Here is a 952,121-nt window from a genome sequence, read left to right on the forward strand (position 1 = left end):
TCAGATAGCAGAATGGAATTTTCTGGGCAATAAATTCTTCCATGTCTCAATTTCATCTCGCACTCTCTCTCTCCTGCCTGCCTCTGCCCCTCTCTCTCTCCCTCACTCTCTCTCTCTCCCTCACTCTCTCCCTCTCTCTGTCTCTCATCTTTTCCTAAAATACTGAAGCAACATAGAAAGCTTTAGAATTTGAAGCCTACATAAACTTTGAGAAAAGCAGAGTGACAAAGGCCATCTGTGTATGACAGTGGGGACCTGTGTGTTTGTGCACACGTATATCTGTGGGTCCTGGCTGCCTCACAAGAATGGAGGCAACTCCCTCCATCACCTCACCCAAGTGCTTCTGGACACACGCAAGGCAGGAGGGACACCCTCCGTCTTTCTACTGCCAACCGAACTGGCAGATCTCACCCTCTATGCCAAAATCACAGGGCACCCCATGCCAATGACCCTTCCTAGGACCCCCACCCCGACTCAGGGCCTCGACACACACCAATGCCAGGTGTCAGCCGGTAAGAGATCACAGCCCACCCCAAGCTTCACGGTGACGGGAGGGGGCGCTGAGCTGGCCTTGAGAAGGGTCAGAGCTGCCCCGTTTTGCACACGTGTGCACATCAACACATGCTAGCACTCTTCACGAGGCACACCCAGATGCCCTAGCCAGCCAGGCTGCCGGCAGAGGCCTGAGCCCCGGCCCCAGCACTGGCCGAAGGTTTTCGGGGGCTGGATACTGCCTCGGAGAGAGGTGGCTGGCGAGGTAATGGCATTTTGCTCTCTTTAAACTTTAATCTTTCCTATTAATTCCCTGCAACTGGAGAATGTGTGAGAGTTAATGTTCCGTGAACGTGTTTCGCACTCGGCAGTCTCTTCGAGCTAATTACCTTCAGGTGCTAAATGGAGGGAAATTGCAATCCATTTGGATGTGAAAAAATTTCGCCTTCCCGTCCCCTGTGAGACATCCTTTTTCCTGAGTGCTGCAGAAAGAATGCTCTCTGGGTGGGAGTTTTTTCCTAATGTTTTTTTTCTTCGGCCCTCTCCCCCGCCCCCTTTCTCCAAGAGTCTGAGATCTGCAGGATGACGGTGGTTGGAGACAGGAGGAGGCCTGAGCCTCGGCACAAGGTCCAAGTCTGGGGTGGAGGCCAGGTGGGAAAGGACTTACATGCAGGGGAGACACCCGGGCTGAGGATCCGGCCCCCGCCCCTTGGAGGCCCTGGAGTGGAAGTGTATTTACACGCTTAATAACATGCTTATTACCAGTGTTTCTCAGCTGCTAGGTTTTGAATACAGATATAATAGAATTTTACAAGCCACATAAAAGCTGTCCTTCTCTTGGACCCTGAACTGGGGTATCTGGCAGGGCAGAGGACAGAGAATGGAGATGAGGAGGGGACTCAAGGAGGGAGGGGATGAAAATGGGCCACAGAATTAGATGGGGAGGAAAGAAGAATGGGGTGGGAAAGAGATGGGCTTCCGGATGGGGCTACATGAGGGTGACAGTGGGGAGAGATGGGTCAGGACCTCTGGCTCCATCCCAGAGGGTAACTGGAGCGCTGAGGATGAAGGTATGAAGGCCAGGAGAGCCTGTTCTTGAAGCCCGTTAGGTCTCAGTGGAGCACACCCACCTTAGTGAAGCACCCATCCCTCCAGCCCCATCCTTGATCTCTGATCTTGAACCTGAACCTCAACAAAGCCTCACAAAAAGAGACATCTAATTCCACCACCTCCCTCTGCACTGGGTCCAACCCACTAGCCTTTTCAAACCCTATTTCTTAACCTGGGTTGAATCGGGGAGCTGCCCAGATATACTATTTTCTTCTCCCATCCAACAGGGAACAGTCTGGTTTGTTTGTTTATTTATTTATTTAGGCTGCATTGGGTCTTCGTTGCTGCGCACGGGCTTCTCATTGTGGTGGCTTCTCTTGTTGCAGACCACGGGCTCTAGGAGCCCAGGCTTCAGTAATTGCAGCATGTGGGCTCAGTAGTTGCGGCACGTGCGCCCTAGAGCATGCAGGCTTCAGTAGTTGTGGCACGTGGGCTCAGTAGTTGTGGCTTGCGGGCTCCAGAGTGCAGGCTCAGTAGTTGTGGTGCACGGGCTTAGTTGCTCCGTGGCATGTGGGATCTTCCTGGACCAGGGCTCGAACCCGTGTCTCCTGCATTGGCAGGTGGATTCTTAACCACTGCGCCACCAGGGAAGTCCCGGGAACAGTCTGGTTTAAAAACACAAGACAGAGGCTCCCACAGTAAGCAGCATCCGTTTGAAAGAGGACTAGGGTCCCCATGATGGCCCTGGGTTTCACCCTCCCCTCTGAGTTCTTTCTCTGACCTCATCTGTGCCCTACTTGTGAGGGGACATTCATTCTTTCTGACACTGAAGAGCCTCCTTTGGGAGAATATATTAGGAAAATATTGAAGTGGCTTGGGTTTACTTATTTGGTAAAACTTTAAAACTATATTTCAAATATATTTTTAAAAAATCCATGTACCTATCACATAGTTCTAACAACTATCAGTGCATAGCTGGTCTTATTTCTTCTCTAACCACTACCCTTCCCCCAGGATTATTTGAAAACAAATCACAGACATCAAATCAGTTCACCCATAAATATTTCAATATGCATTTCTAAAAGTTAAGGACTCTTTTAATATAACCACAATACTATTATCTCACCCAAATAAAAATTAACTATAATCCCTTAGTGTCATCAAGTATCCATTCAGTGTTCAAATTTACCTGAATCGGGTTTTAATCAAGGTCCATGCACTGTGTGTGGTTGATATGGGTCTTAAGTTTCTTTTATTCCATAAGTTGCACTTTCTTTCCTTTTTTTTGGTTTTGTTTTATTTATTTATTTATTTATTTATTTATTTATTTATTTATTTATTTATTTATGGCTGTGTTGGGTCTTCGTTTCTGTGCAAGGGCTTTTTCTAGTTGTGGCAAGCGGGGGCCACTCTTCATTGCGGTGCACGGACGGGCCTCTCACTACCGCGGCCTCTCTTGTTGCGGAGCACAGGCTCCAAACGCGCAGGCTCAGTAGTTGTGGCACACGGGCTTAGTTGCTCCGCGGCATGTGGGATCTTCCCAGACCAGGGCTCGAACCCGTGTCCCCTGCATTGGCAGGCAGATTCCCAACCACTGAGCCACCAGGGAAGCCCCCAGGTTTGATTTTTTGGCAAAAATATTTTACAGGTGGTGTGAACTTCCTATCACATCACATCAGGACCACATAATTTCTCATCATTTTTCCTTTTATGACATTAAGATTAATCAACGGGGGGCTTCCCTGGTGGCACAGTGGTTGAGAGTCTACCTGCCAATTCAGGGGACACGGGTTCGAGCCCTGGTCTGGGAAGATCCCGCATGCCGCAGAGCGACTGGGCCCGTGAGCCACAATTACTGAGCCTGTGCGTCTGGAGCCTGTGCTCCGCAACAAGAGAGGCCACGATAGTGAGAGGCCCGCGCGCCGCGATTAAGAGTGGCCCCCGCTCTCCGCAACTAGAGAAAGCCCTCGCACAGAAACGAAGACCCAACACAGCCATAAATAAATAAGTAAATAACTTTAAAAAAATAAGATTAATCAATGGGTTCAGGAACTGTCAGCCAGATCTATCCATTATAAAGTTCCCCTTCAGCTTTTTCCCTTCTATCAGTTTTTCACTTAATGGTTTTAACAGCCATCTATCCATTATAAAGTTCCCTTTCAGCTTTTTCCCTTCTATCAGTTTTTCACTTAATGATTTTAACAGCCATTTACTATCATTGACTAGATCCATTATTTCATTAGAAATTGTATTTGTTTTAAAATTGTTTCTTTTCTTCAGCTTTTTATCTTGAAAAATTTTAAACCTACAGAGAAGTTCACTGTTGCAATGAACACTCATATATCCTGACATAGATTAACAATTTGTACCTATTTCCCAGATTTGGTTTATCTCTCCCTTTCTCTTTCTGAAACACTTGTGTGTTCCTTGCTGACGTAAATGACACTTCACCCCTAAATACTTCAGCATCCATCTCTTAAGAACAAGAACATTCATCTGTACTGCACAGTGGAATGATCACTTTCAGGAAATTGAATATTTGCTTAAAATACGAGTCCATATTCAAAACTCCTTGATTGCCCCAATAATGTCCCTCATAGTTGCCCTTCTCTCCAACCCAATCCAAGATCTTCTACTGCATTTAGTTATTTTGTCTTTTTAATCTCCTTTATACTGGAATAATTCTCCAACTTTTTTTTTTTTTAAAGCTTTTATTATTTATTTATTTTTTTTTTTTTTTGGCTGTGTTGGGTCTTCGTTTCTGTGCGAGGGCTTTCTCTCTAGTTGTGGCAAGCGGGGGCCACTCTTCATCGCGGTGCGTGGGCCTCTCACTATCGTGGCCTCTCTTGTTGCGGAGCACAGGCTCCAGTCGCGCAGGCTCAGTAGTTGTGGCTCACAGGCCTAGTTGCTCTGCGGCATGTGGGATCTTCCCAGACCAGGGCTCGAACCCGTGTCCCCTGCATTGGCAGGCTGATTCTCAACCACTGCGCCACCAGGGAAGCCCTCTCCAACTTTTTTTGTCCTTCATGCATTTGGTAGTTTTGGGAAGTCTGGGCAGCAGAATGTACCTCAATTTGAATCTGATTGTTTCCTTATGATTAAATTCAGGCTAAACATTTTGGGGCAGGAATACCACACAGGTGGTGTATCTTTCTCAGTGCATCATATCAGGAGGCACATAATATCAGTTTCTCCCATTATTGGTGATGATAAGTTTGATCATTTTTAAGGTTGCATTATCCAAATTTCTCCATTTTAAACATACCCTTTGCCCTTCATGAATAATACATTATGGGGGAGCAGGATTTGAGATTGTGTGAATATCCTGTTCTTTAAGCATCTTTTATCCAGTGGCTTTAGCATACATTGATGATCTTCCCTGAATCAGTTATGACTACAGTGGTTACAAAATGGTGAATTTTGTAATTCTATTATTCCTTCTACCTTTATTTGTTGGCACCTTTCTGTAGTGGCATTTATTTTTAATGAGGGAGGCTATAGGAAGTCTTGGTAAGAATGGGAATGCTATGCTGGATGGGACCAGGCATGAGTATAGTCTCTGGAGATGCCACACCCACAGAAGCAGTGCCACTAACCAAGCAACCTGAGTATACCTGTGGCCCCAGGGACACCTTCCCACAGGGCCAGGTATCCCTATGGTCTATAGGGACCTCACCCCATACAACTAGATACAGCAAGGTTTCCTGGAAAATTGCCTGCAAGATCAGATATACCTATGATCTCTGAGAATATCACCCTCAGAAACAGGTAAACCCATAGTACATGGAGAATACAGGTAGAATGCAGGATATGTACACCAAAAGTCTACAAGTAACATCACTCCGCAGGCTCAAGTATAGCCAGTATCTTCAGAGAACCCCACCCTCTAGATGCAGCTCCAGAACACACAATAACTCATTATGGCTTCTTGCCCTAATTCCCTGCTAGTTCTTTCAACACAGTTTAAATCCTGGAGCAGTTTAGTTGCCTGGCCCAATGTTATACACTTTGGTGTACCTATTGCCTCTGGTGTAATGGAAGACCAGGCTACCTGCTGGGCAGGGAAAACCCAGGTCAGAACCTTCCAGATACTGCCCCTGGAATGAGATAAGACAGTCCTACTCAGTGGATGACAGGCAGACTCATTACTTGTTCTGGAGTGGGCTGACCTGCCACCATATTGGAGCTCTTAGGCCCATCCTCCTTCTGCTTCCCGCTGCCATCAATGTGACTTTGTTTGTAAGCATCCCAGTCTCTGGCCCCATCGGTTCAAATTCCCAACTCCCAAGAACAGAAATCTGATTGGCTCACTTTGAGTAAGGTATCTGACCTCGCCTCAATCAAACGTGGCCAAATGTGGCTCCTGGAAATCCACTCCCATGGGTGGGAAGAGTGGTTCCCAAAGATGCTGAGCAGACACTCTAAGAGATACATGTCACAGAAACAAACTCAAAATCTCTCCAAAGGATGGGCAGATTAAAAACTCTTCAGAAGAACAACTCCATCATAAAGGTCAAGACCTTTGCCCTAGGGTGTATTGATTAGAGTTGAAAGATGGGACCAAAAAGGCCACATTGCCAAGTCCCATGGACCAATCATACTGTAAAAGGTCTGGAGGGACATGATACCCAAGGAGAAGTATGTCCAGAAAGTGCAGTTCTGTGTGTCTGTAGATGTCTGGTCAGGATGAGGTTGGAGTATCAGATACTGATCCAGTTTCAGGATTCTAGGTCTTCCAGATGGTAAGTCTCACTCACTTTCCTGACTCCTTGCTTTCCTGTTACCAGCTCCACAAAAGGACCTATATCAAACCCTCCACTTTGGCCTCAAATCCTAGAGCCCCTTAGGTCCTTTCCACTCACAGAAGTGCGTCTGAGAGAAACATCAAGAGCACTTCAGTGGTATTTGATATTTTTGAGCCCCATGAAAGATTCAGTTCTTCCCCAGCCTGGGTTGTTACCCTTGCCCACTTAAAAAAAATTTTTTTTTAATATTTTATTTATTTATTTATTTGGCTGCCTTGGGTCTTAGTTGCGGCATGCAGGGTCTTTCATTGCGGCGTGCGGTCTCTTCATTGCAGTGCACAGGGTTTTCTCTAGTTGTGGCGTGCAGGTTTTCTCTTTCTAGTGGTGGCGTGTGGGCTCCCAGGCGCGTGGGCTCTGTGGTTTGTGGCACGCGGGCTCTCTCATTGAGATGCGCGAGCCCAGTAGTTGCGGTGTGCGGACTTAGTTGCCCTGCGGCATGTGGGATCTTAGTTCCCTGACCAGGGATAGAACCCGTGTCCCCTGCATTGGAAGGCAGATTCTTTTTTTTTTTTTTTTCTGATCCTTAGAACTTCTTTTTTAAACATCTTTATTAGAGTATAATTGCTTTACAATGGTGTGTTAGTTTCTGCTTTATAACAAAGTGTATCAGCTATATATGTACATATATCCCCATATCCCCTCCCTCTTGTGCCTCCCTCCGACCCTCCCTATCTCACACCTCTAGGTGGTCACAAAGCACTGAGCTGATCTCCCTGTGCTACGCAGCTGCTTCCCACTAGCTACTTATTTTACATTTGGTAGTGTATATGTCAGTGCTACTCTCTCACTTTGTCCCAGCTTACACTTCCCCTTACCCATCTCCTCAAGTCCATTCTCTACGTCTGCATCTTTATTCCTGTCCTGCCCCTAGGTTCATCAGAACCATTTTTTCTTTAAGATTCCATATATATGTGTTAGCATACGGTATTTGTTTTTCTCTTTCTGACTTACTTCACTCTGTATGACAGACTCTAGGTTCATCTGCCTCACTACAAATAACTCAATTTTGTTTCTTTTTATGGCTGAGTAATATTCCGTTGTATATATGTTGGAAGACAGATTCTTTACCACTGGACCACCAGGGAAGTCCCACCCCTGCCCACTCTTGGGGAATTTTGGTTAGTGTTTTTTCCTCTCACCCCTAGACTTTGCAAAATCCAAATATTAAAAGTTTACAATAAACATATAACTACACCATGCAACAATTATAAGCTGTACCCAGGAAACATAGCATGTTTTTTCCCCGCAGTACCCTGTCACGGTGTACCTTCCCCAGCCCAGGCAGGTGCAAGCCAACGCAAATGCAGTCAGAGCTGGAAGCTCCCCACGGACAACAGAGAAGCCTGCCTAGGCTGGACTCAAGCTGCCCAGCCTGCTGATAAGTAAATCTCTTTGTTGAATTGTTCCTTCTCTCAGTAAGTAATGTCCCATTTTATCCCCATTAATGCTTTTGTTCTTAATTTTTTGTCTGTTATCAATATTGCTAGCCCAGCTTCCTTTTGGTTAGTATTTGCCTAGCATATCTTGTTCTATATCTCCATTTTCAATCTTTCTGTAACTTTATGTTTTAGGCAAGTCTTTTGTGAAAACCCTATACCTGAATTTTTTTAAAAATCCACATTGAAAGTCTTTTTTAATGGGCAAATTTGATATGTCTACCTTTATTGTGATTAATGCATTTGGACTTACTTCTATCATCTTACTTTGTGTTTTCTATTCTCTCTGCTTTTTCTTTGCTTTTCCTCTTTTGCCTCTTTGCTTTTCCCTCTTTCGTGCCTCCTATAGCATGATAAAGTTTTCTTCATTCTGTTTTTAATTTTCTTTTCTACTGGTTTGGAAGTTAATGGAAAGGAAATACAATTACTCTTAATTTTTAAACATTTTTATATTTTAACATTTTTTACTTAACAAAAGCTAATTTATTTTTCTGTTCTTTTAAACAATAGAAGGATCTTAGAATGCAAACCAACCTCTTCCATTTTTTCATGTTATATACTGATTAGTATTTTAGTTCCATCATATTTTAAAAATATATTTCAAAATAGTTATTATTTAGATTTACCTACATATTTACCAATTTCTTTGCTCACTACTGCTTCTATTAGCCCAATTCTTCCTTTTGGGTTCAATTTCCTTCTCAATGAAGTCTTTTAAAAATTTCTTCAGTAAGGTCTGTAAATAGTAAACTCTCTTTCATTTGTATCTGAAATTGTCTTTATTTCACCCTTTCTGTGTTGAATGATAATTATCTAGGTTATAGTATTCTAAGTTGACAGTTATTTTCCTTCAACTGTAATTATTTATCTTCTGGTTTCTGTTGCTCCTAATGAGAAGCCTGAAGCCTGTCTAATTGTCATTATTCTGTTAGCTTTTAAGACTTTTGTCTTTGATATTCTGCAGTATCACAACAATGTGTTTTGGTGTAGTTTTTATTTATTCTTCTCAGAAACTCAGTTGTGTTCCTACTCACTGGGAATTTTTGCATTAAATACTGGTCAATTCTCCACCATTGTATCTTCATATATTGCTTCTCTCTCTTTTCTCTTCTTCTGGAATTTCTAATATCTCTATTAGACCTTCTCATTTTATTCCTCACGTCTCAACTCCTTCATATTTTCCGTGACTTTAAATGCAGCTCTGTGAGCTGCATTTTGGGTACTTTTGAATTTGTCTTCCAATTCACTAACTCTCTCTTGAGCAGTGTTATCAACTGTTTAAACCCTCCACTGAATTGATTTTATGTAAATGTTATTTTATTTCTAGAAGCTCTGTTTGGTTCTTTTCCAACTCGACTTTTCTTTTCCGTTATGTCTCATTGTTGCTTTTTGGATTTTGCTCTTACCTTTTTTGAGGGAACATTTTAAAGTATTTTTCATATTGTTTTGTTACCTATACAGTTATTTAAATTCTTCAATGTATTGTGTTTGTTGATTCTCTTTCTTGCAGTGGTTTATTTCTTCTTGTGGTTTGTAGTTTTTGACTGTGATCTCATCTCCAGCAAAACTTGGGTTCTGTAGGAGGCTTACCTGCCCTTGGCCATGGAGGAGGAATCATGTCATGTCAAAGTTTTGTCTCTACTGAGATTCTATGGGTTTCACCATTTATGGACCAGTTTGCTATTTTCTTGAACTGAGTTTCCCACATCTTGTGAGTAGTACAAAATTTGCACTGCAGATCCATGTTTGGCACAGGCTTGGAATTATAATATCTCACAGATGACTCTTATTCTACCCTCAGCCCCAGAAAGATGACAAGCTTCTCTACTGAATCCTTATCAGTAAGTGGAGTTTTCTGGGTCCTGTTGCATAGATAAGTAACTCTTCATGGCTCCTAACTTTATGAAGGGAGCTCAGTTTCAGCTCCCCAGATGCAGAGGCTTTGGGCTTGCTCTTCTATCCTCATCACTGTTAAACTCTAGCTCTTATGACATATTACTGGCTCTAAGGACTCTGAAATCCCCCTGGCCACTTTGGCTCTGAGTTTTCTTTCCATTTAGGCTCTTCCATTTATTGCTTTACAATGTGGTTATATACTTTTCAATTGTTTTATTTTATATTTTTAAAGTTTATCATATATATAATTATAAAGTTTCTATTTCTAGTGGGGGACATTTTCCTATATCAGTTCAGTCTGCCACATTGACCTGAAATCCACTTACATTCTTGTGTTTATGATCCAGTCCATCTCTTCCACTAGGTTATAATAGTATATAATATAATAGTATTTACTATTTATATTTTTATACTATTCAAGTAAGTAGCCCAATTCTCTTCACTGAGTAGGTCCTCAGCAAATGTTATTTTTCCTATTGTTATTATTTTTACTATCTCCAACCTCACTGTTCAGGGGTGACAGAAAACCAGGTTCTGCATATGTTATGAGCATTTAAAGTATATAGCCAGTCTGTTCAGCCTTTGGCATTGCTCATCTGAATTTCATTATTCATGAACAACATCTTTCTCAATCACCTTCAAGGACAATTCATCATCTATTAGACCAGTGTTTCTCAAAGTGCAGGCTGTGATCCATTAGTAGGTCATGAAATCAATTTAATGAAATAGAATAAAATAGAAAAAAAACCCAAGGTGCATCACGTATGTAAGCGTAGGAACTGCTTACTGAAACTTTATTTCAGGGGTGTGTGTGTGTGTGTGTGTGTGTGTGTGTGTGTGTTCACACACACACACACCATGCAAAATGGGTATTTTGCGTGGGTAACCATGCAAAGTGTATTTCAGGCTGTAAGTCGGGGTAAAAATGTTTGAGAGTCACTGATTAGACTTTCTTCTGAGCCTCCACTCAACCTACTACCCATTTCTAGCAGGCCCATCTTCAAGAGAAAAGGTTAACTGCAAAGCCAAGAAACTCAAGACCTATCTTTTCCATATGAAGTTCTTATGCCCCAGGGAGGAGGGCAGGTCCCACAAAGGTCCACACTGCTCTGAATTGGAAGGCCCACAAGTGGTCAAGAATACCCAGTGTGGGGCTTCCCTGGTGGCGCAGTGGTTGAGAGTCTGCCTGCTAATGCAGGGGACACGGGTTCGCGCCCTGGTCTGGGAAGATCCCACATGCCGCGGAGCAACTAGGCCCGTGAGCCAAAACTGCTGAGCCTGCGCGTCTGGAGCCTGTGCTCCTCAACAAGAGAGGCCACGAGAGTGAGAGGCCCGCGCACCGCGATGAAGAGTGGCCCCCGCTTGCCGCAACTACAGAAAGCCCTAGCACAGAAACGAAGACCCAACATAGCAATCAATCAATCAATCAATAAATAAATCTTTAAAAAAAAAAAAAAAAAAAAAAAAAAAAAAGAATACCCAGTGTGTCCTATGAATCACAGATATTCTCTGTGCTCCAGGACCCCGTACTTCACCCTAATACCCCTATCAAAAGTCTGGACAGGCCTTTCAGCTGATGTTTAGCAGGGCTTTGAGACCCTTAAATGCAGCTTCACTAGGGTCTTGACCCTAGACAGCTCCTTGAATGTAGCTCTCAAGGCCACCATATAATATCCACCTGGGAGGACAAGTGGGCAATTACTCCCCTGCACTCAGCTCCCAGGGAAATTATCAATTGCAGAACTCCCCTACACAGTCTAGAAGGTAGAAGTGTCAGCTGTAAAGACTTTGTTTTGAGCATCAGCATTATTGAGAGAGGCCTCAGCACTTGTTCCTCCTCTGTACCATCTTGAACATCTGCAAATCACAGAAGGATTCAACCCATTTCATATACAATGATCCCTGGCATGAAGGGATTTGAGCCTCATTTAACTTCCACATTCAGCATATCCCAAGGTTCCAAAATAAAAGAGCCAGTTATTGCTCTAAAAATCAGACTGGTATTTGTTGAGCTCCTACTATGTGTCAGACACTTTTATTATCTCATTTAATCTTTACATCATCCCTATGAGGTTAGTGTGATTATCCTCATTTTATAAATGAGTGTAAGAGTTAGAGAGGTTAAGTAACTTGCTAGAGGTCACCTAGCTAGTAAGTGGTTGGTGAGCTGGGATTTGAACTTCAGTTTGGCAGGCTGTTGGCCTGAGCACTTAACCACTACTCAATACAGTCCTCAAATAAAGGGGCCTCCCTGCCAGTAAAGACATAGACTCCAGGACTGACTCATGCAGAGTCAGTGCTTTCTCTGCATGACTGGCCTAAGAAGTAAAATGATCAGAATGTGGATGCCTGCTCCTTGGCTAAGTCACTGTGTGTCCTTAGGTAAGCTACTTACCTCTCTGAGCCTCAGATTCCCCATCTATACTAATAGTTGGACTATCTCCTTCAGAGGGCTGATGCAAGGAAGACATAAGATAATGACATGAAAGTATTTTGTAAAGCATAAAGTGCTATGCCAGTGAAATATCTTATTATAAAAAGCCATATAATTAATTAGCTGCATTTCTCCTGTTGGAGTGGGAGCCCCTTCATTGGCTCCAACTGCACTTCAAATAAAATTCAAAATGCCAACTTGACGTGTGAGGCCTGCATGATATGGCCCTTTGTTCACTGCTCCTTTCTCAATGTGTTCCAACTTTACTAGCTCCTCTGTTCCCACCTCAGGGCCTTTGCACATGCTGTATTCTCTGTCTAGTACATTTCCCACCTCTAGGTGTAACCTCTACTCTCTACTCCCACTTTGCCTGACTAACTGCTCATCTTGTAAATATCAGATTAATTTCCTTGCGACAGTCTTAACATGACTAGGTAAGGTCACTCTGGAATATATTTACTTTGTATGCATAGTGAGGATGGCTGTTGTGTTTTAATATGTGTCTTCTCCATTGGAAGAGATGCTTGATGAGAGCAAGGACCATATATATTTCAGCAAGTCCTGTATCCCCAGCATCTGGCAGAGCACTTGGCACAAAGTAAGGGCTTCACAGACATTTGTTGAACACATCTGAAAAATCAACAAATGTGAGCAGAGACTGCTTTACTTATATTTTATCACATATTAGACGTGCCACAAAGGTTTGTTATGCTCCAACCCCTTTAGACTGGCATTTCTGAGCATGAGGCCCATAGAATATAAATAGTTGTTGTGTAAGAAAAAGGGGTCTATGGTCAAATAATTTGGGAAGTAGAAGGTTAAACAAATATAAATAGGATTTTAACTGTTTTTTTTTTTAACCACAAGACTTCTTAGAGATATGCTTGGGTTCCTCAGAGGCAACAGTGCAAAGCAGAGCCCCAGCCCAACCAAGATGCACACATGGTGTGAGTGAGAAATAAACTTTCCTTGCCTTACACCACTGAGACTGGGGGTTGTTATAGCCACACACCCCAGTCTATACTGACTAATACACCTTCCATATACAGTATTTTTTATATTGGAAAATCCTCAGAAATAGAAACCAGAAGGTTTCTGAGAACCTAGGAAGATGAGTCCACTGAGGAGGTGAGTGGCTAGGTGACCTGCACTTGCTCATTCACTAGGGTCAGGACGTGAGAGTCATTCTGCCCCACAAATGATCAGGGAGGCAGAAACATCCTTATACAGCAGATGAAAGTTGACGTGTAGTAGGTTAGACTTTCAAAGTATGCGTTAAATAAACAATATTCATTGAGCACCTACTACATGACAAACACTATTAGGTGCTGGTACCACACCAGTGAACAAGACATAGGTTCTCAGGGCTCAGAGCCTAGAGCAAGAGACATATAAATAACAAGTCAATTTCAGTATGGTGTGTTAAGAGCTAAAAAGGCACCCAACAGAGAGCAAAGGCACCCAACACAGGTTGGGATTGGAGAAGTTTCTTGGAAGAGGTGACATATGAGCTGTGATCCATAGGATAATTAAAAGGTATCTAGGTAAGAAAGGAGGGAAGGGCATTCCAGGCAGAAAGAACAACTTTCAGGAGGTGAATAATCTGCTCCAGACCATGGGAGGATCCAGCAGGAGACAGTGAGCCACCAGGGAGCACACTGCCTTCAAGGCAGTTGAAGACACCAGACCCAAATATCAGCCAGGAACCTGAGCGAGGAAGAAAACTAGCTTAAACCTCAGCCAGTAGGTGTGCTTTAGGTAACGGGATTTAAGAAGGCAGGGAGAAATGGGCCTGAGGGTGAGAGCAGGGACTCTTCTAAGGAAAAGTCACCCAAGAAATGAGAATGGTTGGGGAGGAGAAAGGCAGAAGGGACTGAAATACAAAGATGAGCCAAACCTTGACTGTTCTTCCTCACTAGGAGACTAGGACCCTGTGGGCCCAGTGGCTTTGAGGTGCAGAGGTATGCAGCTGGCCAGGGGGCAGATGCTCAGAGAGAGCAGCTAAGAAGGAGGCCTGGGGAAGAACTGAGCACCCCCTCCCTACAGCCCAGGTCAGATCATGGTGCCAGCCTGAATCCCTCATGCTTGATCCACCCAGGGCTGAGGTGAGAAAATGAAATAAGAAGGTGTTTGGGGGACTTCCCTGGTGGCTCAGTGGCTAAGACCCTGTGCTCCCAATGCAGGAGTCCCAGGTTCAATCCCTGGTCAGGGAACTAGATCCCACGTGCATGCTGCAACTAAGAGTTCGCATGCCACAACTAAGGAGCCCACGAGCCGCAACTAAGGACCCCCCTGCTGCAACTGAGGAGCCACCTGCTGCAACTAAGGAGCCCACATGCGACAACGAAGGAGTCCTGGAGCCACAACTAAGGAGCCCTGGAGCTGCAATTAAGCAGCCGGCCTACTGCAACTAAGACCTGGTGCAACCAAATAAATAAATAAATAAATAAATAAATAAATAAATAAATAAATACTAAAAAAAAAAGAAGGTGTTTAGCCCATAAGCCAAGTTCAGCTTCTAGTACGTTGGGATCATGAGTCCAGGCACTGAGAGTGTAGCTTTGCTGTTTTCCCTTTGTTTTGTAATTAAGATTTAAAAATTCTAGCCAGATTCAATTGAAATAAAAGAAGGCAGAATTGAACTAAAGGGAGGCCAATGGTGATGATGGTCAGAAGTCTAGACTAGATAAAAGAGAGGGGCCCCACATGTCCCAGCACCAGGTGTAGGCTTCCTCCAGCACTCTCAGTGGGCCTCCCCCAACTCCCAACTCCTCTAGGAACAGCCAACCCTCTCCTTGGGAACCCCTCTCACCTCAAGAAACTGCCAAGAATGAGCCAGTTGGTCTTTAAGGGACACTTTCCTGACTGTAGGAAAATGTCTCCCAACTTCCAGCCTTTCCCTGTCCTCTGTATACTTGCCTGCATTCATTCATTCATCCATAAGACAAATACTGGGAATAGTATAAGTGTAGTGCATGTAGTGCATAAAAGCACAGATTTTGGTATTGGACAGAAACTCAGCTCTACCATCTAATAGCTATGAGAACTTGTGAGAGTTACTGGACTTCTCTGAGCTTCAGTTTCCTTATCTATAAAATGGGGATAATACTTTCTTCAGGTAGTGATTAATTGAGATATGTATAGAAGCATTTAGCGTGATACCTGGCACAAAGTAAGCACTTGATAAGTGTTAGTTACTATTACTGATATTATTAAAATGGAGCTTTAAACAACCTGCACTTACCTGGCTCACTGGCTTAAGTGACACCATCAATTCTTTTTGTAAAACATACTGACTTACACTCATGGCTCATCAAACCTTCATGGCTAGGATGCTGTACACTTGTGCTCCCCTATTTGGTTGAATTGCATACTTACCAAGAGTCATTTGTTTTTAACTCAGTCTGTTTATGCCAGCTGTGCATATTATTCTTATTATATAATTTAACTAGATATTACATAAACCAATAAAATATGAGTGCAAAACTAATGTTGCTGTTTGGAAAGATTCCATAACAGCAAGTTGCTAAAAAATTTTGTTATCAAATTTTGTATTGGTGACACAACTGAAAAAGAGAGGAAAAATCATTTAAAATCTAAGGCGTTGAATTCAGATTATTTCTCAAATTCTTTTAAAGTTTCCAATCCATGTTAAAGAAATCAAAACTGAAAATGGCAGTCAATGCATTCTGGGTGTAGCTCATGCAAGAAAGATGACGGTGGAATGCCGGCTGGCACACCCATACGCAAAGAAAAGTCTTGGCCATATATCTAAAAACTAGAGAGTAAATAGTCTTTTGTTTTAACCTAAAAATAAAACATTTAAGGTATGTAGAGGCAAAGTAAGAAATGATCTCGGTCTTTAAGAAATGTACAGTCTAGAGTGGGAGACAGAAAAGAAAGTTATTAATCATAGTAGATTGTGATGCAGGTTAATGGAGCAGATGGAAGGGGATACCTAACTTGGGCAACTGTGCAGAGGATTCCTGGAGGGGGTGGCTCCTGAGCTGGCTCTGTCCTCCTTCACATCTGTCCCTCAACTCCTTTCATATTTTCCTCCAACATAAAAAGCAGAGACTTGCCCTCCAGCTTTGCCCTATGGTTCCTTTAATTTCAGGTCTCACTATTGACAAAATCTCACAGAGTGTTACAGGGGACATGGCTGCCCTCCCTGGTATTAAGGAAGAGCCCCAAGGATCGTAGAATGCCTCAGGGACCTATTATACATGCATTTATTTAGACTTTCTTTGATTCTGTATATGTTTTCAGCTGTGTCCCATATCCCAGGGTAAGGTTTATGAAGGGCTTGTGTAAAGCAGTTGCTGATTTTCTTTGATGATTTTTTAAAATTAAACTTTTTATTTTGAGATAATTCACATGCAGTTTTAAGAAACAATACAATACTCTTTACCCGGTTTCACTCAAAGGTAATATCTTACAAAACTATAGCACAATATACCACAATCAGGATATTGACATTGATAAAGGCAAGGTACAGAACACTTTCATAACCACAAAGATCTCTCATGTTGCTCTGTTTAGCCACACCCACTTTCCTCCAGCCCTCATTCCCTTCTTAACCCCTTGCAACCACTACTCTGTTCTCCTATTTTGTAATTTTGTTATTTCAAAAATATTATATAGGGCTACCCTGGTGGCGCAGTGGCTGAGAATCTGCCTGCCAATGCAGGGGACAAGGGTTCCCCTGGTCCAGGAAGATCCCACATGCCGCGAAGCAACTAAGCCTGTGCGCCACAGCTACTGAGCCCGCGTACTGCAACTACTGAAGCCCGCACGCCTAGAGCCCGTGCTCCACAGCAAGAGAAGCCACTGCAATGAGAAGCCCGTGCACCGCAACGAAGAGTAGCCCCCGCTCGCCGCAACTAGAGAAAGCCTGCGCGCAGCAACGAAGACCCAACACAGCCAAAAATAAATAAATAAAATAAATAAATTTATATAAAAAAAGAATATTATATGAATGAAATCACACAGTATATAACCTTTGGAGATTGGCTTTTATTTTTTTAACTCAGCAAAATTCTCTGGAGAGTCATCCAGATTGTGTTATGTATCAATAGTTCATTCCTTTTTATATTGCTGAGTAGTATTCTATAGTGTGACTGTACCACGATTTATTTCCCCACAGAAGAACATTTATCTATTGAAGGACATTTGGGTTGTTTTTGATTACTATAAATAAAGCTGCTATGGACAATTGTGTACAGGTTTTATGTAGACATAAATTATCGTTTCTCTAGGATAAATGCCTAGGATTACAACTGCTGGGTCATATGATAGATAGATAGATAGATAGATAGATAGATAGATAGATAGATAGATAGATAATTTTAAGAAACTGCCAAACTATTTTCCAGAGTGACTATACCATACATTCTCACCAGCAATGTATGAGTGACCATTTCTCTGCATCCTTGCCAGCATTTGGTAGTGTCATGCTTTTGTTTTTGTTTTTTTTAAGCCATTTTGAAAGATGTATAATCTCTCACCATGGTTTTGTTTTGCTTTTGTTTTTGCATTACTCTGAATATTTTTCCATGTAATTATTTGCCACATATATATCCTCTTTGGTGAAATGTCTCTCTTCATGTCTTAAGCCCATTTCTATTGGATTGCTTGACTTTTTTTTTTTTTTTTCCTGTTGAGATTTTAAGAGTTTCTTATATAGTCTATATACTAATCATTTGTTGGATATATGATTTGCAAATATTTTATCCCCGTCCGTAGTTTGTCCTTTTATTCTCTTAACTAAGCTAAAGTTCTAAGTTTTCATAAAGCCCAGTTTATCAATTTTTCCTTACATGGATCATACTTTTGGTGTCCAGTCTAAAAACTCTTTGCCTAGTTCTAGATCCTGACAGTTTTCTCTTATGTTTTTTTCTAAATATTTTTTTAACATCTTTATTGAAGTATAATTGCTTTATATTTTACATTTGAATATGTGATTCACTTTGAGTTCACCTTTGTATAAGGTGTAAGACTTAGGTCAAGGTTCTTCTTCTTTTAACCTATGGATATCCACTTGCTCTAGCACCACTTGTTAAAAAGACTATCTTTCCTCCATTGGATTGCTTTTGCACCCTTGTCAAAAATCAGTTGGACATATTTGTGTGCTTTATTTCTGGATTCTTTACTCAGTTTCATTGATCTGTGTCTATACCTCTAAAATACCTCATAATCTTTGTTACTATAGCTATATAATAGGACTTGAAATTGTTTAGACAGATTCCTCCCACCTTATTCTTCTTTTTCAAAATGTAACTATTCTAGCTCCTCTGCCTTTACATACAAATTTTAGAATAATTTTGTTTATATTTACCAAAAAAATCTTGCTGGGATTTCCATTTATTTATTTATTGGCTGCATTGGGTCTTTGTTGCCACGTGCAGGCTTTCTCTAGTTGTGGTGAGTGGGAGCTACTCTTCGTTGCAGTGCACGGGCTTCTCATTGAGGTGGCTTCTCTTGTTACAGAGCATGGGCTCTAGGTGCGTGGGCTTCAGTAGTTGCAGCATGTGGGCTCCGTAGTTGCAGCATGCGGGCCCTAGAGCACATGGGTTTCAGTAGTTGCAGTGCATGGGCTCAGTAGTTGTGGCTTGTGGGTTCTAGAGCACAGGCTCAGTAGTTGTGGTGCACAGGCTTAGTTGCTCTGCGGTATGTGGGATCTTCCTGGACCAGGGCTCGAACCCATGTCCCCTGCATTGGCAGGCGGATTCCTGGCTTCTCTTGTTGTGGAACACGGGCTCTAGGCATGCAGGCTTCAGTAGTTGTGGCACATGGGCTCAGTAGTTGTGGCTTGCAGGCTCTAGAGCGTAGGCTCAGTAGTTGTGGCGCATGGGCTTAGTTGCTCTGCGGCATGTGGGATCTTCCTGGACCAGGGCTCGAACCCGTGTCCCCTACATTGGCAGGCGGATTCTTGCCACCAGGGAAGCCCCTGACAGGAGGATTCTTAACCACTGCACCACCAGGGAAGTCCTGGGATTTTCATAATAATTGTGTTAAACTTTATATCAATTTGAGGAGAATTGACACCTTTAGTATATTAAGTCTTAGTCTTCCAACTTGTGACTATGCCATGCCTCTCCATTTTTCAAAAAGATCTTCTTTGATTTCTTTCATTAGCATTTTGTAGTTTTCAGGATACAAGTTCTCCCCATGTTTTGTTAGATTTACACTTGAGTATTTCACTTTATTTCTGAGCAACTATGAATGATATTTTAAATTTGTGTCCATATGTTCATTGCTAGTATATAAAAATACAATTGAGTTTTGTATATTTATCTTGTATCCTGCAACCTTGCTAAATTCACTCATTAATTCTAGGAGATTAAAAAAATTTTTTATATTCCTACTTAGGGATTTCCTAAGTAGACATAATGTCTTCCTTTGTCATCTATATAGCTTTTCTTTTCTTCTCTTGCCTTATCATCCTGGCTAGAACTTTAAGCACTATGTTGAATTGGAGTGGGGAGAGTGGACATCCTTGCTTTGTTCCTGGTCTTAGGGGGAAAACATTCAGTCTTTCACCATTAAGTATAATGTTAGCTCTAGGACTTCTATGGATGCTCTTTATCAAATTGAGGACGTTCCCCTCTATTCCTATTTTTCAGAGAGTTTTTATCATAAACAGGTATTGAATTTTGTCAAATGATTTTTCTGCATCAACTAATATGTCCATGTGATTGTTCTTCTTTAGCCTGTAAATAGGGTAGAATACATTGACTGATTTTTAAATACTGAACCAGCCTTTCATGCCTGGAATAAACTCCAATTGGTTATGGCATATAATTCTTTTTATATATTGCTGGATTTGCTTTGCTAGTATTTTGTTGAGGATTTTTGCATATATTCATGAGGGATATTGGTTTGTAGTTTTCTCTTTTTTGGATACTGTCTTTGTCTAGTGATATCCAGGTAATATTAGCTTCATAAAATTAATTGGGAAGTCTTCCTTCCTCTTCTATTTTCTAGAAGAGATTGTGCGGCACTACCCTTCTTCTTTAAACATTTGGTAGAATTCTACAGTAAGACAGTCTGGGCCTGGAGATTTCCTTTATAGAAGTTTTAAAATTATTAATTCAATTTCCTTAACAGTTAGAATGCTATTAAAATGATCTATTTCATATTGGATGAGTTGTGGTAGTTTGTGGTTTTCAATGTGTGTAGAATTGTTCATACTATTCCCTTATCCATTTGATGTCTGCAGGGTCTGTACTGATATCTCCTGTTCATTCCTGATACTGGTAATTTGTGTCTTCTCTTGTTTTCTTTGTTGGTCTTGCTAAAGGCTTGTCAATTTTATTGATCTTTTCCAAGAACCAGATCTTTGTTTCACTGATTTCCTCAATTTTACTGTTTTCAATTTCATTGATTTCTGCTCTTGTCTTTATTATTTCCTTCTCCTGCTTGTCTTATGTTTATTTTGCTTTTCTTTCTCTAGATTCTTGAAGTGGGAGCTTGTAATATTGATTTGAGACTTTTACTCTTTTCTAATGCATGACTTTAGTGTATAAGTTTTCCTGTCAGCACTGCTTTAGCTGTGGCCCATAAATTTTTTTATATTGTATTTTCATGTTCACTCAGTTCAATGTATTTTTAAAGTTTCCTTTGAGACTTCCTCTTTGACCAATGGATTATATACAATGTGTTGCTTTGTTTCTAAGTGTTTGAAGAGCTTCTTGTTATCTTTATGTTATCATTCCATTATTTAAAAATTTCACTTGTGGTCAGTGAACACATCATAAATGATTTCAATTCTTCTAAGTCTGTTGAGGTTTGTTTTATGGCCCAGGATATGGTTTATCTTCGTGTAAGTCCCACATACACTTGAAAATAATGTGTATTCTGCTGTTGTTGGATAGAGCGTTCTATAAGTGTCAATCAGATTCTGTTGGTTGATGCTGGTGTTGAGTTCTGATTTTCTTCCTAGTTGTTCTATCAGTTATTGAGAGGGGATGTTTATGTTTTCAACTATAATTTTGTATTTGTCTGTTTCTCCTTTCAGTTCTATCAGTTTTTGCCTTAACACATCTTGCAGCTCTGTTGCTTGGTGCATACACACTTAGGATTGTACATCTTCTTGATGGATTGACCCTTTTATCACTATATTACATTCCTGTCTCTGGTAATTTTATTTGCTCTGTAGTCTACTTTATCTGATATTAATATGGCATATGGACTGATATACATATGAACTCATGCTTTTTTTGATTAATGTTTTTATGATATATCTTTTCCATCCTTCTGCTTTCAATCTGCCTCTATATGTAGGAGATACATTTGAAGAGTGGTCCTTGTAGACAGCATATAATTAGGTCATATTTTTAACCATTCTGCCAATCTGCCTTTTAATTTGTATATTATACCATTTACATCTAATGCAATTATTGATATAGTAGAGCCCAAGTCTGCCTTTTTATTTTCTGTTTTTTTTGTTCGTTCTCTCTGTTTTTCTTCTTTGTTTTCATTTCCCTGTCTTTCTGTGGTTCACTTGAACATTTTTTAGAATTCTGCTTTTATTTTTCCATGATGTTTTTGAGGGTATCTCTTTCTATAGCTTTTTTAAAAAAAAGTTGTTTCTTTAGGTATTATGTTATAAATGCATAACTTATCACAGTCTATTGGTGTCATCATTTTACCAGTTCAAATGAACTGTAGAAACTTTATCTCATTTTACATCCATTTATCCTCTCATTTATAATATCATTGGCTTAAATATTTCCTTTACATACATCAAACAGTGTTGTAATTTTTGCTTCAACAAACATAATTTAGACAACTCAAGTGGAGAAGGAAAGTCTACTATATTTACCCATATTTTTGCTTAGTATGTTCTTTCTTCCTTCCTGATGTTCCAAAGTTCCTTCTTTTATCAATTCCTTTCTATTTTGAGAATTTTCTTTAGCCATTCTTTTAGGATAAGTCTGCTAGTGACACATTCTCTTCGTTTTCCTTCATCTGAGAATATCTTGATTTCCCTTTCATTTCTAAAGGATATTTTCACTGGATATTCTAGGTTGACAGTTCTTTTCTTTCCGCACTTGAAAAAAATGTGCCACTGCTTTCTCACCTGTATGGTTTCTGATGAGAAATCCACTGCATTTGAATTGGTTTTCCTCTATAGGTAAAGTGTCATTTCTCTCTCCTTTCAAGAGTTTTGTCTTCAGTGTTTAAAAGTTTGACTATGATGTGTCTTGGTGTGGGTTTCTTTAGGTTTATCCTGTTTGGAATTCACTCAGCTTCTTGAATCTGTGGGTTTATATCTTTTGCCAAATTTCAGGGAGTTTCTACCATTTTTGAGTACTTTTCCAGCCCTGCTCTCTTCCTTTTCTCCTTCTGAGACTCCAATGACAAATATGTTAGACCTTTTGTTATAGTCCTGTAGTCTGTTTTCAGTGTTTTTCTCTTTATTGTTCAGATTGGGTAATTTCTACTGTTCTATCTTTCAGTTCACTGATTATTTCCTCTGTTCTCTCCATTCTGCTTTTGAGCCCATCCACTGAGGTCTTTGGTTCTGTTACTGTATTTTTGAATTCTAAAATTTCCATTTAGTTCTTAATATTTTCTATTTCTTTGCTAAGACTTTCTATACTTTTGCCAGAATTTTCTATTTTTTCATTTGTTTCAAGTGTGTTCATAATTGTTCATTGAGGCATTTTTGTGATGGTTGCTTTAAAATTTTTGTCAAATAATTCAGACATTTTTGTCATCTCAGTGTTGGCATCTAACGTCTTTTTTTAATTCAGTTTGGGATCTTCCTTGTTCTTGGTATTATGAGTGATTTTTTTAAATTGAAACTTGAACATTTTGGGTATTATAAGACTTGATTTTATTTAAATCTTCTGTTTTTGCTGGCTTCCTCTGACGGTCCTCTGGCTGAAGAAGGGGGAGAGCACTGCTTTGTAACTGCAAGGTGGAATAGAAGTTCAGGTTCCCCACTTGGCTTCTCTTCTTGTTACTACTGGATGGAGGTGAAAGTTCCAGCTCTCCACTAGGCCTCCTCTGATACCTCCCTGGCTGCAAGGGGGTAGGAGTACTTTGTTACTGTTACCCACATGGCTTTCATTGACACCATGGAGGCATGAAAGTCCTAACTCTCTACTAAGCCTCCTCTGATACCACCCCAATGTGGAGGGGAAGGGTTGCTTCATTGCTGCTGGGTGTGGATAAAAGTCCAGGCTCCTCATGTGGTCTCCACTGACACTGTGCAATGGGGGTGTGTTACCACTGGCAGGTATGAACATCCAGGCTCCCTTCTTAGCCTTCTCTGACACCATCCTACAGAGGGCTGGGATGCCTCCTTACAGACTGGTGAGGGTAGAAGTCTAGGCTTAGCACTTGCCCTTGCTGGCATGGGTGGGAGTGGGGTCACAGGTTTTTCTGTGGCATTTGGCTGGAGTTGAGCAGTTGTCTAAAAGCTGTCTTGCTAGGCTGCCCCTTTCCCAGTTCTTTGACTAGAGAGCAGGCTTTCACTGGAACTTTTTTTTGATCTGTACTTATTGGTGTTTCTGGGTTGCTAGCCTCTTTAGCTCTAGGTCTGAGATACATGAGGTGAGACAAAAAGAAAACTTAGGCAACTCACCACTATGTTGTTCCTTGGGTTTCAAGTTCCCTAGCTGCCTTCTTCTCTCCACTTTTCAGTTTTCTGATGTTTGCTTTATGTATTATGTCCAGGAGTTTTAGTTGTAATTAATGGAAGAAATTGGGAAAAGTATGTCTACTCTACCTTTCTAGGATAGGAATCTCTTTTTGATCATTTTGATACCCATCAGTTGGCTGAGCCTTCTGACATATCAGGCACTGTGTAGTCACTGCAGTGTGGTAAAGATATATAAATTATGGCTCCTATATACCAGGACCTCACCACTTAGTAGAATAGACAGCCATGTCTTGTTTAGTTTGGCACATAGTTAGGAGCATGGTTTGGACTCAGATAGGACTGGGTCTCAATTCCAGCTCTGCCACTTGCAAGTTCTATGACCCTGGATAGGTGAGTTAACCTCTCTGAACCTCAGTCTCCTCACTTGTAAAATATGGGATAGATTAGGACCAATCTCATAGGCTGTTGGTGGCTTAAAGTAAATGAAATAGTGCATGTAAATCACTTTGCATGGTGTCAGCACATAGCAAGTACTTAGTAAATATTAGTTGGTGTTGTTTTCATTGTTACAAGGCAGGCTGGGCCAAGTGTAATTATTCTCCCTCAGTCTGTCCTCTCCAGACAGAGGAGGTCTTTTGGCTTACTTTGTGCCCACTGCCTCTCTCTCCTCCTTGATCAACTGTGGGAACCTTTTCAACCTTGTGAAGGGATTGAGATGGATGTTGCACAGGATGAGGAGGGAACATAATGTTTACTGTCTGTTTTCACTCACTCATTCCTTTATTTATTTCTTTTTTTAAAATTTTGACTCAGCCTCAGTTTCTTAAATATTTATTTATTTATTTATTTGGCTGCACCGGGTCTTAGTTGCGGCATGCGGGCTCTTAGCTGCGGCATGTGGGCTCTTAGCTGCAGCATGCGGGCTCTTAGTTGTGGCATGTGGGATCTAGTTCCCTGACCAGGGATTGAACCCGGGCCCCCTGCATTGGGAATGTGGAGTCTTAACCACTGGACCACCAGGGAAGTCCCACTCATTCCTTTACTTATTCATGAATTCCTTCAGCAAATCTTTGTTGAACAATAACCCTGTGCTTGGCACCATGCGGGGAGCTTATAATCTAGCAGGATAGGCATCTAAGTAATGATGATATGGGGCAAACTCTAAGTGCCAAGAAGGATACAGTTACAATACTCTTGAGAGTTCAGAAGAGAGAGAAATCACATTTGGATAGAAGAATCAGGGAGGGATTCATGGAGGAGGGCACATCTGAGCTAGACTTCAATAGGTAGACATGGAGGAAGAGCATGAGATGAGCAAGGAAACAGAGAAAGTAAGGCATAAATTATCCTTAGGAAAAAGAAAATAGTATGGTTTGGCTAGAACATGGTGTATTTGTAGGGGGGTAGAATGAGAGGTGACTGGATAGTATGTTGGGGTTAATATTTGGAGAGCTTTGAATATCAGGTGTATCAGTCAGGGTGAGGGTTGACTGCAAGCAGCCAAAATACAGTAGTTTAAACACAGAAGGGTTTATTTTTCTCTAAGTTAAATATAACCTCAGAGTTTGGTGATCTGAGATTGATATGGCAGCTCTACTGCCACCAGGGACCCAGGCTCCTTATATCCTAAACAAGTGCTTCCATCTTTAAAGTTGCCTCATGGTCCAAGACGGCTGCTGGAGCTCCAGCATTCCAGAAATGGAGGAAAAAGTAAGGGAAGACAGGGAATCTGTTCAGCTATCTGCCCTCTTTATGGAACCTTCCAGGAAGTGGCACCCAACAATTTGCATTCACATCTTATTGGTCAGAACTTAGTCACATGACCATTTATTTGCAAGGATACCAAGAAATATAATTTTTAAAACTCTGGGCATATTGCTATCCTGGATAAGATATGATTTCTATTGCTAAAGGTAAAACGAGAATGAATACCAAGTAGGCAACTGGAAGTCTCTGCAACATCAGAGTAAGGGAGGTTAGACTTAATTCACTTAGAATAGCCAGAACAACTATGAAAAAGAACAAAGTTGGAAGGCTTACATTACCTGATTTCAAGACTTATAAAGATACAGCAATACAGAGTGGTACTAGTATAAAGACAGACAAACAGATCAATGGAGCTGAAGAGTCCAGAAATAAATCCACGCATAAATGCCTAATTGATTTTTGACAAAAGTACCAAGGCAATTCAATGGGGAAAAGAGAATCTTTTCAACAAATGATGCTGGAATAATTGGATAGCCATATGCCCCCCAAAAAAAAACATTAACCTTGACCCTTACTTCACACCACATACAAAAATTAACCTGAAAAGGATCTTAGACCTAATAAAAGAGCTAAAACCGTAAACTTCTATAAGAAAATGTAGGAGAAAACCTTAGTGACTCTCGGTTTGGCAAAGATTTCTTAAATATGTCCAAAAAAGGGCAAATAATTTAAAAAAATCAATAAATCAGACTTCATCAAATTAAAAATGTTTGCTCTTCTAAAGATATTGTTTAAAGAATTAAAATGTAAGACATATACTGAGAGAAATTATTTGCAAAATACATATCTAACAAAGCCTGTGTGTTCTAGAATATATAAAGAACACTTATGGCTCAATGGTAAGAAGACAACAATTCAATTTTTTAAATAAGCAAAAGATTTGAACAGACATTTAACCCAAGAAGACAAATGGATAGAAAATAAGCACCTTAAAAGCTGCTCAACATCATTAGTTATTAAGGAAATGAACATTAAAACCACAATGAGATACCACTACATACCTACTGGAATGATTACGATTAAAAAGACTGATCACACTAGACAATGGTAAAGATGTGGAGCAATCGGAATTCTCATACCCTGCTGATGTCTGTGTAATATTGTGCAACCAACTTGAAAAACAGTCTGGCAGTTCCTTAAAAAGTTAAACATACTCTTACCATCATGACCCAGCCATTTCACTTCCAAGAGAAATAAAAGTACAAAGTTTTTACACAAATGTTCTCAGCAGCTTTATTTGTAATTGCCCCATACTGGAAAACCAAATGTCCATAAACTAGTGAATGGAGAAACAAACTGCTATATATTCATACAATGGACTACTACTCAGTGATAAAAAGGAATGAGCTGTTGATACATGCAGCAAAATAATTATGCTGAATGAAATAAGCCAGAAACAAGAAAGAGGTACATATTTTATGATTCCATTTACACAAAACTCTAGAAAATGCAAACTCATCTATAGTGACACAAACAGGTTAATGGTTACCTGGGGATGGGAGTGGAGGTTGAGGAGAGGAAAAAGAGGGATTATAACGAGAAAATAGGAGGTTTTTGGGGATACGGATATGTTCATTATCTTGATCGCGGTGCTGGTTTCATGAGTGTATTCATATGTCAAAACTTATCCAATTGTTCACTTTAGATATGTGCAGTTTATTGCATGTCAAGTATACCTTGTATAATGCTGTAAAAAATATTTTCAGGCCCTCCCTAGGCCTACTGAATCAGAAACTGTGGGACTAAGCCCAGCAATTTGTGTTTTAACAAATACTCCAGGCGATTCAGATGCACAGCTAAGTCTGAGACCAGTGATTTAGGTGACAAACTTCCAGCAGGTGGTTGAAATAAGGCTCTGGACTGGAGTACAGATTTGAGAGTCACCTGCTTGGAGGTCATAGCTGAAGTTATAGGATGACAGGATTTAGAAAGTAAAGAACAGAAAGCAAGAGGTGGGGACTAAAGAAAACCTACCCTCAGGAAATGGGAGGAACAGGTGACAGAAGCAAGGAGGAAGCCGCCTGAGGTTGGGGGAAGAACTAACAGATGCCAAGGAAGCGATGTTAAGATAAGGGATGATCAATAATGAGGATACCAATGTGGTATCTTATATTTGCATAAGTGCTATCCAGTTTCCAAATTGTTTTCATGTATGTTAGTGCATTAACCATGCCAGGGATGGGCAGACAGACATCCATAATATTATACCCAGTAGGCAGCACAGTTTAGATTCTACCGAGGTCTGTCCAACTCCAAATCCTGGGCTCTTCCCAGGATTTGGAGTTGGACAGACCTCGGTAGAATCTAGCTCCTTCACTCACTCGTGTGACAAGTTTCTTGAATTGAGTCTCCATTGCCCTGTTTTCAAAATGGAGATAATTCTACCCACTAACAGGGTAGAATATTTGTGCTCTGTAAAATACCTGCACCAAATGACTTGCAAAGTTGTTAGTTTCTTTATGGTCTCCACCTACACCTCATGGTTCCTCATCTTACAGATAAAGAAACTGAAGCCCAGAGTGGGTGAGTGATATACCCCAGGTCATAGGACTCCACATTCTTGGCTTGAGACCCATGGGACCACTGGACAGGTCCATAGATGGGTCTCAGTGGGTATGGAACTCTTAAAATCATATGCAGATTGGATATGAGTGTGTGATACGTGTTTTTCCTGGAGCAAGTGTTCATTATTTACATTGGCATCTCCAAGGGATCTAGGATCTATAAAGGTTAAGAACTTCTGCTCAAAGGTCAGTTGTACTTATTTTTCCCGAAGTGCCTTGATTCATGCCTCCCCATATTCTTAGCCATCCGTCTTCCCATCACACATCTTCTTCCAGGACATAGTTTCACTATTTTTCTGCTGACTAACCAGTCTGAAAACCAGGAAACTTGCTTCATGGTCTCATCTCATATCATTCATTCACTCCACAAGCAACTGCTTATTACCTGCAGGTCCGGTCCGCACCATATATCTGGTACAGGGAAGGACCAAACATGGACGAGGATCCCAGCCTGAAGGAGCTTATGGTCAGGGAAAGGAGTAGGCAGGAACAGAGATAACTACGATCGATACAGTCTATGATGGGAAACATGAGAGAAGGGGCACAAGCAAAGGTCCTCTGGAAAGACTGCACTTGGACTGCCTCAGCATGGACCTTGGTGAAATCTCTCCATCCATATGTCTGTTCATTCAGAGAAGTACAACCCTCAGCTTCATCTTTATTCTTCAAACCACCACAACTTGCCTTCCACCCACCACTTTGATGAAATGCTTTCCTCCAGGTAAACCACCAGGAACCCCTCGCCCTCTTTTACAGACTCTGCCATTTTTATCTTTGATGCTCTCTCTGTGACACTGAGCTGTGTTGGCTGGTACTCTGTGGGTCTCCTTCCTCCCTTGGCTTTCCTGACAGCAGCATCTCCTTCTTTCTCCTGCTTCTCTGGGATCTCTTCTTTCTCACTCCCAAGCTCCCGTTAATGATGGTATTTGCCACAGTTCCATCCACAGCCCACAACTCTTCCCTTTCCACATACTCACCCCTATGACCTCATCCAGGCCCATGGCTCCCCTGACCAAATTCACACAGACAATCCCCACACCGTTTTTTTTCCATCCAGCCTTTCTCAGAGCTTAGCTCTGAAAAACTGACCAGCATCTCCAGCTGGATTCCTTAAGAATCTCAATTTCAACTCATCTACAGCGAACTTACCACCCTCCCCCTGAATCCATTTGTGTTCCCAGAATCAGTCACCCAACCAGAAACCTGGGAGCCACTGTGAATGCCATTTTTCTATCACATCTTTCATCTAAGCAATCACTAAGTCCTGTGAATTTTACCTTTCAGAAGCTTTTAAACTGGCTTCTCCTTTTCCATCTCTGCTGCCGCTGTCTTAGTTGTGCCCTTACCACATCTTTCTTGAATACCTGCAGTAGCCATCTCACTGCTCTTTCTACTGTTCTCCGCCCATACCAATCCAGCCTATAATAGCTATAACAACAGTTAATCTTCACCAAGGATTGCTACATGCCAGTTCTACCCATACTATCTCACTGCATTCTTACAACAACTCCAAGAGGCAGGCACTATCATTAACCCCATTCTACAGATGAGGGAATTGAGGCACAGAGAGGTTAGGTCACTTTTTAGTAACACAGCTAGTAAGAGGCATGCCAAGATTATTCTAAAATGCAAATTTTAATTATGCTACACACTGTCCTAAAATCCTTAAAGGCTCCCCATCCCCTTGATACAAAAACTCAAATTCTTTAGCACAGCAGTGCAGACCTTCAGATCTGAGCCCTGCCTACCTCTCCTGTGTCAACTTTGCCTCTGGGTTTTAGTACATGCTGTTCCTTCTTTTTTTAAAAAATTTATTTATTTTTTAATTTTTTTGATGTGGACCATTTCTAAAGTCTTTATTGAATTTGTTACAATATTGCTTCTGTTTTATGTTTTGTTTTTTTGGCTGCGAGGCATGTGGGATCATAGCTCCCCGACCAGGTATTAAACCCACACCTCCTGCATTGAAAGGTGAAGTCTTAACCACTGGACTTCCAGGGAAGTCCCCATGCTGTTCTTTCAACCAGAAACTCCCCTTTCCCTATATGTTCCCCTTCCTGACTTTTTTTTTTTTTTTGCCTTGTAACCCCTACTCATTCTTCTCAAAACTCAGGCATTGTCTCATATACAGAAGCCTTACTTCACTGTGAGTGCCCCGCCCTCCCCAGCTCAGGCAGGTGCCTTGGTGGACACTATAATATGCTGTCCGATTCCCTTCAATGAAGGACTTACCCCAGTTGCTGGGAGTGCTAGCAGACAGTCTTCAGCTTTCAGCTCCCATGGGGAAAGGGCCTCAGTTGAAGACAGCTGCCCAGCCTAAGGTCACACCCACTTCTGGGGCTACTTGCATTCTATGACCCACCAACACAGGGGTATGAAACCTCTGGCCCCAACTTGGGGAAAAATTGAAGGGCCATTCTAGCCTCAGAGTGACTCAAAGGGCTAGGCTCTGCCCAATCCTGATTCCTTCCTCTCCTTCCACAGGTTTTGATCCCAAGAGCTTCCTGATAACACTCTGAGCATTTATCTCTATCTCAGAATCTGCTTCCTGGGGAAGCCCTCAGTACTTACGTCTCCCCAGCTAGGCTCCCTGAGGACTCAGTGATCCAGGGCTAGGGAACTACTGGAGAAAGGCAACAGTCCTCATGAGTCCCAGCCTGAGGGGTGCAGCTCTTTAAATGCAGGGCAATAAGTGACAAAACCCTCTCTCTCCATTGATCCACCTGGTCATGGCTTCTTAACCAGATAATTCATCTCCAGGTGGCCCTGGACTTCCTGACCCCAGGCAAGTCATTAATTTGGTGACTCTTACTGTCCTCCAGTACTCACCTGACCCTCAACCCCCGGAAACCCCCAAACCATAGTGTGAGGCCAGAGCATTGATTTCAGAAGGCAGAGGATGGGGATGTGTGGCAGTGAGGTTGCAATCCCCTGTCACACACTACAACCACTCTGAAAACAAGTTACTCATACTCCAACTGCTCTCAGTCAAGGTAATGTGGACCCCCAAAGTACCAGCACCCTGAGACCTCATATCCTTGAACTGCTAATTCCAAATCCTAAACTCTTGATCCTCAAATTAAAGAAACAGCTCAATGTCTTGGAAAAGGCACAGCTTTGGAATCAACTAAATCTGAGTTCAACTCCTGAATCTTCCCTGTCTTGGTTGTGAGGCCTCTCGCGAGTCACTTCAGCTACCTAAACCTTCATTTCCTTGTTAGTGAAACAGATGTGGTGACAATCCCATCTCACAAGGTTTTTTTGTTTGTTTTAATTGAGACACCGCATGTAAGACACTCAGCACACAGGGGCTGCTCAGTAGTTTACAGCTCTCTTCCTCTATACTTGAGAATTCTGAATCCCTAGAGTCAGAAGCAGAATAAAGTGAGAAGCAGAACTCTCACTGTTATAGTACTGGCTATGTGTCAGGGACTGTTCTAAGTACCCTACTCACACCAAATCAATCCCGTGAGGCAGGTACCATTATTAATCTCATCTTGCAGATGAGGAAGTGTAGCACAGAGAAGTTAAGTAATTTGCCTGAGGTCACACAGCTAGGAAGAGGTGGAGGCAGAATTACAACCCAGGCAGTCTGGCTCCAGATCTAAACCCTGCGGGTGTGGAATGAGCTCACACAGTAGGCTCTCAAGGAAGCTTGTTGAGAAGGAAGAGGAGGAGGAAGGGCAGTGGAGGGGAGGAGGAAGGAAAGGTCACTGTCTAGGCAGATAATGAGGAAGGCTGAGGGAACAGGTCAAGGGCCATAACCCAAAAAACATATCAGGGCCTGTCTGGCAAGAGTGGGACCAAGAATATGAAAGGTCTTGGGGATGGGCCATCCATGGGCCTGGAGGAGCCTGGACTTTGACCAGAGCAGGGTAGAAAGCACAAGACATGGTGGTGAAACGTCTTGATGATGTTGTCAACATTTGTAGTTGGAGGTCAGTGTGCGTGTATACAAGGGTGTATTTGGTGCCTGTGGTCTGAGCTGGAGCCTCTTGCAGGGGTCGATCAGGGAAGGTTTCCTCGAATAGGTGACACCTGAGTGTGGCTTTAAAAGATGTGAAATGTGGTTGGTGGAGAAGCAGGAAACTGCGGGCCTGTCAAGGAAGGTGGCCAGTCCTGAAGGGCTTATGGGGGGTGGGAGTGAGGGTGTTGGAAGGGGTAGGTTGGGGCCCATTGTGGAGAGCTCTGAATGCCATGCTGAATCGTCTTGGTCAATGGAGCACTTGCTCAGAGTAATGCTTCAGAAAAAATAATTAGTCAGCAGGAGATGAAGGGCAAAGATGAGGAGAATTCCTTCTCCTACCCTGGGGGCCACCCACCCCCTGCATCCCTGTGAAGTCATCTCCCCCCTCCCCTGGTCCTCTGACAGACTGGTTATCCTGGGAGAAAGGAGAAGCGGGTCACCACAGAGTCATCAATTCCCTGTGTCTTTTGTTCTTGGAAAGTGCCTGCTCCACTTGCTGCAGCCAAAGTGGGCACTGGACCCCGAGAGTGCAGGTGGGTGTGGTGTGGAAAGAGGGCAGAGCTAGAGGACAGAGAGATGGAATGCATGGCAGATAGTGGCTCCTTTATGATTATTTCTTGATCCACTGACTAAGAGAAAGACAGAGACACCCAAAGAGAGATACACATAAAGGGAAGAAGAAAAACAGAGCATGCCTCCAGGAGAAGGACTTACCTTCTTTCCCATTTGTCTCCCACAGCACCAGGCAGCACCTTGTACACCACAGGAGCTCAAGAATTATTTGTTGAAATATGAGACTCAAAGGATATTCAGAAAGTGGCCAATGACTGAGATGGACACAAAAGGTGGAGAGACCTGAGGTTTGGATTGAGGAGCTTGGTGGACCTACCTTCTCTTGTTGTGTCTATATTTGCCACCGTTTCCTTGCCCCTTAACAAAAAAGCAAGTCCTGAGTCTGCTCCCTTCCCTCGAGCCTGCAAAGTGAACAGATCTCAGAGGAAGACTTCAAAGGCCTAACCCCAGGTTCTTGGAATCTCTGGCAGGGAGCAGGGAGGAAGAGGGGAGTGGCGGTCAGGAAAAGAACCCTAGGCCAGGACTTAGTTGCTGCCTGGGGCTGCCAAGGGTAGGGTGGAAGTAAAAGGAGGTTCTCTGCCTTCCATGGTTCCCATGCTCTTTCACCGTCCCCAATCCAAGCCTTGCTCAGAGGCAGCCTCTGTCACACAGGTAACATGCTTTCTCATGAGAGGCAGAGAGTTAGCTGTGAGTATGGGGACACTTAAAGACAGAAGCAGGTAAGGCACAGGAAGAAAGCAGAGGGGGAGGACATGGGAAAAAGGGAAGGAGAAGAGAGGAAAAGAGGGAGAGAGGGAGAAAAAGAGAGACAGAGGGGAGAGGGAAGAGATTGGAGAGAAGGTCGGGGGAGAGGGAGGGAGGGAGGGGACGGAGAGACAGAGAGAATTTTTCCCAAAAATGAATATTACATAGTTAATAGAAGCAAGTAGGCATCTAACAGGTGATAAACATAAACACTGGGGTCAGAGTCTGATTGTCTTTACAACTGTCTGCTGCCCAGTTTGTCTGTTTATCTCTTTGTCCATCTCTATCTCTCCATCCATTCATGTACCCATTTCTTTTTGCTTTTAAATTTGTCTAACTAGCCAGATATCTACATGTCCTAGGTTTGACTACCTGTCTGTCTTTGTCCATCTGTCTATTTGTTTTTCTACCTGTTTTTGACCTGTCTGTCTGCCAATTTGTCAGTTGATTTGGGTAGCATTAGGATGCTTTTGGCTGCAAGTGACAGATGATCCTACCAAAAGTGGCTTAGGTACAGAACTGGAACAAAAAATTTCACAATTTGTATGGAAACACAAAAGACCCCGAATAGTCAAAGCAACCTTGAGAAAGAAAAACGGAGCTGGAGGAATCAGGCTCCCTGACTTCAGACTATACTACAAAGCAACAGTAATCAAGACAGTATGGTACTGGCACAAAAACAGAAACAAAGATCATTGGAACAAGACAGAAAGCACAGAGATAAACCCACGCACATATGATCACCTTATCTTTGATAAAGGAGGCAAGAATATACAATGGAGAAAAGACAGGCTCTTCAATAAATGGTGCTGGGAAAACTGGACAGCTACATGTAAAAGAATGAAATTAGAACACTCCCTAACACCATACACAAAAATAAACTCAAAATGGATTAAAGACCTAAATGTAAGGCCAGACACTATAAAACTCTTAGAGGAAAACATAGGCAGAATACTCTATGACATAAATCACAGCAAGATCCTTTTGGACCCACCTCCTAGAGAAATGGAAATAAAAACAAAAATAAACAAATGGGACCTAATGAAACTTAAAAGCTTTTGCACAGCAAAGGAAACTATAAACAAGACGAAAAGACAACCTTCAGAATGGGAGAAAATATTTGCAGATGAAGCAACTGACAAAGGTTTAATCTCCAAAATTTACAAGCAGCTCATGCAGCTCAATATCAAAAAAGCAAACAACCCAATCCAAAAATGGGCAGAAGACCTAAGCAGACATTTCTCCAAAGAAGATATACAGATTGCCAACAAACGCATGAAAGGATGCTCAGCATCATTAATCATTAGAGAAATGCAAGTCAAAACTACAATGAGGTATCACCTCACACCAGTCAGAATGGCCATCATCAAAAAATCTACAGACAATAAATGCTGGAGAGGGTGTAGAGAAAAGGGAACCCTCTTGCACTGTTGGTGGGAATGTAAATTGATACAGCCACTATGGAGAACAGTATGGAGGTTCCTTAAAAAACTAAAAATAGAACTACCATACAACCCAGCAATCCCACTACTGGGCATATACCCTGAGAAAACCATAATTCAAAAAGAGTCATGTACCACAATGTTCACTGCAGCTCTATTTACAATAGCCAGGACATGGAAGAAACCTAAGTGTCCATCAACAGATGAATGGATAAAGAAGATATGGTACATATATACAATGGAATATTACTCAGCCATAAAAAGAAACGAAATTGAGTTATTTGTAGTGAGGTGGATGGACCTAGAGACTGTCATACAGAGTGAAGTCAGAAAGAGAAAAACAAATACTGTATGCTAACACATATATATGGAATCTAAGAAAAAAAAAAAGGTTCTGGGCTTCCGTGGTGGCGCAGTGGTTGGGAGTCTGCCTGCCGATGCAGGGGACACGGGTTCAAGCCCTGGTCCGGGAGGATCCCACGTGCCGCGGAGCAACTGGGCCCGTGCACCACAATTGCTGAGCCTGCGCATCTGGAGCTTGTTCTCCGCAACAAGAGAGGCCACGAGAGTGAGAGGCCCCACGCACGGCGATGAAGAGTGGCGCCCGCTTGCCGCAACTAGAGAAAGCCCTCGCACAGAAGCGAAGACCCAACACGGCCAAAAATAAATGAATAAATAATTAAAAACAAAATATGGGAAAATACCAAGGTATAAAAAATTAAAAAAAAAAAAAGGTTCTGAAGAACCTAGGGGCAGGACAGGAATAAAGACGCAGACGTAGAGAATGGACTTGAGGACACAGGGAGGGGGAAGGGTAAGCTGGGACAAACTGAGAGAGTGGCATGGACATATATACACTACCAAATGTAAAACAGATAGCTAGTGGGAGGCAGCCACATAACACAGGGAGATCAGCTCGCTTGGTGCTTTATGTCTACCTAGAGGGGTGGGATAGGGAAGGTGGGAGGGAGACGCAAGAGGGAGGAGATATGGGGATATATGTATACGTATAGCTGATTCACTTTGTTATATAGCAGAAACTAACACACCATTGTAAAGCAATTATACTCCAATAAAGATGTTAAAAAAAAAAAGAATACTGGGACAAATCAAGGTCATGTGCCTCTTGATATAATGCACTGAGAAGAACACAGCATCATTCCTGCCAAAAAATGCATAACATGAGGAAACATCAGATAAACCCCAATTGAGAGATACTCCTAAAAAAAAATCTATTCTGTATTCTTGAAGATTATCCAGGACATGATAGACAAAGAAAGACTGAAGACCTGCTCCAGATGGAAGGCAACTACAGAAACATGACAATTAAATGCAATTGTGACTCTGGAGGGGATCCTGAACCAGAAGGGGAAAAAAGGTATCAAGGATATTATAGGACCAATGGGCGAGGGTTGAATGGATCTGTGGATTACGTGCTAGAATTACATCTATGTTAATTTCCTGATCTAGATGATTGCATATGACTATGTAAGACAGCATCCTTATTTTTTTTAGGAAATACACATTGAAGTATTTAAGCTGGAAAAAAAAAGTGGCTTAGGTGATAAGAAAAATATTATCTCACATAACAAGAAGTTTGGGGACAGAGAGATTCCTAAATTGGTCAATGTGGCCCAGGGGCATCATTTGGCACCCAGATTTTCACAGCTATCCTCTACCATCCCTGGCACGTCAGCTTTTGACTCAGGAGGAACCTCAGGGTTTCAAAAAGGCTGCAGCAACTCAGCACATTACATCTTCACATAGGAAAGTCCGAAATCCAGAAGGAGAGAAGAGGGCACATCTCTTCCATCGGTCCTTTTATAAGTTTGAGGTAAAATTTCCCCAAAGTCTCCTTAAGAGACTTCCTCCCACATTTCAGTGGTCAGAATTGTACCATATATCCATTTGTAAATCAACCTCCAGCAAGGGGAATGGAATTACCATGATTTTCCTGGACCAACTAAGATTCACCTCTGGGGCAAGGGAGAGGTTCAACCTTCCCCAAAGCACCTGGTCTCCAAACACCAAACAAAAGAATGGGTTCCGCTAGCAAGAAGGGAGGACAGAATGTGGGGCATGGCTACTGGGTAGGCCTATTGTACATGCTGAGCTATACATCCATCTTCTCTGTGCAATCAGCTGTCCATCTAGCTGTCTATCAATTGGTCTGCCTGTCTGTTGGTCTGTCAGTCACTCCTGGAGACTGTCTGCCTACCTGACTACCCATGTCAGTCTGTGTGTCTATCTGTACACCTATTTATCTGTGTCTCTATTTGTCTTTTGGTCTGTCTATAAATAAATCTATTAATGAGTTTGTGTGTTTACTCAATATGTCTGTCTCTGTCCATCATCCATCTTGAATTTCTGTCTACTTCTGCCCGTCTCTTCCTCACCTGTCCCATATTTTTTAAATGGATAGCTCATTTCTTTTTTTTACCACAGAATAGTCTGAAATAACTCTTGAAACTCATCACTGTGGACAAAGCACTGACCACAGGGCCCACATCTCCTAACAAGAGAGACAGCAGCAGGGAGAGACTGCCAGAGTTCCCACCCCACCATCTCATGGTGCACCATCTCCCCTCTTCCCAGGTCCTGCCCAGAGGCTGGGTTGCTCATGGTCTCTTACCTGTGACAATCAGGCCCTTCCTAAGCTATCTGAGCTCCCAGAGTGACTTTGTTCATTCATTCGTTCTTGAACGAATATTTACTGAGTACCTACTATGTGCCAGGCCCTTTCTTAGGTGATGGAGATACAGAGAGGATACATGGTTCCTGCCCCTATGGGATTTACAGTCTATGCATAGACACGGCCACACATAGCCACACTTATACAGGCTTATACACCACAATGGATGCTCTCATGTGTGTGCACACACAGGTTCTCAAATATACATTTAAAGACCCACACAGCCACACCCGGGCCCTGCCAGCCTCTGCAAACATTTGTTGAGCCTAATATGTATGTGGCACTTAAGTTAGTCCTGTACAAAAGCTCATCTTACACACACACACACACACACACACACACACACACACACACACACACGTACACACAGTTATACATTTTACTGCCCTGGGACCCTGATAGTAGGGCACAGGGAAGTGGCACAGGATTCTTATTTCTGTCCCCACATCTAGGCTTGACTCCCTTCATGACCTTGAGTAATCACTTCTTGACCATACAATATTTCCTTGTACAAAAGGGGCAATGCCTGGCCCAGGGATGATCAACCCCCTCTCATTCCCTTGAACTACTCTACTCATGTTCCTTTATGGGATAAAAGTTGCTTCTGACCTGTCACTGGGAACATGTCTCTTTCTTTCCTCCCCTCTCTGCCTGTCTGGTTCTCGTCATGTCTCCACAGGGTCTCCCCCAACAGTGCTCCTGCTTTTGTGTTTCCCTTCAGAGTGTGACTGTGTCTGGGTCTCTGTCTTTGTGTGGTGTTTGAGTATTAGGATAGAGTGTTTGAATTCATGTCTGAGTATGTGTTTGAGCTGCTGTGTATTCCTATGTGTGTCTGCCATGGGTCTCTGTGTGTTTTTATCCAAGAGTGTGTGTATGCATACACACACACAGGCGCGCGCACGCAAGCACGCGCTTGACTCCCCTAATATGCTGAATGGGCCATTACGCCTCTTGTATGTGGGGCTGGGGGTGGATGGGGAGGGGGAACAGAGGGAGGCAGCAGGATTCTGTAAAAACATTAAATCCCAAATAAAGTAGAAAATATTTTTTAAAATCACCGACTTCCCGTTTTCTCCGAAATGGAGTGAAACGAGGCTGGTCCCAAGGCAGGGGCTCCGCGGGGCCAGCCACTGGAAAGGGGCAGCGCTTTACTTTTTATTTTTGTAATAAGAGGAACTGAATTAGAAAAAACGGGGAAGGAAGAGCAGAGTCAGATTGTTAAAGGATTCAATGAGCTGTGGCCAATGTATTCGAAAGGTGCTTAAGGCAGCAGAGCCGCTCACCAAACACACACTCACACACACGCACGCACGCACACACACTGTCATACACAGCCACACCAAGGCACCACATACCGCCATCACACTCACACGACCGAGACAAAGGCACATTCAACCACACTGGCATTGGGACACACACCCAGAGAAACACAGACACACAAACCCATCCCCACACATCCCCCACACGGCCAGTATACGCTCCAAGATGCACGCGTCCATCTCAGGTGCCAGGGCAACTAACTCAGATACACCCTGAGACACAAAATCATCTACCGCAAACAGATACACGCAATGATGCAGACGCCCAAAGACAAGAACACACATTCACAGTCACACACAGATACTCACACTCCCCACACTTGGATCCACACAGATATTTTGGTATATTTTACGACAACTACCAAATTCACTTCCAACACCTATATACTCACTCCCACAACAAACTCATCGCAAATAAAGTTCACACTTACCATCACGCTTGTTCTCTCACCCATGCACCCACTATGGCTGATACACAAAGACACTCAGGCCTCCGAACACACCCACACCTTCACACACAGTCACCCAACACACCCCATGTGTAGTTATTAACGATACCAAACGTTTATAGGGAGATTTACAGTTGAACATGCATTTTGGTCTATTTAAGCCCCGTAATCATCCTGTGAAACAGATACCCTTATCCTTATTTTAGAGATGAAGCAACAGAGCTCAGGGAGGTTAAATGACCCGCCCAACACCACACACCAGCAACAGGCCAAGCCAGGACGAGAGCCCCCTGTTTAAAAATTTAAATTGCCAACTGCAGAGAGCTGAACAAACACAAACACACAGGGTCTTGGTCTTGCTCACACGTTCTCATGAACTCAGCCTCACGCTCATTTACGTAGGCAGGTTCAATTTCACACACACACCCGACCTTTGCCTGGCCCAACAGTAACCTGCATGTGCTGTGCCCACATTCCCACACACAGTCACCCCCTTCTACCTCCCTTTCTCGTTTTCTGTTTCCCCAGCTGCTTCCTAATCCTGCCACCCCTGGATAGCCTGAGCTAAGGTAAGTTTTCAGGGGACAGGGATGGGACATGAGCCAGGCTCTTCCTCTCAGCTACACCTATGACCGCATTCCTCCCACCCCACCAAAAGCAACCCCACCTCGTGGCTGCCCCAGCCCCCTCCCCCAGGGCCTGGGAAAGGTGAGCTCCAGCTTCCCTCGCCCTACTCCTCCCACACACTCTAACCAAGAGCACATTAAAAAGTGCTGACAGGGCAGGGGAGAGGCCACCTGCCTGCTCGCCAGTCGGGCCACTTTCATCTCAGCTGCCTCCTGCTGCAGCCGCTGCGGCCCTGGCCTTCCCTCCCCCGGGTCCCTCTTTATTAATCTGGTCCCGTCTGGCCAGCCCAGACCCGCCTAGTTGCCCCCATCACCCCTTTCCCCTCCAGCACCAGCGGGGGGGCTCCAGCTCCCCAACATCCCAGGGCCGCGCCAGGTGGAGGCTCCATTCCCTGCATCGATCATCCCAGGGGCCACGGAGAGTGCCTCCAACAGTCCGGGGAAGCTCCTTCTCCTCCAGATTTACAGCAGGAGATGGGGGTCTCCCGTGCCCCCCACTGACACACAGACACATCACACACCGAGTCTCACCTGCACAGGACATGCATGCCACACACTGACAGTCCTACATTCACACTGCACAGCAACACACCCACACCCACAACCTCAGCCACACCCATTGTTGTTACACTGAGTTACACATAACACCCACAATGACAGTCACACAGAAGGACCCCAAGGGGAGACATACACCAAGAGCCATACGATAACAGCCACCCGTAGTAACCATCATTTAGAGCACACGGTTAACAAAATCACACACAAGCACCCACACATGACACAACATCACACACTAGGACACGCTATCACCCAGCTCGTTGTTGCCCATAATGATAATCAAATGGTACCTGGCTCATAGTGGCACTCAATAACTTAACATTTATTGAATGAATAAATGATACAGTCGCAATACATTCACACACTACACTGCACACATATACCTTAGAGCCAAAATGCATATGCCATAAAGAGTGGAAACCAGCCCTGCTAAGAACACCCCAAGCAGCATGTGACTGATGTCAGAAAAGCAGTCAGAAGAAGGTGATGGAATGAAAGCAACCCAGCTGGGAAAGGGTTGGGGACAAGGCATTCAGTTACCTTTTGCAACTGGAGACATCTTTCTGAAACACAAATCTAATTCCAGAATAAAGCTGCAGCACTCCTCAACAGCCTGCACAGCCCCGTCTTGTACACAACCCCTGCGTGCCTGCCCGGCCACGGTCCTACTTCCTGTGCTCCAGCCATACTGGCCTCCTCTCATTCCTTAACCCACTCTGCTCCCTCCTGCCGCAGGGCTTTGCATATGCCACTCCCTCTGCCTGCAAGACTTTTCGCTCCTCTGTTCTCCCAGTTTACCTTTAGCTCTTGGCTCCAGGTCACTTCCTAACTAGGTTAAATCCCTCATGCTATAGACTGAATGTTTGTGCCCCCCCCATTCATATGCTGAAACCTAATCCCCAACGTGATGGTATTTGGAGATGGGGCCTTTGGGAGGCGATTAGTGCCCTTACGAGAGGGACTCCAGCGAGCTCCCTTGTCTCTTCTGCCATGTGAGGACCCAGTGAGAAGACGGTGATCTATAAACAAGGAAGCAGGCCCTCACCAGATACTAAATCTGCTGGTGCCTTGATCTTGGACTCCCCAGCCTCTGAAACTATGAGAAATAAATTTCTGTTGTTTATAAGCTACTCAGTCTATGTGTTTTGTTCTAACAGCCCAAAAGGACTGACATCTCACTTATAAGCCCACCTTATCAAACCGTTGCTCTCTCCTTTACGGCACTTTTCACAGATGCAGTTTTTCTGTCCCCACCACTAGACTGAAGGCCCTATGAGGGCAGACAGTGTCTGCTTTTGCTTCCACCAACTCACAGGACTGCTACCTAATAGTCCTGAGGGCTTACTCTGTATACATCACATAGTAGGTGCTCAATAAACATCTAAATGAATGAATGACAAACACGAGGTACATAAAAGAACACTAGAGGGACAGCTTGGCTAGAAGTTAACAAGTCCTAGAATGCTAGAACTGGGAGGGATATGGGGAAACCCTGAGTTTTTGCCCTTGCTGTGTGACTCTGGGCAAGTCTCTTCATCTCTCTGGGCCTCATTTTCCTCACCTGTAAATGAAGGCATCAGAATGTGCTCTGTGGAGCTCTAGGGGTTCAGGAGCATCCAAGTTGCTGTGGGCAAGGATGGGAGCAAAGGAGAGCAAGCTTCAGCCACAGCACTTCTGCTTTTATCTGTGTGTGTGTGTGTGTGTGTGTGTGTTTGTGTGTTCAGAATTGAAGGTTCTAAAGTTTAAAATATTCTTTGAAATCCCTGAACTAGGTGAGCCCTAGTTGTCTTCTGGAATAGTACAATGCAACAGAAGCAGAATAGTTCCAAAACAGTAAGATGCAAGAGCACGTGCTACTTTTTATCTGCAAAGTTATCTAAGTGGACCCTCAAAATCGACAGAGGAAAGGAGCAATAAGACTTGAATGAGCCCAATTGGAGGAGGATTCCTCGAGGAGAGGAGTTTTCAACATCCTCTGCTGATTCCTAACTCTGGTGACAGACTCAAAGAGACCAGGGAGCTGGTGGGGGAGGGATAAGGGAACCACTTCCCAGAAGGGACTGTGATCAAAGCAACAGACTAAGAAAGGTAAGTCCTGCCTGAATAGGAGCAGGAGAAGACACTGGGTGGGTGGGGTGAGGGGGGAGAAGGGCACAGGGTGGTCCACACACTTTCTGAAAAGCCCACATGCACTGAGGATGGCAAACAGGAAAAGTCTCTACAGTCAAGTCACCTTACAGGAACTGAACTTTATCCTGGGAAAGGGAAGGCTGAGGGCACAGGAGTTGAGAATCACTGAGTACGGAGGGCAGGGTAGGAAAGCCAGATAAATCAGGATAGTTACAGGACACGGGCTATCTGTTTTTCTCTGTGTTCCTTGAGGGGGGCAGAGGAAATAATAGCCTAAACTGGGGGTTAAGAAGCGGGGTGGGGCAGAGAAAGGCGAGAGAATGGAGCCTGGAGAAATCCACTACTTTGTACCTAAGGTGGGGATGGTTCCTTGGGAACCCCTTAGCTAAGAGAAGAACTTCTTCTCCTACTCCATCCCCTCCATCAGCCTCAATGTTTCCTCTCTCTCATATATACCCTTTTCAACCTGCCTTGGGAACCTCAGTTGTCTCCCTCGTTCCTTGAACTCCCAAGTTTCTCCAACCCACAAGCCATCTTCACCCACTGCCTCCTTCCTGCAGTGGCTCCCCTGCCTGTCTCTGGCCTCCACCCTGCTGCTGTCCTTAAGTCACTTGTTCTGGAAGCAGCCAACCCCTAGGCCTATTCTCTGGGGTACCTGGCGCTGGTGATGCCCTTCCGGAAGCCCTCTGCCCTCTCCTAGTTCTCCAACCTCTCTGATTCTCTCCCAGCAACTCTTCTTATCTGCAGAAGGAGCCCAGGCTCAGTCTGAAGGTTTTCAGTGCTTTCCCCTCCACACTCTCTCCCATGACCAACTTATCTACAAGCAGGACTTCAAATTCAACTAGCAACCCCATAGGAATGACCCTCAAAGGGGCCCTCTTTTATAAGTGTATTGAGTGTACTCAGTAGATGTGGATTAATGACTCCCAAATCGGTACTTCAGTCCAACTTCCAACTGGCATCCCCAATTCCTCACCAGATTATCTCCTCCCAGATTCCCCATCACTACATCAAATTCACTGTGATCACCTTGAGTCCCAAACCAGCCCATGTCTCCCAGAATTTCCTCTCAGGTCATGTGCCTGCTAGATCAGGCCCAGCCCACTCTCCATTCATGAATCTTCACACTGGGAGTTTCCCTTCAAATGTCCCTTAGTATTGCCACTTATCTGCAATTTTAACCCCAAACCCAGTCCAACTCATGTGCCTTTCCTCCAGGGTTTGGTCCAGATTCTCCCCCCAGCAACCCAATGTCTTCCCTGACTGCACGAATGGTCTTCCTAAATATGCCATGCCCTCATCCAGAACCCCACAGGTCTCCATTTCTCTGCTCAGTGTTCAGAGCCCTCAGTCTGATCTTCTGGGATGGGCTCCCAGCCTCCTCTGCAGCCCTAAGCCTGCCCTTAGTATCCTCCAGGAACACTTGCTTCCAACAGAGTATAATTCTTCCCAGCCAGACAGGTGTTCAAGCTCCTCCCGACACTTGCTCAACCTGCTCCAATCTCTGGGATTGCTACTCTTCTGAGGAGTTAAATCCCAAGCATCCTTTCTAGCTGAGTTTCTCCTGCATATTCTCAACTGGGACATGACTGACCACTGTTACCACTCCTGGCTCCTGCCCACCAAAAACCAGTAGCTCCTGCCGGCCACATCAACAAAAATGTCCCTGGTTGAGAACCACTGGTTGTATACTGTTCTCTCACCTTCCTCTCAACTACTTGATCGTCTCTAAATTACCAGTATGTTCCAAGACCTTCTTTCAACTTCCTCAAAGTCCTTAGCTTCTGGCTGGAGGCTATGAGGATCAATGAGAAATAATAATAATAATAATAATAATAATAATAATGGCAGCATCCCCTAAGTAGAACTTTCTATGTACTAGACACTGTTTTAAGTCCTTTACATATATTTATTTAATCCTCACAAAAATCTATGAGCTAGCATTACTATTATCCCCACTTTTCAGATGAGGAAAGTGAGGAAGAAATTAAGTAATTTTTTCAAGGTCACTTACCTAGTAAGTATTGATAAAAAGGCAGAGCAGAAAGCATACGCTTTGGAAACAGAAAAAACATTCAAATACTAAACTCTGACACCAACTGGCTGTGTGACCTCAGCTAAGTTACTTCCCCTCTCTGAACCTTGATCTCATATGTAAAATAATAATAATAGCACCTACCTAATTCATGGACGGTCCTGTGAGGATCAAACCAGTTAATCTAGAACAGTGTTTGGCACAAAGCAATGCTCCCTTTCTGCATCTCCTTATGTTCTTCTCTCCACTCAAATCTTACCTCAGATACTTAAAAAGAGTAACAGTGATAATCCCTCACAGTTGAACTCAGGCTCTTGGCCCCCCTACCCTGCATGGCCCTGCACTGTTCAATCAAGCCTTCCCAGGCCTGCTCTGGCAGCTGTTCCTCTCTTCCCCAGCAAGGCCCCTCCCTGCCTTCGTAGTGTTCTGGCCTCTAGGCTCCTGAGACTGTTGTAATCTGGTCGCACCATGGCTTGCTTGCTCCATCCTGCTCCCAGAAGCAGAGCGTCAGACCTGACCCAAGAGAAAACCAAGCCCGGATCTTCTGCCTCCCAGGCCTGCTGGGCAATATGTCAGATGTCCAGACCACTCCTTTGATTCCACCCCTTCCTCTGTATCCCTCCAGCCCAGCCCCACCCTGGCCACCCTTACTTGAAGGAGCCTACTTTAGGAGGTCAAAGTCTGGGTCCAACCAGAGCTCTACGACTTCACCCCTTTCTTCTCATCTGCGGCTTTGACCTCTTCTAGGCCCTGGCTCCCTTCCCCTCCTTTCCCGTCTATAACTTGGCTCTTCCCAGTGTCTGCTCAATCTCTTCCTCTCCAGCAGCTCCTTCTCCCCTGTCCTCTGTCCACAGATTTGCTCCTCTCCCCCAGGCTAACAAAGCTTTGCTAAGGCTTCTTTTTCAAACTACAACCCATCTCCAGCCCTCTGTGTTTCTCAAAGGATAACCTACAATGGTCTACACTTGCTGCCTCATTTCTTCTCCACCAGCTCACTCTTTAACCCCTACCATGCTGCTGACCTCTTAATCACCAACGCTAATGACCTTCACTGGGTCCTCACCCCCGCCTCCTATACCAAACAGCTCTTCAGAGTTCGAGCTTGTGACTGCCCCTCCTGTGTTCTCTCCATCTCAATGACCTCCACTCTCTGGGTTCCACTCCTGCTTACTTGGGAAGTGCTTCTCTGGACGTATGTTCACACCTGTCCCTGGAACCCTCTTCTCTCCTGTCTCCTGGGTGCTCTCATCTGCTCAAGCCTCAACCCTCACCGTCCCTACTGTGAGCCCAACCCTGAGCTTCTTTCCTCTGTCTTCCACCTCGCCCCTCCCGCCACAGCCACACCCCTCTGTCCTTCTCACTTACTCTACCCCGACAGTGGTCCCAGCCCTCTAACCAAGCTGGTCTCTCTACTGTCCTCCAAACCTCAGATGGATTCAGGCCTCTATAGCTTTGCTCCCCTGCAGACAGACGAAGACGCCTCACCCTCTCATTCCAGTGTTTTTTGTTTCCTTCATTTTCATAAAATCATAGTCAGAACAAAAGTAACTAAAAATAAATTCTACCCATTTTAAGGTGCAGCTCCAGCTGCCCTGCTCTAGGGAGCCTTCTGTAGGTGCTCACCTACCTCTGACCTCCTAGGTGTTTACTGGCAGAACCCATAAACCCCTACCTGACTCTACTGAGTCTCCCTTTTCCCTAGGTAATGTATGAGTCTTGTCTCCCACACCAGGGTCTGGGATCCCCAAAGGCTTAGAAAGCAGAGTGTCCTCACAAGGTCCTCCCCAGAACCAAACTGAGGTAGACTGCATCAGATGGCACCTAAGTTCTCTTCCAATTCCAGCGTTCAAGGATTTGAAATTTGAGGATTCTTTCTAGAATGTTCCTCCGGGAAGATCTTCAGAGTTTCTGGAAGGTATTTTCAGTTAGCAGACATCCACATGCTCATGCTCATGAGCTGATGACAAGAGCTCCTCATTCACACACTCTCTCTCTCTCTCTCTCTCTCACACACACACACACACACACTCTTCACCTATACCCTCTGGGACCAGGAAAGTTCCCCCAGAAGCTTAAGGAGCATCCCCCCTCCCCTCTTACACCAAAAAAGAGAATAGTCAGAAGCATGGGCTCAATGTCTCGCCACAAAACACAAAGCATGGCTGCCCCCGTGGGGCTTCACTGAGCATCGCAGTCTCCACCACTTCATCTTCACGGCCCCATCATGATATAACAAACCTTCACCTCCGGCCCCTCAAGAAAACGCCAGTGTACTCCAACCCATCCTCTCAGCTCCTTCCCCTCCCAGTACACTCTGCCCCTATTCCCTTCAACAACACATTACACTCAGCACTCCAATACACCAACATACCCCCATCACCCCACCAGTATCCCCATCCCTGGTGTCAGCACCCCGATTCCTTTATGGCCCTCAGTACATCCAACCTCCCCAAGTCTCAAAACATCCATCTTGGGCTTAAATATTGTGTCCGCATCTCCAGACCCACCCTCCTCCTCCGAACATCCTGGCTACAGTTACCTGGAGAGCACGCCTGTGTACTCTTGATCGCCACACTGTCCTTCTTGTGTGCTCTGAGAAACAGAACTGACGCATACTAGGTAGTCTTGTATGTCCTAGGTCAGTTTCTCAAAATGTGGTCAGAAGGCCATGGACATCAGAATCACCTGGGGAGCTGGTTAAAAAAGATTCCTGAGCTCCATCCAGAACTACTAAATGACTGGTGGTGGAGCCACAAATCTGCACTTTCTACAAGCTTCTCTGGTATTCGGGTTGGTCCATGACCCCACAGAAATGGAGCTCTCGGTGCCAGGGAACCCTCCTGCCATAGGAGCAGCCCTCTGCACCCTGGGCTCCGTGCCAGGGCAGACGAGGCCACGTGCACAGCAGCTCAGGCAGGAATGCTTGGCTGTAATAGGAGACACACCTGAATTCCATGTGTGTTTGTGCTGCGAGTCTTCTTGCCACCCAGGAGTCCCAGGCCAGCCGCACCTAAGCCGAGTGGCCCCGTGGGCTCCCTGCAGTGGGGAGTGTGAGAAGTGCAGCCGCGGCCTGGCCGTCCACTGGGCTCCTGCTGTTGACTCAGGATCCCCACATGGAGTGAGAGCGCCACGCTGTGACCGAAGTGGGGACTACGTGTCCTGGGGGAGGGTGCTGGGGAGGTGGTGCTTGAGGTCCAAATTTGCAGATTCCTTCCTACCACACTGCCCCATTTTTCTACCCACTCCCACACTGATCCCCATCCTAGACCCCTTCTCAGTAACCCCTAATCGCCCAACTTCAGGAAATCCTGGGATGAAATTCACAGGCCAATGCCTCTGGGTACCCACAGGAAGTGAGGAGAAGTAGGTCCCCCTATTTTCTCCCAAGTACCAGAAGAGTGCTCCAGATACAACAACAGGTCTTTGCCTGGGGTCACTCCTGCCCTTCATCCCAGAACCTCAGCACCATAGAACTTCTGGAAAGTTTCTGGCAGTATTCCGGCCTAATGCCATGCTGGCTGCTTGTCCAAAATATTTTCTCATTTGTCACTAACCTCCTTAAAAAAATGGACCTCAGAATGGACCCAGTATTCCAGAGGTGGCCTGACAATCTCAGAAAGCAGTGGGAGTGGGGTAAGTACCTCCCTTGATCTGGCTGCTCCTTTTCGGTTAATGCAATTTGTGATTGTATTAGAGGTTTTAGCAGTCGCATCACACAGTTGACTCATATTGAGCTTGCAGTCAACTAAACCCCCAGGTCTTTTCTTCATGAACCGCTGTCAAGCTTGGCCCGTCCCCCAACCCAGTATTTATGTCATTGATTTTGTTTTAACCTAAGTGCAGGACTCTACATTTATCCCTGTTAAATTTAATCTTGTTGGTTCCAGCCCAGTGTTCCAGCCTGTTGAAATCGTTCTGAATCCTGACTCTTTCATGCAAAGTATTAGCTGCCCCTCCCACCTCTATCACCTGCAAACTTGATGAGCCTGCTGCCTCAGTCAGTTGTCAATAAAAATGTCAGACAAGACACAGGCCCAGACTGAGCCCTAAAACATACTACTGGAGACTTTCCTCTAGTATAGGCTGACGTGGATCCATTAATCAACTCTCACTGGGTCTGGTTTTCACCAAGCTTCATGACCATTTGGTTCAGATGTTTCTACTGTGTCTACAGATACTGTGAGAGGCTGTTGGCTGCACTGCTGGAAATTTCTCCTGCCCCAGGCTGTGGCCCCAACATCATGGCCATACCCTCTTTCTACTCTCCAAACCTCCAGAATCATTTACTTAACCCCCACTCTAGGGGATTACAGACTTCCAACAGTGCCCACTCCTACATCTCTTGAGGTGTTAAGATGTTTCTGAGCTTCAGAATCTCCCTGGGAGTCACCAACTATTGCTATTTCCTATCCTATCACCCTGTGCCTCCTCTGAGACCTTATTCTCACACTTGAATTCTCTCTCCTGCTGCCTTCTCCTCTGCCTACAACTATGCTCAGTTGCCTCCCTCACCTAAAAAGCCTTCTACTGGTTGCCTCCTTAAACTGTGATTGGCTTCTGCCTCCATGCTTCTCTTGAAAATGCAAACACTTCCAACCTCACCTCCCATGTCTCCTGAACCTTCAACAATCTTCCATCCCTCAGCTGAGTAACCACACTGCCCAGAGAGTGAGCAGTGATGGTGGAGATGCGGCTGGGATTTGGGAGTCTGAGTCAGAAGATTCAAAACCAAGCCTGACAGACCAGGTATAATCAGGTACGGGAGCTTCATAAAGCAGAGCCTGGGGGCCCTCACACACCAGAGTGAGGCTGTGGTCAAATTACAAAGGGAAGCAGGAAGTTCACAGGAACTGAGACATGAGGTCAGAGCCCAGGCAAAGTGTCTGGGCAAGAGAATCTCTGGAACCAGTGTGGTTATAGACAACAAACACAGAGAAGTCTGAGCCTGGGAACATCTTGCATATTTCCTCTAAGGGCTGAAACCGGCCCTGGGGCCAGGTGGCTGGGAAAAGACAGCCTGGACAGAGGGGATGATGAGAATAGAGAGGAGGGCAGGGACTGCACTTTTCCTGAGCCCTTCCCCCAGCTATCAATCTGCTGTTAGGAACCTCAGAAAACCTCTAGTTCAGGGGTCACGTGCAAAACGTGGGCCAGACAGGTCACAGAGGTGAGATAAACCAGGTATTAGGTACCAAAATGAAGAGTGGTGACTGTGGCAAATGGGAAGGACATGCCCAAAGTGGTGGCAGCTACTCAGCTCTGGCCAACTGCTGCCCTATGGGAAATGGGATCTTACTGTTGCCAGATCTTCTAATTTTCCAGAGAAGCCAAAAGCTTTTGTTTTTATTTGATTTTTTTTGGCTGCGTTGGGTCTTCGTTGCTGCGTGAGGGCTTTCTCTAGTTGCGGCGAGCGGGGGCTACTCTTCGTTTCGGTGCGCGGGCTTCTCATTGCGGTGACTTCTCTTGTTACGGAGCACGGGCTCTAGGCGCGCGGGCTTCAGTAGTTGTGGCACGCGGGCTCAGGAGTTGTGGCTCGCGGGCTCTAGAGCGCAGGCTCAGTAGTTGTGGCACACGGGCTTAGTTGCTCTGCGACATGTGGGATCTTCCCGGGCCAGGGCTTGAACCCGTGTCCCCTGCACTGGCAGGCCGATTCTTAACCACTGCACCACCAAGGAAGCCCCAAGCTTTTGTTTTTAAATTAAAGTTTATCATAAATGTTGCCAACCAATTTAAAAAAGTTTTAAAAACCATGTCTGTAGCTATGATTTGACCCACGGTGGCCATCTTAACTGCTGCCAGTGCCGGGAGAGCGACTGGTACTTAGAGAGGCTGAGTGACTGGGTCTGTGGTAATACTATGTGCAGAGTTTCCCTGGGACGTGTTTGATATCCATGAGGGATACTTTTGTGTGTAGAAATAACTATCCAGAAATTACTTTGGTTTTAAGAATTATATTCAGTTTTCGAAGTTACATATTCAAAATCCTAGTTCTTGTCTAAGCTGTTAAGTTCAGCTTACAAACCTTATTATTCTGTTTATAAAACAAAGGAGTAATGTGAGGTTAATATATTTTATTTCTTAAGTACTTCATTTATCTGACTAAAACAAACTTTCCCAAGTACTTAATTATTATATCGCCAATAGATTACGTTCATAAATACAGCAAATCTCAAATCATTTTAAATGTTCCAAAACAATATAGAGACTTGGTGAGATTTCGACTTAAAATTCAAGTCTAAATAAATTATTCAACACTCTTTAGTTGGTATTACAAGGTAAACCTATCAAACTAAAAGGCAAATTCTCCTCCATATGTTAAGGATTTAAAAACAAACTGCATAGATTCCCTTCGAGCAAATATAGTAGTGCTGCAGGTTCCATGTTCTTAAACATGCCTATCCTTCATTCTAAGTTCTCCAGAGTTAAAAGATGCTTACCTATCAAGGAAACAATTGATGCTGCACATACATTTTGGAGGTTGCCTTCTCAGATGGTTGAGATGGTAAAACAACCAGAAACACTGATTGGGCTACTGACTGGATTCTAAGAAGGGACTCATAAATTCCTATTTGTTGTCTCTGAAATCTCTATCATGGGGTCTCCATTACCTAAGAAGGTGGTCACCCAGCTCACATCCCTGAGTTTGATGCGCTTCAATACCCAACTGCATTTTCTCAGACATCTTGAACCCCACCTAGGCTGTCAGATACCTTGATTAGGTTGTGCATTTCCTTGACTCTGAAAACACTTAAAAAGTCTTTCCATCTTGAAGATTTCTGCTTTCTTTTTATATTCTTCCTTTCTGGGAGGACCACAACTCTGAGGTATTAAGATGACAGCTGGCTGAATGCAGGACTTCTCTCACAACTTTGATTTGTAGTCACAATTCCTAAGGTTCCCCTGGCAGGACTCTGATCTCATCCATAGCTCACTGTCCTGTCCTCCACTCCACACAACCCCTTGACTGGCTTTTCCCTCTAGCACTCGGCGCCCACCTTCTTTCTTCAAACTCACCTCTCGATATCACGCGTTCTTCACTCACTCCCACACCAACTAGATGACCAAAGGACCCCTACTCCAGCTCCAACATAGTAGAGTCCTGCCACCTTCTCCCATGATTCTTCCTCACTCACACTCACACTCCTTAGGACAACCGATCTCACCCTAGACAAGAAGGGAATTCCAATATTACTTGTTCACACCAAGGCGTGGACAACTGAGTCCCTTTTAAGCTGGGTAAACTAGCTGCTTCCTAAAGGGAAAAGAAATGAAAGAAAGGGAACTAATATTTATTGGGCACTTACTAGGGAGGCACTAGGCACTGAGATGTTTCACTTGAGCTGTCTCATTCATTCCCAATAGCCACTCGAAGGGGCCTGTTAAGAAAGCAAAGTTCAGAGACTGTAAGTAATCTGACCATCTCAGCATTGGGAATGGTGAAAACAAGATTCAAACCTAATCCATGGGACTCCAAAACTTATGCCCTTTCTCAGCACACTGCTTTTCCTTCTTAAACCAAAACAAAATCCTGACCAAATATTGGCACAGTGAAAGACAGTGTTTTGGTGGGAAATGCTGCTTTACTGTTTCCTGCTGGAAATGTGGGAGGCTCTTATCTGTGAACTCCTGCAATTCTATGACCCATCCACTCTGGGAAAGCTCTCCTAAACCACCACCCAACAAGTATTATATAGCGCTCAATTTAGACAGCATTTTCACGTATGTTGTCCCATCAGCCCTGTAAGGGAGGCGGTGATAGTACTGACCACTTTTAAAGATGAGGGGACTGAAGCATGGAGACAAATGTGCCCAAAGTCACCCAGCCTGAAAAACGGACATCTAAGATTCACATAGGGGTTCATGGCCCCTGAACCTTGTGTCCTTTCCACTTAGACACACCATGTCCCCCCCAGACACCCTCCTGCCCTATTTCCTTCATTCTGGGGATCAGATGGTAACCCAGAGCCTAGGTCTCTGTTTCTGCTCCTTAAGACCCCATCCTAGCAAGACCACCTTTTTCCCCATATCTGCCTTTCAGACTTTCAGTCTCTTCCACAACCTGGTGATCTCTTCCATTTTGCTTCCCCACCCCAAGTCATCTCTTCTGTGATTCCACTTCAAGTGTCATTATCTTGAGAGTCAGAGTAGGATCAAAAAAGCCCAGCTCTCCAAGCACTAACTAGACACTGGGTCTTCATAATAAACCGTTTCCTGAGTGCCCATACTGAATTGAGTGTTTTAAAAACATCATCACAAACGCTCATAACAATATTGCAAGCCATGCGCTATTTTCCACCCCTCATAGCTGAAGTGGCGGAGGCACAGACTTAACCTAGGTTAACAGGTTAGTTAGGAAGCAGCCAATAGGGATTCAAACCCAGGAGTCACATCCGATTCTCCATTCTTGTCAAATCATCACATAAACCCTTGTAAGAACAATGACTATACTGACTGTAAAATGGGTGGGGTTTTGCTCACAGTCAAAAGCTCACTATTCAAAAACTTGGAGGGAAACTTCACAAGCCTGTGGCCCTGCTGCCTCTAGACTAGCGTGGTGGCCTCTGTGCCCATCTCCTTGTCTCCTGTGTCCCTGCCTGCTGTGCCTCCTTCACACCTGTTGTGCCACCAACTCACACTTCCAGTGCTTCTTATTCCCTTGGTGACAGCAGGTCTGAGGTCTTCTATTTTCACTGACAGTGTTTCAGGTATTTTTAATATTATAAAAAATAAATTTTAGATCATTCCTCAGCGATGGCAGCATAGTAGATTAGAGTCCTTGTGAGTTGGAGGTCACTGAGAAGGGGTAGGGAATGGTAACAGGAGCAAGAAATTTATGCTCCTATCTCTGCTCTGCTCACGACCTGACAACTAGACTTGCTCTGGGAGTAGACGCAGGACCTTTGTCAGAAAGCTACATGGAAGAGAAGTAAAGGCTTTAAAAGAGACAAGGCTGGGGCCATTAGAAGCCAATGACAATCGAGCCTCTGCTATGGAACAGTCACCCTGCTGAGTCTTTCTTTATATACCTTATTTCACGTAACCCTGACAAGGTAGATAATGTTATCCTCATACATATGAAGTTGAATTTCAGGTAGTTTGTCATTTGCCCAAGGTCACATAGGATGACAGATCTAGGATTCAAAGCCAAATATGCAAAGTCCTCATTTTCAACCACTACCCTATATTGCACCATACACTATACATTCAAGAGCTTGGATACAGAGATAAGAAGCAGAGCTTCCCTGAAGGGCAGGATTGACCTCAATGACCAAGTAACTTTTAAGCAAACTGAATAAAACACAGCAACATTTTCTGGGGCCAGAAGGCTTCCAAGGCACAGAGCGAAAGAAACCAGAAGTGGAGAGGTGACTGCAAAGTGACTACAGAATGGCCTGAAGCCCAGAGACGGCTTGGCACCAGCTAGAGAGAGGTCTTCTTCATCCATGGGGCTGGAGACCACGGTCAGACCCAAGAGGATATGAGTGGCTAGAGGGGCGCTGCAGAGAGGCGTGGCTCATAGTGGGGAGGAGGGGAGTGGCTGGGAGTGGGGGAAGAACCTAAGAGATCAGCGGGATATCAGTGTGGAAGAGGCTGAGAATTCCAGGCAGCCAGAGTACATGTCGGGCTAATGTCTAAGTAACTGGATCCAGCATCTCTTCCAAGTAGGGTGGCAGGGTGAAATTCCAGAGGCCAGAATGAAGTCTTTTGCGGAAGCAGTCAGGAAAAGGGTTACAACTGAGCAAGTCCAATCCATCTGCACTCCAGGACAAACCTGGGGTGACAATCAAAATGATTTTCAAATGTTTCTGTAGCTAACCAAAGGGTTTTCTTCTTTTGGGGGTCCACTGTCTGGCTCTTTCCTACGAGTGATTCTTAAAACCCTTAAACATGGAGGAACAGAGTGTTTGCTTTGGGACTGGAAGAGAGAAGCCAGAGAAGAAACATGCCTTTTACTCCTCCCCAACCCCTGGTTATCTTGCAGATATCACCTTAGACTACGTGACTTCTTGCAAGAAGCCTACTGTGAACACCGGAGCTTGTCAGGTGCTTCTCCTCTGCAGACCTGTAACACTGCCTGCTTGATGCCCCCGATGAACTGAGAGCACATGGGTAGAGACTAGCACTGGGCCTGAAACAAATGCTCCAGGGGCTCCACAGATGGTAGCTGTTGAGACTCCAGTCTTATATTTTTCTGAATTCTCTTCGGAATGCCCCTCTGTCCTAAAATAATCTTAACACATATGAAACTTAAATACATGGAAGGGCATGCAATAAAACGGAAACAAGCGGGCCTGATTTGACTGCTGTGGTGTTTCATGGTATGAGGTTGGCAACAGCTTCTCCAGGTGTAACGGGAACTCACCCAGCTGCCCTCACCCCTCACACAGCGTAAGGAGACCTCACACCTGACAGCTTCTCACGCCGGCCCTGGGCCGATGAGAGCGGTAAAGTCTGGCTGACCAAGTAGAAGGCATCAGACTCTTCCCTGTTTCCCTCCCTCTAGGGTGGATTTAGATACCAAGGGTCTTCTGTCTGTCCCCATCTCAATATGAGTTTCTCCAGCATAATTTCCTTATTCTTCCTTATGCTCTTGAGAGGAAAGGAATCACTGAAATCAAGTTTCTGAATAAGTCACAAAATAAATATAACCACTACCACAGCCATTTATTAAGTGTTTGCCAGGCACTGTGGTAAAGCTTTACAAACATTGTTTTGATCAGTCCATCAGCCCTGAGGTAGATATTTTCAACACCCACCTTCCCCTATACACATATCATTATAGTTGAGGAAACTTGAGGCTCAGAAAGGTCAAGTCAATCAACAAGGTCAAGCCCAGCTGATAAGTAGCAAAGCTACAAATCTGAACCAAATACATCTGACTCCCAAATCCATGTTTTTATACACTATACTAGATTGTTAGGTTGTTTCTCATTGGAAGTTAAAGGACACATGCTCCTTCCCAAAATATCACCTGAAGACTAGATTTCAGGTGGGGAAGAAGGCAAGGCCCAATTTTTAAAAAAATGTCTTTAATCAGCTACTGTACTAAACATCTGGAGTGAAGTGACAGTCTGGGTATATAAGCTGACCACTGGGCCCCTGTCTCCTGCTACCCCAGCTTCCAGGGCCTTTCTCATCGAAGACCTCCACTCCTGACACATGACTACTCAATATGCTATTTCCCTTCCAGCAAACACTGAAACAAAGAAGTCAGCCAAATTTGGTGACTCAGAGCATCACCAAAGACACCTGAGAGAAATTAGCAGACATTCCCAAAACACCCACCATCCCTGAACTGCTGGACCCTAAGGCACACACATGCATGTATGTGGAAACACAAACTTCAGTTTTTCCCTCCAGGCTTGCCAGGCCCAGCTCCACTCCTGGGGAGTCTCCTGTTCAATCTCCCCTCACTGGTTCTCCACTGCCCATGATTCTCTAGGTTCCCTCCTCTCACCCATCTCCGGAGGCCTCACAAACCACAGACCCCTGGTCCTCAAGGTTGCCAGTGTCTGAGGCTTTGTCCCCCAGAAATGCACCAAAAGTGCTCAGCAGGGCTCCGCTGAAGATTCTAAGTCCTATGAAGATTAAACAGAACTGGCTGAAGACTAGCAGAAAGGGCTCCCAGAGTTGAGAAAAGCTAAACCAGGACGTACAGAAGTGACAAAGGAATGGCAAGAGAACAGAGCAGACACAGAACAAATGGACTAACCGTGGGTAAACGAATTATTGCAGATCAGAAAAGGAACATGAAGGGATCCTAGAGAAAGTCAATCCAAACACCTGCAGCCAGAGAGCTTCTGAGAAAGCAACTGTTTAAGAAAAAGGACCTTGTTGAAGAGGCTGCTGAAGAGCCTAGGCAGGGAGAGTATAAGTAAGAGAAACTGAGGGCACTCTGGAAAAGGAAGCTGGAACATCTCTTTAGAACAGGCAGTTTGAGAGGATACCAGAGAAGTAGGCAGGGACCGGGGGGCAAGAACTGGAGGTTCCGGAAAAAGGGAAGATGACATGGGCAGAAAGGCCAGGGCCTCTGGAAGCCCATGAGCACTTCTTAGGAGCATCCCAGTATCCACCCTGTTTGGGTAAAACTGGTCCCCGAGGGCCACTCTCTGCAGCCCTACTAAACCCTGCAATGGACTTTGAAGGGTAGACAAACCAGAGGTAGGAAAGTTACCAAGGGGAGAGACACAGCCCTATCCATGGGAAGTTCACATTCTGACGAGACAACCAACCACCACCATCACCCCTGCCTCCAATCCTTGAGGGAGCCACTGATCTAAGGAACCCACCAACATATAAGCCACAAAACTGAGAAATAACAACTGGTGCAAATCCTGTCCACGATGTTTGAAGAGACAGAGAGATGAGAGATGAGGGGACACAGAGACCTGAGAAGATCCAAGTTGGGACTCTCCACACGTTAACACTCAGCCTGTTAGTTCATCTCATCACCTGCTCACACATCTGGGCAGGGGTCTCCATGCCTTCCACATAACTACAGCTGCAATGACGTGTGAGAGGGGAGGGACAGAATCATCCTTGCTGGGAGCCTAGGATGAAGAGTCCTCCCTGGGGAGCCCAGGGCCTGGGAGGAGCCTGGAGGCTGAGGTTTGCTATCTACTGATCTTCCTCCTCTCTCAACAGTCTCTAACCTTGTCCTCATAGGGGGCACCACACATGGCTTCATAACCTCTGGGTGTTTCATGTGGTTTCCTCTCCAACTAAGCAGAGGCTCCTGGAGGATAAAAGAGCAGGTTTTCTCCACACCCTGCAGTGCAGGAATGTAACAAATACATGTCACAGGTGGGGTATCTGGAGTGTTGATTACAAAAACATTTTCCACAAACAGCATACACATGTCAAAACCATTCTATTTGCTATTCTTTGCCCTATCACTTGCATTTGACACCCTTTGTTGGCTCATGCCTCTAGATGTCTGTTCCTGTATCCACCTCAGCCTGGGGACTGGGCCCACCTAGACTTTGCTAAGAAAATACCAGCTCAGCTTATGGTGGGAACAGTGATAAAGTGTATATGGCCCAAGAGTCTCTGTGGGGGCAGAAGGAGGGTCTCCTCATGTTGGGTTGGCCCACTGATAAGGATCCTTCCCGTCTCCTAACAGATTCAGATTAATGATCGCTCATTCCTAACTGTCAAATTTCTTTTCCTTCATCCTGTGTCTAATCACCAGTGACAGAAACCATTACGCAAATGAGAGCAGACGACTTCCCCCAACTGTTCGCGTTGGTAAAAACCTTGTAATTTAGAGCTGATTTGTAGGGGAAGCTGGTCTCCCCCAGGCATCCTGGGCATCTGCTCAACTGATGCCCAGAACAGCCCCTCCTCCACCCCCCAAACTTCAATCCCCCAACAAATATTTGACTTCACAAAAGAGTAGTTTCCTCTGTACCTGCTGGTGTAAAAATAGGATCTGGCAACATGGCTGACCCTCATACAGGCCCAAACACCCATCTTCCCCTCATGTGTCTGCCCTCACACTGCCAGCTAGGAGAGAGTAAGCAACAGAGCAGAAACGTGCTACTCTGCTACGAGTAGAATTTGAGCCTGAACAGCCCTAACCTAGGTACGTGAAGGGAAGAGCCTCAATCTCTTCATTGGGGGAAACGGAAGCAGCAGAACATGAATCAAAGTTCTTAGTGAATATCTAGATCTAGATCTTCAATTCTACAGATGCAGAAGCATGCTGGGAAAAGTTATGGGACCTATTCAAGGACACACAAGTAACCAGTGGGATCTAGAACTGTTTCCCTGTAACTTCTTCCAGAACTCTTAACTCATAATATGGCTTCCTGGCAGTTTTCCCAAGAAGTCTTTAGCTGGAGCCCAGAAGAGCTTTCACCCTGAGCTGTATCTTCTGTATCCTTTTGGGCTAAGCCTGTCTGTACTAAACACTGCCTGCTGCCGGTAGTCCAAAGGAGGTACAGTAGGAGAATCAATGTAGTTTGGTGGAAAAGAACAGCAGGGGGTTTGCAGCCAAACAGTACTAGGTTTGAATCCTGATTGCCACTAACTGCTTATTCTTGAACTGTAAAATGAGAATACCTACCTTGCACTAAAAGCACTAGGCACACATTAGTTGTCTAATAATCAGGGATCACTATTGGACATGAACCCAGAGACATTACCCAAGGATCAGGACCCAACCTGTGAAGGTCCCTCCCCCTCATGCAGACCTGGGTCGTCACAGCACCCAGAGAGGAGCAGCTGAGAGACCACGCCTCCCTGCTGCACATCACCCACACCTTTGAGGAATGAGCAAGGGATGCAGCAGAGCTGCTGAGAAGGAAAATAATGTGCTATATTTCAAAGTGTCTTTGTGGTCAATTTATCTTCTGTCTGCCTTGTTTTCTTTGCTGTGTTCCTCTTTCCCAAAAGAGATGGAGGGATGGAGATCACTGCAATCACATTTTCCAGCATTGGCTATATTTGAAAGAACTACACTTGAGAAGGTACCATGTTTGAACACCCACACTGCATCAGAGAACCCCACAATGGGGTACTAAAAATAAACACCCCTCCCCAAAATACACACAAGTGCGCTCATGCACACACACACATATGCATCCTCTCAGTCCATCAGTGCACTGTAACTGTGAACTGAGCTCTGGGGGTGAGAGCCATAGCTCAGACACTGGAAGTAAACCTTTGGCAAAAAAAAAAAAAAAAAAGGAAAAAATGAACCCAGAGACTTCCAACTCCTTTTTCCTTCCAGAGAGAAGGGGCGTGGAGATGGGAGTGGAGGTGAGCAGACGCAGGGCCACCACACTGCCCAATCTCAGGGGCCCCACTTCCATTATACAGGTGTGAATGACGGCCCTTCGAGTTGTGCAGTGCACAGCTGCCCAGCTGTAAGCTGCAGCCCTGAGAGGGGTTCCAATGAAAAGCTATGAACAGAAAAGGAAATTCCTCTCCATGCTCCACCAGTTGCCCTGACTTCTGAGGGTGTTTGTGGAACATTACAGTGGGGTCTGGCAGAGGCGCTGGCTTTAAGAGGCAAGGCTACATTTTTGCCCTTGCCATGAGGTGGATGACATGTGGTGAGTTAACTGCCTAGGCTTGACCCCATTTTGTCTCCTGAGCCAAGAAGCTCCGCAGACACAGAGGACGTGGCCTGGGCAGGGAGGGTCATCAGACCTGGAGGCTCTAGCCAGTCAGCCTCAGGCAGGCTGCAGCGAGGCCTGACCAACATCCAATGGCTAAAAATGAGTTTAAAAGCTTTAGACCAGGTCAGGCAGCACTGCCTTGGGGCTCCCGCTGTATGTCCCACTGGACAAGGTTAAGCAGTAGAAACTTGGTAAGCAGAGAGGCAGGCCAGTGTGGACACACATGCACGCACACAGGCACAAACATCCACACACACATCCACACAGAGGCTTGCACCCCTAGAACCTAGAGAAGCCATTGCTAGGATGACTCCCCTGGCACCCAGGACAGAGAACAAGAGCTGGTGCTGAAAGAAAGAAGCTGTATGTGTCTGTAATTTGGAAGTTATGCACAATCCTTGGTTCCTGTGTCCCAAGGCTCTTTTCTGTGTATGGCTTGAGCTTGAAGGTTCAAGTTGGAACCCTGTCTAATTTGCTCTCCTAGGAAGCTATTTAGGCTCTCAAAGGCAACCCTCCCCACTCTCCCTCTCCCCACTGGAGTCTCAGTAGCCATTCCCAACAGCCTAGAGCCTCACTCTGTGAAAACTGGGAGGGGGCAGACTGACCTCATGGTTAGGATAGCTGTGGCCCTGTAGCCCAGATGCAGTGGGCGTCCAAGAACATCTCCCCTCTCTCAGGCTGAGGCACTGAGGTTGCAGGAGACAGAGCTGAGAGCCAGAGGTGGCATCCTGACCCAGAAGGAGGGAGCAAGGAACAAATACATACACGCGTGTGCAGGCATACACACGCACACACATCCCAAGGTTGACAGACTAACACACAGACATGATGACAACCAGAAGCTGGGGACTCCACACACTGAATGCAGGACTTTAGGGGGCAGAGAGGGAAGGTGCTGGGGCACAGAGGCAAGGGTAAGAAGTCCCTCCGAATGGGAGTGGAGTGCCAACCACCCAGCCTTGCCCCGAACACCTGCCTCCAGGGCCATGGCAAGAGTCCAGTCCATTAAGTGCAGCGTGCAATACTAGCGTTTGGAGTCTCCTGTCCTCATCAATGAAGCGGTGTGGACGGGCTAGCAGTCACCTGGCAGGAGGCCTCGACTCCTGGCAGGCTAGTTGTATCGGCCCTTGATCATTGTGTTCAACAAGGGCCCCACCTGTGAAAAAACATGAGGAGCCAGTCAGAACTGCCTGTCCCCTAGCCCCAGAGCCAGATGAGGTATGTCTGGAGACATCGATGTCCAGCCAAGGGCAAGGACAAGGCTTCCATTCAATCTTGTAAACCCTCTAACCAACTCTCTTCCTAGCGGTCAACCCAGTATTCTGGAGCACGGCCCTCTCCTCTGGGTCCATCTTGTATTACCTTCCCTCTCACAATACCCTACATTTGTAAGCAGAACCAAACTGACAGACAGAAGGTCAGAGGAGCTAATAATCCCAGACACCCCGAGTGTTTACGTGCATGTTTTGTAAATGTGACTTAAGAATCTTAAGTGACTCTATATCCTGAAAAGATCATTTGTAATCAGGCTGGTGCGATCTCCCAAGCCCACAGGTGCTCTGAATGCTGAGGCTATTCACAGGACAGAGGTAAGAGCATTACAGATACAAACCTCCCCCATTTACCCAATGGGCCACTGGCACACCTGCGTGGGAAGCAGGTCTCAACATTACCTAGAGCAGTCTTGGCACAGCTGGGAGCGTGTGAGTAGATGCTTTACTGCTCGCTTCCCATTCCAAAAGAATCCCCTCGGGGGTCCCCAGCTGGCACACAAGCCCCATGCGGAACATTACTACTAGCATGGAACAGATTATAATTGATCCGCCAGTCAAGCCCAGCTCTCATCAGAAAACAAGGATTTTCTGAACATACCCATAACCTCTATGAAGAAACAGGACAACAGATACTGAAACAGAAGAGCTACACAGACTGTGACACCAATCCTGACTTTCCCTGGTCACTCTGCCCACTGAGTCACAGGAGTGCCACCTTGGGGCAGCCACATACCTCTTGTGGGTTCCCCAAGGCCTCTCCAAGCATCTTCTCAATGTTTCTCATTATGGCCACTTTCTGATGGGCTTTGAGAGGATATTCAATTCTCTTAGGGGTGGGGGCCCCCTGCAAAGGAAGCAGCAGCTCAGGAAATGTCTTTAGCAGGCTTCAGTGTCACCCATTGTTCCTAGCACCATCCTCCCTTAAGAAACCCAGTTCAACCCCACCCTCTCCAGCTCCCCCAAAGACCTGGGAATCACTTCCAGAGATAGCCAACCTCCCCACCCTGCCCCTAAATAATTTATTACACCTACCTCACCCCACTGCCATCTACGAAAAAAACCATATTCACCTTATACCAGAAGTTCACAGTGATGGTAATCCCCCCATTTAGTAATGACTCTATGTGATGCCACCTGCAAGAAAATAAACAGGCTCCTGTTTGCCACCAATACTTCTCAGAGGGAGGGATCCTCTGAAACTAGGTAGAATCCTGCTAAGGGATATAATGAAGACAGTACCTTCACACTCATCCTATCAAACACACTCTGGGGCTAGAGGCAGTGGTGTTCAGCCTTCAAATACCAAAGAGTCAAGAACAGTTTCTCTAGCCTCAAGCCTCTGGGATCTCTTTGGACTTGAGGAACTGTCATCTTGTCTAGAAACAGTACTGTCATTTCCCCCATGTTCAGTATGCTCATCATCTGGATATGCCAACCTTCCTGTATATCACATAAGTCCAATCCTGCCACAACTCAAAAGAAGAGACATGGATAAGGTTTTCCAGGGAATGGGAAAGAACGCTCCCTAAAAGCCCCCAGTCCTAGCCCCATCCTCACCAGTACATTGGGATGTAAAGAACATCACCAGGGCCAACCACTGTTTCGTAACCAACCACGTTCTGGAAATTGGGGAACCTCTCGTAGTCAGGATTGTCAAAGTCCACCTGAGAGGTTCAAGAGAAAAAAAAAAAATCAGTCAATCACCAAATTTTTATCAGTAACTTTGGTAGTCAAGAAAGATGCCTTAAAAAAGTCTTTAGAATTTATATCCAGCAGAAGACACAACACACATTAAACATACACAAACTCTCTCAGAGAACGACCTAAGAAGATGGGCATTGCTGAATGTTAAATGATAAAGAATACTAAGCCTCAGTGCTCCTGAGGTCAGAAGCCAATCATCACAGCTTAAAGGTCAGAAAACATACTCATGGCCTGCAGATCTGAGGAATTAGGACTCATTCTTCACCCAAACCTTCAGAAACTTTTCCCCCAATACATATTCTAACCAGCAAAGATTTCTACATGAGGTAGCTAAGCGGTTTTCTCCTCAAGAAAGGAGAGGCGCTCTCTGGTTGGCCACAAAGTCAACCACACACCTCACTGAGATCCAGAAAAGACATTAAGTGACATATCTCAATTCTATTCACCCTTCTCTTTATCAAAAAGAAGTAGCATCCATGACAAAAGTAAACAATTATTAAATCCAATGGAGACATACACATTTTGTTCCAAGAACTTATAATTCAATCAAACAGAATAACCAGAGTCCACCAGCATCAGTGATGGGGTCTGCCTTAAACATCTGGGGACCACCACAGGGACCTGGAATATATAAACTACATTGTGAAATTGTCCTTTGAGTTTGTCCAAACCTGGCATACCTCCACAGAGAAGGGGAAAGACATGCCAGCCTTGGATCTCAAAGGAGTTCTACACCCTCCTCAGACCACACGAGCTCACCTGGCTCTGTCTGTCACATGGATGATGAACAGGATATGGGTAGAGGCACTCAAACTGATCCGGAGGGAACAAAATGCATCGCTTGTAGCCTTTTATCTGAGCAAAGAAGTTCTGCTGCTCATCATAGTGAGCAGGTGTCACATTTCCTGTAGGAAGACAGACATTTTCTTATTCAGAGCAGTAACGCTATTGCACAGGATGGAACATAGGCCCCAGTGCTGGAGAGAAACCCAGCTTGCCCTCTCAGCAAAGGGTTCCAAATCAAAATTTCAGGCAAAATCAGGGAGACTGTAATTACAACTCTCAGCCAAATAGGTGCTACACTTTTAATGGGTGATAAGTCTAGTAGCAAACATCACTGGCTAAGAGTTCACCATCAATTAGCAAAGTAGACTTTCTTAAATGATGACTGCTGCCCTTACTGGAAGCAACTGCACATCAAAGTGATACAAGTATGGCAAAATAACATACTCTGTACAGGTACGCCCCGCTTTTCAAAAGTTCGCTTTACGTCACTTTGCGTTTACAAAAGACCTACATTTGTACCTGTTTTTGCTAACCAAAAGAAATCCAAAGAATTTGGATTGGAAATTGGAAATTTGGAAACCAAAGAATCCTTTTCATTTTTATGAAAAAAAAAAAAAAAAAAAGCAAAAATATCATTCAGTGTTTGTTTGGCAGCGAGCCATCATAGAGGCAGCAAGCGCAAGCAGTGAGAGTGGCACTGCCAATCTCCTCCCCTGGAAACTACACTCAGCATCTCAGCATCAAGCCAGCATCTCAGTATCAAGCCACCACAGCTCTGAACTGTGTCTGTGAGCATCTGTGCTTTATCTCGATTTACTTTGTGCATCCATTAGCAAGATGTGTCCTAAAGTAAATGCTTCTTTGTTTTACATCATCTTGGCTTACAGAAGGTTTCACAGGAATGCTCTTTTAGACAGCTGAGGGGAACCTGTACTTGTACTCTTCTTGACTATGGCACGAATTCAAGGGCAGCAAAAACACGAGAGTTAGAAACAACTGAAATGACTGGTATCAGCAATGCATGCATGATCTTCTTTGATGGAGTTAATCAGTCATTTTAAGTTGTACGAATATGTACTTGCTTTGGGTAGCTCTTTTGGAGCTCAAAGATTCTCAACCTCTGCTCCCACTTCATCACACCTGTGGGATTGCAACACTTCTTTAGATCAACACTGGAGCTGCTGACTCTCATCAAGGGAAGCATATCAGATTCCTGAAGAGAGTTGTATACTTTGAATAAGGCAAATTATTTAAAATGCCATCCTGAATTAGTTCTGCCCTAGCGTATGTATGCTCCATCTACTCTTTGTAAGTGGGGCTGCATCTGATGTTTATCCTTTGCACAATCTTTGAGAGATCAAGGGACTTCTGCAGGGAATGGAGTTTAGAAAACATTCCCCAGGTCTGCCTGGGTGGGCCAAGACAGCTGCTTTCCTAAGTGCAGAGATCCATATGCATCCTCAAAGGAGACCTGCTCTTTCATCTCTACCTGAGGGATCTCTTTCCCTGCTCTCTACACCACAGGATAGGAAGGCAACATAAAAATTCAGAGTCAAGTAAACAAGAACTGGCTCCTGGCAGGTCAACCAAGAGTTGGTTTCAAAGGGTCAGGTTAAGGGTCAATTCATAAGTTGCACTGCTGGAAACTTTTATTAACACTGGCAGCAAAGGACCCAAATCTGAAGAAAGGACAATCAAAGGGGAAGAAGAGACTTCAGAGCCTAGTGGTGAATGACAATAGGTAATTACTCTGCTTCCTTGTTCAACCCAATTTACTCACCATTTACTAAGTACCTACTATGGGCCTGGCACTGAGCAAGTGACAGAAAATAAAAATAAGAATAAGACAATGAACCTGGCTGGTAAGTAGCTCTCTTTCTCCTGATTGGAGTTTAAAGGTTCCTCTTTTTATTTAAAAAAAAAAAAAAGTATTCATGTATTTGCTTATGTACGTGTAAAATCCACTAGCAGGATACACAAGCAACTAATAACATATGGTGCCTCCAGGGAGGGAAGGAAACTGAGAGGCTGGGAAATAGAAATGGAAGAGAGATTTATCACTACATACCTATTTACACCTTTTGAATTTAACCCCATTAATGTATTATCTGTTCAAACGATAAGGTTCAATTTACATTGGAAAAATGTTTCCCTCTTCTACTGGGATAAAAATCTTCTGAATATAGACAGATCCAATAGAGAACAACAGAATTTTAGAGATCCCTAATATCTGAATATATATACTCACACAGCAGCTGAGGAAGGGAACAGGGAACTTTCTTTTTAGAGTACCTCACATAACATATGTTACCTCGTTTAATCTTCATAGTTAATTATAAGATATTACTGTGTTCATTTTACAAATTAGGAGACTGAGACAAGAAAGTTACGTGACTTGTTGACAGTCATGGAGCGAATAAGTGGTGGGGAAAGGTTCAGAAATCACTTCATATGACCCCAAGCCATGCTGCTTTCTGAAAGATTTCTTACCTTCCATGCCAATAAGCAGCAGGTTAGAGGTCAGCTGCCCCCAGCCACGCTTTCCCTGTTGCTTATTAATCCAGTTCCAGTTAAAACCCAAGAAGTCCATGACAATCTTCCTGCCCACAGTGTCATTGAGTGTTTGCTGCAGATACAACCTATGTTCCCCAAGAAGAAAATCCCATTAGTGCATGTACACACTGTCCCTGGCATGGCCTCTCATACCTGGAAATCCAAACCCAAGCCCATACCAACATCTCCCACAAAGAACAGCTGCAGTCATGGGACTCTCACAGACCTGAATCCTTACCTATCCTTCTCTGAGCTCTGTTCAACACCAAATTTTATATTTTAGAGAAGTGATTCTTAACTTTTTCTGGGTCACAGTATGAATCCTTTAAGAATCCAAGGAAGAAAAAAAAAGAATCCAAGCAAGGTTCCCCATAAAAATGTACACATTGAACTTTAATATAATTTCATAGATTTCCTCGAAGCCTACCCACAGACCCTAGAATGATGACTCAGCCTTGTTCCAGAAACTCTCGGGGCGCGAGACATCCCCTTTGGCCCTTGATGGCCATTTTGGCAGCTCGTATTATTGTTCACCAAGAACGAGTTCCCTCCCTGTGAGAGTTATTCTTCCTCACCTCCTTGAAGCAAGGCTTGCTTATATAACTTGCTTTGGCCAATGAGATGTCCACAAAAATGACTGGTGCTGCTTCCAAACTGTAATTTTAAGAACCAGTACACACTACCACATCACTCTCCCTCTGCCACAGCAACTGCAAAGTATCCAATGGCAACTGCTAGAGCAATCTGTGTCCCAAAGAGCAAAAGATGATGTAAGTAGAGTCTCCAGGTGACCTGAGATGGACATGTAGCATGAGTGAAAAATAAACCTTTGTTGCTTCAAGTCGCTGAGCCCTGGACTGAAGCCTAGTTTATCTTAACTGATTCAGCCACCTATCTGTAGCAGCCATCTATAGCTGAAGAAAAATACCTCACTAAGGTTTCCGCAGACCCAGGGCCCCTAACATGCCTGAGGAAGGTAAGAAGTTACTTAATAGATATGAAAAGCCAAACACACTTGATCAAGCCCCAAAAGAAACATTATTTAGGGGGCAAATGTGAAGAAAAAGAAGTAATGGTCCTGAGAGCATTACTTCAAAAGCTCAAAGGTATCCCAGTGCCTGGAATCACAATGTTTGAGGCAACATTAATTAAAAATCTTGATAAGTTGGAAACAGCTACCTATATGGGGACATGGAACCCTCAAGACTCGAATGCAACCTTGGAACGTTCCCCACAGATTATGATGTACGTATGTTCATACAAATATTTCTCAAGTAACTCTGAAAGAGTCAGGAACACTCCCCAAACAGGAATCTAAGCAATTCCTGTGAAACCTTAACAGTAAATCCTCAAAATAGCTCAAAGAGGATCCTAACACCCTTCACCCCAGAATCATAACAAGCTGTACAATTATACAACAGAGGTGGTTGGTGCTAAAGTCAGCTGATAGGGCAAATCTTGCAAATAGTAAAAAATTTTCCTTAAATCACCCATAAAGTACAGACTACACTCATGGTTCAGACTTAGGCAAAATGCTCTCGCTACAGGAAGCAAGAAACTTAAAGTGACTGAGGAACCAGAGAACTCATGTGTCTTATCTCATGCTCATTCCAGTGCATATGTCCAATCAATAGCTTTACACTCCACCAGCATCATTTAAATCAATCTCTCTTCTCAACACTGGGTGTATGTGTGTGTGTGCGCATGCACTGTGGTAAATTTGAGGACATTAATGCATGAGGTGATTCAACTGAACCAGTCTCTATAAGACATAAAGAACAAATCAACCATAGTTCAGATTGTGAAAACTCTTCCGGTCAAAGTTCCATCATTATGACAACAGCTAAGAATCAGGAAGCCAAAAAAAAATAAAAATGTTTCAAATCCTTTCACTCTACCACATACTGCTAACAGAGTCAGGAAGAGAACTGAGGCTGGAGAGTGAAGAAAAACCCAGGATTGGGCACCAAATGTGAGACGGAGATAGTCATTCACCATCAAGTACTCAGTGACAGCAATTCCCCAGAGGCAACGTTATTTTGTGGGACTGAATGTTGTCTGGGACCTACATAAGAGGCTGCCCTCATAAAGAGAGATAAAGGTAGAGAGAAAGAGTCACTCCCGTGTGTGTATATGTCTTGTGCTTGCTATCATCAATACAACGCAACACATCCATATTCTCCCCACCCTCACCTATACAACTTTTCAGCCTGCATTGCCCCCATTCAAATATTTTAGGACAAAGATTGCAAACCCGTAATCTCAGGAAATCTACTGACAGATATTTTAAATTGCCCTCTTGCAGCATTTTAAAAAATATGAATTAGCTGCCCACATTTAAAAGTCAAAAAGATTTTAAATAAAAATACTGATTTATGGTTTCTCTTGAAAAAAATCAGACTATCTGGCAACCCTGGGACTGCACTCCAAAATGGAAACAAGAGTCAAGTAATGACTTCGCACTTTGAATAAGGCATATGCCTTCAGCTTCATCATAGCTTTCACCCAAACAACTTCACTCACTTCATTCACCTACCTGACTCTGCTAGGCAAGTGTGACTCTCACTTTATGAAGACAACAAACTTGAGAATCACAGTTCAAGTCTAGTCATTCCATCATCCCTCACGCTAGAAAACTCATCCTCAGATAAGTAAAGGAAAAGAAAATAGATGCCCTAGATCCAATGGAAAACCACGACCTGGGAATTTACCTCTCTTCACCTCCTCGCTCCTGTATATCCTGCAGTTTCTCAACAAACTCATGAAATTTCATTTCTTCCCTATTGGACCTCGGCTTAAAGTTCTGGAAATTAGCCATCTTTTTCTCATCATAGTACAAGAACTTGTGGGTGCTGGCACTGTACACAGAGAAGTCTCCGTTGCCAATATTTTCTTGCAGGTATTCAAGGTCCCATTTTAGGGCAGGATACACAAGATTTGTGTCGGTCAGCACCACAGGCTCCTAAGTGGAAAAAACAAATGAAGTCGTCCCAAGGAGCTAGTGGGTTCTTGTCCCCAAATTCCGATACTTCCAAACTTCAAAATTACTTCTCCTGTTAACCAGCACGAACCCCGCAAGTCCCATTTTTCCTCTCTTCCCTCTCCATCTCCCCTTAGGCCCTAGTCCACAACCCGGCCTAGTCCACAACCCCTCCCTTCCATCACCACTCGCCTTTGACCTCTCCTCCCAACCTAGTCCCTTCCCCCATCCCCCACCCCCCCACCCCCTCTTCGACGCGGCCCCGCCCCCTACCTCATTCTCGATAAGCTCCTCCGCCCGGGGGTCGCTCTGACTCAGACGCGGGATGGGCCGGGTCGGGAAGGCATAACTGCGCAGTTGGGACTCATCCCAGGCGGGGCCGGGGGCTTCAGCCTCTTCCCGGGGTTCTCCAGAGCCCGAGGCCGCAGCCTCCGCCGCAGTCGCCGCCATCTCCGCCGCTAGGGACGGCCCCACCGGAAGCGGAAGCTCCGCCTATTCCGGGGAAAACACAACGGAAACCATAGAGCTAGGCTGCGAGAGAGAGCGTTCCAGACACTAAGAACGCGGGGCCGAGCCCTGGGCGCCTCCTAATGGTAACCTATAGCTCTACACCCTACGCTCCGCCCCCGAAGACCCGGGACTAGACGTTAGTCCCACTGAATAGGGGTGATCATCGGGTTAACCAATTCACAAATTATTGCTGCCTCAGTGTGCCCAGGCCTACACAACAGGCAAAGAAGGAGGCAAGTTTAGTGGGGCATTAAATTTTACACTGACGGATGGGGAGAGACGCAAACTTGACCCACCTAAGGAAGTCAGAAGGAAAAGCAACTGTCCGATAGATAGATGTTGGGTAAAGGTTGCTCCGAAAGCCTCGGCAAAAGATATATGGCAACTTGAATTCTTTCGAAATCAAAGATGGTTTTCTTTTGCTTGGCACCATTTGATTTTTCTGCCTGTGTCACCATCTCACCTACTTAAAGGCATTTTTGTCTATCTTGACCGAATTAGATCAGTGTTTGCTATTGAGTGAATGCAGATGTCGTCCAACCATTCTGAACATCCATTCGATTCTCATTTACAAGAGGGCAAGTTGCTGTAAAGTAGTTCTCCCCCAAATTCATATACTGAATAGTATATATCAGTTTTTATTGCTCTTATATATATTTGGGAATGTCTATAATAATGGATTCTACTCCAAAACAGTGATCACCCTAAAACTTCCTGTAAATATGTGCATATTTGTACTGTAAATTATGCAAATCATACTTGTGTAGATAAAATGAACACATATTCATATGCGAACAATAATGCCCCCCCCCCCAAATTATTTTGTTAGGTTAGTGTTCGCTAATTGTGGTTCGGCTTGAAATGTATTTATCCAAGTCCTAGTAAATCTGAGCGAATTCTAGCAAATCTGAGGTGGGTTCAGATGATAGGATTGGTTTTACATTTGTTGGGTTGAGGTGACTGGGACATTCGGATGTAAACACGAGACTGAAACTGAAGAACCAGTTTGGGGGAATTCCCTGGTGGTCCAGTGGTTGGGACTCAGCGCTTTCACCGCCAAGGGCGAGGATTCAGTCCCTGGTCGAGGAACTGGGATCCCGCAAGCCGCGCAGCCAAAATAAAACAACAAAAAAAGAACCAGTTCGGGGCCAATTTGTGTGTTGCACCGTGCATCTAACTGAAAGAGATAACTAATTTGGAAAACAAAACAAGAACAAACAAGACCAAGGGCTGAATTTGAAGAATGATCACGTTTGGGGATGGAAGGAGGAACTGCCAGTGAAGGAGAGGAAAAAGGCAAGCAGTCAGAAAACAGATTGACAGGCTCCTTTTACTTGTACCGGTCCTGGGGTAGGTGGGTCAGCTGTCCACCTGAGATGCTCAGGTTCTGAGTGCCCGTTATCCCTGGATGCGTCTAAGTCAGCTGAGGTAGAAAAGGGACATAACAATCCGAAATGTCAAAGCAGTGACCTGCTTGTTTTTCTCTCCTTCCCGCTTTCCCTCTCTGCCTCTATCCAACCGCTCATCTTCCCTCTGGCTTCCTAGCACCGTTTAAGCCCCGCCCTTATTGAACCTTTAAGACTTTTCTCCCTTGTCGCGTTTGGCCCGGCTCAGCCGCCGTGACAAGGTCTTTGCGCATGTGCGGGGTGAAATAAGAAGAAGGTGAAGATGGCGGCGGCCAGGGCGGGGGTTCTGGGAGTCCGATGGCTGCAAAGGGCATCCCGAAACGTGGTGCCCATGGGTGCACGGACAGGTCCGCGAGAACGGGCGAGGCCTCAGTGTGGGAGGGGGGTGCCTGAGGTTTGGTGCGTCGGACGGAGGGTGGGTATTGTGGATACCGCGGCGGCCGAGTCCGGGCAAGGGCGGAGGTGGAGTTGGTGTATTCAGAAAAACAGGTGGAGGGTCTGCTGGTCCCTCGAAGCCTCGGGCTCCGGTCTCTGCAGCCACCGCAGCTTGAAGCCTTCAGAGTGGCAGGAGGAATGGGGTCGCTTCTGACGTGCCCTCATCTGCTCTCCAGCCTCCCACATTACCAAGGACATGCTCCCGGGACCCTATCCCAGGACCCCAGAAGAACGGGCTGCCGCCGCCAAGAAGTATAATATGCGGGTGGAAGACTACGAGCCGTACCCAGATGATGGCATGGGGTGAGATAGGGTCTGCTCGCACCTGGGTAGTGATGGGAGAAGTTCGGCTGGGTTGGGTAGCTCTACTCTGACCCTTTTCCCCGAACCTTTTAGTGACCCCTCAGAGTCAACGGTGTGGGCGCTTTTCTCCGTGGAGGGAGGTGGGAGGGGATGGGTGAGCAGCTGCAGCCGAGGGGACTTCAATTTTCTCCTTGGCTCAGGCTGTTTCCTCAAATGAGGAAGCTGAGGTTTTAATAGCTCCCTTGAGGACCCCTGAATAGCAGGAACCTTCTTTGGCTCCATCCAGAGCGCAAGGTTTCATTTAGATTGAGCATCTGCTGGGCTCAGGTGCTGTCATCCAGGCACGTGACCAGGCTAGAGCTGGATTCCTGTCATGAGAACCTTATTTGTAGATGGAGTACTCTATATTTACATGTATATCTCTCTTTTAAGAAATATTTTGCAGTTAGCGCTGTGGAAGTCGTAGCAACTTTAAAGCAGATTAAATAGCCAACTCCCTTACCCCACTTGATGGTTTTGCCCCCGCACCCCCGTAACATCCCTGTGGTTAATTGTCTGAGTTGATTACCATCACCCTCATTTTCTGTCCTAGCATCACTCTTTCAGCCGTGGTTTCAGCAGCTCCTATTCGTCTTGTTGTTTTCCAATCACTTTCTGTGACACATGTCTAGTTGTCATCATTTCCTATGTCTTTTATTGTGTTGTGGACAAGAGCAGCCTCGGTAGCAGTCTGTATAAGTTGAACCTGGTTTTGTTGGGGAAAAATCCAGCTTATCAAGAAGACCCATGAGGTGTTTGAGACTTGGAGATGTATGTCAACTCTGTGGTTGAGAAACACAGTTGCTGTGAAAAGTGCTTTTCTAATATGTACCCTTTTGTTTTTATTCCAATTAACTGGGCGATCTTAGGTTCAGACTCTGAACTTCAGTTTCTTTTTCTGTCTAATGGGGGAAACAGAGTGATTGTTAAATTCCCTTCCAGCACTAACATTATAACATTGCATGACTTTCCTTCTTTCTGTTGAAAGAAGATAAGAAAAGCTTACATATGTTAAAATGTTTCAGTGTTTGACATAAATTTTTAATGACAATTTGGACTTCTTTGGTTATTCTGTGCTTAGTGAGTAAAAATTGAGATTTTTTTTCACTTATCAAATAACATTTTTAAATTTGGTATTGGAAGGCATTCAGGGAAATGGATCTCTTTTATACCGTTTGCAGGAATGTAAACTGGCACAGTCTTTTTGGGGGGAAATTTGGGATATTTACCAGTGGCCATTTAACTCAGCATTTCTCAATATGTACACCTCAGGGAAAAAATTGAGATCTTGATTTGAAGGTCAGTTCCTCTGTCCTTAGGGGAGGCAGTTATCTCTGTCACTTGGTTTCTCATCTCTGAGATGAGGAGACTGTGAATTGTCTGAGTGAGGCTACTCAGAGCCCTGTCCAGAAGTTCTTGCTGTCTCTCAGGTATGGTGACTACCCGAAGCTCCCTGACCGCTCACAGCAGGAGAGGGATCCATGGTATGACTGGGACCACCCAGACCTGCGGTTGAACTGGGGTGAACCGGTGAGAGAACCATATCCCATTTGACCTTCCTTCCTTTTCCCTATGTCTTCTGTAGCTCAAATGGCACTTTTCTGCCCAAGTAACACTAAAGTTTTTCTGCCCAAGGAAGCGAGGTCCAGCAATCTGAGATCTGATGTTCCCTGTGTGTTGTGTGGAACGGGATGTCTGGGAGTAATCAAAGCTCTGTATTGTAAGAGTCAAAGCTCTGTATTGTAAGAGTTGTGAACTTCTATGACTGAGCTGTCTCTGGTCAGCAGAACCTAGACATAAGCCAGCATCCAGTCCTGTGGGCTACAATATCTCAGATGTGGCTCTCAGAATATTGCCCAGGGCAGTAGAATGCCTTTCAAGCCTTCTATGAGGCTCTAATCACTCTGGACTGCATGCCTTTTGCAGGAACAGCAGTATGTGACAGTGATCTGCCTTTTTGTCTCAGATGCACTGGGACCTAGACATGTATATCAGGAACCGTGTGGACACGTCCCCCACTCCTGTTTCTTGGAATCTCATGTGTAAGCACCTCTTCGGTTTCGTGGCCTTCATGCTGTTCATGTTTTGGGTGGGAGAGACTTACCCCACCTACCAGCCTGTGGTGAGTATCTGAGAAGTGCTCCCTCAGCCACACTTACTTAGCCTTGTTTCCTGAGGGAATGAAGTCTCTGGAGTAGGGATCCAGCCAATACCAAGCTTGACTTCCTGGTAAGGCCTATAGAGGGTCTTACCCACTGGCCTGGTACAAGTACCAGAGCATTGCTCCTGCCTGCATCTTGGATCAGTCTGAGTGAGAAGAAACTGTAGGACTAGGTGAGGAATGAGAATGGAGAAGCCAGCTAGTCTTTAGAGTTGCCATTTGGGGAACTGTACTTACCAATAATATTTCAGCAAGTGATCTTTTAAGGTAGAGTCAAGGAATCTCGAGTTGAAAGCTTATCCTTTGTTGGTGTGAAGGGCACTTCCTATAGGGTACTGGAAGCAATTAAATGTTTACTGCAAGCATGGACAGTTAGATTTTAGAGAATGTAAAGGACATAGAAAATATACTGTCTGTAGAGAACAGACTTGCGGTTGCTAAGGGGTGTAGGGGAGGGATGGATTGGGAGTTTGGGATTAGCAGATGCAAACTAGTATAAATAGAATGGATAAACAACAAGGTCCTACTGTATAGCACAGGAAACTATATTCAATATCCTGTGATAAACTATAATTGAAAAGAATATGAAAAAGAATGTATATATATGTATAACTGAATCACTTTGCTGTACAGCAGAAATTAACAAACAATGTAAATCAACTATATGTAAATAAATTTTAAAAAAGAAAGAAAATATACTGTCTAGCTTTAAGGACGTTTAATTTGGATAAGAAGAAATTTTAGATACATGACATGAGCAACATTGGAACATATATATAGGAATTTGGCACAGTTTTTGTGTATATATGTGAGTAGTGAATGTGTATGCTGGGGGTATCAGGTGCTGTTAAGGAGAAGGATTATGCTAGATGCTAAAATACATATATTTTAGATGGTGGGGAGAAGTTGAAGAGAACATTTGGGGCGAGAGAAAATAGAATGAAGGAAGAGGACAGTGAGTTAGCTGGAGTGGAATAGGCTTATAAATAGTTCCTAGATAACCAGCTGCATTGGTTACCTGGAGAGCTACTAAAAATTCAGATTCCTGAGCCCCACTTCCTGGAGAGCCTAATTCAGTAATTTCAGAATGGGGTTCTAGAATCAATATTTAACAAGTTCCCAGGTAATTCTGATGTCCTGGGAAATCAGGTGTCAAAACTGCTGTGTTAAAAAAAATACTGTGAAGTGAGTTTGATCAGTTAGGTTGGGCACCTTTTACTGCATGGCTAAGGGATCTGGACTTGATGGTATAGTGATGCACTAATTCAGTAAATATTTATGAAGCCCCTATCACGCACCAGGTACAGAAGGTGCTAAGGGTTGGGGATACAGGGATGACTTGGTCTGCCTCTAGGCAGCAGGGAGCCATGTTGGGTTTCTGAACAGAAGAATGCCATAATGAAGCCTAGGTTTTTAGGAAGATTAATTTGGGAGTAGTCTACAGGGTAGATTGTGAGGAAAGGAACTGAAAGCAGGAGGCTGCTGTGTGCAGTTGGCTGCACAGTGCTACCTGTGCTGAGATAATCAATGTCCTAACAGTAGCGTGTGTGTCTGTGTGCACTGACACAAGCCTTCCTACCGAGCCCCAGGGGCCCCAGGCTGGAGAGTGCACATAGGGCTGGTGTGAGCGCTAACTTCACTTCAGGAGAGCAAGAAACATAGTGTGGCTCTTCCATTTTTCAGTTCTGTAAGCACATCACCCTTTTCTCCTCCCCTTGAGCTGTGTTCTCTGACAGCTCTTTGTTGGTAAAGCCAGCAGCCCCTAAAGCACGTCCGAGCCGTGTCTCCTCTGTGCTTTCCCCCACTGCTGCTCCTGCACGCCTCATTTGCTAGGCCACTTTAGTGGTGGAACCATTAGAGGCTGAGTGACTTAAAAGGAGATTGAGTCTGTCTCGACCCTGAGAGAGAGTGGGATGGATGGATGCATCGTCTCATTTAGAAAGCTCTCCCTCACACTCTCCCTTTCTCCCTCTCTCTTTCTCCTTTCTCCCTCTCCCTCCCTCCCTCTCTCTCTCACTCTCACTCACACACACACAGTGTAGGCACCACTTCTCTTACAATCTAGGCTTTCTCTCTGCCTTGGGCTGAGCGGGGAAGAGGAGTGCTGTCCCTGCTGTTCTAGCCCAGCTGGGTCTGACCAAAGCCTACCATGTACCCATTTACTGTGTGTGATTCTTCACTCAGAGCGGGGTGTAGCCAGGTGCTGGGTCTGACCAAAGCCTACCATGTACCCATTTACTGTGTGTGATTCTTCACTCAGAGCGGGGTGTAGCCAGGTATTGGCTACATAGATATATGTTGTTCTTGCTGACCTGTGTTTTTTTCTTAGGGACCAAAGCAGTATCCTTACAATAATCTGTACCTGGAACGAGGTGGCGATCCCAACAAAGAACCTGAGCCGGTGGTTCACTATGAGATCTGAGGAGGCTTCGTGGGCTTTGTGCCCCCTAACTGACTCCCTCAATCCTAGAGATTTTACCTTAATGAAATCGCTAATAAAACTTAGTACTGTGGTATCTGTGCCTCATTTCCCCAGGAATAGCCACTGCTTAAGCACAAGAAGATGTTGATTTGCTAATTTCACTGGGAAAAGTAGTTGAGGGTTCCAGTTGTACAGCAGGTGGTAAGGGTAGCTCCTTTCCCCATCTACAGGGTTGCGGAAGAAGGAAGATACGTTCCTGACTTCTCAAGTTGGAGCAAGATTTATTTCCCATAAAAAAACTTTTTAATAATAAGTGGTTAGCTAAAAAACAATATTCTAACATGTTTCAAGTATATTATAGGATAAATAGGTGTTTTGGGACTGGCCTAGGGCTGTGATTGCCTCTAATCTTATATCTCTTATAAGAATATGTATTTGGGACTTCCTTGGTGGCGCAGTGGTTAAGAATCCGCCTGCCAATGCATGGGACATGGGTTTGAGCCCTGGTCCGAGAAGATCCCACATACCACGGAGCAACTAAGCCTGTGCGCCACAACTACTGAGACCGTGTGCCACAACTACGGAAGCCCATGCACCTAGAGCCCATGCTCTGCAACAAGAGAAGCCACCGTGATGAGAAGCCCGCACACCGCGACAAAGAGTAGCCCCCGCTCGCCGCAACTAGAGAAAGCCCATGCGCAGCAACAAAGACCCAGCGCAGCCAAAACTAATTAATTTTTTTAAAAGTATGTATTTATTAAAAACACATTGTAAATCAATTATACTTCAATTAAAAAAAAGAAAATATGTATTTATTCCAAAGCAACTTCTGAATCCTAGACTCTTATAAATTGATAAATTGGCATTACCTATGTTTATTAATTAGATAGTCATTGACTTATTACTGAACCTATACATGGCTTTCACTACCTTAATGATTCATCCAAGCTCCTATAATAGCCTTAGAAAGAGAAAAACCATGTTTCTGAGGGTCTGTTTCTTTTTTTTTTAAATTTATTTATTTATTTATTTTTGGCTGTGTCGGGTCTTCGTTGCTGTGTGCGGGCTTTCTCTGGTTCTGGTGAGTGGGGGCTACTCTTTGTTGTGGTGCGTGGGCTTCTCATTGTGGTGGCTTCTGTTGCGGAGCACGGGCTCTAGGCGGGCAGGCTTCAGTAGTTGTGGCACGCGGGCGCAGTAGTTGTGGCTCGCGGGCTCTAGAGCGCAGGCTCAGTAGTTGTGGCGCATGGGCTTAGTTGCTCTGCAGCATGTGGGATCTTCCCAGACCAGGGCTGAAACCCGTGTCCCCTGCATTGGCAGGCTGATTCTTAACCACTGGGCCACCAGGGAAGCCCTGAGGGTCTATTTCAATGCATCTGTTTTAAAGAGAACCAATTTATGTTCTTTTCTTTCCTTTAGGGACATTTTCTTAAATTACAATGATATTGCCTGAAAACCTGTCTCATAAGAAAGCATACATTCAACATGATCTGTAGAAGCAAGTCCATTCATGCTAAATAAGGGGTCCTTTAGTGGTATTCAGGCAGTGAAAGACCTTTATGAGATCAGGGAGTGGGTACTTCTTCTGAAATGCCTCTCTTTGAAGGTCTCCACTGCTTTTTATATGTTTTCATTCTCTGTCCTTTAGAGCATTTGATAATCATTTAACAAACGTCTGTCTGCCTAATATATATCAGACACTGATAGGTCCTGGGGATATAAAGTTGAACAAGAAAATAATTGCCTTCAAGAAGTTACCTAGAAGAGGAGACTGGCATTTGTAAAACGAGGTGAAAAGAATTTCTAAGGTGTCTGGGTTGAGAGAAGGGTGCACTTATTTAACTTTTTTTTTTTTTAAATCATGTCCTACTTGAAACTGTGACCTTATGCCTTTGGTTCAGATTTCTTTCAGAGCACTCCAGTGACACCTTGGCCTCATTCCCTACTTCGAAGTGTTGCCTGAGGTTCAGTTTTCAACCCTGTTTCTCATCCACTGTTGTGCTAAGAAGTTCAAGAAATACTTAGTACATAGAGTGGGCAGGCACCACCAATGCCCTAAATTCTTTTCTGTCCTGAGTTCAAAACTCCCATGTCCACGTGAAAAGGAAATCTAGAGCTGTGTCACAATGACTTGGGACCATGTCATAAGTCATAAGATTAACCAGCTCACCATCTTTGGGGGTATATCAGGCTGGAATATGGTGGTAGAATTCATGCATTAAATTAAAAATTTAAATCAAATAACTTAGGTCTAAGATCTTCAGCTGCCTACAGAACATTTTATTTGGAAATGCCATAATTCCCTCAATCAATATAAAAAATATATATGATCACCCCCCCCCCTCCAACTTTTTATCAGTCACAAGAGCCTGTCCAGCTTTCTTTTACAATCATTGCCACTATGTTAATCCAGGCTTTCATCACCTGGTACCTGGATTGTTCTATTAGTCTCCTAATTTGATTCCCTGCCTCCAGCTCTGTTCTCTGCATGGTGATCCATATTGCTAGTCTGATATAATCTTATTGCATATCTGCCCATAATTTTCAGTAACTCCCAATTACCTGCATTGTTGAATTGGTATTCCACAATCTGAATCCAGCCCACTCCCCCAACTGTAGTCCCTTTCATTCTTGGTATGGGAAACACCAGGGCGCTATTAGCCGGTTGGGCCCCTTCTTCCTAGCTGGGAGTTCACCTATCTTCTTGAAGCCCCAACGTATGACACCTGTCTCGTCCCTGAAACCTTCCAGGAAGCCCCTGGTACCTCGCCCCCCGCCCATCTATAGCTTTTAATTAGTTCAACCAACGGTTGGGGGCACCAGTTGTTGCTGGGCTGCATGAAAGTCACTCACCGCCATTTATGGCCTAGATTGCTTTTTACCTTTTCAACTAAGTGGATTCCACTGAGAGCTCCTGGAGCTAGGGCCGGGTCTTCTCCGTTTCAATAAGTAAATAATGAGTTATTTTCCCTTTTCAGAGGCTGCCCGCGGAGCCTGACTCAAATTGAATAGACCAGAACTTACTGGTCGCGGGATCTGACCCACTGCGCAATCACAGGACAGGTGAGGGAGGCCCGATTAAAAGCTATAATCCTATTAGGGAACGTTCTCCGTGGGTCAGCCGGGTGCTGGGCCCGGCGCCTGGCGGCGCGTGTGGGAGGTGGGACCTGCGGGCCGGGACTACTTTTGGCCCTCCGCAGCCGCCGTCCACAGCGCCCCCCTGAGCTCCAAAGCCCTGAGAGAAGACCGGCTCCGGCTCCAGTTACGCCGCGCCAGACCCCTGGCTTGGGCTCTCCGCGCAGGTTGGTTTTTACCGCCTGTACGGGGCCGCTGAGAGGGGAGGCCGTGCCGGGGGCCCCGAGCGCCGCCCCTCTCTCGGGAGGGTGCCGGGGCGCGCTCGCCCTCCGCTGGGACTCCGGCCCGCCCCGCTCCCGGGGCTCCTGCCGGTGTGCCTCTCAGGGGACCCCACGACACCTGCCCTGCTCTCGGCCTGCACTCGGCTCGCTCTCCCTGCCGCGCCCGGGTGCCTCAGCCCGAAGACGGCCTCTCTCCAGCGCTGCCCTGGCGCCTCCCCCATCAGCACTGGGCCCTGACCTGGCTTGGGCCCAATGTCGGCAACGGGTCTCTGCGTCTGGCCTGGGCGGGAAGGCCTGTCAGTGCTAACGCCGGCGCGCCGCGGGGGAGGCCGACCATCCTCCGGAGCGAGTGGACAGCCAAGGGTAGCTGGCATCCTCTTTCACTGCACGAGCGTGTCCAGCTCTTGGTTGAGTGGTCATAGCTCTCCCACTTTTAACGCCTCCGGCCCCCGGCATTCTGACCGCAGCGGGGACCTTTTTTGTGAACAGATGTCTTTGAACAAAGTGGATTAAAAGCCCATCTTCCCAATTTGTAGGCTGGGGTTTAAACACTTCATGGAGTTTAGTTTAGACTGGTATAATAGTTAAAAGCACTGGGCTCTGGAGGCTGTTGGGGTGCACAGCCTGGCCTAGCCAGTTTTTTCTCTGTAAAATGCGGATAGTATCAGTACTGGCCGCCCAGAACCATTGTGAGAATTAAATGAGATATGGACGTCAAGTGCACACGGCTAATTGCAGCTCCCGCTTAAGAGACCTTTCTCCAGAAACGTAAAAATGGTGTTGACCAGCAGGTGGCACTGGTGACCGTGTAGTATGATGTACGATCTTGTCCGAATATTCCTGAAGTGTTTAGAGGTCCCCGGGAAATCTTGGCTGAGTTGGCAGCCTTAAACTTTCTTCAAGCTGGAGAGTACATTTGAGATTATTAAGTAATAAAACTTTTGTTTTGGTAGGTCAAGACTAACCTGGCTGTGGCTTGCTCAAGCAGGTCACAGTGGGTCCCAAGTTTACTCCATCAAGTTCAGTGTTAACTTTTTTTTTTAACTTTGGGTTTTATTTATTTATGGCTGTGTTGGGTCTTCGTTTCTGTGCGAGGGCTTTCTCTAGTTGCGGCAAGTGGGGGCCACTCTTCATCGCGATGCGTGGGCCTCTCATTATCGCGGCCTCTCTTGTTGCGGAGCACAGGCTCCAGACGCGCAGGCTCAGTAGTTGTGGCCCACGGGCCTAGCCGCTCCGCGGCATGTGGGATCTTCCCAGACCAGGGCTCGAACCCGTGTTCCCTGCATTAGCAGGCAGATTCTCAACCACTGCGCCACCAGGGAAGGCCCAAAATCCAATTTTTGACTTTAAAAGTTTACTCCTGCTGCTATGCAGAGAATGAATTGGGTGACAGGGATGAGTAGCAGGGAGAAGACCAGTAATCTAGGTGATAGATGATAGTATCTTCAAATAGAGCAGTGGTGAAGATGGAGAAAAATAGACTGATTAAGATATATTTTGGAGGCAAAATTTGGAAGACTTAATGATGGATTAGAAGGGAATAAGGGAGAAGGAGGGATCTAGGGTGATTTTCAGGTTTAGGGGTTAATCAGTTGGCTGGGTGGTGGTACCATTTGCTGAAATGAAGAAAACTGAAGGAAGAACAGATGGGTGGGCGAGATGGTGGAATAGAGAATTCTATTTTAGACAGACTAACTTTTAGGTATCTTTACTATATCCAAATGGAAATATTTGATTAGCAGTTGTGTATAAGAACTTGTAGCTCAGAGGAGAGATTTGTGTTGCCAATATAAATTTGGGAGTCATCGACATATGGATGATGTTTAAAACCAAGGGATTGGATAGGGTCACTGAGAGATTATTTGGTTTGATGGTTATCATCACCCTTGGGCCTGTGGCAACCAGTGTGTTTGAATATCTTTTAGGGTTTAAAGCATTAGATTTCAGTAACTGGGAAAATGAACTGTCATTACAGATCTGCAGACGGTCATGTATTTGTTACCCTGTGTTGCCCCCAAATGCCCCATTCTATGGTGGAGAGAGAGAAACAAGCTCTCATGTCCACAGGTGTTCCCTTGATCTGGCCCTTAAGCTTGCTGGTTTCTATTTTCAGTAGGCTGAGGGCCATGTCACTTTTCTGCCACCTACAGGACAGACCATGAAGCTGAAGGAACTTGAGCGGCCAGCCGTACAAGTGTGGAGCCCAGCTAGCCAGTACCCTGTGTATCTGGCCACAGGTATGGTGATACTGTGGATGAGGATCCACTGGAGTACATAGGTTGAAGGGAAACTTAGTATCCAGGGTTCTTTATTGTGCTTCAGAGAAAGTTTTAGAGTCATGGAAATCTGGGGTTGGCTAGCAGCATATGCAAAGGGATGTTAGGAGTTTTGGGTACCTGGGGGCAACCTTGGACTCTGGCTTAAGGCTAAGCACCTCATGCTTTCTTGCTTTCTTTGGAGCTACCATTTGAAAAAGGGTATATCCAGTCCTCTCCTGTTCTCCTCTTCTCTACTGCTTAACCATTTATACCCCAAATCCATGCATGTATTGTTGCTCATATGCTGCCTCTTCCTGACTTTTCTTGTGCCTAGGAACATCTGCCCAGCAGCTAGATGCCTCCTTTAGTACAGATGGCACATTGGAAATCTTTGAGGTTGATTTCAGGGACCCCTCTCTGGACTTGAAACGCAAGGGAGTCCTGTCTGCCTCCAGCAGGTACTATGTCTGAACTTTTGATGGGTATGCAGGGCAGATCCTGATGTAGACCCTGATGGGGAATCCCGGGAGTAGTATGTGCTTCTCAGGGCTCATGAGGAGACAAGTGAGGGGAGAATGATCTTTAAGTAGGAGAGAAGTTAACTCTGGGTTTATTTTGCAAGAGGATTTTGGAAACACCCACTCCAACCTTTGTGGTCAGCAGCAGCAGCGTCATGCAGAATCATGTGATAGAGACGCCTCACAGAAGCCTGGACCCACGAGTACCTGATCAGTCTCTGAACGCAGAGGAATTGGCTCCTTCCTCCCTTGGCTCTTGTGAAGATAACAGCCTTACACAATATTTCCTTGTCTGCCAGTGGGAGGCGAAAGAATGATCCTGTCCTCATTGCTGTCAGGCACCAATTGGGCACTCATGGATTTCATGGCTCTGGCAGGCTTACAGGGCTGGGTACTAGCACTCACCAAGCACATGTATACATGCCAGGCATTATGCTAGGGGCTCTGTATAATATCTTATTCATTCCTCAAAATGAGCCTAACCAATAAATACCATTATTCCCATTTTACATAGGAGAGAACCAAAACTCTGAGAAGCTAGGATTTAAGTCTAGGCCTGTCTTACTCCAAAACCTACCTTCTTTCTATTATTCAACTGTTCTTTTACAGGTTGTGTAAAGATAAGGCTTACAGTCTGAATCAATGATCTCTAAATTTTTGTACAATCAGGAAAAATGTGAATATTCACTGTACTCAAGTATATATTCAGTATAGATAATATACATGTATTACTGTACTACTTTTTAATACTAAATATATCAATCTTTTTCTTACAAGCCAGAGGATTATCTTGCCCATCCCACTTTAGAGATTGCTGGTCTAGAATGCAACTCTCCATCTTCTTGTGCATTTTTTGGTCCATCTGAGTGATTAGATTAAGATATTTAGACAGAAGTACCCTCTTCTTTCTTTTCATGGTTTAACCTAATAATGAAAGTTAGTTTTTGTTCTCCTTTTCTTGAGCTCCTATATCACTTTGTTACAGTATCCCTTATTTTGCAGTTTTTAACATTTCTTTGTATTTCCAGTACCTTTACCTTTTGAAGAGCAGGCCTTGGCGGGTTTACCAGTAATGATGAGATATTCTTAACCTCTAAGCAAGCATTTCGGAAAGGGCTGCTGAAAGGGGTGAGCTAATTTAATAATGTTTATACTCCTGAAGATAAGAAAAGGGGCAGTGAGCGCAAGAACTCTTTTCTTTGACCAGCTAAGCAGCAGCTTCAGCACAGTAGTGGCTCCTTAGGGCTAGGAGTTCCTAAGAAAGAGGCAATGTAATTGCTTAAGAAACCTTGAAACTGAATCCTGAGATCCATGTAGGCAAAGATTTTTGTCTGTTTTATTCACTGCTATATCTTTAGCATCTAGAACAGTGCCTGTCATTAGGTGGTTAAAAAATATCTGTGGAATAAATGAGTGATATTAGAAACTTCTGGATTACCAAACGGAGCATTCATGTCCACCAGTTCAGTTAGTTATAGTTAGTCTTCAGTTAGTCTTAGTGCCTTAAGAGCTTTTCAAGCGTAACAATCTGTTTGTTTGGCAGCCAGCTAGGTTGAAGGGACGCTTTTTGAAATGTTGGTACTTTATTCAGGAATCATGAAGCATCACCTCACACCCTGCTCTACCCTGCAGGAATTTGGGGACTACAACCAAAACAAATGGTACAGTTAGCTTCCTTTTTCCACCTCTATAATTGTGTCTAAAGATTGATTCTCATTCTCAAAGACCTAAGGGATTACCTTTGACACAGTTCGGTTGGGGCCTTTCTGAAGAAATCATCTTAGACCCTCTAGGGTTTAAGACACCCACTTCTTTCTGTTCCAGCCTGGGTTAGGTCACTTACTCAAAAGTCAGCATCACAGACAATTGACCAAGATGATCAGGGTAGACAAAGGGCAACCCATCCTTTGCTTTATGCTTTCCTCTTTTCTGTATCATCTTCTGCTTAGTTTAATGGAAAGTACAGTTGTGTTGGGTTGCTACCTTGGCTAAAACTATGTGACTTTGGGCACATTGAATTCCATCAGTGATCTTAGGTTTCCTCACTTATATGTAAAGAAGAGGTTGTACAAGATGACTTCTAAGAACCTACTGAACTCCAAATTTAAGTCTTATCTTCAATCTCTCCTTCCCTTTTTCTAGCTTAGTCTCCTTCCTTTTTCCTTTTTTTTTAACAAACGCCTCTCTGTATCTCTTTATTATTAACTAAACAAACTCTTCAAAGTCTTCCCCCTTCCATTGCCTGCCCTTTTTACCAGACCCATGCCTCAACCACATTTGAATCCTGAAGATCCTCTTATCCTCAACCCGTGATGTATCAGAGAAATATTATCTATTTAGAAATACCTGACTGAAAGAGAAATGTTCTGAAACACTGGTATGGGTGTAGATAAGGGACAGCCTTAAGCTATAAATAGAGTGAAGAGAGTGTGTGGATAAATGCCACTGGATGCAATCAGAATCAATATATGGATTAGCATGTGCACTGAAGCAAGTGATGTTTGGTTTGTTAGATGAATCTCACTCAAGAAGAAAGCTTTCTGGGAGAATAATACATTGTTTATGTATTGACTTTTGAGTCGAGGACATAGCTGCTATGGCTGAATGAGTTCAGGGGTCAGTGGGTGATTTGCTGCACTCTACCTCTGTCTACACTGAGGTTCTAGATCTCTGAGTGGCCTTTGTAACCTATGTCTGACCCATCCTCTAGTAACATGGAGAAAGTAGGTGATCTATCTTCCAATACCTTTATCTCAGTTCTAGCTACTTGGGGAGCACTGTGACCCCTCTTTCGGTGCCTTTGTAAGGGACAACACTAAGTAGTAAAAGATCGTTTTGGTACTACTCCTAGTTTTCTTGTTTCTAAGATTTGCCTCCTCTCTAGAGACATCAAGATCACAGAGGAGAGAGAGCATGGGCTTTGTTGTTGGACAGACTTGGGTTCAAATCCCAGCTTTGCCATCTACTGTCCTATCAGACACATTATTTAACTTCTCTGACCCTGTTTTCTCTACTGTAAATTTGAGTAACATAGTTGGCACATAGTAGCCTGGTGCATACTAGGCATTCAGAAAAGTAGTTCTCCTCTCAGACAGCCATCGCTCCACCCCAGTGTCTTTATTTTCCAGCTTGGAGCACTGCCCTCATCTCTCTGACTTTTAAGGAAACTTGGATTTCCTCAGTTATTTTGGCCAGGATGTGGACAAACTCATTTTCACTGTAATCCACTAACATGAGGTTGGGATTTTTCATGAGGAACTTCACTAAGCAAATAAAATCAAAATCCAAAACAAAGAAGTACAGAAATCATGGGAGCAAGAATTTATACAGCACATATTCCTAATCCTAAGGTAGCTGAAGCTTGGCCTCAGATGAGCTTAGCTGGTGTGATGTTCTGATCTCACAGGTCTCAGTTTATTCTCTCCAGCCTTGTCTTTCTCTTTTTGCCAGGAGCATAGCCATGAGTTGATTGTTGGGGCTGGTTCTATCTTTATGCATTCAACTTCTTCCCATTGTTCTAAGCTGGTGTGCAGTCTGATGTATCTAGTACAGAGGTTCTCAACCTTGGCAGCTTATTAGAATCACCTGGGGGGCTCTTATTAGAAATGTAGATTCTGAGGGCCGGTCTCTGGAAATTCTGCTTCACAAGGTCTGGGTGGGAATCAAGGAACCTGTATTTTCTTTAGGCGCCACCCCTCATTCTGTGATGCCACATGGTCTCCATCATTGCCATCATTATCCTGAGAAGCTCTTTAGCAGAGAATTCCACCTGTATTCTCATGTTTTCAAAGTTCCCACCTTCCTATACAAACTCGTCTCCCTATACCTTCTACTTAAATCTCTTAGTTCCTATTTGCAGGCCAAAGGCCATCTTTTTTGTTTTATAACTTTTTATTTTTAAAATATTCAAACACAGAAAAGTTGCACAATAGTACAATGAACAATCATATACCTTCATTTAGACTCATCAGTTGTTAATGTTTTGTCACATTTGCTCACATGCTTATGTGCTCTTTGTCTACACACACACACACACACACACACACACACACGGCTGTCCATTTGCAGGGCAGAGATGATTGATCAAGTCTCCTTCCTTGCCTGACTCGTCCCAGGTGTTCCCCCTCTCCCAGGTGTTGTCTATCACAGCTATTCGGGCTCCAGTTTCACCCTTACTAGTGAAGTGTTAACAATAGGAATGTACTTTCTGCATGATTACACAAAGAAAAATCATTTTGTCACACCCCGTATTCTGCATTTCAGCCACTCTAAAGTAACTGGGCTCTCTTCTCCAACCCTTTGGTGACTCCCATGTGGTCTCAGGTACTTTTTACTCTGATTTTGTATGTCATGTGCTCGGACCATACCGAGGTCACTGCATTCCCATGTGAGTTTCCATGGCCATACCTACCTCTGCTTCCTGTGTGACCTATTAGAGGCTTCTCTGGCTATCCTATTGACTTGCCTCTGTCCATGCTGAGCTCTAGCCCCTGGATGACATGGCAGCCTCTGGAGCCAGCATGGAACACATTCTTCTGCCCTGTTAAGGTCAGCTCAACCTTAGAAAATATAGCCTTTCTGACAGTAGCTTGAGACCCACCGTTTGTTCAGCTCTGCTGTTTTTGTTCAGATGCTGACCTGGTCTGAACTAGTGCTCAGCTCTTCACTTTTGACACATTGGCTCTGCTCTAATGACTAGCCAAACAGGTTCCTGCCTGGTCGCCCCATTCAATTTCTTTGCTGATTGTTCCCAGGGTGTGGGAACATGTAATTTCAGTTAGAGATCTTATGACATCATTCAGTGTGAAATCTGGCTTCTCGGAAGGCTGTGGAAATATCCTTGTCTAGTAGGATAGCCAAGTGAAATGGAGGACAGACCACCTGTGAGGCTTTGGGGATTTCACATGCCTTCCGTAGGGGCTTTGCAGGGGACCCATACTTGTGTGCAGGGAGTCCAGGGTCCATCTCTTTCTTGTGTGAAAGATGCTCAGAAAGCCAGAAAAGTGTTTCCCAAACGGTGCATTTATTCTTTGTGCCACTGTGTCTCTAGGGCTGGCCCACTGAATCCACATGGTAGTTCCAGTGGACTAGACACGTGGGAGAGGCATGGGATGGGAAAGTCCTTAGATCTTTTCTCACTTCCAGTTTAAGAGGGAAGAGGGGACAGCAACTGTTGGCCTAAGGAACCTGCTTCTATTCAGGTGTAGAAGAGTTTGGACCTTGCTCTAAATAGAAGACAGTATTTTATGATGGTTAAGAGCTCAGGCTTTGGCATAAGATGGGCCTAACTTTGAACCTTGACTCTGTCACTTCCTAGATGTCAAATGGGAATAAAATTACTAACTGTATATACAGAAGTTTCGCAACTTCTCTGTGCCTCGTTTCCTCAATTGAAAATGGAGTTAATACCTCATGGGGTTGTTGATCAGCTAATACATGTAAAGCACTTAAAACAGTGCCTAGTACGTAGGAAGTTATCAAAATAAGTGTTAGTTGTTATTTGAGTTGGGAGGATTAAGAAGTAATTTATTTGAAGTGTTTATCACTGGGTTTATATTAAACCCAGTAATGTTAACAAAAACAAAAAAAGCACCCCTCCCCCAGCTCCATGGCAGTGGCCTCCCGGCTTCTAGTGTAACATAGATGGAACATTTTTTCAGCCAGAAGGCAGGACCAGGCAGAGGAGACCTCTGTTCTGTGTCTGGGAAATGAGGGAGACAGGCGGGCCCTGACTAAGGGTGGGGATGCCTGCGTAATGGCGGAGGCTGACAGAGATGCCCATGCTTACTGACGTGGACCTGAGTTGGTGCTGATGCCAGTTCCTCCTCTTTGTAGGTTTCACAAGCTGATCTGGGGGAGCTTTGGCAACGGGGTTCTGGAAGGCTCCGGGGTTATTGCAGGCGGCGGGGACGATGGCATGCTTACTCTATACAATGTGACCCACATCCTGTCTTCGGGAAAGGAGCCTGTGATTACCCAGATACAGAAGCACACAGGGGCTGTCAGAGCCCTTGACTTTAATCCTTTCCAGGTACTACATTTCAGTTAATCAGACACGGCTGACAGATCTGAAGGGAAGCGTTTGCTTGTGACCTGTGGTCTCTAACTCTGAGCCCTTCCCGGGTTGTTGTGGGGGTGGCTGTGGAAGCCCCACATGTGGGTCTCCTTCCCCCTTTTCTGCTCTCATCTCTTCCTGGGGAGGCGTGTCTCCAAAGGCCTGTTCCTTCATACAGGGCAACCTCCTGGCCTCGGGGGCCAATGATTCTGAAATCTTCATTTGGGATTTGAATAACCTGAGTGTGCCAATGACCCCAGGATCCAAGTCACAGGTGAGGAGCCTTCTGGTGCTGCTGCTTAAGAGCGTGCAGCTGATTTTCCCGGGGAGCGTTGAATTCTGGAGGCAGCCAGAGCACAGGAGATTTCCGTCTTCACCACTGGAGGGCACTAAAGCTCCACAGACTAACGTGCTGCCTACCAGCCAGATAATAGAGTTGGAGTCGGGTGGGGACGGGTTGGGGGTGGCTTGTGGTCATTAACTGACCTAGGGGTTTCTGGAAGGCAAATGAAGAAGGGTGAGGGGAGTAGAAGACATTGAGAGAAGGCGTGAGCGTACTGTTTGTTGTAGTATAGCTTAGGCAAGCTTGGGCCCTGAGCTTAGCTGACCAGGGGCAAGAGTAGGACACCCAGATCCACCCTTGTCCTTTTTGTGGGAGGATCAGTGTTGTCTTTGTATCTGGTTCCCCCATGCGGTTGGGGGACTCGTGTGTCTCTGTCTCTGAGTGTACCTATCTTGTCAGTCTGTAACTGGGCCCATCTTTTTCTTCCTCGCTTTTGTTTCTTATGCTTACAGTATCGTGAGGTAAGTTCAGTATGAATTTGATAACACCTTGTGCCCTAAAAGTATCAATGGCTTTTCTCTCTGCCTCATTCTCTCGGGGGGTCTTGGGTGTCTATATTTCCCTCCCTCCCTCACCTCTTTCCTCTCCTTCTCTCTCTTGTCAGAGACGAGAGGGCTGTTTTAAAATCTTGACTCTATCCTCTCAGGAGCACTTTGGGATAGGAGTAAAACCCAAGTGCATCTGTCCTTCTCTCAGCTTCTACACCAGTTTCCTAAAGCATCCTCTCTGGAAAACTCCCCTCCCAGCTTCCCGAGACTGACTTGGTTTGGATAGCCCCATGTCTACTCTTGGCCTTTCTGTGGGTGGTTGGGAGCAGTGGAAGAGCAGCTGTCTCTTGGTCCAGGGGTGACAGGTTGTCCTCAACCTGCCCCCCACACATCCTGCCTCAGCAGCCCCCAGAAGACATCAAGGCACTCTCTTGGAACCGTCAAGTTCAACACATTCTGTCTTCTGCTCACCCCAGCGGCAAGGCAGTCGTGTGGGATCTCAGGAAGAATGAACCTATCATCAAAGTCAGTGATCACAGCAACAGGGTGAGTTGAATACAGGCAGAATATAGGCTCGGGCTCTGCTGTCTCTCTCAGGCCTCGTGTTGGAGCTGCTCTCCCCCAGGCCAGGGTTCTGCTTTCTCCTGTTACACCTGTGGATTCAGCTTCATAACAGATTTCCATTTGAGAGTGAAAGCTTAGGGAAGCTAAACTGAGCTGATCTGTAGGCTTCTGGTGCTCCTTGCTTATGGTCATCACTTATTCCCCAATGGCTGTGGTGTTCCCAGTCACATAGGAGAGACACAAAACCTGCCCTCAGAGAGGTCCCATTTCAGCTGGACAAAAAAGGTTCATAACCAGAAGAGTCAGGTTACATTGCCCATTGGGGTCTGCTTTGTTCACAGATGCACTGCTCAGGCCTGGCCTGGCACCCAGACGTAGCCACCCAGTTGGTGCTATGTTCAGAAGATGATCGTCTTCCAGTAATTCATCTGTGGGACTTGCGCTTTGCCTCCTCACCCCTGAAGGTGCTGGAGAGTCACAGCAGGTAGCATCTCAAACCCCATCCACATCCTTGTTGGAGGGCGGGGGCGTAAATGACCTGGGTAGAAGGCAATGCGTGCCTCACTTTGGCTACCAGACATTCTCCCTGGCTTCAAAGCTATCCCAGTGAACACATAGTTACCCAGGTCTAGTTCCAGCTCCAATCAAGAGGAGTTCCTTTAGACCCAGAGGTTATGGAAAAGAGCCTGAGTTTCCATCTAACTTCCAGAGATGGGAGTGGGGATAGGGTCATGAGAAATACTGGAGCCAATGTTTAGTCCCCCTAGGAGAGTCCTCAGGCTCTGATCTGAGGACAGTACTCATTTCTTTAGGTGATTAGGTTGCCTCCTTCAAGAGTTCTTAATAAGAAAACCTTGGCTCCTGTCTTTTCTGTGAACAGGCCTGCCTCTGAAGCTGTAGCTCTGGGGCCTACAGCAGAGAAAGCAGCCCCATAGTCTGTTCTTTCTAACTCAAGGGCCATGCCCCTTGGGGACTTCTGAGCGTTAGGTCCTCACTACCCTCCTGGGCTAAAGGCACCCATAGGGATGGGTGCTTGCCTGATTCATGTTGATTCATAATTCCTACCCTACAATCAGGGAAGAGAAGCAGGCCATCCTTCAGTGACCTGTAGGAGGCAGAGTGGTATAGTGCACAGTGCACAGGCTCTGGGATTTGACTTGGGTTCTGGCTGCTTGACTGCTGAAAGTTCCTTGATTTCCTCCAAAGCCTCATTTTCCTCATTTGTAAAATGAAGTCAGACTGCTCATTTTGGGGGGATGAGATTATCCAAGATACATAAGGCACCCTACTCACAATAGGCATTCAGCAAATGTTAGTTCCTCTTTCCTTTCCTTTTTAGGGGGATCCTGTCAGTGTCATGGAGTCAGGCTGACGCTGAGCTACTGCTCAGTAGTGCCAAGGACAACCAGATCTTGTGCTGGAACCTGGGGAGCAGTGAGGTAGGCTGGCCCTTCTGTGGGCATGCTGGGATGGTAGGGGAGTCCCGGCTGCACCTATGTGTTCTGGGTTTCCTTACCTAAGTCAAGGTTTCCTTAATGGTTGTGTTCCCTCATATTAGGTGGTGTATAAGCTACCCACACTGAGCAGCTGGTGCTTTGACGTGCAGTGGTGCCCTCGGGACCCTCCAGTGTTCTCTGCTGCCTCCTTCGACGGCTGGATCAGTTTATACTCTGTGATGGGTAGGAGCTGGGAAGTCCAGCAGATGAGACAGGCTGACAAGGTTTGAAGGGCTTGGTGGAGAATGCTGGTGGGAAGGGACTCTGTTTGGCGGGAGAGGGAAGGACATAAGCCTGGAAAGAAGTGGAGACTGTTAGAGACTTGGGAGGCCAGAGCCCTGGGTTTGGGAAGGCTGAACCTTTGCTCCAGTGCCCATCTTCCCGGAAGGATGTCAGTTCCTGCCCAATACAAAGGAGGCCTTTACCTTGACTCTTGCTCTTGGATGTTCCCAGCGATATTTTGGGGAAATTGGACCTCCATGCTAGGACCCTTCACTATTTTGGAAGTATGAACCGTCTTTCCTCCCTGCCTCCTATAGATCCATTTTGTGCCACACTCCACTGTAGACATCGGATGCAGTAGGCTTTCCAAGAGCCTTATTGCATGGGAGTCCCATCCTCACTACCAGTCCCCTGGAATATGAGAGTCCTGCCTTTGTGGGCCAAATTGGGTATCTCAAGGATCCCTCCCAAAATGGAGTTTGTAGGTAGAGTTCCTGGCTAAGCCACCACTCCACACTGGTGATGCAGGTGTCCTTTTGCCCTCAGATCTCTTCTTCCTTTAGCAAAGTCCAGCGTCTCCCACCGTTGCAGGTGCCAGAGCAAGTGGCCCAAGCATCATTGATACCTCCCCTGAAAAAACCCCCCAAATGGATGAGAAAGCCAGCAGGTGTTTCATTTGCTGTAAGTGTAGTGTGTGTGTGTGAAGCCTACTGTGTGCCCAGCATGGAGCTGTGTTCTGTAAGAGGTTTATTCTCACTGCCTGTGTCTCAGATCAGGTCCCACTTTACTGCTCAAGCAGAGAGTTGCTGTAGCTTCCCTCTCTACCCCTTCACCCTGCTTGCTGTGCCAGTCCTGTCTAAAAGGAATTGATTGCTTTAGAACTCTCATTTATGGAGAACTGCCTGAGATTCCATCTGATTTTTCTCCACATCTACATACCTGGACTGGTAGTGAGTCCAGGCATGGTTAGAACACAAAAAGAACAGGATGAATACAAAGCAAGAAAGAAGAAAAAATGTAGATTTCATCCTCTCACTCCTCTGCTCGAAACCTTTGACCCCCCCCCCCGCCATTGCCTTATAGACTCAAGGCCAAATGTACACAGAGCCCCATTTACCTCCAGTTTTTTGGCGGGGTGGGAGCACTGCCCTAAACATCAAGTTTATTGTGCCATTCTCACATTCCAAACCCAACCCCCCCCAGTGGGGGACAGCAGAGGGAAGGATTTTCACAGTACCTGCAGGCCTCCCCATCAACGTTCCCCTCTTAACCCTCAGTCCATCTATCCGTGGTCCACTGAGACACAGCTAGGACAAGGGCCGAGGAGAAATGGGAATCTCTCCTTGGGACAACAGGAGGAAGAGGCTAGAGAACTTGATACCCACCACCTCCCATGCCCTAGGAGAACAGAGGTTAGCAAACCGTCCATGCCATCCAGCCCAGTGGAGTGGGGGAGAGGAAGACGATGGTGACTCCAGCACAGCCGGGCTTGCTGCTTAGGTGCTAGCAGTGTACGGAAGAGGCTGGGGCAGCAACACAGGAAAGGCTTTTTCTGCAGATCCAAGGGAGGAGACTATCTTTGGAGCCAGAAAGAAAAGACCTTGGGATACTTTCCTCTTCCCCCAGGTCCTTTGGAGCCAGAAAGAAAAGACCTTGGGATACTTTCCTCTTCCCCCAGGTCCTTTGGAGCAGCGGGCAGCTTCTTCACACTGTCTGTTCAGGAAGCCACTTAGTGGCTGGGGGGATGGGCCTTGTGGAACAGTTACACGGGACACGGAAGTCTTTGAAGGTGTTGTGGGGTGTGGCCACAAGCTTCTAGCTGGAGGAGCCCACCTCTGGGGATGTCAGGTAGGAAGTGAACTGCTCTGGCTTCAGCTGAATTCGATGATAGTTCTTGTAGATTGCTTCCATGAGAGTCTTTCTCTTGCTGTAGGATGACCAAGGCTGGGGCTCCAGGACCAGGATGCCCCTAGGACGTAGGTGCCAGTAGATCTGGCAAAACACGCACTTCAGCCCCTCGTCTCTCCAGTTGAGACGCACCCACCTGTTGAGGCTGAGGCAGAGCACCACATCTTATGTGAGTGTTTGGGCCTGCACCAGCTCATCTCGATCCAGCACAAAGTTGCCTGCCCTGGAAAATTCTCTGCTGAACTAAAAAAAAAAAGGCACTAAAACAGGCGATGTTGTCCAACTTCCACTTCCCCCAAAATGGCCAAGTCCTACTCCAGTTGTTATTCCCACCTTATTCTCATGTGTTCGCTCTGCTCCAGTTACATATGTCTACTTTCTGTTCTATGAATAACTCAACTCTGCTGCCTCCACCTGTACCTTACCCTTCAGCTTCTCTCCTGAACATTGAATCCTACTGCAGCCTTTCAAGGTCGCTTGCTTAAATACCACCCGCCTCCATGATGCCCGTCTTTAACCCCATGAGAGGTGAAGAACTCTGAGGTCAAGGGGCCTGAATTCTTATCATAGCTCTGTCTCTTACCAGCTGGGTAACCTTGGGCAAGTCACTTAACTCAGGACTTCAGTGTTCTTATCTGTAAAACAGGGATAGTAGTACCTGCTGAGCTTGAATTTATGAATTGACATGAAACTCAAATAAGAATATATGTAAGCACTTTGTAAAACTATCGAGTATTATACAAATCAAAAGTTAAGATTGTTCTGTTTAGCACAATCTGTAATGTAGATTTTGTGCTGTAAGAGTGGAGAAGAATTCTGGCTGGGAACATTCATTAAGGAGGGGGTAGTAGTGAATGGTTGGGGACTAGAGCAGTAGTTGTCAAGCATGGCTGCAGTTGGAATAACCTGAAGAACTTAAAAAAAATACTGATGCCCAGTACCACCCCCAGAGCTTCTGATTTTTTTGTCTGGGGTACAGCCTGTGACTTTGGACAGCTCCCCAGGTGGTTTTAATGTGCAGCCCAGGTGAAGAACTGCTGGAGTAAAGGAACTTTCCTGGGCTCTGCTTTTGTGCCAGGTGCTTTATATAAAGTGCCTCATTTGGTGAGAAGGATGCTCAGGTGGGGTTGTGGTGGGTGAAGGCACAGAAGCAGGAATGAACTGGGCACTTTGGAGATGCGGAGTGATCACATGAATGAACGGAGAGAGAGGTGCTGGAGAGGCAGGTCTGGCCCTGATTTTGAAAGATTTTGTGCACTCTAGGCAGAGGAGCTTAAGCTCTCTCCAGGGCCTTGTGAAACCAGTACAGGCTCCTGAATGGCAGCAGGGATAGGGTTGTAGTCTAAGGCTTGGAATGGAGGAGGAAAAGACCCGTGCTAGCACTGGGCATGGGAGACATTGAACAAGAAGAGGGAAGACTTTGTTGTTGCTCAGCTATTGTGGGTAAAAAGACTGTGATAATGCCAAGGAGGTTAGTCCAGGTGACTGGGAGAAAGGTGGTACCAGGACAAGTGAGGAAAAGATGAGTACCACGTACTGAGGTTTTAAGTTGATGGTGCTGAAAGTGCAGGAGTGGTTTTGGGATGGGGGCACATTCACTGCTGAATTCCTGATCCTATTCTACCCCCAGGAGTTCTCTTATTATTGCTTTCCTATCCTAGGGTTGACCAATGGATAGCCTTCCCTGTGATCCTGACTTGGTGTTAATTTTTGCCTTAACCTTTCTTGTTTTTCCTCACCAGTTTGGGGGGAAGCTGGTTACCTTTGGCCTCCCCAGCACCCCTGCCCATCAGGTGCCACAGCCTTGCCTCCGCCTAGTCTTCATCAGTCAGGTCACCACAGAACCTGAATTCCTCATGCGGTCAGCTGAGCTGCAGGAGGGCCTGGGATCAGGAAATCTCCTGAATTACTGTCAGAACAAGATCCAGCAAGCATCACCGCAAAGCGAAAAGATGCTCTGGCAGTTCCTGAAGGTAGGAAGCCTGAAGGCTGGCTGCCCAGAAGTGTTTCTCCAAAGCTGGCCACCCCAGCCTCTGTCAACAACCACCACGTGGCCCAGATTACAGAGGCCCTAACCCCGCTAGGATTTTTCCTACATGGCACCCACCCCGGGCACAAAATCTTCACCCTTTACCCGAGGCTCAGAGACCATTTATGGCTAGGGAAACTGAGGAGTACAAGTAGCATTTGCCTTTTTTCTGCTGTTGCTGATGTCCTGCATACTTTACCAGAGCCAAGGTGAAGGCTTTCACAGTGCCATGCCACAGGGCAGTTAAGGTGATGGGAATGGAGAAGAAAGAAAGGGAAAGGAAGGGAAGAAGATCAGCTGGAAGGCTTTGAGTTGTTTCAGGTAACCCAAGGCAAGTCATTGTGGTGGGACTCAGGGCTCAAGTCCCACTCTACTCTGGAGGCATGGCTTCAGTTGCAGCGTCAGTTTAATTTCAGGTTGCTTATGACACCACGCTGAGTGCTTTACGTGTCAAAGGAAGTGAGCATGTGAGAGGAGAGAGCTGAAGAAAGAAATAACTGGACAGGCAGTGAGAGGATTAGTCATATCTTTGGGATTATAGAGTAGAGTGCAAAAAGAAGGACAGGGCCTGTCCTGGAGGGTCTGAGAAGGACTTGGAGTCTGTGCTTCAGATATACTAGAACTTTATGAAGGTCGATACCAGGAATCTGAGAAGGAGAAAAGGATCTGAGGAAGATCATCAACCGTAGAATGAAGCTAGAAAAAGATGTGGGAAGAGAATAGTAAGAAATAATGCTATTGTTATAAGCAGGATACAGGTAGTAGCTCCAGGAATGGTGGGGTGAGAAAGAGTAGAGGGAATAATTGGGAGTTCAGCCTTTACTCTGCTGAACAAAGGAGACATTGGTGCCCACAGGACAGAGGGGAGTCTGATTTAAAAGCTACGCAAGAGCTGTCCATGATGGTCCTGAAGCTGAGTATGGATGAACATTTCCAGGAGAAGAGGATAGAAGAAGAAGGGGGCCCTGAGAGACTATGAGAAAGATCATAGTAAGAATTCATGGTTCAGTGTGGGATAAATGAAGAGCCCAGGCCAGCTAACCCATTAGGATAGGGCTTCAGGAAGCCTTGGCCCTTAGTATCTGGAACACTGAGTGGGTAAGCTGACTTCGTTTACTATATCCATGCAACTTCCACTTAGGAGTCTTCTCACCTAGCCGTTTAGACTCATAAGACTACTGAAGGCTAACTTGGCATCAGTCTCCTCAGAAGGACAGGGGACGGGAACCACAGCTTGTCAGCAGGGCAGCATCAGGGAGCATCAGGTGGTTCTCTTCTGTGGGAGTCCTTGTTACAGTCCATGAGGCAGCTTAGAGTTCTCTTCTTTAGCTCCCCAGGTGCAAGAAGATGGATATACATCAGGCTGGTGTGCTAGCTGCCCTGGCTTGGAAGCCCCAGGCCCACAAGAGCCAATATCTCTTGTACAAACTCCAAAAGCATAGCTTCTAGGGTCCCTGCAAGGGATCTGTTTAGTACAAGGGTCCTTGCTATCAGGAAAGCCCATGGCATGGTGTCCACATCAATTATTTATAGTTTACATAGTTCCAGTCCAGATGCAATTTACCAGTCACAAGCTGTGTTGCCTAGAAACATAGCTGACATTTTACTTTTATCAGGTTACCAGGGCAATAGATCTAGGAAGTCAACTGAAGGTCCGGTTCTCATTGCAGAAGGGGGAAAGGGTTTGTTAACACATCTGCCCACACCCCAACAGAAATCAAGTCTGGGGAGAAATAGGGACAGATGGTGTTGGCCTCAGTGGGCACTTCTGGTAGTACAAAGAACTACATTTGAGGGTACACTGGCACAGATGTCCGGCTGGTGCAGGAGAGCGTCTTTCACATTCATTTAATGGAGACTTCTATGTTCTGTTGTTCCTTAGGTGACCTTAGAGAAGGACTCCAGAATGAAATTCCTAAAACTATTAGGATACAATAAAGATGAACTTCAGAAGAAGGTAAGCTGCTTTCACATCAGAAACATGCTTGATGCAGAAAAGAGAATCCTGCCAGTGGAAACCATGTCAGAATACCTCTTCCTGGGCTCCATTAATACATATACGAGCATTTTACCTCCTGAAGGTAGTCTCTTTCCCAGGAAAATACGTCAAGGATCCTAGCGAGTCCAGTTGGTGGGGTATGGAGGTGGGAAGAAAGCATAATGCTTATTTGACCTCGTGCTGGGAAGAGTGGTGCTCATAAGTCTCTCCCTGCAGGTGGCCACATGGTTGAAGAGTGATTTGGGGCTGGTTGAGAGCCCTCAGCCCAAGGGAGTTGACCTCAACAGTAACAGACAACAGGCCTTTTGCATCCAGGTGCGGTAGGAGCCCAGCCAGCCTAACCTAGGGTAGCATAGAAGATCTGCCTTTAGGGTATCTTCCCCTTCCTAGCCCTAAGCTTTGCTCTCAGTAAGTGCTCAGCTTCTATGGAAGTCTTCAAACTCCTCACTCATTTAAAACCAGATTGAGACACAGAGACCTAAGCTTTTAGGCTAGGAGTAGAGTTGTGTTTTAACCATGAAGTAGAGCACTTCCCAAACCATACCTGGTTATTTTTTTTTTTTTTTTTTTTTTGTGGAATTTTCACATTTTATTTATTTATTTATTTATTTTTAAATTTATTTTATTTATGGCTGTGTTGGGTCTTCGTTTCTGTGCGAGGGCTTTCTCCAGTTGTGGCAAGCGGGGGCCACTCTTCATCGCGGTGCGCGGGCCTCTCGCTATCGCGGCCTCTCTTGTTGCGGAGCACAGGCTCCAGATGCGCAGGCTCAGCAATTGTGGCTCACGGGCCCAGCCGCTCCGCGGCATGTGGGATCTTCCCAGACCAGGGCTCGAACCCGTGTCCCCTGCATTGGCAGGCGGATTCTCAACCACTGCGCCACCAGGGAAGCCCCCTGGTTATTCTTTTAGCTTTACCCATTAAGAGCCAACTCTTCTTTTTTTTTTAATTGAAATATAGTTGATTTACAATGTTGTGTTAATTTCTGCTGTATAGCAAAGTGATTCAGATATACATACATTCTTTTTTATATTCTTTCCCATTATGGTTTATTACAGGATATTGAATATAGTTCCCTGTGCTATACAGTAGGACCTTGTTGTTTATCCATTCTATATGTACCAGTTTGCATCAGCTAATCCCAAACTCCCACTCCATCCCTCCCCCAACCCCTCCTCCTTGGCAACCACAAGTCTGTTCTCTATGTCTGTGAGTCTGTTTCTGTTTTGTATTGATAGATAAGTTCATTTGAGTCATAGTTTAGATTCCACATATAAATGATATCATATGGTATTTGTCTTTCTCTTTTGACTTACTTCACTTAGTGTGATCATCTCTGGGTCCATCCATGTTGCTGCAAATGGCATTATTTCATTTTTTTTTATGGCTGAGTAGTATTCCACTGTATTTATGTACCACAGCTTCTTTATCCATTCATCTGTGGGTGGACATTTAGGTTGTTTCCATATCTTGGCTATTGTGAGTAGTGCTGCTGTGAACATAGGGGTGCATGTATCTTTTTGAATTATAGTTTTGTCTGGATATATGCCCAGGAGTGGGATTGCTGGATCATATGGCAACTCTATTTTTAGTTTTTTGAGGAACCTCCATACTGTTTTCCACAGTGGCTGCACCAGCTTACATTCCCACCAACAGTGTAGGAGGGTTCCCTTTTCTCCACACCCTCTCCAGCATTTGTTATTTGTAGACTTTTTTTTTTTAATAAATTTATTTATTTTATTTATTTATCTGTGGCTGCGTTGGGTCTTTGTTGTGGCGTGCGGGCTTTCTCTAGTTGCAGTGAGTGGGGGCTACTCTTCGTTGCGGTGCGCGGGCTTCTCATTGCGGTGGCTTCTCGTTGTGGAGCACGGGCTCTAGGCGTGCAGGCTTCAGTAGTTGTGGCATGTGGGCTCAGTAGTTGTGGCTTGTAGGCTCTAGAGCGCAGGCTCAGTAGTTGTGGCACACGGGATTAGTTGCTGCTCAGCATGTGGGATCTTCCCGGACCAGGGCTTGAACCTGTGTCCCCTGCATTGGCAGGCAGATTCTTAACCATGCGCCACCAGAGAAGTCCCTGTAGACTTTTTAATGATGGCCATTCTGACCGGTGTGAGGTGGTATCTCATTGTAATTTTGATTTGCATTTCTCTAATAATTAACAACGTTGAGCATCTTTTCATGTGCGTGTTGGCCATTTGTATGTCGTCTTTGGAGAAATATCTGTTCAGGTCTTCTGCCCATTTTTCGATTGGGTTGTTTTTTTGTTGTTGAGTTGTATGAGCTGTTTATATATTTTGGAAATTAAGCCCTTTCCAGTCGCATCGTTTGCAAATATTTTCTCCCGTTCCATGCATTGTCGTTTTGTTTTGTTTATGTTTTTTCCTTTGCTATGCAAAAGCTTGCAAGTTTAATTAGGTCCCACTTGTTTATTTTTGCTTTTATTTCTATTGAAGGGCCAACTCTTAATAGCACTCCCAGAGAGAGCTACTAAGCCAGCTCTCTGTTCCTGGGCTCATTTCCCAAGAAGCCACCTCTGTCCTTCTTTGTACAGACCTCCAAACATACCACCAAGGAAGCCTCTGCCTGCTCAACCTTCTTTGATGAGCTGGTCCCTCAGGACATGACTCCGTGGGAGATCCCCATCACAGAAGGTACCCTGACCCTGAGGGAGAGGAACCCTCTGTGTGGGAGTGGGTGGGCTTAGAGTTCTCGGGATTTGAGGACATTCCCTTCTTGTCCCCGGCCTCCTGCTTCCCCCCGTGATCACAAATGCTGGGTGGTTCTGTACCAGTTAGAGCTCTCTTTGGCTGGAGATTTTCATGGATGGGTCCTTTGTATGGAAGGCCTTCTACCAAGGTATTTTTTTCTATCCTTCTGTCTTTTTGCTTAAAGAACTGTGACCCTCTTCTTGTTGAGCAAGCACACATCACACCTATGATGCTGCCACCTGAGTCCCTGCCTTGTCTTGGGTCCTGTCCTTAGAGAGTTACCATTGGACCTGGGCACCCCAGTACACCCCACTACACTTTGTTGTGAGGGAATGAATTTTGAGAGTTTGGGGCAAGGCAGACTGAGGGATGCAGAGTATAGGAGGTGGGCTGTGGGCCCTGCTGGGGACAGGAAGCTCGGGTCTGAGGGCAGGCTGATGCAGAGGGGATGCCTCTACCTACAGACACAGACGGACTCCTGAGCCAGGCTCTCCTGCTTGGAGAACTGGGCCCCGCTGTGGAGCTGTGTCTGAAGGAAGAGTGCTTTGCTGATGCCATCATCCTGGCCCAGGCTGGGGGCGCAGATCTGCTGAAGCAAACACAGGAGCACTACTTGGCCAAGAAGAAGACCAGAATTGCCCCGGTAACTGCCCACCATGCAGGAGAGGAGGGGAGGGGATTACTTGGGCCTTGTCAAGTGGATGTCCACACTTTGGGACTGGTGTTTAGACGATCTGCCTATCTCTCTCTCTCCCTACTCTTAACCATTCCTACCTTACCACTAGCCCCTAGTCAGTGGTCTAACAGGAAGGCTGCTTATGAGGGGCTTTTCTCAGCACATCTGTGTGTGTGACTCCTGCTGCCTATGCTGGATGGACGGCTGATGGCCTCCTTCCCTCTCTGCCCATTACAGCTGCTAGCCTGTGTTATACAGAAGAATTGGAAAGATATGGTGTGTGCCTGTAGCCTGAAGAACTGGAGAGAGGCTCTGGCCTTGCTACTGACATACTCAGGGCCAGAGAAATTCCCCGAGCTCTGTGGTAGGTCGCCCTCAGCTCCAGGATGAAGTGGTATGACTCTAGCATGGAGTCAGTGGACACACTGAGGGAGGAGACAGAGGGGTGGCCTGAACTCTGGGAGGTCAAGCCATGTTGTCAGGGACTAGAGTGCATCCCTCTACGTTTAGTAGAGGGCATTTATGGTCCTCTTTTACTTTTTCTTGTCACATCTCAGTGCAAGAGCTTTGCCCTTCACTGCAGAGCAGGATTAGCCTCACTGTTGTCTTAAAGCCACTGAGGCTACTTGTCCCATAACTCATGGTCCCCCACCTGTTTTCAAACAGGAGGAGGAGGAGCACAGGGAAACTGTGCCATTTAAGAAGTTTCTGTCTCTCTGCAGACATGTTGGGAACTCGCATGGAGCAGGAGGGTGGCAGGGCACTAACCTCTGAAGCCAGACTCTGTTACGTGTGCTCAGGAAGTGTGGAGCGGCTGGTGGAGTGCTGGGAAAAATGCCCCCGGGCTTCATCCCCCATGGCTCTACAGGTACCCCGTCTCTGCAGGGCCCTGGTCCCCCACCCCAGGCCTTTAGGAGGGGCTAGCAGTGGAGATTGCAGGGACATCAGAGGTGAGTCTTCTGAGTAACCAGGCTGGAATCAGGGTGTTAGGGAAGAGATTAGGGCCCCTAAAGTCTGGGACCTTTTCCATGGATAAGCTATCATCTTCCTTCTTTCTCAGTCAAGGGAGACTGAGCAGCAGCTGCTTAGATATTAACCTTCGTAATTTTTTCCCACTTCAGGTTTGGGTATATAAGTTTACTCTATATTTGAGTAATTGTGAGCTTGGGCCTTCTATTAGCTTCTGTGAAATGTCCTGTATCTAAATTGTACCAGATACTCTGTGGGTACCCAGAGAAGGTGGGGGTCACAGACTCATGCGGAGACAAAGTCACACATGAAATAAGAGTATAACAGAATCTGAAGGTGATGATGTATTAGCATAAAAGATAAAAAATCCAAAAAGAAGAGGCAGAAATGTACAAGAGTGTAAGACCCAAACGGCTTGGGAAGTGAAGCCAAGTGGCCCTTCTCTGACTGTCATGTCTCTTATATATCATATATCATCACCTGCTACCTGCACCTGGCTATGGCCAGGTGCCCTCATACCCATAGCAGGGAAGTCCTTGGTTGAGCTGCCTGGGCTTGGAGAGCAGGATGTGCTTTGAAGAGGGCTGACTGCCCTTATCCTTGTCCCTGTAGGACCTGATGGAGAAGGTGATGGTCCTTAACAAGAGCTTGAAGCTACTGCGGGGTCCTGATGGGGTGAGCCCAGGCCCTGCCACAACCTACAGAATCGCTCAGTATGCCAACCTCCTGGCAGCCCAGGGCAGCCTGGTCACTGCCATGAGCTACCTACCCAGTGACTGTACTCAGGTGAGTGGGAGCATGTGGAGAGAGCAAACCATTTCATTCAGTCATCTAACACTGGCTGAGCACTTCCATGTTCCAGGCACTATGCTAAATGCTGAAGCTCCCAGGATAAATAAGATCTAGTCCCTCAGGAGGTTCACAGTCTCTTGGGGGAAAATCAGATGTCAATAATTTATCCTGCCGTAACAGAAGATTATACTAAGCGCTGTGGGACTTCACAGGCATGGGGCTGGCTTTGTCTGGAGAAGTCAAAGAAGGCTTCCCAGTGGTTAAAACATTTGAGCTGGACCTTCAAAGAGAAAGAGCTTACCAGAAGAGGTCAGGCATTCTAGGCAGAAAGCACAGCGAGAAGGAAGGTTTGGCAGGAATCAGAGACCTTTTGAGTCCTCTAAGGTGGCTGAAATGTAGAGGGTCGGCTGAAGTTTGAATGCTATGTGGGGCCAGGCTTGTAAGAGAGGATGTTTGCTTGTTTTAACTTTACTTAACACAGTTCTTCATGATTATAACTTTTATAGCCACCAATTCAGCAGCTGAGAGATCGGCTTTTTCATGCCCAGGGTTCTGGTGTCTTGGGCCAGCAGTCTCCCCCTTTCCCCTTTCCCCGGGTTATTGTGGGAGCTGCTCCCCACTCTCAAGAGACATCATCTCCCAGACTGGGATTCCAGTCTTCTCACCAGGTAAGATCTTGCTTGTTCATTCATTCAAAAATACCTGTTAAGTGTCTACCAAGTGCCAGGCATGATTCTAGGCACTTGGAATATATTAGTGAAAAAAATGATGAAAATTCCTGTCTTCATAAAGTATAGATTCAGTTATTTTTCTAATAACTGTTTATTGAACAACTACTGGGCACTTAGAATAGAAAGGTACACAAACCATGATCCTTGCCCTTAATTATCTCATAGTCTAGTCTAGGAAAGATAGGTAAAAATTAACTGCAGTAAAATTCATAAATGCCATGATTGGGATATGATTAAAGAGCCATGAGATCACACAGAAGAAAGCAATTTACTGGGGGACGGGGGAAGTTCAGGGAATGTTTCAGAACGAGTATGATGTTTGATCTGAGTCTTGAAGGTTGAAAGTTATTTAGGCAAAGGAAGAGGTAAGGAAGGCTATTTCAGGCAGAGGGAATGGCATCTACAAAGGCAGTGAAAGGAAAGTAAGCAGAGCCCATTTGAGGAATGACTAACATTTTAATGGGGCTACAAAACAGGTGTTTGTGGCAGTGGAGTGAGTTAGATGAAGCTGGGGTAACAAGTGGTAGTTAGATCAGGAGAGACCTGGCATTCTGTGTTCAAGAGTTTAGACTTGAGGGACTTCCCTGGTGGCGCAGTGGTTAAGAATCCTCCTGCCAATGCAGGCGACACGGGTTCGAGCCCTGGTCCGGGAAGATCCTACGTGCCACAGAGCAACTAAGCCCATGTGCCACAACTACTGAGCCCACGTGCCACAACTGCTGAAGCCCACGCACCTAGAGCGCGTGCTCTGCAACAAGAGAAGCCACTGCAGTGAGAAGCCCATGCACTGCAATGAAGAGTAGCCCCCTGCTCTCCGCAACTAGAGAAAGCCGGCGTGCAGCAACGAAGACCTGACACAGCCATAAATTAATTAATTAATTAATTAATTAATTAATTTTAAAAAGAGTTTAGATTTGACCCTGAAGGCAGGCAGGAGCTATTGAATGGTCTTATGCAGGGGAAGGACTAGCTATGTGTCTAGGAAGGGCAAGGCTAGAGGTGGTTAGGAAGCTATAGCAAGAGATGATGAGGAAATGAAAGACCTAAAACGAGAGAGTGAGGTTGGATTTGAGATATTTAGTAGGTAGAATTGACAGAAATTAACTGGTGATGGTTAAGAGGAGTGTGCTAAATGGGGGGACTGACCACAGTGCCCAGATGGATAGGATGCTGTTAATTTATGAAACCAGGAGCCTACTAGAGGGGAATAAAATCCAGGGAGATTGTAGATAAAGGTATCAGGTAGAAAAGTTCTGATGATTCATCCTGTCCCACCTTTAATTCCCACCCTAATTTTCTTCCCTCCCTCCTCCTCCTTCCCTACTTGCTGGCTCTCTTTCCCTCCCTCCCCTCCCCCTTTCCTCTCACTTTCTCTTTTCTATCTTGAAATAATTACAGATTCACAGGAAGATACAATGAAATGTATTGGGAAGTCTCATGCATCCCAAGCCCACCACATCCCATGCCAGTGTCCCACACAACCACAGTACAATATCAAGGCTGAGATATTGACATTAGTATAATCCACAGATTCAGATTTCACTGGTTTTACATGTACTCATTTGTGTGTGTGTATGTGTGGTGTGTGTGACCATGTAAGAATTTTACTTTTCATCTTTTTAACAGAGTCCTTCACAGAGCAAAAAAAATTAATTTTATAAGTGCCAGTTTATGAAGTTTTCCTTCTATGGCTCATGCTTTTCATGTCAAGTCTAAGAGCTCTTAGCCTAGTCCAAGGTCCCCCAAATTTACTACTGTGTTTTTTCTAGAAGTTTCATAGTTTTATGTTTTACATTTAAGTCCATGTTCCACTTTGAGTTAATTTTTGTGCAAGTGTGAAGTTTGGGTCAGGTTTCATTTTTTTTTTGCCAATGGATGTCCAGAATCATTTATTGAAAAGGCTGTTCCTCTTCCATTGAATTGATTTTGCTCCTTTGTCAAAAATTAGACATATTCATATGGGCTTATTTCTCAGTCCCCTGTTCTGTTCCACTGATCTATGTGTCTCTCCTTCTGCCAGTACCACTCTGTCTTGATTACTACCTCTATATCAGTAAGTCTTGACATGGGGAATAGTAATTCCTCCTACTTTATTTTTCTGTTTCAAAATTGCTTTGGATATTCTAGGACCATGTTCTTTTCACATAAATTTTAGAGTAAGTTTGCCTATATCTAAAAAGAAACTTGCAGAAATGGACAGGAATTGCATTAAAACTATAGATTAATGTAGGGATAGTTGACATCTTTACTATATTGAGTCTTCCCATACATGAACATGGTATGTCTCTCCAGTACTGTCTCCATCAGCACTTCATAATTTTCATCATACAGCTCCTGACATGTTTTGTTCATTTCAAACATAAGTATTTAATTTTCTCTTGAGCAATTTGAAATCAAATGGTATTGCATTTTCAATTTTGGTTTCCACTTGTTTATTATCAGTGTATAGAAATGTAATTGGTTTTTATGTGTTAATCTTGTATCACGTGACTTTTCAATGCTCATAAATGAGATTCCTGAACTCATTTATTTGCTTTAGGAGTGTTTTGTGGATTCCTTGGGAATTTCTATGTAGATAGTTATGTCATCTGCGAATAGAGACAGTTTTATTTCTTTTTTTCCAAATTGTATGCCTTTAATTTCTCTTGCCTTATTGTAGTACTAAAATAAGAATGGTGAGTGTGAACACCCTAACCTTGTTTCCAGTCTTAGAGGGAAAACATTCAGTTTTTCACCACTAAGTATGATGGTAGCTCTAGGTTTTTTGTAGCTGCTCTTTATGAGGCTAAGGAAGTTTTTCCATCTATTCCTGGGGTACTGAATCATGAATCAGTGTTGAACTTTGTCAGATGTTTTTTTCTGCATCATTTTATATGATCAAATGATTTTCCTTCTTTAACCTGTTGATGTGGTGGATTACGTTGATTGATTTTTAAATATATCATGATATACATTGCATGACCTGGAGTAAATCTCATTTGGTTGTGGTATATTATTTTTATACACATTGTTGGATTTGATTTGCTAAAATTTTGCTGAGTATTTTTGTGTCTAAGTTTATGAGAAATTTTGGTCTGTAGTTTCATTTTGTAGTGTTGGTATCAGGGTAGTACTGACCTCATGAAGTGAGCTAGGAAATGTTCCTTCTTCTATATTCTGAAAGAGATTATGTAAACTTTGTGTTAATTCTCTGAATGTTTGGTGAAATTCTCCAGTGAAACTACCTAGGCCTAGAGATTTTTTTTTGGGGGGGGGAGCTTTTTAATTACAAATTTAATTCCTTTAATTACAAATTTAATTAATTTAATTTAATAATCCAAGAAATATTCAGGTTTTCTATTTAATTTTGGCTGAGTTTTGGTAGTTTGTGGTTCTTGAGGAATTGGTCTGTTTTTTCTAAGTTGTCAAGTTTATGAATGTAAAGTTATTTGTAGTATTCCTTGTTATCTCTTTAATGGCTGCAGGGTCTGTTGTAATGTTCCCTGCTTCATCCTTGATCTTGATGAATTGTGTCTTCTCTCTTTGTCTTTGTCAGTCTTTATAAAGGTTTATCAATTTTGTTGGTTTTTTTTAAGAATTAGTATTTTGTTTCATTTTCTTTGTTGTTTTTCTGTTTTCGGTTACTTACCTTTCTTTTCCTTTCCAAGTGCTGACCCTTTTTTCTCTTCCATCAGGTTCCAGCTCCATCTCCAAGGCCAAGGATTTTTACACCTCCGTCATCACTTGTGATGCCCTTGACACCTTCCCGTCCTAGTCCTTATCAGGGCTCCAGAATGCAGAATACAAGTGACTACAGGCCATCTGGGTTCCAGGAAGCCCAGTCTTTGCCTGTGGTCCCTGGGGTAAGGCCTGGTGAGTGACTGAGTGGAGACCTGTCTAGGCGGAGCACAGAGGAAAACATCTGGCATGGCCAGAATGGATTTGGGAGGCAGTATGTCTATCTAGTGAGAGGAGCTTAGAGTTTGAAGTCTGAATTCTCAGTACTGTCAGTTACTGGCTTTGTACCTGTGGGCAATATACCTAGCCACTTTGTTTCTTTTGAAAATTGAGAGTGGTTGTTATTGGTCATTTCAACCCCACAGGATTGTTCTGAGGGTCAAGTAAAGAATATAGTTAAAAGTACTTTGTAAATGGTAGATCTCTATACACATGTATTAGTTATTTATTATTATTATCGTTTTTTTTTTATTGCTGCCTTATTCCTCCCTGATGTGCTCTGAGTCTCTCCCAAATTGAAATTTGGTGGCAAATGACCTGTTTCTACCCCATTTCAGCTTTATCTCAGCCGCAGCTATCAGGAGGGCAAAGGGTGCAAGCTCCTAACCCCGTGGGATTCCCTGGAACATGGCCTCTTCCTGGTCCACCCACGGCACCCCCAGACATTATGCAGGCTGGTTCTGCCTCCCTGCCTGAGACTCCTCGACGGCTCCCTCTGCTTCCTGTGAGAGCACCAGGCTTCAACCCTATGAGCTCCCAGCCGCCAGCCCCTCCTGTCACCTTCTCTGCAGCACACCCTCCAGGAGGGCCAGGTGCTCCATGCGCCGATGCCTTCCCGACCACTGGCATCTTGACTCCTCAACCAGGTCACTCTTCTCCCATGGCCTCCCTCTCCTCCCCTCCCCACTACCACGTTGGGAGTCTCTTTCCTCAAGCCAATGAACTGGGGTTGGAGAATGTCAACTCAGAGTGTGGCTGATCTGTGGAGGGAGGTGTGGCAGACTCCAACTAAAATAATTTTCCTGGTCTTCAGACCAAAAATTCCAGTGTTTTTGATCATGCCCCTAAAATACCTCTATATTTATACTATTCAGGACCTCAAGATTCCTTGGAAAATGCTCCAGTGCCCAGGGGAAACCTCCAGAGGAAAGAGGTCAACACATCTCCCGCAACTCAACCCCTTATACATTCACCGACGACCCACACTCTAGTTCCGTACAGAAAGCAGCCTGGTCCTTCCCATTCTGCTTTCCCCACTCACTCTTCTCCCCTCAGCTCCCTCCTCTTTCCTTCTTATACACATTCACCATCTTCTCACTTCCAGGTTCCCCACAAATTATTCTGTGCCCTCGTTCATTCATAATTTCTGCCACTCCCTCAAAGCAGGGCCGAAGGAGTCTTTCAGCTTAGACTCACGTGCCTTTCTTTTCTCTCTCTTTAGTTGCCAGAGACATTTATGCCCCCAGCACCAATTACTGCTCCAGTTATGTGCCTCACCCCTGAGCCACGAGGGGTCCTTTCCTCACAGCCTGCTGTCCCCAGTGTGAGTCATGCTCCCCCTGGAGCCCCAGGAGAACTTAGCCTGTAGGTGACAGGAATGATGTGTTTCCCTCCTCTTGGAAACCTTCTTTTCTTGGGTATAGAAAAGCAGGGAGCACGGTAGATGGCTTTATTCCTCAAGTTGGAGGCAGAAGGAGATGGGGTGGGGGGCAGATACCAAGTGTCCCTACTGCAGACAAGGGAGGTTGCCCCTCCTCAGCTCTGCTCTGCTCTAGTGGGAGCAGTGTGACCCCCAAGTCACTGAGGCCTAGTTCTGAGGGGAGCCGTGAGCAGGACAGCTTGCCTCTCTCTCCTGTGTCCCTGCTCCCTCCTCAGCAACTGCAGCGGCCACCTGAGAAGATGGACAGGAAGGAGCTGCCCCCTGAACATCAGTCCTTGAAGATCAGCCTTGAGGCGCTTCTGCAGCGCTGCTCCCTGTCTGCCACTGATGTAGTGAGTCTGAACCTTCCCCATGATGCTCCCCTCCTACCCTAGCTGGTCCCAGGATCCCTTAGCTGTAGACCAGTTCCTTGTGTGACTCTTCTTACTGTCCCTGGACATGCTTCCTGTATCTTATACTTATTTGATGTCCATGTGGAGTTGGGGAGGACTTGTCTGGTCTGGAGGTTATCTCCTTGGTAGCAAGACCAAACAGTACTGAGACTTAGCTCTTGGAAAGGCAGCAGGGAGGACTGCAAGGAGGGTGAGACCAGGAGTGAGGAGACCTGCCATTCATTCCTGGCTGCGTCAGCTTGAGCGAGTCACTTAGCCTCTTCAGGTCTCCTTTTTGTCCTCCGTGAAATGAAAGAGCATTAAGCCATTCTAGCTCTAAGGTACCGTGATTCTTTATGGTTCTGTGTAGTGTTAGGCATAGTAGCTGGAATCAGAATCCATTTCCCTCCCTGCAGAAGACAAAACGGAAGCTGGATGAAGCAGCCCAACGTCTAGAGTGTCTATATGAGAAGCTCTGCGAAGGGACAGTAAGTACAGTCAGTGGTGCTCCTCTGCCTCCTGCTCTTCCACCTTCACCCATGGCCAAAGGGTGCCCAGTGTCCCTTCCTATAGGACTCACTGACCCTGGGTTCCTTACAGAATATAGACATCTTGCCTGGACTGGGCTCTAGAACTTAAGTCCTCTCTTCTCCCTTCCATGCCTCCAGGGTAGGGGCGGGGTTGGGCTTACTAACTGCGGGCTAATCCTTCCACAGCTCTCGCCTCCTGTTCTGGCTGGGCTCCACGAGGTTGCCCGATGTGTGGACGCAGGAAGCTTTGAGCGGGGCCTCGCCGTGCATGCTCAGGTGGTGAGCTGCAGCAGCTTCAGCGAGGTCTCCAGCTTCATGCCTGTCCTGAAGTCCGTCCTCACCATCGCTCATAAGCTACACATCTAGACCAGGCAGCTCCTCTTGCCAGGAGGCCACTTCTACTGTTACTTAACTCCTTCTTGCAGGAAAGGGGAATTTCGGAACAGATTCCGTTTGTTTTTCCTAGCCCTCTTCCCTTGCTGCCAGGTATATGATGCTGTAGGCTTGGCTCCAAACCAGCAGAGTGCCTGCTCTCCACCCCTTTATGCGTGGCTCTCTGGGATCTGCTCAGGGCTCTCTCAGCCTGTTCTTCTTCACTTTCCCTAAAACTGTACTCCACCAGGGTCTGGCGCAGTGTGTCTTCTCCCCCAGGGATATTCTAAGTGGCTTCTGAGAGGGTGAGCAGGATCGTTACTTCCAAGTCTACCTCGACTGTACCCATCTTGTGGGTCTTTTGTCTTTCCCCTTCTGTGGGTTATGAGCCTGACTTTACCTTTTCCTTGCCTCTGACTTCATATTTCCAGGTTCATACTTCTCTGAGCCGCAGAGGCTGGGGTAGAGTTGACTGCTGTTCACCCTTTGAACAAGTCATACACATGAGGGATGGGTGCTGAGCACAATGAAGAGAAGGAACTCAGACCCTTTTAAGAAGGGACCTCTCAACTGCCAGCATTGTTAAGGGTGAGCCAGGTGAAGTGGAGGGTGGATGGGATGCCTCTTGCTGAGAGCTGTCTTAGGCTATGGGATAGGAGCAGAGGGACCACTACCTGTGGGGAGTGGCCCCGGACTCAGCCTGCCTGATCCCTGGCCCAAGGCCTAGACCACTCATTCTGTGATTAGAAGCCAGGTTCTGGAATAGGAGCCATATTAATGAAAGAGTCTTCTAGCACTGTTCTTCAAGGCTTGGAGGCCCTCTTCCCCCAGCCCCACACATCTCAGGGCTGTCTTCTCTGGCTGCGCTTTCATGGTTGGACTCTGCATTTGAAGCACTGATGTACTTTAAGTACAATAAAGCTGCTTTAGTTTGGTTTCCTCTGTCATCTCCCAATTATTATCTCCTCTAGGTCCTAGTTTGCTCTTATCTGTCTTCCCGGTCCTCTTTGTTCTTGTTCCCTATACCCTAATAAGGCAGGGGAGAGGCTTGGGGACAGATTGGAAGTCAGGAGAGTTGAAGAAAGGAGGTGGCACTGAATTAGGCTCTCCTTGCAGCGTTTATGGTCACTCTGCTGTGTGTGTGTGTGTGTGTGTGTGTGTGTGTGTCTCTATCCGTGCCTGACATTCAGCTCCAGGGTTTTCCCCACACCACTTCAGGGCTGAGCTCAGCTACACAAAAGGGGCTGGGTGTGAAGCCAGGGGTACGATCTCTAATCCTGTTGTAGATCGCATCATGTCTGCAGGCTAGATGTGTGTGTTTGGGAGGAAGGGATTGTTAGGCAGTATTTGTTTGTAAAGCCACTTGCTCTTCAGATAATACTTGCACTAACTTCTATTGATGAAGCAGTGTGAGCCCCAGCAAAGTCCTTTCCCAAAGTGTCTTTGAAGCCAAGAGCCCATTGAAGGGAAGAAAGGCCGGGAGAGGGGATTAGTTTGTTCAGCAGCTGTGAATTTCAGTGGGAGGTTGATGAACTCCGAAGTCTTTGTTTAAATTAAAGGTGGGGAGAAAAAAGCCGCTGCTGGAGCGAGAGCCTCACTTGGGGCCCTGAACTAACACAAGGAGAAGTCTGAGCTGCGGGGAGCTGTGTACTGACTGCGAAGACTTTTCCCAAACACTTTTCGGGAAAGGTGTTATGAGAAGAGAAGGGGGCGGAGTGGGGGATTAGCATGTGAAATGAAGTTTTCATTGACTCCGGTGGGGGTAGAAGGCTATTTTAATGGCATTTTGTTCTCTTATTTTCTCTTCTTGAGCTCTTTAGAGATATTGTTTTGCTAAGGCAGGCTTTCTTCCCCCTTCTTTCCAGTCTGCGGATTGCCTCTATGGGAGCCAACATAAATATTTCTCCTCCAGGAATGCGGGTTAATTAAAAGGAAATGAATGAGTGGAAGCATCCAATCCAGACCCACAATAGGCGAGTGCCCTGGCCTGCCCTTCCCTCCCACCACCACCAGCAACGCCAGCGCTGAGCACGACCCTGTCTCTGTCTTTGCCCTAACCTGCTGCTAAGGCCAGTTGAGGCTGCGATTCTTTTCAAGAAAAGAAAGCCCTGCCTGTGTGTAGGCTCACAGGCTAGGGACAGGAAGGAGACAGTGTTTTGTCCCCTCCACCCAGCGTCCTTGTCACTTCTCAGGACCTCCCTCTGCTTCTGTCCCCTGGCTGAGACAGATGGACTCCTAAAGAGCACACAAGAGGAGGGAAGGGGCCTGGGTTCCAGGACTCACCCCACGGTACCTTACTAGTTGGTGGAGCAAGCCAGACATCTTTCTCAGCATCAGTTTAAATCTGTAAAACAGAAGGTTTCACTAGCTGACCTCGAAGGTGTCTTCCCATGCAACCGGTCTGGTTGTCCACATTTATAAAGGGGAACACAGCACTGGTGATTGATTATAAAAGAGAACCTACACTCCATGAATGCAGGAGGTCAGTGTGTTGTTCACCACTGTATTTCCACTCTGGTGTTCATTGAATGAATAAATGAATGAATAGATAATGCAAGAGGGGGAAAAAAAGCAATCCAGATCTAAGGTAGCTCAGTATTGTTTTCTTTATAGATGCAAATGAATGTGGTATCAATCATATCCATTTGGGAATACAAAACAATAACGTATGAAAGAACTTTCTGGCAGCATGACATGTTTCAAGTACTGACCTGGAGTTATCAGATGTGGAGCACAATAGTTCTCCTACTTGTATGCTGAGAGACCTCCTGGAGAATGTAGCTTTCCTTTACAACATTGTACTTTTATATTTTCTAGCTGCCTTGCCAGATTTTCTTACTGTACACTATCAAGTAATTCTGCCAAGTGAGACAGCCAAGTTAGTACATGCTGCTGCTTGATTAGGGACGAAGGGCAAGTTGGGAGATTCAAGAGGCCCAGATCAAAGCTGAGGGAAGGAGCAAAAGGCCTTTTGCTGATGGAACTGGAAATGAAGCACTAGGAGACCCTGAAAGGAAGCATGTTCCCTGTAAGGAGGTAAGGGGAACCTCTCTCCTCAGTAAGTGTTAGTGGGACCAGACGATGTGTAGGGATGAGGCCAGGGATTTGAGGTCTGACCTGGGCATTGTGTCAATTTGGAATATGAGAGCCTTTCCACTGTCACTGGTCAGCCTTTAGAGCCTCCACCCATTTTACCCACTTGGAGCCACTCCTCTGTGCTTTCTCCTCCTCTACAAGAGATGGGATGAAGTTGTCTAGCATTTGACCAGTTCTGCTCCGGAAGGGCTGCGGGGCTACCTGGTGCCTATGACCCAGGACCAGCCTAGGGGAAGGGAGATGACCGGCAAGCTCCTTGGGCTGCAGAGGGTCTGTCAGGGATTAGTTCTTCCCTTCCCAGAGCCCTATTTCACCAAGTCCCTGCTGTACTGCTGCTTTCTGAGAAGAGAACCAGAAGACTCAAGCACAACCAGCAGCAAGGTCTTAGCTACTGAGTGAATGTATTGGTGGAAGATTTATGGGGATGATTTACTAATCCTTGGCAGATTAACCTCTGTCAGGCCAGGATAACTACTTAGGCCATCAGGGAAGTGAGGCTCACAGGAGGATAGTATCCTGGCAAGGTGGGAGGGAGGAGAGGACCTAGAGGTTATATCTTACACACGCTCTTCCCCATATCCCCAAGAATAAGTTCAATACCTGAAAAAAAGGCACATGTCACAGTGACTGCAATAAATTAAGGTTCAAGGTGCTGAACTTCCTATTATTAACAGTTTCATTGTAGGAAGTTTATGTATTGAAGGAAAGTATCCAATGCCTGAATCCTGCCTGTTTGAGAACCAGGTTAGTGAAAAGGAAGGGTCCCAGCTTCTCCTTCCTCATGACCTGTCTTCAGAGGTGCAAACCAGGGTCTGAATGGGAAATTAGCTTTATTTATCTCAGTCTTGGCTCAGGGGAATAAGATCCTTTGGGGAAAGAGAAGAAGTAAAGTTGGTTGCTAGGAGGCTATAGGTTAGGAGCAGGGAGGAGGTTACTTTAAAGAGTAGGAAATGACTGGCAGTCTGCCCTTACATCATTCTTAGATGTTGTGGGTATGTGTCTGGAGCACCTTGGGTGATTGTCTAGGAAGGTCATTGCCCCACTGGCAAAGTCCATTAGAGACATGGTATCACAAGGATGAGTGGCACCCTTGGTTTTCAGCAAGTCAGCATTCTAGGGTTCCCATTTCCTCCATCTTCAACCCCTGCCTCTAGGAACCAACCTCCAAAGACATGCTTTTTCCTGGGTCAGTTTCCTCAGTATCCGTTCAGGGAAGGAAGGAAGGAAAGGGGGGAGAGAAAGCAGAGATTCCTGGGAGTCTATGCCAGCAGTTAGGGAATCAGAAGCACAGGAGGGCCTCTGCAGAAGGAAGGTGTGGCAATGGCAGAGAGCTGGCAGCAGAAAAATGAGGGGGAGGGGATGGGGGGAGCGGGGAAGACGGGTAAAAGAAAAAAGCCGTGTTTTCCCTGGGCCCTGCATATCTCTCGGAAGGGTTCTTCCAGTTCCTAAGCTCTCCACAGGCTAGGCCAGGCGTTAGGGCAGCTGGGACCGGGAGGAGGAACACCTATTCTCTTCCTACTCCAAGGAAGATCAATAGCTCAGCATCTCAGAACAGAGGGTTCTCAGACCTAAGTGTGGTGAGCAGATGATGCAGACAGCGCGAGGAGAGAGCAGAGGAATTGTGGAAACAGGTTGGAAAGTGGCAAGCACAGGAGAGATTGCAGCGTCTCTCTCCCTCTCGGGATCCCTGGCCTTGGTAGTGTGGGGTCCCTATTCCCTAGATTCCTCTACTACTGGGGTCTCTAAAAGAAGCCAAGGACAAATTGGGAAAGGAGAGTGCGGAAGGGGACACTTAGGGTTTTGTCCCGGGTTTGTGCGCCGCGCCCCCCCGCGGCCGGTCCGCGCGACTGCAGAAGTACTTGGTGACCCGGCGGCGGCACTGCTCGCAGCGGACCGCGCAGCACCAGTGGAACTTGCAGTTGCAGCTGGACACGGTCTCGGCGCGGCGCTCCTCCACCGCCAGCCCACAGTCCCCGCAGAGCCGACGGCAGCTACGGCGCTCCCAGCGGCCCAGGGCCCGGCCGCGCCGCAGGCACTCTCTGCCTTCGGTGCCCAGCAGTCCTAGCGTTTTGTTCTCCAGGCAGTAGTCTGGGGAGTCCTCCAGGTGCACCAGCTCCCTCGTGGAGATGGAGCGAAAGGTGTCTGCGATGGCGCCGCGGCCCGCCGCGCTGTTGCCAGCACCCTGCAGCAGGTCCACCTTGAGAGCTGCGTGGTACTTCTCTTTCAGGTGCGCGCCCACCTCTCGGAACTCAGGCAGCTGCAGCCAGCAGGTCTGCGTGGTGCAGCTGCCAGACACGCCGTGGCACTTACACGTGCGTTTCATGGTGCCCTTCACCGCCTGGGAAGAGAGCTAGGAGTGAGCGGGCCAGGGATTAAGCGCCTGGGGAGTGTCACCCTCTGGCGGGTTGCGAGGATTCTAGCTAGTCTACGTGGCCAGCCGCCTCGATGCCGCATTTCCCCAATCTGATGAATGAATTGAAGAGCCGTCCGCACCTAGGGCTGACAGTGGATGGAGCCAGCTGCCTGACCCCAGGGGCTGCAGGACTCACCTTGCGGCCAGCCTCGTTGTTGTGCAGGTTCATGGCTGCCCGAGCATCCTGTCCTGTCTCCAGGGCATCGACGAACTGCTTGGATATTGCCTCTCCGAAGCCCACGTTGTCGCTGCAGCCTCCCCACAGCCAGCCTTGGCCCCCTGGAAAAAATGCGGTGGGAAGAAAGGTCGGCCCGGAGCCTCCTGGGCTGCTGGTTCTAAGTGGGTTTGGGGGATCTGAGGTGGGGAAGGGTTCAGGTGGGGCGAGTGCCCTGTCTCCAAATTAGTTTCACCCTAGATTTGTTTTTGCCACCTTTGTGCTCCTACTTCCAGCTTCAGCCAATCCCGTGCCCAGGACTCCAGGACTTAAGTAGCTGCCAAGTGAGGCAGGTGCCTGCTCACCCCGTTACTATGTTTCTGGCCTTTGGTCAGAGTGTGCAGACCTCCGCCAGCGACTGACCTCTGGAAGGGACATGATGGTGCAAAAAAGGTGAGGAAAACACAGCGTTGAGGGGGAGAGAGAAGGGCAATTGAGATAATATGGAACAGCAGTTGGCAGTTGAGCTGCAGGGCAGAGGGTTGGAAAGGATAGTGGAGGTAAACAGTGGAAAGGAGACAGGGATAGGCAGCATGGAAGGCCGTTCTCCCTATGTTTGAGACAGTAATAGGAGTGATTCTGAAGGGAGGGTTCTTCCTTTATCGTTATTGTGTTTAAATTAAGGAAACCACCCAGTCAGAGAAGGGTCCCCAGCTACATTTAGCCTGGTTTGTCACTGTAGGGTTTGGGCTCAAACTGGTTCGCCCTGATTTTCCTCAGATTTAGAAGAATACAACTCTTCTTCACCCCACCAAGTACCCACCAAGCTTTTCATTACTTAAGTGAACTTTATTGGGCTGTCCTGCCCACTCCCAAGATCACTACTCACCCAGCTGCCCATTGCGGGAGTCATCACAGCCACAGTTGTCAAAATCCCCAAGGCTGCAGTTTCTAGTCAGAGTGTACATAACCCCGGCAGAACTGATGGCATGTACAAATGCTGTCTCCCGATTAGCTGACAGGAACCAAAAATTGAGTGAGTTAGAGGGAGGAGTTACAGCCCAAAGACATACCTTTAATACCATCATTATACCCTCCTCTCCCTGCTCCATTCTATTTCCCCACCTTTATAATGTACCTTACTCTCTTCCAGGGTCTGCTCCAGCCCTGGTCTCAGCCCTGCTCTTCTTCCTTCCCATCTTTTCGGGTCACACATTTTATGACTGAGTGGCTAGATTATTGTTGATATGGGTGAGATTTAGGTGGGAAAGAGCCCAAGAAAGAAATGGGGGAGAATCTGAAGGTCAGGTTGTAAAGAAACCATCCCCACTTCCTCCTGGAACATTGAAGTCTGAGAGGCAGGTGCTAGCTAGTCTTGAAAAGAACCACTGATTGGCAGCTCTTTCATTTCCTTCCATGGCCGCTTTTTATCTTCTCCATGGGAATCCGGGCTCCAAGTCAGTTCCCACTTGCCCTGTACCTCTCTGCTAAGCCTGCTGAAGGAAGGCGCTAAGAGGCATGAAGATTTACAACCCCTACCTACCTTATTTATATTTTGAGGAAGCCTTTAGCCAGCCAGGAGATTGAGGGTGGTATAGGATTGGGGGTGAGGCAAGGTCCATTTGTTGAGCAGTGAGGGTGTTGGGGAAGAAAGAAAAAAGCTCTATAGGTAGGAAAGAGGAGCTGGAGAAGGAACAGAGAAGATCCTGGAGAGGGAGATGACCTGAGAGCAGAGACCAGCTGAGGAACAAGGGTGTAGAGGAGGCAGGGGGCCATCCCTGGAGAGTGGGGCTCTAACCTGTGGCCAGGGGGTCCAGGGAGCTGTGGCCGAGGCTTTCCTTACCACTGCGAAGGCCACCATGGCTGGACAGCTGCAGGGCTCTCTCAGGGCAGTTCCAGCGGTCCCAGGCAAACTGGTATTTGCATTCTTCAATACCACTCTGGGCACCAGCTGCCACGCTGCTGGAGTAGATCAAGTAAGCCTGCAGGGACACAGGGGTCAAATTTCAGACTCACAGCAACTGAACTTGGGAGGCATTTGCCCTAAAGTGGCCAAGCACCTCTTTTCCTGTGCACTCCTGTCCCTCCAAAATAATGACAGAGTAAGCACTTTAAATATGCTTTTAACATCACAAATAACATCACAAATAAACTTAGGTAGAAACCTAAGGCTCAGAGAGGTGATGTAAAACAGTTGGCCCAAAGTCCCACCACTAGCAAATGTTTGAAGTAGGAATGAAAATCAGTTTCATTAGACTCTAGACCTCACTGCCTCTATTCATTATACTATTCTGTCACTCCAAAATGAGCCTCAATTACATAATTCATGATTTTTCAGCTGTTTTCATCCTACTACTAGCTTAGAAGAGAACATTTTGTAAGCTGAAAATGTCCTTAGAGATCATGTAGTACAATGCCAGCACTTTAAAGATGGAAGACAGCCTCCCACCCTGCACTGAGAAGGATGGGTGACTGTAGCCTGACACTGTGAAAGAAAACTTTTCTGGCTCTGGAAATTCTGGCCATAAATTCAGAGTCAATATTCCTGAGTTCTTGTCCTGGCTCTGACACTAGTTTGCTGTGGGGTTTCGGGTGTGTCCCTAACCCTTTCTGTGCCACAGTTTTTCTGCCTATAATATATACAGCATAATAAAAGATATAATAAAAGATATTGACATGTGTAGTCTTCAGTCAAGAAGCTGAGTGAAATCCAAATAAATCAAAGGAATTTTTTTTCTTACCTTTGGACCAGTCATCAGGAAATTGTTCACTGACCTGGAAGAGAGAAAAACCACAGAACATAATAGAGATACACCAATTCATTTCTGCTGCCAAGAGTTGTGAGAATTACTTCAGCAAATGTGCAGGCACACCTCAGAGATATTACTGGTTTGGTTTCAGACCACTGCAGTAAAGTGAATATCACAATAAAGCCAGTCACGTGAATTTTTTGGTTTCCCAGTGCATATAAAAGTTATGTTTACACTATACTGTAGTCTGTTAAGTATGCAATAGCATCATGTCTAAAAAAATACAATGTGAGTGCCTTAATTAAAAAATACTTTATTATTAAAAGTGCTAACCATCACCTGAGCCTTCAGCGAGTCGTAATCTTTTTGCTGGCAGAGGGTTTTGCATCGATGTTATGCTGCTGACTGATCAGGGAGGTGGTTGCTGAAGGTTGGGGTGGCTGTGGCGATTTCTTAAACTAAGAGTAAATTTTGCCGAATTGATTGGCTCTTCCTTTCATGAATGATTCCTCTGTAGTATGCAATGCTGTTTGATAGCATTTTGCCCACAGTAGAACTTCCTTCAAAACTGGAGCCGATCCTCTCAAACAGTGCCATTGCTTTATCAACTAATTTATGTAATAGTCTTAAGTCCTTTGTTGTCATATCAACAATATTTACAGCCTCTTTACTATGGGTAGATTTCATCTCAAGAAACCACTTTCTTTGCTCATCCATAAGAAGCAACTTCTCATCCGTTCAAGTTTTATCATGAGATTGCAGCAATTCAGTCACATCTTCAGGCTCCACTTCTAATGCTAGTTCTCTTGCTCTTTCCACCACATCTGCAGTTACTTCCTCCACTGAAGTCTTGAACTCTACAAAGTCATCCATGAAGATTGGAATCAACTTCTTCCAAACCACTGTTAATGTTGATATTTTGACCTCTTCCCATGAATCATGAATGTTCTTAATTATCTAGAATGGTGAGTCCTTTTCCGAAGGTTCTCAATTAACTTTGCACAGATCCATCAGAGGAATCTATCTATGGCAACTATAGCCTTATAAGATGTATTTCTTAAGTAAGACTTGAAAGTGAAAATTACTCCTTGATTTATGGGCTGCAGAATGGATGTTGTGTTAGCAGACATGAAAACAACATTAATCTCACTGTACATCTCCATCGGAGCTCTCAGGTAACCAGGTGCATTGTCAATGAGCAGTCATATTTTGAAAGGAATCTTTTTTTTTTCTGAGCAGTAGGTCTCAACAGTGGGCTTAAAATATTCAGTAAACCATGTTGTAAACAGATGTGCTGTCATCCGGGCTTTGTTATTCCATTTATAGAACACAGGCAGAGGAGATTTAGCATAATTCTTAAGGACCCTAGGATTTTCAAAATGGTAAATGAACATTTGCTCCAATCTAAAGTCACTAGCTGACTTTGTCCCTAAAAGAGAGTCAGCCTGTCCTTTGAAGCTTTGAAGCCAGGCATTGACTTCTCCTCTCTAGGTATGAAAGTCCTAGATGTCATCTTCTTCCAGTAGAAGGCTGTTTCATCTACATTGAAAATCTGTTGTTTAGTTTCGCCTCCTTCATTAATTATCTTGGCTAGATCTGGAATCTGGATAACTTGCTGCAGCTTTTATATCAGCATTTGCTGTTTCCCCTTGCATTTTTATGTTATGGAGATGGCTTCTTTCCTTAAGCCTCATGAACCAACCTCTGCTAGCTTCAAACTTTTCTTCTGCAGCTTTCTCACCTCTCTCAGGCTTCATAGAATTAAAGAGAGTTAGGGCCTTGCTCTGGGTTAGGCTTTGGCTTAAGGGAACGTTGTGGTTGGTTTGATCTTCTATCCAGACCACTAAAACTTTCTCCGTATCAGCAATAAGGCTGTTTCACTTATCATTCTTGTGTTCGCTGGAGTAGCACTTTAAATTTCCTCCAAGAACTTTTCCTTTGCATTCACAATGCAGCTAACTGTTTGGGGAAGAAGCCTAGCTTCCGGCCTATCTTGGTTTTCGACATGCTTTCCTCACTAAGCTTAAAAATTTCTTGCTTTTGATTGAAAGTAGGTGACTCTTGTTTTCATTTGAACACTTAGAGATCATGGTGGGGTTATTAATTGGCCTAATTCCAATATTGTTGTGTCTCAGAGAATAGGGAGGCCCAAGGAGAGGGAGAGAGATGGGAATGGCTGGTAGGTGGAGCAGTCAGAACCCACACATTTATTAAGTTTGCCATCTTATATGGGCATTGTTTGTGGTGCCCCCAAATAATTACAATAGTAACATCAATTTTTTTTTTTTTTGGCCACGCTGAGCAGCTTGCAAGATCTTAGGTCCCCGACCAGGGATTGAACCCAGGCCCATGGCATTGAAAGCGATGAGTCCTAATCACTGGACCGCTAGGGAATTCCCACATCAAAGATCACCATGACAAATATAAAAGTAATGAAAAAGTTTGAAATATTGCAAGAATTACCAAAATGTGACACAGAAACACTAAGTGAGCAACTGCAGTTGGAAAAATGGCACAAATAGATTTGCTCAATCCAGGGTTGTCATAAACCTTCAATTTGTAAAAAATACGAGATCTGTGAAGCACAATAAAGCAAGTCTATAATTGAGAGGAAGAAAGGGAAAATGGTTTTTCCAAGGAAAAATTTTGCATAAGGAATCTACTTAATTTAGTTAAAAAAAAAAAAGAACATGTACAAAAGGAGCTAGTATTATGCTTTGCTTGGATTTTTAAAATTTCAAATACCAAAGATGTTGGGAGTAATGTTTGATCGTTATTTTGCTGTGGAGTGGGAAGAGAGCTAGCATTAACTTGCTACTGTCTACCAGACACTCTACTCTCAGTATTTTACATGTTGATGTTGTTAAATCCTTACTATCTTGGGCATTGTTATCCCTAGTTTTCAAATAGGGAATCTGAGACTCAAAAAAGTTAAATATATTGTTCAAGCTCACCCAGTTAATTAGTGATTGAAGCAAGATCTGAATCCAGGTCCATCTGACTCCACAGGACTCTGAGAAGGATAGTTCTCTAATCAGAAAGAGGTAAACAGTGGAATAACTTTCTAGGGATTGAGTCATAATTAAATTCCAAAAATAAATAATCTGACTCTGGAAAATAGTTTGGCTGTTCCTTTCAAAACTAAAAATGGACTTGCCACACTACTTAGCAGTTCCACTCTTGGGCATTTATCCCAGAGAAATGAAGACTTATTTTTACTCAGGAACTTGTATTCAGATGCTCATAGCAACTTTATTCAGAATAACCAAAAATTGGAAACTACCCAGATGTCCTTCAAAGGGTGACTGGTTAAAAAAATTGTGGTACATCCATACCATGGAGTGCTACTCAGCAACAAAAAGGTATGAACTGTTGATACACACAAAAACTTGGATGAACCTCAAGGAAATTATACTGAGTGATCAAAGCCAATCTCAAAAGGATACATACTGCATGATTTCATTTATGTAGCAATGGTTAAATATATAATTATGGAGCTAAAGACTAGATTAATGGTTACCAGGGGTTAGGGATAGGGGATGGATACCACTATAAAGTGATAACACCAGACAGTCTTGCGGTTATGGTAAAGTGTCTTGATTGTGGTATGGTTTTGCAAAGCTATACATGTGGCAAAATTGCATCGAGCTATACACATACATACATATATACATACACACACACAAAGAAATGTATGTAAAACTGGTTGAAGTCTGAATAAGCTTCATGGATATTGTACTATAGCTGTAAGATGTTAACACTGGGGGAGGCTGGGGAAAGGGTGTCTGGGACTTCCCTGCATGTTTCTTTGCAACCTTCTGCAAATCTATAATTATACAAAAATTAAAAATATATATACATAATCTAGAGTGCCAGAGATTTGGCAAATGGACTTCAGTATAGGCATTTGAAAATTAATCCAAACATATTACCTATTATCTTTCTTTTTCCATTATAATGGGAGAAAGTAACATGGGAATCGTCATGTATTATTCCATGAAAGTTGGTGTAACCTGCATTTCCAAAGGCCAGTAAGATGCTGGCCATCACAGAAAGTGGGTTGGAAATGAAAAAGGCTAAGAAAGTTCAGTTTCTCATCAGAGGCCAAAATAGCTTGACTGGCATCATACAGAACACACACAACACCTAAAATACGGGTAGTTTTTGACAAACAGTATCAATAAACTGAGATGCTGCCATATGAGGGAAGATGGAAAAGGTTCAGAAAGAAATGTAACAGAATTTTAGAAAATCATAAAAGACTACAGAGTCTAGCAAAACCAAGGCCTACTTTTAATGCTTGGCAAGCAAAATTAAAGAAGCAGTAAATAAAAAGAAGCAGTACTCTCTTGGGGGCAGTAGTACCAGCAAAGCATAAAAATAAATTCAAAATGATGTGAATGAACTCATAATTGCCAAAGCCATTATGGGTTTGGAGATAAATTTCTGATCCTTAAAGATTAGTGTCAGATAAGCCAGCCAGTTCCTGTGCCTCAGATAAAGAAGCCTGAGCTTGCTGTGTCTCAGAAGGGCAATCTTTATGTGAGGGATAACTTTTGAAGACTTTTGTACATTACCAGGCCAGACAGAGGCTAGTTCCCATTCCACAAGACATACAGACAGTATCAGGAAAGAAAACAAAGCAACAAAATGAAAACTGGGTGGCAGCCAAAGGAGAAAGCTTAGCGGTGAGCCTGGGTCAAGAGACTTCCTTTGAGAGGACACTGAGTTGAAGTCACAGAGAGTGATGAGCAGAGATGCTAGAAGATTCTTCTTTCCACGAAGATCCTACAGTATGTAAAGATTTGTATGATATGCTGGTATAGCCTAGTTGATTAATCAATGAGATGTAATTGAGCACTTGCCATATGACACAACTGTAGGCCTTATTGGGACAATATTCCCGTAAGTTGACTTGGGTTGTTAACCCCCGAGGTATTTGCAGATATATTTGAACCACATGGCAGAGGTTACTTGTATCCAGTATGAAGAAAAGACTCCAGTATGTCCTTGCGCTGAGCACCAAAGGAGGAGGGTGCTTGTTCTTGTTCTTGATTAATGAGATGATGGCAAGGTGTCCTTTTGAGGAGTAAAATAGAATATGGATTACAGAAAGCATAGTGAGTGTGTAATGTGAGGAGAGCAAAAGAGGAAAGAATTTATGTGTTTGTATGGGTGCCACCTAGGGACAGTAATATGATTAAAGGAAAGATGCTAACAAACAGGAAGATGGAGACAGCTCTACAGAACGTGGTCCAAGCAGCATACTACTAGACGAAGGTGCAAGCTTCCCATTCCCTATACGTACAATTGCTGATGACACTACCCAGGTTGGGTGTCAGTCAAAGGGTTTATGTCTTTCTGGACCCTCCCAACTCTTCTCAGACCTTTTGTTAAACTCCAGACTTGCATATCCAACTATATTCTTTTTTTTTAAAGAACTAGGGTTTGAGTCCTAATTTTTTTTTTTTTTTTTTTTTGGCCATGCTGCACCACACAGCTTGCAGGATCTCAGTTCCCTGAGCAGGGACTGAACCAGGGCCCCCTGCAGTGGAAGCATGGAGTCCTAACCACTGGACCACGAGGGAATTCCCCCAACTATATTCTTCACATCTCCACTTCAACCTTTAATAGGCAGCTCAAACTTAACACGTGCAAAACTGATCTCTTGATCTTCGCTGCCACCATTTCAAACCTGCTCCTCCCATTGTCTTCCCTATCTAAGGAATGGACAGTTCTTTCTTCCATTGGCCGGACAAAAATCTTGGAGTCATCTTTGACCTTTCTTTCTCTCACATCCTGTATTCAGTCTGTCATCACCTCCGGCCAGCTCCAGCCAGCTCCAGCTCAAATTATATCCAGACTCTAACCAGTTCCCAATACCTTCACTGCTGTCACCCTGGTCCAAGCTGTCATTATCTCATGCCTAGATTATCATTAAGGCCTGCAAACTGATCCCCTTGCTTCCACCCTTTTTCTCCCATAATCTATGCTCAAAATGATTGACCCCTTTAAAAACTGATCCATTTAAAATATAAATCAAATTTTGCCACTCTCTGCTCAAAATCCTCTAGTGGTTTTTTATCTCACATAGAATGATAGCCAAATTCTTATTGTGGTTTATAAGAGCCTATACAATCTGACACCCAGTTAGGCCTCTGGCCTAATCTCCTACTACTCTCCCCTCACTTACTCTGCTCCAGCCACACTGGTCCCCTTGTTGTTCCTCCAACACACCAGGCACTCTCCAGCCTCTGGGCCATTGCACTTGCTGTCTTTTCTGCCTGGAATGCTTTTTACTCAGATAGCCACACAGCTTGTTGCTTCACCTGCACTGGCCTTTTAATCAAATGTGTCATTCTTCCTGAGGTTTTCCTGGATCATCTATTTAAAAATTGAAACTTCCCCCACCCTTCTCTGCTCCATTTTTCTCCACAGCACTTTTCATCATCTGAACACTAGGTTTTACATCTTTATTTGTATATTCTCCTTCCACTAGACTGTAAGCTTCATTAGGCAGGTTTTTTTTTTGGTCTGTTTTGTTCACCAAGTATTATCAGTGCCTTGAACAGTGCCTGAGGATAGTAAGCATTTAATAAGTATTTGTTGAATGAAAGAACAAAGGAACTCACATTTAGGGGTGGGAGCAGGAAGAAGTATCATCTGAGGAAACTCAGAAGGAACAGCAATCTAGAGAGATGGGGGAAAGGAGAGAATCCTTCATTCATGCCCAAGGTCTTACCACCATGATTATGCAATATCTCCCAAATCTTTACCTCCAACCCTGACTTCCATCTTGAGATTCTGAGCTGCATTTCCAAATGAATGCTAGACTTCTCTCCTGGGAATGTATCAAATTGTGAGGACAGTATGTTTATTTTTTTTTAATTTTAACTATTTAATATTAAAACACACACTTTTCAAATAACTCCAATGCCTATTCCAAAATATTAACAATGAGAATGTCATACGAACTCTTATGGGAGATGGTTAAAACTTGAGTTTTTTCTTACAAGGGAAGCACACAGCTATTAGAAAGCACTCTCAATAACAGTATAATCCTCAAAGGTTGGGGTGGGGTGGTCAGTTGGTGCAAGAGACAAGAAAATAGTAGATTATCTGTGAAAAAGTCTTCCTGGAGATTATAATTAGCCTCCATCCCCACTCTCATGCTGGTTGAAAATCACTGTTATATTGAGAGAAAAACTCTCCTTTTAAGAATTAAAAAAAATTTACTATGTGTTCTTTTGAAATCAGCAAAGTGAACCTAAGAAAAATAGGTAATGTAATCAAAAAGATAAAAGCAAAAGTTAAAGAATTAGAAGACAGAAAAACAGTAGTTTTATAGAGCTGTCTTTGAAAGATAGTAAAACAGCAAATCTCTAGCTAGAGTCACCAAGAAAAAGAGAAACACAAATACATACAATTAAGTTGATTCATGTAAAGAAAATACTATAAAAGGTTTCAAGGGACTTCCCTGGTGGTGCAGTGGTTAAGAATCTGCCTGCCAGTGCAGGGGACACAGGTTCGAGCCCTGGTCTGGGAAGATCCCACATGCCACAGAGCAACTAAGCCCATGCGCCACAACTACTGAGCCTGTGCTCTAGACCCCGCAAGCCACAACTACTGAGCCTGCATGCCACAACTACTGAAGCCTGCATGCCTAGAGCCCATACTCCACAACAAGAGAAGCCACCGCAATGAGAAGCCCGTGCACTGTAACGAAGAGTAGCTCCCGCTCGCCGCAACTAGAGAAAGCCTGCATGCAGCAATGAAGACCCAATGCAGCCAAAAATAAATAAATAAATTTATTTTTAAAAAAAAAGATTTCAATATATCCTTCTATTTTCTTTAAAAATTTTTAAAACTACAGATGCTTTTCTAGGAAACTATTACTAAATTTGCCTTATTATGAGGCAGAAAACCTGAGAGAGGAAGTTCTAGAGCCAGCGAGTCGGTGTCCCAGTTCTGCCACTACTAGCTATTTGACCCTGGGAAGAGACTAGTCTGTGCTCAGTTACCTCAACCATAACTAATGTGGGGATGGTGTGGCAATCTCAGAGGGTTGTTGAGAGGGTCAGATGAGATAATACTTGTATAGGACAAATGACAAACTGGGGGAAATTCTTACAATATATGACACATGAAGAGCTCTTACATATTAATAAGAACAAAACAAACACAGAACTTAAAAAAAAAATAAAGGACACAAACAACAAATCCCAAAAGAAATAAAAATGGCCAGTAAACAATGGAGGAGAGTATGTTTAAAAGTTAACTCATCTTCCCTGCCAAATTAGCCACTTCTCCTGACTTTACTAGTTTTTTTTCCCCAGTCTCTCTCAATCCATTCTCAGCATACAATCAGTTATTACGACCTGTGCGTATTTTACCTTTATAATATTTTTTACATACCAGTTCCCTCTTTTCTTTCTTGCTACCTCGGTGACTCTCATTGTCACAGCCTTAGTTGTGGCCTCTGACCTAGACCACTGTAGAAGCTCCACTAATAGACTTCTCTACATAACATTTTTTATCCCATTCAATTCAGTGTAGAGTCTGCAGCTAGATCAGTCTTCTGAAAGCCTGATTCCGATGTCATCCTACTCAAGAATCTTTTGTAGTTCTCCAACTCTGGGCACTCAAGGCCCTCCATAATCTGACCCTACATACCTTTCCAACCTCATTTCCCATTAAATATTCCTACTTGTCCAATCCTCTAGTCAAGCTGAACCAGTTGCTATTCGTGGAAGTCCATGCATTCATGCCTCTATACCTTTGCTCATGCTGTTCTGTTAAATCTTACCTATTCTTAGTATTTTCAACCAATAGTGCTGAGACAACTGGATATCCACATACAAAAGAATGAGATTGGATCTCTACCTCACACCATATAAAAATTAACTAAAAATGGATCATAGACCTAAATGTAAGAGCTAAAACTATAAAACTCTTAGAAGAAAATACAGGTGTAATTTTTCATGACCTGGAGTCAGGCAATGGTTTTTTAGATATACCAAAAGCACACATAACCAAAGAAAACAGATAAATTGGACTGAATCAAAATTAAAAACTTTTATGCTTCAAAAGACACAGTCAAGAAAGTAAAATGACAACCCACAGAATGGGAGAAAATGTTTACAAGTCATATATCTGGTTAGACACTTGTATCCAGAACATATAAAGAGCACTTACAACTAAAGAGTAAAAAGGCAAATAACCCAATTTGAAAACAGACAAAGGATCTGGATAGACATTTCTCCAAAGAAGATATACAAATGGCCACTAAGTACATGATAAGATGCTCAACATTGTTAGTCATCACGGAAATACAAATAAAAAACACAACAAGAATTCTCACCCACTAAACTAAAATTAAAAAGACTATAACAAGTGTTGTCAAGGATGTGGAGAAATCAGAACCTTCATACATTGCTGGTGGGATTAAAAAATGGTGCAGCTACTTGGAGAATAGTCTGGCAATTCCTCAAACGGTTAAACAAGGAGTTACTATATGACCCAGCAATTCCACTCCTAGGTATTTACTCAAGAGAATTAAAAACATGTGTCCAACAAAAACTTGTACATGAGTGTTCATAGCAGCATTATTCATGATAGCCAAAAAGTAAAAACAACCCAAATGTCTATCAAGTGATGAATGGATGAATAAATTGTGGTCTATTCATACAATGGAATATTATTCAGCTGTAAAAAGTAATGAAGTACTGACAAATGCTACAACATGGATGAACCTTGAAAATATCATTCTAAGTGAAAGAAGCCAGACACAAAATGCCATAAATTATATGATTCCATTTATACAAAGTGTCCAGAACAAGCAATTCCATAGAAACTGCAAGTAGATTAGCAGTTACCAGGGACTGAGGGATGGAAGAATGGGACATGACTGCTAATGGATAAGGGGTTTCTTTTTAGGGTGATGAAAATGTTCTAAAATTGATTGTGGTGAGGGTTGCACAAATTTGTGAATATACTAAAACCCATTGATTTGTACACTTTAAGAGGGTAAATTTTATAATATATGAATTATATCTCAATAAATATGTTATTTAAACATCTTACTTATTCTTAAATTAGTAACTAGCTCCAAAGCCACAGCCAGAATTTTTGAAGACTCACAGCATCTTTTTTCTGCCTCATGTAAAGGTTTTCCTTTATTCCCTTATAATCAACTATAAGTGGAGCCTGCCTTAATTATCATTGTATCCCTTCCAGCTCCTAATATAGTTCCTTGAACATAGCAAGTACTCTATAAAAGCAAATTAAAAGGTTTTGAAAAAATAATCGGAGGGTCATCAGAATCAACAGAAAATTCTAGGATTAAAGGGACTGAAAAAGGATTTGGGGGACTATGAGAAGGAAGTTTGTGGCAAGCCTGTGTTCCCACTAATTCTCTAGCATTGTGAGTAGATGAGCGTACTACATTAGCAGAAGATTATTCCACAAGAGCAACAGACAATGAACACTGAGCAGATGTATACAGAGGTTGATGTTATAATCAAAACTTTTAGCAAAGTCAATCTGACACACTTAATGCTATATATAATTGTTATTGTGCTTCATAGTAATTAGGCATAAGTAGTAAGCAATTTACATAAATAACTGTAGTTAGTTTTGCTTTTACACTGCCAAATAAAAATTTTATAATTGTTTCCTCTCCTTTGGTTAGTTTTCCAGTGTATATACTGATAACATATAAAATTTAATTTCTATCACACAAATAATAGTTAACGTTTATCGAGTATGTAAGTAACTCTCTGAGTGCTTTACCTATAACATCATTTTCAATTTTTATAACAACCCCATGAGGTAGGTACTGGACTACTTACTGAGTGTTTATTCTGTGAACACAAAATACTATTTTTATTGCTTTACATGTTTTAAGCTCACATAATTATTACAACAATTATACAAGGTAGAAACTAGTATGTCTTCCATTTTACAGACACAGAAACTGAAACATAGAGTGGTTAGCCAGCGTCACACAGCTAGTTAAATGGTAAAGACAGGGTTGGAACCTAGTCAGTCTGGTTCTGGAGCATGTACTCCCTTACTGCTGTGCTTTTCTGTAACCCATATTTCTCTTGCTCTTATTCTCACATACTAAGCCAGGACTCCTGATCCCAAAAAGTTCTTGATAAGTATTTCCTGGAGGTCTCAGGGATGTTTTGCACACAGTCATAAAAAGCTCAGTTAACTATCACATTGTCTCTGCTGCTTTTCTATTATTCCATTGCTCCAGCTCTTCCTTCTGCTTCATGCCTACCAGGCACCCATATCTGCCAGGCTCTGCTTTATCTACCACCACATCCCCTGGGCACATTTTGGGGGTACTGTTGCTGCTTACATTGGGTTCAATGCATAAAAAGTAGGGACAAACAAATGTACCACACTAATGCAAGATGTTAATAATGGGGGGAATCTGTGCAGGGGAGAAGTGGAGGAGATATATGGGAACTCTGTACTTTCTGCTCTAGTTTTCTATAAACCTAAAACTTCTCCTTTAAAAAGTCTATTTTTTTTTAATGTAGGGGCAAATGTCTTTTAACCCCTTTTAGTTTAACTTTTCCACTTGGGTATCAAAACTGCCATTTGTGTACAAGTTCTTACAGGGTTTTAGCAAAATAATTCTTTTATTTTTGCTTATAACAACCCCTGGGAAAGAGACTCCTAGTCACCCTCCAACCTCCTTCACTGAACTGAAACTGAGAGGCTTGCTAACAAATTCCAGTGACAAGCTTTATAGCTGGATCTTCTCAATTCCCTTCCTTTAGAGAGAATCCTCTCCTGGGAAGACTCCATAGTCACTCATTTAGATAAACTTCTGGGGCCTGAGCCTTACCAGTTTTCCTGATCTGCCTATATATGCTGAATCCAAGTGGTGGACCCAGCCTGGAGCCCCTTCAAAAGGTGGCCCTTTCAAAGGGTGCCATCCTTGCAAGGAAATGAGCAATTTTAAAAAGTATTAACTAGAGACTCTGTAGTGTTCTGTTCATACCTTTCTTGGGATCGGCTTTCAGGGACCTCATGCAAAAAGTGCCTTTGCCCACCCAAGAGCAGTGTGCTTAGTCTTGACACCCTGGCCATTATTGATTCACCCACCCTGGACCTCTTCCACTCCTATAATGACTCTGAAGAATAAGCACCAGTGAACTTTCTGATTTTACGGAAGACTCTTTATTACCTTGGAAGCTGACAGTTTCCAATGGCTCAAAAGCAAACACATGGAGACTAGGGTCTGGCCAGATAAGCAGGATAATTTCTCAGTAAGACTCTGACTGAAGCTCTAGCCCTGCCCCTGTCCCCAGATGCCTGAAGAGGGTTACTTTGGTGTCAGCATCTCCCCAGTGGAGGAGGGTGTAAGCAACAACCACACTCCACCAATCCCCTTTAACTGTCAGGTGGCCATAGTGCCTGGCCTGGACAGGACTGGATTCTTTCTCTACCTCCTGTCTCCTACCATCTGTCTTGCTTTGGCATTCTTTTAGAGGTGCTCCATTAGTCTAGGACAGTGAAGTGCAGACTTGGAGTATGTAAAACTGGTGAAGTCTGAATGAGTTTTATGGATATTGTACTACAGTTGTAAGATGTTTACACGGTGAGGCTGGGGAAAGGGTGCATAGGACTTCCCTGTATGTTTCTTCGCAACCTTCTGCAAATCTATAATTATGTAAAAATAAGAATGTAACGTACATATGTGTATACATAATCTGGAGTGCCAGAGATTTGGAGAATGGACTTCATTACAGTCATGTGAAAAACAATCCAGATGTATTATTTGTAGAGTGCATGAGAATCTTCTGGGGTTTATTAAACATGAAGGCCCCCAGCTCCAGAGACTCTTGTTGGGCAGTGGTGATGGGAGAGTGGGTCGGAATCTGCATGTACACGTTCCCGAGACGGTTGTATTGCAGATGATCCTGAGAGTCCGCTTTGAGAAGCACTGGTCGGCGGGAGAACAGGGAGGTGCCTACAAGCATCTGATACCTAGGTATAATTTGAGGGCCTGGGAGACTCAAATTTTTGCCTCAGTCTTCTGGAAAATGGCTGCTCCAACTGCAACAGTAACAGATAGGTGGACATTCTCTTCTGTTGTGTCTGGATGGAGCACCTTCTGGTTTCGGTAGTTCCCAAAGCTCTCACTGGTCACTGCCTTGAGGCGCTGAGTCTCTGATTGCACTGAGTGTTAAAACCGTGGATCTCATTCCTTCCCTGCAATTTTTTCTTGGTATTGGTGTTTTCCTGGTGATTACAGCTGCCCTGTTTATGCCCACCTTCCTCATTCCAAGGCTAAAATATCTGGGGGTAATGGAATATGCCCACAAGGATTCTGAATCTTTATCTAGGGGCCCTCTGTCCTCTAGGAAACAAGCTAACTACTTTTACTCACGGAAGTCTTTAATGCCATGACTATGATTTTATATTCTTAGACGACCTCCACACTCTTGTCATAAACCTTGAAGTGAGTCTTTAACTCATTTTTTGGCCTATGCTTTTTCCTACAAGCTTCTAATGCTATTTCATTCTTCTCCCAAGTTAATTTACCAACAGTAAGAATTTGAGAGAGCAATCAGATCTCTCTCTCTCTCTTTCTCTTTTTCCATCAGTCATCCTGAGCTCTCACAGTAATGTTTCACTCAAAGTAACCTCTGCTGATACTCACTCCCATCTGGGCTGGTTGGCCAAATTGTGTCCTTTTGCCTGTCTTTACTACCTTTTGCCACGACTTCTCTAACATCAACATTAACAAGTTCCTTCCCCTTCCTTTTAACGTGAGTTTAAGTCCTTGCTATTCTCTTCATTACTAAGTATCTTTTCAACACTTGTTAAGCAGCCATCCACAGATGCAGATGCATTAGTAGTTTTGAGGTTGTGGGTAACTGCTAAAGCAGAGCCCTGTGGATTTTCTATCATTTCCCCATTGCTTCTCTGCTCTAGGGACCTTCTAAACTTGCAGCACCTCAGTGGCTGTAATCTGGCCATAATCTAACCACAATTCAAAATTCTTTGATCTAGGGCACAAACACCCACACCTTTCAACATTACATATCTTTTCTTGTGGCCTATATGGCCTCCTGAATTGCCTATTCCATAATCAACCTGATCACCAGCAAAAAATTTTCCCAGGGATCTGGGACAGGAGGGGAGGGACTTTAGATCAACCCAAATACAAATGCCACAGCTTCTCTTTTAGCTCTTGGAAAGTCTCCAAGTTTCTTTTGTTTGTCTTTTCTTACCTAACATTTGTCATCCATAGATCCATACACTCAAATTTTTAAAGCCCTCTTCACCTGATACCATTTGAAGAAATTTTACTTTATTTTACCCCCTTGGGAAGTTCTAGAAAATTACAAGTTCCCATTCTCTGTTAGCTATGTCTCATTATGGACAAGCGGTTGCAACCATTATCCAATTAGCTGTACCCATTTCTCCCTATTTGCGGGCTTTCTCCAAACTAGGGTAGCCCATGAGGCAGTCTGTAGCACATCACCTTGTACCGTGAGGGGTGCAGCCGCCCTGGTGAGGACACATGCCTGCTTCTGTGTGGCTCCATGGCACAGGACCAGGAGCACCCAGCACTATGCTATCTGCAGACTTGCTTCTCCCTTTGCCTGACCAGGACCTTGTTACTGGGCTAAGTTTGTGCACATGATTCCCTCTCCCCTCAGTATGAGAGTTCCCTCCCAGGAAAGAACTCAATCTCATGCAGAAAGCCTTGCAGGCCAGCCTCACTAGCTTCCCAAGTGTGCCCAGATACATTTGAATCCCAGTGGTTGATATGGTTTTGATTTAAGTTAGGAGTCCCTTTTTCCCTTCTGCACACATGTTTTTAAAAAGCAAAGGTTCTAAATATAATTCTCCAGAATTTGGTGTTTTCCTCTCAATGCCAAGGACTTTCATCTCAATGCCCTCTCATCCCCTCCTTTCTTCTGCCTCCTTTCACTTTCCCCACAAGTCCTTGAATAACAGGTTTGGTTTCTCCCTGCCCTTTGAGGTCCATAGAAAGTCTTTGGGTCATGAAGCTCTAGTTGGCCTACTTCAGGAGAGACCATCGGTTTATAATAACTTTGGGTGATGGCCCAGGGAAAAGAAGAAGTGGTTGTAAACGAATGTAGATACAGATCTCCATCTGGTGATTTGGCACAGAGAGAGTACAGGGGAAAGGTTAAGGGGAGGGTCCAGTGTAGGGGAGCTGCTAGAAGATGCCCCAGTGAAACAACTTTCTCTTAGAATGAATGTCTGAAGGCCAGGTTTTTCACCTCATAGAGCTCATGAGATGCACTGGGCCGGGGAAAGCCCAGGGACAGCTCTTTCTGAGCAAACTTCATCGTGACTCCAGCCTCTACAACATCAGTCCCACAGAGCACACACGCACCAGCACACACACAGAAACGTACATACACAATTACGTACATAGAAGGTGAGCCTTACTAGTGACTGCGACATAATATCTCATTGGTCCAAACACTTTCACTACCTTTGCTGACAATACCTGAGGATATTTAAGCTAGAAATAATTCACTGTACAATTAGAGTTAAGTTTAAAACGCAGCTTTTTCTAAGAGTGACCAGCATGACTAATTCTTATCCACTGTAAAGTAGAAATAATTGAAATCAGGCTCTTTCCTATTTAGTTATGGGGAGGGATTAGGAAGTAGAAGGCACAAGATAGCTGAAGTCTTGAAGGGAAGAGAAGGATTCAGAATTTCAAAGGCAAGTTTCCTCCTACTTAAACATTTGTATTTCAGTAGATTAAATAGAACAGAGGCCAGATTACAGTGAGTAAACAGTTATGAAATGAAAGTAGCTAGTATAGATTCATTGAAGGAGTACAGATATGAAAGGAAAGAGAGAAAGAAATGATTGCAGTGAAGATTGGGGCCAAGTGAAGGTTTTTTTCAAGATATGTATAAAAGGAAAAATTAACAAATGTGTAGTTTTGGTGATATCCCCATATCTATTTCATGGATTTAAACTCCCTCTCTTTCTTCAAAGGGAATTCAGCCCTATAAATAATTCTCAAACTGTTTTATATAAATGTGAATTTTCTATATTATAATGCAGTGCCCTAAAATATTAGGGGAAAAAATCTTGTAAGCCACTTGGCAAGGAGGAAAGAAAGAAAGAAAGAAAGGAAGGAAGGAAGGAAGGAAGGAAGGAAGGAAGGAAGGAAGGAAGGAAGAAAGAAGAAAGAAAGAAAGAAAGAAAGAAAGAAAGAAAGAAAGGAAGGAAGGAAGAAAGGAAGAAAGGAAGAAGGAAGGAAGGAAGGAAAGGAAGGAAGGAAGGAAGGAAAGAAGGAAGGAAGGAAAGAAGGAAGGAAGGAAGAAAGAAAGAAAAAGAAAGAAAGGAAGAAAGGAAGGAAGGGAGGAAGGAAAAGGAAGGAAGACAGGAAGAAAGAAAAGTTAAACAGATGCCTCAGTTTTAGCAGTTGTCCTTAATATTTATATTAAAATCCCACATTATCTCAGATCTAGGCCTTGCCAAGTAAGTACTGACAAAGATAATATAATAGCCTACAGACAACTGTGTATCATGGGTCTCTGCAAAACAATCTCAGGTTCCTTCCCAAGCAAATCACAGATTTTCAAGGGATAATCTTTTCCCTTGAAACTGAAAAGTCATTTGTATTTCAGGATATTTTATAGAGTGATAGGTTCTCTTTCCTTGTCCTCATTTCCTTCCTTCTTTATGTATTGTAGCAAACTCTGCTGAGAAACACTGAGCTACAGAAAAGCACTTCAGCATTCAGCATGTAAATGAGGACTGTAGCTGGGAATAAGCTGTACTCATTCTCCATTCTGTGGTCTCTAAGCGAAAGCTGCTAAGGTACAGCTCAAACCACTGTTCCCAGAAAGCCTGGGATTGCAGGAACCTCTTCCAGGATTGTTATGAAGGCAAAGAATTTTGTTTTGTTTTATGATCTTGTAACGTTGGTCCCTGTAGTGCAGACTTTAGAAAATATTCATGTTCTCAGTTGCATTGATGAATCAGTCAGTTTATATCAGGATCAAGAAGGGAGGTATGCATGGTAACCATAAAAATTATCCTACAACACAACTAGGTGACCAGTTCAAGGCAGGAAAATTGACAGGCATTGGCACTTTGGTACCATTTTCATTACTTAATGGAACAAAATCCAAATGGATGGTAAAATTTTCTTTCCTCAATCTGACCCAGTTATCAATTTCTGTTGCTTTTGCTAACCAGCCACAGCTCAAATAGAAATAAATTCAAATATTTTTTTGAATAAATTTTCTCTTTTTACTCATTTGTATTCTTGATTTTTCCCCCAAGGGCAGTCATATCTGTATGATGTTCCCCAAGATTCACTCTAATTACTGGCTCAAGATCTCTCAGACACAAGATTCCTTTTCCTATCATTCTTTTTCCTATTTTGAACCATGGTAGTATTTGCAAGATTTAAACAAAGAGAAATATATGCAGTTGACAATGTTACAAGAAAGTATAGATGAAGCAAGAGGAGCTTGCAGTTGATAACTGTTGAAACTGAGCTAAGGGGGTTCATTATATATGCTGTTCTCGCTATCTTTGTAAGAAAATGAAAATGTTCACAACATAAAATTAAACAACAGAGTGAATAATCCAAACAGAACCAATCATCTATGCAGTCTAGGCTCTACCAGATGCCTTGGATTAACAAGAAGAAATGCCAGACACGATAAAATGGTTCACTATCACTATTTATTATCTTGGGTAGTATGGAAAGGAACCTTCAAAGTCTTATATGGAGAGCCTGAGTAAAGCAAAAGGACTGTGATTTATGGTAGCAAAAGAGAATTACAGTTTTGAATGAAGGGGAATTTTTCCTCATGCAGGATGGTTTAAGCTTGACCTAGTAAACATAAGAATTTCATCTATGGAGTTGCATAGAAAGATTGAACTATTGGCTCACTTACAGGGTCTTATTGAGACTACTGGCACATAGCCTCGTACTGTGCTGGTACTGCAGGAGGCTGAATTTGGGAAAACATCCTATTAAGAAGAGTGAGTTTGAACTGGTCAGATAATGGTAAGTTTAAATGATACCCCTATGTTCTGATTTCTCTTGGCCTGGAGAAAACTCTGACCTTAGAAGCATACAGTGAAATGATATGATCAATAACAAGAGCCGACAGTAAAGATTGAGAAAAACAAACCATAAAAGTTTGGCTTATAATGAGGCTAGAGAGTCTGTCCAAAGTGGATGGTAGTTTCTTTCAAGAGGCCCTCCGAGTGTAGGTATATTTCAAATGGGAGGCAGTGGGAAATGTTATTTATGTGAACCAAGCTCAGAGTTCCCCCAACTGTTAACCCAGCATGATCTTTTACCTAGGAAGAAAAATCTGCTTTCTGAAAAATGAGGGTTTATCCTAAGAAAAATTGTACTGACCTCTCTCTCTAAGCCCTATGAATTCTCCTCTGCCTTTCCGATGGAAATAGGAAAGAGGTTTTTTTTCTGTTTGGGGTTTTTATTTTTATTTTTATTTTTTTTTAATTTTATTTATTTTTATTGATTTTAGTTTTGGCTGGGGTTTTTATTTTTGAAGATCAACACTATACATTTATTCTACACATCTCCCCATCATGTGCTTGAATTAGGGATGTTGGGAAATTTGTTTTTACCATTGGCTAGTTACTTTGATAATCAAAAGACGAAAGAGCTCTAAAGATTCCAAGTGTTTATTTAAAAGCTGTTATGAAATGAAATGAAATGAAAAATGAAGAAATGAAGGACACCCACAATAATTCTTGAACTCCTGGAAATCCTAACAGATGCTGCAAATATAGGTCTTTATTCTTAGGAAAATATAGTCAGAGCTAGCTTCCTTATGCTATACATAAACTTTTAACATCAGAGGCAGTACAGATAGTACAGAAGTTTTTGAACTGATCTCCAAACAAACACAAACCCACTGTGTTGAAAAGAACAAGTAATTTGAGGTTTAGGGCAAAATCCAATACTTCACACATCTAATCCAAATCAAAGAGACTGCAGATAGTTTTTGGTGGGATGAAAGGAGTGAAATAAAAATAAATTCTATGGGTAAATAAATGTAAGAGACAATTTAAATAAGCTAACAGAAGAAATACATTAAAAAATAAAAATACTAACCAGGTACAAGCTTTTGTTTCTCAATGCCAGCCTTCTGCATCTTTGTCAGACTAAACTGTTAATATCATTAAAAATTCCCAGAAGAATTGGAGTGCCAGACAGAGAAAGAAGTCCGGCCACAGAATGAAGGAGCATGGTCCAGTATTCTGGCTACTGAGCTACAAATCATGGGCAGAGGAAACAAACCAGAGTCTTGTCTGACACAGGATAGTTTAGTGGCTCAGAATAGCAAGTGGTGTAGAGTCAAATTCCTGTCTCACTACTGACAAGCTGTGTGTCTTTGGCCAAGTTACATAGTGAACGCTCACTAAATGTTGGTTCACAATATTATTATTCCTGAGTATAGATTGTGTCCCAGGATATGGGGCGGAGCCAAAGCTAATCATAAGTTACCCTTTCTCAGGAGTCTATAGCTATATAGCAGTAAGAACTTCAGCAAACCAGGCAACTTTCTACTTTTAAACTACAAAATGTGAAAAAGGGGAGCAGAGAACAGAGGTAGCTAATTTAACCTGGGAAGACTTCCTGGAGGAGGGACTACCTGAACTAAGTCTTTAAGGATGAGTAGATGGCAAAGTTCTGGTGGAATCTTTGGACTCTTTTAGCCAAAAAAACCATTTCACCAAAATGTGAGCAAATAAAATCCTTTGCAAATGTCCTGACTTATAATAATAATAATAATAAAATCAGCCAGCAGATTAAGAGAATTTGATCATATCAGTTGCATAAAAAAAGAAAAGAATAAATGGAGCCCAGGAAAAAGGGATTTTATTAATAGTCCCAGAGAGAATTAGCATTACCCAAAATGGAGCAGCATTAAACCAATTGTCCCAGCTGGGAAAAAGAAAAAAAAAAAAAGTAAATTCTTTCCATGGAAGAGAGAGGGTTTGGAATGAAACTCCTTTTCTTCTAGCCTTTTTAAAAATACCCCCATTTTTCTCTATATAATATCACAGCAAGGAGATCTTTCTTTGTGTCATATTATCATCTACGCACACAAAACTGAAGCTGCACCACGGAGCATCCTCCCCATCGTTTATACAAACTGGCTTTGTAAGAAAAGCTGTAATGAAGTGTCTCCTCCCAGACCTCACAGCCTTTGTAAATGATAATAATTATTATTATATTAATATTATTATCTATGGCAAGAGATATAGAGACACTGAAAGGAAAAATGCAGGGCTCCACTATTGAGAAATCAATGACAAAATGGGAATTAAATTTCAGTGATCATGTCTCAAGCCCTTAGAAGGACTTCCTACAGTGCAGCTGCCAACCTAATCCACCTCCGAGTTACTCCACGAATACCAAGCCTTTTTTTATGGACTATAAACTTTTTTGTATTGAGAAGGGAAGCTATTAGGTATGTGAATCTTTTATATTGGCATATTATTTTCCTAATTTCAAAGCAATTTCACACACCTTACTTTTTATTTGCCCAACTTTGCAGATTCCCAACCTCTGTGAGGATGAGAATCCCTTTTTAATCTGACAAAGTTTAGTGGATTCTCACCTGTTCTTTTTTTATCTGTCAGTGGGAAGAACTCAACAAAAACTTAATATAACAACAAATTACCATGAATTCAATAATTTTTAAATAAGTGTGTATTTTATTGTTCATAATATATATGAAAAATAGTTTCACATATATGTGGACAATAATAAACTATAGATGATGCTTGGTGAGAACATGGACTCAACCCCCCCCCCACACACACACATGGTAATTGAAGCGCTTGCTAATCAGGGGTTCTGCATGTCATTATCAGATGAAATTTCAAGAGCCATAGAAAGGTTACCCTAAAAATGTACCTGGAGAGAACCAAGGAATTATGTATGTCAAAAGCTGCCTTAAAACCCAGAGATTTCAGATAAATTCTTGCTCTACTGCAGTAAAGAGAATGACCCTATTTAACTCCTTTGGAAAGAAGGAGAGGCAGTGATCTCTGTTAAAGAATGAGGGCAGAGCCAGCGTTAACCTCTATGTCCCAGTGCATCTTTCTGATTTGGTTATTGAGTGGAGCAGAGAGAGAGAGCGAGAGAGAGAGAAATGGATAGAACTGAGCAAGACCCAGTATCATTATGAGACATCATTGGGAGTAAAATGAAGGTAAGAGTTAAAGAAAAACATGTTCTAGGCCTGTTCATGCCAGATAAGTAAGTATATTGGAAGTGAAAAGTCAAATTGGTTTATCTCTGGCCACCATTACAACTGTCTCCATCTGCTTGGCTGTATCATGCATTCATGTGTTCCCATTCTCTCTCTCTGTTTTTTTTGTTGTTGTTGTTTTTTGTTTTGTTTGTTTGTTGGAGCCATTAGGATTAAGAAAAACAAATTCAAAGTAAAGATTTTTCTCAAGTTACTAAAGGAAATTATCCTCAGAAGTGTCCCAACAAGAAGAAACTGTGGAGAATGCTTCCCCCCCACCAACTCCCACCCAATTATCTTGCACTGAGATACCTAGTAAAACTGCATGTTGTAGGTGAATGTCATCTTTATTCTCTCCTTTTAAAGCCCAGGAATTTCTGCTGATGGACTCTTTTAGACAGTAATTTCAGGAAAGCCTACAATTGAACAGCCAAGCAGAAATTGTGGTTCTATATTTGTTAAATGCTTTTGAGGTCCTCACATAAAAGGTTGATAATGAAGTATTAAGAGAAACTCTGAAAGGCTGCGGTTGGTCAAATTTCTCTGCATGGCACAAAGGGGCGGATGACCTTATGCAAAACCCTGATAGTTCCATTATAAGAATAACCAAGATTTAATGTGAAGTTTAAAAATCACTTTCAAATGCTACCCAAACCAGACTCTTGGCAAAGTAGAAATGTTTCATTCAAATTGGGGCTTATAGGGGAAAAGCAATTAAAATCTAATTGCATTATACAGGAGATTTGTACATTTTCTCCTCAAAGTCAGGCAAGGAGAGAAGGGGTTCTTAAACCCTGTTTTTAAATTAGAACTTTCTTTCACATCTCTTTTTTTCTTGTCTCCTTTTGAATCCAGACACTTGAATTTGGACAGACAAGCAACCCAGCCACCTTTCAGTGTGGCTGTGTCAGTATCGGAATGAAATGAACATGACCCCCTCCAGCAGGGAAGGAACACACAGTAAAGGTATTTTTTATAGAACAATTCTTCACACTGCCCTGGTGACTGGGGAAAGGAATCTCGTGTTTCTCTTTTGCTGATACTGAATCAGCTGAAGAATACCATGAACGTCAGTAGAAATGCTCTGAAATAGTCTGCTCTCCCTTTTGTCTTTTTGTTCTCATGAAGGAGAGAGAAGACAGATTTTTTTTTAACATGAAATATTTAATTAAAATGCCAATTAAAAATCGACCAGTTATTCGGTGGTTCAGTTTATAATCGGTGATGTTGCAAATTATTGCGTTAACTTGCAAACTGTATTAATTTGGCATACTTCTGATCGACTCTCTAATAAAGATGGCTATACTCACTAAAGATAAGAATACACTCTCAACTAGCATAGGAAGCTGATTTCAGCAAAGAAATTCCTATTCTTGTTTTCTCAATAGTTAATGTAGCAATTGGATTTATATCTTGGTTACACAGATGGGCAAAATTAGAACTGATAGAGAAACTGAGTTTATATCTTAATTGGAGAGAAATTCGAAACACCTTAGCAACATGCATCTCCCAGGTCTTACTTCTGTATGTTATTGCATACTCGCTTATTAACATTTCCATATATAGATCCTTATATGGTTTCCAAGAGCTAAATGAAAATGATGACAATATCATCTATCATTTGTGCAATGGTTTATAGCTTACAAAGCACTTTCACACACATTTTCTCAGCAATTTAGAAATTTGTGTAAATGGAATAAATTAAATACATTTGTAGAGAAGTTTAGATTTCTAAAGCAGTTTATTTCAAACACGTTTATTAACCCACTAGCAACTCGGTAGCTCGAGCTAATTTTTAGTCTCTAGGAAGTGTCAATATGGGCAGTTACTTAGAATATTCTGAAAAAAATTAAGTCAGAAAACGCAAAATAAGATCCCATTGAATTTTGTCTCCAGCCTTCACCTCAAAGATCAGATTCAGCTGACGGTAGAACCTGCTTTGAACCACCTTCTTCTTCTCCACAATGCGGACATCAGGATTTGGTAAAAAGGGGTACTGTCCATTTCCCCCCAAAAGACTTAGAATATTTGTGGTCCAGAAACTTATAAAAGTAAGAACCCCTCTGCCCATCTGATCATCCATTCCTTTATTACCTGGGGTCCTAAAGATTTACTAAAACCAGCCATAAATTTAGGAAGAGCCCTACTCCACGGAACAATTTTTTTCCTAGGAGAGATCCCAAGGCTTCCAACAGTTCTGGAAATGAAAATAAGCTCTCTCCAATAGATTACATACATTTACCTATTCCCAGTTCCAGGTAAGAGTCCAGGTTACTTACCAGGTGTGGCTGAGTTGGAGGACACAGGTGAAAACAAAGATGCACACAGAAGGCTTCATAAGCAACATAATCCTCTGGAGTGACAAGGATAGAAAATTCTAAAAACTTGGGAGACAGAGAGGTAAGATGGGAAAGTATTCTCCTCAGTGGTAGTGGGGTGGAATTCTCCTCAAACCCCAACTTCCTTGGTGTGTAAGCGATCCCAAACAGAGTTAAGGGGAGGTGAAATGGAGCTGCCAAACTTCCAAAGAAGAGATTATCTACTTAATTAAAGTTTTTTTCCCCCCTCTAAGTCCTTCAGCCAATCAGAACTCAAGTGCCAGAGAAAGATTGAGTCGATCAAAAGAACACTCCAGGATCCTCCCAGACAAATGCAGAAGAAGGGGACGAGGAAAAGGGGACAAAGAGAGGAACACGGAGAAAGAGGACAAAGAAAGAAGGTGGGGGGAGGAAGAAAGGGACATAGCAAATCCCCTCCACATAATCACTGCATGGAGTCTCTCTCCTCCCTCCCGCCTCTGCCCTCCCACCCCACCCCCCCAGCCTCCCTCACCCATGCACACTCACCACAGACACAGACACACCGAGAGGGAAGCCTGGTCCCCAAGGGGATTTAGAAGGGACTGTGCTTTCCCGGTTGTCCTTTGTAGGGCTTTGAGGCTTAATTTGCATTCAGGGTAGCTTTCTTCAGAGAAAAATATACCATGTACTGGGTGGACCTCAGCCCTCTAATTTGAGAATGCAGGGATATGACCCAACCGTCTCCGGTATTCTTTAAGTTAGAAAGAAGCTTAGGAAACTTTAGGGAGCCTGATGGTTTCTTCCTTTCAACTTTTCCATTGAACGCTTACTTGTTGAACACCTATTACATTCTCAACCCTACACTAGACATTGTGGACGTTTTTTAAAACCAAAACAGGATTTCTGCCCTAGAGACATTTACAACCTAGTAAGGTGATAATACAAGAATGAAATTTAGTAAGGTATTAAGTCGCTACAAACTGACTATAAATCATATAGGCTTATTTGGGGAAGGTTTTCTGAAGAAGGTAGAATTTGAGCTTCGAAGAAGGGATGAAATTTCAATAGGCAGCCACCTCCCTACGGTGAAGCCAGGAGGGTGCCCAAGTTTCTTGCTCTCACATCTCGGAGCTGCTGTCCCTTCTGTTCTACTAAAAAGGAAGGGTCACCGGAGTCACAATGCAGGAACCCAAAGGGCCCCCAACATATTTCCACATGGTCACATCTGCTTTAGCATCTGCATCACCTTTCCTCAGGGCTCCCCAGAGACAATGGTCTGTCTTCGTTTCCATCCATTTATTTCTCTTGCTTCAGAACCCTCTCTGGCCAGATCTACACTGGCAAAGGGAACTGGAAAACAAAGAATTATTAGATTAATTCATTACTGGATTATTCAGGCCAGAAGATTTAGGGCTCTTGACTTGAATTTTGACCGTTAACCTTATGTCCATTTTGAATCTTCCAGATCTTTATTTGAGATTCCTTAGTGTGAGATGAGCTCAGTCAGTTTTGACCCCCATACAAACAACTTTAGGTCCTTTACTCACTCTTTGTTTCTCCTCAGCTTTGAGGTGTAATTAACAAATGAAAATTGTATATATTTAAGGTGTCCAATGTGACGGTTTGATATGTCTCTATTGTGAAATGATTACCACAATCAAGTTAATTCATACATTCATCACCTCACATGGTAACGGGGTGTGTGTGTGTGTGTGTGTGTGTGTGTGTGTGTGTGTGTGTATGGTGAGAACACCTGAGATCTACTCTCTTAGCAAATTTCAAGTGTCCAATACAGTATTGTTAATTACAGTCAACATGCTGTACATTAGAATTTGTTCATCTTATAACTGAAACTTTGTACCCTTTGCAGGTCCTTCTCTCTTTTGTCATTCAGAAAGAGAGCTGCAGAGTCTATTTAAGACCCAGAGTCAAGTCCTAGGAAAGCAAGGCATGATGACTCATGAATTTCAATCTTGACTTCTTCCCTGAGATGAGGACAGGGTTCTCTCCATTTACTTGACTAGGGAATTCTGAGGGGATGGAAAACTTGTAGGAGGTAGAACGGACTTCGGTGATCTTTCTGTGAAAAGGGAGAGCTAATTTAAAACAAGTTTCTTGATGCACTTTCCCATGCCCTCAGAATTTTTTCCCACAAAGGAAAGATTTAATACCCTCATTGTTTTGTATAAGGTTAATGCCTTCTCATTGTGAAAACTTAAACATGACAGAAATATATGAAGTAGAGAGCTCACATCCCCTTGATGACCCACCTCCTTCTCCCCACTCCAGGATAACAACTAAATTTTGGATGGTCTTTTGGGTTTTTAACTCTACCTATATGAATACAAATATGTATATTAACATTTTTCACAAAAATGAGATTATATAGATTATATTTTGAAAGTAGCTTTTCTCATTTAATAATATGTTATACTGCTTCCTATGTTAGGGCCTAAAGATCTCTCTCTTCTTTTAAGAGCGTGATAGTATAAATTGTCGGGTGTATAAATTGTCAGCACTTTGCTGAATATTTGGGTTGTTTTCAGTCTAGCAAAGGAATTGGAAACTTTTAAATTTATTTCAATTTGGAGTTAAGTATTGCTGTTTTAATCACTTTGTTACTGGAGAATAGAGTTATCTCAATGTCTGAGGTACAAAGGATTATACATAAAGTTATGAGTTCCACAGTACTTTTGTGTTTGTTCTTAAATTATTGATAATCTTTTTTTAATTGAAATATTATTGCCATACAACATTGTGTAAGTATAAGGTATACAATGTGTTGATTTGATACATTGCAATATGGTTGCCATTGTAGTGTTAGTTAACAGTTTTATCATGTCACATAATTATCATTTATTTTTTATTGTGAGAACAGATCTTGGTCTTTTAGCAACTTTGAAGTTTATATAACCTTCTTAATCTCCTCCCATCTTCTCCAAATCCTAGGTCGGGAGTTTCCTCTTAGTGTCCTCAAATCAAGGGTCCCATGTAAAAATGAACTACATTTACATTATTCCTCTAAAAATGAACTATATTACATTATTCAACAACTTTCAATATTATAGATATTTGAAAATAAGATGCTCTTAGGTTTCCTGGAATTTTATACCAGCATCTAATATATCAAAGCATTTTATAACCAGATTTCTTAATCTTCTTCTATCCTAGTTTATCTTCTGAAGATGTTTGCTTGATAGTATTCTTTTAGACCTACAAATGTGGAAATTAAGGCACAGGGCAGAAAAGCAATGTACTGAATATTCTAAATGATACCACCTTTAAAAATGATTGCTATTAATGTCCTGACATTCTGCTATATTGTTTAATCCCTGTTTAAGACTTTAACAGTGGCACGTTTGCTTTGGGTAAGACCCTGCATTATGGTGAGAGAGGAGGCTGTCACCACATTTATAGTCTTCCGGGAGAAACAGACTAGCAAACGCTCAAAAGTGCTTAAGGGAGACATAGGCATGGAATGCTGTGGAAGCATAGAGGCCGTCTACCTAAAGGAACAGGGGAGAGAGGCAGGAAGGCTTCCTAGAGTATGCAAAGACTTGGTTGAGTCTTAAAACAGTGAATAAGAGTTAATCAATAGTGACCGAGAGGAAGGGGGTTCCATGTAGACGGAATAACAGAAGGTATTACAGATCTGTGAAGCAAGAGGGTACATTTGGAGAACTGTAATTAGTCCATTGTGGCTGGATTGAATGTGACATGAAGACAGAAGGAAGGCCAGAGAAATTCGGTAGGACGCAGGTGAAGAAGGACCTTGTACTAAGAGTTTGGATTTTATCATGAAGGCAATTGGAATGAATCAAAGGGGGTTAAGCGGATGTGTGATATAAAATGTGTATATCAGAGGGATTATTTTGGGGCAGTGATGACAGATGGCTTTAATGAGACTAGAGGCAGAGACAATTTAGGGCCAGTTACAGAAATCCAGGTGAGAAGAGACAAGGGCTGAACTATTGTAGTGAATAAAAGAAGATGGAATTATATCGCTATTAATATAACAGAGGCTGCTATGATTGCATATTTGCTTGGCACTTCATACTCATTAAGTATTCAAGATTCATTTGTTAATATTTAACCTATTGTTCTCCATAGTATTTTAAAAAAATCTATTATTAAAGTTGATCTGTAGACAATTCATATTTAGGTAAAAGCATCTTTTTAGACTTAACCAGACATCCAAAAAAAAAAAAAAAACCACTCTGTAAGCAAAATAAAAATACTAATAGAAATATAAATATTTTCAACATAGATCTTAAAAAGTAAGTTTCTTACATATATAAAGAGCTATGATGAGCCATTAGGATGAAAAAAAATAGCCCTATTTAAAATTGGCTAATTCATATGATTAGACTCTTCAAAAACACAGAAGTAAAAATATCAAAAAGCAGATTAAAATATTGAGCTTTCTTGATTATAAGAGAAAAGACAGATAAAAACGAGACATCAACTTCATTTATCACATTGTCAAAGGTTAAAAAAAACGAGACCTAGTATTGACAAAGGAATTGTGTTTTATCAGATGGTCATTTATATACTGCTGGTAGGAGTGTGAATTAATCCAATGCTTTGGAAAGCAATTTGATAGCATGAATTTAAAACTTTAATCATATTAATACACTTGACCCAATAATTCCATCTTTAGGAATTTATCACAAGGGAGTAATCAGATAATGTTTATCAGGATATATCTACAAGGATATTTATTGAATTATCATAAATAATAGTTTTAGTAGAAAACTGTTGGACTGTCTACCTAGCTCATAGTGACTGATTTCATGGATTGTCTTACTTCCAACGGAGGGGCCTCCAGCAGTGATTTTGTACCACGTGGCAGCCTTCCTCCACCCTCACCACAGTGGTCATAACTAAGTTGGTACTCACCCCAGCTGAGTCAGTCAGGTTTCCTTCCCTGGGAATTTAGACGACAGAGAGAATGACAGAGAGGAAATAGTACCTCTGTCAAGCTGAACTTCTCAGTGTCTCCTGAATAGTCCATGTATTCTTTTTACAAAAGGAGAAGAATGCTGAGAACAGAAAGGAGAAGCATGGGATAGCAAAATGCTTTCTAAAGTAGATGACTTAGGGAATCTATACAGTAATAGCTTGTAGACGCATCACTCCAATCTCTGCCTCTGTCCTCCTACGGTGCCCTCCCTGTGTGTCTGTGTGTCTGTGTCTCTTTTCCTCTCCTTATAAGGACACCAGCCATTAGATTAAGAGCCCACTCTACCCCAGTATGACCTCATCTTAACGAACTACATCGGCAATGACCTTATTTCCAAATAAGGTCACATTCTGAGGTACTGGGGGTTATGACTTCAAAATATCTTTTAGGGATCACAGTTGAGCCTATAACACATGACTCCAACAAACCTTGAACTCTGGGGCTTCCCTGGTGGCGCAGTGGGTGAGAATCTGCCTGCTAATGCAGGGGACACGGGTTCGAGCCCTGGTCTGGGAAGATCCTACGTGCCGCGGAGCAACTAGGCCCGTGAGCCACAACTACTGAGCCTGCGCGTCTGGAGCCTGTGCTCCGCAAGGAGAGGCTGCGATAGTGAAAGGCCCGCGCACCGCGATGAAGAGTGGCCCCCGCTTGCCACAACTAGAGAAAGCCCTCGCACAGAAACAAAGACCCAACAAAGCCATAAATAAATAAATAAATAAAAATTTAAAAAAATATATGATTTTTGTTGTAGATTAGTATCCTTCATGAGACTGAGAAATTTTCTTAATATTTCTGCTGAGTTTTAAAAAATCTGTGATGGGTTTTGATCTTATTCAGTTATCTTGGTGGTATCTGTTGAGCTGATGGAGCTTCTTCCTTCAATATGTTAATGTAGTGAATTATATTAACATAGTTCCTAATTCAAAATCATTCATGGGTTCCTGGGATGAACGTTTCTTGCTCAAGATGTATTACTATTTTACTGCATTGCTGGATTAATTTGCTAACATGTCATTTCAGATATTTCATCTGTGAGCATAAGTAAATTTGGCCTACCCTCCCCCCTTTCTTTAGATACCAAATGCCATCCTAGTTTGGTGTTGGTAGCAGGATTATGCTAGATTTTTGGAACAAACTGGAGGACTTTCGTCCTTTTCTAAGCCCTGATACAAATTATATAGCATAAAAATGATCATTTCTTTAAGATTTGTTAGGACTCAGATAAAATCATCTGAATCAGATGCTGTTGTTTTGAGGAGTAGAACTTTTCCATTTCTTCTGTAAATATCAGTCTCTTCAGGTTTTCTACATATTCTTGAGTCATTTAAAATATTATAAAATATATCATTCAGAACTAAAACATAACAAATATATGTATCCATCCTACCTCCATCAAATCCAAACCTTTGTTTTACTTGCTTAATTTTTTAAAAAGAAATAAAGGGGGCTTCCCTGGTGGCACAGTGGTTGAGAATCTGCCTGCTAATGCAGGGGACACGGGTTTGAGCCCTGGTCTGGGAAGATCCCACATGCCGTGGAGCAACTAGGCCCGTGAGCCACAGCTACTGAGCCTGCGCATCTGGAGCCTGTGCTCCACAACAAGAGAGGCCACGATAGTGAGAGGCCCGCGCACCACGATGAAGAGTGGCACCCGCTTGCCGCAACTAGAGAAAGCCCTCACACAGAAACGAAGACCCAACACAGCCAAAAATAAATAAATAAAAATAAATTTAAAAAAAAAAAAAAAAAAAAAAAAAAAAAAAAGAAATAAAGGATTAGAGATGTACTTGAAATCCCTAACATTCTTCTTCCCAATTCTATTCCTTTCATTCTCTCCCCACACATATCGTTATTCTGAATTTGGTGCTTATAATTCCCATGCATGTTTTATACTTTACATACATATGTATTCTTAAATAACATATAGCATTGTTTTGAAAGTTTTCAAATTTATACAAATACAATTATATGCTATGTATTGTTCTGTATCTTCCTTGTTTTCCTCTTCTTTAGTTTTAACCTAGTTTCTTCATTTAAACCACCGTGTAACATATCTTTCATGAATGTACTAAATTTTTTTTATCCATTCTTTCTTGGTGAATATGTAGGAATTTTTTACACAGATATTCATGTCTCCTGGAACTCCTGGCACAGATATTCATGTCTCCTGGAACTCCTGTATCAGAGTTTCTATAAAATATGTAACTATAAATGTAATTGTTGGTCCCCCAAAAAGTGCTCTTCAGCTTCGCCAGATTCTGCCAAAAATATTTCCACAGTATTTATACAAGTTTATATTCCCTTAAGCAATATGAAGTTTCTTGTTTCTTCACATCTTTATCCACATTTGGTATTTTCACATTTTTTTCTTCTTTTTATTGAATGGAAGATTCTTTAGATTCTATAAAGGTTATTTTCACACTTTTAATTTTTTCAATCTAGTGAATGTGAAATGGTATCTCATTTTAATTTGCATTTTATTGATCACCAGTTATTCAGATTGTTATTCAGATTGTTATTCTATGAGTTGCTTCTTCCCATCATTTATTTTCTGTTTCATTTCGGCTTTTATCTTTACTGATTTCATCTACTTTAATTGGATTTAATTAATTAATTTTTAATTAATTAATTTTTAATTAATTAATTATTTTAATTAATTAATTGTTTTTGGCAGTGTTGGGTCTTGTTGCTGCGCATAGGCTTTCTCTAGTTGCGGCAAGTGGGGGTTGTTCTTCGGTGCGGTGCGTGGGCTTCTCATTGCAGTGGCTTCTCTTGTTGTGGAGCACGGACTCTAGGCACGCGGGCTTCAGTAGTTGTGGCACACGGGCTCAGTAGTTGTGGCTTGCGGGCTCTAGAGTGCAGGCTCAGTAGTTGCGGCGCACGGGCTTAGCTGCTCCACGGCATGTAGGATCTTCCTGGACAAGAGCTCGAACCCATGTGCCCTGCATTGGCAGATGGATTCTTAACCACTGTGCCACCAGGGAAGCTCCTATTTTATTTTTTAGAGTTTCTTTTTTTTTTAAAGGAAGAAAGTTTTATTATTTATTTATTTATTTATTTATGGCTGTGTTGGGTCTTCGTTTCTGTGCGAGGGCTTTCTCCAGTTGCGGCAAGCGGGGGCCACTCCTCATCGCGGTGCGCGGGCCTCTCACTATCGCGGCCTCTCTTGTTGCGGAGCATAGGCTCCAGACGCGCAGGCTCAGCAATTGTGGCTCACGGGCCCAGCTGCTCCACGGCATGTGGGATCCTCCCAGACGAGGGCTCGAACCCGTGTCCCCTGCATTGGCAGGCAGACTCTCAACCACTGCGCCACCAGGGAAGCCCCTAGAGTTTCTTGCATTATACACTTTATTTATTTTCAATCATTGTTAACTTCTAATATATACATTTAAATATTTTCCTGAGAACTGTTTTAGCCCCATCCCACATTTTAAATTTTCCGTTTTGATTTCAGCTCTAATCTGAGATATTTATCCAGGCATTTAAAATTTTGTAAACGGATAAATATTTTAAAAATTATTAGTCTCTGGACTTCCCTGGTGGCGCAGTGGTTAAGAATCTGCCTGCCAATGTAGGGGACACAAGTTCGAGCTCTGGTCTGGGAAGATCACACATGCCGCGGAGCAACTAAGCCCGTGCGCCACAACTACTGATCCTGTGCTCTAGAGCCCCCGAGCCACAACTACTGAAGCCTGTGCTCTAGAGTCCGTGCTCTGCAACAGAGAAGCCACCGCAATGAGAAGCCCGCGCGCCACAACGAATAGTAGCTTCCGCTCTCTGCAACTAGAGAAAGCCCCCGCGCAGCAATGAAGACCCAACGCAGCCAAAAATAAATAAATAAAGTTATTTAAAAAAAATTGTTAGTCTTTAATTTTATTGCATTGTGATTAGGAAAAATCATTACTTTTTGAAACTCCTTGGGATTTTCTTTCAATATATATGACTGTTTCATTTGTGTTTGAAAAGTAGGTATAAGTCTTACATGTACTATTATATCTAGCTTTTAAAAATTGCTTTTAGATATTAATTAATTTGAAAATAAATTTTATAAATATAAATTAAAAACAAAGAAACAAGATACACTGAACACCTATGTAGCTTAATACAAGTAATAGAATAATTCTATTATGTTTGAAATACACTTTATACCTCATACCAATCTCATCTCCTTTACTCCCCCTTCAGAAATAAATAATATCTTGAATTTTTTTCTTTAGCATTCCTTTGCCGTTCACATGTTTTATTCCTAAACAATGTTGGTTTTGTGTTTTTGAACTTATACTAGTGAAATCATACAGTATATATTCTTCTGCAGTTTGCTTTCTTTTCACTTAACATTGCATTCCTGAGATTATCCATGCAGCTATGCATAGCTGTAATGAATTTATTTTCACTGTGATAGAGTATTTAATTGTATAAATAGTTTACAATTTATCCATGTTACTGTTGATAGTATTTGGATTGTGTCAGGTATTTTGCTAGCCCATAACAGTGGTGCTGTGAATGTTCTTATACATGTCTTTTGGTACACGTGCACAGCGGTTTCTTTAGAATATATAACTAAAGTGGAATTCCATGATCATAGGGTTAGTGCATCTTTCACTTTCCAAGGTGATGTTAAATTGTTTTCCAAAACAATTATAATAATTTACACTCCAACTAGCATTTTATACTCTCCTGGGCACTTTATGATGTGTACTTTCAAGCCTTCACCTATTTTTTCTGTTGGATTATTTGTCTTTCCTCTTTTAATGAAATATATAAATTCTTTATATATATTGGACTTTAAACTTTTTTCAGTTATATGCATAGCAATACCTTCTCCAAGTTTGTGGTATGTTTATTTCTCTTTCTTTATAGTATCTTTTGATTAATAGAAATTCTTAATTATAATATAATTAATAAAATATAACAGTATTATTACTGATAGTAATTTATTCATATTACTATTATCATCATCACTAATGGTTTGTGCCTTTTATATCTTATTTAAGAATTTCTTCCCTAACCCTAGGTGGTAAAGATAGTCTTTTATATGTGTTGAATTTAACAAATAAGTAAATATATGTGAAGCTCATAGAACAGTACCTGTCATATTAAAGTGTTCCATAAATTAGCTATATTAATATTATCAATTTTATCTTATTTTGTCAATTCTTAGATGCACATTTTTCACATTTTCGCATCTGTGGTAGGCTGAATAGTGCTCCCCCCACACCCCCGCAAAAATACACAGGTCCTAACCTGGAACTAAGGTTACTTTGCAAATGTGATTAAATTAAGGATTTTGAGATGGTGAGATTACCCTGGGTTATTTGGGTGGGCCCTAAATTAGCAAGTGTCTTTATAAGAGAGAGGCAGAGGGAGGTTTGACTGCAGTGACAGAAGGGAGAAGGCAATGTGACAATGGAAGTAGAGAGAAATTTGAAAATGCTATGCTGCTGGCTTTGAAGATGAAGGAAAAGGCCACGAGCTAAGGAATACAGCTCTAGAAGATGGAAAAGGCAAGGAAATGTGTTCTCCCCTAGAACCTCTGGAGGGAACATGGACCTGACCACGCTTTGGTTTTGGCCCACTGAAACTGATTTCAGACTTCTAGCGTCCAGAAATGTAAGAGGATAAGTGCGTGTTGTTTTAAGCACCATGTTTGTGGTAATTTGTTACAGCAGCCATAGGAAATTAATACAGCCTTGTAATTGACAGATTTTATAATCCCTGCCAGCCAGGCCACAAGTCATGATATAGTTATTACCTTTGAATACAGGGTCTTGGTTGTTATTCCTGATCTCATTACTGGACAGCTGCAATCCTTTGACATTTCGAACAACAGACTATTTAAGAACTATATGGAAAATGACTATAAATCCTGGTTATTGTCTGAAATATTCTGTTGACCCTTTCTTATAAATCAAGGAAATGTTAACATCAAAATTTGCAAAATGGATGCCAGTGGCTTGGGAGATGTACTGATAACATGGAGTACCCTTTAAGAAATGCTTTGATCACCAATGTTCCTGATGGCAGAGGGTGCTACTGTGCAGACAATAGGGATGGATGTCAAGGATGAAGCCAAAAACTCTTTGTAAGATTCAGGCTCTGAATATGAAAACATTTTAGGAATATTTTAATCAGCTTATTTCTCTCAAATTTTCTTTCTTATGCATGAACATGAAATCTATGTTTAAGTAAGTTTATAATAGTATAAGATTAAAAACCCTAATTAGTAAGAAAACATTGTCCTATAGTTTAATTGACGTGTTTTTCCTGTCTTAAGGTAGTGGTGCATCATAGAATTGTTGGCATCTGAGATTCTCTGAAATTTAGTGTTGTTGTTGTTATTATTATTAATAACTTGTACCTTTTATGTCTTGTTTAAGGAATCTTTCCTACCCATAGGTTATAAAGATAATCTCTGGGACTTCCCTGGTGGCACAGTGGTTAAGAATCTGCCTGCCGATGCAGGGGATGCGGGTTCAATCCCTGATCCGGGAAGATCCCACATGCCGCGGAGCAACTAAGCCTGTGAGCCACAACTACTGAGCCCACGTCCCGCATCTACTGAAGCCCACATGCTCTAGAGCCCATGCTCCACAACAAAAGAAGCCACCACAGTGAGAAGCCCGCGCACAGCAACAAAGGTTAGCCCCTGTTCGCCACAACTAGAGAAAGCCTGCGCACCGCAACGAAGACCCAACACAGCCAAAAAAAAATTAAAAAAAAATTTTTTTTAATCATTAAAAAAAGATAATCTCTGATATTGTGTTCTAAAAATATTATAGTTTGCCCTTTATATTTAGATTCTGAATTCACTAAGAACTGATTTTTGTAAGGTAGGGGTCCAATTTAGTTACTTTTCATGTGGATAATGAAGTACCATTTATCAGAAAAAGCTATCTATCCTTTTTTCACTGCTCCTTTTTACCAGCTCTATCGTAAGTCAACTTTTCATTTATTCATGGGTCTGTTTCTGGGCTATTTTATTTCATTGGCTACATTTTTTATCTCTGTGTTAGTAAGATACATTTTAATTATTAGGGATTTATAATAATTATTTATATTTTGTATGGCAAGTCCTCCCATCTAGTTCTTCAGAATCACCTTGTCAATTTCCCCCTCCTTCCAAAACACTTTTAGGATTTTGATTGGAATTTATCAGATCTACAGATTAATTTGGGGAGAACTGGCATCTTCACAGCACTGAGTCTTCCATCCATGACTATGATACAGCCCTCCATTTATTCAGTTATTCTATAATGTTACTCAGTGAAGTTTAATAATATTCTCCTCCAAGGTCTTAGATGTATTTTGCTAAATTTATTCCTAAGTACTTCATATTTTTCATGCTACTGTGAGATCATTTTTTAAATTGCATTTTTTAACATTGTTGCTGATGTGTAAAAATTCAACTGATTTTTGTACATTGGCTTTGTATCCAGAAATATAATATTATTCATCTTAATTCTAATATGTTGTGGTATATTCTTTTGCCTTTTCTATGTTAACACATCATATGATCTGAAAATAGTGACTGTTTCTTCCTTCCGTTTCTTTTTCTTGTTTTTCTGTGTCAGCTAAGACCTCTAGTTCCATATCGAATAGAAGTGATGATCGTGGCAACCTTAGTCTTGTTCATAAAATTGGAGGGAATCCTTTGAATGCTTCACCATAAAATAAGATTTTTAAAAATTATTTATTTTTGGCTCCGTTGGGTCTTCATTGCTTCTTAAGTTTTTTTTTAACATCTTTATTGGAGTATAATTGCTTTACAATGGTGTGTTAGTTTCTGCTTTATAACAAAGTGAATCAGCTATACATATACATATATCCCCATATCTCCTCCCTCTTGCGTCTCCCTCCCACCCTCCCTATCCCACCACTCTACGTGGTCACAAAGCACCGAGCTGATCTCCCTGTGCTATGCGGCTGCTTCCCACTAGCTATCTATTTTACATTTGGTAGTATTTATAAGTCCATGCCACACTCTCACTTCGTCCCAGCTTACCCTTCCCCCTCCCCATGTCCTCAAGTCCATTCTCTATGTCTGCGTCTTTATTCCTGTCCTGCCCCTAGGTTCTTCACAACCATTTTTTCTTTTTTTTTTTTTAGATTCCACATATATGTGTTAGCATATGGTATTTGTTTTTCTCTTTCTGACTTACTTCACTCTGTATGACAGACTCTAGGTCCATCCACCTCACTACAAATAACTCAATTTCGTTTCTTTTTATGGCTGAATAATATTCCATTGTATATATGTGCCACAACTTCTTTATCCATTCATCTGTTGATGGACACTTAGGTTGCTTCCATGTCCTGGCTATTGTAAATAGAGCTGCAATGAACATTGTGGTACATGACTCTTTTTGAATAACGGTGTTCTCAGGGTATATGTCGAGTAGTGGGATTGCTGGGTCGTATGGTAGTTCTATTTTTAGTTTTTTAAGGAACCCCCATACTGTTCTCCATGGTGGCTGTATCAATTTACATTCCCACCAACAATGCAAGAGGGTTCCCTTTTCTCCACACCCTCTCCAGCATTTATTGTTTGTAGATTTTTTGATGATGGCCATTCTGACCGGTGTGAGGTGATATCTCATTGTAGTTTTGATTTGCATTTCTCTAATGATTAGTGATGTTGAGCATTCTTTTGTGTGTTTGTTGGCAATCTGTATATCTTCTTTGGAGAAATGTCCACTTAGATCTTCTGCCCACTTTTGGATTGGGTTGTTTGTTTTTTGATATTGAACTGCATGGGCTGCTTGTAAATTTTGGAAATTAATCCTTTGTCAGTTGCTTCATTTGCAAATATTCTCTCCCATTCTGAGGGTTGTCTTTTGGTCTTGTTTATGGTTTCCTTTGCTGTGCAAAAGCTTTTAAGTTTCATTAGGTCCCACTTGTTTATTTTTGTTTTTATTTCCATTTCTCTAGGAGGTGAGTCAAAAAGGATCTTGCTGTGATTTATGTCATAGAGTGTTCTGCCTATGTTTTCCTTTAAGAGTTTTATAGTGTCTGGCCTTACATTTAGGTCTTTAATCCATTTTGAGTTTATTTTTGTATATGGTGTTAGGGAGTGTTCTAATTTCATTCTTTTACATGTAGCTGTCCAGTTTTCCCAGCACCGTTTATTGAAGAGGCTGTCTTTTCTCCATTGTATATTCTTGCCTCCTTTATCAAAAATAAAGTGACCATATGTGCATTGGTTTATCTCTGGGCTTTCTATCTTGTTCCATTGATCAATGTTTCTGTTTTTGTGCCAGTACCATACTGCCTTGATTACTGTAGCTTTGTAGTATAGTCTGAAGTCCAGGAGCCTGATTCCTCCAGCTCTGTATTTCTTTCTCAAGATTGCTTTGGCTATTCGGGGTCTTTTGTGTTTCCATACAAATTGTGAAATATTTTGTTCTAGTTCTGTGAAAAATGCCATTGGTAGTTTGATAGGGATTGCATTGAATCTGTAGTTTAATTTGGGTAGTATAGTCATTTTCACAATGTTGATTCTTCCAATCCAAGACATGGTATATCTCTCCATCTGTTTGTATCATCTTTAATTTCTTTCATCAGTGTCTTATAGTTTTCTGCATACAGGGCTTTTGTCTCCTTAGGTAGGTTTATTCCTAGTATTTTATTATTTTTGTTGCAATGGTAAATGGGAGTGTTTCCTTAATTTCACTTTCAGATTTTTCATCATTAGTTTATAGGAATGCAAGAGATTTCTGTGCATTAATTTTGTATCCTGCAACTTTACCAAATTCGTTGATTAGCTCTAGTAGTTTTCTGGTAGCATCTTTAGGGTTCTCTATGTATAGTATCATGTCATCTGCAAACAGTGACAGCTTTACTTCTTCTTTTCCGATTTGGATTCCTTTTATTTGTTTTTCTTCTCTGATTGCTGTGGCTAAAACTTCCAAAACTATGTTGAGTAATAGTGGTGACAGTGGACAACCTTGTCTTGTTCCTGATCTTAGAGGAAATGGTTTCAGTTTTTCACCACTGAGAACGATGTTGGCTGTGGGTTTGTCATATATTGCCTTTATTATGTTGAGGTAGGTTCCCTCTATGCCTACTTTCTGGAGGGTTTTTATCATAAATGGGTGTTGAATTTTGTTGAACGCTTTTTCTGCATCTATTGAGATGATCATATGGTTTTTCTCCTTCAATTTGTTAATATGGTTTATCACATTGATTTATTTGCATATATTGAAGAATCCTTGCATTCCTGGGATAAACCTCACTTGATCATGTTGTATGATCCTTTTAATGTGTGTGGATCATGTTGTATGATCCTTTCCTTGTTGGATTCTCTTTGCTAGTATTTTGTTGAGGATTTTTGCATCTATGTTCATCAGTGTTATTGGCCTGTAGTTTTCTTTCTTTGTGACATCTTTGTCTGGTTTTGGTATCAGAGTGATAGTGCCCTCATAGAATGAGTTTGGGAGTGTTCCTCCTGCTATATTTTGGAAGAGTTTGAGAAGTATAGGTGTTAGCTCTTCTCTAAATGTTTGATAGAATTCTCCTGTGAAGCCATCTGGTCCTGGGCTTTTGTTTGTTGGAAGATTTTTAATCCCAGTCTCAATTTCAGTGCTTGTGATTAGTCTGTTTATATATTCTATTTCTTCCTGGTTCAGTCTCAGAACATTGTGCTTTTTAAGAATTTGTCCATTTCTTCCAGGTTGTCCATTTTATTGGCATATAGTTGCTTGTAGTAATCTCTCCTGATCCTTTGTATTTCTGAACTGTCAATTGTTACTTCTCCTTTTTCATTTCTAATTCTATTGATTTGAGTCTTCTCCCTTTTTTTCTTGATGAGTCTTGCTAATAGTTTATCAATTTTGTTTATCTTCTCAAAGAACCAGCTTTTAGTTTTATTGATCTTTGCTATTGTTTACTTCATTTCTTTTTCATTTATTTCTGATGTGATCTTTATGATTTCTTTCCTTCTGCTAACTTTGGGGTTTTTTTGTTCTTCTTTCTCTAATTGCTTTAGGTGTAAGGTTAGGTTGTTTATTTGAGGTGGCTCTTGTTTCTTGAGGTAGGATTGTATTGCTATAAACTTCCCTCTTAGAAGTGCTTTTGCTGCATCTCACAGGTTTTGGGTCATCGTGTTTTCATTGTCATTTGTTTCTGGGGATTTTTTAATTTCCTCTTTGATTTCTTCAGTGATCTCTTGGTTATTAAGTAGTGTATTGTTTAGTCTCCATGTGTTTGTATTTTTTACAGATTTTTTCCCTGTAATTGATATCTAGTCTCATACCATTGTGGTCGGAAAAGATACTTGATATGATTTCAATTTTCTTAAATTTACCAAGGGTTGATTTGTGACCCAAGATATGATCTATCCTGGAGAATGTTCCATGAGCACTTGAGAAGAAAGTGTATTCTGTTGTTTTTGGATGGAATGTCCTATAAATATCAATTAAGTCCATCTTGTTTAATGTATCATTTAAAGCTTGTGTTTCCTTATTTATTTTCATTTTGGATGATCTGTCCATTGGTGAAAGTGGGGTGTTAAAGTCCCCTACTATGAATGTGTTACTGTCAATTTCTCCTTTTATGGCTGTTAGCATTTGCCTTATGTATTGAGGTGCTCCTATGTTGGGTGCATAAATATTTACAATTGTTATATCTTCTTCTTGGATTGATCCCTTGATCATTATGTAGTGTCCTTCTTTGTCTCTTGTAATAGTCTTTATTTTAAAGTCTACTTCGTCTGATATGAGAATTGCTAGTCCAGCTTTCTTTTGATTTCCATTTGCATGGAGTATCTTTTTCCATCCCCTCACTTTCAGTCTGTATGTGTCCCTAGGTCTGAAGTGGGTCTCTTGTAGACAGCATATATACGGGTCTTGTTTTTGTATCCATTCAACCAGTCTATGTCTTTTGGTTGGAGCATTTAATCCATTTACATTTAAAGTAGTTATCGATATGTATGTTCCTATTACCATTTTCTTGATTGTTTTGGGTTTGTTATTGTAGGTCTTTTCCTTCTCTTGTGTTTCCTGCCTAGAGAAGTTCCTTTAGCATTTGTTGTAAAGCTGGTTTGGTGGTGCTGAATTCTGTTAGCTTTTGCTTGTCTGCAAAGGTTTTAATTTCTCTGTCGAGTCTGAATGAGATCCTTTCTGGGTAGAGTAATCTTGGTTGTAGGTTTTTCCCTTTCATCACTTTAAATATGTCCTGCCACTCCCTTCTGGCTTGCAGAGTTTCTGCTGAAGGATCAGCTGTTAACCTTGTGGTGATTCCCTTGTATGTTATTTGTTGTGTTTCCCTTGCTGCTTTTAAAATTTCTTCTTTGTATTTAATTTTTGATAGTTTGATTAATATGTGTCTTGGCATGTTTCTCCTTGAATTTATCCTATATGGGACACTCTGTGCTTCCTGGACTTGATTGACTACTTCCTTTCCCATATTAGGGAAGTTTTCAACTATAATCTCTTCAAATATTTTCTCAGTCCCTTTCTTTTTCTCTTCTTCTTCTGGGACCCCTATAATTCGAATGTTGATACATTTAATGTTGTCCCATAGGTCTCTAAGACTGTCCTCAATTCTCTTCATTCTTTTTTCTTTATTCTGCTCTGAAGTAGTTATTTCCACTATTTTATCTTCCTGGTCACTTATCCATTCTTCTGCCTCAGTTATTCTGCTATTGATTCCTTCTAGAGAATTTTTAATTTCATTTATTGTGTTGTTCATCATTGTTTGTTTGCTCTTTAGTTCTTCTAGGTCCTTGTTAAACGTTTCATGTATTTTCTCCATTCTATTTCCAAGATTTTGGATCATCTTTACTATCATTATTCTAAATTCTTTTTCAGGTAGACTGCCTATTTCCTCTTCATTTGTTTGGTCTCGTGGGTTTCTACCTTGCTCCTTCATCTGTTGTGTGTTTTTCTGTCTTCTCATTTTGCTTCACTTACTGTGTTTGGGGTCTCCTTTTTGCAGGCTGCAGGTTTGTAGTTCCCATTGTTTATAGTGTCTGCCCCCAGTGGCTAAGGTTGGTTCAGTGGGTTGTGTAGGCTTCCTGGTGGAGGGGACTGGTGCCTGTGTTCTGGTGGATGAGGCTGGATCTTGTCTTTCTGGTGGGCAGGACCACGTCTAGTGGTGTGTTTTGGGGTGTCTGTGAGCTTATTATGATTTTAGGCAGCCTCTCTGCTAGTGGGTGGGGTTGTGTTCCTATCTTTCCAGTTGTTTGGCATAGGGTGTCCAGCACTGTAGCTTGCTGGTCTTTGAGTGAAGCTGGGTCTTAGCGTTGAGATGGAGATCTCTGGGAGAGCTTTCGCCATTTGGTATTATGTGGAGCTGGGAGGTCTCTCGTGGACCAATGTCCTGAACTCAGCTCTCCCACCTCAGAGGCACAGGCCTGACACCTGGCTGGAGCACCAAGACCCTGTCAGCCACATGGCTCAGAAGAAAAGGGAGAAAGAAAGAAAGAGAGAAAGAGAGAGAGAAAGAAAGAAAGGAAGGAAGGAAGGAAGGAAGAAAGAAAATAAAGTTACTAAAATAAAAAATAATTATTAGAAATAGAAAAATTAAAAAGTAATAAAAAAAGACAAAGGAAGAAATAAAGAAAGAAGAGAGCAACAAAACCAAAAAACAAATCCACCAAAGATAACAAGTGCTAAAAAGTATACTAAAAAAAAAACCAAAAAAAAACCCGACAGACAGAACCCTAGGACAAATGGTAAAAGCAAAGCTATACAGACAAAATCACACAAAGAAGCATACACATACACACTCACAAAAGGAGAAAAAGGAAAAAAATATATATGTATACATATATTAAAAACAAGGAGGAAGAGAGCAACCAAATCAATAAACAAATCTACCAATGATAATAAACTCTAAATACTAAACGAAGATAAACCTAAAGCCAGGAACAAATTAGATGCAGAAAGCAAACCCCAAATCTACAGTTGCTCCCAAAGTCCACCATCTCAATTTTGGGAAGATTCACTGTCTATTCAGGTATTCCAGAGATGCAGGGTACATCAAGTTGATTGCGGAGATTTAATCCACTGCCCCTGAGGCTGCTGGGAGAAATTTCCCTTTCTCTTCTTTGTTCGCACAGCTCCTGGGGTTCAGCTTTGGATTTGGCCCTGCCTCTGCGTGTAGGTCACCTGAGGGCGTCTCTTCTTCGCTCAGACAGGACGAGGTTAAAGGAGCAGCTGATTAGGGGGCTCTGGCTCACTCGGGCCGCGGGAGGGAGGGGTACGGAATGCGGGGCGAGCCTCCGGCAGCCGAGGCTGCCATGACGTTGCAACAGCCTGAGGCGCGCCTTGTGTTCTCCCGGGGAAGTTGTCCCTGGATCACGGGACCCTGGCAGTGGCGGGCTGCACAGGCTCCCGGGAGGGGAGGTGTGGAGAGTGACCTGTGCTTTCACACAGGCTTCTTGGTGGCGGCAGCAGCAGCCTTAGCGTCTCATGCCCGTCTCTGGGGTCCGCGCTGATAGCTGCGGCTTGTGCACATCTCTGGAGCTCGTTTAGGCGGCGCTCTGAATCCCCTCTCCTCACGCACCCGGAAACAGTGGTCTCTTGCCTCTTCGGCAGCTCCAGACTTTTTCCCGGACTCCCTCCCGGCTAGCTGTGGCGCACTAGCCCCCTTCAGGCTGTGTTCACGCCGCCAACCCTAGTCCTCTCCCTGGGATCCGACCTCCGAAGCCCGAGCCTCAGCTCCCAGCCCCCGCCCGCCCCGGCGGGTGAGCAGACAAGCCTCTCGGGCTGGTGAGTGCTGGTCGGCACCGATCCTCTGTGAGGGAATCTCTCCACTTGCCCTCTGCACCCCTGTTGCTGCACTCTCCTCCCTGGCTCCGAAGCTTCCCCCCTCCGCCACCCACAGTCTCCGCCCACGAAGGGGCTTCCTAGTGTGTGGAAACTTTTCCTCCTTCACAGCTCCCTCCCAGAGGTGCAGGTCCTGTCCCTAATCTTTTGTCTCTGTTTTTCCTTTTTTCTTTTGCCCTACCCAGGTACGTGGGGAGTTTCTTGCCTTTTGGGAGGTCTGAGGTCTTCTGCCAGTGTTCAGTAGGCGTTCTGTAGGAGTTGTTCCACATGTAGATGTATTTCTGATGCATTTGTGGGGAGGAAGGTAATCTCCACGTCTTACTCCTCTGCCATCATGAAGGTCTCTAACTTCTTAAGTTGTATGACATTTTGTTCTCATTCTTGGATCACTTGCTCTGGGGGAAGCCAACTGCCCTGCTGGGGGCACACTCAACAGCCCTATTGTGATATCTTCTTTTCAAAATCATTTAATGTTATAAATTTCCTTTCAGGTACTGCTTTAGCTGTGTCACATGTGTGGTGTATTTATGTCATTCAGTTCTACATATTTCTGAATTCTAGAGAATATATACTTTGTAATGTTGGGTATCTTCTAAGTATGTGCATTAGATTAAATTGTGAATTATGTTGTTCAGAATTGTTAAAACTTCTTGATGAATTGATCTTCTTTATCTCAAGTAATGCTTTTTTGCTTTAAAGTTTATTTGTCAGATATTAATATAGTTGTTGTTAGTGTTGGCCTGGTATTTTTTTTTCCATCTTTTTACTTCAAAACTTTCTGTGTCCTTATGATTTATGTCTCTCATGTAAAACCTCATATAGATAAATTTACCTTTAATCAATCTATTTTTGCTTTAAATGGGACTGTTTAATCCGTTTACTGTGATTACCGATATATTTGAATTTCCTTCTATGTGATTTTTATCTGTTCCACCTTCCCCACATGTATCTTTTTGTATCTTTTCTTGCCTCTTTTAAAGGGATTGAATATTTTTTCATTCCTTATTTCCCTGTAGTAACTTAGAAATCATACACTTTCTCTATTCTTTTAGTGTTTACCCTTGAAATTTTATTATCCATATTCAACTTTTCAAAGTCCCAAGGTAATCAGTGTAAACCACACCTGACACTAAAAGACTGTAGAAAACTTTGACTCCAATTATCTTCCTTCCAATTTATATGCTATTATTTTCATGCACTTTAATTCTATCTTGTTTTATTTAAACCCCATAAGACATTGTCATTATTATTTAATCTAGTTATTGCTTTTTTAGAGTCACCCACGTATTTACCACTTTCTTTGCTAATTATTTTATCTGTGGTCTTAAAAAACAGATCATTTTCCTTCTACTTGCATTACAACCTTTAGAATTCCTGTAGTGTGTTGGAAAACTCAGTTTTTGTTTGAAATATTTTAATTTCATTCTTGTTTTTGAAAGATAGCTTTACTAAATATACATTCTAGGTTTATAATTATTTTATTTGAGCATATAAATATATTATTGTTTTCTGGCTTCCATTGTTCCTTCTGAAATGTCAGCTGTAAATCTAATAATCTTTCTTTTGAAAGTAGTGACTTTCTGTCTGCTTTTAAGACAGTCTTTTTGTCTTGGGTGTTCTGCAGCTACACTATGCTGTTTCTAAAGGTGGGTTTCTTTTCTTTTTTTTTTTTGGCCACGCTACTTGCAGAATCTTAGTTCCACGACCAGGGATCAACAGTGAAAGTGCAGAGTCCTGACCACTGGACCACCAGGGAATTCCCAAAGGTGGGTTTCTTTTGTAAAAAATTTATTTTATTGACATATACAGCAAAGTGATTTAGTTATACATATTTATGCATTATTTTTCATATGCTTTTATATTATGGTTTATCACAGGATATTGAATATAGTTCCCTGTGCTATAGAGTAGGACCTTGTCATTTATCCATTCTCTATATAATAGTTTGCATCTGCTAATCCCAGACTCTCAATCCATCACTCTCCTCCCCCTCCCTTGGCAACCACACATCTGTTCTCTATGTCTGTGAGTCTGTTTCTGTTTCGCAGATAAGTTCATTTGTGTCATATTTTAGATTCCACAAATGGCATTATTTCATTCTTTTTTATGGCTGAGTAGTGCTCTATTGTGTGTGTGTGTGTGTGTGTGTGTGTGTGTGTATATACACTACATCTTCTTTATCCATTTATCTGTCGATGGACATTTAGCTTGCTTCCATGTCTTGGCTACTGTAAATAATTATGCCACATTCTTGAATATCATCTAGTGTAAAGGTTCCTCAGTTCTGTTTACTTTTTCCCCAACTCAGCTTTGAAGAGCTTTACCCCCAAAGCTCACTTTTAGTCTTAATAACTTCTCACTAAAGTGTGCTTTCACTGTTATCCATTCAACCTTCTTCTGGGTTGTTGGAATCCTAGACCTTGTGCCTATAACATGCTTTGTGTAGAGTTTAAGCTAAACCACAGATGGACCAGTCACGTTTAGGAGCTTTTCTAGGATCTGTGTCCTTTAGCTATTTCACTTCTCATTTGAACTTACAGATTCTTGAAAAGTCCAAGGATTTTCACAAAAGTCTCTTATAAAAGCACATGTAGAACCTATCAAAAAAGAGATTAAGAAAGAGGTGGGGGTGACATGAGGACTGCTCCTTTTAACGTAGGTACTTATAAGTTGAGGTTTTCTTATGTAGGCATTATTTCAAGCAGTAGTGTTTGTGTCCAATATTGGGCTCACAGATGAAGCTTGAGACAGAGAATTTGACAAGGACAAAAGAGAACAACAATGTTAGAAAATGTGAAGAGTAAAACTAGTGTTAAGAGGGCCTAATAACAAATTTATTCCTGACTATAAAAAGACAATTTAATGATTCCATTGAGGACCAAATGGGAAAAGACAGCAATTGCTTTAGAAAAGATTTAGTCTGGATATTAGGAAGACCTTTCTGACAACTAAAAGTTATTGGATGCTGGAATTCATTTTCAGAAAAATGGTGAGATCTTCTCTGGAGATATTTAAAGAGAGTACAATCTGCTCTCCTTTCAAACTGCTTGAAGGTGGTTCATTCATTCATTCAACACATATAATGAGTGGCTGTGTTGTTCTAGATGCTATTCTATGCACAAGGGATACAGCTCTCAAAAAGTAGGAATGAACTCTTTGTCATAGAACTTACATTACAGAGGTGGTGATGGTGGGGGAGATGGATAATGAATAAATGACAAAGCAATTTCATATGATACATGCTATAAAGCAAGATAATTAATAAGAAATGACTAGAGACCTACTTTAGATCAGGTGGTGATGGAAGGCATTTCTGAAGAGGGGATGTATGAAATGAGACATGAAAGACAGGAAAGAGGCATCTCGCATGGATCCACGGAGGAGCAGTCCAGTGAATGGAATAGTAGATGCAAAGGTCCAGAGGTAGGAACAACTTGGGCAGGTTTATGGAATGAAAAGAAGACCTGTAAGGCTGAAGCATAGTAAGCAAAGATGGGGAGAATAGTTGGCGATAAGGTCAAAGAGGTAGAATAAACTAAATCAGGAAGAACCTTCAAGATATTTGGATTTGATTCTAAGAGAAGTGGGAAGCCATAGGAAGGTTTTAAGCAGGGGAGTATTGTGATATGGTTTATATTATTGAAAAATGTATTCTGGTTGTTGTGTGAAGAATGCATTAAAAGAATGATAGAATAGAAGCAGGGAAAACCATTTAGGAGACTGCTGTGGAGGTCTCCTAAATGGAGACCAGGTGGAAGATGATGGTGGGCTGGCCAATGATGGTAGCAGCAGATGTAAAGAAAAGTAGACAGATCCAAAGATTTTTTCCAATACATTGGTTCTATGATTTTCATAGGAAATTAATTTTTTATTTCAAAATGAAAAATAATGTAGGCATGCAAGAAACACGAACATTTAACTTTTAGTGCCTATGATTTCACAATGGCTTGTACACTTAACATTGCGGATGGGAAAGGCATTCTTTAAAACAAAAGCACTGATGAAATCAGTGTCATACTGGTGTTATGGAATGGTCTCGATGGAGATGCATTCTCTGCTTTGTACATTGACAAAGACTCTTTTCTTCTTCTCAGTCCTCTGAAGTCATAGCATGCTTATTAATGATAAGGCTAGTAAGATAATTTATGGCACATCCTGCAGAACCTTGTATGATAGGCTAAGGACACCATATTTTATTTTGTAGGGGGAGTCATGGAAGATTTTTCTGAACAGAGGAATACTTATGATTAAAAACTTTTATTAAAAATGTTAATTTGGTAAATAATGGATCAAAGGGGAGAGATCCTGGAGATAAGAGAATCACTTATAAAACTCTTGCAGTTATCCAGGAAAGAAGTAATAAGGCTTGGGCTTCCCTGGTGGCACGGTGCTTAAGAATCTGCCTGCCAATGCAGGGGACACGGGTTCGAGCCCTGGTCCAGGAAGATCCCACATGCTGCGGAGCAACTAAGCCCGAGCGCCACAGCTACTGAGCCTGCGCTCTAGAGCCTGTGAGCCACAACTACTGAGCTCACGAGCCACAGCTACTGAGCCCGTGTGCGACAGCTACTGAGCCCGTGTGCCACAACTACTGAAGCCCACGCGCCTAGAGCCCATGCTCCGCAGCAAGAGAAGCCACCGCAATGAGAAGCCCGCGCACTGCAATGAAGAGTAGCCCCCGCTCACCGCAACTAGAGAAAGCCCGCGCGCAGCTACCAAAACCCAACGCAGCCATAAATAAATAAATAAATAAGTCAAAAAAAAGAAAAAGAAGTAATAAGGCTTTACTTTAGACTAAGATAGAGATAGAGGTGGGAGAGGAAGGAACTGATGAGATGAGAAACATTTTGGTGGCTGACTTACAGCCTTCAACACAACTTACAGATGGAACTGATTGGAATTAGTAAGTGGAGGAGAAGTAGGCAAAGGTTGTTTCTGAGATTTTGAATCGGATGACTAGGACGCTGTTAAGAGAAAGTGGAGTACAGAAAAAGAGATGGTTTGGGGCAAGAAGAAATAATAATTCACAATGATGAGAATTATACTTAACATTTCTGAACTGTACACTTAAAATGGTTAAGATGATAAATTTTATGTTATGTATTTTTTACCACAATTTTTATGAAAAAAGAGGAAACAGAATAAAGGAAAGAGTAATAAAGGCAAGCTATTCTGTATCAGCAACAGCAATCTGCCAAAGGACAGGCTGGAGAGAGAGAAAAGAATGCCTTAACTTGGTGCATTACAGGGCAAGTCAAGGCGACCGATGGTGATTATTCAGCTTAAGTCCTGCAAGAGTGAAACATGGTATCTAATGACAATATCAGCCTGTCCAAAAGCCAGCCCTCCAAGAAACCCTCTGGGGTTTTATTTGGCTCTGGACTTCTGAAGAAATATGTTTCATATTTTTAAAAAATAAGCACCAAGCAATACACAAAGCTGTCCTCACCCAAGTGATCATACCTCTGCCAATGTGCTAGAGGAAGAGTGATGAAATGACACCTCACCTATGGCTTTAAATGGCTTCTTGCCTAGCTATTGCCTGTATTGTTTAGCTCCCCAGGTTTTTTGAGCACCAGCCTGGATGGCTCCCTGTGAGGGTATTTTTTTGGTGTGTTTCGCACTAGTCATGGTTATCCCTTCCTTATCTGTCATTCCCTAGTCTCTCTCTCTCTCTCTTTTTTTTTTTTTTTTTTTTTGTAATTCAGCCATATTGAGATATAATTGACAAATAAAATTGTAAGATATTTAAAATGTACATCTTGATGATTTGACATACATATGAAAGGCTTCCTCGAATTAGTTAATTAACACATCCATCACCTCACACAGTCATCTTTTTTGTGTGTGGGAGTACACTTAAGTTCTACTCTCTTAGCAAATTTCAATTATACAATGCAGTGTTATCGACTTCTACCCCTCCCCAGCTTCCTATCACATTTTATAAGCAACCACTGATCTTTCTATCACTATAGATTAGTTTTCATTTTCTAGAATTTTATATAGATGGAATCATATACAGGACGTGCTCTTTCTGTCTGTGTTATTTTATTCAGTATAATGTTTTTGAGGTTCTTCCAAGTTGTTCATTAGTCAACAGTTCATTTCTTTTTTTTTTTTTGCTGAGTAGTATTCCATTGTATGAATATACCACATTTTGTTTACCCATTTACCTGTAGATGGTCATAAGGATTGTTTCCAGTTCTTAGTTTTTACAAAGAAAGCTGCTATTAACATTTAATACAAGTCTTTGTGTGCACATGTACTTTCATTTATTTGGGGTAAATACTTAGAAATGGAATGACTGGTTCACATGGTAGGTGCAGCTTAACATTTTAAGAAACTGACAAACTTTTCCAAAGTGGTTATATCATCTTACATTTCTACCAGCAGTGACCATTTTACATTTCTTCCAGCTACCTGGGGACACTGACAACACCAAATGCTGGTGAAGGTGTAGAGCAGCAGGAACTCTCATTCATTACTAGTAGGGATGCAAAATGGTACAGTTACATTGAAAGACAAATTGGCAGTTTCTTACAAAACTAAGCATACTCTTACCATATGATCCAGCAACCCAAAGGAACTGAAAACTATGTCCACACAAAAACCTGCATACAGATGTTTATAGCAGCTTTATTCATAACTGCCAAAACTTGGAAGCAACCAAGATGTCCTTCAATAGGTGAATGGATAAATAACTGTGTTACATCCAGACCATGGAATATTATTCAGCTTTAAAAAGAAATGCACAATCAAGCCATAAAAAGGCATGGAGGAACCTTAAATGCATATTACTAAGTAAAAGAAGCCAATCTGAAAAGGTTACATGCTGTATGCTTCCAGCTATATGACATTCTGGAAAAGGCAAAACTATGGAGACTAAACTCAGTGGTTGCCAGGGATTGGAAGGGAGAGATGAATAGGTGGAACACAGAGGATTTTTAGGGCAGTGAAATTACTCTGTATGATACTATAATGATGGATACATATCATTATACATTTATCCAAACCCATAGAAACCCTGGAGTGAACCCTAATGTAAACTATGGACTTTGGGTGATTATGATGTGTCACTGTAGATTCATTTATGTAGATTCATCTCCGATCTGATGGGAGATGTTGATAATAGGAGAGGCTATGCATATGTGGGGACAGGGGTGTATGGGAAATCTCTGTACTTTCCTTGTAATTTTGTTGTGAACATAAACCTGCTCTTAAAAAATATTTTAAAAAATCATTTACAAAAAGTTAGAAGACAGCCTATTCTTGTATTAGGAGTAGATATGGGCAGAGGTGGATTTCCCATAAGACTAAATTAGAGCCCCTTGAACTGCCAAATGTTTTTGTAAAATTTATAAAAATAAGACATTTTTGTATTCTTTTTCTTAGATGGCTCCCCAAATTGTATAAGCTATAGGACACAGAAAATCTAGATCAGTCCAAGATATAGGGGATGGGATCCTTTATCCTGAGTGTTCTTTTTTGAAACTAGCTAAACCATACCTTTTCTGGGAAAGGGGGACTTAGGTTCTAATCAGTGAAAAACTTCAAGATCATTGAATGAACTTGTAATCCTTTTTAGTTTAAGATAAACTAAAAAAGTTTAAAATTTTTAAACATTTATATTCCCAGTATAGTTGGGATCTCTCCCAACTATGACAATATAAAGCTATCATCTGTATGTTGGATGTTCTTAGTTTGTCTTTAATATTTGTCACTTTCTGGGAATTCCATGGCGGTCTAGTGGTTAAGACTCTGCATTCTCACTGCCAAGTGGCCGGGTTCGATCCCTGGTTGGGGAACTAAAGTCCCACAAGCTGCGCCAGGTGGCCAAAAATATATATATTTGTCACTTTCTCTTTGATATTTTAAATTTCTTTTTGGTTTTTAAAATTTCCCTCTTTTACACCTTCTATTTCTCTTAAGGTGTTATCTGTTGTGTTTGTTCACTCTGGTGTTCCTGGTTGTTCAGTCTTTGTTTCTGAATTTTTTTCTTTTATTTCTAATTCTTTCATGAGTTCTGTCACTTTATTTCTGAGTATTTCTATTTCTGATTTCTACTATTCTTTTATGTCTTGTATCATTTAAAAATGTTTTTTGGTTTGTTTTGAAGCAGAATATAATAGCTTTAATGTGTTCTGGTATGCTTTCATTTTCATTGTCTGTAAAAATGTTATCTCATTCTCCTTTTCCTTATAATAACTTTTATTGGATTTAATCTTTTAAAAAAATTTTTTTATAATAATAACTCACCTTTATTGAGTGCTTTCCATTCAATATATGCCAGACATTGCCCTAAACGCTTTATCTTTTTTTAAAATTTATTTATTTATTTATTTATTTTTGTCTGTGTTGGGTCTTTGTTGCAGTGCCTGGGCTTTTTCTAGTTGCAGTGAGTGGGAGCTACTCTTCATTGCGGTGCGTGGGCTTCTCATTGCGGTGGCTTCTCTCGTTGTGGAGCACGGGCTCTAGGCATGGGGGCTTCAGTAGTTGTGGCACTCAGGCTCAGTAGCTGTGGCACGTGGGCTCTAGAGCGCAGGCTCAGTAGTTGTGGCACACAGGCTTAGTTGCTCCACAGCATGTGGTATCTTCCCGCACCAGGGCTTGAACCTGTGTCCCCTGCATTGGCAGGTGGATTCTTAACCACTGCACCACCAGGGAAGCCCTACTGGATTTAATCTTGATACTTTTCTGTTACTTATTTTTATGGGATGTTGGTTTTCCTGAATTTTTACAAGATAGGTGTGTAGTGTTTAAAAATATGGTGTCTTGCTTTCTGCAACTTCCTGACATTGTTCCCTTCCCCCACTTGATCTGACCTTCTCTTTCCCTGGCTCTGTTGATCACCATTACCAGGTGGATAGTTCTCTCAGGAAGGAGACAAACTGCTTCTGGTTGCTTTGAAAATAAACATTTAAGTAGTGTTAAGGTCCATCAAAAAATAACTGATGGCAGGTATTTGTCTGCAGTTTGAGAGGTCTTGGCACTCAGGACCACTGGGTGAAGACCTCCTCCGTTAACTCTAGGCCGTTTTGCTCTAAGAAAATTCTCTTCGGGGGAATAGTCTAGGCTAGAGTCACCCTCTGAGCTGGGCTCTCTCAATACTGTCTTTCCTTTTCTCCAACTGGGTATGAGATTTAGTCTCAGGCAAAGAAGAAGGAGACTGCTGAGTTCCACTCATGAGACTGTAACATGGCACAGTAAAAAGGATGTTCAAAAAAAAAAAAAAAAAAAAAAAAAAAAAAGGATGTTCACAAAGTGAGGCTCTGGGCCCAGCTCCACCACTACTCGAGCAATAATGAGCAAGTCATTTCACCTTTCTGTGCTCAGAGAATTCTCAGACAAATTTCATTTGCCTAACAAATTGGTTCCAAATGCTTTGGAACTTAATTATAAAAAAGAAAAGAAGATAGGTAGGGCATGCACTTTCCAGTTCCATTTTGTAAGCATCACACCATTTTTATCCGACACCCTGTCCCTTCTTATATGTGCATGATCTGCTTGGCTTCTGAAAGCTTTTGAGTTTGATACCCTGGGATTGGGTAATTGTTCCCCCAGTTTTATTGAGTTATAATTGACATATAACATTGTATAAGTTTAAGGTGTACAACATGATGATTTGATACACGTATATATCGCAAAAGGATTACCACAGTAAGTTTAGTTAATATTCATCACCTGGGACTAAGTTATTTCTAAGGCCATGTTTTTCAAAGTGTGATCTAAGGGTTTGTTAAAGTGAAGATTCCTGGGCTCCACACCAGGTTTATTTAATCAGAATCGTGAGAAGTAGCCTAGGAAACTGTGCTTTTAATATGTGTTCCAGAGGAGTCACTCGCTTACCAAACTTGAAAACTCCTGCTAAGGTAAGTTCCAACTGTATCATTCTAACATTAATGATGGGGGGGATTAAGGACTGCTAAATATATTTATTTTATCTACCTGCTATGATTCAGAGGCAGGAAGGACGCTTTCCTTATTTACTTTTTTAACTGGTTATTGGAGGCAAGGATGAGCAGTTTTCCTCAAAACAGGGCATTAGGACATGAAAAAAATCATGTAAAGAGTCCTTAGATTACGCAGGTGCTCTAGAGATCAAGGTAGTGGGCTACTACTACTACTATTAATAAATACCATTTATTAATCATCATGTGCCAGGCAGGGTGTAAGGACATTAAATCACCTCATTTGAGTCTTCTATAGCCTTCAGAGGCAGGTATGACTATCTCCTGTTATAAATAAAGGTTCAGAAAGGTTAGGTAATTTTTTTAATGTCCCATAGTTGATGAGTTGTTGCTTAGATTCGAACTCAGTTCTGAATGATACCAAAGTTAGCCAGATCACCCCTGTTCCCTAACTGGGGTGATCAGTAAGTACATGGAAGGGAGACAATGCAGTTTCTTACTACGGAATTATAAATCTGTTGGGTCATCAAGTCTTTGCCCATAATGGGCAGGAGGAAACGCCGAATAGAGGTCTGTTTAGTAAACTCCTCAAGGAGATAGATGGGCTTAGTCAGTCAGTTGTGCTCTTATTTCCTAGAGAACTCACTGCCACAGAATAGATTCTCACTACATTCATTGTTTTTTGTGTTTGTTTGTTTGTTTTTGGCTGCATTGGGTCTTCATTGCTCCATGCCAGCTTTCTCTGTCTGCGTCCAAGGGGGCTACTCTTCGTTGTGGTGCGCCGGCTTCTCATTGCGGTGGCTTCTCTTGTGGAGCACGGGCTCTAGGCACGCGGGCTTCAGTAGTTGTGGCGTGTGGGCTCAGTAGTTGTGGCGCACAGGCTTAGTTGCTCCGCGGCATGTAGGATCTTCCTGGACCAGGGCTTGAACCCGTGTCCCCTGCATTGGCAGGCAGATTCTTAGCCACTGTGCCACCAGGGAAGTCCCCACGTTCATTGTTATTGAACTGAGAAATGAAAGCTGTGCTTGCTGCAAGGACTAATTCCTCTAAAAATATTGTTTTCCTTTCCAAATCTTGCATAAATGATCTTTGGGAGAGCTTTTTAAAAAGGCAGGTGGGGACTTCCCTCGTGGCGAGGTGGTTAAGAATCCGCCTGCCAATGCAGTGCACACAGGTTCGAGCCCTGGTCTGGGAAGATCCCACATGCTGCGGAGCAACTAAATCCGTGCACCACAACTGCTGAGCCTGTGCTCTAGAGCCCATGAAGCACAACTGCTGAAGCCCACGTGGCCTAGAGCCCTGCTGTGCAACAAGAGAAGCCACTGCAATGAGAAGCCTGCACACAAGACCCAATGCAGCCAAAAATGAATAAATAAATAAATTTATTAAAAAAAAAAAAAGACAGGTTACTGGTCCCCTCCCCAAAGTTATGAATCAGAGTTTCTTGGACTAGAATGTGGGGATCTACACCTTTAAAAAAGCTTCCCTGGTGATTCTGTTGGTCAGGCAGGTTTGGGAACTATTGGATTAAATTATCCAAAATGAATTACTTGGGCTAGGGGATACGTTTCCTAATTGAAATGGGTCTGATTTGAGTTGCCAGGCAAGCCCTCTCTGGCAGAAAGAGCCAGCTTTCTTCCTTAGCCTCTAACTCCTCGTAATTCCCTTGTACTTCCCACCCTATACCTTCTCCCCGCTGTCACCCTGTCTTTCCCACCCAAAGCTGGCTGAAAAACGAGTTTAGAACAGCAGTGCCGCATTGTGGAGAGAAACAGTATAGTGCTACAAAAAGCACAGGACGCCGTCCTCATGGATTACTGGGGCTGCAGTTGCCATTTTGTCCTGCAGAGGGCACAACTTCCTTACGTTTTCTTAGCTGAGGAAATTTCCTTACCCACGTGGGTTATCTCAGTAAACATCCCCTATAACAAGGCACGGGGTGGAACATCGCGCTAGATCAGAAACCAAAAACCTCCCCGCTGTGAAACTAGAATAAACTGGGATGACTAAGTACGTAGGCATGCACAAGCCTTCTGCTAAGTTAAATGCCAGTCTCTGTGACAGTCTTGGTCAGGGTGAGGCTATGCGTGGTCCCCATTCCCCAGTCAATATGTGACTTTATTTTAAAAATGTCTATCTCGGGTAGTACCTGGTGTAAGATATGTCTTGGAAAGATTTATTTTTTATATGGTACACATAAGTCAGGCATTAATTAATAGATCAGGCCCCTTATACAGTGATATTTCTCCCCAAGGACACATTGGTTTATTTTGGTGGAGCAGGTTGGGGTACCACAGTGTTGTTCGAATTATGCATCTTTTGATCGAATCCTACCTGGCGAAGTCTCTCTCTGTCTCTCTCTCACACATGCACTCCCATTTTTCTGATATTTGTCCCTGGACACCTTTTTCAATGGCCTAATCATCTTTAGTGATCCAGCTAACTTAATACAGCTGGAAAGAAGATGTATGAAAGTTTACATAAATCCATAGTCTACCTGGTTACATTCTCTTCTGACAGCTGCATGTAGGCTCCAAAGTTGGGAGGTAGAACTGGGCAGGACCCACGTTTCTGCAGATTTATGTAAGATTTCCTGGCAGGTGATGGCATGGCTTTGTTTCTCTGCTTTGAGACTTCGAACTGCTTGGTTTTCTGAACTTTAGAGTTACACTGTTAGCGGGATCACAAGGTTTAGTGTCCTGGTTTCCTCGCGGTTTTACTTGCTCTGATATGTTTGCTGTCTCCCTAACTAGACTGTAAGCCCTTTGGCTGCAGGCTCCAAGCCTAGATCTCTTTTATCCCTCAGACACTCACACTGTTGGATGTGCACTACCTGCTCAATACAAATGTTTGGGCTGACTGAATAATGAGGAAAGGTGTTTTAAAAGAGTGAAGTGTAAAGGAGAGCCAGGAAAGAGAAAGAGATAAAAAATAATGTTTCTAAAAGACTGATTTAACTGACCAGTGGAAGGAAGTACAGTTAAGAAGAGGAAAAACACGGCAGAGAAGGTCTAATCAAAGGCAACATGAAGGGAGGAAATTAGAGAATCTAGTTTTTTCAAAAAGTGGAAATGCTATTGTGGACAATAATAACTTCTGAGGAGATATTCATGGTCCATACAGGAAGAAATAAGATTTCTTCACTGACTGAAGACCAAAATGAATGGTACAAAAGGTATCCTGTGAAAGAAAGGTATATTTTTGGAATGAGTCCCAATTGGTGAATGAGTCTACAGATTTAAAACAATCGGCCAGGCTTCAAATTCTTCCTGAATGTTACAATCAAATATTGAAGAACAAAACCATTATTTATTATTTATTTATTTATTTATTTATTTGATGTGGACCATTTTTAAAGTCTTTATTGAATTTGTTACAATATTGCTTCTGTTTCATGTTTTGGTTTTTTGGCCATGAGGCATGTGGGCTCTTAGCTCCCCGACCAAACCCTCATCCCCTGCACTGGAAGGCAAAGTCGTAACCACTGGACCACCAGGGAAGTCCCCAAAACCATTTTAAAATCTGGCTTTATTCTTCTGTAGAATTGAGCAGTTTAAGTATCCACTAAGATTTCAGAGAGTTCTGGTTTTGCTTTAGCTCCTTAGATACAGTGAATTGAGGAGGACAGCCTAGCCTTTCTGACACTCAGTCTCATCAGTGAGGTGCGTGTTCCAGAGACCCTTATTTAGCATATTTTAATGCTTAGAGAAATTTAGAATTTAGAAAGGATTAAGATTTATTGAAATAAAAACATACTTGGAAAATAGATTTTTTTTTCTTATTTTTACTTGCTTTATAGTTGCACATATACCTGATAGAATACATCTGGAGTGTTGTAAAGCAAAATTTGGAATTTTATCACTTCACTCATATCTATTTCTCTCTCTCTCTCACACGCACACTCTTTTTTTTTTTTTTTTTTTTTTACAATGGAGGAGAGCAGGAGTGCATGTTCTTTCCTCCTACCCAGGCCATTGACAAGAGACTCCCTTATTCCTGCCTCTTTAATAAATATGTTCTCAAACCCCAGCTTCTGCCTCTTTAAATGTCTTCCAGGCTTGCCTCTAGTCTCCTTAAAATGCCCTGCTCTCAAATATATGGACACCAAGGGGGGAAAGTGGCGGGGCGGGGGGGTGGTGGGATGAACTGGGAGATTGGGATTGACATGTATATACTAATATGTATAAAATAGATAACTAATAAGAACCTGCTGTATAAAATAAATAAATAAAATAAAATTTAAAAATGCCCTGCTCTCCTGAGCACCTACCACTTTAAATGGTCTGCTGAGCTGTCTGCTCTATCTTGGGCACCTGTACTTTAAGTGTCTAACCTATCCTGGGCCTTGGCCCCTTAATTTAAAAAAACAAACAAACAAAAAACCCCAGAATTTTATCACTTCACTCTTGTCTATTTCTTTTTTTCTTTTTTTTTTTTTTTAATATTTTTACTAATTTTTGGCCATGGTATTCTATTTATTTATTTATTTTTGGCTGTGTTGGATCTTCGTTTCTGTGCGAGGGCTTTCTCTAGTTGCGGCGAGCGGGGGCCACTCTTCATCGCGGTGCGTGGGCCTCTCACTATCGCGGCCTCTCTTGTTGCGGAGCACAGGCTCCAGACGCGCAGGCTCAGTAGTTGTGGCTCACGGGCCTAGTTGCTCTGTGGCATGTGGGATCTTCCCAGACCAGGGTTCGAACCCATGTCCCCTGCATTAGCAGGCAGATTCTCAACCACAGCGCCGCCAGGGAAGCCCTCTTGCCTATTTCTTATTTAAATAATTGTTTTTTCTGTCTCTGAAGTGATTGTTTCAGTGGTAGCATCTCATATTGTTTGAAGGAGAAATAATCCATTGATTTTAGTGGTATAAATGTGAAATGGTTGGGATCTGGATCAGTGATTTGGTCATGGTTGTAAAGAAGAATAAATAAGTCTGCAAACTGTAAACTGTTGGAATAGAGCATACTGGTTAATTGGGTTTCTGATTAACCATGGATTAATGAGAAGACACTTTTGTTTGAAATCTCTCTAAATTGACTTGGTGCCTTTTCCTGCTTTAATAAGTAGTCTAATGAACATAATTAAATCTTCTCTTTCTGATTCAGCCTCCTGCAATGCCTCAGGATCATTACTCTGAACATAATATATAATTCTATACCATACTGTAGCGACAGAAGGTTTAGGAGTTTAAAATGGCCCTGGACATTTCTGCGCTTTTGAAAAATAAGTCTCTGTGATCTGTGCATTTCACTGTATGTAAATTTACCTTAATTAAGTAAAGGCCTGTTACATATCATAGAATAATAGACTATTCGCTCCAGAAGAGACTTTTGAGATTATGAAATTCAATGCCATTATTTAATAGATGAGAAAACTAAGACCCAGAAAATAACAAGGAGGATTAGTATAGCGAGACTACGATCGATACCTCCTGATTGCAAAGCCAGAGGCCCTTTGACTCTACCATGCTGCAACTTTCAAATGGCTTGGGATTTTTGTCGTTTGTCTCCCTTCCCCCATAAAAAGTGGAGTCCATTCTCAAAACTGGCTATTTGGGGGTTTTGGTCAAATGAATATAAGCTCCACTAAAATGTAAGGTCCCTAGGGGAGCCTGTTTTGTTAACTGACGTCTCTTCAACACCGAGAACAGTGCCTGCCCCTTGGAAGGCCCTATATAAATGTTTGTTGAATGAAAGAACAAAATGAAAGTGGAATATGTGTTCTATAGAAGATAACGTGATCTCAAGCTCATAGGCTACCTCTAGCTCTGTGTTAATCTACTCAGCATTTATTACGACTGACAGTATACAGATTACAGGTTAGAATCATTAGAGTTCATAGGAACTTTGGGTTCATAATTAGAAAATGAAAGCAAATGGATAAATATGAAATAACTGTGGTGAAACATCATGAACTTTTGTCTCACTTTGACTGGATATCTCAGTTTCAAACCCCACGTATTTGAAGTGAGGAGCCCAGATGTTAAACTGTAAAAACCCTTTTCAGATGGTCAAATGGATCAACAAAAGAGAAGATGTCACAACTCAGCTTTGCCAAGCTGTTTGTTAAATATGAATTCTAATTCTGTTTAATATTTAAACATCTCTTCAAACAAGGCAAACAGAGCCATCAAAACTAGGGAGAACACAAAATTCTTGGACACTGTACCCTGTGCTTATTATCAGATATGCCCTTTGACTCTCAAAATTTGTGGGTATGTTTAAATCATCCGATAAGTGCTTCAGTATTAAGAAATACCTCAGAAACAAACTCAAGAATGAATGAATTGCAAAACCCCTCTATTTAAGGACTAGTTTAAAATTTAACAGTGTAAACATTTAAGGTTACATGCATTCACAGGTAGATTTAGACTTGGAGTCATGGTTTCAATAATACAAAATCAGAAGATGGTACTTATCTACAAAACTAGATCCAGACTTCATCACTTTATATTCCTGAATATGCTTTTAGGTCTCCAGAATTTTTTGAATTTCTTTTTTCTTGAATCACCACTAAACCATAAGTTCCTCGAAGTGGACGATCATGTCTAATTCCCATTTGTATCTGCAGTGCTTGACACAGTGGTGGAAAATAAAAGGAAATTAAGTATTTGTCGAATGAATGAATTTTAGGGACAGACTTAAGGGGCCTCTTTTAAATTATAAGGATATATGGAAATGTTAATAGGAAAATGTTTATGGTGTCCAGGAACATTTAACCAGAGTAAAGAGATGGGTAAAGATTAAAGGAAATGCAGACTTGTCTTTTCAGACTCCAATCTCGAGTATTTGTGAGCTTGCCTCTAAGCCCCTTAATCCTCATTATCACGAATATCCATTTCGAGAGCTTTGTGAGAAACACATACACACAAAAACATCTTTGCTGCTACCAAAGTACATTGAAAGGACAGCTTTTCTATAACTTCCTTATTTCTAATTTTGCCTAATTTCTGAACTACCATGCCTATTAATAAAGAATCTTACACGTGCCATAGAGGTACTGCTTTCTGGGTAGAAATTTGACTTTCTGTACTCTCTGCACTCGGATTTCTTTTCAAATCAACTTTAACCTCTCTGGAACAAGAAGTTATATGGTAGAAGAGATTACGAGGTGGTGAAAATGATTGGGCATAGGGAATGCAGGGAAGAGGAGACTCTTTCTGACCCTTAAACTAGGAATGTGCAGCCTTTTGGAAGCAAAAAAACTGAGAACTGGCTACCCAGGCAAAGTCGATGGAATGTGCTTCCTCCTCAGTGAAGTGCTATTAGGACCCAGCATCATGTGGGGGTCAGCCTGAGACCTCAGGGGTCAGGGCTGTTGTGAGGGTCTGGTTTTCTGTACTTAAGGCTTGGAAAGTCATTGTTCATGCCAACTTTTCCTAATCTTATAATTCTAGAAATGTCAAGATCAGGGATGGAATCTGTACTTTATCTTTCCATTCTTCTAGTCAGCAATTGGGCTGAATGTGTAAACCTCCAGTAGTAAATGGCACTTTAGGTTAATGCTTAATTTATTAACCTTAGAAAAGGAAGTGTCCCCTTGTATTTTTATCATTGACTTTAAGGGTTTAAGCATTTCACACAAATGTTTTTATTAGTTCTTCCCAACATCCTTATAACTAGATGAGGGGCACAAATGATGATACACAACAAATCAAATTCCTGAACCACAAAAAGAGGTTAGCTGACTCTTAATCCCAACTTCTCAGCAAAGGGAGGTTTTGTTGTTGTTGTTGTTGTTGTTGTTTTAAAGATTTTTATTTATTATTTATTTTATTGATTGATTGATTGCTATGTTGGGTCTTCGTTTCTGTGCGAGGGCTTTCTCTAGTTGCGGCAAGTGGGAGCCACTCTTCATCGCGATGCGCGGGCCTCTCACTATCGCGGCCTCTCACGTTGCGGAGCACAGGTTCCAGACGCGCAGGCTCAGTAATTGTGGCTCACGGGCCTAGTTGCTCCGCGGCATGTGGGATCCTCCCAGACCAGGGCTCGAACCCGTATCCCCTGCATTAGCAGGCAGAGTCTCAACCACTGCGCCACCAGGGAAGCCCCTTGTTGTTTTTAAACATTCTTTGCTCTCTTCACTGGTGAGCTTCTTTGCAGAGGAGAAGCTAAGAAGCTTAGAGAAATGTCCTAAAATATCTCAACAGAGCTTTATCTTCTTGCTATTTGAATGAGGACCTTAACAAAATCTCTCTATGAGAGGTGGAGTTCCATCGGTTAAATCCTGACAGTAAATCCTTTGACCTTTTTGAAGGTGAGGATTAGGGCTGACCTAAGGCAAAATGATGAAATAATCAAAGTTATCTACCTTTCTCTCCTCCCACTTACAGGCATGTACCCTAGAGCCTCCTTCTCAGCCCCACCCTCCCTGTTATCTCTTCATCGAGGACCTGATGACAGTCAGACTCTATTGCCCCTCTCTTTTTTTTGAAATTCAAGTTCTTCATTTTATCCTCTCTGAAATTTAAACTGATTTTAAAGATGACAATGAATTAATCTGATAAATGAATGAATGAGCTGCTTACATTTGCTAAATCCATTTTCTCTTTCCACTTTCACCTTAATTCACTCTGCCTCTTTTGCCCACCACTGAATTGAAACTGGTTATCAGTTACCTTCATTGTTTGAGTTCCTAGATGCATTGGACATGTTGACCCCTCCTTCTTTCTTAAAATTCTTCTCTTAAACTTCAGACTCCAATTTCTGCTGGTTTTCCTCCTACGTAGAACAGTCTGGCCATTCCTCAGTCTCCTTTGTCGATTGCTACTCCTCTGCACGATCCTTAAATATTACTTCTTCAGAGTGCTCTCCTAGGGTCTCTTTTCTTATTCTAAGCTTCTAGTTTGGCTGTCTCAAATACTCCATGACTTTGACCATCTTTTCTATGCTCATGAATCCCACGTCTGTCCAGCCCCTCTCTCTCTCCTGAGCTTTAGATGTGTATTTCCAATTGCTTCCAGAACACTTCCCCTGGGATGTTTCACAGGGACCTGCAACTCAACATGGTCAAAATTCAGCCTCCACATTTCTTCTTCCTCCTCCGTGTCCCTAACTCAGTGAATGATGCCACCATAAACCCATTTGCTTATAACCCAAAATATAATTTAACAAACATATAGTTTTTAAACACCGTTATGTGTCACATACTCTGCTAGAACATGTGCACAGGGATAAGGTGTTGGATAAGATTGGTCCCTGTCCTTGAGTTGCTTATAATCCAGTAGGGAAGGCAAACATTAAATAAATAATTGCACAGATACCTAATTCATCATAATTGTTACAAGCACTACCAAGGAAAAGATAAGGAATCATCTTTGACTCTTTCTCCTTCCTACACCTATCAATCTTTCTATCCTATCAGTTCTAACTCCTAAGTATCTCTTCAGTTTGTCCCCTTTTCTCTAGTCTGCTGCCACCAATAGCTCTCCCTTGAACTGAAATAGCTTCCTAACAGATTTCCTGTGTCTACCCTTGTACCTGTGGTCTATTCACCACTCTATATCCATAGTGATCTTGTACAAATGCACATCGGCATGTCACTTCCCTGTTTAAAACCCTTCAGTGGAATAAGATTGTTTAAAAAAGATAATAAAGTTGATAAGTTAATAGAGGTGAAAACATAATCTGGGGTTATTGAGCAAAATGCTGGAAGTGGTTCAGAGAGGGAGGGAGATTTGACTTTCCATTATAAACTTGTCTGTACCATTTCATCTGCTTTATGTACATGTATTACTTTAATAAAAATAAATAAGTGGTGACCATTTGTAATGTATAGAAATATCAAATCACTATGTTGTGCACTAGGAACTAATATAGTGTTATAGGTCAGTTATACTTCAAAAACAAACAAACTCATAGGAAAAGAGATCAGATTTGTAGTTACCAGAGGTGGGGGGGAGGAGAAGGGGAACTGGATGAAGGTGGTCAAAAGGTACAAACTTCCAGTAATAAGATAAAGTACTAGGGATATAGTATACAACATGATTGATATAATTAACATTGCTGTTTGTTACATATGAAAGTCATTAAGAGTAAATCCTAAGAATTCTAATCACAAGGAAAAAATTTTTTCTTTTTCTTTAATTTTATATCTATATGAGATGGTGGACGTTCACCAGACTTATTGTGGTCATCATTTCGTGACGTATTTAAGTCAAATCATTATGCTGTGCACCTTAAACGTACACGGTGCTGTATGTCAGTTACATCTCAATATAACTGGAAGGAAAAAAATAAAGGCAGTACTTCTCTGTAAAAAAAAAAAGAAAAAAGAAAAAGAAAAAATATTGAAAGTTAGTATACTTGGACCAAGGCGAGAGGAGCCTGTGTCCTAAGCCCCAGGTTTTAGGGGCCCCTTTGATCTTCTTTCAATAGGTGGAGGCATCCATGGGATCAAAGGGCTGTGTCCACCCTGAATCTGTGTTCACCTCCTTCTAAACTAGGCTCTGGGGACTTGGAACCCCAGTACTTCTTGCCCATGTGGCCTCAAGTCCACTTCCCGAGCCCATGTGGGCCTCTTGCCTGGGTCTGCTCTCCAAGGGTGGACTGCACCACCTGTGCACACGTCGCCAGACCCCAGGGGTGGCTGTTTGAAGGGTATGTGACTGGAACTGAAATGTGGGAGTTAGAGAGTTAGCCTGGAGGAGCGTGAGGACCCTCCCAGAGCGGGGGAGGTGTGGGGAAGTGTGTAGAGGCTGGGGGCTGGGAGCTGGCTCTTCTTGGTGTGGAACTCTGTGGCATTTGGGAATTCTAAATCCAAATCTAGCCTTCTAGAACATGAAGGCATATGTGTCAAGGCAAAAGGAAAGACAACCTCTTTATCCTCTTTTAGTTAACAGTTTGTTGGCTTCATTTATAAATTCTAAATATTTGAGCACTGTATGTGGGCCTTTGTTCTCTTGCCGTAGCTCTGCAAGTGTTAGGGGCAAACCTGTTGAAAATCCTCCTGATAACCTTTGTTTCTCCCTTACTATTACAAAGAAAAGAAAAGAAAAGAAAGAAATTAGGAAAGTGTTGGGCTTCCCTGGTGGCGCAATGGTTAAGAATCCGCCTTCCAGTGCAGGGGACACAGGTTCGAGCCCTGATCCGGGAAGATCCCACATGCCGCGGAGCAACTGGGCCCGTGCGCCACAACTACTGAGCCTGCTCTCTGGAGTCCGTGAGCCACAACTATTGAGCCAACATACCACAACTACTGAGGCCCATGTGCCTAGAGCCCCTGCTCCACAACAAGAGAAGCCACCACAATGAGAAACCCGCACACCGCAGCAAAGAGTAGCCCCTGATCTCCACAACTAGAGAAAGGCCGTGCGCAGCAACGAAGACCCAACGCAGCCATAAATAAATAAATACATCTATTTTAAAAAAAAGAAATTAGGAAATGTGGTTCTAAAGCCCTCCGGACATGCCTGTGCCTTTCCACATAATATTTAAAACTGCTTGTAAACGTTTCATAAGCCACGTTGGCACAGACGTAACTCAGCTATGGGAAAGCCAGCATGTGCCAGGCAGCCACTTTAGAGATCCCGAAGGTCAGTGACAGGAGATGACACGACCCTGTCGGCCAGCCCCAGCTCCCTCCAGCATCTCAGGGTGAGCGTGTTGCTGTCTTAACTCCGTTCAGATTGAACCCAGCTGCGCTTTATGTATGTGAACTTCCGCATGGTTTACCTCGTTCTTGTTACCCAAGCAAAGACATCGTGTTCACTTTGCTGAACGTTCATATTTTCAAACTGGCCCAAGTTTGTAGTTTCGTAAAAAATTTGAATTTGAAACTACTCTGATTCTCTCTCTCTCTGCTTTCCTTCCTTCCTTCTTGAAGACACAGCACATAGACATTTGTTCCCCAAAAAAGAAAGTTATTGTGAATTTCTTTTGTCCCGAAAATAAATAAGCTTTTCATTGGGAAGAAAGCAGACCAGCTTATGGACCCAGAGTCCAGGACTTCTTATCCCATTTCTAAGAGGGTCCCATCATGTGCTCTTCAGCAAATGTTGTAGCTTCTTCATGAGTCTTTTTCTTCATCTCTAGCTACACAGAGCTGAGGCTTCTGTCCTACTGCCCGAAGGAAGTGGCTATCTGCATAAACTGAATAAGGACAGAAAAGTACAAAATGTCATGTGAATATGTTTTATTCATGAGAAACAGTATGAAAGCAGGGTACAGTGATGAAAGAACTATTGGTCACAGAGGGTATTTTTTTTCCAGCCACACCCACGTACTGACAACAATCTCAGCCAGTTGTGTTTTCTCTGATTACAAAGAGGTAACAGAAGAAAATTCTGGCTGCACCAGAGTCCCACTTCACATAAAAGGGACATTTTTGGAGGCAAGACTCATGGATAGCAAGACTAAGGGGTAGTCACAAGGACAAAGGTTCCTTCCAGTTCTAAAATTCTAGAATTTTAAATTTTTTGAGAGTTTGAGAGTAGGAATGTTCAGCTGAATAGGAGAACTACTCCACTTTTCAGTGTTAGTGTCAAAATTCTGGCATCGCCTGGTCTGTCTGAGGTTGAATTTATCTTAATCTGGGATTAAGTCAGTTGACCTCACAGGATTAGAAATACAGGATTTCAAAAATTTTATTAGCTTTGCTGGATGAATCCAAAAGATAGAAATGTATACCTTTTACTGGCATCCAAAAAAGCTTGACCAACACCTTTTCCTTTTATTGAATCACTCACTAAATTACCAGACTGAGGGGAAAGGAGTATAGATTTCCAAAGCCAAGGATAATTGAAGGTAAGCCCTTCAGTGGTAGACCAAGAACAGGGCTGTGAAGGGTCTGGAGTCTATTTCTTCCCAGACAGAGGGTGGAGTGGGATGAATATATTAGACAGGGACAGAGAAGTTCATGTCTCACAAAATGGAAAGGAAGAACTACTGACAGAAGAAGCAGGGGCAGCTCCTGTTCATTCCTGCCCTAAGCCATCATTCTGCCCTCTGGCCGGCATCACTGAATGTTAGAGCCTACAACTGGCTGGAGAGACTCACCATCCTTATAAAGCCCGTTATTGAATAAAATGTTGTGAAGAGGTCCACTTTCTTCATACAAGGCTAGTAACTGATGGAAGTTTCATACTCACTTTGAAGTTTGGAAACATACAGTAAGTCCCCTACATATGAACAAGTTCCTTCCGAGAGCGCATTCGTTAAGTCCCATTTGTTCGTACGTCCAACAAATTTAGCCTAGCTACCCAACTAACACAATCGGCTATATAGTACTGTACTGTAATAGGTTTATAATACTTTTCACACAAATAATACATAAAAAACAAACACAAAAAATAAACATTTTAAATCTTACAGTACAGTACCTTGAAAAGTACAGTAGTACAGTACAACAGCTGGCATACAGGGGCACCACGTTCACATCTTTGAAAGTTTGCAACTTGAAGGTTTGTATGTAGGGGACTTACTGTATTGTAGATCTTGTGTACTGGTCCTCCATCACCAGAGTGAGATGAGTGAATTCCTGTGTGTTTCCTCCTGATTCTTGTGATAACTAAATCACTGCCAAAATAGCTTTTTCTGTGAAATGTTTAAAGAAGGTAAAAATATTATAGTTGTTATTGCAAGTGTCTTCATGAAAAGAATCTTTTTTTCTTAGAATCTCCCATGTTGGTCCTAAGGCTAGATGCAAATGGAATTTCCTTCATGAAGGAAAGCTAAGGATTCTCACTATGATATACAAGTACTTACTTACCTCTTGTCTTCCTTAATGAAAGATCATCATTTCCCATTGCAGTTCTTTGTAAGGGCCCCTAAGGTAACCTGTTAGTAGATTTTGACTCCAAATCCAGCTTCCATTGATATGTCCAAGTGACCAATGTAGCTGAGATGGCAGCAAAGAATCTATGGGATATCTTTGGTATCTGCTCTATCTCTTTGCCAACCTAAAATCTGGGAAGGTTGCAGGTTAGTTTTTAACACAGAGGATTTACAAGCCAATATGGAAATATTCTCACCTAAGTTTATGAAACTTTCTGATTTCATCTATATAGATAGTGTCATTAAGTAGGTATGTACAAAAAGCTATGAAAATTTTTTCAAATAGGTCTGTTAGTTAATAGCTAGTATGTGTTTCTCACAAAATCCTGGAACAGAATCAAACTCCCACTTTCAATATGAGGTGGGAGCTCAGATTGGAAAAGAAAGAGGAAGACATTATACAGAGAGTATAAAAGCCACTAGCTTCCAAGTCCTGAATTGCTTCGACCTCATTTCCCCATTGCTATATCAAAGAAATGTGCAAATATTTTTCATTCTGCTGATGGGCACAGTGATAATGAACTAATGTTGGCAAGATCTTTTGAAACGAGAATATAAAGTTTATTAAAGAAGCAAGAAACAAGACTAGAGAAAGCTCTTTTGATTGGCCAGATTTTATAATGTTACATAACATGTTTTTTGCACCAAAGGAATAGGGCAGCTGACTTTAAAAAGCATTTTTTTAAGTCTTCCTTTTACTTTGATAATAGCAAAAACCAGTTTGATTTAGCAATTACTTAAAATGTTTGAAAAGTCAGGCATCTGAGAGCCAAATGATGTAGTCCCTACTCCTTTGTTTTAATCTTTCATTCAGCAACATTTACTGAATTTACAGTGTATGTCAGCAGTCTTCCAGACTGGGTGGGAGATAGAAAGATGTCTAAGAGGGGAACACCTTCCACAAATGAATTTATAATTTAGTAGAGGAGGTAAGGTATACACATACAAATATCCAACATAAGACAATGCAATGCAGGCTGTAAGAAAAGTGCAAAGTACTTTCCTGGGGTGATTGGGACATTTTGTGGTGAGTTGGCCTTGGAGCTGGTCATGAATACGGCAAGATCTTCCAGAGTGAAAACACGGTCAAAGTACCTCCTGTGTGAAGGTTTTGCTGACCCTCTCCCCACTCTCCTTCCCTTCCCTGCCCCAAATGGAGGTAGATTTGTGTGCTACTTCTGCCTTATTGAATACTGTAATTTATATAGACTTTCATTGTAACAATTATATTCTAATTGCTGTTTGCAAGTGTTGTCCCTCCAGGAAATTATAAAGTCCTTTAGGACAGGAACCATGTCTTTTCATGTTTGTTTTCCTAACATATAGCTGGGTTTCTGACAGTGTATCTATTCAATAAATATTGAGGGAGAAAGGAAATACATTACACAATACATTCAGGGATCAGCGTGTACTGGAATTTGGCTGGAATCAAAGATTCATGAAGGAGAACAGTGAGAATTAAAGCTCCAAGAGTAGATTGGAAAGTAGGTCTGAAACTATCAAGTGTTGGTGGTAAATGGAACAGTGGAAACTCTTCTATGCCGCTGGTGAGACTGTAAATTGGTACAATCATTTGGGGGAACAATTTATTAACATCTAATAAAGTCAAAGATGCTCATATCTTGTGACCCAGAAATTCCAATTCTAGAGTAAGTCTTGCTCATGTTTACAAGGAGACAGATGTAGAATATTCATAGCAAAAAGTTGGAAACAAACTCAGTGTCTATCAGCAGGAGAATGGATGAATATCTACAGATTTATCAATAATGAGTAATGAATAGCTATAATATTAGTTATATCTATGTTATATATATTCATATTAGTCATACCTAATGTATAATAATAAATAACTACAGATATATCAACATGGGTGAATATCATGCTGGTGTTTCACCTGTTGATACTCATAACAGCCTGAGGAGACAACCTCCTGGAGTTACAGTTAAGAATGTTTTATGAAACACTGGAGCTCTAACACCCGCACTTCTGGGTGTCTAGCATGCATACATACCGACTTCTGCAGATTTTGGCTTCTCAGCCTCCATCATCATGTGAGGCAATTCCTTATATTAAATCTACCCATCTGTTGATCAGTCAATAGGTCAGTAGATGGGTAGATAAAGATCCTGTTGGTTCTTTCTCTGGAGAACACATACTAGTATACCTACTAAATAAAATGGGGTTTTTATTTTCTTCTTAATTTGCTCACATTTCAAAAACTCTTCAATTCAGGTTCCTTATTTGAAATTAGGGCTAGAAACTTATGTCTCATCAGGCTGTTGTGAGTATCAACAGGTGAAGCACCAGCATAGTGCTGGGCACATAAGCCCTCACTTAAAGTTAGTTCTTTTGATTGTGACCCTTGCTAAAAGAATATTGCTTGGTCAACTGATCATGAATCCAGCCTGCAAAAATGTGGGTTGGGCCTTGAGGGGTGGGTGAGTGAGAATGGTAGGGTCAAACCAGCTTACCTCATTATACTCCAGAGTAAATCTAAAGTCCAACATAAGTTCAATATTTTCTCCCTGCCAAGAAAATGTGGGCTGTGTCATTCTTTTATCATCAAAGATATCATGATCATCACATGATTTTTACTGTACTTTTATTTTACTAACCTTAGAAGCTTATGGGTACTAACTTCCAGGAAGAAAATGAGGTCCAGCTATTTACCATTATTCCCACATACAAATGGAGAAATTGAAATTCAGGAATTGTGTCTTACCCAAAAAAATATGACAAGTCAGCCCCTAAGTTCAAATATCTCTCCAGGCATATAGGCAGCTAGTGAGGTCAGGTTCTCTGTAGAGTTAAATGCCAGGTGAAGTGAGGGTGCAAAATAAAGAGAAGACATTGGTCTCCCTTCAAGCTAAGGATAAATAGAAGCTACAACTTGTGGAAAATATGGAGAAACCCATCCTATGAGGAATATATATATTTATGATTCCAATTCCTTCAAGTCTTTGCTCAAATTTTACTTTCTCAATAACACCTACCTTGGTCATTCTATTAAATACTGCAGTCTACCCCCCTGCCCATTACTTCTGATTCTCCATTTCCTGCTGCACTTTCTTTTAAATTGAAGTATAGTTGATTTACAATATTGTGTTAGTTCAGGTGTACAGCGAAGTGATTCAGAGATATATATATATATATATATTTGAGATATATATATATATATATTTGAAAAAGAGGATATATTTTATATATAGCCTCTTTTTCAAATTTTTTTCCATTATAGGTTATTACAAGATATTGAATATAGTTCCCTGTGTGATACAATAGGTCCTGGTTTTTTAATCTATTTTATATATAGTAGTGTATATCTGTTAATCCCATTCTCCTAATTTATCCCTCTCCCCCTTTCCCCTTTGGTAACCATAAGTTTGTTTTCTATGTCTGTGAGTCTGCTTTTGCTTTGTAAATAATTTCATTTGTATCATTTTTTTGGATTCCTATATATGTTATATCATATATTTGTCTTTCTCTGCCTGACTTACTTCACTTAAGCATGCTAATCTCTAGGGCCATCCATGTTGCTGCAAATGGCAATATTTCATTCTTTTTTATGGCTGAGTAATATTCCATTGTATGTATATACCATATCTTCTTTATCCATTCATCTGTCAATGGACACTTAGGTTGCTTCCATGTCTTGGCTACTGTAAATAGTGCTGTTATGAACATTTGGGAGCATGTATCTTTTTGAATTAGAGTTTTTGTCTTTTCCGGATATATACCCAGGGATTGCTGGATCATATAGTAACTCTATTTTTAGTTTCTTAAGGACCCTCCATACTGTTTTCCATAGTGGCTGTACCAGTTTACATTCCCACCAACAGTGTAGGAGGGTTCCCTTTTCCGCATACCCTCCCCTCCTGCCATACTGTCTACCTTACCTATATAATACCTATTATATAATCTATGTATTTAGGTTTATTTTTTATTATCTCTCCCTACACACACACACGAACACACACACACACGAATGTAAATTCCATAAGTGCAAGGATATTCTGTTTTGTTCACTGATGTATCCCAAGTGCTTAAACGGTACCTAACACATATGAGGCACTCCATGAATATGTGTGGGATAAATAGGTTCTGAGAGACTACAGGAAAGTTTCAAGATAAGGAAGACATTTTGAACACATGCATTTGCTCTCTCCCTAAACCCTAGTAAACAAATGGTAAAGGGATTTTTTTAAAGAGGCATAATCCCACAAGGACAAAAAGAATGGGAGACGAGACCACAATAAGACTTTGGAATCTGGAAAACAGATGAATGAATGATGATAGTCTTAGTAGAACCTGGAAAGCTAAAGCTTAAGCCGGCAGTGGGGATAGCCAAGAAGCAATGTGATTTACACTGAAGGGAAGCCACAAAGCTTCCAGATTTGCTGGTACCAGCTTCCTCTGCAAGTGTGTCTGTGGTGGAGGGGTGAAATTATGGCTGAGAACAGGATAATTGTTCTGTTGTGAGGAGATCCCCCCAACTCGAGGCATAACACTGGAGGTTCATTCATTGGACAGGGTAAAATCAAGGGTCTCTTGACTGGGAAACACCAGATTCAGTTAAAGGCAGAGTTACTGTGTCAGTCTGGGTCCATTCAGGAGACAGAAACTACACAATATTATACCAAAAACTGGGAGGTCAGTAGAATATTTACATACTGAAGGTCAGACTCCTCAGTCCCTTTCCTCTTTCAGCTTCTAAACGCTGGCAGCCAGGCTGAACTATTCAGGTAGGAAGTTGAAGGAAGCCTCCTTGTAGACTCTAACAGCCTAAAAGGAAAAACCTATGATATTGAGAATGACTCAAAGAAATAATCCATTCGGGAACACAGAGATCTGCTTGCATCATTGAATGTGCTCAACGCATGCTTAGAGACTCTGATTGGGTTTTTGGTGCCCTACTACCATACATGAACAGATAGCTAAGGATCATCAGGTATCTGTGGAAACATATCTGCCCTAACAAATAACAGGAAAAAGAAAAAACTTGGAGGACAAGAGACTATTCAAGGAGAAGGAAAATATTTCCTCAAACTATCAATATTCTCAAAGGAATAAGAGAAAATATTGCATCCATGGAACAAGACAAGAGGCAATAAAAAGGAAAATTCCAAAAGAACTTTTGGAAATTAAAGTATGATAGCAGATCTTAAAAACAAGAGGAGGTTGTAGGGTGCAGTTGAAGAAAACTCCTAGAAAATCAAGCAAAAGAAAAAGACATGTAAAATAAAAGAGAAAGTTTTATTTTAATAGAGCATCAATTCTGGAGATTCTATAGTGAGAGAAAGAATAAAGAAAATGGATGGGGAGGAATAATTAATCCAAAAAAGTTTGTCAGAATGGAATGACATTTCTAGATTGAAAGAGTCCACCAAATGTCCTTAATGCTGGATGAAAACAGATCCATACCAATTTCATATCATGAAATTTTGGAAAACTGAGGACAAAGAGACTATCTTTTTTTTTTTGAATTTTTGAATTTTATTTTTTTATACAGCAGGTTCTTATTAATTATCTATTTTATGCATATTAGTGTATATATGTCAATCCCAATCTCCCAATTCATCACACCACCACCACCACCCCCGGCCACTTCCCCCCTTGGTGAGGACAAAGAGACTATCTTAAGAACACTCTTTTTCATGAGACTGACAGAGAATGGAGTTCTTCAGAACAAGGAGAAACTAAGAAAAAGGGACACAGAGGATCCAGGATCAGGGAATCAAACCTAGGAGAGAAGAAAAGGGAATTTCTAGAACGATGCTGAAGAGAATTCCCAGGACAAGAGCTCTGCAGCAACTTAGAGAGCAGCCAGTCCGTGTTGGAGCAAGTGAGATGGCTCCAGGGGAGATTTCTTCAAGATGAAACTGATAGAATACCTAATATGACCAAATGCATTGAGAAGAGATATAGACAATTGGTGGAGAGGTTGGGTTGAATTAATGATTAAATACATAGAAAACTAAATGAAAAAAAAAGATAATCATTAGGTCCAGAAAAACAAAAAGTTGTGTAAGAAAGAAATCATGGATATATGACATGGCTAATGTGTGAGCAATATTTACATAGTCATAGCAATATAAACTCTGAATATTGAAATAACCAAAAATAACAACACAGCTGTTTGGGGAGGACGGGGAAAGTGAAGCCTACTCACACCTATGTGAATAAGTCAGAACGTGGTGGTGGTGGTGATGATCAAGAAGGTGAGATTCTCATCTTCCATGGCGGGAAGTCAATAAATAACGAATATGAAATCTAAAAATCAACAGGTAGCCACATAAGCATGTCATTTAGAGATACAGAGGAAAATGCCAAAAGAGTCTCTATAAAGAGTTGAAAATGGTTGCCTCTGAGGAGCAGAAAATGGTGAGGAGAGGTGGATGGCCTACTGCTATTTTCAAAACAGGCCTTATAAAACTATTTGACTCTTTAAACTATGTACATGTATAACTTAGGTATAAAATAAAAACAAAATTCAAAGAAACTACACGAGACTTTTCAAGTGAAAAGAGCCCATTGGGGCATTCCCCACCCCTCCAATCTATTACCACAGCACTGTCTTATCTCATATCTCGCCAGCCTCTCCCCAACACCACCACCGCCTCAACAAACCAGGATACTAAGAGAGGAAAGGCAGACACTGGTTGAGTCTGGGATCTGCCCTGCCAGGATCTTGTCAGGAGCCCTGGGTCATCTTTAGTCCATTATCAGATAACTTCTCCCTAGACAGTTTAAAGGCTTTCTACCGAAGTTACAAATATCAAAACTCAGATGGCCTCTCCTAATATTTTCCTCTCCCTTACGTTTCACTGAATATCTTGATTCCAAAACCCTTGATTCTAAATGCACCTTCTACTCCTTCTTTCTTTAGATTCTCCTTCTTTAGAGACAGGGATGGCCTCAGGGTCCATCTGCTTTTGGCAGATACTCACACTTGCCCAGTCATTAACACTTGTGTAACAGACTACTTCTGCTACCCTTTCACCTCATTGTGTTGTCTTCACCAGTGATAAAGGGCAGAGGTATACTATTAGCTATGGTTACTTTTTGTAGAGAACATTACCCTTAACTTACCAAATTCTAGAATATTTTTTCTTTCTCTTTCACTGGCTGTGTTCTACTGGCTCTGATTCTAAGGCTGGTCTGTGACATAAATAAGAGATCTGTTTGGAGGACACAGTTAAGTGACCCTTGTAGATCAGGTGAGCTAATCTGTTCATTGCATGGTACTCTGGGGAGATGAATGTCTCATTTTAGATTAGTTCAAAACAAAACAAAACATTTCGTGCTGTCCTTGGCTCTGACCTAGACAACCCTTTTATCCGTGATAGAGAAGGCATACTTATCCTGTTTTCAATTAAACAAAGCTAGAAGAGATGAAGAATGAATTGGGGATTCAAAAAACTCTCAATAGGTTGCAAAGTTAAGATTAACAAATAAATGAAATTTACCATGCTTATGTTCAAAATATTAACTTCACAAACAGCATGTGCAAGATTTAGCTTAACAGTTTATGTGAAAAATGCTATGAGTCTTGACTAATAACAAGTTTAGCGAGTTGACAGCAGAAAGTGGCTGGGGGTGACTGCCAAAAAAGTAACTGTTTCTCTTTCTACCTCCCTGAGAGCATAGGCAGGATTGTTTATGTTATATTAATCAATTCACCAATAAATATTTATTGAGGATCTGCTAGGTGTCTAGTATGAGGAAAGTGCTGTGACAGAACGAGAGGAAGAAAGTAACAATCTTTCAGCAGGTTGACAGACAACATATACTTAGGAAATTATAGCAGTAATGATAACTTGCATTTGAATAATGCTTTAATTTATCATGTCCAATCATTTTTTGACTTACGGTTGCCCTATGAGGTGGTAAGTCAAATACAGTTACCATTTTAAAGATAAGAAATTGAGGCTCAATGAAGTAAATCGCTGATGCTCAAACATTTTGCTCTCAGGACCCCTTTACACTTTTAAAATTATCAAGGTATTGGGTTGGCCAAAAAGTTCGTTTGGGTTTTGCTGTGAGATGTTAATGAAAAACCCGAATGACCTTTTTCGCCAACCCAATACTTCAGAGCATATTCAGAGATTAAACCAAAATCGATCAAAGACTTAAATGTAAGAGAACTGTAAAACTCTTAAAAGAAAACAGTGTAAATCTTTGTGACCTTGGATCAGGCAATGATTTCTTAGATATGACATCAAAAGCAGAAACAACAAAAGAAAAAAATTAATTGGACTTCATTAAAATTTTAAAGATACTCTCAAGATACTCTCAAGAAAGTGAAAAGACAACCCACAGAATGAGAGAAATACAGCTGACCCCTGAAAAACATAGGTTTGAATTGCATGGGTCCACTTTTACACGGATTTTTTTTTTCTCAATAAATATATAGTTGGCCAACCACAGTCAGTTGGTTGAATCCACAGATGCGGAACCTGCAGATATGAAACCTGCAGTTACTGAGGGATGACTATATTTGCAAATTATGTATCTGATGAGGGACTACTATCCAGAGTATATAAAGAACTGTTATAATTCAACAATTAAAAGTAATAACAATCCAATTTTTAAATGGGCAAAGGATTTGAATAGACATTTCTCTGAAGAAGATATGCAAATGGCCAATAAGCACATGAAAAGATATTCAGCATCATTAGATTAGGAAAATGCTAATCAAAATCATACTGAGATACTTCACGCTCACTAGAATTGCTATAATGAAAGGCAGATAACAAGTGTTGGATGCAGAGAAATCGGAACCCTCATACACTGCTGCTGGGACTGTAGAACGGTGCTGCTGCTTTGCAAAACTGTTTGGCAGTTTCTCGAAGATTAAACGTAGATTTACCATGTGACCCGACAATTCTCCTAGATATATATCCAAGAGAATTGAAACATATGTGCACATAGAAACTTATACATGAATGTTCATAGCAGTGTTATTCACGATAACTGAAAAAGGAGAAACAACCGAAATATCCATCAACTGATGAATGGATAAACAAAAATGTGATATATCTATCTAATAGAATATTATTCAGCAATAAAAAATTGAAGTACTGATATATGCTACAACATGAATGAACCTTGAAAACATTATGTCAAATGAAAGAAGCCTGTCACAAAGGACTGCATATTGTATGATTCTGTTTATATGAAATATCCAAAATAGGAAAATCTATAGAGACAGAAAGTAAAATAGAGAGTGGTTGCCTAGGACTAGTGTTGGGTGGGGGGAGGGGTGCTGGTCACGGGGGGATATGAGGAATGACTACTAGTGAGTAGTCATTTTTTTTTTTTTGAGGTATAGTTGATTTTCAATATTATGTTAGCACAACATAGTGCTTCAAAATTTTTGTAGATTTCACTCCATTTGTTGTTAATATGAAATATTGTCTATATTCCCTGTGTTGTACAATATATTCTTGTAGCTTATTCTTTTTATAAATAATAGTTTGTACCTCTTAACAGATAGGGGGTTCTTTTTGGGGCAATGCAAATTTTCGAAAATTGATTGTGATGATGGTTGCACAACTATGTGAATATACTAAAAACCATTGAACTATGTACTTTAAATGGGTGAATTTTATATGTGAATTATATCTCAATAAAGCTTTTATTAAAAAAATTGAGAACCCAGAAGAGTATTTGTTTATTTGGATTTTACATAATAAACCCACATAACCTGTTAATAACCTATAATATAGTAACCTATTACATGTTAACATAAACAAATAACATAACAAATTTTTATGAAAAAAATAACAATTTTCCAGACTTCCCTCGTGGCGCAGTGGTTAAGAATCCGCCTGCCGGGCTTCCCTGGTGGCGCAGGGGTTGAGAATCTGCCTGCTAATGCAGGAGACACGGGTTCGAGCCCTGGTCTGGGAAGATCCCACATGCCGCGGAGCAACTAGGCCCGTGAGCCACAACTACTGAGCCTGCGCATCTGGAGCCTGTGCTCCGCAATAAGAGAGGCCACGACAGTGAAAGGCCTGCGCACCGCGATGAAGAGTGGCCCCCACTTGCCACAACTAGAGAAAGCCCTCGCACAGAAATGAAGACCCAACACAGCCATAAATAAATAAATTAAAAAAAAAAAAAAAATTTAAAAAAAAAAAAAAAAAAAAAAAAGAATCCGCCTGCCAATGCAGGGGACACAGGTTCAAGCCCGGGTCCGGGGAGATCCCACATGTCACGGAGCAACTAAGCCCGTGCGTCGCAGCCACTGAGCCTGCGCTCTAGAGCCCATGTGCCACAACTACTGAAGCCCGCGCACCTAGAGCCCGTGCTCCGCAACAACACAAGCCACCGCAACGAGAAGCCAGCGCACCGCAACGAAGAGTAGCCCCTGCTCGCCGCAAGGAGAGGTAGCCCACAGGCAGCAACGAAGACACAACGCAGCCAAAAAAAAAGTTTTTTTTCCAAAACAGAGAAAGTATCTAGTGAGTGTAGAGTTATTGTTTTACATTTTTATCAATCTCTTTAATGTCTGACTTAATAGACGATAGCTGGATGCTCATATTGGTTGTTTGGTTGAGGTATATGAAAAAAGTTCTAATCTCATACAGATAAAGTTGGAAAAAAGGAAAGTATTTTAATAGCCTTTTTTTAAATTTAATTTTATTTTTTTTATACAGCAGGTTCTTATTAGTTATCTATTTTATACATTTTAGTGTATATATGTCAATCCCAATCTCCCAATTCATCACACCACCACCACCACTCCCCACTCCTTTCCCCCTAAGTGTCCATACGTTTGTTCTCTACATCTGTGTCTCTATTTCTACCTTGCAAGCCAGTTCATCTGTACCATTTTTCTAGATTCCACATATATGTGTTTATATACATTTCTTTTTCTCTTTCTGACTTACTTCACTCTGTATGACAGTCTCTAGGTCCATCCACATCTCTACAAATGACCCAATTTTGTTACTTTTTATGGCTGAGTAATATTCCATTGTATATATGTATCACCTCTTCTTTATCCATTCGTCTGTCGATGGCATTTAGGTTGCTTCCATGACCTGGCTATTGTAAATAGTGCTGCAATGAACATTGGGGTGCATGTGTCTTTTTTTTGTTTTTTTTTTAGGATTTTTCATATGTTAACATTCATTTTTTTTTTAAACTGTGTTTTTAACTTCAAATTTTATTTGTTCATTGTTAATACAGAGGAAAGCAATTGACTTTTTATTTTTTAATTATTTATTTATTTATTTATTTATTTATGGCTGTGTTGGGTCTTCATTTCTGTGCGAGGGCTTTCTCTAGTTGTGGCAAGCGGGGGCCACTCTTCATCGTGGTGCGCGGGCCTCTCACTGTCGCGGCCTCTCTTGTTGCGGAGCACAGGCTCCAGACGTGCAGGCTCAGTAATTGTGGCTCACGGGCCCAGCCGCTCCGCGGCATGTGGGATCTTCCCAGACCAGGGCTCGAACCCGTGTCCCCTGCATTGGCAGGCAGATTCTCAACCACTGCGCCACCAGGGAAGCCCAACATTCATTTTTTTAAATATCTTTATTGGAGTATAATTACTTTACAATGTTGTGTTAGTTTCTGCTGTATAACAAAGTGAATCAGCTTAGGCTTCCATGGTGGCACAGTGGTTATGAATCCGCCTGCCAATGCAGGGGACACAGGTTTGAGCCCTGGTCCGGGAAGATCCTACATGCCACAGAGCAACTAAGCCCATGTGCCACAACTACTGAGCCTGCGCTCTAGAGCTCGTGAGCCACAACTACTGAGCCCACGTGCCACAACTACTGAGCCCACGTGCCACAACTACTGAAGCCCACACACCAAGAGCTCGTGCTCTGCAACAAGAGAAGCCACTGCAATGAGGAGCCTGTGCACCACAAGGAAGAGTAGCCCCCACTCGTCACAACTAGAGAAAGCCTGCACGCAGCAATGAAGACCCAACGCAACCAAAAAGAAATAAATAAAATAAATAAATTTATTTTTTAAATATTTTTTTAAAAAAGTGAATCAGCTATATGTATACATACATCCCCACACCCCCTCCCTCTTGTGCCTCCCTCCCACCCTCCCTATCCCACCCCTCTAGGTGGTCACAAAGCACTGAGCTGATCTCCCTGTGCTATGCAGCTGCTTCCCACTAGCTATCTATTTTACATTTGTTAGTGTATATATGTCAATGATACTCTCTCACTTTGTCCCAGCTTACCCTTCCCCCTCTCCGTGTCCTCAGGTCCACTCTCTACGTCTGCATCTTTATTCCTGTCCTGCCTCTAGTTCATGAGAACCATTTTTTTTTTAAGACTCCATATATATGTGTTAGCATACGGTATTTGTTTTTCTCTTTCTGACTTACTTCACTCTGTATGACAGACTCTAGGTCCATCCACCTCACTGCAAATAACTCAATTTCATTTCATTTTATGGCTGAGTAATATTCCATTGTATATAGGTGCCACATCTTCTTTATCCATTCATCTGTTGATAGACACTTAGGTTGTTTTCATGTCCTGGCTATTGTAAGTAGTGCTGCAGTGAACACTGTGGTACATGACTCTTTTTGAATTATGGTTTTCTTGGGGTATATGCCCAGTAGTGGGATTGCTGGGTCATATGGTAATTCTATTTTTAGTTTTTTAAGGAACCTCCATACTGTTCTCCATACTGGCTATATCAATTTACATTCCCACCAACAGTGCAAGAGGGTTCCCTTTTCTCCACACCCTCTCCAGCATTTGTTGTTTGTAGATTTTCTGATGATGCCCATTCTAACCGGTGTGAGGTGATACCTCATTGTAGTTTTGATTTGCATTTCTCTAATAATTAGTGATGTTGAGCAGCTTTTCATGTGACTCTTGGCCATCTGTATGTCTTCTTTGGAGAAATGTCTATTTAGGTCTTCTGCCCATTTTTTGATTGGGGTTTTTTTTTTAAATATTGAGCTGCATGAGCTGTTTATATATTTTGGAGATTAATCCTTTGTCCTTTGATCCGATTGCAAGTATTTTCTCCCATTCTGAGGGTTGCCTTTTCATCTTGTTTATAGTGTCCTTTGCTGTGCAAAAGCTTTTAAGTTTCATTAGGTCCCATTTGTTTATTTTTGTTTTTATTTCCATTACTCTAGGAGGTGGGTCAAAAAAGATCTTGCTATGATTTATGTCAAAGAGTGTTCTTCCTATGTTTTCCTTTAAGAGTTTTATAGTGTCTGGCCTTACATTTAGGTCTTTAATCCATTTTGAGTTTATTTTTGTGTATGGTGGTAGGGAGTGTTGTAAGTTCATTCTTTTACATGTAGCTGTCCAGTTTTCCCAGCACCACTTATTGAAGAGACTGTCTCTTCTCCAGTGTATATCCTTGCCTCCTTTGTCATAGATTAGTTGACCATAGGTGCATGGGTTTATCTCTGGACTTTCTATCCTCTTCCATTGATCTGTATTTCTGTTTTTGTGCCAGTACCATATTGTCTTGATTACTGTAGCTTTTTATTATAGTCTGAAGTCAGGGAGTCTGATTCCTCCAGCTCCATTTTTTTCCCTCAAGATTGCTTTGGCTATTCGGGGTCCTTTGTACTTCCATACAAATTTTAAGATTATTTGTTCTAGTTCTGTAAAAAATGCCATTGGTAATTTGATAGGGATTACATTGAATCTGTAGATTGCTTTGGGTAGTATAGTCATTTCCACAATATTGATTCTTCCAATCCAAGACATGGTATATCTCTCCATCTGTTTGTATCATCTTTAATTTCTTTCATCAGTGTCTTATAGTTTTCTGCATACAGGGCTTTTGTCTCCTTAGGTAGGTTTATTCCTAGGTATTTTATTCTTTTTGTTGCAATGGTAAATGGGAGTGTTTCCTTAATTTCTCTTTCAGATTTCTCATTATTAATGTATAGGAATGCAAGAGATTTCTGTGCATTAATTTTGTATCCTGCAACTTTACCAGATTCATTGATTAGCTCTAGTAGTTTTCTGGTGGCATCTTTAGGATTCTCTATGTATAGTATCATGTCATCTGCAAACAGTGACAGTTTTACTTCTTCTTTTCCTATTTGTATTCCTTTTATTTCTTTTTCTTCTCTGATTGCCAAGGCTAGGACTTCCAAAACTATGTTGAATAATAGTGGTGAGAGTGGACATCCTTGTCTTGTTCCTGATCTTAGAGGAAATGCTTTCAGTTTTTCACCATGGAGAATGATGTTTGCTGTGGGTTTGTTGTATATGGCCTTTTTAAGTTGAGGTAGGTTCTCTCTATGCCCACTTTCTGGAGAGTTTTTATCATAAATGCGTGTTGAATTTTGTCAAAAGCTTTTTCTGCATCTATTGAGATGATCATATGGTTTTTATTCTTCAATTTGTTAATATGGTGTATCACATTGATTGACTTGCGTATATTGAAGAATCCTTGCATCTCTGGGATAAATCCCACTTGATCTTGGTGTATGATCCTTTTAATGTGTTGTTGGATTCTGTTTGCTAGTATTTTGTTGAGGATTTTTGCATCTATATTCATCAGTGATATTGGTCTGTAATTTTCTTTTTTTGGAGTGTCTTTGTCTGGTTTTGGTATCAGGGTGATGGTGGCCTCATAGAATGAGTTTGGGAGTGTTCCTTCCTCCACAATTTTTTGGAAGAGTTTGAGAAGGATGGGCGTTAGCTCTTCTCTAAATGTTTGATAGAATTCACCTGAGAAACCATCTGGTCCTGGACTTTTGTTTGTTGGAAGATTTTTAATCACAGTTTCAATTTTGTTACTTGTGATTGATCTGTTCATATTTTCTATTTCTTCCTGGTTCAATCTTGGAAGCTTATAGCTAAGAATTTGTCCCTTTCTTCCAGGTTGTCCATTTTATTGGCATAGAGTTGCTTGTAGTAGTCTCTTAGGATGCTTTGTATTTCTGCAGTGTCTGTTGTAACTTCTCCTTTTTCATTTCTAGTTTTATTGATTTGAGTTCTCTCCCTCTTTTTCTTGATGAGTCTGGCTAAAGTTTTATCAATTTTGTTTTTCTTCTTTGAGAATCAGCTTTTAGTTTTATTGATCTTTGCTATTGTTTCCTTTGTTTCTATTTCATTTATTTCTGCTCTCATCTTTATGATTTCTTTCCTTCTACTAACTTTGAGTTTTGTTTGTTTTTCTTTCTCTAGTTCCTTTAGGTGTAAGTTTAGATTGTTTATTTGAGATGTTTCTTGTTTCTTGAGGTAGGATGCTATTGCTATAAACTTCCTTCTTAGAACTGCTTTTGCTGCATCCTATAGGTTTTGGATCACCGTGTTTTCATTGTCATTTGTCTCTAGGTATTTTTTGATTTCCTCTTTGATTTCTCCAGTGATCTCTTGGTTATTTAGTAATGTATTGTTTAGCCTCCATGTGTTTGCATTTTTTACGTTTTTTTCCCTGTAATTTATTTCTAATCTCATAGCGTTGTTGTCAGAAAATATGCTTGATATGATTTCAATTTTGTTAAATTTTCCGAGGCTTGATTTGTGACCCAAGATGTTTTCTATCCTGGAGAATATTCCATGTGCACTTGAGAAGAAAGTGTAATCTGCTGTTTTTGGATGGAATGTCCTATAAATATCAATTAAATCTATCTGGTTTATTGTGTCATTTAAAGCTTGTGTTTCCTTATTAATTTTCTGACTGGATGATCTGTCCATTGGTGTAAGTGAGGTGTTAAAGTCCCACACTATTACTGTGTTACTGTTGATTTCCTCCTTTTTGTTGTTTGTTATTTTTCGTATTTTGTTTTTTTGAAGATGCAAAAATTTTTTTAATGTAATAATAGTAATAATTAAATTACGTACCTGTGACTTCTTGTAAGAATTCCAAACATGGTTGATTACTTCCAGAAATGCTTATTGAAACAGCCAGTGGGGTCCATCCTTCATAGTTCCTTGTGTTTGTGTCTGCTCCATGATTATATAATATCCATGCACAAAGCACATCATCCCTAAGGGCAGACAAATGTAAAGGAGTCTGTCCGTCTTCTAAGCGACCCAAGTTTATGTCTGCTCCTCTCTGAAGGAACATTCAGCAATAAGAGTGATTGCTTTTGATCACAACGTATCGCAACAGGAAACCCTTCTGAATGTTGATGTTGGCATTGTGGTCCAGGAGTATTTTCACACAGCTTGACGTCTCTTGGATAATGGTGAGCTGAAGTGGCGTTGTACCTTTATCATTGAGCTGGTCGACCTCAGCCTTGAACTCCAGTAGGAGTGTCCAGATTCTGGTGTCAGTGAACTGTTTCTTAACCGTTAGTGCATTTTCAGAAGCAGCAACAAAATACAGCGGCAGAAATGTGATCACATGAATTAAATGCTTAAATTTCAATCTAACAGATTCTCTTTATGGAGGATAGTGGTCAGAGGCTCTCTGCTGCTTCTCTGGTGGGTGGGTAGCCCCATTCCTGCTCTCTCGCCTCCCCTAGCCACCTCAAACCTGTCTTCTCAGCTGCTGCTTCTCTTACTTCTTTCAGCCTCCTCCTCCACACTCACCAACTTCTCCATTGAAGAAACAGCCCAGGCAAGGCCAGACACAGGTGTCCTTGATCCTCCATGATGCCTCATGGCCCCAGCCCTGTGAGCATCCAGACTGCTGAGCAGACTGGAGGTGGCAGTCCTGGCCTACAGGCAGCCTCAGGGCAGGGGTGCAGGGAGGAAGTCCTGGCTCGGGTTGGGGGGGCAGTCCCGTCTGAGGGCTCGGGAGCAGGGGGCTGCTGCGTTCTGGGCTGGAGTCTCCCTGCTACAGGGGGACATGGGAGGTCTTGGGGCAGCGAGGTCCTGGGTCATTCGGGGTCCGATGTGCCAGCCGTGGGGGCTTCAGGCAGGGGGCTTTTGGGATGAACTTTGCACTGGACCACCCCTGCACCCTCCCTCCAGCACTTTGGGGTCACTGGGATGGGAACAAGCCTTCAGCAGCCAATCAGCAGCCACACTGGAGCCTGAGCCTGGAGCCATAAACCAGGTCAGGGGTGGGTGGGGGTGGGGGTTGGAGGCGACTTGGTTGGTTGGTTGGTTACTTCCTTCCCTCCTCCTTACCCCAGCAGCCCCTACCCCTTGCCTGCAGTCCAGTTTCCTCTTTTATAGCTGTTAGCGTTTGCCTTATGTATTGAGGTGCACCTATGTTGGATGCATATATATTTATAATTGTTATATCTTTTTCTTGGATTGATCCCTTAATCATTATGTAGTGTCTTTCCTTGTCTCTTGTAACATTCTTTATTTTTAAAGTCTATTTTATCTGATATGAGTATTGCTACTCCAGCTTTCTTTTGATTTCCATTTGCATGGAATATCTTTTTCCATCCCCTCACTTTCAGTCTGTATGTGTCCTAGGTCTGAAGTGGGTCTCTTGTAGACAGCATATATATGGATCTTGTTTTTGTATCCATTCAGCAAGCCTGTGTCTTTTGGTTAGAGCATTTAATCCATTCACATTTAAGGTAATTATTGATATGTATGCTCCTATTACCATTTTCTTAATTGTTATGGGTTTGTTTTTGTAGGTCCTTTTCTTCTCTTGAGTTTCCCACTTAGAGAAGTTCCTTTAGCATTTGTTGTAGAGCTGGTTTGGTGGTGCTGAATTCTTTTAGCTTTTGTTTGTCTGTAAAGCTTTTGATTTCTCCATTGAATCTGAATGAGATCCTTGCCGAGTAGAGTAATTTTGGTTGTAGGTTCTTCCCTTTCATCACTTTAAATATATCATGCCACTCCCTTCTGGCTTGTAGAGTTTCTGTTGAGAAATCAGCTGTTAACCTTATGGGAGTTCCCTTGTATGTTATTTGTCATTTTTCCCTTGTTGCTTTTAATAATTTTTCTTTGTCTTTAAATTTTGCAATTTGATTACTGTGTTTTGGCCTGTTTCTCCCTGGGTTTATCCTGGCTGGAACTCTTTGTGCTTCCTGGACTTGGGTGGCTATTTCCTTTCCCATGTTAGGGAAGTTTTCAACTATAATCTCTTCAAATATTTTCTCGGGTCCTTTCTCTCTCTCTTCTCCTTCTGGGACCCCTATAATACGAATGTTGTTGTGTTTAATGTTGTCCCAGAGGTCTCTTAGGCTATCTTCATTTCTTTTCATTCTTTTTTCTTTATTCTGTTCTGTGGCAGTGAGTTCCACCATTCTGTCTTCCAGGTCACTTATCCATTCTTCTGCCTCAGTTATTCTGCTATTGATTCCTTCTAGTGTATTTTTCATTTCAGTTATTCTGTTGTTCATCTCTGTTTGTTTGTTCTTTAATTCTTCTAGGTGTTTGTTCTTTAATTCTTCTAGGTCTTTGTTAAACACTTCTTGCATCTTCTCAATCTTTGCTTCCATTCTTTTTCCAAGGTCCTGGATAATCTTCACTATCATTATTCTGAATTGTCTTTCTGGAAGGTTGCCTATCTCCACTTCATTTAGTTGTTTTTCTGGGGTTTTATCTTGTTCCTTTGTCTGGAACATGTTTCTCTGCCATCTCATTTTGTCTAACTTTCTGTTTTTAAGACATTCATCATTTTATGATATGCAGCAGAAGTGCTTTATGCATACTTCCTATTTTTGACACAGCATTTTATTTATTTATTTATTTATTTATTTATTTTGGCTGTGCTGGGTCTTCGTTTCTGTGAGAGGGCTTTCTCTAGTTGCGGAGAGCGGGGGCCACTCTTCATTGCGGTGCGCGGGCCTCTCACTATCGTGGCCTCTCTTGTTGCGGAGCACAGGCTCCAGATGCACAGGCTCAGTAGTTGTGGCTCACGGGCCTAGCCGCTCCGCGGCATGTGGGATCTTCCCAGACCAGGGCTCGAACCCCTGTCCCCTGCATCGGCAGGCAGATTCTCAACCACTGCGCCACCAGGGAAGCCCCTTGACACAGCATTTTTAAAAGATATGTTCTCAATGGTCAAGCTTTAATATAATTAATAATTTTTATTTCCTAATCAAGAACACTTTTAAGTGAAACTGAACTCCCTCCAAGTGTATGGCAGTGAGAAATACAAATACAAATGATCACTAGTACCGTTTGGTAATACTGCCTTGATTCCTGTCAAGGTGCAAAGAGTTTACCCACAATTACTTCAGTACAAATGTAAACATGATGGTGAAAAAAGGCAAACAAAGGCTTAATATTATTATGAAACTCATTTTGGTCTCAAAGTTACCTTGAAAGCTTCTTGGGGGATCTTCAAGGGTTTATGGATCACATGTTGAAAACCTCTCATTTAATGCCTCTCCCAAAGTCATGCATCTAGTAAGGAGTGGACCACTTCTTGAAACTAGGGCCTATTGACTCCCCATCTAATAGTTTCTCCATTATATCACAGAATACCAAAATGAGTGATACAGATATGAAGTATAATGTGCACTCATATTAAAACCAAATAATTAAATACAGGCACTGAATGTTTATAGCAGCACTATTTACAGTAGCCAAGATATGGAAGCAATCAAAATGCCCATCAACAGATAATGGACAAAGAAGACATAGCATATATATATACACAAAGGAATATTACTTAGACATAAAAAAGAATGAAATTCTGCCATTTGCAGTAACATGGATGGACCCAGAGAATATTATGCTTAGTGAAATAAGTCAGACAGAGAAATACAAACATTGTATGATATCACTTATGTGTAATCTAAAAAATAATACTAATGAATTATTAGAAACAGACTCACAGATATAGAAAACAAACTAATGGTTAGCAAAGGGGAAAGGGAAGGGGAGAGTGGAAAATTAGGGGTATGGGGTTAAGAGACACCAACTACTATGTATAAAATAGATAAACAACAAGGATATATTGTGTAGCACAGGGAATTACAGCCATTATCTTATAATAATTTTTTAAATAAATTGATTTATTTTATTTTTATTTATTTTTGGCTGCATTGGGACTTTGCTCCACGCGGGCTTTTTCTAGTTGCAGCGAGCGGGGGCTACTCTTCATTGTGGTGCACAAGCTTCTCATTGCGGTGTCTTCTTTTGTTGTGGAGCATGGGCTGTAGGTGCGCGGGCTTCAGCAGTTGTGGCATGCGGGCTTAGTTGCTCCACGGCATGAGGGAATCTTCCCAGACCAGGGCTTGAACCTGTGTCCCCTGCATTGGCAGGTGGACTCTCAACCACTGCACCACGAGGAAGCCCTATAATAACTTTTAATGGAGTATAATCTGTAAAAATACTGAATCACTATGCTGTACCCCTGAAACTAATGTAATATTGTAAATCAACCATACTTCAATAAAACATCATCATCATCATAAATTTCTACCAGACCCCTAGTTAGAAATGCAATTAGTGGTTAACAGCCAGATATGATCATTTTAAGCTCATCTAGTCCAGGTCATAAAAATAGCTTAAATAGATGTTCTTAAAACCATGAAGAGATGGGATATAGCTAGACAATCATCAAAGAGACAAGGTGGACATCCATTCCACAGACTGAAAATAACAAAATTTAACCTCTGTCACCTTTGGAAAGGGCTTTCATGTACTCGAAATCGTAGAGTCTTAAAACTAGGTGGAACCTAAGAGGTAATCTCATCCATTACCGCGCCCCATACAGGACCCTCCTCACAGCATCTCCAGAGGTTGGACAAATCTGATGAGAAGTGGCTTACCCCTCTCAAGACCTTGTAACAGCTGTCCTTGGGTCTCATTTTTCTTATGGGTCCCCATACATATGCAATTAAATTTGATTTTCTCCTGTTAATCTGTCTCACGTCAATTTAATTCTTAGACAAACAGAAGAACCTAGAAAGGGAAAAGGAAAAAGTTTTTCCTTCCTCAGCGTTACCCTTTCTTTCTCCACTGATGGAGCCCTTCTTGTGTTCCAGGCAATATGCCATTTAATTCCCAGAATAACCCTATGAAGTAGATACCATCAACAGCCACTCCTCCTTTTTTAAGGCATTATGGGTTGAGGATTTTTGGTAATCGTATACAGCTGTGTAACTACCACCCCAATAGTAATATAGAACAGTTCCCTCACACTAAATTTTCCCTCGTGCCCTTTTGCAGTCACATATATAATTTTTAAAAATAATTTTGTACATACTATTTTTTAATCTGAATGTTTCTCTTAACAAGATGTATTAAACATCTTTTGATGGTAATTAATATAGTTTTACAAGATAATCTTAATGTCTGCACAGCAGTCCATTAAATGAATGTTTAATAATTTATTTAACCAATGTCCTTTTTTCAGATATCTATTTTTTACAACGTCCTGCTCCCTCTTTCTGGAAACAACTTGTTACTTGTCTTATATTAGTCTAGTTTGCTTGTTTTTTTCATATCTCATACTTAGTCTAGGTTTTGCTAGTTTTGCTAACTCTGTGTCCTCTTTAAGGAGGACACAGTTAAGTGTTGGTACGTCCCAAGATTCTGTTGCTGAAACTTCTTACTCTGTAATCTTTTCCTAGGTGATCAATTTTCTCCCTAATTTTGAAACCGTGCACCTCATATTGGGACTTGAACCCATGTTCCGGGACTCAAACTCAGCCAAAACCCACAGTCTTCCAACTGAGATCACACATCTGGTTTCAGGACTTAAGGAAGATCAGGTTCTTGATATCTCATCACAGAAAGAATTCAGTGAGAGACAAAGTGATAGGTAAGAAGTGGATTTATTTAGAGAGAAACACACTCCACTGAGTGTGGGCCATCTCAGAAGGTGAGAAAGGCACCAGGGTACCGGGGTTGTCAGTTTTTATAGGGGTGGGTAATTTCATAGCCTAATGAGTGGGAGGAATGTTCCAACTACTTGAGGGGGGGAAGGGGCGGGGATTTCCAGAAATTGGGCCACTGCCCACTTTTTGATCCTTATGGATCTTTGGAACTGTCAGGGCCCCTGTGGCTGTGTCATTTAGCTTGCTGATGTGTTACAGTGAGTGTATACTGAGGCTTAAGGTCTAGTGGAAGTCGACTTGTCCTCCATCTTGGACCCATTTGGTTTTAATCAGTTTATGTTACGTCCTCGGGCTATGTTATTCTTTCAAAGGTTGTGCCCTGCCCCCTTCCCTCCTGTTTCAGTTTCACTATAAACCCTTTGGATCTCATCTTTATTTCTCTTCTAAACACCAAGATTCTTATTCCCTACCATCTACTAGGTATTTTTTCCACATGGGTATTCTTCTTGTAACTTAAACTCCACATGTTAAAAATTGAACTCCTATTCCCTTTCCAAAATCTGCTTCTCTCTCTTTTTAAAAAAACTATTTCAGTTAGTGCAGGTGCTTCCCTTCTAGTCACAGAGTAGGGAAACCTCAAAGTCATTTCTGACTCCTCTCCCCGCTCATCTCACATATCCAATCAATTAAGTGCTACTGATTTGACTCCAAAATACCTCTCAGCCCGTGCCCTTCCTTTCCATTTGACGGTTACTACCCTAGTTTTCAGGTCTCATGACCTCCTAACTGATCTTCCAGCCATAACCTCGTCCTTCTTTGATCTGCTCCTTATGTTAACTTTCTGAAACATCAGAGTTTACTTTCTGAAAGACGGAGATTATTTTCCTCTCCCGCTTCAAAATAACTGACGGCTCCCTATCGCTCACAAAAGCAAGTCTGAACTCTCCAGGCAGGCTTTCAAGGCTTCTCTCCACGTTGCGCTCCCACTCACCCACTCCTCCTGCAGGCTCCTGTTACCTCAGCCCTGACCGCTCTGAACACATTCCTGCTTCTGCTCTACCCTGTGACTATCCAGTCTTTAGTCTGTTTTGCTGATTCTTTGCTCGCTGTCTCTTACATGACAGGTGTTTGCACTATTGCAGATGAGAATAAAAATTAGCTCTGCCTACTGGCCTGTCGTGGTCAGCAAGGTCTCGTACTGCCTCAAAGAGTCATGGTTTAAGAGCCCATATTGATAATCCTGAGTTAGGGAGGGGCTGGCAGTGAGGGAGGAGAAAATCTCTCTACATTTTTTCCGCAGCAGAGAAGCACTGGATTCTGTGCTGGGAAAGAAAGCACGGTGTTCTCCATTCCTATGTAAAACTCTCCTAGAATTCTATAGTGCAGATGTCTTCCCAGGTGAATGGTATTTCAGTATTTTCCCCATTCCAGTGAATGGCAAACTGAGGTCTAGGAGAGGCTGAGCTCTGAGTCAGGCTCCCCTCCCCAAAAAGGGCGGCAGCCGTCCTGTGATTCAAAGAGAGAGAGACTATAAGGATAGCACCTCCTGATTGGCGCAGACTGAGTCAGACAAGCTTGGGGGCTGTTGATTGGCTCCGGGTTGATCAGGCGCTGTTGGGCTGTTGTAAATGTAAATAGCTCTGTGACCGGCAGTAACCCCGGTGAGAGCGGGTGGAGAGGGAGGCTCTTCCTCTCCATTCACGTCTGCGCCCTGACAGGCCCAGACAGGCAGGCCCTTTAGCAGGGGGGCTGGGCAGGACAAGGCTAGGGCTTGTATCTTCGGAGATCTTAAGCTTGAGCTGAGAGTTAGAACACTCGCCTGCAGGTCTGAGCCAGGGCTGGCAGCTTCCACACAGAGCTGCTTCCTTTCTGCTCTCAGCTTTGACTGTTTAAGACAGGTTAATGGAATGTTCTGTGTGGGGACGGAGGTGTTGGAGGGCGCTAGGAGGGTTGTTTTATGGGGTAACATAAATGGCTGTGGTGGGTGTGCCACAGGGAGATGGAAGCCTGCCCTCCTCTGTTTCCTGGTCACAGAATCCTGTTTCTTGAAAAGGCAAGAGCAGAGGCAGAGCATAAGGCCAGAGGGGTTCCTGCTGCCCAGGTTTGTGCGTTGACCGTCTTTCTACTAGAGGTGCAGCTTCTCCCACCCTCTACGCCGGGGGAAAGGGAAGTCTTTTGGGACTAGCTTTCTTGGAAGTAGGGAGCAGGAAAGGAACAAATGTGTACATGTTAAGAATAAAGGGTGAGGACTGCCCTGGTGGCGTCGTGGTTAAGAATCCGCCTGCCAATTCAGGGGACACGGGTTCGAGCCCTGGTCCGGGAAGATCCTACACGCCGCGGAGCAACTAAGCCCGTGTGCCACAACTACTGAGCCTGCGCTCTAGAGCCTGTGAGCCACAACTACTGAGCCCTCGTGCCACAACTACTGAAGCCCGCGAGCCTAGAGCCCGTGCTCCACAACAAGAGAAGCCACCACCATGAAAAGCCCACGCACCGCAACGAAGAGAGTAGCCCCCACTCAAGGCAACTAGAGAAAGCCCACGCGCGGCAACGAAGACCCAACGCGGCCAAAATAAAATAAATAAGTTTATTTAAAAAAAAAATTTTTTTTAAAGAATAAAGGATGACCCTCACACATTGCTGGTGGGGAATGCTGCAGCCACTGTGGAAAACAGTTTGGTGGTTCCACAAAGAGTTAAACGTGGAATTGCCATATAACCTAGCAACTCCACTCTTAGGTATAAACCCAAATGAATTGAAAACAGGTACTCAATTACTTATACACAAGTGTTCATAGCAACACTATTCACAATAGTCAAAAGGTGGAAGAAACTCAAATATTCATCAACGATGAATAGAGAAACCAATTGTGATATATTTATGCAATGGTATATATATATATATTTTTTTTAATACAAATTGACCCTTTTTTTTTTTTTTAATTTTATTTATTTATTTATTCTTGGCTGCGTTGGGTCCTCGTCTCTGCGTGAGGGCTTTCTCCAGTTGCGGCAAGCGGGGGGCCACTCTTCATGGCGGTGCGCGGGCCTTCCACTATCGCGGCCTCTCCTGTTGCGGAGCACAGGCTCCAGACGCGCAGGCTCATCAATCGCGGCCCACGGGCCCAGTTGCTCCGCGGCATGTGGGATCCTCCCAGGCCAGGGCTCGAACCCGTGTCCCCCGCACCGGCAGGCAGACCCCCAACCACCGCGCCACCAAGGAAGCCCGCAATGGTATATTATTTGGCAATAAAAAGAAATGAAGTAGTGATACATGCTACAGGGTGGATGACCCTCGAAAGCATTATGCTGAGAGGAGGAAGCCAGACACAGAAGGTCACATGTTGCAGGATTCTATTTATATGAAATATCCTGAATAGGTAGATCCATAAAGACAAAAAGCAGACTGGTGGTTGCCAGGGCCTGGCGGGAGCGGGGAGTTGGCCGAGTGGCTGTGGAACAAGTACAAAGTCTTCTTTTGGGGTGATAGAAAGTTTTCGGAACTGGATAGAGGTGGCGGTTGCACAACGTTGTAAATGGACTAAAATGTCACCGGATTGTTCACTTTAAAATGGCTAATTTTATGGTATGTGAATTTTACTTAAAACATATGTATATGAAACAAATACAGAGACCGAAGGGTGAGTCCTTACTGCTGTTCAGAATTCTCTGAGGATCCCGACTGTGTGTGGTGAGGAGCAATCTGCCCTTTCACTTTCCCTTTCCTCCGGTTGGTCACAGAGTTCTAAAGCCTGGCCTGACCCTGGCTGCTCCCTGCTCCTACGGGAGAGGGCCAGCAGGAGAGGGCCCCTCGGGCCCCTCGAGACAATCCTAGCTTGGACGCAGAAGCGCCGCGTGAGTCAGCACAGCAGACACTTGGGCTTTGTGAGCTCTCTGTGGCCTGGGTGCAGCAGGCAGGGCAGGCCTGGGCGGGGGAGGAGCAGGCCCGGGTCCCGAAAAGGGGAAGGCTGTGCCTCTAGCCACCCCAGTATAGAATCTCAGCTGCTTGGAACCTGCAATTAAGGCCTGTGGCATTTGCCCCAGAGTCAGTATGCAAGAATCAGCACTGTGCCCGCGGCTTAGTAAGTTACTATAGGTCACAGAATGCAACCCCACTCCCTGTGACACTTCACACAGTTTGTCGCAGAGACAGAATTCACAAGACATGAGATCTTTCAATAATTTTATCAAGCACTGATTGTTCAGGTGCAGGAGACATTTCTAAGAGAAGATGCCCTTAAGGATCTCAAAACGTGACAGCAGGGTGGAGTACGGTTTGCATAAGTATAGAGGAAATGTCAGCTATGCTTCTATGGTCCGAGAGCTTAAAACTCTGGGGTGGTTGAATGTTAAAACAGGTCACGATGTGGAGTGAGTGGGTTCTTCTGGACCAGAGGACGTGTCTGCAATTTGACTGAATAAATTAAGCTCCCTGCCATTGCAGCCAGGCTTTGCCTCTGAGTATAAGTGAATATCACTGGGCATCTACTTGCATATATGAGATTTATGCACTCTGGGTTTATCTAATTTGTCATCTACTTCACACCCGCACGGAGAGCAGTTAATGAGCAAAGTTCTGGAGCTGGATCACAGCATCGTTGCTCACTCCCTCACAGTGTATTTTCTCTCCCAGTGAACTCAGTTCCCTCATCAGTAAAACTGGGGTAATAATAGCACCTGCTTTCCATACCGTGAGATAATGCACTGTCCAGCACTCACTACAGTGCCTGGCTATCGTGAATGTTATCACTGCGTCCACGGGTCTGGTGGACTCAGAAGTTGGATTTCCTGCATCAGAAGGTTGTGGGGTTTCTGTTGATGCCTGGCCTCAATCCCTCTATCTAATGTAGAACACGGTACATATATGGATTTTTCCAAGCAATCTGGTATCGCAAGTGTTTCATCTAGACTTGCTATGGTTTACAGCAGCTGTCCTTTCTCATGTGGCTGGTGTCTTTGTCTCCAAAGACAAAGGAGAGACTTGGAAGGAACAGTGCAATTATAGAACAACAGAAAAAATGGTCCAACCTGAACATTTTAAACAAAATAGAGGGAAAGGGGTGGAAAGCCAGATATTAAGCAAGTGCCACTGTCAACTTATTAAGGTCTGGCAAGGCCTCAATGAATATAGACTTGATGTTGGATGCTCAGAATCACTCTGAATCTTGCTTCTTGTCCAAGGTGAGGGTGACCTTACATTAGAAAGTGAGGGGGGCTGGTTCTGTGGAATGCTTAGAAGCCCAGGAATTGTCCAGGTGGCTTCTGTTGGAAAATGGAGCTTCTTCAAACTGTAAAAAGTCCTTCTCTTTTCCACATGAAGATTCTCAGATAAGGTAGTAAAAGCTAAAGCCTTTTCCACCTAATGATCATGAAGGCCTCTCTACCCCAAGAATTTACAAGCCTTCCCTGGGATTGTTTTTCCTGTCTTCCTGCTGTTGTTAATCAGCATTTTCAGGAAGCTACTCTATTAGCGGGAGGGACTACATTTCAGAGGAATGATTTGGATGGCCCAGCCTGGGTTGCCAGGTACAGGACTGCTTTCCAGAGTGTCTCCTGCTGCTCCCTTCCTCTCTTAGTATCTCTGTTTTGGGTCCATGTGACCATGGGACACACAGGAGTCCTGACATTTCCCCAGGCCCAAAGTGCCAGCTGGTGTTAATGTGTTTGATCTAATGGCAGCAGACTACTGGCTTCCTGTTGCCAAGGCTGAGTTTAACCTAAAGTTACCCCTAGGAAGGGCAGGAGAGCAGGGCGGGTTACTGGGGTATGAGTCAACCATTGTGGCTTCTTGTACTTCTTTTTCACTCTTAAAGATATAGGAACAGGACATAAATAGGGTGGTGAATAAGTCCCAAGAGACTGAATCACAGCCAAAAAAACTCTCAAACACAGGGCAATCAGATTCACTTCACTTTTATTAAGAACAAACACAATCTCAGATCAGTACAACTAGCTTCAGAGTTGATATTAATAGAAATTATTCCAAAATTATTCTTAGGTCACAAATAACTACTATCCCACATAAAAAGGGAAAAATCCCACCCAATCAAGGAAAAGGTATCCTGTGTATGTTTCCATGGCAATGAGTTTATGCATTCTCAGATTTTGTCTGGCTAGTTATCCACCACTTATCTAATGGGTTTATTCAATCTCTCAGAGAGAACCGTATAGATCCATGATAGCATCCAGGACACATGGTTCATGGTGGACACAGTTCACGGTGGATACTGCTACTATAAAAATACTCAGGACTTAAGAGAATTCCTCTGCTGAAGGATCCCAAAATGCTTTATAAAAAGCATTAGTCACGCCTCAAAACTGCCCTTTGAGGTAGGTCAGTATTATTATCTCATTTTAACAGAAGGAAAACCGAGGCACATTATAGTTAAATGACTTGCCCAGGGTCACACAGCAAGTCCGTGGCACAGTGGTAGGAGAGGCCCTGGCCTTAACCACCCGTGTAACCTTGACATCGTGCTTTCTTTAACTTTTCACGCTGACCCATTTGAGCTACACTTACAGAGAATACACTCAGGATACTAGCTAACTAGGAGAAAAAGTTTCCATTTTAAATGCTACAACCATCTTTTAATATTAAAAAAAAAATTATAAGTCAAATACATTCAAATTCCTTCCACCCTCCATCATATGTGGGCAATTAATAAAAACAGCCCTAAGAAAAGTTTCCAAAACAAAGCCCAGAAGGGAATCCTGCAAACAGCTATACTGATAATTCTCCAGCCAGGCCCCCTTTTCTACTAGCCACTTCTGCAGGCTCTCAGGTGCAAAAGAACTCCACAGAGGGAGCAGGGAGGAAGCAGAGCAGGCTCAGATGCAACACTGATTAAAAAAGATGTAAGGCACCCAGATAAGTTGTCAGCACGCCCACAAAGCAAGGACTGTTAGAAACTGGACCCCATCCAGCCTTGTGTAGGGTCATGGTATAGATCAGATCCATTGAACACAATTAGAATAGAAAGATAAAAGTTGGTTTTGATCATCAGGTGTAAAGCAGGCCTCTGATGACCTGTGGAATTAAAACTACCCCACAGGCATTTCCAAGGGGTAGGTACTTGGGTCAGTGGATCTAAACTACAGTGATCTTCCATTAGATTTTTTTCTACTGAGAGGAACAGCTCAAAAGACAAGGATGCCTTTAGTCCAGCCCAACCCCTGTGGCCTCCATCTATTCAATTAATACAGAAAGAAATGCTCTCCTCCTTTCCATCCTTGGGGCTCAACAGTGGACAGAGCATTTGATACCGTACATTTCTAATCTTAATAGAGTAAAGCCAGGCTTCTGCATTGACGACTGAGGTTACAGGGACAGGAGTGGCCCAAGGTTCTCAGACACTGATGTTTCTTCAGAACTCCTCTATACTATTGTCTGCCCTAGCCTGTGTTGTGGGGAATGCTGGTTAGTTTGCTGAACAGAGATGCTGTTCAACAAAGTTCATGGCATCTCACATCCCAAGTCTCAGCCAAAGCTTTGCTGTATACCCTGGCTCCAGGGGCCGGGACCTCCTTTTGAGTGAGGCACTTTGGAACTCGCCTTTGCTTCTTGTGCTTCCCAGTGAAGACTTGGCTCCTCCCACTTCTGCAAGCATTGCACTGTCAGCTGGGAGCACTGACTCAGGCTGGGCAGGCTTACTGAGTAAGCAGGAGGCATCCAGCATCCTCTCTGGTTCTGACCGAGACACTGGAGACTAAAAACAAACCCTCTTTTGCTCCATGGCTGGCTCACTGGCACAACATGAGCATTTGGCTTGGCTGTGCCTCATGAGAGAGAATGCCTGTGCCCAGGATGTCTCCAGCGGGATTTGCTAGCCTTGTCTTGAGTCATCAGTGTGGTGGGGAAGCACAAGGGTGTAGGTGGAGACTCTGGAGGCCAAGTGAAAGTGGCAGCTTGCTCAACTTTATAAAGAGAAACAGTGGTTCAGCTACCCAGCTGCCTGGACCACAGTAGCCATCACTGCCTCTGAATACACACAAAGGAGGCTTGCCTATCCGGAGAAAGAAGAAAACATTGGGGAGGAGATAGAACTGGCAGGAGAAAATGGACAGACAGGGCAGAGCCAGGAATCCAGTCAGGGTAGTTAAGAGATTCCTACCCCTCCCCCCAGGCAGTCCTATACTTTAGGCTAGAAGTTAACAGAGAAGGAATGAGTGAAAGGGTTCAACACTGTGGGGAGAAGCCTTCTAGTTCTTTCTCAGTCCAAGGAGAAATTGAAATTAATGAAATGAACCCAACATCTAACTTGTTTGTATAACCAGCTTCCATATTAGGACACCCAATAACTTACTCAGTAACCTTCCAAATCCCACAGCCATGTGTTCTCAGAGCCCTTCTTTTGTAATGTTCCCTCTTAGGAACTGCCTACAGACCCTGCCCCTCAACCTCTCCATCTCCTGTCCAGCAGTGAGAGGAAAGGAGACAACCCGCCTAATTCTTCCTCTTCTTCAAGCCCCACTCTCCTTTAGAGGGAAATACTCTAAAAGGATTATTTTAATATTCCAAGCAAAGTACCCATGGACATATAGCTCTATGTTTGACCCAACTCCACCTCCTAAAATCCTTTCTTTTTTGGGAGGCAGCTATGCTCACCACTGTACCACCAACACATCTTTTTTGGATGTCTCAAAATGCTGAAGCCACCTTATTGCTATGAGGGGAGCTGACCAATATACCAAAGATGGCACAGCAGAGAGATGAAAGAATTTTGATGATTCCATGAGCTACTGGAGTCACCAATTCTGGAAACAACCAACCTCAAGATTTCTTGTTATCTGGAATAAGAAATCTTCCTGTTATAAAAGAAAGAAAAAAAATCCTTCCCCAGCAGAGACCACTTTTACCGTAAACTAAATGCTTCTTCTTTATCCTCAGCCTAAAGTATATTGGGACATTGAGATTTGCTTTTGAGTTCTAGCATTGCCAAGCTCCACGGCCATTCCCCAATCAGAGTCAGGAGAGAAAGGAAGCATGCTGGGTGGTGGGCAGGCAGCTGGGTGTCCGATCACAGCAGGAGCTTCCTGCCTTGTTTCCCACTTCAACTCATCCTTATTTATCAATCATATCATGCATGCTAACTCTCTCCCCTGACAATTTACCTGCTTTCAAAGCTTTGTGCCAATAAAGTTATTTTTCCATTTCATATAGCAAAAGCCTAAGCTGAAGCTAACTGGGGGCCTTCCCAGAAGATTTTGTCATATCTCTAGCTTGAGCCACCCATCTTAAAGCTCAGGACAGCTCAAGGAAAGGGTTATCTGGGGCAAAGACCACTAGTTTTGGACTCTAGAAAGGTTGTCTAGGCTTTGGAAGCTGGAAACCCACCAATGACTGACCAGCTGCTTGCCTGGGGGGCATTGAGGGGGAAGAGAAAGGAAGGTGATAGGAACAAAACAAAGGGAAGGATAATGGGAGTAGAAGAGAAAGAAGAAAAGAAAAGAAATAAGAACATGAGCTTAGCATCATAAAGGCAGAGTTGTTGGCTTTCAATTTTAAAAGAAAATTTAAAAGAATACTGTACTGGAATGGGTTAACGTCATCATCTTTAGCATCCTGGTAGCATTATTCAGTAGTTAATAAACAGAACATTAAACCTCTGCCCAGCTGGCTTTTGGAAAAGGAAACCGAGGGACCCCAAATTCAGCCACTCTTGTAGCTTTCATCTCCAGTTCTTTTAATCCTGGCCAAGACGGCAGCCTTGGATACTTTCTTTCGGTCATAAGCCAGACCGATGGCAGCCATGCAATCGATGAAGAATGTGGTAAAGTTGATGTGCCAGCGGTATTCACTGGCAGAGTAGTCATAGGGAAAGGAGTGGTGGTAGTTGTGGAAGCCCTCACCTGGAACAAAGCAGAGAAAAGTTATGGAGCTACACTGGATTGCTGGCTTCTTGATCTTGGCACTCTGGTTACCTAGCGGAGTACCTCAAACCTAGTAGAAACCTGCCGCTGTTGAATGAATGAATGAATGAATGAATCCAGTCTTTTAAACTCTGAACCAAACAGATTCCCTCAGAGGCATCTTAAGAAATGACTGGGGAGACCCTGGTCACCATGGCTCTCTGGGAGCCTTTGTGGGAGGAGGACGGGCAGTTTCTGAGAGGATAAGATGATTTGAGAGAAACTTCTATCACTGGGAGTGGATTTTAGACTGGAAAATTCCAGAGCTTCACAAAATATTGGTATGAGACCCTAAAGGCTCTGTGTATACATGCATGTGTTAGGGTGGGGAGAGGAGAGAGTCCACAGTGAAGAACCTTTGCTGTGTTTCTTACAAAGGTGAGCAAAGGAGTACACCTTTCCCCACTGCATGGGTACTCTCTCCAAGGGTGGAAGGTACCAACAGAATTGGGCAGCAACAGTCAAGTCAGAAGAAAGAAGGCCCAGCCCATGGGCCCAAGTTTCCTCAGCCTCTGCTGGTTCAGAGTAGACTGCTCTGGCTTCTAATTCTTTGAGCTTTGACCCTAGGGTGGGGGGTGAAGCTGATAAACAGAAGCTCTCTGAGGGAATAAGAATCAAAAGGCTTAGGTAGTCCCTCTAAGCTCTAAGATTCTGAGATGAGCAGTTCACTTTGCTGGATAGAGGAAAATCAAAGAGATTCTGGATTCAGGATAATTTCTGTAATGCATCAAGCTGTGGAAACTCCAGACAGGGAGTTCTCTAATCTGCGGCAGGATCTTCTTTCTGAACCTCATTCAACAATAACAACACCGACCCTTATGAGGCTGGGGTAAAGCTGGGTAAAGAAGAGCTAATAGGGACTTCCCTGGTGGCGCAGTGGTTAAGAATCTGCCTGCCAATGCAGGGGACACGGGTTCGAGCCCTGGTCCGGGAAGATCCCACATGCCACGGAGCAACTAAGCCCATGCGCCACAACTACTGAGCCTGCGCTCTAGAGCCTGTGAGCCACAACCACTGAAGCCCGCGTGCCGCAACTACTGAAGTCTGCGAGCCACAATTACTGAAGCCCAGGCGCCTGAGCCCTCGCTCCTCCGCAACGAGAAGCCACCACAATGAGAAGCCCGCGCACCGCAATGAAGAGTAGCCCCCGCTCGCCGCAACTAGAGAAAGCCCGCGTGCAGCGATGAAGACCCAACACAGCCAAAAATAAATTAAAAAAAAAAAAAAAGAATAGCTAGTAAAAGAGCGTGCTGAGCCCTTTGAAGATGAAAGAGCCCCAGTAGAGTAATAATGGCATTAATAACCAAAAAGGAAGGAAGTCCTGCGATGGGAAAGACACCATCCAGGGCATCATCTCAAGGTACGTCCTTTCTCTGACTATCCACAGTGCGGATCATCAGTTTATCCAGTGTGAACTGCGTAGGAGGGTAGGAAAACCCCAAGGCTAAAGGTACTGATGGAGGATTACTAATTTCCATAAACGGCTTTGCAGCTAGGCTCTGTATAAGCACTAGCCAGGCCCACACTTATCAGATTTAAACTGAATCAGACACACACACACACACACACACACACACACACACACACACACACACACACGTTGCCAAGGGAGGAAAAAAAGCGGAGGAAGGTCAGTGGGCGAAAGAAGGATGAGACTTTGCAACTGGGGCAGCAAGATACAGCCCAAGAGAGGCTCAAGGGGTGAGGCCAGCTTTAGCAGAGAGAAGAAGAGCATGTGACTGCGGGGGAGGTAATTCAAGAAGAAAAAGATTAGAATGGCAGGGCAGCAGGCTACTGGAGAACAAAGGGTGAGGTGATAAGCGGGGAGAGCAGGTATGGAGAAATGATAACCGAGACAAAGTAAGCTACTGGCAGCCACTTTGAATGGATGTTCATAAAGAGGCTGGGGCTGGGGAAGACAGATCTGTTTGCAGGACAGGACCGATCTCATTCCAGAAACTTCCATAATGTTCATGAATTTTCTATGAAAATAGCCTGTATGATTGATTTCAAACATGGTTCACAGTAAGAACATGGACAACAGTACAAGGTGTCTGAAAGGAGGGGGAAGGTGCATGAAAGTTAAAAAGAGATGAAAAGGGCTTCCCTGGTGGCGCAGTGGTTAAGAGTCTGCCTGCCAATGCAGGGGACACGGGTTCGAGCCCTGGTCTGGGAGGATCCCACATGCCGCGGAGCGACTGGGCCCGTGAGCCACAATTGCTGGGCCTGCGCGTCTGGAGCCTGTGCTCCGCAGCAGGGGAGGCCGCGGCAGTGAGAGGCCCGCGCACCGCGATGAGGAGCGGCCCCCGCTTGCCGCGGCTGGAGAGAGCCCTCGCACAGAAACGAAGACCCAACACAGCCATAAATAAAATAAATAAATAAATAAATAAAAAAAAATGGAGACAGATTGTAGAACCTGTTGCCTTAGACTCTGGCTATTGGAACTGGAATGGTATAAATAAATTCTTGAATAGTCAGCATTAGATCAGTGAGCAGGTACTTGTGATCAAACTAACTGCTTTACTGGGAGTTCCCTAAGCCACGTTGAGGGGAGGGAGTGTTCCCAGCACAGAAGAGGAGCAGAAGAGAGAAAAATAAAGGACAAGAGATGAGAATGGTAGGTGGTGATAAAGGGCCACCAACAGTTGCTTTGATGTCCTTCATACTGGCATCACCAAGCAATAAGGCATGAAATACACTTCAAGTATGGCCTCTCTGAAAATAGCAAGGTGACAAAAGAGAAGCTTATTGAATTAAATGACAGCTATTTGTTCTACATGTTGTATAGCACGTCTAAATGTAAAACACTAGGCTTACCAGCCACCCAGATCGGAGATGACTGGAAAAAGGGCAACCCAAAGGGGCTCATCATACATAGCATTTGGGGATTGTGCTGGAACCTGGAATCAAAGGCATTGTTATTTTTCACCCTTTTCTCATTTATTTATTTATTTTTGGCTGCATTGGGTCTTCGTTGCTGTGTGCGGGCTTTCTCTAGTTGCGGCGAGCGGGGGCTACTCTTTGTTGCAGTGCACAGGCTTCTCATTGCAGTGGCTTCTCTTGCTGCGGAGCATGGCCTCTAGGCGCGTGGGCTCAGTAGTTGTGGCTCATGGGCTTAGTTGCTCCGCGGCATGTGGGATCTTCCCCGACCATGGCTCTAACCCATGTCCTCTGCATTGGCAGGCGGGTTCTTAACCACTGCGCCACCAGGGAAGTCCCTCACCCTGTTCTCTTTACATAGGACTTGCTGCTTAATTCTCAAGGATTTTTAATATTGCCCCTTAGTTTTATAGTGTAAAGACAGAGAGGGGTCATAAAATAGGTGAATCTGGTTTTTCTGGCTCCTAGCCTAATACCCTAAGCTGCAGACCACTAGATGTGACTTACCTACAGCTCCCAGTGAAACCAGGAGATTCTCTCGGGGGTTAATGGTCTTGTCATAAGGGCGATATCCATACAGGTGGGCAGCACTGTTCACCAGCCAGGTGGCATTGAGCACAACGGCATAACGCAAGAAGGTGGCGACTAACAGGCTGTGTGGAAAAGTTTCACCCCAGCAGTAGCAGGGCACGACTGTGGGCAGGATGAAGCACATCAACAGGACAGCGGGTTTGTAGTACCTACATTGAGAGATCACACGCCCGGTCAGTGGAGAAAGGACTCTGAGACCTACTTGATTTTCTATTCTCACACGGTTGGGCTGTCTCTTTCTTTCTACATTGTGAGCACAATGTGGCAGGAAACAGAGCAAGAGGGAATGGGGTGGGAAATCTTCTGAGAATGTAGTGTTATTATCATACTTCTTAGATGAGGTAATGAGGGGTTAAATGACTTTTCTAGGGTCACACCACCAGACACCGGTGGAGCAAGGATTGGAATGCTTTGTCTCCTGACTCTAAATCCATTGCTCTTTTACTACAGCATAATACCACTTTGGTAAAACAGGTGGGGTCCAAATTACAGACTGAGTTCTCCTTCCTGGGTTTTTCCATCCTGCCTTTGGGCTTCCTTTCTCTTTATCAGTGCTCTTGGCAGAATCTATGTTTAGTATCTTGCCTCCATCTCCTGCTAGCCAGGAATCCTTCTCATCCTTCCTCTTCTTTTCCCTCAGAGAGGCACTCCGAATGTCCTAGATGCCTGCAGGTCTGTCCCTCTGGAGGCCCTGTCCCATTCTTCATTCTCCCAAATGTACAGCAGGCCACTGACATTCCAAGGGAGCTGATTTCCTACATCCCTTCAGCAGTCAAGTCTGATCCTCTTGTATCATTAGTAACCCCTGCTTCCAGCTCCTCTCCACTCCTACCACCACTTCCCTGCACGGATCCCCACTACCTCCCCACCTGTGGCCCTGCTTCCCACCTCTTTAGCTCAAGGCCTTCTTTCACGTATCCCCAGAGTGACCTTTCTAAAGCACACCTCCAACCATGCCACATTCTGGCTCAAAAGCCTTTTCAGGGTTTCCTATTGCCTGGGTTAAATTAAACCTCATCTGCTTTTAAGAATCCAGAAGAATGGCATCGGTTTCCCTTTCTAGCCTTATTTCCTACCACACCCTGTACTTCAAAGGACTCTGTTGCTGGAACACACTTCAGCTCATTCTTTCTGTTTGCGCTGTCCCCACCTCCCCACCTGTGAAAATCTCTATCCATCAGTGGATTCCAAAGCTACTTTCTTCATAAGCCCTTCCCTGATGTCCCCACTCTGCAACCTCCCTCCCCTTTGTGCCTCTCCTGGGTATGGAAAATATTTTGCCACGTATCATAGGTATTTGGACACTTGGCTTATCCCTCCACTCCCCAATAAGCTATGAACTCCTTGAAGGTAAGGACCATGACACACTCAGCTTTGTATCCATGACCGTCCTAGGTCAACAAACATTTGTTGAATTTAATTGGTTTAGATAGCTCAGAGAGAAAGAAACAACAACAGTCTATGGCTATGGGCCTGTGGGCTATTAAAAATTAGGGTTTTAAATTATAATTTGGGATATGGAAACCCAGTAAATTTCTCAGCTCATGTTGACAAGTCCCAGGAGAAAAAAGTGGGTCACCAAATGCCAGGTCCCCAGCTCCATCATCATGTCACTCACCTCCTCTGGAACACCAACAGCTTCTCAGCTTTTAGGTCAGATAAGTTTAGCAAACCACCCTTCTCTTTGACGTCTGGGTGTTTGCGCACAAGCAGCCAACCCACGTGAGAGAAGAAAAAGCCACGTCGGGAATTGTGGGGATCAGCATGTGTTTCCGAAAACTTGTGGTGGGCACGGTGATCTCGGGCCCATTCGTAAACGTCATTCTGGAGGAACAGAGAAGAGGAATGAAGGCCTGAGGAGAGACACCCTCTCAGGCGAGTTCCAATGGCTGGGGAGTCTACACAATCTCTTCCTTCTTTTGCCCCACAGGGACAACGTGGGGAGCCTTCAAGGCATTAAGTGCTATGGCAGAGATGATTATGTAACCGTGGGATATTGCCATGGAGAAGGGGATTAATTTGGTTTCCTTGTTTTTTCCTCTTGCTCCAAGCTAAGCCTTGCACTACATGCTATCCTTTACCCTCTGCTACTGCTTGATAACTATGAGTTCCCTTTCTCCAATTCCCTTCATTCTATCTCTGCTATAAACTTCCTGCTTCAACAAACCTCAACACTTGACTTAGGCAGCCTGGTAGCCCAACATAGGACCATAGCGTTGGTCTACCTAAACCCTCAGTGACACAATTTCCCCATCTGTGAAATGGGGATAACAATAGCAGCTACCTCCTAAGATCGTTGTGAGGGTTTAATGAGGTAATCTATGACAAGTGCTTAGAATAGTGCCAGGCATATAGTTAGCACTATAAAAGTGTTTGATCTTCTTACCTGAAAACAATAGAGTTCATGAATCTGTGAAACATTAACTTCAGCCCCATTGTGGTGGAGTCCTAAGACATTAAAGTAGTGAATGTCTTGTTCAATGTCTGCCAGGGAAACCAGGGTCAGTTCCTGCCTTCAGTTCCTGCCTTAGGCACTTACGAAGGACCACAATGGCCAGACTTTGTGATAACAGAGGATCAAAAATGACCCTATACACTGAGAGTATTTCCTCTTTATCTCCTACCTCCCTTTTCCAGTCACTCAGAAGTAAACTTATGTTTTATGGACTTCAGGACTGAACTTGAACTTGACTATAAGGAGAAAGTGAAGTGGCTGTCCAGGTGCTGCTCCTCTCCAGGCACTGATCGCCTCCATTCTGCCCCCAGATCGTCAATAAAGAGTGAGGAAAAAAGAGCTGAGCACAGTTGGCTTCTCACCTGGAATGCCATCGTGTTGGCGATGATCAGGAAGAGCCGCAGGGGCAGCCGAGCTTTGTAACTTCGGTGACTCCACAGGCGATGGGCTCCTGCTGTGACGCCCAGGGCACTAATCAGATAGTAGAAAAACGCTGCCAGGAGAAGACAGGGCAGGGAGTCATTAATCTGGGAAAGCATTCACATGATGTTCTCCTCAGGTCAGAGTCTGTGTGTTCTTTAGCCTCCGAGTGAGGATCTGCTTTTTCCTGAACTCCAGGGATACCTTGATCTCTTAGGCTCCTTTGATTTTATCACTTGAAAAATACCATCACCTCTCATCCTCTCAACCTAGGAGCTGGAATAAGCTTAGGAGTCCCAGGAACTTCAGAAAGGCAGGACAGAGAAGAGGGCTCTCACCCCCCAGCCACTTGGCATTCTCATTCGTGAAGGACACTCTCCCAGATCGCATCTCCTCTGACCTTCTGCTAACCTTCTCCAAGGTTTGAAGGACCACAGACTACTCCTGCAGTGCTTAAGACACATAAGCAAGGATGGTATTAAAATATTTAACAGACAGTATGGTCCGGGCACTGACCAATTCAAGGGTCCCTGGGTTCTAGGGGACATTAAGGGGGCTCAGAACTAGGGCTATTTACCAGCTGGTACAAAAGCATTTCAATCTTTTAGCAGGTGGTGTGGCCATAGGAGGGGAAAATTTGCCCTGTATGTAAGTCATAGCTGCACAGCGTCTTAAGCTTCGCCAAGGATTTTATATTCTCCGATTCACTGGATACCTTGAATGGGGCTTAATATCCTCACTTTGCAGTTGAAGAAATAGAAGCTCAGAGAAGTTAAGTGTTTATCTGTCGTCACATGGCAAGTAAGAAATGGAGCCAAGATTTGAAACTAGATTTTCTGTCAATAAGCAGTTTATGTTCGAAAGTCTGGCACAAGGATGTGTACCATCCACCTCCCCAAGATAGGCACAAGGTTCCTGTGTCTCACCTTTGCCATGTCCCTCTGCCAGCCCACACTCCCTCTGCCAAGGCTAATTCTAGATAATAGCGGCACGGACTCAAAGCTGTGGGTGGAGTACCCCAATGCTGTCCTGCCTCACCTTCCTGGAGGCCTGCAGGCTCCGGGGGCGCCAGACAGAGTCTCTAACTGGGAGGCGGGTTGCTTGGCATACCTACCTTCCTCTGTTCAGTAACTCTAGGAGGCAGGGGCTGAGGCCTTGGTAGAGCAGTGACTGTTGACAATGTTTCATTCCTAGGGAAGCAGCTAGAAACAATGGATCCTCAGTGGCCACTGAACTTAGTTGCAGTTGGAGACACCACACATTGTAACAAATCGTCCTGTGTTCTTCAGCCATAGATACCAGTTTCCTAAACAAGCTCCCACCCCACCCATCTTCCTCTACCCTATCCTATTCCTCCTACAGGATGGGGAGGAGAGCCATGGAGCTAGAGTCTGTCCTAGTGAGAGCTCTACCCACAGTCCCTCTGGGCTGAATTAGGGCCCCCTATGATTTGCTGGTCTCCGGCCACGTGGTAATATCCTCCCACATGCAGTATCTTGCCTGCACCTGCACCTGGATAAATGACAGTTGAGCTACAGCCCGCCAATCACTAAGGGTGAAGAAAAATGTCTTTGGGCACAAAAGAAGAAGCACTCAGCTCAGAAGCAAGGAAGTTATTGGGGTTGTTTCATGCCACCGAAGACCCTGGCAAGTTGACTCAGAAAGCACATAAGATCCTTGCATTAACAAAGGAATTGGGAAAAGCACCCAAGCCCTCTGGTGCCTTTTTCTCTAAGGCTTATCTAATAGAAGGCCTTGTGTCAGCTGGAAATTCATTCTCTATTAAAGTCCAAATTGATGGTTAAGCAAAACCTCATAGCTTTAGTCCTAAGAAAGAGACTGGAGAAGTTTTGCCCCATGGCATCTCAGTGTAGCCAGAGATATCTCTTCAGCCCTTCCCTCAGGGCTCTTCTGAGACAAAATTGCTCAAAATTGCTCAGTCATGAGAAATGCTGGAATCACAACCATTTGCTAATTTAACACTGTCCTTAGGGATAAAACAAGAAAAGGTAAAGCCAAGCTCCTGAACTCCGAAGGACCCTCTGACCCTCCCCCCAACCCCCTTTTGTTCCTTAAGAGTTCTGATATCCCTATACCAAATCGGTCATTCCGTCAGCTAAGCCATCCACCACAGGGCCCAGGGACAGGAGTAAAATAGTCACAACTCATCCAGTCTTTGTGTGACACATTTCTCTGTCCAAAGGCACAGCACACACCCATGGGCAGGGCACCAAAAAGGTAGCGGGCACAGCCCTGGTTCGGGGATAGCATTCTGCCCCCTGCGCTAGCAGCCGAGGAAGAGGAGTGAGCAGCAGCGGTCTGGCCAAACTCTGGACTTTACGAGAGGCATACAGGGAGACCTGAGGCTGGAAGGGGCTTGCAGGTGACTAAACACCTGGTGAAGACTCCTCTACTGGGGAGAAGGGGTAGAAAGAGGGGTCCACAGTCTCCCTGGGGAATCCTTGTCCCTGCTCTTGATTCCTCATGCTGAACTAAAGTTCTGCTGGGTCCTCAGAAGGGCTAGAGAACAGATGTCCCCCTCCCCTCACAAATATAAGAGCCCTTCCTGGTCTGCAGATGAACAGATTTCATCTGCATGTGGCCGGCCCCAGCAATGACACACGTGTAACTTAAGGAGCACTACCTTTCTAATCTCAAAAAAAGTACTGTCGTCCCCAGTGTGTATCTGGAAAAATTGAGAGAGGGGATCTACCCAGCTGCATTTCTCTGTCTGTGGCACCAAGAGGATTCCCCAAGACAAAGCTCCGTGGACCTCTTTAGTCTAAAAGCAACTTTAGACTAAAGAGGTCCTGGAGGACTCGGCTGAGACCTGCCTGCTGGCCCTACTACATAACTCCCTTCCAAGAGTGCAGCTGTCTGCAAGTGCCCCGCACCCCGGACTGCTCTGGAAATCCTACAGTTGCTTCCTGGAGAGGGAGTTCTGGCCCACCCACCTCAGACAGTGGCGATGTGGGTCCCCTGGGTCTTTAGGCTTCCCTGCTCTCCCCTTCCGAAGTCAGACTTACGGTGGCAGAGGTGGAAATGCCCTCAGCGCATGTGTGTGTGCAGGGGGCAGGGCCCTGCTCTCCGCCCAAGCCCATGGATTCCTGAAAGAGCTGAGCTAAGGGCAGGGCAGGGATGCACTGGGGACTGTCTCCCTCACTGCAGCAGCCTGAAGGCCAGGGCTACCCAGGCTCAGGAGAGAGGGGCTGGAGCAGGATGAGTGGGGAATGGGACATGAAACACTTCTTTAACCTTATCTCATTCTAAGAACATTTTGTTGAGTGGCATGTGCAGTCCCCTGGAGACCTACATGGAGTCACAGAGCAGCGAATCTGTGTAACTTGGGTTACGCAGGAGACTTCTTCACCTGTCTATGTAACTAAGGAGCCTGACAGGGCCAAGGGTCAGGGCAAAATAATTTTGTGGATGACCACAGCTCTGTTCCTCCCTCTTCTACTAACTCTTCCTGAGTAGCTTCTCTCGCTATCCCATGACTGTGCTCAGCATATACCCTCTAAAGCCACTAGTCTAGTCCCATGTCCCCATGCCTCCCAGGTAGGGACCTTGATTCTTTCGTGGCTGGCAGGGCTGGGACAAGCAGTCAAGCAAAAGACTTGAAACAGAAAACCTCTTTCCGGGAAAGCTGACTCTCTGGCACAGTTCTGCTCACTTCAAAACCTGCGGCCCATGGTCTCAGGGGTCCCTCCCCAACACCCAAATTAAAGGGCCCCCAGAACTGACACTCCTGCATCCCAACCCCCCTAGGCTCTGTTCCCAGCCCACCCAGCCTCTCAGGACACCAAAGAGAAATGGCTGGGAAAACCTCAGCCTGGAAGGGCTGGTGTTTCTGCTCTATGTAAGATCCTACTTTATCAAGAGTGGAGAGAACCTGGGGTACTGGGTCAGGAGGACGGGGGAAACTCTTACCCCAGAGCAAGGTGTACATTTTGCAGGTGGGGATCCATGTGATCCCATACAGGGCTCCCAAGTGTAGCAGAGACATGAGGATGATGTTTCTCCAAACATACTCAAGCTTGGGATTTGGGCCCTCCTTATCCTGGTAGCTTGGGTCATAGATGTCATCTCTTATTTCAGGTCGGATGTCTTCTTCCAAGTATAGGGGAGTCTTCTCCAGCTTGCCCCCTCCATTCTGCAGGAGCCTGGCGGGAGGCGCTGTGATAGTGGTGGTGGTTGTGTAGGAGCTAGAGATCTGGAAGGGAGAGGAAGTGGAGGGTCAGGAGAGAGGAGAGGACACGTGGACATAGTAGGGGCCACTTCACTCGCTAATCAAGCTGGGGGAAGGGCGGGGTATAGGCACAGACCTGGCCCCAATACCCACGTTACCTGAGAGCAAGGTCTATCCCAGATGGAAGAGAGGGAAGTCCCTAGGAACGGTGCAGAGAGATTGGGGAGGGGGGTGAAACCTCAAGGTGAAAGGGAAATGGGAAAGAGGAGTAAAACACTCGCACCCCAACGAACACACAAAGACAAGCCCGCACGCCTACATACGTAAGAGTACCGGCACGACCAGATTTTTCTTTAAAGCTTAAGAAACAAAAGTTGGGGACCTAAGTTCCCAAATTACAATCCCCATTCCCAACAAATTGAAGGCAGTACAACTCGCAAAAGATGGCTGTGTGCAGAGATCTCAACTCTCTTCCCCCACCGAGTCACTTAGAAGCCCGACCAGCGCCGGCGAGCCCGCGGTCTGGGGGCCATTACTTGGAAGCTCACCTCCTCCTGCAGCAAGTGGGCCGGCATCTGGGCTCTCGGACGCTGGGATCACTTTCCCAGGGCTGAGACTGCGGAGCGGAGTTCGGGGCAGCCCGAACTGAGGGTAGATTAGTTCCCGAGGCCGCTTTTGCGCGGCGATCCGCGGCGCTGCGCTCGGAACCCTTTGCTGCACGGTGCGCGCTGGATCGGTGTCCGGACCCGACCTGCTGTGCGTGGATCTCCCCAAGCTGGTGATTTAAAGGCTAAAGCTGGCAGTGGGTGACCGGGTCCCGTATTTCCTCAGACCCTTTTATTCGTTGCCAACAAGGGGCAAAGTAAGCAGAGTTGGCTCACCGTGGGAGATCCGCATGGGCGGGAGAGGGGAGGAGACGCAAAAATTGGATGCTGCAGACACACCGCGGCTTGGCCGCCGCAGCCCCTGCCTCTGGCCCTGCCCCTGGGGAAATTCTAATGGGCTTCTGTAGACTCTGGCGCGTCATTGGCCGAAGGGAATTTGGTGCCACCTCGTCCTGCCGTTGCCATTGGCTCGGCGCAATCTGCTGTTTCCTCTGCCGCGAGCTCCTCACTCCCCCTCCCCTCCCTTTCTCCTTCTAGGCTTCTCTTCCACCGGCCGCTGGGCCTATGCCCGGCACCCCGCCGCTTCGGAGGCGCTCGGAAGGGTCCTCTCTGGAAGAGGGAGAAGACCTGATCGGGGAACTGGGGAACGGGGTGTGGGTGCCAGCCCAGGACTGGCCCCGGGCACTTCGCGAATGGATGGGCACTGGGGAAGTTTCCCGGGGAGGAGTGGGGAAGCCACACGGGCGACCACTACACACAACTGCACCCCCGCCTTCCCGCTCGCCGAGACGCGTAGGAGGGGAGACTTGCTTTCAAGCCCGGGGTCGCGGGCTGCGGGCCCAGCGAAGCCCCGCCTCTCTCCGTGGCGAGCGCTCAGGGGGTGGGGGGAGCGGTCGGTCCGCGGCGGAACAATGGCTCTGCCCCGCCTACCAGCGGCGCAGCGCTAACCCCGGACTGCTGAACTCGCGGGTCTCCAGCCTCGCGCACGCATAGATGCACTGATGTGTAAACCTGCACGTGCGCAGGTTCAGCCACTGGGCACGCCCAGCAGGGGACGTTCACCGCCAGGCACCAGTGAGCTGTCCCATCCCTGTGCCCACGCCTCCAGAACGTGTGCGGGATGTTTTGGAGATTCTTCAGATTGTCGGGTTGTAGTTCTGGAATTGCCTTCATGGGGAAAGGCAGGAAGCACCAGACATATGCTTTCACTCAGAAGCAAGAGAAAGTACTTGTAAGTGGAACAAGAATAGCTAACGTGCAGTGAATTGTTACTGCAAGACAATCCACAAGAATCATTTCATTTAATCCTTACTTGTGACCCTGTGAGGTGGGTAGTCCTTTATTCCCTTTTAAAGATGAGAAAACTGAGCTATGGAGAGATTAAATAACTTGTCTATGGTCACAGCAGCCAGTAAATGATGGAGCTAGGAGCTGAGCCCAGAAATGTGATGATGGAGCCCAAGGTCGTAATCCCTGCTCAGAATCTTTGGTCCCTGACATGTTCTGACTTCATTTGTCCCTCATGGCCCTGTCTTTTCTGGGCCTGTGGGAGCCTTACCATGGGAGTAAGCTGGGAACCAGGCAGGCTGTGCATTCTCCCAGCCTCTGCCACACCCCTGCCTCCCCAAATACTATCCCAGGATCCTTCCTCTGGGAAGAGGAGAAAGTGAGGAGTTTTGTGCCAACCACTAGCTTCTCAGGAAGAGAGGCACCCGGGTGCCTGGGAGGAGGACTAAGGAGCTCCCTAGTGGGCCACTGGTCTTGGGGTCAGGCCAGCTCCCTGGCGCATCACCATCCACCTCTGTTCCAGTCCTGGCTCCCTGTCTAGTACAAAAGTTTTGAATGAGATTAGATGTCTTCAGATATGGACAGCTATCTCGTCACGGCTCAGAAGCCCTCAGCAGGTGTGTGGGAGAGAAGTCTAAGCACATGCTGCTCCTCTCCAGGCTCTCCCTGCAATGTCTAGTTTGCTTAATTCCTCTGCCATCTACGGGGTTATCCTTCAAGGGAGAAGATTCAGGGTTTCTTCGGGGGTGTACCCTCAATTGTGGCCAAAGGTGGCTCTACCGTTGAGACCAGCTTTCTTTCTCTTTAACTGCCTGTTTCCTCCAGACCCTGGACTTCAGCAGAGAACAAGATGAAAAATCAGAGTTCCCTGGAAACTGCCCTCCTCCTCACTTAGACTCAGGTAGGTATTACTACTGTTATCACTTAATGCTGGCATTATTATGTAAGCCAAGTGGTAGGTCATTCATTTTTCTGCCAGAGAAAGGAATGGGAGGCCTGCCAAGACAAAAATGGAGAACAGGAATATTTTATTCCTCTCTGAAGACAAGATGCTACCCTTGTCCCAAAGAGGGAACCTTTGGGAGTCTAAGGAAGGTCCGGATAAGGAGAGAGTTTGGGGGAGCCCATCTCACTGTTGATAACTATGATAGAAAGGTGAATGGTTCCCTAGCTTGGGCTTCCTCCCTGAAGTTCATCTGGGGCATATCACATGGCTATGAGTGTGTCACCCATTACTTTAAAACCCTCAGTAGCTTGCCGCAGCCCATAAAACATGGCTGTGTGGTAGGAGTAATATTATGGGAAAAGCATGAGCTTTAACTTTTTTTTTTTTTTTAATTTTTTGGCCGTGCCGCTTGGCATGTGGGATCTTAGTTCCCTGACCAGGGATTGAACCCGCACCCCCTGCACTGGAAACTCAGAGTCTTAACCACTGGACCACCAGGGAAGTCCCAGCATGAGCTTTGATATCAAGAAGTATTAGGTCAATGGCAAATTAGAAGTTATAAATAAGTATGTGATCAATATCTGTATCCAATTGCATTTATACATTGATTAAGATGATAGATATTTTAGCATATAATAGGAAAGTATAAAGTATGCTTGGGAGATGGAAATTGGACCTATAAATCTTGCTCTGCGAAAAGGGGCACAGGGTATCATGGCAGTTTCTGAACTTTGTTTTGATTCTTCAACTCAAGAGATGAAGAAGAAACAGACCCTGTTTAGCTCTCTTAGGTAAATAAGATGTCATTAGCAAGAAGTCACAGATAACAGTCTCTCTCTTCTTCAGCCCTTCTCAAGTGTTCCTGGATCTGGTCTTATAGGCCAAGAACATCTACAAAAAGGCTGCAGCTAATATTATACTTAATGGTGAAATATTCAAAAATTATTCCCCTAAAATAGGGGAACAGGCAAGCATGTAATCTCTTACCACTTCTATTCAACATTGTACTAGAAATCCTAGCTAGCATAATGGGCAAGAAAAAGAAATAAAAAGCATAAAGATAGGGGAAAAAAAAGTAAAACTGTTATTATTTGCAGAAGATGTAACTTGTGTATGAAAAATGTATGGAATACACACACACAAAAAGCCCAAATCGGTAAGTGACTTTAGAAAGGTCAAGGATAGAAAGTCAATATAAAAAATTATTCCATCCTATATACTATTTAAAAACAATTGGAGAATGAAAATTGAAATATACTGTGTACAATAGCATCAAAAATATCACATACAAAGGATAAATCTAACTAAATATTTGTGGGATAGCTACACTGAAAATGACAAAACGTTGCTGAGAGAAACTTAAAAATTCTTAAAGAAATGGAGACAAAATAGAAATTGAGACATACTGTGTTCATAGATGGTTAGACTCAATGTTGATCTATAGATTAATTTAATCCCTATAAAAATCCAACAGATTTCTTTGAGGAAATAGACAAGCTGATTCTAAAATTTAAGTGGAAATGCAAAAAGGGTCTAGAGTAGCCAAAAACAATCTTGGAGGAATTAAGTTGGAGGAATTAAACTATCTTAATTAGGACTTACTATAAGGCTAGAGTATTCAAGGGAGTGTGGAGTTAGAAAAAGTAGAGACAAATAGATCAATGAAATAAATTAGAAATTTTGAAATCCACCAACACATATATGGTTAACTGACTTTTTACAACGGTCCCAGGTCAATACAGTGTGGAGGGGAAAGTCTCTTTAACAAGTATTGCTGGGGCAACTGGATATCCATATAAAATAAATGAACCTCAACCTCTAGCTCACTCCACACACAAAAATTAATTTGAGAGGGGTCATAGAGCTAAATGTAAAACCCACAACCATAAAGTTTCTATTGGGTTGGCCAGAGAGTTCCTTCGGCTTTTAAGTAAAAATAAAAGGCACATTTTTCATTTTCACCGAGAACTTTATCAAACAACATATTCACCGTTTTGTTCCACTACCTTCTGCCATTTTCCAGGCAACTTCATAATTCCATCTTCCTAAAACTTTTTGTCTTTTTGAGCAAAGAACTGTTCCAGGTGCCTTTTACAGTCTTGAAGGGAATTGAAATTTTTTCCATTAAGAGAATTTTGTGAAGACTGAAATAAATGGAAATCCAAAGGTGCAAAGTCTGGTGAATACGGCAGATGAATCAGAACTTCCCACCCAAGCTGTAACAGTTTTTGCCTGGTCATCAAAGAAACATGCGGTCTTGCGTTATCCTGATGGAAGATTATGTGTTTTCTCTTGACTAACTCTGGACGCTTTTCATCGAGGGCCACTTTCAGTTGGTCTAATTGGGAGCAGTACTTGTTGGAATTAATCATTTGGTTTTCCGGAAGGAGCTCATAATAGAGGACTTCCTTCCAATCTCACCATATACACAACATCAACTTCTTTGGATGAAGACTGGCCTTTGGTGTGGTTGGTGGTGGTTCATTTCGCTTGCCCCACGATCTCTTCCTTTCCACATTATTGTACAGTATCCACTTTTCATCGCCCGTCACAATTTGTTTTAAAAACGGAATGTTTTCATTATGTTTCAGTAGAGAATCGCATGCAGAAATACGGTCAAGAAGGTTTTTTTCTGCTTAACTTATGTGGAACCTAAACATCAAAGCCATTAACATAACCAAGCTGGTGCAAATGATTTTCAACGCTTGATTTGGATATTTTGAGTTTGTCGGCTATCTCCTGCGTGGTATAACGTTGATTGTTCTCAATTAATGTCTCAATTTGATCGCTATCAACTGGTCTACCTGACCGTGGAGCATCGTCCAGAGAGAAGTCTCCAGCACGAAACTTCACAAACCACTTTGACATGTTCGATCAGTCACAGCACCTTCTCCATACACTGCACAAATCTTTTTCTTCTGCGTTTCAGTTGCGTTTTTACCTTTCTTGAAGTAAGAAAGCATAATATGCCAAAAATGTTGCTTTTTTTCTTCCATCTTCAATATTAAAGTGGCTACACAAAAATTCACCAATTTTGATAAGTTTTTTTTTAAATGCACGCTGATATGACAGCTGTCACAATACAATCTAACAAAATTGTTTCAAATGACGTTAAAGGCAACTAAGTGCTACTAGAGCCATCTTACAGAAAAAACCAAACAAACTCTTTGGCCAACCCAATATATAAAATAGAGGAAAATATCTTTGTGACCTTGAGGTAGGCAGAGGTTGTTTGGACAGGACACAAAAAGCAGTAAACATAGAGGGGGAAATGGATAAATTAGACTCATGAAATTTAACATTTTCATGCAACTAAGAGTTTGCATGCCGCAACTAAGACCCGGCACAGCCAAAATAAATAAATAATTTTTAAAAAGGAAAGTTAACATTTTCTGATACCAAAGGGAACTATTAAGAAAACAAATAGAGGGCTCCCCTCCCCTGGTGGCACAATGGTTAACAATCCGCCTGCCAATGCAGGGGACACGGGTTCGAGCCCTGGTCCGGGAAGATCCCACAGGCTGCGGAGCAACTAAGCCCGTGCGCCACAACTACTGAGCCTGCGCTCTCCGGCCCGCGAGCCACAACTACTGAAGCCCACGCACCTAGAGCCTGTGCTCCACAACAAGAGAAGCCACTGCAATGAGAAGCCCCCGCACCGCAACGAAGACCCAACGCAGACAAAAATAAATAAATAAATTTATTTAAAAAAAAAAAGAAAGAAAACAAATAGACAGGACAGGGAATGGGAACATATACTACAGTACATAAAAAGATAAACAACTCAAAAATGGCAAAAGATTTAAGCATAACGTTTCACAAAAGAAGGCATAAAAATGGCCAATAAGCACATGAAAAATTACTGAAAAGCACTAGTCTTAGATATGACACCCAAAGCATAGGCAACAAAGGAAAAAATAGATAAGTGGGACTTCATCAAAATTAAACCTTTTGTGCTTCAGAGGATATTATCAAGAAAGTGAAAAGACAACTCACAGAATGGGAGAAAATGTTTGCGTATCATATGTTGGATAAGGAACTCATATCTAGAACATACAAATAACTCTAACAACTCGATAATAAAAAGACAACTAACCCAATTAAAAATTGAATAGATATTTCTTCAAAGAAGATTCACAAAGGACCTATCAGCACATGAAAAGATGCTCAACATTGTTAACCATCAGGGAAATGCAAGTCAAAACCAAAATGAGATACTTCATACCCATTAGGATGGCTATATTCAATACCACAAATAAAAAGTATTGGTGAGGATATGGAGAAATTGAAATCCTGCTGCTGGGAATGGAAAATGGTGCAGCCTCTTTTGAAAACAGTTTGGCAGCTCCTCAGAAGGTTAAACATGGAGCTGCCATCTGATCCAGCAATTTCACTCCCAGGTATATCCCCAAGAGAAATGAAAACATATGTCCGCACAAAAACTGGTACACAAATATTCATAGCAGCTTTATTCATAATAGCCCCAAAGTGGAAGCAACCTAAAATGTCCATGAACTGACTAATGGATAAATTAGATGTAGAATATTTTTACAGAGGAATGTTATTCAGCAGTAAAAAAAGAATGCAGTACTGGTACATACCACGACGTGAATGAACCTTGACAATATCATGCTAAGTGAAAGAAACCACTCAACAAAGAACCGTATATGTATGACCCCACTTACATTAACTGTCCAGAATAGCGAAATCTATAGAAACAGAAAGTAGGTTAGTGGTTGCCTAAGGCTTGGAGGGGGCAATGGGGAGGTTGTGTGTGTTGGGGTGGGGGTGATGGCTAAGGAGTGCAGGGTTTCTTTTCGGGGTAACAAACATGTTCTGAAATTGATTGTGGTATTGGACGTACAACTTTGTGAATATATTAAAAACCACTGAGTTGTACAATTTAAATGGATAAATCGTATGGCATGTAAACTGTTTCTCAGTAAAGCTATTTTTTAAAACTATAATGAGATACCACTAACACTAGAATGGCTAAGTGATAAGGACTGAGAACACTAAATGTTGGTGACCATGGGGAATCACTGAAACCCTCAAACATTGTTGGTGGAGGCATGAAACAGTACAACTACTTTGGAAACAGTTTGGCAGTTTCCTAAAATGTTGAACATTCATCCATCCTAAGATCCAGTAATTCCACTCCTAGGACTGTCCTCAAGTGAAATGAAAACATATGTCCACCAAAAGACTTGTACAAGGAAATTCATTATAGCTTCATTCATTATAGCCTCAAATGGGAAACAACCCCAAAGTTTGGCAAGAGGAGAATGGATAAACAATTTGTGGAAAGAATGAACTACAAACACGTGCAACCACGTGGATGATTCTAAAAAACATGCTAACCAAAAGCTAGACACCGAAAGTATATACTGACTGATTTCCTTTATATGAAATCTGGTAACAGGAAAAACTAATGTGTAGTATGAGAAGTTAGAGTGTGGTTGCCCAGGATAGGGGGATTTGACTTGGAAAGTGGCCCAAGGGAAGATTTTGGTGATTGAAATGTTCTATATCTTGTTTGTGGAGCTGGTTACTTGATTATATACAATCGTCAGTATTCATCAAACAGAGTACTTATGATCTGCATAGTTTATTATATGGTAATTTTATCTCAACTGAAGTAGGAAGGGTTGGGAACAAGCGTAGAACCCAGGAAAGGGAGTCCGAAAATTTGCTTCATTCATTTTTTTATTCATTCATTTAAAGTGCAATAAATATTCATTGAGCCTCTACTCTAGAGCAGGCACTGTTCTGGGAGATAGGGACACTGGTGAAAAAGCTCCATGTTCTTGTCTTCATGGAGTTTATATTCTGGTGGGAGAGTTAATTAAAAAAATAAACAGATATATAATGTTGAATGCAGGAAAAAAAAAGAATAAAGGAATTTAGAGTAAATGGTTCTATGAAATGCAGGAACTTTGGAGATTCTGGGCATGGTCTGTGCTCAAGAGGAACCCAAAGCTCACATCTTTTTTCTTTTTTTTGTAATTGCTGTCCGCTGGCCCTAATAGTCCCCTGCTTCAACATTTGTGCCTATTTCTGGGCTGAATTCCCACTTAGCTATGACTTTTCTGGCTCCTCTTTGGGACACAAATATGTACTCAGACTTGCTGTCCTGTATGTTCCTGGGCTGGACCCAGAGTAGACAGAATCTCCATTGGTGAGGCTGATTTCTAGGCTGCAGGTAGTTGCAGGGAACAGCCTGCAGGCAGAGCTTGCCAGAGGGACTGAGTCTCTTCACCTGGCCTCTCATCCCTTCCTGACCTCTGCTAGGGGTGAGGTGGTTTCTGAGGATTTCTGTGCCCTAGCTCTTATTTCATTTTTTTTCCCATCAGAGTCCGGCAGCTGAAATATCCCCAGTACTTGTGCTGTTGCATATACCTGACCTCTGGCTCACAGGGACACCTGAGAAAAGGGAGGTCAATTCAGAGGACTTTTCTACCTCTTCCCACTGCTGGAAGGGCAAAGATGTTGATTGTCCTGTCAAAATTTCCTCCCACCCACAAAGAAAGGACATGACCCCAAGCAGGCAAGCAGGTCACTGTCAAGAGAGAGGAAAAAGAGAGAGAGAGAGAGCTGCCTCTGGGATATAGAGGCGCTTATCAGCATGGCATCAGCCCCTCCCCTCGTGTGAAGGCCTCTCTTTAATGACCTTGCTGCTCCAAGCATGGCTTTGGGCGTCCCACTCTAAGCAGCCCAGCGAAAGTGCGGTAGGCTTCCCTGGGAAGCCATGATCTGCCGGGAAGAGGAGTCCTCCAGGTGTGTGGGTAGGGAGGGTGGCCCACTCCCGGAGCTTTCCCGGGCTTTCAGGAAGAAGCAGACTTTTGAGGCAAAGTTGCTTCTCCCTTTTTCACCTCCCGTGGTTGAGTCACTCTTGGCTGCAACATCAGCTGCCATGTCTGTCAAGACAGTCCCTCTGTTGACTCTGACGTGGCCGGGGCAAGGGTTTTGAAATGTAGGGGCACACTCTGCATGCTGGTCATTCTGACAGTTTACTAGTGTCTGTCTGCTTCCTGGACTCAGGTTGAAGCCTCCAGAGTCCCTGTTCTGAAGACTCTGGCAGCCCAGGCATTATGATACTGGCTCTGCATTGCTTTGTGGCCAACCACATCCTACCCTTGTAGGTTTCAGTTTCTTTCCCTGTGCGCAGTAGGCAAGGGGGTGACACAGTAGACGACTCTGCTGGGCAAATAAGCTGACACTTAGGAGTATGGAAAATAGCAAGATTCCAGAGCCTGTTCCTTTCTCGTCCAACTCTAGTCCCAGCTTCATCTCTGACTTGCTCTTTTAATGCTGTCCCTCAGTTTCTTGTCTGTGAAATGCGGACAAGCAGACTTAAATTATCATATACTTCCCTCGTAGGTGGGAGGTCAATAAATATCTAGCTCTGGTCTCCCAGGGGTTTGGGGAAAGGATGAGGGCCCTGTGATAGGCTTTCTGCACGTGTGTGACCTTTATCCCAAGAAATCTCGTGATTCTCGTGAACACCTGCTTATGACATGGATAGGCCCCAGCACTGGACACAGTTTGGGCCTCCCTTTTCCCTCTCCTTGTTCAGGGAGAGGGAGCTTGGGGACACATGCCTGGGATCATGGCACATTAGGCTGCAGAAGGAAAGAGGAAGATGGAATTGCAGCTTAGTGGTGGGGCCGGGTGCTTGGGTAACACCTCCCTTGAGGATCTGTGACTGTCCCCAGTCAGATGTCAAACGGGGCTGGAGGAGAAATATGTTCACAGATCTTCATGCAACCTGGACAGTCCAGCCCACTTGACAGTCCCTTCCTTTTGCCCTCCACGATCTCTGTAAGGAGAGGCCAGCAACATCTATAAGGTCTGAGCCTGGGGAGGTCAGGCTTACAGAAGGACCAGCTGTGAGCCTCATAGGTGCTCAGGGACATCAGGCCTGTCTCCTGCCCCAACTCCCCCCGGTCTGTCCTTCCTTACCCCCTCCTTCCTCGCTCTTTTACGCAGATCTAAGCCAAACCTTGGATGTACATAAGTAAAGATAATACATTCCCTTCACCTAAGGTCCTACTCAGTGATGCCAGAAACTTGGCCCATCTCTTCCCCCATGACTAACGAGTACCCAAGCTTTCTCCCAGCCACTGTCGCTTCAGCCCCTCAGATCCTGAGGGGATCTCAGGACAAACAAGCACACTGAGACAGGGTATGCCCGAACTTGCCCCACAATGCCATCCACACTGCCCATGGCATTGTGACATCAGGGCAAGAGGCCAGAGCTGTATAAACTGTCCTCACAACCGTGACCTCAGGCTTTCCCATGGGATCTGTCAATGTGGAGGAGGGATGGAAGCCAATGCCCACATCTGGCCCGGGGTTTGCCCCAACCTGTCCTCTGTGCAGAGAGAAGGGGCAGGAGCCTCCTGGGCTGTGGGCTCTTCCCTGTCTCATGGTCCAAGCTGAGTCACAGGCAGCAGACAGCCAGGAGAGCTAGCATCAGTGGACTCCCTTCCTCCTGCCCGGAGGAGTGGGGACCAGGCTGCTCTGCCTTCTGGGTACCCACTGGCTTCTGGGGGAGATCAAGTGAAACAAGGGATGGGGCCCCCACACCCCCATAAATATATTGGTTCCCTCATTCAGTGAATGTGGAGTGCCACGTGGTCCCAGGCACAGTGGTAAGTGCTGAGGTCATAAGGAGGTCCTGCCCTTGGGCAGTTCACCATAGTGGAGGAGATCCTTGTAACTGGCTGATGGAGTTTAGCACAGGGTGCTATGGACTCCAGAGGAGAGGCACACGCCAGACCAGCATGGGAGAATCAGGGAAGACTTCCTAGAGGAGATGGCAGTGCTAAGCCTCAAGGGGCCACTGGGATGGATGATGTGGAGAAGGGCAGTTCTAGGACAAGTTTAGAGGCTTAGAAGAGGGAGAGAGACTCAGAACTGACCCTCTGCTGACTAGGACCTGGAACATGCTCCTCCAGGGCCCCAGGCCAGAGAGATGGTGCGAGGTCTTGTGCTGTGTGACCCTGGTTGAGGAAAGGCCGGTGCACTAGTCCAGCCAGCTCCCTGTATGACCACACGTCTGTGTATCTGTACCATCCCTGGAGCTGTGACCTACCTCTCTGCAGCCCTTCTCCCCCAGATTCTGCCCGTCAGGCACAGAACAGCAGTGTGTGTGTGTGTGTGTGTGTGTGTGTGTGTGTGTGGGCACGCGCACGTGTGCGTGGGCGCGCATGCCTTTGTGTACGCACATACTTGCATATGCAGCTGTGAGTGCCGGGGGAGGGGCCTCTACCAAGTAATTACTACCTGTCTCTGGGAGCTGGGGCTATGTCTGCAGATCAGAGTGAGTGCTACTGGGAACAGTTCATGTCTCTGGGCAGAGTGTGTGAGCCAGGGACTGACAATCTGGGCAGGCGAGACCTGGGGACCAAGGTCTTAGGACCAGGGTCCAGGACCAGAGATTTCACTGACACCCCGGGTAGGTGAGACCTGGGGACAGAGATCACGGGACCAGGGCCAGGCCTGGCGATTTCTGTGGTGACCTGACCTTCCGCAGGGGATCTTCCCCCAGCCCGGGAAGGCATCCCACACCTGAGCATTTCATCTATGGTGGGCAGCAGAGAGGACAGGCACATACAGGCCCAGGGCCTCCAATAACAAATACATGAGCTGAAATGAAAGTCTTTCTTGCCCTGACTCTGTTCTGAGCTGAATGGGGAGGAGAGGGGTTTGCCCCAGCCTTGCTTTTGTGGTCAGAGAGAGGTGTGCCCCCATTTGCTTCGTACAGTGGCTAAGTGCCCTAAAGGAGTCTCACTGTCTTCCACAATTCCAAACCAGTGTTCCCTCTGTCCTATAGGTGGAAGGTTCGGGGCCTTAGCCATTCCATGCCCTTCGCCCCCTCTCTTTGGCTTCTCTCCTCCCTCTCCCTCCCCCCTTGCTGCTCCCTGCAGGCCCCTGTCCGTACCCACCCCACACAAGGTACCCTTTCCCCAGCTGATCCAGCCTGTAGCCTCATGCACCCAGGGAGCACAGACAGCCTGCTCTCCCCTGCCCTTCCCTTTGCCTGACAGTAACCTCTTCCACAGCTGATGTCACCCTGCTTTGCACTGACACAGCAGCTGAGCTGGGCACAGCAGGGCTGCAAGGTCCAGAGGGCAGCTGGCTGTATTCGGAGCCAAGCTTCCCTCTGTGCCCCCCTACCCCCAGCCTCTCCCAGCCAAGAGTCTGCTGCTCTCCCTCTGGGCCAATTCCATCCTCGGAGCCAGTGTATCCACCTGGGGATTGAGTGTTGACTGAGGCTTCGCAGTGCCCAGTGGAAGGTCAATTCTCTGTTCTGAAGGGGACAGGGGTGGAGAATGGAGCCAGCGTTCTGGTCCTGCCCCTGGGGAGCTCGCAGCTTTCCAAGAGAAACAGGACAAAGCACAAGAGCTAACCAGGCAGGATCGTATCTGTTGATGGCAGACTGTAAACATACCGTACATATTAAGTGGGGTATGGGTTCAGGAAAGTGAGAGGGGCCCTTCCTAACAGAAGTGCCCCTAGAATTGATTAGAAGAAGAGGGTGGGCCTGAGACAAACACATTTAGCATTTTTTTAAGTGTCGACTCCTGCGCACTGGGCTAGGTGCTCTGACAAACTACTAATATTTATTGACATATTTAACCTTCTTTTACAAGGCTCAGAAAAGCTGTGCCAGTCTGGGGCTATTGGGGTGGAGGATGATGTGGTGGTAATATATCTCCTACATCTGCTGGGTGTGTGGTAGATACTTCATAGATTTGTCTAGTAAGTGGTGCTTTGCCAAGCACAGAACGATCGTGCTAAGCAGAGAGTGGGAGTGAGTTGTGCTGGTCCTGCATCTCCCAACCCCTACCTGAAAAGGGAAAATCCCACGCTTGCCCCCAGCTTTGCCTTTGATGTCTAGGTGTAAATAATGTAATCAGGGTGGATTTCCAGGCTATTTCTCTGCTGCTCCCATGCCAGGGGTTGGATGGATGCCCTTTTAAAGCCCAGAGTTATTTCCTTCTATTTCCCTAGGGGACTCTGGGTTTGCAATGTCATCTGGCCCAGACATGCTCTTGCAGAATCCTTGGTTTCCCCATGTGCTCCTTTCAGGCAGCAGCCCAGAGAGCCAGCTGTATTCATCCCATCCCTGCCAGGCTTGTCCTTCAACTGAGGACCAGCCAGGGGGAGGGAGGCGCCAAACCCAGAGTTCCGTGCACAGCGGTCCCCTCAGCCCCAAGAGCGCTCAGGGCACCCTCAGAGGCTATTGACTCAGTCAGTCCCTGTCATGCCAAGCACCCAGCAGTCTTCTTTCCTAACACCCTTCTTACCAAACTTCTGCTTTCCATGGGCAAATGCCAACTTCTTCCTCCTGACCCCCAAGAGCTACCTGGGCCTCTTGACCATGTGACAAAGCTATGTCTGCCCTGTTATATACTTGGCCTTGGCTGAGGCCAGAACCATACTGCCAACTCTGGGGCCAGAGGAGGGTCACCCGAGACAGCAGGACTCCAGGAAAGGGATGGGGCCTGGTGCTGGCCAACCGCTTCCTGCCAGGGCAGGCTGGTACCTGGGCCTGTGAGTCAGGGCTGAAGCCAACACCCAGCTAATCCCATTACCTCCTTCACTTTTCAGGGCTTATAAGCAAGAAGGCGCCAAAGGCAGGGCCTGGAAAAAGTAGGGCTTTCTTGGGAGGGTGCATGTGCCTTCATCCATCCAGGAGAGTAGAGAGTCAGATGCAGGGAATGGGAGTCTGTTCTCGGGTCTCTGGGGTGGGGTTGGAAAGTGGGGAGTAAAGTCAGCACAAGAGGTGTGAGGTGGGGATTGGATTGCCCCTCTCAGAGGTGGGGAACACAGATGGCCCTTGGTGGAGACTCCTGAGGGCTGAGGCTACTCCTTCTCCAAAGGAAGGTGTGGAGGCCATGAGAACAGGCCTTACAGACCTCCAACTACTGGTGGAGTAGTTGACCAAGAGCCTCCACCTGGGCCGCTTCTAGGTGTGCAGCCTGGGAACTTGCAATTCCTAGGAGCAGCCCAGCCAATAATTGAGCTTAGCAGGGATATTAAGGCAGCCCCTTTCCTGGGAGACACAGAATTCTCCTGGTGGTTTCTTTTGGCTCCCTGTAGGTCCTGGCAAACCTTTCTTAGACTACCTATACTGCAGGAATCCACCCAACTTTCCTACCCTTTCTCCTTCATTCGGGGTCAGACTTACATTCTGGTCTGACAACTCTCCCAGCCTTTCTAGGCTCACTCCCTGTTTTCACTTGCAGGTGTTTCCCCCACTAAAAACCTTTGCACCTTTATCCAGTCGTGGCTACTGCTTCTCAAAAGACCCAGATTAACTCAGAAAGCTACTGTGTCTCCAGAATGATAAATCCCTGTGGGTTAGGACCGGTTAGCAGGGCCAGAACCTTTAGAGTTACCCAGAAGAAAAGAATAAGTAACAGAAAGGAGCAGGGGAGAGAAACAGTCCCTAGGTTGGAGACCCTCTGAGCACATAGCCTTCCAAACTGGTTTTGTCTGCACTTAAACTAACAAGAGACAGGGTGAGGGGCCTGCTGCCACCTGGTGGACATTTTAGGCAAAGCACCATTGCACCTTTTCACTCTGTTCTGTGATTCTGCTCAAGAGGGTGGGAGTGGAGAATTTATTCTGGGGTTTGGGGTCCTCTCTCCCTCATTTACAGCATAAATTAGAGGAACTGAATTCCAAACTTTGCACTCAAACGTTTATCCTTTAAAATCAGCACCATAGTTGTACATGTCTGTGTAGATGCTAAAAATCATTGGCTGTACACTTTAAATGGGTGAACTGTATGGTCTGTGAATTATATCTCAATAAAGCTGTTTTTAAAATTCAGCACCATAAGAAGAGTTGGAATGAACTGAAACTTTTATTTTTTTTAATTTTATTTTATATTGGAGTATAGTTGATCTGCAGTGTTGTATTAGTTGCAGGTGTATGAACTGAAGCTTTTCGAACATGAAGATGAGGATGGTGGGTTTCGGTTTCTTGGGACATCCCCAAACAGATATGCAAGAAGGTCACACAGCAGGTACTCAGTAAATACTTAGTAAATTACGTGTGCAGTTAAATGGAGCCGCTTCTTTCATTGCCTCACCACCCACCCTTTAACCTCTACACCCCGACTCCTCCAAATCAGGTACCTCTAGCCTCCTCACTTTGCAAGGTCCCCTGAGAGATTCTAGTCTAAACATCCAAAAGCTTTTATCGGACCCCATGACCTTGTAGCACCATTTGATACTGTCCATCAGCACCCCCTTCTTAAAACACTGCTCCTCTGGCTTTTGTGTCTTGAAAATCCCTGTTCCTCCTCCTGTCTCTAATGACTCTCTCTCCCTTTTGGCTCCTCTTCCTTCCTCCAGCTCCTTAAGCCCTTTTCTCTCTTTGTTCAATCCAATCCTTTGGCAATCTTGACTGTTCCTGTGGCTCCAATAAACACTTCTAGCCACATGATTCCCACATCGCTCTCCCCAGTCTTTATTACCCTCTCAAACTCTAACCCAAATTGTTCAATGGCCTCTCAGATTTCATCATCTTAACACTTTAGACTCAAATATACCTAAAGCTGAATTCATCACCTTCCTACTGAAATCCGCTCCTTTTGATCCTTCTCCTCACCCCCCTTTTAATAGCATCACCACCCTTCCAGTTGTCCAGGTTTGAGACCTTAGATGTACTTTTGATTTCTCTCCCTTGCACCCCACATCCAACCAGGTGCATTATAATCCCAGCAGGTTCTGCCTATGAGATTTCTCATATATCTTTCCATTCCTTTCTATTCTTATTTCACCGAAGGAAATTCAGGGTTTCGTTATCTGTCCCTGAACTAGCACAGCAACCTTCCAACTGATTTTCTTGCTTCCAATTTCTCCCCAAACCAACCCATCCTGTTGTCACACTATTTTTCATAAAATATAGCTTTAATTTCATTACTCTGTTCAGATGCTTTCTTTGTCTTTCTGTTGCCTAATGAATTAAATGTCTGGCATCTGGGGCCTTCCATATTTGCTCCCAACTCTCTTTCCAGGCTTCCTATTCTCCAGCCAAAGTGGGATTGTTCTTCCAAAAGAGGCTTACTTCCAAGTTCCCACCTGCCTCCCTTTGTACACTCTGCTGCCCCTGCATGATGACACACAGGAAGTCATTATCACTGTAGTCAGACCCAATTCGGAAGCCTAATGCCACCGTAAGTTCTCTCTCTGATCCTCAATTTCTTCCACCCATAAAATGGAGATAATGCAAAGCTATCCCATAGGATTGTGTGAGAATTAACTGAGATAATACACAGTAAAGTGTCTGGCATGTGGGTGGTTAATAAATGGTAACTATACTTTATTACTGTCTCTTAAAATATTATCCATCCTTCAAAATCCATCTCAATGCCATTTCGTTCAAAATTCCTTTCTTGACCTTCCCACTTCCAAACCCAATCACCTCCCTTCCTCTGTTATATGCTGTACTTCTCATTACATTACTTATCATTGTAGCTATTTTCATACTTGTCACACATTTCGCTCATATTCTTCCCCAACTGTAATCTCCAAGGGAGTAGCAATTAGGCTTAGAGCAAGCAGGTGATAAGCAAATCTATTGCATGATGACTCCCATGTCAAGAAATGAACTGTACTGATATTTCGCTGACAGGGAGAGCTAGTGTGGTGAAGGCAACCAGCCAAGAGGTTCTCTGAGTCTCAAATGAAAATGAACCTCAGGTCTCTATGAACATAACTACTGACAACTGGCTTTTTAAAAATTATTATTTTTTCCAAATATAAAAGTACTCATAATCATTGTAGAAAAAAATCAGCAAAATTAAAAGCATCTATAATCACACCATCCAGAGCTACTGCTACTAAATTTTTTATTCTTCAGTATTACTCCTTTTTTTTCTGATGCATCAATCTAAGTATATACACAGGAAATTTGGATTCTGTAGATGTATATGCCAGAATTTTCATATAACATATATTGAGCATTTTCTTATGACATTAACTATTATTCAAAAATGTCATTAATTTCTGCACAAAAATCCATTATGTGAATGTGTCTTAATTTATTTAATCTTTTCTTTTTTTCTATTGTTGGATATTTGGGCTTCCTCTTTTTCAGCTTTTTCTTTTTTTTTTTAACTGTTATCAATCATGCTGATAGAAATACCAAGATAGAGTTCTAGATTTGGGATTACAGGGCCAGTGGAATAAAAGAGAAGAAAGCTCTTGGTTCTGAATTCCTGTTCAGGAAATTTTTAAAAAATTTTGAAATACAATTGACCTTTATTGAGTTATGATTGCCATACAAAAAGCTGTACTTAATGTGTACAACTTGGTGAGTTTGGCAATAAGTATACACCTTTAAAACCATCACCTCAGGAAATTTTTAATCAATTTGTAGTTTCACCAACTACTCTAGCTCTTTTATTCATTTGTCTGCTTTTCAGATTTTGAAGAGATAACCAATTTCAGGAGTGAAAAAGTGGTTGGATCTGTGTCTTTGGAAAGAACCTGAGCCTTGAGTAATTCAAGCTTAGCTCAACTCACATTCCAGTGACCATGCAGGGATAAAGATCACTGTACGTTTTAACATTTCTTGCAGTGTTGTAACTTTCTCCTTGTTTGGTCTTTTAACTCAGTCTGTTTCCTTGTGCATACTTTGCTGCGGGGACAAGAAGGGGGAAGAGAGATAGAAATCATCATTCCATTCCTCACTGGCCTCAGAAAGTTGGGTATAGCCACACAGCACTTTTGCTTCTCCCTTGCAGCACTTTTTATGATTATAAATCATGAATTATTTGTGTATTTGTTTAATGTTTATCTTCTTCACCAGAATGTAAGTTTCATGAGACAGGGGCCCTGATGGTCTCATTTACTGCTTCATCCCCAAAGTGTAGCATAATCCCTACCTATATTCGGCACTCAATAAACATCTATAGAATGAATTACCATTGCAAGGACTCAGGATGGAATAATATGTGTCTTCCGTAATGGGGCTCTCAGAGGCGGAGACAAGGAGGTGTCTTGGGTGCTTGCCCTGAAACCCTGAGGTGCTGCTGGAAGAGTGAGCCCTGGGGAATCTGCCCTGGCGCTCCAGTCTCCCCTCCTCACAGGCTTGGGACTTGCAGTCAACGGTGCCTCATCGTGAGATTTGGTGAGTGGCTCCTAGGGGAAGAAGAATTGCGTTCTCTCACGTCCTCTTCCCTGAGCCTCTCTACCCTCCATCCCTTTTCCTTCTCAGGCCTTTCTTTCTCCTGGTATCTCCTCCCCTTTCTTTCTAGGCTGGTATCTCCAACTCACGTGGAGCTCTTTCCTTCCCCACTCCACCCCCTCCAGCAGGTGGCCTAACACTCCACACCAGCTACAGAACCCTGCCTGCCACAGCGGGAGCTCTGCCTAGAAGGGATAATGCTGACGGATTATGTCAGGACACGTGAGCTCTCCGGATGACCGGACTACACTCAGCAAGAGGACATGATCGTGGCCTCAGACCCATTTCCCAGGGCTTAGTCAACTGACAAATAACTTTCTTATTTTGTTGATGATATCATCTATCTCCTACCACTTGGGTTTGATTGCTTCCCTCCATCTGTCCAATCTTCTGTAGAAGGTATGGACAGATGGACATTGATGTCCAGGAGGGTCCTCTAGAAATGGGAGGAAAGCTGAGGGTCTCATTCAAAAGGGTTCTTTTTGGAGAGATGGAAGATGCAAAATGTATTCCAGAAGGACTTTGATATCAGAGAGGTGGAAGGAAGGGAGAAAAAAGTTAAAGTGGGTCCTTTTGATGAGGAGATGGGTCACCTCCAGCCTCTCTGTGAGGTCCCTGGTGAAATAGAACAAAGGCTATTTTCTTGCTGTCTTGGGCTGGGACAGCTGCAACAGGACTTCATATACCTGGACCTTCCAACAGATCTGGCTTGTTCATTCTGGTGTATGGAGAAGTTGGGGCTTGTGGTGGCCCCTGGTGCAGTGCTGTGGTGTTTGTTACATGAAAACAGGCAGGGGAGGAGTCCCTTCTGCTTAGCCTACTCAGGTTGGTTTGCTTGGTCCACGATGTTTGTTGTTGAAGTCTTGTGCTACTCGAATTTCAGTATTTTTTTAAAAAATAAATTTATTTATTTATTTGTTTGTTTTTGGCTGCATTGGGTCTTTGTTGCCGCTCGTGGGCTTTCTCTAGTTGCGGCGAGCGGGCGCTACTCTTTGTTGCAGTGCATGGGTTTCTCATTGCAGTGGCTTCTCTTGTTGTGGAGCATGGGCTCTAGGCGCGCGGGCTTCAGTAGCTGTGGCTCGTGGGCTCTAGAGCACAGGCTCAGTAGTTGTGGCACACGGGCTTAGTTGCTCCGCGGCATGTGGGATCTTCCAGGACCAGGGCTCGAACCCATGTCTCCTGCATTGGCAGGTGGATTCTTAACCACTGCACCACCAGGGAAGCCCCAAATTTTAGTATTTTTACCATGCAGATGACTCTGTTGGTGAAGGTTAAGCTCTTATACCCAGGGTTCTTTCTTATGGATAAGTGATCTCTAGTGTCTTCCACTGAGAATCATTGCCATAGTGAGCCCTTGTTACTTATAAAGTGTTTCCTACTGTTTATGTCTATTGGGGTGAAAAAGGTTGAGTCACTATGTAAAATACAGAAGGTGGTTTGCAGCTTGCTTCTCCCTGTAGAACCTGGACTGTGAATCTCCCCAGAGTTCCTTTCTCTAAAGTATGGAAAGTGTCTTATCCCAGAGGAAGTTCTATGGAAAACTTATAAGGAGATGGACCACAAGTTTCCATCTCATAGACTTTGATGTCTCTGGACTCTGGTGGTGGGAATAGGATAACTCTCTTCCTGGTGTCTTCATGAGGAGAGCATGTGACCAAAAAATTTATCCCACTGAAGCAATGGGACCAATTCACCAAGTGGTTAAGAGGCTTCATGATGAAGAGGTACTTTTGGTTTAGATGACTCACAAGGCTTGTCATGTGGTTATAAAACTCTTCTAAGAGGTGCTTTCATTGAAAGGCTACTTGTATAATACTCTCCACCTGAAATGCTATCATTCCATTCTGTTGGTATCATCTGAAATGAAATGGGTGTAGACACAGAGAGTGCTGGGACCCTTGTCCTTCAGGGACAATGATAACAGAGTCCTGGCTGAAGGTGTCTACCTTAACCATGAACTGCTGTGTGTGAGTGGAATGCACCAGGATGGATGCAATGGTATGATCATTAAATTTGTTGTGTGCTTTATAGTGTACAGAGTTTATAAGGACGTCTGTATTCTATTTTAGTTTTAAAATAGTCCTTAAGGTCAACAGGGCTGGCCTTATTATCAACAATTTGCAGATAGGTAAAGAAAGTCTCAAAAGGGACTTGCCCAGAACCATCTGGTTAGTGTGTTGCTGAACAAAGAGTTAAACCCAGGAGTTCTGGTTTCAAGTTCAAGCCTCTTGGGTTTTGCTACAGGACTCCCCTGAAATCAGCTGCCCTTTTTAACAGAGTGAAGTCAAGTGCCAATAGAAGCTGGAGGGCATGGAGAACTGCTGGCCATTAAATCATTAGGAGATCCCACTTTATTACCACATTTACAACTTCTTGAGTAAGACTAAACCTCCTAGGAACACAGAACATCTTTCGAGAACATTTCTCAAGCTCTGTTGCATAACCTGTGCCCCCTGGGGGCATTATAGGTTGATCCTTACTTGGGGAGTGCTCAAGACTGAGCAGGGAAGAGCAGTGTTGGCCAGGTAGGTGACCGTGACAGGACACACACTGCTGGCCTTAAGCTCCCAGTGATACCGAGCAGTGCCCTGTGGGGCTCCTGGGCACAAAGCCTTTCTGTGTCCCCCATTTCTTTGATTATAGGATATAGTCTTCATTCAGCCTCCTTGACCTTCCCCGAGTTCCAATGGGCAGATTCAAGCAGTTACTAATTAGGGAAGGGAGGGGATGAGAGACCAGGGAGAAACAAACAGTCAAGAGAAACAGTAGTGCAGCCTTGGGGCAAGGTCCTGGTTCCCTGACAACGATACACACAATATCTTTGAGCTGCTTTGCAGATACTGAAACCCCCTCCAGGGGGGAGAAGTTAATGATTAATGATGGTATGCTGCCCACAGGCATGTAGACCCCAGACCAGTTGGAACCTGGAGGTTGATGATGCTGACTCCTACTTACCTCACCACCAACCCATCAGAAGAATGTCCACAAGCTGAGCACGGCCTCTTTGAACCATTACTGTAAAACTTCTCACTCTCCTCTTCAAGAGGGACACATAGTTTTCAAGGGCAGGAGCACACTGTGTCCCCCTTTGCCTGGCAAAGCAATAAAGCTGTCCTTTTCTACTTCACCCAGAACTCTAAGATTTGATTCGGCACCAGTGTACAGAGAAGCTGAGCTTTCAGCATCATCAGGGGTCTGGGACCTGTCACGTGATGAACCTCCTTGGGTCCATCCAAACACCTGCTATTCACAAGCCTCCCTTAGGATACAAAATTACCACAAAGGAATCAGAAACCATCTCCAGTTCCTTTCCCCACTTCTCTGGACTATACTGCTAGCTTCCTGTTCATCACCTCTGTCCCAGAGTTCAGTTTTGCAAGCCAGGGATCCTTTTGCAATTGTTTGAAAAGCATGTGGGTGAGAGGTAGCAGCTCCCTTTCCTTCACTATCAGATGATTTCAGACAAAATGAGCAGTACAGGCCCAGTTCCTGATCCTTTGTCTTCCCAAAGAAAACAAACACCTTGGAATGTATGTCCCACTAACCAAAAAAACGGAAAGATGGGAACTCCTCCATCTAGGAAAGCTCACAGAGTGGCCTTAACTCCAGCCCAGACAGAGAGTTAATTCCCTTCATAATATCTGGGCCTGGGGCAGGAGCTCCAGGCAGCAGACCCAGGGGTAGGACAGCCGCTATCTCAGATGCTGAGGTACATTTATTTATCAAGGAGCTGAGCCCAGCCCTGGGTTGTCTGGGATCAGGATCTCTTTATGGGGACACTTAAGACTGGTGGCTTCCACCAGGCTGATGTTTTACTGAGCACAAAGGTGGGCTTCAGGCCACCGCATCAGTAGAGTAGCCCAGATGGGGAGCCAGGAGCTGGAGAGAGGGCAGCCCCCACTCCAGCCATCAGGGAGGAGGTAACCACCTGCACTTGTGGGACCAGCCCCATACTGAACCTGTAGACGAACGAGCCAGGGCATGTGATCAGAGGCTGGATCTGGGCACAGGCAAGGATGTGCTCAAGGGTCCTTGCCAGGGTTTTGATTCAGAAACCAAGACTGGATAAAAAGCGGATCAGCCTGGATACCTCTTCTATGAGCATTTTGTGCTCCTGCTTTGAGTTCTAGGTCCAGTACTAAGCAGAGCCACAAGATAAGATTCTCAGCTGAGCTGGGTCCAGATATACCTTCCCCTTAAGGAGTCCCAGGTCACACAGTCCTTGCCCTTTGCTCTCTGATCCATCTTCCCAGTCAGTGCTTAGCCTTTTCCCTAGGCTGAGCCCTACACCTTCAAAGAAGACCTTTCTAGCAGCATAGCTCACCCATAAGCTACAAGAGGGCAGACCTCGGAAAAAAGGATACAGATAATCTGGAACTCTGCAGGCTTTTCCCCTCCTCATCAGTGGCCAGAGAGCCTGTCCCTTAAGTATCTGAAGCAGGGGGTCCTCCTGCCACTATCCTTCTCCCCCAGCTGCGGGGGTGGAATGAGGTAGGAGAGGGGACAGCTCCAGGTGAGACAGTAAAAGAGCCTCAGACACCGTTGGCTGAGCCTGGGAGGGAGGCAACACTTTTCAGTCTCCTGTGCCTGCCCTTGGTCCCCACCCCGATCCATGGCGGCCCTTTCAGGAGCTTTTAGTGGACATGAACTCAGACCTGCTGTGGAGTCCGCCAGCCTCCCTCTCCTCCCAGCCCCACCCATTGCTCTTTCATCACCTCTTCTGTCTGACTCAGGACCATCCCTCCCAGGCCCCATCTGCAAGCAGCCCTCCTCTCCCCACAGCATTCACCTCTCTCACCCCTCCTTCCTTCCAGCCCCAGTCTCCACACCCTCCTATTCCCCATCAAGCCCCTGGCTCCCAGTTCCCTCCCACTCCCTTTCTTCTTGGCCCCGGCACTTGCAACAAGACAGGGGCAGAGCCCCTGATAGGATTGATGGTCATTCCCCACCCTTCTTCTCCTCTGCTCCCTCCCCTGAATAGGCACCGCTTTCCCCCTACAAAAGGCAGGAGACAGAGGCTGTGTGAGACCAGCTGCTCTCACGCTCCCTTTCCTTTGCCCTCTGCTGGCTAGGCTTGGCTGTGTCTTTGTTCTCTCTTTCTCCAGGTGAGAGTGGGTACCTGAGGTGCCAGGTCTCCTGCCTCATTCCCCATGAATGCTGTGCAATGTCCCAAGGGGCAAGAGCTACAAAAGCTGGGGAGCGGAGCCTGGGACAACCCCGCCTACAGTGGCGCCCCCTCCCCGCGTGGGACACTGAGGATCTGTACCATCTCCAGTGTGGTGCCTCCTCAACCCCAACCCAAGAAGCCTGAAGATGGACCCCAGGAGAAGGCACACAAGACCTTGGTGTCCAGTTGCTGCCTTCAGATCTGTTGTGGCATCTGAGGTACCTGGTGGGGGAGAGTTCTCCTGAGATACTGGAGTCAGGAGAAGGGGTCCACAGAAGCTGTTGGAAGGGAATACAGTCTGAAGAAGAGGTGGAATCTCAGTGTGTCTTTGAGGTTTGTGAATGGTCTGTGTTAGAGCTGAATGCCCCAGAGTACAGAGGCTAGTCTAGTGGTCTCCCAGAGGGAAAGCCTGGCATAGTCATCTCTTGGGGACCCAGAAGGGTATGAGGGAGCTAGTTTGAGGGAAGACATGGATGTGATGATGCCTTAGACTGCCCCACCTGGGATAAGGTGACAGGTAAAAGGGCTGGCGTGAAAATGAGAATAAAGTCCAGGGACTGAAAGGTAGGGTAACTGGAAGCAACCCTGCTGCTGGGAATCCTGGGCATCTTTCCAATGTCCCTCCCTTAGGACTTTGGGGAACAACCTTGACTGAGAACACAGCTGAGAACCGGGAACTTTATGTCAAGACCACCCTGCGGGAGCTTTTGGTGTATGTCGTGTTCCTGGTGGACATCTGTTTCTGTGAGTAACATCTGTCTCTGTGTACATCTGTGTGTGAGAACATCTATGTGTACAACAACTGGGCACACACCTCTGTGGGCAACATCTGTGGGTACAGCCTCCATCTGTATGAGCAGGCTGTGCCCTGGGATCTTTATATCAATAATAACATTCTATTTTATACCTTTTCAGCTTAAGATTTTTTAATTAAAAAGAACTTGTCACTGAGTTCAGGAGAAAAAGGCAGACTATTGGAAAACTTTTAATACAGGTTACTTCGTCAAGTGTTACAAGGGGAATCCACTTTTTAAGTTCAAGTTCCTGATATCTACTTAACAGCCACTGTTTTCTATTAGCAGGTGGAAGTTTTTACCCTTCTGTAAAGAGTGGAAGACACTCCTTTCTTTTATTTATTTATTTATTCATTTATTTGGTTGCACCAGGTTTTAGTTGTGGCACGCAGGCTCCTTAGTTGCATCTCCCGGGCTCCTCAGTTGTGGCATGTGAACTCTTAGCCATGGCATGCATGTGGGATCTAGTTCCCTGACCAGGGATCGAACCCGGACCCCCTGCACTGGGAATGTGGACTCTTATCCACTGTGCCACCAGGGAAGTCCCAAGACACTCCTTTCTGTTCAGAAAAAATAGTTTGGTGGGTTTCACAGAGTTATTATACTAGGTCTGATCCACATTTCTTTGGAGGCAGAAGGAAAAAGATTCAGCAGGCCTTAGAGCTCAGATCCCTAATAAAAGGATTAAAGATGCAAATGGTGTGGTAGTCAGTGCAGCTAAGGTTCTCCCATGTGAAAGAGCACCATGCCACAGGCTTTGAGGGAAGCTTTTCTGAAGATCTATCTATAGATATAAGCTGGGAAGGTTTGGTCTCTAAGTTGAGAGAAGCAAGTGAATAGATCGGTGAACCATGGAAGAATAGAGTCAAAGAATTGGAGATAATAATAAAGGTGGACCAAATAGATGCTATAAGGCCTACAGATAAACATGCTTTGCTTATCTATTAATTGCTTCTTTAAATTTTTGCACAAGTGAATTTTGGCTAGTTTCATAGAGTTGTGTGTGTATGCGTGTGTTGATTGAAGTTGCAGCTTGGACCTTACAACTAAGGTGCCTCCATTACTAGGTGGCTTTATACCCCACAGAAGCCTCTGTTCTTTTTAGGATGCATGAATCGTTTGCAAGTAGAATCTGAAGGTCTGATTATATAAGTTTTGGTTAAAAATTTCATCATCTTTTTGAGCTATCCACATGTGTATGAGCCCTCTAGGAAAGCTGAACACTTGTTTTGGTTGTACTCTGTTGGGACTCACTCTGTGGGGATAGACAGGACAGTTCTGCATGTTTACCACAGGCCATCAGCATGGAGTGAAAGGAGGCAGAGCACGTGGGGAACAACAGTCAAACCAGTGTACATTTTGTGGGGCCCATTTGACTCCTTTCAGCAATGACTCTCAGAAATTCATTTGTTGACATATTGACTTTTTGTCTCAACCATCTGCTAGGAAGGAGTGTTTCTCTCCTTTTTCAGATCCTGTGACAGTAGCTGTAACCTGCAGGCAGAGCCTTTCTCTATAAATGACTCGAATATCTCCATTTCCAGGTTAGCCTTTGGAGCAAGATTGGGAGGTTTCTAGCTCCCCAGAGTTAGAGTGAACCATTCTGGCTTCAGGGTGGGAAGCTTAAGTTCTGGGAGCCCAGAAGTCCTATCCACTTGTGTTCTCTACTTTTTGAGATCTCAATGCACTGAAAAATACTAGATGGTCTGTAGCTTGCCAAAGTCTGAGTCGTGGACTCAGTCCAATAATTACAGAATCCTTGAGTGGCCAGGAGCTTTAGAGGTCATCTAGTTCAAGGATGCAGAAATCCTTTCTCCAATATCCCTCCTGCGGTGCTCTGTCAGGTGACCAAGCAGCCCCATCGTGGGAACATCCATGGGAGTTTCACTCTTTCATGGGGCAGCTCTTCTACTGTTGGGAAGCCCTATTTCCTTTCATCCACTGAGCTCCCCTTTCTGTGCCAGACATTGGACTGAGATATACAGAGATGACTGATCCTTGAGCCTTTCAGGGGCTCATCTTCTCCTTTTGAGAACTTCCTTCTATTGAGCCATCTACTTCCCTGTTACTCTCCGAAGTGACAACCCTTCAACTGTGACTGAATATGGCTATCATGTTTCTCCTTGGTAATATGTTCCCTGGATTAGTTACCTTCTAGTTTCTCACTAAACCAGTCATTATAATATGGTTTCCAGAAGTGGTATTATGCAGAGATTGAAGGCATGGGCTCTGAATTTACACAGACTTGGGTTCAAACATGAGGTTCTACCATTTACCAGGTGAGGGACCTTGAGTAAGTTGCTTAACTTCTCTGAGTTTCAGTTTTCTCATCTGTACCTACCCAATCCAATAGGATTATTACATAAGGTACATGAGGCGATATCCATGAAGTCATTACCTCAGTGCCTAGCATATAGTAAAAAATATTCCATAATGCTCACCATCCTGCTTGCCTATCTCTAGGCCTGATCTATATGATGCCCAGTAATGGACAAAATACTCCATAGTCAGTCTGACCAGTTCAGAGTTCTGTGATGCTGTTACTTCAGTTGTATCCAGATTTGGGGAATATATGAGGACATGCAGAGGAAATAATTTCTAAACTAAAATCTGAAAAATGAGGAGAATTTAGCTCCCTGAAAGAGAGGTAAAGACAAGGGAAGTTTCTGGGGAGACAGAACAGCATGTGCCAAGCCCCAGAAGTGACAGAGGGCATGGTTTAGTGAGAGTGCATCAGTGTGGCTGGAGCAGAGAGTTTGAAGAACAAAGTAGTAAAAGATGACAAGGCTGGCCATTTAAGCAGGGGCGGGTCATGAAGGGTCTTATAAGGTACGATAAGGAATTGGGATGCTATCCTGAGGACCCTGTGGGGAGCCATTGAAGAGTTATAAGCACAAACTGCCAGCCCCCTCAAGAACATTCTTATGAAAGAAAATTTGGAGGCCTTCACATTCTGATGGTTCCTACAACACATAATAAAATACTACTAAAACTAGTTTCCTAGGCCCCATGCTCTCCCAGCCCCTTCCTTCCTTCAGGCTAATCTTCAGGCAACATTGAGCCTTGGACATGGTCTCAGGAGGGCTTCTTTGGTGCTCTCCAGGGTCCTGACCTCACCTGTCTGGCATCTCAGCTTCCTTAGCCTCCCTGAGCTCTGGCCACCTGCAACTAGACTATATATTCTCAGTGGGGATGATATAGCCCCCAAAGGGGTGGAAGTAGTTTCCTTCAGGGCAAAAAAAAATCCCACTTAGATATTTCTATAGCTTTTTGGCTCTCCAAAGGGCTATAGTACATAAGCAAATGTAGAGAATATATGTGGTATTAACATACTTTTGCCTAGTTGTATCATATTGTACACTTCCACTTACAATTATATCATAGTTCCTCATGTTTGTAAGTTGTTTTTATATTTTCATTTTAATGACTACAGTCACACCACAATTAACTAAAGCATTTCTCTTGTTATTTCAATATTTGCCTAGAGTAGGTAAATATATCTATGCTTGCTGCTTTTTTTCACCACTTTTGTTGAATTATCTCCTTGGAATTTCCAGGGAGAGAAAATTACTACAAAGACAGGAATGTATTCTTGGTACTTGCTATGTGTTGTCATTTTGCCTCTGTAAGCAATCATATAAATTTATTATGTTGCTAGCACTGTAAGATCATACCAATTTTTGTCACAACTTCACTAACATTGGATATTCTTATTTATATTTTTTATTACTGAATAGGCATAACATAGTACAATTTACCTTAATTTATTGGTCTTTGGTTACTAGTGAGGATGGACAATTTTCTCATGTTTTAATATACTGTGTGTATTTACTTTTGTGTAAATTGCATAAGAAGTATATTTGAAGACAGGCAAAGAAGAAGATTGGGGGTGAAGTTTGGCACATTAGACCTTAGGTGAGGGACCAACCATCAAAGGGCTTATTTCCAGGATGTGGGTTCCTGGGGCTGGAAAGAACAGTCAACTAAGACAGGCATCACCTGCACAGCAGTTTGGCCTGGGATGGGCCCTAGTAAACTATAGTGGTCAGCCATACTGACCACATTTCTTCTCCCTTATGCTTTACTCTAGGAACTGGGTGGGTCTAGACACCAGGGCTATTTGGAGTCTCATCTGGCTAAAATAGATCTATCTTTTTAATGCAGGCATTGTGGGTGAACCATCGATCTTTTCATAATAACCATATCAGTCGTGCAGCCCTTTAAACCTTACAAAGAGCTTCCATACCTATTATCTCATTTGATCCTGACAGCGATCCTGTAAGGGATAGATATTATTATTTCCATTCGACAGATTAGGAAGCTGTTATTATTGTCATTATGAATAGTCCAGGAGTGATCAGTAATTCAGAACGGTCCCTGATGGGTGGAGTCAGTCCTATTACTGGGCAGAGAAAGTGCTCTGGAGAATGATCTTCCTGCCTCCACCCCTTCCCTCCCACTGTCATGCTGTTTCTTTAAGGGCTTCCAGCCTTTTGTCTTCTTGGCTTGATGGCTGTAGCCTTTTGTTGATGGAGGAAACATTGAAGGTCTTTGTGTGGAAACAATGGCTGTTTGTTTTAGGAGACAGTATTGTTATCTCAAAGGTGCACCTGGGACTGCCCCCACTCCCCACCACAGGAGCGGCTCTGAGCCAAGACAAGGCTGGGTCTGGTCACCATGGAGCTGGGGAGGAGGGCAGAGACCCTTGGCCTTTGGTGACTTGTATCTACACACCAACTAACGTCAGTTGGATGTTCTTTATCCGCTACTGGTTGTAAGGAAATGCCTGCCTCTGTTCACTCTGCTTTCTTGTAGAGAATTTTAAGGTTCTGTCCATAGATTGGTGGAATCTTGCATTAACAGGAGGGGCTGAAGTAAGCTTGGAGATCAGGAAGAATATGTCTTTTTTTAAATTGAGGTACAATTGACATGTAACATTGTATTAGTTTTAGGTGTACAACATGATGATCTGATAGATTTACATATTGTGAAAGGATTACCACAATAAGTTTAGTTAACAATCATCACCACACATAGTTACAGTTTTTTTTCTTGTAATGAGAACTTTTAAGATCTACTCTCTTAGCAACTTTTCAAATATAGAATACAGTATTACAGTAACTGTATATTACAGTATACAGTATACAGTATACAGTAACTATAGTCACCAGTCCTGTACCCCAGGATTTATTGATCTTATAACTGGAAATTTTTATGTTTTGACCACCTTCACCCATTTTGCCCATCTCCTGCATCTGGTAACCACCAATCTGTTCTCTGTATCTATCAGTTCAGGGGGGTTTTTTGTTCTTGTTTTGTTTTTGTTTTTTGTTTTTTGGTGTTTGTTTGGTTTTCTTTGTTTTTTAAGATTCCACAGATAAGTGAGATCATACAATATCTCTCTCTCTTTCTCCACACACACACACACACACACACACACACACATATACACACATCACCTTCTCCTTATCCCCTCATCCATCAGTGGACACTCAGGTGGTTTCCATGTCTTGGCTATTGTAAATAATACTGCAATAAACTTAGGGGTGCAGATATCTTTTTTTGTGTGTGTGATAACAGATCAATTTTAATTCTAGCACCTGAAGCTATTCAAGGGTATGCTTTAAAAACTTCATGGAACTGTTGTACACATTCAATAAAGTGACAACTGTGCAATACCACTTAGTATCTCAAAATCAGGAACATACTTTTGAATTGTTTAAACACAATCCACAGAATTAAAAACAAAATCAGACGTTATCCACAGTTATACTAATTGTCAATTAAAAGTTTTACCACTTACTACTTTATATAACAGTCAATATCTAGTAGGGGATATAGGAAGTGATTTCAGACTCTCATCCCATTGTACTCTATTGGGAAGGTTTCTTGAGTAGCTATGTGACTGGCCAAAGGTGGGTACAACCAGGACCAGAACAGCATGTAAGGCTCTACCACAGTTTCTGTAGTTTTGACTTTTTTTCCTTTGTCAGCTAAAAGTGCACAGTGAGAATTAAATACTTATCTTTACACATACACAAGGTATGCTGTGAAAGCATATTTGCTTACAAACATATAAAAATACTTGTTAACTGGTTTGATAAGAAAATAATGTATAAAAGTATATAGCAAATTAAATAAATAAAAATTAAAAGTATATAGCAAAACATTAATCATCTCTGACCCTGGAAAGATCAATTCCATATTTTATATTACAAACAAAAACAGTTTTAGTTTTTTTGAAACCCATATCCAGAAATACTTGAAAAGGAAGACAGACAGGAATTATTTATTTTTACTCTCAACATGGCTGTGAAAAGGGTTAAATTAAAAAACCAAGAACACTAAAATGACTAAGTCCAGAATGAGTCCAAATATTTGCCACATAGAATATTATCTTTAGGAATAATATTAAAGGCTTTACACGCAGTTTTTTTTTTTTTTTTTTTTTTTTTTTTTAATTATTTATTTATTTATTTATTTATTTATTTATGGCTGTGTTGGGTCTTCGTTTCTGTGCGAGGGCTTTCTTCAGTTGCGGCAAGTGGGGGCCACTCTTCATCACGGTGCGCGGGCCTCTCATTATCGCGGCCTCTCTCGTTGCGGAGCACGGGCTCCAGACGCGCAGGCTCAGTAGTTGTGGCTCACGGGCCTAGCTGCTCCGCGGCATGTGGGATCCTCCCAGACCAGGGCTCGAACCCGTGTCCCCTGCATTAGCAGGCAGATTCTCAACCACTGCGCCACCAGGGAAGCCCAACACGCAGTTTTTAACCTATAAATACAATAGGCATTTTGGTATTTTGGCCACTGGAAAACAAAGGCTAAAGCATCAGTAAAGGTCGGAGATGTCTCACTTTTGTGGATTCAATTCAGTGTATTTAAGGTTAACTAAAGTTGACATCAAAATTTTTAGAGATAGGCAAAAATTCACATTTAAAAAAAACTCCCTATGTTTCTATTTAGAGTAACAGTAGGCAATATGATTCCAGAAGTTAAAAGTTATTTCACAATCTGACTTCAGCTTGGCAAACAGCTTAGGTTCCAAAACTGGTTCATCCCTATTAAAAGTAAGTCCTTAAAAAAAGAATGTGTCTGTGTATATAGATATCCATTTTAAAGGAATCAGATAATCCTTGAAGCAGCCTTAGTGTTTCCTTTAAATCTGTCTTGAATGACCATTGGATTAGCTTCATGGAAAGGATTAGCCAGCTTCTTGGTCTAAGGTTACCACGGTGATCATTTATCTAAGGCTAGAAAGGTACCAACGTGATGTAAACTGTAAGGAGAGAGGGAGAAGATGAGGGCTTTTCCTGGAAATTGGTAGCTAAAATTCAAGGGATTCTTAGAAAATGACACAGTGGCAGCCTTTCTTATCTTTTTCTTTCGTTGGTTCTGGTGAAGGAGGACATTCCTGCTCTTGAAATTTCCTTATAACCTGGACAAGTTCATGGAAAGTTTTATCTATATTCATCCTAATCTTTGCTGACGCCTCCATGTATGTTACCTTAAGCTACGGTGCTAACTGCTGTCCTTCTTCCTGCATTACCTGTCCCTGATGATCCAGATCTGCTTTATTATCAGCTAAAATCATTGGAAACTCATCACGATCCTTTACTCTGAGAATCTGTCTTTGAAACTTATAGAGTTCTTCAAAACTGCCTCTATCTGTGACTGAAAAGACCAACAGGAAACCCTCGCCAGTTCTCACATACTGTTCTTTCATAGCTCCAAACTCCTCTTGTCCCGCTTTATCCAGAATATCTAGCCGGGCTGCCCGGTCACCCATCACACACTGCTTTGGGTAGGAATCCTCGACGGTTGGATCATAATCCGTTACAAAATAAGACTGGATGAACTGGTTGGTGAGCGCCGACTTGCCCACGCCGCCCCCGCCGCCCCCGCCGACCACCACGAGCCGGTACTTCTTTTGGCCGGAGCCGTCCCGCCACCCGGCGGAGGCCATGGGGATGCCGCCCGCCCTCGGCCCGGCTCCGGGGACCTGTGCGGCCGGCGTGCTGCGGGCGAGCGGCCGGGCGGGGCTCCCGGGGGCCGGGAGCTGCTGGAGGGCCGGTCCGGGCGGCAGCGCGGCGCCCGGGCTGACCGGGTCCCGACCGAGACGCGGAGAAGCGAGGTGACCGCAGCGGCGAGGGGCTGCAGCGGTCGGGGGCCTCACTCCTGCGCACGTCTTCGCAGTGCCTGCCGAACGCAGCCTCCAGCGCCCGCTGCAAATGGCCCTCTCAGCAGATATCTTTTTGAAATAGTGATTTCATTTCCTTTGAATAAATACCTAGGAGTAGAATTACTGGATCATATGGTAGTCCTATTTTTAATTTTTTGAGAAACCATCATAGAATATGTCTTTCTTGACTGAGCATACCTAGAATTAACAAAGAAAGGAACAGAAAGATGTTGGATGTTCAGGAAATGTCTGTGGGTGAGCCCCTAACCCCCATGTGGCTGTAATGATGGCAGAAGATAATTGGTCACATAATATCATAACATTAGTGAAGGCACAGTGGTGACGGAGAGAGCATGGGACCTGGAATAAGGTGACTTGCTTCAAATGATGGTACAACCAGTTACTAGACACGTGCCTTTGACAAGATGTAGGTCAAGATACTTAAATCTCTGGAGGCCTTGATTTCCTTGTATTTCTTTTCTTTTCTTTGTTTTTTGCACGGCTTGTGGGATCTTAGTTCCCTGACCAGGGATCGAACCCGTGACCCCTGCAGTGGAAGCATGGAGTCTTAACCACTGGGCCGCCAGGGAAGTCCCCCTTTTTAAAAAAAATTTTATTGGGGTATAGTTAATTTGCAATGTTGTGTTATCCTTGTATTTCAAATGAGGATAATGTCTGCCTTTGTGAGACTGATGGAAAACAAATAAGGTACTTATTATTACAGTGCCTGGCATATAGTGGGCTTTCAATAAATATCAGTTGTCATTCCACATCATTTCCATAAATTTGGAAAATATTGAAATGTAAAGTTTAACCCACCGGAAGCCCAAGGTCTGTTTGAAAACACCAGGATAATGCTTCAGAAAGATTAGCCCTCTAGAAGGGGTTGCCAAGGATTAAGAATGGCCATGGGATGATGATTTCATGCCTCAGCACACTCAGTTACCCTTGGCCTATCCAGACCCAGAGAATTACGAAGTCCTTCTAGTACTAGGGTGAGGTGATCTGAGTCAGTTCAACTTAAACGATAGGGATTTAGGCCCTACCAGCAGGCTTTGACCTATATTTGCTATAGCAGAATTCCCTGGTGTCCCAGAATTTCCAGGGCATGGATCACTATTACAAGACCGGTGGGCCTGGACATATCCTGTTGTCCAATGCTGAGTGACAACTTGTCATTTAGTTTCCCCCATGTGGGACTGTCATTGGTCACTAGAAGTACAGTAGTACATTTAAGTGCTAGATCTTAGGATCAGGGAAAGGGTTTTTAAGAAGAACCCTCAAGAAGCAAAACAAAAACCATAAAGGAACAAAAGTAGCAATAGCATGAATAGAGGAAGTCAGACATCACTAAACTCAGATTTTTAAAATTCAAATTTATTTATTTATTCCATTTTTACAACTCTCTTCCTTTGCCACTAACCCTCTGGGTTCTTTCGCACCATGCTTCAGTCAAGCACAGAAGTGCAGGCAGCACTAGCTGATGAAATCTGGGCCACCACCAGTGTAAGTGGCCAGAGAAAGGACACGTAGCACATACTCATAAGGCACGAGTCTGAGTGCTGACTCTGCCTCTCGCCAGCTGAATGATCCTGAGCTAATCATATAAACTCTGAACTTCATGATTCATAGGAAACCGCTCATGGGTAAGGTGGAACAATCAGGCCATGGCTGACCGGCTATAGCAAGATATTGCATGGAAAAGCTCTTTGAAAACTATGCAATGTGGTACACAGGTAAGGGATTATAATAATATTGATAATGATCTCTTTACACTATGGAGTGGTGGCAGCAGGAAGTCTAGGGTTTTAAGTTCAGGCAGATTCTCAGGTCTGGGTGGAGGTGCTAGTCACAGAAATGAGGCATAGGGCAGTGGTTCTCAAAGGTGAGCAGATTATTTCACAGCATGAAGGAAAAGGACAGGTGAGAAAATGAGAGCTTGGGTATTCATACATTCATACGTTCAAACATTTATGAAGTCCTACTATGTGTCAGGCCCTAGGCCAACTGTTAAAGGGTTTGAAATAGAGAGACTCATCCTCTGCCTTCAAGGAGCAAAGGAGGTGGACATGTAAACCAACAGTGACATGTGGTGTGATGAATGTAATGGTGAAGGAGTGCTCTGGACCATGGCAAGATGTGAGGGGCAAAATGGTCAGAGAGACCTGGGAACTGTTGCAGGTCCCAGAGGCAGGCAACCATTCACATCCGAGGAGGCCCAGAGTCAATGCCAGGGAAGCCTAAAGTCATTGCCGTTTGCTTGCTTGTTTGTTTTAACAACTCTGGCTTTCAGCCTGGAGGAGGCAGGAGTCAAAGGAGGCAGCAAGAGCCAGCTAAGACCTCAGACTATGGAAATGCAAGAGCTTTGCTGAGTCTGGAAGGGCAAGTATGAGAGGAAAATGTAATTTTAACTAATGCATAGTCCTTGTTTTAAAAAGTCCAATAGGGCCACTGTTATTAACCACTATTAATAGCTTGATGTATATCATTTCAGCCATTTTCTAGGCACATGTAAATATACATAAATTTTAGATAAGAGGCTTTGGTTGGTTTACACTAGAAGGCGGTCTGTGTAAACAGAGATGAAATGTCCACCGAAGGTGGGAAGTGTAGGAGGCTTTCCCAAGGTGTTGATGGCTGATGGCAATAATCTCAGTGTAGGAGGATCTCTTGATGTACTTCGTAGAAACTAACACACTTCAAAATATCTTCCAGGAACTGCCAGCTTGCAGTGAAGGCAGGAATCAGGGGCAGTGCTTCTTGCTGGGTACTTCTGTATCCTGGCCTGACTCTCCCAGCATCTCTTTTTTTCTCTCTCATCTCTTTCCCCAGCTCTGGTCCACTTTGCTTTCTTCTCACCTACCTCTGCCCACAGTATTTGACTCTTCTTTCCTTTTGACTTTTTTCTCTGGTCCACTGTCCGTAGCCTTTTCCCTGTCCTCCTGTCCCTGACACAGCTTCTTGAGATTTCTTTGAAAGGCTCTCTCTGATGGGAACTCCAGGGAAACATTGTTCACTTTTGGTTCTTGAGCCCCAGGGAAGGTGTGTTTTGTTTTGTTTTTTAACTGAAGTTGATTTACAATGTTGTGTTAATTTCTGCTATACAGCAAAGTATTTCAGTTATGCATATATATATATATATATATATATATATATATATATATATACATTCTTTTTTAAAATTCTTTTTCATTATGGTTTATCATAGGATACTGAATATAGTTGTCTGTGCTATACAGTAGGACCTTGTTGTTTATCCATTCCATATATAATAGCTTACATCTGCTAACCCCAATCTCCCACTCCATCCTTCCCAAACCTTCTCCCCCTTGGCAACCACCAGTCTGTTCTCTATGTCTGTGAGTCTGTTTCTGTTTCCTAGATAGGTTCATTTGTGTCATATTTTAGATTCCACATATAAGTGATATCATATGGTATTTGTCTTTCTCTTTCTGACTTACTTCACTTAGCAATAATCTCTAGGTCCATCCATATTGCTGCAAATGGCATTATTTCATTCTTTTTTATAGCTGAGTAATATTCTATTGTATATATATACCACATCTTTATCCATTCATCTGTTGGTGAATGTTGAGGTTGCTTCCATGTCTTGGCTATTGTGAATAATGCTGCTATGAACATAGGGGTGCGTGTATCTTTTTGGATTAGAGTTTTGTCTGGATATATGCCCAGGAGTGGGACTGCTGTATCATATGACAATTCTATTTTTAGTTTTCTGAGGAACCTCCATACTGTTTTCCATAGTGGTTGTGATCTTGGCGAGGCAGCAATGAGTGGTGGTGTGAAGCGAGATTTTAATTCCCTGCCCAGGAATTGAACCTGGGTAGCCTGGATGAAAACTAGGAAACCTAGCCACCACACCCCCTGGCTCTTGCCCCCAGTGAAAAATGCATTTCTCACAGAGGCAAAACTGTAAAAACAGGTACAAAGTTTATTATTAGAGACATAGCACAACAACAAGTGGGAGAGCACACAGAGAAACAGTTTGTTTAGTTAAGATAGAAGCAAGGCAGAGATGCACACCTGGAGAGAAAGGGGGGGACATCCTCCCTAATGAGGAGGAGTGCAGTAAAGAGGCGGTTAAGTCATTTATATAGGTCAGTTCTTCTGGGTCTTTGTTTACCTTTGGCCAATTATCTGGTTGCTTTTTCCACACCTGACCTGCCTTAGGAGCCTCCCCAGCATGCGTGCACAACTTTCTTCCAAGATGGATTACAGCCAGAGGCCTATGGGATGGCCTTAGCATCACGTATTACGGGGTGGTGCCCCCTCCTTTTTGACCCCCAAGGAGCCTTTCTGCACATGTGCAATGTTTCCCTTGCCCCAAGGATGGGAAATATATGACCTATTGATCTTTTAACAGGGTGTAGTTCCACTCTGTCCCTGCCATAAAAATGTCCAATGTCCGGTTATTTACCCTATTTCTGTTGCTGGTTTTTATGAGGTGCAGATCTCGAAATATAGACAGGAGTCCAGTCATAAGTATGTAGTCCTGGAGCCCATTTGTCTCTTGCTTCAGGAAATGTAAACAGGGAGCTAGTGATGAATGTCTGGCCTGGAGCCCATCTTCTTCTTACCCCAGGAAGTGTGAACAGGAGGCCAGTTGTAAATGTCTAGCCTGGAGCCCATCTATCTCCTGCCTCAGTTGTACCAACTTACATAGGAAAAGTTTGATAATGTGTTTCAAGGAGTTCACACCTTTCAAAGTGATAATGACATGGTCTCTATTTAAATGATTTAAAAATCAATCCATATGTTAATTACTTAAATATGTCTTCCCTTTCTATAGAGCAATTTGAGAGCCTCCTTTTGTGTACTGAGTGCGCATGCCCTGTAGTAAAGGAGGTGATGCATTTATGTGCGTGTCTGAAGCTGTCTTCATACATTTTTCCTGGACTGCTTTTATTTTGCAATATCACATGAGCCAATCAATGATGGGCTACCCTTAACAGACCCTGTAACTCCAGAGAGAATCAATTCTTGGCATTGGATGAACATATGGTTTGGTCATGGTATTGATTATCCTACAATCTTCACGGAATCATTGATGCATGCAGCTTGGATTGCAAAATTACAGGTGAAATCCATGGCTTCTCTGCAGTGAAATCACTCATTACCAATTCTACTACCTTAGTCACCTTTCTGTAATCTTTTATAAGGACAGTGTGTGAAATGGTGGCATCATAATTGGGGTAACCCCTATATATGTGGTTTAGGTATGTCTTGCCTGGTTTCCCAAGTTTCCTGGGTCCACATTTTCAAGGACTCTAGCCATGGCACCCTTTAACATCAAGGGTTCTTCTCTTAATGCTTCCTCAGTTTTAGTATTAAGTATCTCTTTGGTGTAGTTAGATATAGGCAGCAAAGTCTTTATTTTTTTTTTAATTTATTTAATTTATTTATTTTTGGCTGGGTGGGGTCTTCGTTGCTGCACGTGGGCTTTCTCTAGTTGTGGTGAGTGGGGGCTACTCTTTGTTGCAGTGCACGTGCTCCTCATTGCAGTGGCTTCTCTTGTTGCAGAGCATGGGCTCTAGGCTCGTGGGCTTCAGTGGTTGTGGCACATGGGGTCAGTAGTTGTGGCTCACGGGCTCTAGAGCGTAGGCTCAGTAGTTGTGGCGCACGGGCTTAGTTGCTCTGAGGCATGTGGGATCTTCCTGGACCAGGGATGGAAGCTGTGTCCCCTGCATTGGCAGGCGGATTCTTAACCACTGCGCCACCAGGGAAGTCCTAGGCAGCAAAGTCTTTAAACCTCAGGTCTATAGTACTCTCCATGGACTTGGCGTTTTTCAAGATGATCAGTCTCTGGGAGAACTCAGGCAAAATCTTTCAAGGAAACACAGATAAGAGCAAGCACAGTCTTCCTCTGTAACCTTCTAGGAGAATATGTGTAGGACCACTTCTGACTCATCAGCCAGTAAAAAAAACCCATACTAAGGCAGGTCTCTTATGTTATACCCCAGTTGGCATGTTCTCTTGAAACAGTGTGCCCTTCTTCTTAGAGACCAAAGCTATATATGTCTTATATGTCTCTCCTGATATTGCTGAAGTTCATTCTATGTCTTGAGGTTTTTGGACAAGAACTATGCTATTTGGGGGGCAGTATTTTTCTTTCCAGGATGGCCCTGAAGAAGACCATCCATCTTCCTCCGGGCCTTTGACCTCCTGGTTTAACTGCTGTCTTAATAAACGTTTCAAGTGGTTCTGAAACCATGTAACAGTTTACAATCCATCAGCTAAGGTTATATTAAATCTATAAGAATCAATTGCTTTTGCTCGCTCTTGCATCTGCACTAAGAAATTGAAAAGAACAGAGAAATTCCAGCAGCTAATCACAAGTGTATTCTTGTGGCCTGTTCCCTAGTCCCATCTCCAGTCATGTAGTATCTTATTTCAGTATTTCATCCCCTGAGATGATCTGTTACAAAATTGATTCAGCATGGACACATTTTTATAGGTCTTTCTTACCCCTGTCATAAGATCTCAGAGCTGTCAGAAATTTTAGGGGGATCACTAGTCAGTTCTTGGATTCGTTTTCCACTTCTCAGAATGATCACCTTCAGCCTGATTGAATTCCTTCAAAAGCAACTCATAACCCTGTGGCTGGGAATCTGATATCCTACGAAAAAATGGGCCATGTGTAGTCATAGGTTCTCTAGAACTTTAATCCTCTCAACGTTAAGTCCTAAAAGGCTTGATAATGCTTAGTTACCAAGGCAGCTGTGAGTGATATAGTTCTCTCAGCTATATTCTCTTAGATACACTGATGTGAAATCCTTCAGTGAACACTCTGAGGACTTAACCCTTCCCTCATTTCCAGGTCCCAACTTTCTTCTGCCTACTCTCCATCTTAAGAACCATAAGGTATTTGGAATCCAACTTTGGATGATCCAATAGCATTAATCAGAATGTGTGGGTGGAATGGCAAGCAAAGAAGAGCGTGAAGGGAGGAATTGCCCAAGAAGAAGAACAACAAAAGAATTTCTTTTTTTAAAAAACTTTTTCATTTTGTATTTATTTGTTTATTTATTTACTTATTTATTATTTATTTATTTATTTATTTATTTATTTATTTATTTATTTTGGCTGCACTGGGTCTTAGTTGCGGGATCTTCACTGTGGCATGCAGGATCTTAGTTGCGGCATGCATGCGGGATCTAATTCTCTGATCAGGGATCAAACCCGGCCCCCCTGCATCGGGAGTGCGGAGTCTTACCCACTGGACCACCAGGGAAGTCCTGACAACAAAAGAATTTCTTAATAGGCGACATCGTACCAAGAAAAGGAAAAATGTTCTGTGTATCCAGTAAATGGTTTTAACCAAGAGGCCTGAGATTAGACTTGGCTTTTCTTAGGATAGGAATTTTGCGCTAACAGCTTGTTGACTTCAACTCTTCTTCCCTCTATGCTTATCCTAATTTTCTTAGAAAAGTTCCTTTTGCAAAGTACCCTTCTGATATGGATGTATTCATATGAATTACTTCAGTTGGGATGTTGGTTTAGCTGCAATAACAGTGGCTTAACTAAGATAGAAGCTTGTTTCTCTGCCATGTAACAATCTGAGGTATAAGGAGCCCTGGACTAATGTGGGGCTCCACAGTCATGTGGGGCCCAGGCTCATTCTACCTTATTGCTTTGCCATCCTCAACATATGGCATCTGTCTCATGTTCCAGCTCCTGTTCTTACGTCCATGCTCTAGCCAACAGGAAGCAGGAAAATAGAAAGGGAAAGCATTTTCCTTCCTTTTAAGGACATAAGTCAGAGATGTACATGGGAACATATCACTCCACTTGTATTCCATTGTCCAAAATTTATTCAGATGGTCACTATACCTAGCTGCAAGGGAAGCTAGATAATGTGGTGTTCAGTTGGGCAGCCATGTGCCCCTAGATAAAATTATATTATTATGCAAGAAGGAGAGGAAAGCTACTGGGGAATAACTAGCTGTCTGTGCCAGGTAGGGGGAGAATAAATCGTGTCCATAGTTTGGCATGGGAGCAGCAACAGCTAATGGAACCTGGAGAAATCAAGGAACTCATAACCTCCCTGACGTAAATCATAATGGAAGCTGATGAGATCTGGTTCTTTTCCATCAGGAGTGAGTATTAAAGTGTTTAGCTAAGCTATTGTGAAACTATCATCAGAAGCTGTTGGGGAGGCATTAAGAAGGGTGAGTTTCAGGGCATTGTATTTTATTTCACAAGATAGTAGACTCACCCTGTAGGGATAATCATACACCTTATTTCCCTCCAAATTATTTACATGACCAAAGCCAAATGGGATCCAGTGTCCTAATAAATAGGTAAAGATATTTCAGAGAGCTTCTCAGCAAGCCAGGTGATAAGAGAGGCTCAGGAAAAGGCCATTAGAGGACCTGTTGGTTAAATATATAGAATTGGTAAAGCCCAAGGTACTTCCAACTCTTCAACAGTTGGAGGACTGATATCACAGTGGAAGTTCTATCCACATAATGACTGCCAGGGCTGGGATTGGGGTGAAAGAGACCTCCGTTTTTCTAGAGAAGCATCCTCAATGCTTTTCCTCAGAGCTAGCCAGCTTAGGAAAGAGCAGTTGGCTTTTGCGTGTCAAACACTTGAAGGCACAGAGTTTCCAACAGAGGAGTAGTGTAGACACACAAAGGAATTATACACTTGCTGGCAGAAGCACCCCAGCTCTTCAAGGTTCTTTGTCAATTAGTTGAGAGAAGGCATCTCGTTCCTGCTCAGAAAGAGTGCTGTTAGAAAAGGATGGCTATGTTCCCTTAAATAGTAATTAGGGACAGGGAAGGAGCTCAGTAACTTGATGATAACCTGTATGGCAATCACCTGGGAAAGGAGAGGCACAAAGCAACTGCTGACTTCTTATTGCTCTGAGCTGGGAAGGTCTTCCAGCAATTCAAAAAAGAGGACAAGAATATTTGGTCTCTACTATAAACATTGGAATGGATAAAATCAAGTTATTATTCAAGCTCACGATGATGATGATTAATAATAATTATTACACTCACACTTATTTAATTACAATATACTTATGCCCCACCTATGTCCAAAAGGAATCTGAGCCACTTACATTAAAAAGCACAGATACAGGGACCCAGTGGTTAAGACTCTGCGCTCCCAATTCAGGGCCTGGTCAGGGAACTAGATCCCGCATGCCATGACTGAAAAGAAAAAAAGATCCCGCATGCCGCAGCTAAGACCCGGCGCAGCCAAATAAATATATATATATATATATGTTTTTAAAACACAGATACAATAAAATATAACCCTTTAGAATTGTAATAAAAAGACTTAACAAAAGACGTGGGAAGAGATAGGGGAGGAAGATAACTTAAGATAAACAAATGCACTGCAAGTGAGAACAAAGCCTGAGGTTCCTGGAAACCAAAGCAAAGAAGAAAACGCAAATAGATTGAATAGTTCTCATTGTGAGTAAGAAAGAGCACACCAGTTAATAAGAAGATGCTAACTCTGGGAAGAATTGGCTTTGTTGGGTTTTATGTAAGAAACAGGGAATATCATAATGGATAAAAGCAATGTTAAAGATTGGAGCTACTTTTCTTTTGACTGTTTTTTATATCTGCCTCCCTTAAAATCTGTATAATATCCTTACTCTATAAAGGCAATTTTTAGGAGTAGGGATATATATTTACATACATATATATATTTATGTATCTCTATACATACATATATGTGTGCATATATGTACATTATAGATATTTATAAACACACATATGAATGTTTGTGTGTATAAATTTCATGATATTCTAGAAACGTGACTTTACCCAAAAATATAGTTCAGAAAGCTTTGAGAAATAAATGGTAGGCATGTTCCTAGAATATCATCATCAGTTGACCTAGTCAGCAAGCCCTCTTCTATATAGGGTAATAATGTATTTTAATTAATGTAGACTTTGTCACAGATGTGCTAAAGTCATCCACAGCCCTCTAGAGACGTTCAGACAGTAGCAGAAGCTTTTCTAGCTCCATTTTCCTCAGAAATAATGCAATCTTTTTGAAAATGTCATGGTTTTCCTATAAGTAAGGAATATGTCACAATAAAATAAAATCCAGTGAAAACAGGCTTAAACCTGAATGGAATTTTTTGTCTAGGTAATGAAAGTCCAAAGGAGGGCAGGGTTCAGGGCTGATCAATCCAGTGGCTTAAGGACATCATCAAAGACACCTATTTCTGTTATTCAGTTCTGTCAGCTGCACAATCAGTTTCATGCTAAGTCTGGATCATCTGGGGCTTTCTTATTCGTATCTAGTAAGAGACAGTAGGTCCCAAAATGTTCCAGAAATCTCTCTTCATGAGTCCTTGATCTCAAATGGATTACATGCCCATCGCTGAACTGATAATGGTACCAAGGGAAGGGTATTTGTGGATTAGCTTAGCCCTGAGCTCCCTGTCCAAGTCCTAGAGCCAGCTGTGGATTCAGCACCCGGCAACATATGTGAGATGATTAGTAGAGGTGTGATACCTCAAATAAAATCATGGTATGAACCAAGAGAGGGTCTTAGGAAGTAGTCACAAAGCCCAGTATAGCATCCAGCACCTGGAAATTTCATCCTGTGACTTGAAAACAAATAGGTGGAAAGATTTTTAAAATGATTTTATTATTTTTATGTTCTATTATTATAGCATTAATTGAACTCCATGGGAATGAAGAGAAATAAAATCTGCCTATTATACTGTTCATTAAAAAGTCCAATTTTCCTTTAAGGTTTTATATATTTAATATTTTAAAAATATTTAAATGTAATGATAGCAGTGAAACAATTTTGCATTCTGCTTTTATTACCATTTCAATGGCTGTATCATACTCCATTAAGTGGCTCAGTGATATAATTTATTTATAATTATTTATAATTTATTGCCTCTCTGTAGGCCATTTAGGTTGCTTGTAGTTTTTTGATATTGTAAATAACCCAGGTAACATTTTTACGCCTGTGATTTTTTTCCTTCTTTGAGACTCATCTGTCAGAGTATGATTCTTCATACAGATTTATATACATTTATTCATTTATACCAGAATGAAGAAATTTGAAGCTTCTTTTTGTTTTTTAATTAATTTATTATTATATTTTTGGCTGCGTTGGGTCTTTGCTGTGCGCGGGCTTTCTCTAGTTGCGGTGAGCGGTGTGCGGACTTCTCATTGCAGTGGCTTCTCTTGTTGCGGAGCACGGGCTCTAGCTGCACAGGCTTCAGTAGTTGTGGCATGCGGGCTCAGTAGTTGTGGCACACGGGCTTAGTTGCTCCGTGGCATGTGGGATCTTTGCTCTGCGTCATGTGGGATCTTCCTGGACCAGTGATCGAACCTGTGTCCCCTGCATTGGCAGACGGATTCCTAACCACAGCGCCACCAGGGAAGTCCCTGAAGCTTCTTTTAAGATGCTGATCTTTTGAGTTTACCAACTGCTTTCATAATTTGCCTCCTGACTCAGATATTGAACTCTTCAAATAGTTTTCTTATAAGGACACCTTATAAACGTGCACAATCCTAACCATTTGGATTGACCTTTGGAAGGAGAGTCAGGTCCCTAACCAGAAGGATTTTGAGTAGTAGAGTGATATGTTAGTATAATGTAGAGCAGTGGCTAAATTCAGGCTCTTTGGAGAGAATCAGACCTGAGTTTGAATTCAAGCCTACCTGCTTGCTATCTGATCTTTGGACAAGTTATTTAATAACATTTCGGATTTCAGTTATCTGCATAAAATACAGATAGTTCCTACTTTATGAGGGTTTTTTCCAGGATTATCGGAGTCAATGTATTCAAAGCCTGGTGAATAATAAGTGTCAGTAGTGGTGATTATCGTTATTATTCAGCAACTGTGAATTTGATCTGAAGCCAAGGTTAAAAGGCATGATATAGTGTATAGGAGAATTTAGTTTCTGTCTAAGAGAAAAAAAATCAGATTCTCTGTAGTGGATGGCCACCTGGTCTCTGAATCCCTTTCATAGCATTCTCATGCAGTCATTGTGCAGTGTCTGAAAATTTCCTGGAATGAGGCCCTCACTACACCTAAAAGGTGTTAAAGTACTGACATACTGACATTTGATATACTGACACAAATTCTGATTCCTCCCTGTTCCTTCCCTTTCTCTGGCCTCGTGTTACCTTTTGAAACACACAGAGCAATTCCACTCCTTCACTGGATCTTAAAGGAAGGATCCAGGAAGGCCAGCCACTGCCCATTGCAGGAACCCCTTCCACGTGATCCTCAGCAGATGGTCCTTTGCTGACACTCTCAGGGGCAAAATGATGTTCGTGAAGTGTGGTCCTTTTCTTAATAGGAAGCACTAATGGTTAGGAATCTCTGCCTTTTATGAAACTTAAGTTTTCCCTCCTGTAACTTCTACCTTTTGGATATAGTGCTGTCCTTAAAACAGAACAGAATTAGTTTACTATGGAGGCAAACAGATTTGCATTTGAATCCTGGCTCCCTTAGTTGTTTACCTTGAGAAAGTGACTTCAGCCCTCTGAGACTGGGAAATAATAGCACCTAATACATAGGGTTGTTGTAGGATTAAATGAAATAAGCATGTCAAGCACTTAACATAGGGCATATATTAGGTGTTCTGAGTATCAGTGGGCATTTGACTAGGTGAAACCATTTTTCTCAGAATACATAGTCTTTACTGTCTTGGATAATAATCAGTGATTTTATGCCTCCGTAAAGGGTTGACAATCTTTTCAGAGCAATACTGATTTTGAGTGGTAACTTATAATTGGAGAATTGGAGAGGAGAAAAAGATATAGCCGTGACTACCACCTAGTGGCCATCTAGAGGTATAACAATTTAATCAGCAATGTCTTTAGGAAAAGTTCAGCTCACTGACCATCAGTTCTAACTGCTGCGGACCCTCAGCAGACAGAAGTTTGATTTCCAACCCATTTTCCAGATCCAGAAGAGTTGAGTCTGAGTCCTACAGATACTAAGGATGGGAATCACAGATTTGATTTAGAGAGAAGTCAAGTCATTTCTTGGAATTAATAGAGTGGAATGCGGAAATATGAAATAATAATGCTTTCTTTTTGCTGATTTCCTCCTGGAAACGTATGATGTTGCTTGTGCCTAATCTGGGACCACTCACCGGCCTCTCTTTCCCCCAAGACTGTGGATGAAATTCAGTCCACACCAAAGCATTCCCTTTCCAGAAAGGGAATAAAATATGTTCCAAGATTTGAAAATAAAATTCTTAAAGGGAATTGCTCACAAGAAGCTGACAAATCCCACTTTAAATTTTTTGATTTAAAGTTTAATTAGTGAACTGAAAAGTTACAAGAGTAATACAAAGAGCTCTTACATATATTTCACCTAGATTTCCCAAATACGAATATTTTACCATGCTTGCTTTTCCTTTATCATTCTCTCTCTCTGCCCGCCTCTTTCTCTGCACACATACACACACACAACTGTTTGAGGGTAAACTGCAGACATAATGTCCTGTTATTCCTAAATACTTTAATGTGTATTTTGTAAAAACAAGGAAATGATCAAAGTCAGGAAATTATCGATGATCCAGTACTATCATCTAATGAACAGACCTTATTACAGTTTCACCAATTATTCCACTAATAGCCTTTACAGCAAAAGAAAAAAATTATGGTCCAGGATATAATCCAAACTAGATGCACATATTGCATTTAGTTTTCATGGTTCTTTAGTATTTTAGGACAATTTCTTTGTTTTTCATGACCTGGCTAAAAAAACTGAGTAACAATTCAAAATATTAACAAATTATAAAAATTTTTATAGAATTATAGAAATTTTAAAGAAAAGACAAGAATCCATGAGTTCATACTGATATACATACATGAATAAATTAATGAGGAAGAAGGAAAAGCTCTTCCTGAAGAGAATGCCAACTAATAAATGCAGAAGGAATGATGGAATGAGAAAATCACAGCTTGACAACCTTAATAGTAATAATTAGGCAAAAGTCGTCAAAGGATGCTAAAACTAGTAAGTGAAAGACTGATGAATAACAGGATATTTGCATAGTTTCCAAGTATTTCCCCACAAAATATGTATTCATTACAAAGAGAAAAATAATAATTGTATATTGAAGAAAGCTGGATGATACCGCCTTAACAAGGGATCAAAGTTAATATCACCAGTAATAATACAGTTAGACAATTCGTGCCTCCTGATATCATGCACTGAAAAGGACACAGTCTACTTCTTTGATATTCCTTGCCAAAAATGTATAATGTGAATTTAAACACAAGGAAATATCAAACAAATCTAAATTGAGGGGCAATCTATGAAGTAAATGGCTTATACTCTTCAAATTGTGCCTTTTAACCAGAAAACTTATAGCATCCCTTGACAGCCCTACTTCAGACTGGATGTGTATATTAGGGTGGTCAAGGGAGATCTAGTTCTTCAGGGCAAAGGCCAGGTTTTATTTTGATCTGGGGATGCTCTGAGTCCCTCTCTCAGGAGACAACTGTGCCCATCAGGATGCACCAGGGCCAGAGGTGCCATGCCTACCTCCTACTCCCGTGACTGCAGAGTTGCTGACTCCAAGGTCCAGGATCCCACATCTCCATTGTACGATATTTGACCAGGGCCTTGGCATACTCTAGAATTTGGAGGCATTTTCCCAAGGGCATTAATAGAGGACAAATAAAAGGAAGCACTACCTGATGCAGAAGGTAGAAATTTCTTGGCTCTGGGGAGTAAGAACTAGGAAGTTAAGCTGGTTCAGGAAGAGAAAAGTGAATATTCAGAATGACAATGTCAAGAGATAATTACTGAGTGGAGTTCAGTCTTTCTGAGGTGAGTTGGGAGGAGAGATAGAGAGCTTATAACCACAACTCTTCCCTATTGTATTCCCTGGTTTCCCCAGTGCAACCGTCAGCCTCCTTAGCCAACTCTAGGGGATAGGTCCCATCCGGGTAGCATCTTTGGCCTCAGGGCAGAGGCTTTCCTGTCCCCTCTGGATAATAGAGAAGGGAACAGTGTTCAAGACACAGCCTCTTGGGTTGGTTTATAGTGACCTATGGAATGACAAACTCCAGCGCCTATTACTACACCAAAGTGATGTCTGAGCTCTTCTTACATACCCCATCAGACACTGGAGTCTCCTTGCAGGCCATCAGCAGCATGGCGGACTTCTGGGATGTGAGTATGAGATCTCTTCTATCCCTCCCCTCTTCTTCTCAATGGCCTAAAGCCTGAGGCCACAGGCCAGGGTTCAGGGATGTCAGACAGTGGATAAGGCCATATCTAGAGACCAGGTCATTCCAGAATCAGGCTGGGTCAAAGGATGAATTAAAGGCATGAATTAAAGCATCAGACTAGACAGAGTTCAGGTAGTGATAGGTTGGAAATCAGGATGATAATCAGAGATTTAAGTCAGTACTTAAACTAGTATTGAGAATCAGAGGTAAGGCAGAACTTCAAAATGTATTTTAAATAAAGAATAAGGCCATATCAGGCTAAGATCTGGCCAAGGTTCATGGGTCAGATCTGGCCAAGGTTCAAGGTTCATGGCCAAGGTTCATGGGTCAAGGTTCATGGGTCAAGAGTCCAACAGAAGCATACTGGAGACAAGCTGGAGGGGTCAGGGAATGTGGGAAAAGGTCATTCTAAGGGTAAGGGTCAGGATGAGGCTGGGTCAGGTTCAACCCAGTTTGTGGTCTAGTTTGCCCAGGGCCCACTACTGGACAGTTTGTATTGGACCAAATGGTACAACAACCAGAGCCTGGGCCACGGCTCCCACTCCTTCATCTACTATGAGAACCTGCTGCTGGGGGCTCCAAGGCTGCAGCAGCTGAGGGTCCACAATGACTTCTGAGTGGTGCACGAGGACTTCCGCGAGGACATTCTGAGCTGCTACGACGTCTACTCCCCAGACAAGGAAGAGCAACTCCCCTTTGGGCTCCTCAATGGCACAGCGTGAGTGAGTGCCCCCAACAGTGTCGCAGGGCTTGCCCCTCTGAGCCCGACACCACCCCAGGTTTGGGAACCACTTCCATTGAGTCTTAAGGAGCCTTGGGGGTACTTGGGGGAGCTGGGGGGCATCTCTCTGAGACCCATCTGTGACTGTTTGGAGACCTTGGTCTGGGGTCACTGAGGAACAGAGAGGGTATGTTAGCAGACAGAGCCATAGCCTCTGGACTTGTTTCCACACACAGGTCACAGTCACAGTTGCCCTACTCTGGAGGCAGTCCTGCCAGAGAAAGCATCCTTTCTTGCCCAGAATTCCCTCAGGGGTACGGAGAATGGATGAAATATTGATGCTGCCACACGAGTCATGTTTGGAAGAGTTTGACCCTTGGAACTAATAGGGGAAGGCAGCAAGGGGCCAAGGATGGATGAGGAATTAGGGAAGAAAGGGGAGATGTGTGGATAGGACAGGAAAGAGGGGGAAGGAAATAAGGGTCTAGGGAGGAAAGTTTGTGGACAGAGCAGAAAATCATAGGGTTAAGTAGACAGGTGCAAAACTACAAGAGCAGAAGGGGTCTTTTCTGGCTTGTGTGGGCCGGGTGCTTGCCTTATGGGGACAACTCAGGCTGGAGTCAAAAGTGGGCTTGGGTTTGTCATCCGTAGGCTTGGAGACAACGTGAAAATCAGGAGATTTACATTTGAGTTTCAGTTCTGCCACTAACTAGCTGGATTATCTCAGATATCTGAGTCTTAGTTTTCTCATTTGTAAAATGTAGATAATATTTACCCTCCCCTCCTCAAATAGTTATATTAAACAAGGTAATATATGTGAAATATATATTATATGTGTGATATATATATATATATATATATGAAATTGTAAAGCCCAGACAATTATAAAGTATTGCCATTGCCTTGGGAGACCAGCTTCTGGGGCTGGTTCAGACCTCTCTGTTCAGATGGCTTCTTCTGTGACAGATGGACCTACCACTCGCAGGATGAGCTGGGGGGCTCCTCTCACAAGCTACAGCAGAGGTGGCTACTACCTGGACCTTCCAGGATCTCGACAGGCCAGTGCAGAGGCACTCAGGGACCTTCAGGAGGGCCTGTGGCTGGACAGGGGCAGTTGGGTGGTCTTCATTGACTTCTCAGTCTACAATGCCAACATTAATCTTTTCTGTGTTCTGAGGTGGGTCCCCTTTCCCTGCCTTCCCTCCATCCATGGCTCCTGATTCCCTTCTCCTCTGCTGGAGACCCTTCCCTAAACTTGTACCCTATGGTGGGGGTGGAGAGGGGAGGGGATGGGTAGAACTGTCCCAGCCCAGGCCCCACCAGACATCTCCCCCTCCTCCCACAGACTGGTGGTGGAGTTTCCAGCTACAGGAGGTGCCATCCCATCCTGGCAAATCCGCACAGTTAAGCTGATCCGCTATGTCAGCAACTGGGATTCTTTATCATTGGCTGTGAGATCATCTTCTGCATCTTCATCTTCTACTACGTAGTGGAGAAGATCCTGGAGCTCCACATCCACCAGCTTCGTTACCTCAGCAGCATCTGGAACATTCTGGACCTGGTGGTCATCTTGGTGAGGGACAGATATCTTAGACTTGGGACATATGGGGTGGTGGAAGGGATCTACCCTGATAGGGGCTCCAAGTTCTTCTTTTTGGAGTCCCAAGTCCTCCTTGTGACTTCTGGTCAAATCACTGAGTAACAGCTCCCTAAACCAAAGGCTGATGTTCCCCTAGCTCAGCCCTGGAAAAATCCTGTCTCCATATCCCCTCTCCCTCTGGCTTATGATCCAGGCCCTGCTCTTTTATTTTTGTACTTGATATTAAGTTCCTCTTCTGTCTCTTGCCTTCATGACCTGTCCCCTTGACAACCCCCCCCCCACCTTTTCTCTTCTCTTCTATTAAAATTTTCTGCCTCTTCATCTTCATCTCCTTCCTATTAACAGGACACATTAATTTCTGACCAAGGCTGGGAAGTGGTGGGGGAAATAAAATTGCTTGGCTCCATTTCTCCATGGTCCTTTACAACCTACATATTTACCACTGGCCCTAAAGCCTTCTCTTGGGCTTTAAGACGTTCCCCAATCATCCTATCCAGTTCCATTTGAACCTGAGATAGTCAACAACTCAGCAGGGAAGGATGTGGTTTTTTCCCCCACCTGTCTTACCCACCGCAGCTCTCCCCTGGGACCTCACTGTTGAACTTCCCTTGAGATCCTCTTGACTCTCTGACACCCCCCGGGCCCTGTTGTAACAGCTCTCCATTGTGGATGTAGGCTTCCACATATTCCGAACCCTCGAGGTGAATCGGCTGATGGGGAAGCTTCTGCAGCAGCCAAACATGTATGCTGACTTTGAGTTCCTCACCTTCTGGCAGACACAGTACAACAACATGAACGCCGTCAACCTCTTCTTTGCCTGGATCAAGGTACCCTGGGATTCCTCACCCCCGGCAACACCTCAGGGCATGCATTCTCCCTTCCTCAGGACTTGTCTCATTTTCCTTGTCTGGTGTGGCAACTCCTGTGGCCCCCTTAGGCCCCTGGGATGGACCGTTCCAAGCTTTTCTGTTTTCTTCCCTAATCACTTGGTTCAACATGGCCCTTCCAGATATTCAAGTACATCAGCTTCAATAAGACCATGACCCAGCTCTCCTCCAGGCTGGCCCGCTGTGCCAAGGACATCCTGAGCTTCGCCGTCATGTTCTTCATTGAGTTTTTCGCCTACGCTCAGCTGGGCTACCTGCTTTTTGGGACCCAAGTGGAAAGCTTCAACACTTTCATCAAGTCCATGTGTGTGTTCTGCCCCTTCACCCTCCAGCTCTGTGGATGTGTGTATCCTTGGGGCAGCTGAGTATGTGGATGTGGGCCTGTCTGTGCTTAAGCATCTGTGTGAGTTCCTGGAAGCCCTGGTGTGTGTGCTCAGTGTCTCTGCACCCTGTTCTGTCTCCATCAGATTGGGTGGAGGTGCAGGGAGGGGTCTGAGTTCACTGAAGAGCAGTAGGGAGGAAAGTGGGATGGGGTCAGCGTTGTGGTCGGGTTCTGGGTGAATCCCAGACCCTGGTCTCTCAGTTTCACTCAGTTCCAGATCATCCTTGGGGAGTTTGACTACAATGCTATCGACAATGCCAACCGCATCCTGGGACCAGCCTACTTTGTCACCTATGTCTTCTTCGTCTTCTTTGTGCTCCTGGTGAGGGTCCCTCTGAGGGGTGGGGATTTGGGAACCTGAGGGGTGGAGACGTGGATGGCCTGCAGGGTGGGGTTTTGACCCCTCTCCATGTTCTTCACTAATGATTATGATGGGTTTCTCAAATCAAGGGTGGAGAGGTGGGGGAGGGAAGAGCTTCTGGATCTTCTGAGAGCTGGCTAATGTGTGGTCAGCACAGTTAGGCAGTTTGCAGAGTATAAGGGAATCTGCAGGCTCCCTCACTAAAATCAAACCCCTATCCTCCAAGGATGGAAAGAGAAGGAAAAGTGCCTCATGAGGAGAAGAGACTGCCCCTAGAAGCTTCTCCGCCTATTCTCTAAGACTCCCCTTCCTCTGGGGATCTCTGGCTTTTTCTACTACCACTGCTTTGTATTTGCTCTCTCTCCCTGCCAACCATGAAAGATCTGGGTTTGATTTTTATCAGAAAAGCCAGTGTGTTTCTTTATTTGATCAGTAGATGGGGATACAGACATGGACTGGGGATGGATGGTAAAGAGAGCACAATTTTACTCTCACCTTGGAAAGTTTCTGGCTTCAGTGACTGGTGGACTCTTACATGGAGGGGGTCTGTGGCATATGTTGGGGTATCTTTGTGGTCAGGTTACTGCAGCAGTTGAGTGAGGACACCCGGTTGATGAGGGAGCGTGACCCATCTGTAACAGAATTGTGCTGAAAGGCTGGGCTCTGGGGACCCAGAGATGTGGGGATTAGTGGGCTGCAGAGCTGGGGCTGAAAGCATTGGCCCTTTTAGAACATGTGTCTGGGACATTAATAGGGTCAATGGGCTCGATGCTGTTAATGGGTCTGGGAGTGAGGACCCCGCTCCCTGTTTTATCCTCCAGAATATGTTTCTGGCCATCATCAATGACACATACTCAGAGGTCAACGAGGAGTTGGCTGGACAGAAGGATGAGCTACAGCTTTCGGACCTCCTGAAACAGGTGACTACTTAGTCTCCTTGAGCCACACATCTGCATCAGGGCCCAGGTTCAAGGCTCTGTGTCCTGGTCTGTGCCTGACTGGTTAGGGGCCTGTGCCCTTGTGTGCCTTCAGCTTACCCCTGGGATCCTGTCACCCTGTGGGTGGGGGTGGGAGCAAGAGATGAAGAGGAGGCTGTGGGAACTGGTGCCTGTTTCCTTTCCCCTTCCAGGGCTACAACAAGACCCTACTGAGGCTGCATCTGAGGAAGGAGCAGGTTTCGGACGTGCAGAAGGTCCTGCAGGGTGGGGAGCAGGAGATCCAGTTCGTGGATTTCACCAACACCTTGAAGGAGTGAGCACCCAGAGATCCAACCTTCCCTGACATTGGTCTATAAGCCCTTGACCCTCAAGCATACACCCTTTGCCTATAAGCCTCTGATCTTGGCCAGTGGGCCTTTGACCTTGGTTTACAGGCCTTTGACCTTGGCTTATAGGGCTCTGATCCTGACCTTCAGAACTGTGCCCTTGGTTTAAAGGACTCTGACAATGTTCTATGATATTCTGGACCTTGGTGAACAACTCTTAGGACTAGTGTAATAATAATACCCTAATCATCGTATACATCCCTCATTCCCACAAAACTCTGATCTTAGTTCTATGCTCCCCCACAAACACAGGTCTATTTCCTTAGCCATCCTCTCCCTGCTTCCCAGTTAAACATATTAACAAGCATTGAACAAATATATTGTGAGCACCAGCTGTGGGCCAGGCACACAGTTGAATGAGACAAAGTCTTTGTCCTCCAGGAGTTCCTAGACATGTAAGCAAATAAACAGAATCACAGAACAAGTTCCACAACAGAAGTAACTAGAAGAGAGGGAGCATGGGGTAATACAAGCACATACAAAGGCAAAGAGGTATGAAATTGAGCAACATATACAGGAGTAATAAGTAGCTAGGCATGTAAGGTATCAAATGAAAGGTCGGGCAGAGCAGGAGATGAGGCCAGAGAAATGGGCTAAGGTCACATTGGGAAAAGCCTTGAACACCACTACTCTATTCAAAGAACAGGGTGCCCAGGAGGGATTTTAAGCAGGGAAGGGGTATATTTAGTCTTGTACTTTAGAAAGGTTAATTACTCTAATTGCATTGTGAAGGATGGATTTCAGGGGAAGGGAAGGCCATAGGGCAAGGGGGGTGGGGGAGAGGGCAGGTTATTTGGAGGCAAAGAGATTTCACAATAATTCCTTTAGGAGATCATGAGGGCCTGAACCTAGTCAGCAGGAGTCAGGGAAGGATGAAATAGATTCAAGTGACTTCTTGGGGGGTCAAATCGCTACATCTTGGATATCCTGGCTTTCTCATGTGGCCCCCTTCTTCCCTAGAGAGCAAGACTCTTGCCAGAGTCTAGCAAAAAAGAGTGGGGAGTCCATAACGGAAAGCTCACAGCCACGGCAGGTCAGAAGTCATTTCATCACCCTGTTCTCCTCAGGCTGGGGCACACAGAGCATGAGATCACTGAGCTCACGGCTGCCTTCACCAGGTTTGGCCAAGATGGGACTCACATCCTGGATGAGAAGGAGCAGGAACAAATGCGACAGGACCTGGAGGAGGAAAGGGGGAGCCTGGCTGGTGGAGAGACTACAAGGAAACTGCTCACCCTCCCCTCCCTGCCAGCACACCTGGAACACAAACCCAAACTGAAAATCCTCCAACAGATGGGCAGGAAAGGGCTCTCTAGAATAGTGGTTCTCAAACTGCTGCATATTAGAACGCCCTGGAGAGCTTTAAAAAAGACCTCATGCTCAGGCCACACACTCTAGACCAGAATCTCTGGGGGAGTTGGGAGGCCCAGCCATCAGTCCTTTTTACAACCCCCCAGGTGACTCCAGTGCATAGCCAAGGTTGATCACCATTGCTCTAAAACATCATCTTAGGGAGAAAAGGACCAATTGTCTGAGAATCCCTGACAATTCCTTCTGAGCACCTGCCTTCTCCTTGGGGTTCTCCAACTCTGATCCTTAGCTGCCCCTGCTATGTCTGCTTCATCCCTATCCAGTATAGACCAAAAAGCCAAGGGTAAAAGGAATAGTGCCAGGACACTGTCCCTGCTCTCCCAAACGGAGTTGGCTTCTAGTGAGCGCCTCATTCATCAATGCTTCAAGGAGCTTGTGTTTTGTTTCTTGTGGAGGTGATTCTCTCCCAGAGGTTAGGCCAGCTTTGTGTTCAGCACGACCATTCTGATTCTATTATCTCCAGAGTCTGAGAGGGAAGGGGAATAGCAAGCACTGGAGCCCAAGGCCTGGTCCTGCGATCCCATTAGAGCAGGTGATGGGGCAGGAGCTGATGGCTTCCCAGTCGTCTTCTCTCTGCTCTCTGACTTCCTGATCAGGTGGCCCTCAACACTGAGACTGAGAACCTGCGCCGGTCCACTGTGAGTACCCCACCAGGCGAGTCGAGTCCAGAGGCTGCCGAAGCAGGTGGCTGGGTTTCAGAAGAATTCTACTTGTACGTGCAGCCAGGGGGCGCAGGGCTGACTGTGTTTATGTCATCCTACCTTGAGCTTCTTTCCACAACCTTCCAATTCCCTGTACTACCCCAGGGAAAACCCCTCTCCCCCTTTAATTCTCCTGACAAGGCTGGGCCTTACCTTCCTTGCTCCCATCCAGACACATACTCTTCTGTACCCACTACCCCTGGAATCACCCAGCCCTCCACACACATATTTCTCCTCCCTTGGTCTCTCTCAAATCTTGCACAGGCTCACAAGGAGAGTTTTGCAGCTGGAGACTGTCCTGGAAGGAGTCATGACCCAGGTTGATGCCGTGGGCTCAAAGCTGATGATGCTGGAGAAGAAAGGGCAGCTGGCTCCCTCCCCAGGCATGGTGAGTGGTCTCTCACCTGGCTCCTCTCGGCTCCCACAGCTGAACTCTACCATCTTTTCCACTCAGTGGGGAGAGGCAAAACATTTTTTTTGTTTGTTTGTTTTTGTTTTTGGCTGCGTTGGGTCTTCGTTGCTGCGCGCGGGCTTTCTCTAGTTGCGGCTAGTGGGGGCTACTCTTCGTTGCGGTGCGCGGGCCTCTCATTGCAGTGGCTTCTCTTGTTGCGGAGCACGGGCTCTAGACGCGCAGGCTTCAGTAGTTGTGGCGCACGGGCTCAGTAGTTGTGGCTTGCGGGGTCTAGGTGCGCGGGCTTCAGTAGTTGCGGCACACGGGCTTAGTTGCTCCGCGGCATGTGGGATCTTCCCGGACCAGGGCTCGAACTCGTGTCCCCTGCGTTAGCAGGCGGATTCTTAACCACTGCGCCACCAGGGAAGCCCGAGGCAAAACATTTTTGAAAGACCAGTGTTTCAGGCTCCTGGGGCAACATGTTCCCAGTAGTCAGTGAATCGTGGAGGTGGGGGTTGGAGGGAAGACCTCAAGTTGGTTGCTCTGGCCTTGAGGGCAGCCTTAGCCTCTAGGAGAGGGTCTGGGGTTGGAGAAACAGATCCAGGTAAAAGGAAAAGTGGGACACAAGGTCCTCCTCCAAATGACCTGTCCCTTTTTCTTCCAACAGAGGAAACAAGGCATTTGGGAGCACCTGCAGGCAGCCCCAGCTGTGACTCCAGCCCCCTGGGGACTCCAGGGTGGGCAGGAGAGTGGTGGGGGAGGGGTCCTAAAGCATCAGACAGCAGGCTCCTCTGTCACCACCTCCCCAGAAGCCCCCTCAGCACACGCCCTCCACTTCTAGGGCAGCGGGTCCCACCACTGCTGCTGCTGAGTCCCGCCCTGTGCCCGGCCTTCTGAGCCAATGTTTCTGTGCGTAACTCTGTGAAATACCTCCCACTGGGTCTTTCACGCCCTGTGCTCTGAACTCTGCTGTGATGATTTTTTCAAAAGTCAATAAAAAATAATAAAGGAAAGGAGGGTAATAACTTTCCTAAGCATCTGGATAGCCATGATTTGTGAAAAAAGTAGAAGCTGAGAGAACAGCAATATCTAGATGTCTTCCTACTTGCCAGTGAACCTTTTCCTCTGTGCATCTAGAGATCCACTGCCAGTACCCATGGGGTTCATGTCTTCCCTATAGGGTTTCCCTGTGAAAGAGAAGGGGAAGCCAGAGAGGACACTTTCTCTCGTGGGGAGAGTACAATGTTGCAGAGGAGTTGGAGTGGTGACCTCCCCCAGCCTTCCCCAGCAAAGCCCAGGAAGACTCAGTGGAAGAGCCTGCCTCCAGACATGCCGCTGAACACTGAGGGGGCTGTAAACCAGGACAGAGATGGAGCCTGAGGAGAAGCTGGCAAAGAAGTGACCTCAGGATTCCGAGATATTTGGTTAAAATGTGGGGGACTCTGACTCTGTCCTTCCATAGGACAATGTGGGTTTGCCTGGTGATTATCAATAAAAATCCTTAGGAAAACCAGGACTTTGCACTTGCTTCGGGGACTGCAGGGGAAAGAAGAGAGTCTGGAACTGTGAACCATCCTTGTACCTGGGCTGGAGAAAGCTCATCCCTGCTGGGAGGTGTAGAGTTGAGGCAGTGACAATGTGAAGAAGCTGGCTGTCCCAGGAGTCCTGAAAGAAAAACTTCTGAGTCATAGGAATGGTTTGAAATAGTGGACACTACCATTGGAGGGAGTGGAGACAGTGACCTAGGGAGGCCTGGTCCTTAGAGTGAAGAGATTATGGTGTGTGTGTTTGTGTGTGCATGTGTGCGCTGTTGGGTGTGGGCGGTGAGAGTGCAGATGGAGGATAAGCAGGGATAAGACAAAGAACTCCTACACCAAGATTCTGGATGTATAGGCCTGCATCCTGAGACCTGACATTTATCCCCTCTCTCTGCCCCTGTGACCTTTATCCCTCCCTCATTCTGCACCTTCCATTGCTCCCCAGTTTCTTTTTTCATCCATTCCCTTCACCCACCCGCATTCTCCCATCCCATCAAATACATTCTATACACCCAGAAGTCTTGTGAAACAGCTGAATGCAATTAAGATAACCAGAGTGTATCCTCAGTCCTAAAAAATTATGATCTAAGCTTTCTTCAAGAAAGTCTGTTTCGGGACTTCCCTGGTGGTGCAGTGGTTAAGAATCCGCCTGCCAATGCAGGGAACACGGGTTCGAGCCCTGGTCTGGAGGATCCCACATGCCACGGAGTAACTAAGCCCGTGCGCCACAACTACCGAGCCTGTGCTCTAGAGCCTGCGAGCCACAACTACTGAGCCCGCGTGCCACAACTACTGAAGCCCGCAAGCCTAGAGCTCATGCTCCGCAAGAAGAGAAGCCACAGCAATGAGAAGCCGGTGCACCATAATGATGAGTAGCCCCCGCTCGCCGCAACTAGAGAAGGCCCATGCGCAGCAACAAGAACCCAACACAGCCAAAAATAAAGAAAGAAAGAAAGGCTGTATCAACCCAAGAGACGTAGGTGCCAGCCTGAAGTTTGGGGGAAAAGGTCCAATGAGCTGATATTAATCTAGGACACAGGAAGGGAGAGTATTTCGGCTCAGGGATAATGCCCGAAGGTTTCCCAGAACCTAGACGAGACTATCTTCAAAAGCAAGGATTCCTTGAGCAGTCTTTCAGTGACTAATAGCAGCCGGGCTGAGGATTCTCTGGGGAGGGGCTAACTTGTCTCCGGTCATTTTAGTCAGCAGGCTGCACTGGGCTCGACCCATCCCAGGGAGGTCTTACTAGGCTAGTGATCCCGCCAGGGAGTGGCCGCAGAATTGAGCGCATCCTTGTTCCAGACGTCGGACTCTTGGCAGCTGATCGACTCACGAAGCCTATTTTAGCTTCAAATTCGTCTTGGTGCCTACGCTAGGCTATCACTCATTCCTTGCGGTATGCCTTAGCCCAGAAGCGCAGAATCACAGGGCAATGAACCCTGGGCGGGGAGGGCGGGGCACGCCCGGCGCGCATGCGCAGGCATCCCAGACCCAGAAGCAGCGCGGGGCCGGGCATGGCGGCGGCGGCCGAGGGTGTCCCAGAGAGCCACCGCGAGGAGCCCGTTCGGGGTATGTGGAGTGGATGGGGATGAAGTGTCCAGTGGGAGGCCTGGGGCTCTGGGTTACGGGTCCGAAATGCCAGGGCTCACCTGGCGGGAGCGGGCAGGTCGGAGGGGCGCGCCTGTGTGTACGCGTGTTTGTCCTGTCAGGGCGACTGAGAAGGTTTGGCCGCGGGGTCGAGTGTGAGCTGAGGCCGGTGCAAGGGAGCAGAGTTGGCGTGTCAGGTGGGGCAGGGACGAAGTGAGGGACTCGAAATTACGGCACATGGAGAATGGAGCCGATTTGATGCAATGAGGACAGGTGGAGGGATGTAGGGAGTGGCTTCTGTGGCAGGATTAGGACCAGGGCAGGGTGGGGCACTTACTCATTCTCCTTTGATCCAGATGATGCCGCCGTGGAGACCGCTGAGGAAGCAAAGGAGCCCGCTGAGGCTGACATCTCTGAGCTCTGCCGGGACATGTTCTCCAAGATGGCAACTTACCTGACTGGGGAACTGACGGGTGAGGCGGGGCCCGGGTTGATTCCGGTAGTTCCGGGCACCCCTCGCTGGAGGTGGGGTTTGGCCCTGGTAGGCCTGTGAGGTGCTTTAGCAGCGTCAGTCTGCGGCTCCCTCCCTAACCCCACACACCTCGAAACATGCCTGGTGGAAGTTTGGGGAGGTCAGGAATGTGTAGGAAAGAAGTCCATCCGTCCCCTGGAGAAATTCACGAACTACTTTCAGCAACACAGGATAAACAACGAGGTCCTACTGCATAGCACAGAGAACTATATTCAATAGCCTATGATAAACCATAATGGAAAAGAATGTAAAGAAAAAAGAATGTATATATACGTATAGCTGAATCACTTTGCTGTACAGCAGTAATTAACACAACATTGTAAATCAACTATACTTGAATAAAAAAAAAATTCGGTACAGAAGCACATAAGAATACTTAATACAGCCCTGCAGGCCTCCGTAGTGTAGACTGAGGCTGAGAAAACAAAAAAGAATCCATCAAGAAGTGCTTCTTTGGGAGAGGTGTATTTTGAACAGGGTTGTAAAGCGATTGGCCAAAAAGTGGGAAATGACTGGTGAGTGAAGTGGTATAAGCAAGCAGTTTGTTTGGCTAAGCAGATGTATTTATTAGGTTAAAGGGAAATGGGGAGTGACCTGCAGATTTAGGGATCTATTAGGTTCGTTTCTCCCACCCTTTGGGACATGAGTAATTTTTTGGTCCAGTGTGTATTTCCAGGTGAACACATGACCCATGTGTGGAGGAGGATCTAAAAAATGAATTCTGGTCCAGTGTGGCTTTTCATAAAGGCTGTTATGTTGTTTCACTTCCCCAGGAAGTTGCTGTGAGATAAATTTATGAACCAGAATGTATGGGAAAATGCTTGGTGCAGAATAGGAGGGGTTGTGAGTCTCCAACAGCCTATTTATTTATTTGTTTGTTTATTTCTGAGCAAAAGAAACCAACAAAATCTAGATTTTTTTTTTTTTTGGCTTTTCTTTAAAAATTCCAAAGATTTGGCAGTAGTAGTCCCCCATTCTTGCAAGGCTCTAATTGGCTAGAATTGGGCATTGTCTCCTTTAAATGGACCAGCGCTGTGCAGTTTGTCCCCACTACTCCCTGTTTTCTTCCTTTTACTGAGAGAGATCTGGTGTCAGTTGCCATTTATTACTGTTCTTATATTGTTGTTTTTTGAGTAGTGGTACAGAAATGGTTTTCTGTACCAATCAATGCCTATCAAAATAGGTAAAGTAAATGATAGACTAAGACTAAGAGGATCATAGGTTCCAAGAAGTGGGAGAGTATATTTCTTTGTAGAAGTGAGTAATCTTGCGTTTAATATGCAAACAGCTGGCTTGCTTCACTCATTTACATAATATTGTTGGCTCCTGGGTATTTGAGTGTGTGACCCTTGTTTGAGAGAGACTAATTTGATAGCAGTGAGAGTATGGATATGGAGGAGACACAGAAGAGCAATATTTCAGATGAAAAGTAACGGTCTGTGACAGAGTGATGGTAAAAGGAATGGGGAGGGGAGCATGGATGCAAGAACATTATAGAAGTGGAATTTATAGGTCTTGTTGAAGTGGGTGTTAAGGGATGGGAGCAGCTTAAGATGTGTCTGCAGTTTTAAGCCTGGGTGGTGTCATCAGCCAAAATAGGCAGGTTGGAAAGAGGAACCATGTTTAGTGTGAAAATAATATTTTCAGTTTTGACTTGGCTGATTTTAGTTATTACTGGGACACTCAGGTGACTGTTATCAAGACATCCAGGTGACTTCAACCTGTGAGTCTAGAGCTCAGAGAGTGATCAGAGCAGGAGAAACAGATTTGGAAGTCACCTGCATAGCAGAGTGAGTTGAGGCTGTGCAGGGTGAGACTGCCAGGGAAGACCATAGAGGTCGATAAGAGGACCTGGACTAAAATCTCAGGGAATGCCTGTATTGGGCAATTAATTTGTTTTTATTAACAGTACTTAAAGTACCTAGGTTTCCAAATGATTTATTACAAAATGAATTTTAAGTGGATTGTAATTTCCCTATGATTGTCATTCTTACCTATACAGATACTTTTTTGAGTTTGAAAGGAAGCTAGCATAACCCTGGGAATGCCCATGGAAATGTGCCACCCATGTAAACCTCAGCCATGTGTCACAGCTGAGGGAAAGTTGAGAACTGATAGTGAAGGGGGTTAGATGAGAAGAGATCTAGTATAGAAACTCAAAAAGAGCAGTTAGAAAATGCTATAGCAGCTGAGGGAAATGAGTGTTTCATGAAGAGAGAGAGATCAGTAGTGTCAGATATTATGGAGAGGCCCAGGAGGATAATGACTGAGAAAAGGCCATGGATTCGGTGGTTAGGAGAGCACTGATGACCTTGGCGCTTGTAATTTTTCTGGGTGGTGGGGACAGAGACCAGACTGGAAGGGTTTACATGAGTGAATGGTGAGGAGGAGGAAGCAGTGAGTGTAAGCTACTCTTTCAGAAGGGTTAGCAGTGAAGCTCCTTTGCTTTACTGAGCAAATGATGTAGGTGTACATAGAGGGAGTGCTTTTGGGCTGGAGGAAACTGGAATATATTTCTAGATAGAGAGGAAGGTGCCAGGATGGAGAGAGAGTTTGGAAGGGCAAGGGAAAGGAGATGACTGAAGAGAGGCCCTGAAGAGGTAGAGGGATTGGGATCTGTCATGGCAAGAACAGGAACGCTTCTGCCTCTTGAGAAGATACTAAGGTACAGAGAAGTGTGGAAGTGAGGCAGAAAGATTGAGGCAGTTTATGTCAGTGGGCTTGGCTTTTGGGAAAGTTGGAGTAAAGGCCATTTGCTTTGAGTAGGGATGGGGAAGGGAATTGAGGATGTGAGAAGCAGGCAAATGGTTTGGAAGTCAGTGTATAAAATGGAGTACAGAATCACAAGTAATAAATGAGTTACTAAGAAGTGTTGAGCTCCTAGTTGACTTTATATATATTTTGATATACATATGTATTTATGCTGCAGTCTGCCAAATTATATGTTTTCATGTTGTAGAGGTACCAAGACTGTTTCACCTCCCTTTTCTTGGTACATGAGTTTATCATTTTCCTTTCTAACTAAGATCCTGAAGCTTCTGGAGTTTATTTGGTTTAAATAGTTTGCTGATTGTTGCCTGAATTTCTGCTTAGACATTTAGAGTACATAGGATGAGTATAAATGTCATAGATCAAAAGTGGCCTGCTTCTTTGACATTCCCTAGGTCCTGCCTTGAACCACCATTTGGTAGTTAATTCCACATTCCAGTTATCTAAACAAATCTTAAAGGCATCACATCTTCTGTTTGTTTTAAAGCCACCAGTGAAGACTATAAGCTTCTGGAAAATATGAATAAACTAACCAGCCTGAAGTATCTTGAAATGAAAGATATTGCTGTAAACATCAGTAGAAACTTAAAGGACTTAAACCAGAAGTGTAAGTAATAATTTTTTACAATTAAACGTGTTTGTATTTAATGTTCTTTTGTGCTTGGGGCAGTGGAGAAGGGAAGGGAACATGGCCCCTGTCCTCAGGGAGCTCATTTTCTAAAAGTGAATTAGAAAGTTAAGGTGAATTTCTTCCATTGTGAGGATTAGCATGCTTTGGTGGTATGGTTATTTCTGCTTCTGAATCTTGATTTGATCCGTTTATTCCTGGAAAAACAGTGAATTAATTTAACAGTGAAATCTATAGAGGGCTACTTTATAAACAGAAAACCAGAACGTCTATAATTGGAGAATGCTACTTTAGACTGGTAGAATGTATTTTCCCATTGACTTATATTTGTGTTCCCTGTTTATACTTGTGTTCCCTGTCTTATATTTGTGTTCCCTTCTTGGTCTGGGATTACCCAAGAAACCGAATCAGTAACGGGAAGATTGCTTGAGGAGCAAGGAATTTAAGAGAGGAAAACCAGTAGATGAGAGAGACTTAACTTTGTTTAGGTCACCGTCATACCTGATCAGCTAGCTACCGTCTTCTAAGGCGTCTGCCTGCTAGTGATCAGAATCATGTCACTCCGCCCACTCTGTCTTAGGCAGAGCTGGAGAGACACTAGCATGCTTACTTTCCACTTTTTTCTGCACTCCTTGTTGATGCTGTATAAACCTGTGGCCTGTCTTTGTTTTTAAAGATGCTGGACTACAGCCTTATCTGGATCAGATCAACGTAATTGAGGAGCAGGTAGCAGCTCTTGAGCAGGCAGCCTACAAGTTGGATGCGTATTCAAAAAAACTGGGTAACCATTTTTATTTCTGTTCTGATTTCATGAGTACCCTCCTGCCAGTATGACCTTATATGATGGTTAACATTTATGATGTGCCTACAGTGATCTATTTTAATCTTCACAAAACCTCTTGAAAGTAACTTTTTATTAGTGACAATAATAAAATAACATTTCCTGAGTACTTAATGATATATCAGGCACTGTTCTTAATATTTTGCGTCTATTATGTTTTTTATCCTTCAGTCTCTGAGGTAAGTACATGATTTTTATCCCCATTCTATTGAAGAGGAAACTGTGGTTGAAGGGGTTATAACTTGTTTAAGGACACAAAGCTAGTATATAGAAGAGCTGTATTTCAAACTAGGTCTGATTGATTACAAAGCTCAAGCTCTTCATTGTGGTTCAGCAGGCTGAAGCATCTTTAATAATGTAGATACGTGTCTTAAAAAACAGAGTAGTCAATCAAGGCTTTCTTGAAGGGTTACTTTTCCTTTAAGGAGGAAACTGGTACTAGTATTGATGCCTTGCTAATTGACTCTGGCTCTTACATCCATGATTAAAAATAATGCAGTTGTTTTTAGCCTAGATATAATTTACAGATTATTTTATTTTTATCATTGACAGTTGTTGACTACTTCAAGAGATTGGTTTGTAGCAGACTGAGATTTGACATGCGTGGTAGTTAGCAGTTTCATTGTCCATAATTAAATTTACTAAACGGTGACTGTGAACTTTAGAAGGCATTGTGCCAGATGCTTTCAAGGTTTTAAAGAAAAAGGGAATCCATAACATTGAGGTTTATTTGATGGTCTTTTAAATTTCTGTATCTTTCAAAATTGTTTTCCTAGAGTGAGGGGTAGGGATAAGAAAATAAAAGGTGAAACATACTTCTTGAAAGTCCCAGTCTGGCTCTCAGAAGGTGCCTGGGACAGAGCCTGGAGAGGCAATTTCCTGTGCTTTGTAAGGCTCCTGGTGGCTCAAGTGCCAGTAGGTCTGCTTAACCCTGGTGGAGCATCTGAGCAGGTACTGTTGATAGGGTTAGAATTTAGGGAACTCATGTTAGGTTCTCAGTTCTGTGTGTGTATATTTGACTCCTTAAGTTGTGCACATTGATTATATTTGGACAGATATCCAAATATCTGTCCTTAGCTAATATGATAGTTGCCATTTATGGTATGCCTATAATTTGGATACAGTTTGGACAGCTAAGAAGACTGAAGTTAATAGATATTTTTTAATGTAATAGACGTTTTTGAATTTGCCTAGAAATGCTAACTGAAAAGTATCTTTTTAAGAGCCAATTTTAAAAGATATAACTTCTTCTCCCTCTCCCCCCTGCAGAAGCCAAATACAAGAAGCTGGAGAAGCGATGAAAAACTTATTCCTATGGGACAAAGTCTTTTTTAATGTGGGAAGAATGTTTTATAAGACCTGAATCTTGAGGCTGATGAATTGTCAAAACTCCTCAAAAGGCAACTATGCTGGTCGTCCCAGAAACTTTGCAACATTGGAGTAAACTGGAGGACTCTGGCTACTCCTGGAAGAACTTCTTCTGAGGCAGAATCCCTCAAAAACTCACGCTTATAACTCCTTACCTTCTACTTGAATGCTTCATCATCCATTCAGGACAGAGACTCTCTCAAAGTTTGCATAAACCTGGACTTGCCAGTAGAATCAAACGAGCGGGCCTGTTTTCCCTGGTAGCAGTTGATTACTACGTTATTTTCTTAAATGGTTGGTTTTTGAGTTACTGTGTAAATGGTTGTTTTTTTCTATTAAGGATGTAATGTATTGCTAACAAGATTCTAAATTTAAAAAGGAAAACAAAACAGTCTTGTTCTTGACAGTTTGTCACCTTGTGAATGTCAGTAATTTTCCATAACATTGCAAATAACAGAAAATCTTAAAACAATTTCAGGCCAAGTCTTCTAGACTGAACAGAAACAGTGAAAGGAGTGTTGTTGCGATAGTTTGGTGTATGTGATGGGCCCCTCCTGTCTCTTCTCTGTATGAGTCAGATGGCTGGGGATGGATATCATCTTGGCACGTGCTCCCTTTTGGAAATATAAGGACAGGATGTGTACGTGTGTGTACGTGTTAGGTGGGGAGGTGGGGCTGCCATTTGGGCTGCTACTCATTAAATAAAGCATTTTTATAAAATATCTTCCTACCTGTGTCTGCAGGGTCAGGGGGGCTCCCAGGGACCTGTTTTCTTTTCAGACTAAAGACATCAGTGGATGGAGGATACTGACTGACCAGTCTAGTTTGGAAGACAGTCAACCATATCCAGAGTTGGGTGTTAGTGCTTAGAAAGGTGTCTGAGGTCCCCAATTCCATCTCCAAAAGAGTTCTTAACTCTGTTTTTGTCATTTCCCACCATTTAAGTTCTAGTCCACCATCATTTATCCCCTTCTTCTCTGGACTACGGCTGTGGTCTCTTCTTATCTTAAATATCCCTCCAACCTGCAGTCCACGCTGCTGGCAGACCAATCTTTCTAAAATGTAAACTGGCCACATTACTCCTGCTTAGATTTCTTTCATGACTTCTCCTGGCCTCTTTGAAAAAGCCAGACTTTTTTTTAACTTAGAAACCAAACTTTTAATAAATATTTCGTATTACTTTTGTGTTTCTGAGGGTGAACTAGTCTAATGTAATTCTCTTTGGCTCTTTATTAAACTTTCTATAACTTTTTCATACAAGATTTGAAGCATTTAGCCAGATACACATCCTGACACAAATTTTGAAATTTTGAAATTGATATACATAAATAGAGTGGACAACATCCCCAATTATATTTAGGGTATAGGGTTCTCCCAAGATAGAGCTGAAAATACCATAGTTTTACTCTTTCATTCTATTAATGTAGTGTATTACATTTATTGATTTGTGTTTGTTGAATCATCTTTGCATCCCAGGGATAAATCCCAATTGATCATGGCATTTAAGTCTTTTAATGTGCTGTTGAATTTGGTTTGCTAGTATCTTGTTGAGAATTTTTACATCTATATTCATCAGGGATATTGGCCTGTAGTTTTCTTTTCATGTAGTATCCTTATCTGGCTTTGGTATCAGGATAATGCTCACCTCATCAGATGAGTTTGGGAGTGTTCCCTCTTCAATTTTTTTGGAAGAGTTTGAGAAAGATGAGCATTAATTCTTTTTTTTTTTTTTTTTGGCACTAATTCTTTATGTGTTTGTTAGAATTCACCAGTGAAACCATTTGATCCTGGGCTTTTCTTTGTTGGGAGGTTTTGATTACTGATTCAAAATCGTTACATATTATTGACTTGTTCAGATTTTTTCTTCATGACTCAATCTTGGTAGGTTATATGTTTCTAGGAATGTATCCATTTCTTCTAGGTTGTCCAATTTGTTGGCAGATAATTGCTTACATAGTCTTTGTATTTCTGTAGTCTTCTCTTTCATTCATAACTTTGAGTCCTAATTTGTTTTTGTCATGGTTAGTCCAGCTAAAGTTTTGTCAACTTTGTTTATCTTTTCCAAACCAACTCTTAGTTTCATTATTCTCCATTTCTCTATTCCATTTATTTCTGCTCTAATTTTTATTATTTCCTGGCTTCTGCTAACCTTGGGCTTAGTTTGTTCTTTTTCTAGTTCCTTGAGGTGTAATGTTAGTTCCTTGAGGTTTATTTGAGATCTTTTTTCTTCATATAGGCATTTTTGTTTGTTCTTTTTCTAGTTCCTTGAGGTGTAATGTTAGTTCCTTGAGATTTATTTGAGATCTTTTTTCTTCATATAGGCATTTACAGCTGTAAACTTCCCTCTTAGAACTGCTTTTGCTATATCCATAAGTTTTGGTACGTTGTGTTTCCATTTTCATTTGTTTCATTTGATTTTCCTTTTGATCTCTTTTTGTCCATCTGTTGTTCAAGAGTGTGTTATTTAATTTCCATGTTTTTGTGAATTTCCAATTTTTCTCCTATTACTGGATTCTAGTTTCATGCCATTGTGCTTAGAAAAGATACTTGATATAATTTCTATCCTCTTGAATTTATTTAGACTTGTAGCCTAATACATGATCTATCTTGGAGAATGTTCCATGTGCACTTGGGAAGAATGTGTTTTCTAAAGCCAGATTTCCTAGCATGCATACAAGGCCCCTATTTTATTCCTTTTTTCAATTTTATTCCCTGTTACTCTGACACTTAACACTGTATTGAGCTATCTTGAGCTACCTTAAATTCGAATGGATGAGATTTTTCCCATAAACTTTCTACTTTACAACAGACTTAGATTTGCTGGAAAGTTGCAAAGATAACACTGAATTCCATATACCTCAATTTAGAAAAAAGATAACACAGAACTCTATGGATGAGTTTTCATATCTTAACTGAGGTTTCCTCTTCCTGAAATTATCACCTGCCCATGCTTGATAAACTTCTACTCTTCTTCAAGATTCCGTCTTGACCTCCACTGCTGGGCTGTGCTGTGTTACCCCCAGAGCAGAAAAAATATCAATGTGAGAGCAGTACAGAGGCATCAATAGTTTGAGGCAGTTAACTTGATTTTTCCCAAAAAAGCATTGTAGAAGTTGTGAGGAAAATCAGAACTTTGTTGTTCTTCCTTAAACTTATTTTAAGTTTTAGTTAATTTTGAATTGCTTGGCTGCCTTTGGTGAGTCTCCCATGCCCCTCAGTTGTCAGGAACACTTCCATTTCCTTAAACACTGTTGTCTCCAACCAATAAGGCCTTAATTCTCCAAAAAACTCAATGTCATGAAAAACAAAACTAAAAGGTAGGTGGGCTATTGTAGATTAAAAGAGACTAGAGGGACTTCCCTGGTTGTGCAGTGATTAAGATTCTGTGCTTCCACTTGCAGGGGGCGCGGGTTCCATACCTGGTAGGGGAACTAAGATCCCAGGTGCCCTTGGTGTGGCCAAAAAAATGAAATAAAATAAAATCGTGTATTACAAATTTCCCAAGTACTCTCTTTTTATTTATTTTTTTAATTTACTTATTTGGTCTGTCTTGCCCACGAGAGTTACCTCATTAGGTTGGGGCCAACATCGTGCAGGGAGCTTTCTAGCAATTCAATAATTTCAACTGCCCCCAAATAAAAAATTACAATCGGAATGTTTGTCGTCCTTTGTCCCTTCTTCTCCACGCTCCCGGTTTCTTGATTCCTGCTCGAGGCAAAACCACCTGAGAGAGGCATCTGTCCCTCGGCGCTCTCCGTAGGTAACTGAGCTTTCATTGGCTGGGAGCGCTTACGTCTTATCGTAGTGCGGCCGCCTTTTCCGGAAGAGCGTGGGTTCGCTGTCCCTATTTTCGGTGGTCGTCCCAATCCAGGCGATAAAGGCAGATGGCTCAGAAACCGCTGCGCCTGTGAGTGACCCTGAGTCTGAAGCGCGCGCGCGCGTGTGTGTGTGTGAGAGAGAGTGACCCTGAGTCTGAAGCGTGTGTGTGTGTGACCCTGAGCCTGAAGCGTGTGTGTGTGTGTGTGTGTGTGCGCGCGCGCGCGCGCGCGCGCGCTGCAGGGGTTTTTCTAAAGACAGAAAAGCAGGGGCGGAAGCCCGGCGGCTGCTGGTGAGCTTCGATCGCGTCTTTGCCTGGGCACTGCCGGCCTCTTTTCCTGTCCGTTTTTGCTTCTGAAGAGGGGGACTCTTGGCGACACTCGCTGAGAGAGGAGGAAGCTCCTAGCGTCAGGCCTCCTCCATATTAGGCCGTCTTGGTCTCTGACATCATTTCCCCTTCGTTTCTCCCCGCAGTATATTTACTAGGCAAAAATTGTTGGCATGGGACCCATTGATGGGCTCTGGGCAGTGGTCGACAGGAGAGAGAGACAGGGCCTTTGCCCTGGCGCGCTTTTTGAGGGGATGATGAAGAGAGGACTTCCATTTATGCATTCATTCAACAATATTGATTGAACAGTTGCAGTGCGCCGGGCACTGTGCTAGGCGTTGCACAGATGGAGTTCCTGCCCTAATGGATCTTACAGTTTAGGGAAACGTATATTAATTAAAGAATCCAGATAAATGTTGAATTACGGTCCTGATAAATGTCAGGAGGAAAAGGTTCACGGTTCTGGGAGGGTGTATAGGGTACTTGGATTAATGTGAGGAATCAAGGTAGTGAGGATTGAACCTTGATTAATAGTTTTGTCTTTATCCTAAAAAAGTCACTGGATCACTGGAATGTTTAAGAACGCCTTGGCATGGTCAAATTTTCATTTTGGAAAGCGATTCTGGTTGCAATGTGAAGAAAAAATTATTGCCAAAGTAGAAAACAGCTAGGATTAGATAGCGTAAAGGCAGAGGAGAAGTGCGGGGATTCAAGGTTTATTAAGGAGAGGACAGCAACAGGGTTTGGAGGTGGTTTGGTTATGAGTGAGGAGGTGTCAGCATTGTCCCGGTCCTAGATTTCTTTCTTCAGTGGGATAGGAAACACTGGTAGAGCGCCCAGATGAGGAGATGATGAACTTCGAGGTGTCTTATGATGTACAAACTGGACAATGGCTCTCCCCAAAACAGAGATAATTCCATGTGACAACTGCTATGAGAGAGGAAGTGCAGGATCCTGTGGGAGCACCAGGAATTGGTGACTGATAGGGGCTGGAGGGCTTCCTAGAAGAGGTGGTGCTCAGAAGATAAGTGAAAGTGGTAATAATTTATTACAGAGATTGCTCTGAAAAGCTATATGGGTTTCTGAAGTTTTGAGAAGAGGACTTTCTGAGCTGGTCAGGAAGGCTTTAGAGATGTGATAGGCCTTGAAGGATGGGAAAATTTTAGACTCAAGATGGGTAGTGTGGGACTGTTAGGAGAAATAACTACCCCAAGGGAATGGCAGAGACAGAGAGTGATCAGATCGACAATATGGAAGGTTTCTGTTATGGAAACTTGGAGAAAGCATTGGGAAGAGAGATCAGGGACTTGTGGAAAGCTGTGGTTCCTGAGGCAGTGGAGTTGTCTTAATGTTTTTGAGGAAAGAACATTAAACTGCTGGCTTTATGTAGGGTGGACAGGAAGAAGGGAGGGTATTAGAGGAAATGTAAGTATATTCTCTGCGTTGTATCCAATAGCAGATTCACTGTATTTCTCTTCGATTCTGCCTTTGCATAAACTACAGGACTCTCAGTTGCTCGACCCTGTAATTATCCTCCATTCCTACTTCTCCACTCCAGTTTGTGTTCAAGTCTTCAGAATTCTAAATTTCTCGTCTGTTTCTCTCCTCCCCATCTTCATTTGACATTGCCCTCTTTGCTGGTATTTTTGCTTATATAGTCACTTGTTCCTCCAGACCATCTTTCACTCTGTTACTAAAATGATCTTTCTAAAACATACATGATCGTGTCACTACCCACATTTTCACTACCTTGAAAATGTTCAGTGGTATGGACAGTAAAGCACACCAGAAAGACATACTGACAAAACAACAAGAACTATAATATTTCAAGATGAGTTAAAAGACATTAAGAAAATGATATGAGAAGTGGAAAAACCATGTAAATCAAAAGTATAAAAACTCAGAAACGAGATTATAGAACAAGTTACCTCACAACTTAGGGTTAGTCTGGCTTACAAACCTCAGGTCTTGCCAGTTTCTATCTCCCTACGCCATAACACTTTACACATACCTCCTATTATTGCCCTTTTTCATATAAATTTATAACTATCAGCATATCGCCCCTTCCCTGATTGTGTACTCTTTGAGGCTTGAACTGAGTCTCCTTCTTCTTTATACTCCTAACGTGTCCTTAGCATAGTACTTGGCATACTGCACTTAGCAAGCATGTTGTAGATGTCCTGAGTGTGTTTGTTGAATGGATGAATGAAGCCCTGTGCTAAGATAGTGGTAGTGGAAACAAAAAGGACAGGATGACTGTGAAAGGTATTTGTAAAAAGGAATTGAGGAGACGATGACTGGATGGGGGATTTTTGAGTCTTGGTAACCAAGTTGGCAGTAGACTCAGCCACAAAACTTGGCAAGTGAGAATAAACTGGTTCAATTTTGGAGGAAATGATAAGCTAAATTTTAGATATGGTGAAGTTATTGGTGAGACCTTTAGGTGGAGCTGCCCAGTGGTCATTAATAGTTCACATGCAGTGAACCTCTCAGGTAACCTCAGAGAGACTGGATCACATATCTCCCTAATCCAGGAAGACTAGTATATACCAAACCTGGCAGGCCTATTTGTGTGTCCTGCATTGCCTTAACATTTATGTCTTGTTTGCAGCTTGGCATGTGGAGATGTTGAAGGAAAGTTTGATGTTTTATTCAATAGAGTTCGAGCTATTCAGAAGAAAAGTGGAAACTTTGATGTAAGATGTTTCTTTTTACTGCATTTAATTTGACTGTTGTAATCAAACATAGTAAAATAAAGTTTGGGCTCCTTTATACATTTCTCAGTCAAACACATACTCTCCTTTTTTGTTAGATTGAGTTCCTTCTTTTTTTATGTATACAAATTTATTTATTTATTTTTGGCTACACTGGGTCTTCGTTGCTGCACACAGGCTTTCTCTAGTTGCGGTGAGCGGGGGCTACTCTTTTTTGCGGTGCGCGGGCTTCTCATTGCCATGGCCTCTGTTGTTGCAGAGCATGGGCTCTAGGTGCGCGGGCTTTAGTAGTTGTGGCATGTGGGCTCAGTAGTTGTGGCGCATGGGCTTAGTTGCTCCGCGGTATGTGGGATCTTCCTGGACCAGGGCTCGAACCCATGTCCCCTGCATTGGCAGGCAGATTCTTAACCACTGTGCCACCGGGGAAGTCCGAATTCCTTTTCTGAGCATGGGAGTTTAGTAGCTGAAAAGTGTTGTGGGAAAGGAGATGTGTTTACTGTAGACCTTTTTATACTTTTTGAATTTGAATTTTGTTACTTTATTACTGTACGCAAAACTGAAAACAGACTAGCAGAACCTCCCTAAGTGATTCTGACCCTGGGTTTGGGAAGCACAGATCTATTTCATAGGTATATGGTATGAGTGAAGTCAGCTGGCATATGTGCAAATGCTTCACAAACTAAAGAGCCCTATGTAATTGTTATGTGGTGTTGCCAGCTAGACTGTAAATTTTTAGAGTACAGAAGAGTATTCTAGATATGGGGATAATTTGTTCATTGGGATAAAGGTTGAGTAAAGACAACAAGCAGGAAATGTGTCCTTTATGCCCTGTATCTCTCAGGGTATCTAATATAGTTTTGTATTTTGCAGAGAGATTTTTCAAGGTTGATTTCTCCATTTTTCCCTGACCCTCTTGTCTCCTTCCCCAGCTTGTATTTGACATCCAGGGAGCCAAAATTTAGTAATTTATAGAATCAGTAACTACTACAATTGTTGTAAAAGAATTATGTTTAGAAATTCTGTAAATTGATTAAGGAAATTCTGTAAATCGATTAAGGAAAGAACTGAGATCATTAAATAGGATAATTAGCTCAATAACGTTATGATCAATTAATTATGTACTATTTGATATTTTTAAAAAATCTCATATATCTGTTTAAAAAACTCATTTTAGCTGCTGTTGTGTGTAGGAAATTTCTTTGGCTCCACTCCAGATGCTGAATGGGAGGAATATAAAACTGGCATCAAGAAAGGTACAGAACTTATTTTTAACATATGATTTCTAATAAAGTTTCAAGGCTACATGGTTCTTGCCTAGTTGTTTTTCAAAAGTTAGTGATTTAAGAGTTTGCCTTTGAGTTCTGCATTGACCTGGGAAGAATGCCTATGTATCTAAATGTTCACATTTTGAATTTGGTTGGACTTAGTTCCAGAAAAAGAATTCTCTTCTCAGTAGGAAGGAATTGAATAATGCAACCATATGTGTTCTTTTTTTTTTTTTCTTTTTCCCAGTTTCAGTGTTTTTTATTAAGCTCTTTGGGGTCTGTGTTTTCCTAACTATACATTGACCATCCTCTCTAGGATGTTACTTCATCAGCCTAGTGATACCATTTAATAGTCAAGCCACAAGGTTGGTTGTAGGATATCCTATGTGGTGACCATGTTCCATATATAGGACTGCAGAATCTTTTTGGCCGTGCCATGTGGCTTGTGGGATCTTAGTTCCCGGACCAGGGATCAAACCCGTGCCAGGGAATTCCCTAGGATTGCTGACTCTTTACTTTTGCTACAAGTGTTTTTCCTATGGGGAAACAGTTCTCAGGTTCCAAAACAGAACTGGTAACTAGCTGGTGTCGTGTCTGTTTCTCTCACTAGCTCCTATTCAGACATACGTGCTGGGTGCCAATAACCAGGAAACAGTAAAATATTTCCAAGATGTTGATGGGTGTGAATTAGCTGAAAACATTACTTATCTGGGTAAGTTGATATCTTTTGTGTTTGTAATGAACATAATGTGTCCCAGGAATGAGCCTCCCAGGAAATTTGTGGCTGGATTCATCTGCCATTACTGCCTGAGAGAATGGGGATCAGGGTTTTTTCCCTGAAGTCAGTGTCTATACCTTTAAGACTATGTCATTTTTCCTCTGTTGTCTCCCACCTCTCCCCAATCTCCTTGTACTTTCACAACCCAATATATACTCTTTCAGCCAACTAGAGGAGTAAACTATTTGACTACAGTGTTTGGAGTACTTCAGGTATAAATTGTGTTTAAAAAAAAAAATTCTATGTATGTGGTCTCACCATATAACATTGCTAGATGTATACAGCTTATTTGTTAATTGGACTTCTAATTTGCTATAGCTCTAGGTTTCACTGAGGTTTTGAAAAACTCAAGTTTTTAGTGTTGATTCTTGGGTTTTTCACTGCTTTTGTCCTTTTTCTGATTCCAGGTCCACTCTTCAATTCCAGGTTAAAATTGTTCCTCCACAGCCCCCTGAAACTCTTAGTGGTTCTTTCCGTGTCTGGCTGTTGTAAAAAGCACTGTCAAATTTTGCTTTTCTTCTCCACCTGCTCCCCTCCCCCCACCACTACTGCTTCTTGGATCATTCAACTCATTTTTTTCTAAAATGGCTCAAATGGTCTTCACATTTCCTCTCTCTTGGTCTCTCATTTCTTTAGAAAGCTTCTACATTTCCTTTGCTATAAATGCTCTTTTTATAGTTTTTTTATTAGTATGTGTGTTCCTTTTTTACTTTATTATTCTTTGTTAGTCAGTATGTGTGTTCCTTTATTAGTTAGTATGTGTGTTCCTTTATGAGTTAGTATGTGGAAAGAGCCATTTGAGAAGAAGAGACTCAGTAGATGAAAGGGAAGTGAAAATTGATGGAACAAGGTTCTGGAGGCAGCAAGAAGGAAACGGAATCAAGGGCACAAGCTATGAATAAATTTAGAAGATGGCAGAGTCTCTTACTTTTTCACAAGTAATTGCTTTTTCCAAATGTTTTCCTTCATTTGGAAGCTTCTGCCTTCATGAAGAGTACATTTATTCTAGACTATAGCTTACTCACAGCTGCAATTATGTTTTTTTCTTCTCAGTGCCTCTCCCTGTATCCAGGTGTCTAGATTTCTTTTAGTCCCTTTGGAGTCTCTGGAAGGCAGAAAGCCTTTTTCTTAATCAGTGCTTCCCAAGATTTTCATTTGCAAGGCACCTGGGGCAATCAGACTGTGGGCTCCAGCAGCCTTCACATAAGGACTGCTCTTACTTACTGAACAGGAATACTGTTGTAGCCATCCAACATTGAGACCTAGGAGCTGGAAGTGGGGCATGGGGAAAGAGATTCATCACCAGAGTGACATTTCATTCAGCAGTTTGACTAAAACTTGTCCATTTTTCTTTGAACCCAGGTCGTAAAGGTGTCTTCACTGGAAGCTCGGGGCTGCAGATTGTGTACCTCAGTGGGACAGAGTCCTTAAATGAACCTGTCCCAGGTTACTGTTTTAGTCCCAAGGATGTGTTTTCCCTGAGAACAATGCTGTGGTCAACATCCCAGTTTAAGGGTGTTGATATCTTGCTCACATCCCCGTGGCCCAAGTATGTGGGGAACTTTGGGAATTCTTCTGTGAGTAGTGTTTGTTCAGTTGGAATTTCTAAAAGCAAATTGCAGTGGCTTAATTTGATCTTTTTTGTTCTTTATGTGACTATTTCAGCTCTTAGTTCCTTTCAGTAGAAATCTTTTGTGAATTTTTCGGGATACTTAAAGCCTTATTGGCTGACCAAAGCAAAAGTTGATCTTAATGAAAGCACGATTCACTGAAGAGAGAATGCTGAAGTCTTACTTATAAATGAATTTTTTAAAAAAATTATATTCTCTGCTTCAAGTACCCTTTCTCAAGCTTCTTCTTAAGTTTTGAGGGGTCACTAATTTTCAGTGAAAAGATTTATAGCTAGTGGCAGCTCTGCAGTTTTATTTCCCCCTTTCCATTCAGATTATATCTTTTTGGCTATCAAAATATTTTAAAAGGTGGAATCATCATGGGATTGAGGATAGTGATCTAAAGTTGGGAAACAATATATTGAAAACTTAGTACTTTTCTAATGGGAAAACTTTAATGTTGGAATGTATTAGAGCGTGCCATGGCGTTCGATCTAAATATTTTTGTAGGAAAAGGATGTACACCAGGTTGGTGAGTGACAGCTATCATGGGGAGCTACCTTGGTGGAAATCAGCCTAAGGAAGACCTTGAAAGGTTGTATGTGAGAGCAGAAAGCATCAGCTGAGCTTCAGTGAAGGAAAATGTAAGAATGCATTTAGGGACAAATATCAATTCCTAGATGTAGAGTTATCAGAGATGATCCAGAAAAGGGCCCTGTAGGCCACTCTGCCAACTTCAACATTATGTGTCCATGACTAAAAAGGCCAACAAAATACCAGGCATTGTCAGGATTTTGAAGGGAGAAGGGACAACACTTTCTTCCCCTTCCACAAACCTATGGTTATTCTTCCACTAGTATACAAGAGGCAGTGCTGGTTGCAGCGTAGAGAAGATACAGCAGAACTAGGGAAGATCCAGAGAAAGACTACTAAAGTGATGATGGGAGAAAGACACGTGATACTCTATAAGGAAGAATGAAGAGCGGTGCTAAAAAAGTTTACAATTTTTGATTAAAGTAGATTTTGGTGAAAGTTTATAAGTAATCATACAAGGTATTTATAGGGGAGAAAACAGTATATCTCACTAGTCCCTAAGGTACTGCAACTAACCTCAAGGTCAGTTCCCTGCCCTTCAGCAGACATCTGAAGGAGGCAAGCATAAGACAAAAGGAAGGCTTTGCTTTACTTAGTGGAAAATTAACTCTGGTAATTTCTTTATTTCCAGTTAATACCTTCTCTTAGAATGAAGTTCATCAATAATGTTATGGATGAGAGAGCACATAATTTATTGTTAATGGAAGCTCTGGGAACAAGCCTAACTTTTGACAGACTTTGTATTACAAACTGTGACAAGGGCATGGTTGTGCCCTTCCACAAGCCACACCTTCCTTGACTGAAGCAAAATAAAGGATTGTATGCTTCTGTGATGAAGTCCATGAATGTTCTATGGCAAATATTCTATGGATCCTAGGGGCCCTGAAAGCTAGCTTTTAATTTTGATCTTCTGCAATGACTATGACTGTCTGCATTGTCAGAACTACAGGAGCACAATGAAGCAAATTATAGACGTACAGTCTGTGGGCTCCAGAGAGAGAGTGCTTACTTTCCAAAAAAGTATTGTAATAAACCTTGTTTTGGGTTTTAGTATGGAGGAGTTACCTTCTCCCTTAACCTCTGGCTTCCAACAACTGTTCCTATTTCTGCATTTGTAATAGCCCGGTTCCCCTTATGTGTTGAGATTTCTCTGATTGCCATAAGTATGGAATTCATGATGCAAATCCTACTGCCCAAATTGTAGCCACATAAATATTCCAAAGACATTTCAAAGTGTCTTGTTATATCTCTGCATTTCATGATAACTCTTAGGTCTGTTATGATGACTAAGTTTCTATTTACTAGGGAGAAGTGGATACCAAAAAATGTGGCTCTGCTTTGATCTCCAGTCTTGCCACAGGCTTGAAACCAAGATATCATTTTGCTGCATTGGAAAAGACTTATTATGAGAGGCTTCCATATCGGTGAGTAGCATTTCATTCTTTTTGGTTTTTTGAAGAATTTGCCTGGATTTTCTGTGTAAACTTCTCATGTTCATTTCAGCCATATAATATCTTGGTTTCTTTTAGTTACTCAGGCATGAAATGAGTGACTCTCAAGTCATTCCACTTTTCTGAGTTTGGTTTCCTAATTTGAAATACAAGGGATTGGATGATACTGTATCATCCAATGTATCATTTAAAGCCCCTTAAAGGTTTGAGGGTCTGACATAACAATGCTGTTTAATCATCATAGCTTGATGTACAGTAAGTCCTGTTTTGATCAGGTTAAACGGTTACTCCTTGTATAGTCTTAAACTCAGGATAATCACCTAAGAAGTATTTCAATTTAGGAATCAAGAACTTGTGTCAATTTTTTCTCTCTCTCTCTTTTTTCAGTATAGCTTGGAGATGGAGTTTTTAAAGGATGTATTACAGAGAAAATAAAACCAGTGTTTTATAAGTAATAGAGCTAAGTAAAGTTAACTCTGAAAGATCTTCACTTTAAAGGCATGGGTAATCCCTAAAATGATTTATAAAAACCTTTTTTTTAATATACAAAAGCAATATATGTGTTGTTGAAAGTTAAAAAAATATAGGTGAGCAAAAAGAAGAATATAACCTGCCCTTTCCCTATAATCCCACAGCCTAAGATATAACCATAGGTACTACGGATTTTTCTTTTATATCTCCATATATGCATTCCAGAAAAACCTCTTGTTCTCTGAAACCATGCACTAAAAACAGAAGGGTTATAGGAATAAGCCACTCAAAACTTTTAAGGATCCAAATACACATTTCTCTGAAGAACGTAAACCAGTGGCCAATAGGCACATGAAAAGATGCTCACGCATCATTAGCCATTAGGGTAATCCAAATCAAAACCAATGAGATACCACTTCTCACCCCACTAGGATGGCTATAATCAAAAAGACAAATAATAAGTGCTGATGAGGATGTGGAGCAATTGAAGCCCTCATGCATTGCTGGTGGGAATGTAAAATGGTACAGCTGCTTTGCAAAAATATTTGGCATTTCCCTACCATATGACCCAGCAATTCCACTCCTATTCCAAGTGAAATGTAAACATAGGTTCACAAAAAACTTGTACACAAATGATCATAACAGCATTATTCATAATCGCCAAAATGAGGAAATGACCTAAATATCCATCGCCTGATGAATGGGTAAATAAACAGTGGTATATCCATATGATGGAATGTTATTCAGTAAGAAAAAGGAATGGAGTACTGATATAAGCTACATGTGTGAACCTTGAAAAGATTATTCTAAATAAAAGAAGCCAGACACAAAATACCACATATTACATGATTCCATTTATCTGTAGTGTCCAGAATAGGCAAATCCATAGAGATAAAAAGTAGATTAGCGGTTGCCAGGGGCTAGTTGGAGGGAAATGGGGAGTGACTGTTAATAGATACAGGGTTTCCTTTTTTAGATGATGAAAATGTTCTAAAATTAGATAGTGGTAGTGGCTTAGTATATGTGAATATGCTAAAAACTGGTGAATTGTATGGTATTTGAATTAGATCTTAATAAAGCTGTTAAAAAAACAACAAAAAACCCTGTACAACTTTTTAACCAGAGCTGTAACAAAAACCCGTAACTATCATAATAAAAATACTGGCATTTTTTTTCTAGGAAACATAGACATTCATGTATTTTTATATTTTTCCTAAGAGAATGAAATCATGCTATGTATTACCATTTGAAGCATTGTTTTCCACTTAAAACTCATTTCTCTTTGTTTTTCATTATTATAGTTTTTTATTACACAAAAGAAGAGAGAATAGTATAATGATCCCTCCTGAACCCATAACCTACTTCAGCAATTATCAACATTTTGCCAATTTTCTGACTCTTTTAAAGCCAAATTTAGAGTTTTTTGTGCTTTTCAAATACGTGATCTCATTTTCTTCCTAACAGCAGCCCTGGGAAGTAGGGGTGATTATTCTACTAGATGGACAGGTAACATCTGAGATGTTACTGGTGGTGATGTAGTGATAGACTTAGGACCTGTGCTTGTTTCATGGCCCCATGGAGTCTACATATTTCATAATTGCAGATCAAAAGTAAGTTTGTTGGTGGGAATTCCCTGGCAGTCCAGTGGTTAGGAGTCGGCGCTTTCACTGCTGGGTTCAATCCATGGTCAGGGAACTAAGATCCTGCAAGCCTTGAGGTGCAGCCAAAAAAAAAAGGTAAAGTTTGTTGGTAACCTATTATCTTTCCAATATATTATAGAAACCACATCATTCTGCAGGAAAATGCACGGCATGCCACCAGGTTCATAGCTCTGGCAAATGTTGGAAATCCAGAAAAGAAAAAGGTAAATTTTGAGTATTTGGTGTTTGGTTAATATTCATTGTCTGCCTGATAAATGTTCCTCTTGCCCAGTTTAGCATTCATATCTTCTCTTCTCCCCAACTGCGATGTCCCAGTACTTCAGTTACTTTACGCTTTATAATAATATGGTAATGAAAGGTTAGGTTTCCTTGGGTCCTTTGTAGGAGATTTTAGAGAAGGGTTTGGGAAAATAGGCCCAGTGGAACAAAGGCAAAATTTCAAATGAATGATGTCTTTCTTCCCACATCCATGTGGTCGTCTCTATGGGTACTTTTCATGAGTTTGACCTCAGATGGTACTCTTGCTTTGCTTCTTTTAGCAACTTCATTTAGCAGAAATAATAAAATCTTCCCAAGGATTTACCTAAGCCCTCCTTGGCTTTGGGAATCTTAATGATACCTGGAATCTGTCTTTATACTGGAAAACAGTGCAGGTGAATGAAAGAGGGTATACCAGAAAAGTGTATTGTTCTTCTCACTTCCCTGAGAGCATTTCTGATTCTGTAGGGCCAAAAGCAGGATACTGTGGATTTCAATAGCTAAAGATCAGAACAGTCAGTCACGTGGGAAAATATATAAATTATCTGAAGATTATCCTACTATATATAATATGCCATAAACAATGTACATGCAAAAGATAAGCAAATAGCTATTTTGTTTTTTCCATAATATCTTAAACTTTTAGGCCCAATGCATTCTTAGCAAGTTTAGATTTGTAATTTTTTTAACTTCCTTCCCTCCCTCCCTTCCTTCCTTTCTTCCTTTTTTTAAACTGTCCTTTCAAGACTGAGCATCACTCACAGTATTTTTAGTCTATTGCTTTACTTTCAGGGACATGTTAGCCTTAACCCTAAGCAATGCATACTTCACTCAAAGAATATGCACATTTTAAAATTTGGCAAGTATTAGTAAATTCATTTCAAAATTTTGTTCCAGTTTATACCCCTACCAGCAGTGTATGAGTCTGTTTTCTCAATGGGTAGTGTCAAATTTTTATTAACATTTTTTGCCATTCTGATAGAAGAAAGTTGTGTATCATTGTTAATTAGTTGTATTTCCCTGATCAGTAGTGAGGTTAAGCATCTATTCATATCTCACGTAAAGTTTTCAGTATCTGTGCCATTAGTCCATGGTTTTAGATATTTATGTGAATATTTATTTCTTTGCTACTAATCCCTAAGAAAATCTATCAGCATATACAGCAGAAATTGTGTAAAATCAGAGGGAAACACTAAGTTGTCCAATTTAGTTTTCATTAGAAAAAAAGAAGGGCAGTGCAGTGACTATTGACAAAGTGCACAAAGATAAAGGACTCAGAGACAGAAGCAGTTTGTCTTCAAGGGTTATGGAGCAAGTCCCTCTGGGCCTTGCAGTGATAGTTGTTTTGTGTAAGGGCTGGGCTTTGATGAGTTGCTTGTTACTTCATCAGCCCGTGGTTTGCCCCTGCAGAGATCACTGAAATGGCATTGCTATGGATGCTCTGAACTGCAGATGGGCTGGTTGCTGCTCTTTGATCTTACTCAGTTTCTGAAGCTTTATGTGAAATTTTATGGTAAAATAGGTTGATTACATTTGCATAAATAGTATTTCCCTTAATATTATGTTGTTCTTCTCCCAAAGTATCTTTATGCATTCAGTATTGTTCCTATGAAACTAATGGATGTAGCAGAACTGGTGAAACAGCCTCTAGATGTCACTGAAAACCCGTACAGAAAGTCTGTGAAGGAAGCATCCATAGGAAAGCAAATTCCTGCCCCTGAGGTATGTTCTGACTGAGAGGTGGCATTTTCTGGGCAGGATTGCCCATTACAGGTGTCCTTTTCTTGGTTATAGTTTAATTCACAAGGCAAGTTTAATCCCTCGAATCTAAATCTTTTTTTTTTTCCTTTGGGAAATCATGCTGGTGATTAGAAAGCCTTAGTAGATTTCCAGTAAGCTCAATGTGTTTTTTTGTTTTGTTTTTTTTTTGTTTGTTTTTTTAATTATAGATTGGGGTTAACAGTTTCATATTTTTAGTCTTTCATTGTCTAAACTTGGTTCATATGTTGGGGTTACACATGTAAAGTCTTTCCTTGTCTAAAGTTAATTCTCTGTTCTTAACTTTTCAGGCAAGGATCCAACTGCTTGGTAGCAATGTAATTTGTGATTTTATAATGAGTGGTATAGGTGAATAAGATTTACTCTGAAGAAATTTCTTAATAGCAGACTTTTCTGAAATTCGTTTTCCCTTCACTAAAGCAAGGAATGTCAAGTTTCCTTACTAGTATACATGGTCTGCTTTCTCAGACTTTTTTTTCTTATCTTTTTAATTAAAACTCAGAATTGTTTTATCTGTGAAATTGTAAGACTGCACCATGTCCCTACTGAGAAAGGGAAAGGAATGTGGGTGGGTTCATGCTATTCTGTTTTAAGCAAGAATTGCTGTATAACTTGCATTTTAATTCACTTTTCCAAAGGAATAAATTTGGTGGTAGCTTGGATAAGTGTTGAGAGGTATGACTGAGAGTCCAGGCATCAGGACTGGGAAAATATTTTTCTTCTCTAGGATAGGCAGAAAGGGCAAGGAGGAAAGACATGACATGGCAGGAACATTCCCTTGTATGTGGATGGTTGGCTACTTGTCTAAAGGTTAGTTTAATAACATTTACTCTTCTACCTTTGGCTGTTCCAGGAAGATTCAGCCTGTCAGTTTTTCTTTGATTTAAATGAAAAGCAGGGAAGGAAGCGTTCATCTACAGGCAGAGATAACAAGTCTTCTCCTCACCCAAAGCAGCCTCGCAAACTTCGTAAGTACCTTGGTTCCAGAGGTCTCTTATGTGAGCAATAACTGTTATTTTGGGTCTTGTTTGGGAAGCAGCATTGCTAAGAGAGCCTCTTCTGGCAGAAGAAGATTGTATATTGAGTCATTAGGACCAATAAGAAAAATAAAAGAATGCAAAGGTGGCCTGACTTTGAGGCTGTCTGAGGCTATTCCTGTCAGAACTATGGAAGAAGCTCCTTTCCGTCATGTCTGTAAACGTAAGGTTAAGAGCCTACAAAACCAGTATGGGTTTATAAAATAATGGAATAATCAAACTGGTAGAAAAGACTTACAGCTATTACATTGAGATCCTCTTTCTCCACCCCCTTGTTTCAAAGATGAAGAAGCTGAATTCGGGAGGGTACACGTACTCCCAGGGTCATGTGGATAGCTGGTGGCATGACTAGAACTAGAATTGGGGCTCCAGACACCCAGTTGAGTGTTCTCTCATTGCAGTTAGTTGCCAGTTACATGCTACTTTAGTCAATATATGGTTATCACATGGATCACCTACCTGTGGATTGGTTACAAATTCAGAACTTTTAACAGAGGTTTAGTTTCATTGATAATGGTGATGGGGGCAGGGGTCATAGTGGGAGCACAGCAGACCCAGTCCGTTGTGGCAGTACTGTGTACATATCAGTGTTTGCAGGATACAAAGATCAGACAAGGCTGAATTCTGTAGGGTGGTTATGTGCTGGAGTGCTTGGACCATGGTAACATTTGTCTTTCTTCCACATGAAGCTCAGCCTCCAGGACCCTGCTGGTTTTGCCTTGCCAGCCCTGAAGTGGAAAAGCATTTGGTGGTCAACATTGGCACACATGTGAGTTACTTCCATGAACCTTTTACAGAGGAGACACCTGTTTGTTTTCTGTTAACTTTATTGAGTCATAATTCACATATCATAAAATTTACCTACTTTAAGTGTGCAATTCAGTGATTTTTAGTTAACTCACTGATTGTACAGCCATCACATAATACAGTTTTAGAACATGTTCATCACTCCAATAAGATTCCTCCTGCCCATTTACAGTTAGTCTCCATACCCACCCACAGCCCCAGGCAAGCACTAGTCCTTTTTGTCTTCATTTCTGTCTGGGCATTTCATATAAATGGAATCGTACAGTGTCTTTGTGTCTGGCTTCTTTTACTTAACATAATGTTCTTGATGCTCATTCATGTTGTAGCATGTGTCGGTTTTCTGTTCCTTCTGGTCAAATAGTATTCCATTGTACGGATAGACTACATTTTGTCTATTTATTCGTCAGTTGGTGGACATTTGAGTTGTTTCCACTTTATGGCTATTAATGAACATTTGCATACATGTCTTTGTGTGAACATATGTTTTCATTTCTCTTGGATAGACAACCTAAGGAGTGGAATTGCTTGTAATTTTATGTTTAACTTTTTAAGATACTGCCAGGTCTTCCCTGGTGGCGCAGTGGTTAAGAATCTGCCTGCCAGTGCGGGGGACGTGGGTTCGAGCCCTGGTCTGGGAGGATCCCACATGCCGCAGAGTGGCTGGGCCCGTGAGCCACAACTACTGAGCCTGCGCGTCTGGAGCCTGTGCAAGAAAAAAAAAAAAAAATACTGCCAAACTATTTTTCAAAATGGCTACACCATCTTGTTTTCCCACCAGCAATGTATGAGGGTTCCTGTTTTTCCACTTCCTTGCCAACATTTGTTATTTTCTGTCTTTTTGACTAGAGTAACTATAGCAATTCTCCTGTGGTTTAGTAGAGCCAGTTTCACAAGATTGCTCCTTTTCTCCCTCCTCTCTGACAAATAGGTATGGCTCTCCTAGGGTGATGTTTTTATGTAATTCTTGAACTTTATATGTTTTTATTTCATACTACTTGGGGGTGATGAGTTGCTTTTTTGAATTACTATTTAAAACAAGGATTTTCTTTTCTTTTTTTTTAGTTAATTAATTAATTTATTTTTGGCTGTGTTGGGTCTTCGTTGCTGCACGCGGGCTTTCTCTAGTTGAGGCAAGCGGGGGCTACTCTTCGTTGCGGTACACGGGCTTCTCATTGCGGTGGCTTCTTTTGTTGCAGAGCACAGACTGTAGGCGCGCGGGCTCAGTAGTTGTGGTACATGGGCTTAATTGTTCCATGGCACGTGGGATCTTCCCGGACCAGGGCTTGAACCCGTGTCCCTTGCATTGGCAGGCGGATTCTTAACCACTGTGCCATCAGGGAAGTACAAACACAAGGATTTTCTTTGTCCCAAAAAGAGAGTCTTCTGTTGCTTATACACTCATATTTGGCTAAAAATGTTGATATTCTTTTTTATATCTTCAGATTTAAAAACTTGAGTTTATTAATTTTTGTGATAATTATGCAATGTTGGGAACTGATTTACACTGATTATATAAAAGACTAAAGAGATAAATTCTCAGTTTTGCCTAGTAGTAGAGGATATAGCTTCCTAATGACGGGAATACCCACATCCACATTCCTGGTATGGGTATCTGGGAACCCAAGATAATAATTACAAGATTGCTTGGTAAGCACTGAATCAGACTATGAGAACTGGATGATTTTGAGAAGGATTTTATTCAGGCTATGGAAAGTTCTGATGAACTATGTGTGTCTCACAGTAAAGTCATCCTATTTCAGATTTCCCCAGATACTTTTCCTTGGGCAGGGCTTGATTAGGTATTAAATAATATTAGTTTTTGACCCTCATTCCTCTGGGATTCATATAGACCATTATCCTTCTTCTTCATTTGTTTAGAATGAAAGAAGCTTAATTTTCAGGGTTACATTTGCACCCTAGTCACCCATGACTAGAATTGGCTATTTCCCAAGGCTCAGGAGGAAAATATTTACAAATCATTTCTTAGTGTGTGATGTTTCTGCGGACAGATACTTTCATCCACTTTTCATTGATTTATTCTAATTTTGTTTCCTGGGGATGACCTTTTCCTCAGCTTATCCTGACAGTGAGGGCCCTTTTCTGTGGCCTCCTGTAGACTGACTAGAATCTGTGTCATCTTACACTCTAGTCACATCCCTCTCCTGCCATTATTGTTTGACTGAAGAGTCCCAGTCATTTACATTTAATTTTTATGTCTTGCTTATTGGCACACTCCTGTCTCTAGGGGGAGCATGAATGGGGTCAAGGCCTGTGACACAGCTGGGCCATAGAGCCTGTGGATGAACTAACTCTTCAGTGGGAAGAGAAGCAAACTTGAAAAACTCTTCTTTTTATAGGAATACCCTTTTTGGATTAACTCTTGGATCTTGGTTTCCTCCTTGGATTAGTGTATGCTATCCTTCTCTCCCATATGGTATGGTATGGGAGAAGGCTTCAGACTGCCTTCTGTTTAGGAAACTTCAATAGGTTCAGAATGCCATGCAGGGCACAAGAGATTTGGAATGGGTGACTTAGCTCCGTGCTGCTCTGGGCCTCCAGGAGAGATGGCCTTTCCTTTCCATTTATTGTACCTTTCTATTGCCTAGGGTATCTGGCTTAGGGTATGAGCCTAGGGGATAATCAGGAAACCTGTTTGCTTCTCATCTAGACCTAAAGCTAGAGGGGCAAAAAGTATCTCAGATTTTGATTGTGGCCCAACCCAGCACCCCAAGTAGGAGGTCACATGATGATTTTAGCCTAGAGCCTACCTAGTAATCAAGTTTACACTTACCTGCGCTGTCCTTTGTTGTTAGAAACCTCTTGGGAACCTCTGGTGACCGTGGGTGTCTGGCACAGGGCTTGGAGTCCCCTCTGTAGCCACTCCTCTTGATCTCCTTTCATTACTTTTTTCCCCTGGCTTTTTCTCTGTCTTTGCCATGCCTTCCTCAAGGGATATACATAGAAGTGTGCTAATGGCCCATGGCTATAAATTGGTAAAAGCAGGTGCGGGCTGCTAAGAGTCCAGAGTAACTATTGCAAAATCCATGCATTTTTTTAATTAATTAATTAATTTATTTATTTATTTATGGCTGCGTTGGGTCTTCGTTTCTGTGCGAGGGCTTTCTCCAGTTGTGGCAAGCGGGGGCCACTCTTCATCGCGGCGCGCGGGCCTCTCACTATCGCGGCCTCTCTTGTTGCGGAGCACAGGCTCCAGACGCGCAGGCTCAGTAATTGTGGCTCACGGGCCCAGCTGCTCTGCGGCATGTGGGATCTTCCGGGACCAGGGCTCGAACCCGTGTTTCCTGCATTGGCAGGCGGATTCTTAACCACTGCGCCACCAGGGAAGCCCCCCATGCATTTTTCTATGGGAGAAATATTCATTCAGGTCCTACTTATACATTTGAGATAAAATTAGAGATAATTCAAGTATAGAACAGATTACAAGTTGAGAGTTTGAAAAGAAGGGAAGAGATCGGCCAAGTGTGAAACTATTCACAAGAACTAGAAGGTACTGTCTTGGGGGGTGTTATTTAGTCTAGACTAGAAACTTCAGTAGCTTCAGTGCACATCACAGTATAAAAACTGCTGTTTATGGCGGTGACCCACTGACATAAAGGAAAGGCTAGAAGACTCAGGCTTCTAGAGTAACCTTTTAAAACAAACACAATTAAAAAATTTAAAATTTTTAAATTTAAAAACTTTTGGGAACTGATTTACTGGTTATTTAAAATTTTTTTTTAATGTTTTAGCACATATGAGGTTTTGATGAACTTTAGTCATCTGGGATATTAACTCTATAGATGTGTTCAGTCCTCTGTGCCAAGGAGATCAAGGGTGATCATGCTTTAGTTTGTTTCTGATACTTATCCTGTCATTCTGTTGGGCTTTCTCAGTGTAGATGAAAAATAAATGACTCCTTCCTTCAGCCTTAACTTTGAACCCACCACACTAAAAGTATACTTTGGATTGTTTTTCTAAAGCTCCAGTACCTTCATTTGTCTGCGTTGATATTCACTGGCCCTTTCTCTACTCACTCAGTGTCTTCCCTTCAAAGAATGTGTGAGTGGTAGAGCAGTCTTGCGTGTTTGGGTTTTGACAGAAATATTTTTAGTTGCTGTTTAGCTGCCGGCAGCCATTGTTGGGAACTACAGTTTTTTTGGATGTACCTGAGTTTGAGGTTTCTTCTTCTTCCTTCCCTATTAGGTTATGTTTGCTTTCATTTTGTAGAGGTTAGGCAGCAGCTTAAGGCTGTAGGGACACTGGATGCTAATCACGTCATCTTAGCCTTTTTCGTGAGCCTAAGAGGTGTATTTAGGGGTGAGATTGGGTGTCACTGTAGGGAAAGTGGTCCATTTGAAGTCAGAAGTGGTATCTTTCTGTGGCTGGGGGTGATAATAACTGAAAAATTGTTTTCAAGTTCGGAGCCTGGGAGGAAAAACCAACCGTTTGTTCCAGTCTCCTTCAGCTCTGGTGTGTTTGTAGCCAAAAGCCGGTCTGCGTGCTGCTCATTGGCTCCCAGTTCATTTGATAGTTGCATAGAAATTTGTTGCATCTGGGAACTCCCTGGCAGTCCAGTGGTTAGGACTCCACACTTTCACTGGAGAGGGTGCGGGTTCAACCCCTCGTCAGGGAACTAAGATCCCACAAGCCGTGCAGCCAGAAAAAAAGAAATTTGTTGCATCTAATCTCATTCTTCAGCAGGTGCTTGACAACATTGTTGTTATAACCTCTAAAATTAGATTTTTTTTAAGAGGAGAATTTCTACTGAGAGCCTCTTGAGCACTTTTCCCACACCCTTGGGCTCACGCTCTGTAGAGGCTTTTCTCCCTGAAGAATCACACATGGGGTATTGACGTCTCACTTCTGTGTGCTTCCTCTTCAGTGCTACCTTGCCCTGGCCAAAGGAGGCTTATCTGATGACCATGTCCTCATCCTGCCCATTGGACACTACCAGTCAGTGGTGGAGCTTTCAGCAGAGGTGGTGGAAGAGGTGGAGCAGTATAAGGCTACATTGAGGCGCTTCTTTAAGAGTCAAGGCAAACGCTGTGTTCTATTTGAGAGAAATTATAAGAGCCATCACCTCCAGCTACAGGTAGGTGGTCTCTGCCCAAGAACTTGGAAGGGCTGTATGGGGACCTGGATATTGATAAATATTTAAATAATGTTAATTTTTTTGAAGTATAGTTGATTTACAATATTGTATTAGTTTCAGGCATATGGCAAAGTGATTCAGTTTTACATATATATATGTATATATATATTTTTTAAGATTATTTTCCATTATAGGTTACTACAAGATATTGAATATAATTCCCTATGCTATACAGTAAATCCTTGTTGGTTATCTATTTTATGTATAGTAGTTTGTATCTGTTAATTTCATACTCCTAATTTATCCTTCCTCCCTTCCCTTTCCCCTTTGGTAACCATAAGTTTGTTTTCTATGTCTGTGCGTCTGTTTCTGTTTAGTATATAGAGTCATTTGTATTTTTTTTTTTTCAGATTCCACATATCAGTGATGTCATATAATATTTGTCTTTCTTTGTCTGATTTACTTCACTAAGTATGGTATTCTCTAGGTTCATCTATCTGTATTGTTGTAAATGGCAATAGTTCATTATTTTTTTATAGCTGAGTAATATTCCATTGTATATTTGTACCATATCTTCTTAAGCCAATCGTCTGTTGATGGGCACTTGGGTTGTAGTGTAAATTGGTGCAGCTGCTATGGAAAACAGTATGGAGGTTCCTCAAAAAACTAAAAATAGAGCTATCTATGATCCAGCACTCCCTCTGCTGGACATATAACCAGAAAAGATGAAAACTAATTCGAAAAGATACATGCACACCAGTGTTCACAGCAGCACTATTTACAATAGCCAAGACATGGATACAACCCAAGTGCCCATCAACAAATAATGTTAATTTTAATACTTAATTTTAATTAATATTTAAGTGTTTGATTCTAATATAAGGTTAAGTATTTAAATAGTTGATTTAATATTTAAAATATTTAATATGAATTTTCATATTAATATTTAAATAATATTCATTTAAAAGGTTAAAGAGTTTCTGGTGATAACTCCAGAGATTTTACAGAGATTCACAGGGAAGTGCATGGCAGTACAAGTGAATAGCACAGATAGTAAGTGCCTTGTTAGAAAAGGAATGGGTAGTCGAGGAAGGTTCCAAGAAAGGTGTGGGCCTTGATAGAGTTTGGAAGAGAGTGGGTATTTTGTGTGAAGCTCAGCATGAGTGGCAGCTCAGAGTTAGGAAACAGTCTCAGATCCTGCCTGGGGCTAGCAGCTCAGAAATTCAGAGACTGTTACGGATAATTTGATTGTCGTTGTGGTGGTTTTCTTTCTGGCACATTTGTTAAGTTTTCAAATGGGCCTGACTCTGCCACATATATTATATAGGAGCTGGCAAAGGCTTAATGACAAAGAGATCTCTTTCTAGCCTTTCCCACATCAGAGATGGGCTCCCACATGTGGCAGGCAAGCTCATAAGTTTAAGTCCTTACAGACAGGCTGACATAGACCTGTCTGGCCTGAGGAGAATCTCTGCTGAGGGGTGTTTCTCCACCCCTGTGATGGATTTGCTACGTCTCAGGGACTGTGCAGGAGGCATGACCTCTCGGAGACCTGCATGAAGAATTTCTCCTGCTCCTCCCCCCTGCCCCAGGTCATTCCTGTGCCACTCAGCCGCTGCGCTACTGATGACATTAAAGATGCCTTCATTACTCAGGCACAGGAGCAACAGATAGAGCTGTTGGAAATCCCAGAGCACTCCGACATCAAGCAGGTAAAACAGGAGGGGAAGGTCATATTCCAGGAGAAGTAAAGACCTGGCTTCTGACATGTTGAGCCTGAGATACTCAAAGGTGTTTAAAAAATGTTAAATAGGCAGGTGACAGTTTGGTACTAGAGCATGGGGTATTGATGAGACTAGAGACGAAGATGGTATTACATCAAGGCCTTAATGCTTTCCTGGGAAGAGCAAGAAATTAGAAATTTCCTTAGGAAGGTAGGTGCTACTGGGAAGATCTTTGTAATATCTGCCAGTTTGGCTTTTTAAACTCTAGTTCCACTGAGTGGCTTGGGATTTATATCTGCTCACATCCTTTTTCTTGTGCTTCTAAGCTGAATTCTTTGCCAAATTAAAGCTTTTAAGAGATGGGCTGGGATTTTGACTTTTAAAGCACTATTGCATGTCCTCATATGACTCTTTACTTTAGATTGCACAGCCAGGAGCAGCATATTTTTATGTTGAACTTGACACAGGAGAGAAACTTTTCCACAGAATTAAAAAGAATTTTCCTTTGCAGTTTGGAAGGTTTGTACATTTTTCTTATTTTAAATGTATTTTCACTAGACCTACTCTGAACGAAGTAGTGGGCTGCATGGCCAGTTGAGTAAAAAGCCAAACAAGGAACAGTCCTTGCCCCAAGGAACCAGTAGTCTTAGGGCAAGTCAGATGTTTACATATATGACAGTAATGCAATGCAGAATGTGAAAAGTACCGTAACAAAGTTTTGAGGAACAGTGTACTTTAGAAATTCAGAGAAGGGAGAGCCCATTTCTACTTGGTGGAAGGCGTCATGAAAGGGCTGAAGTTGAGCTTGAGAGATAGATTTAGAGGGTAAACTTTGGCATGTGGGCATTCTAGCCCAAGGGAGGAAAATGCTACTATTAATTGAACATGTGCTCTGTGCCAGACACTGTGCCAAGAACTTTCCATGCATTGCCTCATTTAATCTTCCGAACTCTGTAAGGTAAATACTGTCATCCCAATTTACCAGTATGAAGAATGAGGCTCTGGAGGAGTGCCAGTAGAACTTTCCCTGATGATGGACATGTTTTATAAAAGTACACTGTCCTATACAGTAATCACCAGCCACATTACTAGTGACTACTGAGCACTTGAAATGTGGCTAATGTGACTGAGGAACTCAATTTTTAATTTAATTTAATTAGAATTAAATTTAAATATGTCAGGCTAGTGGCTTCTATAGTGGACAGCATCGCTCTAGAGTGGTTAGGTAGCTTGTCCATGGTCACACAGTGACCCTGGACCCCAAAATGTGAGGTCTTAACTCATTACTCTGTAGTGTCCTAAAGGTCTGGATGAGGCTTCATTTTTGCTCCTCATATCATGGAGAACATGACTGCAGAACTGTACAGGGAGTGGTATAAATTAGGCAGAGAATGAAGGCAGGAATTTGCTGGCAAGAAGAGAGAGTATGGAGGGGAGTTGAAAATGTGCGGAACAGATTATCTGATGCTGGTGTCTGTGATTTGCAGTGGTTTTTTCCCTAGTTAGAACTGAGCTTTGAGTCAACCTTGAATCCTTTTTGGACCAATTTGGAAAGCCTCCAAGAGATTGCCACCATTGGATAAGTCCAGTAAACGTAGTTGTCTACATTTTCAAAAAGATAATAAATGAGAAGAAATGTGTTAGGACCTTCAAACATCTGACATTATCTTTGTGTTATTGATTCAGCAACAGACACAGGTGTGGACACTGATGACACAGGCACATAAGCTCACAAAGGAGAGAGTCTCTGAATGATTTTGTGCTCTTGGTAGTTGGTTGTATTTTCAACATTGAGTATTTTTCACAATAGTAACTTACAGTTACATAGCATTTTACAGTTAACGAAATACTTGAAAAGACATATTTTTTTTCCTGCTGCACAAGAAGGGTGGTTCTGTCTTCATTTTACAGATGAAGAGGTAGACTGATGGTCTGCCCAGAGAACTAGAACTTGAGCTTAGGTCCTTTGACTTTTAGAAGACTCATGTGATTTGTTTTCAGCCTTTCTATTTACTGTAGCTTCAAAGTGGAAAATGAACCATACAAATATACAAATAGAGTTCTTTTCTCTTTTTTTGACAAGAAAGGATTTATTGGTGGGCACGAGTAAGTAGGAGACGGCACCAAGGCTCTCTCGAGTGCAGGGCCCTCCATGTGTCCAGGGGCCACGATTAGGGATGTATTTGACGCCACAGCCATCCGGGATGAGCCGCTTTTCTGCCACCATGTTTTCAGATTCATTTAAACTTAGTTAAAGCCCCACTTCTTGGAGACGTGGATCTTCTGGCAGCCAGGGAACTTGAACTTCGCCCTGCGGAGGGCCTCAATCACATGTTCCTTGTTCTGCAGGAGCAGTTGCAGATGGACATTATGACTTGGCCAATGTGGACCCTGGCCACTGTGCCCTGGGGCTTTCCTAAGGCACTGTGCGTACCTGTGTGGAGCCTAGATCGGGGACAGCATGCCAGTCATGAATGTCCACTGGAAAGGGCTGTCTCCAGGGTCCCTTAGGGCAACCCATAGAGGCAACAGGCTGCATCCAGTACTAAGAAGGCTGCTGTTTTCAGTCATTGCACACAGGGGCCCCATGGGGAAAAGAGCACAGTCAGCTTAATTGGCTGCAAAGGAGTTATTTCTAATATATCAGAATAAGTAAAAGTATAAAGCAGTGGCATTTAGAAGATAGGTTGTGTATGTGGTGGTTTTGTTGACATTGAGCCTGTGCTGCTGTGCCTATGTAGGCCTGAGTGCACTAGAAAGAAAGGCAGAAAGTCAGAGTGGGGTATGAGACTAGGTGCCTGACTTTTCACCTCAGCACACTAATGGCCCGAGATGACAAAACTAGAGTCTAAGGCAGGATGTAATTACAGCTAGTTTGGTGCTTTGATTATGTTGTCTCCATACATCAGAAAACCCTTATTTTGCATTTCATAGGCAAGGAAATCAAGGCACAGTGATGAAGTAATCTGTTCAAGTCACAGACAGCAAGTGGCAGAGCTAGGAATGGAATCCAGTCCCTGATATTTCTGATATCAGGGGCTGCCCTCTTTCTACTGTGCCATGTTGCTTCTCTAGGTACCAGTAATGTAGTTCCAAGTTGTTCAGAGAAGTAAATGGAATTTGAGGGGCTAGAAGAGCTAAGACGTGAGCTGGTCACTTATAACAGGCGTGACTTTGATAGATAGAATGGCAGAGATGGCTCTCAGGGCAGAGAAAATGGTATGAGCAAAGTCAGAGAAATTTGCATGCCTTCTTTGGGTGATGCTTAGTGGAGCTCTCTGGCTGGAGAGGAATGGAAGGAAGAGTGGGTTTTGGACTGATACTGTCCGTTTTGACTTCTTTGTGCTTTTTGTGCAGGGAGGTCCTGGCTAGTGAAGCTATCCTTAATATTCCTGACAAGTCTGACTGGAGGCAGTGTCAGATCAGCAAGGAAGAGGAGGAGACCCTGGCTCGTCGCTTCCGGAAAGACTTTGAGCTCTTTGACTTCACTCTGGGTGACTGAGCAAAGGGAAAAGCACTTTATGAACTTCACAGGATGTAATGGCAGCCTGTTTTTTGAGAAACAACAGTCTCCCATGGGGACTGTTTCCCTGCCTCTTTTTTGTGTATTCCCATGGAACCTGCCTGCAGCAAGAGGCCTAAGATTGAATATTTTTTAGAAAAAGTCGCATTCTAGGATGAAGATCTTATGTTAAAAGCATGTCTGTCATCAAACTCCAAGTACAGCTTGTGTTTATCAACATTTTCAAAAATATTTAAACTATCATATAAAATCCAAATGCTTTTTCATGGTTGGGAAGTGTCTTGTGTTCATATTACCTATAACCGTTGAAATGAAGTAGTGTGTGTGTATAGTAGGAGGGGCCAGGGCTTTAGGCCCAGCTGTTATCCCAGGATCTCACGGGTGGCTTCTCACTGAGCAACCCAGGATGGAGAAGGCCTTTGCCATTTTTCTCTTATAGCAGTCATCTTACTGATATAGAAGAGCTCATTCGGTCCTTCAGCAAATACTTAACTCCTATGTGCCAGGCATTTTTCAGGCTCCAGGAGTATAGCCATGTCCCAACATGATCCCTGTTGTCCAGAATTTACAGTCTAATTGGGAAGAGGAGGGGCAGATTTTTAAAAAGAAGACGAGTTCTCCTTTAGATACTGAGTTTTAGTTGCTGTTTGATAGTTACAAATTTATGGAGATCTGGATTGGTGATAGGGTTTTGGGGCTCATCAGGGTATAGGCCATAGGTGAAATTATGAGAATGGATGGAAATAGGGTGAATACAGTCCTAAGCTGAAGATGACTACCTGAGAAATATCAATATTTAAGGAGTGCTCGGAAATAGAGTGATCCAGTAAGTACATGGAGAAAGAGCAGAGAGAGAGAGAGAGAGAGAGAGAGAGAGAGAGAGTGATCACAGGAGAATGCCAGATCTTGGAAGCCAAAAGAAAAATAATTGCTCCTATATACTGGGCACTTATGGCCCAGACACTGTTTTATTTAATCCTCAAAAAATGTCTATGAGGTAGGTATTATTACCTCCATTTTTTACATGAAGAAAACAAACTGGCAAACTTGAAGATTATGGAGCCTGAAGTTAACCAGCCAGGATTTTTTTTTAATTCAGAAAAACCTCAAAAAGTGAACTATGGGAAACAACCCAGTTCCTGCGAAGTGGCCGCTTCAGGGTCTTCAGGTCCTCAGCATCCCTTCGCAGCTCTTCCAAGTGAGAATTATGGGATTTTGACCCCACCTGTGGAAATCAGATACACTTCAGAGCTAGATGCTGTACACCTAGCAAGTGAGGGCTTCATACTATTAGAACAAGCTGCCACAATCATCTGTGCAATCTGCCCAGCTCTAAGGGACATGTTTTTGGAGGTAACATTTGCCACCTCCAAGTCTGATGCTCCAGCTCCATGGCTAGCAAGCACATATAGGAAACCAGAATCTCTGATACCACACACAGGTTACTGATGAACAACTACAACACAACTTGTTTTGTATCATACAGTGATCAACATTCTCGTTGCAATATTCAGGGATTCTGGTGACAACAGACATTTGCTCTGCCAAAGCCCATTCAATGCTTCCAAAGCAGCCAGCAGCACTGCGGAGGTGCATATGCTGTATCCACCTTGAGAAGTCTCAACATGCTACATCTGTTGTGGCACAATCATGTGTCACAAAGTGTTAGCTGGAATTCTATGTAGTTCATAGGCCGGGCTGCACAAATCATGGTTCAAGTGCACATAATCTCAAACGAGGTTCAAATGACCACACTTAACAGAGCTGACACATTTCTTTAGAGAATTTAATTCCATGCTGATGTTATACCTTGGAGTGATTGATGAGATCCCCAAGTTCCGTGAAGCATACAACCAACTCAAAGTGAAAACGGGGAGCTGGTTCCCCTATTCTAAGGCAATCTGCCACTCAGAAGCACTTCTTGTTGCACCAATAGCATTCGGAAGCTTGCCCCTGCAGCCCTGCATTGCTCATGGGAAACAATCCCCACAATGAGGAACTACCGCGCTGGCAAACCCACAACTGGGGGTATGCCTGACAGCAAGCTCAGTGAGGGCGTTTAGGGAAAAGCTCCCGAAGTCAGAAGGAGCATTCTTTACTCCAGAACAGCGTCACATCCTTGAGTTGTTTGGGGTTATAGGGGAGATCCTGGAACAGGTGTATAGGAAGTCAAGCAAAAGAAGAGCTGACCTGTCAATGGAAGATGATTAATCATTTAAGAGAAGAAAAACAACTATGAAGCCTAATGCATCAGTGGGCCTGTTAGCGCAGAACTCTTTCTAGTTCTACGGATTTCGCAATATTCAAATCCTTGGTGGCCTTTGCCAGTGCCAGCTCAGAGGGTGGTGAAGCTGGAGGATAGATGGCAGAGGTCTGAAGAAAGGTGAAGTGTAGACAGGGGTGGAGACGACGTGACGTTTAGAAAAGACGAATACGGGAAAGACTGGTTTGGAAACTGATTTAAAGGGAATGAAGGGTTTGGAGGGATCTTATATTTTTGAAGACTGGAAAAACACATATGGGTTCTCTCAGCCCCGAAAATTCCCAGGGCACTTAGAATGCATTGAAAATGCTCGCCTCCTCTCCCCACCACTTTCCCGGCTGGTCTGCGGTCCCCGGGAGAAGTTGGGGCGGGGTTTTTCCTGCCGCAGTTACCGGAAGTGACGCATCCTCTCGCGAGACGAGAGACCCGCGAGCCTCGGCAGCCCGGAACCGGCCTCGGAACAGTGGCGGAACGTGAGGCCGCTAGCCCTCCCGCCCCATGGAGCGGCCCCCGGGGCTGCGGCCGGGCGCGGGCGGGCCCTGGGAGATGCGGGAGCGGCTGGGCACCGGCGGCTTCGGGAATGTTTGCCTGTACCAACATCGGGTGAGGCGGGGCGCGCGAGGGAGCGGCGGTGGGTGTTTGTCAGGGCGCCTGTGGAACACAGTGACTGTATGTGAGAGATTGGTGGTGAGACCTTGGGCAGTATTGTGGGCCAGTGAGCGTGTGTGTGTGTAAGAGAGAGAGCGCACAAGTTGTGTTTGTGAGCCTGGTGTCTGAGTCCGAGGTTGTAGTTGAGGTCCTGGTCAGTGTGTGTGAGGTAGAGCTGTTATGGGGAACTTTTGTTATGACTGTCAAGACGTGACAAAGTGTTTACTGAGCGTGACGGTTCGTATGTGTCCCTCTGAATGTAGAGTCAGGGTGTGTAAGGCAGACGCACATCAGAGTGTGTGTTATGAGCATAAGTGGGGGAGAAGATGGGCCTGCCTGTTGGAATGTGTGTTCATGTGTGTGCTTGGAGGCCATGTGATGTCTGTAGTGCCTGGAGTAGATAAGGACGGTGTCATGGTGGGTCCACAGTTAAGCTTTTGGACGCATTGGGTAGGCTTCGGAATTGGGGACGCGTTCTAGGTAAGGAACAGTATGAGGGTCAGCTGGTGAAAATAATCATGGCTTCACAAGGGAAGGAGATAGATTGAGGGTGAGGTGCTCTAGCAGGTGGAAGACAGCCAACATCAGACTTGGGAATTGTGCTTTGATTTAACTGAAAATGCTTAACCATTGTAGCAGCAGCTAACAATAATGTTTGAGCCAGTCTTTTGATACACCAGTAAAAGTTATGAACCCTTTCCCCATGCACAGATGCATACCCACACAACTTTGTGCATGGCCGTTTGAGGGGGTCCATGCTCTCTGGAAGGACATTCACAGACCTGTTAGGTTTATAGACCCTGGAATAATAATCCCTGCAGTATAGCTTTTGTTTTGTCATGTATGAAATGGTTATAATAATGTATACACATCATGGGTCTGTTTGAGAGTTAAATAAGGTGATGATGTGTCTAAAGCTAAATAGAGTACCTGGCCCATGGTAAGCCCTCAGATGTTAGCTCCTGCTGCTGCTGTGTTGTTGCTATTGTCATCATCTTCATCATCATTAACTGACATTAAAAAAGGAAATGTCAAGATGAAAGTGGTGTTCTCAAAGATTTTTTGTAAAAGATAAATCTGTGTGGAGAAACAGATGGGACAAGATGAACAGTTAAGGTATTACTAAAATGCTTGCATTGCCCTATGAATTAAGAAGTGGATTGAAGAGGAGAAAGCCTGATTTGCTGTCCTAAGAAATATGGGTGTGAGTAGAGAGCCCACCATATAGGGTAGATGGGAATCTACCTGGGAGGAATAGGCTTGTTTGTGTGGCAGTTGCAATGACAAATGTCACTGATATAACTGAGGACATTTTGTGAAGCAGGTTTCTAGATAGAGCATAGGAGGGAATCTTGGAGACAGGGAGAAAGGAAGGTGAAGGACTAAGACATTAAGTACTTTGACAGCCAGACAAGTAGTAAATTTAATAATTTTCACCATCAGACATAAGGCACTCAAAGAGTAAAGAGAGGGAGCCAAATACTTCCAGCAGAATATTGACTGTGGTCTTGTTATCTAAAGCTCCCCATCAGTCTGGTCATAAGAAAAAGAAGTATGCATGCTAGCATGCTTATGTGACTGCTTTGCTTGGTCCCTGGCTGGGGATGGATGAATACATCAATTTTTTAAAAAAATTGTGGTAAAGTATGTATAACATAAAATTTACCATTTTAACCATTTTTAAGTGTACAGTTCCGTAGCATTGTACGTTTACATTGTTATGCAACAGTCATCACCATCCATTTCCAGAACTTTTTCATCTTCCCAAATTGAAACTTTGTACCCTTTAAACAATAATAACACCACCCCCCGCCCCCATTTCCTCCTCCCCCCAACCTCTGGCCACCACCATTCTACTTTCTGTCTCCATGGAATTCATCACTTTTTAAATGGAAGAGATTTGGGTTCCTCTAGAATCTTAGAAATCTCTCAGGAACTTTCCAGATGTCCACAGTGGCCCTTCACCAGAACTGGGATGTTTGACAACATGTACGTTTACATTGTTGTGCAGCCATCATCACCATCCATCTCCCGAATATTACCTTCTTTTTTTTTTTTTAACACAGAACTCTTCTTTTTTTGTTTTGCTGGACATCCATAAACTTTCCACAGAACATTCTTTGTGAAAAGGTAGAGCGAAGAAGGCCTTCACAGAGTAGGTGAAATATAAACTGAGAAGTTGAAGGATCCTATAGGATGGAATCTTTTCGAAATAGATAGCTTCCTGCCTTATTCATATGATAATTTAGGACTTAATGTTGTTCATGGTTAGATTGACTCCCTGGTAGTAAAAGCTTACATGGGACCTAGCAGCAACTGGGTACCTACGCAAAACAAAAGAAAGGTTGAAGGGAGGGAGGACAGTGGTTAGGTTGGATTGTAGTCTGTCCTAGGTCCTTACTCTCTATACATCAGCTGTCTTATCTTTAGCTATCCCCCATTTCAGACCACCCCATACAAGCTGTCTTGCTTCCTGTTCCTGGGCTGCATTATTACTGTTGCCAGAATGTGATGAGGTCTGGCTACTTCCTGTAATGTGCATCAGGTTGGGTTTAATTTCAGTTAGAATTGGCTAAATTACTAGTCATAGAGGCAAGATCTGTTAGGTTCATTTTATAGATATGTAAATATACAATCATTATTAAGATTTTTTTTAAAATTTTTTTAATTTTTGGCTGTGTTGGGTCTTTGTTTCTGTGCGAGGGCTTTCTCTAGTTGTGGCAAGCGGGGGCCACTCTTCATCACGGTGCACGGGCCTCTCACTATCGCGGCCTCTCTTGTTGCAGAGCACAGGCTCCAGACGCGCAGGCTCAGTAGTTGTGGCTCACGAGCCCAGTTGCTCCGTGGCATGTGGGATCTTCCCAGACCAGGGCTCAAACCCGTGTCCCCTGCATTGGCAGGCAGATTCTCAGCCACTGCGCCACCAGGGAAGCCCCATTGTTAAGATTTTTTTAATGTCATTTGAAATGCAAAGGTTAGGAACTAATTTTGGAATTTTTTTGTATTAGGTTTGGTCATCTTAAAACTATTTCTTGCTGTTGAGCCTGGGAACCCTGAATTATTCTCCTCATTCTAGTTACGCTGGAGCCTGGGGCCCTTGTTAGCTGTCTTGACTAAATTCAAAAAGGAGTTTACTAGGGAGACAGGGCCTTTGTATTATTCTAGCAGTATATGTGAGACAGTGTTCTGAAGAGATCTGTTATAGGATCAGCCTCAGTGACTTTTTGCTTGTGTGCTTTGGTGTGTTTGAAGGTCAGTTTTAAAGCATTAGTTTAATAGTCTCATGGTTTACCTGGCAAAAGCATTGGCTCAAGAGAACTGTGGATAAATATGTTTAATTAGTAAAGCTAAAGAGTTTTGTTTCCCCAGGTTGGCATTTCTTTCTTAGCAAGTAAATCTGCACAAGAACCTAATTTATAATTTTCTGTTGATTTTCTATTTTGGCAGGAACTTGATCTCAAAATAGCAATTAAGTCTTGTCGCCTGGAGCTAAGCACCAAAAACAGAGAACGGTGGTGCCATGAAATCCAGATCATGAAGAAGTAAGTGTACTTGATGACTTAAGTTTCCCCAATTTTGCAGCCCATCCAGATGTCATCATAGGGAAGGAGGCTAGGAATCTATTCTTCTTAGGATCTTTTGGCGAACATATTTTTCTTTCTCATTAAATATATGTGTTCTATTTCAAGTAATAATATCACATCATGCTTAAGTAGATTTAGTTTAAAAAGTCAGCTAGGTATTATCAGACTCAGCTTTCTGAGAGCAGAATCTGTTTCTTCTAGATCTTGGGCAGTGCTCATCTATTACACTTTATAGTTAAATAACAATCACTACTCTCATTTCTTTACTCTCACCTACTTTGTTAAACAGTGTATCTATTGCTTTGTAAAAAATTATCTTCAAAGTTAGTGGCTTAAAACAACAAACTTGGTATCTCACAGCTTCTGTGGTTTAGGAATTTGGGAATGACTTAGGTGGGTGGTTTTGACTCAGGAGATCCCTCCTGAAACATCTCAAAATGTTGACTGGAGCTACAGTCATCCAGCGGCTTGAGTGGGGCTGGAGTATCCACTTCCACGCTTATTTAGTGTCTGTTCTTTAGAGGCATCGGTTCCTCACCATATGGGCCTGTCCATAGGGAAGTTTGAATGTCTTCCTGACATGTCAACTAGCTTTCCCCAAAGTCAGTGATCTGAGAGAGAGCAAGTTGAAAGCTGACATATCTTTATGATCTTTCCTCAGAGGTAACACTCCATCCTTTACAAATAATTTTTTTTTAATAAATGTATTTATTTTATTTTATTATTTATTTTTGGCCGCATTGGGTCTTTCTTGCTGCACGCGGGCTCTCTCTAGTTGCAGCGAGCAGGGGCTACCCTTCGTTGCGGTGCGCAGGCTTCTCATTGAAGTGGCTTCTCTTGTTGCGGAGCGCGGGCTCTAGGCGCGTGGGCTTCAGTAGTTGTGGCATGTGAGCTCTAGAGTGCAGGCTCAGTAGTTGTGGCGCACGGGCTTAGTTGCTCTGCAGAATGTAGGATCTTCCCGGACCAGGGATCAAACCTGTGTCCTCTGCATTGGCAGGCGGATTCTTAACCACTGCGCCACCAGGGAAGTCCTACAAATAATTTCTATTTGTTAGAAATTAGTCATTAAATACAGCCTCTACTCAAGGGAAAGAGAATTAAACTTTTGAAGGGAGAAGTAGACATATTTTAAAACCTCCACAGGTAGTGTGCTAATATGTGCTTGCAAATAATTCTTCTAGTTGTCACAACAACCCTGAGTTTAGGCATTATCTCTATGTTATAGAGCAGGAAGTTGAAGCTTATAGAGTCATACAACTGGTAGGTAATAAGAGTCTGGATTTGAAATAAGTACTTTCTGACTTCAGTGTTCTTGATGCACTATAATGGTTCTCAAACTTGGCTGTGTGGCAGAATCACTAGGAAAGCTGGTCAACAATATAAATCCTCAGGCCCTACACATGGAAATTCTGTTTCTTAAGGTCCCTAGGCCCTGGGAATCTATTCCAGTTTTGAGATCCACTGCATGATAATGATGATGATGATGATGATGATGATGATGGGATGATATATTGCTAAGTTTAAAAAAAGATGTTAGGAAATAATATATAATGTGATTCGATATTTATTGAAAAAAATGTATTTGTGCACAAATTAAAAACTGGGAGGAAATATGCCAAAATTTTAATAGTGATTACAGCTGGGTGACACTGTAAGTGATTATGGGAGCGGTAGTATGATACAGGCTTTGGAGCCAGACTGCCAGATTTGAATCCTTACTTGACCACTTACTCGTTGTGTGATCTTATGTTACTTAACCAATTTGTGCTTCAGTTTTCTCCTGTGTGATGAAACTCTTAATAAATCTACCTATAGTAGGATTATTGTGATAAGTAAATGAGTTAATGTATGTAAAGTGCTTACTACTTGGCATATAAAAATGTAATAGTAGTAATTGTGATAGTATTTTTATCTAGATTTTCTTTTTAACAAGTATTAATTTTTAATTATACAAATGAGAGATTAGAATATTATAAATAATGTCAGCCTTTCTTCGCCTAACTGCCCCCCAATTAACTACCATTTCAAACTCAGTCCCTTTTCATTGGAAACAAATTTTTTATTATAATGTTTTCCCCTTGTTAGGTTGAACCACGCCAATGTTGTAAAGGCCTGTGATGTTCCTGAGGAATTGAATTTTTTGATTAATGATGTGCCTCTTCTAGCAATGGAATATTGTTCTGGAGGAGATCTCCGGAAGGTAGTGTGGATGTTTTGAGATGATGAGATAGTAAATCACGAACTTTAGCAGTGTTCAAATCCCACTCAATACAGTAGAGTAAGAGTCTGGAGTGTATGGCCTGTGATCTGCTTTTGTGGCTGGTTTCTTGTTATAGCAGCAGAGTTGAGTAATTGTGACAGATTATATGGCCTGCAAAGCCTAAAGTACTTGCTTTCTGGCCCTTTGCGGGGAATGTTTGCTGACCCCTGATTTAGAACATGCATTTTTTGTTATTGGTGGTGCAGTTTTCAGTATGGGACTGTATTGATGGTTTTAGTCCACAGTATCAATGTTTAAAGTGTTTATTAATAAGTTGTTTTCTCTGTTGCAAATCTTTCTCTCTGATCTCATTTTAAACCTACCATATGGCTATCTTTACATATTTATCTGTGAGATTTTTCAACTTCTATTTCAAAAACTTTCTCCCTTTATTTTTACTTGTATAAACCTTGTCATGAAACTTACATGTCCTCAGTATGGATTTGGTAATTTTCCTCCTTATATTTTCTTAATCATGACTTGTTTTCTTATTTGAGTATTTTCTCAGAGTATAATGATTAATGATTAATGTATCGGTATTACTGCCCAGCAATATTGGCAATATACATTTTTAGACTTTTTTTTTCTTTAGCTACTCAACAAACCAGAAAATTGCTGTGGACTTAAAGAAAGCCAGATACTTTCTTTACTGAGTGATATAGGTATGTAATCAATATGAAAATGCCATCATAATTTAATGCCCCTTTGGTCTATAAAAGATTCTATATACTACTTGGGAATTAGGAGAATTGTTGATGTACTGTACAAAGCATAGGTTTTTAACTATAAGAAACTTTATAAGAAATTTTTTATCTATAAGAAATTATTAGAAAAATTTAACTATTACAGTTGATGCTAAGTTAAAATTAGGATATTTTGTTTTTTATTTTTTGTGTTTGGCTAGGTGTCCATTTGACTAATAGATCTTCCAATTGCCAGAAAAAAAAATGGTGTGAAATGACCTTATTGAGTTGTACTCCTGCTCCCTCCCTGATTAACATAGTAACTTTATTTACCAGTGACATTGCATCTCATGGGCCCAGGTTCTTTTAGGGTGAAGTCGCTTTTTAATCATAATTACTCCTGCAGAATTCCTAAAATAACCAGGACATAGGCCCTTGGAGGAAGTTCAAAAGCCCAGACTATGCTTCTCTGTATATTTTGATTTTGCTTCTTTTCTTAGGTCATGGAGGCAAAAGTCTAGTTGAAGAGGGTGATCTAGGTCGGAAGGAAAGGCTCCAATAATAAATACAGGGATTTTCTCAATTGCTTGTTCCATTTCTTCTTAATATTAATTTTCATAAGTTAAATGAGTACATGTTATAATTCTGCAGTATTTGTTACTGGATTTTCTGTGGAGAAAATCTGAGCTTCTATTAAATCATTAATCATGTAGTTATGATGGTCCATATAAATTCGAGCATCAGAGCAGATCTGTACAAAATGTGAGATGAATTTTTTTTAATTCAGTGTTGTTTATTACCTCAAAATACATTTTAAACTTTATTTAGGATCTGGGATACGATATTTGCATGAAAACAAAATTATACATCGTGATCTAAAACCTGAAAACATAGTTCTTCAGGATGTTGGTGGAAAGGTAGGTAAAACCTGAAGAAATGTTCATGCCAATCGAATAGAGTCTCCATGATGTAGTTTAGTCTTTGAGGTTTGGTGCCCTCCATAGTATTCTATACTTCATCCCAGCCCTCACTACACTGAAGTGTGGTTTTGTGTTTAGTTGTTTGTCTCCTCTGCTAATACAGTTAGCTCCATTAGAGAAGGAACTACACCTTGTTCATTTCTTTTTTCCAGCACAGTATCTAGCAGAGGTAGGCAGTGAGTAAGTAAATTGTTAATCCTTACAAAGCACATCCAAAAAACACACACATCCTCCGTCTGCTTTAAGAAAAAAATATGTTTAAAGTATGTTTCTTATTTAAGAAAAGCAAAACAAAACAAAACTCTCTCTCCTCCCCAAAAGTCCTAAGTTCTATATTTAATTAAAATTCAAAACCTTGATTCCTCAGATTCCTAAAAGAGTCATCTTGAGAAGAACCAGAAATTGTGAATTGATTCCTGGAACGTATATTTTTATCAAAGTAATTTGAGCAGTTTTCTTGCTTCTGGTGCCCAAATTCCATTCCAATAAAGACATAAAGCCAAGAATCTGAACCTTGAATTGGATTGTGTGGCCTTAGGTAGTGAAGATAATGATCAGTTGGAGGTGATGAAACCTTGATGATGCATCTTCTCTTAGAAGCCCTTTGTGTATGCTTTGCACCAACTATTTGGGGTTTTTTTTGTATCCTGAGACTTCAGGATATTCTTGAAGTTAGATAGGTGTTTACTCACATTGATCCACTCTAAAATGGTATGATGCTTCTTACAAGTTTGGAAGTTGCCTTTGCCTTCCAGTTTTAATGGATCAAGCTTATTCTGAATATACCAAAATAAAAATTAATAGCCAGTCTATATTTAGTTTTTACCATATGTCAGACACTGTTAAATTATTTTCACTATTTCATTGATTCCTAATAGCAATTCTGTGAAGTAGGGATTGTTAGTAATACCATTACATAGGAAACTGAGAAAAGTTAAGTAACTTGATCAAGATCACATGGCTATTTAAATGATGGAGCTCAGGCTTGAAACATGTTTGTGTTATTTCAGAGCCCATGCTCTTCACCACCACCCTCTCCAGAGCCTTATAAGGACATCATTGCCTTTCCTTTTCAAATTTCTCAACCATTTAATACTTACTATTTTGCAGATTATGCATAAAATAATTGATTTAGGATATGCCAAAGATGTTGATCAAGGAAGTCTGTGTACATCTTTTGTGGGAACATTGCAGTATCTGGTAAGACATGTATTGTTTCTTTGAATTTAATTGTACAGGATTCTCATTCTTATTTCTGAAGGTTGTGAATATAATAGTTCAGAACTCATGTAGCTTTTCTCTTATAGTGTTGATGTTTAAAGCATTTTTTTCTTTTTAAGGCGCCAGAGCTCTTTGAGAATAAGCCTTACACAGCCACCGTTGATTATTGGAGCTTTGGGACCATGGTGTTTGAGTGTATTGCTGGGTATAGGCCTTTTTTGCATCATCTGCAGCCATTTACCTGGTAAGCAATGGAAGAGAACTTTGTTATGATTAATGGGAATGGAAATTTTCAGTTGCCCGCTTCCCCCCCAGCCTTTCTTTAAATGGTATAATTGCTTTTTAACACATAATTGAATAAAATTAAAAGGCAGAAATTCTTAGTGTTTGTGAGAATCAGGTTGTCAACTGAGGTAGCTTTTGTTTTTATAGGCATGAGAAGATTAAGAAGAAGGATCCAAAGTGTATATTTGCATGCGAAGAGATGACAGGAGAAGTTCGGTTTAGTAGCCATTTACCTCAACCAAATAGCCTTTGTAGGTATGTATATTTTAGTTGAGGAAGTTTGCCTCAGCTTCTTCAGGGTTGTAAAAGAACAGTAGAGTTGTTGTCTGTTTCAAGCAGCATTATCCAGTGGAACTTTCTGTGATGATGGAAATGTTTTATATCTGTGCCGGCCACATGAGTATCTGAACACTTGAAAGGTGGGTGGTATGACTGAAGAACTGAATTTGAAATTTATTTAATTTTAATTAACTTAAGTGTAAATGCAAATAGCCACTTGTGACTAGTGGCAACCATATGGACAGCACAGGTCTAGTGGAAACAAGAACTGCCATTCAACTGGTTGGCTTAGGTGCTAAGAACACTCTTGGGATACTATGGTGAATGGGTTCCTTAGGGAATGGAACTGGATTCACCTGTTGGAGTTGCCGGTAACTTGCATATGTGCGTTTGGGGTTGTTTTTTATGGAAGAAAAGCTTGTCATGTGTCATTTCATGAATTATTTGAAAGTAAGATATAAAATGATTCAAATAATGACAAAGGAAATGGACAACCTGTAAAACTACCTTTTCTTTTTTTTTACAAAGCTAAAGGAAAATTGGAACGTAATGAGTTTTATCCCATTTTTGTATGTTTTCTAGTTTAATAGTAGAACCCATGGAAAACTGGCTACAGTTGATGCTGAACTGGGATCCTCAGCAGAGAGGAGGACCTATTGATCTTACTTTAAAGCAGCCAAGATGTTTTGTATTAATGGATCACATTCTGAATTTGAAGGTTAGTTTGAATGGGGTCTACTTCATAAGACTTGCATTGAAGTTAACAAACTTATTTGGAAAATGGGCATAAATATATTTTAATAATCTTTTCCTGATGCTTATATGAAAAAGAAGATGATATCCTTAGAGTGGATGCATTTTTATTTCTTTAGTAAGCGTTCTCAGTTTTACTTTGAAATGGTCTTGTTGATTATTCCTTTGCAGCATCTTTTGGATTTTCCCCTTTCTCATATTGGTACCATTTCACCTCATTCATTTAGGTCTAATCATACTAGATTTGGTTTGGTGAGGAAGGTTCCTACCTGGCTTTCATGCCTCTATATTTCCTTTCCATCCTACAGTCCATGCAACATGAACTGCCTGTCTCATCTTCTGAAAATGCTTTTTTATTCTCCTGTCCAAGAGACTTAACAGTTCTCTTTTGCCTACCAAGTCAAGTCTAAACTGATCTGCTTGGCTTTTGGGGGCTTTCTTAATTCAGGTCCACCCCATCCAAGTGCTTGTTTCGTTTCTCTTACCCTTTACTTCACTTAGGACCAGCTTGTCACTGCTCCTTATGCCATCAAGCCCATTATGCATTTTTGTGCTTTGACAGATGCTTCTGCCCATACTGATATCTATCTCTGTGTATCTCCTCACCTACACTGGCACGTATTCAACTCTCCTTTTCTCTGAATGGTCTGTACTTCACAGTTTGTCATTTAATCATTTTTACTATTATATATTCTCTAATTGTTTCTCATCTCCCACTCATGCCTCTCTGTACAGATTGTCTTTTCAATGCTAGGATTGTTTTTACTACTTTTATTAACAGTTGTCTACCCTACCACCACACCGTCCCTATGCCGGCATTGTGTACAAAGCAGGGCATGTACCAGGTTCTCAGTAAATATCCAGTGATATGAATGAGAGGTTCTATTATGCTGTATACCCAAAAACAACTCTCATCTATGGTCTTTTCATATTTGTTGATTGCTTGTAGCAGATAGCATTTCTAAAATAGAAATGAGAAAGAAGTAGTCATATAACTACTACATGAGAGTTTTACTCTCATGTTGATATACTTTTTTAAATAGGAACTTGAGGCCATGTTGGTGTCATTCTTGGCTGACATTGAAAAGATATCTGGTGTCATGATTTGGTTTTCTTCTACTGTGCCAAGGAATAAATCATCCCCTAATGTGTTAGACAAGCAGGACTTGGTGACACTCTTTAGTTCTTTGTTGCCTTCAAAAAATTTTGGTTTTTATCTCAGACTTTTTTTTGCCTTGTCATGGTAATCATAGCATCACTTTTACTTGGAAGGGGTCTGTGAGCATGTGCTTGTCATAGAGCATGGGGAAAGAGTCCTTTTGTGTTTTGTGGTTTATAGACTTTAGTCAGTTTGCAACACCACAGTTTGCATATCTGTGAATCTGGGCAAAAAAAAAAAATTAAAAAAAAAAATACACACACACACACACATATACATACTTATAGCTCAGGTACAGTAATGTCTTCTTTAAAGGATCAGTATTATTTTGAGGTTGTACAGAATAAGGTATGTGTAGGGTACTATTCATAGTAGTTCAGGGATGCTTCCCAGACGTAATAATAGGACTGAATTTTGAAGGATAAGGAAGTGTTAATCCTGGGAATGGGCAGGAGGAAAGATATACAGGCAGGGGAATGTCATGAACACAGAAGCATGAACTGCAAAACAGGTTGGTGTTATTGCAGGGCATTTTTCTAAGGTGTTTATTACATTGTTCAAGGAGGGAATGGCATCTGTTTTATTTTCATTTAAAGAAGAAATCAACAAAACAGTTACTGAAATATTTCTTTCCCTTAAAAAAAAAGTTTAGCGAGTCTGCAGATTTTTCCAACTATTTATTATGAAAAACTTTATGTAGCAAAGTTGAAAAAAGTATACTGAACATTCTTTGCTGCTAAGAGTCGCTCCTTAGCTTTCTCTTCTTCCATATTACTTTTCTTCCTTTTCTTTGGCAGTCTCTCCAGTTGTATAACTTTAACTATAAACTGAATATTGATAACTTCCAAATTTATCTCCTTAGTTGTGACTATACAACTCTCTGTGGAGTATTTATAACTACACTTGGTGGTCCCACTTATCCAAGACATAATTCATTAAAAACTGAGCACGTTTGCTCCGTTAGTTACTTCTGCAGCTTTTCCTGTGCCTCTTACTTGCACTGTCACCCTTCCAGTTACCTAGGTTGGAAACTTTGGCTGTCTGACTATTCCATCTCCTTCAATTTACATATCCAATTATTTTGTGAGATTTATCTTTTGAATGTTTTAACAATTCTGAACTTGCCAGGTTCTCAATTTAGAAAGCCTTCCATAGTTCCCTTTCAAAGTCCAAACTCTTACATTGGTATTCAGAATCTATCTTGGTCTCATTTCATCCTGCACTTCCAGGCTTAGCTCCTGTTATGCCCTAAGGGGTCATCATTTTAGATACATTTGAACTGAATAATTTATATTCTCTGATTATGCTCATCCCTTTCTACCTCTCTGCCTACCTTGTTGTTTTCTGCCTAGAAGAACCTTTCTTCTTTCAATCTTTTCTTGTTCTAATCATTCTTCCTTTTCAAAGTATAGCTCAAATAGTGCCTCCTTTATAAAGCACCCCTCTCCTCCCACCAAGTAATCTCCTTTGGAATCGGCACAATATTTTACATCATTACAGTACCTATTGCATTTTGCATTGTATTTTAGTTCTTTTAATGTTTCTTAATATCTTTTATTTGACTATTATCCTGTGGAGGGCAAGGATCAGTAAGTTACTCAATATGCATACCCATTACTAGCACAACACACTAAATAGTATGTACCATAGTAGGTACTTATCAAATATTTGAGTGAACAAAAGGATTAATTTAGGTTGTGTTTCCTCACCCTTTCTTTTGCTCCCTTCTAGCTCGGCTTTAGTAGTGGGATGCTATGATCACCCCACCCTAGTTTGAAATATACCCTATGTAAAAGTAAATGTCCACCTTAGGATTTTCATACTAAATTTCTGCTATTGTTCTTAGTGGCCACTGTCACAGTGTGAAATCTGCCTAGGCCAGGATGGAATGGAAGGTCCCAGCTTTTATGCTTGTACTGTAATCCATGTCAACTTGGAAGATGCCCTTCTCTTCCCCCCACCTTTTTTAAACTTAGAAGGTTATTATATATTAAAAGAAAGTTAGTGCTTTACTTCTGTAATAAACATTTCTAGCAGAGATAATTTTAATCATTTGTATACACTAGTCAGTATGAAGCGTTGGGGAAACATAGGTATTAACTTTGTATGGCTTATCTAAGGACAGTAGAAGGAAAAGGATTTAAAATTATGTTGTGTTCAAAAGACTGACCTCTAACTCTGTGGCTGTCCTTGGTTACTGGGGTAGAGCCCCACCTAACTCAGTCTCACACTTACTTGGCCTGTATCAGGCTATTTTCATTGGGGCTTTAGGCAAGAAGTTCTCAGAGCTCTGGTTCTGTCTTTGCCAAAATGGAGATTAGAAGATCTAATTAACAGGACGTTATGTGAAAGCACTTAACTTGTTGGCATCTATTAGGCAATTCATAAACATTTCCTTCCAGGTCAGTGATATATTTCTCAAAATAAGTGTTACCTTTTTATTTATTTATTTATTTATTGAATTTTTGAATTTTATGTATTTTTTTATACAGCAGGTTCTTACTAGTTGTCTATTTTATACATATTAGTGTATATATGTCAATCCCAATCTCCCAATTCATCCCACCACCACTACCCCTCCCCGCCACTTTCCCCCCTTGGTGTCCATGCGTTTGTTCTCTACATCTGTGTCTCTATTTCTGCCCTGCAAACCAGTTCATCTGTACCGTTTTTCTATACGTGTTATCTTTTTAAATTGGGGGTTTTATTTCTTGATTTTGTACATCCCTAGAGCTTTGAAACTTTATTCCTTGGAACTAACATCTGTTGCAGTAGAAAAGTAAACTCTACTCTTCAGTTTTCAGAATGTCATTCTATAATTATAGAAGGAGATCTCACTTTGGAAAATGAATGAACCTTGTTTAATGCAGAGATAATGCCTTTTGCTTAAATTCTCTTTAGTATCTAGCACTGAATCTTTTATGTAGCAAATGATCAATAGTTATTTCTCTTTTTTCTTATTTAAACAGATAGTACACATCCTAAATATGACTTCTGCAAAGATCATTTCTTTTCTGTTACCACCTGATGAAAGTCTTCATTCACTACAGTCTCGTATTGAGCGTGAAACTGGAATAAATACTGGTTCTCAAGAGCTTCTTTCAGAGACGGGAATTTCTTTGGATCCTCGGAAACCAGCCTCTCAGTGTGTTTTGGATGGAGTTGTAAGACAATTCTAATATACCTAGAGTATAAGAAATCTGTTTGCACAGAGGGATTGCATGCCCTGCGTTTTTGATGTATACTTGGAATCCTTTGGGGGATGGTCCGCATCTTAGAATTCTTCTTTTAGTTTTATCCTACTCATTACGCTTATTGCTTTGCAAGGTGAAAAGATAGAAATGAAACATTTGTTGTTTTGAACTATGCATGACTTTCTCTTTGGTGCCACTTCCCTCCTCCCTTTTTTTTCCCCTTTTTGTACTAAAGCCTAGAACCTTCAAATTAGACCAGCAGTCTCATAGGTCTTGTCAGAGGATAGATGGATGGTAAAATATGATTTTGGTCATGACTCTTTTTTCATTTTTCTTTTTTTGACTTTATTGAAGCATATTTTATACATCATGCAATTTACCCTTTCAAGTGTACAATTTAGTGATTTTTTTTAGCAAACTATCCTAATTGCACAGCCATCATCATAAATCAGTTCTAAAACATTTCCATCTCAATAAGATCCTTTACGTTCATTAACTGTTAATATCCATTCTGTCCACCCCAGAAAAATCACTAATTTACTTTCTACCTCTATAGATTTGCCTTTTCTGAACATTCCATATAAATGGAATCATATATTCTATAATCTCTTGTGTCTGATTTCTTTCATACTGTTATATTTTTGAGATTCATTCATGTCATAGCACATATCATTACTTTATTCCTTTTGATTGCTGAATAGTGTTCCCATTCTATGGATATATGTTGTTATGACTTTTTGCTTTTGTCCTTTCGGGTCTAGTGATTGTTTTTCACTTTAGTCCATACTACAGTTATTTATTTATTTTTCCTAAACAAAAGTTTAGACCTTAAATCTGTGAGATGTATGCTAATGAAATTGACTTCACCATTGGCATTTCAAAGTAGGAAATCTGATGCTTAGGTACTCAGAGAACCTAGGATTTTCAAAGATCTTTTTTCTTAATTGTTTGTTTCTCTTTCAGAGGGGCTGTGATAGCTATATGGTTTATTTGTTTGATAAAAGTAAGACTGTATATGAAGGACCATTTGCTTCCAGAAGTTTATCTGACTGTGTAAATTATATTGGTAAGTATAGTTCATTTACTGACTGAGCTTTAAATCTGAAATAATATCATTTTGACTCAACATGACTAGTAGAAATGGTCCTTTGGTGTTTCTGTTCTGTGTCTCATACTTCAGGTTTCTATATGTGGTGAAAGATGGGTTTGTATGGTTTGAAAGGTGAAGAGGTAGATTTGAAATCACCACCAGATCCCTCATTTGGGAGAAGACTTACTTTCCTGTGGATAGGGTTCTCACATATAAAACAATGAATCTTCACTATTAATTAAGCCCACTTTTTAGTTTCTCCTTCATTATTTAAGCATGTTCAAATACTTATTTTATCCTATGAGTACTGCTTAACATTCAAATGATTTCATTTATCCTGAGAGAATTATTATTTTCTTTTGAAGAAGTTAAGTGATCAATTTCTGTCTACCCAAAACTAAAAACAAGCACAAAATTATAAAATCAAGAACAAAATTGGGCATAAGGGGTGAAATTATATAATCTTTCCTTTTCATTAGTTTTTTTTTTAAAGCAGCTCTAGATTTATAGAAAAATTGAGCAGATAGTATAGAGTTCTTATGTTACTCCCCTCCCCCACACATATAGCTTCCCCTATTGTTAACAACTTAAACATTAGTATGATACTTTTGTTACAATTAATGAACCAATATATTATTATTAACTGAAGTTCATACTTTATTCAGATTTCTTTTAGTTTTTAATCTGATGTCCCTTTTCTGTTCCAGGATCCCATCCAGGATACCACATTACATTTAGTTGTCATGTCTCCTTAGGCTCTTCTTGGTTGTGATAGTTTCTCAGATTTTCCTTGTTTTTGATGACCTTGAAAGTACCGGTCAAATATTTTGTAGGATGCCCCTCTGTTGCAATTTATCTGATTTTTTTTCTCATGATTAGACTAGGAAAATGGATTTTTGAGAGAAAGATACAGAATTCAAGTGCTGTTTTCATCACATTATGTAAAGGGTACATATTGTCAACATGATTAATGACTATTAGTATTGACCTTGCTCACCTGGCTGAAGTAGTGTTTGTCAGCTTTCTCCACTGTAAAGTTTAGTCTTTCTCCCCCCATTCCATACTGTACTCTGTGGAAGGAAACCACTGTGCAAGAACCCACACTTAAGGAGTGGGAGTTATGCTCCCCCTCCTTTAGGGTAGAGTATCTACATAATTTATTTGGAATTCTTTTGCACACAAGATTTATCTCTTCTTTCCCATTTATTAATTTATTCAATTATTATATCAATTTGAATTCATGGATATTTATTTTATATTATGGATTATAATCCAATGCTAGTTTATTTATTTTGTTGTTCAAATTGTTGGAGCTTACATTAGGAGCTCTTTCAGTTGGCTTCCTGTGCCCCTTTTACTTGCCCCATCAATAAGGGTGTTTCCGTTTTTGTTTTCTTAAGCACTTCCTTACTTTCTGGTACCACATGGTATTCCAGGACCATCTTTTAAATTTCCTGCCCTAGTCCTAGAATCGGCCATTTCTCCAAGGAGCCCTGGTTCCTTTCATTTTAATTGAGAATAGTATTAGAAACCAAAATCTGTATACTTGATATGATACTTGGGGTATCATTTCTAGGCCCTTTCAGACTTTATTTTTGACAGTATATGATTTTTCTTCCAGGCTCTCCTCACCCAGACTCTTTTTTAAAAGGTGTGGGTTTTGTTTTGTTTTGTTTGTTTGGTCTGTTAGAGGAAGCCTCAGGAGTAAGTGTGGGTATATAAAAACAGAAGAAAAGTTACTGGAGGCTATTAATCATTATTAGGAGAGGCAAAGATTTTTCCAGATACACAGCTTTATTTTTTTGAAGTCTGTTTCAGATAATGTGTTTTCTCAATATGAAATCTAGTGTAGTGACCTTTCTCTGAAGATTTTCATTGGAAAAGAATAACAGAGAATATAATTGCCACCTTAAGTATGAGATTAATCTCTCTTCAATCTTGGAGAATTTTATAATGTTAAAATGGAATTTCATTGAACTTAATATATACCTGCCATGGTTTTAGAAAGAAGCATTCCCATTGCCAAAGAAAAGACAAGAGATAATCATAAATAGATAATTTCGTAAGTCTTACATTGAGGAAGGCATTTCTTATTAAGCTGCTGTTTACCCTGTAATCACATACTGTAAAAAATAAAGTTTTCCTGAAGCTGGGTTGGTAGTCCAGGAGATGAAATTTGTAATTCAGAAGCAGAAAAGACTGTGGTAGATTGTGGAGGACGTGGGACTTGATTTAGATCTTCAAAGAAATAAAGAATTTGAATTAGTGGAGAGAAAAAAAGTATTCCAGGTTGGAGAGAAGCAAGGAAAAAATAGACAGGAATAATTGTAAGCTTTGCGATTATGTAGTAATTACGTCTTCTTCATTTTTATTTCCCCTTGTATCTGGAGGGCTCATGTTAGGTGTACAGGTGGTCGGTAAATGTACATTGACTGAATGAAACGGTAACAAGTGGTTCTTTCTAGCATCCGTTTCTAGTATCTATGGGAATGCTATTTGTATGGACAGGAAATCACAAAGAATAATAAATGAACTCTAGAATCTTAAAAAGTAACTCCCCTCTCCTTTTCCCCAACTTCTTACACATAGTACAGGACAGCAAAATACAGCTTCCAATTATACAGCTGCGTAAAGTATGGGCTGAAGCAGTGCACTATGTGTCTGGGCTAAAAGAAGACTACAGCAGGCTCTTTCAGGGACAGAGAGCAGCAATGTAAGTAGATTCTCTTGTTTACACGCCCAATGTCATGTGCATTAATGCTCAAGAATTAATTTTGCCAGTTTTCACTAGTCAATATCCCATGCAATACTATATACTGGGCCAATTTAAAATGTAATATTCTGATCAGACTTGTAGAATTCTTACTAATGGTCTGAAACCATCCAGTTGCAAAAGCTTGACAGTAGTTCCTGAGCAGTCCTAGTATAAGAAGATTGTTTTATCATAGAGTATCATGGGCAGGAAGTCTTTAGAGACCAGATTCTAGAGATCACCTATTTCTTATAGAAACATAGGCTTTAGGCTTATGGCAATTTGAGTCTTTCAACTTTTGTCCAGTGTTTCTGAAATGCTTATATCTTTTTTTTTTTCTTGCTATGGTTTAGGTTAAGTCTTCTTAGATATAATGCTAACTTGACAAAAATGAAGAACACTTTAATCTCAGCATCTCAGCAACTGAAAGCTAAATTGGAGTTTTTTCACAAAAGCATTCAGCTTGACTTGGAAAGATATAGTGAGCAGATGACTTATGGGATATGTAAGTGTTGGGTAATGTATTTGAAAGAAGTGTCTAGTCTCTTAAAGCCATTTGCTATGTTGCCTTCTTCTTAGCCAGTTGTTTCACTTACATTCATACTAGAACAAGAGAGAGGACATCTCAGATCATCGTAAACCGTGTTTGGTTTGAATGTTAGTTTTTTTTTTTAACCTTTAGTTGAGCAACTTTATTCCCCCCCCGCCCTCCCCGCCCACCTCCCGTCCCCACCACCACCACCACCACCACCACCACCACCACCACCACAGTTGGACTAAAATTGTTCAGCTTCAGAAAAATACAAAAATGATTTAAGAATTTGTAATTGTCAAACCTCATTTAGAAAATAGATACAAAGTCTGTATTGGGGTGACTTCTTAGCCTGGGAAGTCTTAAACTACTTATCTTTCTATAAATAATAGCACAAATAATTCCAGGGTTTTTGTTTCCCCCAAACCACCTACCATGGAGTCCCACTGTTTTTTATTGTATGCAGCCTCCAATTTTTCAGTATTTCACTCCAAGTTTATCTCCCTTCAGATGTACTAAGGAAATGTGAAAAGCAGAGTTAAAATTCAAATAATAAACCAAAAGGGTCGCCTTCAGCATTTCTATTTTCTTTCATGAAACAGATCTTTTTTTGGGAAATAAATCTGGTTTGTATACTTATCTTGAGCAAGGCATGTGTATTTCAGAATAAATGATCAGCAGTGTCTAGTTGGGTAAATAAATTTACCGACTAAAGCTGGTTCTATGATTGATGTTTTATTTCTATTTGTATATTATAGGCATTCTGATGAATGGCAAACAGTATAATTATTTTATCAAATTATCTTTGACTTGTCAGTTGTATATCTTATACTGCTGTTTAAAAAGAGTGATGTAGCCCTATGTGTGCTGATGTTAAAAGATCACTTAGGTCTTTAACGGCAGCAGTGTTTTAAGTTGGGGAAAAAAGCAAAGAAGGAAAAGTATATATAGATGGTCCCATTTGTGAGAGAAAAGGATATGTATGTGTCTATGTAAGAAATGACTAACAGAGGGATCCCTGAGGGTGGAGGATGGAGGGGAAGAGAGAGACTTTTCTTTTTATACCCTAATATAGTATTTGATTTTTTAAAAAGATCATGTTCATGTATTACTTTTAAATTTTTCTTTCTTTTTTTTTTTTTAAAGAGAAAATCATCTGTGTTGGCTTCCTAGGGTTGCCATAACAAATTGCTATAAACTGTGTGGCTTAAAACAACAGAAATTTATTATCTCACAGTTTCAGAGGCTTGAAGTCCAGAATCAATGTGTTGGCAGGGCCGTGCTCTCTCTGAAACCTGTGGAGAAGAATCCTTCCTTGATTCTTCCTAGTTTCTGATGGTTTGCCAGCAATCCTTGGCATGCCTTGTCTTGCAGCTGTAGCACTTAAATCTCTGCCTCTGTTGTCAAATGGAGCTTTCCCTTCATGTGTCTGTGTCTGTGTCTCTTCTCCTCTTCTTATAAGGACTCTAGTCATACTGGATTGAGTCCATCATAATTTAGCTAATTGCATCTGCAGTGACTCTGTTTCCAAATAAGGTCAAATTCTGAGGTACTGAGTTAGGACTTCAGCATATCTTTTGGGGGGACAATTCAACTCATAACTCTGTTTTTGATATTGATATGGCAAGAAGATGGGTAGGTCAGTAATTAAAGCTATGGCTATTTCTGAGATAACCAATTAAGACTTTTTTTTTAGCCTCAGAAAAAATGTTAAAAGCATGGAAAGAAATGGAAGAAAAGGCTGTCCACTATGCTGAGGTAAAATCATTGAGCTCACTTCGTGTGCTTATTAATTCCTGAGGTCTCCCTTAGAAATTGTCTTTGGTTTTGGTTTGTAGAGTATTTTTCATGTCATTCCTGAATATCAGCCAAATATCTAGTAGATACTTTGTATATATAGAGGGAAGTACCATAGTGGATGAAAACCAAGGCTTTGGGCAAAAGAGACTAAATTGAAGTCTCACTGAGCTTCAGTTTCCATATGATATTATAGGGACTGTACCTTTTTTTAATAGGGTTATACAGATTAAATGGGAGTGAATAACAGATGGTAGTTATCACTGTTATTTTTATGACTGGTTTAGATAGGATGGCTGGACATCCTGGTTTACCTGGGACAGTTTCAGTTTATACCTGTCTTGCCATAATTATCAATAATACTCTCAAAATTATGCTAGTTCGGACAATAAATTATATAACAATAAGTTATATGGTCACACTAGGTATAGATCATTCTCTAGGTGGCAGATTCCTTCCTTACCCGGTACATCTGTCTGTGGTCCCACTAAGTTGTTGCTCTTCTTGATGCCAGCACTTCCCTGAGGGCATGGGTGGGGCAGTTGGTATCCTGGGTTGGGAAATCCCATGCCTTTATCTTTCTGCATCCTTATTCAAGGCAGTTGGGAGGCAATGAAAATCATAGAACTGAGATGCAGTGGTTTTGATGGCCACTTTTTCTTGTTAGTGACACTTTTATCTTTTTGCTTCTCAGGAGGAAAAAGAAAATGCTAGTAGTCTACTGTTGTCAGGAGAGAAAAGAGAGAAAAGAGAGAAGCCTAGGAATAAGTTGGTGCTCATGTGAAAATTACATGTCATAATCTGAAAGATAAAAAGGCTTCAACAAAATCAGTGTTTTGCATTAAATCACTTAGTTCTCTTACTGCAGCCAGTCATTCTCTGAGTTCTTTGTGTTGTGTGGTGGGGAGCCTGTCATTTCTTTTGTGTTTCATCATATTTTAGGTGGGTGTCATTGGGTACCTGGAGGATCAGATCATGTCCCTGCACACTGAAATCATGGAGCTACAGAAGAGCCCCTATGGACGACGTCAGGGAGACTTGATGGAATCTCTGTAAGGGTGAACTCGTGTTGTTGGTGTTGGTGTCTGTAATTTTTGGTAGCAGATTATTCGTTCTTTGTACTTCTGGCAGATTAAGTCTATATGTGATTCTTTTCTACAGTTTTCCTTTCCCCAAATATTTTGGCATCATATTTAAAAAGGAAGTTCTTTCTTAGTCACAGTAAGTTTTGGAAGTAACTCTTTGGGTTGACCTTTGCTTTTTAGATCGAAACATCTTTTCATGTGAGTGTTAAGAAATTTTCAAGTATTCTAGTCACAAACTATTTCCCTACTTACCATACTTCTGGTTCAAGGAAGATATTGTCTATTAGATTCCCTAAATAAGGTTAACTTCCTAAGTGTTTTGATTAGAAACTTGAGATTTTTTTTCTCTAATCACAGGTCATAATTTTTTCCCATTTAAGTGTTTCTGGTGCAAGGACATTATATATGTGATAGTAGATCAGAGCAGATATGAAGTATTAATTTATTAAACGTTGCATCTTAAGATCTTGCTTATTACCCAGTGAAACGCTCTGTAAAATATTCATTGGCAATATGTACTTGCTTTAAAATGGGATCATTACTGTATTCAAATAATGTTGTTCATTTCAAGTTGGGGATTATTAAAGTCATTAAGCTATCTTCACATATAGAACCTTTTTTTCTCTTTCATAGGGAACAGCGTGCCATTGATCTATATAAGCAGTTAAAGCACAGACCTTCAGGTAAGACACTTTTTCACAGTACACAAAGGCATTTTAGGAAACCATCACTAGCAAATCTAGGAGACTGGATTTTAAATAAGCTGCAGAATAAATTCCAGTTTTGGTATTGCCATTGAGATGTTTATGGTACAACAGCTTTTAAGTTTGTGAGAATTTAAGAAATTAGGAAGGCAAAGTAAGAAAATTGGAAGAGAAAAAACTTTAAAGGGAAGTGAAAGAAAGGAATGAAAGAGAAAAAAGGAACTCAAAGAAGGGAAAGAGGAAGCAAGAAAATGTGTGGAAAGATGGGAAAAAATAAGTGCTGCTTAAAATTAAAGAGATTGGAAAGAATTTGATACTGTGGGTTCAGGTGTGGAATGGGCAGAGGGATGCCCATGTGCTAGGCCAAAGCATTTACTTTGAAAATGATGCCTTCATCTGCACGTGGTCACTGATTGCTTATTTCGTTGGCAAAACAATTCTGTTGAACATCTGCTGAATACAGAGCATGTTCTGCTGGAAAGAGCACTGGATTGAGAATAGGAAGGCTTGAATTCTAGATAGGGCACTTTACTGACCAAGTGACCTCAGGCAAATAACCTTTTCTCCCTGTATCTCATTTCCCTCTTCTGCAAAATGGGGTTGAAACCTAGCTTTCCTAACTCAGTGACTGTATGTGGCAATGTATTTGAGAGGATGTTTGTGAAAGTGCTTTGAAAACTATGAAGTATTATGTATGTGCAAGATACTGTTCTTCAGTTAAAAACTGATTTGTTTTGAAGGGTTATAGAAGAAATAAAAGGTGAAGTTTGTGCCCTAATTTGCTATATACTGAAATTGTAAAAAAACAAACAAAACCCATAAGTTTTACACCTTAAAATTTACAAACACATGCAAATTAATATACATCTTAAATTGTATTTAGCAAATATCAAAATCTCCTCTACGTTGGTTTTCATTGTAGTGGAATTTGTTCAGTTAATTTCTACAAACATTTATGAGGTACGTATACAATAGGCATTTAACCCTGACTGGAGGTCAGGGTTGGTTAGAGGAGGTTTCCTGCAGGAGATGATATCTGAGATGAGCCTTAAAGGATAAGTAGCAGTAGCTCGGTGAAAGGAGGTAGGCTCTTGCATATATAAGTATAATAGGTAAGGACGTATACATGTAACAATTAGCATGTTTGAGGAGATGCAGCGTGACTGGATTGTAGTTTCAGAAGGAGAGATGTGGCTGGATAATAAAGGATTTGGTATGTCATAGTAATGATTTAGGATTTCATCATGATGGCAAAGAGAAACCCTAAAAAGTTTTAAGCAGGGGAATGGCATGATCAGATTAGCATTTAGAAATACTGCTCTGGTAGCATTATGGATAATGGATTAAAGTGAGGCTGGGCTAGAGACGTGTATTAGTTATAAGGTTGTTGAAGTAATCATGGCTCAGGATAAGGTGGGTCATTAGCTAAGGCAAAGAGCCTGAACTGTGGCAGTGGGGTGAAGAGGAGGAGGGTAAGGGCATGAGAGAGATTTAGGAGGTAGAACTGATAGTATTGGGTGATGGATTTAATATGAGTGGCAGGAGATGGGGTAGAGAATCATGGATGCCTGCCAAGTTTCTGGCTAGAGCAGCTGGGTGCATGGTAGGACCACTCACCATAATGGAAAGTATAGAAAAGATGACAGACTTAATGGGAAAAGAACATGAGTTCATTTCTGTACATGTTGATGTTAAGGTGTCAGTGGGACATTCAAATAGAGATGTCTAGTAGTAGTATATATGTATGTATGTATATATGCATGTATATATAAACACACATACACACACACACACACACACACACACACACACACACACACACACACACACACACACACACACACACACACACACACACACACACACACGTGTACATATATATATGGATTTAGTAGAGAAGTCCAGGCTAGATATTTAGCTATTTTGAGAGTAATCAGCTATAGGAATAAAGTGATCATCTTGAAAAAGTATGTTGAATAAGAAAACCAAGGATGGAATCCTAGGGAATACCAACATTCAAGAAATGGCTAGAAGCAGAAGAGCCTACAAATATTGAGAAATGGCTCAAATATGTAGCAGGAATGATATTATGGGAATAGGACAGAGAGAGTTTCAAGAAGAAAATGATCAGTAGGGTGAAATGCTACAGAGATGTGGGTAATAAAAATGATAATGAAAATATTCACTGGACTTAGTAGTTTGGATATCATTGGTGATCTTGGTAAAATAACGGCCTTTTGGGAACAGAAGCCAGATTGTAGTTGGCTGAGGAGGGAGCGGGACAGGAGGGAATGGAGAAGTCAGTCTAGATCAGCAATTCTCAAAGTGTGGCTCATGAACCCCTGAGGATTCCTGAAACCTTTTCAGAGGAGTCAGTGAGGTCAAAACTGTTTTCATAATACTAGGATGTTATTTGCCTTTTTTACTATGTTGACATTTTCACTGATGCTGCAAAAGCATTGGTGGGTAAACAGCTTGCACCTTGCTTAGCATGAATGAAGGCACGAGCACCAAAGTATGCTAGTAGTCATTGATTTTCACTAACATGCATTCATATTTTAAAAAAATACCAGTTTTATTTAAGAGTGTCCTTGATAAAGCAGTAAAATTTCTATTTAAATCTCAACCCTTGAGTATATGTCTTTTTAATATTCTGTGTGACAAAATGGAAAGTACTGATAAAGTGCTTCTGCTACATACTGAGGTATGATGGTTGTCTTAAGGAAAACCACCTCAGCGGTTGTTTACATTGCTGTTGACTGGCCTCTTCTTTAATGGAACACCATTTTTACTTGGAACAATGACTGTCAGAAAAACTACGGTTATTCAGATTTGGTTGTGGGGCAGATATTTTCTAAAAATTAATGGAGCATGCCTATCACTTGAAGGAAAAAAGCCAACAGTATTGTCAATGATAAAATTCCATGTTTCCAGCAAAAAATTAAAATGTAGGAAAACATCTATCCATCAGCTGAAATTTGTCAGCTTCCCAATACTTAAATGCTTTTCTGATAAGATTGGTGGTGATGTTAAAAAGATTTGCAAAAATGTAAAACAAAGCCAATGCTCTCACTAAATTTTGAGGGGGAAATACAGTTATTTTGAATAAAAATGTATTAATAGATGAGTTTATTGTTATTTTTAAATGAATAAATAAATATTTTTATATTTCTCAGTTTAATTCCTGAGGAACACTTTGGAGTTCTTAAGAATTTTTGAGTGTAGGTGTCCTGAGACCAGTAAGTTTGAGAACTGGTTATCTAGGCTATTCTTTCCAGAAGCTTGGCTGTTAAGGAAAGAAGAGAGGTGAGCAGCTAGGAGGAGATGAAGAATCAAGGGAGGTCAGTTTTCAGAAGGAAGACTTGAGCTTATTTATGTGCTTGGGGCCAAAAGCCTGTGGAGAGGGAAGTCTCTGAACAAGTTTGAGAGGCTGACTCCAGAGAGTAGTAGAAGGGGTTGGGCTTGTTGCCACTGATATTAGAGGGGGGGATGTGTGTGGATACAGACACTTATGTGGGTATAGGGGTTGGAAGGTGAGGATCTTCCTGCTTTATGTCCTCCTATCCCGAAGTAAGAAGTGGGGTTATCTGTAATTGAAGAGGTGTGACGTCGTAGATTTAAGGAGTATGCTAAAGATTTTTGAAAGCTGGTGTGTGCAATGGCAGATGTTGCTGATCCAAGACATTTATTAAGAATCCAGAGCAGAAGTGAAAACCTGTGAATTAGTAGTTACAACAGAGAGAATGATAGTATAATTTTTTTGTTGGTAGTGGTTAGTAGCTTGGATACAGAAACTGATAGAGCAGGTGGTTAGACTGATCTAGGGTTAGGATCTTGCTGACAATAAGAGGACAGAAAAGTTGAAGATATTGACAAAAAAGTGATATAAGTGATAAAAGTTGTGGTTCGAGTAAAATATTGAAATTTAAGATTTCAGATAGAGCAAGGCTAATTTTTTTTTCTTTAATCGATATTCATTACTCTCCATCTTCTGGCCAATGAATCAGATATTGCAGATGAAGGATATAAAATTCCATCCATTGACTCAGTGGATTAACTTTCCACAGTCATTGATAACATTTGTTTGGATTATTTTTATAAAAACTTTGCAGTAGCCATACATATCAGCATATCACAGGGCCTAGAAATAAATTTGCTATCCAGGTAGCTTCTTTGAACTGATAGTCACCTTGAGTGACAAACTGGTTGTGAGAAGAAGTTTTGTCTATTGTTGGGGCTTATGTAGTCACACTTGAGGTATGGTTTTTGGTGTCTTTTCCAGTTTAGAGTTGCCTTGAGACTTTTATTCAGCTGAAAATGGTGAAAACCAACTTTCTTCATTGTTTATGTTGGAGTAGGTTAAAGTTCTGAGGTCTTTGACCATCTAAAAGAGCTAGTTATATGGGAAAGCTGTTGGGCCTAGTCCGTGGGATTTATGAAGAAGTGCTGTTTGGAGAGGAGCCTTTTTGGAGTCTCTGTATCTGGTTGTTGTTGAGGGAGAGACAAAGAAAAACATGTGTGGGGAATCAAGTTGAGTGCTAGGCGAGGTCTTTGCAGTGCTAACAAAGGACACAACTTTTTTTAAACCTCTTTCGATACTCCTTTCATAGTAAAATGTGGGTAACAACAGTAGCCATCTCACAGGACTCCTGTGAGGGTTAAATGAGAAAATTTTAAGTGGAGAATAGCAAATAATAATAATAATATTTTTGCATTCGAGACTAATTATTGTCCGGGGAAATACCAGCATGATCCATGAGCAACCTTCCAATGTTTTAAAACTTAAATAGCCATTTTCTGAAATATAACAGTTAATTGTAGTTGTTTGTTTGTTTGTTTGTTTTTTAAATGAGATGGCATCTATAACAGTAGAACCCACTCACTGTGACCACACAACCATCCCATTTGAGGGCATTTGTCAGCTGCCAGTTTGCTTTAAGATTTTATACTACCCTCAAACTGAATTTTCAAGGTGTCTACAGGTCCTTTTATTAGTGCATCAGATTTGGCTTAAGTTGGTCAGCTTTTTTCAACGTTTTCATGGGTATAAACAAGTGGATAAACATGAAATTCCAAGCAAGCCTAGCTGGGATTCCTTCCTTTGAGTCAGTGAAAGTTTGATGAATTGTCCTACTGCTTCTAAACAAATGATGTTAATCATCCAAGAAAAAATGATCTCTTGTCCAGAAAGCTGCATATGTGTCTGGGGCTTGGGTTAGTATGGGTTAAGGATAGCCAAGATGATTCTTCTTAAAACTGAAGATACAGTTGTAAATCTATATATACATTATATACACACAAACACACAGACTTCATTTTTAGTTATATGATTATTTATAGATATATAATCTTAAAATCTTTTATCTTAATTTAGTTTTGAAATTAAATGGAGATGTTAATTAAAACTAGTTTCAGATTTTTAGGAATTTTTTGTTTGGAGGCTGATATGTTCACGCAGAAGAGAGGTTATACCTACTGACTGAGATCTTTTATAGATCACTCCTACAGCGACAGCACGGAGATGGTGAAAATCATTGTGCATACTGTGCAGAGTCAGGACCGGGTTCTCAAGGAGCTGTTCGGTCATTTGAGGTAGAAATATTGTTTTCCTTCCTGTTGGAAAGCCAGGATACTTTTATCATGTTCCTTTCAAAGTGTAATACCCTTTTCTGGTAAATATACTAGAACCAGGAAGAGTACTGGCAGTACATTGGGAACCCTGACCACAGCTGCATGCATTTATGTGTCCTGTTTGTGTGCATTGCTTTGTAGATCAGTCATTAAATCTATGCTGATTGTGATTCATTCCCCCAGCTGGGTTTGGGAGTATGGGGTACAGTCTTGGGGGATGTATAAGTGTCTGACACAGATTTTACCTCTCCAGCAAGTTGTTGGGCTGTAAGCAGAAGATTATTGATCTACTGCCCAAGGTGGAAATGGCCCTCAGTAACATCAAAGAAGCTGACAATACTGTCATGTTTATGCAGGGAAAGAGGCAGAAAGAAATATGGCATCTCCTTAAAATTGCCTGTGTAAGTAATTTTTAATGAATTATGTAATATGACATTGATTTGCTGTTACTCCCTGCAAAAGGAATTTTTATCAGCATGATCTGTGTCCTCTTGAAGACGTGTGTATTTTATGTTGGGTTGATGCTCATGTTCTTTGCTTGGTGTCTCACTAGCAATTCTGATACAGGACTTCATGATAATCTTTCATTATCTCTCTCCTTTCCAGTTTCCTGTTTTTATACTCCTCTCAACCCTAGACCACTGTGGTATCCCAACCCAATTTGGGGGTAGATGTGCCTGACTAGTTTAAAAAACCAGTCCTTTGTTCAACTGGAGTTTTTTTTTTTCCAACTAAAGTAGAATAGAAGGATAGATACATTCGGTTTTAGTCAATGAAGAAAGGGGTCAAGGACAGGATAGTTAGTAGGGGTGTGTAAAAGTAGAGATAGGTTTATACAGAAATAGTCTGGTTATGCATAAAAGTAGTGATAGAAATGTTAAGTCTTAGGAATATGAATGTGTGGAGGTGCTTGCCTGTAATCTTTTTTTTTTTTTTTTCCTTCAGACACAGAGCTCTGCTCGGTCCCTTGTAGGATCCAGTCTAGAAGGTATAACCCCTCAGGCATCAGCATGGCTGCCCACAACTTCAGCAGAACGTGAACATCCTCTGTCATGCGTGGTAACTCCTCAAGATGGGTGGGTTCACTTTGTTACAATAGATAGTTGTATTTTCAAGAGCAGTGGTAGGAATGAGGCAGTAGAGTGCAGTGGTTAAGACATATTCTTCACTGCCTTATAGACCAGGATTGAATCCTGATTGTCTCTTTGTAATAACCTTATACAGTTAACTTGACTCTTTTAATGTTCACATTTCCTTACCTGTAAAATGGGAAGTGCTGTGAAAATTCAGCTAGACAGTGTATGTAAAATGCTTGGGAAGTGAATCTTCAGCTAATGTTACTTCTTATTAGCTCAGTCCAGGTTCTAAGTTCTTTATCTGTTATTGGCTTATCAAATCTTTTAGCCAAACTTTATTCCTCACTTAACTATTTATCTCTGAGAAATTATGCTATCTTTTTGCAGTTATCATTTTAGGGCCCTTGATCAGCCCTCTAATGGAATTGAGTTTCATCTACTCATTTTATAACTTAGTATTTCTAAAATGACTTTTTTCAGTGCCTTAAATCATTTTTGCAAATAACTCAAGTTTGAAGTCCTATATTTTCTTTTAATTCCTACTCTTCTGCTAAAAGCTGAATGACTATCCATTTCTGTTATTTTTCTCAGCATAAGATGTGCCATATCCAGAGCCAGTGGCTCTTTGCTAGCTTGTGTATTGTCGCTTTTCTCACAACTCATGGAGACCTCTGCAGTACCAGCATTTCCTGGAAGCTCTGCCCATAATTAGTTTTGCAGAGGTGCAGCCATGTAACATCACTGCTCAGGAGGTCATGCAGTTGCACATTCTGTACTCTGCTTTTATGAGAGAAAAGCACATGGCAGGAAGGCAAGCTGATACCAGGTATTTTATCTAATTAAAGAAAGCAAGCTCCAGGGTATATCTTGGGGTCATTATACATTTGGCCCAATGTAATACATCCACAGCTACAGCATAGACTATAATTAATTATATGGACTTTAGGAAATATTCCATTAATCAGAATTGACACAAATAAAATTTAATACCTTTTTGCTTTCATTAAAGGCATGTAGGTTTATTAGGGGATGCAAATGGTTGCAAATGTTACCTCTATACAAGTGATTTTCAATGTGAGGTTGTGGTTGTTTGTAAAAGTATATTCAACAGGAATTTTTAAATACATTTTCCAGTAGGAATACATTATAAAGGAAAACTTCAGTTATAATGTACCTGCGGTACTTAACCACCAAAGATTGGGAACTGTTGGCCTCAATTTTTCTATCTGTTGAATAAGCTGAATGAGAATTTAGTTCTAAGCTAATAGTGACTATCTTCCATGGCTTAGAACTGATTCTAGTCGGGTAGGGACTGAGGGTTAGTAAAAGGTAAGGATGGAGGCCATATGGAAGAGGGAAGTGTAGAAGGTGGAAACCAAATTCAGGATTTCCTTCAAATACAAACTTCAGGGATACTTCTTGGTTCTCGGCAGCTCCCCTGTCACAGGTTTCTTCTGCTGTCCTCAGGAATCAGCTTGCTTGTTTTCTTTCTCATTGTTGTCATCTGTATTTTCCAAACAGTTTTTTTCACCTTCCCTGATATTTGCAGAAAAGATTGTACTTTTGTATCTCCTCCCCTACATGTGTATTTCTGAAGTAAGCATGCTGATGTTTTTACTACTTATAAGGAAAGGGAAATGTTTCAGAAACAAAGAGATCTTTCATCTAGCTGTGCCACAGGATCTCTTTTTTTCCCCCAGTGAGCATTTTCAGGGGGAAAAAGTTGTATATAAGTGCTACTTATATTTCAGAGGAAAATCAGATTGCAGTTATAGTGGACTCCTTATTGTTAGAGCTGGGCAGAGGCAGCAGCTTGGAGTAACAAATAGGACTCTTGCCTCTGGGTGGGAGGGATGAGGAAACTGAAGACTACAGGAATCAGCTGCATTGGGTTGCAGGGTTGCAGTGTTGTCGGAAGGGCAGAATCATCCTGACCCTGAAGACCAGAAAATAGAGGAAATTCATATGCCTCTTTGCTTTCATTCCACAGGGAGACTTTAGCACAAATAATAGAAGAAAATTTGAAATGTCTTGGCCATTTAAGCACTATTATTCATGAAGCAAATGAGAAACAGGGCAACAGTATGATGGTAAGTTTTATATGGATACGGATGTCTGTTTTAGGTATGTTGGGTGCAAAGGATTTAACTTTCCATGCTAGATTTATCTGGCATTTGGGATGCAGATGGGGAATAGAACTCAGAGGAAAGAGCATTTGAGGAATGCTTGATCTCAACTCCCCATCTTCTCTTACTCATGGATATACTAGGATTATGTCATCAGTTATCTTCAACAATAGCATTTTTGGTCAAGTTAAATGAGTAGTGAGCTTTCTTTGCAGTGTGACCACTGAAATCGAATGGTTTGTACTTTTTTGCTTCAGCAATCAATTTTCTCCAATAAGATTGGACATGATTTGTACTGTGATTCAAGTATAGTAACTGCTGTATGCAAAATGAATAATGTTAATATGGTTATAATTTATAGAAGTGTTTATATGAAGATTTGGTTACTGTGAATTATTTGTTAAAACTTGGAGAAACTACAATAAAATGTTTACTGAATTAACTTTCGCTACATTTAGTCTTGATGTTAATTCTTTGTTATTTCCTCTTTCATTAATTATTTGCTTCAAATACTTATAAAAACTCTGAAATATTTTTTTTAGTTAGCAGAAAAGGTAAACTAAACTCCTTAATTGTAACTTATTTGTACTTTTGGTTTTTCAACTTTTGATTATAAAATGTCCAAATATACAGAAAACTTGCAGAAATGAACACCCATATACCTACCACTTTTAGTCAATATCTAATTGTAACTTTTTCATGCCTGGTTTTAGAATCTTGATTGGAGTTGGTTAACAGAATGACTTGCCACTTACTGACTGTCCCAAACCTATGAAGTTGTTGCTGCACATGTTGGAAATTTGTTTTTCTCTTATGAAACCATTCTTCAGACACCAATCAATGGAAGAAATGACTATGATCAGAAACTACACATGATTTCACAGTGCAATATTTTGACTCGGGGTAATTTTAACCTCTGAACAGATAGAATTTAATGAGTCAGTGGACTTGTTTAAATACTACAGCTACTTAGGAGCATCGCTGGAATCCATTTGTCTTCAAACTTGATAAAACATTACTTATTTAACTTGACTATCTTTCAACATTTAACTTTTGGGTATAAGGCCAAAGTAATGTATACAGAGAAGAAAATCTCAACTAACATGTATTCTAAGTAAAAATTGTTTGCCTGTGTTTCTGTGGAAGAGACTGCTTGCAAGTAGAATTGTACTTCTTGAAGAATAAACTCTACCTCCTTGTGTTGCACTCAACAGTGCTTTTCCTGGCATCATAAGGAGTTAGTTTAATCCCATTTTCAATTTCAATCCCAAATGCACATTTGACTGTATCCCTTTCCTACAGAAGGGATTGTGCATCTGTGCCTTTAATACCAGTTGATTCTTTCAAATCTTGTTAAGTGTGCTATGTGTATATGTATTTAAGATGTACATTTAATAATATCAAAGAAAAGATGCCTGTTAATTTATAATGTATTTGAAAGCTTATCTGTGTTTTCATTTGTAAAAATGGGTCTCTTGTTTAAGGAATCTTTCATGTCTTGTCATATAAATTTATAAAGGTCTGTACTCCTGATCTGTAATTCCAAAACCCAGAAAGCTCTGATAACAAGGTTTTTCATAAGCTTGGTGACAAAATTCACCTGCTTGCACATCCAACGTGAACTGACATTGAATCTATCCCATTTAGTGTGAATATTCTTTTTTTTTTTTCTTGCTGTAGAAATATTAACGTGTTTGCTTGTTTGGGGGTAGGGTGCTGCCACAGACCCTGCCTGGGGTTTACGTAGTATGGTATATGCACTGAATTACCTTTCTAAAATCTGAAAATTTCATAATTCTGAAACACCTGGCCCCAAGGGTTTCAGATAAAGGATTGTGGATCTATCATCTGTTAAATAATTTAGAAGGTATTACTTGTTTAAAAAAAAAATGTGAAATTCTTTTGTATTCTAGACAGTTTTTCACTTTGTGTATTAAATAATTTTTAAATTACTTTTTGAACCTCTATTCACTAAAATCAGATTATAATAATTGAATATGCTTTGGGAAAATGTGAAGGTTTTATGAAGCAGAGTTGGAGCACAGAATAACATGATGGGCTCTCAGTGTACTTTCCTTAGGAATGAAACAGGACTTATGGTAAAGACAGTATTGGGTAGCTTCTTTAATATAGTCTTTTCTCCTGAGATGTTCTATCAACACTATCCATGTCTAAAAACTGTGCTCATACCTTGCCCTATAAACTGCTGTCTTAGTTACAGCATCCTCATTTTTGCTAGAGGTGTCATTTTCCCAGTCATCTAAGTTTGATACCTTGGGGTTGTCTTCTCCTAACTCTAGTCATCTGGTACTACTGTTTCTCTGCATATGGACATTCTGACTACCAGCTGTTAAAATAGGCAGTCTCTCTCTTCTCCAGTTCTAGAAGGTTTTAATCATTAAACATTTATTGGGTACCTATTGCTTGGAAGATATTGAGCAAAATGGGAAGATCAGAAAAGTTAACACAGGCAGTACAATAAGAATGTTTATTTGGAATGAAATTATTGTTAAAGGATTTTTTAAATGATCATGCATTTTCTAAATATCATTGTAATAACTGATAAAAGATCTGGTAGAGGGTGGGGCCATTTTTATGGTTTGTGGCTGATGTGATCTCAGGCTAGCCTGATCTGTGTGATACCTAAGGGCAAGTGGTGTGAGTCAGAACAGTCTTTTATAGTGCAATCACCTCAAATTTGCTTATGATACATGAGTTGAACACTGTTTATTGGCTGACAACTTTTCAGAGTTAAGTGTCAGTTGTGCATTATATCCATTTCATTCCCTAATTCAAGCAATATGAAAAACTAAGAGAATCCATCCAGAAAACAGAGGCTGGACAAGTTATTTTTTATTCTCTTTGCTTTTTATCAGTTAAAATAGCTAAGCTCTGCAAATAACATTTATCTGGTACAGACAAGGTCCCATACATTCCTAGGTAGTAGAAGTCAAATGAATGATATAGGTAAGTGCATTTATTGAAGGGAGAAGATACAGTGGTCTGGGAGGGCTTCCTTTAAAGAAGATTTTAATTGATTCTATTTACCTCTTCCCATTTCCACTGTTACTACCATTGTAACCTTGGGCCTGCAGTTTCCTAACAACTTGGCTTCCCTGTCTCTTGTCTCCACTCTAAGCCATTTTGTAGACTCACTGGCCCTAAGGTACTGCTTTCCCATACTTCCCTGCCAAAGAGGTTACAGAGCCCTCCAACCTTAGTCTACCTTGTCCAGTTGTGGTCCCACTGCTAGCCTTTCAAGGCTTACACCATTACTGCCCAACCTCTTCTAACATGCTGCCCTTATTTCCTTTGTATCCATCTTTCTTACTCCCATCTCTACTCTTTCACTTTGTCCTTTCTATTTCCGGTAATACATGCAGATAATGCATAATTTAAAAGAACAGAAAAATATGTAGTGAAAAGAAAGTCTGTCTCTATTCTCTAGCCATCCAGTTTTCCCTCCCTACAGAAAAAGTGAATTCGAGCCTTTCAAAATCTGGGCCTAGCCTAGCATCCGACTCCTTTCCATCACACAGGCTTCAAGGAAGCTCAAATGCTCACTGTCTTCAGTCTTCCCGGAGGACCCTCCAACACACACCCACGTTTACGTGCTTATTAGTTTATTCTGTTCTTATTGCTTGGATGGCTTTCATAAAGCCCTCACTGGATCAGCATTCTGGCACGTTAATAGGTGACTCTGCACAAGAACACGCTGACCAGTCCCTTGTCTCAGAGGCCCTCTCCGTTCCTCTGCCTCCTTCCTTACTCCACATTGCCGATTTCCCGTCTCTTCCGGAGCAGGAAACCAGCAGTACACAGTGGAGAGCCCACGTACCTTCGCGCGAGATAGCTCGGCGGGCGGCGGCGAGAATTTTGTCCCGTCCGCTCCCCGTCTCTAGTCGCGGGGCGAGCGCGGCGTCGGTGTGCGTGTCCGCGCAGCCGCAGTGCCCCGCGGGTGGGCGGGGCCGGCTCTTGGCGGCGGTTGGTGCGGCCCGGGTGGAGACTTCACGTGCGCGCGGGGGGCGGTGCGTCACTGATCGGTGAGGCGCGGCCGAGGGGTCGGCCTCTGTCCGGAGTCTGCGGCTGGCCCCCTTCACAGTTAGTGCTTTCCTCTGGGCGGGGAGGAGCGACTGTTGGGGGGGGAGGGGTGTCAAGACGCTCACCGAGCAGGGGCGACCCACGGGCCGGCTCGCGCGGAGGGGTTGGCGACGGGGAAGCGGGCTCTGCGAGGAGGGGAAAGAGGCACAGGACTCCTCAGCTCGGCCTGCGGGAGGGGGCCAGGTCGCGGGAGGGCGAGGTGGAAAACGGAAGGTGGTCCTGTCACTCACGGGGCTGGGGCTCCGTTCCTTCCTCATCCAGGAGGAACTAGGATGAATATGACTCAAGCACGCGTTCTGGTGGCTGGAGTGGTGGGTCTGGTGGTTGTCCTCCTCTACGCCTCCATCCACAAAATCGAGGAAGGACACTTGGCCGTGTACTACAGGTGAGTGGCACGTGCAGTCAGCTCAGGTTCTAGAGCAGGCAGAAGGAAGACTCCCATTAGAGTCTGGGAAGTTGTTCCCTCTGCGGTGTCAGGGAGCTCTTTCCAGTCCTAGGAAGTGACTTTCGTCGCAGCCCTAGGGAGAGTATGGGAGCTGTGGCAGGCTTTTGCAGAGCATCCTCCAGGTGTTGGACAGTTTCAGTGCTATGTACATTGTGTGCAGAGGTTAAGACTCCCTGCAGTTGTTCCTAGTAGTCAGTAAACTCAGTCATTTGCAGAAAAAAATGAAGGGTGGAAGGCAGTGGTGACTCCACCTGTGGCTGAAGAAATGGATAAATCATTGTGAAATTCCATACAGCTGTACTGGCTTTTAGTTTGCAGCTGTAGGTGCTATTTAGGAACTGGTCCTCTTTGTGGTTGTTTCTTAGAATTTTTTTTTTTTTCCTTTAAAAAGTTCTGGTGTCTGGTTTGGGCTTGTAAGGCCATTAAGACCATGACAGTTGTTAAATTCCTGGACCTTGGGAGACAAACACAGGATTGTGACAGACACATCCTCCTCCCACCTTTCCCTGTCTTTTCAAGTTGAGGAAAGCAGTGGTGTGGAATGTGTTGATCTCTAGCTGAGATGAATAGCTTTTCCTTCAACGTAGTTACCACCAGTTCTTTTGATATAGACAGAGGACAGTTTGGAGAAACTGAGATAACGATGTATTTGAAAGAGCTTCAACTTTTTGCTGGCTTCTGTCATCTCGTAAAACCAAAATTTCTACTTTTAGATCCATCCTGAGTCTTAGAAAGTCTTCCCTGTGAAGCACTAATTTCACATACAATTTTAGTGATATGTCTTAGCAGGTGGGGGGTCTGGCATTTTAAAAATGACAGATTAGTCTGTATTTCCATCTAGTTCAGCATTGTCTTCCTGATAGTAAAGCCAAGGAAAGAACATTTCAAGGCTCTCAAAAAATTAAGGATGGGCCTCAAACAGTTCATCTTTTATTAGCTATTTGTTATGAATTCTTTGCAAACCTATTTATATTTTCAAGATAGGAAGGTAAGTTCTATTAATTTACTATTCATTATGTAAAATAGGACTTCTTTTTTATATTTGCCTCCAAATTACCTCCTTTTTATAACTTGCAAGATGTGCTTTCATGTTTCTCACATTCCAGAATTTGGTGAACAAGTCCACACTTATATCTATTTGTAGTCTTATCCCCTCACCCTTCATCTTTCCGTGCTAATTTTTTGTTGTTGTTGATTTTATAGAGGCTTTATGCCCCCAGTATTTTTTTCTTTGTTCCAGATAAGTTTCTTTTTTTATTTAAAAAAAGAATTGTTTAAATTGTTAATTTACAGTGTTATGTTTCAAGTATATAGCAAAGTGATTCAGTTATACATATATATATTTATTTATATTATTTTTCAGATTATTTTCTATTATAGGTTATTACAAAATATTGAGTATAGTTCCCTGTGCTATACAGAAGGTCCTTGTTGTTTACCTATTTTATATATAGTAGTGTGTATGTTAATCGCCCCCAACATTTTAATTGCTTTGTAGGTAGATTAAAAGAATCTTGAGCATCAGAAATTTTCTCCTTCCTTGAAAGTTTGTGTTATCTATTTTTTTTTCAGCCTGGTGATGAAATGTATTGTGTTTTGATCTGGCTCATGCTATGTACAATTAAAGTACATCAACTGAGAGCCATTCGAATTTTTTTCACAAGTAGTTCTCAAAAGGTTAAAGACCAAAGAGAATCTTTATACCTGAGAGTGGTGCTGGAGACCCAGAGGTATGGTTGGTAGAACTTGTGAAACAAGGTGTAACATGGGCAGTTTAATTTGATCTTTTCACTTTTGTAGGTGTGGCAGATATTTTAGGGACCAGCAGTTGTTCATCATTAGTAACTCATATTAGTGAGGCTTTAGTAGATCAATAGCATGAGTAAGAATGAATATTTATTATAGTATTTTAGATTTGGAAAGAGAATTTCTCTTTTTATAATCTTGTCAAATTGAAACATCTTTTTGCAGGGGAGGAGCTTTACTAACTAGCCCCAGTGGACCAGGCTATCATATCATGTTGCCTTTCATTACTACGTTCAGATCTGTGCAGGTGAGTGATTCCTAGGGAAGCCCCCACACTGGATAGACAGGTGTGAGCGCAACAGTGACCACATTCACGGGTGGAGTTAGAGTTCCTTATTTCTTTTTTTTTTTTTTATGTTTTTAGTTCTTTTTTATTTATTTATTATTTATGCATTTATTTTTGGCTGCGTTGGGTCTTTGTTGCTGCGCTCAGGCTTTCTCTAGTTGCGGCAAGCGGGGGCTACTCTTCGTTGTGGTGCGTGGGTTTCTCATTGCGGTGGCTTCTCTTGTTGCAGAGCATGGACTTTAGGCGTGCAGGCTTCAGTAGTTGTGGCACACAGGCTTAGCTGCTCCGCGGCATGTGGGATCTTCCCGGACCAGGGCTCGAACCCATGTCTCTGGCATTGGCAGGCGGATTCTTAACCACTGCACCACCAGGGAAGCCCGAGTTCCTTATTTCTTAAGCCAATGGTAGTATTTACTTAAATGTAGGAGTTAAAAGTTCAGAGTACAGTTGTCACAGCATAAGTTATGGTTTTGAACCACGTCACTCTCTTGAGGTATATTAGAAGTATGAGCTAGGCCGCTTGGAAGGACTCACTTCTCCCATCTATATAGTGGTATGCAGCAGGTTTTCTGTTGCTGCTGTCAAAATAAAAGCAGGACTTTGAAACACAACTAGAGATACAAACCAGTGATAACTTGGTTTAGCATGGTGTTTGGTTTCCATAGAGGCAAGCTCCTGGGCTACTGTTAACATGGAGGATCTGAATTTTTATACACAGCTTCTCTGCTTCACATTTTTGCCTGGAACATTAAGCATAATTTTATGTGGAACCTTAGTGAGTGTTCTATTTTGACAGAATCCCAGAATATCTTAAATAAGCGGCTGGTTCTTGAGAACAGACACTTAGTAAATATCTTTTGAGGTAACAAGATGACAAAACAGGATTAGATTGTTACTACTTTTGCAGGCACTGTGTGATTATAAATCTTTGGATTCAGAAGTTTGTCTATTATCCGCTACTAATTTTTCAGGGCTCGGGAAAATTCAATGTATTTAATCTTGTAATTTAAAGTCTAGGCTTCCTGCTAAGTGAGATTTTCATTATGAATACTTAAATCCTCCAGATTTCCCTCCAATTCCCTTTTAGATGGCTTGGGGCAAGAATTGTGTCTGTTAAAGTGAAGTATAGTGTTCTTCCCCTAGTCAGACTGATTTCCATATTGTTTTCCCATATTTATTTTATTCACTCTTGCCTAGGCTGATGCTGTCACCTCTTCTCTCACCATCTCTCTCTTTATTCCTTATTTCCTGTCTATATCTTGCCAGCCTTTTTAAGGCTCATCACAAATCCCTCTCCTCCTCTTCCATAGTCCTTAAAGTCTGTATTGTAAGTTTTGGCCCTTGATCTTATTTCCTTTAATAATGTTGTCTTGTATTGTTCTCTTAAGTTTTTGTGTGAATTTTTTTTTTTCCAGAAAGTGTCCAAGCTTTTTGAAGGCAGGGGTCATAACACGTTTATATTTCTGACCTTTCTGCTTGTGGTGAAAGTTGTTAAATTGAGCTGATATCTCTGGAAGCGGTATGGTGTAGTGAACGTGGGGCCAGAAACCCGTAAACTAGGTTCTGGCTCTGGCTCTGCCACTAATTGTTTACATGACTTTGCAGAAATCACTTAACCATTCTAGACTTCAGTTACTCCTCTGTGAAACAAGGGGTTTTATTTGCATGAACCCATCAACAGCTTAAATAGTCTATATTGATGTTATCAATGGCATCATCAGACCCTTAGAGATCAGGGGCTTTTTTAGATCTTGTTCAAAGCCAGGCAGATTTGTCTGTGCCTTCTTGGAGCTTAGTATGTTGAGTCATACTGATGCAGAGATATATAAAAGAGATACAATAAACAAATAGATTTTAGAGTTTAATTACATATATAACAAATACACAGTGTGTGTGTTTATATATTTGTGTGTGTGTGTGTGTGTATTCGTACATATACACACACACACATAGAGTGATAAACTGTCATAAGAAGTGAAAATGAGGGACTTTCCTGATGGCGCAGTGGTTAAGAATCCGCCTGCCAATGCAGGGGACACGGGTTCAAGCCCTGGTCCGGGAAGATCCCACATGCCGCGGAGCAGCTAAGGCTGTGCACCGCAACCACTGAGCCTGCGCTCTAGAGCCCACGAGCCACAACTACTGAGCCCACGTGCCACAACTACTGAAGCCTGCGCACCTAGAGCCCGTGCTCCGCAACAAGAGAAACCACTGCAATGAGAAGCCCATGCACCGCGATGAAGAGTAGCCCCCGCTCGCCACAACTAGAGAAGGCCCGTGCACAGCAACGAAGACCCAACTCAGCCATAAATAAATAAATAAATAGATAATCTTATTTTTAAAAAAAAGAAGAAATGAAAATGAAATTAGTAAAAAGATTTACTGCTGGAGTCAGTGTGACTAAATAAAAATGGTCTGTCTTTATATGTGAAACTGTAACGTTCTACGAAAGAATTATATTAATAAAACCCTTTTAAGAAGTTGTTTTCATAAGAATGAGATAAAGAAACTTATTTTTAGGAATTTTTGGAACACATTAGAAGACATTGCTTATATAAACAAATGGCTTAACAGACTTGGCATTTGAAAGGAATATTTAAGAAGCATCTTGGGGAAATGTGAGATCCCATATATGATGTAAGAAAAAAAAACTATTTAGAAAAATATAAAAACCTTCAGCCTTTAAAATATATATTTATATAACAAAACCAAAGACTTTTAAAATAAACATTCATACTGGGAAAATAATTTTTGAGGTAATATAAAAGAAGTATAAAAGTACATGAAGATAGGATGTTAAATTGAAGATTTAACATTTGAACCCTTTCCTAGTTCTACTTGGTTTGAAAATTGACTAGAGAATACCCTTTAGGTTTAAATAGGAATGTATATTTAAAGTTGATTTGGAAGTTGAATTTGGTTAATGTTTTGAAGGAAATAAATTGAGCTCACCTCTCTATCAACTTCCCTCACTCTACCTAGATCCTGTCACTAATGTTTACTATCACCCTTTTAACCCCAGACTTAATATTCTATTCTTTTTCCTCCTGGAATTTTATATGAAACTAGTTATCAAATACCTTCTCTATTGTATCTCCTGGGTTGAAAGCTTTAAATTTCCATGGCCTTTTCTACATTAACCTAAATAAATTACTACTTTAGCTTCCCAGCTGGTTTTCTTGCCTCTAGATATGATAGATAATGAGAACCACATCACACATAAGCAAAGGAATGAAAGAAAAGTCCTATTTTTGAAAGGTTTGTTTGTGGCTGTGTATAAGATGGACTAGGGAGAGCACAAGCCCCCCAGCAAACATTCAGGGCCCTCTACCTAACATCATCATGTTCTCTTCTCAGAGTTTCACCTCTCATCTATATTGTCCCCTCTGCTCCAGGCAAGCCAACTGCTTCCTCACACCTGTACACACAGTTTGTCCTCAACTTTGTGTATTTGAATAGATAGGTATTGAATGTAAGATGCTTCTCTGCCTTATCTGTTCTTATTTCTCCTTCTCTAGACTGGGCTTATAAATATTTCACCTCAGAGAGCTTTTCAAATGATTATTTTACTCTATCACTTAATACCTAACAATTCAGTTTATACTCTGTTATTTGTACCTGTTATGGATTGCTTTGTAAGGATTTTATCTCCTGTGTTGGATTGTGAGCCTTTGGAAACAAGGACCATGCTTCTGTTTTCTGTTGTATTCCATAAAGTACTATGTTGCTGTGGGCTTAATATGGTGCAGTGTGTCCAGATTACACTCATTATGTGCTCGCCTGTTGGAAGCCTTCAAGTGCAATAGGGAGTCATTCTGGATCCAAACCAAGTTGTGACAGAAGCAGAGTAATTAAGTACCAGATGGTTGGTTCACAAGGAGGAAGCAGTGCTGATGGTGGCATTTCTGTTAAAAAGGAAATTGAGAGACTGTCTGAGAAATCTCTAGGACCTGAACTAAAATATTGACTATAGCTTTAGAGGAGAAGGTTGGTGTTGAGCGCAAGGGCCCCTTTGAGTTGAAGACTGCTTGTATGCATATAATAGTTATCTTTTGCCTTCATTGTAACCATTAATATTAGCAGTGGAATCAGGGTTCAGAGTACAAATCCTAGCAGTAGTATCCTTGTGGGTAATCCATGTAGTTTGCAGTCCCAGGCCAGCTCCAGGCAAATAAGGGACTGACTGAGAGATTGAACATTGAAACTTTCAGATTGAACATTGAAGCTTTCCTGGTGCATCTTGACTCAAACATTAACTGTAAAATATTCTGTCTCTAGTCTTTCATGTTTGCCAGGATACAAAAAGAGATTGCTCTGATAGCTAATCTTTGGGGACTAAAATTGTAATGGAGCTCTCCTGTACTTACCTTTCAGCAGTTCTCTAGAGATTTTCCTTTGGGACCAGTGGTTCTTTGATGATATGTGTGCTGAGTATTGATGAGATATTTTTTCTTCCCCAGACAACACTGCAAACTGATGAAGTTAAAAATGTGCCTTGTGGAACAAGGTAAGCGTTCCCCTTGCTTACCAACCTCCCTTTGGTTCAGATGTATTTTCTGTTCATAAGCTGTGATCACTTAAACATCTTTCAAATAGGCATCGTAGTAACCCAGGGGGATTTCTCTTCTGAGCATTATTTGAGAAAAGCCCTGTCTCCAAATAGGACCTTTCCATCTTAGGAGCCATTTTAAACTAACAGTAGATAGTTTAAAATGAAATCAACTCACCTTGTCATCTGTAGTATTAAATGCCATCTAATTTAGAGTTTCTGATTCAGTAGGTCTGGAATGAGACCCGAGAATTTGCATTTCTAGCAGAAGTCCCAGGTGATCCTGAGCTGGTCTGAGGATCTTACTTTGAAAAATCACTGCTGTAAAGTATTGGGGCAAGAAAGGCAAGCAAGGCCCAAATTATTTTTAGAGTATAATCAGTACATTGAATTGTATCAGAAGAAAAGTATAAAGTTCAGTGTATGTTTTAAATTCTGTATTTTAAATGACCAAAATATCACAGAAATGTTCTTAAAGAGGGAGCAAATTCTCTCTGTTTTAAGTTAATGTATTTGATACAAGTTCTCCCTAGGTCTATCTGTAACTTTTTTATGGATTCCCTTTAGAGGTGACTCAAAATTGGCAGCTGATGAGATGTTGGGTAAATTTTATTTTTATCTTCATGCTTTCCTGTATTTGTCAGATTTTTTTCAGTGAGCAGGTATTATGCTTTTTTATCAGGAAAAAAATGTCATTGTAAGTTGGTAGGAAGGCTTAGTTGTATAGTTTCAAAATCTCTTAACTTCATGTATCTTAAATTGAGGTTCACATGTTCCTCAGGGTCTGTGCTGATAGGCCAGGAAGTATAGGAAGCCATTAATTAACAAGACCTATCTTTCTGGAGTGTCAGTTTTACTTCAAGGTTTGGGGGAAAATTCTTCTTTTCATATTAGGATAAATACAGATGAAAAGTAGATTAAGATAAGTCAGGGAATCAAAAGAATTTCAGCCTGTGGCTGACCTCCATACCTCTGGGGAACCACTTTACCAGATTCCTTGATGGAGAAGTTTGAGAAGTGCACTGCCTTAGCTGTTGGCTTCATTTAATAAGGGCAAAGTGCTAAGCAGCTCTAGGTTATAGATCTCGTCTTCCTGTGAGCTGATTTTGATCACAGCAGTTACAGAGGTGAGCTTTTGGTTATGAGAGGAGCCAGGTGAGTGTGTGCAGGGTCATTTGAGTAGTGATCGGTGAGGTCAGTTTAATCAATCAGTAGTATATGTCTTCAGATTTTCCTTCTAAATTTCTGTCATGTGGGATTTGTTTGATGCTGTAGAATTAATCTAGGGACATAATAGGTTTGTATTTGGCTCACATTTTTCCATTTCTCTGTTTTTAGTGGTGGGGTCATGATCTATATTGACCGAATAGAAGTGGTTAATATGTTGGCCCCTTGTGCAGGTATGGTACCCATCTATTCTGTTATAGTTATAATCAGAGTTATCTGTAACTGAGAGATTCTGTAAGGAATAGGAATAGATTCCCTAAGGAAAGTTTTATGACCTCATTCATTTCTGATATATATTAAAAAAAATAATCGCTGGAATATTTTCCATTCCTAGGGAATGGCAACAGAAATAGGTCACAAATCCTGGACAGAGTTGACTTTCTGCAACTGTATGGGTTACTCTGAGCTGAGCTGAGTGTATCTAAGAACAAGACAGTCATTGATTATTTCTAGAATTTCTAGAAAGTAGCATTTTATCCAGTCAGGATGAGAAATAATATCCTTACGTGTTAAAAGTCTATAACTGATCAGTTCCTTGGCTACATTGATTTGTGACCATAGAAAAATCTTTTCTAGTTGAGATTTGCTATAACTTGCAAAGCAATCTGAAAGTGCTCAGTGTGGGGAGAACACTTTCATGGTAAAAGATGAAAACTCACAGAGATGGAGTACTGTTCAAATCAAAAACTTAATTAGGAGTTATGAAGTAATATCGACCTTTTTAATGTTTGATTTTTTTTCGTAATTTTTTTTTATTCTGATAAAATACATGTAACATAAAATTTACCTTCTTAACCACTTTTAAATATTCAGTGGGCATTACATACATTCACATTGTTATGAAACCATCACCAGCATCCATCTCCATAACTCTTTTCATCTTGCAAAACTGAAACTCCCTACCCATTAAACAAGAACTCCTCATCCACCCCCTCTCCCAGCCCTGGCAACCACCATTTCTGTCTTTCTGACATTTCTGTCTGTACTTTCTTTCTCTATGAATTTGACTACTCCAGGAACCTCATAAATGGAATCATATAATATTTGTCTTTTTGTGACTGGCTTATTTCACTAAGCATAATGTCCTCAGGATTCATCCATGTTGTAGTAGCATGTGTCTGAATTTCCTTCCTTTTTAAGGCTGAATAATATTCCATTGTATGTATATACCACATTTTGTTTATCCATTCATCCATTGATGGACACTTGGATTACTTCCACGTTTTAGCTATTGTGAATAATACTACTATGAACATGGGTGTACTTGGGTTTCTTCGAGACCCTGCTTTCAATCAAAAGATCTGCCATTTTCAGAAGACCTAAATGGACATTTCTCCAAAGAAGACATACAGATGGCCAACAGGCACATGAAAAGATGCTCAGCGTCACTAATTATTAGAGAAATGCAAATCAGCACTACAATGAGGTACCACCTCACATCAGTCAGAGTGGCCATCGTTTAAAAGTCTACAAATAACAAATGCTGGAGAGGGTGTGGAGAAAAGGGAACCCTCCTACACTGTTGGTGGGAACGTAAATTGGTGCAGCCACTATGGAAAACTGTATGGAGGTTCCTCAAAAGACTAAAAATAGAGCTGTCATATGATCCAGCAATCCTACTCCTGGGCATGTACCCAGACAAAACTATAATTTTAAAAGATACATGCACCCCAGTGTTCATTGCAGCACTATTCACAATACCCAAGAGATGGAAACAACCTAAGTGTCCATTGACAGATAAATGGATAAAGAAGATGTGGTACATACATGCAGTGGAATACTACTCAGCCATAAAAAAGAATGAAATAATGCCATTTTGCAGCCACATGGATGGACCTAGAGATTGTCATACTAAGTAAAGTAAGTCAGAAAGACAAATACCATATGATACCACTTATATGTGGAATCTAAAATGTGACACAAATGAACTTACCTATGAAACAGAAACAGACAGGACAGATTTATGGTTGCTGTGGGGGAGGGGTGGATTGGGAGTTTGGGATTAGCAGATGCAAACTATTATATAGAGAATGGATAAACAACAAGGTACTACTGTATAGCACAGGAAGCTCCATTCAATATCCTGTGATAAACCATAATGGAAAAGAACATGAAAAAGAATGTGTACATATGTATAACTGAATCGCTTTGCTATACAGTAGAAATTAACACAACATTGTAAATCAACTATAATAAAATAAATTTTTAAAAAAGATCTGCCATTTTATTTTTATCCTTACTACTAAAATTTGCATGCTTACTATGTCAGGATACTGTGTTGGCAAAAACAATTTTAAAAGGTGAAGTTAGAGCCTTTGCCTTAAGGGCTTTTTATTTTACTTGAGAAGACATGATACTGACCTAAAATATATATATATATGTGTGTATATATATATATGTGTGTGTATATATATATGTATATATACACACATATATACGTATATATATAGGAATGTAAGGTCGTGCTAAGTTTCGTATCACTGGTACAGGCACAAATAGCAAAAGAATTTCGGAACAGAGAGCAACCTGTATTACTATCAAGTGGATTTGGATTATATTTTTCAGCAATTAAGTATTTTCCTGTCTTTTATCATCTACTTTCCCTGGTCACAAATCAGTGGAATGGACTATGATTGAAAAAATAGAAGAAGGGGAGATAGTGCTCGTTTTCTGGCCAGAGATAAAGAGGAAACTACTTATCACCAACTCATTTGGAAATGACCAAGAGGATGAGGTAGTCAGCGAGTATTTATTGATGGCCTGTTCATCTGTTGTGATCTGGAATCCGGTTACATCTAGTATCCTCCGTGGGAAGGCGAGTAGAGCAAGTCTTGGATTTGAAGGGAGAAAGCAGCATGTTTTAATAAGTGGGGCACAGGTTCTGGCATGTTCTAGTATGTACCCTTAGGCACATTTCTGAAATTCTCTGTTTCTCAGTTTCATATTATGCAAAATTAGGAGATTTTTTGTGAGAATTAAGTGTTAATGTATATAAATTGCCTGGTATAAAGTCTGGCCCAGAAATGTTAGCTTCTTTCCTTTCTAGCCTGTTATTTTTTATTTTTATTTTTTTTTAACAGCCTTTAAAAACTGCCTTTTTGAAAATGGTCTTTTGGAGCTGTCTCCTTTTTTCATTCCCACTGTTCCTCAGTTAGTTCAGGCCCTCTTTACCTCTTAGCTAAACTTTTACCTTGCAGTAATTGCTTTACACTTCCCCTGCCTCTGATTTATATGCCTCACAATTCATTTTCACTCTGCTGCCAAAGTACAGATCTGATTGTGTCATGCCCTTGCTCAATCTTTGACGGTTCCTTATTACCTCCAAGATAATATATACTCTCCTTAGTATGGAATTTGAAGTTTGCCCATTAGAATTGCAAATGCAGTAATATCTGGAGAATAAGGCACAAGGAACACATCAAGGCTTGGAGTTGTGTTTCATGTTTTCACTATTTCATTGGCACTTTTCCTCATGTATATTTTATCACTGTAACTTTTACCTTGGCTGAATTAGAGGATACACGGGTGAACATGGATAGTACCTCTCTTTCAGTGTTTGATATCGTGAGGAACTACACTGCAGATTATGACAAGACCTTAATCTTCAATAAAATCCACCATGAACTGAACCAGTTTTGCAGTGCCCACACGCTTCAAGAAGTTTACATTGAATTGTTTGGTAAGTGTCTCATTTGTTTTAAATATATAAATAACCAATTAGAAATCTTGTTCAACTTGTCTGTGAATGCTATAATAATATTAGTAAACATTATGCTATTTGAGCATTTCTTCTGAATTTATAATAGAGCAATTGTCTTTAAAATATTCTTTATCTTAAGTTTAAAATTGCTTAAATTTGCTTAAAATTGCTTAAATTAAGCAAATAGTTACTCAAACAAGATATTTTAAGAATGATAACCATTTTCTGAAATATAAAGTATGTAACTTGGTAGAGATTGGAAAAAGATCATTTGTTACAAACTATATTCTTTGTTTTAATTAATTAATTTTATTTTTGGTTGCGCTGGGTCTTCGTTGCTGCACGCGGGCTTTCTCTAGTTGCAGTGAGCAGGGGCTACTCTTCGTTGCGGTGCACAGACTTCTCATTGTGGTGGCTTCTCTTGTTATGGACAGGCTCTAGGCATGTGGGCTTCAGTAGTTGCAGCACCCAGGTTCAGTAGTTGTGACCTGCAGGCCCTGGAGCACGTGGGCTTCAGTAGTTGTGGCATGTGAGCTCAGTAGTTGTGGCGCACGGGCTTAGTTGCTCCGCGGCATGTGGGATCTTCCCGGACCAGGGATCAAACCCGTGTCCCCTGCATTGGCAGGTGGATTCTTAACCACTGTGCCACCAGGGAAGTCCCAGACTATATTCTGTTTTTACTATGATAATATACTGAAAATTAGCTTTGTTGCTAGTTTAATAGATAATTTGGAGAAATTAAGAACCTGTGTCTTGGAGTTTCCCAAGACCCACCCCCACGTTTGATGATTTGCTAGGAGGACTGACAGGACTCAGTATAATCATACTCACAGCTAAGATGTACTACAGCAAAAGGATACAAAGCAGAAGGAAAAGGCACTTGGGTGAAGTCTGAAGGAAATCAGGCACAAGCTTTCAAGAGTCTCCTCCCAGTGGAGTCATGCAGGATACACTTAATTACTCCAGCATTGAATTGTAACAACACATGTGAGATGTTGTCTGCTGGAGAAGCTCATTAGAGACTCTCTAGGCAGGATTTTTACTGTGGGCTGGTCATGTAGGTACCCTCTGCCTAGCATATACCAATATTCCAGATTCCCAGAAGGAAAGTAGATGTTCAGCATAAAACACATTGTTTGAATAAACAATTTAGGCACAGTGAGTCATTGTTATCAGTTCTGGGGATAGAGGGAATACTCTCCAAATCCATGACCCCAGGTGACAGCCAGAGGCCAAATTGCAAACAGGCCTTTCTAAGCATAGTAGTTTCAGGCTTGCTATGTTGACTCTCTTCTGTACAAGTTACTTTTCATTTGTGGTAGGGAAAGCTCTGGCCAGGGATTGGGTTGCTGCTATTGGCTGCTCACTTCTCCCTCCTGGAATTCTTAGTGAATTTCTTAGAGGCAGGCATAGGGATGGTTAATCAATTTAGAAATCTACCAGTTGATTCCTCATTGATGATTGAGAACTATTGGGGTGGTGTTTGAGAAAACTGGTCTGTCCTTAATTGTCACATCACTGGTTATTTAATAATGGGGAAGGTACTGTTGAGGTGGATAGAAAATTCATGAGTTACAAAGCCAAGTGAAGTGACATCTTTATTGTCCATTCTTGTGTGCTTCAAGGACCTTCCTATGAGCCTTCCCCCCACCCTGTCTGTTTTTAAATCCAAAATAATTGGCAGAGGTCCATGGAAATGAAATTTAGTTATTTGGAAATTTGGATAAAGATTGACTGAAGATGAAAATTTGTTTTTTTAGAGAATCAGGACACATATTAAGTAGCAACACTGAATTTAGATATTAGAAACCTAGATTCTCCATTTATTTGATAAACTTCAAGTAGCTGCTTGCCATCTTTCCTTCTTAATTTCTTTGATCGGTAATTCCTCACAAGTTTTCCTCACACAAAAGGAAAACTATATATATATATATATATATATATATATATATATATATATATATGTATTTGTTTTCATATGTGTGTGAAATGGTTTAAGCTCTATAAAAGAATAGTACCATGGAAACTTTAGGTCTAATTATGATTGGTTTTGTTTAAATGTTAATACAATGTAAGGAAATTCTTTTGAGTGTAATAAGAGCTGTTGTTCTTGGCTTCAAAAACAGATCAAATAGACGAAAACCTCAAGCAAGCTCTGCAGAAAGATTTAAATGTCATGGCCCCAGGCCTCACCATACAGGTAAGCCCTTCTCCTAGGGAAATTCTTTGGGAATTTTGAGAGCTTTGTATTTAATTGTCCTTTCATCAGACTGTTTATTCAGCAGTTATTTAACTGTAGTGCTAGGGTGATTTACAGAATATCTTTCTCAGTTATGGGTGGCATTTTTTTCTGAACTCTTAGAGGGAACAAATAAGCTGAGGCTCTTGCAATGAAATAAAATCCGTATACAGCTATGTATGTGTGTGGCATTATTAAGATACAGTAATGGTTATAAATCAGTTTAAGACTAATCCTTGCCCTCAGTAAGATTATGAAAAAGAATTTCACGTATAAAATTTGAATAATAATTCTAGACAAAGTATTAATTGACGGATGAATTGATTGGATGATTATTGCTCTAAGAGTTTAAAGAACATTTCAAGAGAGTCTGCCTGGAAATGACTGATTGAGTTGGGATTTGATTGATAGGTAGGTCTGGAAGAATGAATAGGATTTATAAGGTGGAAAAGAGTAAGGAAGATATTTCAGGTGGGTGGAAAGACCTGAGTAAAAGCAAGGTAGCAGAAGAATTTAGTGGTGTTGTGGTGGTGGCAGTGGCATTGGGAGATAGAATGGTGAGAATGACTGCTTTTTTTGGGTATTTTTTCAGATTGGGTTGAAATCCACTAGTAGGTTCTAAAATCAATTTTAGTGGGTCACGACCAGCATTTTAAATAAGATGGAATTGAATAAGAAAAGAAACCGGAGCACATGGCATGTAGTAAGTTAAAGTATCAGTCTGTGAGGCTTTTGTTTGTTTTACATAAGTGTGTGGGGTAGATGTTAATATTGGGTGTCACTGTAAGATGCCTTTTCTACTGTAGTCATGGTCAGTAACATTAGAACACAGTGGCTTTGGATCTGGATTACCTGAGAAGTGGTAATGTGGCTTCTCTAATGTCCTTTCTTAGTTTCTAGATTGCACTGCTTCTGAGAAGTGTGCATTTACTGTGAGTGATCGTGTGCGATCTCATAAACAAGTCTGGAAAACTTCTGTAGGTTTTCCCCTGTCCTCCATCTTGCCATTATCTCTGCCAGGTGCCTGAGGGGGAACTGCCAAAGTTAAGGGTTCTTTTGAAACGTCCCAGAGCTAACTTTGTAAAACTCTCTTGGTTGTCCTGGAGTAGCTTTTCAATTTTAAAGATAATGTGAATGCCACAGATTCCTAGATTCTGCTCAGGTCGTTACTTGGAGATCTAGCTCATTCTTCTAAACAGCCCCCTAGAGTTCCTTGCCTTATATTACATAACCATTTCCCTACTCTTTCCAATTTTTTGCTGTTAATAAACAGTGGCGTATTGAATATTCCTGACACACCTCCTTGTATGTACACTTTATCTTTCAAAGTGGCTGTATAAATCTACATTCTTTTTTTTTAAATATTTATTTATTTATTTGGTTGCACCAGTTCTTAGTTGCAGCACGTGGACTCCTTAGTTGCGGCATGCGAACTCTTGGCTGCGGCATGCTTGTGGGATCTAGTTCCCTGACCAGGTACGAACCCAGGCCCCCTGCATTGGGAGCGTGGAGTCTTATCCACTGCGCCATCAGGGAAGTCCCTAAATCTACATTCTTACCAGCAGTATATGTGAATACTTGTTTCTCCACAACCTCATCAGCATGTGAAGCAATCAGACATGATGATTTTTGCTGTATGGATAGATGTGACGTTATCGCTCTCCTTGATTTGCATTTCCTTAGTTGTTAATGAGGTTGAGCATCTTTTTGTTTATTTTTTTGTCCATTTGTACTCATCTGTCAATTGCCTATTCATATTCTTTCCCCATTTTTCTATTGAAATGTTTTTCTTACTGATTTGTAGTAGTACCTTGTATATTATCAATATTTTTATACACACGCATGTTATATGTGTTGTAAAAATAATCAGATATTAGGAAAAAGATGAATAACAGTGAAATTGAACAGTAATCTTACTATGCAGAGATAACATAGTTCGTTGTATCTTTCCAGACTCTTCTTAATACAGAGGAACATATGTTTATAGTTATAAATAATGTTGAACTAAAATGGAATCATACCATAGCTGCTTTTTTCACCAGCAATATATATAAGCATCTTTTCAAGTCAAAAGTAAGATTTGCTGCATCATCACTTTTAATGTTTTTATTTAATCCCTGTTGGCTTCCAGTTGTTACTGTTATGTGCATGTTATAATGACCAAGCTTATACATACATCTTTTAAAATCCTTCCCTTAAGATAAGTTCTTTTTTTTTTTTTAATTTGTTGTGTTTGTTTTTTTTTTTTAACAAATTTATTTATTTATTTATTTATTTATGGCTGTGTTAGGTCTTCGTTTCTGTGCGAGGGCTTTCTTTAGTTGCGGCGAGCAGGGCCCACTCTTCATCGCGGTGCGCGGGCCTCTCACTATCGCGGCCTCTCTTGTTGCGGAGCATAGGCTCCAGACGCGCAGGCTCCGTAGTGGTGGCTTACGGGCCCAGTTGCTCCGCGGCATGTGGGATCTTCCCAGACCAGGGCTCGAACCCATGTCCCCTGCATTGGCAGGCAGATTCTCAACCACTGCACCACCAAGGAAGCCCAAGATAAGTTCTTAAACGTAGGATTGATGCCTTGTTTGGGGGCTTTTTGATATATATTGCCAAATTGCCTTTCAGAAAAATTTTAGTAGCTTATACTCTCTCATCAGCAGTGTTGATGAGCCGTTGTTTTCTATACATTTGATTGTGTGATCGTACTCAAATAATTAACAGATGCATACCTGCTCTCTAAATCCTTTTGGAAAAAATGAATCTGCCATTGTGTATTAATTATTGAGGTTGAATGCCCTAGGATGTTTATTGGCCCTCTGTATTTGATTTGTGAATTGTGTTTGCTCATTTTTCGGTTGTTTTTATCTGTTTTTCTCATTAACTTAAATAAACTGTTTTTGATATGTTAATTATTGCAACTCTTCTTTAAATGCATAGTAAACATTTTCTCCTAGTTTTTTTCTTTGTCATTTAACTTTTCTTTTCCCCTTGACAATTCTGAAGGTTAATTTTAGTACTTTTAGCAGTAATTTTAGTATTTTTTTCTTTATGGCATTTTGCTGTGCTACTATGCTTTTAAGAGCCTTTCACCAACTTTAAAATATAGAAATTTAAATAAAATCAGAAATTACAACATTTTCTTTACTTTTACAGTTTTATTTTTAGATTTAAAATTTTAATTCATCTGGAATCCATTTTGATTTCATTTGTGAGGTTGGGCTCCAATCTGCCCCTCCCCCAATTTATTAGCAACAGCAATTACTGAATAATTTATGCCCCTCTCTCCTCTTTGTTTGAAATGCCATCATATTATTTGCTGAATTCCGTTATATAGTAAAGTCCTTTTCGAACTTTGTTCTGTTCCATTGATTTTTCTATTTCCTATTCTTTCATTAGTTCTTGAGCCCTTGGTCTTTTCCCATCCAATCTACTTCTCTCCTGTTTTTTCCCTCTTTTTAGTAAATGGCTCCTTCTTACCCTCAGGCCAGTCTAGAGGTATGGGAGGCGTCTTTGAGGACCCTCTAGCCCTTAACATCTAATCAGTCCCCGTATCCTGCTGATTCTACCAAATCCATCTAAAACATCTTCACTGCCACCTCTTTAGACCAAGTACTATTTCTTGCCTGGACTTCTGCAGTAGTCTTCTATCGTGTTTTCTCACTTTCACTCGTCCACATCATTTTCTGCACGGCAGAAAGAAGGATCTTTTAAACTTATCTATATTTATTTATTGTTTTTATAAACGTTATTGAATGCAAAAATGTCACTTTATTGGTTTTAAACTGATAGATCAAGATCTCCATTTTTTTGGTTGCTTTATTCTTGTTATAAAATAGTTTCTTATGATAGTTGGAATGCATTTTTAGAACTTAAAGGCTATTTTTCAGCATTCCTATTTTTAACATATTACTGTATGGTCATGATAATTCAACTTTTCATTCACTTTTAAAATTTGATAAGCTATATTATCTTTTAAAAAAATAATGGCCTTTGGCAGTACAGTGGTTAAGACTCCGCGCTTCCACTGCACGGGGCACAGGTTTGATCCCTGGTCGGGGAACTATTGGTAAGATACTACATGCTGCATGGTGCGGCCAAAAATAATAATAATAATAATAATGGCCTTTGATATTTCTGCCAGTTTATTCTACAAGGTGAGTTTTCATTATTAGTATTTTCAAGTCATATCAGGTACATAAATTGGCTTATACATTTAAAAATTAGGAACATAGTCTATGACTTTACTTATAATTGTATTATCATTTTTGTTTCTTTTAGAATTTTTTTTTTTTTTTTTACTGTTTTTAAAAATTTTTAATTTATTTTTTGGCTGTGTTGGGTCTTTGTTGCTGTGCGCAGGCTTTCTCTAGTTGTAGCAAGTGCGGGGCTACTCTTCATCATGGTGCACGGGCTTCTCATTGCGGTGGCTTCTCTTGTTGCAGAGCATGGACTCTAGGCGCATGGGCTTCAGTAGTTGCAGCACGTGGGCTCAGTAGTTGTGGCGTGTGGGCTCTAGGACACACAGGCTTCAGTAGTTGTGGTGCTCAGGCTCAGTAGTTGTGGCTTGTGGGCTCTAGAGCGCAGGCTCAGTAGCTGTGGCTCATAGGCTTAGTTGCTCCATGGCTTGTGGGATCTTCCTGGACCAGGGCTGAACCTGTGTCCCCTGCACCGGCAGGTGGATTTTCAATCACCGCGCCACCAGGGAAGCCCCTCTTTTAGAATTTCTGACCTAGCTTAGAAACCCATATCCCAAGTTAAATTAATATCCATGAATTTAATGAGCTTTAATGCTATTAAATATGTAGTCTTTTTTTTTTTAAGCATTGAGGAATGCAAATGATTCTTGGTGACTTTATTGTATATCTGCAAGTTTGCTGAATTAACTGTCTCTAGTAATTCTTTTGGTTAATTTCCCTAGATTTGTGAGTGTGTGTGGTAAAAAATACTTAACATGAGAGTTACCCTCTTAAAATTTCAAGTGTACAATAAATACATTTTTATTGACTATAGGTACAGTGTTGTACAGCAGATCTCTAGAGCTATTCATCTTGCTTGACTAAAACTTTATGAATTTCCCTAGATTTTTTTTAGTTATATACTTACGCCAAAATAAAAATCTTGATTTCCACCCCAACCTAGTATTTTAATTCTTCACATAACACTAATAACTATCTGAAATTCTCTTGTTCATTTATTTGCTTTTTGTTGTTCTTTATTGCCTTTTTTTCTGCCTTTAAAATTTTAAAGTCCATGAGAGCAGTCTTGCCTTATTCATTGCTGTGTGCACAGTGGTTGGAACAAACAGTACTTGGTACAGACTAGGCACCCAATTAATATTTGTTGTTGAGTGAACCTTCTCTGTAACAATCAGTATTTTCATTTTTCCCTTCTCTGTATTTGTACCCCATTTTTTCTTCTTGAACAACTACTGTGGCAAATTAAAGTGGTGAAAATAGGCATTCTTGATATTTTTTCCTATGTTATTTAAGGCAGTGACTATATATATTAAATGCTGGCTTTTGGTTTAAAATATATGCTTATAATCCAGTTTCAATAGACATATTCATTTCATCAGCTTTTTTTTTCCCTTTCTTCACTCACTGTGTGTGTGTCTTTGTGTGTGTGTATTTTGACCATTGTTTTTGAATATGTTGCCATTTTATTCCTTAAATCTCTTATGAAGCAAATTACTCATGGTATCTGTTACAGTAGGTGCTTATATTTCACATATTTGAAAATTATGAGATTTCCCAAGATTGGCAAGCATGTAGTATGTTCTTCAGCCTCACACAGCAAGATAGAAGTCTTCAGAAGAAGTCCTATTTCATGCTCTTTTTATAAGACTATAAAGATACATGGCCAGTCTCATAATTAAATGCAATATGACAGTGCTTCCCCCTGAATCATGTTGGAAGTCATCTGTATTTCTGGTAGTCACTTGGGAAATCTGGCATCTCTTGCAAATTCTGGTTCTGAATTTTTCTTTGTCTTCTGGGTATGTCCATGAGTTGTTCTTTATGGCCTCACATGCCTTACTATTAGCATGAAATGATTTTTTTCATCATGGTCCCCAGCTTCTTATTCCATTTCACTCTAATTCTTGTATTTAGTTATTATAATCCTCAAAATTATGTACAGATCTGACTTGTCTCTTTTATGTAGGGGAGGCTATGTTGCTTAAAAGTTTTAAAAGCCTTCTTTCATAAGCCCTAAAAAAAGGCTATGTGCTTAAAGGCCTTGTTGCTTAAAAGTTCAACCAGTTTTCAGAGGGAAATTAAAAGTTTCTTCAGATCAGCAAAGTGCTTTGTGTGTGTGTGTAGTAGGGTGGAGGGGTGGTGTAGGATGTTTAACTAGTAAAATCAAACACTTCTGAGAGATCAAGTCCTTGATACAGGAAAGTCAGCCTTCGGAATCTGTATTTCCCAAGCAGATGTAACCCTGTAAGGGATTATGTGCCCACAGCACAGAAAGCCAAACTCTGATAGTGGGTGTTTGCAGCAAAGTAAGGGTTTTTTTTGCAGGGTCCAGCAAGGAGAATGGGCAGCTCATGCTCAAAGGGCCCAAACTCCCCAGTGGCTTTCAGGGAAGAGTCTTTAAAGGCAGCATTTGGGGTGAGGTTTGCAGGGGGCATGACTTTCTTCATGGTGATGTTTCAGAAATCTTAATCATCAGTCTTCTGATTCCAGCCAGTCTGGGGTCTCTGTGCTTGTGCTCATGTAGTCAGCACCCTCCACCTGGGCGAGGGCCTTAGTTACTTTAGAACAGCTCAAAGGTATGCATTAGGTTGTTACGTATATCCCTTGAGGAGGAACCAGGACTCTGTTTTATAAATTACTGTTTCTTGACTGCTTTTCCTTTGTTTCTACATTTCCTCACTCCCGAATTAGTAACTGCTTGAGTTTGTTCTTTGGAACTCAGGGAAGGCCTAGGAGACTAAAGCCTTTTTCTACAAACCAGAAACAGGGAACACAGAGGGGCTTTTGTACCCGGCTCTTGCACCCCAAAATTATCCTGTTTCATAGATAATTATGCCAAAGTACACTATGGTTAGGGAAATAGGGTCTAGTAAACAGTGTTTACAGAGATAAGTAGACTTTGTTTTAAGTGAGGTTCTAGGAAGAAAGAATACAAGCTGCTAATTGGTATTTGTTAATTGTTAATTGGTGTTTGTTTTCCCTCAGTGTTGGGCTGTTTGTTTGTAGCCAGTACTGAGTGATTGCAGGTTTAGGAAGTGGTAAATTCATTTACTTGTCCACTGTATTAAGTTGCATATACTGACCTGGGTTTTTGCTTGTTTATATTTTTGGTTTTGACTGTTTCCTACTTTATAATTTAAATCTTGAAATTTTGCCTTCCTTCTGTTTCTTTGGTTTGCAGGTTTGCAAAGGAAACACAAGTATCCAACTTAAGAGCTTTGTGAAAGGTCTTTTAAGAGAGAACCTTTTCCCTAAAAATTTATTTCCTCAGCAGGTAGAGTGGTTTATCCTATAGCCAGGCATTTTTTAAAGAAAACAAGAAGCAGCTTATTTTGATTTTTGGAGGTGATGGCAGGAACAGTAGATTTTCTAGTGGGATCCCTACGTGTGTTAGTAGGCAGCTATTGTCATAGCTGTTTTATTAGTTTCATTTGAGGAGCTGTTTTGTAGAAGATTTAGTTTGACGATTTATTTTTCAAATACACTTTGGCTTTTTCACTTTTATTTTTTAGGCTGTGCGTGTTACAAAACCCAAAATCCCAGAAGCCATAAGAAGAAATTTTGAGTTAATGTGAGTAATATGCATGGGATCCCAATATTTTTATATAGGGCTGTCTACATTAATTTACCAGTCTAGAGGAAAATTATGTTTCAGATATTACACTGGGGAGGGGTATATGTCTATCTTCCATTCTTTAATTCTAGTGATATTACCTATTCTGGTGTCTTAATTCCCACTAGACTCTTATTAGTTTTCTCTTTATATATGGACATTTCAGGAGCAGCTTCAGTGGCTAAGGATGCAGTTTGCTGTAGAACTGTTGTTGGAAGCCTAAGGAGCTATAATTTGGATGTGAATAATACCTTGAATTAAATATTAATAGAGGAGAGAAAGAGTCCTAGCTGTTAAGGTTGAAGAGAGTGCCTATATTTTGTTACTGTGTTATAAATGGTAAAAATAAACACATTGGTATCAAGTTTGCTTTTCCATTGTATGTGATTATGTATCTAAAATTAGACGTGATCTTTATAATTTGCCTTTGGGGAAGCTTTGCCTGGGTTGACTCCTGGTAGTCTTCTCTTTTATGTGTCCAGGGCTGACTGGGAATGAGAAGTTACTTGCTTGACATTAAATTAGTTTCGAAGTGTTTTAGAAGATTCCTTTAGGGGACTACCTGTTGCAGTTGAAATGTCAGTATTATTCTCATATGACAAGTACTGAAAAGAAGAAACAAAAGTCTTTAGGAAACTTGACAGATATGTTAAGAGGCAAAATATGAAATACTGGAAAACTAACTTTGCAAAAGTCAAGGAAACAAAAGACGTATAAATACAGGGGGTCCAAAAAGTAATAATACTACTACTTTGTAGAGTGTTACACTTCTGAGTTACTATTGTTCCCAAGTCTATATCTTTTATTATGCAGAGTTGTATCTTCCCTTTTTTCATTGTAGAAAAGGATTTCTTCTTTTAAAACTGTAAAGCAGAGTGCTAGGTTGAGTAGATCATGGGTCTGATCCATTTATAGAAGAAAAATAAATTTCTTGAAGGCTCAGGATGTCTTAGGCTTTAAATATAATAGCTTCTGGTGATGGAAAGATGAAAACTATGTGTTATCTGCCCTCAAATAACTCATAGTATCCAGAATATCATTTTATGTCTTTTATCAATGTTGGCAGGAGGAAAGGAGAGAGGTTGGGGGGGGGTGATGTTTGGGGAAACTATTGGAGTTACTTTTCAGGTAATTCTGGATCTTTCCTAATTTTAAACACTTTTGGAATTCTAGAATTAAATGCTACCTTGGGATAATCCAGTCTAACTTCCCACCTAATAGTGATCTTTTTTTATACCCTTTCTTCCATGTGGTCACCCAGTTGCCACTTGTACATGCTTAGTGATTGGCCACCTATTTCCATTGTTAGAAAGCTCAGATTCTTAGAAAGTTCTTTGCATTGAGCCCCAGTTCACCACCTAATTAGTAACTGCCACTTAGTTATATCTTCTGTATAACAAATAGGGCTGCTACACAGGGGTGTCTGCCTGAAGAGGGGCTGAAATCCAGCCCCCTTCTGCTTGCCAAACCATGCACCCGAGGGGCTGGCTACATCTGCCCAGAGGTTAGTGCCTTTTACTAATTGGTGCACATTAGCTGGAGGCCTAACAGCAGAGGAAGCATTCATATACTCCAGACACTTCCAGATCACAGGCCTTTCCATGATACGATTAGAGGAAAGGGTCTGACTAAAATTCAAATATACTAAATTTGATTCCTATTTCTGGGTGACTTTGGGCAAATCATTTAACCTTTCAACCTCAAATTCATTATTAGTAAAATAGGATAACACCTCTCTTGCCTACCTTACTGAGTCAGAAAGTTCTTGTTGAAAATGGTTCTCTGACCCACTGTAGAGTCAGAATTACTACCTGTGACTGTACATCATTTCTAATTTTTTGTAATATTTTACTCCACAGGGAAGCTGAGAAGACAAAACTTCTTATAGCTGCACAAAAACAAAAGGTTGTGGAGAAAGAAGCTGAGACAGAGAGGAAAAAGGCTGTTATAGGTACTTGGATTTCTTTCTGAAATGGATGCCTCTAAGTACATGTGTTACGAGTTTGTCCTGTTCTTTGTCCATCTCATGTTGGATATTGATGGGACTCAAATAAGATTGCATCATACATAGTGGAGAATTCTGGAAATTCCTTTGTGTATTCAGATGTCCTAAAGCCTTTAAAAGTAGATGAGGCCAGTAGTTGATGAAGTGCTTTGGCTCTTCACCATGGTGTTGGCCCCCACTGTTGTCTTTTGAGGACAGGAAATGTGGATAGGGTTTGGGGGCAGCTCTAGCCTCTGGTGGAGTAGGGGTTTTGTTTATACAGATTCAGAACAGGCAGGTTTTTTGGCCAAAGCTCAGGATTATACTATGCATCCTTGCTGTTGACGTGCACCTAGTTTTATCTGGATAGATAGATGTTACCGCCTTTAGAAGTACAGCAGGATTGCTCATGGCTCATTTTGAGTCCCAGTGACTTCCCTAACACTCCAGCATATTGTGTATTCGACTGCCGTCTTAGGTTCTCAATTGTTCCTTGGTTTGCTGAAAGTTTGAGTTTTATATTAAATATTTCAAATATACAGGAACATACAGAGAACAATATAATGAAGGCTTAACATTTTGCCATATTCCTTCAGATCATATTTTCTTTTAGGAAAAAGTTTATATATCTATTTGAAGCCTCCTTTGTACCCATCCCTGGTCTTATTTCTTGACCTGTCTTCTCAGAGTACGTTCTATTCTGAAGTTGATGTATATTTTCTGTCCATATTTTTATACTTTTACTCTAAATATGTAACAATAAACAATTCATAGAACTGTTTTGCTACAAAAGTGGTATCAAACGCCACCTTTTATTTCACAACTTCCTTTTTTTACTAACATTGTTTTATTCATATTGATACATGTAGATCTAGTTTATTTTTAACTGCTCTGTATGTATCTCATTCTATGAGTGAGCCTCATTTGATTCTGATGGATTACTAATGAGTTAGTTTCTGGTTTTTCCTTATTACAGACAGTTCTGCAGTAATACCCTTATCCATGTCTCTCTGTGCACACATGCAAGAGTTTTCCTAGAGAAGTGCTACTGCACATGTGATGTGGGTCAGTGCCCTGTCACCAGCTTTTTGTTTTGGATCCACAATGAGATGAGTATGGAAATTGAGAATGAGTGTTTAGAAGTTCTTACAGCATTTTAACACAGTAATTTTATTGTCTGTTGAATCTAATAAAAAACTGGAGCTTATGTTTTTCTTTTTTAATATTTTTCTAGTAACTCATTATAATTTATAAAATATTGAAATACAAAAAAAAATGCTTTCCCACAGGTAGTTTGAGAAGCACTGCTCTAGAATGCATATCTTGAAGTAGAATTGCTGGGTCATAGGGTACACACATCTTCAAATTACAACACGCTGCCAAATTGCTCTCCAAAGTGCTTTCTCCATTTTACCCTCTCCTCAGCAGTGTTTGAGTTTCAATTTCTGTGCTGCCTTATTCAATTCCCATTTCCACACATTGTCCTCTACCCTTGGAGTTACAAGATTTTTAAAACTTTATACCAGTTTGATGATGGGCATAGTATCACATAATTTTGATACGAGTTTTCCTAGTTACTAGTAAAGTTGAGTATTGTTTATGAGTCATTCGGGTTTCCCTTTTCTTGATATGTGAATTGCCTGTTAATATCTTTAGCCCATTATTTGATTACTTTTTTAAACTGATTTGTAGAAGTTCTTTGTATCTTCTGGATATTAATCCCTTCCCAGGTTTATGCATTGCAAATATCATCTCTCAATTTGTGGCTTGTCTTTGAACTTTATGATGTCTTTGACATACATATATATTTCATTTTCATGTAATCAAATTTATCAGTCTTTTTCTTTCCAGTTTGTGCTTTTCCTATCTTGTTTTTAGAATTCTTCCCCAACCCCAAAGTAATAATTTTATTCTAAAAGTTTTAAAGTTTTTCTTCTCCTATGTAGGTCTTGAGTCCATCTGGAATTTATTTTAATGTTTAGTGTGACATAGAAATTCAGTTTAATTTTTTCCAAATGGCAAGCCAATTGTCTTAGACTATTTATTGAATAGTTCCTTATTTCCTGTACTTATTTCTTTTTTTTTCTTTTTTTTTTAAAATTAATTAATTAATTTATTTTTGGCTGTGTTGGGCCTTCGTTTCTGTGCGAGGGCTTTCTCTAGTTGCGGCGAGCGGGGGCCACTCTTCATCGCAGTGTGCGGGCCTCTCACTATCGTGGCCTCTCTTGTTGTGGAGCACAGGCTCCAGATGCGCAGGCTCAGCAATTGTGGTGCACGGGCCCAGTTGCTTCACGGCATGTGGGATCCTCCCAGACCAGGGCTCGAACCCGTGTCCCCTGCATTGGCAGGCAGACTCTCAACCACTGTGCCACCAGGTATGCCCTCCTGTACTTATTTCTAATGCCACATCTGTCATATAATAAGATCCAATATATAATTTGTTCTGTTGTAAGGGTTTCTATTTTCTTTGAATTTCTTGGTCTATCCTTTTACAGTAATACCTTGCTTTAATTACTGTAGCTTTCGTTTTAAGTCTTGCTATCTGAGAGAGCAAGTTCCTTCTTAACTATTCCTCAAAACTGTTCCTATTTCTAAAATTGTATTGGACTATTCCAGGCCGTTTATTCCTCCAAATAAATTTTAGAACCAGCTCCTCAAGTTCTATAAAATACTGTTAGGGTTTTGATTGTAATCACATTACTTGTATATAGTACATCAGTTTGGAGAGAATTACAATATTTATGATACTGAGTTTTATAAATCTGTTATATTTCTCCATTTATGAGAATGAAAAATGAAAGAATGGTCTTTCAAAAAAGTATCATAATTTTCTTCTCAAAGTTCTTACACACTCTTTGTTAGAGATTTATTCCTATATATTCCTCAAATTTTTTGCTATTATAAATAGGCTCTTTTTTCAAGGCACATTTTCAAACTGGTTTTTACTTTTGTATAGGTATGCTGTTAATTTTTTCATTTAGCAATCTTGCTGAAAATGCTGTTGTTTCTAATAGTCTCTTGGATTTCCCAAGTAATCATATTGTCTTCAGATCAGGACAGTTTTGGTTTTTTCTCTGTACTCCCACACCTTTTAGTTCTTACCTTACTGCTTTAGGCTATGACTTCCAGTGAAGTGTTGAAAAGAAAGATGGTGACAGGCATTCTTGTCTTGTTCCTAACTTTAAATACACAGTCCCAGTGATGTTTGCTATACTTAACTTTTATCGGGTTAATGACATTTCCTTCTGTTTCTTGCTTGCCAAGGGTTTTTATCATGAATGACTGCTAAAACTTTTAGAATTTTTTTCTAAATCTGTCGAGATGACCATATAATTTTTCTTTTTAAAGCAATTAATATGGTGAATTATATTAATAGATTTTCTCTTACAGAATTATTTTGTCTTCCTGGAATAAATTCACTTGATCATGAAGTAGGAGTTTTACCCTAATAATTTCTTTTAATTTTTTACTTTTATTTTCATAAATGGTCAGCTTTTTTGTTTTCTTACATTCTTACTCTCAGGTTTTCGGGGGTTTTTTTGTTTGTTTTTTGTATCATGGTTACACTAGCCTCAAAATGAGTTGGAGAGCATTTCTTCTTTTTCTGTGTTCTGGAGCATTTTGTATAAAATATGTTTTACCTCCTCTTTGTAGGTATGGTGGAACTCAATTATAAAAACCATCTTGGTCTAGTGGAGTTTGGGCTTTTTTGTATGCTCGTTTAATTTTTATGGCAACACTTAACCTACTGATTTAATTTCTGTATTGTGTAAGGTATTTGTTTCTTTTTTAAGTCAGTTTTGGTAGTTATACTTTATAGAAAATTCTCCACATTTTATCTGTTATTTCAAATTTGGGGGCATAAATTTGTTTGTAAAGTTCTCTTATGATTTTTAAACCCTCTACCAAATCTGTATGCCCCTTTTCATTCCTGATATTGTTTATTGGTGCCTTCTATTTTGCTGAATCAGAGATCTGTTTTATGCATCTTTTCAGAGAACTAAATTTTGATTTGGTTGATTCTTTAGTCACTTTCTTTTCAATTATTATTTACACTTATTTTTTATTATTTATTTATTTTCTGCCTTGAGTTTACTCACTGGTTCTTTTCTTACTTTTTGAGTTACTAAATTCTTTAGTTTTTAGTCTTTTCTAATGGAAACATGTAAGATTATACATTTTCTTCTAAGTTCTGCTTTTAGGTACATCCACAGGTTTTGAATGTAGTTTATTTATTGGTGTTTGGTTTTCATTTTTTTTTTTTAAATGTCCATTATTTCTTCTTTGACTCATGAATTATTCAAAGTATATTTTTCAGTTTCTAATTTAATTGGTTCTCCGGGGGCTGCCTTTTTATTGTTGATTTCCAATGTTATTGCATTGTAGTCAGAAAATATGATCTGTTATATGGATTCTTAAGTATTTGTTGAAGTTTGTTTTGTGGATTATCAGTACGTGGTCCTTTTTTGGTAAATGTTCTATGTGTGCTTGAAAAGATTGAATGTATATTCTCTATTTGTTGGATGCAGGTTTCTCTGCATATTCATTATGTCAGGATTATGAATTGTATTGTTCACATCTTCTGTATTCTTCTAATTTTTGCCTTCTTGAGCTATCAGTTACTGAGAGAGGTGTGTTAAAATCTCCCACTATGACCATGAATTTGTTGACTTATAACCTTTTTTCTTTATGTATTCTGGGGCTATATCATTAAGAATGTTTAGTTTCAGAACTGGATTGTTACATCTCTGTGTAGAATTGGTCCAGTTATGTAATAACCCTCTTTTATAGCCAGACATGCTTTTTGGCTTAAGGTCTATTTTGTCTGATGATAATATAGCTATGACAGATTTCTCTTGGTTAGTTATTTTCTTGATGTGTCTTTTCACATCCTTTTACTTTCAACTTTTCTATGTCATTATGTTTTAGGTGTGTCTCTTGTAAACAGCATATAGCTGGATTTTGTTATCTTATCCAATGTGAGAATCTGTCTTTTAACTGGTGAGTTTAGTCTTTTTATATTTATCGTGGTTACTGCTATATTTGGACTTGTTTGTATCATTTAATTTTGTGCCATTTACCATGCTTCTTTTCCCCTTCTTTTCTGATTGGTATTGAATTGATTGTATTTTCTTTATTATTTTCTTCCTTTTACTTGATTAGAAGTTTTACATTCTATTTCTGGAATTTGTAACTAGTTGTTGCCTGTAAAATGTTAACAAGCATACCTGACTTGACAGAATCTAAAGTTAATCATTCTTTCCTTCCTCTTCTTGAACAATACCTTAGGATGCTTTAACTCTTATCACTGTCCTCCAGTTTTACATATTATTGTTGCCTAGTATTTTAGTTTCATGTTGTTTTTATTCCCCCATTGATTATTATCATCACTGATTCTTACAGTAAATATTTTATTTTGATTTAAATATGTTGTGTAATTTTTTCCTCTCCATTGCTTCTGGCAATTCATTCATTTTTTCTGCTAGCTTTTTTTCAGTAAAGGCTAAGGACTGGAAAACTTATTCAGTCTTCCTTGGTCTGAAATACTTTTATTTCATTCTTGAATGGTAATTTAGCCTACAGTTCTAAGCCCAACTAAACTTACTTTTCTTTGTCACTTTGGCAATATTATTTTGTTTTTGTTTGGCTTCTGCTCCTCTTTTTACTTTTAAGAATTTTCTCTGTTAAAAAAAAAAAGAATTTTCTCTATCTGCATATTCTCTAGTTTCACTATGATATGCCACTGGGCTGGTGGGTAGAGTTGCAGCCCTTTAGCAGGTCCTCGGGTTTTATCGGGGAATTTCAGTTTTAACATCTCAAGGCCTCATCTCCTGGCCCTGCATGGGCAATAGCCCAAGGCCCTTTCTCTTACTAGTCTAATAACCACTCCCAGGGCTGCCATCATACAGGCTCTCAGCTCTCTCTTTACTTGTCTCTCTTGAGGATCTCTCATTCTTTCTTATGATCTCAATTATACATTAGAAAACAATTTTGTTATATTTTATCTAGCATTTTAAGGTGTTGGAAGGGTTTCTCATTCGCCTACTCCACCATTTTTCTAGAACTAGAGGTTTGGTCATGCTCTTTATTGGTTTATGCCCACACGTCAGAGAACAGTGTGAAATGGGATTACTGCATCAGTTCCCCATGTTGAGGCACCATTCTCTGGGTTCTAGCTGCAGGCTCCAGATTCCTGACTTTTTATTCAAATTTTATCTTGAGTTTCTGCTTATAGCTAAATTTTTAGCCCAGCTGAACATAGCCTGTTTTTAGGATGGTATGGTGATAGATTGATTTTATGCTGATGGGGAGATAGGGAAGTATGCCCTAGAGTAGCTGGTAAAGGATCCCACCTTATGGAAAGAAGAAACCACCTGGAAATGTTGTTTCCATTATACACTTCCTCCAGAGGCCAAGGAGAAGATATGTTAAAATATTCAACTTCTTTGGCTGAAAAGGAGAATTGAGAATGTTCTTCAAGAATTGCAGTGATTGTATTGAAAATATAATTAGAGTCTTTCTTCAATGGTCCTGAATCCTTTGGTTAGGCCAGAGATTTGCTAAGGATGTTTTGTTTTCCCTGCCTGTAATTGCCTGCTGCAGCTACCTTGTTCACTCCCAACACTTGTTTTCACATTCTCAGGTGAATTACCCTGCTTTCTCTTTTATCTTCTACAGTAGTCAGAATACTCCTCCTCTGGTAACCCTTCATCACATCATTTCCCTGATGGTTACATAACAGTTGATCCTGAGTATATATTAAAGTTAAATTCCTTAGCCTGTCACTCAAAACAGGGGTCTTCCAGCCCTCTCTGTAATTTTTTTGTTGTCTTCTTTTGTCAGCTGGCTCTTTATCACCTCTTTAACTGCGACTTGCTATGCTAATTCGTATATCTTGTTTTTGTTTACACTTTCTGCCAGGTCCTCTTAGGTCATGGTCTATTATTTTCTTTAAGATTTCTTCCAGAAGGTCTTCCTTGTTTTATCTTCCTTATTCTTTATTTCTCCTGCCACATTATATAATTGTCCTATGTTGCCATACATTTGTGTTGCTCTGTTTTTGTTCTGAGAACGTTCATGAAGTATCTTTTTTTTCCCCATTAGCTTGTGGACCATTGCCATTTAATCCCATGAAGGACTGGAACTGTCACCTTTTGTACTCTTCCTTCCCACAAAACAAGCACTGTCAAAATAGAACAGTGAAGTAGGAAATAAATTCCCTTTTTTCTGTTGAGTTGTTTATAGTCTGAATAGATAAAACAATGAAACAATGAGCCCATAAAACCTTATATAATTAAGTGTTAGACTATATGCTCATGTTTCTAAGTACCTCTGGAACTAGAGAAGTGTTTTTGAAGGTCTTGTTTTGTATATAATTATAGAAGCAGAGAAGATTGCACAAGTGGCAAAAATTCGGTTTCAGCAGAAGGTGATGGAGAAAGAAACTGAAAAGCGCATTTCTGAAATTGAAGGTACCTCAAGGAGAAAAGAGGCTCTGACCATCTTGAACTGCTTCTCTGTCTCAGGGACTGGGTCTGGGTTATGGTGGGTGGTCTGGAGGAAGTAGCTGGCCTGATATTCTAGACAAATTTTTTTTTAATTGCCATTGCGTATCTAGCTCTTTTGTTTGGTTTGTGACTATAGGAAACTCAGCCTTTCATTTTCCATCCTTAAGTTGGGGCTTATTTGTTCTCAGGCAAAGTAATCAGTTTTAAAGAATATACAAGATAAGAAACCCCACCACCAGTTTCTTTTCTACCTGTCAACCAAAAAAATAACCAAACAATTAGCTGGGGAAAAAAGAAGCCCCAATTTTCGTAGAGGCTCCCAAACTCTTGATTACACATAGTGGGATGTCGATGTTCTTAGCTCACAGTCTTGAAGACCAAATATTCAACCTCTTTTGCTTATATAATGATGCTTCCTATCATTCTACATTAACTGATTCTGAATCAGATTTGAAGGAGATGGAGACAGTGCGGTAAATAGAGCATAGCTCTCATGTCTGGACTTAATTATTAATACTTAAAGCCTAGAGCCTGGGTGGGGTGTGAGGCTTTGGGTGATGAGGGGTGGAGGAAAGAAGGAGCAACTTAAGGTGGAAAATGAAGTGGGTTCAGACGAGCTGAGAGTTAACTTGACATTGACAAGAGTATTCCCCTTTGAGAAGGAGTTGTCTGGGGACTGGGATTTGAAAACTGCTAATGTTGTTTTATGCCTTTAAAGTAAAGTGAATGATTGGAATATCAAGCAGTGGATAAAGGGGCTTCTACTTAAGGTAGAGTCTGAACTCTTACCCAGCTGAGGAAATGGATTGCAACTTTGCTCTGTTTTAAACACCCTGACTGTTTTGCTTACTAGATGCTGCGTTCCTGGCCCGAGAGAAGGCGAAAGCAGATGCTGAGTATTATGCCGCACACAAATATGCCACTTCAAACAAGGTGACTGGCTCTCTGTGTCACTCTCCTAGTAATACAGGTTAAGTTTTTGCTTTCCCCTGTGGGGGTTCTAACACGATGGAGGCAATTTTATCCAGTGTCAAGGAAGCGTAGTTACCATCACACCCTCTAGAATCGGCCAGTCACTTGGAAAGACATATGTTGCACATTCTATGGGTAGAGAACTTTGTATAGTTCTTTATAAAAGTGGGGAGCTAGGACAAAGGCAAGCAGATATATAAACCCAGGTCAAATGCCATAAATTCATCCATTTGTACTGCTGTATAAGGGCTCAATAATCAGAAAAGTTAAAGGTCTTCTCCTGAAATGACAAGAGTGACAGGAGAGGAGTAAAGTTCATTTAAAATTGCTTCCCAGATCAGGTAGACCTTTTGGGTAGATGCTAAGCTTGTTTAGAGCAGAGTTTCTCATCAGACATTCTTAGCATGTTGGGGTGAGATAACTTTTTCATTGTTGCAGACTATCTCATGCATTCTGGCCCTTGCCTGCTAAACTGTCAGTAGTGCTCACCAATTATTTTAACAGTCCACACCCCCCACCACACACACACGTTTCCGAATGCCCCCAGTTGAGTACTGCTTGTTTTTTGGATTTAAAAAATACTCTAGTCATGAGGAATTTCATATGTGGTAATTTGAGAAAGGAAGTTGGGTGATGTGTGAGTGAACAATTTTTGTATAGGGACTGGGGTAAGTTTAGGTCTAGAGAGTACAGACCTAGTTAGTAGGAATTATTTAATTAAAAGTCAGCTAGAACCCCTAGTAGTCTGAGAAGGGAAGGACATAGGGAAGGATATGACCTAGGTTTATAAGCTTATTAATTATACAGTAGAGTGGAACAGAGGAAAAGTTGAGAAGGAGGTTGCTAAGGTATATGATGCAATCTGAAAGGTTAAAGTCAAGATTTAAGGTATAGACAGGGCTTAAACTTTTTCCATTTAGGAAGGAACAACATAATCTATATTCAGAAGAAGTCTGAAGATATCGTAGGTTGTCAGAACGAGAGTTGTCAGTACTTTGAAATCCAGTGTAAATTTAGAAATAAACTTAACATATTGGAGGACACAACTCTATAGAAACAGAACGGAATTTGGTCAAGATGAAGGCAAGATGAGAAATTTCAGTTTCCAAACCAGTGATCCAAATCTGTCATGGGAAAAGCTGGCCAGGCACAAGTGACTTTGTCATTGAGGTGAGCCTTATGCTGAAAGGGGAAGTAGTTTTATGCCATTCTGAAAAACGCTGTCAATGTGATAGCCACACTTCAAAGTGAGAGAGGGTCATTGGTAGCAATTCACAGTTGAGGAATGATATTCAGGAGAACAATAGGGAAAATCTGTGTAAGGAAAGAGAGTAGTGACTATTGCACCAAAGTGTTCTGATGCCTTTGCTCTTGTTTGCCTCTCACAGCACAAATTGACCCCGGAATATCTGGAGCTCAAAAGGTACCAGGCCATTGCTTCTAACAGTAAGATCTACTTTGGCAGCAACATCCCTAGCATGTTCGTGGACTCCTCTTGTGCTTTGAAATATTCAGAGGTTAGGACTGGAAGAAAAAACTCTCTCCCCTCTAAGGAGGCTCTTGAGCCCTCTGGGGAGAGCCCCATCCAAAACAAGGAGAGCACAGGTTGATGCAACAGGTGGAAATGTTCTCCCATATCAAGATATGGCCCAAGGGGTTAAGTGGGAACGATGGTTATACGACTCTTCAGATTTACAGAGAACTCATGCTCCGTCTGTTCTGCCTTTCCTGTGGTAGTCCTGGTTTATCAGCTGATTGCAGGATAGAGCCAGCTGTCTGGCACCCAGATGGTCTTTTCAGGTGCAGTTTTATCAAATATCCTGTGTGTGTTCCTTTCTAAACTGGTACTCATGAATGAGGGGAAGTCTGATGCTAACATACTGCCTGCACTGGAATGTTAAACACTAAATATTTAACAAGCTGTGTTTTTCTTAGCTGAGATTTATTGGATAATGTTTACATTGGTCCCCGGGGTAATGTGTGCTCAGTCATTCAAGAGATAGGAGGTCAGAGAGAAGGCGGCCAGGATGTGCTAAGTGTAAAGAAGACTGATTATGCCAGGACCCAGGCTTTCTCTTTGGGGTGCAGTCCCAGCATTCATCCATGTGATTAGCATCTAGTCCGCTGAAGTTCCCCAGGAAATGATCTTCCACTTGAGCAACTATTTACTTGATACGATTTGTACCTTTTTGTTTTCCTAGAGTCAAGATGGTGGCCTGCTGGGACATGCACCTTGCCACCCAATCAGAGATTCTTCATAGAGATTCCTAATCATTAGTTTATTGCATTAGTAGGCTCAGAGATAGAGCTTAGTTTGAAGTTTTGGGTGAGATGAAACCTTTGCTTTAAACCAAAGCTCTGGGGGCCGTGCATACCCCTCCATTGGGTGATGGCTGTCTATGTCACTGCCCAGGCCATGTGTGACTAAGGTGCCTGGTTTTTAGGCTCAGACAACTCCTTCTATGTCACCTCTCAGCTCTGGCCAAGAGTGGAACAGGACTTTAACCAGAAATAGAAGCAGCATCCAGTTCCTAGCTGTTCACTGCACAGTATTATATCATAACTGCAGGAAGTTTTTATTTTTAAAACTGGATTTGGGGTACATTCATTTGCCCCGGTACCTCTGCCTAAAGGTCAGATCCTGGGGCTGCCATGGTTACTGGCCCACGGGTTCTCCTTCTCAACACTGATCAGGAGCCCACCGGGTGGATCAAGGGAGTAACCTAGAAAGCACCCTTGGTCATCTTTGTCTCCTTCCCTCCTGGCCCTGAGATGCTGAAATCTAAGTTGTTCCACAGCTTTCACCTCAACTAGGAGATCAGGATTATTCCACTGACTTCCTAGGCAGCCAGTGGATTTAAACTTACATGAGAGGATGACAGAGTTAGCCTGTGGCTATGGGAGATCTGTTTCATCTGGACGTTTTTTTAATTTTAAGATTAACTATCTTGAATCAGTGTGCCCTGTAGTTAGGCCTGAGTTTACACAGTTGAAGACACCATTTGTGTACACTGTGTTCAAGCCAGACAGAAAAGTCATGGGACCACTTCCAGAAACCTTTAAGCGAACGGTCAGTCTCATGACAGCTTCTGGGTTGTGCCAGACACTTAATACAGGAAAGGAGTCCCAGATTTGAGGTCTTTTCCTGGGGCCTTATCCTATAAAGGCATTTGTAATATGGAAAGAATAATTTTTTTGTTTTTGCTCATTTAATTATATACATTCTCTTTATGAATGAATTTTGTGTTCTCTAGCCCTTTTTAAAAGATTTTTGGAACTATATAATAAACTCTTTACCTGTCATATATTGTTGCTGCATATAAATAATGATTGTTGTGGGAAATCTGGATCATTGACCTTTGTGCTTCATTCCTAGAGATGTTTCCTATTCCCATGAGCTAAAAACTGTTGCCCCAAAGTGATGAATATGGGTTTTCTTACAAACCACAGGCTCTGGTGGCAGAGTTGAGGAACAGGGAAGTAGCACTGTGAAGTTCTCAAGAAAGGACTTCTGCTTAAACTCTCCATGGAATGTGCTTCCCTGTGCTCACTGGGGCTCAAAGTCTGCCCCCCACCCCGCGCCCCCCTTCAGGGATGTTCCTTTTGGTAATCTTGAAGTCTAAATTTATATGTGAAATGCTACCTTTTTTAAAAAAGAAACTAAATAAAATTATTTTACTATCAGTGATTTGTGTTTTTCCCATATGTCTCCTTTCTCTGTTGCTTAACCTGCTCCTCAGGCTGTCCTGCCCATTTCAGCTCGGGAGCCAGTTTATTTACTAGTTTAACTTAACTATAGACGCTCTCCTTACACTCTTCCCAGAAGCCTCATGTAAGAATTTGGAAAGCAGGGTTTCCATTCTTTCCTGACTCACGGAATTTAACAAGGGGTGTTTTGATTCCTTGTGGGATGCAGCCAGCAGCAGAGGAGGGAAGAGGGAGGATGGAGCATCGTGCCCCTCGGAGACTGCCTGAGAGCTGAAATACTTACACTGAGGAGGGGAGGGGACATTATCCTGAGGTGGAGAAAAGACAAGCTGTATAAATTATAACTGGCAATGGTATGATATAATTAACCTCACTAATTCAGATGTTAACCCAGGAGCCAGGGTTGGACCTGCTCTGCCCAAGCTCTCAACATTCCCTCCTGGGGACAATTTCACAGTGCTGTTGGGACATCAGGGCTTGATAATTGGGAGTTCTGGGGAAAGCAGCCCTTTTACTCGGGTTCCTGTGGGATCCAACCCCATAGTATCCTACATCTGTGGCTACAAACCAGGGAAATTTAATTCAAACTAATTACCCTGTAGGCTTTTGGTACGTCTTAAAATGAAGTGATTTAGAATTAAGTGATTTCTGCCTCTTGCTGTGGGGAAGGAATTTTGTGAATTGGACGTTGTGGCTTCTGATTGCTTTAGGATTAAGTCCCAAGTGTGTACACACTGACCTCTCCAGCCCAGGTCCTTGAATGTGCCTTCTCTCTGTCCCTTTGCATGTATTATTCCATCCACCTGGCCTACTTTTTCTCCCTTATAGCTCCAACTTTGCTTTGCTAACTCCTAAAGAGTCTTCACTTCTTCAGAGAGGTCTTCCGGAACTGCTTGCTCAGGTCAGCACCCCACGTTTCCCTGTTTGTAACACTCCACACGCCTCACGTTACCTGCTTAATGTCTGTTCTCACAAATGTTTAGCTCCCTGGGGGGCAGGGACTGTGACCATGCTCTTCCCTGGGATGGTATCTGTTGCTCATGCCTTGCACTGTGCCTGGCCCATATGAGTTGGTCAGTTATGTTGTGTGAAAGAACAAAAGGATGAATGTGAAAGGCAGGTAAGTGAGTAGTGGGGAAAAAAGGACATAGAAGTTAGGCTAGAGTGTCCACGTCAGGGCTTAGTGTGTAACCATGGGAAATTACCTAATATCTCTGAACTTGTTTACATATTCTTACAGAGCTCTTCAGTGGGTTCAGCAAGATCTGTTTATGCACCTGGAATAGTGATTTGCACGTGGTGTTTGTTGGGGTGCATTAGTTCACCCAGCCTGTTGGAGTCGATATATGTTTCTGTCTCTGAGTAGCCTGTAAGTTCCTGTGATGAACAGAGAGCACAGTGCCTGATACATACAAGTGCATCAGAAAACACACATTGAACTATGTCTTCAGCAGCCGTGACCTAAGCTAGCTGGATTTTAAACCTCAACCGCAGCCCTCCAGGAACATCTCAACAAGCTGGGCCAGCTTCTCAGCTATCCTCTGGTCTCTTGTCTTTGTGTAAGCATTTTAAACTAATTTACTGTTAATTCATTGCTCACTCCCCCAAGTGTCCATTATTATATAACTCGGAATGACATTTTACTTGTTTTCCTTACCACGTTTCTTTGGAATTAGTGCCTTTCATGTTTTTCTCCTATTATCTCTTTGTATCCATTTTTCTACCTTCCATCTGCTACAGGCTGAATGTGTTCCCCTAAAAGTCATGTTGAAGCCCTAATGCTCCATGTGATGGTATTTGGAGGTGGGGCCTTTGACAGATATTGGGTTGGCCAAAAGGTTCGTTTGCTTTTTTCCCTAAGATGGCTCTAGTAGCGCTTAGTTGTCTTTAAATTCATTCGAAACAATTTTGTTAGATTGTATTGTGACAGCTGTCATATCAGCGTGCGTTGAAGAAAAGCATATCAAAATTGGTGAATTTTTGTGTAGCCATTTTAATATTGAAGATGGAAGAAAAAAAACAACATTTTCGGCATATTATGCTTTATTGTTTCAAGAAAGGTAAAAACGCAACTGAAACGCAAAAGAAGATTTGTGCAGTGTATGGAGAGGGTGCTGTGACTGATTGAACGTGTCAAAAGTGGTTTGCAAAGTTTCGTGTTGGAGATATCTTGCTGGACGATGCTCCACAGTCGGGTAGACCAGTTGAAGTTGATAGCGATCAAATCGAGACACTAATTGAGAACAATCAACATTAATACCACGTGTTGAAAATCATTTGCACCAGCTTGGTTATGTTAATCGCTTTGATGTTTGGGTTCCACATAGATTAAACGAAAAAAGCCTTCTTGACCGTATTTCCGCATGCAATTCTCGACTGAAACATAATGAAAACGTTCCTTTTTTTTTTGGCCACGTTGGGTCTTCGTTGCTGTATGCGGGCTTTTTCCCTAGTTGCGGTGAGCGGGGGCTACTCTTCGTTGCAGTGGCTTCTCTTGTTGTGGAGCACGGGCTGTAGGTGCAGGGCTTCAGTAGTTGTGGCTCGGGGGCTCTAGAGCACAGGCTCAGTAGTTGTGGCTCACTGAAAATGTTCCATTTTTAAAACAAATTGTGATGGGTGATGAAAAGTGGATACTGTACAATAATGTGGAAAGGAAGAGATCGTGGGGCAAGCAAAATGAACCACCACCAAGCACCCCAAAGGCTGGTCTTCATCCAAAGAAGGTGATGTTGTGTATATGGTGGGGTTGGAAGGGAGTCCTCTATTATGAGCTCCTTCTGGAAAACCGAACAATTAATTCCAACAAGTACTGCTCCCAATTAGACCAACTGAAAGCAGCACTCCACGAAAAGCGTCTGGAGTTAGTCAACAGAAAACACATAATCTTCCATCAGGATAACACAAGACCACATGTTTCTTTGATGACCAGGCAAAAACTGTTTCAGCTTGGCTTGGGAAGTTCTGATTCATCCGCTGTATTCACCAGACATTGCACCTTCAGATTTCCATTTATTTCGGTCTTTACAAAATTCTCTTAATGGAAAAAATTTCAGTTCCCTTGGAGACTGTAAAAGGCATCTAGAATAGTTCTTTGCTCAAAAAGATAAAAAATTTTGGGAAGATGGAATTATGAAGTTGCCTGAAAAGTGGCAGAAGGTAGTGGAACAAAATGGTGAATACGTTGTTCAATAAAGTTCTTGGTGAAAATGAAAAATGTGTCTTTTATTTTTACTTTAAAACAGAAGGAACTTTTTGGCCAACCAAATAATTAGGTTGTTAAGGTGGAGCCTTCATAAATAGAAGTAGTACCCTTATAAGAAGAGATGTCTCGCTGGGCCATATGAGGACACAGCAAGAAGGAGGCCATCTGCAAACCAGGAGGAGAGCTCTCACCAGACACCAAATCTGCTACCACTTTGGTCTTGGACTTCCCAGTATCCAAAACTGAGAAATGAATGTTTGTTGTTTAAGCCACCCAGTTTATGGTATTTTGTTATAGCGGCCTGAGCAGACTAAGACGCCAGCTATTTCAATTTTTTATCTTCAAGTATTTTTAAATCTTTCCTTTTCTTCCTATAAATATTTACTGGGTATCTAGTATGTGCTAGTTGCTGAGGCAACAAAAAAGACTTTTAGCCTTGTGGTGGAGGGGGGTGCTGTTTGGGTGGTACGACAAATAAATAGGCAAGTATGATAGTGTGGTAAGTACCACAGCAGGCAGAACACTGGATGCAAGGAGTACAGGTGGGGGTCAACACAGCCTGGTGGTTTCTAGGAGGCAATGTCAGATCTGAGCCACATTTTTAAGGATATACAGGAGGCAGCCAGGCAACTGAAGAGAATGATGGTAATGGTGGAATGCGTTCCAGGCAATGGGAGCACCAGATGCTATTGTATTTTAAAATGCAATTCACTGGGTCCCCATGCCTCAACAGTGCCCTGCAGGCAATTAACATGTTGTTTTTCACTGCAGGGTTCCTCCCATACTATGGAAGCTGCAGTCATTCTGCAGATGTTTTCAACTCAGATATGCACAAGAATTAATATCCCGAGGGACAACCCTCAACCAATGGAAGAGAGGAGCACAAATGGTCAGAGTGGAGGTAACCCCTAAAACCTTCTCAGTGGAGACAGCAGTCCTCCTGACACAACAGGAGAAACAATGTGAGCATCAAATTGAATACAATTCGAGTGATCAAGTGCCTGGTATGTGCCAGGAAACCTAAAATGTGTTAAGTATTGGACCAACAATGAACAAAACAATAGTGAATAAGACATGTAGTCTTTGTTCTCTTAGAATCAACAGTCTCATGGGAAGGTAGACCTTAATCAAAGAATTCCAACTATGATGAGGCTATACAAATGGGAAGAATGTACTACTGGTAGTGTAAAAAAAGAGAAGGGGGAGATAAAGAACGAGAAGGTATGCTAGCCAGTTAAAGATCAGGGAATAACAAAAATTTTACAAAAAAAATTTTTTTTAATGAGCAAAGGATCTCAATAGACATTTCTTCAGGGAAGATATACAAATGGCCAATAAGAACATGAAAGATGTTTAACATCATTAGTCATTAGGGAAATGCCAATCAAAACCACGATGAGATAGGACTTTATACCCACTAGAATGGCAATAACAAAAAAGACAGACAATAACAATTGTTGGCAAGGATGGGGAGAAATGGGAATCCTCATACACTGCTAGTAAGAATGTAAAATGGTACAGCTACTTTGGAATATGTTTTGACAGTTCCTCAAAATGTTAAGCAAAGAGTTATCGTAAGACCCAGCAATTTTGCTTCTAGGTATCTACCCAGAAGAATTAAAACATGTCCACACAAAGTGAACTGTGTACTTTAAAAGGGTGAATTGTATGTGAATTATATCTCAATAAAGCTGTTACTTTAAAAAATGAAAGCTCACATGTGGAGCCTTATAACGTGAAGACCTCAGTTCAAGAACCTTCCAGGAATGGACCAAAGTTTAGTACAGGTGTAACATTATTAGTGAGAATAGGAGCACCAAAAAATGAGACTGGTGAGGTAGGTGTCAAGAGGGGAAGAGGATCATTGTGGGCCTTCTGAGTCTTGTTACATACCAGTGATTTTTCCAAAGGTTAGAAATAAACCTTTCAAGCAAAACATTTAAGAATTTAAAATTTAAAGCACAATACCATTTATATTAGCACCCCAAACTATGAAATAGGTATAAATCTAACAAAATATGTATCTACAGGATCTATATGAGGAAAACTACAAAACTTTGATGAAAGAAATCAATGAAGAACTAAATAGACGGAGAGATAGTCCACGTTCATGGATAGGAACACTCAGTATTGTCAGGGTGTTACTTCTTCCTAAGTTGATCTATAGATTCAATGCAATCCCAAATCAAATCCCAACAAGTTATGTTATGAATACTGACATACTGATTCTAAAGTATATATGGAGAGGTAAAATACTCAGAATAGCTAGTGTAATAGTGAAGAACGAATTTGAGGCCATGACCTAACTTCAAGACTTATTATAAAACTACAGTGATCAAAACAGTGTGGTACTGGCAAAAGAAGAGACAAGTAGATCAGTGGGACAGAAAAGAGTCTAGAAATAGACCCACATAAGTATAGTCAACCAATCTTTGACAAAGGAACAAAGGCAGTACAATGGAGAAAAGATAGTCTTTTCAACAAATGGTGCTGGAACAACTGGACATACACATGCAAATATACCACTCTGGTTCAGGACTTTGAGGGAGTATATGGGAGCTCTGTATCTTCTGCTCAATTTTGCTATGAACCTAAAACTGCTCTAGAAACATAAAGCCTTAGTAATAAAAGGAAAAGTCTATTAAAAACCAAAAAACCAAAAATTAAAAAAAAAACCCTTTCAAGATTTTTAAGCAGGGAAATTGATTAGGTAATTTTAAAACTTCCCTTTTCCAACATGTTTACCAGTCCACTCTGTTTATTCACTTGCTTTCAATGTCCAAAACATTAAAGTTCTAACTTTTCAAGCATTTCAAAGTCAATAATTTACCTCATTGTGGAATGTCTGCAAACAAATGCTTGCAAACAACTGAGGGTAAGCATCAGTGGACACTGGTTTCACAGAAAGTGCCGGAAGGAATACAGCAATGTATTAATATATGAAGTCCCTAAGCTACCTATGCCTGGGTTCTTCATGCACAAACCCATCATCGGCTATGGCTGCATCCCAGCCTAGTGGCCCCACAGCTAAAGGATATATGAATGCAGGCCAATAAGGTTGGTTAATGGAAGCAAATAGTCTGCTGTGGGAAAATACAGAGAAATACATGGCTCTGAAATTAGTGAAAAATAGTAAAGTTGAAACAATGAAGAATTTTAGTGCTAAATAGATTTTTTAATGTTTTCTGTAATAAGTAGTAGGAAACAACAGTAGACTTTTTTTTTAGATTTTGAAAAAGATTTATTTTAACAAATTCCCCATAAGATAATGTCTAGATTCTGAGACATTACTATTAATAGTAAGATTTATCTCGGGACTTCCCTTGTGGCGCAGTGGTTAAGAATCCGCCTGCCAATGCAGGGGACACGGGTTCGAACCTGGTCCGGGAAGATCCCACATGCCGCGGAGCAACTAAGCCCATGTGCCACAACTGAGCCTGCGTGCCTAGAGTCCATGCTCTGAAACGAGGGAAGCCACCACAATGAGAAGCCCGTGCACCACAACGAAGAGTAGCCCCCGCTCACCACAACTAGAGAAAGCCTGCGTGCAGCAACGAGGACCCAACGCAGCCAAAAATAAATAAATAAATAAAAATATAAAAAGAAAAAATAATGACCTTTAAAAAAAAATAGATTTATCTCAAAGAATAAATAAAAGCATTAATTACCTTAAATGCAAATACAAGTGAGATAACGTTTTCAAATACCAACTAATCGGTTTTTTTTTTCTTTATTGTGGTAAAATATACATAAAATGTACCATTTTAGCCATTTTTAAATGTGCAGGTCAGTAATATTAAGTACGATCACAATTTTGTGCAGTCATCACCATAATCCATTTCTAGAACTCTTTTTTTAATGAGATAATAACAAAAATTCTCACACAAGGAAGGCATCAGATTGTTTCACTGTGGCATTTTATCAAACTTTTCAGGAAAAATAATACTAATCTTTTAATTAAAAATTTAAAAACTTTTATTAAAAAGAAAAAAATGGAGCACTTGCCTACTTATTTTATTTGGCTGTCATAAACCTGATATTAAAACCAAACACATTAGAGAGAACAAAATTTCAAACCAATATTCCTCATGTACATGGGTACAAAAATCCCTAACAAAGTAATGGCAAATCAAATCCAGCAAAATAGAAAAGTTTTATTACATCATGAGAAAGAAGAGGTGTTCATCCTAGGAATATAAGGTTAGTTTAACACTTAAAAATCAATCATTGTAGATTGCAATTTAAAAAATTTTTTGTTAGCTTTTTTTTTTTTTACATAAATTTATTTTTTTGCTGCGTTGGTTCTTCATTGCTACGTGCGGGCTTTCTCTAGCTGTGGTCGGGGGGTGGGGGGCTACTCTTGGTTGCGGTGCGCGGGTTTCTCACTGTGGTGGCTTCTCTTGTTGCGGAGCACAGGCTCTAGGCGCGTGGGCTTCAGTAGTTGTGGCTCACGGGCTCAGTTGCTCCACGGCATGTGGGATCTTCCCAGACCAGGGATTGAACCCATGTCCCCTGAATTGGCAGGTGGATTCTTAACCACTGAGCCACTAGGGAAGCCCTTTTTGTTAGCTTTACAAAAATTATTTATTGAAGTATAATTGCTGTACAATATTATTTAAGTTACAGATGTACAATATAGTGATTCACAAATTTTAAAGGTTAGGGACTTCCCTGGTGGTCCAGTGGTTAAGACTTTGCCTTCCACTGCAGGGGGTGCGAGTTCGAACCCTGGTCAGGGAGCCAAGATCCCATATGCCTTGTGGCCAAAAAACCAAAACATAAAACAGAAGCAATATTGTAACAAATTCAATAAAGACTTTAGAACTGGTCCACATCCAAAAAAAAAAATCTTTAGAAAAATTTCTTAAAAGTTATACTCTTTATAGTTATTGTAAAATATTGGCTATATTCCCCATGTTATACAATATATCCTTGTAGTTTATTTTATACCTAATAGTTTGTACCTTTTAATCCCGCAGCTTTATAGTTAATGAATCATTGGTGCTAAAAGGAAATAGTACATGTAATGGAGAGGCTTAAAAAATCAAAAGTTGCAGATTTTGTGAACGAGAGGTAGGAAAGATATGAATCCTCCCTAATCTCAAGCTTCAGGAAGGTAAATACGGCCAAAACCAATTCCAGGTTGTTTTTTTTCCCAAGTCCAAGAACTCAGACCAGCCTTTGGCTGGCAGGTCGTACCCCGGGTGTGTACAAGACTTTGCTAACAAGCAATCCAGACAGTTACCAACATCGAGTAGCTGAGATGGCACTGCTGGAAATCACTACTCTTGCTCTTGTGATTTGTGTCACTTGCCTGGTTTTCCTTTTTGTGTGGAAGAAAAGTCACAAAGCGGGAAGGCTTCCCCCTGGCCCAACTCCCCTTCCCATCATTGGGAATCTGATGCAACTAAACCTCAAGGACGTCCCTGCATCTCTCTCCAAGGTAAGGGGGTTTCATTAGAGTCTGGTCATCTCCAGGTAAGGGGGGGTCATCTTCAGGTTATCTTCATGTCATCTTCAAGCTTAGTTTTAACTCACCACTAGGACACTTTGGGGTGTCTCTTTCTGTATTACAAGACAGATATCTTTTTTTTTTTCTGGATTGGATCACTTTAGAGCAGGTAGTGAGGTGTGTTGACCTGACCTGAGATACGGGTTGAATTCTAGTGAATGGGAAAATTCTGAAGTCAGAACATACTTTGACTGAAAGGCTTCCAGTCCCCTCTGCGTGTAACACTTAACCAAAAGGCAAGCCAAGCAAATGTAATAAATGTCCTTTTATATTATTATTACTATTTTATACTAATCTGTGGGATACTTTGTGATCCTCCTTCTAAAGAGTGATCCCCACATCTTGCTCTGACACAGCCCAGCTCTGCTACCCTGACTGACATTCACTCCTTTGGAAATATTCTTTGGGAAAAAGTATTATCTCAATGAGTTCATTGTGCAAGCATATATTCTCCAGAACAACCCTAATTACTGTCCTCTGATGGATGAATAAAGAAAATATGATGCACACACAGGAATATTATTTATCCTTAAAAAAGAAGGAAATCCTGCCATTTACAACAACATGGATGAACCTGGAGGATATTATCCTAAGTTATATAAGCCAGACACAGAAGGACAAATACTGTATGCACTCAAAATGTGGACTCTAAAAGAGGCAAACTTGTAGGGAGCAGAATGGTGGTGGCCAGGGGCTAGGGAAGGGGGAAAATAGGGTGATGTTGCTCAATTTTGCTGTAAAGAGGAAAGTCATGTTGCCATAGCTGGAAAGGACTAGAATCCAGTGCACAAGTTGGAGAATTGGGCCTTTTTTAGGAGCATTGGAGAGTCATTTATATTAACAAAAAACTATGTACATGGGCACAGATTCAGGTAAACAAGTAGATGCTATGGTAGAAGCATATGGACATTCTCTTCTGGTTATTTCTATTATCTCTGTGAAATAGGGAGCAAAGTCATCAGCTGAGGGTGAGGTTGGGAGAGGAGGACCTGGCATTTTGTGCCCCAAAATATAGACACTCATTCAAAGGGAACAAAGGAAGTAAGTTTCATTTTCCTGGGACAGAGAAAAGAGGTACAAAATGGCAAAATTCTCTACCATTTAAGTTAAAAAAAAAAAAGGCAAAAAGAAAAAAAGGTGTCAAGTTTTTCTTCTTAGAAATAATCATCATAAATAAAAAATGGAGGATTACAATATACAAATGGATTTTTTAACAAATGGATTTTTTTTTTTTTTAATTTTTGGCCGCTCCGCGCAGTTTGCAGGAGGATCTTAGTTCCTCAACCAGCACTCGACCCCGCGTCCTTGACAGTGAAAGCACGGAGTCCTAAGCACTGGGCCACCAGGGAATTCCCTAACGGATTTTTAAACATAATTTTATTTTTCAACAATTTAATTTAGAACTTGAACATGTTTCTGCACCATTGTACATCCTCAAGTAATTTCAAATGGCTGCTTTGAATTTAACTGCACGGTTGTAAAATACATTTGAAAACACCCCTAGCTGTCAGATGTTGTAGCACTCTATTTTCCCTCTTAGCACAATGCTATCATAAATATATAGATTTCATCCTTTTTAATACCTGTGTAGTGAGCTCTCCTTCTGGCCCTTATCCTGGCTGCTTCCTTCTCATCTTTAGTTTTACCTTAAATGTTACCTCCTCATAGACTCCTCATCTATTTTATTGTTTTCCCATTATCATCCAACATAGTACATTCTTTATCGCTTTCATAGAATTATGCTCAGTTTCTATTGCAAATGTAGTTTGTTCGGCTATTTACTGCCTGTTAACTTCCACTAGACTCTAAGTTCCATGAGGGTTCCTGGCACAGTGTCTGACACAATATATGTGCTTAGTAAATATTTGCTCAATTGTTGCATGTATAGATGAAGGAAAGAATGAATCCATGACTGTACCGCAGGTTAAATTCCTGAAAGGAAACTAATGGAGCAAAGTCTAAGCTACATGTGAATCATTACTTAATTTCCACTGAAGCCTCCAATGGAGAGATTTCACAATAGCCCTTACAACCACTTGCATCTCTTTCCAGCTGGCCAAAGAGTATGGCCCCGTTTACACTCTGTACCTTGGATCCCAGATCACTGTGGTCTTACATGGATATGAGGCGGTGAAGGAAGCTCTAATTGATCAAGGTGATGAATTCCTTTGCAGAGGACGTATTCCAATTATTGACGATACCCAGAGAGGATATGGTATGTTTCAAAATAAAAGTTAATTCTCTTTAGCAAAAAAGTCTGATTAACCTAATGAGTATCTGTTCTGCAACAAGCTACAAACTAGATGCTGCAATACTGCACTGCAATTCTGATACTAACTACCCAGAGTTAGTGCAGACTCCATAGGTTAAGGGCATCATTCCCAAGAAGACTGCCCTCACTTCTGATATCAGCCACAAGTTCAGGAGTCTCCAGGTTACCCACACTTCTGACCAACTGGCTAAAAATTCAGGGATTCCGTGACCACCTCAGGTTCAGTAATTTGCTAGAATGACTCACAGAACTCAGGAAGGTGCCATACTTACAATTACAGTTTTATTTATATGAAAGATAAAAATGGAGAGACACATAGGGCAAGGTTTGGGAGGGCCTGAATGCAGAGCTTCTGTATTCTCTTCCAAGGAAGCAGAATGCATTACCCATTTGATGCATTGATGTGTTCACCAACCAGGAATCTCACCAGAGCTTGGTGTCCAGATTTTTTAATTGGAACTTCATTACTTGGGCACGATTGATTGAGTCATTGGCCACGTGGTAGAACTCAGTCTCTAGCTCCTTCTATTCCTTGAAAGTCAGGAGGTCAGGCTGGTATCACTTGGCTGAAAGCTCCAATTCTCTAAATACAAAGTTGGTCTTTCTGGCATGGCCAGCCCCACCTTGAAACTGTCTAGGGATCCACCATGAGTCACCTCGTTATCATAAACTCAAGTGTGATCCCAGAGACTCAGCATGAATAACAAAGACACTTCTGTGTTAGAAGTGGGCATATCCAGGGGTTTAGAAGCTCTCTCCCAGGAACCAGGGACAAAGACCAGACAAATTCTTTTATTATTCAACAGATGCTCTGATAACTATTGAGATAAACATCAAAAACAGACTCCAAGTTCCCTTTAAGGTAAATCTGCAAATATGATTGTGATAAAAAACAATCTGGGAACATTTTGAAAAAAAAAGTTGTTACCCAGAGGTCTAAGGGTTTAGGGAGCTGGAGAAGCCACGCTTGGGGTTTCATTTCACAGGGTACAAAGGCTGCAGTGGCATAGTGGCAGCAACAATAAACAGATGACTAGGTATAGAAATTACTGTGTTTTCAATGTCAGCCTGGTTTGGGGATGGCAGCGGGGGTGGGGGGGCGTGGGGGGGTTGGGGGGCGGTGGTGAGGGAGCCAGGAGATGGTGGTAGGATCAGAGCGGTAACACACAGGGAGCTACAATGGTCTTAGTCAAGCTCAACTTCTTCAGTGGGACAATAGGCTCACAGATAATTATTTTATTATTATGTTTCGAAACTTAGACATATGTTACATATGTTCCTTCATATGTATGAAGTATTACACACACAAAAACCTAGGACAGCCTGAAAGTCTCCTCCAATCCACTTCAAATTGTAAAATTGCAAGCCCCAAAGAAATAGAAACAATTCTTTTCAAAGCATATTTATGAATAATTAAATATTATGCAGTGTACTAAGTGATAAAAGAGAAGCAATTTTTGATCTCTCTTACATAAGATCAGGATGCATTTGCTCACCTAAGAAGCAACCAAACCTTCCCTGTACTTCTTCCCTTTTTTCTAAACACGTTGATTACATTGTCTGTGTGTGAGCTTTAAAATCAACTTTTTTTCTTTTCTTTTGGCTGCGTTGGGTCTTCGTTGCTGCACGTGGGCTTTCTCTAGTTGAAGTGTGCGGAGGCTACTCTTCGTTGCACTGCGCGGGCTTCTCACTGCGGTGGCTTCTCTTGTTGCAGAGCACGGGCTCTAGACGCGCGGGCTTCAGTAGTTGTGGCACATGGGCTCAGTAGTTGTGGCTCACGGGCTCTAGAGCACAGCCTCAGTAGTTGTGGCACACGGGCTTAGTTGCTCCGCGGCATGTGGGATCTTCCCGGACCAGGGCTCGAACCCGTGTCCCCTGTGTTGGCAGGCGGATTCTTAACCACTGCACCACCAGGGAAGCCCCTAAAATTAACTTTTGATTGGAGCGGGAAGCTTCTGGGTTGGATTGAGCTCAAGAGGGAAAGAATTATTGCTCAAAAAATTGCCGTTTTCCCAACTCTGAGAAAATTGGTTTTCAAACTTCCTATAAAATCCTTGTTACTGCTCCTTACTTGCCTGTAATGGGAACAGATAATTCAGCTCTTCCTTTCCTAAAACTTTCTATCCTGGAAAATAACAAAGAGAAGAACCATTCATTGATATTTTAGTTTTCCTTCTGCATTAGTTTCCTGGGGCTGTCATAATAAAGTACCAAAAACTGGGTACAAACCTTAGGACAACAGAACTTTATTTTCTCACAGTTTTGGAGTCTAGAAGTCTGAGATCAAGATGTCAGTGAGGTTGGTTCCTTCTGAGAGCTGTGAGGGAGAATCTGTTTCATGTTTCTCTCCTAGCTTCTGGTGCTTTGCTGGCAATCTTTGTTGTTCCTTGGCTTGTAGATGTATCACCCCAATCTCTGATTCATGTTCACATGGCATTCTCTGTGTATATAAGTCTCTGTGTCCAAATTTCCCCTTTTTAGAAGCGTACAGTCATATTGGATTGGGCCCACCCTAATGATCTCATTTTAACTTGATTACCTTGGCAAAGACCCCATTTCCAAATAAGGTCATATTCACAGATACTGGGGGCCAGCGCATCAACATATTTTGAGGGGAAACAAACCCATAACACCTTCGTAAATGAAATGTCTGCTAAAATACTAGATAGCTTTCTGATCTAGTGATCTTTGAACACTATAATACAGTGCTGAAGATTTGTGTCTAATCAAGTTGTTGAAACATTTTCTGTTAACTATCAACTCAATATTTTGTCTAGTGTTTTAATCTTTTAACATTTATCTCATTGACAGATTGCAACAGCTCAAGCCCTTACTTTATCTTTTTCTTTTTTTTTTTTTTCTGAAAAAGTTTTATTGTGCACAGAGGGTAAGGGCTCAGTCCTTTTTGGCTGCCGCCTTCCTCATGGCGGCCAGGGCATTGCTCAGCTCTTCTCTCTTCCTCTTGGTATGGATGTGTGTCCCCACCCTTTTCTTGACGAACTTGAGGGCCCGCTTGTCCTTGGAGACCTTGAGCAGCTCCATGGCCCGCCGCTCATGAGGGGTGAAGCAGCACACCTCCCGGATCATGTCCCGCACGAACTTGGTGTGCTTGGTGAGGCGCCAGCGGCGGCGTCTGTGCCTCGGCTTGCTCACGTCCTTGGTCACCTTGTGGCCCTTGTTGAGGCCCAAGGCCATGGGTAGCGCAGAGCCATGGCTGCTGCTCTGCAATGGCAGCCGCGGCAGAAGGGCCTCCGACGCGCGGAACTCTGGGATTTCTACCAACACGCGGGCGGCAAGTGCCAGAGAGACCCCCTTACTTTAACGTATTCATTCAATCCACACACCAGTTTTAGATGCCATTGTTCAGTCGCTAAAATGCAAAAATTAAAATAACTTAGTGCTCTGAAAGGTATGGATAAACAGCCATTCATTCTTTACCTGGAGGAGTGCAATGCTGTAACATTTTTGGAAAGTACTATATCTATGGACATATAAACTGTAGAGACCTATTGAGGAATCTAGTTTACATAAATAGAAACAACCAACTATGTAATTATTCACCCATGCACATACTTGCCCCAGTGCAGTGGGAGTGGAGAGGGCATTGCTTCCTTGGAACAGTCCATGCCTGCAGGGATGCAGGTGTGGTAAAGAGAAGTATATTTTTTTAAAAGATATTTACATAATGGGTATAGATTCTGAACAAAGTGAGAAAAATAGGAAAGTATCACAGCTATCTCTTGTTGTGTAACAAACCACCCCAGACTCAGGGATGTAAAACAACAACCCCCTAGCCCCCACTTTTTTTTAATGCTCATGGATTCTGTGATCGGGAATTTGAACACGGCATAGTGGAAGGGGTTTTCTCTGATCCACAAGGCCTGGGGCCTTAGCAGACATCCAATTTTTTTTTTTCCAAATAAAGCAGCTAAGGGTGATTCAAATAGCTGAGGGCTGAAATCATCTGGAGGCTTCTTCATTTACAAGTCTGGCTTCTGGGCAAGGATGACCCAAAGGCTGAGCTCAGCTGGGCCTGTCAACAGAGCGTCTCCAAGTGGCCCACCCATGTGGCTTGGGCTTCTCACTGGTGCCTGGAGTCCAGGAGGGGGCATCCTGAGGGGGAGCATCTGGAGAGTGAGCATTCCAAGCTGCAAAGCTTCTTCAGACCAAATCTTAGAACCATTTTATTCATTGCAAGTAATTCCCAAAAGCCAACCCAAATCCAAATGGACAGGAATTAGGCTTCCCTTCTTGATGGGGAAGTGGTGGTGGTCACACTACAGAAGAGAATGAGGGATGGGAGATATTGTTGTGGTTCACTCTGGAAAACACAATCTGCCCACAACAAGCAGGTAGAAGAGGAAAGTATCACCTCTGCACTGATAAGGGAAAATTTGAAGAACAGAAGTTTAAGTGGGAGCCAAGTGGTCCTGCAGTGGAAGATAGGATTAGAGAGTCTTCTGCATTGAGTCACAGACAACCCCGGACCGACACTGAACTCCCCGTGTAGAAAAGAAGAGACTGACTACTGTATGTGAGATTCACGTGCGTATATGTGTACATTCCCAGATTTGGACTCCCAAAAGCATTTCAATTTCGGAATAGGGCAATAGAAGATGTCAGATTTTCCTCTGAAACAGTTATTGTCAAGAGCCTTGACCTTAAACTTTTAACTGACAGCATCAGTGAATCCAAGCAGCCTTCACATAGCTCATTTATTGTAATCAGAACCTAGAAAATATACCAGCACTCTCTCCTGCCGTCACATTTGCCTGGCATATACTCCAACACTGGAAGAATTCAACCATCTTCTTCTTTGTGCGTGTGTCCAGAAGATAAACACTGCTAGAGATATTCTCTCAGTAATTACACTGGCTTCCCTTTAAATTAATACTTTAAGCCTCAATTAGACTCTTAATACAACACATTCCTCTGATTGGCTCCCTTTTCCACTCTCAGAGACTCCTCATTCCTCCTATTAACACCCGCATTATACATTTCCTCTCTCAGAACCATTGTATCATAACTCACTGTAATAACAGAAGCATCAGAAAGGAACTCTCCAGTTTCTTAACATTTTATCTATGGGTCTGTCTACCCCTGCACCCACATTCTCCTTTTTTTTTCTCCTGTTACAATTGAAAAAGTGTCCCTTTTCTTGACAGGGAGAATTTCCACATGTGCCCTAGATCCTATAGCATCTCACCTTCCCAAGGATTTTACTTCTTTGGTAATGCCTTCTCCATCCCTGATTACCCATCTCTCTCCGCTTGTTTTGAAAGCCACTCCTCTCTCTTCCCTACTGGCCCTGGTTCCCAGTGCTACAGTTACTGCAAGCTGAAATTCCCACACTCTTTCGACAGCTGGCTCTGACTGGGATCAACCAAAGAGAGGCACTGGCAAGAGATTGGGGAGTGGAAGGAGAGCCAGAGGACCCCCTCTCTCTGTGCCTCAGATAACATCTCTTCCAAGAGCTGCATGTCCCCCCGTAACTCCAGGGCCCCTTTGGTTCCTGGCTAGGTAACCCCAGCCACTGAGCTCCTTTGTCCCTCCCATGGGGAGATGGTAGCAGTTTTCTGCTGTTGATAATTACTAGTTGTCTCGCTGTCCCTGGTTTGGCCTCTCAGTGTTTCCATCACCTTAAAACCAATTCCCTGGATTAATTTTCCTCTGTTTTAAATATTGAGAGAGGCTTCTCTTTTGCTGGTTGGACTGTGACTGATAAACTCACTCTCCAGTGAATCATTCCCAGGAGCATGTGAATATTCCACAGCACTCTCCTCACAACTCCCTTCGGTTACTGTTCCAGGTTTCTTGCCCCTTAACAGCCAAACTTCTCTAAAGAGACATCCATAATGATGGAGTAATTCCCCTTTAGAAACCTATCTTGAGAGATAATACAAGATGTGGGGAAAATTATAAACAAGAATGTTCACGGTAGTAATATTTTTAGAATCTGGCATATAGCCGGTGTCAACCAAACAAAAAATGCACAGTGTGAGAGCTGTGAGTTCACTTTTATTTGGGGACTTACTGAGGACTATAGCCCAGGAGACAGCGTCTCAGATAGCTCTGAGAAACTGCTCTGAAGAGATAGTGGGGGAGGTCAGTATATATATGATTTGGTGAAGGGGGTATGTGCAATCAAGCCCCCATCTCAGTAGAAGGCTGCTGCTAGTCACGAGGAACAGATGTCTCCCTAAATGATTTTATTGCTTTTCTAAGTATGAGGAAATGCAAGAAATTGAGTCCCTAAAGTTTTCTCCTGAAAATATCTAACTATCTGAAGGCCTGTTCTGTCAGTTTCCCCAGAGCACAAAGTGCCTCATTCCTGATCTCCCGGCTGAATTCCTTTCAGGGTCTGTTGAAGGTCAGTGACTGCAGCGGCCATTGACCTAATCCTTGTAGAGCCGGATGGCAAGTGACATGCTTTAGTTGGCACAGGATAGCAATGAAAATTTATTAAATAAATGGAAGAATAAATGAAGAGCAAAAAAAGGCAACATTTAAAAGTCTAATTAAGGATTAACTAAAAATTGTACCAAACTTGTAATTGCTTTTTGATTTAAAAGTGATGCAAAAACAGTTAAAAATTTAAAGAGATAAAAATATTCCTAAAATCCAATAATAATGTTATTATTAATAATTATTATGAACATTAGATGTTATAATAATAATTGGAGTATTATTGAATTATTATTATAATAGCTATAATTATATAATATTAGCTAATATTTATTAAATAATTCTTGTTTCTTTAAGTAGGCCTGTATAGCTATAAACTTCCCTCTTAGAACTGCTTTTGCTGCATCCCATAGGTTTTGGGTCATCGTGTTTTCATTGTCATTAGTCTCTAGGTATTTTTTGATTTCCTCTTTGATTTCTTCAGTGATCTCTTGGTTATTTAGTAACGTATTGTTTAGCCTCCATGTGTTTGTGTTTTTTACGTTTTTTCCCTGTAATTCATTTCTAATCTCATAGCGTTGTGGTCAGAAAAGATGCTTGATATGATTTCAGTTTTCTTAAATTTACTGAGGCTTGATTTGTGACCCAAGATGTGATCTATCCTGGAGAATGTTCTGTGTGCACTTGAGAAGAACGTGTAATCTGCTGTTTTTGGATGGAATGTCCTATAAGTATCAATTAAATCTCTCGGGTCTATTGTGTCATTTAAAGCTTCTGTTTCCTTATTTATTTTCATTTTGGATGATCTGTCCATTGGTGTAAGTGAGGTGTTAAAGTCCCCCAGTATTATTTTGTTACTGTCGATTTCCTCTTTTATAGCTGTTAGCAGTTGCCTTATGTATTGAGGTGCTCCTATGTTGGGTGCATATATATATATATATTTTTTTGCATATATATTTATAATTGTTATATCTTCTTCTTGGATTGATCCCTTAATCATTATGTAGTGTCTGTCCTTCCTTGTCTCTTGTAACATTCTTTATTTTAAAGTCTATTTTATCTGATATGAGTATTGCTACTCCAGCTTTCTTTTGATTTCCATTTGCATGGAATATCTTTTTCCATCCCCTCACTTTCAGTCTGTATGTGTCCCTAGGTCTAAAGTGGATCTCTTGTAGACAGCATATATATGGGTCTTGTTTTTGTATCCATTCAGCAAGCCTGTGTCTTTTGGTTGGAGCATTTAATCCATTCACGTTTAAGGTAATTATCGATATGTATGTTCCTATGACCATTTTCTTAATTGTTTTGGGTTTGTTTTTGTAGGTCCTTTTCTTCTCTTGTGTTTCCCACTTAGAGAAGTTCCTTTAGCATTTGTTGTAGAGCTGGTTTGGTGGTGCTGAATTCTCTTAACTTTTGCTTGTCTGTAAAGCTTTTGATTTCTCCATCAAATCTGAATGAGATCCTTGCCGGTAGAGTAATCTTGGTTGTAGGTTCTTCCCTTTCATCACTTTAAGTATATCATGCCACTCCCTTCTGGCTTGTAGAGTTTCTGCTGAGAAATCAGCTGTTATCCTTATGGGAGTTCCCTTGTATGTTATTTGTCGTTTTTCCCTTGCTGCTTTCAATAATTTTTCTTTGTCTTTAATTTTTGCCAATTTGATTACTATGTGTCTCGGCGTGTTTCGCCTTGGGTTTATCCTGTGTGGGACTCTCTGCGCTTCCTGGACTTGGGTGGCTATTTCCTTTCCCATGTTAGTGAAGTTTTCGACTATAATCTCTTCAAATATTTTCTCTGGTCCTTTCTCTCTCTCTTCTCCTTCTGGGACCCCTATAATGCGAATGTTGTTGCGTTTAATGTTGTCCCAGAGGTCTCTTAGGCTGTCTTCATTTCTTTTCATTCTTTTTTCTTTAGTTTGTTCTGCAGCAGTGAATTCCACCATTCTGTCTTCCAGGTCACTTATGCGTTCTTCTGCCTCAGTTATTCTGCTATTGATGCCTTCTAGTGTAGTTTTCATTTCAGTTATTGTATTGTTCATCTCTGTTGGTTTGTTCTTTAATTCTTCTAGGTCTTTTTTAATCATTTCTTGCATCTTCTCAATCTTTGCCTCCATTCTTATTCCGAGGTCCTGGATCATCTTCACTATCATTATTCTGAATTCTTTTTCTGGAAGGTTGCCTATCTCCACTTCATTTAGTTGTTTTTCTGGGGTTTTATCCTGTTCCTTCATCTGGTATACAGCCCTCTGCCTTTTCATCTTGTCTATCTTTCTGTAAATGTGGTTTTTGTTCCACAGGCTGCAGGATTGTAGTTTTTCCTGCTTCTGCTGTCTGCCCTCTGGTGGTTGAGGCTATCTAACTAAATACTTCTTATGTGCCAGATACTGTGCTGGAGGTTTCTCATGTATTACCATATTCAGTTAACACAGTGGCCCCATGAGGAAAATATTTTTTATTTCCATTCAACAGAGGAAAAGCTGAGGCAACAGAAGTTAAATAACTCACCCAAATTAGAAAGTTTTGGAGTAGAGATTTGAGTTCAGTTTGCCTAACTCTAGAACTCAGAACTACTAACCATAGTCTCAATACACTAACCTATTCTTAAAATTTTTTTAAATTTTTTAATTGAAGTATAGTTGATGTAACATATTTATTTTTATGTACCATCTCCCAGATGTTGTTCATATGCACACATATTTTACATAGTTGTAATTATAGTATAGACATATTTGTATACTGATTTTTCTTTTAAATATTAACATTTCTGCTATTTTTACATAGTTTTCATAATCATCATTTTAACAATTGCTTACTTTTCCTAATATTGATTTACTATCATTGTATAATTATGCAAGAAATTACCCTATCATTAGCATTTAGATTGTTTACAAATTTCTTAAATCAGTATAGATGACATTGCAGTGTACACCTTTTAACTTTTGCTGAATTATTTCTTTGTGTAAATTCTTAGGAAAGCAATTAATGGATCAAAGACAATTTTAATAGTTTTTGCTATAAATATTGTTTTAATTTCCAGAATAGGTCGTGATATACAAAGAGGCTAAACAATGCACCAAATTTGCCACAAGCTTGATTGCTTTAGGTACAAAATTTCTTTTTAATGCTTGCTAATTTGGTAGATGTGAAATGAATATTTAAATTATTGTGTATTGAACATCCTCTAGGTGCAAGGTAAGAGATCATCATGTGTCACAGGAAATATTTGGAGAGATACGCCAGTCACTTAACTAAGTAAAATCTAGTATAGGAAGTAACACAAGTAAACAAATTGCTGTAATACAAGGCAGAAAAGATAAATTGTATTAAAGCATCATGCAAGCCAATTCAGTTAAAGGAAGGCAAGATTACCTCCAGTAGAGGATAGGAAAGACTTCCAAGAGAAGGTTTTCAAGATGGCTCTTAAAGGAAAGCTAGCAACTCAACAAAGCGAATAGGGCGGGAGCAGACTTATCAGCAAAAGGGAGAGAATGAACAAAATAAGGGTGCAAAACAATGTAGTTGCATTTAGTGAACAGCTGTGATTGGTCTATATGCTCAGAGTTAGAGCCAAGGGAGAGAATGATGGAAATGTTTGAGGTTTTAAAGGTGTCAGAATGAGACCGGGGTGGGGAGGTGGGGGTGGGGTAGGGGGACCCATTGAATGAATTTTAGCACCAGCCTAATTGTCCCTGTATTTGATTTTGAGTAACCTGGAAACTGTAGATTTAGAGGAGTGAAAGGGGAAACTGGTTTGAAGATGATTAGAACTTTTAAAATCTGTAAAAGTGTTAGAACCTGAAGTGTGGTAGTGTACTATAAATTGACAAGAAGGGGCAGATGAGAAAGACATTTTGGAGGTGGAATCGACAGGACTTACCAAGTGCAGATGTATAGGGTGAAGGGCAAGAGGGATATGAAGATGCCCTGAGGTTTGGATTTTGGGCACTAGGAAACTGGTGGTGCATTAAGGAAATTCAGGACATGTAACTGGTTTTGTACAGAGGAAGGAATGAAAAAACACTGGTGTGAACATACTGAGTTCCTTTGCTCCTGAGTTTCTTCTTGTTCAGATTAGCTAACATTAGCTGTAGTAAATTCAGAGGTGAATGGAAACATATATTCCCTATTGCTCTGCTTTCCAGTTGCTTATCCTCTAATAGAGAAAATCACAGGTAGGATTAAACCACAAGTTAGAGGGATATTAAGTGTAAAACAGACACTCAGGAAAGAGGTTTGTGAGAACACATGCCAGTCTTTACTATTTTTAACAAAACCAGACAGAGGGCCCTTCCCACACTTGGGAATGTTCTCTACCTGCCAATGATCCTGCCTCCTGACTCCATCACCCCTGCCCTCTGTTGACCAGAGCTTGGGTTTTATTTTCTTTGTGACAAATATTTCACCCAAACCAAAGAATATGTTGTGCTCTTCAAAGGCCAGTTGCTAAATCCCTGATAAGAGGCACTGGCAACAGTGCAGGGTGGACACAAGAGATAAGCTTCAGGGAAAGTCGGACTCCATGATGCAAAATTCTTTCCTGCTCTTTGCTTCTTTTCCTAGGAATCTTTTTCAGTAATGGAAACAGGTGGAAACAAATGCGGCGCTTCTCCCTCATGACCCTGAGGAACTTTGGGATGGGGAAGAGGAGCCTCGAGGAGAGGGTCCAGGAGGAGGCCCAGTTTCTGGTGGAGGAGCTCAGGAAAACAGAGGGTGCGTTCCATTGACCATCCTTTAGGGGCAAGGGGCTTCTACACACAGAGCTTCCCACCAAAGCTCCTCCTTTGGGAGGCACGCAATAGTCCACAATGTGCTCTATGAGTCAGGGCGTTGACTAGGAAAAAGGCCACAGGAAGAAAATGACCCAAAACTGTTACTTAGGACTCATGAATCCCTTTGTTTGGATTCGTCTCCCAACTTCGGCACTTACTGGATGTGTAAATTTGGACAAGTTACTTAACTTCTCTAAAACGCAGTTTCCTCATGTGAAAAATGGGGCTAAAAACCAAACCTCAGAATGAAGGTTAAATAATACAGTTTGCAAAACATTTACACAGTATCCAGCATGTATAATACTCCGTAATATTACCTGTTGCTCTTACGACTATTACAGTATTCATTGAATAACATAATAATTAGTAGTAGTAGCATAGTATAATACTATAGAGCATGTAGTACTAGTAGAAGATCCCTACATCCTAATCTGAAGAAGTTTAGAGAAAATAAAATATAGGTATCAATATGAGCAAGAGGGAGGCCCTGTTCTTGAAGCCCTAATGCAGGCTGATGAAAATTCTAAATGTTAGAATTGTTTTTTTTTTTCTCACATCAGCTCAGCCCTTGGACCCTGTCTTCACCCTCTCCTGTGCTTCCTGCAATGTGATCTGCTCCGTCCTCTTCAACGAGCGTTTCCACTACAACAATAAGACATTACTCTCCCTGTTGAGTTTGTTGAATAAAAATTTTAATCGAATAAACTCTCCCTGGAACCAGGTAAAGCCAAGTCTGCATCTGCCCTTGCAGTTGATCTCATGGGGGCACTGGGACCCCATAGGCAGGGTAAAGGGCTGCGAGCTCCCCCCCCCGCCCCATGAGCACGTGCCAACAAGCACTGTCACCTTCCCTCCACGTGTGTCTTGTCGAGTGGATGAGTGCAGTGTCGCTTACCCCAGCACCTATGGAAGGCTGCCCTCTGCTTGCTTCTGTGAGTTGACTCCCACAAAAGAAGACATCACGTTCCCAGTTGCCTGCGTTTCTTTTAAGGCCCCTACACACATTCTCCCCATCTCTGACTCTGAGGTTGGCCAAGGTCGATTGAGCAAGGAGATGGGAAGGGGCTGCTCTCTCATGTACGTGATGGTCACCCTCCCTTCTCTTCTGCTCAGAAGCTGGAGGAAGAGATTCTCCCTAGCCAGACCCCACAGAGGGTTAGGTGCTCCACTTAGAAACACTGGTCTCTCTTCACAAACTGAATTGCTGATGTATTTTTTTTCTCATTTTAGATTTACAATCTATGGCCAAAACTCATAAAGCATCTCCCTGGAGAGCACAAAGCATTCTCAAAAAGGCTTAATGATATTAAATATTTTATTCTGGAAAAAGTGAAGGAGCATCAAAAGTCCCTGGATCATAATAATCCTCGAGACTACATTGACTGTTTCCTCAGCAAGATGGAGCAGGTACTGTATGTGACATCTTTCCCTGATACTATATTTTAGCAGTCCATGGAAAGGCAGGAAAGCATAATCACACCATGTAGGTAATTCTTTTTTTTTTTTTTTTAATTTGGTTGTGCTGGGTCTTAGTTGTGGCAGGCAGGCTCCTTAGTTGTGGCATGTGAACTCTTAGTTGCAGCATGCATGTGGGATCTAGTTCCCTGACCAGGGATCGAACCCAGGCCCCCTGCATTGGAGCATGGAGTCTTAACCACTGCGCCACCAGGGAAGTCCCCATTTTGGTAATTCTTAATATTTTGATATCTTATGGCAATGGGGTACACTATTAACAATAACAGAAATTTAAAAATAGTCCAAAGCCCTCTTTTTCCTTTGTATTTCTATTTACTTCCTACACTTGGATATTAGCATTTAATGAAGTGTTCTCGATACATATTTACAATGAGCTACATATATATATATATATATATATATATATATATATAAACATGCATATATATATATGCATGTTTCTGAGCATATATTTATCTTGGGGTGGCTAAACACACATGCATCTTCTCTACACATTATTTACACATACATAGTCAGCCATTTTTGCCACAGTGCTTCCCAGGTAGCATGTCACAGACCAATACATTATAAAAACTGGATTGTGTTTTCCCATAGAACAATCTTGTTATTTGAAACTGGTGACAGATAAAGGGTTCTAAAACAAATACATTATACGTTAACCATGGATGGTATTAAACATATTGAACAGCAAGTATCACACAGCCACCAACCCTCAGAACATCACTGACATAAAATACCAGCATGAGTGTCCATGAGAACATCAGTAGAAAAACAGTCAAGACTGTGACAAACAATAGATTGTAAAAAAGATATTTAAATGTATATACACATATAACAGCTTAAAATCTGAAAATAATTCTTTGAGCCCTATAAAATTAACCTCATTTATGCCAAATTTCCCCAGATATATATAAACAAAAGAAAAACACCACTCAAGTATATCATAAATGTGCAAGTTATAGCAAACAATTAATAATAACTTGTTTAGTCTTCTTAATCTCTAGGAGGGCTGATTTGGAAAGCTTGATTTCCTTAGAAAACATGTTGAAGGAAGGCATGTTGATGCCCTTTTTTCTTCTCAGAAATTTCCCTGGGGTCAGTAGAGTCATTCAAGCTCATTCCACTTATCAACAATGTACATCAAAATAGCCTCTTCATTCTGATGGAAAAGTTTGTTGTTGGCTCTCAGAGGACTAGATGTTTGTCTGGAAAAGAGAAAAAAAAAAAAAAGCCAGGTTATAAATTCAATCATTTAAAGATTTTATTTAACACCAACTCTGTATCAGTCATGGTGCTTGGTAAAGGGAATAAAATGATGAATCAGATACTACCCTGTAATTTTCTTTCATAGCACTTATCATAGTTTAACAAAGTATTTATTTAATTTACCTCTACATTCTCCACTACACTGTATACTCCAAAGGGCTGCAGTATTGTCGATTTTTCACGCTTTGTATCACCAGCAACTAGCACAATGCCTAAAATATTGTAGATAAACATAAATATTTATTGAAATAATTATTGAAATAATTAATTAATTAATTAACAAAGATACAGTCCTTGACTTAATGGAGCTTACAGTCTAGTGCAAAGATCATCAAAACAAACAGTAACAATGAAGTGCTAATAGGCGAAGTACAAGATTGTTATGGGAGAATGTGGCAGGAACACGAATGCTAGTCTAATTCGAGTCAGGAAGGGACTTCTAAACCAAGGCCCAGTGGATACATCCCTGCTCACATAGGTGAACGATTGAGCTGAGAGCTGAAAGGTGAGTAGGGATTATCTGCATAAAAGTAGCAAAGAAAAATATACCAAGCAGAGGAACAAGATGTGCAAAGGCCCTGAGGCAGAGGGAAGCTTGGGGATATGAGGGGTAGACAGAAAGTCAGTGTGGCTGGAAGGGAGGGAGCAGGGGAGAGTGGTGGGAGAGAAGCTGAAACAGCAAGAGGTCAGCAGGCAGACCATTCATGCAGGGCCTGGCAGGACACATTAATTAGTTTAGCTTTTATCCTAATATCAGTGAAAATCATTTGCAGGGTCTAAGCACTGTGTAAAGGATGACCATATTTGTGATGTGGAGAACAGATTGTAGGGGTCAACAGTGGATGCAAGGAGAACAGCTAGGAGTTGTTTCAGGGTAAATTTCCTGGTAGCAGAGCCTAAAATAGAGATTTGTGTGGAAGTGATTTATTAAGGGAGTGCTATCAGGAGAAACTTCTATGTATGTGAATGAGAGAAACAGGATAAGGAAGGGGAAAAATTAAAAATAGATGTGGTTTCAGGTGAAGCCTAGTCTCTACCTGATCCTACAGGGGGCTCTAGAGTATAAATTGCACTGCAGAGTTTGTCCTTCCCTGGGACAACGGAGCTGGGCTTTTGTACTCTTGCACCTATCAGTCATTGGTCACAGGCAGCCCCATGAGGGTGGTCTGGGAGACTGATTCCCTCCCAGGATTCTCTTGTCATTGTGGGTCCAGTGTCCAAGGGACTCCAGAGAAAGTTGCAGGTGTGAGCCAAAGCAGCTGTGAGGTAGGTTATCAGAACCAGTAAAAGGGATCTGAGCAGGGCACCAATAGCATTTTCTGTATGAGATGATTGCACTGGCCCAAGGCAAAGAAGATGGCCAAGGGTACTGGTGGTGGAAATGAAGAGATCTGGATAGATATGAGATACTTTTAGGAGGTAAAATTAACAGTCTTGGTGGTGAGTTGGGAAATGCAAGAGATGAGGAGCTGTGTTCCTGGCTTGCCTAACTGGATGGAAGCTGGGGCCATTCACCAATACAGGAAACACTGGAAAGGGACAGTTGTTAGCATACATACCAAAGATCCTCTGAAAGAGTCTAGAGGAAGGAACAAAAGAAAGTTGATACGCCAACGTCTGGATTTCAACCATTCCTTCCTCTCCTCCCCTCCACATCTATTTTTCCTTTAAGATAACTATCAACAGAAAATGGATAGAAACTTCTGAAGCATTTCTGCTTTCCTGTAAATTTTGTTGCATTATGTTTTAATCTCTAAACCTTACTACATAACAGATATGGGTGTGTTAAAAATTAAACAAAATGGTGGAGGTCACCAATGGTGGAGTTCTACTTAGCTAAATTACAGAGTTAGAACATAAATAGAGAGTTAGAACATAAATAGAAGATATGTTGATATTTCCATTTTCTCCCTCACTCTCTTCCCAAGCAAAGATTTTTCAAAACCTACTGGACTTTCTGTTGTGAGGGAGTTATTTAAAATGCTCAGTATTCCAGATCAAGGCAGTAAAAACTATAGGTAGGAAGTGGCAACGTGCCTAAAAACTTGGACATCCATATGCAGAAATCATCCCATTTTGAAATGAACAGGAGAGACATGGTATAAAGAAACTGAGTTAAGAAAAACTTGATACAGAGCTTTAAAAGTAAAGCTAATAGTTAAAAGAAGTACTCTAATACTTTTCTTAAATTTAAAAACAGTGGTATTAGAAGCCCACCAAAAATTAATCAACAATGAAAATAATTTAATTATAGTGAAAAATAGAGATTTTATTAGCTTAACTAGTTTATATATATTAAACAATAATTTATTCAACAAATTCTTAGTGCCGGCTATTGTGCCAAGTGTTGGGGATACATCAACGAAGAAGATTTAATCCCTATTATTTTTAGTATAGTAATTGTAAAATAGAAAGCTCAGAGATTGGTTCAAGATGGCAGAGTAGAAGGACATGCACTCACTCCCTCTTGCGAGAGCACTGAAATCACAACTAACTGCTGAACAATCATCAACAGGGAGACACTGGGACTCACCAAAAAAGATACCCCACATCCAAAGACAAAGGAGAAGCCACAATGAGACGGTAGGAGGGGCGCAAGCACAATAAAATCAAATCCCATAACCACTGCGTGGGTGACTCACAAACTGGAGAACAATTATACCACAGAAGTCCACCCACTGGGACTTCCCTGGTGGTGCAGTGTTAAGAATCCACCTGCCAATGCAGGGATCACAGGTTCGATCCCTGGTCCGGGAAGATCGCACATGCTGCGGAGCAACTAAGCCCATGCACCACAACTGCTGAGCCCGCATGCTGCAACTACTGAAACCCATGTGCCTAGAGCCCATGCTCTGCAACAAGAGAAGCCACCGCAATGAGAAGCCCGTGCACCACAATGAAGAGTAGCCCCCACTCACTGCAACTAGAGAAAGCCCGCGCAACAACGAAGACCCAACACAGCCCAAAATAAATAAATTAAAAAACAAAAAACAAATTCTTTTAAAAAAATTTTTTAAAAAAAGAAGTCCACCCACTGGAGTGAAGGTTCTGAGCCCCAAGTCAGGCTTCCCAACCTGGGGGTCTGGCAACAGGGGGAGGAATTCCCAGAGAATCAGACTTTGAAGGCTAGCAGGACTTGATTGCAGGACTTCAACAGGACTGGGGGAAACAGAGACTCCACTCTTGGAGGGCACACACAAAGTAGTGTGCACATCAGGACCCAGGGGGAAGGAGCAGTGACCCATAGAAGACTGAACTAGACCTACCTGCTAGTGTTGGAGGGTCTCCTGTGGGGGGTGGGGTGGGTGGCTGTGTCTCACCGTGAGGACAAGGACACTGGCAGCAAAAGTTCTGGGAAGTACTCCTTGGCGTGAGCCCTCCTGGAGTCCACCAACAGCCCCACCAAAGAGCTTGTAGCCTCCAGTGCTGGGTCACCTCAGGCCAAACAACTAACAGGGAGGGAACTCAGCCCCATCCATCAGCAGATAGCAGATTAAAGTTTTACTGAGCTTCTGCCCACCAGAGCAACACCCAGCTCTACCCACCACCAGTCCCTCCCATTAGGTAGTTTGCACAAGCCTCTTAGATAGCCTCATCCCCCAGAGGGTAGACAGCAGAAGCAAGAAGAGCTACAATCCTGCAGCCTGTGGAATGAAAACCACATTCACAGAAAGACAGACAAAATGAAAAGGCAGAGGACCATGTACCAGATGAAGGAACAAGATAAAACCCCAGGAAAAAAAACTAAATGAAGTGGAGATAGGCAACTGTCCAGAAAAAGAATTCAGAATAATGATAGCGAAGATGATCCAGGACCTTGGAAAAAGAATGGAGGCAAAGATCAAGAAGATGCAAGAAATGTTTAACAAAGACCTAGAAGAATTAAAGAACACACACCTAGAAGAATTAAAGAACAAACAAACACAGATGAACAATACAATAACCGAAAAGAAAAATACACTAGAAGGAATCAATAGCAGAATAACTGAGGCAGAAGAACGGATAAGTGGCCTGGAAGACAGAATGGTGGAGTTCACTGCTGTGGAACAGAATAAAGAAAAAAGAATGAAAAGAAATGAAGACAGCTAACAGACCTCTGGGACAACATTAAATGCAACAACATTTGCATTATGAAGGTCCCAGAAGGAGAAGAGAGAGGGAAAGGACCTGAGAAAATATTTGAAGAGATTATAGTCGAAAACTTCACTAACATGGGAAAGGAAATAGCCTCCCAAGTCCAGGAAGCACAGAGAGTCCCGTACAGGATAAACCCAAGGAGAAACACACTGAGACATATAGTAATCAAATTGACAAAAATTAAAGACAAAGAAAAATTATTAAAAGCAACAAGGGAAAAACGACAAATAACATACAAGGGAACTCCCATAAGGTTAACAGCTGATTTCTCAGCAGAAACTCTACAAGCCAAAAGGGAATGGCATGATATATTTAAAGTGATGAAAGGGAAGAACCTACAACCAAGATTACTCTACCCAGCAAGGGTCTCATTCAGATTCGATGGAGAAATCAAAAGCTTTACAGACAAGCAAAAGCTAAGAGAATTCAGCACCACCAAACCAACTCTACAACAAATGCTAAAGGAACTTCTCTAAGTGGGAAACACAAGAGAAGAAAAGGACCTACAAAAACAAACCCAAAACAATTAAGAAAATGGTCATAGGAACATACATATCGATAATTACCTTAATGAATGGATGAAATGCTGAATTAAATGTGAATGGATTAAATGCTCCAACCAAATGACACAGGCTCACTGAATGGATGCAAAACCAAAACCCATATATATGCTGTCCAGAAGAGACCCACTTCAGACTTAGGGACACATGCAGAAGGAAAGTGAGGGGATGGAAAAAGATATTCCATGCAAATGGAAACCAAAAGAAAGCTGGAGTGGCAATACTCATATCAGATAAAATAGACTTTAAAATAAAGAATGTTACAAGAGACAAGCAAGGACACTACATAATGATCAAGGGATCAATCCAAGAAGAAGATATAACAATTATAAATATATATGCACCCAACATAGGAGCACCTCAATACATAAGGCAAATGCTAATCGCTATAAAAGAGGAAATCGACAGTAACATAATAATAGTGGGGGACTTTAACACCTCACTTACACCAATGGACAGATCATCCAGACAGAAAATTAATAAGGAAACAGAAGCTTTAAATGACACATTAGACCAGATAGATTTAATTGATATTTATAGAACATTCCACCCAAAAGTGGCAGAATACACCTTCTTCTCAAGTGCACATGGAACATTCTCCAGGATAGATCACATCGTAGGTCACAAATCAAGCCTTGGAAAATTTAAGAAAATGGAAATCGTATCAAGCATCTTTTCTAACAACAACGCTATGAGATTGGAAATCAATTACAGGAAAAAAACTGTATAAAACACACGTACATGGAGGCTAAACAGTGGGCTACTAAATAACCAAGAGATCACTAAACAAATCAAAGAGGAAATCAAAAAATAGCTAGAGACAAATGACAACAAACCATGACAATCCAAAACCTATGAGATGCAGCAAAAGCAGTTCTAAGAGGGAAGTTTAGAGCAATACAATCCTACCTCGAGAAACAAGAAAAATCTCAAATAAACAATCTAACCTTACACCTAAAGGAACTACAGAAACAAGAACAAACAAAACCCAACGTTAGTAGAAGGAAAGAAATCATAACGATCAGAGCAGAAATAAATAGAAACAAAGAAAACAATAGCAAAGATCAATAAAACTAAAAGCTGGTTCTTTGAGAAGATAAACAAAATTGATAAACCATTAGCCAGACTCATCAAGAAAAAGAGGGAGAGGACTCAAATCAATAAAATTAGAAATGAAAAAGAAGTTACAATGGACACTACAGAAATACAAAGCATCCTAAGAGACTACTACAAGCAACTCTATGCCAATAAAATGAGCAACCTGGAAGAAAGGGACAAATTCTTAGAAAGGTATAACCTTCCAAGACTGAACCAGGAAGAAATAGAAGATATGAACAGACCCATCACAAGTAATGAAATTGAAACTGTGATTTAAAATCTTCCAACAAACAAAAGTCCAGGACCAGATGGCTTCACAGGTGAATTCTATCAAACATTTAGGGAAGAGCTAACACCCATCCTTCTCAAACTCTTCCAAAAAATTGCAGAGGAAGGAACACTCCCAAACTCATTCTATGAGGCCACCATCACCCCGATACCAAAACCAGACAAAGATACTCCAAAAAAAGAAAATTACAGACCAATATCACTGATGAATATAGATGCAAAATTCCTCCACAAAATACTAGCCAACAGAATCCAACAACACATTAAAAGGATCGTACACCATGATCAAGTGGGATTTATCCCAGGGATGCAAGAATTCTTCAATATATGCAAATCAATCAATGTGATACACCATATTAACAAATTAAAGAATAAAAGCCATATGATCATCTCAATAGATGCAGAAAAGGCTTTTGACAAAATTCAACACCCATTTATGATAAAAACTCTCCAGAAAGTGGGCATAGAGGGAGCCTACCTCAACATAATAAAGGCCTCATACGACAAACCCACAGCAAACATTATTCTCCATGGTGAAAAACTGAAAGCATTTCCTCTAAGATCAGGAACAAGACAAGGATGTCCATTTCCGCCACTATTATTCAACATAGTTTTGGAAGTCCTAGCCACGGCAATCAGAGAAGAAAAAGTAATAAAAGGAATCCAAATAGGAAAAGAAGAAGTAAAACTGTCACTGTTTGCAGATGACATGATACTATATGTAGAGAATCCTAAAGATGCCACCAGAAAACTACTAGAGCTAATCAGTGAATCTGGTAAAGTTGCAGGATACAAAATTAATGCACAGAAATCTCTTGCATTCCTATACACTAATGATGAAAAATCTGAAAGAGAAATTAAGGAAACACTCCCGTTTACCATTGCAACAAAAAGAATACAATACCTAAGAATCAACCTACCTAGGGAGACAAAAGACCTGTACGCAGAAAACTATAAGACACTGATGAAAGAAATCAAAGATGACACAAACAGATGGAGAGATATACCATGTTCTTGGATTGGAAGAGTCAATATTGTGAAAATGACTATACTACCCAAAGCAATCTACAGATTCAATGCAGTCCCTATCAAATTACCAATGGCATTTTTTACAGAACTAGAACAAAAAAAAACTTAAAATTTGTATGGAGACACAAAAACCCTGAATAGCCAAAGCAATCTTGAGGGGAAAAAAATGGAGCTGGAGGAATCAGGCTCCCTGAGTTCAGACTGTTCTACAAAGCTACAGTAATCAAGACAATATGGTACTGGCACAAAAACAGAAATATAGATCAATGGAATAGGATAGAAAGCCTAGAGATAAATCCACGCACCTATGGTCAACTAATCTATGACAAAGCAGGCAAGGATATACAATGGAGAAAAGACAGTCTCTTCAATAAGTGGTGCTGGGAAAACTGGACAGCTACATGTAAAAGAATGAAATTAGAACACTCCCTAACACCATACACAAAAATAAACTGAAAACGGATTAAAGATCTAAATGTAAGACCAGACACTATAAAACCCTTAGAGGAAAACATAGGAAGAACACTCTTTGACATAAATTACAGCAAGATCTTTTTTTGACCCACCTTCTAGAATAATGGAAAGGAAAACAAAAATAAACAAATGGGATCTAATGAAACTTCAAAGCTTTTGCACAACAAGGGAAACTATAAACAGCCCTCAGACAGCCCTCAGAATGGGAGAAGATATTTGCAAATGAATCAACAGACAAAGGATTAATCTCCAAAATATATAAACAGCTCATGCAGCTCAATATTAAAAAAACAAACAACCCAATCAAAAAATGGGCAGAAGACCTAAATAGACATTTCTCCAAAGAAGACATACAGATGGCCAAGAAGCACATGAAAACCTGCTCAGCATCACTAATTATTAGAGAAATGCAAATCAAAACTACAATGAGGTATCTCACCTCACACCAGTTAGAATGGGCATCATCAGAAAATCTACAAACAACGAACTCTGGAGAGGGTGTGGAGAAAAGGGAACCCTCTTGCACTGTTGGTGGGAATATAAATTGATACAGCCACTGTGGAGAACAGTATGGAGGTTCCTTAAAAAACTGAAAATAGAACTACCATATGACCCAGCAATCCCATTCCTGGGCATATACCCAGAGGAAACCATAATTCAAAAAGACACATGCACCCCAGTGTTCATTGCAGCACTATTTACAATAGCCAGTCATGGAAGCAACCTAAATGCCCATTGACTAGCGAATGGATAAAGAAGATGTGGTACATATATACAATGGAATATTACTCAGCCATAAAAAGGAATGAAATTGGGTCATTTGTAGAGACGTGGATTTATCTAGAGACTATCATCCAGAGTGAAGTAAATCAGAAAGGGAAAAACAAATATCGTATATTAACGTGTATATGTGGAATCTAGAAAAATGGTACAGATGAGCTGGTTTGCAAGGCAGAAATAGAGACACAGATGTAGAGAACAAACGTATGGACACCAAGGGGGGAAAGTCGGGGGTGGTGGTGGTGGTGGTGGTGGTGGGATGAACTGGGAGATTGGGATTGACATATATACACTAATATGTATAAAATGGATAACTAATAAGAACCTGCTGTATAAAAAAATAAATAAAATTCTAAAATTCAAAAAAAAGAGAAAGAAAAAAATTGGGGAATATATGCCAAAATATTGTCAATGTTTATTACTTAAATGATAGGATTAATTTTCTTCTAGTTCCCCTGTATTTTCTAAAATTTTGACAGTGTTCATGTATTTGTACACATATAATGCATTCCTGTATGTAACACTACAATGTATTTGTATTTCTATGATGTATATGTATTACTTTTGCAAAGTAAATGTAGATATATGAAAAAATAAAAATATATTTTTGATTTAAACATTAGAAGGGTGCAAAAAAAAAAAAAAAGAAAGCTCACTCACTGTTTTTAAGCGCTGGATCAGTTTATTTTCTAAAGACTTTGTAGATTCCATGCAAAAAATTATAAGTCAAAATGTCCTATATGTACAAGTACAATCTTCATAGTAGAAATGCCAATAATGGGGGTGGGTGGGAGGGAGGCTTAAGAGGGAGGGGATATATGTATACATATAGCTGATTTACTTTGTTGTACAGCAGAAACTAACACAACATTGTAAAGCAATTATACTCCAATAAAAAAAAAAGAAATGCCATTAATAATGATGATTATCATATGTGAGAGTGTGGGGCTGCGAATACCTATGTCTTTGTAAGTGAAGGAAACAGACCAGTCCCAAACCAGTGATTTCTCTACATTGTGCTCACATGGAGCTTATCATCTAGTCTTTTTCGTTAAATATAGTAAAAGAAGATACCATTCTTTGAGTATTTGTATATATGAAGAATTTTTCCAAGATCTTCCACCGATTAATTCTTTTAATCTTTATAATAACCCTATGGGGTATGTTCTATTTTTTACCCTAATTTCACAGATGATGAAATTGAGTAAAAAGGTAAAGTAACTTGCCAAGTGCACGCATCTGTTCATTGACCAACCCGGGATTTGAACCAGAAGTTTCGATTCCATGAGGATTTTTTTATCTACCACCCTACCATGCACAAAATGAAGCCTATTGCTAGGATGGGGTGTGATCATAGAGCTCTGATAAGCCACTGCCTTCTTTTTAACTCATGTGACCATTAACTGTACCATCTACAGGAGAAACAGAACCCAGAGTCTGAATTTCACTTGGAGAACTTGGCAACCTGTGGATCAAATCTGTTTTCAGCGGGAATAGAGACAACCAGTATCACTCTGAGCTATGGGCTCCTGCTCCTAATGAAATACCCTGAGGTTCAAGGTACAGCAAATATCCTAAGTATTTATGTAGGATAAAATATGAGCTCCTGGCCCTGGTGAAGGTGGGAAGATACTACTGGCAGTGACGACTTCTCTTTCTTTGGACTGCCTTGTAGAACATCATGCAAAGGGTCATCCATGTGGTTTGATTTTATAGATCAGAATTATATCAAATGATGCTGATAAGAAAGAGAGAACTTTACGAACCCAAAGACTTTCATTTAAGTTTAAACACAGAGAAGCTTCTGAATCCCAACTCTTCCATATGTGATGCAATGCTGAAGAGTGAGCCTTATTTAGATGAGGGATGCATGGATTCCCATGGTGGATTCTCATTCTCGGCCTGCCCATACCTGCCTGTGTGACCTCAAACAAGTTAGTTCACCTCACAGGCCTGTGTTTTTCCATCCTGAAAATGGATCAGACTCCCCAAAGGGAATTTTTAGCTCCAATGTAATTTAAAATTAAAAAATGAAATTGTAGTAGCGTGATTTTCTCAAGCACATTCTCAGAGCACAGGTCTTAGAAAGCCAGTGTTTATACTGCTTAACAAAATGGTGTTTGCCATTCCCACAAAGTGTGTAGGAGACTGGATGAGGCTGACAAAGCAGATGCTCCTACTAGAGTGAGGATTAAACATTTCCTCTCTACAGCTGCTTTGCCAGGAATCTGGGGTAAACCTTAATCCCTGCCACAGATGTCATCTCCTCACCTGTACAGGAGGACAAACCAATTCAGGCAGGAGGCCAAGGACATAGCTGATGCAGCTTTTATGTTTCCTGCAGCAAAATCTCTGGTCTTTTAGACCAGAAAATAGAAAATAGAAATTCCATTGAGGAGCAGACCCGTGGGCTGTTTAACAACATGTCTTTGACCTTGGGAGCCTTTTCTAGGCCACTTTCTATTATACATCGTAAGCATTTCCAGGTGTCCAGGGGACACATCTCTTGAGTAGCATTCATGATTCATGTCTTTGCAGCCAAAGTTCATGAAGAAATTGACCGTGTAATTGGATGCAACCAAAGCCCCTGCATGAAGGACAAGATAAAGCTGCCCTATACAGAGGCCGTGCTTCATGAGATACAAAGATACATCACCCTCCTTCCTTCTAACATGCCCCGTACTGTGGTCCGGGACACGAAATTCAGACAGTACTTCATCCCTAAGGTTAGAGGTGTCTGGGAAAGCTGGCTGGGATAGAAGGGGCAGCATGATACCTCAGTGGGGTCTGTTAGAGACATCTCAGTTCTGTTTCAGGAAGAGAGGCAATTGAGAGACATGGAAAGAACACAAGGTCAGAGTCACATGGCCTGGGTTTGAAATCTGTCATTGCCATGCAGTGCACCCTCAGGCCATTATGTCACCTCTGTGGTCCTGTCTCTGCCTTCCTGGAATGGGGAAGCTGACCTGGGGCTCCCAAGGCCCCTCACACTCTCACGTAGAATGTATTGAGGGAGAAGTGATTTGCATTAATGCGAATCTTGTGGGAACAGAAACCTGATTTTCCATGATGGATTTTAAAAAGGGGGAAGAGATGGAAAATGTATATGCAGCTCTAAAGTAATCAAGTCAAATGTCAACTTTCTTTAACCCGAATTCTTTCCTCTGAAGACCTCATATACCAGGACATTTGGGATATTGCTGCCCATGACAGTTAACAGTTAACAAAAGAGTAGTCAGTCTTCTGTAGTCAGTCTTCTGTAGTGATTAAGGGGTTGGGTTTTACATTTAATCCATTCAAGGGTATAGAAGAGGAAGAAAAGGTGACAGAATACTGCAAAACTGAAACAACCCCCAACCTTACTGCCAAATGTCAATGCAAAAGTCTATTAACACATAAGTCTAGCATCACATTAAAAATACTACATCACCAGCAAGTGAAGGTAATCAGGAACACAGGAATGGTCTAACACCAGAAAATCTGGTTTAATAAAATTCACCATATAAATAGAATTTAGAGAAAAATCACATGATAATCACATTTGTACAGAAAATGCTTTTGATAATATTAAAGAGTTTAACCCTTAAAAAAATAGGAATAGATAAATACCTCATTAGCCACGGAAAACATATTTCCCAAATCATGCTTTTTGACTAAAAGCATGCCTGTTAATATCAAGAATAAGACAAGGCTATCCACCATTACCAGTATTTAACTAGAATTAGAAAAAGGTAATGAGATAAAACATTTAAGAGCTGGCGTCAATTTGTAGGTGACATAACTGTACCTGGAAAACTCAAGAAAATTAACTTAAGTACCACTGCAAAAATAGAATTTTCCAGTGGTTGGGTACAAATTTATTATTAAAAAATCAGTTTCTACCCTATATAAAATAAAAGCTATGTTTTAAAAACATAATGAATAAAAGCTTTTTATTGATAAAAACGAGGATAAAATACTTAGGAATATACTTGATAAGAAATTTGCAAGATTTATACCAGAAAAAAAACCCCTTAAAATGTTAATGAAAGATATACAAGTTTTGAATAAATTAGAAGACTTATTCTGTGTTCAGGTAGGAAGATAGTAGTTACCCTGAAATTAATCTATGCATTTATGAGATCTCAATGAAAATATAAACTAGATACTTTTTTGGAACTAAACTAACAGATCTCAAATTTGATATGGGAAATTAAAAAATAAAGAAGAGTCAGGGACAGGTCCTACCAAATATTAAAACATAATATAAGGTCACAGTTATTAAAGCACTATAATATAGCTTCTTGAGTAGACAGATCAATCAAATAAAGTCTAGAAATAAATGTAATTATACATGGAAACTTAGTATATGATAAAGGTGGCTTTTTCCTTGTAATCTAGAGGGAAAATATTGATTATTCAGTTGTAGAACTCCCAGGGGAGTTGGGAAAAAAAGAATAATAAATCCCTACCTCAGACTTTCATATAAAATAAATTTCATATGAAAATTTTTTCTTGGTGGCTCAAATATATACACATAGAATATTAAACTATAAAAGTGCTAAGGATAAAAGCAATAATTTTTTTTGAGAATTTCAGAGTGAAGAAAGACTTTCTAACATTGACCAAAGAAAAGAGGAATAAGAGGGCTATACATTTAAAAATGGATAAATTTGGTTACATGCAAATAAGAAAAATCTACCTAAGAAAAAGAAACAAAGTCAAAAGACAATTGACAAATTGAGACAAAATGTTTCATAGTTCATAAGAACAAAGAACTAATTACTGAAAAATAGAATGAACTCCTACAGTCAGCATGAAAAAACCCCAGAACCAACAGATAAAATGCATGGGAGACAAAATTGAAATTTGAGTGAAAGTAATTACAAATGGTTTTTAAATATGTGAAAATATACTTACACAATAAAATATATTGAAAATAAAAATGATAAAGAAACATGTTTTCACTTGTCACAATATGTTGGCAAGATATAAAAAAACATATGTTTTTGCTAGTAGTATAAATTGGTGTAACTTCCATGGAAGGTATCATTGCAATTTCTATGAAAATTCAAAATGTGCATAGAAATTTGAAAAGCAGTTCCACTACTAGGAATTTATCCTTTGTATATATTTCCCCCAAAATAATATTCATTGCAGCAATATTGGTGCTGAATATTCATTTAAAAAGGACTTAAAGTTATTATTATTATTATTATTATTATTATTATTTTTGGCCACGCTGCATGGCTTACTGGATCTTAGATCCCCGACCAGGGATCGAAACTGGCCCCTGGCAGTGAAAGCACCAAGTCCTAACCACTGGACCGCCAGGGAATTCCCTAAAAATTATTTATGTAAAGTAGAATACTAAGCAAGCTACAGAACACTACAGGATGCTACTATTTGTGGAAAAAGTAGGAAATAGATGTGCACCTTTTTTTTTTAATCCATAAGATATCTCATAAAGGATATATCATACACTGGTAACAGTGATTACATTAAGAAGGAAACCAGGGTACTTGAGAATAGGAAAGAGACTTATTTTCACTTTGAACCCTTTCGTACTTTTTTCTGCGTGTGTATTTTATACCATGTGCATGTATTACCTACTCCAAAACTTGTGAAATAATGTTTCAGGAAATACAAAATGAAGTAAAAATGGGAAGAGGAGGCTTTCACTTAAACAGGGGTGCTTTATGACCCATAGATAGATGGGTCAAATTCTAACCATGCCACTTGCTAAAAGTATAACCTCAAGTAAGTTATTTCTTCTCTCTGAATCTCAATTTCTGCATTTATACAATGTGAAACAAACAAACAAACAAACAAAAAGAGCCTACTGGATATGGTTGAAGTGAGAATTAAATTTATAAACTACTAAACACAATGTCAGGTAAATGTGAAGTGTTCCGTATCAATGGTCGTTATTATTTTGTCATTTAAATCTCACAAAATCTAATGGGGCAAAGAGGAAAGCCTATTGTTGTTACCCCACCCCGTTTTACAAGTGAGGGAAGTGGGGTTTGACCCAATAGATTTTATAGATTACAAGTTTCCATCTCTCATTTTCTTCCATTCACACTTGAATTCAGAAAGAAAAAAATAATGAAATGTGAGCTCTTTCAATTTGAGGCACCAATTCCAGTAAAGCGCATGTCTAGACAATATGGGTTACAAACCTTAGCTTTTTAACAATTGATTATTGCACATTGACCATAACAGTGCTCTTCCCACAGAGAACCATCTTACTACTTGATAAAAGATATTGTATGATAATGTGTGTAAAAGAGCCATCACACGAGACAGTCCTCCCCAGGCAAACTTAAGAGTGCTCGATCCTATTTAGTCCACTGTGATTAAAAGTGTTAGACTTTTTATGAACCAAAGGTAAGCATGATAATGTGCCACTCCACTCTCCATTTCTTGGTTCCAGGGCGCTACTGTATTGCCATCACTGTCTTCGGTCCTGTATGATTGCAAGGAATTTCCCAACCCAGAGAAGTTTGACCCAGGTCACTTTTTGGATAAAAATGGCAGCGTCAGGAAAACAGAATACTTCGTGCCTTTTTCCATGGGTAAATACAAATACACCCCATCCAAACCATACACATGCACCTTTTGGATAACTTTTAGCTTTACTGAATATGGCATAACTAAGTAATCCATTGATGATAGCAAAGTCAATCAAATCAATCTGTTATAAACCCCCAAATCGGGATGGATCCATTTACGTCTGTATACCAGTAGGATCAGGTAAGTCTTCCAGGGACTCTTTTGTTGTTTGGTGATTGAGTACAATGCTAGTTTTTAAAGAAACCAAGGCAAATCAATTTAATTCAGATGTCACACATTATCAGATAACAAAGGGACCTCCTTTTACAAACTCTTGCCTGTTGATCTCCCTTTCATAATATGACTTTTTCAAAACAAAATGTTCAAGTTTCTCTCTTCTTATAAAATTATTAACCATTATTAATTTTCTGATTCTTAGAGAGGCCATCAGAGACACCTTGGCCACTTCATCCTCTTTCTTCCCCTCTGAAGTCCGGAGCCCCACATACCCTTGCCTCTTTGCAAGCGCTGGTTGGCTCCCAGTTGCTAGTTCTCATAAAGTCATAAAGACAACTTAGGATTTCTCAGCACCCATTCTTTTTCTTTGTTACCCTAGTCAATCATTTGATTAGTATTTTCAAAAATAACAGTATGTTTTACTTCTAATTACAGTGATAGTAAGTGTTCAGTATAAAAGATGGAAAATGCAGAAGAGCAAAAAAAAAAAGAGAACGGAGGGACTTCCCTGGTGGTGCAGTGGTTGGGAGTCCACCTGCCAATGCGGGAGACTCGGGTTCCGGCCCTGGCCCAGGGGCTCCCGCATGCCAAGGAGCGGCTGAGCCCGTGCGCCACGGCTGCTGGGCCTGCGCCCTGGAGCCCTTGGGCCGTGGCTGCTGAGCCCGCGTGCCTGGGGCCAGAGCTCCGTGATGCGAGGGGCCGCCGCGGTGCGGGCCGCGCACCGACGCGAGGAGTGGCCCCTGCTCTCCGCAGCCTGGTGGGGGTGGGGGGCGCGAGCAGCCGCGAGGACCCAGCGCAGCCATAAATAGATGGATGAGTGGATGGGTGGATTTGTAAAAAGGAAAAAAAGAAAAAAGGAAAAGGAAAATCATTTGCAATTTCAGCTATAGCCTGAATTTCAGATTCAGGCTATAATCGCTGTTAATCTTTTGCTATATATACTTTACACAGTTGTCTAGATATACATAATAAATGTATATTTTATTTTAAAAAGCAGGCTCATTCTGTACAATCTATTTGATAACCTGCTTTTGCTTAGTGTGTTGTGATATAAGACAGTATTAAATAATCTTCCGTACAAACATGTTTAGGTTGTGTTGCATGATAGATGCACAAGGATTTATTTAATTAATCCAGTATAGGTGGATGTCTAGCTTTCAACTAACTCATCAGTGTCATAAATAACAATGCAAGTGACACGCTCATAGGTGAATCTCTAATTCCTACAGATAAATCCCCAGAAGGAGAATTACTGAATTAAGAGTGAAAATTTCTTTAGAGAGTTTTGATATGTATTGACAAATATCCGTCTAGAAGAACTGTACCAGTTCATTGTCCTCCAGCAGTTTCTTAGCCATCCCTTTTCTGATCAGTGTTTTCACTGGCTGTTAGGAGTGTATAGTATTTGAATACGAGCTATTGTATTTGAATTTGGAGCAAGCTAATGGAACTGTCTCCTCCTTCCAGGGAAACGGGCATGTGTTGGAGAGGGCCTGGCCCGCGTGGAGTTGTTCCTGTTTCTCACCACCATTCTGCAAAACTTTGTCCTGAAGCCCCTGGGGGAGCCAAAGGACATAGAGACCAAACCCATTGTTACCGGGCTTATCAACATCCCACAACCCTACAAGCTGTGCTTTATCCCTAGACAAAAGAAGAACTTTTCTCTTTTAACAATTTAAATCAAAGTAATTGCTTTTTCCTCTCATTCCTTCTCCCACCCCATAGTCTCTTTTCATTTTAAATACTGCCTAGGACAGAAACACTACTCACTAAAAGCTTGATGGACATTTGTTTCAACCTACAAATCCCTTGCCAAAAAGGATCTGGGTCCTGAAAACTCCAAGGGTAAAACAATATACTTACATCCTATAGAGTACTTTATAAACCGTGATCCAGCCAAACCAAGACCAGGCCCACAGAAGGCCTTTACTGAGACAATTGGCAAATAGTGGAGCCTTCACTCTATCTGTGGCTTTGGAGATATGCTGATTTTCTATAGTTTTTCAAAATAGAGAAATTAATATTATGGCCTATGTGTATTTTTTCCTATTTCCAATGGAAAGCACTTACATGATTTCTGCCACATTCACAAAATAAATCCTTTTATTCCACAATAGATTTTCTTTGAATGTTTGACTTTATATCAATTCTCAAAAATCCCTTTCCTTGAGCTATGGGCACTCTATAATTAGAATATCATAAACAGATGAAATGATAATCCCCACCACAAATCTCTCCCTGCCCCACCCCATCTATTTGCAGCCACTGATTTACATGGGGGCCCAAGGAGCCCCCTTGGATAAGAATTCAAACCATGTTCATAGGTAGGATTCAGACATGCATAGTTACATCTTCTTCAGAAAGTGATGAGGGTCAGGGCTGGGGGTTGGAGAGCAAGCGGGCAGATTGCAAGGAAAGACTGAGTATTGCTAAGAGAATAGTGACCCAGAAGAGAATGGCTAGAACAACTGCCCAGTGGTGGCCCAGTGGAGTGCTATGAGCAGCAGCTGCCACAAAAGCTGGGCTCAAATGCCAGCAGGCAGCCCAGGCTCCAGGACACTGGGAGGGAAAGAAGCTTTAAAAGCAGAGCTTGGGACTTCCCAGGCGATACAGTGGTTAAGACTCTGTGCTCCCTACATAGGGAGCATAGGGTTTGATCCCTGGTCAGAGAACTAAGATCCCATATGCCACATGGCATGCCCCACCCCCCAAAAAAGTAAAAGAAAATAATAATAAAAAAATAAAAGCAGAGCTGAGTTTCTGGGTGTATACTCAAAAGAACTGATTTTTTTAAAGTTCTCTCCAACAGATATTTGTACACCCATGTTCCTAGCAGCATTATTCACAATAGCCAAAAATGTGGAAACAACCCAAATGTCCATTAGTGGATGAATGGATAAACAAAGTGTGATTATATACATACAATGGAATATTATTCAGCCTTAAAAAAGAAGGATTTATAGTCTAACACATGTTACAAGTGGATGAACCTTGAAGACATTATGCCAAGTGAAATAAGCCAGTCACAAAAGGACAAATATTGTATGATTCCATTTATATGAGGTACCTGGAGTAGTCAAACTCATAGAGACAAAGTAGAATGGCGCTTGCAGGGGGAGGGGGAGAATGGGGAGTTATTGTTTAATGGGTATGGAGTTTCAGTTTGGGAAGATAAAGTTCTAGAGATAGACGATGGTGATGATTGCATAACAATGTGAATGTACTTCACATTGTGAATGTGAAGTACATTGTGAATGTGAAGTGGCATGTGAATGCCACTAAACTGTACACTTAAAAATGGGTAAAATGGTAAGTTTTACATCATGTATACTTTACCACACACAAAAAAAGTAGAGCTGAGGTCCTTGAGGTGGGGATTTTGAAGCTGTAAATTTCGGACCTAAATGTTAATGTGATTTGCTAACATGTGAATGTCTCTGTTTTCTTCCCACCCTCACACTCCTTTCTAGCTAACAAGAGTTTTGTCTTTTGTCACTCAGAGTCTCCTCCTTCCATGCATTCTGAGAAGTTTTGAATTTGCCAGCTAGGTTCCCTAACTTGGGATGCAGAACTAGTAGAATGAAGAGAGACCAGACAGAAGAGGAAACTAGTTTGGGAGGTGAGGTTAAATTCCATAATAAAATAACATAAAGATGGGACTTCCCTGGTGGTCCAGTGGTTAAGACTCTGTGCTCCTGGACTTCCCTGGTGGCTCAGTGGTTAAGAATCTGCCTGCCTATAGGACATTCCATCCACAAACAGCAGATTACACTTTTTCTCAAGTGCACATGGAACATTCTCCAGTATGGAGCACATCTTGGGTCACAAATCAAGCCTCAGGAAATTTAAGAAAATTGAAATCATATCAAGCATCTTTTCTGACCACAATGCTGTGAGATTAGAAATCAATTACAAGGAAAAAAACATGAAAAACACAAACACATGGAGGCTAAACAATACGTTACTAATAACCAAGAGATCACTGAAGAAATCAAAGAGGAAATCAAAAAATACCTAGAGATAAATGACAACAAACCATGACAATCCAAAACCTATGGGATGCAGCAAAAGCAGTTCTAAGAGGGAAGTTTAGAGCAATACAACCCTACCTCAAGAAACAAGAAAAATCTCAAACAATCTAACTTTACACCTAAAGGAACTACAGAAACAAGAACAAACAAAACCCAACGTTAGTAGAAGGAAAGAAATCATAACGATCAGAGCAGAAATAAATGAAATAGAAACAAAGAAAACAATAGCAAAGATCAATCAAACTAAAAGCTGGTTGTCTGAGAAGATAAACAAAATTGATAAACCCTTAGCCAGACTCATCAAGAAAAAGAGGGAGAGGATTCAAATCAATAAAATTAGAAATGAAAAAGAAGTTACAATGGACACTACAGAAATACAAAGCATCCTAAGAGACTACTACAAGCAACTCTATGCCAATAAAATGAGCAACCTGGAAGAAAGGGACAAATTCTTAGAAAGGTATAACCTTCCAGGACTGAACCAGGAAGAAATAGAAAATATGAACAGACCAATCACAAGTAATGAAATTGAAACTGTGATTTAAAATCTTCCAACAAACAAAAGTCCAGGACCAGATGGCTTCACAGGTGAATTCTATCAAACATTTAGGGAAGAGCTAACACCCATCCTTCTCAAACTCTTCCAAAAAATTGCAGAGGAAGGAACACTCCCAAACTCATTCTATGAGGCCACCATCACCCTGATACCAAAACCAGACAAAGATACTCCAAAAAAAGAAAATTACAGACCAATATCACTGATGAATATAGATGCAAAATTCCTCCACAAAATACTAGCCAACAGAATCCAACAACACATTAAAAGGATCGTACACCATGATCAAGTGGGATTTATCCCAGGGATGCAAGAATTCTTCAATATATGCAAATCAATCAATGTGATACACCATATTAACAAGTTGAAGAATAAAAGCCATATGATCATCTCAATAGATGCAGAAAAGGCTTTTGACAAAATTCAACACCCATTTCTGATAAAAACTCTCCAGAAAGTGGGCATAGAGGGAGCCTACCTCAACATAATAAAGGCCTCATACTACAAACCCACAGCAAACATCATTCTCCATGGTGAAAAACTGAAAGCATTTCCTCTAAGATCAGGAAGAAGACAAGGATGTCCATTCCCGCCACTATTATTCAACATAGTTTTGGAAGTCCTAGCCACGGCAATCAGAGAAGAAAAAGAAATAAAAGGAATACAAATTGGAAAAGAAGACGTAAAACTGTCACTGTTTGCAGATGACATGATACTATATGTAGAGAATCCTAAAGATGCCACCAGAAAACTACTAGAGCTAATCAGTGAATCTGGTAAAGTTGCAGGATACAAAATTAATGCACAGGAATTTCTTGCATTCCTATACACTAATGATGAAAAATCTGAAAGAGAAATTAAGGAAACACTCGCATTTACCATTGCAACAAAAAGAATACAATACCTAAGAATAAACCTACCTAGGGAGGTAAAAGACCTGTACGCAGAAAACTATAAGACACTGATGAAAGAAATCAAAGACGACACAAACAGATGGAGAGATATACCATGTTCTTGGATTGGAAGAGTCAATATTGTGAAAATGACTATACTACCCAAAGCAATCTACAGATTCAATGCAGTCCCTATCAAATTACCAATGGCATTTTTTACAGAACTAGAACAAAAAAATCCTAAAATTTGTATGGAGACACAAAAGACCCCGAATAGCCAAAACAGTCTCGAGGGGAAAAAAAGGAGCTGGAGGAATCAGACTCCCTGAGTTCAGACTGTTCTACAAAGCGACAGTAATGAAGACAGTATGGTACTGGCACAAAACCAGAAATATAGATCAATGGAACAAGATAGAAAGCCCAGAGATAAACCCACGCACCTATGGTCAACTAATCTATGACAAAGGAAGCAAGGATATACAATGGAGAAAAGACAGTCTCTTCAATAAGTGGTGCTGGGAAAACTGGACAGCTACATGTAAAAGAATGAAATTAGAACACTCCCTAACACCATACACAAAAATAAACTCAAAATGGATTAGAGACCTAAATGTAAGACCAGACACTGTAAAACTCTTAGAGGAAAACATAGGAAGAACACTCTTTGACATAAATCACAGCAAGATCTTTTTGATCCACCTCCTAGAGTAATGGAAATAAAAACAAAAATAAACAAATGGGACCTAATGAAACTTCAAAGCTTTTGCACAGCAAAGGAAACCATAAACAAGACGAAAAGACAACCCTCAGAATGGGAGAAAATATTTGCAAACAAATCAACGGACAAAGGATTAATCTCCAAAATATATAAACAGCTCAATATTAAAAAAACAAACAACCCAATCAAAAAATGGGCAGAAGACCTAAATAGACATTTCCCCAAAGAGGACATACAGATGGCCAAGAAGCACATGAAAAGCTGCTCAACATCACTAATTATTAGAGAAATGAAATCAAAACTACAATGAGGGGCTTCCCTGGTGGCTCAGTGGTTAAGAATCTGCCTGCTAATGCAGGGGACACAGGTTCGAGCCCTGGTCCAGGAAGATCCCACATGCCGTGGAGCAACTAAGCCTGTGCACCACAACTACTGAGTCTGTGCTCTAGGGCCCGTGAGCCACAACTACTGAGCCCACGTGCCACAACTACTGAAGCCCGCGCGCCTAGAGCCTGTGCTCTGCAACAAGAGAAACCACTGTAATGAGAGGCCCGTGCACCGCAATGAAGAGTAGCCCCTGCTCACCACAACTAGAGAAAGCCCGTGTGCAGCAACAAAGACCCAACGCAGCCAAAAAATAAATTAAAAAATTTTTTTAAATCATTAAAATGAAAAAGGCTCTGTGCTCCCAATGCAGGTGGCCCAGGTTCGATCCCTGGTCAGGGAACTAGATCCTGCATGCCGCAATGAAGATCCCACATGTGGCAACAAAGGTCCCGCATGCAGCAATGAAGATCCCGCATGCCACAACTAAGACATGGCACAGCCTAATAAATAAATATTTTAAAAAATATAAAAAATAAAATAACGTAAAGAGAAGAGAAGAGGAAACAGAAGGATGATGATTGCGGGGAGAATTCAGTTTGACTTGGTGACTTTGGGGAGACAGGGATAAATTCTAGGGGAGCTGCTGAGAGCAAGGGAATTGAGAAGGAAAAGGAAGAGAATTGAAGTATGTTTGTGGCTTAATGTTCTTTTTTTTTTTTAATTATTTATTTATTTATTTATTTATTCATTTATGGCTGTGTTGGGTCTTCGTTTCTGTGCAAGGGCTTTCTCTAGTTGCGGCAAGTGGGGAACACTCTTCATCGCGGTGCGCGGGCCTCTCATTATCGTGGCCTCTCTTGTTGCGGAGCACAGGCTCCAGACGCTCAGGCTCAGTAATTGTGGCTCACGGGCCTAGTTGCTCTGCGGCATGTGGGATCTTCCCAGACCAGGGCTCGAACCCGTGTCCCCTGCATTGGCAGGCAGATTCTCAACCACTGCGCCACCAGGGAAGCCCTGGCTTAATGCTCTTTAAAAGACAGAAATAAATAATGGAGTTCCGTTTTAATTACTTTTGACAGATTATTCTCTTCACTTGCATGTCCCTTCAGAGACTAAACCACGGGCATCAGCTCCACGATTTTCTTAGCCCCACACACAGGCTATGAAATTTGGAGCCATTTGGATTGCAGTTCTAAGCGTCCATTTGCACACTGCCGAGGTAAAATCAAGGAAATATCACTTTGAGCAAGTCCCTTAACATTTCCCCAACTTTATTTCCTCATTCGTAACATGGAGATCACAATACTCCCTTTCAGAGTGGTTATGAACATTAATTGAGTTTACGTTGCATTAAGGCAAAATCATTCTCTAAAGATGTGTAATAAAATGTGTGGATTAAAATGGAACTCTCTGTCTACATTTCAGCTGGGCCACCCAGGCAATAGTTACCAAACATGACCACATTCCAAGGCATGGTGCTAGATCACCAATCAGGAGTTGCTGCAAAAATAATTTGCTAAAAATAGTTGCTTCAAAAATAGTTTCTGAGCCTTAGCCCCTCATCCTCCTGGAAATTCTCATAAGATTGAAGTTGAGAAACAGTATTTCTTAGGAGTGAGTAGGCAGAAGGTTGTGTGTTTCGCTACTCTCACCAAAAGGAATAAAAGGAGGATGCTTGCCCCTCATGGCAAACCGAGCAAGGAGGACTTCATGAAAACAATTTAGAGAGTTTGACAAGTGTTCCCAGGACTGGGGTAGCACAATGTACTGAGGGCTGAGATACACCTGGGGAAGTCTTTGAGAGACAATGGCTGCCACTAATTTCGAATGGCCTATACTCTCAGAATTCCTAAGGTCAAAGGGTGTGTGGGCGTTTCCCACAGATGAGATGTTAGCCTGAGAGAGAGAGATCTTAGAGGGTTTCCGCCCAAGAGAATAGCAGCTAGCTTTGGATTGTGGCCATGGTTGGCCCTTCCTATGTTAACAAAGTTAGGTCAGAAAGAGTCTCATATAACTCAGCAATAAAAAGACTACCCAATTTAAAAATGGGCAAAGGATTTGTATAAACATTTCTCCAGAGAAGATATGCAAATGGCCAATAAACACCTGATAAGGTTCTCAATATCATTAGTCACCAGAGGAATGCAAATCAAAACCACAGTGACATACCACTTCACACCTACTAGTAAGGTAAAATTAAAAAGATAATAATTGTTTTCAAGAACGTGGAGAAGGTGGAATCCTCATATATTTCTGGTGTGAATGTAAAATGGTGCAGCCACGTTGGAAAACAGTTTGGCATTTCCTCAAAATGTTAAGCATAGTGTTACCATATTACCCAGCACTTTCACCTAGGTGTCTACCCAAGAGAAATGAAAATATATGTAAACACAAAAACTTGTACAAGAATGTTCATAGGATGATTCATAATAATTAAGAAGTGGAAACAAGCCAAATGTCCATCAACTGATGAATGGATAAACAAAAGGTGTTATATCCATACAACGGAATATTTTATGGCCATAAAAAGGGAATGAAGTACTGATACTTGCTACAACATGGATGAACATTGAAAGCAGCCAGACACAAAAGACCATGTATTATATGATTCCATTTATATGAAATGTCCAGAAAAGGCAAATCCATAGAGACAGAAAATAGATTAGTGATGGCGTAGGTCTGGAAAGTGAGTGCAAATGGCTAGGGAGTGTTCTTGAAGGGTGATGAAAATATTCCGAAATTAGATTGCAGTGATGATTGCACAACTCTGTATTTTATAAAAACCACTGAACTGTACACTTAAATCGGTGAACTTTATAGTATGTGAATTATATCTCAATAAAGCTGTATTTTTTTTTTTTTTTTGGCTGTGCCGTGCAGCTTCTGGGGTCTTAGTTCCCCTACCAGGGATCAAACCCGGGCCCTGGCAGTGAAAGTGTCGAGTCCTAACCACTGGACCACCAGGGAATTCCCATAAAGCTGTCTTTTTTGAAAAAAAGAATATATACACAAGCACAAAAGCATCAATAATTAGCATACATTTTCCTGATAAAATAGAAGCATGATGACTAGTAAGTACTTTTTGGCTCATAGGTGTCTTTTAAACCCTGCCTCAGGTCATGCAACAGTCAAAACTCAGTTTCAAGGCAATATCCCAGGTCAAAGCAAGCTAGGACATCAGAAGTCTAGAATTGGAACAGGCTAGTAAGGGGAAGGGAACATCCTAGTTTCAGGCACAGTCAGAACTGGAGGCAATTGGGCCACTTACAGAGTCAACAATTCAATCTAGAGTTTTCAAGTGATCTTGGTAAACTCAGGCTAGGTTGAAGCTGATGCTGTTGTAGGAGGAGGAGACGGGAGAGATGGATTCAAGTGCATGCATAGGTCCTGTCTTATTGGTATTTCTACAGATTTAAAATCACAGCAAGAAAGGTTTAGGACAAAATGCCTTTAGGCTTAGAGATATCAACTTTTAAGTCTCAAAGGTCTTTACATAATCGGTACAAAAATTATATTGGGTGGTCATTTCTAGCTCTGAATTTTCAGTGAAGCTGGACTTAACTTCATAGTTTTGGTCATTTAGGATGAAATAACCCTCATGAATTTCCATTCTCAGGGCCCTTATAAACAAAACCCAAGAAGCTTGCTCAGGACTCTCTTTCCTATTTATCTTCTCCATTAATTTCTAACACAGAAGGAATATGTTTCTTCAGTGATGATCTAGTTGCTCAAACTGAAAAAAAATTTTTTTTTTTTTAGGTAACAATTATTTTTATCTTTAGGGTCAGTGCTTTCTTCAAGAGGGAGCATAGAATAAAATAAAGGTAATAGGTTTTATTTATTTCTTTTTTAAATTAATTTTTATTGGAGTATAGTTGCTTCACAATGTTGTGTTAGTTTTTACTGTACAACAAAGTGAATCAGCTATACGTATACATGTATCTCCTCTTTTTTGGCTTTCCTTCCCATTTAGGTCACCACAGAGCATCGTGTAGAGTTCCCTGAGCCATACAGTAGGTTCTCATTAGTTATCTATTTTATACATAGTATCAATAGTGTATATATGTCAATTCCAATCTCCCAATTCATCCCACCCCCCTTTCCCCCTTTGGTATCCATACGTTTGTTCTCTATGTCTGTGTCTCTATTTCTGCTTTGCAAATAAGATCATCTATACAATTTATCAGCAATAGGTTTTAAAATCTGATCATATCTGACATATACTAGCTGTGTGACGTTGGGCAGGTCCAGACTTTCTCAGATCTTCATCTAAAAAATGGAATTAACGCCACCTACCTTCCAGGTTAGGAGGGTGAGGATTAATGATAATGTATGTATTTTCCCTGGCAATTAGGAGGGGCTCATAAATGATGGTTTTTATTATCAAGTCACTGAAAATTCTCCCACAGTCAATGCAAATTCAAGCTTTTAGCCATTCATTGCTTTTCTCTACTCTGTTTCCTGTTTTAATGTGTGATATTCCATGCTCAGTTACGATTAAATCAATTAATATTGGTTATTATATTTCTCTGGTATAATAGTGATGTTGGATTTCTCTTATACTTCTTATTATAATGTTGTATTTCTCTGAATCTAAGATGCCATCTGTTTTAAGATGCATTTCTGTTTCAGAAACATTAAAATGTGAAATCAAGAGCACCTTTAGAATCAATGAAATATAGTTGCCCCCTACTACATTTGGACCCATAGACTGCTACTGGTCCAGTTAACAGGCTGCTCAGAGTCTGATGTATGTTGGTCCCGTCATCACAGATGACCAGATCACTTGGATTCAGGCTCCTCTTTTCCAGTTAACCTAATACCCTGATACCCTCATACCTCACATGATGTCGTATCAGTAAACACATATTACATTAGTTTTTTCAAACTCAGAAAGAACCTCTTTACTCCCAGTAAGGATTACACAGGTACAGGCTATTGACAAATTAGGCAACACTGGTACACAGAACGGATTCAGAGTCCATGCCATGCACGTTTTCCATCAGCTAGAGGGCAATCTGACTCAACGTGTCACTAAACCAACAATTGCCCTGTTGGAAGCAGGGTTAGTGGGGGCATGTGGAAGAGCCTGGATTTCTGGAATTCCAGTGAGTCATTTCCTGCCCTGTTATAAGGTCAACAAAATGTAAATAGAGAGGAGATAGTTCATTTTTTGTTATTACTCTTCAGAATTTGTTTAATCCCTGTTATATACCAAGTATAGGTTAAGGACTGGGAATCCAGAAACAAGATATTGTCCCTAGTCTTAAGGGCCTTATGCTTTAATCATGGAAGACAAACAAATAAACCAAAAGTGACAGCATAATGCTGTTTGTAGAGAAGTATGCACAGAGTTTTCTAAGGAAACACAAGAAAGGTACAACAGAAGTCAGACCAGAGGTAAATGATAGAAAAGTTTTATAGAAAATGATGCCTGCACTTGGTTTTGAAACACAAATAGGAGTCAGCTAGCTTCTAAATGGAGGGAGAGGAGTTGTTTAAACACTCTTTTATGCTGGTGTATTTTACCATAATTTTTTAAAATTGGAGGGAAAAAAATGCAGTCTTTTGAAAGACTGCTCATTGTTTGGCAAAGCCAGCAGGAAGGAAGGGTGTTGGGGAAGAGAGGTGAGAAAGACAGTGATCGCCAGGTGCTGGAGGGCCTTGTTTCCGGGACAGATGTTTGGAATTAACCGAGGAGAATGGAAAACCAATAAAGGGTCTGAAGGGTAGAAGGGAGGGGCGAGCGGGAGGCGCGACGTGGTTGCGTTGAAGGAAGAGCACGAGGTGTGCAGCTGGCGTGGGTGAGTTCCAGGCAGCAGGGCCGGTCCCGGCAGGGGTGAAGGAGCGCAGAACCAAGCAGCGGCTGTGCAGGGGAGAAGCAGGACGCATGGTGAGATCAGCAGCAAAGAAGTGACAGGGCTTCGAGGGTGAGTAAACGCGGGAGGTGAATGAGAAGGGAGAATTTCGACCAGCTCCCATGTTTTCAACTTGGGCAACAGGTGGTGCCATATCCCAAGAAGAGCTGCTCTGGGGGCAAACAGGCGGCATTTAGATTTAACGGGTTGCGCCTGAGGGCCCTGAGGAAGGGGCAAAGTGGGAAGGCATCCTAGTCAAGGCAATATGGGAAATAAATACAACTGACGTGTGCACAGCAGTCTACAGATTATACAAAACTGTTATTGACAAGTGAGACGTGACTGGAGCAGATAATGTGTGTTGGGGGGCGAAGTTCTGAGGGAAGTTTATCTGGTCGGGAGGAGCAGCTTGTTTATAGAGAGCAGTGAACATCCAACCCTGGAGGTCCCGGTAGATCCAAAAATAGAAGAAACCCCGGAAGGGTTGCATTTAGAGGCAAGCATATTCAAGAATATTTCTTCTGGCAAATTCCAGTTAAAGATAGCAGGGAAAGGGCATTTTGAATTCACTTCCAAGTCCTGAAACCAACTGAAAGCAAAATAAAAGAGCAAAAAGTAAAAAAGAAACTTCCACCTTCAATTAACAAGGCAAGAGTTACAAAACAAAACTATGAAGAATGGCTGCCAAATGAAGAGAATTTTGACCTAAAATATATGAGAACACAGAGCCAACACATCCCTGTACAGACTCTGGGAAAGAGATCAGTTTACCTAAAATTAAGTGTCATGTTCCTGAGAAGTACATGCAGTGATCCTCTGCGGGTAGATGGACAAGGTGCAAGGTCTGACAAAGGGTGGGTCAGAGATGGTCAGTGTTCTGTAATAGCTGTCCTCTCTTTTAACTGTAAGAGAACCTCTGATTTTTAAAAATTGAAGTAGAGTTAATTTACAATGTTGTGTTAGTTTCTGGTGTTCAGCAAAGTGATTCAGTTATATATATATTATATATATATAATATATTCTTTTTCAGATTCTTTTCCATTATAGGTTATTACAACATGTTGAATATAGTTCCCTGTGCTATACCAGGACCTCTGGTTTTTTAGCTGAGCACATGGCTGGCTGGCTGGCTGGGATAAAGACTGCATTTGTTAGCTTCCCTGCGTGTGGGCATGACCATGTGACTGCTTTCTAGCCTATGAGATGTAAGTGGGAGTCATGTGTAAAACTGTGGGAAGTTTGCTTTTGTTTTTATTTTTTTAAGCAACTTTATTGAGATATAATGCACACACCCTATGTAAATGGAATCATACAATATGTGGGTTTTTTGTGACTGGTTTCTCTCATTTAGCGTAATGTTTTCAAAGTTCATCCATGTCTCAGCATGGATCAGTACTTTGTTTCTTTTTATTGCTGAATATGTATCTAGCACATTTCATTTATCCATTCTTACCAGCAGGGTGTGAGGGTGGGAAGTTTGCTTTTGAAGGAAGAAGGTGTGCTCCTTCCTGGTGGTTGGATTGTGAACGTGACAATGGGGCTGGAACATCTGTCTGGACAATAAGTTAAGTGTGTGTTGAGATAGGTAGAGCAACAAGCTAGAAGGAGCCTGGGCCATTTGATGAGCACAACACTGGTCTTGAACCTATTGCTTCCAAGCTCCATTTATGTAAGAAAGAGGTCAAGCTCCAATCATTTGGCGTTTTCTATCTAGTCCTGAAGCATATAGGGTGTTGGGGGCAGGGAACACTGACGAAAATCAGAGAATATAGAGAAAGCCATTCAGGAAGGCAGAATAGCAGGGAGGTGGCAAAAGGAAGAGTTCAGGAAGAAAAATAAAAGAAAAAAAGAAGAGCATTACAAAGAGCTCAGCACAGCCTTGGAGCATCAGGAGCACATGGCTTTTTATAGGAGACACTGACAGCTTTGATTTTGTGGTGGGTTTTGATGAGTAAATGAAACTTACTGCAAAGGGCAGATAAATGCACTTTGAAAAGGTATCAACCTAATAATCTTGAAAATATAAATTTCATTTAAGTTTAAATTGTTTCTGTTACACTCTTTTTCCTTCTCTACAAATGTTGTTGAAAAAACATAGCAACATAATCACCATCCCTTAATGATTTCCGGTTTTCTTTTCTTTAGAGCCATTAGTTGGCAACTAATATTTCGTCTTGTGAAGAAACATTTTTCCAAAGGTAAGTGATTCCTTCAGCTTTATTTCAACTTCTTTTTCTTCTGTTAAATATATGTTCAATGTAGTAATTTTTATTTTTAAAAGCATAAAGACTATGATCCGTTTTTGTAAAATTATCTATCCCTCTATCTGCAAATTCATTCTTTTACAAATATTTAGTGAGCACCTAGTATGTGTTAAACATTATGTTAAGCATTGAGGACAAAGTAGTAAGAAGAAAAAAAAAGAAAAAGACCCAAAAAAATAAATAAATAAAAGCAAGACAGTAATCCTTGCCTTCATACGACTTACATTTTAGTGGTAAAAACAACCCCCCAAAAAAGGAACAAATAATTATATAGTTTGCCTTTAGATAATGATAAGTATTATGAAGAATAATCAAGTAAAGGAATAGATAATGGTAAGGGGTGGCAACCAGGGACTAGTTTAGGTGGGAAGGTCAGGGCTAGCCACTCTAAGGTGGTGGTATTTGAGTGTGGACTTAAGTGATGTAAAGGGAAAACATTTAAGATAAGAGCATGCAAACATTTAAGATAAGAGTGGTCCAGGCAGAAAGAATAGTAAGTATAAAGGCCCTGGGGTAGATATAAGCTTGGTATGTTTAAGAAATTAAAAGGATTTTGTGACCGTTGCTTACTGGCCCTTTTTGCTATTGTAAGAATTTTTTATTTTAAGTGTGGGAAATCACTGAAATGTTTTGAGTCAGAAAGTAATTTAGTTTATGTTTTTAAAACACTCTGGCTACTGTGTAGGGAATAAAACTAGTAGGGCAAAAAAAAAAAAATGGAAATGGAGAATATTTGAGGAGGCTTTTGTCATTGTCCAAACAAGAAATCTATGATGGGGCTGTTGTCACCATCCAAGCGAGTAAGATACGGTCACCTGGACTAAGATGACAGTGGTCAAGGTGAGAGAAATAGTCAGTTTCCAGACATACTTTCAGACATACTTTCAAAGCAGTCTGTATAACTTGATGATATGGGGAGTGAGATAAAGAGAGGGATTGTGGATGAGTCCTAGGTTTTGGTCTAAGAAATTGGATCAATCATGGTAATATTTGCCAATTTGGGGAAACTGAAAAGGGAAAGAACAGATTTTAAGAGTCATCACAATAAGATTGATTGTCACCAGTTGATTACAGTGTCCTAGCTGATGGGGTATGGGGGCAGTATCTTATTTTTATCCTCATATTTTTCTATGTTTTCATAACAAACATACTCATTTTTACATAAGCATATAAAGTTATTTTTTAAAAGAAGGATTTTTCAGTTACTCTTAAGAACTGGAAGCCAGATTGAAGGCAGTTTTTGTGATGTAACCAGGCCCACGTGGTGGAGGCATTTGGTGTTATGGAAAGCACCAAGCTTTGGAATCAGAAAGCTAATTTAATCTCCAGATTTTCTAACTATATGTTATATGAGCTGGGGAAATCATTTAAATTTTAGGGATCTTCATATATGTAAGTGGAATATAATGGTCTCAAGAAAGATTGAGGTGAAGTTCAAATGGGATTATGTGGGTAAAAGCATTTAATCATTCAATCATTCACTTACTCCACAAGTATTTAGTGGAACTTAATACATGCCAGGCCCCAGTCTAGTTGCTAGAGACACATCAGAAAATAAAAGAGATCAATTCTCTGCCCACAAGGTGCTTATAGCCTTATAGGGAGAGAAGACAATTAAATATACAATATGTCAGATGGTAAAAAGTGCTTTGAGGAAATATTAAATAGGGGAAGGTGAAAAGGGAGTGCTGGGGACACGGTTGGTTTCTCCTCATCCAATTGACCCATCACTGATTGGTGTCACTTGTGGACACAGTGTGTATCTGTAAGGCTCTGTCTGGCTCCAGGGACTGGAGTGGCGGTTAGTGGCCTTAGGAATGGGTACCTATTAGAAATCCTCATGGAGGTATGAGGTACGTAGCTGGAAGTACAGTTTTGGAGTTCAGAGAAGTAGAAGCAAGAAATATAAATTTGAGGGTCATCAGCTTATAGTGGGATTTGTCGATGAGACCATCTGGAATTAAGTGCTGATAAAGAGAAGAAATTCAAGAACAGACCCCAGCAGACTCCTACAGGGTCAGCGTTATAAGGAGGGATCAATAAGCTTCACCCCTCTTAAAACTCTCACCAAACACACACTCCTCTACCGTTTTTAATCTGGTTAGCATCTATTCATTCAGATCTCAGATCTCAGTTCATACATTACTTCCTTCATTTTAAAATTTATCCAGAACATTATACTGGGATTTAGTGGTGAACAGTAAGTAAGATAAGTTAGTCTTGCCCTTCACTGAGTTTATCTTCTACTGGAAGAGAAAGCCAGTAGACAATAAAGAAGCAAATAAATAAATAAGTACAGACTAAGTCAAATATTCTGATTGAAATAAACAGGAGATAAGACTGAGCATAACCAGGGGAGGCCTCTTTAGATGAGATATCAGGGGAAGGCCTCCATGTGTAGTTCACCATTGTGCTAATATCAGAAGTATAAGATGAGCTGGGAGAAGAACATTCCAGGCAAAGAATTGGAAGATCTTTCCTGAGGACTGACTTGCCTTACTCTCCACGCTCAGCCAGGTTCCTTTTGCCCTCCACTCTCCTAACCCTTAAAACCCAAGTAGCTCTCAGAGTCCTTGCTGACTTGAATTGAGCTGGACTCTTGATTCATTTATAGGTCCAGTCAACTAATAATTTATTAAGCAGGCTTAAATTACATTGAGACTGTACTGCAGAAGCTCAGAGTTACTGCTGGAGGATAGAAAGAAATTTTAAAACTAAGATTACTGAAGGTGTGGGTTGGGAAGTTTGATTCATTTGCCTAAACAAGGCTCTGCAGGGCTGGCTTCCCAAGATTTGAGTCAAGACCCTCGGAGGATGTCAGACAAGTGAACTTTCTGCTCCAGCTTTCCCTGACTTCCAAGAACCCCAGCTCTATCCAAGACTTAAGGTATTAGGGGGTGTATTCATTTCCTATTGTGGGTAAAAAATTACCACAAATGTAGTGGCTTAAAACAACCCCGATTTGTTATCTTACAGTTCTGGAGATCAGAAGTCTGAAATGGGTCTCATTGGACTAAAAGCAAGGGTTGACAGGGCTGCATTCTTTTCTGAAGGCTCCAGGGGAGAATGTGTTTCCTAGGCTTTTGTAGTTTTTAGAGACTGCTTGCATTCCTTGGCTCATGGCCCCTTCCTCCATCTTCAAAGCCAGCAATGGCCCACTGAGCCTTTCTCACATCTCATCACTCTGACTCTGACCCTCCTGCCTTCCTCTTTCTCTTATAAGGACACTTGTGATTACACTGGGCCCACCTGGATAATCCCTCCATCTCAAGATTAGCTCATTAGCAACCTTAATTCCATCTGCAAACTTCATTCTCTCTTGCCATGTAACATAACATATTCATGGGTTCCAGGGATTAGGATGTGGACACCTTTGGGGGCCATTATTATACCTACCACAGGAGGATACAGGACTCTCTGATCTGATTCAACTCCCACATATCCTCCAGCAAGCCCTCCCTGATCCCCCAAAACTAGGTTAGGTGACCCTGCTCGATGGCCCATGTGGTTGCATCCATCACTCTTCCCCTAGTGTTGTGCTTGTTCACTAGTCTGTATCTTTGAGGATAGTAGCTGCTTTTTTCACTCTTGGTTATCTGTCTCTTCACTGGAATGTAAGCACCACATGGTCAAAGATCTTTGTTGGTTTTATTCTATATCAAAAATAATGATACAAGTAAAGCCTTTAGATATATTCAATATATGTATTGAATGAATGAATTATATCTCCATCACCTAGCTTGGTCTCTAGCACAGAGTAGATAGATGCTTAATGCTGCTGCTACTAAATAATATTTATTAAGCCCTTACTATGTGCCAGGCACTGTGCAAAAGGCCTTATGTATATTATCTTGTTTGAGTCACACAACTCATGAGGAAGGAGCTGGTTTTTCTCCATCCTATATGGAGGGAAACTGAGGTTATAGAAGTTAATTATTTGGCCCAAGATCAAATGGCCTAAGAGGGAGTTGAACTTGTATTTAAAATTGTATATCTCTGCATATGCTAAGTGAAATAAGCCAGATAGAAAAAGACAAATACTGTATGATCTCCCTTATATGTGGAATCTAAAACAGCCATACTCATAGAAACAGAGTAGAATAGTAGTTGTCTGGGGCTGGGGAGTAGAGGAAATGAGATGTTGGGCAAAGGGTACAAACTTCAAGCTGTAAGACAAATAAGTTCTGGGAATCTAATGTACAGCATGGTAACTGTAGTTTACAGGACTTTATTATATACTTGAAAGTTGCTAAGAGAGTAGATTGTAAATGTTCTCATCACACACACACACACACACACACACACACACACACACACACACACACACACAAGTACATGAGGTGATGGAGGTGTTAATTAACCCTAACGTGGTAATCATTTTGCAATGCGTACATGTATTAAATCATCACATTGTATACCTCAAATGTACACAGTGTTATATGTAAATTACATCTCAATGAAGCTATAAAAAATTTTTTTTAAATATTATATCCCCCTGACACTCAAGTTCCTTCTACTTCTAGTTGCTTTGAGAGACATTGTATGCCCTCTGGCTTCAGGGCATATGCTCTGGTACTCTATGTGAAATTCCAGGGAAGGAGTGTCAACCTCAGCCCTGATGTACAGAGGGTATTCCTTGTTTACAACAACCCGAAGTTCATACAAGCAGGGAGGGTACATCCCTCTCCTAGAGAATGGGTGTCATCTGTTTAGCATGAGTGAGGTCACCATAAGAACTAAAGAGACATTTACCAGAGAAATGGGAATTCTTCTGCAGAGGAACAATTTGGGACTATCTCGGGACCACTAAGCCAAGCCTTCAATAATGACAGTAGATATTGTCCTGTTGACAAAAATTCAATTAATCATCAAGTTAAGAGGGGAAAAAGGGGGAATGTTATTCAAGCCAAACTGAAGATTGTAACCTGGGAAGCATATTCTTTTTTTTTTTTTTGAATTTTTGAATTTTATTTTATTTATTTATTTGTTATACAGCAGGTTCTTATTAGTTATCTATTTTATACATATTAGTGTATATATGTCAATCCCAATCTCCCAGTTCATCCCACCACCCACCACTTCCCCCCTTGGTGTCCATATGTTTGTTTTCTACATCTGTGTCTCCATTTCTGCCTTGCAAACTGGTTCATCTGTACCATTTTTCTATATTCCACATATATGCGTTAATATACAATATTTGTTTTTCTCTTTCTGACTTACTTCACTCTGTATGACAGTCTCTAGGTCCATCCACGTCTCTACAAATGACCCAATTTCGTTCCTTTTTATGGCTGAGCAATATTCCATTGTATATATGTACCACATCTTCTTTATTCATTCGTCTGTCAATGGGCATTTAGGTTACTTCCATGATCTGGCTATTGTACATAGTGCTGCAATGAACATTGGGGTGCATGTGTCTTTTTTTTTGTTTTGAAAACTCTCTCTTGGTTCTTTCCAACAAGATGGGCAATGATTTATTTGAAATCACCAAAAATAACATCTTACAGAAAGGGAACTATACATTACACAACCAAGTGTAGCTCTAAAATCTCAAACATTCAGGCAATGCTTTATTTAGATCACCAAAAATAAGGTTTTATAGAAAAGGAACTGTAACAAGCAAATGTATAGCTGCACATTTTCTTTTGCCATCAATATCAACTCCCTCTAAAATATTCTGGGACTACTTTTCGGTTTCCAAGCAAAACTAATGTTTTGTTGCTCAGCCTCATCACAAGAATGAAAACGGCTTGCAAAACGATTTTGTTTAATGCTAACAAATAACTAAAAAGTGTGGTTATTGCTAACACGTAACTCCGTCTACTGAAACAGCCCAACCTACACACACGTTCGTGAACATTTCACTGTGAACACAGCTGCTCTTTTCTGGCCGTCACAGGTGACATGTACCATGGCAAGGGTCACATGTTGGAGGCCGTTCAGGCACCTAGGAAGTAATCCTTAACAGAAATAACTACGGGAGGTAAGCAGCTCAAACAAGTGGGCCCGCCACAGCCACCCAAGACGGGTATCGCATTCACTGTGCCTGTAAGGAAGGCCCACCAACTCCCTAGTTCTTTACTGGGGACCGAGAGCGCAAAGCTAGATAGAGAAGCTGCTCTTCCAGAACCATCAAAACCTTAATAAATCACCCTGGGGTTCTTCGTGCTGTAGTACACCTCACAGGCAGCAACATAGGCAGACTCTGGGAAAAAGTCATCATGGTATTCTGCTAAAAACCTCAGAAAGAGATCAAAGTGCTTCAGTAAAGCCTTCAGATTCTTCTCAGAAAAGGACATCTTTCCAAGGATTTCTGGAAGTTTCACAAACAATTGCAGCAAGTGTTGCGCCCCATAAATGTAAGCGGGTGGAGGTGGCTGGTCACCTGGGGGTAACTGTCGGGTACAGGTTTCCAGGAGAGGACCTCATTTATTTCATTAGTTCCTCTGCCTTCAAAGCCAGCAAACACCGCACTCCCTTCCTTGCTAGGGGTCAGAGGAACAGGTGAGGATGATCTGCTATGAGCAGGTGTCTTCTTTTCCAGGTGCAGGAACAGCTCGGGCATGCTGGCAGACGTGTCCTGCTGCTGGCACTTGGGCTGAGGCGAGGCGCTGCTCTCAGACAGCCTGTCGCAATTGGCAGAGTGGCGTGTGGACCTCCTCAGAGACTGCAAAGCTTCCAGCTCGGCTTTGCACCTTTTGGGGGTGGCTGGTTCGCCTGTGGTTGGCTGACTTTCTGTGGACTGTGGTGTGGATGGATTCAACAAAGGTGGGCTTGGAGAGAACTCCTCCTGGTTCCGATTAGCGTTTGTGGTACTTTCCTTAATCGGAAGAAAAAATTTGGACGAAGTCACCTTTTTATACTGAACTTGTTCATGTGGATAGAGCAAAACCAATGGGAGAGTGTAATCATAGGTTATTCTTAATCCATCCACCATCTCCTTACAAAGGTCAACGTTCTTTTCTGCTGGGATATAATGCACATTCATGTTGGCGTGTGGCATAGCGTGATGGTGATGAGGCCTCTCATTGGCTGAAGAGGCTGTATTGATAGCAAAATGCTTCACGTACGATTCCAAAATAGTTATGATGTTGGTCTGGCATGGAAGTTTCACTAACCGTTTCCTCCTGTTGATACAGTAACAATCGTCCTCAAGCTTCTTCTTCAGAACTTCAGGGATTTCTATAGCTATTGTTCTTTCTTCCATTTCCTTTTTTGCATGCTGCTCTGGTTCTTCCTTCACTTCAGTCTTTTCTTCAATATCACTTTCTTCACTTATTTCTTCACCCTTTTCTTCACTACTGTCATCAGAGGAACTGCTTATTAAGTTTTCAACACTTTCATCTTTTTCTTCAGCAGGGAGGCTTTTTAAGACAGAGTCCACACCAGGCAACCTGCAGCGCTTCCTCTTTCTTCCTGTGCTTCTCAGGCGAGCTACAGCTTTTCTTGCCAACTTACACTGTAATCTCCAATTTTCATTGGTGTCACGAAGGACATGATCTTCAGCTGCCCATCTATCCCAGCTTCTGTTCCACCCATTCAAATGGATCAGATATTCTGGGATCTTTCTGCCTTTTTCGTCTTTACCAACAATAACATCGACAGTCTTGGCATCGTCCAGCACTCGTGCCTTGGTGGGGTCAGGCTCGAAGCACAACACTTTCTCCCCTGAGTGGAATTTAAATTTCACGCCCTCTCTGGTGCTCATTTGCTCATCGTGGTGGAGGGCGAGGCTCCGGGGTGGGCGGAGCATGTGCCGCATGTGTGTTTTTGAATTATGGTTTTCTCAGGGCATATGCCCAGTAGTGGGATTGCTGGGTTGTATGGTAGTTCTATTTTTAGTTATTTAAGGAACCTCCATACTGTTCTCCATAGTGGCTGTATCAATTTACATTCCCACCAACAGTACAAGAGGGTTCCCTTTTCTCCACACCCTCTCCAGCATTTGTTGTTTGTAGATTTTCTGATGATGCCCATTCCGGGAAGCATATTCTTAGAAAGCTCTGAGAACCGTTCCACCTGTTAGGAGTCTAAGGCACAGTCACATACGTTTTCGAGACAAAGGATTGTACATCAAAATGGCATATTGATATTTTACATAAAGTTCACCAAGGATACATGGTCCACGTAAGCACGTAGAAAGCGAGCAGCAAGTCACCACGACCCCCTACAGAGCTGGGAAAGAACAATATTCTTTTAAGAAGTTACATTGCTAAGAAAAACATTGATCTTTACTGTAGAGCAGGCCCATCTTTGAGGAGCTCTGGTTAATGTGTAATGTGGATGCACACTGCACATGAGGGAGGGAGGGAGGAGGTCCAAACAAACACAAAGAGAGAATTTTATGTTTAATTTTTTCTTGTCCTGCCTTAAAATATAAATTTTATTTCATCAGTCCTAGATCAAGGGCTTAATGTGTAACAGCATTAGTGATGTCCTTTCAGCTTTCTCTCTTGATGCCTGCCCTCACCACCTGGGGTGTCAGGATCTCATCAGAAAATTATGGGATTTTAGCAGTGGGTGCAAAATCCTGTGGTTTTTACTCTGTGGTACTGCTGATTTGGTACTGATCTTGGGCCAACTCTCTAGACCATCTGTGGGCCAGACTGGCCTGGCTATAGTTTGTTCACCCAATATAACCAAGAGTTGATAGCTGTCTTTACTGACAGGTGAGAAAAGCATAGGATTTCCTTGGAAAAGTTTGCTGAAGTGCAGGAGGATGCAAGAGGAAAAGTCAATATTGGGGCTATTCATTCATTCAACAAATGTGCACCCATGCCAGGCTGTGTGCTAGAGGCTGACGATCATCCTGGGGGGCGGGAACAATGCATCAGCAGGGCTGCCCTCTATCCTAACACCTGACACCTAGCACAGTGGATAAGTGCATAACAGGCAAAGTCATAAGATTGCAGATGCAAAGACTGATGGTAACAGCAATTGCAAGGGGACATGAGGAAGACCCAGGGTTTGGAGCTGAGTTAAGCTACCTGGGGAAAGAACATAAGCAAAAGCAGGAAAGCAGGTGATGAGGGCATGCTCAGAAGACAGTAGACACTGCAGCGGGGCTGCACTGGGGTGAGGTCACAATTGGACCTGGTAGGAGTGACTTGAAAACCAGGCAGAAGCATTTGGATTTTACACTCTAGTGCATGAAATTCCACTGAAACTTTGTTTTAAAAAAAAAAAAAACTTTATTGAAGTATAATTTACATACCATAAAATTCATCCATTTTAAGTGTGCAATTCAATGATTTCTAGTAAATTTACCAAGTTATGCAACCGTCACCATCACCCAGTTTTAGAACATGTTCATCACTCCAACAAGATCCCTCATGCCCATTTACAGTGAATCTCCTTCCCCACTCCCAGCCCTACTAAGTCACTATTTTACTTTCTGTCTCTGTAAGTTTACTTTTGCAGGACATTTCATATAAATGCAATCATACAATAAGAGGGTTTTCTGTGTTGGCTCCTTTCAGTTAGCATGGCGTTTTTGAAGTCCATCCATGTTGTAGCATGTATTAGTATTTTATTCCTTTTTATTGCTGAATAATGTTCAATTGTATGGATATACCACATTTTATTTATCCATCAGTTGGTGGACACTTGGGTAGTTTCCACTTTTGGCTACTACAAATAATGCCACTATGAATATTCTTGTGTACAAGTCTTTGTTCTCTTGGGTAGGTACCCAGGAGTGGAATTGTTGTGTTGTATGGTAAATTTATAGTTAACTTTTGGGTGGCTGTACTTAATTATTTTTATTTATTTTTTAAAAGCACCTTTATTGACATATAATTTGTATACCATAAAATTCATCTGCTTCCCGCTTACAATTCAATGAATTTTAGTGTATTTACAGAGTTGTACAGTCACCACAATCTAATTTTAGAACACTTCTATCACCCTAAGAAGAAATCTTGTGCCCATTTGTAGTCACTCTGCATTTTCACTCCTAGCCCTAGCCAACCTCTAGTTTACTTTCTGTCTCTATATGTTTGTGTTTTCTAAACATCTCCTATGAATTGGATCATATAATATGTGATCTTTTGTGTCTTCTTTCACTGAGCATAATATTTTTAAGATTCATCCATCTTGTACAATGTATCAGTACTTCTCTCCTTTCCATTGTCAAATGATATTCCATTGCATGGATATGCCGTATTTTGTTTATCCATTCATTAGTTAATGGATATGTAGATTGTTTCTACTTTTCTATTGTGGATAATACTGCTATGAACATTTACATACTAGTTTTTGTGTGGATATGTGTTTTCATTTCTCTTGGGTAGATACCTAGGAAATTGCTGGATTGTATAGTAAGTATATATTTAAACTTCTAAGAAACTGCAAAACTGTTTTCCAAAGTGGCTGCACCATTTATATTCCCATCGGCAATATATGAGGGTTCTAGTTTCTCCCTATTCTCGACAACACTTGTTATTGTGTCTTTTTGATTATAGCCATTCTAGTGGATGTGATGTGATATCTCATTGTGGTTTTAAGTTGCATTTCCTTAATAACCAATAGTGTTGAACATCTTTAATGTGCTCATTAGTCATTCATATATCTACTTTAGTTGAATAAAATGTCTATTCAAATCTTTTCCCCACTTTTAAATTGGGTTATTTGTTTTATTACTGGGTTGTAAGAGTTCTTGATTTATTCTGGATATATTGTCAGATACATGATTGACAACTGTTTTCTCCCAACCTGGGGCTCACCTTTTCATTTTCTCAATGGTATCTGTTCAAAGATTTTTGAGGAGAAAAGGGACAAAACAGAGCTGTGCTTCGGAAAGATAGGATGTAGAATGGATCAAAAGGACAGAGTGTTCTATTTTAATACCCTTTCCTATATTGTAATATAGGGAACAAGGACAGGCCAAGCTTCTCAAGATTCTCCGGGAATCAAAGGGTTATAAGCAGCTATTTATTGAAGCCTGTTTACAGTCCAGTTAATCAGTAAACCAGAATCAGTGAAACTACCCAATCTGAAGAAGTGCAAAAACCTTTCAAAAGGTTTTCATGGATTAGGAGAGGCAGAGAAATGGGGGAGGGGAGATGAGTGCCTATTCCAGAGCTACATAAATAACTTCTGGCTTTGGAGGGACAGTTCTGAACTTTCTTCCCAGGCACTGTCACACTGGTGTTTACTGGTGGGAAACTAGGAAAAGCTGGTTCTTGGCCCTTGGATTTTGACTGGTTACTGGGAGAAGCGGGGCCCATTTTAGTGAGTCTCTGAAAAAGCCCAGCAAGATGTCAGACCTGGTCTCAATTTTCCTCCAGCTCCTTCTCTTCAAGTTGGTTGCCCCGGTAACCTTTCGCCACCACCGCTATGATGACCTCGTGCGGACGCTGTACAAGGTGCACAATGAATGCCCCCATGTCACGCGGGTTTACAGCATTGGGCGCAGTGTGAAGGGGAGACACCTCTACGTGCTGGAATTCAGCGACTACCCTGGAATCCACGAGCCCTGTAAGCCCTGAGCATGTGTCTTAAAGTGTGTGTGGGCAGGACCTTTCCCTTACAAATCCAGTAATTGGGGTGGTTTCTGGGGAGGTCCCTGGACCCCTCCACGCATAAAGTATCACCACTTCCTCATCCTGGGCTAAGTATTTCCTTGCTTAGCCTACAAACTGGCCCTGCCTCTGGGGAGCTGCAACCCCATTTCAGGCTCCAGTCTGCTCCTCCTTTTTGGGTTCTGTTTGCTCAAGACCTTAATGGTAAAAGGTGAGTCTTCTTCCCTGCTCCCTTCCCATCCCCCCGCCTTCCCTCCCATTACCCTTCTTTCCTCCTTGCTGTTACTATTCTGCCTTTCCGTATCCAATGCCTCTGGAGAAACAATTAGCCCTTCTAGTTCTGCCAGAGTTTAGGGATAGCTCTTAGGGGAATGACGGTGTACTCAGAGTATGGGATCCTGGAGAGAGTTTGAGGTTTGGGGTATTCATCTTATTCATTGCATTATTTGTTGTTAGTTTGTTTCTATTATAAAAGCCATCCATGTTTGGATTAAAGTAGAAGTTAGATAAGGAAAAAACCTCACCCATAATCCCACCACTCACAGATGGCCATCATTAACATATTGATGTATCTCCTTCCAGACTTTCTTCTATGCATGTTTAAGCCACCTCCCCTTACATACACGTCATTTTTTTAATAAAAATGGAATCATACTATATCTGCTTTTCTCATTTCATAGTCTTTGATGAGTAGCATGTCTGTAAATGTAGATCTACATTATCATTTTTGGCTGCATAATATTCCATGGTTGCAAATTTGTATTTAACAGTTCATTTATTGATGGACATTTAAGTTGTTTCTACTTTACTGCTTTACTTACAGCAATTGTGACATTCAAGTACGTCAGTTCCTCCTTCAAACTGTCAACCTCAAGTCTCTTTTCCTCTCCACTTCCTCACCTTTCCCCCAGCCCAAATTCCATCACAGCCTGCCTAAATGATTGCACCAGGCTCCTGACCGTTCTCCTAACACCTAACGGCCACCACTCTCTAAACCTTTCATTTAAGACACAGATGCTAGATGCCCAAATACTGATATAATCCCCTCCCTCCCTTGCTTAAAAACCTTCAGTGGCAACCTCACACCCAGTGGATTCTGTCCATGACAGCTTCAAACTCTTAAGTGGCCAGTTCGGGGGAGGGGGGAGAGGGGGATGGGAGGCTGGCTCAAGGAAGGCTACGTGATTAGGTGACGATAAGGGCCTTGCTTTGAAAATGCACTTGCAGAGCAAACACCCTGCTTTTACTCAGGTCGTGTGTTCATTGTGGAAGCTTGTGGGTGCTAATGGACGTTGTAGGCTTAGCCCCTCACTCCACCCCTTTCTTGGTGCCCTGTCTACTTTCTAGCATTCAATGCCTTTCTTGAAGCTTTTCATACTATTGTACCTCACTGATCCCTCTTTTCTCTGATGCCCTATCAACGGTACATCCATTCGTTCCTTAATTATTCCACAAGCATTCCTGATGATCTACTCAATGTAAGCACTTTGGTAGACTCTGAATATAGCACAGAGAATAAAACAAAGACTCTGCCCTCAGGGCCTTAATTCTAGCGAGGTAAGACTGGCAATAAATAGGTAACTAAATAAATATATATTATACCAGATGAAAATAAGTGCTATTGAGAAAAAGAAACCAGGAAGGAGAGATAGGGAGTTGTGGACAATTGTGGGTTGAGTGGGGGAGGGGATGTTGCCTTTTAGGAAAAGCTTCTCCTTCGAGGTGATTTTTGAGTATGTGATTGAGGTGCCATACTGATACTGGGAAGGAAAACACTGCACAGGGGGAAGAGCCGGAGCATGCTTGGCATGTGTGAGGAACAGCGTGGAGGCCGCTGTGGTTCCAGGAGAGTGAACCACAGGAAAGCAAGGTCAGAGCAGAGCTGTTGGGGGTACCGGGCAGGAGGAGATCATGTGGGGCCTTACAGGCCTCTGCAAAAATTTTGGCTTTTGCTCTGAGTGAAGTGAGAAGCCGTTGGAGGGTTTTAAGCAGAGGAGTGACATGATCTGACTAAAAATTTTAAAAGATCACTCAGAACAAGGGTCAGCAAACTAGAGCCTTGAGGGCCAGCTACCTGTTTTTTTGTTGTTTGTTTTTTTTTTTATTTTTTCACACACACACACTGTATTTTATTTTTACAAGAGATAAATAGACTGACACCAAGCATTGTAAATGGATGACCACAACAAAAGCAACAATGATTGCAATTACCAAACACGAAACACACTCATACTATGTCATAATATTGACATTCAGTCCAGTAATCCTCCATTGTAACAGCTCCTTTACTTTGCAGTGAAAATTGATTTGTATATTCTTTGCCTCTGAGTCCTTGTGGGATTTTTTTTTTTAATTCAAACAGAAAGTCACAAAAATTATAATCATCCTCATCAGTTCACTCAGTCCCATGTAATTAATTTTTTTTTTCATCTTGATCTTTTGTTAGCACTTTTATGAGTTCATCAGTTTTTCATTAAAGTTCTGAAAACGATTTTTCATTCAGTTCAGCAGTACAGTCAGTTACCAGAAACCTGTACTTGTCAGAGTCTTTTCCATGAATTTCTTGAAGATGAAACCCTTTTATAGGAACATATTTGCAAAAGCATCAGAGTACACCCAGAACTGTCTGTAAATGACAAAAGACTTAGGAATGACCATGGTTAAAGATTTGATGAAAGTTCGTAATAATGCAATTGACAAGGAAATTTAGTTATTTCTGAGATATACATTTTAAAGTAAAATTTAGAATTATGACTTATAACATTATACCAAAACATATAAGATTTTTAGAAATTTCATGTAATGTCTGAAACATTTATATTAACATATTTCCATACAAATAACCCAATGAAACTTTAGTATTAATTGTTTTGTTTGTTTGTTTTTTTATACTGCAGGTTCTTATTAGTCATCAGTTTTATACACATCAGTGTATACATGTCAATCCCAATCGCCCAATTCAGCACACCACCATCACCACCCCACCGCAGTTTTCCCCCCTTGGTGTCCATATGTCTGTTCTCTATGTCTGTGTCTCAACTTCTGCCCTGCAAACCGGTTCATCTGTACCATTTTTCTAGGTTCCACATACATGCGTTAATACATGATATTTGTTTTTCTCTTTCTGACTTACTTCACTCTGTATGACAGTCTCTAGATCCATCCACATCTCAACAAATGACTCAATTTCGTTCCTTTTTATGGCTGAGTAATATTCCATTGTATATATGTACCACACTTCTTCATCCATTCATCTGTCGATGGGCATTTAGGTTGCTTCCATGACGTGGCTATTGTAAATAGTGCTGCAATGAACATTGGGGTGCATGTGTCTTTTTGAATTATGGTTTTCTCTGGGTATACGCCCAGTAGTGGGATTGCTGGATCATATGGTAAATCTATTTTTAGTTTTTTAAGGAACCTGCATACTGTTCTCCATAGTGACTGTATCAATTTACATTCCCACCAGCAGTGCAAGAGGGTTCCCTTTTCTCCACACCCTCTCCAGCATTTGTTGTTTGTAGATTTTCTGATGATGCCCATTCTAACTGGTGTGAGGTGATACCTCATTGTAGTTTTGATTTGTATTTCTCCAATAATTAGTGATGCTGAGCAGGTTTTCATGTGCTTCTTGGCCATCTGTATGTCCTCTTTGGGGAAATGTCTATTTAGGTCTTCTGCCCATTTTTGGATTGGGTTGTTTGTTTCTTTACTATTGAGCTGAATGAGCTGTTTATATATTTTGGAGATTAATCCTTTGTCCATTGATTCGTTTGCAAATATTATCTCCCATTCTGAGGGTTGTCTTTTCGTCTTGTTTAGGGTTTCCTTTGCTGTGCAAAAGCTTTGAAGTTTCATTAGGTCCCATTTGTTTATTTTTGTTTTTATTTCCATTACTCTAGGAGGTGGATCAAAAAAGATCTCGCTGTGATTTATGTCAAAGAGTGTTCTTCCTATGTTTTTCTCTAAGAGTTTTATAGTGTCCGGTCTTACATTTAGGTCTCGAATCCATTTTGAGTTTATTTTTGTGTATGGTGTTAGGGAGTGTTCTAATTTCATTCTTTTACATGTAGCTGTCCAGTTTTCCTGGCACCACTTATTGAAGAGACTGTCTTTTCTCCATTGTATATCTTTGCCTCCTTTGTCATAGATTAGTTGACCATAGGTGCGTGGGTTTATCTCTGGGCTTTCTATCTTGTTCCATTGATCTGTATTTCTGTTTTTGTGCCAGTACCATATTGTCTTGATTACTGTAGCTTTGTAGTATAGTCTGAAGTCAGGGAGTCTGATTCCTCCAGCTCCGTTTTTTTCCCTCAAGACTGCTTTGGCTATTCGGGGTCTTTTGTGTCTCCATACAAATTTTAAGATGATTTGTTCTAGTTCCGTAAAAAATGCCATTGGTAATTTGATAGGGATTGCATTGAATCTGTAGATTGCTTTGGGTAGTATAGTCATTTTCACAATATTGATTCTTCCAATCCAAGAACATGGTATATCTCTCCACCTGTTGGTATCATCTTTAATTTCTTTCATCAGTGTCTTATAGTTTTCTGCATATAGGTCTTTTGTCTCCCTAGGTAGGTTGATTCTTAGGTATTGTATTCTTTTTGTTGCAATGGTAAATGGGAGTGTTCCCATAATTTCTCTTTCAGATTTTTCATCATTAGTGTATTGGAATGCAAGAGATTTCTATGCATTAATTTTGTATCCTGCAACTTTACCAAATTCATTGATTAGCTCTAGTAGTTTTCTAGTGGCATTTTTAGGATTCTCTACATATAGTATCATGTCATCTGCAAACAGTGACAGTTTTACTTCTTCTTTTCCAGTTTGTATTCCTTTAATTTCTTTTTCTTCTCTGATTGCCATGGCTAGGACTTCCAAAACTATGTTGAATAATAGCGGTGAGAGTGGACATCCTTGTCTCATTCCTGAGCTTAGAGGAAATGCTTTCAGTTTTTCACCGTTGAGAATGATGTTTGCTGTCGGTTTGTCGTATATGGCCTTTATTATGTTGAGGTAGGTTCCCTCTATGCCCACTTTCCGGAGAGTTTTTATCATAAATGGGTGTTGAATTTTGTCAAAAGCTTTTTCTGCATCTATTGAGATGATCATATGGTTTTTCTTCTTCAATTTGTTAATATGGTGTATCACATTGATTGATTTGCATATATTGAAGAATCCTTGCATCCCTGGGATAAATCCCACTTGGTCGTGGTGTATGATCCTTTTAATGTGTTGTTGGATTCTGTTTGCTAGTATTTTGTTGAGGATTTTTGCATCTGTATTCATCAGTGATATTGGTCTGTAATTTTCTTTTTATTTATTTATTTATTTATTTATTTATTTATTTATTTAATTTATTTATGGCTGTGTTGGGTCTTCGTTTCTGTGCGAGGGCTTTTCTCTAGTTGTGGCAAGTGGGGGCCACTCTTCATCGCGCTGCATGGGCCTCTCATTATCGCGGCCTCTCTTGTTGTGGAGCACAGGCTCCAGACGCGCAGGCTTAGTAATTGTGGCTCACAGGCCTAGTTGCTCCGCGGCATGTGGGATCTTCCCAGACCAGGGCTCGATCCCGTGTCCCCTGCATTGGCAGGCAGATTCTCAACCACTGCGCCACCAGGGAAGCCCTGTAATTTTCTTTTTTTGGAGTATCTTTGTCTGGTTTTGGTATCAGGGTGATGGTGGCCTCATAGAATGAGTTTAGGAGTGTTCCTTCCTCTGCAATTTTTTGGAAGAGTTTGAGAAGGATGCATGTTAGCTCTTCTCTAAATGTTTGCTAGAATTCACCTGTGAAGCCATCTGGTCCTGGACTTTTGTTTTTTGGAAGATTTTAAATCACAGTTTCAATTTCATTACTTGTGATTGGTCTGTTCATATTTTCTGTTTCTTCCTGGTTCAGTCTTGGAAGGTTATACCTTTCTAAGAATTTGTCCATTTCTTCCAGGTTGTCCATTTTATTGGCATAGAGTTGCTTGTAGTAGTCTCTTAGGATGCTTTGTATTTCTGCGCTGTCTGTTGTAACTTCTCCTTTTTCACTTCTAATTTTATTGATTTGAGTCCTCTCCCTCGTTTTCTTGATGAGTCTATCTAATGGCTTATCAATTTTGTTTATCTTCTCAAAGAACCAGCTTTTAGTTTTATTGATCTTTGCTATTGTTTTCTTTGTTTCTATTTCATTTATTTCCGCTCTGATCTTTATGATTTCTTTCCTTCTGCTAACTTTGGGTTTTGTTTGTTCTTCTTTCTCTAGTTCCTTTAGGTGTAAGGTTAGATTGTTTACTTGAGATTTTTCTTGTTTCTTTAGGTAGGCTTGTATAGCTATAAACTTCCCTCTTAGAACTGCTTTTGCTGCATCCCATAGGTTTTGGATCGTCGTGTTTTCATTGTCATTTGTCTCTAGGTATTTTTTGATTTCCTCTTTGATTTCTTCAGTGATCTCTTGGTTATTTAGTAACGTATTGTTTAGCCTCCATGTGTTTGTGTTTTTTACGTTTTTTTCCCTGTAGTTCATTTCTAATCTCATAGCGTTGTGGTCAGAAAAGATGCTTGATATGATTTCAATTTTCTTAAATTTACTGAGGCTTGATTTGTGACCCAAGATGTGATCTATCCTGGAGAATGTTCCATGCGCACTTGAGAGGAAAGTGTAATCTGCTGTTTTTGGATGGAATGTCCTATAAATATCAATTAAATCTATCTGGTCTATTGTGTCATTTAAAGCTTCTGTTTCCTATTAATTTTCTGTCTGGATGGTGTGTCCATTGGTGCAAGTGAGGTGTTAAAGTCCCCCACTATTATTGTGTTACTGTTGATTTCCTCTTTTATAGCTGTTAGCAGTTGCCTTATGTATTGAGGTGCTCCTATGTTGGGTGCATATATATTTATAATTGTTATATCCTCTTCTTGGATTGATCCCTTGATCATTATGTAGTGTCCTTCCTTGTCTCTTGTAACATTCTTTATTTTAAAGTCTATTTTATCTGATATGAGTATTGCTACTCCAGCTTTCTTTTGATTTCCATTTGCATGGAATATCTTTTTCCATCCCCTCACTTTCAGTCTGTATGTGTCCCTAGGTCTGAAGTGGGTCTCTTGTAGACAGCATATATATGGGTCTTGTTTTTGTATCCATTCAGTAAGCCTGTGTCTTTTGGTTGGAGCATTTAATCTATTCACGTTTAAGGTAATTATTGATATGTATGTTCCTATGACCATTTTCTTAATTGTTTTGGGTTTGTTTTTGTAGGTCCTTTTCTTCTCTTGTGTTTCCCACTTAGAGAAGTTCCTTTAGCATTTGTTGTAGAGTTGGTTTGGTGGTGCTGAATTCTCTTAGCTTTTGCTTGTCTGTAAAGCTTTTGATTTCTCCATCGAATCTGAATGAGATCCTTGCTGGGTAGAGTAATCTTGGTTGTAGGTTCTTCCCTTTCATCACTTTAAGTATATCATGCCACTCCCTTCTGGCTTGTAGAGTTTCTGCTGAGAAATCAGCTGTTAACCTTATGGGAATTCCCTTGTATGTTATTTGTCGTTTTTCCCTTGTTGCTTTCAATAATTTTTCTTTGTCTTTAATTTTTGCCAGTTTGATTACTATGTGTCTCGGAATGTTTCTCCTTGGGTTTATCCTGTATGGGACTCGCTGCGCTTCCTGGACTTGGGTGGCTATTTCCTTTCCCATGTTAGCGAAGTTTTTGACTATAATCTCTTCAAATATTTTATCTGGTCCTTTCTCTCTCTCTTCTCCTTCTGGGACCCCTATAATGCGAATGTTGTTGTGTTTAATGTTGTCCCAGAGGTCTCTTAGGCTGTCTTCATTTCTTTTCATTCTTTTTTCTTTAGTCTGGTCTACAGCAGTGAATTCCACCATTCTGTCTTCCAGGTCACTTATGCGTTCTTCTGCCTCAGTTATCCTGCTATTGATTCCTTCTAGTGTAGTTTTCATTTCAGTTATTGTATTGTTCATCTCTGTTTGTTTGTTCTTTAATTTTTCTAGGTCTTTTTTAAACATTTCTTGCATCTTCTCGATCTTTGCCTCCATTCTTATTCCGAGGTCCTGGATCATCTTCACTATCATTATTCTGAATTCTTTTTCTGGAATGTTGCCTATCTCCACTTCACTTCGTTGTTTTTCTGGGGTTTTATCTTGTTCCTTCATCTGGTATATAGCCCTCTGCCTTTTCATCTTGTCTATCTTTCTGTGAATGTGTTTTTTTTTGTTTGTTTTTTTTTTTTAATTTTTAATTTTTATTTATTTATTTATTTATGGCTGTGTTGGGTCTTCATTTCTGTGCGAGGGCTTTCTCTAGTTGCGGCAAGTGGGGGCCACTCTTCATCGCGGTGCGCGGGCCTCTCACTATCGCGGCCTCTCTTTTTGCGGAGCACAGGCTCCAGACGCGCAGGCTCAGTAGTTGTGGCTCACGGGCCCAGTTGCTCCGCGGCATGTGGGATCTTCCCAGACCAGGACTCAAACCCGTGTCCCCTGCATTGGCAGGCAGATTCTCAACCACTGCGCCACCAGGGAAGCCCTGAATGTGGTTTTTGTTCCACAGGCTGCAGGATTATAGTGTTTCTTGCTTCTGCTGTCTGTTCTCTGGTGGTTGAGGCTATCTAAGAGGCTTGATGGGAGGCTCTGGTGGTGGGTCCCAGCTACCTGTTTTGGTAAATAAAGTTTCACTGAAACACAGTCACACCCATTTGTTTTTGTATCATCTATGTCTACTTTCACTGGAAGCATTGAGTAGCTGCAGTGAAGACAATATAGCCCATGAAGCTCAAAGGATTTACTATCTGGTCCCTTACAGGAAACGTTTGCTAAACACTGACTCAGGAGAATAGACTTGCATGGCTGGGCAGATGCAAGGAGTTCAAGTAGGAGATTTATTGTAGTAATCCACACTTGCGATTGTGGGACCTTGAACCAAAATGATGACAGTGGTTGTTAGGAGAAGTGGTTGTATTGTATTCTGGATATACGGAAAGTAGAGACAAAAGAATTTTATATTGAATGCCTCCTAAGAGCAAGGCACTATGGTAGGTTCTACAGGGCAGTCGTTCCCAAACTTATGGATTTCACACACACACACAAATATATATATATGGGAGATCAGAGGGGACTAAAATAGATTTTCCAAATTTTATTTTACTGAACAAGGATGTTGAAGAATACTACCTGCCATCTGTTATCACCATCCTTTCATAAAATAAAGGATAACTTAACACCAAGAAAAGTAAGAAAGACATGATAAGATTAAAGAAATACACTAAGATTAAAGAATGTACATGATAGAAAATCCACCACACAGTCCTTATGGGTTATAAACATTCCTTTGGGAAAGACTGTTGTAGCAGGTAAATAACAATGGATTGTATCCTAAAGAAAGTTAAAAATGGCATACATTGCAAGGGCCAGGTCCAGTAAGGAAAATAGGACATGTGCAAAATTAGCCAAAACTCAGAGTAGAAGGTGGTATCATAAAAGAGAAGTTTAATAGTGAGTTCACTCCCAGCAAGGAGAATCCAAGATGGCTTCACAGAGTAAGGAGCATTTGAGCCTAGATGGATGGTGAGGAGGGCATGGAAATGTGAAGATGAAGAGACACAGAATCAGAAAAGGCATGAAGGCAAGAGAGTGCTGGGAGGGGGCTTCCCTGGTGATGCAGTGGTTAAGAATCTGCCTGCCAATGCAGGGGACATGGGTTCGAGCCCTGGTCTGGAAAGATCCCACATGCTGCTGAGCAACCAAGCCCGTGCGCCACGACTACTGAGCCTGTACTCTAGAGCCCACGAGCCACAACTACTGAGCCCAGGTGCCACAACTACTGAAGCCTGTGCGCCTAGAGGCTGTGCTTCGCAACAAGAGAAGCCACCGCAATGAGAAGCCCGCTCACCGCAAAGAAGAGTAGCCCTTGCTCGCCACAACTAGAGAAAGCCCGCGCACAGCAACGAAGACCCAATGCAGCCAAAAATAAATTTAAAAAAAAAAAAAAAGAGTGCTGGGTGGAAGGGAAATCACTTGGCAAGGGCTTTCTCCTTCCTTTTAAAACAGGGCAAGAATGATTTTTTTAAAGTGGTTCTAGAGGCTCCTCTCATGACCTCAGTTCTAACTTCAATTGAACAGTTAGCATAGCCAAAGAAAAGACTAAGGAATGAGACATACATAGACTCCTTCCTACTCTGTGCCTCAAGACACAGCATTCTCAAATATGAAGGGGAGATTTTAACCTGAGTACCAAGAAAATTAAATTTTCAACTGGTGCAATTAGGAACTGTTATGCTATAACCTGGAGGACTTTAGGCCAGCAAATCTTGGAAAAGCACTATCCTTATCCTGAAAAGATTTGTCTCTGAGAAGCATTAAGCTACCTCAGTGCCACCTGGACTTTGACCTCCATTATTAATCTGCCAGGTGACCTCAGACAAGTTACTTAACCTCTTCCATACCCAGTACCCTCATCCTGAGGCTAATAATGCCTACTTTACAGGTTTTCTGTGAAGATTAGCAATAACATAAATGCCTAGTACACAGTAGGGTTTTAATAAATAGTAGACATTATTATCCGTGGCATGAATTTTTGTAGCATTTGTAGTTGCAGTTTGTTCAAAGGGGGCACAGGGATTATTGGAAAAGACCTAACAGAAGCATGAGGTTTTCTTTTATTCATTACTGAAAAAGAGGGGAAACGTCCCTTTGCATGGTTAGGAATTAACTGCACTCGTAAGCTTTCCCCATCTTCTTTATGTGTGTTTCTCTCACTTGCAGTGGAACCGGAAGTCAAGTATGTGGGGAACATGCATGGCAATGAGGTGCTGGGCCGCGAGCTGCTGCTGCAGCTGTCGGAGTTTCTGTGCGAGGAGTTCCGCAACAGGAACCAGCGCATCGTCAGGCTGGTGGAGGGCACGCGCATTCACATCCTGCCGTCCATGAACCCCGACGGCTACGAGGTGGCCGCAGCCGCCCAGGTACCGAGCCCCAGGGGGAGGCCCTGCAGAGAGCAGAGCCGTCCTAGGGAGTAAGGAAAAGCCGGGAGACCAGAGGTGTCCTCTCTGTCCCACTGTAAATGCCACGATGTGATAGAGGAAAAGCTGGAGAAATAGAATGAAGTGTGAAGATGGGTTCAGCACTGTAGCACCCTATGCAATGAATGGGGGTTCTCTCTGAGTCTCAGTTCCCTCCCTCCCCCGCCTTTCCAGCTGAGTTCTCCATTTCATTGTGAGGATGAGTAAAGCAGTATCAGCGACAACATTTTATCAACTGGAAGGTACTGAACAGGGGTGAAGGCATATTGCAAAACGGCCCTTCTTCCCTGAACTTTTAGCTTCCAACCCTAAATCCTCTTCTTCCCACACTACACTTACATTTGCATTTGGGGGGAAAAGAGAAAGAATGAGCTTTTCTCAGAATTGTGGGGTGGCGGGTTAGTCCTGTTATAGATTCTTCATACTTTATTCCATCTCTGTACGGCTTTTTTCCTCTACTAGTATAGTACTCAGCCTTTGAATTCTTTATTTTAGAGTTACATTGTTCAGGGGACAAATAAAAAAAAGTGTTTATGGGCTTTATTTCCTAACATAAATTCGAAATATCAGTGTGCCTAACTTTAAGTCAGTGATTCTTTTGTGGCTGTGCATCAGAATTGTAGGTGAAGATTTTTGAGATACAGGTTCTCAGGTCCTCTCCCCACCCCAAATCTACTGAGTGAGAATTTTCACTGGGTGAGGGCAGGCGTCTGCCTTACACAATGGATATGTTCCTTTAAAAGCTGTATTTAAACCTGGTTTGTTTGGGTTTTTTTTTTTTTTTTTTGGAGGGGGGTGTAAATGAAAGATTCTTTTTTTTCCATTTAAAAATATGTTTATTGGGGGTAGTCTTAAAATGTTTTTTATGTTTAAGACTAGACTTCACTACTTTACTTTTTTTTTTAAATTTTGCTTTTATTGTGGTAAGAGCACCTAAGATGAGATCTACCCTCTTAACAAAATTTTAAGTGTACAATACACTATTGTTGATTATAGGTAAAAGGTCGTACAGCTGATCTCCAGAACTTATCTATCCTGTTCAACCAAACCTTTATATCCCTTCATTAGTAACTTCCCATTTCCCCCTCCTCCCAGCCCCTGGCAATGACCTTCCACTCTCCGATTCCATGAATCTGACCACTCTGTCCCATACAAGTGGAACCACTCAGTATCTCTCCTTGAATGGCCCATCCTGGTTTAAGCCTACTAGAGGACAGGGCTGAGGGGTGAGGAGAAGCAGGGAGGGTAATGGAGCCAAGATGTTGAGGCAAACACAAATTTGACCCTTGCAATCTTACAACCTCCTGCTGACATGACTCAACAAATGAAAAAAAAAAAACTTTGTCCCCTTCCCCACTGCCCCCAACTGGAAATCAGAGAGATGGACATGAACATGCCTCGAGACTTGAGTTTCCAAAAGAACAGGACAATTTGAGAGTGCTGTAGGGGTGAACCCAACCTGGCCACTTTCCTTCTAGTGGCCCTTCCCTGTATTGCAGTGGGGAGACTGGAGAAGCCCCTCAGACCTGCCCACATCTTTTGTGCAGTGAAGTGGGGGTGGGAGGAGGTGGAGAAAACCCCTGCCAAATCCTAGAGCTGTCTCTGGGGAGCCAGTCTCTGCTCACCTGCTACGTACTTGTTCAAAGGGAGCAGATCTTGAACCTGAACCCAAGAGAGGACCCATTGGGTTCTCAGATTCCCAGAGCTACGTGCCGTACCCAGAGGAAACCTGTCTGCATGGCTACACAGGGAAGACCTGCCTGGCCACCTAAATTTAAAGGCACCTGTAGGTAAGGTAGAATAATATGGCTCCACCTCCCAAAGATAGTCAAGTCCTAATCCCTGGAACCTGTGAATATGTAATGTTACATGGCAAAGGGAATTAAGGTTACAGACAAAATTAAAGTTGTTAATCAAGTGACCTTAAAATACCCTGGATTATTGGGTGGGCCCAGTGTAACCAATCACAAGCGTCCTTTAAATGTGGAAGAGGAAGGCAGAAGGTCACAGGCAAAGAGAGATTTGAAGATGTTCTAGGGAAACAGATTCCCCTAGAGACTTCAGAAGGAACACAGCCCTGCTGACACCTTTAGGTCTCATGAGACCCATTTCAATCTTCTGACGTCCAAAACTGTGAGATCATAAGTTTGTGCAAGGTTAAGCCCTAAGGTTGTGGCAATTTGTTACAGCAGTAATAGGAAGCTAATAACTGAGCCCTGTTTATGGGAACTTCTGTTAAAGGAAGTCCTTACTGCCAGCTTCACTAATGACCCGGTGTGAGTAGTAAGTCAGCTGATAGGTAAATTAGCATAACTGTTCATATGGACAGTTATGAGTTAACGCTGACATAAATCAGCAAGCAATGAAAACCCCTGGAAGCATAATGAAAATTATTATCTCATAGAAGTGAACAATCAAACTCCAAATAGAAAAATCATATAAATGTTTTCCACTGGAACAGTATTGATGTAGGAGACTTAAGAGAATGTCAAAAAATATGTTTTCAATGAGATCTAAGAATAAAATGCGAGCACGATGCCACGAAAATAGAGAAATCTGAGAACAATAAAGAGTTCTTAGAAAAATACGAGAGAAGTAGTACATCTGTGAGCTTTTAGCCTCCTAGTCCATGCATTCACCCTACTTCCAGTAATGGCCACCAGTTTGGGCTCTCCCCTCTCAGTCCACAGGGCTCCAGTGGACGCTATTCTCCTTCTCCAAAGCCAAACAAAACACCAAACAGAATTTCAGTTTTGCAAGAGCCTGTGAACTTATCTCTATTCTACTGCTTTATACGTTTTAATTATTTATGTAAATATCTATCTCCCCATATATACCATGAATTCCTGGAAAACTAGCATAATGTCTCATGATCTCTTTCCCTAGTGTCTTTCAGGGGACTTTGAATAGAGATAGACCTAAATAGATGTGGATTGATTAAATGGATTGGATGAATGAATGAATACATGACCAAATAAAAGATGAAATGTGAAGTGTGAGCAGAGAGGTTAAGGGATCCACGAAGTTGATATTGCTCAGAAAAAAGATAATCAAGGATCCTAAGTAAAAATAAATAAATAAAGGGGGGAATGGTTTCCACTTTGGAAAACAGTTTAGCAGTTTCTGAAAAAGTTAAATATGGACTTACTTTATGATTCAGCAGTTCTACTACTAGATATTAGAAATGAAAACATGTGTCCACACACAGACTTATACACAAATGTTTGCAGCAGCATTATCCACAATAGCCAAAAAGTGGAAACAAACCAAATGTCCATGTACTGGGTTTAATAGTATCCCCTCTGCCCCCTCCAATTCATGTCTACCTGGAACCTAAGCATATGACCTTGTTTGGAAATAGGGTCTTTGCATATGTAATCAAGTTAAAGTGAAGTCATACTGGATTAGGGGACCTAAGTCAAATATAACCGGTGTCCTTATAAGAAGATAGCAATTTGTACTCAGAGACACAGACATATAGGGGAGAAGACTATGTGAAGATAGAAGTAGAAATTGGAGTGAGGCATCTACAAGCTAAGGGACGCCAAGGACTGTCAGCAACCACCAGAAGCTAGAAGAGTCAAAGAAGGATCCTCCTCTAAAGCCTTTAGAGAGCATGACCCTGCTTGATTTCAGACTTCTAGCCTCCAGAACTGTGAGAGAATACATTTCTGATGTTATAAGCCACCTAGTTTGTGGTAATTTGTTACAGCAGTCCCAGGAAACAAATACAGTCTATTAACTGGTGAATGGATAAACACAATGTGATAAATCCATATAATGGAATTATTCAGAAATAAAAGGGAATGAAGTCCTGATACATGCTACAACATGCAGGAACCTCAAAAACATTTTGCCCAGTGAAAAAAGCCAAACATATAATATATGATCCCACTTACTGAAATGTCCAGAAAAGGCAAATCCATAGAGACAGAAAGTGATTACCTAGGGGTGGAGTAAAAATGAGGAGTGACTGTAAATGGGCATGAGGTTTCTTTTCAGGGTGATAGAAGTATTCTTAAATTGGGGTAAAAGTTGCACAATTCTGTAAGCATACTAAAATTCTTTGAATTGTACGCTTGAAATGGATGAATGTTGTGGTATGTAAGCTATATATATCAATAAAACCGTTTTTAAAAAATAGGGGTTCCCACCCTCCTACACTGTTGGTGGGAATGTAAACTGGTGCAGCCACTATGGAAAACAGTATGGAGGTTCCTTAAAAAACTAAAAATAGAGCCACCATATGATCCAGCGATCCCACTCCTGGGCATATATCTGGAAAAGATGAAAACTCTAATTTGAAAAGATACATGCACCCAAGTGTTCATAGCAGCACTATTTACAATAGCCAAGACATGGAAACAACCAAAGTGCCCATCGACAGACAATTGGTTTAAGAAGATATGGTATAAATATCCAATGGAATATTACTCAGCCATAAAAAGAATGAAATATTGCCTTTTGCAGGAACATGGATGGACCTAGAGATTATCATACTAAGTGAAGTAAATCAGACAGAGAAAGACAATATTATAAGTGATAAGTGATATCACTTATATGTGGAATCTAAAATAATATACAATTGAATCTTTATATAAAACAGAAACAGACTCAGACACAGAAGACAAACTTATAGTTACCAAAGGGGAAAGGGATGGGGGAGGGATAAATTAGGAGTATGGGATTAACAGATACAAACTACTATACATAAAATAGATATGCAACAGGATTTACTGTATAGCACGGGGAACTGTAGTCAATATCTTGTAATAACCTATAATGGAAAATAATCTGAAAAAAATACATATATAACTGAAAAAATTATACTTTCTCGCTGCAAATACCTCTGTCATTCTGATTAAATAGACATAAACAATTTTTTTAAAATAGGGGTTCCCATTGTCCTGAAACACCCTCCTTTTGTTAGAGCTTCTCCTGGGATCTCTACCTCCAGCATGTGGTTTATAGGGAAACTTGAACCATGCCACTGAGACTTTGGATGAGTTAAAGGAGAAAATGCTACATTGTTTAATAGATCGAGCTAATGTGTAAAAAAAAAAAACTATACAGTGTTCTTCAAATAGAGCATTCAGTCTGAAACCTTCATCTTTCATTTCTTCCTTTTCCCACTAGGACAGAGACATTTCTGGGTATCTGGTTGGCAGGAACAATGCAAACGGAGTGGACCTGAACCGCAACTTCCCTGATCTCAATACCTACATCTACTACAATGAGAAGAATGGAGGCCCCAACCACCACTTGCCCCTTCCAGACAACTGGAAAAATCAGGTATAAGACAAAATTTGCAAGCAGAAGCAGGTAAATCAGCATCTGGAATTTCTTCCCTGAATCTTCACATAAACTAAATATGCAATAATAAAGCATCAACCCAATTCTGTTCTAGTCTGTCCAGAGCAATGCTAACTATAACATATGCCTCTTTGTATTTTTTCCCTCCCTGAGAATAGAGCCCTTCACTGAGCACATGATATTTGATGTTAGTGGTGAGAGTGGCAAAGGAGGTGAAAGTGGTATCATACCGCTGCACAGCAGTTTATAATTCTATAGAATTCTTTCTCAGCTAGCGTTTCAGTTGATCATCGTTAACACTCTGGTAAATGCATCAAGCAGTGTTATCCATCCCCGTTTTACAGATAACACTTATAGAAAAAATAATTTAAACTCACACAGCTAGTAATTGGTAGACTCAAGATTAAAACCCAGGTCTTCTGACTCCTCATCCAACATTCTTTCTACTGCACTATACTGTCGACAGAGAACTGTAGCATTCTAAAGAGAAATCTCTCTTGCATGTGATGAACTGTACGCTTATCAACAATTAGCTAGAGAAAGAGGTTCAGGGAGTCTCACCCTCAGAAGAGAAGTTTTTCTTCTTCTCTTTCTGTATGACCCTTGACTACTTTACCATACTCTCATTTCCCTTGCTTTCTCAATCAAAGGATCCCATTTGATGCTCCCAGACCTCTTACCCCTTGGTAATGCGAATGGTTTCAGCCTGATGGTCGTCCTGTTCCTGGGAATGACTCTTGTCATCCTTGGAGCATCACCACCACCCTGTTTCTTACACTGTGTGGGCTAGTTCTAAACATTCTCTGTGAATATCTAAACTTAGAGACTGGGGAGAGAAAATTAAAGCAAGTGGAAGGCTTTATATTGGGAGTTTCTAGATGGAATATTATCAGGTTTTTCCCCTTGGAATTGAAGCAAAAGTCATGCCGACATGTTTAGATTTTGGATAGCAGCTATGCTCTTGGCTCAAGCAAATAATACATCAAAAATAACTTTGCACTCGTTGACATATCCAGCCAGAAGGATGTTCTGATTGATTAAACTTGTCTACATAAAATAAGGTAATTGAGCCAGTAACAATTAGACTCCCACTGGCTCCTCTGTCTGCATCTTAGAAGGAAAAAAGACAATGAGAAGTCCCTCTTGCTCTTGATGGGCCAGGAACAGTGAGAGGCTGGCCTCCTTCTGATGGATGGAGGGTTAGGACATGGAGAAAGGACTGCTTTAAAGAATCTGAGCCCTGGTCACAGAGCTGGACCGGTGCCTTTGGGATTATATCCATTCTCATTGGGTGAGACTCAACATTATTCATTCAGTCTCCCTTGGAATAGAAAAGATGGGGGCCTTCACAACTGACCCTTGGTCCAGGACGAGCCGTTAACACATTAACACCACATAACCTCTAAGCACATCCATCTTGAGGGGAGGAAAAACAGTGAAGACTGTAAATTATTTACTTACAAGTCCAGTAGATTCAAGGCTTTCTTTAGAATACTGTCACTCACTAGCAATATAATCTGCAATAGAAATCTGCAGTAGAATGGGTGGAATCTCACTACTTAGCCAAGACTGGCCCATATTACAGTATGTCTAATTCATGAAATTTGGGTACGACCACAGGAGAACATTCCACATGTCAACAACACAGCAGATGTGTTGGGGGAAGGAGGAGGTTGAAAACCATTGCTGTAAACCAGCAATTTTCAGATATATTTACTAGAACCCTAAATTTCTACAGAGGAGCTCCAGAAGCTACTGGAACAGTGGGTAAATTGGAGGACCCTTTCTTTGTTGCCAGAGAGAGGCCAAACTGGGACTCTGCGCTCTCCAATTCATGTTACCCCTCTTCAAACTGCTCTTTTTCTCCCTCTCTCTCTCTCTTTTTTTTTTTTTTGGATAGACTTCATTTTTGAGCAGTTTTACATTCACAGCAAAATTGAGTGGAAAGTACAGAATATTACCATATATTCCCTGCTTCCCATTATCAACATCTCCCACCAGATTGGTACATTTATTACAATGATGAACCTGCATTGACTTGTCATCATCACCCAAAAGTCCATAGTTTACATTAGGGTTCACTCTTCATGTTGTATATTCTGTGGGTTTTCACAAATGTATCATGACATGTATCTATTTTGCATCATGCACAATAGTTTCACTGCCCTAGATGACCTCTTTGTAGCTATTGAATACTGGGTTTCCATATGAGATTTCATTTTAAACAAGTGTTCCATTCACTTCATTTGTTAAACTATCACACAAAAGCTCAAAATTTCCCCATCTGCACTCCTCATATCTGGCAGGATTCTCTTTGCTTTATTCAGACATGCCATCCTCTCAGGCCACTTCCTGTCAGACATGCCATCCTCTCAGGCCACAACCCGACAAACTCATGTAAACAGCCATCTGGCTGCAGTTGCAGCTTCACCGCCAAGCTCTCATCTCTCCTCAGGTGGAACCCGAGACCCAGGCAGTGATCCAGTGGATCCGCTCCTTCAACTTTGTCCTTTCAGCCAATCTCCATGGAGGAGCAGTGGTGGCCAATTACCCATATGACAAGTCCCTTGAGCACCGGGTCCGAGGTTTCCGCCGCACTGCCAATACCCCCACGCCTGATGACACACTTTTCCAGAAGGTATGCAGAATGGCTGCCTGTCCAGCCAGAGGAGCTTGGGGCTTAGGAGAGTGACTGAGGTCAAATCAGTAACACAGGACTCGGTTAGGAATGAACGAACAGAAAATGATTGAAAACACCTCCTGCTCGTTAAGAGCTTACAATCTAGTATATTAAATTTTGTTTTGAATGATAAGGCATAAATTCATGAAAAAGTAAATAAATAGGAGAGCTTTTTACAGTACAGTTACCAAAATGTAAAAAACTACTTAAGCTAATGACAAGCAAGAAATATGCCAAAAGCCTAATAGTGCTGGTGGTAAGCTAGAGCATTAAATGTGAATTTGGGGGCTCTAATTTACGGTTTTATGGTAATATGGCTATATTAATGAAAAATAGACCATGCACATGAAAAAGGTTTACATAATAGTTCAAAACAGCAATAGAATAAAATTAACAGATTAGTTATTTTATAGTTAATATTATTAATAATATAGAATTAATATAATGATAACATTACTTAGTATCTCAATTTTTTTCTTTTTTGGGGCTGTACCTCGTGGCTTGCAGGATCTTAGTTCCCCGACCAGGGACCGAACCTGGGCCCCAGCATTGAAAGTGTGGAGTTCTAACCACTGGACCGCCAGGGAATTCCCCTATAATGATAACATTATTAATTCAACAGTTAATGAATTACATAGAGAATAACACTAGTTGTTGCTTTGCAAAGCAAGTATATTATTCCATTTTCTTCTCTAGTAATCTCATTTTGTCCACTGTTATAAAATAGTAATGAAAGAGAATTATAGAGATTTTGAATATATTCCTCTCTTTCCAACACACATCTCTCACCCCAATACATAATTCTTTTTGTCACGAAGGCCTATCTTTCTTGCTTCTTGATTTCTCTTATAAAACTCGGCTGGAAAATGAGGTACACCTCATTGAGGTACACCTAGAAGAGAGCTTATACATTATCGAGTGCTACCCCTCACTTTGCACTTGAAGAAATTTAGGCCCAGTATAGTGGGAAAATCAGAAGATAGGTCTCCTAACTCTAGTCCACTCCACGCACACACACCCCATCTCTCTATTCCTTCTAGTATTTTCTTTCGCTAAAGCAAATAATCAGTTGTTACACCTAGTGGGTTTCTTGGCCTCACCCTGCTTCTGAGTATGAGCATTGCCATATGAGTTGGGGATACTCAAGGTCATTTTCCACCTGCTTTACCTGTAGCTGGCCAAGGTCTACTCCTATGCACATGGATGGATGCACCAAGGTTGGAACTGTGGGGATTACTTCCCAGATGGCATCACCAATGGGGCTTCCTGGTATTCTCTCAGCAAGGGTAAGAAGAGTGCTAGGCACAAGAGTGCTGTAAGCTGAAGTAGAATGGGGTTCGTTTCTCCTTTTAAATTATCATTCTTTTTCACAGGGAAATGACAGGAATGATATTTTGCACTCAAGTAGAGATCTGAAAAATGGGAAGTCTTAAGTTGGCATTTAACATCATCTTGTGATTCTTAAAATGGAGGTCGGGACACCTTGTGGTCCTTTAAAACTGGTGGTTTACATAGTGGATTAGGGCATAGGAAGGGAATAATGCAGTCAAGTGGTTAAGAGCGTGGGTTCTAAGGGTACACTGGGCCGAAACCAGGCTTGCCCATTCACCAGTTATGTGGCTTCAGGCTAATTACTTAACTTCTCTGTGCTTCAGTTTCCTCATCTGTACTTTAAGAATAACACTACTTGCATTGTAATTTTGATGTAAGTATTAAATAATGCACATAGAGGATTTGGAAATGCCTGGTTTATAGATGTTAAGGTTTTTCCGTAGTAGCATGAGGTATGCTGCACGTAGCAAAGAAGGAGAGATGCTGGCCCGGACACAAACAGTTCCTCTGATATGTGCTCTCTGTACCCTGCCTACCCATCTCCCATCAGAAGGGGTTTGCTGTGGACATTGGCCATTGATAACTTAGCAGAAACCTCCAGCAAGAGGCTTCTCTCTCTATTCCCTGGGCTTTTCCCATCACTGAGGGTCAAGATAGAACCTCTGTTCACAGACCTTCAGTAGATAGGGAACCTAAGGTTAGGGAGGAGGCTGAAGCAGGAAGCCAGGTTCTCTAAGGAATCATGTTGCAGCAGCTGTCTTTCCCCATCTTGTCACATCTGACCTGTCAGAGCCCAGGTAGCAGAAAACTCACTGGAGAGGGCTGAGCTGATGGCTGGTCCTATGGAGAGTGGGCAGGAGGAAGGTTAGGGAGTCATCATGTACTGGGAAGGCGGTAGACTTATCGTGGCCGAAAACTGACTTGAACCCAAGGCAAGATTTTTTTTTTTTCAAAGACAGATATATATTTATTACCTTTTGTCACGGAAAGTTTAAAAATCACTGAACAAATACGATAATTTTTTTAAAAAACACCTTACCTTTAATATTCATGTGGAACATCAAGTAGCATCATGTATTACTGGAAGTTTATAAGACTAGATAACAGATTTAAGAATCATCTTCCTTGTCACTTTACTACATCTACCAATATCTACCAATAGTTTACTGTTAATTTAAGCCAAGGCAAGAAGATTGAACTTTACTTTCTTTAGTTTGCATTAGGAAAGCAATAAGTACCCCCTCCCAAATTTAAAATATAAAATATACTTTTTCGAATTATACTTGTTCCTCCCTTTCCCTTCCCATCCTCTGAGAAAGCACGACCCACTGCCTCCACTGAGAATCATTACCCTAAATTAAAGGAGTGCAATTCCAAGATCATGAAGTTTGTATCAAAATGATAGTATGGTCTCTAGACCAGCATCATCAGCGTCACCTGGAAACTTGTTAGAAATGTAAATGTTCACTGAATACATACTGAATCAGAACCCTGGGGTTAAGCCCCAGCAATCTGTATTTGGCATGGGGTGTTGGGTGGGAACCTGGTTGTACAAATCTGCCACCGCCCTCTTTCCCTTAGGAATGCAAGACTTTAATTACCTCCATACCAACTGTTTTGAGATCACTCTGGAACTGAGTTGTGACAAGTTTCCGCGGCAAGAGGAATTACAGCGCGAGTGGCTGGGTAATCGGGAAGCCCTAATTCAATTCTTGGAACAGGTAAATCCCATTCTTTAACATTCCTGGTTACAGAAAGGGAAGTGTTTTCTGATGGTAGGCAAGGTGTTTTGTGTGACTCAGGTCTGACTTTTGCTCTGACTCATTACAATAGATCTCAGCTTCTCTACCAGTGAAATTAATTCATTCAACATTGTTGAGCACAACTATCTGTCAGAGACTGTACTATATGGTCGGGATTAAGAGTAAACAAACAGGGCATCCCTGGTGGCGCAGTGGTTAAGAATCCGCCTGCCAATGAAGGGGACACAGGTTCGAGCCCTGGTCCAGGAAGATCCCACATGCCGGGGAGCAACTAAGCCCGTGCGCCACAGCTACTGAGCCTGCGCTCTAGAGCCCATGAGCCACAGCTACTGAGCTCGAGTGCTACAACTACTGAAGCCCGCGCGCCTAGAGCCTGTGCTCCACAACAAGAGAAACCACCACAATGAGAAGCCTGCTCACCGCAACGAAGAGTAGCCCCCACTCACCGCAACTAGAGAAAGCCCGCGCACAGCAACGAAGACCCAACGCAGCCAAAAATAAAAACAAATAAATAAATAAATTTTAAAAAGAAGAGTAAACAAACAACAAATATCTCTGTATATATTGCAGCTTATATTCTAGTGAGGAGAGACCGACAATAAAGAAGAAATAAAATAAATTTTATAACATGTTAAATGCAAAATGCTTTCAAGAAGGCCTTACAGAGAAAGTGACATTTAAACAGACTTAAAGGAGGTAAGGGAGTAAACCACAAAGATATCTAGGGGAAAAGGGGCTCCCTGATGAAGTCACAATTGCAAGTGCAAGGCCAACAGCAAGTAGATGAAAAGATGCTCAAAATCATGAGGGAAATGTAAATCAAACCCACAGTGAAATACCACCTCACACTCATTAGGATGGCTGCTATACAAAAACAAATTTACAAACAATGACAGAAAATAGCAAGTGTTGGCAAGGATGTGGAGAAATTGGAACCCTGGTGCAGTGTTGGTGGGAATGTAAAATGGTATAGCCACTATGAAAAACAGTGTGGTGGTTCCTGAAAAAATTAAAAATAGAGCTGCCATATGATCCTGCAAAACCGCTTCTGGGTATATATTCAGAAGAACTGAAAGCACGATCTCAAAGAGATGTTTGTATATGCATGTTCATAGCAGCATTGTTCACAGTAGCCAAAAGGTGAAAGCAACCCAAGTGTCCATTGATGGATGAAGGGGTAAACAAAATGTGGTATAGATACACAATGGGCATACAGCCTTAAAAAAGAGGGAAATTCTGTCATATGTTACAACATGGATGAACCTTGAGGACATTATGCTAGGTGAAATAAGCCAGTCCCCAAAAAAACAAATATGGTATAATTTTACTTATATGAGATATCAAGAGTAGTCAAATTCATAGAGATAGAAAGTAGATTAGTGACATGATTTGACTTAGATTTTAACAGGATCACTCTGACTGCTCTATTGAGATTATTGGGGATCGGGGTGAGACCAGAGAGACCAGTCAAGGGTCTATCACCATAATCTTTGTGAAGATCAAGTGCAGAAACACATGGGAAAGGGCTTCGTGGACTCTCAAACACCGCACAAAGGTTTTATGAGCATAACTATACACTATAAACTTTCCTACAGGTACACCAAGGCATCAAGGGAATGGTGCGGGATGAGAATTATAATAATCTTGTGGACGCTGTCATTTCTGTCAGTGGGATTAACCATGATGTCACTTCAGGTAGGTGGCCACTGCTTAGTGGGGTGAGAAGGAAGCTTTCACTCCCTCACCACCTTCAGCATAATCAGGAGGCCAATTTGTAAGCCAGTGAGACCAGCAGGGACATCAAGGACACTGGGGGTGGTGGATTGGAGGAAGGAAGGATAACAGGATTGAGGACAGGAATTAAGAGGCAAGGCCCAGGAAGATGTAAATGTAACATCTCTCTCAGCATTTAGGAGTCACTGCCTCATACAGCTTTGTTAGGGGTGTTTCCTGGGTTTGAGGTTATTAATAGCTCACATACTGGTGTGGAATGGGCTAGAAAAAAAAAAAGACTGTAAAACTGATGTTTAGTCTTGTCCCTGAGCCAGGCATTTCGCTACACCTCCGTTCAGGGAAAAGTTAGTAAAAGGCATTCCATAGGCTCGCTGCAGGGCAAGATTGATGGTGGGGGCAGATCTCAAAGCCAACTTGGAACCTTCTAGAATGGTACAGAATATCTCACAGCACAATGGTGTTGCCAACTGCCCCAGCCCAATTTGATCAGGTTTGGGGTTGTTTGTTTGGTTTTTAATGTAGAGCAGTAGCTGCCAGTGGTTAGGGGCAGGTGAGATTTGCCTTCCTCCCCCAGCCTTGATACCAGCATGCTCAGCCACATTTCACCATGCAGGCTGTACCAAGCAGGCATCTTACAGCTCAGACAGTCTGTTTAAACTAGATGAATCTCAGCTTTAAGGAGATAACATATTCTTTAAGGTGATCCCAACACGTCTTACATGAACAGTTCATTCAAGGCAAAGGCAACAACATTCTAAAGGTAGAATTCTGTAGCCCCAGAGTCAAGCATCAGACACCAGAATCCTCCAGCTCAGTGACTGGAGCCAGGACTGTACAGGGAACCAAGCTTTGGAATCTGTAAGAGCTTCAGGGCCTGCTAGATTCTTTCTTTCTTTCTTTCTTTCTTTCTTTCTTTCTTTCTTTCTTTCTTTATTTCTTTCTTTCTTTCTTTCTTTCTTTCTTCCTTCCTTCCTTCCTTCCTTCCTTCCTTCCTTCCTTCCTTCCTTCCTTCCTTCCTTCCTTCCTTCCTTTCTTTCTTTCTTTCTTTCTTTCTTTCTTTCTTTCTTTCTTTCTTTCTTTCTTTCTTTCTTTCTTTCTCTCTTTCTCTCTCTCTCTCTCCCTCTCTCTCTCTCTCTCTCTCTTTCTTTCTTTCTTTCTTTTCTTTCTTTCTTTACTATTATTATTTTTTGCCTGTGTTGGGTCTTCCTTGCTGTGCGCAGGCTTTCTCTAGTTGTGGCGAGCAGTGGCTACTCTTCGCTGCAGTGCGTGAGCTTCTCATTGTGGTGGCTTCTCTTTGTTGCGGAGCGCAGGCTCCAGGCATGTGGGCTGCAGTAGTTCTGGCACACGGGCTCAGTAGTTGTGGCTTGCGAGGTTAGTTGCTCCGCGGCATGTGGGATCTTCCTGGACCAGGACTCAAATCCGTGTCACCTGCATTGGCAGGAGGATTCTTAACCACTGTGCTAACAGGGAATTCCCATAGATTCTTTTTTTTTTTAATTTTATTTTATTTATTTTTTTATACAGCAGGTTCTTATTAGTTATCTATTTTATACATATTAGTGTATACATGTCAATCCCAATCGCCCAATTCATCCCAACCCCCAACCCCCACCCCCCGCCGCTTTCCCCCCTTGGTGTGCATACGTTTGTTCTCTACATCTGTGTCTCAATTTCTACCCTGCAAACTGGTTCATCTGTACAATTTTTCTAGGTTCCACATATATGCGTTAATATACGATATTTGTTTTACTCTTTCTGACGTACTTCACTCTGTATGACAGTCTCTAGATCCATCCACGTCTCAACAAATGACTCAATTTCGTTCCTTTTTATGGCTGAGTAATATTCCATTGTATATATGTACCACATCTTCTTTAGCCATTCGTCTGTCGATGGGCATTTAGGTGGCTTCCATGACCTGGCTATTGTAAATGGTGCTGCAGTGAACATTGGGGTGCATGTGTCTTTTTGAATTATGGTTTCCTCGGGGTATATGCCCAGGAGTGGGATTGCTGGATCATATGGTAATTCTATTTTTAGTTTTTTAAGGAACCTCCATACTGTTCTCCATAGTGGCTGTATCAATTTACATTCCCACCAGCAGTGCAAGAGGGTTCCCGTTTCTCCACACCCTCTCCAGCATTTGTTGTTTGTAGATTTTCTGATGATGCCCATTCTAACTGGTGTGAGGTGATACCTCATTGTAGTTTTGATTTGCATTTCTCCAATAATTAGTGATGTGGAACGGCTTTTCATGTGCTTCTTGGCCATCTGGATGTCTTCTTTGGAGAAATGTCTATTTAGGTCTTCTGCCCATTTTTGGATTGGGTTGTTTGTTTTTTTACTATTGAGCTGCATGAGCTGTTTATATACTTTGGAGATTAATCCTTTGTCTGTTGATTCGTTTGCAAATATTTTCTCCCATTCTGAGGGTTGTCTTTTCGTCTTGTTTATGGTTTCCTTTGCTGTGCAAAAGCTTTGAAGTTTCATTAGGTCCCATTTGTTTATTTTTGTTTTTATTTACATTACTCTAGGAGGTGGATCAAAAAAAGATCTTGCTGTGATTTATGTCAAAGAGTGTTCTTCCTATGTTTTCCTCTAAGAGTTTTATAGTGTCTGGTCTTACATTTAGGTCTCTAATCCATTTTGAGTTTATTTTTGTGTATGGTGTTAGGGAGTATTCTAATTTCATTCTTTTACATGTAGCTGTCCAGTTTTCCCAGCACCACTTATTGAAGAGATGGTCTTTTCTCCACTGTATATCCTTGCCTCCTTTGTCATAGATTAGTTGACCATAGGTGCATGGATTTATCTCTGGGCTTTCTATCTTGTTCCATTGATCTGTATTTCTGTTTTTGTGCCAGTACCATATTGTCTTGATTACTGTAGCTTTGTAGTATAGTCTGAAGTCAGGGAGTCTGATTCCTCCAGCTCCGTTTTTTTCCCTCAAGACTGCTTTGGCTATTCGGGGTCTTTTGTGTCTGCATACAAATTTTAAGATGATTTGTTCTAGTTCCATAAAAAATGCCATTGGTAATTTGATTGGGATTGCATTGAATCTGTAGATTGCTTTGAGTAGTATAGTCATTTTCACAATATTGATTCTTCCAATCCAAGAACATGGTATATCTCTCCACCTGTTGGTATCATCTTTAATTTCTTTCATCAGTGTCTTATAGTTTTATGCATACAGGTCTTTTGTCTCCCTAGGTAGGTTTATTCCTAGGTATTTTATTCTTTTTGTTGCAATGGTAAATGGGAGTGTTCCCATAATTTCTCTTTCAGATTTTTCATCATTAGTGTATAGGAATGCAAGAGATTTCTGTGCATTAATTTTGTATCCTGCAACTTTACTAAAGTCATTGATTAGCTCTAGTAGTTTTCTGGTGGCATCTTTAGGATTCTCTATGTATAGTATCATGTCATCTGCAAACAGTGACAGTTTTACTTCTTCTTTTCCAATTTGTATTCCTTTAATTTCTTTTTCTTCTCTGATTGCTGTGGCTAGGACTTCCAAAACTATGTTGAAAAATAGTGGTGAGAGTGGACATCCTTGTCTTGTTCCTGATCTTAGAGGAAATGCTTTCAGTTTTTCACCATGGAGAATGATGTTTGTTGTGGTTTTGTCATATATGGCCTTTACTATGTTGAGGTAGGTTCCCTCTATGCCCACTTTCTGGAGAGTTTTTATCATAAATGGGTGTTGAATTTTGTCAAAAGCTTTTTCTGCATCTATTGACATGATCATATGGTTTTTCTTCTTCAATTTGTTAATATGGTGTATCATATTGATTGATTTGCATATATTGAAGAATCCTTGCATCCCTGGGATAAATCCCTCTTGATCATGGTGTATGATCCTTTTAATGTGTTGTTGGATTCTGTTTGCTAGTATTTTGTTGAGGATTTTTGCATCTATATTCATCAGTGATATTGGTCTGTAATTTTCTTTTTTTGGAGTATCTTTGTCTGGTTTTGGTATTGGGGTGATGGTGGCCTCATAGAATGAGTTAGGGAGCGTTCCTTCCTCTGCAATTTTTTGGAAGAGTTTGAGAAGGATGGGTGTTAGCTCTTCTCTAAATGTTGGATAGAATTCACCTGTGAAGCCATCTGGTCCTGGACTTTTGTTTGTGGAAAGATTTTTAATCACAGTTTTGATTTCATTGCTTGTGATTGATTTGTTCATATTTTCTATTTCTTCCTGGTTCAGTCTTGGAAGGTTATACCTTTCTAAGAATTTGTCCCTTTCTTCCAGGTTGTCCATTTTATTGGCATAGAGTTGCTTGTAGTAGTCTCTTAGGATGCTTTGTATTTCTGCGGTGTCTGTTGTAACTTCTCCTTTTTCATTTCTAATTTTATTGATTTGAGTCCTCTCCCTCTTCTTCTTGTTGAATCTGGATAATGGTTTATCAATTTTTTTTATCTTCTCAGACAACCAGCTTTTAGTTTTATTGATCTTTGCTATTGTTTTCTTTGTTTCTATTTCATTTATTTCCGCTCTGATCTTTATGATTTCTTTCCTTCTGCTAACTTTGGGTTTTGTTTGTTCTTGTTTCTGTAGTTCCTTTAGGTGTAAGGTTAGATTGTTTATTTGAGATTTTTCTTGTTTCTTGAGGTAGGCTTGTATAGCTATAAACTTCCCTCTTAGAACTGCTTTTGCTGCATCCCATAGGTTTTGGATCGTTGTGTTTTCATTGTCATTTGTCTCTAGGTATTTTTTGATTTCCTCTTTGGTTTCTTCAGTGATCTCTTGGTTATTTAGTAATGTCTTGTTTAGCCTCCATGTGTTTGTGTTTTTTTATATTTCTTTCCCTGTAATTCATTTCTAATCTCATAGCGTTGTGGTCAGAAAAGATGCTTGATATAATTTCAATTTTCTTAAATTTCCTGAGGCTTGATTTGTGACCCAAGACGTGATCCATCCTGGAGAATGTTCCATGCGCACTTGAGAGGAAAGTGTAATCTGCTGTTTTTGGATGGAATGTCCTATAAATATCAATTCAATCTATCTGGTCTATTGTGTCATTTAAAGCTTCTGTTTCCTTATTTATTTTCATTTTGGATGATCTGTGCATTGGTGTAAGTGAGGTGTTAAAGTCCCCCACTATTATTGTGTTACTGTCGATTTCCTCTTTTATAGCTGTTAGCAGTTGCCTTATGTATTGAGGTGCTCCTATGTTGGGTGCATATATATTTATAATTGTTATATCTTCTTTTTGGATTGATGCCTTGATCATTATGTAGTGTCCTTCCTTGTCTCTTGTAACATTCTTTATTTTAAAGTCTATTTTATCTGATATGAGTATAGCTACTCCAGCTTTCTTTTGATTTCCATTTGCATGGAATATCTTTTTCCATCCCCTCGCTTTCAGTCTTTATGTGTCCCTAGGTCTGAAGTGGGTCTCTTGTAGACAGCATATATATGGGTCTTGGTTTTGTATCCATTCAGCGAGCATGTGTCTTTTGGTTGGAGCATTTAATCCATTCACATTTAAGGTAATTATCGATATGTATGTTCCTATGACCATTTTCTTAATTGTTTTGGGTTTGTTTTTGTAGGTCCTTTTCTTCTCTTGTTTTTCCCAGTTAGCAAAGTTCCTTTAGCATTTGTTGTAGAGCTGGTTTGGAGGTGCTGAATTCTCTTAGCTTTTGCTTGTCTGTAAAGCTTTTGATTTCTCCACTGAATCTGAATGAGATCCTTGCCGGGTAGAGTAATCTTGGTTGTAGGTTCTTCCCTTTCATCACTTTAAGTATATCATGCCACTCCCTTCTGACTTGTAGAGTTTCTGCTGAGAAATCAGCTGTTAACCTTATGGGAATTCCCTTGTATGTTATTTGTCGTTTTTCCCTTGTTGCTTTCAATAATTTTTCTTTGTCTTTAACTTTTGCCAGTTTGATTACTATGTGTCTCAGCATGTTTCTCCTTGGGTTTATCCTGTATGGGACTCTCTGCGCTTCCTGGACTTGGGTGGCTATTTCCTTTCCCATGTTAGGGAAGTTTTCGACTATAATCTCTTCAAATATTTTCTCGGTCCTTTCTCTCTCTCTTCTCCTTCTGGGACCCCTATAATGTGAATGTTGCTGCGTTTAATGTTGTCCCAGAGATCTGTTAGGCTGTCTTCATTTCTTTTCATTCTTTTTTCTTTATTCTGTTCCACAGCAGTGAATTCCACCATTCTGTCTTCCATGTCACTTATCTGTTCTTCTGCCTCAGTTATCCTGCTATTGATTCCTTCTAGTGTAGTTTTCATTTCAATTATTGTATTGTTCATCTCTGTTTGTTTGTTCTTTAATTCTTCTAGGTCTTTGTTAAACATCTCTTGCATCTTCTCGATCTTTGCCTCCATTCTTTTCCCGAGGTCCTGGATCATCTTCACTATCAATATTCTGAATTCTTTTTCTGGAAGGTTGCCTATCTCCACTTCACTTCGTTGTTTTTCTGGGGTTTTATCTTGTTCCTTCATCTGGTACATAGCTCTCTGCCTTTTCATCTTGTCTATCTTTCTGTGAATGTGGTTTTTGTTCCACAGGCTGCAGGATTGTAGTTCTTCTTGCTTCTGCTGTCTGCCCTCTGACCCCCCCATAGATTCTTATACCCTATTCATGGAAGGGTGGGGAATGTCTCATTCTAGCCAATCAACATACATTGAATACCACCAATTTCACCAATAAGAGTCCACTTCCAACACCCATTATGCTAAATTGACAAATTACTCATTTCAGTAACAGAAAAACTCATTGCTAACATTCATTATGCTACTTAGCAAAGCATCTAGTGTTGCTAAGAAATAAAGATAGCTGAAGCCCTTGCAACAGCTGCATCTGGAATTGGGCCTTTCTGGTACAATGCTAGCTAACCACTCTGGGGTGTGAGCCCCTAATTAAAGAAAATGACAGCCCCCAGGGTATAACAAAGTATCCAACATATGTATTAAAACACACTGCTTTTGCTAAAGAATTTTACAGTAAATTACATTTAATAGGGGGCAGAGAAGAGACTTCCTCATTATTTATCTGTCTCATTCTTAATTGCATTTATTTCAATTATTCATTGCTGTACAATTAAAAGAAATTTTAAAGGCACAGTCATAATTTATTCTAAAGAGATGTAAAGTCATTAGCCAAAATGCTACATCTCTGCCATGAGAAACAGGCTCTCTTTTCCATTTTATTTTCCCCTTTTGATGGTGGTGGAAGAAATATTAGAAATAGGGTTCTCAAACTCAGATCTTTAGTGGAGCACCCCCACTCAATACAAGATTACACACATACAACACCACTGACAGCTGGTTGTCCAGACCATGTCCATTGGTGCGGGTTGTGCACTGCACAACTGTGTAGCTTTTCAAGAGCCCCTCATTCAGTCTCTGCTCACAATTTCATAAAGCAGTCCATTTCTTTTCTGGTAGCTCATATTTTGTCAAAAAAGTTTTTGCTTCCGTCCCCATTATTTCTTTAAGTAGATGTCATTTCTTCACAATGACTTTTCAGACATTGAAACAGAGATTTCACGTTAGTCTCTTTACCAGGCAAAACATTCATAAATCTTTCGGCCTTTCTCCTAGTAACCCTTTACTGGACATGAGTTTGTTTTAAAATACAGGGTCTAAAATTAAACACAGTACTCTCAGTGCAGAGCACAGTGAAACTTCTGCTTCCCAGGAGCTGAGGCCCATGCTCTTACAACGTTATGACAACCTATGATTGTTTTAGATCTTTACCAGTTTCATCATGCTATTAAGAAAAATCAAGCTTGTGGTCAGCTAAAACCCTCAGATCATTTTTTCATATCAAGGCCTCACCTGGGGCAGATTTCTCATCAGCAGGCTGAGTTATATCCTTGTGACTTTTAGGTGACCATGGAGATTACTTCCGGCTGCTGCTTCCAGGTACCTACACTGTCACTGCCACAGCACCCAAGTTTGACCCAGAGACAGTGAGTGTGACCGTGGGTCCTGGGGAACCCAAACTGGTGAGTTAGGCTGACCTTTACAGAGCACCACAAAGATCACTTATGCAGAGTTACAAATAATCGATTGTATAGTTCTAATCTTTGCCAAGCTTCCCTCTTTCACCATCTAAAAAAAAAATTCATTGCTCTCATATGCTAATTTTTCTTCTGTCATTCTCCTATTACAACCTTACCCACTTCTTTTTGGTTTTTCCTTTTCGTTCTGTTTAACATAGTATAATGATTAAAACACTACCTGATTCTAAATCCAGCTCATTTGTCCACAGATCTTGGACAAGCTACCTGATCGCTCTCACTTTGTTTCTTCCTCTGTAAATTGGTAATAATAGTGCCTCCTTCACAAGAGGTTGAAATGAGAAAGTGCATGTAAAGCCTTTAGTACAGTGACTTACACGTAGAAAGTGCTCAACAAATGTTAGTTCGTAAATCCCAGAGACCTTGCGCAGATACACAGGCTTACGTTCTTCTGCACCGTCAGCAAGGACTACCACCAGATGGCACTCTGCCCCCTTCTGGTGCCCATGTGCCCGGGCAGCCTTGCTTTCCACTCACCTCAGCAAAGAGCCAGCTTCTCTCCAGTATTCAGCTCTCCAAAAGGCTTTATTTTATAGATAGGATGAGAAGCAAAGAACTTTTTTGATCTACAGCCTGAACCTTTTTAGCTTTGGTCGTATTAGATCGTGATCTCAGAGGTAAAGAGGCTCAAAGATCATGGACACTAATCCTCTGGTTTCTCAAATGAGGAAAAGGTAATGATGCCATCCTGGTTAATGAGCCTCTATGGACCTTTTTCTCATGTCAGGTCTTCCCTCCTCAGTCTGTCCTGTTCCTTCTCTATACATCCCAAGAGCTTAGCAGACCCTCCCTCCCCTTTCCCTGTTAACTCAGTGCAGTCAAGTATCTTGCCTTTTCAAATAGTTAAAGGTACTATTCATTGAACAGCCACTATGTGTCAGACATTATCTGAGAGCTTTCCAGAATTATCTCATTTAACCTTCATAACAACCCTGTAAGGTAGATCTACATATCCCCATTTGTGGCTGAGGAAAGTGAAGCTTAGAGAACATAAGTAACTTGTCCAGTACCACACAGTGAGTAAGTGGGAGCCATGATTCCAGCCTCTGTGGGGCTTTCAGGACTGCCTTCTTAGCCAGTCTGTTACAGGGCCTCGTTCTAAGCTCACAACCTATGTTCGTAACCCCTTATTTTAACACAAGGATCAAGGTCAAGAGCTCCTTAAATCCTTTGAAAATTCCTCTGAAATTTCTAGACAGTTCCCCCTTTCCCCTCCACTCCCATCTCCTGCAGGATATAAACGACTTCTACTTGCAGATGCAGGAAGCAAAGAGTAACTCTTCCCTGGCAGCCAGTTACCTGGTCCCAATTTCCCTACCAATGCATCCTCTTTCCCTTTTTTCTTGTTATCCCCCTGCTCCTCATCTACCCTAAAATCAAATGACTGTTACGCAGCTGCTTACAGAAGTCTTGCACTACATGCAAGTCTGTTCAATTACAAATTCAAACAAGGACAAATCCTCTTAAGTAACAAATTCTGCTTCAAAAGATCTCATCTCCTTTGTCATATAGCCTTTAAATTAATTAACATAACCCATCATTGTATCAAATATAACTCAGAGGCGGGAAAATCTGTCTTTTGGATACAATTCTCAGATACAGTCACAACTAAGAATACTTTTATTGATCCCAGCTGAGTCTTTTCCCATTCTAAAGCAGAGATCCATTTGGTTGAGGGAAGAGAAAAGAAAAAAGATCATTTACTAGAGGGTTTTCGTGCTGCAATTAAAACGCTTTAAAGTATCTCCGAGAGTCCAGTGTTTTCCCCTTGGCTTTCCCCACTGCCTTCCAGATGTCCCGCTCCTTTAATTTCCTCTGTCCTCCCCTCATTTTGTTGTCTCTCTCTCTCTCTCTCTCTCTCACTCTCTTTCTCTCTCTCTCTTTCTTTCTTTCATTTCCTCGATCCTTATACTACTATATAGGAAATAGTACTGCTGCAGTGCAATTGGCTCTGATTTCTCCCGCTTTGGGAGAGCTAGCAGAAAAGCTGGCTGTGGTCTGTTGTGAAAGGGGCAAGAAATAACCCCGTGAAGAGGTCTGTCTGTCACATGTTTTCCAACTCCCCGCTGGTTTCAGCAGCTCACACTGTTCCCGGGGCCTGAAAGCCAAGGATGGCTCTGGGGAGTGTGGGGGCCTGAAAGCCAAGGATGGCTCTGGGGAGTGTGGTCAGAACACTGTGCCACGCCCTCGCCTCTTCCTTCCTGGGGCAGCCCTGTGGCTTCTGCACAGCCAGCACATCCCACACTTGTCAGCCAGAAGCATCTTTACCTCTGTGTGCATGGCCAGAAGGGAAGTTTCAGCGTACTGCTGGAAACAGTACATTAATGCACATGGACACTGGGAATTTAAGAATCCATACTAACAATCTATATCATCTCTACTATCTCTATTTCCAAACAATTATGACAGAAAGGTTAGTTCTGAAGGTCTGAGGCATTCTTTGGCATTCCTGAGCACAACGCCTATGATTCACAGAGTCAGCGTAAAGGGGATTATTGTGGCACCATCAATCTTAGTTCTTGCGCTGAACAACAGTATCGGTAAAATCATGGTTTGAGGTGTAGATATAATTTTTTCTATTACAAATAAATAAATGTATATTAAGTTCATGTCGATATACCCTATGTATCACCAGTGATTATGTGCCACTTTGACGGGAGTATTAGCCAAGCCTGTATGACACCATCAATGCTGTTCTGGGTGGTTGCTGTGATATTCTCCTTGGTCCCTTGTCCTCAGAACCCAGAACCATGGTAAAACAAGGTCCAAACTGGTCTTCGCCAATTTCAATCCTGGAAATGGAAAACTGATTCCTGTGCTCGCCTAGCTTCTTTTTCTTTTTTCCAGGTTAATTTCCAACTCAAGAGAAGCACCCCTCCAGCAGCCCCTAAGAGGAGAGGCCCCAACTCAGGGCATAGAGGCAGAGTCTTACCAAAGAAAGTGCAGCCCCGGGCAGCTAGGAAAAAAGAAATGATGATGAAACAGTCCCAGAGAGTCCCTGCCTGAAATCCACAGTGCCCGGGGCAACACTTTAGAAAGGCTTTGTTCCCGCTCTCACACCAGATGAAGCATTCTTTCTATTTTATTATCTGAGACATATTTAAATATAAACATATTCAGAACAATTCAGAATGGTCTCCATCTGTTCCAGGGGTAAACCCTCTGATGCAGCAGTACATACATGCAGTGGTGTTCAGTAAGATTTTCCGATTCTGAGGGTATGGTTTAGGTCCAGAAAGCTCTATGCCAGTCTACGCTGTGTCCAGAGGCTGGTTCTGGCTGGTTAGTCACTATCTCTAGAGTCTAGCAGAGAGCCTGCCACACAGTAAATACCCAGTGAAGGTTTCTGGATGAATGGTTGAAAGGTTGAAATGATCCATCATTACATAGCAAGACCAGGTGACCAATTCTTCTGAAATCCCAGAGGACTGTTTCAACAAGAGCCAATAGTTTCTTATTAAGAAAAGGATTTCACACACACAACACCTAGTCCCGCTGCTTCATACATGGGCATTTTAAACAATATGCATCTTTCAAACATTTTCTGGGCGTATAAGTGTAATGCAGATGCCCCTGTGGAATGACTGTGTCCTGACGCTGTGCCAGGGATACACAGCACTCTCCACCCCACTGAGTTCTCCAGAACGAACCCATTTGTACTAAAAGTGTTATTAAGCAAAGTAGATGTCACTGAAGATTTTGAAGGCATGTGTAGTCTTTCATCACACATCAGGCAAGTTCATAAACCCCCACTGGGCCTGCTGGGGTTCCCAAGTACCCTGTCCCCAGGGCTTGCTGGGGGTTCTTTACCCATCATCACCCATTTCAGGGCTCAGCCTCCGTGAGACAGGGCAAGCTCCATTTCCCCCAATTTGCCCCACCTCCCCCCACCTTGTCAGCCTCCCCCCCTGGCTCCCCAGCCTCTAACTCACCCAGACCTTTCCTAACATTGAGCAAAGTAGCTGCTCTCAACAAGTATTCCCACACCCACCAGAAAACAAGAGGTGCTCTAGCTGTGACAATCCACCCTCTGTAGGAGGCCATTCAAGATTAGGATTAACACATGATTTATTTTTGTTACTTGAGCAATCTCTCAATCTGCGGTTAAAAGGGAAACAGAAGAAAAATATATCTTTTCCCATTTAAAAAGGAAATTCTCTCCTCAGGTGATGTTTTCTTTCTTCCCAATTTTAATCCCATATCCCTTGGTTCCCTTCTTATTGTTAGAAAGAAGGAGCTACTTGAGAGGGCTCTTTTCAATTCAGTGAGACTTTGTGCCTGAGGTTGCCATATGCACTCGATTTTTCCAGATTGTCTGAATATCATTTACTTTGATTTCACCTTCCCTCGTACATAGCCATTTAACAGAGCTGGTGTTTGCAAAGTATGGTCACAGTGCTTTCTCTGGCCCAACCGTATGCTTTTATTTATTCATTTATTCATTCATTCATGCAGGGGACATTTATTGAGTCCTGCACTCAATAAATGCAGAGAATACAAAGAGAAATAAGATACAGCTCATTATCTCAGGGCTGCCGTGACCTAGTTGGGAAGACAAATAGGTCATTACATTGCCTTGTGATAATTGCTGTGATGCAGTGAACTCTGGGGCGGGGGGATGGGGAGACTGTGCGAAGGGCCCTACCTTAGTCTTGGGAAGATCAGGAAAGGCACCTCAGAGTTCGTGAAGTCTATGGTGAGATGTAATAAGGTCAGATAAATAGGCGTTGGCCAGGGGGAGAGAAATGGGGGAGCAAGAGTTAGGTTGAGGGGACTGCAAGTACCGAGGGCTGGAGGCTTGGGAGAGGGCGGCCTTTGGGGAGCTGCAAGAAATTCAGCACAGGGGGAGTGAGTGACGTGCCCAGAGAGGCCAGTGGGGTGGGGAGGGGCCAGACCGTGCAGGACCTTTGAACCATATTACAGAGCTTGGACTTTATCCTGAGAAGAACAAGGAGCCGCTGGAGGGTTCCACTGAGGGGAGCAGCAGAATCACATTTAGAGCCATCACCCTGGCTGCAGCCTCAAGAGCTGGCTGCAGCAGCGGCAAGGCCAACTCAGCGAGGAGGCTGCTGAGAGCCAGGTGAGAAGTGGCCCAAACTGGGGCTGGGCAACAGGGGTGGGGACCACCAGGCAACTCATGAGTTACCCACAGGGCTTCCTGTCAGCCCCCGATGGCTTCACTGCCCTCTTCAAGATTTGCAGCCTTCTCATTCAGACACTCCCGGCCTGCCATCCTGAGGATTTTAAGCACTAAAGGAGATGCAGGTTTTCCACCAAACCTTAAAGACTATCCTGAGTAAAATTCACTTAAGCAGGAGGTGATAATACAGACAGAATATTATATGGAAAATACAGGGTCTGGCCATGACTGTACGAAAATTTCTCAATATGGAGGAAGGATGTGAAATCAGAGCTGATGGGGGAGAGACAGGGCAGGATTCAGGGGACAAGAAGGAATGTCCTCCAACTTTGAGTCCAGCATTTTCCTGGCCAGGAGCCTTTCTATTCTATATCTAGGATCTTATTTTAAAGAGGAAGTCTTCCGCACAAAATGCCAGCCTAGATAGTAATGTTTCCCAAAGGGGTAGAATACTGTAGTTAAGGGCATGGATTTTGGACGCTGACAGACCTGAGTTTTAATCCTAGCTCTGCTCCTTATTTGCTGCCTGACCTTGAACAAGTAACTTACCTTCTCTGAATCATGGTTACTCATCTGGAAAAAAAAATGGAGATAATATCTACCTTCACTTGGAATTAAAGGTGAGACTCTCATAAATCAGTAGGGAGGGGAAGGCAGCTCCTGCCCTGGACCCTCCTCAGAGTATTATCACTCATCAGACTAGTCGATTGTAAACCAGTGAGGCTGACAGGGACATCATGGACTTAGGGGTGCAAAGGGGAGTTTGGAGGTGAGGCAGATCCCGAGGAGCTGAACCCAGCCTATTCTGTCTCTCTATTTTTTTTTTTTTTTTTTTAAATCTCATGTGCTGGAAGGTCTTTGTTTGTTCTGTATTCTTCCTAGCACTTTTCCTTCCAGATTGAAAATTTTTTTGACACAGTGATTTTCCTCATGTGACTAGATAGGAGAATTTCCAATTTTCAGACAGGATGATACCGAATGACTGTTGGACCTGGTACTGGTGCCTGAAGAAGTTTCTACTCTGGTAAGCTGTGACTACCTTACCTTTTCATTTTACTCTGCCCAGCACTCAGAACAGTGCCTGGTATATATAAACACAGCAAACATATTTGTTGAGTGAATGATTCCAGGATTATTTTCACATTTTTTCCTCCTCCTCTCCTCTTTTACTGTTTTTCTTCTTTTATCTAGCATAGTTTTGAGCATGCATTTTAAAAATTATTATTATAAACCATGGTAGGCAGAATTCTAAAATGAGTCCCCATGACCCCTGCCCTTGTATAATCCCTCCCCTTGCAGGTGGATGTGACTGTGATAAAATATCACTCCCCTACTTATGTTCCACTATATGGCAAGAGGATTTTGCAGATGTGATCAAGGTTCCAAGCCAGCTGGTTCTGAGTTAATCAAACAGGAGATTATCTTGGGTGGACCTAACCTAAACAGACCAGCCTTTTATAAGCAGAGAGTTTCTCTCCCAGGCCTGGGTGGAAGAAAGCAGACAGATAGGTTGTGAACTGCCTGTGAAGAGAAGCAGCCCCTAGGAGATGTGAGTGGTGCCAGGCAACAGCTGGCAAGAAAATGGGGACACAATTATACACCACAAGGAAATGGATTGTGTCAACCATTTGAATCAGCTTGAGCCCACATTTGGGTGCAGCCTTGTGAGACGGCAGCAGGGGATCCAGCTAAAACATGTCCAGACCCCTGACCAGTAGAAACCGGGGGGTAATACATTCATGCCATTTGAAGCCTCTACATTTATGCTAAGTTGTTACACAGTAATAGAAAACTAATATATAAACTATCTCAAGTTGTTTTGTAAATTAGGATATAAACCAATAAAATATAAATAACCAATTGTGATCACCCTACGGAGTGGTATGGCTGCCATGCTTCTACCTCATATAGAATGTATGTGAAACAAAGAACAGGGAAAAACAAAACCATACAACTCTTCTTAAATAAGACGGCTGGTATAGTCAAGAGTTCAAGAGTACATGTCTCTGACAGCAGGGACTTCAGCCTTTGGATAACTGTAGTTTCTTGCTTACAATAGTTCCCATTATTTGCACCAAATTGTTTGTTACTAGATTGTGGAGATGTACCACTGGCACAAATACTAAAGCAAGAGAAAATGTAAAGCATGTCCAGAGACTCTGTAGACAGAACTCTTCTTTAGATGGAGGCTCTTCTGCCCTTCCCAACGAGCCAAAATCAATAAACAGTGTGTAACATCCTAAACTCTTCTATCCACCTTCAGGACACTTTGAAGGAAAAGCAGGAGCGGGAGCCCTCTTAAATAGCCAAACATAATTTCTCACAGTTGGAAATTTTATTCTAAAACAAAAAGATCCCAATACAGTGGTGTCAAGTTTTTATCTGAGAAAGACCCAAGATATGGATTCAGGGCAGTTCATTCGTTTGACAGATAGTTGAGTCCTTTTATGAATCAGACCCTGTGTTATCTGTGTTAAGAGTCAGGGAGATGGTGGTAAACCAGAGAGACAAGGTTCCTACCTATTTGGATTCTGAGGGTTTGAGGGAGAGACAAAGAATAAAACAAGTTCGTTAAACAAATACATTAAAAGAATTACTAGCTGAGAAGTGGTACTGAGAGAGGAAATGCCAGGGGATCTATTTGAAATAGGATGGTTAGGGAAGACTTCTCTGAAGAGGTGATATTTGGGCTGAGATACAAAGGATAAGAAAAATGAAGGCTTACAAAGAATAGGAATGAAAGGTACAGGCAGAAGGAGTAGCAAGGCCAAGGACCCTGCAGCAGGAAAGAGCCTGGCTGTTTCGAGCAGCTGCATCTCCTGGGTCTAAGGATGTGTGTGTGTGTGTGTGTGTGTGTGTGTGTGTGTGTGTGTGTGTGTGTGTGTGTGTGTTTAGCTTCCCAGTCTATGATCTAACATGCTAGAAGCCTAACCCAGCATAGGTCCAAGACACAGCATAGCATCCAAACCACATTTAGTCTAGTCATAAGTGAGCCAATAAGATTCATTTTTTCCATGACCACAGAGAACGCCCCTAACAAGACCAGCCATCTCAAAAACAAGGACTGAGAAAGTGGAACACACTGGCTTGGGACAAATCTGCCATCAGAACGGGAGAAGTCAAAGTTCATGTGTCTAGAGCATCATCTTCACATATGTGGTACGATGATTTGTCTAATACACACACTCCCAACACATACCCTGTACCAACACTCCGTCATGCCCACCTCCTGCCTAGCATATTACTTCACTTCAACTTTAACACTAACTTCATTCTGGCTATTAAGCCTGAGTAAACATTCCTCCTGGGCAAATGCCTAAGCAAACATCACTTCTCTCCCTCCTCCCAAAAGTTAAATTCCACTATGTATAAAGGCTTTTTCCCCTCTCACTTTCTCTTATTCCTCCCCTCTGCACTTACGGTTCCTGCCCACGCCCCTTCCCCTCATGGATCTTTCCCTCTCCTACCTTCATTCTCTTCACTTCCCACACATTCCCTGCACCTTTGCCCTCACCCCTTCCCCTCATGGATCTTTCCCTCTCCTACCTTCATTCTCTTCACTTCCCACACATTCCCTGCACCTTTGCCCTCACCCCATCAAGGGCCCTGCTGCATGTGGGATGTGGCTTCACCTAGAAGCAAGGGACCTGGAGCCATTGCCAGATGGGTGACCAGCAGCTAAGGAGAAGCCTTCAGGGGTGGTGCCTATTTCTGCTGACACATCGCTTCTTATTGCGCAGCCCCAGGGAGCAGACAGATAAAACCATCACTTGGATCCATGCCTACCCCACAGGAGGAGGGAGGAAAGGCCTCTTTGACTTCCTTTCAGATTGTCTCACATGAGGCCTTTGGAATGAAGAGTCCATCCTGGGCATTAGATCAAAGGAGTCGAGTGAATTTCCTTAAATCCTTTCTGGACTCAGTTGAAGTACAAATAAACTGAGAAATAAAAGGATCACAACTTTATTATTTTTTGTATATACAAATATAGTATTTTACATACACTGTAGTTTATAGCAGACTTATTTCACAGACAGATTAAAAAGAAATTTCTTTAATGGAAGGTGCTATGGACCGAATGTTTGTGTCCCCCCCAAATTCATACATTGAAGCCTTAATGTGATGGTATTTGGAGATGGAAACTTTGGAAAGTAAGTAGGTCACGAGAGGGAAGCCCCCATGATGGCACTGGTGTCCTTATAAGAAGAGGAAGAGAGCTAGCACTTTCACTCTCTCTGCCACATGAGGCTACAGGAAGGCCATCTCCAAGCCAGGAAGCAGGTCTTCACCAGAACCTGGCCATGCTTGGCATCCTGATCTCAGTCTTCCCAGCCTCCAGAACTGTGAGAAATAAGTGTTTGTTGTTTGAGCTACCCAGTCTCTGGTAATTTGTTATAGCAGCTGGAGCAGACTAAGACAGAGGGATAGATAAAGGGTCTGCTAACTTTCTATTTTAGACTAACTTTCTATTAAGGACTATTAGAAAAATACAATTGTAATCTACCATCACCATCAATTCATAAACACTCTAATGCCAAAAATTAGAAAGATATAATCTCAGAATTAAAAAGTGTTATCAATGAAATTATTTTTCTCATTTTGCTGGGGGACAGTAAACATTTCATCTCAGACGAGCACTTCTGAACCAGTAGTTTAAAGATGGGACCGTGAGTGGTTCAAATAACTAAAAATTTATATGAAGGGTTTTCAGACATGGCTGGATCCAGGTGCCCCAGTTATGTGGGCTGGAATCTTTCTCCACTTCTTGATTTCATTGTCTTCAGTGGTGACTGCCTTCTCACACAGGTGCTCCCTTGCAGGACTAGATGACCCATAGCAGCTTCAAGCTTGTATTCTACCAGCCTAGCAACAAACTATTGATTCTTGGGCCTGACTCTCAAGAGCACAAATTGGGTGACATGTCTGTCCCAAAAACCATCATGGTGACTGATTGGTCAGTCTGGGGTTGTATGCCCACTCCCAGAAGGCGGAGGGTGGGTATGGGAAGCCAGTGTAGGAGAGTTGGTTCCCGTCTTTTAAAAAAAACAAAACACTGTTACCAAATAAAGAAGAATGGATGGGGGCTTCCCTGGTGGCGCAGTGGTTGAGAGTCCGCCTGCCAATGCAGGGGACACGGGTTTGAGCCCTGGTCCGGGAGGATCCCACATGCCGCGGAGCAACTAAGCCCGTGAGCCACAATCACTGAGCCTGCGCGTCTGGAGCCTGTGCTCCACAACAAGAGAGACCGCGATAGTGAGAGGCCCGCGCGCCGCGATGAAGAGTGGCCCCCACTTGCCGCAACCAGAGAAAGCCCTCGCACAGAAACGAAGACCCAACACAGCCATAAATAAATAAATTTAAAAAAAAAAAAAATTAAAAAAAAAAGAAGAATGGATGGTTATGGACAATAACAACAAAAGAACATTACAATTTTATTAAAATCAAGCACTATTATAATTTTACTATGACTTTAACTCAAGTGAACTCAGTCATTCAACAAACATTTATCAGACACACCTATGTGCCAGGCACTTTGCTAGGCAATAGGATACAAGGATAAATCCACTAGTCTCTGCCTTCGATGAACCCAGCTAATGTGAGGAGAGGGAGAGGTGGACACTTTTTACAACAGTGTGTGAAGCGACTGAGATCAGCCCAGTCAAAGGACTGAATCATAGTCCTCATTAGTGCCTTACTTTGCTTGGCTAATATAGACCTGACTTAGTACAGCTTGAAGTTGGATGACTCCTTTATGTGAAACACTTTACACTAATTTCAAACAGATATATATCATGTAGGAGGTGGGGGTAGGAGGGACATGAACTTGACCACAGTTCAATAAGAGACAGCTATGCGGTCCAGCTCCTTAAGCAGGTAATACATTCCCAGACTGTGTTAAAGAAGCACAGTGTCATATCAAAAGAGCACAGTTCCACCAGGCCACACAAGAGTCAGCCCTCCTCTGGAGTGTGATTTATAGTTCCCAGAACATTTTCGGGAAGGACACTGAAGGTCATGATGTCACTAAGTCTCATGGATGCACCAGGATAAAACATTGCCAAGAGAAGAAAAACACGGCCGGTTCAGAGAAAAGTTCTGAAACTCTCTGAGTGGGGAGCCCACATTGCACAGTGGAAAGACTTTGGCAGATGGTGGTTTGAATCCTAGCTTTGTCATTTACGAGCTCTGTTATCTTGGGCAAATCCGGTATTTCCCAAAATATGGGTAAAGAATCACAAGTAGTATTCAAAATATTCTTTAGGACAATTCAAGTGGTGCATGAGCCAATTTTGCTTGATGTTCTGATCAAGCAATAAATTACTTAGAAAGTTATTCTTTTAACAATTTCTTTAGATCTTTCTGAATATATCAAGGAGAAAGTTTCTCTTTGGTTCTAACTTTCTAACACTGACTAGTTTCATTTTTTTTTAACAAATGGAGAGTAGCCCTCAAGCTCAGAATTAGAATTTAATAACCATTTTGGGGCTTCCCTGGTGGCGCAGTGGTTAAGAATCCCCCTGCCAATGCAGGGGACACGGGTTCGAGCCCTGGTCTGTGAAGATCCCACATGCTGTGGAGTAGCTAAGCCTGTGCGCCACAACTACTGAGCCCGTGTGCCACAACTACTGAAGCCTGCGAGCCTAAAGTCCATGCTCTGCAACAAAAGAAGCCACCGCAGTGAGAAGCCCACGCACTGCAATGAAGAGTAGCCCCCGCTAGCCGCAACTAGAGAAAGCCTGTGTGCAGCAACGAAGACCCAATGCAGCCAAAAATAAATAAATTAAATTAATTAATTAAAAATAAATAAATAAAAGAACTAAAAACATTTTAAAAAGTAACCATTTTGTTTTCACTGTATTTGTTTTAAAGATTACCTCCTATTAATTTCAATCTATATACTGGTTTTGCGTTTATGGGAGTGGTACAAAATTTCCCTTAAAAAACAAAGTGAGTAAATTTAAATAAAAATATTTTAAAAATTAGAAAGGTGGTGTGCCATTTAGTCAAGAACTATTGTGATGTTTTCTGAGAGTGCAAGATTATGGCAAAAAGTGGTATAGGAATGACTAAAGTATGGGAAGTGTGGAAAGCACTAGGCCAGCTGTTTAACCCCAGGGAGCCTCAGTTCCTCATTTATAAGCTAAAGATAACAATTACTTGCTGGGTTGTTGTCATGATACGTGCTAAGAAAAAACAACCAATATTATTTGGAGAAGGAAATGATGACCTTGATTATCTTTCTTCATTATTGTAGACAACCTGGGAAAGAAAGACGGTTTATAAATTACTTTTCAAGAATTATTGATTCTATTCAAATGGGGGAACCCAGGTTCTGTTTCTTGGGGTAATAACTTTTTTTCTGATTAATAAAAGAAAAAAGATAGGGACTTCCCTGGCGGTCCAGTGGTTAAGACTTCGCCTTCCAATGCAGGGGGTGTGGGTTCGATCCCTGGTTGGGGAGCTAAGATCACACATGCCTCGAGGCCAAAAAACCAAAACAAAACAGAGGCAATATTGTAACAAATTCAATAAAGACTTTAAAAAATGGTCCACATCAAAAAAGAATCTTAAAAAAAAAAGAAAAAAGATAATATATGGTAAGTTCTTAACATAAGGCTAGCTCTCAATAAACATTTACTATAAACTTGTCTTCAGTATTTCAGCTTCCCTTTTCTTTCCTTCCCCTATCTCCTTCCAGATTCCCAAATATCTTCTTTTTTTCTTGTGTCCTCATGGAAATAGGAAGAGATCTGATAGTGTCACTTAAATATATTTTGATGGATACACAAGAGAATGAGTTTTTTCCAAAATATTACCTCAACTAGGCATTAGCATTTTAAGGTAGATTTGTTTGTTTGCCAGTTTGATTTTTACTTCTAATTATGAAAGAATTTCCTGTTCCTCATTAAACTAATTTCAAGCTTCTGCAAGCAGATAGGAAGAGAAGAAGCCCCTAGGAAACACTATATTAACATATAAGAACAACCCGTAAGATAAACATGATACAGTCCTTTTATTGAATTCAGAACTTCCTTACAAAACGGGAATTGGCTTTACTTTTGCCAACTGGGGTCTATTCCTAAATGGAACCAAATGGCTTCCATTGTCTTCTTCTAGGAGCTGGCCTTGCCTCAGCGCAAGTCCACTAGACAGATACCCTCTCTCAAAAATCACCCTGGACTCCTCCCTTCCCCAAGAGAGCACCAGACTTCCCCTAGCCTTCCTTCCTCCACTCAACTAGAGTCCTTTCCTTTCTGTCCCGGTGCATTCTGGCACCATTTTAATGCATAGTTATTAGTGTTTCCAAGTGCTATCTCTTCTTTCTCTGACATAGAAGACTAAACCTATGCCTTCTATATTCTACCACTAAGTTGTTCCAGAGGGAAACCTTGGGGAGTTGCCTTTGATTTGCGGCAAAGCCATGGACACTGTTAGTGACGCAGTCCATCATAACAGCGATGGATACTTGAGTGTGTCCTAACACGCTGGATTTAGGTTCAGACATGGGATCAAAGGATGACACGCCTAAATAATTTTGATCAATGAGATTAATCAAAATGCACAGGAATTGATTTTGGTTTATTGAGGATTATCCAGGGGAAAAAACTTTTTAATATTGCACATGCAGATACTATTTTAATATTGCACATGCAAACTTTTTAATATTGCACATGCAGATACTATTATTATTGCTAAAGAAGTTCCACATACATTTACCTCTTTTGATCCTTTTCATTTCAGTCCCTTCAATTGAGGATATTTTATAATGTATCAATACATTGACTTAAAATGAAATTCAAACTCCTTATCATGGCCCATCAGGCTCAGGATGATCTTCACCCTTGTTTGTTTTATAATTTCATCCCATAGTGCTTGCTTTCTTTCTCACACAGCCTTCTCTTCTGTTGTGAAACTGAGCAAGTTGTTTTCTACTTCAGGGCTTTGCACCTTCAGTTTCTCCCACCGGAAATGTACTTCCTCAGCTCTTTACACGGCTGATTCCTTCTCATCATTTTGGTCTCAAGTAAACGTTATGTCCCCAGAGACTTCCCTGACCACCAACCACTATATTCAAAGAAGGTTTCCACTTCTTACTTTGGCCCTTATCAGACCAGATCCTCATCTAAACCACAGAACACAGTGATTCTGTACTCCTCTCAAGGACTGTGTATAACTTGTACCATTTCCCTTGCATGGGAGAGACGTTAAATCATTACATACAGTGGATGCCTAGGGCATTAGGATTTAATTCTCTACGATCTAATTTATCATATCATCTGGGTTATTTCCTTCACAGCATTTACCATACCCTGTAATTATTTGGCTTACCATTTGTTTATTTATCTATTGTCTGTTACCCCACTCTAGAATGTGAGCTCCATGAGAGCAGGGTGCTTATTGGTTGTCTTTGTCAGGCTGAATCCCAAACATCCAGCATGATGCTTGTTGCATTGCAAATGCTGCATTGTAAATCTTTGTTGATGAGTGAAAGAATATTATTTTGCCTTTGATGATTCAGAATCTTCTCGATGCCCTAGGGCAGTGGTTCTTAAACTTTAGTGTACTCACCAAAGAACCCACTTCCAAAGATTTAGATTCAGTAATCAGATCATTCTGAAACTGACTCTTTTAGGTAAAAGAAACAGGTCCCAGTCGGGCTGGGTGTACATTAAGACATCCAAAGTTGTTTTCTTTTCTTTTCTTTTTTTGTGGCTGTGCTGCACGGCTTGCAGGATCTTGGTTCCCTGACCAGGGATCGAACCCAGTCTCCTGGCAGTGGAAGTGTGGAGTCCTAACCACTGGACCATCAGGGAATTCCCCGTTGTTTTCTTTTTTAAATGAAATGCTTGATTTTAATTTCATTTTGCTTTCATGTGGCATACTTTAAAAAATTTTTTTTATTGGAGTATAGTTGATTTACAATGTTCTGTTAGTTTCAGGTGTACAGCAAAGTGAATCAGTTATACGTATACATTTATCCACTCTTTCTTAGATTCTTTTCCCATATAGGCCATTACAGAGCACTGAGTAGATTTCCCTGTGCTATAAAGTACGTCCTTTTTAGTTATCTATTTTATATATAGTAGTGTGTATATGTCAATCCCAATTACCCAATTTACCCCTCTTCCCTCATGTGGCATACTTGACTCTGTCCAAAGACCATTAGAAAAATATATCCTCAGAACACAAACAAAATTGTAGTTAACTGAATAGGAACAATATCTTCAAAAATAAAGGCAATGGATTTGTAATGTTAATTACTTATTACTGAGAGAAGAAAAGTCACTGTCTTACAGGCAAATGAAGCATTTGCTGACAATTTTGTCGAAATCCAGAATATTGATATTTTACTAGAAAGTTTTCTGCCCACAATGTGCACATGCATCAAAAAGCAAAGGAGGAAAACAGTATGGCATTTCCTAAAAAAATGAAGCATAGAATTATCATGTGACCCAGCCATTCCATTTCTGGGTATATACACAAAAGAACTGAATGCAGGGATTCAAACAGATATTTGTACACCCATGTTCACAGAAGCATTATTCATAATGGCCAAAAGGTAGAAGCAAACGTTGGATGGAAAACATCCATTGACAGATGAATGTATAAACAAAATGTGGTATATGCATACAAGGTAATATTATTCCACCTTAAAAAGGAAGGAAATTCTGACACATGCTATAATGTGGATGAAACTTGTGGACCTATGCAAAGTGAAATAAGCCAATCACAAAAGACAAACACTGGGAATTCCCTGGCAGTCCAGTGGTTAGGACTCCAGGCTTTCACTGCCAAGGGCCGGGGGTTCGATCCCTGGTCAGGGAACTAAGATCCCCCAAGCCGCGCTGCATGGCAAAAACGAACAAACAAACAAACAGAAAACCCAAAAGACAAACACTGTATGATTCCACTTACAAGAGGTACCTGGAGTAGTCAAATTAATAGAGACAGAAAGCAGAACGGTGGTTGTCAGGGACCGGGAGGAGAGAGGAATGAGGAGTTAACGTTGAATGACTACAGTTTCAGTTTGGGAAGATGAAAAAGTTCTGGAGATGGATGGTGGTGATGTAACGTGAATGTACTTAATGCCATAGAACAATACACTTAAAAACGTTTAAAATGATAAACTTTATGTTACATGTATTTTAACACACACACACACAACACTAGAAAGGAGAAACAGCTGATGAAAAATTTGAATTACAGATCTTCCTGCACTTACAGTGGGGTTATGTCCAGATAAACCCATGGTAATTTGAAAATATCCTAAGTCGAAAATACATTTAATACACCTAACCTACCCAACATCATAGCCTAGCCTACCTTAAACGTGCTCGGAACACTTACATTAACCTACAGTTGGGCAAAATCATCTAACACAAAGCCTATTCTACAATAATGCATTGGTTATCTCATGTAATTTATTGAATACTGTCCTGAAAGTGAAACCCAGAATGGTTGTACGAGTACAGAACGGCTGCAAGTGTATCGGTGGTTTGCCCTCCTGATCCTGTGGCTGACTGGGAGCTGCCTCACTGTCGCTGCCCAGCATCAGGAAAGGGTATCCTAGAGCATATCGCCAGCCCGGGAAAAGATTGAAATTCAAAATTCTACTGTGGTTCCTCCTGAATGCCTACGATTTTCTCAGCATTGTAAAGTGGAAAAATCTTAAGTCCAACAATTTTAGGTGGGGACCATCTGTAGAGGTTTATCTGTTATACGTTCACAGTGACAGACTTGTTGCATCTTCTTCAGCATCCCCCAGGTAGAGCCCAGAAACTAGGCACAGAAATTCAAGCTACAAACCAAGCAGTGTGACTTTGAGGCCATTAATACACAAAAGGAATCCCGCGAGGATTCACGAACGAGTTAAAAGCGTGCTCTCAGCCCTGCCTAGTTCTTGCATTCTGCTGTTCCTTGCTCTTAAATTCTCAAAGGTGTCCTGAGAGACTTTCCTCAGAAAAAAATGAACAGACCGAAGTGAACGCCGAGTATTTGTGAGGGGATGAAGGAAACTGCCTCCGGGCAGCACAGAGGACCGCACCACAGGCAGGAACTGAATGCGGCTTCTCTAAATGGGATTTGACCCTTTTCTAGGTTGGAGGGGGAGTGCGGCGGGTGAGGGATCAGCAAGGGAGGAAAGGAGCTTTCGATCAGCGGGAGCCGCACGTAGAACTGAACGCTCCGCGAGCAGCCGACGCTCGAGCTGCCCTAGCAGGGTCGGCACCGCGCCTCCCGGTGCCTCAGTTTCCCCGAATGGAGGTCCTGGGGCACCGCCCCCTCTGACGTAATGGGGCGGGCGCAGCCAGGCCGGCCGTCAGGGAGTGCGAGAGCGGGGCGGGCGCCTGAGGGGGTGGGCGCGCGGGGAAGGAGCGTGGCGCCCCCGGGCCGCACGGGCCGCGCGAGGCGGAAGCTTGGGCGGGAGGCCGGAGGCGGGGCCGCCACGCTGAGTCACGCAGGATTGACCCGCCCGCCGCTTCCAGGGGCGGAGGTGACAGCGGGCCTGGGACAGGCGGCCGTAGCTGCCCGCCGCGCCAAGGGACCGCCAGGCGGCGGAGAGCAGGTCAGGGGCCGGGCGAGGCCGGGCGGGGAGCCCGGGGTCGCTGTCCGGGGACGGCGGGCGGAAGGGACCCGCGCCCCGAGGAACGCGCCGGGCGGCCAGGCCTGCGCCGCCCCTGCTCCGCCGCGGCCGCTGCCCCGGCCGGGAGCCCCCGAGGGGCAGCAGGGCGCCGGGCCCTCGTCGGAGTTCTCCGGTCCAGGTCAGTCGGGCCCAGGGAGGTGCCGGGGAGTTGGAGGCCGGGTGGCCGGCAGTCCGAGGGATGCAGACGTGGGCTTTTTAAATGGTGTCAGGCAAGCCCAGGGCTCTTTTCACTTCACCACCCTGCCGCTCCGGCAATGAGGCGGAATTTGAAAGCTGGAAAAGAATCCAGCATTAGTCCAGCCCCCTTATTTAACAGATGAAGAGATTCTTCTGGCTTGCACAGTCACATTTGAGTCGGAATAGGAGTCCGTGATTCTGTGTCAGGGAGACAAGCAGGGAATGGCTTACCGAAGCAAGAGTAAGACCTGTTTGGCTAGAGATGCAAGTTTGGTTATGGTGGAGTTTTGTACACCTGCATTCCTGCCGCAGGCATCAATTTCTCAGAGTATTTAACCTTGAAAAGGGTGTCAGTGCTGTTAGTTGAATAAGGGAATATTGGGGTTACATACAGGCCAGGTCTGCTGGAAATTAGGTGCTGTGGGGAATGCTTGGTGTATAGAGTTAAATTTTAAATGAAAAAAACCCCACTTTAAATGGAATCTCATTATCCTTTATTGTCTGTCTCATTTATATTGATATAATAATGAAGGGCACTCACAACATTATTCTGTAATTGATAACTTGCCTTTAGGTCTATTTTTACAGTAATTCTTTTATAGTAATATGAGCGTTTTGTGTTGAAATACTTTTCATAATCACTGATGCTGTGGTATGTGGCAAACCAGTGGTAGCACTAATATTTAGCGTTTGAGCATAGTTTAGCTTCACGTGTTTGTATAGCTGAAGTTACAGAACTGATTAATCTGTAGTTGTATACTGAAAAGTGAAGTACCTGCCAGCATACAGGTGTGGTTTCTTAGAGTTGGTGCTGCGTTTATTACTCTTGTAACATAGAATAGATTCCAGGTGATGAGCAAGTTAGTTTATCCCCAGCACCTGTTTTTCTCTAAATTATTGAATCAAAGGACCTCTAAGACTACCTTCCATCTCCAAAGTTCCCTGATTTTTACGTGTTAATTTGAAACATATGTCACTCATTGTGTCAACGACACAAAGTTTTGAGAAAACATGTTTTTAGAAAATTCTGCGTGGTGCATAGTGAATCTTCAAATTCACTGTTGTTCTCAACACTCCCAGTCACTTTATCATTATTGAGCTAACATAAGTGAAAAGAGATTTTTCAAATTACCTCCGTGTTAAATTCACTAAAGTCAGAGACTGGAATAGAGTGCTTTGTGTATGGTGGAGAATAGCTAAAATTTGGCCTGGGGATGGGGTCTGTGCGGCACACAGATAACTTTTGCAATAAGCCGAGAACATTCTGCCTCAGAAAATGTGATAAGATGTCTTTTATACAATGTTCATATTGTGTGAATTTTCAACTGAGATATGATAATAATCTTCATGGACAATCTGTCCAAATATGTACAAGTTATTTTGTCTTGCAGCCCCAAAGCAGAGCCTTTCCCATCTCTTGTTTCTTCTTTTCTGGGTCCTTTCTTCTTAGGGTCCCTCTTACCTCGAGAGACCCTTTCACATTCCTTGTTCATCCACATGAAAGAGGCAATTCAGAGCCTCTCTCAAGCACTGATTGAACTTACACTACTTTTTCTCCTCTTAAAGTACATGATAAATCATAATTCTTGAATCGTCATTTAGATCTCCTAAAAACTAAGAGTGGGTGTTCATTTTTAGAACATAGTGCAAGACTCCATGAGGCTCTGGCTCTGAAAAAGGGTTAAATGGAATGTGTTTAGATTTTTATCTTCCCTAAACTTGGAGGCTGCAATTTAGGAAGCCTCCAGAGCCAGTAAACTCATTTCTCTCTGCCTCAGAAGGAAACCCTTTCTGCAGAATGCATAGTGAATCTTCAAATGCGTTATTCTTCTCAACCCTCCCATTCACTTTATCAAGGTTGGGCTAAATAAGCAAAAAGAGATTTCTCAAATTTCAGACACTGCAGTGATTGTTCAGATTACAGGTACTTTTTAAATTGGGGGAACTTTTTTAAATGATAAAAACAATTAAACTACAAATGCAAATGGAGGCTTGCATACCCACTGCCAGGTATAATGCTTGAATTTTTTCTGGGTTTATTATTCTGTCGTTTCTGAAGTCGGTTAATGTATTACCTACCCCACAGCATTATTACAAGATTATCTGCTTTGAAATTCTCAATTGTTCTTGATCTTCAGCTAAAGCATCCTTAAAATTCATTCAGATTACTTATGAAAAGTTTTAAACATAAATTCAATTAATATTAAATAGTTGCTTATTATGCCTTGCTTAGGAAAACATCTGAATAAACTAATCTTCAAGATTGGATAACTTAGTCTCGTTGGCCAGGAGCTAATTATAAGATATCAGTCTCTTGCCTGGAAAGGCAAAAAGGTCTAAAGTAGCAGTCATGAAATCAGATCACAGATCAGCTCTGTGATGAAGGAGCTGTTAAACCAAGGCTCAACAAATAGTCATGGAGCACGTGTATCTGTTCTTGGTGCTGGGGATACAGCTGTGAACGAAGCAGACAAAGCCCTGCCCTCATGCAGTAGATATTCTGGTGGTGTGGAAGCAAACAGGAAATAAATATGTGAATGGATCATGGTCACACGATTGTAAGTGCTGTGGGGAACCTGAAGGAGGCGTAAGTGAGAAAAAAGAAGTGGGGCAGGGGGAGTACACACAAAGTGCACAGTGGCCAGAGAAGGCCTCTACCGAAATCACTTTCGATCTAAGACTTGAGAGGAGTGAGAGAGTGAGCAGGATGCGGAGGGATGAGCAAGGTCCAAGCCCTGATGTAGGAGCATGTTTGGCATGTGTGAGGGATGATGAGGTCACAGTGGCCAGGCGGTCCCCGTGTGGGCGAGGGGAAAGTGCAGCAGAGGAGAGGCGGTGGGAGTGGGGAGGGGCACAGCAGTGTAGGCCGTTTTGTAAGGATTTTGGCCTTTCCTCTGAGTGAGGGGGGAGCCCGTAGAGGCTTTTGAACAGAGAAGCTTCTGATGACTTATGTTTTAACAGGATCACTCTGCTGCTGGGCCAGAGAGGCAGAAGGGGGACAAGGGCACAGTCAGTAAGAGCTTCCCTTTCATACCAGCTGTGTGAGCCTAAACCACAATCCTCCTCTGGCCTGTGTTTCCTCATCTGTAGAATAACCAGGTGCTCTCTAGCTCTAGAATTTTTAGATTCTAAGTAGTGTGGAATCACCATGAGGAGGCCAAAGGATTGTATATGAAGGGGTTCTGAAAGTAAATAATTTCAAAGGACATGAAAACTTGACGCCAGCAACGTGTCTTGAGCTGAATCACTCCTAATCAAGAGATAATCGGGTCTTTTCAGTCAGGTTGTCAGGTCATGAGAACAAAAACACTGTTTCGTGACTATTTTCCACTGATCCCTTTAGTACTCTGCTGATCCCTGAATTTTTCCCTTCCTGCTTGAAAAAGGATGAAAAGCTGTTACTCATCAACAGAGCTGGCAACCAAAGTTGCTTTTGTTGTTAGGAAAGTTGGGAACTTAGGGGAAGGAAACAATTCTAATTTTATTTTTATCATAGGTCATTTGAATTCTTTTTTAACATGCAAGGAGCCTAAAAGATTTCTTTTGTTTTTAATTCCCTTCTCCTCCTCCCATTCACCTCATGCTTCACAGGTGCTCGTTTGAACACATATAACGTTTCTTTTTGTCTGTATAGGATCTTGCAAAGTGGGGATATTTGTTTTATATGTATTTTAATTTGTAATGTTGTATTTCATTTTGCTTCTTTTTTCTCTGAGTACTGTTTTTAAGATACACCTGTGTTTCTACATGTACATCTAATTCTTTGCTTCCAAATGCTGCATTATATTCCATGCTGTGTGTGTGAACCACAGTTTTACTTATCTCCTCTCTGTGTGATAGATACTCAGGTTGTCTCTACTTCCTACCACCACAAACGTTGCTGCAATGAGCATCTTCATACCTGTCCACTTATAAAGCTGTGTAATATACTTGTGGGATATACACTTTGAAGGGAATCACTGCGTCATAGGCTTGCATGTCCTGAATTTGATCAAACCGTGCCAGATTCCTCCCCTCAATGGCTGCACCACTCTCTCTCCTGCCAGAAGTGTTCGAGGGGTCCTGTATCCTCATGTCCCAGCCAGCACTCAGCTTTCTCTAGCTCTCCACCTTCTATAATCTCATAGGTGCAAAGTGATACCTTGTCATTTTTATTTGTATTTCTTTGATTACTAATGATTGTGAGCATCTCTTATGCATATAGTTTCATCTGTAAATTACTTATTCTGGTCTTAGCCTGTTTTCTATTGGAGTTACTATCTGTGTTGCTGTTGACTTGTGGAAGACAGTTTATAGATGTTCACTTATCGTCACTTTGCAGATATCTTCTCATATGTTAAATTTGTCTTTGTTGTCCTTTCATCAAGAAAAATTCTTTTTTTTTTTTAATCAGTCATCAATTTTATACACATCACTGTATACATGTCAATCCCAATCGCCCAATTCAGCACACCACCATCCCCACCCCACTGCAGTTTTCGCCCCTTGGTGTCCATACGTTTGTTCTCTACATCTGTGTCTCAACTTCTGCCCTGCAAACCGGTTCATCTGTACCATTTTTCTAGGTTCCACATACATGCGTTAATACATGATATTTGTTTTTCTCTTTCTGACTTACTTCACTCTGTATGACAGTCTCTAGATCCATCCACGTCTCAACAAATGACTCAAATTCGTTCCTTTTTATGGCTGAGTAATATTCCATTGTATATATGTACCACATCTTCTTTATCCATTCGTCTGTCGATGGGCATTTAGGTGGCTTCCATGACCTGGCTATTGTAAATAGTGCTGCAATGAACATTGGGGTGCATGTGTCTTTTTGAATTACGGTTTTCTCTGGGTATATGCCCAGTAGTGGGATTGCTGGATCGTATTGTAATTCTATTTTTAGTTTTTTAAGGAACCTCCATATTGTTCTCCATAGTGGCTGTATCAATTTACATTCCCACCAACAGTGCAAGAGGGTTCCCTTTTCTCCACACCCTCTCCAGCATTTGTTGTTTGTAGATTTTCTGATGATGCCCATTCTAACTGGTGTGAGGTGATACCTCATTGTAGTTTTGATTTGCATTTCTCTGATAATTAGTGATGTTGAGCAGCTTTTCATGTGCTTCTTGGCCATCTGTATGTCTTCTTTGGAGAAATGTCTATTTAGGTCTTCTGCCCATTTTTGGATTGGGTTGTTTGTTTCTTTAATATTGAGCTGAATGACCTGTTTATATATTTTGGAGATTAATCCTTTGTCCGTTGATTCGTTTGCAAATATTTTCTCCCATTCCGAGGGTTGTCTTTTCGTCTTGTTTATGGTTTCCTTTGCTGTGCAAAAGCTTTGAAGTTTCATTAGGTCCCATTTGTTTATTTTTGTTTTTACTTCCATTACTCTAGGAGGTGGATCAAAAAAGATCTTGCTGTGATTTGTGTCAAAGAGTGTTCTTCCTATGTTTTCCTCTAAGAGTTTTATAGTGTCCAGTCTTACGTTCAGGTCTCTAATCCATTTTGAGTTTATTTTTGTGTATGGTATTAGGGAGTATTCTAATTTCATTCTTTTACATGTAGCTGTCCAGTTTTCCCAGCACCACTTATTGAAGAGACTGTCTTTTCTCCATTGTATATCTTTGCCTCCTTTGTCATAGATTAGTTGACCATAGGTGCGTGGGTTTATCTCTGGGCTTTCTATCTTGTTCCATTGATTTATGTTTCTGTTTTTGTGCTAGTACCATATTGTCTTGATTGCTGTAGCTTTGTAGTACAGTCTAAAGTCAGGGAGTCTGATTCCTCCAGCTCCGTTTTTTTCCCTCAAGACTGCTTTCGCTATTCGGGGTCTTTTGTGTCTCCATACAAATTTTAAGATGATTTGTTCTGGTTCTGTAGAAAATGCCATTGGTAATTTGATAGGGATTGCATTGAATCTGTAGATTGCTTTGGGTAGTATAGTCATTTTCACAATATTGATTCTTCCAATCCAAGAACATTAAGAAAAATTCTTAATTTCAATGTAATCAGGTAAATAAATTCTTTGGCTTAGAGTTTTTAATGTTTTGTTTAAGAAGGCCCTCCCAGTCCCTAGGTCATAGCTATTTCGTTAATTCATCTAGAGCCCACATTGCACGTGGTGTTAGACAGGAATCCAGCCCTATTATTCTCCATTTAATGAGCCGGTTTTTCCAATAACATATCCAAAAATTCCATGCTTTCCTCCATTACACTGTGGTACCCTCTTTCTCCTATATGGTTCCCATGGATACACCAGTCTATCTCTAAGCTTCTGTTCTGTTACATTAATTTGTCAGTTCTTGCTCTGTTTTTTATCTCTCTGATTTTATTACAGTGATTTGGTAATACATCCTCATGACTGGCACAACAAGTGCCCCATCTCTGTTCTTCATTTTTAAGTTTTCTTAGCTACTTCTGTGCCATTATTTTTCCATATAACATTTGGAATATGTTTATCAAGTTCCTCAAATTTTTTGAGGAATTTTTATTGGGATTACATTGAATTTATCGATTATTTGGCAGAGGCTTGACATCTTTTTGATATTAACTTATTTCATTCAAGAGTATGTAATATGTTTCTCCATTTATTCAGCTTATATTTTTCAGAATTTTTGTTCTATTTGGAAATAATTTAAAACTAACGGAAGAGTTCTAAGATTTGTACAAAGAGCTCCTGTATATCCCTTACCTAGATCACCAGATGTTAGCATTTTGCTATATTTGCTTCATTACTCCCTCTCTACATTTCTATGCATTTTTCTGACTCACTTGAGTTATTAGTTGCAGACATCATGACCCTTTACCCCTAAATACTTCATCAGTTCATTTCTAAGTCCTTTATTAGAACTTCAAAGTTTTGTCCATAAAGGTCTAAGAGTATATTCTTGGTTAAATTAATTTCTAATACTTGATAGTTTTGTTGCTATTGTGAATCATGTCTATTTCTATTACTATTGTTTTCTAGTTGGCTATTGGTAGTTTAAGAGAAAAGGTATTGATTATTGTAAGCTGATCTTGTATTTCACAGCCTGGCTTCACTGTCTTATTCAAATAGTCTCCTGTTTTCTGTTGTTTCTTTTCCCCCATAGTTAATTATATCCTTTGAAAATTTTGTGATAGTTTTGTTGTTCCTTTCTCATCCTTATACTTCTTATTTATCTTTCCTTTACAGCATTGACCAGAACTTCCAGGACAATGTCAAAACAGTTGCTATGCTAGTGAACATCTTTGTCTTGTTCTCAGTCTTAAAGAGAGTGAGTCTAAAGTTTCCCCATTTCATGTAATGTTTGTTTTAGGTTTTAGGTGTACCTTTGTCAGGTTAAGGTCTTCTCTATGTATTCCTAGTTTACTGAGCATTTTCATCATAAATGGGTATTAAACCTTGTCAAATACTCTTTCAGGATTTGTTTCCAAAGAAATAAGATGGCATCAGGAGGCTGCAAACCAAAATCCTAAGCTTAGCTTAAGCTTCAAGCATAAGAAGATTAATAAAAGTCTTCAATATTTCTGAACCCTATGTATATAAATTTATGGTAAACATCTCACAATTCCAATATAAGCTTATTTCACCGTTAGATCAGCTTTTTCCTCCTGCTTTGAGTCAGAATTTAAAAAGCTGTTGTGAAGAATGAGAGTGCCATATTCAGCATAACTGTAGTCGTCAGCATGATTGTAAATATAAGATATGTAAAATTATAGTTTCCTTACTCTGTGGATCACTCTCTGCTCCGGGTATAAATCTCACCTAAGTATATCTCACAAAATACTGACATGGTTCAGCAGGTAGCTCTTTAGCAGCCATAACTGCTAGGGTGTTGTGCAGTAGATTCTCAGGGCTATCTCTTTTGGTTCATGATTGGGTTTTTTTTTTTTTTTTAACTATTTTCCCCTAATTATAAAAATTATACCTCTTAATTATAGAAAATTTGCAAATAGAAACGCTAATCTTTAATCCTGCCTTTTAGCATCAACCCCTGTTAAAATGTTTATTTCTCTCTCTCTGATCTTTTTTTGGGGGGTGGGAATAGAGGGGCTACTTTGTGGAGGAGGAGAATGCACCTAACATTGGCCTATATAATTTTGTATCACCCCTTCTTTTTCAGCCTTAGGCCATCAACTCTTGTTTGTCTTGCTTTGATTGATCTTCCAAAAAAAAGCAATAAGAAAGATATGATTAGCTTATAGGGCTGGGGTTACAGTTTGCTGATGACTTGGACATTTTGAACAGGCTGTGTGGGAGTGCACAGACAGCCCGGCCTCAGAGTATGGAGAAGTCATAGGCCACATGGCAGCAGACCGAAGACTAGCTTGGAGGAGAGGAAGGGGAGAAGTCTATTTGATGTCACTTTGCTTCAGTTCAGTTAGCACCTTCCTTCTTTAGACTACATTTGCATTCATCTTTCAGAAAATAAAAAGTATGAAGAAAATAGTTGTAATTTATTTTCTTTTGACCCTGAAATAAACCCAACGCTGTTGTCTCGTTTCCCTAATCACCTTCTGCTAGTGTGATGACTGGTGAGGGAGTGTGGTAATAAATTGCAGGAAGTGACAGAATTTTTAAGTTAACATTCTTATCGGCTGGTAGATTCAGTATCCAACTGCCCTCTCCTCCTCACTCCTCATCCCTTCACCCTGCTTTTTCATTTTGCCAAAACACCTGTCACTTCCTAAAATGCTCTTGTCTGCCTTCCCCATTCCTCAAGGAGGAAGTTCTTCAAGGGCAGGAATCTTTGTTTCGTTCACTGATAAATCCCAAGCACCTTTTAGCCTTGCCTGGTACATAGCATGCCCTCAACAGATGGAACCCACAAAATGAGTCAGTCTGTAAGGAGGCAGCTCTGTGATACAGAGAGGGGAAATCTTAAGGGAGGGGTAAGGGAAGAAAGTACTCTTAACCTCCTTTAAATGCATGTGTTCAATAAACTAGTAGAGTCCCCATTTCTTCCTTGACCTTGTAAGCGTAACTGTCAACCCAGCCACAGAGCTAATTTCTCTACATCTGTTTTAGCCGCTCCTGTGGGGTCTGTGGTTTCTGAAAGTGGAGTGTGAGTGTCTGTGTTGCTGACAAGCACATGGTGGGAGTCGGGCCCCAGAGAGAATAGTCACTGCTGACGTTCTAGCCATGGGTTCTGGGCCCAGCACACACTCTGCATTGTTTTCATGAGGTGATTGATTCTCTTACGATAAATGATCTGTCCCATCAGCAGAAAAAGTTGCAGTGAATGTGCCGAGTTGTGCTGAACTCCCAGCCTCACACCCCGTGTCCTCCCGCTTTCTAGTTTATTCTTTCCTCCCATCCCCAGCCATGCAGAAACCTTTGGCATTTCTGTCATTTCTGGATCTGGTTCAGGATTGTCATGATGAATAGTCATGCTGCATATACCTGGTCACTTTATTATAAAGCAAGGCTCAATCATATGAAATAGCACTCTGTAGGGTGCTAAAAAAAAAAAAAAACTGGGTTGCCACAAATACACCAAAATGCTGTCCTGGAGCCCAGGGCCATAGACCCAGTCTATCTTGTGTAGACCATTGTCTGAGCCATGGCCCTGAAATACTACTTCACTATTATTTTGCGTACTGTTATTCTACTGCTTGACACTTGTTACCTGGCCCTCGAATCTGATCCAGACTGTCCATATATATTCTAATTTACTTCCATGTCCCTATTTTCTACTCTAATCAGATATGTCTCTTTTTCTTTCCTACAACAATGATAGCAATAAGTATATTATTAATTATAATTATGAATATGTCTTTGGTTTCACTAGCAGTCTGAATTCAAATGAAGGGAAAGGAATATAAAACAACAACAATAATATAATAACAGCAGCTAATATTTTAGCCAGTCATAGTACTAAATGCATTCCTATTTAATCTTCAGAACAATTTTATAAGGAAGGTGCAGTTGTAATCCTCATTTTGCATATGGAGAAACTAAGGTACAAATTGGTTAAGAAACTTGCCCTAAAGTTTATATTGCTGTTAAGTGATAGAACAGGAAATCAAACTCACATCTATTTTTCTCCAAAGCCCATCCTCTTAACCAGTGTGCCGTAGCAGGCCTCAGGTAAGCAGGTGACTGAAGAACAGGAGTGACTTATATGGTCACATGATTATTGCCAGTTGTGCTTTTTTCCTGTTCGCCACACTACTCACCAGTGCTCTGTGAGATGTGAAGGGGCTGGGAGGATTTTGTCTGCAGCCGGGACTGCTCAGGGAGCTCCTCCCCAGATCCTGCGTCGTCGACTCTACAGTCAGAAACGGGTGGCACCTCAAAAAGGGAAAGGCTCTGAAACTACAAATCCAGGTAGCATTCTTTGGCTTTTTGACCTTTTCCAAATAATGTATTTAAGATTTGCAAAAATGAATAAAGACCAATACAATAAATGTCCACGTATCCAACACTCAATTTAAGATGTAGAAAGCTGAGTTGGTTCCTGTGTTCCACCTCCCTTTGCCGTTTTGTAGATCCTCTGGTTCTAGCGACTTAGAAAACAAAAAGGATTCCCTTCTATTTACATATGACAACAGTACCATTACTGTCACCTAAAAAAAAAGCAGCAGTAATTCCTTAATATAATCAAGAAACTAGTCAGTGTTCAAAATTTCTCCCATTTGTCTCAATTTCTTAAACAATTGATTTGTTTGAGTCAGGATCCAAGAAATGGCACCCATTGCATTCAGCTAATATGTTTCTTAAGTAGCTTTTAATTGATAAGTTCCCTTTCTTTCCATTTCCATTTTAATTTTTTAAAATTAATTAATTTATTTTTGGCTGTGTTGGGTCTTCGTTGCTGCGCGTGGGCTTTCTCTAGTTGCGGCGAGCGGGGGCTGCTCTTCATTGTGGTGCGCAGGCTTCTCATTGTGGTGGCTTCTCTTGTTGTGGAGCACGAGCTCTAGGCGCAAGGGCTTCAGTAGTTGTGGCTCACAGGCTCTAGAGGGCAGGCTCAGTAGTTGTGGCGCATGGGCTTAGTTGCTTCACGGCATGTGGGATCTTCCCGGACCAGGGCTCGAACCCGTGTCCCCTGGTAGATTCTTAACCACTTCGCCACCAGGGAAGCCCTTCATTTTAATTTTTGATTATAGTTTATTTTGTTAAAGAATGTTGTCATATAGTTTCCCACATTCTGGATTTTTAAAAATGGTTTGTGATGCAACCTTATTGTCCTGTTGTGAGTTAATTTACATTTTTGTCGTCACTCTAGGAGGTTCCAAGTTATTCAGCCTCCATAGATAGAAAGGATTCACCAGCCCACATATAGCTTGGTCTGGCCCAGAGGTCATTTCCAAGGAGTCTTCCAAAATGTTCCAGGTGACAGGGAATGACATAATCAACAGCAGACCATCTCTATTTAAAAACATTTTGCCTCAGAAGGAATTTTATAACTTCTCTTTGGCAAGGCATTTTCGTGTTCCCTAGAGTCAGAGAAGAGAATGGAGAAGCGAGTGAGTGGTCTGGTTTTCTTCTTTTAGACAGTGTCTGTTGCTTTAAGGATTTCTGGGGCTCAGTGCCAGAACCTCCTTGGGATATTATCGTCTTACAGTTTAGATCTGCTTATCAGGAAACAGCATCCCTGGAGGGTCAGGTAAGAGGAGAGTGAGTTTACATTAAAACCAGACCTTTGTTAGTTCCTGTTGGGGGTCCTGTATTGTATTCTTGAGCATCTAGCCAGACTGTGGAGCATAATACTAATACGTATGGTCTTCAAACCTATAGTGTTCATTACCTGGTCTTTTTGCTGCCACTGTCTAGATGTTGTTCAGTAATTATAATATCTGGACCACTGTAGACATGAAGAAGTCCAGTTTTGTTTTGTTTCTCTTGTAGCCTTGCTGCCTTGACCTGCTAGTCAACTGTGATAATTCTGCAGGGTAATCAGTCAATATTAAAGTAAAAAGAATGAAAATTGTTGAAGTGTGACGCTATGTTTGGCTTTATTTAGTGACTTGACGATTGTAAGAATAAAGTATCTCAATGTCAGTATTCTCATCCAGTTTTAAAGCCGAACAGTTAATAAACCAAGGCTAAAACTCTAACATAGAATGAGAAGGACATTTAATAATACATTTATTACAGCCCTGCTTATACTTTTATTTTGAGATTAACTGGTTATCTTAAGTAAGAGGTTTGCTTTAATTAAAGGCATTAATAACAGTAAATTACTGGAAATCTTTGTGTTGAATTTTACCAGTATGTTCAAACTTTATTCTTTTTTTTTTTTTTAATATTTATTTATTTATTTGGCTGCACTGGGTCTTAGTTGGGGCACACGGGATCTTCACTGCTGCATGCGGGATCTTTAGTTGCGGCATGCGAACTCTTAGTTGTGGCATGTGGGATCTAGTTCCCTGACTAGGGATCAAACCCGGGCCCCCTGCATTGAGAGCATGGAGCCTTAGCCACTGGACCACCGGGGAAGTCCCTCAAACTTTATTCTTATATTCCATAGGTGGGAATCAGGCTTGGTCAACATTCTCTTCTGGTTACTCCAAATACTTAAAAAGTAAAATATAATTATTATTCACAATAAAAGTGTCAGTCAGACACTGGCAAAAGTGTCAGTGATTTGCTAGTTACTGACTGCTCTTCCTTGAAGTGATCAGTTAACAAAAATAAGCACTTCCTATTCACCCTGATCACAGGAAGCAACAGCACACACATGAGATAATATGTTTGAAAAGCAGTCTGTAGATGTATTGTGTTCTAATAATATGTGTTACAAAGCTGAACTGCCTTGCAGAGAACTGCCAGTATTTTGATGAGGCTAGAGTTTAGGGTGTATGATGGGTGGAGAGTGTCCAGAAATGAGGCGAAACTTATGCATGGGGACCAGATCATGAAGAGCTTTGTACAATCTGCACAGGAGTTTTAGATACTTCCTACCAGTGATGGATGGGAAGCTCTTGTGAACTTCAAGCAGTAGAGAATTATGAGATTTTGTATTTAAAAACAGTAATCCTAGTTGCAGTGTGGAAAATAGAACAGAGGGAGATAAGACTGGTAGGTAACCAATTAGGAAGCTATTGCCATGGTCCCAAAGAAAAGATGGTGAGAGTCTGAAGTAGGGCAGTGGCAATCTTAAATTGTAAATGTCAAGCCAAAGAACAATTTTTCAGAGGTAGATGAGTTTGAAGGACTGAACAATAGTGTTAATGTTTTTCCTAGAAGTAGAGGGTTTTTTTAAAAGAGTAAATAAATTAATTTCATATTCCTCTTCTATCCCTGGAAGACATTTGGCAAAGGTTTTCTTAGACCCATAGGCAAGGATCTTGTAAGTGAAACTGCTGCCAAATCCTTGTGGGAATACACAGTTCATTTAGAGCTTAGGGTAGAAGGGGATGTCAATTGCTCTGTCCTTGTGACCAGTAACAACAAAGAGTCCCATTACTCCCCCTTCCTCTCAAAAAGACAGTAACAGTTTTGAGCAGTTAGCCCCACCCAGAAGTTGCTGCCTCATCTGTATTATTGTTACAATCAGTTTGGGAGACGATGACAGTTCTCCTTCTCCTCCCCCTTCTTCTTCTTCTTCTTCTTCTTCTTCATCATCATCATCATCATCATCATCATCATCATCATCACCATCCTCATAGGTGACATTTACAAAATACCTGAATGCTTACTATTTACCAGGAAGTGTATTAAATGTTTTACCTACATGATCAAACTTAATCCTCATAACACACCATGAAATAAATTACTATTGTTATCTTCAGTTTACAGATGAGGAAACAAAACTTCAGAGTGGTTTAAGTGACTTGCCCAAGGTCACATAGCTTGACAACCGGCAGAGCCAAAAACTGAACCTAATTCTCTCTGACTTAAGTCTGAGCTCTTAACTGTTATGAATGTAGTTATTACTTAATACAATTCAGTAGCAAAAATGATTTCTCATCTTAAATTTACTCCTTTATGTATCCATGCCCAGTGAAAGTCCACATAATCAAACACTGTATTACCTACCCTCCATTTGCAGCTAATAGCGAGGACACATTTTTAAAACATAAGTACAGGAAAAACTTGGGGATGGGGTGGGGCAGAAACAGGGAAGCTATTTAAATTTCTAGCTTTTTTCAAGGCAGGATATCCATGTATGCCTTCACTATTTTTTGCTTGAAGTACAGCAGTTTCTGAAACAAGAGAGCCACTCAGTTTTTAAAAAGGAGATATAATTCGCAAACCATGAAATTCACCCTTTTAAAGTATGCGATTGAGTGGGGTTTTTTGGGTACATTACAAAGGTGTGCAATCATCACCACTATCTAGTTCCAGAACATTTTCATCACCCTGAAAAAGAACCTTGTATTCATTAGCAGTCATTCCCCACTTCTTTCTCCTGAGACACTCATTTTAAAACCTGTTAAATACCAAAACACATCCCAAAGCTATGAAAAATATTTTGAGACTATCTATCCATAATCTCCTTCTCTTTAATGCAGATGATGATGATAACAACAGTAATAATAATAACAGCTAACCCCTGTGTAGTGCTTACTATATGTAAGGTACTATTCTAAGTGCTTTACGTATACTAACATATTTAAATTTCACTGTGATCCTGTGAGGCAGGTTCTATTACTAAACCCATTTTATAGGTGAGGAAATTAAGGCACAGAGAAGTTAAGTAACTTGCCTCAAATCACGTAATTTTTAAAAAAAATTTATTTATTTGATTTTTGGCTGTGCTGGGTCTTCATTGCTGCGCTCGGGCTTCTCATTGCAGTGGCTTCTCTTGTTGCGGAGCATGGGCTCTAGGCACGCGGGCTCAGTAGTTGTGGCTTGTGGGCTCTAGAGCGCAGGCTCAGTAGTTGTGGCGCACAGGCTTAGTTGTTCCGCGGCATGTGGGATCTTCCTGGACCAGGGCTTGAACCCATGTCCGCTGCATTGGCAGGTGGATTCTTAACCACTGCACCACCAGGGAAGCCCACATAACTTTAATATGGGGTGGAGATAGGAGATAAATCCAGATAGTCTGGCTTTGTAATCTGTGCTCTTAATTATTCTATGTGTTTTAAGCTGATTATATTTGTATTTTAAAATTATATGAAACCTTGAAAATACCATGCTAAGTGAAAGAAGCCTGTCACAAAAGACCACATATTGTATGATTCCATTTATATGGAATAGGCAAATCTTTCTGTCTATAGAGACAGAAAGTAGATTACTGGTTGTCTAGGGATGGGATGGATGGGGAGATTTTTTTGGAGGGAAATGGGAAGTGACTGCTAATGGGTATTGAGTTTGTTTTTGAAATGATGAAAATGTTTTAGAATTGATAGTGGTGCAGGTTGCACAACTCTGGGGCTTTACTAAAACCTATTGGATTGTACACTTTGAATGGATTAATTATATAGTATGTCAATTATAACTCAATAAACCCGTTTTTTAAAAATGATATGAAGGACTTCCCTGGTGGCACAGTGGTTAAGAATCCACCTGCCAATGCAGGGGACACGGGTTCGAGCCCTGGTCCAGGAAGATCCCACATGCCGTGGAGCAACTAAGCCCGTGCGCCACAACTACTGGGCCTGCACTCTAGAGCCCGTGAGCCACAACTACTGAAGCCTGCTCGCCTAGAGCCCATGCTCTGCAACAAAAGAAGCTACCGCAGTGAGAAGCCCACGCGCTGCAATGAAGAGTAGCCCCCGCTCGCTGCAACTAGAGAAAGCCTGTGTGCAGCAACGAAGACCCAACGCAACCCAAAAAAAAAAAAAATGATATGAAGATAAGTGACCAGGATGATTTACCTTGGAATACCTTTTTGTCTTCCTCTGGAAAAAAAATTGTGTGTATACACACACACACACACACACACACACAAACACACTTTTTCCTCTTGTATTTGGGGGTGCTCAGTTACTTAGAACCAGTTCTAATTCTAACAAATATACTTGCTTATTCGAATATTTCAGGTGCTCCCAAGTACCTAAAATCAAAGCCCAACCTTCCTAATGTGGAAATGAGTCCTGTGAGATCCTGTACAGCTCTGTGTGAAAGAGGAGCATGATCATTGGGAATATGAATATATATTTTGATATATAACTTAAAGTAGTTAAGTGTGTTAAATCATTAATTCTGCAACTATTTATGGAGGGCCTGCTACATACCAAGCAGTGCTCTAGGTGCTTGATATACATCGGTGCATAAAATAGATGAAAAGAATCCCTGCCCTGTAGAGCATGTAGGAGATAGGGACTAATTCTGTAGGCTTCATAGAGGAGGTATCATGAGTTGGGTCTTAGAAGATAATAGTTTACGCAGATAATAAGAGTTATGCATGTTTGATGGAAAAGTGAAGTGCTCAGCTGATCCAGTCAAAACAGCTGATATCACACTGTGTCTTTTTTTTTTTTGGCTGTGCAACAGATAACTTCAAAATCTCAATGGCTTATTACAACAGCCATCTGCTTTCGTTTTCATAGGGCTGAGAGGGCTGAGATTTGTAGGTCAGAGTAAAGGAGGAGAGACAGCAGCAAATGGATATAGGGGCAGGCATCTTCTTGGGGATTTATCTCAGGTCTTTGGCCACGGGCTGGGCCGGGCATGCACGGGGCAAGCCTCTGTGAGGCCTGAGTCAGAGTGGCTTCTGTAGGGCTGAGAGCTGAGCAGAGATACCTGAGGGTGCACAGTGCTCAGAAATATTGGATTTCTAGTCTGGCCAGAGTAGAGAGACCTTGATGAGCACTACAGGCATTCCTTTGAGACCCCAGCTAGGACAACTTTAGGAGTAAGAACAATACCTACAATAAATGCCATACCTTAAGACTCAGGACAAAACCCAACCTACATGATATAAAACCAAGCCTAACAGGATCAAGAGGATCTTCCTGTAGTTTAACTGAATGTCAAAACGAAATTCAACACACATTAAAGGAAGACAGTATAATCCAGACCATCTATAACATATCATACACAATATATATCATACAATAAAAATTACTAGAATACAAAGAAGTGAAAATATGACAAGGAAAAATGTGACACATACTGTAGAGGAAAAAATATAACTCATTGTGTGATGACTGAGATGATGGATTTAGCTCATGAGGAATTTAAAACAGCTAATGTAAATATGTTAAGATATTTAAAAGGAGAGATGGCCATAATGAATGAATAGAAAGGGACCATCACCAGAGAAATGGAACTATTAAAAAGAGCCAAATGGAAATTCTAGAATTGAAAAGTACAACAGCTGAAATAAAGATTAACTGGATGGACTTAAGAGAGCAGGAAGGATACTGCAGAAGAAAGGGGCCAATGAACTATAAGACAGATAAATAGAAGTTATACAAACTGAAAAGAAGAAAGATTGGGGACAGGGAGAACAGAGCTGTAGTGACAGTGAGACAGTATCAAGTAATTTAACATGTCTAATTGGAATCACATAAAGAGAGGAGGAAAGATGAGGAAGAAATATTTGAAGAAATAATGACCAAAATTTCCCCAAATTTAGTCAAAAACATCAACCCATAGATCCAAAAATCTTAGTGAACCTCAAATAGGGTAAATATGAAGAAAACTACACCTAAACACTTTGTAGTCAGCTGCTGAAAACCAAAGATAAAAAGAAAATTCTTAAAAGTAGCCAGAGAAAAAAGATATTACATACAACAAAGAATGACAGCTGACTTCTCATCTGAAATAGGCAGAAGACAATAGGACAACATCTCTAAAGTTTGAAAGAAGAAAAATAAAACCATCAATCCAAAATACTATACTAAGCAAAAAATCCTTGAGAAATGAGAGTAAAATTAAAATATTTTCAAATTTGAGCAGATTTGTTGTCAGCAGACTTATACTGCAGGAAATGCTGAAGGATGTTCTTTAGGCTGAGAGGAAATGATACCGGGAGGAAACTCAGATCTGTAGAAAGGAATGAAGAGCACTAGAAATGGTAATTGTACAGGCAAAAGTGAAAGACTTTTTTTCTTTTCTTAACTTATTTAAAGGACAACTGATTGTTTATAACAAAAATGGTATTGTATTATGGGATTTATAATATATTGCATTAATTATCTATTACTGTATAACAAATTTTCTCCAAAATTAATGGCTTAAAACACTAAATATTTATTATCTTACAGTTTCCGTGGGTTGGGAATTCAGGAGTGGCTTAGCTGGGTGGTTCTGGCTCAGAGTGTGTCACAAGTTGCCATCAAGATGTTGGTGGGGGCTGCATTCATCTGAAGGCTTGTCTGGGACCCTAGAATCTCCTTCCAAGATGCTTGCTCACATGCTTGTTGGCAGGAGGCCTCAGTTTTTTACCATGTGGGCTTCTCCATAAGACTGCCTGAGTGTCCTCACAACCTAGTCTTGGAAATCACACACTGTCACTACCACCTCATTCTGTAGGTTAGAAATGAGTCACTAGTATGGCCCACACTCAGGAGGAGAGGAGATAGGGAGTAGTATCAAAATATTTTTGGATCTACTTTAAAGCTACCACAAATATGTAGAAATAATATATATGGCAACAATAACACAACGGACAGGATGGTGTGGTAAATGGAATTATACAGTTATGTATTTCATACATTGTATGTACAATGGTATAATATTAAATGTAAGTAGACTGTGATAAGTTAATGATGCATATTGCAATCCCTAAAACAACCACTTGAAAAATCCAGTGGTGTAAATAAAAGCCACTAGAGGAACTAAAATGAAATACTAAAAAATATTTGATTAACCCAAAGAAGGCAGTAAAGAAAGAATAAAAAAATAGGACAAATAGAAACAAATGTAAGATCAGTAACTACATTAAATGTAAATGGTCCAAATATTTTAATTTAAAAGTATAAATGATCAGACTTAGCAACTGTCTAAAAGAGATGCACTTTAGAAATTCAGAGAAAGACAAATAACTATGTGATCTCACTAGTATGTGGAATCTAAAAAAAAGCCAAATGCATAGGAAAAGAGAGTAGAGTGGTAGTTTCTGGGGCTGGGGGGTGGGGGAAATGGGGAAATGTTGGTCAAAGAGAACAAACTTCCACTTATAAAATGAATACGTTCTGGGGATCTAATATACAGCATGGTAACTATAATTAACAATACTGTGATATATACTTGCAAATTGCTAAGAGAGTAGATTTTAAATATTCTCACCACAAGAAAAGAAATTGTAATTATTTGAGGTGTGTGATGTGTTAACTAACCTTATTGTGGTAATCATTTTACAATATATATGTGTATCAAATCATCACATTGTACATGTTAAACTTGCACAATATTATATGTCAATTATGTCTCCATAAAGCTGGGAGGAAAGAGAGATGTACCTTAAATATAAAGGCATAGGTATGTTGAAAGTAAAAAATAATAATAATAAAATAAATAAATAGAAAAAGGTATACCAAGTAAACAGTAAGCATGAAAAGCTGGCATGGCTATATTAATGTCAGAGAAAGTAGACTTTAAGGTAAGGAGATAAAGAGGGACATTTTCTTATGATAACAAGGTCAGCTTATCAGGATGTTAGAAAAATTCAAAATGTGCATTTACCTAGTAACAGATCTTCAAAATACATGAAGCAAAACTGACAGAATTAAAGAGAAAAACAAATCCCAATAAGAGTTAGGGATTTAACATTCTTTTCTCAATATTAATAGAGTAAGTAGATAAAAAATCAGCAAAGGTATATATGAGATGAAATAACACCATCAATCTTCTCAACCTAACTGCCATTATAGAACACAATTCTCAACAACTGCATTCTTTTCAAGTGCACATAGAGCGCTCACTAAGATAGACCATATGCCAGGCCATAGAAGTATCTCAATAAATTTAAAATAATATAGAGCATGTTTTCTGACCACAGCAGAACTAAACTGGAAATTAATAACAGAAAGATCTCTGGATATTTGAAATATTTTGGAAAGTAAATGTCACCCTTCTAAATAACCCATAGTTAAAAGAAGAAATCAAATGGGAAATTAGGAAATTTTTAGCTGAATGAAAGTGAAAGCACTGTATCAGAATCTGTGTAGCTAAAACAGTGTTTAAAGGGAAATTCATAGCTTTTGATGCTTATATTAGAAAAGAAGAAGGGTTGAAAATCTGTTGTCTAAGTTTTCACAGGAATGAGAAGAACAGATTAAACCTAAAGTTGAAAGAGGGAAATAACAAAGATACAATAATAGAGGATGAAATCAATGAAATAGAAAACAGACAAACAACAGAGACACTTAACAGAGTCAAAAGTTGGTTCTGGGCTTCCCTGGTGGCGCACTGGTTGAGAATCTGCCTGCCAATGCAGGGGACACGGGTTCGAGCCCTGGTCTGGGAAGATCCCATATGCCGCGGAGCAACTGGGCCCGTGAGCCACAATTACTGAGCCTGCGCATCTGGAGCCTGTGCTCCGCAACAAGAGAGGCCGCGATAGTGAGAGGCCTGCGCACTGCGATGAAGAGTGGCCCCCGCTTGCCACAACTAGAGAAAGCCCTCGCACAGAAACGAAGACCCAACACAGCCATAAATAAATTAAAAAAAAAAAAAAAAAGTTGGTTCTTTGAAAAGATGAACAAAATTGATACACCCCTAGCATGACTAAGAAAAAAAGAGAAAACACAATTTCCAATATCATTATAGATCATACAGATATTAAAGTCTTAATATAGGAATATTTTGAACAACTTCATGCAGGAAATTTGACAGCTTGGATTAAATGGACAAATTTCTTGGAAAAATACAACTTAAAATCAGTACAAGAAGAGATGAAAAATTTGGGTAGCCCCATATGTGATAAAGCTATTGAATTTTTTTTTTTTAAGATTTACTCTTTGTGCTATAAAGTTCTATTTTTTTAAACAGATTATTTTTAAAATTTATTTATTTATTTATTTATGGCTGTGTTGGGTCTTCGTTTCTGTGCGAGGGCTTTCTCTAGTTGTGGCAAGCGGGGGCCACTCTTCATCGTGGTGCGCGGGCCTCTCACTATCGCGGCCTCTCTTGTTGCGGAGCACAGGCTCCAGACGCGCAGGCTCAGTAATCATGGCTCACGGGCCCAGTTGCTCTGCGGCATGTGGGATCTTCCCAGACCAGGGCTCGAACCCATGCCCCCTGCATTGGCAGGCAGATTCTCAACCACTGCGCCACCAGGGAAGCCCTTGAATTTTTAATGAAAAACCTTTCCTTGAAGTTCTCCAGGCCCAGATTATTACAGTAACGAATTCTATTAAATATTTAAGGATGAAATAATACCAATCTTACACAGACTTTTTCAGAAATTAGAAGATGAAGGAACATTTTCCAGTTCTTTATGTGGCTAGCCTAACCCTTATTGGCAAATCTGACAAGGACACTTAAAAGAAGATTACATTCTAATATCCTTTGGGAAACATAGGTGTAAAATCTTCAACAAAATAAATTTGCACTATATAAAAAGAGTAATACATCATGAGCAAGTAGGGTTTATTCCAGAAATGGCAGGTTGACTTAGTATTTGAAAATCAGTGTAATTTGCCACATCGACAGAATAGAGGGAGAAAAATGATCATCTCAGTAGATGCAGAAAAAGCATTTAATAAAATTCAACACCTATTCATGGTTTAGAGGAAAAAAGCCAAAACAAAATAGTATGCAGAACTAGAGCAAAGTCCTGAACTATTTCCTTCATTCCTCTTGGTAGGAATCACGATGATCTGACATGCTAGCTGCCTAGATAGCCCAGCAAAGGACTCTGAAATCTCTAGGTTGTAGCTAATTAATTGGACTGTGATTTGTATGCATTTGCTATTTGTTAGGGAATTAGTATTCTAGCTCATATCAACTACCAGACACTACTTTTGGTTAGTTTCTGTATCGATTTTGTAACCTTATTATTAAAATATCATCTTTGTTCTTCATCTCTCATGGCAGCCTGTAATATAAATCTCCCACCTGTTTGTTTCTCCCTTTTTCTTATCCTAGCTACAGTTCCTAATGTTTCACTCCTAGATTCACATGTTTCCATGTAGATACATTAGTTTCTTTACATATCATACCATTGCCCTTCCTTTCCTGTGAGAGATCTCTTTTAAATCAAGTGAACCTTTCCATTGTTGAATTTTAGGTTTGAACATCCTGACTTAGGACATTAAATCCTCATTGATACCATCTAAGGAATCCACCATTCACCAAGTTTGCTATGTCTTGGCATAACTCTCTGGTTCATCTTGGATAGAAACTACCAGAAGATCCATGTATACATTTTCCTTTCAAGTATAGTGACTCTAGTTTCTATAACTAGAAGTGTTAGTTTTTACTTATTTGTATAAAGCTGCTGGTCCCTCTCTTCCACGGTCCTTGGAAGTTGATACTGCATAGAATGATCTAGAATCACTCACCCTGAGAATGGTCTCAATTATTTTAAACTACAACTGCACAGTTTCTTTCCTCCCTCTTTTTCTTCCTCAGAGTCTTTAGTTTTCTAAATTCCTTTCCTGATTCTTTCTTACAAAATATCAAGAATATTTTATACTGTAAAAAACCTGAAGGGTAGAGAAACTCCTTGTCTTTTAAATCTTCTTTAGCCAAAAAACTAGCCTGTGCTTGAAAGAGATAAGGAAAAGAAAAAAGATGCTTACCTTGTAGATCTCTGTACTATTAATCCTCATAGCTTGGGTTAATAAATTTTCTTGGCATCTCCTGGAAACTGTCCTAAAAACTGCCTGTTATCACATGTTTGTTTCGTTCCTTGTTAACTGCAGCTTCACCCTGAAGTTTCACTTTATAGTTTCAAGTTAATCTGCACTTCTACAGCTGCTGTCAGATGTATTATCTGGGCATTTATTATATACAAAACATATCACAGCTGTTAATTTTAATAAAGCTACTTAGCTCAGACATGTCCAATGTATTTACTTAGGAGTCAGTGATGCTTAAAGTTCATAATTGAGATTCATGCAGGATTTAAGAAATAGGAACCTGAGCAAGTAGTTAAGGAACTCTTAGGTTGACCCATTTGAAAAATGTTTCTTTAATGTAAATGTCCTCAAATTTGGTAGTCCTAAAATATTAGTCTTGGGACCTTCCTCCACCAGTGCAATTTGTCAAAAAAGACAAAATTGATGTAGAGATATATAAGCAATTTTTAAAATAACTAAAAAGGGAGAAAAATATCAGCTTAATGTGGGGGAGAGAGAGGGAGGGTGGAATCCTTCAAGTTAGTTGAAACAGCTATCCCATAAGAGTCAGTCCTGAAGCTTTCTTAATTTAAATTGTCTTTTGTAAAAAAAAAAAAAAAAAAAAAAAAAAAAAATTAGTTGTTTTAGATGAGAGGTGTTCCATTTAAATCCTGAAGAGGACTGAAGGGCCCTTCCATGATAGGCAGAAACTCTGATCTATGTCCTGTTCCATCGCTGAGGTTGTTGCCTTCCAACTTGAGACAAGTTTGAAATAAGCAAAATATAATATAAACTGTAAGACAGTTTACAATAGCAGATTCCTTTCCTTTTCTACCCTCATTTCTCTGATCGTCCCACCTAAGTCAGAACAGGCTTTTTATTTTTTCTTACAGTCCAACATTCCGTAACCTGTTTAGCAAAGTACATGTGAGTCAGTGCTGCTGTCATCAGGAGAGCAGAGTGGGTTGGAAGAAGATACTTGTTGGAGGACAGTTAGCCCAGGCCATGCTGCTCAGCTTCATGGGGGCCACCATGATCAAGATGGGCTCTACTTTTCCTCTTCATCTGTTGCTAGTTCTCTCAGTAATCACCTGGCAGTGACTGCTGACCTTCTGTCCAAAATGAACTCTAGTGACATAAACCAGAGGAGGAAATGATGTTTTCCTAGCTTCTCTCATTTCCTTCCGGAAACAGATTTAGACTTCATTTTCTGACACCTCTTATCCTTTCACCCAGAGCAAAGAGCTCATTCTTTTTAGTCCTATATTGCCAAGAATAAGAGAACTGTGCAATTGCTTTTGAGGTTAAATATTACTTTTCATTGCTTGGACTTGAAATTTTTTAAATGGATTTCCATTCCCCAAAATGTTTTATGGAGAGTTCAGTTTCAAGACATAAGGAAATTTCCAGATGCTCATGAAAGCATATTCCTTTGAAGGAACCTATACTGGAGAGTCCCTACGAAGAGGACCCTCTTGCATCTCTTCTCAGGTTGACAAAGATGTACCTGTGATGCTCCAGCACACCCACTTTGTAGGAGCAAACAAGAAAGGAGAAACTGTCTTTTAGTTAAGGAAACTCCTTCAGAAATTTTCTTCTGAAAGTCCAGAGTTTAGACTTATACTATGAATTGGGCAATATTAGGAAGAATGTGCAAGGTGTCATCAGTGCTATTTGAAAGAATATAGTAAATTTTCAAAGCTCTCACACATTGTGTCCCACTTTCCTAGTAGTAAAATAGATCGCTCAGAATTTCAAAACAATTTAGAGTCTGGGTCCAATGCACCAAACCTGTCAAAAAAGTGGGGATTTTTTTTGAAGGGTGGGTGCACAGGACCCCAGGCATCAATATTTTTCTAAACATGTTTTAAGCCTTCAAAATTTATATATCTACCTCTTATGTCTCACCTAGATTTAGAATGGTAGATTTAGGAAACTAACTTTATATAGTTTCCTATATTTTCTGTCTCCATTTTTTTATGCATAGTTCTCATAAATTCAGAAAATCCTTTTGGGCATGTATCTGTCAAGGGCTCAGCAGAATATAGAAGGCACACTCAAATTGGGTAATTTGAGGAGGTCCCACTTAGAATGGAATAGACAGGTTTAGGGAAAATAACAGAGAATTGTACTGTACCCCAGGGATAGCAGGTGAGCCACCCAGACCTCAGGGGCAAGAAACCGGGTGGTTACCTAACCCAAGAGAAAGAGCTGTTTTGAGGGGGCTTTCTGATGGTGGCTGTAGCCTTTAGGAGAACAATATAGCCAACCCACAGCCCAGCAGGGAGGGACACATGGGAATAAAATACCCAACCTCACCGTCCCTCTGCCTTCAGATCTCCTGCTGGTGCCACCCATTGGCTGAACCCAACTGGAAACCAAAGGTAAAAGAGCACCTTGATGCAGTTCTTATGGGTCAGCCTTGTGGAGCACAGAGCAGAGCAGAAGTGTGGAGGACAGACCTGGAAGGGGAAATGGAAGACACCCAGCACTGGCTTATTGTTCAGTGTTCTCAGTCTGTCCCAGGGTTGATATCAGCGTCTATCAGGGGAAAAGTTTAGTTTGTTATCTCAGGAGATTTTTTTTTGTAAAGTCTGTCCAGACTTGCAGATATGTTTCTTATAAAAAATTATTGAAGTTTACCAGGCCTTCTTTCACATTCCCTCACATTTTATGACATAGATTTTTAAAATCTTTTTTCTTATGGTAAATATATATATAACATAGAATTTACCATTTTTACATGTACAGTTCTGTGGCATTAAGTACATTCACATTTTTGTGCAACCAATCACCACCATCCATCTTCAGAACTTTTCCATCGCCACAAACTGAAACTCTGTACCCATTTTCCTTCCCCTCATCCCCTGGTAACCACCTTTCTACTTTCTGTTTCTATGGGTTTTACTACTCTTGATACATCATATAAGTGAAATCACACAGTTTTTGTCTTTTTGTGACTTAGCATAATATGCTCAAGGTTCATCCATGTTGTGGTATGTGTCAGAATGCCCTTCCTTTTTAAGGCTGAATAATATTCCATTGTATGTATATACCACATTTTGTTTACCTATTCATCTTTTGATGGACACTTGGGTTGCATGATATACTTTTTTAAGTGTTATTTTTATTTCTGAGTATGTTTTCATTAATACATTCTCTCTCATGGCTGTAACTTTTACATGTCCAGTCTGATGTCTCACAAATCTGCAAGGTGAATAAGAGCAAGGGAGCTGTGACATGAAAGGTGGAGGTGGGCTTGAGCAAGAGAGAAGGGCATCATCTGGAAGTAGTAGAGAGTGGGGAGAGTTTAAATGTGTGGACAGACAGTGGAACCCACCATGGAAAAAAGAAACAGCATGTAAACAAAGAACAAGTTCTGGACAGAAAGTGCTTTATGGGAGCAGAGAGCATTTTGATTGGCTAGGACTGCACAAGGACTATTTATGAATAAGTGGGGTGAGAAACAATTTAAAAAATTTAAAGTTTGACCTGAAAAAAGTGTGCTTTGCCAGATAAATTTAGGAAAGCTGGATTAAAAAGTGGTTCTTGCCTGGATTGCCTCAGTCTTTATTTTTTATACCCCTCCAAGAGAGAAATATGGCTTATAGCCTTTCCCAGGTTTATAATGACCATAGAGCTCTTGTATTTGGGTGCAATATGATTGGTGTCCTCAGAACATATTTTGGGGAAATGGTGGGGACTAAGCTAAGCTTCTTGGGGGCAGGAACTACAGCTTATCTCATATCATCTTGAATGTTCCTTGGTACATCAGGGGAGCAAAAATGGATTAAGAGGTACCTGCCAAGGTCTTCAGTCCATAGAAAGTGTTAAAATATCCTTGCGGCACTAAAAAAAAAATCACTGCAGATTTAAGAATCAGGGGACTTCCCTGGTGGTGCAGTGGTTAAGAATCTGCCTGCCGAACACTCTATGACATAAATCACAGCAAGATCCTTTTTGACCCACCTCCTAGAGAAATGAAAATAAAAACAAAAATAAACAAATGGGACCTAGTGAAACTTAAAAGTTTTTGCATAGCAAAGGAAACCATAAACAAGACCAAAAGACAACCCTCAGAATGGGAGAAAATATTTGCAAATGAAGCAACTGACAAAGGATTCATCTCCAAAACTTACAAGCAGCTCATGCAGCTCAATATCAAAAAAACAAACAACCCAATCCAAAAATGGGCAGAAGACCTAAATAGACATTTCTCCAAAGAAGATATACAGATTGCCAACAAACACATGAAAGAATGCTCAACATCATTAATCATTAGAGAAATGCAAATCAAAACTGCAATGAGATGTCACCTCATACCAGTCAGAATGGCCATCATCAAAAAAATCTACAAACAATAAATGCTGGAGAGGGTGTGGAGAAAACCACAAACTCTTGCACTGTTGGTGGGAATGTAAATTGGTACAGCCACTATGGAGAACAGTATGGAGGTTCCTTAAACAACTAAAAACAGAACTACCATACGACCCAGCAATCCCACTACTGGGCATATACCCTGAGAACACCGTAATTCAAAAAGAGTCATGTACCACAATGTTCATTGCAGCTCTATTTACAATAGCCAGGACATGGAAGCAACCTAAGTGTCCATCGACAGATGAATGGATAAAGAAGATGTGGCACATATATACAATGGAATATTACTCAGCCATAAAAAGAAACGAAATTGAGTTATTTGTAGTGAGGTGGATGGACCTAGAGTCTGTCACACAGAGTGAAGTAAGTCAGAAAGAGAAAAACAAATACCGTATGCTAACACATATATGTGGAATCTTAAAAAAAAAAAATGGTCATGAAGAACCTAGGGGCAGGACAGGAATAAAGACGCAGATATAGAGAATGGACTTGAGGACACGGGGAGGGGGAAGGGAAAGCTGGGACAAAGTGAGAGAGTGGCATGTACATATATACACTACCAAATGTAAAACCGATAGCTAGTGGGAAGCAGCCGCATAGCACAGGGAGATCAGCTCGGTGCTTTCTGACCACCTAGAGGGGTGGGAGGGAGGGAGAGGCAAGAGGGAAGAGATATGGGGATATATGTATATGTATAGCTGATTCACTTTGTTATAAAGCAGAAACTAACACACCATTGTAAAGCAATTATACTCCAATAAAGATGTTAAAAAAAGAAAAAAAAGAATCTGCCCGTCAATGCAGGGGACACGGATTCGATTCCTGGTCCGGGAAGACCCCACATGCTGCCGAGCAACTAAGCCCACGCGCCACAACTACTGAGCCTGCACTCTAGAGCCCGCGAGCCACAACTACTGAAGCCTGTGCGCCTAGAGCACACGCTCTGCAACAAGAGAAGCCACTGCAATGAGAAGCCCACGCACCGCAATGAAGAGTAGCCCCTGCTTGCTGCAACTAGAGAAAGCCCGAGCTCGCGCAGCAACAAAGACCAAACGCAGTCAAAAAAAAAAAAAACCAGTTGTCTGCTATCTTGATCTCTCCCTCATTGAAAGATAAGCCTGAGTATCTCCTTCTAAGATAGTCGTCAGGTTATCTGCAGGGTCTTATTTTGTCCTGTGTAGGGTGGATACCTTGGGATAGGAGTTGAGTTGCTTAGGACAATAGAGGAGAGTTTAAATGCTCCTGTCAGTCACCAACAGAATTAGAGAATAAATATTTAAAGAATATGGGGTTACAGGGTCATCAAATGATTAGTCTACCCAGCAGAGCCAAATTTTTAGCCTGCATGGGAATTTGATTGACTCTGTTTGGCTTGATTAATATTTGTTGAATATGTGAATGAATTATAGAGAGTAGGAAAACCTTGTAAATTCTTAGCAACTGTGTAATATGTAAAGATTGACAGTTTAAAAGATTAACCAGGTTCACTGACAGATGAGTGGGGAGAAAAGAATTGTATCTTTAGCCAAGAAGAGAGGAAAATGGTACTTCCCAAAAAGAAAACAGACAAACTGTAAACAAATAATAAACTCTAGTTAAGACATATGCTGAAGTACTGGGGGAAATGTCTGTGCTTTATTTTGAAATGCATCAAAGATAAAATAAAAAATACTTGAAATGCATCAAAAAATAACATGGATTGATAAATGGATAGAGAGATGATATGTGATAAAGTGGCTGCAGCAACCTGTTAATGGTAGACTCTAGGTGGTGGGTGTAAAATTCTTTCAACTTGGGGCTTCCTTGGTGGCGCAGTGGTTGAGAATCTGCCTGCCAATGCAGGGGACATGGGTTCGAGCCCTGGTCTGGGAAGATCCCACATGCTGCGTAGCGACTGGGCCCGTGAGCCACAATTGCTGAGCCTGCGCGTCTGGAGCCTGTGCTCCGCAACAAGAGAGGCCGCGATAGTGAGAGGCCCGCGCACCGCGATGAAGAGTGGCCCCCACTTGCTGCAACTAGAGAAAGCCCTCGCACAGAAACGAAGACCCAACACAGCCATAAATAAATAAATAAATTAATTAATTAATTTGAAAAAAAATTAAAAAAAAAATTCTTTCAACTTGGCTGTTTGAAGATTTTCATAATACAATATCGGAGAACTAAGGAGAAGAAAAAGGAAATCTAGAGATTTTGGAGGAAGAACCAGTGAGATTTAAGAGAAGTAACATTTATAGTAAAAAGAACATGGGCATTGGAGTCAAACAGACCTGAACTCTGGTTCTGGTTTAGCTCTTTGCCAGAGAGCTGAGCCTACTGTCTGTGGGCTGTAGAGGATGAAGAAATGCAAGATTTTAATGTTTGATCTAAAAGATTTATATGACACTGTTACTCAAGCTGGAAGGTAAAACTGTGGAGAAGAGATGGTTACTTTAGTTTCAGGTAAGTGGAAGTAGAGATTTTGATATGAACAGTTCCATGTATTTTCCTAAAGTTCAAAAAATCATTTGCTCACCGAAAATTACTCACTGAACATTACTCCAGACCAGTGAACAAAACAGACAAAAATCTCCTCCCTCATAGAGTTTTACGTCCTGTAAGGGTTTGAAGAATGAAGGATCTTTACACCTCAAATGCAGAGTGACTCTGCAAAGGTGGAAGGGCTGGCATTCACCAGCAAAAGAAGAAGCGTTGTTTTCATAGCAAACTTTCTGATGTCCCAGACTTTATGCCATACAGGCATTTATTTCCTCTGCTTTCTCTCAAGCCCATCTGCTTTCTGATTTCCAATGTAGTTCTTTTTACTTCCATCTGAAGTTGGTGGAACAGTTCATATATAAGCTAGTTATGATTGAGTTTCAAAATATATGTTCTGGGGTGTTTTTTTGGTTTGTTTTTTTCTTTCTTTTTTTTTTGTTTTGGCTGCACTGTGCGGCTTGCAGGATCTTAGTTCCCTGACCAGGGATTGAACCCGGGTCACGGCAGTGAAAGCACTGACTCCTAACCACTGGACTACCAGGGAATTCCCAGTCCTGGCTTCTAAAATGGCCCAGACAAAAACAATAATTGTTGCTTTTTATAGTGTATACAGAGGAGACAGATGAAATTCATGATATTCCACATAAAACAGAGGACATAAAGATCTCCTGTCTGGTCTCACCCACAAATCATGTAGTTTAGCCAGGCTCTGATTTCATCACCCTTCCAGGGTGTGTATTCCTCAGCGATTACGCGCTCCTTCCAATAGGGTAGGAGATCAGTCAGTAAAAGTATTTATTGAGCCAGACCCTCCTCTGCTTCTGAGTCATATTCTGGTAAAGCAGGAAGGTTCTCAGGGAGAAGCTTTAACTCTTTCAAGTAACAAAGGTTACTCCTCCATGTAACAGGGTAGGTCTCTAAGTTATCCTGTGGGGCGTATGCTAATTCTTTACCTGATACTTTAGATAATGAGGTATATATTTAGTCTGATAGTGAGATGGAATTTGAGAAAATATAGTAGTAGAAGGAAAATAATATCTACCTTGGCTCAACCTTGAGGAATTGTTTTAATAACTTATAGATGTCTAAGGGTTTTGAAAAATATTGTTTGTTTTAGGGAAAAAATATTTATGACACCACCCTTATGTGGAAATTTGACATCTGGTAACTTCAGCTGTCTGGAAGACAGCCAGAAAATAAGAACGGGGCCTCAGAGCACATAAAAAATAACTGTTGAAGAACTCTAGCACTACCACATGTACTTTACCACTGCAGAAGAGTTTGTTAGCCTCTCATTTGACGCATGTTTACTTTTTATTTATCTGGAAACTTTAAATAATTTTGGTGGGGTGTGTGTGGTCCTCCCACCCCCCAGCAGATTATAAACAACAGTTTAGAAAGAGGTAGAAAAGTTGACAGAGGAAATAAAGTGATAGCACAGGGAAAGCTGACATTAAAAGAGAAAGACCTAAAAGTTACATAGTACTGGTATTTTGTATTACAGCAGAGTACAGTAAGGTATGGTCTTAATAATGAACTTACTAAGTTCATGTTCAGTGTCTTTTCTTCTATTGAAGAAGGCAAGGGTGTATATAATATGCCTATTTTAAAACATGATCAGAGTTAACCACGTTTTGACGTGTTGAAATGGTAAATTCTGTAGTGTTTATATATTTGAAATATCACATTCTGGTGATGCTGTATTGGTGGCACAGATTTGATCTTGTAGCCGATTATGGGAATGATGTTTAGTAATAACTGCTAACATTTATTGAGCACCTAGGTGCTGGCTTAAGTCCTTTCACACTATTAGCATACTGGTTAAGGCTTTGGAGACAGGCAGATCTGGGTTCCTATTCCATGTCTGACTGACTTTGTGACCTGGACAGGTTATATAACCTCTCTGAGCTTGTATCCTCACTTGCAAAATGGGAACCAATTATATACAATAGGGTTGTTGTGAGAACTCAATGAGGGAATTCATAGTACAATGCATGGCACATAGTAAGTGCTCAATAAATGTTAGGCATTAGTATAATTATTTTTATCATTATCATCATCCTCTTGATGATTATTATGAAAGTATGATTATCTCCATTTTTCTGAAAAAGGAAGCTGAAGCCCAAAGAGTTTAAGTAATATATCCAAGGTGAAAAAGCTAATAACTAGTGGAGCTGGGATTTGAACCTTGATTTCTCTGACTCAAGGAGCCTCGTACTTTGCATTCACATTATGCTGCCTCCTCGGTGTGAGATTTTAATTATATATATTTTTTAATACTTAAAGAAAATATGAGGTGGGAGAGGATGTGGGGAACGGTACTAGCTACTTCGCTTCTCCATTGTGTACCCAAGTCATCTCATTATAGGAAAAAAAGTTTCAGTAACGCAAAGATAAGCTCTTTTTACTCAACAGTTCAAATTAAATATGTAATATGTGTGTTGCATGCGCCATTAAAATCTTATAGGCCCTTCACATTAACAGACTGAACAGTTTATTATGTGCCTAAATGTTTGTCCACATCATTCGTAGACTGTAAACTTAGAGCTGTAACTATACTTTTTTGTAATTAGGCACTTAGTGCTTTTTGATGTTGTTTATAGTTATATGTGAGATGAAAGTTAGAATCCTCATCTCTACTAACACCAAATGATACTTGAGGCAAATAAAGAAAAATAGGCTTGGGGCCTGGACACTCTGGAGATCTTCTGCCACTCCTTGCAAAAGACCCTGGAGAAGTGTAAGGTAATCATGGCTGAAGGTAATCATGGCTGATGGCATATGCCCTCTATTTATTGCCTCCCTTTCTATTGCTTAACATATCCTTAGGCTCCCTTGACACAAAGTAACAGACACATTGTCTTATTACAGCACAGACACCATAAGATAGTATGCAAGTTTGGGCCGTAGGCGTCTTTGAACTGAAAACACATTCTTGATCTGGTATAGTGTACTAAAGCTTGTCTGGAGGCGCCATCTACATTGCCCTTTCTTGTTCTTTTTATGGATTTGTCTTTTTCAGTGCATTTTAAATCTGGGCCACTGAGGTAGGGTCCTGCTGCTGTCCTTCAGGTCAAATTGTTTTTTTTACAGGCACAGTCTCAGTAGTTAGAGGCCGGAATGCACTCAGTCTGAATCCTGGCCCTGCTGCTGTAAGCTCTGTGATCTTGAACAAATTTTCTAACTTGCTGAGCCTCGGTACCGTCATCTTTAAGATAGCTGTGGGGAGGGACTACACCAAATTAAAAAGCTCTCAATCACTTCCCCCAGTGGTTGAGAGTCCACCTGCCAATGGAGGAGACACGGGTCCGAGCCCTGGTCCAGGAGGATCCCGCATGCCGTGGAGCAACTAAGCCCGTGCGCCACAACAACTGAGCCTGTGCTCTAGAGCCCGTGAGCCACAACTACTGAGCCTGTGCACCACAACTACTGAAGCCCGCACACCTAAAGCCCATGCTCTGCAACAAGAGAAGCCACCGCAATGAGAAGCCCGTGCACCGCAGCAAAGAGGAGCCCCCACTCGCCACAACTAGAGAAAGCCCGCACGCAGCAACAAGACCCAATGCAGCCAAAAATAAAATAAAATAAATAAAATAAATTTATATTAAAAAAAAGCTTTTGTACAGCAAAGGAAACTATCAACAAAACAAAAACGTACTGAATGGGAGAAGATATTTGCAAATGATATATCCAACTCAACGTCAAAAAAACAAGCAACACAAAAAACAGGCAGAGGATCTAGACATTTTTCCAAAGAAGGCATACGGGTGGCCAACAGGCACATGAAGGAAATGCAAATAAAAACTACAGTGAGATGTCATCTCATACCTGTCAGATTGGCTGTTAAAGATAATAAATAACAAGTGTGGGCGAGGATGTGGAGAAAAGGGAAACCTTATGCAGTGTTGGTGGGAATGTAAATTGGTACAAACACTATGGAAAACAGTATGGAGTTTCCTCAAAAAATTAAAAATAGGACTACCATATGATCCAGCAATTCCACTCTTGGGTATTTATCTGAAGAAAGCTAATTCAGAAAGATATATGTATGCCTGTGTTCATTGCAGCATTATTTACAAAAGCTATGGAAGCAAGCTTAGTGCCCATTAATAGATGAATGGATGAAGAAGATGGAATGGAATATTCCATGCCAATGGAATATTATTCATAAAAAAATGGAATCTTGTCATTTTCAATAACATGGATGGACCTAGAGGGTGTTGTGCTAAATGAATAAGTCAGAGAAAGACAAATACTGTATGATTTCACTTATATGTGGAATCTAAAAAACAAATGAACAAACATAAAACAAAAAAAGTCATAGATACAAAGAACAAACAGGTGGTTGCCAGAAGGGAGGGGGGTGAGGGGAGGAAAGAAATAGGTGAGAGAGTTTAAGAAGTAACCTCCAGTTGTAAAATAAACGAGTCACGGTATAGTGTGGGGAATATAGTTAATAACTAATATCTTTGTATGGTGACATATCATAACTAGACTTATCGTGGTGATCATTTTGAAATGCATAGAAATATTGAATCGCTAAGTTGTGTAACAAACTGACAGTGTTGTAGGTCAACTATACTTCAAAAATAAACAAACAAACAAACTCATGGAAAAAAAGATCAGATTTGTGGGTACCAGAGGTGGGGCGGGCGGAGGGGCGGGAATTGGTCAAAGACAGTCAAAAGATATAAACTCCCAGTTATAAGATAAATAAGTACTAGGGATGGCATGTACAGCACGATCAATATAATTAACACAGCTGTATGTTATGTATGAAAGTTGTTAAGAGAGTAAATCCTAAGAGCCATCCTCATAAGGAAAAATACATTTTTTTCTTTTTCTTTCATTTTGTATCTGTATGAGATGATGGACATTCACTAAACTTATTGTGATAATCACTTCATGTTGTATGTAAGTCAAATCATTATGCTTTGTACCTTAAACTTATGCAGAGCTGTATGCCGATTATATCTCAATAAAACTTGAAGAAGAAATAAAATAAATAAAATACATGGGGAAATACAAAGGGAAAAAGATAAGCAAAAAAAAGATAGTTATGGGGAATAGATGAAATGCCATGTTTAAAATCCCTACTTTTTAAATGCCATATTTTAAGAGTACCCTCTTGCCTCGTACCTTAAAAATGTTAATTCCCATATTGCCTTCTTCAAGCATATTGGAAAGTCTACATTTCCAAGTTACATGTTTTCTATTCCACATAGCTATAGGTCACTTTTTTTTTCAATTCCAGAATGACTTGGAGAATTAAATGAAAACGTATGAGGAAATTATTGTTTTTAAAGAAATGAGACAGTATTTTGATTTTTTAAAAGCACAAACTTCTTATTTGCTTAGCTTTGACTTCATTATAAGTAGTCTTATATAAACTTAATAATAATTTATTATTAATAAGATACTTTATATCTTAATGATAATTCTCAAGATACCAATATATATTACAGTGTCTTAAATACTTATGCTTTCCCATTTCTTTCCACCTTTCTTTCCAGGTTATAAAAGATGGAGGCCGGCTCAGTGGTTCGAGCCATCTTTGACTTCTGCCCTAGCGTATCAGAAGAACTGCCACTCTTTGTGGGAGATGTTATTGAGGTGTTGGCAGTGGTGGATGAATTTTGGCTTCTAGGAAAGAAAGAGGATGTGACAGGTAAGAGGTTCATAATTCCTCACGTACAAAATAGACCACAGACCCTCCCTTCTTTCCATATTAAAAATAAAGGTTTAATGGGAAGCCCAATAAATACACTTCAGATCCTTTTGTGTTTTCTGTGTGTGTTTACTGTGGTTTCTACCAGCAAGGAGAGAATATCTGTTATCACTGCGTCTCTCCTTAACTGGTTCCTTTAAAAGGTTGACATGGTTAGGTACCAGCTGCCCTCCTAGATTCGTGGGTGTCCTAAATTTATTAAATCTGCCCTCTACCCTAGATGCAGTTAACTCCCACTTTCCATGCACCTGGTTTCCTTTTTTCTATTCTTGAAAACACGTTAGCACCAGTTTCTTTTATGAATTTGCCAAGGGAAGGCTGGAAGTTTTTCCCCTACACTATGCATCTATGTTAAATCCAATCTTTAACTTATATATATTTATGGAAGTCTGGGCTGGAGTATATCATACAGTCCTTAGAACAGACTCTTATTGATACTTAAGCCACATTTGGGAGATAATAGATTATTTCCCAGTAGAAGTGACATCTCAGGTGAGATAAAAATGGTGAGTAGGAGTTAGCAAGGCAAAGACGATAGGCAGAGAGAATTGCTTATTCAGAGGCCCTGGAATGAGAGAGAAAGAACATGGAGGGACTGAGAAAGTTCAGTCTGGCATGAAGTGTGAATGGTTGAGCGGGGGGAGATGGCGTGGGGAGATGAGCAGAACCTAGGTCATGGAGGACAGCGCATGCCATGGAAAGGAGTTATGGAAACAGGATACTGTAAATGTGCTTTAAGCCCAATCAGATTTGTCTTTTAGAAAGCTCAGTGCTGCAGATTGAAGAATGATAGGAAAGGGCAAAACCAAAGACAGGGAGGTGGGATGGGAAGTGGTTGCAGTAATCCAGGTGAGAGGTGTTGATGGCTTGGACCGAGGTGGTGAATCTGGAGATAAGTGGACAGATGCAAGAGATAGTTAGAAGGTGGAATCAACTAAACTTTACGATGCTTTCCAACTGACAGGTCCTGTTTGTCTACTATTACCTGTTAAAACCCTGCCAATCTTCAGATTCAACTGTAGTCTTTTTCATAAAATTTTTCATTTTCTTCCTGACCCGTTTCCTACCTTCTCTGAACTTCCATAGCAATTTGTGTACCTAGGATGTGACACTGGATTTCAAACTGAATTATTGTTTATGTCTGAATTAGATTTTATGTCTGAATCAAATTTTAAGATCTTTCAGAGCCAAGACTGTCTTACTCATTTTCCCCTCTGCAGTGTGCCTTTGACAGAGTGGCACCCAATAAATGCTCATTGAATTGAATTGCACTCTCTGTGTTCTGCATGCACCTAATTTTGTGCACTGCACGTTTTCTACAATATATTCTCCAGCGATGAGTACTCAGTGAGTTTTCAATTCAGGGTTTATAAATGGGCTCAGAAGAAAGTTTTTTGTCCTGGTACACAGACAGAAAAAAAGCAATTTTAATATTGGAAATGTTTGCTTTTATTTTCAGGACAGTTCCCCAGCAGTTTTGTGGAAGTTGTTACCATTCCCAGTCTAAAAGAGGGCGAGAGACTGTTTGTCTGTATCTGTGAATTTACATCCCTAGAATTGAACAGCCTTTCCCTCCATCGAGGTAAGTTGATCATCCAAGAGTAGACTGTTTAAAATAAGATTGGTGGAGTCAGTCCATTTTGACAACTAGATCTTTTTTTTGAATTTTTATAAGTGACTAACCTCTAGAGAGTCTTCAATAATAGCAAGAGAGTGCTGACAATAATAATGCCTTGTATTTGAGTAGCATTTCATAATTTCCACAGCATTTTTTCTCACAAATACATTCTCATTTCATTCTCAGCACAGACCTGGCAGGTAGCAAAGTGGGTATTATTAACTGCATTTTAAAAGTAATGAAAATGACTTCCTCCACTTACCAAAAAAAAAAAAATGATAATAATAATGCGAATGAGATTCAAAGAATGTTACCTGCAGTTGAGAAGTTTTGGCCTCAGAATGTGAAGTTACATCACCTGATTATTTGTAAGTCCAGTATTCTCTTTCTACTGCCCCAGGTTGTAGCTACACTTCAGACTACAGTTATCTTTTTTTCCCGTAAAAATTGATATGACTTTGCTAACAACATACTATTTATTAATGCATAATAGTAGAGCAGGAATTACGGTATGCAGATTAAGAGAGAGATGCAAAACAGCTCCATTGCTATTCAACGATTAGGTAATGTTATTAAAGTTCTCATCAGAACCAGTTTAAAAGGAAGTGGTTTAAAACGGATGGTCATAGCCATGTCTCAGTGATATTCCAAGTATTTCTCACTTCTTACACTCTGATAGACATATGAACGTCTAAAGAGTGACTAAACTGTTTCGGCACATGTACTTGATTAAGTCCATACATTTCTGCATAAGCACAGAAGCCAGTAGTGTTCCACAAACTGAAGCTTATGATCAGTGCAATTTTATGATGACTCACAACAGTCATCAAAATTGTATAATTTATTAGGTATGTTATTACTATTGTTACTTACTCTTTTGAGTATGGCACTAAAGGGATAGGCTTAATTTCTTAAACCATGTACACATATGGGAGAGAGAGAGTGCAGAGGTGGGGAGAGAGACCTAGCAAAGTCCCTAACCCTTAGTCAGTGAGAAGAAAGGAATATTGGACTTTGACCTTAATCCTCAAAATCAGCTTTCAGAGTTTCTTGCCTTCACTTTACACTAAGCCTCTACCTCTGTTCTGTGTGCTTTTTTGCTAATCCGCGTTGGGAAGACAGACAGAAATAGATGAAGATGTTATAGTAGGGAGCCTCATATCTGTCCCTACTCACAGCTCTCCCAGAGGAGGGCTGAGTCCACGTCAGACCAGTCAGAGGGCGTGGAGAAAGGGCCAAAGCACAGTGGCTTCCACCAGAGCTGTGCAGAGGATGTGGGTGGCCGGGCATTGTTTTTTCCTGCACCTGGTTCCTGGAGCAAATACTGTGTATAACAATGTACTATGTGGGAATATACAGTATGTCTACAACATTTGAGGAATTTGAGGAAGTGGCTTCTGGAATTAGTTTTTTTGCTTCATAATATATCTTGCATAGTCAAGTCTTAGGTACTAAACAGATTTTCTGCTGAATGCCTCTCCTGGGAAGACTGGACTGATGTGTTCTGAACTTGATTTGAAGTTAAATTCCACCTCAGGAATCCCAGGGCCACCTGAGATTCTCAGGAAGACCCTGGTGTGGACCTTTCAGCCACAAGTCACCTCTACCAAGACTGACTCAAGGTCAGGCTGGGTCCTGGAGTCTGTAGATCTTATCTTGACTATCTTTTAACAAGTTAAGGCTGCGGAGCTGAAAAACATAAGCAGAGCTCAAAAGAAGAGGCTGCAGGGCAGGGGGGATACATAGGAAAAGAGAGAATAGAAAGAGATGTACTAATTATTAGTGGTTTTATCTTCTGTGATACTGTGCTGCCAGTAAACACATTGACTGTTCAGCTCTCTTTCCTTCTATGCTGTTCACATCTTTTAGCTCTGTATGTCTTCCGATTTGAACATAATAGCCTTTGAGGATGGGGCAAGTAGGTGTATCTACACAATTTGTCTTTTTCTGGGAAGTTTAGCTTGAGACACAGAAATGATTTTAATTTCTCTTGTTTTCTATATATATAACAGATATTTTACTAGTTAGAAACAAAATCACTAAAAAAAATGAAAGTATTGTTTTATACTATATATAGTTGATGACTTGAATCTAGGCTTCCTGATTTTCAAGTCTACTGCTTAGAATGGCCCTTCTACTTCTTAGACCGAAAATGGCCCTTCTGCTTTTTCCATTAGATCAGTGTCTCCGCTCATGAGTATATACATTCCTTTATCCCTGTCCTCTAGTACTATTAATCTAGTTCCCTGTTGTTTCTTTGCCTTTCCTTTGGTCCTTCAGTGTAGCATTGAAGCTTCTCCTCTTCTGTGATTTAATATATGTCAGGAGGGATTTGGAAACCTTTAAGAGCATGTGGGATAATGTTTGAGATCTGTTTTATTTTACCATGCTGCCTTTAGTTGTTATTTACTTAACCTTTCAGAAATATCGAGATTTATAAGAGAAAAAATTACATATTTTAACTGTAAAATTATATTATTAAAAATATATATGTATTTAGGGCAGGCAATATAGTTTAGGGGATAAGAATTCTGATAGCCCTAGATTTAAATCCAACTTCACAACTCAATAACTGTGATTCTGTACTAATTACTTAAGTTCTCTTGGCCTCAGTTTCCTTGACTACAAATAATAATACCTACATCAGGGTAGTTGTGAGGATTAAATGAGGTTATACATGTAATGCATCTGGCAGAGGGTAAGCACTCAATAAAGATTAGCTATTTTATTATTCTCAACCTGGGATTCTTGGGGTTCATGGATGTGCTTCGGGGGACCTTGTTTCCTGATAATTATGTGAAGTTTTGTGTGTATGTACATTTTCCCTGGGAGATTCTATTTGGAATCCAGACCACCAGTGGTTCTTCCAGCAGGTGTCACCCTTTCTCCTTTTCCCAAAGCTTTCCATTTGTTTTGGTCTGTTCCCTGTATTTTGAGTTATATTTAAATTCAGAAACAAGTTTGTCTCTTAGATCAATGTAGGTGCTGTCCTAGAAAATAAAGAGGGGGAAAAAGAGAGAAAAAACAAAAAACAAAACAAAACAACAAGGAAAAGGCAGAGAAAGAGGGGAGAAAAAAAATTAGTGGGAGTGATGAAATATTTAACTGCCTGACACAACACAGAATGCTTATCCCTTGCCTATAAGCTCATGCTTCTAGGCCACCTCTCAACCCCCAGAAAAGACCAATGAAAATTAAATTGATAAATTTATTTACAAATAAATAGATAAATGATAATTATCAGTTAAAGCACTGTGTCATAAATCTGTGGTGCCATGTGTGTGAGATATCAGGATTAAGGTTCTGATATGGCTCATGTGGAAACCCAGGTAAAGAGTGGTCGGTCTGCATAGAGTACAGAGTCCCTGGGCAGAAGATTTCAGTGAGGGACTTTATACTGCAAAGTCAAACTACTTATATTCAGATTCTAGGACATTCATTCTTTCTTATCATCTTATTCTTAATGCATTTCTCATTCGAATAAAAAAATCTAACCAGAAGAAACAAGCAGCGTGGTGGCTGGGATTAATCATGCATAAGCAAAAGGCTCAGACTGACCCTAAGAGTCACCCCACTTCCTATTTTTTTGTTCTCAAAATTTGTTCACTCTATTCCAGGAGTTCCTCACATTGTTGTTTTTGAAGTTTAGAAATGATCACTAAGCAGCCTCTATTCCTAAGGCGTAGGAATGCAAAAAACTCAGTAACGGCTATAAAATAAAAGTGTTCACCAAAATTATCTCTAAAGTGCTTTTCAGGGCCTAGATTATGACTTAAAAAAAAAAACAAAACCTTTATTATGTAGAAATAATCAACAGAATGACAATCTGCCAGGTAATAAAGCTTATCAAAACAGTCACCCAGGGAGTTACCTGGTGGCCTAGTGGTTAGGATTCCAGGCTTTCATTGCCATGGATCGGGTTCGATCCCTGGTTGGGGAACTGAGATCCTGCAAGCCGCACAGCACGGCCAAAATAAAAACAAACAAAATTGTTTTCGGAATTCCCTGGCAGTCCAGTGGTTAAGACTCTGTGCTTCCAGTGCAGGGGACATGGGTTTGATTCCTGGTCAGGGAACTAAGACGTGTGGCATGGCCAAAAGAAAAAAAAAGAAAGAAGGAAAGGAAAAAAACAGTCACCCAACTGAAAATAGGAAAACAAACCCTATTATAAGGGTTTCATGAAGATTTGGTAAAACAAGAAAATATTCTAATTCTGCAGATTTAAAAAAGCCAGTTCAGGGACCTCCCTGGTGGCGCAGTGGTTAAGACTCCATCTGCCAATGCAGGGGACAAGGGTTCGATCCCTGGTCCGGGAAGATCGCACATGCCGCGGAGCAACTAAGCCCGGGCGCCACAACTGCTGAGCCTGCACCCTGGAGCCCGCGAGCCACAGCTACCGAGCCTGCACACCTGGAGCCCGTGCTCCACAACAAGAGAAGCCACCACAATGAGAAGCCCGCACACCGCAATGAAGAGTAGCCCCTGCTCGCCGCAACTAGAGAATGCCCGCATGCAGCAATGAAGACCCAATGCAGCCGAAAGGAAGGAAGGGAGGGAGGGAGGGAGGAAAGAAGGAAGGAAGGAAAGACAGTTCATTTCAAAGCCAGGAGAGTGGGAGTTTTGGCACGCTTTTATTCTTTTTTTTTTTTTAATTAATTTATTTATTTTTGGCTGCGTTGGGTCTTCGTTGCTGCACGCTGGCTTTCTCTAGTTTTGGCGAGCGGGGGCTACTCTTTGTTGTGGTACGCGGGCTTCTCATTGCGGTGGCTTCTCTTGTTGCAGAGCACAGGCTCTAGGCGCACAGGCTTCCGTAGTTGTGTCATGCGGGCTCAGTAGTTGTGTCACGTGGGCTCTAGAACATAGGCTCAGTAGTTGTGGCACATGGGCTTAGTTGCTCCGCGGCATGTGGGATCTTCCCGGACCAGGGCTTGAACCCGTGTCCCCTGCACTGGCAGGCAGATTTAACCACTGTGCCACCAGGGAAGCCCACGCTTTTATCCTTTTTTTTGTTGTTGTTGTTGATTTGTATGTGTGTGTTTTATTATATATTAGTCTCTTAAATCAAACAGAAAACAAAAAGTGGAGCTACAAACCTAAGTTACAATAGTACTGGCTTTTCTCATCGCCCGTCTATCTACTTTTACCAGAGGTCTTTATTTCTTCATAAGGCTTTGAGTTACTGTCCAGGGTCCTTGACTCCAACCTGAAGAACTCCCTGTGGCAGGCGGGTCTGGTGGTTAAGAACTCTCTCAACTCTTGATTAACTGGGAATGTCTTGATTTCTCCCTCATTTTCGAAGGAAAGTTTTGCTAGATATAGGATTCTTGGTTGACGGTTTCTTTCCTTCAACACTTCAAGTACATTGAGCCATGCCATCTGGCCTCCGAGGCTCCTGATGAGAAATCTGCTCATGACCTACCTTCCTGGGAAATCTTCTCTCAGCTTCATAGACTTTCATAATGTACTTTATCATGCCTTATGCAACAGAACATTTTGTATAGTATCGTGAAGTCAGTTAAGTTGTAACATTATTTTGAGACCAGAATTTAAGGAAAAGGAATTGAATATTTCAAGTGTAGACATTATGAGGTCTTTAAAATTATTACACATTTTCAAACTAGAAATAAAAAGGCCACTGAAGTATCCTACAGATTTTAATTTATAACAAAGTGAATACCAATATCTAATAACACACGTGAAGAAAAGTTTCTTTGGGATCCTTTTTCCTAAGTGTAAAGGGGCCTTGAACTCAAAAAGTGAGAAAACCACTGTGGTTTATCCCCAGCTGTGATGGGTCCATTTCTTGCTCTGACCTCAGAGTGCACCACTGTGATGTACTTCACAAAGCCCTGTAAAAGAGAAAGCTGGGCCCAGGTTTTTGGTCCTTAGAGCCCAGGAAGCTGCTTTTGGTGACCTGACGGCCTTGGACCTACAGTTAGCTTGTTTTTTCCTTGTTTCTGCCATTTTGTTGATTTTTTTTTCTCTTTTCTCTACTCTTTTTTATTTGTCTCATTTTTCTCTCTACAGTTAGCATAGTCAGTATTGTTGGTATAGTTAGCACAGTTGGTATAGTTAATAGTTTATTAGCGTAGTTAGTGTAGTTAGTGCTAGTTAGCGCTGTTGGTACAGTTAGCGTAGTTAGCGTTGTTAGTAGAGATAGCACACTTAGCACTGTTAGTACAGTTAGCATTGTTAGTTAGCGTAGTTAGCATTGCTAGGTCGTGCTGTCAGTCAGTGTAGTTAGCAGATCACCGTGATGCAGGGCCTCACAGCCAACTCTGCTGACAAGGAGGCTCATATTGATGACTTCGAGATCCTCCGCACCATTGGTGAAGGCACCTTCGGTAAAGTGAAGTTGGCCCGGCACATTCTGACCGGGACACAGGTGGCTGTCAAGGTCATTAAGAAAAGGCGTCAGAACTTCTCAAGTGTCCAGGCACTTTCCCGGGAAGTGTGCAGTATGAAGGCTCTGAATCACCCCAATATTGTAAAACTGCTGGGGGTGATTGACACGGAGGAGACATTTTTCCTGGTGATGGAGTACCTCAGTGGGGGGGACATGTACCGCTATTTGAAGATCCATGGCCGTATGACAGAGGCAGAGGCCCGAGGCCCGTTCCAGCAGCTGGTCTCCGCGCTGCAGCACTGCCACCGGAGGGGCATCGTGCACCGGGACCTGAAGCCAATGAACCTCCTCTTTGATTCCAACATGAATATCAAACTTACAGACTTTGGCCTCAGCAACAAGTGTGATGACACTGGCCTACTGGACACGATCTGCGGCACAGTCCCTTATGCTGCCCCGGAACTCCTCCTGGGGCAGAGCTCCAGCGGCCCTGCGGCGGACGTGTGGAGCCTGGGAGTAGTGCTCTACGCCATGGTAACTGGGTCCCGGCCCTTTGTGGGAAAAGACTTCCAGGAGCTGCGGAAGCAAATCCTACAAGGGCAGTACCCCATCCCACCTTATCTGTCTTTGGAGATAAGGGATCTATTACAAAAAATGATTGCCCTCAACCCCAGTGACAGAGGCACCTTACCTGACCTCGTGAGGCATCCATGGGTGAACATGGGCCAGAAGGAGCCACTCCAGCCACCCTGTGAAGAGGACCTGGAGGTGACAATGGTGAGGACTCCGGGCTTGACTTGCGACCAGATCCAGGACACTGGGACAGGCAGTGTGAGCTCCGTGAAACCCAAGGTGGGGGTCTCCATCATAACTGTGAAGCCCTTCTCTTGCGGGGACCTCAGTGGCAGTGAACTTGAGCCTTCTCCAAGCCCTGTGGTGTCCTCCCTGCAAACCAGGTGGCTCTACCAGAGAAAAAATGTGCAGCTGCAGGAAGACCAGCAGGCAGGGCAGAAGACCAGTGAGTCTGCCTGTCCCCCACCCAGCCTGGAGTCGAGGACTGCCACCCCCAGCCCAGCCCCCCAGTGTGGCACTGGGACATCCACCTCCAGCAGCAGCAGGATTGGAGCCCCAGAGGGAAGCAGCTGCCCCCTGGGTGTGTCCAACACTGGAAGGTCCTCCCACGCTGGGCAGCCTGAGAGTGTGTCCTCATCCACTCTCTCTGGCCACAGCCAGAAAAAGCAAGGGGTGGCTGGGAGAATCTGGAACTTTATTTTGAAACATCTTTGTTGCAAGCTGCCCAGCAAGAGGCGTCATAATAAAATGAGCCCATGTGAACCCCATGGATGACCGAGGCAGGAAGGTCAGGCCGTCGTGCTCCCTGGGGCCCGGTGCAGGGGAAGAGGAGTGTGTTCTCTGCACGGCCTTCAGAAGCATCGTATCCAAGACCCTGGCCAGCTCAGAGGATGGTCCGGAGCAGCCCGGGCGACCGAAAGCGAGGCCACTATGGCTGCAGGTCTGCCCCTCAACCCCCACCTGGGTGAAACTTCAGAGGCTGGACTGTCATTCCTGGGGCACGTCTCCCCTCCCCTACTCTTCTGTCTTCCGTGTTGGTGGGGGAGGGGGATAGTTCTTGTTCCAAGAACTCCTTGGTTCTTCCAATTCTAGTTAGTAAACTTGATGCTCCAGAAAGATGTATCTCACTCTGCTTTGCGTCGTCCCTGCACAGAATTGGGGCTGTGCATTTTCCAGTGAGACAAGCGTGTAGCCATGTAGTGCTTGGAGTTAATCAGAACAGCTGGTTCCCTGGTTCAGTAAGCCCTTGAACACACGGGTGACTGGAGCAGGGTCTTCTTCCCAGAGGTCTCTCTCTGGGGGCACATGCTCTCGGAGGCATCACCTGGACAGTTCCATTGGCTCTCGTGCGCTTACAGGTCACTTGCCGACTGCGGAATCCTTCACCGCAAGACACAGAGCACTCTGACCACGTGCCCGTGAACCACCTCGAGGGGCAGTCCCAGATGTGACAGGGCTGGAACCCAGCCAGCGGCTTCTGGAGGTGTTCACAGAAGGCCTCACTCACTTCTTGCCCGTTGGCCATTACACACTGGGGTCTCTGAACTCGGGCTCCCAAGTGGCCGCAAGTGGCAGAACAATGTGTCCAGCCACCAAGCTCCCAGAAAGTCTCCAGCAAGTGGAGGATGGATGATGCCATCGCCTTTCCAAGAGCATTGGTGGCTGTACAGACGTAGGTTCCTTCACTTTCAAGGGAAACATTCTGCAACAACAGGGATCCACTTTTACAGGACATTGGATGGTCACGTTTGCTCGCTGGGGTGCTTCCACGATGCCTCCAATCATGACGGAGAGATGGCTGTGCTCCGGTCTGGTGATATTTCTTCCAATAGACAAGATGACAGGTGCCTCTGCATACAGCACAGAAGAACTTTCCACATCCGAACCGAGATGTTTAGCGACAGAACATCCATATATTCCTTGTTCTTTCTTTGTAGGTTTCTGTATCTGTATTTCCCCCATTCCATCCATAATGACTCTTTATAGGTTGGGACAGTATCCAACTTTCCTTTTTTAACTTGTCTCTCCAAAGGCCGAGCTATTGCCACACGCTGCACTTTATAAGAATTAAGATGCTGTTTGTAGGTAGTACCAAGATCAATCTCCCCCTGCTTTGGTTTATACTCTTCTGGTGCATGGTGAGGCTGTTTGACTATTTCATAAGGACGAGAATCCGACCCGCAGGTACAAATCTGACACAGACACCAGGTCCTCATGCTCCCGGCTCGCGGGGTCGGCTCCACAGCTCCTCCGCACCCGCAGCTTTTGCAACTCCACCGCGCCGGCCTCGGCAACCGCCGGGGCGCGGCTAATGGACCACGCTTTTATTCTTAATCACCAAAAGACCTACTGTGTCTGAACAGTAGCCATGTCTCCAGTGAATTCCCTCTGTGGTCCTGATGTAATGGCCTTAGAACTAGTGGGGGGAAAAGTCACTTGTAATTCCCAGGACCCCAAGCTCTGACCAATGGTTATTGAATCAGAAATTAAAGGAAAATAGAAATACAGGATCAAGACCCTATTTTCAGGGACATCTAAGCAAAACAGTATGAAATCAGTGAAAATGTATTGGGTGCCTACCAGTAAATGGAAAATCTTACATTAGAAGCTGTGTAGTATATAAAAATACAAGTGTCAAAATTGTTGATATAAGTGATAATTTCTTTAGTAGGCTACAGATGGCCAAGATGTGTGTAGGCTTCTAAGGTTTATCAGGGAAGCATGCTGAGGTTTCAGATGGAGAGGCTTCTATAGGAGACAATGAAAGTCCCCTTGTGTGGAATAGGGTCTCAGAGGTGAGATAATATTGGATAGCTGGGGATGGGACCAGGGGAGGTTGTGACTGGATGTGAATACCAGTTTGCACTGAGGTGAAAACATAAGAGTAGCCTTTTGGTAGCTTAGTTAACTAAACCTCTTTGGAGAGTGTCCACAGCAAACTTATTTTTTTTAATATATTTCAGGTAGTAAGAATAGGATTATTAGAATAGAAGCCTTAGGCGGTAGGAAGAAGCCTTCATGGTAAACGTTTGAGCAGGGGAGGGATATGATAAAATGGGTACATTTGTAATCTTAGTTTGGCATGAATCATTTGGTAGACTGGAAGAGACAGTGTCTGGGGCGAGGTTTAAAAGAGTGAGATGATGGGAGTTGGATGAGGTAGCAAAGAGTAAGGACGAATGGAATAAATATTTTGAGAGAAGAAATTAGAGGACAAAAGGAAGTTAGAAGCGTGGAGCTAGTTAAAAAAATTAAAACTGATAATCTACAAAATGAATAGTTCATAATCAGATAATTAAAAGTTTGCTGCAAAACAATTTGCTGCAAAACTATAGGGTAATTTTTTAACTGGGGCAAATCCTTGCCTCACCTTCTTCAATAATAAGGCAGATGCTAACTGTTTAGATTATATTTTGTGAAGATAGCCTGAAACAACAATATTGGAACTATTGGTTATTTTCAAAAACAAACTGCCGATTACTAGAACATTCTTCTAAGATTTCATTATGATGTATTTTCAGGATAAGGAGAGTTCAAGAAGGGCTCTAACAAAGTGAGAGAGTGGCATGGACATATATACACTACCAAATGTAAAACTGATAGCTAGTGGGAAGCAGCCGCATAGCACAGGGAGATCAGCTTGGTGCTTTGTGACCACCTAAAGGGGTGGGATAAGGAGGGTGGGAGGGAGACGCAAGAGGGAAGAGATATGGGGATATATGTATATGTATAGCTGATTCACTTTGTTATAAAGCAGAAACTAACACACCATTGTAAAGCAATTATACTCCAATAAAGATGTTTAAAAAAAAAAAAAAAAGAAGGGCTCTGGAGAAAATAAATGAACAGTTTGTTGTCCTGCACTTCCAACCCATTCCTGAAGATTTCTTTCTTTGTTCGATTTTTGATATTGAATATAATTTGGTGTGAGAAATTAGATCCATCTATTCAAAGGACTATAGTGGCCATGAATATATTTTTCATCGTTTATAAATGAATCCAGTGGTACAGACTGTTGTTGGTAGTAGCATTTCTCAAACTTTTTGATCTCAGGATCCCTTTACATTCTTAGAAGTTTTTGAGACCCTAAAGAGCACTTGCTTGTGTGAGTCTATTGATATTTACCATATTAGCTGTTAAAGCTGAGACATTTTTTAAATTATCAGTTTATTTTTAAAAACTCATATTAGCATTAATAACATAAATAACAGTTTATGAAAAATAACTAGTTTCCTAAACAAAAAAAATTTAGTGAGAAGAGTAACATTGGTCTGCATTTTTTGCAGATGTCTTTAATATTTGGTTTAATAGAAGAAGTCTAGATTCTTTTACTTGAATCTATATTCAGTTTGCCACATTACATTGTTTTGGCTGAAGTATATGAAGTGTATGAAGAAAATATGATAGTTTTGACCTCACAGACCCTCTGAAAGGATCTTAGGGATCCACCCCCAGGGTTCCGCAGACCACATTTTGAAAACCATGGGTTTACAGGAATGTTCACTATATTGTCACTAAATTGTCAAAAAGTGTTCATGCACTTAAAACTCTAGGTTTATATTCCCTTGAATTTGGTAGCTATTTAAGATGATGAGTTGCACTATTAGTTATACCAGTATCCTGCTGAGGTGATAACCGAGGTCATTATCTTTGCTTCTCTTCTCTTTCTTCAGGTGACCTAGTGGTTCTCGATGGCACTCCCACTGCCGGCTGGCTGCAGGGCCGGAGCTGCTGGGGTGCCCGGGGCTTCTTCCCGTCCTCATGTGTTAGGGAGCTCTGCCTCTCCTCACAGAGTCGGCAGTGGCACTCACAGAGTGCCCTTCTCCAGATTCCCGAGTATTCAATGGGACAAGCCCGGGCACTGATGGGGCTCTCTGCCCAGCTGGATGAGGAGCTGGACTTCAGAGAAGGGGATGTGATTACCATTATTGGAGTTCCTGAACCAGGCTGGTTTGAAGGGGAGTTAGAGGGTCGAAGAGGCATTTTTCCGGAAGGTTTTGTAGAGCTTTTGGGGCCCCTGAGGACTGTGGATGAGTCCGTAAGTTCTGGAAATTGCGATGACTGCATTACTAACGGTGAAGTAGATACCAACACAGGAGAAGAGAGACAGCCAGAAGAGGAAGGCGAGCAGCCAGCCACCTACGGGATTGCCCTCTACAGATTCCAAGCCCTGGAGCCAAATGAGTTGGATTTCGAAGTAGGCGATAAAATCCGAATCCTGGGGACCCTGGAAGATGGCTGGCTAGAAGGATCACTGAAGGGCAGGACAGGCATCTTTCCTTACCGCTTTGTAAAGTTATGTCCTCAAGCAAGGGTGGAGGAAACCATGGATCTGCCGCAGGAAAGCAGCCTCACCAACATCCCTGACACATCTTTGGATTGTTCGGAGAACTCCTTAGAAGTGGAAGGAACAAGACATGAATCTCCTGAGTATAAAGCAGAGAAGTCCAACTCAGTTATTTCTGAAACATCCACTTCCCCACTGGAGCATCTGACTTCTGAGTATGAAGAAGACAAAAACTCTCACTGGAACACGGGCACCTCAGAAGGGCCCCCAAGAAGCACAGGTTCAGGGCACGAACAGCTTCTTGCCAAATACTCTTCCACAAAGGATCCTTCAGAGGTGGTCAATGGTGTTGCGTCCCAAACTCCAGTACCTTTTCATCCCGAATTGCAGAAAAACCAGTATTATTCTATAGGAGGAGGAAGCAACCCCCGCCCCGACCAGTACTCTGACCCTCTTCCTCTAGAAGCAAGGACTAGAGACTACTCCAGCCTACCTCCCAGAAGAACATACTCCCAGCCGAAAACCCTTCAGAAGCCAGTGCCACCTCTTCACAGCACCTTTTCCCGTTTAGCCTCCAGGGCAGTCAGACCCAGCCAGTTGAGCCCTCAACTCCAGGGCATGGCGCGGTGTGTGAAAAAGCACCTCACACCCAAAGAAAATGCTTCCAGCTTTTGCTCTGCATCAGAGAGATCAGAGATGAAGCCTGGTCTGCAAGACAAGGCACCTGCTGTGGAAGCAATGGCACTTTCACAGGGAGACGGCAACACGGACCTGGATTCTAAGTTGACACAACAACTGATAGAGTTTGAGAAGAGCTTGTCAGGGCCTGGCACAGAACCAGATAAAATTTTGCGCCACTTTTCAATCATGGACTTTAACTCCGAAAAGGATATTTTTCGAGGTTCCTCGAAGCTAATCATCCAGCAGGAGCTGCCCGAGAGGAGAAAGGCTCTAAGGCCACCGCCACCCCGTCCCTGTACTCCAGCATCCACTGCTCCCCATTTGCCAGTGGACCAGAACCTGAGACCGGAACCACCCTTGGCAATGCGACCGTCTCGCCCCGCTCCCCTGCCTCCCTCGGCCCAGCAGAGGACGAATGCAGTACCCCCGAAGCTTCTAACCTGTAACCGTCCTGGCTGGGAGACCCTAGAAAAGGAGGGCCCTGAGAACATGGAGAAGACTTTGGACCAGACTTCCCAGTGTCCCTTAGTCTTGGTGAGGATTCAGGAGATGGAACAGGACTTGGATATGTGCTGCAGGGCTCAAGAAGAGCTGAACTTACTGCTGGAGGAGAAGCAAGAGGAATCACTAAGGGCAGAGACCCCTGAGAATCTTGAGTTCTACGAGAGTAACATTGAGAGTTTGAACATGGAACTCCAGCAACTTAGAGGTAAGTGATGAGGAGATAGTATATACTTGTTTCTTGACACCGGCAAGTCCAAGTAACAGCCTACCCAGGTTTTTAGGGATATGTTACCATCTATGATGGACAATTAAGGAATGGTTTGCTTTTTATTACCTAATTTCTCACTCTGTCACCACAATTAGATGGCTCTGTCTGAATGTATCCTATGACCACTATAGCCTTCTAACTCCATTTGCTGCTCAGGTAAAAAAGCTCAGACCTCAGTGACATTTATACCTCCTGTACCTCTGTGACATCCGTAGCAGTTGTGCAGATGGAAGTCCCCAGATATAACTTTCTTTAACCAGACTCTGCTCAGGACTGACGACTTCCAGGCTAAGACTCGTGAGAAAATGATATGTTGTATCTTTGTGGTCCAGGGACTAAGTTTCAATAATAATAATAATAACAAACATTTATTAATGTATTAATAAGCATTTGTCACAAAGAATCTTCACAGCTACCTTGAAGGTACTGGGTTAATTCATATGGCTACTTTATAGATGAGGAAACCAAGACTTGTAGAGATTAAGTAGCTTGCTAAGGGAACCGGGAATTGAGCCCATGTCTTTAACTACTATGGTTTACTGGTTCCCACCTTGCACATTCAAAAATTCAAATGCTGTCTCTTAACTTGGGGGTGACCAGGCTCTGGAGACTTCATTTGTATTCACCAGCCTATCAGGAGAAATAATTTATAAAGTAGGAAGAAGAAAAGAGTGAGATAATAGCAACTGGTCTAGGGCCTGAGGAGAGCATGACTGCATGCCCTTTGGCATGCGTGCCAGAGAGCTCTGAACCTACATGTCCTTAGGAAGTCGATAATAAAAAGCACTCTGTGGATCTAGGCGTTGCAGGATCCTAATAAATAAAAACAAGGTAATGGTGGCCCAGAGAGACCAAATCAAGATGGCAGACCAAGTACACATACCAACTTCCCCTTGTCCCTTAGATCTCTAAAAGTGAACGAAAAAAATAATAATAAAAAATTCCAGGAAGAAAGAGTATTATCAGAAGGCCAGAAATTGAGTAATTTTCTGAAAGATGGAAAGCAGACGGATTACAGAAAGAGAGGAAACCTCTGTCTAAAATATGCTCAGGCAAGAATTGCTGTGCAAGTGGGCACAGTTGTGCAGGAACTCCAAACTCAGAGGCGTGGCCCTGGGAGGGTGTCCTGGAGCACATGCAGGGTGATGAATTAGGGACCAGCCAGGTCACTGGGCCCCTGGGTCATTTGTGCTCAACAGGGCAGTGGTGACATTTGCTCTCAAGGTAAAGCACAAGGGTGAGCACTTAGATATGTCCTCAAGAGGGTGTTCATTTAATATGAGTATCTGAACTCTTGGGGAATGCCAGATACCTTGACGATTTCAGAGTGCCCGAAAAGGAATCCTGAGGGAACTTTGGCTCAGCGCTACATCCTCAAAGCCATAGCAAGCCCCAGATTCTCCATCACCTTCCATACATACGAGTTTTGAGATATACTTGTAAACTGTTCTTGCATTAGATATACAGGTGACAGAACAAAACTCTCCCAAATTCCAGGTAGCAAGAATTTCTCAATAATGATACTTATTAGAATTAGTAGTGTTCCAGAGAAATATTATGTCTTCCTTGCATAAAAACAGTGTGCAGTGTTTTTAAAGGACTATATGGAGTAATGGACTGGTACTGAGGGATGAAACTGGTATTCTTTTTTATTCGATTGACCTTCTTTTTCAGAACTAATTTAACAATTCAGCTGGTGTTCTTAGTATGTTTTTTGGGTTTTTTTTGAGTTCTAAAAGTTTAATGCTGTGAAAGACCTGCAGTAGGTGTGTATAGTCTTAATCAGGAAACTTTTCTTTATTTGCATTCACCAAATACAGCATTGGCTGTGTTAATATTGACTTGATTGCTTTTCAATAGGTGTATTATTTATATCAATTGCTAGTATGATGAAAGTACTTATTTCTTGCAATCACTGACAGTTCCTCTTAAGGTCATCTTTTTCTGTCTTCATAAAAAGTATATCCAGCAATATAAGCAGTCCCTTGAAAGAGGGAGAATTAATCAGTTTGAGCACCAGGCTTTACCCCTCCAATCCAGTCCCATACAATCTCTAACCTTGAAATTTAAGGCATAAGATTTAAAGAACTTTCGATACAGTATTTATCTAATCCTGATTGAGATTATATTTAGTTGTTTATATGCCTCTTGAAAATTTGAAGCCTAATGAGAAGACAGATACTGTACATTAGTTGGTTTGTCATTTCCCACACACCTGGTATAGTGTCCAACAGGTAGTAGACTCAGTAAATACTTGGTGAATTGAATTTAGTTTAACTGAATGAAATTGAAGTTTCTGGTCTACCTTCCAGAACTTTCAAAGATCTCCTTCCTCTGTTGTTACTTTGAACTTGGACTACTGGAGAGCTAAGGACTGTCGGTGCTGAGATGCTGGTCCCCTTGTCAGACACAGTTAATGGTAGCAAAATAGTCCAGTGTTGTGCCAGACCCAAAATTAGGTTTTATTGTAGCTATTGCTCCTCCTTCCTCCTCTTTTTTTTTTTTTCTTCTTTTTTAAAATAAGAAAATGAATGGACAAATGCCTAGCTATGCTTATCACATGGTAGGCATTTAATAGGGGTTTGAGAAATTAGAAGAAAATATAATTAAGACGCACTTCTTTTTTTTTATTTTTTTAATTAATTAATTTATTTTTGGCTGTGTTAGGTCTTGGGTCTTTGTTGCTGTGCACAGGCTTTCTCCAGTTGAGGCGAGCAGGGGCTACTCTTCATTGAGGTGCGCAGGCCTCTCACCGCGGTGGCTTCTCCCGTTGCGGAGCGCGGGCTCTAGGCACGTGGGCTTCAGTAGTCGCGGCACGCAGTTTCGGTAGTTGTGACTCGCAGGCTGTAGGAGCGCAGGCTCAGTAGTTGTGGCACACGGGCTTAGTTGCTTCACGGCATGTGGGATCTTCCCGGACCGGGGCTTGAACCCATGTCCCCTGCATTGGCAGGCGGACTCCCAACCACTGCGCCACCAGGGAAACCCCAAGAAGCACTTTTAATTTGCAAGACTTAAGTATAAGAAGAAAGGGTATGACTTTATTTACTTGAACTGTAGTCAACTGACTGCTCTGGTTTGTGCTTGGTGGTTTTAAAGCAGGATACACGTGACTGTTTTGTTTACATTCAGCTCCACCTTATGCATATAAGTGTGAATCTAGTTAGATCAACAGGGAATACATTGAATGGATTCAATTTAAGTATAGGACGGTATATAGATTTACGTATAGCTCACACCTAAATATATATAGCCTTTATACTATTCTTCATATTGCTCCTTCTTAAAACTCTGGAATTATGATGTCATGAGGACTCATTTCCTAGAAGCTCTACTTTTTTTTCAAATCTGATATGTTACCTTTTATAGTTTTCTGTTTCCAGTAGGTATCTTTCAGCTTGTTTTTTATTTTCTTTACCTATGGTAAGAATAGTTATTTTATAGTCTGCATATGATAATTCCAAGATATTAAGTCTTAATGGGACTGTTTTTGGTGTCACATGGTTCTCATTCATGTGGTCTAGACTCCTTGTGTGTCTGGTTACCTTTTACTGTGTGCTAGTCATAGTATTTGGAAAACATTAAGACTGGAGATAAAGGCACCTGTCTCCAGAGAGGATTTGCACTTATTTCTGTCAGCTGCTTCTGGTCAGCTAATGTTTCCAAATTCCTGAAGGATAGTAATCTTTGAGATTCAGGAACAAGAAATTGGAATTCCTGGTAATTCCTAAAATTATAAATTATTCTGTATTTTTTTTAAAAACTCTTATTTACATGTTCTTAAGTAATAACAGTAATGACTGTAATAATCAACAGTGAACAATTTTCCTGTGTTAGGATTATACTAAAAGTTTCAGAGATTTTATGTATATATACACATATATATGAAATAAATGAATAATTTTTTATTATTATGAACCAAAATATTATGAGATTATATATTTTAATGACATGTAAAATTATTCTCTACCTGATAATAAACTTTGAAATATTTTTTACTTTTTACTTTAAAATAATTTTGGATTTATAGAGAAGTTGCAGAGATAGTAGAGTTCCCCTAACCCTAATATCTTACATAACTCAAAAATATTTATCAAAATTAGAAAATTAACATGATACTAGACATCTGATAATATAAAACATTAAAAGAAGGGAATATTAACACAAAATAAATGTTAAATAAAAATAATTTAAAAACTGTAAAATCATACCACAAATATTTAGTATTTAAAAGTGATTTTTAAAACAAAATTTTAAATACACAAAGTATTAGTTGCCCTATCTGATGGGATTGATCTTTGTTTTGTGACTAATATTCCAGACATAGAAAAAAGTTTCCTTTGATGTTGGTTGAGTGTTAAGAATGTATCCAAAAACATCTTCAGGTGGGGCCATTAGGGTACATGTTGCTTTGCATAAGCTCATAATCTTTCTTTTTTTTTTTTGTACAGACAGGTTTTCGTTTTTTATTTTCTAGCGACTATTTGCACTGAGTATTTCTTTTTTAAAAATCTTAATGAAGTATAGGTGATTTACAATGTTGTGTTAATTTCTGCTGTACAGCAAAGTGATTCAGTTATACATATGTATTCTTATATTCTTTTTTTTTTAAATTAATTTATTAATTTATTTGTGGCTGCATTGGGTCTTCGTTGCTGCACACGGGCTTTCTCTAGTTGCAGCGAGCGGGGGACACTCTTCGTTGCAGTGAGCAGGTTTCTCATTGTAGTGGCTTCTCTTGTTGTGGAGCATGGGCTCTAGGCGCACAGGCTTCAGCAGTTGTGGCAAACAGGCTCAGTAATTGTGGCTCACGGGCTCTAGAGTGCTGGATCAATAGTTGTGGCGCATGGGCTTAGCTGCTCCGTGGCATGTGGGATCTTCCCGGACCAGGGCTCAAACCCATGTCTCCTGCATTGGCAGGCGGATTCTTAACCACTGCGCTAACAGGGAAGTCCCTTATATTCTTTTTTAACAGTGAAAATATTTTGTCTACTTGCTCTGATTTTGACTTTGCCATTGGAATCAATATTGTTTTGCTAATTCAAATTTTAGACAATAAATTTGTGACAATATTCACATCTTTAAAAAATTTTTTAATTGAAATAATTAACATACAATATGATGTTAATTTCAGGTAATACAATATAATGATTCAATATTAATATTCACATCTCTGCATTTCTCTTGTTAAAATACTTACAAAGAACTATAACCTATAGCAAATACAAACACTGGAAAACACTGAGGAAACATTTTTGAGTAGTATTAAAATAATGGAACATTTGCCTCTGAGTGAGATTCAACACTACACAGAATCATGTGTCGGAATTGCCAATTTAAGGACTTATTTTACTTCTAAAATTTGATATTTCTTGGACCATCACTTACAAGGTTTATATAAAATATACTGTGCAAATAAGCTTATTAGTATTTATTTTATTTGCAAGAGTGACTCACTGTTAGCACACAGGGCCATGAACACACGTGCTTTATAAACACATTCATAACATAGCAACAGTTAAAAGCAATACTAACTAATTAGATCCTAGTCACTTTTCTCCTATGTACTTTTGTCCCGGTCAACCTTAATCTTTACTCTGTGGGTCAGTATTTTCTGCTCTTGCTTTCAACTTGACACTGGTAGATTCTTTTAAACCAGCAATGTCTCTACATTTATTGTTAAGCTTTATTCTCACAGAGAATTATAGTATTTTCTCCTTTTTTTCCAGATTTCTTGGCTGATTTTTTTCTTATGATTCAGAAAGACATATAAATTCCCTTAGTAACGCTGAGGAGGAATTCCCATATGGAAACGATATCATTCTCAGTCCACCTCCACCTTAAACTAATTTCAAGGCTTAAAGTACCTTGGACGGTGACGGTATTAGAGCCCGAGATGTAATTTTGCAGGAGGGCTGGTCCAGTTCTGATTCTCTCTCAGGAGTCTCTGGAATCTTAGCTTATTATAGAAAAGGTCTCCTTTTAGACTCCTTACCTTGCCTTGGGCTTTGGGTTTTTGACCTCTTCTCCCCAGAGGGCCATTGAAACAAAAGCTGAGTTTTCTGGGACTGGTAGATGCCCCAGGGCATTGTAGTTTCTGTGGTTATTTACCTCTCTGGATTCTAGTTTTCCTTTTGGTTTTGGCCTGTACTCTACCATCTTGTCATTGTGTTGATAGCTTTTTAAAAATAGTTCGTCTAACTTTTTAAGCTTTCTTTCTGTGAGTTGGTTGGCCTAAACTTCAATTATTGGAAATAGAAAGTCCATTATTAGTAGTTTTAGATAAGCCAGTGTTTGGCTATGTCTGAGAATTAAGAGTTTTAAGTTTGGAATTATCATGTAGAGTCAGGGTAGAATACTAGGAGGCATTTTTGAGTATAGTGTGTTGGGGAATGATATGTCATTGTAGGCTTCAGGATGGTATCGAGTCAATCACTCATTCATCCAGCAAATGTTGGTTAAGTTTTTACCATGTGCCAGGCACTGTGTTAAGGGCAGGGTATATAGTAATAAACATAGATGTGTTGTCTGCCTTCCAGGAGCTTCTGGTCAAATGAGTTGCTAATTAATAAGTAGAAGTCCAATATCTAAAACACAGTACCTTTTACTAGTTTGGGAAAGAATTCTTACACCTGAGGCATTCCAAGGAGTCTTCAGAGTAAAAAATTGCTTAATAATTTAAGCATATAATAATAATTGAGTTCCCTGGTGGCCTAGTGGTTAGGATTCCGGGCTTTCACTGTCATGGCCCGGGTTTAATCCCTGGTCGGGGAACTGAGATCCTGCAAGCTGCGGGGCATGGCCAAAACAAAACCAAAACCAAAAATGGTACCTTCAAATCTGATAAATAGTTTGGCTTCTGAAGCAGTAGAAATATTCAGGGTTAGTCCACAGACTTTTCAGATTTACCAGTACAAGTTACTTTTAGAAGTCCTTATTAGAACTACATCCTGTGGCCCTGAGAGAATCTCATTTTAGCATATCATAGTCCTTTTCTACCTCGAGGAGAGGTTCACATGCCTGAATTGGACAGTTAGGGTTGTACATTCATTTCTTTACTCAGCAAACATTTCTTCAGCACATAGTATGACCCAGGCACTGGCTATACACTGATTAATAAAAAGGATATAGTCATAGTATCATTCATATTTGTGTATCTTTGAAACTCTAGTGATCATACTGATATTGACCTCTGTATTTAATCACACTGTCTCTCTGTCTTGCTGCCTTTGAATTATGGCCATAGTTAATTTCCGCATGGGCCAAGACCCTGTTGTTCTAAATCAGTGCAGTGGATGGTAAATTGTAGAGTCAGCCTCTTCCGCATCAGGAACCTTGCTCCTAAACGTCTCCCCTTAAGGTAATGCCAGGAAGAAGGTTGACCAGAGACTCTCGGGGTAATTTTTAATTTGAATTTTAAATGACTGTTGCACATCAAATCAGAATATGTTTTTCAGGAAAGTAACATTTTCACCAAGATATTGGGTGAGATCTAAGGTCCACTAAAGAGAGCCATTAGGTTAACCAGTTGGAAAATGACTGATATGGAATAATAACATCTTTACACTGAAGTGATACATAATATTCCAGACAGATTTTTAAAAATTGAAAGTATAGGGCTTCCCTGGTGGCGCAGTGGTTGAGAATCTGCCTGCCAATGCAGGGGACATGGGTTTGAGCCCTGGTCTGGGAAGATCCCACATGCCGTGGAGCAACTGGGCCCGTGAGCCACAATTACTGAGCCTGCGCGTCTGGAGCCTGTGCTCCGCAACAAGAGAAGCCGCGATAGTGAGAGGCCCCCGCTTGCCACAACTAGAGGAAGCCCTCGCACAGAAACGAAGACCCAACACAGCCAAAAATAAATACATAAATAATTTAAAAAAAAAAAAATTTGAAAGTATAGTTTTTCTACATACAGAAGCAATTTATTATTCTGAAGACTCCTTGGAATGCCTCAGGTATAAGAATTCTTTCCCAAACTAGTAAAAGGTAATAGAGTTTAAAAGGTAAAACGTTTTGTGGTCTTTCAAGATATAAAAGTTCATGTAAAAGAAATAATGATTTTTCTTTCTAGTTTGTCAGTACATAAGAAAAAACCCAATATCCTCGGCCTTTGTAACATCTAGTTCAGGGTGTTGGCTCGGTAAAAATTAGCTCAGTTACTTGTAATGGATTTTATCTTGGTATAAATCCATAAAACAGCAACCATAGTCAGAAGCCATTCAGAGTCCATGTTGATTCAGGACAGAAGCTAGTTTTCCTTTTAGGAGACAGGGTTTAATGTATGTCAAGAAACGTAGCTAGGAATGGTTAACTTACTTATAATTAGCCCATGACTCATTAGTCTTTGCAGTTTGTAGTGTGGCTTTGTGAACATTTCTTCACCTCAGCTCCAGGCAGAGGGGTGAAGAAACTGGAATAGCTCCAGGGACTTCAAGTATGGGTTTCAGATTTCACCCAGGCTTTGCAGCACTTAGTGAAAGGACCTACCTCTAGCTAGCCTCCTGCCTCAGCCACAGGCATTCCTGCTGCCACTGGCTACCTGAGCGTGTTGACTACTGCTGTTCACTTTACCAGATGTAGCAAGACCCCAAAGATGAAAAACTCTGGGGCAGTCATTTATTCAATAAATACTGTTGAGCTGCTGCTATATTCCAGGCAGTGTTCTAGAGTTACAGCAGTGATCTCTGCCCCCATGGGGAGAGACAAACAATAAAAATATACGTATTATTAGGAGGCAAAAGAACCTATGGAATCAGGCAAGTGACTTTCGAGTGAAGATCTGAATGATTGTAGGAAGCCAGCCAAGCCATTTTGGGGGTTGGGGGAGATTATTTCAGGCAGCTAGAACAGCAGGTATAAGAGTGTGCCTGTTGTTTGAGGAATAGCAAGGAGGCCAGTTCAACTCGAGAAAAGGCATGGGCTTTGTAGCCCATCATTCGGAGTAAGACGAGAAGCCCCAGGAAGGTTCTGAGCAGGGGAGCAACATGATCTGACTTAGAACTTTACAGAGTCACTCTGGCTGTGGCGTTGAGAAAAGACAGAAGTGCAGAGGCAGAGAGACCAGGCTACTGTAATGATCCAGGCAAGAGGTGATGGTAGCTTGCACCAGGATGGCAGAGTGGGGTTGAGGAGAAGTGATCAGTTATTTTGAGCATCATATATAAGGTATATTTGAGTTGGAGCCAGTAGGACTTGCTGGTGGATTGGATGTGAGGCGAAAGAGATGAGGATGACCCTGAGATTGAGCAACTGGAAGGATTGGAGTTGCCAGTAATTTCTCAACTAATGGTGAAGAGTGCAGGAGACGCTGGTTGGTGGGGGAGGTGGGACGAGGCAGAGGTCAACTGCACAATTTGATACACGGGCCAGAGTTCAGAGGAGTTAGGCCTGGAGACATAAATTTGGGACAAATGAATTTTGACAGCACATAGACATAAATTCTTTCAGCACATAGACGTTATTTAAAGTCATGACATTTAATGAGATTACTTAAAAAAACAAAAAAAGTATAGATAGAGAAAAAGAGAAGAGGCCCAGGGAGTGCGCTGTCTGGAAGATAGGAACTGAAAGAGTAGGATGATGACAGCAATTATAAATAATTGAGCGCTTATACTTTGTCAAACAATGTGCTAGGTGCTTTTATACACTTTTCCCAGTTCCCAAAATTGTCTACATCTGACAGATGAGAAAACTGAGGTTTGCCCAAAGTCTCACAGTTGGTAAGTGGGAGAGCCAGGATTCAGATTCAGGTGGGTTTCACTGTACAGCTTTATGTACATTCTCACTGTGCCACAGTGAAGTGCCAGCGTGTTTTGACTTAAGGAGGGATTGCTTGACCTCTGAGAGTGGGTGGTAGGAAGCAACAGTTGGAAAACTCAGATCTGCAAGTGCTCAAGGTGGAAGGGGATCCCAACTGACTCTTGCCAACTTACTTCCAAAATAATTTATGCAAACAATAACATTTTTAGTACTCTCACTGGTTGAAAACTATTTGCTAAATTACATATATCTGTGGATTTAAGAGCATATATGTATGTATTGACATATATATATATATATTTTTTGACATATATATTTTTTAAATATTTAATCCTTCCTCACAGATATACTTTTGACTGTTGGCTTATCATGAAGTTACTTAAGTTTCCAAAGTGTTTACTCATTCATACTAGTAACATCCCCAAGCTGCTCACGGTTTCCAGTTTCTCTGTTTGAACCCTCACCTAACTCACCTTTAAGTTCATCATAAGGTTTAAACTCTAAAACATCTTGAATGCTTCTCACAGCCCTGTCCATTTAGAACATTTACATCCTTCAAAGTATATCAGATCCCCCCAACACCTCTTATTTTCCTGTATTGCAGTCTTTATTTTTTTTTTTTACAGTGCTCTCAGACTCTTTTCTCTGTGTTTCTGCCTTCCCCCTATCCCAATCAGTTGTCTTTTCATTAGTCCATAGTCTCTTCCTTTACTGGGGAACTTACTTTTTGATCTTAAGTATCTGTCTTCTCCCTCATTTCCAGACCCTCTTCCCACTTAGCTGGAGGCTGTTGCTGTATTGATAATCCTTGAGTTACTTTAACCTTAATGATAGGGTCTTCTTTACAACTCCTCCTAATTAACCCTTAGGCTGAGAGGCAGCTGCACTAAGAGTGGAAACCACATTCCTAGTCAAGGAATTTCTTGAATTCCTACTGTGTGCTAGGTAACTGGGTACAAAGGAAAAGACCTGGGGCAGCCAATGTTTAGGAATGTGGAAGACAAGGGAGATGAACTAGCAAAGGAAAAGGAGCAGCCAGTCAAGTGAAGGAAGAGCTTTAAGAAAGAGAAAGTGACTGTGTCCAGAAGCTACTGAGAGGCCAAGTAAGATGAAGTCTCAGAAATGACCATTGGATTGGATGACCTTGTCAAGGGCAGTTTCAGTAAAGTGACAGCAAAGGGATAAAAGCCTTATTGGAATGGATTAAAGATAGAGTGAGAGGTAAGGAAATGGAGGCATTGAGTATTTGGCTTGCTCAAGTCTTTCAAAGCAGAAGTTGTTTGTAAGATGGGAAACAGGACTTCCCTGGTGGCACAGTGGTTAAGAATCCGCCTGCCAATGCAGCGGACACGGGTTCGAGCCCTGGTCTGGGAAGATCCCACATGCCACGGAGCAACTAAGCCCGTGCGCCACAACTACTGAGCCTGCGCTCTAGAGCCCACAGGCCACAACTACTGAGCCCGCGTGCCACAACTACTGAAGCCCGCGTGCCTAGAGCCCGTGCTCCACAGCAAGAGAAGCCACCGCAACGAGAAGCCCACGCACCGCAACAAAGAGTAGCCCCCGCTCACCGCAACTAGAGAAAGCCCGTGTGTAGCAACGAAGACCCAATGCAGCCAAAAATAAATAAATAAATAAAATTTTTAAAAAGATGGGAAACATTCATAGGCTCATGAGACTGATGGTTAGAGTGGGCACACTGAAGAGCAGGAGAGGGAGGGCCTAATTGCCGAAACAAAGTCTTTGAGGGGTCAGGAGGGAGTGGATCAGTGAACCAACAGAGAGATTGGCCTGTTATCAGCAGAGACAGTTCTTCCATTCTAACAAGAGGGAAAGCAGAGCAGATGGTTACAGATGCAGGTAGGATGGTAGATTTGATGGTGAAAAGATGAAGAAACAGGCTTAGAGAGCTTAAGTAACTTTCCCAAGATTATATAGCTAGTTAGTGGCAGAGTCAGGATTCAAAAAAAAGCACAAACAAGTACACTCCATCATGGTCTAATTAAGGGGTGGACCACTGCCGAGGCAAGTGTGCGCACACCTCGCCCCACGCTGCCGTTCCGTCTTTGTCTCCAGTCTGCTTTTAACTTGTAAGCTCTCCTGCCCTCTGCTTCGCATCTAGCATGTGCCCAATAAATATGACCACCATCAACTCATTAAACATGGGAGTACCTCTTGTGCCCCATGTACAGAGCTGTGCTGGAGATTGGACGTGGTCCTTGCCCTCAAGCTTTCAGTGTAATAAAAGGAGGTAAACAAGTATAATAAAGTAACAGGTAAGATGAGAGGGATATTTGCATGGTGCTCTGGAAAATAGCAAGAACTATGGGAATCAGAGAGTGTCATTGGGGCCGAGTTAGAAAGTGAGGAGGAGTTGATCATCAGGCTGGAGGAACCACATGGGCAGTTACAGAGATACTGTGAAAAGTTTAGGTAGTTACCTGTTCTTACTAGATTTTTGTTTGTTTGTTTACTGTCTCCTCCCTTTTGTTCCTTTACCTTTCCTCTACTTTCTGCCTCTTTTCTCTCATCCTTCAAATCCTGCTGCCCCACCTTCACTTCTAGCATTATGTTCGGAGAATTTCTATCCACGGATGGTCATTGTAGCTGATCACCCACCCTGTAGTAACAAGTAACAAACATCATGGCAGAGTGTGGCTCAGGGCTTTTGAAGAGGGCCTGTGGAATGTGACTTGTATCAAGTGAAATGGAAGATAACTATCTACAAAGCTGTATTTCACCAGTAGGACTAGGACTGAGAAAAATAGGAAAGTTATTCCTCCTTTATGCTCCTCGTTCCCTTGGGCCACATTTCTTTGCACACAGATTTATCACATGAAAAGAGCAGCCCATTCACAGCTTTTGATTAGTTCTGGTTCTCAGTAATGAGGCAAACCTGAGGCAGTTTACATTTTTATACAGGCTTTATCTTTAAAGTCCCACAGGCAGTAGGGCTTAGAAAAAGAGAAGAGGGGGTGAGGTGGGGAGAGGGGAGCTCCATATTATAACCAGCTATTCACTCTCCACTCATCCAAAGATCATTTCTTTTTACCTTTGTGTAACCTTTACTACTGGATTGTTTTATAACTAGTATCCTTCTTACCTGTAATTTATCCTCTTTTTATCTGTTCTCTTCGTGGATTTACTAGGTGTGTTTCTTATCATGCTAGCTTTATCAAAGACTTTAAGTTGCCAAAGGAAACTGTTTTCCATAACAGTTAGGGAAAGATATATCTTTACTTTTAACTTAGAAATAAGTAAGATTGTAGAATTTTAGATTTAAAGTGGCAGAGAAACTGTTAACTTCTTCATTTTACGCATAAGAAAACTGACAGCCAGAGAAGTTAAGCATAGCTACAAACTGGTTATTAGCAGAAATTGAACTTCTAGAAGCTAGCTGTCCTGATTCCTCCTCCCGTGTGCCCTCTTTTACACTGTTCCTCTGTATACTCATAGTCAAAGCTGTCCTCCCAAATTACGTTGTCATCCTATTGGTTTGTGAACCAAATCACAGTCTTTATCGGGTTTAGGCAGTAGGTTTTAGATGACTGAGCCAGTCGATACTGGACAGTCTTTCTGTGACTGTGCTGGTACCAGTGCTCATCGCAGTTGGGTGGTGAGGATCAGCACTGGGGCAGGGTGGAAGTAGGCCAGGACTGGAGACAAAGACGGAACGGCAGCGTGGGGCGAGGTGTGCGCACACTTGCCTCAGCAGTGGTCCACCCCTGAATTAGACCATGATGGAGTGTACTTGTTTGTTTACTTGGTTTGAGGGAAATTAAGGCTTTCCTATGTTTTTGAGATACTCCTCTGAGTCTAGCGCCGTGAAGTCAGACAGATCTGGGTTCAAATTATGGCCCCTCCTTGTACTGGTTTATGTGATCTTGGACAGGTTTTTCAAAGTCTCAGAGATTCTTTCGTTATCTGTGGTAAAATAAAGATAATATAATATCCTCCTTACAGTTAGTGAAGATCAAAGAACATTTATATCAACTTCCTAGCCCCTCATCCTGATCCTGGCACTTAATACACACTTGACAACGCGGCAGCTGCCAGGGCTGTTGCTACTACTGCAACAGAACTATGGAACAAAAACCTTTGCATGAAAATCAGATTTAAAAATCTAGAGGTTCATTCAGTAACTATTAGTGTGGAGCCTAAAAGGTGTGTAACAGCACATTAGGTATTTGAGGAAAGGAAAAAGGAGTTGCAAGGAAAATAGAAGCATGGATTTTTAAAACTGAAGGAATCAAAGATGTCATTGAGGCCAGCTGCCTCATTTTATAGTTGGGTCGGTTGAGTCCCAGAGAGAATAAGTGGTTTACCCAAGAGTAAACATCTCATTATTGACAAAGCATATAACCCTGGTCTCCTTAGGGTGCCTTACATTGTTTCACAAATAGGGATTAGATAAAAGTTCAAGGATACTTGATAGATGACCAGATAGCTAAAAGAGTAATCTTACTAAAGACTCTCTTAGCATGTCACTCCCCTATTCAGAAACCTTCAGTGACTCTTTATTATCCATTGAATAAAATAAGTGGCATTCGAGTCCCTTGGGATCTGCTGCAACCTACCCCTCCAGCATGATCCCTGTTACTTTTTCCACATGTATTCTTTCAGAGTGTTCCCCATTACCTAGTTCTCCATATGTGGAAAGTCTTTGGAAACCCTGCTTATGCTTGAAGGCACAGCTCAAATGCTACCACTTCCATGAAACCTCCAGTTGTCCCACCAGGGACTTCTGCTTTGTTGCCATTGCCATTGGTGTTTGTTACAGCACTTTTCACGTGCAGTCTTACTTACTTGATAGTGTGTTGCTCCTGCATCGTAAGAGGCAGAGACCAACTTCATCCTTTTCTCTTCCACAGTGCTTCACATAAAATAATCTAATGTTTGATGAATTCACAATGGTACTTTTATACCCACCTTTCTGATTTCCAGCCTCATTCTCCAGTTCCTAAATATGCTATATGAATTAGATGGAAAAGAGATTTAGGAGATGAATGGTTTTGATGCTTCTCTGGCATGACAAGTATCAAGGAAAGTGTGAAAGCATACATAACTGTATTCCTCTGGGAAAGAGTTTTTAACCCTATAAAATTAACCATACACCAGATCAGAATAAAAGATGTACTTTTTCTTTCCTGAGTGGGATAAGCCAGTGTGTCTGCAGACAGGAGCTTGAACAGCTTGTGATTTGAGTATACACTAACGGGTAACCTGAATCCCATAAAAGCAAAGCTCTCAAAGGCGGAAGAGTCCTGCCTCTAACTAAAGGGAAGGGAGTTCCCGAAGAGTTTCAGATGTCCAAGGAGAGTAGAAAGCCAAACTCGAAGGACAGGTAGTGGAGGTCCCGTTTGAGCTGCACATGAAGGCATTTATTCATACCCCTGATTGATTACTAAAGGATTAAAGAGGCAGATGAGACGGTTACATGATCTTACCTGGGGCTTTGAAAGGGGGCTGTTTCTCTTTCACTCTGCTTTTTCTGCAAAAAAATGTTTCTTACCTTCAGCTCATAAAGCAGCCAAGCCAGTTTGACCAGCTTGAGGGAAACACCAAACAAAACTGCCAACTCCAATCACGTGAACGCTAGTTACTAATTACCTTCTGGGCTCCCTGGGGAAAGATAGAGCAGCTCACTGATTGGATCCTGAGGTCGAAATAACCTCACATCTCCCCGTGCTCCAACTGGAGTAGCAAGAAGAACATTTAAAGTGCTTTGGGAGACATTTTAAGACACTTTAAGAAGGACAGATTCAGCCTTAGGCTACACTGCACCTGTCCACATCTCAGCTCAACCCAGGCCCATGGAAGAGAGCGATAAAGCGTGTGTCTTTGAGCACAGTGAATATGTGTGAAACCCACGAGATGAGGAAAGAAAGAGAACTGGAGGAGAAAGGGCACTGGAGCTCCAGCTGGGAGTGTGAAGATTGCAGGAATCTACAGAAAAGGGACGTTACAGCGCTGGATGGACTTTACAGAGAAGGTGACTTGGATTCCAGATACCAGACCACAGGGCAGAATCGGCCCTACAGAAAAAGGCATTGTGGATACTGGGATTTTGAGCAGAGTGAACCAAGCTGTATGGACAATGAGGAATCAAAGGAAAGTAGAAAGGACTGTATGTACCACGGAAGTGTGACTCCAGGCTGTAATGATTATAAGAATTCAGAAAACGTAGATTATGGGAATCCAAACCCTGCGACTAAGGATGATTCGTTTGCAGGAAGCCCAGATGTAACCTGGAAAGCTGGAGGATATGGGGAGACGAATGGCTGCGTAAATCGTAAGAATCTGAATCGTAATCCTGAGGACTCTAAAGAAACTGGACAATGGACTGGCTACAGGGGTTTGGATGATTCTGTGGAGAATTTTGGTCAGCTTCAACACCGGCATGTAGACCGTAGGAATTTTAATTACAATCTTGAGGATTGTAAAGAAACTAATTTTTATTATAGAGACCTCAATGATTTATATCACGTTCCTGGGAATTATACTAATGGTCAGTCTGCGGACTTCCCAGACTTGAATGGTGTCAGTGAAGGTAATGAATTTGTCAAATACTGTGACAGGGACAGGAATGTTTATCAAAATGATAAAATCGATCTCAAAGTGAAGACTCATGCCGGGGATCAGAGTAATTTTGATATGGAGAATAGAGGCTCTGATACTCTATTTGCAAACTGTGAATATAAATTTCAGAATTACAGAGGAACAGATTCTCTCCACCAGATGAAGACTTTGGAGTGTAATGGCATTGACAGACTAGGAATGATGGCACCTGGGAGCAGAGGGGTCATCCCGGAGGGTCTGTGGAATCAGGGGACCGGGGGGAACCAAGGAGAACATCATCGTGGCATTCCTTGGGACACTTCATTAGAGAAGAATAGCTGGCATTTAGAGGAAGAGAGAAAATTAAATGGCCTGGAGACTTGGAAAAGGAATAGCTGCTTCCGCAGCACAGCACCCAGCACCCTGAGACGCTCAGAATTTGTGCAAAACAGGAAGAGAGCCCAAGGTATGAACTCAGCCAGCCTTCTTAGAGGATAAGACCTGGAAATAGATAAAAGGGGTGATGGTTCTACCAGGTACCAGGTACATTTGTATACTTAAGGAACCTGGCCCCCAAAATTCTTATTAAGTGTATCTTGAGTGAGAACAGCCTTAGAGATTTAATTCTTCTGGGCGGCACGTCACAGAGCGAGTGTGTGCATAGTGCTGTAAATTTGCGACATGGCTTTCAAAATCAGACTGTCGTCATGGGAACTCTCCTTTACCTTTCTTGGTTTTTGTCAGGGTCTCTAATCCCAGGTATCTTTCCTTTTTTACTTTAATATCTTTTGTTTGTCTTATGGAGATGGCAAGTTCTTTACCAGGGCACCAAGTGAAAACTTTTTTTCCTGGCATCTTCTTTCTCTCAATCCCTGCACTTTAGACATTAGGGGGAAGGAAGACTTAACTTGTTTTATAGTTTGTTCATTCCTTGACATTCAGGAATCTTAAGTGAATGGTGAGCACTAAAACCCTTGTGGAAATGAGAAGATTATTTATATTCTTCATGGTGCTTTGTACATGTTAGGTATTCAGATGGCTTCATCTCACTGAGCTTTAACTAAGGTATCTGTAAAATGGGGATATTAAAGAGTCTTTCATCATTAGAGGTTCTTTCTTTCTTGCCAGTTTGTCTTCTCTTCTCCAGGTCTCAAATGAACTATGTTTATTTTATTTTGTTGTTGTTCCTGTTAAATCTTTAATTTTTTTTTTTTTTAAATATGTGTTATACTCATGCCAAGCAGACTTTCTGGTTTTGGCCAATTTGGGGGGAGTCCAGCATATGATGATAGGAGAAGGATTAGAGTCAGAAAATGTGAACGTTCTGGAAAATCCATGTCACACCTTCCTCCCAAGTGAAGCTTTCTCATCCAGGTCTCCTTCAGAATAGGCCCACCGGTTAGATTTGTGGTGGGGGCCACTGAAAACATAAGTCCCTGGTGTGATTCTGGAACCGCCAGTGGTTTATCCAGTGGTCTTTCAACACAGGCTTGACTTAACTTGAATTTCCAGGGCACCATTTTGGACAAAGCAGGCTTTCTACCTGTATTTATAAAGATAAGAATGAAACCCGGCTTTAGTTGGGAGGCTGAGATATTTAGCAGCTAGGTGTTTTTTCCTAGGTGCATTTTTGCTCTGAAATGATAGGGATTGGATGACTTCTAAATTCCTTCCAGCTCAAAAAAAAAATCTGATCCTGTGATTCCTTAGGTTAGTTTTTGCATCGTTCCTTTTCCCTTCCCCCACAGCCATTCCTTAGATGAACTTTGTTTCCTATCTTTAGTTCCTTATTGTATTAAGCCTTCTAATTGTGTTTATTCTGTTTGACTTAGGAGTCAAACCCTTCTCTCTGGAGTGTTGTAATATGCCCTATGAGCTCTCTGAAATCAGCTCAGTTCCACCTTATACCATTTCCATTTTTACAACTCTCTCTCTACTTGAGGACTTAACTTTTGATAGTATATTCATATTGACACCCCTTTTTATACCGCTAATATCCTCCTTGACTTGTAACAAAATCTTAGTCTGTTCCAGAGATCTTTTTGTTTTCCGATGTTCTTTGCTAGCTGTTTTACAGCACATGTGCCACTGCCCTTCCTGAAAGTTACACAGTCACAACAGTTGATTACAGAAAGGAAACAAGCTTTGGAGTTGGTCTTCTGCCTTGAATTCACATCTCAGCTCCACCATTTACTAACAGTGTAACTTTAGGTGAATTACTTAGCTTCTCTGAGCTTTGGATTTCTTATTTGTAAAATGAAGATGATCATACCTGTCTCATAGTGAGATAATATAAATAAAACACTTAATCACATGTCTGGAACATAGTAGGTGCTCATAAGTTATGATTTCTTCATCTTTTATCTACCCACCTCTCTTCCCCCTTACAAGTCCTTCCCCTACCCCGACTGTCACTGCATGGTCCCTGCCCTGCTGAGATCCAGATTGACACCCCCACCCCCCACAACTGGACAGACATCTGCCCTCGGACCCGGTGTTTGCAGGTGTAATTATCCAAGTGGAATGCCCATGCCTTCCTCTCTCCCACTCTTCCCCACCCTCCAGCTGCTGCATCTGAGAAACAAAGCACTGTTCAGTGCCTGCTCCTCGACCATCTCCCAGGCTAGAAACCAAGTTGTTCTGCCAGGATTTTTACTTCCCCTCACCTGTCGTATCAGTTTCTCCTGTGAAGGCCTCAAGCTTAGAGTTTTGTTAGGGCAGGTTTGTTCCGGTTTTGCCCTTAGTCCTAGGGTGTGGCTCCTCGTCCTGGGAGGTGGGCCTTACTCCTAAGGTGCAGCTCTGCAGAGGTTTCTAAGTGGAACACTGGACATATTTATTGAACTTCCTAATTTGAAGGGACTCAGATTTCAAACTGTCTTCCCAGCTGCAGAGAGTTGTGAATATCTGCCGGGCTCTTTAGCCTCCAGCTGTTATCGCTTTCTGCTGGGTTCCCTGGAGTCTCATCACTGCGTGCACAGTTCAAGGATTTGAAGGGAATTTCTGCATAGATTTTGGGGCTGTCCTCTCTGAAGCTTCCTCTTTTGCAGGATTTCTCCCTTAATATCAAGCCACTTCAGAACCCCAGAACCTTTTTGACTCTGCAGCCCAATGAGATTACCATTTGTTGGCTCTCAGTTTTTGCTTTATTCTCCAGCATGCTGAAAGACTAGGGATTGCCTTGGGGTAGGGGGAGGAGGTATCAGGTAAATAGGGATCTTACCTAGTTTTCTATCCATGTTTCGAGTCATATCCCCTCCAGTTTCTGGCTGCTTTTGGTGGCTTTCTAGTGTCTTCACACAGTTATTTAAAAAAAAAAATCTTGTCCAGAGTTGCTAATAATTTTCAATAAGGAGGTTAGTACAGTGTAGGTTACTCTACCATTACTAGACCAAAACTCAACACTAGGATTTTACACTTGCTAATAACATAAATAGTTACGATGGGAAGGGGACCTGGTGCTTCAAATTCCATGTTAACTAGGTTAATTTAAGTGATATTAAGATATCTAAATGAAGAACTCTTACAGAGAGAAATAGGAAGCTGGAATTCAGATGTGAGTTAAGGCTAATGGTTCAAGGTTGGAAGGCTACAACACAAAATCCTCTTATATTATTACTAGAAGGAACCTGACATTTCAACAATTCCAGTATTTTATACATGTGGGTAACCACCCGTGATTGGGTTTTGAAGTCTATTTAGTGGGTTACAACTAGCATTTTTTGAAAAATAGAATAGAAATGAATAGAAAGTTTCAAGTACATCTCATGTAGTAAAAGTAAGCATGTAATACTTCTGAGTGTGTGTATATACACATACATACATGGATTAGATAAATGTATGTATGTATCTACTGAACCACATGTAAAATGTGAGTCACAGTATGAAAAAATACTTAAATCCCACTCACTCCGTTTATAAATGAAGAGACAGAGCTCAGAGAATTTGAACTGTGTGGCCAAGGTAACTGGTCAATCCTTAGACCAGGAATAGAAACTAGGTCTCTTGATGCCCAGACCAGTGCTTTTACTACAGCACCACAGTTAAAGCCAGAAGTGCAGGTTTAGGTTCATTTCAAATAAATGAACTTAGAAGAACAGAAAAGTATTGTGTTAGGGGAGCCAGAGAAGGGCTTCGAATGGATTGGGTTCAACTGTGTTACATGCGGCAAAGCTATGAGAGGATGTGTTCTAAGTAAAGACCTTTGCATTTGGGACATGAGGTGAGGAATAGGAGCAACAGAGACACAAGGCATATTACGGGGAGTTTAGGAGGGACGTGGTGATGAGGGATATATAGTCACCTCTTGGTATCTGTATCTGCGAGGGGTTGGTTCCAAGACCAACACCCTACCCCCACCCTCACCCTTGCAGATACCAAAATCCACAGATGCTAAAGTCCCTTCGATAAAATGGCATAGTATTTGCAGGTAACGTAATGCACATCCTCCCATATACTTTAAATCATCTCAATTACTTATAACACCTAATACTCTGTAAATGGCTGTAAATACAATGTAAATACTGTGTAAACAGTTGCCAGTGTAGCAAATTCAAGTTTTGCTTTGGAACTTTGTGGATTTTAAAAATATTTTCGCTCTGCAGTTGGTTGAATCGGCAGATGCAGAACCTGTGGATACAGAGGGCCTACTGTAAAAGCGATTCCTTAAAAGTTTGGACAGTAATTGCAGTGGAGCAAGAAAATCTTGTTTTGTTTTTCTCCCAAGATAAAAACCTGCGCAGATTTGAAGGCATTTTTCCCAGTGTTACACAGAGAGTTCAAAGTTTTTAAGACTCTCAGAGTCAAGGTTTCTTTTCATTGCAAGTATGTGAATATATCTCTATAGCTATAGTCTGTATTCAAACTACTGGAATAAAATATCTGCCAGTCAATCCAAGACATTAGCTTTTTTTTTTTTAATATTTATTTGGTTACATTGGGTCTTAGATGTGGCACACGGGATCTTCATTGTGGCATGCGGGATCTTTCATTGCGGTATGCAGGATCTTTCATTGCGGCACACAGGCTTCTCTCTAGTTGTGGCATGTGGGCTCCAGAGCACGGGGGCTTAGTTGCCTCACAGCATGTGGGATCTTAGTTCCCTGACCAGGGATTGAACCCGCATCCCCTGCATTGGAAGGCGGACTCTTAACCACTGGACCACAAGGGAAGTCCCCAAGACATTAGCTTTGTATCCTTCTTAATTTCATAGGCTGATTACAAGACATGAGTATAGCAGGTGCCAAGAGGTCTCTGCCCCTTCAGAGACCAGGGGCCTGTTCCTAGGAATTAACTGGGCAGTAACAAAAGTTCAGCAGAATGAACTGTGACATTTCATCATCAGCAGTAGTAATAGTGGTACCACTTTAATTTACATGCTTTACAGTTTTCAGAGCCCTTTTTGCAGCTTTTATTCTAATTTGGTTCTGTTTTAACAAACATGAGCCATTCACGTATCTTTATCTAACAAATTTACTGAGTACCAAACACTGTACTATGTTCTGGTTAGACAGAAACGAACTTAAGACCCTGAGGAGGGCTAAGGCTATTGTTCTAGTACAAGTGGACTGACGCCAGGTACCCCGTGCACCAGCTATTCCCTTTCTCTGTATCCCTCTCTCACAGGCCGTCTTTCCTCAAGATGTTTTTGCTGTTCTCTGAGCCTCTGCCTTGGTCTTCTCTAACCACAGACCAACACCTTCCACTTATATTTTCTACTCCTTCACTAGATTGCACATAACCATAGTTGTCCCAACACTCTCTGGGGCATTCTTGCAGCTTCTGCCTCTGTTCTGTCTAATCTGCCTGGTAGTTCTTAATTCAAATTCCCAGGAGAGAGTATAATTGACTCAGCTTGAGTTTTTTAGTTAGGCCTCATCATATGAATTAACTGTTCATTGATTAGGTATCCATTCATGGTCCAAATGGCAGTGGTGAAGGCTGGGATGGGGAATCACCTAGCTTAAATCAGAGATCTAGGGACTGTTGATGGTGCCGATTTGGTATGTAGAGGGCTCTGGAGGCGGCAGGCTTTCTGAGGCTTGGCGGGCTCAGCCCCAGCATTTGGAAATGGGTGGAGATATCTTTTGGTTGTCACAATGGCAGGGTGCAGGGGACTACTTGCATCTATGAGGCAAGGACCAGGGACACTAAATGTCTTCAGGGTGTAGGACCATCCTACACAGTGAAGAATTGTTCTGCCCCAAATGCAAGCCATGTCCCTAATGAGACATTGGATAAGATGAGCAAGACTTGTGCCTGCCTTCAGGAGCTCACAGTTTTGAACAGAAAGCAGCGTATAAAAGCAAATGAATAAAATACAATTTTATAACTGCAATAAGAAGAACTATTAGGTACCTTCCCCCACCTTGGCCCTGCTACCTGTGTAACTTTGTGTAAACTATTTATTCTCTCTATGCTGCAGTTTCCTCATCAACAAAACCAGATAATGTACGTACATGATAGTATTATGAGGAATAGGTGAGTTTATAGATGTGCAAATATTTAGAATAGTGCAACAGAGCCTGGCACATAGTAAATGCTAAATAAACATGAGCTGCTATCATCATCATCATCATCAATCATACTATACCAGCACATAGATCCCATATCCCCTTTGAACGCAGTTCAACAGGTGTTTATTAACTAGTGTTTGTACTTAGCACTGTACCAAGCATTGGGGTATCCAGGGAAGGATACCTCCCCCACCACAGGAGTTTATAGATCAGTTGAAGAGACAAAAACGTAAAAATATGAATAATTAAAGTACAGAAGTATCTAGCATAGACAGTTAATGCTATGGACAATCAGAAGAGGAAAAGCTCAGTTTTTACTTGAGTTAATGGAAAAGACGTTAGGAAGATGTTTGAATTTGAGCTAAAGCTTAAAGGAGTAGTGGGGTTGAGATAGGAAGAGAGAAGCAAGGAGAAAATTCCCGGTTGGGGAAAGCCTGTGAGCAAAGATGCAGAGTTGTGGTGACAAAGAGGAACACAGTCTGGGGAAGAACTAGCGTGTTGAAATCTTACACACCAGCTGGGGGTTTGGACCAGAACCTGAGGAAGAAGTCAGAGCTGGACCTGCACGTGGTGATTCACCCTCTGAGATGTGATCACTGACACTGTGAGTGGATGACTTCTCTGAGGATGGGAATGGCTGGGGAGAGCACAAGCGTCTGAGAACTGGGCTTAGGGGACGCCCACAGCGTGGGACAGGAGGAGGAGAGATGGGCAGGAACACTAGGGGAGGGCAGAAGAAAACCAGAGGGCGTAGCGTAGGAGAGAATGGCCAACACTTTCAGATGCCAGAGGGAAGTCAAGGCTGATGCTGTGGATTTGTTGAGGAGGGTATCGTTTGACTGAAAAGGCAATATTACTGGAATATGGTGATGACGCAGAGTTACTTGCAAAGGATTTAGATGGGGGAGGGAGGTCATAGAGGGAGGGCATGAAGACCACTCTTTCAAGACCTTTCATAGAAAGAATCAAAGAGGTGTGACTGTGACTGAGGGGGGCACAGAGTTGAACAAAGTTTTCGTGTATTTACTTTTTAAAATCAGGTGTCAGTGCTTGTTTGAAGATAGATGGGTAGGAAGCAAAGAAGAGGGAATGAGAAAATATGTGGAGGCAAAAGGAAATAAATGAAGGGCCCTATTTTGTCAAGAGTTGGGAGATAATCGAAGCTTTAGAGAAAGTAAGGCGGTGCTGCCTACTGGGATCATGTGTGGTAGTCTCAGTAAGATAGACTGTCTGCTTTCTCCACAAGCTGTTACCTACATTATTTTTATGTAATGTTTCATCAACGATAAAGGAATATTGCTCTGGGGAGATCCCAGGTCTCTGTAAAAACAAAAAGATAACCAGGAAAGGCAAGAAATTGAGGTAGGATAGGAAGAGGCAGTATTCTAGGGCATTGTCATTTCTGCGGACCTGAGGATGTTGAAGGGGGGCAGTGCGGGGGTGGTGAATCCAAGCAGCTAACTTTCAGTGCCACAACAGGCCCAGCCTTCAAAGGAATGTTGGGCTGGGAGCTCAGAAACTTGACACTCCCTCCCTAACACCACAGAGTTTTCCAATTTGATATTTCCTGAGAAACCAGAATGTGCCCGAACTGTGTAAACATCAGGCTGTCAAGTCACAGGGGTGTGACAGTGCAATGCAAGTCATTTCTGGTGGGAAGATACACATTTGTGTACATGGCCGCACAGCAGGGAGCAGGGCTAGATTCTAGATCACGGATCTCATTCCATGGTGTCAAGAAAACCCTTCAAATCATAAGCTGAGAGGAGGCAAACAGATGAAATATATTGCATTTTGTTGAATCTAAAATACCATCTATTGTAAGACACTGAATAATTTATGTAGCATTAGAAAGAAAGAAGAGGGAATTCCCCAGTGATCCAGTGGTTAGGACTCAGTGCTTTCACTGCCAAGGGCCCGAGTTCAATCCCTGGTCTGTGGTTGGGGAACTAAGATCCCACAAGACGAGTGGCATGGCCAAAAATGAAAAAAAACATTTTTTTTAATAAAAATAAATAAATAAATTTTTAAAAATTAAAAAAAAGAAAGACTTCTAATTAGAAGACTTCATTTTTTTAACTAGTTCCTTTTTTAAAATAATTAATTAATTAATTTTTATTTTTGGCTGCCCTGGGTCTTAGTTGCAGCACGTGGGCTTCTTAGTTGTGGCACACGGGATCTTTTTTGTGGCATGCAGGATTTTTACTTGCAGCATGTGGGCCCTTAGTTGCGTCATGCGGGCTCTTAGTTGTGACATGCATGCAGGATCTAGTTCCCCAAACAGGGATCGAACCCCGGCCCCCTGCATTGGGAGCGTGGAGTCTTATCCACTGGACCACCAGGGAAGTCCCTGGAAGACTTTAATTAACATGCTATTGATTGGAAAACACATCTCCATTTCTGAAATGTTAAAATATGAAGAAGTGTGCATCTTAGCATCTACTGAAATATGGAGATGTTTCCACTTACCATTGACCTCACAGCAATACTTAGACAAAAATTATTGTAGAATTCCTCTAGTCCTTTCCTCAGTGATTTGGAGATATGGAATTCAGTTTCCTCTGCTCTCCACCCTCTGCCCCTCAGGGAAAGATTGAAACCTTATTTACCCCAGTGTCATAGATGTGGCAGCTAAGTAGTTAAGACAAACAAAAGTTAGGATATTTAATGATTTTTTAAAATCTTTGCATAGTGTTTATCATCACAGTCATGCAGAGCAATGTGTAGGGCACTCTAAATAATAATAATAATTGGTGCCTTCTCTTAAGTGCTGGTTGCTGTGCTACCTATTGTAGATTAGGTACAGATTAGGTATGCAGAAAAGTTCAGTAGACTCTAATCTCCATGATGGCAGTGAAGGTGGTGTTTCCAGACCCTTACATAGCGTATAGTAGGTACTCAATGAATATTTGTTATCCAGTGAAATATTCTATTTGAGGGCACAGAACATGTACATCAAAAGATAAATAGTAAGTATTATTTTGTATTGTTACTCAAGAAATAAAGTTTAGAGAAAAGAGTAATCCAAGGACTAGAGAAGCCTTCATCTAACTGGGCTAAAAGGACAGTAGGTAAGCAGAAAAGCACAGAGACCAGCTGGGCTTGTTATGTTCAAGGAATAATAAGGAAACAACTACTTAAAATATGTTGTGCTATGTTCCGTAATAGCGCAGGCCTCGGGGAGAGGAAGTGACTAACTGCCCAGGTTAGTCACTAAGTGACACTCCTTGTGGAGCTAGTTAGAGACTAGTGTAGTTATACCAAACCAAGAGGAGTAAGTGAAGTAACAGAGTAGGAAAGTACATAAGATTTTAGAGCCTAGAAGTAACCAAAGAGGCTCAACTGCTGTGTTATACACACCTGGAAACAACAGCCCAGAGAGGTTGTGTAACATGTCAGGTAAGATGGGGGCAGGGCTAGATGCCGGATCTTCTGACTTGTAGTCTGAGTACCTTAATTCACTGAGCCTGCTGCCCTCTCAAGATCTAGAAGCAGCTCCACATACGTCCCTAGAAATGGAAGCCAGGGGAGATATAGGGGAACAGAGTGACTATTGGGATGCCGAGAGCTCATTGAAGCCTGTACAGCATGAATGACTGGGGTCCCGGGGAAAACCCAATTTATGTTCCCTCATATTGAGGTTTTGGTTTTTTCCCCAGGTTTCAGCTAGAAAATAAGATAGTACTAACTGATATCCTAGGCTTAATCAGATTTTACCATAAAAATATTGGATCACACTTGGAAAGAATCCTTATTTTGAAAGACTGGGTTCACCCTTTTAAATTAATGTAACCAAAATACGTAATGCTTAAGTTCATTCTATTTTGTATTATTGTTTTGTTTCATGAATTTATGTCTAAGACCACCTAGTTTCACCCCACTTGGTTTGCTGTTCCTGAGCACCAGACAGATGAAATGACTTGCCTGAGACGGAAGAAAGCTTTAGAGGGCTTTTCAGCTTTCTATACTTTGCCCCATCTCCTAGCAGTTTGCTTGGTAGCTCTCTATTCAACATTTTCATATATTTTTGTGTTTAAAACTTTGAACAGGATTATAACTCAGATCAGCTGGCTTTTGTTTTGCTTTGTACACAGTTCTAAAAGATACATAAAATGTGAGAATAAGTGGAAGGAATAAAAGTAAACTATCTAATAGAAGCGGAAGAAAGTCTGGTTTTCTAGAGTAGGATAGAAAAATAACCAGAGGGTCCTGTTAATGAGCAAAATTTGAGACATCACTGTAATGTTATTATCAAAAATGGAAATACAGTGCAGGAAACAGCCACACTCATATCAAAAAGCCATGCAACCCGGAACAGGCCTTGACATTTGATGGAAAGCACCGGCTTGAGATGCTAGTTTTGAATAGTTATTAGCTGCGTGGTCTCAGGCAAGTCATTTCATTGCTTCTTGCTCTCATTTATAAAATGAGAGCAATAATACCTTCCTTCAAGAGACCTGGTAAATAAAACATCAGATGTGTGTCTGAAAATAAAGTTTTCATGTAAAGTTTTGTTGGCTGATTATAATCAAAATTTGCTTATTAAACAGTGATGGTTTATTTCTAATTATTATTTTACAAAAACTATCTTTGCCTTCTTGATTATTTCACTTCTGCTGCCTAAAGATTCAACAATAATAATAACCTCATAGTTTTAAACACCCTAACAGCACACCTTTCTAGGATTTGGTGAGCGTTCAAAAATGGTGTTTCAGAGGATCTAGTGTTAATTTCACTATCCTGGCAGCATAAGAAGTTGCAGACTCTTGTACTCTGGGCACTTGACTCTTGTTTGCTCTTCTTTTAAAGGCCTGGGTAGGCCCTGGTAGAAGAAGGGGGAAATGGGAAGCTTTGAGCTAGGTTTCCCCGAGGTGGAAACCCTCCCAGTAGGGATTGTGCTGGATGGAGGCTACTTGCCAAAATAGGCAAGGCAGTCACTGAGCAAAAGGCACAGGGAAAGTTTTTTCAGTTACTTTTGCGATTTAGGACCAAAATATAACAGATTCTTCCCTGAAGTCTGGTGATCCGGGAAGAGTCTGCTATGAGTCCTGCAGAACAGCCAGGGACCACAGTGCTGAAAGTTTAACGTTGAGCAGGATAAACTTTCTCCAAATACAAGTAACATAGGTGCTGAAGGAAAAGAAGTGGTGGGGCTGCGTGGGCCGGCTGGAGTGATGTGGTCGCATGGAAAACCAGGACTTAATGATCCTCCTACTTGGCCTGGTGGGAATATGAACAAATTTACAAAGATCGCGTCCCCTCAGTTTTCTAGACAGATTGCTAAGCAGGTGGGGTTTTTTTGGCTTTTCTTTTTAGACTAGCAAATTGTTATTTCAAGTGTTTTATTACCCATTTTCTTCAGCAATTTGAAGGGATTAGGTCAGGAAAGAAATGTCGGATTATAAAAAAGCGAGGAAAGAATTTGAAAGGGATTTAACAGGGTAATTGAGAGAGGACTGAGTAGTAGAGTATTCTTGTTGTATAGCAAATGTTCTTTTTTCCACCTTATTATTCTTTGTCATATCAATATTATATGTTCACTAGAGAAAAACTAGAAAATACAATAAGTTGAAAAGAAAAGAAAAAAATCAGAATTTTGTCACCTTCAAGACTTTTTCATTTTCAAATATGTGCATTGAAAATATTTTTCCCTTTTTAACAAAATTGCAATTCTTTCACAGACTCTTTTGTAACCTTTTCCCATTTAACAACACACATGAGACAATGTTCTGTATTAATGAATATAAACCTGTATCTCAATGGCTGTAATAGTATTCTATTATGCAGATACACAATAATTTATTTAACAGGCCCCTTTTGGGAGAAATTTTGGTGGTTTCTAAATTTTCTTTATGCACTGATAAACATCCCTTCACTTGCACATAATTTCTGCCATAAATTGCCTGGAATACTATTGAATATTTACTGTGTATGACACTGCTAGATTTGATCTGTGTGGGGGATTATTTACATTATACTGAGCAGGGTTGTACAGCTATAATGATGTGAACATATGTATATGTGATTAAATACATAATTGTTCCCAGTCTTAATGGTGGGTGACCTGTGGCTATACAGAGGTTAAATGTGCTTTAAAATCACATCATTTTATCATTAGCTACCAGGTGGTCACCAAAACCCACAAGTAGATTTCCGGGTCACAGTTCCCAAGATTTGCCTGCCTGGAAAAAGCACTAGAGGCAGAGTAGCAATTGCAGGCTCTGGAGCCAGTGTGGGCTCACATCTTCCACATACTGGGCCAGTTACTGAATTTCTCTTCATTCATCAGTAGTGAGATGGAGACGATAGTAGGATCGTGATGAAGATTAAATAAGCCAGTATTTGTAAAGTGCCTGAACAATGCTTGCCACATAGAGTAAGTGCCATATAAATATGTGGTAAAATTTAAGGTTAAAAAGAGCTTCATTCGATGGTGGAGGGAAGCAACAACCCGGGAGCTAGGCACCGTCCAGTAAAGCCTCAGGAGTCAACGGTGCCGTCCTAGTAGCAGTGGGATGGCTCTTTACCAAAAGTTCTTCTCGCAGATTGCTTAAAATTTCACCAGTAGAGATGAATCTTGGCTAGCATGACAGTTTGTCTTAAAGTACTGGCAATACATTAATAGATTCTTGTGAGATTAAAAAGTACTGATTCAGCTCAAGTCCCCATTGATCCTTCTATCCCAAATCCCAGTTCCCTCTCTGAGGCAAAACTCTCTGACAAGTTTAGTGTATTCTCTTCCCAGACCTTTTTCTGTGCACTTACATATTATATGTGTGTATATGGAAATATGTAGAGGTTTTTGCATGTTTTCTCCCTTTTTTTCTCTCTCCTCCTCTTCTTCCACCTTCTTTTTTTAAACAAAAATGGCATGTTGTTAGGCAACTTTCTTTTCCTCACCTTCTTTTAAAATGTAAATGTTTGTGAGCTGTGAGCATGGCTCCCAATTCCAGCGAATTACTCTGTGCTGTTCTTGCTGTCCTGGGACCAGCCAGGTAAGATCTGCATTCTGATGGCTTTAGGGTAAGGTACCTAGAGTAGCAAGACCCAGGGGAAAGTGAGGCCTGTGCCTGGCCAGGGAGAGGGACTGCCTGCCGAATGAGAGGTCCTAAGGGCAGAAAAGTAGACAAATGCTGCCCCCCTTTACATCTTTGCCTCTTATCATAAGACTGCTTCCGTGAAAAGAGTATCCAAAACAACACAACATGTAGCAAGGGGTAGGAAAAAGAGATAAAACTCATGATTAAAAACTCCTGAAGTGGGCTTCCATGGTGGCGCAGTGGTTAAGAATCCGCCTGCCAATGCAGGGGACACGGGTTCGAGCCCTGGTCTGGGAAGATCCCACGTGCCGCGGAGTAACTAAGCCCATGCGCCACAACTACTGAGCCTGCGCTCTAGAGCCCACGAGCCACAACTACTGAGCCCGCGTGCCACAACTGCTGAAGCCCATGCGCCTAGAGCCCGTGCTCTGCAACAAGAGAAGTCACCACAATGAGAAGCCCGTGCACCGCAACGAAGAGTGAGCCCCTGCTCACTGCCACTAGAGAAAGCCCGCACACAGCAGCAAAGACCCAACGCAGCCAAAAATAAATAAAATAAATACCTTAAAAAAAATTACCTTAAAAAAAAAAAAACAACTCCTGAAGTGGAGTTGTGGCTGTTTTAGGACTAGGAAAGGAAAGCTAATAGGGAAAAGACGTTGAGTCTGAGCAGAGCTGGGCCAGCTCTTCTGCATCTCAGTCCAGGAAGTGGAGGATTCCAGCTCCGTCCTTTAGGACAGGCCCTGTTGTGATAGCCTGGAGGACTCAGGACGATTCATATGTAAATATGGGAAAGCCTGGGGGAAATGCCTACCCTATTCAAAGGATTTTAGGGGGTTGTGGAGCATTCCAGAGCTCTGGGAAGATTCTACTCTGCCTGCCAGCCCTTCCACCCGTGGGAACATTTGCACCAGAATTTTGGCGCTGCAGGTACTTTCCGGGGTTGCTGGAGCCCTCACAAAAGCAGGTAGAACAGTTAGCCGCCTCATTCAAGTGCCGCTTGGGACGTCGCCGGGGTTCAAAGATTTTCCCCAGGAAAGACAGAGCCAGCTTTCAGAGGCAAGGGAAGAGTGAGCGGCTTTTCTCTTTAACTCTGCTTTGGAATGTGGTTGGTAGAGTTGCGGGAAGCTGCAGGTTAACTGAATCGCTTCCTAGGAACACTGAGGTATGAGCCTGGGACCGTGCACTAACCTGAGGGGGTGAGGATATCTTGAGGAGTGGAATCGGGACTTTGCGGGGGAGGGGATGGGGTGGGACAAAAGAAAAAAAACAACCCATCCCTAATTGCTTTATCACAGTAGTAAGTTTGTGCAGTCAGCCCCAGCTCCTTAACACCTCCAGGGCTGCCCTAGGAAGAAAGTGGGGCTAGTCTGCCACTTTTATTGTTAGGCTGGTACTGGGCCTCAGTTTCCTCCATGTGCTTCCGCATCCCCAGATTTTATTGTTCTTATAGAAAAGTGGAATTTTATGGTATCTGAACCATTTCTCCTCGGTGCATTTTACCTTAACCTGGTAGAGGTGGCATTTTCTGGCCCGTTGTGGGAGAACTAACTTGTGTTGAGTAATTACCTTGTTTAATTTGCTCAACAGTTCTGCAAAACAGGTATTATTATCCTCATTGTACGTATGAGGACGTTGAGGCCCAGAGGTGAAAATGGACTTTCTCAGGGTTCCCCAGTTAAAGAGTGGGGGAGTGCGGGATTCAAAGGCTTTCAGGATGGCGGCTCCCTCTCTCACTTTGGTGTCCCAGATAGTAAAATTTTCGATCATTTTTTTTCCCTTAGGGTATATTTGGAATAATGGAAAAACAATTTTACATTTGCAGCTATTTCAAGCCAGGTATTCCTAGTTTGATTTAATCCTTGAGTATTAATTCATGTGTGTGTGGAGCTTGGAGGTCACCTGCATCTTCAGAAGCACCTAGCATTTTGTTAAAACTGCAGATCCACCCAGATTTGCTGAATCAATCTCAGGGGTGGTGACCAGGAAACTAAAATTTAGCAAAAACACCCCACAGGGATTTTTGATTGAGCTAAACTGTTTTCCTTTTTGTTTTTTAAAGTCTGTTCCAGAGTTTATAAATCCACCTGCAGGGGAAAAAATGGCATGCTGATATTTTAGAAGAATTGTTACCATTTCTTTTTCTCTTTTTAAATATAAATAAAAATCTAATTGAGTCTCTTAGGTTGTAGGTTGCTGACTTCAAATTGATGAGTGCTTGCTGGTATTTTATGCTTTCAAGTATTATAATTAATAGAACTTTGATTCCTGAGAGATAATAGTTTCCGGGGAATTTTTAAGACTTGAAACAAATAGGCCCTGACCTTTTAAAATTGAGATTCCAGGCTGGAGAGGCAGAACGGTGCAGGATTAAGTGGATTTAAATACAGGATTTGGATTTAAATATGTTTAGATTCAAATTCCAGAACTGCCATTTACTCACTACATAGGCTGGGACAAGTTGGTCAGTCTCTCAAAGCCTAGGTTTTCTTATCTGTTAAATGGGAATAATAATACTACTTCAGAGTTTTGATGTGAATATTAAATGAGTTCAGGGACATAACATGTAAGGCGCCTGGCACGTGGTAGGATTTCAGTGAGTGTTCTCCCTTTCCAGAGCTTTTTAGTCCTGTGTTTAAGGTGAATTTCTCTTCTCCACTTACTGCTTCTGAAACCATATTTGGGACTGAAATTCTATAGCTTTGAAATCACGAAAAAAATTTAAAATAAGGCCATTGAAAATCAATTTTTTGTACACTACAGTTAATTTAATCATAATTTACTTAACTGCTGATGAAATAAGAGTTATGCTTGAAATTTTGTCATTCTACCAAAAAAAAGAAAGAAATTTTCTAATTATGTCTTTTTAAGTTTTATTTTGAATAATATCAAATTTATAGAAAATTGCAGTGGTACACAGATCCTCCTTTATTCACATTTGCCAGTATTTATCATTATGCCATATTTTTGTTTTCATTTTCTCATTCACTTTCTCCCTCTCTCTACACACACACACACACACACACACACTTTTTTTTCTTTACTGTTTGAGACTAGGTTGCATATATCATGCCCCTTAGTAAGTGCCAGTGTGTAATACGGATATTTTCATACATGACCACAATAGATCTGCCATTTCAGGAATTTTTTTTATTTAAAAAAAATTTTTAATACAATTTTTAAAGGTTACTTTCTATTTACAGTTATTCGAATATATTGGCTATGTTCTCCGTGTTGTACAGTACCTCCTTGAGCCTGTCCTATACCCAGCAGTTTGTGCCTCCCACTCCCCCACCCCGCCCACACTGGTAACCACAAGTTTGTTCTCTATATCTGTGAGTCTGCTTCTTTATTGTTATATTCACTAGTTTTTTGTATTGTTTAGATTCCACATATAAGGGACTTCCCTGGCAGTCCAGTGGTTAAGACTCGGAGATTCCAATGCAGGGGGCACAGGTTCAATCCCTGGTCAGGGAGCTAAGCTCCCATGTGCCGCATGGAGCGGCCAAAAAAAAAGATTCCACATATAAATGATATTATACAATATTTGTCTTTGTCTGACTTATTTCACTTTGCATGATGCCCTCCAAGTCCATCAGTGTTGCTGCAAATGGCAAAGGTTTGTTCTTTTTTTATTGAGTAGTATTCCATTGTGTGTGTGTATATATATACACACCACATCTTCTTTATCCATTTATCTGTTGATGGACACTTAGGTTGCTTCCATGTCTTGGCTATTGTAAATAATGCTGCTGTGAGCACTGGGGTGCATATATCTTTTTGAATTAGTGTTTTTGTTTTTTTCAGATATATACCCAGGAGTGGAATTGGTGGGTCATATGGTAGTTCTATTTTTAGTTTTTTGAGAAACTTCCATACCGTTTTCCACAGTGGCTGCACCAGTTTACATTCCCACCAACAGTGTAGGAGGGTTCCCTTTTCTCCACATCCTTGCCAACATTTGTTATTTGTGTTCTTTTTGATCATAGCCATTCTGACAGGTATGAGTTAACATCTCATTGTGGTTTTGATTTGCATTTCCCTGTGATTAGTGATGTTAAGCATCTTTTCATATGCCTGTAGGCCGTCTGCATTTCCTCTTTGGAAAAATGTCTATTCAATTCTTCTGCCCATTTTGAAATAGCGTTTTTGGTTTTGTTTTTTTTTAATATTTATTTATTTATTTGGTTGCACTGGGTCTTAGTTTTGGCAGGCGGGCTCCTTAGCTGTGGCATGCGAACTCTTTGTTGTGGCATGCATGTGGGATCTAGTTCCCTGACCAGGGATCAAACCCTGGGCCCCCTGCATTGGGAGTGCAGAGTCTTCTCCACTGCACCATCAGGGAAGTCCTGCATTGTTTGTTTTTTTGATGTTGAGTTGTATGAACTGTTTATATATGTTGGATATTAATCCCTTATCGGTCATATCATTTGCAAATATTTTCTCCTTTCAGTAGGTTGTCTTTTCATTTTGTCAGTGATTTCCTTTGCTGTGTGAAAGCTTTTAAGTTTAATTAGGTCCCGTTTATTTGTGCTTTTATTTCCTTTACTTTAGGAGATGGATCCAAAAAAATTTTGCTGAGATTTATGTCAAAGAGTGTTCTGCCTGTGTTTTCCTCTAAGAGTTTTATAGTATCTGGTCTTACATTTAGGTCTTTAATCCATTTTGAGTTATTTTTGTATATGGTGTTAGAGAATGTTCAAATTTCATTCTTCTACATGTAGCTGTCCATTTCAGGAAATTTTTAATTGGTTTAATCATACACCCAATCTATAATCTATATTCCAATTTCGTCAGCTTGTCCTATTAATGTCCTTTGTAGCAATTTTTTCCCTAGATCAGGATTCAGTTCAGGATCACACATTGCATTTATTTGTCATCTCTTCAGTTATCTTTTCTTCCTTCTTTCTTTTTTTTTTTTTTTTAATAAATTTATTTATTTATTATTTTTGGCTGTGTTGGGTCTTTGTTGCCACGTGCGGGCTTTCTCTAGTTGTGACGAGCTGGGGCTACTCTTCGTTGTGGTGCGCAGGCTTCTCATTGTGGTGGTTTCTCTTGTTGCGGAGCACGGGCTCTAGCCATGCGGGCTTCAGTAGTTGTGGCTCACGGGCTCTAGAGCACGGGCTCTAGAGCACAGGCTCAGTAGTTGTGGTGCATGGGCTTAGTTGCTCCGTGGCATGCAGGATCTTCCCAGACCAGGGCTCGAACCCGTGTCCCCTGCATTGGCAGGCGGATTCTTAACCACTGCGCCACCAGGGAAGCCCCTCTTCCTTCTTTCTTTCTTCCTTTTTTTTTTTTTTTTTCTGGCTGCGCCGTGTGCATGTGGGATCTTAGTTCCCCAACCAGGGATGGAATCCACACCCCGTGCAGTGAAAGCTTGGAGTCTTAACCACTGGACCACCAGGGAAGTCCTTCAGTTACCTTTAATTGGGAATTGCTCCTCAGGCTTCCTCTGTCTTTTATGACATGACATTTTGAAGGATGCAAACCCCTAGGTTTGTCTGATGTTTCCTCAAGATTCATTTCAGATTATGCATTTTTGACTGGAATTCTATATAGGGATATTGTGTTATTTATAGACATGACATTTGGAAGTGCATGATGTCTATTTCTCCCTAATTGGTCGTGTTAATTTTGATTACTAGGTTATGGTGTAACCCATTTCTCCACTCTAGAGTCACTTTTTCATTTTTGTAATAAATAATTTATAATAACTAGTTCAAAACTATGTAGATATCCTGATCATCATCAAAACCCTACCACCAACACCAGAATCATTCACTGATGGTTTGTGCCTGAACCAAATTTTATTCCGATGATTGCAAAATACTGATTTTTCTAATTCCATTGTTCTATATTTATTAGCTGACATTCTACCATAAGAAAGAGCTTTCTCTTCTCCCCCATTTATTTATATACTTATATACTATCAATAAGAGCTCGTGGATTCTTATTTTAGTCAATGGATTACAATGCTTTGCTGTGCTTAGTTATCTTGATACTCAAATTGTACAGATTTGGCCAGTGGGAGCTACTTCAAGTTGGCCCCATGCCCTTTCCACATGAAGAATTCTGGTTCCTTTTACTGAAGAGTGGTTTTTAGAAACCAGAATCTGGGTTACACTTTTTAAACATTGGAATTCCTAAATTCTTAGAGAAGGAGCAGTGGGGAAGGTTTTTGGAGACTAAAATCTGCTGTGAAAGCCTAGTTTTCCTTAAGTAGTTTGAACACTTGTGTTTTTGCTTCTTAGATCTGGGTAAAAATATTCTTGTAATCATACTCAGACTTGCTAGTATGTTTACTTACCAAATTTGTCATTTTTTAAAGTGGATCTTAAGGAATTTGAAATAAACAGCAGAGATTGCTTCACTGTTGAAATTTTCTCAGTTGTTTATTTTAGCATTTAACATTCATTTTAAATGAACAAATGCCATCTCATCTTATGTATAAGATAATAGTTCTCTCCTTATATGTATCTAAGTAACAGGTATTTGTAAAAGCTAATGACAAAATATTGTCATTATGTAAAAGCTAATGGCAAATATAAATATTTGTTTTCATTCATAGATCATGTGGTGTGGTTCTATAGAGGTTTTTTTCATTGAAAATACTATTAAAGAACTTCCTACTTATAGGACATTTGTGTCTTCCAGGACATTTGAAGTAACAAAACTTGCCTGTGAGTCTTTTTTTTTTTTTAATTTTTTAATTTATTATTTATTTATTATTTTTATTTTTGGCTGTGTTGGGTCTTCGTTTCTGTGTGAGGGCTTTCTCCAGTTGCGGCGAGTGGGGGCCACTCTTCATCGCGGTGCGTGGGCCTCTCACTATTGCGGCCTCTCTTGTTGCGGAGCACAGGCTCCAGACGCGCAGGCTCAGTAGTTGTGGCTCACGGGCCTAGCTGCTCCGCGGCATGTGGGATCTTCCCAGACCAGGGCTCGAACCCGTGTCCCCTGCATTGGCAGGCAGATTCTCAACCACTGCGCCACCAGGGAAGCCCCCGCCTGTGAGTCTTCATTAATGTTTTGATAGGGAGAATCTAAACAATTTTTATGTATTTTATTACGTGCTAATATTAATCCACCATCACAGTAACTGGAATAAGGTGGGTCCTACAATCACCCAGATCTCAGACAGATAATTCCTACCTAATTTTTGTCTTTCCCTTAGTTGGTATTATTATGTTCCCCATAATATTCTTTTTAATGTGCTGTATCAGTATTTGTAACTTCCAGCTTGGTATTTCTGCTGCTAAGTTCATGAAACGGGTTTTATACCTAACTAAGTGAAAGCAGTTCTTTTTATTTATTTATTTATTTATGGCTGCGTTGGGTCTTCGTTGCTGCGCGCGGGCTTTCTCTAGTTGTGGCAAGCAGGGGCTACTCTTCATTGCAGTGTGCGAGCTTCTCATTGTGGTGCCTTCTCTTGTTGTGGCGCGCAGGCTTCAGTAGTTGTGGCGCGCGGGCTCAGTAGTTGTGGTGCGCGGGCTCTAGAGCACAGGCTCAGTAGTTGTGGTGCACGGGCTTAGTTGCTCTGCAGCATGTGGGACCTTCCTGGACCAGGGCTCGAACCTGTGTCCTCTGCATTGGCCGGCAGATTCTTAAACAAGCAGTTCTTTTTAAGAATAGCACCTCTTTCAACCTCTTTCCCAAGGAGGTTGTGGACACTGATTTGTCCTCATAAAATGGGCCAGCTACTTGTTTTTTGGAAAGATTCTAGAAATGGTATCGCAGATAGGAGAAGTTCTTTCTGCAGGGTTGGCTTTCTAAGCTCTTCATCTTCATGATTAGAACTGACTTGAGGATCATATTTCCTGATGGTTGACAATTGCGAGGCCTTTGGTTCTCAAAGAATGTGTTCTTTTCAACTGAAACTATTGCAGAGGCCTGCTTTTACACCCAGAGCTACTGACCAGTTCTCTTTTCCTTTCTAGAAATGACACTCCTCTCCTCCCAGTCTTCAGCACTAGTGGCCCCTTCTGGATCTGTGTCCACTGAAAGCCCAGAGCAGAGGATGCTGGAGAAGAGAGCCAAGGTGATAGAGGAACTTCTTCAGACGGAGAGAGACTACATTCGGGATCTGGAAATGTGTATCGAGCGGATCATGGTACCCCTGCAGCAGGCTCAGGTGGGAACTGTGGGAGAAAGTTAGCTTTGCCTTGAACGTGGTTCTCCAAGCCTGATGCATTAGGGTATGGGAGCTTTCACCACAAAGATTTATTGGGTTTGAAATAAAATTTATTGGGTTTGCTGCTCTTAATTCAAGGCCCCCGGTTTACGTATGTCATCAACTTAAGCCTTCACCATCCTGTCACTTATCAAGTCCATTATTAACTTATTAACTTAAGTTACTGCAATAATTCCTAGGACATTTCCTGTTTCTGTGGCTCCTGAAAACAGTTCCAGTGAGTCTGGGATTGTCACTTTACTGGGAGGCTGTACAATAATATAATGAAGTCTGGGGATGGTGGGTTACCTGGATGTAGCACCTGATTGTATAAGGTTTATTCCAGAAAGTCTTACTAATATGTGTATGCTAGACACTCTTTTAGATGCCGAAGATAGGGAAAAAACATTAATGGTATCCCAGGGATTTACAATCCTATTGCTTGTTACTTGACCACTTGGGCTCAGCTTGAGTGTGGACTTCTGGAGCAGTCACTCACAGAACTTCTCTAGGAAGTGGACGGTGCCATCCGATTTTGGGTACTGGGTGGAATTTGCGTCCCAGTACAATTATAGAAATTGGTTCTACGGTCATTTTACTATGGTAGTGGGGGAGGGGGGAGCAGAAAGTAGTTGGATCAAGGACAGATGGTGACACTAAAGGCGATGTTAGATGTTCCCATTCTGGAAACTTCGTGAGAGTGAGTGAAGATAACCTTGAGCAGTTTTTGTATCATCCTTGAAGAGATGTTCCTAATGTGAATGATATGCCATTAATTTTATTTCTATGCATCTTTGTTTTGTTTTCCTTTCTTAGATACCAAACATTGATTTTGAGGGACTTTTTGGAAATATGCAGATGGTGATTAAGGTCTCAAAGCAATTATTGGCTGATCTGGAAATCAGCGATGCCGTAGGTATGAGCCCCTACCATTGTTTCAGAAGTAGGTTTTTTTGTTTGTTTGTTTGTTTTTTTAACTTCATAGGTAGGAGGCAGGGGGAGAAGGGCCCAGCTGGTACTGAGTAGTTTTGCTAGGAAAATTCAGTGTTAGTTACTTAGTTCCAAGGTTATTTAGCCCCCTGCTTCTCCTTTTATATAGCTTGAGGTGATAGAGGTTGCTTGCAATAGAAGAAATTTTTGTTGTCACATGATATGATGTTTTTCAGACAGACAGTTGCAGCCTATTAGTGGGTTATGAGATCAGTTTAGAACCCAGTAACACAGTGGGTTTATCTTACAGCTAAGGAACCAGTCACACTTAGATAAACCTCAGTATTATAGCAGGCTGCTGACAGATGCGTCCAACTTTGTTCAGGAAGAAGACATTGTTATTCTGGTCAGGAACAAACCTGCCATCTGTCCTGGAAGGAGAATCTGTCTCTATCTTCCAAGGCTTTCTGTTTATATAAACATCCTTGGAAATCTAATCTGGGACAAGAGCTGTCCCAAGTCATGTAGAAATGCCGTGGAGAATTGATCTTCAAAAAGTTGCCTTTCTTGGGAATTCCCTGGCAGTCCAGTGGTTAGGACTCAAAGCTTCCACTTCAGGGGGCCTGGGTTCGATCGCTGGTCAGGGAACTACGAATCCCGCAAGCCATGTGGCCAAAAAAGAAAGGGTGCCTTTCTTTATTTATAGTCTTATTAATAAAAAAAAAAAACTACTGAACGGTCTCTAAACAAAATTAGCACCCAATATATATTTTTCCAATAAAATAAAATAGAAAATATCAGAATGTACTATAAATAATAACTACAGTTTTTTGAAACTTTTTTCCAATTCTTTGTATATGTATACTGAGTCACGATTTTTTTTTAATTAATTAATTAATTAATTTTATTTTTGGCTGCATTGAGTCTTCGTTGCTGCACGCGGGCTTTCTCTAGTTGCGGCAAGCCGGGGCTACTCTTCGTTGCAGTGCGCAGGCTTCTCATTGCGGTCGCTTCTCTTGTTGTGGAGCACAGGCTCTAGGCTCGTGAGCTTCAGTAGTTGTGGCACGCGGGCTCAGCAGTTGTGGCTTGCAGGCTCTAAAGTGCAGGCTCTGTAGTTGTGGTGCACGGGCTTAGTTGCTCCACGACATGTGGGATCTTCCCAGATCAGGGCTCGAACCCGTGTCCCCTGCATTGGCAGGCGGATTCTCAACCACTGCGCCATCAGGGAAGCCCTGAGTCATGATTTTAAATGTATTTGTTCATGTGGATCATTGTCAAAATGTCTGAAGAACTATTATCTATTTCTTATAAACAAGGGAATTGTGTTAGTTACCTATTGCTGTGTAACAAATTATACTAAAATTTAGTGCCTTAAAACTAGAAACATGTTAGGTCACTTTCCTGTGGTTCAGCAATCTGGGAGTGGCTTAGCTAGGTGATTCTGGCTCAGGGTCTCTCATGAGGTTAGAGTCAAGCTGTTATCTGGGCTGCTGTCATCTGGGGCTTAATCAATGATCCAGTTCCAAAAGCTCACTCAGCTCATCAAGCCTCGGTTCCTTGTCATATGAGCCTCTTCACCATCTTCATGGCCTCAGGACATGGCAGCTGGCTTTCCTCAAAGTGAGTGATCCAAGAAGAAGAGGAAGCTCAAGATGGGAGCCAGTGTCTTCTTTTTTTTTTAATTTATTTTTATTTTTGGCTGCGTTGGGTCTTCATTGCTGTGCGCGGGCTTTCTCTAGTTGCGGCGAGCGGGGGCTACTCTTCGTTGGGGTGCGTGGGCTTTTCATTGCAGTGGCTTCTTTTGTTGCAGAGCATGGGCTGTAGGAACACGGGCTTCAGTAGTTGTGGCACGTGGGGTCAGTAGTTGTGGCTCGTGGGCTCTAGAGCGTAGGGTCAGTAGTTGTGGCTCACGAGCTTAGTTGCTCCCCAGCATGTGGGATCTTCCTGGACCAGGGCTCGAACCCATGTCCCGTGCATTGGCAGGAGAATTTTTAACCACTGCGCCACCAGGGAAGTCCCCCCAGTGTCTTCTGTAACCTGATCTCAGATACTACATACCATCACTTCTGCCATATTCTGTTGGTCATACAGACCAGCTCTGGTGCCTTGTGGGAGGGGACATCCCATCACTTTGCTATTTTATTGGAATCATAGTGACAAGATGCTACCACAGTTCTAGCCATTCCACTACACACATCACAACATCTAGCAGAAGGAAAAATTGACCCTGCGTCATTTAAGAGTAAGCAGCCTTTCCAGAGCCCCCTCACCAGAATTCCCTTTGTTTCTCATTGGCCAAAACTGGGTCACATGCATATGCCTACACAGATCACTAGAGAGGGGAGTAGGCTCATGATGTTGACTTAGGCTAGGTGGTGTTGACCTGACTCACCTGGGAGAGAAATGGACGTAAGAACAGTCAGGGCTCTGCCCTCCTGCAGGAATGGCTGTGGGATGTTAGGTGATGGTGCAACTTTGTTAACGTTTCTCCAGTGTTTATTGTACTCCACACACCCTTTCAAGGTATGTCAAGCTTTATCACACTTGTTGCCTACAACAACCCTATGAGGTTTAGCTGCTATTAATCTTACTTCACGGATAGGAAACTGAGACTTACAGAGGGAAGTAATTTGCCCAGGGTCACATGGCTAGTACTTGATGGGACTGACATTCAGACTCAGGTCTTTTCTGTCATCTCTGCATATGCTGTTAAATTCTGTACAGAACAGCTGCAAGAGAAACTGAAGCCTGGGGTCCTGCTCTCAGTTTAATTGAAGAGGTCAGAGGTCAGGGAGGTTGAAGAAGGAGAAGCACACATTGTTTAGAGGTAGCCATGGTGACCCCATTTTTATAGGCGTCACCGTATAAAGCATAAAAGCCAATTTATAGGATTTCATAAGGCACTTGAAATAAGTATCTGTAGGTCATTAATTTGAATTATGAAAGAAATGAGAGAAACTGATTGGTATCTGAAAGGAATTAATTATTAATCAAACTTTTTTTCAATTTATTTTATTACCTGTGTATTATGACAACAATAAAAGAGGAAATGAAAACAGAATATCCATAATCTCACCCCCATACAATATCAGCTGTTTAGTTTTGTTTTTCCCTTCCCCTTCTTGTCCCAAGACAACCGAGGATTTAGGTAGCAGACTGAGATGAGCTGAAGGCATGTGGAGGATGGGGGAGGAGAGGCCTAGGAACCGGCCGGCTCAGAGCTTTACAAGGAGGGACAGTGTGCAGTGACCGTGCTATGCAATAGGCGAAGCCGAGGTTGGATGAGAGCACCAGCCTGGGGGCTCCAGTCTTGGTCCACCAGGAGGCCAGGCAGTGCATTCAGTGGGGAACTAATAAAGGACAAGGTTTTGAATGTCTGATAAGGGAAGGTTCTGAGAAGTCAGGGAAGGCAAATTAAAGCTTCGCTGAGCCACTAGCAAAGGGCAGATTGACATGAATTGCATAAGCAATGTTTTATTTTGCCTAAGTTTAATTTATTTTAATATATAATACATATTTTATTATATATGTGTATATTTTAAATGTAACTTATTTTTAATACATTCACATGGCACAAAATTTGAAAGGTACCAAGAACTGCTTAATGAAAACTCTTCTATCTGTCCACTGCCACCTAGCTCTTCTCAACCAGAAGCAACTAATGTTACCAGTTTTCTTTTTTTTTTATAAATTTATTTTATTTATTTATTTATTTTTGGCTGCGTTGGGTCTTCATTGCTGTGCGCACGCTTTCTCTAGTTGCGGCGAGCGGGGGCTACTCTCTGTTGCGGTGCGCGGGCTTCTCATTGCGGTGGCTTCTCTTGTTGCGGAGCACAGGCTCTAGGCTTGTGGGCTTCAGTAGTTGCAGCATGTGGGCTCAGTCGTTGTGGCTCGTGGGCTCTAGAGCACAGGCTCAGTAGTTGTGGCGCATGGGCTTAGTTGCTCTGTGGCATGTGGGCTCTTCCCGGACCAGGGATTGAACCCGTGTCCCCTGCATTGGCAGGCGGACTCTCAACCACTGTGCCACCAGGGAAGTCCCCACCAGTTTTCTTATATCTCCTTCCAGAGATAGTTTATCATAACAATTACATATGTATTTCTCGACCCTGGTCCCCCATCCCCATTTTAAAAATTTATATAAACAGTAGCATACTATTCAAACTGTTCTGCACTACGCCTTAATTCCCCTTTTAATAAAAGTATGCCTTCCAAGCAGTTTTTATGACCCAGGAATAAAAATGGAAAAATATACAGTGAGGGGATAACTTGGTGAAAATCCAGGGTAATCCAGGATGCTGGAGAAAGCATCATTGAATTAATTTATAGGCCTGATTGGAGAAGGATTCTAGTTACAGCCAGGACAGGGTCCACAGGGAAGGAGAGAATGGTAGGTGTTCAGGGCTTGGATGATTTAGAAGACGAGGAGGTTGAGATGAGGAAGAAGTACCAGGAGACTCTGGATATGTAGTAATATCTAAGGAACTGGCTTTTTTATTATTTTAAACATGTCCCACAGAAAGAAATACATTTTACCTAATGACCAGGATACATGTTTGTGTGTGTGTGTCTGTGCTTACTTTTACTATGTTCAATGTTTTCTGTTATTTTCTTTTCTATTCCATTTTATTTCCTCAAAAATGTGCTGATCATACCCATAAAGTAGATTCCATGACCCATTCATGAGTTTTGACCCAAATTTGAAAGACACTGTAAATTAAGTTGTAGCTTTGTTAGTTTGTAGTTGATGTAGAAGAGTCACCATCAGGGAGGGTAAAACCCATGAATGGAGGAGGGTGCAGAGTAACCAGTGTGAGAGTGAAGGTTCTGGGAGTGCTGGTGGGGAATGGATACGAAGGGGAGAAGACAGGCAAATACCGGATGGTGAAACTGGATAAAGACATTGGTGGCTCAGGGATTCCAAAGTGGCCCTGAAGGTCAAAAGGAAGCAGCCCCACTCTTAACTCCTGTGCCTGTTGAGTCACAGGATTAGACAAAGAAAGGCTGCCAGTTGGACAGCAGCGCGAGCGTGGTTTGTATGGACACCGTCAAGGCTCTCTTTTGGAAGGAGCTATAATTAAGGAAATACATTTCATTTAAATAGAAAGTGCTCTGCACAAGAATAGGGAATTCCATAGGACACAACATGGAAGGAACAGAGGTGACCTTGTAGAGAAAGGGATGGGGTTCCCTGAGGGGAGGGGTTTATGCCCAGAGTGGCTGGGAGAAATAGTTATAGGGGAAGCAGTAAGTAGGGTCATATTTTGAGGGAGGAGCTCAAGGATGAGAGGACGTTGTCTTTTGGGGAGCAGTGCAAGCTGAAGAAGGAAGGACCAAGTACACAGAGGGAAGAAGGGCAAGAGGAAGAGCAGTTTTAACAATTCAGGGACTCGGCACATTCAGGCAGCTGATCTAAATGAAATTGCTCCGGGGAAGTTTGCTTAGGAATTGTTCCTATGCCCAAATGGTGTAGACCAGGGCTCCATGAGTAGATTTCAAGTAGTCCACCAACTTGTATAGAAGTTTCTTTATTTATAACAGAAATTCAGCGTTGATTTAAGGTATGACTGTAGGGAACAGTGACTTTGTCACCAACTGAAGTCACATGCTCATATCACATTAAGTTGTTGCAGTATCTCGAAATTCCAGCAACGACCAGAAACAACACATGTTATACCAGTTTCTTGTGTCACTCATCATACTTTGAATTATGGTGATTATTAGATTCATTGCTATGTTTTGCTATTCAGTGCTTTATGAAGAAGTACATATATTATTATATCATAGATTCAGGGGGTTTTATATTTATATAATATATTATTAATATATTAACTTATATATTAATTTATATTATAAATTAATATATTTATTAATATGATAAACAATAGTCCTGTGTATTTACGTGCAAAGAAAAGGTTGGAAGCTGCTGCCGTAGAAGGATCTCTTCACCCCTGTGGAGATTTGGGGCTTAGAGAGCTGAGGGGTCTTTACAGGTTCTGATCACAGGCCTATATGGAGAGTACTTGCAAATGCCTTCCTCTGCCTGACGGAAAAGGGACTGGACTCTGTTTCAGGGACCAGCTGTGTGTGTGTTCATGCACGTGTGCATGTGTATGCGTTCTGAAAAATAAATACATGGATGAGACAGTTCTCTTAAATTTTGCTTTAAATAAGTAGAATTTTAAGCTGTTACATGGAAATTTCATGTTAATTTGAAGGATAGTCTTATTCTCATTTCTTGTGATAGGATTATCTGGTATTAAAGTTTGGTTATATACCTTCCATTTAGTATGCTGAGAAGAAAGTTACTAAAAAACACTGTATGTTTGTGTATATTCCAAAGGACCGGTGTTTCTTGATCACCGAGATGAGCTTGAAGGAACATACAAGGTTTATTGCCAGAATCATGATGAGGCCATCTCATTGCTGGAAATATATGAGAAGGATGAGAAGATCCAGAAGCATCTTCAGGACTCCTTGGCAGATCTTAAGTAGGAGTTTTGAGCACTTCATTCCATCATAGCTCTTTAGTTCTGCCTTTTGGAAGTCACTCCCATGTCTGTGTCTAGACTTCTTATGACATCTATGGCTCTATCATATTTTAAACATAAGTGATACATTATCGTAGGTCCTGTTATGTAACTTGCCTTTTCCCATTCTATATCTTGGAAATCTTAAGTAGCTTCCTGCTTGTAGTTTTATCCATTAAAATCACTTTTATCTATACACACAAAGTATTAAGTTAGCACTTTCAGGTAAGAAGCTGCCAGGAAGATAGTTTGGTCCAAATGAGAGAAAAGGTAAGAAGATAAAGTCAGTTATTCTTGACCATCAGGTGAGCGTCTCCTGTCTTAGGGAGGTAGGCTATAAGGATATAATATATGCCTAAGTAGGTCAAAGTGAAGTTCAGGGCTTATTGACTTCTTTCAATAGACTAGATATGCCACCATAGACATTCACAATTCCCCTTCTATCCCACGTGGTTTTTGTCTGCCCAGCTAATAGGCATTAGTTGGACTAATATGTTCTGAGAGGAATGTGAAAATCAGCATCAGTATTTTCTTTTAATCAGCTGTTTCTTCTTTCCATGCTCACTGCCCTGTAGGAGCCTGTACAATGAATGGTAAGTTCTTGCCACTTGATGCAGAAGCTCGTTTCATTATTTTCTTCCTTTCTAGACAGAAACCTAGAAGTAGACCTGCCTTGCTGTATTTTCCTCCTTAGCACTTACCACCAAATGACACTTCATATAATGTTTGTTTGATTATTGTCTGCCTCTTTCCACCAGGGCAGGGACTTTTTTGGGTCACTGCTAAATCCGCAGCACCTAGAACACTGCCTGGTGTTTATTAGGTGCCCAGTAAATGTGCATGAATGAAGTTGGGAAGTAGGGTGAAAGAACGGAGCTATATTAGGAATAACAAATACCACCTGTAGGCCCTGTGTTATTGACAGTTGACTGAAGTCTCTGTTTTTCCTTCTCTTGAAGGGGATGCACAAATTATATTAACCTGGGCTCCTTCCTCATCAAACCAGTGCAGAGAGTAATGCGCTACCCACTGCTGCTGATGGAGTTGCTGAATTCCACCCCCGAATCCCACCCAGATAAAGTGCCTTTAACCAATGCAGTCCTTGCAGTCAAGGAAATCAACGTTAACATTAATGAATATAAACGTCGAAAGGACCTGGGTAAGAAAAGTATACTTGCTGAAAAGGAGGTATACCCTTGAGAATGTTCTCCTTCTCAAAAGAATTAATTACTTCACCAGAGGTGGACAAGCAGATGGTAGGTAATAGGACTGTGGTGAAGAAATGGTAATAGAATTTGGGGAAAATGAGATAATGAAAGAAAAAAAGCAGTGATAATAATAAAAGCACAACCATGCATGTTGGAGATAAGGCATCTGTGATAACGCTTATAGCAGTGAGTCTTTCCTAAGAGGTATAAAGACCGATTAGAGAATGGCTGATCAGGAGAGTTCCTTCAAGCGTGAGTGATTGCCTTCTCAACTCACTGAAAGCAGTCCTTTTCAAGCCACGCTTCTATGTGTTTGCTCCGCACGTCTGGTTGGATATTTTAGTGTTTCCAGTTAAGCTAGAACTTTTTTGTCTTCTTTCAGAAGACCCGGCTTTGCCCACCTCCCTGGTGCCATCAGTCCTGCCTCTGGTCTGTGCCCCTCCCCTCCCCCACAGAACTGTGCAGTCAGTTGCCAAACACCCTCTCTTTCTTTATAATATAGAACAAACTGAACCATTTCTTTTGCCTCATCAAATCTCTTGTCGAGGCTTTGATTTTGAACACTCAATGAGTATAGCATGGTGACCATGCTAAACTGATTTATCATTCATATCCTCAAAGAATCTATAATATAACCTCTTTGCCTGTCTCTCCACTATTCTCTGTGTTTATCTAAAATCATTTTCCCCTTCTGCTTCAGCCATGTCACCCGTGTTTAATGTTGACTGTGGATGTTAAAGCTCTCTTGCCATCTAGCCCTTTGTCTTGGTTCATATCTCCTCATGTAATGTCATCTTCATCTCCTCCAACAGTAAAGTGTGCCTTTTTGCTACCACCCAGGCTTCCCTTGCTACCCTTTTACTCTTATTTCCAGGCTTTTCTGCAGACTATGCCTGATGCATGACACATAGATTAATCAAACAACTCCTGCATAGCATTTCACTATGTGAGACGATTGGATATAAATATCTCATTTGTATATGAGACCATTTAAGGTGGTCTTATAAGTCAGGTACTGTTACTTTCTACATCTTATTGGAAAGGAAAATGGGGCTCAGAGAAGTTAAGTGGCTTATTTAAGGCCACACCTTTTTTTTTTTTTTTTTTGCCCATACCACATGGCTTGCAGGACCTTAGTTCCCTGACCAGGGATTGAACCCAGGCCCCGGCAGTGCAAGTGCAGAGTCCTAACCACTGTACCACCAGGGAATTCCCTAAGGCCACACCTTGATGAAATGACAGACCCAGGCACTGAACTCAGAGGTTTCCTTGACTCCAAATCTTAGGCTCTGTTCCTTACACCTCTGCGACCTTCTTTCCTCGTCTCTAACCTTCTCCAGTCTGCACACAGTCTCTGCTGTTCTCCAGGTATCCTATCTGTCCATAAATGGTGATTTGGATTAATGTTCTGTGTACTCAGTTATAAGCTCATTGAAAACAAGCACTAGCTCTAGTTTGGGTTGTTAGTCTCGTTTGTAGTCTGTCCATGCTCAGAAGAGGGCTTTCTTCACTCACCAATTTGACTCACTCCCCAGTCCTCAAGTACCGAAAGGGTGATGAAGATAGTCTCATGGAGAAAATTTCCAAACTGAACATCCACTCCATCATCAAGAAATCCAACCGGGTTAGCAGTCACCTGAAGCACCTCACCGGCTTTGCCCCACAGGTGAGGTTCCTGCGCTTGAAGGTTCAGCCTGTCTTTGGCTGCTTTTCAGGGCTCCACGGGGCAGCCTGCATGGTGTGAATTGGCAAGATTCCCCTCTTAGTACCTCCCCTGGTGTTTGCTAGCTGGTGGATACAGGACCCTGCAGCTACTGTTTATTTAAATCCATCCACCCAACCCTCCATCCGAGCCTTGGTGAGCTGCTTACAGTGTGTATAAAGGCAAATCAGGAGGCCAGATCGGTCACCATGTAGTAGTTATCATGGTTTTAGACACCCATAAGGAGCTTATAATCTATTTGGGGAGACAAAATTAAAATTGTAGACATGTTAAGCTAGAAGGGATTTAAGAGATCACCTTGTTCAACACCATATGTCACACATGAGGAAATGTAAAGTCTAAGGTTTGAGTGATTTGTAAAACAGTTATCAACAGAGTAGATCCAGTATCCAGACTTCATGCACTGAACCATGTGTATGTGATACAGTCAGTGGAAAATACCAGCTAAAGAATCAGTTGCTACGCTTTGTAGTTTGTTCTCTACACGCTGTGGTACTTAATAAAACTGGAGCTCCATGAGAGTGTGCTTCATGTTGGCAAGAGATTTAATCTGAGCCTTAAAGGAGAGGGGCAGGTTTGGCATAGGGAGAGAGGAGGGCAAACCAGGCAAGGCAGCAATACTGGTGAAGCAAACAGCCTGACCAGTGAAGGGTTTCCATCAGGAACAGAGGGGGTCAGTTAGAGCCAGGAGGGCCTGTGTGTACTTAGGAGCTCTGTCAAATCCAATTCAGTATGATTCAGGGAAACATCAAAGGCTTAAAATTTAAACAAAAGATGCTTTTAAGAAAGATGCTTTTGCCAATAAGATCTATTGAGGGAGAGTCCCAATTTGCTAACAGCACTTATTTATTTTGAACAGATTAAAGATGAAGTATTTGAAGAAACAGAGAAAAACTTCCGAATGCAAGAAAGATTGATCAAATCTTTTATCCGAGACCTGTCTCTCTACCTCCAGCATATCCGGGTGAGTAAAGACATCACTCTCATTAGAATCACATACAGTGGGGAATTCCCTGGTGGTCCAATGGTTAGGATTCGGCGCTTTCACTGCCATGGGCCTGGGTTCAATCCCTGGTCAGGGAACTAAGATCCCAGCCAAAAAAAAAAGAATCACATATGGTGTAATTCCATCCGCTCTCCTGTTCATCCAGCATATTGCTTAATGAATGTGGAATAACCTGGACTCAAATGACCAGTATGCCATGACAGCTTTTTATTGGGATTCTTACAGATATAAATACTGAACGAATATCCTCCTGTTATTGTTTTATTTATTTATTTGGTTGCACCAGGTCTTAGGTGCAGCAGGCAAACAAGTTTTGGCTTGCCAGCTCCTTAGTTGTGACACGTGGGCTCCTTAGTTGTGGCACGTGAACTCTTAGTTGCGGCATGCATGTGGGATCTAGTTCCCTGACCAGGGATCAAACCTGGGCCCCCTGCATTGGGAGCGTGGAGTCTTAACCACTGTGCCACCAGGGAAGGCCCTCTTACAGGTTATTTAAAAGTTAAACAACGTCAGAAGATCAGCACTGTTGTATTCATAGTAAAGGGACCTAGCTCTTTCCTCCCTCTCTTTCGATCTTCATCACCCTTTTTTCCCACTGTCTTCTGTACCCAGTTATAGAAGAAGCACTTGTGACAGTTCATTTTGTCAAAATCATTTTGAAGATCAAATAGTAAGAGAATGGTTCTTGTGGGGTATGCTTCCTAATAATAATATTTATTTACAACTGTACATAGGCCTCTAAGGTTGTTAGAGCCAGAAATCGGTCTAGAGAGTTGGAAGAACTTGGGAGATCAGGCAGGCCCTGGTCTTCCTTCCCTCAGGCAGTGCTTCCTTCATGAAATCAGAACCAGGACGAGAATCCTTTCTCTTAATACCTGTAATTTCTCTGTTGATTTAATAGAATAGTGTTTATATAAGTATACCATATACCCCTATCCCTCACACAGGAAAATCTCATCCCATGAAACAAATAATTTCCTTTAAAAGAGATCCTTTGCTTTTTAAAAATCATTATTGTTATTATTATTATAATTTTTTTAAAATTAATTAATTTATTTATTTTTGGCTGTGTTGGGTCTTCATTTCTGTGCGAGGGCTTTCTCTAGTTGCGGCAAGCGGGGGCCACTCTTCATCGCGGTGCGTGGGCCTCTCACTGTCGGCCTCTCTTGTTGCGGAGCACAGGCTCCAGACGTGCAGGCTTAGTAGTTGTGGCTCACAGGCCTAGTTGCTCCACGGCATGTGGAATCTTCCCAGACCAGGGCTCAAACCTGTGTCCCCTGCATTGGCAGGCAGATTCTCAACCACTGTGCCACCAGGGAAGCCCCCTATTATAATTTTTTAACTAAGTAAAATGGTACAAAATTCAAAAACTACCAAAGGGATAAGTATAAAGTAAAAGTAACTCCTCCCCCTCCCCTGTCTCCTAGTCACCTATAGAGGCGGACACATCTATCAGATTCTTCTGTCAGAGATATGTGTGTGAGGGAGAGAGACACACATGCACTGTTGAGCATCTTGGGTTTTGCATTTTGGAAATCATTCCATATTTGCACACACAGAGCTGCCTTGTTCTTTTTTACAGCTGCATAGTATTTAATTGTTATGGACATGCCATAATAAATTTAACTAGTCCCCATCGATGGATGTTTAAGTTGTTGCAAAAAATTAGAAACATTGGCAGAAGAAATATCCTTGAACATAGATCATTTTTCTGATCTATGCGAGTATATCTGAAGGCCAGAGTACTAGATTTTCTGAGCCAAATCATATAGCAATGCAAATTTCATAGATATCATACCAGTGAAAACTCCCCACCAGCAATGTATGAAACAGTTTCCCCATCCCTTGCTAACATACAGTGTTATCAAAATCAAAATGTCTTATCTTTGCCTGCAAGAAAGGTAAAAATCGCTATTTTAATATAGTTTGAATTTACATTTCTTATATTATGAATGAAGTTGAGGATATTTTCGTATGTTTAAATCATTATATTTCTTTTTCTGTGATTTGTCTATATTTGGGGGCACTTATTTATTGATTTATTGTTCTTTTTCTTATTGACTGGTAGCACCCTTGTATATGTTGGAGAAAAGAGCCCTTCTTCTGAGATGCTGGCTTACAGATACCCCCTGCCACAGTTTGTTGACTTTTGCATTTGCTTAAAATGTTTTCTCTGTGCAGAAGAGTTTTATTTTTGTGTAGTCTAACTAAACTTTTATGGTTTCTTAGTTCTGTGTCATACTTTAAAAGGTCTTTCCCATTCCAAGATAATTTTAAAAAGATGTCTTATGTTCCAGTACTTTTATCATTTTATTTTTTTATATTAAAGTCATCAATACAGCTGGAATTTACATTAGTATATAAGGTTTGGGGTAGGAATCCAACTTCTTGTTTTTTATCTAGTTATCTGTCATTATCATTTATTGAGTAATATCCACTGATTTGAAGTGCTTCCGACACTTCTTTTAAATAGCAAACTCTCTCCCTTCATGTTTTAAAAATGTGATCAAGTAAAAATGAGGGCTTATAAGACTTTCCAGGAACAAATTGGCTTAAAGTGAGAGATTTGACCAAGTCTGGTTCCCTTGCCTTAGGACTTTACCCTACAATTCCTCTAATTTTGATATCTCCCTATTGGCTGTTTTCTCCCCATGTTATCTAAATGTGTAGCAAGTATACACCTGAGCACCCAACTCTTAAAAAGACTTGTCTCCCTAGCAATGGGTGACAGCCCTTGGACGGGCAGGTCAGTTTGGTTCTGACTGCTAACTGCTATCTAGGATGAATGACGGAGGCTAGAAGTTCTGTCTGGTCTTACCTGTGTTTGTAACTGGCTGCAGGAATCGGCATGTGTGAAGGTGGTGGCTGCCGTGAGCATGTGGGATGTGTGCATGGAGAAGGGACACAGAGACTTGGAACAGTTCGAGAAGGTGCATCGCTACATCAGTGACCAGCTCTTCACAAATTTTGTAAGTGACTCTTCAGCCCACTTTTTTCAGGTTGAGCCTCTTCCCAGGGTTCTCTCTAACATCCAGCTCATGGAAAAGTTAATTCCATAGAAACACGCTTCCATGGACCAGGACTCCTTGTGTCCTTTAGCTAAGTTCATATCAGAATTTTATATTCAGAACCTGACTTTCAATCAGCTGAAAGGACAGATAGGACCTGCATGTATGCAAATAGATTTTTTTTATAGCTTGTGATCAGCCCAGTTTCAGGGGACAAAGGAAAACCAGGAAATTTAATCTGGTATCACTACTGATAACTGATCAAAAGAAAACAACTAAAGAACTAATAACTTAAAATGGAATATTTATGCATAGTTAAGAGATCAACAGATAGATTTTTGAAATGGCACAAACTATTTTGTAAAGACTACTAAATGCCAAATTGCTTGGGAAATTCTAAATATATATTCTATATATATCTCCTGAGTAGAAATGGGTGGGCTTTGATAGTTTCTTGGAGATCTCTGGATGCTTGAAGCATCTTTAGAAAACATTGGGGGAACTTGGGGGGAACATACAGTTATTCTAACAGTAGCATCTTATTAAAAGTAATTTACTAAGCACCTATTTGTGTTCTTTTGTGTCAATATTGTGCCCTCTATGTCTATCCCTCTAGAAAGAATTAGACAAAAACTTTTGAAAAGTGAAAACAGATTATTACTAAGTAGTTATGAGTAGAAGAGGTATGATGGGTGTGTGAAAGTTTCTCTACCCCAGATTTATGTAACAACTAAATCTTTTTTTAAATTTATTTTTTATTGATGTATAGTTAAATTACAATGTTATGTTAATTACTTCTGTACAGCAAAGTGACTCAGTTACACATATATATGCATTCTTTTTTATATTCTTTTCCATTATAGTTTTTTTATTTTTTTTACACCAAAGAAAAATTTATTAAAGTATAGATTACTGGTTATTTAAAAATACACGAGAAAAGACATACTAAGGCATTATCATACAACTGATTTCTAAACTCAATACTTTTGAAATACAAAACAATGATCATTACCCCCAAAAGTCAGTTTGAAACAAATTGATTTTTAAGTTGGTATTATAATTGTTTTCACTCAATTTTGCTTACAAATGTTACTAGGTTTTTCAGTTTTGTCACATATCAGAACTTTTTTTGACATGTTTACTTCTCAAAGTAGAATATAGTTATTTCTTGCAAGTAATGTCAGCAACTATAGAAAGCTTCTCTTAAGTCACAAGGATTCAATATGGTTGCTGCTTTGGAAATAGTTACCATTCTGAGTTATCTATACTAAGACTCATGTATTGACAGGCAAAATATTAATGGGCAAAGTATGGAGATTGAGAGCAGGAGGACTAAGAAAAGATATCTTTTACTGCAGACCTGCTAAAAAAAGACTCCATTATTTACTCTGATAGTATTGCTAGAGAAGCAGTTTCTGCCAGATCACAGGTTGGCTATGTAGTTGTCCATTTTAAATTTCCATCGCTAAAGAATGGCAGACTTCAACAATTAGATTGCTCAACCAAATAAGCAGAACTTTAAGTTACCATATACTTTAATTACGAGAAATAAATTATTTTCTTAATTGGTTTAGCAGCCTTGTATCTGGAAAGGCAGCAAAACCCACTTTGTTCCAAAATTAGAAGGCCAACTCAGAGGCTGCTTCTAAGATGCCTAACTATCTTCTATCATCAATCAGTCATGAAGGTGGACCTTCATGAACTCAGTAACTTAATAAATGTAAAAATGAACTCATCTATCAACACAGTGTTGAGCCTGCAAAACCAAAAAAGTACATTCATAAGGTAGGAATTGGTTTGTATAAAACAAGAGGGTATATATCCTCTTATATAACACAAGAGGAATATGCATGGTAATAAAAACAATCTATAATAAACTTGTAAAGAAATGATTCTGGTTTACACGTAACTCTGCTTAAACTGACCATGACTGAATGATTAAACATTTTCTTCTCCTAACATAATGCCCATTCATTATAAGCTAAGCTGGACTTAGTTTCTTATAAATCTCTTATTTCCTTGGATTTATCTACTAAACCCTTACTTTATAGCCATTTAACTTATAAGCTGGGCCTGCCCAGCCTGCCTCTAAAGCCCCTCTTCAGAAGGATACCAGATGCATTAAACAGAGGCATCTTCTCGTAAGAATCTGCACTTCAAAACAGCATATGAAGAACCAGCAGTTGACTCTCCAATGTAGCTACCTCTCATTTCACATTATCACAGAAACAGTGCAGTTTACTAACCACTCCTTCCTTACAGAAAACTCAGTAGCTGTAAAAATTTTTGTTCATTTCAGAACACATTTCAATACTTATTAATTCCAGAGATCCAAACACCATGTAGCTGTGGCATTTTGGGATTTAGCACACTCAGGAGAGAAGCTGTGTTTAAGATGAAGTGAGTTGGATCATACTTCGTATAGAAACTTGCCAGAAAATATAGAATTATTGGAGAAATTGTGAAAAACTTCCGTGAAGATGTAAACTGTACTCCATAGTCCAGTTGTTCCCAATGAGTTAGGAGCCTCGCTTTACCCTGGTCAGGAGTTTCAAATGGTGTTCCTTTTACTGCATGCAGAAATACATACATGCCCAGATTACGTATAACATTTGTTAAGGTCCAAGCAACAGGAACACTGAAGAAGGGAATACTGAGTAAAACGATATGAAGCAAGCCAACTCCCAGTGCATATGTCAGCCACATACCCCAGCTGTTCATTATACAGGTATTTGGATTCACCTCACTGTGGGCAGCTCCAACATTCATGTTTGCGCCGCCGCCCCACTCCCGGCGGCTGGCTGGCTCGGAGCAGTATCAGCTCCGCAGCGGCTGCAGGGCCGACGGCGGCGTCTCCTCCGTTATGGTTTATTGCAGGATATTGAATATAGTTCCCTGTGCTACACAGCGGGACCTTATTGTTTGTCCATTCGCTATATACCAGTTTGCATCTGCTAATCCCCAACTCCCAATCCAACCCTCTCCCACCTCCTTCCCCCTTCGCAGCCACCAGTGTATTCTCTATGTCCCTGATTTTGTTTCTGTTTCATAGATAGGTTCATTTGTGTCATATTTTTTTTATTTATTTATTTATTTATTTATTTATTTATTTATTAAATAAATTTATTTATTTTTGGCAGCATTGGGTCTTTGTTGCTGCACACGTGCTTTCTGTAGTTGCAGCGAGCGCGGGCTACCCTTTGTTGCAGTGCATGGGCTTCTCATTGGGTGGCTTCTCTTTTTGTGGAGCACAGACTCTAGGTGCATGGGCTTCAGTAGTTGTGGCACGCGGGCTCAGTAGTCGTGCTTTGCGGGCTCTAGAGCGCAGGCTCAGTAGTTGTGGCTCACAGGCTTAGTTGCTCCGCATCATGTGGAATCTTCCCGGACCAGGGCTCAAACCCATGTCCCCTGCATTGGCAGGCAGATTGTTAACCACTACGCCACCAGGGAAGTCCTGTGTCATATTTTAGATTCCACGTATAAGTGGTATCATATGTTATTTGCTTTGTCTTTTCTGACTTACTTCACTTAGTATCATGATCTCTGGTTGCATCCATGTTGTTGCAGATGGCATTATTTCGTTCTTTTTTATGGCTGAGTAGTATTCCATTGTATATATGTACCACATCTTCTTTATCAATTCATCTGTCAACAGACATTTAGGTTGTTTCCATGTCTTGGCTATTGTGAATAGTGCTGCTGTGAACATAGAGGTGCATGAATCTTTTTGAATTATGGTTTTGTTTGGGTATATGCCCAGGAGTGGGATTGTTGGGTCATATGGTAATTCTATTTTTAACAACTAAATATTAAGTTAAATTCAAATTATATATAGACACATACACATAAGTGATACCAGACAGATGGTCACAAATGGGTTGTAATGCAAACATCATGTTCATGTATGTAGTTTAGCATTTGTTATCAACTATGCAGCTATTTTGCACACTCTTTCGCGTGAGCAAATTGTTGGGTGAAGAGTTATAAGCTGAGAAGCTTTGTGGAATATGTGCGTACATCTGGTGTTGGATAAGCAGAACACTGTTGGATCTGCATGGGTTTAGCTCGTGCACCAGGAGCAAAGCAGGTGGTACAGGACCTAACAAAATCCACCTGAAGAGAGTTTTGAGAATAACAAGTTCGGGACACTGAACACTGCGCCTTTCTTGTCCCCACAGAAGGAGAGGACAGAGCGGCTGGTCATCTCTCCCCTGAATCAGTTACTGAGCATGTTCACGGGGCCCCACAAGCTGGTGCAGAAACGCTTTGACAAGCTTCTGGACTTCTATAACTGTACAGAACGGGCAGAGAAGCTGAAGGACAAAAAGACCCTGGAGGAGCTGCAGTCGGCCCGGAACAACTACGAGGCCCTGAACGCCCAGCTGCTGGACGAGCTGCCCAAGTTCCATCAGTACGCGCAGGGCCTCTTCAGCAACTGTGTGCATGGCTACGCCGAGGCCCACTGTGACTTCGTGCGCCAGGCGCTGGAGCAGCTGAAGCCGTTGCTCTCGGTGAGGCCCACCCTCCCCATGGAAAAGTAGACTCCCAAGTTCTCCTGGAGTTTTTCTGGGAATACACAGCCAGGTTGTCAGAGACATTATTAAACTAGGTAGATTAAGTATGTCACTAGGTCAGGCCTGTCGGGAATCAGAATTCTTGATCCCTTGATGGAGCCGGGGAACCCGTGGCCTTTAAATGGCTCTCCTTCCACCCTGAGAGATTCTGGAGGAGCCAGCCAGCTCGGGCTGTGGGCACTGGGCTGCGGTGTTGGTGGCTTACACTTGAGTTTTAGGGAGACTGTGCCAGTCCTGGGATCGTTCACGTGTGTTCTCTTCTTTCCTCTGTCTCTGCTCTCCCTGTGCATGGACTCCAGTTACTCAAAGTCACCGGCAGGGAAGGGAACCTGATTGCCGTCTTCCATGAGGAGCACAGCAGGGTCCTGCAGCAACTCCAGGTTTTCACCTTCTTCCCAGAGTCTCTTCCTGCCACCAAGAGGTCACTTGAGAGGAAAACTGTGGACCGCCAGTCCACCCGAAAGCCATTCCTGGGCCTGGTGAGTGGAACTGGAGAGGCTCATATGGCCTGGTGGTTAAGGTGCGAATTCCTGAGTGAGGCCGCCTGGGTTCAGATCCCAATTCTGACAGTGACTCACTCTGTGTCCTTGAGCAAGTGCTTCATCGGTTTCCTCATGTCTAAAACACAGATAATAGTTATACCTACATCATAGAGTTGTTTTGAGATTCAAATGAGTTAAAATATATAAAACACTTGGACATTGCCTGGCACTAGTTAGCATTATTCAAGTAAGCTATCATCATCATCATTATTATTATTAATATTGATGGACTCAGCTCTGTCTCTACAGATGAGCAATTTAATAGGAGTTTAAATATTTTATAATAATTGGAGAATAAAGGTTATTGAGTTCAAATCTATCATGCTCTCATTCATTCATTCCTTCACTCACTATCACTATGCACCACTAGTGTGCCTGCTGGTACAGGCTTCAGAATGCCCTCTGAAAAGCATTCTTGGATCCTATCCTATACAATGAAAGGAGTTAGTAAAGGATTAATATTAGTACTTTGATCAGTCAAAGGAACTGGTTTAAGGGTATGTTAATTCTGCCAGGCTCCCTATTTTTGATCATGTATTGGAAAAGGTGGTTATCTGATATACTGCCAAACAGTTAATGGCTGACCGCTTTTTAACCTGGAGTTATATTCTTTTTGAACTCGATTCTTGCTTATTCTGAAAAGTAGGGTAAGATATACCAGATTATATGGGGTAAAAATCTAAAAGACTGCTGATTTATCTGTGCTTACAATATTTTTGCCCCATGTAATCCCATAGACATTAATTTATATGATCTAAAAGAGGGAATCAGATTTTTTAATCACGTTTACTTTTTCTTATTTTTATGAATATTATTTGTTTTTATAGATATGAAGTCTAGATAAGGAAAGTCTCAGTTGTTTAGATTCATACAGTAAAATACAAGACCTACTCATATTACTTAGATATTTTGATTCTTTAGGTGGCACTTTAATCACATATTTTTGTCACAGGATAACAGATATAAAACTAAGGGTGTGTTAAATTTTCTTACTACAAAGGCACCAAAACATGACCTAAGAGATTACAGTTTTTACCTAGCCACGTGGTCTGACTCAGGCGCAAAGGCATCTGATGGGAGTAGGGAGCTGGCTGTCATTGCCTCCATTTCTGAGACTGACAGCATATGGGATTAAATACGGCTGCTGGGATAACGGCCAGGAAGGGGTTTTGATGATTATATTTCTTATATTGCCTTTCAGCCAAGTTACATGCTTCAGTCGGAAGAACTCCGGGCCTCCCTCTTGGCAAGGTATCCCCCTGAAAAGCTCTTCCAAGCAGAACGGAACTTCAATGCTGCCCAGGACCTGGACGTCTCACTTCTGGAAGGCGACCTGGTGGGCGTGATCAAGAAAAAGGACCCCATGGGCAGCCAGAACCGCTGGCTGATTGACAATGGAGGTAAGAACAGTAGACGACAGATTACCATAACTCTAAATGAGGAAAGAGTGGTTTGGACTGTGCCTGAATCCTGTGTAGGCCAGAGAAAAATATGAGAGTCTTCGATTAAAGGGAAAAGCAACCTTAAAATTTCTCTCCATCTCTAGAGAGTGTAATGCTCAAGTCATTACTGAAACAAAACCAGTCTTTGATTTTGTTTTTGTTTTTAAAAAATTCCAGAGGAGACTCCATTACTTACCTTGCAAGATCTTACCTTGCTTTACCTTTACAGGCAGTGAATCCTGCCTGAAGGGTCCTTTGCCCTCTCGATCCTAACCTGAGTGAACCACAAGTTCTGTAGGTGTGTTTTGTGAGCGTATGAATTTAAAACCTGTAAGAAGGGGTTGTTTGCTTTTTGAGTCCCCCCCCTCCACTACCAGCAAACAATTTTACTTCATGACTATTTAGGGAACGACTTTAAAAACAGCTTACAGCTTTTTTTTCTGGTGGGAGTGGGGGTGGGGAAGGCATACAGAATTTTTTTTCAACGTACAAAGAATAATGCCTATCCATAATCCTTTTTCCACAATTCCAAAATCTGAAAAGCTTTGAAAAATCAGAGGGTTCTTTTTCAGAACTAATTTGCCAAAACCTGTCCTGATCTGAACTCATTTGGTGACAAAACCTGAACAAATGATGTGAGGCTGTTTATGATCATTACTTTTCCCTTTTGGTGTGACTAGTCATATACGTTTTGCTACAGAAACATGAATGGATTTGACTATAGGGTGTTGACCCAGACCCTGCTGGGGATATCATGAAATCTATAGTATACTTGATTACCTTTCCTGAATCCCAAAATCTGAATTCCAAAACACATCCGGCCCCGAGTGTTTTAGAAAAGGATTGTGGGCCTCTATAATAAACATCTATGTTCATACCACAAGAACTGAAAGTTTTAACATTTCTCAGTTTCTTTAAAAGTGTTGTGTGGATTTTTTTCTCCTCCCCCAGCCCCCTGTTCTGCTTACCCAAAATAATAAAGATTGAAATGGGAAAGGAAGGACGAAGGATGGGGCCCCCAGGGTGATGACAGGTGAGAGCCACTGATAGACAGATGAACTCCTAGTGAAGATCCAGGCTGTTTGAGCCCCCCCGTCCTTGGGGTTCTTCCTTATCTACTAAATCCTGGTGGGTAAAGTGGCAGCCAGAAGCTCACAGCATCAGCTTTTAGACCCTCCACCCCTTGGCATCTGCTCAGGGAACTCCTCCCCATCGCCCAGCAGATAGAACAAATGCAGGCTGGCCTTTTTTTTAGGTCCAGGAAACACTCTGAAGAGAGATGGCCCTTTCTCGAGTCGAGGTTACATACTCTGGGTCCCTGCCTTAGCAGATAATTCTTTCCTAATAAATATAACAATTTTTCCTATGGATTAGGGATCTCAATCCCTAATCTATGCTTAAAAGTTTTAGCTGAGGGCCCTTTCTGTCCTCATCTTAGACAATTTATTGATATGAACATGTGTTAGATGTGTATTCTAACTAATATAAGCAGCTAGTTCTCACAGTATTCCCACCTCATTCCTAAACCAGGGACAGAGATTCAAGTGTGTGGTTGGAGAGGGCAGGGAGGCATAGCCGAGGGGCTCTGTCATGCTGAGGATGGTTTTTAAAATCCCTTTTTACCACACTCGATGGACAATTGAACACATCCTTAGTTAAATCTTCCCCTTAGCCTTTGCTCCCATGGTCTGGCCCTTCTGTTTTCTTCATCTGCTCACGCTCAGACATGTGGTCTGTGGTTGTTTATGTTACTGTCTCTTAATTCTCAGCAAAGCCCCTTGTCACTCACCTGTTGTGCGGTTGTAATAGGTGTGAACTGGCAGGAGGCCGCAGCATCTTGTCTCCACCACCCACACTGTGCCCTGGGATGGTGTCTGTTCTGTTTGTCTCTAGGGATCTTATTTTGTCTCACTATTGACCTTAAACCATAGTTTCTTCTCTCCTGATTTCCTCCACCCTCCTCCTCCCACGAAAAGCTCTTCGTGTTTGTTTTTCCTGCCCGCAGTCACCAAAGGCTTTGTGTACAGCTCCTTCCTGAAGCCCTACAATGCACGCCGCAGCCACTCCGACGCCTCCGTGGGCAGCCACTCCTCCACCGAGTCGGAGCACGGCAGCTCCTCCCCCAGGTTCCCCCGGCGGCAGAACAGCGGCGGCACCTTGACCTTCAATCCCAGCAGTGTGGCCGTGTCCTTTAGCTCAGGGCCTTCCCAGAAACAGCCTCCAGACACATCTTCACTGACGGAATTTGACCAAGGAACTCTCAGCGCATCCTTGAACTCAGAGAGCAGTCCTTCCAGATGCCCCTCGGACCCAGACTGCCCCTCCCAGCACGGGTCCTGGGACTCGGTAGACACTGTCAGAGACCTTCACCAGCCTGCTCCCACTCTGAGGAGCTCCCGAAACCCCAGGCATCCAGAAATGGCTGGTTACTCCGTGCCAGGGCGAAACGGGCAGGGTAGAGACCTCGTAAAAGGATGTGCAAGAACAGCCCTGTCTCTGGATGACAGAAACGGACAGCTGGAAAACAGCGAGGCGGAAGGCAACCAGGTGAGTGCGGCCCGGGTACAGTGGTTACTGCGCCTGAGCAGATGCAGGTGATGCCCTCCCAGGAGTGGGCGTGTCAGAGGCCTACCCAGGGCCTGGGGGTGACCTGGAGATGGGCTCGCAGACAAATCCTTAAAGCAGTTGTGGAAACTCACTGCTGTAAGAGTGGGCAGCTCCACCCCTTCTGGGCCCTTCCCTGGCTGACTTCACAGGCTGTTGTGTCTTGGGGCATTTACAAGGTTTACCATGAAGCTTTTCCCACTCTTCCAGTGTGCTGATTTTTCCATTGTATAAAGTCTGCTGTTTAACTCGTCTACTTAGTTTTTTATTCAAATAACTATATGTTTATTTCTAGAATTCAGAAATAAAAGTCTGGCTCTGTTTCAGTTTTTCCTGTTCTTTTCATAATGGCCTGCTCTTGTCTTTGTACCTTAAACATTTTAAACCTACATATTTTAAAGCCACTTTCACATCCACAGCTGAGGAATCCCTGGCCACCTGCCTCTTGCCTTTGCTCACTTGCAGCAGTGAGTCTCTGTGTGTGTCTTACCTTCGTCTGTGAGCTCTCTGTGGTTCTGGTACAAACCACAGCCCAGGACGCACATCCCAGCTCTGGACCCACCAGCAGGCAGTTTTTCTAGACGTGATAAGGGAGGAAATGGCCCTTTCTTAGATTCTGACTTTGTGCAAGGAGCTCACTTCTAGCCTCATGAGCTCCAGTTCCTGAGCAGGTCCTAAACCCCAGCCTTCGGGTGTGTATTCATCCCTGTGCCCCCGTGGGCCTCATGACTTCTGATCACTGAATACCACCCTTGCTTTGCATGATAGCTTTGTTATGGGCACCTAGAGAGCATCCTTTCTTACTTTGAGGTTAGTTGTGTTTTTGTGGTTTTTTTTAAGTTTTTTAAATTCAGAATTTCTGTGTTAGGGGTATGGAAGGGCACCCTCATGTCTCATCCATCTTCCATGCTGACTGAAGTTTCTTTCACTCTTTAAGTCGACTCCGAAAGAGTAAAAATATGTGAATTTTGGTTTTCTTTAAATCTGCCCTGTTCATTAGGGTAGCCACAAGCCGTATGTAGCTATTTAAATTTAAGTTAGGTAAAATTAAACAAAATTTAAAATTAAGTTCTTTCATTTCACTAGGCATATTTCAAGTGCTCAATGGCCATGTGGCTAAGGGCTGCCATATTGCATGGTGCAGATACAGATGGTCCCCTTCACCACAGGAAGTTCTGTTGGGCAGCTTTGCTCTAAGCTGTTTCCCATTTCCTAACTCACTTTCTCTTCCTCACACAGGTCTACTTTGCTGTCTATACCTTCAAGGCACGGAACCCAAACGAGCTGAGTGTGTCAGCCAATCAGAGACTCAAGATCCTGGAGTTTAAAGATGTTACAGGAAATACAGAATGGTGGTTAGCCGAAGTTAATGGGAAGAAGGGCTATGTTCCATCCAATTATATCTGCAAAACTGAGTACACCTGAACCTGTTCTGCCTCCCATTCAACCTTGCTGCCTTTGCTTCCTTCTGCTGAAGGGTCCTGGTGTCCACTGAGAGGGCGCCTGCTCTTGAGACACTGGCCCTGCCTGCATGGCTTAACCATGGCACACTTGGGGCACAAGATAAGTCTTGCTCTCTTTGATTGGGTTGTCAACCTTGATGCTTGCTAGAATTTCTAGAATTTGAAATGGACCCTGGGGCTTGCAAGTGATTCAGTGACCGTGAGAAGAGAGGCCAATCCTGGGGTCAGCTTTTGGAAACGAGAAATTTCCAGTCAGAAGACCAGTATCCAATATATGCTGGAAGCTGTGCTGTAGCATTAGAAGAAGTTGGCGTTGGTTGTGCCATACTGAGTTTGGGGTGGCCCTGTGCGCCATGATCAACTGACCGGAAACTGACTTGGATGAAAACAATTCTCTGGGAGCCCTTTCAGGCTGCGCCTCTGCATGTGGCAAGGAGTTTGTCGACCTTGTACCAAATCTGGTATTTTAAAACCTCAGTGTCTGGCACACATTCACACACACACTCCTTATTTCTAAAAGTCCCTAAAACGCTACCACCTGTAGTCTTTTTCTTATTTATTTCACTGCACTTCCAGATAGCTTGGGCAAAATTCAACTACTTTCTTTCTCCTTTTAAAAAATGTTTAGGGTCTTTCTTTTCCTTGAACCTTCATCTGAAAGGTTCTCTTCCCATTAGGTGCTATCCTCCACACCTTGCTGACAGTCATCTCTACTTTATATGGTCTGTGCGTGATAATGTCTCCTGGCCTCTCTCCTGAAGCTCAATATCTGATAGACTTTCCTAGGAGAACAGGATCAGAGCTCCCGCCATTTCATTAGAGGGATTCATTCTGCGATGGGCTGAAGCCATTCCAGCCTGCTGGGAGACTGGGTGCCTCTCCCCTTCATCCAAGCACACTACTGTCCACAGATGCAGAAAACATAACGCGTGTGTCTTATTTGAATTCGGATAAGCAGTCCCAGAAGTAGCTTATCCTAGACTTGGAAATAAGCATTTTCTGTTTCATCAGCCCCCGTGCTTCAGAGACCGTGGTCTAAGCCAAACAGAATCTAAAGTGCCTGATTGTGCCTCCCTCCGCCTCAGGAAGATATTTACTAATCCTAACACTAAGAATCTCCCCCTGAAGTTTCTATTTGAGCAGGGCTCTGATTCTTAAGGTCCGCCCTAGATAGAAAGCCTACCTTGGAACAGGAAACCGTGAATTTTGTCTTTTAAGAAAGGGAATTAAGAACAGCCTTACAGACCTTGCTCCTCCAAATGCACCTTTGCCTTAAACTTATGATGAATTGGGAGACACCTGTGAACTCCTTGGCCCCCCAAGTCTGCTAGTTGGTCAGAAGGAAGCAACGCAAGAGTCTCTTGTGAATAGTGTTTATATCTAGAGATGTTTATATTTAAGTAGTTATTTTATAAATAAAAGCATTTCTAAGGGCCATGAGTATGTTTTCTTGATTTCCCTCCATGTTTAGCCTGAACCTTCTCGTGTTTCTGGGGGTAACTTCTTGACAATTCAGTGATGCTCAGATCCCAGGAGATGGGAGAGACAAACTGAAGAAACTCAGGTCAAAAATTCATTTTGTCAGGACTTCGCAGGTGGCGCAGTGGTTAAGAATCCGCCTGCCAATGCAGAGAACACGGGTTCGAGCCCTGGTCCAGGAGATCCCACATGCAGCAGAACAATTAAGCCCGTGCGCCACAACTACTGAGCCTGCGCTCTAGAGCCCGCAAGCCACAACTACTGAGCACGTATGTCACAACTACTGAAGCCTGCACGCCTAGAGCCCGTGCTCCGCAACAAGAGAAGCCACCACAATGAAAAGCCCACACACTGCAACAAAGAGTAGCCCCTGCTCGCCACAACTAGAGAGAGCCTGCGTGCAGCAATGAAGACGCAGCCAGAGATAGATAATTATTTTTTAAAAATTCATTTTGTCAAATATAATTTCAGCAGAATCACTCTATACTCAAAATATGTCTGTGCTGCAGGCCTCTTCATTAAGCCATTTCCTATGATAAAATCCTAGCAAAACAGAAAAGCTGGAATCTTGAAGAGGTAAGTATTTCCCAGCCATTACAGATGTGGAAACTGATGCACTAGTGATGAACTAACAAGTCCACACAGCAGCTCTAGCCAGATGGGGGGTGGGAGGGGGAGAATTAGCAGGAGCACTAGCGGAGGTGGCACTGAGGACAGTGGGTGACAGAAGTATCACCTGATACTGTTAAGGAATAGAAAACGTAGGTGAATAGACAGCCTCCGTGGGAAAGAAACTTACAGGCCAGTGAGGCCAACTCTTTCATTTTATGAGGTAGGAAGATGGGGTCCAGTGACATTGTGACTTACCCAAGTCTTACATCAATTTTTGATGGATCCTGAATTTAAACTTATGCCTCAGGCTGAGCCTTTCCATCTTGTTCTGGAGCCAGACTGACTTCAGACACTTAAGAGCTTTGTGACCTTGGCAACTTACCTAACCTGTGCTTCAGCTTCCTCATCTAAAGTAGAGAAAATACTACTGTCCGCCTTACAGGGTTGTGGTACGGATGGAATGAGTTAATACATGGAGAATGCTAGAACGCTAGCACATAGTGAACAATAAACTGGAGAGCCCCGAGGCCCAAGTCAAGGAATTTAGATTTCATGAGAAACTCCTTATTACCTAGGTGGATTCCTTGTTGTAGGAAAGCTAAATGATAGCAGGATGATTTGGAGGGAGGACAGATCGAAGGCCGGAAAAATCTAAGAAAAAGTTAACTGATGGGGCTTAAGATTGCCTGAGAATGGAAAAAAGCAGCAACATCCTATAAAGAATATGAAATTGAAGAAGTGATGAATCCCTAACAAAGGGGAGATCATTGGGATGGTAGCAAGTTTATGAAAAGATGAGTATTGTAAACACTAGATGTCTGCTAAGTCTTGCTTTTTCTTTATTTTTATTTTTAATTTATTATTTTTTATTGAAGTATAGTTAATTTACAATGTTTCAGGTTATACAGAAAAGTGATTCAGTTATACATATATATTCTTTTTCAGATTCTTTTCCATTATAGGTTATTACAAGATATTGACTCTAGTTCCCTGTGCTATACAGTAGGTCCCTGTTGTTTATTTTATATATAGTGATGTATATCTGTTAATTCCAAATTCCCAATTTATCCCTGCTCCATTTTCCCCTTTGGTATACCATAAGTTGTTTTCTATGTCTTTGAGTCTATTTCTGTTTTGTAAATAAGTTCATTTGTATCATTTTTTTAGATTCCACACATAAGTGATATCATACAATATTTGTCTTTGATTTCACTTAGTATGATAATCTCTAGTTGCATCCATGTTGCTGCAGATGGCATTATTTCATTCTTTTTATTATGGCTGAGTAGTATTCCATTGTAAATATGTACCACATCTTCTTTATCCATTCATCTGTTGATGGACACTTAGGTTGCTTCCATGTCTTGGCTATTGTAAATAGTGCAGCTGTGAACATTGGGGTGCCTGCATCTTTTCTAATTAGAGTTTTTGTCTTTTCCAGATATGTGCCCAGGAGTGGGATTGCTGGATCATATGGTAGCTTTATTTTTAGTTTTTTTAAGGAAACTCCATACTATTCTCCACAGTGGTTGCTAGGTGCTTTTCTTTTTTTTTAGTATTTGTTTATTTAGGCTGCGCCAGGTCTTAGTTGCGGCACGTGGGATCTTTGTTGCAACATGTTTAGTTGTGGCATGTGGGCTCTTAGTTGTGGCACGTGGACTCCTTAGTTGCGGCACGTGGACTCCTTAGTTGCGGCACGTGGACTCCTTAGTTGCGGCATGCAGACTCCTTAGTTGTGGCATGCATGTGGGATCTAGTTCCCCGATCAGGGATCAAACCCAGGCCCCCTGCATTGGGAGCATGGAGTCTTACCCACTGGACCACCAGGGAAGTCCCTAGGTGATTTTTTAAGTGTGGTCTTCAGACCAGCAGCATCACCATCCGTGTACCCTGGGAGCTCGCTGGAAATGCAGGCCCCACCCCAGGCCTACTGCATCAAGTTACCAGGTGATGTGTGTGCATGTTATATTTGAGAAGCACCTGTGTAGGCAGTTATTTTTAGTAGAACTTTCTACTGTTGGAAAAGTAGGAATTACAAAAACCAAGGAAGGAAAGGGTGTCAGATGTTTCCTGCACAACAGAAGGAAATGTTGAAGAAAATTTCCAAATCCAGTTTGCCTGCTTGCTTCCTGTCATGAATTTGCTCCCTTTCCTGCCTGGAGGTAGCTCTTCAGTTATGCTTTCTCCCAAGTGTCCTCGGAGAACAGGGAGTGGTGGTGGGAATCTATCATCATCTGAAACGTGTAGATTTCTGACCTCCCTCTCAAGATTGTTGTGAGAACAAATAAGATGATTCTGCAAATTTTTGTGAACTGTGAGTTCTAGAAATACATGGTTTTAGTAAAGATTGAATTTTGTGTCACCCTTTTAATTAGTTGTGAAGCTGGAACTCTGTGCATTTTGTTTCAGGGTCAGGAGTACAAACAGACTCTAGAAGAACACGGTGTGCTCTGAATTGTGTTTCATTTGCAGAACCTTAGGCCTGAGGACCGAGAAACCTTGAGCATCATATACTTAATTCTAAATCCTCTCTCTGGTCGCTACACACAACTCAGGATTTTAAACTCTCCCATCTATTAGTACATCATATTGATGAAGTTTGTACTATTTCACCTGGGCTGGGTGTGGCGGACATTCAGTGCCACAGAGCAGGGATGATCATCTCCAATCTCCAATTTGCGCTGCTTTGTTTCATCCAGCCCACTGTGATTGTTAGTGAAGATCAGTAGTAGTGTTTTGTGAGTATCAATAAGGGAGTTTTCTACAACAGATTGCAGGCTTTGCAAGCTGCATAGGAATATCTATTCCTTAGTACCACTCAGAGGTGACCCTGAAGGAGCAGGTAGTGCTTTCCCAGAGGTAAGTTGTGCTGTGGTGCTAGGAGCGAGCAATGTGTTCATTCGGGAATGTTTATTGCTAGCAGGCAGGTGCATGGGACTCAGCAGCAGACCGTGGGGGTCTGCAGACTCAGCAGGACCATGTCACAAGGCACTGCCTGTGCACCACCCGCCTGGGTGTCCCCTGGGACTTCAAGAGGAGTCAAGCTCTAATCCTTCCCTGTGGCAGCCCTTCCCCAGCTCCAGGATCAGGGAAGCTGAGAGTGAAAGATTACCGATCTGTCATGGCCGCCTCCTGTCGTCAGAATCACTGTGACTCATTTGAACAAAGGACCTTCCTGCAGCCTCTCAGGTGAGATCAAAAAATTGCGTCCAAATAGGATTAAGCTGAATAAGATCTTTGCAATTTGATAGAAGGGGTGATAGCCATGAGCACTGAAACCATTTCTAGCTGGGCTTTAAAGATAACATAATCCTCTACAAATTCACACTGCAGTGGGATTCAGTGAAGATCAATGAATTACTAAACTGATTTCAGTTGGAGAATATTGGCAATTTTAATCAGAGCTGCTTGGGCTTATGGTATTGTATTAGTTTCCTATTGCTGCTTCAACAAATTACTGCTAACTTAGTAGCCTAAAACAACAGAAATTTATTGTCTTATGGTTCTGGAGGTCAGAAGTTTGACATCAGTCTCACTGGGCTAAAGTCAGGGTTGGTAGGGCTGGTTATTTACAGAGACTTCAGGGGAGAATCTGTCTCCTTGCCTTTTCCAACTTCTAGAAGCTGCCTATGTTTCTTGGCTTGTGTTCCCTTCATCAAGCAGCATAGCATCTTCAGATGTCTCTGTTTCTGTCATCACATCATCTTCATTTTAACTCTGACCCTCCTGACTCTTATTAAGGATCCTTGTAATTACACTGGGCCCACTTTGGATAATTTCCCATCTCAATATCCTTAATCACATCTGCGAAGTCCCTTTTGCCATGTAAGGTAAATCCTCAGGGTTTTGAGGATTCAGACATGGACATCTTTGGGGACCATTATTCTATCTACTGCAGGTATGGAGCCACATGACATTTTTGAGGCAAATTGTCTTTCTGAGAATGGAAACATGATCCAGTCCAGACTACACTGTTGATTCTGGAGCAGGAATTGGCAAACCTTTTCCATAAAAGGCCAGATAATAAATACCTTAGGCCAGCGGTCCCCAACCTTTTTGGCACCAGGGACTGGTTTCATGGAAGACAGTTTTTCCATGGACGGGGCGGGGATAGTTCAGGCGGTAACGTGAGTGACTGAGAGTGGCAGTTGAAGCTTTGCAAGCTTGCCCGCTGCTCACCTCGTCCTGGGCGGCCTGGTTCCTAACAGGCCGAGGACGGGTATGGGTCCATGGCCTGGGGGTTAGGGACCCCTGCTTTAGGCTTTTCAGGCCATACAGTCTGTCACAACTCAACTCTGCCACTGTAACGCAGAAGCAGGTATAGATAATAGAGAAACAAGTGAGCATGGTTGTGTTTCAAAAAAACTTTATTTATAAAAACAGCAGGCCAGATTTTGCTCTTATGCCATACCCCTAACTCTATGTCCCGCTAAAATAAAATGGTTCTGTGCCACCATTAACATTGAAGCCACGTATGCAGAAAACTTAGACGCTTTGATGAAGGAAAATGAAAAGCTAGCCAAAGTGGAATTGGTTTACAGATTCGAACTCATAAATATATCAGTCTAGCAGATATTTATGGAACTATGAGAGATCTTTATGATGCCAGAATGTAAACCCTGACAAACCAGATCACAGTTTACTTGCAAACTAACAGAGGAGCCAGCAGGCAGGAATGTTAGCACGAAGTACCAGGGGAGATATCTGTGCTCAGAGGTACAACCAGAGGACAACTCGACAGTCTTTTTTTTTTTTTAATTTTTCTTTTCTTTTTGAATTTTATTTTTTTATACAGCAGGTTCTTATTAGTTATCTATTTTATATATATTAGTGTATATATGTCAATCCCAATCTCCCAATTCATCCCACCACCACCCACCCTCTACTTCCCCCCTTGGTGTCCATGTTTGTTCTCTACATCTGTGTCTCTATGGCTTGCAAACTGGTTCATCTGTACTATTTTTCTAGATTCCACATACATGTGTTAATATATGATATTTTTCTCTTTCTGACTTCACTATCACAGTCTCTAGGTCCATCCACGTCTCTACAAATGACCCAATTTCGTTCCTTTTTATGGCTGAGTAATATTCCATTGTACATATGTACCACATCTTCTTTATCCATTGGTCTGTCGATGGGCATTTAGGTTGCTTCCATGACCTGGCTATTGTAAATAGTGCTGCAATGAACATTGGGGTGCGTGTATCTTTTTGAATTATGGTTTTCTCTGGGTATCTGCCCAGTAGTGGGATTGCTGTATCATATGGTAATTCTATTTTTAGCTTTTAAAGGAACCTCCATAGTATTCGCCATAGTGGCTCTTATCAATTTACATTCCCACCAACAGTGCAAGAGAGTTCCCTTTTCTCCACACCCTCTCCAGCATCTGTTGTTTGTAGATTTTCTGATGATGCCCATTCTAACTGGTGTGAGGTGATACCTCATTGTAGTTTTGATTTGCATTTCTCTAATAATTAGTGATGTTGAGCAGCTTTTCATGTGCCTCTTGGCCATCTGTATGTCTTATTTGGAGAGATGTCTATTTAGGTCTTCTGCCCATTTTTGGATTGGGTTGTTTGTTTTTTTTAATATTGAGCTGCATGAGCTGTTTATATATTTTGGAGATTAATCTTTTGTTGATTCGTTTGCAAATATTTTCTCCCATTCTGAGGGTTGGTTTTTCGTGTTGTTTATAGTTTCCTTTGATGTGCAAAAGCTTTTAAGTTTCATTAGGTCCCCTTTGTTTATTTTTGTTTTTATTTCCATTACTCTAGGAGGTGGGTCAAAAAAGATCTTGCTGTGATTTGTATCAGAGTGTTCTTCCTATGTTTTCCTCTAAGAGTTTTATAGTGTCCGGTCTTACATTCAGGTCTCTAATCCATTTTGAGTTTATTTTTGTGTATAGTGTTAGGGAATGTTCTAATTTCATTCTTCTACATGTAGCTGTCCAGTTTTCCCAGCACCGCTTATTGAAGAGGCTGTCTTTTCTCTATTGTATATTCTTGCCTCCTTTATCAAAAATAAGGTGACCATATGTGCATGGGTTTATCTCTGGGCTTTCTATCCTGTTCCATTGATCTATATTTCTGTTTTTCTGCCAGTACCATATTGTCTTGGTTACTCTAGCTTTGTAGTACAGTCTGAAGTCAGAGAGTCTGATTCCTCCAGCTCCGTTTTTTTTCCCTCAAGATTGCTTGGCTAGCATAGCACAGGGAGACCAGCTTGGTGCTTTGTGACCACCTAGAGGGGTGGGATAGGGAAGGTGGGAGGGAGACGCGAGAGGGAGGGGATATGGGGATATATGTATACATATAGCTGATTCACTTTGATATACAGCAGAAACTAACACAACAATGCAAAGCAATTATACTCCAATGAAGATGTTAAAAAAAAAAAAAGGTTGCTTTGGCTATTCGGGATCTTTTGTGTCTCCATACAAATTTTAAGATTTTTTGTTCTAGTTCTGTAAAAAATGCCATTGGTAATTTGATAGGGATTGCATTGAATCTGTAGATTGCTTTGGGTAGTATAGTCATTTTCACAATATTGATTCTTCCAATCCAAGAACATGGTATATCTCTCCATCTGTTGGTATCATCTTTAATTTCTTTCATCAGTGTCTTATAGTTTTCTGCATACAGCTCTTTTGTCTCCCTAGGGAGGTTTACTCTTAGGTATTTTATTCTTTTTGTTGCAGTGGTAAATGGGAGTGTTTCCTTAATTTCTCTTTCAGATTTTTCATCACTAGTGTATAGGAATGCAAGAGCTTTCTGTGCATTAACTTTGTATCCTGCAACTTTACCTAATTCATTGATTAGCTCTAGTAGTTTTCTGGTGGCATCTTTAGGATTCTCTATGTATAGTATCATGTCATCTGCAAACAGTGACAGTTTTACTTCTTCTTTTCCAATTTGTATTCCTTTTATTTTTTGTCTTCTCTGATTGTCATGGCTAGGACTTCCAAAACTATGTTGAATAATAGTGGTGAGAATGGACATCCTTGTCTTGTTCCTGATCTTGGAGGAAATGCTTTTGGTTTTTCACCATGGAGAATGATGTTTGCTGTGGGTTTGTCATATATGGCCTTTATTATGTTGATGTAGGTTCCCTCTATGCCCACTTTCTGGAGAGTTTTTATCATAAATGGGTGTTGAATTTTGTCAAAAGCTTTTTCTGCATCTATTGACATGATCATATAGTTTTTCTTCTTCAATTTGTTAATATGGTTTATCACATTGATTGATTTTTGTATATTGAAGAATCCTTGCATCCCTGGGATAAATCCCACTTGGTCATGGTGTATGATCCTTTTAGTGTATTGTTGGATTCTGTTTGCTAGTAGTTTGTTGAGGATTTTTGCATCTATATTCATCAGTGATATTGGTCTGTAATTTTCTTTTTTTGTAGTATCTTTGTCTGGTTTTGGTATCAGAGTGATGGTGGCCTCGTAGAATGAGTTTGGGAGTGTTCCTTCCTCTGCAATTTTTTGGTAAGAGTTTGAGAAGGATGGGTGTTAGCTCTTCTCTAAATGTTGGATAGAATTCACCTGTGAAGCCATCTGGTCCTGGACATTTGTTTCTTGGAAGATTTTTAATCACAGTTTCAATTTCATTACTTGTGATTGGTCTGTTCATATTCTCTCTTTCTTCCTGGTTCAGTCTTGGAAGGTTATACCTTTCTAAGAATTTGTCCATTTCTTCCAGATTGTCCATTTTATTGGCATAGAGTTGCTTGTAGTAGTCTCTTAGGATGCTTTGTATTTCTGCAGTGTCTGTTGTAACTTCTCCTTTTTCATTTCTAATTTTATTGATTTGAGTCCTCTCCCTCTTTTTCTTGATGAGTCTGGCTAATGGTTTATCAACTTTGTTTACCTTCTCAGACAACCAGCTTTTAGTTCTATTGATCTTTGCTATTGTTTTCTTTGTTTCTATTTCATTAATTTCTGCTCTGGTCTTTATGATTTCTTTCCTTCTGCTAACTTTGGGTTTTGTTTGTTCTTGTTTCTGTAGTTCTTTTAGGTGTAAGGTTAGATTGTTTATTTCAGATTTTTCTTGTTTCTTGAGGTAGGATTGTATTGCTCTAAACTTCCCTCTTAGAGCTGCTTTTGCTGCATCCCATAGGTTTTGGATTCTCATGGTTTGTTGTCATTTGTCTCTAGGTATTTTTTGATTTCTTCTTTGATTTCTTCAGTGATCTGTTGGTTATTTAGTAATTCACTGTTTAGCCTCCATTTATGTGGGTTTTTTTTTTTTTTTTTACAGTTTCTTCCCTGTAATTGATTTCCAATCTCATAGCATTGTGGTCAGAAAAGATGCTTGATACGATTTCAGTTTTCTTAAATTTTCTGAGGCTTGATTTGTGACCCAAGATGTGATCTATCCTGGAGAATGTTTCATGTGCACTTGAGAAGAAAGTGTATTCTGCCACTTTCGGGTGGAATGTTCTACAAATATTATATCTATCTGGTCTAAAGTGTCATTTAAAGCTTGTGTTCCCTTATTAATTTTCTGTCTGGAGGATCTGTCCATTGGTGTGAGGTGTTAAAGTCCCCCACTATTACTGTGTTACTCTTGATTTCCTCTTTTATAGATGTTAGCACTTGCCTTATGTATTGAGGTGCTCCTATGTTGGGTGCATATATATTTATAATTGTTATATCTTCTTCTTGGATTGATCCCCTGATCATTACGTAGTGTCCTTCCTTATCTTTTGTAACATTATTTTAAAGTCTATTTTGTCTGATATGAGTATTGCTACTCCAGCTTTCTTTTGATTTCCATTTGCATAGAATATCTTTTTCCATCCCCTCACTTTCAGTCTGTATGTGTCCCTAGGTCTGAAGTGGGTCTCTTGTAGACAGCATATATGTGTCTTGTTTTTGTATCCATTCAGCAAGCCTGTGTCTTTTGGTTGGAGCATTTAATCCATTCACATTTAAGGTAATTATTGATATGTATGTTCCTATGACCATTTTCTTAATTGTTCTGGGTTTGTTTTTGTAGGTCCTTTTCTTCTCTTGTGTTTCCCACTTAGAGAAGTTCCTTTAGCATTTGTTGTAGAGCTGGTTTGGTGGTGCTGAATTCTTTTAGCTTTTGATTGTCTGTAAAGCTTTTGATTTCTCCGTTGAATCTGAATGAGATCCTTGCTGGGTAGGGTAATCCTGGTTGTAGGTTCTTCCCTTTCATCACTTTTAAGTACATCATGCCACTCCCTTCTGGATTGTAGAGTTTCTGCTGAGAAATCAGCTGTTAACCTTATGGGAGTTCCCTTGTATGTTATTTGTCATTTTTCCCTTGTTGCTTTTAATAATTTTTCTTTGTCTTTAATTTTTGCAATTTGATTAGTGTGTGTCTTGGCCTGTTTCTCCTTGGGTTTATCCTGCCTGGGACTCTGTGCTTCCTGGACTTGGGTGGCTATTTCCTTTCCCATGTTAGGGAAGTTTTCGACTATAATCTCTTCAAATATTTTCTCTGGTCCTTTCTCTCTCTCATCTCCTTCTGGGGCCCCTATAATGCGAATGTTGTTGCCTTTAATGTTGTCTCAGAGGTCTCTTAGGCTGTCTTCATTCTTTTTTCTTTATTGTGTTCCGTGGCAGTGAGTTCCACCATTCTGTCTTCCAGGTCACTTATCTGTTCTTCTGCCTCAGCTATTCTGCTATTGATTCCTTGTAGTGTATTTTTCATTTCAGTTATTGTATTGTTCATCTCTGTTTGTTCTTTAATTCTTCTAGGTGTTTGTGCTTTAATTTTTCTAGGTCTTTGTTAAAGCATTTCTTTGCCTCCATTCTTTTTCCAAGGTCCTGGATCATCTTCACTATCATTATTCTGAATTCTTTTTCTGGAAGGTTGCCTATCTCCACTTCATTTAGTTGTTTTTCTGGGGTTTTATCTTGTTCCTTCATCTGGTACATAGTCCTCTGCCTTTTCATTGGGACTGTCTTTCTGTGAATGTGGTTTTTGTTCCACAGGCTGCAGAATTGTAGTTCTTGTTACTTCTGCTCTCTGCCCTCTCAAGTCGACAGTCTTTACAGATGGATACCAACAGTGTTGTTTCCCAGTGAGAACAAGTGACTATGGGCTTGAGCAGCAAATAAACATTCCAAAGACTGTTGCTCCGACAGAGCCCGTCATCCACAGGACAAGTGGATCTGAAATCAGTGACAGTGGTTATCAGGCAGAATAGCCAGATGGCTATCATGATGAGGACCAAGGTGACTGTCTATTCACGAGATTACCAGTGTGTCAACCAGGGCCTTAACTGTTAAAGTTGAAGAAAGGAGCAGTATTAGTCTTTTTTTTTTTTTTTTTAATTCAGTGAGAGCCAAAGTAGTCTTTTTTTTGGCTGTGTTGGGTCTTCGTTGCTGTGCGTGGGCTTTCTCTAGTTGTGTCAAATGAGGGCTATGCTTCATTGAGGTGCGCAGGCTTCTCATTGTGGTGGCTTCTCTTGTTGAGGAGCACGGGCTCTAGGCATGTGGGCTTCAGTAGTTGTGGCGCACTGGCTTAGTTGCTCTGCAGCATGTGGGATTTTCCTGGACCAGGGATTGAACCCATGTCCCCTGCATTGGCAGGCAGATTCTTAACCATTGCACCACAGTGAAATCCCCCAAAATAGTCTTAAGAGAAATACTATATACTCTTTTTCTAACTCCCTTTTTTCTACTTCATTCCTAAGTACTTTTTCACTGTAGCATTTAAATTCTACAGCATAACCCATTATTTGCATACAAAGTAAAAAGGAATACTATGAAAATGGAGTGCTTCTTACAGCCAATTCTTTCATGCATTTTTACAACTTTTCATTAGTCTTCAAACAATATGAAGCCTTTCAAAAACTGGTTTTAGTGTCTAATTTATGTGGAAGACTAAATCCACGTTGATGGTTTTTGCTAACTAAATCTAAGTTGCAGCAGTTTAGGAATTTAAATGTCAGTGTTTGTACAATATTGTTTGCTAATTTTTAGGTAAAGTCATGATCAGTGTGAATTTGTGATTAAATGTATTCATTTGTTACCTAAAAGGAACAAATTTCTTCAGAGGGTGTTTCAAAAGGTACTTTTACAAAATTAGCTGGCAAAAAATTTAGGTCTGATTGGTATATTTAGTCTTTCTGTTGGAGTTATTTTGTCATCTTCAATCCTGTTGCTGTACTCTTGGCATACATTTTTCCCACTGTATGTTGTATAAATATTTTTTGAACACTCAAAAACAAGTGAGTAGGGCTTCCCTGGTGGCGCAGTGGTTAAGAATCCGCCTGCCAATGCAGGGGACATGGGTTCGAGCCCTGGTCCAGGAAGATCCTACATGCCACAGAGCAACTAAGCCTGTGTGCCACAACTACTGAGCCTGCGCTCTAGATCCCTCGAGCCACAAATACTGAGACCGTGTGCCACAACTACTGAGGCCCACGCACCTAGAGCCCGTGCTCCGCAACAAGAGAAGCCACGGTAGTGAGGAGCCCGTGCACGGCAATGAAGAGTAGCCCCTGCTCGCCGCAACTAGAGAAAGCCCACGCACAGCAAGGAAGACCCAACACAGCCATAAATAAATAAATAAATTTATTTTTTTAAAAAAGATGCATATCAAAGGAATATTTTCAATGAGCCCAGGCTCTTGCATATTCCCATACATAGAAAGAAAAACACTAAAAAAAAAAAAAAAAAAAAAAAAAAAACTAAAACAGAAACAAGTGAGTAGCTACTATATTCTAGCCACTGGAGATATAAAACAGAGTAAAAAATTGTTTTCAAGAGGCTCATAGCTTAGTGAGGGAGATGCAAACAGAAAATTATCTAACAAAATAAATACAGTAAAAGCAAATTAAGTGTGCTGAGGAGCATTATTTAGTTGTAAACAACAATCCCCAACTCGTAAACTTAACTTAAGCAGAAATGAAGTTTTCAAATAATAATAGGTTGCTCACCGACTCTTTGGGAGGATAAAAAAGCCAGATATGAGTCTTTGAAGCCAGGAACGATGCTCAGTATCACACCACAACATCACTGGATCCTGCTACTAGTCACCACCACTGCCTAACTCTGGACAATGACAGTGACTGACGGTCCCCTTTGCCAGGACACATTTCCCTCTTTCTTGTCTCCAGCATCTGAATCAAAATCTGGCACAGGTGTATCTGATTACTGGAAACTCATCACAGTGCTGCACCCTGGTCTCCCACAAAGAATCTTAAGTTGGAGGAGTCCATGTAGAACTGAGGTTCAGGTGCAGAGCTGCCCAAAAGATTGAAAATCCACTGCAGTGGTGAAGCTAGCCTGGGGGTTGAGAGGAGAGGGAGTCAGGGAAGGCTCTTGGGAGAAGATGACTTCTTACTGAGTCTTAATGAGTTAGTTAGAGGTAGTCATGGGATTCCAAACAGAGGGGATAGATAAGGAAAAGGCTAGAGTCAAACAGTAATTGTGTGTATGGGGAATCTAAAAGCATTTTAATGTTGCTGGAGCTTAACATGAGGTATGGGAGTTGGAATAAATGAGACTGGATTGGATGTAAGGGAGCTTCGTTTTACCATACTAAGGAATTTTAACTTTATTCTGGATAGCTATTGAATGAAGGGTTTAAGCAGAAGAGTAACCTGGTCAGTTTTTCATAATAGATCACTCTGGTAGCCACTGGTGTATATATTTGAGGAAAACAACACTGTAAGTAGGGATACCTATGCCCTCAGTCCAGGATGGAAGTGAGGAGAAACTGAACTATGGCAAAAACAGTAGGGGTGCAGAAGTAAAACTGGAAGGGCTTGGTGGCTGATTGATCTGGAAAGAAAAGGAAAAGTTGCGAGTGATACACAGGTTTTCATTTTGTAGGACTTGTATGGACAATGATGTCACCACTTGAGTTAGAAAGTACAGGCAAAACTTTTTAGAGGGGAGAAAGAAGTAGACAGGTCTGGGCAGACTCTGGGAGGGCTCACACTATGGAGTACTTCCCAGAACTTCTGCTGCCTGTGTCCTTGTCCCCACAGTGAGCCACAGCTTCCACCTGCCTCTGCAGGAGACCCTCCCACACTAGCAGAAAAAAAAACTTCTTAAAAGCATTGCAGTGACCTGTCGCTCCCATCAGGAAACTTGCATAAGCCTCTTAGATAGCCTCATCCACCAGAGGGCAGACAGCAGAAGCAAAAAGAACCACAATCCTGCAGCCTCTGGAACAAAAACCACATTCACAGAAAGACAAGATGAAAAGGCAGAGGGCTATTTACCAGATGAAGGAAAAAGATAAAATGCCAGAAAAACAACTAAATGAAGTGGAGATAGGCAACCTTCCAGAAAAAGAATTCAGAATAATGATAATGGAGATGATCCAGGACCTCGGGAAAAGAATGGAGGCAAAGATCGAGCAGATGCAAGAAATGTTTAACAAACACCTAGAAGAATTAAAGAACAAACAGAGATGAACAATACAATAACTGAAATGAAAAATACACTAGAAGGAATCAGTAGCAGAATAACTGAGGCAGAAGAACGGATAAGTGACCTGGAGGACAGAATGGTGGAATTCACTGCTGCAGAACAGAAAAAAGAAAAAAGAATGAAAAGAAATGAAGACAACCTAAGAGACCTCTGGGACATTAAACACAACAACATTCGCAGTATACGGGTCCCAAAAGGAGAAGAGAGAGAGAAAGGACCAGAGAAAATATTTGAAGAGATTATAGTCGAAAACTTCCCTAACATGGGAAAGGAAATAGCCACCCAAGTCCAGGAAGCGCAGAGAGTCCCATACAGGATAAACCCAAGGCGAAACATGCCGAGACACATAGTAATCAAATTGGCAAAAATTAAAGACAAAGAAAAATTATTGAAAGCAGCAAGGGAAAAACGACAAATAGCATACAAGGGAACTCCCATAAGGTTAACAGCTGATTTCTCAGCAGAAACTCTACAAGCCAGAAGGGAGTGGCATGATATACTTAAAGTGATGAAAGGGAAGAACCTACAACCAAGATTACTCTACCCAGCAAGGATCTCATTCAGATTCGATGGAGAAATCAAAAGCTTTACAGACAAGCAAAAGCTAAGAGAATTCAGCACCACCAAACCAGCTCTACAACAAATGCTAAAGGAACTTCTCTAAGTGGGAAACACAAGAGAAGAAAAGGACCTACAAAAACAAACCCAAAACAATTAAGAAAATGGTCGTAGGAACATATATATCAATAATTACCCTAAACGTGAATGGACTAAATGCTCCAACCAAAAGACACAGGCTTGCTGAATGGATACAAAAACAAGACCCATATATATGCTGTCTACAAGAGACCCACTTCAGACCTAGGGACACAAAGACTGAAAGTGAGGGGATGGAAAAAGATATTCCATGCAAATGGAAACCAAAAGAAAGCTGGAGTAGCAATACTCGTATCAGATAAAATAGACTTTAAAATAAAGAATGTTACAAGAGACAAGGAAGGACACTACATAATTATCAAGGGATCAATCCAAGAAGAAGATATAACAATTATAAATATATATGCACCCAACATAGGAGCACCTCAATACATAAGGCAACTGCTAACAGCTATAAAAGAGGAAATCAACACTAACACAATAATAGTGGGGAACTTTAACACGTCACTTACACCAATGGACAGATCATCCAAAATGAAAATGAATAAGGAAACACAAGCTTTAAATGACACAATAGACCAGATAGATTTAATTGATATTTATAGGACATTCCATCCAAAAACAGCAGATTACACTTTCCTCACAAGTGTGCACGGAACATTCTCCAGGATAGATCACATCTTGGGTCACAAATCAAGCCTCAGTAAATTTAAGAAAATTGAAATCATATCAGCATCTTTTCTGACCACAATGCTATGAGATTAGAAATCAGTTACAGGGAAAAAACCATAAAAAATACAAACACATGGAGGTTAAACAATACATTACTAAATAACCAAGAGATCACTGAAGAAATCAAAGAGGAAATCAAGAAATACCTAGAGACAAGTGACAATGAAAACATGATGATCCAAAACCTATGGGATGCAGCAAAAGCAGTTCTAAGAGGGAAGTTTATAGCTATAGAAGCCTACCTAAAGAAACAAGAAAAATCTCAAGTAAACAATCTAACCTTACACCTAAAGGAACTAGAGAAAGAAGAACAAACAAAACCCAAAGTTAGCACAAGGAAAGAAATCATAAAGATCAGAGCAGAAATAAATGAAATAGAAACAAAGAAAACAATAGCAAAGATCAATAAAACTAAAAGCTGGTTCTTTGAGAAGATAAAGTTGATAAACCATTAGCCAGACTCATCAAGAAAAAGAGGGAGAGGACTCAAATCAATAAAATTAGAAATAAAAAAGGAGAAGTTACAACAGACACCGCAGGAATACAAAGCATCCTAAGAGACTACTACAGGCAACTCTATGCCAATAAAATGGACAACCTGGAAGAAATGGACAAATTCTTAGAAAGGTATAACCTTCCAAGACTGAACCAGGAAGAAATAGAAAATATGAACAGACCCATCACAAGCAATGAAATTGAAACTGTGATTAAAAATCTTGCAACAAACAAAGGTCCAGGACCAGATGGCTTCACAGGTGAATTCTAGCAAACATTTAGAGAAGAGCTAACACCCATCCTTCTCAAACTCTTTCAAAAAATTGCAGAGGAAGGAACACTCCCAAACTCATTCTATGAAGCCACCATCACCCTGATACCAAAACCAGACCAAGATACTCTAAAAAAAGAATATTACAGACCAATATCACTGATGAATATAGATGCAAAAATTCTCAACAAAATACTAGCATACAGAATCCAACAACACATTAAAAAGATCATACACCATGACCAAGTGGGATTTATCCCAGGGATGCAAGGATTCTTCAATATATGAAATCAATCAATGTGATACACCATATTAACAAATTGAAGAAGAAAAACCATATGATCATGTCAATAGATGCAGAAAAAGCTTTCGACAAAATTCAACACCCATTTATGATAAAAACTCTCCAGAAAGTGGGCATAGAGGAAACCTACCTCAGCATAATAAAGGCCATGTACAACAAACCCACAGCAAACATCATTCTCAATGGTGAAAAACTGAAAGCATTTCCTCTAAGATCAGGAACAAGACAAGGATGTCCACTGTCGCCACTATTATTCAGCATAGTTTTGGAAGTCCTAGCCACAGCAATCAGAGAAGACAAAGAAATAAAAGGAATACAAATTGGAAAAGAAGAAGTAAAACTGTCACTGTTTGCAGATGACATGATACTATACATAGAGAATCCTAAAGATGCCCCCAGAAAACTACTAGAGCTAATCAATGAATTAGGTAAAGTTGCAGGATACAAAGTTAATGCACAGAAAGCTCTTGCATTCCTATACACTAGTGATGAAAAATCTGAAAGAGAAATTAAGGAAACACTCCCATTTACCACTGCAACAAAAAGAATAAAATACCTAAGAGTAAACCTCCCTAGGGAGACAAAAGAGCTGTATGCAGAAAACTATAAGACACTGATGAAAGAAATTAAAGATGATACCAACAGATGGAGAGATATACCATGTTCTTGGATTGGAAGAATCAATATTGTGAAAATGACTATACTACCCAAAGCAATCTACAGATTCAATGCAATCCCTATCAAATTACCAATGGCATTTTTTACAGAACTAGAACAAAAAATCTTAAAATTTGTATGGAGACACAAAAGACCCCAAATAGCCAAAGCAGTCTTGAGGGAAAAAAACGGAGCTGGAGGAATAAGACTCCCTGACTTGAGTATACTATAAAGCTACAGTAATCAAGACAATATGGTACTGGCACAAAAACAGAAACATTGATCAATGGAACAAGATAGAAAGCCCAGAGATAAACCCATGCACCTATGGTCAACTAATCTATGACAAAGGAGGCAAGGATATAAAATGGAGAAAAGACAGTCTCTTCAATAAGTGGTGCTGGGAAAACTGGAGAGCTACATGTAAAAGAATGAAATTAGAACACTCCCTAACACCATACACAAAAGTAAACAAAATGGATTAGAGACCTAAATGTAAGACCAGACAGACACTATAAAACTCTTAGAGGAAAACATAGGAAGAACATTCTTTGACATAAATCACAGCAAAATCTTTTTTGATCCACCTCCTAGAGTAATGGAAATAAAAACAAAAATAAACAAATGGGACCTAATGAAACTTCAAAGCTTTTGCACAGCAAAGGAAACCATAAACAAGACGAAAAGACAACCCTCAGAATGGGAGAAAATATTTGCAAACGAATCAACGGACAAAGGATTAATCTCCAAAATATATAAACAGCTCATGCAGCTCAATAGTAAAAAAAACAAACGACCCAATCCAAAAATGGGCAGAAGACCTAAATAGACATTTCTCCAAAGAAGACATACAGATGGCCAAGAGCTGCTCAACATCACTAATTATTAGAGAAATGCAAATCAAAACTACAGTGAGGTATCACCTCACACCAGTTATAATGGGCATCATCAGAAAATCTACAAACAACAAATGTGGAGAAAAGGGAACCCTCTTGCACTGTTGGTGGGAATGTAAATTGATACAGCCACTATGGAGAACAGTATGGAGGTTCCTTAAAAAACTAAAAATAGAATTACCATATGATCCAGCAATCCCACTACTGGGCATATACCCAGAGAAAAGTATAATTCAAAAAGACACATGCACCCCAATGTTCATTGCAGCACTATTTACAATAGCCAGGTCATGGAAGCAACCTAAATGCCCATCGACAGACGAATGGCTAAAGAAGATGTGGTACATATATACAATGGAATATTAATCAGCCATAAAAAGGAATGAAATTGAGTCATTTGTTGAGACGTGGTTGGATCTAGAGACTGTCATACAGAGTGAAGTAAGTTAGAAAGAGAAAAACAAATATCATATATTAACACACATATGTGGAACCTAGAAAAATGGTACAGATGAACTTGTTTGCAGGGCAAAAAATGAGACACAGATGTAGAGAACAAACGTACGGACACCATGCAGGGACAGCGGCGGGGTGGTGGTGGTGGTGTGATGAATTGGGCGATTGGGATTGACATGTATACAGTGATGTGTATAAAACTGATGACTAATAAGAACCTGCTCTATAAAAAAAAAAAAAGTAGACAGGTCTGTCAAGGTAGGGTGATTTGCATGTCAGACACCTGAAGGATATCCAGGTGATAATACCAGAAGCAACTGAATATATGAATCTCAAAACTGGAGCAGAGGAAGAGGCTAGAAATGAGAATCGTATGTGTAGAAGTTGAAACCACAAGAGTGTATGAAATCAATTACAGAGAAAATATAGAGGAACTGGGGGGTCAAGGACAAAAACATAGGGACATCTTAATGCTTCAAGGATAAGCAGCGAAGAGGACCTCAGAAGGAATGTAGGAAAAAGCGATTATGTTGTAAGTGGTCCATAGTGTGGATTGGGTTGCCCGGGTCCTGGGCCAACAGAAGATCTGGAGGGGAGGAGTCATCATCAAAGTTTTGGATCCAGGCTGGTTCTGGTTCCCTCCACCTTCACTGGATGTCTGAGACATCACTACTGAGAAAAAGATAACGCTTCCCCTCTCTTCATCTGCATCCACAGGAGGAGGTAGATCGAAAACCCTCTCCCATTATAGGAAAAAGAAGAAATCATTAGATCAAATCAGGAAGTTGGTTTCTGGCCCTGGCTCTGCCATGAACACTCATGTTTTGACTCCGGATATCATATAACCATTCTCAGTCTGGTGCTTATCTAAAAAATAAGGGACTTGAACTGGATTATCTCCAAGGTTGTATCTATTCGGTTAGTCAGGAGACAAAAACCACAGGTTATTTTAATAGAGCAATATAAAGAATCATTAAATAGGCATTGAAGAAAGGGCCAAAGGAAAACAAGTATCAGAGAGCTAGCAAGGGCAAAAGCGAACATCACAGTTAGGGCTGCGGGAACAAAAGGGAAGAGGCTGGCGTCACTGAAACTGAAACCCAGACTTCCCAGAAGGGGGCGCTGCTCCGCTGGTGCTGGCAAGACCACACTGGTTTTGTCAGTATTGGAAAAACTGCCACTGCGGGGAAACCAACATTGCTAGAGTGATGCTGATGGGATTAGAGCAAATAGAAGGAAACTTGTCCCTTCCTCATCCTGCCTTGCAGCTGTATAAGCCCCTCATTTAGGAAGTTTAAGTCTCTGAGCATCTCATTCAACAAATAGCTACAGTGATGAATAAATAAAAATCTTTCATAACTGCATCACTGAAATGGAGGTAAGGAATATGCTGAACCCAAAATAATGTGACACAAAAAACCCTGGAAGGAGAAGAAGGGTCAAGGCTGAGGGTGACTTCTGAAACCTGGAGACCTTGACCTTTGTGGACAACAGAGGATACTGAGGCAAGAGAGAACGCCGAGGCTTGCCAAAGATGGAGAAGCTACAGGAGACCCTCTGACGAACCCGAGCCCGAAAGGGCTGTACTGTGGTATACAAGTGAGAGAAGAATAAACCCCGCCACGCGGAAGGAGTCAACAAGGCCACATGTCCATCTCCAACCTGCTGCTAGATCAAGGGGAAGAAGCTCCCTTGAGATTCTGTAAACCACAAGCTGGCTCTCGCACAGGACTGTGGTCTGAAGTCCCACTAACTGTAAGGTTTGAAACCCCTTAGTGAAGTATTTAATTCAAATTGTTTCTGGGTAATGCCCCCAGGTGGCAGGCAGAAGCTTTCACAATTCCTCTTAAGAGAGCTCAGATTCAACTCAGGCCTCAAAGAATGTCCACAGGTAAAATGCTAACACAATATTGCAAATCAACTATACTTCAGTTTTTAAAAAAATGCTAAGGAGATTGAGCAACTTAAGGTAAACATTCACAAGGTATCCAAGGAAATAAAGCACCGTGAACAAGAACCAGCAGATACCGCATACGGAAACCTCAATGGTAACCAGGGAACTATACATTTAAAAACCTCAAGGAGACACCAATTCATACTCATCAGATTGACAAAAATGTTTTAAATTGGCATTAACAGTTTGGCGTTGCCTACTGTATGCATTTAAACATATGCACACCTCCCATTCCTTTACGTTATGCCTAAAGAAACTCTTACACATGTATCTTAGGAGTTATGTACCAGAATGTTCATAGCAGTACTGTTCATAACAGGGAAAAACAACAAAGCCTGGAAATAACCCCACTGCTGACCAACCTAAATTGGATAAACTGGCGTTTTCACACACTGCTGTACTACAGAGCAGTGAGAATGAACCAGCCTCACGCATGGACGTGCATGAATCTCAAATATAATATTGAACAAAAGAAGTCATAGAAGAATACATGCAGTATGAGTCAGGCCATTCACAGAAGCAAAAAATATGGTACATGTTGTTTAAGGAAAGTGGTAAAACTAAAACAAAAAGCAAAGCAATAATTATCACAAAAATTAGGATGGTGGTGCTTTTTGTGGGGTGTGGGTAGCAAGGAGGTACGATCAAGGTGGATCATAAGGGGTTTTCTGATGTAGCTGGTAATACTCATTAAAAAAAATCTTGGCTGGCAGGGACGTGGGTGTTCACTTATGATCCTTATTTAAAACATGCATTTTACACACACTTTTATATGTATGATACGCTTCACAAAAAATAAGGAATGATCCTAATAGTCCTTCTCTAACCTGTAAGATTTGCTGTCAGAATGCTGTGCAGTTCGTATTTTCAATGCCAGCTTCTTGGGCCATAAAATAAAAGGGGCCAGTGTTTTTCAGCAGTTCTTCAGGGCTGCCATACTCTACAATCTTCCCATTGTCTAGGACCATTACCCTGAAACAAAAAAGAGAGAAGTCTTAGAAAGCAGCGTCTCAAACCTTGGCATTTATAATAACCAGAACTAAGTCTCGATATTGTTACCAAGGCTGTTGCCCCAGAATCATACCCCTGCCCCTCCCTCAAATGGAAACCAAGTGCTCGTATCTAAGTTTCAGGAGGAAGCTGCAAAGAGAAAAACAAGAACTGGTTAGAACAAACTAGGCCCAAGGTGGTGGAAGATTGGATTTCCAGTAGATCTTGGGCCTCATTATGCTCGTTGTAATATATTAGCATGCTGAATGACACACCTACCAGCACCATGATATGGACAATTGCCATGACAACAACCGGAAAAGCCCATACAAGGACTGAAAAGGAGGGTTGCATCAGTTCCCGTCCAAACCACACCCCTCTTCTCAGATTAGTCATAGATATTCCTCCCACTCTTTCCAATTCCCTCCCTTTTCCCCTCAACCCTCCTATATAAATGGTGTCTCTGCCCAAATCGGGTTGAGAAAGTTGATTTGTGAACTAATTCCCACTTCTCCATTCTTTGGCCATTGACTAAAGCTTGTGCTGGAAAGTCTTAGCATCGGTTTTGTTATTGGCTGTGCGAATCTGAGCGGAAAAAGAAGCTCCCTGGCCAAGACGAGGGGTCTCTAGGCTAGGACACTAGCGCGGGTCCAGGTGACCAACACAATAACGGTATGTTTATTCATACCAGGCTACAAAGCAGCGAGAATGACTGAACAGCGCCTATCTGCACCAACTTGGATTCCATGTGGAATACTGAACAAAATAGACTTATACTGCATATATTCTTATACTATTTACGTAAGTTTTTTTTCTTTCTTTTTTTTAAGGATACACATTGTTTAAGGATACACTGATTTAAAAAGGGAGCCTTCCCCTTGGTCAAAAAAGGGAGCCTATTCTCTTCAGTTTTAAGATTACTGACCCCCCCCCCCCATTTTGAATTGTCAGATTGTCAGAGTTAGAAGGAACAGAAAGCTTCTGTTTACAGGGGGAGCAGCTGAGACCCAGCTTAGTTGGGAAGGTCTATGGAGCAATATATATCACTCCTGGCTTGGGCCTCCACCCCCCATACTCAGTTAATAGTTTCACAGTTTCCCATTTTACCTTCAAGACAGTTCCCTTAACCCTGTTGACCTTCATTAGCTTGATGTATAATTTTGGGCAAATTGCTTGCAATCTCTCAGCCTCCATTTCTTCATCAATAAAATGATGGTAGTTCAACCTTCTGTAAAGAGACCTCACGGCCGATGCTATCGCTGTTGACAAAGGGTTAAGCCGTGGCTATCAAGCTCTGCCCCCCGACTCACTTGTCACTGTCCATGATGGTGTGCAGCCTGTGGGCAATGGTGATGGTCGTGCAGTGGGAGAACTCAGTCTGGATGGTTGTCTGGATGAGGTGATCTGTCTCTAGATCCACCGCAGCAGTGGCCTCGTCCATGATCAGAATCTTGGATTTCTGAAGCAGAGCCCTGGCCAGGCACAGTAGCTGCCTTTGCCCTATGCTGCAGCCAGTGGAAGAAACAAAGCATTAGCCCCTAAGGACCAAGGAATAACCTGGGTTGCGGGGTTGGAGGGGCAGATTTCATGTTCCAGATCAGACTTTCAAAACCCACACTTCCAAATTCCCCTAGAATGCCTTAGCCTCTTCCACTAGCTGTTTGTTACCAAGGGCAATGTTTGCCAAACTTTCTCAATTAATTGGAAGACCCACCGCAGGTACTTAATTTAAAAATTCCTATTTCTGGGCCCTGCTCTCAATCAGAATGGGGAGGAGCCTAGGAACCTGTATTTTGAATACACCCCAGGAGATTATCATGTTTAACAAGTTTGGAAAACTCTAGCCCCGGAATAGTGCTTTGCATTTAGCTACAGTGATATCTCAGTACACCACTTCAGCAGTATTTGACCTGACACCATTAGTATAGGGTGAAACTACATGAGAATGCCCCAGTGGCATTTCTTAGTGGCCTTAGCAAATCCATTTGTTATTTTAATGTGTAATTCTAGTCTCAAGTCTAATTATTTGTTCAAGGCCTTCTCCCTTGATTAGAAACCATTGCTATCTAATGAACATGATGTCTTGGTGTGAGATGCAATGTTTGTGGAATTCGAATATGCCTGTAAAAGGCAAATCACTTTAAATTGCTAAAAGCCAGTAATGAAGGCTGGGCTTCTTACTTACATAAAGAAGCTTTGGGAAATGATGTGGAGGAAATATTCGTGAATTTGGAATTGCTCTTTCCTGCTGTGGCCATTAGGGAACGTATTAAACAGGGGGTGGCTAAAGTTCTGTAATTCTCTGTAAGAAAATTTCTGCAGGAGATGAGACGTCACCCAAGATGAACTTCCAGTTTTTCTCTGTAACGTAAGAACAGAGACACTGAAAAACTATTTACTTAACGCTTCCCAACTCCCGCCTGGTTCAGATGGACTTCATAGTTAACAGGCTGTTGCTGAGGCATCAATATGGCTTTTCAGCTGCTGACTCTCCCGAAGCTGACTGATCTCCAGTCTCTGATCAGAGAATTATAGGTTTCAACAGCCCCACACCAGGTCTGAAATCAAGGCGCTGGTAATGCCAGCTAAGTGTCTCCCAGCATGCACAGAGAAGGATGGTGTGATTCTGTTCTTAGGCCCCTATCACATTCTGCCCACATGGCCCTGCACACCTGCAGCATTTACTGCACAGAATTTACTCACACCAGGTGTGTCTTCTCCATCACACTGTAAGTGCTAGGAGGGCATGGATGGGTCTATGGCATTTTCCTCTGTATTTCCAGTAGGTGCTCAATATATGTTGACTGAATGTTTGAATGGCCTTTTTAATAGGCCTGAAGACCTACTTCAGTCCTGCTAGTTCCTAGATCTGTCGCTGAGGGAAAACAAACATGCTGGTGTTCTCTACCAAGGCTCACAAGTGTTCCCTGGGGCTACACACTGAAATCACCTGGGGCCCTGATGCAACCGGTCTGGGGTACAGCCTGGGCACTGGGACTTTAAGTTTCCCGAGTGATTCCTGCGTGCAGCCTACTTAAGACTCAACCTTCTAGGCAGTGCATCTCATGCTGTAATGTGCTCACAAATTACCTGGGACTCTTGATAAAGGGCGGATTCTGAGTAGTAGGATAGAGCCTGAGATTCTGCATTTATAACAAGCTCCCAGGTGAAGCCAGAGCAGTGGGTCCATTAATTGAGCTACTGAGCCTTCCCTTCTGAGCTCCAACTGCTAATGGTCCCTGCCCTGCCCACCACTCTGAAGGCACCAGGGCTGCAGCAAGGCCCGCCCCTGAGCCACCAGCTTTGACTGAGAGCTGACCATCAGTGTGTGGAGGGAAAAAAGAGGTTGTTGTAGGGAAAATGCCAGGCCAACTTGTTAACTGACAGAAAGTGTGAAGTGTCAACATATGAGGAAACACTTTGAAAAGGTAACAAGAACTGTGAAGCCAAAAGAGTCTTTGTGCTGGTTTATGGTGTTCCAAGGACCCTGCGGACAGCACATCTCCATCTTCCACGTGCTCCTTAGATCAGGGCTTCTCAAAGTGAGGTGCCTGTAACAACCCCTGGGGATCCTTTAGAACTCCCATCTCCAGCAATGCCACATACCAATTACATCAGACTCTCTGGGGCTGGGCCAGGCATGGGGATTGTTTTCAGCCTGATTGCAGAGTGCAGCTGAAAACCCGCACAACAGTGGGATCTGCAAGCTCATGTTTGTAATGTCCTGTGAGGGTATGTTTACTGACAAAGGTTTTCAAGAGTTTCCAAGCACATTCACATCTATTTTAATCTTCACAACAGGTTCGTTTTACGCATTAGGAATTAGACCTGGAGAGTGAAAATTCTTTGATGCCAGGCGCCACCATGCATGAGTAACAAAAGTAGTGGTCCCGGGCTTCACTGGTGGCGCAGTGGTTGAGAGTCTGCCTGCCAATGCAGGGGACACGGGTTCGAGCCCTGGTCTGGGAAGATCCCACATGCCGCGGAGCAACTGGGTCCGTGAGCCACAACTACTGAGCCTGCGCGTCTGGAGCTTGTGCTCCACAACAAGAGAGGCCGCGACGGTGAGAGGCTCGCTCACCGCGATGAAGAGTGGCCCCTGCTCGCCGCAACTAGAGAAAGCCCTCGCACAGAAACGAAGACCCAACACAGCCAAAAATAAATAAATAAATAAATAAATAAAATTTTTTAAAAAGTAGTGGTCCCCTCGCCTCCTCCACAGCCTGTGGGGGAAGTGGGTTATGAAACATTACCTCAGGTTGTCACCGCCCTCTGTCACTTCGTAGGACAACCCAGCTTGCAGGCCATCCACGAAAGATTTGAGGTGAGCAAGCTCCAAGGCCTTCCAAATCTCCTCATCTGAGTAGTTGTTGAAAGGGTCTAGATTCATCCTCAGGCTCCCAGAGAACAGGATGGGATCCTGCAAGTCAAGGGACGAGGGAGTTACTGGGGCTAATGTCAGAAAAGGAACCAGTAGGGACTTCCCTGGTGGCACAGTGGTTAAGAATCCGCCTGCCAATGCAGGGGACGCGGCTTCGAGCCCTGGTCCGGGAAGATCCCACATGCTGCGGAGCAACTAAGCCCGTGCGCCACAACTACTGAGCCTGCACTCTAGAGCCCGTGAGCCACAACTACTGAGCTCACGTGCCACAACTACTGCAGCCCACGCACCTAGAGCCTGTGCTCCGCAACAAGAGAAGCCACCGCAATGAGAACCCCGCACACTGCAACGAAGAGTAGCCCCCACTCACCACAATTAGAGAAAGCCCCTGTGCAGCAATGCAGCCAAAAATAAAAATAAAAATAAATTTTTTAATAAATAAAAAAATAAACATCTGGCTTTTCATATATATATATACATATACACATATATATATTTAAATTTTTTTTATAAAAAGAAAAGGAACCGGTAATTCTTTGTGGCCAAGAAAGTGAGCGGGACTGGTCTGAGATGGAAAGCTGGTTAGTTAGTGGTCCAGCTTCTCCAAGATTTCCCCGCTGAAGGCTTGAGCTAAACACGGGGAGTTAAACACAGCATTAAGAGAAGTCCTTGGTTTTGTTGTTGTTTTTCATTCTGAAATTCATTTATGGATTTCCAAATTTGCCTTAGCATCCCTTAAAAAGATGAGAGGAACGTCCCACACCCCCAAATGAAAACTCATGGTTTGGAGGTGGAGGGATCAGGGGCAGGCAGGGGAAGGGGTCATATAGTTACAAGAGAAGAATTTCTTACGCTCTTGGAGAGGCTGGAGAAAAGAGTGTAACAAAGGGAGCAAACACCAGACAGACCAAAGCCACCCCAGAGACTTGGCTGCAGCAAGCAGAGGACAGGTTCTGATGAGGACCCACATACCCCGAGAGCCTCCAGGGCAGTCCTTGTTAGGGAGGGTCTGGAGAGGAAGCTGCAGGGAAGACTTTCTTGCTGGTGCACTAACCATTCCGCTTACTGGCAAAAATTGCCACAGATTCCCTCCGCTCTCTTTTAACCATATCAAATGGGGAGTACAAAGCTTAATAGTTTCAACCTTCAGCAGCAAAACTGCTAATGCTGATTGCAAAGGTCCTGCAAACCATGATGGGCCATAGAAATGCTAATCAATCATCTGCTCCATTTGACTTCTGCTGTGTTGCTGCCACCTACTGGTTAGATACTGACAGTCACACAAGCATATTACCAAAAAATGTAAAACTTATTTTTGTAAGTTCTGGAAGCAATGTGTCTTAGGGAACTAGCTTAGGTATCCAGGTAGATGGCAGAAATGACGCCACCAAATGAACACACATCAAGAAGAAGGTGCACATGTTTCCTGTAGAACAAGCTGCATGTGACAGAGTACATCCTACAGCTCACCTGGGGGATGATGGTCAGTTTCTCTCGGAGGTCGTGGAGCCCAATGGAAGCAATATCTACCCCATCAATGGTGATCTGGCCTCCTGCAGCCTCTAGGATTCTGAAAAGGCTGTTTGTCAGGGATGATTTCCCAGCTCCTGTCCTGCCCACCACGCCAATCTGTAAATACAGTTCCTTTGCATGTTAGTTCACCATGTAATTATTGAGGGCAACAATTTAGCCTGGGACATTCATAATCACAGGTGGAAAAAGACAGTGACTGGCTACTCCATCTCTAAGATGTTAAACTGATTTTGGTTTTGGTGGGGAAAAAAGTACCTGGATGTCAGAAAAGGATGGCTTTCCCATCCTACCTCCTAACTTGTTGCTTGCTGAGAACTACATTGACTGCTGGAAATGTACACATCTGTTGCAGTTATTCTCGGAAATTATAGATTTTTTAAAAAATCCTTGTTAAAAGTGAGGAGAAGGGAAGGATTGGGTCTGACATCAGGTCTGAGAAGCAGACCCTGCCCTGGACCTGAGCATCAGTACCCAGACATTTTTTTGGCCCTGCATCAGACCCCAAGTCCTCAGAGAACAAGAAAACCATACCAGGACTTTGCAGACCAGAAGGAGAACTAGGCCATTCTCTCTGCAGGGACAAACCTCCACACAGCTGTTCCCACCAGTTCCTTCCCCAGGCCGGTGCTTCCTGACTTCCCCCCTCTACAAGCTTTGGCGCTTACAGGAAATGAGCTCAGTCAGCCACAGGAGGAGAGGATGCGAACGGGGAGATAGCCTGTAAGGGCTCTCTTGCTCAGCCCTCCCCTAAGTCTGTTTGATCCTGTGTGGATATCCTGCCCTCTGGTGGTGGCGCTGTGTCCCTACACCTCCCCAGGGCAGAGGAAGCGCCCCAACCCTCTCACTTCAACCAGATTAATGAAAGCCCAGAGTCCACTGCTCTCCACCTCTATGTTCACAAGGACTCACCCAGGCCTTTCTTCAGCTCCACCTACCTTCTCCGTGCTCTTAATGTCACAAGTGATCCCTTTCAGTACCAGATCCAGCTCAGGCCGATACCGTACTTGGTAGTTGCTAAACCGGATCTCCCCTTTGCTGGGCCAACCTTCTGGAGGCCTCTTATCAGTCACCCATGGTGCCTGGCAAGGCGACAGGAGGAAAAGTGCTTTACACGGTGACAACTCGCTCAACCGTCCCCACAGGACTCATGTCCAGAACGGTAGCAGTGTGCCAGCCCCCCGTGAGCATCTGCATTGAATAGCCTGAACTCCACTGGTACTTCCAGAAGGGTCCTCCCTTATTCAATTAAAGAAACCCTATCCCACGAGGTTGTCCTGTGCCTCTCCAGAATGAAGCCACTGTTTAACTTGGTGCATCCCAAGACCTGACTTCTCCCAAACCATTACCTATTTTAGGTTTCAAGAAATTAGGTTCTTTCAGTTAGAGCAAGGGAGACTTCCAGAGAACCTTTATGACCCCATGTGAAATCTCTAGATAAGGTGAAGATGCATTCTCAAAGCAGTGGCTTTTTTTTCTTTTTTTTTGGCCTTGTCCCTGGCTTCCTCTGATTCCTCCTTACCTCATTTTCCACGTTTATGTACTCATTTATTCGCTCAACAGCCACAATGTTGGTCTCTATTTCTGACGTCATCCTCACTAGCCAGTTCAGGGTTTGTGTGATCTACAGAAAAACTGGAAGACTAAGGATCATCTCAGGCTCAGAAACCAACCCAACCAGTTAAACCACAAGGTCAATCTAGTGCCTACTCTGCACGCAGCACTATGCCCGGCTCTACAAGAGAGCAAGGAGAAGTATAAGAGAAAATCCGCACCTCCTTGGGGGAGGAAATGAGGCCGGTGCATTGAAAGGTGGGAGGACAGTTCAGTGCTCAACTGTGTGGTGCTCACAGGAAAGGCACTACTAGCTTGGAGTGGCCTAGGGCCAAAGCTGAGGCTGGAGAGGCTGGCCGTTGGTGCAGGTCTCCTGCCTGTAAGCCCTTAGGGGTTAGGGGTGGCACTCTACCAATGGGGAAAGCATAAGGAAAGACACAGGGTAGGAGAAGGCCTTCCAAAAAACTGCCACCTCTCTCTGCTCTCAACAACAGCTCCATTGAGAACCCAGCCCTCAAGGTGGGACATCCACATGGACCCTTGTCCTCTGTTACCCCAATAAACTCCAGGTGCCTTCCTGCCATCACAGAGATAACATCTAACCACTAGGAAGATGACTGTCATGATCTGGGCCAGAGTCCAGGGAATCTGTGGGTTACTCAGAGGCAAGCTTCTCACATGCAAGCTTTCTTCAGGCAAAAATGTAGTCCTGGCACGTACACACAGGGAATCTCTGTAGAGCACATGGTGGTTGGAGAGAGGGAGGGCACAGGAGGCTGGGGACTACAAGTAACCACTTGGTGAAGCCTGGACCATATGAATTGTTGATATTTGAATTCTTTTGTTTTGGTTCAATATAATAGTTCTCTAACTCTTTGCCCCATCTGTCCTATGTTAATAAGCCTAGAAATGAAGGGATGAAAGGGCAGTGGCACAAGGAACCCAGTGATTCTGGTAAATGACAGAGTCCTTTTGGGTGTCCTGCCATGATCACCTTGGGCCTTATTAACGCCAACTGAAAATAGCACCATATAGAGCCTGCTGGTAGCTATGCAGACCCCCAGTATATTAGTTCAGAAAGAGTCCACAAAAGCTGGCTAAATGACTCATTAAATGAGTATCATTCATTAAACATTTACCATAGTGCCAGTCACTGAGTGGTAGGAAATAACATCTGATATCTATCCCTTAGTCAAACGGGGGATGCATTATATAGTTCTAGTAGACTCTATATTCTTTATTAAAATTAACTCCAATTATTCTGTGATTTAACAAAATAAACATCGAAGTTATGTGTTCAGAAGACTTTCTGGTTACTGCTGTATTATAATAGAAACTCATTTATTTTCTCTTTTGATTATAATCAAGCAAAGAGACAGGAAACTATTAGATCGAATCATCTGAGATTGCTTCCTTAACTACCCAGGGCAAGAAAATTTATGTCCAGTTTCCCAGATGACACTGGTACCTACTTAGAAAGGGAAAGGAGCCTGTCCATGGGTTACACAATTAGTAAGAGATGGAGCCAGGGTTTGAACCTCAGTCTCCCCTGGTCGCTCTGGATCTAGAAAGGAATCAAGAGCACAGACTCCACGGTATACCCTAGACTCCATTTAAGAATAATGCATGAATTCAACCAAACTCCCAACCTTCAGACTCACACTGAGTGCATTGGACAGAACAAAGCCCACAGTGTCCCCACTTAGGGTATCTCTATAAATAACCATCATCAAGGATGAAAAGAAGACGATCAGGTTCCCAATCAGCTCCAGACGAACTGCAAGCCACCTGGAGGGCAAGAGAACCAGAGAAAGAGGTGTCACTGAGAGGTGTCCTCTTCCTTACCTTACCCAGCAACCTAGGTGTTCCTAGAACATTCTCAGAGGGCTTGAGTTGGTAGGGCTGCGTTCTTAGGAGGTGCCTCAATTTGACTACGCCATGTGTTCCTAAAGTCTTTTAAATTGGATTTTAGAAAATAAATTGCATTTAAAAAGATACTAGAAGAGTTTGCTAAACTAAGGGAATCCTTTAGTTCAATGTCTCCCAAACTTGCCAAATCATAAGAATCATCTGGTGGCAATTGTTAAAAATACACAAATTCATGCAAAGAATTCCTGGACTCTTCCCCAGGAGATTCAGGGAATGGGTTTTAGGAATCTGCATTTTAACAAATGTTCCAAATGAGTTCTTTTGATTAGGCATGGGAAACAACGGCATAAAGAATCCAAATGTAAGGTTAGAAAGAAATCACCACGGGAAGGTTCAATGTACCCTGTCTGATTTCATGATTTTAAAAAGGTAGAGAAGAAGCTGGAGGTGGAGGGAAATTAGGTGTGAGCTGATGACAGGGAGGTATGTCGGGCTTTGTAGAGAACTGAATAGTATGTAGATTGATGTAATTTATGAAAACTGACTTTCCCAGTAAAATGTATTTAACTAAATTTGAATAATTCTAGCATGTGTACAAATAAATATGATACATATTTTACAATGGGGGTCCAACAGAAAATTGACTCTTATGCCTGTTTCCGTCTTGGAAAGTATCTAAGATATAACATATCTTCACAATCAAATTTCTGACCTCTCCATGTTCCAGGTAATACTAAGCCTCATTAGCCTGCCCTTCACACCGCAAGACAGTGTAGAAGCCACTCAAGAGTTTTCGCTTCCTGAAAAAGACCTTCCTCCCCCAAGGACACATGACTTCTTGCCAGGGTCTAATGAAGCTGGAGGAATCAAGAATGCTCACCCTTTTTGGATTCAGCTCACAGGATGTGAGCTTTTCATTTCTGTCATCATTGATTTTGCCTAAAATTTCCCAGCTTGCCTCCCTCCAACCTCTGCTTCTTTCACCACCCTACAAAGAGTGTCCTGCCTATGGAGAATCTCACATCCATTCTCAGGGAAGCAAACCGAATGTCCAGTTCACCCAGCACCTGAACAGTACCTGGGTTATCAAATGCTCACAGATGTCATGTGACTTCCTCAATAAACCTGTGAGGTAGGTTGTGTTCCAGCCATTGTACAAACAAAGAAAATGAGATTTTCCTGAGAGGGGTCAAGACAATTCACCCAGCTTGGTAAATGGCAGAGCAGACAGAGGGACCCAGTCTCTGACTCCAAAGCTCATGCTTTCTCCTCTCTACTCACATGACAGGCGTGTTTGGCAAGAGTGAATTTCACAACACTGGCCACGCCTGCCCTCCCACAGCTAATGTCAAAAGTGCAGAACCCCGAAGCACATATTTGGGTGACTATCCAGGGGCAGCCTCACCTGTTGGAGGTAATCCAGGAAAAGACACATTTCTGGTTGGTGTCCGTCGCCATCTCATTGTGCTTTAGAAATCGCTCCTGGTGCTCAAAAGCGCGGATAACAGACAAACCTGACACAGTCTCACTAAAGTGAGAGTAGATTGGGGACCTGGTGACAGAGTCCAGTCGTCTCAGCTGGCGGGAAGTAGCCACATAAAATATCTGGACCCAAAAAAGTGAAGACTCAGTCATACAATCATATCACATATGCTATACCTCTTCCTTCATGGCCGTGACCCAGTATTCTTTACGTTGAGGCCACAGCTCACATCTGAACAGAGAAGCGGCTCTGGTCTCATCTCTGACCAGAGGAGAAATGAGAGAGGCTCAGAGGAAGAGCATGATGGGAAGATCTGGGGTTGGAGGGAACAGAGGAGCACGAAAGCGAGGACACCACACCTCAGCCCTAGAGGTTGGAATTTTCAAACCACGTAAGGATTTGTCAGCCTAATCCGTGTGGTCCCAAGAATCTGCACATATTGTCTAAATGACAGTTTTGCAGTGGTTAGAAAAACAGTCTCTAAAAGATTTTATAAATGCTGCTGGGAACCGAGGGGTGTGGAAAGTGGAGATGGGCAGTAAATGGTCCAAGAAAGGTATGCCAAGGTTTTGATAAAAATTGAATAGAATCAGGTAAGTGACCAAAATTGTGCTTTGACAGTGTGTGAAGGTAAAGATCGTTTGGAGGTGTGTGGAATGCTGAGGGTCTGAGAACTGGAACTGGATGTAATAGCACAGGCTGAAGGGGGAGGTTCAGTGGGGTGGCTTAGTGGTGCTACTAGATTCCAAGAGGATTTGTTGAAACTAGGAAAGAACTGGGCATTTGAGAGTCAGAATTCAAAATGTTATACCTGGACATTTCCTCAAATAATCCTGCCTCTTATTTGTTGGTTTGTTACTGACAAAGATGACGATGTTCCTGAGGAACTCAACACAAACACCAGGGGGTGTCAACTTACCACAGGCCACAAGTCTGCCCTTGACTGAAGGGCTTCAGAATTGTTTTCTCAAGGTGATCAGTTCATCCCAAAGGTAAATGGTGGAACAAGAATTCTCTCCACAGCTTCCCTCCCCTCATCAGTTTTTATCATGGGCGTGGAGCCCCTTGCACTTGCTCTAGTTTTTCTGTGAGGCTTGGCTCTTAAGCTAACTGTGTCCTCAAGAACACACTGGAATTGAGCCTAAACCACCCACAGACACCCCAGTGAAAGGAGAGCTGCCCTGAAGTGAAAAGAGACCGGGCTCCTGCTGAGGGACATCTCCAAGTAGGTAATCCTAAGCCAACCAAGGAAGCAGCCTTAGCACAACTCTTCTAGAAGCAACCAATTACCTTACCATCATGAAGGGTCTTACAGAGCTTCAAGACTTTGTCCAGAGCCAACCTCAAAATAGTCTTGGATCCAAACATAAATATGCCCCACTTAGACTTGCGGGGTGCGGGGCAGCAGTTAAGGTGAGATTGACCGTGAACTTCCACCCACCCATCAGTGCTAACACTTCAGCTTCAGAAAGTGGCCTACGGGCTCCTTGGTATGTTAATATCTGGCTCAATGACGAAGATGCTGGAGAGGGGAGAGTGACTAGCAATAAACACAAGAGAAGAGTCTCAGGAAGGAGCTTGGGCTTTTATAAGTAGAGAAGGAAGGAAACCTAGCCATTTCCAAACCTACCTGAACAGACACATAAATGATGCCAAGAGGGATGATGACAACGACGAAGACTGGAGTGGCCAGGCAGATCATGACCAGGGTGCTGGTGATGCCCAGGAAGCACAAAACCCAGCTGCGCAAAGACGTGGGGAGGGTGTCATCCACCGTGGAGATATCCTAGGGACACATAAGAAGGAGAGAGGGTGTGCTAATGAATTCCTATGACGTTTTACATCTTCTCAGTTCCAGCAGGGAATTTGCTCAGTCACATCAGAATGCAAATAACTATATGTCCAGGGCTGAAAGAAAAAAAGAAATCCTCACCAGCTATTAGTTCTATGCAGATTAATTTTGACCCTTACCTGGCACAGATTCTCCATCTTTCCTTCCTCCACCCCCTCCTTTATCTCCTCTTAAGGGCTCAGTCATCGGCTCCAGAGGACCCTAGGTCTAATTCTCCTTTATGGTCTGAGCCACCTCCTCCGCAAAGCATACTATATAATTAATGACAGTTTCCTTTTTCATGCAAAAGCAGTTAGCAAAATATGACTGTTGCCTAAGTAACTCACAGTAAGATCTCTTTTTCAGAAGATTAATTATATATATATATATATATATATAAAATATATAACAACAGCAGAAAAGAGTGTGCAACATTTGCAAAATTCCTGTGTGAAATCTCCCCATCCAAAATTGTGTACTTTTTTAGGTTTTATTTAAGAGCAGAAAGCCCATTTAAGTTGTCTCCAGTGACATCATACCCAACCATCTTTGTTCCAGAGGAAGGTGACAAGTGGGGGCCTGCCCACTTTTGAAGCAGTCACCATGTCCCCAGAACCTGCCGGTGGGCTGGGAGCTAGACTTTCTGTGTCTGCTCCAAGACCAAACAAATAAGGCCTCAGAGCTCCTCAGACATTTTTTTTAAATGTGCACCCTCTTCTACAAACAGAAGACTGAAAATTCTGTTGGTGATAGTTGAATATTATTCAGAATTGTCTAGTTTCCTCTGTTCCTGAAATTTCCACCTTATGTTCATTGAGAATCAATGACTTCGGTCTGGCCCATGGAAGAGAGCCATCTATATGATCTTAACATTTACTGAGCATCCCAATGCCTAGTACAGTCCTTGGCTCATAGAAGGTACTCAATATATGTTGAATGAATGAATGCTAAGGGTCCCAGAATCTGCAGTCGATGGAGAACCCCATTAAAATCATAGGATTCCACAATCCAGACCTCGTTTACTTATTTTTAAAGCATCAAAGATGGGAGTTTCGGGATGGAGGCAGCGACCAAGCAAAGGGTTGTCCTGCTATCTCTTTTATTCACTGTCACAACTAGTGATAGTGCTTTTACTTGTGTTTTTCCCTCTGCAGAGTAATCCTTCACATCCTGCTTCTGCCACTCACCCATCCCCTACCCCCGCCATCTCCCTGGCTAACTTCTAGAGTTAAGTCCCTCCTTTTCTGACATTTCCCACCCTCAGTCACCCAGGTTGAGCTGGTTTCTTTTCTCTGTCACTCTTTTGTACTCCGAGAATGCCACTGTACACATCGTTGTTACTGGTTTTCCCATATTCTATCATAATCCTTTACTTCCTTGGCCATCCCCCTCATTAGATGGTGAGCTACTTAAAGGGAAAGAGTTGTTCATCCCTGTAACCCCAGGATCCTTAGGACCTCACACAAGGTGTTCAAGAAATATCTGCATGCTGAGTGGACCAAAGAACTGGAACTGCCCAGTGTTGACTAGGGGCACATGAGAATTCTTTCCCTGTCAGAAATAAAAAGATCCTCAGAATATAAACACGTCTTACAGCCCTTGAGATACTTACACCAGCAAACCTGTTCACTATCCGGCCAATGGGTGTTGTGTCAAAAAAACTCATGGGTACTCGAAGGATATTGTTCAGCAGCTGCTTGTGAAGAATGTTTGCTGCATGGACGGAACCATAGACACTCCAGAGATTTGCTATGAGCACAAATATGCCTGGAAATGGAACCAGTTTAGTCAGCACCATGCACAGGGATCCCTGAAGACTTGTGCAGGACATAATAGCAAATTTTTCATGAGTCCAGGCAAAGGACGTGGACCTGACAGACTGTCTCAGAGATGGCTGCCGTAGCCGTCGCACATACCTTGTGCTAATCCCAGAGCTCCATAGACGCCAACTCTCAGGTCCCTCTGAGAGGCTGGATAGTTGGTGCTATTGAAGGTTTTAGAGTCACGGGTCCAAGCACTGAGCCAGAGGTTCGATCCGATAAAAGACACGGAATAGAGCACAAACCCAAAGATAATGAAGAATATCGAACACCATCCTATTGCTTGTAGGTATTTCAGGTAGATGGAGAACTTCACCTGAAAAACCCCCACCTCAATATTAGTAGAGTTCCTAGCGGCTTTTGGTGAGGAGTTACCTAGAATACCAATCATAGGGGGAGTACAGTCCTTTGGAAAGTGGATAGCAGGTGGCAAAATTTGGTAGTCTGTGATCACATTTCTGTACTGGGCCAGGATGATAATCAATGCTGAAATATAATGCAGGGTAAATAACCATCAGATTATTAATGAGCTTCTAGATGCAATTAAGAGGAAAAGATATAAAAACAGAGTGGGACAGATAAGGCTATACCACAGACCTTGGAATCTGTTTTATTAACGTTTAAGTTAAGATCTGAAATTTAAGAGCTTGGTTTTAAGTTTTATTAATTTGAATTGTGTGCTATGAGCTTGATATATTGGTGCTCTGTGGCTCCCGGAATTGCATCTCAAAGCATTTTTGTTTTTACCACATATCATGAAGTGTAGTATGAGGATATTCACAGGAAACATGTCATTCTTCATGGAAATACAATTTGATAAAAAGCCCAGAGCCTCTGCTAACACTTCAATGATAAATTTAAAGACTGGCAAAGCACACAAGACATATCCCTCTGTAGATATGTATTCAAGTCATCAAACTTAAAAATGTTCAAATCCCAAGCCTTATATCACCTCTAATGGTACTTTTTACTGTGGTGTTTACCTTTCCAGTTTGTATGAATTCCTTCTTAATTAGTTTTTGTCCTTTCACTGGTTCTTCCTCCTCCTTCAGGATATTCACATTCCGAGTTTTCAAGTCTTTTAAGGACTTCAGACGCCTGCTACTGGACCTAGAACTGAGAGGTTGAGAGGGGAAGCCTTCCTGAGCAGGTAGATGCGTCCCGAGGGTCTTCTTGCAAGCAGGTGTCACAGTCGCTCTGCTCACATCAAAGTGCATTTCAGAGCAGATGGTCATGGGGGAAACACACCACCCCAACCCTCCTCCCCATGCAGGGAAACAAAAGAAGAGCTGGGAGCGTCCATGTGGACACTCAGGAAAAGTCCACAGAGAAAAAGAGAATGATCAAGTGGAACTATGGAAGTGATGGGGGCTGCCAGCTGAATATATGACCAACCTGCGACTAAATGTTCGATGAAAACTGTTCTCTCTTTTCATGGACAAGGAGGCCACATCTTCAGGGATTTCCTCCACACTGGGCATCAGCCCATAGTCATCTTCTTCACTGTCCTCATTGACTAGGAGACACATCAAAGGTTAGGGAGATAGCTGCATAGAGCTGTCATAGCCCTATGAACAAGAAGAGAAGTCTTTTCTGATCTTGTTGGTCTTAATAAGAGATCCCAGATGTACACACAGGTTGGAATCTTTTACTCCAGAAATACTATTTATTAGGACATCTCATTGAAAAATACCAGGATAAAGGAGAGGTGAGTTAATATTCCACTGGAAGAGAAACGGTCAAAAAGGAGAAGAATATTCCCAGAAGCTTGTAAGTTCCTTTGGAGCAGGAAAGAACTTTTAAGGGTTACAGTAGACAGAAGAGTCATAATCCCCAGAAATGACTAAAAAAGTGAGTGTAAATTTAAAATGTTCTGCTTGAAATTCAAATAATTTGAGAAATTTTATTAATTTAAAGCATTTTAAAAAACATATCCTGGGGGCTTCCCTGGTGGCGCAGTGGTTGGGAGTCCGCCTGCCAATGTGGGGGACATGGGTTCGAGCCCTGGTCCGGGAGGATCCCACATGCCAAGGAGCAACTAAGCCTGGGTGCCACAGCTACCGAAGCCCACGCACCTGGAGCCCTTGCTCTGCAGCAGGAGAGGCCACCGCAATGAGAAGCACGTGCACTGCAATGAAGAGTAGCCCCTGCTCGCTTGCAACTAGAGAAAGCCCTCGTGCAGCAACAAAGACCCAATGCAGCCAAAAATAGATAAATTAAATAAATAAATTTAAATAAATAAATAAAATAAAAAACAAACAAACAAAAAAACATATCCTGAAAATAAAAGGTAAAACAGCTTGGTCTGTGAAAATGGTAGAGTTATGACCTCCAGAAATTGGTACCTCTGTAAAAGCAGTGAGCATACTGGCCAAAAATTGGCAAAATCAAATTTTCCATAACTTTGAAATTAACCAAAGGCTTGCAACAATCCAGGAGCATTTATTTAAGAAAAGTGGCTAAATCTCAGAAAGAACAGTAAGTTCTGTAATAGTTTAATTTACCCTATTCCTATTCCCCTCTCCTTAGATCTGCTGTAGCCTAGAAAACCAACAGCCTCACAATCATTGTAACCATGAAAATCACCAGCCTAGCAGCTGCTGGAAGGAACAGAGTGGGTTCAGAACATGCTCAAAACCTCACTGCTGGAGAATTGTCATTATCTGACCTGTCTGGCAGTTCCCTGGAAAACCCTATTCACAGGGCTTGTCTTTATTGAACCTGACTTGGAGTTGGCTCTAACAGTCAGCAGTAGTTGTTTAACATCACAGCTGCCTGAGGCAGTGGTAACAGCTGGGGCAAAGAAGAAACTGACCAAGAACTTAAGAGGAAAAAAAACCCGGGGAATAAGATATCCATAGGGAGCTTTGATATCTTCAGTTTATTCCTGGCAATCGAGAATGTCATACACATGTGTAGGGTTGCACGCATGCCAACCCAAGAAAGACTTGAGAATGTCCTATTCTCTTACCTCTGGCTTACCTTCAGACTCTGTGCAAGCAGGGAAAAAAGGCTGAGGCAGAGCTATAAATTGCCTGCTGGCATGTTGGACATGTCCACCCCCACCCCCCATCCCCACAGAGCCTCTCAGCAAAGGCTGAGTGACGTATCGGTTCCAGGCAATTGAGGAAATCTCTGTCCAATCATTATCTGACCACTAAGCTAACCAAGCAGGGACTTCTATGGCCACATGAGACAAAGAATGTAGACTTAACAGAATTAGTTCAGGAAACTAAACAGGAGGAACAACAAAAGCAAGCCCTGGTTGAGGATGGAGGGGAGAGAGATCATATTTCCAGAATTGTTACACTATTTAAAATGACCGGTTTTCAGTAATCAAGACAGTATGGTACTGGCACAAAAACAGAAATATAGATAAATGGAACAGGATAGAAAGCCCAGAGATAAACCCACCCACATATGGTCACCTTATTTTTGATAAAGGAGGCAAGAATATACAATTGAGAAAAGACAGCCTCTTCAATAAGTGGTGCTGGGGAAACTGGACAGCTACATGTAAAAGAATGAAATTAGAACACTTTCTAACACCATACACAAAAATAAACTCAAAATGGATTAAAGACCTAAATGTAAGGCCAGACACTATAAAACTCTTAGAGGAAAACATAGGAAGAACACTCTATGACATAAATCACAGCAAGATCCTTTTTGACCCACCTCCTAGAGAAATGGAAATAAAAACAAAAATAACTAAATGGGACCTAATGAAACTTAAAACATTTTGCACAGCAAAGGAAACCATAAACAAGACCAAAAGACAACCCTCAGAATGGGAGAAAATATTTGCAAACGAAGCAACTGACAAAGGATTAATCTCCAAAATTTACAATCAGCTCATGCAGCTCGGTATCAAAAAAACAACCCAAACCAAAAATGGGAAGAAGACCTAGATAGACATTTCTCCAAAGTAGATATACAGATTGCCAACAAACACATGAAAGAATGCTCAACATCACTAATCATTAGAGAAATACAAATCAAAACCACAATGAGGTATCACCTCACACCAGTCAGAATGGCCATCATCAAAAAATCTACAAACAATAAATGCTGGAGAGGGTGTAGAGAAAAGAGAACCCTCTTGCACTGTTGGTGGGAATGTAAATTGATAAAACCACTATGGAGAACAGTATGGAGGTTGCTTAAAAAATTAAAAATAGAACTACCATACGACCCAGCAATCCCACTACTGGGCATATACCCTGAGAAAACCATAATTCAAAAAGAGTCATGTACCACAATGTTCATTGCAGCTCTATTGACAATAGCCAGGACATGGAAGCAACCTAAGTGTCCATTGACAGATGAATGGATAAAGAAGATATGGCACATATATACAATGGAATATTACTCAGCCATAAAAAGAAACGAAATTGAGTTATTTGTAGTGAGGTGGATGGAGTTAGAGTCTGTCATACAGAGTGAAGTTAGTCAGAAAGAGAAAAACAAATACTGTATGCTAACACATATATATGGAATCTTAAAAAAAAAGAAAAAAGAAAAAAATGGCTATGAAGAACCTAGGGGCAGGACAGGAATAAAAACACAGATGTAGAGAATGGACTTGAGGACACGGGGAGGGGGAAGGGTAAGCTGGGACGAAGTGAGAGTGTGGCATGGACTTATTAATACTACCAAATGTAAAATAGATAACTAGTGAGAAGCAGCCACATAGTGCAGGGCGATCAGCTCAGTGCTTTGTGACCAACTAGAGGGGTGGGATAGGGAGGGTGGGATACGGAGGGTGGGAGGGAGACGCAAGAGGGAGAAGATATGGGGATATATGTATATGTATAGCTGATTCATTTTGTTATAAAGCAGAAACTAACACACCATTGTAAAGCAATTATACTCCAATAAAGATGTTTTAAAAAAAAAAAAAAAGACCGGTTTTCAACAAAAAATTATGAGACATACAAGGAATCAGGGAGGTATTGGACTGTACACAGGAAAAAAGCAGTCAAAAGAAACTGTACTCGAGGAAGCACAGATGTTGGACTTACCGGACAAAGACTTAAATCAGCTATGATAAATATATTCAAAGAACAACAGGAAACCATGTCCAAAGATCTAAAGAAAAGTTCTCACCAAATAGAGAACATCTCTATTAGGCCCATTAGCATGGGCCCCTGATCCAATATGTCTGATGTCCTTGTAAAAAGGGGAAATTTGGACACAAATGCACATAAGGTATAACACCATGTGAAGATGAAGGCAGAGATTGATATGAAGGATGCCAAAGAATGCCAGCAAACCACCAGAAGCTAGGAGAAAGACATGGAATAGATCCTCCCCTATTGCCTTCAGAAGGAACCAATCTTATTGACACCTTGATTTTGGACTTCTAGCCTCTTCTATTGTGAGACAATACATTTCTGTTGTTTAAGACACCCAATTTGTAGTGTTTTGTTATGGCAGCTAATTAGGAAATACACAGAGCCAATACTGATATAGGTTACCTTTGCCCTCCTGACCTTCCCTTTATTCTACCATCTTGTAGTCTGTACCTTAAGCCCCAGAACCAACACAACAGCATGCCAGGCAGTGGGGCTTATACAACTTCTCAGAAATGGCCTATCAATGTTTCCCAGAACAAGGGTTTAATGAGCTGTTTTGCAAACTGTCCTTTGTACACAAAAGATAGGATTTTTCAAAGGGGCTCTCTACACATGGGGGTTTATAAACAGAACTTAGAAACTCAGAAACACAAATCAGAAAAAAAAAGTTTAGAATTAGAAGGAGAGGGCTTCCCTGGTGGCACAGTGGTTGAGAATCTGCCTGCTAATGCAGGAGACACGGGTTCGAGCCCTGGTCTGGGAAGATCCCACATGCTGCAGAGCAACTAGGCCCATGAGCCACAACTACTGAGCCTGCGCGTCTGGAGCCTGTGCTCCGCAACAAGAGAGGCCATGACAGTGAAAGGCCCGCGCACCGTGATGAAGAGTGGCCCCCACTTGCCACAACTAGAGAAAGCCCTCGCACAAAAATGAAGACCCAACACAGCCATAAATAAATGAATTTTAAAATAAAAAATAAAAAAATAAAGGTAGAATTAGAAGGAGAAAACTGTCCAGGTTGTGGTGATGTGGTTGACTGAGCAGTAACTCAGGGGTATCCAGCATCAGACACTGCCCTTTGCTTGAGATCTTCAGTCCCCAAGCAGGTGCTTTTTGTTTTCTCCAGGCCTGTTGCGGAGCATATAGACTGATGGAAAGCTCTGACCCCTTCCTTTCTGCTGGAATCCCTGCCCCACTTTCCTGGGCTGGGTCCCAGTCCCTATAGCCCACACCATTGTATTCTTTGTTCCCGCCCTGTCCCCCCAATGCTTACAGACTTCTTGGTTTAGGCTTTTCTTTCCGAATCTCGTGGTTTTAAACCATCACATGTCCTGACCTCAAGGCCTGACTGTGATCCCACTTGCAGGCTCTGTAGTTACTGCCTCTTCGGATTGACTTTTGGAATAACCCTGTACCCTCCAGATCTTGCTTTCTCAGTCCTGACCTCCTGCTGATAATTGCTACCTGAAGCAGATACCCAGAACCATGCACAGGACTACTGCTGGCAGGTTCTTGGGAAGGACCCCAGAGACCAGGGCTCCATTACTGACTGGGGCTAATCAGCGACCCCAGTGGTAGTGGTATTGGGTAGGGGCTATTCCTGTGGTATACTGTGAGACTATGCAACTGCCATGACTTTTTTTTTTCTGGTTCAAAACACCCAGTGGCTTTTGGTGTATTAGTCAAGATCCCTTTGTTAGGGCTTATCAACAGTTTAGCAGTACATTATTAGTACCAGGTATTGCAAAGCTGTCCAGGAAGTGGTTTTCATGAATTTAGATAGATGGGGTGGAATATGTGACTTGAGTCAATAGAAGCAGGGCATTCCCTAAAAGGGGGCCCCTTGTGCCACTGGTGTCTCTCCCACAAGGGCTAATCACCCCAAACCTCCAGTCATCCTCTAAAGAGTGCCCTTTGATTGCATGTCAGAGACTAGATGAGCAGGATTATCCCCCAGTTTGGCTCAGATATAAAGTTTCTATGTTTGTGTTTCTTTACAGAGACACAAAACACAGAAAGAACAGATATTGGATCTCTGGATAATTCATTTCCCAATTTAGTTCACTGGATACTGAACAGTTCAGGAGGTAAACAGTGGTAGTTTACTACTGCTACCCCTTCCCTACCCAAGTTCTATCCTGTTCCAATCCTCTTCACATACCTGTGGCCTCGTCTTTAGGACCCGTCTGTTTTATGAATGTTTTCAGATTCTTAGCAAACAATCCTTTCTTGGCCAACAGAGTGCTGTAGGATCCCTTCTCCAAGATGGTGCCATTCCCCAAAACCACAATCTCATCCACTTGGGGAAGAAAGTGAATGCTGTGTGTCACCAAGAGTCGAGTCTGTAAAAATAACAGTAAGTTGTGCTGACTACCCTATGTCCACCACGTTCCTTAGCTGACTATTAAAAAGGAAAAACAGAGTCACTGTGGGGCTTTCCTTCAAAATGTGGTCCTGACCACTTGATCTCTTTTACTTCCTCTTTACTTCCCAGCACCTCATCCTAAAACCTGACCCCACGTGTAAGATGAGACTCCTGTCATCATGGATATATTCACGGTTATTTTCCTGTAGTGACAATGAGGTTTGCCCTGCACACGTTTTCCTCCAGCTTCCTGGTAGCCAAGAGTTGGGCTTAGGGACGTCACTTGAGATCAAGGGCTATCAATATAATTGAGGCATGCAAAACTAACTGCCCCCTCACTAAACAGGTAACTGATCTAACAGGAACTGCCCAGATTATTTTAGTATGTTAGAATCATTATAGGGCAAGAAATTGTGTCTTTGGCCCAGGCCCTCCCTGGCGTGGAAGATTTGGCATCCCTTGTATTCTTGTCTATTTATGGACTACATTGACTACTGAAACAGGGATTCCACTCAAAGAAAGATAAACACTCACAGATCAGTAATGAGACTCAGATAGGCTCCAGGGGGTTGAGATGGGCCTCTAGAGAGACAGCCCAAGCCCACTGCCTCTGCTCTCTACTTCACAGCCCCACGGACACTAGGTTGCTCTTATCAGGAAGACTTGGGAGATGCTCATCCTTTGAGTCTCAGCTCAAAGCCAGCTCTTCTGGTAGCCTTTCCTGAATCCCCAGGCAAGAACTGGGCATTCCTCCAGTGTTTCCACGGTAGTTTTATATTCTGCCATTAAAAATGATTCTTGTATTATAATATTATTGTTTGCTTTTTGGTATGTCTGCCAATTCGATTGTAAGTTACTTGAGAGCAGGGATGAGACCTTTTCATCTGTGTGCCCAGTCTTTGCAATGAACCAGGCCCAGGGTGGGTATTCAGTTCATGAATGAATGGAGCCAATTAGCCTTAAGGACAGAAGTCAGCACCAGGCATAGGAGGGAGAGTGAGTTCCTGCTGACTCACTGATCCAAGAGAGAGGCAAAAGGCCTCAGTGGGACAGCAGCCCAGTCAACCCTGCCACCCTCTGACTGGCAGCATTCAAAAAACCTTGAAGGGAAAAGGCCAAACACAGATGGAGTGCTGACAGCCCTCACACTAGACTTGCTACTGGTGAGAAGCATACTCAAACCCTCAAGGGGCTCTGTCAGCCCCTCTCCCATTCAGCCTACCGTGCTAACTTGCCTATGGTAAGGAAAGTCTATGACCAGCTCCAGTGACTTGCTCTGGCCACTTTATCTGTACTATCTCACAGGGGCACTGCAAGAATCAAATGAGACAATGCAATCAAAGTGCTTAGCACAGGCCTGGGACACAATGAATACCCAAAACATATAGGCTTTATTTCTATATTCAGGTTGAGTCATCCTTTCCAGGCATAGTGCTCTTACATCCTGCAAGAGTTCCAGGAAAGTGCCTTCTTAGAGTAGAGCTCTAATAGCTGCAGGATGACCTGTGTCCCAGCAAGGTAAATTGTTGGGTCCTCTGGCATGTTTTCTGTCACCAACCAATTCTGCGTGTCCAACAGTTCAATCCTGACACCAGCTACCCAGAAACCCACAGCTACCCAGAGCCCACAAGACTGCCCTGACTTCTGATGCTAGCCGAAAGTCTTGGATCCCACCCATACTTCTGACCAACTAGCTATAAATTGAGGATTTCCATGGCCCCCTCCTCAGGTCTGATAATTTGCCAGAATGGCTCATAGACGCCAGGAAAATACTTTACTTACTGTTTACCCGTTTATTACAAAGGATACAACTCAGGAACAGTGAAATGGAAGAGATGCATAGGGTAAGGTTTCGGGGGTGGGGTGCTTGTGCAGAATTTCCATCTCTCACCAGGTGTGCCACCTTCCCAGCACCTTAATGTTCTCAGCAATCTAGAAGCTCTCTGAATCTCCTTATTCAAGAATTTTTATAACACAATCTCCAGCCCATCCTCCTCTCCCCAGAAGTTGGTATGTGGGGCTGAAAGTTCCAATCCTCCCATCACTTGGTCTTTCTGAGGAACAGCCTTGTCCAGAGGCTATCTAGGGGCCCCTCCATAAGTCACTCATTAGCATAAACTCAGGTATGATCTAAAGGGGCTCAATGTGAATAACAAAAGACATTCTTAGTATCACTCAGGAAATTCTAAGGGTTAGCAGCTCTGTGCCAGGACCTAGTGAAAAAGACCAAATATATTTCTTATTATACCACAGATCTCAAAGGACTTTTTATCATAATTAATCATCCTAAAAGGCTCAATGTTGGAGCCAGAGAATAAGGCTCAAATTAGCCAGTTCCCACATAAGCTATGATCTCAAGATGGGAGCCCTCACCAAATCATCTTCTGGGAGACCAGTCAGACACTGTATCTCCTCAGCAGCCCAGGGGGCAGGTAAATAAGGAAATCTGCTTCAGTACCCAGCAGTCCTAGGAGATGTGTGCCCCTCCTCACGTCTTCATCACTTTAAATAATTTCTCACCTTGCCTTTCAATAGGCCATTGGGACCCAAGACCTTATTAAAAATATGTTTTCCCACATGAGCATCCACGGCTGATAGGGGGTCATCCAGAATATAGATGTCTGAATTTTGATAGGTAGCTCTGGCCAGGCTGATCCGGTGCTTCTGACCCCCACTGAGATTTATACCCTGAAGAAGAAAATAATTTCTATTAAGTACTGAAACTGAGTCCCACTAAAACTGAGTTCCTCTGCTGAATTTATGATTAACATCTCTAACCAAAACTTCATGCCCTTTCTTGTCCCATACCTGTTCCCCTCAAGGGAGTATAAAAGAAAAGGGGGAAATGAAACCAAGCAGGACACTGCGGGGCCCTCCTGTGTACAAAACCCCCTCTGTGTCCCCCCTTTCTTGTTTGTAGAAAAAAGCTTTAGTCTCCTAGGCCTTCCCTGAGTTCCAAGGAGCAGACTTAAGCAGTTACTAACTAGGGAAGGGATGGAATGCAGAAACAAAGGAAAGGCAGTCAAGAAACAACAGTTCAACTATAAAACAGAGTCCTAGCTCCTCTTCAAGGGGTATATGTAACAATTAGATGCATATCGTTGAATTGTTCTGCAGAAACTAAGACTCTCACCCAGGTGGAGGATGGTGACTACATGTTGACCACAAGCACTTAGACTCCAGACTGGTTGGAACCAGAAGGTTGATGATTAAGATTCCTGAAACATCACCCTGCCACTTTACCACCAACCGATCAGAAGAAAGTCTACAAGATGCAACCCTCACCCCAAATGTTGCCTTTTAAAACCATTCCCTGGGGAATTCCCTGGTGGTCCAGTGGTTAAGAATCTGTCTTGCCAACATTAAACACACCAACATTCGAATTATAGGGGTCTCAGAAGAAGAAAAGAAAAAAAAAGGGACCGAGAAAATATTTGAAGAGATTATACTTGAAAACTTCCCTAATATGGGAAAGGAAATAGTCAATCATTCCAGGAAGTGCAGAGAGTCCCATTCAGGATGAATCCAAAGAGAAACATGCCAAGACACATATTAATCAAACGATCAAAAACTAAATACAAAGAAAAAATATTAAAAGCAGCAAGGGAAAAGCAACAAATAACATACAACGGAATCCCCATAAGGTTAACAGCTGATCTTTCAGCAGAAACTCTGCAAGCCAGAAGGGAGTGGCAGGACATATTTAAAGTGAGGAAAGGGAAAAACCTACAACCAAGATTAATCTACCTGGCAAGGATCACATTCAGATTCGACAGAGAAATTAAAACATTTACAGACAAGCAAAAGCTAAGAGAATTTAGCACCACCAAACCAGCTTTACAACAAATGCTAAAGGAAGGACACAGGGAGAGGAAAGGGTAAGCTGGGACGAAGTGAGAGAGTGGCATGGACATATATACACTACCAAATGTAAAATCAATAGCTAGTGGAAAGCAGCTGCATAGCACAGGGAGATCAGCTTGGTGCTTTGTGACCATCTAGAGAGATGGGATAGGGAGGGTGGGAGGGAGATGCAAGAGGAAGGAGATATGGGGATATATGTATATGTATAGCTGATTCACTTTGTTATAAAGCAGAAACTAACATACGATTGTAGAGCAACTATACTCCAATAAAGATGTTAAAAAGAAAAAAAGTGAGGGGATGGAAAAAGATATTCCATGCAAATGGAAATCAAAAGAAAGCTGGAGTAGCAATTCTCTTATCAGACAAATAGACTTTAAAATAAAGACTATTACAAGAGACAAAGAAGGACACTGCGTAATGACCAAGGGGTCAATCCAAGAAGAAGCTATAACAATTGTAAATATTTATGCACCCAACATAGGAACACCTCAATACATAAGGCAAATGCTATCAGCCATAAAAGGGGAAATTGACAGTAACACAATCATAGTAGGGGAATTTAACACCCCACATTCACCAATGGACAGATCATCCAACATCAAAATAAATAAGGAAACACAAGCTTTAAATGATACATTAAACAAGATGGACTTAATTGATATTTATAGGATTTTCCATCCCAAAACAACAGAATACACTTTCTTCTCAAGTGCTCATGGAACATTCTCCAGGATAGATCATATCTTGGGTCATAAATCAAGCCTTGGTAAATTTAAGAAAATTGAAATTGTATCAGGTATCTTTTCTGACCACAACGCTATGAGACTAGATATCAATTACAGGAAAAAATCTGTAAAAATACAAACACATGGAGGCTAAACAATACACTACTAAATAACCAAGAGATCACTGAAGAAATCAAAGAGGAAATAAAAAAATACCTAGAAACAAATGACAATGAAAACACAATGACTCAAAACCTATGGGATGCAGCAAGAGCAGTTCTAAGAGGGAAGTTTATAGCAATACAATCCTACCTCAAGAAACAACAAACATCTCAAATAAACAACCTAACCTTATACCTAAAGCAATTAGAGAAAAAAGAACAAAAAACCCCCAAAGTTAGCAAAAGGAAATAAATCATAAAGATCAGATTAGAAATAAATGAAAAAGAAATGAAGGAAACAATAGCAAAGATCAATAAAACTAGAAGCTGGTTCTTTGAGAAGATACACAAAATCGATAAACCATTAGCCAGACTCATCAAGAAAAAAACGGAGAAGACTCAAATCAATAGAATCAGAAATGAAAAAGGAGAAGTAACAACTGACACTGCAGAAATACAAAGGATCATGAGAAATTGCTACAAGCAACTATATGCCAATACAATGGGCAACCTGGAAGAAATGGACAAATTCTTAGAAAAGCACAACTTTCTGAGACTGAACCAGGAAGAAATAGAAAATATGAACAGACCAATCACAAGCACTGAAATTGAAACTGTGATTAAAAATCTTCCAACAGAAGTCCAGGACCAGATGGATTAACAGGCATATTCTATCAAACATTTAGAAAGGAGCTAACACCTATCCTTCTCAAACTCTTCCAAAATATAGCAGAGGGAGGAACACTCCCCAACTCATTCTACGAGGCCACCATCACCCTGATACCAAAACCAGACAAAGATGTCACAAAAAAGGAAAACTACAGGCCCATGTCACTGATGAACACACATGCGAAAATCCTCAACAAAATACTAGCAAACAGAATCCAACAGCACATTAAAAGGATCATACACCATGATCAAGTGGGGTTTATCCCAGGAATGCAAGGATTCTTCAATATATGCAAATCAATCAATGTGGTAAACCATATTAACAAACTGAAGGAGAAAAACCATATGATCATCTCAATAGATGCAGAAAAAGCTTTCGACAAAATTCAACACCCATTTATGATAAAAACCCTCCAGAAAGTAGGCATAGAGGGAACTTACCTCAACATAATAAAGGCCATATATGACAAACCTACAGCCAACATCATTCTCAATGGTGAAAAGCTGAAACCATTTCCTCTAAGATCAGGAACAAGACAAGGTTGTCCACTCTCAACACTATTATTCAAAATAGTTTTGGAAGTTTTAGCCACAGCAATCAGAGAAGAAAAAGAAATAAAAGGAATCCAAATTGGAAAAGAAGTAAAGCTGTCACTGTTTGCAGATGACATGATACTATACATAGAGAATCCTAAAGATGCTACCAGAAAACTACTAGAGCTAATCAATGAATTTGGTAAAGTAGCAGGATACAAAATTAATGCACAGAATCTCTTGCATTCCTATACACTAATGATGAAAAATTTGAAAGTGAAATTAAGAAAACACTCCCATTTACCACTGCAACAAAAAGAATAAAATATTTAGGAATAAACCTACCTAAGGTGACAAAAGACCTGTATGCAGAAAATTATGACACTGATGAAAGAAATTAAAGATGATACAAATAGATGGAGAGATATACCATGTTCTTGGATTGGAAGAATCAACATTGTGAAAATGACTATACTACCCAAAGCAATCTACAGATTCAATGCAATCCCTATCAAATTACCACTGGCATTTTTCACAGAACTAGAACAAAAGATTGCACAATTTGTATGGGAACACAAAAGACCCTGAATAGCCAAAGCAATCTTGAGAACGAAAAATGGAGCTGGAGGAATCAGGCTCCCTGACTTCAGACTATACTACAAAGTTACAGTAATCAAGACAGTATGGTACTGGCACAAAAACAGAAACACAGATCAATGGAACAGGATAGAAAGCCCAGAGATAAACCCACGCACATATGGTCTCCTTATCTTTGATAAAGGAGGCAATCATATACAGTGGAGAAAAGACAGCCTCTTCAATAAGTGGTGCTGGGAAAACTGGACAGGTACATGTAAAAGAATGAAATTAGAACACTCCCTAACACCATACACAAAAATAAACTCAAAATGGATTAAAGACCTAAATGTAAGGCCAGACACTATCAAACTCTTAGAGGAAAACATAGGCAGAACACTCTATGACATAAATCACAGCAAGATCCTTTTTGACCCAGCTCGTAGAGAAATGGAAATAAAAACAAAAATAAACAAATGGGACCTAATGAAACTTCAAAGCTTTTGCACAGCAAAGGAAACCATAAACAAGACCAAAAGACAACCCTCAGAATGGGAGAAAATATTTGCAAATGAAGCAACTGACAAAGGATTAATCTCCAAAATTTATAAGCAGCTCATTCAGCTCAATAACAAAAAAACAAACAACCCAATCCAACAATGGGCAGAAGACCTAAATAGACATTTCTCCAAAGAAGATATACAGATTGCCAACAGACACATGAAAGAATGCTCAACATCATTAATCATTAGAGAAATGCAAATCAAAACTACAATGAGATATCATCTCACACCGGTCAGAATGGCCATCATCAAAAAATCTAGAAACAATAAATGCTGGAGAGGGTGTGGAGAAAAGGGAACCCTCTTGCACTGTTGTGGGAATGTAAATTGATACAGACACTATGGAGAACAGTATGGAGGTTCCTTAAAAAACTAAAAATAGAACTACCATACGACCCAGCAATCCCACCACTGGGCATATACCCTGAGAAAACCATAATTCAAAAAGAGTCATGTACCAAAATGTTCATTGAAGCTCTATTTACAGTAGCCAGGACATGGAAGCAACCTAAGTGTCCATCATCGGATGAATGAATAAAGAATACGTGGCACATATATACAATGGAATATTACTCAGCCATAAAAAGAAATGAAACGGAGTTATTTGTAGTGAGGTGTATGGACCTAGAGTCTGTCATACAGAATGAAGTAAGTCAGAAAGAGAAAAACAAATACAGTATGCTAACACATATATATGGAATCTAAAACAAATGGTTCTGAAGAATGTAGGGGCAGGATAGGAATAAAGACGCAGACATAGAGAATGAACTTGAGGACACGGGGAGGGGGAAGGTAAACTGGGATGAAGTTAGAGAGTGGTATGGACGTATATACACTACCAAATGTAAAATAGATAGCTAGTGGGAAGCAGCCACATCAGGTCAGTGCTTTGTGACCACCTAGAGGGCTGGGATAGGGAGGGTGGGAGGGAGATGCACGAGGGAGGAGATATGGGGATATATGTATAGCTGATTCACTTTGTTAAAAAGCAGAAAGTAATACACCAATGTAAAGCAATTATACTGCAATAAAGATGCTAAAAAAAAAATGTCTCTATTGCAATGCAGGGGACACCAGTTCGATCCCTGGTTGGGGAACTAAGATCCCACATACTGCGGGGCAATTAAGCCCATGTGCCACAACTAAAGAGCCCATGTGCCGCAATTACAGAGCTCATATGCTCTGGAGCCCACGCGCCACAACTAGAGAGAAGCCCGCACATGCACCACAACGAAGCGAAGAGCCCATGTGCCACAACAAAAGACCACGCATGCCACAACTAACACCCAACACAGCCAATGAATAAATAAATATTTTAAAATAATAACAATAAAAAAACATTCCCTGAAAGCCATTGAGGAGTTTGGGTCTTTTGAGCATGAGCTGCCCATTCTCCTTGCTGGGCCCTGCAATAAACACTGTACTTTCCTTCACCACAACCCAACGTCAGTAGATTGGCTGTGCTGTGTGGTGGGCAGCCAGACCCAAGTTCAGTTCAGTAACACAAGTTCCTTTATACAAATAAATATCTTTGATTCAAATAAATAACTTTAGGCCCAATAATTAAAAGCATGGCCAACTTACCATTTTATATCATATAATCTACTTATTTTGTTGTTGTTGTTGCTTCCTCCCCATGAGAATGTAGAGCTATATCAGTGTAGATTTTCTGTTCGTGGTTGTAACTCCAGCACTTAAAATAGTGTGTGGCACATAGTAGGTACTCAATAAAAATATGCTGAATTAATGAACAAAATCATTCTAGAGCTATATCCTTCACTAGTCTTCTAACATCTCAAGATCTTTCCCCAAAAAACTGCTATATTCATGTTTAGTAATGGGGAAAGAGTATAAAAACATCCCAAATATGTAGTAATCAGGGATTGCTAAACAAATTATGCTATATTCATATAATTCAAAACAGTCATTAAAAATTAATTTTTAAGAAAGGCATTTGACAACATGAGAAAATAATATACTCTAAATTTCTATGTGTTCAAAGCAGATTATTAGAACCATACTCTGGCCCTCACTGGTATACAGAAGTAGAGTCAGGACAACTAGGCTCTGGTGTGCCTCTGGCCCTCCACCTGTGAGGTCAAATTTGGGTCAGCTGCTTCTTAGTTAACCTCTCAGAGCCTAGCCTCGTCATCTCTCCTTTATATTACACAGTTCCTATATTTGCTTCTAGGTACAAAATTTTAAATTTCTGAGTTATTTGCACAAAATATTGTGCAAACTCATGTTTTCTGGTGTTTGTTCCAGGCTTGACCATCAAAATTGATCAACTATTTTACTGTCATGTACTTCTTCACCACCCTTACTCTTTTCCTTCACTGTTTCTTCACCCTTCAAGGCCCCTTGGTGTCCCAAGTACCTTCTCTCCAATCTCAGCCAGGTCTCCCCCAGGCAGCACTTCCAAGTCGGGGAGGAGGGCACAGGCCTCCAGAACTTGCTGGTATTTCTTTTCATCCAACTCCGACCCAAAAAGGATGTTGTCCTTTATGGTGCCATTCTGGATCCAGGACTGCTGCGGGACATAGGCTACAGTGCCCTAGGATGCGAAGGGTCAGACCATATGACAGTTTTGTACCTCTGGAAATGCAGTGTTGAAGGAGGGGGTGGCAGGAGTTGGGAGGAACAAATGGAATGTAGATTTTTTAAAAATGTATGTCAGGCTGACTGAGCAATTGATATTTATAAAGGTGCATGTATTTATTGCACCATCCAGGGAGAAAGATTCAATATCCTATGCATCATTTAAAGTCTCCTTTTTTGGACTATCACTCTCTAGCCATGATCCAAAAAATGGAGGATGACTGCACGTGCTGCTTTTAGAGCAGGGTTTTAGTCAGACCCCAGAGAGTTTACTAGGACCAACAGAGGGCCAACACTGATGGGGGAATGGTACAGACAACATCTTAGGAAGCAAGAACTAAGAGATTGAAATTTGGGTGCCAGGCTGATGCACGAAACAGATCGTGTCAAATGAGAGATGGAGCCTGATAAATGCCTGTGTTTGAGGACAAACCCAGTTATGAGTTAGCAAGAAAAAGCTTCCTGAAAGGAGTTAGGAGGCAGAGTTAAGTCTGTAGAGTCTGCTCTGCTATACTGCATGTTTATTTAATGCAAATTATATCATTAGTAATCAGTAAATCAGGGAATAATGTCAGTATAATGTGGAAGAAGTGTTGGTTCTTAAAATTTTTCCAAGCATGTCAGTGTAAAGCAATTAGGGGCAAGCTTTCTTATAATTAAGAAGAAAGGCTTAGCAATGTATGAAGATCTTAAGAAAAGCTACAAACCCATAGACGTGCCTCTTTTTGGTGCAAGTAGTGGCTGGTTAAATGATTCCAAATACCTATAATTTCCCCTAAATTTAGCTCTCTGGGGAAGCTGAGAGTACTGATGGAGATGCCACGAAAACATTTCCTCTCTAAAAAAATTATAATTGACGACATCTATACTCTATGTCATGTTTTTGTACTGGAAGCAAGTGCCCTCAAACACCCAGCTCTCAAAGGAAGAGGTGAGAGGCCCAGAACTAATTGTGAAGCTGGGTGTAATTGTCAGTGGAGATTTTACAGTGCTACTGTTTTTATTGTTATTGCTGTTGTTGTTTTTGTTGCTACCCTGTTTACAAAGTTACATATGTTTTTAATGATCTGTTCCAACTCTTTCCCCCAGGTCCTATTATTTTTACTGTACAGTTTCGCAGAACGTGAGGTTTTCAGAAACACAGATATAGTAGAATTACCTATACTTTGATAGAAGACATCTCTATTCAACAGTTTTCAAACTTTAGTATGCATATGAGAATCACCTGGGGAGCTCATTAAAAATGCAGGTTTTTAGAATCTACCCCAGAATATGATATATATGTGGGGTGGGGCAAAGAATCTACCATTTACAAGTCTCCCAGATGTCTCCACGACCTCACCTACAGCAACATGACAGCAGGAGTTATCAGATTCTAGTTCATTCTCCCAATGAGAAGGCAGCACCAAGAGACCACATTTGAGTGTCAGAAGTCTTCTCCTTGGCATTCCTTCTCACCTTGACCGTGATGTGCCCGTGGACATTTTCCATTTCTCCCAGCATGGCTGACATCAAGGAGGATTTCCCAGAGCCCACAGTGCCCACCACAGCCACCAGCTGGCCTGGCATAATGTCTAGGTTCACGCTGAAAGAGAGAAGTGCACTTGAAGGAGACAGGTGTGTGGAGGAGTGTTGTTCAGGAGAAGTTCAAGCCACTTCTCAGACACTCCATAGGAAGTCTGATTATTAGGAGATTTTCCCTCAAGATTGGAAAATTTGTCTTGCATATACAATACTACAAAGTATTTCTCTAATGATTTTTTTTTCTGCTCTAAGAGTTTAGAGAGTAAGCCCTCATATATAAGTTGTTTGTGCCAAATGTGAGTTTCCACTGGAAAAATTATTTTAGAACCAACGTGGTACCACTGAACAAGACCTTATTGGTTCAAGTCCCAACTCTGCCACTGCCGAGCTGCATGATCTTGGAGGGTCACTTCTCCTGGACTCTCATTTCTAAGCTAATGGGGTTGGACCAGATTAATGTATCCCCAAGTTGGCCATTCAATGAGAATAACTATTCAATAAAACACTTGCTGAATGCACAGATGCCCTGCTCCCCTCCCCCTGGATATCTGGCTGAGTCTGGCTGGGGAGGGGCCCACACTGGGCCAGGCTCCTGGAAACTCTCTGTTCTGGCCCTATTATTTGAGTCCCTAGAACATTAGGAACATGGGGAACTTGTTCACAGGCTTTCTGAACCTGCCCATTGAGCTGGACTCCTTCCAGACTTATACTACTAGCAAAGTGAGAGCTATGGCCACTCTGCTCTCTGCAAAGTGAGGCTTTCAGGTTGGGAGGGTTCAGAGGTGGGGCTTCTGGCCTGACACATGCTGGGGCAAGCTCCAGAGTCCATGTTAAAGGATCTAGGAATAGGAGAGAAATGTGGAAAGTTCTGGGTGTAGCAGGGAGATGATCAGGTATACTCAGTTGTGAAGAAAAAATCTGGCCTGCTTGGGTTCCTGGTGTACTCTGTGGTGCTGTGCTCAGTGGCTGAGTTGGGTGTACCACTACATGCAGTGCTTAAGGAACACATTACATGCAGCAATGTGGCAAGAAAGGGCTGGCTTAAGGCAGGGGAATGTGAGAATGGGTTATGTAGATGAAAAATTCCAGATCTGAAGTTGATTATAGAGGCAGCTCCCAACAACCACTCTGGGCAAAGAAGGCAGATTTTTCTTGATTACTATTCTTAAGTGAATAAATGAACTTAAGTTGAGTTCAGGTTCTTGTGTGTATCCACTACCATACCCAGAGACCTAGGCTACCTGCCAACCCTGCACTACCTCCATCCACAGTCTGGAGAATAAATGTCTTCACAGGCTCTCAGCTGGATGTGCACTGTCCCACAATAGGAAAGCAGGGTAGCAGATGTAGTTATAGGGACAGGGGCTCAGGATCTTTGCTGTCAGTTCATCCCTCCAGGGGTTTAGCCTGCACTAGTCTCTAACTGAACACATGCACATAGCTCGTTTCCCCATGTATTATATTACATGGAATTTTTCAATAACAAGACTGGCAAGGAGAATCCTAAAAAACAGCAAGAGGAAAAGGAGGCAACTCACTCTTGGATTGTGACTTCCAAATCGTGGTCCCAAGTAAAGGATGCCTCAGAAAACTGCACAGCTTTGTCTGTTGAGAAAAAGTCCCCTCTTTAAGTCAGTTGTAGGTCCCCACATGTCTGTCTTCCCTTTCTTAGGCTTCAGGTGTCCCTCACTGCTTCCTCCAGCAGAGCCCAAGATTGCCTCTGTCAGGTGCTGACTCCTGAGCTGACAAGAGGCAAATGAAAGCTCCTGGGATGAGACCGAGAGTTGCCTGCATACGATGTCCTTTTTTTACTTAAGAGTCCCAAGCCTGTTGGTAGCCCAGATTCTTGATCTACAGACAGTCTAGGTACATTCCCAGGCCCTCTGTTGCCTAGTCTCTTGTATAAGTTCCACTTCCGAATATAAACTCAGCCAGTCCCTGCCCTGGATTCCAGACCCACTGCTCCTTCTGGCTATGGATGCCCCCCAATCCTTAAACCTTTAGAACTTGTGTGTTCTTTCACTCCAGCCTATCTTCCCAATTCCACATGCTTGGCTCCATCCTGACTTCTGTTTTCTAGATCCTTTGCAGGATTCCCTGCTTATCCTCAGAATAGCTGCCCCAGCTTAGCTTGGCAATCTGGCTAAGCAATCTGTTCTAAATGAAAGCATAATTTAAGTAATAACAGTACGCATACTGTGCAAATATAGGTGCAAGGTAAGTCCCCTAGCTTTCCCTTTCCATCAGTTTCTTGCTGCAAAGTACTGGTGCCAGCACTGTGAATATATATGGGATGCAACTTCCAAATGCACTTACCAAAACTGCAGTCATGTCGAATGGCAGATGTGTCCAAGTCATCCCCTCCCAAATATTTCTCTAGCCGTTCTACGGAAACACTGGCCTAGAGAAGGACATAAAGGATAAAAAAACCTCAATGACAAGCACGAGTAGAGGAGTTTGACTTCGTCATCAGCCTTGGATGTGGAAGCAGATAGTCAACCTGCCAGGCTTCTTGCCCATGATTTGCTATTTGCCACACCTGGAACCTCTGGCCCCCTCCCCCCGGTCCCCCTCCCCAGCGTGATTCAACCACACCTCAGCCCTGGGGGCCAGCCCACTCTGAACAGAGGGAAATTAAGATGCTCTATTTCAGCCCCTCAGAAAACTCACTGTGGTGTGGGGGGACGTCAATTCTACTGCTCTCTTTGGACCTAGTTCCAGAAACTGTCTTCTGCCTTCTTCTAAGACAAAACTTCTGTTTGGTTCTGGTAACTGGGCCCCTGGCATGTTCTTCTGTAACTGAGTCCATGACCCGTACAGTGACTCAATGCCCACATGCCATGGTCCTCGGGGGCCCCTTTGTTATGCAGGGAGCTGTCACCTCTGCTGATCCTGCTTTTGCTCTCTATGCGATAAACTATCTGAATCTAAAAAGAGCATGTTGTTTCTTTATCAGCCAAATCTAGCAGCCTTCCTTAACGCCCTCCAGTACCGGCAGAGGTCTTTTCCTAAACCCCAGTCCTTCCTATGGCCTGAGCTCTCTGAAGCCAGCCACCTCCAGAATGAATGCAGGTCGCCACATTTTCTCATCCTGGCTGCCTCACCAGTCTGCCACCTGCCCTGTGAACGTCCTCCGGAGGTCTGGTACCTGGTCTATCTCAGTGACCGTGCTCAGTTTTCAGGACCCAAACACTCCCTATGGCCCGTTTTCCGACAGCTTGAGGCTCCCAGATTGCATTTGGTTTTACCACCATGTATGTGGCTTCATCCAAAGAGAAGCCTTTTCTCTCCTTTTGTGCCATATTTCCCTAATGCTACATAAATACCTCACAAGGAGATGGATGAGACTGGGATGATTATCCTCAGTTTATAGTCAGAAAAACTGGGGCTCAATGAGCTTGTGATTTTACTAAATCAAACTGTTGGTCTCCAGAGACCAAAAAATCTAATTGAAGGTCCACCAGCAGAAGCTAGAAATGAGATATGACAGACCAGTCATTCTGGACTCTAAGGCTTTTAACCAGAGCTAATCAGTTAGCAGGGAGAGTTCCTACCTACCTGGAGCATGGCAGAGACTATCATGGGAAGCATGCTCATGGGAAAGCGCAGGATATTGAAGAGGGTGATGGAGGTGAAGGCCTTTTCTGCATCCAGAATATTATTGCTATCCACCAGGACGTAAACGGAAAATGTGATCACAGACACCTGGAAAAGCAAAGCCATCAGTGATTTATTCCTAAAAGGGATCAAGCAGCCTTGTTCTAAGTCTCAGGAACACAGTACTGTATCAGAGTTGAAGGAGTCTTAGGGATTATCTCAACCCTCCCATGTTACAGATGAGAAATCTGAGCCCAGAAGAGGAGGAAATATCTTGCCTGAGGTCATAAAGTCAACTAATGGCATTGCTGGGACCAGAGCTCGAGCCTCTTGGCTCCTGTTATCAGTGTTCCTTCCGCTACAGACCCATGTGGCCTCCCCAAGAAGACAAGAAGCCTTCCCATGCAGACCATGCCTGGATACCACATTCATGCTGAACCCCCTGGAAACTTGATCTGGGCGGCAAGACCACCAAATTGAGCACAAGGGTGAAACTAGATGTGGGGACATGAGGTAAGAATAGCAGCATGAGGACTTGATGAGTCCCTGGATTTCAGGGTCAGGCCTACAGGTGTGGGCAGTCTATCTAAACAGACCTTCTTCTCCAGGAAGCTGACCCAGCCCACTGACTCCTGTCACTCACCAGCACCGGAGTTAAGTATAAGAGAAAAATCATCACAGACTGCAACTGCCCAAATGTCAGCAGGTTCCTGAGCTCTTTCTTACGAAGGTCGTGGACTTGGTTTTGGAATGAAGGTTCCCAGGCAAAATATTTCAGGATCTAATAGGATAGAAAAGAGCACAGCTTACACTGTTGCCCCAAAAGGACATCAGGTGCGTACCATCCACCCATGTTTTAGGATATGCTCCCCAAAGTTGGGGAAGTAGAAATTCAGATTATAAAGTGTGATTACAGAAAGGTAACTTGTATTTGTTGACAACTTACTAGGTATACAACGTTTTATATACATTATCTTACTTAGTCCTAAGTGTGACCAACTGTCCCACTTTGCCTGGGATTAAAGGTTGCCCAGGACATGGGGCTTTCAGTGCTAAACCCAGAAAGTTCTGGGCAAACCAGGAAGAGGTAGCCACCTACTCTAACAGAATTCTGCATCCATTTTAACAATAAGGAAACAGGCTGAGAGAGACTAAGTAACTTGCCCAAAGTCACCACCCTAGCGAGTGGTAGAGCTGAGACCCAAAACCAGGTCTATGTTTTCATTTTGCCACATTGGCAAGAAGGCATATAGAGCTCTGTGTGGAGAAATATCAGGATGTTCAAAGGGGCCTCTTTTTCATTTTCAAGAGGTTTAGGGTAATATTAAAGTTCACGAATTCAAAACAACATATATATTAAAAAAGAATTTATTGGTCACCTTTGAAGGATGAAAATGCATTATTTTGAAAACTAGTAAATAGAGGAAAGAAGCTTGTATTTATCCTGCCTATCCTGTACAAACTTTATTTTAGGGTAACCAACTAGGTGATTAAAGATCATTCTTCATTACAGAATTCCAGCTAAGCAATGACAAAGGAATAATGGAATTAAAACATCACCCTTTTGCAACTACTAATGAAATAATAGAACAAGGCAATGATCATCAGTGGCTGCTAAAACTTTTATGATAGTGGTTTTCAACCTTGGCTGCATATTAGAATCACTTAGGGAGCTTTAAAAAAAAAAAAAAAAAATATATATATATATATACACACACACACGTATATATATATATATGCCTGTGCCTCACCCCCAGAGAGTCCAATTGAGATGGTTTGAAGTAGGCCCCAAGCCTCAGTGGGTTTACAAACTTCCCAGGGGATTGAAATGTGTTGCCAGGGCCACAAATCACTGCTCTGGGTGAAAGAACGGCAGGAAACACAATAAGGGATGAGTCAGGCTGACAACGCCTGGAGCCCATAAACACTCGTCATCGCTAAGTTAGGAAGCAAGCACTCTCTGAAAGCATCCTTGCCCCTCAACCCCACCCCAAACAAACAAACAAACACAAAAAACAAACAAGCCGAAATCTACTCAAGCCTCTAGATCCAACCACCAATTTACAAGAAACATTGGAACAAGACAACTTGTTTTCTCTAAAATGACCAAAAAAGGGGACAGGGGAGGGGCTACTGTAGATTAAAAGCACTATCAACTAAATGCCATGTGTGGACAGTTTTTGGATACTTATTCAAACTAACCAATGGTAAAATAAAATAAAATTAAAAAGACATGTATGAGGTAATTGGGGAAATTTAATGGTATCAAAGGACTGTTCATTTTTTTTTTTCCAGGTATGCTATTGGTATTGTGGTTATGTTAAAAAAAATGAAGTCCTTATTTTAGAAATGCATAGCCAGTATTTACAAATGAAATGACAAAATATCTGAGATTTGATTTTAAATAATCTAGCAGGGCATGAAGTGGGGAGTGGGGATATAGATGAAACAAGTTAGGTCACGCTGATAATTGCTGGAGCTGGGTGATAAATCCATGGGGCTTCATTAAACCATTCTCTTTACTTTTGTGCACATTTGACAATCTCCACAGTAAAATACAAAAACAAAACAAGCCATTTAACATAATTAAATAGAAATCATGATCAAAAGAGGTCCTGAGAGGAGTACCAGGGGAAGAAACGGGAGACTTCTGGGTTAATGAATCAGAAGTCATGGGACACATCACAGGCCCAGAAGCAGAAGTCCACAACCTCTAGCAGGTTTGTTAAGCCCAAGAACCCACTGTTACCGTCATTGTGCCCAGAGGGTCACCTGCACTCAGCTTCTCACCTTGATCCCACTGAGAACCTCATTCATGATCTTTAAACGGTTGTCTTTATACTTCATATTTTTAACCTGCCAGGAAAAAGTGAAACAAACACAGAACACACTTCCATGTGAGAGGGTCCAGATTTGCTGCAGATACTAAATCTCAGTGGTGCTTGTGGCTGTCACTTGGTGAGAACTTGAGGCACCCAGTGATGGGCTGTGTCTCTCCCACTCTCCTCCTTGCCTCCCCGCTCCTGCCACACCCATCTTCTTTCTGAACATGAACAGCCTTGGCCTGACTGTGCCCTCCTCCTAGGTTGTTTTTTCCATGGCTTCCTCCTTCACATTCAGGTTGGTGCTGTCCAGAGCTCAGCTCAATGTCTCCTCCTCACAGAGATCTCTCCTGATCCCATAATCTAAAACTGCTACCCACCCACTCACTAGCATATCACCCTGTTTAATTCTCTGCATAGTACTTATCATAACTGACATTTTCCTTCTTTGCTTTTACTTATTTATGGCCTGAATCTCCACCCCAAGTAGAACATAAGTTCCACGAGAGCAAGAGCCTTGTCTAATTTGCTGCTGTGTTCCCCCCAAAATAGGAGGTACAAAAAATATTTTTAAAATATTTGCAACTAAATGAATGCGAAACAAATGAAGGACTAAATGACATACACCATTGAGTTCACCCATCCAAAATATGATTTCTGGCAGAGCTAACGACTGTCCACATGGAGCCCTGCTACCTGGTGGTAGCAGGGTTGATTGCCAGGATTTAGGCCTAAAGTTTGGGTGGCTCACGTGACTGCTCTGTGTGGCTGGTTTGCATTGCTATGATGGAGAAACAGGACCAATAATCACTGTTCTAAGAACAGCCCAGTGGAGCAGGGTATAAGAGTTATACGCAGGGTCCCTGGGCGGCTCTTCTCTTTCCAATGAGGAACGTGAATCAAGACAGAGTATATAAACGCTAAGAGTGGCCAGAAGATGAAAAAGGAAAGATAAAGCCAAGTTCATCTGGGACAGTGGCAAGTCTTCTACCAGCTTTGCATTGCTCAAACTCCAATCACAAGTCAGAATAGAGGAAGTAAAAAACTTTAGACTTTGAAGAACATAAACATGTCCCCAGTGACTGTTTCTTTACCTGAATAGCCCTATTCTTGGTGGCGATTACCCCATTAATTGGGATTAGGAGCACCATCACCCCAACACCTGCTAAGACTGAGGGTCCCAACTCCGCCCACAGGAAGTAGATGGACAAGGAAATCTGTAGAACATTTGACCACAGCAGGTGGATGAAGCTGGTCACGTCCATGAGCTTCTGGGCGTCCACAGACATCAGGTTCACTGTTTCTCCAATGGTGTACTGCTTCCTGGCCTGGTTGGATAGAGTCAGCGCCTAAAAACAAAGATTGGAATTGGGACACCTGGACAAGGCCAAGGATACTGGGGAGTGAGAGGGGAAATTCAGGAAGGAAGTGAAAGACAGAAGGATGGGCTCCATATGGACACAACTTTTCCAAGGGGCTGTGATCTTCTTGCCACTAAACCTTACACACAGCGTTCTCTCATTCTTGACCACTCTTTCCTGCTATTCCTACCTTCCCCAACATCTGTTCCTCCACACACACTTTTTTCGCTCAGAAAAGTCCTATTTATCTCTTAGTGTCAACTTAGATGGAACGTCTCAGAAGACTTCCCTGACTCCCAAGTTTAGGTTAGGTATTTCTCCTGTGTGTTCCCCTAACGACCCGTGCTTACCTCTGTCATTACATTCATCACACTGCACTGTGTAACTTTGTTTTTCTGTTTCTCCACCAGTAGTAAACTCTGTAAGGACAAGGGCTACATCTGTCCAATTCACTACCGCTTTCACATGCACACAGTAGGGAAATCAAATACTGAAGGATGGAAGGAACGGAGGGATGAAAGGAAGAAGCATGTATTCATTCTTGCCTTGCAGACTTTAATGTGGCAATGTTATTTGGAGCCATGCTGTGAGGAGGTTGCAACCATTCCCAAGGAGGACAGAGATCTTAGAATGGTGAGGAAAGCGGCGGGGTTCACACACTGGAAGCAAAATGACTCGTTTATTGTCAGGAATTTGAGGGCAATATCTAGATGCCTGAATCTTGCAGCATGAGCCTCTTGTCCTCATGTTAGAGAGATCAGAAGGCTGAGACCCACAGTCTGTCACTTACAGCAGTGCCTTGTACAAATGCTCCCAGACAAGGGACTGGGGGGTGGGGGTGGGGGGTGGGTGCATGAAACCAGCTTGTACTACGCTCACCAAGCCACCCTCTGGTGTGGGCTACATCTTTCCAGCGGAATGAAAGCCTTCTTCTAATTCCCACAAGGCAGTGTATGGGCTATGACTGGCCCTAGAGATCACCTTCATCCTCCTCCTAGAAGCTCTGCTGTCATCTTAATCCATCAATAAAGTCTTTAGAATATATCAGAATTCTTGGTTGTACAGTAAAAAGAAGGAAATTTCCTAAAATGTTAGGCTACCAAGGTTCTAGAGACATCAGTTCACTGCTATGCCTCCCCTTTGGTACTGAAAAACAAAAACAAAATGTAACATCTAGTTACCCTTCAAGGTAATCACTATACTTTTCTTTTTTCAATAAATCTCTGTAAAGTGGAAAAGTCATTAATTTAGTCCCAAGAGCCCTTGTTTGGAGGCAGGTCCTGTCTATGTGATTCTAGGCATTGAAATGACCTAAGCCCTGCTTCTCTGTAAAACAGGGATAATGCAGTTACTTCCCAGGGCTAAGAATTGATAATGGATGTAAAAAATGTTTCATAACATTTCATAAATGAAGCATAATCTAAACATAAAGTTAGTCAATTTTAAATTCTATTTTAGGGACTTCCCTGGTGGTCCAGTGGCTAAGACTTCACCTTCCAGTGCCCGGGGTGCGGGTTTGATCCCTGGTCAGGGAGCTAAGATCCCACATGCCTTGGGGCCAAAAAAAAAAAACCCATAAAACAGAAGCAATATTGTAACAAATTCAATAAAGACTTTAAAATTGGCCCACATCAAACAAAATCTTTAAAAAAAATTCTATTTTAGTAGCAATATTTATTTGAATGAAGGTCTCATTAAGGGCTCTATTTTACACATTCCTTATGGATTGTAACAGTTGCAAAACCTGGAATATATCAATATTAAGAATCAAAGTAGTGGAAATGAATCATCACAACTGTAAAAGTGTACGTTCATAGAAATGTCTGAGACAGCCTGGTTAGTGACCTCATATCCTGCAAACCAGCAGAAATACAGTATCTCCAGAAGGAATAAGGGGATTTAAATTTTAATTTTGGAGAAGACAAATTCCAGTGTGAGGGTATCTGGGAGTTCAAAGAACTTGACCAGACTTCTGATCTAAAGACATTTGGATCACCTCTCTGGGTCTCTCGATGAGTCAACATCTACTCAGGAAAGACAAAAGACACACTGGAGTTTTAAGACAGGAAAGCAAAGGATAAAATCAGGAAGTGTAACAGAGAAATCACTATGATGGAACACTCCAGTGGTGGATGAAAAAGAGGAAGAAAAGGCAACCGACTGACGTTCTGACCTATAAAAAGTATCATCTCCTAATGTATGAATTTTCTCCTTAGGCTTGTAGTCACTATTTTCATTTCTTTTTATTTATTTTTTAAATTGAGATATACTTGACTCTACTTTCATTTCTTAAGGGAAAAAAAATGAGAATTCACCTTGGTGTCTAGGACAGAGGGAAATAAAGTTGCTCTGAGAAAGTTAAACATTAAAAGCAACGTGTCAGAGGGAAGATGGACAAAATCATCTTAAGGAAATGGAATAGCTCCCAAGTCTGCAGAACTTAGTAACCAGTGTGAAGGTATTTACAAATCCACAAAAGGAATCAGGCAGAGGAAGGGTTGGTCGTTACTCAAGACTGAGAAAAAGAAGTCGCTAGGCAAAAGTCAGTCCGGGGAGATGGAGTCGTGGTTCACAGAGCGTTCTAGTCTATGGCAAAATTGTGATTTGAGATGGACACACCAGGTCTTATGAGCCAAGTTTCATGTAGTATTTGGTTTAAATGTTGGTGATTTTAAGAGTCTGCCCTTGGCCAGCTTCTTTTCTGACTTTACATTCTGTCCCAAGGTGTTGTCACCTTGTGGAGAGAGGAAGGAAGAGAGGGATGGTACGCAAGCCTTCAAAGCTGAAAGGCAGATCCCGGGCAGAGAACAGCTTGCCGGCTTTTCCCTGGAGTGCACCTCACGCCACACACACAGACGCTCTATGCCTGTATACACACTTTTCATTTTAATCTCCAAAGAAATACCTAAAGAAGGCTGTACGTTTAGCCAAAATCCAGTGTTGAGGTCAGTTATCATTTCCATCAAATTTTCCTCAATCTTGGAAGAAATGCTCACGTTTACAAAGGGGATTTTCTTTGGTGATGCCTGGCATATTCCACTTACCTTCTTATATACAGAAGCCATGATGGTGGTCCGTACTTTCATGCCCAGCATAAAGCACAGTTTAAAGTAATACTGAAGGCAGACAGACTGGATGAGGGCCACGGCGAAGAAGAGGATTGAATAGAGATACCCAGTCCACAGATATATATCACGGTCATTTGCAAAGGAGATCAGCAATCTGCCAGAGCAAAACCAAGTAAGTGGTGCCCATCAAGCCTCTGAGGGCTCTTCACCCTCCTTGTGCACAGCCAGCTATGCTATCCCACCCTGTAGGTAACAAAAGTGACCAGAATTATTCAATGCTCTTGGAAGACTGAGCTCCACAGCCATGCCAGCACTCTTGCCTTTTTTGGAGATGAGCAACAAGGGCTAAGGGTTGACGACCCATGACCGTGAGACGGGATAACGTGTGCTCTACAAAGCTGCCACTGCAATGCTTTCTTTGACGCTCTCTTTCCCTACCCTCTGGTAAAAGAGGCTGTTATGTAGCAAGTTGATTTATTCCTGGAAAGGAATTAGGACATGTATCCAGTGTGAGCTAGAAGGGTTTCCCCTGGAGGATAGTTCATTCCATAGATCCTGGAAGACTGAAGTCCTGTCATGACTAACCCGAACCTCCCACTGAATGCCTGACTGTGGAGCAATGAGGTTACAAAGACTATGTACAAGCCTCTCCTGGGGTATGAGGCCCACCTTTTGGACATGACTCAGCTCACAGCAGTTCTGTTTAAGAAGAAAGCACCCCTAAGATGCATCTGGCTTCCTATGAGGAGAAGGACGTGGAAAAGAGGGAGGCTAAAGGATCTAAATGATTTTTCAGATCATTTTAGATCTTGAAAGATGCCTTGTGCTTTTCATGACCACAATGCTGTAAGGTTGAAGAAAATTATGAGCATTAAAAAAAATGGAAACTTAGTAATAGGCTCCTGCCTGCATATACAAGGGGCAAAAAGCAGAGTGGCAGAGGAGGCCCTGAAAGGACAACCCAGGGCCTGGTCACTCACTTCAGCAGCTGAGGATTCAGAAACATGAGGACGTCGTACACCAGCTTCAGCAGGAACGATTTCAGGAGGATGACGTAGAAAGTTTTGAAGAGGGCTTTCACCAACCAGGACTTGGGAAAGTCTTTTGTGGTCTCAGACTTCTTTTTATTCTTCTTAGTTTCTTCCTGGGTACAAAACCAAACAACATCAGTGCTTGCAGAGCTGCGTGGTGTAAGACTTTGTCTTTACTGAACAGTTCCCGAGTGTTAGCCCCTGAGCCCTGCTGCCTTCTTTGTACAGGTTTCGGTCTTCTCTCCACTGCCTGGTCCCATTCACCCTTTTAGCTGCTATCACTGTTCCCCTCTCCCCCTCCTAACTGATACTTCGGATCTATTTTGGATTAGGAAAACAGGCAACAAACCTGGTGAGAATACCATGTAAAAACAAAGAACAGCCTCTGACTGGGGGACTGTGGGGCATCGTGGGAAGGAAGGGCATGGGCATGATTATATACATCTATATCTATATCTATATATATTTCAGATGCTTAAAAGCCTTTTCATTCCCTTCTTGCTCATGGTTACTGTGGGATGTTATGGGTTGAATAGAATCCCCCCAAAAGTTATGTTGAAGTCCTAACCCCCAGTGCCTTAGAACGTGCCCTTGTTTGGAAATAGGGCCTTTGCAGATGTAATCAAGTTAAGATGAGGTCATTAGAGTGTGTCATGGACTGGTGTCCTTGTAAGAAGAGACACAGACATGGGGGAAGAGGCCACATGATGACAGAGGCAGAGAGTGGAGTGAAAACATCCACAAGCCAAGGAACACCAAGGACTGCTGGTAAAACCCAGAAGGTGGAAGAGGCAAGGAAGGTTTCTTCCCTACAGGTTTTAGAGGGAGCATGGCCCTGCCGATGCTTTGATTTCAGACTTCTGGCCTCCTGAGCTGTGAGACAATATATTTCTGTTGTTTTAAGCCACGTGGTTCATGGTGCTTTGTTTCAGCAACCCCGGGAATCTACTACATGGGATATCACCACCCACTCACCCGCCTCTTCCTTTTCCTGTCTCAGGAGTCCCACTAGGCCCCCAATTCCAGCTTCTCAGCCTCAGTGACATCCTCTTGTAATTTCTCTCACTGAGGTCCCATCTGATCGGTCTCTTGCCTCAACAACTGCCTCAACCTGCTTCCCAGCTTCCACTTTTGCCTCCCAACCATCCGTTCTCCTGGCAGCTGCTTCAGTGGGCTTTCAAAAATGTAAATCTGATTGCATTACTCCTCTGCTCAAAACTTTCCACCGGCTTTCCATCAGACTTAAAATAAAATCCAGACTCCTCACCATGGCCCATGAGGGTCTACACCACTTAATCCCTGCCCCTTTTCCCGAGCTCACCTCACCCCTCACTCGTTCAGCCTCTCTCTCTCCATACTCCCGCATCCTCTCTCTCTTCTCCAAACAAGCCAACCGTGTTCCCCTCTCAGCTTCCCCCTCCTGCCCCCTCTGAGTGGAATACGCTTCCTTCTGATGGGCTCTTTTCATCGCTTGGATCTTGGCCCAAATGTCATCTCCTCTGAGAAGCCTCTCCTGTTAACTCTGTCTAAGGAAGCACTTCACCCCAGATACATTAACATGTTTTCTTAATAGCACTTACTACTCTGAAAGAGTAATGTATGTATCGGTTTATTATTTATTTTCCAGTTCGCTAAAGGTGAGGATTCTTTCAGGCTGATCCTTAAACCTGTGCCCAGAATGGTCTCTGACACACAGTGGTACTCAATAAATATTTTCAAGTGAATAAAAAAATAAATTAGCTGCTAATGCTAAATCCCACTGACGTGCAGATTCTAGTAATGCTAAGGTATTCTTTTATTTTTCTATTTTAAAAAACATTTTATTGTGGAAAATTTCAAATATACCCCAAAGGAGAGAGATCAGTACTATATTATACTCCCATGTATCCATCACTAAGGTACTATTAGTATTGTGAATATTACTACTAATATAAAATGCACTGTAAAGTATAAAGTGCTGTCAAAATGTAAGGACAGAGTCACCAGGACACTGGTGTCCTCTTGCCTAAGACATACAGCACATTCAAACAGACACTCAGGGGAAAGTTACCAGGACAAGGACATCTTGGCTTTGACTCTGGTTCTTGTCCAAACCATGCAGCCTGGCTCCAGGGTTCCGCTGGGTGTTCTTCTGCTGCCGTTTCTGGAATGCCTGCCTGGCCTTCTGCAGCTCTCCTGCCATGTACTTTTCAAACCTGCTGACTAGTGTCTTTGTTTTAGTCTCTTCGTCAATATCCCAGACATCTTCGAGCGTCAGAGGTTTCTTGAAGCCTTTCAAAACAACGCTGGAACAAGAGTGACCCACAGGCTGAGGCCCTGCAGGTGGGGCCAGAGGCTGTCTCCTCGCTGCCTGTCAAAACCATCCAGTCCCAGGATGCAGGGATGGAAGAATGGGGCTTCTCCCTCACTCTACTACCCCAGCTCCTAGCTCTTGGAACTTGAGTGGGGAGAGCAGAAAAGGGAGTGGGTGGGGGTGATGGAAGGTGGGAGAACACAAGAGAAGGGGAAGGAGTCCTACCGAATTGATAGCCAAAAGCACGTCACCTCCCCCGATCCTGTTCCTTCCTTCTCAAACACTGGCTGCCTCTCTGCTGCCCTGGCATCTCCTTGAGGAGCCTCCACGATGCCCTTAAGGAACTGAGCAGACCTGGAGGCTGCCGCTAATACTCTCTCTCTCTAGATCAGGGCTCCTCAACCTGGGATTTGAGAACATGGATGGAAAATAAATTACATCTTTATTAGCTTCTAACTGAAATTTAGCCTTTCCTTCTAATATGAATGTAGTCAACCCACCACAGTTCTAAAACAGAGTATTTGTGCCTTTGTTACCAGGTAACAAAAGTCACAGATGTTTTCATGGCTCATTTAACACTCAACACTGCTTTGAAACTATTAAACCCAGCCAGCATTAGGTCTTGATATTTAATGCATTAATAAAGAAGCACATGTATTACTATATCACAAATTTGGTAACTACATTTCAGTATATTTGTTTCCCTTTATAATCCCGTGTGTTTTATTGTACACATTTAAAACATCATCTGAGAAGGGATTCATGGGTGTTACCAGGCTGCCAAAGGGGTCCATGGAACTACAAAGGCCAAGGATGGCTGCTCCAGATCCTCTGGGAGCCCAGAACAGCTATTTCATCCCTTACCCAAGTCTGTGCCACACTCCTTGCCCCCAAATTTCCCTTTTCCTGTCCTACTGCCTCCTTTTCCTTCTATCCTTTTTTTTGCATGGAACTCCTCAGGCTACCAAGAGCAAATCCCCCTCCTTCCTCTCCTCAGCTTCCCCATCTGCCCAGTGAAGGGACTGCAGTAAACTGATCTCTATGTTTTAACAGTCTCTGACTCTAAGTAGAGGAGAAATGGAAGCCATGGCAGGCACTTTTAAAATTAAGATTTCCATCACTTTCAGGAGAGTGAGGAGGGAGGGATATAGACAAGCCACACTCCAGGTATTTCCTACCTGTCATACCAACTAAACGTGATGCTACTCAGAAATGAAGCTGTGGTTGAAGGATGCTGCAAGACACACAAAAAATCAGACAGTAAATCAATGAGAAACAGGAATTCCATGGAACTCGAAAATCAGAAGCTGAGTTTTCTAAATATGATGTTGTGCTAGAAACTAGATATGACACTGAAGTAGGCTGGTCAACGTGTTTGTTTGGAGACCCTAAGGTCACCAGTAGAATGATAAGCAGACTTTTTGGCACAGATGTATGAATTAACTGTCTATGCTGAAGCTTGGTGGGTCAATATAAAAGTCAGTGTTTCCAAATTCTAGTCACTTTGTTTCCTTACATCGCAAAATGGACTATACTACTATATTCTGGGCTTGTGGGACCTCCATGAGACCTCGACATCTCAAAGTTACATCTGTCAAGATACCATCCAATTAAATAATATATGAAGTGGTCATATTTAGAGTCTCACTTTTGATGAGTCGTTTTTTTCTGAAAACGCTGAAAGGATCAGGACCAGGATCTGGAATGCATAGCAGACGAAGAACACGCAGGAGTAGGCCAGATTAGAATTGCTGCCCTATGCGGGGGGAGGGGACAAAGAAAATGAGCCTTTTATCTGAATTAAGTCTAAACAGCCCCTATGTATCAATGCTTGTGATTAAAGTCTGTTATCAAATCCCCTAAATACAATCCTACCCTGCAACTCAATTTACCTTATGTCATTTACTCCAACTTAGAAGTTGCCCAGCGGTACCTCCTCATATCACCATCTCTTGCCTCCTTACCCTTAAGAGTGTCCGGATCAGAGTCTGAAACTGGAAAGTGCCACAGAGTATTGAGAGAATCCAGAATAGGGACAGGAACCAGGAGTCCTTCTGTATACACCATCGCCTGCTGTGCTGGATCAGCAAAACCAGGATCTAGAGAAAAATTCACATCATGTTTTGAAAAATATTGTCACTAACACCAAGGGCAAGAGGCAAGAAGGATGTCAGAGAACAGGGGAAGACACGGGGGCTGAAGGGGGAGACTGTTGTAACTAATCTGATGCCAAATAGTACATTTCCTCCCTGATACCATCCGACTTTTTCTTTCAGGACCCCAGTGCTCTCTCTGGAACTCCCTTCCCTCTCCCATCTCTATTCACCACACTTGGGCAGGGAGTCAGACGAGAACGCAAAAGGTCACCACCTGCATCTACACAGAATAACTTTGGGAGCCAGAAAAATCTTTCTAAGGCCCAAGAAAATAATTTCAGGCACTACAGTAATCAGGTTGGGGAGGCAGATTCTGCTGAATAGGTGCAAGGTGTCTGTATCACAATATTTTCTAATAATATTAGACTAAGCAATTAGCAACAGCAAAAAACTTTGCCTCGCATTATTCACTTAGTTATAATTAAATGTTGTTTTCCCAGACCCAGTGCTGTGCTAGTAAACTGGCATTCTGAAAACAAAGCCATGATTTGTGGCATGTGTGAATTTCCATGGTATAAATACTCCCACCGTGGTGGATTTCAATCTCCGACATGATGTCACCAAACGCAGGGCTGGGAAGAGAGGCACAGTCAGCTCTGTGAGCTGGCTCCAGCGCACCGCTGCCTAGACTCTTCTCTGTTTTATAACAATGGTGACAAAACGACATCCTTACAGGGGCCAAGCAGAGCATGTTACTGAGTGAAGTGAGGGTGGAGGACGGTACTGAGCACATACCTGGTCTAATGCAACCAACTGCTACTCAGTCCTAGCTGACCGCTGCCCTGTGGGAATGTCGGCCCAAAGTTGCCAGGCATTCTGATTTTTCAAGAAAGTTTAGGAATCAAAATAATTATGTTGTATCTTCCTCTTTCAAAATGATGGTAACAGGAATTCCCTGGCGGTCCAGTGGTTAGGACTTGGCACTTTCACTGCTGGGGGCCTGGGTTCGATCCCTGGTTGGGGAACTAGGATCCCACAAGCCGCTTGACGCAGCCAAAAATAAAAAATAAATAAATACAATAAAATAATGGTAACGGATTCAATTGCTTTTTTAAACACTGTACAGCTCTCCCTCCCCCCACAAAAAACCCTGCCTGTAGGAGAGACATAAGTTTCTGTCATCAAATTTACACAAACAAGTCTAGACTCAGTGATCCATTGATTAGAGTCACCAATCAATTTAAAAATAATGTTTACAGCATGTAGAAAATTCTTTTACATCAAGAAACTTGGATTTCATCTGTGATCCTTAGATGGCAAGATATGAGGGCATAAGGTACACATGTTAATCATTAAAGCTAATACTTACCCTAGGAAGAAGGCATAATAAAGTAGTGTTTAAAAGCAAATGAAAAGCTAAAATTGGTTTCACCCTATTACAACCAAGCTTTGCTTCATCATAGGTCCCTTGAAAAAGATAGATGAAATTGGACTTTATTTCATTCCACAAGAGCAAATTTCAGCTGGATGGCTATGAGTAGAGAGAAGATAAAGAGGATAGAAGTGATGATGGGCCTTACCCATGTGCCCAGGTAGAGGCTTGGATTGGTATATCTAATGGCAGGGACTGTGGCTTGTCCAGTGTCTTCTGTGAGTGCAAGGGCCAGATCTATGGCTGCCAGAATAAGAAGAAACCCAACAAGCACCTGAGAAGGCAAAAAAAACACTGTTAGGAAGGTATCATTTAGAATAGAATGGTTCCCAGTAATGGATGGTAAAAATGGTAGGTAGTGCAAGATATGGAAGCAACCTAAGTGTCCATCAACAGATGAATGGATAAAGATGATGGGATACACACACACACACACACACATACGCGCAATGGAATACTCCTCAGCCATAATAAAGAATGAAATTTTGCCATTTGCAGCAACATGGATAGACCTGGAGGGCATTATGCTTAGTGAAATAAGTCAGAGAAGGACATATACTGTATGATATCACTTATATGTGGAATCTAAAAAATGTAACAAACTAGAGAATTTATATTTATATTATATTCTTTTTGTTATCAAAAAAGCAGCAGACTCACAGAGAACAGACTAGTTGGTTACCAGTGGGGAAAGGGAAGAGGGGAGGGGCAATATAAGGGTAGGGGATTAAGAGGTACAAACTATTAAGCATAAAATAAGCTACAAGGATATATTGTACAACACGGGGAATATAGCTAATATTTTATAATAACTATAAATGAAGTATTACCTTTAAAATTGTGAATCACTATATTGTACATCTGTAACTTATATAACATTGTACATCAACTATACTTCAATAAAAATGGTAGGCAATGATTCAGATAACACACTCAATTATGGAATCAATGGATATATATAATTCAAGTAATGGAATAAAGTTCAAAGTATGCTAAGTGTTGTTAAGGGATGTTGATTGTCACGGTTTTAAAATACGTCCACAAATTCTCCAATACTCCTCCCTTCAAAAGATAGCTTAGTTCCCCTTCCCTTGAGTATGGGCTGAACTCTGACTCACTTGTAATAAATAGAATATGGCAGAAGAGACAGTGTGAGACTTCCAAGATTAGGTCAGAGAAAACAATATGGCTTCCTCTTTGTTCTCCCTCTCAGATGACTCACAGCAAGGGAAACTTCCAGCCTCATCGTGAGGACACTCAAGTAGCTCTATGGAGAGGTCCACTTGGTAAGGAACTGAGACCTCCTGCCAAAAGCCATGTGGGTGTGTCAATTTAGAAGCAGATCTTCTAGCCCCAATCAAGCCTTCAGGTGACCTTAGGCAGAGCCTGCATATTAATAACAGCAACCTCATGACAGACCCTGAAGTCAGGTAAGCTGCTTCCAAATCTCTGACCCATGGAAACTGAGATTTAAAAAAAAAAAAAAATTTATTTCTAAGCCGCTAAGTTTTGGAGTAATTTGTTACATAGCAATAGATAACTAATAAAATAGATTTAAAGGGGGAATTCCTCCAACCCAATTGGTATGGCACTATTCCCTTTCCTTGGTCATTACTCCCAGCCTTCTCCCCATATCAACTTTGAAGTTAATGACTGCAACTCTGTGACCCTAAGATGACTCCAAGTCTGTCAGATATTTGTACTATGAGCTCATAAGACATGATACACATCTTGTTGTTCTAAAGGACTACCCGCCCACCCATCAGGAGGGAGAATTATTACTTCCACTGAGGAGGTCCACTAGTACCTTATCCGTCAAGATGAAGATCTTTAGTACCAGCTCCCCTACCCTCACCCCTCCCTGCTCCCATCCATCTATGCCTACTCATTCCATAAGCCTCACTCATCCAGAATGGCTCAGGCAGAGATATTGGGCCCTTTATAATGAAAACCAGCGAAGAAAGCACCTTTAACTAATAGGATAAGTGCTATTATTTAGCAAAGAATTCTTAGGAATCAATCCCATTATTGCTAAAATAAAGGCTCTTTAGGATGATTAAAAGAAAAAAATTAGGAAAATCTCTCAGAACAGAGGGGAAAAGAGAAAAAGAAATTCTAAAAAGTTGAGAAGGAGGATCAATTCAGCGAGTCTAACATCTATCTAACAAGAAGTTCTAGAGATATGGAATTTTAAAATTAGAGGAAAGGAAAGAAAAGAATAATATAAAAATTTCTCAGAGATAAGAAAGACATGGGTCTTTAGGTTAAAAGTATAGAACCCACTGAATGAAAAAAGACCCCTGTAGACACTCTTATGAAATTTCAGGACATCAAGAATAAAGAGGATAAAGCTTCTAGAGAGGATAACAAGGAATGAGAAGAATTCTAACTTGGTAGCACAGGATTTGGGGAAACAACATAGCAACATCTTCAAGCTTAAAAAAAAATTTTTTTTGAACCTAGCATTCCATAGTCAGATCAACATTTTCAGAAAGCAAGAACCTAAAGACTTTATTTACTATTGCTCTTTCTGAAAATTTTATTGGGGGCACTAAATCTCTTGTTTTACACAAAGGGGCATCGAGATGAGGATATAATGTACAGCATGGTGACTATAGTTTAGAACTTTCAAATATACAATACAGTACTGTTAAGAAAGTAGATATGGAGGGCTTCCCTGGTGGCACAAGGTTAAGAATCCACTTGCCAATACAGGGGACACGGGTTTGAGCCCTGGTCCGCGAATATCCCACATGCCGCGGAGCAACTAAGCCCACGCACCACAACTACTGAAGCCTGCATGCCTAGAGCCTGTGCTCTGCAACAAGAGAAGCCACCACAATGAGAAGCCCGCACACCGCAACAAAGAGCAGCCCCCACTCGCCGCAACTAGAGAAAGCCTGCCTGCAGCAACGAAGACCCAATGTAGCCAAAAATAAAAATAAATAAAATAAATAAATTTATAAAAAAAAAAGAAAGTAGATATCGAAAGTTCTCATTACAAGAAAAAAATTATGTAACTATGTATGGTGATGGATGTTAACTAGACTTATTGTAGTGATCATTTCAAATTCTTATGCTGTACAGCTGAAACTAATATAATGTTATATGTCAATTATGCCTCAGTTTTAAAAAAGACTATAAACTGAAAAAAAAAAAATCTCATTTGATCTCCAGAACTTATTTATCTTCTAACTGCAAGTTTGTCATGCACTTGTGATTATAGTCAAAATACTGTATCACATACTTCAAAGTTGCTAAGAGACTAGATCTTAAATGTTCTCACACACACAAAAAAAAGATAATTATGTGACATGATAGAAGTGTTAGCTAACAGTATGGTGGCAATCATATTGCAATATATAAACATATCTAATCAACACACTGTACACCTTCAACTTATACAATGTTATATATGAATTAAGGAAGAAGAAAGGAAGAACTAGAGCCTAAAATTGATGGCAAAAAAAAAAAAAAAAAAGGAGGGGGAGGGGAGTTCTCTGACGATCCAGTGGTTAGAATTCAGGGCTTTCACTGTCGTGGCCTCAGGTACAAACCCTGGTCTCAATCCCTGGTTGGGAAACTAAGGTACTGCAAGCTGTGTGGTACGGCCAAATAAATAAAATTAAATTAAATTGATGGCAGATTATTTTTAGGTATAAAGGTAACCTACAGAAGAACAGAACATACTCACACAAAATTAAAAGACTGAGAGAAAGAGGAAGAGAGAAAAAGGAAGCTAGGGAGTTGGGTCAATGAGCTAAATTCTTCGTCTTTCATAGAGGACAGAAATAGATATTTTTTGAAGTTGATGGATCAAGAAATACAGGTATAAACACATTATTTGCAGATATGGAGGTAACCATCAAAATAATTTTAAATGGCGGTCTCTGGAGAACAGGACTAGAAGGTAGAGGGGTGAGAACGAGTCTTTTTCTTTTCATTTTGTTTTTTTGTTTGTTTCTTTAGTTTTTTAAAGAGAGTAAAAGGAAACATCTCAAAATGTTAACAGGAGTATGTCAGAGTGATACAATTATCAAAGATTTCCTATTTCCCTAGAGTCGACAAACTTTCTACAATAATCAAATAAACTTTCTACAATAATGCATTCTTTTTATAATCAGAAACATACATAGGCTTTTCTTAATCACACTCAGGGAAATATTGTGGTTGTTTAATAATTACCAAGTCCGTAAATAATCTTTGCCCTTGATCTCTGAATCACTGAAGGAGTTTCAAGTGCACATGGAGTTTACTGAACTCAACTTCCTAAAGAGACACAATATCATTGGTATTAAAAAAGAAAGTACGGGGACTTCCCTGGTGGTGCAGTGGTTAAGGATCCACCTTCCAATGCAGGGGATGCGGGTTCGATTCCTGGTCGGGGAACTAAGATGCCAGGTGCTGAGGAGCAACTAAGCCCATGTGCCACAACTACTGAGCCTGCGATCCACAACTACAGAGCCTGCATGCCTCAACTACAGAGCCCACACACTCTGGAGCCCGTGGGCTACAACTAGAGAGAAGCCCGCATGCCACAATGAAAAATCCTGCGTGTCGGGATTCCCTGGTGGCACAGTGGTTAAGAATCCGCCTGCCAATGCAGAAGACACGGGTTTGAGCCCTGGTCCAGGAGGATCCCACATGCCATGGAGCAATTAAGCCCGTGTGCCACAACTACTGAGCCTGCACTCTAGAGCCTGCGAGCCACAACTACTGAAGCCCACGCGCCTAGAGCCCGAGCTCCACAACAAGAGAAGCCACCACAATGAGAAGCCAGTGCACCGCAACGAAGAGTAGCCCCCGCTCACCGCAAACAGAGAAAGCCCGCACACAGCAAGGAAGACCCACTGCAGCCAAAAATAAATAAATATTAAAAAAGAAAAAAAAAAAGATCCCACATGCTGCAACTAAGGCCTGATGCAGCCATAAATAAATAAATAAATAAATAAATATTAAAAAAAAAAAAAAAAGTAAGGAATTCCCTGGCAGTCCAAGGGCCCGGTGCTTTCACTGCCGAGGGCATGGATTCAATCCCTGGTCCAGGAACTAAGATTCTGCAAATCATGCGGTGCAGCCAAAAAAAAAAGAAAGTAAAGTGGTTTGGCCATATTTAATATCTTTCCACCTCTGCACAGTCCTCCTTTTCCCAGTGCTTTATGAAAGCACTCTGGTTGAACCTTCGACCCATTACAGAGGGTGTCTATTTCCATCACTTCCCTGGCAGACAAACGTCTAACTTCAGTTTCAATATTTTCAGGAACTACATCCCCCAGCAGACCATTCTACTATCAGACAGTTATTACTATAAGAAAGTTCTTCCACCTTTGTAATGGTCTTCACAACTGAACTTATTTAAAACCCTCTCAAAGAAAAGTCAACTGATAAAGCTGTCTCAAATTGAAGTTCTTAAACTTTGGTACAGCTGAAAATAATTTACTTATCTTTGATTTTCTGTCTTTTTTAAGTTTATGTAAGAGTAAGGGATTAAAAAGGGTAAATCATCCACAAAAAAATAAAAAAGGAAAGAAAGTTCTTCTGTATGTTTGGCTAAAGTCAGCTCCCCTGGAACAACCTACACTGACTTACCTTGATCTTGCTCTCTGAAACTTTTCAGAATAAGCTAGGCAGTCTTGTACGTTATACTTCTACAAATACTTGAAGATGATTCCCATGTCTCACTAGCTCAACAGTAAGTCCACTTTTGCTGCACATCTGACCTTAGCAGATCCACAACCTCCAGAACAATACTCCTCTTTTGTTACCCTGGGACTAAATATGAGCTCATTCATTCATTCATTTTTAAATTCAATTCATTCAATTACCTACTATGCACAGGGTCCTTCGGGTAAGGGTGCACCTTTAAACAAACTGGTAGAGTCTCGCACCAACTTAGTCAAGCAAATTGACTTAGTCCAGATGAGGTAAACACTGCACTAATGACCAAACAGCAATGACTGTTCAAGAGAATCAGAAAGGAACAAACAGCCCAAAGGCAGGTAGAACAGGAAGTGAAGAAATGAAGTCAAGTTGAGGAGTGATCCAAGAAGAAGGTTCTCAGAGAAGAAGTGAATTCTTACTTTCTGAGGAATTATACTTCTGTTTCAGAGGAGAAACTAATCGTTCTGAAATTTTTAAGAGGACGCTACTCTGTGCCTATCACTCTCAGGGAGGAGGACAAAAAAAAGTATAAATTATAAAAACGAAGCTCCTGAAACTATGAGCAAGGGTGAGTGGATTATTAGCTACAGGAAAAAAAAAAAGGTAATACATTTCTTTTTATCTACAGAGTTTTATCCATAGAGATTTGTATTTACAAAAGATAAACAAAACATGATCTATCCATACAATGGGATATTATGGATGAGCCTTAAACAACATGCATGAACCTTGAAAACCTTAGGCTACGTAAAAGAAGCCAATAATAAAAGATCGTGTATTATATGATTCCATTCGTATGAAATGTTTAGAATAGGGAAACTATAGCGACAAAGAGTATACTAGTGGTTGCTTAGGGCTAGGGGAGATGGGGAGATAGGGGTTGATAAAGGATTTCTTTTTGAGGGAAAAAAAATGTTCTAAAATTGACTGTGGTGATGGTTACACATATGAAAATACTTTAAAAAAAAAGAATTGTATTTAAATGGGTGAAATTTTATGATATGTGAATTATTTCTCAATAAAATTGTTTATTAAAAGTTAATTAATAGCTATGATAAAAATGGGATACTGATTTACTCATTACCCAACCTTTTCTTGGAAGCTCCAGAAAATGATAGAAGCCCTCTAACTTGACTAACCAAAAGCTCTGTCTCATCCCCAAGGGTACTGAAGCATGCTGTTCAATGTTCAGTCTAACACACTCTTGACTCAATCCCTATTCCTAGAGTGCATTTAATACCAACATTCAACAAATGCGTACCAAGTGGTAGGCCCTGTGCTGGGCACTCAGGTCAGCGAGGGAGACAATAGCCCTGCTCCAAGCTCTCGCAGACTCTTCTTCTATCCAGAGTAGGCAAAACACACCACCACCCCACCTCAGAGAGTCAATGCAAATCCAACTTCCTTTGGCCAAATTTCTTCCTTCCTTCTTTTTAGACTGCAGTAACCTGAGGTCATTGGCCTGTATGCTCATAGAACACCGAATCTAATTTGCCTCTCTAAAGCCCTGTTTAATAATCAGGACAGATAGAAAAACACCTAGTGAAAAGAAGCAGATGATAGATTTTAAGAGGTAGTTTTACAATCTCAGTTGAGGATCTTTTGGTTCTCACAAGACTTTCTCTGCATTAATCAGTGCAGCTGGCTGAGAGGCTCCTACCCTCATTCCTCCTGCAGCCCCTGTCCTTTCCATTATTTCCCTACTCAGGCATGTCACCGTGAGCACACACCCTTCCTCCCTCTACTTCGAGCGACCATCCAGACTCAGGGTTGACTTTGGAAAAATGGAAGCCCTATTTCAGATCCAAGCCTGGGGAGAAGAGCAATGTTTGGATTGGCTGAATGGTGCAGAGGACACATTAGATAGTTCATTTTTACCTCATGGTAGATGCCAACTGAATTATAGTCTCCTGATTAATTAGAACAGCTTAAAGATAGATAATCCAGTGTTTGCTTCTCAAATGCTGAAAAGACCATAACTATTCAACTGACTGATTACTCATCATTGGTGTTTCCAGAGTCCAATAGCCATAAGATTTAAGAGTCATTATTCTTATGCAAAAATCAAAGTAACTTAACTAAGAAGTATGGCAGGGGGCCAATGAGGCATGTGACAGGTGGAGACAGGGACATCCAGAGCATGGCTCTACCTGGAAAAGCTGGTTAAAGACAGGGAATAAGACACTTGAACCACCAAGAAAATGTCTCTATTGTGTACCACAAAATTAATTAGAAAATAGTGGGGTTCCCGTACCTGCTTAGCAAGGTAGAGTTTGGTTATAGAAGATTTCTTGGTCCTGGATCTATACACATAGAGAAGCTGCCAAGGGGCCAGGAGCCAAAGGAAGCCCAAGGGAATCCACACCAGAACAGTTTGCTCAAAACAAAGTGGCAGGTCCGCCTCCGGGCTATCCAGGAATGAGGAATTCTGGGGGACCAAAATGGAATGATTGTTGGATACATGCATTTTAAAAAAGAGAATACCAGCCCCCAGCCCACGCCCATCCCTACCCTTGCTTCCAAACAATTTTAACCCAGTTCTATATCCATATTTAGCCTGACCCTTTAACTAGCTGTATTTTCCTATCCAACTCCATTGATATAAATTCACCATTAAATGTCATTTAGTGACTTCTCTGACCAATCCACTCTCTAAAAACCTTTCTTTCTGTGATTCTAAGTGAATTTCTCCACCATCTATTATGATTTAATTTCACCACCACATTTGCCAAGTTGTGGGAAGGAGAGGGACCATTCCTCAACCCAACAGGGAGAACAGTCCTGGGATATAAAAACTTCTTATTCTAGTTTTTAGCATTGATTGAACTCACTGGCAGACACTCAAACCTAACCTGCAGGTAGCAGAATGCTTAGTCACATTTTGGCAATTAATCTCCTATAGCCCCAGGGGCTTAAATTGGATCATGAAGAGGCACATTGGAGGGAAGGCTTATTCCCAGCAAGTTTTCTACTGGTCTTTGCATTCTGCAATAAATAGAAGTATCTTGTGAGGTGAAGGTGGGGCACCAGTTCTTACATCTGAGTCATGTGAGGGTAGATTATTCTCTTCTTACAAATATTTTTTGCTTTGTTCAGCTGTTTGCACAGCCTCTTTAAAGATTGAGGTGCCCTGACCAAGATGATCTGTCAGATGATTCTCAGAAAGAATTCTCTTGAGATAGCCTGGTGAGATCCTGGGGCATGTTAAGCCCTACCTTCCTGTGGTATACATGTCCTGGCCTCGAGGGCCTTGGGGTCCAGGTTCTTTCTAGGATGGGAAGTGCTGTCCACGTGCTCTGCTATCTCATTCCTGCTCTTCTCCTCTCCCCATAAAATTATTTAACTTTAGAATTCAGAAGAATTACCTAAGATAGTTAAACCAGTTTAACAAGCACTCCAGATGATTCTGATCCTAGGAGTCTGCAGACCACACTTCCTCAACATCCCTAAATTTCTATTCCACTAAACCATTTGGTACTGATGCTTGCTGTCTTGAATTCTCTGCTTTAATGGTTCAAAAATTGTTTCAGGGGCTTCCCTGGTGGTGCAGTAGTTGAGTCTGCCTGCTAATGCAGGGGACACGGGTTCGAGCCCTGGTCTGGGAAGATCCCACATGCCGCAGAGGAACTAGGCCCGTGAGCCACAACTACTAAGCCTGCGCATCTGGAGCCTGTGCTCCGCAACAAGAGAGGCCACAATAGTGACAGGCCCGCGCACCGCGATGAAGAGTGGCCCCCGCTTGCCGCAACTAGAGAAAGCCCTCGCACAGAAACGAAGACCCAACACAGCCAAAAATAATAAATAAATAATTTTAAAAAAAATTGTTTCAGTGCTCGGGATGCCCAAATTTACATCCCTAGCCTCAACTTCTAGTCACATCACTAATTGCCAGTTCCTCTAGAACATATCAGTATTATTTCAACATCAACATTTCTCAGCAAGACTCAATCATAGACCTTCTCTTTGTCCTCATACTCCACAAACAACAATTCCCCCTCCTAACATTGATGAAATTGGAAGCTTTTCCCTTATTTCTTTTTAGAGAAGGCAATTTTGCAGCTACCTAGTCCGAGAAAAGAGTGTGGGATACAATAAACATATTTTAGAGCAGAAATATATTATCTCTCCCACATAGAATATCCTAGGGAGATATTATGACTTATCTTAAAAAAAAGAAAAAAAGAAAAAAAAGAAAGAAACCCTGAACTTTAGACCAACTGCACATCTAACTTTTCTAGTTCTTATTAGTGGTCACTCTAGGCTAATCTACTACTTGTTCCGAGTTGAGAAGAGTCAACAGTGAGGACAAGTGTAATTTCTTACCCAAAAAGTAGAGTTGCAGAACTTCTCCAGCATAATTCCTAGATCACTTCTAGAATGAAGACTCTTGTATGACTGTGTTGTTCCTTATTTACTCTTTTCCTCAGAGAAGGTGGAAGGCAAGTAGCAATATGTTATCTCCCATTCTGATGTTCTGATGTTCCAAAGGCAGGTCTTCTGACCTTTCATCCCAACAATTTAATCGTTAACCTTGCTGAGACACATATTTACATTACCCCAGTGGATAGACATGTGACTGAAGAGCCCCAGGGACAGGTAGACACCAGTTCCCAAAGTACCAGAAGCCTCTGTAGATGGGTTCATACTTAAAAGGAACCACTGAAAGATGTCAGTAGAGCTGGCTGACAAATCAGGAGTGGGGGAGCCTTTCTTTCTCCTGAGGACACATGACTTAAACAGAGAAGCATCAATAAAGGGGCATGTACCCCTAAACGTGCCACTGCATTTCTGTCTTGAGGCCTTAGAGTTTACAGAAATGTGAAACATCCTACTTCTCTGCATTTTCAATTAAGAACATAGAACTTAAAACATGGTTAAGGGGGCTTCCCTGGTGGCGCAGTGGTTGAGAATCTGCCTGCCAATGCAGGGGACACGGGTTCGAGCCCTGGTCTGAGAAGATCCCACATGCCGCGGAGCAACTAGGCCCGTGAGCCACAATTACTGAGCCTGCGCGTCTGGAGCCTGTGCTCCGCAACAAGAGAGGCCGCGATACTGAGAGGCCCGCGCACCACGATGAGGGGTGGCCCCCGCTCGCCACAACTAGAGAAAGCCCTCGCACAGAAACGAAGACCCAACACAGCCATAAATAAAAATAAATTAAAACATGGTTAAAAATAGTGTAAACTTTGTTTGAAAAAGTCAGGTTATTAAGCAGCAAATCCAAATGTGAACCTACATATAATTTATGCATTTATGTATTTATGCAATAAGAAATCGCAGCTGTTAGGATTGTGGGTGATTTTATTTTCCTTTTTGCTTGTCTGTATTTACTGATGTTTCCATAATTATCAGGTATTATTTATGTAATAATATTTTTAAAGCAAATTTTTGTATTGTGGTTAAAAACGCATAATGTAAAATTTACCATCCTAACCATTTCTAAGTGTTTCTAAACTGAAACTCTATACCCATTAGATAACCACTCCCCATTACCCACTTCCCTTAATAAAGCATATGTTCTTTTAAAATTAGGGCACCCTAAAATAATAGCAGCCAGACATGCTTGCCAACATATTAAAGTGTAAACACCATCATTTGGAGGATCACGCAGAGTCATTTTGGTTGTCAACACAAAAAAAACCCACTTTGCTCTGTGGGTATATACAGACTACCTACAGAGATTAATTACAGGAGAGTAATGTATATTTTAATGTACACATACATACATGTATAATTTAAGGTATATTTTAATGCCTGGCCTAAGGTTAACTATACCTTTGTTTACCTTAAATTCACAAATGATAAAAATATTTACCACTAGTACCAGTGGATATGTTTCTGATTATTAACATCTGAAAGATGTATACATTTTATTCAAACAGTCATTTAGTTATCTTCTGAGAAGATAACCATAAGACGGACTTCCAGGAGGAGACCTTCAAGATGGCGGAGGAGTAAGACATGGAGATCACCTTCCTCCCTACAAATACATCAGAAATACATCTACATGTGGAACAACTCCTACAGAACACCTACTGAACGCTGGCAGAAGACCTCAGACTTCCCAAAAGGCAAGAAACTCCCCATGTACCTGGCCATGGGGCAGACAGGGCCTTCGTGCTCTGGCCGGGTGTCAGGCCTGTGCCTCTGAGGGGGGAGAGCCAAGTTCAGGACATTGGTCCAGCAGAGTCCTCCCGGCTCCATGTAATACCAAACGGCGAAAGCTCTCCCAGAGATCTACATCTCAATGCTAAGACCCAGCTCCACTCAATGACCAGCAAGCTACAGTGCTGGACACCCTATGCCAAACAACCAGCAAGACAGGAACACAACCCCCCCCCCCCATTAGCAGAGAGGCCGCCTAAAATCATAATAAGGTCACAGACACTCCAAAACACACCACCGGACACGGTCCTGCCCACCACAAAGACAAGATCCAGCCTCATCCACCAGAACACAGGCACCAGTCCCCTCCACCAGGAAGCCTACACAACCCACTGAACCAACCTTAGCCACTGGGGGCTGACACCAAAAACAACGGGAACTACAAACCTGCAGTCTGTGAAAAGAAGACTCCAAACACATAAGTGAAGCAAAATGAGAAGACAGAGAAACACACAGCAGATGAAGGAGCAAGGTACAAACCCACCAGACCAAACAAATGAAGAGGAAATAGGCAGTCTACCTGAAAAAAAAATTCAGAAAAATGATAGCAAAGATGATTCAAAATCTTGGAAATAGAACGGAGAAAATAAACCTTTAACAAGGACCTAGAAGAACTAAAGAGCAAACAAATGATGAACAACACAATAAATGAAATTTAAAATTCTCTAGAAGGAATCAATAGCAGAATAACTGAGGCAGAAGAACGGATAAGTGACTGGGAAGATAAAAAAGTGGAAATAACTACCACAGAGCAGAATAAATAAAAATGAATGAAAAGAATTGAGGACAGTCTCTGAGACCTCTGGGACAACATTAAACACACCAACATTTGAATTACAGGGGGTCCCAGAAGAAGAAGAGAAAAAGAAAGGGACTGAGAAAATATATGAAGAGATTATAGTTGAAAACTTCCCTAATACGGGAAAGGAAATAATCAAGTCCAGGAAGCTGAGAGAGTCCCATACAGGATAAATCCAAGGAGAAACATGCCAAGACACATATTAATCAAACTATCAAAAATTAAATACAAAAGAAATATTAAAAGCAGCAAGGGAAAAACAACAAATAACATACAAGGGAATCCTCATAAGGTTAACAGCTGATCTTTCAGCAGTAACTCTGCAAGCCAGAAGGGAGTAGAAGGACATATTTAAAGTGATGAAAGGGGAAAACCTACAACCAAGATTACTCTACCCAGAAAGGATCTCATTCAGATTTGATGGAGAAATTAAAACCTTTGTAGACAAGCAAAAGCTAACAATTCAGCACCATCAAACCAGCTCTACAACAAATGCTAAAGGAACTTCTCTAGGCAGGAAACACAAGAGAAGAAAAAGACCTATAATAACAAACTCATAACAGTTAAGAAAATAGTAATAGGCACATACATATCGATAACTACCTTAAATGTAAATGGATTAAATGCTCCAACCAAAGGACATAGACTGGCTGACTGGAAACAAAAACAAGACTCGTATATATGCTGTCTACAAAAGACCCACTTCAGACCTAGGGACACATACTGACTGAAAGTGAGGGGATGGAAAAAGATATTCCATGCAAATGCAAATCAAAAGAAAGCTGGAGTAGCAATTCTCATATCAGACAAAATAGACTTTAAAATAAAGACTATTACAGAAGACAAAGAAGGACACTGCATAATGACCAAGGGGTCAATCCAAGAAGAAGATACAACAATTGTAAATATTTATGCACCCAACATAGGAGAACCTCAATACATAAGGCAAATGCTAACAGCGATAAAAGGGGAAATTGACAGAAACACAATCATAGTAGGAGACTTTAACACCCCACTTTCACCAATGGACAGATCATCTAAAATGAAAATAAACAAGGAAACACAAGCTTTAAATGATACATTAAACAAGATGGACTTAATTAATATTTATAGGACTTTCCATCCAAAAACAATAGAATACACTTTCTTCTCAAGTGCTCATGGAACATTCTCCAGGTTAGATCATATCTTGGGTCACAAATCAAGCCTTGGTAAATTTAAGAAAATTGAAATTGTATCAAGTATCTTTTCCAACCACAATGCTATGAGACTAGATATCAATTACAGGAAAAAATCTGTAAAAAATACAAACACATGGAGGCTAAACAATACACTACTAAATAACCAAGAGATCACTGAATAAATCAAAGAGGAAATCAAAAAATACCTAGAAAAAAATGACAATGAAAACAAACACGACAACCCAAAACCTATGGGATGCAGCAAAAGCATTTTAAGAGGGAAGTTTATAGCAATACAATGCTACCTCAAGAAACAAGAAACATCTCAAATAAACAACCTAACCTTATACCTAAAGCAATTAGGGAAAGAAAAACAAAAAAAACCCCAAAGTTAGCAGAGGAAGGAAATCATAAAGATCAGATTAGAAATAAATGAAAAAGAAATGAAGGAAATAATAGCAAAGATCAATAAAACTAAAAGCTGGTTCTTTGAGAAGATAAACAAAATTGATAAACCATTAGCCAGACTCATCAAGTAAAAAACAGAGAAGACTCAAATCAATAGAATCAGAAATGAAAAAGGAGAAGTAACAACTGACACTGCAGAAATACAAAAGATCATGAGAGATTACTACAAGCAACTCTATGCCAATAAAATGGGCAACCTGGAACAAATGGACAAATTCTTAGAAAAGCACAACCTTCTCAGACTGAACCAGGAAGAAACAGAAAATATGAACAGACCAATCACAAGCACTGAAATTGAAACTGTGATTAAAAATCTTCCAACATACAGAAGCCCAGGACCAGATGGTTTCACAGGTGAATTCTACCAAACATTTAGAGAAGAGCTAACACCTATCCTTCACAAACTCTTCCAAAATATAGCAGAGGGAAGAACACTCCCCAACTCATTCTACGAGGCCACCATCACCCTGATACCAAAACCAGACAAAGATGTCACAAAGAAAGAAAACTACAGGCCAATATCACTGATGAACATAGATGAAAAAATCCTCAACAAAATACTAGCAAACAGAATCCAACAGCACATTAAAAGGATCATACACCATGATCAAGTGGGGTTTATCACAGGAATGCAAGGATTCTTCAATATACACAAAATCAATGTGATAAACCATATTAACAAACTGAAGGAGAAAAACCATATGATCATCTCAATAGGTGCAGAAAAAAGCTTTCAACAAAATTCAACACCCATTTATGATAAAAAGCCTTCAGAAAGTAGGCATAAAGGGAACTTACCTCAACATAATACAGGCCATATATGACAAACCCACAGTGAACATCATTCTCAATGGTGAAAACCTGAAACCATTTCCTCTAAGATCAGGAACAAGACAAGGTTGTCCACTCTCAACACTATTATTCAACATAGTTTTGGAGCAATCAGAGAAGAAAAGAAATAAAAGGAATCCAAATCAGAAAAAAAGAAGTAAAGCTGTCACTGTTTGCAGATGACATGATACTATACATAAAGAATCCTAAAGATGCCACCAGAAAACTACTAGAGCTAATCAATGAATTTGGTAAAGTAGCAGGATACAAAATTAATGCACAGAAATCTCTTGCATTCCTATACACTAATGATGAAAAATCTGAAAGTGAAATTAAGAAAACACTCCCATTTACCATTGCAAAAAAAAGAATAAAATACCTAGGAATAAACCTACTTAAGGAGACAAAAGACCTGCATGCAGAAAACTATAAGACACTGATGAAAGAAATTAAAGATGATACAAACAGATGGAGAGATATACCATGTCTTGGATTGGAAGAATCAACATTGTGAAAATGACTATAATACCCAAAGCAATTGACAGATTCAATGCAATCCCTATCATACTACCAATGGCATTTTTCACAGAATTAGAACAAAAAATTTCACAGTTTGTATGGAAACACAAAAGACCCTGAATAGCCAAAGCAATCTTGAGTAAGAAAAATGGAGCTGGAGGAAATCAGGCTCCCGGACTTCAGACTATACTACAAAGCTACAGTAATCAAGACAGTATGGTACTGGCACAAAAACAGAAATATAGATCAATGGAACAGAATAGAAAACCCAGAGATAAACCCATGCACATATGGTCACCTTATTATTGATAAAGGAGGCAAGAATATACAATGGAGAAAAGATAGCCTCCTCAATAAGTGCTGCTGGGAAAACTGGACAGCTACATGTAAAAGAATGAAATAAGAACACTTCCTAACACTATACACAAAAATAAACTCAAAATGGATTAAAGACCTAAATGTAAGGCCAGACATTATAAAACTCTTAGAGGAAAACATAGGAAGAACACGCTATGACATAAATCACAGCAAGATCCTTTTTGACCCACCTCCTAGAGAAATGGAAAAACAAAAATAAACAAATGACACTTAATTAAACTTAAAAGCTTTTGCACAACAAAGGAAACCATAAACAAGACGAAAAGACAACCCTCAGAATGGGAGAAAATATTTGCAAATGAAGCAACTGACAAAGGATTAATCTCCAAAACTTACAAGCAGCTCATGCAGGTCAATATCAAAAAAACAAACAACCCAATCCAAAAATGGGTAAAAGACCTAAATAGACATTTCTCCAAAGAAGATACACAGATTGCCAACAAACACATGAACGAATGCTCAACATCATTAATCATTAGAGAAATGCAAATCAAAACTACAATGAGGTGTCACCTCACACCAGTCAGAATGGCCATCATCAAAAAATCTACAAACAATAAATGCTGGAGAGGGTGTGGAGAAAAGGGAACACTCTTGCACTGTTGTTGGGAATGTCAATTGATACAGCCACTATGGAGAACAGTATGGAGGTTCCTTAAAAAACTAAAAATAGAACCACCGTATGACCCAGCAATCCCATTACTGGTCATATACCCTGAGAACACCGTAATTCAAAAAGAATCATGTACCACAATATTCACTGCAGCCCTATTTACAATAGCCAGGACATGGAAGCAACCTAAGTGTCCATCGACAGATGAATGGATAAAGAAGATGTGGTACCTATATATAATGGAATATTACTCAGACATAAAAAGAAACAAAAGTGAGTTATTTGTAGTGAGGTGGATGGACCTAGAGTCTGTCATACAGAGTGAAGTAAGTCAGAAAGAGAAAAACAAATACCGTATGCTAACACATATTTATGGACTCTAAAAAAAAAAAAAAAAAGGTCATGAAGAACCTAGGGGCAGGACAGGAATAAAGACACAGACGTAGAGAACGGACTTGAGGACACGGGTAGGGGGAAGGGAAAGCTGGGATGAAGTGAGAGTGGCATGGACTTATATATACTACCAAATGTAAAATAGATAGCTAGTGGGAAGCAGCCGCATAGCACAGGGAGATCAGCTCGGTGCTTTCTGACCACCTAGAGCGGTGAGATAGGGAGGGTGAGAGGGAGACGCAAGAGGGAGGATGTATGGGGATATATATATAGCTGATTCACTTTGTTATAAAGCAGAAACTAACACACCATTGTAAAGCAATTATACTCCAATAAAGATGTTTAAAAAAAAAAAGAAAAGTAAAAGACTCAAAAAAAAAAAAAAAGATGGACTTCCATACTTTTCTGTATGTTTATAACAGCGGAAAATGATTTAGGCCTTGAAATGAGATCAGATGCAGGATCAGATAAAGGCATGACATTATTATAGTGGCTTTGGAACAGACCTCTGACCGTACAAACAGAAACAAGCTGGAAAGATGATATAATCATAGATTTTTAAAAATCCACCAATGAGGATACAAAGAAATATAAATGAACCAAACGAGAGGTTGATTTGGCCCATGAGCCAAATTCATCTGACCCCTATTTTTGTCTGGTCTTGGAACTAAGATTGGTTTTTACATTTTTAATTATAAAATGTGAAAAAGACTATTCAACATGAACAGCCTTTCAGTAAGAACTGCTCAATTTTGCCTCTTGGTTCACACAGCCCCAAATATTCACTATTTGGCCCTTTAAAGAAAAGTTTGCCAACTAAACTCCAGAAATGACAAGACCTTTATAAGACAGAAGAGAGCCACAGCAGCTTTCATCTCTGCCTGAAATGGAGCAGGGAGTAGTCTACCATAAAGGGGGTTCAGCAGAAATCACTCCATCTTCTAACAAACTTTTCCAGGTCATGTGTGGGGCTGACAGATTATACTCTAGAGGAGCCAGAGAAACAGTCAGAATGAAACAGGAGGGAAGGGGGCAGGGCACAACCCTTTAAGAATGACATAGGGCTTCCCTGGTGGCGCAGTGGTTGAGAATCTGCCTGCCAATGCAGGGGACACGGGTTCGAGCCCTGGTCTGGGAAGACCCCCACATGCCGCAGAGCAGCTGGGCCCATGAGTCACAGTTACTGAGCCTGCCCGTCTGGAGCCTGTGCTCCACAAAGAAAGGCCGGGATAGTGAGGCCCGCGCACCGCGATGAAGAGTGGCCTCCACTTGTCACAACTAGAGAAAGCCCTCGCACAGAAACGAAGACCCAACACAGCCATAAATAAATGAATTAATTAATTAATTAATTAAAAAAAAAAAAAGAATGACATAGCTGTTGTGGATATGACATAAACTGGTTAGAACCGATTAGGTCCAAGATGGTGGAAGATTCAACTTCCAGTAGACCTTGAGCCTCGTTATATGCTCATTGTAATACAGCAGCATGCTAAATGACAGGGCCACAGGCGCCATGACAGTTCCAAGGCTGACCATAAAAAGCCAAAAGTGGGCAGTGGCCCAATTCCTGGAAATCCTTGCCCCTTCCCCCAAATAGTTGGAATAATCCTACCACTCATTAATCTGTGAAATTACCCAGTCCATAAAAACTAACCACCCCATATTTCGGGGCCTCTCACCTTTTGAGACGAACTGCATTCTGTCTATAAAATGTGTATCTCTCTAAATAAACCCACTTCTTACCTATTACTCTGCCTCTCACTAAATTCCTCTGTGCTGAGACATAAAGAACCTGAGCTTCATTAAGCCCTGAGACCAGGTGTGCAAACTCAATTAAAAGACAGTGGATTCAGGTACTTCCCTGGTGGCACAGTGGTTAAGAATCCGCCTGCCAGTGCAGGGGACAAGGGTTCGATCCCTGGTCCAGGAAGATCCCACATGCCATGGAGCAACTAAACCCATGCACCACAACTACTGAGCCTGTGTGCCACGACTACTGAAGCCCACGCGCCAGGAGCCCGTGCTTCACAACATGAGGAGCCACCGCAATGAGAAGCCCACGCGCCGCAATGAAGAGCAGCCCCCGCTCTCCGCAACTAGCGAAAGCCCGCGTGCAGCAACAAGACCAAGTGCAGCCAAAAAAAAATACATAATTTAAAAAAAAAAAAAAAAAGACAGTGGATTCGAGTCCCAGCCCATGGGTTCAAATCCCAATCTGGGTTTTGGCTGGGTTCGAGTCCCATCTGAGTTGTGCGGTTTCAAGACTGCACTGTCCCCAATTCTTTGCCACACTGGTCTTACCAAGTGCTGAGAACAGTACAACAAAATTGGAGGAGGCAGTTAGGAGAGCTGAGAGTAAACACCGAGGCGTTCTAAGCTTTCACCGACAGAAAGTTAGGGCAGAGGCAGAAGAGCTGAGAGAAACCCCTCCAATGCAATTCCACCTTCACAGAGAGTAAGACCACCCCAATCATCCTTGGAATGGGCAAGGGGGGCAGCAGCAGCAGGGCTGAATGAGATCTCCCAAGAAAACAGAAAGCAGGAAGCAGCAGTGGAGGTAATCAACCCAGAGAGGTTTACCAAGACTTTCCCACCTGAGTTCTATCAACAGAGCCAAGAGAAGTATACAGCCCGAAGGTGAACCTCATTCCAATGTTGAACCCGTAGGCCCACAGCTCACCTTTCCTGGATCTTCTGGTGAGTGGTGTAGATAGTGATTGAGCTTTTTGGCTCTCACCAGCCAAGTCACTTTTCAGATTTGCATTTATCAAGTTATTCTTCCCCTCTGTTGTCAGTAATGTGGGATTTTGGCTGTCTGACCATTCATCAGTGGCAATTTCTGTCAGGTGGCATTCAACAGGAAACCATTCTGTGGCAGGTGGCAGACAACAGGAAATCTTCATTTGTGAGCCTTGCTTGTTTGCTTTTGTCTGTCGTAATTCTGATATTTCTGTTACCGAATCAAATTTGGGTCCACTGGCCCGCGCGCAGTAAAGCCAATCTACTGACACTGGGTTGTGGTGAAGAAAGGTGAGGCGTTTATTGCAGCGCGTCAGCAAAGAGCCCAGGAGCGCTGCTGCTCAAAACACCAGAACTCCTCGATGGGCTTCGAAACGCATTTTTAAAGGCTAGGTGAGGGAGGGGCGTCCCAGGGTATGCAATCAGCTCATGCACAATTCTCTGATTGGTTGATTGTGAGGTAACAGGGCGGTGTCAGAGGGGTTAACATTATCAATCCTTAGGCGCCAGTAGGTCTGGGGGCTACGTGCTCATGATCATCAAGTAGTTAATTTCTTCCATTTGGTGGTGGTTTTAGCATCTGTAAAAAAAGCTCAGGAAATGTGCATAAAGGCTATTATCTGGGTACTTCAGAGAGGAGCTAAAGCTGAGGATATGGGGGAGGGGTCTGTCCTAGGAAGGCCCCACAGGGTCCTGCTGGGTTACATTTACTGGCATTTAAAACTGTATGTTTGAGAAGTTGTCATTATCATGTGCTTCTGATCAGAGTTAGAATACACTGTGTATATTATACACCAGTGTGTAATTCTAAGGCTCAGAGCCTTCTTCCTCCCTCTAAATCATTAGCTTTTTTCATGTTTACCCATTAGTTGTCAATATCTGCAAAATGGAATTCCTTTACCAGGGATGATAAAAATATGCATAAACTTCTATAGGAACTTTTGACTTTAATAAAGGACAATATCTAAGGGGCCTTAGAAAGTCTCTAGCATACAGGGGTCAGCTTTCTTTGATTAGCACACTAAAGTTTCTAAATTAACACAATTCCAATTCATGTCCCTTCAGGACTCTTTAAATAAGGCTCAAGAGAGTGAGAAGAAACTATGTTATTAAAATTTAGGCAATTAAAAAATTTAAATGAGGACCCATTATGTAAATCAAGATTTATAAATTGCCAAACTCTAAGCAAGTTCTATTCTTTTAAAAAATTGATTGAAAAGCAATACCAGTATTGCAATTCTAACAAAATACCTGTTATTCTCTGACAGTGATGTTAGACCTCTATTTCTCAAGCAAATGGAGGAGGATTTATTGACTGCATTTGTCTAGCAAGTAAGTTGTGAGAGCAAATTAGCTATGCTTGGTAATGTTCATGAGATTTAAGAGAGGACCTGATGAGTGGTATTCTAAAAATAAAATGGAACCCCCATGATGTCTCTTGCAAGTAAGAGGAACCAAAGGTGACTAATAGAGATTATAATCATGTTTTAAAACAAGCAAGGGACTTCCCTGGTGGTCCAGTGGTTAAGACTACGCACTCCCAATGCAGGGGGCCCGGGTTCAACCCCCGGGTCAGGGAACTAGATCCTGCATGCCACAACTAAAGATCCCGCATGCGGCAACCAAGATCACGTGTGCCACAACTAAAACCCGGTGCAGCCAAATAAATAAATATATATTTTCCAAAAAAAAGAAGCAGGATTTGTACTTGTTTGTGCTTAAACATTTTGTGTAGCCAAAAAAAGAGAAAGTGGAGGATCTAAATTTCATTAAAACAAATGCTTAGATTATAGAATACGTACTGGCACAGGTGGAATATACATATAATATTAAATGAAAAAAGAAGTGGGTGGTTCTGGCATGAAGGGGCGTGAAAGTTACCATTCCATTCTAACAAGGATAAAGCTAAACAAACTGAAAAGTCAAAAGTTTTTCTCAGATGGATAAGAGAAGTGAGGTCACAGGGCAAACTGCTATCCCCCAAATCAGAGAGACAGGCAAATACAGAGAATCACTATTTACCAGAACAAAAATCCATGAACAAAAATTTCTGTGGAACCAGTGCCAGGGTAGGAAAAGCTGAACTATAATTGACTAATTGATAGAGGCTCAGTGTCGGAGAGTCAGGGTCACTGAGAGGTTTTTTGTTTTTTTTTTAAGTATGTAAAATATTTATTAAGGGCTTTGCTTACAGAGGCACAGCATAAATAGAATAAATTCTCCTGAAATGTAATTAGTGTAGCCGGTTGATATCATCCAGTTGATAATTTGTGGTGGAAAATGCAAGACCTGGGACTAGGTTCCCACATCTGAACTTGGGTAAGTGAAACAGAGAAGGACCCTATGGTCCTTGCCCCCCATGTTCTCAGCCTGCCTTTTGTCTGTGGAAAAACTTTAGCCAAAAAATAAGCTTAATCAGAGAAATGAGAAAATACAGAAACAGTCAAAGGAGACCAAATAATAATAATTTAGTCATTAAGCATAGTCAAGGACTTTTAGTTCCTCTCAAGGGCTATAGATAATAATTCTGAGCCATATCCTGTGAGCTGTCTTGTAGATACTGAAACCCCTACCAGGTGGAAGAAGTTAACTACATGATGACTAGACTGTAGCCATGACTTAAGCTGCCACAGTTCCAAGAACTGGCCTCGAAGAAATGGGGACAAACCGACCCTGGAACTAAAGACTAACTGTACTTAAAACAGTCAAGATGACTCTGATCAGACCACTGATGGCCAATTTCAACATGACTGTCAGAGCTGACTGTGCTGTTTCTGCATGTAGACCCCTCCCTCTGTCTATAAATGCTCTTGCCCACTGATTGTCAGTTGGGGGGCAGTTGGCCTTTGGACAGGCGTCCACCCCCTGCCCCCCACCCCCTGCCCCAGTTGCCGGCAACCAAAATAAGGCAAACTTTCCTTTCCACCAACCTTGCCTCTTTATTGGCTTTTGAGCTGTGAGCAGCTGGACCCCACTTTCTGTTAAATGCATGAGCAAAGGCTCTGCTCCAGGAGCCACTCCCTGCAACTGCTATTCTGCCATTGCCTCTACCAAGTCTGTTAGGCAAATACAAAAGCACAAGCAGGACTTGCTCCACAAACAACCATCCCAAGGCAGGGGGTGCTTAATTCACACCTTCAAATCCTTGTGTATCTTCCACAACCACAAGTTTCTCTCATAAATCTTCAAAGGTTTCAGTTGGAGATAAGTCAAGGCGATTAAAGCATGTGTGAGCTCTGGGAGGTTTTTCAGGACTTCTCCATTGCTATATTGTAAACAGCTGGGGACCACTGGAACCATAAAATTAGGCAAATCCACTCCTGGGTACACAGGATGTTTCTGTGACAAACTGCAGTAAAACTGGATATGCTTCTCAGTGTCCATCAGCAGCACAGCCTTCCAGAACCACTGATTGACAGGGTGGTCTGGGCAGTAGTCCTTCCTGTAAATAAATGTTGTCTCCAGTCGTTCACGTCCACATTGCCAAGGCTGCACATCAGCAACTCCAGCTTACTTTCATCAGCATTTTTAATCAAATCAGTAGGAGGCAGTTCTGTGAATCCCTCCAAGATGGCACTCATTTGCTTCTGGATCTTGTTCACAAATCTCCACTGGATGACTGAGTCTGTCAAGTCTGAGATATCAGAAAGATCCACGGGGACTCAGTTATAGGGGAACCCCCGCATACTTTTGTGAGTTTTACCTTGAGGAGGTTCTCACAGTGAATATCGGAGAAAAATCTCCTAATGCTTCTGGCAGGGGGAGGGGAAAAGTAACCATTTGACATATACCAGAGCATTCTATTCTTCCTAAAGTCTGCCCTCAGAAGAAACTATTTAACCAGAGCTTAATCTGCTGGGTTACAACCTGGGGGGAAGAGAAATACCCAACTCCAGCCCACTCTAGCCTTCTTGTCCCACCTAAGGGAGGGAGCTGAGAAGCACTTGTGAAGTTCACAGTCCAGAGGCACAGTCTCACTAAAAAGGCTGAGATCTAATCACTGGACCATAAAACATTTCCTCTCCCTCCACTCCTTACCACCACATTATTAAAGGCCTATTTTCAGCAGTTCCTTTTACCCAGTATGTCATGTCCAGCTATCAAGAAAAAATTACAGGGCATACTAAAAAGCAAAAAACACAGTTTAAAGAGACGGAGCAAGCCTCAAATATGGCAGGGATGTTGGGATTATCAGACTAGGAATTTTAAACAACTATGATTAATATGTTAGGGGCTCTAAGAGATGAAGTAGACAGCATGCAAGAGCAGATGGGCCATGTAAGCAAAGAGACAGAAATTCTAAGAAAGAATCAAAATGAAATGCTAGAGTCAAAAGCACTGTAATAGAAATGAGTAGAAATAAAGAATGCATGTAATAGGCTTATTAGTAGACTGGACACAGCTAAGGAAAGAATCTCTGATTCTTTGGTCCAGTGGTCCAGTGGTAAGGACTCTGCATTTGCACTGCAGGGGGGAAGGTTTCGATCCCTGGTCAGGGAACTAAGATCCCACAAGCTGCACAGCATGGCCAAAAAAAAAAGACAAAAAGAGTAGAAGACAAAAATAAGAACAAAGAACAAGGGCAACAAGTATAAAGCAATAACAAATATGGTAGATATTAATCCAACTATATCAGTATTCACTTTAAGTATCAATGGTCTAAATATACAAATTAAAATAGAGATTGTCAGAGTCAGTAAAAAACAAGACCCAACTATATGATGTCTATAAGAAACCCACTTTAAATATAAAGACACGTATAGATTAAAAGTAAATGGATGGAAAAAGATGTGCCATGCTAACACTAATCAAAAGAAAGTGAGAATAGCTATATTAATTTCAGAACAACTTCAGAAGAAGGAAGTTATGTGGGATAAAGAGGGATATTACATAATGATAAAGGGGTCAATTCTTCACAAAGACATAACAATCCTTAATGTGTATGCACCTAACAGAGCATCAAAATACATGAGACAAAAACTGATAGAACTGCAAGGAGAAATAGATGAATCCACTATTATAGTTGTAGACTTCAACACCCCTCTATCAGAAATAGACAGATCCAGCAGGCAGAAAATCAGTAAGGACATAGTTGAACTCAACAATCCCATCAATCACTACATATAATGGACATCTATAGACTACTTCATCCAACAACAGCAGGATACACATTCTTTTCAAGCTCACAGGAACATTCACCAAGATATACCACATTCTGGGCCATAAAACACACTTTAATAAATTTCAAAAAATAGGAATCATACAATACTGCTCTCAGACCACAATGGAATTAAACTAGAAATCAATTACAGAAAGGTAGCTAGAAAATGCCAAATATTTGGAGGTTAAACAACATTATACTAAATTATACATGGGTCAAAGAAGAAATCTCAAGAGAAATTTTAAAATATTTTGAATGGAATGAAAATGAAAACACAAATTATCAAAATTTGTAGGATGTAGCAAAAACAGTGCTTAGAGAGAAATTTACAGCATTGAATGCATGTATGAGAAAGAAAGAAACCTAAAATCAATCATCTTAAGTTTCCCCCTTAGAAAAATTTTAAAAAAGAAGAGCAAATTAAAGCCAAAGTAAGCAGGAGAAAAGAAATAATAAAAATTAAAGCAGAAATCAATAAAATTGAAAACAGGAAACCAAAATAGAAAATCAATGAAACCAAAAGCTAGTTCTTTGAAAAGATTAAAAAAAAATTGGTAAGCCTCTGGCTAAACTAATAAAGAGGAATGAGAGGACACAAATTACTAATATCAAAAAATGGGGCTTCCCTGGTGGCGCAGTGGTTGAGAGTCTGCCTGCCAATGCGGGGGACGCGGGTTCAAGCCCTGGTCTGGGAGGATCCCGCGTGCCGCGGAGTGGCTGAGCCCGTGAGCCACAATTGCTGAGCCTGCGCGTCTGGAGCCTGTGCTCTGCAACAAGAGAGGCCACGATAGTGAGAGGCCCGCGCACCGCAATGAGGGGTGGCCCCCGCTTGTCACAACTGGGGAAAGCCCTCGCACAGAAACGAAGACCCAACACAGCCATAAATAAATAAACAAATAATAATAAAAAAAAAAAACTGAATAGAGGCACTTCCCTGGTGGCCCAGTGGTTAAGACTCTGCGCTCCCAATGTGGGGGGGCCTGGGTTCGATCCCTGATCAGGGAACTAGATCCCACATGAAACAACTAAAAGATCCCACGTGCCTCAACTAAAAGATCCCGCGTGCTGCAACTAAGACCTGGCACAGCCAGATAGATAAATAAATATTTAACAACAACATCAACAAAATGAATAGTGAGGACATCACTACAGATCTCATGGACTTTAAAAGGATAATAAAGGAATTCTATGAACAATGCTATGCTCACCAATTTGATAATCTAGATGAAATGGACTACTCTTTGAAAGACACAGTGGGCCAAAACATGCAGGAAGGAAGAGACAATCTAAATAGGACTGTATCTATTAAAGAAATTGAACCAATAACTTGTAACCTTCCAAAACAGAAATCACCAGGCCCAGATGGGTTCTACCAAACATTTAAAGAAGAAAATATACCAATTCTCTATAGTCTCTTTCATAACATACAAGCAGAGGGAATATTTCCTAACTCATTCTATGAAGTCAACATTTCCCAAATACCAAAACCAGACAAAGACATTACAAGAAAACTACAGACTAATATCTCTCAGGAACATAGATACAGACATTCTCAACAAAATATTAGCAAGTCAGATCGAACAATATATAAAAAGAATTACACACCAGAAACAAGTGGGATTTATCTCAGGTATGCAAGGCTGGTTCAACATTCAAAAATCAATTAATGTCGGGACTTCCCTGGTGGCCCAGTGGTTAAGACTCCATGCTCACAATGCAGGGGACCTGGGTTCGATCCCTGGTCAGGGAACTGGATCTCACATGCCACAACTAAGAGCCCACATGCTGCAACTAAAGAAGCCCACATGCTGCAACTAAAGAGCCCACGTGCTGCAACTAAGACCCGGCGCAGCCAAATAAATAAGTAAATATTTGAAATAGTGGTTGCAAACTGGAGGTCTGTGGGCTGAATTCAGCCTTTATAAGTGTTGTGTTTGGCCTGTACAGTTAAAAAAAGTTCTTAAAAAAGAATCAATTAATGTCACCCATCACATCAGGCTAAAGAAGAAAAAAATCACATGATCATATCAATAGATAGATGTAGAGAAAGTATTTGAAAAAACCCAATACGCACTCATGATAAAAACTTTCAGAAACTAGGAATAGAGGGGAATTTCCTCACTTGATAAAGAATATCTACAAAAGACCTATAGTTAACATTATACTTATGGTGAGAAATTAGAAACTTTCCCACTAAGATCAGGAACAAGGCAAGGATGTCCCTCTCACCATATCTTTTCAACACTGAACTACAATTCATAGCTAATGAAAAAAACAAGAAAAGGAAAGAAAAGATATACTGATTGGGGAGAAAGATATAAAACTGTCTTTGTTCTCAGATGACATGATTGTCTATGTAAAAAATCCAAAAGAATTGAAAAAGACCTCCTGGAACTCATAAGTGATTATAGCAATGTAGCAGAATACAAAATTAACATACAAAAGTCAATCACTTTCCTATATACCAGCAATGTAGAAGTCAATTTTGAAATTAAAAACACAATACCATTTATATTAGCACCCCAAAAAAGAAATACCTTGGAATAAATCTAACAAAATATGTACCAGGTCTTTATGAGGAAAACTACAAAACCCTGATGAAAAAATTCAAAGAAGAAATATTTCATGTTCATGGTTAGGAAGGCTCACTATTGTCAAGATGTCAGTTCTTTGTAACTTGATCTGTAGATTTAATGTAATCCCAATCAAAATCCCAACAACTTATTTTGTGGATATCGACAAACTGATTCTAAAGTTTATATGGAAAGGCAAAAGACACAGAATAGCCAACACAATATTGAAGGAGAAAAACCAAGTTGGAGAACTAACACTATCTGACTTCAGGAGTGTGATGGAAAAAACTGCCAAATAGATCAATGAAACAGAAAGCAAGCCCAGTAATAGATCCTTATAAATATAGTAAACTGATCTTTGACAAAGGAACACAGGCAATACAATGGAGAAAATATAGTATTTTCAATAAATGATGTTGGAACAACTGGAAATCCACATGGAAAAAAAAAAAATCTAGATACATACCTTACACCCTTCCCAAAAATTAACTCAAAATTGATCAAAGACCTAAATGCATAAAACACAAAACCATTAAACTCCTAGAAGACAACAGAGGAGAAAATCTAGGTGACCTTGGGTTTGGCAATGACTTTTTAGATACAACACCAAAGGCATGACCCATGAAAGAAAACAAAAATAATAAGCTGGACTTTATTGAAATTAAAAATTTCTGCTCTGCAAAAGACACTGTTAGCTGGAGGAATCAGGCACCCTGACTTCACGCTATATTACAAAGCTACAGTAATCAAAACACTATGGTACTGGCACAAAAACAGAAATATAGATCAACAGAACAAGATAGAAAGCCCAGTAATAAACGTACGCATCTATGGTCAATTAATCTATAACAAAGGAGGCAAGAATATACAATGGAGAAAAAACAGTCTCTTCAATATGTGCTGGGAAAACTGGACAGCTACATAAAAAGAATGAAATTAGAACATTCTCTAACACAATGCACAAAAATAAACTCAAAATGGATTAAAGACCTAAATGTAAGACCAGATATTATAAAACTCCTAGAGGAAAACATAGGCAGGACACTCTTTGACATAATTTAATTTCCTTTTTTGGCAGCAGGTGTAGTGTATCTTGAACTCAGCAAGGCACCTGACAAGATACATCATGTTTTCTATGGACTGAATGAGAGCATATTTACATGGACCTTTAATTGCTTGAACCACTGTATATTCAAAGAAATTAACAGAATGATATAAATGATATAACCTGAGGAAGATCTCTACTGGCATTCCAAAAGGGTCTGCAGTGGCTTCAGCACCTTCAACATTTTTATCAATGATCTACAGGCATTAAGAGAACTCACATTTAATGGACATCTTATATGTCAACTTCACATGGGTTTCTTAAATAACAAAAACATTTCTATGTTAGGCATTCTAAAATTTTTATCTAATTTAATCCTCACAATAATCCTATGAGGTATTTTTACTCCAATTTTACCAATTAGGAAACTGAGGTTCAGAAAGGTTAAGAAAATTGTCTTACATTCCACAACTTACAAAGAATAATGCTCCATATTGGTACAGCAAAAACATCAACAGATATCCTCCCACCCCTTTACAAGGTAGAAAAGACTGGAGAAAATATGCTCTGGGAAGAAAGTCCAACTAGAAGATCGCCAAAATTTTACAATTTAATGTATATAAAATTTTACACAAAAGACAAAAATAGTGTGATGATTCCCTTTACTGAAGGATACACCACAGGATTTCTTTAAATCACAAGCTCTCCTACTGCCCTGAAGATGTAATCTGAATATGTCAAATACATGCACATTTTCAGGAAAGCTCCTATTCTATCAGACGAGGTGTTCTGTGAATTTTCTCTTTTAAAGTGTAAAATTGATATTTAAAGACTGTACTAAGAAAGACTGCAGCATGTAAAGGAGTCAGGAAATCTGGCTGGATTCTGGCTTTAGCTCTGATGGTCTTAGGTAAAATGATTTCTCCCAGATCTCTTCTTAATGGTTTCCAAAAATCTCTTCTTAATGGCTCAATGTGTGTGTTCTGTAAATAATTGATTGCATAGAGATAATTCAGTAGGAGGGAACATTTGATCATAGTGACTCAGGGAAAAATATGCTCTATCACTTCTACTTAGTAAGCAAATGTTGATTAGTAAGTGGTTGCATTTAAGTAACTTTGAAGAATCTACAAAAGTTCAATGTTCAAGATAACCAAAGAGTTGCATACTTTTAGTTAATGATTACATATGAACTTAAGAAAGGTTTTCTTTCTTGTGCAATATCTTAAAATAGATATCCAGTGGTAACAGTAAAAATATTTTATTTCCCTTTGTATTTTTTAATTGGGTCTAACATTCATTTCCTATAGCATAAACTAAAAACTATAATATGAGTTAATCAAATAATTACTCCCAAACTCTCCCAAGTTAATCTGTACATTTTTGTGCTGCTAAAACAAAAAAAAAAATTTAGAATAACCAGAGACCAAAAAGGATGTACAAGTAATTAATTTTTAAAATATTTTTACTTATGGTAAACCTATTTTTTTAATATTAAAACCTGAAATATAGTGAAATTCTTCTGGAAGAATAATTAATAAACTCATTGAACTAGGTTTAAAGCCTACCAGAAAAAGAGTCAACTACTAAAAGATTTATGTAGTTTTTAAAAAGAACATGTACTTTAAAAAATAGTAAAAGTTATTGACAGCACAGAATAATGTTCCTGGTAGAGTCAAAGAATAAGCTTTTAACTGTCGACAAACTAGAGAGAACTGGATGAGCAGTTCGATGTTTTTTAGACAGAAGCGTATTAGAATAAAAAAGAAGTAATTGAGAATTCTCTGGTGGCCCAGTGGTTAGGACTTGGTGCTTTCACTGCCCTGCCCTGGGTTCAATCCCTGGTTGGGGAACGAAAATCCTACAAGCCGCATGGAGCGGCCAAAAAAAAAAAGTAATTAATTTGGGTCTTTACTTCACATCATCCCATTAAATAAATAAATAGATAAATAAATAAATAAATTTTAAATGTATTCAAGGAAGACATGGAATCTTTTTTTTCATAAATTTATTTATTTGTTTGTTTTATTTTTGGCTGTGTTGGGTCTTTGTTGCTGCGCACAGGCTTTCTCTAGTTGCGGCGAGCAGGGACTACTCTTCGTTGCGGTGCACAGGCTTCTCACTGTGGTGGCTTCTCTTGTTGTGGAGCACAGGCTCCCAGCGCACGGGCTTCAGTAGTTGCGGTATGCGGGCTCAGTAGTTGTGGCACGGGCTTAGGTGCTCCGCACATGTGGGATCTTCCCGGACCAGGGCTTGAACCCGTGTCCCCTGCATTGGCAGGTGGATTCTTAACCACTGCGCCACCAGGGAAGCCCATAAAATATATTTTTGATAGGTCATAAAACAAGAGAAGAAAATGGGCTAGCATAAAAAGATGTGCACTGGAGAGAATAATACTCTTCTGAGTCCTGGAAAAATAAAGGTGATATCAGAAAACAGAAAATGTCTACACAATTTTTTTTTTTAATTTTCAAGAGACTTTTATATAACAAATACAGTCAGCCAGCCCTCTGTATCCTTGGGTTCCACATTCACAAATTCAACCAATCACGGATCAAAAATATTTGAGAAAAAAAATTCCAGAAGGTTCCAGAAAGCAAAACTTGAATTTGCCATTCACTGGCAGCTATTTACATAGCATTTACATTGTATTTACAACTATTTGTACTTACATTGTATTAGGTATTATAGATAATCTAGAGATGATTTAAAGTATACAGGAGGATATGGGTAGGTTACAGGAAAATACTACACTACTTTATACATGGGACTTGAGCATTTGCAGATTTTGGTATCCAGACCAGAGAGGTCTTGGAACCAATCCCTCCTAGATACTGAGGGAAACCTGTACTAATACGAAAGCAACCAAACAGGAGATACATCTGATAAAAATAACATGGAGGGGCAATATAAATAGTAATTTTCACATGGAAAACCACATAGCTTTACCAGCAATTAAATACGAGTAAATTATAAAAATTTCTGGAAGGATACAAAAGAAATTGTTAATGGTGGCTGCTTTCAGAAGAACTGGAGGAATGAAGAAAATAAGCTAAAAGAAAGTACACATAAGGTGTTGAATTCTGTGGAATACTGGTTCCCCCAAAACAGTACCAAAACAACCTGTTAAGACAGAGCTGAGTTTATTCTTATCACAGTAAGAGATAGCACTACCTTAACATACACTGGCCTTTTTACTAGGAAGTTATTTAAATTCATAATACCAAATGCATTCTTATAATTTATGATTGGACTAGTACTATTATTATTATTATTATAGACAGTTTTGTGAATTGAGAACATGAAAATGGCCAAATTAGTGCTAGGCATATGGATATGAGCTATATAAATAAAATGTGCTATTCTCATAATCATTACTTTTGACCTGGGTTCCTCTTTGATCTATAAAGGGAAGGGCCATCTCTTTGGCATCTTGTGAGTGGACCGCTGTGAATGGGTTGAAAGATCTCCAAATAGGATGAATTATTTATGGGTGTCCTTCCTATCTTCAAACACATAAACTGTAATTGACTTCAGAGCAATTTTGAAGTATAAGCTGCATTCTCTAAGATAGGTGTCTGAACTTCATTGAACTCTGTCTTTTTTTTTTTTAAGATTTAATTTTATTTATTTTTGGTTGCTTTGGGTCTTCGTTGCTCTGCGCGGGCTTTCTCTAGTTGTGGTGAGCGGGGGCCACTCTTCATTGTGGTGCGCAGGCTTCTCCTTGTGGTGGCTTCTCTTGTTGCAGAGCGTGGGCTCTAGGCACGCAGGCTTCAGTAGTTGCAGCACGTGGGCTCAGTAGTTGTGGTATGCGGGCTTAGTTGCTCCAAGGAATGTGGGATCTTCCCGGACCAGGGATCGAACCCGTGTCCCCTGCATTGGCAGGAGGATTCTTAACCATTGTGCCACCAGGGAAGTCCCAAACTCTGACTGTTTTAATTAAGCTATAAAGAGGTTTAGAGGACTTTGAGCTCAGTCAAGCCAGTGGTTACCAGTAAGATTGTTTTTCTAAAGATAGGATTTCCCTTGCAATTTTCAAACTATATAGAGATTTGGAAAGTTCTTAACCCTACACAAGAAGGTTGCTATGAAACCTTCACAGCAACTGCTGGAGGGGAAACTCACTCTCCCAATTTTTTTGTTTTAACCACCTTTACCCATTTTCTCCACCCCCACCTCTAGCAACCACCAATCTGTTCTCTATGAGTTTGCTTTTCTGTTTTAGATTCCACATGTGAGATCATACACTATTTGTCTTTCTCTTATTTCACTTAGCATAATTCCCTCAAGGTCCATCCATCCCACCATATTGTTGCAAATGGCAGGATTTCTTTCCATCTTTTTTATGACTGAATAATATTTCATTGTGTCTATGTGTATGTATGTGTGTATGTACCTTATGATTTTTTATTTTTTAAAAATTTTTATTGGAGTATAGTTGATTTACAATGTTGTGTTAGTTTCAGGTGTACAGCATCTTACAATTTCTTTATCCATTCATTCATTGATGGGCACTTAAGTTGTTTCCATGTATTGGCTATTGTAAATAATACTACAATGTACATGGATATCTTTTTGATAGTGGTTTCATTTCCTTCAGATAAATACCGAGAAGTGGAATTGCTGGATCATATGGTAGCTCTATTTTTAATTTTTTGAGGCACCTCCATACTGTTTTCCATAGTGGCTGCACCAATTTACATTCCCACCAACAGTGCAAGAGGGTTTCCTTTTCTCCACATCCCCACCAACAATAATTTGTCTTTTTGGTAATAGCCATTCTAACAGGTATAAGGTGATATCTCATTGTGGTTTTGATTTGCATTTCCCTGATGATTAGTGATGTTGAGCATCTTTTCAGGTACCTATTGACCTTTGCTTTGTCTTCTTTGAAGAAATGTCTATTTGGATTGATTCTTCTGCCCATTTTTAAATCGAATTGTTTTTTCTATTTAGTTGTATGGGCTCTTTATGTATTTTGGATTTTAACCCTTTATCAGATATATGATTTGCCAATATTTTCTCCCATTCCATAGGTTGCCTTTTCATTTTGTTGATGCTTTTCTTTGTTGTATAGAGATTTTAGTTTGATGTAGTCCCACTTATTTTTGCTTTTGTTGTCTTTGCTTTTGGTCAAATCCAAAAAAACATTGCCAAAAATTCACTCTCCAATTATATTAGAACCCTTATAAAGGGTACACCCAACTTAATGTGGCTCAAATGAAAATATTTACTGGTTCACATAACCAAAAGCCCAGAGATAATGCAGTTCTCAGGATTGATTTATTCCAATGGTTGTACTCCATTTCCCTCTCATTCTTTTGGCTTTGCTCTCTTTTGGCATCAGTTTTATTCTCAAACAGGTAGTGGGACAGCTGCAACAGTTTCAAGACTCATATTCACACATAACATATAGGAAAAGAGAGAAAGGGTCATTTTTCAGCAAGTGTCCTAGAAATAGAAGCCACTAGCACACTTCTCCTGGCATCCCAATGGCCCAGATTTCTGAATCAATTCCTGACAAGGAAAATAAGGTTATCCTTAGATTCCTCAGGCCCATCCGTAAAGCTGTGGGTGAGGTCAGCCTTTCCTAAATCACATGGGCTACATGCAGAGTGACTGCTACAACAAAATCAGAACTGGGAGAAGAAATGAGAGAGAAAGTTTCGGTAGGAAATCAATGATGTCCACTAGGAATAAACTCTTAGTTTTTTTCCAATTCAGATTCAGGATAATATGGGAAACAATGTCTACTATTTAGTGCCTTATTATAAAAAGGATTTTAAGCAACTTACAAAAATACACAAAATATAACAAGATAAAATGAGTAAAGAAAAAAAAGGATAGAAAAAGATAAAACAAGGGACAAGCCCACTACGCAAAATTTATTCAATATGATCCTGTTTACCTGTGGGATACAAGTTTGACTCTGAGCTTCCGTCAGTTGAAAGAGGAACTCTGAATCAGTAACTGTATCAGTCAGGCCTCTTTTGGTTGCAAGTGTCAAAGATCCAAATCAAACAGGCATAAATACAAAAAGGAAATTTATTGGCTCATTTAATAGAACACTCTGTGAATGGAACTAGCTTTAGGCACAGGTGGGTCCAGAAACTCAAACAAGGTTCTCAGGACATTTACTTCTGTGTTGGTTTCATTCTCAAGTAGCCTCTTTTCACTTGCTGGCAAAGATGGCCTCAAAAGCTCTATGGTTTCACAGGTCTTACAGCCAGTGATTCTAGTGAAAAGAGAGCACCAGAAAAAAATCCTTGGTTGGATTCTGTTTGGCCCTCTTTGTGTTGTGTTCCCATCTCCAGACTAAACAATGTGGACAAAGGAATGAGGCATTCTAACTGGTTAGCCTGGGTAAATGTGCCCTCTCCCATGAGCAGGGAGAGCTATATGATTGACAATCCTATCAGGAAAGCATTATCTTTCAGTGGCAGCTTCAGAAAGGAAAAGATAGGCAAACAAAATGTCTTGATAACAACGTAATTCCATATACATAAGATATAAACAAACCAATTGTTCAGAAGCCCAGCTACTCCCCAGACTAACACTTAAGAAAAAAATGTCTCCTCTAGGACCTCAACAACACAGTTGTTGTATTTTATACAACTGTCTTCTATTACATTTCCAATACAGACCAGTGGCATAATGCCAATGTGGTTTGATTTTTTTTTTTTTAATTCTATGAGGGACTAGAGCAATGCAATCCAAACACAGAGCTCTTTGTGATTTTACCCAAGGATAAAATTTAGCATCTATACAGGAACAGATGGAATGAATATTCTTCAGGTGTCTTAGTCACAACTCTCAGTTGCAGGGAACAGAAATCCATTCAACCAGTGTAGCCATTTTATTGTGAGATGTAAACTAAATACAAAACGAATAAGAAACGATATTTTGCTTCTACCATTGTCTTCAACCATGCTGTATCAAAACTCTTTCTCTGCCCTTAACCACATCTCAGGCAGATCCTATAGCTTTTCGGTCTCTTTCAGGTTTAAAAGGTCCAAGCTAATTTAATCTAATTTAAAACTCTCTCACATTTACTTTTAAAAAGCAGCTTTATTAAGATATAAATTACATACAATTCACCCACTTAAAGTGTACAATTCAGTGGTTTTTATTTTTTTTTCAGTGGTTTTTAGCATATTGACAGAGTTGTGCAACCATCACTACAATCAATTTTAGAACATTTTTACCACCCACAAAAGAAACTCACACCCAATTTAAAGTCCCTCCCCTTTCTTGGCTCAGGGACCAGCTACTGCTGGGGAGGGAAGTGTCATTCTTTTTATCATTTTTCCTTGTTATTCAATTTCTCCCCTACAAATTCCAGGATTGGGGCAGGGAGGTGAGGACCCGGAGAAAAGAGGCAAAGGTAATTTTACTGATTTGGTAGGATGACCAAACTTGCCCAGTTTGCCTGGCACAGAGGAATTTCCTAGGATATGGGACTTTCAATGGTAAAATTGAAAAAGTTCCAAGAAAATTGGGATGGTTAGTCACCGTACTGAGCTGGTGCTGTTTATAGTTCACTCTTGTTTGATCAATAGCTAACCATCACACTTTGTTACAGCCACTTTCCAAGTGGTCCAACCCTTAGCTCTTCTTTGAGGCACCTGGGTGACTTCCCAACTGCAATTTCCTAACACAGGTTATACACACTGGCTGACCTCTTCCCCCCTCAAATCCTGTCTTTCAGCAGTATACTCTTCCATTGCTGGTAATGTTAAATTTGATTACTGGGTTAAGATGGTAACAACCAGATAGCTCCATTATAATGTCAAGTTTCTACTTTCATGACTAGCAAATAACCCATAGGGTGATACTTTGGCACCATTTTGATATTCAGTCCCCAATCAACCTTTTACCTAATGGTTTCAGCATTAATAGTCTCTGACTGGGCTTCCCTGGTGGCGCAGTGCTTGAGAATCTGCCTGCCAATGCAGGCAGGGGACACGGGTTCGAGCCCTGGTCTGGGAAGATCCCACATGCCGCAGAGCAACTAGGCCTGTGAGCCACAATTACTGAGCCTGCGCGTCTGGAGCCTGTGCTCCGCAACAAGAGAGGCCGCGATAGTGAGAGGCCCGCGCACCGCGATGAAGAGTGGCCCCCGCTTGCCGCAACTAGAGAAAGCCCTCGCAAAGAAACGAAGACCCAACACAGCCATAAATAAATAAATAAATAAATAAATAAATAAATAAATAAATAAATAAAAATTAAAAAAAAAAAAGTCTCTGACTGATTTATTTCATTAGGGGTTGCAAAATGGTTATTCTCTAATTCGGAAAGATGAGTAATGCTGCTGGGACTATTCATGTACAAATTTTTGCGTGGACGTATTTTCAATTCTCTTAGATATATATATATATATATAAAATATTATATGATATTATATTATGCTATATTATATTATATTATGTTATATTATATAAACCTAAGAATGGAATTGCTGGGCCATATAGCAACTCTATGTTTAACATTTGAGAAACTCCCAGACTATTTTACAAAGCAGCTCCACCATTTTACAATCCCACCAGCAGCACACAAAAGTTCTACTTGCTACACATCCTTGCCAGCACTTGATACGGTCAGTCTTTTGGGGGGTATAGTCATTCTAGTGGGTGGGAAGTGGCAGCTCAGTGGGGTTTTCATTTGCATTTCCCTAATGACTAATAATTTTGAGCATCTTTTCATGTGCTTGTTGGCCAACTGTACACCTTCTTTGGAGAAATGTCTACACAAATCCTTGTCCATTTCAAAACTGGGTTGTCTTTTTATTGTTGAATTCTAAGTATTTTTTATACATCCTGGATACAAGCCCTTAATCAGATACATGATTTGCAAATATTTTCTCCCATTCTGTAGGTTGTCTTTTCACTTTCTTGATGTTACCCTTTGAAGCATTATTTTTTCTTTCCTGACTTGTGCTTTTCTTGTCGTATCTAAGGCTTTGCCTAACCTGAGCTCACAAAGATTTATTACTGTTTTCTTCTAAGAATTTTATGTTTTAGCTCTTTTACTTAGGTCTATGATGCATTTGAATTAACTTTTGTACATGATGTAAGGTCCCACTTCGTTCCTTTGCAAGTGTATATCCAGTGGTCCAGCACCATTTGTTAAAAAGACTATTCTTTCCCCAGGGAATTATCTTGCCACCCTGGTCAAGAATCAATTGCCTATGGTAAAAGGGTTTATTTCTGGACTCTAAATTCTATTGCATTGAGCTATATATTCATCTTTATGCCAGTAACACATTGTCTCAATTATTGTAGCTTTGTAGTAAGTTTTGAAATCAGGAAGTGTTAAGTCCTCCAACTTTGTTCCTTTTTAAGATTGGTTATTTTGGGTTCCTTCCATTTCCAGATGAATTTTAGGATTGGCTTGTTAATTTCTGCCAAAAAGGCAGTTGGGATGTTAATAGGGATTGCCTTGAATCCGTAGACCAATGGGAGAATATTACTATCTTAACAATATTAAGTCTTCCAATCTACGAACATGGGATGTCATTCCATCTATTTATTTATTGTTAGGTCTTTAAAAATTTCTTTAAAAAATGCTTTGTAGGGACTTCCCCGGTGGTTCAGTGGTTAAGACTCTGCCTCCCAATGCAGGAGGCGTGGGTATGATCCCTGTTTGGGGAACTAGGATCCCACATGCCGTTGGGTGCGGCCAAAAAACTTTAAAAAAAAGCTTTGTAGCTTTCAGTGTACGGTCTTGAACTTGATTAAATTTTTCCCTAAGCATTTTGTCATTTTTGATGCTATCATAAATGGAACTATTTTCTTAATTGCATTTTAGGATTGTTAATTGCTAGTGTAGCAATACAACTGATTTTGTGTATTGATTTTTATATCCTGCAACCTTGCTCAACTTTAAAAAATTTTTGTGTGGATTCTTTTCCACACAAAAGTATTTTCCATATATAAGATCGTGTCACCTATAAATAGAAGACGTTTTACTTCTTTCTTTTTAATCTGGATGCTTTTTCTTTCTTTTTCTTGCCTAAATGCCCTGGCTAGGACCTCTAGTACAATGTTGAGTAGAAGTGGTTAAGAGTGGACATCCTGTCTTGTTCCTGATCTTAGGGAGAAAATATTAAGTTTGATGTTAGCTACATGTTCTGTTTTCTTACAGATGATCTTTATCAGGTTGAGGAAGTTCCTTTCTATTCCAAGTTTGCTGAGTGTTTTTATTATGAAAGGGTGTTAGATTTTGTCAAATGCTTTTTAAGTGTTGAGATTACCAAGTGATTTTTGTGCTTTATTCTATCAATATGGTGTATTACATTGATTGATTTTTGGATATTGAACCAGCCTTGCATTCCTGGTATAAATCCTATTTGGTCATACAGTACACAGTAAGTTCCCTATATATAAACCTTCAAGTTGCGAACTTTCAAAGATGTGAACGTGCATTCGCATGTCTAATCACGTAAATTAGTTTACCTGTCTGGTGTACATTGTCACATGCATGCATCCTCTACAAGTGGTTGTGCTTTTGTGTACTTTACTGTACAGTTGTGTTTAGAGTATAGTAGTACAGTATCTTTATTTCAAGCCCAGGATGTCCGGAAGCAAGCATAAAAGCAGTGGTGATGTAGCTGGTACTGGTATGACGAGAAAAAAAGAGCTATTACCCAGACATAACTGTATTGTTTTTTCAGGAGGGTAGATAAAATTGAATCCAGCAAGGAACCAGAACCTGTGCCATCAACGTCAGGTGTGAGTGAAATTGCAGCTTTCCCTTTGTCTCCTATTGCTGATGATCTTTCAGCTCTTCCATCTCCCACCTCCTCTCCTTCCTCCAGTCAGTAACTCTTCTTGCCTGGTTCACTCGATGCCAGCCCCTGTATGCCAGCTGTTGTACTGTACAACTGTACTTTTCAAGGTACTGTACTGTAAGATTAAAAATGTTCTCTTTATTTTTTGTATTTGTTTTTTATGTATTATTTGTATGAAAAGTGTTATAAACCTATTACAGTATAGTACTATATAGCCGATTGTGTTAGTTGGGTACCTAGGCTAACTTTATTGGACTTACGAACAAACTGGACCTACAACTCGTATATGTAGGGGACTTACTGTAATCTTTTTTATGTTGCTGGACTCAGTTTACAGAACAAAGTGAAAAGTGGATCTCGATGGGGCAAACTGAAGATATCTAGCATAGTTCCCAAAGTCAGTAATCCTGATTCTCAATCCAGTGCTTTTTTTCCACTAGCAAAGTAAATCAACAGTATGAGTACACAATTGATGGCTGTAATGAGAAATATATAAAAATATGAAGTCATGGTTCCCTAGTCTCAAAATACTTATAATATTGATGAGAAGACATATATACATGAAATAATGAGTAAATATTTTAAAACAGGACTATGTGTAGAAAAATAAAATCAAGGTAAGGGGTTACCTTATGCTTCTTTTATATTCACATAGTGGAGGGCACAAACTATCAGCTTCAGTACTCAACGCCTAGCTTCCTGGGAGGACTTTTAAACTATCAAAGACTGATACTAGGAAACTAACCTAGAAGAAAAGAACTTTAATGCGTACATACTATGTACTTCATGTTTTAATATATCCTTAAACCAGAAGCCATAGTTTAGTTATTATTCCTGATTTAAAAATAAAGGAATTAAAGTTCAAAAAATTAAGTTAACTTAAACTGGAAGCGAGGATATGATTCCAGGTGTGTCTGATTTGCCCAGGAGTATTGCTCTCTGTACTACATCCAGATACCAGAAGCACCCTTAAGCATAAGACTTAGAGGTTAGTAGCCTAGCATTCAAGTCTTGTAAACAACATTAATTTGTTATTAAATTTTGAGCAATTCATAGCACCTCTCAGATCCCTAGCTAATCTGTCTAAATAAAATAGAGATAATAACATAGCCTGCTCTTATCTCTGGAGGATCATACAGTGAAGTCCAAGCATGGGGGAGGGTTAGGCCAAAATACTAAACATGATGTGTGTGCATGTGTACATGATACTTACATGTCTCTTTCTATATTCCAAAGCCAATATTAAAACTATTAACAGAAACCAATATTAACAGAAACCACTGAGGTTATTATTAATTTTAAAATAGCTTGCCTCTCATTTCTCATAAATTCCTTGGCAAATATTCTATGTTGAAATTGTAACTGAAAAAGTGAGGAAAGAAGTTAAGGTTTAAAAGTGAGGGAAGGGGGACTTGCCTGGTGGTCCAGTGGTAAGGAATCCACCTTACAATGCAGGGGACGCAGGATCGATCCCTGGTCGGGGAACTAAGATCACACATGCTGCAGGGCAACTAAGCCCGCGTGCCACAACTACTGAGCTCACGTGCCTCAATTAGAGAGCCTACATGCCACAAACTACGGAGCCCACACGCTCTGGAACCCACAAGCCACAACTAGAGAAGAGAAAACCCGCACGCCACAACTAGAGAGATGCCTGCGCACCACAACGAAGAGCCTGCGCACCACACCAAAAGATCCCACATGCCTCAACAAGATCCCACGTGCCACAGCTAAGACCTGACGCAGCCAAAATAAATAAAATAAATAAATAAATCTTTTTAAAATAAATAAATAAATAAAAGTGAGGGAAGGGGCACATTAAAAAAAAGAGAAGGCTTTTGGTATACACATTCATTGGTATCCAAGTTTGTGCATGCTATTTACAGAGGCTCCACTAATTAGCCTCATGACCAAGGGCAAGCTCTTCGTATTATGATTCAGTTACTCTCCTAATACGGAAGCATCAGTTCTATTACCAGAGCGGTGTTTGTATAAAATGAGATAATAAATATGAAAGTGACAGAAAAAACTAGAAATGAACCTCACCATTTGGGACCTGCCCATAGGAAAAGCATTTTTCATCACTAGAATCCAGTCTCCATATCTGTGGCCTCAGCTGAAAGAAACAGCTATTCTGATAACCTTCCTAACCTCCCCCAATTCTCTACAGATCTTTGTACCTTGTCAGATGAACCTCATAGTTAAGCCATTTCTCTATCTGGGAGCAGAGGTAGAAGTAACCTGATGAACAACAGAGATCACTTCTGCCTTTCTAAGTCTGGGAACTTTTACATCCTACTTCCCAAGTCTAGGAATTTTTATGCTATACCATTTACTCTATATCCTTAGCATCCTTCCCAGGATCCAAAAAGTACATAATAAAAAGAGAAAATAAAATTAAAAAAAAAATCCTCCCTTTAATACTTGGCTACAGATGAGTAAGAGACTCTACCATAATAGAATGGCAATTTTTATTTTACAAATGAAAAGGCAAAATACTGCTACTGAGTTGACCATGAAGTCACATCTGAGTTGAATTTTCATACTTTGCAGTTGAATTTTCCCACCTTGCAGTTGAATTTTCCCAGTTCATCAGTTAATTCCACTGAAAACAGACTAAGCCTCCATTTGTGGAAGAAGTGTAGGCCAGATTTAACCATGATGATGGAGATGGTCGACAAGATTAAGCAAAGGAAATGACTGTAACCTGTTTCAAGTTCTTTTTCTTCTTGGAAACATTCTCCATGGTAATGTAAGACTTAAAGACTGTGACTGTCCTGGCCAGAGAAGGTTAAAGCTGTGTCATAGAGAATTGTAGACTATTCTTCTACCTTTGTCCAGTGATATCCATATCTCTCAGAGAGGTCTGGCTAAACCAGAATATTCTTTGCAATAGCATTCAAAGTCCTTACTTGGGTCACATCTGTTACCTTTAGGGAATACTCTGATCTAGAAAGAGAGGCTCCCATAGCAACCGAGGAATTTCTGCAATAGAAGCAATAAAGGGACAGATATTACATAAGTTGTTAAATGAGTCCTCCTACTGGCACTTCATTTTATAGGCAATTTCATGGCTCAAGAACAAAGGTAGGTCAAGGACCCTGAACTACTATATTTCATAATGTTTATTAATTACTTGAAACATCTAGTATCTAAATCTATCAGATAGTGTACTTGATTTTATATCTGGAGTTGTAAATTCTAAGGCTCTTGCTTCTTTTACATTTCATTTTTTCCAACTTAGAAATAATCAACAATTAACTAGGAAATTACAGGAGTCCTCTCAAGTATAATAAAAAAAACACATAATAGTTTAAATTCCTTAATGGTGATATAATTTCCAAATAACTGAAAATAGGGAATTCCCTGGCAGTCCAGTGGTTAGGACTCCATACTTTCACTGCCAAGGGTGCAGGTTCAATCCCTGGTTGGGGGAACTAAGACCCCACAAGCTGTGCGGCATGGCCAAAAACAATAAAATTTAAAGAAATTAAAAAATAAAGATAAAATAACTGAAAATAGAGAGCAAAGGTGAGGAAAGATAAAAATGACTACGGCTCTTCCATCCTGATACCATAGTTATTAACTTTGCTAAAGGAAATCACAGGTGAATGGCCACACATACATATCTGATTCATTTGAAGCTTAGCTGCTGAATTAGAATTTATTATTAACTGGTCTAAGTTCAGCAATGCCTTAAGGCTTTGAAGGTTAGCCTATGTTCAGAAGAGCCTGCTTATTTAAGGCAGGAAAAGAACCACTCTGCAGTTAAAACACTTCAAAAATGACTGTAATACTTACATACTAATCACAACATTCCATTCATTAATCATGCCATCAACTAAGATTTTCCTGTTTGGGGAAGTAAAGATTAATCGCATTCATTTTTGCAGGAGTCAAAGAATATATTTTTACCGAAACTTCATTCCTGAATCTCTAGCCAACCGAGCGGAACAGTGGAATTCTGTAGCACCTGAACCCTCAAGGATCCTTTGTAGATTTCTGTCTGTTATGCCACCCCCTGTTGGAAAGAATAAGTAATATATTAAATAGAATAGATTTTCATATAAGATTTAATGAATAATATGACTGCCAACTCTACCTGGAACCTCCATACTGAAATTTCTCATTGATTTGAGAATTATTCTCTCTTTACTCAGCTAGAATGAATTTAGAAAAAAATGATGAAAAGGCAAGACTACAGACTCTGAAGAACAAAAGATAAGGTCAAAGAAACTTTATGACAGAATTTTACATGCCCACTGGTTTATATAACAATGCTATACGTTACTGATTTTAAATCTATAAAGATTACTCTAGGGCAAGGAAAATCACTGAGTGCTCTAGCCCTGCTTCCCCTCAATTAAAGCAAAATCAAATTGAAATGAAAGGTAAGATAGACTTGAGGAAGAAGTCACAAAAGCGAAGCCTCAGAAATGTATGTCAAAGAGAAAACCTCCAAGGTTCTTTCTCTGGCCCAGGATTTGATGAACACACAGATTTCACTGGAAATGGGAATAATGCAAGGTGTTATACAGCTTATTTGTTATAATATCAACTTTTTGTTTCATTTTACAGAAGAATTTGATTCTACTTTATTAAAACTGCACAATCAAGTATTTTATGACTCATTTGTTTTAATGAACAATCTCTTAAATGTCTGTATATAAAGAATAATATTCTGAACTGATACCAGATTATAAATATAAAATCAGCTTATTCATCTTTATATCATTCTCTCCTAATATATAGGATGTATTCAATACATATTTTTAAATGACTGTTAAAATATGTACTTTTTAGCTCAAGCTATTCAAGCTACTAAAATAACTTGATTTACACACTCTTTCAGACTCATTAACTTTTTTCTTGGTGGTACAGTAATATCACTGAGCCCTAAGAAGCAGAAAGAACACAGACGGAGAAGTCAGATTTAGATTGGAATCCTGGCTTTACCACTGTGGCCCTTCACAGCTATGTGATCTTAGATAAATTACTTAAATCCACTGAGCCTCAATTTTTTTCACCAAAGAGGGATAGTATTGCCTACTTCACAAACTTGTAAGGATTAAAAGACAAATACATTATTTCCTTCTAATAAATAACAAAATATCTGGCCACTGAAATACATGTTGCTCAGTTATCAGAACATAAGTAATACATTTTCCAAACATAGACTAACAGGTGGGACTTGAAAGAACAGCTAGTTCAATATCCTCTCTTTATAAAGATAAGGAAACTAGAGCCTAAATTATATTGTAAGCTTCATTATGAAAGTCCCTAGAGGGGAGCTACTATGTTCTAGTTATCTTTATATTTCCCAATGATGGACACTCATTAGGCATTCAGGTTGACTTACCCAGGAATTTTTACTTGCTGGTAATTACTTACATGAAATTGTTATAATTTGTTTATACATCTATTTGGTGAGCTCCTCAAGTAGAAGGATTACTTCATATACATTTCTGTGTTTTTACACCTACCACAGAACCTGGCATATAATTAGCATTTTCTTGGTAAGGTTTGTTAAATAATCACAAATATTTTTGGATATAACATCTTTTCACCTAAGACTGTAAGCCTCTTGAGGAAGTAGTTTCTTGTGTAACTCTGTATCCCAAGTAGTGCCTTGCACATAGCACATAACTTAATAATTACATATAAAGCAAAGGCAATCTTACGTTAACAACTGTCTTTAAGTCTGGGTATTAGTTGTCAAGTATAAATATATTTAGTCTTAAATGGAAATGCATCAGACTCAATTAAGTTTCTTTAACATTCCCTGATTAATCTTCTAAGGGTCTCAACTTAACAAATAATATATGCTTTCTGTCTGCTCATGTTTCAGGAACTTGCTACAAGTCAAAGCTTTACTAAATTTCTGACACTATCTGTCTCTTTGGCCTCTTTTTAAAAATTGGCCTATATCTCACTATCACCATTTTGACCTCTGGTCAGTCTTGGCATCATTGGTATTAAGACAACCAGACATTGTATGCCTTCTGATGTGATGAAAAATGAAGTATTCAGAATTATCCATGAAGTATTCCTACCAAAAATATTTAACCAGAATGTAAACAAGCAATTTATAGGAAAATACAGAGGCTAGTCTAGGAAATACATGCTAAACAATATCAAAAGGAAACAATCTGATAAATCCAGAAATTAGGACATTTTACGGGGTAAGTAGTTCAAACTTTTTAAATGTCATTTTTTTTTTAAAGCAGAAGAAGAAAAGGAAAACTTCTATATTAAAAGATATTAAGAAAGATAAAAACCAAGTGCAATACTTGTTCCTTGATTGGATCCTGGTTTGAACATATCAGCTATAAAAAACATTCTGGGTACAATTAGAGAAAGGAGAGTATTGGCTGAGTATTAAATGGTATTAGGGATTTAGTGTTTATTTTGATAGATGTGATAATGGTATTGCGGCTAGAGTAAAATGCCCTTATTTTTTTAGAGACGTATAAAGAGAAAATGTCATAATGCCTTTAATTTAATTTTAAAATACCTCAGGATAAAAAAAAGATGAAACAAATGTGACAAAATGTTAAATCTAGAAATTGAGTACATGAGTATTCATAATGCTGTTTTCTTTTTTATACGTTTGAGAAATTTAATAAGAAAAAATTAAGATTGTCTTTATATTCATCTCATTCTGGATCTAGGTCATCTTATCTAATTCTTTAAAAACTGTTGACTTCTAATGAGCCATTATGTACTTCATTGATCTCAGAGTTATCATTAGGAGTATGTGATCCAACTGTTCTGACTACAAGGAAGAATTTCGTGATCAAATATTTTCAGAAACTGCGTATTACATTATCCAGGGATATTACCTATGTTTGCTTATACCTTGTCAACAACTAGGACATTTGGCCCTAATGCAGCATAGCAGCATCAAGTTTGGTGTGCCTCACCAGAAATGAACATCTACATTCACAAAATTGTATACTATGGGAAAGCAAACATGGAGAAACCCCAATCCTTATTTGCTCTTCTCTGAGCGAAACCCTACTAGAGTGTTCCTCATGTAAAGTTTTAAATTGCAGCATAGATCCCCCAGTCTTAAACATTTTAATCAAATTATATATTCTTTCCGAACACCATGTACTAATACTACCCCCCATACTGTCCTGCCTCTTTTGCTCTTCCTCACTATAGTGTTACACTAGTAAACGGATAGATAAATAAATACCTGGCATTACCACAATTCTGCCTTTTGCCTGAAAAAAGAAAAAAATAAACAATTTTAATATCCTTCTCTTACATGGGATAATAAGGCAGCAAAACAGAAACATAACTATATTAAATTTATTAAGTTACTACTAGTATCTAATTTTCAATAGATCCTTCTATTTCTTTGGGATCGTGGGTAAGTAAAATGTTCAGCATAGTAACTCCTTCTACCCAGAAAGGTTATTTTATTGTATTGCTTTAAAGACTTGTACTGTTACAAACACAAAGAATAGGAGAATAAAATATAAATACTAAATAATCGCACCACCTTAAGAAAACCCATTACTGGGGGCTTCCCTGGTGGCGCAGTGGTTAAGAATCCGCCAGCCACGCAGTGGTTGAGAGTCTGCCTGCTAATGCAGGGGACACGGGTTCGAGCCCTGGTCTGGGAGGATCCCACATGCCGCGGAGCAGCTGGGCTCGTGAGCCACAATTGCTGAGCCTGCGCGTCTGGAGCCTGTGCTCTGCAACAAGAGAGGCTGCGATAGTGAGAGGCCCGCGCACCGCGATGAAGAGTGGCCTCCGCTTGCCGCGACTAGAGAAAGCCCTCACACGGAAACGAAGACCCAACACAGCCATAAATAAAAATTAATTAAAAAAAAAAAAAAAAAAAAAGTAAGTGTAAGAATCCGCCAGCCAATGAAGGGGACACGGGTTTGAGCCCTGGTCTGGGAGGATCCCACATGCCGTGGAGCAACTAAGGCCATGCACCACAACTACTGAGCCTGTGCTCTAGAGCCCACGAGCCACAACTACCGAGCCCATGTGCCACAACTACTGAAGCCTACGTGCCTAGAGCCCGTGCTCCACAACAAGAGAAGCCACCACAATGAGAAGCCCCCGCACCACAACGGAGTAGCTCCCGCTCACTGCAACTAGAGAAAGCGTGCGTGCAGCAACGAAGACCCAACACAGCCAAAAATAATAAATAAATCTTTTAAAAAAGAAAAAAAAAGAAAAGCCACTACTGAAAAATAACACTAATTCTGAGTTCTTGGCATGCGATGGAATGGAAGTAGTTGAATTTAAGTAAGATTTCAGCAGAAAAGAAAGAGTATAGCATAATCGTAAATTACTAGAAAAAAAATCTGTTCAAATCATGTATCCTCAACTAAATTCCCTAGCTTATTATACCAATTAAACAAAACCACAGGTCCATTTTATTGGATATTAAGTAATAAAACTGAACTAGATGAATTGATTTAATTTCTGATAATAGGTATTGAAATTTCCCTATTTTTATTCTAATTTTCATCCCATTTCCTAAATAAATTTTGGTGATATACCCAGTATCACTGAAAGTCAAAAGGAAATCACCTTTTTACAAATGCATACTCAGTGGAAACTCTAGTGGCAGGTAGGTAATAATGACAGAATGAAAATAACATATAATGTTATAACAAGCTCACTAACTTGCAGAATAATACCCTGATCAAATTGCTCTATCATGAAAGTGTTTATCAAATGTCACTTTACTCACTCCTCCATCCATCCAACAAGTATTTATTAAGCGCTTAGTGTGTACCAGACACTGTTGTAGGTATGGAGAATACTGTGACTGACGGGGTCCAAAATATGCCAGTGTGGCATAAAAATTATTTTGAGCTAAAGGCTGAAATTCCTTATCTGCCTAAAAGCAGAGCCTCCCAAAAGAACTGAAAAAGAACTCAACTGTCATAAATCCCCTCACTGGAAGCAGCTCATCAGCACCACACCCAGACAGACAATATCATAAAACTATCCTATCTCCCATCTATTCTTCTAAAGATACAATTATCTTTCCAAAAAGTCATTTGTTTTCCCATAAGGGCCCTTTCTCCTTCCACTTCTAAGTCCCTAAGTGCTCTCTTCCCCCTCCTTCGCCTATTAGAAGATGGTATATAAGCCCCAAATTCTAAGCACCTCTTTCAGTCACATTTCTTTGTGAACTCCCATACATACATACACACGTGATTACAATCTTGTTTTCTTGCAAATCTATCTTTTGTCAGTTTAATTTGCAGGACCTCCAATACTGAACCTAGGAGGGTTCACTTTTTTTTTTAAAAAGAGGGTAAAGAAAAAGTTTTTCCTCCCTGACATCATGAGCAAGAGAAAGTTCCTATTCTCATGGGGCTTTCATGTTCAACGAAAACGGACAACAGATAGGTTTATTTATAAAATATAAATATTTAAACATACAATGAAAAAAAAATAAAGCAAGGAAATGAAATAGAGAGTAAAAGGGAGAGGGGGCTATTTCATAAAATTTAATAATTGTTAGAGAAATAAGTGAAACAAGGCTGTTTAGTATCCTCAAACAGACTACAGCAAAATACCCACAAAACTAAATATTTACTATCTAGAATGCTGAAATGAGTTCAGGAGCAAAAAAAGTCATATTTACTATAACTGTTTCTTCCAACTGAAAGCTTTCTAAAACATGGACAAATCTTTAAAGAGATGAATTCTATCACTTTTTTTTTGGCCTTCCATAAAAGATTATTTAGAATTATATGCTTACCTAAGGCTATCAAAGTGATTTACCAATACAGAGCAGTTACTAAGTGTCAGACCTTGTGCTGAAGTAATCCACAACTATTCTAGGAGGTAGGCACTATTATTATTCTAACTTGTAGGTAAGGAAACTGAAGTTTAGGATGGTTAGGTAAACTGCCCAAGGTCACTGTTAGTAAGTGGCAAAACCAGGATTTAAACATAGACCTTTCTAATCCCAAATCCTATGCTTTAACCAGTATATTATACTACTAAGTAACTGCTTCAAGAAGTAAAGTTAGCATGATCTCACTTCTATGTGGGATCTGAAAAAGTAAAATACAGAGAAGCAGAGAATAGAATGGTGGTTACCAGGGGTGAGGAGGTGAAGGAAATGGGGAGATGTTGGTAAAAGGATACAAAGTTGCTATGTAGGATGAGTACGTCTATAGATCAAATGTACAGCATGATGACTATAGTCAATAAAACTGTACTGAATACTAAAAATTTGCTAAGAGAGTAGATTTCAGGTACTTTCACCACACACACACACCACACAAGTTAACTATATGAACAGATGAATATGATCTTGACTGTAACATTTCATTCTGTATATGTATATCAAAACATCATGTTGGGGCTTCCCTGGTGGCGCAGTGGTTGAGAATTTGCCTGCCAATGCAGGGGACACTGGTTCGAGCCCTGGTCTGGGAGGATCCCACATGCCGTGGAGCAACTAGGCCCGTGAGCCACAACTACTGAGCCTGCGCATCTGGACCTTGTGCTCCGCAACAAGAGAGGCCGCGATAGTGAGAGGCCCGCGCACCGCGATGAAGAGTGGCCCCCGCTTGCTGCAACTGGAGAAAGCCCTTGCACAGAAACGAAGACCCAACACAGCCAAAAATAAATAAATAAATAATAAAAATAAAGGAATTCCTTTTAAAAAAAAAATCATGTTGTACACCTGTTATATATACATATAATTTTTACTTAAAAAAAGTAAAGTTAGTGTATAAGCATATTTAACCCAGCTCTTCCTGCCAACCTGCCAGTGATTAAACTACAAATCTCTCTCTCTCACACACACATACACACACACACACACAATTATTTTGAAATGCAATATATGACTACAACAATTATTCTCTACTCCATACTGAGTAACCATTTTAAAATGGAAACCTGACTCATCAATCCTTCTATTTTAAAACGCTTCAGGCTTCCCCAGTGCACCAAGGATAAAATACAAACTCTTAAATAGTTTTCAAGGCTCTGGACAGTATTCTTCTCTTCACATTCAACATTATAGTCATTCTTCAATATCTTAATAAATTACGCTCACTTTTGTTTCTAGGCCTTTGCATATACTGTTTTGTCTACGTGGAGCATCCCCCCGACTCTCCCTCTCCCTAGTCCCTTTTACATTGATGGCTCCTAATCATCCTTCAAACGAGTAAGACATTGCAGTGTGGATTTCTTTTCTTCTGGGAAGCTAACTACTGTTAATCCCAATCCCTCAAATCTGGGGTTAATTCCTCTCCAATGTGCTCCCACAGCACTTTTTTTTTAATATAGTACTCTATTAAAAGTGCCTGTTGTGCACTAGTTTGTAAGGGCAGTGACTACAGACACGTGCGCATGCGCAGGCACCCCTTGGTCACCGCCATAGTGCAAATGCCCTGCACCTTTATACTTAATAAATATTTATAAAACCAGTAAGTTCCAGTCTAGAAAAGTTTATCTGATCCTCAGGTGAAATTTCTGAAAATTATTTTCATGGTTATAGAAAAGTAAACATAAGCATATGTCTACACAAAAACACTAAATAATATTATTAATAATAGCAGTAATAATAATTACAGACACTAACATGTATTAAAATCTAATACATATCAAGCACTCTGCTAAGGCTCTTACCAAGAGCCTTTCTTATCTCTTATATTATCTCTTATCTCTACCAATCCTACCTGATCTCTACCAATCCTCAGAGCAACCCTATATAGGAGATTTTAAACTTATCTCAATTTCACACAAGGAAACAGAGGCTTAAACGCTAGTAATCTACTCAACATTATACAGCAAGTGTCAAACCTGTCTCAAATCCAGAACATTCTCATCTCAAAGTCCATACTCACTAACTTAGAATGCCTCTGGACTGGTGTCAGAAAAACACAGACTGTTCTACAAATGATGCGAACTCACAAGAGGAAATCATATAAGAGAAAAATGTATTTCCTCCTATCTTGGTAGCTGGGGAGAAATGAGAGAAGGATACAGTTTTAGTTTTTTTTTGGCCGTGCCATCTGGCATGCAGGATCTTGGTTCCCCCACCAGGGATCTAACCCGTGCCCCCTGCTGTGGAAGCACAGAGTCTTAATCACTGGACCACAAGGGAAGTCCCAGTTTTAGTTTTAGAATTCACCTCGAAATGATAATTTTCTCAAATTTTATGTGGGAACCCCTGAGTATACATAGGTTGACAGTAAGAAGATATGGCTTAAACTATGCAACGCTGATGGCAGAAGAAAGGTAAAATTTGCTGTGGTTATCCAATTAGATCAGTTATTTAGGCATTGTCTATAATTTGATCTTAAGAGCCTTGGCTACTAAAAATGCTCATGTGAAAGAAATAAAAATTATAAAATATGTTATTTCCTGCTTGCTATGGAGTAACCACAAAGTCAGTAATATGTAGTTTCACAACCTCGTTGAACAGCAGAATATCAGAAGTAACCACAACAGAGTCTTAGGAAGAAAGGAAGGAAATTGTGTGTACCTGATCTATGAGTCGCTTTATTAGGGGTAGTCCTTCTAGTGCGGAACTGTCACATCCACTGGTTAATACTCTTTCAAATCCCAAAGTTAAGAGGGTCTCTAGAGCTGCCATTGGATCATGAACCATGTCAAAGGCTGAAATAAATAAAACTGACTTGAATTTTGAACAGATATCTCTAATACAGTGCTTTCCAAAATGTAGTATACACACAGTGGTATGCTGGACCTAGCTTGTCCTGGCTTGCAAGAGTGTCAGTTGTTAAATATTCAGGAATTTTGCAAGCATGACTGTCAATCCATTGGCAGCTGAAATTAGTCAAGGTGAAAGTACATAAACCACAGAAATCAACAAATGCTACAAGTCAGGGCTCTTTTTTCCTGAGAACCAGTTTACCAGCATACCACAGTCAGCATGCCACCAATGGTATGCAGGATCATTTTAGATGGTATGCATTTGAACAGATGCATTTACTTACATGCAGATTAGAAGTGAAAAGTTTCCATTTTTCATTAGTTATAAAGTTTCTCTTTAAAATAAATTTACTTAAGATTTTAAGAAAATTATTAAATACATTTACACAAGTAGCCCTTGAATATGGTAAAATTGTAAACGTAACAGGCAAGTGACTCAAATTTGGGAAAGTCTGCTCTAAGGGTTCAAACAAACTGGACAAACAGAATGAAAACATTACACTCACCAGTTCTAGAAAAAGCCTTGGTTCACATTCTCATTATTGACTAATATTTTATTCTAATCCATTTATCCCATGTACTCAAGACTCATAGTATAAGGATAGTTGTTTACAACAGACGATATGAAGTTTCAGTTCCATCCTACTTTCTAAGAGACTTCTCTCCTCCTCATTGAGGAAACTGGCACTAGGAACCCCAAAGAAAACTACTTCTGCTTTGGTTCTCAGCACTGCTACATGATACGCAAGTGCTAATCTATGGTGCATTAGGTGGTAGACCCCTTCCTTTCACCCTTTAGTGTATGTAGGCAGCTAAATGTAACACAGAGAATTTTCCTTTTTTGGTGGCAGTACCTTCTCAGTGATTACACTGTCATAATATTAAATACATGAGTGAAAAAAAAGTGGAATCCAGGACAATATAATAATATAAAAACGGAAATATTTTTGCTAAATTTATTGAAGGAAAAGACAAAAACTTTGAAATGATTTTCTTAGTTTAAGAACAGAAAAATATATTCTATATGGTGGGTTTATTTTGAATTATTTAGCATATCAAATTTTAAACTATATATTTTTCAGATAAATGTTTACTAATTTAAATTACCTCATATTTTAAAACTTTTCTTTTTTTTTTGGCTAGCTTCAAAGTTCCTGACTTTTAAGCGATCTAACATCTTTTAGTTATTGCTAGTTTATGAGAAGCATTGCTAAACAGCAAGTCAAGAAAGTTTTCTGGTGCTACTCATTTCATAAAGAAACAAGGATTACAAATGCTTTATACCTGATTTCTATAAATGGATGCAAATCCTAGTGTCCACTCTCATCCTAATCTTTGGATGCTTACTCAAAAGGACAAAAAAAATTCAATAATTTCTCATGCATATCATCAAATAAAAAAAAAATTGAAGACTTCTTTCTTTTCATGTGCAATGGCAGTGCCTCTGAAGGCAAAATTCACACTTGTTCCTCCATTTTACCAATGCTAGACAAAAATGTATGGAAACTGTAACTGCCTAATTTAGAGATAAGAAGTATTTTCATATAAAATTATCAGATACTTTTTAGAAATCATTCTGATGCAGACAAGCTATCAATAATGTACAATAATTTTGTGCACTATAGTGAACATCTGTTCATTGATTATCCAGCACCTATTTCTTCTCTCCTCTTCCTAATAGTACCCAATTCTTCATCAGATACCCACCCCCTCTCTGCCCATGAATCTTATATTCATCTGGGAAAGCTGACCTCACTCTTAGCTCCAGAAAGATCTTATCTGGCTTAAGCCAAGCAGCACATTTCCTTTCATTGGCCATAGTGATTTATCCTTTTTGAGACTGCACATGACCTGAGGCAAACTAATAAAAATGAATCTCAGGATTCTTGCTTGGAAAGCTGTGACAAGCACACGCACTTGTAGGCAATGCTTACTCTCTCCCTCTATTATATGCCACCACCACCACCTTCTGCTTTTAACAACTTTTCATAACTAAGGCTTCACATTTTCTAGAAACTGTGCATCTCTAAATTTACAACTGTTAGTCCCACGATCAGTATAAAAAAACCAATTGGTAACACTGTAACGACACTATACAATTGTGTTCCAGAAAAAAGGTTGTGGCATTTGGTGAAATGAGAAAACTGACACCGTTCAACAGAACTTCTAAAATGGAAATGACTCACCTCGGTGGAAAGTGACTGGCAGAGGACGGCAAATAGCTATATAAAGAAAATCACATTACAACATGAATGAAGAGATCATCACTGATTACTATTTACAGAATTCTCCATGTTAGAATGAACTTTTTAATACTTTCTTCTCTTAAGTGAAGACACTGAACTAAAATAATAAAAAAATGGCAACCTTCCAAATCCAAAAGTCCTATGTTTCCATTAATCTCTGATTTTCATTTAAAAAAAAAAATAGTCATCCACTCCTTAGAGGCACCAAATAAAAACTATATGATCTGGCAACTATAAGGGTAGCATTACATCTATTACTTACCCTTCTGAAAATCTTCAAGAAATACTCTGGCCTAGTAATATAGGTAGTTTGCTTCTGTCCTCTCTACATCTCCCCATCCTCACCAAATGTAATAGCTTTTCAACTTTTTGGTGCTGTGATTAAAGGAATCAAGGTAAATTTCTCTTAAACCCTATAGGAACAGTAGCAGAACCCAATCTATAGTAACTAAGAGAGTCAGGAGGGCTATGTCACACACAGTCTCTACCCAAAACACCTAAATAGCTAGTGTTTAAAATAGGTTAGTATAAGTGCCTGCAGGTGTGAATGAAAAGTCAGTTTTGTGATTGCGTTTTTCTATATTGGGAGTATTCAATGCAATCATCGTTAGAGGCTTTTTAGTCTCAGATAAAAATTCTTACCCACAAGGGACATGCACAGTTCTTTGTCAATGTGTCCATCTTCAGTCAGTGCCCCAAATACCAAACCATCAGCACCATAAAGCTTGGCAAGACGAATGTCAGCCTTCATCACCTCAACTTCACGGTCTGAATATAAAAAATCACCTCCACGTGGTCGAATCATCACAAAAACTGGTATCTGGACATATTGCTTCACTACTTGAAGGACACCTATAAGAATAGAGCAGACTAATTAAAATTCAAATGTGAGCTAAAAGCTCAAGGAAGTCAATAAAATATTACTGTACTGGTCTTTTACATTTTCTCTGGTGTATCACTTCTACAAGAAATGGAAGAGTTGATGGAATAAACCATAGAAAGATGGATCTAAAGGAAAAAGGAGACACTGAGAAGAAAAATGTACATATAGTAGAAGTTACATAATAAGAAAATCAAGCGTAAATAAAAAAGCCATTTAGAAAATAGAAGGAAGTTACCGCATTTTAAAAGCACTTGTCAGTTGACTCAACTAAATTCTTTTACTGGAATGTGACATTTGAAAGTGTAATAACTACCAGGCTCTATGTTCTGCCAGTGTATTCCCTAAGATCCGGTTTCTCCTTCATAATGATTACAGCTCTATTTAAAACCTACTATAGAGATGGTTACATAGTTCTAAAGTTTATGATTCCTTAATGGACAAAGATATTTAGCACAGCCTTTTTTTTTAATAAGAGATATGCAAAAGGGAGCAAAGTTGTACTTATTTGTGGTTTTATGAGGAGATCTATGAATAAAAGTACCCAAATTTGACACAATTCATGGCTAGTTCAGAAACACTCAATGGTATAAGATCTGTGGCAAGCACCATTAGTGTTTACCCAATGTGAATTTACGTCTTTTTCCTTGCTACAAGAACCCCAATTCTGCATGGGATAGCAATGTGCCCATCACCAAGTAATGAATCATACATGACTGCTGTTGCAAAAAACAGACTGCACTCAAATAACAGGTATGTTCTAGGTATTTCAGAGTGGCCAGGGAACGCCCTCCTTTATTTTAGAGAGAAGAGTCCAAAAGGCCATTGCATATATAAACCTTTTATACTAAATAACGCTATCATCCATCTCAGAGTAAAATACAGGAGTCAAAATTTCATATAGGGACTTGGGCTTTAGAACGAGACAGAGTAACAGGAACTGGATTTACCCTTCCACCCATAAAACCAAAAAACAGACAAAACATATGAAACAATGGTTTGCAACAAAGGATAATGTTGCCTGAGAGATGGGAAACAAATGAGGTGAGCTCTCTGAATGACCCAGATTACTACCTTGAGAGTTTTCCAGGCCACAGCATAGGGAGGGGGAACCCAGGCGGAGGCCAGAGAATTCTCTGAGTTGAAGAGACAAAGCTGAGAGTCCAGGAAGACCAAGTGGCTAGAGTTCACAGCAGAGAATAGCAGGGAGGAGAGAAAGAGAACCCTGGAGATCTGCACAGAACCACACCCCGCCTTCCCGCTAATATTCAGCTGAGTACCAATCGGCGTATGCACGCAAGGAAACTACACAAAGCCAGAGAAAGACCCACTGAAAAGAATTAGAAGAAATACTGCCTGTCATTCACACCAGGCCAGGAATAATGCCTGTTCCCACAAGCCACACAGGAAAATGTCAAGATTCATGGGGCACTGGGTAGAGTACACAGAAGGTCTTGCCTCAGTAGTGGGGAATAACACTATTCCAGACCCACTTAACAAATTTTTAAAACCCAATCCAAAATGAACAAACTGTTTCCAATACCTAACTGCTCAAGGATATTTATAGGAATACAAAAATATCCAGTACCCAGCAAAGTAAAATTCATAATGTCTTGCATACAATGAAAAATTATCAGGCAGGAAAACAAGATGCATCATTAGGCGAAAATCAACCAAACAAAACCACCTAGAAGTGATACAGATGTTAGAATTAGCAGCCAAGTCATTAAAATAGCTATTGTAACTTTATTCTATATGTTCAAAAAAGCTAAAAAGTGACATGAGAGATATAACAACAATCTCAAGTATCTAGGGATGAAAACTACAGTGTGTGAGATGAAAAATACACTAGGTGGGATTAACAGCAATTAGACATTGCAGAGAAAAGATCAGTAAACTTGAAAACAAAGGAATAGGATCTATAGAAAATGAAACAGAGAAAAAGGTTTTTTTAAGAGTAGTTCATCAGTGAGCTGTGGAACAACTTTAAGCAGCCTTAAGTAAGTTAGCTGAAGTCTTTGAAGGAGGGAGTGGAGGACATTAAATGCAGAAAAATTTCCAAATGTGATGAAAAGTATAAATGCACATGTCCAAGAAACATGAAAAAAACTACACTCAGGTACATCATAATCAAATTGTTCAAAACCAAGAATAAAGAACAAAATCTTAAAAGTAACCAAGAGAAAGACAAATTACACAGAAAAGAACAAAGGTTTGGATGACAGCAGATTTCCTGTCAGAAACAATACAAGCAAGAAGACAGTGGAGAAGCATCTTTAAAGTCCTGGCAGAATAAAACTGTCAACCTAGAATTCTACACCCAGCAAAAATATCTTTCAAAAAATGGGGAAAGGTGTTTTCAGATATACAAAAGCTGAAAGAATTCATCACCAGCACATTGTACTACAAAAAATGTTAGAAGAATTACTTCAGGCAGAAGGAAAATGAAACCAGATGGAAATATATATCTACACAAAGGAAGAGCATCAGAAATGGTTAATTACACATGGGTAAATATGATGTCTTCTTATTATTTCAGTCTCTTTAAAAGATAACTGGAGGGTCCTCGGGAAGATGGCGGAAGAGTAAGACGCGGAGATCACCTTCCTTCCCACAGATACAGTAGAAATACATCTACACGTGGAACTGCTCCTACAGAACACCCACTGAACGCTGGCAGAAAACGTCCGACCTCCAAAAAGGCAAGAAACTCCCCCCGTACTTGGGTAGGGCAAAAGAAAAAAGAAATAACAGAGACAAAAGAATAGGGACGGCACCTGCACTAGTGGGAGGGAGCCGTGAAGGAGGAAAGATTTCCACGCACTAGGAAGCCCCTTCGCGGGCGGAGACTGTGGGTGGCAGAGGGGGGAAGCTTCGGAGCCACGGAGGAGAGCGCAGCCACAGGGGTGCGGAGGGCAAAGCGGAGAGGTTCCCGCACGGAGGCTCGGCGCCGAGCAGCACTCTCCAGCCCGAGAGGCTTGTCTGCTCACCCGCCGGGGCGGGCGGGGCTGGGAGCTGAGGCTCGGGCTTCAGTCGGATCGCAGGGAGAGGACTGGGGTTGGCGGCGTGAACACAGACTGAAGGCGTTAGTGCACCACAGCTAGCCAAGAGGGAGTCCGGGAAAAAGTCTGCAGCTGCCGAAGAGGCAGGAGACTTTTTCTTCCCTCTTTGTTTCCGGGTGCGCGAGGAGAGGGGATTCAGAGCGCTGCCTAAACGAACTTCAGAGACGGGCGCGAGCCGCAGCTACCAACGCGGATCCCACAGCAACAGGGGCGCAGAGGGAAAAACGGAGAGATTCCCGCACAGAGGCTCGGCGCCGAGCAGCACTCTCCAGCCCGAGAGGCTTGTCTGCTCCCCCGCCGGGGCGGGCGGGGCTGGGAGCTGAGGCTCGGCTTCGGTCGGATCGCAGGGAGAGGACTGAGGCTGGCGGCGTGAACACAGCCTGAAGGGATTAGCGCACAACAGCTGGCTGGGAGGGAGACCGGGAAAAAGTCTGCAGCTGCCGAAGAGGCAAGGGACTTTTTCTTGCCTCTTTGTTTCGCGGCGCGCAAGGAGAGGGGATTCAGAGCGCCGCCTAAACGAACTCCAGAGAAGGGCGCGAGCCGCGGCGATCACCGCAGACCCCACAGCAACAGGGGCGCAGAGGAAAAAAACGGAGAGACTCCCGCACAGAGGCTCGGCGCGGAGCAGCACTCACCAGCCCGAGAGGCTTGTCTGCTCGGCGGGCGGGGCTGGGAGCTGAGGCTCGGGTTTCGGTTTCGGTTGGATCGCAGGGAGAGGACTGGGGCTGGCGGCGTGAACACAGCCTGAAGGGGTTAGCGCACCACAGCTGGCTGGTAGGGAGTCCGGGAAAAAGTCTGCAGCTGCCGAAGAGGCAAGAGACTTTTTCTTGCCTCTTTGTTTCGCGGCGCGCAAGGAGAGGGGATTCAGAGTGCCGCCTAAACGAACTCCAGAGAAAGGCGTGAGCCGCGGCGATCAGCACGGACCCCAGAGACGGGCGTGAGACGCTGGGGCTGCTGCTGCCGCCTCCAAAAAGCCTGTGTGTGAGCACAAGTCACTCTCCACATCGCCCCTCCCGGGAGCCTGTGCAGCCCGCCACTGCCAGGGTCCCGTGATCCGGGGACAAGTTCCCCGGGAGAACGCACTGCCCGCCTCAGGCTGGTGCAACGTCACGCCGGCCTCGGCCGCCGCAGGCTCACCCCGCCTCCTCTGTACACCTCCCTCCCCGCGGCCTGAGTGAGCCAGAGCCCCCGAAGCAGCTGCTCCTTTAACCCCGTCCTGTCTGTGCGGGGAATAGACGCCCTCAGGCGACCTACACGCAGAGGCGGGTCCAAATCCAAAGCTGAACCCCAGGAACTGTGCGAACAGGGAAGATAAGGGGAAATCTCTCCCAGCAACCTTAGAAGCAGCGGATTAAAACTCCACAAACAACTTGATGTGCCTGCATCTGGTGAATACCTGAATAGACAACGAATCATCCCAAATTCAGGAGGTGGACTTTGGGAGCAGGATATATTAATTTTTCCCCTTTTCCTTTATTTGTGAGTGTATATGTATATGCTTCTGGGTGCGATTTTGTCTGTATAGCTTTGCTTTACAATAGCTTTATTTTACTTCACTATATTATAGCCTCTTTCTTTCTTTCTTTCTTTCTTTCTTTCTATTTTTTCTCCCTTTTACTCTGAGCCGTGTGGACGAAAGGCTCTTGGTACTCCAGCCAGGCATCAGGGCCGTGCCTCCGAAGTGGGAGAGCCAACTTCAGGACACTGGTCCACAAGAGACCTCCCAGCTTCACGTAATACCAAACGGCAAAAATCTCTCAGAGATCTCCATCTCAACATCAAGACCCAGCTTCACTCAACGACCAACAAGCTACAGTGCTGGACACCATATGTCAAACAACTAGCAAGACAGGAACACAGCCCCATCCATTAGCAGAGAGGCTGCCTAAAATCATAATAAGGCCACAGACACCCCAAAATACACCACCAGACGTGGACGTGCCCACCAGAAAGACAAGAGCCAACCTCATCCACCAGAGCTCAGGCACTAGTTCCCTCCACCAGGAAGCCTACACAACCCACTGAACCAACCTTAGCCACTGGGGACAGATACCAAAAACAACAGGAACTACGAACCTGCAGCCTGTGAAAAGGAGACCCCAAACACAGTAAGATAAGCAAAATGAGACGACAGAAAAACACACAGCAGATGAAGGAGCAAGGTCAGAACATACCAGACTTAACAAATGAAGAGGAAATAGGTAGTCTACCTGAAAAAGAATTCAGAATAATGATAGTAAGGATGATCCAAAATCTTGGAAATAGAATAGACAAAATGCAAGAAACATTTAACAAGGACGTAGAAGAACTAAAGAGGAACCAAGCAATGATGAAAACCACAATAAATGAAATTAAAAATACTCTAGATGGGATCAATAGCAGAATAACTGAGGCAGAAGAAAGGATAAGTGACCTGGAAGATAAAATGGTGGAAATAACTACTGCAGAGCAGGATAAAGAAAAAAGAATGAAAAGAACTGAGGACAGTCTCAGAGACCTCCGGGACAACATTAAACGCGCCAACATTCGAATTATAGGGGTCCCAGAAGAAGAAGAGAAAAAGAAAGGGACTGAGAAGATATTTGAAGAGATTATAGTTGAAAACTTCCCTAATATGGGAAAGGAAATAGTTAATCAAGTCCTGGAAGCACAGAGAGTCCCATACAGGATAAACCCAAGGAGAAACACACCAAGACACATATTAATCAAACTATCAAAAATTAAATATAAGGAAAACATATTAAAGGCAGCAAGGGAAAAAAAACAAATAACACACAAGGGAATCCCCATAAGGTTAACATCTGATCTTTCAGCAGAAACTCTGCAAGCCAGAAGGGAGTGGCAGGATATACTTAAAGTGATGAAGGAGAAAAACCTGCAACCAAGATTACACTACCCAGCAAGGATCTCATTCAGATTCGATGGAGAAATTAAAACCTTTACAGACAAGCAAAAGCTGAGAGAGTTCAGCACCACCAAACCAGCTTTACAACAAATGCTAAAGGAACTTCTCTAGGCAAGAAACACAAGAGAAGGAAAACACCTACAATAACAAACCCAAAACATTTAAGAAAATGGGAATAGGAACATACATATCGATAATTACCTTGAATGTAAATGGATTAAATGCTCCCACCAAAAGACACAGGCTGGCTGAATGGATACAAAAACAAGACCCATATATATGCTGTCTACAAGAGACCCACTTCAGACCTAGAGACACATATAGACTGAAAGTGAGGGGATGGAAAAAGATATTCCATGCAAATGGAAATCAAAAGAAAGCTGGAGTAGCAATTCTCATATCAGACAAAATAGACTTTAAAATAAAGACTATTACAAGAGACAAAGAAGGACACTATATAATGATCAAGGGATCGATACAAGAGGAAGGTATAACAATTGTAAATATTTATGCACCCAACATAGGAGCACCTCAATACATAAGGCAAATACTAACAGCCATAAAAGGGGAAATCGACAGCAACACAATCATAGTAGGGGACTTTAACACCCCACTCTCACCAATGGACAGATCATCCAAAATGAAAATAAATAAGGAAACACAAGCTTTAAATGATACATTAAACAAGATAGACTTAATTGATATTTATAGGACATTCCATCCAAAAACAACAGAATACACATTTTTCTCAAGTGCTCATGGAACATTCTCCAGGATAGATCATATCTTGGGTCACAAATCAAGCCTTGGTAAATTTAAGAAAATTGAAATCGTATCAAGTATCTTTTCCGACCACAACGCTATGAGACTAGATATCAATTACAGGAAAAGACCTGTAAAAAATACAAACACATGGAGGCTACACAATACATTACTTAATAACGAAGTGATCACTGAAGAAATCAAAGGGGAAATCAAAAAATACCTAGAAACAAATGACAATGGAGATACGACGACCCAAAACCTATGGGACGCAGGAAAAGCAGTGCTAAGAGGGAAGTTTATAGCAATACAAGCCTACCTCAAGAAACAGGAAACATCTCGAATAAACAACCTAACCTTGCACCTAAAGCAATTAGAGAAAGAAGAACAAAAAAACCCCAAAGCCAGCAGAAGGAAAGAAATTATAAAGATCAGGTCAGAAATAAATGAAAAAGAAATGAAGGAAACAATAGCAAAAATCAATGAAACTAAAAGCTGGTTCTTTGAGAAGATAAACAAAATTGATAAACCATTAGCCAGACTCATCAAGAGAAAAAGGGAGAAGACTCAGATCAATAGAATTAGAAATGAAAAAGGAGAAGTAACCACTGACACTGCAGAAATACAAAAGATCATGAGAGATTACTACAAGCAACTCTATGCCAATAAAATGGACAACCTGGAAGAAATGGACAGATTCTTAGAAAGGCACAAACTGCCGAGACTGAACCAGGAAGAAATAGAAAATATGAACAGACCAATCACAAGCACTGAAATTGAAACTGTGATTAAAAACCTTCCAACAAACAAAAGCCCAGGACCAGATGGCTTCACAGGTGAATTCTATCAAACATTTAGAGAAGAGCTAACACCTATCCTTCTCAAACTCTTCCAAAATATTGCAGAGGGAGGAACACTCCCAAACTCATTCTACGAGGCCACCATCACCCTGATACCAAAACCAGACAAAGATGTCACAAAGAAAGAAAACTACAGGCCAATATCACTGATGAACATAGATGCAAAAATCCTCAACAAAATACTAGCAAACAGAATCCAACAGCACATTAAAAGGATCATACACCATGATCAAGTGGGGTTTATCCCAGGAATGCAAGGATTCTTCAATATACGCAAATCAATCAATGTGATACATCATATTAACAAACTGAAGGAGAAAAACCATATGATCATCTCAATAGATGCAGAGAAAGCTTTCGACAAAATTCAACACCCATTTATGATAAAAGCCCTGCAGAAAGTAGGCATAGAGGGAACTTTCCTCAACATAATAAAGGCCATATATGACAAACCCACAGCCAACATTGTCCTCAATGGTGAAAAACTGAAACCATTTCCACTAAGATCAGGAACAAGACAAGGTTGCCCACTCTCACCACTATTATTCAACATAGTTTTGGAAGTGTTAGCCACAGCAATCAGAGAAGACAAAGAAATAAAAGGAATCCAAATCGGAAAAGAAGAAGTAAAGCTGTCACTATTTGCAGATGACATGATACTATACATAGAGAATCCTAAAGATGCTACCAGAAAACTCCTAGAGCTAATCAATGAATTTGGTAAAGTAGCAGGATACAAAATTAATGCACAGAAATCTCTTGCATTTCTATACACTAATGACGAAAAATCTGAAAGTGAAATTAAGAAAACACTCCCATTTACCATTGCAACAAAAAGAATAAAATATCTAGGAATAAACCTACCTAAGGAGACAAAAGACCTGTATGCAGAAAATTATAAGACACTGATGAAAGAAATTAAAGATGATACAAATAGATGGAGAGATATACCATGTTCCTGGATTGGAAGAATCAACATTGTGAAAATGACTCTACTACCCAAAGCAATCTACAGATTCAATGCAATCCCTATCAAACTACCACTGGCATTTTTCACAGAACTAGAACAAAAAATTTCACAATTTGTATGGAAACACAAAAGACCCCGAATAGCCAAAGCAATCTTGAGAACGAAAAATGGAGCTGGGGGAATCAGGCTCCCTGACTTCAGACTATATTACAAAGCTTCAGTAATCAAGACAGTTTGGTACTGGCACAAAAACAGAAATATAGATCAATGGAACAGGATAGAAAGCCCAGAGATAAACCCACACACATATGGGCACCTTATTTTTGATAAAGGAGGCAAGCATATACAGTGGAGAAAAGACAGCCTCTTCAATAAGTGGTGCTGGGAAAATTGGACAGGTACATGTAAAAGTATGAAAATAGAACACTCCCTGACACCATGCACAAAAATAAACTCAAAATGGATTAAAGACCTAAGTGTAAGGGCAGACACTATCAAACTCTTAGAGGAAAACATAGGCAGAACACTCTATGACATACATCACAGCAAGATTCTTTTTGACCCAGCTCCCAGAGAAATGGAAATAAGAACACAAATAAACAAATGGGACCTAATGAAACTTCAAAGCTTTTGCACAGCAAAGGAAACCATAAACAAGACCAAAAGACAACCATCAGAATGGGAGAAAATATTTGCAAATGAAGCAACTGACAAAGGATTAATCTCCAAGATTTACAAGCAGCTCATGCAGCTCAATAACAAAAAAACGAATAACCCAATCCAAAAATGGGCAGAAGACCTAAATAGACATTTCTCCAAAGAAGATATACAGATGGCCTACAGACACATGAAAGAATGCTCAACATCATTAATCATTAGAGAAATGCAAATCAAAACTACAATGAGATATCATCTCACACCGGTCAGAATGGCCATCATCAAAAAATCTAGAAACAATAAATGCTGGAGAGGGTGTGGAGGAAAGGGAACACTCTTGCACTGTTGGTGGGAATGTAAATTGATACAGCCACTATGGAGAACAGTATGGAGGTTCCTTAAAAAACTACAAATAGAACTACCATACGACCCAGCAATCCCACTACTGGGCATATACCCTGAGAAAACCATAGGTCAAAAAGAGTCATGTACCAAAATGTTCATTGCAGCTCTATTTACAATAGCCAGGACTTGGAAGCAATCTAAATGTCCATCGACAGATGAATGGATAAAGAAGATGTGGCACATATATACAATGGAATATTACTCAGCCATAAAAAGAAATGAAATGGAGGTATTTGTAATGAGGTGGATGGAGTTAGAGTCTGTCATACAGAGTGAAGTAAGTCAGAAAGAGAAAAACAAATACAGTATGCTAACACATATATACGGAATCTAAGGGGAAAAAAAAAAAAAAAAAAAAAAAGAGGCCATGAAGAACCTAGTGGCAAGACGGGAATAAAGACACAGACCTACTAGAGAATGGACTTGAGGATATGGGGAGGGGGTGGGGTGAGATGTGACAGGGTAAGAGAGTGTCATGGACATATATACACCACCAAATGTAAAATAGATAACTAGTGGGAAGCAGCCGCATAGCACAGGGAGATCAGCTCGGTGCTTTGTGACCATCTAGAGGGATGGGATGGGGAGGGTGGGAGGGAGGGAGATGCAAGAGGGAAGAGAAATGGGAACATATTGTATATGTATAACTGATTCACTTTGTTATAAAGCAGAAGCTAACACACCATTGTAAGGCAATTATACTTCAATAAAGATGTTAAAAAAAAAAAAAAAAAAAGATAACTGGCTCTTTAAACAAAAATAATAACAATGTAGTGTGGAGTTTTTAACATATGTAAAAGAAAAATGTATGACAACAGCACAAAGACTAAGAGGGGTGAAATGAAGACAAAAGTCAGTATACCAAGGATGCCAGAATGGAAAGATAAAAAAAACCACGGTCCTTGACATTATTGCAGAGCATATAAACCAATATTAACAGTAACTTAATCTCAACTTTATGATATATAAGGGAAAAAAAAATCTATCTGATCACATCTGTGATAGACAAGTTTATTTGCAACCATAAACATTTCTAACTGATACAATATCCATGGCATAGTTAACATGTTAGTAACTTCAGTAAAAGATCCCAATGAAACAGATTATCAATTGTCTCCAGGCTCCATAAACTCCTATGAGAAAATCCGAAAAATGGACACTTACCCATGCTGGGTGTGGTTCCTCCTTCCACTAAGCCAGAACATAATTCAATGCGATCAGCACCTGTAATAAGAAAAGCATTGCTAAGCACAATAATTTTTTTAATTAAAAAATTAAGAAAAATTTTGAAAAGCATTGCTCAAAAGTTATTGTCCAAAATAAACTCTTATTAAACAGCAAGCTTAACATTTTTTTCTAAATATAGAACAGAGTCTTAGAAACTGAGAGAAATCAAATTATAAAACTAGAGTAAAACTCTATTTTTAAACCCAACTATATTCTGCAACCCACATTATGTTACTGCTAGTCAAATTTAAGAGTTAATTCAAGTTAAGCTAGGTCTCTTAAAATTTTGTATTATAGGGTTGCTTCTCTATGTACAAGGAAGTGATTTAGAATAAAGAAGTTTCTGGATTGACCACAGTGGAACACTGACTCTTCATTGATTAACACAATAGCAATCTCGGGACTTCCCTTGTGGCGCAGTGGTTGGGAATCCTCCTGCCAGTGCAGGGGACTGAGCCCTGGTCCGGGAAGATCCCACATGCCACGGAGCAACTAAGCCTGTGCATCACAACTACTGAGCCTGTGCTCTAGAGCTCACGAGCCACAACTACCAAGCCCACGTGCCACAATACCGAAGGCCGCGTGCCTAGAGCCCGTGCTCCGCAACAAGAGAAGCCACCACAATGAGAAGCCTGCGCACCGCAATGAAGAGCAGCCCCTGCTCACTGCAACTAGGGAAAAGCCCATGTGCAGCCATGAAGACCCAATGCAGCCAAAAATAAATAAATAAATAAATAAATTTGTAAAAATAAATAAAATAAAAATAAAAGATGAAAATCACAGTTTCTTTAACAAACTATAAGGAAAGAAAAGAAAGAATTAAAGAAAGAAAAAAGGGAAACATAGATTGAAACAGACATATCAAAAAAATGATATGTTTATATCTTGATTCAAAGAACTGTAAAACAAAACTGTGTGAGCCAATTGGGGAAAGCTGAAAACTAACTGGGTATTTTTGATGATATTAATAAATATTATTATTTTTAAAAGATGTTACTGATATTTTGGTTATTATTATTATTTTTAAAGGTTATTATTATTTTTTAAACCTTTTAGAGATACTGAAATATTTGCGGATGAAATGACATAATGTCTGGGATTTACTTCAAAATAATTTGGGGATGGGAGAGGGAAGGTAGGAATATAGATCAGAGGTCAGCAAATGATGGTCTGCAGGCCAAAGGCTCACAAGTTTCTTTTTGTTATGGCATTCAAGTGTAACATGTTTTCATGTATTTTTTAAATTTTATTTATTTATTTATGGTCGTGTTGGGTCTTCGTTGTTGCACACGGGCTTTCTCTAGTTGTGTCGAGCAGGGGTTACACTTCATTGCAGTGCATGGGCTTCTCATTGTGGTGGCTTCTCTTTTTGTGGAGCACGGGCTCTAGGCGCGTGGGCTTCATGAAGTAGTTCTGGCATGTGGCCTCAGTAGTCATGGCTTGTGGTCTCTAGAGCGCAGGCTCAGTAGTTGTGGTGCATGGGCTCAGTTGCTCGCTGGCATGTGGCATCTTCCTGGACCAGGGCTCGAACCCATGTCCCCTGCATTGGCAGGTGGATTCTTAACCACTGTGCCACCAGGGAAGTCCTGTTTTCGTGTATTTTTAAAAAACATACATTTCATACAACTGACCCATATCATACAATTCACCCTTTTACAGTGTACAATTCAATGGTTTTTAGTATGCTCACAGAATTTTGCAACCATTGTCACCAATTTTAGAACGTTTTCGTCACCCCAAAAAGAAACCTCACACCCTTCAGCAGTCACTTTCCCCTCTCCCCATGCTCCTCAGTCCTCGGCAACCACCAATCTACTTTCAGCCTATAAAAAAATTGCCTATTCTGGATATTTCATATAAGTCGAATCATACAATATGTGGTATTTTTTTTACTGCTTTCTTCCACTTAGAATAATATTTCAAGATTCATCTACGTTGTAGCTTGATCAGTACTTCATCCTTTTTTTATTGCCAAATTGAGAATGGTTTTTACATTTTCAAAGGATTTTTTAAAAAAACAAAGAAGAATATATGACAGAGACCAAATGTGGCCAGCAAAGTCAGAAATATATTCTGTCTTGCTCTTAACAAAAACGTTTGCTCACCCCCAATATAAATGAAAGATTGGCCATGTACTGAAAATGATTAAAGCTGATGGGTACATGGTGATTCATTATACTATTCTCTCTACTTTCGTATATGTCTGAAATTTTCCATAATAAAGTTTAAAAAATTTTTTGATCCTGAGATGATGGGAATTCCTGTGCTTCCTGTTAAAGCAAGTTCAGGGTGCAAAAGAAACCATGAGGTAAAATATATGATGTTCAAAAAAAAAAAAGATAATGATAAAAGTCCTCACAATGAAAAAAGCATCAAATCTCTAAAATCAATGGCCTGAAAAAAATTAAATCTTTGCTAAGTTCAATTTTTAAAAAGTTGGTTAGGGCTTCCCTGGTGGCACAGTGGTTAAAGATCTGCCTGCAAATGCAGGTTAGATCCCTGGTCTGGGAAGATCCCACATGCCGCGGAGCAACTAAGTCCATGCGCCACAACTACTGAAGCCCACACACCTAGAGCCCGTGCTCCATAACGAGAAGCCACCGCAATGAGAAGCCCGCAGACCACAACGAAGAGTAGCCCCTGCTCTCTGCAACTAGAGAAAGCCCGCATGCAGCAACGATGACCCAATGCAGCCAAAAATAAAAATTAAAAAAAAAATTAAAAAAAAAAAAGTTGGGGTAGTAAGCACTATTATGGACACCTGACTCAAAATATAACCTACTGGGGAAGTAAGACTAGACGATCAGTAGGTTTTCTAGTTGGTTGGTTGTTTTCAAAAGGATTACTGGGGGCTTCCCTGGTGGCACAGTGGTTGAGAATCCGCCTGCCAATGCAGGGGACACGGGTTCGAGCCCTTGTCCAGGAAGATCCCACATGCCGCGGAGCAACTAAGCCCGTGCGCCACAACTGCTGAGCCTGCACTCTAGAGCCTGCGAGCCACAACTACTGACCCTGTGTGCCACAACTACTGAAGCCCGCGTGCCTAGAGCCTGTGCTCCGCAACAAGAGAAGCCACCCCAATGAGAAGCCCGTGCACCACAATGAAGAGTAGCCCCCGCTTGCCGCAACTAGAGAAAGGCCGTGCACAGCAACAAAGACTCAGTGCAGCCAAAAAAATAAATAAATAAATAAATTTTAAAAATCTCCAATTAAAAAAAAAAAGGATTACTGGGATCCTTAGAGATCACAAAGGTTCCTAAGGTCAGTTCCCAGGATTCATTTTCAGACTTTTAAAAGGACTGTCAATTGCCATCATTTTCTAATTTCTCTTACCTCCTCTTTCTGCATTTACAGCTGACTCCACTGAATCAACACACACTTCCATAAGAAACCCATTTGCTGCTCCTAAAATATACAGAGAACAATGAAATTTCATGATGATACTATCCATCCAGACCAAGCAACCACAAATATTTTACATTTTGCTGCCAAAATCCAAATGTCTAATAATAGGTAAGTATGTAAGTACACTAGGGCTCGTGAATGCAATAAAATACCACATTGTTAAATTGATGTCTCTGGACTGCAAAATAAAAACACAGACATATGTATAAGAAATATTGAGAAATGCCCATCGACAGACTAATGGATAAAGATGTGGTACGTATATACAAGGGAATATTATTCAGCCATAAAAAGGAACGAAATTGGGTCATTTGTAGAGATGTGGATGGACCTAGAGACTGTCATACAGAGTGAAGTAAGTCAGAAAGAGAAAAACAAATATCATATATTAATGCATATATGTGGAACCTAGAAAAATGGTACAGATGAACTGGTTTGCAAGGCAGAAATAGAGACACAGATGTAGAGAACGTATGGACACCAAGGGGGGAAGTGGCGGGGGGGTGGGGTGGTGCTGTGATGAATTGGGCGATTGGGATTGACACGTATACACTAATATGTATAAAACAGATAACTAATAAAAACCTGCTGTATAAAAAAATAAATTAAATTTAAAAACAAAGAAATTATACTGAGAAAAATATACACTGAATGTCAAGTTAATCTTCCTAAAACACAGACCTCATCATCACATTCCAGGTCAAGACTCTTTCGATGCTTCTCAACACCTGCAGAATATGTTTAAACTTCTTCATAAGGTATGTATGTTTAAGAGCAGGGATGGATCTCAAATCCTGACCAGACAACTGATTTGTGTGATTCTAGACAAATTACTTAGTCTAAGTTTTCTATAAAACAGAGTAGGTTTTAGTAGCTACCTCAGAGTAGTGAGGATAAAATGAGATAATTCATTTAAAGTGTATAGTACCCACTAAGTGTACAAAAAGTACTAGTTGTCATTAATTAACTATACATTATTTCCTCTATATGCCTCAAGTTCCCCCTGATCCCCATCCCTGCTCTTGGTTATGCCATCTCCTCAATCCACAGTGCTTCCAGCTCTATCTTTGAATGCTAAAATCTTCCAAGGTTCATGTCAAATCACATTTCCATGATATTTCCTCTCTCTCAAAGTAGGAAATTGTATCTCCCTTTTTTGAACTCATATAACTCTTCATAAACTATATGTTCCTCTTTAAAACACTAACTCTATCTCTTTAAAACATTATTTTCTCATATTATTTTTTTTGTAGATAGGTGTCTGATCACTCTTACTTGACCTAAACTTCCTAAGTAAAGTCTTTATGTGAGAAATCTTTATTATTACCCACAGTAAGAACACCATCTACCACAGTACACAATAGACACACGAAGATTTACTAAAGGCTGAATATTTATAAATTCATAAAAATTCATGTATTTACACTAAAGAGTGTGATGAAAAGAGTTTTGAATTTTTTCTGTAAGTTAAGCACATACTTTTTAAAAAAATTAAAACTACTGAATGCATACTTAATGCCTAAAAGAATGTTCACCACATACTGATAATTGTTACTACTAGGTGGTGAGATTTAAAATTACTTTTACTTTCTTCTTTTTACTTTTCTATATTGCTTCATTTTTTTCTACCCGATGTTGCTTTTATAGTTTTTTTTAAATCAATTTTCAATTTGAAAAACAAAAATCTATCATCCACTAACATCAAACTGTAACTGCCTCATTTACTTAAGAGAAGACTATCAGAAAGAGCTAAGTGACACTCTGTGCTCTTAACCTACAGCACTGCATTAACTCCATGGGTTTCCTAATCGCCACCCACACCAGCTGTCAGATCAATCTAACTGAACAGTGCTGCAGGGGTACCATTTGCCTCACACAAGAAAACACCTTGGTGGGAATTCCCTGGTGGTCCAGTGGTTAGGACTCGGCGTTTTCACTGCCAGGGCCTGGGTTCAATACCTGGTAGGGGAACTAAGATCCCGAAATCTCATGGCTCAACCTTGGCCAGGAGAGGGGGGGATGCACACTTACAGAACAAACTTACAGTTACCAGGGGAGAAGGGTGGGGGGGAGGGACAGACTGGAAGTTTGGGATTGACATGTACACACTGCTATATTTAAAATCGATAACCAACAAGGACCTACTGTATGGCACAGGGAACTCTGCTCAATACTCTGTAATAACATAAATGGGAAAAGAATTTGAAAAAGAATAGGTACATGAAAATGTATAGCTGAATCACTTTGCTATACACCTGAAACTAACACAACATTGTTAATCTACTCTACTCCAATATAAAATAAAAATTAAAAAAAAAAAGAGTAAGGCAATTGTCCTAAAAAAGGAAGTTGTTTGTAGGGATCAAAGAAGAGGACATTTGTTTGGAGCAGCAGTTCTCAAAGTGGGGTAGTCCAGTTAACTCTGGACTAGGGCACTCTAACACACTTTCAGAGTCCGTACAGTGAAAATTATTTTCATAGTAATACTGAGACTTTGCCTTTTTCACTCTCATTCTCTCACAAGCGGAATGGAGTTTTGGGGAGGCTACTTGACCTGTCAGATTGAATGCAGAAGCAGGTATGAGAATTCCATTTAGCCAGATGTTAAAGAGATCTGCAAAAATACAAAACATTGGCACTATTCTCACTATTTTTTGTTTGCTCAGGAAAATGGTGATTTTTTTCATAAAAAATGTTGTGTTAACATGTAATGGGTTTATTATGGTTTTTTCTAGTTAATAAATATTTTTTAAATTCCTGCTTTAATTTCTAACGTGGACAATATCGATAGATTTAACCTATATAAATAAAAGGTCTTTGAGGGTCTGAATAATTTTAAGAGGGCCAAGGGGTCTTGAGATTAAAAAGTTTGAGAACTGCTAGTTTGGAGGAACCAAGAGGTTACGGAGGACGGACCTGCCAAATTCCCTAACACCTGCCATGCCAGCGCACCCTGGCCCGTTAGGAAGAACTCCGGGCTTGGGGCAGCTAAGCTCTGCCACTTGGGAGGGGTGTGGCTTTAGGGACAATCCTCGACCCCGCCGCAGAAGCTACAGGTTATTAAGCGGTCCCCACAGGTTTGGCACTGAGCTCAGCGCTCGACACTGAACCATCACAGCGGTGCCGTGAGGGGGATACTGGTATCCTCAGTGGAGAAGGGAAAAGCGAGGCGGAGAGAAGTTAACCAACTTGCATACGATCGCACGACGAGATGTGGTGGCGCCGGGATTCGAACCCACATATCTGGCTCCAGAGCCGGGCCACTCTCGCCACCAGCCCCCGGGTTTCCACACGTTTAAAGCCGGAATGACAGAGTATACCGCACGGGGGCGGGGGAGGGGGATGCTGTGAGGAGCAGGGGAAAGTACTTCCAGGGAAATCGCGATTAATCCACTGGCCAGAACCCGCGCCGGGCCCGGCCCTCAACCGGGAGCGAAGTCGGCCGACCGCCCCCTCCCCGCCCCCTTCCGCACCCGCCTTCCCGGACGGTATCCGCGCTCGCTTCCGCCCGGACGAGGCTCCCTGCCTCTTCATGCTCCACGCGTTCCTCCCACGTGCGTCTTCGGTTTCCACTCAAGAGTCCGGGTTCCAGCGCGCGCAAGCAGACAGGAGCGTCCTCACGGCTGCGCGCACCCCAGCGCGTCCCCGATTTCCACGCCCCAGCAGCCCCCGCGAAAGCCCAGGAGCTAGCGCAGGCGCAGTCACTGCTCGCCCCGGCCTTTTGAAAAGGAGGGGCTCGTTCTGCGTGACCCGGTAGTGCTTCTCCAGTCTGTGGCGAAGAAAGGAGACCAGGGAGTGCAGGAGTGTGGAGGTGGCAGTTGTGCACTGTTCATAGTATGCAGCGATTACTCTTTCCGCCCTTGAAGGCAGTGATGGGGAGCCCGTGTCTCCGGCTCTTGATTCCTGGGGCGGCGCCTAGAACACAGGTACCGCACAGCAGCGGACTGAGTCGCGGAAGCTGGCATGGGGTGAAAGGGCCAGGACAGAGATAATAGATTCTCACACGTCACGTTTCCGTAGCTCCGTGGAGTTCACGACGCATTTACTTATGTCTAGGGCCCCTGAGTTCGGATCCGGACTTACCACTTAGTAGCTGTGGGCTATTAGCCAAGTTGGGTAACCTTTCTGTGCCTCAATTTATTCATCTGCAAAATGGTGATAATAGCACCTACTTCATAAGGGTTGTTGTATTAAATAATTTAATATACATAGAGGCTTAACACATAGTAAAAGCTCAGTGATTTTTACCCATATATTTGATTTTTGCTCAAAGCTCCCGGGTAGTCAGGTTAGGGACTATAACCCCATTCTACAGAGAAAAGTAAATTGAGGGTTAACTTGTCTAAAGTTACTTAGTTAATTAGAAGCAGGATAGGGAAAACATGAGTGTTTGGACTCTTAGGGATGGAGTCAGGAGAGGGCGTCTATTCGCTGAACTAATAATTATTGCGTGATTAATATGTGTTAGGAACTGGGAAGCAAAAGATAAAATACCAAAAGTTTCCTGCCTTAGAGGAAGTCACAGTTCATTCATTTGTAACTGATTTGTCAAATCTTCATTAAGGTCTTGTTATGTAAGGGAACTGTGTTTGAAACGAAGTTTGCAAGAGGGAAAGAGCCAGACTGACTAGACATTGCTGTCGCACAGCTCATAGCTTAGTGGGAGATGGAGACAAACCTCTGTGTACTGAATGGTACATTACAGTGTGTGATGGAGAGGTATAGTGTGCTGGGAGAGTGACCTGTTGCAGATGTGGGGGAGTCTGGGAATACTTCCTAGAGGAGGTGACATCTAAGCTGAGATCTGCAGTAGATATTATCAGTCAGGGGACCAGTAGTGCCCCGGTCAGAGAAAAATCATATTTAAAGACCCATAGGAGAAAGAAAATAATCTATATTTAGGTGTAGAGTTAAGTCTGGGGGAAATATGCAGAGACCAGAAGGTTCAGGTGGTGTGGGGATGGATTGGAGGCAGTTGGGGGTGGATGTAGTCCAGATAAGAGATGATGATTTACCAGGGCAGTGGCAGTGGAAATGGGGCCATTCAGGGTACTCCACACCAGACAGAGATTGAGTGTGAGTAGCAGTGGAGTGAAGCCTTTCCCTCTTTCTCCCGTTGTAATTTGTCTGTCTTGATCCTTAGTGTGGTTGCAGCTGTGGGATCAGGCGCCCCTTGAGGCCAGGGCAATACAGCACCATCTCTGAAGTAGCTTTGCAACCTGGAAGGGGTACAGTGTCCCATCCTTCAAAGGCTGCTGAGCGGGTGGTGGGCCGATGGCTCCTGGTCTGCAGCGGAACAGTGGCTGGAGCAGTTATTCTTGGTGGAGTAACTAGGTGAGTAGTTTGTTCATAGTGAGTCAGCTATTTGAGTCATCATTAAAGTGCAGGATGACGGAGGGGGAAGGGACCTTAGAAATCATTTAATCTAGCTCCCTCATTTTACGTATGCAGAAACTGAGGCCTACAGAGGGAACAGGTCTGATGGCTTGCCCAGCCCTAGAACAGTTTAGGGTTTTACTAGTAGAAGCCCTTCATAAAGACTGGTTCACGTCTTACGCGTTAGCTGTGCATTGTTTGTGTATATTTTCCCCTACAATCAGAGTTCAAATTTGTCACAAAAATTTTTGTACAGTTTGTTTGAATTAAGTGCAGATAAGTTCCCTACCTCTCAGCCGGTTCCTATGCATGCCTCTTAGGTCTCTTTAAATCTATAAAGAGATTTTATAGATTTGGATTCTACTCCCTCCACCTCTCCCACCCCCTTTGCAGTTTTTTTGTTGTTGAAGAAACCCAAGTCATTTGTCCTTTTGGAGTTTCTCACAGTCTAGATTTTGCTGATTGCATACTTACGTTGTTTAACATGTTCCATTGTCCCCTGTATTTCCTGTAAACCACTTGTTGCTTGATCAGATTCAGGTTGGGGGGCAGGGGGCAAAATACTTCATAGGTGATTAGAACATTCATAAATATCTGGTGTCTATTAGAGATGTCAACAGCCATTGATGATCATTGCCTAAATCCATTATTTCACTACAGATGCAAAATTGTAATAGGTATTTTATTAGCTCAACTATAAAGAGAAACTTTCTCTCATCAGCAATTTGGTTATCCTAAGGTACAATGTGTTAGGAAAGGCAAGATAAACACTTGATTCCTTTCCTTTTATTTACCAATTTTCAAAATAAGAAATTGGTTCCCAAGCACTCTCCAAAGGTGACCAATAAAGTGAGTTTTTAAGTATTAGGAGCTCCTAGTTTTAAATATATTTGATATGTTTCAATCCATTGTACTGAGATTTGCCCAAATTGTCCCATCTTTAGTCAGTTGGAACCTCTTCAGACTGGCTCCAGAGTCTTTTTGACAGGACCCTAGTAACCTTTGATTCCTTGCTTTCTGGATAAGATGTTCCAAGCTTGTCTTGTACATTTCCTGCCTCAGACCAGAACTCAGCTTTTTTACTTTTGGAGCCCTGACCCCTTTTGGTGAAAATACTTTATAGTGTTAATAAAGTATGTGCTCCTCAAATTCTCTGTACATTCCCTGTGCCCTTATTTCAAAATACCTATGTGTTATATAGGCTGTTATGGGAAACTGCAACAAATTTGAGTTGTATTGTCTTTAAATTCACTCAATAACCTAAACCGATTTATATCTGTAGCAGTCTCTTCTCCCTGTGTAAATGATATTGGTTGGGGCTTCCCTGGTGGTGCAGTGATTAAGAATCTGCCTGCCAATGCAGGGGGCACAGGTTTGAGCCCTGGTCCGGGAAGATCCCACATGCCGCGGAGCAACTAAGCCCGTGCGCCACAACTACTGAGCCTGCACTCTAGAGCCCGCAAGCCACGAGTACTGAGCCCGCATGCCACAACTACTAAGCTCGCGCGCCTAGAGCCCGTGCTCCGCAATGAGAAGCCACCGCAATGAGAAGCCCGTGCACCACAACCAAGAGTAGCCCCCGCTCGCTGCAACTAGAGAAAGTCCATGTGCAGCAACGAAGACCCAACGCAGCCAAAAAATTAATTAATTAATTAAAAAAATAATATTGGTTATGCATTTAGGACACATTTCTTTCGTCTAAGGGTTGGTTTTATCTGTCAGTGAATGCTAGTGAAAGAAGTAAGGAGAGTTTAATGAAATAGAACAAGGAGTAAAGAAATTTGTACCTGATAGCAGCTGCTTCTGACAAAATTCTAAGCAGTAAGAAGAGAGCAAGTTGTCAAAAGAGGAAACGATGAAACGATGTATTTACCTTTATAGGGGTCAAGTTCAGATCCACTTGCTGCTGTAAACCATTTATGAATAATCCAGTGTGGTGCACACACGTATACACACTCAAATTTAATACACTCAAATTTCTTTCCTATCTTAAGGTTGACAGAGTCTGGCCTCTCAATGGTAGATTGGCATTTAATAAAGGGGATGAAGCCACCTACAAGCCAAGAAGAATGGGAAGCAGAATTCCAAAAATATCAGCAGTTTCCAGAATTTAAAATGTAAGTATTATAGAAAATCGGGTAAACTTCCCAGTAGGCCCACACAATCTTTTGCTTATTTAAACATTTCAGAATGTTTAGGTTCCATTATTTTTCGATATTTGGTTCAGTTATGTTTAGCGAGCTCCCTACTCTAAACCTCCAATTCCAAAGTGATTCTGAGGTGGCCGATGAGGAAGAGGGCAGACCAGTCAAGCTTTAAAACCGAGAATGTTCCTGCATTCTATCAGGAAATAAAAATTAGATGAACTTTTTTCTCTTTCTTATTTTTGACGTCCCTTTTCACCCAGCTTGAATCATGATATGACGTTGGCAGAATTCAAGTTCATCTGGTACATGGAGTACTCACACCGAATGTGGGGTCGCCTTGTAGGCCTCGCATACATCCTGCCTGCTGTCTACTTTTGGAGAAAGGGCTGGCTCACCCATGGCCTGAAAGGACGTGTTCTTGCCCTCTGTGGTTTAGTTTGCTTCCAGGTGAGATTTACTCAAGTTTGGGAAACCAGAGATTTTCTCAGGAGCCTCCAAGTTGGCATTGTTTTTAATGAAGTAATCTTTGAAACAGTGTAACAAAGTGGGTAAGAGCATGGATTTTAATGTCACAGGCCTGGTTTCAAGGCCCAGCTCTGTCACTTAGTAGGGCATGTTGTCTGACCTCTGTAGGCTGTGCTTTTCTTACCTGTAAATGGGGATAATAATAGAACCTACCACTTAGGTTCTGTGAATATTCAGTGAGATCATGCATGTAAAGTACTTAGAGTAGTAGCCTGGAATCAGTAAGCACTCAGTAAATATGTTTTTATGTCACAAGAATTAGAGTTTCTTTTCCATCATGGCTCTCTTCCTGGGTTCTTGTATCCTCCCTTTTTCTAACTTGCCTGCTCTATGGGGAAGTGGGATCCCTATGCTAGAATGGCTATAGAAGCAAATAGGGAAATTCCAGAAGAGAGAAATATTCTGTGGGATGAAGAATCTTAGAATACAGATGTAGCTGAGAGCTGAAAGTATAAATGGTGATTAAAATTATATAAGTTGAACTTCTCTCTTTTCTTAAGGAAAAGAGCTTTGAATGACTCCCACAGTTAAGGGGTTAGGGAAGCCTGAGAGCCAAGGAAAGGAGTGTTAGAGAAGACACATGTGAGTATTTGGGTCAAGGTATACAGGCCCTAAGGGAGAGTCTCAGAGCATCAAAGAAATACCAAAATTTGATCAGGAGGAAGCTAATTGGTTGATTTAACTCAAAGTGGTAAGAATACGAACCAATGAAAAGGAATTAAGGAGGGAGATGGAAGAGACAAAATAGAGGTGATAGAAAAAGATAATAAAGAGTTAGACATTAATAAAAATCTAATAGAAACAAGGGAGGATTGGTGAAACAAAGTGAAAGTTTGTTTCAGAATTAAAAAGAAAAATAAAACCCACTTAAGATAGACTTCCAGGGAGGCAAAAATTTGAAGATGGCAAGATAGGATTATGGGAGGAGGAAAGTGAGGGCTGGCAAATCACACTGTATACTCTCTCATCTTCCAGTGTCCTGTGCAGATGAAATCACGATAATTAGAACATCTAGGGTAGTCGTGAAGGGGGAAAGAAATACCCAAAAAGACTTCCTGAGGAGTATATATTTAGAAAAGGTGGGATTCTCCCACCTCTTTAACACGATTCTATTGGCTGGGGAGGGTCGGGGTGAAAGGGTACCTTATCTGATATGACTAGAACTGACAGTTGTTTGGTTACTTGAAAAAGTCAGTTAAAACAGGGAATCATAGAATAATAATACATACCTTAAACTTTTCAACTTAAACACGTACTTTCATTACCATTTTTTTAAAAGAGGGGTAGAAGTTTAGACACTTGCAAACCAATTTGCCTGAAAAACCTTATAGATTTTTTTAAAAAATAAATTTATTTATTTATTTATGGCTGTGTTGAGTCTTCGTTTCTGTGCGAGGGCTTTCTCCAGTTGCGGCGAGCGGGGGCCACTCTTCATCGCGGTGCGCGGGCCTCTCACTGTCGCGGCCTCTCGTTGCGGAGCACAGGCTCCAGACGCGCAGGCTCAGTAGTTGTGGCTCACGGGCCCAGTTGCTCCGCGGCATGTGGGATCCTTCCAGACCAGGGCTTGAACCCATGTCCCCTGCATTAGCAGGTGGATTCTCAACCACTGCGCCACCAGGGAAGCCCAGCCTTATAGATTTTTATGACTTCCCCCCAAACCTTTATAATTGTCTTTTTCCACCTAACATGACAGTAATTGTTTTTAAGCAGTTATCTTTGTGAGGTTTCTCCAAAGCATCTAGTTTTTGTAAAATCAGCTGTCTTTTTACTTTCATATTTCACTGGTTTACATAATGTTAAATTATGCCAAGTATTTGTAAGCTTTTGCCCAAATACACTTTTGTGTACTTCTCTATATTTGGCTTCTACTTCAATAAAATGTTATTCTAAACAGTGGTGAAGTATTTTTGGTGCTGTATGTGGAAATTGGGTAGGTCTCGATTCCTGGGATACTGGGGATATGGGAGGGTATAGAAAGGAGGAGTTAGGTAGGAGTACTCACTTTCTCAGAGAGTAAAGTTGAATAAACAGCTTCAACCTTGTTTTGTTTGCCTCTTCTCTTTTTGGTTGCAGGGCCTGTTGGGATGGTATATGGTGAAAAGTGGCTTAGAAGAGAAACCAGATTCCCATGACATCCCTCGGGTCAGTCAGTACCGCCTCGCCGCCCACCTGGGATCGGCCCTTGTGCTTTATTGTGCCAGCTTGTGGACCTCGCTCTCACTGCTGCTACCTCAGCACAAGGTGAAGTCAGTCTGTATTGTTTACCACATCTGTACAGATGCTGACAGGGTCAGAGAAATGGAAATTCTGGTACTAATGGGAAGTTATTTGTCAAAATGCATGCATTCCCTTAGTAACACCTATCAGTTTTACCAGAAGCTAGATATAACCAAAGTTTAGAGAAACATTGAACTTTGGGACTCTGGATAGCTTTGGGACGGCAAAGTAAAAACTGCAATTATTCTTTTGGGCTGGAGCAGCTTATTCAAAGGAGAATTAGTATAGGTGCCAAATATTTTGTCAGCATTGCCTATTAAGAAAGATGAAAAGATGAATTTTAGAAAAAGAAGGAAAGAGTACCAACAACAAGAGATACCCCAACCACTTTACTTCTGACTCCCAGAGGGATGATGGATGGAGAGGTGAGGAAGACCAGAGCGAGAGCTATTTGTGGACCTTTAGTGGTGTACAAGAGCGACGTTGAGTTGTTTGTTCTTTATGTGGGGACCTTACCATTCAGCAAATCTAACAAAATAGTAAACCGTAGTGATCTTGCTTAAAAGTATTTTCTCTGTATGCTGATTAAAGGAAAACACTAGGTATTTTTTAAATGAGTATTATTTTAGGTATTAAAGTCATGGTTGGCCTGGATAACCTGTTCATGGAGTGAAGTTTAGGATGATAGTAGGACTTTTAAATAGAATCATCCAGTAGGTACTTGGAGCCAGTGGTCTGGATCCTAATAAGGACGGGAGATGTTGACTTGGCAGTCATCCCACAGGGAAGCCAGGTGGGGCTGAAACATTGGTATAGTAGATAATCCACACCTGAGTAGTTCCTGTTCTTACTTTCAAAGCCAGACTTCTAAAGTGAATTGACTACATCTGTAGCTGTACATCCTGACAACCCATTCTTGTTTTCCAATTCTTGTCATCTGACTTCCCCACCCACCCCTATATATACCCAGCCACACATTCGCCTCCACACTTATACACATGCCCACACTCTCCTAAATACTCTCTACCGAATAGTACTCTTAAAGGTTACCAATGACTTTTTAATTATTAATTGTTTTTCTCTTTTTGTTTATTTATATTCTGCACTAATTACAGAAAGGATTTGAGATGCTAGTCAACCACATAGAACTGTGCTGTCCAGCACAGTAGCTACTAGCCACATGTGGCTACTTAAATTCTAATTAAAATTAAATAAAATTAACTTTATATAAACAAACTTGTTATCGACTTAAACTTTAAATAAAATTAACTTTTTAAAAAATTTTCAGTTGCTCTAGCCTCATTTTAGATCCTCATTAGCCACATATTGGACAGCACAGATAATAGAACATTTCCATCATCACCGAAAATTCCAATGGACAGTGCTGATATACTGTCCTACAAAATCTTAGTAATGATGCCTAACTCTTCACGTACTAGATTGTAAATCATTTGAGGGCAGCACTCTGACTTTCCTTTGTATCTTTATGGTTATCTGTGTATAAAGTTCCTACTAAATATTTGTTGATTCACTGATTATTATCACAAGTTGGCTACAGTAAAAATAAAAACAAATTTTGGCTTTACCCAAAACACTAAATGCAAGAATCTCTACTCTAGGCATTTTATGCAGTTTTGATTCTGATTATATTTGCTAAACATGAATTATTACACACAGTATGAAAATCCAGTTCTGTACCTTAAGTCACATCACTTTAACCGTGGTGAAGTATTTTCCCGTGAACAATGCAAATCATTCAGTTACTGAACAGATATATATTGAATACCTATATGCCAACTACTGGGCTAGGATTACTATAATAAGCAAGTCAGATGGCAGTTCCTGCCTTCACAAAACTTACAAGATAGCAGGGAAGACAAATAGTAAATGGATAAATTTAATAAAGTTTAGATAGAATAAAATAGAATATCTGCTGGGAGTACTTAACCTAGTCTAGGGGTCAGAGAAGATCTGACCTCAGATTGTCTCTGGGGTTTGGCCTTGGAGATCTTTACTGCCTTTCATAGTTCCTGCAGTCAGTTTATCTGTGCAATTTTCTTTTCTTATTTAGTTGCCTGAAACGCGTCAACTCCTGAGGTTGAGACGATTTGCTCATGGAACTGCAGGCCTGGTGTTCCTTACGGCTCTCTCAGGTAGGACTCCTCTTATCAAAGATGGCCTAGCTTCATTCCACATTCAGGTGGGATTTCTTGCCTAATGCTTTCCTCCTGTATCTTTATATTTCCTTTTCATACCTGCCTCTGTCATATACCACCATCTTCATCCTCTTTTTTTTTATTCCTTTCTCCCTTCCCCAAATCCTGCTTTCCAGTTAGTTGAACAAAAATATTGAGTATCTACCTGGATCCAGACTGTCTAGGTTCAAATCCTGGCTTTACCACTTGTGAACTACATGACCTTGGACAAGCAATGTAACCTCTCTGGGCCTCATGACCTCATCTATAAAATGGGGAAGATGATAATAGTTTGAGTAATATATGTGAAGTGCTTAGCACCTCACATGTAGCAAAGGCTATGTAAGTGTTAGCTGTTGTTATTATATAAACATTATTGTTATTATTATTATTATTTTTGGCTGCGTTGGATCTCTGTTGCTGTGGGTGGGCTTTCTCTAGTTGGGGCGAGCAGGGGCTACTCTTTGTTGCGATGTGCGGGCTTCTTATTGCAGTGGCTTCTCTTGTTGCAGAGCATAGGCTCTAGGTATGCGGGCTTCAGTAGTTGCAGCACGTGGGCCCTAGAGCACGCGGGCTTCAGTAGTTGCGGTGCGCAGGCTGTAGGGCGCGTGGGCTTCAGTAGTTGTGGCTCATGGGCTTAGTTGCTCAGCAGCGTGTGGGATCTTCCTGGAGCAGGGATCGAACCCATGTCCCCTGCATTGGCAGGCGGATTCTTAACCACTGCGCCACCAGGGAAATCCCGACATTATTGTTATTATTACACTACACCAAGATGGGTCAGACAAAAGCCTGTCCTCAAAGATGGCCTTAGGTGGGGAGTTTACTGGGGCAAAGAGACTAACACAGATCTTTATCATTCTTTAAATCACACCTCTACCTCTCTTACTCTGGAACTGCCCTATACAATTATCAGTAGCCTCATGTGACTATTTAAACTTAAGTTACTTAAAAGTAAATAAAATTTAAAGTTTAGTTTCTCATTCACATTAGCCACATTTCAAGTGCTCAGTAGCCACATGTGGGTGGCTAGCAGCCATTGTATTGGATGGATGACAGATATAGAACATTTCCATCATCTTAGAAAGTTTGATTGGACAGCACAGCTCTAAATAAAACCATCAAACCAGTGATCCACCCAAACCTCCTCCCCTTTTTTTGGTGGAAGAACATGAATTTTGACTTTATAAATGCCATTTATAAAAATAAGGAATGTGATTTAACATACCTGAATCTTTGATCATAAATAATGGATCAGTCATCCATTAAATTCATGGATACCTTCTTTGTGTGTTTACCCAGGATTTAGTTTATAAGATTTTTTTGAGCACTTGAGAAAGACAGATAATAAACAACAAAACATAACATGTCAGATAATGTTTGGTGCTTCGAAGAAAAATAAAGCAAGATAAGGGGATAGAGGTGGGGTGGGGGAGTGCTATCTTATGCAGTATAGGATAACTGGGGAGATCTCTTTGATAAGGTGACATTTGAGTGGAGACTTGAGGAAGTGAAGAGTAAATTAACTAGTTCCAGAATAGATGAGTAGTTCTCAGTTGGGTAGGTAAGCAGGACATCACAATCACTAAGGGAACTTTTCTAAACTAATATGCCTCCTCTAGAGCTTCTAGGCCACCCCTCGAGGGGAGGCATGCCAGAATCTTGCGGTGGGAATAGGTAAGGATGCTGGGTTTTTTTGTTTTTTTTTAAAGTTTCCATGGTGATTGTGATATATATTCCCTGTTTGAGAACCTGTGCTATTGATCTTTCTATTCTCTGACTATTCCTTTTGTCTAACTCTGGGATAATAAACCTATTCTATGTCAGAACTAGTATTTGATCTCTTCTTTCTTTCATTTTAATAAATACTTTTTACCTTGGAATACAGGGGCTTTTGTGGCAGGGCTGGATGCTGGGCTTGTTTACAACTCCTTCCCCAAGATGGGAGAATCTTGGATCCCAGAGGATCTCTTTACCTTCTCCCCTCTCCTGAGGAATGTTTTCGAGAATCCCACCACGGTGCAGTTTGATCACCGGATTCTGGTAAGTCTGGCTGGTGGTTACTGGCTACTAAGCACAGGGAGCCTCTTACGGGCTCTGCGGTGTCTGGAGCACTGATGGCAACACTGAGATGGTAGAGTGGGAATTAGATTTCCTTTTCTTTTTAGAAGAAATTTAGTACCAGTTTTCTGATGTGACGTTTTTGTCTTAATTACCCACACCCCTCTAGCCAAATTCTGACTTTCAGGATACTGCCACCTTCTAAAAGTTCAAACATGCCTTTTATCATCTGGCAAATGATAACTCCCCTCAATCCTGCACATGCATAGGAGAGTCATTTTAGCAAAAATGAGGCTGAGTAGAGAAGAGCACAAAGACAGTGGTTGCTGAACACACAGCTGTCAGGGCTGAGCCAAGACCCCAGGGAGCTAAGAGCATCATAAATACTCATTTTATTTAAGCTAATATTTATTAAGGGCCTGCTATAAGATCAGCTTGGTGGCCTGGGCACGATAAATTGGAGCAGGGAAAGATCAGCAGCAAGGAGACCCGGGAGAAGCAGTAGTGCTATTGTAGTAATGCCGTGAGAGTGATGGGGTTCAGGGCTTAATGGTGGGACTGGGACTTGAGAAGAATGGTGAATCTGAGAGAGGTTGTAGGGAATAGAAGACTGGCTGCAGGAATAAAGGTAAAGAAGGATCAAAGGAGATCCCAGAGTTTCTTCTGTGGCATGTTTAAAACACACCAGCAGAAATGGGACTATTGGAATGAGTGTTGAGCTAGAGACAGAGGATGTCATCAGACTGAGGTACGTTGAGTGTGAGATGGTAGTAGTGCACCCAGAGAGAGGCCCAGGGGCCTCATATCCAGATGGAATGCTGGGGCTTGGGCAAGTTACCTTGTGTGGGCTCAGTCCCCACTGCCACACAGCATTTTGGAATAAGTCAAGTCTGGTTGAAATTGTCATCGTGGACAGCTCTGAAAAGGAAAAGAAATGAAATTGGTATAGAAAATGATAGAAAAACATTCTGCTTGACATCATGGAGGGGGGATGGAAACCCTCTTGCCAGCTGCAGACTCTCTTTCTGAAGAGGTGGAAATGAAAAGGAGACTTCAGATCATTTTCAGCCCTAGCTGGCAGCACCACCACCTCCTCTAGTCACAGCCCAGGGAAACAGTAACCCTCATGTGCCGGTGTTAGCCCTGTTTTAAAAATACAGGATTGGAGTAGAGATAAAATTAGGGATAAGGATGAAAAGAATAATTTAAAAACTGAGGGCCACACCTGGGGGACACCCACATTGGAAGGTGGATAAGACTGCTGAGAGTAAGTGTGTATAAAGTGGTACGTGCAGAAACTTTAGGTGGAGCCATGCCTGGTTGGCATTGAAGTGGCAAACAGAAGAGGAGCATGGAAGAAGCTGAGGAGGAGTAATCAGGTGGTTCTCTGCCTGGGAGGGGAAAGTGCTTAGTGGTTATTCAGTGGATCTGGAGGAGTTACCTCTAAGGTGAGCAGAAACCAGGAGGGTGGGACATTTCTTCCTGGCACTCGATGAGACTCTTTCCTCCCTGCAGGGAATCACTTCAGTTGCTGCCATTACAGCACTCTACTTCCTCTCCCGAAGAATTCCCCTTCCTCGAAGGACCAAGATAGCAGCAGTGACTCTGCTAGCTTTGGCATACACACAGGTATAAACCACTTCTTTTTGTTCTGAAGGTGTCCCCAAAACAAAATTTAAAAAGAAAGGTGACAGGCTAGGAGAAAATATTTTCAATATTTATAGTAGACTAAAAGGTTAACAACCAGAAAATAAAATAAGTAAGGGATATTAATACACAATTCTCACAAGAGGAATGATGAATGGCCAATAAATATGAAAAGCTGTTTAGCCTCACCTATGATCAGAGAGAACAAATTAAAGCAATGTGTGCCATTTTGTACCTGTCAGATTGGAAAAAAATGAAAAAAAAAAAAGGTAAGCAGATATTGGCACGGGTATAGGAAAATGGATACCTTTGTATATTCTTAGCGAGAGCATGAGTTGGTACAGCTCTTTTTAGTGGGCGTTTGGCAATATCTTTTGAAGTGTTAAATGTTTAATCCTTTCATCAAGCATATTAACTTATTAATGCCTGCCCTGTCCAAGGAAATTCATTGTGGAATTACTATGATAGTGAAAAATTGGAAACAGCCTAAATAAACATCTATGGTATATCCATACTGTGGAATACAGTACTGTAGTTTAAAATAATAAGATCTCAAGACATACATTAAGTGAAAAAAAGCAAGTGACAGAACAATATATTTTTTTAAAAGCACCAAGCTGTTTTTCTATAAACATGTATACAATAGTATAGGTGTGTAGAAACTGGTAACAGTGGCTACCTTTTGGGAGGAGAACTGGGCTAGATGAAAGATAATTAAAGGGAATTTTAGGTTTATCTAATTTGTTTGAATTTCCTTTGTTGTAAGTCTACTTGTGAAATTTAACAATATATTTTTTAATGTTCTGATGGGAGAATGTGGAGGATTTGTGTATCTGGTTATCCATGCCAGTCGTTTCAGCTCTGAATATGTGGTTCCTACTTGGCTTACTGCTTTCTTTCCTTTGTAACAGGTGGGCTTGGGCATTAGCACTCTGCTGATGTACGTCCCAACTCCTGTGGCTGCCACTCACCAGTCGGGCTCCCTGGCTGTGCTCAGTGTTGCCCTTTGGCTCATGAATGAACTCCGAAGAGTCCCAAAATAATTCTCAAGGATCAGCTTCCTAGGACTGAAACTGTGCTTTTGAGAGATTATCAGAGAACACAAGAACTTGAGCTTTTCTGAGAGGATTACCTTGGCATACCAAGTGGTTTCCAAATTGGTCAAGTTATATAAATTGTTTGCCTGTTTTCGGGATGGTCACTGAATCAAGAAAGTCATTAAGTATGGTTATGCTAAAGGTTCCTTTTTAAGTCCATTACTTTTTGTGTTGAAAATCGGATTTAATGTAGAGAAAGAATTGTCTGTCATTTGCTTCTTAACAGGCTCTGTCTCAGGTTTCTTAAATGTTGACAAGCTGTTGGTTCTACATGCATAATTTCTGTCTCCTTGACCTCCTGAGTCCTGGATTCTGCCTATGTAGAAATTCTTTATGGTCTCAACTTCACTTCCATCACGTAAAGATTCAAAGGGATAGACTGGCGTACCCTAAAGTAGCCAGATAGCCTTCAGCAAGAAATAGCTGCTGTCTTCTAGTGTTCTGATTTTCAAAACTGGGGAAAGCACTAATCTAGTTCCTCCTGAGATAGGGCTGTTACATTACTAGGTGAGATGAATGGAATACAGTATAAATCAGTTCCTGAAAGGGTTTCTCAACAGCCTCATGGATAAGAAAAATATGGCCTTGATGGTGTAGTACATGGACATCTATTCAGGTATTTAAACATATTGTTGATTAATGAATGTGTGACTTTGGCCTCTATTGATATTTCACAGGGCTCTTATTCAACTTTATTTTTTAAATCAGCAATTTGAATGAAGGCATCAGAAAGATTTGAGAGTGGAGCAACCCAACATTGCTGATGTAATAGAAGACAATTACAACTCAAAACAGTTCCAGAGTGGCGCCATCAAGATGAAATTAAACAGCTCATAAATGTAGCATCTTCATTTAAATTATAAATAGCTTATATAAATTTGGGGTAGAGAAAACTGGCTTATCATTTCATATAAAAAAAGACTTAGGGGAGGGGCTTCAGGTGGCCACAGGCTCGACATGAGCCAGCCATGTGATGACACTGATAAAAATTAGTGGTGTTTCAGATTTTATCAATAGAAGTGTCACAGCCATGGTCAGAAGACCTCAATGCAAATGCTGCATTTCACTCTGGGTACCACATTTTTTAAGGAGGCTATACATCCAGACAAAGGGACCAGGATAGTGAGGAGTCCAGAACGTGTTCCACACAGGGAATACTTGAAGGAACTAGGGGTATTCAGCTGGAGGAGAACGTTCAGAGAGAAAACAAGAACCCTGCCCTTGAGAAGTTGAAGCCCGTTCATGCAGAAGAAGGAATGAGCTTCCTTTGTGCCGCAGAGCTGGGAGCAGTGGGTGAAAGTTGCAGAAAGTTAGTTTTTAGTTTTGTAGAAGGCAAGAGTCAGTTGGACCAAATCAAATGCCCACGAGGGTCAGGCTGGTGCCGACTGGCAAACTGGAGAGCAGGTGCCTGAATAAGGGACTACACTACTGCTGAGTGCTGGCCTCTTGCTGCTCCGCAGGTGCAGAGTTGTCAGATCTGATTTTTCGAAGAAACTAAACATCCAGATTTTTATGTGAATGCTCCCGAGTCTTTCAGAACACTATGCAGGCTAAACTGATCTGGGAGCCATAAATGACCTAAGATTTGCCCCTGTACAATTGCTGGACTAATGATCTCAGTTCCCTTTCAACTCCAATATTCTCTGGGTTTCAGTGTGACCAACAACAATGTATCATTCTCAAATGGTTCTTAGCAAAATAGAATTAGTTTGTCTTTGATTCTTAAAAAATACTGCTCCCTGGAGCTGGTTCCCAACTTCTCTCATGTTAGAATCTTTCAGAATCCTATCCCCAGCCTCAGCCAAGACCAATTAAATCACAATCTCTGAAAGCAGTAATAAGCGAGTTCCCCAGGTGATTGTGATGTGCAAATTTTGTGAGCCACTGCCCAAGCCTTAGTAGCCTAGTTACCTTAGAAAGTTTTGACCAGTTTATTCCCATTCCCTCCAAATTTCCACCCCACCCTATCTCATTTAATCTGCTTTGTTGATCCTGTTAGTGTGCTAATGGGGTATCACCTCTTCTAGATAGAATTCTCTAAAGAAGGGGAGCTGCAGTCACGGGGGCACGTTGCCATACCATCATCTCCTGATCCCCAAATTAAGGTTGTTCTTAGTTAATAACTGAGTCTGCAGAGGGCAGCCTGATCAACTCAAAGAACCACATGCTAATGCTGCTACTGTTCCCTCCAAAAAAGTAGCACTGAATGAATTAAATAAGTTTAAGTTGCAGATGTTTTACTTCATTGTTTCTTTTATTAAAGATGAGTAAGTTTGGAAAAACAGATCTGGTTGCATTGAGTGATATAACTATTATGCCCATCCATGAGCTCCTGGTGAATGGATATTATCTGAATTATTTTTGTTTGCATTATTCCCAGCACCAGACACATACCAAATGTTGCATGAATGAATGGAAAATGGATGATTACAAATTGATGTCCCAGACACTGCTTTCAAAATAAGTCATCATACCTAGAAGATGAAATTAATTTCCCTTAATATTTTCAAAAGTCTCTCTCAACAATTCTGTCAGTTGTTTTTAAAACATCAAAGGAGATTAATACACCTGGCTTTCTTAATCAACCCAGAATATCTTTGTCTTTAACTTAGACTGACAAATGCCATCCATTTTGGCAGGGGTAATAATTAGCCACTGCCTAAAGTGATGCTGGCTGCAAAGACCAACACTGATGATCATAATAGTAGGATAACCAGTTTATCTTCAGCAATCCTTCCAGTCCTGGCATGAATGGTGGGTTGTCTACTGGCATATATAACATATATACCCATGTCCCTGCATAAGAATGCATCCCCTCTCTAATATGCATTGCACATTTTGTTCAACACTGATTTAACAGTATTTATCAGAATTTCAAGAACTGTTCAGCAAAACTATTATTTAATGTGAATAATAGTTTTTAGAAACAACTACTAGATGTCTAAACTATGTTTTTTTAGAAAAACATAAAAGCTTAGCAACCCCCAAAAGTGATGCCATGCAGGCAGCCTTTGGTTTTTTAAAGCAAAAGGAGTTTTTAGTTGTGAACCACAAGATGTCTTTCAACATTGCAGGATCCAATGCTCAAGGCAGAAATCATGGAGGAGACAAGGCATATACTTCAGGACTGCAACTAAAGGGGAATTGTAGGATAAGAATTTCAAACACAACATAATGACAAATTCCAGAAATCAAAGTGTTTGGGATCCTTGCTCGCAGAGAAAGATTTTTATGAAGCTAATTAGGGCCAGAGCCTTCATCATCAGCAGTCTTTACAGGCTAAACTCTGGCAGGTGTTCTGTAGGAGGGGCTGCTTAGGAAAGTAGCAGGGCTACTTTACACTGGAGAAGTGGAGAGTGGAGAGGAGTGGTAGGCTGCCACAGGGCATATGAGTGGCTGCACTACTTAAAAAGGAGAGGCTCAGCTTGCCTGAAGTGATGCATACGTGGCTATAATCATCCTGTGATTCTGAAATTTTTTTCAATTTTGGTCTTTATAAAAATGGCAAGCTGGGCTTCCTGGTCACGCAGTGGTTGAGAATCTGCCTGCCGATGCAGGGGACACGGGTTCGAGCCCTGGTCTGGGAAGATCCCACATGCCGCGGAGCAACTGGGCCCGTGAGCCACACCTACTGAGCCTGCGCGTCTGGAGTCTGTGCTCCGCAACAAGAGAGGCCGCGATAGTGAGAGGCCCGCACACCGCGATGAAGAGTGGCCCCCGCTTGCCGCAACTAGAGAAAGCCCTCTCACAGAAACGAAGACCCAACTCAGCCATAAATTAATTAATTAATTAATTAAAAAAAAAAAACATATACATCACATTTAAAAAAAAAATGGCAAGCAACGATTGAATACATTTTAAAAGTAGAAAGCCCTTTAAAAGTATGGGTAATGATTCAGTTTTACAAATAAAATGGTATTATTGCTCAGACTTCCAGAGAAACAAATTGGTCAATGGATGTATTCCTTCTCTGTCCCTCTAATAATGGTACTGAGAAATAATGAAATATTAGGGGGAAAAGGAAACGTGTAATAATACAAAGAAAGTGTATTCGGATATTAAAAAAAGAGTCCTCATTTTTTAACAAATATATTTTGTAATACCAACAAATCCTCACAAGTTTGTCAGAGCACATGGCCCTAGTGGCAGGACTATGAAATTAGCATAACCTGAGACTAGTTTGGGAGAATTAGAAACATTTGCTGCTACTTCTACCTTAATTCTTCATTCCAACTGAAGTTTCATCACATACCACAGCAAAAAGGGAAATTAGATGCTAGTTCTGAATTCGTTTGAAAAGTTTAAAAACAGCAAGAAGAAACAGCACTCTGTTTCTGTAAGGGAGTCTAGGAACTGCCCAATAATTACAACCAAGTTCCTTAATGAGGTAGCTCTAATAAACATTTATATCTTAAATAATTTAGATTGTAACCATAACATGAATTGCTTGGATGCTGTGGTTAAGAAAATTATACAAAATTAAGCAAATTGTTTCAAAAAGAGATGTCTAAAATTTTAAATTATTGAAACAAATAAAGAAGCTAGAATGGATGTACTGAAAACCTGATACTATTTCTAACAAAGCATTTCTTTCATATTTTATTCCTAAATGTGAGCAATCACCAAGGAATATCAGAAGCAGTTATAAAGACTGCGCCTGGTTAGTTGCAGTCAGCTGTATTATATATATTGTGTTGAAACACACAGTCTTGCAAGAAGATTCCATCAATAATCATTTCATTGTATTACTACTGTTCTGGGTGTCAATTTCATCATCTGTAAAATCATGGGGGTTAACCAGAAATCTCTAAAGTCTCAGCTTTAAAAATCTCATTTTCTGGAGATTGGTTTAAGATGGTGGAGTAGAAAGACGTGATCTCACTCCCTCTTGTGAAAGCACCGGAATCACAGCTAACTGCTGAACAATCATCAACAGGAAGACACTGGAACTCACCAAAAAAGATACCCCATACACAAAGACAAAGGAGAAGCTACAGTGAGACGGTAGGAGGGGCACAATCACAATAAAATCAAATTCCATAACTGCTGGCTGGGTGATTCACAAACTGGAGAACACTTATACCACAGAAGTCCACCCACTGGAGTGAAGGTTCTGAGCCCCACATCAGGCTTCCCAACCTGTGGGTGTGGCAACAGGAGGAGGAATTCCTAGAGAATCAGACTTTGAAGGCTAGCGGGATTTGATTACAGGACCTCGACAGGACTGGGGGAAACAGAGACTCCACTCTTGGAGGGCACACACAAAGTAGTGTGTGCATCGGGACCCAGGGGAAGGAGCAGTGACCCCACAGGAGACAAAACCAGACCTACCTGCTAGTGTTGGAGGCTCTCCTGCAGAGGCGGGGGGTGGCTGTGTCTCACCATGAGGACAAGGACACTGGCAGCAGAAGTTCTGAGAAGTACTCCTCAGCGTGAGTCCTCCCAGAGTCCACCATTAACCCCACCAAAGAACCCGGGTAGGCTCCAGTGTTGGGTCACCTTAGGCCAAACAACCAACAAGGTGGGAACCCAGCCCCACCCATCAGCAGACAAGCGGATTAAAGTTTTACTGAGCTCTGCCCACCAGAGCAACAGCCAGTTCTACCCACCACCAGTCCCTCCCATCAGGAAACTTGTACAAGCCTCTTAGATAGCCTCATCCACCAGAGGGCAGACAGCAGAAGCAAGAACTACAGTCCTGCAGCCTGTGGAACAAAAACCACATTCACAGAAAGATAGACAAGATGAAAAGGCAGAGGGCTATGTACCAGATGAAGGAACAAGATAAAACCCCAGAAAAACAACTAAATGAAGTGCAGATAGGCAACCTTCCAGAAAAAGAATTCAGAATAATGATAGTGAAGATGATCCAGGACCTCGGAAAAAGAATGGAGGCAAAGATTGAGAAGATGAAAGAAATGTTTAACAAAGACTTAGAAGAATTAAAGAACACACAAACAGAGAAGAACAATACAATAACTGAAATGAAAAATACACTAGACGGAATCAATAGCAGAATCACTGAGGCAGAAGAACAGGTAAGTGACCTGGAAGACAGAATGGTGGAATTCGCTGCTGGGGAACAGAATATAGAAAAAAGAATGAAAAGAAATGAAGACAGCCTAAGAGACCTCTGGGACAACATTAAATGCAACAACATTCGCATTGTAGGGGTCCCAGAAGGAGAAGAGAGACACAAAGGACCCAAGAAAATATTTGCAGAGATTATAGTCGAAAACTTCCCTAACATGGGAAAGGAAATAGCCACCCAAGTCCAGGAAGCACAGAGAGTCCCATACAGGATAAAACCAAGGAGAAACACACCAAGACACGTAGTAATCAAATTGGCAAAAATTAAAGACGAAGAAAAATTATTGAAAGCAGCAAGGGAAAAACAACAAATAACATACAGGGGAACTCCCATAAGGTAAACAGCTGATTTCTCAGTAGAAACTCTACAAGCCAGAAGGGAGTGGCATGACATATTTAAAGTGATGAAAGGGAAGAACCTAAACCAAGATTACTCTACCCGGCAAGGATCTCATTCAGATTCGATGGAGAAATCAAAAGCTTTACAGACAAGCAAAAGCTAAGAGAATTCAGCACCACCAAACCAGCTCTACAACAAATGCTAAAGGAACTTCTCTAAGTGGGAAACACAAGAGAAGAAAAGGACCTAGAAAAACAAACCCAAAACAATTAAGAAAATGGTAATAGGAACATACATATCGATAATTACCTTAAACGTGAATGGATTAAATGCTCCAACCAAAAGACACAGGCTTGCTGAATGGATACAAAAACAAGACCCATACATATGCTGTCTACAAGAGACCCACTTCAGACCTAGGGACACATACAGACTGAAAGTGAGGGCATGGAAAAAGATATTCCATGCAAATGGAAATCAAAAGAAAGCTGGAGTAGCAATACTCATATCAGATAAAGTAGACTTTAAAATAAAGAATGTTACAAGAGACAAGGAAGGACACTACATAATGATCAAGGGATCAATCCAAGAAGAAGATATAACAATTATAGATATATATGCACCCAACATAGGAGCACCTCAATACATAAGGCAACTGCTAACAGCTATAAAAGAGGAAATCGACAGTAACAAAATAATAGTGGGGGACTTTAACACCTCACACCAATGGACAGATCATTCAGACAGAAAATTAATAAGGAAACACAAGCTTTAAATGATACAATAGACCAGATAGACTGAATTGATATTTATAGGACATTCCATCCAAAAACAGCAGATTACACTTTCTTCTAAAGTGCTCACAGAACATTCTCCAGGATAGATCACATCTTGGGTCACAAATCAAGCCTCAGTAAATTTAAGAAAATTGAAATCATATCAAGCATCTTTTCTGAGCACAACACTATGAGATTAGAAATCAATTACAGGGAAGAAAACGTAAAAACCATAAACACATGGAGGCTAAGCAATACGTTACTAAATAACCAAAAGATCACTGAAGAAATCAAAGAGGAAGTCAAAAAATACCTAGAAACAAATGACAATGAAAACACAATGATGCAAAACCTATGGGATGCAGCAAAAGCAGTTCTAAGAGGGAAGTTTATAGCAATACGATCCTACCTCAAGAAACAACAAACATCTCAAATAAACAATCTAACCTTATACCTAAAAGAACTAGAGAAAGAAGAACAAAACCCCAAGTTAGTAGAAGGAAAGAAATCATCAAGATAAGAGCAGAAATAAATGAAATAGAAACAAAGGAAACAATAGCAAAGATCAATAAAACTAAAAGCTGATTCTCTAAGAAGAAAAACAAAATTGATAAACCCTTAGCCAGACTCATCAAGAAAAAGAGGGAGAGAACTCAAATCAGTAAAATTAGAAATGAAAAAGGAGATGTTACAACGGACACTGCAGAAATACAAAGCATCCTAAGAGACTACTACAAGCAACTCTATGCCAATAAAATGGACAACCTGGAAGAAAGGGACAAATTCTTAGCTATAAGCTTCCAAGATTGAACCAGGAAGAAATAGAAAATATGAACAGACCAATCACAAGTAATGAAATTGAAACTGTGATTAAAAATCTTCCAACAAACACAAGTCCAGGACCAGATGGTTTCGCAGGTGAATTCTATCAAACATTTAGAGAAGAGCTAACACCCATCCTTCTCAAACTCTTCCAAAAAATTGTGAAGGAAGGAACACTCCCAAACTCATTCTATGAGGCCACCACCACCCTGATACCAAAACCAGACAAAGATACTACAAAAAAAGAAAATTACAGACCAATATCACTGATGAATATAAATGCAAAAATCCTCAACAAAAGACTAGCAAACAGAATCCAACAACACATTAAAAGGATCATACACCATGATCAAGTGGGATTTATCCCAGGGATGCAAGGATTCTTCGATATATGAAATCAATCAATGTGATACACCATATTAACAATTTGAAGAATAAAAACCATATGATCATCTCAATAGATGCAGAAAAAGTTTTGACAAAATTCAACACCCATTTATGATAAAAACTCTCCAGAAAGTAGGCATAGAGGGAAACTACCTCAACATAATAAAGGCCATATACGACAAATCCACGGCAAACATCATTCTCAATGGTAAAAAACTGAAAGCATTTCCTCTAAGATCAGGAGCAAGACAGGGATGTCCACTCTCACCACTAGTATTCAACATAGTTTTGGAAGTCCTAGCCACGGCAATCAGAGAAGAAAAAGAAATAAAAGGAATACAAATTGGAAAAGAAGAAGTAAAACTGTCACTGTTTGCAGATGACATGATACTATACATAGAGAATCCTAAAGATGCCACCAGGAAACTACTAGAGCTAATCAGTGAATCTGGTAAAGTTGCAGGATACAAAATTAATGCACAGAAATCTTTTGCATTCCTATACACTAGTGATGAAAAATCTGAAAGAGAAATTATGGAAACACTCCCATTTACCACTGCAACAAAAAGAATAAACTACCTAGGAATAAACCTACCTAGGGAGACAAAAGACTTGCATGCAGAAAACTATAAGACACTGATGAAAGAAATTAAAGATGATAAAAACAGATGGAGAGATATACCATGTTCTTGGATTGGAAGAATCAATATTGGGAAAATGACTATATTACCCAAAGCAATCTACAGATTCAATGCAATCCCTATTAAATTACCAATGGCCTTTTTTACAGAACTAGAACAAAAAATCTTAAAATTTGTATGGAGACACAAAAGACCCCAAATAGCCAAAGCAGTCTTGAGGGAAAAAAAACGGAGCTGGAGGAATCAGGCTCCCGGACTTCAGACTATACTACAAAGCTACAGTAATCAAGACAATATGGTACTGGCACAAAAACAGAAATATAGATCAATGGAACAGGATAGAAACCCCAGAGGTAAACCCACGCACCTATGGTCAACTAATCTATGACAAAGGAGGCAAGGATATACAATGGAGAAAAGACAGTCTCTTCAATAAGTGGTGCTGGGAAAACTGGACAGCTACATGTAAAAGAATGAAATTAGAACACTCCCCAACACCATACACAAAAATAAACTCAAAATGGATTAGAGACCTAAATGTAAGACCAGACAGTATAAAACTCTTAGAGGAAAGCATAGGAAGAACACTCTTTGACATAAATCACATCAAGATCTTTTGTGACCCACCTCCTAGAGTAATGGAAATAAAAACAAAAATAAACAAATGGGACCAAATGAAACTTAAAAGTTTTTGCACAGCAAAGGAAACTACAAACAAGGTGAAAAGACAACCCTCAGAATGGGAGAAAATATTTTTTTTGAGAAAATACTTATTTTTGAGAAAATATTTTTGCAAATGAATCAACAGACAAAGGATTAATCTCTAAAATATATAAACAGCTCATGCAGCTCAATAGTAAAAAAACAAACAACCCAACCCCAAAATGGGCAGAAGACCTAAATAGACATTTCTCCAAAGAAGACATACAGATGTCCAAGAAGCACATGAAAAGCTTCTCAACATCACTAATTATTAAAGAAATGCAAATCAAAACTACAATGAGGTATCACCTCACACCAGTTAGAATGGGCATCATTAGAAAATCTACAAACAACAAGTGCTGGAGAGGGTGTGGGGAAAAGGGAACCCTCTTGCACTGTTCGTGGGAATGTAAATTGATACAGCCACTATGGAGAACAGTATGGAAGTTCCTTAAAAAACTAAAAATAGAATTACCATATGACCCAGCAATCCCACTACTGGGCATATACCCAGAGAAATCCATAATTCAAAAAGACACATGCACCCCAATGTTCATCACAGCACTATTTACAATAGCCAGGATATGGAAGCAACCTAAATGCCCATCGACAGATGAATGGATAAAGAAGATGTGGTACATATATACAATGGAATATTACTCAGCCATAAAAAGGAACAAAATTTGGTCATTTGTAGAGACGTGGATGGATCTAGAGACTGTCATACAGAGTGAAGTTAAGTCAGAAAGAGAATAACAAATATCGTATATTAACGCATGTATGTGGAAACTAGAAAAATGGCACAGATGAACTGGTTTGCAGGGCAGAAATTGGGACACAGATGCAGAGAACAAACGTATGGACGCCAAGGGGGGAAAGTTGGGGGTGGGTGGTGGTGGTGGGATGAATTGGGAGATTGGGATTGACATGTATACACTAATACGTATAAAATGGACAACTAATAAGAACATGCTATATAAAAAAATAAATAAAATAAAATTCAAAAAAAAAGTAATCTCTAACCAATAGTCCTAGCACTTTCATAGAATTTTTTATCATATAAAGCACATTACAAAAATCAGCAAATAAGTCAAACAAGTAAAAATGTAACTCTAGGAAGCTAAAGATGTTTATTTTGTAAAACTTCACCAGTTGGGATTAACTGGGAAAGAGAGACCAATCTTGGTTGAAAGTATGAATCATGGAATATTTTAATGTGATTTGAACTGGGATTTCAAAGTGTTCACAGGTAGAGTTTCTTAAGCACTGATTTCAATAAATAAGAATTGTCAGTAGCATAAAAAAAAAAAATCTCATTTTCTGAAATTGATGTATGATGATTGCTTTTGGAAAGTCCATTCCCACCAACCTTAACGTCAGGGACTATGGATAAAGTAGGAAATGACCACTGGTTCTTCTGGGCAGCCTGATCTTCTAAACCAAAGGCCACAATCCTCTTCCTGAAACTACTATATCACTTCTCTACCTTCTCTGCCTTTAGTTCCTTAGGCCAGTTTTTCTCCCTTTGGAACTGGCCTCAGATCATCTTGTCCAGCCATCTTGTTTTATAGATGAGAAATGAACCAGAGAGGGCAGGTGACTTGCCTGGGGTACCAGAGCTATTTAATGACAAAGCCAGGGCTAAAATCCAAATCTGCTGTTTGGAAGCCTGCTGTTCTTTGCCCTAAATCACACCACCCACTTGTCTTTCACCCCTGACAAAAAGCAGAACACAAAACTATGAGAATAGGGGTGAGGGGGCATCTAGATAATACCAGTGAGAAGTTATTGTATCTCAAAAATATAAATATGGAGGTGATAATAAATGTTAATGCCTAAAATGACTAGCTTAGCAAGTGTATGGCAGACTCACCCACGTTTTAATAATCACTGCCTAAGGCCTCTGAAGTTAAAGAAAGCTCTTAGGCTGAGGAGAGCAGAGGCAGAATACTTTGGATAACATTAGAAGAATAAATACAAGGTTGGGGGAAGTGCCTAAAGTTTCCTAGACCAAGGAAAATCAATTCAAGGAGCTAAGGTACAGAGAGAAAGATGGTATAATTTGGCTTAGAATTAACTGCAACTTAAGTGAATGTAATGCCAAATAATTGGGTATTATACATATTTTTATTATGTTCTCATGATAAGAATTCAGAGAAAAGTGATGGGCTGTGCCAACATAAAGAATAATAAAGCCTCACTCCTATAAGCCACTGGCTCGACTTTGACATTTGTGACCTATCTCAGTAATTAAAGCACTGAAACAGTTCAGGTTCATTGCTGCTGTTATAAGGAAGACTGCTTGGTAAGATTCAAAGGAACCAGTGGAATGTGAATTTTATGAAATCATAATTATTTTCACTTGAGAACCGCTCAAAATGCAGAAATGCAAATAGAAATCTTTAAAAACTGAGGGCAAAAACAGGGTTAAAGGGAAGATAGACTCTGATTCTATAAGTAAGAATATTTCATTTTGAGAAAGTAATATATATAATTGGCCCTCAGCAAGGGATAAATGGCTTCTGTTTCTAGCTAATGAGATTTGATTTAAAATTTTTAATTGGGAGCAATGGAAGAAGCTCAGGAACCAGAACCAAGAGCAAATACTCAGTTTTTCTGAGGGGTATGACAAAAATTCGTCCTTCTTATTTTTATACCATGGAACTCTAAGATGCCTTACTCACTGCAGTAGACAAGCCTAGATCCTATAATATTAAAATAATAAAAGGATATAACACTAAAAAAATTCAAAGACTAATTAAAATAAATTAAGAAATACATTTATATGGAAAAAATGATAAACAGGTATCCTGAGTTTCTCAACTATAAAAAGAACACAATAATCTGAAAGGTTATCATGATGAGCAAATAATATACATAAAATTCTTAAAGATGTATGTGATACACAATAAGTGCTTTGCAAATGGTAGCTATTATCATAGCCAGGATGAAGAATAACTTTTGAGCTAATTAGATTGGACTAATCACCACCTCCTCCATGCTTCAGTTTCATTCTGAGCATACAAATGTGATCACTGTTAGCCAGCTAGGCAGCTTTTGAGATCTTTGACTAGATCACACAAGAAAACCAAAAATAGTATTTGGAAACCAAGGTGAGGGGAAAAGACTTAACCTGAGGAGGCAATGGCTAGCAAAACATATTATGACGTTATTTATAAGCAGCATTCATAAGGCAAGGGGTCACTCACAGTACAAAGATATGAAGTCAAAGAAAATCAAGGCAATTTAGAAATCTTAAAAATTAAAGGAAACTGCTGTGACATAAGCCCTAATGAAAAGTAAAAAGTACTTCCAAAGGAACCTGTAAGACTCTTTGCTGGAACCATTTTTATCTAATTTGAAAACAATTCAAGACTCATGATCTTTTCACCTACCAACCAAGAGTCAGTATACTTATTTTCAACCCAATTTATTTCTAGGAGGATTTGGATTTATTTTTCTTGGTTTTATGAAGCACTTAATTCCTTTCTGCTCCCAGTATGGAATTTATTTTTTAAGAATTCCACTTTCTTTTCCCTTTAAAGTCAAGGACCTTTCCCCTACTCATGTAATCCTAGAACTCAAAGCTGACAAAAAAGAAAACTGTTTTAACTCTGGGAGCATATTCTTGGGCAGGACATTTAAGGCTACATAGAGGAATGGTTATTAACGTATAAAGAAGGTTCCACGGGGATGAAAAAGAAACCCTTGTGCAATTTGAAGGCTAAATGAAGAGAAAAAGCAAAGCTCCTGAAGGGTAGGAGATAAAAATGTAATTACTATGGCTTTTCCTCTCTCCCCATTAATGGAAATGCTGTTTATGACTGAGAACTCTCTTAAGAAATATTCTGAAAGTTGCCAGGTAGATTATTAACAGATTTACCTGTTTATTCCAAAGTTTGGGATTTGCTTCTTTTCAAATATTCCAAGAGTCAAATTGAGAGAACTTCTGTTTCTCAGAAAAACATTAATAAATAAGAGCTTGGATTTTATTGCCTTTGTCCACTCTCCTGATACTGTTCTTTCTTTCTTTAAAAACAATCCAAATGCATCCCTTCCCAAAATACATATTGATCTTAGAAGTGAAATAAAGGAACTCTTTTTTTTTTAATCTTCCCGCATAAGGACTCATAAAAATAGGCCTAGAGGACAGTGACCTGAAAGCAGACAAATCTAGGTCTCCAATTCCCATCACAGTTTCTCCAACCCTACAAGCACACTTAAGGTTCAAAAAGAAAAATTAATGCCCAAACAGCCTGTGAGGCACATAGACATGGAAAAATTTTCTATCCTGGTCTTACCAGGCATCAGATAACATATTGTTAGAATCGTCAATGGACCATTCATTTAGAAAGGGTTCTAACCTTTTAAAATCACAAATTAACATCAGCAACAGTATGTCAGGGATCTTGGACCACACTCACAATGGCTTCTTTGTTGAGTAAGCAAAGAAGCTGTGTTATTTTGGTTGCCTGGAAATTCTTATCTGTTCCGCTGAACTGCAAAGATCTTGGATCCCTATTAAAGGCTGTGGATCTCCACATAAGTGATATCTCTGTTACAGAGAAAGAAGGGGCTGCTGCACTTGCTAGAATGTCTTCGGCTTTGAATCAGATGCTCCAAGTTTGGTTTCAACCAGACTTCCAGTGTGCCCAATGCCAAACTTCAAGCTTTAAGCAAGGGGAGAAAAGTCTAGATCCCAGGAGCACACCAGATCACTCAGATAAAGGAGTAGAAGCATGCTTCAATTGGACTAAAGTTGGTTCCCTTTGTTAGCACCAATCTCTCATTTAGTTCTTCATAGACTAAATTACAGCTTCTCTCAGAGAAGAGGACCTGGATATTGAGAATGAATTAAAGTAGGTACTAAAGTAGAAATTTCAAGGCCAAATATCCACAAAGTCAGGCAAAGCAGCATCTGAGGCCAGTACCAGAATGTGGTGGAATTCAATGGGCAGCAATTCTGAATACTTGAGTTCCCCTAGAACCTGTCCAGCCTCATGGCCCAACCTGTACCCCAATCATGGGCACCACCTCCTCAATCCACAGTAAGTCCAATGGGGTTGAGGCTCGACTTTGTCGGTGGTGAATTCGGCGTAGCCGCAGAAGGTACAGGATGATGGCCAGTAGCACCACCAGGATACAGGCGAAGAAAAGATAGTGGTTGTACACAAAGGAGAGACGGAACCAGCTACCATGGGCCTGTCGGGCACCTTCCTGCCGTAGATCCCTAAGGAAGAAGGTGGAAAGAAATGTTAGTTTAGGAGAGAAATATTTATGCAGATTTAAAAGGCCCAGTGGTTTTACCCATTTACTCCATCCATGTAAACATGCTATAATACCAGCTCCACAGAGCAAGCAAAGCTGAAGCATGTCCCCAGGCCCAGAGCTGGTATGTGCGATTCCTTCTGTACCTTCCTTGCCCCGGCCTAGAGGGAGCCTCACAGGCCTACCCCCTCTAGAATCTGGGGGCAAAATTAGAAGCCAAGAAAATGAACAGTAAGACAAGACTGGTCATCTGTCAAATAAGTCTTAACAGTGACCCCATGCCACCCTGGCCTACACAGTTTGTAAATACGGTGCTAATGAGAGTAAGGTGGCCCCTGAATCTAATCAAGAAATCAGAGTATATCTAAATCTTTAAAAAAAAAAAAGTTCCTGTGCTTCCTGAGGATTTAGGATTTATCTAGAGAAAGCTGTCACTTAATCAATTGTATTGTAAACCGAAGAAAAAAATAGACGTGTAAACCTAAGTGCAGTGATCTGTCTAGAACAGAAGCCCTTCTCTCATGGTCCAGATACCAGATCCATTTTCATTCTGTTTGACCTGCAGTGTTTTTTAAAAATGTGAATCTCCAAACAGAAAGACCACATATAAAATATGGATTTCTGGCTTCTCGACAAAGGAGAGCTGGCAAATGCTGGGACAGCACTTCTGCATGACGGTAATCAGCCTTTTGTTTGGGGCACATACTCTCCAGTTCCCCACTTCTCTCACCGGCCTGGTTTCTGTATTGAGTTTAAAGAAACAGGCACCAAAGATTAAGAGTTCATCTTAGTTTATCTGAAATAGTCCAGAGGAGAGAGCACCTAAAAATTATCCCAAATATCTTATGGTACAAAAGAGCAAGACATCCCCTAAAAGCATCTCATGTCCTTTGTTCTAATTCTGGCCCACCAAAAAGCCTTCCAAGTCAATGACATGATCTCTAGAGTGACTCTACCCATTAGGAAAGATTGCTGTATAGGAACAACATATCCCAGTCCTCTAGTCAGATAGAGATAGTTCCAGAGTAACTTTAGTTCATCAGTCAGTATCTTAGAAGTTGTTAGTAAGAGCTCAATTCTAAAGATTGATTTGTTGTAGATAAACAAAACTGAATTCCTGGGAACTCCCTGGCGGTCCAGTGGTTAGGACTTAGCGGTTTCACTGCCGAGGGCGTGGGTTCAATCCCTGGTCGGGGAACTAAGATCCCACAAGCCACGGGGCACGGCCAAAAAAAAACCACTGAATTCCTGAAATTGCAAAGAAGAACATACTCCAGACCAATAATTCTCAGATTTCTTTCTGTTTCAACATGCCTGGTAAGTAATAGTAGTTTCACGTGGCAGTAATAAGGGGAGTTTAGGTGGGGTTTTTTTTGGTTTTTTGAGGGGGAGGTTACTTAAGAAACCTATTCTGAGGCACCAACTAACATCCTCTGAGCTCAAGATGCCAGCTTGGTCAGTCCACTTTACCTGAGTGGTAAGAAGCGTGTTTTATACAAAATGGCTCCCAGTGTCCACTGAACCTCTCGGTCATAGACCAGCTGGGCTGTCTGCAGATTTGGGTAGTCATAGGGAAAGTGGAATCCTTCATGAAGAACCTGGTACATCCAAGCTGACTTAAAACACTGATATCTGTGTGACAAAAAATAGTTAATTTTTTTTAAAGAGAAAACGAGGGACTTCCCTGGTGGTGCAGTGGTTAAGAATCCACCTGCCAACGGAGAGGATGTGGGTTCAAGCCCTGGTCCGGGAAGATCCCACATGCCACGGAGCAGCAAAGCCTGTGCGCCACAACTACTGAGCCTGTGCTCTAGAGCCTGCAAGCCACAACTACTGATCCTGTGTGCCACAACTACTGAAGCCCGTGCTCCTAGAGCCTGTGCTCCACAACAAGGGAAGCCACCGCAGTGAGAAGCCTGCGCACCGCAACGAAGAGTAGCCCCTGCTCGCCACAACTAGAGAAAGCCCACACGCAGCAACGAAAACCCAATGCAGCCAAATATAAAAATAAATTTTTGAAAAAAAAAAATTTGAATGTTTTCTGCATATTCCCACTAGATGTCAAAAAGACCTCTCTTTCCCCGTTTCACCTTCCTCACCTCTAGGTGGAGCCAAATCTGAGCCTCCTTTATGTTAATGTTTACCGCAAAAGTGAAGAACACCTCTCTATGCAATGTAATAACACTATTATGAGTACGTTTTACTTTTCTTTTTCTTTCTTTTTTTTCTAATAGCCCTTATCTTCAGGGAGAATGCTGAAATATCTACAAATACGATGTTTTGGATTTGCTTCAAAATGACTGAATTGTGGGGTGGGAAAACAGATGAAACAAGAGGGCTGGAAGTTGACAGCTATTAGGAGAGAAGCTGGGTGACAGATATTCAGGAGTTCATTATACTGTTCTATTTTTGTTTATGTTTAAATTTTTTTAACTAAAACATTTACAAAATGGGAGGACTGATGAACCAAACTGGCAAAATATTGATATTTGTTGAAGCTGGGTGACAGTTACACATGGGTTTCTGTTACTGTTCTTTCTACTTTTCTGCATGTTTGATATTTTAATAAAAATTTAAAAATAAAAAGACCACCACTTTTGATTTAAAACCACTTGGAGAGAACACTTTTTGGTAACCACCAGTTTCCCTCGGCTTCACTAAAATAAGCTCACTATTTTGGCCTCTACCCTTCAGAAAATCAAAATCTGAAATAACCAAATTCTCCTTCAACATAAAATCCAATCTGTACTATCACTCGCTCACTCTCATTCATTGTTCATACACTTTTTTTTAAAATTTAATTTAATTTTATTTTTTTGGCTGCGTTGCATCTTCATTGCTGCGCACAGCCTTTCTCTAGTTGCGGCAAGCGGGGGCTACTCTTTGTCACGGTGCTTGGGCTTCTCATTGCGGTGGCTTTTCTTGTTGTGGAGCATGGGCTCTAGGCACACAGGCTTCAGTAGCTGTAGCACGGGGGCTCAATAGTTGCGACATGCAGGTCCTAGAGTGCCTGGGCTTCAGTAGTTGCAGTGCGTGGGCTCAGTAGCTGTGGTGCGCAGGCTCTAGGGTGCGTGGGCTTCAGTAGTTGTGGTGCACGGGCTCAGTAGTTGTGGCTCACAGGCTCTAGGGCACAGGCTCAGTAGTTGTGGCGCACGGGCTTAGTTGCTCCATGGCATGTGGGATCTTCCCGGACCAGGGCTCGAACCCACGTCCCCTGCATTGGCAGGCAGATTCTTAACCACTGCACCACCAAGGAAGTCCCGTTCATACATTTTAAGGCCACATCTAAGGGAGAAAAGGAAGTTACTTACTTGAGTCGATGCTCATCTGCATGTGATGAAAAGAGGCCATTCTTGAATCTCTGAGTGAGTACTGACCAAGCCATGCCACAGTAATCCTGGAACAACCACAGAGAAATGGTGCAACATGAAATGGGAGGCAAACTGTAACTGCCACAGTCATAGCTGTTCCATTTCTAAAGTTACTTGTGGGCTATTAGTTGACAAAGGAAAACAGAAATGGCATATTCATTCACCAAACACAGTGCCAGGTCCTGGGCAAGGCAAGTCCCTGAACTCAGGCCACTGAGTGACTTGAGTGACCTGGGAATAGTCCTTTTTATTCCTATTGCCTCCACATTCACTACAAAGCCCGCCTGACATGGCTCCTGAGCCTCTTAGGCTTCAGAGATGGGTAAGGTTAGGACCAGGAGTAGCAACATCAAAAGCCAAACAGAGCTTCATTCTATCCTACGTAGGACTGACATGAATAGGTCAAACAGATGGAACAGAAAATGGTCAAAGATCTATCACTGGGACTTCCTTGGTGGCACAGTGGTTAAGACTCCGCCTGCCAATGCAGGGAACACGGGTTCAAGCCCTGGTCCGGGAAGATCCCACATGCTGCAGAGCAACTAAGCCCATGCACCACAACTACTGAGCCTGCGCTCTAGAGCCCGTGAACCACAACTACTGAGCCCGTGTGCCACAACAACTGAAGCCTGTGCACCTAGAGCCCGTGCTCCGCAACAAAGAGAAGTCACCCAGTGAGAAGCCCGCGCACCGCAACGAAGAGCAGCCCCCACTCACCGCAACTAGAAAAACCCCGCCTGCAGCAATGAAGACCCAATGCAGCCAAAAATAAAATAAATAAAATAAATAAATTTATAAAAAAAAAAAAAAAGATCTATCACTGGCCTGCCTCCGTGTTGTAATTCTCACCAAAGGAATCATTCCTTTTGGTTTGTTCAGTAAACTAACATTTCCTGCATGTCTACTATGTGGCAGGTGCTATTCTAGATGCCAGGGGGATCCTTACGAAGCTTACTTTCTAGTGGTGGGGGACAATAACCAAATATACATGTATACATACATACATATACACATACGTACACAGAGTGGGTTAGATTATGTTAAGTGCTCGTGGGAAAAATAAAGCAGGAAAGGGAAATAGGTAATATTGGGGAGGGCTGCAATTTTGTATAGGATGGCCAAGGAAGGTGTCACTGGGACGATAACAGTTGAGTCAAAGTTAAAAAAAAAAAAAGGGCGAACGAAATCATCTTTTACCTAGGAAAGAAAACATATTAAGCCACTAGCAGTTTGGGCAAGTAATAACTTGAGCCCTTTGATGTTCAAGGGAATAGGATTTGAGAAGGTTTTAAAATGAGAGAAAGATTCAGGCTATGGACACTTAGGGGACGCTGGAAAGGAAAGGGAATATGAGGGTATTCCTAGAGGCAAGGGCAAATACAAACCAGGTTTTCCTCAATATTTCTTAGGGACTGCCTTTAGAGAACAGAATAGTACAAACACTGCAGATATTATTCCTTTTGGAAGCCTTATACCAAGCGAACCTTAGAGAATTCTAAGAAAGCAGAAGGGAAAGAATAAAAAATGTAAGAGAGGACAGATCTCCCCATAAATTTTTCTGATAAAAGAGACAGATATACAAAAATTAAAAAGAGATGAATCCAAATTAAAGCAGACACTGTAGAAAGCTAGCTAAACTTTCACCTGTCCAAATAACAAATGCTTTAAGCCTATAAGATGCTTAAGTCCTAAATGTGCTCTAAGTGAATGTTTACTTCTTCCACAATTTAAATGCACTATCATTGCTTTTTGCAACATCTTTTTTTTAAAAAAATATTTATTTATCTATTTATTTGGCTGTGCTGGGTCTTAGTGCAACATCTTTTTAATATTCTAAGTGACCCTATACCATCCTGGCCTCTTAAAACTCAAGGTAAGAAAATGAAAGTGGACTTGCCCACCTGTGTGACCTCATCTCCAAAAGCACATTACACCTGGGAACACCCAGTAAGGGAAAAATACCTGGAGATGACACTTTTGGCCACAAACATTAATTAAGACTATTGGAAAGTTGGAGGAAAAACCATTAACCACCATGACAATATTAGACCTGGGTGATAATTTGGGTAATAGGACACCCATGGAAACCTAAGCTTAATTAATTAGAAGGCAGTATAGCACAGCAGGTTCCTTAACTTCTCTAAGTCCACCTCCTCATCTGTAAAATGAGGGCTCACAGGGCTCCTGCCAAGAATCCAGTGAGATCATGCAAGCAAAGCCCTTCGCATGGCATCTGGTACAAAGTTAGGCGTCCAATAAATGGCTGCTGCCAGGATGAGTCACTTCATTATTAATAATTTACCTGAGCAGCCTTGGCAAATGTGGGCCCGTGGTAGCGGCCACCGATGCGTAACACATCCTCTGTACAGTAAAAGAACTCGGAGAAACCGTAGAACTCGCTGTTGTTGAAGTCAATGGGCGACTGGTAGATGCCATTCAGCGAGGCCTGGCTGGTGTTGGAGCGAGCCAACAGGGGGCTCAGCATGGCCCCGCAAGCCACCCAGTCCCCTCTTCCTCGGACATGAAGGACCTGGCTGCTCCTTTCCACCACATCCGTGAGTCCCACAGGCAGGCAGGGATCTAGAAACGGATTGTCGGGACTCAGACCTGTCTTCTGGCCTAGCAACCTGTCACGATGACAAAAACAAACAAAACACATCACTACTGTACTCAGCCTCCTCTAACTCTTAGGAGTTTAGACTCAGAAAAACAAAAAAGACTTATGAGACAATATTTTCTGTAACATGCTCCCAATATAAGACAATTGATTACTGTAGAGAAATTATTACAAATGGGATAAACCAGTAGCTCTTCAAGCCACTGTTTCCAGCTAAACAAATGGGGGTAAACAGTTTTATGGTGGAAAAGAACTCTGCTCTCTATTATGCTTTCCTTTAATGTGCATAATGATAAAAATAATTTTACATGCTAAAAAACCCACAACTATTTGTACATTATGGTATAAATACTTCATCTGGTACACAAATGAAGAATCAGTGGTCTGTCCAATGCTGGAGGAAAAAATGTCTATTCTGGACTTAAAGAGAATATTTTAAAGGCTAATTTTGACTACTATTTTAAAGGCTAATTTTGATTAAGATGCTTTTAATCTTTTATGCACACTATGGAACCTTAAGTCCCACGTAAGATGCAGGTCTACTGTAATTCAGCAAACATGTCCTGCGCACTTCCATGTATTGATAGAATGAACTTCCAGGAACTACATTACACTGCACAATTTAAATTGGTGACTTAACTGATCTCACTTATCCTGTGATACCATGTCTGAAGATGGGCACAGCAAGAGGTCACCACAATAAGCCACTGTACATTTTTGAGTCCTAATAACAAAGATTAGAAGGCACTCTCAAGCAGATCAAGTGGGACTACTAATAGAGGGTCTCTAAAAGATGCTACCCCGTTGGCAGGGGTGGTCAGAAAGGAGGAAGCAAGGACGTATCTATCTAGTAGGATGTAACCATTTTTTCCTAATATCTGCAGCCTAACAGCATTCTATTTCAGAATCACAGATCCCATGTCAAACATACCTGTTCTTGTTAAGAGTTTCATTCATCACAAGGTCTTCATAGCGCTGCCGGGCAAAGTTGCCCCCGAATCCCAGAAAGGTTGTGACATAAACCCTATACACATGTTCAGTGTGTTGCACATCACAGCCCAGGTTGAACTCGGCCAGCAATATCTTCGCAGCTTCTTCCTGTAATATGATGTAACGGGAACTTTACTTTTGGTTGACTTCTAGAAAGGTATGACATTGCTAATACACTAGATTTCATCTGCTATGACTACTCTTTAAAACGTCTTATAGCATTCTTTCATCCTCACAGCATTATTTTAAACAAAGACGTAAAATGACAAGACTACACAAAAAGGAACAAATCAGAGACTAAATAACAAATTAGAGACAAATACTTTCTGTAGTTAGATAGGAGGTAGAATCATTACAGATGATGTCCTTACCTGGCGTGTACTTTTCTGATTTTCCAATTCTCCAAAATGGGAATGTACTATTTTTATAATCAAAAAAAAAAAAATCCGGAGACACATAGTTTTTTGAGGCAGAAGCCTGCTGTGTCTCCCTTTGCTATCCTTTTCTACTTCACCCAAAAAGAAAAAAAAAAAATCCTTTGACAAAAATAAATTTAAGGAATTTGAGAGATCATCATGAGATCTATTCTATGGCATTTTCTAAAACTATTCAAGATGCCTTAATATTCCCTGTGACAGATTTGAGGATTAGAAAAGTTCAATTTTATTGTACCTCTGTTTTTTTTTTTGACTTCAGGTACAGAGGTTGAATTAGTCATATTCCTCAGTTCATGGCACATTATCGTGGCAAAGCCCCACTTTTGTTTTATTTACTTCCTTTTATCCTCATACTCACTGTCATTCTGGCTCCTGCCACAGGCAACCATTCTAATGTGCTTAATATGTAGTATTTGTTTGTATGTATTGTTGCAAAATGGGGTTGTTTTGAATGTATTTATTTTAAATTTCTGAAAATGCTACTGTGCCCAGCAATTCCACTCCTAGGTATATACTCAAGAAAACTGAAAACATGTCTACACAAAAATGTGTACATGAGTGTTCATAGCAGCGTTATCCATAATAGCCAAAAACTGGAAACAACCTAAATGTCCATCAGCTGATGAATGGATAAACAAAATGTGCCATGGTCACACAATGGAATGTTATTCAGCCAAAAAGGGAATAAAGTACTGATATCTGCTACAACATGGATAAGCCTTGAAAACTTTTGCTAGATGAAAGAAGCCTGACATAAAAGGCCACATATTTTATGGTTCCATAGGCAAATCCACAGGGACAGAAAGTAGATTAATGGTTGTCAGGGCTGGGGAGAGGGGAATGGTGAGTAACTGCTAATGAATATGGGGCTTCTTTTTGAGGTGATGGAATGTTCTGAAATTTGACAGTGGTGATTGCACAACTTTGTGAACTGTACAAAAAATTAGGCATTTAGGATTATTTAAAGTGTTTAAAGTGCTATTGTGTTATGTCTCTTTGTTTCTTTCCTTTCTTTAATAAGCACAAAGATCCATTATATTGTTATATACACATCTAATTTGTTGCTTGCAAATATACTTTCTATACCAGTGTTGCTTTCTAAGTCTGCACACACACAAAAAGCCATTTGTTTAAGACTTTAAGGCTCAATGCCACCTGTCACCTATTCCTTAGTATCAGAACCATGCCTTCATTTTACCTGTTGAAGACATACTAACAAATATAGACTAAACAGTCTCATGACCTAGTTCCCCAAATCTGCAACCCCACCACAGACAATCTCTTCTGAATGCCAAACCCACATTTTCAACATACCCAAAACTGAACTGCTTGGTGATAGGACTTCAGAGCTAGAGACCAGAAAGATACTCTCACCTAAACCATTCCTGTGTGCTTAGCATCAACCCTGCCCCTTCCCCTGTGGTCTCTCTCTCTCAGTGACTAGGTTCTTCACCCTTCCAGTTACCTAAGTTGGACCCTCAGCATCTGGCCATCCCTTCCTGCCCTACCCACATCACCACATTACACTGTTTTTTTACTCCAAAATATCCCTTGAAATCTGTCCCCTCCCTTCCATTTCCACTTACACTGTCTAGTTTAGCTCTTTAGCACTTCTCACCCAAGGTTCCCCGACCTACAGTTTTTTCTCCTACTGACACCAAAATTACTTTCTTAAAAAACAGATTGGAACTAAGTCACACAATTAACATAGTCACAAAATTCAGAGCTGGGGACCTTCAGAGTTTAATTATTTCACAGATGATGAAACTTAGGCCCATATGACTGCCCTACTCAAAAACCTTTGCTGGTTCCCCACTGTCTACAGATAAAAAAGCCAAATCCCCTAGCATGGCACCCAAGACTCCTTATGATCTAACTTCATCTTATCTTCCCAGCCTTCCCTATTACCACACTTGAAAATCCCATACTGCAACAGGCTATTCATCATTACCTGGACATTCTGGGCTCTTTGCTGTTTTCTGTGCCTTTGTGCATACTGTCACCTCCATGCAGATGGCCTTCCCTCAACCTCCACTACGCAAAAGCCTACTATCAGCCAAGGCCCAGGTAAATACCGTACTTTCCATGAAGGCAGCATGGAAGGCTCCTATTCAAGCCTTTGCAAATGGGGTTGACCCTGCCAGTTCCCACATTGCTGTGGCTCTCTGTTTAGACCCAAGGTTCTCAACCAGAGGTGATTTTGCACCCCCAGGGGCATCTGGCAATGTCTGAAGACACTTTTAATTGTCAAAACTGGGAGTTTGGGGGAAGTCCAGGCGTTGCTGCACCTGATAGAGGCCAGGGATGCTGCTAAACATCATATAATGCACGGAACGGCCCTCCACAACAAAGACTTATTCAGCCCAAAATGCCAATAGTGCCAATGATGAGAAACCCTGGTTTAGATCAAATTACAACACTGTCATGGTCTGCCTGTTATCACAGGCTGTCTCCACTGATAGATTATAAGCTTTTGGGGGCAGTGTAACATGTCATTTCTTGCACATACTAGGTGCTAAAAAGTGTTTTATTTCTTTTTCCTCTGTATGATGAAACTTCTCCCTCAAAATACATTCTTTACATTCTAGTCAGGTAAGGAATAACAGAAGCACAAGGATGGAATCATCAGTAAAGGAAAGGGAATAACGTTTAATTAACAAGTATGTAACAAATACTGTACTCCAGGTTTTATATTACCATGTTTAATCCTCAGGCAACTCTTCCAGATAAGTAGTATAGTTATAATTGCTAAAATGTATTAAATGTTATTACACGCTGGGCAGCTTGCTAAGTGCTTTATACACGTGGTATTATTTCATCTTCACAACTTTATGAAGTAGATACTATTATTATTCTCTTTTTACACACGAGGAAACTGAGGCTCAGAGAGGTAACCAACCCAAGATAACACAAGCTAGCAATGATCTGAACCAACATTTGGACCCAGGCCATTTGGTCTAAGTACAAACATAGTGCCCTTCCTTCTCAAAGACTGGCATTCCTAGCCACTGAATTCCCCCAAAAGGTAAAATACCTGTTGTGGAGAAAGGACAGAAGTTGAGGTAGGAACTTCATAAGCAATTTGGAGAGAGGCTCCTCCCATATCCAGGATCCCTACTGTCCTTCTGCGTCCTGTTGCCAATTCCTGGGGAGCCTCGGCATCTGATTCTGAAATAAATAAGGGAACAGAAGGGGTCTAGTAATTAAAAGCCAAAATTAAGTTTAAAGGGAAAAAAACCCCAGAAATCCCTTAAAAAATTGAAAGCAAACTGAAATAAATTAACTGTACCAACTATATATTATACAGAGAAGATTTAAGTGACTTAAAACATGGTATTTTGACTATGTATCTCTTGTAGAATATATCTTAATGACAAAAAAAACAAATAACTTAAACTGCATTCCAGTAGTTTTATTGGTATTATTATTTTTAAACAATTAAACATATATTATGGAATAAAGTTAAATAAATGTTTATGTAAATAGCTTTAGGAACAAATATTCAGCACAAGAGAAAAAGGATTTGATTTTAATATAAAATCAAAGAAATTAAACAATAATCTTATAATCTTAAATATGAATCAGAACTATCACTATGAGATCATGATTTATTTTTCTTTTTTAAAAAATACACACTTCCTAGCTCTGTCCACTGAAAAGGCCTAGAAGCGATGATAATCCAGGAGCAATGAGCACCGCTGTTGTCTAGACCACAATCTCTAAACATCATTTTCCACTAAAAGAAACAAGGGCTCCTTAAAAAAATGGCCGATGCTAGGGTCTAGAGTAGAAAAAATACAAGATGAGCACAGAATACCATGGTGTGCCAATATGCCAGGGAAATAGAAAAGACTCCTGGGATCATGTTAAAAGGGTACAAGAGCCAACTTAAAGGTGCTCCTAGCGGCCAATGATGGTAAAATTTGAGCACCAAAAAGAATAATGATGTGATGGACTGCAATGCATCAAATAAATTAAAATCCGCAAGTTCATAAGGATACTGAAAAAAAAAATTCACTGGTTACCTTCAGAAGTTGCTAGGACACCAGCTCATTATTCAAAAACTTGATAAATAAAAGCAAAGAATCAAGGGTTCAGTCTGTCTTTCCCGTAGGAACTATATTTCAGGATAACCAAATGGCTAATGAAGAAAATTTCATTATATAAAAATCCTAACTGTTAAATGCAGAAAGAATGACAGAATTAGAAAAATCACCATTCTGCAACCTCTAATGAGAAAACAAATCTAAGTAACGATCACAATTGGCTGCTATAACCATTAGGTGAAAAGTGGATGGAAAATTTTTATAACAGATCAGATCAGACTGACAATACCTGAAACCTGAACACCTGTTCAGTCTTAACATGACTAAAAGTAAGACAACCAGATATTACAAAACTCCTGATGTGATACAGCAGTAAACAGCACCACCTATGATTTTTTCTTGCCAAAAGAACTGAATCTGAGTCTAATCAAGCTTCTATACCTAACCTCCAGTTTACAGAACAAAAGCGGGGGAGGGGATGAAAAACATGTTAAAGATCCCACAAAGATTCAGTCAACCAAATCCAGAATGTGGCAAATTCATTCCATCAAGTGACCCAGTTTTGGTTGTTTTTTGGTTGTTGGGTTTTTGCTGTTGTTGTTGTTGTTGTTGTTGAATGATTTGGAAAAAAGAGTTGGGGGGGAAGGTTAACTGTTATAGATTAAAAGAGACCTATCAGTCAAATGTAATTTGTGATCTATGTTCAGATTCTGATCTGAACAAGACAACTACAAATAAACTTTTTTTTTAACATCTTTATTGGAGTATAATTGCTTTACAATGGTGTGTTAGTTTCTGCTTTATAACAAAGTGAATCAGTTATACATATACATATGTTCCCATATCTCTTCCCTCTTGCATCTCCCTCCCTCCCACCCTCCCTATCCCACCCCTCTAGGTGGTCACAAAGCACAGAGCTGATCTCCCTGTGCTATGTGGCTGCTTCCCACTAGCTATCTATTTTACGTTTGGTAGTGTAAATATGTCCATGCCACTCTCTCACTTTGTCACATCTTACCCTTCCTCCTCCCCATATCCTCAAGTCCATTCTCTAGTAGGTCTGTGTCTTCATTCCTGTCTTGCCACTAGGTTCTTCATGACCTTTTTTTTTTTTTTTCCTTAGATTCCATATATATGTGTTAGCATACGGTATTTGTTTTTCTCTTTCTGACTTACTTCACTCTGTATGACAGACTCTAACTCCATCCACCTCACTACAAATAACTCAATTTCGTTTCTTTTTATGGCTGAGTAATATTCCCTTGTATATATGTGCCACATCTTCTTTATCCATTCATCCGATGATGGACACTTAGGTTGCTTCCATGTCCTGAATATTGTAAATAGAGCTGCAATGAACATTTTGGTACATGACTCTTTTTGAATTATGGTTTTCTCAGGGTATATGCCCAGTAGTGGGATTGCTGGGTCGTATGGTACTTCTATTTTTAGTTTTTTAAGGAACCTCCATACTGTTCTCCATAGTGGCTGTATCAATTTACATTCCCACCAACAGTGCAAGAGGGTTCCCTTTTCTCCACACCCTCTCCAGCATTTATTGTTTCTAGATTTTTTGATGATGGCCATTCTGACCGATGTGAGATGATATCTCATTGTAGATTTGATTTGCATTTCTCTAATGATTAATGATGTTGAGCATTCTTTCATGTGTTTGTTGGCAATCTCTATATCTTCTTTGGAGAAATGTCTATTTAGGTCTTCTGCCTATTTTTGGATTGGGTTGTTCGTTTTTCTGTTATTGAGCTGCATGAGCTGCCTGTATATTTTGGAGATTAATCCTTTGTCAGTTGCTTCATTTGCAAAATATTTTCTCCCATTCTGAGGGCTCTCTTTTGGTCTTGTTTATGGTTTCCTTTGCTGTGCAAATGCTTTTAAGTTTCATTAGGTCCCATTTGTTTATTTTTGTTCTTATTTCCATTTCTCTAGGAGGTGGGTCAAAAAGAATCTTGCTGTGATTTATGTCATAGAGTATTCTGCCTATGTTTTCCTCTAAGAGTTTGATAGTGTCTGGCCTTACATTTAGGTCTTTAATCCATTTTGAGTTTATTTTTGTGTATGGTGTTAGAAAGTGCTCTAATTTCATTCTTTTACATGTACCTGTCCAGTTTTCCCAGCACCACTTATTGAAGAGGCTTTCTTTTCTCCACTGTATATGCTTGCCTCCTTTATCAAAAATAAGGTGACCATATGAGCGTGGGTTTATCTCTGGGCTTTCTATCCTGTTCCATTGATCTATATTTCTGTTTTTGTGCCAGTACCATACTATCTTGATTACTGTAGCTTTGTAGTATAGTCTGAAGTCAGGGAGCCTGATTCTTCCAGCTCCATTTTTCGTTCTCAAGATTGCTTTGGCTCTTCGGGGTCTTTTGTGTTTCCATACAAATTGTGAAATTTTTTGCTCTAGTTCTGTGAAAAATGCCAGTGGTAGTTTGATAGGGATTGCATTGAATCTGTAGATTGCTTTGGGTAGTAGAGTCATTTTCACAATGTTGATTCTTCCAATCCAAGGACATGGTATATCTCTCCATCTATTTGTATCATCTTTAATTTCTTTCATCAGTGTCCTATAATTTTCTGCATACAGGTCTTTTGTCTCCTTAGGTAGGTTTATTCCTAGATATTTTATTCTTTTTGTTGCAATGGTAAACGGGAGTGTTTTCTTAATTTCACTTTCAGATTTTTCATTATTAGTGTATAGGAATGCAAGAGATTTCTGTGCATTAATTTTGTATCCTGCTACTTTACCAAATTCATTGATTAGCTCTAGTAGTTTTCTGGTAGCATCTTTAGGATTCTCTATGTATAGTATCATGTCATCTGCAAACAGTGACAGCTTTACTTCTTCTTTTCTGATTTGGATTCCTTTTATTTCTTTTTCTTCTCTGATTGCTGTGGCTAAAACTTCCAAAACTATGTTGAATAATAGTGGTGAGAGTGGGCAACCTTGTCTTGTTCCTGATCTTAGTGGAAATGGTTTCAGTTTTTCACCATTGAGGATGATGCTGGCTGTGGGTTTGTCATATATGGCCTTTATTATGTTGAGGAAAGTTCCCTCTATGCCTACTTTCTGCAGGGCTTTTATCATAAACGGGTGCTGAATTTTGTCGAAAGCTTTCTCTGCATCTATTGAGATGATCATATGGTTTTTCTCCTTCAATTTGTTAATATGGTGTATCACATTGATTGATTTGCATATATTGAAGAATCCTTGCATTCCTGGAATAAATCCCACTTGATCATGGTGTATGATCCTTTTAATGTGCTGTTGGATTCTGTTTGCTAGTATTTTGTTGAGGATTTTTGCATCTATGTTCATCAGTGATATTGGCCTGTAGTTTTCTTTCTTTGTGACATCTTTGTCTGGTTTTGGTATCAGGGTGATGGTGGCCTTGTAGAATGAGTTGGGGAGTGTTCCTCCCTCTGCTATATTTTGGAAGAGTTTGGGAATAATAGGTGTTAGCTCTTCTCTAAATATTTTATAGAATTCGCCTGTGAAACCATCTGGTCTTGGGCTTTTGTTTGTTGGAAGATTTTTAATCACAGTTTCAATTTCAGTGCTTGTGATTGGTCTGTTCATATTTTCTATTTCTTTCTGGTTCAGTCTCGGCAGGTTGTGCATTTCTAAGAATTTGTCCATTTCTTCCAGGTTGTCCATTTTATTGGCATAGAGTTGATTGTAGTAATCTCTCATGATCGTTTGTATTTCTGCAGTGTCAGTTGTTACTTCTCCTTTTTCATTTCTAATTCTATTGATTTGAGTCTTCTCCCTTTTTTTCTTCATGAGTCTGGCTAATGGTTTATCAATTTTGCTTACCTTCTCAAAGAACCAGCTTTTAGTTTTATTGATCTTTGCTATTGTTTCCTTCATTTCTTTTTCATTTATTTCTGATCTGATCTTTATGATTTCTTTCCTTCTGCTAACTTTGGGGTTTTTTTGTTCTTCTTTCTCTAATTGCTTTAGGTGCAAGGTTAGGTTGTTTATTTGAGATGTTTCCTGTTTCTTGAGGTAGGCTTGTATTGCTATAAACTTCCCTCTTAGAACTGCTTTTGCTGCATCCCATAGGTTTTGGGTCGTCGTGTCTCCATTGTCATTTGTTTCTAGGTATTTTTTGATTTCCCCTTTGATTTCTTCAGTGATCACTTCGTTATTAAGCAGTGTATTGTTCAGCCTCCATGTGTTTGTATTTATTACAGATCTTTTCCTGTAATTGATATCTAGTCTCATAGCGTTGTGGTCGGAAAAGATACTTGTTACGATTTCAATTTTCTTAAATTTACCAAGGCTTGATTTGTGACCCAAGATATGATCTATCCTGGAGAATGTTCCATGAGCACTTGAGAAGAAAGTGTATTCTGTTGTTTTTGGATGGAAAGTCCTATAAATATCAATTAAAGCCATCTTGTTTAATGTATCATTTAAAGCTTGTGTTTCCTTATTTATTTTCATTTTGGATGATCTGTCCATTGGTGAAAGTGGGGTGTTAAAGTCCCCTACTATGATTGTGTTGCTGTTGATTTCCCCTTTTATGGCTGTTAGTATTTGCCTTATGTATTGAGGTGCTCCTATGTTGGGTGCATAAATATTTACAATTGTTATATCTTCTTCTTGGATCGATCCCTTGATCATTATGTACTGCCCTTCTTTGTCTCTTGTAATAGTCTTTATTTTAAAGTCTATTTTGTCTGATATGAGAATTGCTACTCCAGCTTTCTTTTGATTTCCATTTGCATGGAATATCTTTTTCCATCCCCTCACTTTCAGTCTGTATGTGTCCCTAGGTCTGAAGTGGATCTCTTGTAGACAGTATATGTACAGGTCTTGTTTTTGTATCCATTCAGCCAGTCTGTGTCTTTTGGTGGGAGCATTTAATCCATTTACATTTAAGGTAACTATCGATATGTATGTTCCTATTCCCATTTTCTTAAATGTTTTCGGTTTGTTATTGTAGGTGTTTTCCTTCTCTTGTGTTTCTTGCCTAGAGAAGTTCCTTTAGCATTTGTTGTAAAGCTGGTTTGGTGGCGCTGAACTCTCTCAGCTTTTGCTTGTCTGTAAAGGTTTTAATTTCTCCATCAAATCTGAATGAGATCCTTGCTGGGTAGAGTAATCTTGGTTGTAGGTTTTTCTCCTTCATCACTTTAAATATGTCCTGCCACTCCCTTCTGGCTTGCAGAGTTTCTGCTGAAAGATCAGCTGTTACCCTTATGGGGATTCCCTTGTGTGTTATTTGTTGTTTTTTCCTTGCTGCTTTTAATATGTTTTCTTTATATTTAATTTTTGATAGTTTGATTAATATGTGTCTTGGCATGTTTCTCCTTGGATTTATCCTGTATAGGACTCTCTGTGTTTCCAGGACTTGATTAACTATTTCCTTTCCCATAGTAGGGAAGTTTTCAACTATAATCTCTTCAAATATTTTCTCAGTCCCTTTCTTTTTCTCTTCTTCTTCTGGGACCCCTATAATTCGAATGTTGGTGCGTTTAATTTTGTCCCAGAGGTCTCTGAGACTGTCCTCAGTTCTGTTCATTCTTTTTTCTTTATTTTGCTCTGCAGTAGTTATTTCCACTATTTTATCTTCCAGGTCACTTATCCGTTCTTCTGCCTCAGTTATTCTGCTATTGATCCCTTCTAGAGTATTTTTAATTTCATTTATTGTGTTGTTCATCACTGCTTGGTTCCTCTTTAGTTCTTCTACGTCCTTGTTAAATGTTTCTTGCATTTTGTCTCTTCTATTTCCAAGATTTTGGATCATCTTTACTATCATTATCCTGAATTCTTTTTCAGGTAGACTGCCTATTTCCTCTTCATTTGTTAGGTCTGGTGTGTTTTTACCTTGCTCCTTCATCTGCTGTGTGTTTTTCTGTCTTCTCATTTTGCTTATCTTACTGTGTTTGGGGTCTCCTTTTCACAGGCTGCAGGTTCGTAGTTCCTGTTGTTTTTGGTGTCTGTCCCCAGTGGCTAAGGTTGGTTCAGTGAGTTGTATAGGCTTCCTGGTGGAGGGGACTAGTGCCTGTGTTCTGGTGGATGAGGCTAGATCTTGTCTTTCTGGTGGGCAGGTCCATGTCTGGTGGTGTGTTTTGGGGTGTCTGTGGCCTTATTATGATTTTAGCCAGCCTCTCTGCTAATGGATGGGGCTGTGTTCCTGTCTTGCTAGTTGTTTGGCATAGGGTGTCCAGCACTGTAGCTTGCTGGTTGTTGAGTGAAGCTGGGTCTTGGTGTTGAGATGGAGATCTCTGGGAGATTTTCGCCATTTGGTATTACGTGGAGCTGGGAGGTCTCTTGTGGACCAGTGTCCTGAAGTTGGCTCTCCCACCTCAGAGGCACAGCCCTGATGCCTGGCTGGAGCACCAAGAGCCTTTCATCCACACGGCTCAGAATAAAAGGGAGAAAAAATAGAAAGAAAGAAAGAAAGAAAGAAAGAGGATAACATAAAATAAAATAAAATAAAATAAAGATAAAATAAAGTTATTAAAATAAAAAATAATTATTAAGAAAAAAAATTTTTTCAGTAAAAAAACACAAAAAAACGGACGGACAGAACCCTAGGACAAATGGTGAAAGCAAAGCTATACAGACAAAATCTCACACAGAAGCATACACATACACACTCACAAAAAGAGGAAAATGGGAAAAAATAATATATCTTGCTCCCAAAGTCTACCTCCTCAATTTGGGATGATTCGTTGCCTATTCAGGTATTCCACAGATGTAGGGTACATCAAGTTGTTTGTGGAGCTTTAATCCGCTGCTTCTGAGGCTGCTGGGAGAAATTTCCCTTTCTCTTCTTTGTTCGCACAGCTCCCGGGGTTCAGCTTTGGATTTGGACCCACCTCTGTGTGTAGGTCGCCTGAGGGTGTCTGTTCTTCACTCACACAGGATGGGGTTAAAGGAGCAGCTGATTCGGGGGCTCTGGCTCACTCAGGCCGGGGGGAGGGAGGGGTACGGACGCGGGGCGAGCCTGCAGTGGCAGAGACTGGCGTGACGTCGCCGCAGCCTGAGGCGTGCCGTGCGTTCTCCCAGGGAAGTTGCCCCTCACAAATAAATATTCTTTTTTTTGTTTTTTTTAAATTTGTTTAATATCTTTAATAATTCTATTATTTGTAAATCCTTCCATAAAAGGGCATTACAGTTCTTCAGTTTATTGCAAACATATCTTTAAAAAAAAAAGTCAGCCCTACTGTTGGAGCTAAAATACAAAGTTTTAAATTATTGGCACTATACTAAAAAGCACAATGGAGAACATCTTATTTAAATAAATTGAGGATGATACTTCACTGGGGAATATAGCCAACAGATTTTTTTCTCTCTCCAAATCTACATCCAACGGTGGTGTTTTATAGGCAAATTTTAAACAAATGCAAGTTTTTAGAAAATAATGAAAGCCATATTTTGCTCCAGAATACTATTATACACAGACCATATAGATTGTTTTATAGCAGATAGTAGTCTGCCAAATTTCAGATGGCAAAATGCTAAGCAGTGAGTTTGGTACTGTCCAGCTAGTTGTTTCTTGTCATCCTGGAGAATCTGTCAATGGGTAATGCTGAGACCATCTTGTCAGCACCATGTCTCTTCTCAGAGGTGACTCCACTGTGATAGAACCTTCATATCCTTAAGATGCAAGGCCTAGCAAAAAGCCTCCCACAAATCCACTGGATATCACAATGTTCTGTTTGACAAATTCTGTTGCTTCTTCTATTATATTGTTGATTTCAGGTGCTGCCTTATTTGCTCGTTTCTTAATCTGTCTTTTTGCTTTGTTTACATCTTTTTCAACTCTCTTCCAGTCGATCTGCACATAGCCACTGTGACTGGCAATCTGAAGGAGAAGAAAGCCACCACCTACTGCAGTTGCTGCAAGTTTTCCAACTTTCTGGAACAACAATCCCGCACACCAGCCACTCACTCCACCCATTAAAATCTGGGTGGCTACTGAGTATTTTTCTACCATAGGTCCGGAACTGTGGCCAAACACTCGATTCCACCAGTGGTGTCTTCTTGCATACTCAGTTAAATCCAACACTTCCTAAGAGTCATCATCACTTTCATATTCTTGGGGAGGGGCGTTCTGGGTCGCCATGATACTGCCGGCGGCCAGTATTGAAGGTGGTCCCAACCCGCCCGCCTCTCCCCGCTACTTTTCCACAAATAAATATTCTTGATACAATCGGGGAACTCTCTACCTGGGTATTAGATGGTTGTTATCAATACATGATATTAGGAATTGTTAACTTTGTTAAGTTTAAAAATGGAACTGAGGGGGAATTCCCTGTCTGTCCAGTGGTTAAGACTTCACGCTTTCACTGCTGAGGGCCCAGGTTCAATTCCTGGTTGGGGAACTAAGATCCCACAAGCTGCATGGCATGGTACAGCAAAAAAATTTAAAAAGAAAAAAGAAAAAAATAAAATAAAAATGGAACTGTGGGGGCTTCCCTGGTGGCGCAGTGGTTGAGAATCTGCCTGCCAACGCAGGGGACATGGGTTCGAGCCCTGGTCTGGGAGGATCCCACATGCCACGGAGCAACTGGGCCCGTGAGCCATAGCTACTGAGCTTGCGCGTCTGGAGCCCGCGCTCCTCAACAAGAGAGGCCATGACAGTGAGAGGCCCACGCACCGCAGTGAAGAGTGGCCCCCGCTCACCGCAACTAGAGGAAGCCCTGCACAGAGACGAAGACCCAACACAGCCAGAAATAAATAAATAAATAAATTAATTAATTAATTAAAAAAAAAAATGGAACTGTGGATATTTTTGTTGGTTTGTTTTGAAACTCCTTATCTGTTAGAGGTATTACGAAGTACATGAAGATAAAGTGATTATGTGTGGTGTTTGCTTTTAAAAATCCAGTAGGGTTACAGCAGAAAATAACACAACATTGTAAAGCAATTATACTCCAATAAAGATATTTAAAAAAAAAAATCCAGTAGGGAAAAAAACCTGTGTTGTATGGAAGGAGTGTGGGAACAAAACAACGGCAAATTGTTAATAACTGTTCAGACTAGGTAATGGGTTCATGGAGGTTCATTTTATTAATTACTCTCCTTTTGTGAATGCTTGAAACTTTCCATATTAAAAAGTTAAAAAGAAATAAAGGAAAGCAAATTAGGACTGGGAAATGAAGCATCTTAAGTTTTGAAAAAAGAAAGAAAACTCAAAATTAGCACTTACATGTTACTGATAGGTTATGACATAAACCTTCAGCCCTTAGAACTGTCATAAGAAGACAATACTACTCACCATCCTCATGGTCAAATCTTCCCAAAACAAAGTTGATTCCAATCCATGCATAAACCCCTAAGTAAGAAATACAAAAGCCCTTGCTTAATTCTCTACTGCTATAGCATGTATATACCTCTCCCAGGGCTGCTCTTTTCCTCCTTTTCTTGGGAAAAAAGTGATAACAGTATTTTATTCCACACTCTCAGTGTATGAATTTAAAATCTTTTATCTTGTGATGTTTTTCCCTTTTAAAATTATTTGCATTTTCTAAATTTCCTACAATGAATAGGAATTAATGTATAAAAATAAATGTTAAAAGATAAAAATCTTGGAGTGCTAGTTCTGGGCAAGCACTCTCACCCTGTCTCCCCACTGACTACAGGTATAAACTCTGGATAGAATATATGGAGCAGCTTTCTGAGAACTCTGAAAGTAAATGATAGTGGGCACACTGGGACAGAGATCAGACTTTAAAGTACCACCAAAACCACAGTGAGTTTCCCATTTTTCCCCCTCAGATACTGCCTGGCCTGGACTCAAAATCAGCTTGAAATACAAAAGTACACACCAGATGTGGACAGAAAGAACTTCAAGACTTTGCTTTGTGGTCCAAGGATCAGAAAAGGGGACTCCAAAGGTTCAGAAAGAGTGGTGAGAAATTCCTTGCTTTTTAAAAAATTTTGTTCTCTCCTACCCCAGGCAATCCTGCAACAGCAGAGGTAGAGACTGGGTAGATGCCTAAACCTCTGAGGGATGTGAATCCTTCTTTCTGACCAGAGGAGCTAGAGCCTCAAGAGCTGGGACAAATCCCTATTGCTTTTTTTTTTCTCCCTCTGTCCTCTACCACTTAGCCTTGGATACAGATGCAGTCATGGGAAATGCATGGCAGAGTGGGCAAATTAAATCCCTGGCTTTCTGACCTAAGGACCGTGAAAGTGAACCTCAGGGAACCAGAAAGTATTGGGGAGATTGTGGAGAGTGGGGAATAAACTGGTGTAGGAACTCCTGGGCTCACATGCATGATCTGACTCTAAACAACATATCAAAGCTTTTGAGAACTGACATACTGGCTAGTCAACCCATTTGTATGGGCTGCGCCCAGGTTCAGACTGGCCACGGGCTGGCACACACATGGGACAAATCCAAATAGCCGTGCCAAAGCTTTGAAAAATGAATCAACAGAATCACAGCCCACAGAAGGCCGGTCAGAACTTAAGGCTTAAACCTAACCAGTCTGCTAAGACAAAAAAAAATTAACATTCTCTTTATGATTGAAACAAGACCCAGGGTCTAACAATATAATATTCAAAATATCCAGGATACAATATAAAATGACTTGTCATACAAAGAACTAGGAAAATCTCAACCTTTCCAATCTCAAGGGAAAAGATGCCAACCCTGAGATGACACAGGTGTTGGAATTATCAAATAAAGCAGCTATACAGCCAGGAAATAAGAGCAGTCTTCCAATGAATGGAAAGATAGAAAGTCTCAGCAAAGAAATGGAGTAAAACCAAACGGGAATTTTAGGACTGAAAAAGGCAATACTGGATTGAAAAAGGTGAATCTTTTCCTTTATGTGAACTGCAGCTAGAAGACAAAAGATTTTCTGTTTTTCAAGAAATGGAAACATAATTCATCATACAGGCCACATTTGGGCTACATGAGAACATGCATTCAACTCCACCCCAAAACTACAAACCCCAAGTGCAAGCTTTTACTCCTCAAGGCACAATACCTTCCTGCTTCCCAGAGATCACTTCTGCCTGAGACTGAGAAAAGAGGAAGTCAAACTCCAGAGGTAAATCTTTCACTAGATCAGCCAAGATAGCCAACTGCTTCCTGCAAGAAAGAACAAAAAACCTAAGAGTTAATGGTTAAACTCTCTTCTCACAAACAACCTCAACTTGACCTTCTACTTAGCCTTGTTAGACCTTACTGTTCACCTACCCAAGACACTTGATCCCTGCTTCTGTTTGGTACCCCCTTCAAGATTTCAAAGGTTTAAAACTACTCAAAAGTATAGCCTCCTCAGGGCAGGAATAAAGACGTAGACATAGAGAATGGACTTGTAGACACAGGGAGGCAGGGGTGGTGGGGGGGAAGCTGGGGCAAAGTGAGAGTAGCATCGACATATATACACTACCGAATGTAAAATAGTTAGCTAGTGGGAAGCAGCAGCATAGCACAGGGAGATCAGCTCGTGCTTTGCGATGACCTAGAGGGGTGGGATAGGGAGGGTGGGAGGGAGGCTCAAGAGGGAGGGGATATGGGGACATATGTATGCATATGGCTGATTCACTTTGTTGTATAACAGAAACTAACACAGTATTGTGAAGCAATTATACTCCAATAAAGATCTATTAAAAAAAAAAAAAAGTATAGCCTCCTTCTTAAAAGGCAATATGGTAACAATAATACTTATCCTTTATACAATGTTACAATTCAAATAGTGTTAAAAGATGAGACTATGGTTCTATGCCTCTCACAGGCTAAGTATGGATAAGCTGCAGGAAACTGAAACACAGTTTCATAATCTATAAAACAGATGTAATTACGTTATTCCTAACCACTATGAAAGGAGGCTGTTAAACTGAGGAACACAATCTCATCCTTAGATCTCACACAATACAGAAAAACTGTCTCACATCACCACATAAGAAGCACTGTTTGGCCCACAAATTTTTACATGATCCTTCACATTAACAATGAACTTTTAAATCTCCTTTTCCATATTTCAAGGGTTGATTTTTTTTTTCTTTATAAAAATCTTATCATTTGGAAAACCCAGATCAGGATCAAAATCCAAAGGTCATAATTTGGGGATGACGCTTGAAGCTTAGTATCTACAGGGCTGTTTTGTCCTCTAAAGTTTTATGTTATTAGTATTATCAGATAAAGACAAGCAAAGAAACAAAGCTAGAGGTAATCATATAAATCCAGAGACAATGCTGGTTAAAAATAAGAGTAATTATCTTGGATTTTTAAGATTACTCATTACAAAAATATTCTGCTGGCTATACTGGTTGTCAGCATGACTTGGTGAAGAATGTTATTAGCACTTGAAAGTGAAAATTACATTTAAAGTAATAACCTTCCAATATATAATGTCATTGTTATACACAAGAAATTTTTATGATAAAAATTTCATATGGGGAACTAGAGGTTCTATTTTGCCCTCCTTATTGGATATGGTTCTAAACTACACAAAGAAGAGGGCTTGCTGGTTTTGGTGATGACATGGAAGAATGGGTACCAACACACACTGCTGTTTGGAATATAAATTACTGGTACAACCTTTCTAAAGGGCAATCTGGGACTATGTATCAAAATTTTTAATGTGTTTAACCTTTGACCCAGCAACTACATTTTAAGACATTTATTGCAATGAAATCATCAGATAAGAACACAAAGAGAAAAAATACTACAGCATTATTTATAACAATGAAAAACTGGAAATAACCTAAATGCACATACATCAGTAGTGACTGGCTAAATAATTTACGGTATAGTCATGCCATGTAATAGTACACAGATGTTAAAAGAAATGAGGTCAATTTATATCTACATGTATTGACATGAAAAGATGTCCAATATATTTTGAGTTCCAACAGGTTACAAAACAGTACATATAATATGATCCCAATTTATGTTAATAAACAAAACACTCTTCATGTATTACACAGGATAGGACAGAACATTCATTTTCTAAAATTCAATATTGTTTCTTTATTAAAAAAAACATTTTATGGCAAAACATTGACAACTGTTGAAGCTGGGTGGCAAGTAAATGGGGATTCATTACATCATTCTCTCTACTTCTATATACATTTGAAATTTCCCATAATAAAGTTTTTTTTCTTAAATTATCACTTTGTAATTCTTTAAAGGTATTTCCATTACAAACTAAAAAGGCAGTGGAACAAATTCTGTTAGTCTAGGCCTTCGGCCAAAAAATAAAACCTAGTGCTAATAAACCCAAAATACAGTCTAGGGGATTCAAACCCATTTTGAATATTGTTCACAAATGCTAATAAATTAACAGAGCATTAATTATACAAAACAGGTTCTTGCAGTGATTGTTATACTTACGTCAACAACTATAGCTACCTTAGAGGTAGCAATGATTTCATAAGCCCAGGGTAGATCTAGGCATTATTAAAAGAGGTGATCAAAAAAAAAGTTAAAGGCAAGTTCTTTAAAAATTCTTAAGATAAAATAAATATTAATATTCAGAGCTTCCAAGATGACAGGGGACATCTTAGACAAATGGGGTGGAGCTACATAGTTGGTTTTGTTTAAATAGAAACTTCTTTGACAAACAGAGGAAAGGCTGGGCAGTGCCAGGAGATGAGGCAATCCTCTCCTTTGCTCCAGACACACAAAATGTGGCCATTTCATCACCCTGCTGGTTGGCTCTGCCTTTCTGACCTCCGAGTCAGCTTTTTCTCTGACCCTCCACCCTCCTTCCTTGTTTGTGAGACCTTAGTCCACAGCCCTGTGATGTGGCACCACCTATGTCATCCATATTCTTCCCATGGTTTCTAAAATTTTGAATGATGTATTATTTATGTCAAAAACAAAAATTCTAAATTGCACACGTAGTATGATTACAATTTTGTAGAAGTTACACATAGATATACAGAGAGAAAGCAATGAAATGAAATGAAAGCAAAATGAAACAGTTTTGATAGGATAGTAGAATTATAACTTCTTTGTTTTGATTTTAAGATTTCCTTTAATGATGTAAGGTTCTAGCAATAACATTTTAAACTTTAGTTTTAAAAATAAGTAAAAACAAACCAAAAAAAAAAAATTTGAAGACCAAGATGTATGGGAAAACAAGGAGCTAGAAGGCCTTCCAGATTGACAAATGGCTACATAAAATAATCTGCTTCTCAACAGTAAACCAGTAACTCTGTGTCTGAGCAGAAGGAAAGTAGTCAACTGGAAGAAGTGTTGACATACATGTCTGGCACAAGCAGAATGGAGCCCTACACACATGGCAGAGGTTTTCATTGTTGTTGGCCAAGTATATGAAATGAAACTTTGTGGAAAAGGGAACTGCTATTTATCAAGGAAAAACATTTAAGCTAATAAAAAATACCCGATGACTATGAGACTGTGAACATTCCAGAAGGATGGGTGCTCAAGTTAAGGGAGTTCATTCCTACCTCAAGACCATAATAAGTATGGAGGGGTCAGGGAGGTGTCAAAGGGGAGAAATCACAAACAAGGAGGGGTCTGACCTAAGCATAGCTGCTGCCTCTTCGTCTTCGTCCTCTTTCAGTGAAGGAAGAAGGATCAGGTGGCAAGAAGCCAGGCTGAACTGCCAAGGTCAAGTGGAAAAGGCTTAACCAGCAGGGGTTGAAAAAAGTAGTCTAAAGCAATGGAGACTAAGCTTTGCAAGTAGCACCAACTATCACCAGGGAGCCAGGCAAAGTTATAGAGAAAACCCCATTCCTACCAGAGCCCTCCTACTAGCCCCCAGGTACCCAGTCCCTCAGGTGACCCTCCTACTACCCTTCTGAAATTATGCTCCCCCTCTAGGTGCCTCATGATCCAAATTTATTACATCACCACTGCTCCCAACCCTCAATCAAAACTAAGAATCATTACAGCCATCTCAAATAGATATTGATCCCAAAGAAGCAAATGACATGGAGGTGTGATCAACTGATTGTGAAATAACGGGGTGTAGGAGTGGCTCTGCTCTATTTTGAGCAAGAAGTCTTTTAGTGCCACCTGTCAACTCTGTGTGCTATACCCACATCCTGCCTTCAGACCAGGGAACCACAGAGAATAATGTATGAAACTGCACTTTCAACTCTTGTGCCACCCACTCTCCTGCATCTCACCTCTCGGAGAGAAGCCTCATGCCTGCTGTGCATAGGATGTAAAGGGGGGTCTCCTTGTGCTTCCTCACAGGCACATGAGCAGCAGCAAAGCTCAGCAGAGGACGAAGGTAATCACTGGCATGTTCTGGAGTGTCTGCCATTGCAGAGATTCCTTAAGTAAGATAAGATACTTTCTTTAAAGAGCAGATCACATAGACTCAGACGACTGATACCCCATAAGGTTCTGTTTAAGGTCCTAAACATTTATTTCATAAGAGTAGGGCAGCAATGAATCCCTCCCATTATCCAGAACCTCCAGAAGAAAAGGGTAGCTTTCTTTCTCCCTCTTCTCTTCTGTCCTCTCATTTCTGTAGCAGATAAAAGAGACTGACAATGAAATATATTCCATTTAGTACCTGGCTTGATTTTTTTAACCACTGGTTGGCTGTTACGGTCTCTCATCTGTTTGATGTCCAGCAAGTCATGAGGATTCCCATTATGTCTTGGCCAGAAATAAACAAAAATCCGAGAGCCACTGCTGCCACAGTCCACAACAAGTCCATAATTTAGATTTGGGTCTTCAGTGTCAGTAGCTTCAAGATCTCCTACTCGAGCCAAATACCTAAGCCGGGCAAAAAGAGAAACTAGTGTTAGGCAAATAGCACCACCACTTAATTCATCTGTTCGTGAGTCTTCATTAAGTGCCTACATGTGCCAGGCACATGGGACTACACATCCTAACAAAGGAATGAAACAATATTGACCATATTTACAGATGTATATGAGGCAACAGCTGGTTTATACTGAAATTAGGTAACCAAAAGACTCCTCTAAGTTTAGGGGCAGTTCTGAAACTGGCCAGGGTAGCAAATCTTTTACTAAGCATTAAAGGGCTTCTAGGCCTGAGTAAATACTGAGCCACTAAATTTGAGGGGGGTTTGCTATGCACACTAGATAACTAAAGCAATTCTAATAATTTCTTTTCTATTTATCTATCCTTTCTGTATATAAACATGAAGAATATGGCAGAATGATATCTGGCTGACAGCAGGAAGACGGAACAAGTAAAGATGTTACCACCAAAACCCCAAGGTTTGAGTCTCAGCTCTAGCACTTTCTATGTTTTGTGAGCCTCAGGAAATTACTTCTCTCAAGCTGCTCCCTCATCTGTGAAATGAGGGTAGTTAGGAGTCTCTACCCTCAGAGAGACAACGCATGTCGAGCAGCTAGCACAGCGCTGTGCTGCTACCTCTGCTCTTATTGTCACATGCTAACTATTGGGAGAACAAATAGCAGAAGACTCTCTGGAGAAAAGGGCTGAAATATCCAGAAAGAAAAGAAGGCTAAAAGCTGGTAAAACCCTTCTTCTGAGTGATGAGGCTTTAATAAATATTAAAGTTTCCTCAGAGTGTAAGGGTCTGAAGAGTACAAATGTCACTGATGACTCCTCTTCAAAGGCTTCACCTGAACAGGAGCCCGGTGAGAGTGAGAATGGCTTTTAGCTTATTACTCAAAAAAGGAGAGCTCTTTCTTGGTGCTAATATATAATGCATGGTAGGCAGACTAAAATTTTGCCTTCTAGATTCTTTTAAATTTGAATAAATACTACCAGAGGTTGAGCTAATAATTGAATGAATATTCTGAAAGTAATGTTGTGAATTTTTTCAAGTAATACACCTAAACTCCCTTCTGCCCTATCATCCAACAGTGCCTTTAGAGCTAACCCCCAGATCCCCAAGACCCTTACACAGAACCCTTTAGAACTAGCTTTTGTGAAGCCTGAAACTAATATAATGGGGGAGGAAGGTTCTTCTAAACAGAATATTCAACATTACAAATACAAAAGGGGCCCATGCAAGTGAGGGGCCTTGAATTGCAGGTAACATTCCCTTCACAGTAAATCCAGAAAAGTAAGCCATGTGTCATACCTCTCAGAACAATCTAGCCTGTGTTTACTGGTGATTTCACATTGCTACACAGACTACAAAGTTCCTCATTTTGGACAGAAAAGCAAACTTGATGAAAAGAAGACTGTGTAGAAACAGTTCTGAAATCAAAAAAGTAGAGCTGAGTACCTTTCCTATTCTGTAACACAAAATGCATTTTTTTAAAAAGAGGAGAACATATATTTGAGCTTCAATACAATGCTGTAAATTATTGCATAGGATAGGGTCAGGTAGAACCTTTGTCTGGATCTGATATGAGAGTGAGTTGCGGGAAGTGAAGCAGATGGTAAAAGTCTGTTACACACTAGAAAGTTTACAGTCCTAAAGATTCCATTCCACCACAGACTTTCCCATTCTAATCAAATGATTGGGCTGAAACGGGCTCACAATCCACCAATCAACTCATAACAGCTCACTTCTATCACAGGAAAGCTGGGCAGACATCTGTGCACCACAGATAGGAAAGAAATAGGCAAGATAATCCATCTCGAGCCCAAAGTGACTTTTCATTTCTCATCAGCAATCTTTCTACTTCACAGATCTTTATCTGCTTTCCTTCTCTGAAAACCACCCCTTCTACTTCTCTTTGACAAGATTCTGGATCCTGTCCCCCTCCTGCTTAATGAATAACTTTTTCCAGTACATTGGTTCTCAAAATTTTGGGGCTCAGGACCCCTTTATAGTCTTAAAAAAATTATTGGACCCCAAAGAGCTTTTGTGGTACATCTATCTATATTTACCATGTTAGAAATAAAACAGAACATTTAAAAATATTTATTTAGACACAATAGCAAACTCATTACATATTAACATATTTTATGAAAAACAACTATTTTCTAAAACAAAAAAGTTAGAAGAGTGGTATTGTTTTAGAGTTCTGCAAATCTCTTTAGTGTCTCGATTAATAGAAGAAAACTAGATTCTCATATTTGCTTCTGTACTCAATCTGTTACGATAAGTTGTTCTGATTGAAGTATATGAAGAAAAATCAAGCTTCACCCAGATATGTTGTTGGAAAAGGGAAGAGTACTTTTTAGATCATTGGTACTACACTGAAACTCAACAAGTGGAGTTTCTTAAAGGTTGGTTGCAATGTGGAATCTAAACTCTAAGAACTTTTCATACTGTTACATTAAAATGCACTGGTCTATCTTTCACTTTAATTTGCTTTTACCCATGCGTAATGTTGTCACATCATATACTGGAAAATACTGGTTCGCTGAGCTATGCAAATCTTAACGTTGACACATTTCATTCTACCAAAAAAACCACACACATTCATTAATATCACTACCAATTTTATCAAAAAAGTCTTTTAAGTATTGGGAAGCTATCAAACTCACAGTGGCAGATACAAATTTCCCCAACTTCTAATTTTCACTTAAAAGCTCAAATTTTATCACTGGCAATAAATACTGACAGTTATTTTCCTTAAAGTGACAGGTTTTTACTTCATTCATTTTCAAGAAAATGTCTATGAAATACCCACATCTGAAATCTACAGTTTTTCTGACAGTTATTCTTTCAAGTGAAAAATAGTATTCCATGACTGTGTTCAGCTCACAACTCAAACAATTGCCTAAGTGCTTTTCCTTGAGACAACCTGAGTATGCAACAGAAGTGCTTAATTCCTATTTCCCATTTTGTCACACAGAATATTAAAAAGATATTCTTAAGTGGAATTAGACTTTTCTTCCCACTGCAATTGTGTGACAATGAAGACTACCATAACTACTAGTATAACTTGGTGCTCTATCTTGATTTGTGCTAAGGCACCAGCAGTTTTACCCACCATTGCTTTTGCGTCATCAGTGTAAATGTCAACTCAGTGAAAAAGGCAAATAATATCACCATAGCCAAAAGGTAGAAGCAACTCAGATGTCCATGACAGATGAACGGATAAACAAAATGTGGTATATACATACAATGGAATATGATTCAGCCTTTAAAAAAAGAAGGAAATCCTGCCATACGCTACAACATGGGTGAACCTTGAGAACATTATGCTAAGTGAAATAAGCCAGTCACAAAAGACAAACACTAGATAATTCCACTTATATGAAGTATGTAAAGTAAGCAAATTCATAGAAACAGAAAATGGGATAGTGGTTACCAGGGGCTGGGGATAGGGAAAAATTAGGGGGTGTTGTCTAATGGGTATAGAGTTTCAGATTTGCAAGATGAAAAAGTTCTGGAGATTGGCTGCATAGCCATGTGAATATACTTAACAGTACTGAACTATACACTTAAAAATGGTTAAGATGGGTAAATTGTGTTATGTGTTTTTACACACAATTTTTTAAAAGGGCAAACAACATCTTAGTATTATTATCAAAATAGTTTTGGCCTCACAGACTCCCTGAAAGGGTCTCAGAGACTCCCAAGCGTCAGTAAGCACTTTGAGATCCACTACTCTAACGTGACCTTTTTTCTTTCTAACATCCGTTTGCTTCTCTACCTATTCCTCCCCCTTTCCCTTCTTTGATATGGCTTCCCAGTTCTCTAGAAGCCTCCCCTCTCCACTTCTAATTCTAATTCTCTTGCCATTTCCACCACATCTGCAATGACTCCCTCCACTGAAGTCTTGAATGTCTCAAAGTCATCCATGAGGGCTGGAATCAACTTCTTCCAAACTTCTGGGTTTTTAAAAAAATTTTTAAATTGAGGTGTGGTTGATTTACAATGTTGTGTTAGTTTCTGATGTACAGCAAAGTGATTTGGTTATACATATACATATTTTCATATTCTTTTCCATTGTGATTTATAACAGGATATTGAATACAGAAAAGAAAAAAAAAAAGAAGCCTCCCCTCAACAAGCTGATTCTTGTAATGATCTAAAAAAGGCCTCCTCCTTCTGTTCTAACATGTGGAGTGTCATTATTCTCTTTAAGCAGTTTGCTTACATTTCAGTATGAGCCCTAAGACTTCTTTCATATTTGTTTGCTCCACCTCTCCATTTAGACTCTCAGCTTCTCAAGAGTAATTACTTTAACTGCATACCTCAATACAGTCACAACGTTCCTCACATTTCTCTGATATGTATCAATCAATACTGATTGGCTTGGGCCTAGAGCTCACAATATGAAGCGGCTAGTTTGTTAACTAACATAATAATTCATCTATGTCTTTGTATAGCTATATTCAAAATCAGTTGGTCTCCTTAGAAAATTTCAATGGCTTTCCAAAGCATCCTGTCATCCTTTTTGGTTCCTGTCAAGATAAGCAACTTTACAGCTCTAATTTGGGTACAATTCAACTTTGCTTTCTCTTCTCTTAGAAGTCGCCATGTGTGCTTTGGCAGAAAAAAGTCAGCTGACACTAGAATACAAGGGAGAAAGATAGGACCAGATGACATTTATGTTACATTTCCCACTTGAATCCTTGATCAGTTGCTTCAGGCCACAGAAAGTTCTGGAATTCTGACCTCTTATGACCTAATCAGGCTTCTTACATTTTTCAAGCACCTGAAGGTCTTCCTCTGTCTAGGCTCCTAACACGGATGGATCACTGGTCCTTTCTTGGATATTTTCATTTCTGATTTGCAGTCCTAGCCTTAGCCATCATGGTTAATTACTTGCATTGCTGGATCCTTCTGCTTTGCTGATACTGCACTAAGTCAACCCCTAAAGAAGACCTAAAGCCCAAGAGAAAAGTTCCAAAAGCTTTGGATCCCTCACATCCACCATCCCAGGAGAGATCTGATTCACCATCACATGCACTTACCCCCGCCTCACACACATATATCCTCTCTATTTGAGAAACATGATTTCCCTCTGGTCACTGCTGAGTCAATGAAAAGAAAGATACCCACGTATACATCACCCAAGGTAGAATTGGAAGACACTGCTTTTCGTTGCCATTACCCTCAAGACATTAACAGCATTAGAGCAATAACTAACCAAACCATTACCTAGCTTACAAAATCAACGCTAATTATACCACTTCTAGAGTTCAAAAAGAACTCAGTAATATGCCAAAAGTCCATTAAAGTGATCCCCCATCAGCATGGAGCTACCACCTCTTTGATGAATGTCATCGTATCCCAACTCTGTTCAAGGCTCAAAACCAAATATAATGACATTATAGCCAAAGCAGCTGTGCATGACTGACGACAGCAATGCATACCCAGAAGAGCATCTTGTAAGGTTACTACTTATCTCCTAACAAGATTAATCAGAGCAGTCACGAACATTTATAATCTAAAGCTCTGCTTATAAACATTATAAACACCATTAAGGACAAGTAAATGAATAAATGAATAAATGCAAATAAATGCCTTCAATTTCACCAGCAAAATCTCTGAATTTTTCCACTGTACATAAGAACCCTTAACTTTATCTGTATATCTGTTTATCATTTTTATTCTAACCATAAGTAATGGCTCTTTTTCACTTGCTTTAAACAGAATTAAAACTCCTAAGGAAGGTCAGTATTGAGCCGATTGCTGACACAGTAGCTCTCATTCGCAGTTATTCCCAGATGGCAAAGGAACATGAAGGCACCACCTTTCAATAGCTACATTCTTCAGGACAATAAGTCAACCAGACAAAAATTTCCCCACTAATAAAGACAGTAGTGGGGCTACCAAAAAGTGAACAATATTAAACATTAAGGTGAAAAAGAAATGTACTGAATATACAGAACATTTAAGTAAGAACGGTTCACTGTTTGTCTGGCACGATATGTATGAATATATGCTAAAAGTACCCCTTATACTAAAAATTATTAATAAATTTTAACAATTTACCCAGTATCCAGGACTAGCACTTTCCAGCAGAACGTTCTGATATGATGGAAATATTCCCTTTCTGCACTGTCTGATAGGATAGCTACTAGCCACATGTGGCCAATGAACACTCGAAATGTGACTAGTACAAATAAGGAATTGAATTTTTATTTTATTTAATTTTAATTAATTTACATTTAAATAGCCTCTGTGGGTAGTGGTTACCCTACTGGATACCACAGTGTAGACAGTGTTTGTGGAGTAAGTGAATAGATGAATGAATAAATGGGTGTAAAATATGAACTAAGTAGGATGAAGTTGTTGGAGCGCATCTTATATGCCACATGCTAGATAAATAGTTAATTAAAACACATCTAACAAAAATTATTCTTAAAAATAGCTTTGCTGTGCGTGGTCGGGGGAAGGCAAGAGGTATATGGGAAACCTCTCTGTACTTCTGCTCAATTTAGCTGTGAATCTAAAACTACTCTAAAAAATAAAGCTTGTTTTAGAAATATAAATTTTAAAAAAATTCTGGATTCTATCCTTACTGACACCCATCATTCTGTAAATTTACCTTTTCCTAAATTCTAGTTCTGACGCAAACCTTCTGCTCTCTCCTTCCAGAAGCAATGTGGGTATATGTTTGTAAAACAACAGCTCTTCAGCTTTGAAACTACTGAGGGAAAACCCCCATGCAGGCTTCTAAAATCCTGGGCCATATCACCTCAAAGGTGATATGCTATATACACACTAATATGTATAAAATAGATAACTAATAAGAACCTGCTGTATAAAAAATAAATAAAATAAAATTTAAAAATTAAAAAGAAAAAAGAAGTGATATGCTAGGTTCCACCAATGCCTGAAAAAATTCAAATTAAAACATTTTTTTCAATATAAAATATTGATATAATTTCATCATGTGAATTAAGAACAATTTAAGTTGGAAAAAATATGACTATATTCAATGTATGTAATGTAAAAATCACAACCACAAGCACTTGTCCTAATTTTTTATAAGCTGTTGAACTTGAGTGTTGGGTGTTTTCATCAATTCCTAATTATTTGTTTAATCATTTTATCATCAGCTAGTGCTTACCAGTGCCTAAGTAGGTAACAGCTGCCACAAAAAAGAAATTCTGGAAGGAAAAAGTTTAAATGGAGATAATGCTTCCCCTTATCTTCATTGCATATTTGCAGTGCACAAAACAGAATTAGAGAACAGAAAAATCAAGATTATTCCAAATAATACTAATAAGACTAATAACTGTGATGTACCAGGCAGTCCTAGGTGTTTTTCTTTTTTACTCCAAATGACAAGACAAGGCAGGCATTTTACCTCCACTTTATACTTAAAGAAATGAGATCCCAGAATACAGCACCTGTCTGAGATAACCCAACTAGAGAATGACGGACTGATTAGCTCTAAAATCAATCCTCTTTCCCCTATACCACAATACCTTGTTCCCAAATAAATATAACTAAACTGTAGAGCAATGGTTCCCAACTTAGGCTGCATATTAGAATCACCTTGAGAAAAAGTCCAGTTATTTGCATTTTTTAAAGGTCCCCAAGTGATTCGGATACATAAAGTTGAAAACCACTGACTTAAGGTCATCGTTAACACAAATAATTAGACTGTATAATAAAATAGTTTTAACAAAATGTGTAGGGCTTCCCTGGTGGCGCAGTGGTTGAGAATCTGCCTGCCAGTGCAGGGAGCATGGGTTCGAGCCCTGGTCTGGGAAGATCCCACATGCCGCGGAGCAGCTAGGCCCATGAGCCACAATTGCTGAGCCTGCGCGTCTGGAGCCTGTGCTCTGCAAGAAGAGAGGCCGCGATAATCAGAGGTCCGCGCACCGCGATGAGGAGTGGCCCCCACTTGCCGCAACTAGAGAAAGCCCTTGCACAGAAACGAAGACCCAACACAGCCAAAAATAAATAAATAAATAAATAAATAAATAAATAAACCCAAAAGTTAAAAAAAAAAAAAAACTCTTAAAAAAAAAATGTGTAGAACTGTTTAGCACTATAGAAACGGTCTGTAGAAATTCTGAGTTACTGAGTCTACTTTTTTTTTTTTTGGCTGTGTTGGGTCATCGTTGGTGAGCGCGGGCTTTCCCTAGTTGCGGCGAGCAGGGGCTACTCTTCATTGAGGTGCACAGGCTTCTCATTGCGGTGGCTTGTCTTGTTGCGGAGCACTGGCTCTAGATGCGTGGGCTTCAGTAGTTGTGGCACACCGGCTCAGTAGTTGTGGCTTGCGGGTTCCAGAGCACAGGCTCAGTAGTTGTGGCACATGGGCTTAGTTGCTCCGCGGCATGTGGGATCTTCCCGGACCAGGGCTCGAACCCAGGTCCCCTGCATTGACAGGCGGATTCTTTTTTTTTTTTTTTTTTAACATCTTTATTGAAGTATAATTGCCTTACAATGGTGTGTTAGCTTCTGCTTTATAACAAAGTGAATCAGTTATACATATACAATATGTTCCCATTTCTCTTCCCTCTTGCATCTCCCTCCCTCCTACCCTCCCCATCCCACCCCTCTAGGTGGTCACAAAGCACCGAGCTGATCTCCCTGTGCTATGCGGCTGCTTCCCACTAGCTATCTATTTTACATTTGGTAGTGTATATATGTCCATGACACTCTCTTACCCTGTCACATCTCACCCCACCCCCTCCCCATATCCTCAAGTCCATTCTCTGGTAGGTCTGTGTCTTTATTCCCATCTTGCCACTAGGTTCTCCATGGCTTTTTTTTTTTTTTTTCCTTAGATTCCGTATATATGTGTTAGCATACTGTATTTGTTTTTCTCTTTCTGACTTACTTCACTCTGTATGACAGACTCTAACTCCATCCACCTCATTACAAATACCTCCATTTCATTTCTTTTTATGGCTGAGTAATATTCCATTGTATATATGTGCCACATCTTCTTTATCCATTCATCTGTCGATGGACATTTAGGTTGCTTCCATGTCCTGGCTATTGTAAATAGAGCTGCAATGAACATTTTGGTACATGACTCTTTTTGACCTATGGTTTTCTCAGGGTATATGCCCAGTAGTGGGATTGCTGGGTCGTATGGTAGTTCTATTTGTAGTTTTTTAAGGAACCTCCGTACTGTTCTCCATAGTGGCTGTATCAATTTACATTCCCACCAACAGTGCAAGAGGGTTCTCTTTTCTCCACACCCTCTCCAGCATTTATTGTTTCTAGATTTTTTGATGATGGCCATTCTGATCGGTGTGAGATGATATCTCATTGTAGTTTTGATTTGCATTTCTCTAATGATTAATGATGTTGAGCATTCTTTCATGTGTCTGTAGGCCATCTGTATATCTTCTTTGGAGAAATGTCTATTTAGGTCTTCTGCCCATTTTTGGATTGGGTTGTTCGTTTTTTTGTTATTGAGCTGCATGAGCTGCTTGTAAATCTTGGAGATTAATCCTCTGTCAGTTGCTTCATTTGCAAATATTTTCTCCCATTCTGAGGGTTGTCTTTTGGTCTTGTTTATGGTTTCCTTTGCTGTGCAAAAGCTTTTAAGTTTCATTAGGTCCCATTTGTTTATTTGTGTTCTTATTTCCATTTCTCTGGGAGCTGGGTCAAAAAGAATCCTGCTGTGATGTATGTCATAGAGTGTTCTGCCTATGTTTTCCTCTAAGAGTTTGATAGTGTCTGACAGGCGGATTCTTAACCACTGCACCACCAGGGAAGCCCCTGAGTCTACTTTTAATAAATTTCCTCTCTCCTGCCTCACTGTCAAGATGTCAGTATGTTATTAATTACTGTCATCAGTGTGCCCGCATCTAATGACCATCACACCCTTCCCACTACCACCATTCTAACTCGTTATTATTTGCTGTGTCCTGAGACAAGAGAGAACTAAGCTAATTACAACAGTATGCACATGTACACAGTACTATATTTAAAATGGATAACCAACAAGGACCTACTATATAGCACAAGAAACTCTGCTCAATATTATGTAACAACCTAAATGGGGCAGGAATTTGAACAAGAATAGATATATGTATAACTGAATTGCTCTGCTGTACGCCTGAAACTAACACAACACTGTTAACAAACTACACTCCAATATAAAATAAAAAGTTAAAAAAACAAAAACAAAAAAACAGTATGTAAAACAAAAGTAAACAGCCTCTATGTGAGAGCCTTTCTTATCAGTATAGTACATAAGCTCTTAGTACATGAACTCAGTGATATCAAATTTGGTTACTCATGAGCCTCTTCTGATTAATTCTGATTCTTAACTTTATTCCTCATTCTTGACTATGTACAGTTCCTGATTCCTTATTCCTGATTCTACATAGTTATACTTAAACTATTATCTCATCAGGAAACAATTATTCCTTCACATCTGCCTCCCTAACTAGATTATTAACTCCATGAGTTCAGGGGCCACGTTTTATTCATCTTTGTACCCTAGTGCCTAGCACAGAGTCACACACACAGCAAGCTCTCAACAGATGTTTGCTTCCTAAATGACTCATGTAGGCAGCCATGAGTGAAGTTTAAGGACACATGGTAATTTGTGGCCATATGCACATAACGTTTCATTAAAGAACAAGGAGCTCTAGGCTATATGGCTGCTGGCTGCTCAGCCAGAGCATTACAGGGTGTGAGGATTTTGTTAAGATCATTACACAGGCACAGTCTGTGTGTTCCTTAGCTCTGTGGCTAACTTGTTTCAATTAATTCAGCATAAGTATTTATTGAATCTGGCCACCTGAGTTTAGTGGTAGATAAGAACTATCAGATCACTCTACCTCCCACGTATCCCTCAGATGCATTTACTTCTCTTCATCATCATTGCTGCCACCCAAGTCTAGGCCACCATCATCATGAATTGGATTCATGAATTGGATTCCAATTCATACTCCACCATGCCATCAAAGTGACCTTTCTGTAAAAAGCATTTCTGATCATATCACTCTTCAAAGCCTTTCAAAGTCTTCCCTCTGCCCTTAAGATAAAGTCTAAACCCCCTAAAATGGCTTAACAGGCCCAGCCTGATCTACCTCTCCAGCTATATAGATCACCACTCACTGCCTAATAGTCTTTACTCCAGCCATATTATCCTACATAGAATTCCATAATTAGACCATGCTATGTTCCAGTGAGAAACTGTGCTCAGGTATGTCAAGAAAACCTCAATAAGCATTTAAAAAACTCAAATTATGGGCTCAGTTTTCCAAAGCTACAGGCTTCTTAAGACCAATTGTTGACAACACTAGTCATCTATCTAAACAAGTGTTTCCTCTTTGAAAAGGAATAAAGAAAAATACAAAGGAATAGTGCTGCTAGAGGAGAAATGTTTGAAAATATAAACTTCTTGAGAAAAAGTACCAAGTCTCCATGGCCTAGTTCCTATCAACCAGCACATAGTGGCTGCTCAATAAATGTTTGTTGAATGAATGAATGAATGACCAAAGTGAATAGGAAATGAGAAATTCTGGGGACAGAACAACCCAGAAATATTAAGGGGAGGAGGTATGTGTCCCAATTCTGACCGAAAATGATTCAAGGAAAGGGCTGCTGGAGGTTTCCAGGAAGGGTCTTCACTCTTATAAGAAAGCATGGACGACCCGTTTCTCTCCTGCAGGACATGAGTGAGGATGCAGGTAGCCCTCCCTGGCTGCTATTATGCAACCATTCAGTAAGCTGACAAAATGGGCAACTGAGACAGAGACTCCCATCCTGACAGCCAATGTTGAACTTGTGGTCCCTCTACCCCTGGACTTCTTGTTATGTGAGCCAATAAACTTTGTTATTATTTAAGTTGGTCTGACTGTTACTTGCAGCCCAAAGCCTCCTAACTGATACTTTCTGGGAAGCAATAAAGAGAAAATCATGTTGAAGATGATGAACACATGTCATCATTTCATTCTGTAGCCTAATCATAAACTAACCTTTAAAAAATAGCAAAATAAATCACTGTTTTAAAGGAATATAGATCTTCTATGCAACTGGTAAGGCATTAAAACTATATCAAATAATTCAAATATATTTTCTGTGAAAAAAGGTATTCAGTTCTCACTGAACTAACAGTAGATTAGACTCTACAGAAGAAAATACTAATGAACCGGAAGGCATGGCAATATATTAATAAAATATCCAGAAAAAACAGAGAGAAAAAAGACTGAAAAAAAAAAAAGAAATGACTAGAGCACCAGTGAGCTGTGAGAAAACGTCACATGGCTCAGTATGTCACTGGAGACACCAAATGAAAAGTGGGAGAGGATAGAAAAATATTTGAAGAAATAATGGTTAAAATTTTTCCAAATTTGATTTAAAATTATAATCCATAGATCCAAGAATCAACAAATCACAAACGTAAGAATCATGAAGAGGGAATTCCCTGGTGGTCCAATGGTTAAGACTTCGCCTTCCAATGCAGGGGGTGTGGGTTCGATCCCTGGTCTGGGAGCTAAGATCTCACATGCCTCAGGGCCAAAAAACCAAAACATAAAACAGAAATGATATTGTAACAAATTCAATAAAGACTTTAAAAATGGTCCCCATCAAAAAAATCTTTAGGGCTTCCCTGGTGGCGCGGTGGTTAAGATCTGCCTGCCAATGTAGGGGACACGGGTTTGAGCCCTGGTCCAGGAAGACCCCACATGCCGTGGAGCAACTAAGCCTGTGCGCCACAATTACTGAGCCTGCACTCTAGAGCCCGCGAGCCACAACTACTGAGCCCACATGCCACAACTACTGAAGCCCGCGTGCCTAGAGCCCATGCTCCATAACAAGACAAGCCACCGCAATGAGAAGCCTGCGCACCCCAATGAAGAGTAGCCCCCGCTCGCCACAAGCAGAGAAAAGCCCATGCACAGCAACGAAGACCCAACACAGCCAAAGATAAAATAAAATAAGTAAATTTTAAAAAATAAATAAAAATAAAAATTATTTTTTAAAAAATCTTTAAAAAAAGAAAAAAGAGGGCTTCCCTGGTGGCGCAGTGGTTGAGAATCTGCCTGCTAATGCAGGGGACACGGGTTCGAGCCCTGGTCTGGGAAGATCCCACGTGCCACGGAGCAACTAGGCTCGTGAACCACAGCTACTGAGCCTGTGCGTCTGGAGCCTGTGCTCCGCAACAAGAGAGGCCGCAATAGTGAAAGGCCCGCGCACCACGATGAAGAGTGGCCCCCGCTTGCCACAACTAGAGAAAGTCCTCGCACAGAAACGAAGACCCAACACAGCCAAAAATAAATAAATAAATAAATAAAAGTAACAAATGTTCAAGTACAATTGGTGTCTTTGAAAAAAAAAAAGAAAAACGAAAAAAGAATCATGAAGAAAACTACACCAAGGCACATCATAATCGAATTGTTTAAAACCAGTGATAAAGAGAAAACCTTAAAAGCAGCCAGAGGAACACACACAGAGAGAACAAAGATAAAAATGACAGCAGACTTCTCCTAAGACAAGCCATAAGACAGTGAAGCATCATCTGTAAAGTAATGAAAGAAAAAAACGATCAACCTAGAGTTCCATACTCAGTGAACATTTCTTTTAAAGGGAAAACAAAATAAAGACTCTTCCAGTCATATAAAAGTTTAAAGAATTCACCAACCACAGACTCACACTACTAGAAATGTTAAAGGAAGACCTCTAGGCAAAAGGAAAATGAAACCAGATGGAAATATGAAATCTACACAAAGGAATGAAGAGCCCCAGAAATGGTAAATATACAAGCCTTTTTTTCTTATTTTTAAAAACCTCTTTAAAAAATAATTGAATGCTTAAAGCAAAAATAATAACACATGGTGGAGCTTATAACATATGTAGAAGTAAAAGGTATGACAACAATAGCACCAAGGCCAAGGGGAAAGAGAGGAATGAAAGTACACTGTTGTTAGGTTCCTACACTGTGTGTGAAGAAGTATAATATTACTTGCAGTAATAAGTTAAAGATGTATACTCTAAACCCTAAAGCAACCACTGAAAAAATAAAAACAGAGTTATATACTTCAATAAAGATGTTTAAAAAAAAAAAACAAAAACAGAGTTATATCTAATAAGCCAAGAAAGGGGCTAAAATGGAATCATAAGAAATGTACTCAATTCAAAAGAAGGGAAAAAAAGAGGAAAGACAAACAAAGAACAGATGTGACAAGCAGAAAACAAATAGCAAGACAGATTAAAACCTAAACAATTGATAAATGTAAATAGCCTGAACGGCCCAAATAAAAGGCAGACATTGTCAGATTGGGTAGAAAGAAAGACTCAGCTAAACTCTGCCTACAAGAAGCTCACTTTAAACATAAAGACACAAATAGGCTAAAACTAAAAGAATGGAAAAACATCTATCATGCTAACACTAACACAAGAAAGCTGAAGTTGCTATTGATATATTAATACCAGACTAGTAGATTTCAGAGCAAAGAATATAATCAAAGATAAACAGAGTCATTTAATAATGATAGAAGGGTCAATTCATCAAGAGTACATAACAATCCTAAACATTTATGCACCCAGTAAGTCTGCCCACCAAGACAAAAAAACAGAAAGATGTCTTTCATGGTTAAAATGCAGCAACAGCATTCCTGAATCAAAACTGAACATTGCCAAAATGGGGCTTAAGATCTTCTTTACGTAATACGTGGCATGCAGTTTTACTAATAAAAGTGCGGATTCCCCAAAAGAGTCAAAGGTGGTAGTGTGTTAAACAGCTTATCAAAATATTTATGACTTCAACACCAAAGCCAATCGAAGCGATGTAAAGCTGACTCACCTTTCATATTGCCTGTCTCGTGGTAATGAAGCACCCCAATGTCGAAAGTCCATGATTAACATAAGTAAAAGGAGGAGACAGGATATGAAGAAGAGTCCTAGGAATGCCACCCGCTGCCGGGGAAATGGGCTCACTGTGGGCACAGTGAAGTACCAGGAGGCTGGGCAGAGGTAGGAAAAACTGATCCTGAAATGAGACAAACATTAGTAAGAAAAGTCTGTACAATCCAGTGCTAAAAAATGGTTTTTAAGCTGAATTAAAGCGCTTCCTGATAAAGGCAAAAAATTCATGCCCCCAGAAGTCTAAATGTTCATTTAGTCTCGAATTTTAGAAAAGGACATACATAGTTCATGGAGCTTCTACTATATAAATAAAAAAAGCCTCCTCTGCTCTTTTTCCAGGGTCTGCACTTTGGGATGCAGTTCAAAGAACCAACTTCATGTCAATGAAAAGATCACCAGTCTCCCTGTGCAATCTCATACTGCTGAAGAATCAGAGCACTTGTAACATTCCCATCAAGAATGCTGTCAAAAAAAACCGGATAGTCAGAAAATTTATTCAACTGATTTTTAAAAATATTTTAATAGGTAACATACGCACACAATAAAAAAAAAAATCAAGCAGTTTAAAGGATATATAGTGGAAAGTGAGTCTTGTGCCTTAACCCCATCATTTCCCTCTCAGAGGCAACCACTGTTACTCAGGGATAGTCTATGTATACACAAGCATAAATACATACCATATAGGTAATATATCTGTGTGTGTGTCTGTGTGTGTATCTCTATTCCTTTGGTTTTACACCATACCTACTGTTCTGCATCTTTCTCCACTTACTCTATTTGACAACTGTCTCATTTGCTACATGTTGCTCCACAGAGCCACATAAATCTTTTCTGAAAGCTTCAGAGTGTTATAATGTATGGATAAGCATATTCAACTGTGAAGTTCACTTTCCATAGTAATTCAGAGGGACCTCGGTCTGTTTTCAAAGTTCATTAAAAAAATTGTTTTTTTGTTTTGTTTTTGTTTTTTGTTTTTTTTTTAACCTCCTCAAGGGGCACCTAGCCTCACTCAAGTGGAAATTTGAAAGAACATTACAATCTAGCACTTACCAGAGCTGAGCGAGCACTCACTCTATCACCCCGGGGGCTCTGGGCTGTAAGGTACTGTTGAATCTGCCTTCAAAAGAATGCAGCTTTGATCTTTGCATCCATCTGACCAGGCTGCGAAGTCCAGATGCAGCCCTAGAGCAAACCTCACTCGTAACAATCTCCCAGCCACCCCCCACTGAGCTCCCAGCTGAGGATAAAGTCTGCAACCTTACCTAGCCATGGGTTCCCTTCAGTGGTCTCAAGGCCTGTCACCTCCTTTTCCTTTTGCCTTGAGAAGGTGGTCTCCTCGTCCCAGTCATCTCCGAAGTCTGCAGCCTGGAAAGAGTTGGTTGGGGTTCCGGCTCACCTCCAGCAGTACCCACGAGACTAGACCCCATACCCCACCACGAGAAGCTCATGGCGTCCACGCACTCCCCGGGCTCCCACTCCAGATCCGTATACTCTTGTTCCTGCGGCTCAGTGGACCCTACCCGGGCTCCCTGGGAGCGGGGTATTCTAGAGGGCCAGCGACGTCCTCGAGGAACCCGCGGTCCGCAGGTGGCGGGGATGGGGGTTCCCTCTTCCCCTCGCCGCCCCTCCCGGTCCCGCAGCCCTCCCGCGCTCACACTCACGGGTCGAGCGGCCCGCCGGCCCCCTCAGCTCCGCTCTGCTAGGTCCCGAGGTGCTCCCCGCGGCCTCTACCCGAGCCGGAAGGAGGCCTGGGCCGCCGGCGGCGCCACGTCCCCAAGGAAACCGCAGGGAACCAATGACTGATAGGGGGCCCGCGGAGAGGGGCCCGCCTTCCACCCAGCAGGGGACGCGGGCGAACCAGCTCCTTCGGCCACACGTCGGTCCGCCAGGGTGGCCAGTCCCCTAGAGCGCTAGGCCTTAATGCCCGCCCCGGGATTTCGAGCGCGTCCAATCCGGAAGGGCGTCGTGCGGGGCTCCGCCTAGAGGGGCCGGCTGTGGCTCACAGGTGAGCAGTACCGAGCGGCGTCCAGGTGCCTTGCGGCTGCTGCCCTCTCGGTGGCGCGAGTTCTCTGCTGGCTGTTTTCTCTGCGGCCGTTTTCAGGACGGAGCGGCTCGGGTGGGTGGGTCTCGGGGTGTTCGCGACACAAGTGCATCCCTTGCCTAAAGCCAGTCGGAGGTTTTGTGTCCACAAATCCTGCCCTGCAGAATGGCAGTTCTCCCACCACAAACCTTCCCTACAGCCTCCCAAACAGATGCCCCGGATCCACTGTGTTGTCCCATGAGAAAAAAAAACACAAGTTGAGGGGGTGGGTAATGACGACTACACCGCAGCGCTTATATCCATTCATTCAACATTCATTGAATGTCTACTGTGAGCCAAACATTAAGAGCAGCTGTGTCCCTGCCCTCCCGGACCTTAACAGTGATACACAAAAGGTAATGTTTCCTGAATGTTGTTTTTCTACCTTGCTTACACCAGCCCCTTCTCTCATGTCCAGGCGGGAGCCACTTGGACAGGATGAAGTCCAAGTCCTTACAAACTTGGCACACACATGGCCGTCCACGACCTGCCCATGCAGCACCTGCTGCTGCTCCTCGCCTCCCTTATCATGCTCCAGCAACGCACCTCTGTGGTTTCTGCCCTCTTGGGCTTTGCTCACTCTGCCTCCTCCACCCCCTCCCCTCCACCTGCCTTGAGTATCCTTCCCTGCCTCTTTACCAGGTCAACTCGTCCTCATCCCTTACCACTCGATTTAAGGGTCACTTCCCCTAAAAGCCTTACTTGATCTACACCTCCTTTATAGATGCCTGTTGTTTCACTTACCACATTGAATTACAATTATATTTATGTATCTGTCTATCCCAGTAGACAGAATATCCTTGAGGGCAAGGACTACCTGCTTGCATAGCAATGTTGGGCACTGCCTGGCACATAAAATACAACTAATATATGATTAATAAGTGAATGACTGACTGTGGAAATAAATGAAGACCACCCAAATGAGAACAAAGAGGCTATTTATTCTATGCCTGCTATAACAAGGCAGTCAACCACTATCACTTGGCATCTGGCAGAGAATCAAAGGCTGTTAAGGGAGTGGGGAAGTTTAAGGTGGAAAAACAAAAAGGGAAGATTTCATGTATGCACCGAGTACTGGCATGGGGAAGCTGGAGGCAGGCTAACTAGAAGCAAGGCATCTTATGTGATTGTTCTGGGGGAGCATATTTGACCTTCTCCAGTTGGTCCTGAGTTGGAAGGGCAGGGGCAAAAATTAGGGACGCTGACGGTCATTGACCAGTCATGAGAGTTCTGGGCTGATTGCTGCAGGGGCTGTGGGTCAGAGTTCTAATTGTCATATACGGTCTGGCCATTATCCAGTTTGCGTATTCAGTCTCTCATGACTGTTTCTTTTTTCCTCCATTACCCTCCCAAACCTTTTGGGTTTCCTAGGTTGCTTTTCTCCTTCAATTCTCAATTTTCTTTTTTGTCCCTCAGTCCCTACTCTGCTTCAAGTGTTGTATTTTATCCAGGCCCCAGAAACCACATCGAGTATAATAGTTGCATAAAGTTAGGATTAACCACAAAAAAATACAAAATACTAGGTGTTTTTATTCTAGAGCCCAGTTCAGTGCCTGGAATAAGGTAGACATGGGAAAAGCTCAACAAATGTTTTGGCTTTGTTTTTTTTTTTAATTCTTGAAGTTGCCTGCCAACTGTGCAGTTCTAAGTCTAATCTATGTATATTTCAAACTCCAGTGTTCCACTAAATGAGTGTTTTTGAGTGGAAATAAAATTCCTATTTATGTTTTAAATAGTACTTGATTCATATGGTTTATGAACTATATTAACTTAGAACTTGAAGGTGCATTGAAACATCTAATTTATATTTTGTAACTACTGTTACAAAATAGAAAAACAGAAAAGAAACCTACATTTTAATCCCAACACTTTCTCATTATACTTTCTATGTCCATCTGGTTTGGACAATAATCCCTTCAATCAGTTCATATGCCCTCAGGCATGGTAAAGCCTGCAGTGCTTATCTGATTAACAGCCTACAGGGCTAAGTTCTGAGGTTTCCAGTTAGGAGGCCAAAAAAAAATGGGTTGAGATCATTTCTCCATCTCATTTACTGTAATTCAACATGTTGAAACAAATTACAGAAATCCATATTTCAAAACAGGTTTTTAACTGCTTTTTAAAGGCTTGTCTACAATTACATCTGCAATTTTCTCAAGACGTCCTTGACTCTACCCACCCTGAGCAAAATCAGTCAAACCAGTCCCACACTAGGTGTCAGTTGTCTGCATCGCTTTATTTCTCCTCATCAATTCTCCTTCATTCCACACTCCATCCTGCCCTAACCTCTAATGGAATTTAATGTGGTCTTTGCTCTCCCCTCCAAGTTTACTGATCTCTCTTCATGTGTCCTGTAGGTACCTCATTGTCGAAGACCAAATTCACTGTCTCTCCATTCTCACCTTATCCACCCAAACCTCCTCCATGCATATTCCCAACTTTGACAAAATACCCTGTGATTCACCCAAGCAGGTATCTGCAAGTCATTCTTGTTTAAAAAAATTTTTTTAATATATCTTTATTGGAGTATAATTGCTTCACAATACTGTGTTAGTTTCTGTTGTACAGCAAAGTAAATCAGCCATATGCATACATATATCCCCATATCCCCTCCTTCTTGAGCCTCCCTCCCACCCTCCCTATCCCACCCCTCTAGGTCGTTGCAAAGCACCAAGCTGATCTCCCTGTGCTATGCTGCTGCTTCCAACTAGCTAACTATTTTACATTTGGTAGTGTATATATGTCAATGCTACTCTCACTTTGCCCCAGCTGCCCCCTGCCCCCACCGTGTCCTCAAGTCCATTCTCTATGTCTACATCTTTATTCCTGCCCTGCCACTAGGTTCATCAATACCATTTTTCATTTTTTTGATTCCATAAATATGCGTTAGCATACAGTATTTGTTTTGCTTTCTGACTTCACTCTGTATGACAGACTCTAGGTCCATTCACCTCACTACAAATAACTCAATTTCGTTTCTTTTTATGGCTGAGTAATATTCCATTGTATATACATGCCACATCTTCTTTATCCATTCATCTGTTGATGGACATTTAGGTTGGTTCCATGTCCTGGCTATTGTAAACAGTGCTGCAATGAACATTGTGGTACATGTCTCTTTTTGAATTATGGTTTTCTCAGGGTATATGCCCAGTAGTGGGATTGCTGGGTCATACGGTAGTTCTATTTTTAGTTTTTTAAGGAACCTCCATACTGTTCTCCATAGTGGCTGTATCAGTTTACATTCCCACCAACAGTGCAGGAGGGTTCCCTTTTCACCACACCCTTTCCAACATTGTTTCTAGATTTTTTGATAATGGCCATTCTGACCAGTGTGAGGTGATACCTCACTGTAGTTTTGATTCTAATAATTAGTGATGTTGAGCATCTTTTCATGTGCCTCTTGGCCATCTGTATGTCTTATTTGGTGAAATGTCTATTTAGGTCTTCCACCCATTTTTTAACTGGATTGTTTGTTTTTTTGATATTGAGCTCCATGAGCTGTTTGTATATTTTGGAGATTAATCCTTTGTCCGTTGTTTCAGTTGCAAATATTTTCTCCCATTCTGAGGGTTGTCTTTTCATCTTGTTTATGGTTTCCTTTGCTGTGCAAAACCTTTTAAGTTTAATTAGGTCCCATTTGTTTACTTTCGTTTTTATTTTCATTACTCTAGGAGGTGGGTCAAAAAAGATCTTGCTGTGGTTTATGTCAAAGAGTGTTTTTCCAATGTTTTCCTCTAAGAGTTTTATAGTGTCTGGTCTTACATTTAGGTCCTTAATCCATTTGGAGGTTTTTTTTGTGTATGGTGTTAGGTAGTGTTCTAATTTCATTCTTTGACATGTAGCTGTCTAGTTTACATGCAAGTCATTCTTGAATCTATTCCTTCTACTTCCTTTTCCCATTCCAATTAGTCACTAGGTGTTCTTAATTCAAATGCCTAAAATCCTCTCTAATATCTTCTGATGAAATCTTCTAACTGGTGGCCCTACCTCCAGACCCATGCCCCTCCTGAGTACCCCTCTATTCTGACATAGTGAAATATAATCACGCTATTTCCTGTTTTAAAATCCTTCTGTGGTTTCCCATCTCAATGGGATATAGTTCAAATTCCTTCGCATGGTGTGGGAGATTCTGCTGACTGCCTACCCAAAACACCAACGATCTCTCTTCCACCTTGTTAACAGAATCCCAATTTTATTCTAGTAACCACACTGCTATGCTTGGCCATGTGCTTCAAGAGTGCTAGCTCCCACCTCAGCCCTAGGGAGTAAACTGTGACTGGTCTATACCAATCATGGTGGCCTATTCCCTTACCAAATACTGAGCCTGGGCATATGATGCAATTCTAGCCAATGATACTAAAGGGAAGTCAGCTGTTGGGAGGAATGGGAGGAGGAGGGAAGACATATCTGGGAAAGGCTTTCTCCATCTTAAAAGGAGTATGTCAATCAAAAGTTTACATAATGAGAGAGAAGAAAAGGCCCCTTTTCTACCTCTATAAGTCATCTTAAGGGTACCTGGAGCTGCTTTAGTCATCTTACAACCACGGGGGTAGGGGGCAAGCCTGGGAATAACAGAATAGAAATATGGAAAAAACCTGGGTCCTTGATTACATCATTAAGCTGTGAAGGTGACCAACATGGGAGCAGCCCTACTTACGGACTTATTATTTGAGATACTAAATTCATTATTGTTCTTATTTTTAAGTCAGTTGAATCAGGGGATTCTGTTAGCTTTGGTCTCCTAACTGATATATGTGGCTTACAATGCCTGATATGATCTAGCCCCCAACATCAACCAAGCTCCTCAACAGGTATTCTCACGCACAACCCTGACATATTTACACGTCTCAGAATTATGCCTTTTCTTACCTCTGAGCCCTTGTACTTGTTATTACTTCTGCATAAGTGAGTTTCTTTCACTTCTCTACCAAATGAACTCCTACTTATCCTTCAAAACTCAGCTCAGATGTCACCTTCTCTCTATGAGCTCCCCCAGTCAGCTTAGGTGCTTCCTCTCTGCTCTTGTAGCACTTTGCTCATGCATACTTCTATTAGGGCAAGAATACTTGTTTTAAAAGCTGTCAGCTGTTTGAGTGGACCTGGTACCAGCTGGCCAGGTAGGAAGACAGAATATCTAGGTTTTGGACCATAATGGGTATGTTTGGTCAGGGAGAGTGGGATCCCCTGGGCTTAGTCTAGATGGGAGAGGTTTAGACCAAGAAGACTTCAATTACTCTCCAAATAAAATACAGGAATTTTGAGCATTCCCTCTAGAGACTAGGTTCAGGGAGCTCTGGTAAAGGAAAAAACAAATGAGATAAAAGAAAGATGAGGAACCTCTGCAAGATGGTGGCAGTTGGGACTGGAGAGAACAGCCCATGAGAGAGTCCCTGTATTCTTTGTCTATAGTTGCATAACAAATTATTATCTCTCCCAGTTTTCATGGGTCAGGAATTTAGGAGCACCTTGGCTCAGGGTCTCTCATGAGGTTGCAATCAAGATGTCAGCTGGGGGACTTCCCTGGTGGCACAGTGGTTGAGAATCCGCCTACCAATGCAGGGGACATGGGTTTGATCCTTGGTCCAGGAAGATCCCACATGCCGCAGGGCAGCTAAGCCTGTGCGCCACACGACTGAGCCTGTGCTCTACAGCCCGTGCTCCACAACAAGCCACTGCAATGAGAAGCCCGCGCACCACAACGAAGAGTAGCCCCTGCTCGCCACAACTAGAGAAAGCCCACGCGCAGCAACGAAGACCCAACGCAGCCAAAAAAATAAATTTTTTTAAACAAAAATAAATACTAAAAAAAAAATATGTCAGCTGGGGGGACTTCCCTCGTGGCACAGTGGATAAGACTCCATGCTCCCAATGCAGGAGGCCTGGGTTCCATCCCTGGTCAGGGAACTAGATCCCACATGCACACCGCAACTAAGAGTTCACATGCCTCAACTAAGACCTGGTGCAACCAAATAAATAAATAAATATTAAAAAAAAAAAAAAAAGAAAGATGTCAGCTGGAGTTCTAATCATCTAACATCTTAACTGGCACTAAAGTATACGCTGCTAAGTGATCGTTGGCAAGTTGATGCTGTCTATTGTTGGGAGGCCTCTGTGCCTTCTCACGTGGGACTTTTCCAGGGATCCTTGAGTGTCTTCATGATGTGGAAGCTGGCTTCTCCCAGAGTGATCTGAGAGAGAGGGAGAGTGTGAGTGCCAGGTAGAAGCTTTATTCTTTTGATGACCTAGCCTCAGAAGCCATGTCTTCACTTATGCCACGTATTATTTGTTAAAAGCGAGTCACTAACTCTCAGTCCACATTCAAGGGTAGGGCAATTAGGCTCCACTTTTTGAAGAGAGAAGTATCAAACAATTTGCAGACATTTTAAAATCACTAGTCCCCAAGACATGGTGGTCAGGGAAATTTCAGGTAATAGCATTGACATCTAGGGTTCAATTTTGAATTCTGAGCTATGTTATAATCCTCCCCATGACCCTAAACCTTCAGTAAAAGTCTGATAACACTACTGCCACGTGTTGGAGTATCTTGAGAAATGATGGCATAGCAGTGCAAAAAAGATGACAGCAACTGTAGGAAGTGAATTAACAAGTAGGATGATTGAAAATTTGACAAACGCAGGAAATCAATGCCATAGGTCATTCAGAGAAATGAAAGGCCACTCTTCAGAGATTCCAGCTGGGGAGGTGGGGTGCAGTATGGCAAAGTTTAAAATTCCCATAGTACTTGGGACGAAGGCATGAGGAGAAGGATATTTATCCCCTTCTCTTGGCATCCATTCCGATTTTGAGTGTGGGCACCTTCCCCAGGCATAGGCCGTGTGTATTTGAGGATTCTGACTTCACCCTGGCTCTAGGAGTGGGACATGCAAGCCAGGTCTAATAAGGTATTGGGCAAAATCCCATCCCTTGGCCACAGCTGTGTTTTCAGGAGTGGGCATATAGTCCAATTCCAGATAAAGAGACATATTTGCTGTGGCAAATAAAAAATTTATTTGCTTTTCTTATGGAGTATAGTGAGGGAGCCTCTCTCTCTCTCTTCCTCTCTCTCCCCTACTTCCTAAATTCTTGATGACATGGTTAAGTTACTAAGTCAAATGAAACCTGAATTCCATTGTATCTCTGGATAGCCAATTATTTGAGCTAATAAATATCCTTTATTGTTTAAGTCAGTATGAAGTGGGTACTATTCTTTCAATTTTTTGTACGTTTGACAATTTTCACAATTAAAATATAGGGAAAAAACTACATTAGATACCATTTTTTCAGCTACCAATCTGGCAAAGATTAAAATGTTTGATGACACACTATGGTAGAAAAGGAGTAAGAAACACTCCATTCTTCCAGATGCTCAGGCCCAAAATCTTGGAGTTACCCTAACCCTTCTCTTGCTCCCATACCCACTCCCCACCCTCCATCCAGACCATGAGCAAAGCCCATTAGTGCTACCTTAAGAATGTATCCAGAAGCCAACCATTTCTCACTAACCTCATTGCTACTACATTGGTCTAAACTACTACCATTTTTTTTTTTAACATCCTTATTGGAGCATAATTGCTTTACATTGTTATGTTAGTTTCTGCTGTATAACAACATGAATCAGCTTTATGTATACATATATCCCCATATCCCCTCCCTCTTGCGTCTCCCTCCCACCCTCCCTATCCCACCTCTCTAGGTGGTCACAAAGCATCAAGCTGATCTCCCTGTGCTATGCAGCTGCTTCCCACTAGCTAGCTATTTTACATTTGGTAGTGTATATATGTCCATGCCACTCTCTCACTTCATCCCAGCTTACCCTTCCACCTCTCCATGTCAAGTCCATTCTCTACGCCTGCGTCTTTATTCCTGTCCTGCACCTAGCTTCATCAGTACCATTTTTTCTTTTTGGATTCCATAAATATGCGTTAGCATACAGTATTTGTTTTGCTTTCTGACTTACTTCACTCTGTATGACAGACTCTAGGTCCATCCACCTCACTACAAATAACTCAATTTCATCTCTTTTTATGGCTGAATAATATTCCATTGTATATATGTGCCACATCTTCTTTATCCATTCATCTGTCGATGGACAGTTAGGTTGTTTCCATGTCCTGGTTATTGTAAATAGTGCTGCAATGAACATTGTGGTACATGTCTCTTTTTTAATTACGGTTTTCTCACTGTATATGCCCAGTAATGGGATTGCTGGGTCATATGGTAGTTCTATTTTTAGTTTTTTAAGGAACCTCCATACTGTTCTCCATAGTGGCTGTATCAATTTACATTCGCACCAACAGTGCAAGAGGGTTCCCTTTTCTCCAGACCTTCTCCAGCATTTATTGTTTGTAGATTTTTTAATGATGGCCATTCTGACCGGTGTGAGGTGATACCTCATTGTAGTTTTGATTTGCATTTCTCTAATGATTAGTGATGTTGAGCATCCTTTCATGTGTTTGTTGGCAATCTGTATATCTTCTTTGGAGAAATGTCTATACCATTTCTTACTGAATTATTGCAGTAGCCTTCTTCCTGGTCTTTCTGTCTCTACCCTTGCCCCTTATAGTCTATTCTGAACACTGCAATCAGTGGGATCCTTTCAAGTATAAGTCAGATCTTGTCACTCCTCCAAACTCTCTAGTAGCTTCTCATCTCAGAGGAAAAGCCCTAGTCCTCACAATAGCCTACAACTCACATACCTGTAACCTCTCTAACTTCACTTCTCACTGTTATTCCCTTCACTCACTTTACTCCAGCCACAGGGGCCTCCTTACAGTTTCTACCTTATGACAGGCCCTGTCTTGATTTAAGTTTTTTGTAATTAGTGTTCCCTTTGCCAGAGTTTTTATGCATCTGTTCTCCCTACCCAGTGCTTTACCCAGACCCTTACCTCCTTCACTCTTTATTAAAATACCAACTTCTCAGTGAGACTCACTTAACCATCCTAATTATAACTGTCCTTCCCACCCACACTTCCTATATCACCATTTTATATACAATATGTTTTATTGTCTATCTTCCTGCAACTAGAATAGAAGCTCCATCACAGCAGGAATTTGGCTCAAAAAATGAATAAAGAAGCTCTTTATGTACAGATATGAGATCTCTAAGAAATGTTGTGAAATAAAAAACTGACAGCTAACAAAAAACCTCATATCACATATGAAAATTAACTTGAACTAGATCATAGTCCTAAATGTAAGTGGTAAAACTATAAAACTTGTAAAAGAAAAAAATAGATGAAAATCTTAGTGACCTTGAGCTTAGCAAAGATTTCTTAGATTCAGCAGCAAAAGCATGATCTACAAAAGAAAAACTTAATAAATTGGTACTCATTAAAACTAAGAACTGTTCTTCAAGAGACACTGAAAAAAATGAAAAGATGGGCTACACACTGGCAGAGAAAGTATTTGCAAATAACCTATCTGTTAAAGGACTTGTATCCAGAATATAAAAACAATCCTCAAGGGCATCCCTGGTGGCGCAGTGGTTGAGAGTCTGCCTGCCAATGCAGGGGACACGGGTTCGAGCCCTGGTCTGGGAAGATCCCACATGCTGCAGAGCAGCTGGGCCCGTGAGCCACAATTACTGAGCCTACGCGTCTGGAGCCTGTGCTCCGCAACAAGAGAGGCCGCGATAGTGAGGGGCCCACGCACCGCGATGAAGAGTGGCCCCTGCTTGCCACAACGAGAGAAAGCCCTCGCACAGAAATGAAGACCCAACACAGCCATTAATAAATAAATTAATTAATTTAAAACAAACAAACAAAAAAACCCCAAGTCTTTACAAAAAAAAAAAAAATCCTCAATACTAAATAATAAGAAAACAACAAAAAAAACCCATTTATAAATGGACAAAAGATCTACACACCTCATCAAAAAAGATATACAGATGGCAAATAAGCAAATGAGGTATTCAACATCATTAGTCACTAGGGAAATGCAAATTAAAACTACAGTGAGATGCTACTATATACCCACTAGTATGGCTATAAGCAAAAAGGCAGAAAATAATTTGCCAAGAATGTGGTACCATGTGCTACTATGTCATGAGGACCCTTAAGCAGCTCTCTGGAGAAACCCACAAGGAGAACATCTGAGGCCTCCTGCCAACAGCCAGCAACAACTTGACAGCTGTGTAAGCGAGCCATTGTGCAAGTGGATCCTCCAACCCCAGGCAAGCCTTCAAATAGCTGCAGCCCCAGCCAACATCCTGACTGCAACTTCATGAGATAACCTACACCATAACCACTCATCTAAGCCACTATCAAATTCCTCACCTGCACAAACTGATAGTGAATGATTATTGCTGCTTTCAGCCACTGTGTTTTATAGTAATTTGTTCACTGAGCAGTAGATAACTAATATACAACCAAAGAGGATTAAAAGAAATAATATATACCTTGCCTGGCACACAGTAAGCCCTTCATAAAAGTTAGCTGTTGTAACTGTTGTTGTGTAAATGCATGCATGTCCTTTTCACCAACAGTTGCAAGTTTGTTGAAAAGGACTGCAGCTCATTCCCTTTTTTGCACTCTCTGCCTCTCCTCAGCCCTCTCAGCCCTTTAGCATAGCGCTGGGCACACATACAACAGAAGCCCAGTAAGTAACTCTCAAAGAGGGAATTAAATCCGAAGGTGAAACAATTTCGCTTTGTCACCGTGAGGATAACTTTCCACTTCCTAAAATATTTGACTACCTTTTGGTGCAGTTAATGTAAATGCTTGGACTTTTATATGCTAGTTTGTAATGACTGAGCTGTAAAAGCCAAGGGGTGGAGAGGGAAGACTTGGTTGACTAAAAGGAGGCAATGCAGAAATGCACATTGGATAAGGCAGAGGACCAAGTTAGAGGGTCAGGGATGTACCTGTAATATAAAGAGTAAAAAATGGGAATTGGACCTGGAGAACAGCCAGGAAAATTACACATATAATTCAGGGCTTCAAGGTTCATGGTTTTGAGGCCCACATCTGCTGTTTTTTGCTAATGATGATGTTTTTATTGTTGATAATGTTTGCTGCCTCCATAACTCTGGCTAGTTGCTTTGAGAAGATATCCCATATTTATAAAGGATTCAATACCACAGAGCATTAAAAATGCATGACATCTACTTAGATAAATAACCCAAGTGTCATTCCCTGCTAATAGCTTATCTTCTTTGTACATCAAGGACAACAGCCCATTACAGTCTTTGATAATATTCAAGGAAAGTTTTGCAATTTTAGCCATTTTACTTAAGAAATTAAAAATATTTAAATCTACTCTTTATGATACAAAGCTCATACAATAATTGAAGTCATACATGACATGGACCTGAAGTCAGGATATTACTGTCAGGTTTATTTGTGAGATATCCCAAATTTGGTGCACTAGTCTAGAAACAAGTTGATTGTTTGAAAAGAAGTCATGTTAAGGGTATCAATTTATATATCTTAAGAACAATTTATTTATTTATTTGAATAAATAAATAAATAATGAGTGAGACAAATTGCAAAGAAGCAAAGGACAGTAACTAGTCAGGGGCATCTTGGTTTCTTGATTGGCAGTTAGGTAACAAGATGCCATCAATTTCTGCAGTGGCTGGGTGGACAGTCATAAAGAAAAATAGGTAATAATAATTATAATAATAGTAATAATAATCAACATTTGTTGGCTTCTAACTAACCTATAGTATAGTAAGAATTTAACCTTCTTTTTCTGATTGAATCCTGAAACAATCCAATGAAGTACATATTATTACTATTACCATTTTACAGATTAGGTAACTGAAGTTTGGATTAAGTCATGGAACTTCAGCTACACTATGCTTCCCTCCTTGATCTCTGACAGTCACGACCAAGGCAATATCAGAATGAGTCAGAGGTAAGTCTCTCTGTTTCTTCCTTTCTTAAATCATTGTAACTAACCCTATTTTGGGGTTTATTCCCTTGATCTGGAGAGACAGCACTGTGTGGTTAAGTTTATACTCTGATGTCAGGCAGATAAGTGTTCGAAAGCTGGTTTCACCACTTACTAGCTGCGTGACCTTGAGGAAGTTATTTTCGTTAAAGCTCATTTTCTTATCAATAAAATAACAATAATGACAACACTTCTAGGGTTGCTGCCCTCAGTCTTTCTCCACAGCAGCCAGAGAGAAGTTTTCAAAATGCAAAATTGACCATGTCATCTAATTTCAACTCAAAATGAGATCCCATTGTTCTTAAGATATATAAATTGATCCCCTTAACATGACTTTCAAAGCCTCTCATGGTCTGGCCCCTAATTCACCTCCCAGGCTGCATCTCAATCTATGCTTCCTCTAGCCCCCAAACACTGGCTTAAGCCTCTCACTACAGGACTTTTGCAATATGACGGTCTCTTTGTCCAGAAAGTTCTGCTTCCCTTACTTAGCTTAATTAACTCTTATCTTTCAGATCGTATTTCAAATGCCACTTTCCCCGTGTAACATAACTCCCTAGACTAAGTCAAGTCCCTCTAACATATGCTTTTAGTGCATCATGTGTTTTCCCCTCATAGCATACATCCCAGTTGTAATGCTACATTTGTGAGTCTCTGGTTAATGCCTGTGCTCTTCGCTAGACCCTAAGCGCCACCAGAAAAGAGCCCATGTCTAGTTTTACTCATCTTTGTCTCCCTAGCACCTAGTTCAGGGCCTGGCACATATCATCTGAAAGAACACTTGAATTGGCTAGCACTATTAAGCTTCACTGCCCCTGCTGTAAATTTTAGCCTATGAAACAAGCACCACCTGGGTGTTTAGAATTAGTATGGTGATTACAAAGCAGTATTTCTCAAAGAGTGAATAACCTGCTTGGAAAATGCAGATTCCCATGCCTCATTCTCAGAGCTATGAGTTGATAGGTCTAGGATAGGGTCTAGAAATTTGCATGTCTAACAAGTCCTCAGGGTGACTTGAGAACCACTGGTAAGAAAGGAAGGAAAGAAAGGAAAGGAGAGGAAGAAGCCAATTCATAGTCTCACTACCTTTTAGTAAACTCTGATAAAGTAAGGCAGGACTCTGCTTCCAGTCCTGGTTTCTGAATTCACTGCTGGGCTTGTTGCTTCCAAGCCAGCTTCCCAGAATTAAGGCCATGATTAGGAAAGGGATGAGCTTTGCTAGCATCCTGTTGGGTGGTGTCTCTGGTGACAGCTGCAGGACACTGGGGAGGGTTGAGGGGTGAAGGAACTGGAACTTACTGGATGAGTCACTGCTACTACCTAAGGGGAGAAATAGCAGCTCAGGCCCAAGATCCATGAGTGTCTCGCTCATTATTTATTTATTTATTCAAATAAATTCTACCAAATTCTTACAGTGTTTCAGGTACTAAGCTATTCTGAAAATATAATGACACAGGGGGAAAAAAGTAAAAAAGATACTCCTTTCCGATGGGGCTTACCATCTACTGGTGATATAGACAGTAATGAAATAATTTTATAAACATATGCAAAATTACAGCTATCTAAGCTCTGTAAGATACAGGACCTGAGACATGATGGGGGAACTGATCAAGTCAGGGAGATCAGGGAAATAATTATTGAATTGGGATATGAAAACAATATAACTATAAATTAGATTCTGATGAATCACTACCTACATAAAAAGTAAAAGTTTATTGGACTGTACCTCTTAATAGATGGATGGAGCTTTAAAAACATTTTAAATTATATCATTTAATGTAATTAGATGACTAGATCACTAGACGACTCATTTTTTGGTAAAGTGAAATAGAGATCATCACCAATTCTACTCCTATTTTTTGTTATTATAGGTAGGTACCAAATAACTTTTTACACAAATAAATGAATGGCATTTTGCCAAATCTTTGTCACAATTTTTCCATATACTTAAGGTTTGTTAAAGGATTAGAAACCATCTCATTTGCAAAAGGATGTGTTATTCATTTGAGTAATCACTTAATCTCTGGAAATAAACCCAAAAAGGCTTATCAAGTGACTACTAATTGTTCTTATTTCTCTTTCACTTAGAGGCATTTTGGTTTTGGAGCTGAAAACCCCTTAAAAATGTGTTTCATGATTTTTCTTGTTGATTGTGAATAAAGATCTACTTCAATTATTTAGGTCATGTCAAAGTGCCGTAAGAAGACATTACAGATGGGCAGAAATTGGTATAATAAAAATATTATATACAGGTTTTTAAATCTCATTTCAAGATTTAAACAAGTTTAAAATTATACATTTGACAGAATTAAAAGAACATGTCACCATCTGAGATGAAGATATTAATTCTAATTAAATGAAATGGTTTCCAAAAGCTCAGGGCATTATATCTTAGGTTATATTTTGGGAACATTTTTATTTTACCAGGTACATAAGTAGATGCTTTTAAGAGTGCAGTTTTGGACTTCCCTGGTGGCGCAGTGGTTAAGAATCTGCCTGCCAATTCAGGGGACATGGGTTAGATCCCTGGTCTGGGAAGATCCCACGTGCCACAACTACCGAGCCCGCATGCCTAGAGCCCGTGCTCCACAACAAGAGAAGCCACAGCAATGAGAAGCCTGCGCACCACAACAAAGAGTAGCCCCCGCTTGCCACAACTAGAGAAAGTCTGCACGCAGCAACAAAGACCCAATGCAGCCAAGAAAAAAAAAGAGTGCAGTTTTATCTAGTTTGTGGAAATAAACAGCAAAAAGAAGAGAAGGTTTTATATGACTAGTAGGTAGAGTTTACAAAATGGTGTAAAAATAATTGTTTAGGGGGATTATTTACATAATTTACAACATGTTTCTGTCAAGGTAATAAGGATATAATAGAAATGCATAAATGAAGGGGAAAAAATGCGTGGCAGTGAGAAGATTTGTGCCCAAATAATAATATGGATTTACCATATCAAATATTATTTTTTTCCTGTGTCTGTTTCAACTTGAGTATGAAATGAACTGAAACTTCCTACTAGACAAGAACCAGTGAAGCTAAAGTAATTTGGGGGGATTTTTGCCTTTGAGCCAAAGATGACATGTTTGTTTCTTAGCCTGATCAAAATTAGTGATTTTCCTTGTTTTGCCTTTTTTTTAGAAATAACATCCTTTAGGAGAAATAAACAAAAAATGTAAAAAGATGGTGTGATTGCAGTAACTACCACCACCCGAAAAAAAAATGTGCAAAGGGAAACAGTTTATTGCTTAAAGGATGATGCAACTAACTAAAATTCCAAAAGAAGACGCTCTTTCGGTTGTCTGGCTACCTGGAGGTTTTTACGCACCAGGGCAATGAATTATAACAAGATATAGGACGGGCAAAGGCACACTTGTCTTTCATAAGGTGGGAGGACAGAGTGAGAAACAGGAGGAAGGAAAGGAGAACTGCCTCATCAGCTTTCTCAGGAAGATGAATTTTATGAAAGATACGGAAAATGAGGAACAGCAAATTGATTCCCTTAAACTGTTCCCCACATACCCGTTGGAAAGTCTTCCTGTACACATTCTCCAGTTTGAAACTGCTAAAATACATTAATTCTATCTTCTTATCCCTTCAGCCCTTACTGATTGCCCCCTCTCTGAATTCCTACAGCTCTTAATGTCTATTCTTGATAATTTAGGAATCAATTTCTCTTTAAGTGACTGTAAAGAAATCAGTCTTATTTTCAAGTGTGGCTGCCAGAATCAACCCCATTCTATATTATACTCATACCTCATGTCTGGTCATGTACAATGGCAGTTCAGGGAAAGAGGGTAACGTAAGCCGGAATAAGTAGTGGGACCTGTTTTAGACCTTCAAGATGAGATTTTTATAAGAGAGAAATGCATTCTCGGGAAGAACATGTGTTGGTTAGGATATAAATCAGCTGCTGTAATGAAGATTCAGACTACCAGCAACTACCTAAACAAGTTCTCTCATGTACCAGAGCATGCACAGTCCAGAGGTACTACTGTAATCCATAAGGTAGCAGGTTTCCTTTACCTTTTGCTCTGCTACCTGCTAAGGTAGAGGCCTTGTCCTCACGGCCAAAAATGGTTGACATTTTGGGTCTGTATGCTAGATGACAAGAAGAGAGAAAATGAGGAAAATACTCAAAGAGGACATAATCTTTCCTTTAAAGGCAGAACCCAGATGTTTCATATCTATTACACTCCCATCCCACTCGCCAGAACTTAGTCACACAGACAATGCTAGCTGCAAGAGAAGCTGGGGAAAGTATAGACTTCTGCTGGGAAGCCATGGGCCCAAGCTAAAACTTGGAATTTCTATTACTAAAGAAAATAACTGAGACAACATTGAGACAACTAGTGGTCTCACAGATTAATGCAGAAAAGGAAATGACAGGAGATAGAAGGGAGAATGGGGAAAACAACTGTCCTAAGAATATAAGAAATTAAGATTCTACAGTGCCCGACTGAGGAGTTGCAGGCGTGGGAAGCTATTCAGGGTTTATAAAGAATATCACCAAGAGGGACTCCCTGGTGGTCCACTGGTTAAGACTCCATGCTCCCAATGCAGGGGGCCTGGGTTCGATCCCTGGTCAGGGAACTAGATCCCGCACGCGGCAACGAAGATCCTGCGTGCCACACTAAGACCCGGCACAGCCAAATAATACTAAAAAAAAAAAAAAAGAATAACACCAAGAAAGTTGTTTCTTTGCTTGCTAATTTGTTTGTTTTCTAGGAGGGTTTAAGTGCTGGTGAGATGTAGGACAGAGTGTGTGTAGATGTGTTAAGAGGGTATATCAGATAGGATGGGTAAGGTCCTTATTATTTGAAGTGTGGTCCAGGGTCTCACAGCATCAGAATCACCTGGGACCTTGTCAGAAATGCAGAATCTTAGACCCCCACCCAGACCTACAGAATTATAATGTGGCATTTTTACAAATTCTTTAGGTGATTAATATCACATTAAAGTCTGAGAAATGCTGTGCTAGATTATGTTATGGTATGGAATAATCCTAAAATCTGTATCTTAAAACCACAGAGATTTATTTCTTACTCATGCTGAAAGTCCATCTGGAAGGAAGAGGGTGGCAAATACGTGACTGCTTCATCATCCTCACCTGGGCCCCAGCCTGACGGTGCCTCCACCATCTGAACGTCACCAGTCAGGTGGCAAGAGAAGGTAATGTGTGGCTCTCATGCTTTGCTCACACTTCCTTGGTCAGACAAATCTCATGGCCATGCCTATCTTCAAGGAGGTGGGAAGAACAATTCTACCACGTCCCTGGAAGGAGAGGACTCAAAATACTGGTGAAGCCAGGAGATCCCAGAGGTAGGGAGGCCTTTCAAAGGTTATCACAACATAGATGTAAAATGATCAGACACTGGGAAAGTATAATATCTATAGGAAGGAAAAGAAGAGCATGAACAACAACAACAAAAACATTTCAGGGTAATTATTCTGAAGAGGTAGTCAAGGAAGACTCCCAGCTTTAGAGTCTGATTGATTGGGTAGAAATGAGAAATTGTGGAGGAATTGGTTGCAGAGGGGAGTGGAAAGGCTGAGTTTGGAACGGACATGCTAAATCAGAAATTAAGGTGGATATTCACCCTCCACCTATCTTTCCAACCCCCCACCGTGCTCCGGCCACACTGACCTTTCTGTTCCTTCATACACCAACCTTGTTCTCACCTTAGGGTTGTTGTACCTACAGTTTCTTCTGGAATGCTCTTCTCTGGGCCTATCATAAGCTCCTGCCTGTCATTCAGAACTTAACCATAGTGTCACCTCCTCAGAAAGGCCTTTCCTGGTCATACAAATGTAGCCACCCAGTCACACATTATCACACCTCCCTACTACAGTTATCAGCATAGTACCTAGAGCTAACCGATATTTTTATTGGTCTATCCCTCTCCCCCCATTAAAAAGTAAGCTCCATGAGGTCATAGACTCTGTCTATCCTGTATCACCAGCTTCAAGTACAGTGCCAAGCAAAGTTGGTACTCAATAAATACTTACTGAATATTCACATGGAAATTTCAGTTAAAAGGTATGCAATAAGGGACATACAGATAGGGTTCCAATGAGGAAAACAGATTTGGAGTAGTGAAGTTCTCTAAAGTATTAAAGATGAACTAGAAGCATTAAACCTTTAGGAATGTTCCCCCTCAGTGGGTAGAGAAGCGTAGGAGACTCAGAAGTCTAAAGGGTAGAATAGAGTGTCTCCTGAAGCGAGGAAAAAGTTTCAGTGAGGGATGGGTCAATGGGGGGCAAGTGTTATCTCTTAGTCAAGAAAAATGGGAATAAGAAAAAGACCATTGGATTTGGAAAGGTCATTTGTGACCAATGAATAAAGGAGTAAAAATGTAGGGCTTAAGGAGAGAAAGGACTTGGCAGGTATAGCTTATTACTGGAGTAGGTTTGGCAGTAAAGGGAATTACTACTCCAGCAGGATTGAGTGGGTTTCTTTTTGCGAAACCTATGGTTCTTAACTTGAAGTTAATGGATCCCTAGGGGGTCCACGAGTCACTTTCAGGGACTCTGCAAATTCAGAAATTATAGGCAAAATTTTGTGTGTGCATGGGGGTACGAGGTGGGGGGAAGAGGATTTTAGTTTCATTATTTTCCAAAAGGTCGAGACCCAAAGGTTGAATAGCCAGTGCTGAATAGGAAGAGAATAAGTTAAAAAAAAAACAAAAAACGGAGACCCATATAAGGGCTAAGCTTTAGAGAGAAAAAGAAAAACCTCTTTCTTATCTAAGGAAAAGCTAGAAACAGATTTCTAAAAGTTCACAATTACATCATCATCTCAGTAAAATAGGGAGTAAAGACAGATCTGGAAACACTGGGGAGACTTGTGCAAACACGCTCCAGTTAAGGGAGACTGAAGAAGCCGGGAAGACGGAGTGGGGAAAGCCTGTGTTCCTCAACCGAGCCCGCGGCCCTAGCAAAGCACCACCTGTGCAACGTCACCGCCCAGGAGGTGGTGCTCAAGGCTGGGAACTGCTGGTATTGTTCTTTAATCAGTAAGCGCCCCTCTGAGACCCCAGCCGAAGCGTCTGGGATCGAGAGCAGTCTTACCACAAAAAGCATCATCACCGGGCAGGGGAGCTCATCAGTGAGTCAGCTCAGGGACAAGCTGTGCGTCCGACAAGCTTCCCCAAATTTGCCGTACTTTCCTGCTGTGTTTGGGCAGCTGCCTCCTGCCCAGCCGCCCCACCTGTCGTCGTCTCTGAATCGTCCCGCCCCATTTCGACATCTCCCTTCCCCGCCTCCAGCTCTCGGCCTGGCGCAGGGCCGAGCGACAGCAGGCCCCCGGAGAAATCATTCACTCAACAACTGCGGGGTTTACTTGGCGACTCCGGGGCAAGCCCAGCCGGACGCTGGGGCCTGAGGAGCATCAGGCCCTAAGGAGTGCGCCCGCGCGCAGCACGGAGGGGTCAACTCTCCCGACCTGACCGGAGTTTAACGGGCCTCCTCCTGCATGTGGCAACAGCTTTCCCGACATGCCGGCGGGCCTCGCCAGGGGATGCCCGGCCCCGGTTCGCTCCACCCAACGCCAGTCCGAGATCCCGCGGGAACAGAATTCTCGGGCCAAGGCCACCCGCCCGCACACGACCCGCGAGTCCCGGGATTCGGGGCGGGCGCTCTAGCAGGGGCTTAACCGCATCCGTCAGCGGTTTGACCTTGAAGGCCAGGCACCGCCCTCCCCTCCTCCCCCGACACGATCCAGCCTGCAGCGCCCACAGCTCTACGGGCGCCAGTCAGGGCCCCAAATTCCCCCTCGATAGCCCCTGGGCGCTTCGCCCTCTTCCTGTAGCCAATCGGATCCCGAAATAAAACTGGCCAATGGCCGCTCTCAAAGTATCAAGAGTCGTTGAGCCTATCAAAGTTCAGCCTTAAGTTTCTCCCGCCCCCCAGGAAAGTCGGGGGGCGGGTTGATCTTACATGTTGGCCAATCAAGTGGCCAATAAACAAGAAGCTTCCAAGATCAAAGGGGAAGGGGTGGGATCTAAGCTGTCGCAACGCCGCGGGGCGGAGGAATGACAGGCAACTTCACTAATACCACAGACCTATTTTTTCTACGTAAGCCAGGGGCGGGGCTAGCTTGACGGCTGTACCAATTGCTGATTGAGGGGCGTGTCCTCGGGGCCAAGCGGGAGCCCGAGGCCCCGGGCTCTCTGGGCCGCGCCTGAGGCAGACGCAACGGGGCTGGGGGGCGGCGACGGCAGCGGCGGCAGCGACGGCAGCGGCGGCGGCGGCGGGGGTGGGCGCCGCAGCTGGCCCGGGTGGATGGAGTTGGAGGGGCGGGGTGCTGGCGGTGTGGCGGGGGGGCCGGCGGCTGGGCCGGGGCGGAGCCCCGGGGAGTCGGCGCTGCTGGACGGGTGGCTGCAGCGGGGCGTGGGCCGGGGGGCCAGCGGCGGGGAGGCCGGGGCCTGCAGGCCCCCGGTACGGCAGGATCCGGACTCCGGCCCGGACTACGAGGCGCTGCCGGCTGGAGCCACTGTCACCACGCACATGGTGGCGGGCGCCGTGGCAGGGATCCTGGAGCACTGCGTGATGTACCCCATCGACTGCGTCAAGGTGAGACCTGGCCCTGCTCCGAACTTCACCTGGGGCTGACCCGACCCCTGGGTCATGCCCGGACCCAGGATCCCAGCCGAGAGCCGGAGCCGACCAGGGTCCCTTTCTGGCTCCTGCCACCACACTATTCGAAGCACACACCTATGCAAGAAAGGTCCCGGCCGGGAACTGATCCCAGTCAGAAGCCAGGACCAATTTCTCACCGTCAGTGAGATCTAAATTGGGACTCTGGAAAGAAAATCTGTCAGCCAAAACCCTGTATCCCAACTGGGACTAAACAGGAATAGGGTGGGATGGGAAGGGAACAGGTAAGTGTTACTAACTTGATTAAGGTAAAGCTTACTGAACACCCTCAATAGGATCTTAATGGCTAGAGATGTTCTCTGGCCAGTGCTTTTACAAGCTCCTTGCTGTGTTTTCCCATAAAAGTGATGGGGCAGGAACCAGAATCTGGGATCTCTCAGCTAGATGAAGGATTTACTTATTAAATCTTAACCCATGAGTGATTGGAAATCATTGTGCAGTCAGAATTCAGAGTTCCTGACTGGAAATAATATGGGAAAGACCATGTTCAGGAAAAAGTTTCGGTTTCTCTGTGCAGCAAGCATGATACTCCACCTATTTCCTGAACATGAAAATTGAGCTGGGATTGGGATTGTGTATATGCAGGGAGCACATCAGCCCTCCAAGGAGAGATGGACCTCATAGTGTATTTCTTTAGCCACTTGAAGTTGACAAAAAGGGAAAAGTTGTCTAGAAGGGAAGCATGACAATACTGGAAAGTAGATGTTAGTGTGAAGAAAATAAAATGGGATCAACAAGAGGGCATGATTCGTGTGAAAGTAAAACTAATTTCAGCCACACCAAACAGGCTGATGAGTGGGTACAAGAAGTCAGATGCTTCTGAAGAAAGCTGGGTGACGAGGGGAACACATTGTTCTTTACAGTTCTTATTCTTGTGCATTAGCAAAGGAACAACCACTGAATAAACTGAATGAGAAGTAAACCCAAGGGGACTGTTGAAATAAATATAATGACAGAGACTGGTTCCTCCTTTACATGTTAAGAGTAATATAGTTAAACAATATCCTCACAGCTCTTGGATGTATGTTTTCTTCTCAAATTAGGAAAAAGTTACATATTCAGGAGGAGAGTATCAACTTGGAAGATGCAAAGTCTTTCTCTTCTGCTTCTCCCTGGTTCCAGTACCGTTTCATGTTTTCATTAGTAAGGTGGATGAGGAAATGGAGAAAGTGCTCCTTAAGCTTTGTGAATGACACCGAGTTTGTAGGAGTATTCTAGCACATTGCAAGGTAACTCCTACCAAGGGCCACACCCTTGAAACTGTGGTAAATGCACTTGGCTAAAATGGATTTTAGAATTTTATTTTTTTTTTAAAGATTTTTTTTTTTTTGGATGTAGACTGTTTTTAAAGTCTTTATTGAATTTGTTACAATATCGCACCTGTTTTATGTTTTGGTTTTTTGGCCCCAAGGCATATGGGATCTTAGCTCACCGACCAGGGATCGAACCTGCACCCCCTGCATGGGAAGGCCAAGTCTTAACCACTGGACCGCCAGGGAAGTCCCTAGAATTTTAAATACGCATGTCAATTGTGAGGAATAGAAATAAATAGTAAAATCCATGAGAGAGAAGAGGATGGTTAATGCTCTAACAATATTGAAATGTCATACGTATAAGTACAAATAAAAAAGATCCAGACATGTATGTAATAGAGTCTAGGTTGAATGACTGTGAGTTGTTAATGCTGTATATCCAAAAGTTATCATGATCTAACTGCAAAGTAACCTCACTATACTTGGACTGTGAGTAAAGTCCAAGATAGTCTAGGGTGCTGTCTTTCAGGATGGGTATTAAATGCAAACTAGATCAAGGAGAGTAATGAAAAGTATTGAATGGCTTGAAAAATACAATGTAATAATGTGACTGACTTAGAAATATTACCTCAGCTTATCAATTTAAGTGTTGTCCCACTACCTTAGGAGACTATCTCCTTACTTCATATATTTACATAATGCTAATGTTGTTGTAAACATTTTATAACTTCCTCTGTTAGAAATGCCTCTAGAATACTTGGCTACATATCCTTAAATGGGGCAAGTCTTTGTCCTGTGAGAAGACAGAGCTGATGTTTTAGTAATTGAGACCATTCAGAATCAAATATGGCAGTTCAGGTGGGAGATCAAAATGGGTAATGCTGATTGGGGTCAAAGATAAGGTAGGACTGGAAAGCAAGGAGACTGATTTACTCCTGAGGTTGATAAACCCACTGAGGGAACATTTTGGAAAGAGGAGTTCCAGAAATGTTTTGCATAACTGCAGCAGCATTGCTGGAATAAGTCGCTTGTAGCCTTCCAAGATAACTGTTTTGAAGAACAGTTCTTATTCACTTGCATAAGCTTTGGAATTTTTGTTTTTAAAAAATTAGTAATACAACATTACAGTCATGCCTCAAAGCACTACATTGAAGAAATAATCATTTCATCTGGAGGAAAAAACGCTCAGGAGTCTTCAAAAACACAAAAGCGTGTTTTAGAAGAATCATTTTCATTTGCCATTAATGCTGGGATTTAAATGATTAGAGGGAAAAACTAGGTGAGCCTATCAGGATTTAGTGTCAGTAAACACTGTTTACAGCAGACACTGTTGTGCAGGCATGAAAGTAAAATTCAAATCTCTTCCTTCAGAAAGGGCTTTGCAGTTCACTTGTCCCTGGGTAGCTATTCTTCCTCTTCTACCATAAATAGGCGGTGGAGAGGAAGAGCAGCCCAACATACCCTAAGACTAGAGGCAGGTATCTGTGTTGGAGCCTAAAGGGCAACCACAGTGTTTGCAAGTGAAAGCTGATAGTGACTCTTGGCATGCAAGCCTGTGCACCCCCAAACCGCTTATCAGGGTCAAGTCGACTTAAAATATCCTTGGGAGGGACCATGGGAAGTCAGCATAGCCTTGCTAGGCTATAGTTAGTCAACCAGCGATTTTCATGGTCATAATAGGGAGGTTTGGGAGCCCAAGTGAATCCCAGTTTTCCTTTTCTGGGCTTCAGAGACAAGCACCAGACTTTATCTAAAGGGATAGGTTCTACAGTGTAAAGCAGTCAAAACTCTGCTCAAAATCATCTGGCTAAGCACCTGTCACCAAGGTGCTGCTTTTTGGCTTTGTAGTGGTGAAGCAAATAATTACTTATATAATAAGTTAAGGAGGGAAAGAACAAAGGGAAATAAATCTTTTCTAAACTCCAGATGTAAATGGTTATCTATACATTCACCAGTGGACAGTTAGGAAATGGAAACATTGGCTTATTTGATTTTCTTATATCTAATAATGAGTATTCAGTATATGGCAATTGCTCATGTTTGTCAAGCACTATCTGATGTGCCTTAATATTTACTGATTTAATCATTGGAACAACTTCATGAAGTAGATACCATTTTCATTACTTTATAGATGAAGAAAACAGGCAAGTTAAGTAACTTGCCCAGGGTCACATAGTGGCAGAGTCATGATTTAAACCCAGTCTGACTCCCAAGCCTTCCATACAGGCTCCCAAAAGCAGATTTCCAGAACCAAGCAAGGCACAGAATTTCACAATTGTGCTCCTTCCTAAACATGACCTTTAGATGAACAGCTGGACATATAACTCATAGCCACAGAGGAACTTCAAAATGAAAACAAAAAATACAAAATCAAGCCTGATTTATTAGTGGTTAAAGACCAGTTAGTTGCCCATGCATATTTGCAAAATGACTTACACACGAGACAACACTGCCATGATCTGTAAATTCTGAGATATGAACTCATATTTCTGAGAAACATAGTTGAATACAATAAAAAGCCTTACATTTCTAGCACCGCATAAATTAGCAATGGCTTTTACTTGCCTTAACTCTGAATCTCCACAACAGCACTCTGAGCCAGCCATTCTTAGTCTCATGTTACAGATGACATTGCTGAAGCTCAGAGGTTAAGTGACATACCCAAGACCACATAGCTAGCAAAGCTGGGTCTCCCACTCAGCCTTTCTGACACACATGTGACTTGTCTTACCAAACTACTTACCTGTTTGGCTTTTCTTCAAAGTCAGGCAGTGGTTTCTTCTATGTTGAAGACTATTCACTAATTCTTATTTAGAGATTTCACCTTTAAGAGGTTTTCATGTTTCTCTGAAAGAGATTTATTGGCCCACAAATTTGGGGAGCCGTATTTGTTTTTATATTTCGTGTGGCTTATGCCTGGGTCCTCTCCATGAGGGTGTATGTTCATTGAGTTAGAATTGTGAGTTAGATTTAGACGTGTGTGTAAAATTTTCATTGTAACTTACAGTCCAGGTTTCTCTTGTGGGTAAACGGTTCCAGGCCTCTGAGGCCAGACCTTTAAGACTAGTTACCCAAATATGCTGTTGACTCCAGCAGAACAGTGCAATTTCTAAACATTCCCCCAATACAAGATTAGTTTGGTTTTTTTTTTAATTTAATTAAATTAATTTATTTATTTTTGGTTGTGTTGGGTCTTCATTGCCGCACGCGGGCTTTCTCTAGTTGCGGGGAGCAGGGGCTACTCTTCATTGTGGTGCGCAGGCTTCTCATTGTGGTGGCTTCTTTTGTTGCAGAGCATGGGCTCTAGGTGCGCGGGCTCTAGAGTGCAGGCTCAGTAGTTGTGGTGCACGGGCTTAGTTGCTCCGTGGCATGTGGGATCTTCCTGGACCAAGGCTCGAACCCGCGTCTCCTGATTGGCAGGCGGATTCTTAACCACTGCACCACCAGGGAAGTCCTTTTTTTTTTTTTTTTAATTGAGAAGTAGAAAAGAATGTGTCACATTGTGATAAGTGATATTGTGTATTTCTGATTGAACTTCAGTAATCTTTTAGGCTACCAATTCTTTGTTGGTAGCAGGAAGGAGAAAATAACTAGAGGAATGTGGATTGCTTGCAGCTCACCAGGATTTGTTAATCTGGTTAGTTTGTTTTCTCCCATGCTTTTGAGAAGAGGCATTACTCTTGGATTCCAGATGGCCAACAGGAAGGTTCAAGCTTTTAAATCCAGATTGAATCAGTGACAGGAATGAAGTAGGAATTTAAACTGTACTTGGGCGTTAGTTGCCCCTGTTGGCTCACTAATGGCCTTTTTGAACTGGTGCAGACAAAGCTAAGATTCATTCATTTTTTCATTCATTCATTCATTCATTCATTCAACAAACAAATCTTGAGTGCCTACTGTGTTCCAGGCACTGGACATTGATTTTTTTTTTTTAGTATTTAATTAATTAATTAATTTTGGGGGCTGCGTCGGGTCTTAGTTGTGGCACATGGGATCTTTTTGTTGCAGCACGGGCTCTTTGTTGCCATGCGCAGGCTTCTCTCTAGTTGTGGCGTGCAGGTTTTCTCTCTCTAGTTGTGGTGCACGGGCTCCAGGGCACATGGGCTCTATAGTTGTGGTGCGCAGGGTCCAGAGCACATGGGCTCTTTAGTTTGCGGCACGCGGGTGCTCTAGTTGAGGCGCATGGGCTCAGTTGCCTTGCGGCATGTGGGATCTTAGTTCCTTGACCAGGGATCAAACCTGCGTCCCCTGCATTGGAAGGCGGATTCTTTACCACTGGACCACCAGGGAAGTCCCTGGACATAGATTTTATACTATCTGGTAGTCTCCATGCCACCCTAACCTTGAAATAGATCAATAGACAAGAGATCTGTGCATTGGAGACTCATCCTTCAGAGAAGGTCTGTGATTTGGGAAGTATTTCAAGTAAGATTAATTTCCCAAATTTCAATATCTACCATATACATTCATTCCAGTCATTGAATCCTCTAGAGATTCCAAGGGTTATGTTTCACTGAGACTAATTTTATTCATTGATGCCAGTTTTGGGATTCAGTCAGTTTAGATTAGAAATCTGGAATCTCCCTCAGTTTTAGAGAATAGATTGGTTTCCACCTTCATAGTTCGAGGGTAAACTTTCTTTTCCAGGAAATTAGAGCAGCATTATTAGGAATGCTACTTCTGCCAAAATTTTAACTTACAGGCCCAGCTGCCAATGCCAAATAGTCTGAAGAAGTCAGATTATCATCAAGGTTATATCGAAGGATGAGCTCTCATCTCATTAGTCAGTGTAGTATGTGGCCAGGAAGCATGCCCAGGATCAGTCTGCAGAAATAATAAAGTATGTTGTAGACAGTAAATAGCTGACTTTAGAATCCACTTGTAAAGAATTCTTAGCCTGAGTTTATTAAGACACAAAAGCAACTTCTCCTGAAACACAGGCTTAATATTTGTTGCTGGGTTCAAGAACGCTTACAAGGGGCGATTTTTTGAGGGAAAATAATGGTGTTCCACTCGTAGGGTCATAGGTGACCAGAAAAAGAAAGGTCCAGCCAAGGCTTGGAAAGACTGCACGTAGATTTGGAAGGCAGTAAAACTGGATGCCAGGTATCACTTCTACATATTGGCGTGATTTCACGTAGGAGGTCTGCCTAGTGCCCAAGCCCGAGTGTTGAGATTGGGTGCGCAGTCAGCATCACTGACATTGCACTTCTCCTCTCTGTACTTTCAGACCCGGATGCAGAGCCTACAGCCTGATCCAGCTGCCCGCTATCGCAATGTGTTGGAGGCCCTCTGGAGGATTATAAGAACGGAGGGGCTGTGGAGGCCCATGCGAGGCCTGAACGTCACAGCAACTGGCGCAGGGCCTGCCCACGCCCTCTATTTTGCCTGCTATGAAAAGTTAAAAAAGACACTGAGTGATGTAATCCACCCTGGGGGCAATAGCCATATTGCCAATGGTATTGAGCCTTCCTGTGCTGGTTCCTCCACTTTCCCAACTCTTTGGGCTTTGCTGTTGTCAGTGCTTTCCAGTCTCAGCATGATTTGAAGCTGAAGCTTTGGGCTGGGGTAGGCCAGATTATAGGGGAGGGACTTCCAAACCTGATGTTCTCAGACAATGGGCTGCTTCACCCCCACCCCTTCTTTGGGGCATCTCAACAAAGGGTTACAATAGCCTCCCTTACGTACCAGCTTGACTCCTCTCATTTTCTCCCTGGTATCAGCTTCTGATGCCCTGGTAATGTGGAGACACACACTGAACTGCCCCCGTTGTGTACTTCTTGGTAGTTGGGTGGTACCCCGCTCCTCGGGGCAGGATTGGAGGTAACCCAGCCACCCAAGGAAGACATCCGTGGAGCCTCAGCTCTTCGCCTCACCTTTGCAGGATCCCAGCTGCCCACAGGCAGTTTGTGTCATGGAGGACATGACAAGGCCTCAACAAGTGAATGGGGCTGGGGCCGGGGGGCTTCTGTACAAAGAAACCAGAGGGTTGGAGGTTGTGTGGAAGTAAGGGAAGGGATGGCAGCCTGGAGAAAACCGAAGTGAAAGTGGAGAGGAGAGGGTGAGGGATACGGTAGTTCAGGACCTGAGGGAAAGGTCTAGGTGGACAGATGTTAGGATTTGGAGACTGGGGTTGGGCAGCATGGGGCAGCAGGATAGAAGGTGAGATTCTGTGGTGGAGATCTGACCACCTGCCCCTCGTGCTCTCCCGCCATTGGAGGCGGTTGATGTGCTGGCATCCCTTGCCCACAGTGTATCTGCTTCCTGTCTGGAGCATGAACTGCATTTATTCTCAGAGCCATCTTTGTTGAAAAAATCTGGGCTGTTTCTCAGACTCTGCCTGGCCTTCCTATCTTAGCTGTGGAAGGTAGATTGATGGCCTTACTAAGTTAGAGGGAACAAATATCTTCATTTCTCTGAACAGGCATTTAGAAGCAGTGGGTTCCCATCTTTTAAACTGGCTCTTAACATTCCCTCTCCCTGCTGTGGTTTATCACAGCCACGCCCCTTCACTCTGGGTCCTCCGTTGAGTCAGTCACCCTCTCCTGGCCTTACATGTGGCAGTTGTTTTTTCCTTTGCAGGTGCGGCCGGGTGTGTGGCAACATTACTTCATGATGCAGCCATGAATCCAGCAGAAGGTAATGATTCCTCACCCTTTCCCTCTGTAGGCAGCTGCATCTACATCTCTGGGCTTTTCCTTTATTTTTGGTTTGCAGGAGAAAGCCAGGGAGCACCCCATCAGTTTTGGTGGGAAATCCTGGCGTGTTACATTGTCTTACCACTAGAGGGCACTCCCTCCATGTTGTCGGTGCTTAGGAGGATTCCTTTAGACAGGAAGAATAGTCAGTGAAATTTATTCACCTGGGGCTTCCCTGGAAAAAGGTATGGCTCTATGTGGCCTATTCCTGGGCCTTCCTGGAAGTCCGCTTTATAGTGGATTTGATCTAAAAAATTTAGCAGATTATTTCACTTTTCTTCAAAAAGGTGAAGATGGATATTGACATTTGAAAATACTGCCTATCTTGTTGGAATGAAGAATGGTTGAGATAGGAATGAAAGGTACATTGGTAGAGCTTAGTCCCTGCACTGCTGCTTGGATCTTGGCTTTTCAGTTGGAGAATGAGGTACCCAAACAAATATGAAAGGATAGCACAGTTGCCAGGTTCCTTAAAGTTCCAGTTCTTTACCTGTCTGGGCAAGGCCATGGCAAGGAAAGGGCCAAAGCTAAGCTGAAGATTATACCTGAGCTTATACCATGTATCTACGTGAGGGGATAGGAGATGTTTGGAAACGAAAGCCATACCCTTCTTGGCTAAGAATTTTGGTTTTGGTAGCCCTTCTCCTCCTCCTGCGGAAGGATGACATCCTCATGTTGTAAGAGTTCAGTGTTCTGTGTACCTGAGGATTGGGATTGTTAGGGCTATGTGTTCATTATTATGTTCACTGCCACTGAATCACTTCTTGTCTTAAGAGTTATGAAAGGGTAAGATGGTAACAATAATAGGTAGGTACTTATTTCAAGGAAATCCTCTGGAGTCTAAACTGTAGATATATCCTATATGTTAATTGGCTGGTTTTAAAGAAATCCTACTAGAATTGGGTCCATTATTTTTTAGCCCTTTATCACCCTCTCCTATCCCCTCCTCTCAAAAAAGGGAAACCTTCACTAATCAGGCTGACAATTCACTCATACTTTTTTCTCTCTCCAATCCATTGGCTGATCCACTGACTTGGGACTCCGAATCTGGACACTCCTGCTCACCGGTTGATTGCTGTCACCATTCCCTTCTTCTCATTGATGGCACCGCCAGTGGTGAAGCAGAGGATGCAAATGTACAACTCACCGTACCACCGGGTGACAGACTGTGTACGGGCAGTGTGGCAAAATGAAGGGGCCGGGGCCTTTTACCGCAGCTACACCACGCAGCTAACCATGAACGTTCCCTTCCAAGCCATTCATTTCATGACCTATGAATTCCTGCAGGAGCACTTTAACCCCCAGAGACGGTACAACCCCAGCTCCCACGTCCTCTCCGGAGCCTGTGCAGGAGCTGTAGCTGCCGCTGCCACAACCCCACTGGACGTTTGCAAAACACTGCTCAACACCCAGGAATCCCTGGCTTTGAACTCAAACATTACAGGACACATCACAGGCATGGCTAGTGCCTTCAGGACGGTGTATCAAGTCGGCGGGGTGACCGCCTACTTCCGAGGGGTGCAGGCTAGAGTAATTTACCAGATCCCCTCCACAGCCATCGCATGGTCTGTGTATGAGTTCTTCAAATACCTAATCACTAAACGGCAAGAAGAGTGGAGGGCAGGCAAGTGAAGCAGCACCGAGTGGAGCCAGGGTTCGGCCAACACTGCTGCTCTGCCCGCTCCAGCCACGTTCTCTGTCTCCCGGCGCGCTCCAGCCTCGGGTGGGGTGGGAAGGAAGGCAGAGGGCTCTCTCCCCCAGGCTCTTGGTGTTTTGGCTGACACCAGTTCCTGCCGCCCTCCGTCGTCGCCGCCTTTCCTTCCGGGCCCTAAGCAAGTGCAGCAAGTCACACCACAGCATCTCTGACACTCTCTCCTTCCTGGGCCTGATGACCTGCTCTAGACTGTTACAGAGGGATAAGCAGCTCATTCCCCTGGTTCCTAATAAAAAGCCTTTAAATTAAACGGTTTCATTGGGTTTGTCTTGCCAAAGGGGAAGTGAAATGCTGTCAACTGTTCTTGACTTTAAGCGTAAATCAAGGGGCCCATGGGGAAGGTTTATTGCGTATGTCTGTAGTTTTTGTTTCTGCTGTTTTCATGGTGATTTAAGACTTTGGGGCCCTACTCCCCCTTTTTTAGTAATAGGCTCCAAGGAATCTCTCTGATGGCAGGAACAATGGGCCTTTGACAGAGCCTAGCTAAACAGGTGCTCTTGATCCCCACTATTGCCTTTCCCTAGGGCAGTGGTGTGGCATAGAAGAGGTAGATCTCTCTGCTCTAATTATCAGCTTTGCCTGCAGCAGTAAAACTTTCCATATGGCACTTGGTTTTCTAATGCAGTTGCAAAGCTAAAATTAGTGAAGCTGCAAGTCCTGAAGATGACGTGGTAAATAATAACAGTACCTTTCATTTGATTTTAAGGCTTTTACAAAGTACTTTCACATACATGATCTCCTTTGGTTCTCACAAAATCTGAAGTAGGCAGTGCAGGTGTCATCTCTATTTTACAGGTAAGGAAAGCTCAGAGAGGCTGTGACTGGCTCAAGGTCTCACAGTAAATACAGAACTGGGACCCCAACCCAGATCTTTTGTCCCCAGAAGTGAATCTAATTGTGCCTTCCTGCAGATAGGAAATGAGCGGAGGGCATGTACTCCACCTGCCATCTGAAGGAGCTCCCTGCCGACGGCCACTTGGGCTCTGGATACTTACAGGGACGGGGCTTTCACTGTGCTTTGTGGGTCAGTAGGTTCCTTTTTGTGTAACTGAACCAGTTATTAGCAAGTTCTTCAGTACATAGAATGGAAGTTACTCCCCTGAAACTTCTATCATCTTTGCATCTGTCATTCATTCAGTAACTACTGAGTGTCTGTGTCAGGCGCTGGTGTTGGGCACACAATGATAAATAAACCCCCCCCCCCAAAAAAGATTTTTAAAAACCCAAAAAACAAAAAACATTCCAGCCCTCAAGGAGCCTGTTTTCTGGAGTGGAAGATACATGTAAACAGGCAATTACAAGATAAAATGACAAGAAATGTGATAGGGTAAAACTAGACAGTCGTTTGGAGGACAGAAGAATACCCAGCCTGGCCGTGGGTGATGGGGTAGGCTTTTGGAGGAAAGTGACATCTGAGGTGACACCTGGAAGGCAAATGAGCTAACTGTGAAGAGGGGCGGGGAAATGTTCTAGGCAAAGACCTGGAGGTAAGATAATGAGAAGCGTTTGGGGTTCAGTGTACAAGGGGTTCAGTGGGGCTGACGGCCTGGGCAAGGCATGCAGCTGGAAAGCCAAGTGGGGGCTGGGTGTTAAAAGCAATGCTAAGGAGTTTAGACTTTATCCTGAAGGCAATGCAGAGGCATTACGGGGGTTTTAAGCAGAGGTGTGGTGTGATGAGATTTACAACTGAAACAGATCACTTAGGCTCTCTGAGAAAGGATTAGAGGAGCAAGACAGGACAGGCAGGCAGACCGGGAAGGAGGCTGTTGCAGTCTGCATCCAGGCAAGGCTGCATGGTGGTCTGTGCAGGGACGGTGGTGAGGGAGACAGAGAAAAGTGCCTGACTGGAGCGAGGTCAGGGTTGCAGATCAGCAGGATTCGGTTACAGAGTAAATCTTGTTCTCCTTCCACCTGACAGCCCTTCAAGTATCTATGGAGAATCGTGTCTGAATGCACTTGAAACAAACTGTCAAGAAAACAGCAGGGTCTCCTTTTCTAAGGCTTAAGTAAGCTCTCCCGGCCCTCTGATTTAGCGCTGAAGAGAGATGTTAACAGCGCCAAACGGTGGTCACTGGAGTTTGAATCGCCTGTGGAGTAAAAAGAGCATGATGAAGTCATTGCAGAGGTCATTTCAGAGGGTTTGCTTGTAAAGTTTAAGAGAATAGCTGCCTCCCAGCATGGAGTAAGCACGAGAACAAAGGGATGCCTCCCCAAACCTTAGCCCTGTAGCGAGCTTTCCAGAGCTACTGCCTGGCATGGTACCCGGACCACAGCAGACACTGTGGCAATAAGGCCCACTTTTCAAGAAAAGGACACAGGGTATTTTCAGAAAGAATGGAAGTCACTAAAGACCCCCTCAGCTCTAATGCTGTTCACAAATAATGAGAAAAGAGCGCAGAGTGACCTTCCTGTCTCCAACTGTGTTCTAGCTACTGGATGAGTTTGGAATTTGGACAGGGCATTAGATTCTGTAGGTCTCTGGGCCCAATCACTAGAGAAGACAGAGGCAGAACACTGCGATGGGGTCGAGAGTCTGGATGCCAGTGAATGGGGACCTGGGTCAGGAGCCAAGCTTCACTTTCATAGGCTCACCACACCCATGGGAACTGTGGGCTTTGGGGGTATCTCCAAGCCCAGAGTCTTCCTGGAAAGCCAGGTAGGTTATGTGGCACCGGGAGGACCCAGCTCCAAGCCACCATCAAGGGGTCAATTCCTGCACAGTGCTATCCAAAGCGGAAAGTGAGAAAATAAGTCACAATTTGGCCAGAGAAAACTTTTCTTAATCTGACATACAAGACCAATGTGAATGAAACAATCTTGTATTAACACAAAGCAGTATATAGTCATATATTGGGTTGGCCAAAAAGTTCATTTGGTTTTTTCCATAAGATGGCTCCAGTAGCGCTTAGCTGTCTTTAACTTCATTCGAAACAATTTTGTTAGACTGTATTGTGACAGCTGTCATATCAGCGTGCATTTAAAAAAAACTTATCAAAATTGGTGAATTTTTGTGTAGCCATTTTAATATTGAAGAGGGAAGAAAAAAAGCAACGTTTTTGGCGTACTATGCTTTATTATTTCAAGAGAGGTAAAAATGCAACTGAAATGCAAAAAAAGATTTGTGCAGTGTATTGAGAAGGTGCTGTGACTGATCAAACATGTCAAAAATGGTTTGCGAAGTTTTGTGCTGGAGATTTCTCGCTGGACAATGCTCCAGAGTTGGGTAGACCAGTTGAAGTCGATAGCAATTAAATCGAGACATAATTGAGAATAATCAACGTTACACCACACGGGAAACAGCCGACATACTCAAAATATCCAAATCAAGCACTGAAAATCATTTGCACCAGCTTGGTTATGCTAATCGCTTTGGTGTTTGGGTTCCACCTAAGTTAAGTGAAAAAAACCTTCTTGACCGTATTTCCACATGCAATTCTCTACTTAAACGGAAGGAAAACGTTCTGTTTTTAAAACAAATTGTGACGGGCAATGAAAAGTGGATACTGTACAATAATGTGGGAAGGAAGAGATCGTGGGGCAAGTGAAATGAACCACCACCTACCACACCAAAGGCCAGTCTTCATCCAAAGAAGGTTATGTTGTGTATATGGTGGAATTGGAAGGGAGTTTTTTTTTTTAAGAATCGATTTTATTTATTTATTTATTTATTTATTTTTGGTTGCATTGGGTCTTCGTTGCTGCGCGCGGGTGCGCGCGGGCTTTCTCTAGTTGCATCAAGTGGGGGCTACTCTTCACTGTGGCGAGTGGGCTTCTCATCATGATGGCTTCTCTTCTTGTGGAGCACAGGCTCTAGGTGCGTGGGCTTCAGTAGTTGTGGTTCGTGGGCTCTAGAGCACAGGCTCAGTAGTTGTGGTGCATGGGCTTAGTTGCTCCGCGGCATGTGGGATCTTCCAGGACCAGGGATCGAACCCATGTCCCCTGCATTGGCAGGCGGATTCTTAACCACTGCGCCACCAGGGAAGTCCCGGGAGTCTTCTATTATGAGCTTTTTCCGGAAAACCAAACGATTAATTCCAACAAGTACTGCTCCCATTTAGACCAACTGAAAGCAGCACTTGACGAGAAGCACCTGGAATTAGTCAACAGAAAACACATAATCTTCCATCAGGATAACGCAAGACTGCATGCTTCTTTGATGACCAGGCAAAAACTGTTACAGCTTGGCTGGGAAGTTCTGATTCATCCGCCATATTCACCAGACATTGCACCTTTGGATTTCCATTTACTTCTGTCTTTACAAAATTCTCTTAATGGAAAAAAATTCAATTCCCTGGAAGACTGTAAAAGGTACCTGGAACAGTTCTTTGCTCAAAAAGATAAAAAGTTTTGGGAAGATGGGATTATGAAGCTGCCTGAAAAATGGCGGAAGGTAGGGGAACAAAACGGTGAATATGTTGTTCAATAATGTTCTTGGTGAAAATGAAAAATGTGCCTTTTATTTTTACTTTAAAAACCGAAGGAACCTTTCGGCCAACCCAATACTAGACTACATGGAACCAACAATGAGATTGAGAGACAGAAAAGATGAGATTAGTGTAGGTCAGAGTTAATGAGGAAGAGGTGGCTTTGATGAATAGTAAAATGGAAAAAAACAAACAAACAAACTTTTGTAAAAGCCAATAAAAGGTCATGCTAATTTTATAAAATTTAGAAAACATAGAGTAAAAGAAAATACCTCCAATCCTATTACCCAGAGAATATGACATTTTGATGTGCACATCATCTAGTACTTTTTCTATGCATTATTTTTTGTTAATTTTCAAAAATCAGACCACACTGTAAACAGCTTCTTTCACATAACAGTATATGATGCCCATCTTTCCACATTATTAAATTTTCTTCCATCACCTCAATGTAAATGGCCACACAACATTCCATTGTACAAATGTACAGCAGCTTATTCAGTCAGTCCCTTGGTGTGCCTAAGAGCTTTGCCATGGGAGGTAAAATGTGAATGACAAAAAGGAGAGCAGGGTAGTTACAGAGAGAAGGTTCAGAGTGGGGAGACAGTTTGGTGCCACCTCCCAGCAGAAGCTGAAGAGATCCTGACTGGAGACCAGGGTGCAAGTTAAGGGATGGAAGGGGTAAGGCTGGCCAGCGAGAATGTCAGAGGTAGGAGGGTTCTTAGAAGTCGTCCCTCCTTGAGCCCCACTTCACTCTATGGTATCCCTGACAGACCCGCTCCTGAGTCTGGGAGCTCACTGCTGCCCAAGGCCATCCATGTCATCACTGCCAAGTTCACTGGTTAGAAAGTTCATTCTTCAGTCTTCTGCTTCCATTCTAGAATCATGTCACTCCTCTGCTTCTGTGGCCAAATTCCTCACCACGGCCACATGGCTTTACATAATTTGGCCCCTGCCTGTCTCTCCAACCCAAACCTACAACATGAACATGAGGCATTCAAAACAAACACATATTTTCGTGAAAATCTAAAATATTCCTTCTGTTGCCTTCGGTCACTGATATAGGAGGCTTGATAAACAATAATCTGTCTAAACTATCAGAAACCTCACACGATCGCTGTTCAGACTGGATGTGCTATACCTGTTACCTCCTGCTACCTTAGACTGGTGAGCAGAGAGCAATTCTATGAGCGCCGCACACAATACTCCCTGCATTATCAGGGTTCTGTAAACGCAAGCTTTTTTCACCACCACCACTCCCGGGGCTCACACTCACACACTGAAAAGAAAGAACAATTCTTTCTATTGAGGCACATAGGTCTCCCTGAAATTTCCACCTGTGATCTCTTTCTGCCTGCTGGAGCAGCAAAGAATCACACTAATCCTTCTTCTGACAGCCCTTCAAAAATATTAAGACAGCTATCATGTCACTCAGGGAGGGTCATATTCTGGAGCGCCTGAAAGCGAGGCAGAGGAGTTTAGACTTGGCAGCTAATGAGGAGCTCTCGTGGTTCTTAAGCAGGGAGGGACATGACTAAAGCAATGTCTGAGGATGATTCAAGCAACAGCCCGGATTAGGACAACCTGGAGGGTAGGACACTGGAGACAGGGACTCTAGCTGAGGGGCTATTGTCCCCATTTAGAAAAAGAGGACCCTCGGGGCTTCCCTGGTGGTCCAGTGGTTAAGAGTCTGCGTTTCCACTGCAGGGGGCATGGGTTCCATCCCTGGTCAGGGAACTAAGATCCCGCATGCTGTGTGGCGTGGCCAAAAAACAGTAATAATAATAATAATAATAATAATAATTTTTTAGAAAGAAAAAGAGGACCCTGAGAAATATCATTACTGGAAGGTGAAAGGGACTTAATGATGGTTTAGACATTCACGTGGGAACTTACCTATTGGTTGTTTGCACTCATCTGGCTGTGTTTCATCTCCTTCGTTAGACTGGGGCCCAGAATTGTGCCTTTTTGGTATCACCCCCTGCACCCCAGTACTCATAACAGGTGCTAGATAACTACTTGCTGACAATGGAATGGTTGTGGTCACATACTGAGGTCTGTCTGGGAAAACAATGGTACCGGGGTTAGGAATGAGCCACTTCACTTCACAAACATGTATTGAGCAGGTGGGGGCACTGGGGTACATGCTGGGCCAATGTGATGGTCAGCTTTTGGTGTCAACATGGTAAAGCTACAGTCCCCAGGTTTTCAATCAAACACTAATCTAGATGTTGCTGTGAAGGTATTTTGTGAATATGATGATATGATTAAAGTCTATAATCAGTTTACTTGAAGTAAGAAAGATTATCCTAGATAATCTGGGGGGGCGCTGCTTTAAGTAGTTGAAAGGCTTTAAGAGCAGAACTGAAGTTTCCCTGACAAAGAAATTCCACGTGTGGGCTGTAGCTTCAGCTTGTGCTCAAGAGTGTGTACACACACACACAAACACACACACACACATCTCCTACTGGTTCTGTTTCTCTGGTAGAGCCCTGACTGATGCAGTGTGTAAGTGTGCACACACACAAGAAGAAACCATCACTTACTGCTGGCCAGACCCCTCACTTCCTCTGGCTCACTCAGTCCTCACACAATCCTCCTAACAATACTGAGAGGCGGGCACTATTGTTCCCATTTTTCAGATGGGAATACTGAGACTTGGAGGAGTTTGGTAATTTGCCCATCCCATGTTCTTCCCACATACTGTTTCCTCTATTTACAACATTTCTGCCTGGACCTTCGGATGGTGGGGTGCTTCTGAGCGTTTGAGTCTGGGCTCAGATGTCACCTCTGGCCACCCAATCTAAAGCAATGTCCTCAGTCACTCTCATGTCACCCTGTTTTATTTTTCATACACATTATCAAATAGTAATAACGTGTATGAAAAATAAAATAAAACAGGGTATTTGACTATATGACGGTCATTCTAACCGTTCCTTGTTTCAGCACCAGCCTCCTTCCCAACCAGGATGTCAATTTCATGGGAGCAGGTGCTTTCTTTACTGGTCTTATTCCTCATGACTTCACTGGGGCCTGGAACAGTGCTGCACATTTAGTAGGCTAGCACTGAAAAACTGTTAAATAAATGATTTAATTACTTAACTGGACCCAACTCCTGCTGCCAAAGAACTCAGTCCACTGGATAATAGAGAATAGATAAATAGCAACATGGAAACTGTGCAGTGGGAAACTGAGACCTGATACAAGTCGTGATGCTCACGGAAGTCAGAACGCTCACTTTGAATCAGGCACGCCGCCCTCGGGGCTGTGTAATACTGTGGTTAAGAGCACACTCTCTGGTGTTGCTCTTACTGGGTTCAGCTCCCAGCACACCCTTTACTCATGAGTGTGTAACCCTGGACAGGTCCTGGCCCCTCTCGCCTCCATTTCCTCATCTGTGAACCGGAAGTAACAACAGCAGCTATCTTATAAGGTTGTTTTTGAAGATTAACTGGGCTAAAATGTAGGTCGTGAGTGTTTAAAACCAGGCCTGGCACACAGCAGGCACTGTGTAAGCATGTGCTATTATTACTAGTGTCCCATAAAACTAGATGTTAGACTCACTATTCACTCCATGGTATGTTAACGATTGTGTACCAATTAGGTTATAAACTTCTGTTTTTTAAAATTTATTTATTTTAATTAATTTATTTTTGTCTTCTTTGGGTCTTTGTTGCTGCACGCGGGCTTTTCTCTAGTTGAGGCGAGTGGGGGCTACTCTTCGTTGAGGTACGCGGGCTTCTCATTGTGGTGGCTTCTCTTGTTGCAGAGCACGGGCTCTAGGCGCGCGGGCTTCAGTAGTTGTGGCACGCGGGCTCTAGAGCGCAGGCTGAGTAGTTGTAGCACATGGGCTTAGTTGCTCCGCGGCACGTGGGATCTTCCCGGACCAGGGATTGAACCTGTGTCCCCCTGCACTGGCAGGCAGAGTCTTAACCACTGTGCCACCAGGGAAGCCCCAGGTTATAAACTTCTTGAGGACAGAAGCTGAAGTCTTTTTGAGCTCGTTCCCCAATATTAAGGAATCTGGGTTTTATTTTGTCATCTGGCCTAATGGCAAGTCACCAAGAGATTTAATGCAGGGAGGACCATGGTCAGATTTGGGTTTTTAAAAGGTTATTCTGGCAGCCAGAGAATAGCTTTATGAAGGGGGAGTGTCGTGAGTTGAATGGTGTCCTCCCTAAAATTTGTGTCTACCTAAAACCTCAGAATGTGACCTTATTTGGAAATAGGGTCTTTGCAGATGTAATTAGTTAGGATTCAGATGAGATCATACTGGATTAGGGAGGGCCCTAAATTAAATTGCTTGTGTCCTTTTAAGAAAAAGAAACAGAGACACGGGGAGGAGAAGGCACGTGAAGACGGAGGCAGAGAGTGGAGTCGTGCAGCTACAAGCCAAGGAAGCCATGGACTGCTGCAATCCAGAAGTGGCTGGAAGATTCTTCCCTAGAGCTTTCAGAGGGAGCGTGGCCTTGCAGACACCTTGGTTTTCAGACTTCTAGCCTCCAGAACTGTGAAAGAGTAAATTTCTGAAGCCACCCTGTTTGTGGTACTTTGTTACAGCAGCCTTGGGGAGTTAATACAGAGATTGTAGGAATGGAGGCAAGGAGACCAATGAGGAAGCTGATGATGGGGCTCAAGTGGAAATTATGGGAGCCTAAGCCTAAGCAAAGCCACTGACGGTGAGGAGAGGAAGAGACAAACTGGAGGGACATGTAGGGGGTTGAATGGACTGAACCTGGAGATCAGTGGCGCTTAGGGTCACAGACAGGAGTCGTCTTGAACAGCTTGCACATTTCTGGAAAGGAAAGCAAGTTTTCTGGGGAGGAATAATATAGTTATGAACATGTATTTGAGGCCTGAGTAGATTTGGGGGATCTGCAATATGGATTAATGAGTTAACTGCACAGAGGTTATAGCTAAAGCCATAGACTGGGTGGAGAAAGCGAGAGTTAGAGTAAGCACTCTTTCTTTTTTTTTTCTTTTCTAATCCCAAACTCCTAGTCCTTCCCTCCCCCCAATGCTCCCCCTTGGGAACCACAAGTCTGTTCTCTATGTCTGTAAGTCTGTTTTTGTTTCGTAGATATGTTCATTTGTGTCGTTTTTGTTTTTTTATTTTTTTGGCTGCGTCGGGTCTTAGTTGCAGCATGCGGGGTCTTCGTTGTGGCGCGGGCTTCTCTCTAGTTGTGGCGCGCAGGCTCCAGGGCACGTGGGCTCTGTAGTTTGCAGCATGCGGGCTGTCTCACTGAGGCGTGCAAGCTCAGTAGTTGTGGCACGCAGGCTTAGTTGCCCAACCACATGTGGGATCTTAATTCCCTGACCAGGGATCGAACCCACGTCCCCTGCATTGGAAGGCGGATTCTTTACCACTGGACCACCAGGGAAGTCCCTGTGTCACATTTTAGATTCCACATATAAGTGATATCATATGGTATTTGTCTTTTTCTGACTTCACTTAGTTCTTTCTTTTTTTAAAACCCTTTCAAAATAGCATATGTAAAATGCTTAAATAATACACATAAAGTGCATATCTTGATGAATTTTTACATATGTATGCACCTGTGTAACCTCTACACTGAGAATGTTTCCAAAAATCCAGAAGGTTCCATCGTGTCCTCTCACAGTACCATCTCCCAAAGGTAACCACTATTCTTACTTCTGTTACTATAGATTAGCTTTGCCTGTGCCTGAACTTCATGAAAATAGACTCATGGTATATACTCTTTTGTGTCTGGTTTCTTTGGCTTAACATGATGTCTTGAAGATTCATCCATGTTGTTGCAGTCAGCTGTTGGTTCTTCCATTGCTGTGGAGTTTGAATACACCACAATGTATTTATCCATTCTCTTGTTGATGGATGTTTAGGTTGTTTCTAATTTTTTTCCATTGCCCATTTTTACTACTATAAACATTCTGGTACCTGTCCTTTAGTGGACATAAGCACTCTTTCCTGTAAAACATAAAAGTGGACTTGCTGGGTCCTAGGAATGTATACGTTTAGTTTTTGTTCCAAAGTTGTATCAATTTATGCTTCTACCAGCAATGCATGAGAGTTCCAGTTTAGTGCAAATATTTTTCTACTTTTAATTTGTATATAATTTCACAATTTTAGAAATGTTGGCAAAAAACAGTATAAAGAACTCCCATATATTCTTTACCCAGATGCTCTAGTTGCTAACATTTTGTCCCATGGGGTTTATCATTTTATCTATTCATCTATCTATATATCATCTATCTAGCTATATCTATGTATCTATTTAATCTACTCACACACATACATTTTTTTCCTGAACTATTTATGTCCCCTTTATTCATAAATACTTCAGTGTATATTTCATTAGAACAAGAAATTTCTCTTATATAACCACAGCACATTTATCAAAATCAGGTAATGTAACATTGACACAAAATTATTATCTGATCCACAGTTCATGTTCAATTTTACCGATTGCTCTGACAATGTCCTATTTTAGAGCTATTTCCTTTCCTGATCCAGCATCCAATCCAGGATCACACATTGCATTTACTGTCCATATCTTTTTAGTCTTCATTAATCCAGATTAGGTCCTTAGCCTTCCTTTATCTTTTATGTACCTGATTTTGTGTGTGTGGATATTACAGGCTAGTTATTTTGTAGAACACCCTTCAGTTTGGTTTTCTTGATGGTTCCTCACAATTAGATTCAGGTTGTGCAGTTTTGGCAGGTGTACCATAGAAATGACGCCGAGTCCTCAGAGCAATATAGCAGGAGGCATATGAGGTCAGTTTGTGTCTTTATTGGTATTGCTAACTTTAATTAAATGTTTATGGTTGTGTTCACCAGGCTAAACCACTGTACAATTACTAATTTTCCCTTTATAGTTAATAAGTAATTTGCAGGGAGGTGCTTTTAGTTTATGTAAGTATCCTATTCTTTATCAAACTTCCAAGTTTTAGGATCCATTGATAATTCTTGTTTGAATCAATTCTTACTACTAATGGTTGCACAATGATGATATTCTAACTTCACCACTGTCTCTATATTTATTAGTTGCTATTCTGCTATAAGGGAGAGCTTTCCCTTCTTCCCTATTTAGTTATTTACATTTGTATGAGCTCATAGGTTTTCATTTTATTCTATGAATATTCTATGGTAATAGTACCATTCTTATTTTAAAAAAATGTTTTTTTCTTTTGGCCACACCATGCAGCTTGAGGGACCTTAGTTCCCAACCAGGGATCGAACCCATGCCCCCTGCTGTGGAAGCATGAAGTCCTAGTCACTGGCCCACCAGGGCATTCCCAGTACCATTCTTATTTATGTTGATGTTCAGATGGTCCCAGATTTGATCAATGGGAGCCCCTTCTGATTCCTCTGTTCTTTTTGACATATCACCATTATATTTTTAGCACTTCCTTGTCTTCTGGTATTCTAGGCTCATGATATTCTAGGCTCATCTTGCACCTTCCCTCTCTCAGACCTGAAACCAGCCATTTCTCCAAGGAGCCCCGGTTCCTTTTAGTGGAGAATGGTATTTAGAAACCAAGATCTGGGTGCCAGGTGTGCTCAGTGCTACTGGGTATTATTCTAAGCCCTTTAGTACACAGAACTAAGAAATATAAATAATAAGTTTATATCTTAATTTATTTCTCTATCTGTACACACACACAATCATGAACTCATACAGATACCTCCATTCCAATTCAGTACCACAAGACTCATTTTAATCTTCCCTTTCTCCATGTTTGTTAACTCTCTTCTCTAACAGCAAGAACTGGCTCTCATTATCCCCAGTATATTATTCATTTGCTCAGTTCTACAGCACACAAAAAGTATTTCAGGACTGCTAACCCATACCACTACAGGAAAAATTCCTTCTAGCTAGAATTCAATATTTGTTAATTTCTATTTGTTTATTTACTCTCCTTTCAGTGTGGAAATATTATTTATTTGAAATAGAGTTAGGTTCATCTGTTTCTACTTGTATTCAATTTTTAGGTTGTTTCTCCTCTCCGCATTCTTGCTGAATTTTTTTTAAAGAGCAGAAATATTCCTCACTAGGATTCCTCACTAGGAATACTAGCAGAAGTATTCCTCACCTAGGGCCTGTAGGGTTTATAGATGGCATCATGAGGTCTGTAAAGCCACTGGAGTTTTATGCAAATTATGTGTACATTTTTTTCTGGGGACAGAATCCATAGCTTTAAAAATATTCTGGGGACTTCCCTGGTGGTCCAGTGGTTAGGACTCCGAGCTTCCACTGCAGGGGGCACAGGTTTGATCCCTGGTCGGGGAACTAAGATCCTGCATGCCGCATGGCATGGCCAAAAAAGAAAATTCTCAAAATGGTCTTTAACCCCAAATATTTAGGGGAGCAAGAGAGAAGAACAGGAACCCAGGGGCCCTCTTAGAGGCCTCCTACCAGTGGGGTAGGAAGTTCCACTAGATCGTGAGACTTTCCAGGGGAGATAGGATCTTATTTATCTTATATCCCCGGTTGCAAAGCACACACACAAATGCTGAGTGAACAGACCCAAATGAGAGGAGAGAAACTTGGGAGCAAATCTGCACATTGAAGCAAGCTCAGGACTGCTCCTTCTTCCTAAGGGCCTGCCCACCAGTGACAACATAGCATCCTGTCAGGTGTCTCAGATTCTGGGACTCCCAGGGAGGCCTAGAAACAAAGCAGAACTGGAGATGTGTGTGCAGGGGATACACAGCCTGCGCATTTGTCTACAGGTACACGCAGAAACATAAACTAGGGGAAAAATTTTAGTTTGCTGCAGAGACGCTGACCCAAGACTCCAATGTACTCCTTGCGTGGGTTTCTTTTGGCTGCAAGGTCTCTGCCAAATTGGAGAACCAGAGCTATTATACCTGACTAGGGAAGCTGTGCGTCATGCAGGGTTTGTCCCGCCGGTGGGGCTCCACACCTGGGTGTGGCGGGAGGTATAGGAACCTACTCTGGCATCTGACACAGGAGGTCTCATTGAAGGACAGCACCGCTCCCCAGGGAGCTTCTGCTGCTAAAGAGGAGCCTAAGGAGATAGATAACGAAGTGTGGGTCTCCTCTGTACGGCACATCCCACTAAGCGCTGGCTAGGAATCCAAAAGAAACGGAAAACCTGGTCTCTGCCACGTGGTTCAAAGAATGTTTAGAAAGTTATGTTTAGGCAAAGGCAAAGTCATAGAACACAAACTGAGCCCCCCGTACAAGCTGAGTGATCTGTGAGGTGGGGAAGTTAGAGGAAGTTTCCCATAAAGGAAGGAATTGATATGGATGTTGAAGAAGGGTTGAGTCTGAAGAAAAAAGAGAGAAGAGACAAGGGCGCTCCACCCAGCAGAGATGGCTCAAGGAATAAGCAGAGGTATGGAGAAGAGGTGGCTGATCCTGAGCGCAGAGAAGGGAGGCTTCTTCAAAGACCACATTGGAAGGTGCCGAGGTCATATCCCATAAAAGACACTGTGCTTCAAGAGGGACAATGAGATGAAAATGATATTTGAGGAAGAGACTGTGTGTAGGTCTGAATTAGGGACCCACCAAATGCAAGGAGGATGGCAGGGGGATTTCTAAATTCACCTGGATGGGAGATATTTGCCTGGGCTGAGACAGATGGCAGTGTGCCCATCTGTTCACCCTACCTCCTAGCAGATCAATAAGATATGAAAATAATAATTTATACGGCTCTGTGGTCTAAGATCACATTTGCACATATAGAATTCCTCCAAACAACAATGAGAATTATTTATAATGATTTATCGAGTGTCTATTATGTGCTGCTCATTGCATTAACAGCTCAGGTGAACCTCACAACCTCTGTCTGAGGGAAATACACGAGAAGCTGTGTACTTTCTAACTTGATATCATGTGTTGTAGATCTGCCCAAATGTGAGTCTCGTAAGAACCCTGTGTGCTCGGTGTGGCAGGAATTATTATCCCCATTTTGTGGATAAGAAAACGGATGCTGAGAAAGGTTAAGGCACTTGCTCATAGCCACACAGCCAAGGAGTGTCAGCCAGCTCTTTGGATCCTGACACCTTACTTTCACTCTGATTTCACAGACACAGTGTTAAATTTAAAAGAGACCTCCAGTGTAAAACATCACTTTGGCCTGGATCTGCTGCCCACTTCAGCTAAACACACCAATTCCTGACATTGATTTATTAGTAATTCAGCTTGTTCAGGGTCACTCAGTTGAGTTTGGACTGCCTGCACACGGTGCCCAAGGAGCGGAAGTAGAGGGGAGGGCAAGGGGGCCAGCCCTCCCGTCATCTCCCCATCTTTTAGAAGACATTAAACACTCTCCGCTTCCCCCACCCCCGACTCAGAGAGGGCCCGGGTTGCCAGAAGGTGGACAACACATTCGATCTGCATTGCATCAGCTTGCACAGCAAGATAAAGGCGGACAGAGTGAGTGCAGGGTCTCAAGGTCACCATTATTTCTTCATGCCAGGGTCAAGTCTTAGGAAAGCAAATAAAATGCTGATGCTTGCTTGGAATTAGAGAAGGCAAGGAGCAGATCCCTGGGAGGCACTTTCCTAGGCCTCGGCCACCAGATACTCCTGCCAGCCCCTCAAAATCCACTCCCACTCCCCAGCCACCTGCCCAGCCCACACAAGCAACAAGTTCTGCCATTTAAGGTGTTCTCCCCTTGTCCCCCTCAAATCCTCTCTCTTCCAGGACCATGGGCTGCTTGTTTCTAACCTATACAATTACATGGGTAATTGTGAACCAAGATGGTTCTTGCTGGTCTCACCTTTGCAACACGTGAACTTAAGGTACATTTTGCATCCGGCTAAATCCTCAGATCTCTGCTTTATCTTCTACCTGGCTCACCTGATTCTCAGACCACTTTCCACAAATCACAGCAACAACTACAACCAAGCACCAGCAGTGGAGGTGGGGGGAGCACAGGGCCCACACATGGCTCCAGAGAGGGATGGGGGAGACCCCACATGCAGGAGCTAGAAGACAGTCAATGCCTAGGACGGGAAGCAAATGGGCCACTTTTTAGCTTTGGGCCAAGGTCAGGTGCTATATCTGTTCTTATCAAGTTAATGGCTTGACAAGTTTGCCATCTGAGAACAAGACACTAAAAGAGGCTCGGAAGCAAGGAGTTAGATTCGGGGTTTAGCTCGCTTGCCTGTCTCACAGGTGTTCCAAGATGATGGCTGTGTCCCTCCTGGGGGCAATGCACAATTCTTTTTTTTTTTCTTTTTTTGCTGCACTGCACGGGCATGCGGGATCTTAGTTCCCTGACCAGGGAACTGGCCCGCCAGGGAAGTCCCCAAGGCACAATTCTTAATATGAAATACTTCACGCAGCATTTTCTTACTTTAGAGCTTTCGTTCCACAAAATGTATTGAGCACTTACTATGTGCCAGCATTGACAACGAGCAATTTATAATTTTGCGCTTATTATGTAGAACCTGTTCATTCTCACCACAGCCCTGTGGGTTAGCTATAAAAATGCCCCATTTCACAGATGAGGAAACTGAGGCTCAGAAAGGTAAGAAGCATGCCTGAATTCACACAGCAAGTACATGACAGAATCAGGATTCCAATGGCCGTGTGGCTCACCACAGCCCCTTGGGGCACCTGAGAAGTGAGAGGCAGTCCTACCTACAGAAGCCACAGCCCAGGGGAGAGACGGGCTTGTAAACAGATCGTGAAACGTAAGGTTTTCCTGGCTCTAATAGAAGCAGGAAGAAAGTGTTCTCTTTTTCTCTCTGCCTCTTCCTGCAGTGGTGCTCAAGGGTGGGACCCAGATCTTTGGAAATGTCAAGCTGAACACGGTCTTTCTGTGGCTGCCCACTTCTTTGCTAGTTGTCAGAGGGTCCAGAGGCCTGTGAGGAATGGCCACCTTGGAGGGTCCTTCTGTTCGCATTTGACAGCCAGGACTGTCACCCGCTGTCTTGTTCACTCTCTCACTTCTTCCTGGTCTCTGCTCTGGCCTCACCTCCCCAGAGACGTCTTCCCCGAATTCCTTACCTAAATAGCCTAACCTACTCCTTTGTGCCTTGCAACTGCTTTATTTCTCCTATCACATTCATCACCGTCTGAAGTTTCATTATACACTTATCTGCGTATTGTCTGTCCCCCCAAATGAAGACAGGCCTTTTCCTGTCTCGGTTGCTGCTCTACCCCCAGTACCTGGAACAGGATCTGGAACACAATCAATAATAAATAATTTATTGAGCAAGTAAATCAATTTAAACCTTACAACAATCCTGCAAGGAGGGTGTCATTAACATCACGAACCTCATCATCATTTTAAAAATAAGGGAACAGGCACAGAGAAGTCATACGGCAAGTCAAGTCACGCAGGGCATCCTGTCAGTCTGGATGTGTGCCCGGGCCCCTCTCATTCCCACACCGCCCTCTTAGCCCAACATTGTCCGCCTCTGACTCAGTCCACAGTTCTGTAGTCCAGGGGCTGTTGGCTGATTGTGGAAAGGAAAGAAACCCAGCAACACCCGGGAGAGCCACTTACAGTCCCCGGGCAGGGCAGAGTGGCATCCTCCGAGAAGCACAGCCCAGCCTCGGTGTCACCATCTCCCTTCCAGTCGCCACCGAGCATCCAGCCGCCGTGCAGTGGGCCGCACACAGATCATCCTCCAGACAGCAAGAGCCGCTCAACCTCACTGGTGATGCAAGGAACACCTGCCTCTCTCTCTCCTGGCCTGTCACGGGGAGCCCTGCAGCCAGGCACCCGCTCACAACAGGCCCCATGTTGAGCGAAGGAGTCCATCACACCAACCTGCGGACGTCTACCCTGCCGTGGGCAGCAGGCTGCTCCCAGCACCGTGAGGGCGGAAACCCGGGTGAAGACCCATCTTTGGGTTCCTGGCAGAGACGACCCGGCGGGGGGGGACGTGAGGGCAGGACTGCAAGTGTGTGTGTGAGGGGGCAGCAGTGCCCCAGAGCTAAGTCACTCACACACAAAAAAGAACACACACAGGGTCTCAGAGTGGAAAGAAATGTTACAAGCAGCTGGGAGATCTGGGTGTGTGTCACCGTCCATCTCTTACAAGCTGTGTGGTGTGACATAGGGAAATTACTTCCTTTGTCAAATAGGGATGATAATACCTGCTCAGAGTACTCCCTACAGAGTAAGAATAAAATTCAATAACAAATATGTGAAAGCATCTTAGAAACTCTAAAGTATCCATAAACACAGAGATGTGTTGCATGCATTTTTTTCTGATTAAAAAAGGAAAATGACTCATTATGGAAAATATAATGAATAGAATCAATATACATAAAGTATAAAGAAGAAAATAAAAATCACCTATAATTCTACTACTTACAATCACTGTTACCATTTTGTATATCTCTTTCTATCTTTTATCCAAAGCACACATATGCAAATACATTTTATATATGCATATGCCCACTCACCCACAAGACTGGGTCACATGGACTTTACCACCAGGGCTCTTAGAATTGTTATCATTAACTTCATTAGAGTAGGAATCTCAGTCTATACTGGAACTTTATCATTGCTCTGGCTAAGTAAGAAGTTTTAGAAACTTACTGTTAATAATCCCTCAGTCCTTTAGTTTACTAAATATGCAGTTACCTACAACATGGTACATTGGGAGAACCATTACACTGGGAATCAGGAGATCTGAGCTCTTTCCCTGTGTCTGCCAATAAAGAGCAGTGTATACTCTGGCGAGAAGCCTCTGTGACTCACTTTCCCCATCTGTGAAATGAAAGTGAGAGTCTATGCCTTGAAGGTCAGATGAGATCATGTATGGGAAAGTGTTTAGAAAAAGCACAAAGCACCCCCAGATGGGAGGTACTGATCCATTTCCACACGGTAGGCAAAGTCAGGGAGACAGTACCCCTGCATTAATTCTGGTCCCATTTAACAAGTCCTAACAACCAAGGCAGAGGCCACCTTGAGAGAGTCTGCTGGTTTCTAAGATGCTAATGTACCATTCCCTTTGCCTCCACCACTTACTCGTGATTCATTCCCATCTAAACCAGAGCTAAACCATGCCCCAAAGTGGTTGACTGTTTCTGCAAGGGACGAGGAATACTGGTACACCTCCCAGTTCCACTGTCCACCTTGAGGGGTCAGAGCCACATCCTCTCTGAGGCCATTGGGCCTTGTTTTCTCCAAGTGAGCTCTTGAAACAACCGCAGCTGAGCTTGTTAAACATGCACGTTCCCAGGGCCCCAGTCAAAGTCTTTGGGGGTGGGGCTCAGGAATCTGCATGTTTAACAGCGTCCACTGCCCCTCTCCTCATGCCCCAAGTGATTCTGATGTCCTCACAAAGTCTGAGAACTCATCCAGTCCAACATCTCATTTTATAGATGGGAAAACTGAGGCTTATGGTTACAAAGCCACGAGTGGCTCAGTCAGGGCCATAGGACCAGAACGCAAATTTCTTTCTCAATCTCTGTCTGCTTCTTTCTCCTTCTTTTTTCCCTCCCTTCCTTCTTTTCTCTCTTTATTTCAAGAACATAGACTTTTTCTCTCTCACCATATACAGGTCAGCAGAGAGGTTCCAGTTCACTGGGCAGCTCTGTTCCACACGGTTATAGAATTCAGATTTCTTGTGTGCTTAAATAATGTTCTAGGGTTTTTTTCTTTTAAAGTCCTAATTCTTTTAAAAATCAGTAATAACGAAAGATGGTTTGACACGTAGCAATGAGTAGCCATAATTTTTCATCTGCCAAGGAGGCTAAGACTTAGGCAGAGGGGGAGTGAATGAAAAGCAGTCTTATCCATTTGTTCACACACGCATGCCTTCCTTTATTCATCAAACCGTCACTGACCGTCCAGTAGGTGACTGGTGCTGGGACTACAACAGCACCTAAGACAGGGCCCCTGCCTTTGTTCTAAGTCAGTTCACGTCACAGTGTCACTCAGACTAGAAAATGAAACCGGATGACTTATGAGCAAGCGTTAGGGCAAAAGGGGCCAGCGGTAGCCCCAAGGGAAAAAGAACACGGTCCCAGCCCAGCTTTGTTGTCTCCTGTGACCATCCCCCTTAGCTTCCCTCTTCTAGGAGGGGCAGAATCTGTGGTGCAAGAGTCACACACACTTTCAGCTGGAACCACCATCTTCCAGTAATTCGCCAAAATGACCAACACAAAGGGAAAGAGGAGGGGCACTCGCTACACGTTCTCTAGACCTTTTAGAAAACATGGAGTTGTTCCTTTGGTCACATACATGCGAATCTACAAGAAAGGTGATATTGTAGATATCAAGGGAATGGGCACTATTCAAAAAGGAATACCCCACAAATGTTACCAGGGCAAAACTGGGAGAGTCTACAATGTTACCCAGCATGCTGTTGGCATCATTGTAAACAAAGAAGTTAAGGGCAAGATTCTTGCCAAGAGAATTAATGTGCGTATTGAGCATATTAAGCACCCTAAGAGCCGAGACAGCTTCCTGAAACGGGTGAAGGAAAATGATCAGAAAAAGAAGGAAGCCAAAGAGAAAGGTACTTGGGTTCAGCTGAAGCGCCAGCCTGTGCCACCCAGAGAAGCACACTTCGTGAGAACCAATGGAAAGGAGGCTGAACTGTTGGAGCCCATTCCCTATGAATTCATGGCATGATGGGTGTAAAGAAAATAAAAGAACCAGACTGTATAAATGTTTCTCTTAATTGAGTAGAAGCAAATACTTCTCCCCCAAACAAATATTTAAAGCACATTTTGTGTCCGAATTCAGTGGGTGACGTTTTTACTTTTCAAATTTAGTGGTTTTTCTTCCTGAAAGATGTGAGGTAGTTTGTTGTGCAATATACTCCATTGGTTAATAAACTGCCAGATATTATTTATAAAATATTTGTACTAGTTTGAAAATAGTCTCTAAATTCCTATGAAAAAAGGATTTAAAATAAATAAATGAAAGGTTATCTGTTGCATTATAGTTAAGCTCAGGAAAAGTTGATTACTCATAATTGCATCATAAATTAAGTAGCTGTGTTTTGAGGATCAGGAACTTAACTTTGAAGCCTACTACTTAAAAATACATTGTTAAACTAGTTACATGCTAGTTCTGAGTTGTTTAGACCTTTCACGCAGCAGGGCTCAGAAAAGTGTTAAAAACTAGAATACCTTTTTTATTTAAACCAATGATAAGTATTTCTGTAGCATCCAATATGTTATGTGGCATTCTAAGCACTTTACATAACGTACTCATAAAAAACTTGGAATAAGTTTTATTTTGCCTGTTTTACATGAAAGGAAGCTGAGGCACAAGTAACTTGCCCGAGGATACATGTGCTTAGTGTTGGGAAAAGATTCAAACTCAGGCAACCCATAATCAGATCTTAGTCATCAGTGCTTTATTGCTTCATATTAATAGGAATATTTTAAAGCTACTTTGTCTAGTTGGAGCACATTTTAGGTTTTGTTACTTCCTGGATATTTTTAATTGGATGTGGTAAACATCCAGTAGGGAACTGATCACATCCCATCCCCCTGCCTTCAGTATTCTGTGATAATACTTGTAGCAAGCTTATTTAAAATGAAAACCTTGACTACCTACTTAGTATTCTCTCCTTGCTATTAGACTTGAGGACAAGAACCTATTTATAATTTTAGTAAATGCTGTGAATAGGTAAAAACCCAATGTTAGTGGCCTTGAGTTTCATCTAGTGAAGTGTGATGGTAATAGGGCTGCTTTGGAATCCAGCAAACCCTGGCTTTGAATCTTGGATTCCTAACCTAACTCAATAAATGGTGGTTATTAATTGCCAAAAAAAAAAAAAAAAAAAGAGTCACATCCAGTGTTGCTAGTCCCAGACTGGCCACATCCTGGGTTCAAGAACAGAATCCAGGGCGGGGAAGGAAGGAGGCTCTTTCTCCTCCCACAGCCTCAGTGCCCAGTGTGCTGGGGACACCAAAGTCGGAGCAAGGCCTCCCCTGACAGACCAGGAGGCTTAGTAGTCCATGCAGAGCCAATAAACATCATCTCCTTGGACTTTAATAAGGTTTTGAATGGGTTCCCACTTAAGTAGTCCTTGAGAAACTTGGAAAATATGGCTCGGTGTGAAAGTTTTATTAAGCAGGATGTTGGGAAAATTAGTGGTGTCATTTAGCATCCCCCAAAATCATTTTTGGCATCAATCTGCTTTGCCCTAGGTGGTCTCCAAGCCATCCTTGTCTTCCTCCCCCTCGGTCTCTCTCCTAATCCCAGCGACCATTCAAAGGGACTTGTGCAGCTTTGAACAGGGTTGTAAACTGGGACTTGCATAAAACCAGGGGTCAAGGGAGCTATAACAGAATGATTTAAGCAAACAGAGGCCACTTTATGTTCCAACCTAAATGTTGAAAACATAAAACCATTCTTAAATACATGCTGGCTGAGTATATGGAGAAAAAACTTCCTTTTGAAAATACACTTTGTCTTCTATAATCGGTTCATTACACACCATCATAAAAGTGTGGTCCAGGCAGAGGGAAAAGCAGTGCAAAGGCAGAGAAAGGAGAAGAGATTGCCCAGTGGGCTCAGAGTAGGGAAGAGCCAGGGTGGCTGCAGCACAAGGGCAGGAGGTGGCTGGGGGAACTGCTCAGGGTTCCTGTCTCCCTCCTCAGAGGTCACCCCTTAAACTCTCAGCTGCCTGCCTGCGAGAGGCAGAAAACCACACAAGGGAGAAAATAACATCTTCTGAGATTTACAGCCACCATTGCTCTGTGTCTCCTAAATGCAGAGCATTGTGTTCAGAGATTTCTGTACATTTGCTCACTGATTTCTCCAATAATTTTGCAAGGAAGGCGTTATTCCCTACTTCACACGTAACCTAGCCATGCTCATCCAGCTAAAGGGGGATTTAAACTCAGGGCCCCCCCCACACTCTAAAGCCTATAATGTTTTTAAAAACCACATCATAGAGAAGATGAATATAAGTATCTGCCTGTGATGACATGAGCACTTCTTATGGTTTCCCCACATTTACTAATATATATTTTTTGAAAAACCACTTATTAAAAAAATACAAGTCATACATATTGAACACATTCTTATAAAAGCCAAACAATTCAGAATGAATAGAAAAGCAAGACTTCTCCTGACACTCCCTATAATTAAAGGTATAGCTGTAACAAAAGCATACTGGGGGAAAAAAATTTTTGAAGAGAAAAGAAACAAAATCTACAGTCCCTCCACTTTAATGAAACAAATGGGAGTGATTAGAATATTACTTTTCAGTCTGATTTTTTTCTATACTGGGGCTATCCGCTGTGTGATATACACTCATATTTTGTACCCTGCTTTCCTCAAATTAATGTCATGGGCATTTTCTGTGTCATCTGCCTGGTCCTCTTATCCTTTGGAGTTCATGCCTGGGTAACATTTAATTGAGAGCCATAGTTTGCTTAACCATCCCCCTATCGCTGAACATTTAGATTGTTTCTAATGATTTGCTATTATCAAGTGTTGTGTTTAAGATCTCCAGGCATTTTTTCCCCCTTTCTCTAGTTTGGATTATTTCCCTAGCATTCCCAGAAGTAGAATTACTGGGTCAAAGCACGTGAACATTCTTAAGGCTCTTGATCCACAGCGCCTAATTGTTTTCCAGAAGGACTGAACCCGTTTTTGCTATTTGGAAGCTGGCTACTTTCTCTGTGTGGGAAGTTCTGGGGAAAAGACTTTGTTTAAGACTTCTTATTCTGCTTAACTGAAATCATTACACTTTAATTTTGCTGTTTCATATGACCCCTTTCAAAGTCTGTTGACAATGTTTGACCAACTGATTATTGGGTGGAAGATTTATACTGGTCCCCCTGTCTCCAGGCTCTTCCTGCCTTCAATCTGTTTTGCACACTGCAGGCAGATTAATTCCTTTGGAAACATCACTTGCCTTGTGTCACTGTCCTGCTCAGTAACTTGTAGTAACTCTCTGTTTCCTCCAGGATCAAATCCAAACTCCTCTACTGGGCCTTGAAGACCCTCCATAGGCCCCACCGGCCTTCCCGATTCAATCTGATCTCCTACCACCCTCAGCAGAAACCTTCAGCCACTCCCCTTCTAATCCCTAAATTATGCTCCATCTGCTTTCCCCTTTTATGTTTTCTCCCACCTGGAATGCTTCCCTGTCCTTTCTACCTAGTCCAAATCCTTCTCCTCTTTCAGGGTGATTCAGTCTCAGTGAGTCAGTTGAGAATTCTGCAAGAAGAGCCATAGAAAGTGGGGAAAACCTAGAATCAGGAATGCAGAGAGGGAATCAAAGGAGGGAAAACAGTGGTGATGCCATGCATGCCATCAGGGGCCGGGAGGACCCAGGCACCCCTTCATTAAAGACATGATTGTGTTGGCAACAGAGATCAGAACCAAGGCAAAATTCTTTGTACTATTAATAACATTTAGGCTATTTTTAATGGCCTAAAGAGGGGATCTGTGAGAGAGACTGATTGCGGGCTAGGGCTAATAAAATAATGATGACAATAATAATTATAGTATAGTTAGGATTAGCTTCACTTTGAAAAATAATGCTTTAAATATGAGAAAAATTAATTTATATTTTATGAAAAGAAATCCTTAGGAAGTCCAGTGCTGGAATGGCATCTTCCTGCTCATCAAGGACTCTTTAGCTCTCTGCAATGCCATCCCCAGAGTGTGGCCCTCCTCCTCATGCTCCAATATGGCAGTTGGGGCACCAGCCATCACATCTAGAGTCCAGACCAATAACAGGCATAAGGATGACAAAGAGTGTCTCTGTTTAGGGAGAGTTCCTAGAAATCACAGGCAATGCTTCTGCTCAGAACCCACTGGCCTAGTCACATGGCTGTACCTAGCTGTAAGGGAGTCTATATGCCCAGATAAAAATCAGGGTTATATTACTAAAACAAAGAGAAGAACAGATGTGGGGGCATACAGCTAGCAGCCTGTGCTACCAGCTATTGAGGCACTGTGGTAATCAATTTATATCATTATCTCTTTTAATTTTTATACCAATTCTATGAGCAATTACATAATGGAAAGGAGAGTGAGACCTGGACTGTCTCTGAGTCCAGAGCCTGGACTCTTTTTTAAAAAAAGTTTTTAGGCTTTGTGGAAACACGTTTCATGATATAAAAATCACAAAATAATTAAAAAAATTTTTTTTCTTGACGAAACACACACACACACACACACACACACACACACACACACACACACTTCATCTTTCAGAGACTGAGTCTTACAGTCTCTGAAGCTGCATCTCACCATACAGAACTGACTGGAGCCCCTCCTTCTGTATGTGTTTAGTTACATATTTTTGTATACTGTAGGTCTTATTTGTGAAGAATATATAAGACTTTCTCTATAGGTTGTAAAACACACGTGGTTCTCAATAAATAATATTGAAATAATGTTCTAAAGGGAAAAAATAGAAATTTTTGAGAACACTCAAGGTAAACAGTTTTCACAAGTGAGAGGTCTACTGAGATAGCTGTGAATGTGAAAGAGGGTAAGAAAGGTGAAATTCTTCCTCCTTCAATTTGTATTGTGTTTTGAATTATCACTCCCGTTTTCCTGTAAAACAAATGAGTGGGGAAATTGCCACATAGGGAGGGCGGCCAGGTTTGCTAATGCTAATTCTGTGACTGCTCGGTATCTGAGATGCTAGGAAGCATGAACTCTTGGTGGAGTTGGATAGGTATCACAGCCCCAGACCAAGAGGCAGGGTGAGGGTGAGGTAGGATGGTAGGGGGCAGAGGGCATATCTGATTATAGAAGGAAAGCTGTTTGGAAAAAGTTTTTCAGACTGATAGGGACTGCAGACAGAGAAGGAAGAGAGAGTATAGGGCAGAGACTAGTTTAAAAAATACTGTGAACATGGAATGGGGTTGGGGAGGCCAATTGGAGTTTAAATACTTGCAGATAGGCAGTTTTAGCTTTACACCACCGGCTACCCTTGGTTCCTCCCAAGCTCCCAAGGCCGAATTATACTCTAGGACTGCAGTCAGGCCCAGTAACTGCCAGCTTTTGTCAATGTCCCTGCCTTCTGTGACCCGTAAGCCTGAGTTGCCTGCAGGCCACAGTAAAGGAGGGGTTGCATTCCAAAGGAATGACCAAGGCTGGGCGTTGCCAAGGGAGGGGAGCCAGAGAAAATCATAGGGAAAGACTAGTTCCTAGAATGTAAGCAGCTGGAAGGCAAGGACCAGGTCAGTTTTGTTCCATGCTATATCACTACACCAAGTACACTATCTAGTCCATGGTTCCCTCCACCCTTACCCAATGAAGTCTTGTTAAATGAACGAATGAAAGACTGTGGCCCTGAGGTCACAAGCTAAGAAGGATCTATAAGCACCTTCCTGCTGGCGCTTTAAGGTGACCAGCTGGGAATGTCAGGAAACATTCTATGGGAGGCAGCCCTGGCCTATTTCAGCACATGGGCAACTTCAGGTTGAAGCCAGGGGCTGGTTTCAACCGCACAGTGGGTCTCTGGTGTGGGATCTAGGACCTTAAACGGCAGTGACTGAGAAATCTCTGAGACTGGATAAGGGGAGGACTTTGTCCTTTCTGTCTCTTTTTGCCCTCTTCCTACCAAGTCTCAGGTATCATCCTAAATGCTGTACATGCCTTATCTCATTTAATCTCCTGATATTCCAGGGAGGTCAACATTAACAATCCCCATTTTCCAGATGAAGAAACTGGAACTTGAAGAGGTTAAGTAACCTGTTCAAGGAATGAGAGCTCTTAAGTGGGAAAGCAAGATACCAACCCAACTCTCCCTGACCCCAAAGCCCTCATCTTAACTACTCCACTCCCTGCCTCTATTGGCTCCATGTTCTATCTCATTTAACCTGGTTGCAAAACATTTTGTTTACCTATCTAACTAACATTTTGAGATATTTTCAGATGAACAGAAATTTTGCAAAAACAGAAATAATCCCCATATACCCTCCATCCACACGCCCCAGATGCTGGTCTTTTATTGCCAGGAGTAAATATAGCTTACATTTCCTGACTGTACTTTTATGTCCCGTTGGACTTAAATTTTCATCAGTTTTTCAGCGATTGCAGACCCCGGCTGAAGGCGAGGAGAAGAAGCAACGTGGCAGCTGGCTGGTGGGCAGCGGGCTGCACTGACCACATGGGAACCCAGACGCCCTGGAACAGATGTGCTGACTCCCAACATTCCCCCAGGGGACAAGTGGGTCATCCAGCAGCTCGTCTAATGGGGAGGCTTCAGAGGAATGTCCCAGACGCCAGGCTTGAGAGATTCATTAGCAACAAAAGATGTCTAAACAAGGGAAACATTAGCAATGACGGTCCCTCAGAATAATCCCACCCCTTTCTCCCTTGTGCTGTCAGTTCAGGGCAGAAAGACTTACTGTGAACCTACTATGAGTCAGGCACTGAATTAAGTGCTGGGGAAAATGATAACCTTGTCAGTGATGCTGCCTCAGAAAAAATGAGATGGTTGACTAGAAAAGATAGGGGAGACTTGGTAGGGATTTCCCCACTAGTATTCAATCAGGGACCCTCAGTTAGGGAAAAACCTCAAATTATTTTGGAAACAAAATTAGGAGGCTGGGGGTGGGGGAGGGAGGCAAGAGAAGATGGGACAAGTTCCCACATGAAAACAAGGCAATCCAGCTCTGTTTCCTGCCTAATGCTGGTGGTCCTGGGGGAGGGGGGCAGCTCAGAGGGAAGCAGGCCCTGTGAGAGGTGTCCAGAGAAGCGAGGGGGCCAGAATACTGCAGTTTTAAGGGCAGAGCAATACAGGTAGAGCCCCAGTTTAGCCTCCAAGCAAACCTACAGACCATAAAAAGATGAGGGGACTTGGCTAATGCTTCTGGGACAATATCTGCCTACAGAGCAGAGGGGAGAGCCGTGCGGACCACCCTCAGGGTCCTTCATTGTACCCGTAAGCCTTCTTGGTCCTTTATCCTTGCATGTTCTCCGTGCCTCCCTCATGTCCAGTTTCATCCTGCAGACTTCTAATGACCCAGAAAACCCCAGGGGGGACCTGCTGAGGGTCTCAAGTCGGACAGGTCTGGATTCAAGTCCCAACTCTGTCACTAACCAGCTGGATGGCCACTTAACTAACCTCTCTGAACCTCAGTTTATCATTTGTAAAGTGCAGGTGATGATACCTTTTCATGAATTGGATGTGATGATGGAAGGAGCTTACACATGGAAAGTGCCCAACCTGGCTCCAGGAAAGCAGTCTTCTTCCTGACTTCTCAGGCCACTTTGCCCTCCCAACTGCCTGCCCTTCACCTCTGATAACGCTGGTGGCCAGCGTGTTGCTCTCCCCTTGTCCATTTTTTCCAGGTTATGGTGGAAACAGACCAAGGAGCCTGACTATCTGGGTCTGAATCCTGGTTCTGCCATATAACAGCTGTGTGACCTTGAACAAGTCACTTAATCTCTCTGAGCTCCAGGTTCCTCACTTGCAAAATGGAAATTATACCTACCTCAAATGAAATAATGTAGGGAAGTGCTTTGTAAGTGTTACGAAACTTTATGAGACTCAGCTGATGTTTTGCTGCCCTTCTCATCTCCCCCCACAATTCTCCCACTCCCACCCTCCATCCTCTGACATCAAGCCCAACTTGGGTAGAAGGAGCACCAAGGGAGTTCGGAGCTGTGAGTTCTGGTCCAAGTTCCATCATCAATTTGGGGTCCTTTGGCAAATCATGATCTTCCCAGGGCCTAGGTCTCTCTCTGAATAGAATATCTCGCATGGCCTCTTCTACCAGGAGGTTCCACCCATTTGTGGCTAAAGGGGTCAGGAGTTTATTTTCAGACAGGAATACAGTCGGGCTTGGAGGACGTCACTGCTTCTGTGCACAGCTCTGTTCTCATCACATTCTTCTATTAATAAGGCCGAGATCATGCACTGCTGGGTCACGTGTGAGCCTGAGGGTGTCTCCAATACTCAGTTTAGGGTAATTAGTCTTTTTGACCCTTAGCAGGGGAAATGTCTCCAGTTGGGGGGAAATGAAGTTGTCAAACATAGTCCTTAAGGAGAGGGAGATTTATAGGAGATCACATACAAAAGCACAGGAATTAAACAAACAAACAGGGAAAGAGCACTTAAAAGCTCAGACCAAACAATATATACTGCACGCTATGCTCAGGCAGGTCAACCGTGGTCCGAGGTCTCCCCAGGCACCACCCAAGTGTAACAGCCCAGACAATTGTTCATCTTCCAAGAAGCCCTTCCCAGAAACCACAGGGTTGCAGGAAGGTAAAACCAATGACGTCATCGAGGGGAAGAAACGACAGTGGTCAGTACAGTTCTTTACTGACCATTTTGTTTTTTAAAACTTGCCTTTGTGTAGCCCAAGATTTGGGCCCTGCTCTCTGTCCTACCCCTCCTCATGGCACCCTGCTCCCTGACTACCCCAGTGACACTGCACCTCCTCGTGTCCCTCCGACTCTGCTGCCCTCTTGGTTTTCTTTCGGGTAGAGTCTCCATAAAATACAGGATGCAAGTTAAATTCCAATTTCAGCAAAACCACACATTTGTTTTTTTTAGTATAAGCATGTCCCATGGACTATTTGGGATATACTCATACTAAAAATTATTCACGGTTTAACTGAAATTTAAATTTAAGTGGGCATTGTGTATTTTTATATGCTAAATCTGGCAACCTACTATCAAGGCATTTTTGGCTTTTATCTCTGTCCAGAACATACTACCGCCACATCCTCCCTTGGCCAGCTCCATGTCATTCAAGTTCCACTCAAGTGTCCCCTCCTTAGAGTGACACTCTCTGACCCTCCCCTTCAATATAAAGTAGCCGCCCTCCCCCCATAGTGCCTTTCTAGCATATTCCCCTGTTCCCTCTCTCTGAAATGAGTTTGCTTATTTGTTTTCTTGCTTAATGTCTGTTTCCTCTGGCTAGAATGATAGACACTGTTATGTTTTTCCCTAATCACTCTCCAACACCTGAATGTACCTGGCACATGCCAGGCATTTAATAAATATTGGTTGAATAAATGAATGAGTAGAAGGTATGCTTCAGAGCAGTGCTTCACAAACTTTAATGAAAACCCTAGAGATTCTGTTCAGTTTTGTTAAAATCCAGATTCTGATCCTATAGGTTGGGTGTGGGCCTGAGACTGTGTATTTCTAACAAGCTCCCAGTAATGCTGAAGCTGCTGGTCCACAGACCATGCTTTAAGAGGCAATAGAATTCTCTGTGATGATGGAAATGTTCTATATCTGCACTGTCCAATACGGCAGCTACTAGCCACATGTGGTTATTGAATATTTGAAATGTGGCTAGTGTCACTGAGGAATTTCACTTAATTGAAAATTTTACTTAATTCTAATTAATTTAAGTTTAAATGGTACAGCTATTTGGACAGCACAACCCGAGGGAAGTGGTTCTCAGTCGTGGCTGCACATTGGAACTACCAGAAGCTCACTGGAAAATACAGATGGCAAAATCTCTTGGTTTGGGTCTTAGAGAATTCGTTTTTACTCTTGTGTTTTAAAGCTCCCCCAGGTTATTCCAAAGTGCAACCAGAGTTGAGGACCTCGCCTTAGAGTTTTCAGAGCAGCAATACTTTACTTTCCATTCAATTCCTGCCACCGCCTAAAGAGCAGAAAAGACAAGTGTAACTAAATATCATCAACCCCATTCTACTGGGAATAACTGAGGTGCAGGAAGATACAGGGATTTGCCCAAGGTTATATAGCTGGTAATTGATGGAGTCAGGACCCACAGAGCCCTTGTGTTTCCACATCCATCCTCTTCCTCAAATTCTTTGTGAAAAGAGGCAAATGTCTTCAGTCAGTCAGTCCTCCCTAGCTGCCATCCTCTTTCCATAGCTGCCACCAACTTCCATCTGCCTTTGATGCCCCCTTTCCCAGGGCCTTGTCTGGCTTCATCATCCCCCAGAGAGGAGAGCCGATTAGAATCCTCACGCTGTTTTCATCATTGATCACAAAAAGAATGGGTCTCTCTCTACCAGACAGGAAGGAAATCCAAGTTTGAGTGGACGAGGGCACCTCGCCATGGAACTCACCACTCCCAGGGTGGGGCCTCCAAGTGGAACAGACCCATTCCTTCCTGCCACACCTGCCCATGAGGGCACAGATTGAGGGGTCTTAGGGAGGGAAGTCAACAGTGACAACACAGGTGACCTGGGAGGGTCTCCTGAGGAGTTCAAAGACCTTGCCGGGATTTCCTGGGGCAGAGTTGGGAGGGTTGGTTTTAGGTGATCCACAGGAAAAATTTTAAATGTTTAATACTTATGTATTTATTTTAATGTATATTAAGAAAAATGCAGCTCATTAAATCTGCAATTTCACAGATATTTCTTTTTTTAAATTTTTTTTACTTTTCATTTTATATTGGAGTACAGTTGATTAACAATGTTGTGTTAGTTTCAGGTGTACAACAAAGTGATTCAGTTATTTATACACGTGTATCTATTCTTTTCCCAATTAGGTTGTTACAGAATATTGAGCAGAGTTCCCTGTGCTATATACAGTAGGTCCTTGTTGGTTATCCATTTTAAATATAGCAGTGTGTACATGTCAATCCCAAACTCCTTAACTATCCCTCCCCCACCCTTCCCCTCTGGTAACCATAAGTTTGTTCTCTAAGTCTCACAGATATTTCTGATATAAAGTTCCTGGAAAAATTAATTTACTTAAGAAAAAAGGGAGCACATTTAAAGCAAAATGTTAAGGAAATAACAGTACGAGTGGGACTTGGATATGGCCAAAATGGTGACGGGGGCCTGGGTATACCCTGAGGATGTAGTGAGAGGGGGCGGACTGCGTCCTTTGTTGGGAGGTCAGAGGTGGAAGGGAAGGCTTTCATGGAAACATTCTTGTCAGCAGCATGTCTTTCAATAATAAAGAATTTCTGTTGCTGACAAGAAATCCACTGTCTTGGAATAATGGTCAGGAATGAAAACAGCACAGCATCAAGCCCTCCAGGGCCTACAGTGAGGTCCAGCTGAGGGAAAGGACAATTCCCCGGCCCATTCAAGCTCCAACAAGCCTGCAGGAGACCACACTCAGCTGAACATCTCAGTCCTGCTGCAGACACGCCGGGAGAGCTGTGCTTGTCTGAGCCCGGTATCCAAGGACAGGCCCTTGTGGAGGCCAAAGAGCCTGGTTCTAGCTATCCAGGCACAGCGTTTCCTCAGTTTCACCAGTCCCAGCCCCTGCCTGGAGCCCGGAAGGACTAAGCTCTGAGTGGTTACTGCCAAAAATTACACACCCATATTGATGGGTCCAACCCCATGTATGCTCAATTCACACCTTTATTTTTCAGGGGGACTCAGAGCCCCCCTGGGGAATGGATGAACCAGGACCCTGAGACGGTGAAAGGATGTGTGCTCAATTTAATGGGCTGACAGTCACACTCTGAGAATGAAAAAGGATTGGATCCAGTTTTTAAGAATAGAGTTGCCATCTTTAAGATGTTCCAAGAAGGGGGGAGGTATGAAGAGGCAGAGCACAGAGGATTTTTAGGGCAGTGAAAATACTCTGTATGATACTATAATGATGGATAATGCCATCATACATTTGTCCAAGTCCATAGAATGTATACCACCAAGTGCGAACCATAATGTAAACTATGGACTCTGGGTGATTATGATATATCAATGTATATATCACTAGTAACAAAAGTACCCCTCCAGTGGGGGTTATTGATAATGGGGTAGGCTGTGCAAGTGCGGGGGCAGGGAATACATAGGGATTCTCTGTACTTTCCTCTTAGTTTTGCTCTGAATCTAAAACTGCTCTTAAAAAATAAATTTAAAAAAAGTTCCAAGAGAATTTGTGAACACCCAAAATCAAAATAACCTGAAGGTGGGGGAGTGACTTCAGAGAGAACCAACTTAATTGTGGGTATAACTGAGGACGCTTAAACTGTTTATACCTTACGGGGCGTGGGCTAAAGAAAGAATGTGCTCAGAACTGGCATAATCTATATAAGGCACCCAGGAAGGTTTGCTCAGAGAGTCAGTTTATATCTTCAGTATGATACGGGGAACAAGGTGTCCAGATCCACAACTGGGAGATCAGTTCTGGAGGCAGGTAACAACCACAACCAGAGTCAAATCAATGGCTAATGTTAAGTGGATACTTACTAAGCGCCAGTCACCATTTAAAAGCATTTACTCCTACAACAACGTTAGGAGGTAGGCACTAATAGTATCCCCATTCTACAGATGAGGAAACTGAGGCACAGAGCTGTTAAGTGACCCACCCAAAGCCACATCTGGCTAGTAGGCATGGAGACATCTGGCACTCACAGCTGCATGATACTGCCATTAAGACCATCCAGGTAACACGCATGCTCCAAGCTCATGCTCACCAAGCTATCCTCAAAGGTAACACTGGCTAAGACAGCAGAGTGAGATTCAAATCTTGGCTTTATCACAGTTTAGTTTCTTAACCACTTTATGCCCCAATCCCTCATCTGTAAAATGGGAATAATAATACCTGTCTTGCAGGGTGTATGAAGATGAAATGAGAGGATGTACTCAAAGCCCTTAGCAGTGTTCTTGGCACGGGGGAAGCCCTCTTGGTTACTGACCAGCTTAACCTCCCCTATAGGTAAATCTTCTTGGGAAGCTTCATAATAACAATGGCTCCCTTTTACTGAGGGCTTCCCACGTGCCCTCCGCTAAGAGCTTTGAGTACATCCTCTAGTTTCATTTTCATGCACCCTGCAAGGCAGGTGTTATCATCCTAATTCAGAATATTTGAATTCTGGTTTATCCATTTACCTCTTGTGAATTTAATCATTTCCCCAGAGACAAATATTTTCTGGGCGTAGAAACCCAAATAGCACCTTCGGGCCTGCAAAGCTGAAGCCCAGGCCCCGAGGGCTCCATGGGGGTGCCTAGACGGCCCCTCCCAGGCACCAGCCATCTGATGCTTGGGGCCACCTCTATAGGCTGCCACAGGATATGCCCAGGACACCCTGAAGCTGCTAATCCTAGCATCAACACTATGTTTTTCCTCGAAGGATTTCCTTTCCTTTAACAAAATCGGTATTGACTAATATTAACATATAAACTGTTAACACCAACGCTTGTTTGATGTATGGCCTCCTAGGTATCGTCATATGTATCTACACATCCTTAAAAAAAGAAAAAAAAAGAAAGAAATTCTCTTTCATGTACAGTTCTTGCTTTTTCACTTAACATATGATAGAAATCTTTCCATGTCAGAATATAAAGCTCTACATTATATTTAAAAATCTACATAAAATGCAGCATGCTTTTTTTTAACTGGTTAAGGAAGAGTGAACATTTATCCTTTTTAACTCCTCAATATTTTTAAACTTTTCAACAATGAAGGTATATTGCTTAAGTGAAAAAGAGATTAGAAGTGCTTTTTTAAAATTAATATTGAAAACATAATGTTGCAACACTTTAAAAATAAACAGTTTCATTTTTGTTAATTATTTTCCAGTTCTTGTCCACATACAAGAACTAGAACAAATATTTTTACCTACTTATGACCCTGCTGAAATACTCCTTTATCACATTATCTGAAACATTTGCCCACGTTTCTATGGAGCCCCCTTAAAGGCTTGTATAAAGGTGTGGAGAGCATGGGGGCGGTGGAAGGTGGTGGGCTATTCCACAGGGTAGTGTCCAGAGCAAAGCTCCAGGGACAGAGCGCTTAGCAGTCTGGTAAGACCCCTGGACCCCTTCCCAGAATAATACTTTCAAATGTATAAAATAAGGGATTTCCCTGATGGTCCAGTGGTTAAGACTCCACGCTCCCAACGCAGGGGGCCCGGCTTCGATCCCTGGTCAGGGAACTAGATCCCGCATGCGGCAACTAAGAGCCCGCACGCGGCAACTAAGAGCCCCGCACGCAGCAACGAAGGTCCGGCGTACCTCAACTAAGACCCAGCACAGCCAAATAAATAAATTTAAAAAACTATTTTTAAAAACCAAATGTATAAAATAAGATATATAAGATTATAAAAGAAAACAATTACATCGAAGTACAATTATCAAAATAAAAATATGTAAAATTGTAGTAATATATGTACCTCTTTGTGCATTAAGGAACAAAGTCTAGCAGTGAGTCTAATTTCTATCATTAATTCCAAAGTTGTGATGAACACAAATATTTCATGATATCTACAACACAATAATGTGATATGAAAACATCTGTGATTTCTATTGGTGACAAGTCTCAGGTTCACTAATATGGCTGTGGTTGTTGAGTACATTTGTAATTGAAGGAAATGCTACATTTCATTTTATGTTAGCAAAAATAAAGATGTCATTTTTCCCCAACCCAAATTCATAGACCCCCTGAATTCTATAAGAGAAGTGGGTTCTAGGTCTACTGATGCCTGCTCTGCAGAATTGCTATACTTACTAGCCTAGGAAAGATGAAGGGAGAAAATTATTTCCATATCTCTTCCCTATTCATTTTTTTCTACATATTTTATCCAAACCACCAGGATCTCCAGCTACCATGATTAGGAGATAATTCAGAATTAATTTTCTAGAGATGGGAGAAACCCATCTCTAACCAACTGCCCAGCCCCCAACCACTTCCACTCCCTGGTCATCCTCTGCACATACACAGAAAGAAGCTCGTCTCACCATCTTCCAACTCAGCGTGCTTCATATTTGCACTAGATTTAACATGCACATCCCTCCTTCTTCCTTCCTAATAGTTACGAAGTCGCCAAACAAGTCCAGTCAGTTCTGAATGAAGGAAGCTGGATAATCCGCCTACTTATTGGAGGCTGCCTAATCCAAATAGATGTTTTTCATCACTGAAGGTATTTTCCAGGACTCTGCAAATCCAGAGGATCAGTCTCCTTCTTTCACACAAGCATCAGCATTGGATTCATTTCTGAAATCACCGGCACCAACCAGGCTCTGGTTCTTGGCCCAAGTTTCAGAAATTATCTGCAATGATTGTACTCTCCTTTTCTTCCACCAATAATTATAACATATTGCTTTGTGTGGCACCTTATGCTTCTCAGAAGTAATGTTCACATACGAAATGCTGTTATCCCAGAGGCAGGATGCAGACACGGAACTCTGGATTCCTAATGCAATGTTCATTCCATGATGCCAAGATTCAATTATTACTATTTCCGTTATAACAGAGAATTCCTAAAACATAGTGAAGTTGTGTCCCCTTTAACTAAACATGAAAATCTCATGATCTCTTTTATTTGAAAACTTTAAATGCTTAAAATATTGTGGCTAAAAACAAATTAAAGAAATGGGAATTTTTGAAATACTCTATTTTTTAAACTACTACTCTTATTTTGATTTTTAAAAACAATAGAATTCAACTTCAATCACACAATATCCTAGATGTGTGATCAAATTGTCCCAGTTTGTCTGGGACTTCCTGTTTTAAAACTAAAAATGCTACAGTTTGCAAACCCCTCAGTCTTGGACAACCCCTCCATCCTGGGAAAACTAGGACAGTTGGTCATACCAGGTGTCACTGTAAGCTTTGACGTTGATTATTGGCCACAATTTTTTTAATCCTTCATAAGGTCAAAGATAGACCACAACAGGTATCATTTTCATTGCCATACCTTTGCTGCTCCACAGAGATGTGGATCCTCTCCCATCAATTCATTTCTCTAAGTGATTTTAAAAGTTCAAAGTATATGTAAATACCAAAAAGTTAGGTTTCATTGGTTGTAAGTAACAGAAACCAATTCACTCTAACTTAAGCAAGGAAGGAATTTCTCAAAACAAAAACAAAAACAGAATCCAAGGAAAACCTGAAGAACCCGGCTTTGGAATGGACAGGAACTAGAATAGCTCCTGGGATCTAAGTAGCAAGAATTACTGGGCAATCCCTTTTGTGAAGAGATTAGCAAACTTTTTCTTTAAGGGTCCAGATAGTAAATATTTTAGGCTTTGTGGGGCAGTCTCTATCGTAACTACTCAATTTTGTCATTGTAGCATGAAAGCAGCCATAGACAATACATAGACAAATGACTGTGTCTGTGTCCCAGTAAAACTTCATTTACAAAAATAGCCAGAGACCCTGATTTAGTTGGTGGCCACAGTTTGCCAACCTTTGCTTTAGGGTATATCGTTTGGCATGGATCTACTCTGTTTTCAGTCTTCTTGAATCTTTCTTGAATCTTTGGCTCAAGATTCAAATTCAAAGAAGGAAGCATCTGATTGGCAGAATTCTTTGGCCAGGGGAGAGTGGGGTGCCATGATTGGCCAGATTTTATCCATTTTGGAGAGGTAACTCCCCAAAGCAAAATTAGGGACAGTTACCAAAGAAGGAGGAATGAATTCAGGTGAAGCTGAAACAATAGCTATTTACTTCATCAGGGTTAGTTTCTCATTACCACTTTACTCTCTAGGGGAGTCCAAGAAACCCAGGACATACTAGTATTATAATAGAGTGTTTTTTCAGCTGAACCAAACTTGGGTCCACTTGCCCACTGAGCAGAAAAACCCATCTACTGACACCAGGTTGTGGCGAAGGGAAGTGCGGCATTTACTGCAGGGCCAAGCCAGGAGAATGGGCAGCTCATGCTCAAAAGACCTGAACTCCCTGATGGTTTTCAGAGAAGGGTTTTTAACGGCAACATTTTGGCGGGTGAGGGTTGCAGTTTGTGGACTTTCTTCTGAGTGGTTGGTGGTGATGTAACAGGGTGATGTGTCAGGAATCTTAATCATCAGCCTTCTGGTTCCAGCCAGTCTGAGGTCTACATGCTTGTGGTTAGCATGTAGTCCATCCTCTACCTGGTCTTAGTTTCTTCAGAACAACTCAAAGATATGCATCAGATTGTTACATACATCCCTTAAGGAGGAACTAAGACTCTGTTTTATCGCTGAACTATTGTTTTAGCTATCATTACTTTCCTTGCTTGACTGCTTTTCCTTTGTTTCTGCATTCTCTCACTTCCCTAATTTGTAACTGCTTGAGTCTGCTCTTTGGAACTCAGGGAAGGCCTAGTAGACTAAAGCCTTTTTTCGTACAAACAAGAAACAGGGGACACACAGGGGCTTTTGCACCTGGGAAGGCACTTCAGGGTCCTGATCACTTTCAGTATCATCAGCCCCAGAGGGGGCATATCCACGTGTTTCGGTGAATGACACATGCCCCCTGAAGTTGTGCAGGGTGGCCCTGGGAGAAATGGATGGCTTGGGGTTAGAGTTAGTTTATGAAAGAGATGGAATGAGCACTTTGTTTTCTGACTTTCAGGCCTCTCTTCCTTGCACCATTAAATTAAGTCTGATTAAGCTCAAGATTTGATTTTTCCAACACAAATAATCCTCTCTCCTGTCTCCCTCAACCAGCCAGGACCCGGCACTTTTGTCCTTGTGGATTCAGAGCCTCCGACACACCTCCCCAGAGTAGGTGCAGCTTTGGTGGTAGGATTGAAGAAATACATGCTGCACTACCGCCCCAGTGATATATATCCCACTAGTCTGTTACAGGGCTAAAGTTAGAATGATTAGTGAGTGAGGAAGACAACTGCTCTTTTACATTCTAGCAAATCAGTCCCTGAGAGACTGCTCTGTGTTTCTTTATTCTAGAAGTGAAGCATTCCCAGTCTTCGATGTCCTGGAGTCATTCTGCCTTGTGTTTTCGTCTACCCCTATTTTGACCTCCACCCCCACTGCTCTCCCAACACCTGCCCCTTCTTGGTGGCAGGAGTCGGGGGTCTCTTTGATCTTGGTTCAGGTGGAAACCAGAGGAAATCCTAGATTAGGCTCTGATGGCCAAAGAATGTCTATCAGCCCCAGGGAGGGGCACTCAATTGGAATGAGATAAGAGTATGGCTTTTATGTTTATGAAAAAAATTGCATTTTGTGATATTTCTGTAAAAATTGAGCTAAGCATTGTGGGTGCTGAGTAGTATGGTTTTGATAGAAGGAAAAACCACACATTGTACATGACAATAGGGTTAAGGGTGACCAAATGTCCCAGTTTTCTCAGGACCAAGCAATTTCCCAGGACTTGGGACTTTCAGTGATAAAACCAGGTCACTCCAGGGGTAAATAATAATAATAATAATAATTTACTATGTGTCAGGCACTATTCTAAGCACTTTACATTCATTTACTTCTCAACCGACTCAATGAGAGAGGTACTGTATTTATTTCTGTTTTACAAATAAAGAAATTAAGGATCAGATAAGGCAAGTAACTCACCCAATGTCACACAGCTAGGTAAGTGTGAAGCTGGGATTGAAACCCAGGTCTGTCTGACTCTCAAATTCATCCAATCCATTATGTTTCTTAACCATCATCATCTCTCTATGACCATTATTCAAACTAGAAAGAGGTTTTAAAAAAATAATTCTTATTATCCCTCTCCTCCTCCTCCTCCTTCTTCTTCTTTTTGACACATCATGCTTAACCATTCTTGTAAATGAAACAGAATGTTCAGGGACAGGCACAAATATATCTAGGAACTTTATACTATTTGATAAAGATAGGACTTCAAATCAGTGGGGGGAAAGGTGACTTATTCAGTAAATGTTGCTGGGACAATTAGGTAGCCATCTGGAAAAAAATACAGTTGGGTCCCTATTTCACACTTTATACTAAAATAAATTCCAAATGGAAAGAAGGTTTTAGTGAGGGAATGAAATCAAAGAAATATTAGAGGGAAGCATGGGAATGGAGAAGATCTTTCTGAGTATGATACAAAATTCAGAAGCCATAAGAGATAACTAATAAGGACCTACTGTATAGCACAGGGAACTCTACTTAATACTCTGTAATGACCTATATGGGAAAAGAATCTAAGAAAGAGTGACTATATGTATATGTATAACTGATTCACTTTACTGTACACCTGAAACTAACACAACACTGTAAATCAACTATACTCTGAAAAAATTTTTTAAAAAGAAGCCATAAGAGAAGATTGATAAATTCCACTACATCTTAAAAATACTTTGCATGGCAAAACAAAGTTAAAGAGGTAAAACCAACTAGAGGAAATATTTTCAAAGTATCACAAACCAAGAACAATCTTCCTTAATGGATAAAGCATTTGTACAAATCATTAGAAAAAGATTGGTGAGCAATATAATAATATAACACAACACAATAAAGAAATAATGAAGATAGACAGGTCACAGAAGAGACTGACCCCTAACCATATGAAAAGATAGTGAGCTTCACTGATAAGAGAAATGAAAATTAAGACTATAAGGAAGCACTCACCTATTGCATCGGCAAAGATCCAAAAACCTGGTAACTCTGTATTGGTGAGGATGTAAATTGGTACAATCTCTTTAGCGGGCAACTGGCAAGGTCTATTACCTTTGATTTGACAATTCCACAGCAACACTCACACACGTAGGAAAATGATGTGCAAGGGTTTTTGTTGCAACACTTTTGGTCATTGGAAGCAACCTATATATTCATCAAAGGGAACTGGTTAAACAACTGCTACCTCTATACAGTGGAATATTATGCAGCCATGGAAAAGATGAGGAGACTGCCCGCAGTGATAAGGAATGATCTCTAAGATATATTGTTAAGAAGACAAAGTGCAAAACAGTGTGTAAAGTATGTTACTATTTGCATATGCGGGTCCTGAAGGAGGGTAGATAATATATTATGTATATGTATGTTTGTAAATGAATGAAAATCTCTGGGAAGATACACAAGAAACTGGTAACAGTGGTCCATATAGGGAAGGGAGACTTCCCCGCCTGATAAACTTACTTTTATATCTTTTAAAATCTGTGATATGTTAATGTTGTACCTGTAAATAAATATAGATAGATAAATTTTTTAAATGTAAAAGAGATCCAGGGCTGGCTTAATGGACGTACAACCTATATACTTGCAAAGGGCCCGGCACTCGGTTTAATGCTCCGATGTCACCACCTTGAAATTCTTAATAATTTTTGAACAAGGGTCCCTTCACTTTCATCTTGCACTAGGGCTGTGTAAATTATCTAGCCAATCCTGGAGAAACTCTTGGTTTACAAATGTTATCTGAGGTTAAGTCCTGATTTAAAAGGAGATACTTGTGGAAGTCAAAGACATTTTCATTTGCTTGTGGCCACTACTGACAACCATTAAACAATAAATAGCCAAATAAATCTTTGCAATTGCAGGGCAAACAACCCAAATCATCTGTATTTGCCTGATCACTAAAAGCCACACATTTGCCAGCAGGAATATCTACCCTCAAATGATGAGGTTCACTTTGCCCAAACTGGAAAAGCCATTTCCAGCTCTTCAAAGACTACCTGACATTTCAGCTTTCTGTGAAAGGAAGGTCTGCACAATAAAAATCTCATGCAGTTTCTGCCTGTCACACAGACTAAACAAAATGATGCTTCTTTTAAAACATATATGCATGAGATATTTTGCTTTTAGGAATTTTGTTATGATAACCTCAGGCAAACAAACACAACAGAACTAGCTCCTACCTGGCCAGGGTGGCATCGCCTGTCTGAACAGTCCTTTCAATCTGGCCAGTTTCAGCCAAAGATGCTTATCCTCAAATGAATGGATTATAAATATATTTTATTATAGGACTAGAATAAGTGCCAGAAACACTCCAGCAAAGTGAACCAAAGACAACACTCAGAGGATAAGGAGGGAGAACGATGCAGTTTAGACAACAATTATGTCTACTTACTGTGCATTTAGTTTCTCGGCTGTAAAATGGGTAAAATACTACCTATTTCACAAAGCCTCGCCATGGATTAAATGAGATAATGGACGTGGATATGCTTTGTAAATTGCTAATCACTAAGGTATCATCATCCATATTATTATGTCAGGATATTATTTTGAGTGGGTATCTGTGTTCGTACTGCCAGTGTTGCTTTAAATGGGAGGGGCAGCCACGTTTAATACCTCCACCACTAACTAAAGAACTCTTTTCTTCTAAGTGCAAAAGTAAAACAGGGCCTCCCAATGTAAAATAAACAAACAACCCAGAAGTAAACAGAATGAAAAGTGAAAGTTCCCCTTCACCTTCTGCCACAAATCCTAGTCCTTTTAACAGAGCATAGTATAAATTCTTCTAGGAGGATTTTTTAAACACATCTGAATAACAAAATAAAACTGCTAGAAGTCTGTGAGATGCATCACAACCCCCTTCCCAATGTTAGGGAATGGCATTGCTTCTCATGGCTATTGGGAATAATGCTGCTGTGAACACAGACGTACAAATATCTGTTGAAGTTCCTTCTTTCAGTGCTTTTGGGTATATACCCAGAAGTGAACTTGCTGGATCATATGGTAATTTTATGTTTAATTTTTTGAGGAACCATCATACAGTTTTCCACAGCAGCGACACCATTTTACATTCCTACCAGCAATGTACAGGGTTCCGATTTCACTGCATTCTCTCCAACACTCACTTCTTTTCTTTTTTTTTTTTTTTTAATAATTGTCCTAATGGGTGTGAAGTGGTGAAATCTGCACTTTTAACATGCTCCTCCACATGATTCTTTTTTTTTAATTAATTAATTATTTACTTATTTGGCTGCGTTGGGTCTTCGTAGCTGCGCAGTAGTTGTGGCTCGTGGGTTCTAGAGCGCAGGCTCAGTAGTTATGGCGCACGGGCCTAGTTGCTCTGCAGCATGTGGGATCTTCCCAGACCAGGGCTCGAACCTGTGTCCCCTGCATTGGCAGGCGGATTCTTAATCACTGCGCCACCAGGGAAGTCCATCCACATGATTCTTATTCACACCAAAGTTTGAGAATTGCTGTCTTTAGAAATCTTAGCAGGGGCTTCCCTGATGGCTCAGTGGTTGAGAATCTGCCTGCCAACGCAGGGGACACGGGTTCGAGCCCTGGTCTGGGAAGATCCCACATGCTGCAGAGCAACTAGGCCCGTGTGCCACAACTACTGAGCCTGTGCTCTAGAGTCCGTGAGCCACAACTACTGAGACTGCGTGCTGCAACTACTGAAGCCCGCGTGCCTAGAGCCTGTGCTCCGCAACAAGAGAAGCCACCACAATGAGAAGCCCGCGCACCACAACGAAGAGTAGCCCCCTATAGCCGCAGTTAGAGAAAGCCTGTGAGCAGCAACAAAGCCCCAACACAGCCAAAAATAAATAGATAAAATAAATAAATTAAATTAAAAAAAAAAGAAATCTTAGCAGCAGAAAGAGAAGGGGCAGCGAGCCTTCTACGTCTGAGAAGCAAAGCAGGGATTTGCCTACAAGTGTCACTGTCCACAGTAGATTAATGGGGCTAGTTTGATCACCCCTCAAGTGAAAACAAAATGTAAAGGAATGGTCTTAAACCACCTGCTCAGAAGTTGGTAGGTTGAAGAGAAACAGGGAGACAGCTGCTGACCTTGGTAGCCACCTTGAGCTGAATCAAAGCAAAGAAAAAAGTCCTTCAAACCAAATATTGTCCCATAGCAGCCTTGAGCAGGACAAATAACGTTTAGCCTCACAGCCCACAAGGGGAAAATAGTTCCTTTCTGGCAACGTCTGGCTGAGTAAGCAAAACAAGGCCCTACCCGCCAAAGGGGAGGGGAACTGGTGCCAGTTACAACAGAGAGGAGGAAAGGAGGTGGGGGGAGGAGACCCATAAAAGGGTGGAGCCGTGAGCCTGTGACCTTGGGTTTCCCTCCACTGGAAAGCTTCCTGAATACTTAGGTTCGTATTCACAGAATTTTTGGATGGTACAGTGCACTGGTAAGAAATTAGGGCAATGGGACTCAGGCTCTCAAGTGATGAAATTGTGCCCCCTAGTGGTTGTTCTTTAGCACATTCAAGTCATTAAAGATCAAAGATTGGGAGGCGGAGTGAGGAATGGACTGGCGGTGGAGATCAGTGGCAGCCTCAATTTAATTGATTACAGTTGGCTAGAATGGAGAGAATTTTGAAAATATTCTCCTCAACCCTACTTCCTGTGGTAATCTGGATGCTAGCAGTACTTTCTGTAATAAAGAGTGACATCAATTTCATTTGAGTGCTTTCTTATCATACCACACACCTCTGCACAACACCAAAAGGTAGATTTTATTGTTGTTATTATTACTACTATTCTCATCTAATGGGTGAAGGAACAGAGGCTCAGAGGGTTCAGTGACTTTTCCAAGGCCACAGGCTCCACCTCTGAACCACAGCTCCTCACAACATGTAAGCACCTAAGAACATAATGGAAAAGAAACAGATCACTGGAATGAAAAGCGATGCCTCCTTACTTAAGTTCTCTGCCATGACTAGGGGAAGCAGACATATACACTAGAAAATAACTTTATGTATTTTTTGTACTGTTAAAAAGAAATAAAAGCCCCAAATGGAGTCATTTGTCCCCATGTCAGCAAACCAAGATTTTGCTGCAGTTTCAACCTCTCCCCAGAAAGCGACCTTCAAATAGACAATCTGATCAGCACTAGGGAGATAATCTGTAGAAGACCCCTGGCATTTGCTTCCCCCCACAAAAGAAGACGACCTGGCCTGAAACAATTCTTTCTTTTCTTTTGCTAATAACTTCCTTGCCCCACCCTCCTTCTGACTATAAAAACCTTCCATTTTGTACAACTCCTTGGAGCATTTGCTAGATGAGATGCTGCTCGATTTATGAATCATTGAATAAAGCCAGTTAGCTCTTCAAATTTATTCAGTTGAATTTTTGTTTTGTAACAGTTAAAACATAAAAATAATAGAATTATTTGTTGGGCTTCCCTGGTGGCGCAGTGGTTGAGAATCTGCCTGCCAATGCAGGGGACACGGGTTCGAGCCCTGGTCTGGGAAGATCCCACATGCTGCGAAGCAGCTAAGCCTGTGTGCCACAACTACTGAGCCCGCGCTCTAGAGCCCGCGAGCCACAACTACTGAGCCCACATGTCACACTGCTGAAGCCCGCGCCTAGAGCCTGTGATCCACAACAAGAGAAGCCACTGCAATGAGAAGCCCACGCACTGCAACGAAGGGTAGCCCCCGATCGCCAGAACTAGAGAAAGCCCACGCAGCAACAAAGACCCAATGCAGCCAAAAATAAATAAATTTATTTTTAAAAATTATTCATAATCCCACCATGCAGAATTATTCACTATTTGCATTTTGGTGAATATTATCTAAGACTTTTTACTATGTGCATATATAATCATATATATCATTATTTTATTAAGAAAGAAATAATAGTATTTGTTATTGTTATTCACTGAGGCATTATATTTGTATGTATGTGTTACATCCCGAGAAAAAGAATCCCAGGATTTTCCCTCCTGTGTGTTTTCATCTTGCTTCCACTTGGTCTATGATGCCAGCCAAGATCACCAGTACAAAGGATGGGATGGGATCAGGTAGTCTGTCATTATTCTAGATCACCAAATTGCACACCAAACCTGGGGTTGATCACTTTACAACTGTTTAAGCTGCTTGTGAGGTTCACAACAATTTACCCAACTCTGTGGTCATTAATGGATGCTTTATCATCAGTTAGAAACCAGATGATAGCTTTGGAGCACTGCCTGGTAAGAACCTGGTGTTTGCCTCTCTTCTCAGCAATGTTGATGATCTTGAGAACCTTGGCCAGGATGTTCATGTGCACCATTACGGTGGCACGGAAAGATGGTGGAAAGAGCATGACAGTCTTTTATGACCTATGTTTCCCCTTACTATATCACAACATTCTAAAGGCTGCCTTTAACTTTTTTTAGTGGCTTTATTCATAATAGTCAAACACTAGAAGGAAGCCAAACAGCCAAATATCCATCATACAATTTACCTTTGTAACCATTTTCAGTGTAAAATTCAGTGGCATTAAGTACATTCACACTGTTGTGCAATCATCACCACTATCCATCTCTAGGACTTTTTCATCATCCCAAACTATAACTCTGTACCCATTTAACAATAACTCCCTATTCTCCCCTCCCCCCAGCCCTTGGTAATCTCTATTTTCTTTCTCTATGAATTTGACTACACTGGGTACCTCATATAAGTGAGATCATACAGAATTTGTTTTTTTGTGATTGGCTTATTTCACTTAGCACAATGTCACTAAGGTTCATGCATGTTACAACATGTATCAGAATTTCCTTCCTTTTTAAGGCTGAATAGTACTCCATTGTATGTATATCCCACATTTTATTTATCCCTTCATCCACCAAGGGACATTTGGGTTGTGCCTTTAACTTCTCAAGTTTCCTTTCTTGCCAGTTGTATAATTACAAAGTCGTTAGAACATCAAAGGGGTGATATGTGTCTCCCTTGTGAGCTTGGCATATGGTGGTGGAAAGACAACATTAAGTGAATGCTTTGAAGAAGTTACCTCAAGTTCTTAAATCTTTACTGAAGCCTGAAAGAATTTGCCCTGTCTTAGAAAGTGTCTCCTGGGCACTGTTGGAAAAAGCTTTAGAAGTAAACCAGATTTGTTTACTCTGTTGATCTGTAGTAGTCAGTGGTGCATGCTGCATGTGGTACTGACCTTGAGATCTCAGCCAAAACATAAATGAGTCGAAACAGTCCTGAGAAGGAGACCACTGTAAAGACCCAAGTTTCAGGAAGACGTGAATATTGGGCGGGGAGTAGGAGACATGAGTACTAGAAAGGGAAGCCTAAGGAACTTCTTTTGAAATTAGACAGAGTGACTTAGACAAAGTATACAGTAGGTGATAAAAATGCAGTGGCAGTTACTTTAAGAGGTAGTTGAGGTTAAACTATAACCAGGTACTTGTTAGTATCTGTGGCATGAGCAGATCAGTGAGCTTAAATGAATCCAGGCCCGTAATAAGTCATCACCCACATGTGTCCTTCATTTGAAAGAGTGCTCACCTCCTTATTAACTCATTTTGTTTGGTCCTGATAATGACAGAGTGACTCAGACAGGGAAGGGATCACTCTCCTGACTGCATAGATCGGGAAACCAAGGCCCAGGGAGGTGAAGTAATACGTGGCATTATGGAAAGAACAGGGTTGGGCTTGGAGTCCAGAGTTCTCTGGGCTCTGCCACTTGGAGCTCCTCAGCCTTTCCTGTGACATCATGGTGTGCAGAATTAAGGAGCAGATCCCTATTGCTTAGTGTCTGATGTAGCAGAGTAACCTTTCTCTCCACGGGCTGGCCCTAGAAGTCACATCAGAGATGCTCAGTAGATGGACCACCGCCCCAGCCTTGCCTGCTACTTCTGTGTCTACAACCCTTCTTGCTGCAGCCTCAGCAGTAAGGGTTGGCCTATGCTGTTGTCCAAGCTATGGAGCTATCCCTCCTTTTCCTCCTCTATAAAAGTACTGGGTTGGGGGCTTCCCTGGTGGCGCAGTGGTTGGGAGTCTGCCTGCCAATGCAGGGGACACAGGTTCGAGCCCTGGTCTGGGAGGATCCCACATGCCGCGGAGCTACTGGGCCCGTGAGCCACAATTACTGAGCCTGTGCGTCTGGAGCCTGTGCTCCACAACAAGAGAGGCCGCGATAATGAGGCCCGCGCACCGTGATGAAGAGTGGCCCCCGCTTGCCACAACTAGAGAAAGCCCTCACACAGAAACGAAGACCCAACACAGCCATAAATAAATAAATAAAAATTAAAAAAAAAATTTAAATTAAAAAAAAAAAAGTCAATGACTCAGCTACTTGCCTTTAAAAAAAAAAAAAAAAAAGTATTGGGTTGGCCTCTGAGGGTAACCTTTAAATGTAAGACTGTAATCTCCCCAAATCTAAAAATGCAGTAATCTCTCTCCCCTCCCCAAGCAATTTAACTTCTTTTTTTTCATTGCTGATTTTTTTTTTTATACAGCAGGTTCTTATTAGTCATCCATTTTATACACGTTAGTGTATACATGTCAATCCCAATCGCCCAATTCATCCCACCACCACCCCCACCCCTCCGCCGCTTTACCCCCTTAGTGTCCATGCGTTTGTTCTCTACATCTGTGTCTCAATTTCTGCTCTGCAAACCGGTTCATCGGTACCATTTTTCTAGGTTCCACATATATGCGTTAATATACGATATTTGTTTTTCTCTTTCTGACTTACTTCATTCTGTATGACAGTCTCTAGATCCATCCACGTCTCAAAATGACCTAATTTCGTTCCTTTTTATGGCTGAGTAATATTCCATTGTATATATGTACCACATCTTTTTCTTTTTTTTTTTCGTTTTTTCACACACACACACACACACTGTATTTTATTTTTACAAGAGATAAATAAACTGACACCAAGCATTGTAAATGGATGACCACAACAAAAGCAACAATGATTGCAATTACCAAACACGAAACACACTCATACTGTGTCATAATATTGACATTCAGTCCAGTAATCCTCCACTGTAACAGCTCCTTTACTTTGCAATGAATATTGGTTTGTATATTTTTTGCCTCTGAGTCTTTGTGGGATTTTTTCTTTTTTTATTCAAACAGAAAGTCACAAAAATTATAATCATCCCCATCAGTTCACTCAGTCCCATGTAATTAATTTTTTTTTCATCTTGATCTTTTGTTAGCACTTTTATGAATTCATCAGTTTTCCATTAGAGTTCTGAAAATGCTTATTCATTCAGTTCAGCAGTACAGTCAGTTACCAGAAACCTGTACTTGTCAGAGTCTTTTCCATGAATTCCTTGAAGATGAAACCCTTTTATAGGAACATTTTTGCAAAAGCATCAGAGTACACCCAGAACTGTCTGTAAAGGACAAAAGACTTAAAAATGACCACAGTTAAAGATTTGATGAAAGTTCATAATAATGCAATTGACAAGGAAATTTAGTTATTTCTGAGATATACATTTTAAAGTAATAAGTAGAATTATGACTTATAACATTATACCAGAACATATAAGATTTTTAGAAATTTCATGTAATGTCTGAAACATTTATATTAACATATTTCCATACAAATAACCCAAAGAAAGTTTAGTATTAGTTGTTTTTTTTGGTTTGTTTTTGTTTTTTTATACTGCAGGTTCTTATTAGTCATCAATTTTATACACATCACTGTATACATGTCAATCCCAATCGCCCAATTCAACACACCACCATCCCCACCCCACTGCGGTTTTCCCCTCTTGGTGTCCATACGTTTGTTCTCTACATCTGTGTCTCAACTTCGGCCCTGCAAACCGGCTCATCTGTACCATTTTTCTAGGTTCTGCATATATGCGTTACTATACGATATTTGTTTTTCTCTTTCTGACTTACTTCACTCTGTATGACAGTCTTTAGATCCATCCATGTCTCAACAAATGACTCAATTTCGTTCCTTTTTATGGCTGAGTAATATTTCATTGTATATATGTACCACGACTTCTTCATCCATTCATCTGTCGATGGGTATTTAGGTTGCTTCCATGACCTGGCTATTGTAAATAGTGCTGCAATGAACACTGGGGTGCATGTATCTTTTTGAATTATGGTTTCCTCAGGGTATATGCCCAGCAGTGGGATTGCTGCACCATATGGTAATTCTATTTTTAGTTTTTTAAGGAACCGCCATACTGTTCTCCATAGTGGCTGTATCAATTTACGTTCCCACCAACAGTGCAAGAGGGTTCCCTTTTCTCCACACCCTCTCCAGCATTTGTTGTTTGTAGATTTTCTGATGATGCCCATTCTAACTGTTGTGAGGTGATACCTCATTGTAGTTTTGATTTGCATTTCTCTAATAATTAGTGATGTTGAGCAGCTTTTCATGTGCCTCTTGGCCATCTGTAAGTCTTCTTTGGAGAAATGTCTATTTAGGTCTTCTGCCCATTTTTGGATTGGGGTGTTTGTTTCTTTAATATTGAGCTGCATGAGCTGTTTTTATATTTTGGAGATTAATCCTTTGTCCGTTGATTCGTTTGCAAATATTTTCTCCCATTCTGAGGGCTGTTTTTTTGTCTTGTTTATGGTTTCCTTTGCTGTGCAAAAGTTTTGAAGTTTCATTAGGTCCCATTTGTTTATTTTTGTTTTTATTTCCATTACTCAAGGAAGTGGATCAAAAAAGATCTTGCTGTGATTTATGTCAGAGTGTTCTTCCTATGTTGTCCTCTAAGAGTTTTATAGTGTCTGGTCTTACATTTAGATCTTTAATCCGTTTTCAGTTTATTTTTGTGTATGGTGTTAGGGAGTGTTCTAATTTCATTCTTTTACATGTAGCTGTCCAGTTTTCCCAGCACCACTTATTGAAGAGGCTGTCTTTTCTCCATTGTATATCTTTGCCTCCTTTGTCATAGATTAGTTGACCATAGGTGCGTGGGTTTATCTCTGGGCTTTCTATCTTGTTCCATTGATCTACGTTTCTGTTTTTGTGCCAGTACCATATTGTCTTTTTTTTTTTTTTCACACACACACACACACACACACACTGTATTTTATTTTTACAAGAGATAAATAGACTGACACCAAGCATTGTACATGGATGACCACAACAAAAGCAACAATGATTTCAATTACCAAACATGAAACACACTCATACTATGTCATAATATTGACATTCAGTCCAGCAATCCTCCACTGTAACAGCTCCTTTACTTTGCAGTGAAAATTGATTTGTATATACTTTGCCTCTGAGTCCTTGTGGGATTTTTTTCTTTTTTTAAATTCAAACAGAAAGTCACAAAAATTATACTCATCCTCATCAGTTCACTCAGTCCCATGTAATTAATTTTTTTTTTCATCTTGATCTTTTGTTAGCACTTTTATGAATTCATCAGTTTTCCATTAGTGTTCTGAACATGCTTATTCATTCAGTTCAGCAGTACAGTCAGTTACCAGAAACCTGTACTTGTCAGAGTCTTTTCCATGAATTTCCTGAAGATGAAACCCTTTTATAGGAACATATTTACAAAAGCATCAGAGTACACCCAGAACTGTCTGTAAATGACAAAAGACTTAAAAATAACCACGGTTAAAGATTTGATGAAAGTTCATAATAATGCAGTTGACAAGAAAATTAGTTATTTCTGAGATATACATTTTAAAGTAATAACTAGGATTATGACTTATAACATTATACCAGAACATATAAGATTTTTAGAAATTTCATGTAATGTCTGAAACATTTATATTAACATATTTCCATACAAATAACCCAATGAAAGTTTAGTATTAGTTGTTTTGTTTGTTTGTTTGTTTATACTGCAGGTTCTTATTAGTCATCAATTTTATACACATCAGTGTATACATGTCAATCCCAATCGCCCAATTCAGCACACCACCATTCCCACCCCACCGCGGTTTTCCCCCCTTGGTGCCCATATGTCTGTTCTCTACATCTGTGTCTCAACTTCTGCCCTGCAAACCGGCTCCTCTGTACCATTTTTCTAGGTTCCACATACATGCATTAATATACGATATTTGTTTTTCTCTTTCTGACTTACTTCACTCTGTATGACAGTCTCTAGATCCATCCATGTCTCAACAAATGACTCAATTTCATTCCTTTTTATGGCTGAGTAATATTCCATTGTATATATGTACCACATCTTCTTTATCCATTTGTCTGTCGATGGGCATTTAGGTTGCTTCCATGACCTGGCTATTGTAAATAGTGCTGCAATGAACATTCGGGTGCATGTGTCTTTTTGAATTACGGTTTTCTCTGGGTATATGCCCAGTAGTGGGATTGCTGGGTCATATGGTAATTCTATTTTTAGTTTTTTAAGGAACCTCCATATTGTTCTCCATAGTGGCTGTATCAAGTTACATTCCCACCAACAGTGCAAGAGGGTTCCCTTTTCTCCACACCCTCTCCAGCATTTGTTGTTTGTAGATTTTCTGATGATGCCCTTTCTAACTGGTGCAAGGTGATACCTCATTGTAGTTTTGATTTGCATTTCTCTAATAATTAGTGATGTTGAGCATCTTTTCATGTGCTTCGTGCCCGTCTATATGTCTTCTTTCGAGAAATGTCTTTTTAGGTCTTCTGCCCATTTTTGGATTGGGGTGTTTGTTTCTTTAATATTGAGCTGCATGAGCTGTTTATATATTTTGGAGATTAATCCTTTGTCCGTTGATTCGTTTGCAAATATTTTCTCCCATTCTGAGGGTTGTCTTTTCGTCTTGTTTATGGTTTCCTTTGCTGTGCAAAAACTTTGAAGTTTCATTAGGTCCCATTTGTTTATTTTTGTTTTTATTTCCATTACTCTAGGAGGTGGATCAAAAAAGATCTTGCTGTGATTTATGTCAGAGTGTTCTTCCTATGTTGTCCTCTAAGAGTTTTATAGTGTCTGGTCTTACATTTAGATCTTTAATCCATTTTCAGTTTATTTTTGTGTATGGTGTTAGGGAGTGTTCTAATTTCATTCTTTTACATGTAGCTGTCCAGTTTTCCCAGCACCACTTATTGAAGAGGTTGTCTTTTCTCCATTGTATATCTTTGCCTCCTTTGTCATAGATTAGTTGACCATAGGTGCGTGGCTTTATCTCTGGGCTTTCTATCTTGTTCCATTGATCTATGTTTCTGTTTTTGTGCCTGTACCATATTGTCTTGATTACTGTAGCTTTGTAGTATAGTCTGAAGTCAGGGAGTCTGATTCCTCCAGCTCCGTTTTTTTCCTTCAAAACTGCTTTGGCTATTCACGGTCTTTTGTGTCTCCATACAAATTTTAAGATGATTTGTTCTGGTTCTGTAGAAAATGCCATTGGTAATTTGATAGGGATAGCATTGAATCTGTAGATTGCTTTGGGTAGTATAGTCATTTTCACAATATTGATTCTTCCCATCCGAGAACATGGTATATCTCTCCATCTGTTGGTATCATATTTAATTTCTTTCATCAGTGTCTTATAGTTTTCTGCATACAGGTCCTTTGTCTCCCTAGGTAGGTTTATTCCTAGGTATTTTATTCTTTTTGTTGCAATGGTAAATGGGAGTGTTTCCATAATTTCTCTTTCAGATTTTTCATCATTAGTGTATAGGAATGCAAGAGATTTCTATGCATTAATTTTGTATCCTGCAACTTTACCAAATTCATTGATTAGCTCTAGTAGTTTTCTGGTGGCATCTTTAGGATTCTCTATGTATAGTATCATGTCATCTGCAAACAGTAACAGTTTTACTTCTTCTTTTCCAATTTGTATTCCTTTTATTTCTTTTTCTTCTCTGATTGCTGTGGCTAGGACTTCCAAAACTATGTTGAATAATAGTGGTGAGAGTGGACTTCCTTGTCTCGTTCCTGATCTTAGAGGAAATGCTTTCAGTTTTTCACCATTGAGAATGATGTTTGCTGTGGTTTTGTCATATATGGCCTTTATTATGTTGAGGTAGGTTCCCTCTATGCCCACTTTCTGGAGAGTTTTTATCATAAATGGGTGTTGAATTTTGTCAAAAGCTTTTTCTGCATCTATTGAGATGATCATATGGTTTTTATTCTTCAGTTTGTTAATATGGTGTATCACATTGATTGATTTGTGTATATTGAAGAATCCTTGCATCCCTGGGATAAATCCCACTTGGTCATGGTGTATGATTCTTTTTTTAAATTTTTTTTTAAAGACACCAATTGTACTTGAACATTTGTTATTATTATTTTTTTTTAATTTATTTATTTATTTCTGGCTGCGTTGGGTCTTCGTTTCTGTGCAAGGACTTTCTCTAGTTGCGGCAAGCGGGGGCCACTCTTCATCGCGGTGCGTGGGCCTGTCACTATCGCGGCCTCTCTTGTTGCAGAGCACAGGCTCCAGACGCGCAGGCTCAGTAGGTGTGGCTCACGGGCCTAGTTGCTCTCCGGCATGTGGGATCTTCCCAGACCAGGGCTCGAACCCGTGTCCCCTACATTAGCAGGCAGATTCTCAACCACTGCACCACCAGGGAAGCCCCTGTATGATTCTTTTAATGTGTTGTTGGATTCTGTTTGCTAGTATTTAGTTGTGGATTTTTGCATCTATATTCATCAGTGATATTGGTCTGTATTTTTCTTTTTTTATAATATCTTTGTCTGGTTTTGGTATCAGGGTGATGGTGGCCTCATAGAATGAGTTTGGGAGTGTTCCTTCCTCTGCAATTTTTTGGAAGAGTTTGAGAAGGCTGGGTGTTAGCTCTTCTCTAAATGTTTGATAGAATTCACCTGTGAAGCCATCTGGTCCTGGACTTTTGTTTGTTGGAAGATTTTTAATCACAGTTTCAATTTCATTACTTGTGATTGGTCTGTTCATATTATCTATTTCTTCCTGGTTCAGTCTTGGGAGGTTATACCTTTCTAAGAATTTGTCCATTTCTTCCAGGTTGTCCATTTTATTGGCATAGAGTTGCTCGTAGTAATCTCTTAGGATGCTTTGTATTTCTGCAGTGTCTGTTATAACTTCTCCTTTTTCATTTCTAATTGTATTGATTTGAGTCCTCTCCCTCTTTTTCTTGATGAGTCTGGCTAACGGTTTATCAATTTTGTTTATCTTCTCAAAGAACCAGCTTTTAGTTTTATTGATCTTTGCTATTGTTTTCTGTGTTTCTATTTCATTTATTTCTGCTCTGATCTTTAGGATATCTTTCCTTCTGCTAACTTTCGGTTTTGTTTGTTCTTCTTTCTCTAGTTCCTTTAGGTGTAAGGTTAGATTGTTTGCTTGAGATTTTTCTTGTTTCTTGAGGTAGGCTTGTATAGCTATAAACTTCCTTCTTAGAACTGCTTTTGCTGCATCCCATAGGTTTGGGATCATCGTGTTTTCATTGTCATTTGTCTCTAGGTATTTTTTGATTTTCTCTTTGAGTTCTTCAGTGATCTCTTGGTTATTTAGTAACGTATTGTTTAGCTTCCACGTGTTTGTGTTTTTTACGTTTTTTTCCCTGTAATTCATTTCTAATCCCATAGCATTGTGGTCAGAAAAGATACTTGATATGATTTCAATTTTTTAAAATTTACTGAGGCTTGATTTGCGACCCAAGATGTGATCTATCCTGGAGAATGTTCCGTGCGCACTTGAGAAGAAAGTGTAATCTGCTGTTTTTGGATGGAATGTCCTATAAATATCAATTCAATCTATCTGGTCTACTGTGTCATTTAAAGCTTCTGTTTCCTTATTTATTTTCATTTTGGATGATCTGTCCATTGGTGTAAGTGAGGTGTTAAAGTCCCCCACTATTATTGTGTTACTGTTGATTTCCTCTTTTATACCTGCTGGCAGTTGCCTTATGTATTGAGGTGCTCCTATGTTGGGTGCATATATATTTATAATTGTTATATCTTCTTCTTGGATTGATCCCCTGGTCATTCCTTGTCTCCTGTAACATTCTTTACTTTAAAGTCTATTTTATCTGATATGAGTATTGTTACTCCAGCTTTCTTTTGATTTCCATTTGCATGGAATATCTTTTTCCATGCCCTCACTTTCAGTCTGTATGTGTCCCTAGGTCTGAAGTGGGTCTCTTGTAGACAGCATATATATGAGTCGTGTTTTTGTATCCATTCAGCAAGTCTGTGTCTTTTGGTTGGAGCATTTAATCCATTCACGTTTAAGGTAATTATCGATATGTATGTTCCTATTACCATTTTCTTAATTGTTTTGGGATTGTTTTTGTAGGTCCTTTTCTTTTCTTGTGTTTCCCACTTAAAGAAGTTCCTTTAGCATTTGTTGTAGAGCTGGTTTGGTGGTGCTGAATTCTCTTAGCTTTTGCTTGTCTGTAAAGCTTTTGATTTCTCCATCAAATCTGAATGAGATCCTTGCCGGCTAGAGTAATCTTGGCTGTAGGTTCTTCCCTTTCATCACTTTAAGTATGTCATGCCACTCCCTTCTGGTTTGTAGAGTTTCTGCTGAGAAATCAGCTGTTAACCTTATGGGAGTTCCCTTGTATGTTATGTGTCATTTTTCCCTTGCTGCTTTCAATAATTTTTCTTTGTCTTTAATTTTTGCCAATTTGATTACTATGTGTCTTGGCGTGTTTCTCCTTGGGTTTATCCTGTATGGGACTCTCTGCACTTCCTAGACTTGGGTGGCTATTTCCTTTCCCATGTTAGGGAAGTTTTCGACTACAATCTCTTCAAATATTTTCTCTGGTCCTTTCTGTCTTCTCCTTCTGGCACCCCTATAATGCGAATGTTGTTGTGTTTAATGTTGTCCCAGAGGTCTCTTAGGCTCTCTTAATTTCTTTTCATTCTTTTTTCTTTATTTTGTTCCACAGCAGTGAATTCCACCATTCTGTCTTCCGGGTCACTTATCCGTTCTTCTGCCTCAGTTATTCTGCTATTGTTTCCTTCTAGTGTAGTTTTCATTTCAGTTACTGTATGGTTCATCTCTGTTTGTTTGTTCCTTAATTCTTCTAGGTCTTTGTTAAACATTTCTTGCATCTTCTCGATCTTTGCCTCCATTCTTTTTCCGAGGTCCTGGATCATCTTTACTATCATTATTCTGAATTCTTTTTCTGGAAGGTTGCCTATCTGCACTTCATTTAGTTGTTTTTCTGGGGTTTTATCTTGTTCCTTCATCTGGTACATAGCCCTCTGCCTTTTCATCTTGTCTATCTTTCTGTGAATGTGGTTTTTGTTCCACAGGCTGCAGGATTGTAGTTCTTATTGCTTCTGCTGTCTGCCCTCTGGTGGATGAGGCTATCTAAGAGGCTTATGCAAGTTTCCTGATGGGAGGGACTGGTGGTGGGTAGAGCTGACTGTTGCTCTTGTGGGGGGAGCTCAGTAAAACTTTAATCCGCTTGACTGCAGATGGGTGGGGCTGGGTTCCTTCCCTGTTGGTTGTTTGGCCTGAGGCAACTCAACACTGGAGTCTACCTGGGCTCTTTGGTGGAGCTAATGGCAGACTCTGGGAGGGCTCACACCAAGGAGTACCTCCCAGAACTCCTGCTGCCAGTGTCCTTGTCCCCATGGTGGGCCACAGCCACCCCCCACCTCCGCAGGAGACCCTCCAACACTAGTAGGTAGGTCTGGTTCAGTCTCCCCTGGGGTCACTGCTCCTTCCGCTGTGTCCCGATGTGCACACCACTTTGTGTGTGCCCTCCAAAAGTGGAGTCTCTGTTTCCCCCAGTTCTGTCGAAGTCCTGCAATCAAATCCCAGTAGCCTTCAAAGTCTGATTCTCTAGGAATTCCTCCTCCCGTTGCCGGACCCCCAGATTGGGAATCCTGACGTAGGGCTCAGAACCTTCACTCCAGTGGGTGAACTTCTGTGGTATAAGTGTTATCCAGTCTGTGAGTCACCCACCCAGCAGTTATGGGACTTGATTTTACTGTGATTGCACCCCTCCTACCGTCTCACTGTGGCTTCTCCTCTGTCCTTGGACATGGGGTATCCTCCTTGGTGAAGTCCAGTGTCCTCCTGTCGATGACTGTCCAGCAGCTAGCTGTGATTCTGGTGCTCTCGCAAGAGGGAGTGAGAGCACGTCCTTCTATTCCACCATCTTGGTTCCAATCTCGAGCCTTACTTTCTTCATAGAGAAGATGGAGATGGGGTTGTTGAAAGGATTAAACCTGACACTCGCAATTTAACTTTTTAAAATCAAGAGGTATCTTACAATCAATATCAAAAGAAACTTTCCTGCCACCACTTCCCCTACCCCAGCCCTCTGAATTGTTATCAAATAGACAGCATCTTTGAATTGAAGAAACCATTGAGCCTCTCAGGGCATGGGAGAGAGGAAAAAGAATTGCTAGTGGGACTCTGGCTGGGCTTTCCAGCTGACTTGGATCCCACCACGTGTTGTTAGTGAGATAGGTTCCTGTCTGCTCACTCAAGTCCCAAGCCCGGGCTGAAACCTTTATGTGTGTAAAGAGTTCCACATGAGATGCATTAAAACGGACATACACTTACGAGCTGTACAACGTCAGTCCCACTCCTAGAGAATCGAAAACATGTTCACACAAAAGCTTGTTCAGAAATGTTCACAGCATCATTATTCATAGCAGCCCAAAAGTGGAAACAACCCAAATGTCCCTCAACTGATGAACGGGTAAACAAAATGTGGTATATACATACAATGCAATATCATTTGGCCATAAAAAGGAAGGAAATTCTGATACATGGTACAACACGGATGAACCCTGAAAACACTATGTGACGTGAAAGAAGTCACAAAAGAGCATGTATTGTATGATTCAATTTAGATGAAATGTCCACAGTAGGCAAATCCTAAAAGACGGAAAGTAGAGTGGTGGTTACCGAGGATGGGGGCAGGGGAATGGGAGGGACTGCTAATGGGTATGGGGTTTCTTTTGGAAGTGATGAAAATGTTCTGGAATTAGGTAGTAGTATTGGTTGCATAACTTTGGGAATACACTAAAAATCAGTGAATTGTACATTTTAAAATAGTGACTTTTATGGTAAATAAATTGTATCTCAATAAATTAAAAAAAAGATCTGTGTAAATAATTGTATAAGTTATAGCTTAATAAAAATAATAGTAAAAGGAGAGAGGGCTTTAGCAGCTTCCTCTTTGATTCTGGAAAGCTGGTCAGGAAGCACCTCTGCCCAGAGGACAGGAGAGATTCCTATGAAGCCAGAGTCGTTCAGGTTCCAAAGCTTCCAGCAGGGAGACCTGCAGGAACTGGAGAAATCCCACATTATATCTCAAGGCATGTGACATCCATTGGTCTTTTAAGGTAGCGCACTTAGTGACACATGAATCCATCCTAACGTACTTGAAGGGCTGTCATGTGACACAGGGATTGGGCTTCTGAGTGACTCCAGTGGGCAGAATTAGGACCACTGGATGAAGTGACAAGAAGGCACAGTCTGGTCAATAAGAAGACAAGCTCCCGAGGGATTAGAGCCATTCGAATATGGCATCAGTGCTCAGGCTGGGCTGCATTTCAGCAAGGCTGGAGAACCACCTCTGGGATCTTGTATATTTATATATTCTGGCCAGGACTGGATGTTCCAACTCTGAGGCCCTAAGAGTCTATATGAAGAATGAGGGAGGAAAAGAGGAAATAAGAAACTGTGAAAACGGAGGGTCAAGAGGTGGCCATTGGGCCATTGCCAGAATCTGTGACAGAGGCACCAGAATCCGTGACACAGTCCGAGTAGGGCAGCTTCCGCTCAGTTTGAAGGTGGCCGTTTCTCAGCAGTGGGCTGAGATGAGGAAGACATAGCTGCGAGCAAAGCCAGACTATAGCCTGACCCTGTATGAGGGAAACAGTTTTCAATCTCAAACCCTCAAATGCTATCAGGAAGTAGTGTGCACTGATTAAGCACAAGGGCTCTGGATTCAAAACTTGATCCATTAATTAGTAGCTGTGTGATCTTTGGCAGTGCATTAAGATCTCTGGGCCTCCTTTTCCCTGGTTAAAAACATTGGAATAATAATAGGGCCTGGGCTTCCCTGGTGGCGCAGTGGTTGGGAGTCTGCCTGCCAATGCAGGGGACGCGGGTTCGAGTCCTGGTCTGGGAAGATCCCACATGCCACAGAGCAACTGGGCCCGTGAGCCACAATTACTGAGCCTGCGCGTCTGCAGCCTGTGCTCCGCAACAACAGAGGCCGCGATGGTGAGAGGCCCGCGCACCGCGATGAAGAGTGGTCCCCACTTGCCGCAGCTGGAGAAAGCCCTCGCACAGAAACGAAGACCCAACACAGCCATACATAAATAAATAAAGAAAGAAAGAAAAAAAAAAATAATAATAGGGCCTACCTCACAGATTTGTTCTGAGGATTAAATGAAATAAGGTAAATAAAGTGCTTGGCCCTAACATACATTAACAGCAGCTGCTGCAAACTGACCTAAACAAATTTAATTATGCACAAACTGTTAGGTTGTTTTCGGTAGCTGTAGGTAGCTCCCAAACATTACGGGTTGTTGAGGGCTAGCTGCTCCCCCAACCACTTCACACAAGTTTCAGGTCAAATTCTGCCACATTTTGGACACTTATTAGACACACTTTTATCAGCAAGTAGACACAAAAGGACCTGTTCTGAAAGCTGATCATGGCTCTGTCCTCTGAGGTGCTCTAACCAGGCCTTGCACTAAAGCTTTGCTCCAGGTGGGTCTCCAAAATCCAGAAGCAGGAGTGGGTTAACCTTAAGGCTTCAGGCAAATCGAATCCTTTGATGTTATGGCTGGACCCAGGACCATGTTAGAATCTAGCAGCAGGTACCCTCCAGAAAGGTGAATGGTGTGGGGCTCAGCAGACTCTTTTTTCTGATCATGCAAGGGTTGGGAGGGACTGTAAACTGTCTTAGCCAATATACATATCTTCCAGACCACTGATTTTAATGATGAGGACTCATTTCTAATGGGGTTTATTAACAAGCCACATTCCCCCACCCCCAGTGAATCTAATACCCTTATTATGCTATCTAATACCCTTATTGTGCTAATTATAATACTCTGATGCTAATGGGAGATAAAGACTGAAACCTTCATAGTAGCTGTGAACATTTAATTAAATGCCAACTGATCACTCCTGTGCTATATATTCTTGATTAAGGCACCGGGACTTTCCTAGAGCACAGATTAAATGAACACATACTTACTATCACACTGTAAACCACAGGCATCTGAGCATTGACTGCATTCTCCAGTGCCCTGGTGCTTCTGAAATAGAGACTTGCTTTTGGTAGGAACTAACCACCTCAATTATGGAATGCCTCTATAATTCCTTAAGTCCTTTAGCTCATTTAGGTTCTCACAACAGCTGTTTGAGGTGTGGGCTATAACTCCCACTTTCCTGATGAGGAAACTAAAATTCAGAGAGGTTAAGTTACTTGCCCAAAGCCACAGAGCTGTAGGATATTTGGCAGAAATAAAGTGAAGGAAAAAAGCAATGAGAATCTCCTTGCATAAATGTAGTATCTTATCTTAGGTGAGGAGCAAGAAAGAGATTAAGTGTGGCCACCAAACCTGCCATCCCATTCCCTGCAGAGAGCCTTCCCTTAGCGAGAAGAATCACTCATCCTCTCACGTAATCCAGTGCATCTCATTTCCCTCCATTTGAGCGTTAATTTCATACTTTCAATTGACTGCAGAGAGATGCGCTCTCTTCCCACTTCCCGCTGGACCTCGAGGGTCTGTTCATGCTGCCCTGCCCACGCCCAGTCCCAGACCACCTCCATCTAGAATTACAACAAGCCGAGGGCTAGGGTTACTGCACTTAGTACTGAAAGGCCGCCTCATTCCAGCCTTTTAGAGCCAGGCAGCTAATCACTCATCACTTGCCAGTTGGATGGTGTATTTTGGGCTTGCTTTGTTTCTGCCAGGGCCGAAAACAAGCAAAGAGTGGGGAGTCATCAGGAATGGAACAGGCTGAGCAGGGCTGGAGGATGAGTGACATGGGAATTCAGAGAACCAACATCCCCAGGGTGTTCAGGCTGTGGACAGATGTGAAGGTTTCTATAACTGACGGTGTGCATGTGACTAAGGGCCCACATGCACTGTCCCCAACTGGGATTACTGAGGGCTTACTATGTGCAATGTATTTTTTAAATGGGAACTTCAACACAGTCCCTGTCTTTAAGGGGAGCCTTCTAGTGGGGAGATAAGTATTCAAATTTATCCCCCAAGACTCTCAGCCAACCTGTTCCTCCTCTTCTCTTCCAGTCTCCATGAAAGATACTTCCATTCACCTTCTCACCTGGTCCAAGAATCTCGGAGTCCCCCTTCTCCTTACATCCGATAAACGGTCACATCCTATAAATGCTACCTCATTTCCATGACCCTAGTTCAATATTTCATCATTTCTCACTTGGGCTATTACAGTAGTCTTCCCACTAGTTTCCCTGATTCCAGGATCAGACCCTTAACTCACCCCCTCCCCACTGTAGCCAGAATGATATCTCTCAAATTTGCATCTGACCACTCCCTTGCAGCTTCCCATGCCTGGAGAATAAAGTGCAAGCTCCCAGTTCATTCTGTCACTCATTCAGTAAATATTTGCTGAGCACCTTCCCTGTACCAGGCATTATGCTAAGAGCAAGGATGCCAGCAGGAACAAAACAGAAATGGTCTTTGTCCTCAGAAAGACAAACAAAACAAGTAAACAAGAAAACATGTGATACCAAATTGTGATAAAAGATACAAAGTAAAGGCACTGGAGGCTAGGATTGAGAATCACAGTGGGCGCCTACTTGAGACCAGGCCTTCAGGGAAGGCGTCTCTGAGAACTGAAGGATGAGTAGGAGGTGGCCAGGTGAAGAGTGGGCAGAGCATAGAAGAGTTTCATGTATTTTAAAAACCTAAGGAAGGGGCTTCCCTGGTGGCGCAGTGGTTGAGAATCCGCCTGCCAATGCAGGGGACACGGGTTCGAGCCCTGGTCTGGGAAGATCCCACATGCCGCGGAGCAACTAGGCCCGTGAGCCACAACTACTGAACCTGCGCATCTGGAGCCTGTGCTCCGCAACAAGAGAGGCCACGACAGTGAGAGGCCCGCGCACCGCGATGAAGAGTGGCTCCCGCTCGCCGCAACTAGAGAAAGCCCTCACACAGAAACGAAGACCCAACACAGCCAAAAATAAATAAATTAATTAATTAATTTTAAAAAAAACGTAAGGAAGCCTGTGTAGCTGCATGGTGATGAGCCGGGGAAGAGGCAGGGAGAGTTTGGGGGAGGCAGTTTGTAGGGGTCAGACCATGCTTTGTAAGCCACGGGGAAGAGTTTGGATTTCATTTTAAATACACTGGGAAGCCACTGAAGGCTATGAAGCAGGTAAGTAACTTGGTCTGACTTCCATTTTCAGAAGATCACTTTGGTGGGTGCATGAAAAATGGCTCAGAGGGCCACAGAGGGGAAGTGGTGTTATATACTGAATTCGTATGTGGAAGTCCTAGTCCCGGTACCTCAGATTGTGAATGTATTTCGAGATAAAGTCTTTAAAGAGGTAATTAAGTTCAAGCGAGGTCATTAGGACAGGCCCTAATCCGATATGACTGGTGTCCTTAAAGAAGAGATTAGGACACAAATGCATACACACATTGGGAAGACCACATGAGGACACAGGGAGAAGACAGCTCAGGGAGAAGACAGCTACCCACAGGTCAAGGAGAGAGGCTTCAGAAGAAAGCAACCTGCTGACACCATGATTTTGGACTTCCAGTCTCCAGAAATGTAAGAAAATAAGTTTCTGTGACACTTTGTTGTGATAGCTTAAGCAGACTAATATAAGTGGGATGTCCACTTAAGAGGTCACTGAAGAGGACAGCCTGGGAGAAGATGATGGTGGACTGCTCCAGAGGGAAAGAAAAGGAGATGGAACAGACTGGATGAATTCTAGAGACAGCTTAGAGTACAATCTATAGAACTAGAGATGGAGGGATCAAGGATGATCAAATCAGGCTGGCCTGAACAGGTGATGGTGGTACCCTTTACCGAGACCGGGAGGCACTAAGGGGAAAGAGGAATGGGCAGAGAAGCCAGACTCCTTATCATGACTTCCAAGGAGTTCCATGTTCTCAACGATGACAAAGATAACATTAGCTGACCTCCCCCCTCCAAAAATTAATTAAATTAAATAATCCAACATAAAATTTTAAATTAATAATTTATTTTTAGAACGTTTTTAGGTTTACAGAAAAATTGAGCAGATAGAAGAGAGTTCCCATATACCCCTCTCCTCTGCACAGTTTCACCCATTATTCCAACATAAGTTTTAAAGCCAAAGGAAATTGTTCCTAGAGTCAAAATAAACTTATGCCTTTCTACCTGTTTCTCCCCCAGAGAGATAGTTGCAGTGTGGAAAAACTGTAGCGACACAAGTGAGCACAACCTGCCCCGAGCCCTCTCTCAAGCCCCTCTCCCACCAACTTTCCACCTTTCTTTTGACAGAACTAGTTTTCTTCACTTGGCCTGGCCAACTTCTATTCATGCCTCAAAACTTGGCTCAGATGTCACCCGCCTCCCAGAAAAGTCTGCCCTGATCAGCCACCCACCCCGCCCCCATTGGGCCAATAGCACCCTGTGCAACCCACAGGCTACCCCTTCCCATCTCAGAGGGAGGAAAATGTTTTTCATGAATGTGCCACCCCACCTCCCATGACACTGTAACCAGTGGAAGGGAAGGGAGCCTGGCTTATTGTATCTGTATTCCTAGTGCCCAGCACAGTGCTTGGCTAGAAAAGTACTCCATAAATATTTTCTTTTGGCTGAACATAAAGTGACTGGTGTCATGAAAGAAAGAAAGAAAGAAAAAAAGAAAGAAGGAAGGAAGGAAGGAAAGAAGGAAGGAGGGAAGGGAGGAAGAAAAAGAACAAAGTGTAGTTGGGAATTCAGGACTTAATAAACTCAAAGCCAGTCATCAAGACTGCCTGCTAATTGCAGATCACAGCCTCCCTGGGAAGAGGAGTCACGTGGCAGGTTGCAGAAGGTACTTAGAGGATACAGAGGGGCGGACAGTAACGGGAGCAGCTGCTTGGAGCTGTTGTCTAACATGTCAGCGAGGGAAGCGCTGGGTGTGGACTGAGTGCGGAAAGGAAACCAGATCATCTTCTGTGTGCATGGCCCGTATCCCTGACCCCTCCATTAGAGTGACCTATTGTGTGTGAATGTGAATTTGACATGTAATCCATAGACTCTAGGGCCGAATCCCATTTTGTCCACCTGGTAAATGAGTGTTCGTTAAATGACCTAGCTTCTCCCTGGAGGTCATAATTCCACTTAAGTGGTAACTGGGTCTTATCAAGCTGTTCCAATTCTTGTGGCTCCTATGATGTCCTCACGTGATATACCTGGTGTTATATATTTGTTGTGCTTGACAAATAGGTTCTCCTCAAGGTTTTCCCATGAACCGGCTGCGTGACTTTGGAGAAATCATGTAATTTCTCTGGACTTCCATTTCCTGTCTGGGGGCATTGATATGATCTATTTGCCTTCTCCAGAAAACTCCAGGGATGTGGGGTGGATGGATGAGGAGCCTGGAAACAAAGCAAGGAGCTTGGAGTAGAGGGTCCACCTTCAACATTCTGCAATCCTAACCCTTCCTTGCTGCCGGTGTCCTGAGGATTTCCCCTTAATGCTAATCAGACGAGTGCCTCCTTGCTGGCTTCCCTCTCCTGCCTTGCGCTGCATGAACTGTGTGTGTGTTGTGGGATGGGGGCTTTTCTCTATCAAAGATCACTGAGGCACAGGAAAAAGTACTATGGTTTATATACAAATAAAAAAGCAATTTAATATAATTGCTATTTTCATGAGAGAATTGCCTTATTTTTCAATACGAATAATAGAATTCATCAAGCTATCAAATATTCTTTAATTCCATAAGTCAGTTAGTAGAGAAAAGGAAAAGTGAGGGAGAAAGAAAGAAGGAAGAAGGAGACAGAGAGGAAGACAGAATGCTAAGTAGAGGTTTAAAAAGGAAGAGGCAGAGAGGGAGAGAGGCAGAAGGGGAGGAAAGACAGAGAGGGGACAGGAGAGGAGCGGAAAGAGAAGCGGATGGAGAGAGCAAAGAGCATCCAGGGAAAAAGATGAAAATGGAATCTAAACGCCCTTCATGGGCCCTGCTCCTCCCCAGGGGTGTTGTCTTTCATCGCAGGGTTATTTGTCCTCACTTGCCCTGAAGTGTAAGTCTGTAATTCATCACTGTCCACAACCCAAGTCTTCATCTGCACTTTTAGTGACTTAAGGATTAAATCCACTGTAGGAACTTGGGTCATTTAAGGGAGGAATTCTTTAGGCTGTAGGGCCAGTGACAAGAGCTATGTTTATCCCAGGGCCTAGGAAATCAAGCAAACCCAGACAGAAAGCTAGGCTTTTCCTCCCCCAGCTACAGGCCGAGTCACCTACTTATTGCTGAATTTTCCCCAAACAGTGATTGTTTTGGTGTCCTGTAAATGTGGCCCACATATTCATTCAGTGTCGTGTTATTCAGGGAGTAAGGAGAGGGATAAACAGATGCATATGGCACCAAAGCCTCCGTGTTTGGCTGTGTGGGTTGTTCACTCAACACGTGCCTTGTCCAAGAGACACCCATATCCATCCACTTGCCAAGCCAAGCAGCTGGCAAAGCCACATCCACTTGGAGAAAGCAGTGCCTTCCTAGTTTACCCAAAGGCACCAGTGGGCCTATGTGACCCAGAGTTCAATCAGAGCAAGACTGCTTATTTATTTGAAGGAGGCTGCAAGACTGCGGGCAGCCCTGGAGGCTTGATATGCACATAGGCTCCAGTGCCCCCAAGATGGCAGTGGAAGAGGAAGGTGGACTCTCTCAAACCTCACAACCATGTTACATTTGCTCTCTGGCTTGATCTCATCACATCCCCATAGGTAGGTGAGGCAGGTGTTCCCTGTTTTCAGATGAGGACACTCTTGGTTAGAGAGACTGAGACCTATCAAGGGCATGTAAGATAAGCAAATTTGGGAACTTGGCACAATGCTAAGCATAGGTATGTCAATGAACAAAGGACGAAGCCAAGAACAAGTTATGTGAACTCTGAGTCAGATGCTCTTGCTAACTCGCTAAAGAGGAACTTGAAGCTGTTGTCAAGTCCCTCTCTTAACTGATTTTGGTCACTGTCAGGCATGGGGGGGTGTCTCCCTTAAAGGACTATCAGGAGTGGGGGACTCGGAGAATCCGGGTCCTTCCTCAAGGAACAGCCTACCCTCCACCCTGGGAGATAAGTGCACCTCTGAAAGCCTGAGTCTATATGACTTTGCGTCCCTGGCCAACACCAGAGGGTGCTGACAGAGGTACTGAGACAGTGCCAGAAGGACTTGTACATCCCCCTGTGACCACTAGGGGGTGCAGGCAGGGCACTGCCTCTGAGCTCTCCAGAGATGCTAAACCGATGGGAACAGTGATAGAGCCAAAGTGTGGCAGAAGTTCCTACATGAGAGACCTCAGCAAGAGCAGCCATTGAAGAGGAAGTGGACATCCAAGTGAAGCAGCTGATAATTGGTCAGTGTGTCTCAAAGACTCTTCTAGAGAAGGCAAATAGATCAGATCAGTCTCCTGCTCTGATACTGCATGACCTTGAGCAAGTTGTTTTACCTCTCTGCACCTCAGTTTACTCATCTGTAAAATGGAGCTACTAGCCTTGGAGTTGCAAAGTTGCCATGCGCCTTCTAGAATATCTAGTACATCATTGGCACTTTAAGCAATTGGACTGTGGTTTATTACTATTAAAATCCTATTATGTTTCTGGACTCAGAGAAATTCTGAAATTCTTCTGGAGAGAGGCCCTGAAGAGATTCTGAATTGTAACTTCCTGGTGAAGTTGTGTTCCTCCCAAACAGTCACACGTTTTAAAAGTGTGTATGCTCACAACCTCAGAGGAATTTTTTGTACACATTCATAGGAGCACTATGTACAATATTAAACACAAGTTGGGGGCATGCAGAGTACAGAGTTGGGTGAAGGGATGTGGGAAAGGGCACTTGCAAGAGAGGAAGAAGGACTGGATATAGGTGCAGCAACAGAACACTGAAAAGAGGAAGACTGTGAATTATAGTGGGGGAAACACTGGATTGGACAGGATGTCAGAAGGCCACAAAGAGGAGGGGTGACCTGGGGACAGATGGTCTCCTCTCTGGGATTGTTTTTTCATCTTTAAGATGGGAGGTTGGGCTGATCCCTTCCAGCTCTGACATTCTCTCATTCCACGTGGGGAAGCAGGAAAAGAATCCCAAAGAAGCAGAAATGTAGGACAACACCAACATCTGGTCCAAGTCATACCTCCAGTTGTTCATTCTTTCATCAAACACATATCAAACACCCAGCATATTCTGAATACTGTACTCAGGTGCTGGAAAAAAAACTGGACAGATGAGACAAGTATCCCTTGCCCTGAAAAAGTCCATCATCTAGTGGGCATTGTAGGTGCCTCTCCTTTCATATGTTCAGTCTGAGAGAGCAGGAAGGCATTGTTAAGGATTAAATGGGAGGAGAGGGGGAGGAACTCTGGGTCTGACTTATTTATTGAATTCCTCATGTTTCTGCTGTTTGTTGAACCTGGTCCCAATACATTTTGCCAATGTTTATAACACTAGTAATTTTAAGAATAATATACTTTGCTTATACTGCGCTTTATACTTTTCTAAGCATTTTCTCCTAAATTATTTCTTTTATATCTAACTCTGTAGATAATACAAAAGAAGCATAAGACATGATCCTTACCTCAAGGAGCTTATTTTTAAATTGAAGATGGAAATAACGAGACAGTAAATAAAACCACTGCTTGGATCAAGAGCTAAATTTTGCAGGTGAGGCCATTTCATCGACATTAAGAGAATGTGATATGTGACAGCTGTGAGCTGCGGTAGCTGGAAAAGACTTCATAACTGGAAGGCATCGGACTTACAAGTTAGGAGGGGTTTGACTGGGAAGAGCTGAAATATTCCTCCAGGAAAGAGCATGGTAGACAGAGGGGTTGGGGGAAAGGAACAGTAAGGAGATTGTACAGATCACTAAAAAATAATGAGAAATTTGGTTGATTAGGCATGGTAATGAGGGTTCACTAGTGGTCCTGAGAGTACATTTGATCCTACATACAGTAAGGAGCCAGAGTGCGGTTAAGAAAATGTAGGTACCTTTGATTAAGAGGCATCTGGGGAAAATGAATCTGGTGCTGGTATGAGGATGGGCTTTATCAGTGATACGCCCAAGCCAGGTGACGAGTTAGAAGGCCATTATAGGGACTTCCCTGGTGGCGCAGTGGTTAAAAATCCGCCTGCCAATGCACAGGTTTGATCCCTGGTCCAGGAAGATCCCACATACCACGGAGCAATTGAGCCCACGAGCCACAACTACTGAGCCCGCGTACCACATCTACTAAAGCCCACGTGCCTAGAGCCAGTGTTCCACAACAAGAGAAGCCACCGCAAAGAGAAGCCCGTGCACCACAAAGAAGAGTAGCCCCCGCTCACCACAACTAGAGAAAGCCCGCATGCAGCAACAAAGACCCAATGCAGACAAAAATAAATAAATAAAATTAAACTAAAAAAAAAAAGAAGAAGAAGGCCATCATAGTAAAGTCCTTAGGTTTTAGAATCAGCCAGACCTTGATCTGAGCTCCGGATTCTTTCACTTAAGAGCTGAGGGTCCTTGAGCAAGGTGTCTATATCCTCAAAATCTTTTTTTCTTTTTCTTTTATCTTTTTTTTTTTTTTTTTTGGCCGTGCCGTGCGGCATGCGGGATCTTAGTTCCCCAACCAGAGATCAAACCTGTGCCCCCTGCAATGGAAGAGCAGAGTCTTAACCACTGGACTGCCAGGGAAGTCCCAAAATCTCATTTCTTAACCCTTAAAAATGTAGATAGGGGCTTCCCCAGTGGCGCAGTGATTAAGAATCTGCCTGCCAATGCAGGGGACACAGGTTTGAGCTCTGGTCCGGGAAGATCACATGTCGCGGAGCAACTAAGCCCCTGCGCAACTACTGAGCCTGTGCTCTAGAGCCCGCAAGCCACAGATACTGAGCCCACGTGCCATAACTACTGAAGCCCGTGTGCCTAGAGCCCATGCTCTGCAACAAGAGAAGCCACTGCAATGAGAAGCCCACGCACCACAACAAAGAATAGCCTCTGCTCACTGCAATCAGAGAAAGCCCACGCTCAGCAACAAAGACCCAACACAGCCAAAAATAAAAATAAATAAAATAAATAAATTTTTAAAAAATGTAGATAATGGCACTTACTTTTCAGGATGGTTCAAGTATTAAACAGGTCAGGATATGCAGAACCCAGTGCCTGAAATGTTTAGGTGTTCAGACGTTGTTTGTTCTCCCATTTCTTCTACTCTAAGAGAAGAGAGACTCTCAGGGAAACCATGTGTTGACTGATTGGTTCCAACCAGAGGTAAGAGAACAAGGAGAGGTGATGCCCTGGGCAGAAGTTGAGGTGTGAGTAGGTTGGGGGAGTGGTGATGAACTTGAGGTGACAACGGTATAGGTACATGAAGAATTATCCCCTGGGCATTTGAAAATATCACTTTAGAGAGAGACCAAGCAAAAGCTGTAGATTCAGGGACCCTTAATATAAAAGTGATAGTTGATGCTGTGTGTATGCAATGACAAGCTTTAGGACAGCAAGAGTGTAGAAAAGTCACTGAGACTTGGAGGGTTCCAATAAGCGGGGCTGGAGAAGGAAGAGGAGTAACTACTCTTTGAGAAAGAAAATGATCAGGATAGTAGAGAGTGTCAAAAGCTTTCCAGACTTTCCAGAAAAAAATCATTATGCCAAACACTGAAGAGAGGTAATAAAGCACAAGCTGGAGGAGAAGCCAGTTTGATCTCAAAGAATGAGTCTCAGATAATTAGGGGGAGGGGCAGGACTTTAACACCTACCTCAGGAGGGAATCGGGCATCAGGGAAAGAGCTGAACCAACTGACCACAAAGGTAACTTCCAACTGGTCATCAATATCCAGCACTTGGGAGGTAAGTGGCATTCAGGCTGAGGGAAAGGGAAGTAGCTGTCAAGACAAAAGTTCAGAAATCTGACCCCAAAGGGGAAAGGAAAGATATTTGAGGAAGGGACACCAGCGTTAAGAGAAGACAATATGGAGAGATTGCTACATGTTTGAGGGTGAAAGGAAGGAAGGTAGAGAATATTAAATTGTAGAGTGGGGGGACCTCAGAACTCAAAATAAGAAGCGTTGTTTCTAGAAGTAGGAAAGAAAGTATATCTAGACTTTAAGGGGAAGTGTTACTTGTAGACAGAATGGATACTTATTCCTCTGAAGACTAAGGAATAAAAACATAAATTGAGCACAGCGGGACCCATGAGGGAGAGCCTGCCAGTGGGCCTCAGCCTTCTCAGAAGAGGATGGGAAGATGGAAATGTTTAAAGGCTTAGGAAGGGGGGCCTCCTATGGGGAATACACCAGAACAGCCCAGGCACAGAAGAAATGGGTGAGCTAGAGAACACCCACTGCAGAATGACCAGGAGGTTCAGGACAGTCAAAGAAACTGAGGTTATTTCACCTGAGGAGAGAAGGTCTACATGGGTTTCGATGGCTGGCTTCAAATATTTGAAGAATTGACATACAGAAGCTGTAGACATCTGTGGGAACAAGAGGAGCAGCAGATGGAAGGTGCAGGAGGCAGATTCCACATGAACACAAGGCAGAACTTTCCACACTTCGGGAGTGGAGAGGTGAGTGGTTCTCCCATGGGTGGTGTCCAGGAGCTGTGGGACAGTTTCTTGCCCAGGATGCTCCAGGCAGGATTCAGCATCAGAAAAGAGCCAGACTTTGGTGATTTCTAAGGCCCTTCCCACCAGCACAGCTGAAATCTATGAATCTATAGGCATGTAACATTTAGTTTACAGAATCTCAAGACTTAAAGGTCTTTTAATCTAATAACCCATTTGAGTCTTCAGCCCCATCCGTGAGAGGCTCACCAAGTGATCAGGGACTGTAAAACACACCCAAGTTAAGCCTGAATCAACCAGTAGCCACTGGAGGCACTGGGTTTCCAGTAACTTAACATCTGGATAGAGAAGTAATCTGTGGACCTCTCAGAGAGCTCACTGTCAAGATGGTCCAGGTGAAACTTTCATTAGAACCCTTCTCAATGAAAGAAGAAATACGTGTGAAATATTGATGAATCCTGTATACAATTTTGAGCTGCTCTTTACCCTTGTTTATTATTTGAAAACCCAACAATGCTAGGTTATTATTCATATTTCAAAAGAATCCTTCACTTTACAAAATACTTCACTTTGGGATATCTTTAAGCAACAAATTCCAGAGATGAACTTAAAATGTACTCAGTTTTTCTCCCTCGCCACAAGCAAAAAGCTCTTTTGCACACAACTTTCCAAGAACTCGTACGTCACGCAAAGTGAGTTTCACTAGTATTACAACATAAAAAAACACTTCAAGTCATCAATGATTGGTTTGAGTCCGTCCAAAGGGACACTTAGCAGAGGACATCTAATTTGATCCAGAATTTCAAGATCTGCACCAGCCAGGGCTCTGTTTACCCAGGGAAGGGAGGTAGAAAACGTCAGAAATGTTCTCAGTGGCGTTGGGTGGAAAGTCCTCCTGGGGTTGCTGCCACTGTTTACTAACTGTGTGGCCTTGAGCGGAATGACTTAACATCTCTGAGCCTCAGTTTTCACATGTGTAAACTCACAAGATTATTTTGTGGATTAGAGAGCATGTCTACAAAGCAACACGCGCGCGCACACACACACACACACACACACACACACACACACACACAGCCTGACACACTAAGGAGTCGCCCTACTGCTTTCCCAGGGCTGACTTTGCTTCTCAGCGAGCCAGTGAAGTAGCACACTCAGGATTGTTATTGCCTTTTTATACAAGGCCGAGCCAAGCTGCAAACTCAAACTGCAGCCAGCACAAAACCTGGCTTCTCTGCCATGGCTGCAGCCTGCCAGGCAGTCTCACCATGACCTCTGGTGGGATATTCCAATTATAACAGTAAAGGAAGAGGGGCGCTGATTTTAAGAAGGCAAAAAGTAACAACAGATGTGGGAGATGGATCACTTCCAAACCTACAGCCTCTTCCCTAGTGTCCTGCTAATCCTGGTCCAGTTCCTAGGGCAGAAGGTTGATTGGGTGGGAGGCCCAACTGCAGAAGTGGGGTGGCATAAAGGGTAAGCTTTCAACCCCTATAACGTCTCTCAGTCCCCAAGAAATCCTCCAACCATCATCATTATCATCATCATCTTTACTATGGTGAAATGTCAATTTTCATAGTCTTAAAAGGGAACAAAAGCCTCTTTTCACTACATATTCACCAGAATGGCTGAAATGGATTAAAATACTAAGTATCGGGGAGCATGTGGTGCTGCTCCTGACAGAAGTGTAAATTGGTACAACCAACTTTAGAAAACTGCTTGGCAGAATCTACTAAAGCTGACTTTCATCCCCTAAGACATGGCAATTGCACTCCTAGGTATGTACAGAATACAAATGTGCATTACAGTCTCCAAAAGACATGCTAGGACTGTGCTGTCCAACACATATGACTCTTTACATTTAAATTAATTACAATTTTAGACAACTAAGAGTCCAATTCCTCAGTCACACCAGCCACGGTTCAAGTGCTCAGCAGCCACATGTGACTAGTGGCTACCATACTGGACACCACAGATGTAGAACACTTCCATTACTGCAGAAAGTTCTACTGGATACTGTTCTAGAATGTTTGTAACAACATTAGTCACAACAGCCCAAATCTAGAAACTAACCGAACGCCCATTAACAGCAGAATGGATGAATCAATTGTGGCACATTCACACAAGAGAATACTGTAAAATAATACAAATGAACAATCTACAACGACAGGCAGAATATAGATAAATCTCACAAATGAAAAAAGCCAGGCACACAGCCTACGCGCTACGTGATTCCACTTACATAATGTTCCAAACCAGGCAAAAACCAATCTATCCTGGCCAGGATAGTGGTTACCCTTGGCGGTGACGGTAGTGACAAAAGGGAGCATGAGGGGACTTGGGGTGGGGGACGGATACTGTTTTGGTTTTTCATCTGGGTGTGTTCGCAGGGAGCGTTTGGTTTATGAAGATTCGGCGAACTGTAGGTACACTTATGTCTTTCCTGTATATATTTCATACTTCAATAAATTTTCTAAACTCCCCTTTAGAAAAACTTTGCTGCTATTGACGTTACCTACAGTCTAGGCTTTTTGCGGGAGCGTCTTGTCAAAAAAGCAAGCGTCCTTTTGAGATCAGTGCCCTCTCCCGCCCCAGGCCTCCCTGGACTTGGCACGGAGGCCTTATGGATTCACCAAACCCTCCGCGGAGAGTCCTACCTCCGCGCCGCGCGCTGGCCTGGCTCCGCGTCCAGGTTGCGACTGCCAGGACGGTTGGCTCTTCCAGTTTGGGCTCTCACCCGGAGAGCTGGCCAGGCTCTCCCGGGGCTCGCCGGTGGCTCCCTGCCCAGCGGGCTCTGACCGCCCCAGGCCTGTGTGAGACGCGGCGCCCGGCGCCGAAGCACCTGCGCCGCCCCCCGCGGTTCCGAGGCGCCCTCCGTTCACGCGGAGCAGGCGGCGGCAGAGCACTGAACTCTAGTCACCGAGAATCCGCCGTTCTTCCCTGGCTCGGGCCCCTCGAGTTGGGAGAAGGCGCCCGGGACTTCCCCCCTGAGCCCTGAACCTTAAAGCGGAGGAGGAGGAGGAGGCTGCGATGGAGGCCTTGAACCAACCCGCCTCCTGCACGAGAAGCTCTCCAGCCAAGAGCCCGCCCACCCGGCCCCACCCCGGCGGCGCCCGGGAACCGCCGGACGCTGGACGCCGAGGAGCCTTGCCCAGAGGAGCTAGGTTTCCCCTCCCGAGCCTTTCCTCCCTGCAGCATGGGTTAGAGGGGACTCGCGGCTCCTCCTGGAACCTCTTTTCACCTCCCCCTTCAGTCGAATTCCCCAGACCCTGCTAAGGTCCAAGCCTCTGATAAGTTTGCCAGCCTTGCAGGCCCCGCCGGGTGCCCCCTGCCCTTGGCTTACCAGCCATGGCTCCGACCCGCCTCTGTGGTGTCGTGAGCCTACAGTGTTGGGGTTCCGAATCCTCGGGCCCGCCCCGCTCTCCCCGCGCACCTGCACCTGGGAGTGCCCCAAGGGCAGTCCTGGGCTTCTGAGTTATACACAGCGCCTAGCACCGGCCTGCCCTATAACATGGATGCAATGCCTGATGCGTACCAGACACTGCACTAAGCTACTTTTACATGGATCATCTCGTTTAATTTTCAAAGCCAAGGTAATTGGTTCATGAGCATTTACACACATAAGCCTTAATTGACTTGTACATTTAATATTTGTGTGTTCTACTGTAAGAAAAAAAAAAACCTACAAGAGAGGCGCTATTAAGCATACCCATTTTATAGAGAAGAAAACTGAGGTTCAGAGTGCTCCTTACTCAAGGTCTTTACTGCTGTTTGTGGTGGCGCTGAGATTGGAATAGAGGCAGCCTGATTCCAGAGTCCATCCTCTTAACCCCTCAAGATTAGGCTCTGCAGAAAGAAAAAAAAAAGTGCTGGCCTTCTAGCACCTATTCCACCTGCCCCACAAGTAGTGCCTACCCACTTCTTGAGCCCAATGTGACACCAGTCACTGGGTGGGGAGGGATTATCCCTTTTCTCTGCATTAGAGCTCAGAAACCAGAACCCAGAGGGACGATTTACTTCACCCACTCAATGTCTCACGAGTCATTAGAAGACTTGTCTGGATTTTACAATTCCTCCTGGCTCACAGGACAATCAGTGAAGCAGTGGTTTGGGCCTGGAAGAGTGTCTTTTCCCCTAGAGAGAGAGCTCACGGAAGAGGTAGCTGTTAGTTAAGGGTTTTCACCCTCTGATAGCCAAGGCACTGGAACCCCAGCAACTGAGCAGTAGGGAAATCCTTCAGTGAAGAGATGCGAGCTATTTATACCCAGAGATTGCAGGTTCTGGAAAAGGGTAGGGAGCAGGGAGGGGGCTGGTCCAGACTGGCTTTAAGTATCTCAAGACACGCAAACTGCGCAGGAACCAATCCACAGAACCAGCTCTGTTTCCTCTATGAGAATCACACGCCTCTTTTCCAGAACAGGAGGGGATGGATGCAAAGTGAAGGAAGATTAATTCGGGCCAGGAGGAAGCCAGGCAAGGAAGGTGGGGATCCGGCGCTGGGGAGCACTGCGAGGCCACAGCCCAGCAGGATACAGATCAGGGGGGAGAAAAAGGGGTGGCTTACTTAGGAAACCCCCAGCGGAGCTAGGGCGTCTGCTCCCGGAGCCTTGGGTTCCTAGCGCGCACGCGCTGAAATCCCGTCTTGGAAGTGAGCGCTCCGCGCAGGGCAGCATCCCCCAGTGAACGTAGGGGAAGTCGAATTGGGTCCCAGATGCAGGTCCCAGATTAACCGTATACCTCCCAGTTTTCCACCCCACCCCGCCCCACCCTTCCCTATCCCTGCGTCTTCCCTAAACCTAAACTTTGTATCTTCCTGTCAAGGTTATCACCAAGTTCTCAGCCTCTTTTCCTAGGTTTTGAGCTGTAGGGGAAGGGGCAACAATCCCTTGGGGAAGCCGTTTCCCCGGCGGCATCACGGGGTACCCAAGGCCGGACCTTCCTCTGGGATGGAGATAGGCTGCACGTCTTCCGCAGACGATTTTAGGTGTTCTGGCTCCGCCCCGGTGGGCCAAGAGTCTAGCTGTTCATCTCCCTTGCAGCCAACACCCAACGCGAAGTTCCCCACCACAGGGGCCATCCGCATTGGGGAACGCGGTGCTTAAGGAGCCTGGCCCCATCATCTCCTGCTGTGTTATCTGTCCTTGAGGGAAAAGATGCCAACCTGGCCCCCTACCACCTCACTAGGCCCTCACGTGGAGAAAGAGAGACAAATAAATCTTTGCATGACGCTACGTTGTGATTTTGGAAAGTACCTAAGACTCTGGTGGCACATATTAGGGAGTGATTACCCCCATTTGGGTGGTTCAGGAAAAAACCCTTGGCCTTGAAGGAGGAGTAGGAGTTCACCAGAAAATTGGGGGTATTAGAGCATCCCAGACAGAGGAGAGGACATGTGCAGAGACATGGAGCCTGCAACAGCAAAGCGCTGCTTGGACTGGCTTCCTTTTTGTCATTCAGGCATCGGCTTAAATTTAATCTCCTCAATGTGGCTTTCTCTGACCACCTACTGGAAAAGAACCCTCCCTCCAGTACTTGGTTCTCTTTATTTTTTAGAATTTATCAACTACTAATTTTTACGTTTGTTAGCTATCTCCCCGCCACATACACTCCTTCAAATAAACTTCCGAAGCCTACGGACACTGTTTTTTTCACCGTCCCCAGCGGCCAGAACAGTGAAGTGAACATATAGTAGTAGTATCAATATCAGTGAATACTTTTGAATAGATGGATGAATGAATGAATGAATGAACGAGTCCGAGGCTGCAGAAACGTATTAGGAAGCAAGAATTCCTTCCATGCCCTTAGCCTAAGAAACTCAAGGAAAGATAATAGCTCCAGAAGGAGGGCTCGCTAGGAAGGGGGTTTGGGACGTCACGGTGGTGAAAGCGGTGGTGGGAGGCGGTGTCCCAACTCCAGTGCGGCTTGCGAGAGGAGGGAACTGGCGGCGAGGAGCTGAAGGACCCGCAGTCTGGTGCACTAACTCACGCCTGGCTCCCGGGTCTTTCTGCCTCTAGAGAGGCAAGGGGAGGGCGGGTCTCCGCCCCACAGGCGCCCCCTTTCCAGCCTCCCGCTAGACCCTTTTGGACGCTTCCAAGCCTCATCCTGGGCGGTCAGTGGGTTTTGGTGGATTCGCTTGCCTGTCTGCCTCCCTCTCTCCCCTCCTCTTTTTTCTTCCTCCTCCTCCGGGGCTCTGCAGCTCCCCAGCCCGGCTGCCCCGCAGCAACTTAGCAGCCCCCGCCCCCTCCTGTAAGGGCGAAATTGCTAAACTTGTAGCAATAATGACCCTGCATTCAGGCCGCCGGCTCCCGCTGAACGTCTCCGCGCCCCGGCCGGCCCGGCCTAATCAGCGCGCCTCTCCCTGCTGCCCGCCCAGCCCCCGTCCCCCCTTGCCGCCCCCTCCCTCAGCGCACAAAAAGTGGGGAACAAAATCC

At 41.6% G+C, this 952,121-nt stretch overlaps 18 protein-coding genes, 4 long non-coding RNA genes and 6 pseudogenes across 100 annotated transcripts in view; 17 read left to right on the forward strand and 11 right to left on the reverse strand.

Moving 5' to 3' along the window:
- LOC309643048 overlaps positions 1–54,660 on the forward strand; it is a 161,693-nt gene extending 107,033 nt beyond the window's left edge. The window contains exons 5-6 of one of the 2 annotated variants that reach the window (XR_014253505.1): positions 16,758–35,175; positions 35,519–46,430. This is a non-coding gene — a long non-coding RNA (uncharacterized lncRNA). Of the gene's footprint in view, positions 1–16,757; positions 35,176–35,518; positions 46,431–54,575 lie in introns of those variants that run through there. The other variant, XR_014253506.1, reaches the window with a different exon arrangement.
- HIF1AN (hypoxia inducible factor 1 subunit alpha inhibitor) lies at positions 50,278–69,502 on the reverse strand. The gene is made up of 8 exons (XM_082425344.1): positions 69,289–69,502; positions 68,747–68,997; positions 65,973–66,121; positions 63,456–63,601; positions 62,550–62,656; positions 62,063–62,126; positions 61,726–61,836; positions 50,278–60,874 (listed from the first exon to the last, which is right to left on the reverse strand). The coding sequence occupies exons 1-8, from the start codon at positions 69,463–69,465 to the stop codon at positions 60,830–60,832; spliced, it is 1,050 nt and encodes a 349-aa protein (XP_082281470.1). The 5' UTR covers positions 69,466–69,502; the 3' UTR covers positions 50,278–60,829.
- Positions 69,503–71,119: 1,617 nt separating this feature from the next.
- On the forward strand, positions 71,120–76,382 carry NDUFB8 (NADH:ubiquinone oxidoreductase subunit B8). The gene is made up of 5 exons (XM_082425408.1): positions 71,120–71,278; positions 71,543–71,669; positions 73,139–73,238; positions 73,675–73,830; positions 76,199–76,382. The coding sequence occupies exons 1-5, from the start codon at positions 71,194–71,196 to the stop codon at positions 76,289–76,291; spliced, it is 561 nt and encodes a 186-aa protein (XP_082281534.1). The 5' UTR covers positions 71,120–71,193; the 3' UTR covers positions 76,292–76,382.
- Positions 76,383–79,488: 3,106 nt separating this feature from the next.
- SEC31B (SEC31 homolog B, COPII coat complex component) lies at positions 79,489–125,496 on the forward strand. Of its 9 annotated transcripts, XR_014253456.1 has the most exons (28): positions 79,489–79,590; positions 81,795–81,881; positions 82,237–82,360; positions 88,256–88,451; positions 88,654–88,749; positions 89,709–89,852; positions 90,212–90,354; positions 91,210–91,309; positions 91,429–91,590; positions 92,135–92,269; positions 95,239–95,469; positions 97,408–97,482; positions 97,741–97,839; positions 100,071–100,170; positions 100,692–100,870; positions 101,141–101,267; positions 101,626–101,771; positions 102,485–102,658; positions 103,171–103,332; positions 107,070–107,247; positions 107,670–107,978; positions 108,207–108,265; positions 108,554–108,655; positions 108,988–109,104; positions 109,560–109,631; positions 111,911–113,081; positions 116,005–116,161; positions 119,289–125,496. XR_014253456.1 is itself a non-coding variant. In XM_082425110.1 (26 exons), the coding sequence occupies exons 2-26, from the start codon at positions 81,803–81,805 to the stop codon at positions 110,037–110,039; spliced, it is 3,489 nt and encodes a 1,162-aa protein (XP_082281236.1). In that variant the 5' UTR covers positions 79,489–79,590; positions 81,795–81,802; the 3' UTR covers positions 110,040–110,982. The 9 variants fall into 9 exon arrangements, 5 of the variants coding, with proteins under 5 accessions (XP_082281236.1, XP_082281237.1, XP_082281238.1 ...); XR_014253457.1 differs by lacking the exons at positions 111,911–113,081; positions 116,005–116,161; positions 119,289–125,496 and adding exons at positions 109,860–110,350; positions 110,477–110,982; XM_082425110.1 differs by lacking the exons at positions 111,911–113,081; positions 116,005–116,161; positions 119,289–125,496 and adding an exon at positions 109,860–110,982.
- On the reverse strand, positions 113,078–143,761 carry WNT8B (Wnt family member 8B). Its single transcript, XM_082425423.1, has 6 exons — positions 142,022–143,761; positions 118,450–118,483; positions 117,552–117,690; positions 116,598–116,723; positions 115,691–115,833; positions 113,078–115,479 (listed from the first exon to the last, which is right to left on the reverse strand). Exons 1-6 carry the CDS (start codon positions 142,087–142,089, stop codon positions 114,934–114,936), a joined length of 1,056 nt encoding a protein of 351 aa, XP_082281549.1. The 5' UTR covers positions 142,090–143,761; the 3' UTR covers positions 113,078–114,933.
- A 69,192-nt stretch (positions 143,762–212,953) lies between these two features.
- SCD (stearoyl-CoA desaturase) lies at positions 212,954–228,468 on the reverse strand. The gene is made up of 6 exons (XM_082425342.1): positions 228,049–228,468; positions 227,242–227,524; positions 223,254–223,384; positions 222,055–222,260; positions 220,353–220,585; positions 212,954–216,905 (listed from the first exon to the last, which is right to left on the reverse strand). Exons 1-6 carry the CDS (start codon positions 228,073–228,075, stop codon positions 216,706–216,708), a joined length of 1,080 nt encoding a protein of 359 aa, XP_082281468.1. The 5' UTR covers positions 228,076–228,468; the 3' UTR covers positions 212,954–216,705.
- Positions 228,469–229,029: 561 nt separating this feature from the next.
- PKD2L1 (polycystin 2 like 1, transient receptor potential cation channel) lies at positions 229,030–284,800 on the forward strand. Its single transcript, XM_082425422.1, is given in 20 exon segments — positions 229,030–229,336; positions 230,218–230,293; positions 251,656–251,922; positions 252,350–252,461; positions 275,717–275,844; positions 276,368–276,517; positions 276,521–276,621; positions 277,591–277,632; positions 277,634–277,801; positions 277,970–278,054; positions 278,060–278,197; positions 278,881–279,051; positions 279,234–279,415; positions 279,695–279,815; positions 280,676–280,774; positions 280,984–281,105; positions 282,246–282,372; positions 283,146–283,261; positions 283,515–283,638; positions 284,309–284,800. Coding segments are annotated over 18 exon segments (2,382 nt in total). The 5' UTR covers positions 229,030–229,336; positions 230,218–230,293; positions 251,656–251,700; the 3' UTR covers positions 284,483–284,800.
- On the reverse strand, positions 259,274–273,572 carry LOC309643026 (ras-related protein R-Ras2 pseudogene; annotated as a pseudogene). Its single transcript, XR_014268603.1, has 2 exons — positions 273,554–273,572; positions 259,274–272,039 (listed from the first exon to the last, which is right to left on the reverse strand). The product of XR_014268603.1 is annotated as a ras-related protein R-Ras2 pseudogene (transcript).
- Positions 284,801–286,597: 1,797 nt separating the features above from the next.
- BLOC1S2 (biogenesis of lysosomal organelles complex 1 subunit 2) lies at positions 286,598–293,626 on the forward strand. The gene is made up of 5 exons (XM_082425413.1): positions 286,598–286,748; positions 287,123–287,239; positions 290,555–290,674; positions 291,372–291,476; positions 292,806–293,626. The coding sequence occupies exons 1-5, from the start codon at positions 286,652–286,654 to the stop codon at positions 292,835–292,837; spliced, it is 471 nt and encodes a 156-aa protein (XP_082281539.1). The 5' UTR covers positions 286,598–286,651; the 3' UTR covers positions 292,838–293,626.
- A 3,053-nt stretch (positions 293,627–296,679) lies between these two features.
- On the forward strand, positions 296,680–322,083 carry CWF19L1 (CWF19 like cell cycle control factor 1). Of its 5 annotated transcripts, none has more exons than XM_082425258.1 (14): positions 296,680–296,811; positions 299,660–299,744; positions 300,937–301,015; positions 301,638–301,739; positions 303,168–303,382; positions 305,315–305,433; positions 307,711–307,795; positions 309,432–309,572; positions 310,483–310,597; positions 311,356–311,435; positions 316,356–316,565; positions 318,158–318,277; positions 318,711–318,808; positions 321,647–322,083. In XM_082425258.1, exons 1-14 carry the CDS (start codon positions 296,789–296,791, stop codon positions 321,789–321,791), a joined length of 1,617 nt encoding a protein of 538 aa, XP_082281384.1. In that variant the 5' UTR covers positions 296,680–296,788; the 3' UTR covers positions 321,792–322,083. The 5 variants fall into 5 exon arrangements, with proteins under 5 accessions (XP_082281384.1, XP_082281385.1, XP_082281386.1 ...); XM_082425260.1 differs by having other exon boundaries at positions 296,774–296,811; positions 300,953–301,015; XM_082425259.1 differs by lacking the exon at positions 318,158–318,277.
- Positions 322,084–324,481: 2,398 nt separating this feature from the next.
- Positions 324,482–357,866, forward strand: CHUK (component of inhibitor of nuclear factor kappa B kinase complex). 10 transcript variants are annotated; one of them, XR_014253466.1, is made up of 22 exons: positions 324,483–324,678; positions 328,171–328,265; positions 330,393–330,507; positions 331,160–331,229; positions 332,079–332,167; positions 332,598–332,669; positions 333,341–333,430; positions 333,571–333,695; positions 333,884–333,991; positions 334,598–334,733; positions 338,897–339,091; positions 340,085–340,187; positions 342,801–342,924; positions 343,317–343,468; positions 345,192–345,253; positions 346,235–346,344; positions 347,011–347,060; positions 352,577–352,673; positions 352,966–353,113; positions 353,658–353,788; positions 354,380–354,614; positions 355,779–355,878. XR_014253466.1 is itself a non-coding variant. In XM_082425138.1 (22 exons), the coding sequence occupies exons 1-21, from the start codon at positions 324,574–324,576 to the stop codon at positions 355,845–355,847; spliced, it is 2,229 nt and encodes a 742-aa protein (XP_082281264.1). In that variant the 5' UTR covers positions 324,484–324,573; the 3' UTR covers positions 355,848–355,878; positions 356,628–357,866. The 10 variants fall into 10 exon arrangements, 7 of the variants coding, with proteins under 7 accessions (XP_082281267.1, XP_082281262.1, XP_082281266.1 ...); XR_014253467.1 differs by having other exon boundaries at positions 353,658–353,771; XM_082425138.1 differs by lacking the exon at positions 354,380–354,614 and adding an exon at positions 356,628–357,866 and having other exon boundaries at positions 324,484–324,678; positions 353,658–353,771.
- A 1,934-nt stretch (positions 357,867–359,800) lies between these two features.
- ERLIN1 (ER lipid raft associated 1) lies at positions 359,801–398,595 on the forward strand. Of its 8 annotated transcripts, none has more exons than XM_082425333.1 (14): positions 359,801–359,957; positions 360,277–360,400; positions 362,432–362,513; positions 367,013–367,059; positions 368,440–368,501; positions 371,843–372,007; positions 374,155–374,228; positions 381,967–382,025; positions 383,927–384,018; positions 391,434–391,523; positions 392,413–392,492; positions 393,920–393,954; positions 397,068–397,140; positions 397,480–398,595. In XM_082425333.1, exons 2-14 carry the CDS (start codon positions 360,288–360,290, stop codon positions 397,603–397,605), a joined length of 1,098 nt encoding a protein of 365 aa, XP_082281459.1. In that variant the 5' UTR covers positions 359,801–359,957; positions 360,277–360,287; the 3' UTR covers positions 397,606–398,595. The 8 variants fall into 8 exon arrangements, with proteins under 8 accessions (XP_082281459.1, XP_082281460.1, XP_082281453.1 ...); XM_082425327.1 differs by having other exon boundaries at positions 359,869–360,015; XM_082425329.1 differs by having other exon boundaries at positions 359,871–360,015; positions 371,882–372,007.
- LOC309642989 (cytochrome P450 2C23-like) lies at positions 397,696–438,396 on the forward strand. The gene is made up of 11 exons (XM_082425268.1): positions 397,696–397,798; positions 400,213–400,403; positions 404,602–404,884; positions 407,006–407,168; positions 418,191–418,340; positions 418,960–419,120; positions 419,630–419,806; positions 430,926–431,067; positions 432,046–432,233; positions 435,923–436,064; positions 437,746–438,396. Exons 3-11 carry the CDS (start codon positions 404,705–404,707, stop codon positions 437,955–437,957), a joined length of 1,515 nt encoding a protein of 504 aa, XP_082281394.1. The 5' UTR covers positions 397,696–397,798; positions 400,213–400,403; positions 404,602–404,704; the 3' UTR covers positions 437,958–438,396.
- On the reverse strand, positions 410,060–410,451 carry LOC309643039 (large ribosomal subunit protein eL36 pseudogene; annotated as a pseudogene). Its single transcript has one exon. The product of its transcript is annotated as a large ribosomal subunit protein eL36 pseudogene (transcript).
- ABCC2 (ATP binding cassette subfamily C member 2) lies at positions 419,891–711,565 on the reverse strand. Of its 5 annotated transcripts, XM_082425080.1 has the most exons (33): positions 709,562–711,557; positions 707,493–707,666; positions 699,726–699,851; positions 698,014–698,148; positions 697,698–697,805; positions 697,228–697,283; positions 695,807–696,041; positions 693,706–693,869; positions 692,702–692,879; positions 689,391–689,645; positions 688,265–688,330; positions 686,118–686,255; positions 685,436–685,582; positions 684,194–684,278; positions 683,416–683,482; positions 681,812–681,938; positions 680,133–680,309; positions 673,181–673,348; positions 670,457–670,637; positions 664,613–664,733; positions 664,201–664,333; positions 663,314–663,533; positions 663,010–663,164; positions 661,197–661,352; positions 659,489–659,688; positions 657,876–658,002; positions 656,183–656,284; positions 655,599–655,742; positions 654,601–654,759; positions 653,003–653,169; positions 650,060–650,254; positions 641,161–648,731; positions 419,891–424,885 (listed from the first exon to the last, which is right to left on the reverse strand). In XM_082425080.1, the coding sequence occupies exons 1-32, from the start codon at positions 709,592–709,594 to the stop codon at positions 648,602–648,604; spliced, it is 4,629 nt and encodes a 1,542-aa protein (XP_082281206.1). In that variant the 5' UTR covers positions 709,595–711,557; the 3' UTR covers positions 419,891–424,885; positions 641,161–648,601. The 5 variants fall into 5 exon arrangements, with proteins under 5 accessions (XP_082281206.1, XP_082281207.1, XP_082281208.1 ...); XM_082425081.1 differs by lacking the exon at positions 419,891–424,885 and having other exon boundaries at positions 648,200–648,731; positions 657,939–658,002; XM_082425082.1 differs by lacking the exons at positions 419,891–424,885; positions 656,183–656,284 and having other exon boundaries at positions 648,200–648,731.
- Positions 443,825–504,550, forward strand: CPN1 (carboxypeptidase N subunit 1). 9 transcript variants are annotated; one of them, XM_082425291.1, is made up of 14 exons: positions 443,825–448,733; positions 449,692–449,866; positions 450,807–450,859; positions 462,217–462,406; positions 473,210–473,409; positions 478,603–478,758; positions 481,235–481,417; positions 482,634–482,745; positions 484,373–484,512; positions 486,150–486,249; positions 494,142–494,260; positions 497,183–499,415; positions 499,982–502,634; positions 503,216–504,550. In XM_082425291.1, exons 5-12 carry the CDS (start codon positions 473,239–473,241, stop codon positions 497,339–497,341), a joined length of 1,140 nt encoding a protein of 379 aa, XP_082281417.1. In that variant the 5' UTR covers positions 443,825–448,733; positions 449,692–449,866; positions 450,807–450,859; positions 462,217–462,406; positions 473,210–473,238; the 3' UTR covers positions 497,342–499,415; positions 499,982–502,634; positions 503,216–504,550. The 9 variants fall into 9 exon arrangements, with proteins under 9 accessions (XP_082281417.1, XP_082281420.1, XP_082281416.1 ...); XM_082425294.1 differs by lacking the exon at positions 462,217–462,406; XM_082425290.1 differs by lacking the exon at positions 449,692–449,866.
- LOC309642986 (MSL complex subunit 3 pseudogene) lies at positions 450,782–459,550 on the reverse strand (annotated as a pseudogene). The gene has a single exon. The product of its transcript is annotated as an MSL complex subunit 3 pseudogene (transcript).
- DNMBP (dynamin binding protein) lies at positions 510,155–659,468 on the forward strand. 13 transcript variants are annotated; one of them, XR_014253454.1, is made up of 20 exons: positions 510,156–512,236; positions 547,266–547,420; positions 548,940–549,062; positions 549,290–549,466; positions 560,691–562,694; positions 600,561–600,754; positions 601,610–601,709; positions 608,064–608,211; positions 608,826–608,843; positions 609,210–609,409; positions 610,994–611,124; positions 612,041–612,145; positions 615,028–615,156; positions 619,374–619,706; positions 620,069–620,248; positions 621,513–621,711; positions 629,353–629,387; positions 630,978–631,100; positions 649,441–649,550; positions 652,551–652,600. XR_014253454.1 is itself a non-coding variant. In XM_082425077.1 (19 exons), exons 2-18 carry the CDS (start codon positions 547,276–547,278, stop codon positions 631,062–631,064), a joined length of 4,308 nt encoding a protein of 1,435 aa, XP_082281203.1. In that variant the 5' UTR covers positions 510,156–512,236; positions 547,266–547,275; the 3' UTR covers positions 631,065–631,100; positions 649,441–649,559. The 13 variants fall into 13 exon arrangements, 12 of the variants coding, with proteins under 12 accessions (XP_082281201.1, XP_082281203.1, XP_082281202.1 ...); XM_082425077.1 differs by lacking the exon at positions 652,551–652,600 and having other exon boundaries at positions 649,441–649,559; XM_082425075.1 differs by lacking the exons at positions 629,353–629,387; positions 630,978–631,100; positions 652,551–652,600 and adding an exon at positions 658,811–659,468 and having other exon boundaries at positions 510,155–512,236.
- LOC309643078 lies at positions 612,154–613,230 on the forward strand. Its single transcript, XR_014253540.1, has 2 exons — positions 612,154–612,480; positions 612,521–613,230. It is a non-coding gene; the product is annotated as an uncharacterized lncRNA (long non-coding RNA).
- LOC309643035 (ORM1-like protein 1 pseudogene) lies at positions 617,495–619,367 on the reverse strand (annotated as a pseudogene). Its single transcript has one exon. The product of its transcript is annotated as an ORM1-like protein 1 pseudogene (transcript).
- A 29,779-nt stretch (positions 711,566–741,344) lies between the features above and the next one.
- Positions 741,345–772,623, reverse strand: CUTC (cutC copper transporter). 6 transcript variants are annotated; one of them, XM_082425381.1, is made up of 9 exons: positions 772,429–772,623; positions 768,884–768,955; positions 765,488–765,547; positions 754,465–754,674; positions 753,763–753,798; positions 751,386–751,519; positions 746,094–746,121; positions 742,808–742,913; positions 741,345–741,877 (listed from the first exon to the last, which is right to left on the reverse strand). In XM_082425381.1, the coding sequence occupies exons 1-9, from the start codon at positions 772,487–772,489 to the stop codon at positions 741,763–741,765; spliced, it is 822 nt and encodes a 273-aa protein (XP_082281507.1). In that variant the 5' UTR covers positions 772,490–772,623; the 3' UTR covers positions 741,345–741,762. The 6 variants fall into 6 exon arrangements, with proteins under 6 accessions (XP_082281507.1, XP_082281511.1, XP_082281508.1 ...); XM_082425385.1 differs by having other exon boundaries at positions 772,482–772,597; XM_082425382.1 differs by lacking the exon at positions 772,429–772,623 and adding an exon at positions 772,145–772,373.
- LOC309643066 lies at positions 746,131–749,560 on the forward strand. Its single transcript, XR_014253529.1, has 2 exons — positions 746,131–746,445; positions 746,755–749,560. It is a non-coding gene; the product is annotated as an uncharacterized lncRNA (long non-coding RNA).
- Positions 772,624–772,684: 61 nt separating the features above from the next.
- Positions 772,685–788,501, forward strand: COX15 (cytochrome c oxidase assembly homolog COX15). 3 transcript variants are annotated; one of them, XR_014253487.1, is made up of 10 exons: positions 772,686–772,881; positions 774,099–774,289; positions 776,326–776,448; positions 776,739–776,925; positions 779,077–779,244; positions 781,292–781,373; positions 783,301–783,455; positions 784,989–785,102; positions 786,032–786,833; positions 786,926–788,501. XR_014253487.1 is itself a non-coding variant. In XM_082425309.1 (9 exons), the coding sequence occupies exons 1-9, from the start codon at positions 772,792–772,794 to the stop codon at positions 786,931–786,933; spliced, it is 1,149 nt and encodes a 382-aa protein (XP_082281435.1). In that variant the 5' UTR covers positions 772,685–772,791; the 3' UTR covers positions 786,934–788,501. The 3 variants fall into 3 exon arrangements, 2 of the variants coding, with proteins under 2 accessions (XP_082281435.1, XP_082281434.1); XM_082425309.1 differs by lacking the exon at positions 786,032–786,833 and having other exon boundaries at positions 772,685–772,881; positions 786,895–788,501; XM_082425308.1 differs by having other exon boundaries at positions 786,032–788,501.
- On the reverse strand, positions 774,309–845,071 carry ENTPD7 (ectonucleoside triphosphate diphosphohydrolase 7). 11 transcript variants are annotated; one of them, XM_082425184.1, is made up of 16 exons: positions 844,936–845,071; positions 844,537–844,639; positions 844,325–844,456; positions 843,213–843,398; positions 828,194–828,399; positions 827,799–827,949; positions 823,679–823,782; positions 821,959–822,015; positions 811,693–811,826; positions 808,163–808,329; positions 806,917–807,241; positions 804,555–804,640; positions 802,714–802,875; positions 800,992–801,205; positions 779,006–779,079; positions 774,309–774,985 (listed from the first exon to the last, which is right to left on the reverse strand). In XM_082425184.1, the coding sequence occupies exons 4-16, from the start codon at positions 843,272–843,274 to the stop codon at positions 774,916–774,918; spliced, it is 1,812 nt and encodes a 603-aa protein (XP_082281310.1). In that variant the 5' UTR covers positions 843,275–843,398; positions 844,325–844,456; positions 844,537–844,639; positions 844,936–845,071; the 3' UTR covers positions 774,309–774,915. The 11 variants fall into 11 exon arrangements, 7 of the variants coding, with proteins under 7 accessions (XP_082281310.1, XP_082281311.1, XP_082281309.1 ...); XM_082425185.1 differs by having other exon boundaries at positions 844,930–845,065; XR_014253475.1 differs by lacking the exons at positions 774,309–774,985; positions 844,325–844,456 and adding exons at positions 782,641–782,742; positions 784,312–784,391 and having other exon boundaries at positions 779,029–779,079.
- Positions 819,769–821,948, reverse strand: LOC309643034 (FUN14 domain-containing protein 1 pseudogene; annotated as a pseudogene). The gene has a single exon. The product of its transcript is annotated as an FUN14 domain-containing protein 1 pseudogene (transcript).
- Positions 829,831–836,850, forward strand: LOC309643063. Its single transcript, XR_014253526.1, has 2 exons — positions 829,831–836,136; positions 836,482–836,850. It is a non-coding gene; the product is annotated as an uncharacterized lncRNA (long non-coding RNA).
- A 20,442-nt stretch (positions 845,072–865,513) lies between the features above and the next one.
- On the forward strand, positions 865,514–875,818 carry SLC25A28 (solute carrier family 25 member 28). 3 transcript variants are annotated; one of them, XM_082425296.1, is made up of 4 exons: positions 865,514–865,819; positions 872,387–872,615; positions 873,739–873,795; positions 874,969–875,818. In XM_082425296.1, the coding sequence occupies exons 1-4, from the start codon at positions 865,529–865,531 to the stop codon at positions 875,484–875,486; spliced, it is 1,095 nt and encodes a 364-aa protein (XP_082281422.1). In that variant the 5' UTR covers positions 865,514–865,528; the 3' UTR covers positions 875,487–875,818. The 3 variants fall into 3 exon arrangements, with proteins under 3 accessions (XP_082281422.1, XP_082281423.1, XP_082281424.1); XM_082425297.1 differs by lacking the exon at positions 865,514–865,819 and having other exon boundaries at positions 872,422–872,556; XM_082425298.1 differs by lacking the exon at positions 865,514–865,819 and having other exon boundaries at positions 872,479–873,097.
- Positions 875,819–892,742: 16,924 nt separating this feature from the next.
- On the forward strand, positions 892,743–911,624 carry LOC309643031 (large ribosomal subunit protein eL21 pseudogene; annotated as a pseudogene). The gene has a single exon. The product of its transcript is annotated as a large ribosomal subunit protein eL21 pseudogene (transcript).
- The last annotated feature ends 40,497 nt before the right edge of the window (positions 911,625–952,121 follow it).

Source organism: Balaenoptera physalus (assembly GCF_965194825.1).
Source record: "Balaenoptera physalus genome assembly, chromosome: 14".
NCBI classification, from domain to species: domain Eukaryota; kingdom Metazoa; phylum Chordata; class Mammalia; order Artiodactyla; family Balaenopteridae; genus Balaenoptera; species Balaenoptera physalus.

Bases quoted from the DNA above. Each gene is read 5' to 3' on its own strand.
- ENTPD7 (XM_082425183.1), bottom strand. The intron at 779,080-800,991 runs GTACAGGTTGGG...CCATCCCAACAG, and splicing joins AGGTGGTGCCCATGATTGGG to GCCCTGCAACCAAAAAGAGA. The intron at 774,986-779,005 runs GTGAGTACTCCT...TTGCATCTGTAG, and splicing joins CAACTTTACTCTCTGAGAAA to TGAAATAATGGATTTAGGCA.
- DNMBP (XM_082425066.1), top strand. From the start codon at position 547,276: ATGGAGGCCGGCTCAGTGGTTCGAGCCATCTTTGACTTCTGCCCTAGC. The intron at 615,157-619,373 runs GTAAGTGACTCT...TTGTCCCCACAG, and splicing joins ACCAGCTCTTCACAAATTTT to AAGGAGAGGACAGAGCGGCT. The intron at 621,712-623,758 runs GTAAGAACAGTA...TCCTGCCCGCAG, and splicing joins CTGGCTGATTGACAATGGAG to TCACCAAAGGCTTTGTGTAC.
- CHUK (XM_082425135.1), top strand. From the start codon at position 324,574: ATGGAGCGGCCCCCGGGGCTGCGGCCGGGCGCGGGCGGGCCCTGGGAG. The intron at 342,925-343,316 runs GTAAGTAGATTC...GCTATGGTTTAG, and splicing joins CAGGGACAGAGAGCAGCAAT to GTTAAGTCTTCTTAGATATA. The intron at 345,254-346,234 runs GTAAAATCATTG...ATCATATTTTAG, and splicing joins AGGCTGTCCACTATGCTGAG to GTGGGTGTCATTGGGTACCT.
- LOC309642989 (XM_082425268.1), top strand. From the start codon at position 404,705: ATGGCACTGCTGGAAATCACTACTCTTGCTCTTGTGATTTGTGTCACT. The intron at 404,885-407,005 runs GTAAGGGGGTTT...ATCTCTTTCCAG, and splicing joins TCCCTGCATCTCTCTCCAAG to CTGGCCAAAGAGTATGGCCC. The intron at 407,169-418,190 runs GTATGTTTCAAA...TTCTTTTCCTAG, and splicing joins CGATACCCAGAGAGGATATG to GAATCTTTTTCAGTAATGGA.
- CPN1 (XM_082425286.1), top strand. From the start codon at position 462,187: ATGTCAGACCTGGTCTCAATTTTCCTCCAGCTCCTTCTCTTCAAGTTG. The intron at 478,759-481,234 runs GTATAAGACAAA...ATCTCTCCTCAG, and splicing joins CAGACAACTGGAAAAATCAG to GTGGAACCCGAGACCCAGGC. The intron at 482,746-484,372 runs GTAAGAAGAGTG...TCTTTCCCTTAG, and splicing joins CTGGTATTCTCTCAGCAAGG to GAATGCAAGACTTTAATTAC.
- NDUFB8 (XM_082425408.1), top strand. From the start codon at position 71,194: ATGGCGGCGGCCAGGGCGGGGGTTCTGGGAGTCCGATGGCTGCAAAGG. The intron at 71,279-71,542 runs GTCCGCGAGAAC...TCTGCTCTCCAG, and splicing joins GCCCATGGGTGCACGGACAG to CCTCCCACATTACCAAGGAC. The intron at 71,670-73,138 runs GTGAGATAGGGT...GCTGTCTCTCAG, and splicing joins TACCCAGATGATGGCATGGG to GTATGGTGACTACCCGAAGC.
- HIF1AN (XM_082425344.1), bottom strand. From the start codon at position 69,465: ATGGCGGCGACTGCGGCGGAGGCTGCGGCCTCGGGCTCTGGAGAACCC. The intron at 63,602-65,972 runs GTAAGAAATCTT...GTCTTCCTACAG, and splicing joins GCTGCTTATTGGCATGGAAG to GAAATGTGACACCTGCTCAC. The intron at 62,657-63,455 runs GTGAGCTCGTGT...TGAACCTCTCAG, and splicing joins CATGTGACAGACAGAGCCAG to GTGGACTTTGACAATCCTGA.
- CUTC (XM_082425381.1), bottom strand. From the start codon at position 772,489: ATGAAGAGGCAGGGAGCCTCGTCCGGGCGGAAGCGAGCGCGGATACCG. The intron at 765,548-768,883 runs GTAAGAGAAATT...TTCTTATTACAG, and splicing joins TGTAAATGCAGAAAGAGGAG to GTGCTGATCGCATTGAATTA. The intron at 746,122-751,385 runs GTACACACAATT...TTCTTTTTTCAG, and splicing joins TAAAGCGACTCATAGATCAG to GCAAAAGGCAGAATTGTGGT.
- ERLIN1 (XM_082425333.1), top strand. From the start codon at position 360,288: ATGAATATGACTCAAGCACGCGTTCTGGTGGCTGGAGTGGTGGGTCTG. The intron at 360,401-362,431 runs GTGAGTGGCACG...ATCTTTTTGCAG, and splicing joins CACTTGGCCGTGTACTACAG to GGGAGGAGCTTTACTAACTA. The intron at 362,514-367,012 runs GTGAGTGATTCC...TTTCTTCCCCAG, and splicing joins CTACGTTCAGATCTGTGCAG to ACAACACTGCAAACTGATGA.
- SLC25A28 (XM_082425296.1), top strand. From the start codon at position 865,529: ATGGAGTTGGAGGGGCGGGGTGCTGGCGGTGTGGCGGGGGGGCCGGCG. The intron at 865,820-872,386 runs GTGAGACCTGGC...CTGTACTTTCAG, and splicing joins ACCCCATCGACTGCGTCAAG to ACCCGGATGCAGAGCCTACA. The intron at 872,616-873,738 runs GTATTGAGCCTT...TTTCCTTTGCAG, and splicing joins CAATAGCCATATTGCCAATG to GTGCGGCCGGGTGTGTGGCA.
- ABCC2 (XM_082425080.1), bottom strand. From the start codon at position 709,594: ATGCTGGAGAAGTTCTGCAACTCTACTTTTTGG. The intron at 699,852-707,492 runs GTACGGGAACCC...TTGCCTTCTCAG, and splicing joins AACTCTACCTTGCTAAGCAG to GTGCTTGTTGGGTTTCTTCT. The intron at 656,285-657,875 runs GTGAGTCTGAAG...GTTTTTCTGTAG, and splicing joins TTCTGTCCAATGCACTCAGT to ATCACACAAACCCTGAACTG.
- BLOC1S2 (XM_082425413.1), top strand. From the start codon at position 286,652: ATGCGCAGGCATCCCAGACCCAGAAGCAGCGCGGGGCCGGGCATGGCG. The intron at 287,240-290,554 runs GTGAGGCGGGGC...TTTGTTTTAAAG, and splicing joins CCTGACTGGGGAACTGACGG to CCACCAGTGAAGACTATAAG. The intron at 290,675-291,371 runs GTAAGTAATAAT...TTGTTTTTAAAG, and splicing joins AAAGGACTTAAACCAGAAGT to ATGCTGGACTACAGCCTTAT.
- CWF19L1 (XM_082425258.1), top strand. From the start codon at position 296,789: ATGGCTCAGAAACCGCTGCGCCT. The intron at 299,745-300,936 runs GTAAGATGTTTC...AACTCATTTTAG, and splicing joins AGAAAAGTGGAAACTTTGAT to CTGCTGTTGTGTGTAGGAAA. The intron at 311,436-316,355 runs GTGAGTTACTTC...CTTCCTCTTCAG, and splicing joins TGGTCAACATTGGCACACAT to TGCTACCTTGCCCTGGCCAA.
- SCD (XM_082425342.1), bottom strand. From the start codon at position 228,075: ATGCCGGCCCACTTGCTGCAGGAGGAG. The intron at 223,385-227,241 runs GTAAGAGTTTCC...TTCTCCTGGCAG, and splicing joins AATGTACACCTTGCTCTGGG to CGTTTTTCTACTATCTGATT. The intron at 216,906-220,352 runs GTAAGTCACATC...GCTTTGTTCCAG, and splicing joins GGTTTCACTGGGAGCTGTAG to GTGAGGGCTTCCACAACTAC.
- SEC31B (XM_082425110.1), top strand. From the start codon at position 81,803: ATGAAGCTGAAGGAACTTGAGCGGCCAGCCGTACAAGTGTGGAGCCCA. The intron at 91,591-92,134 runs GTTTGAAGGGCT...TTTTGCCCTCAG, and splicing joins AGATGAGACAGGCTGACAAG to ATCTCTTCTTCCTTTAGCAA. The intron at 101,268-101,625 runs GTAGGTCGCCCT...GTCTCTCTGCAG, and splicing joins GAAATTCCCCGAGCTCTGTG to ACATGTTGGGAACTCGCATG.
- COX15 (XM_082425308.1), top strand. From the start codon at position 772,792: ATGCAGCGATTACTCTTTCCGCCCTTGAAGGCAGTGATGGGGAGCCCG. The intron at 774,290-776,325 runs GTGAGTAGTTTG...TCCTATCTTAAG, and splicing joins ATTCTTGGTGGAGTAACTAG to GTTGACAGAGTCTGGCCTCT. The intron at 781,374-783,300 runs GTAGGACTCCTC...CTTGGAATACAG, and splicing joins GTTCCTTACGGCTCTCTCAG to GGGCTTTTGTGGCAGGGCTG.
- WNT8B (XM_082425423.1), bottom strand. From the start codon at position 142,089: ATGTTGCTTATGAAGCCTTCTGTGTGCATCTTTGTTTTCACCTGTGTC. The intron at 117,691-118,449 runs GTAAGAAAAAAA...GTGTCCCTGCAG, and splicing joins TCCTGATGACTGGTCCAAAG to GCTTACTTGATCTACTCCAG. The intron at 116,724-117,551 runs GTAAGGAAAGCC...GGTTCCTGTCAG, and splicing joins CCATGGTGGCCTTCGCAGTG to CTAATCGGGAGACAGCATTT.